This window comes from Aythya marila, assembly GCF_965140915.1.
Source record: "Aythya marila genome assembly, chromosome: 6".
NCBI lineage: Eukaryota > Metazoa > Chordata > Aves > Anseriformes > Anatidae > Aythya > Aythya marila.
In genome coordinates, this window is record NC_139047.1 from 33,887,394 (window position 1) to 35,040,826 (window position 1,153,433).

General features: G+C 37.0%; 3 protein-coding genes across 12 annotated transcripts in view; 2 read left to right on the forward strand and 1 right to left on the reverse strand.

Moving 5' to 3' along the window:
* Positions 1 to 109,260: 109,260 nt before the first annotated feature.
* LRP1B (LDL receptor related protein 1B) lies at positions 109,261 to 776,097 on the reverse strand (the record flags this gene model as incomplete). The annotated part of the gene is made up of 91 exons (XM_082763005.1): positions 109,261 to 109,401; positions 111,929 to 112,027; positions 113,064 to 113,208; positions 114,580 to 114,670; positions 116,829 to 116,905; positions 130,610 to 130,714; positions 131,368 to 131,542; positions 134,410 to 134,571; positions 145,522 to 145,686; positions 151,514 to 151,639; positions 152,184 to 152,357; positions 153,820 to 153,936; positions 156,396 to 156,502; positions 156,810 to 157,033; positions 163,560 to 163,801; positions 164,546 to 164,665; positions 165,693 to 165,827; positions 166,386 to 166,523; positions 166,792 to 166,914; positions 168,571 to 168,693; positions 171,392 to 171,524; positions 172,430 to 172,536; positions 173,556 to 173,685; positions 174,314 to 174,420; positions 183,136 to 183,252; positions 187,485 to 187,604; positions 190,076 to 190,195; positions 190,364 to 190,480; positions 192,054 to 192,147; positions 195,157 to 195,305; positions 196,465 to 196,653; positions 208,989 to 209,188; positions 210,656 to 210,837; positions 212,803 to 212,925; positions 216,018 to 216,103; positions 218,108 to 218,291; positions 220,219 to 220,406; positions 221,697 to 221,837; positions 226,140 to 226,262; positions 227,222 to 227,350; positions 229,673 to 229,792; positions 230,409 to 230,531; positions 233,570 to 233,719; positions 233,921 to 234,034; positions 235,071 to 235,190; positions 237,431 to 237,559; positions 240,990 to 241,115; positions 241,578 to 241,770; positions 248,185 to 248,389; positions 248,955 to 249,144; positions 263,463 to 263,834; positions 267,058 to 267,182; positions 267,471 to 267,622; positions 267,777 to 267,903; positions 270,742 to 270,871; positions 271,294 to 271,428; positions 273,061 to 273,192; positions 275,223 to 275,344; positions 278,238 to 278,382; positions 290,044 to 290,193; positions 294,837 to 294,931; positions 295,244 to 295,418; positions 298,115 to 298,342; positions 299,315 to 299,446; positions 307,995 to 308,239; positions 308,634 to 308,798; positions 310,188 to 310,392; positions 312,111 to 312,308; positions 318,219 to 318,464; positions 320,560 to 320,760; positions 326,141 to 326,323; positions 327,047 to 327,214; positions 329,339 to 329,419; positions 334,234 to 334,350; positions 336,128 to 336,253; positions 341,595 to 341,735; positions 343,094 to 343,216; positions 344,866 to 345,055; positions 347,841 to 348,060; positions 349,994 to 350,174; positions 354,890 to 355,126; positions 356,540 to 356,683; positions 358,691 to 358,862; positions 361,216 to 361,438; positions 398,303 to 398,465; positions 418,454 to 418,711; positions 426,504 to 426,632; positions 428,066 to 428,185; positions 510,560 to 510,697; positions 609,905 to 610,030; positions 776,019 to 776,097. The coding sequence occupies 91 exons, from the start codon at positions 776,095 to 776,097 to the stop codon at positions 109,261 to 109,263; spliced, it is 13,797 nt and encodes a 4,598-aa protein (XP_082619131.1).
* A 242,996-nt stretch (positions 776,098 to 1,019,093) lies between these two features.
* KYNU (kynureninase) lies at positions 1,019,094 to 1,078,427 on the forward strand. 7 transcript variants are annotated; one of them, XM_082763568.1, is made up of 15 exons: positions 1,019,096 to 1,019,366; positions 1,020,921 to 1,021,063; positions 1,025,276 to 1,025,465; positions 1,030,561 to 1,030,681; positions 1,037,484 to 1,037,566; positions 1,043,047 to 1,043,108; positions 1,044,421 to 1,044,492; positions 1,045,886 to 1,045,960; positions 1,047,336 to 1,047,482; positions 1,053,662 to 1,053,760; positions 1,054,490 to 1,054,563; positions 1,071,689 to 1,071,741; positions 1,073,235 to 1,073,320; positions 1,076,454 to 1,076,684; positions 1,078,107 to 1,078,427. In XM_082763568.1, exons 1-15 carry the CDS (start codon positions 1,019,258 to 1,019,260, stop codon positions 1,078,257 to 1,078,259), a joined length of 1,698 nt encoding a protein of 565 aa, XP_082619694.1. In that variant the 5' UTR covers positions 1,019,096 to 1,019,257; the 3' UTR covers positions 1,078,260 to 1,078,427. The 7 variants fall into 7 exon arrangements, with proteins under 7 accessions (XP_082619695.1, XP_082619694.1, XP_082619700.1 ...); XM_082763570.1 differs by lacking the exon at positions 1,019,096 to 1,019,366 and adding an exon at positions 1,020,393 to 1,020,449; XM_082763569.1 differs by lacking the exon at positions 1,044,421 to 1,044,492 and having other exon boundaries at positions 1,019,094 to 1,019,366.
* A 15,746-nt stretch (positions 1,078,428 to 1,094,173) lies between these two features.
* Positions 1,094,174 to 1,153,433, forward strand: part of ARHGAP15 (Rho GTPase activating protein 15) — a 332,136-nt gene continuing 272,876 nt past the window's right edge. Inside the window, exons 1-6 of one of the 4 annotated variants that reach the window (XM_082763340.1) lie at positions 1,102,034 to 1,102,064; positions 1,102,598 to 1,102,679; positions 1,111,971 to 1,112,147; positions 1,142,278 to 1,142,352; positions 1,146,070 to 1,146,131; positions 1,151,694 to 1,151,781. In XM_082763340.1, the coding sequence (XP_082619466.1) occupies positions 1,102,042 to 1,102,064; positions 1,102,598 to 1,102,679; positions 1,111,971 to 1,112,147; positions 1,142,278 to 1,142,352; positions 1,146,070 to 1,146,131; positions 1,151,694 to 1,151,781 (507 nt within the window). In that variant the 5' untranslated portion in view covers positions 1,102,034 to 1,102,041. Of the gene's footprint in view, positions 1,094,370 to 1,102,033; positions 1,102,065 to 1,102,597; positions 1,102,680 to 1,106,713; positions 1,106,735 to 1,111,970; positions 1,112,148 to 1,142,277; positions 1,142,353 to 1,146,069; positions 1,146,132 to 1,151,693; positions 1,151,782 to 1,153,433 lie in introns of those variants that run through there. The other 3 variants (XM_082763341.1, XM_082763342.1, XM_082763343.1) reach the window with 3 other exon arrangements.

Genomic DNA, 1,153,433 nt, shown 5'->3' on the forward strand with positions numbered 1-1,153,433 from the left:
GTTTTCAGGTCAGAGTCCTTTAGTCCGTCTGACAAGAAGAGCCAAAATTATGTCTAATGAAGATCAGAGCCAACAGCTCATAATTCAGTTTATTACTTTAATCACTTTGTGGCAGAGAAGTGGGCTGGCACCTCAGAGAATCAGGCGACAGGGTCCGGTGCCTTAGTTTAGGAATAGGAAAATTCTCAGTGCTGTAGGAAGGACAAGAGGAAGATCATGGTGTACTGTAAAACAAGAACTTTTAAAGATTTGTTTAAACCAATTGACTTCTAAGCTTTTACTTATTGGCTTATCTTTTGAAGGTATTTATATGGGTGTCCAATGAGCACCCTCTCTGAGAGATTAAAGATGGAGCATATCTTTAGAGGAGATGTTCTTCCACTGAAAAAGTAGGAATATGCATATGGCATTGCTGTATTCCTAACGGACACGATTGTTTTTGCAACCAGAAATATTCCTTGTTTTGAACACAAACTAAGGATGGAATTTATATCACTGCAATTTACTGTCTTATACAAAATAACCACCACCAATGTTCCTTCAGTCAGTTACAGCAAATGCACTCCTTCAGAGAAGTGTTCATGTCTCCACTGGGGGGTCTGATTTTGGATTATCTGGATGCATTTGATAGTAAACTCTTCTAATACATTAACTGTTCAGGTCAGCTACAGCACGTTACACAGGGACAACGCCTCAGGGAAGCCCCAGATGGGGACAGGAACAACAGAAGTTACCCAACCTACTGTATCTTGGTACTTCTGATAGCTTTTAAGATCAGTTGAATCAGCTTTTGCAGGTGGGGAAACAGAGGGCAGCAAGTTTTAACCAGGTACCTTACCTTTTCAGCAATACTAAGTTTAGTGCAATTATTTCACTGTTTGTAAGCAGAACTTAGCAAAATACCATTAATCCCAGGGATTCATAAAGGATGCCCAAGCCAAAATGTTTTTTTTTTTAAAGAGGTCCACTTGCTGTTTGAATCTGGACATTGCTGTTAACAGTATCTAGCAGAAGGATTTCAAAAGATTAAAACTAAAGGCAAAGAGACATGGAAATAGTTTGAAATAAAAATGATGTGTTTTGTTTGTTTGTTTGTTTTGTTTGGTGGTGGTGGTTTGTTTTTTTATACTAGGATAAAATAAATTGGACTGCAGATGTGGAGCATCCACTTGATCCTTCTGCTTTCAAGAATCATGGTGGAAAGGTACCACTGCTCAGAAGTTTCTTTACATGGGTAGAAGGCAGAAATGATCGCAGGGAACCCATATGATCTCTTATATACAAGAAACTGATCTTTTAATATGGACTGGAGACTTTTTGTCTATTTTTCTTCATCCCAGAGAGAAATTCCTGAGATGGTAACCCACAAATGTTCCCATGCCATGGACAATGAAGGCAAAGGAGAATGCCCAGGGATCCTGTGAAAACCAGCTTCTTTCTGTGCAGGTTACAAAGCCCCTCTTTTTCAGCAAAACACAAGAATCACTGCTAACTTCTGATAGTTAGCTGCAAATGAACTCAGATGCATGTCCAGCTTAGGTTGCACATATAGCCTAACATGCAAATTGCAATCAGTATGTTTTTATAGCTGTAACTATAATCTTGATTTCCTTGTTTGAAGAGCAGAATACTACATCAAATATATATGTAGTTTGCTCTAATTTATCCAGTGTGTAGGGTATTAGACATACAGATTTATGCCATCAGTTATGCCAGCTTCCTCATGACAAGAGCCAACATTGATTTCATGCTAAGGTGAAGCATTGCGTGGGCTGCAGTCAGGATGTATATGTCTGAGCTACTGAAGGCCCACAGACATTAAAAGCTGTCTACGGCTACTGATAACAGTATCAGACAACCTCATTTACGAGCTGCCTGTTGGAGTCTGCAGCCTCCAGGTTCTGTCTCTGATACCATCCACACCAGCAGCAACTTGGTGTGTGTCCATGAAGCAGCTGATGCAAAACTTCAGTTACCCAAGGCAAAACTGTCTATGTTGACTCCAAAATCTGAGCAATTTGCATGGAGTTTAACACACAGAATCTCCAGGCTGTGGAATGTGACAATGAGCAAACACTCTGTAGAAACACTACTTCATGCATTAATGTGCCAGCAGGGGTGAGTGTGTTAAATGGAATGTATATTCCAGGGAGAACTATCATTAGGAGAAAACCAAGGTGGCACACCTCAAGGCTTTAACCCTAGTGCTGGCTCATCTACACCCCATTTTTAAGTGTTCTCTCTTCTGAAATCTTCATACAACCCAAGCACAGATTTTCTTACATCGAGATAAAACTTATTCTCAGAAATTTGTCTTGTCCTTAAATCAAAATAGTCTTTTGGGGCTTTTTTTTAATACTACAACATATAAGCAATACATTCTGCATCTATTGCAACTGTGTTGTTGCTCATCAAACCAGGTCTGTATTGATATCATTCTGCTCCTGTACCACCTTTACTCTGAATTTTGTTCTGTACTTTACACAGCCCTTGTTCTCCATTTTATGTGTTACTTCCACATAAAATAGGAAATGACAACACTTTACTCATATTTTAGGATGTATATTGAGATTGAAAATTGCTTTACTGAAAAATCTCACATCTTCCAATGTTGTAGAGATTTTCTTCAACATAGCTGGCACTGATTCAAATTGAACATTTTTAGATGGCAGCCACAAAAACCATCACAGTCTTCTGTTCAGTGTAAAACTCAATGCTTGAACCCCAGGAAATTATCATTTAAAATATCAGTACTGGCTATAATGAAAACTGAATTTTCAAGTAGTCTACGCTGCAACTTAAAAAGGGATTTTTCTAGAGTTTTGAGAACACCATGTATGGGCAGGGGGGAACATAATTATATATATATAAATGAATGTGCAGGAGTATAAATTATATTGCATTATTATGTTATTAACACTTGATGAGTAGATTACCCTACCAGGAAGCTGACAGCTTCTGCACAAATGCAAATATATATATATATATATATATAAACCTAGCAAATAAAATCTGATTTTCTAATACTGCACAAGATAAATTATGATATGTAGTTTTACAAAAAGGTGAATGCCAAAATATTAAAGAAAAAGTTTATTACAGATAATTGCTTGCTCTGTTTATGCTGTTTCTGTAGAACTTGGATAAGCAATTTAGGTTAGGGAGATTTATAACTGTTTTCATGAAGATGTATGAAACTAAAAAATTGCAAGCCTTTTTAATCCACCTATAAATCATTTTATACATTTAATTTCTTCTGTATAAATTTTATGGGTTCATATATAAAATACAAGTTAAAATTGCTACATGCTTTCAGATGAACCAGCTATTGCATTTCTTTTCACCTTTTCATTATTACTGTAGGTATTCTCTTCAAGTAGAATACATAAAATTTCCCATAGGTTACTTAATATTAAATATTTAATGACTGTTATAATTCTGCATTTAAAAATATTTTCATAGGGATGTCAGTGGTGGTTGCTGCATATGTTCCTTCTCAATAGGACTACTAGCAGTATGTTCATTATTTTGGAAGTCGCAGTAACAGTGAGCTAGCACAGGACAAAAACTCTCCAAGGATGACCACAGGGCAATTGCCAAAGCCACCTGAGGCAGTAAAACCCAAGCAGTGCTAAGACTCAATGCTTTTGGGCAGAGATAAAGCCTTCTAGTAGAAACCCCAAACTATTTTCTGGGTATAGTCCCATACCAAGGCTGGATGATCCCTGCCATCGAGGGACACTCTGGAGACCAGGGGATGTTGGAGCCACTGCTCGAAGACTCCTCTTTAGATCCATTAACTCCTTTGGCACGACATGGTAAAATCACTCTTTTGTTAGTGAAACTCCCTGGATTTATTGGCAAGCAAGTGGCCAGCACTGAGGCTCTTTCTTCTCCCTGCCCTTGGTAGCTCATGCTGTCATGGTCTCCTCTCTCCTTGTCATACCCAGCTGCAGCTGGAGTAGGGCCAGACGTACTTCTGTGAAGCTTATGGAGGTTTTGCTGTAATTTCACAGGAAAAAGGACCTTAAATTGTGAAATGCCCTAAGGGGTTTTCTGAAACCAGCTAGGTTTCAGCGTGACTGTGTCAATTCTATGGCAACGACATGACGTTGTTCACTTCTAATTGTTTTGACTGCTTATTCATCCAAGTGGATTATTATGCATATTTGTGCTCCACAAGAACTGATTTCTGAAAAAAAAAAAAAATAATAATAATACTGGCAAGGGAAATAGATTTAAAATGTTCTTTTAACATTACTTTCTCTAGGTAGACCAAATGCATATGGAAAAAAGTTAGATGATCTTTTGTGTTTTCATTTTATGTAACAATAGGAAAAAAATCTGACTTCAGAAATGGGGAGATCTGATTATTGAGGTGTCTTTTGAAGCATAACTAGAATTTTTTTTAAAAGACACAAAGGGAAGCTAAGGTGTCAATTCTCCCCCAACTGCTCTATAGAAGTTATCCAAAGAGACACTTTCCGAAGAGAAACTTGCAGTTAAGGCAAATTTAGCATAATTTCTAAGCATGAAAACAAGCAGAGAATTTTTTTTCATTCTTTGGACAGAACTCTTGTTTTTACTCAACAAGGGTACAGTTTTATCTGACTGAAAAACACTGATACCGTGACTACAAGCACAGACCTAAGGAAAGCAGCATGAGTTGCCCCTTGCCCCTTGACTTCAAGCTGAAGTTACATAAAGTGTCTATGCTTATTCTTCACATTTTACTTTCTCATAAATTTGGTTTTCTTAGTTACGTTACCTGGTCTTTCCCCATGCTCCTTTTGGATTTTCCTTCTCTTTTTACTGTGTGCATCCACATGATTGTGGTGGTCATGGGGTCTGTAGACTATACAAACCTGATAATGCAAGATATTCCCCATTTCTGTGAAGGAGCTCTCCAGGTCCCCCCTTGCTTGCTCCAGGACATAATATTGGCTCTAACTGGTCCACCTGGATTCCTATTTCCTTTCATCCTCCACTGAACTCAGAATCCTTGTGGGTTATGTAAAGATTTTTCAAAAGACTTTACAAGGTTATTGCCACTAAAGTGCTTATATCTCAGAGGACCGAGGAAAAGAAATATGCAGTTTATTCCACAGAAATTTATGTAATCTTCTTGGAGAGGGGATCCTTCAGACTTTGCATTTAGGTATCTGGGACAGCTACCGTGATGATATGCAGCCATTATCAATCCACTGCAACCTGCTTTAAATACGGCAAGGCTTCAATTATAAATTACTTACTTGTTTCTATATTGTATTAAAGGGTAGTTAAGAAGTTCAAAGCCATTTCATTACTACTGCAAAATTTATCTGTGGGGACATTAGAATAAAAAGTACTTATTTGCTTTGTGGCTTAAATTGCACCATTGTGGGGTATCAGCTTGCATTTTAAAGCAGTAAATTCACAAAATTACATTATGTTTATAGTTGTCATCAAAATATAAAAAGGAACATTAATCTTCTCAAATTTAATTTTGCTTGGGTTTTAATTCTATTGCTTATTACCAGAGGGATTTATAGAATTTTCTCTTAATATCTCTGACTTCACAAAGTTTATGTTTGAAAAAATAATATGTTATAGCACTGAAGTAATTTTCTAGCTGATAGTTTTAATATTGCCCTCTTATTCTCTAATAATTTACATACAAGTATTATGGTACTCCATATTCGTACCAGTTCAATAGAAATTTTATGCCTGCAATATTTCAGCCCTCAGCTGAAACACAATGCTGGGACTGTCTCTGAGTGGGGAAGAGGTTTCAGTTTCTCAGGTACAGCACCATCTTCTCACAGTTTTGCTCTGATCAGAGGTGGAACCAGACACCCTACTGAGAACTGATGCTCTGCTATTTCTTTTAGCTGATGAGTTCTTTATTATTCCTTTTTCCAGCAAACTTTACCTTTCCATCTCTTTCTGGTACTAAATCTCTTAGTACATGGGCCGGGTGTTGCTGAGGTTTCACACATCCCTACCTGCCTCTCAGATGCATGAATGAAGGGATAGAACAACCATCCCCCTTTGGGCGAACAGTACCACTCTGTATAAATTTAGTTCAGAATAAATATTAACTTGTTAATAACAAATACAAGTATCAACTTGCCCTCTATGAGGAAAAATGGTAAGATTATTTTTCTCCCATTTCTTTTCATAGGAAAACGTTTTATTGAGCAGATGGGAGTCTGACTCCAGTATCGGAAGAGGTACGTAAAATACAGTATCCCTGGACATAGCTACCTTGTTCACACTGATATGAAAGAAGCTGATTTTGCCTCACAAGAAGACTTGCATGAGGTGCAAGGTGAGAAAGGTGCCTTGTGTGTAACGTGGCAGATGCACATTTATTTGTTTCTTCACTGGCTGTAGGAAGAGGAGATAAAGTAAGAAGAGTTGCTACAAGAAAACTGTATTCTTGCCTGGAGCTCAAAAGGCTTTTGTATAACAGTGTGGGTTTGTTTTGTTTTTGAGTTTCTTAATAAAATGGAAAGAATAAACTGAGGATCAGTGAGAAATGTCTTACACCTGTGACTGCTCTTTCTCTGCAAGGTGCCCAGGGTAGCCCCCATGAAGCCCACTCCTTCATGGGAACCACCTCAATTTTCTATGATTTCTGGAATTGGTTGTACTTTGCTGGTAGTCATCAGGGTGAGTAAGTCAACTACTGCTGAACTGACCATTTGGCACAAATTTCTGAGATTGGAAATTACTACAAACATCCAAGATCACAGATAAATTTATCTTTTATCTCTAAATCAAACACTTTTCCTCATTGCCTTCCCCAATCTTCCCTTGCCTGAATTTTTATGGTCTGTATTTTAGTTGTTCTGAGACAACAGCAGCTCCTACATTACAAAGTACTTGCACACAAGGGCAGGTTAGGCCTTCATATATTTCCTTGTGGATGTTGCTTTCTCCATTTTGTTCCATCAAAGCAAATAACAGCCCCAGTTTCCAAAAGGGATGTTTCACAGTGCTTTCTAACCTGACTGGAGAGAGGGAAATGGTTAATAGGGACACACTCATTTAGATCTTTTTACTGGTCCTTATGGGAAGACAATGAATTACTTCAGATATTAAAATCTCAAAAATGCAACTGAGATGCTACTTTAATAGAAGTCAGACCTTATAAATATTCCATGTGCCTGCAATTTATGTTGCATTTCTGTATTTTTTCAGGCTGCTGTTATCTATTTTTATTATGAGCTTTATTCTATCAGCAGCTCTGATAACTCCAGTAAAAAGTTTATTTAACAAACAAATCCAAAAAGGTTTTCATTGTAGACCAAGTGAGTGTATTTTTGGGCTGTCAGTTACTCTTATTTCTAGTCGTGATTTATTGCCTGTTTGTCACTTGTCGCCTACAGATTATACTTATCAGTAAACAAAGACCTGCCTTTTATTACAGTTTAAGCATGTCAAGGATGTTTTTTTGCTTTCCATTAGCATCATACAAGACATTTCTGAATATCCTGAACCTCTAGGTTGTCGTTTCATAGGATGCTTTGTGGCACTCCATTGACATTGTTGAAGGTATAGCTATGATACGTATTATGTTAGTTTCTAATTCATGCTTCTCTGACTGAAGGTACCAATATAAAGAATCTGCTATGAGTGGGTTGATTGGAATTAAGATGGTTTGAGGTCAAGTTTAAATTCAAAATTAAGAAAAATGTGCTTAATTTCAGAGTCTCAGGAGTTTTATTATTATTATTATTATTATTATTATTATTATTATTATCCGCTAGACTCTGTGTTAGGGAGGGAAACTAAATGGGGAAAGCACTTGCTTTAAAAAACCTAATCCGGGATCTTTCTACTTACCTGCCCACATTGGTTAGAGTGCTCACACAGTGAGGAGGAGACATTTGGATGTGGCAGCATCCTCCATATGCATTTCAGAGGTACTAAATAAATAATACATCCATTACTAACATCTCAGCAGGATGATCTTTCACCCTTCTGTTCTAGTCTCCGGGAAGCCATTGTAGTTCCAGTTCCAGTCATGCTCTTCTAATTTTTGAAAAGGTTAACACAGTTTTATCCTTAATAGCTGCTTGATCATTGCAGAAGCTAACAAGTCATGTTGGAAACATTAGTCAGGAAGACAGGGGAGTATATCTGGATGTCTCGCACAATTATAGAGAGAGTTATTCTCCTGCTGTTATCACTGCATTATCATGGCTGGTATTGAAATGACATATTTATTAAGGAAGAGTACATGAGGTTCAGGAAGCTTTGGGTGCCTGCCAGCAGCAAAGTGTCTGCATATCTCTTCTCCTTCTGGTCATCTTATTGTCCTAACCATCTTGTGAAAATTGTTGGGCTACTGTTTCATCTTTTATGTTCAAGGATCCCATGTTGGCACTTTCATTAAGGGAGCTGCTAAGTTCACTGCCACAGTGATTTGATTAAATGGCATAGTGCTGTTAAACAGATAGCCAAATAAAAGGATTTTTTTGTTTGTTTGTTTTTAATGTACCTAACTAACTATACGCTATTTGTAAATTATCTTTGTAAAACAGTTGTAATTCAATGTTTTCTTTCATTTAAAAACATCAGATGGACATTTTTTTCCTCCACATCTCTTTGATAGTATTCTTCAGAGCTCTGTCTTCATAGGGAAAAAGTAAAACTCCTCCAATCCTCCTGCTTTGGTTTACATCTTCTCTTGATGTTCTGGTCAATTGGGACAGATGCAATGGCTCGGAAAATCTGAACCTGTCACTTATTCCCTGCTTCCTGAGCTCAGCACTCAAGGACAAGCTCCAGCACTATGCAGCAGCAGTGCAAGGCCAATTCTGCTCTGCTCTCAACTCCAACCTAGTGTAGACAAGGACAGAAAAGGAGGTGGAAGTAACACCTGGGTGCACCTGCATGTGCAGGCTCCCAGTAGAGACTGACTGCTGACCCTGACCATCTTCTGTGCTCAACATTTGCCTATGCTTAAAGAAAATCCTGATTTAATCTGTATAAATAGAGATGAAAAACAAACTAACAAACAAAAACAGAAAAAGAAATAAAAAGAATAAAAAACAAAATTGCTGTGATCAGATCTGTTACTTCCAGCCTTGTAACTTACATACAGTTCATCTCTTGGTGTTATGCTTCCTGAATCCACCTGCATTTGAGCCTGCCTCATACAGGGACGTCACCTTTGTTGGGAAAACTTGCCAAAATATAACTCAGCAGGAAATGTTGGTTAAGTCTTCATGGCTTAGATGTTGCATAATTTAATGGTCACATGCTACCAGAAAAGCTTTTTTCTGCTTTGCAAAGTAGTTAGTAAACCAGTGAAATATGACTATGAAAGCGGATTGCATTTTTAATATATTTGCATGTCGAACTCCTTGAGAGAGCAGAGAGGCTTAAAATGGTCTGAACATGAAACAAAATAAATACAGGAGGAAGAAAAACCTGGAGGGGCTGGAGGATGTGTAAGAAGCACTGCTGCACTCAGCCAGATCAGAAACAATCTATTTTCCACTTCATGACTCCCATACCATGAAGTGACATGAAAACTGGAGTTGTGGGATAGGTAAAGGAACATAAGCAAAACCATGGCCTCTCATGTGTTTTCAGCCAAAAATCTGTATTAGGAAATATTATTCTGCACATGGTGTGGGTGAAAAGGATGGATGCGGGTATGTTTAAGTTGCTATTTTACTTGAAGGGAAAAACTTGGAGATCAGCATACTGATCTAAAGTTATTTATTTATAACTGTGGCTTGTTTCGAATATAGTGATGCACTTTCTGCTTCTTTTAATTCATAAAGTATTTTGTAAAGAAAGGCTAGAAACAAAACAGGGTTTGATACAAGTTTCTTTTTATTACAAAATATAATTTTGTCATGCTTTTATATACTATATATGTATACATACATCTGTATATAAAAGCTATGTATGTATATATCTACAACAATATCTATATACCCATATATCAATGTAGGTCTAAATATTTAGAAAAAAAACACTCCTTCTTCAAGTAATAATTACTCTAAGTAAAATACATATAGAAACCTCTTTGAAAAAAAAAATCTGCAGATGTTAACAAGGTTACTTAGGTAACTGTTCATACAGAATTAAACAGGAGTTTCTTACACGCAAAATACATTGGTTTAGTGAAGAAAAGCACACGTGAGTAGCACATGGGAAATTATTCTTAGTGCAATAAGATCAACTCACACCCAACAATATTTTAGCTTTTCACTAAAAAGTAGTATTTTTGAAGCTATATTTATAGCTAATTTCACATCAGATTGCATTTAAAATATCTTACTGTTACTTAGTGCTACTGCTAGACAATACTAGTTAGTCACTGTAATTGCCTAAAGATTCCATATTACTTTTAAATGGGAAAAAGAAAGACTAATGAAGTTATACAATTAAAGTAATCATAGCTAATGGTTAAATAAACATGTGAATTGTGTCTATGGAGCTATTGTGGGTTCTTTGATTTTTTGGGTTTAATGATAATTAGCTGAATTTTAAAAGCACAAGCTTAAGAGAAATTAAATGCTCTCCATCTAGAGCTGATGACCTGGGATTGTCAAAAAGCTTAAAAGGATTATAATTCTAACTGAAAGCCCAGCCTACATTTCTTATAATACTGCTATTGATATATTTATTTATTTTATTTTATTTTATTATTTTATTTTATTTATTTTATTTTGTTTTGTTTTGTTTTATTATGTTGTTTTATTTTATGTTGTTTTGTTTTATTTTATTTTTTACTATAGCATGAGAAAATACTTTGGAATTAGAAAAATCTGTACAATTGGCAAAATAGGAAGAAAAGTAATTCTTTAGCTTGCACAGTTTCAGGAAAGGTTCACAATCTGATCTCATATAATACACTTGCGACTAACCCTGAGGTCCATTCTTGTGGCCACCTCCTCCTATGCTGGGTGAGACCTTTGAGTCCCCAGTTAACCTACAGCATGGTGTATGCTTGGGACATTGAAAGCATCTTGAAGATGGTACAACAAGTGTCTTCAAAACCTGAAAGATCAGTGTCACTAGCTTGGAGGGAAATGCTTTAGACTCAGATGTTTGTAAACAGGTCTGTAATGACTTATTCATATTAGGCAGTACTTACAGCAAGACTAGTGGCCACATTGGAGTCCAGAGAACAGAAAGTGGAAATGGAAGACAATATTTCTAGCTAAAGCACACTCTTCATTCAGTTTATTTAGACTGTTTGCACTTGAGTATTTGGAATGTTGAATCACTCTGCTGCTTAATGTAAATACTGGGCTTATGTCTCAGTTGTTTTATTCAGGACTATCATACTGAAAATGATTGTGTCAACGTGAATAGACCTAGAAAAAATCAAAATAATTGAAGAAATAGCTTCTATTTCAGCCGCCAGTTGACTAAACTAACCATAAATGAGGAGGCTATGTTAGAAATATTGAGATGTATTATGGACAAAACATGTAAAAAGCTAAATTATGACTTGTTTTTAATTATGGGAACTGAAGCAACAAGCATTGCCTCTCACCCAGGCTGGTGGGTCCTTGTTAGCCAACTCGTAACATCATTTTCACCTCCTTGGTGCTGCTGGATACACTATTCCTTATACAAGCCAGGATGCCATTGGCCCTCTTGGCTATAACTGGAGACATGGTTGAACCATTTACCTTTGACACTGCCTTGTCAGAGAAAGCCCAGCCAGCACCCAGTACCTTCAGTCTGTTTTTGCAGATAAAATGTACTTTCAAACTGTTCTGTTTCTATTTTCTCTGGGAAGTTTTACCCAGCACTGTAATAGTTAGGGGCTTTAAACCACACAGATTTCATGTACCTTTTTATGCTTTCTAACCTTGGTAACAATGCCATGTCCTTGCAGAAAATAGTATGTAGGGAATTAATCATATCAATGACCTTTAACTACAATGTCTGTAACATTTGTGGTACCATGGCCCACAGTCCTGTGACCATCAGTGAAGAATCAATAAAAATCTGACAACAAATTACATCAGTAAAACAAAATCTGGCTCCAGAAGAAGGGAAATGGAACAATGCTGACTGAAGCAGCTGCTATAAACTGTGACAGCTTTTGGCCATATTCCACCACCTAAATCCACATACCTACCCACTGAGTTTAACTCCATTGTGACAAGATACGAAACCAAGCCCAGAGAACCGAAAAGACCAACTAAGTCTTTAGACCAATGAGGCTAACCCCAGAACCTCTAAGAACCCCTACTGGAGATCTAAGAACCTCTACTGGAGAGCAAGACTAGCTTTGAGAAGCTCACAGTCTGTGAAGCGCATCTCAAAAAATTAGCTGCAGGTATCAAGATTGTCATTAAAAGAGTTCCTTCGATGAGCCAAGTTAAAATAAATAAATAAATAAATAAATACTCAAACAGGAGATAGGAACAAACTTCAACAGATGTAGCTGTCATTTAAGATTAAAGCAAAAAGCTGACAGTACAAAACCTCATGGTGTGTGCAATCACACGTTTGTTTCTACCAAAGCAAAAGTAGAAGTACCTCTTAAAATATTCCAGTTAAAAATAAAAGAACAAAGTGTACCAACAATAAATAAATCAAGACACTGAGAAGAAGAACTCTGTAATATGTCCACACATGAATCCTGCATGCACCTCAAAGCTCCGTTCTCAAGGACCGATTATCCCTCTAATAAATCATTTACTTTCCTTCTTAGAAAACAGGTTGAAAGCATTGAATCTTAAGTCCTCTTTCCTGCAAGAGGAAAATATACCTGATCTAAAACTGAGAGGACCATGGGGGAGGAATGGTTTAAAAAGCCCACAGCATTGAACAGTGTTGATTCTGGATGGAGGATAACTACCACAGTGCTTGGACCAGGACTAAACTCGTAAAAAATAAAAGATCGGTGTTTTAGGAACATAACCTCCTTTCAAACCAAACAGCCATCCTACCTAATACCTACCAGTTCATAGTTGTTTCAAAAACAGGCCTCCTGATAACCTGAAAAAAAAGTAATCTTCCCATATCAGTCTGTATCATGTCCAAACACCACTCGTGTCCCCTTAGCCAAAGCAGTAAATGGTACAGAGAGCATATCACAATACCAGATCCTTTTTCAGCTTCTCAGGACTAGAGAAGTTTGTGTGAAAAGGCTGTTGCATACACAGAATGGGGATAATTGCTTTCCGGTGAAAGAGGCTTACAGTCATATCCAAAAAAATCCACTTCCATTCAAATAGAAGAAAGCAGTTTAGAGAGACAGAAAGATGAAAAAAAGGCCTCATGGAAATGTATCTCACCTCCTGCAAATGTCTTTTAAGTAATAAAGAAAAAAAAAAAATAGCTTTTGGTTACGTTTACGATTTATGTTTTGGCACTATCTTTCTTGTTCTACATATATGGTATAAAATACCCTTGTGTGATGTTTTACCTCATACCTTAACACTTGCATACAAAGGAATGTAATTTTCAAATTACTGCTTCTTTCACACACATTAGAATTCCTTCCCAAGTGAGAAAAATCCTAATTTTTAAGAGCTTATCCAATTATTTTTATTTTAAAGATCATCTTGGCTAATCACTGACAAGCTGCACGGTACAAGAAATCAGCTGAGTGTGTATTTTCAAAAGTACTATATAATCAAACCATTTAACCAAGCATTTTATATGTCTCAGGACAAAACAAACCTCTGTCAATAAAATTACAAGGCATATCACAATCTACAACAGATGCTTTATTGAATTCTTTAAATATATTACTCTATTAGCATCAGTTCATGTCACTGTTACACTTCAGGTGAAACCTTCTTAAATGAACACTAGATAAAGAATGGACCTGTTGCAGCAATAGATTTACTGTTATGGATTTAAGAGGTCTCCACTGTATTCACATTACTTTATTACCATTTAGCACATTCTAATTAAAAATAAAAAGACTTCTTCCCTTTGCCTTCTTCCCCTGTGCATTCTGAAGTGATTTAATTCTAAAGAGAAAGAGCAAACGACAGATCAAAAGAAAATGTTAGACTATAAATTACCTGCTTCTCTGGACATATGGACTATTCATTAAGTACGAGGCTGAATGCTAGTTACATTCCATGTCTGTCAGATATGCTAATTCACCTAAGCCATTTAACACATCCTGCAAGACATTCCCATGCTGTCATTTAGGGAACTGCTTCTTAAATGGAACCTCCAGTTCCCAGAGATTCCCTGTACCATGCTGGGTCAGTGAATAGTGGCTATAGTGGTTATCACTGGGAGGTGATCCCCATCATTTTTAACTTCTAGGCAGGAAAAGATTGGTCTTCCTCAGGCATCCTTATGCCCAGACACAGTGTAGATGTGGCTGTGTCTCCCTGATTTTTCAGCACAGCCCTGCAGATCTGCCAGTGCTGTCACCAGCTCAGGTGATGCACAAGTGGCACAAGCACAAATCAGAAGCCCTGGGACAGCATACCCTCTAGTATATTCATGGGGAAAGTTTAATTGGAAGAAAGGTACAACTGAGGCATCAAAAGCACATTTACCTGGGTTACAGCCAGGAGCCAGGGGAGATGATTAAGCCCAGACCCCTTCAGCATCTCTACAGGACTGGGGAGCCAAACCTGGGCAGGTGTTCTCTCTACTGTTGCCCTTAAAAACCTGAAATTGCTAATGTTATTAGTATTGGGCCACATCCCAAGAAAGTAACCAATCTCAGCAGGGAAGATAACCAAAAAATTGGTAGGAATTGCAACGAGACTTGGACTGCCTGGTCTTTTAGGTAGACTCAGGTCTACCTACATAGAAGTGGAACCACTCATAGGCTGGGCTCCATCATCTCTGACAGTGTCAGATTGTTTAAAGACACAGCCTGTGCCCAGCAGCACTTGTATTGTATGTATTTTGGTGAGGCAGAGAGATTACATTCAGATGGAAAAAAAGTTGCAGAAAGAAACTGCTCTGCTGCCAGCCTCTAAGTACATTAATGGGAGTGGGCGGCCGGTGCCTCTTCTGCATGTAGGGAACAGCTTGCTATTAAAAACAGGTGGACTTTGACATACAAAACTACAAAGTGCCTACTTTACCTAAAATAAGGCCTCATTTTATTATTTAATTTTAAAAATGTCCCATTGAATTTGTAGTATTTATGCAAAATTACTGCTGTGGTAGAATTGTCATTGTTCATTAGTGAAAGCCCTGAGTGCTCTTTTATTTATTTATTTATTTATTTATTTATTTATTTTAATGTTGACAATTCTTAGTGTTTATTAAATTAAGAAGCTAATTTGCACTGGATAGATTCTAGCAAAATCCTGCCGGAATCAGCCTAACCTTCTCAGCAGAGCTGAGTGAACATAATTTAGCATTCTCCAGCAATTCTTAGCACTTCCCAGGCTTCTTTTCATCAGAGACTTGCCAAAGTATTTTGAACTGCTTGCTTTTTTTCTGACTTAGACAAACATCCTGTAGGAAATTAGATTAATACTAGTTCACAATGGAAAACCTTTATGACCCTCTTTCATTATTACTACTCAGATCATCATTCACGTCATGAATAAAGATGTGGGGTATCGCTCCTAGAAATGTATTATGCTGCTAAAAGTCGCTGTTGTTTAAAGCTACCTTAGCCTTGCTGGGAGGACAGAGGTGGAAGCAGACTGCCTTAAAAAGTTTCAACTATTGCCAAAGTGAGAAGAGAAAGTGATTTTACAAAAGGCAAACACAGTCTTTCAAAGATACAGGAGCCAGTGCCCTATCCAAGGTTATAAACCATGTTCAGCAGTGTCCCATTGCTTTGCCAATGTGGAACTGGCTTCTGCAAGGCATGTGTCACTCAATACGGGGTAGAGGCTAAACAATCATAATGAAGATCAGGCAGTCTCATAACTCACCTGCTCTCCAGCTGTGCCAGCACTGAATAGCACAGGGTACAAAAGAAGGGAATGGGGGAAATTGTCTTGACCCAGGAATTTTTTCTTTATGGTCTTTCATAGTATACCAACATCTCACGTTTCATATTTTCCTGGACACTAGATGGGGACAGATCAAAGATGAAGTTCAGTCACAGGTCAACACTGCATTTCAGAATGTGTTTTCTTGGGTGGGTTTCCAAGCTGAGGAGCACACAGTTAAAATTTACATGGGAAGTGAGGTTGTTCTCTACACAATTAGCCTACCAAAAGGACAGATGAAATTTCCTGTACTTCAAACCACTTCAGTCATCCGGGGTATAATGATGAATAGGTTATCCTGTTTTAGCGTACAGATGCATGTCAGAGAGTAGGTTTTAACTACTAAGAAAGAATTTGATTATAGAAATTGATGTTACCACTGTCATTTTATAAAAAGCACTACTGATTCATCATGTTGTGGTAGGAGTCACCAGACAATTTTGTTAACAACAGTCTAAAAGTTCTTTTTTTTTTTTTTTTTTTTCTTGGGAGAAGGCAAAGCAGTATTTTTGTCTGGAAAACAGTCTTGTTCTTTGTTCTCCTAAAGAACAATAATTCGAGAGGATTTGTTAAATAGTTGAGAACTTGTTCCTTCACTTTATTCTTCATCCTTCAAGGCAGTTCCCTGGACCAAAAAGCTTTCTGGGAACTGGACTGTGGTACATGGGTTAAAGTTTTCAGAAGAAGTGATTATGGATTGCCTGCATATGACTATTCTCTATTACTAGATTGATGTGAATATGTACGAAGTAAGTTAAATTGAGACTACAGCCAGACTCTGCTTCACTGATTTCTCCTCCCTGAGAGCTACTCCTAGAGCCTCTAAGGGCAATTCTAGCCCTCATATATACATAACATATTAGAGTGACATTGGAAGTCTAACCAATTAGTGAGAGCATAGTTCTGAATTAAAATGTCCACTTCTGAAAATTTTGGCTACAGACACCTATTGCTATCACCCTCACTTTATCATACATCAAGAAGAAAATTTTTCACTGGTTTTGCATAGATTTATTTGTACAAAATTGTTATTGGGCCTCATTGGCAGTGAGTATAGAAGATTTACAGTAGCTGGAAAGATGAGGGGAGGAGCTGAAAGTTCACACTTCAGTAGACAGAGGTGCTAATCTTAAAATTCTAGCTACATTCCCATAAACATGAAATATGAGGATGAAGAAGTGATTTGAATTTATGAATAGGAAATAATGTTCTCCCTCTCTAAATCTTACCATTTGCTGTAGTTAATGAAGGAATGTGTTGAGATTTTTTTTAATATATTTTTTTAACTAAAATACAGATTTAGCCAATTCTGAGCTTTTTGAACATCAGAGATGGACGGTATGCAATAAGATGTAATTGTCAATTATTGAAATATATCTATAAAGACAATCTCATTAAGCATCAGTGAAACTACAGATGGTTTGAAAGATATCTAAATGTTTCTAAATTTAGCCCAATTAAAATAAGAGACCTGTGTTAAAAATAAACAAACAAACTAACAAACAGTGCTCTGAGGATTCAGGGGAAGGAGGGGGGATATGAAATGAGTGATGTAGCAGTCTGTGCTCTGTATAAATAAAGCTCTAAAGATTCTGAGACAAGAGACCTTAACTGAAGTCCATTAAAATCAATGGAGGCATAAAAACCAGACAGAAATAGAACAGGATAGATAGCATACCAAGGGAATTTCAAAGTACTGAGCATATCAAGGGAGTGTCAAAATATCGAGTACTCACCTGTGTTTTTTACTGAATTAACAGGAGCTATTGATGATCAAGATCTCAGGAAATCTCATAAATCTGTCTGCTGCTGAATTTTGGCATGAAGTGCTCCTCTAAGGATGTTATTCCATTGACCTCACTCAGCCTATGATTTCACCTCTGATCCTCTGTTTTCATTTTTTAACAAGGTATGGAATATAAATAAGTCATAACACTGAATCACGCTCTTTCTGCAGTGCAAAATTCTCCTATCTGCTGCATTTGCTTCATCTGAAAGGGTAGAGAAAAGTATTTATGTCTATCCTTAGGCTTGTAACTAAGTACCCTGAGAGCACCCAATATCTCTAAAAATACAGCTGTTGTTCAGGGAATACTTGCTTCCACCCCTGTCCTCTCACTGCCCCTGGCTATGAGGTTCCTGAGCAACGTTGCTGAGGCATAGGGACTACTCCTGCAGCGCTAGCCATTGTGTTCTCAATTCATGAACCAGGTTTCTGTATCAAAGCATTTTAGTTTTATTTGTGTTTACTGGCTGCTTTTTAAGTTTCAAGAGTTATTTTCAAGATTTTCTTCCCATGTATGAAGAATGCCATTTTTTCTATTCAAGGGAAATCCATTTTGAAAGAAAATGATTCTAAGTGTTGAAGCTTTAAGAAAAAAAAAAAAAAAAAAAAAAAAAAGCAGCATGAGATTTATAACATATAATTAAGTGAGATTTCATTGACATATGTTAGAAGAAATCTTTATTTAGTTTCAACATTTTTCTCTATTAAAATAATACAAAATCAGAAGTCTGCAGCATCCCCATGTAGTCATCATCTGGATTTACTGTGCTCGGGTACCCAGTTGACCTATTAGTGATTATCACTATACCAAAGAGTGCTTATTTCAGGAAGAGCATTGTATTCAATTATAAACTGTAGAATGCATATAATTTTAATATGTTGTGTTGGCCAGATTATTCAGTCCTTTCTTTCACAATATAAGTAGTTCATTTATTTCAGTATAACAAAAATTAAGTTAAGGAAAAATAAAAGGGAGAATGGGTCATTTTAATAGTCAGGAGGCTGCACAGTCTGCACCACTCTTTCTGCTTCATTGAAGGCAGACTGCTGTGATAATTTTAACTCTGCCTGGTCAATGCAAAATGCAGGCCAAATGCTGCACACCTTCCTCATGCCAGCAGTCCCACTGAGCCCTGGGGTTTATAGCAGTTTCTGCACTCCATCAGCCGGATGCCATGAAATGAAGTAGGATAGCCCATTAATTTATTTTATTGCAGAAATGGCTAACTGATGAGTTCACCAACTGATGTACCTTAAAGGGGGATATGGGAGGTTAGAAATGCACCTGACACTGAATCTTTACATAACAGCTCCAGTTAAAAAAAAAAAATAAAAAATAAAAATAAAAAATAATTAATCAATAAACATCAAAATACATTTTTCAGAGGGATATTTTCCAAAAGGAAATCAACTACTAAAATGGCTGTCATAGGTAATATAGAAAAGACTGGAAGTTTTCAAGTGAGATTTTTGGCTAATAAACAAAAGAAACATGATGATTTGGCAGCCAACCTTAAAAGAAATTTTAGGTACATCCAGGAAAGATGTGATACATTATTGTGACAATTGATGCATTCCTGGGACAGAATTTCTTTTACTTTCATTTGATAGACTAATTAATTCCCATATAGGTATAAGTAGATGATTCTTTGCAGCACTCACTGGCTAAGTTCTTATTGGATAAACATAAATAAAATTTATGGATAACTCTAAACCCAAGACCTTGGACTGCTGAGAGGACTGTCTTGAGATTTCAGCCTTCAATTCCCAACTTCTTAAAAAGTCCACTGTAAGTAATGACGCTCAGTATATCAGCCTGATACTGCCTCTGCACGTTAGCACTAGTTAGACGGTGTCCATAACTCTTGCAGTGCTGAAAACCAGAGCAAAATCAAAAACCGTCATGAGGCTTTTCTCCCTCAATAAAAACATTTCCTTAAGTGAAGATGTATAAGCTTATATCAAAAGAACTGGTGTAACTAAAAAGCCATTTGCTCAAGACACTTTGGGAGCAGAACAGAGCAGACAGGCACAGGTTTTGGTGGCCTGAGTTAAACTTCTGACTTTCCTCCTCTGCTGGTTTACAGGATACAAACCCAAAGTTGAGCGATGCTTGATATGTTGGCATTAAAACTTGTATCTGTGTATTTTCCCAATAAAACAATTTGAAATTTCAGAAACATCAATAGGAGCAAGGTTTACTTTAGTAACTTACTTGTAAATGCTGAGATGTTGATCTTTAGGCAAGCGCATAATATTAATACTGAGAGAAAAATCATGATTTCTCAATTTAACATCTATTTTATTGATTAGTCAGGTACTGTCCTTGTTTTTGGTCAGATTTAGACAAAATGAATGTGGTCCTGACTGATGGGCTCAGTGCTGGTGGAAGGGATTTGTTGAAGAAACAAAAGCAGGCAAGCAGGCAGGTATTAAAAAAAAAAAAAAAAAACAGGCAAACAAAATCACATTTTCACTCAGAAAATGAATTAAAAAAGAAAAAAAAAAAGGAAACAGAAAACAGGCTCTGAAAGAACAAATGTTCTTAACAGATATGCAGGCATTTTTAGAGAAAATCCAGACTACAGGGACATTAAAATAAAAATGGAGCAATTTAACAAAGAGAACAAAACATTTCAAGAGTACTAAAGTACATGTTTTACATAATGAAGAATTCAAAGAAAAAGGAGGAAAAGAATGAATTTTAAATACTGTTTTCAGTAGTGACTATCTTAAAGTCTCTAATCAGAAAAAGGAAGCCTTTGTAAAGAGCATAGCAATTACAGCTATCAAATACTGTATGTAAGTTCCTTTTTCTCTATATATTTCTATTTCTTTCTCTTTCTATCTGTCTTTCACTTGTTTTGTTGATCTTTCTTTTCTTTTTCTTATTTCTTTCATGTTCATTCTCCCTCTCTTTCTTCTCACACACACATTCTATTCCTCTTTCATAATTGTTTCAGTGCTTGTTCTTTTTGTTTTTGAATAAGTTATTTTAGAAAATGTCAAAAATATTTCAAATGAATGATGACATACTGAAAACATAAAAAAAAAACAGTCCTTCTGACGGTCTGCAATACATTCACTTTCTCAAATTGTATTTGAGTTTTGACCATGAATAATAGTATTTATCATCTGATTAGGTAGCATGACCCCAGTGAAGCAACGCAGCTCATTACCTGCTAAACTATATTTTGTAGACACAAAGATGCCTTGCAGAGGGCTTAAATGTCAAAGTGCATTGGCCTCAGGCTGCTGGCAACAAGATAAAATAGGAAATTAGTGTAGGTGAAAATCTGTTATTTGTAGCTGGTCTCCGTTTGATGAGATTGCAGACTCTGAAATGGAGCCTACATTGGGATCACCCTTTACAGCCATGATACATGATACAGGAGATGTCTAATATTACAAATAAGCCCATGTTCAACTACTTGCCAGCTATGATCACAACCAATCATTTCAACATAAAACACAGATCATATTTCCCTACAGCAAAAAATTCCAGGTAGTTTTAAAGTTTTATTTTATTTTATTTTATTTTATTTTATTTTGAGTTTTAGTCTGTCTCTCTTGCACTCTCTGTCATTGTCTCTTTCTTGTTTATCACCTATGTAAGGAAGGAAGAAAAAAAAAAAGGGTAAAAATATAAGTTTATTTTATCTCCTTATCCCCAGAAAATACCAAAATACAAAATCACAAAAACATAAGAAACTTTAAAATATCTATCACTTTCCTGTTTTGCTAAGTAAAATGCAAAGATAAGAAGATAAAAGAATTGTAAGAAATGTTGATAGAAGCAGAAAAACTGCTGTTGTGTAGTTTACAATGTAAAGAAAGACGCACATCTCACCTTTCTTTCTTTTCCAAGTGATATGATGCTTTGTGACATAACACATCTCTATATACATATATATGTCACAATACCCATAAGATTTTCTATATAAGACTCAGAATGAAACAGTGTGTCATTCACATGACAACTATTTTCTTCTTTCAAGCTCTTATTATTGAGGCAGATGAGTTTCTTGATAGACCAGTTTGTAACAACATGGCTGATTTCAATAACACTATAAATATCTGTGAAGAAATATGAAACCTCCAAAACAATTAATGCCCATTAACATAATTTCTTTTTCAAGTGAAATCCTAAAAGTTTTCAAAGGTTGATACATTGAGCTTTTAAAAAGGTGATGCTGAAGACTAATTGTCCTCTGTGGTGTCTGTAGCACCTAAGTCTTCAGAAATATTCATTTTCATGGAGTAATATACTAGAGAGGAAATTAAAAGTTTTAGACTGAGTATAAAGATTGACAAATTATAAATAATTAGCCAACTGTCTAAATAAACTAAATAATAGAATTTTCAGGTTTACCTACAAGAGTGTTTCTTTCATTAGTAGTTCTACTACTTCTAGTATTTCAAGATTAAGCAGAGGGAAAATAAATCTATTCCCTGAAAAAGCTTATTGCAAAATTAATATAAAATAATCTTAAATGCTTTTAAGTAAAAGTCTTGGTATAATAAATTTGTCTGTAAATTTTCCCTCTACTAGGAAAAAACAACAAAAACAAATGATATTGCTTTAGTGTTTTCTCAGAAGGTTTCTTTTTCCAGTTCCAGTAACTACAGTTACAGTTACAGTTTCCAGTTCAAGGTAACTACAATATAGAAGTACTTATTAAAAAGATAAAAATAATATATAAAAAAATATATTTTCTTTCAGCTTCTTTGGACTATGCTTTAAGTAAAAGTTGCTTCTATTTTTCACACAGGAATCATTTTCACTCAGTTATCAATACCGACAATTTTACTCGTTTAGAAAACACATGATTGGTTTTGACAGGTCATTGCAAAGTATGTGCCAAATTGTGTGTGGCTCCCAGGCTCTCTGCTCTGATTCCCATCCCAAAACATTAAATCTCCACTTTTCTAGTGGGTCAGATGCCGTAGTCTTCTCCTGAGGAGATCAATTTCCTTGATGCCAGTAAATGAACGAATGAAGACACTGCTGTGTCAAAAATCGTTGCTGGGTACTGGTAGCTCACATTAACGAGAAGAGAGAAGCCAGCCAGTGATTCCTACAGTTAACCTTCACACATACACAGATGGGCCTGAGCAAAAGAAAATGTCACTAAGAACAAAGCCATAAAGGCAATATCAGAAAGACAAATGTTCCTGATGGAAAATGACCTTTCACTATCAGGTCACTGGTTCAAACTCATTCAAAAACTACAGGAATGAGGGAGGTTAAAGGATTAAACTTACTTGGAGCCCAAGGCTTTAAAAGAGATTCTCTGCCCTCTCTGTGTACTTAAAAGGAAAGATAAATAAGCAGCAATACCTAAGATTGCCTGGTAAAAATTTCAATTAAACATGAAGAATGTCCTTTTAAACCACAAGGAAATGGACTTCATACATTTATAGTATGGTCAAGATAGTAACCTCTTTCTAATGATAAATATGACCACATTTTTCAAAATAGAGAAGGGAGATAAAATATAAGTGGTCAAAAGAAAACTGTTCATAATAACAATAATATGTAGAAAGTGGTGATAATAATAAATGAAAACAAGTGAAAAAGACGCATATTCCAGAAAATAATCTGAGAAGAGAAGCTACAAGGGAGTATTAGGTGTAAATCAAGTAAACATTCATGACACAGAAATACTATACAAGCAAGGTCACCCAGCTAACCACATCAATTGCACCTCAAACTTGCCAAAATGTTCAAATCCCATTGCCACTTAAACTGGGATAGAGATGACAATGAGAGATCTTCCTAAGAAATACTAACATTTTTCAGATTTGCCACTTAGCACACATATTAAAACAAAAACAACAACAACAACAACTGGATATGTACTCACTTATAATGTTTTCTTTACAGAAAATCCCATGACGTTAAAATATAGTGAGGTTTTTTTCATACTCTTTCTCTTTTATATATTCAATGTTTACAGGAACTGCAACATTCAAAATGTCCTTAGCTGCAGATTTAGTTATAATACTGTTTTTTCAGTAACTGGGATTTCTACATTTTCCACACTGATTATGACTGTCTGTTAGTAAAATTATTACTGAAGCATCTTCATAATTTCAGAGAAATGTTTGGTCCATTTTAGACTTGCATAACCTGGGTAAAGTGGATAACCTGCATCTGTTTGGGTGGCACAGGTCATGGCATGTGGACTGGAAGAAATTCCCTAAGATTTAAGGTGTCTTAATAGAGTTAAATAAATGGTTCTACACAACTGGGAAGCAGGAGTCCTGACTTTTGCTTTAGTGTTTTATGAAATTCTTTCTTTTTTGGCTTATATAAATGTTACCACTTATATGTTTTGGAGAGGACTGAGAAAGAGAAATGCGATTGTATTTCTGGAAGTCATGCAGTTGGTAGAAAATTGAGGTTATACTGGAGGACTGGTGTGTACCAATATTTCTGAAGCTCTTTTCTCTTTGTAATGTTAAATAATACGGGTTCCCTGTGTTCAATAATCTATCCACCATTCGCTGTGTTGAAAAATTATTCATTTATACCTTCTTTTTCCATTAGCATGAGCTTTTAATGTTGAATCTTGAGTTTTGATGCATGGCTTACTGGATAGATGACAAAACTCAGCATGACAATTAGCACAGAAGTAATAAGAAGCAGAATCAAGCTTTCTGGACAGCACAGTGAGTGGTATGCTCTGATGGATGTATTTTCTAGTTTGCTTGCAAAAACAACTGCACCATTTCCTCATGCTGAGTCTCAGTTAGAATTCAGGAGCAAAAGTGGAGAAGTCATTGACAAGTTTCTTCTAGCACAGAAAGTTAATTTAATTTGCTAGTAGACTGGTTTTCACGCAAAGAACTACCATGATACCTGACACAGCATGTTTTCTTCTGTGACTTAAATTGTTTTCACCAGTTCTTACACCACCATTTGTTCTACTCTCCTTAATGGTTCAGTTACCAAATAAGAGAGAGGAAAATATACTCCTATTCCTTTAAAATATCCAAGACTAATTAACCTCTAAAATAAACTTCTAATTTTGGAGGAATCATTAAGCAATAATGGAAACAACAGACTTTTTAATTAAACTTCACTGGGGAGGCAATTCTCGTATTTGCTGAGTTTGAAAATGCCTTGACAGACTTTCCCAGTTTTGCTGGCACTTTGCTACATTTTTTCCTGACCCTCACTGAACTCCAGTTTTATTTTGGGACTTTTGATGTTGACAGAGATGTTCCTAGCAAACTGAATTTTGGTCGCTCTTGCAGATGTTTTCTGTCTGTCAGTGTCACCTTGTGCACTCCAAGTGCATGTTGTCAAAGCAGTGGATCAGGGAGCACAGAAGGACACATACACCCTTTAAATTTTGCTTTGGTCACTGGTTCTTCACTAATATTTTCTACTGACCCATCTGAGGGACTGAATTCTCCAAGAGCAACACAGAATTTTGAAATAATTCCTGCTCTCTTTTTTTCTCTCTTTTTTTTTTTTTTTTTTTTCTGACCACCTTACCCCAAATACTGCTTTGAGGGAATTAGCCTATGGAGGGGCTGCTGGGGCAAGGATCAAAGACCGAAGGACCAACCAGTAGAAGAAGTACCAACAGGATAAAAATATCTAGATTTTCTTTTCTTTTCTAGAATTTCAGTAGTCTATACAAGACCACAGAGAAAGCATAGAATAGAAAATGGACTAAAGAGAGGAATAAATAAGGGTGCTAGACACAGTGGAGCATGATGAGTTTATGCTTGCACATAGGGAAGAAAAGCTGAAGTGGAATGGAGGTAAGGGGAACTAGGAGGCTGAAGGATTTGGAGAAGTTCACATGAAAAAAAGTGAAGCAAGGATGAAATAAGCGAAGAAATAGCACTGTGTGAGAAGTTATAAGGAATCTATCTGTAACAGATAAGTGTAATGATTGAAGTGTGGAAAAGAATGTTTCTGGAGAATGACCAAAAAAAAAAAAAAAAAAAGAGAGAGAGAGAGAGAGAGAGAACAAGAGAGAGAGAGAAAAAGAGAGAGTTGTAAGAGCTAGGCTTGTATTAGGAAGTTTGTGTGGAAGTGGTAAGACCTTAATGGGTTTTCAGTGTCTCAGGGAGAGAAGAATGGATATAGGAAGCTGAAATAGGAGCAGCTGACACATACTCCCCAAAGAAAAAATAAAGATAACTTCCATAGTGCATTTGGGTGCAGAAGAGAGAGAAATCAGCTGCCATACCATATCATGTTCAAACCATCTGCAAAAGCACAAAGATGAAGATGCTAATATGCACGTGTCAGTGATACAGCTCTCTTGAAAATGCTACTGTTGATATTTTGAAGTGGTGGGTAGGCATGTCCAGAGACAGTTCCCCTTGAAGATCTCAGCCGTCTTCAAGAAAACAGCATGAGAAAAAGCATTATAAAGTCCATTTGGGGAAGATGCAGCCTTGGTTAAAATGGTATATCCAGTTACTATCACAAAAGGATATTAGGAAATGACTAAAACTAGTATTTTGAGATTATAATATGTGACATAAAAGAATAATTTTTATATGGCTGTGCAGAAAACCTTAGCCATGAAAATTCTAAAAGAAACAAGTATTTAATGGATTCTGGAAACTAGTTCCTTAAAAGCAATGTTATTTTAGTTGTCATATCTTGTTCATGTGGTTATCCAAAAATTTCCGTTCCCACTTGTCCTTTGCATTTGCAGTGAAAAATAAAAATAAACTTGTGTTATCTGCTTCTACCATTTGTTTAAAGAACAACATTCAATTCTGATAGAAAACACACACACACACACACACACACACAAAATATATAAATAAATATGCATTATTTTGGTTCATTTAAGATACAAAATGTGTGACTTGAAATTTACTGTTTTCAAGCATGAAGGCCTTAAATTTCTGACCAGGTGATTAGAATGGGAATTACACCAGACTACTCCCAGGCATTACATGAAAAATACGCTCCTACATTTCTTCATTTAAATTATGGAAACATTGCAGTTCAGCTAAATCTAAAAAACTTATCCCTAAGTAATCCTGTCATTCGTTTTCATTATGGTGAATTAGTTTAAAGCACACATTGAACCTAGGCCAAATCAATACTTGATTTAAAAAGGAAGAATGGTGAGTTTTATAAAACTCTAGAGGTGTCAGCATCTATACATATACCTGTAAAATAACCATGCATTGCAATAACAAAATTTCTACCCTCAACTGTCACTGAGAAAATATTTGATTAACATTTTCCACAAGCACAAATACAAGCCTGATAAAGAATGATTCAGCACAAAGTCTGTAATGCCAGCTGAGGCCCATTTTAATACCAGATCATTTTAACACCAGAATAAATAAGTGACCATCTTCTAAATCTGACCTGTTTGTCTCACAGCTCATGGGATTTGCAAAGTGCCAAGTTTTCCAAGATTTTGCATACTTTCATCTTTCACGTATAATATAAGCTTTTAGAATGTATTCCTGAGGACAGAGCAAACTATATAATTTTACTCTTACACCTTTTCCCATAATATTAATAAGTATTAACATTAAATTAAGGCACTATTAAAATATATAAAATAAATGATAACTAGCAAGATGATTTCCAGACTGAACAACACTTGCACTCTTTGGCCCTCTTGTTACGTAGCAGTCACCAATACCTGTGAATTCTTGAAATTAAGTTCCATTTTTCTTCCTGTTTTCTCCCTTACATATTTTCTGCTCTCAGACTTAGTTGGTGGCCTTTCGGGAGAACATTCTCCTTTCTGGACATACCTGTTACAGTGCTGTGTCCATGGAAACTGAAGTCCCAAACAGGCAAGGAAGACAGAGCAGCATTTTTTGCCTGCTCCAAGACCTAGCACCTAGCCCCAAATCATCTTCTGCACTTGCCTTATCTTGCAGATAATTGTTTGTTTCAAAATATTTTTATTATATTGGTTAGTTTTTCTCCTAGTTTTCAACTATTTTTAAAAGTGTAAAGATTGATTACATTTTACCCTTTTCTTTTTAGATGCCATTTGTCACTGTTGTGAAAAACATCAAAATGAAGGCTACTTCTATTAAATGGGAAACACTATAATTCCCATGCAATCTGTCCTTGTATAAGAAAAAAGAAGAAACAGCCTTTCCTCCATGACTAGATTTGATTTCCCCACATAAACCCACACCTTCACACATCACACCCACACATCATTTCATACAGGCTGCAAAGTTAGTGAAGTGCCAGAGACTGCAAGTAAATATTTTAGAAACAATTGCATTTGTCTCGTGAATTGCACCCTCTGATTAGCTTTCTTATAATCAATCACACTGGTATCTGATTCACAAAAGCTCAATTATGCCTCTGTAAAAGCAATTAGATGGAGACCTTAAAAGAACAAATTAAAAGCTTTGAATACTTGGAGAGAGTAATTTAAAAATATTAAAAGGAAATTACTTTTTAATTTTATGTATTCATCTATTTGTAAGTTAATGAAATTAATGGGGCAAGAAATGAAATGGAAATTCCACGACTTTGCATTTCTATAGTTAGTTTGTTTGCCAGGAGCAATCCCAGAAAAGCCATATTTACTACCGGTTTACAGCTAGAAGTAATAAATACTCTAATTGCAAGAGTATTTCTATTGCACATTTTGCCTCTTTTATCTCATAATCTACAAATATCCTGAATATTTCCCTGAAGGAGTATCTGCTGGACAGGAAGAGGTTGAAACCCTACTGTAAAAATGTATAAAGTGGCCCTGGAAAAATTGAGCATTTCTATTAAGATTGTTTTTTTTTTTCCCTTCTGCAAACAATATTTGCTCAGCTTTCCATGTCAACATATCTTTGAAATGAATCATTTGAGAAATTGAAAGCTGTGACATAAGGACTGTGAAAAAAGCAGTTTTCAGAAGATAGTGTGTACTTGAAGTGTTTTCTTCCTACTGCTACAGATGGAGAAAGATTTTTTTTGTTTTTCAATCTTTGCTTGGAAAAATAAGCACAATCAAAATAAATAAAATAAATGGGATGAAACTTAACAGATAATTTTTTTTTGCAACCATTGAATGTCTGCAAATTTTGACCAAGCACCTGAGCTAAAGATGAACTGAATTCCAATGATTAGACCAGGTATTCTCATGAGACAGCTGGGCTGCGTCTCCTGCTCCTAACGTCTTTCTAAGTACTTTCAGTCTGTGGTGGGTTCTTGGTAGGCTGCTATCCTCTGACATTAAAAATATCAATTATAATTCCCCACCCTAATTCTGGGACAAACTAATCCATATGAGGAATTAAAATTTAGAGTTTTAAAGATGTAGGTTGGGCTACTTTGCTTATAGTTAGTTGTTCTGTAGGCAGGAATATGTCTCTGGATTAGGGTGGATATGCTGGGAGATAGCAGGCTCCAAAGAGGAAGTAGCAGACAATTTTTGTTTGGCCTCTAAGAAGCAACGGCAGTGGGTATAGACTCAGAGTGAGGGGATACAAGCCAACAGTGCTGAAATGAACCAGTGCTCTTGAAAATTCCCTGCATAAATGTTAGAAAGGTGATTAAATTAAACCTTATTCAATTAGATATTTATATTTGATAATCATCTGAACCTCAAGATCTGATTTGATTGCTGAACAGAATGGAAATAAACTTGGTGGGGTTTGGAAACAATCTGACTTTTCCTGTAAGAATTTGCAGGTGTCTGTTCTATGAAGGCTGGGATGAAGTGGTTCTGTATTTAACTTCTAAAAGAAAGCAATAATCCAGTGAGAGTATCGCTGTCTATTAATTACTTTAATATTAACGTATGTTAGCATTTATTGAATGCAATTTGGAAGTGGAGAATTTCAAATTTTTTCAAACTTTCATGCTTGTTTCCTGAAGAATTTGGAAGTTAAACAAGTCTGATATTATTGCTCTTGAAATTAGCGTGAGTCACATGACTGAGTCCTAAATTCTTTTAGTATAGCCTTAGAAACAGCAAGAAGAGGAACAAGCAGTGTCAAAATCTGAATAATTGTATCTATGGCAAAAGGGAATCAGCATAATTATTTAAAGAAAAAGGCATCAGTAGCCTTTAGTAACATAAAGTTTGGAAAAAAGTAGAAAAAAAAAACATCATCAAGGCTGCTGCCCTAAACTGATATAACACCAGCTGAGAATATATTTTGTTTTTACTAGAAGCTATGAAATACTTAATTAAAAAGATCATGTTGGCAAGAAGTCTTTTTATTAGTTATATCTATTCACAAGCAATTACTGCAGTATTAAACAGGTAATACACCAAAAGTGTCATTTATTGTTATGAGATTCTATGTAGTTTAATGTTCTGTTTAATAATAGCAACAATGATAATATTAAAAATAATTGCCAAAGCATTAACAGAAAATGTGTCAGACCATTCCCCATCTTATCCTGCCTAGAAGAACTCCTGGACATTCTGAGTGGCAAATAACACCGTTAGCATTCAGCCAGTGAGCCATTCAATAGCATTTGGGTCTCACCGCATCAAACAGGAATGCTTCAAGCCTCTCTGTCTCAAAAGGAGGAGGGCGAGCAGTTCCCCTTTGCTCTGAACCAGGTTTCCCCTCTGCTCTGTCACTCTCAGCCCCTCATCCTCCAAAACAAGACTGAAGCATGTCTTGTGAAGGGCTTCCCATAACAGCATTTTTCCTAGTATCCAAGACTGGGGGGCTCCCTTTGCTCTGTTATTTTTCTCTAAGATGAACATTTAAACGAGATTTCTGCTAAGTAAAATAACTCCTCTAAAATGAATGGCTGCAGACAGACATACAGCACTTCAAAAGAAGCAGATATATGGCTTTAGATGCTCAGTAATCACTCCTTAGTTTGGATAATATAACAAAGGCATTAATCTTTAATAGCTTAATAATAAAAGACTGTAAGTATGTATTTTCTTCATTTCCTCTGTTACATTTACACGTAGACCTCGACCCTAACAGTCTTTCCTATAGCCCACTTCTCTTCTACTAAGTAAGGACCTGCTGTCTCAGCTGACTTGTCCTTCTTCTTCTCCTACTGGTATTGCACACACTTAAATAGGAACCATCTATTTTTAAAATAACCATTTTCTCTTTTTATCTGCTTTTTTACATACCTAGCACAGGGTACATAAATCCATTTATAATTTCAAATCACATTTAAAAATTACTCCAGACTACCTGCAGCAGGTAAGGTTAATTGTTGCACTGTGGTTTTGTCCCAAAATAGTGACTATGTTTCAGGTCTGATGGTGATCCAGGTGCCCCAATGGTCATCAAGCTTTAACTGCTTTCAATTACCGATAGAGAAAAAGATGTCAATGGCAGATTGCACAGGACTTGGTGTATATCAAAGCACACAGTTAAGAAACAATTTCATAGTTTTTCCCATAACTGATAAATTCTACATAAACAGATTACCTGAACCATCATTGCTAAATCAGCTTCGAATATTTGTGGGTAAGTGTAAGTGCTTACGTAAGTAAAATAAACAAATAAAAAAGCAGATGACATTATAGCTTTAGTAACACTAAAATAAATCTTCACACTAAGAAACTGGATTTAGAGTACATATGTGCAAAGACATAATTTGTTTTGAAGTGTTCAAAAACCTTTAAGCACAGTGACAATGCACAGTAGCAAAAATTTAATTTCCTTATTTGCAGCAGCCCACTAGTCACACACAATTGCAGGCCCTACTCTGTGATGAACTTGACCTAGGTTGTCACCTAATTTGAGTCAGTTTCAAGATTAAATATATATATATATATACACCAAACAAAAGCCATTACTGTATGTATTATTTTAGGTTTGAAAGACATCTTAAACTTAGGCAAATTTTATATTAACTTTGGTGATATTTATGTTATTTTCACAAAGAGAGATTTTAATGTCACTGTCTGCAAGTCAAATTAATATCTTGATTTTCTTACCTCCACCGACTGTCAGTATAAGCCACACTATCTTATTTGATGTTTTCTCATTCAAGTTGGCATAATTGCTATTAAATATATTGGCATCTACATGATTTCAAGTGTATTGGTACATCCTTAGATATTTATTATTTTTGTATTTCTCATTCTTGTTCTATTTTTTTTCTTGGCAACAGCTTTCTTACGTCTGCTCAAATCATTGTCTCATACAATTTATCAATACTAACTACTGGTCTGTACATTCTTTGACTCACAAATACCTTAAAAGCTCTGACATTAGGCACAAAAACAATATCAAAATAATGATACCAAAATGTATTTATCTTAATCATGCAGTTACTTCTATGGAACCACAAGTAGAACTATTTTTCACAGGGTGAGGGGAAATGTATTAACTTTTAGGTAGAGTTTGAATTCCAGAAAAAGAATAAATTGTATCTATCCAATTCTGCTTGTTCATCATTTGCTTAATGGATGATTATATTCAGAATATGGAAATTGTAATGACTGAATCTTTACTTAAATGACAGTTTAAGATGAAAAGGGCATGATTAGGAAACCAACCCAAATCTACTTAACAGAAAATAAATCCACAGAAAATAACAAGTTAGCTTTGTCTTACAAGATAAAAATAAATAATGGATCCAGACTTTATTTTGTAGTTGTAGAAGTATGAGACCTTTTCAAAATGTTAATTTTGGAAATTGGATGCTCATATTTATTTCATGTGTTGCAGGCTGATCTTCTGCAAGTGGAATCACTTATAAAGAAGAACTGAGAAACAATAAATTCACAGAAATAAACCAACTCCCCACCCCCCCCCCCAAAAAAAAAAAAAAAAAGAAAAAAGAAAAAAAAAGTAACAGTGGAAGTAATACATGGTAAATTCTGCTTTTCTCTTTTCCCTTCTGTTTTTCTTCTTTTACTGTCAACTCTTTTCAGGGTAATCTTTGCTCCACTGAAGTCCATAACAAAAATAAATATACAAAAAATAAGAATCCTTCCCTGGAACAAAAAGCTTTGTTAAATATGTGACAATCTGGAAATTAAGACCTTGAAAACTGAAAAACACCTTTTCACACCTTTTCCTTTGTCATGTTTTCTTATTACTACCTCAGTGAGTCCTCAGAAAATTTCAGCCTGTTTTTCTTGGAAATTATGAACACATTACTTCCTATATGCTCTAAAACTAAGAGCAGAAGAAGACACTTATCTATCTGTGTTATGTTATAGTATGAAATCCTACAACAGGATTTCATCTAGAATAAGAAATAAAAGACCTACATTCTTGGGCCACTTATAAGTAAATCTCAAATTTCACTTAAAACAAATCCAAGAAATTATTTGAAAAATATCCACTTTATTCATTTGCCAGGTCTAAATATTACCAAGTGAATATACTGTTTCCTTTGATCTTACTTTGGCACAGACAATATATGTCATTGTAATCTGAATCCTCTCTTTTGTTTCATGTTTAATATCAGAGATTTCAAATAAATAAATAAATAAATAAAAAAGGCCCAGTTCTATCCAGATCTCAAAAATATCTTTTTATCTTTTATCTGCGTCTTTTTGTTCTGCCTCTAATACTAGCAGATCTCACAAGCATAAAGTGGTGAACATTTCATCTCCTTTTTTCTGTTTTCTGAGTTTCCCTGACCCACAGCCCTTGTTTTCAGAAATCGGCAGTTTCAACCCATTAAATACCCCCCATCTTTGCCGCCTAGAAAACAGAAAATACACACGTCTTAAATCTGTGTTAGTTCTCAACTGCTCACACAGTCTTAAAGCACAACTTCGTTTTACTAGCTCTGAGTGTAGACAGAAACTCAGCTCTACTACAAGAATCGCCAGCTAATACATCAAGATGGTCCATCTGAGGTTGCTGCCATGATCTCAGGCCCTCAGATTATTCACCCTGACAACCAAGAAGTCAAGCTTTAAATCTAGGCTCAGTGTCATTGACTGCAGCTAGGATTTATGACTGAGCTTCTCCTAAATGCTTATATCAATGAATCATAATTGCTCTTCTGAGACAAGCTGGATTTTCTATTCAAATCTTCCCACTGCAAAATCAGCTGGCTGCCCTTGACGGTCACATTTTCAAAAAGTTTCACTGATTTGCTACTTATACTTGCAAAACATTACCTATGCTTTTGAACTGTCTGCAGTACAGGAGAATCCAGTCCTACACACAGAGCAATGTAATGGTATCCAGCAAAGGGTGGTTTTGGAAAACAAATCTCACAGTAAACCAGCCCATCTTTGACTTGAGAAAGAAAGGACAAGAAGAGTGATTATCACAAAACTGATTATGAATCCTTAGTGCCATATATTCCTTTCTGAAAGGTCCTATGAAGGAATACATGGACTTCTAAATATCTTCATATTTCCTCTTATTCTTCTCCACTCTTTATCAATGACTTCAAATACTGCATGGAGTTGTTTGTCTGTACTATGTCAGTTTCATATCATTGTACAGAGCTACATAGAGGCCAGAATGAAATAGTTTATATTGCCCTTGTGGGATTTAGTTAATTATTCTAGCCTGGACTTTATTCATGTCAGGAGCTTGGTATAGTGCTTTCTCCCAAGAAAGTTGTTTCCTACATAGATGAGCTAAACAGTTATGGTGGAAAAGTAAGTTGTATCTTGACAGAAATCTATCAGTCATAGATTCCTCACCAAGTTTTATTTACTCTTTCAGTTAATATGGACTCTGTTTTTCCTGACTACCTTGAAAGAAAGCTCTGAAATTTGTTTTGTTTGCGCTTCACTGCAACAATTTTAGTGAAGGTTAAAATTTAAAACCGCTTTTGCACCAAATACAAAAGTTTCTTTATGGCAAATAAAGGCTTATGCAAGTATTCTGGACATGTCTGGATTAGAGAGGAATCCTTGCTTAGACTGGGAATTTAGCAATTTGTGCAAAAAAACAGTGAAATGTTTTCTGAGTGCAAAAGCACTGTAGTTTTTCATCACTTGTTCAGATGAATAGATGAATACAAATGAGTGGGTCAGATGGGAATCTTTATTCTTTCTTTTAAAATATATAGTAATAGAGGAATTGTCAGAAGGCTGAGTCATCATGTAAGTGCGTTTCCAACTGAAGGTCTGGCTCTTCCAGCACACTGAAGTGTACATATAGTCTGCACCCACTCCAGTTATTCAGCAGACTCCTGTAAAATTGTCAAGAGAATGGTTGGAAAGAAACAGAGAAACAAGAAGACATAGGGAAATTTTTGGAGTAAATTTTGAACTCACTGAACTGAAGCTGTTACTTCTGTTATAGGAAGAAAGATTCTTTACAGAGGTCAAAAAACAATACTGTAAAATATATTGTAGTTCATCTTTGACATCAGAAAGGTGTCTGATGAATGTTTATTTTCAGCTTAAACAGTGTCTGCTAAGGGCATACTTAAGTCTATCTGTTTTCATATGCAAGAGAGGGGAAAGAGGCACCAAAGCAAAGGAAAAAATTGAGGAGAGAGTAATGGCATCTATATAGAGGAAGACAAGGACATTTGGACAGGAATCTGGAAATAGTTTAATAATAAAAAAAAAAAAAAAAAAAAAAAAAAAGTAAACTAGCACAAACAACAGCAAGTTGTATCTGGATGTATTAATACAATGTGAAATCATGCAAGATATACAAAGAGAAGATTTAACATTACTCAATTATATAGAAAATGTGTCAAGAACCATACTGTCCTTTTCTGTAGAGAGTGCATAGCAGTTATAATTGTTACTTAAATTTAAAGGATTCCATTTATTTTTCTAACTACATATTTCCTAGATGGGTGGACAAAAGAAGGTCAGAAGTACAAGGGAAAAGAATACTTAGCAAAGAAAAGGAACAGACAGTGAGAAAGAAGACATTAAACTAGTAAAAAGAGATAAATTGGCATAATTAGTACCTTTTCTTACAAACACGGAAATCATTTGAAAAGAAGTTGAAGAACTTTTATAAAAGGCTAATTCAAAGAAAAGATGTATATTCAAGTTGGTCAAAGCCTGAAATCAAGTTATGCTTTCCTGTAGATCCTCACATCTTTCTTACAAAATTTTGAAATATATTAAAAAAAAAATTCTCAGTATATACTTCCTTTTTTTTTTTTTTTTTTTTTTTTTTCAGAGACCCTGATCTGCTTTGATAGCTATGGTACGTTTATATGCAACCTCTCAGTGCAAAGGAGCTAAAGCAGAAGGAAGGATTTTTTTTTAGAGTAGACTGCCAAGCCACAAATTTTTGGCTGTGCAAACAGGCTCTGATTCTCAAGTAGGTTTGTGCACATGCAAGCAAATTGTTTCAAATATTTTTAGCTTCTGGACTGCCATCAACTTGTAAACTTTCTGTATGTCTGTGCACATTAATTATTTTTCTCACTGTAAACCTCCTCACCTTTAGGGAAAAAATGGCTTGAGATTATGTTAGGAGAGTAAACACACTTAGCCCTAGGTCTAGGTCAAACATCGACTCAAAGAAACAATAATTGTGCCAGTAAATTATTTCTGGCACAATATTTGTCACTTGTTTCAAAAGAGTTGAAGGTGAACATGCCCATTCCTCAGCTTAAACAAACCTGGCTTTCTTGCTGTTGCACTGGCAAAAAGGTTCTAACAACAGCCATTTTAAACTCTATTTTTTCCTTCCAACTTCTGCTTTCTTCTTTGTCTTTTCAGGGGGAATTGGACAGCTTCATACTGCAGAAGACAGGACAGTCACTTTGCTTGTGTTCATGTCACCCCTTCTGCTTAAGGATCATTGTCTGAGAAAAACTTAAAGCTTGGAGAATCATTAGTGAATAGCTATCAAAATATTAAATGCAAGTATTTGTGGAAGCATGAAGAACTGTATACTATTCTCATTATTGTATAGGATAATAATAATACTGAAAAGACGTATCACCAAACCTGTAGTGCAGAGCTCATCTTATATATGCAGTTCAGGATTCACTGAACACAGTGACATGTTCTGTTGGTGTTTGTACTAATTTAAAGCTTAACTCCAGTGTTAACTTTAATTGCTTCTCAGTTTCCTTCTCATTTTATCCATTTCTGAAAATTTTTTAGATTTATCTTGTTATTTCCCATCCTGAATTAAGAAGACCAGATGGACAAGATGTGTCACAGACAGCCTTGAAATTATTCTGTGTTCTCCAAGCAAGGTATGGAATCATTTGGTTTTATCATTTGTGAATGGCTGTTTACTTATACTGCCTCATAAGTAGACTTAGGGATTCATTAATGACTAAAAATCAGAGACCTTGTAGCAAGAATTTATGTAAACCTTAGAGTAAAAATAGTTTTTCACATTATTTTTCACATTATTATGTAGGAGAATAATCGTATCAAATAACCCAGATTAAGTTGCAATGTAAATGCATCAGCTGAGACTATGCATAAAAATATGAAGACATAAAACTTTATAGCCAAGGTATTTTTAATATTTTAAATTACCACATAAGTATAAAAAATTACTTTGCCTATGTCCTGTTAGCCAAGAAGGCTAGAGGTCTAATGTTTTATCTTATAACTTTATTAAAAAAAAAAAAAAATCATTGAAAAGTATTCTGATGCAAAAATAATGCAAAACCTTTCACAAAATGAAATTAGACAAGAAGTAAGGGAAATGATACAATATTAGTTTAATGATTAAATCAATCTAGGCAGGGGTTGTGCCGCATTAAGGGAAGACATTATATATGCAGGGCTTATTTTCCCTTCCTTTAGAGAGAACTATAAAGTATACTTGACTCCTACACCTTAGCATAACATGTAATACAGAAAATGCTATCTTTCACTGTCATTTCAGTAGGAAATGAAAGCTGTTCGTCTTGAATGCAAACCATGATACTGTGACCCATGTATTCTTGAGTTTGGATTATTTGAAAAGGCTATACTAGTAGTCACCTCACCAAATGAATTATTAAGTGCAATCATATCTCCCCCATTCAGTGTTTTAAGAGAAACAAATCTGATATTATAAACAATCTCTCCTCATCTGTTCATTTTTTACCTCTTCTCTGTACCTATTCCAGTTGAGATTCATCTTATCTGAAGATAGACTGCAGGTAATATAGGTAGCAATCCACTTCAGAGACTTATTCAGTAGCCTAAATATTTCATTATCTTCAGTGGAAAAAGGCTGCAGTTACTGTTTTCCAATGCCCTACGGAGTGGCTCATAGGCAGCATGCAACTGAATACTATATGTTGTATTCTCACATGTCAAACTGATAACTTCATCAACATCTTCTCTACCTGAACTAATAATTCTCTACAGTATACTACATCAGATGCTTTGCTGAAAGCCAAAAACCAAGACATCCAGTTAACTTTTCCTTTAAAAAATAAAAATAAAAAATGCAATGTCTAAAAAATCATCATTGTTTAGTTTTAGTAAATTTATAGAGAATTTTACTTTATTTTATCACATGCAGTTTTTTTTCTTCCATTCCAAATGTAGACTAAAGTGAGTCTAGCAGATGCACAGCAGTGACTTAACATCTTGCCTCAAACCATTTTTTCTCAACCTCTCCTTCTAGGAATTTGAAAAGGATATATCAAAATGTCTAGACAATGCTTGTCAGAAGTTGCATGTCAATAGATAAAGTTATTTAAGATTCTTATGACTTTATTTTAAGTTATTCCTGTGTTATGTAATTGTCATCATTTTTATAAGGAAAAATATAAAATAAAAAATCAGGTTAATGAAAGGATTAATTTTTAGACTATGCATATGCAATTTGTTGAACTCATGTCAAATGTTATACTGAGAAGGAGCTTACAAGGATTCAAAGTAATGATTAACCATTGATATGGATGAATGCTGACTGTAACATCAAATAAAGACAGAATGAAAGGGCTACAAGTCCATGTGCTTCAGGCCATAGAAGTTTCCTGCAGTGCTTAGGAGGAAGTTACTGTTCTGATCTGGTCTTTCCAGATCCAACAAGATTTTTGTACTTCTGAAGCAGGAGCAGGTAATGCCTAAATGAGCACAGGATAATGCAGTAGATAGGCCATAAGAGAATTGTGATATTCCAAGAAACAAATCCAGAAAATCAAAACTCATCATTTCAAACCTCTTAATCTATTCTATCATTTATTCTACTTATTCTGTTTGTAAACTCCATTAAAGTCCATTAAAGAACTATAACACTGAAGGCAGACAAGAAATCTAATTATCTTTTGTTGCAAAGCACCATATGCTTAACTTCAAATAATAGAGCGAAGGACATTAGTATTTTAAATGAATCTTTGATAAAGTTGAACGAGAGAGGGGAAAAAAATCAAATGACCAATATATTCCAGATACATTGTTTTTACTATATATCTTTACATGGTCACAGAATTATTCTGCTGCATTCAGAATGGTAAATGAAAATAGGTGACGTGGTTAGTCATGTTTATGTCAGACATCATTTTGCTTCCAGCTGTGGCTCAGAGAAAGTTTTGTTATGTTTTTATTTGTGTGTGTGTGTTTTTGTTGTTGTTGTTTGGTTGGTTGTTTTTGTTTGTTTGTTTGTTTGTTTTTGTTTTTGTTTTTGCTTTTTTTTTCTTTTCTATTGTTATTGTGTTTTTGGTGTAAATGTTTTGGTAATCTAGTTGCAGAAGGACCAGATGTCCTAACTGACTTTTTGGTAAACTAGAAAATAATGATAATTTTAAAAGCCTCTGTATACTGCACACATAAGGGATGGCCCTGTTCTTTGGAAGATGTTCCAAATTTTATTCCAAATGCTATAATACAAAATAATTAAATAAATAAATAAATAAATAAAAATAAAAACCTCCCCCACTAAAACAAACAAATTCCCCTAAAACAATACTGTCTTGTGACTGACAATCCGCTGAGCAGAAGATTACTTATTCAATAGGAGTGAAACTAAGACATTCACTCTCCATCCTGTTGGGTATCTATGCATGCTGAGGTTATGTGATTGCAGAAGTGGGGCCATCAGCCCATCCCAAGCTGGTCTTCAGCTTGGACTTCACACACTGAATATTGTCACCATTCAAGAGATTTCCCCAACCCATATGTCATAAAGAAAAGCATTGCTCCTAGGATCCTGAATGGACATACTGAGCTCATCCTCTATCACCCCTTTCTGCAGCATGGTGATGAGCCATGTGTCAAATGTGGTACCCATTTTTCAAGGGCTATCTGTTAGGAGGTGAGCACTATTTTCAAATGGCAACCCTTCTGTTCAAATGGCAACAAAAGCAGTATGGGAAAACAGTTTTTTTTTTTTGGAAAAGTTTCTATTGTCCATTTCTGATTTTTTCCTTTTCCTCTTTCATGGGTCACAGGATTTACATGACATTTTATGAGGTATGGGTGAAACCAATTAAATTGGTTTCACCATCATGTACAGCTACTAGATTTTTTTTAAATACATGATTAATATTTTATTAACTAATCCATAAATAAATTTAAAAGATAAACAAATGTCTGTTTAAAATATTGAAGTTAGAACAACAACAACAAAAATTAAATTGTTTTTGCTTAGTTGCTAGCTAAGAAGACAGAAAATATTTGGCATGTCTGCATAATGAATGAAGACACAGACACAGAGTATCACCATCACTGCTTTATGAAATCATTGCATGCTCTTCTGGGCAATTAATACAAGCCTGCAACTTAGGTGGTGTATTTGAAAGAAAAGAAAATAGTTGTTTAGATATTCTGGTGCCAGATTTCTCTCCCAGTTTTTCTTCTCCCACTTTCCAGCCCATTTTTTGGATTAAACTTGTCTAATTTCAACACTTAACCTGTGTTGAAATGACACACTTATTTAGCAAAGTAGATATTTGGTAGAAATTTCACTGGGCTTATCAAATATTTTAACTACTTTACCTGTTCCCCAACACTTAGAGGGTATGTGGCTTACAGGATCAGATTTTTTTACAATTTTTTAGATTTTAAGTGTATTTAGTATTTTTATGTTACTCATTTTAATTTCAAATGATGTGTCTGCATTTATATACAACATAAACAATGTACTTTTGAAAAAAGAAAAAAAAAAAAAAAAGGTTTCTATATGCATGTCTATATTTGCTCTGGTTTTCTTTTAAAGGATTACTTACATTCTTTCCAAAAGAAGTCAGCAATACTTTTTCCAAAAGAAGTCAGCAATACTTTTTCTCAGACAGGAAATTAATTATAACAGCAACTTCTGGTTTCCTTAAATATATTAGGACTTTAATATTTGATATTGGGTTAAGATCTGAAAAGAGAAATAAAAGCTGTTAAATCTTTAACACATCACTTCAATTTCCTCAGAAGGTCTGGGAAAGCAATTCCATCTATCCTATTCATTATATAAAGAAAAAAAAAATGGATTATTGTAAATTTGTTCAGCAAGCTTAACTATGAAGCATCTTGGTGGAATTCATATGTAGTGACAATTTTAGACAAGTTGTGCTTTCAGATAAAGCTATAATAATATCTTTGAATTCAGGATGAGTTTAAATGAAAGCAGATTTTGACCATAGTATTCTGGGCAATCTCTCCATCTTAGAGAACAGTTTATGTAGGTCAGTACTGCTCCAGTGAAGGACTAGGTATCATCAGTCACCTTCAATACAGAGTGAAGGAATTTGGAAACTAGATAAAGAAATGGAATATTGGTTATCTCAAGAATTTTACTCAAAGTAATAATCCACAAATTACAATTTTTTAACAGGTCCTAAGAATTTCAGTTTTGCCCACAGAAGGAGAGGGGTAGCTGGCTAACATAATTTCCAGACTGAAAAGAAACATCTTCCTAGCTAGGCATTTCATTTGGGTCCTGATAGTTCATTCAAGATCATTTGGATTTTCATCTCTCCACTTCAAATATAGTATTCCCAATAATAACTATGGTATTTGCCATTTTTATCTTTTCCTCTCAGTGGTTCTATAAAAGTGCTTTTTGCATATATTGGCCTGAAGTGTTTCTTGCAGGGTTTTTGAGTGTGCTGAGGGGCGCTCCAGTCAATGCTGGCTGGAAGTAGGTGCTTAAGCCACTTTTGACCTTTTTTTTTTTCACTTTTTTATTTTATTTTTTTTTTATTTTCTCATTGTTATCAACTACACTTTTGTATAGTTAATGTAAAACTAGCCCATAAGTGCAAGTCTTAATTACATGTATTTATAAAGTCTGAATTCTTCAACTTCATCCAAGGACCAAACTTCAAATACAAAACAAATACAGCCCAGACTGCAAAAACACTGCAGTAAAACCTCATTTCATAAGATTTATCAAGTAAAATGGAAACAGTTGTTTTAAGACAGGTACGATGTTCGTGCATAACTGATACATCAGTTTAGTTTCAATTGTTCCCACTTTGTCAATTCACCGTTGCAATATCTGTCCACTCTTACTACTATTTTAATATTAAATTTTGTCTTTTTTTTTTTTTTTCAGGTGGGGTAATCAAACTCAGAAATTATTTATTGTATCTGAGATTCAAACCATTGTTATCTCTATTTGAAGAATGCATTATGGAAAACAAACAAACAAACAAACAAAACATACCAAGGCTAGTAGTCAAAACTCAGCATACTAATATAAAGTGCTAAGCTTCTCTCCTAAAAGTTTTGTTCCACTTTTAGCACATGATTCTGTTTTTAAGTAAGACTTCACCAGTCCTTCAAAACAAAGCACATGGATACAGCTCTTCATTAAATGATTTCAAGTGAGACTCAAGTGGATGATGGCAAGTTTCCAAAGTCCCAAGTGAGAGACCTGTGCTGCAATGGGGATAGCACATAAGGGACTTTCTTCTTTTTATATCTTCCACTTACTTCTTTTTGACAAATGTCTGCATATTGTGTAGTTTTGGACTGTGGCTACTTTGGAGAAAAACTAAGATGCTAATGAATGAAACCTAATATTTATTTTATTATTTTATTTTATTTTATTTTATTTTATTTTATTTTATTTTATTTTATTTTATTTTATTTTATTTTATTTTATTTTATTTTATTTTATTTTATTTTATTTTATTTTATTTTATTTTTACTGGGTTCAATCTTAAGCAGCATTTGTACTAGTTGCTTCCCATCCTGACTTTGAGCAACAACTTTTTTTAAGTTTTCTGTCTTCACTGCAGAGCACTTCTCTGTGTAGCCAGGAAAGAAAAAAGAAATGGGCAGTTTCCCCAGTGTCCCATATTTCCTGCCAGGACTCCTGTGATGAGATGGAGCTGGTAATTTCTTTTTGTAGCTGCATCACAAAACGGCAAAAAGGACTCCTATAGTATTACTGTTTCAGAACTCATAAAGCCCTATTGAGATCTCTGTCCCCACATGCCCACACTACAGAATGGATATGATAAAGCTTGGATATTATCCAAACTCTGCTTTCAGTCTCCAGTTTTCTATTTTCAGCAGGCGAGCTTTTCAAATATATACTACAACAACATGAGCTCGAGAGATCTTTATTTAAACAAACAGAATTAGGTTGTACAGCTATGTTGTTAATGACAGTTCCTGAAACACATTTAACTGCGATTTGGTGTTATTATCACAGCTAAGTAGTTTTCATAAGGCCTCAGTTAAATATTTCTCCACTAACTCATCAAGACAAAGAGTTGACCTCAGCTTTCTTTCAGAGTCCATCAATAAAGCTCCTTGGGAAGCAGAGGGGCCGTTTAAAACAAAAACAAATTCAAGAACTTCTACCTCCTCCTGTTCTATATTAGCTAAACACACCGAGCCTGCAGGGCTGCCCATCCCCTGATGGCTCGTAATAGCCATTTTCATTCTATTTTTAAGGGTAAAGTTGTTCATAAAGGTGGGCAGCCTGCTGGGCTCCTGATGGATTTAAGATCTTGATATTCAGATTACAGTGGAAGTAGCTAAAGAGGAAGGAAAATGCATACTAGTCTTGCTGTTATATTCAACAGAAACCTAATCACACCAGGCTTTTAGACTTTTTTTTTTCTTTATCCAAATTAGCATTATTTCTATTTAGCCTTCATTAGGGAGGTTTAGATTAAGCAGTTGGTTACAGTAAACCCTACGCAAAAGTGTGCTTTGTTTTTAATGCCACACTGTAAAAATCTAAGTTTCTCTACAGAGGGCCATAAAGGCTATATACATTTATAGAGATCCATGAACTGTATTAGGAAGGAAAAAACACGATACTTTTCTGTGTCAATTTAGTTCATGTGAATAAGACAGTTATTAGTAGGAAGAAAAAAGATTCAGCAAATAAGGGGGCAACACTGTGTTTGTGGTATGACGGAAATTTAGAAAGGTTTTGCATCCAGGTTGTTTTTGCAAAGCTCACCACCCCGACATCTCCCTAGAGTCTGGGCTCAGTGTCTATGGTATTCAAAGCAGAGCTTAGGACCCTTGTCCACAGTGCCTGGTCACCCCAGCAGAGCTGGTCTTATTTTCTTGCCCTTCCTGTATGTTGCAAAGAAGCTGAGAGAAGACACCAGAAACACAAACATGTAATTAACACAAAGCACAGCCATGGAAGACATGTATGATTTTTTGAGAATAGTGCACACCGTTTATTTGGTGCCTGATCTTGCTGGCCTTGGAGAACTTTCCTGGCCACAGGGAGAGGGCAATTCCTCTCCCAACAGATCTGGTGTCCCAGAGATGGCTGGTGGGCTTTCAGAAAGGTTTCTAAATTACCTGAGGTTCCTCTATTACCCTAAATAATCTTTCTATCCTGCATCCTTCCAGGAATAGCATTGCTGTTCAAATCAGTCTGTGAAGATGTCCTGTTATCCATGATGTCCTTGTCCATGCTTTCTACTTGTCCTCTGTGCATTTTAGCCTGAACTAATGTAAATCTACAGTCTTCAAAACTTCAAAACCCATTTCCTTCAATCTTCCTTTTATGTGCATTTACTCCACAAAAAAGTGTGGTATAGATACATTCCTTACTGACACAACTCTCTTCCAATTCTGGGTACAATTCATAGCATACAGTGCTCTTTGCTTTTAACTGAGGGTCAGATTTTTACATCATGCCCTTGTACATCAGGAACAACAACAACAAAAAAGTCATCAGACACCTGTATGTGCAATGACTGGTTGCTGGGGGTCTGGGGACCTTGTCAAAATCTGCCACAGCCATTTCACTGCTTTGTCAGCATAAGGCAATGCATCATAAAGCAGAGCTGATACACCAGCAAGATGAGTAAACCCAGCACCAAAGCAGGACAATGATATGGGAATCTCTGATTTCCTTCTATTATCTAAAGAAATAAATACAGGGGAAAAAAAAAAAAAAAAAAAAAAAAAAAAAAAAAAAAAGTCTTTAAAAAGCAGGAAGGTATGATTAAAACCTCTCTATAAAGAATTTTAAAGAAAGCAAGGGTTTACACACTATGAATTCGTAAGCAGCTCATGGTGTACTGCCTGAGACTGACTCCTTTCAGCATCCATTGCAACTACATGCATGTGTTGAAAAGTGAAAAAACAACATTATGTTTTTCCTTTCAGGAGAAAAGTCTGAAAGAACTTTTCCCTCTTTTATATACTAATAGGTGTAAAGGATTTCTTGCTACCTTCAGATGTCAGTGTCAGATTAGGATGTGATGACAGAGGACATAAGGTATTGCTGGACAGTAAAATGCCTCTGGCCGCAAGCAAGCCTGTCCTCGTTAATTTTATCTCAGCCCCATCTCTCTGATTTGTCACTGGCTCTGAATGCTTCAATCCCTTCTCTCCATAAAAATGTCTAGCTGTCTCTTAAATTCATTTATGCCATTGCCTTTTATGACCTTACTTGATAACTTACTCTTTGTGTTTTCCATCCTAAGGAAAAAGCCTTGCCTGAGTGAATTTCCTCATTGATCTTAATTTCCTAATTTTGAGGTTGTGTGGCTGTCCTAGTTAAACATTTCCTCACCAATTGAAGTACTATATTTATGTTTGTTTACTTTGACTCTCTAGATAAAAAGATGTGTCTTGTTTTTTTGTTTGTTTGTTTGTTTGTTTTAATCTTAAATGGCTGTTCATTTACTAATGTATCTGTAAGGAGCCTCTTTCATAATTTTATGTTATATCTAAGTTTGGAATAATGTTTTAAGAAATCTTACTTTTACATTATACATGCATATACTACCTCTACAGCAGGTGTCCATCACCAGGGATGGACATTGGCCCGATAAGCACAGCCCTCAGATAAGCAACTCACTTTGGCAATAGTTTCTCCCTAATATTTTCCTATTTTATATGGATGCTATACTTTAAACCATCCTCCTCTACTACTAAAGTCATCAACAGACTAGAACACAGCTTCTACAAAACAATTCCTCCAGGTTGTCTTGAGAGTTTTCAATTAACTTTCTAAAACAATAATAAGAATACTGTGTTCACATGTACACCTCTAGTCTTCATACATTAATTTTGGTTATTTGTAAAAATATTTTATATGCAATTTCTATTTCGAGACTTTGCACTCCAGTCTACACAAAATGCATTATTAAGACTTTCCCTGTTTCGTTTCTGTGAAGATTTCGTTGTCCGTCATGGTCAATATATCTTCTCTTAATTTTCACAGAGTCCAGCCAGGTAGGTCATGACCAGATTCTTCTATAATTTTTTTATAAATTTAGAGACTGTAATGAGATCATGATCCAATATGCCTTTTCTTTTAGGATAAATATATATACATGTATAATATAATAAATATTATTATAATATATGATAAATATTTAACAGACTCTTTTTGAGTCTGTTTTTCATGTAACCACTCTATGGAATACATTTAGCACCTTATCTTTCCTGAGCTGTTCTGAAAACTCACTGAAGTGTCCAAGCTGAAGGTAATACTTCAACCTTTGTACTTTTGAGTTAATAGATGATTTAAAAAATATAGTAGGCCCAGCTAAGGTAAGTTCTTACACCTTTTTGAACAGAGAAGTCTTCTTCCAGGGCACCACTGAGTGTTATGGAAGTTAATTCATATGCACTAGCTATTCTTGCTGCTTATACTGGGGCCTGAATGATTATACTTACTAGTACCTTGGGATCCTACCAGCATCCAGCACACTGGATAGAAAGAAGGATAAAGGTTCAAGGCATTCTTGCTCCCTTATCATAAACCATGCAGCCCACTGAGCCTTGGTGGGACATGGAGTAAATCCTCAGCAAAACATCCCAAGGTCTGGCCTGGCACCTGCTCTCTAATAGAGCATGCTCTCTTAGAAAGGGATTTTTGTGTTTTAGACTTATTAGTGAGAGAAGACTGTGAAACACTAAACCATGGACTGGGCTACAGCATTAAGTAATAATTTGTTCTTCTGGTCTAATCTGTGGGCTAGTAAAGAAATAACTACATCCTTATTCTTGGTGATTAGCGATATTAATTCCTATGTCCCTGTGTTATGTGGAAAGCATAAGTAGAGAACCCGGAGGAAATGCTGCCTTATTTTTCAGTACAGTCTACAGTCTCACGGGGCTGGCATGGTTTATACTAGGGAATGATAATCATTTGTTCTACTTGCAAGGAAGGGAAAAAATAATCTTGGGGTCATTTACCATAGTTGTATAAATAAGAAGATTTGTATGTTGATTTTGGGGATAGATGTAATGGGAATTGTCAGACACATAAGAGCGTTCTGCAGCTCATGCTAAGTAGCTAGGCCAGGCAGCAGCACCATGGACAAGGTCACACAAGAGCAAGAAAGATGGTGGGTAATGCCTGTATTGCTATCATTTGCTGCAGGGCTAGCACAACAGACATGCACTGGGTAGCACTTTTAAATATTTGTTTCTAGCTGTAATTTCATGTATGAGCTGCACCTGCTTTGCTTGGTTGCTGTATGTTCTTTCACATTTGTAGAAAAATGAAAAAAAAAAACTCAGCAGAAAAGAATAGCTTAATAGATAAATCATAACAGGCAATTTTTTGAATACTGGCCGAATGTAACTAGCCAAAGGTGATAGTTATAAGGAAAGAAATGCTGCCATTGGCCTGATTTGCTCAAGTCTGGCTGATCATACTAGCATAGAGCTTCGCTTACTGTCATCCACCAAAGCATACCCAGGATCTATTCTTGGAATTGCATCCAAATGCTATTCATTAACAGTTTTACCATGCATATTTATTTTGCACTGCAAACAGTAATGTACGAACAACAGAAAAGGTAACATCATTATGGAGGCACAAGTACCAGCTCTGTAGTTCCTAGTAGATCTTGGTTTGCATTTAAAGCCATACAGCCTTTTCTGCTGTATGAAAACTGCTGTATGTACAGAAGTAACTGATGTATGTACAGAAGTAACTGATGTGCTTGCTTGAAATGTCAGTGAAAAAAAAAAAAAAAGTTTCAGAAAAAAAAATAAATCTGGATTAATTATATTTCTACAGTAATTAATAGAACATCATGTATTCATTATCTTGTGTTGTTTGTTTAATACAGGTCTCACACACCCTAGAAAATAGATAGGGCAGAGATGATCTTAAAGCCTTATCCATCTCTGTTCCAGAATTATACCATGATAGGTATAATTTAAGCATCCCACTGTGGAGATGGTATCACTTGCCAGATTTCCTGAGATTATGTGTGTTTTGACACTACCACTTCATACACTTTACTTGATCACAACTTTGGCACAACTCCTGATGCCAGGATTTATATGAGTAAGTATGGAAACCCCTCAGGATTCCTTGCAGCTGCCTTTTGCAGCACTTGCAATGGCATATGTTTATCAATGAGTTCCATGGTTTTAGTTGCTCATAACTACGTGAAGGGTGGTGTGATTATTAAAGGAAAGAAAAGGAAAAGAAATTTAAAATGGCTCTGAGAATAATGTAAGAATATTAAGAGACAGAACGTCTCCTAATATGGGTATGAAACCCATACTGAAGAAAACAAAGGCAACCAAAAAAATTACAAAGCAGTTGTACACATCTGTGTGGAAGAGCAGGCTCCGTTTGTATTTGTTATACATTAGAAAAGCATGGGTCTCCTGCACAGTCACAGTACTGAGCCTTTCTCAGTAATACAGCAGGAGCTGTGCTGTCCTGCCTTGAGACAAAGCTGGTTGCTGTCACCAGGCCTTGAGCACTGTCTGCCCAAACAAACAATGAAGCTGTGTCAGTACCAGACACATTTGGGATTTTATTTTATTTTTTCAACAAAATGAATTGCCATCAGTGGAAAATAATTTATCATAGCTGAGCCCTTTTTGTTAGGAAATACTGTCTGAGCAAACCCTTTTGTCAGGAAATACTTTTCAGCTGCAGGTTCTGTTCAAGGTAGAAAATGTCCACCCTGAAGTAACCATCCAAGTGATATCCGGGATGGTCAATGGGGATGGGCAAGGATAGGTCGCCTTTCTGATGAGTACACCTTTCTTTCTTCAAATTAGCATGGCTCAAACAAAAGAGACTAAAGTCCTCTCTCTGCAGCAGTCTATGACTCTGCAGGGATTAGGGCTTGGTCTTGGAAGATGGAGGAATGACAGAGTTTTCACCAGACCTCAGCTTTCCCAAGAAAAAAATATTTAAATCTCAGTATTTCTCAGGATGGGCAAATTATTCTAATGAGAAAAAATACTATTTTCAGGAAGAAAATAATTATTACTTTGTGCTCTCTTTAAACAAGGCCATCCAGCATTGCATTGCCACCTGTCAGTAGAACTGACATAGCCCTAGTTTGGAAGCACAGGAAGACTCAGTGAAAATCAGATACGTGGAAAAGGTCAAATGTGTCTGAGGTTTCAGAAGTTTTTTTGTAGTTCTCAGAAGCCACTGAAGCAAAGTTCTCAGGAGCCACTGAATCTGCCAACTTACTTCTTGCACCATTTGCATTTGAAGACTTTCCCCATTCTAAATTTAAATTTGTTCCATGGTAGCGTAAAAAATAAAATAAAATAAAATAAAATAAAATAAAATAAAATAAAATAAAATAAAATAAAATAAAATAAAATAAAATAAAATAAAATAAAATAAAATAAAATAAAATAAAATAAAATAAAATAAAATAAAATAAAATAAAATAAAATAAAAATTGGGCATAAAGAAAAAAAATACTTCAGGAGGTATTTTTGGAGATTTATGAAGTATTTCCCTATGTCTTTTTTTTTTTTTTTTCCTGCTCATAAAATAAACACAGTACCTACACATTACCTATTGAAAGAGCGCATCAGCTTTTTTCTTACTAGATTTTTTATTGTTTTGTGTGTGTATTGCTGCCAGATGAGGAGCCAAGGTCTTGCCCCCTGTTACAAGAAGGTTGTGAGGCTGAGGGAGTTATCATGGGTACAGTCAAAGATTTTATTTTTCTCAGGTTTCATTTCAGTTTTGATCTTATAATGTTTACACTTCACTAAGGAATAACAAAGTAACAACACAAAACTCATTTTCAACCTTCAAAAAACACCTAAATGGGTTTAGACAAGGTTGCAAGGGGACACAGTCCAAGCCTTCCTCTCTGAAGAGTTTTACATCAATATCTTTGTTAAAATGAACATTTTCATGATTTCAACAAGTAGTTATTTCTCATAACTATCAAAGTTCTTCCCTGGCTCAGAGTATTGCACAGACCCCAACTTCCAGAAACCTCCTCACTTTGTTTAGGCTTTTTGAACCCTTCTAAAAAAAATATTTCATTTTCTATTCCATTTTCTGGAATAGTATCTGCAGGGAGTGAGGTGAGACCCACAGAAAATTGTAATAGTTTAACATTCACTTGCTTCAAAGCCCCAAACACAACAGTTTCTTCTCAGGTTCTCCAAACAAATAGACTTAATTACTGGGGATCTGGAAGAGAGACAGAGACACTTCGTCATCTCACACCAATGATGGGCACAGGCTAAAATCTCATATGCATTTTGGAATCATATTCATAAATCCATGAACCTTTCTGGGAAGCTGAATACATCATCTGAGTTCCACCAACAGAAGTAGCCATCTGGACATGGTCCTGGGCAAGCTGCTCCAGGTGGCCCTGTTTGAGCAGAGGGTTTGGACGAGGGCACTGCCAGAAGTCTCCTCCAACCTCAGCCATTCTGCGATACTATGAGAACTTGTGTGTGAGCCAGTTGTTTCCTCGTTTTTTTTCCAGTGCACTCCTAAGGAGCCCAGTACGTAATTGAAATCTTGCTTTATTACCACCCCTCTATGTATGGATTAATGCATTCACTGCAGCCTGTTAGTAAGATGCCAAGCACTCCCCCACTCAAGTAATAGACTATAATATCCCTGACATTCAGGAGTAAACAACAGAATACAATTAAGGACAGAATACGTAATATTCGCTGAAATGAAACAGATTTCCAATCAATTAAACAGACTCTTCTTTCAATAGCACCAAACAAATAATAAATTTACAAAACTAATCGGTTCAACACAAGCTGAGCTAATGAGTGTCATTTGGGTCACATCCTCAAATTGCAAATAAATGTTATCATTTATCAACCTAAAACATTACTCAATAAATCTTCTGCACCACTGTTCATACTTATCAGCAGTGTCATTTAATATTCCTTTCTGATTTAGAAAACTATTTCCTCTGGTGCCTGACCCTTTGTAATGGAAAACTACCGAAAACAGACAGTAGCTAATTCAAGAATTGTATAACTTGGAGCTAAACAAAGAGGGGGACAATGCTGAAATGGTCTAGTATTCGTTTTTCAGTGGGTCTCCCCCCAAGTTGGAAATAATAGAAGCTTTTGAGATAAAAGTTTCATTTAAGGAAATTCAGACTACATAAAATGCAGTAAGAGCTTTTACAGTATGTAAAATCATGGAAATGATTACGCTTTGTCCAGACAAGGAGAGCTACTTTTTTATTTATGCAACAAGGAATTGTGGACACCCCCAGCTGCAGACACAAAATCTCTCCTCCTCAGCCACCTAATATGCTGCATGCATGTTTTTAGACCAGTAATTCTGGTGATTTCAGCATTTTGAAGTCTCTACAAGGAAGGCAATAAAAAAGGAGAGAGCTTCCAAATGCCACTCTTTCACAATCCCCCCTCCACCCCAGAAAACCAAGTCTGGCTGCCCCACAGGTGATACCTGGTTTGTCTTCTCTTTTGTCCCAGTCTACTTCCCCAGAAACTGTGTCCTTCAGAACTCCCTGCAGACTTTTCTGCCTAGCACAGACAGAGACCTTTCTCTGACACTTATCCATCCCAGAATTGAATTACCCAGATTCATCTTTTTCATCACAGACAGATAAGAGCTTAGCCATAGAGCCACTGGGACACATTTAAGTGGGACATCTTGTGACTGACCTTCGTAAGTGTGCTTGTTTCTGTCTCTCAAGAGCATGTTTATGGTGACTGTCAAACACTAAAGAAGTTATGAACTGCACTGTCCTCTTTGTGCACTTGTTTTAGTACACACTGCACAGCTGTATACAATAAATTGGTACAGGACCACATTTTTCCAGAAGGGCCTTTACTTGCAGCACTCTGAGTATTAAAAGGTCAAAAACTGACACCAAGCACAGCTGAGTGGGGTGCACCAATGGTTGGCTATGTTCATATGTGAATCTAACTTGTTTCCTTTTTTTTTAATTCCCTTTTCCTAGCTCTTTCCACTTGATGCTATTTTTCCTATCTCCTGCCCCAATTCTGCCCTGAGTAGTGTCCTTTCATTGATCCAGGTCTCCCCTTTACCAGCTTCATCACTCCCGTCTCTTCTTTACAGCTCCTAATATTCTTGTCAGCTTTCTTATTATTACTTTCACCTCAGATCCCATCCATTTTCTGTGACCTCACTTGGTCCCCCTCCTTCTTTTCCTCCCTTTTAACTCATCTCAGTCCTTACCCTTCATCATTTCAGGCAGACAAGTTTTCTCATCCCTTACCCACTGCCAGCACCAGTGGTGCTGATAAGGTGAGACAAGCTTCTTGTTGTCAGCTTAAGGATGCTGTGATAGGAAAACCAAACTACAAAGAGATGTGCACGTGGAGACCCACCACATGCAGGCTGAGTCAGTCACTCCTCAGTAGGAGCAGTGGGAGTATGGACCATAAACACTGAATGCAAAGCTTTGGAACAAATCTCTGCCGAGAAGTGTGGAGACAAGGTGTAGAGAGTTTTCCATTTTGGGGAAAGTTTTGTTACAATGTCAACTAAAAGCACCTCTTTGATACAAGACAGCTCTGTTGCCAAATAACGTGTTCTCATTGCTATAGCTGGAGATGAAATACAAAATAATGTGGCTTAAATTATGTAGCCAAAAGCTAACATAAGTGTAGAGAAAGTAATAAGCAACTGAAAATTAGAGATTAATTATGGGAACAGTTGGGTAACCTTAACTTAAACATATCATATTTCTCATTATAGATATGGCTCCCATACCACATATAACGAAATCTAGTTCTAAGGAAGTTCTCTAGCATGTTCTGTTTTATAGTCCTCATGAACCGACATTAACATACTAAGCTTTATTTTATCTGATTTCATGAAGAATGTCTGTAAACAGGTAGATCTGCCATTTCTGAATTTCCATATTAAGAAAACTCAGATAAACATTTCAACTGCTCGTTTGAACTGTAATTTTGATCTTACTGCTTTCAGTGAAATTTCTGAACACCTAATGATGGTGGAATATCAAAATGGTATCTGCTGTGCAGATCTGAGAGGGAACTTTACACTTGACTGTTACACTAACGGTACATTTTTGTGTTTGTTTATATAATTTAATAAACAGAGAAGTACTATAGATGGAATCTAGCAATGCGTAAATATCTCAGAAATAATATGCATAACATTTATAGCACAGGATAGTCATAACACATCAACCACTATTAAAAACACATTTGCTTGAATTTTAGGGATGCACTTCACACTGCTAAATGTCTTAGATACGTTTAGCCAGCCATTTCTAATGTAACATGCAACATTAAAGTTAAAGTAAATGCATTTGCAGTGCCTGTTGACCACTTTAACCAGTTTAATAAACCATTCATAATAAGATACATGCACAGAAGTGTTCCATAAGCATTGGATAAATCAGCATTATTAAAATAATCAGCCTTCCAACTAAAATAAACACCTTTTCTTTTAATGCTAGTATGCTGAAATTCATCTGAGTTATAAGGTCTCTACACTTTTGGTAAATATTTTGCTTTGTTAGCTTAGTCTGTGTATATCGTGCATGCATGTGAATACATCAGATGAATGTTTTCTAGTGGTATTTACATTTCTATATGCACCTCACCTACAGTGGTAATGAACATTTGTTAAGTGTATTGCAGTGATCTGTCTTTGCTCTAAACAATTTCTTTCCTGTTGCACATAGAAACTATTGTTTCCTTAACTAGCTGTATCTCACCATGTAGAACAAGCTTCTGACTTATAACCTGGAAGTATATTTAGGTAGTCATCTCACCTACTTCAGGCAACATTTAGGTAGTCTCACATGTAGTGAATATGCATGCTATTCCATGACAGTATCTATTTTCAAAAACTTAGAAGCGACAGCTCTAAGCATTAACAATCTACCCTCCTAGTATTTGTTATTTTACTCTAGTGTGTATTTCTACATAGCAGTAGCAAGTAAATTTCCGCAGGGATGTGAACTTTAGACAAATACCCTGCCTGTTTATTCTCTGAAGATATATACTACACCTTTATTCCTTTGCTAAGCCATTCTTCATTTAATTACCTCTTTGTACCACGTATCCATTACACCCATGAACAACCAATTTCCTCTCTTTGTGCTTTCTGCTCATTCTTCTTCCGTTCAATAGTGAACAGAGCCCTAGTCACTCCCTGCATATATCACACCACAGTTTCTGCACATCCTGGCTTGCAAGCCAAGGAAGAGCCAGTTTCAGACAAAAAAAATTGCCCACCATTTAACAAGACTTTGAGCACTAGTCATCCGGATTTACTCTGCAGGTCTTTAAACTGGTATTGATCATGAGGAGCAACTCTGAAATAGTAGGGTTCTGTGCAAATAAATAGGAACAGTAGAGAGGTTTTCTATCTATGTGTCCAAGAACTGAATGCTCCATTTTGAGAGCCACTCTGGTTATAATGCTTCTTACCCTAACTTCTTTTTGTTGCTTGATATTTTCAGTAAAACCTAATAAACAGTTTCTCTGGAGCTTTGCTTTCAAAGATACAGAGTAATGGCTGCAAATTCCCTCAGGTGTCTGCTCACCATGGTTACCATGTCACGTTTCTGAGAGCTGCTCATTGACTAAGGCTCAGATCACAAAGTCATGGGCTGGTGGAAGGAACTCCTGTTGGACCAGGGAAGAAGCCTGGGGACTCCCAAAGTACCAGAATAAATCAGAGGGTGGCATAAGCTGTGGCAACCTTCCTTTATGTTTCAAAAAGTTAAGACATCAGATTTTCATTTATTTTTTAATCTTTGAGAGCCAGGCAAATAAACTTGAGGAAGCTATGCAACATTTCTCATGCTATGGCAGGTAGGAAGGTATTCTTGCAAAGTCTTTGACCTTCTTATCCCAAAATTTCCAAATCTTCATGTTGAGCTCTGCCATTTCTTAGTTTTGCCTTTCTTCAGAACTATCTATGAGGCTTAAAAAATATTTGTCCATAGCACTGAGCAGATATCACAGAATGGTTAATTTTAAACTTTGATTGCTTGAAAATTAGACTGACAAAAATGCATCAATATGTCACTGTTCTGAGACATGACTGAAGTCTGTTTTCTCACTGTTTTTATATCTGTGGAAGTCTGACTTGTATGAAGGTACTTTAGATTTATTCAATTATATCAGAGAGCAAGATGTGCTGTGTAGTGTAGCGTCTGTTGACTGGGTTTTCAAGATTACTAACTACTCTGTAAAGATAAGATTCTCAAAAACAGTCTAATCAGTGTTCTCTCTTGCCATGGATTTTATTGCACACATTGCTTGGCATTAGCAGTCTGTTTTACTCTAGGCTCTGCAGAATTTTGGACATCTTTTGAAACTATTTCAATAAAGTTTTGGTAGAGCACTCAGGATGTTAAGCACATGTTCAGCATTAACAATAATGGGAGTTATGCACGTACTGCTATGGGGGCTACATTTACTAATTACCTCCAAGTTGTTATATTCTAAACCAAAGTGCAGCATTTTCCAAAATGCACTTCAGTTTATTTCATTCATGCTTCTCTTTTGGTCTCCAGACAGACTGAATGTTTTGATTGTGTCAGTATTTGCTGTTAAATTGGATATAAACTTGCTCAGATAATTAATCACACTCAGTGCTTATTGTGCATCTTTCTTGCTACTATGCGAGCAAATTTCACACAGCTTGTGGTTCATTATCAGATTGCACGAAAAAAAGCTGATTACCTTTCTTCTCATATAATTACGTTAACAGCAAAGCCAGCTTCCTGTCTCCATGTATCTTTGACCACATGAAATATTTCAGGAGAAGCTCATCAGGAAAAATTGCAGTATCTCCGATTATCCAAGTTTCAGTTACCAGTGTCAAGCCCTAGATGTTCAAAAATACCCAGTATTCCTATCCTCATAGAAAGCAAAAGTGAAAGAAAGAAAGAAATCCCTTCAGGTGTCACCCAAGGCCAATGGAGTTTGATTCTGCTCCTGCCTCTGCCTGGTTGTGTTTGTGCTCAAGGAAAGAATATGCCATGGATGTTATATTCATAAAGTACTTTCTTCTTTTAAAGCTGCTATTGTTTGACTTTTCTCACTTAAAAAATAATTCATTATCTCTGTTCTTTAGATTAACTTAAGAAGCCCATTCTATTATTTCTAAATAAATCTTCTAAAAGCTGGCTTATCATGTTTTGGAGTCAACATGAGAACCCAAGGAGAAAGTATAGCACTGCCATGAACCCAGAAACACAGTTAGACTGCTCTGTTTAGTCTTCTCACTGACATAAAGGAATTTGCACAAAGTTAAACTTGGCTGAGTGTCCCTGTCACTTTGCCCAGGAAGAGTCACATTCTGGAAAATGTCTCTCATCCAACCTCCTTCCTTGACAGCAGCAGTCCTGAAGAAAAACATTCACAGCATGCCTTAACAGCTTAATATTCATAATGTATCTGGAGTGGCTTCATTGGTTCCTCTAACCCCTTTTCTCCACCTCACCACCCCCCCACAAAAAAAGTGCAAAAGAAATCTACATTAATTTGGTTACAGAAGTGCGACCACATGCTCTCCATGGACTTTTCTTTTCACTGTTAGTTATTAAAACATCCAAAATTACCATGACACAAGTTGCAAAAATCACTGACTTTTCCCCCTTATCACCGGGGCTTAGATTTTTTTCACTTGTCTGTATACTGCTTTAATCTCTCTGTAGCCCCGAGGAAGCTGGTTTGGAGCCCTCCTTTAGGGATGGGTGGCCAACCTACAGCTCCACCTCTCCTTCTGGTGGTGCTTCCATCAGGTCCTGTCCAGAGACCTGATGCAGAGACCCTCTGCATTCCTCTTGGCCAGCTCCTGTGTGTTCTGAACAAAATGTGGACGTTTCTTTCTTCTGAAAGAGAGGTGAACCCTACTTGGATTTGTGTGTCTGTTAATTTAAAAGTGAGATAAAGCCACAGGTTAGACTTTTAGAGACAAATCGAGCCCAAATAGCTTCACCAACATAAATTTATCTTCTAAATGTATATTTTAAAAATAAACTAGAAGTGGTACTTGGTGATTATTTTTTTAATCTTATCTTGACAGAATGTATATTTCTTAGTTTTACTGGATTGCATAAAAGTGCATGTATAAGATTCTACTTTCATTTTTCAGCTCCCATATTAGATATTGTGCTTTGTATTGAATCTGCATTGAATTATTAATAATTTCCCCTTTACTTGATAAATTCCAGGAAAGGGAAGAAGAGTGGTTTAAATTCTATAAAGAAATTAAGAGCTTTGCTGGCAAAAGATTAACACTGTATTGACCCACTTTAGTATTCTTTTCAAGACTAACATTAAAGGAGAATTCATCATGTAAGCCTCTCCTAAATATTGAGCATTAACCAACCTCTGATATATAGAAATACTGCTACTCTTATTAAAAAGTAATGGTAAACATGAAACAGAGAAAATTTTGTTCAAGATGCTCTAATGGGCTTGAAAATAAACATAGAAGTGCTGCCTCCCAGAACACTGGATAAAATCACCCCTGTTCTCCCTGTGCAGCTTTTGCTGACTTGTACATACAGTTGAGCAGATAGATTTTATTCACTCAATATTTCAATACGAAGGACTGCCAATCAAGGATTCATTTCCAGGAGATGGATGAATTTGTGCTAGTAAGAGTTGCTTAAGAGTTGTGGTTTCTTGTAAATGTTTATAAGAAGATTCCTCAGATCATTTCTGCCCCACAGTGTAATTAGAAATTCTTGTTTCTTACTATACTTGTTTTGTTTGAAAAACAGAATGCCTGAGCAGTTAATATGCTTATTTGCATATGGTTATTCTACAGCACACATCAACTGCTCTGCTCCCTTATGTAATTATGTCAGTTCAGATTTTTCCTAGGGCTTCTTCTTGTTATGCCTTTACCAGCGCTGAACTTCTCCATGTGTGCTTCTACACTATCTTCATGGCCCAATCAATGTTTAGAACTTTAATTAAACTGTATTTAGACTCTGCATCTTTTGTCATGAGTTTGGATACACTTAAAAAGCTGTAGAGACAGATAACATTCACTTTCGTTATAATTTGGAATCATTTCTAAGATCAAATTAACTTTCATACATGGACGAAGCTGTTGACTTCACTGGGTTTACATGTGCAGATATGAAAATAGAAAACAAGATCACTGGATAGGTAATAAAAAAACACTTTCATAACATTAGCTTTCTTGTCTGCTGGGATGAAACAGTGGCACAAAAACAACTCTAATCACATACTTGCAACTCAGACCCCTCAATTACTCTCCCAAAGGCTACCTTTAGTTGTCTGTAAATTTGCTGGGAATGTAATCCCTTAACTAGCTCTTATGATATTTCACAGACTTTTCATTTTCTTAATAATGATTTTCCTGTAAAATTTTCAAAAAGGGGAAGGTACCTCATTGACTCTGTGCTCTTTTGGTATGTCATATGTCTATTTAAGTACTCTTTGCTTACACTTAGATAATCCCTTACAGCAAATAGGGATGGGAGACTTCCAATTAGCCTCCACAACAGCAACAATTCTGTCATTATTGCTTTTTGACTCCTACATTAGAGAGAAAAAATAGGCCTTCGCTGTTAATTTCACATAATAAGTAAAGCACCCTTTGAAATATCCTTATGATTTTTGGACATATTTGCTATGAATGTGAATGTGTACCATATTTTCACTGATAAAATATTGGATTTTTTTTCAATGGCCAACTGTATACAAGTTTTGTCCATGCAAACAAAAGCATTATTATTTTCTTTTTCTTTTCACCACAGAATAAGTATATGAAAGGAGAAAAATCTCTGCCTGAAATAAGTACCTGAGTAAACTAGTTTCATGTTACATCAAAAGCTAGACAAAAACTATGTTGCAACAAAAGACATCTCATGGCATAAATAAGAGGGTTTTTTTAATTACTCCTATGATTCTATGAAATAAGGGTAAAACTACATTATCAGGTATTTGATGGGCAGGAATTATATCTTGTAGTAACTATTACAATGTTTGTGGAAATCCAGGATGTTTCCCTTTATGTTATTTTGAGGTAGTGTTTGAGATTTCAGTCTTTTCTTGCGTTTTCTCTGCCTCCTCCCACATTCCTGAGACCCAGGATTCTCTGACAAATACCTTCTCAAGCCCAGACTGCGATATTTGGATTTGCAGACCTTGCTACATCCCAGGAGAGACACTCAATCTGGAGGCAGCACCAACATTTCCACTTCTTCTTGCTGTGTCAGAACCAAAGCCTGGATAAAACATCCTCGAAACCAAACACCCTGCTGACAGAAGAACAGATGGACATCCACAATTTAAAATCTCTGGAATTCCACTGGGATACTTAGCAGTATTTCATTTTTGTTGTTGATATTGCTGTTTTATTAAACAGAGTTAGACTAAAAAGTATCATCTCCCTGAGTTAGACTAAAAAGTATCATCTCACTGAAGAAACTGAAAATTCTAATGAGTTTTGTGGTCAGGCAGTAATTACATTAGCTTTTCCTAAAACTGGATATGTTTAAATTCTCATCTAATTACGTTTTCAAAATGAAGCAGGGGAGTGAAAGGTCATAGTATTATAGCCAGCATATTTTGTTTTCCTCTGGAAAGAGTACAAGAATAGTTTCAATGGAAACAGTTTGAGATTATGCTTGATAATTTGTAATTAACTCTCCAGAGTGCTGTGAGGCCTAATTAATTACTTATTGGAAAGCATTTGGAGATCTTTGGAAGAAAGTTGCTATAGTAATGCCAAGAATTGCTGTTATTGTTATCGTTAGGTGTTTTCCACCCCCAAATGTGGTTAGGTGGAAAATGTACCTTTATTACCTTACACTATCTTATGAACAACGCTAATCTGATGAAAAACAGTATTTAAAAGCTGTGAATAATTTTTTGCAGTGGGAAGCTGGAGATGTTTATTCTGAAACTGTGAGTATAATTTATGAATAAGCCAAATGCATAAATTGCATTCAGAAGTTCCATAATAATAACACACTTTATATTCTCCATCTGTAGATAAGCAGGTGCATCTATTTGTAGAATTTGTCTTCTGTTATGAAACTGTTTTCAGTGCGATGGAAGTACTGTATCATGACTGACTCAGTGTTTTTAACACCCAGCATTTGCCCTAAGGTCTGTCAACAGGAAAGTGTCACACAAATGTAATTAACCCAAATTAATGTAATAATGAAGGGTCATGAAGATATTAGGATTTCTATTCAAATTAGGAAGATCCCTCAGTATAAAATATTGAAAAAAGAGTCCACCCCAATTTGTTTTCCAAATTGTATTTTCCGAGTGGAGCCAACTCACCTGTAAGAAAGAAGACAGATGTTAGCCCTTCTCCCAAAAGCCACACAGACAGAGAAGAAAAGGGCAGCTTCAAAAAAGAGAACACTTGGGTTTCCAGCCAGAACATAAAAATGTTCAGTCTTGGTATAGAAACAAAGAAAATTGTAAAGAATTTCTCAGAATTATACATAGACTATCCTCTCTCCCCTACCCCCCCCCCCCCTTTTTTTTTAAATCTTGCTGTTTTATGCTAGCTAAAGCTAAAACGGTTGACTAAATTATGTTCAGTAACCCCTAACCATACTTATATGTTTATCTCAAGTATTGAATACCCTTGACAATACCTGAAGTTGTGAAAAATGAACTACTTGCAGTACACTGAGAAACCCAAGAGATAGGAAATATTCCTGAGGTTTCTTCCCTGTGAAGAGCTAACAACCTAAGAGGCTAAAGCAGGAAGCTTTGTTACACTGTGCTCAGACAAAGGAAATGTAAAGTTTGAAGCAAGCATGTGTCTTCTGAATCAGTATCTATTCTGGAGAAGGGTGGGTAAAAACAGACATCAGTGTGCATGCTATCTATGGCACCCATAATAACTATATATAGAAATATGGTTTACTAATAAGTCCTCATGTATTCTTCAAAAGAAGTCAGATCTTAAATATTATTGCTTTTATTATTTTCCCATGTAATAATACATTTATGAATAAATCTCATCATGTGCACAAGATACAAAGCCATTTTTTACAATGGTGGTGAACGCACATTTCCCTCAAGCATTAGCTGTCTCTAACAAGCAGGTTGCCATGTCTCTCTGTTTACCTTGTCAGCAGTGTTCATTTCTGTTATCACTCTTCTGGAAGAACAAAGTTTCTAGATATGCCTCAAAGGTGAACATAATTATGCTGTTTACATTGCTATTCCTACAGGGATCATAAAATAGTACTTAGAACAATGTTTACAGTCATCAGCGAAGCAGAAATCACTCTGTACATACCGGAAAGGCAGAAAACAATACCCCCTCACTAACTAATTACAGATGGGACCATGCTGTATAAAGATCCCCTGTCTCGCCTGTGATCTAGGTGCCGGGTACTTCGGTAGCCTGAAGCATGCAGCAATTACTCTGTCCATCAAATCAAAATTTCTCTAAGGTATTTTCTTTTCATTGGGGCCCTGCGGACAAAGTGACATACCAGTTTCTAACTTTATATTCAGAGCAAGGAAACAAGCAAACTGAATGTAATGAAGCATGATTTAATGCGCCAACTAAGTAAAACACACCCCTCTTTGATGATAAACTTTTTCATCAGTATGCCTTGTTTCATCTGATCTTTAATCTGTTAGGGCCTGGGACAAAGCTAATCAAAGCCTATGGAGGAATTTCACAGAATGGCTGAGGTTGGAAGGGACCTCCAGAGATCATCTAGTTCAATCCCCTCAATCAAGCAGGGTCACCTAGAGCGTGTTACACAGGATCACATCCAGGCATGTTTTAAATATCTCCAGAGAAGGAGAATCCACAACCTCTCTGGGCAACCTGTTCCCGTGCTCTGTCACCCTTTACCTTCAGTAGGTTTGGGGTCAGGCATTCATTGTACAGCAGTGGGGCTCGCTGAAAGCAGATATTGAGCAGGCATTCTTCTGCAGCACTACTGGTCCTTGTCTCCACACAGTGAGTTACCTTCCTCTGCATGCACATGTGCATTGAGATCATAGCTACAGCAACACTTTTGAAAGTTAATTATGTAAAATATGGAAAAAAATACTGATTGAAGACAATGTAGCAAAGATAATTTATGCATTGCTCATAGATGTAACTCACAGGTGGTTGGATATTATTACAGATGAGGGTGTTTTCCTTATTTCCTGATTACTACCAGTCAGTCTGTTCTGCTCAAGCTAATGTAGCTGTGATGTGATTTCATATTCACATTCTTCCTATTGTAATATTATATTTTTCCTGGCTGACACTTTACATTCATCATGTGGTGACTTTGTAGTTAGCTACCCTTGCTGTTTGCCTGAGGGAGCAGGGGATACATCAGCTCCGTCACACATCCACGGGAACGTCAGCAACAGAAGTTCAAACTAACCAGCCAGCACCACCAAATATGCATCATAACAACCTAAAAGCTATCGTTTTGGAGAGAGGAAAAATAATAAAGAACTACAGCATATGAAATGCATCAAGAATACAGGAAAACTATTTTTGGGGGACTCGTTGGACCTTGTTGACACGGCACTGTTGGTTTTGGATGTGATAGTGCTGGTATAAACATATTGCTGATATAAAAGTGCAGCTTCAGGGTGGATATAAGCTAATAAGAAGGAGGACCTTCACCATGGTTTATCTGGACAGAACAGGGTCCTGAGGGGCCCTTTGGGACAGTCATGCCATGTTGCTGGTCCACAACAGGCAATTGTGTGTCTCACCAAAACCTCAACAATGTGCCCAGGTCAGGGGAGTGAGGGCCAAGCCTCTCAGTACTAGAGTGACAGCACAAGAAGGACTTTGGGGCACCATAATTATGTCTTCTGCCATAAGCCATGCTTTGGAAATCACTGTCTAGAGACCAAGATTGTTTTATGGGTTTTCAATCATTTGAGTTCTTTTCTTTCATCTGTCTGAAGGTGAGAGCTGGTGAAGTCACTGAGAACATAACCATGGATAGCAGAGAGGCCAGAGATGCCACCAAACTGTGAAGAGTGTTCCTAACACAGCACTTTCTGTTGCAAAACTCAGGCCAAATTCAAGGTTATTGCTGTCACATACATTTAGGAGGTGACAATAGTGAAAGAAAGGACATAAGAGTACAGCACGCACGTTTTCATTTTCACAGCCCGTTATATTCCTGATCTCTTTAGACTTAATTCCAGTATTATAAAACAAAGCTTTAAGAGGAAAGAAGAGTCATTTTCTAATCACTCACAAGACTGAAATGACATTTTCACAACATGATTTGCTGCATCTTTTTCTCCATTTATACAGATTTTTTTTTTTTTTTTTTGTCTCCATTGTTCATTGAGTTCTGTACTTACACTACTTAAACAGAGACTGGAGTCTTAACTGCCACTCTGTTTACAGAGTTTCACATTAAAGAACTTCCCAGGTCTCAAATACATCTATTTTTCATCAAAAAAAAAAAAAAAAAAAAAAAAAAAAAAAAAAAAGAGTGAGAAAGAGAAACTTCTCACCGACTTTCAGAGAAGACAAGAAGAAAACTCATGTGCTAAAACCTTATGTGGCATTAATTCCTGTGTACTGATTGAGCTGGTCCCTGCAGAACACCATCACCATGGCTCACTCCTGGATGTTGTCAGCCGGCTTCAGCACACTGCTTGCAGGAGTCAGATATGACTTGTTCCCCATTGCAGTGAAATCACTGTCTGAGAAAAAACTGATCACACAGCTTGTGCCCCAGAGGAAGCAAAATGCTGGGAAAATGCAGGAGAACACACCAGTGGCCTCTCAGCCTGAGGTACTTTTCTGGGCTGTGTTTATAAATATCTGCTTTTTCAGTCCCTGGGATAAAAGTTTTGCATTTTTAATCCCTTCTCTCAATTACTTCACACTTCACCTTGTTCTTCTTCGAATCATTGCCACAATACTTGCACCCTTCATACCCATCACGTTGCAGCCTCTTCTTGCATGCACCACTGCTAATGACTGCTTCATTGTTTACTCTTTCCTCTTTTCTCTCTCTCTTATTTATTTATTTATTTATTTTTAGACCAAAAGGAAATCTATCTACCCCACCTTCTGTAACAGGTACCTGACACTCGTCTTCCAGAAAGGCACCCAGCCATGATGTAACAAAGTTAAAATTAAATTTGTCATTTCCATTGCTGTTTAAAATTCTTTTTGTCGTTGTTTGAGCAGCACTTTCAATTTCTTTATTGCAATGATATTCTAATTTTTATGTGGATAAATTCATGCACACATTCTCATGTGGACCAGGAGGACTAGAACATATTTAAGAAATCTGTTTCTAGGAAGCTCTAAATTGCATAAACAATATATTTTAGTAATAACAATCAAGCCTGGCTCATTTCCTTGGGATTAATGACTAGCTGGGAGAGCTGATGGCCCCAAGAAGTAGTCATTATTTTATTAGAGATTTTTTTTGGTCTTTAATTAGGCAAAAATTAGAAAGAAATCCTGTCTTTTCTGTGTGCGAGAGTAATGACAGCATCTCAGGAGAAAAAGTACAATCACTCTAAGTAGGGAAAAGGTTTCTTTTAAATGTTTGATAACCTTTGGTAAGATCATCAGGTTAACACTGTGACACGTCACAATTTTCTGCAGGTTTCATCTGTTCTCTTAGTGTTTGCATTTCTCTGATCTCAGAGGGATTTTTGTTGATGTTTTGAAAAATGAAGCATGTAGATTTTGAGGAACATTTGTAAATATATTGTACACCTTTGGATAATGTTTTACAATGGGATTACTTATGACAGCCAGCTCTGCCTGACTTCAAGTTTGCCAGCTATAATGTATTGAAAATGGCTGAGGAAAAGGAAGACTTGAAAATATATAAAAAACAAACAAACATATAACCTCTCTTACCCACCACCACCACCACCAAAAAAAAAAAAAACAAACAGCAGGAAGATAATAGGGTAAATGGCAACAACAAAAATGAATTACTCAAAAACTCTGTTGGAGAAAACTTGCTAGGGTGGTTAGTGAAAAACTACCAGAAAGCCCACACTGAACAGGAAAGCAGGAAGGGCCTGGGTGTCAGAAGGGGAGGCACTGGCTAACAGCTCCTGAGAGTGCTGCTACATCCTAAGCATCCTACAAACACATGTCTCATCAGTGACACAAAAAAAAAAAATAAAAAAAAATGTATGTAGACATGCTACCACCCTTGATTTGGAGAAAGAAGAGTCATGGTACTAAATGACAAGGCAGTGCAGAGAGTGATTTCATAGGTAAAGGTCAAAAGTGTCAGAGAGTAGACTGAGCCTAAGGACAAGTTTTTCCACCAGGTTGCTCTTGGGTTTCTTTGCAGATTTTACAAGTAAAAATAATAAAATAAATATATAAAATAAAATAAAATAAAATAAAATAAAATAAAATAAAATAAAATAAAATAAAATAAAATAAAATAAAATAAAAGGAGAGAAGAAGCCTTTTCAGAATGCATTAGCAGGAGCCACATATTTTGAATACAAAAAACTTTCCCCCAACACAGCAAAATTGGTGTGCAAAGTTCAGACTGGTTCAATCCCCATTTTCAAAGCAACTTAAAGTTACCACCATCTTGCAGGTTTTTGCTCTCTTTAAAATGTGTTATCTAACTTTGAAAGTTATAGCTAGATGGAATTAGTGATCGTGACTGTGTTGTTTTCAGTTCAAGTAGACTCTTGATGTCTCTGTGTTAATTTATTTGTCTTTGCTTTGTGAAATTATGTGCCATTAACTCACTATGTTCTGTTAATCCTCTGCAGTAATAACTACATGCAACAGCCCTTCTGTCTAGTCAGCTGAGATTTGACAGCCTCTGTTTGCTAAACGTATCACTTCACTGAGACTTTGGAACACACTTTTCATATTTCTCCATTCTCATTATCTAGCTAAGGTCCTTATAACATATGGTCCTATTTTCCTAATTGCATTCACTGTTACACGTCAAACCAAGTTAATCTTTCAAACCGTCAGGCTAATCAGTACAAAATGCATGGCCACTGTTTGCACACATGCTGGTAACAAGAGAGGAACAGGACCTACACAAATCTGAAAATGCCACTGAGTCCCAGCTGGGTTGTTTGTTTCCCCTTCATTTTTTAAGATGATCTGAAATGCGTCTTCTCTCTCATTTACATTTTCAGAGTAATTTTCTTGACACAGAGCTAATATCAGTGGTGGCTGATGTTTACCCAGCCAGACCTTCAACATAAGGTGGGACTTCTACTAGTGATTCCGTGAGATAGATCTTAAAGCGAATGGCCAAAATTATTCAGTATGTTATTATTATTCACAAGAAAATACAATATATTATTTAACCTCCTCTAAGGCAGCAAAAATGTGGAGATAGTCAGCATAGTAATTACCACCCAGCTGTAGGTTTCTTATTTGGTAAAAATAAAAGGTAAAATGCAGCCTGCAATTTACTTGTCATACCTCTGACATAATCACAACAAGCTTGATTGTTCCCCTAGAGCAGGTTAGCTGGGAACATGTAGGTAGAGGTTAGGGGAGATATTGGTTTGTATACTTAAAAGTAAACTATAAGAAACAGAGGCAAAGAAAAATGTGATGCTTCCACTGTAAAGAAAGTTTGGTTCTAGTGCCAATGGATACATCACAGACAATTCCATCAAAGCTGTATGAATTCAGTAGACTTGAACTGGTTTCTAACTTCTCTTCAGTAAATCACTGTTTTTTTAATTTTTTTTAATCTTGAATAAATGGATCAGAAACCTGAAGCCTGAGCCATCAGCATTCTCATACATTAGCTGGATACTTTGATTTAATCAAGCACATTTCAGCAGTTAAATGCAGAATACCCACACAGAAGGAAGGAACACTCATTGGGCCAACTAGCAATTTTCTGTTGACAAACTATTTTTCCCCATTCACCTTTGAAAATGTCATGAGTTCTAGGCTACTGCCTAGCCCATAGTAATGAGCAGTGAAGGAGGAAAAGTCTTTATTTGCCCATATAAAGGGAATGAAAACAGATTTATAGTGTCTTGCTCTCATTTCTTTCACACTTTCCCTGTCTCGGATTTAACACATTTCAAATGAGAATTGTGAAACTATCTTCTACAAGAGAAACCTAAGTACTGTTCCATGGAAATGTATGTATTCACACTGGGACTCTATTTAGTGCTTTAGTTTGATCTCTAGTCTAAAGTTGTATCTGAAGTAACATCAAAGTGTGATTTTGGAACAGGTTTTCTTACATGTATTACATGGAGTTGACTTTATACAATTCAACTGATACAACTCAGACTAGAAATCGAGTAGGTAGTTACTCAATGTGAGATATATGGTTGTGCTAGGAAAGGTGTATAGAAGAAAGATAAGGACTATTAGATATAGGGAGCAGCCTCCATGTGGGGATTAATTAAATAGGTTTAAATATAATCCATTTGGGAAAGAGAGAGCTTTCCCCCATGACATCCCACCTCGGCTACGAACATAGAAAAAGTTAATAGGGATCAATTATTCACTATTTCTTACTACAGAAGAGTTTGGGAGGGTGCAGTAAATTAATTTATGTAATTTAAAAACAGGCAAAGGGCAGTGTTTTTTCATGCAATCACGATTAAACTGTGGAACTGATTATTACAGGGTGTTACAGATGCTAAAGTCATAGAAAGGTTCAAAAGCAATTAAACTAATACAGGGAAGAAATGCACTTCTGGGACTAATCTACACAAGATGTAGATACAACCTCTGAGCTGTGAGGGCGAGAGCAGAAGGGCTAAACCGCAGGTGTGCTCTCATTCCTTAGCCATTTGACAGCAGCCACTGCCAGCAATGAAATACTGAACTGATGGCTTTATAGCCATCTTTATAGCCATCTTTATAGACATGTTATATATTCTGAGATTTCCTTTGTACACAGAGGTCTCTCAGTGGGTATCACCGACCCTGGCTGCTTCACAGCTGCGGGCAGTAACATCCCACCAGCAAAAACCCCAGGGCACAGCGCTCAGCAGACAGCAATCACCTCATGATAATTAATACTGGTCATGTAAGCTGGAAAATGACATTATGAAAGTTCAGCTAATGGCAGAAAGAAAACAAACTGTAATTAAGGAAATTATATACTTCTCTGTATTTTAGAGGCTCTCTGAAGAAAAGAAGAAAAAAAAAAAAAAAAAAGAAAGAAAAAGAAAAAAAAAGAAAAGGATGCTTAGGAGCTTGGATTTTCAGATTCAGATAATTAAGTTCTGCATTAGAGGCTTATTAAAATATATTGCCCAAGAGACCAGACAGAATGTAAGATGTCTGGGTACAAAACTCTCAGAGATAGAGAGAACAAAGCTGCAAGGCCTAAATGACCTTTTACTATTCCTGAATATCTTATGATATGATGTTTGAAAATGAAGATTGCCAAACAGATGGAGCTATTAACGAATTTAGGAAACAACACGACGTATGCTCAAAGGAGCTTTAGGAAAAAAACTTGCATTTCATGCGAAATGCTGAGGGTCAGTTAAGATCAATCAAAAGTAGGAATGAAAATAAAGGAAAAGGCATAACTTTTCTGTTATTAAAGGCCAGAAGATACAAAATGATAGCTCCAAATCAGCTGCAGTTTTTGTGCATCTAGATGATACTCCCAGCTGGCTCTGGCAGAGAGCATTTACCACACGTCTTGGAGAAATGAAATTGAAGCTCTTAGGTATATGGCAGAGCTAACTGTCATAGTTTATGTCTAAATAAACTAAATCAAATAAAACTAAATGAATTAAACTAAATAAAAATCAAAATAAATTCAGAAAAAAAAAAAATAGAAAAAAAAAAAAAGAGGATATTGAACCAGCAGTCAATTGTTGATTAAGAAAACATCACTAAAATCTGAAATTTATTTGAAAATTATAAAATTAAGACCGAATTTAGCTTTTATCTTCTCTCAGTGCAACTTTTGAAGCAGTCTTCATTTTCCATTGAGAACTAACAATCTTCATCTGCTGCCATTGGAATACTATACAATGTTAACCTCAATTATTTACTGTTAGTGGAAAACAGTTTCAGTATGAGACCTGGTCTTAGGCCCTTTTAATTTCATGCTAGGCAGCTAGATGAACAGTTCCTTGGCTCTTGGAGCATAGTAGCTTGCTACATAAGAGCATACCCAAATAGTTGATGTTACCCAGTGCTGCCATGACGTGCTCTCTTTGACAGTGAATGACAAGTGATACAGTTACCTGGCCTCTAAATCATGAGATATTTTTTGTTACAAAATTCATGGTTTTCCATTGCACTCACACATATGGAGAATTGTTAAATATATATATATAAAATCTCTGCTTAGTTTTCAAGCTGAGTAAATGGTTTAGACCTGCAAAAAGCATTTCTGAGTAACAACCTACAGTATGGCAACATGCTTTCAGATTATGAAATGACTTATCTTATTGTTCCCCAACATCCTGACATAATTTTCTGTTTTTTAATGGTGTTAGCATTCCATTTTCTTGACTCTCTATAAGCAGTTATCAACATTTTCATTAGCTAGTTCAAGACCAAAGGAATGGGGTGGCCGATGTCTACTTTATAGCCCCTGATGGGGAGGAATCTAGTATTCAGGACTGATATTTGCTATCAACTTCTTATTCTTTTTTTTTTTTTTTTTTTTCCTCAAACTTTTTGTTTCTCCCCAGCAAAGTTTGCTTTAGTTTAAACCTCTCAGCTTGTTTTCTGTGGTTGGAAAATAAAGAAAAAAAAAACACGCTTCTAACAGCAGCTCAGAAGAGGCAATTTAGGGTCCCAGGAAAGCCTCGCTGAATGCTGCATGTGTCTGAGCTATTGAATTAGGTCTGTGTCTTGCCAAAGTGTACCTGATGGAAAGGTTAGATAAGCTTTCTGTTACATTTCATACCCACCACACACAAAATATAAATGTTAATAATTTATTAACACTTGTCATTAATATTGCAAAGTCAAGCGTTCATAAGTCAGGTTGTCTGGGCAACCTTCTCTTTTGCTCTCTCATGCACTATATTGATGTGATCTGTAATTACACCATGACATGCTAGTATTTCCATAGGACCCCTGACTCATTTGGTGCACAGATCAACCAGGGCTCCTTTAATGAGTACAGATAGTCAATATTTTATTTCAGCTCCACTGTTAATTGTGTGGTTGTATCATATTTAGCAGCACTGTTTAAACATTGTGCTGAGGACAGACCGGCTAATCTCCTCACTGACTTTCTGGCCATATTCATTATTTCCCCATTTTTTTGTGGAATGACCATTTGATGTTCATGTCAATACCACAAAGACAGAGCAATAGCCTACTGATTTTATTACAGGAAGCTGAAGTACAAACAGATGAAGGTCAAAACAGTCTGTTAATTTTGGATGTCCAATTTGGTAACTATGGGATCTGAATTTTACTGAGTGCTCAGCATTATATGACTTGAGGTAAGTGCAGTGCACCTTTCCTACTGCCTTCAGCTGCATCTGCAAGTGCTCAGCAGGTCAGGTCACATATGAAGGTGTTGATTTACATCTCCAGAAAATGTTGCATGCAGTCAGTGACCACTGGTGACAAGCAGGTACCACCCCACTGCCACCCCACTGCCCACCTGCCCTTGGAGGTGTGATTTCCCATGCTATGTCGTGCCACCTGGCAAAGGGATAAATTTGGGAATATTTCATTTCAACTCTTTAGAAGGAGAAGTTGTGTTTTTGACAAGACTCCATGTTTTTTTTCCTTTTTAAAAAATGACCTAGGGACAAAAAAAAAAAAAAAATCATAACAAAAAAATGAAACAGAACTTACCACATTAGGTGGAATTAAACACTTTTGGTTGTCCAAATTATGTTGTGTTTCCATTTTATTTCTGTGCTCTGCTGTTCAGACTTTCTTTCTCTTCCCCCCTTGTCTGGATCATCCTGACAAGCCAGAAAACTCATCCATTTCTGAAATTATCCACATTTATGTTCAGGTTGAGCTGGCCTGTTAGAGCAGTGGGAAATGCTGAACTCAAACAAAAAAAAAAAAAAAAAAGAAGGGAAAAAAAAAATCATTTGAAAACTTTTAATAGAGCATTACTAATTTTTCTGCTTCATTTCTGATTTCAGTCAGTGGTTTAATCTCACTTGGTGCTCCAGAGCATCTGGAGAAGCAGGAGTGTGGCTGCAGCCCTATGCAGTGTTTTTTCTAGCACTCTGAAGCTTGCAGCTCAGCACATGCAGCTGGCAGAGTTTCTGCATCTCTTACACCTGCAGAGTGCCAGGCAATTTTGTCCTGATCCTGCTTTCATAGAATTAAATCTCAAACTTTTCAATGATTTTAACAGTCAGGCTTGGTCCAAGAAGAACAATATCCAGAGCTCTGTTCAACCTAGTAAATAATATTTTCTCATGGTACTGCAAACAGGGATGAACTGATCCATGCAGTGACCTCTGTCTTTCCCTCAGTTCCCCCCCTTCTGCCACACAGCAAAACAAGTTAATACAGTTTCAAGGCAATTACGTTCAGAAAAGACAATAAATGGTGTACTCTCTTCCCAAAGCCAAAATAATCTGCATTTGTTTTGGAACACTATCATGAATCACTTTAATCTTTCTTTTCTTGAGATACTTTTTTATTTCTTTCTATAAATTCCATCCTTTGTGAGCTGCACAGTTGCATTTGAAAACTCCTCAGATGAAGGTTTTAGTCATTTGCTTTTTGGTGAGTAATTGTACTCATTTTCGGCCAGAAGACAGTTAACCTTTTGAGACAGTCAATTGCCCTCTCTATGTACCTATCACTGTTCTTACTGGTAGTGTAAGACTAAAACTTAATAACCTTGAAAAGATGAAGCATTAGCTTTGCTCTGACAAAAACTCACTCTAAGTTTTAAGGCCAGAAATTTTCAAGGGAACCTGAAGGATTTGGTTTTTAAAGAACTATAGTTTGGTCGAGTTTGAAACCTGAATAATTCCGTGCTTATTAAATTGTAGTCCATATGAATCAGACAAAATCTGTGGTACCACTTATATATTTTATTGTAATGACTACTTGAGTTCAAAGACTACTGCTGAAAGATATTGCCAAATATACACAACGTATATCCCTTTTATCAATTATGAAATCTTGTTTTGCTTTAGAAAATGAATCCTAAGTACTTAAATCAAATGATGGCTATCTTTAACAAACACACAGAGAGATTGTGATTATCTTTAAGCATATTTAACTCTACATGTCTTTGAAAAAAAAAAAATTAGAGGAAGCATTATATGCAATATATATACAAAACAAATACTGCAGCATGATACTCTTGGAATACTACATTTAATAGTAACTTAATAAATACCAAATTATAAAAGATTGCAAACACAACAAAGCCATATATTTTTAACAGTTTACATGCAAAATTCCAGCTCACTTTTTGGAAATGCTCACACTTATCCAGAAAAAGCTCAAGATGACCTTTAAAGATGAGAACTGTCAAAGTGATGTGAGGGGGTGGGCTCTTTACCTGTCTGCCTGTTGTGTGAGATGGGCTTTCAGCACCTTTGTTTCCTTCTGCTTTCCCTCCTCCTCACCCCAGAGAGCCACCAGAAGAGCCTTGTCCTGGGACAGCTGAGACAGAAAGAGATGAGAGAAGATCTGACATGATTAGACCCACCCAGCATCAGAAGACAGAAAGGAGAGGAGGGAAAAGGTGGGAGAAGACCAGACTGGCCTGCACAGTTATCTGTAGCCAGTGTCAGACTTCTACTATTGCATGGACGTAGTCAGAAAAAATACTAGGAGGTGGTTTTGAGGGAAAGGTGATGGGAGAAGATGAAGACACACAAAGGGCATATTTTCATCTAAAATACAAAACGAGAAAAAGAACTATTTAGGGGTTGTTTTGTTTTGCTTCTATTTCTAATAACAAGATGAGGAAGGCACATGGTCTTTCTGTTTGTTTTGGACATAGAATGGATCTATAAAACCTTCTTCACTTCAGCTACCTTCTCTTGGTGTCTTAACACTCCTCACAGCATGGCCACCAGCAGAGATCTCAAGATGTCCTTTCTGCTCCAGCAGCAAGCCCCCAGACCTCCCTGTCTCTCTTCTCATTCCCATTTGCAGCAAAAGATCTCATTTTGAGAAGCTTTTTTTGTAGGCTTGAAAAATTCTTAGTAAAATTAATCCTTTTCATAAGCATTCCAAAGTTGTAATTCCTCAAATGTTAAGAACATTTACCGCTGAGAAATAGTTTGTAGAAAAAGTTACTTACTGTTAAATCCATCTGCCTGCTTAAAGGTGAAAACTTAAATATATTCCTTAACAGCTTCCAAATGATACATTCCTCTGATGTGTCTATTTTCAGATGTTTTGTATTTTTCTGCAATCAAAATTGCAAAACTTTTTAAAATGATAGCTCTGGAAATTATGTTTTTGTGTCATTTTGACATACTCCTTCAACAGATTATGGAGTCAAGGAGCTAAAAAAAAACATTAATATTCTTTAGTCAGTCTTTATCTGGCAACTCTTAAGCAATTTCCTTGCCAAAACTAGAAAGAAATATCCCTACAAAGATGCTTAAAAAGAGACAATGCCTGCTTTGGTGATCACTCCATGCAAAGCCTTTGTGAGAACTGAATTTAAGAATACATGCTTAAAGTTGGAAGTCATTCTTTGTTCAAATAAGAATGAACTGACCTGAAACAGCATTTCAGCTCCTTTCAAACCCTCAAAAACCTAAAGAGGTAGCTAAAGAAATGGCCTGCATGAGAAAATAAAATGGCAAGTTTTGTAATATGAAGTAATTTCTGCCCAGACAAAGAGCACACAACCATCAAACTCAGCATAAATTATAACCCAAATGCATATGTTGTAGCACATTAACCAGTCATGACCTGATCCTGCCGGCACAGTAATTCCATGGAAACACTGGGGAAAAGATAAAAATGAAGGGAATGGAGATTTTTCCCCATTCCCTCCCAGCCCCTGCTCCACTGCAACAGGAACACCAGGGCTCAGCTGTACACAAACCACCCCACCGTGTTAGCTGGTTCTTTTCACTGGTTTGAAAGAGATGGAGTTTACCGGAGCTCTGCCAAAGAGTTACACACAAGTGTGCCTTATATTACCATTAAGGAATAATTGGATGATAATATAAAACAAAATATCACTGGCTTCTGTACCATACACTTCTGTTCTGCTGGGTTAGGATTATGCAGACAGAAAGGAGGTCGCAGTTAATCCTGATAAATGTTAAGAAACAATGCTATGCCATTTGCAATTTAAAATTTTTAATTTTAACCTATTGGGCTGTTCCAAAACACTTCCTTCAATAACTTTTGAATAATTGATTTAATTATTTTCTTTGATCCCATAGGACTTAGTTGAATATTCAGCTTCAACCATTTCTAAAAATGGTTTACTATGTCAAGCATCACTCATTTATCTATACATGACATTATTCTATCCCTTCATAAACAACTTCAGTTTTCCCTGTAATATCATGACAATACACTCTGGGGCACAAGACATTTTGGTCTTGTCTCTCTAAGGACACATACCTCGTCAAGCACAGATCCACTAGGAAATCTGAAATCTTTGTCAAGAGCCTTGAGCTAAGATTTTTATAAAAGAGGTGGCAATTAATGTAACATCTGCTTTGTTTCTTCTTTCTTTCCTGTTGAAAGAAAATATTGATGTGAATAGATGGCTTATGCTAGAAGAAAACAACGAAACGAAGCTGACTAAGGTGCATTCCCAAACTTATGATGTAGCAAATATTATGATAAGAGCTACCACACCTACTTGTACATTGCTCCACTGCAATGGCATGTCTACTGTCATAAGTTGACCAAAGTAATGAAAAAGCCAAAGATACCTTTTAATAATTTATATGGAAATCACTGTAAATGTCTCCAGCTTTGCCTTGCTGGCCTGCACTGGCTGCTGCTATATCTCAGCTAGGAACATGCCCTGCAGACACAGAAGGGGCTGTGTGGAGCAAATCTGCACTGCATATCCAAAGGATGAGTCCACAGATGTGGTTTCATGTTGAGCCTGATGCAAATCAGGGGCTTTTCCCCAGCCAGGACACCAAATGTTACTTGGAAAGTGACAGCGGAGAAACTCATGGTAATAGCAAGCAATTTGCACGTGAAGGTTTGTTAATAAAACATGCAGAGATCAAGGCAACCATTGTACACAATGTGATTTGGGGAAGATGAGCGGAGGATGTTCCTCAGTTCTGAGGACATGTGGAAGGACAGCTGTAAGGGCTGTGTCCCTCTGTGCTTTCACAACCCAGTCAAGTATTTCCTCTGTCAATCTGCTGCCTTTGTGTTTCATTTGGCAAACCTATCGGCTATGCAGCATACCACAGCCCTTTGAAAAACAGTAATAAAATGTAGGATTTCTTTATAATCACTTGGTTTTGCTTTCTTAGCTCCTAAACCAGACAATGTAGTGTCCTTTGATTAAGAGTCTTCAGTGTACACACACATTTTTTCATAATTATCTTTTGGGGTTTTTCAGCCATTCCTCCTGACGACACACTTGGAAATTCAAGAAATTTGAAATATGTATGACTCTCCTTAGAAGCTTGAAATAATTCTCCGAATTCACAGCAAATCGGGCAATGATTATTACACAACTTTCATGAAATATCTCAGAAAAGCTCCCTTTCATAGTCACGATTTAAGAGGAATAATTATCACTGCCCAGCCTTATTTTAAGGCTGCAGCTTTAACAGGCTGAGATCACTGTGATTTCATTAAAAATCAATAAAAGAGGCAATAGAATTTTCCCCTTCAAGCATCCTATTCACAATGAAGGAATGTTCTAGTTTAAGGCAAAAATGTAATGCAGATGGATGATGACAACATCACTGGAAAGATCTTCAGGCATTTACATATTTTTCTGATTCCAAAACCCATTAGAGAAGTCAGGCACATTTTGCACTCACTTTTGAGTGCTGTGAACACTGTGAATTTAATAATAAAAAGGGTTCCAAGTCACTGCTAGCATAGTGCTAAATGCAACCTGTATTTCTCATAGTTTTTTCCCCAAGTGACAATCTCAACTAGTCTAGACAGACATTTTCTGCTACATGTTCACTGAATCCCTCCCGTTTTGCTACTGAAAAACTTCAGCAGCAACCTCAGTGAAACAATGCAGCCAAAACCTAGCATAAAATTATGCTATAAACCTTCAGTGGATAGTTATATGGAAACCTCTTTTTCTACAAAAAATAAAATAAAATAAAATAATAATAACAAAAACACACACACACAAAACACCTCTATTTATATCTTGAACATCTTGCTTTTATATATCCAAATAAAAAATTCATATTCTCTGATGGTATCAGGGAATTGCTTGCAGCCGAATAGATACTTCTAACATTTTCCTGCTAATATTATGATAGTAGCATTGTTATAGCTGTGATGGTCTTACAATATAAGGGAAACAAGGTCTGCAGGGGGAGAGGTAATACCTTTTATTAAACCAGATGATGTAGCTGCAGGAAGAGTGACTCTTTGCCATGGTAAAAGTTTTGTGCCTGGAAATATCTGTTGTTTTCTTTCTTCCTCTACTATGAAAACAATTGGTCTTCTTCCCATAACTATTCTGCAATCACACTGGCTATGCTGGTGAATCCTCTAGCTTTCATTGTCTCTGCCACTGCCTAATAGACTCTGTCTATTGTCTGCCACTGACAGACAATAAAAATTTCACTGTAAATGACATCCAGAGCTTCTCCATAGCTTGTTGGGAGAAGTGTCCAAAAAGATGGGGACGAAAACAGGATTACAGTTCTTTCTCCTGGCTTACTTACATGTGGAGGTAAGTGGCACATACAGAGGATTAAACCCGATCCTATAAGATGCTGGGAAAAAAAAAAAAAAAAAAAAAAAAAAAAAAAGAGAGAGAGAGAGAAAAAAGACCAAGAGTGCACACCTGGGCTGAACCAGCTGCAGTCAGGGCTTTGCACAGAGGAACTGCTGATGTCTCCCATCCTATTACTCCATGCCCATTCTCAGCAAATGATGAGGAGCAGGGCCAGCACGGCGCTGAGCTACTGTGCCTCAGCTCCCGTGAAAATGAAGCTGGGACAATGAGAGGTAACAACACTTGAACCAACAAAGCCTTTCCCTAAAGGAAAGGTCAATACGGAAGAAGACTAAGGGATTGCCTTAGTTGTCAGAAGTGCCATCTTTTAATGAAAATGGCAAGCACAAAGTCATTTATTTTTCATGTATTACATGGCAACACTTGTCTTGCAGTCAGGTATCGCAGGCATGCTTTCAATGCTGTGGTTTTAATGAGGTGCTTGATCCTTGTGTAAAATCAGCACCACAGCCCTTATCCAGCAAGAACTAACAAGGAACTATAAATGGCCCAATTACCAGGCTGAAATGTCATTCACACATTTGTTATCTCCCACACCAACAGGGAAAAATAACACAGAGACACAGTAGCTGAAGGCAAATTGCAATTACTGTCGATTGAACTAGGACTTGTGAAGCTCTTCATGTAATTCAAAGCTTTAAAATTTAACGTGAACTATATTTAGTTTTGAACATCAGTTGGGTTCATTAATATTTTGGTTTAGATTTGCCAAAAGTCACAATATCCTTATTAATAATATTAGCAGCTCTAACTGTTGCCTACTTGATACTCTAATCAGTTTTGAACTCTTTTGCTAAATTACTTCAGCAGCAGCAGCACTTGAGACAGAAGATTTCTGGAACATGGTCAGGGAGAAGCTGGACACTCTTCCTCCAAGTCACTACCATGTCAGTGCAGGGCATGATGCTTGAAGAAGGGATTTTGCATGTTTGTCTTCCAGCTGCTTTTCTTGCACTCAAGCCTTAGTCTTCCTCTTGCTAAAGCATATGCTGTTAATCTTTAAAAAATGCTAATGCAATAACCCCATCTAATTTAGGTGTTTGTATTAGCAGTACTGGAATGCACTGGAATGCCTAAATAAAGCCACCTTCCCTAAAATAAATAAATGAATAAATAAATAATATTTAACTATTTAATTGCCTTATAAAAATACAAGCAATGGCAGATAATGGAAGTGCTGTGGTCATGGTAAGCAGCACTCAGTTCCTCCACACTCTCTTTGTTTCTCAGGCACTCCAGCTAACCCAAGCATTGCTCTGAAATAAAGCTTTTCCACTTACAGCTAGCACAGTCAGTTCCCAGGGAGTAATCTAAATCCCTCACCACTTTCAGAAAAATTTGTCTGTTATATACCTAACAATTGAAGATGACATGATCTTCTATAAAGCATTTTGGATGTAAAGATGAAACAAAACTATGCACTGAATGTCTCATTTCCAAAGCACACAAGGATGCTATAGGAACATGTTTAGATACCAGCACTGCCAAGCTTAAACAGCCTGCTAAAAGAAATAGAAGAGTACTTGTATTCTCCCTCTTACCGCGAGCTGTCAGCAAACTCACTAATTGGGGCTGTGAAATTGCTTATTGCTGGAGTTATCTGAAAAGCAAAGAGGTAGGGATAAGGACAGCAGCAGATCAGGCACTGAGATGGACGATGTTATTTTGTGATTCACTCAGTTTATAGACTGATTATGCACTGGTGCAGATCAAATGTTTTCAACATTTGTTTCTTCTGCTTTCTAACCGAGAAATATCAAGCAGATTTTAACACATATGCTTAAATTTGCTTACAAGAACAGGGGTGTTGCATTTTATATAAAACTAATTATGGTAATACATGGTGCTGAATACAGGGAGCTACAAGCACTGGAAACAATAACCATGTCTTATCTTTGCACCTTTCTGACTGCTAATACTCACAGGCTCTTAAGAGTGATTTATTTTTTTTTTAACTTTGACATAGTTCATTCGTCTACTGGATTTCACTGAACTTTGGTATCATGCAGGAAGACAACCTAATTATTGGTAGTTTTTGGTAAATCTCATTTTACCACCCATCTTCCAGAAAATATTTAAGTCTTTTATAAATAGACCATGCTGTGGACTGTTTGATTCCAAAGTGCTTTATTTCCCATTTGAGACTTGAGGAAAAATAATAATAATAATGGTAATAATAATAATAAATTGTTCATGAGAGTACGGCTACAAGGTGTCAACAATTTTTTAACATGATAAAAAAAATCCTCCAGAATTTTTGCTATTTTTGCTATCCTTAGTATATAAGGATCTACTTACGGCAGCTTAGTAGGTCTTTCCTTTTACTCTTACTTCTTTTGTTCTGTTTTGTTTTGGTCCTTGCTTTTTGGAGGTCTGGCATGTGGTTTGTTGGTTTCTTTTTTTGTTTGTTTCTGTTTTTTTTGTTGTTTTTTTTTTTGTTTGTTTGTTTTGTTTTGTTTTTTTTCATTGTGACTATTAGGATAGAAGGTCAAGATAAATTACATTTCCTACCCATCATTTTTCTCCTGGAGTATCCTTCGCATCAGCATTTCCCTCAAGCTAAACTCATGCTTCACCAGTTTTTTTAAGCACAACAAGCAATCTAGAGCTTGCCATCTCATAGCAGAGTCAATCCAGCTTGCAGGAGAGGATATTACATTATGCTTTCTACCCGGCACACATCACTCCCTTGAAAGTATATGCTCCTTTCTGCTATTTAATAAGACAAGCTTTGGCCTTTGGATCAAATGTCATTTGCAGTACCTGCTGGAGCAGCAATGTGTATTATGGATTTGCTGCAAAATCCACTACAATTATTATGGGAATTTTCCTTAGGAATATAAGGGTCAGTGGTTCCAGGGGAAAAACAAACAAACAAACAAACAAACAAAGTAGTAAACCACAAAAAGACAGAAAGACATTCCAGTTACTGGAATGGACAAGCTACTTCACTTCACTCCCTAAAAGGTTCCTGGGACACCTGGACACTGTGGTCAACCCAGACTCAGCACTTCTTTCCTCTGGCATGTAATGTATTGGAGTATGGAAAACTGTTCACTTGTAACTTAGTTACAAGCAAATGATCAGAAGTGTTTAAATGAGTGCAAACACATCTTTACTTGAGGTTAAACAATAACTTAATCCCATTGCAGGCATGGTCCCTACACTACAACCTCACTTGTAGATTAAAATTTCCACAGGACAAGAGTTTTCAAAGGGACTAGATTATCCTACGGCTATCTGAGGTATCCAGAGACATAATTAGCAACTTTAAAAAAAAAATAAAAAAATTAAGAATTTAAATATTCATATTTCAGATACTATGAAATACATGTTTGGATTGCATTTTGTATCCCAAGCTTAGGAAAAGAGCTTCATTAGTTTTTTTTTTTGAAGCATCTCACCACTGACAGAGACAGATTACTGAAATATATGGTCCTTAGGTCTCATTCTGTTCCTAATCACTGGATCCTGTGATGTAGTCAGGTAACATTTTTCTCTCCAAGCACATTACAATTTGCAGGCAAACTGGGTAACATTTTCTAAGCTTATTTAATATTTCTAGTATGGTTGTCAGCTGGCTTATGAAATGTTTACCTTTACAGTGGTTTCCACGTTCCTCTTGATGAGTTTCCTTGTTGGAAATTAAACTTATCCATGATATTGTGCAAAGATATTGCCGGTACTGCTGACCAGAAGGAGCACTGAGTTTCCTGAGGCCGCTTCATAATTGCATTTTGGAATACAAATGAGTTTACACTCTGAAGAAGATATTTCATTTGAATTCTTCCCAACACAATTTCTTTTTTAAACTCCATCACCCAATGTTCACGAGGTTTATTCACAGATTAAATCCTGTTCTGTGACTGTGCAAAATAATTCCTGTCTGGGATTCAGCCATATAGTTTTGTCCCTGCTTTATAACCTGCACTCTATGCAGATGAAGTAAGATGGACACAACAAGTCCTGTGTGATGTGCAAGTATAAGTTGTGCTCTGCGGTGACACTGAAATTGCAAATTCAGAATCCCTGGTTTGCCCAGCTGTGAGTCAAATCAAAGTAAAACAAGCAACAAATTGCAAGTGGATGCTCTCCCAGACCACCCAGAGTCCCTCTGATCGAGTAACGCTGTCAGGTGGTAGTATGCATTATTAAGCTGTCCTACTGTGGAATATTGCGTCAAAAATCTCTGGTAAAACAGAGTTCTCTACTTTTTATTACTGTTTTGCGACTTGAATGCCCTGGGTGTTAAGCCCCACAGCAGTTTAGAAAGGAGATTTCCACAGCTTATATGGACCACCAGAAAAAAATGTGGACACAAGTAAATGATGATTTTGTCCGTCTTACATTCAGGCTTTTTCTCTTACTTGTTGGTGGCATTTTTTCATAACCACTAAAACATGCATGTATGCTACACGAGAGTTCCTTTGATCCTCTGGTCTGGACCCCTGCACTGCGGTGTCACGCATTCCCTCAGCTATGGCTAACAAGATCTTTCAAAGAGAGTTTTTCTACTTTGTCACCACATAACTACTGCCAGCTCTTCATTATCATCTTAACACTGAATTTTTCCATTACCTGTGTTTATATCTTTTAAAAATTTCTAATCATGATTTCCAGCCAGTCAAGACATGGATAGTTCATTTTATCTTCCTGCACAGTGCATGCTTTCCTGACCCACTAACCATTTTTATAGCTTTTCTCTAAACTCCCTCCAAATTAGTCAACATCTTTCTGTTAATGATGCATTCAGAGTTAACCTAAAAGGTGAAAAAGCATCACTAAATGAGCTCCTTTCCACACTAGCAGTGGCTTAAATGAAAGCAAGTTCAAGTGAAAAAGTTGATTTTAATGGTGCTAGCAGTTGAGTAGAAGTCTGCTTAGATGTGGAGCCACTAGGCAGATGGATGGCTACATGAATTTTAACAGGCCAATATGCTAATGTGGAGACACCAATAAACAGAACTATTCAGATGAATATTTGATGGATTCAGGGCAATGTCATGAGGATTTCAATTTCTTTAAAAGGTCTTGGAAATTACAGAAAGACAGAAATGTGTTCTTTTCACACTCCTTAATGGGATTTTGTTTGTTTGTTTGTTTGTTTCAATTCTTTTTGAAGACAAGGAATAATAACCATGTAGTCTTTTTACATATGGAAATGTCAGAACAGGAAAGGACTGAACTCGTTATTGGTTCTGACTGAAGCAGAAGGGATATTTGGGGCAGGGGGGTTGAGGGAGAGAAGGATATTTTCCCAAATGTGTTACTCCTCTGTATCCATGGACTACCACAAAATTTCCTCTGGTGTGACAATTGATCAGTAACATGGAATTGCTCAGCTTATAAAACATTATTGGTTGTGTGGAGAGATTTGTATTAAAATTAAAATTGCATCTAGTTCTGTACATGTCTTGAATATAGCACAGTATGGAAATATAAGAAATAAAGGATCCAGCTCTTAAAATATCTACTCAAGAAAAACAATAAATAAAATGCTAAAAATGGGAAACTATTAAATGCCAGAGTCTAGATCTGCAAATGCTAAATCAAATGTTTAATCACTTCTATCTTAGTTACATGAGTACTAATTCCATGACAAAGAGCCCCTGGCAGGGATAAAAGGGAAAAATAAGAGCGAAGAAACTTCAACGTCAGATTCAATATCAGATCATGAGAAAACTTCCAATGTTTCCCATGGCTGAGGATTAAACTCAAAATATTTACCGAAATTCATAAGAAATTATAACTTCTAATGAAAGGGAAAAGGGTTCTTGTAAATTTTTAATCTAAACTATATAGACAATTACATTAATAAGACTTAATTATATCATTAAATATTTAATGTTTTTCTCTATGCTAAATATTTTTTGAACATAGTTCTCCTGGTTTGCAAGTTTAAGAAATACTTAGAATCCAAACAGAAACAACTGTTAAAAACAATTTTGAAATGTACTAATAGCATAGACCATTGCTTCCATCATTACTTTAAAAAAAAAAAAAAAAAAAAAAAAAAAAAAAATTTTGGTAAGCTGTACATTTTATTCTTTTTGTAAATACAGAGAAAAAATAATAAATACTTTGTTCAATATGTTCATTTAATAGAAAAACAGCTCATAATGTACAATTAATATCAAAATTTGGCAGTAATGTGTAACTATTTATTAATGTCTACATTTACTTTGTATTTTGCCGAAACTATCCAGCCATATATTTACTATCATCCACAATGTGACTAGCTAATTAATCCACTTGTGAAATTTCCTAAATTGTATGCTACTGCTATTTTTGTTATGTGGCTCTTCAGCATGACAGTACTTCATAATTAACGCATGCCAAGCACGCCATATTTCTTGCAGGAACTGCACTAGCTTCCCAGCAGTGACTCTTCTTCAGCATGGGATATGTCCCTACTGCCCCACAGGTTGGGCTCCAGTTCCTGTTGAACACTGGCCCTGACTGCCCACTGGTGCTGGGACATCAAACTTTAAGATAAGTGTATTACCAAAAGCAGTGTAATACCCCTAGAACAGCTCTAATTTGCTACATGATTATTTATTCATTTATTTAAGTGAGTATTACTAAGTTGTGGCAGTTTCCTCTGTAGTATCTGAAGGGCTGTACAACATTTTGGTGGCTCAGTCCTACTGATTTCATTGAGGTTCATACGAATTAGGTGACAGAATGCCTTCAAGCGAATTTTTCACCCAAAGCATGAACAAAACACATGTAATGTATCTAACATGCATTAAAATGCATCTAATATGGCCAATGATCAATATCCAGAAAGGGGCCCCATGAACACATGGACAAGTCTTTCCCTGGGCTGTCAATTCCTCCCAAGTAAGAATCACTGCTATGGAGGCTACCCTGAAAAAAAGAAGCATGCATTTTTGTAAATGGGAGACCTGTTCTTACATTTAATACAGTTAGTTCATGTATATTCATACCTGTACATATTTTACATATATACGCATCTAATGCATAAAATTTATACATTTGCATATGTCCACACACCTATATCTATATGTGTATTCAGACACAGGCATACAATCTATACAGAAGCAGAGGCTCCAACCTCTGTTTCTCCACCTCCCCCAACAACAGAAATATAGAATATTCTTATTTCTTCTGCAGGGCAAGATCAGGACCCGTGAAAGAAAAAGGAGTGGAGTTTTCACCGACGTGTAGGCACAGGGGGTGCTCACACAGGGATGACAGGGTTTGGCACATGGGGGTTGCAAAGTGGTGCTCTGCATATTCAATTTCATCAGTTCCTAATGTTTTATTTAATAATTTGTCAGAGGATGAGTCACTGTTATTATTTTTTAATACAAAACACGCATGCCATTTCTCTACAGCAATCTCTTTAAAAGTTCTTCTCACAGCAGGCACAATCACAGCTATTTCCCACTCTTTGCAACCTGTTTGTCTGTCCGGTCTCACAACAGCTGGGGCACTGCAACTTTCCCTAGATTTGCCGTTCTATTGTGATTTTCCCTGCCCTTCCTTTCTGCCACTTTCTCCTGCCTTTTTTATTTATTTATATATTCTGCCATTTTTATCTCTTTTCCCTTTTGTCTATAACGTCATGCTGGCTTTAACTCACTCTTTTCTCTTACATACTCCAGGCTGCAGTTTTGATTTGTGGCTTTCCTGTTTTATTTGGAGGCTGACAAAGGAGGGAGCAAGTGGCCCCCTGTGCGTGGAGCCAGGAAGCAGCACAAGGGCTGGTGCCCAGAGCCAGCTGTCCTGCACACCTCTAGCTCAAGGAAAGCTAGCAGTAAAGCTGAGTAAAGCATGGGGAGCCTAGAGCCTGGCCTCAGAGGAGACAAGCAAATAAACCTGCCCAGGAATAAGAGAGAGGGCTGCACAGTTTGCTGCAGCTCAGAAACTCCAAATTAACCAAAGCAAATCCTGCAAGCCAGCAGGGACCTGCAAGTGCATGGCAGGGAAGAGAGGAGGAGATGCTCTGAAACCTTTTTGTTGTTCTGCCTCACCTCATTTCTTTAGGGTTTTTTGTTGTTGTTTAGAAGGTAACTAGGCATGTAGGAATGCAAAACAAACAAACACAAAGGGTTGTGTTTTTTTGTTGTTTGTTTGTTTCAATTTAAAGCACTCTGCTCTTTCTTGAAAGCTTACTACAAAGAAAAGACAGAAGCAGATCCGCCTCCACTTGAGCTGGTTTGCAGCCGCATTACATCTGTCCTGGGAGGCAGAATAAGGCACAGGTAGATCTGGTCCCATGGTTAGTACACAGGGCAGTAGTGCAGTAGAAGGGGCCAAATTGAACTGATCAAAATCTGATTTTCCCCAAGTCATTCAAAATTTTAAAATTTATCCTTTTTCTTCTCTCTTTTTTTTTTTTTTTTTTTTTTTTTTTTTTTTTTTTTTTTGTAGTAAATGAGGCACAGCAGACCTCAACTTTTCTTTGAAATGTGCAGGACACTCACTCACAAGTCTCTCACTGCCACCCTGCCTCCGATGAGTCCCCTTTGGACCAGCAGTCTGTCGATAGGAAAGTCAGTAGTAAGCAGCTGCCATGGTTTCCCTGAGGCTCTGCACTAATCTTTGTCACAAGCAAATCTTGAATTTCCTCACCTCAGACACATTGCCATGTGCACGGGCATAAGGAAAGAGGGAGAAGAAATTGCTGGGGTTGGTGCACCACGGTCTTCAAGGATGGTGCCAGGTTCAGTTAGGCTTTGGAGACACAGTAAGGTGAAAAAAAAAATCAGTTTACCTTGCTACCTTAACGGCTTTTTCTAGACCATTAAGTCATGATATAAATAAATCAGTTAACCTCTGCCTGTGTTAACTTTGCTGTTCCTTCAAGGAAATTTCACAGCATTAATGCAAATATGCCAACATTTTGGGAGAATATTCTCATTGCTGATATACTTTGTGTTTAAAATAGGAACTATTCTCTCACAGCGGCTGGACAGACATTTTAGAGGTGCTTCCAGCACACAAGTCCTGCCTCTAAATTCCAGTACACAGCTATGGTTTTTATTTCATCTTCTATATTTATGAGCCATTCTGGTAGCATCACAAGCTGATGTTCCTCCATCTCAGTCAGAGAAGGTAATTCCTTACATAGGCCTCAGTGACTTTTCTGGCTCCAGTTAACTGAACTTTTTTTACACCTAGAAATTAATGAAAACAAAGGCACAGCAAAAGAAAGCAAAGGGGCAGTGAAAACATATCACACAGGCTGCTGACAGTGTGGAGCGTCTGCCCACTCAGGAGCCCATGGAAATATGTTTTTCTGTTGGATTTTATGAGCAGCTAGATTATTTTTCTCATGAGTAAAAGCATTTGTAGCCACACAATGGAAGCAAATATAAAAAAGGCAATGTGATCCCATGTTCTGGGCAGAGCAGACAGGTACAGCGTACGTCCCACCACCTTGCACATCTCTGTTGGGCAGGAGGGAGCCTCTGTGGGTAGGGTGCAGGATCAGCTTTGGTGAGTGATGGTCTAACTGCATGCAGCACATTTTATGTTCTGAAAACAGAGGAAAATGAAAGCCAAGTGAATGCAAAGAGGAGAATAAAAACATGACAATTTTGCAACTGGCAGAGGAGAAATGAAAATAAGATTTGGCAAGAGATCAGCTTTAACTCAGAATCAAACCCAACGGGCACTAGTGATAGCATATAGCTATTATCCTTACAGTGACAGAGAAAAACATCAAATAGATCATTTCTTTTGTGTCTGAAATAGGCCTTTGTCCTAGCTCCACACAAGAGCAACCTGGACTAGATAACATAACCAGCATTCTTGCAATGCTGATGCTCTGACAAGGTGGTTTGTGAGTAAAGCAAGGAAAGGTTTATCATCATGTATCTATTTATCTGTCCTAAGAATGCTTTCCATTTTAGTTTTGTCATTAAGATGGATTCACTTTACAAGTCCTTCTTTAGCACCAAGGTAAAAATAAGCTTTCCCTTCAAACACAGCATTTTTCCTATGCATTCACCTTTTAGTAGCATACAGAATTGTATACATATACATGCAGGTATACAAAGTGGAATTTTCACACACAAAAATTAAAGAAAACTCAGTCCTTACAGTAACACGAGAAGCCCTAGAAGAAATATGCTGGTTGAATTTAAAATGTTTTCTGCCATAACAATAAAAAACTTTTCCAGAGGCAGATGCTCAGATAAACCAGCACAGCTTCTCTGAAGTGAACTGAGCCATGACTGCTCCAGCTACAGATTTTGTCCATAGCAGATACCTCTGTGGACTGATCCTGATCCTAGCGAAGTCAGCCATGAAATTCCATGTATTTTCCATAGGGCAGAATTGGTCCCAGCATATACATATAGCTGTATTGCTGAAAAGATGAAGGAAGAAAAAGACATCATAAAGTTCCCAGTTTGCTAAGCAGATGGTGGAAAGAAGGCCAATTATAGTGTAAAGCATCATTTCACTAAAAGAAGTGTGAGTGCTGGAAGAGCTCTGAACAGAGGGGATTTTGCTCTGCCATGTGCAGTCTCCAGGAAACAAAAGGAAGGGTGTGACTGAAATGAAGACAGGCAGAATGTAATATTTTCCTTTGATGTGTAAACAGATTTAATGCAACAAAAATCAATGAGGAAACTCTCCAAAGGAGAGTATTTTAATGTGTTATCATATTTCACATAGATTTCATAAAAATTCAATTTCAATTATAGCACAGTTTACAAACAGTGCTGTGCCTCCCTGGAAAACATATGGCCATCAAAACTTCAAACAAAATACTGCCAAAGTCGCTCATAAAAAATAAATAGCCATAAGCCAGTGTGTTATTGTCCTTTTAATGTTTGTTGAATGCCTATAATTCTTCTCGTGTCCGCCTCGGCTGTCAGCTTTCTGACACTCAGGTCTCCCTTTCACTCACCTCCCCTGGAAGATGTCTCAGAGAGAGAATACTAGCAGAAGCTATAGTGTGAGGAGTTCTTAATTATTTTGGATATTATCTTACATTTCCAGCTGGGCTGCTGCAGAAAAAAAAAAGGAAAAAAGTATCATAACCACCCTCCTGCAAAACAGCAGTGTAGCAGCAGCAGAGAGAGGATGGCTGAAGCACGGGATGGTGCTGCAGCGTCTGCTGGAAGTGGGGAAACGGGCTCTTCCCGAGCAGCAGTAAATGACTTCCCGAGAGCTGTGAGCTCCTGCACCAGCTCCTGCTTTGATAAATTAATAACCCGCTCCACGGTTCAGCGTGCCCCAGCCCAGCAAGCTGCAGCCTCTTCGAAGCTTGGCACAGCCTCTAGTGGGGTTGGTGTCGGGCACATTACCTCTGGTCCCTCTGCAAGAGGCAGGCCAGAGCCACGCAGGATCAGAGATTATGCATGCAGGTAGGGGTTTATTTTAGTACTTTTGTCAAGGGATTAGATCAAAATGGATTCCGTGCTTCTGCAACACAGGGGCTCAATGATGCTTAATACACTGCGTTGTGCAACAAAAGGGCATTTACATCTTACACAGAAGAAGCTGAAAATAGATCAAGACATCCAGTAGTGGCCTCACAGCTGGCTCTTTCCACCTGGGATAGAAGTTGCAGGGCAGAATGAAGGTGAAGCCTTGGGGAAAAGGCAAGGGTGGCTTTGAAACAGCTCTGACTTACCACACCAACCTACAGTTTTGACAGCAATGCACCCCATATCCCAGTGACCACTGCCAGAATATTTGTGACAAACCCCTTTTCATTCAGCTAGGAAATAGGCACAGTTCTATGGAAAAAGAAGTGATGCTTTCTCCCTACCTGTAATTTCCAGAAGAGTTACTGTGCAGTTCCCAACTGATACAGAGATAAGCTTCACCCAGTAAAACCAAACTCTACCCTTTTTTCAACAGAGACACATCTCTTTTGTCCTTTAAGAACATCCCGATGTCAGGAGACCAGCTTTGCAAATGAAGGGCTGCCATGGCTGGGGGAGGACAAGGTGCTCCGTGCCTTGCTGAGCAGAAGCTTTTGCCCCTGTGGTGGGTGCACAAGGAAGGATCTGACTACAGGACAATGCCACAAGCATGCCTGTGTCCCAAGGGCATTTGGAAATATTGGGGGGAGCTACTGGTTATAATGGTTTTGCACTGTGCTCAGGCTGGAGAAGGAAGCTGGGGATGGAGAGAGGTTAATATGGAGCAAGTGCTGATAAAAAGCCAGGAATGCAGCAGGAGAAATGAAAAAAAAAAAAAAAAAAAAAAAAAAAGAAATATATGGAAGAAGGAGGACATTATTGATAGCATTAGTGAAGTGTAAGTGTGTGGGAAGAAAATGTGATGTATACTGGCAAGGGCAGAAGAACTCACAAAACCGATGTATTTTAGTCATGAGAGTGAGGACACTGTGCAGAGCTATTAGTTTTCCTCAGCATACACCTGTCTAGCAAAGACTGCAGTGGTGCAGGGATGGCAGGCAGTGGTGCTGGCTGTGCCTCTGCAAGGATGTTACAGCTGGTACTCATGAATTTTGCTCTGCTTTCACTGGAACAAAGAACAGACATCCTGCATAAATATAAATAAAAAGAAAAATCCGTTCTCTGATCTACCTACCCAGACTGAGTGTAGGACAGAGAAACACAATTCATGCCAACTAGTCTGTGAATCCTGTGGAGACAGGTCAATGTGCAGCCACCTTGGCACTAACCTGCTCCACCTCCAAGGACCCCAGAGAGATGATCACCACCCTGAGCTGTCTTGCTCTGCAGGGCTGTCTCTGCTGCTGTATGCCCAGCAGGACTTTATGCAATAGGAGAACTGGGCAAAAATATGCATTGTCTGTGGCTCTGCTCAAATGGGATATTTAAGCATCTGACCAAAATTGCTAGATGTCACTGAGACCAGCCACTGACTGAAAGGACCATGCTAGCTTAAGAAAGGCAAATATTGTGGAGATAGAGCTATGAGAATATAGTAGTTATATATACATAAATATATATATATATATTATTTTATTTTTTCAGAAAGGATGTAAAATGTATCTTTGCTGTTCTCCCGGTGTCATTAATATGGTGTCTCCACAGGATGCGTCCCTCTCAGAGAAAGGCCAAACATCCCCAAATCTGCCATTAGGATTTTACAGGAAAACATTTAGCAGCACATTTTTCCCATAAGTAGTTTATCTCTTCAATAAATGAGCCATTTTGACAACTTCTCTACCATCTTTTTTAAGGAAGGTTCTGGGGGGGAATACGGTCTTATGGCTCCTTGGCCTAAACAGACATCAGCCATGAGGTTTTGGTCAATTCTAGAACAATAAAGACAAAAAAAAAAAAAAATAGACTTTTTTCTTATTACAAGCAGTAGTAGCTAAGCTCACAGTAGATATCACAGGAATACTAAAATAGATCATTCCCTAAATGCCTGGGAAAGTAGCAATAATTTAATGTTAAATATAAATACTCAACACTTTTAAGCTAGTTCAAACTAGTTTCATCAATAAATATCCTTGTATAGAAAGATGAGTCTCATAGCATATCCCAAAAGAATTTACAAATGATGGGAAGACTTCATGTACAATTACAACAGCGATAGTAATACAGTGCAGTACAGGAATGTACAATTCTGCACATTAAATATTCTCCTTACAACCTACCACCTGGGTCTCTCCTGCAAGGGCAAATTTATTCTGATAATTTCCAGTCCCCTATTTAGAGATCTGTAACGTTGAGGCAGTTTGAACCCATAAACCACAAATTCACACTCAGAAGACAGCCCTGTATGACTTTCGTAGGTATGCACATTGACTCAGCCTCTCACCATTAAACAAAAATCCCCAGAATCTGCAGCAGTTCGGGGTCAGATATAATGTGCCTTCTTTTCTTTGGTTTCCTCCTACCTACCCCATTAGCTGAGCCCCTTCATACCCAAGAGCAGGCAGTGGTGGGGCAGGTGGCTCATGTTTTGCCTCCCCAGCCTTGGGTTTGAGAGCCACAGGAGACAAGCATTTGGGAATGATCTAGTGCATGCACAGGAAAGCACCAGGCTAGTATCTAAGTGCTCTTAAATATTTAACGAAGAGTCGTGAAGAGGAAATTGGCCACCTAGCTTAACTTGTAAACAGCAGGGCTGCATTAGCTGACAAACACAGCAAGTGTCTAAAGCGCTAACAGGCAGGGAAAAAGAAAAAGAACAAATGCTGAGGATGAACAAATGGAGGCATAAAAACACCGTTGTTAGCGGGTGGATCGTGTTGTTGCAGGAGGTGGAATAGGACCCCCTGGTTGTGGGCCATGAAGAGCAAAGGCTCTTTAGGGCTCCTTGGAAAGTGTCCAATGTCCTCAGGACACAGTAGGGGGAAATGGTTCACGTGTGCCACCACTGGTCCCTTAAGCTCACTATCTGTCTCTGAAAACCCTGGCTCAGGCAGCAGAGGAACATACATGTATCCTCTGCCTTTCTATAAACTCTCCAAGGATCAAAGACAGTAAAAGGAGAAAGCCCTAACCTGACATTTGTGAAAAGGAATATAAAATATCATGGTGGTGGATAAGCAGTTGGTCAAAGCAGGCTGGGAAGCCTGAATATGATCCCAGCGTGGTGAAACCAGTGCGACAGGGACAGGGACAGCAGCAGGCCTGAGGCAGAGCCTGGAGGAAGAAGTGCAAGACCAAGGCTCGCCAGAACTGGCAATGTCACACAGCTGGCGTGGCCAGCACTGCCACAAGGGCTCCCCGACATCAGGCAACATTCAGGGAGCTGTGGTAAACTCCAAAGGAGGTTATTTTGTGTGGGAGTCCTCCCCTGAGTGGCCCTGTGTCTTGGGCCTGAGCCCGAGCGTCCTGCAGCAGTGAGGGAGGTAGGAGGAGAGGAAAGCTGTGGTGGACTTTGATGAGGCTACCCATGAGTGAATGCGAAACAAAAGACAGCTGATGGAAACTAATTGTTACATAAAAGAGCTCCATACAGATGTGTTGAAGACACAGTTATGAAAGCTGCGATTTAACATCTATTCCAATAAAACCTGTGTCGAATGACAGCTAAGCCTGACACAGTTAATTAAAGCGGGATGCGCAGACACTTATATAGAGACAGCAATAAACAGCTTTTTCAGTTGATTAAAAAGAAAAGACTGAGGCTTTTGACTTGGCACAGAATATATTTGCTGTAAGCACACCTCATTTGCCACAAGTTAGGAGTACTGCTGCTCCCAACAGGAGGGTGAAGCCCTTAGTGCATTTAGCTGACTACCCCTAGACCAACAGCAGCGTGTGAATAGGCACGGGCAAATAAATTATAATAAATGACTGTTACAGCCCCATGGCTGCAAGGCCCTAATGAGTTTGGGAGGTGGCCGGTGCATGGTGCAGAGACAAGCTGGGCTTCCAAAAGGCAGGAAAAGTGTATGGGAGTGTTTACACATTTTGTTGCAGTGGTTTGTCTTTTCCCTTTCACAAATGCTCCTGTCGGTTGCTAGACAGAGAAAAACCATGCCAGAGCACTGAAAAATTAGTTTGGGAGCAGCGAGGCTTATTCTTGGTGCAACAGGCTTTCGTCATTCATAGTTTTCAGCCACTGCCCTCTGCAACATCATCCTGGGCATGCAGTATGACAGCCAGCACATACATACATAGCAGCAAAATGCCTTGCCACAACTTGTGTTTATAGCCAAGGAAAGAATAATAGTGAAGCAAGAGGTGCATTCTATGCATTCCACAGTGCCTTGTCATTAACAACAGCCTCCTGCAGCCTTTCTTCCTCAGAAAATTGTTTTACTGAACAATTTACCAGGACCATGGAAAATTAAAGGTGGCTGTGGCTGAATTTCTACTTTCCACCTCACTGGGTTCATTAAGCATGATTAACCCTCTCGGTGAGAATGCCACCAGCAGTACTTTTCCACTGTGCTGCTGGTATCCCAGGATTTGTGAGCATGGTTTACATTACTGATCTGGATTCCCACACTTATAAAATATTTGTATGGATGGGATGTGTACAGTACAGATAAGAAAAGGTGAGGTGTTATAGTAAAAATTCTGTTACTCGTTTTTCTCTCTCTAGTAAGCAACAATACCATATTTTCCTGACTGACAGCAAAGGTAAGGCAAATTGTTGGATACAAGGGCTCATCAACAAAGCTAATTATCCCTCATAAATGGATAATAGATATAAAACATTGTTATTTATATAGGATCCGGAGAGATAAAGAGGCTAGAAACCATATGGAAGAGTGAAGGAGCAGAACGGACACATTTTAATTGACCTGGTGCTGGTTTCAGCTAACAGCCAAAGCTCTCTTGGCTCAGGAGTAAAGCAGAGTCCCTGTCAAATCTGTACTGAACTTAAAAGTAGCAGAGAAAAGCAGAAACTCAAAATGAGCTTTAGCAATGAACCTGCACTTTACTTTTCATAACAATGGATTTTTTAAAAGATATGTCAAAGAGAATTGAATTTGGATCCATGAATACTGCAGTAAGTGATGTAACTCAAGTTAATTAAATTCTGTCTCCCAAGAACTACATTTTTCCTTCTTCTAGCAGGTATATGCTACATATCATAGTCTTGGTTAAATCTAAGCATCCATTTTGGATCAAAGTATTTTCCCAAAGAAACTATTCTGAACAGAATGTATATTTTGGAAAAATATACATATTCAAAATGTACAACATACATATTCAAAATGTACATTTTGAATCTATAAAATAGTCTCATGAGCAAAAGCTATTGAGAATAAAGGAAGATGGTAAAGTAAAGGCAGTGCGAACCAGCTCAAACTTCTTTTATGTTAAATTTTGGTGCAGGTGTAGGACTGCTCCTCACCAAGTCCAGCCTTTGCTTTGGGAGGAGGTGCGATGTTGCCAGTCTTTTTCCTTTGGGTGATAATAATTACAGTGCACACCACCAAGAAGCTCTATCAATGCACAAAAGAGCCTGAGGGACTTACCATCAAGTGGCCAAACTGTTTCTTGCAGCATTAAATCACCAGGAGTCGCAAGATGTACAGCAATGGGAAAAATAAGTATATCTCTTGGCTTTGTGGAGGAAATAGGGTCATAAAAGGCCCTCTCTCATTTTTGATCTGTAGCCTATGAGTGTCATTTCACATCCAGATGCCCATCAACAGTATCCAAACAAAGTTCATTACCAATATTGCTTCTGAAAAAAAAAATAAAATAAAAGTACAGCAGATCAGTATTTGTATCAGCAAACCACAGGGCAACAGTGTTTTATAAACACTTTAAAATATATATATATATTTTTCATTTCTTTCCACTTGAATACTCTCAGTAGCAATATCGTGTGTTCTTACAAGGGTTTTGCACCACAGATTTATGCTTTACTGGGAACTACACCACTACCTTCAGCAGTAAACTTGGTTCAGAAAAAAACAAAACAAAACAAAACAAAAAACCCTCATGTGCCCTGACTGCACAGTGAACAACAACAACAACAAGAAAAAATAATAATAATATAAAAATCTATCATTAAAAAGTGGGTTTGCTACACAGAATTCTGAGCAGTCTTTAGTTTCCGCTGTACATTTTCACCCCCACTGAATGGTGAACTCCAGAGCTCATACGCAAACATCCAATGACAGGATTTTAAATCCTGGAGCATAAAAAAAAAAAAAACAAAAAAAAAAAAAACCTGATTTAATCAACCCAAAGCATGTTGATAAAATAGTTAAGTAGATTAGATTAAAATTCCATACTTGCAATGTTTTATGAACAAAGCTGTTTAGTCCTGTGGGTAACATTTTTCTTCGCCATAGTCTAAGAAAAATGCCACAAACAGCTGTGTTATGTACACTGAATACATGTTACTTATATCATAATAACTGCTCAGTTCTTGGCAAACTCAGAATTCAGAGTACTCATAAAGAGCAAGTTATGTGCATATCCATTTCCTATTAGAAATTTAATTACGTGGAACCAGGCTATGAAAACTAGAAATTTTGTTTCCTGCCCACGTGCCTGGACTTTAGAAGTCATCCCCGTGTTTATGTGGTACGTTAGACCCAAATATTGCTAAATCGAGTGCCACCAGATCTCACGCTGACAGAAGAAATACTCACAGAAGTGCATTTTCCTACTCAAATATGAAGCTGAGCAGTATCAAGTAAAGCAGGTACACCTCAGTGGTGATCACTGCCGAGTTCCCCCCAGCTTGGCATGAAGAATGACTGGGGAGAATGCTTAAAACCATTCAAAATTGAAATTACAGAGGAAAAGGTAGGATAATGGAGCACTTTGCTTTGCAAGGCTGCTGTAGGTTAGGTCAGGCAGCATTTCAGTGGAAACATACAATTTCTATGAATTCATAGCAATGAAAACTAAAATGTGAGATGCCTTTATTATCATAAGCTTCAATTTCCCTATGTATGCTTTTCATGAATTCCTGTACTTTATGAGGTTCTTATGATTCCCGATTTCTTCGAAGCAAATACACATCTCTGTACAAATGCATCCTTGCAAAGAAAGTGAGCCAGACAAGGCAGCTGTCCTTTGTAGCTCATGTGTCTGATCCCAAGAGGAGGTCAGCACAAAGTGGCAGCAAGAGCGAATGCAAGAGCCATCAGGCAGGAGAAATGGCAGAATTTCAACTCCTTGGGGCCAGGAAACAGTGAAAGTGCTGGCGAGGGTGAAGAGAGAGAGGAGGGGACTGGAGAGCCAGAGAAGTACCCTGAAACTGTCTGGAGAGAAAAAGGGTGCAATCATTGCAATTGTACATAACAGACCTAGTGCATTGTACAACTGTAGCATTTGCACAGAAGCATTTTCTTGAAGGAAATGTGTTAACAGGGCCTTCCTGGGGTAGCTCTGCATACCCACATTCACTTCATAGAATCACAGAATGGTTTGGGTTGAAAAGGACCTTAAAGCCCATCCATGGGCAGGGACAACTCCCACCAGCCCAGGCTGGCCAAAGTCCTACCCAGCCTGGCCTTTAACACTGCCAGGGATGGGGCACCAACAGCTTCTCTGGGCAGCCTGTGCCATGGCCTCATCACCCTCACTGTTATTTCTTCCTAATATCTAATCTAAATCTCCCCTTTTTTAGTTTAAAACCATTAACCCTGTCCTATCACCACACCCCTCTCCAGCTTTCCTGTAGGGCCTCTTTAGGCCTAGGAAGGCTGCTATAAGGTCTCCCTGGAGCCTTCTTTTCTCCAAGGCAAACAATCCCAGCTCCCTCAGCCTGTCTCCATAGGAGAGGTGCTCCAGCCCTCTGATCATCCTTGTGGCTTCCTCTGGACGTGTTCTAATACCTCCATGTCCTTCCTGTGCTGGGGGCCCCAGAGCTGAATGCAGGGCTCCAGGTGAGGTCTCAGAAGAGCAGACCAGAGTGGGCAAATCACGTCCCACAAACTGCTGGTTACACTTCTTTTGATACAGATACTTCCCTTGCCTTCTTTCCTGCTCTTTGAAATACATATTTTAGCAGGGAAAAATCTATGTTTTGGCTGAGCAAACATAAGCAAACAAACAAACAAACAAAAAAAAAAAACAAACACATAAAACCCCTAAATGATCAAAACCAACCAAACAAACAAACAAAAAAATATTTCTTAGAAGGCCTGGGACTATGACAATACGTGAACTATTAGAACCATCCCAAATAAGGCCTCTGCCTGTTAAAAAACATGTCTTTCTTTCAGCCGCCTTACGGCCTAAGTCTCTCAACCCAAATGAAAATTCAGTCATTATCAGTTCTATAGGAAGAATAGAATCATAGAATCATAAGTATATCACAAATGCTATTTTTTTTTTCTGATGATTAACAGTATTCAGTCGATTCTTGAATATCTCCCTCACACACACACAAACACACCCTCCTCAATGATGCAGCAGGATCTTGGGGTATTTATTGATTTTCTACCCTGATGCAATCATGAAATACCATGGATTGCTCTTCCTGCGTATCTATATCAATGTACATCTACATCTGTCCTTTAACTATTCTATCCGTTTATCTCATCTTTTGTCTTAATTGTAGCAGTGGGCAGGTGGCACCTGAAGGTGAAAACTGTGGATTTTCAGACAAAGTGCAAGTAGTAGGAGCAAGGTGGTCTCAGGTACCTGCCTCCTTTAGTGGCTGTCCAAATTTTTTTTTTTGCATTCAGTGCAGTTTTACATTTTACACCTTGTAGTCAGTCATTAGTGCTAAACTGTTAATGGACTCACTCATCTCGGAAACTACAAATGCAGCACATCATTGCCTTCTTGCTGATGCTGTATCATCAGACAACTTAATCACACATGTACCTGTGGCTCTGCATTTAAAATACACTTGAATATTGTTGTGCCCATTAAGTGTAGACTGCTAAATGTGTAAAATATGTGACTTGTGGCTTGCCACCATAATTTCTATTTTAGACATTGAAATAGTACCGTTTTGAAATAAAACACACAAATTATCACTGTTTGGAGGCTGGGTTATGTGGTGAATGTTGTACCTCTCAGGAAGTTTTCAATGACAGAAATTGCTTTTGTAGTAAACCCACAGAATTGTAGTCCCTTTGGCCTGAAAATTGTGAACTTCTAGACTGATCCCCTGTGTAATGTAAGAACTACTTGAATTAAGTCTTTGCTGAATTAAAGCATTATCTGTTTAGAAAGACATTAAGTTTTGATTTAAAGATTGCCAGTGATGTAGACTGTAACAATTACCCTTGGTAATTTGACTGAGCAGGAAATATCCTCACTGATTGAAAACAAAACCTCAAAACTAAACACAAAATACTTCTATCTGAAACATTACCAAATTTCACTCATCTGATTCTGTACTAATCCCAGGGATTCAACACTCATTTATACTCCCCTATCCTGTCTCATGGAGGGATCTCTGATCAAATGACCCTTTAAGCTGTATTTTGTAGTAAGAAGTTTGCAAAACCATAGGTATTTTGTGTAGTTAATGACCCATTCCAGTTTCACAGTTTAGCTCTGCGCTTCCTTCTGCAGCAAGTTCAAGATACTATTACATTTCAGAGTAAGAATTTCATTTTTTTTTTTTACAATCAAGAGTTTTGTTGTGGTAGTGGTGTTACTGATTCATTATCTGCATTACTGACTTGATGCTTCAATAGATTCAGCCTGCTGCTGTGAAATAAGGCAGGGCAGGGAGTCAGCAGAGACCTTCCTTCAAGCTAACGAAGCTCAAAGGTCTCTCAGGCCGAAATGATTAGGAATGCTTTGTAGGACTATGCCTTGTTTTTGTTGGTATAGCTATAATGGAATTAGATATATTGGTATAGAACTGTCTACGTGATTCTCTGATGCTCAGAGGTTTGCAGAGAAATTACCTCTTGCCTTTTTTGATATAGATATAGCTTTGATATTCTTTTTCTTTTTTCTTTTCCTTTTTTTTTTTTTTTCTTTTCTTTTCTTGGTCTGCTGAAACACGAAGATACTAGCTTTGAGTTCCACTTTTGAAGGGCAGTCTTAATTTACAGAGTATGATTTATAAGCAAAGACGTGACAATTTTGAGATCTGTGGTCATTTGAACTGAAGTGGGAAGGAGGTGGCAAGGAGAGCAGCCCCATGTCACTCATCAGCATCATCAGATACCGAGGATGGTCCAGAGCTTTAGTGAAAGAGAACAATACAACATGTTTGGTCTTCATACTGTCACCCACAGCCTGGCTGAAGACAGTATTTCAGCTGATTCCTCTATGCTCGTGCGTGGTGGTCATTTTCTCAGCTTCATTTTAGCTCCTCACTTTCTTAAAGGCTGTAGAAAGAAGTATGGTTTATCCATGATGGATAGGACAAACAGCTTTAAATGTCAGCAGTAGAAATTGATACATACTCATAACAAAGAGAGGACAAGTGCTGGAATTGGTTGTGTAAGGACATTGTTGGTACTTTTCTAAAATGTGAAAGAAATGCCTATTGAGGCTGGCTTAGCTACAGCTGATTCTGTTTTGGAGACACAAAGAGGGCAGATGCCCCCCTGAGGTCCTGTCAAGCCCTGTGATTCTGTATTTGTTATCCTTAATTACATAGTTCCCTTCCTTCAGTGCTGTCTACAGTTTTCTGTCATCTGTAATGAGGATGACTCTGCTTTTCTGTCATTCAAATCTTGCAGAAACATCACAAGTTTTTAAATTTTAATTCGAACTCTACAAATATAGTAAGTACAAATAAAGAGAACGGTTCAGTACAAAGAACTCTATTTCATATTATCTGTATCCATGGAAATCCAGTTAATTTCCCTGATTTTTTTCAACCTGCCAGTGAACTGCTTCACAGAGAATAGGAGGTAAAAAACCCTATGAAAACATTAAAGAAATAGAAATACACTGGGGCACTTGGGAATATGAATAAGGAAGGGTTGAAAAGAATTAGAAAATAAGATGCTGCTGGTCACTGAGTCCTACAGACTTTGGATAAATGTACATACTCCCTAAAACAGCTGAAAACAAGAATGAAAAGAATCCCATCTAATTCTTCTATTATATATAATACATGATGTGATTTACTGGCTAGACTGTTTTTCTTGATTTAATATTCCAAGAAACTTGAAACAGCACAAACCCAAGCCTGAAAAATAAAGAGGCAAGCACTGGGGTAAAACTTTGTTTCCATGTGCTATACTGGAGTGCTGGTAGCGTTTTTTATCTGCAAGCGGCAGAATTTGGGACACCTAATTGTGGACTCCATAGCATGCCACTAGTGCTTCTGCTTCTACCTTGCACAGAAAGTGACACACTACAAAATCACTGTAATGATGGATATCTTTAGGGTTCAAATGTGCCCTTCAGTGCTTTTCAGCCAGCTGGAGGAGAGGAGACCTCTCCTGGTGTGTGCTTTCGGTCTTGTCACAGGGCAGTGGAGGCTTATTGGGGTGCTCTGTGGAGCCTCTCAAGGATACACTGGGAAGCCAAGGCAACTGGCAAGGGGTATTACTCATTTGATTTACAGTTTTGCAGTACCTTCCTAGGTGGAGTGCCTGGTTGTTATCTTGTACCTTGATGTCCTTCAAAGCTCCTGACAGTTAAAAGAAAATTAGACAGGAATATTTTTGTAATATCAGCATTCAAAATAGACCATGTAGTTGCAAGTGAACAAACCCCTGCATTTCAGTCCCATTCTTCTTCCTTTCTTATTGTATTTAGCTGGTTTGCATGCTGCCTACCACACACCTCCTGGAGTCTCCATCTCACCTTTGATGCTGCATCCTTGGAGACAATCCTGTCTTGGTCGGCAAGCCTTGCCCATGTAGCCAAGGATCCTTTGCCAGATTTAATCTTGCTCCCTGAAACTTGCTGTTATAAGATTGGGTAGGTGTTCTTAATTAAAAGGCACATTGTTTCACTTCCTCTGGGACACAACTATTGCTTTATTAGAGACATCTTCTTTCCTTATGGACTTAATTAACTGCTGTTGTCCCAGTGAAGGGTAACGCTTCCTACACCCTCCCTTTTGGAGAGTCACCAAGCACATCTCTGTGTGAAGTGTCCTCTTTGGTGAACTCTCATATTTTACATCATGCTATACAAATAAACATACTTGATGCAGCAACTAAATGGAGTTTGGATGTTTGCAGGTTATTGCTTGCTCCTGGCTGATGAGATAGCAATTAACCACGCTGGAGTGACAACAAGTGTGGGGTGACTGACCTCAATATATTTATCTCTGGTAGACGGTAACAATTGCTCTGATAATAATGATGCCAACAAAAATAGGATGTGATATGGAAGTATGTGACAAGATTCAGGTTGTCATTCTGTATTTATTGGATATGGCTATTTAAACAGACAATATAATCACTGTTTTTTTAATTACATTGTCATTATAGTCAATGTTTTGCTATTTCATTTAGTGTTAATGTGCTTGTTAACCTAAATTATCTTATTCCTTTATTAAAACATTTATTTTTCAAAGCATATGTTTATTTATTTATTTATTTATTTATTTTTTAAAAAGGTCAGTTTTATAGCATATGAGAAGAAAAATAATGTTTTAAATTTGCCAATTTGGAACCATTCTATTTACAAAAGCTGAAATACATTATTAATATTTTAAGATACTTTTAGTAGTAGATGTAAATGTTAATGGATGGGAGGAACTTCATATTAGGACAGAAAATTAGGACAGAAAATAATTAGGACAGATTCTTGCTCTACTGATCATAGCACTTCAAAAATAATGTAGTATTTTTTTGCAATTTTGATATTCCTTAAGAAAGGGCACTGTTGTTAAGTAAGTCAGATTGATTAATTCAGTGACAGGAGATGTTCAATCCTTTAACACTTATTAAATTTATATTAAGACTGATCAATGCATGATGAGAGCGGGCATATAGTTTGACAGATAGTCTTAAAACTGGGTAGACAAGATATTGATTAGCCCTATGCACAGCTTAACTCTGGTGTGCTTCAGTCCTGGAAATCCCGCATTAAGCACTTTGTGCAAAGAAGTGGGGCCAAAACCACTGGTGGTGGTGTCCCATCAGCCCTTCTCACAGCCCTTCTCAATGCAGACATGGGTCTGTAACCCATATTTCCTCCACAGTCCTTCAGAGCATGACATTACTTTCTACTGTCCCACAGTACTAGGGGATTACTTTCAGCTCTTCGTCTTGCTGTGTCCCAGTGACCTTGCATATTTAATCATAATTGGAAGTCAAGTGACTTTTACAAGACATGAATGTTAATTAGGTTTCAAATTGCTAGAGAGGGTACTTTGTCTGGAGATCCTCTGATTGCAATAATTAATTAGTTGTGTGAGGTCAGCCTCCTGTCTTGCACAGTTCATTGAACAGCATCTTTTCAAATATTTATAAAGATGTTTTAGTACCTATCACTGAAAGCTACATTAATGCTTTAATTTTAAGCAGGAAAAAGGACAACCTAATATTGTCGGACATGACTTAGATAGTATATATAATGGCAATCTCAAATTAGCCATTTTATTATTATTATTATTATTATTTTCTTTCTCATGTCAATTAAGAGTAGGGGGAAAAGACACTTGATTCTGCAGTATAGGAAACAAACCAAAAAAAAGATGAATTAAAGCTGTGATTGTAGCCTAATTAACATTAAAATATTGTTCAGGGCAATGAAGAATTAGGACTTTAGGAATTTCAAGATAATTAGAATAGCTAAAAGTATACAGAAATTCATCACACGTCTATAACAAAGGCTTCACATCTTCTGAGAAGTGTCAGATGGGACACACCAGGGCAGTACAATGTATGAACCCAATCACGCTCACAGACAAAAACGGAAGAAGGTCACAGTCTTTTTATGATAGACCTATTTTCAGACTGCCTATTGAACTACAAAGTCCCACGGGGTGGATGTGTTTTTCCTGAAGCGCAGTAACACACCAGTACCAGCTGAAAGGCCACCGAAAGAGCCTGGGCATGGGATCCAAGCTGGGGAAGCATGGGCTGCACACCAGCCTCAGGGTTCACACGCAGCGTGGCTCTTGCTGCAGGGCAACTCTGTGCTGCAAAAAGCATCCCCATTATAGTTTTGCTACTAAAATGAAGTCCAATGACTAGCAGGGATCTGTAATTTGAAAGTGCATATACTCTCATTATGTTCATATCTCCGCAGCAAGGACAGCAGTGCAGCATGGCATACTTTCATGCTTTATGGCATTTAAACAAAGAGGCTCTGCCCAGTATGCGCTGGGCAACTTAAAACTAATTGCAAGCTACATTCCTCCTCCTAGCAAAACCAGCAACTACCATCACATTTTTAAAGTAGTGTGTCTAGGAGCCTGCACCCTTAGGGCAGGATATGCAGACATTGCTTTTTTGGGTGGGGTGGAAGGAGAGATGTTAGAATCCACAGACATGCCTGGAAAAGGGCAATAATCTAATGTACACAAGAGTCCTCCCACCTCACCTCAGCTCACCTCACCTCACGTCATCTCACCTCACCTCACCTCTCCTGCCTGTTCTTCCTTAAGGACACCTCTTCTGAGACTTTGTTATAAAAGATGGCAGACCCCCTTCTACTATGTGGGAACATTAACATTATTTTCATTGCTTTCTTTTGCTTATGAAAATTGGTTGTGGATCGATTAAAAAAAGCTGTAGAGCTGCTGTACTTATGCTTCTATAAGTTCAAAGCTCCAGATTTACAAAATACTTATTTTTATATCATATTTCACCAAACATGAAGAATTTCTGTCGGGCAACAACCAATTTCATATTGAGCACCCTTCTGCAGCCTTTCTAAAGGCTTCCAGAATATTTAGCAAATTCGCACAGGTTCTGTGAGCTTGCTCCCACAGGCGATGAGGTTTTGCTAACTGTCCTGCAGTTCGTTGTGGACAAGGACATTAGCTATGCAACTAACACCAAAGCTTTTAATAGCTTGGATTCAGAATCAATAAAACTAAGATAAAAATCTTAAGTTTCTTGCTATGTTATGCTCACAGTGGCAGTATTAATTCCACAGCAATACAGGTCTATTTGCACTGGTTTATGCTTCCCACTGTTTGAAACTCAAGACTCATGAGAGCCACCAGGAAGCAGGTATCCCAGGCTCACAGGCTAAAAAAGTGCCACCTATGTAATGCCATTTGCCAAACTTAGATGATAACTAAGATGAACTGAGCTTTCAGGATGTTGTCAGACACCTCACGACACTGATCACTTCGGTATCTCATGGAAAATCATCGTTGCCAGTTTATCAAGAAGTCCTCAGAAACACAGGCAGCAAACCATTGTAGAGACTTGCTCCAGCAAAACAAAGGGAGGGACACACTGCATTTGAACAACTTAAGTTCTCACTTAATTCCTCTTTCACAGTATTCCCCTCTCCACGCACCCCCCCCCCCCCCCCCCAAAAAAAAAAAAATAAAAATATTCATAGCTCCAGGCAGCTGCTGTAAACATCTCAGGAGGAGAAACATGGAGAAACATTTTGCTGGAGTCTGACACACAAGCCAGATACAGCCACTTATCCAAGCAAACAGTCCGTGCTGTCAGAGCACCCCTTAACCTCCCCTTCAGAGGTATGCATACATGTTTATTCTCCAAAAGAAAGGCTGTAAATGATGTCCACTGGTGGCACATGAGGTCTGGGACAGAAGACAGACAGCTACATGTGACGTACTCTCTGCTATACCTTTCCTATCACTGGCACCCAGCAACACTGCTCTTCACCTATGCCTACCCAAAGAACCAGAACTTCACCATCCCTAGCTTGAGATACTATATTAGCCACATGAGCGATGCCCAAATCTTCCAGTTGTCAAGTTAAAACTTTGTATCTTAACATTGTCTCTTGCTATTTGGATGGAGCAAGACCATGCAGCCTGATGAAGGTGCTGGGCTACTGCACAGCTCAGCTTCTGGCACCAGGTTGCCCACCAGCACAGCTGAGCCTGTCGACACAGGCAGAAACCCATTCCAGAGGCCCTTCCCAGTCTTGTGTTATTCCAGTGGCTGAACAATGATCTGCTGAGCAGATTGTCTCTTTGGCTAATACTGCCTTAAATCTAACATGCATATATTATCTTACACTAATCCCCAAACACTTACTTACGTGACACAAGATTGCTGCTTGTGCATCACAACACGAAACACGTGAGAAACCATTCCACTGCACAGCTATTTTCTAAAAGCTTCCGAGTTGAAAACTCTCATTATGTTCAGATTTGTTTATTTAAGATTCAGAAAAATTCACTGACCAGATTGTATTTTTTTTCCCCTCCAGGTTGCACATTAACTTGACATGTAGTAACTTAAAGAGCTTAACAGTAACCCCAAATTAATATATCCCATGAGTTCCTGTGGCAGTTACAAACTTTCCTTTGTACTTACCTGTTAAAATGAGTTTACTCTGATTAAATACACATTAGTTCGGATACTATACATATTGTGTATATGTAAATATCTTGATAATTTTTTTCCTTAAAAAAAAAAAAACAAACAATTATTGGTTTAGTAGAGATAGTAGAAGCTTTTTTTTTTCTTTCTTTCTTCAGGTAAAACTTGTTCAGCATCCTCCAGAGACCAGCAGTTTCCTCTATTCATGTATGACTTTGAAGGCCACAGTCAGAGGTCATGAGAGTCACAACATGTACTAAGTGATGTGCAGCTGGCATAAGGAACCAAAAGATGCTTTATGCTTCTTTTCTCCTTTTTGTCATCTTACAATATGGGCACTAAACTAGAAACCCTTATTTTCATCAGATCTGTATTTCACACATGTGGAGATGGTAAGTGTGATAAATTAGAGAACCAAGATGATAAATTATCACCCCCTCTGTCGGCCATACCTCTGCTCACCAATCCATCTCTCTAAGACTTGAAAAATTCCAAGTGCCTCAATTTCTTTGTAGTGGTGCCCAGGGCTAGACAGACAAGTTTCACTGTTGGTTTGCTTGTTCCACATGAAAAATGTCTTAGTTTTTAAAGCTGATTACCCAGACAACCTTTTATTATCAATGTCATTTCCTTCTTTTATCACCTTCTCATCCTCCAAAAAGGAGAAGGAACTCTTTTATGTGAAACAGATTTTTGGATATGTATTGAAATAAAATTTTACTACATATGTGACTACACTAGTTATAGTCACTACCAACTTGATAAGACTAAATTAATTATCGTTATATCAGGACCTTCTCTATGATCTTACTGATAGCTGATCAACTTGGGAAGAAATTTTAAAGGCATTCCACTACAGAGATTTCCTTTCTTTCTGTAAATAACAGACCCATGATTAGCGAACAAAAAACATTCAAAAATGACAATCAAAATAAATATTCTCAAATGCATTCCTAGTTCCCAACCTGTTTTCATGTTATCTTAATTGTGCAGAATGACTGACTAATCAAAGTAGCACTAACAGCATCCATCCCGATTTGTAGCTTTGAACTTGTCTTGTCATACTTTAGTGTTTATGCAAACTCTTGCATAGAACAATGACAGCCTCTGTCACAAGACAGAGACTCCATGACACTGTTATTGTGTGTGAACATACAGAATGTCTTTAAATAATAATAATAATAAATCATTAGACAATTCCATAAAGTTCGGCACAAATGCTTTTTTCATGTGTTCTGTTTAAAGCATCTTCTTTCAGTTTGGAACATAGCTTGTATTGAAGCACATCATGTCACCCTTCAAGCTTATGCGTATTTTTTTCTGTTGAAGGAAAATGGGTGTAGTGAAATTAAAAAGTAACAGAGCTGTATCATGGTCACCCAGGAACTTGAAACCATGCTTTATACATAGCCTAAACCTAAGAGATAAATGAACAGTGTATTTCAGGGCGAGATTTATCGGAAGTTCCATTTCCCTGAATAATTTTAATAGCTGATATTTATGGAACCCACAAACTGCTTCACACTGCTAACAAAAATTATTAGTATTGTGGAAAAATAATTTTACCCTGATGAATTCAGTGAAATACTACAGTACTAGCATTTCACGTGAAATGCCATTAGTACTTTCAGGAAAGCAACCACAAACAGCCTTGCAGCTATACCCTGAAGAGATGGATGTTTTAATCAGTGATACAAGCACATTTATCCAATTTTTGTTTTCTTCTAAGCTTATGTCAACTTAAAACACACAAGAATCTATGGCATTAAGAACAGCAATAAGTTTGTGGAAATGTAGGAAGTTCATATTTTTGTTGTTCCTTGCAACTATTTATATAATTTCCTGCACAAAAATATTTTACTGATTTTATGAAGACACACATACAGGTTATTGATCAGGTTCTCAGTCTTCCACCCTTCAGCTCCTTGCATGCTGTCTGTAGATACAGAACTGGGGACTGAGGCCCCAGAACTGGGCTTTTAAAGGATTGTGAGAAACAGCTCCTGCAGAGAACCTTGGCAAAGTTAAGAAACAAACCAAAAAAATCCATTACAAGGATTATTATGAGGTTTAATTTAAAGATCTTTAAGGCATGGCAGTGGTAGAGCAAAAGAACTCCATCAAAATTCTGCCTAAAAGCTAAAGATCAGATTCTGATCTAATATCCAACATCTAATAACTCCACTGACATCGACTATGTATTTCTATGAAAATAAATAAATTTAATTTTTAATAGTAATTTACACGTAAGCTAGTTGAAAGTAAACGAAAATGTCTCACCGAAAGGAAATATGAGACATTACAATAAATAAATTTCATCAGGTCTGTATAAGAATTTATGATTTCAAACTCATGTTACTTGCATATCCACTAGTTAAAATTAGTTCTGCTAGAGTATTGAAGATATGAGGTTTTCTCCACCAGAAAACAGACATTTCTGAGAAGAATAACTGCTCACACCTCATAAAAACTACAGTTATGTAAAAGTTGAGGGCCAAATCCGTATCTGATGATTTCAAAAGAATAAAGGCAGAACCTGTGGAATCATAGCTGTGTGGTATGAAATTATTTAATTTGGGATTTTTGTAGAAAATAAAGTAATTCTAAAATTCTATTGACATAATATACAGCTATACACTTAATTTATTCAAACGTGCAGAGCTGCAAAGAACATCCAAATAGAAGTTGTATAAAAAGCAAAAATTGTCATTAAAAAAAGGAATTTAGCCATTTGTACAAAGTAATGTTCTTTCCCTTCAATTTGCTTTTCTTTAGTTTTCATTTTAATCTCAAATTTAAAAATTAGTCAACACACTGAATCAAGTATGTAGATTTTCATTTAAATAAGTCAGTCAACAATTTTTTTTGTATAAAGTATTTAACACTTCATTGTAGAAACATAGGCAAAATGACTATTATAACCAAAATGAAAAATACTGTTCAATCTAAAAAAATGTACTTAAACAAGAACCTGAAAAAGTTTATGATATGCATAACATTGTTCAAGCAAAATTGCACTAGTATTACATAAATCAGGAGTTTTATAAAGGCCCCAATATGGCAAAGTTTAGAAATAGGTAGTATGCATGCACAATAGTACAACAAAAATCTTTTATAAAACAGCAGTTATTTTTGTAATGCTTGTACAAAGGGAGTAAAGAGCAACCACAAACATATTTAATCTGTTAGGTTAATATATTATGATAGCTAAAAGTCAGTCATGTCTAGCAGAGGAAGGAAGAGTCCTCCTCAGTATATATGTGTGAATCAGTCTTTTGTGCCTTTAAAGTTATGTATAAAATACTTTGATTCAGTTCAAACCTGAAAGACATTGTATCCTTTATTTCCATCAAAATTAAAAAAGTTGAGTCAGATTTTCCTTCTTAGCAACAACAGAAAACAAACCAGGTCAGAGCAAGTGCTGGAAACTGATACTGAGGCTTTTCACTTCTGATATCTGGATTTTGGCATTTTACCCAGACTACTGAAACTCGGGTTTAGGTGAGGTTTTACTAATATGCATTTTGCTAATGTTTTATCTCTGCAATATCCCAATTGATTTTTATTTAAAGCATCTGCTGTGTTTTGGATTCCTTAATATCTCTAAACGAGTATGATTTATTTTTTGATTTTTTTTTTTGTGATTGCCAAAACTGAATGCTGTGATTCTGTGCATGTGCTTAAGGTGTTTTGTGTGTGTGTGTGTTTCCCTACTGCTTGGTACATGTTGAGGAATTATTAATTCATAAGTAATGCATATGATTAAGTGAATAAACATATAATGCATGTGTAGGCAATGCCCTCTTGTGCTCTAGGGTGGCTACTGTCCTAAAGGACTCTTGGAGTTCATATGCTTTGTCCCACAGCAAGTAAGGTTTCAGCTTCCAAGATATATTGTTACTATGTTCTATAAGGTTTTAATAAATACAAAGCTTGTTTACATGGTATATATGTTTAGTATAGCATGTACAGTCACTGAATTTCTGAAACATAATCATTGTGTTCATGCAGATCATTAGATGTTTCATTTCTATAATCTTGTTTACTTCTTGGCAACCTAAAGCTAATTTAAAAGCAAGTTATGTTTGTTTGTGAAAAGTTATCTAGCTTTATCAGGATCTGAAGAGAAATTCTAATGGGCACAAAGAAGAGAGTAGACCATTCAATCATTCTTTCACCATTTAAAATAAACAAAATTACACACTGTACTACAGCTTCCAGACTACATAATGAAAAAGTGCAGATACCATCTTCATTGATTAAGTAGAACCAAAAAAGTTCATAGAAAATAGATTGCTCATTTTCACGCTACAAACGATAATGTTGTTTGCCATTTTAACAAATTTAAAGGTGTGTTATTTCAGCAGCATTGTTGTAAGTTGTACCGTAGTGCAGTTTCTTTTTCATAAAAATACCTTACAAATGGTCAGTCAAAAGTCATCAGCAAAAGAAAAACCCAGAAAACATCAACGAAACAAAAAACAGAGGTAATGCTGATGCCAAAACAATTATAATACTGTTGGTACATAGAAAAGTAATCCTTATATTTTATACATTTATACAGAGTATAAAAGGTAACAGCAGATTATGCCACAGTCTCCCTTATCCCAATATCTATTTTCTTTGGAAGGAGTTCTCTTCTTTCATCAACGCTTGCTAAGGAGTTTCGACAGTTTTGTCCATCCATGTATAACTTTGCATATACTGGATTGGAGTAATTTGTTGGCTGCAGAGAAATTAAGCATACCTTAGATCAGTCAGATTAAACCAAAATAAACATTTATGGATATGGAAATGGGGTTGTTAAAGCTAGAACAAGTACACATAAAATATAATTGGACATATTTAATAGATACCTGGACTTCTGCAAACCTGATAATGGGTTAATTATTTAGTTCAAATTAAATTCATGATATGAGACATGCTATTAAAATAATCAGTGACGTGACATGCAGCATAGTATGATATTAAAACCATAAAAGCAATGACAAAAACAAAAACCTTGAAAAATGTCTCTGAAGTTCACTTGTCCACCTTATTACACCAGAAGATTTCAGAATAGGTATGAAGTAGTTTATAGAGAAGGTGCACTGTGAGACCATGTGACGAGTTTAACAGTAGAAAACTGCAATCAACAGTTTCCATATATTACCTGTTCTAAGACATCAGCATCCCATCAATAGCTGACCATGTTTTCGAATTCTGTGGCCCAAATATACAACATGATTTGACCAAAAATTCAATACTTTCGTAATGAAAATTAAACTTTTAAAAAAAATAAACCAGCATAACTATTAACATATCATAGTATTTACAGATTGAGAAATATCTTCTCAACAAGTTAGGTAGCTTGGACTGTAACGAAAAAATCTATTGAACTGAGTAATACTTCATTACAGGACAAGTCCATTTTTAAGTCTGCAAAGCACTTGAGTATATGAGAAATCTACATACGACAGTGTAAAAGGATGAACATGGATGAAAACTTACTCTCCTATCACTAATGCTAAGGGAAAAGCACTTTCCAAAGTTTATAATATAAATGTCTCAAATAATTTCTTCATACTTTGTGCATTTATTGTCTCCTAGAAGACCTTTGCTATCCAACTTGATATTCAGACTTTCACTTATAAAAACTGGAAAGGGTACTTTGTGGTCAAAACATTCCTTTTTCATAACCAATGAAACAGTACAAGTTTGCTTACACAAATATAAATGTTTACAAAAAGTAGAAGAACAGTAAGACAGAAAACAGGTAAATGAAGTTGTTTAGTGAAAAGTGGTTAATTTTTTTATTACACTCCTTACCCCCTCAAAGGTGGGTAGATTTTCTTTATTTGAACACATGCTGAAAAAACACTTGGGTAACAAGGAATAAAAGGAGTCCAGAATCGTAACTTTCCTTTTTCCTGTTGGTCAAATACTCTTTCTGAATCCAGGGTTCTGATATTCTTTAGGCTGGCTAGCTAAAGCAGCTACTCCTTTGGGTTAGTTAAAATCTGCCTATGCTATCTATTACAGATGACAAAGTGACTGTCATGCTTTCTTAGAATGGAGGAAGAAAAAGGTGAGTCACATTTATTAAAAAAAAATAATAAAAAATATAAAAAAATAAAGAAGCTACTCTTGTATGTTTCTGGAACTTAAATATGTAATAACTGCTGCTGTAATTTATGAGAGCAAAATCTCATTTAAGCCTGTCTAGCCCCATTGAATTGGAGATCTTTACATTTGTCATAATGATTATCATCAGCAAGTTAGGTTTATTTCAACTGACAGGACTTTTTATTTCTTTGACCATCACTGTTAAGGGTGATAACTGCAACAGTTCAAAGAATCTTGCCATTTATATAGTGCCTCATGGACAGTAGGCTCTGTCTCATGATACCTCTTTGAGTAGGTCCTAATGCAGTACAGTGAACCACAAAAAGTAAATAGAGTGATGTGAGTAACAGTTACTGCTGCATATGGGCATATATTCTATGTCTCCTCATCAATGGTTCTGTAGTCCATCAGAAATGTCATACCCTATACAAATTGTTACATTTTGAACAATAAAGAATATGTTACAGTCATGCAAGAATGCAAATGGAACAAAAGATGAATATATACTGAGGCATATGAAAATGAATGTCATATTGATGTCCCTTTTTAATAATTTAAACTTCAATGTTTGCAAACATCATGCTGAATTGTAGTCAGTCTGATACTTTAGAAGTTACTACCTTAAGATGTTCAAAAATTGATTGAAAGCTGCATTGCAAGAATTGATTGAAAAATGCATTGCAAATATTAAAGGAAATTCCTCATTTTAGTGTTTATCAAATTCCTTTAAAATGACATAACTTTTCTTTTTTTTTTTTCTCATTTACTTGGGAACTTCTTTCAGCTTGATAAACTTCACTAAATGTCTGTAATTACAAATGAATTGAAAAATACATCAAGATATACAGCTCCAAATGCTATGCTAACCTTACATAATGCTATGAAAAAGCATCATTTTGCTCACTGGCTTTGCATCCCTTTGCATCCCCATACATTTGCAGTTTTAGATCTTTGTATGCAGAGAGGAACCCCTTATCTCAAAATTAAAATGTATTAATTCCTGTCATTCTTCCTCACATTAAAAAAATAAAAATAAAAATAAAAAAATGAAACCACACACAAGATACCTCTATTCTAAAATGACAGACAAACTTTCTTTAGCGAGGGGCTGTGGTGGAATGAAATGGATTTGAATCATCATTTCTCACCCCTGTTGATAGTGGTCCTTTCAAGTCAGAGTTTAGGTAGATTGATGGAGTTGTGTGGGGAAGCTTGAATGCAGTGGGCCCTCCCCCTATGTATCTGGCCTGTATAAACAGAAAAATTTAGTTTCTGTGCTAACAGAGTATTTTCTATGTGTACTTATAATCACTGTTACACAAACAGTGCACTGATTGAAAACATTATTTTAGAGTGATCAATAGCAACAGTAATTTTAAAAAAGCTCATTGCATGTATTCTTCACCTTGAAAAATTCTTTCATTCAGTCTGAGAAAAACATTCAGCATTTTAAAATCATTTTTTCATTAAGTATTAGAGCCCGACTTCAAAATGAGCATTGGTTCAGTTACTCATCCCCCGGGAGTAACTCCATTTTCAGCTTACCTCTTGTACTCTGCACACTGGCTACGTGATTCAGCGATGACATTCCTAGAGCTAACAGTAATCCGGTTATTGCTTTGTCAGAAATGCCACAGAATGATGGCTGCCCTTTGGTGTATGTCTGATTACGGAGCTCTAGGAAAGATATCGCAGCATTACCCTGTTCATCCCATGTCACATCACTCAGGATGTTCAGTCACTGAAGAGTGCTGCTGCAGAATGACAGCATCTTTACACGAAAATGATAATACTTACTAGTTTTGTGTAAACATTTAATCTATCTATCCAGCCAGGACTCTGAATTCTGTATGCCTTTGGGAGTTTTCATATATGAAGTAAGTTAAATCTTCTATGTATGAATACATTCTTTCACACTTCAAAAGGTAGACTCTATGATAATGTATTTCCATTCAGTATTTGTGACTAGACTAAGAAGATGATTAGGCAACTCAAGGCAGAATGTCTGTGACAAAACTCGCTTCACAGTTTAGTTCCAGCTCTATTTTTGTAAAATACAGGCACTAGGAAAGAATGTCCATCATCAAGCATCAGACTGCAAAAACTTTTGTTAATATACACAGGAAGTTTCTTCTAACGAAACCTAACTTGTCTATATGTTCACTATGTCGTTAAATCTAAACACCATCATTTTGTATCTATTAATGGCAGTTAAAGTCAAAATCTTTTAAAGACATAAATTAAGTAATGTTTTGGCCACTTAAAAAAGAAAAAAAAAAATACCTTTTCTGCATTTACAGTAAAATCTGAGGCTAAAAGACCACCTTCACTGTGATCATGGCCCACCTCATACATGTTATATGATGGATTGCCAATTTCAACATTGATTCCTCCATTTATAATGGGTTGTCTTCTGATAGTTTTTGTCCTGTAATGCATAAACACAAGAAATAAGCTAGTGACTTAAGCTAGTAGCATACAAGCGTTGAACAGCTAGACTTATTTTAACACTTCACAATCATCCTGGAAGAGATTTAAAAACACTAAATTCTACATAAAAAACATTACATTTCAAAATATAATTTTAAGAAAAAACAAAACAAAACACATTCTTTACTGAAGTCAACTCTATTTCTCTTCTGAAGAGTGATTATTTAACTGTTGAGAATGACTTCTTCCACTTAAACAATTTACAGACTAGCAACTAGTTTTAACAAATTGGCTATGAATGAATCTGTTGTTTAGGAACAGCAGCATCTGACATTCATGGAGCCTGGCAGTGTCAGCATTACTAATGCTACAGCCAGAAATGTCTTTTGTTGGCTTTTCAAAAAGAAGAAATATTTTTATTTTTTTTTTCTCCTTCCCTTCACACTTCTTCACAAAATTTTAAAGGAGTTAAAAGGAGACATTATCTCAGTTAACAAGACCCAAGAGAAAGGAAGATGCTCAGGAACAACCAGAAGACCAACTACTGGACTGAAGTAGGTGTTTTGCCATCTAAGTCTTCTGAATCTTCTTTAGTAGGCCACATCGATATTATTTGGAATATTTCCTTGTTAAATCTCCCTCTCCATTACCACCATTTTTCTAAACACAAGAAAGTCAACAGCTCTTCCAAACATCTTTATACAGTAGAAATTCCCCAACAACTCTTCACAGCCTTTGAAGAAGTCAAAATATCTACTACACTCCTTAATGAAATTATGAGTTCTAGGGCAGCTAAAATTCAAGAGAACAAAAGATTCACTGTTCAGTGCTGGAACTTGTTTTCCTGTACAAGATAAATATAGTACTGATGATGAGGCTCAAGACTCTACAGTAGGTACTCTGAACATTGTTTACATCTTCACTATAACTTACACAAAATCGAAAAGAACTAATCAATGTAAATAAATCAGAGTGAACTATAATTAGAAACTGGAAATTCTGCACAGGCTCTATCTGCAGGTATTCATAGACATGAGCAATATTTCTTAATTACGTGGTTCCAAAAAAATACATTAATTCTGCTTACTAAGTTCACTAAGTCTCTGGCTAAAATTATTAACACTTTTTCAGCCTTGGCAGGATTGAGCAAACTTGACAAGAAAGAACTATATCATCTACTGCAGGTGGAATACAAACACATTAAATATCAATTGTTCCAGCAAGAATCAAAATGTAACTAACTAATTGTATCCATAAACAGTTTGCTTGTTTTTAACATTCTCAACATTGAAGATTTTTGATATCAGTAAGGTGCACATATTTCAAAGATTTACTTTTTATTTTATACATAACTATAAAAAATACTTACCTTCTTTTTCTTTTGCAAAGAAATAGTCCAATTACCAGAGTAGTGATCAAAGTCACCAATAAGACAAGAGGAACAATGATTGCAATGCTTCCTAAAACAGGAAAAGGAAATCTCACTGAACATTCACAGCTAAGTCTAATCACAGATGTAAAAAAGTTAAATTAATTTAAAAAATAATAATTTACCTTACCAACAAGTGAAATTTCATGTGATAAGCTTCATTAATTTTAGATTTGAATGTTGAAAAAATATCACAGGTACTGGTGTAAACACTACCAGAATTTTTTGTCAATCATACCCGAGTTAATTCTCACCACACACACACCTCTCCTAAACCCTGCCCTCATTTGCAGTGATAACATATGAAGGTGCATGGAATTGCCACACACTTTGGACTTAAGTAGCATGGTCACTGATTTCAACTGCCTCCATCATCTCCAGCAGTATATTTAAGTCACACAACTAATAATTTGTAAGATTCAGTGCATCGTTCTGATTGAAGAATTCTATTGTTAGCATTAATATATATTTATTACTTTTATTTGTGGGAGACATAAAGTGTAGTAAGCAATATTAATTTCTGTGTGGTTGGCATATCCCTTCCTTTTACTGCATTCTACTCAAGAGCCAGTAATTTTGTTATGTTGATATAAGCAATCAAGGCAACTACAATAATGCTTAATGTAGCAGAAAAACAGTGTACAGATCAGACAGGAATGTTAAAGCAGAGGAGGGAGCAGGGAAGAAGAAAGTCAGCTGAACGTTATTTTAGCAGATAGATAAAATGAAACCTGCAAAAGTAAGGTCAGCAGTGGTACCCTTCTAAGAATTTCTCAGCTCGTAGTTCAGCAATAAAAAAAAACAAACAACATACAAGTACTTTTATGTTGTAATATCTCTCAAAGTGATCCTTACAGACCACAGGACTCTAGTATGAAGCAAATGTGGAATGAAATGCATTTCCTCTAATATCACAATACTTAATTGGTGGAAAATGCTTACTGTTTCATTGACTAGATGGGTTGATTCATAACAAAATAAGCTGTTGATAGTCTGCTCTCCATGAAACAGTATTAATAAAGAAATGCAAAAAAAACGTCCTTGAATTCTACCTGAAAGTCAAGTCAGGTTCTCAGAGGCCCAAAATAAAGTACTATTGAACAAAAACCTTAAGGATTCTGAATTCACTTCAGCTTATAAAGATTCAACACGTAAAGGACATTAAACAATTACTATTTTAAGATAGCATTTGTGCAAATACCTGGATGAAGTTCTCCTTTGGAGATAAAAAAAAATAAAAAAATGTTCATTTTGTCTTGGCACGTAAACTTACACAAAAAAAACCTGAAAAACAGGCTACTAAATGTGAGCTAATGTCTGGAAACCATGGTGCATCCTGGGGTCTAGCAGAAGGCAAAAGATAAACAGATGTTTCCTAAATCATAGCAGGTATTCCCTCAACAAGTAATATCTAGCTAGGTTTTGCCTGTGTTTTTTTTTTTGTTTGTTTGTTTGTTTTGTTTGTTTGTTTTGTTTTGTTTTGCCTGTTTCTGACTTGTAAGTTTTATCACTTGTCTGTAAGTTTTTTCACTTGTCTGGATTGGTAGGAAGATTTCATCTAAGCATCAAGCTGACCTGAATAGTGGGCAATTCGTTCTCCTGCTCTTCTTGGGTTAAATGTGACTGAGACGTACAGCAGGGTACCATCAGCATACTCAATGCACTGCAGGGGACTTTGTCCAGTTTAAACTGCCAATACCATAGCAATGCTATCCTTTTATGCTTACAGATATGTTTAAAAAAAAAAAAACACGACAGGAGCTATTCTTATTTTCAGGGTGATTTTCACAGTAGGTAAAATTCAAACCTCTGCAGACAGCCAATGCAAAAGTTATGAACTACTTACAACTCTATTTTTGATGCTTTCAGTGGGACTTAAATGGTCAGAGGTCTTGTACTAGTTCTCTGCACAGCAGTGATATCACCAAGCACTTGTCACTTGATAACATTTTAAGAAAAGTGCAGGCTAGCCTTGAAACAGGGAGTGTATGGCATATGGCACATAGCCAAACCTTCTCATGAAACAGTGTCAATCAAAATGTTAAAAAAATAAATAAAAAAAAAAAAGCTTTTTTATCCCTCTCAATTTAAAACAGGTAACCAGCACATATCATTTCACAAACTCATATTCTAAAAAGTATCATCAAGTTAAAATTTGATGAGCAATAGCAGTTATTTGAAGTACTTACTTGTACTAATATTGTCAGACTTGCTGCTTTTGGGAGCTGGCCTCTCACACTGTGTGCCTGACCAGTTGGCTGAACATCTAAAAGGATCCAATTAAAATGATAAAATTAATAGATGTCAGCTGTTAACACAGTAACCTATTAAAGAGACCACCAGCATCTTCTCAAGAGCTACACAAATGACAACTGTGATTTTACAAAGTAAACAATAAGCTTCATGAAAGGAGTCAACAGCAATCTGCCATAGTGCTTACAATATTCTGAGCAAGTTTTTAGTTCAAAACTACAGTTTTGTATCTTCAGTTGCTGCTATTATCACTGCAATCTTGATTCCAGAGTCCTTTTCTAAAATTACTGGATAATAAAATAACTAATAGTATATTAATGTATCTTATACCAATTATCATCTACTATGCGATCATGAAGGAGCATGTGAGCTGAATCCATGCATAGATAACTTAGTCTAGCAAGGTTTATTTGTACTATGTTGTTTTAGGGTCAGCTTTGATCTAGAAGCTCTATCAGCCACTTCCACATTGCAAAAAGAGTATTTGACTGGACATAAAGCACTACACACATCCAGTAACTCGCACTATGTATACTAATTGCCTCCTCCCAGGGTGCTGCTGTTCCCCATTGCACTGAATAATAAAAAGTTTACCATGAAATACTTCTTACAGACCTGGCTGTAATAATTTACTTGCACAGTTAAGATCAATCTTTTAGTAATATTCACAAACTTACTGACGTTTTCTTTCTATTCACATAAATGTTTTCCTGAAAATTCCATAATGCTTTATATTTTTTTAAAAATTAATTATATAAGTACATACATATTTATAGCAATGTATACATATGCTTGTAAGAGAGTTAAAGCATAAAAAGCTATGAAACTGAATGGATAGGAGTATCTCCACTGGCTTCAGAGGTCCTTGAATACTGATAATGTGAAGAATAAATATTTCGTGAGGTAGGTGCCTGGATGAGCACAAAGTTATTCAGCTGTAATTTCCTTGTGTGAACATCAATATGCAAATATTTCCTCAACTGAGAAGTTGCTCTCCATGCATACAAGTAAACACAAGGAGTTCATGCATGCAGCCTCAGCACATCCATCAGAAAGGGAAACAAATACCTGAATGAAATCCCGTTGCTTATTCATCCTGCTGTAAGTATGATTAAGTTTACTATGGAACCTGAAACTCTCCTTGTGGAAACGGCAGAAGTAGTCACTTTTCATCTGCCTCTTGCATATTGTGCAGTGACTCATATTTTTCACTGTATTTTTGAATTATTTATGAGTTTCAATAGGGGTTATCTTTAGGAAAATGCAATAGAGCATTACTTTGCATGCAGTTCTAAGAACAGCTATTATCTAGTGCCTTTCTAAGGATTAAACGAATTGCAGAGTTTAGGGCTGGACATGCTTAATGAGCAACATTGTTCTATGATACAAAAAGGTTTGGAAAGATACAAAATATTCCAGATAAATATTGTGGAATTATTCCAGGAGAGTCCCAGCTAGATTTGATGATCATGCCTCTGACTCTCTTTTGTCTTTGCAGATCACATGGGAAAAAAGACTAATTTATCCCTTTCCTCTTAAGCCTTCTCCAGCACAATCCAATATTCAGACAAAACCTTTTACTGTGTTTCATACTAAGTTTGAACCTTCTTTGGAAGGTTTCTAATTTCTTTTTTTTTTTTTTTTTTTTGGTAGGACATGTTATGCACGTGCTTAGCTCAAACTCTACAGACATAAGCAATGCACAGATGGTATTTAAAAACGTGTTTATTAATTGATAGTTGGTTCAAAAAAATTCCTACATAGAGTACTTCTGTTATAATTTAGTAAATTCTTATATTTAAATTTAAATGCATATTTCCATTTCCTCACAGCAAAGGAACCTCCCCAATTGCCAACTAATTACAGACAATATGATTCACAATAATATAGTTTAAAACTGAAGCCAACTGACATGTTTACTCCTGATTACCACCATTTTAGCTCTTTCCAAGCCAAAAAAAAACCCCACGATTTTAGTATTTTAAAAGATGCATTCGTTCCTTTTTTTTTTTTTTATAGATCCATTTTTATCAATTATATCAAATTGAAGTGATTACACTGATGGCCTACCTTATTAGGATGCTATTAAGGAAGTATTTTTTCAAAAGTTTACCATTTAATGCACAGCCGCAAAGAAAGTATCTCCATTCTTATAGACAAACACCTTAAATTTTTATATTTAGTATATTCTACAGGGAACCAAACTGTTGGTATGCAACAACCAAGAAAGAAATATGTTTTACTGGAAGTTTTGCATCATTGCTCTTGAGGTTTAAGTTCCACTTAATGCTATACTATGGAAAATAAAATAAGAGTTAGACATACCTTTACTTTGTACCTAAATCCTTATATTGAAAGTTTCAAACAGTTCTGCTGTATAACAGAATCACTACTGTAAACCTACTTTAAAACTCTTAAAAGAATATAACTTAGTGAGACTAGTAAAAGATTCACCATTGAAGTATGCCAAGTATAAGCTTATCAGAAAATTGTGCATACTGTACACATTCTTCAAAATCTTATAGCAGATATGACACCATGACAGCTGGTGAAGAAAGAAAACCTACAGTTCTATATGTAGAAAACAAAGGAACAAATTAAGGTAGTAGGATTAGTAGTTCTTGGCATTTTAATTGCAAAAAGTCAGCAATACTGAAACAGTTCTGAGCAATTTGATAAAAATCTCATAAAACATGATAGTTGCCACTTCACTTTCCTTTTCCAAAGGCTTGCTGTCACCAATACCTTTCAGTGGGATGAAAGCTGACAGGATGGCAATAATTTTCTTCTGAAATTAGACATAAAATGCTTGCCCTTTTATGGTCCGGGAAGCCATTAAAGAATCTTGGGCATACAGAACAGAAAACAAAATAAGGTCCAAGGGAAAGGTGTTTGCAAGGGAATTTGACACCAAAAATTAGCCTTGACCAGGCACATGAATAATGCTGGGGTTAGGACATGGAAAACAGTTGCTGTAGGAATGTGGGAAAGATTAGTAGATCTGAATTACTTTTACTAGTGTTCAGATACAGTAGACATAAGTTGTTCTTAATAACAACAGACATTTTTCTGATATTAGAACATTTAGACTCAGACTGCTCAGTATCTAGCATGGGAACTGACTTCTGGTTTAATTGGATGCACATCATTTTGTACTTTTCCAAATCATTTGATATCAGGAGTTTTTGTTCTGTACTACTGCCAAGAGTTTTATGGCCAAAGATATGACATTTGCAGTATAGGCCAAAAAAAAAAAAAAAGGGAATTGACGAAGCAGAAAGCCGCTGATTTCATTGCATAAAGCCACTAGTTTCAGTGAAGACATACATGCTATAAAGAACTGCACAGAAAGACAGTGATAAAGCCTAATCTGAGCTACACAAACAAATAAAGATGGAAACAGATGGGGATCTTGACAGTGAAGGACAGGTTGGAGTCAGTTGAGTGGTGCAAGGTGCTACAGGTGCAAATCTCCAGCCCCCAATAGAGTCAGTGAACAGATCAAAGAGCAACAGCATCCTAGAGAATGCCAATATAAATCCCGAAAGTGAATGTAATAAACAAAAGGTTGTACATGGCCTGCTGCCAAGGTCATTAATGAAACTACCTACAGCTCTCTCTCTTACAATTTAGTTCTACATTTAGAAAGAGGTGACTGCTCAGGAAACACACATTCTGAGATACAGACTGCCTGTGCAATAACAATTATTTATGCAGAGGAAATAGTATTGCAGAAGATAAATGTTTTAAAAACTCTAAACTGGAATTGTAAAGACATCTGACTTGTAATGAGAAACATTCAGAATTAAGACATTTACATTTTAGAGAATGATCATGCTGTTGTTACAGAATCTATTCATGAGAGAAAATGTCTCTTTTCTCTATTTTTCTATAAACCTTACAGGTCAGTGCACTGAAACACTCTAAACTCAATTATACGGGCACTTGACCAAAAGGAGCCATTTGACTATGAAATGTCTGAACAAATAGAAAAAGCTAGTAAAAAGGCTAAATTGGAGGCAGTGTGGATTTTCCTTTTTTTTTTTTTTTTTTTTTTTTTTGGTGTGTGTGTGTGTGTGTGTGTGCCAAAGGCATTGTCATAAAATATAATATAGAAGGCATAATACGCAGTTAAAAGTGCTCTTGTAAAGATGTAAAGAGCTGTTTTCCAACTCAATACACCAGTGTGTAACAAAAAAAGTCAGAAAGCAGCACTAAAAGATTAGACCAGAAGTACAACAGAATCTGTGAAACAGTCATTACAATACAGAGGTTGAAGGGGAATTGAAAATGTTTCTTACCTAAAAACGTTATTTCTTCATTACAGTATATATAGCAGAGGAAATTTCTAACTTTTATTTTTAGTCAAGACATAGATAGCAATGTATTAAAAATAGTAAAAGCATTTAAAGGAAAGTATCCAGCCCCTCTATTTTGAGAACACATTAAAATTCTACTAGAAAATGTCTTCTCATTAGTATTATAATTCTTTGTAAGATGAGAACACAGAACATCTGAATTATAGTTATTTACTATTTGTATTAAATTGCACCAAAAGGCAGAAATTAAAATAATTCACTTTTTCCCTAAAACTCTGTAGAAAGACATAGTATGAAATAATCCTTGCCCTATACTAAGTCACTGAACTATTCCTTATTAATTAATTAAATAAATAATAGCGATACTTAGTAGAAGCAGTCTTCATAAAGGGAGCTTATAGTACAGAGTTATACCCACAGACAAACCCCCAAAGTGAAGGAATTTGTTGTAGAAGCTACGGGATTGAAACCTTACAACACAACTTGAAAAGGAAGTACAGGTTACCTTGCAGTTCAAAAAATTAAGAATAGAAAAATAGAAAAACTGCATAACCCAAAAGCAGACAACGTTTCCAACAGAAAATTACTTTTGAGGAATGCAAAGAATTTTGCTAACAACATACAAGAAAAACTGTGACTTTTAACATTAATTTAATTTTTGCATGACATTAATACACAGAAATCTTCATTCACAGCTAGTGCATGGTGTTCACTGCTAAGGAAAAAGCCTTGAGATGCATCTTAGCCTCTGTGATTCCAAAGTAAAAAAAACTAAGTGTAATCATGAACTCCATGCCATTAGGAATTTGTATACAATACATATACTATTATAATATTTTAATAATATTAACATAGAGTATATAATATTTTAATATTATTAACATAGAGTAAATATATAAAAATTAAGCATGTCTAGATGACTACCGCTTCAGCTGAAATTACACTGAGCAACCAAGTAAAAGAAAAAGAATAGACTGAAGTGGTAAAAATATTAAAAGAATGAGAACTGAGTGGATCAATAGATATATGACAAACCATGTTTCTCTCTCCTTCGCACAGAGGTAAATTAGTGATGTATGGCAGCAGTTGCTATGCAAGTTTTATCTGAACAATTTTAAACTTATAAAGGGTACTTGCATTACAGCCTAGCTGCTAAATGGTCAATGAAGAATGTACATATTCCTGTTTTCCGAGGTCTTGTCACTTTTTTCCTTTGCCAACTACTCCTCAAACAGCTGTTTGCATTTAGTTCTTTAACTAATGCTAGTTTACAATACAAACTGAATGAAAGATCTTCTACAATATAAAGTTACAACCTGCTGATTATGTTCAAATTCAAGACATTTATAACAAACATTTTTTAGTTGAAAAAGAAAGGTCTCAACTAGCATAATACAGTGAAATTCCTGTTGTAATTATAACTGTGTTATAGCTATATAGTTATATTTAGCTTCATTAAATATATCCTAGGAAAGCATATGGAAAACATTTATTGCAAAATACTTGATGTATTTTTCTGTTCTATGATTTATACTGCCTGTCATGATTACAATTGCTTTCTAGTCTTAGGCTGTCTTCTCAATGCTATGATTATTCTATGCTGCAATAGCTTTTTTTCTACTCAATCTTCAGAAAATGCCAGTCAGGGGACTTCACAAGATTTCCTTCCTGTCCAGAACCAGACTATGGATCTACCTTAACCTTTTTTTTTGATCAGAGTCCTGCCATAGTTTTACATTTACTTATGAGTTTGCATATACTTACAGTGTTTCTACATACATATATTTACATACAAACTGTTCATATTTGAAGATTTTTAATGAGAAAGAAACGTCAGGAGAGAGGTACAGCATCACAGGAATATGAGCTTGAGGGAAAGTACTCCATCTGGATGAACTCAGTCTTTTTTTTTCAGATTTGCAATAACATGTACATGTATACACGTGTGTGTGTACACACCCATGCATGCACACACACAGATTTTCTCTCTCCAACATACTGAAAATAAAGCTCACAAAGCATCTCTCCTGTTTAGTACATTCCTGGAGGAATTATTTATTCTGATATCTTCATATCATCACTTCATGTTCAAGCTTCTTGTTCTCACTTATAAGAAATTGATTTCTTTTCACTCCCTATGTGTTCTGTATTGTTTCTAACATATTACTCAGCCAAAATCCTCATTTTAGAAAGGAAGTAATTTAAACATTGTCCACCCTTCACTTTTCAGTTTCTTCTGCTACCAAAGTCATGCTTTCCTTCAAGCTCTTGTGTCATATGTGCCTTTTAATTAATTTGAAAGGCCACTGGTTTCTCTACTCAATTTGCTCTCAAAGCCATGCATCTGCTTACTGCAAGCAATTAAAGTACCTAGGGTGACTTCTTCTACATTACAGAAAAAAACAAGTTCTAGTTTAGAAATACAACACACAAAACCTGAAAGCCTCTGAACAGCCAATGCTTCTTACCACAGGCAACTAATTCAAGGTTGTGAATTGTCTTCTGAATTTCTCTCTTTCTTACACATGACAGCTAGGAAACAGAGTCTCTGAAGTTTAGATACATAGACAGTAGCCTAGGAAGGAAGAAATGACTACCCTTTTAATTAGCCAGCAAAATAATATAATCTTACTTTTGTCACATTGAACTTCTCAGCCAAACTGATTAAGGGTTGCTCAAAAGCCCATTAAAGCATTTATAAACTCTCTTTAAAATCAGTGGGATTTTGGTAAGGACCAACACAATTTATGTCTTTTATCAGTTTTGACTGTAAACTTCTTAGAGCAAGAACTGTCCTTTGTTATGTTTCCATAACGCCTAGTGCAAGGGGGTTACAATTTTATCCCACTTTTGTGCAGATGCTAATAATAATAATAATACAAACATAGAGTTATAGCAAGCTATAGGTATAGTAAATGTATGAAATAAACAAATGTAAGAGAGAGTAATATTCCTCGAAATCAGTATCTATTATAACCATTTCTACTAAAGAAATTGACAGACTACTGCTTATGTTACAATTAGGGTTGAGCTTGTATACTCAAAAGCTTTTAAATTTTTTCCAACTCTCTTTATTGGTGTAATACAGGACATAATCTTTCACTAAACCTTGCTTCTCTTTCATGGTGTATAGTTAGGAGATAGATAATTAGTGGGAAGGAAATAGAGATGCAAATAAAAGTAATTATTAAAACAAAAGACTGACTGATAGAACAGCTAAAACAGACAGTTTGTAAAATAAATTGAAAAAACATTTCTTGACTATTTCCCATCTGAATCTGATCTCATGTTCATTCTGCTTTCAATGGGCTGATGAAGTTACTGAAGCAATTCAGACATATCTCATATGCTTCTAGTGTTACACGTCCCACTCCCCCCAGATCATTACAGAATAGTACTGAAGATACTTGTAACAAACTTAATACACAAATTCTAAAAAGACAGTAACTACACATAAGATCATACTGTCTGAGGACTCCCTCAGTGGTATAATTTTCAGAAAAGGTCAAATTTTATCATTTTGATATCAAATTCTTTCAACCTTTGTTGAGCAGAAAGGAAAACAGAAAATAATACAGAAAAAATAATAAAGTTGTTTATATTCCTAAAAACAATGCAAATAATTAATAATCTAGATTTGTAGGTGTCTTACCTACAAAGACAAATCACAGTGTATCCTGCATCTTCATCAAAGTGAAGACCAGCTTCACTTTCTTTTTTTTTTTTTTTCCACAAAAAAAACAATAGCAAAGGTTGTTAAAAGGAGAGTAAATTCTTACAGGCTTATAGTTCCTATGTATGATTATGGCTAGGATTGCCATTTAGAATGGATAAATCATATTTTCTCTTGTCTTTACTGAATGATAATAAGGGCTTTATTACGTACAAAGTATGCATTCTCAACTGATCTGGCTGCAAGAGGCAGAGGAGTTCTAAATGAATTAAAATAAAATCATCTTCCTCCAATTTCTTCCCTCCAAAAATCATCCACCTATGACTAGTTAAGAAAAATGTTAGCTCTTAATTGTCTCTCAGAGACCAAGCAGATGTCATCCACAGTGAGACCAGAAATGCAAATTGGAGGGGTAAATTATTTTCTCTACCAGTGGAGCAGAACTTACAGAAAAAGTCTTTGAGAATCCTGTTCCATGGCACAACATCTCTGGGATATTTTCATTCCTTCCTGAAGTCTTTTACTTAGTATGAGGTCAGTAAAATTATAAACAAGCTCCAGTTAAAAACTAATTTGTGCCACAAAGACACAAGATATTGGAAAAAACAGTGAGAATAGAGGTTGGCAAGAAGGACTGGGACATATGGAACTACTCTTCCTCGATCACTGTAACTGCCTTTAACTCCATAAAACAACTATTTGCCTCTCTTCTCTTTCCTTTAAGCCAGAAACAATTTAGAAGGCTCTCAACTCCTAGACGCAGACAGTGGCCATACTAATCCAACAATCAGTTTGAAGACAACAGGAAGACTAGCTTTATCTGTGATTATACCGTGAATGTGATGAAGTAAATTATCTACTAAAGCTTCATCTAAATTTCATCCTTGTTACCAATTCATCTGAATCTCTTCCTCACACTGAAGAGAAACTTGAATTTGATCTTTCTCTAGTACCTTCTTTTCTTCCATGTTTCCCCCTTTCCACCATGTAATACATTTAACAAAAAAGCTTCTAAAATTGTATTCAGACAAACCTCCTGAGGTGAAAGAGAAAGGACAGTTTAATCTTACTAAAAATCATTATGTTGTTAATGTCTGTTACTAACTTATTTATTTATTTATTTTGAGCTTGGTATATGCACTTTACTGGATAGCACAAGTGCCCAATAAAATTAATCTTGGGAATATTGTCACAGTAAAAGGAAATAGTAAGTAAACAAAATAAGTTAATCACTCTGTTCAAAATGTTGCAATCCCTCCCTCAGCTTTCTTTGGAAGACAACCTGCTCAAAAGGGAAGAACCACAGCCTTCATCAACTAAATAGTACTTCGGATACTAGTGTTTCACCTTCAGGAAGGAAGAAAATTGCATCTAATTTCACTTTTACACAGAGAAGTGATTTTTTTCTCTCTGCTCTGCCTTCTATAAGACGCTGTTTTGTACTTTTCCCTAATTATATATTCCAAAAGAAAAGGAAGAGTCTCATCCAGTCTTGGAAAGTAACACTTATCCAGGGATTTCTGAAGTCTGTTTTGTTACTTTCTACAGCTGAGTCCAAACTTTGATCATTGCGTGCTCTGGGCAGTGGCTTCACAGTGGCTTCTGAAGGAAAAGAAGTATTTTCATCTGTCTGTGTGCTTGGCAGCATGAATCTTTCCAGTATTGTTCCTATTCAAACAACCCACCTCCGTACTTCTTTGCCTTACATAGTTAGAAAGTAGGCAGAAAGGATTATGGGGCCTGTAGAACCTGTGATACCTTTCTGTTAGCATAAATTCTTGAAATTGTTGGCATCTGGCCTCATATAGAAGCTCTAAGGAGGTTAAAATTCATGTTATCAACTCAAAGACTAACCAAGAAATATATATATATTTATATATATATAAATATTTTTAAACAACTTCTCATTTTGGTCAGCAAATATAGTTAAGCCAAAAGATCATGAGAACAGGCAATGTCAAAAAACAAACATTGATGCTACTCAGAAAGTTCCTAATTAAATTAACCTCATTGAAATACTACTGTAATATCCAAAGCAGTTTTGACTCCAGTAGAAAGAGAATGTCCTTGTTGGCAGGAATGCATATTGAAAAAAATATCTTCATATTTTTCTGTGAAAAATCTTACATTAGATAAAAAGTAAATATTTACTGTTTAAGTAATAATTCTTAAGAATTATGAGAGAGTATGTAAAATTCAGAACTGATTCTGAATGGTGTATTTTTATGCTATTTTATCTATTACAACATTTCACAATAAATTTTGTACTGTTACTTTCTTGAGAGCTCTGATAACATCCCCAACATATTAAATTAAAAAAAAAAAAAAAAAAAAAAAAGGAATGGTACTTGCAGTACATGACCTTATAAGCAGCAACATGTTTTGCTTCAGGCTATCTTATTCTTAAATCTGTAGGATGCACAGAAATAGAAACTGTCCTGGCAATCATTTCACAGGAATGCTGACCAACAGACCTACTCTCCATACTCTTCAAAATTTTAAGATGTGGTAGTCAGAAGACTAATGTACTTTCTACTGGATTTATGGTAGCTATAGCCAGTTTCATTGCCTGAAAAACACTGACAAAGTATTTTGATTGTACTGATTAAAAAATCTGTATTATTCACCATACCTAGTCTGTCTCATTGTCTCATCTCTACCAGACAAAGTAATCAATCCCCACAGAAGTTTACATTTTCAGAAACCACGCATTCAGATGAGATAAAAATTAAAGCTGTTAGAGATTTTGTATTTTATCCCAAATCTAGGTCTTTGGCTCATGATTTAAATTCCAACTTTTGCATCATAACTGTTGAGTAAAGTAATGTACATCGAACTGTTATTGTGCATCTCTGTGTACATTTATGCCTAACTTAGAGCATTTTCAAAGACTAAGTCTGTTTATTTCCTGATAAGGATTAAATTTTACCCTTTAATACATAGACCTTAAATCCATTAGCAAAATACAGCACACAACGGTGTCTATTCTATATATTTTTTATCAGCAAAGTTATGAGGTAACTCAAATGCTTCTGTTTAATAGTTACCTTTTTAGAGCATACTTCTATAGTTTACAAAAAGACCTATGAATACAGGCTAAACTCTTGAGAAGGTAGCTAAATAGCTCCCCAGCTTCTTTCCCTACAGAGATAAGAAATAGTAAGTCAGTTTTAGACTACAGAACATGTGCAATATCACTGTTTGCTAAACTTTATGCTGCGTAGGATTAAATTGATAAAATATCTCAATGTGAACAATAAAAGCCAAGAAGCATCTTTTTTAGTATTTTCAATACACTTTTTAAAAATAAAGCTTTTTATTTCTTCCTCCAATGACATAGATACTCCAACAATATGTTTAAATATAATCATCAGTGCAACTATCAAAGAGTAAGTGTGCATTACAGAAACAAGAACCCGAATTAGGTATATACTGTGAAATGTATGTGAATGTGCATGACTTGAACCAATGAACTGCGGCCTGAAATGATGTCACAGAATGTGCAGCATTAAGTGGAAGGTTAAACCTACTTGCATCTCGGTTCATTAAACGCAGTTAAAGTGCAAATTCCCTCATTCTGACAGTAGTAATCACAAGGGTTCACTTTCTGGTCACAGCGCTGACTTTTAAACCCCACAGAGCATCTGCAGAATTTCAGTAAAATAGACCTCTATAAATATTCTGCCTTTTGCTGAACAGATTTTAAATGCATTACATATAATTATGGCAAGACACGCACACATACACAGGCACACACCCATAGATATAAAAAATAAATAGCTTTTTTCTTGGAAAGATCTAATCTGACTACATTGAAAAATTTGCTCATCAAAGCTTTTTAAGCACTTTTAAAACAATGGGCCTATACAAACTTAGGTTTTCAGGAATCTAAGATTTGTAACTAAATAGTATTGTCAAACGTTCTACGCATTTATATTGATTGATCCAGTGTGCAATGGTCTTAGAAATGTTCATGATTGTCTTCTTAGCATGGTTAAGTATTGGCATATGCTACCAGTTTTTTATTTGGAAATACATAAACAAATTAACACATGAAACTTGTTTTCCTTGAGATGCTATGGTGTTCCAGATGGATTTGAAAAAGAATAGATCAGCTATATTAAGAAAAAGAAAGGAAGAATCAAAGTTCCAAAATAATTGTTCTAGGTGTTTAAGCACCTGGACTACTAGACTTGCCCATCACATTTTAGTCTTACATATTACAGCTGTTACATTCTCTTTTTGCTGAGGTTTATGAGTCTCTCTAGTCTTCTAATCTACTAATCTACTAATTAGTCTACTAATAATATTTAAGGAGATCCAAGTAACAGGTAAAAAGGGCCAGGTGAAAATAACAATAATAATAAAAGAGCCATAGGTACTTAAAGCAAAATAAGGACTATGGTGCAGTTGCATTCCACTGTCTCTAACCCCAAAGTTACAAACATTTGTTACCAACTTCTTTCCAATAGCTCAACCCTTACGGTTTTGCAGCTTTGCAAAGGTGCTTGAGCTTTCATAGGGAGGAACACTTGATCCGTCTCTTACACTGCTAAAATCACAAAAGCTAAGCATTTCTCTAACCTCCTTGAAAGTCTGAATACAGCTAACACTCTCTCTAAAAGTCTAAAAACACCTACGTCACGCACGTCAACAAATGTTGACTGCATCTGTATTCACAGATCTGTAATACCAGATCGCAGGCAAGAATTTACTTATGTCACCCTGGAAATTACGTATTTAAGTCTAATTATATCTTCTAATACCTCATATATTCTCGGAGAACACTGTGACATCTAGGTTGGTTTAAAAAGTGGAAGACTATTCCACAGTGAAGCTCTTCTGCAGTGCAGAAAAGATTGGATTATTTATTAGGCAAAAGTAAAAAAAGAAATAATCCAGAAGTGTGACTCAGTAGCTCAGTGCAACTCTCAGCAGGAAAAAAAATAATTTCTTGCTATGATGCCTACTTCTGTATTTAATATTTAGTAGGTGAAAAAGATACACCATAGCTCTCAAGAAAGGACTAGAGGAAAGGGCTAATGTAGGCTTTACTACCTCTTAAGAGAGTACTTCACAGTCTAGTCTACAGAATCACATTTTCTTTGGTATTGGATGTCTGGGCTTAAGAAAAGCATCTTGAATTATTTTCTTAATGCTGGTGTATTTCTGCAGAAGGGGAAACTGATCTCACCACATAACAGCCAAGCTTCTAAGGGTAGTTTAAAGGTTAAGACAGAAATGAGATACATGAGCATATCCTCTGACACATAAAGGAAATAAACACTGATATCATTCTCCCTGTTCTCTAGTCATCGGGTTCCTTACAGAAATGTATCACCACCACCTCTGACCGCCTTCATAAAAGAAAAACACTTCATCCACCTTTGAATAGCGGGGACAGACAACCATCTTGAACATTTGGATTCCATTCCAGAACAAATGCCTAAATGAGCTTTAGATCTGGCCCCAAATTATTAAGTCTCAAAACACTTATCTTTATGTCTATATACATACAACATATAGCTTATTGTTTGATACACATATTGTAAAAATATAGACAAGGGTTACAGAAATAGTCAGGAAAAAGCACCAAAAGTTGCGACTGCAACTGGCATATTTTATTTCCTAAAGAGATCAGAAATACAAAAACTCTAGTATTTGTCGGTGTTTAAATATGGTCTCCATAGATATTTTAATGGTCTCTACAATGCAGGATACTCACAGACAGACAGGTATATTTGTGTCTGGGTCCAGCTGACATGTACCACCATTGTAACAGTAGCCATCACATAACTGACACGTAGAGGCAATCTTTCCATTAGTGCAACTGTCATAGTTAAAAAAAAAAATAAATTGCTATCAGTATATTAGTAAATCTAGTGAATCACATTATAATGATCCATATATTAAAATACTAATTTTGTGATATGTATTAAAATTGCAAGAATTCTAGGTTTCCAACTTGAAAAGCTAGCGCAGGCAGTGAACTTTTTACACAAAATATTTTAAATCTTTCCTTTTATGAAAATAAACTATTATTATATAAAATAATTATTCAGCAATACAGCAGCACATCTTAATTTATATGCTTTCATTAGTATCGATATGTCTTTTCCAATGTTACAGATACTGCAAAAAAGAACACATTTTGATAGTGTGGTAAAACTAGACTGTTTACTAAATATTTCTATGACAATTTTTTTTTCCAGTCAAAGACACATTCAGTTTCCTCCTACATTATGCTTCTCCCGGTGAGAAGTACTCCAAAAGTTGGTTTTAAAAAGCAAGAGCCAATGAGTTCAACCAAAACTTGGTAGCTGAACACTCACAGGCACTGTTCTGATGTGAACATTTCAGGGGCTAGTTGCTCTGTAACTGATTTTACAGATCTAAAGGATACTGCAGTGTAATAGCTATCAAATATACAATTCTGAACATACCCTATTTTCCCAACACGCACACACGCACACAGAAACTTACTTGCATACTATGTCATTACTGTCCTTGTTTATTATGCAGTGTCCCCCATGACATCTTATACACTTGTCCACTTCACATTTTGGACCTTCGAATCGTACTGGACAGACACATTCTACGCTTCCATCATCAGAAATAGTACATGATTCAGAATTTACACAATAATGGTGGCAAACATCTGCAAGAAACATGAAATCTAATTACAAAAAGACATTAAGGAGCGTCAAATTTTTGTAATGATTAAAAAATAAAGAAAGCTTTTTTCCTTTCTTTTGAAAAGTACAATAAAAACAACCTCCCCAACAGATATGCAACATATTAGCAACATATTCTTGTGAAGTGAAACAGAAATATAAGTTCATAAGAGATTTTTTTTCTTTCTGGATGTCTAACCATTTATGGCATCATCACACATGATACAAAGACTACTGATGAGAAGCAGAGCAGTGTTAATATATTTAATGGGAAATTGGCTGAATAAAAATATTCTGATAAATGCACATTACCATTAAAAATGTTATGTTAAGCTGAAATGGGAACAGTATTTTGAAATAATTAATTTTATTTTCATTGGTCCACATATAAAAATTTAATGAAGTCCTAATACTACCATATAATGACATGACCAATAAGTTCTACAAAAAATACATACCGCCTTATCTTTATAGGCTGTGCAGGACTCTATTATCTTATGTAACTGCTTCAACATCAGCAGGACTGAGGTTTAAAGCAATAAATTCTTTAACTCTTTGGAAACACTAGTAGCAAACTCATTTATTTAATCTCCCTTTTATACAAACAAGTTAGACTGAAGAAACTTATAGAGCTACCAAGATATGTTGGTATCTAAACAATTGTGTAAAAGTGACAACTTTCTTTTGACTAAACAGTTATATTTTTACATCTTGTCATTTAAGCTTCTCAGTGCAGACAAATCACTTCTCTCTGTTTCTAGTACTTCAGTTCTATGTAGTTAATGTTGTGTGGAGCTTTTGGTGGTGTTCCTGATAGACAAACAAAGTAATTAACAGATAAAATGCATCATTTTTGAACTATGCATCTGTATTAATTCAAATTGTTCCATATTAATAAAATATTAACTTTCTGTCAAAATTAAAAAATTCAAGTCCTTTGAAGATCAGGATATAACTGAGGACAAGTCAGCAGCAGCTAGAAGTAGAGTATTACCAAGCTCTTCAATGGAAAATGAAACCTTGGCCATATGGCAACTTCAGCCTTGAATGTGAAATTTTAAGATGTTGTTTTAATAATAATATTTTCAACTTCAGAGCACAAGTAAAATACCTATGCACATTCATGTATCACACTTTGCATATAAACTGGTTTCAATCACATCACCGAAAGACCAAATTCTTAGAAGCAATTAATCTTTGTAATATTATGTTATATTAATAAATTTCAATAGGCATACAAACTGACCGCTTTTAATACAGCAAAAAAAAAATCATACATACTTTTGAATAAAGCAAAACAAACAATAGGTGTGAATCTATGCACATATCAACAGTTGTCAATCTGTACGATGTCACAGAACTGTTACTGGCTACAAAATAATACTCTAAAAGATTGTAAGACTCTTCTTTTCCTAAAAGTATTAAGGTCTAAATAAACAAAACCTGTAGCTTATTTTGTATTTTATGATGTGTTTGAGTCTCTGTATTGTGGCATTTTTGCAAAGTGTCAGCAGAAAACCCAAATCTGACAATAAGCACTGTTTAAAAAGTAACCCTAAATTTACATTTAAATTAATTCTTTTAAACAACAACAACAAACAACAACAACAAAAAGCAAAAAACATGTTTGCAGAAGCATTCAACTAGAAACAATTTGTTTGGTTTTGGGTAAGCCTCAAGTAAATATTTTTTCTTAATCTGTATGTCTGTCTGGGCATGATTTATACTGTTTTCAAATACCCAATTGTGTTTGCAGATAGTTATTTGTGGATCCATGCAGTTTGTTTAATACCAAGTGGGAGAGAATCACAATTACTTCTGGTTTTCCTTTCAAAGGCTTCAATTTATTTTATAGTCTCCCAACTGGAAATACATTCAGTTTACTTCAGTACAAATCCTATTTAAAGATACGCAGTAACCCATTCCCTGTTTGACAATCTTTCACTAAAACAAAGTACTTTTTGTATCTAGTAGGTAATTCTAAACCAGACCTTTATAACAACTAATTTTCCTTCAATTTTGTTTAAATATAGCCTTTTCAGTGAAGTCACTGAATTATGTAAAGAGATGATGGTTTTCACATTGAACATCCTACAAGCACTATGACGATCCTCTATCTCAGTGTTATAGTCAATGCAAAACACCTGTAGAGAAAAAGAAATTTTTGAAAAACAGGAAAAAAATTCTGACCTCGGATAATTAATTGATATTAAGTTAGGCTTGCTTGTTAGTAGCTGTATGTTAGAGTGCTACAGACTTTCTAAAGGCATGAAAACGTTTGGATAATTAAGGTGATCTTGGAGTGAGTAGATGAAGGAACATGGAAGAATGAACCTCAAAGCAGCACCGATGATATGCTGCTTACTAGGATTAGAAATGAAATGGTAAATTAGCAGTTGAAGAAAGAGTGTTGGCTATTTGTGAAGATAAAGGATACCAGAAAAATTCTTTAACCAAGTATGTCAGATTATTATTATGATTTCAGGAATTCCACCAGCAAAAAATAGCAAATATAAGAAGTTTAAGTAGAAAACTTTAATTCAATGATGTTATTTCTATTTATGAAGTCAGATGTCTGGGACAATTCCATTTTAGGTGATTTTTCATATTAATACTAAAATTAATCACTTCTGAAAAAGTTTTTTCCTCCTACATGAGTAGATGGATATTGTGGAAGCATGTTCAAAGATCACTTGGATAGACCAGATTCCATTTTCTTAGGAGTAAGAATAATTTTGGACCTAATTTTATCAATGTGTACCACAGATAACTAAATCAATTCATGTTAAACTTCCATTCTGTGAAACTTCTACTATAAATCCAGGTTTACTAGCGTGTGAAGATTACTTACAGTACTGACATCTGTCTCCTGTGTACTCAGGCAAGCAGCTGCAAAAGGGTTGATTTCCAGCAGTGACGCTGCAGGTTCCTCCGTTTTGGCAAAAATGATGGCAGACTGTCTGGTTGCAGTTTGGTCCTGTAAAACCTAGTGCACAGTTGCAGGTAGGCCTCCCTGTTCAAAACAAATAAGACTAATTTATGATAGAAATACAAATTAAAATAATAATCACTACATTAAAGATATATTTTTTTGTAACGGTAGCAAGCTTTAATGTATGAGCCCGACTTTTTCATCTTACACTTGTGCATGTACGTGTACGGTTGGTCACTGGCTATTTATTTGGGAATTATTTTGAAAGACTGTCTTACGTAGGAATATTTGATATGACTAAGCTCCTCAAATCATCCTGACAGGTTGGGTTCCACTCAGTTGCAGAAGATATTTGTATAATCATCATTGCAGTTTCTTCAGAGTTCACTACATTATTCTCAAAAGTACAAAGTTTTGTATATATCACATGAATACAAAAATATTTACTAGTACACTAGTAAGTCAATTTTACATAACATTTTTACTAAAATAAATATCTCTGGCTGTTCTGTTATCCTGCCCCTCTAATATAATAAATACTGTAACTTAAGGAGAGTTGTCTTGTATCAGACCAAAGATGTATATAAGGTCCAATATGCAATTTCTGAAAAGTAATGAAGGAAAGAATATTTATGTATTTCCTAGTCTACAGTAGTTTATTTTAAGGGGTTTTAAAATACTGTTTAAACCCTAATGCATTTTCCTCCTATGATTTTCACCTGTTTCAATTCTCCCATTTTTTCTCCTTATCTAAATCTAATGTCTATGAGATTTATAGCTTTGTTACAACTTTACTGTTTTATTAAACTGTTCCACTTATCACTGATTTTTTAAGGCTTATCTTCTCTAAAACTACATTCTGCATCACGTACACGTCTTTCCATCTCCTGAATTTGCTTCTATATCTCATTTATAATCTTCTCTTCAAGTCAAATGACTTATTGTGTCCAAATAGTTGGTCCTTTTCTCACTTCCTAACAATCTAGTCTCATTCTTGTTTATTTCTTATGATTTTTTTTTTTCCCCACTCTCCTTCCCTTTGCTTTCAACATTCTGCCTTTTGAGTTTCCTTAAAGTTCGGGTAAATAGACCAAGTTTAACACTTTTCTCCTTCCTGGCTTCCAAAATTGGTATGGAGAGATGCAGATTCATCAGAACCTCAGGACAGTTCTGGAATAAACGCACCAACAGGACAGACATCATTTGAACCATAAGGAACCCAACCTGCTGGCAAGTACAATCAAGATCTTAATTGGGTCCATTCTTGGGTTAGCTCTGACAGCTAACAGGCAAAGACACAGAAACACTACATCTGCACAAAGGAGTATGGATAGGCTAGCTATAGTCTAACAGTAAATAGGTATCAGGTAGAACAAAAAGAACGCACCAATAAGTAGACTACAGAGAACAAACACAGGAACACACATGATTTATATATACAGAGAATTCTAAGAAACAAGGTGGGAGAACTGAAATGTCCAGTCTTGAATGGGTACATCAATATAATTGGTTATGGCAAATTTGGAAAAGGAAACCAGCTAATGGGCTGTTGTAAAACTTGTATGCATTTATTTCTTATCTCATCTTCGCTGGTCATGGAATAGGGCTACATATAAAGAAATATTAAGGTTACAGTTAACTACAGTTAACTACATAATGCACTGTGTATACATTCTACAATGCAGAAGCCCTTCAGACTGGAATTGCAAGCACGAACGGGGAAAAATTGATTATTGGATTTTATTAGTGACTGTCCAATCCGGACAATGGTACAGCTGTGGAATCTGGAAGAAATCATTACTGCATTATCTGTCTTTCTCTGATGAAAAACTCCAGTTATCCCTGTATTTACATTTGTAAAACTCCACACCAGGGAATGAAGCAGAAACTAACTTCTTAGATACAAACAATCCTGCTTCATGGAGGGGTGGGTTGGAGAGCACACAAGAGAAGCTATGCTTGACTTGGGCCTGACCAAGGACTTGGTTTAAAGTGTACAGAAGAGTGACCATCTTCAGTAGACAAAAGAAGTAACATTTAAGGGTGACTTTTCCATAATTATTTCTCACCTTTGTATTAATCTACCAGAAAATATTTACTGTTGCCTGATTTGCTGAAGCATTTTGACTTGGTCCCTTCCTTGTCATATTTTGTCTCACTCCTTGTTTCCTCAGTAATTTTTATACAATCTCTGGTATAGGTATCAACAACAACTATCAAATTCACATTGTCTCCTGATGCTGTAGCTAAAACTCTGCAATGTGAGACTCTTTTTCTTGCCTCTGTTCTATTTAGTTGGCTGTCTCATTAAAGTTACACAGATTAAACAAAATATGCCATAAACTCCACAATTCTCATTTTCTTCCAGTCTGCCTTTGTTTTAATGTCATATAATCATTTAGTATCATGTTCATAGAAGATTTTTTCGATACAAGGGAAGTACCCTTATTTTTTCTACTTTTTCTAAGGCATGTAGAATAATTTATTTATTATTTTTCCTTCCCTAACTTCTTACTCTTATTTTACATCAAACCCTTCATGCAATTCTTTTCAATACTTTCTATTTTAAGCTACTATAATTTAAAGTGTTTTACAAATCATCCTAAAGGCCATGAGATCAGTAAGTCTCTTCCTCTAATGAGTGCAGAAGGAACAAACCCATTGACTTAAAATAGCTCCAACTAGTTTAATATGCATCAGCCTGGTTATTCATATCTGTCCCCTGTGATCTAAACATTAAATCAAAGATGTAGAACTCAGATGTTAGCACAGAGTCTTTGTTTTTCCCCATGTATACACTTGTACTTAAATTTCTGCCCTCGAATCAGAGGTTTTCACATTCGAATCAATCTTTCAAATAAAATAGTGGTATTTTATTTTCAAATATAAGTTTGAAATTGCTTTTTATTACCAATATTCCCCTATTTTTTAAACTGATGGACCATGATATTTTCCTAGTTTGTAGAAAATATTATTCTATTCCTTGCTAATGTAGCCTTATAAATATGCCAAATGGCTGACAGTTATATGAAAATTTAATTCAGTATAGCCTAAACACCATTTTTACCACTGAATTTAACATGACTTTTAGTAATGTTAATAGTTCATTGCCTATTTTACACAGACTGTTGGCATCTGAAATAATAGTAATAATAATAATGACATTTTCATCTGCCTTATTCTCATAAATTATTTTGGATATAAAGTGCTTCCAAGAACAGTTTAATAAAACTGCAGTATTAAACAAAGACAAACAAGTTTTCACAGCACAGAATCCAAATATTGATTTATGCTTGCAAAGAAAATACTTACATTAACCAAGATATCATATATCCTAACTAACAACCACTGCATCTCATGCACAGAGAATATAAGCATTTACACTCGTTATGAAGTTTCAGCACTAGAACTATGTAGGGACAAAAGTCATCTCTTAATCCCTGAACTGTGCCACAACAGACATATTAACGACAGAGTATAGAAAAATATTCACAACATAGTATAGAAAAATATTAATAAGTGGCTTATGAAGTATTAACTTCTTCAGATTCAGCTAACCATCTTTTGGTGAATTTTATTTAAAAAAAAAATAATAATAACCCAAAGAAAAAAAATAATCCCAGTCTTGAGTTCTTTTTTCTTCAGTGCGGCCCTCAAATGGACTGTATGAGAATACCGTCTTTTCCTGTACCTATTACAAATCAGTACCCTAGCCTTCACCTATCCTCTTTAGACCCCTAGCATATTAATCCTAAGAAAAAAAAAAAAAAACTGTTTTTGACCACCTATGTTGAAAAATCTTGTTTGTAGTCAAGGAGGACAAAATAGCAACATATTTTCAACATCTCACATGAAAATGTTCCCATTCGAAAGCTGTAATAATAATACCTAGAAAACAAGAAGCACATCTTTTTGTTCAGGATTTCTCCACACTCAATGCATTACAGTGAATAGGCACACTTTGTGATTTACTATTCCTAATCCAATTTTTGGATAAACTGAATTTCTCACTACATGTGAGAAAGTAGCACGTGGATGTTTGCTACTTGCATCCCCATACCAAGGGATGAACTCCCCATATCAGTGGGTATTTTCTATTTAAAGTAATTATAAATAATAATTCCACACAAATGAATTGCAGCCAAATAATAATTAAGGGAGGACTGACAGGACACATAAAACAAATAGCAAAAAACTATAATGACATTTATTTGACTAAGCAATGTACTTGTCACTATTCTCTGAAGATTCTCTCTATAGTCTTCCCTCTCAAAAAAAATACAAAGTTTTAATCTTAACTGTGAAACTGATGAAACACAAAAAAAAAAAATATGATATTTTTTTCCAAACATTTTGCACATAATTTAGCAAGTTAAATAACAATGCCTTATGCTGACCCTGAGATATATGATGTTGGTTTTGGCAGTAGGACATGACCAAAACATGAAACTTTTGCCATAAAGATGAAATGTAGTTTCCCCCTTTCTTGCAAAAAGAAAACAAAACAAAAACAACAACAGAAACACATCTGTAAGAAGCTGTCGAAGACCCAAATCTTAAAATGTTCAATTAGCACAGAGGCTGTAGTTACCCCTAGTCTCCTGATTCAATTTGATATATAATAGCAAACTGCTTTTCAAATTATCTTAAAAAATAGCTAATTAATATTTTAGTGCATTGTTCCTGTAATATCTAGGTGATTTATTTCATGTATCTAGTCATATATCCAAAAATCCTATTTGAATTTATTTTGTAATGAACAAAGCTGTAGGGCAAGCACTTTTGATTCATGCTATTACCTAGACCTCAGAGAAATATTCTGCATTTGATATGACCACATAAGATATTCTGCTTGCTTTTTTTTTTTTTTTTAAGAAATAAAGTACAGCCTTTTGTTTTAGGAAAATAAACACCATTTTTGTAAGCTTTTTATTTTTTTTTCAAAAAATTAGATCATCTAGATTAATGTCTGCACCAAGACATAGGTAATTTATTTCTTTCCGTCCATGGTAAATTCCCTACCAGCAATATGTGTATTCTATTCGTTATGTACAATCTATTTAATTTGCATATTTCACTTGCTGTCACTATTAAAACAATGTGGCACACCAGCCTACTATAAGTAATATTATGTCCTCTAGAGTAGTTATCAGCAGTTTGTGGGAATCACAATAATTCATTTCTCTGATGCTGATGAACCATAATTAGCTTTACTGAACCAACAGTACTGGAGAGAAGCTGTATTACACTACATAATTAGTAGCTGAGCTGATTGGGATCAATCCCAATAGATATGTATTCTCTCCATGTTGTGAAAGAAAAGGAGAAAAGAACCATCCCAAAATGCATTATTGTAGTCTTAAAGGCTGCTCTTTCCAAGGTTGTTTGTGGGGCTTATTTTGGGACCCCTGGGTCAGCTGCACGCCAGATCAGACATCTTCGACCCCCAGTAAACCATGCACCCTTCTTGTACCTTCCCCTGTCCTGGCTACAAGAAGATGTACATGTGTTGTGCTTTAAGCTCTTGGGAAGCTCAGCACCACACAGCTGTATGCTCACTGCCCACCCCTTACCCACAGTGGGTTGAGATGAAGGCAATTGGAAAGAAAAGGAAATAATAATAATAATAATGATGATAAAACAAGGTACAAAGCAATTGTTCACCGCCTCCTGACTGATGCCCAGCCAGATCCTGAGCAGAGGCAGCCCCACCCCAGCCAACTCTTCCAGTGTTATTGCTGAGGGATGTCCCTTTGGGCCGCCTGGCCCAGCTGTCCTGGCTGTGTCCCCTCCCAGCCCCTGGGGGACCCCCAGCCCCTGGCTGGCAGGGCAGCACAAGAAGCTGAGCAGTCCTTGGCTCTGGGTGAGCCCTGCTCTGTAGCAGCTGAAACATCACTGTATTATCGCTGCTATTTTCATCAAAAATTCGAAACACAGCATTGCATGAGCCTCTATGAAGAAAATTAACTCTGTCCCAGCCAAAACCAGGACAGTACACCCCTTGGAAGCTTCCCAGTTTGAACTACTGGGACTGACCAGACATTATCAAAGAACTTGTTTACTTTGCTAGTGTTTCCAGTATGCACCATCACGTCCCCAAACCATCTTGTTTTGTTTACATTACAGAACATAAAATAAAAACTGCTTTATATATATACATTTAAACATATGTTTAATCAATTTTTGTTTAGTGGAAATAACAAATTTTTACTTGTTTTCATACAAACACCATGGTTCTATGTGGTTAAATATAAACTTTGAACCATAAATATAGTAAAAAAGATTTATCTAATTTTGTAAACTAGTTAAATCTTGGTATTGTGTTCAAGACACGTAAAATTTTGATCCAACATTTTTACCTTTAACTGTAAGTAAAAAGGAAGTGTATTTTTTATGGTAACATTTTTTTTTTCCAAATTCCCATTAATTTGGTATTGGAAAGTGTTCATTATTATATCCAAACTTTTAATTACACGTCTCAGATGTGTACTTTTAATTAACTGATGACATTTTCTTTGTTCAATTTTTGTAGTTCAATACAACTGTCATAAACTTATAAATTTTAATTAAAGCTGCCCCAATCTCTAGCTATATAATGTTCACATAGGAATTTGCCAAAAGGCTTAGCAGTAAGTAAACCAACAGTGAATAATCCCTGAATTGCCAGTGGGATTTGTTTAACAAATTAACATTTGTGTGCAGATAATGAGGTTCTACAATTTACCACATCTAGCAAAGATTTAGCACAATCATGTTTTAAAAAATGAGTAATACTCTGCAATTTACTTAATTGGTTATCACGTTCCTATTATATATTAGGTAGAGAAAGAGAGCAGAATTTACACATTTGCTAGAACACACACATTTGCCAGAAGTGTATTTTATATGCTGTGTCATTCCATTTTTATCGGAAAATGATGAAAGATCTGTTTTCAGGATGTATCTACCTTGGTTTTCTAGCAAGAATCCAACAACAAAGAAACTTCCCAAGTCCTATAGAAACCTCACAACAGCTGGGCTCCTGCAGAAGCTCATTTTCCTGTGAGGCTTCTGGGCAAACACCAGCAGCATGCAGCCGAACCAGCTTCTCTCAAGTCAGGAGGCATGCACCACGGCAACTTGGATGAGCAAACACACATCAAGTGGTCCAGATTTTGTCTCCGGCAACCCAAAATTCACAGGGGCACTTCCATAAGCCCATTGTGGCAGAAATAACAGCCAGCAACTGACTCCTTTAAACTGGGAAATGGTAGAAATAGAGCTGCTAAGTGGTCCCTGTGTACCCTACCCTGACTCCCACTCAGCATGCTGATGGCCTGCCATCACCATCTGCAGTTGCCTCTGCTCACACCAGTGCTAGCCCTGAGGCACACGCTCTGCAGCTCTGTCCTGGAAATTTCCTCACAGTCCCTAAGCTTTCCAAAGGGTATGTGTGTAGAACAACACTTGTAGATTGACTCCATCGAGGCTATTTGAGTTAGATAATATAAGAAAATCGATAAGGGCAATCAGAGCTTCTACAAAAGACAGATTAAAGCAAGCTGAAGTTATCATGGGTCATTTATATTTTGTGGGTAGGATCTAGATTGGCACTAGCACGCGTGCCTGTTGCAGCTTCCAAAGGAAAATGCTGCATCATTTTGAACAAAAAAAAATAAAATAAAAAAGGAAAAAAAAAAAGGAAAAAAAAAGTGAAATGTGTTAGCAGGACAGTTTGATGAGCCAATTGTGTCATGGATCAAAAGCTGCATTAGGAGGAACTGTTTGGGAACATGGTATACACAGATAGGATCAGAGTAGTGAAACAAAATGATACTGAGCTGACTTAAAATAGAAGTTTTACACTTTCCAGATGTAAGAGAATTCTCTACACATGCAAACGAAAATAAACAGCGTGTACCATACTTTTTGCTAGCGGACAGGTCAGCCTGGGAGGATGTAACACTGGAAATCTGGGCATAATATAATGCCTACTTTAAAGTTCTACAGCCACGAATGAAAAGCAGAGGAAATCCTGTAATAAAGAGCCTATGTGTTGCAATGTGCAAGGATAAACTAACATGCCCACTAACAACTCTCATATGAACCTGATGAGGCAGATCAGCTCTGCCTGGAAGGCTGAGATGATGAGAAGGAAGTAAATGAATGCTGCTCTGCTTCAGATTTCACACCCCCAGTTCAAAATGTGAATGGTATATGCAGCCCTTGCAGCTAAAAGTGCATTGACTGAATTCAGTGACTCAGTAACATGTTTAGCATAGTAGTATATCCAGCTGGAAAGAAACAGTTGATGCAAAAACACCTAAGGAATTAAGCTTTGTTGAGTTAATAAATTGCAGTTTTCAATGCCTTAGGGGCATCCAGTTTAGCTTCCCTCTGTAAAATATATAATGGCTTTAGTATACCATGGATTAGATTAAACGAGGACATGGGGACATCTCACTGACGTGTTAGTTTGTTTCAGGAAAACACAATTTATTGTCTGATATAGATAAGAAATACAGTCTGATAAGAAATAGAGATTTCTTCCTAATAGAATATTTACAGGGTCCAGGGGCAAGGCATGCAAGGAAAATGAGGTGTGGATCAATTTCAAAGTTTTATCTGGAATGCTGGATGGAGTCACTTTGATTTAGAAAGATATATGGTCTTTTCTTCCACGTCTCCAGCACATGAAAGTTATGGCACAGGCTTCAAGGCATGGCTATCCTCGTGAATTGGACATGGCAGATGGGAAATCTGGTTAACTTGAAATATGATTATTAAAAATTAAATGAAACTTGGAAAGTGGACTTTCCAAGCAGAATACTACTCCTATAAGCAGGTATGCCCAGTAATAGTCATCAGAAATTTTGACATCATAAGGACATGGGAGTCAGATGCTCTCTTTTTGCTTACAAACAGAAGCTGCAATTTTAATAGCCAGGTCTCCATTAGTAATGAGCAGGAATGGTTCTGTGCTGGTCTTAGCTAATAAAGGCTTGGCATGCTTTGGCTAATTTTGGTACAGTAAACTTCTGATGCAGTTAAAGGCTCAGATTCCCAAAATCAGGCAACTGAACATTGAAATGTGGACTGTGGTGACATCCAAGCTGGCTCTCCTGATATATTTTTGATACAGGCATGTAATCCTGTTTGAGACCAAAAGAAATAAGAACAACGTCTGCATCTCCAGGCCCTCTATAGCAGATGGGACCATGATTAACAATTCAGCATAAGTATAATACACTCATATCTCTCATTTACTCACTGGTGACCAAATGTACTACACTAATTATTTCAGCAAGACTGAGAGATTTCAGATGCTGGATTTAATAGGAAAAAAATATTCAAAATCCAGGTTGCAGAATAGCTGTGTGAGCACAACAACTGACAGCTGCCTAGTAAAGAAAGCACAAGTTGCTGCAGGTGAGTGAGCCTTATGGCTACCGCCAACTGCCAAAAGAAAAGGAAAGGAAAACCCCAAGGTCCAGGATTCAGAACTGAGCTGTGCTATAGGAGCTAAGTTACTAGTTATATACAGCCTTTTAACCCCACAGAAGTATCAATTAAATGCGTGACATTTAAAGATGTGGGAGTAAACATCCTCTCTTCAGACAACAGCGAAGTTCTGCACATCATTTAAATCACCCATGACTGTCTTTCATTCACTTGCATGTCCTCACTAAACATGTATTGATCTCACTAAATTGATACAAATCTCTGTTTATCATTTGTGTCAGTAGTTCCATTAGCTGTTAGAAGCAGTCTCAAGTACAATTAATCAACTTCAAGTTGACTGTACAAGTAATTCTTATTTTCTAATATTTAGCCATTTTTAGTAATATTAACGATGAAAAACATTATTAATCCTCAAACACTTAGAACTGAAAAATCATTTGTTTAGCATACAACAAATTACTAGGTTTGGATTCACTTGGATTTTTGCTAACATATGTCTGTAAATCAGAAGAGGATCCACAGAAGCCAGTATAGTAAGTGAAACTGAATTACTGAACTATATAAGCTAAATTAGTAAGGAATGGTGAGGAAAGCATTAAGATGTAAGCCCCCCTCTATCACAGAGACTAAGATTAATTCTGCATTACAGGGGGGTCCATTTGGTTGTGTTAAAGTCACAAACTCCTTTTATATGGTCCAGTGCCTCGATTTTCCTTTCAGTAACGAGGATGTTGGTCATTTCAACACAAAGGAGAAAATGATTCTACTTCAGCTTCTAAGAAGAGACTAGACATCAAACTCTTCCTCCTCCAGCTGTCCTGTTTTTAATAAGATATTTAAATGTTCCTTGGAACAGGAAATAGAATTCATCTGCTTTCTCACATAATTACTAAATTTTAGAGTACTTCTTAACACACTTTCCCTTTCTAGCCCAAACAGTGTTTAATTGAAGCATACAACCTCGAATGGCCTCCATGTTAGGGACACAGATCAATTCCCAAATATGCACATTTTGACAGTTAGGATAATCTCCCTTGAGATAAGAAATGTGATTTCAAATTTCTTCAGGCAAACAAAGGATTTTAATTCTGATCAACCAATTCTTCCTGAGAATTAGATGAGGAAAATGCCTATTTTGTGAATTCCAGTAAGATACAGGGGAAATCTAAGTCGCACCACTTTGTAGCTTAAAGAAACAACTCGACATGTATGCCCAGTAGCACCTAAGACTTTAGAAAGAGAATTGAGATACAGAGAGAGCAAGATTTGTGGGACTTTTCCAGATGTGATTTGACTTGACCTTACAATTTACAATTCCCTTTTCACACCTCAGTATGTGTTTTTACACTGAATATTTACATGCTTGCTTTTGTGGGATATAGTTTAGTTTTGTCAAAATACTGAGATACATGAAAGAAAAGCACTATTCATTATAAAGTATATGTGTAGTATATGCTGTTATATTTCATAGAATATAAGCACAAACAAAGGAAAGAAGTTACAAAGATTAAGAAATCACAAGCTAGACACATATTCAAACATTTAAATTCCAGTAGGTATAATAATATAAAGCTGCACATAAATATTTACCAAGGAGAGAGGCTCCACAGGTTCCTCCGTTCTGGCAGTAATTGTAGCAATGGTTGGTTTCACACCTTTCACCTGAGTAACTAGGCCAGCAGTGACATCGGGGATCCCCCTTCTCGTTTATAATGCACTTTCCTCCATTTTCACAGGTTAGTTTGCAGGTATCATCTGCAGCAAGAGCACACAACTGTTTTCAACAATTCCCTTTCGTGTAACTGGCAAAACAGAGTCTCTTCATATTTTAAATGGAACTACCGATCTCTGTCAGTGTGGAAAATTAATATATATATATATATATATATATATATATATATATATATATATATATATATATATATATCACTTATCATAGAAAAAAGACACACTTAGAAGACTGTGAGCCCCCACTGGAAAGGCTGTTAAGATTTCCAGAGGCAGTGGGAGCTGTACAGCAGGGCTGGAGGCTGGTATTGTACCAAGGTACTGGCATGGGCACATCTACTTGGCAGCTGTGCTTCATCAAAATGATTGGACAGGAAAACTGACCTCCTGAGGACAGCAGTTATTATGAATTCTTGTTTGAATATATCGTTCTTAGTTTAAGAAATGAAAAAATGAATTTTGGTTTCATCTGGGGGATCTCTACTCTGCGCTGGTGCGGCCTCACCTCGAGTACTGTGTGCAGTTCTGGGCACCACAGTATAAAAAGGACATGAAACTGTTGGAAAGTGTCCAGAGGAGGGCTACGAAGATGGTGAAAGGCCTGGAGGGGAAGACGTACGAAGAACGGCTGAGGTCACTGGGCCTGTTCAGCCTGGAGAAGAGGAGGCTGAGGGGAGACCTCATCACAGTCTACAACTTCCTCGTAAGGGGGTGTCGAGAGGCAGGAGACCTTTTCTCCATTAACACCAGTGACAGGACCCGCGGGAACGGGGTTAAGCTGAGGCAGGGGAAATTTAGGCTTGACATCAGGAGGGGGTTCTTCACAGAGAGGGTGGTTGCACACTGGAACAGGCTCCCCAGGGAAGTGGCCACTGCACCGAGCCTGTCTGAATTTAAGAAGAGATTGGACTGTGCACTTAGTCACATGGTCTGAACTTTTGTGTATACCTGTGCGGTGTCAAGAGTTGGACTTGATGATCCTTAAGGGTCCCTTCCAACTCAGGATATTCTATGATTCTATGATCTCAGAAAACTTCCCTGTCTTCTGGTAACCTCAGCATAAAGTGGTTTGCCTTTTCCTATTTGATTTTTTTTTTTTTAATCTCTTTTCCACTCTATTAACCAACACCCTTCTTAACTAAATTTTATCCAAAATATTTAAAAGGAAACTATTCGACCTTTAAATCCTCCTCATAAATTGATGTTTGCATACTAACTTGTTGCTCTTAAACTGATCTCAGATATATTATTTTCTTGGCTGATTATTACACTTCTCTCAAATTAAGCTGAAACTAGACAACAAATCTCAAAGTTCCTGTGGAGGACTGAGTGGCACTACATTACTTCAGTTGTTTACAGTAACAATAATAAATACCATATGATCTTCATTTTTTGATATCTACCCTAGATATATTCATCTACTGTAACAAAGCTACTTTGTACTTGGAAGTTTGAACATGCCTCAGTATTTTATTTATTTAGGTGGTTCATTAAATCCTTTGATGTTGCATGAACCATTCTTCAGTGACTCATTAAAGAAGTTGTTTAAATGGATAATGTGGCATAACTTATTGGAGAAAAGGTCTATTTTTGTTTTGCTTATCTTATCTGTTTTACTTATCATTAGTCATGAGTTTATAGAGCAGAGCTTAGTAAAAACTGAGCAATACCAAAGTACAGACAAGTGCTGATTTTTATGAACCTTTCTGATTGCACATTAAAAACATCAGTTATAGTTTTCTTCTAGACCAATTCTGCAGAGTTAAGATGCAAAATTTGAAAAAAAAATCAATTATGACAGACATTATTAATTCAACAGAAAAATAAAATATCATAATGCATGTTTATAAGAATGAAACATGGACCACAAACTTCAAAGTTACTGTAATCACACCAAGAAAGAAGAAATATGTCTTCATATTTTCAGGAAAATATACTGAACCAAAAATTGCCCACAGTAAAGCTATTCTAATCCAATTGCCTTTCAAAAATTTAGGTATTAATGTCTTAGACAGTTTAAATGCAGCATATGTTAAAACTTTATGCAGTGGTCAGTGGTTGACCTGGAAAAACATAAAAGTTGTTAAATTTTCCATCATAACAAGACTACTAAAATTTGCTGCTGGCTTTGTTCTCTATCCAACACTTCAAATTCAAGAGTTCAGATAGAATTCTAATATGAAATGAAGAAAAGTTACTACAATACTTTTGGACACTAAATAAACAACAAACTAGGACTGGAAGATGTAATGGATAAGCAAATTTAATGATACTATGTTAGACTTTAACAGTATAGGGCTTTTAATGCTGCTGTTTTGTTGTCTGAAAGTAAATACAAGAGTCAAATTACTCTTGCTGATTCACATCAGCCAAGTACAAAAGAGGATCAGATGCCTTTGTGTGCGAGACAAGAGCAGAATGATCCCATAGGAGAAAACAGGAAGAAAAAAAAACAATACAGGAGAGAAACACAGAAGAATTTTTATAAAAAGCTGCACACTCTTAATTTGAATTAGTGAATAAAGGCCTCAGGAGAAAAGAGCTGAGAACATCTGTAATATGCATTCACTTCTGGAACAAAGCAATGTAAAATAAATCAGAAATCTGGAGTCAATTCAATACTAGTCAGTGCTAGCAGGAACTTGGACTCAAAGACCTCTCAGCTGTTCTTTTCAGTTCTGAAATGTCAGAAGTAAATAATTTCACTTGTTATAGTACTTCCAGTCTAGCTACTGAATCTATCTAACATGAAAAAATGTAAAGGGTTACAGGTCATATAATTTTATATATTTTCTTCTAGCCTGGTTATTTATTCTTCAGCTGCCTTGATTTGTCTAATCAATCTTAATACATCTTCAATAAAGAACAGAATAACTTTGATTTGTGGTTTTTCTTATGTTTTTCTTCCTAATAAGACTATTTGACAGAAAAATTAATGAACTTATGGCCTATTTGCGCTCTTTGCCTTTTTCCTCTAACTGAAAGTAAAATCTTACACAGAAGAAACACTGAAAAAGTAGCAATACAAAGCATTCTGAATCTCACTGATATTTTTTCCTTCGCTTGTCCAATTTTTTTTACGTGATCCATCCCCCAGTCACACACATACACATCTTTCATGGGCATTTCTATAACAACCTTTTCTTTCTTGAGAAAAATGTATCTTACTTTTTGCTATTTTTATTCCTCTGAAATATCCACTGATTTCCAGACTAGCCAGCTAAATGGAGAGATGAGGCACATGGTTAATGAATGACAGTCATTGGCACAAGAAGTTTCCCTTCCAACAGTGGAAAATAATCATCTCATGGGGCACAAAAGTATTTGTTCTTGACTATCCCAAAGAGGAGTGCATAACTCATACTTTCCTGAGCTGAATGCACCTATTAAGGAGAAAGTACAGAGTTCAAATGTTATGCTAAGGTTGTGCAAATTTTTCTGTTCCTGCAGATGAGAGTCTTAATGTCTGTTAGATTATTAGAACAAGTTGTAACCTCTGAAATTTGTCTGAATGCTGTATGAAAGACCTTGATTTCCCTTCAGATTATTATTATTTTTTTTTTTGCTTTAAAAAATCCATTTGGCTTAAAACCCTAGGTGGAAGAGAAAGGGCTAAGAAAAGGATGCACAGTGAGAAGAAACTAACACCTGCTGTAATTTAACCCATTTTCTTCTGTTCTGGGATATATCGTTCTCAATGGTATACCTTTCTATAAATACAGAACATAGTTATGTAATCAAATATTTTTTCAAACCAGAAGCAGACTTCTGTGTTTTACACTGTTCTATTTGGTATCTAAACAATCTGAAAGCAGGACAGAAATCAGAAGCTAGCATATGGATTGCCATAACTTTTGCTAGTACAGCTTCCTGAGGCAGAATTCGTGGATGAAGAAGAAGGCATACAGGGATTAACCTCTACATCCCCAGCCACAGCACTCGATCTACCTGCAGTTTGTGTGCGCAGTGGGTAAGCCTTCACAGAAATGTGCTGAAGGCAACAATGTGATAAAGTAATGTTTCATCTCTCTTCAGAAGCAACGTCAGATCCGAGTCTTTACAACTTTTTTTCTCAGGCATTTCATCCAGTCAAGACAGCATAAATATTCCCTTCTTAAAATGAGAAGTGATAAATATTCACCCCCTGAATACTGAACTCATGGAAGCATTCCATTACTTTTGCTCATTCAGCTGTGATACACACTGTCTTCCTCCAGTGCAAGTCTCTACATTTCCATCCTCTCGGTACATATTTAGCATCACTGTTGTACAGACAATTAGATACAATGAACCTGATGGTTTCAAATCAAGTAGTCTCTCAGAAATATAAAGAGGTACTCTACTAATATGAAAACGAAAGAGTAGCTTCTAAATTGAAAAAGTTACGCCTGCTACAGTCAAGAAATATATCACAGAAAAAAAAACGTGCTCAGTCAGTCATAATCTGCTTGGGAAAAGAGAGATGGAAGCTTATCTAACAACACACATGAAATCACTTTCATTTTATTATCAAACCATTCTGAATGATACAACACATGTGTTGCAATAACTCTAGCTTGAGAATGCCAAATTAAGCCCCCAAACTGTTTTTCATCCGTTGCAAGAGATGTTGGTAAAACAGCTGTCTGGAGCAATCTGGATTTAGTCTTACAGAAAGCCACTTTAGAATTCTTCACATAGTACTTATGAAGAAAAATCAATTCACTGAATCAAGACTTTTGTAGAAAGGCAATTCTATTATGCAGAATTTCAAGACTTACCTCAATTTTCTTTGGTTAAAAAATCAACAACAATTCAATGAAACAGAATTTGAGTCAATTTGGGGCTATAGTCACAAGAAATAGAGCAAGAGCCCTAAAGTGGTTAGACAGCTAAGTAGTAACTATGGGTCACTGAAAATAATTTTTAGATTGTACTGCATCATCAGAAAAATAAATTGTATTGAAGCATTTCTGGCTTCCGATAACAAATCAAAAGTAGCCAGGTAGAAATGTTTCCATCTCGGATGAACAAAGAGCTGATACGTGGAGGGACAGCAATTGTGGATTCTCCCTGAAGACAAAGGTTTTTTAAATAGATCTGTCTTAAAAGTTACAGATCTTGTATAGTATACTAATACTTTCTATCACTGACTTCTCAAACACAAAAGAAACCCTATCCTGTGATATCTAGAACCTTTTAAAATCCAAGCTGGTTAGGAATTCATTTCAGCTGTATAACTACATTAGGTTTAGCCTTATATATTATATACATATATATAAAATATATATGGAGAGATATAGAGAGAGCAAGAATTCAGTAGCTATTTTACCATGAAGTCTATTTTCTTCTGTTTTGATTTTAAGGATTATTAGATGACCAAATGACCAAATGACCAAAAAAGGTCATTTTAGATAAAAATATTTCAGTTGTTTTTTTTCTTCTTTTCCTTTTACTTCAAACTCATTATAATTCGCTATGTTGTTCTTACTGCCTTTTAACCATTGTTGCAGTCTAAGCAGAGTTGTTTCCTGAAGGTCTTTTATTTTTTTTCTCATGAATGTCTCTTGTTTAATTTGAAATCCAAAACACTACTGAGCTTTTCAAACCTCTTTTGGTCAAAATGTATACACATTCATTTTCCAATATAATTTTGTATCAAATCAGCTGGAAAGCTAATTTTTTATTTTGATGAATATAAACAGTTTTCTGAATCGGGCATTATGCTTCTTCATATTTAGTTTCCATTTCAAATATGTAATACTTATGATGAATAACATAACAAAACTCTGACTCACAGACAGGCTAAACTCTTGCTATAAAAAATTTGACCATTTCTTTATTTCCTGCTTCTCACACAGTTTTCAATACTTACCTAAAAGGCTCTGATCAATGCACGTTCCGTTAACCAATGATTTTCCTTCTGGACAAGCACATGATGCACCAGATGGGTTGAGTAAACAGATGAATTCACATGTCAGATCCAAACATGGATTAGGCACTGTTTCAGAAGAGAAAATATTTTTTAAATATATTTTTTGTCTTTGGTGGTGTTTTTTTTTTTTTTTTTCTTTCTTTGTTTTTGTTTTAGAATGATACTGTGTTAGAGAACTGGGAAGAAATAATCACAAAATTCTGATACACTTCCAGTTTCCAGAATATCAACAGCCTGAAGACAGTGAACATTCACTCAAATTGCAGTGCTAGATTCAGGCCATGATAGAATTTACTCCAGTAACAAGAAACATATTGGTAATATGCAGTAAAAACCCTCATTTGTATTCAGCTCTTTTCTAATTTTTTTATATTCCATTCACAGTGTGGGTATACAAGGCAGGCATTTGTCCAGTATCTCTTCAAATGAAAGAAAAGGGATCAAAACCTAAATTTAACTTATATAAAGATATATAACTAAATCTATTTTCACTTTGTACAACCAAGATATGTTTTACTTTTCTACAGGTGATGGTTACTTTTAGGTTTTTGTTTATTTTTCTGAGGTGAACTTCCCAAATATTTAGTCTTAAGTAATTATGCTTACTCACAGTCCATTTGTTTGTAGCGATGAAAAATCAAGGCACTTTTTGCTTTATCAACATCCACACTTAGGTATTCTACAAGGCTCTTGCCAAATTTGTGTACTCTAAATGCACCATTTTTAGGACCTGCTCCATATATGTAATCCTCAAAAACGTCAATTCTATGTGGATGCAGTAAACCTTAAATAAAAATAATACACATAGATATATATTCATATACAAATAGTAAACAGCTTTATTTTAATAATAACTTTAATTGCATTGCAATTACAAGTTAAAAGGCATTATTATTCAGCATGTGTAGTTTTTACCCACAAAGATTGCCTTTTAAAAAGCAATCTTCTTAAAACGAATTCTTTCCATACTACAAGCAGCTAAATGTGTAGCATTTCGCACAGTTCAACCTCAGAAAATGGTTGAACACTGAGAAGGGAAATCCTACAAGAAAGACCAGCTGATTAAAGACTACCTTTTATACTACACATATTTTAATTCATAACAATGGTAAATTAATGCAAAATAAAATGCAAAGCCTCTACCAATTCCTCATTTTTAGCAGCTAGTGTTTTCCAGAAGCCTCTGGTGAATTCCAGACCACTCTCTCTCTCACCAGATATAATATCATCCCAGTGAAAATCCAATACCAACTGCCAACTAAGCATTCCTCAGCGTGCTTTCACATCTTTTAAGTCTTTAATGTTCTGAATTTCTACTAAAATTTCATAAAATGATATTACATATATCATCAAATTATTGAAAAGCCAACATGCAATTGATTAAAAGCAAAGTTTGCTTGATCAAAATCTCTTTTCTTCTGAAAGAAGTTTTCCCAACTGACAGTCTTTTAGTAGAATTCTGTGATTGTTAACTGACTGGAAAGCCAAATTATTTTTTTTTTCTTCCAAACTGTCTCTGGTCAGATCTCATCACAGTCTACAACTTCCTCATGAAGGGGAGTGGAGAGGCAGATGCTGATCTTTTCTGTGTGGTGACCAGCCAGCAATAGGACCTAAGAGAAGGGTTTGAAGCTGTGACAGTGAAGGTTCAAAATGGATATCAGGAAAAGGTTCTTCACTGAGAGGGTGGTTGGGCAATGGAACAGGCTCCCCAGGGAAATGGTCACAGCACCAACCCTGCCAGAGTTCAAGAAGCATTTGGACAACGCTCTCAGACACATGGTCTGATTTTCTGGGTGGTCCTTGAAAATCAGTAGTTGGACTCAATGATCCTTGTCGGTCCCCTCCAGTTCAGATATTCTATGGATCTATGAACTTTACAATTCCTATGCAATGCCAAAAACTCCAATTTCTAACCAGTCAAGGTCCTCCTGTTGTAATGTAAATTCAAATGAGGCCACACAAATATTTCTCACAATTGTATTTAACAGTAACTAAGCTAACTAATAGGTAACAATCTTGGAAATATGCACGTATAAATCTGTATTTGTTTCCCTAAAGTAACTTTATTAGATTACTTAAAACTTAAACACATATTTCTTCTGATAATATCTAAAGTATTAGCTACAAAAAGCAATGAATATTAGTACTTAACAGTGAATGCTTTTTTTCTTACATAGTTTCTCAGTATAGTAAAATTTTTGCCCAATAAAACAGAAATCATGTTACCTAAATCCTCTTCATACCTTGTTTAGTGCTCACAGACACAACTGAATCAGAACCATCAAAAAGAACACTTCCAATAACAGATAGTTCAAAATCAGCCCAGAACAAACGCTGACTGAACTGATCAACTACAAGACCTGAAAAGAAAAGAAAGTTCAACCAAGTATATAGAGGTTGAATTTTTTTTTTTATTAAATATACAGTTTTCTATCATTCATATTCCAGTGATAAAGATGACAAGGAAAATACAGGCTTGGAAACCAAGAAACAAAATATAATATCTGCAGCTTAAACCTTCCTTGAGTCAACTGGTTTCTTTTACTTTCTTAAACTTGCACATCCAAGTCAGTACCTCAGCAAGGTACTGGATATCTACCAGGTGGGAATATAAACATAGGATCTAATCCTGTCATTTTCTCTATCAACAAAAAATCTATTTTGTTAATAGATTTCTAACCAATAGCTTTCTAACCTAGTGTGACTGCATGTTAGGAACTATAACGCATTCACAGTTGATGTTGTATGCTGAATCTATACTGTTTCTACAAATGTATATATAGCTATGTAATTGTTACCAACAAAACTTCATACATACATGTAGTAATTATTACAGAACTAAAAATAAGATTGTTTTAATTAAATTAGATTGAAAGTGTTGCAAGAATTAAAGAGCAATATCCACAAATGTGTTTACACCCATATATATGGAAAGAGAGCAAAAGTGAGAGAGTGAGAGTACAAACAAGAATCAAAGACAGAAAACGATGTGATTACTCAGACTCTAGGCAATAATGAAATAGTTAAATCGAGCAGTCCATGTTACTCCAGGGGATGCTTAAATGATTAATGTCATTTTAAGTCATGTCAAAAGTTTCAACCTGTAACAATATTTGAACCATAAAAGAATTTAATTCAGAGCTCCTAAAGATGTAGTGTATTTTTAATAAGAATGGGAAAAGTATTTTTCTTCCTAGTTATGTAAGTAGGTAAGTCAGGAAAAAAAAAAAAAAAAAATCAAAAGAAATTATACATAACAGCAAAAATTCTCTTCTTACGGTCATAAATTAATCAGCTACAGATAGATGAGAGGAAGTAGAAGATGTGCAATGCACAGACCAGTGAAATATGTTTCTATTTGCAATTCTGTTAAAGAAAAAGTCTTTAAAAGAAACACTAGAATTCAGACATACAGTTAAAGAGAATAATTTCTGGTTAAATATCACAATGTGTCAACTCTGTGTGTTATAAGGTACTTGTAACAGACAATATTTTAGAAATAATCCCCAGTCCAGTCCCCAGCTTAAAATTATTTTTTGCATTTTAATAAGAATACTGAAATATCAAAAAAAGTCCTCTGTGATTCTTTCACTATATCAGAGATAACACAAAGTGAAAAAAAATGTATTTTTTAGAACTGAATTTAAAGATCTGTGTATCTGGCATGTTCACAATGTTTTATCAAAGAAGCTCAGCAAAAAATAAGCAAGAGTTCTGATAAACTAAATTATGATCTCTTTCAATCCTAATAATCAAAAACTACTTACTGAATTTATTACTGACTATATATTATCGTGTTTCAAATTTGCCTAGAAAGGAGCATTAGCTTCTTCTCCTCAGAGCTTTTCTTATCACGAATATAATACCTTAAGTTGTTATATTTCAATCTAATCATGTCAATAAAGGAAGGGTATGACCTTTGCGGGGTGAGTGTAATTTGCTTATTCAACTGCATAAACCCACCTCAGCTAGGGACTTAAAAGTCTATTAAAATATTACTACTTGTGGTAGAGATAGTGTCAGCTTATAACTGATGTTTAGATAGTAACCTCTAGAAAGAAGCCTGTATTTCAATAGATATGCATAGCAAAGTTGGACAATTTTGGACAACAATTTGCAATACAATAATAACAAATTATCATTGTATGCCTGAAGAAACATCAAATATTGCATGAGAAAATGGGTTGCAAACACATTGTTTGTGGTTTCAAGACAGGATGCTGATATTTAAGAGAGAACCACTTCATTATCGATTTATCACTTCCTTTGTCAAAAAAAAATTACTTTTATTCTGACAATGGAGTCTTAATGGTAATTCACAAGATCTCAACATGCACTGTCAAGCTTCAAAATGCTTCTGTAAAATACTGAGATAATGAAGTTGTTGCTTCTTTGAACACCTAAAACCTCATTTTATATTATTTTGCATTGTATTCAGGAAACTAACTGTAATAGGCTGTAAGACTTCACATACAGTCTTAGAAAACGTGTTTCTCTGCTAACTGGTGTTCCCTTAATTGATTTTGCTTGTCAAGTGTTATTGAACAAATCATTTTTTTAAACTGATTTTATATAGTCCTTTGGTACTGCTTGGTAAAATTAACCAGTTAAGCTTTGTTAGAAAAGTTTAAGTCATATCAAGACGCATTGTTTGAAAAAAATAACTAAAAATTTTTATTAGTAGCTGCACATCAATATCCTGAATGAAAGAGTATACAATAAATATATATTTGCAAACTGAGAAATGAGAATTCAGACAAAAAGTCCACAATGAATTAGCAAATGCCATGTAATTAAGAAGAATGGATAAGGTGCATACCTGTAGGTCTTTGTAAATTCTTTTGAACCAATATCCTCCTCAGTGTACCATCCATAGATGATTCCTCTATGTGAGAGCGATCCCCAATAACCGTCCAGTACATCATCCTAAAAGCATTACATTAAAAAAAAAAAAAAAAAAAAAAAGGAGAGAGAGAGAAAAGAAAAAAGATAGAAGCCTATACTAAACCTCAGAACACTTTATAGATACATTTTTTTCTTTTTTTTTTTTTGGTGAGCAACCTACCTAAAAGATGGGAGGTAGCTCACCCTGATTTACATAAAAGTAATCCGAGTTGGCAAGGTTAAGTAAATGACTTGGAAAAGTTTAGACATTAGTGGATATCATTTTGTTTCTCTTAATTTGCATTGCTGTTTGAATTACAAAAACAGAGTAATGTTGAAACATACATACCCCTTTTTAGGATTTACAGCAATTGCATATGGTTCTCCTGCAATACTTGTTAGGAGTCTTGTACAGTTAGGTCCATTCAATTGACCTACATTGATGGAATATCTCAGACTAGTCCAATGAGTTGTATAGTAGCTGAACCAATGCATTCTGGAATGATCGGTCCAGTAAATATTGCCAGCAATCCAGTCAACAGCAATACCCCTAGGTCTTTTGAATTCTGGACACTAAAAAGAACAGATGTTAAAGTCAGATTTAATGAAATGATCGTTCACAGCAGCTGTATAGTCACAGATTTGTATCGGCAAGGAACATTTAGCTTTAACATGAAAAAATTAAAAACACTTCAATGCAAACACAGGCTCCACCTGTAGGAATAAAAGCAGTGGAAGCAGGCCGCTCACAGTTCTGCTCAACAAAGAACAAGGCAATGGTTCAAAACAACTGTTTCATCAAGTCTTGGGCTACCTAAATTATGAAAACAGCACTCAGGCATGAGATACATGAACTACTAATGCTGAAGTAAATAAATGTTACATATCGAAATTCCAAAGGAAAGGAAAAGAAAAAAACAACATTATGCATTTATTATACTCTATGAAAAACTATGCTATGCAATCCCAACCTAACCCTCCTCATTGGAAATGTTTTTTGAGACCATTCTGAGTTATGGCACCTCAGGAGTCTACCAAGGAAAAATAAAATCACTGCATTCAAAACACTGCAAAAAAATACCTCTGTATTCTGCCCAATATTGGTATGCAGTAGTAAAGAAGCTATTGAAGCACTTTTCCTCCCTTGCTGTTAACTGTAACTGTGCTCCACCATCAATTAAAACTAGAGCTATTCAGCTTCATTTACAAGAGTCTTGACTGATTAGATCTTTGAGATTATGAACCATCATATCTGCTTTCTATGAAATCATATCTGTATTATGATTCCACAGATTAAAAACTAGATCCTAAAATACGGTCTTAAGGGAATAAGATCATACTGCGAACTGGAGATATATATGAAGAATATTTACTGAAATTTACTAAAATTCCTGAAGAGAGAAGTAAAATCTATAAAATAGGACTACCCAATTATTTCTTACATGAATGATGTATATCACCAAAAATTAGTACTTGCATGAACTAAATACATGTAACAATTGTATACTGGTTTACATATAATTATATCAAATTAAGCTATGAACAAAAAAATTCTATTCTTTGACAAATGCAGCAACAGAATGCTAGTAAACTAAGTAACTGAAATCAGTAAAGAAAATCCTAAAATAACTTTTTTCCTTGGGTATCCTTAATACCACAAAGACATTTGTAGACTTTTTTTTTCATCATAAAATAAAGGTCATTTCAATCTCTAGGTGAAGTAATAGGACGTGCAATGGTGAATTTAGATAGCCCGCTGCTTGTAAAACTTTAATCCTGCAAAAATGTCATAGAATACATGTTATAAATGTAAAGAGAACCCTGACTTCCTATTTAGATGAATATTAAACCAACAAAATCAACCACCTAATTTACAAATCGTTTTTTTTGTTTGTTTTCTTTTTTTTTTTGTTCTTTTTTTTTTTTTTTTTTACTTAAGTAAAAACTTCTGGAACAACGTTGGGTTGCTTACTAACACTAACCTTTCCTCATTCTCAACTATACAGGAGAAGTGAAATTCCAGTAATGCTGGATTCATATTAAAGATCAAATTAACAAGGAGATAACCATAAGAAATGGAAAGCAGACATCTGGTATAACAGCTTAAAATGAGAGAATAAAAAAAACTAGCTGATGCTACTGCCGTTTAATTCTCAGTTGTTTTCATTAAGTCTCAGCCTAGCTATATCATGTTTCTGATGTCTTATGCAACTTCTTGTACTGTCTAAGAAAATTACTTATTTTAAATGAGCTTTTACCTAAATAGGTTATTTGGATTATGTTAATTTTAAAGAATGATTTTTGCATACAGAATAAGGATGAAAATATAGGAACAAAATCTTACTTTCTACAGTTCTTTTAGCCCACTCTGATGCTGAATATAATTTACTACAACTTATTAGAAAATCTGGGATTTGAAGCCTGATAACCTTTTATAACATGTTAGTTTCTGCACATCTACTGAACATGTCAGCCTGATCATTTTTTATCTCAGAATCACAGAATCACAGAATTTCTAGGTTGGAAGAGACCTCAAGATCATCGAGTCCAACCTCTACCTAACGCTAACAATCCCCACTAAACCATATCCCTAAGCTCTACGTCTAAACGTCTTTTAAAGACTTCCAGGGATGGTGACTCCACCACTTCCCTGGGCAGCCTGTTCCAGTGTCCAACAACCCTTTCGGTAAAGAAGTTCTTCCTAACATCTAACCTAAAACTCCCCTGGCGCAACTTTAGCCCATTCCCCCTCGTCCTGTCACCAGGCACGTGGGAGAACAGGCCAACCCCCACCTCACTACAGCCTCCTTTAAGGTATCTGTAGAGAGCAATAAGGTCGCCCCTGAGCCTCCTTTTCTCCAGGCTGAACAAGCCCAGCTCCCTCAGCCGCTCCTCGTAGGACTTGTTCTCCAGGCCCCTCACCAGCTTCGTCACCCTTCTCTGCACCTGCTCAAGCACCTCGATGTCCTTCTTGTAGCGAGGGGCCCAAAACTGAACACAGTACTCGAGGTGCGGCCTCACCAGAGCCGAGTACAGGGGGACAATCACCTCCCTGAAATCTGAATTGTTGCCTATTGTAAAACATCTTTTAAAGGTACATAAATAAATAAAGCTACAGTAACAACTTGGATTTGGAAACAGTTTTGATATAATGGTAGATTACATTTAGAAATCAATCTCTGAAGCTGAATTTGATTGGGAGAAGTTTATGTTACACATACAGCAGGAATTCATCACCTTGCAGTGCTCACCATTTTAACAAGAAAAGACAAATTAAAAATATAAGTTCTATCATAAGTACATGTGAAGAAGTATTTTTGCTGTTTTCTTTAGAGATGTTTTTGGTATTATATTTCTGTAGAAAAAGAGAATGATTTATTGCTTTTTTTTTTTTTTTTTTAACGTGTCTTGATTAAAAATAATATATTATCCAATAATAGATAGCAATAAAAATAAATTAGAAAAGATGATACTTGAAAATTCTTAGGCTTTCACTTCTGAAAACAGAAAATTTCCTTAACGGATGAGCATCCCAGTAGATGCAAGTATTCACCAAACCACTGTTTGTGTTACATAAGTAGGATCATTTAAATAACATATCTGTCTGATACCAGAGAGGTTCTCCTAAGGTCATAATTAAATATCATCATCAGAGCTGCCACTTTAATGTAAAGCCATAACTTAATGCTGTTACCTTTAAGAATAGTAAAAACATTCTGATGATCAGCACAACTAAAAAAGAAGCAGAAAACCTGTTACTGTTCAAATCAGTTAACAGCTGAAAAGACCAGTGTAGATATTTCTTAAATATTCCTTGAGCCTGAATATCTGCTATTGTCATCAAACATTTGCACAGGAGCTCTCCTGTACTAATGGTATCATGGTGTGTACTGGAACATCTCAGTGTATGGATCTGAGCAGGATTTTTTTTTTTTTAATTGTATTTCTTAGCCCTTCTGCATAATTAGTATACTGTGAGGTAAAAATACCCAGGTCAGTTCCAGTAACCTCATGAAACACATAAGTCACAGAAAATATTTGTGAGGGTAATCTGGGAAGTTTTTGTAAACCAAACTTTATCATTTTATAGATTTCAAACTACTGTCTGCAGACTTAGATACCACTTTACTTCATATAATGTGCATTAACAGAACATATTTAAGCTATGGTACATTTTAGCTGGGGTTAGTAGAACATTTAAACCATTTTTCCATTTAAAGCAATGGACTGAATTCCCCATGACCTGGGGAAAAGTTGGGAGTACATGGGTAGATAGCTATATCGCAGGGGTGGTTAAGGGCCCTTGTTAAGCTCTTAGAACAGTGAGCCTGGAGCAAGCTGCTAATATACTGATTAAATACATTACAAAACCTATGTTTTTCTTCCTATTATACAGTACAATTATTTTAATGTTCAGCTTTGTGTTCTCTTCCATGAAAAAACAGCACTTGAGTTTAAGTGGCAAATCACTGTGTTGAATATTCACCTCAGATAACATATATCCTCTCTCAAAGGATTATACCAGTAAACAGCTGCACCAGTTATCACCAATTCACTTAAATGAACTTGAAGAATGTAATCCTCTTCTGTATCTGCCAATAAACTCTTCAGAGTTGATATTTACTATTTCCTTTAATGCTTCAATTTATGCCAAGTTTAAACCCCTTTTCACGGAAAAATAAGAGATACTCAAAGCTGTTCTCTGAGGAAGGCTCTTGATATGCTAATTCCATAGAGCAATTTCAGTTGAGATGTATTTTCTGCATTAATGCAATTACCTGAAAATGCAGGTGAGTTTGTTCAAGTTTGCCATCCTGATTTACATATCAAAGTCTAGATATAGAAGTTAACAATGTAACCTTTGAAAACTTATCCATTAAAAACTTGAGTTAAGTATAAGAAATTTTCAAGCTTTTCAAAATCAAAATTTAAGTGACAGTGCTAAAGCAACACTATAAATTAATTAAATCACTGATCTGCTACATATATGGCAATAGTATTCGAGTATTAATGAGATAATTTTCGGAAAATATTCTGTAGAGGTTAAAGCAGTGAGAAATAAATGGTTCACAAATATAAATGCAAGGCGGTTGGAATTAGATGATCTTTAATGTCCCTTCCAACCCAAGCCATTCTGATTCTATGATAAATGAAAGGTCTCCAACTTATATTCAGACATACTCAATTCTGTTCATTTTCCACATACAGATTTGTAAAAAGCCTTGTATGGATTGGAGGAAGCACCTTCACATGCATCTACTGGCCTGAGCTGTTAGAGGAAAATAGTATATAAATAAAAGCATATCTTTTTTCATGCAACACTGGGAAAGCAAAGCTGTATTTCAATAACCTCAACTTAAGAGGAAGTGGACTAGAAAGTATTGTGGCATAATGGCAAAACAGAAATAAAAATAAAATAAAATAAAATAAAATAAAATAAAATAAAATAAAATAAAATAAAATAAAATAGTAATTGTAATAATATTTTTACTTTATTCATTTAAACATGGAGACAATATTGAATCAATCAGGAAAATTTCAACCCTTGGACTATTAAGAACTCTCAAGGAAGTTTATGTTGAATTTTATGGACCTATAATAAAGCACAGATCCATTAAAGATGTTGTGGGCCAACAGACTATATTTATTCCTGTAGAAGTTGACTGGATGTTAACCACAAAGAAATAAAATAAATCAATAGAAACAACAACAACAAAAAAGCCCGATACAATTATTTCACAAGACTTTACAAGTTTGTTATTTTCTCTACATAAGAAATTTGATACAGAGATTTGTCTAGCAGGATTTCTTGGGTACAGGTATCTGCCACTTTCATATGAAAAAAACATCACAGTACAATTAATCCACGTTTTCAGTGAATACTTAGATTCTCAAAGTATCCTGCCCCAAAACTTGAATGACATATATTACCAACAGAAATGCTAGGAATAATCTTCTGTTTTAGATCTACTTCCCACACATATTCATGCCATCAGTTGTTCATGACATCATGAACAACTGTCCACTGGTGCCTGCATCCTCAGGGTTTCTGCTCAAAGGTCAGAAATGTCATTCACTTTCAAAGGTAATTTTCTTGGAGGAAAGGTACTTAGAGCTGGTTTCAGATGTGCAAGATTTGAATGACAGATGAATGATTAGTCTACTGTTGCTATTGGTGTTTATTCTACTGGATACAAAAGCATCCATGTAATGTAAGCTCATCCCTGTTAACTCTTAATTTTAAGGAAACAGCTAGAAAGACGTTCTTTCTAACCTCACTTCTAGTGGCCAAGAAAAAAAAAAAAAAGAGTAACTGAGTAACTCTCCTTTTGCCATCACATTTAATACAGTTAAAAATCTAAATTTAGAGAATTGTAGAAACATGGACATACAGGTCATTTTGTTATCTTCAGTTCAGCAATAATGTATTCCTGAGAATCTTCTACATATAGATTAGCTAAAATGAATATCAATCTGCACTTCATTTGTTTATAAATAAAGACTGCTTGAAGTTACCCTAGGTTAGAAAAACCCACATTTCTGCAGCAAATGCCGAAGTTACATTTATACTCATTCAAAAATAATTACACATTTAAATAAATAAAGAAATAAATACTGGTTTCATTTTTAAGTGCTTCTCATAGATTTTCTAATATTATTGTTTACCTGGTCACAGGAAATTAGGCCTCCCTTTGGCCTATCTAAATTTTCTGTTTTCCAAGTATTTAAAATTCATGCCCTTCTTTAAACCATATCACTTATACATACAATATCCTCTCTTTTTTTTTCCTCTCCCTCTTAAAAAAAGAAGTATATATATACCTTCCTAGTACATAATATTTCCCAGTTTCTAACATATCGGTTATTTCTGTGTAGAACAATTTTAAGTATAGTTGTGTTCTGCTAGAGCCATGACGAAGTCTGTCAGAGCCTTGAAAGGAAAGGCATAGTAATTTAATTTGACATGTACTATTTGAATAAAATAATTATCAAATAAGAATTTTGGCTTATTAAATCATCATGTTATTATAAACAATTAGAAAAGAAAAATAAATGGAAAGATGTTTGTTATTTGTAATCTTCGGGTTTGTTTACTTACTATCAAGCCACTGTTACTTTGCCTTCTCTCTCGGTCATGAAGTTTTTTGTAGAAAATTCCTCCAGGATTAAACTGAGTACTCCAAACAATCATGTTCCCTTGAAAATATGCATCCATTCCAGTTATCCTTGAATTATGTTCAATATGTGATATTTGTTGATGAACATCACTGTAGTTGAATGGATATGCAAAACCCAGGATGTCAGTGTCATTAGCAACATAGAGAACTTGATCTTCAGAGCCTAGGAATTATTATAATGAAACAAAAATAAGGTAAATGTCAACTAATGCAAAAATCAGTGGTTTTCACTCAAGTAGCTTTTTGGTGTTTATCTGACTATTTCTTATGTTAAAAAAACACTTATGCTCTGGACAATAGCCGCAACTCTTCATTGATACTATTATATGACTTCAATGCTCTCCAGACTCACACTGTGACATCTGACATTGTATATTTCAAGGAGTGTGTAATGTAAGAATTTGAACACTTTAAGCAATATACAAAAATAGGGGATATTATGCATATATCCATAACCCATATCAATTGCTACAAATTCTTAAACACATGTTGTGTCTAAAGGGTCCTAAACAAACACAAACATGCCAATACGCATTATTTCAAAATGCTGTAATATCTTTGGTGAAGACAATGAAGCTTTGAAAATGACTACAACAGAAGCACACTGGACCAGAGTTGCTATAGAACACACACAATGATGCCTTAGGTCTCAGCATTTCAGACAGTGTTTATGGTCACATGTGCAATATTTACGGTTATCTAGTTACCATCTAGACTTGGATATCATATATGTTATTCATAAGAAAGGTTATTCTGAGTTGTTTTGAGAATTACTTTGTGTATTATTCAAGAAATATTTATCTAAATATTGATTATATATGCAACACATCAGTGCTACCAACGATGTACATAATAAATGACTTACTATACCCCATTTATTCATTTATTATAATTTCAGTAGCCTTACCTTTTGCTACACAACTGTTATTCCTCTCCTTATAATTTTTCTCACATGCACATTTGTATGACCCTTTAATGTTATTGCAATGTTGGGAGCAGGCACCAAATACCATACACTCATTGATATCTGTGAGAGAAACAAATGCAGTTTATGAATCTATATTCTAATACTATCTATTATTTAACTGAACATCCTGGAAAAATGCAAATGAAGAAAACAAACTCATAAGTATCAGTATATCTTGCAACAGTGAAAGGAAGCTTTCTGAAATTATTACTAACATTATTCCCACTGTAATCAACACAACTCAGAAAGACATATATATATATTTCCTATTTCTCCATCCTTCTTATATAAACCTATAATCATTAGAACTTGAAATCAACTTTGAGAATGAAAATGCCTGCTACAATTATTTCCAACATATCTACCTCTATTAGACTAAAAAATAAATGACCACCTGTTATTGGACAACCTCCCATGTATAGCATTTTCTCAAAAGTAAAACAATGAAGCATTTTTATTCAAGAGTCTATTCACTTGTGCAGATCATTTCAACAGGACTGTCATTTTTTCTGCAAGTTACTGTTCATCAGTAAAAAAAAAAAAAAAATTCTTAAACTATCCTTTGGAAGGTAGAAGTACTTATCCTTAATTATAACATCTTTTTTTTTTTTTTCTGCTCAGTGTGGCATCATAGATATTAAGACATCTTTTCTAAGGTATTTTACCTTCAAACTATTTATCTTCATTTCAATTTTCAGTTTCATCTTCATTATTTTTAAGCATCTAAGGTATTCTCACATATATATTTAAAAGCCAGTCCTAAATGGTCAGTTAAATATTCTATTAGACCACAAATCATCCATTAAAACCTTGAATTAGAAATTCATTTAATATTTGTACTGAACCTTTTGACATTCACAATCAGTGTTAATCTTTGATAACTTCTCCAGGTATGTGCACAACTCTACATCCCGTGAGTCCTTTCAGTTTCTTATCTCGGTTTCTAAATCTCACATCTATGAAACAGTTTGGGGGAAAAAAAAAAAAAAAAAAAAAGAGGCATGCACCCCCCTTTTTAGCATAGAAAATGGACTACCCAACTGTCTTTTAACACTTTACAGTGAAAAGTGATGGAAAAGGTCTGTACCTTCACATTGTCTATTTCTCTTGTTTCTCTGAAATCCAGGTTTGCATTGACACAGTAGGGATGTTTTTGTTTGATTACAGTATGCATCATCTCCACAAGGATTCACATTAGCTTCACATGTATATTCAGTGACACCTAAACATAAACAAAATGTCTAAAAAAAAACCTGATAGATTTGTTTATCTGTTAAAAATGACATCAAAATAACAACAAAAAATGTTACAAATTTATCTTTCAGTTGAAAGATCAAGGTAAATTTTAATATATGACATTACAGTATTTACATACATATGCATATAAATTGACGCTATTTTCAACTACTTAGTTGAAACACTGCGCTTCACATGAAGAATTTAATACCAAAATTTATCTTGCTGCAGATGTGAAATAAAGTGCAATTCATTTATAGCTGATCTACTCCAAAAAGAACTACCCAAAACACCCTAAAGGCTATTGCAACTTTTCCTTCCTTTTTGGTACATCAAATAGAATTAAAATCAGGTAACAATTAGCTGCCTTTTCTAATTATTATTTTTTTAAGACTATGTGTGTACCTGTTTATATACACTGTACAGGTTATGTTATTTTCATGTTATACTTCAATGCTGTTGAAGAGGTTTTCAGTGGATGAAAGTCTCAGTTTATTCTTTATTTTCTGCTACAATCATGAAAACAAACTGTCAAAAAACTCACTTATTTTGCAGTCTTGCTCATCTGAACCATCTCCACAGTCATCAAACCAATCACACTGTAGTTCTATTGGAATACATTTCTTATCATTACAAGCGAATTCATCTTTTTTACAAGGTCTTGTTTTATATGCGATTTTATCTATGTAATTACAAATGAGTAAGAAAAAAAAAATCAGTATTTAGTCAGTATTTAAACTTTTTAGATTATTTTAGACACATGTAAATTGAAATGACCACGAAACATTAAGCAACTGGAAATTATTTCAAGCTTAATTTCTTTCAATTTCAAACTCTGATCTACTAACCTCCAGTTAAACTTTACTGAAGGACAAGCATATCTCTGTAACAAAGTTTGCCTTCAGGTTGTTTTCTTTGATCTGAATGGCTTGAAAGGTAATGTCACCTACCACAGTGATCTTCATCCGAGTTATCACCACAGTCATCAACCTCATTGCAAATCTGTTCGGGTCGCAGACAAACCCTATTGTTTCTACATCTGTATGGCCTTGTTGGAGGGCATGGAAACTTTACTGTATAAAAAAAAAAAAAAAAAAAAAAAAAAGAAATCAGCTAATACCCAGCTAGTATTCTCGAATCTTCTTTAATGTCTCCTTATCAAAGCAATGAGCAGGCATGGGAACACAGCTGTCCTTGACATATGAATCGTACTTTTTATGTTCTGGTACCTAATAAAAGAACACTGAAGTAATGTTTACAGTGTAAGTTTTTCATTTCAAGAATGAAATTATTTTGTTTGATATGGGTAATTACACTTTTTTTTTTTTGAGAATCATTAAATATGACAAATAAAATAAAAGAAGTAGCAAAGCTTATCTATATTTCAATGTAGAAACTACTTTTTCCCATCTATGCACTTCCTCTAAGAAGCTTATTTTTTCACAAATATCTTTTCTGAAATTACATGAATAGAAGTAACAATGGAAAACTGTATCAAATTGGATGCGCATAACAACTATTTGCATTGATGATTCCATAGATTGTTGTTCAATAGAATGTTAATTATAGCTGTAAAAGTTAAGTATAGCTGTAAAAAATATTTTCAACATTAATTTTACTAAACTTGACTGAACTCATGAAAATAACTTGTAGCTGTTAATCTAGGATATTTTTTTTTTCCCAAGAACTCTGAGAATTTCAGTTTTACAGTGTTTCAGATTTATAAAATTTCAGTTTTATAGCTTCTGTGAAGTTATTTTATTCGCGATTGCAATGGCAGGCGTCCTGAAAGAAGGAACACACAGTAAAAGTTTATCATAACCTATTATCTGACACCTGCTTTCTCTCCTGTTTCCTCATTGGCTAAGTACTCCAGGTTCACAACCTATTTGACGCACTTCTATACCATATGGGTACAATTTAATTTGACCAACCATTAATTTCTTCTTTTCCTTTTTTTTCTCCTTCTGCTCTCATGACTAAAGGGCCCGTGATTTTTGTTTTTACTGATTTTGTATGGCTCACCCTGTTTTTCTTAGCTATCCTCCTTATTTTGGGACAGTGGGATCTTCCCCTTATCTGCTTAACATACTCCACACTGCTATGCTGCACAATCACTTTTGAATATGCAAAGTTAGTGGAATTTTCCACTGCAAAAACACCTTCTATTGCAAAAACACAACTTTCTTTCTCACACTAGCTAATACGTAATGTCTTTTGTTTTGCGCATTTTTGGAAAAAATGACTTTGCTATTTCTAAAGTTTTGTGATGCTAGACTTCTTTAAAAAATTACTCAAGGTAATTTCTATGTAATGTAATAATACATTTAGCATTAGTTACAGAACTGTTGGTTTTAGAATAAAGAAGTATACATCTACCAGATAGACATAACTTTAAAAATGCATGTAAGTAATTTCTTATTTGACATGTACCTTGTAATTTTAATAGAGGTAAAGACTGTAAACTGAAAAAAGAGAGAGCAGGGGAAATTATATCCAGTTCCTCTGTCTAGAGTTTTCACTAACACAGGTAACAGTATAACACAATATGAACTCAGTATTTAGAAAGTATTACTTTGCTTGTATGCTCACATTTCAAGATAATCTTCTAAAGATCAAATGAAGAAAACTTATGTTCTTGTCCTTATATAGTTCGGTATTTACATGTTATTTCTAAATCACTTACTGGTGTTACTACATTGAAAACACTGAAAAATTTAATGCCATACCACACATTTCAGCAACTTCATCAGAGTTATCTCCACAGTCATCTTCTCCATCACAAACCCAAAAATGCAGTTTGCAAAGAGAATTGTTGCACAAGAACTCATCAGCTCTACATATACTTCCCCCTGGAAGGAAAGAAATAAGACAAAAAAAAAAAAAAAAAAAAAAAAAAAAAAAGACAGGAAAACAGACAAAGAATGAATGACAATTCCTGATGAAATCAATAACATCATTACACATACTATCTGCAAAGGATGACACATAGTGTAACTACATGAACAAATCCCACATGGGCAAGTTGAAGAAGCAGAGGAAAATACTCATCTCTTCCTTTACCATATGCTTCTTCCGCTTTCTCCTCATGACTGTTATATCTAGCAATTTCCTATTTGGCCTGACTAGAAAGGGAAATTACCAAAGAAAGACAATGACAACTCACCAGCTATAAACTTTGATATTAGGGTAGATCTAGACATACAGGTACAGAGTAGATACAACTAGGTGACCTCTAAAAGTCTACTTTTCATAACTTCTGAAATATCTCATTGGGATATTTAGCAGACACAAAACACATCAAGAATATTTTTTTTCCATACAACTTCTGTATTGATTGATTTCTGAAACATCTAACAAAACAGAATAGAGTGTGAGAGCTAGAGGGTTCAAGCTTTAAAAATGCTTCAAGCTGGATTCAATTTTAATATGTGCAGCAGTAAGAAAGTATTTTGTTTCAAAGATGTTACAACTAAATTTTACCATTACAATCAATGAAGTTATAGAAAATTCTTGAAGTTCAATTTCTACAGAACATAATTTTCTGGTAAATGGATTCTCAGTTTTCTGAGAAAAGTAGAGTACAGAAGTAAAAAAAGAAGAAGAAAAGGGCCATGTACCTGCAGAGGAGGAAACAATGAAATTTTATAAGATAGCATCAAAACTCTCCCTGTGGCTTTGTTCAATGCATTACATCTATTCTAATAGTTAGATTAAGCTCCAGTGGTTTTTTAGTTATTCACTCAGTGCCCTGTTCACACCCCATTAAAACCAACAGAAGGGTATCTTTCACCATAAAAGGTTCAGAACAGGTTTAAATTTATTTATTTATTTTTTCAGAACAGTAATTTGCATGAAATACCCACTGTGTAAGAGGATGTTGGGAACTCTCATACTATGTTACTGAATATGAGTCACCTCCATTGCAAATATAAGTTACAAGCAGTAACATAAATTTTATTTATTATTATTATTCATGGAAAAATAGAATGCAGCTTTTTTTTTTTTTAATTTCAGAAGATGTGAATATAAATAATTGTGTGTATAATCACAATAAAACCACAACACTGGTTGAATCATAAGACTGAAAGAAACTAAAAAGTTGTATTTTTTAAACATGCATTTGTGGGCTATAAATAAATAGTATGGAAATTGTTTCAGAATGCTATAGAATAAAATTCCATTTGTGTTTGCTGTATTTTGAAAGAGGAAAAAAATAGCAGTGAGATAAACTGGCATTTGTTTTATGTGATTGCTCCGCCTGCCATCATTCTTTTATAGAATACATTTCTATAAGAGAAATCATAATTGTGACATAAACACAAAGTATTATAGCAATAACCAACTAGGCAAAAGGTTTCTTATTGCATTATAAACAATTTGCAGTTCACAGAAGCTTCATTATGCCATCCAAAGAATAATGTAGGCTTCAGATAAAATAAGTATGTTCCTACTTATTCACAGTTCATTGCTTTTTGAAGAGATATAGGCTAGATATTTGTAAAGGTAGTTTTAAAATGGACTTCTAAAAGTTTGTTGATTTTTCCATCTTCTTAAAACGGTTCATATTTCAACACTTCCAAATATGATATTTGCTCTTTGCAACTGAACATCTCTGGAACAGATTTCGGATTTCCAGATTTCTTCATTTTCCTTCATTTCTTCCAGATTTCATAATTTCTGGTCTGTCTTTCTAACTAAATCATCCCATATAACCTCTTCCTCCCTTCCCCCCCCCCCACCCCCACCCCAGGGTAAGCATTGTTGCTTAGTAGTTTTATGACAAAATAATGGAAGGATATTTTACTCTGTAATTGCTTGCTTCACCTCAGATTATTATTGCTTACTTTTGTACCGCATTATGCTATGCCTTTGAAGGTACACACAGATCATATGATTCTAGATGCCTAATCCACAGAACTATACTCTAAAGAGGAGGAAAAAAAATAAAAGTCTGGAAAAATAAAACAAATGCTGAGTAAAATGCTCTGTCTTTGTCATAATTATTGCGTTACTACACTTAAAAATCTTGTGCAGATTTTTACACTGCTACCGCCTTTTTCATGGTCTTAAGCTCAGGAGAAATACTAGGGGGAACTTCAACAACATTTAGTTGCTTACATGTACACATCTGTATGTCATACATGTATACAAATATATATGAATGCAGAATTGAAAAGGTATAGTAGAACAAGATTTCTGAATTTTTATCAACTATGTAACAGATATATTTCTCAAAAACATTTGGAAGTTTAGTCATAACCATGAAGGTATAAGCATAATGTTTAGCTTCAAGTGAATAAAATTATGTGCATAGTTCTGTTCTCTCAGGAAAGAGAATTCAAAGCGTGGTCTGGTTAGATGGAGGATTTCATCTACGTGAAACAACAGAAAATTGGGGTCTTTATTTAGATTTTTTTTCATTATAATGCATTGTTTTCATCTTATTATTACTTCTAAGATTGTTTTAAATAACAACAGTCTGGTAATATGGTATGTATTACTGATTTCTTTGATGATACAGAATACACTACCAGTAAAAAGCCCAACCTTGGTCACAGTCTTCTTCATCACTGCCATCCACACAGTCATGGATTCCATCACAAAGCCATCTGACAGGAATACAGTAAGCCTTATTTTTGCATCGAAATTGATCTTCTTTACATTCTGTTACACAATCCATCTGTGTGAATACAGATGTGAACTAATTATTAACAACTAAAAGTAACAACATACTTAAAGACAAACCTAACAAAATTTACTGACAGTTTTTCACTGCCCTATGCATTTAATAAAATATAGTTGTCTCTTACAATGGCATGTGTAATTTAAATAGTTACTGAAGTCCAAGTGAAATCATAACCACACTATACATGTTCTGATAGCGCCTCTGTTGCTCAGTATTAGCAATGGAAACGGTGGCTATATTCATCAGGACAGTCAACTGTCCTGAAAGAAACAATCCTGAATATGAAGCCAGCTAGTACAATCTGTCTCATATCCACATCAATCTGGACTAGATACCTTCAGAGTGGATTCAGAGTCTTCACCTGCACTAGGTAACATTTAGCTCATACATACTTCTGGCTCTAAATGGCAGCTTTATGGCTTTGAGAAAAACAAACTATTTTGTGTCTTTTTTTCTTGAAGTTATTCAAGAAGGTATTAGTGTTTTAAAAAAGATATCAACGGTTTAATATCTAGGAAGAATATGGCTTGAAGGCCCATGGAGAGTGAGGTGAGTCCTTGGATTATTTGATATCTCGAGGACAGAGGGAGGCAAATGTGACACAAACTCATCCATGCTGTGAGTACAGAACAGTCCCTGAAGTGAACTGCCCCAGAATGACATCCAGGTGTTGATTTAGGGGAAACAAATTGACCTATTTGAAAAGAAGGACACACAGCAAACAAACATAATCCACTGTAAATACAAAGCAACCAAAATCATGGGGCTAAGTTATCTGACAGTGTTCAATGAATGCAGGAAGAAAAAAAAAAAAAAAAAAAAAAAAAAGTGTTTCTATACAGTTTAAAAATTGTTACAAAATTCATGCCAGACACTAGAAAAATTAAATTGTCGGTTACCTCATCAGATCCATCAGCACAGTCATACTCTCCATTACATTTCAAAGATGCTGAAATACAGCCTCCACTTGCACAGATATACTCACTTGAAGAGCAGGTTGGAGACGCTGGTTACAAACACATATTTTAGCATTAAGAAAAAGATAACTTATACATAAGCTGTCTTATGATTCCATGTCTTTATCTGGTTTAACAGAGTGTGCAAGCATGTATTTATAAATGATGAACTTTTCTGAACTTACAAGGAAATATTTGACAAAACTGAATTGTCTCATCCTAATTAAATTGTATAATGACAATGAAAGGATGTGTTTTATCACTGAGAAATTTCTTTTTGTGTTTTCCTTATGTTTGGTAAGGATGGCAACTATGCATATACACATATTCACAGAATTAGTATATTATAAAATGCATGCTTAAAGTGGGGCTAGGCTTTACCTAAATTATGTAAATGTTAATAATTAAACAAACTTAAGTTATATGAAACCACAATTTTGGCATGCACACATTATTAAAATTTTAAATAAATACTTATTAATCAGCTTTTATTTAAAATACAAGTAGACATTTTTGATGCCTTAGAAATCAGGAAAGTTGTGTCATAAAATTCCATAAGCTTCATTAATGCAGATGAAGCTTACAAAAAAAAAAAAAAAAAAAAAAAGCAAATATAAACAACTACATTTTCCAAGACAATAATAATGAAATAAAACAAATTTGCTAGAGTAAACCTTTGCGTAAGGACTAGTAAATACTGAATTAACACCATAAAACAAAAAATCTCCAGATACCTTAGTAACATGCCAAGAGATGCTGGTGTTATCAGAGCAAAATTTTGTAAGCTGAATTATATTTCACTAAAATTAAATACCATTCCTCTCAACAAGTTTCATATTGTGTGGCTGTATATATATATTTTTTAAACATGAGTAGGAAGACACAATGATACAAACTCAAAAGTAATAATAAGTCATTATTTCAAATAAGTCTATATCAGACTTATTTGCACTCCTCCCTACTCGTAACTCACAAGTTCTCAAGTTGTTGACTTATTTTCTCCTTGTTTCATTCTGATTTATTCCTTGTTTCATTCATTTTTATTTGTCAGCATTATATAAAACAATACCTGGTTCACAATTTTTCTCATCATCCCCAAGTTTGCAGTCTTCATGACCATCACATTTCCATTTTGCTGATATGCACTGACCGTTGGAACACTGGAACTGGTCCCTTGAACAGCCTGTTTCACAATACCTCTGTTACAATAAAAACAATGTGCATACAAAATCAAGAGTTTAATATAAACATAGGCAAATATACAGCTAATCAGAGAAATTAATGGCCATAACCCTTCACATTATTAAATACACCAATGCCTTAAGAAATAAAATATCTTTGTAAGTATGATCCATGAAAGGTGGGAAGCACCTGAGGTCCAATACTAGCAGGAAAGGAAAGGGGACAAAAGGAAAGAACAGAGAAACTGTAAAGCAAATATCCATGAAACTTCTACTACATAAGCAACAGTCTACATATTTTCAGCAAAAAAACATAAACCAAACGAACTGACTGCTGGTATTGAAAGCAACAGCTACCCAGCTGGGACAGAAAATGTATGGAGGATGGGAAGAGGTTCAGATCATTGATGGGGCCAAAAAGATGTAGATAAACTACAGATAAATATGACTTGATTTTAAGTCAGCTTCTCCTTTTAGAACCAATTAAATAGGTTCAATTTAGTAAATACATATGTATTTATCGGCTCATGTCTACAATTTCTATCACTGCTTATTAAAACAGTCATATGTGGGAAAACCATGGTCAAACAATGTAAGGTCAAAAAACTACCAATTTTCTCAAATGTTTCTCCTGGAAGAAACCTACCTCATCTGAGCCATCTGCACAGTCATAATCTCCATCACACCAGAATCTTGCTGAAACACAGTCTCCATTTGCACAAAGGAAGTCTTTCAAAGTGCATGTTTGAGGCTCTGAATAAAGAAAAGTAACAACCAAAAGTAGTAAATTTCTATTTATTAGTATTTACATTAAAATATTTCATACAAAAACAAACAAACAAACAAAAACCAACCAACCAATCAATGAATTACTATAACAAAGTCAAAAAAACACCAACTCTGAAACTCAGGATTTTTTTGTCTGTAGGATTTTTGTGTTGTTAAAATTTGAAACTAATTTTCATTTACATATAAGATATTAATGAAAATTCTGTCATTTCAGTTGACATATTTCTTTAGAAAATTATGTGATGATGAATATGTAAACATTATTTACTTTAATGCATGCATATTATCACAGGTTCAGTGAGAGATACCACAGACTAGAAATTTGTTTTGCAGTCATTACTATCCGATCTAATTAGAACTAAACAGATCTTTCACTTTCAATCGCTCAATAGTGTTCCTTTTATCACATACCTTTTAGCAAATATGTATGTCAAGAATTAGCTTCCCCTGTGCTAAGCATTCAGGGGAACAATCTTGAGATGCTAAATGCAATACCTAAGAAGGAAGGTTCGGAGTTTCAAGTAAAGTAATTCAGTTTTCAAGCAATTAAATATGGGATGAAACATGACAATTATCTACTGACCAAAATGCTGACAAAACTGTTAAAGTAGTTTAACAGAAAGAGAATACAATGAGGTGCAAAAGTTAATGGACAGCAAACTTTCATAAAAAATACACTATTGTCAGAATGTTTGAAAACAGAAAAGAAGTAAAGGTAAGAACAAGGATGGAGTTTTTAAGTAATGTCAGAGAAAACAGAAAGATGTTAGATAAAAAGAATCTTAGGAGCTTACAGATGGACAGGAGACAGTAAAAGTTGGAAGATAAATGGGATATTTTTTGATAAATTGATATGTTCTTCTATTCCCTAGGAAGAAACAAAACACAGGTAGGTCTGAAGTCATTATAAAAGGCGGACACAATAAAAGGGAAGAGCAGACAAAATTAATTCAAGGTACAGGCAAAGCAAACAGAAGTAGGCCTCAGGGAGTGATGGAGTAATCGTGAGAAAGTGAGATTTGCTGCTTCAGCCTATTTACTTCACTGTCTGCATAGCTCTGCGTTTTTGCTTTTACTACCATGAAAACACTGGACAGGGGATCAAAGTGGAAGATTCTCCCAAAAGAATACCATGCACTTTCTTCCTGAAAATGAGGACAAACAGCTGGTAAAAGGTCTGAAGGGCATGTCCTATGAAGAGAGGCTGAAAACACTTGGGTCATCTAGTGTGGAAGAAAGAAGGCTGAGAGGTGACCTCACTGCTCTCAACAACTTCCTGAGGAGGGGAAGTGGAGAGGTGCAGATCTCTTCTCCTTGAAAACCAACGACAAGACATGTAGGACTGGTAAAAACTGTGCCAGGGGAGGTTCAGACTGCATATTAGAAAAAAATTCTTTACTGTGAGGGAGGTCAGACACTAGCACAGACTTCCTAGTGAGGTGGTTGATGCCCCAGGCCTGTCAGTGTTCGAGAGACATTTGGACAATGCCCTCAATAATATGTTTCAACTTTCAGTGGTCAGGCAATTGGACAAGATGATCTCTGAAGATCCCTTCCAACTGAACTAATCTATTCTAAAAGACACTGGGGAAAAAAAAAATGAAGTCCCTCTGGACTTTAAACCATTAGATTAAACAAAGGTACAGAAGAGATAATTGAGCAAAATGTAATTGAGCCTCTATATGCAATTCAGTCTTGACTGCCACACAGTTTTTGGAGAGTAGGACTGAAAAAGCAACTAAGGTTTATTTGTGAGAATATTTCTGTTGGAGGAAACACTGTATTATATAAATAATGTAAAATCAAGAAAAAGGATTGATTGTTAGGATCTTTTCAACAGAGAGCTGGGAAGAGTTCAGGCAAATGGCAAACAACAGCAACTAAATCAATGGAGGGAGGGTGAAAAAGAGAAAGGAGAAACTGAGAGCAAGAATAGACTGAGTAATGCTAAAAGGTCTTTAAACAGGAATGGAAATTAGCAACTTGCCTGTTTTTTGGGAAACGTAACAGAGTAATCAGGGAAAAACTAAAACAAACAAACAAAAAAACAAACAAATGTCATTCCTTCTCCACCCCCAAAATTAGAAACTCCCAATTGAGAAGTATTTGGCAGATAACACCAGCGTGAGAACACATTAGACATGAGTTGCACAGATCTCTGGTGAAGTCAAATGAAGGTTTTTTTTGTGTGTGTGGTTTTTTTTTTTTTTTTTTTTAAGAAGTCTCAATTTGTAGAAATCAAAGACTGTCTCAAGAAAGGAGTATTTCTGATGGATTTTTCAGCTTCTTCTTCATTTGTTTTCCCCTCACTTAATAAATAAAAGTCAAAATTACTCTGTTTGAAAGTTTTTAGAGAGGAATTGCATTTTTCAGGTAGGCACAACTTTTCATTTTAAAGCTGTAGGGAAGTAGTAATAAAAGCAGATCTACACCAGTTTCATCAGTTCTCCAGCAATGTTATTTTTAAGCAAATCAAAGGTTAGCATTTATATGGATTCTTAGATTATATACATAATACTAATTTTCTCAAAGCAAAAGCTCAATGTATAAATGTCAGCAAATCACTGACATTTGATTCTTTTTACTGTCAACAGGCCAGGAAGAGGAAGTTCAAGATATGATAAATTATGTAAAGGAAATACTTTGTGGAAAAACAATTCACATGCAAATAAGCATTTGTCATGTTTCTGTACTTATTTGCAAAATATAAGCAAATACTTTTTCTATACTGCTAATGAATTATTTATAAACAGAGATTTGATTCTGCAAAAATGTACACAATGAGCTAACTTCTCATTTCTCTGTTTGCAAGAAATATTTCTTCTGCTGTTGGAATACATCTATGTGATTTACATATGAACACAGAAGAGCACTTTCCCATCAGTGCTGTGGCTGTTAGTGAAAGGAATAAGTATTAATAGACCTCTGTATAACCAATAAAGGACAGCATCTTTCAGCTTCTGCCTTATAAAAGCACTGAAACTCCTTCCTGAGAAAAGCATTTTTGAATTATTAGAAAGAATCTTATTTGAAACACAGAATATAAGATGATCTTCTTTCACCTTTTAAAGTTGGAAAATTATCTGTAGAGCCAACAGACACTTTTGTTATCAGTTTAAATGATAGCAAGAATGGGATCTCATAAGAAAGACTTAAAATCATTTCATATTTGGGGTTCAATTTCTTATTTAATAAGCATGGATATTATACTGTCATGAACTGACAGGATTTTATTAGGAGACCAAGGTACATGCATATAACTCAGAGGGAAGAACAATTTTTTTTTTCCTTAAAATAGGATATGAGGTTCAAACTTATACTGTAATTTTTACCTGTATTTGTGCAGGCCAAACATGTTTGCTCCTTATGAGGATTCTGTGTTTTGCAACAGCTGTTGCAAAACCAACTTTTAGAAAAACTAATTTATATACAAGGAAGGGTGCAACCTGTATGTAGGAAAACAAGTAACAGCAACATAAACGGGATGGAAGCTCTTCAAACAGAATGGATTAGGGTTGTATAGTGACCTCTTGATTCATTCAGGCATTTGGCAGCCCATCATATACTTAGAGGAATCAGGGGGACGTACTTAGGCCATACTTTCTTTCAAGGTATTAAAGATTCTGAAGACAGAGAATGAAGCCATTATGTAAAATGCGAAGCAGAAACGCATGTAAAGCAAAATTATATTACATAGAGAGACCTTCAAAGAAGGCATCCACGTCTCAGTTCTTTTGAAAATGTTTGCTTAGTAATCGACAAAGATTTTGTGTTCTTGGTTAGACTATCATCAATAATAAAGTTTTAGCCTATTACACAGGATATCTCAGGTATATCATGCAAAATATGCTGTTCTATGGACTCTCTCTATGGAGCACATAATTAAGATAAACACTAAGGAAGAGTCATACAGAGTCATTAAGCAAACAGGAACCAAGTTCAAAATTAAGGGTGACGATTACTTATTCAATGGATTGTTTCATTGTAAAAGTTAATTACTTCACAAAAGAATGGTAAAGATGGGGGGGGGGGGAACCATATCCAGGGGCTCAAGAGATTTGAAAGAGATCTACTGAGTTTTACTAGATATACAAAGCACACACGGATAAGGAAAATCAATGAGCTGAAAATATGAATTGAAAGAATACTCAGAAGACATTTCTGGCTTGTCATGGTTTACTCTGTCCTAACTACTGGCCACTACTGGGAACAAACCAACAAAAAGGACCCCTGGTCTGAAGCAGCATGTTTATATGCCAGAGCACTGAATAGCGATGATGTAGTAAGTGATATTTGTAGTAGCTAGATATTATTCTCTGTACTGAAAGAACTACCTTTACAAATGACTACATGATACAAATATATGCCTCAAAGTCTCATTTTGTGAATGGAGGTCTCTGCCTCACTGGACGAAAAGGATGTAGCTGGGGATGCTGTATTCATCAGATATACTACCAGATAATTATGTGGGAGCGAAACCTTTCAGTAAGCCAAGCCAGAGTATCAAGTGTGATGCATCCACATAACATAAGCAAAACAGTATTAACGTGACAAAATGAAAGAGGAGGTAAAATCAAAACCATTCTTCCTTATAAGTCTCCATTGCTATACAGCTAAAAGCAGTAGCATAGACCATCCTGTAGAATGAATGCCTGTAAGCATGAAATAGTTAATCATTTTTTTCTTTGTGTATTTAATGTGATTTTCAAAACAGATTTTAATTTTTTATTTTGCTATTTTTTCAGCATCATGTTTAATCAAAAAGACACCACTTGTTCTTTGTTAATCTAGGCATAGAACTGGTAGATGTACATAAAAGAATAAATCTTTAGTACACATCATTTTATTGAAGTAAAGCCTTTACTTGCCTTTAGCTACCACTGAAACCTAGCTGCTTTTAGAAAACTGACACTACGCATGGTCCTATTTGCACCAAATCAGTTGAGCCTTAAGCAGTGTAAAGAATGCAAAGAATTTATAGCACTGTCCACTCAAGATCTACTCATGATGACATTAAGAGACATTCCAGATTAGTTTCTTTCAATATGCTAATTTAAATGTTTTCACTCAGACATTAAATAATTGCTGGTTCTCATTGCATTTAGGATACAAACTTATCCAAGGACAAAATTAACTAATTTGTTTTCTTGACAACTTGTAAGCGCAACAAAACACCACTGAGAAGATTATCCAGCAACTGTAATATTTCCACACTGATTGAATGCATGTCCTTCTACAGCATTATTACATTTGCTTTGCTTCAATGTTTACAGTACTTTATATTTTCTTTAATTACATTCAATAAAACATTGCTGGTGCCTTCTTTTGAGCAGGAATAAGACTCATTACTACAGATTTTCCCATTTTTAAAGTTCCCTGAAAGAGAAAATACTTTGGCCTAATTTCTTTAAAAATAACCCCAAAAACTCTAACAACATATTCCCCTTCTAAAAAGATAATAATTAACTGAGAAGAGTTAAAAATACCTTGCTTTGTTTAGTGCTAGCAGTATGAATCTTTTCTGTCCTTAATAATTCTTACTTATTTGAGAGGGTCAAAATGACAGGAGGCTGCCTTCATTAGGATTAATGTTTTAAAAGGATTTTCCAGTTTTGAGCATATTCACTGGAAAATTCAATCGTTAATTAAAAATATTTATGGCAAGTTTGGTAGTACTGTCAGTTACTGTCTCTTTTCATTGTAACTGCTGCTTCTCATGTGTCCTTGTCTAGGTTCCCATTAACATGGCTGTCCTCTCTCTTCCTTGAGCTACTCCTGTCAAACTGCTTCCGATAAGAAGTTGTGGGAATGGGTGTAACATCCTTCACTAGTTTTCTGTCATTTTTTTGAAGGAGCACAACACTTTTGCGTTCATCTATATAAAATGATGTGGTAAGAAGTTCATTAGATAAGAACTACAAAGAAGTAAACAAATAAGCTGGGAAGAATGGTTCACACTGTACATTGTAAGACAAATGCAGGTAAAGAACAAAAAGGTCTGGAGATGCTATGCCAGAAACACAGTCTTAACAGACATATCTCTTGGCATTATAGCACTAATAATTTTTCACCCCCATGTGTGATATTTTCTAACTCACTCCTTTTTGCTGCTGATAACTTCAGGTTACTATTGTATGTGAAAGTAAATAATATAGATAAATGTACATACTTGAGTTGAATTTCTAAAATTCAATGAATTCATTCTGTATTCTTGAGAAACAGCTCATTTTCTGATATAGCTGCCTGAAAAGTCCTTTGTAAATTCATGTATGCTATGAACAACTTATCATAATGTGCCACGCAATACATTTTGTCAAATTCTTTTGAAGCTCTAATTTAATATATATTTGTTTCACTGCACTTGATTCTATAAGTGGCCAGACAGCCCATAAAGAATTTTCTACATCTATTTTGAACAACTGAACAATATTATGTATTTTCCCAATGCTTCTGAGATTTTGAATTTTACAACTGTGCCAGCATATTGCATTTAATTTAGACAGCAGAATAAGAGATTTAGGAAGAAAACAGAAAGAAAAGTATGCATTTGACAAGCAAAAGAAAAAAAGAATACTGAAAAGCAAACACAAACTACAATTCATCACTACACAAAGATCTGTTTAACACTTACATATTGTAAGGTTTGTTCAGAGAATTTAAAAAATTTTAGTTTGATGCACAGGCTGTATCCAGATACTCTCAACTCACTAATTCTGTCCACTACAATTAACTACAGATTTCCTTATCTGAAAGTCTAGAGAACAGCCAGGAATGGAGTATATAACTTAGGTATTGATGTGAACACAAAGATGGGAAGCTTAATAAATACATTTATATATATATATATATATATATATATGTATAATCTTTATTTAATATATTATATAATTATTTTTATTTATTTTTATATATTTTATATATTTATTTTTATAATATATATTATTATTATATATATAATATTTATTTATAAATAAATAAAAAGAAATTGCTGAATAAAATTGCTGAATAATTTCTCCTATATTATTTGAACACTTGTTTTTACAACCTTATTCTATGACAATCTAAACGTTGCAGAAGAGAATTATCAGTTCTGGACAATAAATAAATACCACTTCACACATGACAAAATTTCAAGTAAGATGTTTGATACTTATTTTGCAAACAGTAGTAATGTTTAGTGGAGGTGGGCTTTTGTTGTTGTTGTTGTTTTGTTTTCTGTTTTTAATTTCCAACTTTTAAAAAGGTTATCCAGTCACATAGATTAACACTGCTATACCAAATCCGTGTCTTTCTTTGATTTTTACATGAGCATAACAGAAAATAATTTCTTGCTATTTATAATAGAAATGGAAAAATCTCACCATCACTAATACTCAAATCCAAAATAAAATATCCAGTGAAGCTAAGAAAGCTTTTGTGTGTTGTCAGCAACACCTGCTTCCCTGCCCCATGTCCTGTCCAGGTTTAACAATAAATGGCTCTGAGTGATTACTGAGTCAGATGGCATTTTCCTCTTTAAATGAAGCATTTGCATTTGAAAACTATGGCACCATTGCTTTCAGTAACTCCCCCTTTTTTTTTTTTTTTCCCAAATAGATAGTGATCAAAAGGCATGTAAATCCACTTAAACTTTCAAGCTAAATGAACTCGTCTTCAGACATCCTCTACCTCTGGACAGCATATCTCAAAAGGGAGAAAGGAGCAAACAGCACTTACACACCATGTGAATGCCTATTTTATTAAACATTCTGGCTTTGACAGCATTCTAGACCTCAAAGATGCTAAAAACACATTCAGGATATACAACCAGAGACATGCATTCAAGATTATCTGTACAAAAAGATATTAATTTATTGTATTTCTAAGAACAAAAGAAAAAAGGAACAGAAATAGTTTGCCAAATGAAGAGAAGATGCTTCAGAACTACTGCTGGAATTTCTATATAGACAATATTTATGCTATATAGACAATGATTGCAGGATGAAAGAAACAATTATGAATTTGTCATTGCTTCCTGAGAATCAGATCTAAATAACACACTGAAAGTGATATTACAGAGATTTATTAGGCATTGGAGTTCCTAATGGGTGGACGAGAATAGATTAACCAAGTTACTTTCAGTAACAAGGTCTACTTTTTGATCTAGTTAAGTATTATAGAAATGGGTTACCAAAGGCACAAAACGCGGCAAATCATCTAAACAATATACAGAAAGTGATGGGCAGATAGTGTATGATCAAAAAATTGTTTAACAAGTTGTTAACAGTATTATTATTATTGTTATTATTAAACAGTAATTGTTTATTGTTAAACAGTATTTCTCACTGAGTATGTTTTATGTTTCTTATATAGAGATAATAAACATGAAACGTAAGAGTAACTGACAGAGGTAAGCTAATTCTGACACTAATTATTGTGAGTTCATCGGGTTATTGACAACTCACAATTCAGACTTTTTTTTTCTTTTGTAGCTCTCAGAGAATTGCAGATCTTTAAGAATGAATAAAATTGGAAAATTTCAGCAAGAGACATTTTCGATTCTGGTTTACTAATTTTCAGTGGATCAGATGGCATTGTAAGAAAGCACATATGTGCAATTTATCCAAATTAAAAAAAATACTCTTACATGTTAAACTGACTGTACTCATTGTAACATGCACGTCGGTAAAAGTTACTTACTACAGTTCTCTTCGTCAGAATTATCACCACAATCATTTTGACTGTCACATCTCCAATGATCTGGAATACAGTTGTTGTTTTTGCACTGGAATTCATGAGGCCCGCACGTTTTTTTATCTGTAATTAGGATGAATATCATTTATATCACTGCAGAGTCAAAAGTGGAAAAATTGCTGACACAACATTACTAGACACCTTTCAGAAGGAGCAACCTAAAAACTTAAAAAGTTATTTTCAGAACTAATTTATTTGTCATATCACATTCTTTAAAAAATTCTTTATTCACTCTTACCAAAAGAGATATACTTACAAATTTGATGATAAAATTAAAATACACACTGTAAAAAACTCTCATTTGAAATAGGAAATGTGAAATTTAGAAGTGATGAACAGATTAGCTTGGAGGGGTTAACAATTGAATCTCAAAAAACACATTGACTTTTCCTTGAATTTTACTATAAGATTGCTCTACAAAAGATCAGATCACAGTAAACTACATTTTTTAAAAAATGTACATAATACATATTTCTCAACAGCTATGTTTGCATGCAATTATTTAAGACTAATCAAACGTAACAAAAAACTTTGCATTTTGCTTTGTGTTTTCACCTTTTGTTGTCTTGGACTGAAAGTCTGCTTACACAGAGGAAAAAAAGCACATAATGCTAAACTGAAATTAAATTTCTTCATGCAGTAAATTCTCAATGAGATTTCCTGTTTACAGAATAGGCAAAACCTACTGGGGATGCGTGAACACTCTGAACTACTCCAGCAAGAAGGATTTGCATCTGCATTTTATTTTTTTATCTCACTGTGATGATATTTCAACAGAAATTTCTTAAATTTCCATTCAGCTATTTCATAACTTCCCAGATCAAACTTCATGTTGCTATTATGACAACTTGATAAATTCTAATAACTGACAGAACAAAAGAGAATTAGCTTAAGTCAACCTGATTTTTCTGCCTCTGAAATAGAAAGGATGATGTCCCAAATTAGAGATATTACAATTGATGCCATGGCCCAAACTGCTGCTTTTTGTAGTTTGATTTAGGTGTGGTTCTGGAACTAGAGATATAGAGCAAAAAAAAATACCTGAATATCAAAAAGGTGGCGGCAAACAGCGGCATAGCTCCTCACACTCACAAATTTGTTAATTAAAGTACTACCTCTTGCATTTGTTCCCCATTCTCTGCCAACTTCAAGACTATAAACAGTTTTCTCAAAAAGTACTTCTTATGATGTTTGTCAAGATGACAGAAGTAATTCATAGATAGTTACTGATAGTTCAGTCATGACATTTCAAATACTTACATGGGCAAACACTTTTAACTTTTTAGCTTTTAACAATGGCAAAAAACTTTTAACATTATAAAACATAAAAAATGAGAAAAATAAAAACCAGAACTCTTGTATTTGCATCTGTAGCTTTGTAAAAGGTGGTTTCAAATCAGAAACCCATCCTACACATTAAAGTACTTCTAGTAAACTTTATAATCCCACACTACATATCTTCCCCCAAAATGAGTCCTAAAGATTACTCACAGATCATATACTATTTGTTCTTCCACATTGGGCAGACACACAAAGATCTAATCAGTAACACACGGAACACAGAGATAACATCCTTTCTTTTCAGCCACCTGCTAGGTTGAAGACAATGTGCAAGATATCTTTTCTTATTCTTTATAAAGAATCACCTAGTTCTCAAGAATGCTGAATACATTTTCTACGACTGCCTACATTTTCTACACTTTTGTAGAAAGACTGGATTTTATTTTAATTTTAATATCCTTATGTGTATTCTAAATGTATGAGTACTGATAGAATATTAATCTTTCTTCTTCCTAATTTATCTAAAACAAACAATAATTTAACTCTTTCCTTTACAAAATACTTTTTATATCTGCAAAGCTTTCTTCACTTGAGAAATCTGAAAGCTTTATTATTCCTTTGGGTTGATTCTGGTCTCTTATAGCAGCTTACAGTTGACATGTCTTATGGACCAGATTTCTTGTTTTTTCTTTCCTTCTTCACATTAATGAGAGCTCAGGAAAACACTAGGACAATGGAACTAAGATATAACAAAGAGAAATATTTGGGAAAGTTGTGTAGCAAATATATGATCTTGCAGAAAGAGCGATTTATTCAGCTCAAAAGAGCTGTATACATACAGCCTTGTATACATACAAGCACATTGATACCAATACCAATGAAATAAAACCAAAATTTTGCCATTAACTGCATTACACTGCAGTTTTGGGGATTCACCATCAGGAAAAACAAACAAACAAAATAAAACAAACCACTTATGCTCTCTAGGCTAAAAAGCAAAGTAATATTTAAAAAAGGAGGAAGCAGAAAACAAATCATACTAACATTGACATATTATGCGAATAGAAACCTTAAATACACGAAACCTTTAAAGCAGATTACAATCACTTTCCAACACTGAACACAGCTTTCTTCATATTCTAACCCCAAAAGGGCCTTTTACGATGTAAAGGAGTAAAGTTGTGAGTAAGGATTACCATAATTTAATGGCTTCTTTTAATGCAGGCATGAATTAACTTTACCTATTGTTCTTTGAAAAACACCACATGCTCATTAATAAGCATGCATTTCCTAACTACTTTAATTGTCTGAGTTGAAAATGAACCATAGAAGACTAAATACATTCAGAACAATTCTAACAAATTCACTCAATATAGTATCTCCAATAACATATGGTAGTAAACGTTTACTAAGCAATATATACATGACTATGGGGCACTTAAGCAAAGAAGAAATTACCCTTTATGCAAGTTTTGCATTGCAAGCATTTTAAAAATGAACTATAAATGATAACAAGTTAGTATTAGCACCAACATATGCATATCTTTATTACACTCAACTTCTAGCTTCATAATTTAATTTCCCCACAGTTTGTTCATGAAAATAGCCATCTTTAAATACATTAAAAACAAATAAACAAAAGCACAGATGACCAAATCTTGTTCTAGCTAGTGATATAACAAGATCATTTAAACATATTTCAAATCCTAAAAATAAAGAAAACTTTAAAATGTGATTAAAGCCATCTTGTTCTTGCATATGTTTACTTACTAGATGAGTGTGCATAACAATCACGACTGGCATAGAGATTGTGAGTAGGGATATTTTTTTTCCTTCTGATCCAACGCAAAAAGTAATGTTCAGCTATCAAATTTAAAATAAAAAGGGAGGGTTTTTTGCACAGAGGTTCTTTCTGTTGTTCTTTCTATTGGCTTTTGGCAATGATGAATCACAATGACTTAATTTTTTTTCCTGTTCAATATTAGTGTTTTTTTTTCCCCTTAATTTTCCTTTTTTTTTTTTTTTCTTCCCTGCTCTGCTTTCAAATTTTGTGTTTTGCATATATTATTATATGAACCTTTTTAAGATACTTTGTTCCATATCAGTTGGGCTTGAATGGGTTACTCAGAAATATGAATCCACAGTTTGGCAGCTGGGAATGCCCTTTGTGAGTGCAGTTCTTGCACTGACATCTATCCTTCATCTTGCCTGTAGATGATCTGCTTTCTCAAACTACCAGATTTAAATACAAAAACTTTATAAGTATCAGAGGTTCTTGGAGAAGTTCTATGGGGTTGTTGAGTTTGTGGGATTGTGTGATAGGATGTTTGTCTCACTGAAGCACGCAGACAGAAGCAAAAGTTGGTCATGTCAAACTGCAATCTGCTCTGGATCCTTCTGTCCAGCCAGTCTTAACATCTAATTCTCCACTGAAGAGACTTCTGTCGACAAACATTTCAGTCAACTTCATACTGGTCTTTATTCTGAGTTACATTTCCCAGTATATCTCACAACACTGTGACTCTTGTTGCATGGAATAAAGTAATTCTTTTATTACAAGATGTTTTTGCTACATTGAGTGTCTTTCTTACTCCAAAATAAAAAGGTGATGCAGAAATTATACCGAATAATCTACTCAAACTATACAGTAGATTATAGCAAATTATGACATTTTTTACTGTTTATTAATCATAAAAACAATAAAGTCTGCAGAATAAATTGATAAAAAGTGGATAATTCTTTAAGAAAAATCAAGAACGTCATTATATTCCAGATGAGATACTACTACTTTATTGGCTGGAGCTATAAATTAGTATAATAGAAAGTACACAGTTTAATTATCCAACAAGAATTGTACGAGACAGACAAAGCTATCATACCAGATAGGTACTACCATGCATTGAAAGAGAACATGTTAAATTAAATCCTTATATACTTTTGCTAGTTTTTTCAACAATGTCAAGCTACAGTCATACTCAAAACAGTCATATATTCTAAACCAGTGTCATGCTTACCACAGTTAGCTTCATCTGATCCATCAGCACAATCTGGGTCTTCATCACATACCCACAGTTTAGAAATGCAATGTTTAGTTGTTTTACATTGGAAATGGTCTGGAGAACAACTGTTTTCAGCTTAAAAAAAAAAAAAAAAAAAAAAAAAAAAGGATTTAAAAATTAAATCAAGAAGTTTCTGCTTATATTCCAAACACTTTTTGTACGTAAAGTTAAAAAAAAAAAAAAGAAACTTCTGTAAAAAAACAGTATTCAGGTTTACATTTTTTATAATTTCATCTTCTTTTTTTTTTTTATTATTTTACACACAATAGCAAGATCTAAGCAAGAATTTAGAATACAAAAACATCCTCAAAATAAAAACATCCTGAGTGCACTTGTGGATTCCTTCTTCTATCCAAGCAGTAAGAACACTGCAACCATCAAGAGCCTTTCACAGAGATTCCTCCTCATGAAAAGTTACTTGCTTTGCTGATTTGTTTCTTACAGCATTCAGCTCCACAGACTAAGAGGAAAGTGAAGTTCCTGCCTTAAACCAAGAATCTGCCTTCAAGCCAGCGTGGGTGGAATGCTACTTTAAATTCATGTAGTGAAACATGACTCTACATCAATTTATGCCAGATCTTACTATTTCTTAAACTCATAACTGAGAGTATAAAGGCAAGATGAAGGACATATACCTGGACTGGACTGTGAACCAGTTATTTGAGACCAGATTCATAAGGATTTCTTTAGAGATAAGTATATGTAGAAGAACCTCTAAACTTTCTTAAATTGAACTGAACATAGGTGGAAAACAGCATGTCCTATTCTTTGATAACATTATCCAACATGAATACTTGTCCCACTTTTACCTAGTGAACTCCACAAAATTTTTAACCAACTTTTTTCAACAAACATGTTGAAAAACAACTTGCTCCTTGGCACCAATGTAATACCACTGATATTGATATAACAAGGAGACATGCTTGTTTCCTTCAAGGGTTTAGCAAAATGAAAAAACAAAACAAAACGAAAACAAAAACAAAACAAAACGAAAACAACAAAAAACATGTTTGTTAAAATATAATATCAATATTATAAAAGATAATAACAACTATTACCTGTCTTGTGACAGGAACCCAAATCACCTTGAACTTTGAGGCAGACTTAACCCTCCCACAATCCTCCCACTTTGGGTAGTCTCTCCCAAAAGAGAAACTTGAAGAGTTTTCAGAAGCCATAAACTAGATTTTATTAGAATATAATAGCACACTTAGCTTTCTTAAAAGAGAAGCTCATAACGTCTAGGTAAGACAACAGTGTTTTTATTGTATTTTATTTTATTTTTTAAGTGAACCCTTAAATGAACCCTTCCAGCCCCCTAACTCACACCTTTGCAGGTGGGTTGATAGCTGATTTTCAGACAATTCAAAAGCTTGCTTAGTATCACAGCAGACTGTCCTATCCCATCCTAGTGGAAAACATTCCAAGGAACTCATTGCTGATCCTGACCCTATTCCTACCAAATCCTTGAGCACGGCTGTGCTGTGGACTCTACTGCTCTGATTTCATTTTGTCAGGTTCACCTCATGGTTTTGAGAACCTTTCATGTAACATGTGCAGATCTTTATAACAAAGAAAGCAATCTCCCTTATCTTTTGCAGGTGCTTACCTGACTCCACTTAATCTGTTTTTAAAGAAATGTGACATGCAAACCAACATAATAATATTGTTAGAGGCTACAGCTCTGCTGCATTGTTTGGAAGATGCCATTAAACATGATAATTAACAAAGCCTTTGTATCCTTAGCAACCCTTCCCTTGGAGAAGGACATGTTCTTTCAGAAATGCAACACATGCAAACTTTGAGAAAACTAATTCTGAAAATAGGAATAAGCACTTTAGATCATCTGTAGATCTGAATAATGAACTGAGTGAAGGACAGAGATGTATTTGAAGTCAACAACATCGTTTTAATTGTAGAATGATCAAAGATACTACCTATTCAATACATTTCCATTTTAAAACTGAAAATACTTTCTCTATTTGTCTCTGAGAAATATGGAGTGAAACTGAATTTACTGAAAGATGTATAAAAAGATGAGTAAATGGAGAGTTGCATAGATAAATTAATGAAGTCCCCGTAGAAAAGGGAATTGAAAAGGTAGAGAACTAATGAAAAGGGATATAGAAGGAGCTATGGATCTACATAATTTCCAATAAAAGAAGAAAAGTATTTTTCCCTTTAAATGTGTTGCCACAAGCCACGGCAGATGAAAGCCTCAAGAATACGAGTCATTTGTGAGGTGGTTAAGAGTAAAATGGATATTTCAGCCTAAGTCAGAAACCCAATTAAATGCTTGAAATTAATTTATTTACACACCCCTTTTCTTTGAAATGACTTTTAAAAATGAAGTTAATAAATGACATTTTACTTTGTTCTCTTGTATATAAAGCATTGTACGTTAAACAATCCAGTGCATTAGCTGTTTTCCATGTTCCTCACATTATTTTGCAGAGGACATTAACATTATTTTACATATTTTATTTCAGCTTCTGGTTTAAAATCAGCTACAGTTGTCAGAACAAAATTTTCTAAACATAACTTACGGCAGTCTCTTTCATCTTCTTCATCACCACAGTCATCCTGTCCATTGCATCTCAGATTTATTGGAATACACTTCTGATTCTTTGTGCACTTAAACTGACCTGACAGACACACATGTGTGTCTGGAATTTGAAAGAGTAAAAAATATTAAGTTAAAGAGATTAAAAGTTAAAGATTAAAAAATTTAAAGATTCAAAGTTAAAATAAAAATACAAATAACTTTCTTGATAGCTTGGCATTTATACCAGTTTAGCATGTTTCTGAAGTCTTTAATACATACAGTCACCTACCACAGTTCAGTTCATCAGAATTGTCCCCACAATCATTCTCTCCATCACAGATAAAAGCTGGAAGAGCACAAAGTCCAGTTCCACACTGAAAACGTCCTGGCTGACATCTGAATTCAGCTGGAGGAAAAAAAAATGCTTATTAATACTGTTGGAGGAATGATAAAGTGTCAATAGTGTTGTTCTTTCTCAACAGAGCTATCAAAAGTATTTGTGAACATTGTATTTTACATTCAATGTTCACAATTTTACAGTCAAATATAAATCTAAGTAGATAATAGCAAATAAAATGTATGTGTACTACTGTAAAATAGATTTCAAAGTGCGAGATTTTACATTCACGTAACTGTATTTATAATTTCCAAATGATATGTTTATCATTACAATGCTCTACAGGTTGTTTATTAATAGTTCAACAGAAACTCGCAATTTAGGATATAAACATTTCAGTTCGAGTGTGCATTTCAGAAATTTACTATCTAACTCTAATTCCACAACCCATGAGTCTACCACTGCTTTTTCTTATAGCCACTGCCATTTGTGTGAATGAGCAATTATGCATTTCTATAGCACTATTTTCTATAAACAGATTGTAGCTAAAAATGTTAATCTTACGTACAATGACTATATATGTTAAGGTTTGCTTCAAAGGCCTTTGCAGCAGAAAAAGAGAACTAATAGCATTGTAAAAGAAATGGATTAGAGATTTCAGTACACAAAATTCAATGAGCTGTTACTTATCTGGGAGACTCTGTAACACATAGCAGAGTTTTTTATGTTTATAAGCTTGAGGGAAGAATACAATAATATTTTGTTTTATGTAGATTAATATAATAGAGTTTTATGTAGATTAATTTAATAGTATTAAAGAAGTTAGTGACTGGGACTGAGAACACAGCATTATTAATAGACATTACTCTTCAGGAATCTAGTACACTAGACAGGTACTTTTCTAACAAGTAAACCAGCAGACAGCTGCCATCACAGCAACCATCCTTTGGGATGCTGAAACAATCATCCTTATTGACTTCCAGCTATTCAATGGGAGAGTACTACAGTAATCTGCTATTTGGACTATGGGAGGCTATTGAGAAATATCCTGCATCTTTTGTAGTGTGTCAGAGTTACACAGGGTGCATGAAAAATGTTCACTGCATAAAACCATTCAGACTGCTGGTGAAATTCAGCTCACCAACCTTTCCTTTGACAAAGTTTATAAAATTATAAAATGAAAATGTTTATATAAAACATATCATGCAAAATAAACAGAATATTAGTTGGAGTCACATCAAAAACATTGCTGCTTCAGGAAATTGCACTAAATGATACCTTGAAGCTAAACCTGTATAATTGCAATAAAACATAATCTAATGAAAATTACTATATCACATTTCTATTGCAAAAATAGAACAATTAAATTCAGCAAAAATTTAGATGGAATCGAGTAAAAAGGAAAAATGTGTTCTTATAATTTTCCAAAGAGATACTTAGTAGTCATGAGTTAATGAAAATCTTATACAGCCTGACAGATAAGACTCTGTGCCCTTTCTAAATCTGACAGAGACCAAGGAAAACAAAACAGTTCTGCAAACAAAAGCTTTCAAAGAAAATCCTCTTCCTAACATTTATAAAGCATTATATTTGATTTGGACTCTACTGACAAAACTGAGTTCCAAATGTAGAATGCACTTACGGCATTCCTTGGGCTCATCAGAGCCATCTCCACAGTCGTCAACAGTGTCACATTTCCACCAGAATGGAATACATTTGTCAGTTTTGCAACGGAACTGTAAAAGGAGAGAAAGAATATGTTGTTGTTGTTTTTTTTTTTTTTGTTTTTTTTTTTTTTTTACAGGAACAGCATAAACTATAAGAAATCAGATTCATTTGATTAAATCATTGTTCCACTGATAACTTCTGGTTGTTGATTTTATAAAACCTAATTTAAAAAAAAAAAAAAAAAAGTTTTTGGAGATGTATTGCACTGAGACTTCATCTGACAGAAGTCACTGAGGTTTCAATGACATTGCTACACTCGTAGCTCCGCTGATAAAAAGCAATCACTGCATTTTGCTGCATTCCATGACTTGATCCTTTAAGATCTTATTCAGAACAACCACAAAAACAACATTGTAACTTTGTTTTCACTAGAAGAAAAACAGAAACAAAATAAAGGGTAGAAATGATTTGATGCAATCTTCGAGGGCTTATCCTAAAATAAGAGTTATGTTAGGGAGAAAAATCTGAATAGACTATCCGCACCTTTCAACAAATGTTGTGTTTCCTACCTGGTGTCTCTATGAGCACAGAAGAAAATGAAACCAGCAAACATAGAAGTGCAAAACATTTCATTTTCTGTGACAGCATATATATATTTTTTAATTCCTTCATGTTTTAAAAAATATTAATTACTCAATAAAACTGTTTAAGAGGTATATACAACTTGGTACATTAGTTCGGGTTTAATTTGTCTGCCAAGACAGTTCATGGTTTCATTGCCATTTATACATTGAGCAACATAATTCCCATACCACACTGACAGACATGATATACAATTGGTTGGATCTAAATTCAGGCGTATAGAAAAACCAAATTGCTGTATTTTATCCTTCGGTGCATATTGTTGTATACCACTATCAACCTCTACTAGACAAATACATCAGCTCTAGATTTTGTTTCTGTCTAATCCAGTATTTTAAGAGAGTACTTATCTAGATAGGCATACTCTAGGAGGTTATTTAGGAATGGGTGTAAGGCTGTTAATCCGTTCTACAAAGGTATGCATAGCAGGGTAGTTCAGCAGAAGGCCTCCTGGTGTAGGAAACCAACAGAAACTCAGACAACTCTCATTCTTACTACTTTCTGTTTGCTAGCTTGGCCTTTTTACTGCCTCATTGTTTTAAAGTATCAGCCACACTGCTCACCACAAGGCACCTCAAGCCATTAAACTGACAACATAAATTTAATTCCAAGAAATGGGTACTAACTTAGATATTTTTACACTCTGCATGGAAATACTTATGATCCCTTCTAAATCTGGGATCTAATCACTTAGTTAAACTGGGGGTCAGATTCATGTAGGTGTGTGTGGAATTACCTTAAATGGCCTTCTAAAGTCTGATGTATCTTGTAGTGAATAAGTTCTTACATCAGATTAGCCATCAAAAGACATCTGAATGTCTGCCCGTGTGTAAAATGAGTTAGTGTATCAGCCATCCAACTGCTTCAGAAATGGTTAACAGTAGATGTGTTTTCATGAGTGATTACATCATCAGAATAGCTATAATTTTACAACAAAATCTGAAAATCTTTACTGAGCAAAGTATGTTTTTGCCACAGACCTCTGCATCTGATGCCATCAGGCTGACAAATTATCAGAGTAAACAGATTTCAGAGTTAGAAGAAAATGACTAATAACCAACATCAACTTGTAGTTGTATTTCTGCAAGCAACTCCTTGAATATAACCCCTCTCTCCCTCCTAAGGAATGCAGAAGTGGTAAAATATTACTTTTGGAGGATCCAAAATACAACACTATCCTTCAAATCAGATTATTAATTAATAATTTAGAAAGGAGCCACTCGATCAACTGTTAGCATGTAAGTAAAATTAAAACAAACAAACAAAATACAAAATAGAAAGTGCCTTTTTATTTTAATAAAATTAATTTGAGAAGGTGAATATATGTGGAAAAAAGATTAGGTAAAAAATTCTTCATTTTCTTTTTTTTCTTTCTTTTTGCTCACCACTTAATGGGAAGTGACAGACAGACAATCTAAACATAAAAGATGCAGTGAACAAAATAAAACCACAGAAAGCACTGCGTTATGGTAACAGAGGAAGACAGTGGGAAGGAATCTTAACAATATTACTTGAATGAACTTGTACATCATTATAAAATGATGAAGATAAATTGAAGATGACCACTGGTCCTTCAAAATGAAGAGTAAAACCCTTTCCTTATTGAATATGGACAAAATGCATCATGATGTGTAATGTTGTAAAGTCATTAGCACACATATAACGAAACTCAGCTACTAGAAAAATTAAAGCTTTTAAAGGCCATATGTACTATTACAATCAACCAAACTAATTGAGTAGAACAGTCCAAAGCCTTTTATCAAACTGGTTCTCTTGTGAGAAATAAATCAGTATGTTCCAGTTAATCTAACTTAAATCTTAAGAAAATTAATTTATTTCAAGTCATAGGGAATCCATCTCCCATAAATAATTCAATGTTTTAATTGATACAATTTTTAAGTAATTGTGCATTTTACCATTTTTATCTACCTAACTGGACAGCTCAGTCCCATCCTTTCCTTGTATCTTGTATTTGTGTAAAGTTTGTTCATGAATGAATACCCTCAAACCACTTTGTAATTTTATCATTCATGTTTTATATACACATATATATACATAAAACATATGTATATATGTGTGTATATATATACATATATATATATATTTCAAAGCAATGTTTATGGGTTTAGTACCTGTATTTGCTCTAATGACTGGAAGAAACATCCACATTTGACAAGGAGCAAGCTCTGTGCTCTCCAGAAAACAACAAAAAAAAAACAAAAACAAAACAAACAAACAAACAAAAGCATTTGAAAGTAAATCTATTTTCAACTAATAATCTTGAAGATTAAGCACTTTAAATGCACCCATGAGTTTCCTAGTCTTCAGGTCCTTTGACTGCTGCTTCCACATTTCATGGACACCAACCCTTGTTATTTAAAATGAGGTGAAAACACAGTAAAATGCAACTCTTCTCTACATACATATACACTTACCTGACTGGCAGTGCAGTTCGATAAACATGTCTTGTTATCTGCAGCAAGGTAAAAGTTAGTGGGACAGGCACAAGTATGCATCTTGTCAGGGGCTAGAAGGCATAAATGACTGCAACCACCATTGTTTAGTGTGCACAGATGTTTAGACACTGTGAACAGAATAGGAAAGGTATACAGAGACTATTATTTCAATTTACTTCAGAGTACCTGCTTTATAGAAGAAAAATGTATTACACACTTCAATTTTAAAAAGGAATGGTTCATATAAAAATCCTTTTCCTTTTGTCTTTAAGCTATTCTTTTTTGTATGCAACAATTAGTTATTACTAAGGATATACATTCAATAAACAAAAACATTATAAAAGAAAAAAAATAGATAATGAGATAAAAAATTAGCTAATCTAGATCAAGTACCAAATTGTATTTAGGCGGAATTCAAAGACATAGACAACAGGAGACAAAACACAATCATAACACCTATATTTTCTGTCATTTTCTCAGTACAACAGGTTTCTAAACAACAGTATTATTCTGCATTATTAACACTCTCCCACTTTTGCAATAATAACACTAAATGTATTCATAACATAATGCTCTGATCTTGGTAACTGTTAGCTTGGACTCTAATGTAATTTAACCATCCTGTACTATAGTCATTAACTATAAAGTTATTTCATCACTGAACAAGACCTATCGCATTCATTTAATACCAGATATACTTACAACACAGAATCACAGAATCACAGAATTTCTAGGTTGGAAGAGACCTCAAGATCATGGAGTCCAACCTCTGACCTAACGCTAACAGTCCCCACTAAACCATATCCCTAAGCTCTACATCTAAACGTCTTTTGAAGACTTCCAGGGATGGTGACTCCACCACCTCCCTGGGCAGCCTGTTCCAATGCCTAACAACCCTTTCAGTAAAGAAGTTCCTCCTAACATCCAACCTAAAACTCCCCTGGCGCAACTTAAGCCCATTCACCCTCGTCCTGTCACCAGGCACGTGGGAGAACAGGCCAACCCCCACCTCGCTACAGCCTCCCTTGAGGTACCTATAGAGAGCGATAAGGTCGTCCCTGAGCCTCCTCTTCTCCAGGCTGAACAAGCCCAGCTCCCTCAGCCGCTCATTGATCACAGATCTATATTTTAAAAACTATTGAAACTTTTGAAAATTTCTAAAATTCAGAATAAAACAGAAATAAAAAATAAATCATTGCAGCTAAATAATTTTCAATTAATTCAGCAACTGGCTGCTTACTAAGTGAAACACATGTACATGCTGCATGGAAAACATAGAATAATTACCATCAGGTTGTCTATAAGAATGATACACCTGGATGTCTGTTATGGTGTGCCAGGAATTAATCAGTGACAGTCTGTTTAATCCAGAGGTTTTGTGGGCACGGCTGAGTGATTTGGTTTTCCCGTCTGTCCAGTAGATGTAGTCTTCAAACAATGTTAGTGCAATCACCCCTGGAATATCTTGATTAGGGACTGTAAGAAGAGATGCTAAGATTAATGTTCACTCTTGGAAGACTGCCAGCTAAAATATTCCATACTGAATGGGTTGACAGATACAACTGCTATATAATGTCTTGAGAATAATTATCATGACAATATGTCAAGCCTAAAGGGTTCTTTATTACCAGTTACGAGAAAGATGGATGAGGTATGTGAGCTCTGCTTGCTTGGAATTAGTTGGCCCAATCAGTGTTAAAGAAATGAAAGAATTCCAGTCAACAAAAATCACCTCCAGTTTCTAAACCAATTACATGTTAAGTTGTAAAGTCGTACATAACATAATTTTAACTTAACCTATTTTTTACAGAAGACCAGTATTCATTTGCTGTCTTAGGAGAATAAAAGTTATTAGAAAATACCCAAAATACAAAGCATACATCCTCAGATGCATTTAATTTAACACAATTTAAGGCAATTATTATTATTTCATTTTGGCAAAATATGCTGACAAGTGAGACAGGGGGAAAAAAAAAAACAATTTATTAAACATAACAGTAAGAGGGCATATTGTTTATTCCTAGCATAACCAACCATACAGTAAAAAAAAAAAAAAAAAAAAGATACAAAGATACAACAAAGTAATAATACCCCATTGTTATAATATCACAAAATTATAAGTCAACATCACTTAAAAAGATGAAAGAACAAAAGGAAGAAAAAAAGCTTTGGAGTGTTCTTTATCCTACTGTATACTTGGACTATTTGTTCTTGGTAAACATAAAAAAAAATGGTAGAATTCAGCTTATTTATAAACTGTATGTAACTCTAATCATAAATGTCACAGGAAACATCTAACCATAATGTTCAATTTGTGTATTATAGTCTTTTATCACCAAGTCATTCTATTACTGATAGAGCTAAAAAGGCAAATTAGAGAAGCCAAGTCTGTTATTTTAAGCAACATATTCTTAACACATTTACCTTGTTTTCTTAGATGAATATAGCTTCATCTTTCTACACGGAATGTGCTTAAGTTTGGTGAATCCTAAATTCCCACTGGAACATTTTATAGTTTACTGACAACTGATGACCAATACTTGAATAAGAACTTAGCAAATGTACTTTTGTGTACAACAGTCTTTCCTATATAGTGAACACCAGCATAAAGTATGTTGACTTTTGGTCCTGAAAACCTTGCTTTTTAGACTTGAAATTATTTTCCTTTCTTGTATGTTTACACATTCCATAGCCATCATACTGAAACAATGATACTCTTACAAGGAGCTTCATAACATTTCTGCGAAATCAGTCAAATTGCATTCATATAAAAATATCTCAGTTTTGGCATGTATTACATACACAGCATTGGCATGGTTCTCTATATAGTACAGTGTCCCCAAGAAAAGCTCTTATTACTTCCCTTATTAGTAAAATCACATTATGAAAAGGGTGTCTACAAAATGGAAGTGAGTCACTCTCCATGTCGATTGTTGCTATCCCATTTCTCTTAGCAAGGAAGGAAAGAATTCTTGAAGAATCATTATTTTCAGCTTTACCACCAAAATAACAAGACAAGTAAAAGAAAGCAAAAACACAGAAATTATAAGCACAGGTATTTCCATCATACTGTTTATCTTCCTCAGGCTGACATTTGCTAACCAATGGACTGATCAAAATATATTGCAAGAAAAACATCCAAGACTCAGGAAAACTCCCGTAGGGTTTGTCTGTCTACTGGAGAACCTATAAGCATTATTATCAAATTGTACCAGCTAATTGCACGTTAATTTTGCCCTGACTCTGCTCTGGTGTGAACTAAGTAATTCACTATGTGGGGAAAATAGGGGAAGGCTAGACAACAATACACAGCTTCACCCTAGATGTAGTACAGTGTGTGGGAGAATCTCCAGTACTGAAAACATTGGAGTTTTCACATAACCCTAACACATAACCCTACATCTAGGCACAACAGAGACTAAGCAGTCAAATGCTATTTTTTTAAAATGTTCTTTCACTTAACAGAAGTTTTTTTTTCCACTTAAGATTTTCCTTGAATCTTGAGAGATTCTTCAAGCTTTGCACACACCTTTAATAATGCTGAGTTCAGCTTAGTACTGTTCCAGAAAAGGCATGCATCACTAATTTTAAATAAAAAAGTGAATGATCTATAAAATGCCTTAGCATAATTATTAATTGGGAATACTAATTGCCATATCCTACTCTTACAGACAGATTACTGTAATTAATTAAGGAAGCATAGAATTTAAACATTCATGTCAGTTGGAATAAGGAAATTACAATTCTGAAATATGAGTTAATCAAAATCTGTGTACACACATGCTACATGGAAGAAACATCTTTCGGTTTTTCAAATTTTACGTATGTTTTTATTCAATATTTATTTATTCAATATTCATTTATTCATTAGTATTTGCTATTGAAAGTTTCTTATAGCCTCTGCGTCATATGGTTCTGTCACTGAAGAAAAAACCTAAAAGACAAGCAGAAAACAGGTTCATCTGCAAAAATGCAGAAAATTCCCCACTGATCTTAAAGGATAATTTCTAATGAGAAATGCAGACCAGACTGACAGAAGAAGCTGGAAGGAACTGCAGAAAGAGAAGCTGCTACTTGTAAAACCTTGGACTGTAAAACCCTGAAGCTATTTACAAAGCCATTTATCTTGCTTTTACTTGAGTTCTGAAAACATATCTTTTCATATAAATTATGACCCTTTCTGTTACTTTTGACATCAAATTAAAGATGTCAAAGATATCACTGCAGCCTTTCTAAATTAATAAATAAATAAATAAATGTTGTTGCCTTTGTCTGTATTCTCTTATTCTGATCACAGTTAGGATTAAAATCAGAACAAATGGGCATGTAAAAGCCTTAATGCACATAAAGAGAATTTACTTAAGACAATTATCTTGATGTGGTCTTCTGTAACACTCCCCAGTAATGAAAGATACCTGTAGCATTCATCTTGTCTTTGACCATCCAGTAATTATAAATAAACATCATATACTGAGTACAGATATATAAGCAAATGCTTACTTTCCTTTCTATGTATATCTGTGGGTTGTCATAATGACACACAATCCATTCAGAAATCCGTGTACACAATTCATCTTAGCTTCAATGGATTATGCATACATCAGAATCCAGATGAAACTTCATATGCATGATCTAAAAAATATTCAGGAGAATAACATACTGTTTCAATTCTCTTATCGTGCCTTATTAATAGGGAACCTAAGTAAAATGTGTAGCGTAAGATGCTAACTACTACAGTTAGAGCACTGCACTTCAGAAAACAACTGACTGATGCAAGTAAATTTTTCCTTGACCTTTTTCTAAAGATAATTCTGTAAGCACCATGTTTAGAAACTTGTCTTCCATAAAATATCTTAAGATCATAAACCAGAATAGACAATAGAATGTAGCAGGTATTATATAATCTATTTATATTCTTTAAAAGAAGCATGACGCAGTGTATCTTTCTAAAAAATGGATTTTGCACAGAGGTCAAAAAATGAAACTGTCAGGGACTTAATCACTCTCATGTTAGGGTTGTATTTTGCTGCTGTTATTTCTGACAGAATTACTGAATACTCCAGAATAACTGATCATGAAATAAGAATGGATGCTGCATCCAATCAGCAATGAAGGAATGTGAGTCTCTTGAGAGTAGTTCAGTTTGAATATTTGACATGTTGGGTGAGAAACTGAAGCCCCCACAAAACAAAGCACCCTTTTTTCACCAATGCTGCTGATGAGTACACATTCATATCAGCCACTTATTGTGGAAGCTTTCTCTTTGAGAAGAACTGCTTTTCCAACTGAGTATAGAATTGAGCTCATATATTTTAATGAAAGAACTTAGAAATAATTCTGTATGAAGATGGACTTACAAGTTCACTCCTGAGCTCAGCCACACCTGCATGTAGGAGGTGTACAGGACAGCAGGACCATTCCATGGGAACCATGTGGCCAAGCCACACTGAACCCTAAAGCTGTGAAAGGACTGATGGCATGATGATTCCAACTGCTGAGCAGGAAGTCAACCTACCAAATACTGATCCAAAGAAAATAATGAAATAGTACTATAAACAACTCACTTGGTCTGAGAATTTTTTAACCCTTGAGTAACTTCATAATTTTAATGGGATTCTCTGTTAAAGTCAAGATTTCATAAAGTGATGTTCATAAGACATTTGATCGAAGTCAGGACCTTGCATCATTTATGTCTCTAAAAGACCTAAGTTTTGTGACTATGAAGTTTGGAGAAGTCACAAAAATAAAAGATAATAATAATATAAAAACACAGAGAAGCAATGAAAGGACTATTTTATTTAACATAATATGTCAACGTGTTAAATAAAATAGTACAAACAAAAAAATGTAAATAAATATATATATATATATATAAAGTAAAATATATAGGAAGTAAATACAGTATCAATGGATGGAATTATATCATATAAATTTTATTCCAAGCTGATTGTAAAAAGTAATGTATTTTCTTTCAGTTGGTACATCTGTAAAGACTGAGGAAAGGTTTTATTAAAAAAAAAGCACAAAAAACAAACAAACAAACACAAAAAACAGATATTTAATAGCAGTTAATTCTGATTTCTTTCACTGCTTGAGGCATAGTACTATCATAGTTCTCTCATATCCCAAGACAGGGGTGTTGGAACTAGTTGATCCTTAAAGTCCCTTCCAAACCAAACCATCCTATGATTCCACAGCCAAATATTACTTTGCTTCATTCCTTCATCGTTTGATATATTATAAATAATGGAACATCAGAACTGTTGACACCTAGTAAATAGGCTATAAAATCTAGTTTGTATTAACTGTGAATGACAATAAAATGTGATATAATTTTAATGTCGGTTTTTTTGATGCAACAGTAAAATAGTCCTTCATGTTTGTTCTTTGCCTCTGGGGACATCAGCATTCCAAGTTTTCCAAAATCTGAGGCAGTGACAACTGTTGATTTATCATAAATGTATGTAGTTGAAGAAACACGCATTGTCTTTTTTTGTTCTTTTACTTCCAGAGAACTTCAGTTACATTACTGTTCTACCTCTTCATAAATGGCATATATTATTTACATGTTGCAATACTAATTACAAGTCTCAGAGCATACATTACAGAGTGAACCATATTTTTAAACAAGAGAGCAAGACTAATTGCCCTCCTTTCTTTAGCAAGCACTGTGAAGATGGACTACTTTCTGCATAATCAGAGTAAAACCAGGTCAGAGTCATAACAGGTAAGTACTTCTACCTTCCCTGCATCTCCTATTTTAGACCATTTAATCAAGATGTCTACTTGTCAGCCCATCAGTATGGAAGTAATACACTCTGTTATGCACAACTTCTTTAACAACTATGAGGGACAAAAAATGCAGAATGCAAAATCACCATTCTAAGCCATTTGGGAGGAAAACTGCAAATGAAATTTGTTTTTGATTCTTTTTCCTACCACAGCCTTGCTCCATATTACGAATGGCTGATTCCCTTGCAATACCTTCCTTTTCTAACAGGACTTCTGCTGCTCTTCTCTATTAGGATTTGATCTTATACAGAAATAATGAATTCTCTTGTAATGGGAGAAACTGCTAATTTCAGGTAGTGCTTAACCAAACAGGGAAAAAAAGAAAAACAAACAAACAAACAAACAAACAAAGATGAGAAATTTGATGAGAAGTGAAGCCAGTAAATAGAAGGAACGCACAAGCCTATCAGAAAGCTGCAGGAAACTGGAAGAAGAAATATAGGTAGATAGTAAAAGAGAAAAAAAAAAGGAGGCGGGGAGGTTTGCAACACATCAGAAGTGGTGGAGAAAAGGAAACGATTAAAAACTTGAACACAAAAAATGACAATAGATAACATAATAAAGAGAGATAAAGAGCTGCATGAACTTAAGGGAAGAAGAGACACATAACTCCACAAGAGGATACGTGATTCTGCAGACCTTAGAATCACGTAACTGACTTCCTCTTACATTTTGCACTAGTTTTGACTCAAGAATATAAATGAATATGCTCTATGTCATATCTGTGATAAAATGTCTACTTTTTTTCTTGTTTGAACAATGTTTCCTTCTATTTTCTGAGTACCCATAAGAACAGAAAGCATACATTTGATTTCAGGGGTGAAAATAACATCATCCAGGATGTTTTAACTACAGACTTCAATCACTATACTGAAGGAGCCATACAGAAGTGAACATTAAATTATTTCCAAAAGTAAAAGCAAATACTTTACTAACTAAAGTGAACAAAAAATGTCTCATTGCCAGCTGGTAAAATCATTTCATAATCACTATTACTAAATGGACATTTTCTGTTAAAAAAGAAACATGTCAAAGTCACTGAACAGGAAAAAACAAAACAAACAAATACAGGATATATAGATTAATTCTAGCAATTGAAATCATTTCACAGATACATATATCCAAAGGCATTTTCAGAATGATATTACTGAGATTTTTACTAACATCACGCATATGCACACATACTCCTTTTTGTAAATATAACATATACATCACACCAGCATGCTGGATAAGTGTGGAAGATTCAAGTACTTGCACTAAATGGTAGTATGCCTTGCCAGTCAAAAAATGTAACTAAAACAGTGAAAATGGAGATTATTTCAATATCATAAACCCACACAAAAATTGCCAGGTGTCCCAAAACTACTATCACAAAAGAAGCAGGAAATCTGGACAGATAAATAAATCTAAACATCTTAAAATACCAATGTATCTGTGGCATTAAGGCTGACTATTAGGTATGACTTACAATGATACCATGAGCAGAGATTAATAAATTTTTAAAAATATGCTTATAAAATCAGTTGATCAAATGTAGGACTGAAATATTGTACTGTCCAACTTTAAAATGTTTTACGGCTTTTTTTGATTTCGATGTGAGCAGTTATTTACATGCCACTGCCACCCTTTAGCTGTAAAGTACAGAGTAGTATGCTATCACAACAATGCTTAAATCATTCTCAAATACATACTAGTCACAATTAGAGCAGAAAGATACATAATGTGCTAATGAATTTCAGTTTTCAGATTTATAGAGACCACTTATGTGCCTACCACTCTTAACACCTGGAGACCCACGTATTGCTGCAGTTTCAATATTCATCCCCACTCTGCCTCTCAAGCTGTTCCTTCCACCACCTTTGCTTCCCCCATGCTCCTGCCCAGATTCTCCCCTGCTGTCATCTAACTTCGAGTACATAAACTGCTAAGCCCCTTTTGTTTATCTCATTTATCTTCCACCACATGTAAATGAGCTATTCAACATTCTTCACCTTTCTTCATTGAGAACAGATGGCTACCTCCCCTTTTTGATTGCTTTGATATCAACAAGGAGAGACACCATGACTTAAGAAAAACATAAGAAAAACTGAGTTTTATGTTCTCTGTTCTATGTTCTTGCTTTCTGACAGCGATAACTGCATGGAAATTAATGCCAATCCTTTAAAATTGGTGATGAAGTATATCCAGCACATATGGAAACTTCGCTGACTTCACCAGTAAATGTCCATTAAGATTTTAATGAGTATGTAGAAAAAATATTTTCAGAGGCTTATAATATAATGAAATTTTGGCGTATTATCACAGGAACAACAGAAGATATAGAAACCAACCCATTGGCAATCTTCATAACCTGGGTTCCATAAACTGGAGACTGGAACCTGAGAATAATCTAACTGTGTGAAGTAACTTTAATGTAGGAGAACCTGTATATTTTTCCTGAATATTATCCTTTGAAAGTGATAGAACACAATACAATAAAATACTCAGATTTAGGAAGACATATGAATTGGAGATTTTTACCTGAACAATTATGAAAACTATGACTTATTATGAGTTTGTGCTAACAACAGATGCAGCTAACACCAGATGTGGTTATAACAAGCAATTCCATAGATGCCACAAAAGCTGGAAGAAAATTTTTCCAATATCAGAACTACAGTTTATCTGCTGTTAAAGTTTCTTTCCACACTTTTCTAATTTTTCATCTATTTAAACTGCAGTTTAAATCTGAAATGAATTGATTTCTGTAGTGTTAGGACAATTCCATAAACAAATGGATTTACTCTGCTGTAATATTCAGGTGGAAGAGTTTAGACTTAGACACAAATGTTCTATTTCTACCTACAAAGCCCCCAAAATTAGTAATTCTTGAAATTACAGAGGCTAAAATTAAAAAAAAAAAAAAAAAAAAAAAAAAGTTAGCATCCCCCAAAGCTTTTTACTTAATACCATAAAACTTGCACATATTTAGACACAATAAAGTTTGTAAACACTCAGGTAGAAACCAGTTCTGAAGACAAGGATTTTTCAATTTAAGATAATATAGAAAAGTTTCTGTCTGATAACTATATTACAGCTAACAAAGTAATTTCTAAATACACAGTTCATTTAAAGGCTTAGCACATTTTCATTGCCTCATGTCCCCTGTAAAATGAAGCAATGAAGTGCTTTAAAAACTTTTGTTTTTAGAGTGTAAAACATTAAAAAATTTGGCATGGTTAAATTCTAATCTTAGCTCAGAGGAGTTTCTGTACTTCCTAAACTGGACTATCAGATTCCATTTTTGTATTTTCAAATTCTCATCGTCAAAGAGTGAAATGGGAAAATGGTAGGTACTCTGAAGGATAGGAGGAAGGATTGCTTGTGTGAGGCAATCTGATAGCTAGGGAACTGCAAAGCTTGCATGTCCTCTGGGCAATGGGAACCAAAAGCAGCTGTTAAGTCTGACAAATTCTTATTTTTATTTTTTTTTTAAAGCTCACAGAAGTAAACCAGCTTAGTGCTTAGCCAGATTAGTGCCTCAATGCTTGCTTAATCATTTACTGTGCATAACATTTGTGAATGCTGCAGTGCTAAATTGGCTAAGCTCTAAAGACAGTTTACATAATCACACATTGAACTTCAAATAGATAAGCAAGGTCATTGCTACCCCTAGCGCCAAGAAGAGTTCCCAAGTAGGGTAAGATTTCTGGCCTAGTTAGCATGTTTTCAAAGTTCTTACTAGGACTCTTGACAGTTATAAAAGTGCCCTGTTCTGTTGAAATGCTGAGGAATTTTACAAGAGGAAAGCAGCAGATGTTCTCTTTTCCTGAAAAATCTTTAAGACTCATAAGAAAGAAATAAAAATACTTGTTGCAAAAAATGTTACCATTATGATCTACATTTCCAAAATACACATAAACTGCAGCTGAATGCAAAAACAATCGTTAGTTTAACAGATACGGTGTCAAAAATTAGCCACAAATTGTTCAATTTCTGTAAGTTTCTTGCACAGACTTTGCAGTTTTCTGTGTTCTATCTCATACAAAAAGTATCTCTTTATGATATATATTCAGATCTATGCATTCTAATGTAAGACTTATTTGGTGGATATTGTGAGGTCTTTCTGTCATTCTCTGATAATTTCCATACCAGGTCATTTAAGATTCAAAAAACATATTTTCAGAAAAAACTCAGAGCAAACTAGCTCTATCCTCAAAGGTCAGAGAAGCAGGTAAAAAAATACATAGCTTATGCTACTTAGCTCACAACAACTAGCACTTCAGATTGCATTGCTCACATGATTCCCATTCAGACTTTATCTGCTGCATGAGTATGTATTTTATGCTCATCGTATCTGTGCCTTTATCATTCTTCTGAAGGATATGAAAATACGAAGGATAGAGTAAGCTCAAGCATCCATTAGTTAACTTTGACAATAAAAAGTGTCTCAGAACGACAGAAGAAAAATAGACCATGAAATCCATGTGAACAATGCATCTTCAAGAAATACAGTTATCACAAGCTATGAAACAGATCTTTCTTATTTAAGTGCTCATTGACAGAGATTGCAGTTTCTTGTATCAAAAAGCTAGAAGCGATCATTAAGTTTTGTTTCCTCTAAACCTCAACCGCAGAACTTCCTCAGGTTTCCCTTATTAAGGCAATTCATTTGTAATGGTTAAAAGTTTTCCAGAAATGTTTATTGTCTTGTGTTGAAACATGAAGACATGAAAAATTGATTTGGAAGTTTGTTCTAAAAGAAGCAGGAAAAATATTCTGATTAAATACAAATTGATCATTATGAATTAGCTCTACAAAAATCTCAAAGCACCTTTTAAAACATCTACAGGCATGTTTGATCTACTTCAGATGCCAAGGATTCTATCACTTCTTTGTTAAATACATAGAAAATTTTGTACAACTTGGTTTGATAATTGTATTTTGCGAGAAACACCTGATAACAGAAAGTGACAAACAGTATTAGCTAATGAGAAAATCTTCCACCCACATAATTTAAATACTTCAGGATCTTCCTCTCAAAGCTAAAGTTTCTTCTTGCTTGAATCTCTTACATGTCATCTGTAAGAACCATGTCCTTAAAAGTATTGTAACAGGTTTACATAAAGTCACAGCCACTTATGGAGTTTGCCTCAGACATTTAACTGCTACCAAATTTTTATGAATTTTCATTCCAAAATCATCATAGTAAAAACTTACAGGCCTAACAGCCTACAGAATGTCCAGTAATGCTTGATTCCTAGCACATTCACTGTAATACTTAGGGGGTCAGACATGCTCCTTAAGAAGTCATAAATAGATTCAGCTGTCTAAAACTGGTGGCAGTGTTGTTAGCAGGGAAGCTGCTCTGTACTGCTACCAGCTATAGCTTTGTGACAAATTGCTTCTCCAGTTTCATGCTATCTTCTGGGGAAGAGATCAACTCTGTGAATATAAAAGCAGTTGAACGTGATTTCACCCACTCAAGCAACAGAAACCTAGAGGCTAGAGACCAAGGCAAAGGACACCAAAGACAGTGAAACTGGAATTTTGCAGGTATCTTCTCAACTGTACTGGTATGAGGACATTTTCTGAGACAGAAAAATTCCAAAATTTTCAGATTGAAAGAGAAAACTGAAAAAAGATTTAACCACTGCATTTAGGTGTGGACTAAGAAAGAAACATTTCCACCATTTCCTTTTTTTTTGCTTAAAAGATCCAGAAAGAAGAGTAAGAGGATAATTATATGAAAACTAAATAGCAGGATAGCAGAATGAGGAATAACATGAAGAGGAGCATGGAGCCTTGCTTAACCTGTCAGAAAAACAGACTGTCAGCAGGAATTCAGACTGCAGACAGGATATATCTGAGCTACTACTGCTTAGGTGAGCAGGTTAGGACCATTAAACTGTCCTATGCTCACTACAAAAAAACATGGAAGTTAATTCTGAGATTAATGGGAGTGGTTACAGCTCTCATAGCTATTGCTGTAGTCTCCCCAGTTCAGCATTTCAAAAACTGTTCATTATCTATTTATAACTTATTCTTTTTGAACACAAGAGCTAGAAAACTTTTTTTTTTTTTTTTTCTATTTTTCCTTTCAGAACAAAACTCCAATCTGGAAATAAAATACTCATTTCATGAGCTCTGGTTTAGAGAAATCCTAGAGGCACTCAGTATCAGATAAAAGCCCCAAAAAGCCCAAATACACAAGTTTTACCAGGATAACAGCAATTCTGAAGTTTGGGTAAAGCTTGTGGAAGGAAGCTCAAGTTAACAGTGTTTTGTCTTAGCAGAAAAAAAAAAAAATAACCAAAACCAAAACCAATTTCATATATTTGAATTAAAGTGTAAGATTATACCATAATTATACCATTCGGAATATGAGAAGTACTCATCGCAGTGTAAAGCTTTTTTTTTTCTTAAACACTTTATAGATAAAAGACTAGCATTCTAATTATCTGCTAGGTGAGAAGCAGAACACAGAGATAAAAATTAGTTAATTACATAAGTATTTCAAAAGTTATTATTTTATCCATCTACCAAGAAAGCCCCAAATTACATTTGTAATACTATTCTGCTTACTGACTCATGCTGAGCAGACTAATGGGCTTTCCAGACTTTCTCAGGCTGCTTTTAGCCGCATTGTAACACACGGCACACAGGACATACTCCTTCCACTTTTAACAGCCAAGTTTCTCTGGCTTTATAACATGGTCAAGTATATACTACAGCACAGAATTGACAGGGCAGCCTTTGATTGCTGAGTCTGTTCCCTAGTGTTTCTGTTTTCATTTGACATTTTTTCCATGGGCAAGTTTAAAATGTGGAATGCATGTTTAAAAAAGATTCATATTCACAATAGAAAAGGAATATGAAAAGCAGCTTATAAAATGTTGATGAAAAGGAAAAAGTGTATCAAAATTAAGTTGCAAAAAATGTTTGAAAGTACAGTTTTCACATGATTCTAAGTAACATAAAACATTTCAATTTTAAAATTACCAAAAAAAAATAATAAAGTAATTAGCTGTTTGACCAACCTTTATGTCTATGAGATCCGTCCATGTCAGAAAACTCGATATGATTTTCATCAGCCCAATATAGTCTGTGGTTGACATAATCTATGGTAAGAGCCATAGGTCTAGATATTTGTGTTTCTATGACAACTGTTTGACTGGAGCCATCCATACCAACACGGCCAATGTGAGGATACTCACAGCAATCAATCCAGTACAGGTATCTAAAAATAAAATACAACAGCTGCTTGGTGATGAAAACATAGCAAAAAAAAAAAAAAAAGAAGCAATTAGTTTAGCTGACGTCAAAAATATATTGGTAGTCATTAGTCATTCCATGATGTTTCCATTTTCCTGGTAGCTTTTTTTAAAATTATTTTTTAATTCATAGAACTAGGTTAATTTTCTGAACAACAGTTTTATGTAAAATATTATAATATTTTAAAATTATATTATATTATAGGATTATTTAGGTTGGAAAAGACTTCTAACATCATCAAGTCTTAGTTGACCATCACCATCAACTGTTAACATAGCACTACCAAGTCTACCACTTGACCGTGTTCCTAAGTACCACATCTACACATCTTTTGGATACCTCCAGGGATGGTGACTCAACTACTTCCCTGGGCAGCCTTTTCCAATGCTTCACAACCCTTTTAGTGAAGAAATTTTTCCTAATATCCAACCTAGACCTCCCCTGGCAGAACTTGATGCCATTTCCTCTTGTCCTGTTGCTTATTGCTTGGGAGAAGAGACCCAAAACTGTCTCTATAACTGTTAAGAAAAATGTCTGCTGTCCCTATAGCTCATACCAGTCAAGAAAGCAAAAATAGTGGTGATACTCAAAACTTCAATCAGAATGCCAGCACAGATTAATAAATTACAAATTACTGATTATTTGATTATATGATAATAAATTACTAATTACTGAAATTAGCAACTACATTCACCTTTTAACAAATTATTTAAATTAAGTAGGCAGTTCTCACTTCTCATCGTTGTTGTTGCAATAAATTTTTCAAGCCTACTGATCATTTCAAATTTTTAAGACCACCTTAGCAGTAACTGAAGTTTATTATATATTTAAAGACTTTTTTTCTAAAGTTATATGTGGACTACAAGTCTTCTCTCTGATCTTTCTCCCTCTCCCAAAAAGCCTTAAAAGTCTCCTAGTACTGAATCAATCCAGCTATTCTATCTCCTAGTACTGAATCAATCCAGTTATTAGGCTTTTGTTAAAATCAAAAACCTAATTTTATAACGTAAAAAAAGGCAAAAGCTATCTTCCAGTTAAGAGGGATCAAACATTTTCATTCTTCAATTCACATGCAAGGCCTATCAAAGAATGTCTTCCAATAAATTACAGCTGAATAACCCCACTTATTTGGAATCTAGTGAGCACAGAAAAGAGTGACAACAAAACAGTTCACTTCAGTGAATAAATGAAAAAGGCTGTAAGATTTCTTTGTCTCTCATACAATATGAACCTTTTGTTATTCAGTATCCCATTCATTCATAAACAAATAAATATGATGATGTGATAATTGTTGTTAATGCATTTTAGACTACTGATATTCAGTACAGCTGAAAGTCAGATAATAAAAAATAATTAGTGCTTCTCTTCTGATTTTATAAAAAATATAAAATTAAGATCAAATATTAATTACTGCAGAACTGTTTCTTCATACCCAGCTTGAGGATCCAATGACAGATCTCTAGGAAACTTCACCCTTTTGCTTACAAGGACAGTAGGGTATAAGCCATTGAGTTTAGACACTTCAATAATTCTCTTTTCAGTATCAGACCAATATAGATTCTTCCCAATCCAATCAACAGCCAGTGCATTGGGAACAGCAGTATTGTGGACTACCTAGAAAAGCAAAAATTGCAAAAATTAACCATCTAAATACTGTGAGGAGGAATAAAAATTAAAGAATTAAATTTATCTGAATACTGAGATGTGGGATATATGATACAGAGAAATACAATGTGAGAAAAACAGGTATTACTCCTTGTTAAACAATGACACTTCTGAAGTAATGACACTTTTGAAAGTAAAAACAATGTGACACCATTTCTTATAGTCAGTGAGAATGGAGAATAGCATGATGACACCTAATTTTCAACTTCTTTACATAATGCACTAAATTCTAATAATTTTGTATCTTTAATTTTTTATCTTAAGTTTGTAATTTTCCTTTTAATAAAAAAATACATACTTTTTTTTTTTTTTTCCTTTGCTACTCTGTTTTTCATAGAACTCAGATGAAGCTTCTTCCTTGGTAACACACCCTAAAATATGTCTACTTGTTAGCTCACCACTTCTTCTTACACTACATTGGCATATATTTCATTTTAATATCACTCTAGTGTCATACATCATCATGACAGATACCATGAGGGCACATACCTCAGGCAAAAAGAAAAAGCATACCTGGTGGGAAAGTAAATGCTGCGCTGTTATTGTCAATATTCATTTGGTAGAAGGAAGAGAAACTTTCTAAGAATTAGCTCTGTTTCAAAAAGACTACTTTACTGAGGAATAAACTAAAGGATAGAAGCAATTTAGTGCCATAATGGATAGACTATACTTCACTGACTTGAGATGTGTTATTCTCAAAATTTCTGATGACCTGAATAATTCTGAGACCTGAACAAATATCTCTAGACATACATGACTACAAATCTCATCATGACAGTATGACTCAATCTAGTCTGGCTGGGAATACTTCACATTAAGTATTGTCTCAGGCTATATTTGAATATTCCCAATCATCTTAAAATGAGAGTCCAATTTCATCTAAGCTTCAAAATTGTACTCCTAATTAGGAGTAACTGGAACTTAGGTAAAAAGAAAGATAAAAAATCACAGGGAGCAACACTGGAAAATATTTAGGATCTCTTAAGTACCAATAATGGATTTATTACCATAGTGTACATTCTAATTTATTGTCATATTCACCACTAAAAGCATATGCATTCAAGTATAAACTTTACATGTAAACATTATAATGTATTACTGAATGTGTGATTTTTAATTTAATTTACCATATGAAGACGTTGAAAATAATTCAAGATAAGAGATACTGTGAGGTACTTTACCCTAATTTTATAGTTATGAATATGTAAAAACATCGTTTCAGGTTATTACATTATTTACCACCTTATAAAATCTTTCTAAAATTAGATCAATTTGTGCAACATTTTCTTCACATTAATAGAATATTTTATTTCCTAATACCTTAGCATTACCAGCTTCACTGTTTTATAACTGTGTGACTGCATCAAAGCTATGCAATGCAACATGGGAAATTTCATGTACAAACGGACAGCTCTGCAAACTCATATTGTGGCTTAGTTATACTATCTAGAAGCATCAATCAATTATCCTCTTTTCTAACGACTTTTCTTTTGAAGGGTCACTTTAAACTTCTTCCAGTCACAGAAATGACCAGTGTGACATTTAAAGTCTACAGACCAGCTGACTACAGCATTTTCCATAACTTCAGTACTTCAGTATATTTACACAGCCTACCTACTTATACTTGTTTTTTCTTTGGCTTTCTGTAAACCCCACTGCACTAACAATTCAGTCAACTGTCAGTTAATTCATACAGAATTTAGCTCATAAATACAATCCTCTTAGCCCTTAACTCTATTTCAGACAAGATCCAAATGCAATTAAATTTTATTATGACTTGCTAGATCATGCCATGTATATGTATGCATATACCCAAACTTCAAAATTTGGCTTACAGCCATAAAGGAGAATTTTCCAAAATACTGAAAAAAAAAAAAATACATTCGAATAGTAACTTTATTAATCAACAAGTACCTTGATGTCACTTCCATTCAAACACATTCTGTTTATCCTACTGCCATTTGGTCTGCTGGAATCAATCCAATAGATGAACTCTTCTCTATAGTCAAAGTCTATTGCAATCACATTATTTAGCCCCTAAAAAAGGAAAAAAAAAATTTAAAAAAAAATTAAAAAATCAAGCCAACTTATTCAAATAAGTTTTAATATAAAATATTTGATAGCATTCAGAATGCAAAATATATTGCATATAACAGTCATCAAAATGCTTCACTTTACTAACCATTATTTTTTAGTACCTTTTCGAGGTACTTTAGTTGTATGGTGACAAATAACTATTGCACTTCAAAAAGTCAGATGACTTGAAACTAAATGAAGGTGTGATATTCTTCATTTCTGAAATTTACTTTATCAGTAAATATATTTATCTTTTGCTCAATCTTTTTGTTAATTACTACCTTTGGCATTACTCTAACAAACAAAAACACAAACAAAAACATTTGTGCATTCAAATGATGGCCCTCATTTCCTTATCTGAGAATGGAAAGCCTTGTCCCATAACTTGCTTTACATTCTACTTGTAGTGAATTCATGGTTATTTTTAATATTATACAGAGATGTTGTTATCAATAAATGATGGAGCAGCGGTAGCAAAAAGAACAGATGCAGTTTGCACTTTTAAAACCATAAGATCATTTAATCAATTCTATTATCAGCCCAATGACCTTTTACTCTCAGGTATTTTGGCAACCTCTCTCATTATTGAAATTCATACCTGTAGAGAGAATGCTCTGGAATTGACAACTCTAAAATAAACAACTAAGAAGAACAATATTTAATTGCCCTGAAAGTAATATGTGGCTTATCTGTAAACTACTGTGTAATAAGGTAGATCTATCTTTTGAGCAAAACGTAAGAGGAAAGGAGTGATCAGGCAGCACAAACCACCAGTAAAGCCTGAAACGACACAGTGTTTCAAAAATCACATATCCATGTACACACATTTTTGGTAAAGCCAGTTGCAATTCTGACACTTTTAGTTGTGCTACAAAACAATTTTTCTGTCTTTTTCTATTACTAGCAAACATTCACCTAAAGATAAAGCCACACACCAAATTCTTAACAAAGAAGACTAAAGATGAATGAATACAGAAGACTATCAAAATGTATAACATTCTGAAAATCAACGTCACCAATTTTTGAAAAGCTTTATCCCTACATATTTTAAAACACCGCATAAATTTCTTAAGTATCCAGGCTGATAAAAGAATTTGAATGCCTTCAAATCTTTGGTTTCAAGTGTTTTATTTTTGAGTGAGTTTGGTTCAAATATTTATCAGAACATCAGCTGCATGTAAAATTGTTCCTGAATATTTGCAACAGAGTTCGCTGTCCAGACAGTATCTCTTCCTGCTCTGCATATCACTTTGAAGTTCTCCTAGCGTTATTCTTTGTCTTTTATCTTTTACCCTGCTTTTAGAAGGAAGGGTAAAACTTTTAGATGGCATCAGCTGCTTTAACCTTGCATCTCAAACCTGTGGTTTTATTTGTCTTGGTTACATGCAGCATACTCTATCCTAGTCCATAAGTTGTGGTCCCCTTGGTGCATCAATAAAACAAACAAACAAACAAACAACAACAAAAACAAACAACAACTAAAATCACTAATAAGGAGCAGGAAGATTCTACCTACTTTGCCTACAGAAATCCTACAGATTTTAATGACTACAAGTGAAGGAAATGGAAGGCAAAGAATACAGATGAAATGTATTTTAAACAGTTGAACTTTTTATGTACATTTGAAAAGAAAAAAAAAAAGAGGAAAAAGCTGGCATGTAACAAAACTCAGAGAAGATTGAATGAACTCCTGCTTTCATCTCCTCTACTCTGAGTTTATATGAATGATTGTTAGAATGACAAAGCACAGATCAAACGCACAGAGAAGGCAGGTTTTGCTCCTTTGCCAGAGCAGTTCTGGTATTTGCCTTCATCTGGCAGATGTCTAAGAAAGGGTTAGAGCTGATCCATCGTACCATTACAAGGACAAAAAGATGTCCTCATGAGGAAGACAGCTCACCTGTTCTGCTGGTATAGCTTCCTCTTTTGCTTTCAAATCTGGATGTTTTCAAAAATGCAGTATTGATAGGATCAAAGGCCAGTAGCTTCAAAAGTTGAGATATATATTAGACTAATGAATTGATGTGATTCAGAAACCACAGATTGTCTTCAATGGCTAGAGCTACATTGTCCCTAACGTAGTGAAAAGGAGTCCATTAAATTCAAGACTAATAAAGCTCTGTGCCAATCTGTCAGCACCAAGCATAAAGAAATTTTACTGTTGCTCCACTCTTTTCACAGGCTTCTAGTAATAGATATACCAGCAAAAGAGGAAAGGCAGTGAGATGTAGATGGGAGGCAGTCAAAAGGATTTCAGAAGAACAAACAGATTTTAACAAAATGTTACCTATGCTTAAATAAATTCAAATGTTTAATACAAGATGGTTAATTTTGTAATTACTGTTGTGAAGACCTAAACACCTTTCTTGTGACATAAGCACAGCTTACTGACACAAGAAGTCACAAAAAACCTGATGCTATTGACTGGCATAACTGATTTGGAACTCTAACCTGTGGTAACTAACTACACTTAGGTGAAGCATAGAAGCAGAGTAGAAACTGCTAAAATGGTAGCTCTGTACCTACTGGGCAACTTTATACTTTTTTTATTTTTTTTTCGAAGATTTGTTTTGCTTTGTTTTGTTGTTCCCTGTCATAATAATTTAGAATAATTACACAAAAAATCAGATTTAGACAAAGATGCTTGTTCATGCATTGTAATGCTGCAAATATTGGAATTGAGTTTGTCTAAATTAAAAAAAAAAATAGATTTGGATTCTGACAGTAATTAGCCCAAATAATACATGGCCAAATATATATGTATTTTTTAAAAAAATAAAATATAAAAATTGGTCAAAACATATTGCAGTGGAAGAGGTTCACAAATAACATAAATTTTTGTACATCAGAATGACTTACAAAACAACTGCCTGAGCCTTAATCATCTCAATACTCAGGTAGTAAATTTAAAATATTATCAAAACTGTGAAGGTACTGCAGTTGTTCTGTGGTGCATACAATGCCAATTGTAGAATGATATTTCTGTCAGTTGCACACTTTAAATAAAAATAAAAGTATCAAGTTAAACTTAGAGCATGGTACTATGATTATACCTGTTTCAACAAAGTGTAGTTGGATCCATCAGTGCTAATTTTTCTTATTTCATGATGATCAGCCAGAATTAAGAAAGGTTCCTCATCTAAACCCCGGGAGAAAGAATATATTAGACTAGCTTTTACGTTAATTTATGGAAAATCAGGAATACAATGCTGAAATACAGATGGTTGGAAAAATAAATGTTACATGCTCTGATCAATGTTATGGATGAAAGAAATATTTAAAACATTCAAATGTTCCAAGAAAGATCAATGATGCAGTATAAAAATGAACAAAGCAATCAATTAGTATATCTTTCAATGTAATTTAATTTTTTTGCCTTTGGAATATGGGAACCATACTGTATTTTATGCTAATTTAATGTCAGCAATTAAATTGGAAATATATTTCATACCACTTGTTTTAATTTAACATTCACTTTCAAATTATCACTAAGATGACTAATATTTTTTTTTTCTGTTGCAAACCAAATACATTTTGTCCATTGCTTTTTGAAATCTCAACACTCTGTATATTTTAGATATAAAGAAACAGCTATTTGGATAAATCTCACTTTCTAATTCTGAATTTATGCCATTTTTTTTTTTTTACCCCATTTTTCTGGTTTATAAAATAATATTCCTTCAGATCATGCCATCACTTTGAAACATCACTGACAAACACAGTGGTCTTTTTTTTTTTTTTTGTCTTTGTTTTCACTCTACTAACAGAGATTGATACATAAAAAAAATACTAATAAGAGAAAATGTATTTATGATTTTTATCTACTGCTCATGCATTCTGGGATCTAATGTGCTGTCAAGCCTACTCTGCTCTTGTATTAAATACTTTGCCCCACCTATATGTTTAACTTGTAAGATATTCTTCAGTTCTTCATGATCTGAGGCACCATCCTCAGCAAAGACTGTTAGTGGGTTGTGGAGAAAGGCTGCAATCTCTGCTCTGTTGTAAAGATCTCAAGGCAAATTATGCAAGAGATCAGCATTATGCTAAACATTTGCATGTTGGTAACTCCTCACAGCACAACCATCCTTGCCACACCTCATACAGCTTCGTCATCATCACTTTTGAAGTCTGATTTATCACAACTCCAGCATACAACTGTCCAACAATGTGCTTCAGCTCCCACTCTCATTTGAGCAATCTATGAGTTCTGAATATATGAGTGGCTTGCAAGGCATGAGACAGGAGTAAAGTAAAATTTAGATCCTGTATCTCTACCCTCCCCTGTGCTTTTCCTCATTACTCTTAGAAGCACCTGGACAGGAATTTTAAGGCAAACAGAGGTTCCAGTCTTCCTATCATTTAGAAAGAAAATAGATGGTTTTGATAAAACAACAACAACCAACCAATGAAACAAAAACTCTGCAAGGCAGGAATCTCCTCAAGCCAAAGACTGTCTGCACTATGAACAAAATCCAGCATAAAGCAGTAATGGAGTTTTGTTTCTTTTCTGTTAATATTTTGTTCTTTCTTTCACTGACCTAATGAATCCTACTGACTAAAATACATAAAAATAACATCAAGGGCATGGACAGAGGTGTGAGGAAATAATCAGTGTTCTTATATATCTTGAACTGTACTGTGTATTGAAGATGAGAGTTGAGGATTTTATATGCTACAGAAATAATGGATTTTGCAGTTTCTGTTCTATTTTCCTGATCCTCCTTTTCCCATGCTCACATTAAACATACTAGGAAGTCTGAGGAACAGTCTAATATCCTAAAGAAGATGAAATAAAACAGCATACGTCTTTTACATAAACATATTGCTATTATTGTGTGATTCAGAAGTTGATTTTTTTCTTTAACTTTTCCAATACTACTTGTAATAAAATAATTCAAACTATCATAATCCACTATAACTATTCACCAAAAATGATTTGAGTACAATACATACTAAAACCAGAACTTATTATTACATTCAGACACTGAATCACATTCCTACTGTTTGTTGAAGAAATACTGTGCTTTGAAGTAACTTTTTATCTTGCTTAAAAGATAAACAAAGACCTTGGAGTTAAGGAATGTCACAAATTATTTTGGATACAGCTGTGAATAAAAAAAATAATAATGAATTGTGATACCTGAAAGGGATTTACAGCCATTTGGGTTATCAGGCTGTATTTCATACCCCTCTGCACACAAGCATTTGTAGGTTCCATATGTGTTGATGCATTGCTGGCTACAGGGAAATCCAGATGAACATTCATCAATATCTATACATGTTTTGCCATCATCCTTCAGCTGGAATCCAGGCCAGCATTTGCACTGGGGAAAAAAAAAAAAAGAACACAAATACATTCATTTTGAATTACTTGCTGACTCTGTTATCTTTTGAACATGTTAGCATCATAAATTTCTTTATGTAGCCTCAGGTTTTTAAGTAAAATTCCAACTATACTGCTATTCATACTGTTAACGGGCAGACATAGCTATATTTCTTTTCAACTGATGGTGAGATCATAAATATAATTTCCAAATAGATATCTCCTTAGAATAAGTAATTATATGGAAAAAAAATCCATAAAATATAGAATTTTTCCATAAAAATATGGAGGAAAAAAAAAAAAGAAAATAATGACACATCACCCCCTTTTGAATTCCTTATTTTCAAATGCACATGGACTTTTTGGTAAGGTTGATCAATGGTTTTTAATGCTTTTTTCTTGAATATTGATAACATCTAGCATTCTGTGTAACAGATACAGTAATGCGAATGACAACACTGAAGCCAATTTTTACTTGGGTCTGATAATCACTGCAGTAAACTGATTGCATGCAACATCAGTGGTGCAAAACACAACTGGGTAGAAACAGGTGAGAATGGATGAGGAAGTTAATATATAAAGATCTGAATCAGAAGAAAGTTCTAAAGGCAGCAAATACATATCAGAAGAAATTGGTGGCCAAGTGAAGTGAGGACAAAAAAAAAAAAGAGCTTTTGAAACAGTAGGGAAAACAAATCATAGTATTAGACAACTATTATTTCAGAATATTACAAATGTCAGTAAAAATGCAGAAATGCCATACATTCTAAACTGAGATTCTCTTCTGTATTTTACAGAAGACCAAACGATGTTATTTCACATCAGTTTCAAATGAATTAACTTGTATGTAGGGATTAAAAATAAACAATAAATGAACGATCTTCAGAATTTTAAAACTGCAGTTTTCATTATGTTTTCAGAACTGGGCTAATTCCTCTGAACAGTAAGGAATTAATCCCTGGTAATTTAAAAGGGATATCAAATCATTTGATATAAATACTATAGTCAAGAAATGAAGAGGCTTTGAAACTGGGGCATATTTTCAGACAGTTGCATGTCTGGTTACTTGTATTCTCTATTTTGTTCTCTGCAGAGACCCATCATATGGTTTCTACACAATCAGGCTACTACAACTTTGCTACTACTTTGATTCATCTAGTCTAGTCTCCATGGCCTTCAGATTCATGGTTTCAAGGGTTTGACTACCTAAGGGCCTAAGCCATATTGTCCAAATTCTATTTAGATCTCAATGAGCCAATATTCTATTAAAAAGATTAAAAGTTTGGGTGTGCGGTTAGGGATACTGTAGAGTTAAAATCATGAAAAAATGCCTCTCAAAACCCACAGCCTCTACTTACAGGTTAGTGCAGTGATTAGGGTTTACACAATACACAGGAAGTATTCTTTTCTACATGTTTGAAGCTGCAAGAGCAGATTCAGGTAATTCAACACAAATCACATACAGGCAACTACAGGTTTTATTCTGAAATTAAGGCAATGGTACTTTGTTCAATTATGTTAGTATCTTTGCCTTAGGAAAAAAAAAATTGGGACAATTTCTACTCCTGCTATTCACTTGTACATTTGATTTTTTCACAATTGAAAAGGAGACTGTTTTTCAATGCTCTGTACACATCAGCATAATTTGCTACATACAAAGAATTGTATGCTTTTGTCAATAGGTTTAAAGTACGTTTTATACCTTTTTTAAAATATTTATATATACACTTGGAAATTATTTGCTTACTGGAAATAAAATTTTGAATCTTCTTACTATAGTAGGTAAGCCACTTCAATGCAAGCCACACATCACAATGTGTGTGCACGTGTGCAACACACTGGAGTTTTATAATAATCATGCAATAGTTAAGAAACAGGTAAGAATTAAGAATTTGCATTTTCTAACACCATGTTTAATAGATATTCACCTTGTATCCTACAGGAAGATCCTGACAATCTTGAGAGCAGCCACTAACTTTCTTACTGAGACATTCATTAATGTGGCAGCTTTTCTCATCAGAACCATCACTACAATCTTCTTTATTATCACAAACATCACTTTGAGGAATACACTTGCCATTTTTGCACATGAAAAAAGAGCTGTTACATGACTGCTCTGGAAAAGAAAAAAGGAAACACAACTTTGTGTAGTTGATTAGTATTTGGAATTAAGTTTCTGATGGATCAGCTGAAATATGCATGTAACATCAAACAGTTGTGTAAAAATTGAATGTTCATTTCTTATTGATAGTATTATTATACCTTTTTACTTTTCAGTATCTGCTTTTTCACTGTTTGGAAAACTTAAAGTAACCTCCCATCTTGAAAGACTTAGTTGAAAATAGTCAACGTATTTAAGAGGCTGAATGCCTCCCTTAGAAAAGAACAAGCCAAACTGAAGTAATGCAAATTAGAAGCCTAATAAATATCTTAGATATCATGCATTTGATGTAATACAAACCAGCAGCAGCACAAAAAATTACACTGATAACACTGAAGATAAACTTTTACTATCATATAGAACTAAATTTAATTAAAATAGTCTGTACTTCTTTAGGAGGAGTTCTGTAATTAGACTCTAAAGTTAGATTTGGAAAAATTAAAAGGGAGAAGTAAAGTTGAAATACAAGATAACTACAGGGTATTTTCCTCCTGTAATGAGTGACTTAGATTAGAAACAGGTCAGATCATTAAACAGGGTGCAATGCTAGACATAGCTACAGATTCACGTATTAACATCTATATCATACAAATCCCAAGGCTTTAAAAGATTTTAGAATTCATTTGCAGTTTTTGAGATTATCTGAAAACTCTTGTGTATGTTCATAACATTAAGATCTTCAGTACAGTTGTCAAGAGACTGGTGCAGAAGCTCCCTATGCATTCCCTATGGTATGAAATTTCAGCAATAACATGAGATCTATCAAATAAATACTACTGTTTTGAATACCACCATTTAATTTTCACACATATTAGGATGTGACTATAATATAATGCTAGTTTTATCAAGAATTGGGATTTTACGTCTGACTTCTATAAATATAGGTAAAGTATACCTTCCTGATTTACAATGTGAGCACACCTACAGCCTCACATCTTGGCAACAGGTCAATCCAGCTACATTCCAGATCTTCAAATCAGAATCACAACACTTAAATATCAAGCACATATGTAACCTTACCACAAAGCAAATGAGTGATTTCCATCAAAATCATTATAAAGTCCTACTATGCAATAAAGCCATAAGATCTAGACAGAAGAACTAGTCTTTCAAAAAGCCATAGAAAATATCATATGCAGACCAGGATTCATTTACCACTCAAAAAACAGTCAGATTTCAGCAAATTTACAAATGCCAGTAAAAAATATCAGTAAACCCAATCATATCTGCTCAGTAAATACAAACCTGAACTTTTGCATTTTACATTTATAGGTGCCTCATCAGAATGGTCTGGGCAGTCAAAATCGCCATCACATTGCCACTGGGAATTTAACAGGCATCTTCCATCAGCACACGTGAACTCTCCGGGATGACAACGACGATATCCTAGAAATATAGTAATCAATGACTTCATACTTTACTTAATACTTTTGACATACAATTTTGCATACACAAAGCATTTTAATTAAAATTGTCTTTTGTTCTATAAAGAGATACAAAGCATTATATGCTTACACAGGAATGTCTACCAACAAAGAGAGAAATCAAATAGCTGTTATGCAGCACAGTATAGTCATGAAACACTTCCCACCTACACAAAACATATTTATGCACCTCTCACATAAACATAAATACATTTTCCTTTAGAAGTAATTTAACTTTATGCTATTATTAGGAAATAGCTTTCCAAGAGACATTTGAGAAATTACTATACTCACCAAGTAGTTTTTACAACATGCTTACTACTCACAAGCTTTCCCTTTGAAACATGCAGAATAGTAATCATTTTAAGCATTCCAAGCATGCATTTTCTAAGACTTTCACAAAATTAAGAAAGATATATAAAGTTTATATACTTTAAAAGCTAAAATGGATTATTCACAGAAAATTGTAATATATAAGCAGATATTTTCTTCTTAAAACATGTCTGTATAACCTAAAGTTTAAAAACAATAAGCCAATAGAAAAATCCGGAAGAGTCAACACAAATTTATTTTTTCCTATTTGATTTTGAAACATGAAAGTTTCAGATGGAAAATCACCCTCTATTTGAAAGATATTTACTTATAAGATTCATTACATCAAACCAAGTATTAATAAACTTGTGCTCTTGTTTTGGAAAGAAAAATTTTTCTTGTAATTTTTCCTGTATTCTATGCATATAAATTCTGCCTCAAATTACCTGTAGTCCTTGAAAAGAATCTTGAAAGCAAATTGTGATTTATTTTAAAACTCAAGAAAAAAATACAGAGTAAACATGGCTATAGAAGAAGAATTATATAGCTATACTCAGCCTGGTTATAAAGAATGATTTTGCTTCTTTTTTTTAAATCCAAATTATGCAAAATCATGTTTAAAATTATTTCCTCCTGGGGAAAAAAAAAAAAAATCCAAAAATTTGATTCTTCAAAGAAGCAAATTCAAATTCTAGTTACTACTGAAGCTTTGATTTAAATACCCAGGCTGAAACAAGGAATGATAAGAGACAAATTATAGAAGTAGAGTTAATATTTGTCTTTCTTTTCTAATTACTACATTTCCTGCTACATAGCATATCTTTTTTTTTTTTTTTTTGATAGCAGATGGGACATGACATTTGACTGCCTGGGATGAGATACCACTCCACATCAAGAGCTTTGAACCTTTTGTATCTTTAGCTGTCATTTAGAAATGTGTTAATGTACTATTTTCAAAATGCAATATGTTACAACATCAATTACAATCATCACTTGGAATACAAAATAATTCTGAGGCCTCTGAGGTGGTTTTTTTCCTTTTTTTTTTTTTTTTTTTTTTTTTTCCCCGTTTCTCTCTTTTAACATGCATCATGCTTGAAAGAAGATAGGCTGGTTTGATATTTGATATTTTTTGGTTGTCTGAAACACCTTTGACTGGACGTTTTTATAAGCCAACAGTTTTGCCTCAGATCTGTAATGTTTCACAAAGATGTCACCATGAAAAATGTCTTTACAAATGTGAAGAACAAGAGCCTCTGTTCTCTTCTTAATTTAATATTGTGTCTTTTCTGGATGAATAGGATATAAAGAAATTGGGAATTGGGATAAGAAAATTCTTCCTATTCCTATATTTGTCTTTTAATTAGCTACATAAAGTATTTTATACAGATTATTCTTGAATATTTTTATTTTTTTTTAAGAGCATACTAAATACCTTACGACATCAGACAGTGGCTCATCTAGCCCAGTATTCCGTCTCCAGCAGTGGCAATAGGAGAATTTTAGGGAGGATATATTTTGTTCTCATGGTCTCCCCAGCTTGAATTATTTTTATGTTTTTTTTTGTTTGTTTGTTTTTTGTTTTCAATTAATTAATTCTTTAGATTTCATACACAAAACAGGATTATATAATGGAATTAAAAAATGTTTCAAAGAAATTTTCAAGGGCTACAAGAATTTTTACAATCTGTTTAGATGCAAAATCTCATACAAGTTACAACTGGTTATTCCAATTACCCATCCTATTTTTATATTATATCTGAATTATTCCCGATGAAAACAAACAAACAAAGTATACCCTTGCATAATACAGATGAAAAAAAAAAAAAAAAAAGTGTTTTAAATGGAATCCCCTAACTTATCATTTAGAAAAATATCCCAAATGAATTTTTATCCCACTCAGTAGACAGTGGATGCTGAATAATCATATAATTTGGGGGGATATCAAGATGCAGATCTAGCAGAGCTCCGAAGTCTAATAGAGTTATTATTAGGCTACTTAGTTTGCAGTCAAAAAATTAGATATCTCAGTGGATTAGATGGTTAATTTTCACATCATGACAGCACCTTAAAAAGTCTGTTTTGGAATTTGCTTCCTGCTCTCTACGAGTAGTTACCTTTCTCATAAAAGAATGTATCCCTTCCCTAAAATTACATTATGAGTTTACCATGCTGTTTCATCCTAGTCACACATTACTGTGTGTAGTTGATTACCACCTAACAGAAAATCGCACTGAAGCATTGCAATGTGTAACAGATGTTGCTGTAGATTTCAGTTTACTCAGTAAAAATTAAGTGGAGCCTGTTCCTGAAGGCATGTCTATATTACAATTAGTTCAGGAGTCTGTACATCCCCTTCTTCTGTTGCTATTTCCTCCTTCTGCCCCTCTTCAAAAGTCTGTCAAAACACTTCTATTTACTTGTATATGTATTAGTTTTTTAAGGGACCATGCATGCAGATGATGCTATAGAAAACAAATGAAATACACGAGCAAAAAATTGTAATCATTTGGAAAAACAATGCACCTATTTCTGAAGTTTTTGAGAACCTGTTCACTTCTAAATATTTACTAATGTAAATATTTACTAATGTTACTAATGTTGCTAATGTTTCCAAGTAAAAACTGATGAGAAAGGCACTCCTACTTCCTTGACTCCTCAGCTTGTTCATGTAGTGCTAAATAAAAGAACAACCCCCCCTCCAGTGAGTCACTTCCTATAAAGGGTACTGACATGCAGAAACTACACTTTATGCTTTCACTGTTGTATGGGTACACTCTCAAAGACTTCTTTTGACAAAATAATCTAGATAGCAACAGCTGTTAAGATACCAATGTCAGTATAAAGTGTGCACTTCAATCACCAAAAACAGTCAGTACGGGTGCAATGGGGTGTGCATCTGACCTCATAGAAAGCTACAGTCCTACATGGATTAGTGGGCTGTAGAGAGCAACAGGCGTGCACTCAGATAGAGCACCCATATCCTCAATAGATGTCCATGTGTGTGTGTATTCAGAAGTTTGGGGGATTAGTTACAGGAGGGCATTTAAAAATGAGTAAGGTATATTAACATTTTGAAGGTGTACTCTGATTTATCCATTGTGTTGCTGTTATTTATACCAAATATATAGTTCACTGATTTCCATTTAATTGTAAGTTATTAATGCTTTGATCCTGATTTGGTTTAAACTACATGAAGTAAGCAGCTTTTCATTACAACTTATTGTCATCAACTGCTCCTTTCAAAACAGCACATAGTTTACTTAGGTGAAAAGGAAAAATAAAGTCTGATAGGAAGTCTACATGTTTGATCTGCTTTTTTCTAGGGTAGCTAACTACACGGGCAACCACACCAGTCGCACGGTGCAGTAAGGATGCAGCAGTAGAATGAAGTAACTAGTAATGAGAACCTAATATTCACAGTAGAGGCATTTCAGGATTTTACTTCACACTAGCTTTCCTCTATTCCTGTGGACTTTGGGTCCATTGCTGTCTGAAGTATACCTGCTATCTGGCTCAGTTTCAAAGGATTTTTTGTTTGTTTGTTTGTTTCCCCCTATCATTTTATTTGCTTCAGCACTGCTGCATGTGTGCCAAAACACCATATGTGGGAGTGCCTGGGAGATTCACTTCAAAAGTGCACTCCTGATCTGACCTACATAATGTCAATGCAGCAGGAATGGCTGCTTCATCTTAATGAACCTGAAGTTATAGATTGCATGTTTTTAAATTATTTTAAATCTCATTAGCAAGTAACTGTAAGTCACAACCATAGGAAATAATTCGTCATTGCAGCTCCATCTCCAAGTTAATACCACTAGCTAATGTTAAAACAATTATAAAAAATGAAGAGATCTTTTTTTCAATGGTGACTTTAAAGAAGCAGACCTTGCATAATGCCCTGTAGTTAAGTCTGAATTTTTTCTGTTTATTCAACTTTTATTGTACTTGCCACATTCCAGTGATTCATCTGATCCATCTCCACAGTCATCATCATGGTCACATACAAACTGTTTGGGAATGCAGATGTTGTTATGGCACATGAAAGCATTCTCATCACAAGTGTTATTAGGAGCTAAAGAAAATACAGTACATAAAAAAAAAAAAAAAAAAGAAATTGAGAACACTAAGGTATATAGCCAATTTTAATACAGAAAAATGACATGAGAAGTAGTTATTTTCAGTGTATTCACTGTAAATAACTTTAGTTTTTTGGATCATCACACAATTAAATGGCAGAAAAAGCTGCTCATAACCACCAAGATACCTAAAGGACAGCTAAAATCTCACATAATCCAGGACAAAAAGGTTTCAGGAGCTGATGCTGTCTACAGCTAACTTATGGTTTGCCTCTGAGAGAAATAAAGTTAGTAAAGTACAGGTTTCTTTCTTATGTTACTCTGCTCCTAAACAAAAGCTCTTTAAAAAACATAAACACCCAAAATACTGCTCATCTTAGAAATAATATACCATAAAATATATATTCAGTGCAAAGACATTTTCTCAGTATTTTTAATCTACATCATGGTTACATACTTTGATAAGACAAAACCCCTAGTGAAAATAGTACTTTAATTCTGACACATTCAGTACAAATGTATTTCAGAAGACTGGAAGCGATACTTTATAGAGGAGGACATGCCAACATCTGATCAATTAGCCAGAAGAAATTGGAGACATAACTATATTTTCTTTTTTGACGCACAACCTCCCTCACATGCAGCAGCATTTTCTTCAGGAAGAGGAAGAAGACTGCATTGTCAATGATCACCTAATTTTCATTAGTAAACATGCTGTATATTGTGACACACACTGATTTTCATCTACTGGGCATCAATAACAAAACCTGAAAATATTAGTTTGATTAAAACATTTAAGGATCCTGGTATGTATGCTCACATGAGGTTAGTCAAAATGTACTAATAATCTTGGCAGTATAAACTTATGATACTATGGACACAAACAGCATCAGGATATTATAAAGGCAAAAGTATCAAGAAGAGAAGTACTAAGCATTTTAACATGCAAACGTACCACAGCCTGCTGTAGAAAGTTCATCACTTCCATTAGGACAGTCTCTTTCACCATCACAGAGCCAGTGTTGAGGAACACAGGCATGGGAGCCTAGGCAACTGAATGTCTCCACAGCGCAGGTAACTGAACCTGAAAAGATGCTATGTGTTAGTGTTCAATATGTTCTAACTGCTGTTTGCTTTGTTTTGTTGTTGTTGGTGGTGGTGGTGTTTGTTGTTGTTTAAAACATAAATGGTAATGACTGGGGAAGCTAAAGAAAATTTTGCTTTGCACAGTATGATAATCATACCAGACAAAATTGTATTTTACAGTCAAATTTTTACAATCTATTCCCTCTTCCGTTCTTTCCATTTACTCTCTCTTAATTTACTGCAAAGAAATTTAATTTACTGTACTTCATGAAACCTATCCAACAGAATAACTTTACCAACCCATTTTGGGCTTTATGTTTGACAGCATGTTTTGGACTGTCTGAACAGAGGAACTCGTTTTATAAACCTCACAATCCTAACATCACTATACTCTACGCCAGGAGGCTGCAGGTATCCAGATCTTGCATGAGACAGCCCCATATGGCTAGAAAAGAGCAATATGTACCACATACAATAGTAGTGAAAGTAAGAAAATCTTCCACAGTTCCAATGCAAGGAATTCAACATACTGTTTGATTTAATCTGGTATTTTTTTAATTTATTTATTTTTAACAGGCTTTTCTTGATACAAGATATTATATCCTAGGATTTATTTTACTATTTTGAGGTAAACTTTTGATCATTCCATTGCTTAATTTTCTTAGATAACCTAAGTATACTTCATTAACAGAGTATTTTCTAGTCATTTCAATTAGAAATTAACAAAATAGTAAAACAAATTCAAAGATTTCTTTTTATTTATTTATTTATTTTGGTACTACTTATGCAAATAAAAGAAAGCTTTTGTTATTTACACTCATTTGACATTTTTGGGTGCTTCTGAAATTAAGCTTCAGGCTAAATAATTAATGATTTTGTAAGATTCAAAAACACAAAGTCATCTTGATCTCTCTTTTCTTTTTTTACAATTTAGAATGGTCTCCTGCTCCTATGAAGAAATACAGCCTTAACTCCCACTTGATTACTGTTGTGGATTTTTCCCTCTTCAGGACAGGGCTTAGAATTTTGTGGGTGGGCTTTCCTCTAATAGATCTACAATGTATTGTCAAGATACCAAAAGAAGTAATCCTGAATATCCTTGAAAGAAAAAAAGTAACAAAAATCACTATGTTGTAGTGACACTTGGTAATTTGCTGGCCTTTGTCTTCTTCCCTCCTCCCACTTTCTATTTCCTGCTCTATGTTTCCTATTAAGGTTCAGGCTTTGATGTTTCTTAAGGTTTCACATTGTTCAATAGTAGTCCCAGATGCCTGTCTTCTTATTTCACACCTGCTCCCCTGATTCTGTTCCTAGGGAGATGAGAGACAGATAGAAATCTTACTCTTACAAAGACACTGCCTCCAACTCTCCAGTCTTCACACTGACCTGAACACCATGAAAAAAATGTATTGTAGATGGAGGTCAACTTGAAATTAATGCAAAAACTCATTCATATTTCACCATATTATAATAGCATATTTTCTATCTTCATCCTTTTGATTGGTTAGCATTTCTACATACATGTTGATTAAGAAATTATTTTAACAAATCACAACGCTGAAAACGAGCTGAAGAAATTTCTTTATCTACTTAATGGAATGCTTTCAGTAAAATCATCATAAATAATGATAATTCTATTGTGTTATCACACATGAAATACGGAACAAAATACTCTTTGCTGAACATACTTTAAATAAGAATATTTTAAAAAAATATTTATAAGTTAATTTTTTTAAGGAAAAATCATAAAATACAACGTAGACAAAGATGGAAGCAATTTATAAAATATCACGAAATTGTAACATCAGTATCATGACAGCTTAACTTGACACAAGTGATTTTCTTTCTAAAAGATTTCACTAAATTTTCCACTCAACTGAGTTTTAGATAAAAGTAGAAATTTCCTGTAATATTAAAGTATTTAGGGATTTGAGAGGAATATTATGTAATCATGTTTACAACTGTATATACAGAAATTTAAAGGGAATAGCAGAAAGAGTTGTGAAAACAAACAAACAAGCAGACTTTTAGAGTCTTAAGGCACCTACCTACCACTGAAATATAAAACTGAAATAATGATACACGTATTTTACCTCAGGGATGGGAATTAGAGAGGTTTGGTTTTGCCTATGGTGGTGTGCCCTTCACATCCTCACTGGCAGACTACATACAGATCATATAGTCCCCATAAAAAGGAATTTAACAAGGCTGTTGGCAGGGGAGAAGATATCCTCTGTCCTTTAAGGACACGTTCCCTTTCTACTGGATCACTTAGTATATGTGATCTGACGTGATACAGAGCAGAAATTATTCTACTTACCACAAATAGCATCACTCTCATCTAAACCATCTCCACAATCATCCTCACCATCACAAGTCCATTGTTTAGAGATGCACTTGTTTGCAGAACAAGCAAACTGATTCCATGAACAGGACGAATCTAGGAATGACACCAACCACTACATTTGTTAGGTTCAAAACAGCACTGTGTTTCCTGGAGTTTAGCCAATGAATGAATCCTGGGCACTGCTTCGTTCTGTCATCCCAATTGTAGTGTATTAATACACTCAAATACAGTATAATCCTAATCTCTGTATTCCAGATGTTACCAGTTTATCTAAGAGTTTGCATTCACCAATACATTTTTAAAAATGAGCTATTAATTAAATCAATGATAAAACATTCAGAATGCTTACATTCTAATATTTGAAAACATGTTGCTAGTGGGAAAAGGACAAAATTTAAAAGCATAAAGCTGGTTTGTGTATTTTCATTGATGTTTTAACTATACTGAACTACTTTATTTTGATAATAGGACAGAGATGACAGTCCACATTTTCCAACATTACTCTCCTCTTGATACTGCAGTACTTAAATGAATTTTAAATATTTCATATTCTTTTCTCTCTTTCAAGAAAAATAAGGATTTTAATCTGAAAATGAAGTATTAGGGACTTTTTTATATAGCTTTATATTCAATCTCAGAGACATACTTGCATACTTCTTTTTGTTTTTAAAGTGTGTCAGTGGTTACAGAAATAAGATAAAATGCTCACCACAGTGCAATTCATCTACTCCATCCTCACAGTCTTTCTGCCCATCACAAAGCCAGGTGTTCAGAATACATCTTCCACTAGGACAACCAAAATAATTTTCTTCACATGTGGGTTTGTTTTGAACTGTGATAAAATAAAGAATGTAATGTAAAATGGTCTCTACTAGTATGAATAGGAGCCTAATACATTTCTGCTAAATTTCTGAATACTGATGGACAACAAAGTGATTATGTTTAAAAATGTAAAAATGTTAAAAAAAATAAAATAAAATAAAAATTATATTATTTAACCAATAACTAAGTACTTTAGGGAGCTGAAATACTTTAGAGAAAAAAGAGAGCACAGCTTCAATTTAAATTAAAGGGACCTACAGTGGAAAGTATTAAGTATTTCCGTTAACAGATTTTTAGGTCAGGTATATCAACACTGCTTGTTGTTTTACACCAGCTGAAGAAATTGTACTTCTCTTCCATCTGCCAGTACCTAAAGGATAACCTAACTGGGGCAGTATTTTTGTCACATTCACTGGGATAAGCTATAAGCTTGACACATGCTCTAACTGTACCATTGAATTACAGTACTGACATTGGAGCCAGAGATTTAGATTTTATCACACATGAAAAAGTTATTCTTCCATGCTTTATTTCTTTTGTATATGGTGGAAGTCATTTGAGATTTACTTGAATGAATACTCAGAAAACAGACATGAGGAATGAAAACGTACCATATATTTAGTTTCAAGACACAAGTACAAGTATTATTCTAATGAGTAGCACACATTTTCAAAATCTCAAGAAATTTGCTGCCTGTGAAAACCAGGCAATATGTACTCATTCTGAAGCTCTCTGCAAAGGGTTCTATTACTCCTTTATTGTATGTACCAGGGCTATCTATAGTTATTTGTTTTGATTTTTTTCCCCTCTTTTTCTCTCTCTTTAAGAAAAAAAAAAAAAAAAAGTTATGATATTTATGGCTTCTGCAGTTGTATGAATATAAAAAAGGATAAAGAAATAAATAGGATGTTTATGATGGCTGGGTAGAAATTAAAGACTGTCCAAGTATAACCACCCCTAAATGAATATTTTGCCTTAATTTTCTGTAAGAACAATGACACTGAACAAAGTTAAGATTGTTAATGAGAATTATCACATTCATAACAGAAACAACACTCAGAAACTTAATGTGCCAGAGTCAGCCAGTTCTGAATGAAATGGCAAAGGAAATCACAAGCAGGTTGAATTGGAATGGTACTGTGTTCAAATAAAGGGAGGAACGATCCAGGCAATTAGTCACACATTAAAATGATGGAACTTTTGGCACACATTTGGAAAGACAGAATAAAAGTAACACAAATAAATGGACAATGCAATAAAATGCAATATCAGTTTACTTATGCAACATTAATTTACTAAAGCTATAGCATATTACCATCAAATCTTTTTTGGTATGGAAAAAAACACACAAACAAAGGAAAAACAGTAATTCTAAGCTATTTTGAACTCAAATAGATGAGTTGAAAGAATGACTGGATAATCTGCAGAATTATAGAAATTAGAATGAAAACTATAATTTAATATGCATATGGTATAAGGAAGATGAATGTTCTTAATAGCAGGTTTAACTGATGTTAGTGCTGAAGTTCTAGGTATCCTCTGGATCCTTGTAATGTTTTCATCAATAAAGTTGGCACAAAGTAAATGAGAATTCTAATAGGTTTTAATGATGCAATAGGATTATCACTAGGAAAAACAGAATACTAAATGGGAATAATCAGATGATGTTAATTACTCGGCTAAAAAAAAATAGATAGTATTTAACAATGTTAAATTCCAAGTTTTATTTGTACTAATTAATAACATTAATTCTTAGAAAAAAAGAGAGAGATACTGGTCGTAAGGAGATGATTACAAGTTAACTAGAACAAGTCAATTATGAAAACAAAGAAACAAAATTTCTTGTGGGATCTTTCTCTCCAGTGCTACTGCATAGGTTCCAAGAGTAAATCTGTTTCAGCACTAATAATTTACTGTTATAATAATTATCTTCTAATATAATAATTTATCTTATAATAATCTTAAAATTATTATTATCTTAAAATTATTATTATCTTAAAATTATTATAATATAATAATTTATCTTCTAATTTCATTAACACTATGGTCATTCTGACAGAAATTGCTAAATAAAACATCATGAAAGTGCAGGCTTTCCCTCAAATTTATATTATATATGCATATGTCTTGAAAAAATATATTTCTAATATGTTAGTATTCTGATCTCAAGAAAATTTCAGTCAAAAAGTTGGAATAATAAGACTCTTTAAACTGTCAAATACTTTTGCCTCTTGTTTCTTTCATGTATGATACTCTTCTCAGTCATTATTTTTGTTATTGGCTGTTTGCTCACACCTATTGTAATAATATTTCATGAGTCATCTTACAAGACTCTAGCATTATGAATTTATTTATTTTTATCTACATGTCATAAAGGTGGACTGTTTTTCCCAAGGAAAGCAGAAAGAGAGAAAACCAAGAGTTTGTATGAAAAGTTACACAATTTCCAGCAGTAAATACCTCTTCCTTTTCTGGAAGCCTACTACCTCAGCCTGGGGATTGGGACTAAGGTGTACCACAATCTCTTCATACTGGCTCAAGAGCAAAAAAATCACTGAAGCAATAGCCCTGGATTCTACCCTGTCAGCCTGCACCAAGTACCTCAACAAAATAAAAGAGAAAGTAAAAAAAAAAAACAAACCAAACCAAAACAAAAAAAACAATTCAACAAGAAAAGAAATACAATCCACTAAAACAGTAGCTAATAAAAGTTCCTGAGGAATTATGTGGAAGCTTGATGAGCTTGATATTTTAATGGTTTATTTAGATAAAAATGAATAATGACAGACCCAACCTAGATGAAACACAAAGCTAGATATTACACTTGTCTAAAGAGAAATGCATTAATTTGTAATAACTTGCATCATCTAATGAAATGCAAAATAAAAACTGGCAAGAAAAACTTCATTAACATATTTATCTCTACATTAAATATTAAGTATTGACTGAGTAAACATTTTGTAACATATTTAAAAATAATATTGCAATATATTTTTTTCCAGAAATGTGTGTATGCACACACACACACACATTCTTTTTAACAGTTACCTGGGCATTTTAGTTCATCTGTGTAATCTCCACAGTCATTAGATCCATCACATATCCATTCTGGCAGTATACAAAGTGAAGTAGAATTACAACTAATAAATCCTGTAGATTTTATTCCAAGTTTATAGAAATAGGCACAGTTTGTATTTTCTGGAAAGAGACAATAAATTACTGTATCATACCTAATACAGATTGAAAGCCTTATTGTTTGGTTTTTACGTTTAGCTTGAATTTGCACAGACCATGCAGCTGTTGGCATCCAACAAGTAATGACTATGAATTATCCACTATATAACAAGGAATAATCATGGAACAGATGCTAAGATGAGGCACAGACAAACACGAACTTACCACAGTTCTTTTCATCTGAAGCATCTGCACAATCAATGATCTGGTTGCACTGTGCTGATTTTCCAATGCAAATCCCATCTGCACAACGGAATTCTGTTGAAGCACATGTTGAATCTATAAAGTATGGTTAAAAAAGATATAAATTCATGTACTAAACAGACAGTCCAGATGCATATTATACTTATTATACTTAAAGCTTCTACCCTTTAGGATGGGACCTTCAGAACTCACTGTACCTTCCAAAGCTAAAACTTCAGTAGAAATCAGTAGGCCTAATAAACTCGAAAACATAAGTTTCTAATTTTATTTATTGAGCCTAAACATCTCTCTTTAGATAATCCAACTCAATTTGAGATAATCATGTGAGAAGGAAACAAGCACTTCCGGAACGATCTATGAATCTTTTAAATTTGTTATTTAACAACACATAGGGGTTCTTGCCTGTATGCTCTTCTCTCTACCCATATTCAGTTTAAGATTAAAAACATATAGTACTTTCTGAAGAATTCTAGCCACTGAAGTTACATGATTTTTAGCTATATATGGCATAATTTCTCCTCCAAACTTTCTGAATTGTAATGAAAGATTTGTGTTGTCTGCTAGATAATTTTTATTCATTCACTGAAGCACAATATGAATATTCATGTTTTAAAATGTAAAAAGAAAAACAATTTTGATATAAAAAGAAAATAAATTCCGATAAGTTTTACAAAGGACATAGACATTGTCATGCATCTGAGAAGCAAAGAAACAACATTGGCTACTTCAAAGAAGAAATAGTGCAGCAGATGCAGAGAAGAAATCATATAGCACATATTTCATCCGTTCCATCTGTGGCAAAGATACAACTTCATGTATCACTTAATGGAAGAAGCTGCAGTAGTATTTTTGGAGTTTTCCTTAGCCCAAAAAATCTCTCCATCTAGAGGACAGTAGGTGCAAAACAAAACTCAGCCTTGATAATCAGTCCCAATATATGATCTCTTAAACATACCAGTATGTACCTGCTCTTGTTTTTGAATTATAAAGAAAAAATCCAAACCCTTGTAATTCCAGTAAAATTATCTGCATTTTCTAATTACTTCTGTTTACATATGAAATATTTCTAGAGCAAAATTCTGAAACCACCTTGGAAGTAACTGTCATTTACCTTTACAGTCAAATTCATCAGAATTGTCACCACAGTCATTTGCACCATCACACACTTTGTTACTTGAAATACAGCGGCGATTAGAACATGGTTTAAAACCCTTTCGACAGCCTCTATTTTCTGGAAAAGCAGCACATAATTTCATTTAGACATCTGATACATTAACAGAAATAGCCTTACATTAAAAAAAAAAAAATAAAATAAAATAAAAAAAATACTCCAGAAAGACATTTTAAATGAAAATGTGTTTGAAGCTACAGAAAAAAAAAATTCTGAACTTGTTTTTGTCCAACACAACAACTTGGAGTGATGAGCAGATAAATAATGATTGAGAGTAATACATGAAAGCATGATGAGAAAGAACAGAAGAATGGCAAAGAAAATAATGAAAAAAAGGAAGTCTAACTACAAATTTTCATTATCTTGTGATGGTAGGAAAAAAAAATTGCTATAACTTCTGATCAAACAGCATGAAAAATCTAGATTGCTAAACCAAAACAGATTTGCCCTAAGCCAAATTCATCAATAATATGGAGATTAAAATAATAAAAAATATTAGCATAAAAGTTTCATACCTGAAAACTTTTATCTGTTCATCTACAGCATTAAGTATGCCTGGATTTTTGAATACTAATACTATAAGTATTGGTATTGCTCAGGTAAGTGCACTATTGAAGAATGTATTCGTTTTGATTATTCAATCATATCAAAACTACGTAAGGTATTTCCTGAAGCCCTAAGCATTGTAGAATTAAAGCCACAATAATAAACAAAATTCATAATGTTCATTGAACTAGTTAATCAGTAATAAATCCAGCACCCTGTACTTCATCAGATTCAGGAAGCAACATACTCCGCACGACCTAGTACGTGACAGAATTACATCTCTTTTTCTAATATGTAGCAAAAAGTTCTGTATGGTTGATTTAAATCAGGCAAACCGTACACAAGCATATTGCAAACTAATATAATGTCCATCACAAAAATATGTGGCAAATCCATATAAATACAAATTGTTGGATATTGCATTTATATTTTTTCAGTATCAAAGAAAAAGTATAAAACAACTTTAGCAGCCCTATAAACCTGAAACTGACTGCTGATACATAAGACAACTACTCTGGAATAACAGAAACAGTATTTTGAGATTCTTCACCAGCTGCAGCTTTCTTTCTAATTTGTTCCCATATGACTTTATATGCCTTCAACCTACCTTCTTCTCTCATAACAAAGTACAGGAAACTATGAAAACTTAATCTTTCTGCTATGGACTGTGAATGAAATCAATGACTGAGGCTAACAGTAGAGCCAGATATATTTAATCAAAATAAAAACATGGCTGTGTTCTTTTTTGTTGTTGTTGTTTGTTTGTTTGGACTGTACTTTGTGTTGTAGAAAATATTTTCTCTTTATGTCTAAGGACTATACATAAATACAAATATGTTTGTATTACTACTACTTAGTAAGACAACCTAAGAAGGAATTCATGGATATAAGTCATTTACCCTTTAGATGATTTGAAGCAGTCACTTCAATTCTAGGGCTTCTGCCCACCAGGTAACTAGCGGTGTTTTGTATATTCTGGATTCTTGTTTCCTTGTCTGATGTGTTTTATTTTTTTTCAAATTCAAACAAACAAACAAAAGCTGTAGCAGGCAAATTCAGAATCCAGTTGGCCACAGAAAAAAAAAAAATGAAGTGATTCAGTTGATTATTATTAGGACAAGAAAATATGTGCAGGATAGAACCATTTGGGACAAATATGAAAGTAAAAAGTAGATGGCCCTGTATCTAATTTGTTGCAAGATGCAGACTGATTGGTGTGAAGAGTAATGTTAAGATATAATATTAAGATATTATATCTTAAGAAAGATATTAACTTAAACAGAAATTTGTGTGGAAAGATTTATATTACACAGCCATTCTAGTATTTTATACTTTTATTTTAGTGTTTTCAATTCACAGAGAAAATTTTACTAAATATGGGAACAGAAATATTGATTGTTAAACTAAAGCTGAAAATACCGTTGTTTTTGTCGTTGTTTCTAAGCTGTTTCCAACCTGTGTTTTTTGTAATTTTTTGTTTTAGAGATAGAAATATAAAAGAACTTGAGATGCTTTGTATTAAATATAAGCCAGCTAATACATGAAGTTTGCAAGGAAATACCCTAAAGTACAGTTAATTTTGTCCATATAATGTCAGGGTTTTGTTTGTTTGTTTGTTTTTAATCATTAATTTGGCATTTTCTTCTTGTGCATTTTAGTGAGCAGTTGATATATGCAAGTAGTAAAGTCAGAAAAACCAAAATAAAATTGTATAACTGAAATAACATAAAGGCAAAAAATCTGGAAATACTCACCACAGTAAAAATGTTTCTCATCAGACTTGTCTTTACAATGAGCAATGCCATCACATGTCAGTTGATAATCAATGCATTCACCATTTCCACATTCAAACTCAGAATAAATGTTGCAAGTAGAATTCTTAGCTAAAAATAAAATATATCAACACGTTATTTTTATACCTGTTACCCTTAGTGAAAATGAGAACAATATTTGGCTGCACTTGTATTAATCTCCTCTACAGTTTTAGAACACCAAAGTACAAAAAACCCCACAGCATCAAAATTTAAAAGCTCCCACACAGTAGTGGCCTGTAAGAGTGATAACTGATTTGTACATTTCTTGATATTTCACAGGAGTGAGGGCCAATATCTAAATAAGAAACACTCTTCAGACATTTCATGTTGGGGCAGAATTCCAATGCAAGGTAGGAGAGAGCCTGTAAAAGATATATATATATCCATGAACCAAGAGAGATTTGAACATGTAGTGAAGCAAGTTAAAGGCAGTAACTCTGATGAGATGATGACTTTGTTATTACTGTTCTCAACATTTCTTTACCTACATGCCTCTCCACAGCTTGTATATAATCATTTCTTAGGAGACGTTTTAAAAAGCTCTTCAATATAGCACATCCAAGAGCAAGAAGTAAATACTCACCATTACCTAGCGGTTAATTTGGACTCAACTCTCTTGGTGTACTGCACAGCTGCTCAGTGTGTACACAAGTGCCAGGATCAATGTACTTAACACACAATGTTAAGGCGATTGATTAACACACAAGGAAGAAAACCTGTTGTTTATACTTCACTTCTTTTTATTCAGAAAAAAATAATCATTGGTAGACATGAAAATTTTGTCTTCTCTCCTTTTCAGAGCAAATATTATATTTATTATTTTAATGGAGAGATGTACATATAATATTTTGACTTCTTTCTCTTGCATATTGATTTTCCGTTAGTTCGGTTAAAAAAAATAATAAAGTATTGCAGTATTTACACAGAATGATTTGGTTGTGAACTTTGTTACAGTACATTTGCTTTATATGCATGGGTCTGAATGAAATATCAAAGTTGAGAGAAAGGAGAAGTACACAGGACAGATCAAGAGGAAAAATGGGGAAAATATACTGTTTAGTATGTTTGTTGTTGTTGTTGTTTGTTTTTTGCTTGTTTCCATTATAATTACTTCTGCACAATTTCAGGAGGAACAGATGTCCACTACATGCAAAAGTCAAGCCAACATAATTTGAAAATAATTCTTGATTTGAGTTGAATATGAAGAAAAACACAAAAGTTCTGAAAATGTGGATTCTGGACAAGGTGAGGTCTGATCCTCAATATATAGAGTCCTTTAAATTTCAATCATGTTATCACATAACTGCTCTACTTTTTTTTTTTTCTTTTTCTTTTTCTATTTTTTTTTCCCCTTTCTCAGCATTGTAAGGGGTAAGATGTTAGGGAAAGTCATCTGCAGTTAGCTTTGTAGTTCATCTAGTTCAGTATTTTAGACTGTAATCTTTAGAAAAAGTGTCCCCCCCCCAAAAAAAAAAAAAAAAGGAAAAAAAATCAAAATGTACGGGTAGCTTGCCTTCAGTTGAAGTCTGACAGTAAACCATAGATTTTTAGTATAGATTTTTATAGATAGTATAGATTTTTTCAAATCCCAATTTTCAGAAACAAAAGATTCAGAACTTTCAGAACTGTTTAGTTGATTACAAACAAGTAGTCAGTGTAGTCTTATTATACATATAATCATCCAATTCCTCTTTTAATTTTACTAAAGCTCTGTCTAAAGAATCTTCACTGGGAGTAAGCTATGTATGCACATCACATCCTTCCTGCACATAGTTCCATGTTCATAAACATCAATTCTGCATAGGGAAATTGTGATCTTAGGAAGCTACAATGGATGACCACATATTCTGAACCACTGGTGAACTTGAAAAAACAGTTATTTCTTATTTTCCTTATCATGTGTTGAGACATACTGGTTCAGAGCATGGAAAGATGTGGCAAGAAGAAAAATTGAGCAGAACATTGTCAAAACAAAACAAAACAAAAACAATCAACCAAACAAAAAGAAAACCAATTTCCAAATAGTCTTCCAACTTAAATTGATACATTGGCCAATGGCTCAAGCACAGACTCTGCAAGATTAAGTAGGACAGCCCTATTTATTCAGTTACAATTATTTTATATATTGTAGGACATGTGTATTGGGTTTATGTGGCAAGGTTGTGGTAGTGGTGGGCTGTAGGGGTGTCCTCTGTGAGCAGAGCCCAGAAGCTGTCCCACGTTAGATAAGGGCCAGTTTCAGCAAAGGGACCTGCTGCTGGCCAGAGCCGAGCTGCTAAATTATGTTGTTTGTGCCTCTGTAACAGCAGATTTAAGGAAGGGAAAAACCAACTGCTGCACAACAGCAGCTGGGAGAGCGAGGAGTGAAAGCCAGCCCTGCAGTTCTTAAGGTCAGTGCAGCAGGAGGGCAGGAGGTGCTCCAAGCATGCAGCACAAGTTCCACTGCAGCCTGTGGAGAGGCCCCTGGTGGAGTAGGCTGTCCCCCTGCAGCCCATGGGTCCCACATGGAGCAGATCTCCACGCTGCAGCCTGTGAAGGAGCCCCCGGTGGAGCAGGTGGATGTGGCCTGGAGGAGGCTGCGGCCCATGGAGAGCCCCCGCAGGAGCAGGCCCTGGGCCAGAGCTGCGGCCCGTGGAGAGGAGTCCACGCAGGAGCAGGGGTCTGGGGGGAGCTGCCACCCACCCGTGGGGGATCCATGCTGGAGCAGTTTGCTCCTGGGAGATGAAGCCCGTGGTACGGAGCCGTGTGGGTGCAGTTCTTGAAGAGCTGCTCAAGAACTGCATCCCGTGGGAGGGGCCCCACGTGGAGCGGGGGCAGAGAGTGACTGATGGAGCAGCAAAGACAAAGTACTACATACTGACTACAGCCCCCATTCCCCATTCCCCTGCGCCGCTTGGTGGGAGGAGGTGAAAGAGGGTAGATGGGGGAAGGTGTTTTTAGTTTGTTTTGAATTTCTCACTGCTCTACCTTGTTAGTAATAGGTAATGAATTTTATTAATCTCCCCATGCTGAGTCTGTTTTGCCTCTAACAATAATTGTTGAGTGATATCCCTGCCCTTATTTCAACCCCTGAGACCTTTTCATTGTATTTTCTCCCCCTTTCCCTTTAAGGAGGGGGACTGAGCGAGCAGTTCTGGTGGAGCTCAGCTGCCCAGCTGAGTAAAACCACCACAACATGAAAGAGAAGTACTCAACAGAAAGAAACGGCAAATAAATGTTAAGTAGAATACAACTACCCAAACTGAAATTTAAGGAGGAAATAAATATTAATGCTTTTTAACCTTCCAGAAGTCTTGTGAGACATAAATTAGTTAAAAGCCTGTTATGTGCCAAGCTTTCAAAAAAAAAAAAAAAAAAAAAAGAATTGTAAATACTGCTAGAGCAGTATTTATAGTATATATGAGCAATCAAATTAATGACTTGGGTCAACTATCTTTGCTTGTGATAGTCAACTGCATCACACCACAGCAAAAACACTGCATCAGCTAGTATTACTTACTCACACATCTGTTATCATCTACCAGTATTCTGTCCCCTCTACATGAACAGTTCACTCGTCCGTCAGGAGTCAGAAGGCATAAATCATGACAGCCACCATTCATTTGTGCACAAGGAGATAATTCACCTGAAAAACAAACAGGACAAGATAGACTCTGTTTTATTAAATTTGCTTCAACGGCCAACATCTTAGAGCAAAGATCACCGTATTTCAGATTTATGGGCAATTGGTTCATGTTTTATCAGTCAGATGAAAATGTCAGCATGCCTCAGAGGCTAGCATGTTAAAGATAAACAAATGGAGTTATTTTGAATATAATCACTAAACAAAACCCACAACATTCAGAACTGTAGGTATTTGACAAGAAATGATTTAGCTACTATCAGAAGAATACCTGTAGCAGCCAATGTTCATTCAATACTATTTAGTTACCTGGAGAAGAGGTTGTATCACACCTTTTGTTACCAGTTCATACAACAACAATTTATGAAATGTTGCAAAATGTTTTAACTTTATTAAAACTAAGTAAAATTATTTAAATTGGTAATATGGAATCAAGAAAATAGTGTATTTTCTTTTGTAACTTACAACTGTTAGTATCATTAGCAACAGCAATAATGCCCATTGGCTGATGTGGGATGTCAGAACGAAGAACTTTTGTATCTCCTCCTGTATATTTACTGGAACGCAGAATAGCTCTTCTCACCCCATCTGACCAAAAGATATAATCATCATATACTGCCAGGCTGAGAAAGGTGCCTGGTCCAGATTTAACAATGACCTAGAATACATAAGCACAGAAGAAGAACATGAACAGGACTGTTGTCTCTGAAAAAAAAAAAAAAAAATTAGTTTCTTTATAATTTCTTTTTTTTTAATTATTATTATTATTATTCTGTGCTTACAGCACCTGGAAAAAAGAGATAACAACACACAAAATGTCTTAAAATGACAAGGGTTAACTTACTTATCAATACTTCAAAGTTTTGCAACTCCAGGTTTTCATTACTCCATAAGTCAAAAATCACAATTTAACTAAATGCACTTGTAAAAATACCTGCTCAGTACACTACCTGCTTAATAGCCTGAACAGAACAGAGAAAAAGAGATACTGTAGAAAGGCTGAACATCTACAAATTGCGTCTTTATGAATCAAACTGAGAAGTAAGTTTCAGAATTGGAGTCTTTGTCACTATGTTGACATTAGAAATGTGAACCCAACACACAAAAAATGCTTTATGTTTTAAGATCACAAAATTAAAGCTCCTCAGTCACCATAATAATTATCAGTTTAAAGCCTAGAAAGAAATTATGAGTTTCAGTTTGAATTCAAACTGCAGAAATACAATGAATTTAATTTGTCTGTCTCAATTCTTCTTAAATATTTTCATATATGTTCTTTCTTTCTGCTTATTGGAATGAAAAATTTAACATGTACAGTTTCTGTTCTGAAGAACGTCACACATTTGTAATCTGTCCTCTAGTTTAAAATTTAATTTTATCTGAACAGCAGATTTATTGGAAGGGACTCATTATTTTTCCATTAGAATTTTTGAAAGATAATGAAAACAAATAATATTCTAAACATGCTTATTGCATTTTATTCTTTTATGTTTCTATGTGAAAATTAGTGACTTAGCTACACGTATTAAGTGGGAACAATTCTGATCCAGGATGGATTTTATATCTAGCTTCTGCTTGTCATAGGTAAGCTGGGATGAAAGCTGAAAAAGAGTATTTTAAACAACCCAACAGAAATCTTTTTTTTTTTTTTTTTTTTTTTTTTTTTTAATAACCATCAGTGTTCAGCCTATATCTCTACCTAGGTTACCATGTTTGTTTGTTTTTTTTTCTTTTCATCTCCTATGTGTCCTTTTTCCTCTTTCCCAAAGGCCTTTTTAATAATGGCATGAGTTCATGGAAATCAACTTGAAACGTAGAGCATAATTATTGGCATACACACAGCACATTTTATGAATTTGAGCTACTCATGCTGACTGCACATATGCACATGGGCTGCACTGTGCATGCAGAGCCAGCTGGTACACAATTCAGCCTACCTGCCTGTGGGTGATGTGTGCCATGTTTTTTAAATGATAGCAGGAGAAAAAAGTAATATGGTCAATCCCATATTAAAATAAATCTTTGTCATCATGCAAAGAAATCACCTAGTAGAGAGGACATCTAGATTCAATTTCCTGGAATAATAAAACATTTTTCCCACTACAACTCTGCCTTTGACTTTTCAGCACCATTCAAATGGGAAGTATTTATCTCTATAAATTATGACTCTTAACAAGGGTCCTTTACATGTGTATTAATTACACAATACTAATTTTCAATATTATGAACGATAATGAGAATCCTCATCTAGTGTTAAATGTATGCCAATCTCTATTAGAATTTACTGAGAACATGTGGTTTTAAAATAATCTTATTCTCCATATCCTTATAAATTATTGTTGTCTTTTAATTAATTCCTTCTTTCAGTTAATTTCTGTCAGGTTACCAACGTTGCACATCAAGATAATTTTGCAAACAGACCCAAGTTAACACTCACATCGCTGTCAGCCATCTAGTTTCCATACATTAGAGGACTTTATTGATGAGTGGCCTCTTTCATCAATTTCAATCTTAGCATTAATTTACAGAACTATTTAAATAAAGCAACTCACCGATGATAATTAAGTGAAATCCCTGGCAAAAGAGCTTAGCAAGTTTAGAAGCTAGGGGGCATTTTACTCTTTGCATTGATTCTGTACTTCTTCCAACATAGGCTGATCGAAAATACAGGCATGTGGAAATTCAAGAAACATATGTTCTTTTTGATTAGATTTGCAGCAGAAAAGAATCAAGAACAGAACATTCCCATTACAACTAATATATTTATAATACTGAATAGAGAAAATTGAAAAAGCCACCAAAATTTCACTTCTGGTACCGTTAGTTTCCAAGATTATCCATAATTCCATCTGCTTTTCAAACACAGAAAGAATGAATTGCTTAAAAAGTCCCAAACCTAACAATAAACTATCATAATTAGAAGAACAGAAGAGACAAAACATGATGAACTTAAATGTCTAGGTGGCAGATGCAGCATGTTTTGAAAAAAAAATATATATATATATTAACCTTTTTTTTCTGCCGTGTTATTTCTTCTAGTTCTGTTTAACAAAATCACACAAGAGCAGTAGAAATTTATTAGATAGTTTCTCTACAGAGAATGGGTTAAATCTTATTTTATTACTTGACAACAAGTCAATCTTATTAAAACATCTGCCTTCTGGTGGGCCTTTTTTTTTAGTTCAGGTTAATTTCCATATCTCATCATTTATTAACATAGAGAGAATAAAGCAATGTGATTCTTTAACTCAGAACCATGTTCAGGATCTGGATCTTTTTGTAACTGCTCCTGACCAGATCTTAGTGAGAATCTTTTATAAGACTTTTTAGCGCATTCTGATTTTAATGGAGTTAGACAGTCTTCATTTATAATTGCTAATATTTTGTATGCTTTATCTCTCTTTTAGCTGCCTTGGCCAATCTCAATTCTGATCTGCTTCACTGAGTTATCCACCTACTTCTTAAAGTAACGTTGGTGTCATGGTGAATATCTTCCAAGAACTGACCAAAATTACAATACTGTCCTCAGTCACACCTGTCTTTCAAATAAATATAATGACATGTCTGGAAAGTAATTTGAGATGTCAATCATAAAGTCAAGCTTTCTGTAAATGCACAGCAAAACCTTTAACATCTGTTTCTGTATTAAGTAATCTGGTGGAACAGATATGATAAAAAGTTACTGAAAATGGAAGTTGAACACCAACTTCGGAAGTATTTTTGCTTAACTGCTTAAATACGGTATTCTAAAAATACTGTAAATACAATACATACAATACAATAAAAAAAAGTCTTACAGAAATTGAAGGCTATAATTACTGAAAGATAAAGTAAAGATGGAGAAACCTCTAAAATGCATTTTAACAATCACATCTGTAGGCCCACAAAAACATAACTGAGAACAAAATATTTGTATTATAGATGTTAGAAGATAATCAGACTTCTGTTTACAGAACACTAACTATAGATGTAGGTTCCAGATCTGTAAAACATTACAGGGCATACAATATTGAATGAGAAAAAAATAAAATAAAATAAAATAAAATAAATTAAAATAAAATAAAATAAAATAAAATAAAATAAAATAAAATAAAAATACAAAGATACAAAACATAAAAAAAAAAGTACAAAGATACAAAAAAAAAAAAAGTTCTAAAACATGCTATCAGTTTTATCAGCTCTGTTCATGCCTAAAATGTTATATCTAAAGCAACACTGAGCAACCAAATACGGCTGTGCCACAATGTAAAATCTAATGGAAGGCATGGTCAAAAATTGAAGAAAAAAAGGAAAGGGATTGTCAAAAAATGACAATAGCCAGATTTATTTTTAAACAAAGTTCTGATAAAGTAGAACAATAAATGTTAAAAAAAATAAAATAAACAAAAAACAACTGCATATCGTCTAAGTAAGAAAAAGTAACAAATATAACAAAAATAACCTTCCAAACTTGGAAGAGTACTTCAGCAACCACATATTAAATGAACTCTAACACTCCATTTAAAAGATACAACTCAATACTGCTAAATTATGTTCTATCCATTCATTGTACTAGATTACTGTGGTGAGCAGAATAAAAAAAGCAGCTACCTGAAAGAAATTCATTATATTACATTAGCATTTCATGTTCTACCCTACAATTGCTATCTTTGTTAACCTAACTGAAACTAGAAAGCATCAAAGCAGACACAGTGAGGAAACAGGTAATTGGTTTAAAGTATTTTTAGGGGTGGCTGAGAGCAAGACCTTGCTGAAAAACCCTAGAAAATCTCAGACCACCACAATGTGGGAATGATTTTTACTTGTGTCATCCTAATGTTACAGAAACCGGATATCTTGCCAGGCTGGATAACATACCAAGAATAAAACACTTCTGCCCTAGAAATACTTCACCAGATCAATAATACAATTTCATGGTTTGATTCTGGCATTCTTAGTAAGAACACATCTATGAGATGATGAGCAACTCTGATGAAGCACTGCCAGTGAGGTCAATACAGCTTAAGAAGATCTGAATGAAGATGCATGATATACATGACAATACCAAACTAATGCAAGAAAAGAACTCAGGAAACACGCACGATTCCATTTCTCCACATTTATCCTTCCTTCTTTTTGTTAGTTATGTCAAAAAAGACAATATATTATTTTCTGCCTGAACTTCTCATTGTTATAAAATTTAAGCTCCTGATTGCCCTCTGTTCTTCCAAGGGATATATCAGTTAAACATCTGTGAAAGAAAATTTTGTTGGAAAGTTTGAGGAAATTCAAGTTTCATGTGTACCTTGTAACTTTCTCATACGTGTTTTCCTGAATTTTATTCCGAGGTAACAGGTATGGTGGGACATGTGTATGGTGGATCTGATTAAGTATTTTGCTGTCTATATGTTTCTTGATACAGATTGCAATCGGTTTTTAAATTCTTTGCAGTTTGACACTGATTTTGGAACCATGGTCTTGAGGTTTCGAAAATAAACCATATTCTGAAGGTATGACTATATTTCTTGTATTATCTAGCTCCCATACTTTACATTATTTATAACATTAAGAAAAGGCAAATAGCTGTACATACTAAGCATGAAAAGATAAATACCCTAGTTGACTGTGTTAGTTGTTATATCCTGAAAAATTGTTTGCCTGTCATAACACGTTGTGTGCCATCACACGTGAAAACTCAGATCAGCATTTCTGACAATGGCGTTGATTCTCCCAAAACAGGTATTGGTGTTGGATGACAGCGATAGCTATAGTATAGCTTTGTATAAGTCACCCACTACAGCTCCCAAAAAAGCTTTCAGCATGCTGTTGTAACTTGTAACCGCAAATCTTACTACTTTTAGGAGCTTTTTTGTTTGATGTAACAGAGAAGGAGAGTTAAAAGTGCAGAAAGCCAAACGAAGAGATGATAGACTAGAAGAGGTAGAAGTGTCAACAATCAATGCCTGAAAGAATTAAATGACTAGTTTGTCTTGCTGATGCAAACTGAAAGCCAGAGGTTTTGATGAAAAGGTGGAATTTTAGTAATGGTTTCTGCAATTAAACGACATTATCTCCCATTTCATGTTTGCAATGCATATTTTGTTCTATCCTGTGCAGGATCAGAAAAGCAAAACTAAATACCAAAGGAAAACAGAAAAAAGGAGCAGTACAAGACAGAGGTATGGACCAAAAAGTAAAAATGTAGCCAAAATATATAGGAAAAAAAGTAAAATCTAACAGGAAAAAATAAATAAAGCATAAGAAAATGATGTAAGAATTCCTGTTGATCTAGAAGAAATGCAAAAGAATATCCGCTCTAGAAATGGGTATTTTCTAGCAAAACATTTAAAGCCCAGAAAATATTATTATTTTCAATTTTACTACTTAGAAGCTAAACAAGGTGGTTAGTGACATGTTCTTCATTTACTTTATTGTGGACTTTGGGAGGTACAAGTTCTCTGAATGGAAGGCCTCATGAAATATCAGAAATGTAGAACTAAACATGCAAGTATGTTGTGAACACAGACCAACTACCTTTAATATATTCCAACCAAAACATAAGCTAACTGAGCACTCCAGCACCAAAATGTATGATGATAGAAGAGTAAAGGAGTACAAACATACTTTAAAATTGAGATTTAGAAAAGTAGGAAATGAGATTTGTAGAGTAACACACTCATAAGCATTACACAAGAGAAATTCTGGTGATTTCAGCAAAGCTTTACACACAAAGAAAAATTATAATTCTCCTATGAAAAGTAGAATATCTCTCTATGTCTTCTACTGATTTCTACATTTTTCCCCACCATTTTCCAAGTTTATACAGATTTTTTAGTGCAGTGGTGCTTCAGAACCAATATCAATGTAGAGATATTGGTAATGGTCTGCATATTCAGAATTTCACAAATTGGAATGTGCCGAGGTAATAAAGCACTACTTCTAGGTCAGATTTTTTTTTTCAGTTTAAGATATAATATACAACTAATAGTAGAAGAAACATTATTTTTGTAACATTTTGTTCACTTTAAAGATGGTAACAAATGCAAACTAACAGATTTGCAGTGAATATATTTGTGATTTATGTTTTACTTACATATCTTTGTGATCCATCATATTCACACCTCTCTATTTTTCCCAAGCTGCCATCTGAAAAGTAAAGTTTCTCCGCCCTATGATCAATGGTGAGTCCATTAGGTGTCAGAATATCTGTACTAATGATAACCTGTGCATTCTTGCCTGAGAGAGTAGATCTCATGATGCTTGGGAGCTGCTCATTCCAGTTAGTCCAAAACATTAAGCTGTATTAAAATCAAAATAATAAAGAAAACCATAAGATACATTTTATAATTTAATTCTCTTTATGGAATGAACAATAGAAAAAATACATGCCAAAGGACTTGTATGTAAAAGAGGGATAATAGGGAATCAAGTGACCTTGGTATGTTCTACAGTGGGCACATCAGGCTCCTGGCTGATGTTGAACAATGGTAGACAAAATGTTGTGGAATGAGATATGGATGTAATTTATACACTCATCGAAAGTGGTGGTAGGGGAAGTGAGACTGCCCATTTGCATTAGCTGAAATTTCTTGAAATCAGCTTGGATTTTTAATGTACCATGAAAATGCAATCAATATTTGATCTGAAACATAAAAACATACAAAATCTTGTAGCTTCATTCTGTGATTGCTTTAAAAAAATTATACTAAAGTTTGTCTTGTAAAACAAGAAATCCACTAAACCTTCATAGGGTTCAGCTGTATGAGATGACTGTGAAATAAAGAAATGAAAAAGGTCATGCTGTTTTCTTGACATTAGTTAAAAATCAAAATCTGGTAAAAGCATCATCATCATCATACATACTTTTGACATTCATCTAGAGCTAACACATGTGGATGATCATCTTCAGACATTGTTATTACTGCTTCCCGGTTGAATGCTCCTCGACGTCTCTGGTCAACGGTGTGTCTTGTGATTGAGGATGTGGTTGAACTGGTCCAATACAGAGTGTCCCAAGCTCTATGATAAGCAAGTCCCTCCACTGACCCAACATCTGGAAAACATGGTTACAGAAAGAGCAAATAAAACTCCTTTTAAAGAGACCTTTTCTTATTTAAGTTGATCCTGCAAAATCTCAGAGTTGGGAGAATCACAGAATTCAGCCTATTATTCCTTTCAATTATCATCGATATCATCAATTCCTTTATACTTCCACCTTCCACCTGTGTTGTTTTTGTTTGTTTGTTTGTTGTTGTTGTTGTTTTTTCATGGAACCAAAGTTAAAAAATATTGAAAAATATGGGGAGCAAGATCACTCTTAATATCCTTGTACTGTATTTGTCAATGCTAGCACTTGTTGAAATAATATTTTCACTACAGTGTCTCCAGCAAATACATTAGAAATAATAAGCTTTTATTCAAGATGGCAGTAAATTAGTTACAAGTTTGGTCTTCATTTAAGAGAAGTCTTGGCATGTTTTTACTAATTACTTGTACTATTTCACCTTATCTTTGGATGTATTTTGTAACAGATATACACATTACATTAATAGGGATCAAAATGTCCTGTTACTGTTATATGAGTAGGCTTTTATAAAACATCTGAAACACATTGAAAAAAGACCAGCTTTGAATGTTGTAGCATCAATTCACTGTTTTAGTAAGCCACAATACCACACTCTTTCTTTCTACATAAAAAATGCGTTAGAAACAAAAGCAAATATTAATAAGCAGCTAAAACATATATTTAACATCCAGAAAAGATAAATTGCATCTGATTTCAATGTATAAAAGTGACAGACTGTGAGAATTAGTAATTATTTCCTACCATTATTTTTGAATTACCACAGAAATGCATGTTGATTACTTCACTTATTATTTTGTTAGAAACAATTTTAGACCAGAAGGTTCATACAGCTATTAATGAACTATAGAAGACAAAACCTAAAAATATAATAAGGATTACATTATGCTGATTTACACTCAGCTTTCAGGAAGATGTAATTTTTACCATGCAATTCATACAAACAGAACAGAAAGTCCCCAAATCACACCAAAAGTTTAATCACACCAAAATTGCTAACACTAAATTAAAACTATGAAGTAAATAATTAATCAGTATTTTAGATTTCTCTTTCTTTGCATTTGGAGATCTCCTGATTACATTTTCATGATTTAACTGTAGAGAAGTCACAGCAAATTACTTACAGAAGAAAGGACAGAAGAAATAAATTGGATGACACTCCTTAAATGGAGGTGAATATATGTAGAAAAGCTATCCCTACCTATGAAGGGGAATTAATGAATAAAATATATTTAGTTCACTTAAAGTAACTCAAGAAAGTGAATGAGTTTTAAACTGGCATTGAAGGCAACTTGAAAATTACAAAAAATTATTCTGACCATTGTAAAGGTTACCTTTTAGATAAGAATTCTGGATGTGACAAAGATTAACGGGTTACAAGTATTTCTTTAAGAGCGATGGCCATATTCATTTATTTTTAATTTTAAGCATGAAAACATATTGAGATATAGCAAATGAATGCTTCTTTCCTTATTTTTTACTTTTTTTTATTTTTTAATATACATCACAATTTGAAATCAAAGAGAGGTAGTTCTTTCAAACAGCAGGACAGAGATGTGCAAGTACTTTAGTACTTTAAAACCGGTTAGAACATGCCTGAATGCTGGCTTATAATCAGCTATGGTTTACATAGTTTCTGGTATCATCTTTCTGTATGATAAATTAAGAAAGCTAGTTGCTTCATTCTTGGATATTGCAACAATGAGCTCCCACACCACATGCATATTACTTTATGCCAGGAATGAATGAAACAACTAATTCCTCCTGAAATGTACTCTGGCATGGTTCTGGCAAAAAAAATATGCTGCTGAAACAACACTGCAGGAAGTATAAACAGTACAATGCCAGACTTCGTTCCTTTTGTCCACAGACCTCCCAACCACTGAAATCTGTACTTCTCAAACACACCATAACTTTCTCACACCATACTTCAGGACATGCAAAAAATATTCCTGACAACGTAACATTAAAATATTACTCTTAGGGCTGACATGGCCAGCACAGTATTTTAGGCAACATGAAACAGATGAAATCCTAACAATAATAATTTCTCAGAGCAAGAGAAACACAAGATAGGATTAAATGGAAACTTGGGATTGTCTAAAACATCGTTAAGGCACTAGGCCAAGCACTGTGTACGTGAACCATTTTGCACCCTGGTCTGGATCCAGGATTATTTCCAGGGCAGAAATCTGAGATATAGGTACTGATACACTTCTTGGTCAATTTTTGCAAACCTTCGATTAAACTGTGAAATTAAAAGAAATTTTAGGAAAAATGATAAATGTTAAAAATATAGAACCATGAAAACAATTCTAATTTAATCTATTAATTTCCATTTCACTTATGTTGAATTCTTCCAATTTGCCATTGCCAGTTCTGTATACTATACTGACATTTTCTGACCAATTCTGCATATTACTTATGAACAAACCATCAGAGCATTTATCCTTTTTTTTTTTTTTTTTTTTTTTAACCCTTTCATATCTATGCAAGTTGAATGTTTCCTTAATTTCCTTAATTATGGAATTTTTTCGAAAAATTAAACCAAGCCTTTTGCTTGGTGGATAAAGACATAACCTTTAGGTGAAGATTTAACGAAGATTTGCAGCAAATCATGCAGCAATCGAAAGGCACCTATCAGAAAATAACAACAAACCAAACCAACCAAACAACAACACATTTCCCTCATGTAACCTTTTGAATTTCTGTCAACTTCAGCTTTGTTACTTGTCTGTACCTGTCACGAGATTCAAAAGCAACCTGTTTGTACAACATAGACTAAGACTGTTCTGTACTAGAAAAAGGATAGTGATGTTCCTGCCACAACTAAAATGATTAAAATGGTCTTGAAATAGAAGATATATGTGGGTTTACTTGTAATTTCTATGCTTAAGAGGTCCTTATTTTTCTACAGAAATCATGTTCTTGTATAATCATTAACATTATTAAATTGGACAAATACATCAAACTGCAACTCCAGATCAGGGTGTGTAATATATTCCTACAGTATGAATATTATGAATAATGAAACGGTCACTTCTAAATTTTAAGAGTCATGGACAATTTTGCCATATATGGAGAAACATTTAGCATACAGATGAAAAATAAATATTCCTCTTGTTTGAATTAAAAAACTAAATGTTCTGTTTTGAAAAACCTTGCAATATACACATGTTCTGAATGGACAAGAACTTCAACAAAGTAATCAATAAAAACACTATTTAAGAGAGAACAACAGCAACAATTCTAAAAGAAAAATTTAAAAGCTAATAAAAATACAATAAATCTCTAAGATTAAGAGAATTTCAAAGTCTTAGACTTAAGAGAAAAAAAGTAATCTGAAAGGTTATTGCTTAGAGTCAGGCTGTAAAGGATGCCCAAAATCAAATATCTGAAAGAACTTCTTCACGGTGAGGGTGATGGAGCACTGGAACAGGCTGCCCAGGAAGGTTGTGGAGTCTCCTTCTCTGGAGATATTTAAAGCCCGTCTGGATGCCTACCTGGGCAGCCTGCTCTAAGGAACCTGCTTTGGCAGGGGGGTTGGACCTGATGATCTTTCGAGGTCCCTTCCTGTGATTCTGTGATATTCAGTTATGGAAATGTGTTTTCATAAAAAGAATTTCAGGAACTACCTGAAGTATTTGTGATCTTTTAAAGATCTCCTTAAAGATCTCCTTTAAGGTCTCCTTATAGACTGATCTCATCTTTGAGCAACCTAAATGTGAAACTATTAAACAGCTCAGGTGACCTGTGAGTGGATGATGAGGTTTTCTTAAACACCACAAAATCACTTTGACTAAAATATATGCTTAGTCAGAAAGAAAAGTCAGTTAGAAAGAAAAAATAAAAGAAAAAACACTATATGAACACTATCTGTAAGACACAAATTAAATGCTAACTAAATATTGTCTGCTGAAAACATATACCAAGTGCATATGTTTAGTTCCACTGGAAATAAAAATCCTGAAGAAGTAATACCAAGAATTCTCCTTTATTTTTCAACAAACTTTTTTGATCATGTTGCTCACTTATGAAATTGAGAACTCCACCGAAACAAAAGAGAATCATTTAATACTTTTTAAAAACCACAAATCTGTAAGGAAAGTGGTTTTAAAGTCAGTGACATAAGGACCAGACAGTAAGTGCTAAAGTCATCCAAGATTTAGATAAATTCTTACAATGGAAAACAAAACTACTTTTGTTCTTATTGAGTATGAACAGGATGAATTATTCAGTACATCATGTAGAAAAATCTTCAATATAACTAGGATTTTTGGTTGTTTGTTTGTTTTTACATTGTTTGTTGGTTAAAAATACGTTGTTTTACACATGGTAGTCAAGAAACATAACATGCATATAAATTATTTTAAAGTGTCACAAAAATTAAGTGTAATTAAAAGCAGGTACCAACTAAGGACAGAAGTGGCCCTCAAAATGGTCCTCTTGCAATCTTCAGATCCCCCTCCTCAAAACTAAATCTTTTATCAACTTCATATTGCCAAAGCAAGGTCACTAGAGGAGACTCCAAAGCAACTGAATTCTAGTGTCACATCATTACCATTTTGCACTGAAATTATTTTGCGTTTACTTAATTCTTACTCCTTAAGGGATACCCTAGACTACATAGGGATTTTGTTGTTGTTGCAGTTACTATATCATCAGATATTCAGTTACTTTAAAAAATAAGGGAAATATGTTCTCATCCTATTTTGTGCTACAATTGGGGGATTCAATCCCAAATCTACTGACAGGATGAAAATTAGTGATTTGTTTACTCTCAGACTCATATTTTCATAGCATCATACAATATTCTGAATTAGTATAGCATAAAGAAACTGGAAATGAAAAGAAACACATTTGTTTCACTGACATATTGAATTAAAACACTGATGGCATTAGATGCCTACAGCACTGATTAAATTTATTCTAGGCATGAAGCAACAGTTTATGATTTTCACATGAATAGCATACTTAAATGAAAGGAACATTAATACAATATGATATTAATATACAAATACTCACATTATTCACCTGCCACTGACATTCTGAATTAAATCAGCAATGGGGTGTATAACTGATTAAATATCTACACAAGAGAATGCAACAGCTTATGATTTACAAAGGCAATGGTAGAGCGATCACATCATTATGTTGCCAAATGCTATCTATCACTTTTACTGAACTTAACGAAGATGGATTGCATACCACAGATGAGATGCGGCCTATAAATATTGTCATGCTGATCTTCATCTGACTTTCCCAGGGAAAAGACAAGCAACAAATCAATAACTGAAGAACTCAGATTAGAGCTCCCTCATTACTGCAAATACAAAATAAATACTTAAGGGTGTAAAGTTTAAATTATCCAATAGTTCTAGCCACTGACTTTCGGTAATGTATATACTATTTCACTGTCTCCTAGATTTTGATCTATCTTCTGCAAGTTTTAAAATTTTCTAGGAAGTTTACAGTCAAAACTTTCTTAGTTTTGACTGCACCAGTTCAACTACATTTTTCATTTAATTTCATATTCTTACACACTCCTTTTCTTTAGCAAAGCTGATAAGCAAGAACTGTCAACAAGCTGTTAAAACAAAACAAAGAAAAAATAAATCAAGATAAGTTATATTTGACTCAAAAATTAGAGACTGATTTAATTTATTAATTGTTTCTGACATCAATCATATATATAACAAGCACACAGTATGTTATATTGTAACAGAAACCTTAAATATCAAATATGACAACTCTGTATTGCAACAGTTCAATTAACTCATTATCCTGTTTAGCCTATAAATATAATTTTAGTGCACATGTAAAGTTTGCCAAAATTATACCACAAATCACCATTTTTCTATATCTGTTAAGTATAAAATCATGCGGTACAGTACTAGACATTAAAGATGCAATAAGATAATATAAACAGAGGCTTTGGGTTCTTGCAGGCAAGAACTACCTTAAGTAGAGGATAGAAAAAACAGCTCCGTGGATATAAGCTCTCTATTCCTTCAAACTGACTAACTGACTGCAGTAAGCATGAAAGATGAACATTTGCTGTGAATGAACTTAAGAGAAATAAAATCATTTTGGAATCTTGGTGTGGGGGGGGGAGGGCAAAAAAACACCCTCATTTTTTCAGAAAGTAGAATACTGGAATCTCAGATTCTAAAAAGTTCAGTGACTTTCTAACAAGTGAAAATTCAGTCTCTGTGTGATAACTATTCACAGAACACTTCTTAAATATGTGGCAAAAAGAAACTAATAGGTAAGTATCTTTCTGGATTTATAACATTGACTTAGTCTGCATCCATGAAGATGTATAAAATATTATGTGCAATCACTGTACATGTGAAATAAGTATGGCATGAATGGCAGGCAGATACCCAAGTAGTAGGATGTTTATAGCCTAGTCAATCAGCAAACTCATGAAGGTCTACACAAAACACCTGATGAAACTGCTCAGGCAAGGAGTCATTCTAATTAAGCATGGAAAAGACCATGAACGTAACATGCAGTTGATGACTTTAATCATACTTAGATGAACTAGTCAGCCAACTGAAAACACGATAGATTTTTATTGTGTGAACTAACCAACCAATGGAAAAGTAATGATAGAGGGAGGATATTTCTGTGCAATGAAGTGCATTAGATATTGATTAAATGCATCTCTGGGATGGCAGTGGTAAACTCCAGTTTGGAGCTGGACAAGGTACGTGAAGCTGGACATTTAAAAGCTGATCACCCATCAACACTTAACAAACACTTGAATGCTCACTAATAGGGTTTTATAAGCTATGGAGTGCTGATAATGTAAACAGGACAGAGATACTGGAAGGAAAGACTCAGAGGATCAGTCAGCAAATCATACTGTGTTCATGGGACATTTTGCCACAGCTGCTGATGTAAAAACATCAGCAAATTTAAAACAGTAAAAATTTAAAAGCAACATGGAAAGTTGAAGCAGTTACAAACTGTTAATTCTTTATGAATCATCTCCAGTTTAGGAGGCAAAAGCACCTTTCCCAAATACTGAGGATGTGAATGCTAGCGAACTGAAAGATCAGTGTATGTTAGTTCCCATCTTAAACACATTTCAGTTTCATAGTAGGAATAACTAAACAACCCATGGAATGTGCAAAAGTATATATGCCTAGAATAATAACTGATAAGTATAAAGTTAGTAAATGTTATCTAACTATATACTTACTTACTGTACAGATTGTAAATTCTACCCATTAATCATAATATACCACCACATACAAAACCAAAATGTATTGATAAACCAGACATTTTATTTTTTCTAACAAGGTAGCAGTTGTAATAATAATTTTAGCTTTTACTACTTAATGTCTTAGGTTTAACAATGGTCTATCATTTTTACCTTGTTAAAAAGTGAACATCACTGAAACTATACCATATACAATTAAAATAAATGCAATTTGTTTACAGAACTAAAAGCAACTATATTAAAGTATTTATCTTTAACAGATTAAAAATTTCTTGTGGAGAAGAAAGCTCAACAACGAAAGGGACCTCATACAATGTACCAAATTTAATGCTCTGTAAGAGAAATGGGAATATAAATGCCTTTTTGACAGTTAAATTGGAGCCATTTAGTTAGCAAGAATAGTAGCACACATTGGAACACCTTTAAAAGATTCAGACTGTAAAAAGCCTTACAATACATCACAGGATCTGACACTTTATGTTAGCAGTGAATAAATTTTTGCCTTCTATAGACACTAGTGCCTGAAGTTCAAAACAGAAGCAGTCTTTTTTTCACGTAACACTTCCTTTCTCACCATGAAGGATATTACACTGGCAAAAATGTCTTAGTGTAATTGTTTACATAGTTAGGAAAGAAATGGCTCACCAACAATATCTCATCTTAATACTTCTTCCCATTTCTGATTGCTTTGTTTTGCCTGTACTCCCCTTTCCTCTCTCCTTCAATTTCCAATTCTTTTATTTTCTTTTTAGTGTTGTACCACTATATTAAGCCTACTTGAATGCTGCACTCTTCTATAGATACCCTGAGGCAGATGTTGGTTAATGAATAAATTGACTCAAACCTATACCTATGATAAAAAAAGGAAACTGCATTATTAGCTTAGCAGCTCAGGCTCTTATTTCAGAAAGTATTCCTTGTGTAAACATAAGCTTTGAAACTTTAAGCTTTGAATTTTGCACTGTACACATTAAGAGACCACTTTCCAAATATACAGGTATGTCACTGGACTGTGTACTTTCTTAAGAAAATTTTTCTAACACCATTGACAGATTGAACCTTATTCTACATGACAGAAATAAACCTGGCAATCTTGAAAGAAGGATATTTAACATTACGACAATTGTACGTGTGTAGTCTTACCACAGCAACACAGTAGGTCTGCAGCCTCAGAGGTGCATGTGGCTCACTCTGTCAAAAGACATAGGAGTCAGCATGGCCTCTTCATCTAAGCTCATAGGGCATGTCCACAGAGTTGTTCCTATGACCACACCACACTTCTATGTTGTCCTCAGTTTTGCCTCCAGAAATTCTGAGGCAACTTCTTGCTCCTGAATGCAAGTTAGTCATCAAATAGCATGCAACTTACTCTCTAAAGTTAATCTTAATTTGCATTTGTAGTGGGATGGAAGACAGTTCACAGAGATGGTTCATCAGAGAACTGGTTTGAGTTTGTCTTCTCTCAGTTCTCACTTGATAGAAAGTTTAGACTTCTTCAGACTTACAGACCCACAGTTTCATGTTCATCAGAGAAGGAAGAAGGGACATGGATGCTGTTAATAGCATTTTACTTCTAGGCAGACAGAGAAGGAGGGATACCAAAGTAAAGAAGAAAAGGTTGGCAGATGGTTTGGGAATTAGGGCTTAATCATGAATATCATAGAAGGATAAAACAAGGTTCATCCTGTTCAATATTACGTATTTTTGGCCTAATGGCTCAATCCATGGTGATAATAATGTTTCCTAACAGGAAACAAAAAGTTTAGGATACAACCCATCTTCATAATTTTAAATGAATTAAGGCTCCAATTAGCTGTTTGTTCCACCCAAACCGTGAAGAATCTACCTTGGGAATAATATAATATCTTCCACTGGCTTTCTCTAGGTCAAGCTGAGACCTCCCATCCAATGTAGAAAAAAATTCTATTCAGATAATCACGTCACTAATAAGAAAGTCAGCAGGCTATTTATCAGTTGACAAAATAAACAACAGCCAGTGGGAGATGTGGTATAAGAAGGGGATACGCATGAAATATTAAAAATCTCTTATATTAAACAGATGTTTGTTTCCGTTGAAACATTTTCAGTCATTTCAATCTACTCTAAAATTACATTTAGATGGAAGATAAGTCTATTTAGACCTATAAACATTGAAAGTACTTCATATACTTTTATCAGAGTGTATATGAAATGGCTTCTAGTTTGAATATTACAGAAACATTCAGAAGTTTGAAATAATGGTGTTGTTCCACCTAGAAGTGTTCAACAACAAAGAAAAATAAGAGCAGAATGCTCTCCAGGCTCCCTTTGAGATGAGAGTAAACCATACTGTCCCAAATGAGACTGATAACTTGCAGCAATTTAAACAACTCACATTTCCAAATATGTCCTAATGTAACCTTATGCATTTAACTGCTAGTGAATGCTATTCTTTTCTGTTTAATGTTCCATTACCTCATTTTAACCTAGGTTTTCAGTAACAAATTCTTCAACAGAATGGCAAAAGCTGGGATGTCTGGTTCAGGTAGGGATTTAAACACCTGTTCAGTGATGGCCAAGCGAACATACTGATTCTTGTATTTAACGTCTTCTTCAATATCCTACAATGCCTGTAGTATATTGGGGCTTAAAATTAGATAAAATTAGAAGACAAACTTTCAAAGTGTACGTAATCTCTCTAGACCCCTCCTAGAATATTAAATGAGTTAGGATATGATTTCCAAGTCACTGCTTCTCATAATCAAAAACTCCAGAATGCTTACACAAAGTGAAAAAATAGTCCTTTTTGCAGAGTAAATCCTGCATGATTCTTCAAACTGGAAGAACAGAAAAAGTATGTATCAAAATGTATTTTCCAAATATAATCCCTTTGTGTTTTGTTTCATACAGAACTACCATCGACAACAAACAACAGGAAAGTCACAAAGGTTCTCATGATTTATGAAGAAAAAAGGCACTTGGGATTCTGTTTCTTGGAACTGTAAAAATACAGTTTGCCTTAACAGGTTCCTGAAGCTTTTACAGGATACAAAACACACAAATGTATATCCAGTTTAAGTCACAGAAGCAGTCTAACTTGTCTAAAGTGAGCTGCAAGGGTGATCTTCACAACTAAAATGTGGAAGATTAAGAAAAGAAAAGGAAATGTACCATCTGGCATCCTTTCCTTTTTGGAAGGAAAGACTGAGATCAAAACACATGATAAAGAAAGTAGTCTTGTCACAACATACTTAAAACAGATATTGCTATAATGATGTTAATTTTAAAAATCTCCACAGACTGGATAAAACTCTACATGATGCTATAGTAACAAAATCATGAGCAATACCAAGTGGTTAAATAATTCCTCAATCAAAATAATATTTATTTGTGAGACATCACTGCCAAGAAAACAGGGAATTTTTACAGGTCAGCAGTCAGGCCCAACTCCATCCAGTTACTTATCAAAAAAAAAGAAAGAAAAAGTCACTACTAACTGAATGACCAAAGGAAATAAAGTTAGAAGTTATGAAAGAATTCACTCCCCAAACCTATGCTGCATAAAAATAAAGGTGTTAAGGAATGGCATACTGTGCACATGCTACACTGTTGTTTTTGTTTGTTTGTTTTGATGTCTTTCCTGCTGAAGACAGAACCCTATCAGGTACCAGGTTCTTGGTGAGTTTTGAATCTGTTTTTAGTGAACTGGAACAAGTTAGATAAAGTTGTTTATATGCTGTAAATCTACTTTCCCTGAGCAGAAAATGTGTTAGCTAATGGGTTGTTTATGAGTTGCAAATCTGTTCAGTGAGGTGAAAATTTGTCAGATAATGGGTTGTTTATGAATTCTAAATCAATATTCAGTGAGTCGGAACTATGTTAGATAATAGCTTGCATATGGGTTGTAAATCTGTTTTCAGTGAACTGGAAACATGTTAGATAATGGGTTGTTTCTGGGTAGTAAATCTGTTCTCAGTGAGCTAAAAACATATTAGATAATGGGTTGCTTGTGAGTTGTAAATCTGTTTTTAGTGAACTGGAAACCTGTTTAATAAAGGGCTCTTTATATATCTTAACTGTTTTTAGTGTGCAGAAAAATTCAATAATGTGTTGGATTTGAGTGGCATATCTGATTTCACTGAGGTAGAAATCCATCAGCTAATGGATTCTTTATGAGCAGAAGATCTACATTTGGTGAACTAAAATTCTGGGACAATAATGTACTCTATTTTCACTATTTCACTCGAATACAGTTTTATTTATTTATTTATTTATTTATTTTAAATAAAGTTTTGCCTGATTTGTAGACCTCAGCCTAATGAGGTCAAACAAGGTTGTAAGAACCACAATAGGTAATTCTAATGTGGTTTTGTATCCCTTTCCAGTAAAGTAAAATTTGGTACAAATGCCTACTGATAATTTAGGAAACAAAAGACAGCAAAATAAATGTCAAATACGTTATCTTTTAATCCTGCAATGAAACATTATTAGTGAAATTTGTCAGCTGGATTCCATTCACTAATTTTCATTATTTTCATAGTCAACATGGAAATCAGAAAATTTTCTGTCTTATAGTGAATCGAAGCACTGATTTCAGGTAGTCATTTTGTTTGTTTTTCATATTTGGGTATCACTTTTAATCAAATACTTCTACTGTATCAAGCAGCCCCATGAACTGTTTCCTGTTTGCAGGGAGAGAAAGTCATGTGCCAACTGTGGAAAGGAAGGATATGTGGTACAAGAATGCCAATTTTAAATGAATCACTCAACATAAAGAAAGGTTTTTAAAACATGTGAAGGAAAACAATATAGTAACATATGTTACTTTATACTGTGATGTGATATCCCTTCTCATTTATAATGAATAACAACCGAAGCATTTCTATAAAAACACCCTTGTTCAGAACTATATCCTTAGAATATACAGTACATTTCTGAAGGATACAAAATTTCATCTGACATTCAATTATTCAGAGTGCTGACTCTGCTAATGAAAAATGAAATCAGGCATATTAAGATTACAAGTAGAAACACTTCCTAACAATTTCTTAAAAGTATAATTCTCATTTGTGCTCTATGGAATGTTCTTGTACAACAACCTATTATAAAGTAATGAGGAATAGTTTATTGTTCTTTTAAAAATCCAATTTGTATCTGCATTGCCGCTTCATCAGTATTTCTTTCTCCTGTTTTAAATGTAAAATTCTCCAATGGCTTTTCATGTAATGCTTTTCATCCTATCCTACAACACCAGAGTTAAAATAACGTTGTATCATCCCTGCACACGTGAGCTGGCTGTCTCTCTTGTAGAGCTAATCTCAGCTCTGAATCTCTAGGTTTAATGCTTTCCAGAGAGTAATGAGAATATCCTGACAACATTGCTTAGTTTCCTTTTACTGTATCTCAATATGGATATCATTAATTCCTCTATAATATGCGCACATAAAAACTCAAAATTAAATTAAAAAAAAGGCTTTTGTACCATATTCAAAGATGCTTTTCCACTCTTTAATGTGAACAGTTTTCATGACTGGGAATAGCTTCTTAGAACCACAGTGCAGAGGTGCACAGTGATACAATTATCCAGTGTAAACTGTAGAATATAAGTTCATCACTTTGCAGCTGTTTAGCTTCTTTCTTTTCAAAAATATTTTTTGTTAACATGCAGTAGCAAAGGGCAATATGTTCTACATCAAATGTACTTCAATTTTTCTAGTAACTTTCTTTTGTCTTCTTATTGTTTGACCCAGACAAATAGCTAAATGTAGCAATGCCACAGGCAATATAACATGACAGTAGAAATTCAGATGAGAATTATCTACAATATAGGGAGAAAAAAAAAGAAAGAAAGAAAAAAAAAAAAAAAACAATAAAACACTTCAGACATTATGGAAAATGGCTACCAAAATGAACTACAGCCTCTGGAAAAAAATAGAATCACAGAATCACAGAATTTTCTAGGTTGGAAGAGACCTCAAGGTCATCGAGTCCAACCTCCAACCTAACGCTAACAGCCCTCCACTAAACCATATCCCTAAGCTCTACGATTCAATCAGAATTTGAAAAAATAGCATGAAGAACCATAGTAAATATATGCTTCTGATAAATAATTACAGATGAATGATTTATGGCATATTTTAAAATAATTATTAGAAAATAAATATTAGAAAAAATAATAAACTAAAATAAATATTAGAAAATAAATTTAAGGCAGCATAAGATTCTGGAATTTAGGTTTTTGTTGGTAAGATTTTCAGATGGTTAATATTAGGCTATATTTTTCATACATCTGTATTCAGATTTTCCTTGAATTTGAATTTTACCATGACAAACCACAAAAATTTACATTAACTTTGAATAAAAGTTATGCTAGACTTTGTGATGATATTGATGTTGATTCCTTGAGGAGTGACAGGCCTCAAGTATTCAGAAGCTAAAAAAAACATCAAGTTTAGCAACTCCCCTTGCTAATGTGGTGAATGAAGTGAATATGCAAAGTTACTGAGTAAGCCTCTCCTTGAAAAGGACAATTTCATAGGTTAGAGTATGCCTCAGATAATCACAAGTTGCTTTTCTTGAGCTGACTGCAAGAATGGTGAGTCAACTGGACACACTGACCATGGTCCCAGTATTTTTATACTGAGGAATGGTTATGTCAGCAGAGGTATCTTAGAGTATTCCGCTCCCACTAAGTACAAAAATACACAACTGATAATTTCACGATGTAACAGGACTTCTTTCATGTCTAGGCAATGTGTAATGAGGTTTGTTAGAAAAGCTCCAAAAAATTACCATAATACAAATGAAATATCATGACCCCCCTCCCCCTTTTTTTTTTTCTAGTAATATGCTTCACATGTCATAAGATTGCTATAAATTATTTTGAAGTTGTAATACAAAAAGATAGTGTTTAAATTCATCTTACAGAGAAAAATTGTAATAGTTGTATTATATGCTTATGTATAGTAAAACATTATTGGCATTTTTAACCCTATGATGCCAAGTGGTTATCAACTTTTGACTTAATATGTGTTATTCAAAGAAAATACATATAGTGTGAAATTATTTTTTTACTCACTTTCTATTAGCACTTTTCTGCCAGACCAGTTGTCTGTAATAACTTGTATATTTCCAAAGTGTGCATCACTGAAGAATATCCGATTAGAACCTCTTCCTCTCAGACTGTAGTCAAAAGCGAGAGCTATCACATTTTTGAAGTACTCTGGATTTTCATATGGCCTTACTGGTGAATTTAAGTTGGTTTCATCAGAAAGATGTATACTTTTTAATATTGTCCTTCCTGAGTATAACAGGTAACCTTTATGTCTTAGGCAAGTAATTCCATCTTCTGCAAGATAGCCATGTGCACAAGCACAAGATCTTTGTCCATTTCCCCGATAAAGGCAAAGTTGATGACACCCACCATTATTCTTGGCACAAACATTAGTACCTGTAAGAAAAAAAGAAAAAATAAATCTATCTCTTGTACAATTACAAGTGACAAACTTAAATCAGAATGCAACTTTACACATTCCAAGGATTCTTCTCTTAAACTTTATCTACAGTACAGGTAAATCAAAGGCCAAAATAGCAAAGAATATAATTTCAATGACAAATAGACAAAGTAAATTTTAAAGTAAACAATCTATTAGCAAACATAACTAATTAACATTCTTTCCAATTCACACGTGTATATACTTTATAAATAGAAAATGATTGAATGGATTCTTCTTCCACATTCAGATGAAGACTTAGATAGACACTTATGAGCTGTTTCAAATGCTTTGAAATATTTTATTATTTTTTTTTTTAAACACCTGTTACTGGCAAAGAGTAAATTTAGATACCATCAGAATCCTGCACTGTTCTTAGTCAATTTCTATCAAAATGAAAACATATATATTAATATGTACAAAACTGTGTCAATTCAGGTCCTTGTTTTTAATAACAACGTTTCATAACATTTTGTTCTATTTTCTTTTAAAACCTGACTTTAAAAACTTACTCTCTGACAAATGCATTCCATTAAATAATCATTGTCAAATTAGTAAATTCAATGACATAAACTTCACTTGTTTCAAGCCATATTTAAAATTACAGTAATTGTCAATAATTAGAACCTATTTTCCTTTGTCTTTTTTTTTGGACTATGTATGAAATACAATTATAGTTAGTTTAGATAATGTAGTTTCTGTTTCTGACAGCATTTTCCATACAACAACTCAGCTCTTTCAGTTTTCCCGTTTCTGATTTTTTTCCAGATATTAAAAAAAAAAAAGAAAAAAAAAAAAGAAAAAGAAAAAAAAAAACAGTCTCAATAAATTGTTTTCTGGTGGAAAACCATTATAATTGTCGGGGTATCTTTAAGTAGTATCTTTAAGTACCATTGACTGCATTTTCTAACTGTTACATTTCAAGCTGAAGATATATTAAAGCAAAAGTAATGGGGGATGAGAGTTAACTTTCCCTTTAAGTTAGAAATGTTGCATTTTGAGTTCCTAGGCAAAATTCCATGAGAAATATTCCTGTGTAGTCATGCAAAAATATTGGGAGACTTATCTGTATACATTTGCACTTGTGGTCTCTTTGAAGAAATTTTTGAATTTTTATTAGGCTAGAAATGTTAATATCTGGTTGGAAGGATGAGTTTGAGAGAAAGGCAAATACATGAAAGAGATTCTCAAGTTTCTAAAATCTCTCTTTGAAAATTTCAGTGCTTCCACAGTTCACCAGCTGTAAGTATCTTAAAAAACAGCCAGGTCTAAAAACAGTTTAATTAAGGTGTATCATTGCAAACAGCACTGAAGGAAAGTAGGAAATCACTCGCTTAGCACTACAGGGCTGGCTCATCAGAAAGGGTAAAACAGGTGTTTGAAAAAAAAAAAAAGCATTAATCATTTGTCAATCATCACAGGTTCTTTGTGTAGTTGTTTTTTTTTTGTTTTTTTTTTCCTTTTTTTTCCTTTTTTTAATTTTTTTTAATTAGAAAGTCAGGAGACTAGCTAATTATGATTTTTTTTTAAGGAGCATTGACTACTTCTAGTTCAGTAAACTTAAATATATATATATGTATATATAAAATAGATTTATATAGAAAAAAAATCAAAAAAAATATTTTTCACCTGTTTTTTCCCTTTTGTCCTTCTGGCTCACTGACAGCCCCTCCAAAAGACATTAACCATTTGTACCCTAGTAAAATTTGAAAAACGTATTAAAGATTCATCATTCAGTTATGTTTTTCAAACTAACATTAAAAGATTTTTAGCCTCAGTAACCATTTCTCCTATTACTAATGCAATCGAGTATTTCAAGCTACCAATAAAATCATTACATATAATTAAGCATTTTATCCAATTATATTTTCCTAATCCTAAAATACAAAGCCCTTCCAAGCAAGCAGACATTAACTATTTCTAGCCTAGTTAAAATAAATGGATTTTCTGTGGATATTTTTTATCCATAAAATATTATGTCTACAATACGGTGAAACTGCATGCAAAAATCTTTAATAAAATTAATACACGTGCTCATTGTTATTAAAACTATTTTTTTTTTAAGAAAAAAATGAAAAGACTTTATCATATTGATTGTTAAATGTTTTTTTTTCAAAACAGATTTATTTTATATTTCATATTTAATACAGTTTTTTAGGAAAGATATATATAAAAAACCAAGGTCTTCAGATACATGATGTTGTGATTAAAGCAACTTTTGAGTGCTACCAACACTAGAAATATTTGTATTAAATAGTTTATCTTTTCATGGTAATACTTTCTTTCTCTGTGATTTTGAATATATATATATATATATAAAAATATATAAATATAAATATATATAAATATATATATATAGACATAATTTGGGCTGAATTTCCTGGTAGCAGTTTGTTCTGAGGAAATCATTACCATTTGTTGGTAGACTTCTTAACGCTTTTGCTAACTGAAACAAATACATGAAACAAAGATATTGTTTACAAAGGTGATACAATCACGTCTCTATTTCTCACAAAATAGTTCTTGTTTTTTAAGATCTCTACTGATTTAGAATTTTAGGAAAGAAAATAAAACTAAAAGAAAGATTACTGTTAGTGGAGAATAAAATTCAGCCATTTTTATCTTTATATCATAAATCACAGAGAGTATATGATAACTTTTGTCTCTTCAATTTCCAAAACAAATCAAATTCCAATGATATCCAATTATTTACAAGGTCTCTTCCCACACAAAAATGCTGGACTGAAAACCAAGGAATTTCAGGAAATAAATATTTGAGAGACAGAGGCTGGGATTTTCTAGTCGTGAAAGAAAATTCTGCTTTCCAACAGAATTTTGAGACAGCCTGAGATTGCTGCTTTTTAAATCATAGTTTAAGGTCTATCTCATTCCTACAGAAAACAAAAAGGAACAATACAATTTGTTCTGGTTTTAGACTTTCTCCTGAAAACACTCAGGAGGATTTTAGTAGAAATTGTACTATATATAGTTTTTTAGTATATTAACTTAAGCTAAAAACAAAACAAAACAAAACACAAACAACTTTAAGAGTAAATGTGGAGATATTGCAAAATCTATTGCCATAAATCATTGATTATTTAACTTTTTGTATGCTTTAATATACATAAAATGTACCAGGCAATATTGAAACACGTAATAGTATCCTTAAGAACAGCCAACCTTTCTCTCGTGCTCTATTAAAGATTTTCACTTCCTTCAGGTTTATTCCAAGGCCAGTCCTCATGGTCACAGCATCCGTGGCCTCATTCTTGTGGCCTCTTCTAATAGAGCCATTTGCATGTGCTCTGCCAAAAAAGTTGAAGATGTCTGATCAACAATCCTCAACTAATTCACACCAAACAAATGACTGAAGGGCAGTGGAGAGTTTGCCTAACAGAAGGTGAAGTAACCTTGTCTCATCTATGATGCTGATATGCTTAGCTTTCAGTATCAGAAATACCCTTTCTTTGGAAACTGTAACTTTCTGCAATCCATTCTCTGACCTTGCTAAGGAATGGCTAATCCTACAAAGGTGAAACACCTGGCACTGAAATAACATTTTGAGACTCAAATACTTATGAAAAATAAATTACCTGTCAGACCAGTAGATGTAAGCTCCAAACACCGCGACAGAAAACATATCCACATTGCTCCCTGACAGCACAATCTCCCGATTCCCTCCACTTTCAAGGTCAATCCTTTCTATCTTGTCGGTACGAGCATCACACCAATATAATTTATTTTCCTAAAGATAAATTTTAAAGGAAACATCAACAGTCTTGTCCAAGTATTTCATTAAGAGTTATTAAGATTACAGCAAAGCGATAAACCAATTGACTTTAATGAAACATAACAAATATTGTACATTTTAATGTATACTGGAAGACAAAGAAACTAACCTCATAGTCAATGGAAATCCCGTTAGGCCACACAATCCCCAGGCTCACAAGCACAACCTTCTCAGACCCATCTAAGTGTGCCTTCCCTATGCAAGGAGTCTGTCCCCACTCTGTCCAAAATAAATACCTAAAATATTGCAGAAATTACCAATTAAAATTTAGCATCAAAATAAAGAGATGAAAATGTGTAATACTGTACTTCAATAGCAAACAAAATGAATGTACCATTAGTAGGTATTTTAAAAGCATAATAAGGCTTATGTATCTTCGTATAACCTTTAGAGGATGAGTGTATTTTAACACTTGTTTGATAACATATTTTTTAGACAGATTCTTTGCAGATGTTTTTTATGAAGTCATTCTTAAAACTGTAAATAATCAGTCAACATGCAGCTCTTTGATATAGCTTTACTGCTTGGGAAAATCAAATAAAATTATAAAGAAATTACTGCAAAGCAAGCGCACACATCTAATACCTACTAAAAACATCGTGATTATACAGGTGATGTATGTATAACTAACCAGGAGGTTAAAGGAATCTAGAAGATTCCCAAGCACCTGGCAAAAAGATAGCACAAGATATTTAATACTGGACTATTAATGGTAATAAATATAAATAAATAAATAAATATAAACTTAAATAAACTATTAACTAGCCCAGAAATAAAAACTTGATCTTCCCAGAAGTCTGGGAAGGGACATCTAAAATACTTGTTTCCTGGACCTTTGCAGATAGCAGTATGCCACATATGTATTTGGTGTGTATACTGCAATGCTTGAATAATAACAAACAAACTTTTTTAGGAACTACCCCATGTATGTTACATAGCTAACATGGAGATGCGAGTGGCAGAAATTTGATGCAGTCCTGGATTAACTTTCAAAAATTATCTGTGAATAAAATTAAGTCAGAGTTTATATATCCATCCCTCCAAACACAAATCAAGTTCCTCAAATGTCTTCAAAGGAAGTAGTTTCAAAGTCGGAGAAATATTTCATACTCCCCCTCTCCCCCCCCCCCCTTAACCCCATATTTCAATCACAATGTTGAGCTTCATCAGAAAACTGCCATTTAACTGTATGGAAGAAAAAAAAAATCAGCCCAATATGTTTTAAATGAATAAGTATAACTGGTGAGGGGCAAAGACACTCCTTTGTAGGACTACACATTCTTAACTTTTTCCCTAGTAATATAAATAATGTTACCAACCAGCTGAATGCTGGCTGCTTCATATCTTGGTATAATGGGCAGATTGAATGAGATGAAATAACTGCTATTTTCCTTTCCGTTTTTATAGCTGTCAACTCAAGCTCCAAGAGAAATGAAAAAATGAGAAGTCAGAGCAACGGGAGAGTGGGGAGAAAAGAGCACCTTTGAAAGTTTTGCCTGGCAAAGGAAAAGAGATATGACAATAATGCAGAGGCTAAGAAGGCATTTATCTCCCCACATAAAGAAACATCTTTCCTACATCTTGAAAACATTGCTGTCCTACTTGTATAAAGTAAGTTTGATTGGAGACATCTGAAGAGATGTTGTGGCACAGTATTAAGAGAGTCCAAGTTTACCTGCATTCACAAAAAGTGTACCTTTCTAGCAGACATGTAAAGTATTTACTAATCTGTAAGTAAGGTGTGAATACCTATTTGTGTTTTGAAGACGTGAGGTTTACCCTTCTGGTCAGAATAATTTTATCAGGTTTATGTGTACTTTTCTGCAAAGGCTTTTTTAAAATTTTTGTTTTTATTTTTTCCCCTCCTCTGTAACAGAAGACCACAAATGTTCTGGTACATTAAGCACAAAAATATTTTAGCTAGATCCCGAAGAACAGCATAAATCCAAAACTGTTAGCAGATACAGTGAAGCATCCAGTGGTGCTATGTGAACATAGCTGTAATCATTTGTGGCAAAAGCTTTTATATTATGCAGAAAATAAAACTCACTATTGCTTTCACCTTCACTCTTAAATACATTTAGTTTCAATTCCCTAGTCTGCAGAATACACAGATCACTACATCTAAATTCTTATAAAGGAAATTGTGGCAAAGATCCAGGCAGCATTTCGCATCAATGGTATCAATCTGGACTCATTGAGAAGTCAGAATTCTTCATTACTAGGCCTGCAGACTCCTCTAACTGAGTATAGAGACTGCTTTCCTGAACACACTGTGATACTCGTTTGATTGAAGCTGAGGAAAATGAGTGACACATCTTCATCTCTAGGTTTGAGAGGATACATATAATGTGGCCTGCGTTTTGCAGGATAACTGTAGCATTTATATTCACTGAGTCATAAATCGACTCACAAAGCACATTTCATGTTCCAATGAAGAAAAGATGGGACTTCTTTGCAGAATTTACTGCTTCTGCATTACTTGTAACTCTATTAACAATAGCTTTGGAGCTTCAAGGGGACAGAAAGTTCTGTATTTGTCTTAGTGCTTCACCGTAGTCTGTACTCTTATCAAACAGTTGGATGAAAACAGACGTAATTTTTGACACTCTCTTACCCATGTGCTTCATTTAACATAGCTCTCAGCCACCTTGGGCAATTTCCTTCATTGTTGCATGATGATGTTACATGATACTGGAATTTATAACTGTAAATGATTACACCATTCTATTATTTCAGCATCACTCTGAGGTCTTCATTACCTAGTGTGACTTTTTTGGATTTGCTGGAAACTTGAGAAGTACTCAACAGATTTATCAAGTTTCCAATCAATGTCTACACTTCTGTTAAAATGATTATGTTAGAAGATAAAAACTTGTGCAAAGAAGATACAGTACTTCATTTAGACAGAGACTCATGAAAAATCTCAGCATATGTTAAGAACATTTTCTTCCACCTGTGTTTAGTTACAGAACAATACATTCCAGTACAATCCTTTCAGGTTCTGATTTCTAAAAGCTTCAGTGCTAACATGCAGACTTTAAAAGAAATACAAATAGCCACAGTAATGTTACCCTTTTTCTGGATGTACTGCAATAGATCTTGGCTGGTCCAAACCCTGGGATATAATTACATATCGGAATGAGCCATTGAGTCTGGAAACTTCAATTAAGTTGAAGCCATGATCCGTCCAATATATGTTACCTAGGAAAAATACCATGAAGTTACTGGAAAAAGCAAACACTACTTGAAATGTGAATTCTTGAGAAATTAATCTTAAATGTGTAAGTTAAGACCAGAAACTAGCTGCTATATTTTAAATTACATGCATCTAATATTTTTAATTTCCAGTCCTAGTCAGCCTTCTGCTTTAAAGTATAAGGCTGTAATAAAACTAACTCCTCCTCCTCCCCCCCCCCAATTAAATCAAATTAAATAAATAAATAAATAAATAAATAAATAACCTCCACACAAAAAAAAACAGTTGTACTATGTTTAAAAACAAAACAACAACAACAACAAAAAACTAAATTACTGAAAGCAAATCAAGTTATTTAGTCTTGAGCTGAAATGAAAGTGCATACTGTCAGACATCATGACAGTACCTCAAGCAGGTAAACTCCTACCTGCTATCCAGTCCACTGCAATGCCTTCAACTCTTCCCAAGCCATTTGTAACAATGTCTTCTTTCCATGTCTGGTCTCGTTTAGATCTGCTGATTTTGTTGAAACCCATGTCTGTCCAATAGATTGTATCATTACCTAGAAAAAAATATGATAAGGATTCTTGGATTAATTTAGTTACTTCAGTCCAGGTACCTATGTCAGTAACTGTAAAACTTCAGTAATATGTCAGAGTAAACAAAGGAATGGTTATCAACACTATCATTTTAGTTCCAGAATATTCAGTGCTCTGAAGAACTGCAGTGCCAAACTGACTATATAGTCATTTCCTTCAGTAATCATTCAGATTAAATTTTGGCAGTAGCAAAAAATGTAACTAGAAAAAAAATAGAAATTTGACAGTGATATAATAAAAACATAGAAAATGGACTCATAGAAAATACTCACTAAATTAATTTGCACTAAACTAATAAGGATCCCTGTGGGTTTCAGATACAAATAATATTACAACATTTGCTGAGTTCCAGTTTACATTTGGAGATAGATCCAAATGATCCAAGTGATAAGCCCCTCTAATTTTATTAAGACACCAATTTTCAGGGGTTCTCTTATGCTAATAATCAAAGTCCTGTGTATCTCAGTAAAACATAACGTTCTCAGTAGGACTCAACCACTGAAAACCCATGTCATAGGAAACAAGGCAATAGGAATACAAATTGAGCAACTGGCCTTTATTCTGCTATAGACTTATAAAAGTGGATGACATTGCACAGAACTATGCATCAATGCTGTCTGTCGGGTGTCACTTAATATCATAATTGTACAAACCTGTTTTATTTTCCAAATTACTCGGAAATTAATAGAAATGGGGATGAAAATTCCCTTCAGCATCTGCTTCCTGAAGTCAGTTCTGGCTTCAGACAGATGGAAGGAAAGCCTATACTCAATTTGAAGCCTTCAGCAGATATTTATCTATTCTATTTTATTCTATTTTATTCTATTCTATTGCTGGAATCTGAAAAGAGAAGTAGTACCTGGGAATGACCATGACCACAAAACAGGAAACAACTATCTGCAATTTTCTGCAGCTTCTACAAGTATTTTGCTGAGTGTTGAGCATTAGTATCCACTGCCTTGTACTCCAGTACAGTCCTCAGGCAGCTTATTAGCAAACAGTTAAAATGAACTCCATGCATTTTGCCAATAAAAATTTGGTAGCTCAAGAGTCAACATAAGAAGTACTCATTGAGAATTACCCTTTTTCCTAGGCCTTGTGAGCTTAGTCTGTAAATGTTCAAACCAATTATTTCAACTAACAGAGTACAATCTATTCTCCTTTGCACCTTTACATACCTGCCACAGATACAAATGCCTAGAGGCACAATGATAGCATGAGTAAGAGCAGGGACAAACTATAGACAGAAATCTGGGGAAAAATGTGTGACAGTGGCTCTGGGTTCCCAGCTCACACTAAGTACAACAAAACTGAATGAAGAATTGAGAAGACTCTGCTTCTGAGAAAAGCAAAATCTTCAAAGTCTCAAGCCCCTTCTGAGGTTAACTACTGCAGAACTGAAAGGGGCTCAGCAATAAGAATGTGTTCTTTCAAAACTATTAATGATTTTATTACTCTATTGTAATATACAGTCAACTTCTACCTCCTCCATACATAGTTGCAATTATTTATTTATTTGTTTTTATTTCTTTCCCATTTATAGGAATGGGATAAGATATCTTCCACTTATATGATAAACTATACAAAATATTTACCTGCATGAAAGTCTATGCCCACTGCAAATGAAGTTCCGGATACAGGCATTAAAGCATCCATTTTATCATTTGGATCAAGAGGTATTCCTCTAATCCCTTCATGAACAGAATACATAAGAAATGATTCAACACCTAAGGGGAAAATCAAATAGGTAATGAGAACAAAATGGAGACTCCTAATCAACAAGACCTGAGGAATTAACATGTGCTAGACATAATTTTCCAATACAGCTCCATAATTTTCTAGAATGATAAATCCAGCTCTTTGAAAACACATTCATGAATTATTATGGCATATTTATAATTAAATTACAAATACACATTCCTTCTATTTTACAATAGAAGGAAATTATTGTACATTTAAAGCAAGCACCATCTTATGATCAAGTAATTAGCTTTAATGAAAAATAAAGCTAAGAAGAAAATACTTTGAATTATGAGAAATTTAAGAATATTTTCAGTGCATAAATTTTTTTATCATATGCATTATTATTTTCAGTGCATTTTATATATTCAAGGGACAGTTTTACAGAACTTGTAGAAAGCAGGACTCAAGACTGTATAAATTGTCTTCTGAGGCATGAGATTCCTCTCACCTCATTTAATCATGCACACTTCCTTTACAGACAACACAGAAATGCATAGTTTAAGGGAGAAATGCATGTGATGTATTTTAAATGTTTACATTTGTGTTAGTTGCACTCCAGAAGCATCTATTTCTATTAAGTGGGAAGAAACAGTTGAGATGAATCACACCTTTCTACAAATAGAATTATAACAAGTACTTTGTTGCATTAATCTCAAAGTTCATATAATAGAACACTTCTAAGTTTAAGGGAAATTACACAGCATAATGATATGCAACTTGGAATTTTTAAGAAGTCCAACTATGATACAGGAAAAGTTCCTTTTTCTTCACACATTTTTTAATAAATTTATTTCTTTGTAAAAAGCTAGCTCATAGAACACAATATGAACCACAAAGTTTCAGATAGAGAATTACCAAATTTTGTTTAAACAATAAGAAACCTAGCTCGCAAATGAAATGAGCAATACTAAACAAATATGGTATGTGCAGAACAGTACTTCTCAGTTTTTGTCTGAGTTTTTAAGAAAGAATAAAAATAGTTAAAATTAAAATTAGAAGAAAATTTAGTCCTAATATCTGTTATTATCTAGAATGCAGTATAAAGGAAGAAAACTTCAGATACACAATATCCACCAGTTTTACTTTAACCCACAACTGCAAGTTATGAGTATCTGAAGTAAAATTAAAAGAACTATATTAGAAAAAATAAATAAAAATTGTTAAGACCATGTTATTAAGTTACATATGACAAGCACTAAAGTAGTAGAAAAGCCACATTCATGTTGCTTAACTGTTTCTACGTATTCTCTATCATGAGTTAGATGAGGCAGCAATTCCCTATTTATTTCCCTATTTATTCCTAAGGAATAAATAATTTCTATATTTATTCCTATAGGAATAAATAATACAAAATGTATACAACTATAGCACACCTCAACAATAAAGTGCCTTTTACTGTTTTGTATTATTCAGGCAAAAAGTAAAACTTCAGATGTAAGCTGTTTTCATTTTCTCCTCCTCAAATAGAAAAAAATAATAAATAAAATAATAATAACACATAATATATATTATATAATATATATAATGATATAATATATTATATACAATAAATAATTATATTATTATTATTATTATTATTATTATTATTATTATTATTATTATTATTATTATTTTACTTTACTTTATACTAAGGGCAATACAATAACAGTAGATATCAAACATTTCAAATAATGCAGTCTGTAATTTAGATTTAAGATATGGCCTAGATCAAATATATATTGACCAAATGATGGGAAAGGTGATCTGCTTTTCTGTCTGCATTAGGAAAAAATGTGAAAAATATTCCTTAGAGCTTCCACAAAAAGTTAAGCAGAACTAAAAGAATAAATTAAAAGTCATATTGAAATTCTGTCTTAACCACAGTAAACACTCCTCTTTCTCTGTTGCAGCTTGAATCATACATATTAAGTATGGTTAAATGAATTAAAATGAATAAATAAAGTTTCTTTGTATATTGCTTACAGTGTTCCCATAAAACTGAAGTTAGCTAAAGTAAATACTGAAAGCATTTTACCTTTGCATGACATGCGGTTTTTTTGAAGGTTGTAGCCTACTGTACAAACACAGGTCCTGGTGGTTTCTGATGTAGGTAAACAGAGCTGGGAACATCCACCATTGTTTAACTGACAAGAATTGCTGCCTAGAACATAACAGGGGAGAAGACACAAGAGGCAGCAAAATTTTAACAGTATAATCCTGACTAAAAATGAGTGTTGTCATCAATTTATTAATATTAACAGAACCAAATTTTGTTCAGGTAAAGTCTTGGCAGTGGAAATATGCACAAAATACTTCAGGCTGTACTATTATTCATGCATTTTGTCATGCTACAGTCATAGTATTTTACCTGTGCACTGAGTTGTGTTTCTTTTTTTTCCCCTCACCGTTACAAATAACATTTTTTTGAATAATGCCTTTTTTATAGAAAAAACATACGATAAAACTGAAAATGTCATATTAAGTTTATGAGTAGCAATACTGAAATCTCACTAACTTTAGTCCAGAAGGCATATCTTATTCTAGACCATCAGCAAAACATGGATCATATTTTATTAATTCAAATGGTATACTAGTCTTGCATCTTCACGAACTACCACTTGTCTAGTATAATTTACACACACTCCAATGTGATCTCATAGCTCTCTGATCCTACTTCTTAATTAGAACATTTCATTTTAATACATACTTTTTAATAAGATGTACAATGAACTTTGTACAAAGTACAATAAATACAACTCAGTAATTTGAAGCATCACGAAGAAACACTTAAGTCAACTATGACATACAAGGAATTAGTTGACTGCAAGTTACCAAACCCATATGAATCTAAGCAGTACTTATTGCATTTATTTCTGTATTCATAACTTTGAGATATTTCTTCATCTGAAGTCATAAATATGCACTAATGATTGAACTATACGAATACGAAAGACACCTGAGACATCAACCATTCTGTGATTCTCCAACATTTAAAACTAAGGGCAAGACTTCCAAAGCACATTTGGTATTTCCTAGATTTGGTAAAATGGCAAGTGTTCAAGGGAAGAGCTCAATATGGAACTGAATTAATAACATTGGGCCCTGAAAACGAGGGCTGAGAATAATGAAACTAATCTCACATTTTCATAGACTTCTTGATGGACATCTTGAGCATGACAAACTGGTGATGAATACGTGATCTTTGAGAGAAAAGGTTGAAATTCCTATGGAGTAAATCTGTTGATTAACTTTTCCATGGCTAACTGTAATTTTAATGACTAACCACCCTGACTGAATCTTAATCATTCAAATAAAAGATTTTAGAACACCCAAATGATGCGTATCTAAGATTTGGGTCTGACTGCTGATGCACACATAAGTCATACATGCAAAAGCAAGTTATTGCCACCTTTAAGAACACTTTATTCATACCTGTGCCCTTTGTAGCATTCATCTCCCATTCAAAAGTGGAAGAAAAAAGGTTAAAAAAAAAAAAGGTAAAACTTAAATGACTTTGTCAACACACAAAGCTCTAATATATGATCTAATATAGTGGAAGAAGTGGAGCAGCCCCAAAAGCCTTTCTTTCACACTTGTGTTCTGTGAGATGATGTTAGAAGTTCTAAAATTAGTTATAGAAGATTAATAATGATAAAAATAGCAAATTATGTAGATCAATATACAATTCTAGTATATCAGTTAGTGTATTTACCAAGTATAAAGGTGGCATCCAACCAGGGAGAAATTTCTGAGTGAAAAATCTAGCAACTGTACAATGAGAAAACATGGTGTGACTTTCAACTGCAATAGAAAAAAAGCAGAACCCTCTTGTTTCTAAGTAACTTATTTTACAGACTTAAAATATTTGTATTAATCCTCTGCTTTAGGTCAAAATCAGTGTTATTGTTAAGGATCTTGAGTCCCACTGTGTTAAGTGGTCTTAGGATCACACAAATGTATTTGGTCAACGTAGGACTTTTATCTTGTTGTAGTACCCAACAACGGATAAGCCTCAGTGCCAGATTTTTCTCAAATGAAATGTGACCCTTGTTCACCAAGAAATAGAATGCTGGGTTAGTAACAAGAACACTTTATGAGATATAACCTTCATACTGCAAATATACGGAGACACCAAATGTTCAACACAACACAATGTATCTAAAAAGACACCAACTCTACTTAAGCACAAGTCTTGTGTACGTTAATAAAACCAGATATTAAATATTTCTCCCTACCTAAAAGCTAGCTAATGAGATCTTTGGACTACATATTGTCCATCAGACAGCATAGCTCCATGCTTAGACTACTTATTTTCCACCAAATATCAGACGCTTTAGCTCCATCCTGTGTTCTTTTGGAAGCTTCTCCACAAAACGAAATCATTTGTAGATCTCATTGTCATTACTTTCAGTGCAACCATCAGCACTTTGAAAGCAGCTGGAATCAGAAATAATCTCTTTCTAAAGAATCTCCCAAATGTTTTCATCTCTAATCACCTCCAAATTCATAAAACTGTGTGCATGATCCCAAATTACACTTTTTCTTATTATTTTAATTCCCACTTTGCCATCTAAGTTTTGGCAGGATTAGTAATATTCCCCCATTTTGTTGTTGTCTAAATTTTGATTTATACTGCCATAATTTCTGTCAATTTAAATGAATTAAGCTGTCTTAAAACCAATAGATAATTTAGAATATTAACAAATTCTCTGTTAATACTTTATTTGTTTAAACTTTCAAAAATTTGAGACTGTTTACACACCTGCTCTTATTTTCTGACTAAAAATTTTAAACTTAGACTTTAAGGAACTCCAACACTCATTACAGCATGAACTGTGGAAAACATCTAATAAATTAAAACACATCAGGTAGATGTACTAAATCAATGATCTTATATTCAATAATTTATTCAATAATTAAATATTTAAAAGTATTTTATAACAGAATTATAATGAAATGAATGTTACTGTGTTCAAAGAATGGATGGAAAATAACACAAGAAAAGGTACTACGTAACCTAAGAGCTGGTTAAATGTGCTTAAAATTTTACATACCTTGCTGTGCTGCCTTATCATACACTTTCATATGCACAACACCTGAAGTTTTGTTTCGTAGGACAGCTGGGTTTCTTCCATCTCTTTTGTTACATGTACCAATCTGAGCTAAATTCTGGTCTGCCCACCAAAGCTTTTTATCTGTAAAATTTTCAAAATTTTAAAATTAAGAGGAACATTATTGAATTACTTATGTTTGAAATCTAAGGGGAGATGGAGGATTTTCAATGTAATTTTCAATGTAATTTTCAGATCAATTGTAGGCAAAAATTACTCAAAGAACAAATTAAATGTTTCTTTAAAAAATAAATAAATAATAATAATAATAAAAATAACAACAATAATAATAATTTTGGTCTTTTTTTTTTTTTTTTTTTTTTCCTCTATAGGTGAAATATTTTCACATATTATGAAGTGGAAAACCTGTGAATTATATCCAATTTATAACTGAAAGTTACAAAACATTATTCACATATCAAATACTATTGCTAAACAGGGTTTGTTCTCAGAGTTTGATATAACCATTCATTATGTACATAGAGATGACAGGAACTCATGTTTTAGGCATTCACTGTCTTGATTGCTCAAATTAATAAGTATTAGAATTATTATAAAAATTAGTAAGAATCTTGTAAGTGACTAAGAAATTATTGAAAACACCAACTTACATTAATAATAAACATTTTTAATCATAAGTTACATGAGATATTAAAATAACAGAAAAAAAAAGTCATACTATGGACATACTAGCATAAAAATTCAAATCATCCTCATCAATCCACATATACAGAATATGTAAGTGGCATGAAGGACTTGTCAAAAATTAATAATAGAAAATTCTCACAGGATGCACAATTGCAGCGTATTTTTCAAGGGTGGGATTTAAAGTGACTTGAGTCACAAATATTTTGTTTAAATGTAGACAGTATTTTTAGACAGTATTTTAAGTGAAATGATGATAGAAACACTACATTTGAACATTTTCCTGTAGCCATATCAATTATTGTGAAATGTGAAATTTCATTAAAAATAAATTAAGATACAAATGTCATAGTGATGCAAAAATAATGCGCTTCATAACAATTAAAACAACAGTGTAGGAAGACAAGCTATTTGAAAGAAATTTCAAGGAACTGAAATATATACATGAGATGTATATTGTCTCCATGTCACTTACTTCACTTCAGGAAATTTTTTTGGGTGAAATATCATTTAAATAACAACATTAGATAATGTTTAGTTTTGTTCAGAAAACTACAACATTCATCAATGCCATTTTTCATCATACAACTTTGAGACTGACTCTTCATCTGCTGGATAGCAAGTAGCTCTGCAGTTAAAGAGCTTCTGCAGTTAAAGAGCTTGTTAGCATTATATTCATCTAACAAAAGCTAACAAGATGCCCTAGTGTTGATGGTTTAGGTCAATATAAACTATGTTACCTCAAACCTTTACTGGGGCAATATTCCTACCAAGTTTTTAATACTTCATGTTTCTTGCAGCTATATAAGTGGGCTACAATAGAGGTCACAACAAGCACAGAGCCAAAAGAAACAAAACAAAACAAAGATGACTTATCAAGAAACACATCAAGAGCAAATAATGCAAACAGAAGAGAAGTATATGAAATATACACTTGAAAACCTTCCCAGCAGCTCTTGTAGAACACTTTTATTCCCTATTGCTAAGGCTTAGAAGACAGAAAAGACTGAAACGAGAGGAAATCAGAACTCCAGAAATGCACTTAAGTAAGTCTTCTCGCTATTTCTTTATATTTCTATCCATATAAAAAGCCTCAGTTATTAGCTTTTTTATAGCTCTGAAGGATGACATCAAGACCTTATAAAAACTTTCCACACCACCTACTTCCTGCCCAAAGAAAACACTGGGATGACAATGGCTCTGTAGTATGGCATAGCTTCTGGGACAGCTACTGGCAGGGACTAGTAAAGTATCAAAAACTAGGGATACCCAAGGACTGCTCACCCTTGCTCCACATCTGAGACTATCAAAACTTCAGAATCACGGTATTGAAATCAACCATGACATGCTTTTGTGACTTGTCATGTGCCAAGAGTGGAAAAAAAAAGTGTTTAAATTTCGCACACACAGGCATTAGCATTACACATTGAATGTGAGATGATTTATTTAGTGTAAACTAACATCTTCTACATAAATATTCTTCCACGAGGTACGTGGCAATAGCTTAGAATAGTTCAATCTACAGCAAAGTGAAGAATGCACTGAAATTACAAAAGTGTGTTACTGAAAGGCAAGTAAGCTTCTGTCAGATCAAAAATAATAATAATAATGCTTACTGTCTAATTTTAAGACTAAACACTAGCTAATGTAAACTTCCAAAATGAGAACTCTGCTAATTCTTTCCAACACAATGTTCACAGTGAAGAGCTCCTTACCTAACTAATGCCAAGTCCTTCAGTTGTTTCCCTTATAACATAATCTTTTCATTTTTTATCACAATTAATTTCAGCCAGCTTGTTCCCATCTATTCATCAATCTCAATGGTTGCTGGAAGCAAAGCAAAATAGTCCTTTCCTGTCTGGTAGAGACTGAAACACAGAGCATACCAAACATACAGAAAACACTTAGCCAATGCTAACTCTTAATGTCATCCTTCAGACATTGCATAAAAGCATTACTTCAGCGAAGAATTTCCTGATATTTCTAGTCAGCCAAACAAATCCAATGCAAAGCACTGCTAACCGTTTCTATGAGGTGCAACAGGAACATCAATATCCCGTATATCATTTTTCACAATAAATGTGTATGTTATTTCTGCTAGTTGCTAATTACTATTTAAAAAAATAAGAAAAAAAAAATAACCAATGCAAAGATAACACAATCTTTATCAAAACACAGATTTCCTTATGAAGGACAACTGAAGAACATGTATATGTCATACTTTCTCAACAAGCTCACAAGCCACCCAGTACAAACTCTTGTCTGCCTGAGCCCCAGTATACTGCAAAATAGCTGAGTAATTGAATGGTCAAATCCCTTCCATTTGCTGGCACACATATACTGGTCAGCTTATCACTTTATGAACAGTTCCAGAGAGGCAACAGCATGTGCTTTGTTTTGACACAGAGAAGACAGAGAATGGAGTGGAGAGAAAAAAAAAAGTGTAGACACTTAAAAATATGAGAGGAAAACGGGGTATTGTGATAGCAAAAATTGGAATTGAGAACAGAGGAAGGTCCTTGCAGCAGAATGGGGCAGAAGATGAGGAGAAAAACTGATCTGAGCTCTTAGGATAAAGGAAGATGTGGAGTTTTCCATTGAAAGCATTACTGGGAGAAAAATAGAGATAAAAACCAAAATTACTTTGTTTTTAAGATGCAGGAGACAGGAAACCAGTCTTCACTCTTCACCAGTTTCACTTCTGCTTCAAAAGCTGCTCATTTGAGGGTACTTGTACAGAAAATCCTAAATTAAAATGCCTACCTAATGGAAATTCTGCTGATTTTACCCTGTAGAATAATTTTTTTTTTACAAGTGAACAAATTTGATTTTAATGCTTTCAATTTTTAATTAAAAACAAATAATAATCAATAAGTAACAAATCATGGAAAAAACGAAAAGCAGACTCTACCTTCCAATGCATCATGATATAATTTTATGTAGCTTTTTCAAACTCTAACTCCAATGAACTAATGCCCAAACACTGACATGAAAACCATAGCCAAACTTGTTTCATGTCCTGAACACATTACTCCTCAATGCCTCTAGAATATACACAGATCTTTGATGTGATGGCCTCCAAGTATGAGGCTGACATGTAAGTTCCACAGTCTGTAATGTATTTCACAGTACCAGTTTCTCGCTTTCCCTCAAAGCGGTAAGATGATCTCCTTCCAACTCATTGCAGGTTGTTTCTATTGACTTAGTGAAGTCAGCCACCTTTGTGACTGGCTCTGTAGTTTATCACTTCAGAAAGATACAGATTTTTATGTTATAAATTTGAAGCTATACTTCTGCCCCAACCCTCAGCCACAGATGATTTCCTATATTTGCATTAATAAATAAGTTTAATCAATTTTGTTGGCAAATTTAATTAAGCAAATAAAATGTAGTCCTGGTACTACCTTTCTAGTAAGCTTTAGTAAAGAAGCAAGGTTTCATTCACCTATCTGTTTATCTCTCAGTTTAAAAAAGTGTCATAAAAGCAAGTTCTAGTAACTCCCTTCTTCTCTCAGCCTTTTGGAAAAGTTGCCACTTTAATAGCATCTTACCTCAGATTTAGACTTGACCAACAGTCTTGAGGGCAATAAAATATAGGTCTCATGTGAATATTACATTTAACCAGGAAAGGTAAAGGTAAAACAACAGAGAAAGTAAAAGAAATTATAGCAGATCTCTGAATTTCTTCAGAATTATCTTCACTTTCCTATGTGTATTTTTAAACTGGAAGAATGTACATGGTAGTATATGGACATGTTTAGGTTAATAAAATATACAGCTTTGCAGTGAGTTAACATTTCACTCATAACACTTAAAATATTAATGACTGTGAAATACTATCTTGCAGCAATGTTCTACATGAAGAAAAATATATGAACATTTCCTTTTTTTTCTCCAAATAGCTATGTATCTTTTAAAGATCTTAAATGAAATAATTAAACGGAGCAAGTCCATATAATTGCAAGTTTAACATCATCAGTATTTTCATTTCAGAAAGACAAAGTTATTACTGCCGATGAACTAGAAGTAAAACACTATATCAAAAAACTTTTAATCTTTGGGAACACTGCATTTCCAACAAATATTGTGTGTTAACTTCATTTCCAGTTCATGTTCCTATCAGTTAAATGAATTGTTGCCTATGATGCAGTTTTAATATTTAAGACAATTAATATAGAGAGCCAGATAGCTGAGTGTTTCATGATGAAAGTTGCAGACCTGAAAAATAATTTCCATTGCAGTAACTGTACTTCCACAAAATAATATAAACTTTGAAAATATAAAGGAAGAAAAGCATTTACTGAGTGGTTTGCACACGTATGTTTTGACAGAACAGTCTACAGAATTGAAATATTCTGAATATGAAGATTTGGAGACATAAATGGAAATCTCCAGTGAAACTGAGAGGGTGGTCGGGCACTGGAACAGGCTTCTCAAGGCAGTGGTTGTGGCACCGAGCTGCTGGAGTTCAAGAAGCATTTGGACAATGCTCTCAGACATAGGGTCTGATTTTGGGGTGGTCCTGTGTGGAGCCAGGAACTGGACTAAGTGATCCTTGTGGGTCCTTTCCAACTTGGCATACTCTATGTTAATTTTATTTCTATATTAATTTTAAATGAAATTTATCATCCTACACATCCAAAGGTGCTAGAATTTACTGACTGAAAAGATCGGCCTGTGATACCTTTCTGTTAAATTAATAGTAGCTTATAAAAATCTTTTGAACAAGAAATTACTGTGCTCAATTTTGATGGCATGAATTATAACAACAAAAAGACTTAGATGTGAGTTAAGAATATAGTGGTAACTGAATGATATAGTCCACATGAAAATTGGAGGGCTTTTGTTTGTTTGTGTGTTTTGTTACATGAGATTATGACCCACAATAATGGATTGTCTATCCTATAAGCTTAGTTCAGCTTTTTCCATGAAATAATTTTACATGTGTTGAATGGGGCTTTGATCTCGGCTGGATGGGGCTTTGAGCAACCTGGTCTAGTGGAAGGTGTCCCTCCCCATGGCAGGGGCTTGGAATTAGATGATCTTTAAGGTCCCTTTCAACTCATACCATTCTATGATTCTAAGATATTTCAGTATTCAAAACCTGTATTTCAGCATTAATCACATTAGCCAATTAAATAATTTTGGCATTGACTGTCGTGTGCATGGTATATATCAGAACCTACAGTTTTATGTATCAAAACCCACCCATAAAATTAGCTATAAGGCTGGAGTACAGAAAGAGAGCAAAATGTATACAATTTTGATGTTTTGTAGCATTTACTACAAAGAGGTGACCAAATTCTTAGGCGTTTCTTTAGTATTTTTGTGTGAAACTCATGTTTGGCTATGGTTTAACAGCCTACCAAAACTGCAATCTGATGACTATCTCTGGAGAGCAAACAGGCATAATCCCCAAATAACCAACTTTGCATATTCTTTTACCATGAGATGAAAGCATGAAATTTGCTTAATCAGGAGGTTCAATCAGCACTAATTATCCTTAACACATAGTTTCCTTTCTCCCTTTAGGTATTAGCATAGAGCCAAACCATTTCTGTATCACCAACAGGATGTTCAGTGATGTGCCTCTTTAGCTTACTATGTTACTAGATGAAGCAATTGCTGCTCAAGGGAATAGCATCTAGACAATTTCCATCAGTGATGTCAGACGTGTAAGATCATAGAGTTCTTTTTTTCCTCCCTTCACAACAGACTCAAGAAATAGAGAATGAATCAGCACAACACAAATTCATTACTAGCCCTTAGAGTACTGGACTGCAAATGCAGAGGTTATGTAGTTTCCTACGACATCTATAATAAGTTAAAAATCTATATTAAAAAGTACAAATCAAAACAGATCACAAGAGAATAGCCAAAATACACTTCATAATAATTCTTTTATCTTCTTCTTCCATCCTTGTTAACATGAAACCTGGATAAATACTATTTAGAAATATAACTTGCAAGATCTTTCTGAGCTAGTATTCATTTTTATATAGCACAGAGGTTTTATGGTGCACTACAAGATTTTGAAAGAGATATGGATACAATATGGGGAATTAAAGGAGAAAGGCAATCTGAAAATTTAAGGAGATGAAACTCATGCAAATCTGGTCATTTCAGATGTATTTTAAAACAATAATAATCAATTTTTGAACTACAGGCCTCTTGAAGAAGAATCTCTTAAAACTACCAACCAAGAAGCATTAACTGGTATTAGCTGTTCAGTTGTAAAATCATAGATTTATAAAGGTTGGAAAAGACCTTCAAGATTATCTGGTCAAACCATCCTCCAACCCCCAATATTACAGACTTAGATCTAAAAAATACAAGTTTTAGTTGTTTGAAAACCACTGGATATGTGATACCTACCACAACACCGACTCACACACACACACACAAAAAAAAAGGTTATTCATTAGGCTGAATTAATCTATTTTTTAAATAAATTGATTATTATGCAAACCCACTTGGCTAGCATAAAAACAATTTTCTTCTAGAAAATAGCAAAGAAGAAATAGCAACTCTATTTGAAATCTTTAAATATCAAACTCAAGTTAAATGATTTGTTTGATTATGTTAACAAGAATGTTGCTCGATCACTAATTACAATCTTGTTGCTGAAACTGTGTTATCATATATATTAAAATTGTTGTATTTATCCATTTTGTTGGGTAATTAGCATTAAGCACAGCAACATATTGGGAAACAGCAATTTCAAATGCCAAAAACTGCTACACTAGCATTGTGGACAGTCCTTTGGAGATTTCAAGCAGTACTCCGAATGCAAATTTTGATGGACCATTAGTTTTCATTAATGATAGTTTGAGTATTTATGGAAGACAACTATGTACTGTACTTAGAACTGGGCAAATTGCCTAGATATATTTCATATATTAATGCTAATGTAATGAATGGTGTTACAGCAATTAGAAGACTGATGACTTGGAAAATTAAGGTGTATGTATTTGAAGTTTCCCGATCTAAGCAGCCCCTTTGATTTCACAGTTACATTCAGCAAAGTCACAGCTTCCACCATTTGAGTTACTTGAAATGGATTGTAGTGGTTTTTTTTTAAACTCTGTGTAGTGAAAATGAAAAAAAAAAAAAAAAAAGGAAGAAAAATCAAACAACCAATATATCAACTAACCATATGACTTAGAGTAAATGTCAGCACAAATATATTTTAGTAATATGAACCAAGATTTTCTGTCTAAAATTAAATACTGTAATTGTTATTGTCTGCTTGTTTGTTTGGTCGCACACCTTGATGGCTGTATTATATACAGTTTGTGTTGAAAAGAGATTGTTCTAATATCTGCATTCCTTTTGGAGAAGCTAATATATATCTCCAATTTGGTTGCATTGCTGAATGACTTTCAATAGAATATTATGCACTCATAGAATCATTCACTATGTTCAGTTACTGTATTTTATGCTACTGAAGAATGACAAGGGAAATGTTACTATTTATCACCATAGAACATTTCCTTTGAGGTTTCTACTATATCATATTCCAATTTTCTAATTAAGTGAGCTGGATTTTGTGTAAACTACTTCTGTGAGGACCTGATACAAAATCCATCCAAATATCTCTCATGGAAGATTTCAATATCGTTTTCTTCTCAGCTACAACCTTACAGTAACTAATCAATACTTCTCTATCAGTGTTCAATTTTTGATTTAGGGACATTCAAGGAAGACTACATCAATTTGGAAATATTTTAGATATTACTGCAAGCCCCTTTGTAATCAAAATCTTGCTGTATAATGACTCTGCTCATCAATCCAGAAATACATAAAATTCTCACACAGGAGTAAATTTCCAGCGAGTTTCAGTTAGAGTCAAGGAACCATAATCACAAAGCATCTTGGAAGACAGGAAATGAGACTTTATACAGAATGCCAAATACAGCTATGTAATTTGATTACACAGAGACAGGAGCTACCAGGAAAAGTGCCAGAATCAGATATGGAATATCATACCTTAAACTCAGTCAAATCTTAAGACAAGTATAGAAAATGTTTTCTCATTTTCTAAATCTTGAAAAGAGTACCACTGTAGATTCTCTCACATGGAACATCCCAAGCTTCTGTAAAAGTAGATATATTCTGTATCAACCTGTAAATGGTGTCTGTAGTAGGTGTTAAAAATTATGCATGGAAATGAGTATGATGAATTAGAAAAGCTTGTAAAAGACCACAAGAAACTTCACAGGAGTTGAACACAATAAAATGAATTGTCAGTACAGTGGCAGAAGAAAACTGCCATTGACCACATGCAAGACAATGAACAGTGGGATGTACTGTACAAAGTATTAACATATATTTCTGAATAGTAATTTAAGTAAAAAACAACTGATGTTGCACTCACTGACTTGCACAGAAGGAATGTGCTTTTGCAAAAAAAAGTTGGGAAGAGCAGACCAGAAAATGTGACTTCATCATGGATTGATAGCAACATCTTTGTAAGATGTTGCTGGGCAAAATTAAATTTTTATATGTCTAAGGGCAAGGGAAAACTAGTAATTTTGTATATATTCAAACATTTTGCTTTCATATGGAATATAATTTTCATCTCTTACATATCATACATCAAAAAAGAAGTGGCAAAGGCAGGAACCAGAAGACTAGGAATTCTGGAGCTTAGTGTATGGAAAATGACTGACACTGTTGAGTAGAAAAACAATAAGTAGAAGATCCAAAATACAGAAAGACATGAATTACGTAGCTTGTTTCCATTTCTCTCAAAGATAAACCTTGTCATCAACTTTTTTGTTAGCATGATTTTAAAGGATCTAATAGTCAGAAAATGTTAATCAGAGTCTGGAAAGGACAGTAAATACCTGAAACAGTAGCAGTTAGCTTCCAAACAGTTTACAGTGGTTAGTTACAAAAAATTTTCAGGATTGTAAACTATAAGAAAATCTCCTTAAATCTCCTGGACATTGTCAAAAGACGTGTTAGTTTTCTGAGCAAAAAGCTGGCCAGACAGCTGCCCTCTGTAAGAATTAGGGCTATCTCATCACATTATGGCCACTGCAATAAAACCAACTAGTTTTGTCTTCGCAATGAAGTGAGATTCCCTCCAATCTTTCCTGGTTTTAGCTGTTTAGAACAATAATGTTTCTAACAATCAAAAATAACTGACCAAAGTATTATGACCTGTCGAGACTACTTTACCACAAGTGTCTGAAAATACTGAACTCCATCTCTTCTATCTGCCCCAGTGGAAACATAGATCAATGATATGACATGATATGATCATAACATAATATTAACAAAAAATTGAAGTTCTCCAAAATACTGCTTTTATCTGGATAGGTACCAAATGCTGAAGACAGAAAAATGCAAAAGATAGCAAAAGCCTACAGGACTCTAACACTGAGTGGAACCCAAATGCCAGAAAACGGTTAAGATTTTTGGCACATACTTCATGTCTATTTTCATTTTAGTTGCTAAACATTAACTACCTCCCCCCCCCAAAAAAAAAAAAAAAAAGAAAAAGTTTTTTTCTGCTCTGACTTGTTTTACACACAAAAATGTGTAAATATAAGAAGCTGATATAAAGCTATCATCACTTCAAGAAAATAGATGGATGTTCCACAGAATAAAAATACACAGGAGAAACAAATACAGAAATCTTTCATGTTTTTCAGTCAGAGCATGCAATACTGTATCAATAAAAACAATACTGTATCAATACACTCATACTGAAATGTCATATTGCAGTTTATCAAAACTATGGCTCCTAAATAAGACAAAACAAAAAAGCAGAACAAACAGAAAAAAATAAACACATATTGTGTTTATCAATTTTGAGTAGGAAGGCTTGTCATCACCCACAAAAACAACGTACCACAAACTAGTGATATTGTATGAATATATGTTTAAAAACTAAGCTGTAGAAGTTCTTGCCTCTCCACACCGGCAAAAAATCTACTTTCATACAAACACAAATGAAACACTCTTCTTTAAATGATAGCTGTAAACTCTTTATTCTATATCCCAAATGGATCATCACTGCTGTAGCTTCTGTGAAGCACAGATAAAGACGATACCATATATGTTTCAGTGACAGTATTGGACAAATGTTCTTTACAACATCTCATATTAAAGACCTTCAACAGTTCCCTGAAGTAAAGGTCATCTGTTCATTCAATTCAGAGTCACAATCAAATAAATGAAAGATGATTTTTCCATATTAACATTCATGACTCCTTCTGACACAAAACTTGCTTTTGTTTATGAATGCATATATAAAAATCATCCCCTTTCTAACTGATTTTGACAGCATTTACAGCTCAATACTGGCCAAATAGTTTCACAATAAAAACTTCTTTAAGCAGCTTTTACTTTAAAATATAACAACTTACACTGTGTGTATAAAGTCTTTGGGGTTCCTTTGAAGAATTTTTCAAAATTACACCAGCTATATGTGCACTATACAGTTAATCAAATAAAATACATTTTTAAAGAGACTGGTAGTTGATGAGTCAACTATACCAACAAAAATCTAGTCATAAACAGAATTTATTTGTGGAAAATCCAAGATAAATATAAATCATGTTGAATTAAACCAGAATAAAGGTGAGAAAGGCATTTAGAAGTAAATAAAACACTAGTTCTGATTTAAACTGTAATTTCTTAACACACTGTACCCTAGAAAGGGCAAGAGATGAAGGTACATATAAGAAGCATTTGGATTGACAAAGATATATTCTCATAATATTCAGCATTCTCCAACTTAAATACTCCATTTAAGAATTTTTACTTATGTTACCTCTCTTCTTCTGTTTTGTTTTCTTTTGTTGTTTTTTTTTTTTTTTTTTAAGTTTAAAAATATTTAAATTATCCCAATATTTCTAAAGTGAAATGCATAAAAAAGAAAAAAGTTGATTGAATACAAATAATATTAGCAGATATTTGAAAATCTAACTCATCTATTTATGAAAATGTTTCTTACAAAACCAAGTCTCACTTTTGCTGTATGCATTATCTACATTAAAACAACAATAACTTTTACAAATTTTTGACAGTTCATAATTAATTAGCTTCCAATTGTTTGAAAATTACTGCTATTATAACTGTACTTACCCATAATGGTTAAAGCTGTGGCTTTTGGTAAGTCTTCTTTCATGGACTCTATTATTTCAAGATTACCACCATCCAAGTTGCATCTATTTATGGTTCCATTTCCTGAACTTATCCAGTAAAGTTTGTTCTCCACATAATCTATTGATAAGCCTGTAATTAACATATGCAATTTTAACTGTTGTTTGAAAACCTAATCTACATTTAACATTAAGCTGTTTTAACAACAAAAATGTGTTCAACAACAAAAAAAAAATACATAAAATTGTTATTTATCTACTCAAATGTTAAAAAACAAATCAAGAAAACCAAATAAGCTCAGACATTTTTAGTGAAAACAACATGCTTCTTGAAATATTTCTGCCTTTATTTCTCCAAACATCTACAGAAGTCAATCAGCGACTGACTCATGAAAGTATAATATACGGCAGAGAGCTACTTGAAGGAACTGAGGTCCTAAGAGATGTCATTAACTACTATCAAATGCCAACCAGAAGCCAACATTTTTATTCTGCAATTATGAATGTATATTCTTAAAACAGTCTTTCTGTGTGTGTGATTTTAAGAACTAAGAAGAGTCTGTTCTCTCCCTAAATGCATAGTCTTCTGTTTAGAATGCTGACAAAAATTAAAACAAAACAAAACAAAACAAAACTTAATGACAGTACTCAATAAATTTATAGTTACTAATTTTAATTTAATTTCATAGTAAACTGTCTTCATGATCAGCTCTTTGGAATTAGAAGCAAGAGAATTTAGAAATAAAAATATTTGCAGAATAGCCTACTAAGTAAACAAAGCATATAATATTCTGGAATAAAGTGCAAAGAACTAAAAGACAATATATTTCAGACTTCTCAAATCCTTTAAAACTGTTGAAGAAATTGCAGCAGGAGATTTTCCACAGTGAAATACACTTGGCATGGTGACAATACATGCCATAATAATTTGCTTTGGTATTAGACTTTTCCCAGAACTCGTATTAGGTAGCAGATGATAGCCAAAAAATACTGTATTTCACTACAAAGGTCAGCTTCTAGAAGGCACGAAATACTCTCCTTCCATCCTGTAATCTGCTTCTCTGTAGAAAGTCAGATAAATTTTAAGAATTCTGACAGAAGAAAGCAGTGCCATGTGCTGCAGTACTAAGAGCTTGCATCAGGACACTACTTTACGCACAGCTGACATAGTAAGCCAAAAGGTGTCCACTTTGTAAGCTTTTCAAATGTAGTCTTCCAGTTCCTTTACAGTTACTGATATTTGTTCTGCTCTCTGCAAGTGCATCACCCAGAGGAAAAACAACAAAAGCTAAAGAGAGGATACCGAGTATTGCCTCAGCAGACTGATCTTGCAACATCTCTTTGCACAGAAGTGATCCCCAGCTTGTAAAATAAGCACTGATCAAAGTGAAGGGGTAGTACCACAGACCTTGGAGATACTTGCAGTACATAGGAAACTTTCCTGAGAACCTGAATGAACCTTGCCATGGATTTAAAAGGGTAACACACAAATAAATATTAAGGTTTCCTTACTACCATATGGATAGAATTTTCTATTCCCAGTAAGTCCTGCCTGCTACCAGATAGCTGCTCACTGATTTCATGCAGACAGGTCTATTAATGGGGTTGCTATGAATGTTACCTATACAGCAATTACAATTACGTTGCCAGGTTTTCTACTATTTTAGTTATTAAAGTAATGTTTCTATGCATGGGTATACCAAAACATGGTATATCTGATATAAGTAACAGCCCCATCTATTGGGGCTGCTTGGGTAGGCTACCCAAGTCTACCACAGCTTGTTTTCTTGGAATGCTTTCCTGTAGTGTTATACCACCGCTACAAACTCAGAGTGCTTCAAAGAGCCTAGAATCATCACCTAGATGAGAACTGCTACTATTCTTAAGAGTGAGCTCACACATCTATTTTGAGTAAATGATGTAAAAGAAAACATACTGCAATATCCTGAAAGAACTGTCATAGCGGTGACCTGCTCTTACATGTAATTTTACTGCACATAGACCTAACCTGGTACAATTAATAACCTGAAGCCTTCTCCAATTCCTCCTTCCACCACAACATTAAGCAGCAAATGAATGGACTGAAGATCAGGTCTTGGTCAGGTCTAAAATTAAACTAGACAGTCAAAATGAAGTCAGAAAAATAATTATACAAATGGTATAAATAAGATCAAAAATAAGATCCTCACAAATAAGATCAAAATAATTTAATATCATAAAAACTGAAATTTTTAAATTAATTTAAGTTTTTAATATTGAAAACTGACACTTATGTGTCAGTTAAAATACAGGTATGTTAATAAGAATCATTGAAATAAAAGATTAAAAATATTCTCCAGAGAGTGTCATCTCTTGCACATTCTTAATAGGAATACAATATTCCATAATTTAATAATACTGTTTCCTTAAAAAAATCCAATGGAAGCATGCTTTTTATTTCTAGAGCTTTACAACAAACTCCTTAACTGAAGATAAGTTCCATGATCAAATGATCTGCCTCACAAAGCATGAAGATAAATATAGCAAGAAATCTGAATCCCTAAGAAAGTAATTTAATGGAACTCCATTGACTAGGTTTTTTTTTTTTTTTTTTTTTTTTTTTCAACTGATCTACATATATGTCAGTATTTGAGGCTTTTAGAACTGCAAAATGGACTATTAAATTTTAACTAGCATCTTAAGAGAAAAATACGAGACAAAATTTTCTTTGTAAGATTATCAGTTTCCAAAATATTTAATCTACACATGTTGGTGTTAATACAAAATATTTTAACTGAAATTATCTCATTCTTTCAAAACCAAACTCAAACTGAGAAAAAAAAATTGTTTTCAAGACAACTGAAGAAAACAAATGTTCAGGACATCTTAATAAGCCATATATTTTTCAATAATCCACCCGTGAATTCACTTATTAGATCATTCACCTCATTCTCCAAATACTCCAAACTAGCACTACATGATCTGGAGTATTCCTTATAGAAAAACACAGTTTCTTGGCTTGAAATGAAATGCTACTTTGGCTCTTCAGCAGTTTTCTTCTTGTTCTTAGTATGGAACTTCTTGTGCTAACAATAATGATGATTTAAGCCATTAAAACTGGTATTTTGCACATGCATGGGTATTTAGAGTATGATGTTGGAAATTTAACACTTGTTTTATCTACAAAACAATGTATCTGATTTTTCCTCAGATATACAATGGAAACTCTTTTCATTGTTCATTCTGACTGACAATAAAACTGAGCCAAGATGTCTACCAATTATGAAGTATTTCAGCAATAGACAGGTGCAAACTTTACTTTCCCTTTACATACATATATACACACACAATTTACTTACTACATGTTTTATGACTTATCACACTTTCAGACAGGCAAGAAGAGGGGAGAAACAACTAAATCACTATGGTCTCCTTTGTCTCATTATTATGTAAAAGAACTTTCAATCTGGAATGAAACCTATTCAAGTAACTCAGATCTCAAAGGTGTTAAATTAATGTAATACTACAGGAAAAAAAAAATCTCACAGCTCTGTGGTGAAAAAGCGTATGTCACACTACTCAGTCCTACGGGCTTACAGGAATGTTTAACTGTATGAATAGTCCATCTCATACCACTGAGACTCTATGTGCATGAAGAAAAATGTCACAAAACCCACACAGATTTGCACATGCAGCCTTTGACCGTACTGATATATTTACAGAAAAAGAGGAGTACTTACCACTCTACCATGCATTTGGTTCAGTGGCTTTACTGCTACTCAGAACAAACTCAATGACAGAAACCATAAGGACTGCAATTTAGGACCTTGTGACCTATGATCACAGGATATTCAGTGCAATAGGTTGCACACAGCCTTACTTCTTAATATTGTCCAAATATATGAGTTTATGCTTCACCTCAAAATTAGTGACTTTACCACTCTTTTCCTCCAAATAAACAGACAACTGTTGTTTCAGGTGGACAGAAATCAAATCAAACCAAAAATAAAACAGTTGCCAAATGTTTTCTATAAAATTCTTTGGATGTATTGTCTAAAATGCATGTTGTGTTTGCTCTATTTTATTTCATTCATTTTTTTGCTTCTGAAAGTTTAATACATTCAGTTATCAAAAGCCACAAATTATTTAAAATATAAACACTTTATAGATGGGCTTTTAATCTGGCAAAGGTAATTGAGATTACTACTTTAACTCCCTAAACAAAAATGAAATCACAAAAAGAAAGGAATATGAACAACAACAAAAAACTATCACACATAGAGAAGATATAATTTTCAAGAAAGTGCTCCAATTTACCACCAATTATATTAATTCTCAAATATTAAAAATTAGGTTAAGTCATATCAAATGCATTCTCCAATTTCTGCTCTCTATACATAAAAAAATTAAGAGCCAAATTATCTTTTCATTGTGTAGCTGGGGCTGGGATTCTGTTGAGGATAGTTCCAAATTTCCACCAGTAAAAGAATCCTCTCACATTGATTAAATTAATTAAAATCCCACTCTCTACACTTTTTTTTTTTTTTTTTTAATCCATGTCCTAAAGTGTAGAGTAGAGTATACTTAATGCATTACAATAGATTTCAACTCAATTAGAATGGGCCAAAAATGGTGAAACACAAAAATACATTAGTGTTTTCCATGCCTTTATGCATGTTCTTATCACTTTTAGAAAGTACATGAAAAACATCACGGTATATTTACACAGCATTTCAATATATTATTTGTATTAAAGTACTATTGAATAAAAAAAGAAACAGCAAAAATGGTATTTACCAACAGGATCTTTTTGATTCTGAAAGAGAATTTTGCTGTTGCTGCCATCCATGTTTGCCATGTTAATTGTGTTTCCATCGGTCCAATAAAGCTTACTTAAGAAGAAAATAAACATATTGAAAATGTCGCTTTGTGTACACAATGTTTTTAATGCACCAGAAGTGAAAACATGTTTATAAATTTAGAAGTAAGCAAAATATACAAATAGCAATTACACAATTTAATTAATACTAAGCTTTAGTAGGGAAACATTATTCAGTTAAGAAATTCTCAGAAAAATCTTTCAAATGGATATATTTAGTTCAAGTTTAAAAGACAACAAAATGGGCAAAAAAAAATCTGAATGAAGAAGAAATCGTCTGATGAGCTTTAGAACAGTTTAATTATTAAAACCACAGATATCTTACCCTTTTACTGGGTGAACTGCAAGACACTGAGGTTTATCAATTCCATGGATGATTGAGGTTTTCAAGGAACCGTCTAAATGTGCCACATTAATTTGTGTTTCATCAAATTCTGAGCTAATCCAGTATAAATTCCGTGATATCCAATCAACTGCAAGACCTCTGATACTCTGAATATCTGCAAAAATTAGAAGCGGTTGTTCTTTTGATTTTCTTTCTAGGCTAGTCTCTGTCTTTGAGGGGAAAAAAAACAAAAACAAAAACAAAACAAAACAAAACCACCAAACAAACAAACAAACAAAAAAACAAGCACACAATATATTCTACATTTTTTAAATAAATGTGTGCAATACTTTGAGAATATGTATTTGCAAACTGGTTTTTGAGAATGAGTAATCATGTTCTTCTTGAACCTGACACATCTGAATAAGTAACATGGAATTTGCATTAAGGATTTGTGAAATCCTCCCTTAATAGTCCTAAGAAAATAACATAAAACCTATTGTTCAAAAATAATAATAAGACAGACTCAGTGTTTTCATAGTGCATTCCTCTATTTAAGAAAGTATTTATTACTCAGTGAGCTATTAAAAAGTGTTTTTTTTGAAAAGATGATAATGTAGAATGAGTTAGCTTCGATTAGGTAGTTTAAAGATCACATTTAATAACCATAAAATTACTTGTGAAATAAGAAAAAGGTTCGTATTTGTGTAGTCGCAAGTCATACTTAACATATAGAATACTAAGAAGCTTTCTAAAACAAAGCAATGCTGAAGTTTAAAAGCCTACTTTCTTTATCACTGTAAATGGTTCAACACCACATAAGTAGGTAGGTAGCTACAGCACTGAAGAGGCTTTTTTTTTTTTTTTTTTGGTTCTGGAGCTGGTATCTAATACTTTGATGAAAGACTTAACTTCCTCCTTAGGCTTTGAAAAGGAAGGATGTCATGCAGCTGTTAAGAACACCCTAGCCCTAAAACAAAGTAGCAAGAAATCTACTTGTATTCACTGATTAAAGCTTAAAGTGTAGTTTATCAAGAGCCACTGGAGGAAACTACTATTCTTATTGTAGATATGAACTGAATATGAACTTCAAAATAAGGAAAAATGAGAAAGAAAGATAATTTCTGAAACAATGTATTTTAAAGTCTGTGCAGATAAAGTCTGCACAGATAGCTCTCTCCAGAGTCTATCACAAATAATTTTGATTAAATATGCAAGACTTTTCATGGGAGATCAATGACTAACAAGAATAGGCACCGCAGCATTTAGAAGAAGAAAGCCTATTAGAAGGAATCAACCTCTGATGGTAGCCAGTACAAGTTGAGCTAGCAAAATATGAATAAGATATGATTAATTAGATAGCTTCACAAGTCTCTTTGCATGTGAAAGCCTTCATTAACATATTCATTAAGAATGGTAACATCTGCTAATATCTGCCTTAAATGCTGGGTATAAAATCACTACTTAATACCAAGGTAGCAAAGTGATGTTCTCCCTAGGCTTAGCAGTGGTTCATACTGCATCTTTGTAGGTGAGGAAGCAGGCCAAGGGTGATTTCATTATAGTTCATAGTTTGTACTTTTTTTACATATTTAAATTACATAGTTTGTAATTTAACTTGGTTACTTTCACTGACAGAATTATTGCCACTGACAAATTAATATGGCTGTTAGTTTGGCTTGGCCTGCATACATGTAAGGTCAAATGGTTATTGTGCATTAGAAAATTTTCCAGCTTTCAAGAATGCATCAAAAGACACTGAAAACACAGCCTTGACCTATTTTAAACTGTTTCCTTCTTTTTTTTTTCTTTTTTTTTTTTTTTTTTTTTTTTTTGGTTGGAAGAACTAGAAAAACAAGGATTTCATCCTCTTAAAATGATTAAAGTATGACTTCAGCATCCTTGTGACACTGGTATGAGACTTCATCCAATGGGAATCCTACTACTGTATGCCTATAAAGCTTCTTAATTTTTTATGACAAGTATAAAAATGTAACTGTTAGCAAATGAGATCATTCACACAAAATAAGTAGTCCTTATAAAGTCTGGATACATCAGAACGTGATAATTTTGCAAATTTTATCAAGTCTGCAACAGAAGCTAACATCAGCTAAAAGTATATATAAAGTTATGAAATAATGCTAAATATTAATAATAAATATTATGATAATGATAAACAGAAACACATGGTGAGTCAATTTCATTAAGCTTTTTGATAAGTTTCTTAATTTTTCACTGTATGTTTTATACAGTAAAACAATGGTGTAATTGTTTTACTACCATTTAAAACCAAACCAAACCAACCAACCAACCAAATTCTCTTTTGGACACCTCAGTTCATGATGTAGAGAAGAACTTCAAGAGACACTGTAAAACTTGTTCTACTGATTGGTACTGAAAATTGTCTCCTCGGGGATAGCAGAGGAAAAATAAAGATACCCACAAAAATAAATTAATTTATCAATCTATATAGTCAAGTGGGGACATTGCCATGCTTGTCCAATGACTTTCTAAAGTTTGCTAATACAGAAGAAATTTCTTCTAAAGCGACAACTGGGAAAGAATTTTTTTCCCCCCTTGGGTTACCTATTCTGAAAAAGTTTTTTCATTTTTTTCATTTGCTCTCAAAATGAAAAATGTCTGATCTTACAAGAGTTATTTCTTTTCTTCTCTTTCCCTTCAAATATACACTCAACAATTTGCCTCCAGATAGTCCCTGTCAGACAGTTCTGCTTTTTAAATTGTTCTCCTATTGTTTATATGAATTATCCAATACCAGTGAAAAGTATACCAAACAAGAAAATTAACACTTAGAACACATGAACATTTACCTAAAATTATTTATTTGTAATTCAATATTATGCTATTTACCTCTTGAAATAATGGTTTCTAAGCCAGTCCCATTAATGAAGGCACGCTTGATGGTCTGTGTTTTCACATCAGTCCAGTACAACCGTTCCTCAACAGCATCAAAATCTATGACTGTCACATCGTCAATGTCAGGAACAGTGAAGGCTGTGATGAAGTTGAAGTACGGGTTCTCTATGTCCACTCCTCTTATTTCAGAATGCCTTGCATAAAGAAGAAATTTCTTCCTTTCTGTTAGAAGACAGGAAAACATCACCTCATCCTCTTTATATCATTGCTAGCAGAAGTCAAAGTTATTCGTTTAAAATCAGGTTACAAATGTGTAAATAGAGTTTGTATGAATTACTTAATATCTCCAGAAAACCTGCGCCTAGTAACATTTGAGAAATGCTATAAAGCACAAAAAATCACGGGAAAAATATATTAATTTCGTATACTAGATGTGATGTTACTGTTCCACTAAATCAATACAGTCTAGTGAAAGACTAGGGAAAAATCTTGAATAACATTTAAATTTTTCTATTGCACTTATCCCAATCAAAAAGAGTTTAATTTGCATATTGTAACAACTATTAACGTTTGGTATATTTCAGGGGAGCAGACTATCGCTGTAACAGGAAAGTTCCGCAATCAACAAAACTCAGTAGAAATTCTAGAATGTATATGCGGAATATTACAAGGTGTATATTACAAGGTTGTACAGATAATGGACACAATTATTTGACATTCAGTGGTCTTTTATAGCTTTAAAGTGTTTATTATATATTTTTTTTAAATAAAATTCTCCTACAAGTCTATATGTCTAACATTTGCTCTTCGTTTTGTTTTCTTAATCCTTGTAAATGAAACTAAAACAATTTTAGAAAAACAGACAGACATTAAAGCTATTAAGTGTCTTTTTAATATTCATCTTAATTGACTCATCATTTTTTGATGATGAACCTTACACCATAAATCCTTCTGTTTTGCAGAGGTAAGTTCTACTGACATATCATACACACAAGCAATAGAAAATATGATCATGGTAATAAGTATCAACGTTACACATAACCCATATATGAGAATAAGTTGTCAGTTCTGAAAAAGGAGATGTCTCTTTTAATCTATCCTTAAAATGCTCTGTAGAGACTTTTTCTAAGGCTATTTTAATTTGTCCAGTTCAAAGTCTTAATACAATTGTCACGCCTTGAGAGGAAAACTTACCATAACATGTTTTCTTGTCTAAAGAAAGTTTCATCAGATGTGGACATGCACATGCAGCACTTCTGTTGTGATTGATCAGACACATATGAGAACATGGACCTCTGCCCTCATTAGCAGCACATGGATTGGAAGCTAAAATTGTACAGGGAAACAAAATATAAAAATAACATTTGGAACTAGTCACCATTCTTGTAGTACCAAATATTTTCTCATTAGATCATGATTACCATTTTAATCCTAAGTTGATTTACTAGCTTTTCACTAAAAACAAACAAGATTCTAGGAGAAAATTTAACTCATTAGTAGTTCAAGATTTTTTAATAAGATTTTTAATATTAGTATTCTGAGAAGTGAGAAATACTTTATTCATCTAAATCTGGAGTAACACAGCAAAGAGAAATAAATATTTACATAGAAATGTAATCAGATATCAAAATGTACACCTCATTTTAAAGTGCAATACTAAAATCTGTTAGTAACTATACACTGTAAGGCCTAATCTTTGTTAACTCCTCCAAATTTCTCACTGAAATTTATAGCTAAATGACATTTAAAAGCTAACTGCTCAAAATGTGATCAATATGAACTTATGAAGTTTAATGGCCTTCTCACCTTCTTACTGATTTTACTCTTGGACCTCTTCCTTTGTTTATAGCTTGAGGAGAGGAACACCCTTATTTAGTTTCTTGTTGTATATTTAGTATCATCACACAATATTCCTCAAACAAAATTTTAAATTGCAATAACTCATTCCTCATTAAAGACAGTCAAGGGCCAAATGAAATTGTAAATGTACTGAGTTAGTAGCTGCTTCTAATATTACAGAAAGCTGTATTAAAATATTTTGCTAAGTTAGCAATAATTGCCAGTGATGTGTCTTTTTGTGACATTAAAATTTGATCGTACAAGGTCCTATTTTAGCTGCCATGCTATTAACCTTGTCTCATTTGCTGGTGTTAAGGTACCTCTTTTGTCAAAGCAGCATAAGCTATACTGGTGAGAGAGTGGTGAAAATTCTCTTTGAAGAATGACCAGGACTACTGAGCTTGTACTTGTAATCATTTTTCCTAGGCTGATAATGAAATCATGGCCAGATTTTTTTAAAGTTTGGGCAGTCACAAAATTTACTATTCCAACTTCATGAAGTCAATGGATAAAGTTTTCCCAGTGAGATATTAATTTTGCAGTTTATTTATAATATTTAAATATGAACAATTGCATACTCCTAACCAGGAGGCATGGAATAAAAACTGTCAGTGAGGACATAAACAATACATTTCATTTTGTCTAGAGCCAAAGCTTAGACCGCGAGATGAACTTCAATAAATTCAATGCTTCCCCTCAATTTGACCTACTAATTAGAATATTAGTGGAAAATCTAACATGAAAAGTTGATTTGAAAACATGCAAAACATCTACTTTTTTCAAGAAAAACCTCTACTAAATGTAATTTTTTTTTCTTCAAGCAACTTCCTACATTTCTCTGATCAAGATGTGCTGAAATTGCTTTAAAGACCAACAAGCAAACAAATTGAAGAAGACTTCTTAGTGTTACAAAACCTGGAAACTATTGTTATCTTCATTCATTTCTACACAAACACGGAATGAAAATTTCAAAACCTCTGATTAATGGGTTAATAAAATTCTATCCAGCATCTCCATCATTGTATCAAAAAAATCACTTTTTTTTTTTTATTTTTTTATTTTTCCATTAAGTCCCTTTCAATCACTAGTAGCACTGGAGGCTAAATAGCTTTTTCCCAGTCTTTGCTATTTTTCCTGTTATTCCAAGGCTTATTGAAAAGAAACATCACGCATCCTCTTTGTCATCATTTCTAAATCTGATAAGAATTCAGCTGGGTCAGTAGACTTAAACATATTCAGTCTTGGTTAATAATTTAATATCTTCTTTAACTGTAACAGACTGTAAATGCCCTTTTATCTTTATGTGATGGCTATATTTGATTTTAGAGTAAACTGCCATAATCTAAAAATCGTGTATACAAGCACATGTATATATTCCTTTTTCATTCATACTGCTTTCATTGAGTAACAGTTAAGTCCATTCTTTACTTTTTAATAAAAAAAACAATTCTCTTGAAGAAAAATAGGTATGCTATTGGCCTGACTGACTCACAAAACTTTGGCTCTTTCATTTCCTTGTGCTAGTTCTAACACTTCTAATTCTATCGTGAATCACCATAAAACCAATCCTTACTTATCTTCTCCATGCCATTTAGAATTTCACACACTTCTTTTGCAGAGAAGCCTGTCTATAAGCTTTATTTCAAGAAGCAGCACCTTACCTTTACAAAAACCTTTCACATACTTTTGATCAGCCTGTCAAGCTTTCTCTGTATCTTTTATATGATCTGCTTACAGCATTCAAGATGCAGGAGTGCTATGGATTTACACAGCATCACAGTACACTGTGTGGTTCTTTATTCCTTTCCTAATCATTTCAACCAATCTATTTTCCTTTTGATCACGGCAACCCACAGAACTGGTGTTTTCATCCAACTAGTCAGCCTTTTGCATTATTTAATTGATTTCCACTCCTGATTGCTTGTCAATCTCGTGCTCTTACAGTAGTGTGCACAGTTAGACACGTCACTCTTCATCATCTTCTTTGCAGTCTTCTTGACTGCTGTCTAAAACATTATTTAAACAAAATGTTTATTTTTCTTGACCAGTAACCCTTAAAAAGCTCCAGATGTTCTATCACCAGTTGACAAATGAAAGATTACCCTGACAACCTCTGAATATGCATTCACTATGGACCAACTTATATTAGCTTCATATTGAACCCTTCCCTTTTTGGCATCAGATTGCAGCCAGGAAAAATAAATAAATAATATTCTACTTTAATGGTGGATGACATGATTAAATTCTGCCTACACTTTCAGATATATGCACTTTACTTACATCAAAAGGATACTTTTAAATCGCTGACAATCTATTCTCCGTATTATTTAAAACCAGTTATAGATCTAACACTCTGCTCACCATCAATATTTCCTGTAGTATTGCTTTTCATAGGTCCAGAGACCATTCTACAGTACTCGGTCAAGATAAAATCTTTATACTACCTGATTGTATCTGATTATTTCAGCATTAATTTTTGGAATTTACAAGTTAGCCCTGATCAGAAAATGCACTAGTTCTCATATATCTATTTATAATCTATATTCTCTATTTCAATTTCAGTTTTGAGTCACTCAAAGATTTAGTCAGTATCATTCATACATTCATCATGAACCATAATAGACAAAGGGAATAGCAGTAGCTCAAAGATAGCATGGTTCTTCATGGTACTCTACTGTATACAGCATAACAGCTTTATGGCAGTTCTGAAGCTCTTGTTAATGAATCTCTCTGTTTCCTCTTCCTCCCCGCCATGTCCAGTTTAGCCACCCAAAGGAATGGGCTTCACTTAAAGCTAAACAAAATCAGGCTGTTCACATTTGCACGTAAAATTTTCTCATTTTTCTTTCAAACAGAAATCTGCAAGAAGGCTGACAGGTACAGGAGAGTACACAGTTTAAGATGAAAGGGTACCACAAGAATCATGAACAGAGAAAATTGAAATTAATGAGATAAGTTCAATACAAAGAATACAGAATATATGGAATTCCTGACTTTAAAAAAGCATACTGATATACCAGTTGGATGAGAAGCACAGATGTAAAAGAATAAGAAAGATCGTACAGGGCACAAATGATATGGGAAAGCCAAAGGCAATGGTACTTTTAGACAGTGGGTGCTATATTTTATAGAAAACTATCCTCAGAATTAGAAATTTACTGTTAAATTAAGTAAAATAAGAGAGAAGTGACAAAGAATTAATTGAAATCCAATGGTGAAAAGCTACAGCAGTGAAAAGTTATGTGAATGAGTAACTGAGAAATGAAATGGCTGACAAAATTCAATACATATACTGCAATATACGTGGAAAAACAAAACAAAACAAACAAACAAAAAAACAATCCCCAGTTATAGATACAAGGATGAGCACAGAACTAGCATCTATATGTCCTTCATCCTTTTCTGAAGTAACAGAATTTATATTTTGCTTATGAAATGACTGTCCAATACCCCTCATATTACAAGAGCTAGGACACACTGAACAGAAATATCAGCTGTTAGGGCCATGATGACCATTATGAGGTTGTCTTTCACACAGTGCACAGTTACACAACTGAGACACTTGTCCAAAAAGTTGCAAATATCCAGAGTTTATTTAAATTCAAGTCAAAAAAAGAAAGGTTCATGCATGAAAAATCTGTCAAAGGGTTTAAAGCCTTTAAAGCACAAAGATACCATGTGAGGTTGAAAAAATCACTGAGTTACAGCTTACTGGAAGCTGACAGGCTATATGGGAAGAGCATGGCTGTTATCTTCCCTCAGGACCCCACTTTAGGCACTGATCAGCTTCAACTGACAGAGAGCTGATGTTGAGCTGGGGAAGACAAATGTAGGAAAGAATGTTTTTATAATTCCTAAAACAAAAATGAAACTTGCAGAAGGCACAGAGGAATCCAATTTAAACTTTGGAAATGTTGTATATATTTTGCAGGATTTATAATACATTATCAATCTTGATCATTTCGAAGTAAAAACAATGTATACAAGAAACTTATGATAAATTCTCAAACGCATACAATCTTAAAAATCCCACCCCAAATGAAAAAGCCAAATCTCTGCTCATATGCTACATTTCAGCAAAAGACAACACAAGCCTAAACAGAATATTGTAGTAAAACAGGGCTAGGAAGTTAAATGATTTCCATGTTTTAATTACAAAATAAGCCCCGTGGTACCAGTATGCTTTTTATTCAGCAACTTTTCTACTGCTTGTCTTAATTTCCAGTCTATAAAAATTTTATCTGCAAAATACAAAAATAATGTCACAGTCCTTTTTTTTTTAATTGAATACAAATTATTAATGAAAAAATATAATGTCACAAATATTTCTTTTTTAAAGAACTAATAGAAATTGTTAATGAAAAAAGAATGGGAATGTGTGAGAAAACCACAGCTTTCTAAATTTTTACAAGCTGTGATCCTCCCAATACGCTGTTTACCCCTCCCACCACTATCCTTGTGGTACAAATACAGCTTCTCATGCCTAAAATAGAAGACCTTATTCTTTGAAGGAAGTGGATTTTTTGAATATAATGGTAGTTGAGAAAATACTTTTCTTAGAAAATCTGCATTTTTCTATGTTTATAGCATTCTTGACACACTGTTTTCATTCTGTAAGATAAGTAGGTCCCAAACACATATTTCTGACATGTGACATCATGCTGCATGATATCAAGGAGTCGTCCAACATTTGTGTTTTTACTAACAGGTGAACCTATTGCCCATAAAAATATCTCACTAAAACTTTATTACCTTAAACTAGCACCTGTCCTAGATTAACTGAAACACTTTTAGCTTTACGCTACAGTAATTTGTAGCTCTGCTGTACTTTATTTCAATCAAAATAAGAAACATGATCTTAAAAAAACAAACTAATTACCTTTCACCCATACAGGTGACCCAGATACATACCTACGTATCTGAGACTAGAAACTGCTTGTCTTTCTATGCTGTATTTATTTTGACATTTTCCCATGAAAACGTAATATTAATTTCATTTTGGAATTTGAAACTGTGCATTATTTTGTTTTACTGCACAGTTGCTACAAATTCGAAGGAAGGAAGGAAGGAAAATTATTTAAAATAAACCCAGATGGCCAACCATAAATTGAATTTGGTATTTTATGCATCATAAAAATCAAAGTTAAAATTACACAACTTGATGTTGAAACTTCTTGATGCTGGCAAATTATGGCTGAAAACTTGTCTTATACCTTCCCTTAGGCCAAGATATCTGTGACAATGGACTATCATCTCCCTAGGCTACAGTCTCTCTCTAAAGAAAGATCATCTCCCACGAAGTTGCCTGGCACTGGTCCAAACTGAAACAGAATTTAGTTGTTTTTTCTAACAGTAAGAAAAGTCTAATGGGGACTCTTCTGCTACTGTGAAAACACTGAATATAGAACACAGGTCCTCAAACACCAAACTGGAAGAAGTGACTAATTATAGAAAATGGCAAAAAGCCTTACTTGAAAGTGATCTACAGAGATGCTTATTTATTCCACACATTTGAAGGTATTGGACAGAATATGTGACATAACATGATACAAATTTTACACTGTTTTCTATTACCATCAACTTTTTGGAACAGGAGTTGAAATTAAACCAGAGATTATAGAACATTTTTTGACTCGTGCTTACACTCCAGTGGCATTTTTTACTTTCCTATATTCACATACAAATTAAGTCACTTTGTAATGCCTCACAATAAAAACATGTGCATGCCCAATTGATTTTTGCAGCATCAGTGTTTTCCAGGCCACATTGCAAGAGCTTTCACAGGTAGAAGCTACAGCTATGTAGTTATATGTAAATATGGCCTAGATATGGCCATAAATAACAAAACATGATGTATTAATAGATAATGCACCTGGTGTTATCTCAAGCATGTCAGAACGGAACATTGAACTCAAAGCAACAAAAATAGGAGAAAAAATGTACATATACATGCAAATGTACATATGGGAAGTACACATTTGTACAAATATATATACATTTAAGTATATATTTGCATATTAATTATGCATTATTATAGATGTGATAGCTGTAAAACATATATTATTCATGCTTTATATAATCTTTATCCTTTATCTAATCTTTAATCTTTATCCGCCCATTTTGACTAAATAACATATCAAAAGTCAAAGACAGGTTAAACATGGAGAATTAGAGACAATGAAGTTACCAGGGAAGAATTAACAGCTAATAGGATACATAAGACTAAGACCACAGCAGAGGAATAGTTGCTGCAGTAAACTTTAACACGTGTATAATTAATAACATGGCAACTCACTTCATTCATTAAACATGACTTGCTTTCTTTTGGATGATCTGTTTTGTTGTTTAAAAATAACCCATGAGAAATTGATATAAAAATATATTAAAAAGATTACATAGACTAATTCTTCCCTCCACTGGCTTATACAACTAATAAAACAGTAGTGCTACAGTTGTATAGAAAAGCTATATAGAAGAGTTGGACTATCTTGAAAAAGCTGGCACTCCAGCTGTGATTAAGAAGTTCTCAGTTCAGATCTCTTTTTGATCAATACTCTAACGTATCTCTTTCCAGGTATGGGTTTCAAAGCTATCAGCAACATCATAATATTGTCTGCCTGTTGTATACATGATTTTATAACTTTAGATATATTTTAAACATTGGCTTATTCACGCAGCTATATCTGTATTGAAACATCACTTAGTTCTTCATTTTACATGGGGATTCTACTGGGATACTGATCTCCAAGCATACTTTCAACAAAATACAGAAGATATTTACTAAAGAACACTTCCTTCTGCTCAGCATCTTATTATATCCCTTCATTACTACTTCAACTACTACCTCATCTTTCAAAAAATATCCTTCTATAATTAATTTGGTTCTAATTATTGGTTTTGTTACTAGCAGAGTCTTCCATTTTTCGCCAGGAATTAAAAGGAATATTTCCCTAAATCAGACAATCTAATAGTAGCTGCGTATTTAGTATTCTTCAGCTACTATAACTCAAGACTGAATTTTACTCATCTCAAAACTTAAAACTGTCCAGATTACATTTATCTCTAATGACAAAGCCTTAGCATGATTGTACAGCAGTGTTCTGGTATAATTAGGTGTTATGCTATAAAAGCTAGTATAAAGTTGAAATGGTATGTATGCATATTGAGAGGTAAGTTATTTACAGATGAAATTGGGAAGTTACAAAATAATGTAACAAGAAATAATTAAAGAATTTTATATTATTTAATTAAGGTGAACTTCCATTCAGTTTTGATTGTTACCCAAACCAAAAATAAGTTTTCATGTTACCTGACATTGTCAGCTCTGAACTGATGCCTCCAGAAGGTTGACCTAAAACTTCCACTAAAAACATAACTATTGTAATTTGAAATTGGAAGTTGTTAATGTTATTTAAAGATAAAAGTTGTTAAGTGAATAGGACATGCTTTGGAAAAGCATCTGTTTAGGGGCAAGATCCAACTGCACCTGTAAATGGTATTCTCTGCTGGTGGAATGTAAATTATGTAGTCCTAAGTACGAACAGTGGGACTGAGAAGCTAGTAGAGGTAGAGAAGTGAGTGCCAAATTAAGAAAATTGTAACACTAAAACAATATTTACTACTGGAAGTTGCACACAGTTTATTTTACAGAAAAAAATAGTTTTCCTTTAGAAAGAAGCATGACAGCTAATATTGTTATGTTTGCTTTTGACAGACTAGTTATAGTTACTTCAGTTACAAAACAAAACCAAACACATTACATTTAAAGCTTTTTAAATATACACGTATGTTGTTCTGCACTATATTTTTAATAGATCAAGAGCAAGAGTTCACATGGGCAGCATTCACAGACACTGATCTCACGTTAGTTCTCGCCTGAATAAAGATTCTGTTACTACCCAAGGAACATTAGTGATGAACATGACATTTAAGTAAAAAGTCAGTTCAATGCAAATCCATATACATATAGTAGTATATAAAAGAGTACTTTGTTCCCCTCATATAAATAATAATTAAGTGTTCTATAAATACTCACCTTGTGGTTGACGACTTGGGTGATATATCTGAAGATCAAATGGTTGAGCACTTGTTTTTTGTATTACACTGACATTCTGGCCAGTCCATTTATTGGCTTTTGCAAGTGTATTGGTCCGCCAATCTGTCCAATACACTTCACTCCCATACAAGGAAACAGCGAAAGGGTGAGAAAGATATTCATGACCCCGTATAATTTCTATCATGCTGGTTCCATCATATAACGCAGAGTAAATAGCATCTGATCTAGAAGATAAACCCAAACTTAAGATTACATAAGAATAATACTAATTAAAAAATCACACTGTCGTTATGAAATTGGTGCAAAATGTATTAAGACCTTATCCTTACACTGTTCATTCACTGAATGCATCAAATGTACTCCCATACAGTCATACATTGACACACTCCCACAGTCAATGTCTATGCACCAAAGACTGCTAAAGACAAATTGCTGACCAACAAAGTAATTATGTATAATAATAATTCAACGAGAGGAATGTCCATAAACTACATTCACACATAAGACTCTTTATGCTCAGAATGTACATATCTACATTCCACTTACAATGTATCTCACATTTTTGTATGTAAGAATAAGGATTTATAAAGATAACCAAGAATTCTGGTATCACTTTACCTGGCATCTGTCCATACTATTCTCTTTTCAAAGTGATCTACTGTAAGGCCATTAGGCCAGGCTCCAGTATCCATATCTTTATATATGATCTTTCTTTCTGCTCCACTCATAGAAGCAGATTCAATGCGAGGAAAATTTGCATCCCAGTCTGTCCAAAACAGAATTCTGGTGAGACACAAGGAAAACAAACATAAGAACATCTTTGAAGCATTTGAAAGAATTTAAATGGCTCAATGACAAATAAGTTGAAAAAAAGGTTCAATCACCCACATTTTTAAAATGAAATAAATGTGACTTTCCACTTAGTGCCTGTGAACACTAATACATACTATATTGAAATATTTTGTGAGGGTATAAATGGGCCAGTCACATGCAAATGGGCTACTGCTCAGTCCTCTTGACTGACCATATTCTGCACCTCTTGTTCTTGTCTTCCTGCTAAGTGATATTTCTATCTCCTTTCCTAGTTGGGTCCTCTACTCTGCATGCATGTTGTGTGTATATATACCTACTAGGACAAGACCATTGGTGCTGTTCATGTCTGTGCTGAATGTTTTCGCCTTTGTCCACCTATCTGGTCAGTCATGTGTATATGTATGTATGTTTACGCATGTTGTATATGTGTGTGTATGCATGGACTGAGAGTACATGCTCAGTCAAAATACTGGTTTGAATTGAAGACATGAAGCTGTGGCAGCCTCATCTCCACAGAGCTACAGCATTTGTGCAATCCTAAAACAAACAGCTACTTTAAATTATCAGTGTTTCTGTATTCATATTTACTTGTGAAAAGACTGAAGAGCTATTCCTATCTGTGTTCAAAGATTTTATTCTTTCACTACTTCTAACAAAATGTAGTATACAAATGCCTCTAGTTTTCCAAAAGACATATTAAGCCTTCATTTTCAAGAAGATTGGTGATTTGATTTGGTAGTGGGTTTGTTTGCTTGTTTGTTTGTTTGTTTTCCCCCAGTGATTTAATTTGAACAATTTATCTGCCAGTTCTTCTGCCAATAGGATGTCCCGTTTTAAAGCTCTCTTTAAGATAAGCTATGCACTCTGTAAATAAGCTTACTAGCAAGTTCGCAAACATTATTTCCATTTTAAAGATCAAGAACAAAACAAAAAAGGTGGGATTTACCTTCCTTGACTTCAGTCATCTAAACTATGTTTTTATAGTCACACAAATATCAAAGTCAGAAAAATTGTCTTGGCAATATCTAAATCTGTCCATTAACAGGCCACAAGCTCCAGTTATTATCATCTTCACTACAAAATTAAATGAAACAATCACTCAGCAAGAGAAGTATTTTGTCAACAAATTGTATCTCCTGAGTTACCTTTTCTTAACCCTTTTCATTGGGGCAGAACACACTGTAACATATGGTATTTCATTCAAAATACTGTTTCAGACATTATTACAAACAAGTTAGGTTTTATAACTTACAGCAAAAAGGAAATCAAATTATTTCATATTTAAACCTAATTATTATTATTATTATTTTTAATATTTTGCAACATGAAAAAATGTTTTATTTTGTTTTTTATAATTACCCGTATCTGGGATCCAAAGCAATAGCCCTTGGATGTTCCATAGCTCCTGCTATTAATGTTGTTCGCAAAGTACCATCTAGTTTTGCAACTTCTATTTGGTCCAAATTACTGTCTATCCAGTATATATTTCCTGCAATCCAGTCTACAGTAAGACCTTCAGGTGTGGCCAGGCCATGTTGTACTACCACCTCAATGGCACTAACACCTTAAAAGAGAGAAAGAGAGAGAGAGGGATTCATGCTCTTGGAGTGAGCTCTTGATTAATCCAATGGATGACTTTCCATGTCATTCCATCTTTCATTCCATGTGACATTTTTTCTTTGGCAATGGGATAGACAGGTGTAAATAAGTACATTTCTGGCAGTATACAAATAAATTTCATTCTACATTAATTGAAATTTTTAATTCTTTGACAGTTGAACAAGTAAAACCCTGAAAATTTCAGTGAAGGCCAGAGCTCACATGGAGTCACACAGCAGACATTCTTGTGCCCTAATAGCAGGGATCTCTTTCACAGTATCTGTGAAGGACACACTTGTGCTCTGTCTCCAACTGACTATCCAGACAAATTTCATGCAGCTCTTTAACTTTCTTGTCAATCAGAAAAAGAGAAAACTGAAAGATTATGATGAAGACAGAAAAAGCAGGGAGAACCCTGTTTGGACTACACAGTTTGAAAAGCTCTACAAGAAAAAATAACTTTTTTCCTTTGAATTCACAAGTACAATCATGCTGTTTACAAAGATCTCTTTCCCACCATAAACTGTCTTTGGATCTCCAAGTGATTCTGCACAAACAGTAACTACAGAAGCATTTTGTTAGCCCTCAGGAATTCCAGGAGAGTACAGTGTTATTTATATATATGCATATATATATATTTAATACAGCAGAGAAGTCACCTGGCCTTTGATACAGTGTGATTGCAACACAATGTGATGACAACAGTCTACCTTACTAGTTTCATACAAACACCACAAACATTAATGGAAAGTGGCAAGTCTTTGGCTCTCTTTACATACTTAGCCCTGTAGGCTACTTCTGTCCTAGTCTGCACCCATGGATATAAACGTACCCACAAACACCATCTACTAAGAGGAAAAAGAAACTATGTCAGAGAACGTAAGTATGAGTGCATATGTGAACTGTTATAACAGCAAATTTTAGATACTTCCATCAGTTAGCTCACACAGGAGTGAAAGCACCTGAATAAATAGTTTAACTAAGAATATTATGTATAAATACTTTCAAATATATTATTAAATTCTATTGAGTTATTGGCCATAATTACTTTGCCAGAGAAAAGAACAACTCTTTCTGAATTCTATGAAACTACAAAGCAAAATCTTTCACCTGATCGTTTATCAGACATCTGATAAATTCTTGCATTTTTATCAGACATCTCATTGCTCTCTACAACTTCCTAAGGTGGGGAAGTGCAGAATTCTCTTCTGGTCTGTTCTTCCTGATAACCAATGACAGAACACATGGGAATGGCACAAAGCTGCTCCAGGGGAGATTCAGACTGGACATTAAGAAAAAGTTGTTTACTGTGAGGGTAATCAAACACTGGAACAAAATTTTTAGACAGGTGCTTGATGCCCCACAGTACATTTCTTGTACTTTTTTAATATGGGGAAGCTAAATTGCAAAAAAATGAAAAAAGAAAAAAAAAAAGATATCGAACGCATTGGATCAGGAAGAAATATCAGCCCTTTGAGGTTGCCAGTCTCCTCCCTCCCTACAGTGTATTGCAAAAGGAAACTTTTATAACAAATTTTTTTTCTAGTAATGCACCAATCTAGATACACACCCTTTTAAAGGCAGAATGCCATCAAAGATTCTCTTTGTGTGAATGGTGGTAGCTCAGTTACAATTTAACTGCAGTTGTTTTTACTGTTAAGAAATTAAAGATTAAGTTCATACCTCCAGTATCAGAAAGCTTGCCTCTGTAAATTTTGTCTTCTACCACATCTGTCCAGTAGAGTAAACTCTGACTGAAATGAAAATCAAGTGCTATTGTATTTCTTAAACCAGGAACCAAGAGGCTGTAGTCACGTTTGTGAAGATCAATTTTTCTGATCTCATGTCGAATAGAAAAAATTATGAAAGCCTCAAATGGATCTGGAAGCAGAAGATTATACATTTCAAAAGAATGATAGAGAAGAGATTGTTATATATTGCTATAAATTAAAATTGGAATAAGAACAGCAGAGTATTTTATCAAGAGAAACAGTTGATTAAAACAATTAACTTTCTTATAGAGAGTCTTTGAATGTATTTTATATTTTTATTCCTTTCAGACTTCCCACTTCTCCATTCTAATATTATCTTTGATCACAACTACAGACACTAAAGCATTAAAATCAGAAACATCAAATTCAACTATTGAACCATATAGCTCCACCAAAAACAATTACATCAGATCTTTTAAAAGACTTGAGTTATCAAAATTAAAATCTGTTTTCTCAAAAGCTTCAGAAAATATTAATCCATTAAATTATACATTGTTCCAAAGCCAGGTAGCTGAAAACATTTGACATATATAATAATATATATAACTTTTTTTTTTTTTTTTTTTTTTTTTTTAAATTGAAGTGCCTAAAAAAAAGTTCACCGTAAACTACCAAGCAAGGAAATTTTTTTATGTACTTACTGGTATACCCCATATATATATATATATATATATATATTACTTAGAATGTAAATCAACAAAAAGAAATGGCTAAGAAAATACATGTAGGCAAAGTAACACCGTTTGGGTGTTTGGGACTTTTGGGGTTAAATGAGCAGATCAAATTTTTTTTTTCCCTCTTCCTTTCCCTTCCTGAAACATTACAAAGATATACATTCAGGTCTTTGGTTATTGTGACTGATATACAATCAAGACACCAGTGTGATACTAAATTAAATATATATACACATATATAGATAGATAGATATAGATATATAAATATTAATTTATAAATAATTTATATAATATAAATTAATATATTAATGTAATATATATATTTATATCTATATTTGTATTTATAAATATAAATATAAATACACTGTGTGTATATATACATATATATATATATACTGTGACAAACATGAGACAAGGATTGCAGATTAAAAATTTCTCCAGAAAGAAGTCCAAAAGTAGGCAGAAACCAGTTTTACTCAGGTTCCTCTATGACAAGGATATTTAAATACAGACAAATGGCTAACACTAATGATTATAACTTGAAAGTAAAAGACCATAAAATGAGAGCCTGAGCACAAACAAGGTGAGACCTGAAAACCGAAGAACCCTTTAGCAAGTTACAAGAATACCTTTTCTTTTGACTAGAAGGCTGGCTAGTGAGTTGTGAGCTCAAATCCAGCCATCATTCTGCTTTACATGACATAACAATCAATCACAGTTGTCTGTACGATTGGAGTGGTCCCAAATTTTACCAACCCCCTGTAACTATGTGTTTATTAAGTACCATTCAAGGTGCATAAAGCTTGAATAATAAGCTGCATAAAATTATGTAATTGATGGGATTCCAGACCTGTAGGGAAGAATCTAGGAAATTATTAAGCTGAACCTAGATCAGTAATGGCATGGCACTATAAATATGGTCATCACAAGGGTTTCATATGAAATAAATATGATATAAATCTTTATATCATATTTAAAAGATATGCTAAGATATGCTAAGATATGCCCCTAAGCTTTAGAGAAGACAATCTACAATACTGTACCCTGTTCTGAGCATGACTCTTAAAGAATGTGAATCAACTACAGGAATTTAAGAGGAAATTAGCAAGCATTTTAATAGGTTTAGAAAGCATGACCTACAGAAAAAGAAAGAACGAACTGAGACTGCTTAGTCTAAAAAGGAACAGAGTAAGATGATGAGTGGAAGCACATAAAATTCTTCAAAGACTTAAGAGGCTGATAATATGGAAATGGGAAAAATCTTGTTTTCCATATAAATAACAAGTGGGCCAAGGATTAAAGGCTTAAACTGGAGCAAGATGACTCAGAAAAGCCAGAAAGAAATCTTCAGGGAGAGTGAGGCACTGAAACGTACCACCTCTGTGAAACTGGGAGTTCACCATTGAAGGTGTCTTGAAGGTCTTTGAAAACAGATAAACAACAGCAGCATCCTATTGTGTTTGATGTTCTTTCCAATGTCATAATTTTATAACTATGAATGAGCTGAATTTCAGTGAATTATAAAATTGAGAGCAAATAATCTGTATTTTACCAATTAATTACATGTATTTTCACGCACTCTTTCCTTGGATGAATTCAATGAAATGGATCTTGATTCTCTTCTTTCCTGATCTCATTTTTCTTTTTCCTTTTAAGAATGGTCATTGATAGCAATATAGTAGACAAAAACCATATATTTCTGTAACTACTGATTTCATGAATGCACCAAGCTTTTTTATCATATAGAGTAAGTATATGAAATACGTGATATAAAGATGAAGCACAATCTGCATCAACAGATGGAAGAAAAAATTCTGGTAGAAGAGAATTGCATGAATAGCACACTTGAAAAACACAGTATAGAAAGACTAATGCCTCACCTTTTCCAGTGGTTTTAACTTGAAAGTTTTGAAAAAAATGTTAACTGAAACATTTGTTTCCCAAATTAATGCCTATTATTTCCTTGAATCTTACTGTAAGAACAGTAGGATAAGCAAGCAACTTCACTATGCCTTTCTGAAATTTACCTCAAAAGAAAATGGTAACTTTGTAAAGAATTTAGAAAAAAAAAAAAATATATATATATACATATATATATATAAGAAGTTTTACATTGCTTAAAAAGGACTTGACCATCCTTTGTCTTTTTTTTTTTTTTTTTTTTTTTTTCCAATTTTAATATTGAAAGCTATCTGGAAATTTTAACAAAATGGAATTTAAAAACAGCTTAAACAGATCAAGAACACAGACATTCATCCTCTTTTCCAAGTATGTATCTAGTGATACAATAAAAATACACGTAGTAGAGTTTCTACAGCTTAGGAAAGGCTAAGAGTCACTTCTTAATGAAATCTATACTATATGTTTCTGAGTTCATCAAACTTTTATTATATGAAGTTCTGAAAGGTGGAACATAAAAATGAAATTTAAATATCTTTCAAGAACAGTTTTTTCCTTCCTATTAACATCTAAAAGAGTTCAAGTGCAATATATCAGCACAACTTATTTTGAAGGATGTTCCAACAGAAAGTAGGAAGAAGTGTATGGAAATATATAATTTATATTGACTTTCTATTTGAATAATGAAGCCCTATAGCATACTTTCAGTTCAATCGATACAATTTTAAAAGTGAATGAAACATTTATTCTTTGGGAAGTCAGTAATGTAACGGTACATGTCAGAACAGTAAAAGCAAACTAGTTGAAAACATGAAATATGAAAAGCGAAGAAACTCTGAAGGAGAAAAACAGTACAGCATTTAAAGCCCTCAAGAACTGAAGAGAACATATGCAGAAATAAGAGAAAACAGGGGAATAGAAGAGAATGGCATTGCAAGAGACATTAACAGAGAACCTTAAAAAAATGCTCAAATTAATATTTCTATTTACTTATTTTTCTATAACTCATTCTATTACCCCAGTTACTCATTAGATTCCTCTGGCAAACAGACTTTTTGATTCTGATATGCCACGTAAAAAAAAAGGGGGGGGGGATCATAATAATTGCTGTATTTTCAGTCTATTATTATCCCCATTATATTTTTGATGGACACTCAGCTAAATATTTTGTAAAGTGTCTTAAAAAAATGAAGTGCTGCATACTAATGTTACATGTTACTGCTGTGTACTACAGAACTGCTTGTCTATATATAGGAAAGTGCTGTTTTAGATACCAAAAAAAAATGTAGCTAAGGGCAAGGTAATAATTTTCTTCTGAACATTTTTTCTCCTGGATGAATGATTATTGGTTACTGCTCTAACATAATACACTTATACTCCGAGTTTAAGTCATTTACAAACAAATATGGCTATTCTAAGACTTACTTTATATCAACTGGCAATATTGAAGACTTCGGACATTACTGGGGACTGTTGACCTTCACAAAATCACTTGCAACTCTAGTTGTAGTAGACAACTCTAAGCCTTCGTTTTATGTTTTTGTAAGAACTCATGCACAGAGATATAAATTGTATGGACATTTTGAGACTTACAAATGCACAGATGAGACCAAAATTGGGCTCACTTGACTAGTTTACTAAAGTGCTCTTCACACAGTCAGCAACTAATGTATCAGAGGTTGTATCCTTTGGAGTATTTACCATACCCTTAAATGAAAGAAACTGAAAGGGGTCAAAACTTCATTATTAATTGTAAAAGTATATGACACTTTTAATACAGAATAATTTTGTTGCTGTTTTGATGGCATTAGAATATAATCTTTACACCTTTAAAGAAACATATCATCTTTCTTTAAACCAGCTGACATCCTCAGTCTCAGATCATATATTTAATATTAAATTCATTGATAAGATGTGAAAAGTCAATTTGTAACTTTATATTCCTGCTTACATGACTAAATATTAAACAGAAATACCACATGGCCCTAAGAAAAGCTAAGAAGCCTTACTCTGTCTCAATTTTCTTACTTTTCAGCACAAGTGAGTCTATTTCATTTTTTCTTTTTCTAATTTTTATTTTTCCCTTAGTTTTCAAATACTGCTAATTTGGTTTAATTTAAAGTTACTTTCAAGCATTCCTCTACAACGATTACGTCATTTTATAACATTTTTAATCCTTTTTTTTTTTTTTTTTTTTTTTTTTTTGTAGAATCCAGTAAGAATGTGTGGTTTTTTGAATGCTCAGAAATGGCAGTACTAAAATAAAGATTTAAAGCTTTCTTTAAAATAAAGACTGATCAAGAATCAAAAAGGAGTAAAAGTGTCATAAATATCCTGAAAACAGGGAAAGCTTCTGGAACAGAGGGATGCATGGAGAGATATTCTAAGGGATGCCCAAGGACTCTGACCAGTAATGCTCAAGACCAGCAACTCAACGATGAATAAACTCATTTTTAAATCTCATTCTCCTAAACCAGCAGTGATCCCCCTTCTGGAAAAGCAGGTTGAGACCTAGCAAATGTAAGGCTGGAAGGAGGGTGAGTGATTGCAATGATCAAGTACAGCAAAAATTCTAATCTCACCGTTCTTAAACAAAGCCCAGTATGCAAATTCACTACGGGTTGTCATTTACTGTGTCTTGCTACTGGCAGAAAACCACTGCAAAATAATAGAAACAGCATAACTTGAAAGTGGGGAGTGGAGTCATGGCAGGAAGACTGCCTCCTTCTGCAAAAGCAAGCTAGTAAGAGAACTCAAAGTATGTTTTCTGCAATCTTAGTCAACGTTCTTTGATTCTCTAAATATTCTACTCATTTTTCTTTGTATGGTCTCCAAGTGATAAACAAACTGGAACATGGTGAATTCTTTTGTTCACATATGTGTTATTTAAAACAGAAGAAGTAATAATTGCTAAAGATGTTGTCTTTTTGAAACTGTTGGCTTTTTGAGTCTGTATGTAATAAGACAAGGCACTCTGTTGAAGTTAATTGTTTTTATTTACATATTAGAAGACTGATCTTTTACTTCACTTAACCAATCAATACCAAGATGTCACAGACTGATAATTTTATTGAAAATAAATAGAAAATACCCTATATTCCTTACATATATTTATATTCGTACACATACATAAACATAAATACAACTCCCCTGCATCAAAATTATACCTAAAAACTGTTTAAAACTCTGAACGACTCAAAAATTATTTGGCATTAGCATTCTATGGGATGTTTTATAAAGAACTAATACTGCATTATTCCTTCATCCTGCATCACGAACAGTGTCACCTTTGATGAGTTTTTCAGATTCCTATCAGCCCTAAATTTTCACTGTCCAAACCTATACTTAATATTAAAAAATGGGGAAAAAATGAACAAACAAAAACCTACCACTAAATGGACATAACAGCTATTAATGTCTGGAACAGTGAACTGAATTCAACTTACCAGTACTAATGCAATTTTCTCCATCCTTACTGAGCTTCCAGCCTTCATAACAGGAGCACTTGACAGTATTTTTATGCTGTTCACATACTTGACTACACTTAAGGTGTTTGGTACAATAATCCATGATTTCACAAGTTTTATTGTCTATACTAAGACTGAATCCTGCAGGGCAGGAACACACAATTCTTCCTCCAGGAACCACAGAACACTGATGGCTACATCCACCATTATTAAGTGAACATTCATCTGAAATAACATGGAAAAATTAAAGTATTAAAGACTGCAAGGGACATCAGTTATATTGTATACTTCTTAAAGACACCGGGTCTAATAAAACATATGAAAAGCCTCTAAGAAAAGCAAACTGAATTTTAAATCTGCTAAACAGCTTTGTATATTTATTTTTAAAATTATCTACATGTAATTTTTAAGTATTCAGCATTGTAGCTTTCCTGCAACCTTTCGAGATTTTAGCATGACAGATGTACAATACATATATATACACATACACACTCATCTTCACAGACTTTCACGCATATTATTTCTTTCACTAAAGAAACAGAGTGTCCATACAGAGTTAGCCCCAGGGTGATCTATAGAGAAATAAACACACATACATTAAAGTACTCCCAAGTACTTCCCTTGCCTCCAAATACTTGGAACTTCTGGGTTTGGGAGGGGCTCAGCTCTTAGTCATTGGGTATCTATATCATAAATGACTCGTTGTCAAAGAAACATGTACAAGTAAGAATTAAAAATAAATAAATAAACAAAAACAAATAAGGATTTATTTATCCTTCTCTTCCATTAACAACTACCAGAGAGTACTATTTCTGCATCATCTGTGTCAATGCTCTCACATTATATTATGCACATAACTGATGATCTGCAAAGCTCTCCTAAATGAATTGGTGGTGATTTGTGAAACCTTTGAAGAATCCGAATTTAAAGCATGGCAGTTGTGTACCGTGGTCTGTAAGAAAATCTGTGATCTCTGAAGCAAAAAAAACAAAACACTAGAATTACTCCTTACCTCACAGTACTACTGATAATCACAGAATCAATGGCAGTGCCAAACTGGTCCATTGTTGCACTGGAATCGAGGCTTCACTTTTATTTTTTAATCTATTTGTGTCTTTAGTTATTTTGTTTGATTCTACCAAGTTTTTGAAAGCCCTGTTCACTTGTGGTAAGATTTATAAAACAGTTTGCTAAACAAGAATTATTCCCTTCCCAATTAAAAAAAAAAAAAAAAAAAAAGCAATAAAAATGACTTTCTTCTAATAGTCCTATGTTCAGATTTCTTTTTTTTTTTAAAAAAAAAGACAAAAAAAAGGATCAAGCTCTTTAAAATATCTAACATGCAAAGGTGCAGCCTGACAAACCATACATCCTGAATATATTCTTCACCTTATGCTTGGGTTTGTTTTAACACTAAATAATTAACAACAGCTAAAATGCCTGTTGTTGACTAGCACACCATCTAGAAGTTGTAACAATTGTTAAAAGACAAGCTGGGCCCTATATTGTGTCCAACAGGATATAGATGCCATGATTGTCTACTACTAGTAGACAGATGATTGTCCAAATAAAGCAACAGCACAGAAATAATATAAATTATCTTACGCTATATATTCTTTCACCTGGATTTTAAATGATGCACTAACAGGTGACAGTATGGAAAATTTGGGGCTAACACATAATTTTAACATATTCCAGAGGTACAGTGAATTTAACAATCCCTCTAACAGCACAGTCTGCAAACCAACAGAGCAAGACAATGTCTTGCCTTCTCCAGCAGGTTTTGCCCAGCCAGTGAACTCACTCAGCTACGCTAAACAATTAAGGTGACTCAGCGCAGCCCATTGAAGGGTCTCCTGGTGAAGACTGATTCTAGAGAGTGAAAATGCTTGAGAGCATCTTGAAATGATGTTACCATCAGAGAAATGTTAATGCCTTCTAACCATCCTAATAGATTTCTTCATGATCTCCTATACAGCTACTGACAGGATTCCATCAACTCAAGCTTTTGTAATTTGAGAGAACTGCACATTAGGTTCAGTGCTTTCATTTATACCAGAGCCCCTTAAGTTGTTTACCTCCAGAAAATGAAAGACTTACCTATGCAGCTATGTTTCCCCATATTTGGAAAAAAAAAAAAATAAAGATAGATAAGGAGAAGAACAGCATGATTTAAATTAAAATAAATAAATAAATAAAAATCCTCACACAGGCTACTGTGATAAAATTTCAGTAAGATTAACATGAGAACTTTTGTTTGAAAGAAAATATTATTACAGACAGTATCAAGGAATCAGGAAAATGTGTCTAAAGCAAATACCACAAAGATCGCCTTCATCAGATCCATCAGGACAATCTCTTCTCCCATTGCAGAGCTTCTCAGGCTGTAGGCAGATGGAGGTATCATTAGCACAAGGGTATTTTGGTGGTCCACACATATAGCCCTCGCAATTATCCTCATCAGACTGATCCTCACAATCAATATCGCCATCACATAGCCACGCTTTGCTAATGCATCTCCCTTGGAGAAAAAAGACACAAAATAAACACAGGAAATCAGACTGGAAGCAAGCTTTGGAAAAAAAAAAAGTCAGTAACATTACACAGGATCAACCCTGACTTTTTCTGTGCTGAATATAAATGCTTACAGGCAGGACATATCTGCATAATGTCAGTTAAATATTCGAAATAGTACTGGTTTTTATTATTTATTTATTTATTTATTTATTTATTTACTTCAGCTTTTCTTCTTCTCTCCTCATTTATCTTCTAGTCCAACAGCCTTCCATAGGAGCAATGTTTCAAGATATAACATTCTATTTATGTGGGTTTGGGGAACAAAATCTTTCTAGGAAGTATAAACAATACATTCCCAGAACACAACAGAGAAATGATTATCTTTTACACAGAATAACTGTAACAGATGAAACATCTGACAGGATTTTAGTATTACCAAAGCAGTGTTCAGATCTTTCAGTCTTTAAAAGGAAAAAAACACAACAACAAAACAGAAAAAAAACCAACACCTCTGTGCTGACAACTAATATTTAGAGATGCAAGACAGCCTTTTGACTGAGAATGTGGTAATGATCTTAAAAAAAACATACAGGTATTAACCTAGAATCACTGAAGCCAGGGTTTGTAACAGGTAAAGAATAACAGACAGTGAATGTATGTATGCACATACCTGTGTATATATGTGTGCACGTGCGCATAGTCACGTCCCAAACTGTATTTTTGAACTCAAGCATAAGCTTGTTACTTGCTAGCTACAACCAGAAAAAAAGCTGGTTTTAAATTTTGGTAACACCTGGACTGAAAAAATTTGATATGGACTTATTTCTCCAATTAATATGGAGACGTCAAATAGAACTGATTAAGAAGCTGATCTTGCACTGTGCTTCTGCCTATAAACTACTTAGAGAGGCTGTCTGGAATGGGAAAGAAGATCCTGGAAGCATGAAAACAACTGAGAACAATGCCTGTGGATGCCCAGCTAATGGCTGGTCATGATCAAGACATAATGCAAGACTGGTAACTGCAAACTGCTGCATAGCATGAACTCACGTGAATTTTTGTTCAGCCTTCCCAGTTTGGCAACCATATCTCCAACAGAAAATTGAGACTGAATATGACATTGTGGGGGAAGCAAGCGAGTGAAATAATCAGCTAGAATAAAATTCTCATCCCATTAAATGCACCCCAGTACCTGGTCCACTACAGGCCATCAGTTACTCTGTGTTACAAATGACATGGTCCCATATAAAAACACCTTGAAAGAAATTCTGTAGCGCTGTCTACAAAGTATAGCACCCATCCCTAACTGTCATTCTACTATCTGCCATAACACAGTAGCTGATTTTTTTAAAAAAGAATTGTTTGCTGGTTAGCTTAAGATGAAAATAATGGTTCCTGTTTGTTGTCACCTTCTTTCAGTGGCAGAGGTACCATCTTCACAGAATGATACAATACTTTGGTAAAAGAAAAAAGAAAAAATATGTTTCTGCAGCATCCCACAAAGCTGCTTTCACTTTCGGTGAACAACAAAAAGAATTGAAATTTCAGGATCACAGTACAAAGAATGTGGTTTAAACAACAGAACATAATTTTACCAGTACAAAATCACATGAAAATTTAAACAGGGAGAGATGTTTCTACTTTTTCAGTAATGGTCAAAGTTCCAAACACCCTACCAAGGTGTCAAAGTCCCAAATATCCAAAAAAGAAAGGAATGAACAGACACAAGGAAATAAAGCTGTACTCATAACATGTACACTGTCTATTCTCACATGCAATCAAAATTGCTTCAAAACATGCCTATATTCATTATTATCTTGAAATGAACATTGATTTTAAACATTATTCTAACACAGCAGTAGAATGAAAGCTAATGGAAGACATGAATACCGAGCAAATGCCAGGTCCCAAAGTAAATTGATGTTGCTTCTAGTAGAGAAGCAATCTGTTTTTCTTTCTTATTTTTTTTTTTCTTTAATCTTTTATACATACAAATGTTTACAGAGCAAATCAGTTTGCCTACCTTTCTCTTACCTTAATGAAGATATATTTTAAACTAAATGATTTAGCTACCACTATGACAGCTATGACATGTTCTTAAGTAGAATATACTTACAAGGAATTAATCTTTGACAGAATTCTAAAGAGACAGACCTAATGAAATATTATGACTCTCTTGAAATCATTACTTCAAATTCACTCAATTATTTTTGCTTTACTGCCCCTTACTGAATCTTACATTTTTGGTTTCTAGAAACCATTTCTATAAAATTCTATGATAAGTTAATTGCCTGAATGGATATATCTTTTCTTTGCCACACCTTGTTAGCGTAATACAGAAAAAATAAATGTAAAGTAGTACATCAGAAGTTCTGAACCAAGAACTACGGGTAAAAGACTCATTCAAGTGCTTCTCCAGCTTTCCAGCTTTTTTTTTTTTTTTTTCCCCATTTTATACAACTGTTAGCAAGTACAACAGAGAATTAACTTTTTACACACCATTCAGTCTTTGTCAGTCTACCGAACCCAGGGAGTTTTTGGACTGATGATCTATTAAACTGTAGGAAAGATGCTTTGATGGACAGTTAATTGCATTCATTTTCCTCTTAGTGTTGCTCCTAACTGCTGAAAGCTGTAATGCCTTCCTAACTTATGGAATGGACCCAAACTCATTCACTCAAAAACGCATATGTTCTAAACTTACATGGTCAACAAAATGCAGCAACTATGCCAGTCAGTCAACGATCTTACTTGCTTTGTAGTACACACTTGAGACTTTCTTAAACTAATTTCTTAAACTAATTTCTGCTATTTAAAAGCTTTTTGTTCAAAGCAGATGCTTATAAATATCTCCTGGATGAGACAAAAGAAAATTTTTTCTCATCTACTCATCCCATATCACAATCTTCCATTTTGACTCTTATATTCTGTATTCAGACAGTATTATTTACTGTTGTCCTTCTCTTCCAACATCACTGTAATGATCACCAACTGGTTACTTCCTCTCCGTGTACATTCCTTATTTTTCCACTCAAATAAATCCTACTTCTTCCTTCATTTTTTTTCCTCTGGTGTATTATTAACACATGGGGAAAAAAATGTACAAAATGATAGCCCACGGGATAGCATTAAAAATGGTAAGCTACAGAATTAACTGCTTCTTCAACAAAATACAAAAAGCCCTAAGCATGAAAAATGTACAATACAGTTCAGATATATTGCTTACTAAACTGAAGTATTCATGACTTTCTTACATTTGTCTTCAAAGAAGTACTTGAATACTACTATCATTAGAGCAATTTTTAAGTGAGATTGCACAGATTTTAGTTTTGGTCCAATCTGCAAATAGGAAACAGAATAAAAAGTTTAGATTTTTGCAGTACATAAATCTGAGTTGAGGTACATACCTGTAAAAAATTGTAGGACAGAATCTGAATTTAGAATAGTTAGTTTAATTTTAGCTTAATCTAATTTAGCCTAAACTAACTTAGAAGTAGTCTAATTTAATTTAAAAGCAGAAAGTGGACTAGAAGCAGCCCAACAGCAGTTAATCTAAGGTAGTTAATGTACCTCCTACACTACTGCTGCTCAGAACTCTAACTTTGTTTATCACATCTCCACAAACAACTGCATGATGTTCCAGCAAAAATGAGAAATGTCAATCTGAAATCCGTTAATGTAAATTAACAGATTAATTTACCCTTCTTTTGAAGCAGACCTATTATAATTTGAATTAGTAAATTGGACACTACCACCTAGGGAAAAATTAGCCCACTTCTCTTAGTATGAAAGATTCTCACAAGTGTGAAGAGCTAGACATTATAATTTCTTTAAAATAATCCACAGAGAAAATGACGTTCTGAAACCTGAGAGAATCATGAGAGGATTATGACAAACTATTTCTCATAACACCATTAATATTCATTTGTCCCACCATCCAGAATTAAATTGAAAAGTAACTAAATAAAAATTTGATTTTGCAGCTTCTTGTTACAAAGTATTACTAACATTTCTCCTCTGGAACAGCAATTTTGCTCCTTCCAGGACTGGTGGAAGGAAAACGATGAAAAAAAAGTTATTGATAGAACTGTCAGAACTGATTCCAATAGTGATGGTTCCACACCACCACCAAGCATGATCAAGTTTTCCTATAAATGAAAGCCATATATCCTTAAATTCAGCAAATGTTTGATGAAAATACATTTTTTGCTGCCAGAGAATCCACATTTCATCCTCCATACCACAAACTGACTGAGACATTACACTCATTGCACATGATTATAAACATGGTTAAATGTATAATGAGGAAGAATAGTTTGAAACTATTTTAGCTTCAGAAAAAAAGATATTATACTTCATAAGGAAGTGCCTTTCTTCTTTCAGGGTTCTCATCAGGCTATTTTAGGGAAAAGACTATTCTGTTAAAAGAAAATAATCCTGTTTCATATTTTTTATTTTCATATTTATTCAGATGTTATGATTTCTGTAACTTTAAAAGCCAAGTAGCAGCAAGCAACCAAGCATTTCTAAGACATCCTGAAGTATTAAAAAATTATTAAAAATTAACTCTGTTCATACTGTAGATTTGAATAAGTATTTTACTATATCCATACACATTTGCAAATACTCTTAGTCAGAGTTCACATAACTAATTTGCAACATTTATCATGCTCAGCTATAACACAGACACTAGGACATGCTCTTCTTTCCATTACTAATGGCAGCTACAATTACTACTAATTATATATATTGCAATTTAAATTTTATTTTTAAAAGTTATTTTACTGCCTATATTTCATTAAGCTTTGAAATAAATTGAAAAAATGATTAATACAATTATGATCTATATACATTTCATATTCCTTTTAAGTGTGATTTTGCAAAATATCCTAATGTAAACATTAGCTAGTCATATTCTTTTCAGATTTTTAAAGCAAGTAGCAAGACTAGATATTAAGCATTCTCGGTGAATACATTTTTCTTTCAACGTTGTCATTATAATTTCCAATGCTGTAGTTCTAATTCTTTGAAGTCTTCTAACTAATTACTTTATATAATTTCAATGAAATCACTTGTAGTGCCGAAGACAGAAAATGGAAGAAAATACTTGGAATTTAAATCATTATTAAATGCTACATTTATATATTTGTTTTAATGTACTATCAAGAGAACAGTCACAGCTTTACATAATCTCAAAAACCATCCATTTTATATCATAAATCAGAAAACAGATTAGGGAAGCATATTCATGCTATTCTGGTACGCGTAACCTCAGTAGCATTAAACACTAAAACCACTATTCACATAGTACCTTTATGACCAAGTCACATGCAGAAACACAAACACAGTATAAGTGAGAGCAAAACATATTTGTGAATATATACCTGTACTCTTGCAGGAGAACTTTGTTTTTTCATCACACAGTCGTATGGTTCCATTACAGCCTTTTTCATCACTACCATCTTCACAGTCCTTTTCTCCATCACAGCGCCACAACTCAGGAACACAATTCCCATCAGGACTGCATTGAAATTCCTTCCCATTGCATCTTCCAGGAGAGGGAGTTTCTTAGAAAAATGAAAACACCTATTTCAGAGAGCGACTTAAGTCCCAATGTAATGTGGTATTGTATAAAAAGAGATGGGAGTGAACAAGGGAGGCAAATGAATAGTACCAGATCAGTTATTTTAATACACATAAATAATAATACATTTTCAAATATATAAAAATTAAGAATTTATGTACAACAATCCTGCTAATCCATCTGTTTGTATGAGGTCTGGAGATAGAATGCAGGATCATCAAAAGGACCAATAAAATCAAGTACAATTATTTTGTTGTGGGAAAATCTCTATGATTGATCACTATGATAGAAAACTATGAGAGAAAAATACATTAGCTTCCTTTTATCAGTTTATTCTTTATCTTTTGCCACAAGCATGGTCCCCTTTCTTCCCCACCCAAATATACACAAAGTATGACATTTGATGGTGACTGTAGTTTGTTAAAACATTTCTATGCTTCAGCAATACTATCAGAAATTAATATTGACGTTATAAACTTAACGCCATAATTTGTAGTGTGTTTATTGCTAGTTAGGGACTTCTTCACTGCTTCATTGCTATTGGAAATACAAGAGAAACACAGTATGTAGCTTAACTAGGGTCCTTTGTTTGAATGTAAATTCAAAAAAAAAATAATTCAAAAATGTAAATTCAATCCTTTGAATGTATAATAATACATTCTCTGTATTTACCAGTAATAAAATATGGGAAGAAGAAAATAGCTACCTTCCTTGGTGCAGTTTGTTTTTGTTTCATCACTAAAGTCTCCACAGTCATTGTCACCATCGCATGCCCAATGGCTTGGGATACATCTGCCATTATAGCACCTGAACTGATCAGCAGAACATGAATGAATACAGCCCAGTTCATCACTTCCATCGCCACAGTCATCATCTGCAAATATTAATTTTTATTTTTTTTAATTTTAAAAGATACAAAATCTGAGTAATAGATGTCAGGAGAAACAAACTATTTCTGAAAGGTGAGAAAAAATAAAGTGTGGTAAATAAAATAGTCTGTTTGTTAACTCCCCATAAGAGTACAGTAAACTTATTTCTAATACACAGAATTAGAGAATATCTTGAGTTGGAGGACACCAATAAAGATCATCAAGTCCAACTCCTGATTCCACACAGGACTACCCAAAAATCAGACCCTATACCTGAGAGTGTTGTACAAATGCTTCTTGAACTTCAGCAGGCTCAGTGCCATGACCACTTTCCAGGGGAGCCTGTTCAGGGCCCAACAACCCTGTCTGGGTGCAGAACCTTCCCCTAACCCCCAGCCTGCCCCTCCCCTGTCCCAGCTCCATGCCGTTCCCTCAGGTCCTGTCACTGTCCCCAGTGAGCAGAGCTCAGCGCCTGCCCCTCCGCTCCCCTCGTGAGGGAGACTGCCATGAGGCCTCCCCTCAGCCTGCTCTGCTCTGGCTGAACAAACCAAAGGACCTCAGCTGCTCCTCATACAGACATACAGAGCTTCACCTCTAAACCCTTCACTGTTTTCACAGCCCTCGTTTGGATGTACTCTACTAGTTTTATGTCCTTTTTATGCTGTGGTGCCCAAAACTGCACACAGTACATGAGGGGAGGCCGCACCAACGCACCCCAAGATAAGGTTGACCATTTTGGCTGTCAGGGCATGCTGTTGACTCTTCTTCAACTTGCCATCCACCAGAACCCCTAGATCCTCTTCCATAGGGCTGCTCTCCAGCCGCCAGTCCCCCAGCTTGTACATGCAGCCAGGGTTGCCCCTTCCGAGGTGCAGAATCTGGAACTTTCTCTTGCGGAACTTCATGCAGTTGATGACTGCCCAGCATTCTAGCCTGTCAAGATCTCTGCAAGGCCTACGTGTGCAGGAACATGTAGTTCCTTAACTCTGTCTCTTACCCCTCTGTCATTTTGGATAGTCTAAGCCCCTTACACTTATTCACACTTAGCTATCCAGTCAGAGATACCAGTAAAGTGTTAGGGGGCTGTAGATTTTCTTCATTTCTTTAGGCACATAACTACAGATGCTCCCAAATGAAACAATTTTGTTTTATTCTCAGTGATTCCTTAAGTTAGACAGTTAAACACATGTCTAAGCAAGCAAGCATAGAACCGTATATAAGTCAAAATGGAAGTCTGATGTCAACAATTATTTGTAACAGTATTACTTTTTTTTTCTTCTATGCACTTGCAACAGTGAGAGGTAGAGCAAGATAGCAGCATGTAAGTAAGGGTGAAATGTAGTTTCTCATTACTTTAACGTTGTAGTCTTTACAACAATTGTAAGACAGTTCCTGTAATTTGATTGTGATCACCAAGAGAGGGAAAAAATAAGTATGTTAGATAAACACTAAAGGGTTTCCTTATACAGAACTTCAGCAAGCACACTGTGATAATTTGGGGGATTTTGTCCATTTACAGCTATGAATTCCAGTCAGCTTCATAAAATTATAGTAATATCAAATTATGTGGTGGATGAAGAACCAACCCAATGTTGTTAGAACTGGCATGGTATCCCTCCCACATCACAAGCTCTGGAAAAATATTCACGTGAATAGCTGTCATTCAGATATATTCTCTTTAGGACAAAAGAAGTAACTATATCATAAAGTCTTCCTGACCTTCCCTCTTTGTTGCTGTTTGTTTGTTGTTGTTTGTGGGCAAGTGGAACTTGCCCACAAACAACAAATTACGTATTTTGTTACTGGAACAGCTTTGTTTTCTGAAAGTAGAAAATACTTTTATAAACAATATTTTGTTTTTGCTTTTGTTTTTAAATAATTGAAGATTGCATCATAATTCAATTTACATAGTACACTATTTGCAACTATCACCATATCCTACTGCACTGTTTCCTGAATATTCCTTCAATTTTGCTGCTTTCTATATTAGGTCAATGATTTAGAACAACTATACTTATTCTCTGAACCAGTTGCAAGACAAACTGGTAATATTAGTCTCATAAGAAAAGAATGAATACCAAAGTAAGATCTACCCTACTCATTTCAGGTTAAGAACACTCAATACTTGCCTGAATCACAGAGCCATTTGCTGCTAATGCATCTTCCGTTTTTGCAAATAAATTGAGTTAATGGTTCACATGTTGGGAATTCTGTGAAAGTGTTCAAAAACAAAAATTATTTAATGTACATCATCTTCAGTGAGATTCTTTCACCCTTCTGCATGCATAAATTACACAAGTCGAATACATTATAAAAACATCTGCACTTGCCTGAGGCAATTTGAAAAGGAGGAAAAAGTGAGAAAAAAAATAAAGGGGGGGGGGGGAGAAAAGGCTTTTAACAATAAACACCATCCAATACCTATCCTTCATCAATGTGGACCACTGAAGTGTATTATTCTGTGTCATATGTCATGGTCCTATACTCCCATGAGACCAGGCCTGTCTTTGCCATTAGTTTTATGACTGATACAAACTGAGTTTTCAGCATTTTTATTTATATATAAAAGGTTCCTCAATTGCAATAATTGCCAGTAAAGGACAGGAAATAGAAGACTATAAAATTAGAAGGTTAAGTACAAAGTAAAAGAACAGTCAAGAAATAAAAGTAACTGCACAATGACATAATAGAATGCAAAATTAAAATGTCAGTATTTACAATCATTTCCTACGTGTATTCCTGTAAAAAAAAAAAAAAAAGTAGAAAACAGACATCATTCATAGAGAGTCATCTCTATGCTCATTACAATGAACGTTGTTTTTAAGATTGTCTACTATGCTTTTGCATAAAATGAGTTTTTTCAGATTTCTTTTTCTTCTAAAACCAATGACATAGCTAGGTATGCACATTCATACTATTTACATGTTAAATTGTGCTTGTATCCATTCCATTTGGAAAATACGAGAGCCACCTTACAAAACCTACATATTCATGAGAAATAATTTGGAATTTTAACTTGATTCAAAACGAGTGTGGATGAGCCTAAACTCTCTGTAGAGACGTTAAAGAGAGTAAGATGCTTCTCAGAAAGTGTTAGATACCTAACACAAACCATAGACAATGGTTTAGTTGAGCTGATTGTAGCTGAATATATGGGAAAGATACCTCTTTTCTATGAACTGCCTGTAGGGATGGTTTTTACATATGCAGAACTCTAGTATGATTTTTTGGTGCCTATGAATTCCTTCTGAGCAGCTTTTGGTACCAGCAATAAACACTGGAGGTGTATAAGCAAAGCACTTGACAATCATCATTTCTGCAGACATGGAGCTTATGCCCAAGCCTGGCTCAATGTGCATCATGGTGTTCTGGGTATTACCAATCCACTTGAACATCTAAAGTTAAGTTCTTCCTTCACTGAGGAATTTCTCGTTGGAAGTTCCTACAAAGAACATCCTAAATGCAACAGAAAGTAACATCTGAAATGAGGCATAGCCCTGTCAGCTACAACAAAGCTGCCAAACTACAGCAAATCACCAAGTGGAATCCTCATTAGGTGTCTCCAGCTACATTAGATTGTTCTAGTGTTTTTACAACTGAGCTGAAATAAAGCTAAACTTCACAAAGATTTTGAGAATCATATAATCACTAAGTAGTGAATCATTTTTGTGATTTTTTTTAAACATGCTACATAAACATAGCATTTTTTTACAACAAGAAGTGAAATATTTATTCAATGAGTCTCTGACTTAGATTTGCTGTCTTTTGCTGTCTTTGTTGCAGAAAATGTGCTATAGCTAACACAAAAGCTATTATTTTTATAGCAGCTCAGAGATGGTTTTAGCTTAAAAAATATCACACATAAAGCAACAAACCAGCTACATCAACTAGTAATATTTAGAGATCACCAAGAACATTGTAAGACTAAAGTGATTATTCTTCTGCTTCAACACAAGAAAGAGGTAGGAAGAAAATTTAACACCAGTGACAAAAGTTTGTCAATCACTCTTAGAGTCTTTTGTTGTTGTTAAACAAAACATTTGTTTCTTGGGGGAACACATTACAGTGACAACCAAAAATCTGTTCTGATACAAATAATCTAGATGTTCAAGGCTGATGATGCCTAGCTTAGATGCTTTAAGCAAAGCTGAAAGCATTTTTTTTTTGTATTTTTAGCTGTCCCATTTTTTTTTTCTAAAAATTTAATCCTTATAATAAATGTCATTTTCACCCTTTCCTTATATGAATGCTTGTATAAAGAGACTGAAACTAATCAAAATTACTTGTGATTGCCCTTACACATGCACGCATATCATGTCTCTCAGATCACCACAGTCTTTGCAAGGATGTTTTCCAGTATCTCCAGTATTTAATTCTCAAACCTCTGGACTCTACAGCTCCCTCTTACATCCTGGAGGACAGACACAACACCAACCCTTGCTGTCACCTCCTGAAGCTGACTCACAGTCATCCCTGTGCTGACTGCCCAGCAGACACACAAAACGACACAGGTGCCTCTTGAGCTTACAGGGAACTTTCTGCACAGTGTAGACACCAATCTTATTTCTTTTTGCTATCCAGCTGTTCTGTAAAAGCTCTGTTTCTTTGATGCTTTTTTTGCCTTTTGGTTATTGACTGCAAATAGCATGACAGATAGAAAAATGGACACTAAACACAATCTTAAGTCAGGAGAAAAATAAGGAGGGTCTTCAGGAACACCATGATTCTTAGCAATAGTTGTATTTTAAGAAAAAATGAATTTTGATATTGGCATCACCTTTCCCATCCTGCTCACCAAAGCTATAGACTGGCATAATTATATATAAGTTATACATAACCAATATAAGCCAAAAGTTATTCATAGCTGAAGACTGATGCAGGTAAAAAACTATCTGTAATTGTAACTATTAAATACAAGATGAATTTTAAACTGTTTCATAAAAGAATATTGGAAAGCTAAATATTTTTGATAGTGGCAATGCCTTTACCCATTAGCCATCAAATTGTAAGGCAGAATAAAAAAATCAAATATTTGACATATTTTATAATCAGAGTACTCAGGCATAAATGAACAAAATCCTAAAATATGGCACATAGGTAAAATTTGGCTAAACTGAAAGACAGCAGGTAAAATAATTGTTGATTAAATGATCTGAAGAAATATTCCAGATAAGATGACAGGATATACCATACCAAACATGGGAAGAACTTACAAAGATAATATTAAGATTTATAAATTGACCAAGAACACAAAGTATGGCCAGTCACAGAAACTATTATTGTACCAAGTGCCTTGCTGTACCATTACAGAAAACACCATAATTTCAGAGGCTAAAATTCAGCAAGTCCACTACAATCACCTTCTCTATCTCTGTACACGGCAAGCAACAGATATTACTTGATTTGAAGCATGGCAATTAGAGCCTACCTTAAAGCATTTTCACTCACATAATGCTTTTTTTTTTTTTTTTTTTTTTTCTGTTTTATCAAATTTCTCATCTATTGATCAGATATCAAGTACTTTCAATATCAAATAACCTTTTTTTCTTAACAAATTGTTAAAAAGTAATGAGAAACAAGACAAGAGAAAACAAGTTAATACTCCATGAAACTATGTACATATAAAATTTTCGAAAGATCTTGAATGCAGTTATAAAAGAAAATAGTGCTGAAAATTACACATGGCCTTAAAAAGTAACAATGTAAACTCAACTAATGGGTATTAGCTGATTGCCAGTCATGAATAATTGAAAATTAAACAAACTTAAAGGATTATGAATCAACAGAATTTACTAACTGGATCGTACTCTATTGATTTTCTGGCAGCTGAGGACCTTGAGATTTATGTTTATGGAGCACAGGGGTATCAGCCACTCTCATTCATACATCTACTCTCTATGTGCTTTTTTCTTGCTTTCCACTGGAAGGGCTTCATTGATATTAAGAGTTTTGCAGAAAAACTGTTATCAGTAACAGAACTCTAACAATGCTGAAAGTTTACATAAGTAAGAATTTTCAAAAGAGAAAAAAAAAAAAAAGGAAAAAAAATCAACAATAGTGTTTACATAGTTTGATTTTGATTACGAAACAATGTATTTTTGTAACAGTGAGCCAAGTTAGAATATCAAACACATTTGAGAAAAAAATACAGATCTAATTACTAAGTATTCTAACAAATATAATTTATATTTATTTATTTACTTTGTGTACAACCTATTACTTCATGTTTGCATGGTTGATGCTACTAAAATATTCTGTCTCAGCATTCTTTCTCAAAAACTCTTCATAAGTCAGTCCAGAAACATGTCCTATAATATTGCAACACACTTACTAATCCATATTAGTAAGTGGATTGATTTACTAATCCATACTACTAAGTCAAATAATATCATAAATATTACCTTGTAAACAGGTAACACCCTGATACAATATTTTGCAGACAGCTCATTGACCTTTTTGCACTCAGACTCATGGCAGTTACCTGTGACCTGTCAAACAGATGAAGGCAGTCATGCTGACTTATAAAAACTTTAATTGCTTGGAAGCAGCTGATTAGAAAGAGTGCATCTCTCTTTGCAGTATCTCAGTAAAGCAGGAATCATCAGAGCTGCTAATTAGTATCTCATTATATAACCAAGAAAGATTCCATTTTCTGCAAAATACCACATTGATTTATTGACATCAAACTATGCTGAGTGGGCCCAGGTATGTGGCTGAGATAAAGATCAGTTTATGAAGGTGACAGTATTTAATAATGGATTGTAAATTAGAAATGTATTAACTGATCTGCATATTTGGTATTGTAGTTAAAAACTCATTAATAGAATATGCAGTCTTTGTTTGGTTTATTTATTAATCAAATAAATTGTATTTGTTATTTCAGAAAGAGTATCTTCAGTTCATATAAAAAGAAAAAGAATACCCTCAGACTCTTTCTATGTGTCAGCTTGCATTAAAAGAGAACCTTATATATAGAACTTTCTGTAGAATAACTTTACCTGTTATCAAGAGAAAATTCACTTACCACAGGATGTCATTTCATCAGTTTCATCTCCGCAGTCATCCTCCCTGTCACATAGCCATGATGTTGGAATACAGCGTCCATTCCCACAAGCAAACTGGTCAATTTGACATGTTCTTGCTGTCAAGACAAAACACTCCAAAAATGCAAGGGAAATGGACTAAATCTGTTAGGTCTTTTGGTGCATGACTGTATGTAGAAGTTGCAAATCTCTCCTGGCCTTTCATTTTACTTTGTCTGACTAAACATCATTCACCTCCTTTGATTTCAGACAAAATTGAGGTAATCTGCAGGACCGTGTTCTACCTCTGTATTGTATAGTTCTTAGTGGTTTCCCTGTGTTGAAGAAAACACTCTTTTACACGTAAATATACAAAACTAGGTGGTAGAAGAGTAGTAATACTTGATAAAATAAGAGTGCTAGAGTTGAAATAAACAAAAAGCAGGGTATGAAATATTCTAGTTTGTAATTTGAATCTTAAGTCTTTTATTTACAAACAGTTTTTCATAAGATAAACAATGATTACTGGGATTCTTATTTACACAGAAAAAATATAGTGTGTATAACATGCCTGGCTTTACTGTTCCTGGAATCTTTGCATTTGCAAATACGAAACTGTAATGATTCATTAAAGTATACGATGTATGTCTTTTCTCTGAAGAAACAAAGATCATTAAATGAAATTATACTATGTAACTACTGAAATGGTTTTGAAAGTTGATGAATATCATCAATCATCAATCTAACATATAAAGCTGACACTATTTATGTGTTTATTCAAAATGTGAACCTGTAACTACAATGCCAGTTATAATGACGCAGACTTTGGTTCCAGATTTAAGCTTTGGAAGTTCATTTATATTTGACTGTACTCTTAAAAAAGACTCATATATTAGAAACCCTAAAAATCAAGAGAGTATTTTTTCATTTGTTATACTCAGTTAACCTTTTTCTTCACAAAAATAGCCCCAAACAAAATAGAATACAAGCTTAAAATAGTTCAAAGAACTATTCTAAATGTGAATAGCATTTGCCAGTGCAAAAATAAAAGGAAAAAGAACACAAAATTCAAGGGATTTTGCACCCAGGGATGCAAAGCATGGTCTTCAAATCAGACTCTTATTCTGCAATCATACAATTGAATATGAAATGATATCAAGATACATTAAGATCTGCAGTAACACTGTAATGGTGACATGGACTTTAGAGGTCTGTATTTGTGCTAAATGTTTTTTAGCCAGATCACACAAATAACAAGCAGTACACAGAAAAGGAAAATTTAAATCAAGCAAACTGAGTTCAGGTACATGCTATCACTGGATTTTAATTTAAAATGGCCATCAGCTTATTGATGTCTGATATTTTGTACATAATGATTGTTTAGCGTACACTACTGACCAGCAGCAACCATCACTTCAAGATTTGGAACTCCATGATTTATTTTAGTGGAATTAGTAAACAATTTTCTTCTTGGTATTTCCTTATAAATCTATTATATAGTTAATAAATTGCAAATGCAAATGAAAACAATTTTCAAGATACCAAAAGGAGATTGAGTAAGAAATTATGGTTTTGTCAGCATAAAATAAAATTTACTCATCACAGCTTGTTAACAAACAATTCTAACTGCCAAAAAAGATTTAGTAGGGACAAGTATGCAACTAAGTAGTGCTTTGACAGTCAACTTATATGGATAGATTAAGTGCTGAATTACTTTGGAAAGCACAGTCAAGCACAAGGATTAAGTGAAACATAATTTGTATTCCAGCCTTAGGTGCATCAACATCTGAATTAATTTAAAATGGCAATAATCAGATTACTAAAAGTAGACTGGTTCAGTTCAGCTCAGAGCAGTCCTGAATAGTTTGTGGAGCTGGAGTTAAGTAAAGTTTTTACCTGCACAGGTTTTATTTGATTCATCTTCATTATTACCACAATCATTAGCTCCATCACAAAGCCATCTCTTGGGAATGCAGCGATTATTTTGGCATTTAAACTGATCGTCAGGACAACTGTGATTGACTGGAAAAAGAAAAACAGAAAAGCATTTCTCCTAAGAAAATGATCAGAAAAGCAGCTGAAAACAGTATATTAAATTGTACTTAATGATGATGTGGTTAGCATGGTTATCATTGCTACAATATAAAAATAGTTCAGCAATGCAGTCAATAAAAATTTTTGAGTACTTAAACATAAATTAAAAAATAAATAGGAAAGAAATTCCTAACACACTGGTGTCAATATGGAAATTATAGTAATTATAGTAATGACTAAATGACAAAAGGTAGTAGCATCTTACACGTACAAATGAAAAGACGTTAAAAGTGAACAGAAAAAAATATTTCCAAAAAAGTGCAAATGCAAGGTGTAGCCTGCATGCCTCTAATATATAATAGATTAGAGCTTCACGTTATTTGAGCTACAGTAGTTAACACCAGCTGAAAATATAATGATAGCTATCCAACAACAGTTCTGTTTCAGGCTACATTTGGTACATGGAAACATGAAGTTGAAGGTTTATCAGAGAATTTAATCACCTGAGAATTTCAATAGGCTTAAAACACAAAGGATACATAAAAGAACTTTTATTGCCCAGCTGGTAACCTAGTAAACCTATACCATATACATGACAGGGTACATGCATGGGAGTATAGCACTCAAATGACCTGGACTGGATGCACATATCCATCACATTTGCTAACAGATGTCATCTCTTGTAATTTGCGTTATATAATACTAAAAGATATTTGCCTAAAATCACCTTGAACTGAACAGGAAATTTTACATATTTTCTTCAGTGTATGCAGGACCTAATTTGGGGTGGAACAGGGCTATATATTTTTTTCGGAATAAAAATAAAAACATTGAAATATAATGGAAAAAGAAGATTAAAACAATTTTTAAAAAGTAATACAGTAAAAATTGATCTAAGGATTTATGTTGCAAAAAGTAACAAAAACTGGTAAATTGTTGGATCCATTGTTTGCCATCAAGCTCACATTTATATTCTGTGTAAATAATATTACAAATATAAAATCCTCAAAGAAATATATATACATTATATATATAAAATTTGACAGTGATTTAGGTATAGATATATGGCAACATGAATAAAAACACCACACGTATCAAGAAAAAGGCAATTTCACAATAGGTTTAAAATGACAAAAGTAAATCTTTCTAGAATTGTACACAATTTTTTTTTTGTTTGCAACTGAATACTTCTCTCACATGAGCCAAGTTTATCAGCAGCCAGATATCACCAAATTTTTATTATGTTACACTAAGGAAATGAACAAATATGGCTCCAACTATCTTAAAATTTAATTGCATACATACATACTTTAGCTATCTTAAATTCTAGTAAAGTTGAATTAACCAAAATAGTATAAACCATAAAATAAATACATTTGCTTAAACTTGTTAATTTCTAGGTAACCTATACACAGATGTTGAATAGACCTTTCCCTCTGCATAAGTCACTGACTTTGCTGTAAGCCTGGGAAATTTGCTACTCATCATTGAAAACTATCTAATTTTTAACAGAGGGCTAATTCTTTTTCTCTAGTACAAATACATGGATGCTAGAGGATTATGTCTAACAAAACAAATTTCAGACACCTTTTCTTTTAAGAGTAAAGGAACAAACACTTACTAATAAGTATTTAAAAAAACTCAAGACTACCTTAAAAACATGAGCCACCTGAGAGCATGCCCAAATTCCAAAATGAGATCCAAAACAGTCATTGCATGTTTGGAACACTAAGTATGGATCTAAACATTCAGTATGCCGTGCCTAGACAGAATACATTTTTTTTTTCAATTCACCCAAAACCAAGTCAGTACAGGTTTATTTATTTACATGGAACGTATGTATGGGAAAAGAAAGACAGGCAGGTTTCTTAAAAGCAAAAAGAAAGAGAAACACTACAAAAATGTTAATATTGGTACAAATCAAATACGAGTAGGAAAGCACAAAAAGATCTGAGTGCCTTGTCTTGATGGCAGTTTACAGATTCTCAAAACACCCACATAAGGACAAGGGGCAGTTTATAACCAGACAGAAACAAAAGGCAGACTGAAGTCACTGAGTGAAGATACGGGGAATACACAGAACAGGAGTGGTGCTGGAAGACGTTCCAATACAGAGAAAAAAAAGACAATCAATGTCAGATTCTGAAGGGCAAAGATGAAACATTCAAGAATCCTCACAGGGTTCCAGGAAATATGTTGAGTATTCAACTGCCATTACGGCTTGTCCTCCACATCATTCACAAATAATCTTGGTAGACTACAGGGACACATGCTACCTGAGGAACTGGGAACTGGAGAATGAATACAAGTTAACTCAGTTCTCAGTTTTGATTTAAAATAGTGATCCTCTGTGAAGTTTGGCATTAGGCTTTGTTGCATTAGCAGGGCTTTGCTGCCACAATATTGCCATTTCCTTAAAAAAGGATGTCATTGAGTTGCTTTTAATCCATCTAAAATGAGGTTTGCAAACTGAAGCACATATAAGCAAAACAAAACAGAACACCAAAGTGAACAAGGATGTAAATTGCTAAGCACATATCCAAAATATTATACAACAATGAGCAGAGATTTGAGCAGGTTATAAAATGTGTTTGAAATGATGCACGCTACTATCAATGGCCATATATATATCTCCTTTTTACTTACCAGAGAAATTCAGGTGTCAAAAAGTAAAATATGATGCAGTGTAAAAGTGACAAAAAATCTGATATTCAAGAGTGAAAAAGGTACCTCACAAACCTGTTTTTGCTAGCTACCAAATATCACTGGAAGAAGGAAGACTCTGAAAGCACAAAAATTATGTAAATACTGCTGACCTCCTTTTCCAGATGTGACAAGTATGTATGTTCTTCTTCTTTTATGCTAATAACAGGGTCTATTATTAGCAGATCTTGCTCATCTACACAAGAGCAATAAACTATACACAGTTTCAAATGCTGGGTTAAAAAAATAAATAAAAAATAAAATAAAAAAATAGAATCTCATGTTCTCTTCCACCTACTCAGCCATCCACAGTCTCTTTTTTTAAAGTTTAACATATATCTGGAAACAAATGGTATTTAAAATGAAAAGACATCTTGCAGGCTTATCCTTGACATTTCAGTAGCTTTTATCTTTGACCTTTCTACCTATTCTTTGCATTGAAAACAACACAGAGTGAGTGTGATACCAACAGCACATGAACCCTTCATGAGTGTTTTGTGTGGAGGGTGCAAGCATATTTGAGATAGAGATTAATTAATAATCTGAGCAAAAAGGTATTCCAAGTTGTATTACACTTATGAAGCAACCTAGTTTGCAATCTGACTGGCAAATAAAAGTGCTATCACATGTGATAAAAGTAAAAACGAAAGACTTTTTTAAAAATCTGACTTTATTATTAGATACATAGATATTATTTTAAATGGTATTTAAGGCTTTTGCTTATATATATTTAATGAGTGTGTATTCTATTCATAACTGCAAATAGTTCAGGCTAATTAAAAAAAAAATCTATTGAAGTTACTATAGCAACTGTTGAAAAGGGATTACTGCTATCATAGTGGACTCTTTAACTATATGTCATGTACAGGTTTGGGACCAGATTACGATTTCATTTATATCTGTATAAATCCCTTTAGTATTACGAGCTTTGATCAATGAATTGGTCTAAATTACACTAATTTAAATGAGAATCAATTCAACTCTGCCAAAAGATTTTCCTTCTCACTCTTTTTATTAGTTGAACTCCTTATTTAAGCACAAGAATCCCCTGTATTGTAATGTTAGTAAGCACTACAGTTCAGATCAACTGGACAAATGTCTTGACAAGAATTAGGATTTAAATCAGTACAACTACTACATGGAACTATCAAATGTAGGATAAAAGAATAATTGTCTATTTAACAGCCATGAAGAAGAAGACCAAGGGATTACAAAGGATGACAAACTCAGTATGTATCAACATCAAGCCTGTGTGAAACAACCAAGATTTACCCAAGGATATATAAACACCACTCTCAATCCTCACAAACAAATTCTCTTAGCCTCATCATGTTCATAAAGACCTCAGCAGAAGTTCATACATCCAATTTTGGACACCCAACCCCAAGGATCATTTGACAACGTTCAATAAATAGCAAAGAAATCTAAACAAACTAATAAACAAAATTAAAAAAAAAAAAAAGGAAAAAATAAAAAATGAAAATAAAAAGAACAAATTAGAATTGTTTTGTCTCAGAGAGAAAAGAATGAGAGACCATGACAGAAGTTTTCAGACAAAGAGAACAATGCTTCACAGCAGAAGAGTTCATCATGTCTACAACTGATAGGAAAATAAGTGATGAATTTTCATTTCTGTAAAGAACACTTGGTTTAGGGAAATGATCTAATGATAGAAATAGGCAAGCATTGCAACAAACTGAGGAAGGAAAGAGGAATTTTCACAGCTGCAACTCTCCTTTCCAGGAATGACACAGATACATAATTGGTATGCTTTCTACTATTCTCATTTCAACACTGGGACTCAAAAGTAAAGATAACAACAATACTATAGCTCTACTGAAACTGAATTTTTAAAGACAGATTACATCTTGCTATAACTGGAAGTACTGTATTCTTTCTTCTTATATAAATAAAACATTATAGAATTACAGAATCCTTTAAGGTAGGGAGGGACTTCTTGAGATCACCTAGCGCAATCCCCCCACTCAGGCTGGGTCAACCAGAGGAGGTTTCCCAGAACCACGTCCTTTTGAGTTTCAAATATATCCGTAGATGGGCAACCCGTTGCAATGTTTGACCACTCTCACAGTATAAAAATGTTTTATTGTGTTCAGATGAAATTTCCCACTTTTCAATTTGCGTCGATTACCTTTTGTTCAGCATGTGGGCACTGTGGAGATGTGTTTGTCTCTCATCTTCATTCCCTGCCATCAGGTACTGTACTTCACCTTGAACTGCCTACTAAGGCAGCTGTCAAGGTGAGGTTGACCCAGCTTAAGAAGGTTGAACTAGAGACAACCTGAGGCCCCTTCCAACCTCAACTATTCTATGACTGTATTTAAAAAGTGCAATAATTGGAAACAAAGCAAAAAATCCCTACACAGAAAGAATTAGAAATGACAATGCCAAAATCAAAATCATTATGACTGACATACTGCTCTTGTACTAAGCTATGAAACTAGTATGAGTGTCATTTAAAAATACTACTATTATTATAAACAAGAAAATGAAAGATTTACATAAATGACTTAAGGATATTGCTTGTGCTTAATACAGATGTATTATTTTGTTTCCAGATTTTTAAATAAAGTATGAAATGTGGGTTAAAATTTCAAAGAATACATACAGCAAATTTCAGAACGCTCATCACTGCCGTCCAAGCAGTCATCATCCCCATCACAGCGCCAGCGATCCTGGATACAGCGCTTATTGTTGCACTGAAACTGTTCAGCTTTGCACAGCTGTGGTAGCACTTCTCCCTGTTTAACTAGGAAAAATATCCAAGAGGCACATGTAATATATCAGCTTGATACATACAGATTTTTTTTGTTTGCACTCTTCAGAGAAGTTTTTAATAAACTTTTTATTTTTTAGCTAATACATCCTGAAACCTGTAGCAGCATGCAGACCTGAGTGTATAGCTGAGATAGTATATTTTTAACAAATGGAAGAACTCATAACAGAATGGCATTTTTTTTAATTAATGCATAAGATGATAGTGTAAAAATACCCATATAAAATATTGTAATGCCTCACTGACAATGAAAAGAAAACATTCTCACAGACAATCAAAATTCTGTTGCACATTTAAAGGCTAGAAAATGATTACTGAAAAGCTGATTCTTGTATCCAAGCAACAACTCAAACACCTGCATTATGCACTGGTACAAACTCAGCAAGAAAAGGATAACATTCTATGGCGGTAGAATTAAATAGCAAGCTACAAGCTTACTGGTAAATCCAGACAGATATATTTCTCAACATAAGGTTCAGAATCTTTAGTGTGTAAAATACAACACATCCCTCTATGACCCTATCAGGAACACCAAAGTCTTTGGAAAGAGCTTGGCACTGAAGTCAGATGGGAAAAAAAAAGGAGGAAAGATGCTTCATTGAGATCTGAAAGTGTCTAGCCTCTCTTCCTAATGCTTACATTCCATCTTACCAGTGGTAAATCCACCTTCCAGTATTTTCTGCTAAAAGAAAAGTTTTCTTTAACAACAGAGATGGCTCTGCCTGCCATGCATTTGGGTCAAATTCACGGTAATTGTAAACTCAATAATGTTCATCGTGCTATGAAATAATTCTTTTGCTTTACTCAGCTGTACCAGCTCTATAGCTGGAGAGCTTTGTAAAATTTCACACACTACACTTAAAGAACAAAACAAATGAGATCAAAAAGATCAATCAGAATTTTAAGTTACAAAATAGCGTGTAATCTTTTTTTTAATTATTTTTTTTTTAATGCATATACTATCTGATATTAACTTTAATTTTAAATTCCATGTTTTATTATTAATATATATATGTTTTGGTGTTTCAATGAAAATGTCCAAGGCAGAGATGAAAGGAAAAGATGGCAAAATTTGCATAGCCTACATGCTATGTATATAAATATCTGCTTGATGGATTTTATGAACAGCTTGAGAACTAACATTTTCTATGCCTGATTTCAACTAAAGATATGAAGACCATATAATAATCTGAAACCAGTTCATATAGATTATTAACTTGAAATTTCCTTGTATTTCTGATATTTTGTAAAAGAGGTAAGTGAAATATTTAAATCCGTTAACATATCAGACGTTTTAAAATATTTTCCAGTGAACTCTTTAAAAAGCTTACTTGTGCAAGTTGTACTGTTTTCCTCCAAAAACTGATTATCAGCACAGGCACAAACTCTTCCTCCAGGAATGGCTAAACAAAGAGTACTGCAACCTCCATTGTTAACACGACATGCATTATCACCTGTAAAAGCAAGAAAAGGAACTTTAAAACTAACAGCCATGCTAGAACAAGTTTTGTTTGTATGTTTGTTTTTATTTTTCTTTTTTGAGTATGTAAGCATTTTAAGATCCTTTGACTATTATCCTCTCCATTTAGGGAAACATTATTCTCATAGTTTGATTACTACAGCTTATAATAGAAAAATAATTTCAGTTACAGGTTGCAATAGCTTGTAAGAATAAAAAGCAATTACATCATTAGCTCATAGCACTTTATCTCACATTTTAGGAGATGAATAAATGTTGGAAACTATTTAATATGTTACATCTACATGTGCTGACAGATTGCCATGAATGTAGTAGTTTTAAGAAATCCAACAGTATATATAGAAAGGTCTGAATTATAATTGCAGTTGCACATGTTCAAACAATGTGACTACAAATGTAGACTAAGAAAAAAAGAGAAACAGAAATTAGAAGTACATGTATAATGAGATCATGGCAGATAGAATTCAAGGCAGACATTCCACTACTCTTTGATGAACACATCTGCTTTTCTTTGCTTTCTTTTCCCCTGTTGTTTCTTCCCAAAAGCCATATGCAGTTCACACAAAGTTACTGACAGCTGTCAGGTGTTCTAACATGCACTGCTGCATACTGGTGATGATACTGTGAAAATACAGCTGAGTTTTAAGCATGGTGACAAGGTATCTATGAGATGTCCTGTAAACCTAAAAGAAAACTCCACCATTTTAATGTGCTGGCTATTACGGCTGAGCAAAGTACACATTAAAGTTATATCTGTACTAAATAGCATTGAGAATTGAGATAAATGGTGAAATTTCTATTTTCTGTTTTTTTTTTTTTTTTTTTTTTTTTGGTTCATGTACAGGATCAAATGTTGCAGGACTGCAAACATCTTAGTTTCCGATTTTCTGTAGGAACCGTGGAACTGGAAACACTGTTCTACTTGTACATGTCAAAAATGATAGCCCAATAGGCTTGACATTTTTCTTTTTGAGATCTATAGTTATTATTATTTAACACAGACCACTTTTAAAACAGTATTTTACTTATACTCATTCCTGATATTTAGTTTAACGCTTTCAATCTCTGGTAGCAGACATTAGATAGAAATATGTTCTCACTAAAGAAAGCAAATATTCAACACTTATCTAAATTCCGTATGCAGTAAACAGATTCCAAAGTTTTCTTCAGTAAAATACAAATGTAAATTAAATTGTGTGCATTTTCTAAACTCTATCTGTACTACTTTATGGCTTTCTATCTCATTTCTCTACTCACACAAGCAGCATAAACAACCTACTCTTCCACTATTCTCAAAGGCCACTGACTTGGATTCTGTATAACAGCACCTGAAGATCTTACCCAACAAGAAGTAAATTAGTATTGTATGTGCATGAGCCAATGCATACATATTATCCATTCTGTTTTATATTTTCAGTGTCTCTTTCACACACAAGAAAAACAGTAATAAACACAGAAGAAATACAGTTAGTTATACTAATTTGGCTCACTGTTAATAAGTACAAAATGATCAATTTTAACATCAATGGACTGAAATATTAAGAAGTGTCTTTGTCATGCCATAACCAACATGGAAAATATTACTTTGTATTAAAGCTTTGAGAAATTATATCTTATTAATACCTTGCTGTTTGCGCGGGTCATAAATCTGAAGCCCAAACAAAGGTGGTCTCTCACTTCTTAACAGTGTCACATTTCCTGTAACCAGATCCAACTGGAAAATAGATCCATTCATATAATCTGTCCAGTAAACACGATTTCCATGATGCGATAGTCCAAAAGGATGATTCAGATCTTTTCCACTATAGACTACCTGCAATTAATTAGTGATCATTGGCAAGGCTAAAATAATTATTTTTTCTTAGCATACTTTACAGTGAACATAAAATAGAAAACAGGAAAACTGAGACTAGGAGATTAGCAATATGTGGATATAGCAATTTAATGCAATGACATTAGTGTAAAGCTGTTCTGTGCACCAGCAACAGTTAACTTCATAACTTCATATACATTCATTTTAAATGGATCCTAACTAATAATGCATAGGATTGCAGGTAAACATACAATTATTATGATCAGTAAAAAGATATCAAATATTTGCTTCTTCTAAAATGTTGCTGAAGTCCTCTTCTCCTATAAACAATCAATCTCATATTTCAGAGTGACTTTTACCTCAACTAGGTTTTTAATTCAGCACTCCTGCTTCTACCAAAAGCAAAGAACAATGTGTATGAGTTGCTTATTTTTGTTCAAGTGTGAAGCAAAGAGCAGAGACTACTTATTTATTTTTGCTTATTAAATTCTCCATTATCTTGGGTTGGGGTAACTTAAAAACAAAACAAAACAAAACATGCCACTGTTGGTTCCCATAACAGCAAAAACTATTTTTCTCCACAGATCTTTTGCCTCTGGTTAATTAACATAAACAGAAGTACAAATTATTGCCAAATCTTGTCTCTGTTTTATAGACTGCAGGAATGTAAACCCATGTCTTTGCTATAGATCTAGTCTCAGGGCTCGCTAACAAGAAATACAACTACACAAGAGCTGTCTGATAAAGAGGAATAGTTTAAAAATACTTGTAATTCCTACAGAATTAAAACAAAACTTAAAAAAAAAAAAAAAGTTTTAATTTACCATCATGAAAATTGCATTAATTTGAATGATTTAAATTATAAAGACATAGAAGACAGCAAAATTGTACATCATCTACTTCTGGGAATGCCGCCTTTATACTTCATCATAGCAGCTGTTGTTTGGGATGATTAAATTTCAGTATTCTTCTGTTGGCTGGGCTACTTCCTTGAACTAATGCCCAATAGTGTATTTCTATCTTGCCTCTAGAAACAGTGAAGCAGTTCATCAGATTCTGTACCTTGTCTCTATTTAGAGACACATACCCAAGAGAATAAATAAACTGTTAAAATACTACTGCTTTGAGGTGACGAAACAGCATCTTGCTTTCCCCTTCAATTTTTCTATTTGGGTTTGGAATGTATTTATTTATTATTAATTTATTTAATGGTCAAAACACTTCAGTTAACTGCTTTTGATAAAAATTAATTCATCAGTCAATCACCCACCAACTACTGGTGGAATCAATTCAGAAATTCCCCAGCCCCCAAGTCTTCACTATATCAACACTTACAGAATTAAAGATGCTACTGACCCAGTTATATTTTAACCAGAATATCCTGGAATAAATAACAAAGGACCCAGCATCAAAAGCAAGTATCTTCTAGTCATTTTTGGATGCATACAATTTACTCAGACGTCTCCAAAGTTTATTTAAATCACAGGATTATGTAAGAAAACCTTTAAAAATCAACAACAACAACCACCACTAACAGAACAATTCTGTGACACTTCAATATAAAGCCTGTAAAGACAGGTGCTTCTTATTATTCAGCAGTTACAGCAGGAGGCAAAAACAGCCTCTCTCACTAGTAATCCATGTGTAATTCATGGCAGCTGTATTTACTTGTTTAGACCTGTTCTGTCCAGGAACTTTCCAACAAGTCTAACATGGCAAGTAGACAAAGATCTTTGATTAAAATTGCCTTGCTGCCAGTACACTTACCCTCCTGCTCCCCCCATTACAGGACCATAATGGATTTGGAGCAAAAGTAAAAACACTAAATGTAAATCCCAACCTAGCTATTGCGACAAACTGCAACACTACTGCATTGATACAGGTTTAAGAGCAGATAATCCAATATACTGATTTTAAAAGCAGTATGTGCTTGCACAGGGTCGAGTACCAAGGAGAACGGTGTCTACAGTCACTATTTTCAGTACTAGAGATCTGTGTATTGGTCCTATCATATGGACATCATATGGAGGGAATCATGAATAAAGGACGAGTGAATTTGTGAAAAAAATGCTTACACGGAAGTAAAAGGACTTAATGCCAGCCACTCTCTACTAATGCCAAAGAAAACATTTCAATTGTCAAGGTACTAATTTTATGAAACAGATGCTAAACCTCCCCCATTTGATTAGTTTCCAGTCTAAAGCTTCATCTGTTTTCCATATGTCTATTCTGTGCTTGTTCCTTCTAGAAAACAACATAGGACTTCTATAAAGATTTGTATCTAGGTAATACAGCTATTAGTAATAACTAAAACAATCTCTCTCTATCGTTGACTGTACTTGTTGAGTGTTTCCTCTCTACATAGTACTGCAAATGTTCAAATAATGTCCCAAGATTCATCAAAAGCAGTAAAGCCAAACGAAAGCCTTGCTCTGGCAGAGTCAAAAGACTTTTTTATTATTATTTATTTATTTATTTATTTTACTGAAAAGCTCTCTGTAGTTTGGTAGATCAATCCAGATGAAATTCATTGTCACATTAGAAAAATATATTAATAAAAAAATAACAACTTTTGTGTCACTTTCTAAAGTAAAGATGAAAACTTTAAGCTATATTTTATTCTTCTGCAGGAGACTGCCAACATCGCTTGTTTCAACAGAAATTACACTGGACATGCCACAGGGTTACAGAGACTTTAAAAAGCTTGAAAAGTATTTTTAACATAACACAATAAAATCCAGAGAAAGAGCACGCCTGTGGCAAAGCAGCAGTATTTTTCTTTTACCTTTCTGTCAGTTCCATTCAAAAATATCCTTTCAATGTGATCATAATAGGCATCACACCAGTATAACACATTGGCATGATAGTCCAGAGTTAAACCATTTGGCCATAGCATCTTTGATGTTACAAAAATCTGCCGACTGTAGCCATCCATCCATGCCTTCTCAATTCTTCCCACACTGTCATCTATTTCATCTTCTTCCCAGTCCGTCCAATACATCCAGCTATGAAATCATAAAAAATGAACATTTAGATACCATTTTAATCATGTGAATAATACTGTAGACTTTTAACGGAAGTTTGAAACAGTATACCCACAAGCCAGAGCAATTTTGTCTTTTGCAAGTCTTTGCATGCCTTTCCACTGCTATATGATATTTAATTTCCATGTATTCTGGATGCTGCTAAAATGACACTTAAGGATTTTTTCTCATATTGTAATGAATTACACAAACACCAAATGGACTGACATGAGAAGTGAAAAAATTAAGACCTTTCTTAATCACACCAGAATTATGATTTTTTAATCAGTATTTTACTGACTTTGTCATGAAGTTTGAACTTTAGCTGTTGTGTAGTTTGTGGGTTTTTGTTTGTTTATTTGTTTTTAAGTCTAATTTGCCTTTTGATGCGAAGCTGATTATTTTTTTTTTTATTATACTTAATACTATGTCAAAAAGCTTCAATACATGAATTAGTTGCACTCTAGTTGAATAGCTACAGGATAACCTTGATGTTCTGTGAACTTCACATCCCACGTGAAAGCAGCCAAATTACTCTGAAACTATTATGAGCAGTCTATCCCTTACAAAAGTATTTAGAAATAGATGTCTCTATTTAACATGATTCTAACACGAAGAAAGTTGTATTGGGTTCTTTTAGTATCTTTCCAAGTATATGCTAAGAACATAAACAAATTTTTGATCCATGACGCTTACAAATCTCACTGTATGTCTAACTCAAAAAACACCACATTTAACCACAGAATTTTAAAACCTATATATGCTGTAAAGCTCAAGGAAAGACACAGGCCAGTACGGAATTTATACTGAAGGCCAAAATATGTTTTATACCTATTTACACGACTGCTAAAGAGCAATTAATGAGCTTTCCCCCGTTAACTTTTTGTCTGTACTTATTCTAGTTATCATGTCATAAACTAAAACATGCTTACAGTAATGGATGTTTACATTAACGTGCTTTAATTGTATCTCAAAATGCAGTTAATACTTCTGTGTTGGTTAAATCAAGACTAATATTTTCTAAACATAATTAGAATGCCATAATAAACGCTATCCCTCAGGAAAAGCTTCCATGGGAAGCATGATCATGAAGGGCAAGTTATTTTATTAGAGAAGTGTTTTATATAATAGTCCTTTCCAGATAATACATCTTCATACACTATTTCCTGTGCCATGCATTTACTGAGCTGGAAAATTTAACAAAGTAATTGTAGGTATGGTTATGGTTTGTGGTCTGATTTTACATTCTTACTATCTGACCTTAATTAATTATAGCCTGTCCACAGTCACTTCCATTCCTCAAGGACAAGCTCAAAAGTGAAAACCTGATAGTGTAAATACATTCTAGTACTAGAAAAACAGCAATCAATCCAGCCACACTAGAGTTACCTGCCTAAATCATTCCCCAGTGACAATTTTCTGAATAAATGTATCTGAATTTTTAGGTATACCACAACCATAACACACTAATATAATGTTCTTTTTATTATGCAGCCTATCACAACCTATTATATTAGTAATGAAAAATACCTGTCTCATTTATTTTTGTAAACTAATGTGTACAAGGATATGATTTTAATTAACTTGAGAAATAGAGACTTAAAAAGAGAGAAATAAAGAAGAGTATTATAAAGTTCACCTAATATTAAAAATACATACAGGTCTGATACACTCAATTTGTTCAAGCAAAAAGTGAATCACATTCAAATTAACTTGACATAGGTTCAGCTGTGTCTGAGCATACACATTCTTCTCAAGGCTTCAGGCAAGAATTCTTGACAGGAATTAGAGATATACACTAGACTACTGCAGAATTTTAGACTACCATTTGGCTATACAGACCCATCCTAAGCAAAATTCAATCCTGTATTTATCCTATAAAGATATGAATTAAACATGATAGACTACTCCATACCCATTGACAGGATCAACAACAATTCCTCTAGGGTGGGACATGTCTCCCTCCAACAAAGTTTTCCGACTCTGAGCAGCCTTTTCCAGTCTGGCTACAGCAATTGTTTTCCTGTGGCCATCATTTGTCCAATAAAGATTATTTCCAATCCAGTCCACTGCTATGCCTTCTACATTATCGAGATCTGAGAGAGAAGAGAGGGGCAGTAATAAAATATTAATATTATACATTCATGTTCTAACACTATCCATTAATGTCAATAATGGACAATATCTTATACATATAGCTAAATTAGATTATTTTATTGAATTAATTATATTTGCTGAATTACAATACTGAAGTTTGCTGTGTCTGTCAGAATTAATTTTTGCTGAAGACAACCTACTGGCCATAAAATTTGTGTATTAGGCCATAAGCCCTGCATATGCTAACTGTAATCAGACTCAGACAAAACACTATTTAACAAAATCCTACTTAAGTCTTAACTTTAACCCCAAATTGTTATATCACTCGAGTCAGGAGAAGCTTTGAGGATTAACTGTAGTATTCCATCTAAATTATCTTGTTTTTACACAAATAAAAAAATATCATTATTTAAAACAAACAAACAAAAAAAAAAAAAAAAAAAAACAAGCAAAATATACATTGTATATACATTGACCATGCAAAGGACAGAAGCAAGAACATGACGACAGTTTGAGTAATTCTCCACATCTACGTACAGGAGCATCATTAACACAGCAAACAATACACATGCAAACAGTGTGCCCCAGCAGCATCCCCACCTCTCAGCGCCCACAAAACACCTTTACATGTAACCAGCCCTTGACAATCCCATTAGTTTTGGGGCATGCTTTTCTTGCTCCATCTCAACTCAACCAATGCTTCAACACTGCCTGCCACCCCCACCCCACCACCGTGTGGCAGCTGGGGGTGTCCTTCTATTGCTGGGTTCCCAAGGTTTCTGGGTCTGGTTGTGAGCACCTCAGGGTTGTTCTGAGCCAAACACCAGCCACCAGCAAGAGGAGGCACATGAAAGAGGTCTGAGACAGGCCCAAGTGGTGGTACCCAGTGGTTACCTGACTGCCACCCACCCCAGGGTCTTCCCAAAGCTTTGCTCACTGTAGTAGTCTTCTGAGGTAAAACTGTAGGTGGAATCCCTCGTCCTCCTATATCACTCCTACATGATTTGGCACAGCTCAGCTTGATAGTCTGAGTTATCTTTACCACAACAAAATTGTGCAAGGCTAATGCCATACTCTAAAACTTTCAAATTTCATCACAAAAGATGCCTCCCCATAATACAATTAGTAAGCACTAATGGAAAGGCCGTACTTACTAAGTTTAATAATTTCAGCATAACTATGAGGGTTTTTTTGCAACATATCAGACCTGTTTTCCTTGGGACAAACTCTTCACCAATACTATTTTTTTTTAGATGACAAACACCTTTACTGACGCTCTAATAAATTATTCCATTCCCCACAAGAAACCAGTGAAATTCTTCATAACAGATGGGAATGTAAGGCACTTGTACCTAGTCACAATATACATAACTTATTTAACAGACTGCAAAAAACTTACTGCTTACTATAACCCATAGATAATGTACAGGGTACCATCAAAAACACACCAAGATAAAATATGAGTTTTATCCCAAAAATGAAATATTGGGCTTTTTATAGACTTGGATGCAATAAAAGCATCTATAAAAGGTGTCATATTACAATGCTATTGAGATTATAATGACAAGTGACTTCACAGTCCTTTCATTGAACAATGTTTTTTAGAGTTATAATGTCACTATATCCCTATCAAGTTGCTTGTCTCAAACAAGTTAACAATGTGGGATTAGAAGTCTCTCTAGTGTGTGTAATCATTCTATCCCGAGCATATTGCCTATGTTAACTTTAACACTTGTGGAGATGTATGTAAATGGCGGTGTATGCATGTAAAGCTGCGATGTATTTCACACTTTTTTTTCACAGTTTTTTTTTTTTTTTTTTTTTTGTCTGATTTCTAAATTTAAACCTTGAACTGCAAAATACACTGTACCACTGCAGTGACCTGAACAGTAACAGGAATTAAAGATATGTAACATCTAAAGCTTCCTTATTTAGATGAGATTTTTATTTTATATTTTAACATGGGAACTGAAGCTCAAATACAAATATAAGATTTTTAAAAACTCATATTTCTAAAGGCAACAATTTGCCATATTGGTTTTAAATGTATAAGAGATTATAAGCACAGTATGCAATTTCATACAGAATGGCCGAGCTCCATTAATATCAGTTAAATCATGTGCACTAATGTTGCCTAAAATACTACACATAACACAAGCATATACATTTTTTAAAATAGTTCTTCTGTATACCAACCAGCTAGATAGACAGGTTCCAAAGATCTGTGTAGACTTACCGTTACCTTGTTTAAACAAAAAGTTAGCCTTTGCCCATCCTTGCTAATATTTCCAAGTTTTCCATGATATAAATCATTAAGGCTTACAGTGACCTCAAATAACATCAGGGAGTCAAAGAAATGTTTTTTTTTAAAAAAGGAAGAATAAAAGAGGGAGAGTGTGTGTTTGTGGCGGTCCAACTGAACAATACTTAAGTCCCTTTAAAAAATTTCTGGTTTGTTCCATTTTTTAAATTTAAAAAATGTATTTAAAAAGCAAGTCTGAAACTTTTATTACAGCATTTTCTGTTGCTGATGAAAGTACACTTACTGCAGTTGTGCCGCCAACTGTGGGATAGGCCTTGCTGTGGGCTGTCAAACAGTTATCAATACTACACAGCAGTTTATTTTCCAAAGTGAAGAATAAGAAATCACAGCTGAAGCTGTATCGGAAATCAAACTCCAGCAGTGTTAGGTGCTCAGCGTTCTCAATTGCCAGTCAACAGCTTGTAGGATCAGGCTCTCATGTAGGCAAACTGTAATTATCTGAGTTACAGTGTTGTTTGAGCTAGCATAACAAACTTTTCTTGCAAAACCTGATAGTCACAAAAAATGACAACTTCTCATCTGAGAAATGACACAGATAGAGCTCCTTAGCAGCATGCTGTACAGAGCGAATATTAAACCACCTCCTGACACACCTGATTTTCTCCAGTAGCCTTCCACCAAGGAATGATTTAATCTATCCCTGCTGAGCTCTTGAGAGCTGACAGAAATAAAAGCTGAGGTGGTATGGCTGGAGGCCATATTAATTTTTAAAATCATGATAAATACATTAACAAGTGTTCTTTAAACATTCCTTAAAGTTATGAAAATACATCAAGTTCTAACTAACAATGTAAGCTTCTGGAAAATGAGTGAGGAAAGAATGACACTGATTTTATTTATTTTTAAATATTAGGAACACTAACAATACATCATTAAGTAATGCACATCTCTTTTGGCACGTACTTTGGCATTTTGCTATGTTGTATTTACGAAGAGTAGAAATTACAGTTAAAAATTATTTAAAAGAATCTCATCAAGTTGTTGATCTGGTATACAATGTTTATTCATGTTTGCATGTTTGATTAGGCTAACCTCAACCTGTCTGACACCTTTCAGCAAGGATACTCTTTGGTATGACCGTGAATGTTTAAGTCTATATACTGTCCACTCTACCTGCACTCCACATTTGGATTAGCTTGTTGTAAAATGAAATGTCTGTTGTTTAGTTAAAGTTCAGCAGTAGAGATTCAGTGATGTATGTTACCCATTTCCATACACACAGTGAAGAATTACCAGATTGGCACCTGAGTGTTCATTATTTACTCAGACAGCCACCATTTATTATGCTATCACCAAGCTCCTCGTAGCTACTCCTGAAGGGATCTGCATGCAGACTTTGAGGTCTGTAGAGAGGAGAGACCTTATACCAAAAAAAGCACCAGAGCGCTGCAAATGGGGGAGTTGTCTCTGAGACAGCAGGATTAAAACATGGGTTATGAATCATGGGGAATGAAAATCCCTCCATTAATGCAAAAGTATTTTAGTTACTTTCACAGTCTCAAGCTTCAATTTACAAATAGAGACGTTAAGCTCTATGAAGAGCAAGATGGATATTCATGCTGCTTTTTTTTTTCTTGAGTACTAGAAAATAATTACTGCAGAATGTATTTCAACTGAGGCAGTAGCTACATCTTGCTGAAGCAGTCTTTCATGAAAAATGTCTGTTAAAGAAAAAGAAGGATTGACAAACTAAAGGCTTAGTTAGTGAAATAGCATTTAATATGAAGAGATGTGCCTCTAGACCAGGGAGACTCTGCACAGTATGGTGAGAGAGGTGGAAACTAGAGAACTGCTGATAGTTTTTCTACTTGCTATAATATACAGTACAAGTATCTTAGTTCAGATTCTCAATAGTGTTTAGATTTTCCTGTTGCTTCCACAGATACAAGGAAAAATACATCAGGAAAGACAAAGAGAAATCACTTTTTTTTTTTTTTCTTTTCCCCCTAATTAGTTTTCAAGTGATAGTACTACAGAAAGTCTTCCTCTGCCAATCTACTTGAATAAACTCCAGAAACCACATTGTGATACAGGTTGTAAGTAAGAAGTCTCACAATATTCATAAGGACATTGGATAGTTTAGTAAACAATTACAGGAATTACATTATGGATCCACTGTACCTACTGAAAGAATGCAGTGGAAATGTAGGAGTATAGGCTAAACAGAAAGAATTTGCAGCAGAGCAATTTAACCAAACTTAGCATTCCTGCAGTATAGAAAAATAAATAGGAAGTTCTAAAAAAAATAAATGTCTTCAACTCTGTTCAAGGTCTAGTTTGGGTCTGTTTTCAATAGGTGATTTAAACAAAGTTTTAAATTATCTGTAAAGGTCAGTTCAACTTCTCCTGAGTGAGATTCTCTGAATGTCACTATCAGTTAGCATTGCCTACCATCTTTGAGGATTGTTTCTCGCTCTGTGCCATCAATTTTCTGTCGTCCAATTAGGAAACTGGTAGTATCAGCAAAGTAAATGTAATTGGTTTCGGCATGGAAGTCCAGGGCACGAGGATTGACTAAGTTTTCTATAGGGATCATGTATTCATCAGATACTTTGGTATTCAGGTCCATTCCCCGTATTATTCCTGGGCGTCCCTTCCCATAAAAAAGAAACAATTCATTCTTTGGTCCTGCAAAAGAAAGATTACAAACATAAACAACTGATGCTGCCTAATCTTCTTTACAGTGCATAATGTCACTGTTTAATTAACCAGCACAATTAGTGGGGGAGCAGGAGCGTTATTCAATACCAAAAATTAAACTTTCATATATTCCAAAGGTATCTAAACTCAAGAAATCTAGCTAATTACATTACCTTAATTAAAATACAAATTACTTCAGTGAGCTGCTTACATCTAATTATTTTTTCTATAAAAGTTCACACTGAAAAGAAATGCTAGATCACAGAATAACTTTGCATCTAATGTAAAATGCACATATATAGCACTGCAGACATTTAATTTTACAATTCATTAGGATCTATCAGGGTAATGTAGACCACGACTGAAGCAATCATTAGATCTAACAAGACTGTAAACTTCAGCAAATTCAAAACACCATTTTTTTTTCACCTGAAGTTTCTCAGAAGCAAACAAAAAGTTACAGTAAAATTCTTTCAGATGGGAAGGAATATAACAAATTGACATGCTGACTTCCTTCATACTGAGATACAAAACATGGATACTGATATTTCCTACTTCTTTCTTTTACAATTTCATTAGGTAGGTTAATTTTGAATAACTGAAGTTTGTTAAGGAGATTTTCTTAAAGATACTTACAAAAATCCTTAATACTTCATACTATAAGTATAGCTCTTAAAATTGTCTAAAACATATTCTTTTCCCAATGCCTCTCAGTGTTGTTTTTTTTTTTTGCTGGAATTGTTCATGCAAACAGGGAGAAGATTGACTGAGGTCAAATGCAGTTATCTACCACCATCCATCAAAGCATTTAGTTGCATGCCTTTCTTTTGAACTAAATCAATGTCATTTGAACAAGAAATCAGACAAAAATAGACTCATAGAATCACAGAATGGTTTGGGTTGGAAGGGAACTTAAAGACCACCTAGTTTCCTCCCTCCCCCCCCCCCCCCCCCCCCGCCCATGGGCAGGGACACCTCCCACCAGACCAGGCTGCCCAAAGCCCTATTCAGGCTGGCCTTGAACACCTCCAGGGATGGGGCAGCCACAGCTTCTCTGGGCAGCCTGGTCCAGGGCCTCACCACCCTCTGAATGAAGAATTTCTTCCTATAAAATATAAATGCATAGTTTATACTTTAAAAAAGAGTAAAACTGGGAACTTGTGATGATTTTTTGAAGTCTTTTAAAGAGCATCCCTGATTTGTCACTTCTGTGAACTGTGAAACCATTTTAAGGAGTGAAAAGAGTAAATGAATCAAATGTCAAGTACACGTTGCAAAGCAGTTTTACCTGAAAACTGCCCATGTGACAGCGCATATTGTTATTGATTTCAAGTTAAACAACACATTAACTAAGACCTGAAATATTAGCATCTGGCAAACTGTTTGCTTTCAGTAACATACTTTTGCATGACCTGCCATCGCTTCCCAAGATGAAGCCAGTCCTGCAGCGACAAGTCCGTGTTTTGTAGTTGCTGCTGAGCAGACAGATGTGTGAACATCCCCCTGGCATTCCATATGGGTCCGCCTCACATGCATGGCTTCTGACTACAATGAGCAAAAAACAGCACAATGGAAATCCAGTTATGGTAAGATAACATTTCTATATGCATCAGCATGTAGAAAAATTTAGACAGGGAAAAAAGGGATTTTTTTTTTTTATCATGATAAGTCTTTCCTCACAATATAATTACAAAATAAGGTGTTTTTTAAGGTGATACCCAAAGGGGACAAATGCATATATCCAAAGGACCATCTTGTGCCTATCAAGCCTACCATGCTGTATGGGATAACTCCTTTCTGAATGAGTTTCTATAGAGTTGTTTGCTGGGCAACACTATGCTGAGTTATATGACTTTCTTTACCTTTATTTGTTTGTTTGATTCTTTTTGTTTGTTTGTTTGTTTTGTTTTGTTTGAGAGCAGAGTGAATCTCATGCCAAATACCCCATTCCAGTTCACTATTCATTCAACAACATTAGACAGCAAATTTCTGGGGGAGATACCTGTGCAGAAACTAAAGAACAAATTAAGTCTTGTAGCATTTTCCCCATATTTAGGACAGAAATCCAACTAAAGCACAGCTCTAAATTAGCAGATAAATATATAAAATACACTTTTAAAAATTATTTAAGGTAAATAAGATCAGAAAACAAAACAAAACAAAAACTATAGTTCTATTTTGCATTTACTACACTGAAGAGGACAACAGTATTTTAGCTCAAAAACTGCTTTTCCTATCTTTCTCCTTCCCCTCAAGCTTCTTAGTTGTTTTATTTATGTATTTTAAAAAAGTAGTCCAGTGGTTTAAGATCAGTATTGTTAAAGGTATACAGAAACTCTACCAAGTTCAGACAGCCTTTACAGCAAATCTTGACAAGCAACAAACATGTCCATTCAAAACAAAAGGAGCTGCAGAGTGAACAAAGGGCAAGAAAAACAGATTAATCACAGGATGTAATAAAAGATTACACTGTGCTCATGTCTCTCCTATACTATACTCAACCTCTCTGACTCCCTCAGGGGTACAAGAGGGAGGCCAATAGCAAGAAGAGAGTCTCTGCGGCCTCCTTCAGATGCTGACATCTGCAAAATCAATGCATTCAGATATAGAGTAAAAATTAGTTCACCCAATCAGTTATAGTTTGCTATCACTTCAGAAACATCTCTAAAAGCAGTCAGGCTCTTTAATAACATTGATGTTAATCACTAGAATTGGTGTGTTAGCTTTTACATCCCAACAGTCACAACAAGTATTCTAGTATTTACTGCTATCAGTCATATATTTTAAAAAAAAAAAAAAAGCTCATGAACTATTACTGTTAACATTGTTAACATTTTGGATCTTATTAACTTTGTGCAAAGTGCCCACAAATCATACTGATGTTCTGATATACAATCAGACCTATGATTCAAGTCATACGGACCTCAGAATTTGCTATTTGACCAAAAATTCTGAGATTTTAAAAGTTTTTCAGTATAGACTAAAACGGGGTTTTCTTTAACAAAAGTCAAAGACTGCATTTATCAAAGTGAAGGAAAACTTAACAACCATTTCCTGTCTCACCAATGACTCTGCTGACAGGCTGGAGGGCTACCTGACTACATCTCCATTCTTTTTGGCAACTCCAAAGACTGAGGGAAGGAATTTTGACTCTCTCAGGGGGTATAGCCTGTGCAGAAAGCAGGTCCAGAGAAACGAGGAATCTCCAAGGTCAGATACCTAACCAGGTGGGAAGTATTGGACACAACAATTTTGAGTGTTAAATTCTGAAAGGCTGAGTGTGTGGATCCAGAGCACTTGCAAACCAGGGCTCTTAGGCCGTTCTCCAAGCTGAATGTTCAGGAACCAGTAGTGATAGGAGGTCAGGGAAGGGTGAAAACTGGCAGTGAAGAAGACAGAAGACTAGGAAGATGAAGAAGTCACAGAGAGTTCTGCTGTAGTGTCAGATTTTCACTGCACCTTGTGTGACATCTTTATGGAAGAATAGTCTTCAACACACATTCACCTATTAACTCAGTTTACATTTCCTAGAAAGAGGAATTTTTATCTCACCTGCTGTTTGAGTTCTTTTCTGGTACACACGAATCCCTTTAGCATTGTCAAGTCTTGTAAGAGACTGAACATCAGTGCCATTATATCTGTTTATCTGTAAAATGCTGAAGTTATCTGAATTAAGTGCATATAAATAGTTTTCAAATACTGCCAAACCACAAAGATGCCTAACCTGGAAAAGAGAGAGAGGAAAAAAAATCATTATTTTGGCTGAATATTGTAGGTATAGCTATGTTTTATGAACATTAAATAATAATGTGAAATGCACATGGCAAACTACACAAAATAGTTTCTCAGTATGTTGATAAAATTAGTAAAAAATACACGGAAACTACACTACAAATGTAGTTCACACTCTTTTAATCGACAGTTTATAGTGACTAAAGTTTAATATAAGAAAGGAAGAAAAATAAGAGTATTTAGCAACCTGTATTCATTTAGCCTTTGAATTTCCTTGGTTCTCTGTCTTTTAAATTAAAAACACCTGCATACTGTGTTAAGCACAACAGTTTATATTAGTATTAACTAATATTAATTATTAATACCTAATATTAACTAATATTATTAACAACAATTCTCTAGCATTAACTAATAAATCTAGTAAATACAGATATTTAAAAGAGTTTATGAGTTGAATTAATGTATTTTTTCATTGTGATATAATCAAATACAGGTAAATAGTGCAGAATAGTCTATCTGAACTTTCTTTCTTTTTTTTTTTTAAGTAAATAAATAAAGACACAGTTTCCCAAGCTATACCTGTGATTCTTTTGTTTGATAGACTTGAATATGTTTTTCGTCACACTCTACTGCTTGTTTCTCAAAAAACAAATTCTAAAATTTTATTCATCTCTGATGCGCATGGGCACACTGATTAAAAATTACCTAAATTTAGTCAATTAGCCAGTAACAGCTCAGATATGATGTGTTCAATAATCTAGAGGTTATGCTTGATCTCTAGATTTGGAATATTTAAAATATCTCACTGAGCAATATTGAAAGCAAGAGTTGGCTGGCAGATGTTCACAAGCTGAATATCTTACTAGTGTAATCAATAAATTATTCACCACAAAGTATTTACTCAGCTGATTTACTCCCAAATTCAGACATACCTCACAAAAGAAAAACAAAAACAATCCAAAACCTGTTGTGCATCAAATATCATCAGTGCATCAGTCCTTCCTGGAAATTACCCCCAGCTGACCAAATCTTGCCATTGTATTCTGCTTTTAGCCATTTAAAAGAAAACAACTGAAATCAATTGAAGTATTTCATTAAGACCCAATAGAAATACAATCCAATTAGAGTAAGACCAGAGATAAAAAAGAAAACAGACTTGAAAATAATGATGAATCTGTACCAAATTGTTGAATTCTCCTCTGCATTATAATCCTCTTTCTTTCCTATTACCATTTGCACACAATTTAAAGCTTTATTATTTGACTCCCATGAGAGCTTTATATTTACAATATTAACAATGTGACTCTTTACAATGCACGTTATAATGCCTTAATTAATTTTTATTTAATTTATTCGTTTTGGCGGTTTTTACTTCTCATAAAGATTTTCAGCTATCTTATGCATGACTGGAAATGCTTGCTATAAAGAACAATCCTTTGAAAGCCATCCAGGCCATCAATCAGAAAGGCTGTATCATTTGGAAAGCATGCCTTTTGATATGCTTGTACTTATGAAATAAAGTTTAATCCCTAAAATTTCTTTAGAATACTTTGCTGATTATGCCAATTATTTGAGTTTTGGTAAACAGTATGTACCTAGAAGCAAATAAAGAATTACAGCAGAATAGGTAAATAGGTATCTGCATTTATTTTTGCACATCCTGTTTAACCTTAGGCAGAAGCAGATGTGCCCACACCAGCTCGAAGGATCTAAGTAGCAATCAGCCAATTGCTTGGTCTTTGCTAATTTTCCCTCAGTTTCCATGAGCCTTGCAACTGTGTGGAATTGCTACCTACTGCTCCATTCTCCACCCTGAAACAACACTACTGGATTGATATATTCCTGTTCAAAAACTCATACGGTCTTAGCATTTGTATTTATGACTCTGAACATCTGGATCAACTGGGAAAAACACCATTGCCATCAACAAAATATGATATAAGGGCATCCAGATTGGTCTGAAAAGATGAATATCTTTTGCTATTCTCCTGTTTCTTGAATATTCTTCTGTCTCTTAGTCTCCCCTTCCTGAACTGGCCATGATAACTTCCTGACGTTAATAATTCCCTAGTATATTTCCATTGCCTCATATTTTTTCTCCTGAAGTCTTTTACAATGAGGACTGACTTGCATGGTGCATTGTTAATGAAGCACTGAACGGAAGTTTGTTTATAGGTTGCAAAATATGCTAAAAACAAAAACCTGTAGAAAACAAAACATGTAGGTGGTTCTTTTAATGTCTAATGCATATGAAGCAAAAAGATTAAAAAATCTCAAATTACTGTTAGCATTATGCATGTTCATTTATTGGTATAATTTTCTTACATTTTCAAATAAATACCTACTTGTCTGCCTTTAATTACTGTATGTCTCTTTCTCCCTTCATAGTCTACAACTTCCACATTATCCAGATAGATGTCAACCCAGTACACATATTTATTGATGAGGTCTAGTGCAAGAGCAGTTGGCTGTTCAATTTTAGAGTCTACTATCCATGTCCTGTTCATTCCATCCATGTCACATCTCTCAACCTTGGCAACGTTTCCATAGTCTGTAAAGAAAAGCTTTCTGCAGAAAGAAAATAAAATGTTGTAAGTTTCAAAGGGTGTGAGCATTGTGCAAAGCTCCTGGTGGCACTATGCAAAATAAATTTTCATTCTTTGTTGTTTCAGGGTCTGTACCTAATCTACATTGACAATCAGTGATTAACAAAAAATTCAACACATCCTCTAGCAAATTCACAGTTACATGACATTTTCTTAAAGCAGAAGGTACAGAAGTTCTAAATGCATTTCCTTACACCACAGGTACACCCCTCATGTAGTACTCAATTTGTTTTTAAATGGTCAGTATACATATGTACAGAGACTATATTAGTACGTTAAATATATCTATATATCCACTATTTATTAAAAATATGGTAAGATAGTTATAAGTACCAGAGAGTGGCAAAACCATGAAGCACTTGGATGGTTTGTAGAACAATTTGTTACATACAAGGTATTACAAATACAGTGATCCACACCATCAGGCTTTTGAAAATATGTTTCTAAAGATGCATTAGGCTGTAGTGCATTTATATCACCTTGGAATATTCAGGACAGGACTACCAACTATAAAAAAATTTTTTAAATATTTCCACAAATCCAATCAGCCATTCCATTAAGAGTAATAGGAAACTATCTAAGATGTAAAAATTCCTAGTGAAGATTCTCAACCCAATCCTTCATTAGAATTCAGTAGATTTAGTACACACAAATCAATCCTGATTAACCTGACAATATTTTAACTAGATTAACTACTTGTGAGATTAAATTGCACTTATTATCAAAGACCGCCTTGTCATGATTTTAACATGTTATAAAGAATAATATGATTCCAGAGGGAATGTTACTTAAACTACCTGGAGAATCAGGATTTCATTTGCAAATGAAGTGAATTATCTCCTAGTTATTACCATTTCTGGTAATAACACTGCATCAACACTATATAAGGCGTGTTTATGTTGAAAAGCAGTAATTTATAGCCTTGTAACATCTCATAGAAATTCAGCATTGTAGTATGTTTTAAGCTAGAAAGAATACATGGTTGCTGAATAGCTAAATGAGACCCATGTCATTTATTATTAATATCTTCAAATAAATAAGAATACAATTTAAATGTAGTTAAAGAGTGTTTCATTGGAAAAATACACAAATTAGAACATCAGTAAAAATATTGAAGGCATAAGAATTATCTGTAAGTACAGCAGCTGTCAAATGTTAAAATGAATTGATCACAGAATCATAAAGTAGGACTTGAGGAGAATTTGAAAGGTCAAGTAGTCCATCACAAGGCCATAAGGCAGAGTAAACTTTACCTATAACATTCTTGAGGGATAACTCCATTCCTGACTGGGAATCTGATTAATCAAAATAGTTTTGAATTCCTGTCTCGTCCTTTGTTGTAATTTTGTATCCCAGCTGTACTTTAAGAGCATTTTAAAAAGCACACATTTAACATTCTGGCCCATATAATCAAAATGTGCACGCTACAGATGATATGCAAAGTAAAAAAATATGTCTGCAAAGCAAATATTTCATTTGGAATGAAAACAGCCAAAAAACAAACAAACAAACAAAAAACTATGTGACTATCTGTGTGTATATGTATTTAATCAGCAATAACAAAATCAATACCTATTACATTTAAAATAAGTTGTTAAAGCATTACATGTACTCTAGTTGACAATCTTTACTTTTGGGGATCAGATGTGGATTATTTAATGGAACTTTATATCTCAAGATTCAATTATTCAAATCAAAGCTCATTTTGCAATCACAGAACCAAACTGTGTTGTTGCTGAGATCAAACACACATACATCTGTATGCATTTCTGCATATATATATACACATATGTGTATACATATGCATATATATATACACACCTACATGTATATCTCTGTTGGTGTATATATAGATCCTTTTATATATACGTACATACGCAGAGCAGCTACAAAGACCTGAAGCTTGACTTCAAGCTGACTCTTCACTTGATTGCTTAGTGCACAGTATTCTTGCACAAGATTAATGTTTCTATGTGATGTCAGAAAACAAACTAATTCACAAGTTAGAAATGATAATTCTTTGCCTTTTGCAGCTATTTCTCTCTGGGCCATTTACAACAAATCTCTTTTTAGTTCAGAAAAAAACTGTATGTCAAAACAAATAGATACAGTAAAGAGAATCTAATTTAAGTTGCTTGTCCACCTTTCAGGGATGGTGAGGTCATTTCTTAATTTTCTAAATACCTGGTTTACATTAACACCATTTGTGCTACGGGAGCTATCATGACTTAATGTGTAAATAAGATACTTTTTATTTTAAAAATAAGGACTCTTCTCCTGAAGACTGACAGTAATAAAACTTTATCTTTTAATATAGAGGCAAAAGATAGAACAAGAAAATAATTGCCTAACTGCTGTTGTATGATCAAAGCATACTGAAAATTAAATTAAGGAAATTAGATACTTTACCATGTAATCTTGAAATACAATTCTGTATTTTAATACTAGTAAAGATTTTTAGAATGAGGTTTAAATCAGAATTGCATTTCTAACACATGAAGCTGACCCACAATTACACTGTCTTTCCTTTCCTTGGGAGTTCTCAAAAATATGTTGTAGTGGTATTTATTGCAACTTAGACTAATTCTCCTGCTCACAAATGATGCTGGAGTTGCTTATCCATTTTCAGCAGAGGATGGTGAAATCTTTCATCAAGTCACAGAGCAATTTCAGAATGAATACCATTTGCATTTGCCTGTACAACCCAAGCACTACGCATTAGTACTGACCTTGAGGGACCAGCTCTAACAGGGACAGGGAGACCTGTGTTCACTACAGCCCTTATAACCCGAGACTACCAATGAGGATGCTGTCTGGGGCAGCTACAAAATAGTAAAAATGATGGCAGTAAACTGATTTTTTTAAGGCATTTCATTCTTTGAGAGTTCCAGACATCTTCACGCACAGAATTTCTGAATAATCTCCCAGCTCCTTGAAACTGTCCAAGATGCATATTCTGCTCATTGGTAATTAAGACTAAGAGGGGTCATATTCTTCATCAAGTCCAGGTGCTTTGCAGGCATCAAATATTACTCTTTTTTCAAACTTCTCAAACTCATTAAAGTATTTTGCTGTTTTGTCCCAATGATTCTTTCAGAATTCTCTTCCAGAATGGTTTGTTCTAACAGGTATGAATCTACATCTAATAATTTAATGACAATTTCTTCAAGACTAAATTATAATCTAATGATTTTTGCAGCACACATATTTGGCTTAAACAATTCTTTTCACCTGTCTTTCCCTCTGGATGTATTTCTCTATGGCAATCAAATTCTTCCACTGTCTACTGAGCAGCTAGAGCTAAGCAAACAAAGTCAATCTGTCTCATCTCATAAGGCAGGCTTTTTATGTTGCCCTTCTCTGCAGTTATTACAATTTTAGGTCATGTTATTGACCAGTGCATGGTCAGCACTGGATACGGTGTTCCAGAGAGGAGCTTGCTGGTGTCTATACAAAGGCACTGTAACTTCCCTGCATCTGCTGGAGATTCATCCATCACTGCATGGCATTTGCTATTTTCACAGCTCTATTACACTGCTGATTTACAGTCATCCTATCACCAGCTATTACATGCATCCTCCTCCCTCTGCTGATTTCCCAGTTTTCAGATGACTTTCTTCAGGCTATGAAGTGTAACCCGTTCCATAACTGAACAGCTAAGTCTTAAAAACTTATGGTTGGAGTTTTTCCAATAAGAGTGATTTCAGCTAGGAAAACACAGGGATTACTCCCCCACCATCTGAACAACAAAATCTCTGTAACATTTCAAAATATCTTCAAATGACAAACCCATCGACTGCAAACAACAGTAAAGTCATGTTACCAAATAAAAACAAATTCTAAAGAATGCCATCAGCAGACAACAGTAACAGTGGGTTTCCCAGTCCCTGTTCTTATACCTGTGGTAACAGATTCATCTTCCCTTCCCTTCCCTTCCCTTCCCTTCCCTTCCCTTCCCTTCCCTTCCCTTCCCTTCCCTTCCCTTCCCTTCCCTTCCCTTCCCTTCCCTTCCCTTCCCTTCCCTTCCCTTCCCTTCCCTTCCCTTCCCTTCCCTTCCCTTCCCTTCCCTTCCCTTCCCTTCCCTTCCCTTCCCATCACCCCCTCCCCCAACTAATAAGATGGGTCTTAAGAGGCCTGCTGCTCTTTTCTGACAGAAGACATCTTTCCTGAATAGGAATTTCCTTTCAGACCCAGACAGTTACTTTCTTCAGCTGTAAAACATTATATGCCTCCCTTATCGCTGTTGTTTATTTCCCCCAACTTCTTTTTTTGTCACTTACTTCTCTTTTCCAAGCTTTCAATCACAGCATTCATGATCTGCCTATCTCATTAGCCTTGAAAGAAATATGTGCCCATCATAAAGCTACATTTGGCCATTTGAATGACAGAAATCTTAACTTCTTATGCACCTAAGAAGCCATATAATGGATAGCACAATCAGACAATTTTCAGGGGACACAATCTCACAATTCTGCAACTCTTTGGCAAAGAAAAATAAAAAATGCATGGAACAATACATGATATGATGAAACAATTTGCAAGTTTTTTTCCTGACACATACAACTGTGCTTCACGGTTGAGTTTATTTGTGTCATTATTATTTTTCATTCTTTATTACCCTCCTCAATCTCTCATTCCTCTTTGTAATAGGAAAGAGGTACACTCGTAACCATGTCCAGAAGCTTATGTATTCAGCTGCCAGGTCCCAGACTTTAAATTGTTCCCTGGACAACATGCAAGCCAGCCTATTTGTAGTTCTTATAGATCCTCTAACTCCCAAGTTGGCTCTTAAACCTCAGGTGTTCCTTCAATGCATCTCTGGAACTGGAATGTGTTATCATACAGTAACCTAAATCCCCCATGACAACAAGCAAAGGACAGTTTCAGGAATGCAAGACAAACAAATGTAGAAAATAAACTATCACATATCTGATTGCACATTGTGATTTAAGACCAAATGAATGAGTGGGCTGGGTAGCAAAACAGTCACAGCCTATCCTCAGGCCAGGGCTGGAGGAGACCTGGGTGCCTCAGACTCTCTCGTGGGGTACCTCGGTCTCTCCCTGTCCTCTCACCTGGGTCACTCCAGATGCCCTGAGTTTTAGGAGTCATTAGAGAAAGCCCAGATCTCAAATGACCCCTTCAAACTCTCACAGTGCCTGACTGACTGGACCAGCACCAGCACTTTGCTTGTCTCAAAGAAATCCACACCTCCACAACTTTCCCAGTAACTGATATGCTATTTTCACTCAAGGTTTTTCCTCTGCTTCCACATCCTATAGGGTTACCTAAAGCTCACGTTTACACTGTTGTCAGTGAGGCCCAACCCATGGAAAATGCCACACAGCAGTCAAATGACAGTGAAAATACCACTTTCTGCCTCCACATCTTCTCTCTTCCTCTGGTTTTCTGTTACCTGAGATAAGGGTTTGTTAGCATAAGCACTACGTGGTAGGAAAAAAAATAAGGCTTACAAATGTACTGACATTTAAAAGATAGCACATTCTACTTAAGCTGAAGAACCAGAAAAGTTGTTCTTCTGAAGTACTTACAGGTTCACTAGCTTAGTTTCAAAAAGATGGAAACTGCTGGGGTAGATTTTGAAGGAAGAATGAGAAAGAGCTTGGTGGTTCATGGGGCAGAGTCAAATGCAATGAAGTTTCAGCAGGTGTAAATTAATATAATGTATACAGAGAGAAGGCCGCTTTCTTAGACAAAGTTACTGCCGTGGACCAGATCTATTCAGATTAAAGGAAAAGATTTGCAGTATATCTCAATAGGAGTTGAAAGGGGGGTATTTAATTTCCAGAAATTACACCAAAAGGATCATTATCAAGACAGAAAGCTTCTAAGATATTCTGTTAATCTTGGGAGAAGTCTTGTTTAATGAAAAAAAAAACTAACTGTATGCTTTGGAATGTACGAGTGGTGCCAAGTTATCGGCTTTTTTTCTCACTTTGAGGAGGGATTACAGCATGGGAAAAACTCTGAATTAGAGTATCAGATATGGGATGAAATTTAATAACATGAAATAAATAATAATAATAATAAAATCTGTTTTAAAACTAATAAGCAGACCTTTGGAATTGATTGGCACCAGCCAGATACACTCTAGGACACACTGTAAATACAGCAAGATACACTGCAGGATAACTAAAATTATGCAGACTGTGATGAACAGGGAACCTTCTTTGGAAGAGGTGATCAACTAATTAAATAAAATGACTGCATGAAAATATCTGTGAAATGCTCCACTGGTAAACTAAAGCTTGTGGTATCGGGTGATCTTTTAGCTGTATGCTCAGAAGGGGACTGTCATGTAGTCTTGTATATGATTTCTTCTGCATGTAACCTAAATGAATGTAATTTGATTTAAATAAAATTGCACTTAATTAATAGTATGTTTTATAGCATGGTGCAGGAACATTTTTTCCTTTTTGACATTTAAGCTCATTCCTGGACTCAGTAGTTCTCTTTTTCATCTGCATCTAAAGGAAAATATATCAGCCACAGTGACTTGACACATGGTGGTAAATGAACCATGGTCATTAGCGTACCAGATGAGTCTTAGGTACTTGCTTACACATCAAATTTAAAACATTTGCTACATTTTGGGCAAAAGCCCTTTGGATTTGGGCTTATTATTATTATTATTTTATTTTATTTTTCCTAGTACAATGCAGCATCCAACACTGTAAGAATAACTTCACCTTGAAAATTCATGCTATTTTAGTATTTTAGCAGGAGTAACAACCAGGAGTTTCTCCAGTGTCATGTTTTATCTTTTGTAGCTGTTTTTGGAATTAAATGTTGAGTGGGTATTTTGGGGGCTCATAGGAGTGAAATTCTATTACAGCTCCTCCCTGATTTCTGTAAAATAACGGGAATAACACACATTTCAAATGTTCATAATATTTTGGATTTATAGTAATGAGCGCAAATAGTAAAATAATAATAGCATCTTCTCATAGGGAGCTGTAGATTCAGTGTCACACAGGAAGCAGCAAAGTGCTGAACAGATAGAAATAAAACTCGGTTAGACAACTCCTTTGCACTGCACAGAGCCTAGCTCAAACACACCATTTGTTCCACAACAGAACATAGGCAAAAACAGCAAAACCACAACCAAAAGCCTTAGGGGGAACATTTGTAATAAAATATCTTTTTAAACAGAAAGCACCAGTTCAAACAAAAGTTTTCTTATTTGCTTTAACACAGACAGCAGCTTGAGCAAGGAACAGGGTAAGCAGGTGTGAATTTGGGAAGGGATTAAAATCCTATCTGGTTCACTGAAAAGGTAGCTACAAATTGTGACAATCCATCTGGTTCTTAATGAACAGAGCAACACAATGCAGGAGAAGAGAAAAATACTGCAACTATTTTTTCTTTTTTTTTTGCTACTCTAATTGCACATCATTAGAAACAGACCTAACACAAAACAAAATTTGCCTTCCATCAGCAGGAAGAAAAAAAAAAAAAAGAGAACACCTCGATATCGTTTCCTTAGACACACAGAAATGTGCATGTTCAGAAGTGTTATAAAGTGAATGTAACACGATAACTCAGGACTGTGATTTATTACATTGCTTCAATTGAATGCATGCCTGTTGTTTTACCTTATCGGGACAAAATCCTGCATAGAATTTATCATGTTTGATTCTTTCCTTTTCACTTTTGAGGGGATAAAAGCCTTCATTTTCTTTTTTCTTAGGAATGACAATCAAATGTACAATTTTTTAAAGGTCATAACGACCCTTAAAAAGTTTTGCATCCTTCATTTTCCACCAAAATAACTCTCCAATCTACCATTTCTGAGTGCAGCAGCAATAATATATGACAGTAAGATGTACAGTTAACTTTCTTTCTTATGATATCTTTACACAGTTCCATTTTTCTCTCACAAGCTATACTTCACACACAAAGTAAATATGGAGCAAACCCATATGCAGCGCACTATGTTCTCCTTCTTGCTGCACATATGAATTGAGGCATGAATTTCTGTATGTGCTAAAAAACCTACATCTGAAATACAACAACAATAAATCAAAAGACAAACACCCACAGAAATGAAAATCCAATTCATAGGTTTTGCTACAGAATACAAATGAAAAGAAACTTTGTGTTACATTCATTCTTGCCAAAATAGTTAAATTCATTTTTCCCCGGCTAATATCAAGATTAAAGTGATAAGACATAATCTTGAAAAACCGCATCCTTTAGCATATACCATAGTTATTCTTGCTTTATCTGCCATTCTGCCTAAATACAATTCAATACCCTTTAATTGAAGCAATGTAATTACCTTGAATAATTTTGTGCAGCATTGGTGCATTTTCATCACATATTATCTTTATTCTGAAGAAAAAGATGTTGTCTGTATTTTGAAAATTTATTCCAAATATAAAATTCTAGGAAGTCAATCAAATGTCTTTTATGTCTATGTCAATGTTTTTTTCTTAAAAATATGCAAAGGTTTAATAAATGTTATTTTTAATTGCAAGACACATTGCAGATGTATTTAGGGCCTCATTAAGGCTCTTGAACATTACTATTTAATTCATCCAGTTGTGTGCTTCTACAAACTCATCAGTTAAAGTAAGAATAAAGAACCATTGATTATTCCCATTTTATCAGAAACCAGCTGTGCCAAATTACTGTGTTGATCCACTGGGAAAATTCAGTTTTTAAAAACACTCAGACTGTCCTGTAACATGGCTTTCTATAACCACTTAAGTAGACTTTTAAGACACAACAGCCAAATAATAACAAAAAGTCTATTTTTTTAATATAGTCTATATAAACCCCAAAATATTTCACACACAGACTTACATATTCATAAAATATGTGTTTACACCCAAATCATGCACACACTTCTCTTAAAATCTGTAACTGAGCATGGAGAGAACATGATGCTGAATACAGTTCTTGGATTATCTTAACTAATTATTTCTGAGGATTAGATGGTCATTTTAAACTGCTCTGTATTTTATGAGATGTGCAAGACACGGTGAAATAATTTTGCCAAAGAAAATTAAAATTCTGTTTTCATTGGAAACTCAGGGTCTGACATATCCTTAAAAAAAACAACTAAAGAGTTCTTTTCAGTGTAATATTTCATATTATTCTGCTTAGAATGATTTCTGGAACAACAAAATGGTGCAATTTGACCATTTATAATACTTACATGAAAACAAGTACATAGCAGAACATGCACACTCAAAGACTTATTTTCGAAGGTTTAATTAGTATTGTACCGAAGTGTTCTCAGATAAATAGCCAGAACACAGTACTTTTCCTGATGCTATTTATTTTTCACGATATATTATTATACGCACTCAGACTGTTTTTTTCTTCAACTCAGTAAACAGCCTTTTCCTTTAGCTGAAAAGAGAAAATGTTGAAAATTGCTTTTAAAAAATAGGATTTGGGGAAAAAAAAAAAATGAAGAAGAAAAAAAGAAAGTTTTGTTAATTGTTCAGTACTTACAGGGAAAAAATAAAATAAAATAAAATAAAATAAAATAAAATAAAATAAAATAAAATAAAATAAAATAAAATAAAATAAAATAAAATAAAATAAAATAAAATAAAATAAAATAAAATAAAATAAAATAATAAAATAAGAACCATGAAAGTGTGCCTGACCTCCAGCCTGGTGAGATTCAGGCTAACAGGAAAGCAGGCTGGAGCGTGCTACAGCTCACTAAGTTCAGCTAAGGAGCAAATGCAGACAACACTGGCAGTAGCCAGCTTTTTAAAAATGGTTGTGTAGACAGAGTGGGCTATTATTTCACAAACATAATCCTGCTTCTCAAGGGTTTTTCTTTCTCAGAATTTGAGACATGACCCTTTCAATCCAGTATGAGGAATTTTAGGTTTGTGAACTGTTTGGCACTATGAAATGCAAAACTAAATATTCAGTTTGGGATTTAAAGTTACGCTTTCTACATCACCTACATCAATCACTACAGATTTCTGTTTTAAATTAAGAATGCTAGGTTTTCAAACTTGTGATTTCTGTCAACCTAATTCAATTTGCATTAGAGTTATAGAGAATGGAAAAGGAAGCATTGTTTGCAATATTAATTTATTTAAATATTTATTATTAATGTGAAAAATACATTTTAACAGTTCTTCCTCATTGGTATTTTATGACCTATGCCAGACTAAATGTCAGTAATAACTGGCATTTGAGAAGCTGTCTCATCCATCTCATACAGAAAATGCTACAATAATCATCATTACAGGGGATTATATTAAAGTAATCAAAAATCCAGTTTGCAAGCTTTAGGAACCTCGGGGCTCCTCCTTTGCATGCAGAACTGGAGAAAGGCTAGGATTATACTCACAGGTGTAGTCTTTAGGTCCCAGAAGCTTCAGACCCCAGCTTTTAAAACTGATGATTTCAGGTCATGATAAATTAGCTCTACACAGCAAGGGTTGAATTTACTCTCCAACAAATTCGTGAATGGAAAATGTATCAGTGGCTTTCAAACCCAATGACGTGTTTCTAACTCTGGAAATCACAAAGTTGTAGACCGGTGGAAGCTGACTGCTTTTCTGTGGGAACTACTACTGCGGTTCTAAGCATCCTTTCACTACAGCAATGAGAAGACACACCTTAAAGAACAGTGACAGCAGTTCTTCAATACCACTGGCCTCACAGCTCCTGATTTTTAGATTAAAGCATTAAATAAAATTAATGACACCAAAGTGGAAGATGATCTTGGAGAAAGACAGGCCATTCTGTGCAATAACTGATTTGACAAAAATTACACTTAAAAATGTATTTTAAACACACATATAATAATTAACATATACACTATACTTCAACGCAATCTTTATATATGCTAATAATCTCACCTTATGCCAAAGGTGAGCAAATACATCTCATATTTGATCCACAGAAGCAAATACTGCTAACACAATGAATTGTTGTGTTGCTGTTGTGCACATGGCTATTTAGCATAGCCCAGAATACAAGATACAGTTGATATTTGACAGCAATGGACAGATCATTATCGCCATATGCAGCTTTCCTTTGTAACAACACACTAGACGTTACAGGTTAGGGAATTACTCCAATCTAACTGATTATTCTACTCCTTGAGCAGCAATGAGGAGGTACGCAGGCTCACCAAGAGAAACATGTACAAGCTGTGCAAAATAAAATAAAAATAAGATTCTCATACAACACTTCCACATTTCTATTTAGAAATCATCCTTCATTAATATAACTATTTTTTAAGGTAACAAGTTCCAAAGTGAACATTAGAACTTGTCCTAGCTCCTGAGGTTCTGACCAAGTATCTTCTGCTGGAGAAATTGCTTCAGACACTGCAAGTTAACAAAGTTGTGCAAGTCTTGTTAACGGCACATCTTTATGCACGTCTGCAGAGCCCGTAAGCTCTGCACCATGGATTCTTAGCTAGAGCATTATTTTATGTCAGCAACAACTGAATTACTTGATGCCATGCCTCCTGTTGGCATTTAGCAGCTTGTAAAGAAAAACAGGCAGTTCATCTTACCCATTAACTGCCAACTAAGCGAGTCATTTTGTCCCCAGAATTGTATTACAAGTTAAATTAAAAACAAAAACAAGGGCTGGTCTGAAACAAAGATCACAGACAAGGAATTATCAAGTAAATAGAAAGAAAAAAAAAAAAAAAAAGAAAGAAAAGCATGATTTATACAGAATCATAATATTTGAAAGTCAATTGGAAATATTGTATTTGTTATTTTATCTCTTCTGAGATCAAAGACTCTTTAAATCTTTCTGATGTATTGTTCTTAAGGTGTTACAAAAAAGAACTTGGTGTTGGTTAAATGACTAGTAAATTGGTCGTACTCCACCATGGAAAAGACTCCAGTGTTTTGTTGTTGTTACTCCATCCTTAATGTCTTAACCTTTAATTTGCAGCAGCTAGTCATAGCAGGAAGGTAGTATTATTTATATTACTACTAATAATTAGTGCCTAATTACTAGAACTAATAAAAAAATGGATAGAAAAGTGACTGATATAAATACAGGAGATAGAGCTCATGAATGCTGATTTGAAACACAAATACATAAACGACAGCACGATTTCCATTTTGACTTCCAAAGATTGCCACAACTGAGAGCTCACTGGTGACTTATGCCATTACTAGTTATATCTCCACTGTGACAGAGAAGTTACACAAATACTAACGGGCCAAAAAGGGCCATGTATGCTGCTTTAGTTAGCAAATGTTTTCCTAACATTTTCCTCAAACTTTTACTGAATGCAAAAAAAAAAAAAAAAAAAAAAAAAAAAGTCTTTCATTACTCTGCAAGCAACCCACTAGCTTTAGGAAAAATAAATAAATAAATAAAATAAATAAATAATGAAATAAAAATATAAAAACCCTGAAGTACCAGGTGCTGCTTACTTCTTAGTCACAGTAATATTGTAACATCCGCTGATTTCCTGCTTAAAAACAAACAAGCAAACAAAACAAGCCACCTGTCCACCAATAACTACATTAAGAACTACAACCTAATGACCTGCAATACTAGTTCTGCATGTAGCTAATAAGTCAAGAAAAAGTAATTAGGCTCTGCAGAGCCACGTGCATCTGCATCACTGTTCCGGCTGTCCAGCCCTTTTCACTGGGACCGTGTACTTCCTGGCACAATTTTCACAACAGAAGAATTACAACGGATAGAAGCTCAGCCACAAAGGCGGAAACAGGCCAGAGCATCCAAGTGGGATGACAACCAGAATATTAAGATGCGGTGATAAAATGATTTTTGCAGCCAAGCATAATGGTGCAACCAAATATCCCCTCATTTATTGAGGACTTACAAAACCCTTTCATGCCCCTTATTGAACTGAGAATAGCTTCCTACAGCTGAGCATTAACACAAAGTTGGATTCCCCTATTCAGGATATCAGACGTACAATAGTTACAGTACTTCTAAGAGGAGCTTAGATACCTCTACATCTTTCTTTCTTTACTACAACTTTTCATCATGTACTCATAAATTTAATGTGTAACTCACCCATTCATGCAGCTGCTTAAATATGGGAATTGTCAACATTGTCACTTTTCCTCAACCAAGCTATAATAAGAAAAATAGGTTGTTTGGGGGATCCTAAGGTTTTTCAGTAATCTTGGATTCACTGGAATTGCTAAATACACAAACCTTCTGAAAGCTGACCATACAAAATACCTTTTCCTGGGAATCTAGTCAGAGATAGTTTGCATTCAACAGCTTACACTGTTGTCTTCCCTGACAATTTTCAGTGGAGACTAAATTAATCTTGATTAATCTTTTTTTGAGTTTCATATTCAGCAACATAGAATATTCTGACATGAGTTATAGAATGACTCTAGGGTAGGGTTTACTCACTAATGACCCCTTTTATGAATGGGATATTTGGGAGGAATTGCTTTTTGTTCTTTATGTGTGAGCAGTGGTTTGATAGGCAAAGATCAGAATATTCAGATTTCACTCATGTCTTTGTAAATGTTAATGCTAATCTATGAATGCTGGAAACGAATAACTTACAGTACTCCATAATTCTTATTATTTTACAGGAGAATGACAAACATTTATTATCTTCCATTTATGTTGAATTTTTAAAGTAAAATTTGGTATTATGTCCTTATCCAAATTCATACTTTATTACAGCACTGTTATTAATGTCAACCAGTCAGAGTTGAATTTCATTCACGAGTTGATAATCAACTGAAAATATGAGAAGCTTAATATGGTAACTTCCCCTCAGGAAGAAAACAAAATATGATATTTTCTTGGTACAATACTGATTAAGATCCACTATCTACAAACCACAGGCACAGAACCTGCCAGTCAAGTTAAATTTGTGTGTGTGTGTGTTTGTATGTTCATAGCTGTTCGATGAATGGCATGTAGACAATCGAAATTTACTCTTACAATAGTTTGAAAACTGATAAAGAATTATTACTGCTCATGGCAAACGGGGATTAACCTAATTTACACTCTTTAGTGGCCTTTCCTATCTCCCATTCATGCAAAAACTTTGCAACCATTCCTAAAATGAATGTTTTACAAATGTCTATAACAGTGCTCCCCACTTTGTCTTGAAATGTACAGTGTTTTTTGTATTTATTCCTCCTTCCCTACCACCCCCCCCCACCAAAAAAAAAATCTCATCCAAAACCATACTACCTAAGATGTTGCTAATACATAAACAATGTGATTTTAAAATACCAGCAAACCAAATTGGTAGGCTTTTTTTTTTTTTTTTTCTTCACATAATATTCATAGGCAAATTCTAATCCTGTGTTCTCTCAGCTTTCTGAAGGACTACAAATGTTACCTTTGTTCTTCTGAAATTTGCTTGGGGAATTGCTAATATTCAGAATTAACACATTTGGTTTCAGTTTTTTGGAAGATGATAATTGCAACAAGCGATGCTGTATGTCTGAAATTTTAAAGATCTGAAAGATTGCTCAAATTTTGCTCATTATTATTATTTTTTAACATGAGTTGTTGGCCTGAAATTTCTCATTTCATTTCAGTGCATCATCCCAATCCTTACTCAGTCACCTGCTACTATTTGCCACATGAAGTTTGTCTCATTTCAAGAACAGTGAAAACCTGTGCTGTCATGACTTGATAGAAATGTCATATCTGTAAAACACTTAGCATGCTTGTTACAGAATTTTGAATTTAAGGAATTAATTAAGCAAGTGACTGAAGCTGTCACCTGATCCAGAGCAACAGCAGCTAGTTCAGCTTACATTTTTCTTTTTTAAAGTGTCAGTAAAATGTATTATCTTTGTTTGCAGAAATGATTGATGAGATTTAGTCATATCTCCCACCCCCCAGAAAGAAAACTAAACCAAATTATGTAAAAAAAAGAAAAAAAAAAAAAAAAGACTATTTCAGGGAAATAGTGGACAAGTTACATATATAGATATGTACGTAGTGAGGGGAAAATCAGTGTTCCCAGGTGATTCCTGCATACCTTGGTTCTCTATAAATTCTTTCAAACATCAACCTATGCTGCATAGATTTAACGAGGAAGATGATGATTCCTGAACATAACTAAATCAGAAAAAAAGGCACGAACATAACTAAATCAGAAAAAAAAAGGCATGAACAATTGCAGAGGCATAGAATAAATATGCATTTATTTCCAACTATATGATTATATTATTGTTCAAAGTAATTAAGTTACGTAGGCATGAACCAATGTATCGATAGCTGAGCTCTCCAAACCACCTCACAAACTTAAATACCAATGCCTAGAACATTATCACACTCAAAAATCTGACAATTATAGCTCATGCCACTGAAAATATATGAAATATGATAACAAAGTATTTATGATGCATCCCACCCAGTCTCATGGTCTGTATAAGTGCTCACTAACTCACTCAAGCAGTTCCCTGCCCCTTGGCCTCCAGGCCACCAGGCACACCAGTTGCATTTTAAATCTAAGAAGCTTTATTAATTAGCAAATTAACTTTTGTTTTAGGAAAAGAAGAGACAATATAAACCCCACTAATAATGCAGGGCACATTATGTCACACATTCCATGGTGGCAGCAGAAGAGGAGGTGAAAACCTCTTTTTCCAACCCCAAAACAGGGAATGGAGCTGCACAAAACAGCAAAATTGATCAGTGGAGATTGCTTTTATTAAAGCAAGTGATACAGTTTGAAGAAAAGATTCACTTTCAGGCAGACAACCCCTCAAGTCTGAAACCATATCATGGTGTGCAGTAAGGTTTGATTTCCTTATTTTAAACCAAACTCGATACAGACTGACAACAGAGGGAAGTGGATCAGAGTACAGCCTTGGGGGTCTTGGGGAGGGGGGCTGGGGAGCTGCTTGTTTGCCTGAAAGCAACAGTCCACAGGCATAATTAATAAAATATATTTCAAGACTATTTTGTTATATTTATACATTATTTTATTTGCCATCAGAAAAATAATTAATATCTACTTTGCACATTAATTGCAAAGGCAGTCAATTTACTCCAATCAGCCTGAGGTGAACAGAGCACAAATTAAGTTGAGTTTTTTTTTTCCCCACTTTGTTTCAACTTAATTGTCCTCCTCTGAAAAAACCCCAGTGAATAACCTTACAATTTCCAGAACTATTTTAATCAAATTGCTTGCTGGTGCCTGTGACAAGGTGGTAGATAGCCTGGGCTGGAACCTACAAACGCCCCCTGAAATAAAGCAGTTATTTCCTTTCTTACCTCCTTATAAGATGTGTTCCTGGGCTTTTCACTTTTTATACCAAAAGAGGGAAAAGAGCAGGACAGTAAAGATACTACTTTATGTTCCTTACAGGTGTTGCTTTGTTCAGCAACCAGTAATTGCTTCATATAGCCTGTTTCTTGATGGTGTGTGTACTTGTCAAAGCATGACGGGCACAGTAAGCAGCAGTGACAATCAACACAGAAGATGGTATGGTGCCCAAATCCCAAAGAAAACCTTGGCAATATAAAGGATAACCCCCAGGGAATTAAGGATGCAGTTGCTTTCAAGAATCCTGATTGCCTTCTTCCTGTGTCTAAACATCTTTGAAATGTCATCTTCATTGCTGGGAAGTGAGTGTCAAACAGGAATTCACAACCTGAGTTCTGACCTCCAAATCCCTACACAGCAACTAAAGGGAATGAAGCACTTTGAACTAGGATGCACAGTAGTTGTATTTAACTACGAAGCAAAACAATAACCTTTCTTTTGTTGATGTTGCTGTTTTTGCTGTTGTTGTTTTGTTTTTAATTAAACTAGTAATGCAGGCTGTCCTATTGCTGAACTCAATTAAGTATGACGCGGTATGTTCAAAACATGCTCTTCAAGCTCTGCCACTCCAAGTCTAGACTGGAACATCTGATCTGCAAGTATCAGACTGCTGTAAACAGGCAATAAATTACCATCTGAGCCACACGCTATTAAATATGCTTCAGAAAAGCTAAGACTCATTTCAATACCTCAATGCTTCAGAAAAGCTAAGACTCGTTTCAATACCTACGTAGCAATTGAAAAACTAAGGACAATTTAAAAGGTAAGGAAAATTTCAATCAAAAAGTGTACATTGGGGAGAGCAGGACATTTATTTTGTTTATTGGTTACGTTATTCCTCATTTGGAATTTTGGTTGAATGTTTTATCAAGCAATGATTTTGGTATCACATAAAAATTTCTGCTAAAAAGGCAGAGTTTACAATGCCATACTGTGACAGACAGCCCACTAGCTGGTTTAAATCTTTTATGAACTAGAGGTGATTTTCAAATCTGTATGCATCCATTGCAATATCAGGGAATCTGTCCCCACATTTCCTTTCAAAGCTTTTGTGCTTACTATTACTAATTAAAAATAAAAAACAAAAGCAATAAGATGACAGGCAAATAAGATTTATGACAGGCAAAAATTCTCATCTCTGCTCTAACAGCTCTTTAATTGTCTATGAAAATTATTTCTTTCTTTATGCATAGGTAAAAAGCTTCAGCGTGAGAGAATGAAGGTGACTGGTAGGACAGCAGTGTGGTGTGTTGGAGGAGTGGAGATACCTAACCCTGGTACTCCCAGGTGTTGTACAAGCATCTCCTGTGGCTGTGGCATTCCCAGGAAGTTCCTTCTTTCACGATAACTTTGAGAGTTCCCAGGTTCACCACAACCGGGACACACAACCTGTTGCAGACAGAACTTTTCCCCTGCAGTTTTGCTTTAGAAACACTCAAAGTCATTAAACTGTCTTAACATATGCATACATTGCTGAAGTGTGTATGCTGCCATGTGGAAAAACAAAACATGCTAAAGTTCAGAGGCTTCCACCTTTATGACCCTGTGTCTGGAGAAGTCATAAAATCATGCTTTATATTTTCCTATCCATTTTAACAGAAAGTTCCCTGGAAGCACTTCATAAAGCTAAAAAGTAATTCTCACCTGAAAACCATTCTTGATGCTAGAAAGCCTAGAGATAAAGTTATTCTTTATTTTTAACTGCACACCACAAAGGTATTTTGGTATGAAAACACTAGCTATTTATAGAAAAAAATAATTGAATGTAAATGCTCATAACAGATCACTGGACATTAGTGATCTTTGTTTTAATTTTAATGGGAATGCATTCTGTTTGTAGTACAGAAATGGAATCAGTAAGAGCAGAAGACACGTGTTGTATTAGCAGCTGGGTTTAGAATACATTTTCTAATGTCACATAATGAAGTCAGTGATCCAAGAAAGCCAAGAAAATCACAGGGTAAAACGAATGAAAATGATGATATTTATTAAGCCTCTTTTCAAGTTTTTCTAATAAGAATACTGTCACTAATCAGTCATTCATAACAAATATTCATTAATTTTCATCCTTCTCAAAGCACTGAGCGAAAGTAAGCTATTTTTAGAGCTGATGAAGTTGAGGTGTTGAGCAGTGAGCTCACACAATTGACAAGTACTAAAACAGGAAAGAAACTCAGTTTTTTTCATCCCTTACACCTGTGCTTTATCCATCTGTATGAAGTTCTCTATACAAAACACTGATCAGGCAGCATGCCTACAGCTGAAATACATCATCAACTGACAGGGATATATTCACATTACCTTGTTTGCTCACTATAGCAAATATTTGCTTAAATTTCCAAGCTCTGCATTGCTGTAAAATAATTTATAATAATATTAAGTATAAAACCTCAAAATTGTATAATTTGGCTCATGCAAAATTAATTTGACATGCTACAGAAAAAGGGAAGGACTTAATGTAGCTGTGACACACACCAGAAATTTATAAACACAAACTGGTTCTGCCTTCTCCTGCACACACAGCTACAGAGCTTGATAATGAATCTGTTTTGGAAAGGTTTCATTAAGACTTTCTCTCTCTTTTCTTTTTTTTTTTTTTTCTCTATTTTTTTTTTTTCTCTCTCTTTTCTCTTTTTTTACCTATAGAGGTCAGGGCATGAGCTCTGAAGAGTGCACTTCAAAGCATTCCTGGGGGTAACAGAAACGTGAGCTTACCTGGGGTATATATTCTGTACTGGGAGGATGGTGTGTGTTAGGAAAGAGGAGTCAAAAATCATATAAACCAAAACTGGCACTACATGCTAAGCCCTGTCTAGACCCAGCAGCACCACAGAAAGGATCATCCATAGTGAATTTTCCAGGTTTCTTGAAGTCTACTTTTTGCTATAAATGAATGTAGTAAGAGGGCTATGTGGAGATGTCTGAAGTTTCATCAGACTCCTACTTAGGATATTACATTTCATAGCTACAGACAAGATAATACATGTATCCGCAGAAAATCTGAATGGTTAGTAAGAGCCACCTCCCAGATAAAACTTCACTATCTCACCTCTTCCTCTGGCTTTATAGCATAATTCCAGCCAAGACAGCTTCCAGAAACACCTAATTCTATGAATCTGAAATCTGAAGTACATTTTCCCTGACAATTATATTAGGAAAATGGAGAAGGCAGAAACTGCGGGCCATAGATATCCCTTGAAACTTGAGGGTTAGCTCTTGCAGCCACAGCGTTAGTTTGTTTAGCACTTCAAGAGATTGGGCTTGATTGTACTGGGTTTAAAATTATACTATTTGCTTTTAAAGAAAGATAAACAAAGTATGGAAACTATCAGACTGAGTTCATTGATGTACATGTAGTACATGAGCAGTTCTCATGTTACTCATTTTGAATGCAAAGTAATAGGGACTGAGAAATGTTATGTATACCTTCTTTTCTCCCCCATTTTTCTAAGCCCAAACAGAAGCATCTTTCCCCGACACTTGACACCGACAGTGACAGTCATTACTTTTAAATTTAAACTAAATATCATCTCCCAAACTTGCAAGACGCCTACTTAGTAAAGGAAGTCTCTGCAATCTTCATCTTGAGGCTTTCTTACCATGTGTAGAAATCTATGCTATATTGCAGTAGCAAAAGCTTCCTATTGACACCTGTAGGTTTCAAATTGCAAACTAGGAGCTCTATCTCTCTGCAGTATCACAACAGTAAAATAAAATATCAGCAGGACACCAGATGTGAAAAAGACGGGATTTGGCTCGTCAAAAAGGATTTGGGTCCCATCCAAGGGTGAGGGAAAATGGAAGCTTCTATGATTTTTTAAATTCTGTTTTACATGAAGTGTGCCATTCACTGCTCTTATTTTCTTCTCACCTAAACAAAAGGAGGTTGCTTAAATTGATATGCAGTTCAGCCAAAGAAGATTAACAATAGGAGGTTTATACCACAGCGCTGAGGAAGATTTTTCCTCACAAGAGACGTGTATTCCCTTCATTTTCCTTAGCACTGGGATAGACTCACATTTAAGACATATAACTGTCTGTGCAACTGTATGTAAGAACACACTGAACAAATGTGTCATTTACAGAGGATCACAGTTGCTTTCTAGCTGCTTGGACGAGTGAAAATTTTACCAAGAATTATTCAACATGTGCACATTTTAGACCTGCACCTAATTGCTTACATGACAGTAGGACAGAACTTACAACTTCATAAACACACGAAAGTTACTGTCATAGCTTTTCCATCTACCATATTCTCTTTCAGCAGATAGAAAATGGCTAAATTACCTTTCTCATCCATGGCAAACTGTGAATATGAGCTCTAGAAGCTACCACATGCTGAGGAGAAAATACAGCCCAGGTGCCCCTGGTTATTACTAGCTGTCATGCTTTTTTTTTTTTTATTATTATTCTAAGAGGCCTGTAAGACTTCATTATCCGATTTTACAGCAGTACTTTACTGATAACAAGTAAAATTCAAGTAAAGGAAGCACAGAGAAATGAAATGGTACATGCTGGGAGGCAGCAGGCTGACCAGCCTAAGAGCGGAGTTCTCTACAGCACACAGGCCGGGTTGGAGCCGTGGCCAACTCATCTTAAAAACTATAAATCATAACAAACCCTGTGCTCTGGGAGCAATCCACAAATTGCATGAATTTTTATGAATGTGTGGGAACACACGTCTTTTCTTTATTCTGATACCTACCCACGTTAACTCCATCTGTGACATCCTAGTATTATTTTTCATCCTGAAACTTTCTTCACTTTATTCTTCTTCTTTTTTTTTTTTTTTTTTTTTTTTCCTAATGTTCTCCTTATTTTTGTCCCCAAGTAAGGCTTTCTACATCCTCTTCTTGCTTTTGTCCCATCTCATCCAATTTGCACCATCTCCATTTCCATCTGCTTCTCTGATCTCAGATTATTTGTACTGCACTGACTACAACCCAGCATTTCTTATTGTGTTTTCCGTATCTGTCCATATTATTTTTAAGCACTTTTCTAAAATATGTGATAACAGAAAGGAATGGGAGCTTTCCAAAGTGATGTTTCAAAATTGAAGACACAGTGGCCTAGAGACACTAAAAAACATATATTTAAACTTGATAATAGAGAAGGCTCTGTAGTTGTGATGTTCATGTCTTTATTACAGTTTCTTTTCCCCTGAAACCTTTCTGCAAGGAAATAGCATGATAGGATAAAGTACCCATCATTAAGCCCCAGTATGTGTGAATATGGAGGTAAGCCAAAACAGAAATAGACAGCTTATTTGGAATTTGGCAAGGCAATATTTGGCATTCAATGCATTAAGTGGTAATTTGCATTGTATTTATTTAGCTGAGCATTTATGGTACATTTAAATGTGAGAATAATAAGTAAAAAGGAGTTACAAAAACTGCAATCAAACTGTATGCTGCTCTAGGCCTAGAAATTATTAAAATGAGATCTAATATGCATATTATTTGATTTTTTTTCTTATTACTAAGGATTCTAATAGTAATATCCCTAGGGTTTTCAACGTGTTATTTGTAGATGCAATTTTTTCCTCCCAATAGAAAACTGGACCTCTAAGGCAGCTTTCTTAAGAAATCTCATATATATATATATGTATATATATATATATATATATTTAGTACAACAATCTACATATAAGCTTGCTTTTCTCATTCACCTTTTGCAAACCCTCATACGCAGTCTGAAAATTTCTGCAGATCACCTGTTGAAACACAATGCAACATACACAGAAACCATAGATCAGTTTCTGACACAGAATAAACTCTTGTGATTTTAGCACATTCATATTTTCGGCATTATTTGGGGGATTTTAGGGTTTTTATCTGTGGTCCAGAGCAAGTAATTCGCCTTCAGATTTGTTCCATCCCCCTCCTCCCCACCATCTTTCTAGGTATATTAATTGCCAAATACTTACATGTTGTTTGTCTTATCCTTGTATCATTATCTTCAAGGGACAGCTGTTGAACAGCTGCAGAGGTGCACTATCTTTTGTACATGTGGGGAAGTAAGTTTGTATTTCTGCCTGGGATTCCAATCCCTCTCTGTAGGATACCCAAACATATTTATCTTTCTGCAAGATAACGTTTGCCATTTAATATATTAGCGGATAATCCATGCTGTATTTGTTTAGTTGTGCTCCTTGGAACATTAAAACCCAGGAACATTTATTCTGCAATGTTCTAAATTGGTTGCAGAAGCTGACAGCAGAATTTCCTGGAGATTTTGACTGCAGCTGCTTCTCTGTTTTGCCTTATGGAGCTTATTGTACATTACAGTCAGTACAGCCGTTTTTAGGCATACGTTTACTTGAATGCAAATGCCCAAAGCTGCCCGTGTGCAGTTTTTTAACTAGCTGGTGTTAGAGCCAGCAGAGACAACAGGAAAAGCTGTACCAATATGCATGTCAGCACTGCATTTCTCTGAAGAGGAAGAAAGAAGACTGCAGCTTGGTGCAATCCCCTCTCAGCCTTGCTGCTGCTAAGGGTACCTCCACTGCTGGAGCCTAAGGACGGAGCTGATGCTGTCACAATGCAGCAGCATGCGTGCTGCTTGCAGGGGTGTGATGTATGTACGAATTCAGGCAGACAAAACCTTTTGTTATTTTGTCCACAAGACATATGCGTGGCCTCCATGGCAATGTTTGCCCCAGCAAACAGCTGTTGTAAATCAGCCCCCAACTTCAGGTCTTACACCCTCTTGCAATCCTATTAACTATCGAGTTTGTTAGGGACAAAAAGTATTTCCTAAATTGAATACTATAACAGGAATTCACTTGATACTTGAAATAAAGTTAATGATTGCATTTAGTTTTAAAGGGAAAAGAAGAAAAGAGCATAATTAAGAGCCATACATTGCAAAGGATGAGTGGAGCACGCCTGTGAGTGCCTGCAGTGAGTACACAGTCGGTTCGTTGTTATTGTTGTTTTTAATTATTTTCTTGCTATCTTAAAATGCAAGCTGAACTTTAAATTAAAATATTTACTTTTTATATGCAGCATCACCTGCCACCTTCATCTGTTAAAGCTGATGCCTTCAAGGTGATATATCTAGCTCATCTTTGGGCAAAAAAAGCACACAAAAAGAACAAACCATTTCAAAATAATGCTCTCACAGAAAGCACAAGCACCATCTGACACAGCCCGGAAAGCACCGTGGGGCACAAGAGGCACCAAGGGCCCCATCTGGTGTAACTTGTTTTGTCAGCAAGCAGAGAGCGCTCACCCATGCATATGTTACTGCTTATGTTGTTTAACTGGTCAATGATGTTAATTACAATTAAATGTTCATTGCGGAACTTTATAGCTTGTACGGGCACAGGAACATAGACTTGATTAACTAACTACAGACTAAATGGAAATATTTCTGAAGCTAATGTTTCTGAAAACTATTAACGGAATTTAGTCAAGTTATATTTCCTGTAACTAACTGGCAACAGGGAAACAGATAATGCAACCACATCTCCAAGGAGTACATTAGATGGAAGCTACGAATATCCTTATCCAGCTTCATGGTGTATGTGTGGCTATTCACTGTAATTATCCTGTATGTTTTTTATTATTATTTGTTTGTTTTGTTTCTTTTCAATTTTTAGAAGGGTCAAAAGCCAGCTCACACTCTCTGGAGCTGATAAGCAACTACTGCCAATGTAAGCAAGCAGTCAACCCTAACACTAAGGGGGTGACAAGCCAGAGCTGACACTGCCCACACTCTGGCAGCTGTGGCTCTCTGTGTCTTCCAACTTTCCTTACAGAAATAGAAGTGTAGAAATCACTTCCCAAAGTTCTGCTGGGCAAAAGAAAACTATTATTCGGAATAGTGAACAGTGGATAACAATGTAGAACACATCTTGTTTTGAAAAACTCTGTTTTGCTAAGTCAGTTACTGCTGTTTCAGCCCCTGTTTTGAAGCTGCTTTTTGTATATCTTGGGTTCCTTCACAGGTCTGGTTTACAGTTTGGCAACTAATGTAGGTTCCTGGAAACTCTTATCTAAATATTATTGAAATTTTATTGAAAATAAAAAATAAAAAACTCCTTGACGAATGTTACAAGGCTGTTTGCCTTCAAACAAGGTGATAAAATAGATGTCATCTCAACCTCTAGTTCTCATCTCTTTCTCCTTAGAAACAGGACAAGGATGGATTTATGTAATTTAGCCCCACACCATGAGCTAAGAACACAAAAACTTACATCAGAAGTGTTACAAGTGCAAAATCAAGCACTCAAATGTTAGCAAGTGTTACACAGAATCAAACAGGATCACAGAATTATCTAGGTTGGATGAGACCTCAAGATCATTGAGTCCAACCTCTGACCTAAAACTAACAAGTCCTCCACTAAACCATATCGCTAAGTTCAACAACACTGCCAATATATTCTGAAATTACCACACTACATGACCAAAATTCTTTGATTTCAGCCATTCCTATTGTTACCACAAAACACACCACCTCATTCATTATCAACTATTGCTATATGTTATATGCAGCCTCCTGCCCTACAAAAGAAATGCATTTTGTTCAACTCCTGCCCTGAGCACAAAGCTCTTCATTCCTGAACAGGCATTTCACTGGTGTTCGCCCCCATCTCCTACCACTCCCGTTATATTCATGAATACTCCCTCACAAAACCCTCCCAAGCTGAAATGAATTAATCTCCCTATTTTACCACAGAATTTAAGTGCAGAATCTCAAACATACCTGCTAATGAGCACTCAACTTAAAATATGCTAAGGCTGATATTGCACAGCACTTTGCCTTTGACACCATGTGCTCAGCATCTCATTTCCCAATCACTTCAGACAGCTGAACACAGTCAAAACTTCCACATACCAAGGACACAGGTGGCTCTTGCTGGATATTCATATGATGTAAAATACAAAAGCAGTAGTGTCTTGTGTAACTTTTGGCTAAGATAATTCACCAGCCACAGACAGGAAGCCTCTCTTAAAATCTTGGACAAAATCCTAAGTAGAATTCAGTTTCCTTTCCTGAGAAAATATGTTTACACTTCACACCTCTCCTACCTCACTCACAACATCCTTTTCACAAAATGAAAGTAACAAATGAGAAAAGCTTCATTAAGTGTGGCGGTTACTGTGGTCTACAACCTGTAAGACATCTGGGAAGGAGAAATAACAACTGTGCATGTGAGCTGTAGGTATACATCACGCACAGACGCACACTACACAAGTAAAAAAGCAGCTTAACTTAACCAACCCCAAACAGTCTTGGCTGTTAGCAGGATTGAGTATGGCCTGTAGGCATTCAGATCTTTCAAAATTAAGCTACCAATATGTTTAAACATGCAGTTAGGTGCCAATATTAAGGTCTCACTTTTGAAAATTTTAGAACAGACATAAATTTTTTATTTAAGTATGAGGTATGTATATTAAAATACTGGAATACAAAATATTACCATGCTCAGAAAAGTGCCTATGTGACAAACCACAAAACAGTAATTTAATAGGGAAGCTAATACATTAATAAATAAATAAATAAATAAATAAATAAATAAAAAGAAGCAAAACACCCTTAAAGTTTCCGAAGATGCAACATATTCATATCAGTAAACCATGTCAAATGCTCAGGAACACAAACAAGAGCTTGGCTTGGTGTAGTCAACAAATTTCTGTTCCAATTAAAATATTTTGGTTAGAGGTCTGATTTTCTGTTGATGTCAGTGTAATCCCTGTTGGAAAAGCAGTTTGCTTATTCTCTGCTCCTTATGCTCAGACAAATGAGCCATGCCAGCAGAAAGCACCATATATTCTCATTCTGCGGGGTAAGATCAGCCAAGAGGTGGTGCTGTGCAATTTCTGTGTCTGAAGAAGTCTATAAGCGTAACTAAGTTTATAAAACTTTAAGAGACTGAAAGAATGTAAGTGGTTATTTTTCAGCAGGTAAAAAAAAAGGCAGTGAGTTTCAAATATCCTCCTATTAATATAATTTTTCATTTAAAATCTGTTAATGTGAATCCCTGAGTAGTAAGGCTTGGGTTTTTAGATTTGCTGTCAAATAATAATATGAATAATAATGATCTGTGTAAAGCTGAAGTAGAGTTAATGAGAGGTCTTTTTTTTTCCTTGGCTTTCTTCTAGGCTTGTCTACACTAACAGTTTGCATCTCCAAAGAGTTGATTACCAACTGATTCAAAGTAGACATGTTTTCAAGTGGCAGTCTGGACACCTTCCAAACACATCAGTTCTGTAGTTTAGAAACACTCAGCCTGAGGCCAACTGTAAACTTGGACCATATTTCGTGTGTGTCTGTGTGTTGTCTTACCTATGAAAGTGAATTAGCTTGCTCAGATTGACTGGCAATGAGCAAGCTTAAAGCCAAAAAAAAAAAAAAAAAAAAAAAAGTTTCTAGCAGTAGAACATCTTAATTTAAAAAAAAATGAAGTAAGCAAGTTGTCCCCTGTTATTTTGCTGTATTTTTCAAAATGCTACAGTTGAGAAAGAGAAATATTGCCTGTAACTCAAAAGGTCTCATCCTTAAAGAAAAGCTGCTCAGCACCTACTATGGTCACAACCCAACGCTGCAATTAGCTTCTTAGCCGTGTTTAGCCATGCAGCAGTCACAGGCACCACCATGCCATGGCTGAGACAATGTCACCTGTACCAGACAATAAGTAAAATCTATTTGATGCTTTTTATATGCTGCTTACCAACCACAATGGGAGAAGGCTGCTCATACCGCTTTACAGACACAAATGTAAATACAACTTCTAAACATACAATTTCACTGCAGTCTGTTAAAATAAAGGCAGTTCTTAAAAGGCAAGGATGCCACTCATGGACACAAACTTCTGCAGATTTCCTGTTTCAGTTTCATTTTTCAGTTTCATTTGCAGTAAATTGCACCACCTCTAAAAGAAAAGGACAAAGAGGTGTGTTTTTCTTTGGTCCTTGTTTTACTTCAAATGTCTCCAAACCCCTCAAGTGGAGAAACAAAACACATTTACTTTGGTAATGTCTCAGTATATTTTAAAATGTGCTTTTTAAACAACACTGAAATGCTAGTAAACACATTTATTCACACCCACTCTTCTAGTATCCCATTATTTGACACTGTAAGCTTATAGATATGCACACAGATACCACCTCCTTTACTGAGAAAGGGTAACACAAGGCTGGAATATCACTGCCAGACAGACATAGTCCTAAACATCCCTGATGAAGGAGATTACAACTTCCATGTGGGTCATGTGCCAACACCTATTCAGCCTAGTAAATTCTGCCTTTATCTACTGAAGTCTTTGCAACATATTAAAATGATTTTTCCTGTCCTTTCTTTAATCACCTTTCAATAAACCACCTTTATATTTAAGCAGCCATTTATAAAAAAATAGTTATGGCTCTTCTCAACCTCCTCTTCTCTAGATTAGACTGTCATAGTTCCTGCAGGTCATGTTTTGTATATCTTTTATTTCCTATTATTATCTCCAGATTTCCTCCAGTTTTTCTGTATCTCCACCAAAAGTGTCGTGTTTCAGCAGAGCTTCAGCACGGCATGTACACGCTGGTGAGCAAAGCAATGAGGACACTGACATGTGAGAAACCTCAGGAAAACAAAACACAGGAAAACTCTGAAAAACCATATACAGAGGTAACACAGCTCAAGAGAACAGCAGTTTCTATCGGGATGATATCATCACACAGATGGTAAATTAACTGAACGGATTTCATCATTTTTTCTGAGTTTGAGTGATTCTGATTAATCCAGTATCAGAGTAATTCCAATGTTTTTATACTAGAAACCCTGCATATATGGAGGCAGTGATTTATTGTCAGTGAAGAAAGAAATGAATGGTATGGCAATAGCTTATTAGAAAGTCTGTCTTTTTGACAATTTTTCATGCTAGAATAGAAAGACTGGTGTAAAAACAACACAAGAAATGCGTGACCATTACTAGAAAAGATTTTTGGAACATTGTAACATCATGCTATATTAAATGGGTGAACTATTTTTTTTTTTTTGATTACTTCCATTTTGTTCATATTTTGGAAAAAAAAATAAAAAATGAGAGAGTGTCTCTCTTTCTTGCCCTCTGCATATATAAGCGCTCCCTGAGTCCAGCCTAATGCAACTAACTCCTTTAAAAGAAGACAGGTTTTAGCAGTTCTTTTGTAAGATATTTTTCTTTGCTTCCACTCATGCAGTGCTCTAATTCATATCAGAACTTGTCTTCTACACAAATGACCTTACAGAAGATGGCTAGATAATAAGACTATCAGGTAATAAGAAAAATAAAATAAAAGGCGAATTCAGATGGACATGAACATAATGTACATGCATTATAAAGCCTTAAACTCCCATTTATATTCTCATTGAGAAACAAAGTGGCCTCAATTCTCTCTGGCTTAATTGCTTTCATCCTGGAGGAAAATCATTGATAGGATGATTTAAATCTTGCAGCTTTTGTCTGGACATTGCAGGTAAAAAAAGAAAGGACTTCAAGCTTCCATACCTGGCAGAGTAGCACACCTATTTTCTATTCCTTCACAAATACTGAATTCAAATTCAAAGAATCAGAGTAATCTCGGTGAAAGATGAGAGTTTTGTTCAGAAGCTTAACTAGCTAAGGACTGAAGGACAGGGATCTAAGGGCAGAATTAAGAGTAACTACACTAATTATTACACGGAGACAGTTAAAAAAAGAAAGCGAGAGGATGTGTTGCATCAGCCGTGAATTGCCCCAGGTGATCAAATTCACGGAGCTTTATGAGTGCTGTTGCTGTTCATGTGTTCAGATGGTTTGCTGACACAATTCAAATGTTTAGTGGAAAAAAAGCACCAAGGATACCCCTTAAAAAAAAAGTCGGTTTGGGTAAAGAGGATGATGTAGTCAACTGGCAGCTGAGATCTTCAGGCAGGTCCCAGAGAAATGAGGGAGGTGGAATGCTGCATTCAAGGTCCTAGCTGAAAGGCAACCTTTGAGAACTTAAAAAAAAAAACACTTCAATTTACTTCATATTTTTTTTTTTTAGATTTATTACAAGTTATGGATGTTTTGTGATTCCATAAGTGTTTCTGAAAAGTGTAATCTATTGAGGTTTGTTTTTTTTATTTCCACTGATTATTTTTCCATAATTATTGACACCATTCAAATATTCTTCCTACCAGACATGACATACCTATTAAAATCATTGCACATGCTGAAAAATAAAGAAAAAAGGTTTACTTTAGTTCATTTTACAATAGGCTTTTCTTCAGTTTCCCACCAGTTAGCTTTTTATTGGGCAGTAATCCTGGCTATTAGATGATGCCACCACTCAGAACATCAGCCAGACATTCTAATAATACTTGCAGTCACTTTGCCAATCTTTCACTCTTTCTTTTTTAGGATCACTAGAAAAAAATATTACTTTTCATTCAGAGTTTATCACTGTTATTAGTACCTCTTTTTTTTTTTTTTTTTTTTTTTGAATGCAATTTTTGGTGGCATTTGAGGTTTTGGGTATCCAGTAGAGTACATCTTCCTATGCATCTTCCTATGTATACGGAAGATTGGATACTAATTATAGTCATCAATTATTAATGTCAGTGGTATTTGATTAAGTATGCACAATAATAAATGCACTCATATAAATACTTGAAACATGCATGTACTAAATCTATTCAAGCTTCTTCTATTTTTGTTATCTTGAACGTAGTAGTCACTTAGATCCATCTATATAACCTATCTTTGTAAATGATTTCACTTTTAATGCAGTTATGTAATATGTTTGGTATTTTGATTCTTCCCACTTTATCGGTGACTGGGGATGTTTGTCAGCTTGATTTGTTGACTTTTACATACAAGTTTGTCTCTTTCAATGCTCAGAAATCCAAATATTTTTGAGTTTATTGAAGAAAAAACATTATTTCTTCTATTTTCTATTTGCACATGCATGCTAAATCATATCGCATTATTTCAGGAAAGAGCAGATGAGGATATGACTTTTTACTTTTTGTCATTAAGAGCCGCAGCAGCAGCAAAGTTTCCTAGTGAGCAGATCTGTACCACTACAGAAGAAACAGAATTTCAAAGGAAATTAGGTCCAGCGGGAAACTTAAAGGTGACAGAATTAAAAAAGAGTTTTATGCCACAGTTTAGTTAGCAACAATTAAAATTAACAGATGGAATGGCATAGAACTGAAACCTGAGTTCTCTGAAAATCAGAAAAAAAAATCTTCTCTCAAATGTTTAGCAAGCATTTGAACTAAATAGATAGCAATAGAGGCAAACATAATTTCAAGAGATCACTACTTCTTATACCTCACAGCCTGAAAGAGGTGGTGGAGTGGGAGGATGAGCAACAAAATCTGAATTCTTAATGAAAACTTCCAGATTGTCATTAATTATTATAAAGATTTCTTTTTTAATTTTTTTTTTTTTTTTTTTCTGAAGAGGATTCTTTCCCAGGTCACCTTTAAAACTTTCTAAAAGTTACTGTGCCTTATATGTATCTTACAGCTCTTTGAAATTGCTTTGTGACAAGAAGAGGAACTGAACTCTTTTAATAATGGCATGTTATTAAAATACTAATGATTTTGCTGTTTAAAAGTGAGCTTTAATGATTATAACACTCCTCTTTGATCAGCAGGAAATGGTGACTAATCTGAGAGGAAAAAAAAGTTTTAAGACGCAGATATCTCTCAAGCCTTGTGGGTGCTATAAAAGCTCAGAGACAAGAGAGAAAAAAGAGAATAAAAAAGGCAGCAGACAATAAGTGTAGATGTTTTATTCTTATCCTAAAAGACTCCCCTGTCTAAATAACAATGAAGCAAATGAAGAAAAATAACTACTGTTTTGACCTCCCCTGCTTTTTGAATTTTTGCTCCTCTCCTCCCCTGTAAGAGACTTGATTCCTGTTGATAACAAACTCCCTGACTTTCCTTGTCTGTGAAATCACTCCAGTCCAGTCACCAATTATCACACCACCAGGTCAGCTCTAAGACATTTTTCTCTCTTTGAGCAATCTCTCTGGCATGACACCATCTTCGGCCACTTTCTAAAAGCAGGTGTGAAGGGAAAGGCCACGCTTTTCACAGCCAGCCCTGTTTACCAATCATGCTAAACACAAGGAAGTATTCAAATTGAACCATTTCTTATTAAAACAAGTCCATAGGGGTTTAAATTGCAGATATCTGTAATACCCTCACTGAAATCCAAAACCCTCACACAGCCCTCACTGCTACGTGTCCCAGTGCCCCGGATGCCAGTTCTGTTCCTTGCTGGGGCCCCAAGTGGTGCCCTGTTACCCATGGGGAAGCTGCAGCATGGCCCAATCCAACCCTACACTTTTTGGTGCCCTTTATATGATCTTATATCATGCTTAATTCAAAGCAAATAAAATGTAAGTGCAAATATTATTCATTGTGTCTAGAAGATAATGCACTCATGTGATTATAATTATTTTCTTTTATGGATAAATGGGAAAATCAGCTGAATTCCAGGAAAGTTGATTCAGAAAGTGTCTCTCTGTTGCCTCATCAGCTGACTTGTTCTTCTTTGGCTATTGCAGGACTCCTAACACGGGATTTCAAGGCTCTGTCTAGTCAGATGCTTCATCAAAGACTTGACCCATGCAAAGGTTTCTCTTATTTTCTTCTCAGATCCCACCTCACAGGAGATTTCATACCAGCTTACAAGTCTTCCCATGCTGCCAAAAGGTTGAATTGTCAGTCCAAAACTCATTCCATTCACAGGTGAAAAAAAGAAAAAAGAAAAAATCTCTTTGCCCTCTGGATGGTTGTTTTTCATCCTCTGGATGTCCTTTGCACACCCTAGGCACTCCTGTGCATTTCCTGAGCAAAACTCTCTATCAAGGAAAACTTTGATTTGGTGACATATAAAAACTTCCCTATTCCTTTGACTTTGTTAACGTGAACTGCTCAGTGAAGTTCACATTACATTTTGGGCTGTCCAATAACCACAAACGTCTCAGGAGGACAACCATACGCAGCTTAAGAAAATAGTCTACTGCAGCTGATCACTTTGGACAACAACAGGGTTCATATGATACCTCCAATGTCTTCCTAATAACCATACAAGAATTATATCAGAAGTGCAATAGATATACAAGAAAAGCAAGCAAACAAAAACCTTACAGAACAGAAGCAACTGCTCCTTAGGAGTTTTTTAGAGCTTCTTTTAAACATAGTATTTTAAGGATGTTGCTCAGCTCAGTCCTTATACAGAAGACCACATCTCAAAATGCCACCTCACACTGTGCTTTCTCCCATTTTCTCAAATTTTAGACTGAGGAAATTTGCCCAACTATTTCAAGAACTTTGTTATGTTTTTGTTTTTCTTTTTATAACATGGCTTGATTTTAGCCACGGTAAAACTGTGCTTTCAGTCTTTCAGTCCTTAGAATCTAAGAGGAAGTTAATGGAATAATCCTTTTTTGAGTTTCTGAGATGAGGAAAAAAAAACAACTTCAGCTATTAATTCTTCCCTTGTTCACCTTTGTGGATCAGAAAGATTAGCAACTGATTGCTATTGCATACTTAAAGTAAAAAAGATTTTCTTTTTCTTTTTCTTTCTTTTTTTTTTTTTTTTTCTTTTCTTTTTGCTGTTATACAGCTGTTTTCTTTTTTCTTGACTTATTAGCATTTCCAAGAATTGGTACATAACACCATAACACATTAACAGACATGGCTTTTAACAGCCATCGTATCACAATCTCTCCCTGTATGCATTTGCAGTTGTTCCATGAAAGAAATAAGCAGGGTTCTTTTTTATTATTACTTCTACAACATAGCAGAAGGAAAAGCCGATTAAAAGATTTATTCAAATATTTACATGACACACAATGTTGCAGTATTAAAGTGCGAGCTTGCTCTTTTTACAAATCTCTTTAGCAGTAAGACTTCTCTCCCCATTGTTACTAATACAACTTTTAAATGGTAGCTACAAGCTCCCATTTCAATGCCTTCAGCCTCTAATTGAGCATCCTCTCCCATTCTTCTCTCCCCCTTCCTATTCTCCCCCTTCTGCTACACCCTTCCTTTGTAGTGATTCATGTATGTCTCACCCATTTCTTCACTCACAGTTCCTCTATACTCTGCTCCACGCATCCTCCCACTCGCCAGCTTCGCTCGGCACATCCTCTCTGTAATCTCACCTTATGTGCTTTTTCTGTACACATACCTTTATGATTGGATCAGTTTTGGAAGTGCAAAACTCTTTAAAATTCAACACACTTTGTATGCTCCCTATTAAATACAAGGGGAGACTGAAATATAAAAAAAAATAAATAAATAAATAAAATGCCTTGCCTATAGACATCTAGCTTGTTGGTGGCAGAGCTTAGAGAGAACATAAATACAAATCTATTGTCATGTCAGTTTAATATATATATATATCACCTTCCCCATCACACATGTATGGGGATCCAAGTCCCATGACTATACAGGCTGATTGCCAAACTAGCTACAATCCTTTAGAAAGGATTCTCTGTGAGTACAGTAGACCTACAGAACACAGCTACAGTGAAAATCTTTCTAACTCAGCTCCTATTTGTTTCATGTGAGTCGTCAGTACCATAATCAACTGTACACCAATTTCAAGGACCAGTCAGAGTAATAGCTTCTGTTTCTTGATCATCAAGGTCCCATATTAAAATTTATCAAAAATATGAACATTAGGAGCCAAGCATCTTACTTCAAAGGTATTCAATATTATTGCAAAACAATTTATTCTTCCTCTCTGTTTCTGATTGCCACTTTGTTTTTCTGCTAGCATTGCTGAAGCTTTTTAGTTCAGCATACACTTCACTGACAAGTCTGAACTCTGAACAACTCCTAGTGGCAGTGGAAACTTGGCCGTTCCCTCGGGTAACAGCCCCCTGTGACGGTTCCAGTAATTATGTTGTGCTATTTTGAACTGAAAATCAGATGACGAAGCAGATGAGTATTCGTACAGCAAAACCTCTAGCTGGGTAAATAATTAATTAGCTGCTTCTTGTTTGTTTGGTTTCCTAAATGTTTCAGGTGGGCTTACATTAGACATCATCTGGAGTACTAAAAAAGGAACACAGTTCATATTGGTAAAACTGCTGAAATTGTAGACCAAAATAATATGCTTACATTAGACATGTAAAAAACTTGCTCGTAAAAGAGCTTTTTCAGTAGTGGAGTCTTTCTTCTCTCAACTTAAAATTCAGTTTTAGAAAAATAACAAGAGTTCTCATTCATTTGCTGTATGATGTGAAATAAGCTTAGTAGTTCAAGTTCAACTGTAAGCACATGAGTATATAAAACCATCACCCCTAAACATCTAACGAAACTCACAGAGATAAAATTCATCACGCTCACAAAAAAAAAAAAAAAAAAAAAAAAAAAAAAAAAAGATTAAGTAATTTTCCACCTACTCTCATTTTATTCTAATGATAAATGGAGAATTTCTGGTTCGTAAAGTAACAACTGAATGCAACTAAAACCAGCTCAGATGTGAGCACATAAAAATAGCAGGGCTTGACCTTGTACTACTACAGGGAAGTCTGTCATAGACATAAAGGCTTAGGATCAACCTCTGGATTCCTTAATGCAGGAAATGGTCTTCTCTGTGCGGATGTACTTTCAGCTTTTAGAAGAATGCTGGAGACAGTGAATGCACTATAACAGCAATACATGTTACTGGAGCAAATACCATAAAATCTAATTATATCTTATGCCTTAAAATGTATTTTTTACAGAAGCCCACAAAAAAAAAAAAAAAAAAAAAAATCTCATCCTGGGCTTCACATTTAAATTAATTAATTAATTAATTAAAAAAAATAATCAGCAAATTACCTAGATAGCAATACCATGTTCATACTTTGACACAGAAATATATCTCAATCAGAATCAGCATGAAGTAAAATGAAAAGCAAAAATAGAGAAGAAAGAATGGAAGAAAACACATTTTTAAGTAGCCAGAATGTTTTGATTATCTCTTTGCATTTTGTACCAAAGCCCAGTCACTAACAAGCACAAGTAATACATAAAGTGAGGAATATCAATTAAGATGTACGTTAGATATCCTATTAACATAACAACATATGTCATATAATTAATATAATTGCCAACTAAAGCTGTAAAGAAATAACTCATGAAATGCAAAATATGAATTCTGGAAAAAAAAAAAAAATCCACTCAGTGTTTCCATCATGAAATAAATCAGTATAGCTCTATGAAGAATCACAGTATTACATAACATAATCACTTATGGTCTCCCTCCAGGCCAGCGCTTCCATCTACACTAAAGCAGACATGATTGCTCTCAGATGTGGCACTGCAAAAGGCAACTATCTGAATAAGAATGGTTTGCAGCTAGCAAAGAACAAACAGAAGGAAAACCAGTCTTTTTTTTTCTGTTCTATTCCTTCTTGCAGAATCAAAGTGCAGGATATAATTCTTAGATCCCTGACAGATACGATTATCTAATGACAAACTGTGGATTCATCTAGTAAATCCCGTAAAGAATATACAAGTAAATGTATAGAAAAAAAAAAGGCTGCTGCTGGCAAATCTGAAAGCTTCAAGTTCTTTCAGATCAGAACTTGAAGAAAAATCAATTTAAACACGCATTTTTTATTTTTCTTTTAAAACAACACTGCAGTCAGATCAAGTCAAGCTCACCATCTGCTGCAGATAGAAATACAGCTATACTCAAGAATTACATTATAAAACTTCTTTGTAAACTTTACATGCAAGCTGTTCTTGTCAGAATTAAAGTCATTGTGATCATGCATCTTAATATTCAATCAGGCTTTAAATAAAGAGTGACAAAAGTCCACATATGGATGACAAGCTGTTCTACAGTAAATATTTTTGTATTTATTGAGAAGGGGCTTATGGCTGTTTAGGATGTATTCCACCAGGCATTTTGGTTTAACTACTTACAGCCTAATAAAACCAAAATAAAATCTCTGTTCCAAAATCCTCACTGAAATTTACAGTTTTTAAATTAACTTAATTATTCTTATTTAGCTATGCTTTTACTTCATCGTTTGCTTGAAAACTTTTCCCAGCTGGTGGCTGTTATAGAATAGAAGATTTTTAGAGCCCTGTATTTTAGGCAAAGCTTTATTCCCAGGTGGTGTTGAACATAAATATGGAAGACGAAAAGCAAATACAATGTGTTTTTATCATTATAGCTGACCGTCTAAAGCAGAGGAAAAAATCTTCCACTCTTTTGTGTAACTAAACTTCTTAGAGCCAGTTCCCATATTCCTGCAGCTGAGGGAAGAAGGTATAAGAAGTTCCTTTTCCCCGTACACTAGTTATAAACATAATTTACAGAATAACAGAAAATAATCTTATAACAAGTAGAGATAAAATTTGTTTTCCATTTCCAATTCCACTTCGAAAAGTTGCAAGGCACAAGCGGTGATTAATATAGATATGTTAAGTACTTGCTGCAAGTGCATTACATGTTACTGCTTTGTTCAACTGTGCAAGTAATTCAGGACAGCATTGAAAAAGTTTTTAAAATGACAGAATGAAGAAAATACACAGACCAGCGCACATCATATAAGATCAACATTTCCTAATGAAAATAAATAATCTTACCCTGATGTTGGATCAACAGCTATGGCCTTAGGGTTATTGAGATCCAGCTCAATGAGTGTGACACACACCATTCCATTCTGGTTGCAGACAAAGATCCTGTCACTGACATGATCCACAAAGTAAAAATTCCCAGTGATCCAGTCGATTGCTATTTGCTGTACATCTGCCAAAAAAATCAAAGGATAAAGAGAAAGCTCAGAAGTGCAATTGTAATACAAATAACTGTTTGTAATACAAAGAACTTCACCAAACAAACACTCTACCCAAAGAACTCAAGCTGTTTTTACAATGAGATTTTATACATGGTATATTGTATATAATAAAGAATTAAATTTTCTATGGACAAAAAATAGTTGGAGAGAGTTGTTCCTTTCTAAGCACAAAAGTCTCATTTCAACTTCAAGGACATCTAAGGTACACATTTGTTCGTAGCTCTGTTAAATATTTCAAATTCTGTCTGTGAAATTTTGTAATGATATGCTCAGAAGCAACACCACCGACCGTGGTGGTTTTTTTTTGTTGTTTTGTTTTTTTCCTTTTCTTGTTGTTTTGTAAATCTGCATGCAGCAAGATTTCTGATTCACCTGTCACAATGATTAGCATCAAAGTAGCTGTCTGCCTGGTAGCTGGAGAAGTTTCATAACAATGACCTAAGAGTCTTCCTCTTGGGATGCTAAGGTGGCTTCACAACCACCTAGCACTACTGTTCTCATTTCCAAACAGTAAGAGCTTTTTCTGGTGGGATCCTGGAACTATTTCTTGTAAATGTCTTCTAATCTCTGCATTTTTCTTTTAAGTTAATCTACTGGTCTAAAACATAGTCTTACTCTTACACTAAGTAAAAGTATAAAGAAGTGCAAAGAACATAACTATCAATTTCATTTAACTAAGATTTCTTTACTTCCTATTCTCATTGACAGTACCGAATTGACATCAGCCTGTAAGATAGAAGACTTGGTTATTCTTAAATTAAAAACAGCAAACTACTATAACATCATTTCCTTTGAAATATTTTCAGTGTTCAATATGAATGAACTTTCATTTTCAAAATATATATTTATTATATAACGATGGTTTCAAGATACTGCTAATATAATATAAAATTATTTCATGACAGAAACAAAATGTGATAAAATAGTATTTCACACAGGTTTTTCAATACTTTTAATTTTTATACTTTCAGTTTATGTATTTCTATCATCCTTCGCAAGTTTTTTAGTCCCCACACACATACTTGAATAAGAATCTGTCGCTTCTATCACACCCATCTTGTATTAGAGAATATAAAGTAAGCCTTTAAAGTTAGTATAAAGTAACTGAGATTTTATGAGTTATGCATTTGCTAAATACTTAGACATGAAGACTCATGCACTGTCCTTCAAAGTGCAGATAAAATAAACAACATTTACTCAACAAAATGTCAAGACACCATCTCTATTCCATCTCAGCCATCCTATTACACAGTTCATTACAGTCTCTTCTATCTCAGATTTCTTCCCTTCTGCTACTCATTTTCCTTTTAATTCACAGTGAATATTATGCCTTATCCCTTCTGATAGCTCCTATTATAAAGACACGCTTAGCCAGAATAAAGGAATGCTCCATTTAGTCTCAGATCCAACCTCCAGAGGAGGTCAATGTCAGGTGCACTAGACATATTATGCACATTAGACATATGTGAGCACTAACAAATATTTCATACAAAAGGGAGAAAAACATGTTTGTTTGTTTTTTTCTTACTTATTGAGAATGACATTTACAAAAGAGATTTGATTTTAAATATTTGTAGACATAAAATTAGTAAATAAATTATTGCAGTGTGAGCTCTGGAACACTGTTATACTTTGGGAAGCAGAGGGAGAGCCTGCTGGAGGAGGCTGCTGTCTTCTCTCCAACCTGTGGGAATGTTCCTAGTTTTACCTAAGTGTGACACATACTTGAAAGGCATGATACATACAGTTTATTAGATCTCTTAACATAATGATACTCACATCTATAAAATATTAACTGATTTTTTTTTTCTATTGTTTTTCAACATGTCATTAACAAGAAATGGCACTGAACAGGTATTTATGGAATAAAAGGAAATTAATTCAAGGTCACACTAGGGATAACCATTTGCATCCAATAGTTGCAACTGAGGTTTCTCAGCAATCCAGGCAAAGTGAGACACCTAGAAGCAATTTAACTGGATAACCTTTGTGTCACAGACTTCAAAAAGCATTCAGAGCTCTTAACATCTCTTTGCCCCATTTCCCTTCCCCAGCAGGTTATCTTTGGGAAGAGTGTGGAGCTAACAGCAGCACGGGCTATTTGCAAGACATAGGCTCATTACAACTGCGTTCCTTGTAAAGCTGTTCATTACAAAGCATGCTATGCCAGAAGACTCGATTACAGTTTCCAGAAAAAGAGCCACATTAATTCACATTTTTCTTCAGAAGTCTACTGCATGAAATGGAGGAGAGATCTCCCACTATGGAGAGAACATCTCTCTAAAATAAACCTTCTGGAGCAGTACATCACTGAAATCTATTAATTAACTTAGACATTTAATGCACAGTAGCATTTTCATTTAACAGTTCATCTAACACAAATATGTTGTGTATTTTAGGTACCAGTGTTGTGGTTTAGCTTTTGTCTTTTGCATACCAGGAGCTCTGCTGTGCATAGGACACATCCAATTGCTCACAAGAGAAGCTTATAAAGAATTGTTGAAGTCTACGCCTCTGTAAAATCATATCCCATGTGAAAAATCCACTTAGCTGGCAGTTTTCATGGATCAAACTTTTAATCCCTATGGTTTCACTATAGTAGCTATGCATTTAGATGCTTTGAATGGCTCTCCAGTTATCACACAAGTCAAATGTACTGTATGCTACAGAGATAAGGTTTTGGTTGCACTGGGAACTTTTAAAATACATATTTTTGTGCTCAAGATGTTACTGAATTATTTTCTTGCTTATTTTTATATTCACATATTAAAACTGAATATGTACAGATGGCTAGTTCACTGACATCGTTAAAGTAATGAATCTTTTTTTTTTCTTTCATTCACACAGCCTCAGAAATCTCTAAAAAGAAATGCCCCTCCTGAAAGCACACATATTTATTCTGAACAATCTCGTACGTATTTCTGCGGGTCTTTCTTATTTTAATTACAGTTTCCATGGAGTATTTCTACTGAATGTGATCAACCTTCCTTTAGTACTTTCTAAAAAACAGAGTTTCCTCTTAAGGACTTCAGAAAGAAATGGTAAGATATCATATAGTCTAAACTCTACTTTGGTTGATGACGTTACGTAGACCATGGGCACTAGCAAAAGCGGGGCTGGAAGCATATATATATATGCTTAAAAATATAAAAATATATATTTTTTAACTCACATGTATTATTATACCTTTAGAGAGAATGACAGTTTTATATGAGGGTGACTAAGTCTTCAATGGTACTAGAAATATATGTCTTACGGCCAAAATGTAGTTTATGAAAATCAGAATCATACTGAATGACTGTCTTCTTTCATTTCAAATCTCAAACATGTATTTTGTACTGTGCACATTTTAATTTCAAATAAAGACTTGCACAATTCAGTTAACATAAAAGAGCAAAAACAGTGCTATATTCTTGTATTTGTGCTACTGCTGTAATAATCAAGGATTCAACACAGGCACTGCCTATTAACGTAAATATTATGCTAATTGATTTTATTTTTTACAAATGTGGAATAAAGAGTAGAAATAGAAAAATTAGCATCTTTTCTCCATTTATACACTTCAGTAAAAATTTCCAATTTTTAACATGCAAAATGATCTAAGCACATGACACGGGGGAACTTAAAGTAGCTGGAGTCTTTTATAGAAACTTCTGAGTGAACAGAGGAATGATTCTGGATGAAATATAATTAAAATTAAAAATGCTTAGTGTGATCCCCATATGCTTCTGGTTAATAATTAAAAAGATAGACAACCTCTCTCTATTTCAAGAGAAAGAACTAAGCTTCTACTGCCTTATATACTTACAGTTTTCCTTGTTCTGAATGACTGCAATAAAGAACTGGGAAAATCCACTCTAGACTCAATGAGAAACAATTTCATTGACAATTGCTATGGGAAATAAGTTCTTTTTATAAAACCTTTTTTATTTATTGCATAGAGACAACACTGATAGTTTCAAAGAAATTGTATATGATCTACAGTAAAATATCTTTATCAGCATCAAAATCATGAATCATTATTTATGTTTAGGCAGGGTTTTGGATCTTATTTAAATAATAGTATTAGTGTGTATTTTTGCTTGCATTTTCCTAAAAATAATGGATATAATTGAAAATGCTATGAAATAATATTCATTTTTGTCACAAAGTTTATTTTTTCTTTCCTAAAAGTTGCTCTTAAAGGAAGTATTATTTTGATTTACACAAAAAGCTAAAAAAGAATTAGGTATTAATTCTTATTTCATAGCCCATATACGTTTCTTCTGAAGCAATATAACATCCAGACTTCCACACAGGACTGTAATGCTGTATTCTGTGCTGGCATGCGGGAGATGAGGGACATGGAAGTGCTTTAAAGTAGTGGTGGTTCAATAAAATAACAGCCAGTGTGGGTGGGCAGTTTCCTGACACCCCCACAAACACTACCTGGAAACTACAGGTGAAGATGGAAGTACTCACTGCTTCTGCACACCAAAATGTCAAGTGCTTATTTTACAGGACTCTTTCCATGCTGCAAAGAGCAGCCTGGCATTGTCACAGGTAGCCAGGTCTGCTAAGAGTCACTTGTTTAATTTATTCTATGATAATTGGCTCAGCAAGCAGGGTATTTTTGAGGACAGTGCAACAGTTGTTTGGACGGCTGGCCATATGCTAGGGGAATAAATGATTCTGAGAAATGAGAGAAGATTGCTCTAATAAAACTTTCATGAGCTTAACGTTTCTGTAACAAGCATCCTAACACATAGAAGGTGTTGGTACAGTCCCTAATGGTCACGCATCATACGAATACCAGGGTGGTGCTACCCCATGCCAGGAAGAGTCACCCTCTGTCCCCTGTCCACCAAAGACAACAGGGGACAACAGATCTGCAGACCTCACAGGCAGTTTCACACCCGCTTTCTCCACAGCCTGTAGTGTTAGGAACTGTGTGCCTCTGGGGCTGTCTTTCATAAAGCAGCCTGCCATGAAAGTTAGCTTCACTGTGTTTCAACTAAGGAAGCATCTCCTGCTTTCTGCTGAAGTCCAAACAGGTAAAAAAGAAACAAAGCTTTAGATAAACAAATAAATAAAAATCTGGAAACTAAAACCTCAAGAAATGAGGTCATAAAAAATAATATAAAAATGGGACAACATATTTGAAATATTTTGCCTCGTGCTATGTTCCCTGAACCTTGAGGGTGTATTTTTCCAACTTTTATGTGTTTTAGTTCTCCACCACCAGAAAACTGCTTTGATTTTTTTTTTTTTCTTTGACTGGAAGCCGAGATTTTATCAGGTGAGACTTTGTGAATTGCGTAAGGTAAGCAAACGATGAAAGTGCCAGGCACGGACAAACCTGTTCAATTTAACTATCTATTTAGAGGGGAAAAAAATATAGAATTAACATGGAACCAACACATTTTACTCTGAAGAACAAGGGAAAGCAACTTGAAGATAGTATTTTTGACAAGTTTTGAGTAATGAGACTAATGGTAGCAATCCTTTATTTTTCCAAAACAGACACCAAAAAGGCTACCAGGTAAACAGTATTTAAAACACGCTTAAATGACAGGCTGTAAAATCTGCCTTGGCTTTGCCTCTCATCTGGGAATAATGCTCCTAATTAGCAGCTCAGACAACCCAATACTGACACTGTGCTTTGGGAAAGTTAGATTGTCATAGATTTTTCTGTGCCTCTGCTATTGACAGCAACTGGCCTTAACTGTGCTGCAATACCATTTACAAAATATATTTTTATTAAATATGCCACCATTCAATAAGTTAGACAACATTGTTGTCTAAACTTTAAACAGCCATGTCCTGAGTGATTATTGCATATGTTTAAAAGCGAATTATCAAATGACGAATACCCATCTATCTTTTGCAAATGACTCATCCTCAAACACAAAATTCCTTTGAAATAAATCAGCCTTCTCAGATAGTGTTTGTAAGGAGTACAATGCAAAACCTACAACATTACATTTAAATAAGCACTTTAAAACATCCAGACTTCAAGTTCCTCAGAAGAAAAGAAAGCTTTTCCTCTTGTTTGCTAAGTAACATAATTTAAAATTCAATAAATTGGGTTCCTGTCAAAAATACAGTTGGTATTCTTCCACCTGTACAGGATATTAGAATATAATGTTTTAAAAACCTATAAATGTGAACATGGAGACAATGGCAGCTTCTCCAAACTGAAGATTTTTTTTTAAATATGATTCTATTCTAAATATTATGAATACTTAATAAAAGCATCCTGATGGCTCATGAAGACATCCAGTCTCTCAGAGACGTCATCTCTCCAGTCACTCAGAGACTCAAGCATTCAGCTTCAGCTAGATACAGGAGAGAACATGTTTATGTTTAAAATTAAAATCGAAATGTTTAAGACTGTATTTTTATCCTTTTACTGGATGCAGCCCACATCTGAAGAAGAGGTCTAACTCCAGAAACTTCACCTGATTCTGGAGCTTCTGAAATTAGCAGATTCATACCAGTCAAAGGACTCTGCAGAGGCCATGATACAGGCTGCCCCAAAAGACCCCTGTCAGTCCTCATATCTGTAAGCCCTGAGCACTGATGACAAGACATGTGCATGCAAGCCAATTTTGTGGCCTCTTAAACAGTACAGTAGATAGTTATGTACGTTTGCTGCACCTTTCCGTAGAAGGAGGCCAAGCCAAGCAGTACTGTTACGACAGGCTGAGTTCATGGGCTGAGGTGACCCACGGAGAGGGTCTGAGCGGACAGAGAAATGCAGGTCTAATGATAAACCCCTTCCTTCCACTGGGAGCCCTAAGACCTACAAAACAATAGCAACAACAAAAATCCCATCTTTATTCTCTAACAAATCCCTATTTACAGAGCATTCAGAGGAAATGTGCTGATGGTAGATCACAGATATGCTTGGCCTATGGGTCTTTGCCAGGGGTTTTACAGTAGGGGAGTAAAGTCTACCCCTGAAGCTTTTAGCATAGCTCTTCTTTTAGTCATGTTATAAAATGATCCTACCTTACAATGGATCACGTTTCTGGAAGGAGTAAAAAAAAAAAGTGAAATTTCTGTTGCTGGGTCTCGAGCCACAAATTTGGCCATGATGCCAAGATGTGCAAGGCAGAAGCGTGAAACAATGACATAATGGCCTTGTGAATGGTCCTGTCTTTTAATCCCAGGGCTTAGATTTTTATAAGTGAATTTTCTGCCACCGGTCTTGTCAGAAACAAGTAAGAATAGTCAAAAACCGTATCATTTCTAATTTCTGCATTACTGAGTTTCAAGCACATAGCCAAATGATTGTAAACTTGTAACGGGGTCCCAGTAGCCTACATCCATACTGAACGATAAAGACAGATTTATAGAGGTACATAGCTGTAACAGTCTCTTTTTTTTTTTTTTTTTTTTTTAACTGCACATTCAAAAGCTTCTTATAAATCTGCTGAGACTGTAAATCAAACCCAGTTATTTACTTCAAAGCAGTTAAGTCATCCACTGTTAAAATTAAAGCATAATTCAGCCGCAGTAGGCATCCCATCAAGCGTGTGGACTAAGAGACCTGCTGGGGGAAAACACTGCGGCTGCATTAGGCTGTGATACCTGTCTCATTGAACCTCCTCCATCAAAGGCAAAAGTCGACAACCTTCCCGCCTTCCAGGACTGCCTGCTGCATGTATTAAGAACTTCATAAAGCATCTTTACACAAAAATAAGGTCACTTAACCATTTTCCCATGAAGACACTAGGCAGTAGATTACTACAGTTTTAAAAATGTGTCAATAAAGAGGGGAGTTACTTTGGCAATACAGAGTATTTAAGGAAAATGACTTCCACAAAAAGTTTGGACAGCTTAATCCCAGAGGTGGACAACAACACTTTAGGGAACACTTCTTGGGGGTATAATGTAGATGCAAATTAACATTGTCAGCCTTAAACAAAGCTTTAGGGAAGGAAGGAAATTCATATTGCATGTTTTTTGTAGAAGGTGACATATGTCAGACAAAGCTGGCTCACAGGATCTAGAGCACACTGTAGTCTCTTGCAGGTAAAATGCAGGTCATAGTTTTGTAGTAGAATTTCATATTGAGACCAATATAGTTGCAATTCGTAATGGATGGTCTAGACAATATGAATATGCAGTTCATGGCATGACCCAGTGCTATCAATCAATCTGTATCTTTTCACCAAAGGGCATTATTACATTCATTTTAATTTTAATCAGTAGGTAGTACTGACCATACAATATTTCATTCTAATATATATCAGAAATATTTGTATTGGGCACACAAGTCTTTATCTTCATCTCAAACATATTAGAGGTAAAGGAGAAGATGTCACCCTTTCCAAAAAAAGAAATTATTTTGCAAATATTTATATATATATATAAAAGAACTTGCTTATATGACAATTAAAATCTGCACACTGAGTCTGATTTAAATCCAGCTTGAGCATTATTACTTAAAGAATATTACAATTTTTTAAAAATCTTTAATCATAAAAATATATCCAAACACAAGATACTTGTGCCACAGAATATCTATAAAACAAACTCTTAGCATGAACTCTACTAGATAGGATGACCCCTTTTTTTTCCAGTGTTGCACAGGAAATAAAAGGAAAATGCTCCTTAAATTAAAGGGTATTAATGTTTCCTTCACCTTTTTCCCTGCATATAAAAAATAAAAATTCTTCAAAAAGGTTAGTCATATCCATGGCTAACTATTCCTACAACCCAGAGGAATCACTGTCACAACGTGAGGCCTTTGGCACACCTGTAATTCTGAAAAACACTGAAAGCCACCATACAGCACTCACTAATGTCAGATGCCTCATATTACAGTTCGATCAAAACAAACAAATAAAACCCGTAATGCCTATCAATGTTGGCTGCCAACTGACTATAATAAATGCATACTCATGCAACCATGATCTCATCCTCCCTGTCTTCCTCTGTCCATTCTTTTTCTTTCCATCAATTTATTCCATGTTGTCCAATATCAAAATAGCAACCTTTGAGGAGAAGACTGTTATTTGTTATATTTGACTTGACCAAAAAAAGCCCAATTGTCCAGACTTAAGACGCAGGGTTATTTGATGCACTTAAATTAAAAACAAACAGACAAACAAAACCTCTTGCTAAGTCTTTTCCCAAAGGGTTCAGTTTTGAAGCTAATGCAGTGGTTATTACTACAGAAAAGAAATCTGAATTTTGCAACCAGTTGTACAGACTTAGTGAGCAACCTTTATATCCTTGAAAAGAGTCTTCAAATGAAAATGCATACTATCTTCATGATATTCCTATCTAGAAGAGAAACAGCATTGATTTTTCCAACACATTATATTTCTTTCCCTATATGTAAGCACAAAAACACCTCCCCATATATATGTATTTATATAAAAATCACTTGGGCAAAATATCTTTGTATGACATACAAGCAAGTCCAAAAACTGGCAAAAGGAGTGAGTCTCTGGAACTGCAAATTGTGGCAGGTATCCCCATGTACTCTGCAATCAGCTCATTATTTTTGCTTACATGGTGTGACAGAGATTCTATGCAATTATACAAGCAAAGATGGTTCAAACTTTTATCAGCAGCTCAAGAACCGTCATGGTGAATGCCTGACCCAACACATCAAACCACAGCTGTTTGGTGACATGGTGATAAAATGCAGAGCTTCAGCTCTGTGCAGACAGACCATCCCTTTTGCATAGCATCCTCCTCATTAAATAACTTACAAAGATTAAAACACTTTTTTTTTTTTTCAGAACTAAGAAATATACATAGCTTAATTTTGACTTTAGCAAAAGATATTTATTCCATTTAAAAGACCTGTTACATGTAGTTTTTCAGTGTCAGATTAAGTGCTTTACTAAAAACACAATTAAAATTTGTAAAATAAAACCAAGATTTTATTTTATTCAACCTTACTGACAAATAGTGAGAAGCATAAGATTTGTTCTTCCATTTTGTTTATTTAGTAATATTGACACGATCCATAAAGTTTTCAGAGTTCCAGGTTCTACTCCAAAGCTGAAGTCAAAAGAAAGTTTTTAATCAAATTCGTTTAATTCTAGGTAGAAATCTACAGTTTCAGTTCTGTGTATTGAGAATACAAAAATATTTCCACAAACTACAGATAATACTTTTTTGAGCTAGACATTTATTCTGCCATTCAAACAAGTATAAAAAAAAAAAAAAGAAAAGAAAAAAAAAAAGAAATAATGTATTAAAATACCAATTCAGAGGATATTTTTAATTTACCATTCCCACCACAGTGCAAATAATAATCACAGTTTTATCAGCTTTTGCAAACATGAAATTCCTTTCTGTAAGAGCTGTTGATAAAGTACTATGTAAAGAGCAAGGACTTTATTACATTCTGACCCAGGCACACTCCTTTGTGCATCTCCACTGCAGGCTACAATAAGGCACTGAAGCACCCATGCTAGAGTAAATACTGAAAGCAGACCTACACAGAGGCCAAACTGATGTGCTTTAAATATTTTCCTAAAAAAAGAAGTGGCAAAGATGCTGCAACAGGTTTTTATTCTATCAGAGATGCAGCTTCTCATTTCAGATTACTTCGATTAATGCAATTTGTTATTCATTTATGAAAAGCATGACCTTTATTTATCCTTTACCCCACAGCAGTACAAAGTGTTAGATCAAAGTAGGAGTTGCAAAACACAACAATTATGCCCCCTGCTTTACTATGAAGACAAAAAGGTTTAAAGGAAGATATTTTTTTAATTTTATTGTGATGTTATTGCAATGAACCTTCTATGATTTCTGTCTCAGATAAAAGTCTTAAGGTGGCTGAAGAACTAATTTTAATTACATAATACAAAATGCATTATGTAAAAAGAAAGATTTCTGATTTTTTTTTTTGTCTTTCTGAGTTGATGTTAGTGTTTTTTGTTGTTATTGTTAGCTTTTTTTTTTTGATGAAGTCTGAATTAAATGTTTGCATGAATAAACTAATATCTTGAACTAAGTAGCAAATTTACTGTCAATTATTCTAACGGAAGTAAACTTGATTGGCATCCTGTGTGACAAGAAATTACAAAGCAATATCTCCACTTCGGAAAATCTCCACTTCGGAAAAAAAGCACTAGCTATATCATCAAAAAAAGTGAAATTTATAAACAAAAAGTAAAGAAGATGAAATAAGTTCATGCATATATAATTAGCTGATGATATTTAATACTAAGTTAAAAATCTAAATATTTTATTGCCACTGATGTTAGCTTCTAAGAGCCTAAAGCCTCAAGTTCTTAGCCAGCTCCACTGAAATGGGACGATTACAACTATATGCCTCCTGTGTATCTCCTGTATACACTTCTGTCTTTACAAGAAAGGCAGAAAACAGTGTTCTGTGAATACTGAGGACATCTCAAGAACCTGAAAGCCGCAGCAGAAAGATTTTTAACAATTGCTGTGACTAGACAGTTCCTTAGATCCTGCATAGGATCAGAAGTGGGTTTGGGTTGTAAAAGGAAATGCCGTTCTGTTCCTGTTTCACTTGCAGCACGTTGCAGGAAAAAAGATTTTTCTGGTTTCAGCAGACAGCAAAAACAAAAAAAACAAACAAACACTCAGCCAGAGCTGGAATCAGAGGAACGAGGGAGCATCTTTCCTAATCAGAGAGAAGGCTGCGCTATGCAAATGTCTGCATCTCCCTGGACATTTACCCATTACTGAAGTCCACAGTGAATTTACGGAAGCAGAACAAGTTCAGTTGTGAAAATGATATTACAAAGAATAGTACCAGTTGCTACCATGTAAAAAACAAAATGAAGTCAACAGGGTGTATATGGATGTTGAAGGCTTGGAAATGTGTCTGATCAGATACAACATGCATTATTTAATTCCACATTTCAGAAAGGTGATCCCTGTGCTTGTTTTTTACTGTTATTTCATTATTCTTATGTCTAAGGATATAAATTCATTTGTAAAATATTCACTATAAAAATGTGTATTTTATATTTGCAGCAATCTAGTTATCTACACAGTAGAGCCTTCCAGCCCCCAGAATTATTCCATTGTATCTTCATAACCTTGTTACCAAAGTACAAAATGTTATTGTTTTACAGACAACACAATCACACAATTTATCAGTGAGAAAGAATCCCTCAGCATTATGTTTGATAAAGATAAATTTACTTGATTATCAATCCTTTGACTAAGTGTCCATTCTTATGAAATCCTTCTGCTGCTGTGGGAGATGGTCTGCTTGCTCCTGAAATTCCTCCCTGACACAAGAGCTTTGCTATGCAGGCTGGGCTGTGGTGTAGGGATGACAAACAGTACAATTCTGTCGGAATGTTAGGACAATAATGAAACTAAGATTCAAACTGGTCAGCTAGCAAGCTGATGATTGGGAAAAAGGGAATTCTACAATGCAGAGCTGAGAATAAGGAGATGAAGAGATGGAGGCTTTGCAGAGACACTATTCAGGAGACTGTCTGAGGCAGAGCCCAGGAGTTTAAGGAAAAGAAAATAATGCAATCAAAAATTTGCACTGAGAAATAACATTGAGATAAGACATTTGATTTTCTGCACACAGTCTGAGAATTAACTGTCCAGGGCATGGCTTCTGAAAAGCACATGAAAAGAAAAAGACAGCATGCCAGCTCAGATAAGAACAGAAGCAGGGGTTTGACTGATGTCAATGGAAGATCAATTGTAGAAACTGGATAAGTAACAAAGGTTGAAGAAATAGTAGTGTTATATCTGAAAAACTGAAAAAAATCCATTCTTGGCAATTAACAAGCAGTTAATAAATAGCTCTTATTTCAAAAGTGCAGGTAACCTAATGTTTGCAGGAAATCCAGCCAATTCACAGAATCTATTGTGGAAGCTTGTGACTCAGAAATGCACAGCATAATGTTACAGGGACATGACTCAAGCCAGCATAAGCCCCCAAGTCAGACTGAATGGACTGCATCCAAAAAGCACCAAAAGCAGACAGATGCTTCACGGCTAGCATTTAGAAGCTCCTAATACATGCATAGTCCTCTAAGAGCCTCTGGTTTCAAAGGTTATAGCTTAATTTTTGTGCAAACACCATCAAGTTTCGAAATATAAATCTGAAGATATGGATGCTATTCTCAGAAAAAGGCCGTGGATTTGCAATACCTACCATGGCCAACAGAAGATACCTAGCTCAGTGTTCATGTTGGAACAGAAACCCCAGAGTCTTCAGGCAATCTCTGAGCCTGTCTTTGAGAATGGCTGAACGGATGGATTTAGCCAAAGATGTCCTAGTTTTGGCTGGGATACATTTAATGTTCTGCCTATTATCTAGTTTGGTGCTGTGCCTTGGATTTGGGATGAGCATAACGTTGATAACACAGCGATGTTTCAGTTGCTGCAGAGCAGGGCTCACCCAGAGGACTGCTCAGCTCCTCGTGCTGCCCTGCCAGCCAGGGGCTGGAGGTGCTCTGGGAGGTGACACAGCCAGGACAGCTGGGCCAAGCTGCCCAAAGGGACATCCCACACCATGGGGCATTGTGCTCAGCAATAACACCACAGAGTTGGCTGCGGTGGGGAGCTGCTTCTCCTAGGAGTCAGGCCGGGCATCTGTTAGGGGGTGGTAAGCAATTGCATTACTTATCACTTACTTTGTATATTCTTTTATAATTCTTTTATTATTATTTTTCCCATCCTTTTCTTTCCCATTAAACTGTCTTTATCTGAACTCACGAGTTTTACCTTTTTTATCATTCTCTCCCCCATCTCACTGCGGGGTAGTGAGTGAATGGCTGTGTGGTGCTTAGCTGCCTGCCGGGTTAAACTGCAACAGATGTGAACTACCCTTATTCTTCTGGTAAACATGATTATCATCAAAAAGGCTGTGTATAACCAATAATCAGAAAAGATTAGCCAGGAGTTAAAGACGGGAGCAGAGTGATAAAAGGAAGTTTCCACAAAGCTTGAGTCTCTAAAGGAGTCTTATCATTACAAAGTGCAAAGTAACCACACGCAGAAGGACAGTTATCAGATAGCACTGCTGCTGCATTAAATAAAAGTCCATACAGCACCAGGAAAACTGTATCACACACCTGATCAAAAGTTCTCTAAGTCCAGGTCCACCAGAATGAGAAATGAATGTATTAGGCTAAAAAAAAATCTCAGCAGCAAAGCCTCCTAGCCTATGCCATGTCCATCAAGATGACCCCAATTATGTTGTCTCATTTCCTGTGAGCCCCTGCTGCAAAGAATGAGTTTCCCATCTCAGGCCATGGAGTAAAAGATGTTCCAACTAAAGATTTGCACTTGTGTCTGCTGAAGGGGAATACCTAAAAGAACATGGGAATTAAACACAAAAACATATGGAAATCCCTATTTCCAAGAGCCATACAGGAAGTTATGAGGGAAGACTCAGGAAAGAGGTAATCTTACACATATGTCACTGACAGCCCCGTTTAACTACCTAAGCCAGGGGACAAAACTGGTTCCCCACTGAGGATCGCTGAGTTCCACAGCACAGCTAGAACGTATACCAATAACATGTGCAAGTCATCTGGAAAAGGACATGAATAGATGGATAGCAAGTTGAGAAAGTATAATAATAATAATAATAATAATAATAATAGTTTCCATAGTAAAGGGGAAGGTCAGCTTTGATAACGGTAGGATTTCATGATACAGAATGACCGGGCAGTAAAAGGAGATGGAAAATTCAAGCTGAATAAACATGATTCTCAAGAGAAAAGTGTGCCATTTCTGCTTATATAATGATGACTTTATCTAAAATGAGATATTGATACTACAACAACAGAGAAACACCTTTGGAGAAATTAAGGAAAGTCACTATCCCAGAAGCAGCATTTGTCCAGTCCTCCCAGAACTAAACCATGATGTAATACTGGCCAGGGCTCTGGGAGTGCCAAGCAGATTCCAACTACACTGCGGTATTTCTTTAGGATACTTTTTTCACACCCCCATTCTGGTTCCAATTACTCTATCAGATGCTCTCAACACTACTGAAGTGTGATTTGAAGTACAAATGACCTTTGTCATGAAGCTGTCTCATTTCTATTTATCTTTTAGGAGGTCTGTAAGCATAGACAGTCTATCACGAAAAAAAAAAATAAAATAAAAAATCACAGTCTACAACTATAATGTCAGCCTCTCACACCTGTCTGGAGACAAGTTCAGGGGCAGGCTTCATAAAGGAATAAACACCTCCCCTCAGATCTTCACAGTTGCTCTCCTCCTGCGTAAGCCAAACTTTAGTTTGATTTCTCATGAATATTCATACAAACTTCACAGGAAGGTTGCTGACAGAAGCACGATCCTTAGTGCTTAGTGTTTCTTTCGATGATTGAGACTCATAAATGCCAAGGTAAATGACTAGCTGCTCTGAACAGCACAACACTCATAGCTGTTGTTAATCATTGGAAGGAAGCGTTTCAGGTCTGGGGAGGGAGGAGCTTTGCGATTATGTTTGTTTGTTTGTGTCTGCATGATTTCAAAGTAAAGAGAGACGATGAGAAAAATAAAAAATAATAATTATTTTTTTCCTAGCCCTCGTGCCTTTAAACCTTACTCAGTTGTTTTTGCTTAGAAGAAGCTATTTGGTGTTTGTTTTTTTTTTGCTAAACTCAGAAGAAAGAGCACACATGTGTGTGTGTGAGTGCACAACTGGGGGGACCAGAAATGTGGAAGAAAACAGGAATGTAAGCACAGAGATGCTGCTGGATCCTGGTCAAATCCTCTGGGCTCCCTGTCTAATGGTCCTCACAGCAGCTGTGTCCAAAAACGTCAGAGAGCCAAAACGTCAGCCTTGGCTTGGGCTCATGCAGGCAAGGAGAAGGTGATGGGTTGCACAAGCACTTCTTGCTCCCCACCAGACACTACCCACCCTCCTTGCTCCTGCAGTAGGGCAGGCTAAGGAAGTCAGAAAGATTACAGCTGAAATAGTAGAGGCAAAGCCTAATGTTTCCTTTCATCCAGATCAGTCCCGTACAAGCACATCTGCAAACAGAAAAGCCTGTGTGCCTTCCCAGGTGAGGTGGCACTGAGGAGGTATAAAACACAAAGCAGCAAAGCTAAACACAACTATTCCAGGATTTGAACTGGAGTATACTGTGATTACCAAATGCCAAGAAAACCTGAATCAGATACCATCCAAGCATAAAATCTCGTGCTCTGAAGCAGCATCCCAGAAGAGTTTTCTGCAGAACAGTGGCTGAAACGCAGGCTGTGCTGCCTGGTGCTTGTTTAGAGAGCACAAAGTGCTTCGTAACCTGTAATGATCAAGGTGAAAACTGCCTATTAAAGTGAGGAAGGAGATTCTGTCATCCAGAAGATGCTGCTCCTGCTGCCTCCTGTCCCAACACCAAAAAAAAGCATGAGCATGGGATTGCACATCACAGGTGTGGAAGGACAGAAAATTGTGAGAGACTTTCCACTTATATTCCATTAAAAAGAAATTCTGCTAGTTTGGTCCTCACGGTAGCACTTCACATAAATGATTGTTCCTGGAAGTCTTGCTGTACTAACTGGAAGTGGACTGTGAGATAGTGTGAAGTGTCAAGGAGCACACCCGTTATTATAGGCGGTGGTTGCACAAGCTGCCTTATCTGAGACTTTCCTGAAAGCCTGTTCAGCTCCAACACTGTCTGCATACATTTTCCAAAAGGGAAAAATTTCAGTCTAACTTCCAACAACTTCTATGTCTAGAAAAGACAAAGGTGAAATAACTTGCCAATGCCTGGCCTTGGCTAACATATGATTGCCTGTGTTAACATTAGAATGCAAGAAACCTACTTATTTAAAAGAATAAACCTACCAAGCAAGCAAACAAAAACCTTGTTGATGATATAATAATTCTCACAAGACTGAAACTAGCTTAATAAGAAAGCACAAGGAATGCCAACACTGCTGTGCTTCAGCCAGTGACACCTGATTTGCAGACCAAGTTAGCACTGCTCTTTTCAAAGGAATCTGATTGTATCCACCTAGGACACATATGCCAAAATGAAGTCATGTTGGACTGTCTTTTAAGGGAAAATGCTGGATACTAAAGCATTGTAATTTTATTTATTTTTTATTGTGTGAATCTAAAGCTTCTGCTGACTAGAGCTTACACTATATGCTCTACCATGAAAACTAACTCATTTTCATAGTCTGCTTTCCTAGAGGTAGTTTCTCATCTTAAAACAGGACCTACATTCTTGTTCCCAGCTACAAGACTTACTTGCCTGCACTAAAATAGCACTTCGAATAAGGCCACTTCAAGCAGTCTCAATCACTTTGTATAACTTTTTGTATCATATGCAGACGACACATTTTCTTCCAGATAGCTAAAGAAAACAGATTAGAAGACTGGGATAAATAAATTCAAAATTCCACAAATACTACTCAGACCTCTCTCCTCTCCTTTCGGAATGTCCTCTTTGTGGCAAGACAATAAAGAAGAAATTATTTTCTTTGAAGAACAGACCTTCCGTTTTCCTGTGACTAACTTCATGGGCACAACCATTTATTTGGCTTGAGCTGCCAGAGGATGTACTTGCGCTTGAAAATGCGCAGGTTGAAATCCTTCACCAGGAGGCAGAATGAATTTGTTTGCCTCACCCGATGCAGGTGCTATACACTGAAGAGGAATAGCAGAAGGTGCATGATGGGTAGAAGATGGAGGAAATAAATAAAAAAAGAATTTAAGATTAAAACTCAGTTTTGCAGTAGCCACAAAATGACCTATCCACGTGTGCAGATATATATAACGATATAGTAACACCAGACTCCTTGCAGAAATAACTCCAGGTGTATGTCTAGAAGGGAGGATATTAATCAGGTGGACAATTTCTGCACTGAATACTGGAAAAGAAAAAAAAAAATAACACCACAACACCAAATCATCAAGAGATGAGCTCTGACTGAACCTTTTAGATGTTACTGTGCCCATGAGGAGCAACATGTTGTCCATGGTGCCTCAGGTGCCTGAGCGAACCAGCCCACTCAGACTGCACACTGCAGAGCTAGGAGCAGGACAAAAGCAGCTCTCACACTACTTGTTGCCCTGTGAAGAGCACTGAGCACCTTGGAGCTGATATGTTCAGACTGCTGATATGTTCAGACTACTGTGGCTCCACTGCCAAGAAGAGCGTCTGTCAATATGTGTGTCTGGGAGAAACACCACCACAGCTAAATCTGCTGGATTTTGTCAATCATTGCTCCAAGCAATGTTTCTCTAAGCCTCCAAGCACCGTTTCCATATCTAAACTAAAGAAAAAGTTGGAAGAATTCTCTGCAGTCGGTGCATGTCTGTGGGAATTACAATTCTTCATTTAAACAAGACTGAACAATTACACTGGAGTTTCAGGGAAATATTAGAGTCCACAGGCTGATGTGTACGAACACTATGAAAAATGATTAGCTCATTAATTCCAGGCACTGTATTCATTTCAAACACATAATACAGCCTTAATTTTGCAAACAGATGTGCTAATGCAGATCCGAACACCACAGAGATTAGCAATTCTCTTCACATGCAGAGAAGAGAGGGAGAGGAACGTAGGAGAGAACTGGTGAAAGAACCACAAACCGCAGTGCTAGGAACCACTTTGAGGATGAAGATAAGTGACAGAACAGACACACATACAGTTCAATACAAAACAGATTTTGCTAAGGACTGCAGTTAATCTGATTGCTCTTACTAACAGGAAAAGAAAAGAAAATATCAATAATAGAGTGAATTAAAAAGGCACAATCAAATATTACCAACGAGATTCTTAGGGGTCTTAGATATCTAGAGTATGAAAAAATAAAATAGGAAGAAGGCAAAATGAAGTACAACTATACATCTAGGATAAGAGAGTCCTCTAGAAGTAATATTGTCACAATGAGTGGCAAAGCAAAGCAAACCAAAACAAAATGAACCCCTTTCTATTTTTTTTTCTATTTTTTTTTTTCCATTTTATGTCCTATAGAGTAAATATATAATTAGGAAATAGGTTGAAAACGCAAATAAACAAAAACCCTTTACTCTGCAGAAATGACCACGTTTTACAGAAGCTATCTTGATAGCCTAAAATACAATTTCTACAACAAATTGATTACTTTGATATGCACAATATTATATCACCATCAAATTTGTGATTTGAATATTTCCGAACCTGATGGTCACAGAGTTTGAGATCAGTTCAGAGTTCATCTTTCCTGTCCATCTCTACTTTAAAGTATATTTCTAAATCTTAGGTCCAAAGCAAAACAGTGGAGGTTCTAGCCCTGAGTTTTCAAAAGCCAGGTTAATACCACCATGGCACTCCTTGGTGCTGTGTTTTATAAACTGATCTATGGACAATTCTGCTGTGAAAGAAAATTGCATTTTTTGGACTGTATGCAATTTTGCATTCTGTTCACATGAAAATATGTAAGTGGATGAACACCTCCTTCAGAAGATAACAGCAGTCCACAAATTGAAAAGATGATTGAGAAGTAACGCTGTAATGCAAAAGACTAATTCTGTATTATGAGTCTTTTTTTTTTTCCTTAATTGCAAAAAAGGCAGCAATTTGTTTCCAGTGTCAAGAAATATTTTGTTATTTTCAAGAACTGACATACCTACGATAGATGACAGCAAATGTGATAATCATGTGTCTCTTCTTCATTCACTGTCAATATTATCCCAGTAGTAAAAAACATTTTCAAGCTTTATGTAGCACTACTTTGCCAGAGAAGAGGATGCATTTTACATTTGTTCTTCTGTTGTACTGCCCTGGTTTTGTAAGTTCTACACATTATATTTAGACTATAAAAATGCACATTTTAAAAAACATCGCATACATATATTTTTTATTGGAATGAGAAGCATAAAAGTGCTTCAGTATGAGTTTCAATATTTCATGCCTTAAGACTATCTTCAACAGCAAGCCCCCAAACATTACTGACATCTCCTGCACCAGGTCACAGCAAACACTACAGTTTTGCTAAATGACTGTCAGATACTTACTGTGAAGATACTGAGCAATGTTTATTATCCACTCATCTGTTAACTTCCCAGCTTTTGTTATCCTGGTGCATTTCAGCTGACTTGAAAGATCTCTCGATTCAATCCAACAAATTGTGTCCTCTTTGTAGCTATAATCTAGTGTCAAAATTGCAGATCCTTTTACAGGGGTTCGGGCAGCCACTTTGCTTCCATTAAGATACAATACCTCAATTGTTTCAGAGTTTGCAACCAGAAGAAGAGGAGGTCTATCAGCAGGCTCTGAAAACAAATCAGAATTCAAAAGTGTTAACAGATTGTGTATAGCATATTTATCGTATCAGTTTTAACATATTTTTTAAATGTTCTTACCTGCATGTTTTAAGAGATATAATAAATAGGTTTTGTTTTTATTTTCATAACTATCATATATTCCAAATTACTTCTCTATTTTATCCTGCTGTTCTAATAGTTCACATCATTAAAGAAAATTAATTACCCTAGCCCCACAGCTTCTGTTTAATTCCAAGTATCATTATTGCAACATTTTTCATGCCCAAGTCATAAAAAGAAATACATTTATGCGAATTATTTCTATCCAGATTACTGACATTTCTAAAAAAATGGAGGGCAGGAAAACCTGAAGAATTTATGAGTAGGCATGAAATGGTAAGGTACTTTTCATATCAGAGTCTATAAAATAAGACAAAAACTGAGTGAATGCTTCTACAAGGCAAAACAACATATTAAAATAAATAAATAAATAAAATTTAAAAAGCACCAAAGCAAACAAACCCAATGCAATGGAACCTGACTACCTGCAGATGTTGGGTCTAATACTGTGCAATGCAAGGGAAAAAGCTTTATGCAGTGGAGAATCCTAACAGCGAAAGGGAACAGAGATTGCATAGTTTCCATTGGGTTAACATACAGGTCACAACAAACAAACAAAATATGAAGAAGCAATTCACATTCACCTGAATTACTTTGACTGGAAATCCTGCTAGTAATTTATAAAAACACTTGAACAATGTGTGAACAATGAAGGGAACAATAATACCCAAACAGTGAAGAATATATAGTTTAAAGGACGAAGTATTCAGTTGAAGTGATGCTACAGAATAATGATTTAGCACCCAGGTCAAGTTCAAGTTACAATTAAAGTAAGGTATGTTGTACACTCAGAGGAACAAACAATACTTATCGAGCTAAAATATGTTTTGCATATGATGAGTGCTATTGGGCACAAAAGCAGCTGGTCTTGCTTTTGGTGTATTTTAATTGCATTATTGCCTAGAAAATCTGACTTGAAATTATGCATCTGACTTAGTCAAGTATTAATTAATATTAATCTCAGTATGTTAGGAGTTTGAGAGGGGGAGAATCCCCTCCCTCGCCCTGCTGGCCATGCTGCTTTTGGTGCAGCCCAGGACACAGTTGGCTTTCTGGGCTGCAAGCACACAATGCCAGGTTTCTACATCTTTTATTTATTTGTTTGTTTACTATTTCTTTACTTCTAGGGTAGAATTAGTATATAACTGACACCTCTGTGTAGCTTTTCCTTCCATTTATTTATTTATTTATTTTAACAGAGGAAGACAACTCATTTATATAAGCAGATGTTTATCCTCTGCAAAGAAGGGATCTCTGCTTTGACTGAACTTTCCAAAGAGACTCAGGTTCTGAGCTGGTGACTTCCCCATACAGCTGTTGTTGCACTAGACCAACTATACACACTTCTTACAACAAACTACTGATTAATTTCAGTAGAAACAATCGTTCCTGACAGTTGCCACCACAAGAAGCAGAATTTAAGGTAAGGAGTAAGCAAGAGTTACACAAATCAAGATATAAATTTTCTGCAATTTAGATTTTCTAAATACATATTATAATATTCTGCAGATATAGATTTTCTGCAGAGAATCTAAGGAAGGTTGTTCAAGAACTACTCACACCTATTTATACACCAAAGGTGACAACAGATGGACTATGCAGAAAAAATATTGAACAAGTCAGCACTGTCAATATTTCCAGACGAAAAGTAAAATTTTCAAATAAAAAGAATAAATGCTTATATGGAACCCAAATTGACTAAGTCCCATTGAACATCTAAAGCTGTTATTGATGATTTTTTAACAGAAATAATGACTCACAAGGTCCCCAAAAAGAGTTCAGGGAACTTCTTTACATCTTTAAGAAAGATGATATTGAACTGTCATGCAAATTTTATGGTTTAAGCTTGTTTCATGTTTAATTGGAGTAACAAGGATGCCTAATTTTGCAATGAGGTATGTTCATGTGAACAATAACGCCGAGTGGACGCACCTCTGAAGTTGTACTTAAGAAAATAAATAAATTTACCCTAAAACAGAAACTAACACTGCAGTTGCCAAGCCTGTGGAAAAAATATGCATTGCCAAGTCTCACCCCAAGAGCTCTCAGCCTAAAGCAATCTGCTTACATTCAGAAGAATAAAACAATGTTTAAACACTGTATTAAAATGCAAGATTTTCAATCAACATTCTATTTCATACAGTTTTCAAAATTTTGCTAAGTAATATCAGGTGAGGAAATGGAGAAAAAATGCATAAATAAAAGGATTTACAAATCATTCCATCAGCAAGTATGATTAAAGAGAAAAGATGCTTTATTAAATACACTGCTCAGTGGTCTTAATGAAATCCACTGAAGTAGGCTTTATGTTCTGTTCTTTGGTACCATGTGCTTTCATTTAAACATCTATTTTGCTGATATTTTGTTTACTTTGTTGCCAAAAAAAAAAAAAAAATCTATAATGGATCAGCATGCATTCTTTCTAAAGTGGATTTCATTCTTTCCTATAGTTTTTCAGTACCTTGGAGCATACTTCTCTCTCCAGCAAATCATACTCCAAAACCACACTTTGGTAATTTACTACTTTCCTAACTTACCGACTGTCCTCATCTTACCTTTGCTACCCCCATTTAAATCCATGCAATTTTTCTGAAAATTTTCAGATTTTTAAAGACTGAATAAACTTGATTGTGAAACAACCTCTTATAAAGTGGTGAGGTACAAGAGAAGCCACAAGTGAAGCTCCCTAGCCATGCTTTTTCCCCAGAAAATGAAGGCAATGAAGTTTTTAATAAGCAATTTTATTTGAAAGGTGTCCTGTGTATGGAAATCTCTGTCCCTCCCTTTCTTATAAACTTATGCTACCCATCAGAAGAAGAGAACTTAAGAGAACTCTTAAGAGAACTTAACAGTTTCTGTTTCCACCACCCACTGACCCAAGTGGAGATTTTCCAGACTGGTACAAAAGGTGTTTGTGTCTGCCTCCTGCCAAGTATTTAACACCTAACAGTTAACCAGCTGCTCCCTTCCAATGAAATAACACCACTCCTTTCCCAACCAGCAGCAGTGTGAAAAATTCCTTATTAACATTTTTGCTCCTATACTTTATATGAAGGAAGATATTACCACTGCCTGCAATCTGTAAAGCCTTCAAGACGCAGCAGATACTCAGGAGCTGTTTGCAGATAAGGAGCCAGCCTCGTTGCTCAATTGTCCAAGGCTGTCATGGAGAACCATATCCTTTCTTGCAGTGTTCTGAATCTACCTATTGGAAACTGCAACAAGGATTTAATGCTTCACTGAACTGCAGATAAAGCTTGTATTTCAGTATTAATGTCTAAGAAATAAAGGAATTATGAAAAAGAATTAGCATTGACACTCCTGAGCAACAGCTGTAATCAAACCTGGCTCCAGACAATGGAATCACAAGTACACGTGGCAGTGCTAAGAGGTTCTGCTTAGCAGGCACTAGTAAACATTAAAACACATCTGTATTCTTGCAGAACTTACCCAGAAACTAGATCACTGAGCTTGAAATTCTATTTTTCAAGCAGTCCATACATGAAATAATTGAAGGGCTTGAATCAGTTAATCTTGCTTTTTCACAGTAGGGTAGGTAGCTTGCCTATTTTAGTGTTTTTCAGATAAAGACTGATTCATTATTATTACTTACTAAAAAAAAGTCAAATTATTTCATGATAATGCCATACACTAGGGAAAAAAAAAAAAAAGTTCCTTTAAAGCATTTTAAAGTATCATATATGTAAACAAAATACAAGAAAGAGAAGCTGAAAAAAATGTCTTGTCTTCCCCATCACAAAAAATCTACTTGTCTGTTTCCCAAGAACAGAATCTACAAAGCTTAAAAGTTTAGTGGACAGATCTAAGATGAGTTGCAGTGAGCTGACTGCAGCTTTTCAAATAACTGGACTTCACGTGTGTTATTTTTTCTGGAGTATTTTCCTTTTTTTTTTTTTTTTTTTCTCCATTTTATAGGAAAGATAAGACGTGAGTAGCTCTCTAATCCAGGGAAGTTTTATGTTGCATCCCTCTTGACTAAAATGAAAGCATCTTCCTTTGAATTATGTTTAAGATAGAGTGGTAGAAAAGATGAAAGTCTTGCGTTTTTCCCCCTCCCTGATCTTGTCTAAAATACAGATCAATAGTGATGCCACAACAAATCAGAAACAAGGGCGTTTTGCTCTGCCACCAACAGTCCTACTTCTCTGAAAGAAAATCTTCAGAAATGCCAGCATTTCTGTTGTGCTTTTTTTTTTTTTTTTTCATTATTATGATCCAAAAAGGACAAAAATCATAATTCGGTGTTTACAAGCAACTAAAAAAACTTCTCCTCAGGTCTGCACTGTAGATTTTAAGTCCTTTGCTCTTAGTAATGCACGCATTGCATAACTGTCCAAAAATTATTTAGCAGTGTTGAATAAAATGCAGTCAAATTTTATTCTGAAATTTATTTTCAGTGCTTAAACAGTCCTACAATGGGCTACTTGAAACTAAAAACCCTTTCTAAACCCTTGAAACTTAGACTTGTGAAATTTTACAAGCAAATTGTTTTGTGACATAAATTTAAGAGTGATGAATGTCAGGAACAGGTTTGTACTTGAATCATTATCACTTCCACCCTCTTTAACCACACAACAAATGCTTCTTATCACATGGTATTTCTTTATAGATGGCCTATGAGGGTATAAAAAATATGAGGAATTTTGGAAGAAAGTGATTTTTTGTTTCAACAGCTTAAGATTTCTGAATCTGTCACTTTGTTTTCTTAAATATCCTTCCTATCCAATGTGGGCCTTACAGTACAGGCATACAGACTTGGCAAACAAAGCTTTTCCAAAACTTTGCTCAGCAAAGCCACATTTTGTTTCATTTTCACCTTAAAAGAAGTCATTAACTGCTTCTTTATTCATAAAAGAAAGCGTGGTTAAGAAGTCAGGAGAAAGAAAAAATGGTGTGCCCCCAGCTGTTTTGATACCTTTTTTAACATCCTTCCCAAAGGTGCTGTGCAGCTAAAAGTTTCAGGCTCCAAAGTTATGTAAATGAGCTGAGGAAGAAAAATGCAGGCTCTAATGAGAGACGAACCTCCCCACCTTCACAGCCAAGCATTTGGCTGCCTGAAGGGTAGAAAAACTTGTGTGAGGTGCTCTGCAAATTGTACCTGGTGGACCACATGCGGCCAGGCCGCTGTGAGTGGATGGGTTTGGGGCTTGTGGAAGAGGCTGAGGAGGCCTCCAGTGGCCGCCTGTACCGGGGCAGGGCTCCTGCAGGCCACAGCTCACAAACACATCTCCCCTGCTCAGGACCTTGGGAACTGGGCTTCCACAAGTTCCCCCATGTCTCTTCTTGTAAGGATTCAGAAACCTCTCACTCAGGTTACAGAGGCAACAAAATCATGGCACAGGGCTCCGTAGTTACTTCTTGTGCTGTATCTAGGACCATTGATGGCAATTTATATTCGCAGCAGAACTGCTGTTATTAACATCAGAAAGCTCAACATAATGCCTAAGCTAACTTAAACCTTTATTGCTTCTTATCTTTCATACCTTTTGCACACAGAATATTCTTTAGTTCATTTTCTTTATGAATTTGACAACTGCTTTTGTCAAATGCAGACTAAATGGGTAGCTCGCTCTTTCCATCCTTATTCTCCTTAGGCTTTTTAAGGAAATTAAAAAGTTGATTATTTTTTCTAAGAGCTTTTTCCTTTTTTTTTTTTTCGCCCTTAGATACAACCTTTTCCCTGGATTCTCTTCTACTGGTCCACATCGGCTTTGCATGATGTCCCTCTCTGGATGTCACATTCCAGCTGACGACTTCCCAGTGTTGAGTAAGCATTAGGATTACTTTGAAGTCATAATACTGCTTATATATACCAGGATTGTACCTCTCCCTTTGCTCACAGAATGGCATTGCCTAACCTGTGTTCCATTACACAATTTTAGACACTTTTTGGCAGGACTGGTTCCTCATTGCTTGCTCCCCAATCTGTTTTTTTTTTTTTTTTTGAACAGGGCAACACCTTGCTTTTGACCCTGCTTGAAAAAAGCACCTTGCTTTTGACCCTACAAGGCAGCAACCTGTGAAAGCAGTTTGTATCACCAGTGAAGCTATGAACATGAATGCTTAAGGAAAGCTACATCCTGGTACATGGAAACGTCACTATTTTCCACACTGTAAACTGTGCCCTGTAAAACAACATAAACTGTTACAGGTCGCTGTAGCTCTTGCAGCATTCTCTGCTAAAAGCACCATCATCACTATGCCAGAAAGTTCTTTGACCTCTGTGCTCTAGGAAGAGTTTAGCTCCACTGTTCAACATATTGATAATTGAATCCAGCCTTACTTCAAAGAAAAATTATGATTACACACAAAAACAACATAACGAGTGACACTCATGTCTGTGCAGTGCCATGATCTTGATTTGCACTATCCTGCTGTGATTTCTATGGTTAATGATTAGTGACCACATGCTGAAAATAACAGAAAAGATGAAAACTACCATAAAGCAAACATGACAAAACACTAAGAAAGACAAAGGAATAGTTATTCTCTGTTAATAGATGATCTGATTTATATCACCAAGACCAACAAGATATTGACACCTCATTACAACACTGAGTTACACACTCTGCTAGATGTAAGAAAGGAAACTCAAAGGCTCATCTCAAACCCAACACTGGCACCATAAGAATTTCCTGACCTGGAACAGTGATATTCACTTCCATGCAGTGGAGGAAGAAAAGTATTAAAATATTTTTACTTTTAGTGGTCTTTCTTATCTCATAACACTTATCTGTGTATTAAAAAAAATAATAATAAAAACAAATCACACAGCCATGTTATGTGGATCAATATAAAACTTGATACAAGCAGTACAAAAACATGTAACTTACTAGTGCTCAAGTCAGAACATACTTAGCAATGCTCTTAGCTTGAGGTAGCCTCAAAAAAACAGTAGACTTTCACATTTTATCATGATAAAATAGCTACAAATACTCAAAAATATATAACAAACATAGCCTTATACTGGGCTGTTGAATCATCATAGATGTAAAAAAAAAAAATATCAAGAAAGTGTTTGTTTGTTTTTTTTTTTTTTTAACATAAAAACATTGTTAAGTCAGCATGCAGAGTATGAAAATTCTTTGTACAGTATTGCTTCATTAAACAAAATTCACTAATTTCCTCAAATACCCAATTTACTGTTGCTAATGAAACTATGAACTAAGGAAAAAGAAAAAAAAAAAAAAGTGTAGTGTGAATATCTGTATTTTGAAATTCACCTCTTGGGATATTACAAGGACAAAGCAATCTCATGTCTTTTTTCATCCTAAGGGTACAATTACCTTGTGATCATTTCCTCTGCCTCCTCACTACCTCCGCTGTCTTCCCAGAGTAAACAGCCTATTTTGTTTGTGTGAGGAAAAACCTTTGATTTATTTATGAAGAGGGAAATTGGGGACTATTCTAATCTTGGCTGAACTGAGTATTTCAATTTAATTAATAACAACCATATAATAACTACTAAGATTTCCCTTGGAGTATTGTCATAATATGTGAAAAGTTGTTCTAGGGTTGTTGTGTTGTTCTTTGTAATACAGTGAAGGACTTCAAGTCCATATCTTCTATGTGCTCTTCTATCTATATTTTCACATATATTGTTTATACAGGACTAAAACAGAAATTATTTTCATTAAGGTAAAAAGATGTTAAAACTTACCATTTTTGGCCTTGCAAGATCTGTTATCAGGCTGAAGTACGTAGCCCTCCACACAGCTACAAGTGTACGATCCCTCTGTATTTATACACGTCTGGCTGCAGCTTCCATATGTATTACATTCATTCAAATCTAAAGGGACATTAATGAGATCTTGTTTAAGGATAACATAAATAATAATAATAATAAAAGAAAAAATGAGGAAAGTTTGATCCATTAAATCATTATGGTATTTAAGTATTCGCCTTCTCAAGCTATGACCTTATTCCCAATATTGGCTGTTGAAATTACCCCAGCAACCAAACAGAAGGCCAGGCGTTCTTGAGTTAAATTGCTGTTTATTTTTAAAGTTAAAACTTTCATTTGTTCAATTAGCATCCAATGTCTACATCATGTTAGGGAGACATCCGGACTCTTGTTAGTACTAGAAAACACTTGTATTTAAAATTATAAGGGCTGTGGCTGAGACAACATTTCAGGGGAGAAAATTGATTATCCTTCTCAACCTATTTGTGCTGGAAATGTCTTACAGTTCCTTAAATGAACTGTCACAACTTCTACATTAAACCATCATCCACTACATCAAAAACTATATATTTCTCTAATCTAAAGAACAGTTTTCTCAAGTAGGGTATATAGGCATAATACCATAAACTCAAGACATGCTATTTAACAGTGGTTGAGGGTTTAAGTAATAAACTGACATTTAAAAAAACCTGCTGTTGAAATTATTTCCTCAGATATATTTTCAATCACAAAACATGACAACCATAGAGCAAAAGAACTTAGAATAAATTACATTTATGAAGAATCTGGCTTAGCACTATTACGTGTAGAGGAGTGATTGGTAGTGAGCACATACATAAGGCAACAGAACTCCAATCTGCTTATAAAAAGAGAAAAAAAAATAAAACAAGAAACAAATACCTGGATAGAGAATTAAAAAGTCATATATTTTAAAAATGGAAAAGAACACCAATTTCAGCCCACATTTAATTATGCCAAAATAACATTCCTTGATAAGTTGTACGATCTGGGAGGGTTCATTTATCAAATTCTAATCTAGACGTGACTTTATGGGCATGAGGCGAAACACTGCAACTCTCTGCAATTCTCCTGGCAGTAAGGTCTGGAGAGCAGCTTGCACAAACGAGCTGCAGGCTCACTTGAGCAAAGGGAAAGAAAAGGGAAAGACTCACATCCTCTGGTCTGGCAAAGGATGCTTTCATCCCAGTAAGTTAGGAACAGCTGCTGCTGGGGCACGGGCACAAGAACACCAAGGAGTCAGCAGGGAAGTCCAGACCCTCATTATGGAGTGGGGCTCTTTCCCTCTGTCTGATCCCACAGGTTCATGCTCATTCCTTGATGAACACCACTGAAGCTGGGAAGGAAGCTTATGAGCACAACAGCTCATCCATGCTCACCAGCACTGTTAGCCTGCCTGCATGGCTCCCAGACCTAAGCTGGCAGCCCACCTGACAGCCCACCAGTTCTCTGCACCTGATAGCCATCAAGGAGCCATTAAGAAACCTGTGTGTCAATCCTACAGCATCTTTCTTGTTTACCTGTGCAGCTTCTTTCATCACTGCTTGTTTCATATCCATCTCCACAGTAGCACCTGGTACCATTCCTGGTAATGGCGCATTTGTATTGGCAATTCATCTGTTGGCACTTGGGTAGCAATTCTGTAAATAGTATTATTTAGAGCAAAATGTTAATAAATGCTAATTTATTATTCCTATATCATAAACCTCAACAACATATATATATATATGTGTGTGTGTGTGTGTGCAAATGCACCTCTCAGGAAGGAAACACCACAACCAGCTATTGTTTGAAATAGGACAAATACATTGGAAAATGCTTGCTTTGAAAACTGTATTTTGGCAAGATAATAAATCAGCATTCCATTTCTACCAAAAGGTGCTCACAAATATATTATCAAGGTGCACTATTGTTCTGCTTAGATGTCTCTTTTTCACATATCAGTCATATTTTAAGCAATGATTTGGAAAAAAAAATAAATAAATAAATAAAGCACCAAACCTAAAAAAATAAGATTATAGTCATAAAAACCAGCAAAGATTATGAAAAAGATCTCAACATCTTTGTCTTCCCTACTTGTCATATCAATTGATCTTTTGAAAGCTTGTCTTGATTTACTGGTACGCATATAAGCTTTACAGTAATCAATGGGCATGTATTCTGGCTCAATAATTTAATGTTGGACACGTACTGTTGGATAAACACTGGACATAATATATGTCATTACTACTGAAGTCCTTCACAGCATCTATTGCTTAAACACATACCATCAGTACAAGCAATGATGCTAACAGCTAGAAGAAATATACAAATAGAGAGACATTTCTCAGCCCCAAGCTGGATGAAGTGTATCAATTATTCTGCTAATCAAAAAAAAAAAGAGTATTTTAATAAATATTTTTCCCTACAGGAAAATACGAAAAGGATTGTGGAAAACAGCTGTAAAAGCTTATCTGAAGATATTTTTCGAAACTACATGCAGATGGATCAGAAAGTAACCCGAAAATGGACAGAGAAAGGTTCTGTTATAGGGCTGGCTTCAAGTGACTGGGAATGTCCTAAGGAAAAAGAGTTCTGTAGTTTAATATGTGGGCAGTTTTAATCTGTGTGGTCATTATTCATCAAGCTCTACTGGGGGCTAGAGTGAAAATTAATATGAAGAAGAATCAGCATCAGCATCTGAAACCTGGGGCTGCTGGTGTCAAAATAAAGAGGAAACTTTGGAAGAAAAGTGGATGTACAACCCAAAGTTACTGCTTACTGTATTGAAAGAAAAAAAAAAAAAGAAAAAAAAAAGGAAAGAGGTGTCACAATTATCAGAGGATACTCCCTAGAATTCTATAGGCCACACAATCCGCAGAATGACTAAGAGGCTGGTAAATCATCTATTGTCCAAATCTGCCCATTTGCTAAGTGGTTTGTGGGTTATTTCTCTGCCTCGTGTGCCCTTGTGAATAGGAAGGTAACACATTTTGGCCGCAGCTTGCTTTGTTGGCTTCTTGTCCCTAGTCCAGTCCTTAAATCTATTACATCCTTCCAAGAATAAGTCCCATTCAGAATGCAAACAAGGAAATTTCCCCAGAGGTAACCTGAAATGGGACTGCATGCCGAGGTGTGGAGCTGGAGCCGAGGCTGATTATATGCTATCTGTTTATTTAATATTTCTATCTGCACAAAATCGACATATACATTTCATTTTCTAAGCAAACACGGATCGACCATCCTTTACAACCTATAATTTTCTTCCTCAAATATTTGTCTCATGCTGTACAGCCGGTAGCTTTTACCGGATGATAACTATTTGACTCACAAATGGGACTTGGCTTGTTTGCACTCTTTCCATAATGGATACAGATAGCCAGCAGCTTCAACTGGAATAGCGGGACCTGCACACAGCCAGAAAAGGCTGCTAGAGAACGGCAACAGTAAATTGGAAAGTGAGATCCATTAGAGGAAAGTGAATAAAAGCAGCCTACCTGCTCCTTATTTTTACAAAAACTGTTGCATTTCATTGATTCTAAATTATTGCAGTATCATGGGGATGGATTTTACCAACAAAGCAGTTGCATTTTCTTTACAGTAAGTATAACTGAAGTACTGCACATAGCCCATTTCTGCCAAAAATATTTCTTGTCGCACATCTCATCCCTCATTCTTTGCACACAGTTCTATTTTTCACACTGTCTATCACAACTTTGCTGGTGTCCTCATCCCATCTGCTGTGTTTTTAGAAAGGGCTTCTCCGAGAAGGTGTTCTGCTAAAACTGCCTCCTCTTGCACAACTCCTTACGCTCACTTGGGTACAAATGCTGTCTGATCAAGTTGATCCGCTGATCAAGTAAGAGATTATTTTTCAAATGAGTTTTCTCAAAAGACACATTTCCTGGTCCCCTGTCGATAACAGTCTGAGAAAGTTAAAACCGGAACAGGGAGAAAACCAAAATGTCTTCTTGCATTTTAACCAGCTCTGACAAGAAGCAACCTATTATTTTCCCAGGTTTTACACTAAAACTTCTTTCACCAGTTTCCCAGCGAGGCCACTGGGAGTCCTTCAAGCACACCAGACTTTCCTACAAATCCATTTAAGACGCGATGTCGACTGCCATATGTTTCTGACTTAAAAACTTAAAACCATTTCCCTCCACTAAATTATCAGTCAGATTATTACAGCAGCAAGTGGCCTCCACGCACTGCTCGAGTGCAGAGCTTCCTTGCTGCCTGTCTGACAGACACCTCTGTGCCCCCAAACATTTTTGCTCTACTGCTGATCTGCGAAACCTGCCAGGGGAATTCATGAGCGGAAAAACACAAAATACAACAACAACATTGAGGGTAAATAAATCTATTTTCTATTTTACTGGCTCTTTTGTTTTCTTCACTTTAAGTAACTGATCCTGAAAACCTTTGGGGAGAAAATGGAGTTAGCTTGCCCCTGGAAATGTTTGAAGTATTGAAGGACATGCCATGGAAGACAGTGTGTACATTTATGGTTTGGTTAGATTTGTAGCAGACTGCTTGGGAAGAGGTGAGGAGGCAAAGAAAAATCATAAAGCAGTGAACATCAATATTTCTAATGTTCCAGATAGGAAATTTAAAGAACTAAAGAACAGGGATCCTCATTTCTCGTCCTTCCTACCTTGCTTTAGGATTAAGTAAAATTCTGTTCCCACTCTGGTCTCCTTTTCTGAACGTGAATTGGTTTACAAAGTACGCAGGCAGTGAAGAACGACCATTACGAAGCTTTGCATTTTTAACACAGCTATGGAAACCTGTATTTGTCAAAGCACACTATTTCTGCTGCAAGATTTAAAGGAAGAAGCTAAACTGAGGGAAAGCAGCAGAATTAAGCTTCAAAGCTCACAAGGAGACCCACAACTCAAGACCAGGAGTGGCAGAGCAAGCTGTGAGATTTGCAGAGATGCAGGGTAGCAGAAGCATGTGAGTGCCTTTAGGGTGCTCTGTTTTCCCCAGGCCTGGGTCGTAATGCCAATTCATCCTGCGCTGCTTTAGGTCCTTTTGTCCAGTGTTTTCTTTCTGCCCCCAGATACATTCAGGGCAGCATTTTTTTCTTCCCTAAGTTCCATGGAAGAAGCTCTCTAAAGCAGAGCTCCAGCTCTACCACAAAAGCTCCCCTGCTTTCTCAAATACCCCCATGTCAATCTTGTGCTGACTTTCTTATTCCTCTGACTCCCAGGTACCAGACCCAAAGGAGAGCAGTCCATCAGGCCAAGACACTGCTGATAGCCTCTCCCCTGACATGATATACCTCTGACAAAGACCCAGAGGAGCTGTAAGTTTTTTGGACATACTGCTCCCACAGGATTTCATAGTAATAAAACCCTGCCTTCATTTATCCCTTCCGTGTTCAAGGAAATACACTGCTTATCATAGTTCATCCGAAAGGAATGATATAAGGAACTATCCTCTCTTGCATAGCTTTTTAATGAAAGAATTAACCAATTGATCTGACTAACCTTTTTATCAGTTCCTCCTCAACTGACACAGGGTACACACCAGGTTCACACGTGGTTGTTAAACTTATATGTTTTGACTGTTTTCAGCTTGCACTTTCTTAATTCTGTGTATTTTTTGCCTATGAAGGATTGTCGAACACTAGAATGGATTTAAGAAGATGCCTCAGTGAGACTTCCCTTTCCTGAGAGGATGAAAGAAGACTAGATTCACATTAACATGTATTTAGATGCCATAATTTTTTGAGCCATTTTGATGATAATAAGACCTTTTGGCTGCAGTGGGTTCCCAGTTACATTTCATTAGTGCATGCGTAATATACAAATCCTGTACAGCTCTTTTTGTAATGATGCTAGAGTACAGACAACATCGTAGCACCATACGTTAAAATTAGCTGATCACACAATGCTGATAAGCACCAGTGATACACAGCCAGATTACATAAAAGCAATTGCCTGAAGTTTGTGGTTCTGAGATCAAGATAATTTGCTTAGGGAATAATAGCAGAGATTCTGCACTCAGTTTGGGACTTAATAATTTGAAACGAGGGATTCTTGTCAAATAGTTCATCAGGGGATGGCTGTGAACTACCAGCACCATGCTGCCCGGGGAAAAAGCAAATGCAGCTCTGGAAGCATCAGGATGTGTCCTTCCCACAGAGAAAGCCATGATACCAAGGGCCAGGACACCAGCAAGTCCTTTTCTTGCTGAATGCAGCTGCTGGAGGCTGTGCCCACCCAATGGGTACCTGGAGGATAAACCCAGACTTGAGCAGGCTCAGAAAAAGGCTTCAGGGACTGGCAGTGGAGCTGTGACTCGAGGGCAGACTGCAGGTTTCTGTGTTGGTTAGTGTTGGGAGAGGAAAACCACAGGCAGTCATGAATATATCAGAGGCTCAACAGTGGGGAAAGAGAGACTATTTAAGCAAAAGGGTTACTGGTGGAAGTACAAATGGGTATAAATTGTTCATTAATACATTTGGACTGAAAAGGAGAGGTTCTCAACTATCACCGTAATCAGGTTCTGGAACTGCTCTTTGACTGGAAGCAGCAGGGACAGAAAAAAAATGTTTTCAACATGGATCATGATAAATTCATGAAAAACAGCATATGGAAAGGCCCCCGAAATACCAGACACTGCATTCATGACCCAGGAGGTTCTTTCTGCTACTGTATTCCTCAAGCAACACACCATCTTATGCTAAAATATCATTTTTCATTATGGAACTAAGATTAATTCTTTTTTTTCCTTGTCTCTGAAACATACCCAAAGGAAAACTTATGGGAACTTGTTACTGGATTAGTCTTCTAATTGTACTCCACACGCGTTCTTGTTTCTCTTAAATATTCGGATTCTTTTTGGCAGCTTTGTGTTTCATGAATATACTTGATCTTATCATTGTGTTATTCACTCAGCTTTTATGATTCAATATTCATACGCTGATGTCTAGACTGTCCTTATCACGCATATGCTGTAAACCTTATTTTTCTTTTCTAGTTCATTTTCTATTTTTTTGAAGTACAATTCTTTTTATGTATTAGACTCTCTAATGCAATTTACCTCAAGGTTGTTTTTTTTTTTTGTTTGTTTGTTTGTTTTAGTTTTTTGTTGTTTTTGGTTTTTTTTTTTTGGTTACACAAGATAAAGCTCTACAGTTTGCTTCTCTGACAGAAAAGGGTAGTTTGATTGATAGAATTCAATTGCTAGATTGAAATAATGCAGCCTGTTTTAATCTTACATTCGTTGGTCATTTTATTGGCTTTGACTATCATACCATAAAAATATGACAAAAGTATAATGATCTTTGTTACGCTCCTCGGCCCATAACTCTGTTATGGTAGATATACCACTGAGAAAGAGATTTGGAAATCTAAGATCAGATTCATAACCTTGTACTCCTGCTACGGGCGACCCCAGCCAAAGTTCAGCATTGAAGCAGGAGTCAAATTCCAAACAACATGCAAGACTGGGAGGGGACACAAAAAACCTTTAGGCAAAATACATAAATAAATACATAAATAAATTCCTGCACCTCTTCTCTGTTTCAGGTAAAGCTGCAGCCTCTGCATTTTGGGGGCCAGGTGATTGACTGCTGCTTTGTAACTTGTGGTCAGGAGGCTTGGGACAAGACTAATGATGTTTTTTTTATTAATCCCCCAAATAAACCACCTGTTTAGAAACAATTGCTAGAAGCCTTAAAAATTGAGACATTTACAGGTAAGGTCTGCAAGCCAGCCTCCAGGTTCCCATCCCCAGAGATCAGTTGGCAATAAAGGTTTTCTATACAGTGTGCAGACAAGGAAACAGCCACCCCACACGGTAACCTGAAAACCTTGCACACTGAACAGCCTGAAGGAAGTTGTAAGCCCTGGGTATAACTGAAATCCTTCATTTTCCTTCACAGAGCTTAGACATCTGAGCCTGGACTGCTCAGAAATAACTCCACTTGCTTCAGCTCCAGAGTGCGGAATCTTCTCCTAAGGCTGGTTTGAGAACGGCACTTTGTGCTGGGTACCAGGCTGCTCCTGAATTTTCCATAAAATAGTTACTGGATAAAAGATACTAAAAGATTGCAGTATTTCCACCCTTTGCCATTGCTATAATCATCAGGCAACAGAGTCATACTCTAAGGTGCACCCTCTGAGCCCACAAAACCCAGACTCCCTGTGGCACTGATTCCACACAAGGATGCCTTCCATTTCATACCACATGGTGAATGGTGCATCCTGCGGGGGAGCACTGATGCACTGATGTGCTGTGAGGTGTGGGTAGCCCCTGGGCTGAAGGCACACCTGTGTATTCCTGGGTGTCATCTCCTGAGCAAGTGCTAAAAGCACAACACTGTCCTGTAAAAGCTGGGCAGGAGCTTCTGTCATGTAAGTTGTCATTGGTAAGAACTTCATAAATTCTACCTGATGTATCTCGGCCCTCCGTTGGATATATTTTCCCCATCACAGTCTATGCTGACACATAGACTGTTGTTGAACAACTTAACGTATTATTTTAAATAGACATTAAAGTGCATTTGCCTATTTTATGATTAGAAGAAAATTACACGTCTTGTTTAATGAACTTGTCTGCTCAAAACCAGAAGTGTCTTACTGTGATTATTGTTCAATGAAAATGGGCACGTCTTGCTGAGTTGCCGAGTAACAAGTGATTAACAAGATATTATTAAAAAAAAGATAGATTTCCTTTTCTGTCATTTCCAACCTAATGAAATCAGAAAAAAAAAAAAAAAAGAAAGAAAGAAAAAAAAAAAAAAAAGGAATGTTACAAGAAGAATAAAACTTAAATAAGCAACTCAAATCTTCCAAATTCATATTCCTTTTTAGAAGTGAGAATATCCATCTTCAAAATATTACCTAACAACATCTCGGGACAATATTCATGGATAAATTTATTTTTCAAGGATGTGCTATTGAAACTTCTTCCTGCCTAAATCTTGACCTACAATATTTGGCTGAGCTTCAAAACAATTTGTTTTATGTGGTGCTCTTCAACCATAGCATCACAAAACATTTGAAAAGATGAGATCAGCAGTAGTAGGCATGTAGTAAAATATTAGCTTCACCAGTGGAAATGGCTCATTATTTTGACCTTTTGCTGTTTTAGTTATACCTTGGCTGCCACACACAAGCATAAGCATAAACTAGGGAGAAGTTCACCTGGGAAAATTCAAAATAGGCAAGCGATTTCATGACTAAAGGGATGAGACCATTTATATGGCTATTAATCTGGATGCAAGCTATAGATTTTAAAGAATACATACCTTTTTAAATAAATAAATAAATAAACTAGTGTAAAGTTTTAGGTATTTTCACTGTGTTGAATAAATACTGCAGCAGGTTCACTGTCTTCCAGAGAATCATCATTAAACTACATGTGTCTAGTGAGGTATCACAGATACTTACATGAAGCCTGACAATTCTGAACATATTCATTAATAAACCAGAAGTGAAAGTAGCAACTAACAAAGTTTGTGCACGGTGACAAAGATCAGAATGAAAAAACTACAGTGAGGACCAGTGGCTATCCAAGAGCAGGCTACCTGGGCTGCTCTGTTTAGTAATCTGGACCTAGTCAGCTAAAATGCATTTACAGAATTAGCTCATGATTTCTTAGCCTTGTTAGTAAATTGTATTTCAGTACTTAAGGAATGCTTGGAGACACAAAATATAAGTTGGTGGCTGGGGCAGAGCAGTCTCTGGAGTGAATAAGGTTAAGCCCAGAGAGAATCATAGAATATCCCGAGTTGGAAGGGACCCATAAGGATCATCAAGTCCAACTCCTGGCACCACACAAGTCTACCCAAATATTCAGACCATGTGACTAAGAGCACAGTCCAAATGCTTCTTAAACTCCAACACGTTTGGTGCAGTGACTACTTCCCTGGGGAGCCTGTTCCCGTGTGTGACAATCCCCTCAGTGAAGAACCTCTTCCTGATGTCTAGCTTAAACCTCCTCTTCCTCAGCTTGACACCATTCCCATGGGTCCTATCACTGGTGACTAAAGGGAACAGATTGGCAAGAGGCTCTGAGAGATAGAGAGGCTCTAAAGTCTCCATCCTTGGAGACATTTGAACTCCAACTGGACATGGTGCTGGGCAACTTGATCTAGGTGCCTCTGCTTTCAGCAGCTAGAGGCTCCCAAAGGTTGCTGCCAACCTCAAGGAGTCTGTGGGTCTCACAGGCTGTTCCTTCCATGCACAGATCTGCCACCATGTCTTCATCCTGCAGCAGTCTGAAACAGGGGAAGAGGGAAGAGGCACAACTGACTGCCACCTGCAGAGGGCAGGTGACAACAGGAGGAGAAGGAGGTTAAGATGGGGAGCTGGGGAAGAGCTTTCTCTTCCCTCCCTCTGCCTGCAGGTGAGTTGGTGATGGGAAAGAAGATTGGGCAGTGGCTGCTCCCCGTGGAAGCTGCTATTTCCTCTCTCTCCCACATCTCTTCTAACCCTAACTTCCCTCCAGCACTGACAGCTGCATGGAGTTGGCAGGCCGCAGGAGGCTGCTCATCCTTGCACAGTAAATCTCCATTTCTTCAGGCAAAGCATACAGCATGTCACCTTCGAGACTTGCACTAGTCAGCTATCTACTTAGGAGATAAACAGAGCCAGCTCTGGCATCTAAATTCAACACAAAGCAAAGTCACACACTGGGAAAAAGGAAATGTATGCTCTTTTCACCCAATGAAGGGAAAAAAAAAATAAATTTCATAATTGACAGGCACTCAAATGTAAACTACCACGTGATGCTTTAATGTACAACTTGTGTTTTTAGACTCTGTACAATTAATCGTTGGATGTGAAAGTAGCAAAGAGTTGTGGAGGAGAGATAACACACTGACAGGACTGATACGGCATGCTCATACAGTCCTTGCACTGGTATTATTTAAAACTGAAAGAATTTGGAAGATCTGGACATTGCCATGGACCAAGCAAGTGCTCCCCAAGTATTTCAGTGTGAGATCAACCACATTAAGTTGCAGAGTCTCCTGTCTGCAAAAGCGAAGTTTTATATTTTATAAGAGGTAATACATAAGCTTAGTCTGTGATGAAACATTGTCCTACACTTCTGCTTCTGAAGTATCACTCACTTTAACCATCACGTATTTCAATGATCTTGTTCACTCTATATTTATACACTTGACCTTATTCTACATTTTGCTGATGTTAATTTTTGATGTGCTCCAACACACTGTTGTTGTATCTCCGGAGCATTCATTTTTTAAAATTAGGCTTTATACTTAAATAAATAAATAAATAAATAAATAAAAATATATATATATATGCACACAAATATCTACATGTCAATAACACCAACTATTTACTCCAAGTATTTAAGTAGTAATAAATTTAAGCATTTTTTTTAATAAAACAACTCAAAATAAAAACTACTCAGTGAGTCTCAGAGTGCTCTGGAAGCATTAACTAATTAATAATTGAAGCTCCACAGTGTTCTGTTGTAATAGCGACCCACTACAACATTAATATAGGTTCATCAGTGATGCCCATTCCTGTGACTCCATTCCTGTGACTCCAGCTATCTCACCCAGCCACTGGGTAACAAGGACTTAGAAACAAGTGGAAGAGGTGTGCCTGTTACTGTAGTTTTATAAATGGTTATGATTTCCAGCTCTACTTGATGGGAAGCCAGATCACCCTATATCTTAATCACTGTTCAATGTCTGTCTTAAAAGATTCTCTTGTAGATGAACAATTCATCTGACCTCCTCATACAGCACTTCTCATTCAACCACAATTGTGTTAAAGTCCATTTACATTAAGCAATAAAAAGTTCATATAAATTTGTTTTATGGCATCATATAACACCTGATTTAATAGAAATCTTTTGTTAAAATGCACTCCAGTGCCAAATTCATACTAAATATCTAAAACTTTTTTTAGTTCAGAGAGCAATTCTGATGAGAGTTTTCTCTAAACGTAAGAATATTTACATTTTGAAATAATATTTATTGAGAAGCCATGGAGTAGAATGAAAACCTTTTTATCGAGGCCCGAAACTAAACATTTCTTTTCAAATATCTTCAATGAAGACTCGTGACTGAGACTATTGTTGTCAATGTGGTGTCTGTTGCCATTTTATGCTAATCAATTTTTATCATAAAGTAGACCAGGACAATACTATGAAGTTTTTGTAAGTGATGTGTTAATTACAAAGGAATTATGGAAAGCCATTCACACAAGGAACCTTTCTGCTCCATGAACCCAAAGGATAAGCTTCAAAACAAGGCTCCCACACTGCTCAGAAAGAAGTGACCAACACAGTAGCTCTGCGTACTTTGGTGTACAGATTAAGACTCATACTGCTCCAGAGCTGACTGATTAGTCACTCCAGCTAGTGACTAAGTGAAGATACTAGAGAGCAGTAATCTGTAAGAGCAAGTGATGCTGTGTGCTACAACCACAGACCCAGATCATCACATGAGGTCTTAATTCATCCAACCTCAGTCAATTACCTTGTACAAAATGTTTCAGCTGAAATTCTTAATACTGCAATTCTCAGTACTGCTATCTGTGCCTAATGAAATCGATAGAAAGTGTTTCATTTATTCCTAGGCTTGGACCTTATGCCATCTCTGCAGGCAGTAATGTTTAAACCATTGAGCAAGGTGAAAGAAAGCAGTATTCTGATGTTTTCTACAACTTGGAAGACACACTTGAAGGCACTATAAGTCTCACCAATCTTCTTGGTTTAGATTGGCTCATCTTTGCCTGCATATCACTAATGGTCATGAGTGCCTATCGATCCCCCTCAAATCAAGCAAGGTTAATTGCCTGCTGCTCCTTGGCATCCTTTTAGCCTTTCAGCCATCACTGATCACTTTCTGATTACCTGTGGTGAGATGCAGGCAGATGGTGGTCAACTACATATTATTTTAAACAGACATAATTCACAAAAGTGCTATGCGTATGGATAACAATAATGTGTCTTGAAGACTGCATTATACATTTATGCTGTAGGGCACTTAGCTTGCTTGCTCCACTGGATATGCGGCTTAATAAAGACTAAAATTCCATTAAGCAATACATTTCAATAAGAATGACTTTTACTGTTATCTAACTACAATGTACTGGCTTCTAAGTGACCAGGTTTCATTAGTGTATAAACTTGGTGGAAATGAAATGTCCTGAATATCAGTAGCAGAGGTTAGGAAAAAAAAAAAAAAAAAAAAAAAAAAGACTTACTGTATTTGTTCAAAGATAATACAGAAATGCAACAAAACCAAACCAAAACCAACACTGCTCAGGATTATTAATATCCCAGGTAATTCTATATGTAGGTACCGTTGAACAGTGGAGCCTAAAATCAGGTATAACAAACGTGTTTAACTCACGATTTATTATGCACTAAACCCATCTGGACAAGAGCTGCTTTTCTGCTTTCAGCTCTGTTTTGTCTTCACAGTAAATTGTTAGTATTATGAATCAGAATAAAAATATTTTAAAATATCCAGCCTTTATTCAAAATAAAATCTCCAAGACTGTTACAGGCTGCTGAGAAATAGTGGTATTTGCAAGAGCTCTCTCTCAGTAACAGTCACAGATTTGGAAGAAGATGCATGCAAGTAGAGGGGTTTTAGCTGGCAACCTAAATCACTGCTGCAAGAAAATGGGATGGCAGTGTTACCAGACTGACTCTTAAATGAGCAAAGCAGGATACAAAGCTTTCACACAGGCCTTAAAAAGTGTACATTGCCCAGCACGTTGGCATTCTCTGTTGTATCTCAAACACATACAGCCTGGCAGATGCAATGCCACTTTCCACTTAGATAGCACACCAAGACATCTTGGTCCTCTTCTGGAATGACAGTTTGTAGAGGAAAAGGACCAGGTTAGCCTGTGCCTTTCTTCTGTTGCCTCAGCTAACGCTGCAGATATAATGGTGCAGTAGGCCTGGAAATAGTGTGGGAGTCTTAAAACATTCCAGAAAGCCCAGAAGATTATTATTTTTCTTTTCTTGATACTGGAAAAAAAGCCAGCATCTTTATTTACTTTGCTCCCTTCTCAGTTATGTGGAAAAACATAATTAAATCATTTTGAAATCATAAAAGACACCTATAATAGCTTTTTCCAACGTCCAATTTCATGCCTCTTCATGGAAGTAGTACCTCTGAAATTACTTCTCTTCATGAATACAACTTCACTTGATAGATAAAATCCTCAAAAAAATTGCCAAGCAGAAACCTCAGGCTCACGAGGCAGTGCCTGCCTGGAAACTCAGCCAAGGACTTGGAACAATTACATAAAGGGATTGAATAGCAACAGATCCCAGAGAACCAAATGTGTGACTCAGTAACTGAATTTCTTTATGTGTACAACTAAAGCCAGTGAAGGATAAGAGAGAGGACTTTAAGCTAGAAGGGAATTAAAAACTAGCAGCAAGGAAAAACTATACCGGAGAAATAAAATTCTTACTCAATAGTTTTTTTTTTTTTTTTTTTTTTTTTTTTTTTTTTTCCTGGGAGACAGATACATGGAGTTCTGAGCTGTGGCAGGGGCTGGAATAAGCAACACATTTTTTACAAGCCCCATTTACAGCGTCTGCCAGCTAAAGAGGCTGAACCTTTATATTCTCTGCAGCAAGCAGAGTCAGGTTTGTCCCATTGGAGGTGCCCATCCCATGGCAAATCCCACACTGAGCTGTACATTGCTGCCAGTGTCTGCAAAGATTCACAATTGCCAATTCTCAAAAACATGTTGCCAGTGGTTTTCTTATCAGTTTACTTCTCAGGGTGTTATGAACCCGTGAGTCTTATCTCATGAATGTATGTGAGTGTGCAGAAATGCAGATGTTCAAAATAGCTAGAAAATACAAGCCCTCAAATCCCAAAGCCTAGAAAAGAACTGAATTACACCTACTCTCCTGATGTCTGTTTGGCATTTTGTTTTTATCTTACCTTGTATCCAACTAGGATTATTTAGCTATAACTTTTCTGCAAGAACTACTTATACCTAAAGCGCCCACTGAAAACATGAAATTAGCAATAACCTTGTAAAGTACGGTTCTGTTTCCAACCATTTTACCATGACTCATCTTTCCTCATTGTTTTTCTTATATCTTACCCAACTAACGAGACTTGAGCCTTTGGCAATGTGTAATTGATTCAGCGCTGACGAGATTGAAAGCAACAGAAGCACAAAAATTGCTTTTCATTCATTATTTCATTTAGCTGTAAGTCAGTCATCTATCCAGAGCAGCAACTTGCACTGCTCAGAATTGCCTATCAGTATTGCTCATACATGCCACTGACCCAGGCACAGATAACACATAGGAAAGCTTAATCTAATTTTTACTAAATATTTTCCATAGGACAAAGCCATCCACTGTTTTCCGTTATGAGTTCCCCAGCTGTTGTTTCAGTACCTTTTTTTCCAAAGCCCTTCAAGTCTCTACAGCCCCAAGTAAAGCCCTTCCTTGAGACCATCCTCTGAAGCAAGGAACTGTTAAGTAGCATACTCCAGTGATGAATCTACTCTGCTCCACAAATTTTTTAATTGTTGGGTAAAGGTTATATTTTTTATGTAACTTTATGCACCTTTACATATATATGAATTTCCACGTATATGAAGAGGAAAACGTGCAATCTTTCACAGATGTCATATTTTATTGGTAGAGACAATGTAAATGAACACCATCCTCGCAGCCCACCTCTTTAGCTTTATTCTCCAAGGCATAAGGAGAAAAAGCTGATAAGTTGATATAACATGATATAAAAATTCTCGATACCAATTTCAGCATGCCATAGCCTGAGATTATTAGAGGCACAGCTGCAGCGGATAATGGAAAATGAGTGACTGAGGTGATGTGCTTTAGAGGCTAAACTGTAGTACAAAGATCAGCCCCTATTTCTAGCTCCAGAGAATAAATAAGGAATTGCCTTGGTATTTACAAAAGAGCTTCATGTATTACTTCACCATTTGGTTACTATATTCTGGCACATTCAAAGTTAACCCAGCTTTTTCCTGGCTTCTGGAGGGAGAAAAAAAAAAGAAAAAGTGAGGGGAGAAAGAGCATCTCTTCCTTTTTTTCTCCAGTTTTCTTTTCCAAAGCTTCTTTTAGAGGCCAGTCCAACCATGCCAAGTGGGGGGCTCAATGCAACGAGTACTGCAACAGGTTTGGTGGGGATCTCTGCTTCTCTTACTATTTTAAGTAACTTTTTACTAAGTTTTAAACATTATCACTTAAAAATGAAGAATAGTTACATTTACTTCTTTGAAAATGATTCTTATAAAGAGACCGTTTCCAGCATGCTGTAAATTGTACACGTCAACTGAAGATTTTCATAATGAGTTGTGTTTTGCCCTAATAAAATATGGTTTTGAAATTGGACAAAATCTCTCATTATTAATTTATTTTCTGTGGTCTTCATCAGACTGAAGAACAAGAGGCAAACCATTTTCCTGAATCATGTTTATCTGTTTTATGTGAAGAGGCATGCACACATATTTACAAAACACAAGTGAAATAAACTTGGTCCATTACACAAGGCTGTTAATTGTCATCTTACTTCTTTCTGTTACCAAGTCCAGTGGAAAAGCTTAGGTATGCCCAAAGTTAAAGGTAACATTGGAGTAGCTGAGCAAAAAAAAAAAAAAAAAAAAGTCTTTATTTATTTAGTGACTTTTAATAAAAAAACTATTAAGCACATGAATTTCAGCAAAATCTCTACTCCAGAAACTCTTAATACATTACTACTGTGAAAAATAAAAATGCAATTAAAGAGGTGAATTAAAATCAGTGAAGAATAATACAATTTTTCATGAAGAAAAAAGAAATTGAAAATTAAATTGGGGAAGCATTTTCAGTGGTAGCTAAATTTAAAGTGTGTACAGCTCACCTCCACTTTTTCGTACATTAATGTGATATAAAATTCTATTAAAAAAAAATGTGTTTGTTTCATAAAAACTATCAGTGCAACTTAATTTATTTATTTATTTTATTTTTTTATTTTTTTCCTGTTCCACAGATGTGGGCTAACTCAATACTCAAAAGAAAGTAGGGCGGCTGGTTGGTAGCACCTGTGCATCATTACTTCCAGGTAGCTGAAGGGCCTCGCTTGTGCCAACAGCAAAGCAGCATTTCTGTGCTTTTCCCACGTTTACAAAGCAGCCCCAAACACACCTGGATTTCTTTGGATGAAGTGATGTTTATAACAGCCAGGAACCTTAGCTCTGCAACACTCCTTCTGAGTAGGTAATTGACTCCAAGGCAGTCCAAGGTGTAACCCTGCTTGTGAACTCAACTCGTGCTTCTGCTGCACCTTGGGATCTCCTGGATTCCTTTGCTGTCAGTTTTTTTTGGCTAAGGGGCAGGTTTTCCTTTAGCTACCATGGCAGCTGCTGTAACTGATTTGTTATGGCTTGATTATATTTATTCATTTGTATCAGATAACATTACATTTTTAGTGTAAATTTCATACGTATTTCTATATTGATCTTCTACAGGCCTTGCTTTCTGCCAATGATTGGAGATGGAACCTAAAAACTGATAAATACTTCTAATATGGAGCCAGCTATTAACTGTATTCAGCAACATTTTGTCCTCTTTTTCTAACTAAATTCCTCTTTTCTAACTAAAGCCTTTATTTCATTTACGTCCTAAATTAATTGGTTGAATTTCACAAGCACTGAGCACTTTTTAACTCTAGCTGTTAGAAGAAATTATTTGATGGGAACTACAGCTATTCACCATATCTCAGGAAAATATTTGATTTATGCATTTAAATCTAAATTTAAGTGATTAATTTCGCTATCATCTCTGCAAACAAAGAAAAATAAGGTCTGCTCAAACAGACAAAGTACATGTTTATGTTGTGTTTTTCCCAGGCCCATCAACTTTCAATGGCTTTGGGGTTGAACAAATTGTGAAATTCCTGTCTAGGGAAGGTTCCTTCTTTTGCTTCCAGGTTTCTGGGTCTAGTTTTTAATTCCTTTTGATGTCTCTCAGTTTTAAATGTTTAAAAGTTTAAAGTTTTTTTTTACTGTGTTCAGTTTTGGGCCCCTCGCTACAAGAAGGACATCGAGGTGCTTGAGCGGGTGCAGAGAAGGGCGACGAAGCTGGTGAGGGGCCTGGAGAACAAGTCCTACGAGGAGCGGCTGAGGGAGCTGGGCTTGTTCAGCCTGGAGAAGAGGAGGCTCAGGGGCGACCTTATCGCTCTTTTTAGGTACCTCAAGGGAGGCTGTAGCGAGGTGGGGGTTGGCCTGTTCTCCCACGTGCCTGGTGACAGGACGAGGGGGAATGGGTTTAAGTTGAGCCAGGGGAGTTTTAGGCTAGATGTTAGGAAGAACTTCTTCACTGAAAGGGTTGTGAGGCACTGGAACAGGCTGCCCAGGGAAGTGGTGGAGTCACCATCCTTGGAAGTCTTCAAAAGACGTTTAGATGTAGAGCTTAGGGATATGGTTTAGTGGAGGGCTGTTAGCGTTAGGTTGGAGGTTGGACTCGATGACCTTGAGGTCTCTTCCAACCTAGAAAATTCTGTGATTCTGTGAAATGGTGCTGCATGCTCCCTATCTTCTCTCTCCCCAGTGCTCTACCCAAGTTCTCCATCCGGAACACACTCAATTATTCAAGCACCAAAAGCACACTTTCTCCTTCCAACATGTTTAACTGTCCTCAGCCCAGCACACAGAACAAAGGTAACCAGAAACAAGAGTCTCTTCATTCCAACTGCCTCTAGCACTGTCTCTCCCACTAAGAGAATAATATGCAATACTCACACAACTGTGAAAAACAATTCCACTACCACATTTGAACAACAGAGGGTTCAGAAGGCAAACAGTTAATATTTTGCAGAACTTTTCCTTTCTCATTCCTATTAATGAGGCTGTAGGGAAAGTCAGAGAAAATACATTATCTAACACTCCTCAGTGTTGCCTGACTACAAGTGTACTATGTATTAGAATCAGAATCATTAAGGTTGGAAAAGACCTCCAATATCATCTGTTCCAACCACCAAAGCTACTGAATAGCCAACTGAAGCTATTTAATATGTTTTAAATATAATATATATATATATATATATTATTTTTTTTTCATGCTTTGGTGACTGTTGTGTGAACTTCCTTACCTCCATCCAGTCTCCCTCCAGCAGCTAAAGAGATCACCAACCCTCAAGACAGGTAACCATCAAATGGACCTGTCCTGCCATCATTCAAAGCATTGGAAATGCAGTTTTTCATAAACTTAAGTCACATTTTTTTTCTGTATATAAGTCACAGCAACATTTCAGAGGGCTACTGAAGCAGTAACTAGTACCACATTCAGCAGTTCTTTCATTTTCTTCTATGCATCTATCCATAATTCTCACCAAATTCAAAAGGAAAAGGCAACTACAGCAGCCTGCAGTGATTAAGCTCCAGTTCATAAGCAGCTTTGATGATTTCATTGCTACAGAATTACAATTTTTGCATGTGCCTTTCTTTTACTGTGAGACAATCTATTCTCTGTATGGCAACAAAAAAATGCTGGTTTCCTTTTCCAGCTTTAGTTTTAACTTACCCTTTTTATAACCTGATCTTGTCATCTTGTCTCTTACCTAAAACTCCCATTCCTCCTCAATTTTCCTCACAGATAGCTATATACAAACACATCTACGTTGTATGCCTATAATCCATGTTTGCACCATTTTCAGGAACATTTAGTAGAGACCAACTTATAACAGATGCAGACATTAGGAGAATACAGTAAAACAAGAGATAAATCTCCATTAAGAAGACAGCAACAGAGGTGGGGGCTTTGTTTATTTTCAGAATTGACTTCATTATTTCATAGCATGGCTTTTGTGTTTGCCACAATATGGAAAATATATAAAATATCAGAGAAAATTCTCCATTTTTATATACCATAAATCTACACTTTAGTGACCACAGTTATAAAGCAATGTAATTTACTTAGTCCTTCACTAAATATTGTACCTGAAGAACTATAATACAACACATTGTACAGTTACACTGTGTGAAAACAGGAGTTTAAACACAACTTCATCTTATGAACATTTCAATGTGCACAGATTCATCCATACTTATTTAATATATAGTTTCAGTACTCCTCTCCAAGCATTACTATCTACTGCAACATCAGCCTTACATTTGCCTGATGCAGCCTTCAACACATATTGAAAGCCTAAACCAGCACACAACGCAAACAAGTAGACAGTGTGCATCCTAGCAGTCACAACCAGTTTCAAGTTATGTCCTTTAAGTAGCTGATGAATAGACGTTATTATAAAAATGTCTATAAGACAGGTCTATCAGAGGAGCCTTGAATAAAATAAAGACTTCAGATACTATTAGAATTAATGAATTAGGTCAGGTCAGGTAATTCATTACCTGACTGAATCAGAATCCAACCTGAGGCATCCTTTTTAAAAAACAAACAAACAAACAAACAAACAAACAAACAACATTCAAATGAGGTAGTGTTCACAGGGTAGTTGTGAAGATATGTGAAGATAATCATAATTTAAATGAGAAAGTGCCTGCACAGTTTTAGCAAACTCTGACAGGGATTCTATGCAAAAACAGCATGGTAAGCAAAGGCAAATTTCCACAAATTAATTTGACCTTGATGAAAGGCACATATTTTCATCAATCAGACTTAACTAATATTGACTTTGGGCATTAACCAATGACATACATAAACATCCAGGTTGTTAAAACAGTTGTCAAGTTCATTTTCCTCCTGAAATCACAGTTTGCTGATAAAGACCTAGCTGAACTTAACCTCTGAAAAAAAAAAAAAAAAAGTATTGTCACACGAAGCAAGAGTTACATTCTTTTCTACCTACCAACTGCTGAAAAAAGACTGAAATCTAGAGCCAGGACAGACACAAATGAAACTTGGTCTAACTATAACCCCAAGGGACCCCATGGCGATGGCCATGACCATCCTTTTCCAGCAGCACCAGTAAAGTGACTGGGAAGAGAAAAAAAAAGGTACCACCTTCGCTTGTGGCTGAGTTGCTCGCAGTGGGATCATTTCCATTGGAAGGCCATGAGAACAGCACACTTCAGACCTATATAACATGGTGCTCCACCAGCTAAATGAAGAAACAACCATCACCTGGAGGAAAACAAGATCCCTGCTACATTTCCTGAGTGAAGAGCGCCTGCTAGCCCTCACTGAGAAGACAAAAGCTCAGTGCTGCAACGTGAGGCAGGAGCTGCAAACAAATGGTAGGCCTCCCAGCAGGAAAGGCTCCTGGGTGGTGGGCATGGAGAGCTGCTCAACTTCTGCCTCCTCCAAAATCAAAGTCTTCTCTGCGCTGTCAGATGCCCTGACAGAAGGGAAGGGCAGGGACCACAGTGGCAGCCAGACTTCAGCCAAGCATTTTCAAACATTCAGTAAGGTGTGCGTGAGATCAGATTTGAGGAGTACACGAAGGCTTTATTCTGTACCACAGCATTCACACGTCTAGTTTGTGTCATATCCAGCCTTCACCGAAGAAACACCTTGAGGTAATTCATGACTGTGTTGACATTTCATTTATGCTGCATTTAAATAGATTTGGCTGTGCTGAGTCTTATTTCTTGCTAAAATATTTCCCATTCTAAATATAGATTTACAACATTATTTATTAAGCCAAATTCTGACAGGAAACATGCTATGGAAGCAGCAAAGCCGAGAGTCACAGTATTTGCCTCCTCCTTTTTAAAATTCTTTCTCTCTCCTTGTTTCATCTGCCTCATGACTTGAGGCTCTGCACACAGCATACTGCAGTGACAAAAGCAGAGCTCTGTAAGGGATCATCAAACTGGGGACAGCGTGCAGAAAGGCAAAAGAAGATTTTTTTTCTATTTTTTTTTTTCCTGATGCCTCCTCAAACGAGCTCTGAAGTGAGCAGGAGACTAGTCTGCCCACTGGGATGGCCCCAAAAAAGGTGCAGGCTAACTTTAGAAATCCATAAACAGTTTAGAAATTAAAGCCTGTAACTCCTGGAGCCGTTCAGCCAACCAATAGTTTTTCCTCAAATTTCCTCAAAGTTTATAGGGAGCACTAGCATTAAAGAACTGGGAGACAAAAATCGCATCCATAATTTAGCAGCCTCACTGTAATGACCAGCTTCTCTACAAGCCATGAAAATGTCAAAGCCTTTGCTAGCAGAGTTTGCAGAGCTCTGTTAAACAGCTTTTTACACAGCAACCCCTTAGGAACCCGCAGGTTCCTGAAACATATACCAGATGTACAGTATTTGAAGAAAGAAGAAAAGCTAAGAGTTGGTTAAGTTTCATACATTTCTCCTCTTCTTCATTCATGGCTAAAGAAAGTAAACAGTGGCTAATTCCAACCTCTCTGGATATGACGTCTTACATTAACATTTTTCTGGGCAATTCTGTTGCTTTAGGTGATCTGTGAGTAACAAATATTAAGGAGCCGGAATATTTTCCTACATGTCTTTTAGAGATTTGTACTTACTGCTGTTTATCCAAAGAAAGTAATGGCTCTGAATCCTGTTGAAAAATGGACCACAGCACTGGCAAAGTTTTTACTGAATCCAGTTTTATGAGGATGAATAAAACAAGTGTGCATAACTATCCAGCAATATATACTACTCACTTTTTTAATGCTCCTAGAAATATTTGAGGGAATGTGAAGGTGATCTCTTGAGAATATATCCAATACCCACTGTTACCCTTAAAATCCCATGCTGAAACTTCATTGCCAAAAATAGCCTCCTAAAGGTGACACTCATATGAAAGATGTCACAAGTTGCAGCAAGAGCTGGATGAATATATAAGCCATATTTACAGTGCTGCTGCAACTTGCACATTTATTTCAGTATTCCCTTTCCTCTGTGGCATTTCTTTTGCTATTTTACATGAAGATTTTTGTTTTGGGGAATATTTTTAAGTACATGCAATTATGCATGTGGCTTGCTTGCTTAAGAACCTCATTATTATGGGAATGTGAAATGTATCCACAAAAATATTTTTGAATTAAAAAATAAATAAACCCAGAAATCAAAATGAGCAAGAGACAGGTGTTTTAAACATCTTATTCTCTAAAAGCAAATGTTACAAGGCAAAGAAAACAAATATTCCAACCCAAAATATCATTTAAAGAAAGAATTCCCCACATAGCCCCATATGAAGCAGGTAACAAACAGATGTCAGCACATCTGCTCATGCGTAGGCTTTCACCTGTATGACTTTTTACAGGTCAACAGTCAGTAAAAATAATTACACATAGCCTTATGCCCATATGTCTTTGGATGATCAGTGGAGAAATATTTTCTCACCAGTTGCCTGCCTTCCCCCAAACCATTCGAGCACTGACGGCAACACAGGAGACAGTGAAAGCAGATGAGAATGAACCTTTCTGGAAATTCCCTGGAGTCTGACTGTGCTCACCAAGGCTCGACTGTTTCTGCAGGCTCTGCCCAGCCCTGACCCAGCTGGTTCAGCTGGGCAGAGCACAGCATCTCAGGGCAGCACCAACCCTATCAACAAGATCTTATTGCAGCATCTCCCCAAAACAGGCTTCTCACTGCAAGGGCCATATGCTGCTGCATTGACTTGTGCATTTCATAGCACAGCTGAGAAGAAATAAAATCCAATACAATTTTGGAACAGAAAATAAAAGTTATTATTCAGATGACATAAAGGTTGGTGCAGCACCTGAATGTGATACTAACTTCAGGTCATATTGCCAACCATAGTGAATAGCTTCTTTTATTTTATATTTTATTTCACCCCCATTTCCTCTACAGTAGGCAATTCAGCTACAAGATGCAGATGAGATGCAGGATACTAGCTACTGGCATAAGAAATATTTCCACAACTTTACTGCAATGCTTTGGACTCAATTCACATACATAGCCATTATAGTAAAAAAACAAACAAACAAACAACAACAACAACAACAACAACAACAAAAAACAACCCTGAACTGCTAGTTCAATAATAAAGGAGTTCAGTACATTAAGTACCACCTGGGGAATGTGATGTCAGTACTCTCTGTCCCAAAATAGTTGGAGGAGCACTCCTCCATGCATAGTTTTACTGAAGGATGGGTAAAAGACATGTAAAGCCTGGACTCCCACCAGTTTTAGTAAAGATGCACGTGCTCCTGCAGTTACATCTTTGCTCGTGTCCAACAAGCATAGCAAGTTGCAACTTGATGATTGCTACATCAGCATGAAAGCTGGAACTGTAAAGAATTACACCCTACTACCATTATTTACTATGTTACCCTGACCCACTTGGTTCACAAGAGAAGAAACTTTGGTTGACCTCTAGAATTCACTCTAATAAGTAATAATAATGTGCAATTGGGATTATATTGGTGCCTTGGAGTAAGAATAAAATGGAAAGAGAAGATGATTTCCTTGTGATAACCAAGCACAAGATCAAGCTGAGCTGTGCCCAAATTCAGAATGGCAAAACCAGATCTTTACTTCAATATAAATGAGAACAAAACTGGTGGGATCATCCTCTGACGTAAGGACTGCTAACAGGGCTCCCAATTAGACCATCAAAATTATACCATCAAAATCCAGCAATGTGTCAACCAGTGAAAATCCAATTGTTCTGCAGACCCAGGCTGCCTACCAAGTTTAACTATCAGAAAAAATAATAATAATAAAAAAATACAACTACGTCCAAAACTTAATCCAAAAATTTGTATGTGGAGTATGGAGAACTTTTAAGGGACCAATATTATTTTACTCACTTTTTACAAAGTATAATGTTCTCTGAAGTGCCTTTATTAGTTCATTCAGGGTTTTAATAAATTGAGAGACCATCCAGGATCAGAGACTTACTTTCTTTCAAGCGGTACCTCCAAAACCCTTTCCAATGTTCAGAAGTTCAAACCAAATGCTGACTACCACAGTGTGCTCTTCCTGACCTGAATATTTCAATTTCAGAGTTTCCTAATGAAAATCTCCCATCAAACACTTTTTTATTGACAATGGTCTGCTCTTCAGAACAAAGAGAACTACACCTCGAGAATAAGAAATGTGTACCTGCAACCCTCCATATTTTATTGACTACAAAAGTTCTCTGACTTCATGCTTTCTCCACACACACAAAAAATGACAGAAAAAGCTGTGCCATTAAAATCAGACAGGAATCAAGACTGCCCTAAGAGCCCATTATTGCTGCTAATGAGGCTGATACCGCTGCGTCGAGTTGCTCTTTTGCTACTGCTGCTCCACAATGCAGTCAGCCTGATGAACTCGGATCTGCATTGTCAAACATCAAGAACACAGCGCAGGAAGGTCGCAAAGTCCAGGTAGCATTATGCACATTGGTAAAAGAAGAAGGAAGGTTGTTTGCAAAACAGGAAATACGCAAATCTGTCTGTTTCGTTAGCAAAATGTATCTCAAACGTAGGAGACCCACTACAAAATATATGTAATGATAATAATAATAGTAATAGTAATAATAATAATAATGCTTCTATGTTCCAGCTGGGTATCTGCAGTATGCGATTACTTCCCTCAGCCAGTGCAATGTAACAGGAGGATGACTTAAAGGAGCCTTCGGAGTGAAGTGTCACTGCTTTCTGTGAGAAACCTGAGATATGGCACACATGCGGATCCACATCCACACAATTTGTGCAGCCTCCACCTCAGCATAAAACCGTGCACTTTAAAATATGACAATCATAACTTCCCATTTTCAGATGGTACCATTTGTTACAGGATGGTTGTCTGCTGTGTATTTTATCTCCTACATATGAAAAATTTATAGATGCTCCTGAAGATGTTCCTGAAAAAAAAAATCGAGGAACTCACTATCAACCTTCTGTGTAAAGCAGTTCTCATAAAAATTTCTTCTCCTTGGCACTAACGCATCAGTGCTCGGTGTTGGATAGCAGGACTCCCAGTAACAGCAAATGGCCAGCTTCACTCATAAACAGGCTACACATAGGAAACTAACTGAAGGGGGCATAATCATATGGGAAAGGCAATAGTGGAGTTATTTTCCTGCTTTTGTTGATACAGGAAGACAGAAGGCACAACAGCCTGAGTGTCACTGCATCAGGCAGGTCAGTGGACTCACATAATGGACTACTGGACCATATGGACTATTAGAATATGGCTATTTATACCCAAAGCATGATTCAAAACTGAAAAATATCCCGAAATATATGAAGTCCATATTTAAGATATTGATGTCTCTTAGACTTTCAGCAATCACTTTAGCTTTGGTAATCCACAATCACATGGACACATGCTGTCTGCATTGATAAGGAAGCATTTGTTAGCTATGTTTACCATTTTATTTCATATATACATGAGTTAATTTAAGTCCATGTGAAATTATTCATATGAAATTATTTAATTGCATTCTTCAAAGATGAAGACAGCAAATATAAAAGGTAGAAATTGATAAAAAGCTGTGGAGAAGCAACTAAAAACTGAGAAAAAATGAATAGTAGAACACCAAAAGTCCCAAGTTGAGAGACCTGATAAGATGACAATTACAGCTGAAAAATAAAAAGCTAATGTATTTTCATGATCTCCCATCTCTTACAAGAATGACTATATCCCTAGATAAAATCTTTTTTTTTTTTTTCCCTTTAATGAAATGACATTCAAAAAGCCCTTCGAGAAGAACAACTAGCAGCCGCTACAATATTCTTCTTTAGATTTTTAAAAAGAGGGAAGATGACCTGATTGAAAAATGCTGGTCAGCAACAATAGCTTTGTCCCATCTTTTTTTTTTTTTTTTTTTTTTTTTTTTTCTTTCCAGAGGAGAGAAGTGCTCCCTGACTGAGAAAAGAGTGGGCAGAAAGCATGTTCTCCTAATCACTCTCAGGTAACAGGCCCCAGCTGAGCTCTACCAGGCAACAAGCTTTCTATTTTCTTTCAAAGAAAGGGAAGGAGACCTCATTTAGAAAATTTAAAAGTTGGATGATTTTTTTTTTTCTCCCTCGTGAATAGAAAAGGCTGCAAAATTGGCTGACTAATGCTGCAGAAGCTCTTCAGAGCCATATTGGTTTCATTGTGTAACAGCATGAGAACCCAGTCCCTCTCACCCAGGAAACAAACACATGGGGATAGCTATGGGCTCCTGGCCTCAAATGGCCAGTTTTGCTAATTCCATGGTGAATATTAAGAAACCTGTATTCTGATCTGTTTAAAGCTATTTGCAATGAACCACTGATGTATTTCAGAAGAACTGAGAGATGCGGTTCAATCCTTACAATCCTTATGTTAAATAAAGGAATCTGCCAAAAAAAAAAAAAAAAAAAAAAAAAAAAAGGAAGAAATAATTTGGGTTGGGTTAGTTTGATTTGACCATGACAAGCAATGACAGAACACAGAGCCTGGGGTTAATTTGAGTTTCATAATGTAATGAATGGAGCCTGTCAGTCAGAGAGAAAATGTGTTAATAAAATCAAATCAGGTACAAGTGGGGATTAGAATTCCTCTCTCTGCATGGGACTACAGTGGCAAAAGGCTATTGCGCAGAATATTAAAACTAAAAGATGCTGATAAAACAGCTTAGCATGTTTAGTAGCTGGTGCACAAACACGATAATCATTTCCACGCTGAGCACAGAATCAATACAGCGAATTACTTGCAAATGCCTCACAGAGTGTTTTCAATGTCACCAAGAAAAGTTCTGTCTCAAAGCTCGGAGCCTTTCTCTCTTGGCAATACATCTCCCACTCACTTCCCACTGCAATACTTTCTAGCTCTGAACGTCTTCTGTCTTGTTTTTTGACACCCTGCTCTGCACAACTTTAAGTTTCATCAGCCCTGTTCCTTCTCCATCCTCACACAACTGTCTCTGAACACTAGGGGGACCAACAGAGTCATTTTCTTTTCTTAATCTGCTCCACCAAAAAAAAGAAAAGCCTTGTTCTGAAGACTTTCTAATCATATGTAGTATCAACCAGCATTTTTTCCCCACCTCCAATTTAACCAGAATAAAACCTGTGGCCAGTTTCTACCTCCTCTCATTCCAGCTTTTTAATTTAGTAAGTCTTTCATAAATTTGTTTCCAGTAAATAATTTGTTTTCTTTTTGTTTGACCTGTTGCAGTTACTGGCATAACTTCTAGGTCTTATAGTTATTTTGACGTTCTCTGAATCTTTTCTTGTTGAGACTTTTTTGGTACCTTGTCTTCTGAGTTTTTAAAGAACTTTTCTTATACCTTTCCATGCATTTCTTTTCTTGAAACTGAATATGCTGCAGTTGACAACATATAACTCAGTGTTTTGTGCATCCCAAACTAAACAGTATAAAAAAATGCCATTACAAACAAATAAGAACTCTAATAATTACAGGCAAGAAGAATCTGTATGTAGTTTTGATGTGAACTAGACCAAAGAAGAAGCAATGTGGTAAAGATTTCTACAAAAGTTTTAAAAGTATAAAACCCACTCAATGAGGAAAAAATAACAAAATTAGGTATTAGAACAGAACAAGAAACGGAGTGGAAAACACCACTAAATCATTCTCGTTTTAAAAAGCCAGTAGAGATAACAAACCAGAGCGAATGATATCAGACTCAGTAATATCTCACACTGAAGGCATACAAAGAGCCGGAAAGGCCTAGAGGATTTCTAGGACTCAGAAACTGATGGACTCAGAACAGAAGAAAGTGAAAGAAAAAGGCTTTACTTTCCACTGTTCTTTTCAGTATCATGAATTATGTTCTGCTGTCTGCTGTGCATGCCCTTTCCTTTAACATGTTCTGCTTTTTCATGATAAACTGCTGTGGGCAATAATCTATGTATGCTTTTCCCTACAACCCAATTTTCATTTAGTTCAAAATCTTAGTTTCTGTGTAAACAGTGAGACTTCAAAAATATACTTTTAGGCACGAAGTCACAAGGGCATCCAAACACACAGCAGCATCCAACCACCGCATCACCAAGCTTCATCTATTTGATGTCAGGTATTAAGTGTAGATATTCCTACGTAATTGCACATACTCTAAATATAAAACATTTCTTCCTAATAAAAGCAATGTTTTGTATTAAAATTGTATGATTAGGTTGAATCCCTGAGTCTTCGGTGCTAAAATGTTTAAGAAAGGGGTTGTGGTACCTGGCCATGGACAGGTGCAGTCACCTGTTGCTTACATCAAACGCTTTGCTAGCACCACTGCCATGATCCATATTTCATCTCTAAAGAAAGAAACAAAACCCCACACCTCTTCCATACTATGTTTTGATAATTAATTGCCACCTCTATACTTTTCTTTGCTACAACTTATTCCTTCACTACAGAAAAGCAAACAAACACATAAAACCAAACCAATGCAAGCAAAAAAACAACTAACAACAACAAAAAGCAACATATATTATCAGCATGGAAGATTAAAATAAAAATAAATAATAATAATAATAATTAAATATCTGTAAAAATCTAAGTGTCCTGGAAAGTCCTTTAAGAGTCCTGTGAAACTCCTTTCACATAACCATTTCTCTTAACTTTTTAAGGGTTTCTGGTCTCTTACATCTTTACTTAACTGAATCACGCTGCAAACAATATTATATATATGTAGATACATATTTTGGGGGGAGTACCAAAGAAAATCAGGAGAAAACAACACAGAAACCCAATCTAAGAACCACAGTGATTGCAGAAATAGTTTTAGACTCTACAGAAGTCCAAACTCCTTGGGGTGTGGAGATACCTTCACTCAGCAAATAGCTGGCACAGGAGATAATTGATGCCTACCATTACTTCACTTAGTTGCTATTGCACTCTGTACAGTCAAACAGATGCGTGAGCACTGCTCATCTCCTCCAGAGCAAAGCCAGCTGGCGTGGCACGGTGGCATCTCATGCCACAAGAGCTTTCACCTCTGCCTGTGGCCACGTATTAAAAAACTGCAGTTAAAACTATTCCATGCATACAAAACAGCATGAGCATGTATGCTGGGTCATATGCTCATAATCTCTCACACTTTTTGATCTTCTAAACTTTTATTTAGTTTGACCTGTGCTTGTTTAAATGTGATTCATTGAAATCTGGCTAGCAACACGTTACAATAGCTATCCCACACCACAGAATAATAATTATTTCTGAAGATAAAATAGTGGTCCTGGCCCAGGAATAGAAATGAACAAAGAGACTGTTGTCTGGGGAGATCTGGCACACAATTTGATGTGTAGTGTGAAAACTACCATTTCAGTGACTCAAATCTTCAGACACCTACCATGCAAATTTATTCTTCAATCAGTGTTTATGATTAGTATAAATTTACTTCTCTCCAGCTCTGTAAATTTGATTTTTTAAATAAGAATTAGAAAAAGTGTGATTTCACAGCCACCACCTTCCCTCTCTTAAGAAGTTTGTGGGATCCTGAGCTTTCACTGTAATATCAGAGACTTTGAAGGCTCTGGGTTATAAACTGTCTCATGAGGCAAGGCAGGTAGCTCATAGTTTTCCAAAACGGCTGTAATTTCAGTATTACATTATGAGATTAAGATTGACTGCAATATGGTTTTTGTTTTCTACCAGAAGAATGGCCTCCTCTTCACTGCTGGAACAGAAAAATGGTGTTCACTATCTAGCTGAGGGTGTCAGCTGGAATAGTTATAACCCTAAAATCCAGAGGAGCTGGACAAGCAAATAGCAAATGTCTGGATGAAAGAGGTTGAGGCAGAGATGGATTAGGACAGGGAGGAGGAGAAATTTATAGGATAGAAAGGATATTCTGACTGAATAGTCAGAAGAAAGTGCATCTGGTAAAGGGTGTATTTTGTCTGTACAGTTAATGGATGTGTTTGTACCCTACGGTGTAGCAGATACTTGCCAGAGTGCCTCACCATGACACGAGAATGTCATAAAGAACATCAAGAATCCTCATAGGAATTTCCAGTCCTACAATTTTCAGATTTGGGACAGTAGAAATGCTCTATATGACAGCTTCGGTCCTCTGGGAGCTGTACAAAAAGAAAACCTTGAGAGAGCAGCAAATTGGCATGGACAGGAGCTGGTGCTGAGCCCACCTGCACAGCCACAGAAGTTGCACAATGCAAATTACACAAAGACCCACAACTCCTGCAGAGTGGCTCTTTGCTTCATCTTGGTGATGATTGTCACTCATCCTGATGAGAACTGTTATGCTCCTCATTGCAAGCTGTTATTGTTTTTTCCCTGTGTATTTCAGGCATGCTGAATGCCAAGTCTTTTCCTGCCTAGCTGCTATCCTAAGGATCGCATCCTAACTTTGTTTCCTTCCTGCCCATTTCATAGTTCCTTCATTATGCACTTGGCTCTAGCCTAGTTTCATGCCCTGTTTTTCTAACCACTTGGTCAGCTTTGATTAGGTGCCTTTTATGCAGGGTAAGATTTCTTGAAATATGAGCATTCGTATCTCACATTCAATACAGAAAATACTGGAACAAATAAAAATACCTACCCAAAAAGCAGCAGGTAGCCCTGTATGTTGGCCACATCTATTATTAGCAAGTTGCTCAAAATGCGTGTTTTGATCCAGAGAAGAGGGAAAGCAGCTCCTTTCAAGATTAATTTTGAAACACTACATTAGCAGAGAATAAAACCAGGAGTTATATTTCCAGACTATTTACTTATTTTCCCAGAATTTCAACAATTTGGAAATGAGTTTGTAGGATTTAAGTGCAGCAAATCAAAAAGTTGTCTACAGCACAGTTCTGATGCTATATCCACACATTAGTTCTACCAGCAGCCCTCAAGACAGCGGATCAGGATGTGCTGTCGACATGTCCACAGGAATCAGACACAAGGGATTGTAGGGTCACGCTCTGAGTCTTGTTCTGGGCAACAGGGAACACATCATACATATGGAGTGAAGAATTTATTGTTAGTCCAATTCTTCGTTACTGAATAATACTCCAGTAGTCCAAAATATATAGTTAACAAAAAGCCTCAGCAATAATAGCATACTTCAAAGCTAAGCTAGGTCAGGTGATACTTGCTTGCCTACTGGGCAATAGCTAAAATGAGCTGCAGCAGCTCAAGTGCAAGCAAGCTGAGAGGGAGCTGAGTCCTAGCTTTTACTGGGAAAAGCTGCTGCCTAGAAAGGTTGCTCTTTGTCAGAGGATCCCAAAGCAAGAAGGATAAATCACTAAATGCTGTAAATGATCATTAAATTTTTGATTGGATATTTAATTTTGATAGCTTAATAAATAAATAAATAAATAAATAACATAAGCACTCTTTAAAACTCTGCTACTCTGCTATTGTAGAACTTTATTTAACATTCTGCTTGCATTTTCCCTTGTGGTAAAATATATATATATATATATTTATTTTTTTTTTTCTGCTAGTACTACTAGAATAAGTATCTTCTAATAAGGCAATATTCTTGTTTGACATTTAATAATTAATAAAATGTGTAATATGCTGGTCATGTAGCTTAAGCTCCTCAAGTTCAGGTCTCAGGTACTATGATGGTGAGTGTAGGAACCTCAACAGCACAAAATATATTTTCCTACAAAAGAATATCATAACTTGTTATCTGCATTTAAGTTTGTACTTAGATACCAAACAGCACTTTCAAAAATTAATTCTGTAAATGTTTTAAAATGTGGAATGTGTTCTACCTTATGATTATTCAATATAACTATAACCTTATTATACAAATTATTATTTGTTGCCAGTAACTGAGGGCAGAATTCTCTATAACTGTAATTTACACATTTTTTGGTGATTCACGAACCAAAGTAAAATATAGTTCAAATTCTCGTACTGACTCACATTGAAAATATATCAGAAATGTGCCCCTATTAAAAAACTCAACAGGTGATTTTCATTGACTGTATTTTAATGCAGGAAGGGGGCAGATTTACCATGTATCAGATTTCACTCTTACAGACTTGGATTTCAGAACAAACTCTCTTTTTAAGTTGGTACTATCTGTTGATGCATATTGGATCTACCAATAATTAAAATACTAAAGTGGTAATTAACAAAGGTGACATTAATGAAATGTAAATATTCTAGTGGCTTAGAAATAATGAGAATGACTTTAGGATTACTTTTGGATCATGCTTAACAGCACTACAGAGAACAGATCTGCACTTCAAAATTGCCCTTCCACTTGTCAGACATCTAATACTAGCCAATTTACTAGCTAACATCTAGTGAGAAAACATAATTCCTCTTCCTCTTCTTGCTTTTGTTTTTTAAAGTGTTACCTTCATTCAAAGTTCCTTTCTAATGTGGTGCCTTGACCCTGGAAACTGAGAACTTGGGCCCAAACCCAAAAGGGCTACCAATAAAGATGAATGTAAGTACCAGAGGAAGAAACACAATCAGAAGAACTAGTAGGAAAGGAGACAAGGCACATATTTTACCTCTCCTTTCTTCCCATTCACACAAAACAAACCATTGTGATGTAAAAAGAAATAGTAACAACAAAGAAAGGGGTGCTCATTGCTTCCAAGTAATAAGACTATCTAAATTTGGGACAAGTATACTGAATTTTAATTTCATTTCAAGTTACTGAAAGAGGACTGTCTAATAACACTCTTTAGCAAGGCTTTGTCTTGTATTAAAAAAACAAAAAAAAAAACAACAAAAAAAAAACACTAATAAACACACAAGACTCACAAAAAAAATTGCAAAGGACTTGCAACACCTGTTGTTCTTTGGCACATAATGAGGAGTGGGCTAAAGAAACGAGTCTGTCAGGTGAAAACACTCTTGGTTGTTTGTTTTTCCAACCACAAAACTTACTGCCCATACTTTACAATCTGAAGTTTGGTGGGTTTTTTAACACTAATGGTTATTTCATTTTCAAAGGGAAATAGCTCATCAAAACTGTACTATAGGGAGCAATCCTGAACTCAAAGAGGGATAGCTGAGAGATATAAATATTTAATCTCTAATTTCTTAGATTCATTGACAAATAACTCTGTGAGTCTATCACAGCAATTGTTAAAAGAGTTCTTTATAAATGAGAAATAGACTGTTCTGTAGCACTGTGCCCATAATATAACAGTCAAAGTTTCTCCACACTTTATCAACTTAGATCAAAACCTAGAAATTGTCTTATGCTTAGGAAAGAGAACCACAGGACCACACACTACTTGCTCAAAACTGGTCATTAGTACCTTGAGTGAATAAATATTTACCTCTGTACTGGTTTTGATAGATTAATGGATGAAGAAATTGGATATTTGATCAATTTCATTTTTTATTGAATATTCATTCTGCATTTTGAACAACTCTTCCAAAGATACACACAATCAAAATTCACACTGGAGTTCTACTGAGTGTGCCTAGTTGATAATATCGGCTAATTAAATGCAGCTTGTAAGCATATTAATTTGCCATTTTTATTTTGCCACTGAAATTCCATCAAGCTTCAAATAACAAAGAATGCAAACAACAATGTATAGCCATCTCTGGTGCTCAGTATACGTCTGGAGTTTCAAAGCACAGGAGCTACTACTTCTAATAAAAAAGACACCTTTTGACTCACTTGGAATATGAAAGGCAACCTCAAAGAAGCCAGACTGTTCTGAACCTATAAAGGTAAAAGATGTGGTTTACTTCAAAAAGATTGCAATTTGAAATTTCTTAGATAATATACATATCACCATAAATTAAAGTCCTTACAGATCTGCTTTAATGTACAATATCAACTTAAAATTTCCTTCTCATACATAATCCACAAAAAATATAATGCACAGGCTTTTACTAACATTTAGTGATCAATGCTTTTAAGATTGATCTAACTGAAATCAAAATCTGTGAATTTGCCCTCAGAAGTCTGTTCCTATTTGATTTTTACTCTAACTTTGTATGTTATGAAATTTAGACAAGCTTCCCATGTTTTTTAAAGATAATCCAAAGAAGCGATGTTTCTGTGCATTTGTCCTCAAACTGCATGAGCAGATGTTATTGATATGAGGCCTCCTATGCACACAAGAACTGAATAGGGCCCTATCTATATTGCTGTAATCATCAGAATCACTTTAATTTTGCAGACACTTTCATCGCTCTGATTGCCTAAGTTTCTATTGGGTAAAAATAAAACATTGACTCTTTCAAAAACTCATGCTTATTCAGTATCAGGATCATCTCACACTGTCTTAAATGAAACCAGGATAAAAAAGACTAGAAAGAGACAACTCTTGGGTTCAGAACAGTAGCAGGACTCCCACTAGTGCTGTACATATGTCCAACCACCAGTATATTCCAAAACTGGGATTACATTACTCACATGAGTGGCTGGCACTTTTGACAGTACATGAGGGAAAAAAGAGTTGTAGGGTGAGCAAGGGGAGACTGGCTTTTCATTACCTCTTTTTTGTTGTTGTTGTTATTTGAATTACCTTTATATTTTACAAAACATATTTTCTGTGCAATTTGAAATCCAAATGGAAAGAGTAAAGCATTGCTTTCAAAACTCACTTAAACGACTTCATTCAATAAACTACTTTATCTGAAGTCATAGAGAAAAGGTTTTGACAGCTAATAATAAAACCTGGATGTTTCAGAATGCTGTGTTAATAAGACTTGAATTTGATGGAATAATTTCTCTGACCTCACTGTAAATCTTGTACATTACAGAGATGTCATTAGCAGCAGTCAGTAAAAGTAAATGTGCTTGTTGAAGAAAGGAACTAATGTAGATACATTGGCATTTATTAGTACCTCATTGTATTGTTACATTACACTTTTGTTTTTGAAATTGTAAGAGAATTCAGGTCACTGATAAAAACCATTATTCACTCCCAAAGGATTTTTGTAATGTAACTTCAGTGAACATATGTTGCTATCTATTGCATACTCCAGATGTGTGCCACCAAATAAGGTGAAATTTATAGCCTTCAGGAGTAATTAGGAAGTGGAAAATCAAAATGAAGAAACTGTGCACCGGCAATTCTAGATAATTGTAGGAAGACTTTCGGTATTGTTAAGAATCTCAGGGAACATAGCAAAATATATGACTTAGTCAAAACAACTGTCAGCTATGGCTTACTTTATTGGAAAGAGTCAGACCTACCCTGTGCCAGTCCCTGAATTAGACAGTGGCATTGAATTACAATAGCAATAACTCTAAGGGTTGCTCAAATCCACTCCTTCACAAGCAACAAGATGGAAAGACAAGGCAAATGGAGAAGTCTTTCCACTCTGTCTCAGAGCCAGCTGCCACGAGATCCTCTGGAGGCTTCACAAACCCTTCCGACCTCAGGGAGCACACCAGTGCAGAGCATGAGGCTTGGTCTCACTCCTCCAACGGCATCTACCAGGCTTAGCAGTCCCATGTCTCAATGCACAAAGTCTGATGAAAGCTGGAAGTTCTTCAGCTATGAAGAAGTTTAAAATAGTTGATATGGATCTCCTCTATTTCTGTTCAACTCTGTTACAACCACTGATTATATTAGTAGGAGTTAAGAGCTAAAGACAAGATCGGTCATGCTGTTATGGAGGACAATGTATAAGAAGTTTCAAAATGGATTCAAGAAATTCATAAAGCTAAGCAGAAAAGGGTGATCCAGATGCAAGGTGACTCAGGAAGATGGTAAGCTTACTAAAGCTGAGAGCACACACACCTAGTTTCTCTTCCTGCCCTATTTCTTATATTTTTTGCAAAGCACTGACTCCTGGCCCCTGGCAGAGGACCAGGGTGAGAAATGGAAGAAAATGTTTCTCCTTTGCCTTATAATCCCCTTTACATTTACTTTTCTCAGTTACTGTACATAAAGCTATGGAATTAGCCAATAAAGGCCAGGTATTAAAGCTATTATTTCTGCACTTCCAAAGTTACACTTGAGAATAGAAGACTTGGAAGAAGTTCTGCTTGATTCTTAGGGGAAAAAAAGGCTTATTTATAAAATGTAACAAATGCAACTGGATGAAAAGAAGCCAACCACACTAGCTTAAAACGAGTAATACTTCATTCCGCAAAAAGATGAATACTTGCAGTACGTGAACACGGCTTTAAAATGCTTCTGAAATTTTCAAATTAAGAAATGCATTTATTCAGCTCTGGAGCTGGACTCAGTGACCCTTGTGGGTCCCTTCCAGCTCAGGATATTCTACGATTCTATGATAATAGTATTTAATTATTTGGGGAAAAGCAAACAAACGAACAAAACTTCCTAAAATCACTGATGTATTTTTGCATGATTTTTCACAAACATGGAAGTCTTCTCTAGTTTCATTAATAAACATGGCTTTCTCTTATTCATCTGTTATACTTCATAAATTGATTAAATGACCTTTAGATGCCATAATATAGATCTGAAAATGGTTATTCTGCACCAAGCAATTTGCACTACTAGGCCAAGTTAGCACAGGCAATTCCCTAGTGTGCACTTCCAATGTATAGAGAAGAAAAATTTAGGCCAAATTCAAATGGTGGGGAAGACAACAGAATGACACACGAGTAACAAATGGTTACAAATCCTGCTCTCTGTGCAAATTTACAGCCTGATTTGGAAAGCACAGTTCTTTCTGCACAGGACTGCATATACAGCTACCGCGTCACGGTAGCACATTTTCTGACAAGAGCACTCCAGTTTATAAACCTTAACAAATGAGGTAGATTTTAATTCTTCCATCTAAAAGCAATTTTCCTGGGTGGCTTGTAAAGCACAAGATAACTTATATTTGTGTGACAGCGAAGTAGAGAGAAACTGCATTATTTTATTGATGATTTGAAAAAGTCATCAGCAAGTTGGCATTTGTATTCTAACAAACATGCCATCCCAAAGTGTGTTCCCACCATTCCTTAAAATATCTTATCACCCAGTCAGAGTTATCCTAACTTTGGTTTCTTAAATCCTACTTCAGGCACCTACAGTGTAGATCTCAATGAACCTAATCTAATGCTATTTTTGCTAATAGAAAAGTGAGTAACACAGACCTAATTCACAGCAATGTCACTACAGACTCTGCTGGTGGAAGTTCACAATGCTAAAGAATGAGAACAGAACGATGATGACTAGCATAGGTGTATGCTTTGTATCTCCAAACTGCTTATTATGTTTATGTACTTATGGGAACAATTAAGTTTGTTCTTGGAAGGACTGAACAAAAGCCCAAAAGGACGTAAACAGAAACACATAAATAGCTGTGGGTTGAAATCAGTAGCAACATAACATCTGTGTCACTTCATTCTTAAAACAAACAAACAAACAAAAAAAGATGTGTTGCATAGCAATAGAATAAAGAAATATGAACTGCAGGGCTACACAGTTGTGAAAACTGTCTTTTCCATTGCTTATTCCAGGTTGTTCAGGTGCAGCAAATGCTAGGTGTGCTGTCTTCAGTGAAAGTAAACACCCATTTCCATACACTTAAAACCAATATGCCTTTCAGTAATACAAGGGTATTTTTGCTTGGTTGGTCTTTTTTTTTTTCCTTTTTTTTTTTTTTTTTTTTTTTAATCATGACAGAGGAGCATCTAGGAGACTTGAAATGCATCCTAAAACTTTGCAGTGTATCAGTGTCACCATAAGTCTCCAGCTTTCTGCACAGTTTTAGTCTTTGTACTAACAACACTCTTCAAAACTAAAGGAGCAGTCAAAACCTCAGCTTAAGCCATTACCACTCCGAGCCTCTCTGATCAGAGGGATCCCAAGTACCTCATTAGCAGAGGGTTTACTTTTTTGTGTATGATTGCTAAGAATTTACTATTTTTCTTCAATATATATTACAATTTAGAATTGATCTGGGTGCTAGAGATATTTTCTTCTAGTACAAACAAAATAAAATGTACAGTGAAATGAAAATCTACTCCCAGGGGAATAAGACCTTCAGTAAGGAATCTCAGGCCCATCCATTTTCTATAACAGCTGAATGGGAATGACTACTTAAAGTAATAGGTTTTAAAATGTTTTCTGAGATGAAGCAGCAGTACCATGGCACTTTTTTTTACCATTGTGATTCTGCTAGGAATCGGGTAGGCAGGAATAATTATATAATATATATAACTCCATTTACAGATAGATCTAAATGTAGATGTACGACTCCTTTGTGAAATTCAGGGCTCTGGAGCTGTCACAGAATGTCTCACTCAAGCCCTGTGTTATAGTTTGCAAATGCAGAAGAGTTGTTAAGTTTCCCATCCCCGGGGAAACTGCATGCATTGCAGATTTAGAGCGTTCCGTCTGCAGGAGAAAGCCAACCCGAGGTTCCATGCATCAGCTTTTCTGTTGGCCAAGGAAGAAGTGACCTTGTTCCCTGTCCTTGCTAGCTGGTTCAAAAGACGTGGGAGAAGGTCCATGCAGTACATGCAAGTACTGACTGAGGAGAGGTAGTGGCCATGTTGTATTGTGGGGCTGTCATGCAAATATGCTCCTCAAGCCTGTAAATATATGCACAACTATCTTTTTTCTTAATGCTTTTTTTTTTTTTTTTTTCCCCATTCTTTTTTTTGCATTCCCCTTCTCCCTCCTGCCTTTTCTCTCGGGCAGGCTGTTACCGTCTATCACCTTCCTGTGGGCCCAGGTGGCACTGACACCTAGGAGAAAGCCGCAGCAATGCTGCCAGACAAAAGAAGCAGGAGCCACACAGATCATTATGTGTGCTGCCGGAGAGGAGGAGCAGCAAAACAACTGGCATCCAGCTCGTCTGGGACTGTTAGCAGGTGCAGCAAGTATCCGTGAAACTAAACGGCACTGTGGGAATACAGGGGCTGGTTTAAAAATATTCTGTCAATAGCCCGAAAATCTATGCAGACTTCAATTTGCCTATCTGCTTCAGCGACATTGTTCAGCTGGGCAGGCTTTGAGGTGAAATAAATTCATACACACATATGCATGCACATCGGTAGATAAAAATATACATCTTGCACCGATCTCTTCTGGATGTTAAGTCAGCTCTGTCGGCATCTCTTTGCTCAGGTCAACCTCCTGTCTTTGAGCCCTGCAGAGATGCTCTTGTCCTCTCTAATAGGACAGGTATCAGAGCAAATGTTGTGTGCCTTGTGATCTCCAAAAACAGAAGGCATATATAAAAGTACGTGAGAGAAATGTTGGGACTTGATGTGACATCTTTTTACAGCAAAGCCATCAGATATTCAGTTTTGTTCATGTATAATTCAGAGTGGGGCTTCAACCTGAAATTAATACACTGCATGTGCAGTTGTGCACTTGTGATAATGAAGAATTTAGGAGTAATGTTAAAGAACATTCCTAGAACAGATCTACGTTTTTTTGCAGTGTTTCTCCATTTGAACTGTCAGCTTACCATTTTTGAAGCAGTTGGCCCATTTTAACCAAACCAAAAGATGGGAGTTTTAAGGCAGAGAAATGCGGGTTGTGGTGGGTGGGATGCCAGCAGAGGTAGGTCTGGATGGCCTAGGTAGGCCCGGGTGAGCACAGGGAAGGGAAACGAAAACTTGTGGGTTTTGGAAAGGGAAGATTACAGTAACCTGGGATTTGGGGAAGAATTAATGAAGATCTAAGATACTAATCTGATTTTAAATGTAATTTATGCTTATGAAACAACTCTTTTTCACTTGGCCCTTGAATAATGGACCCCTTATTTTCTGACTCACTTTGTGTCTTTGCATTGTTTCCAGTTAATCCCACTTTCCCCCTTTCTGGGAGCATGCTGCATTCTTGTCTTACTTGAAGACTTCAGCCACAGCAGCTCTTCTTCCCAATTCCTGCCTTTAATCCCATAATTCTTCCTACAGTGCTTCGATCCACGTTATACTCCTCACTCTAATTTTCAGCCCTTGTTCTCCTCACCATATATCCCAGGAGTTTTTCAATCCACTCCAGCATCCATCCATCCTGTTTTCCTGCCTCTTCCCCTCTGCCTTGTTCTTATTTCTGCTATTCCACTTTGTAGCATGAAAGGAAACACAGGAGCAATGTATTGCCACTGGTCTCTTTGTCAAACATCATCTTATAGCTGCTTCTAGGACTTTGTGGGTCATCGGAATGCCTGAATGGTTTCTATAACGGTTTTGGCCTTGTTTTTTCAACTGCTTTTGCAAACATCTTGAGGTGTTAAAGCGAATATAATTTCTTTCAGCCTGAATGGCTTGGAATCAGTTATTTCTCTTCTATACCAAAAAGCAAAAGTGTATTTGATGCCTCTGACGGCTGTCTTTGTTTGGGGATCTATATGTCTCTGCTTGTAGACTGTTGTGGCATGATAAAAACCTAAGAAGCATTAAAAATATTAGCCGCGTTTCAACTGACAGCACATATATCTTGGTATTGAGTATATAAAGAAAATCAGCTGGGTTTATGAACAGGCTCGGGTGCAACTGTAGTAATAGACACGGTGCTATTAAAGAGTGACAGTCTGTTGTGTTTCCATTACAACTGTCACGTCTCGGGATTGTGCAGGCCTTACATGACTGCCACTAGGAGCATGCCATGTCGGTGATGAGCATGAGAAGCAGAGCAGAAAGATGAACCACAAATCATGCTGAACTAACTACACAGGTGAGGAAAAGTTTGTTGAAGGATAATGGCTTTGTGCTTCTGAAGAAGATATAAACTGTGAAGGGGAAAGTCTGTTTTCTGAGTCTGAGATGAGACCAGGAATGTCTAAGATTCAATTGCAGTCCCGCGGTGTCTGCTTGCACAACCTATTGACTTGTAGATAGTCCTGCAGGACATTGTGAGACTCGATTAATATTTGTAAAATGCTTCAAAATGGATTGCTAACAATGAACAGAGCTATCATGAAAATCGGTGGGAATTAGGCCAAAATCCTCTTTTTCCTACTATTCATAATTTCTCCTATTGATGCTCTTTTGTAAGTGAGTTACAATTTCTTCTTGTTTGTGATAGCCTATTATCTATTTACCAGCTTCCTTTAAACAAAATCCTCTTAGTAAATGAGTCTGCTTTTCCCTATGAAAAACTTTTAACTCCTCTTATCTCTCTCTTATGTTGCATTGAGTTAACTCTTATCTCTCTCACATTGTACTGCATAAATCCAAACCCAGTTAAAAGAAGAAAAAAAAAAGATAATTGTGTTAACAGATTATTACTTAGTACTTTTCAAGAAAATAATATGACTTAGAAATTACTACAAAGTACAAATATTGTTTACAATTAAAATGCAAATTCTAGGCTTTTAAGCTGAAACTTAGTACCCAATTTCTGTGATATAAACTGGTAAAACAATATTACATTTAGTTTTTCACTTCCAACAAACTGACATGATGAAATCTGGTAGTCAAGTCTTTCTCCCTCAGATGCATGAAGTATTCTGCTGAGATCTGACACGCATCAGGACGCCCTATGAAAACTTACTGTACTGCTCAGAATGATTTATAGTCTGCTACAAACACTGTTGTTTCGTATTGTGAGGTCTTGTTAGAATGCTGATGTATTAAGACAAAGTACCATCACCTTCTAAACTTAGCTGTGATAATATATAAAACCCGTCTTTGTGGTCATCTAGCTATAGAACTGTCATCCACAAGAAACAGAATCTTTCATCTCTGAGGACCTTTTTGTAATGTAGCACCTTCGCTCCGAGCTGCCAATTTCTGATCAATCCCAAGCATCCAAAACTACAGTGAGGGAAGGCATGTCATATGTTCATCACTGAAGATGAACAGCCTGTTTAAACAGTTCTGGGTTTACACTTGGTAGCATTTTGAGGGAATTAACCAATGAAGAATATATAGTAATAGTTCCCACTTGATAATTAATTTCTAACTAACTCACAGAGCTTTTAAGTGTAGAAAATTCCTCTTATGGCTGCTAACATTTCATAAGACTGCTTTATCTTTGATTTCTAGGTTTGAATTGCATTTTCAGGCTTATTTTTAATTACCTAATAGTAAGATGTAACAGTAGAGTAACAAACTCTGTAACAAAATATTCCCTATATACTAATTGCACCATCCACCCAAACTGCCATTCTGTGATCAGATACATAGTTAGTATTTCATAAGCTACTGAAAAATAACAGAAAGCTCCCTCTGATTCATTCAGGACAATTACAGATTTCAGCCTCATTCAGCAGATACACCAAAATCTGCTGAAGTCAATGCAGGAAGAGGGACCCCCATTCCCACCAGAGATGTTATGCAGACATTGACCGCAGGCCCAGATCTCTGTCCTTCTGATGTGCAGGCTTACATCTTAGCCATGAAAATGCTGGCTGAAAAGCTTATAGAAAAATGAGAAATAGCAAAAGCAGTCAAGGTGCTGCTTATGTCCATTAGCATGTTAATCAAGGAACGCGATAATAAGCTTTTTGTTTTGTTTGAATTTAGCAATCAGACTGCTACTGCTTATGTATGAGCATATATTTAGCAAAATTAGCAAACAAAGTTAGCAATCAAGTAGCTGGAAGAGATCATTCCATGCATCCAACCAGGCACAAGGCTTACATGTGAAGAAGATCAAGGCTCTTTGGATTTGTCTGCATTGCAGTAGAAAGGCTGCTGCAGGGCAAAAACCACTGATCACCCAAGTCTGCAGTGGCCAGCTGATCAAAGGAACGGCTAATTGATAGGGAAGTCATTTGGGTAATTATGATTTGGTTGCTCAGATCTTACACATTTTTAGTTCGATAAATCTCTGCCCTGACAGATGTACAGCCTGGTATCTCTTGAAGCTGAAAGGGTTGTATCTGAACATCTAATTGCAGGTTATAGGAGAGAGGAAATAATGTTCCTATCTGTAGCTTGCAGTTACATAATACAAGCACTAAGTACCTAGTATCTCTGATATGGAGCAGGGTCAAGATTCATTTTTTGTATGGACGAACTGTTACTGGATGAACTATTGAGTGATATTTCCAAAATCTCATAATTTGATGAAAATGAGTTTGACTCTACCATCAGTACAGTAGCTGGTGAAAATGCCTTACTGCCAAAGTGAAGTAGGAAATAAAGATACCAATATATGATTGGTTATAACAAAGAAGAAAAAGGTTGTAGTCAGTGAATCTTGCAGTCCCAGGGTATAATCAGACAAAGCTGAGTGCTTTCACCACTAATTTAAATACTGGTATCTCAAATACTGACTACTAAAACTGCTGAGTCATCTTGGAAAACAAAGAAAGAAAGAAAGAAACAAACACCAAAAAAATCACATTAGCACAGTTAGGCAGAAGTTTTACGAACACAAAAGGCAATTCTGAGTAGATAAGGGGGATATTCCATATTACTTCTGTTAGACTACTTGTTGGAGACAGCAAGAGTGGAGGGATATTTTTCTGTTCACGGGTTGGTAGAATGCAGGGATTTATCCTGAGCACAGGGAAGAAAAGCTGGACCTCTGCTGATTTTACCAGAAGATAAAGAGTTATGCTCTACATATTTCCCCCTCCTTTTTAACAATACTTGATCTGGACAGCTATATTCTACCTCCTTTGAAAGGCCTTGGCAGCACACAGCTGAAATTCACTGAAATTCCCCTTTACCTTCCCAGGTGCTTTCAGTGGAAGTCTCAACTACTGCTGTACAGGATTTGTCCCACTCTGAATTGCAGTATTTGGGCAAAATACCATACATTTGTCCCATCATGCATTTGAAGCTCAATTCCTAACAGTTTGATGCATAAGTAATGCAAAAGCATAAACAAGTTTATGAAAAGATATTATGAAACTTGAGGTTAAAAAAACACCACCACCAACAACAACAAAAAAACAACCCTTACTTCCTTCAGAATTTGGAATCATTGAATAAGTATCCAGATTTGAATTGAAAGTGCTAACAAACTCCTTGCTATGACTACTTCTAGCCAAAATCAGAGTTAACCTAATTGCATAAACCAGTAGGAATTGATAGCAATTTTTATGTTCAACAAACATAAAAGAAGCCGAGCTTGTTTTAGCAGAAGCCACAGCCAGGAACACAAGATTACTTCCTGACTATATTCTTCAGTAGACAGCTACCTGTGTTAAAGAATAAAATTTAGTGACAAGTGTTCCATACATATATATCCAATTATTTTATTCTCTGGGGATTGCTTTTTATGTCTTTGGGAAAGGAAACGTGTGAGTTAGACTGTGATCTTTTTCAGATGCAGCAGATCTGATTGCTGTTTCTACAAGGCCATGTGGCTAATACAGCCTCAACTTAAGGCCACAGCAAACTAAATCTCATTATTGGCTGTTAACTATAATCTTTTATTTACTTGAATTTGACTTAATTATAGTAAAGCTTTCATAGTGATAAATATCTTCCAATACATTTGACAAGGACAAAACACCAAGACACAAGAAGACAGTGACTTTGGGTCAAAGTCTATTAATTTACAGTGATATAAATCGGGATTAATTCTTTGGATTTGTACCACAATAACAAAAAGAAAAAAAAATGTTTAATGCTTTGTATTTTGATGCTGTACCTCTTGAATAAAGTTAATTTAGATTCCGTTGTACATGTCAAATTCTTTTGTAGGTCATCTATTTTTTTAATCCAAACCAAGGCATTTCCACATACATCTCCAAAACAAAACATTTACATGAAACAATAAGAAAATCAAGGTCCTCATTGTTTGTTGTTCAATGCCTCAAAATGTCTTTTGAAAATGGAATTGTTAAGTACAGCTTATATATCCGTAACAAAAATAGTTCATGCAATTGTATGCCACACTCTGATTTTTAGCTGAATGTGCTAAGAACAATCTGGCATTGTTCAATCAGCTGCCAGAGCACTCCTCATCTGATGTTGCCCAGGTGTGTTGATATATGGCAGGCAGCATTTGGGGCAGAAGCCTCTCCTAAGGAACAGCTGGATTCTGAGCTGTGCCATAAAAGGCCTTTTCCTTTCTTGCATCTGGCAGCTCCTATTGGGGATAAAATCTAAATTTCTTCAGTGAGAGTCATGGGCAGCCCTGAAATGCCATGTCTGTGTGTTTTGATCAAAGAACCTGCACTAGGAGATGCTGTTTCCACTGATATTTAAATCAGTCCATTACAAATGCAGAGTAGATTTTAATTATTGCTATCACTATTTTGAAAATTTACTGAATAAGGTATAATTAAGTATAGCTGGAGGAAAGGAGAGGAGATGCACTGGGCCTCTTGCCTCTCCACCTTTAGTGGGGTTCAGGAAGCCTCTACTCACTGTTCCAAAAGCACGATGTCAAGTGGCTGAATGTGATCCACCTTGGAGGTGAATCTCCGGCAGGTGCAGAGGACAGCTGGTAGTAGGCAGGCAGCAGCAGATGGGCAGGACAGTGGGAAGGTAACCCCAGGCTATTAGGAGATGGCCAGGGCATGGAGGGCAGCTCTGCCTAACCAGCAAGTGAATCAAACAGCAGAAAGGCTTCCCCTCCTGGTTCACCACAAGTCATTAATCACACCTGTTGGGTTTTGTGAATGTCTTTTTTAGAATTTTTTAAAAGATGTTTTAAGGACACAGCCAGACCTTCCTCCTCACTTTGTTCTGTTATATAAAACTGACAGCAAAACCTGAATCCTGTAAATTTCAGCAATGTCTCTGTTGAAATTTAGATCTTACTTTTGCTGGGTTACATGAATATCTTAATTTAATTCCCATTTGAAATAAAAACTTGCTTATTGTACAAGCCTGAATTCAGAAAGTATTACTAAAGAGTATGTAGTCACTGTGGCAGTACCGATCATTGACATATAACAGCTAAAGACAAGGACAGCAATGAAGGAAGATTAAGAAACTATATAGGTAACATTCCCCTGTCAACTGTCATTTGTGAGATGCACACTGCAAAATATTAATGACATAAGATGCTTAATGTTTGTGGGTTTAAAATTTATTAAAAAAAATACTATTTTCTTACAATCAAAAGTATACACTGAATAAAAAGTGGGTTTATCTGAGGTAGTTTAAATCCTAGTTTTGTTTTGTTTTGTTTTGATTTCCTGTAGCACAGCTTGAAGATAATTTGCACTGGGGTAAAGCACAGTAACTTAAAGAAAAGCACACCTCAATATAACACTGAGTTCTTATGTGTGAATCCGAACTACAGCTCCTCCCTTATGTTGCACTGTAATTTTCTGTAGAAATGCATTTTTTTATTCCCACTTCCACTAACAGTTAAATCTACTTTTACATTTTTTTTCTTAGTGATACTTTGGAAACATGGAAGGCACACATCAATGACACTTCCTCTGTTTGGAGACCAGACATTAATTCAGCTAGTAAGTATCCAATTTGCACTTCTATCAAAATAGAAGAAGAAGACGGGCACCAATTTAGCACCTCCTCCTGCTCCCAACCTTCGCTGCCCCTCCTGCTGCCCTCGCAGACCTCCCCTGTGCAGAGCCGAAATTAGCCTAGCTGCACACCCAACACTGACAGACATATGCAGAGGTTCTCTAATTTGATTTTTATCAACTCAACAGGGAAAACGTGAATCTCCACAGCATCTCATTAGGGACCAACCAATTACTCTTACTTGAACTCCCAGGCAGAGATGGATAAATAATTAACAATTTACTAGATGATTTAAGATCTATTTTTTTTCTTCTCAGAAGATTGCCATTTTTTTTGCCTTTTTTTTTTTTTTTTTTCATTGTTGCATTTAAAAATAACCTGTAAACTATTTCCATAAACAATCCTTGGTCTGTATTTTCCAGCTTTGTAAGGAATTCTCGGAGGCATTTGATATTCAGCTCTCACAGGCTGAGCTAATTGTCTGAAACCACAGATCACACATTACGTTTCTCTTGTACATTTGGATGGTTGCAGTAACTATAATTATTTTCTGAAGTGAATATTCGATTTCTGCATCTAAAGCAAAATTTTCTGTAATCTTATTTTTAAATCTGTTTCCCTAAGTATTCTTGTCACTAAAGGCACTAGAAGGTTTGAATGTACCAAAAAGCTTTTTCACTTCAACTGCTAAGATTCTGTGTATTGCAGTGGTCTGCAATCTTTCTGCAATGTCATTGGAGAGTAAGATATGAAATAGATACATCATTGTATTCACAGAGGTTCGTCCTGCTCTGGTACTCTTCCAGCCTCAGGGGCAAAAGAGTCAAACACCAGCCTCTCAGATCTGGAGTCTGAGTGAAAGTAAAAAGGGAAAAATCTCAATACACAAGTAACCATCGCTGGGATCGACAGGGAGGAGCAAGGAGCAATGTTAAGAACAGAAAAAGATATGGATCTGAGAGGGAATAAAAGAAGGCATCCTCTGCTACCAATGTATATAGTATTTATTGGCTTTGTTACAGGACCTAAACAGCTCTCTATATGAATAAAACATGAACCTCTCTGTTCCAAACATTACTGTTTTAATATTTTTCACAAGTCTTTAGTCCGTCCAGAAACCAAGGAAAACAGGAGGGAAATAAAGATATGGATATACAGGTATGCATTCTTACCTATAGGTAAGAAAATATGCACACATAAATTCAGAAAGCTTTTAACTTGGAAGGCAGGAACTTTCAAAGAATGGATTCAACCCATATTTAATTAACTCCAGATTTAATGATTACAACACCAGAACCATAGTTTTAAAAAGAATAGCTGCCTGGAGACTATCCTTCTTTACAGACTGTGTAATTACAAATTCCACAATATTAAGCTAATCCTAATATTGAGAATATATATTTGTATATATACAAACAGAATATGTTAAGAACATTACTAGGTAACTGAAATTGTGCAAAAATACTCAATTACAAAATGAATTAGGAAAATCTTCATGTACACAACTCCGGTTAAAGAAATGGGGATGCATACATTGTTTTCAGAGAAGAAAAATACCCAGAAAGAAAAAGATATGCTAAAACTTCAAAGAAAAAAACAGGGGAATACTACTGGAGATGAAATATTCAGTGAATTATTATTATTTTTTTAATAAGCTCTTCCCCCATTTCTCTATCTAAAATTATATGAAAAAAAAAAAAATCTGTGGCAAATTTATAGCAAAAATGAAGCTCAGTAATTCTTTTGGCTTCTCAACACTCCATACTCACTGTTTTGTTTTAGATCATTCTCTAATTTCTTTGAACAATTCTTCATCTGCAGCCTATTTATAGCAGCGTTAAACAGTCAATAATCCAAAAGTGGACTGCTTTGATTATAAGCTTGCGATGTTCTGCTTCTTGAGTGGATGATGGGTCTTAGAATTATCTGTCTGTGTGAATTCATTAAAGATACTTGTAAGAAGCCAGTAAGCTCCTTTATGGAACCAGGTAGCTGAAACAATTTGAGACTTCCATAAAACTTTGGCAACCACCACTATTCAGCTTGATCGGATATGCACAGGACATGTGGGAAGAGGAATCTCACTGAATATTATTTTGTGACCATTTTTCCATTAATGAGAGAGAAATAGAAAGACCAGTGAAGCAGTCAAAGAAAGCTGCAAATTAGCCTGGGGTGCAGCCAAGGAGGTTCTGGAAGCTCTGTCCTCAGAAAAAAAAATAGGAAGCAAAGCTCCTGGCTGAGTGCCGGTGAGCCAGAGACATCGTCTGTCGTAATTCCTGGGTAAGGGAAAATAGCGCAGCATATTCTCTGTGACTACATAGGATAGTGTAAAGAAACATGACTACAGAATCATATTTTTTTTTCTTCCTGCCTAAAACAATCTCCAAGAACCTGAATTTGGTTAACTGCTTCCAAAAAAAAAAAAAAAAAAAAAAAGTATTGTGTAAAAGTTATAGACAGAATTTAGTTACCAGGGCAAGTAGGTAGGAACTGGTCCTCCTGTTAATCCATGCTGGAACAAACAGTGTGGATACTTTCATAGCTCATTGATGTCTCAGAAAATGAAAAATGTGATTTAAAACAAGGGCTGGACACATAAAAATGAATTAAAGCAGTGTCTGAAAGGCTTCGAGAAAACAGCTGAGGGATGTCTTGCTTCTGGAGATCAAACATCTGTTAAAGTAACAACCAGACTGTCTAGACAGATTATGAAGTCCATTTGTCTCGCAATGGCAAGACGAATCAGGATGAAGTGACTAGTAATGCAATTACTACTGACAAAAATATATTTCATATTACATGGGTTAGAAAAGTTAAAAGAAACTTGAAATTTCTTAATAGAAAAGAACCACAAAAAGGACTTGAGCACTGAGAGAGGAATGGGAAGACTGCAGCTTGCTTGTTTGGTAGTACTTGGTATACTGACAGAAAAGCAGCCCAACCCTACTTCCAGCAACCAACTGATGATGCTGAAGAACTTGTATCACTGATGGCATTCAGTTATCCCAGTTAAAGCCTGGGCTTTTTACGAAGCTTTATTCTAGCAATGAGTCAGAGGTGGGCAAGGTATGCTTGAAAGCTAAAAGGAGACACAAAGAAGAAACTACCCAAGCTGAGGGAAAGCCTTTGGAGACTTGTCCTCTTGGCGTAACAGATTAGCTGCTTCTAGGATAAACAAGAAATGGCCTATAGCTGCGATGAAATCTGTCATGGAACTCGCAGTGATAACTAAGAGAGGAAGCACCTGCTAGGACAGGGAAGGAAAGCTGTTTGCAATAGTCCACAGTCCATCCTGATGCCTAAGATGTCCGTGGGACAGTAGGTTCTCATCTGCTCCATGACATTCCTGACCAAATTAGACCAGTTTGTAAAACAAGAAAAACAAAAAGTAGTGAAACAACTATGGAAGAAAAGCTCAGAGGGCTATAAGTAACAGCATGTAGGCTTAGTGTCCTGTTTCTGAAAACGGCCAGAAGATGATGCTTAGGGAAATATACTATCAACAAGACATTTACAGAGCCACCTTTCCTTCTGGTTTATCTTCCCAATTTCTGATGACCAGTGCCCGGTGAACATCACAAACTGATGGTTGTTCCAGGTATACTCGCACCAGGAATTTCATTTCACCAATCCCTTTTCTGCACCTGTTTTTCTGCCTTTTTAAATTATTATTATTTTTTTATTTTTTTATTTTTTTATTGTGTGGCTAATTTAACTACGTGCTGACAGCAAAAAGAGACTGGCTGTACAACTCAAATGCACCACAACTGCTAAGAAGACCAGTTTGCTGCAAAGCCAGGAACAACAAACACAAGCAGCAGCTGAAAGTCACTTTCGCATATGAGATGCAAGGAGGAACACAGCTCAGAGGCACCAGTCTGTAAGTGTTGTTTACCTCTGGACCTCTGTTTTTCTTTGCTTACTGTCAAGTAATAATAATGTTAGTAAAGCAATTATATTCAGGAATAGTAGATATTTGCTGAGACTTAATAGTTATCAGATCAGACACGCTAAGACAGCCCGGGGGAATATTAGCAGTTACAATTCTTGTGGATCTGGAGGAGAAATGCCATACCTATCATTGCTTGCTGAATTATTTAACAGGCAGAAAATGGTAAAGTAGGAAACACTGGTGCAAACCTGAAGTAGAAGCTTTAATAAGTACTGAGAGAGAAGAAATCACAAGAAGAGGGCACTTCCCTTCAAATGGGCAAGTCAAGTGTTCAATAAAGACAAACTTAATTGGTCCAGCCAAACACTGAAACTGGAAGAAGAAAAAAAAAAAAAAAAAAAAAAAAGTACACCTCTGAGGATCTGCTTGAGAGTTTAGTAAAGAAGGATGAGATTTCCAGGCCTTTTGCTCATTTATCAAAGGTATAATTGAGCCTTGGACCGTTTTATAAGCTTTCACATAGTTCAAAAAAAAAAAAAAAACACACCCAAACTTCATTCAGTATGTGCTCCAAGGGAGCAAGCATTAGTAGGTTGAATTTAGTAGCTGAATGAATTGGTTTTCCACAGACTTCTTGCCTGTACTTACTGATGTATTATGGTGTCTTAGTTTTATTGGTTATATGGGTGATTCATTTATATACAGACAAATTAGTACCAATGCTTCCTGTATCATTAACATATCCACACAATTTCTTACATTTATTCTGTTTCCTAACCAACAACTCAAATAACTTTTTAGTGTTATACAGCAACTTATTTACATCATCATTCCCACAATTCAATCCACTTAGGTTTGCCAGGAAAGTTTCTAATTAACCATGTGTCTCAAGCACCTAAATTGCCCTGCTTGAATTTCTTTAAAGTTAAACATCTCAATAGGGTCAACATCATTTTAAAGGATTTGTATTCATTAACATCCTAGATACAACAGGTTAAACCTGGTTTTCTAAACCACATAAAAAGAAGAGATTGGCAACTGCAAGTAGATCCAAAGGAGAGGCAGAGATTACTTTCAGAGCAAGCCAAGGCCTGTTGTAATTTAAAGTGATGGCTTTTGAACCCAGACATGTTGAAAAGGCTAATGGCAGTGACAGTGTATGACCTGTCCCATCACCTTGTTATATCAAGCAATAAGTAATTTTCTGTTGCATCCTAAAACCTTTCAAATGTATGAAAGATGTGTGAATAATATGGCAAAAAGCTAATCTGCACTGTGAACATAAGCTGTGAGGAAGAACATCTTCCCAATAAATGAAAATACAGATTCTGTAGAATGGTGTATGGCCAGACACGCCAGTGCCGAGGATTAAGGCCTCTGTCCTTTATAAAAAAGGCAAATACTGTTAAATTATTGATTTTCTGGTTAACAGAAAGTAGATATTTTATGTGCTGAAAATAAATATATTTTTAAATTTCCAAAGTTTTGGCATTATGACAAAATCAGCCATAAAAATATACAAAACTTCTGTTAGAATTGTAATTCCTAATGGATAAAAGCATTTAATCAAGTTTTAAATTTTTTAAAACTGCACAGTTCAGCCAAGCTTCTTTTAAATCTTCTTAAATGAAAGATGAAGTCAACTGAAATATCTCTTTTAGCTAAGATCTGATTATCAGCTCATAAATCTCACTGATGTGAACATTTATGACAAACTTCAGTTGGGTACCGTTCTCTGACCTGGTGACAAGATGCTTTCATCCCGTGTATCATATAGGCAGGGTGGTGCTGCACTGCATAGACTAGGAAACTGGTGAGATGCTAGACCAGCATCTCAAAATACGATACATGGGGCAAGCTCAGAATGTACAAAGATCTGTAAGAGTTGTATAAACTACAGTCAGGTAAGTTTGCCTTGCCGTGTTTATATGTTCTTAGTAATACACAGTGTTTATTACAACTATTTTCATGACTTATTCAGCAATGTTATAAATTCCTTGACTTTATCTTCCAAAAAGGCCATAGTTGATAATTTTAAGAAATGTACAGCAACAGATGAATGCACTGAATTTCACAGGAACCGACATTCAACAGCAGTACGAGGACAGGGAGCAGCATCTTACCTGCCCAGTCCAAGCATGATAAAGAGGTCACTTAAGAAAGACCAGAATCTTGAAATAAAATAGGCAAAGGTGTGGTATATTTGAAAGGCAATAAAAGGAGAAAAAAAAATGATAAAAAAATAAAGCAGATGGAAATTTCTCACTAGTAAATGCAATATTTCTTCCCCTGGACCCCAAAAGAATTGGAAGCCAGTGAGCATTCACAATGCATATATAATTTAGTGGCTGAAGTCCTAACTGTTGAAGCTTTTAAGTTCCAATGTTTTATGTTCGACTCGTGTAAAGGAAATGAACCCCTAATAGCCTACTCCCTAAGTTTAGCTGTATCTTGCCTAAAATATGTATTTACTACAGCAAGGTTCTCCAGAGAGTTCCCATGACTAAATACTACTTTGTAAAGGAGATCACATTTCAGTTGTGTTATGCACTTCTGAAAAATTATATGCTTCTCTTACACAACATAAAGGTCAAATCAGCAGCCTGGAAAATTTCTATGTTAAAGAGAAGAGCTGTCTGGAGCTTTTCTATTCAATGTCTGTTCAAAAGTTTGTCTGGGTATTTCATAGAACATTTCAGGTATCTTCAGACTGGTACTGTCCAGCTTAGTCATACACCACTCTCTAGAATGCAATATACTTGATTGTTTCTTTGTTGTGAGAGGTTTTAGGTTAAGCATAGTTTCTCTGTTCCAGTATGATGAGTATGTTTTCCCGTACTGCTTCTATTGATTATCTACACACAATGATTTTGATGTCAAGGTCAATTATGTGAAGGGTCACTTATTACTTCCACCTTTTTCTTACGAACCACAAAATTTTGACCTACCAACAACCTCTCCACAGAATCATCTCAGCAGGAGAAAAGGAAAACAATTCTGGCTGAACTGGTTCTGTCAAATCTTTAAAATATTGTGTCACTATCTGAAGTGATATATGTGGCACATCAGATGAATAGGAGCATATATCAATTGTGTGATCTGTGATGCATGTGCGTCATGCAGTATGACAAGAAATTGATTGAACAATAAAATGTAACAAGTGCACTCACAACAGACCAATATATTTGTTAAATGTTTTTTAGAAGTACCACAGAGCATATTATTTCACATATTTTAATATTTTACAAAAAAAAAAAAAAAGTGTGAAAAATATGCAGGAAAAAGTCTTCTTCCCACCTTACTTTCTTGATGTGACATATTTAGGTGTTTCTTCCTTCATTTTACATGTTTTGCACTTCTTGGTAAGGATCAAGAAGCACAACTAATGGAGTCAATACTTGAAATCATTCTTTATATGCCAAAATTGGAAGCCAGTCCAGGCTTGTATGTTCAGGAGATTCAAACAACACCTGGTATGCATTTTTTTAGGTAAGAAATAGCATGTATTAAATGGAGATGTTTAATTGTACATAAATGCTGTAATATCACAAATATAAAAGTATTTGGTCAAGCAAATGAGCTACACACATCGATCTGTGAAAGAAGAGACATCAGTGCCTCATTGAGACTAGCTACAGATCAAGAGAGTTCAAGCAAATGGTTTCTGTTATAACAACATATCTCCAAAACAAATTACAGCCCTTGTGTAGGGCTGGCTCACCTGACACAGGATCTGTGGGAGACGCACGCCTATGTGGAGTAACAGCTCCAGAGTGCTATTATGCACAGCACATAAAATGTTTTCAGACACTTATGTTTAGTCCTTGAACCTCTCTCTTAATGGAGCCTTGATTCTCTGGCAGTCTGCAGGATCTATAGAGTGGATACTAATACACTGGCATATAGCTTTGCATTTAATGAATGCACAAGTGGTCAAATGAAGTGGTCAGAAACTCTGCTCATTGCATAACATTGTTGATGAGGCAACCACATATATGCAGATATACATTGTAAACACAGTACTTATTTTTTCTTTACAGTTGACACAATGCAGCAGGTAGAGATCTTTCGTGGAATTTGTTTTAATCTGGTATCTGAATTTCCATCAAATAAAAAATAAACATACGTCACTGTTAGTCTAATATTTGCCTAAGATCTGTTAAAGATCTTTCATGATTGAAAGCAAATAAAGAGAAACAAAACTAACTTAGTAGATGTCTAGCCAACTCTCTGCATACTATGAACTTTGCATTCCCTACTATTTTTCCTAATGTTTTGATAATCCTATTCTAGAATTTCCCCGGCTATCCATAGGGATAATCAATAACCGAAAGGAAGACATTCAAGACTGTAACGTCATCCCCTTCCTACCTCATGCTTTAACATGGAGCTTTTATTTTTATTTAGTTTCCTTAGCACTAGTTACTCAGTTCCTACCCTGTCACTTCCATCAGTGCTGTTGATACTTAAACCAGGCTTGATACCTAAACTGAGGTTGATAGACTTCAGAAGTACCTCAAAGGAACACTGCATCCAACACTCTTGGCTCAAAGGAGCATTTTTATAGCAAAACTCTCAGATCTTCAGAAGTAGTTGGAAGGTCTAAGACTTTTCATGTCTCATTATTTTAAAAATCTTAATATGGTAAAGTTTCTGAGGGAGTGTGGGGGAGAAGAAGGAAGCCAACAAATCACTCAAGCTCATAAATTTGATGCTACAGATTGCAGAAATTTACTGACTGATTTTACACCCTTACTGTAGTTTGACTATTACTTTAGCTTCAGAATTAGCATTCTTCTGTATCTTGATTACATCTCTGCGTATTCCCTTAATCTCACTGTGTATTTTGAAACATTATCATTTCCTTTGAACTGACTTCTCCCAACTGTTTAATGCCAGTAGCAAAATTTAGCCTCTTACTGCATCATTCTCTTTAGAAAGAAAATGCAGAAAGGAAAACTGTGTTGTCTGAAGATACCCCTTCAGTCACTATTTCACCTCAGAAGACCTATCTGGTGTCAGTTGGTTTATCCAATGAAGTCCCTCCCTGTTTCACTCTTGATTCATTCAACAATTCATGGTTTGCATCACACATTAGCAAAGACTTCCAAAACTGATATCGGGCAAGTTCATTTAAAAAAAACATTACTGCTTTGAGAACTTAAGTACATTTCAACAAAATGACAAAAGAAAAAATATATTCTAGAACTCAGTGCTCCTCCTCCAGAAATTTACTCCTGGGCTCCATGCTTTTCACTTAGGGATATCATGGTATTTTAATGACAAATCAATGTTAACAAAAGTTGAGAGCTGCCCACTCAAGATATCTTGCAGCATGATGATTGAATAAATTGTGTTAAGTGATGCAGGGAGATGTTCACATTGGCCCAAGGAGACAGAATTTGAACCAATGTTTCATATTTCTTGATGAAATGATTTAAACACAGACATTTTAGTTAAAGCTAAGGACCTCACTCCAAACTTTTTGTACCTCAGGATGTGATGAAAATTTATTATCATGTTTGCATTATTCAGTATAAAATGAAATTTCAGTGGAAAAATCTCCAAAACATTCACCAAGTCCTGGCTATTACCAACCTCTGTTTCCCAGAAAAAAAGCACTACTTTTCAAAATTCAAACCAGACCAGTAGATTTATTCCCTACAAGGCTTTAGACCTTTAGAAAGCTCAGTTACATGCAGCATTCATGTGCAGGAAAATAATGCTTTCAAACAATATATTGCGCAATTCAGCAGTCAAACGTACTATGCAAACAAATACACTCCCACAATCTCCAGACCTGAGCATCACATTAAATTTGAAATTCAGAAAGGGTATAAAATGTCGAAGTTGAGTTTTGAAAAAAACGTATGACAAAGAACTGATGGATGGGTGGAGCGGGCTGTGCAATAATTACTTAGTGAGGAGTCAACTGAAATAAGAAAATGAAGAAATATTATCACTAAAAGAGATGAGTGCAAATGGTTTAGCATTGAGGTAAATGTGCAGTGCAATGTCTCCCATCGCATGGGTCTGGTTTTCACTTATTCATTTTTCCTATAATTAAACTGACAAGTGCATATTTATGAGACAAAATACAAGTATATCACACCTAAACTGTTTGCAGGTTTTCTATTTCTGCTCATTTACCTGGGTCTATTCTACATGTCAAAGCATGCTGCGTGCAGATGACTACTGAGAGTCTCAGAGCTTAGCAGGAGTCCCGCATCTGTCTGGGAAAGGTATTCCCACGGTCAATGAACAGCTTCTTTATGTCATATTTGTAGGTACTTGAGGACACCTCTCTAAACCACTTCAATCACTTAATTTCTGCGAGGAGGAGTATTCTTGCACTGATTTTGTAACCGTGAAGGAAAAACAACATTGAATATCATTGTTAATTACCCCTCTTATTAAACCATTTTCAAAATTTAAATTCAAATGCATTTTTTTAACTAAAACTAATATATTTCTGATAGTTTGCTTTACTACTAGCAGTCTCCAGAGACCAACAATGAGATTCCCCCAGCTTACATTCAGAGAGAGAGCCCTGGCCCTCCAACATTTAAAATTCAATGCAAAAAATAGGCAAGGATGAATAATATAATTATATCTGTCTTTTCACTGGGGAAAATGGCATTGAAACATTAACAATTTTACAATAAATCATCGTATTAAAAATATCAATTTTGATAAGAAAAGATGGGAAATTCTCACAGCAAAGGTTCATCACTGGATATGGGATCATCATAAGTGTTATGTCTTTAGAAACCACCTGAAATCATACCACAGTTCATAGAAAACTTTCATTTAGAGAGTACTAATTGTGTTGATGTCTGGCTACGAAGCATTAATCATTTATGTCCTTCTACATGTAGGTTTATAACTATAAGAATATTACAAAGGTGTTATTTCAATTGTGTTACCATTAGAAGGAAAATATGAGTTCATGAATCAGCTTATCTCAGTTTTGGAAGCTGAAGAGTAAACAAAGACAAAGAGAAATAATAAATGTCTCAGGTTTTCCCCAAATGTCTCATGTTTTCCCTAAGCACTTTTTTTTTTTTTAATCAGGAATATTCATTTGTTTGTGCAGTCCTTTCAGATGCTTAACAGAAAGATGCTCTGAAATATACTGTTGTTGTTATGGCAGAGGTCACCAGATGGCACTGTTAAACATTTTAAGATTTAACTGATAATGACTTTTTCTTTTTTTTTCTTTTTTTTCTTTTTTTTCTAAGATGAGCAAGGTTTTAGTTTTAAAAGAAAATGCTACTTTGTTGCTTTTGTGATGGAGAATCTTTGAGGAAGCTCTGACAATTAATTTGAAAGTTTTCTGTCCATCTTTATTTCTCTAACTGGAATCAATAATGGAGCATGAGTATCTCCTGGGATCTCTCGTTTACGTTCTCCAAGAGGCATTTTCCCATGTGGGCTGCTTCTGGCTTCTTTGTTTCAGAGACGAATATATGTAGTGTAAAATATACTCATTACATGGAGAGCATAAACTTCTGGCTGTGTAGCAATCAGTTTTTCTCATCTGGAATCAAGCCACAAAATGTTGGTATCTGGTACCACTTGTCAAGAACGGAAAAAATATTACTTACCTTGGAATGGGAAGGTAGATCACCCCCATTTCTTTTTATATATTTATTTGTACTTTTTCCATACTTATAGGTCTTTTTATTTTTCTGCAGTGTTCAGTAATATAATGCGCTTAAAATAGGAAAACACACTTGGATGGAAACTTCTTGACAATGCTTTATACTAATTGATACTTAACAGTCTAGTAAAAAACATTCTGATAATCTGAGAATCCCTCCGTTCTACTGCTTTTCCAGGGGAAAGTCACTGTCTATGCAACAATTAAGTTTTCTTCTTCCCAAAGATCAGTGGAGTTCCATCAGTTTGTTAACCTGAAATCTCTATTTTCAAGCACTGGAAGACATATTGATCAGTACTCTTTCACAAGATATATATCTATATATCATATTTGTCTACTTAGATCTAGCAGTAGTAGAAGGAGTGGGAATGTGTACAAAGTTGTACATAAAATGATAAACAACATAGTCATGTTTGACATGAGTTTTATCACCTGGCTAGATGCTGAAGAGATTTATTAAGACAAGTTCTCTAACTGGACCTGAAATGATACATAAAAACTCACTATCTGGTCACTCAGGCAAGAAAAGCTCTGAGGAATTTTAGACTATGCTTTTATATTTAGTGAATTTGCTTGTCACTTAATATGTTGGTATAAATAATAACACATTTTTAAAACTTCATCCTCAGGAGTATAAAACCATCCACTTTGTCAGCATGTATAAATTGTTATGGTAATATATGACTGTATAGTTTGGGCAAGTCAGCAAAACTGTATTTAGAATTAACCCAGTGATCACTTCCATTGACACCAATACAAAATTAAGTCAGCAAGAATGCTACTTTTGCAGAACTATAATAATACACATTTTACAATTTTGTTTTATTTCTTGGTGAGGCAACAGATAAGTCACTTAAACTCTTTTGGTTTTGTTCTTTATCTAGAAATTGGAAATAACAGTATTGTTTGACATCCTTTTGGCTGTTTTTTTTGGAACCGTGGTCTGACTATAACCTGAATCTGGCCAATGAGAGTGTTTAATTCAGGTATATTGATATCTCAGGGTATCCCTATTTTCCTGTGTTTTGTGGGGGAAGAAAAATTAAGTCCTGGATCCATTCTAACATAGGACAGAAACCTCTCTGAAATCTCAAAAAGTAGCATCAGAATATTAACATGACCCTTTGCACTGTAGCTGTCTCTAGACTGGGCAGTCAGTAAATAAATACCATTATCCTAATACATTCCATATTCTGGAATTTGCTGTCTCCTTTGTGTGCTGATGTGCTTTAGCAAAAAAGTGTATTCTCTTCATCATAAATTTAAACTTTGCTGAAACAATTAGTCTATCTCTGTGTGGAATTCTATTAAGAATTTTAAGGAAAATGTCAAATAAAATCAGCTGAATATTGCAGTCTATTTTACCATTATATGCATTTCCAGAAGTCAGTATAGAAAGAACAACGTGTACATCCAGTTCTTTCAACCAAAATCCCAGGTGCTCAGAGGCTCTGCCGTCAGTCTAAAATATTTATACATTGATCTTCTAAGTACATAAAGCTCCTATCTTGAATACTGTAAAACATGTAGTAAAGCCTGTCCATCTAGATCTCAATTGCATAAACAGGGACATGAATTTGTTAATCTGACTGTATTTTACTGGTGAACTCATCTAAGAAAGGCTTGTTTGATTAGGTTCAGAAGACAGTTCTCCTAAGCATAATTAAAATAATCTAGTAAAATCAATTACATTGATTCAAAGTTGCCGAAAATTTGGATTTGAATTCTGATAAAATGTATGAATCATCGAGAGCATTGCAGATTTGTTTTCTATCTGTTGGAGTCTTCATGTGTATAATTTATTTTAATCAATGCATGGATAAACTATAAAACCTAAGGAAAGGAAAGAAGGAGGAGCTTGGGAAGACACTATTATTTTAATCTATTGATTCATAAGATATGTCTATAATTTCCATTTGCATCTTTAATCAATAAAATTACATTAAAATAACTAATACACATTGAATTTTGGCTGGGTGACACTTGTCAAAAGTGTTACATCTGTTAGAGCTGTGGTGAAATGAACTAAATTTAGTTCATATACCTGTTAAACAGAATTTAGGACAAAAAAAAAAAAAAAGAAACAGAGGTGATAAAATATTTCTATGCAGGATTATTATTTTTTTTTTTAATTCTGTCAGTCTCTTCACTGTTGTAGTATTTATTTATTACACACTAATGGGGATGAAAACAGAATTTAAATGGAAATTTTTGCAAGTGTCTAAGCCTTAGTTCAACAACCAAAGTATATAAACTTAATCTGTTTTTTAACATTATCGTCTGCATTAAATGAGTATTTGCTGTCTCTCTGAATGAGTCTACCACTATTGCTGGCTCCCAAGTGCACCCAGTATCACTAATTGATTGTCATGGACAAGAAAAAATTCCAGAACATGAAGCAAAGCTGATCAAAATGAAATGTGAAGTATATCAGGAGGAAAGCAGCGAAGAAGAAAATGGTATTGGAATGTATGGGATAAAATGAATCCACAATAAAGAAAAAATTAAATGATTTCTCATATAAAGGATTTAATTTGGAACAACAGTAGAAAAAGGTTCCCAAGTGGTGGTTATTAACCCAAGGCATCATTACCCATGCTTTTATGCACTCATATAGAAAAGACCACTGGCAAAAATATCTTCTGCTTTTAAAATTCATTGCAGAGGTTGAAAACAGAACTGATTTCAAGCAGGCAAGCACCCCATTTCTGTCCCCCCAGCTCAAGAGAGAACAGTTGGCAGCCTGTCAGACTGAAGGTGTTGGTGTGACAGCAGCCATACAGCTGACACCTACAGCCCTTCTTCAGGTCCATCTGATCTCCTCGGTCATTGGCAATTTTAGAAACTGGAGGAGAGAAGACAAAGGCAAAAGGCTTACAAGTTTCCTTGAAGTGAATAGGGCAGTTTTTTAGGAAGAATTCTGCTGTTTTCACAACTTTTTTAAATTTACAGTATAAGAAGAGAAACTGGTGGTAGTTAATGAAAGACTACTGGGAATAACGTAAGAAGGAAAGGCTCCAAAGATGATTAAATAGAGATAGATTTCTATTAATTATCCTTCAGTGGATTACAGTCTGGAAGTACTTAGCTATGAAACATTAGAGCTCATCAAGAAAAAGGAGGGAGAACTTGAAGAGGATGATCTTAAAAAGCAGGAAAAAAAGTAAACTTCACAGACAAAATGGGCTTGGGGATATTTAAGTTGGGACTATTCACTAGAAAATATGAGAATGCATGTAATTTCAGTGTGAGTTTGAACACCCAGCAACAGAAATATATATATATATATTTTAAAGATAAATTGCAAACAAGGAGTGGTAAAGTACTAGGGGTAGGAAATGGAGCAGTAACTGCCTAGGTCACAGGCTGGACAAGGGAACCTGGCCAACCCATGTACGCATTTTTGGGAGGTCAAGAGATATGATCAGGGTGTTAGGATACAACTGGAAGGGGTTAGAAAATAAAAAGAAAACAGTGAAACTAGAACACTCCCAGGAGGTAAAGCGGATACTGAAGGAGTAATAGTAGGACTAATAGTGACTAATAGTAGAAGTGACTATGGTCATGTACAGTCACACTGACTGTAGCATTGAGGTATACTTGAGGTGTCTTGAAGTGGTAGAAAGATAATGGTAGAGATAAAGAGGCCTGGGCAGAGCGTTTATCTACAGTGCAGTCAGGACTAAGTGACAGTATATATCAATGGGCTCTGTTTAGTCAAATCCACTTTGGAGTTCAATGGTTGAAGAGATTAAGGGGAATATCAGGAGTCTGTTATGTGGACTTGGATTTAACTGATAATAAAAATTATGCATTAAGGCTAGCAGGAATGCAGCCATCTGCTTCAGGAGGAATGTCCATGGCTAAGTGTCCTGGGTAGTGCTGTGGAAATGACAACTACAACCTCCAGACAAAACTAGCTTCATGTATAGGTCCTTGCATCTCTTTCCACACATGCCCGCTCTCCACCTGGTTAAAGCATGTCACTTCTGAACATAAGAAGAGTGCAGAAATCAAATGCATGGCTAGGAGAGACACTGGAATTTCCTTGTGATTCAAGTATACAGACCTGCTTTGTAACCAGCATGAAAATTTAAAGCCTGTTGTAATACAATATATTGCCCAACCTTGAGAAGCATTCATCAAGCTCTGGGTGATGGTTGATATACAGGTAGCACCCAGTGGGCATTGCCTGCAAACATGAGAGTAATGCCAAGCATCTCATCCAGTTTGAGAACAGTGATCATGAACTGGAAAACCCTCTTCTTTTTGGAAGAAGAGCCCAGCCAATATGCCCCATTACTAGTTCAGTCCTCTCTTCAGGACGCCAGACATACTCCAATGGGTGCAGTTGGTAGTCTCCTTTATCCTGTGCCCTCAGTCCCATGGTTTGCCTTTAGCCTGAGAAGAAGACTGCACTTGTTCCCATGTAAGAAGACAATCAGTAGTGAGCCACTTTTCATTTTCTTTCTGGAGTTTCAGCTTCATATAAAAACCATTCGAATTTGCAGCAGAAAAGAGCCTGCAGCTTGGCCTTAAAGAAACTACATCTGATATGAGAAAGTGTTGGGGTGGACATAAGAAAAATGGAATATCATTAAAATAGATTCTAATTTTATGCAGTATGGAATATTAGAGCAGCACATCCCCCCTCTTCTTGCCTTCGTGCCTCAGGGGTCACTCACAAGGTTAACGCAGCCACTCTGGACAGGTGGGGACAGGCTGTTGGCTTCATGGCACCAGAGCAAAGTGCGCGATTACCTTGGTCACTCACAGAACCAGAATCATTTAGGTTGGAAAGGCCCTCTAAGATCATAAAGATCATCATTCAGGGCAAAGAAGGTCTAGTCAGTGTGAAGCACTGAACTGCTACTTGCTTTTTGATAGCAGATAGTGAGGAATATTGACAAAATCAGCATCAACATTCTCTTTTTTTTTTTTTTTTTTTTTAACTGTTTTTCTTGCAGCACTTAAGTATCTCTGGGAGACAGAAATGCCTTTACAGATTGTCATGTCACCTTAAATTTTGGTGACTCAAGCATCGTAAATGACTTCACTCAAGTACATAAAAAATAAGAACAGCGGGAACAGTAGAAATAGCTAGTGAATACCTCTGGATATTCAGCACAATTTAGACTCCATGAAATATAGATTTTTTCAGTACAACTTATCCATGGCAATAACATGCTGATATTTACAACAATACACTTGATTATTTCTGAGTATTGCATTAAAAAAAAAAAAAAAAAGAATAAAAAACAAGCAAATCTGAGAGCAGACTGGATGGTGGCTGCTTTTGATGCTTTGGCTGCTCTCCACTACCTTCATTACTCAGCTCAATGGGGTGCAAGATCAAGAAAGTCTGCTTCCACCTCTAGGACAGGACGGCATAGCTCTTGCAGGTTGTAGTGTTCCTAGGGAAGCACGTGAATTGGAATCACAAAGCACAAACCCTTCTTCTGTAGAATATTATTATTCATCCAGAAGTCAATATCAAGCCTTTACATTTGGGAAGGAGGAGGTGGAGAAAACAGAAGAAGGGATGGAAGCACTGATGGTGCGGCAATGAATAACAGTTTTGTTTAAAAATTGTGTGAAAACAGCCTGTTTTCATTTATTGTCTTCTTAACATGCACAGTTGGACTTCTCTCATATTTATGCAGTTTTGCCAATATCAACTTATTCCCATTGAAACAGTGCATACCTTTGTTGTACTGCTTCTAATGTGTAATTTACTTGGGCGAGAATAATCCTGTGCATTAGACTGAGTCAGAAAACAAATAAAACCAACATAATGAAAGTAATTTCTTTTATATTTGGTTTCCATGCAGAAGATTCAAACTTGTTTTGGGAAAAAGCAAGAAGACAATGCAGACACTGATGATGAGAAGCCCTTGAGAAAAAGGTGCAGCAACCTGAGAACTGACTTGCTGAGCTCTCCCCACACACACCATGGGATGCCTGGAGGAGAGCAGCAGCTTCCATGCCACCTGAATCCTCCACGGATGAGTACAGGAGAAAAATATTGGCTTCCCCAAAACCAAAAACATGGACAGGAAGCTAGTATTCATAGATGTTTCTTCAGAACCCTACTTCAAAGAACCAGTTCTTTGGAGTGGGAGGTTATGCCTTTATTTCCCTCTCTTGCTTCAAAGTGTTAAGCACTTCTATTAACACGTAAGAAAAATATTTAGGTCACTACTGAACAGAAATAATCTTCCATGCAAAAACATCATAACCTAATCATAAAACACCTATCAGACATCCCCAAACTAAACCACATCCACGCCTGGGATGGAAGGCAGGGAATTTGTTACAGCAGCCCCAGCCCTCCTACCAGCGATAACTCAGGGTAAAATTAAATACAGCACCTAATGAAACTAAGTCTGCACAGACCTCACAGAGCAAATATTGTTAAGATGTTGAAAGTAGAACACCTGGACTCAGAGCTTGAATACCACAGGAATCGAGTGCTTTCATAACCCAAGACTTGGGGGTCTCATGCTCTTTTTCAGCACATCCAGAGCACAGGATGCAGAGTGAGGCAGGAGGAGCATTCCCAAGCTCATCGCTTGGTTATTCTTGAGGCCTTTGGCACAGCCTTTTCTGTTTCTCCCATTTTTATTTACCTACCCAATGTACTGCATTTTCATCTTCAGCTCATTATGCTTTAGAAACACATGCATTTCAGTGCCTTTTCTACAAGCAAGAAGACTTATGCATGTTACACATAGGCTAAAGCTGGAATACACAAGATCTTGTTCATGCCAAACTGCCCTCCTTGCCACACAAAGCACTCTGTAGGCAGCTTTTAGGAAATAAATTGTGTAAAATGGACTGCATCTGACTTGAGCTTGCATTATATAAATAGGTAAATGATTCCCAGACTGAGTACTTAAGGATCTGCATTGACTCATCAGCATTCATAACTTCTGCCATAACATGAAGGAGATAAAGCACAAACAAGCACGGAAGAGAAGATAAAAGAAGAGCTGTTAAAAGCAAATATTCTTCTTTCATTGTGTTGTTAATTTTCTCTTTAACAGATCACATTCCCAATCCACCCTGAGCAAGGCAATAGTCTCAGTGGTGGTGTATTTTGCAGATCTCTCAGCAGTAGCACACATAAAACCCTACCTATATAGGACACAGCTGCTTGAAATTTCCAGGCAGCCGCCAGATTTGTTTTTGTTTGGGAGGATATCCCCTCAATTGATGCACAGATGGAGAAGGCAGTTAACTAGCAACAATAATAATCATCCTCCATGACAGGCTTAGAGCTGAATCTAAACCTAAGGTGAGGAGCTGTGGGAGTTTTTAAGGCACAGAGTCAGTGCTTTGATCATTAGTGCTAGCACATGATGTAACAAAGGCACAAACTTGCTGTTTTGGCTAGGGATGGACTCTTCTGTGTAAGCCTTTACGCCCAGATAGAGCTATTAGACAGAACTGTTTATTAGCGTACCTGGTACAGGATACAAATTAAAGAGATAAACTATTCAAACAGCTTTTAACGTTGGTGAACAGGTGAATTCTGTAATCACAAAAATGTATTATCTTGGAGGTTACTGGAATGGGAAAGGACAGTCTCTTGCCTCCTCATCTCTCATGTGCTTCCAATTTAAACCATACAAAGCCCCTTGACAAGCAGAAAGGTGTTTTCTTGTTGTTTGTTTTGTATACGGTCCCACTATCCCAAAGCAAAGCTTATCACACAACTGTTAGATCCATTATCTTATTAATTATCATAATAATAATAATAGTTATGAGTAGAAGACTGATTAGTTTGGTCTAGGTTTAGATATAGTGCTGATACAGGAATGCTTAGGAAATTTAATTGGCAACCTATGGTGAAGTCTTTTGAGACAGACATTCAACTACTTCTGCTTTCATGCTAGGGTGAAATGTGAATAGTGGGTGAAAATTACACCAATGTGCAGAATTAACCTGGAACTCCAGGGCAGATCTGAATTCAAACATTTTGGTATGCACCAAATCATTGCTTTCAAAACATTACATCAGCTTTCCTCTAGGTACAGAAAACAAGAGCACAAAACTGTTGCCATTCCCCCACGGATATCTTTTTAATGCTTGAAGTACTCTAAAATAAAACACATCTTATACTTTTTAAGTATAGCAGCAAATGGGAATGGTAAAGGTGTTCCAGTTGCTTTGCAGTTTAACCAAAGCCAATCAAGTATGGTATAAATAACTACTGAAGCAGTAATACATACGTGTGTGTGTCTATACCTACAATGTATTTTGGTGACGCATAATTCCAACAGTTCCCGAAACAAAGGTTTTGTGAGGATTAATGATGTCCCACCAGACATTTAGGAGCTGTCCTGCTCACCATGCCTCGACTGTTCCATTGTGCATGGTCCTTTGCCACAGGTCATGGCTGCAACCGCAGCAGAAAATCAGCTGAAGTTTTGTCAGCCTGAGGTTTATGCTCCATGCGGTTTGAATGAAAAATTAAAGTTTGGATTGTTTCCTTTTATTTTATCCAAATGGTTTCAACAACCCATACGTTACAATTGTGTAAGCAAAGGACGAGCAAGGTCAGAGGAAAATGAAGTTATAATTCAGTGACAAAATAACAGGCAACACATGAACGTATCGGCAAATTGTGCCCAACAACACAACATTAGTCAAACAACAACAAAATGATTGATAGATTTAAGTATTCCTGTCAATGATTAAAATATGTAACTCTTGTACTTATGAACTTTATCATCTTCCCCTTGCAAGGAACAAGAGCTGTGTGGTAATTGCTGCCTTCTTTAAGTTACCAGTGCAGATTTAATGTGCTCAAAATAAAGCTATCATTGCTTTCAAGCCATGCAAAATGATTGCAACACTTTTTGGCACCTATCAATAAAAAATGGGTTTGTGGTGATATTAAAAGATGAAAATCACTTTCTTTTACTCACTGACATCTCCTTTTTGAAGTTAACTTTATGACTAAAAAGAGAACAGCCACCTTTTGTCACTGCTGGAAGATGGATGGATTAAAAGGAGCACATCTCACTGCTGCAAATAGGCTACAGATCTTCATCAATATAAATCCACAAAGCATTTGACTGTACAGGGGAAACATACTCTGAAACTTTCATTCCACTGAAAGATTATGGGAACTTAAAAGGCAAACAGCTATTGATTCTTTCTTATTACATGAACTGCTAAAGGAAGGAGAAAAAGCAAATATTTAAACCATTCCTTTAAAATCTCTTCCTCAACTTGTGGCTCTTCTTAAATGCTAAGCACTGTTAGCACTTCTGTGCAGTCTGTGACTTTTTTTTTCCCTCAAACTTACTGTCTTTTAGTTTGCAAATCAATGGAATCTCATAGAAACTGATTATTTGTTCTGAATATAGCAGTCGATTTGTCAATGTCTTATTATTTTACTTTATATTTTATTCTATAGTACCCTATAGAGTCACTGATCTTGACTCCATGTAATAACCAACTGGTTTTGCCTTACAAATTGGCAAGTGACTAGGAACAAGTAATAATTATTACACCAGTACCCAGACCTGCTTTCCTCTGTAAAGCCAGAGTTTTCTTCATGCCAGAAAAATTCCAGTTTCTGACATAGCAGGTATGGAAATGGGAAGGGAAGCACGAATGACAGCAAACATGCCGGTAAATATGATGGGCAGCTGCCTAATGTGCCAAGGACTCCATTTCATATGGCCTAATTAGGCTATTTTGTGTCTATCCAGAACATCAATATAGTTCTTCATTTGATTTAAGATACTGAGTGATCAGTTTTTATAACAAATTTTATTTTTAAAACATTTTTGGACAAGAAATATGAAGGAATATCATGAATTCCGATTAATTTCAAAACAATTGAAAAAGTCAAACCCTGATGTGTTTTAGAGTATGCATTGCTTTCACCCTAAAAACACCAATCTTTAGACAACTCTAAGGAACACAAAAGGCTATTTTCTGAAAAGAAATCACACAGCAGCTGATGACACACCTCTCTTTAAAAATAACCTGTATGGGCTGAGGTAAAAAGAATTAGCAAGTTTCTTTACAATGGCATCACTACTAATCCCAGGCACCATCGGATGTGTTTCCAAAGGTTCCTACCAGTCACACTCATATAGGAGTTGCCCTGGTTGTTTCCTGCCCCCAGAACTGCTCAAAGCAAATGAGGAGAGGGCACCAGAGGAAGAGTAATGATGCGCCTGATTCCCTGACTGAACACCATGTTGTCCTAGCTCGCAAACTAACTGCTTTGCAGGGTCCACAAAAGAGAAGAGGAGCCGTGATAATATCACAGGTACAAGGCAACACTGATCCATATGCAGGGAGCCCTCATATTCTCAGAATACTTCATGCTTTGTAAGATCTTAATTTTGAGTCATTATTTTAAATCTCTATCACAATGAATAAAATAAGATTATTTTTTTTCACAATTCTGGAGTCTAATTATAAAACTTACTGTTTGTCCCTGCTTTAAAGTTAATTCCTCTGTGTGCAGCATGGATTTATTTGAGGTTTCTGCAACTCTCTTATTAAATGTATCAGCATGGGAAACAAACAAAACCACTGAAATCTATATCCTTCATATTCAAAAGGGCAGATCTACTGTAATGTTTTATAAAAAAAAAAAAAATATATAAAAATGTTTTTAAAACTCACCTTTGACCTTTTAATAAACATTTTAGTCTTCTGTACATAGCAAAATTTAAAACCATTTAGATTCTAGTTTTGATCAAAATCTAACAAATTTGTTAGATAATGACCATTAGAAGAGAACAAAATCACTAATGATTTTACGGTGAAACATTTTTGGCCCCCAAAATTTCATTTTTAACATTCAGATACAAGTCTCTTTCTTCAAAATGGCACAAATGAAAAAAGTCTTACTTGTAATGCTCAGGAAAACCAGGGATTGTGCTAAAATTCTCTAACTTGGTCTTGCTCACTGGTAGCTCACCTGGGAAAAGTCTGAGCAAAACAGGGGAAGTGCTCAGGCTGTGCCTCAGACTGACAGCTAAATCCCAGCCAGCAGCCCCACCAGGATCTACCCGCACTAAGTCCTTAAAGGATCAGATCTTCAGAAGCACATACAGTACAGCCACAGAAGAATCAATACAATCTTAATTATCAAGCTATTACTAATTCTGACGTTTTTCTGCTTACAGTTCTCAAAATACTGGAGTTATGGAACTGCAAACCTTAGTTATGGTCAGGCTTCCAGGTATGATCTTAATGATCTGGACTTCTCAGATGCTGAGGCAACGATTAGGAGCCTGCTAAAATAAAAACTTCATTTTCTACAGCATATGTCAGTTTAGAATAGAATACTGTCTATGTTATACCAAAAGCATGAAATATATTTCCCAGTATGCGTTTAGCTCTACGATCAACATTTCCAAGCTACTTGCCAGCAGAATTCACAGCGCTGAACATCAGCATTGTTAGCTCCTTGGAAACCCCTTTGGAAATCCTTGACACATTTTCCAGAGCCCTAAGTGACTTCTCATCTTCATTAATAATGCTTTCACATGGGGAGGCAAGATCTTGAACAGAAATTCAGACCAAACGTGTTACAGCAAACAGAGATCACAGCACAGTAACTTCTCTGCATGTAATCAGCCTGAGATAGCTGAGATAAGTACAGAGATGAGTGAAGTCCATCTCTCCATTAGGCAGACATCACTACCAAGCATGAGAGCTGGTAAGATCTGTAAGGTCCGTGCCTGCTAACTACCTTTTTTCCCTGTTCAGGAATAGGGTAGGACTAGGAGGAAGCTCCATGCAGTATGCGTACAAGCTGGGGGAGAATACATATGGTTAAAAGCTGCTCTTGTTCTCCTATTCAGAGCTCTCACAGTGATAATCCAGCCAGACCCAAAAATGAGTCCCATAGGATGCAGCAATTGCCATCAAAAAGCAGTAGAAACTGCGGCAATGAACTAGAAAAATCATAAAATTCTGGAAGACACAAAGGTTTACTAAACCATTGCAGATTTTCCATGTTTCTACCCCCAGAAAATGCCCTCAACATGCACCAACACTAAATCTCACTACAAGTAAGTTTCCTACTAACAACTCTTTTGAAAGGCAGCTACGTTTCTGTGGAAGTCTAGAACTCCACAATCGCTCTCCTTCTTGGGACCCTACATGCACAGCTGTGCCTTCATTAGGGGAAAAAGAAATACGTGGGAAGCACTTTCACAGCTGAAGCTAGAAGCAATGGCCTGCAGATGTATCCGCTAACAAGAACAGTATTTCATTCATATTACTTTTTACTTCGGGAGATGATTGTAACTCGAACGAACATGAGCCAACAGCAATTTCTACTTTCATTTACAGTCCATATACAGAAAAAAAGTTTCCTGTGTCCTTTGCTGAACACTGCTAGCAGCTTTATTAAGACCAACAGACTGAATTTCTTTATGCAGCTCCTGTAGGGTAAATGCTTTGAAAATGCTACAGTTCCTTTTCTAAGTATGCTGGGATGGGCATGGAAGTCAGTACAACTGGTGTCCAAATCTGGTGAATTTACATTAGACCCAGCTTCTCTCACCTGCTGCACGCTGGAAAGTTGTAATATATATCATACACATCCTTAGTAATGCATATTATTTATTAGTTATGTAGCCAGGATTCCTTCAGACCGCAGCAATCCTGAGAAAGGATTTTCCCATGTCTCCTCACAGCTGTAGACTCCTTGGTTGTCAGGAGGGAAAAATCTCCTGCACTGGCAGAATTATTTTTTATGAAATGTAAAGCATGGGCATTTTTAAGGTATGCACATTATAAGACTACAAATTTCTGCATTTAACAGAAAATATTTGCTTTTTGTTACATCCTGCAGATTAACAGTTTCAGCACTGGAATGATCCATCCCCTTACACCTGTTTCAACACAGTATCAAGAAACCTGACATATGCTGGTGGACTTCAAAACCAGAGGGCTGTTTTCAAATAGTAGAAAGCCCGATTTTATTTTCAGATCACGTAAGGGCATTTTTTGTCTTTCATCTCATTCTCCTTTGTAAACCTACATAGGACACATTTAATAGAAACCAGTAACCTTTTCAGTAAGAGAGGAAGCATCTACGATCCCCATTTTACTTCATCTTAACTGTAATCCACAACATGTCACTAAAAAGTATGATGCTATACAAAGCATTTTTCCATTAAGCTCAAGAGGGAGAAATCACTGTTTGAAGATGACTGTGTTTTATCCTCTCTTCTAACCAGATATGACCAATGCAAGATTTGGTTTGGATTTGTGTTTTCTTCTCTTGTCTGAAAACCAAACCATCCAACTCCCACGTTAAGCAAGACCCTGTTTTCAGGAAGAGCTAGTAGAGCACTTTCCGTTCTTATGTATCGTAGGTCATTCAGAATTACAAGGAAGCACAAGGACTGGCCCCACACTGTGACCACTTAAATTTGTGAGTAATTATCTGATTATTATTTAACGTAAAATATTTGTGTCAATTCATGGCAGAAAGCTGAATAGTTACACTTCACATAAGTATTTCTAATTAAATGTCCTTAAATGCAAGTACTCAGGATGTCAGAACAGTTTTGTTTTCATGCAACGGTCCACATTTTGTGCAACAATTTGCAGCACAGAACTTCCTCCTATCCTGTTTTATCCTCCTGATGCTGCTGCATGGCATTACTTTGTGATTTTCAAATTACATTCATGGCTTTCTTGTAGAAATCAACTCTTATACCTAAAAATTACCTGCGCATAAATGTTTCATGCCGTTCTTGTCTTTCAACAAGGTAAAAAAGCTCAAATTTGCTAAAAGACAACTAAATGTTTTGATGGTTCAGAATTGTGAGCTATTTTCTTTTTAATCTGTGAGTCTATGTCACTTTTGATGATAATGCCTTGATCCCAGATGGAACTGTTCTGCCATAAATATTTTAAAATAGAACATAAAACCTGACTGCACATTTTACTTTGTTTATCAAATAAATCAAGATCTGAATGCTCATTAAGTGATGTTTGTTTTTAATAAATTGCAAGAGTCAATAACAAAAAAAATGCAACTAAAAAATAATGACGAAATTGATGACACAACCAGTCAGGAATATACACCATTATCCTACAACTACATCGTTTCTCCAGCAGTTTTTTTGAATGGTTGCTGAAATTGCCTCAGAATAATACTGAGGCAGCATGCCATGGAGGTACCTTATCACCATGTTTAAAATTAATAGACCAGTTGAGATTATTCTTTCCAGTACAGAAGCTTCACCTTAAAAGCAGGGAGAAAAAATCTCTGCAAGGAATAGTTTCTAAATAGGCAGAGTGTGTTCCAGAGTCCCAGAAGAGAGGGCAGAGCAGCCAATAGCTCCTGTCCTTCAGCAGAGGACACTTCTCTTATACTTCTTCTCTGACACAAGTACATCGGTCACAGCTCCAGGTTCTCTACCCAGAAAGATCCTCTTGGGGTCAGCAGGGACTCCTATCACCATTATGTTTACCCCATAGGTGTACATAACTGATACAAGGAGTCACCTTTCCCACGTGTAGCTGGATTCGCTTCTGCTAAATTCTAGAAGATGCACATCATTAAAAAAGAGAAAAAGTCAATTAAACTAGTGGCAGGTCCTACATCTGCTGCATAATTTTGAAAGAGGCAAGACCATTAGGCAATAAAAAGTACTGTAGACAGCAACAAATTGTGCTGAATTGCCTGCTGGTAATTAAAAAGTGCATTTGTTTAAAAGGCCATATATAGTTCTTAATGAGCTAGGACTCTGACCTTCAACAGCATGGCGAAGAGATGTGTTTGGGGCTTAAATCACTCTAAATGAGTCTTTTATTTTAAAATACAGACATTGCCTCTCTGCCTGATCTGGCTTTGGGAACATGACATCAGCTCTTATAGAACCTCATCTAAGCATGGAAACCAAGCTCCATCCCAAAGGGTCAGAAAAGTGTCACTGTGCATCTGATAAACCTATTTTTGGAATCATAATCTGCTAACTCCTCCTCTTTTATACTCTTAGCAGCCTTCACTTCCTTTGAGAAAATGTGAAGCTGACAACGGTCCACTGTTCCTTCAGTCCATCCCAAGTACAAGACAATTAATCTTCCAAGTGGTGTTTTTAACACTTTACAACATTTTAATGAATAATTAAGAATGACTGGATGAACCAAAAATTCTTTTAGAAAGATGTTACATGTAGTTTCAGGAAGTTTCATTTCAGAGAGTACTTTGCTACAACATGATTTCCCAGAGCTAAAAAGTTCACAGAGCAGCCAACACAAATATAACATCCTTACCCAACAGCTCAGATGCACACCAGAAAACATTACTGATCTACACAGAGTGGGAAAAGGTCACATCCTGAACTTCAAACACTACTCATCCTTCTCCAGATCTAGCATTTTCTTAGGGTTTCTTTAAAACTAATCATCTTTTTGCATAACTAAATGGAATACAAGTGTTTCAAGAAATTAATCATACACCATTTTTGGTTTTGATAGGACCAATCCAGGGGCCCCAAATCAAAGGGTTATTGCCATTAACTCTAGTACGCTTCAGGTCTGATCCTAACTAAACATTTTTGCTTGTTGCACACTGCTTAATTTTTATAACAAGTGTCTTCACAATTGAAAAAGAAGTTGAAGAACTTCAGAGCCTTGGAAGCACATTACCTTCAGAGAACAGGAAATAAGATCTGCATTCTCTTTGCATAATATGTGAGGTTAAAAATAATATTAAGAGGAATACGTCTCTTCTGCAGTACACCAACAGTATAGATTACATGTGATTCAAATGCAATCATTTTCTATTACATTTATCTAGTGAATACTACTGAAGCATGTATAAGTACCATTTTACATAATCTGTGATTTTTATGAGATTTAGTTTCAGGTGAATTTTGTCTCTTTCTCCAAATTTCAGGGAATGAAAGTTTGCAGTATGTAGTATGGAAGAATGCAGTTCCTTCAACTCAAAATCTGTAAGAACATGATGACAAATCATAAGTTTCAACCATTTAAAACATATGTTGTTTACCATCTTCCATACTGGTAAGACAAGTGTTGTGTGGAGCAACTGTGGTAAAATCTGTGTTGTTTTAAAGGACCAGTATCAACAGAGACACAAAAGAGAAAGTCTTCTTATTTATGGAGTCTCCTGGCACACTCTTGTTTTCTTATTTTAGGCAGTGCAGTGGAAACACCTCCCTTCTCTTTGACATGCATATGTCCAAACAGAGGGCACTGACTTGAGATAGGTCTCCTTTACTAGCCTCATGTAAAGGGACTGTACTGAACCTTGTATTGCTTATCTATGTATTTTCCCAGATTTCATTCTTACTTGATTGCTTCCAATGATTCTTCTTCTTACTTGCCATTTACTGCCTGTACTTTCCTATGGTATTACTTCTCTTTTTTGTTTCTCCCACAATTTTTACCTCTTTCTGTTGCATCTCACAATATTTTAACCTGTTCTTTCCACAGATAACTCAAATTATAGCTCTTACTCCTGCCAGTTAAAGACTAAGTTATCCTTTCTTGACTCAGATTTCTGTGGAGAAAAGACCACTGAAATCTTCTAGAGAAGATATAATGAATTCTGCAAATCAGCTTTTTATGGTATGCGCATGTTCTTGTTTCTGAGTGGAAGACCAAGAGTTATTTCTCAAAGTGTCAAAGAAAACTTTTCACACCACTGAATGTTATCAATCTCACTTAAGATTGCTGGTGACATCTTGACTTGTTTATCATAATCTAAGAAATGATGGCAACTTTTAACTTTTAAACTAGATTTGTAAATGACTTAGACTCTCTGAATATACAGTTTCCTGAGCTTAAAACTGCAAAATGCAAGAAGTAGGATACGGTATGAAATTAAAATGCTTGTCTAAAAGAAAAATGAACATTTTTCTTTTTTTCTCTCTCTCTTTTTTTTTTTTTTTTCTCCCCTCACCTATAAATTGTATCATGAGAAAAGACAGAATAGCCTAAAGACCTCTTCCGGATGTATTCCCTACTGAACACTTTAAAGGAATGATTAAAAACTAGGCAAAGGAAAAGCCTACCTTCATCAAGTTTTCTGATTTCGTTAGTAAATAACTGACTTGAAAAGGTTCAAACATAGCAATCCCATTTTCCTTGATATAATAGGCTACAGATCTTACAGAACAGGAAGGCGTCTGTAAATACCACTCAATGTTTTTTAGCCACTAATAACAGGAAATATGTAAAATAGAAATATGTAGAGGCATATGTGTGCCAGGTGGGACTATACCTACACCAACATCCAGAATTGACCCAATTTGGTTAATAACACACAAATAATAGTTGGGACAGGAGCAACTTAAAGACCAGAACCAACTCTTTGGCATGGAAATTAAAATAAACACTCCTGGAGGTTCAAGTGTTTGATGTAATGAATCTTTAACTGTTTATTCCAGAGAAGAGAGCCATAAGGAGGAAAAGTATCCCCCACGCAGAACATCTTGTAGTTTGCTCGTTTGTTTATTCACCTTGGGAAGATAAGGAGCTGGGAAGTCAAATCCCTGCAGGCAGGAAATGAAAGAACTCGAAACCGAGTCTCATAATTTAGCTTGGCTGAGGACTCCTGGGGCAGAAAACTGACAACTACACTTCTGACAAATTATGTGATGCCAGCCCTTGAATTTGCTCTTTTCTTTCTTCTTTTCCATCTTCCATTTGATACTATTCTGTAAATTTAGGTTGAATTTATGAATAGCTTCAGGGGGACCAACACCATGTTTTTCAGCAAATGTACCTTTCACTTAATTTTCTTTCTCACTTCAAACATCAGGTTGCTCAATTACTTCAAAATTCTGTTCATATGAGCAATGAATACACAAATAATGTAACTGGAATAAGAGTCCATGGAAATTTAATAGTGATGCCTTTTATTGATGGATGGGTGCCTCAGATCAATTTTTCCTCATCAGATATAATTTTATTGTTAGTTAATGTAAGAAATATTAATTGAATTCTTACCCTGCAGGTCTAAATTTAAAAGCTTCCGTATACTATGAAAAAGAAAAATGCTCTAAGAGAAACTGGAAAAAAGTAGTGCTCCTATTAAGATCTCAGTAAGTTTGACCTATATGTTCCCTTCCCTCCCAGTACTGGTGACAACAGAAAATAACTTTGTGCCACCACTCTTCCTGTGCTTCAAAGTTACTAGGGTTTTGTTTGCATTTGGTGTCAGGCCCTGGTATCTCATCATTGAAAACTGTCTCCAATGCCTATCTATGTATGGAACATGCATTTAAGACATACTCTATGATGTGAAATAACAGAAGTAAGTTTGTTTTTCAATGTGTATATGTCTGACCTCTTGATATCAAGATTGTGCCTACTATCACTACTATCACTATAAAAGTACTTTGAAATTAATTTGTAGAAAAAGCATCTTCCATGTTTTGTGTAAGATAATTCCTTAAAGAATGTTATTTAGCTGGAATATAAGGGGAAAAATAATCAGGTAACTAGACACACTAATCAACAGAAAGATAATAAACAATCTTGAATAAAACTGAAAACGGGATGCTTATAGTGAGAGTTTGAATGTTTGTTTTCTTTTCTCAGTAGAGGGCATCCTCAAAACAGTAACAGCAGGCAACAACAACAGCAGGCAACAATAAATACCATTTAACCTAAATCCCTGGAAAGTAGAACAAAGCTTTCTCTGATCACTCCATTGCATCCCCCTACAACACTGACTGTAGCTGCTTTCATCAACTTTTTGCCAGCTAACTGGCCCACTTAACTATCGTGATCTAATTTAAAATACGAGAAATTAACACATCTACTGCACTTTGCTCATTTTATCAAGCAATCAAATCACAGAAAAAATGAAATATTGGAGTTGCAATCTTTAATGCCCTGTCTCATACGGAAGAAAGAACTCCATGGTTCAAACATTCAGGACTGCATTTCCTACTGTAAAAATGGTTTCCAGGACCCTGGAGAAAATGTATGCATTTTAAACACTTCTGCTCACTAGGAAAACTAATCAGTAGTTGTATTCATGAAGATGAACATTTGATTTTGCTTAATAAGTAACTTTATCCAACTTTTTCTCTCATGAAAACAAACACAACTTGAAATGGAAATACAGACAAAACATGTTACTCTCTCATTAGGCAGGATCACTACAACACTCTACACAGACTATATTCTACATTATTTAATGATCTATTAGCATATATTATTATCATATATATGGCAAAACATTTAAATTCTACGCTTAATTTGCTATACAGGCAATGCTGATATCTTAACAACTGTGTTCATATTATCTGGCCTGAAAAATCTCTTTAGCAACAGCCCATAAAAGGTGGGATGAAAACACATCACTCAAACATCTTCCACTGCTCTATCCCCCTGCCAGCCACCTTTAATTTGCTTCGCTGCAATAGGATTTTGTGATAGAAAGTTATTAAATCACCAAGCCCATGACTTCTTTCTCTTGACAGCAGAACAGACTAAATGACCTTGGCTAATTTCAATGAGCCACATCATATTGTATTAAGGCAAAAAGATGAGAAAGAGTAATATACAAAGAACTGGTATTTGGATGGTAAAATGAGGAGATTTAAAAAAAAAAAAAAAAGTGTGTGGGGGGGCTGCAAGATACGCTTTTCCCCAGACAAATGCTCTTATTTACTAGCAGCAAAAATACTTATGATCATCTTATGTCTACGTTTTTTTCTCTTTTCTGTCTTATAACCAGTGAAAAAGTAAAAAGTTTAATACAAAATGCAGAGTGGTTGCAGAAGAAATAATTTTGAATATTACCTGATGGCTTCAGCAGCCCCCCTGGCACATCAGAAGCAATGTGAGATTTCCTGAGGGTACAAGGATTCAGTAACCTGATGTGACACTTTGTACAGCACAGTCTTAGAGGGTGATGAGTGATTTCAAACTTGTCAGAATAAACCAAATGAGTTTACAGAGATTTCTTTTGCTGGTGTGCATAGGAAAAGACTCATGGGAAAATGGTGGGAACATTTACAGTTCTAGACTAATTTAGATTTTCTTTGTTCCTTTGAAACACGACTGCATGAGAAAGGAAAAGCAGGGGAAAAAAAAAGAGGAAGATTAGGATATAAATGTAGCTCCATAACTTTATACTTTTACTTTTATAATTTCTCATTCTTGAAAGGCCTGAAGATGCCATAAAGTTCTAAAATTTCTATTTTTGCCTCTGGTAAACACTACTTAAAACTTCTTAGTGTTCCAGCTGTAGAAGTGCCAGAGTGAATACATGATTCAGTAATAGCTGCATTAATCTTCATCTTGTAACAATTCATTCAAAAAGCTTAAACAGAAAAATAATGCTCTGATTATAGGTTGCTGCAAACATAACAATTATTTGGCTAAATCTTCTGTATGTGTGTTTTGCAGGTTTTTTTTTTAATACTAAATGATCCAGAGCTTGCTTTTGTGTATTTTATTGACTAGAGATTAAAGCTCAGATCACAATTAACAGAGATCCAAGTAATCCAAAGAGTTGGCAGAATTCTATCAGATCTCAGTTAAGTTCAGTTAAACTGAGTTTTAATTAAAAAAGAAAGTATCTCAAGTAACCTCTGTGATCTCTCCCAGATTTTCTTAATCTTAATTAGCCCATTAAAATGTGTCAGGTTACATCTAGGTAATATATCAAAAACATTTTCAAGTTATTTTCATAAGACAGTCTTCCGAATGTGATGCAGATGCTCCTGTGTGCCTAGGCTCGTCTTGTCAGTGGTGTTAGGTAGGCAGACAGGTAGACATGCAGGCAATTACCTTATGAGTGACTCTCAAAATAGCAAGGGCTTTAATGGATGTTGCAGTCTTGCTATTATGATTAATTTCAATATGAGATGGTATAAGCAATCTGAATAATCAGTATTTCAGATGGGAAAGATACAGTCACATTTTTCCATCAACTCTGACTTTGGAGGGGAGCTGCTGTGACTCAGAGCCTGGACAAGCAATGCAAGTGCAGGTTATGAGCTCCCCTGAGCCCAGGCCAGCAGCTGTGGCACTTCACAGAGATGGGAACCTGGCCAGATACTACTGATAGCTAATCAGCAGAAGTATTTGTAATGAAAGTGCCCTCCAAAATCTTCTCACTTCAGGGGTTTAGTGCAAGTGGAGACCTCCAGTGAGTCCCAACAGCATTCCTGCTTTCCCCTCCCCAAAGCTGGCTTGTCTATCCTCCAACCAAAGAATTACAGAGCATAATGCACGGCAAGGATGCTCTTAAGTTAAGTGGAAGACCACTTAATGAGACCCCTATGTACTTTACTACTAACATGTCCACTGGAAAAACTCTACACATAGACTGTTAAATCTGTTATTTTGTCCTGTCAGCCATACCAGATAAACTTGCAGTATTCCCATGACATAGTACAACACTGCCCGCAGAAAAGCAGTGGATACTGCAGTATAACGCATAACAAACTTCATCTTTAAGTCAGAGCAGCAGACTGGACTCTTACCTGAGTGTCTGTTATTTCTGTCAGTTTTGCTTCTCAATAATTATTCCCAAAATGTTCTATTTTATGATAAATTGGCATAGAGCCAAAGATTTGCAGAACATTTGTGCTAGCATTTATTATTATTTTTTGCAGTATTCTTCTAGTATTTTCTGGCTGAAATATCCATAATTTTAGCATAATAATTCCTGCAGCTATTAATAATAATGTATTTCTTAAGCCAGTTAAGTGAAAAAAGGTCATTTCTACATTCTGTAGAAGTTCTTGTTTTCTACAGCTCTAAATCAGAAACAGACTGGAAACTACTTTTGGCATATCTAATTCAATTTTTTGCCAAATATATAAGAAGTATGGATTTATAGAACTGTACAGACCATCTCTGCAGCCCTATTAAAAACCCTTTCAAAGATTCATAGGAATGTGACTGTAATTCTCTAGAAATTATCTTAAAGATATATCTTAATCCTTTACCTACTCAAAGCTAAGTTATGCCATCTAATCCTTGATGGATATTTGTCTAAGTTGTTCCTAAAACTTTTGGGGAAATAAATGAGGCATTTTCACCTTCAAAATACCACAAAATCAGTGGCTGGAGCAGGCTGAAGTGACATGGTACCTGCCCTAATGGACCACAGGCAGGCTGCAGCCTAGGCCTGTGTCAGCAATGCCCTCAGTGAGCTCACCGAGCGTGGTGCTCTGGCACGAACCATGGGAAGAAAAGACTCAGAGCTATAACTGTCCAGATTGCAGCAGTAATTCGGTGACTCCCCTGTGGCACACGGACTCTCAGCATGTTGCTCGGCTGAGCTTTAAGAGTGGCTGAAAACGCAACAGAAATAAAGATGTGACTCTCAAAAGAAACACGAAGAACGGTGCTACCAAAAGAAAAAAAGCTAAACCGACCAGAAAAAGCTCTGAACCAGTCCTCTGCCAGAACAGCTCCAGCCTGGGTCTAGTTTTGGCATCAGTACATTTTATCTAAGCCTCATCCTGCCTCCAAACAGCTGATGGGCACTGATCCTGACTTGGCAAGTCACACCAAGGTGAAATTATCTAGGGAGCCTCAGGACACCAAACAGCCCCAGCCTACAGTTTTAAATGAGGGACAAGTATATACTTTGAACTCTTGCTTACACTTTCAGCATCTGTAAAACATTCTTCAATTAGTCAAAAAATAGCTAAGAAATCAAAATGACCAAATACGGATGCTTTATCTCTAATACACACAGTGAGTTTCAGTTCCAGTGAACTAAGCACCCCTTCTCCTCTGAAGGACATTGGAACACATAATGTGAAACAACCATACATAATAAAACATTTTTTATTTCATATTGCCACAACCCCTCCTGAATTTATGCATTACATTCACCAGCAAAAAATGCATACGTGCTTGAACTAAAAGATGATGAGAAAGGAAAGTCATTGTATTTACTACTATTCCCTTGAAATTCCACATACATTACCATTTCACACTGCAGATATGATCATATTTTCACTTGCCCAGGGAAAGGTGCAGGCCTGAATATCTCTCTCAAAGATCATAATGTAATGAATTAACATAAGAATGTTAAATTTAGAGAAAGAAATGGGAATAGTTCCAGTTACTGAATGCTTGTGCTCCATTAGTTCTTGAACGCTACTGGAAGCCTTCACCCTTGCGGAGCTGTGACCTGATCACTGAGACGTCCCTGCCACGGTCACTTGCCCCATAACACAGAGAGATCAGCAGATCATTGCAGCATAGGTCCATGACCAACTGTGTGCAGTTGTGTGCAGCTGTGTGCAGCTCAATATTTAGAACTGATACTACCACCTTGATCAATCAAATATATCATATGAATAATCTTAGTTAAGTACTAACACAATTTGAATGCCATTTTTGCCATTAATAGGAGGAAAAAGCTAACAATTCAGACAGGTTTCTGGAGCAACTTTGCAGCTTTTGGCCACACAGGTGACCTAAACATATCACTTGTATGCTCAGTCCTTAAAAAATACAGCAACAGAATGGCTCACCAGTCCCCCTAGTCATTGTTCTGATATATATGTATAAAATAGTTAATACTATATTGCATTCATACCAAACATATCATAACAACACATTAGTGGCAGCTGTTACCAAACTACATGACCATAATGTAATAATATTGTTTTCTTATTCTTTGGGCTTTGTTGATAGAAATGTGTCCGCTAATATTTTCAAGAACCATCTCTAATAAGCAGGTCAAAATACATAATGGCTACAAAATATTAGTGAGTTGTTAACCACTTCTGACATGAGTTACTGGGAGACAACTTTAAATCCTTCATAATCATATATTTAAAAGGACTTCATCCTATATGTGTTCTGTGACCAAATGTTTACTTTTAGTATGTTTAAGTAAATGTTATGGTAATTTATTAGAGTAGGCATTAATTGTACCACTGGGAAGATTTCATATTCATGTATGATAATAAAGAAAGGAGTGGGAATCAATAACCTTGCAAGGCTGATTTAAGCATAAATTGAAAGGGCATGCACGAAGACAAGTGATTTTATGTCATATTACATATGAAAACCAAATGTATTTAATTTACAGGAATACAAGATTTTAATTTTGGTCAATTTCTTTTTCCAATTCCACTGTTCTCGAATTTAAAGAGTTAAAACATAATAATTATTTAGCTTTGGCAGTTTTTATTTTTTTTGGCATTCAATCCAGATTTACAGAAATACATGAATCACTGAGAAATACACATTTAAATTGTGTTTAATGGATGAATACTGTTCTATAAAAAAAAAAAAAAAAAAAAAAAAAAAAAAAGACTTCAGAAAGCCTCAGGAGAGACCAAGTATTGCTTTGGTCAATTTACCTTTTTTTGGATCCTGGAACCAGTGCTAAAGTCAATATGCTGACACAAATTTTGATTTTCTGTAATGCTTGTTGAACAAGCACTACAAAAGTAGAGCCTTCTAGAAAGGAAATGATTCCCATCACTGTGAATAAGAATTGTCATGTATTGTATGACAGCCTGTACCCTCACCTGGTTACATAAAAATAACTATTTGTAGTTTTGTGAAGTCAGCAGTATTGCACTGATTAATTCCAGGTGGCATTTTTTGTTCCTTATTTAATTTTTTTATGTGGCTTATTTTTGGTGTGGGCTTGGATTTTACTATGACAGTTCTGGAAATCTGTCCAAATGAACCTTTAAATTCTAATTTAACTTTCGGAACTGTACCACTAATTGTATCTTTTACTGTGTATTGTCACATTGGATTCTAGCTCAAGACCCTGAATCTGTTCCTGAGTTTCTGTTTTTCAACATAAGTCCTGTTAAGAATCATCAGCAATTATTTGCCTTGCAGCGAAGTCTACTGATTGAAAATAGTTGACATGTTAATGATTGATGCTATCCTAGATTTGAGCTTAAAATGACAGCCCTGTAACTGTCCCCAAGGCAGAGCTTAATAAAACTTCTGAGTATTACAGTTGAGGTGTTAAAAAAATTGACCTACACCAATTTCTATTTAGGATTTCTCATTGCCAGAATTAGGTAAGTATACTCCTAAACATTTGGTAATTTAAATAAAATCCTCCCCATAAGCAAGAACTCAATGCAAAATAATGCTTATGGCAAATCTAATGTCTTTTTCAGCGTTGTTTTCATATTCTATTTTGTTTAAATGAATCATAAGAAAAAATAAATTCTGGCAAACATTATGCTGCCCAACTTTTGTTTCCTAATAAAGGGTTTCCTCATCTTTCTCTTGGAATAACCAGTTCTATCATACGATCTTAATAAAAGTCTGAAACCCCACATGTGCTTTTTATTCTTATTTGCTTCATACAAAAAAAAAAAAAGTTATTGAAACATGCATTAAAATTAATTTTTGCTTCATATGTATATATATATTCCTAAGAAGAAATTTCTAGTTCTCTCTGAACGCAAGAAAATACACAGCAAAAGACTTCAGGTTAAAACATTTTTTCTTCAGGAAATCTACTCACCCCGACAATGTACTCCTTCATCGTACCCATCTGAACAGTCATAAACACCATTGCAGAGCTGGGACAAGTGAATGCATTTGTTTGTGCCGATGCAGGAAATATAATTCAGGGTGCACTTGAAATCCACTTCCTCGGGACCTAAAAAAAGACACAGAACATTTCTTACATATACTTTTATACTTCTGTATCTACAACAGGGCAAAAAAAAAAAAAAAAAAAAAAAAGTTCTGTATTGCATACTATTCCCATTTTGATTCTCAGGGCAACACTCCGCATATCAGTCCATTCTGATGACTTCTGGCACATTATCATTGCTGTAATTAGGAAAATTAAAATCATCAGGTAATGATTAGTGCAATTAAAAGGAAATCAAGGGGTCAGAGAAGATTACTTCCCAAAATACAGGTGATGAAATACTGTTGTTTTTTTTTTCTTCAAGTTAAACTTTTGGGAAGATAAATTTAAACTTTACAACATTAAAAAAGTATCACAGATGTGCAACTGCCTTGTGAATCCCAGTGTAGGGAATTCTACAGTCATAACAATAATAGGTACTTATATTAATATCCACTGTTTTGCTATATGGATAACCTTAGCTATTTATGGAATTACTTATAAATGCTACATGTTTATGGCTGTATTACATCACAGAAACTGTCCCTCCATCCCAGGAGTCTGGAGCCATGCCGTACAAGATGGCAGGGGAGGATAAGGATGCTGTGATTGCTCCCTCGGGGATGCAATCCCCATGCAATCACTCTGCATCCCCTTATCTGTGAAGTGTTAAGGAGAGGGATTTTCAAGGCTCTTGTTTGTTTATTGCTTTGTGAGGGTTTTGAGTGATTAAAAAACAATGAACATTATAATTTCACGTGAGAAGGATTTTGAGATTTTTAACAAATGATTACAGAGCACAAGTAGGTCTGAAGGCTTTAGCTTGTTTAGAGGATGAATCATACATAACTTATGCGCAGTAACTGAGCTACACAGAGACACACAGAGGTGTGGAAGTTTTCAGGAAACAACTTGCAGCACCTTGACTGCTTGTGTCGGAGCCTTGGGTCTGTGCTAAACTGACAGCTTTAAACAGTCCTCAAGGGAAATATCACCTAGGATGCACCGTGCTCAGGTGCAATAAGCTTTCACCTTCTCCAAGGCACTAACTGCAAGACGAAGGACAGAGAACACACAGAAGCTGAGAGCTCTGGGTAAATCTCAGCTTTGGCAGATTTTGCCTCCTGGAGTCAGCAGGCCAAAGTGAAGCTGAGCTCCAGAGGGCATTTAGGATTTTTAAACAACCACAGAAAGCTCTTAGCACAGCCAATGAAATAAAAATCCTTACTTTAAACAACGGTCCCGATTAGAAGACCGAAGCATTTCACTGCCACCCTGCACGCCAGCAGGCTGCCCAAAATTTGGAGTAGGTGCATCCAGCACCCTTCTCAGGGGTTCCTGGTGTCCCTCCTGCCTGGCTCTGATGGGGTGACACCAATTGCATCCCCGATACCCCCGTCACTGGCAGACAGAGCACAGTGCACTCATGCTAGGGAAAAATATAAATGAGTGATGTGCACAGGGATGAAAGTATGCTGTCTGGCATGCGTTATTTTTATTATATCTGTATTTTATCATATCCATATCAGGATATGATGACAGTAGGAACAACATCTGTTGAGAATGAGAGGGCTGTGACCTCCCAGCACTGGCAGAGACCAGCAGCAGGTAAGGAGGCAAGAGGCAGGGGTGAAGCAGCTTTCTTCGCTACTTCCCATCTTCCCTTCCTGCTGGGCAGCACGGCCACTGGGTGGGGTCCTGGTTCTTGTCACTTCTGGTTTTGCTTGGACTTTTGGCATTTTACTGTTTTCTTCCTCCCGATATAGGACCTATGAAGCATCCCATGTGCAGGAAGCTCACCACTGTGCCTACAATCTCTGGCAGTGCCGGGTGTCCTCCGGGACTGGCCGCACTCTGTAGAGCTTTCAAAGAGCATAGAGCAGTTCAGCACAGTCAAATGCTCAGTGTCAGCTAGGTCAGATAAAACTACAATGCTTAACGTGATTCCTATTTCAGTTCCATAAAGACTGAAGGCACTTAAAATTTAACAAAACCAAACTAATTATCTGATCTGTTAGTTACAGCTTGTTTATTCCTTGCATTGGAGCAACTGTGAATAGAGTGTGAGGAGAAAAAAAAAAAAAAATACTTTTTCTACTTTTTCTCTAAAAATAAAGAACATTCATTAAAAAACAAACAAACAAATAGGATGCAAACAAACAAAAAAAAACTTACATCTGTGAAGTATGGAAGCCATGGTACTTGCATTACTTACGAATAAGCCTAAGATTGCCAGAGTGCTTTCAGCATTCACAGATCATGATCAAACAGAAAATCAAAATCTGTGACCAAAAATAGATAAGCCTGTGTATTTTTCTTCTAAAAATAATGAGTGAAAAGAATGAAAGTCTTAATTAACATTTAAAATCTCAACGGGAAAAAGCTGATAAGCATACGTCTAAAGATTTCAGTATTTAATTTTGACTTGATGCTTTTTATTTTATACTACAAATTTTCCTGCAGGATACAAATATATTGTGATTCGAAATACAGTATCTAACTTAAAATAAGTAGGTAGGGGGCTTCATAAATTGTAGTTCTTTCAGGGGGAGCAGTCTGCCAGGAGACTGAATCATTGCTAACTGTGTTTTGTTTTCAAGAGAGATTTAGTTCATCACTTTGGGAAAACAAGAAGGTTCTGAATAGAAGGGATTAACTTATTAATGTGACTGATTAAGGTAAATTCACATATACTTATTTGTCAAATTGACCTTACACCAGGAGATGACCTCCAGTCCCCCAAAAAGGGGGAAATGTCTGCAAAATGACAGGTCCCAATTATATCATAATGTCAATGAAATAAGATAGCATGTCCCAAGGCCTCGGAGCAGCCCAAAACTCCCCGTCTTCACAGAATAAAATCCCGAAGCTGAGCACCAGGCTGCGTGGTGCTGTGCCCTCAGTGCAGCACACACTCCTTAGAGTGGATCCGACCCTGCACATCCTGAAACATCCAACGCAAACAGAGACGAGCAGCTCCTTATCTTGTTTACTCCTCTCCCCTTTTCCTTGAGCAGACAGCCACTTCTGGCAGTTTTATCTAGTGAACTTTGGGAAAAGGAATTTAAAAGTGTTCTTCAAAATAATCTCAGTGTATTTTACATCAGCGCAAGAATGCTAAGAACATAAAAGACGGATGGTGTCTTTTCTTCCCTTCAAAAGACACGATAATTCATAGCCTTGCAGGTTGGGGGAAAAATAGTCAAATTGCTGGCTGCAATTATGGCAGTACAGCATCCCAGCACTTCAAACGCTCGCACCACGACACCGCTTGGAGGGCAAAGGACTGAAGCTGCCTGCTCCTGTAGCTCTGTGCAGCTTTCTGGACTGGCTCGGAAGAGACCATGCAACTCCTCTGTGGTGTAACTGCGCAAGAGCCTGGGCAGTGGGCACCTCACTGGGGTCAGCCCATGGCCCAGGGTGGGTACAGGACAGGATCAGGCCCTGTGAGGGTCCCAGAATTTGACACGGCCCTGGGACAGCCAGGCAGGGCCAGGCGGGCAGCTCTGCTTCTTTCCCCAGACCCTGCAGAAGGCCAGATGTACCTCAGGAGCAGACGGGATGAAAGCAAGCAGTCAGGGAATTGTTACAGATCCACGTTTCTTTGGCTACTTGGCCAGAATGACCATTTCTGATTTGGTCATCCACTGCTGAGGCTCGCTTCACCTTCGTAGCCTGTGAAGCATGGAAAAACCCAGCACTGTGGTTTTGCCATACCTGTGTCATACACAGTAAACGCAGCTCGTGTCCCTTCAGTGTAACTGCCCTTCCTGCAGCAGCGGTTGAGAAGAGCTAGTAGAGTCCTTGGGATGCCCGCCACATCCAACACAATCTGCTTTCCCCAGATTAGCAGAGACATTTCACCATGCACTTTTGACATGGTATCTGTCTTGAGTTCATGCTCATTTATAACCACATCTGCACCTGTGTTGCTTCAGGCTATACTAAATTTCCAACTAGAGGATGCAACTGAGAACATGCAAGCTGATTATTTCCACTAGGTTTTGTTATCACAAGCAAGGTGCAAGTGGTTTTCATCAGCCAAAATTATGGATGAACATTATTTCATTATGTACATTTCCTTCTAGAAACATTCCTCCAAATTTAATTTAACATTCTGCACTAACTTTACAGAGGAGTTACAAAGTATGAATAAAAGATATTTGCAAAGATTGTAGAGATGGCCAGACAAAAGGAAGCACATCATGGCGTTCAATGCAAATTCAAGGTCCACAAAAATTTATTAAATTATAGTCAAAAACACACCCTTACTTCTTGCAAACTCATATAGAGATTCTCATATATGACAGCTGTAACCAAAAGGAAAACAAAATAAATAAATAAAATAAAAAATACATCAAGGCTGCTAGTTCTGAGTTTATTTTTTCACCTCTGTCTTTCTCAGTATGGTTTTCACACAGTGGTTTTTTTTTTTTTTTTTTTTTCATTCAACATCTCAGATAAGTAGCTTGAACTTTTAAATAACAGACTAGGTAGACAAATGTAGCACATCCCTTTAAAATACATTTAATTTACAGGAAATCCAGCAATTTTCTAGCAGCTGCCCTCAGTCACAAGAAATAAGTATTCTGACCTGTGGGTTGTCTTCAAAATTGACATTTGTGCTGTACATCAGGGATGAACAGATCCATCCTGCTCTCCTAAGGGTCTTCCTGGAGTCGGGTGCCCCAGCAGTGAGCAGTTACCCAGAACAAAGCCTATTCCATGGGTTTGGCAGCCCTTGAATTCAGCTCTGTCTGCATGTGCAGGTGGGAGCCCCACAGAAGGCATTTTGTATTTGTGTCCACCTCAAGCACCAATCTGGCAGAGGACAGAATCTGACTCAAAGACAAAATTGGTATTTATGATGCAAATACCTGACCAAAACATGTCTTTTTCTGTTCTGACTGCAGCACATGTTCCTCTAGGGAAGGTTCATTGTAACAGCTACCTACGCCTTCTCTGCAGTATTGATGAATGAAGTTGATTAATGACTGCAATTAAGCCAAAATGGCCCAAAGTTTAAGAAACGATAATCTGCACAACTTTTTGGATTCCTCTAGATAAATATAGGCTTAAATGAAAATACTCCACAATGGCACAATACAGTTCGTGGTTTGTCCAACACGCTCTGCAGGCTGTCGGACCCATTTCTCCCCTGAAGCATCGCTGTGGCACTGCTGGTGTGCCATTTCTGCTGGGGATTCTGGGTGCAATATAGGATTTTTAAGACCAAAGAACTGATTTGGGGGATTGAACTCAATGATCTTTCAAGGTCCCTTCTGATCACTAATTTTCTGTGATTAAGAAAATTAAGAATGCTCTTGCCAACATGAAACAACCAGCCCCATGCAGCCAAAGTAATATGAAATGTGTGACAGTTTAAAAAGTGTTAGAAGTCATCTGTGCCGTGCTTTCAGTTCGGTTTGGTTTAGTTTAGATTGGTTTTGGTCATATCACTGACAATAACCAGGGTTTTTAGAAGTGCTTAACTTCTATAAATCTTGATATTACATCTTAAATAAACATGATGTTTCTGGGCCTTCCAGGACAAGATATATCTTAAAAACATTTAGGTTTTAGGGCTAAATTATGGACATTAAGAAGAGGTTGCATTGTAGGAAAACAAGAGATTAATGTAAACACAAGTCTATGTCTTCCTAATCTTCATTATTAATGTATCACAATTATTTTTTTTTATACTCAGTATTTGAAAACTTCCAAGAGGTTGAATACTACAGATTATTTTTTGCATTTGAAGATGTAATGCGTTAAATTCAAACTAAATACACATCATATCCCATGGTATCATAGTTGCCTTAAAAATTCATTCTTCACACAGGTATAAAATCTATAGTATAACTATACATACATATACACAATTTAAATACAAGGACTTTGAAACATTGGGATTAATTTATGAAAATTACTTAAAATCTTTTCTTTTTTCCCCTTTGGTATTTTACATATATGCAAATGATTTTGTATTTAATAAGGATTTATGCATCATAAGTTATCCTTATTCATTCATTTTTCTTTTATTTATCCTTGTGCTTTATTCACCCACACAGATTGACAGTAAGTATAAGTTTGAAGTCACCTTCAATTAACTTAGGTATTCAGCTGTCCAGGAGAGAAAAAGAATAACAAACACTTACGCTTAAGTATGGGTGATTGAAAAGAAGAAGAAAGCAGACAAAATATTGTGCTGCTCTAGGCAGAACAATAGCTGTTCTCTCTGACCCCACAAACACAGCATATTCTCTCCAAAATAGTATTTCACTAGGAAGAATAGAACCAGCAGCAGTGAGAAAGATCGGGAATGTGCAAATGAATGAATATACTTATTATATGCCCTGTGACCAAACAGAAGGTGAGACTGCCAAAGCCTGTAGAAAGCAGTATTGAAATAGAAACAACAAAGAAACTGCAGAACTGCAGAAATCAAAAGATTGCTTTCAGTCATCGCAGTTCTGAAATCAGCGTTGATTCACAGCCCCTGCAGACCTTGTGCCGAGCACTTCATCCCTCCTCTCTCTGAAGGGAGGAGTATGGGCACAGACAGCCTTCCAGTGCCTACCTCCCCTTTCAACAGCTTTGGCTCTTTGGGCTTTGTATAGGGATAAGAAACAGCTATTCAAGCCAAAGTTTCCCAGATCCATACAAGGATTTGCATTGATCTTAATCTGTGCTTAAGTTCAGTATATAGCTTAGTCATTCAAGAGTTCATAGTAAAAAAAATAAATAAACTGAAATCAGCTTCCACAGGATGGCTTATAATTCTGTGCATTATTGTAGATTAAATAGTTCAAATTTTTATACTCTTGTGACAGTCTTTTACTATTGGCACTATTATTGTATACAAATTATCATATACGCAGATGCAAAAAAAACCAGCATATGGATACTGGGCTTATACAACTCAGCCATTTCCCTTTAGCCCATATGGTTTTGTAAGTACTAGAGAAAAACAAAGAGAAAGTCTACACCTGATATTATACAATAAGGTTAATTGTTTAAATGTTTCCTTTTGTATAAAAACACGAGCACTGCTTGCATCCTGCTATTGCAATGACTGCTAGTAGCTCTCTTTGAGATGTCTCCCCAGTAAACACTTCCCTTTGGCTGTGTTTTCCCTGATCGCTGCTTTCTGCATGTCAGACACTTGCTCATCTTCAGTACACAGATGTAAATAATTAACTGAGCCACAGGACTCAGCTCTTCTACTGTAATGTAGCTGGTAACCACTGGAGAGATGGAGGAAAATGATATTAAAGACTGCACAAAAACTGATGAGGAGCAAAAAGAGATGTAGAGAAAATCTTGATAAACCAGCTCAGCCCTGGACCTCTGGGCACACACGATTCGTAAATGCAAGCGGGCATTTTGGATCCAGAAATGACCTCACACAGAAAATTCACCTAGACAAAAAACTGCGCCTGTGAATAAAGAGGGAACACCACCCCCTCGGCCAAAGCACACCTAACATAATTCTACAAGTCTGTAGTGTTTTGTTTTGTTGTTGTTTGTTTGTTTCACTGAACAGCTTTAAAATATGTCAATTTTGTGGCTCCTTCACATGAGAATGTGACTTTTAAATTATTATTATTATTATTATTGTTATTATATATTTTTGAACATGGTTTCATGGTTTGGGATGGTCAGAGAGATACATGGGGACACAGGGAACACCGAAACCCAAAACATACCTGCCTAACAACTCTTCTGCAGCTGCAGAAAAAAGAAAAGAAAAGAAAAGAAAAGAAAAGAAAAGAAAAGAAAAGAAAAGAAAAGAAAAGAAAAGAAAAGAAAAGAAAAGAAAAGAAAAGAAAAGAAAAGAAAAGAAAAGAAAAGAAAAGAAAAGAAAAGAAAAGAAAAGAAAAGAAAAGAAAAGAAAAGAAAAGAAAAGAAAAGAAAAGAAAAGAAAAGAAAAGAAAAGAAAAGAAAAGAAAAAGAAACTATGGCAGGGCAATGAGATGGGGAGGGAAAGTAGAAGGGAGCCACCTGGAGTGTTCTAGCATTCTTTCCGCAGAGTTCACACGCTGTGCCAGAAGATTAATAAATCAATCAATTAATAAAGTATAGTGCTTAAAGACTGCCATAGTTGATCAAAGTCAAAGTTTAGTGGAGAAGGCAATGCAGAGGTGTAACTGCTTTTTCTATATGAACTGACAAGGATCTAAAGTCCAAAAGAGAAATACATTTCAATGAAATCTTTTTCTTTGCTCTTGCATTTTTTCACGTCAGTGAAAATAGCTGTATTGGAATCACCAGCAGGGCTGCCATAGGATACTGTAAGGCATATATATATATGCATATACATATATATGTATACTTGGCATAGCACATATATCTAAGACATTTTCAGCCCTATGAATCAGATTACACAATCAAAACATACTCTACTGCCTCAATAGATATTAAAGAACTCATGCCTTTCTGTACATACCTCTGACTTCTGTTGCCCCACACTTAATAACTGTCCTTCTTCTACAGACTCCATAAATACATGCGTTTGTACATAAATATAATGCATTAAAAAGAGTGTATATGATGTATTAGTGTGTCAATGCAGTAAATCGTACTTTCCCATTCACCATTCTATAGTACACTGCAGTTGTGAATATAAATATAGGAAATGGGTCTTGCACAGTTTTAAACCTCCAATTTATCTTAAATTCTCCTAAATTTTACCCTTAAGTTTTCATTTGAATTTGTCAGAAATTAAAAATCTTGAAAAATTACATGGTCAAGAAAAAAATGCATTCTCTCAAAGGAATTACTATAAAAAAAAAATCATTGCAGGCAGAAAATACTAATAATTTAAAAAAAAAAAAAAAAAAAACTAGCTGTAGAGAAAATAGGTTTGTGTTTCAAAGCAAAAAGAATGAAGAACTCACAAGAGGACATATATACCATGAACTTTTCTTGAAAATCAAGTCTATCTCTTATCTTGCAAGACTCAGCGTGCCAGCGGTGTTTGATTAAAAGCAACAATAACACAATCCTCACCATTAGGATCTTCCATCACAACTGCCCAGCATAATATAGTTACGCCTCAATAAGTTTTAGTATTTTTATATACTTGCTCAATGACCGCAGCTTCAACTTGTGCAGTAAAATTTCTTCATTCAGATGCCAAGAAAGAAAGAATTTATGTTCTTTGCTACAGTCCCTAAAAATTAAAAAGCTACAGCAGTCTTATTACGCTCTTGTATGTAGGATGTATCAGAATACAAAGGAAGATTCTTGTATGTGCCTATACATATGCAAACCCATTGTTAATGTATGTTCCCTGTCTATTCTTGGAGCACAGACTGTCAAATATCTGTCAATGCAGACTGTAGGAAGAGGTGAAAAAAATGCTCTCAGTTTTTGGGAAGCAAAAATAATTAATATTCTTTGTATCAGGAGAAAAAGAAAAGCTTTGTTAATGGATTTTTGGTGATTTACTACAACACACTAAAGCAAGACTTTATGATCAAGAAAGAAAGGAGTTTTTTTTTTTTTTTTTTTTTTTTTTTTAATGTAGATGGTCATTCCTCTTTAATTATAAGGAACCTACTTTTAATCTGGAGATTTTTACTTAATTAGTGTCTCACATCTCAAGGCTGTCTTGTGTCAACTCTTGTAATGACTTGATGTCTATGTGCAATACAGAATGGGTTGCTAATAGAGTCTCAGTTTGAGAAGAATGATAATGAGGTGAACAAAGAAGTGTTAATTACTTACACAATTAAAGTACCTAATACCAGCAATATTGTAACACTTCTACACTTATAGATATTTACATATAACTACTGGGTATAAATGTCAGTGGAAAAAGGCAGGTGAATACTTGGCCTTTATAGGACAATGCAGTGATGCAATGGCTGGACACAATGTAGAATGATTCCCGATTCTCTGCAGAATACTAGCGCTGCCAGACATTATAAAAATGTGTTTGATTACATTTACGCACATCACCCATCTATATGTATTCCATTCTGTCATGTTCCAGCTCATCTTTTCATTACACTGTGAAAATTCTTTTAAAATAAGGGAATAGTATTATTTACTGGATCATATCCGAAAGAAGAGCTGGAAATCTTAAGAAAATCCTTCCGTAGCCCACATCTTACGAACATTTATGCATCCACACAGAACCTCAGAAATGTCTACGGACTGAGAAACAATTTACCAAGTTCATATTTGCATCAGTAGAACCGGAATTCAAACCCAGAAATAGTTCGGAGATCGTTAATAGCATGAAACTTTCCAGGTCTGACAAGATTTATAATATAAAACACAAGTGTTTTAAAAACAAGAAAGGACTGAAACATACACTGATACCTTAACTTCCTAGTTTAAACAGCAAAAACAAAGCCTGCATCTTACTTGCAATATGTTAAGACTCTTTAGTAGATGATAGGATTTACGTGCATGTTTTATTTATGATTTTGGGGTAGAAATTTACCATTAAAATGTATAACTGTGTTCAATAACCATGTGAAAATTTAGCTTAGAGGGCCAACATTTCCTAAGTATTCGATTAAAAAAAAGAAAAAGTTATTAAATCTGCATTATTTATTCATTTTCAAGATTATCTTATATGTTTAATTCAGCTTTACTGAAGTAACTTAGAAATACATGTCGTGCGTTTTTTTTTAAATGATCTAGGTAGTTTGCAATCATAAAGTTATTCATTTTTATTTTGTACACAGGCACATAGATGTAAATTACCTCTAATTAAAATAAATTGTGTGACTTGTTTCTTCTTATGCAGTCATGCACTGAAATGATGGAAACCAATTTTAATTGTTCTGAGTACAAAATTTAACACTATAACATACTCAGGTTTGCTGGAGTATACACGGTGTCAGAAAGATAAGAATTATGGGGCTTCTCATTGCACAAATACTGAAGGTCCTATTTGATTCATCACTGGACTATAACTATAAAATTACTTGGAACATTTTGATTTTCAAATGGAAAGGAACATGTACTGCAGTGCATACCAAAGTACCATGTTTTGTCAGCCCCCTCTGACTGCCATTTTCCACTTCTCACCATGTTTCTATACCTTTACTTCCTCAGAAACATTTATAGGTGGACCAAAACTCATACAAGCAAAGATTAGGACACATAGAATAAAAATAATAATCCTGTATTATTGCCTCCTGCAAGGCCTAGTGAACAAACCAGCCATTTCCAGCCCTTTCCAACCAGATTTCCCCCCAAAAATAAAATTCATGGGAACATTCCAGCTCACCCAGCTACCCTTGAAACAAGAAGGTTTTGGTGAAGTCAAGGCCAGGCCTCCTCTTCTGGGACTGAATTGGAGCTCCGAGAGCCACAGACCTCACCCCAGAGGCTGCTTCTGCTGTCAGCTTGCAGCCACTGCAGAGGGCTTTATCCAAGGCAATGATTTTAACTGTCACTTTCAGTTCAATTACTGGTGTCTGAATATATATATATAGTTCACCACTAAAATAAGATTCCAACACACTGGAATTTCCAGGAGCTCATGCCTGGCTTTTACCATAATCCCAACCAAGAAAACGAAAGCAGAGAAAGAAGCATGTTTAGGTCCATTCAAAGAAACAAGAAACGATCAATTTCATGTGAAACATGGAGGAAAAAAGATGGAAAATTTTATTTTCCTGCTAAATTCTGGTACCTGAGGAGACCTGTGGAGACCTTTCCTCCATCATCAGCCCATTCCACAGTTTTTCAGAATGGAACATGGAGAGTTTCATTGCTTATGGTGCATTTTAGGCTTTTCACCACTTTCTTTGAAGAGCTGAACAATTCAGAGGACTCAAGAGGGAAGGGACTACAGAAGTGCAGGGACTTTGAAGAAGGCAAAGGGAAGTGAATGGTAACACCTGAACACAAACACCTGAATGCAAAACAAATTGCACAGAAAGGCAATATCCACGGACACATTCAGTTTTTCACCTTTTACCGTTTTTCACAGCATTACTTCTAAAAACAACACCATAAACTTAAGGTAACGACACAATTGCAACACAGGAAGTGTGAGTGAAACCTGCTATGACTGAATGAGAATGATCACTACAAGGTGGGTAGCGAGCAACACATACAAGCCTCAGCTGCAACCCAGCTGAGGAGCTCCTGCCTGTCAATGCACGTGGCCACACAGTGAGATCCAGTAGCTCACCCCCATGAAGGAGCTTCACTGCGAAGTAGTTGGGTTTTGCCCTTCATCTTCTCAATCTTCTTTTTCACTTCTCTCTTCAAGAAAGGAATTTTGCTAAGCCATGAGATTAATCGCTGTGACTAGCAAAATCACTTCCTTCGAGACAGTGCTTATGAAATAATTCAGCTTTAAGCAGTACTCATCAAGCAGACAGGTATGTGTCCCAGGAAAGGCTCTAACAATTATATTAAAAAAATAATAAAATAAAAAATATATATATAAAAAAAAAATATGCTTTCTCTAACAGCCTACTACAATGGATCCAGTAAAATGGATGCAGAACAGAAATTGTCTTGACAAGCTTCATGTATTGCTTTTAGAAACATTTTAGGTATCTCCACCAGAAGTTTGTGTGGACAAACCAATTAGGTAAAACTAAGAGTGTTGAAGAGAACAATGAGGAGATGTTGGGTTGTGTCTTATAACCAACATATGAACAGTTTGTTGAAAGTATTTTCTCTCTTCCACAAATGTAACACTAGTAGTGGAGAGCACTCCAGTTAATCATAACAGAGCATACTGAGCTGGACTTATGATAGTTATTAAGACCATTTGCCCCAACATTGGGCTTTAACTGTCAAGATTTAAGATTTAAAAATGTATAGTTGCAGTACTTTGAAGCATTAAACCCAAGAAACTGACAAAATGGTTTATAAAGAAGATGTATATTATACTGGTTTTATATATAATATAAAGTTTAGGACACATTACTCTGTCGGAACAAAGGTGGAATTTTTTTTTTTAATCCTTTTTTACTGCCTTGTCCTAATATATTGTGATTCAACAGTTACAGGAGCATTCAATAAACTGAATAAATATATATTCAATATAATTAGCAAACAAACTAAAGTTCTTGTGTAGAATTATAAGCAAATAGTTTCAGATTTAGACAGGAAAAGCACACAATTATCACCATAATTTCATAATTATAAAAAAATAGAAAATGTTTCACCAAATTTTGAGCAGAAAAATATTATCCTTCCCACTACTATATCCTTAGCGATTTTGGTATACATGAATATTTTGGTATGTGCTTGGTATTTTCAGCTCCAATTTGATACAGAGCTTTATGTGTACAGACACAGAACCCTGCCCTTCAGGAACAGTGCTGACACCGATGACACCAAACTGATTATTTTTTTCCTATAGCTTAAAAATAAAATAAAAATCTTTATGATGCAATTCTTAAATACTACTAACGAATCAGTGTTCAGCAACTCTCCCTACAACATGAGAACTCATTCCTGAGATCCCCTACATTTACAATAGGATAAATACGTATTTTTAGGAGATAAATGACACCTTGCTATCTGACAGAGTATGGCTAGCCCATCAAAGAGAAATGCCAAGTATGCAAACTGGATGTTGCAGACAAAACCTGATTTTTTATGACTGCTTTATGACCTAGAATTTTTAAAAAGTTTTTCAGAACTTTTTTGTTCCTTTGGTTGGATATCACATTGAGCTTAACTTGCTTCACAATTTTCCTCAGGACACAAAATTTTCTCCTCCTTGAAGTCACAAGAATGAGTGGATAGTCATACTGCAGCTCAGTATAAGCGCTGCAATTTAAGTATCTTTTAGTAGGGACATTTGTTGTTCACTTTAAATAAGAAGTGGAAATTTTCCTGCAAGATGACAGAACATAACAGATACTGTCTTGGTACTGGTGTTTAAAGAAAAGGCTAAAATGGTTGACTAAATAATGACAGAAAGTATGTATCTGATAGCTACAGAAGATGCATGGGTGAGTTTGAATGCTGTCAGAATTATTTACACTCTTCACAGTCAGATTATAGAAGCAGTAGTTCATTTACTTCAATATAATTTCAAGAATTCCTTTTGTGGTTACTGAACCTAGCTGCTTTACTCCAGCATTTGGTGAAGCACAAAAGTCACTTTATTCTGATGAAAGCAGCTCAGAAAGGTTTGTAATATTCATATTTTACCTGAGTACTTTCCTAAGGACTTTTAGAACATGCATATTTAAAGGGTTCCGTTTACAGATGGCTGCATCAACAGTGGTTTCCCATTAATCGCAACAGTTTGCCTTTGTGCTATATTTTTCTAGATTAGGACCCAAAAAATAACATAAATGTGTCTATTAAGTTTCTTTGTTTCTTAACATTGCTTAGCTTTCATCCAGGCTCAACTCCTGTTAACCTAAAGCACCATCCACACAAAGCAAGATTTGTTACTAGTTATTATGCCTTCATTTTTATTTTATTTTATTTTTTAATGTTCATTTTCTTACACCTCAATGTCTCTTATTTCCTTTAAAAATAAAGGAACCAATGTCCACAGATGTTTTTCCTTAAAATCATTCAGGGCTTTTATAAACATTTAATTTTGTGTCCGTTCACTGTTGTTCACATCTTCAACTGCTCCTGGGTCTAGATCAAGAGCATACGAGGCACATGGAGTGAAATTAGGAGATATTTAGACAACTAAATCCAACACTGTGACTGGAAAAGTCTGCCAGGCTCTGAGGGTGATGTCCATTTTCACTTCCCAGTGGCACAATGCAGAGACACCTGACAGCCCAAAGCAGAGATGCTCACCTAGCATTGTGGCAGAGGGGCTGGCTCTGCTCCCAGAAACTTTAAATGCACTAACCTCTATCATCAACTCCAGCTGGGATAACCTGGGCTTATGATGATGTGACTACTTTTGTAGTCCTAAGGTAAAGAGGGAACTGAATAGCTTTTCCTAGCCAAATAAATGAATTGCATGTTAAGAAGCATGGGAGCTGCTAACAGACTGTTGCATTTTTTGTTGTCATCATTGTTTTATTATTATTATTATTATTTATTTATTTTTATTGTATTTTTATGTTTTACTGGGGAAAAAATGGAGGCAGGTATGTTAATGCCTTGTTGAGAATTGTCCTTTTGCTGTACACGTACTCCGCAGCAGCGCTGTTTTTATGTGCATAATATTTAAGAAGTAAGAGCCTGTTGGGATCCAGGACTGAGCCAAACTACCCATTTTCACCTTGTTATTCTTGTATGAAAAAGAAAAACCATCAGGTCCTCTCCCTAGCAAACTTTGTGTTTGTTCTCAGACATACACCAACTATTTGTTTTACAGACAATTTGTACCAGTTGGTTTGTCCACTCTCGGTGCTAAGTTTTGGATGCCCTCCTAAATAAAAGATCAGCTAACAGGAGCTGGGGTGACTTTTTAACTCCATTTTACTGTTTCAAATATGATATTTCATTCTTGCTCTATTGAAATTTGTTTCAGTTTTAAAAGGACGTAGGAAATTTCTTTTTCCTGACCTTTGACATGTACGTGTCACTCATAAAGACTGTAAGTAAACAGTGGAGCTTTAGGGAAGTAACTCTTCCTTTTGGTTATCCTCACGGAGCTCTTTGCTTTTCCCACGCTAGAGATCATTAAAAATAAGGGGAGCCCACACCATGAGGCACAGTGACAGCCTCTGGAACTCCTTGCTACAACAACCACTTGTGTTTCCCTCTGCCATTGTCCTTTGGATGCTTTCACAGGGTAAAAAGTCAGTATGGTGTTGGGGGACCTTGCTCCCCTCTTTTGTTCACTCTGCCTTCTGGTCGTTTTCTGGTTTGGGGTTGGGAGCGGGTATTAAAAAAAAATAAAAATCCACTTTCAAGTGCTTTTAATCCTGACTCATTTTCTGCCTTTCACATTCCTTTCTGTCACAGTCACTGTTTTTACCTTGGTGCAGTTACTGTACACATTAAAGAAAGGCACTGAAACTAAGATCACCATGTAAAAAGATTGCACCCATTTTTCCGTTCTAACTTTCCTTTTCCTAACTTTCCAATCTGTTCTTTGGAATCTTAATTCCTACAACACTGCTTGCATTGGGTCTGCCTCGAGGTCATTCCTTTTATCAGGAGAACAGTAACAAGTAAAGGTCCTGGCCTTTGTACCAGGATCCAAATACATTTCAAGGACTTTATTTTATGGTTAAACAGAAATGCCATTCCCATTTACTTTTAGAAAACTACACTTGTGAGGCTCCTTGCTCCAGGCAGTAGGTCGTGAGTGTCCTGGAACATGAAGAATTTAAAGAAACTTAAAGAAACTTTAAAAGTTTCTCTCCCTCACACTACCTACTGAGGAACTACAGAATCCACCCAGAAGTATTGATATATTGATATTAAAGAAAAAAAAAAAAAAAAAAAAAAAAAAAAAAAACCAACAACAACAACAAAAAAAAAACTATTACTGCCAAATCATATCTGCATAGCCAAAATAACACTGGATGTGTAAACCAGGATCCCAGACAGTGGATTAGGTAACATAAGCAAGAAGCAAATGGAAAAAAAAAATATATATATAAAGAAAATAAAAGAAAATCAAGATCTATATTTACTGTAACATATTCATGGTTATTTTTTTTTTCAAAAAGAGTTATAATGTGTGCTGAAGGATTTTGATTAATGATTAGAAAAATACTGTTTTCCTTAATTTTGCTTAAAAAAAAAAATAATAAGATCTTAATTAATTCTCCATATATTCAATAACTATTTCTATGTCTACAAATTTGTAGAGCTCCATAAAGTCCCCAAACCCATTAAGCCCTCACATTGTTTCCCTGGCAGTGTAGACACAACCACCGTCACCTGAAAGATTTTCAATCCAAGGACTAAGTAAACTTCCCTAGTGCCCAGTTAAGCTCTTAGAGAAACTGCGATGTTTTCTGAACAAAGATGTCCAGAGATTTAGGTACCAAAAAAAAAAAAAAAAAAAAAAAAACCACAACTATTTTTAGATGCTTAAAAACTGAGGCATCCCAAGTTTCCAAAAATCTTACAATCTCAATATATTATTCAAAATACACATTTTGAATAATGTAATAATATACATCCAGAAAATCAATGTGTTAGACTCCTGACATTCTGGATTTTAACTGCAGGATTTTAACTGGTGTACCAAGTGTTTTTCAAGACAGGCTCAGCATTTTGTTCATCATTCGGCTTCTTTTTAGGGGTGTTCCATCATTTGACGACTAACTGCTGTGCCGAACATCCTCTTTGCTGCTACACAGTTTGCCTTGTTCATTGTTTGGGGGCAGTGTACAGCCAGCTTTGCTTTGAGAGCGACTGTGCCATCTAGGTAATGGAATTCATGCTTGGTTTATTGTGCAGAACTGCCAATTTTGCTCCTGCATGGGTATTTCATAGCAAGGCTTTTTAGTTCACAGTAAATCTCTTCCCTTTCTGAACACGAACTGCAAATTATACAATTAGTGTCCTTTTATATCTGAAGAAAGAAATCTAAATGTTAACTAAATCCATTTTTTCCTCTTGATGTGTATTCACAATGGCATCTCAGGCTTCTTAGGTCACCTTATTATTAGGTCACATTATTATTAATCTTCTTTTTCTTCAGCCTTCCCATTTCACCTCATTTCTAAAACTCTATTTACTAGCAAGACTTCGTTTTTCTAAACAATTTTGAATCTTTGTTTCCACCAGCTTCAGGAAGTCCCTGTGTCACATCATTTCAGAATGCACTCTTCACCATTTTTCTCTCAAAATGGAGATTTCCCAACAGACCTCGCTAAAACAGACCCTGTAGTGAAACACAGGCAGATGTCTGAATGACCCCTTTCTTCAGTTATAAGTCTTTTTACTCTTTAGTTTCCCATTTTTTACTGAGAGTTTCCCTTGGTTTGCTATTACTAATCTTCATTAGATGTTTGCTACAGCTTTCTTCTTCCTCTCCATCAGGAACTGGAATATAGAAATTTGTTTTTCTACTTCGTGAAAATGACCCCCAAATGGCCCCAGAACATTGCAATCAATCACACAGAATCACAGAATCACAGAATTTCTAGGTTGGAAGAGACCTCAAGATCATCGAGTCCAACCTCTGACCTAACGCTAACAGTCCCCACTAAACCATATCCCTAAGCTCTACATCTAAACGTCTTTTGAAGACTTCCAGGGATGGTGACTCCACCACTTCCCTGGGCAGCCTGTTCCAATGTCTAACAACCCTTTCGGTAAAGAAGTTCTTCCTAACATCCAACCTAAAACTCCCCTGGCGCAACTTAAGCCCATTCCCCCTCGTCCTGTCACCAGGCACATGGGAGAATATACTAACCCCCACCTGAACATCAAGTTCATGTTTGTCAGCTGGGGCAGAAGAGACATGGACTTGAGCTCTCCATCCACATCCCTGAGGAATATTCTGCCCGTATTCTGGTTATTCTGGACTCCCTGACACCATAACTCTGTCAGTAACAATTAAAACTGATACTGATCATGCGCTGTCTCTCTCCCAACACACAGCACCTCCTGCTCCCCACCAAAGTCATCATAATCCAGCATAACCACAACCCTTTGCCTTTCACCAATTCATATTTTTGAGACTCCGTCCTAGGTGGCTGCATTGCCCGTTACTGTAGCTCTTAGGCCACATCAGCAAGATCAGCAAGTAAAATAATTTTGCTTTGCTTTGTTTTTAATGGGCAAGCTGAGACTTCTTCAGCCTGTAGCTTAAATTGTTCAGCATTTCAGACACCATCTGCTTTGTGCTGGACACGTGCCATAGACGCATAAATATCTGCAGAAAGAAACTTGGTTGTTATTGCCACATTTATCCCTTGGCTCTGTTGTATTTTATGCTGCAAGTCTTTCCTGGTGTATAACCCTATTTACTCTCATTTACAGGAAATCATCCTCTTTTACCAGACTTCTACAATTTATTTTAAATATAGCATGCTTGTGAACTGAAGAAAACAAATAATCAATTTTCATAAGGGTTGGGAGCCTTCTGCTACCTCCCATCATTTCCCCTATGAAGGAAGGGCAGTGTAATCGGGTAGGTAACTTTTAGACCAAGAACAAGTGATGCAGCAAGAGTTATTTCAGCCTTGACAGGCAGCTCCACCCTCCCTGTCATGCACACGTTACAATTCAGTGAAATGAAAAGCAGTTTTCAATGGGGAGAAATTGATTTTATGCCTGCACTGAACTTGGCAAAACTGCTTCATAAAGAAAGGGGTATTTTTTTCCCCCAAGTTTTGAAAATGACTTAAAATGATTTTTATTTTTTTTTTCTCAGCTATCTCCCTTTGGGTTTTATGGAAGGATAGTTCTCATTATCAGAGACGGCTTGAAAGTTAGAGGCAGAGGCATACGTATGCACTCACCGAGCTGGCAACCAAATGCTTTAATTCTCTCTGTCTTCTAAGAGCTTCCCAGTAGAAAGCTGTACGGAATTAAACCCATTCTCCCCTCCTGCACGCAATTTTGCAGGCATCGTAACTACTGTTGCTTTTCATTTTACAACAGTTTGATGGGACCACAATCCAGGAGTGGTGATGCTGGGAAGCTAGCACAGCCTCCGACATCCCCCAAGCACGGCAAAGTTTGATCGTGTTCATCCTGGAAGGCAGCAGTGCACGGCGTGGTAGAAAAACGGATTATCACTTTTGATTCTTGTAAGTGTCTCCTATTCAGCCAAGCATGCTACCCTTCAAACACGTATCTTTTCTTTTCTCCTTTTTTTTTTTTTCCCCCCTTTCTGGTGGCAATGCTGCAACCACGAGAGGAAAATTTCTAAAGCCAGACCACTTGTTTGAAGGCCGTATTGTCACAAGCAGCTGTGTTAATTAAAGTAGGAAATCCAAATGCTTTTATACTTATTGATGCTTTGAAGGAATTGAAGCTTTGACAAGCTGCCTTTCCAGCTGTTATCTCACTTTTTCACCTAGCTCTCAATGTGCCTTCTCACGAGTGGTTCTTCCCTTGACCTAACGTGATATGCAACTTATCTGTGTTCAGCAACTGGAAGACTGCTTGAGTGGCTCGACATCTGCTTCCAGACAGCTAGAGATGTCTCCGTCACCCTGGGTCTGAGGACAGTTGTTGACATGCACAGAGATTCAAATGATTGTCACATCTGACTGTAATCAGCCTTTCGTAGAGCTGCAGTGAGTACACAGAGACACCATCTCAGGAGAAAACGCCCCTCGGTGCACAGAGCTCACTGACATTTATTCTTTAGGCCAGCATTGAGATCTGAGACTTTTACCTTGTTTTGGTACTTAATGAATAAAAACAACCTTAAAAGAGAATGCAAAGAGGAAAAATTACTTATCCCTTTCAGAACCTACAGCCTACACCAACAAACAAACAAACAAAAAAGACAAATAAAAGCAAACTAAAACCCAAAACGAAGCTGCATTTCACCAACCTTTTTAGTAAGTCAAATCTCCCCGTGCCTGGACCTACCAGATTTGATTCTGATCGAGACCCTTGGCCTCATTCCATCCAAAGCCCTCGCCCTCCTCTCTGAAATGAGTCAGTTAGACTTTGCAAAACAGGAGGTGTAAGGGAAGACGAGGATGTCATACTGGACATTGTACGATGGTAGTTAGGAGGATATATAAGTGGGCAGATCGGTAGGTGGGTAGGCAGACAGATGGCATATTCTTTTTTTTTTTTTTTTAAATATATATTACCTGAATTTATGTCAGAAGAACAGAATTATGAAAGGAATGGAGAGCACAGAATGAATAGAAAAGTATACCCATCATTGATTTTTCTCTTTCTGCATTAGATGGGAGAATACAGGCATACAAAGAGCATGGGAAAACAACATTTTAGAGTGACAGAGAGAGACTTCAAAAAGAAAAAGGCAAATGTCAGTAAAAAGATACAAAATATTACATGTGAAGTCGCTTTGAGAGGATGAAGAACAACCACAGGAAAGATGAATAACAGTAATTACATTTATAACAAAAAAGGCTCTGAGAACACTGGCTTGGATACATCTTTCAGTGGTTGGGTCTTCAAGAGCAATAGCTACTTTTGTGTTGCTGACCCTTTAATGAGGCATCACCAACTTTTAGCCAGAGGAATCTTTTCTGAAAACTGTCACTAAGTCACTCTGCAGAAGCCACTCCTCATGTACTAACAATTTTTTTTTTTTAATGGTTTAAAACGATGGATTCCCAGCTTGAAACATATGTCATCACCAGACAAATCGTTCATGCATACACGTGGAACACACAGCCAAGAAGCCAACACTAGCAGCAACCCAGCTCATTTGCCTTTAAATTAAATCACAGAATTTTCTAGGTTGGAAGAGACCTCAAGATCATCGAGTCCAACCTCTGACCTAACGCTAACAGTCCCCACTAAACCATTTCCCTAAGCTCTACATCTAAACGTCTTTTGAAGACTTCCAGGGATGGTGACTCCACCACTTCCCTGGGCAGCCTGTTCCAGTGCCTCACAACCCTTTCAGTGAAGAAGTTCTTCCTAACATCTAACCTAAAACTCCCCTGGCTCAACTTAAGCCCATTCCCCCTCGTCCTGTCACCAGGCACGTGGGAGAACAGGCCAACCCCCACCTCGCTACAGCCTCCCTTGAGGTACCCATAGAGAGCGATAAGGTCGCCCCTGAGCCTCCTCTTCTCCAGGCTGAACAAGCCCAGCTCCCTCAGCCGCTCCTCGTAGGACTTGTTCTCCAGGCCCCTCACCAGCTTCGTCGCCCTTCTCTGAACCCGCTCAAGCATCTCCATGTCCTTCTTGTAGCGAGGGGCCCAAAACTGAACACAGTACTCGAGGTGCGGCCTCACCAGAGCTGAGTACAGGGGGACGATCACCTCCCTAGCCCTGCTGGTCACACTGTTCCTGATACAAATGTTGCTACTAATTATATAGTACATAAGCACCACTAACAGCACTCTGTTATAGCCCCTCACGTGAAATAAGAACTGTTTATGGAGTTTAATAGAATTATGATCTTTACAGTCACCATTTGGTTCAAATAATAATAATAGTTTAAAAATATGGGAACCCACATTTCCCTGGAAACACATATAGTTATACGATCCATCAAGAAACAGTAAGAGAAAAGTAGGAAAGTTTTATTTAAAAAAAAAAAATTCAAATGAGGGCAGTTCATTTTAAGATGATTTTCATCCCAGTCCCTGAAGTCTAGGAAGAGATGTCAAGACTGGTATGTCCCTCCCATTCTTCTGAGACATATTTTTAGCTACATTAAGCATTACTATTGAGGCTTTAATTTGATAAACAAAATAAAACAAACAAACAGACCAGGATCTCAAAGGCATATTGATGGAAAGACAATATATAAATTATTAAATTCAAGCAATTAATACAGGAAAATCTAAAATACCTGCAAGATCATACATAATTGACTATATATGAAGAGCACACACGATACATTTTTGAGTAGTTTATCAGACCCATAACAGATTTTTTCTTTCTATTTGAGCCATTAATATTTCCTAACCTTTCTACAAGGCAGCTGATGGTCTTTATTCCAGACTTCCAAGTAGAATATTAAAAAGCTAATATAGCTATTATCTATATAATTATGTGGGGATTATGTTGCTACAGTAGGTACTATGTTATTTTTGTTTATTTGTAGCAACATAAGTTATGAATAAATTCCCTGAAATCAAGGCAATTACAGTGCTATGAAATATATGCAAGTAAAGACATCCTACCCCACTGGTAAAAAGGTCCATTACGGCTGTTTCTGAAGAAGAATTAATTGATGATACAATTCACTATTTCCCATCAATAATGGGTCCAAGCGAGAGAAAACCCTTGACATGATGGGATTTATCAAATCTAGTTCTTATTCAAAAAGGGTGATATTGCATATGACTTTTGGCAGCGTAAGTTTCTTGTGAGCCTTTTGACTATGTGGTTACCCCATGGTGCTACACAAGTGGTTTCTCAATTCCAGTGCCATTCCTTCCCTGCTTTGGTCTCTTCTCAGTCAAGACAGCCATCAATTCAAAGAGATAAACATATCACTTCTTTTGTACAACTATGTGAATAAAAAACTCTGTTTGTGAATGTTTTCAAGCAGAAAATTTAAGGCCATATGAATTAAAAGAAAGCAAGCAAGAAAAAAAAAAAAAAAAGCACAAATAATCCCCAAACAAGCAAACAAAAAACCCTAACAACCATCAACTCATGGATTTTATTGCAGCTTAGATTGTTAAACACCCTTTTGTGATATTTGCTTTGGTCTAATTGCTGATATGTAAAGCTGTTTTTACTTAAATTAAAGATCAGAGCAAGGTTACCTGCAACTTTAATTCAAACTGCAGCCTCTGGGTACCAGCTGGGTGAAACAAAGATTGTACTGATGGATGGATTGGCTCCCCTACTTCCCCATGCTGTTGCTGTTCTTTCTGCTGTTGCATGACAGGGTTAAACAGCCAGGCATTAACCTTGACTTTGATATTGAGAAAGATTCTGTATGCTACTGTTCAAGTTAACAAGAGGAGATGAAAGGGAAAAGGAAAAAAGAGACGCCTGTCCTCCCTGCTTCCATTCCTGCCTCCCAAAATTTGTAAAACCCATTACTTTCAATAATCACAAAATATCATTAACTTCAGGAACAAAGAAAATTCACACCATTTCAACATGCTCTCTCTCTATTTAAACAAATGCACATGAGAAGGAGACAAATTTGCCAGAACAGAAAGGACCAGTCTTGAAAAACTGTTAATCTTTAATCAATGAAATTTGTACAGATGACTGGAAGATCTCCTTCATTGACTTAAGAAACACACATCCCTGAGCTGAATTAAAGCTTTACTGGAGACACAGCCTGGTGTGACACTGCTGCCTTCATTGAGCTAAGTGGGCAGGAAACTAACACAGAATAAAAAAAAAAAAAAAAAAAAAAAAAAAAAAAAAAAAAAACTTGCAAAGATGAATTCTTGCCCTAACTATTTAGCAAGATGATTCTGCTCCCAGAAAACTTGAAAGAGCTAATGGCAGCATAAGGACATTTAGGGAATCCTAACGGAAGCCCATTCGATAAGCTACATGAGGTACTGAACTCATTCACATAACTTGTCTTTCTGTTCTCACAAATCCACTAGCAAGACAGTTTGCATTCAGAAGAAATGCTACGGAGTATTTTAGAAGTGTAAGTGTGCAAGAAGCATGCCTGGAGAGCCACCTCTTTGATTCATCTGGAAGGTCTCCGGGGACAATTTGTTGAATCTTCCAATCTGAGGCATCAGCAAGTTACACAGAAATCAAGTATAAAACATTTTTTTTTTTTTCATTTCCTAATATGTTAAGCTCAATTGTTTAATTTGACACTAAGTAGAAGCAGCGAAGTTTCTTTTCCAGTATTATAAAGTGTGTGCAAATTTTAAATCTGCACTCTCCAATACTTTTTTATCCACTTTTAGTTTAAATTAAGTTCATGCTACTGAAATCGTATCTTTTCTGCAGACTACCAGAAGGTAAGAGAGAACTGAAATCTACATTCATGTACATACTGACACAAGATTCATCAAAATGTTATGTCTTACTTATTTTTCTCAGCCCAAATTACATACACTATGATTGAAAGCTTTTCACTGACACTGGTAGCTGTCCAAAAACACTAACTAAAACAAGAACATGGGAGACAGTTTCAGCATGAGATGCCTTCTGTCCTACAGCCAAAGCCTTCCAGAACATGATGGTGCAAATGTGCCCCTCTTTTATTCTGATAAATGGTGTGCTTTCAGCTACTTTTTTCATTCTTGCCCTTAAAACACTTCAGCTTTAATCTTTGCCTCTCTCTGCTTTTTTATTATACTTTTTTTGTTTGCTACCTTATTTATTTTACATTTTCCTGGTTTGGTCTACTCTTGTAGTTTTGTTTCCATCTCCATTTACTAGTTGTCTGTTTTCTTCTTTAATATATCCCAGCAGGCAGACTTTTTCCCCATAGTTCTTGGTTGTTTCTTTTTTTTTTTTTTTTTTTTTTTTTTTTTTTTTTTTTTCTGTTAGCTTACAATAGCATTTTTAATCCAAGTCTTTCCAGTAGCAATAAACACCATAAAGGAAATATTTCAGGTATGATTTCAGGTATGAGATTATTACTGCCCAATTACAAGGTCCTTGGAAAGATGTCCCTTCTGGAAGATCTCCCATTTCTGGTTTCTTCAGAGTTAAAAAGGTAGTGAGGTGGTGACATGCTCTAGAGTTGATATAAATTGCCTGATTGTTCCACAGCTGCAGTAGACATATGCCATTTGTGGTTTCTGTTTGACATATTTTCTTGAATAATATTTTAAGGTAGCTTTAACATAGAGCTAAAGGGAAAATTCTTCATAGAACAGGGCAGGCCCTTGTATGTACGCTTTGGCTTCTACAGATAATCTTTAACCACAAAAACATTAGCTAAAAGAAACCCTCTAAATCTGGTATGTCAGTATTTATCAGTCATTTTAGTGAGTTTTTTCATTTAAATATCAATCTGAGTAACGTTTGGTTTCCATAAGTGTTTGCAGAAAGAAAAACTTGCATCTTTTCAGTGTTTTCAAAAGAAAATATTTGCTCATTGAGTTTAAGATGCTCATTACCTTCCCTCCATTTTTTAAAAAATTCAGGATTTCACAGGAATTAAAAATCTATTCACAGTTCACTACTTCTGCAGACTAAGAGCTTTAATTGGCCAAATAATTATTTGCTAAGATTATTTCAGCCAATTATCTTGAAGTACACTGTTGGTGCAGAGGGTGGATTATTTGTCAAGAGGATGCAGCTGCAGGATGTATTTCAAGACAACATGAGATAATCTGATGGTGTCTGGATAGGCTGAAGAAGTTCTTTTTTTTTCCATAGCATTTGTTGATAAAGGGTTATGGAAGAATCCCTATGCCTTCTATCCATGCACTAAATAACTTTTAATCTTTCAAAAAATGATATAAAACAGATTGCACTATGTAGGAATCTGTCCCTTTTCAGAATAAAGCCTCAGAAACTCCAATAGGGATGTTGTAGCTCTATGTGAAAGGCAGCTGCATCCCACTGTACAGAAGGTAAGTGAAAGCATCCTTTTGATCTGTGCGTCCTGCAGCGTTAACCAGCATTAATTATACTGAAGCTCTAGTAACCATGTACAAGGTAACAAAGAAGTTCTCAGCAGTCAGCTACAACCAAAATTTAATTTCTTTGAAATAGGATCTGTCTATACCCAAGAACACGACCTTATCTCTGCAGCTTTGTTTACTTCTCCCATTGATTTATATGTAGAAGACACAACCTATTTCAGTGATAAACTTCTGAACAAAATAGACCCAATATTTATCCTCTTTTGTGGGATCTTTTTAAAAACTAATAAAGCTTTTTTATTACAATCACTCCTTCAAAATATTACTGACTTCCTTAGATGTGCCCAACTTGGTGAACCTGTCTCACTTCATGAGACGTGCAGAAAAGGAAAGTTCGTTGTTTAAAGAAAAATATAAGTTCTCAACTTTGAAAATATTAAGATCTTGTCAAAGAATAATAGTGGAAAACCAATCAGGACAGTATATAATAATTTAGAAAGCCAATTTGCCAATCATTTGCTCTACTATGAGCTTCTGTGGGGAACTTCTCCTAAATGACAACAATTTGACTGGCAAATTGTAGAGCTTCAAAAGCTCATCTTTGGCATCTCCATTAAAAGGCTTTCAGCTATTCCTTAGCTTGCTGAATGTAGTTTATTTTGTTTACTTGTTTGGATGTAATTGCATGCAATTTGTAATTGTGCCTGCCCCTATAATTACATTGCCACTTTTTGTAGTGAAAAAAATGATGCAGCAACCACCAAAGCATGGTGGTGTAAAGATACATGTATATGAGGTGAAAACTGATAGATTTTCAGTACTACCACATATGTTTTTTAACACGTAGTTAATGTAGTACTACCACTTCTGCTGAGCACACATTTCAAAGCAGCACCATTTTTTTCAATGGCAACCTGAGAGTAAATTTAAATGTCCATCCTATTGATAACACAGTGGAATAAATACTCTGCTAAACTACAATCCATTCACTGTTTGAAAACTTTCAAATAACTATGTAGACTCACAAACCTGTAATTAAATAGGGATATTTTACAAAATTCTGTACGGTGTCCAGTGATCCGTGAGTGCATTTAACACGCTGAATTTCATTAATTTCTAGAAATTGGTCCGAAAGACAGAAGTCTTTCAGTCACCAAATCGATCCATTTGATAATCCCTTCAGATATTAACTGAAGAACACGTTGTTTATACAGGAGTAGGGTCAAGGTACAGGGCAGAGTTGTAGAGTAACATTAACTGATGTCAATGCAGTTGAAATGAAAATCTAACCCACAGCTTAAGAAGTCCAAATCTACACAATTCAGAGTCCAAACCTGAACTGAGTTGCAATATTGCAATAGTGGATACGAAATGAGGAGAAATTACAGAAGAAATTATTTGTCTTTCTCCCTGCTGATGGTGAGATAAAGAGGTAAATACCTTGAAAGTCAGCTCATGCTGGCTGTTTTCCTGTTATTAACGCACTTAGTTCTTATGCTTAACAACTGCCTATTTTTTGTGTTTTTTTTTTTGTTTGTTTGTTTGTTTGTTTGTTTGTTTTTCCCTTAGTTTCCTTTTCCTTCTAACACATCTTAGTTCTAACAGCAGTGCATAATCGACAACCGAGAATTAAACACTCCATCATATAAAATAGGACACTCCCAAAGGATCTTCTGAACACCTGGAGTGTGGGGAGCTCTGGCTACATATTATACATCTTAATTGGAAACTTAATTGGAAACTAAGACTTCCCAAACAAAACCAAATGTCCTAGCCAGCCAGTGGGGCAGGCATGGGTATGAATACTTCAGAAACAAAAGGCAACAGGAAGAGTGCTCTGACTGCTATGGCATTACAGCTGAGGGATGGCAAGAACACCATGAGCTCTTGTACCTCAAGCACTGAGCTTAATGAAGCAACCCTGAAAGCTTTAGTAATCACCATCTCTTATTTATGGACTAGATCTGCCTGGCTTAGACGAGAGTTTGTCCCTACTTTCCCTAGCTAAGGTGTTTTTTGGATGGACAGAAAAGGTCTGGTGCACCCTTATTTACAGGACCCTTGTGGAAAGTTTCAAGAACCTCCACCTTCAGTTAGCCACTGAGTAACAGAGGATGGGATCACACACGGAGGTAAGCATGAAGTTCTCCTCCACATTGCAGGAATGAATTATGCACTTTGCTTTAGTACAGAAAAGACAACTTTTCTCCTAGTTCTTCATGTACATCATGCAAATTTTGACCCAGAGACATGAATTTACTCTCAAAAGTATGGAAATGTACATTGCACCGATTTACCAAAATATTTTTTGCAGTACTGACAGAAAGCTAGCAAAATATTTGGATTTCTTTAGCTTGGCTGTTAACAAAAGAAGAGTGGGTGCAAAACATCTTGAGCAACTGGCCACAGTGAAAACATTTTAGTCACTTATCTAAACGGATGTGATCCAATAACAGCATTACTAACATGACATAAAAAACACGTGCATAAGCCCTGCTAACTAGCAGGGAGTTCTGCCCTGCCCTAAACATTCTCCTCTGGCTCAAGAACATCTGCATATGGTGAAGGTGTGTATAGTTAGAAAACATGAATTGGGAAGCTGTTGAGAAGTGTTGAGAAGTTGAGAAGGTTCTGCACGTGAATAGGTCATGGGCACATGATGACCAATAGTCTATCCTATGCCTTTGTGCAGCCCTACCTTCCTCATTGTACAGACAGAATAGTGAAGACATCAAAGTAAAACAGAAAGATGCTGATAGATAAATTTCTTCATTTCCAACATGTTCTTGCTGTTGCCATTACTTTCAAGACATAGTCTTTATTCCTTCAGTAGTATTCCACACTTTGTCTTTCACAAGCTTTTTTTTTTTTACTGTCCTTTCACTACTGTCTTTCACTACTTTGCAGTATCTATATATATGCACATGTGGGAAATGAAATGGTTAAGCAACTTTATGAAATAAGGCATGCCAACCACTGGAGAATCTTCACCAATGTGTCTTTCTTTCCATTTCCCAATTATATTCATTCATTTCACCCCTCTCAACCACAATCCTTTTTCAGGGCAGATTTTTATTTTTTTCTAAACACTATCCTCAACCTTTTACTGATTCTATCAGGAGCTGGAAACATACAGAATGGGCAAATAAAAAATACGTGTTAAAAAAAAAAAAAAAAGAAAAAGAAAAAAGGAAAGCCACATTGAAATCTCTTGGAAAATTTCCTCCAAAACACAATCTATTTCTCCAGCAGTATTATGACTGACCTCCTTGGAACAAATCTATTTGTTATTCCTCCATCGTCAGATGGGAATGAAAGAGAATGAAAACAATATTCAGATGCAAAGGAGAATGACCATTTCTTAGGCAGGTGGGAGACGGATGGTTTTTGACAACCTGCTCTGTTCCATCTTTTTTTCCATGCTCTCCCTTTTCAATGGGAGATTCCAGGAGTGCCATCTGCTTCACCACACATTTAATACTGTTCTCTACTAGGAAAAACACAAATTGCAAAGTAAGGGGCAGAAAACAATTGCAGAAGGAGGAAAGGAGAGAGGCAAATCTCACAGTAGCAGCATCTGCTTTCCACGAGAAGCCCCCCACAGCAGCATCCCTGGGGTTTGCAGGTGCAAGACCACAGGCCAGGAGCACAAACCCAGCACACAGCACTGCCCCTGGGCCCCAGCAGCTATGTGAGAGGTTGTGGAGCCAAAAGCAAAGGGAAAACTACAGATCTGGAAATGCAGGGCTGGTGGAAAAATTTTTAAAGCCACCTGTGGGACAGCACAAAATCTTTTCACTGTGCACGTTGGTGTCGATGCCTGCATTGCTGTCAGAAAACTCTTTGCTCCACAGAGGCCTTTTCATCGGGGTCCACACACAGCAGAAACACTCATTCCCCCTTCCCCCCCCCAGCATGCAGCACCTTAGCTGAAAGATTTTTAACTCACATTTGCCTTTATTCTTCTTTCTATACTTCCTTATCAAACCGAGTATCTATTCAGTGACATTCTAAAAATTGATATTTTAACAAGAAAGATGATAGTATATAGAACTACTGTTCTGATATACCCACAGCTTTTATTCCACTTACTAGCAGATAATCTAGCAAACCCATGAGCAAAAGAACAGCTTAAAGCTTTGAGGAACTAAACTTTTTTTCATATGGTGTCTATGACTTTGAAAGCAGCATATACTAACTAATATTCTTCTTGAGAAACTAGTTCTACTGCTGCAGATTTCGATACCCTATTGAAGATGTCAGTTAAGAAGTCTGCAGCAGCAATAGCTTATAGTTTAATCCTTGGGAGTTCCCTCCACAGATACATACAGCAATAGCTGCGAGCATTACAATGGAATACATGCCTGCAAGTACTGTATCTATTTTTCATCTAAACTCAGTATTTTTTTTTTAGGAGGCTTATTATGTCAAAATAACAGCATTAGTATCATTTATAACCTTCTGAGAAATATAGTACCTTATATATCAAGAAAACTAATTAGAGCCAAGAACATTGTTTTCTTGTTCTTTCTAAATTGTACACAACCTTTTTATTGGCACAGTGAATTGTCCCTGGTTGAAAGTGATGATTCCTTCAGAGCCAAACACTTACATCTTCATTTAACAGGGGAGGAAGACCTGAAGAAACAATATTCCCATGTGTCAAAGTAGTATGTTTTTTGAAAATACAGCCTCTTGTGCAGAACATTTCAATTACACTTCTTAATGCTTAAAGTACAGTGACCTCATTGACTGTTTTTTCCATCTAATTTACACCTATGGTATATATAAGCAATTCAACATTAATGCAGCTGGCCATAACCATCACCACAAAATAAATAAATAAATACAAAAAAAAAAAAAAGGAAGAAAAAAAAACTTGAGAAATCAAATGCTACTTTGTAAATCATTGCATAAATTGACTTTCTTACAAATGTCACTAGCTTCAACCATACCACAGCGATGACAAGTTACTATGGAAACTAATGTATAAATTATGTTTTAGAATAATTAAAGTGTGCATTTCCTTCTGCATCATGGTATTTATTAACCTAGGTAGCAAACAAACCATTGTTTATACAGGCATCCACCATCCCAGAACTGACTCCTGGGCCTCATGGAACTGAGAAAGAATGCATCTTTCTGTCAGTGAAATACTTGGCAGTTTATCTAACATCACTTATCCTCTTCAAGAGGACCCATTATCTGTGCTTTGTATCTCCGTCAGGCACCAAACGAAATGCAAAAAGCAGAAGGGCTGAACTCAGCCATATTTCTCGGGGACACAATGGCAAAGGAGACATAAAGAAAGAGGAGACAATCACATTGGATGTTCTGAATAGCGGCAATGGAAAATATTTCTAAAGTGGATGTAGATATGAATACATCTTCCTGACCTTCTACGTCGTCTTATTGCTGCTTCTATGCAGCAACGTCAGTAATCATTTTCCCTCACATGTTAACACAGTGATAAGGAAAAAAACAAACAAACAAACAAAAAAAAAACACAACAAAACAAAAAAACAACATCTTAGTCCCAAAAGATCAAACCCTTTGTTCTGCAGAGCATGCCAATGTATCTGTAGAGGAATCTGTGAAAGAGATGGAGTTAATTGCTTTGTGAGTCCAATGCACTGTTAATAGAAATTTCTTTTGAATAAATAACGTGGAAATAGAAGAATTAAATAGTTCATGATTTTCTAATTTACCTTAATTTGCACTCATTTTGAATTGCCAGAGCAGAATGCGTTCTGCTTCCCAGCTACCTGAGGAGTGCAGCCCTGAAGAGACAGGGGAGTAAAGGGCCACAGGAGGTGAAGTCCCAGCCTCCAGCAATAAATACACCCTGACACAACTGTGCTCATGGCCAAGCTGTGTTCCCTGGTTTCCCACTGGGATGGACATTCTTGAGATCCAGCATCCCCAACAACATGAGCAAGGAGACCTCATAGCTCAGAGCCTGATGATCCCCATCACAGGACTGAGTTCCCAGTCTCATTTCACACCCACAGCTCATTCTGGGGGAAAATGGTAAAATGAAGCATTCTGTAGCCTTGTCTCTCATAAACACACTTGCCACCTTTAAGTGGGACCTCATTTTCCACTGTTCTGGGCATTGCCAAATCTCATCTTCCAAATGACAAAGTGACAAATGCCTTCCATGCCTGCCCCTTTTCCCACTTTTCCTAACAAGGAACTGACAGCCTCCCACAAAGTTTTACTCATTAAGCTAACTGAAGTTAACAGGATAGCAATTTGAGTGAAGAGTTAGGTAATACCCTGTAATCCTGTATGCGATCCTTGTAAGGATCGCTTGGTTCTGTGCCCCTACTTCTGTCTTCCTGGCTCACAGTAAGGATTTGGGACAAAATACTCTTTTTGCAAACTTCTGCTTTGCCTTAAAATGACTTAGATGCTTATAATTGTAATCTGCCAAAGCATAATTATGTGTATATAACATTTGAGCCCCCCTGCTGAAAGGTGCTATATAAGCGTTATTTAACCCCAAGTTCATTATCACTATTAAGTCTTATAATCAGAAGAACAGAATAATCTTTTTTAGCACTAATTCATCATCTAAACATTAATCATTCAGGAGGTTAGAAGCATTATTAATTCTAAATCTCATTTTTTGGCTTTATTGCAGAACTTACATGGGGAAAAATGAAAAGAAAAAAAAGAGAAAAATTACATCTACTCAAGAACGGCGTAGGTTATGAAATCCCCCACCTCACATCTGCCCAGGAACAGCTGGAGAACACACACTTGCTGTCTTTGAGGCAGTAAGTAGTGCCGTGTGTGTCATGGAAGTTTCTGTCTAACAGATTTCAGTGTCAGAGAACCAACATTTGATATTAATCTGCAATTTTTGGCTGCTGGAAGCTGACCCGAGACAGAAAAAATGTATCAAAGTGTCTTTTTAAGCTTAAACGGAGTAAGTTTTCCTTCAGAAATAAAAGGAAACATCAAATTTTGCTATTCAAATCAGTACTGCTCCACTGGTGAAAATGAACTTCCAAAATCATCTACAGAACAATGGAAAATCTTTAGAGGAAAATCTAGCAGGACTTCCTTACTCCTGGTGTCTTGGGGTAGGCAAAGAGTGTCACATTTGAACTGCTAAATATTGAATTTTCTTTTTTTTTTTTTTTTCCTATCTACATAATTTGATTATGGAAACTTCATTAAGAGATGGATTGAGATTTTCTAAATGAGTTAAAATTCTGTTTCACTCTACTGCTAAATTTAATCAAGAAGGCTAAATTTATATAGAACAATTCTTCAGAGGCAAGTCATTTTCCTAATGTGAGCCCAGTAAAAGTCTGGATGAAAAAATTGCTTCAGCTTTTTATTTATTTATTTATTTATTCCTTTCTTCATGTAGATACTAGTGACAACCTTCAACAGTTCTGAGTTAGCTGATACACAGTCCTCAAGTATCAGCTCAGGCACAGGCATTTGTCTTTGCTTTCTGCCTAAAGGGAATTAACATCTTGATCACTCTGGGAAGGCAAGGCAAGGCAAATAAAACCATTCAGATAGATCGGATGTTCAGCATCTAAGTAAATCGTGGTAAATTTGAAAGTTTGAGCAAAAGTTTGACTGAAAAGACACCCAATACAGAATGTCGAGGTGATAAAATGGCAGCTCCAGCTCAATAGCAGTGAGCTGCACATGGGTAAGAATAACCGTGCCTAGCACAATAATAGGCCCAAGATAATACTTTGCCATGCACAAAAGATATCTTAAGAGTCATGTCAGACAGTTCTCTGAAAATGTCAGCTTAATGCTCAGTAGCACTCAAAAAGGCAAATAAAAAACTATTAAGAACATATCAAAAACATCGTTATGCTGTTATATAAATTCATGATGCACCATGTCTGGAATTTTCCATCTAAGTCTAGACACTTTACCTCAGGAAGGATTTAACAGAACTGTTGAAAAGTTTTGTGCTTTTTTTTTTTAAAAGACACACTGTATGGAAGTTTCCACAACACACACAAAAAATACATTAAAATAGAATTTTTAAAAATGCATGATGAAGTAAATCATTGCTTAATTTTTAAACTATATCTCATACAAAACGAAGAAAATTAAAAAGACATTAACTTTAGAAAGGACAAAACAATGTAGAACCACCACTTAAAAAACCTTGTAAACCACCAGCTTTGCAACACATTATTGTAAGATTTCATAGAAGTTGATGGATTCAAAAACAGATCAGGGAAGGAGTCTGCATTGGTCTACGGGGTACGATGGCATGGATGTAAATTCCTGCTATGAAGTGCCTTCATTTTATCCCTGGGCCACCAAGGAAATAGTTTCCCGAGTGGATTCCCGAGGATGCTAAGTCTGTATTTGTACCATATCTTTTGTTTCCCTAATACCCACTTTCCAAAAGATACTGAGTTGGTTGGATGCCTGGTATCACCAATTTAGCAGTTTTTATGTTTCTATACTATAATTCCTGAATTCTTACACTTTCTTCTTATTGGTGCATGTCTGATCCACCTAAACTTTGATTTAGTACTATTTTATATATATATTATCAGATACTAGTTCATTATAACACTATTTCCCAAGACATTTTTTTTCTGTTCTTCCTTTTTCTTTTCTCTCTTTTTTTTTTTTTTTTTTTTTTTTCCTCATTTGATTTTGCATTCTTCTAGCTTTCCAGGAAAGTTATATAAACTCCACCTCACACAACATGACTGAGGGATGGTGTTCCTCACCCCACTCTCACAAATTGGAGCCTGTGCAAAGTGGGGTGAGAGCGCCCTGCGCAAGGTCACCAAGGACCTTGGTGATTTAAACCACTGTGAACCTACTGATTCACAACTATCAGGTAACTGAGTGGGAACTGCAAATCTACTGAAAATATGCTGTACTGCAAAGAAGTGAAAGACAACCTAATGGCAAAGGTCAAGGACTGAAATCAACAGAAAGATTCGGCTCAAGCCATCGGACAGCATTATCCAGTATTTTTCTCTAAAACTTACCCAGCAAATTGCTAAATTCCTCCCATTCAAGACACCCATCAGTCAGACAATACATCAGGATTGCAGTCCCATGACAATTTTAAAATGCCTGTTCCTGATCTTCCTCTGTAAGCCAGGCTTAGCTGCCCTCCTTCTGCATTCCAACACCCACGTTTACACCACCCAGGAACCTAAACAGGCAAAAGCTAACCCCCTTATAGGAAAACTGAATGGTTTTCAGGCAGGTTAGCTCCCAGCGTGGCTCATGGTACAGATGGACAGATTTTAAGTGACAGCAACACAGGAAATAATGGAAACACTTCTGCTAAGGGAATTATATGCAAATTCATTCTATTTTTTCTTGATCATTGTTATTATTATTATTGTTCAGTGTAAAACAACAGCCTATATTTCCATAAGCCCTTATTCCCCTTTAAAAAGTCTTTGCTAAAGAGTAAAAGCATCGGTTGTGGTTTTCTGTTTGTTTGTTTTGTTTTGTTTTGTTGTGTTGTTTTTTTTTTTGGTCACTTTTTAGGATGACTAGTTGCTTCTCTCTAGAAAGTTATTTTTCCTAAAGTGATGTAAATTGCTTTCAGTCCCAAAGATATAAGATCTCATGGTAGTATAAGGAGATTCTAATTAATCAGCATTAGCAACATGCCCAACTATATAAACATAACTGAATTGGTCAGCAAGCAACTGACCCTGCTACTTGTCCAGTAGCATTAAGAGGGCATAGGAGAACCTAAAGGAAGTGTGGTTGTGAAGGTATCACAGCAGGTTTTGTACTCAATATTATTGGACTACATCTCGTTAAGTAATATCATAACTGACAGGTATATGTAACATACAATACAGCAGCTAAGTATAACGTAGCACTGTCGAACCCTATGCACGATGTCTCCGTAACCTTTGTGTGTGATGAGGTCAGGACTCAGACCACAACCTGAGTTAGAGTTCTGTCCCGAAATGGAAGAGACGCCTCTCCCATCAGAACCTGTTACAAGCCACAGTTAACAAGAGCATCCCAAATCCATTCCAACAGTTGCTATTAGACGGAAAGCCACAAACACAGACAGGTGGCAACACTTTCACAGCAGCTTTCGCACTTCAAAACCTATCACTGTTCTAAGTTGAGAAAAACAAAGCCTCCTGAACCAGCGCTGGCAGGCTGAAATGTCTTCTTTCAGATTTTAACTTGCACTCTGCGGATCAGAGAGCTGTCCGTGTGTGTGAGCTGGTATCTGGGAGGACTACGTAGCACATCACAGACCATGCTTGAGGTTCTGCTCTCATGCAACCACAGTGGTTTTCAATGTTTCCAGCACAGTTACTACCACCATATTTTGGCAAGTCTTTCTTCCTCTTCCCCTTTTCACCCATTAAAAATATTCAGCTGTCAGATTCCTGCAAAATGTATTTGCTTCACACAGCCAACAAGCTCTACGTATAATATTTGCTGTTCTCCAGCACCCTGTCAGATCAGAGAAACAAATCTATATGCTGTGATAAAAATGCTTCCCTCCTGACAACTTGTATACCGTACCATAATGAGGCAGGAAACTGAGCTGATCCGTGCTTATGCCCCAACTAGTCTGTCAGCCATGTGTACAACATAGTTAACCAAATCCAAACAAACCTCGCAAACACAAGCTAGGTTGAGGAAAACACAGGGATGTTTCAAAAGAGGATGTGGTTCTTTCAGAAATAACCATCTCTAAATGCAATGCGTTTCGATGGCTTTGGTTTGGGATTTCTTTGCCAGTTACTAAGCTCACAGATTTCCTTCCTCATCTGCTCAGAGCTGGATATCGTGCATCCAGTGAATTTTATTCAGCTTCTCCAAAGGGAATTTATGCAATAATTTAATTAAAGCTTCCTTTTGTTCAGCTAGCCAACCTGGAACAGGGGATTACAGGGATCCTAGGCTCAGGCAGGATGAAAATCTGTTCATGTTTAAGGCATACCAATGATGAATTATACCACAGGGATGGGAAAAATAGATTCATATGGGGACAATGATATCACCAGGAACATTCCTATTTTATTTTTTTCAATCTCTTTTAGTAAGAATGGCAGAAAATTGAAAAATACTTTTGCTTTCACCAAAATATTTGTTCAGTATCAGTAAGAAATGGAGTTAATTGAGCCTGAGGCTCAGTTATGAGGAGATCCTTGGTGTTTCAGATGTTTGACAGAATCTCCTATTAAGACAGAAGATTTGGAAACTCAGAAGATTGCCTCCAATGAAAGATTAAAGCATTCCTCATACTTCTAAGCATAGCACAAGGAAAAACTTGCCTTAGATTATTTTCAGCCATTTCTCCCTCACCCCAAAAGCAGGTCATGCAACAAAAGTACATAGGACTAAAAAAAATGAAATATATTATTACCTTGTTAAAAATATGTGTATTCAGGAACATTTAACCATATTTGCTTTAGGCTTACCTGAAATTGTAGTTTGGTGTTCTTGTTTTGTGTTTGTTTTTTGTTGTTGTTGTTTTGTTTTGTTTTTTTAAAATCCTGTCTACCCTCCGGATGATCAGAATTTATGAAATTCAATAGATTAAAGCACATTGAAGAGTAAAATAATTATATATATATAAATATATCAAAAACATGACTATCTTGAGAATGCACACTACACACAGGAGCACATACCTGAGCATAGATTTGTAACATATATTATTTAGGCATATTAACAATGAGTGAACTCCACTCATTTTTATGCACTCACAAAGGTAGCAGCACAGAAGAAAAGCAATACAAGTGTGCTGAAAATCAGCACTTACAATATTCTCAAGGATCCTTTCAGAGATGTATTTTTGTAAATAAAACCCTTAAAGAGAAAATAACTTTGGCATAGAAATTCTATGTCAACTGTATATTCAAATTATCTCTTATTTTGCTAATGCCATTTTCTTGTCTTCTCTTTACAGGATTGGCTGCTACTTCCTCCTCCTGAAAAGCACCTCTAAATTCTACACCAACTCTACCATGATAATAAAAAAAATATTGAGAATCTTTCTCCATTTCATCTCTTCTGGTTGCAGAGCTCTGAAAACTCTAAATCTAGTTCTATCTGAATATTTAGAATAAATTGAAGTAGAAAAGTCAGAATTTTTATTGAAGCATTTTATCTTTCTCTCTCTCTCTTTTTTTTTTTTTTTTTTTTTAATTTAAGAGATGAATATATGTAGACTACTTACTCAAAGAAGATCAACTGTAGTGCTTTTTAATTTGCATTATGAAATGCTGACAAAATTTCAGCCTTCTCTGTCCTGTTTCATTACCCTTCCTCAGATTTAACAACATATGCTCCGTCAGCACTCTTCATTTATAGCACACCCCTCTATTCTCTCTGACTGATACATCTTGCTAAAAATACAATTGGGATTTTTTTTCTCACACAACTAGGGTTGGAGGGTTGTTCTGCGTATATTCTGTTTTTTCTCACCTACCAAAAATCAACTTCCTGTCATTTCTGTCTTGAAGCTTCTCAAATACACACAGTAAGGTATATATTGCTCTTTTTTTTTGACAACTACTACTTCTTTAGCGTTACAGAGGTTTCTCATGCTCTTATAGATAGCGCTCGCACAGACAGCATTTACCTGCTCCTCAGTTTGTGCCAGGAATTTTTAGTATGCCTTCAACTACCAACAATTTTTCCTCTGATGCTGTTAAGATGGATGTGGTCCACAGGAGTGCATACTGCAGTGCCTGGGAGCTACTGGAAGAAGTTCTGATAACCTCACCTAGCAAAGCTCCAGGTACATACAACTCGTGAAAAACTTGTGAACGTTTTGTTGGACAGTGGATTAGTTGGCCTCCCAAACACATCACGACCACCACAGGGATGATAATCCTTCCATGACAAATATTGAAGTTCAATGGAGTTAGAGTTCGGTTAGCTCCATACCTAAGGCTCAAATAAATGCTTTGAGTTTTCCATTATGTAGAAAATTAGCCAAAACCATGCATCAATAGTTTCAGCCTTTAGCTATTATTATTTGTTTGATATAGCAAACAAACAGTTATGGTAGCAAAATACCCCTCCTGTTTCAATTTTCTACAAATTCACTCTTTCCAATGCAAAACAAAGTCAGGCCTTTAACTTTCGTGTCTACAGTCTTCTAGCTTCTTCCAGTTTTCCATCACAGGGAAAGCATACAAACTTTTCATCTTTCTTGGAAGTCTTTTATGAGTATAGCTTAAATTGTCAACACATGCTTTGAATTGCAGACAGAGTGTTTATAAATGAACAAAATTCAAATACACTATTTTTCTATTCCTACCTATACTTTGTTTACACATACAAAGGGATTGCACTAAGAACTCATATTTAATTCATTTCCATCAAACAACAGCCTGGAAGAGTAATGACTTCCCAGGTAGGATCTTCAGTTCTGAGAGCGTGACTTTATCCAAGGCATGGGCTTTTTAGCATGCTGCTTGCTTGTGCACAAGAGATTCTGGCCACTCTGAACCTGATCTGTCACTATCATCATTAACTGCATCCCCTACCCTTGCGAGATCTGAAAATTTTAATGATATAAAACATCATTTTATATTTTATTAGGTGTGATAAAAAAGATAAATACTACAGAAAAAAAAGAATCTCTATGCAGTGATGCCATATAAAAAATAGTTTTAAAATATAACAGTCACTTTTTGTCTACTGCACCATGTTGTTTTGCTGCTCTTCTTAACCAAACTAGCATGCGCTACAAAGCTTTTTTCCATGGCATATGACTAATGTCAACATTTTTATTTTATCAATCAAACTTGTAATCTCATCAAAAACAGTATCAAGGTAGCTTGGTGGGATCTATTCTAAGCCAACACCGTTAGGCATTAATTATATTACCTTCCTTAATTTTTTATTAAGCAAGCCTTGTATTAACCGCTGCATTATTTTGCTCCAGATCAATATCAGGCTAACAGGCCAGCAATTACCAGGACCGTTCCATTTATTCTTTTTAAATATTGGCACAACATTTATCCTTCTGTCTGGCATCTGTACCTTCCCCAGATGAGTTATTTCAGTTATTACAAAGAACTGTTTAATACAAACAACAAAATGCCACTGCCCAAACAACTTTAATTTGATGTTTTTTGTGTAAAACTCTAGAATATATTTTCAAGAAGCCTTAGGCACCTAAACCCATCAACATTAACAGCTTATTTCCAACTTTCTAATACCACTGCCACTCAAAAAAGGCCTGAATTTTGGCTCAGCATCTGCACTGATAAGCTCTTAGGAGTACCCAAAGCTCCTCTTACACAGTGGGCACAAAACGGGGGCCTGAAAATGTTCAAGTTCACGCTTGAGACCCATCAAAGCAAGCTGGCATTCGGCTCTCTCACTTGTAGGTCTCATCACGTAGATGTGCTCTGATTATTTCAGGAAAAAGAACTACAAAAAAAAAAAAAAAAAAAGTACCCCCTGCCTGCTACTGCCTACCCTGCTGACAAATACTCCCCAGGGAAAATCCCAGCCCATATCCTCCCCACCTAAGGAGACTTTAATCCCTACTTCACACCTCCTTGGAGGGTTCCCAACTGTTAGGCTGTCGGGTATTATGCAACTCCATCTGTTTCAGCTACCACATTTAGTATGGATTACGTACGTAGTCACTGAGCTAAAATAAGGGAAAGGAAGCAAACCTGGCTCTACGTTGTGGATGGGGCAAAGAGCAACACCTCTGGGCACCACTTCTACCACCACTTCAGTACAGTGCTGCATCGGTTGGTGGGACTTTTCAAGAGCATTGTATCTAACTGACATTGTAAAGAGCATTAACACCTAGCTGATATGAATATACCTAACTACAGAGCAGTGTCAGATATTATCAAAAATTATTGCAGTTCAGGTAGTACCAGAAAGCTAATGATTAAAAACATCCAGAAGGAAAAACGTTCCTAAAATTTCTTAAACTCTGATTGGATACATATGTTTAAATATATAATTTCATATATTCATATGCAAACACATATTTAAAAATAAAGACTACAGTGAAATAAAACTGATACCCCTATAGAACATGAATTGAATTGGAAGCTCTGAAACAAGCAAAATATTTCACTATCACTTCATTTTCTTTCTACTTCTGGATATTATACTGCACTGTGTTCTGTAGATTACACACTCATTACCTTATTAAACAGAAAAGATATCATCACAATATAGATTATACGTTTATACGTTTAGATAAATTAATGAAAAAAAAAACAAAGTAAAAATGAAATGTTGCAAATGTCAAGATGAAAAGTTTTGACATTATCAAAACAAGAAGAAGAGCTCATATAAACCTGCTGTAACTAAAGACAGCAGTGACACAGACTAATGGGCTAATACAACTTTTAAACCTAGAGAAAATTTCTTACTTTTGTCAAAAATATTGCATTAAATATTGATGTAACTGCTATACTATTCATATAACTCTTTTATTAAAAAAATCAAAGATACTTTTAAACCGTCTTCCACAAACTGTAAGTTATTTAATTGCAGTACAAATTATTTAACTGTTTTTCCCTAAAATGTTAATATCAGTGACATAATTGCAATCTTTCTTTTATTAGCTAATTTTTCAAGATGTGGAATATCACTTGCTTATGACATTGAATGATGTGTTCCACGCATTTTCTTTTTACAGAGCTTTCTAAGCAAAGATACAAGTAAACCAGAGCATATGATACACACAGGAGCAATTACTACACATTGCGTAACTTCACTACTGAAAGTAACCATATTTTTAGTTACTGCTAATCTGTTGGTTTTTATTGTTTTTAATTATTATTAATTGACAGTTCATTGAAAAAAAAGCAGCAGCATAGTCTAACAGCCCTCAAGCAGCTAAAATAACGGTCTGAGTTGATACAAGAGGCATGGCCTCTTTGCAACTTGTACTTCTTCTCCAACTCCAGCACAGCAAATCTCAAAGGAATATCAAGTGAGTTGAAAGTCACCTTTTCAGGTGACACAGTTGAAACACTAATAAAACTGTTTATTTTCTATAGTGTATCAAAATGAAAAAATCTACCTTGTCTCCAAACCTTTGATTTACCCTCTACAACAGTGGCAATGAGCTGTTTGCATGTAAGTCAACACGCAGTACAGAAGCAATTTCAACATGTGTGAACTCTTTTCCACTTTAGCATGCTTATGCAGTGTTTAAAAAGCCAAATCCTTACCCATTACACTCACTACCTCAACAAATATACATAAATATTGCATAACAAAAGATACAATATCAAGATTCTCTACTGAAACCCCACATTAACTCTTTTTGCTATTAATTCTTAAGGCACAATGAAATGGCCAGTTTCTCACAGAGCACTTTGCAGTTTAGCAACTGACCTAAATAGAGCAAAATTTATGTTTTGTGGCCAAAACGAGGATTTTCAAAGGCCACAGGTGAGGGTTTTGTTTGTTTACATGTTTGTCTATTGTGATACCAGACCAGAGGCAAATACTTACTGAATTTAGAAAAAAAAATGAACCCTATCTCCAAAGCAAACTACCAGTTGAAGCCCCATCAAGACAACACCACCATATGATGCATTATTTATTTATTTATTAAAGCATAGCATTTTAGAGGAGTAGGTCTGGGAAAGAAATAGACAAAAGGAACACATAATCAAGCAAAAGAAGTGATCTAGTCAACTGAGTTTTAGCCACAATAAATAAATAAATAAAAGGAAATCAAGGCATGGTAAGAGAGAGAAGAAAGAAGACTTATTCTATAAAGTCTTTTAAACCCCTTATCAAATTCATAAAACAAAATAAAACTCTTATAAACATTGATGTAGCTTATGTTAACCAAACCTACCTGTCCTAGTCCTATACACAATTTATATACAAAGTCCTGTAACCTTTTCAAAAGAAAATGCTGTATATTATTACAACACTGGCCCTGAGGCTAACTGCTAATTACGATCACTTTAACAACGTTTACCTTATGGAGCCAATATGGCTTAGGAAAAAATCCTGAACACGTTAAATGCTACTAAACTCCCAAACTGGTTATGTTTTGAGCACAGCCATGTGGTATAAAGTTTGTAGTGGATGAATAGTTTATATTGCCTATCCTTAGTTCTTAAACCTCCTGTGTTCATAATGTCTATGTTTGAACATTTCCATCAGGTTGAGTCTAGTCATGCAAGTGCCATATTGCATTATGGTCCAAAGCAAACAGTTACTTGCAGACTCATCATTGCCTGTTTTTAACTATCATAATGAGTTTTTAACAGATTTTCTGAGCACAAGGTATTAAAAGTAAATAGTGCGTACCAAACACAAAGTTTAAAGCTCCTGCTGTGAACACATCTCTTTGTGCCCTCACCTTAATTTTAAGATGTTGCTTCAAGTACAAATAGCACAAAGGAAGTAAAAGCGAGCCATTAATTGCTGTCTTTGGCTACCACTTCCCTTACCCGTTTTTGAGAACTGGAGCCCATTTTCGTGAAATTTAGTTTGAGCAACAAAAGTAACTGCTTTAAGCACTCTGGTAATAGCCCGCTGCATTGCGATAATCTTCACAGGCTGTCCATCCCAGCTAGGTTTTACATCTTAGAAATGACTGCACTTGGTTCGTTTCTGCTCTTTTGACAACTTCTGTTGTGAGCTGAGCAGGACAAAAACAAACCTAGGGACCTGTAACAGGTCAAAAGGAAGCAGAGATTCAAAGGTAACATCTGTGGTGGCTGAAGAATTACATGTATGTCAGAGAGTTTTGTTTTTGACAACTCTGGAAAAGGATATTAGGAGATGCAATTTCTTAAGTATGTTTCCCAAGTTGTAAACTTTTTTAATATCTACTTGTTTGACCTCTGACACAGATTCTGGATTTTGGATGTGTAGAGCTGGAGATAGAGGGCAAAGAGGAGATGGACAAGACAAAAAAAAAGAATAAATCATCTTAAAAATTAAATACGTTTTAAGGGAAGAAAACCAGAAAATTAATATTCTTTTTATCTGAATAAACCTTGTCTAGAGGAAAACCTTGTCATTTAAATTCTTTACCTAATAACTACTTAAAATTATATTCAGAAACAAGACTAAGGTGAGTTTTTTTCTGCTTTACTATCCTAGCCATTTTTCTTTTAAATGCATAAGGTCCAAAGAGTCGCACTGAGAGTTGTGGTGGCAGCAATATGTGCTGCCATTTAACCTACAGTGGAGAACTAAACAATGCGAAAGGAAGTACACGCAAGTTTTAGCTAACAATTAGTTGGGTTTATGAGCTCACTCAGGATTTTATTCTGTAAATTAATGGAAAAAACCTGTTATTTCTTTCATGAGCAGTTGACATTTGTGAACAACAAGGCACCAGACCATCAGGTGGCTAATTTAAGCATTAACAGTCCTTGGCAGGAAAGACAGCCAGACTGCATGCAGGCATTTATGACAGCATTTCTAAATGTAGGTTTTAGTCTGTAATCCTATAAATGAACATTCTTTTGTGCAATATTTTGACAAATCAAGGGAAAAAATGCCAGGAAAAATCCAGCAGATAGTATGAGTCACACCTTTCCTAAGCCATTTCAGGCATCTGTTACTATGGGACCATATGGATAAAACAGAAGATACAGGTACCTTTTCCAGTCACTAATATTCTGAAGATATGCATATGGGTAGAAAGATGTTTAAAAAAAAGTGACCCTGATTTCATTGTCTGTGTGACAATATCACATACTATGCTTACAGCAGCTTTTCTCTTACCACTTTTACAATTAATCGTTATTCATTGTTGCTCTTTACATTCTGATTTCAAGGTGCCAAAACCCAAAGCAAAACACATTATCTTTAAAGTTGCTTTGTGGTAGGGGATCCTTTTTTTTTTTTTGTTGTTGTTGTTGTGCTGTTTTCTTTTTCTTTTTTTTTTAACAACTAAGCTGCTTGTTCCACATATGTAAATTAAAATTTGATTATTTTACTGCATGTTTATACTGTTAGAAAATTAATTAGTTCAACAGAAAAGGGTAGAATTGCATTTGTTTTTCCCATATTAGAAGGTCACTGAATGATGAATGTGAAAAAAGTTTTGATAACATGGGTTAATGAAGCATTACCTACATTTGCATAGAATAGATCTAATCATCATTGTTCTTCCATTTTATCACCAGAGAAGAATCATGAGGTATTACCACAAAAAAAAATAAGTAATAAAAAATCTCACACATCTGACTGAAATGCTATAAATAACATTTGCTTACCTCACGTTTCTATATATGGGTTCCAAAGTGTTGGCAGACCTATAAAGAACCAAAAACTTGGAGGGAGAATAGCTCCTGCTGGTACTGCATATGTCCAACTGCACTTTGGAGAGAGATGCCACAACTAAAAACCCAAAGTTTTGAAGACAGAGATGTGAATCAAGGCACAAACCTGGGGGTTTATTCACCTACATAAAGATCACAAAACCTGGGGGTTTATTCACCTACATAAAGATCACAAAATTAAATAAGCCACTGTAGCAAATTACAGTGTATTAATTGTTTTGAATTATGATTTTTGCAGTTAAATCATTGTATGATGTAGCACACTAAGATTTCTGGCAGGTACTTGCCAGTTTTAAACCCTTTCCCCTTTTGGGTATCAGGAACATTTCAGGAACAGACTGGTAGGAATTTTTCAAGCTGTTCTCAAGGTGTGAATGAACTTGAGCTACTTCCAAAACCACGAGAATTGAAAAACTAGAAAAAAGTGCCATTTTCAGTCAGCCACCTGAAGAACTATCTAACAGGGAAACCAAAGCCTTAAGAATAAAATGCTTTTTCAAGTGCAAAACCACACAAAGATAGACGTAATTCTGTATGTCAGTGTTTCAAGTCTGCTGGGCTGAACTGACTGCGGAAGTTAAATTACATAGTAACATTAAAGAAATCTCTCATGGTATTTTGGGGAATATCCAAGTCTTATAAGAATTTACCAATTTTATTTTTATTTTTGTGCATATACACACATGTTTTTAAGTCAGTGCTGCCATTTTCAAAACTTTTTCTTTGCTTTGATTTGTGTTGTGGTTCTTTGGTTTACATGCACCCTGATGCAGGACTCCATGGTGATTTGAATCCAGCAGAAACATTAGCACCAAAAGAGCTTTTTCTCTCCGTCTCTCCTCCTTTCCTTCCATTCTAACGGTTTTACAATACAGTATTTTCCCTCCAACTTCCTTATCAGTGAACCATATGCATTGCTCATCATGAAAGCTGTATTATTACCTCTGGTTTTCCCATGACACTTCTAAGAGAAATCAGCTTTAAATCAATTACAGCATCAATCAACCTCCATGCACTTCAAATTCAACAGGATCTTACGTTTGAAAATATCTACTGCATAGAGGGGCTGCAAATATATACACGATGACTATCTTCTGTCTCTTGGTTGCAATGTCTTTTTATGGTAACGATAAGCAATGACACCTGAAATAAAAGTGTTTGAAATCTGAATCTCACTGTACAATGTTAGTGTCTCAAGACATAAACAAAAAAATCAAAATCTAATGCCTGTTTTATCTTCTGTTTTTCTTCCTGTTGCATAAAATAAAACTGCAAATCTCTAGAATATACAAGCAGTAAAAAAATGCCCTTTTTTTTTTTTCTCTGTATACCCCTTGCTGTCCTGCACCGAAGGTAATTCCTGTTTAGTCAGAAATTGCTTTAAAATAAGAGAAGAAGCTGCAATAGATAAATACAATTGTGAGCATAATACAGAGGTGACAGCATTTAACCTCTGAATGTACTCTACAGCAAGCCAGCATGCTCTCATTTGTTCCTTTAAATCTACCTAGGAAAAAGGTTAATTTTCTGCTAGAAATCATCAATCCAGATCCAGTTTATAAATGCAACTTGTCTATACTGACACATGTATTTATTACTTGTCTCTGTTTCAATTCATACCTCACTAAAATTCTGTGTCTATATTATTTCTACCTGATACAAGTAAAATGTATCAACAGCTAAATTTTGTCTTGCATATCCCTAAGTGTCCCCTCACACTATTGCTTCAACAATGCTGGTATCACTCACAATCCAAATGCTACAGAGAATATTACTAGAGCTAATCTTTCTTCACATGACCATAGGAATCTTTCAGTTATCCTTCACAAATTGTTTTTATGATATCCTCTGAGATTTTCTTGTATGTAGTCCCGTGTATGACTCAATAAATTTGAAGCAGATTTGAAAACAAATATAATACTGACAAATATCCCAGGATATCTATGTAGGACTATTTTAATCTTATTTGCTTCAGGCTGATCTAGACATAAATGATCATCAATGAAAATGCATGTTTTTTCTAATCAAAATAAATCAAGAAAGATTACGCTTCTTCCTCTCTCTATTTCTCCAGAGGAAGCAATCAAGTTCTATTTTGAAAACTAAAGGATATTATATCAAAGTTATTTTACTAGGTATAATTAGAAAATAATCTTATTTCCAATTGATGGTAAGAAATATAATGTGTTATTACTAAAACATTAATTACATGCAATTTAATTATTACTTTGAACAAAAAGAATTCCTCTAAGCAAACCAGCAAGTTTTGTTACTTTATGACAAAAGACTTCAGACCATCTGCCCATTTATGTAATCAAAAGAAGGCCTTTTTTACTTTTCAGCAAAATAAATATAGAGATATTTCATACTAAGGGAAAAAAAGGGGACAGAAATGGAGGCAAAACTCTTGGTTTCTGTCTCATAACAAAAACAGTTATCAATGTTTGCTTTGATGAGAACAGCCTGACCTTACACTTGTGCAAGTATTAGTCAGCAAAAATCCTGTCAATTGAATTAAACAAGCTGATCCTGATAATGCCCTAACGACCCTGTTTCTCATCAGCTATGAAATGTGAGATTCTGCCCTTGCACACCCGCGGCTGGAACTTCCCTTGTAGTCAAAATCCAAATGGCAGGTTTCATGCAGTTATTTTGGTCTCTTTTTTTCTTTTGCATGCAAAGGCTATTGCATTTTATTTTTAATATATAGATTTATATGAATGTATGTGCATATTGTGACAGCAAAAGAATTTAGCAGGGATAGAGAAAATATTTGCTCCTTAAGAATAAGAAGATGACTTCATGCCAATCTTCCATTTTCCCTTTCTTTACAAAAGTAGGTTGAGCTAAATATGAAGTATATGGAGTACAGTTTAAAACTCATTTCAAAACAAAAATAATAATGGCATTCCAAGGTAACCACAAAACAACACGAGGTTTTCCATTTTAACAGCTACAAAGGAACTCAAGACCTTAAGGGACACCTGGCACTGCAGCAAGGCACTGCCTTGATACAGTTTCTCCCTGCAGAAGCACTAAGCTTTCCTCTACTCCTATGTGTAATTTTGTCTTCCAGGAACCTTCTGGTGCTAGAGACAATTCAGGCAAATCTGATACGGATAAATATCTCAAAGAAGTATGTTTATTAGCATGTAAGCTTAGATTTTGGTTGTGTTAAGTTTATTTCAACTCCTGTAGTGATGGTACATAAACTTCATATGTTTTAGTGATGCTTACAAATATAAGCCTCCACCGACCAGGTTATTAATTTTCCAGTTTGGGGCATATAGCAAACAAGTATCTAGCTTTCTCTGTAATGCTTGTAAAATAATGGATAGTTTGGGATTTTTCTATCTATATTTCATGTCAATTAAGAAACCACAGTTTGTTACACAGAATAACAGATTTTTTCCTGAGCCTTCTCTATACAGAAACAAATTATCAGCCATTTTTTGTTCATTTAACCATCTGCAGTCTTTCTTGACAATACTTTCTTCCTTGTTTTACCGCTATGTAAATACACGGCATCTTTAGGCACATTCCATTCAAGTCAGAAGCAAAGGCAAGTTTACAGTACAAAAGTCCCCAAAGCTATAAATCTTTACACAATAGCATTAAAAGATCTTATAAAGGGCATTATATCCTTGGGAAAGGCACCATTTACTGTTCATTATTCTAGCAATCTTCCTGTAGTAATGGGTCACACTTAGTGATGCAGTGTATTTAGGGTATGAAATCAGCAAAGCACATAACTGCGTGCTTACATTTAAGTATGTGCCCAAGTCCATCTCCACTCAGCGCGGGCCACTGACCCCCATTCAGCAGAGCACTTATGAATTTCTGCCTCAACCTGAAAGTGCGCACACATTTGGAAAGCTGGTATGTGTTATTGCCATCAGTTTTGCTTAAAAGCAAGGAAATTGCCTACAAAATACTTAAATCAGTGCCATGCTTGTAAAATATTCTTCTTCCTGTTCGGTGTTATAAATTCTTCTCCCAGGAGTTAATAATTTAGCCATATTCAAAGCTATTAAAATAAACTATATAGATAAGGAAACACAGAAGAAAGCAGAATATGGAATGTTCCACACTGAAATTGACAGTCAATGTTGCAATTTTCCCCTACTCCTGCAGTCCATTTCAACACCACAGTCCTCCTTGGAATACTGCTAAACATGTAATGGTTAAATGCATTTGCCACTCACCATCTTGGCTGTGCAAAACCTGAAGTGAAATACATAGGCAACTTGTAAGATGCACTCTATTCCATGTCTGTGTGTGTTTGTGTTAGATAATAGAAAAAAGATTTGCTCAAACAAAGACACCAGCATGGATGTGATGTTATCCTATTAGTCTTAATTCTCCCAGTAAGTACCAACCTTTAAGAGAAAATACACAGAGGAGAGGAAAACAGACACAAGATTCAGCTTATAGTTTTGAATGGCACCCTGTAAATATCAGAATGACAATTTTGACCTTTCCGAATCTGCTGAAGCTTTCTGAGAAGTCAGTATTTTCAGTTTGGGGTTTTTACATAATTTTCTAGGAAGAAAAGATCCAGAAACTCACTGTATACACATAAAGGGTTAGATTATGCTTTGTCCAATGTTCACCAGTTTGCAAGTGCTACCGTGATTCAAAAAACACATTCATCAGATTGTTCTCCCATCTCCTACTCACTTTTTCATACTTTGTACCAATGCGTTGTTTTTTTTTTTTTTCCAGGAAGTTGTTTCTTGATAAATCAATAGCTCTTAAGAAAATGTTTAAGGAATTTGCTTTGAAGAATTACATCAGTAGGTTACAAAACACAAATAAAACCAACTTCAAGCACACAACCTCCCAAAGCCACTTCTGGGAAGACAAAATTGTATTTAGTATCTGAGGTTATCGCACAGAAAGCCCTGGAGAACTGCGCATTTGCAAATCAGACAGCATTTGAATGCCATTTTAAGAAGGCTGGCTTCTGAGAGGCAGCTGCCACCTGATAGGAGCAGTTGTCTCTGATACGAACAGCAAATCGTTCCTGATAGTGCGTTTTGAATCAGAAGAAAGAACATGGTTATAGCGTTTTGATCTTATGCTAAATATTCATGTAATGGCCATAGGGATGAATAGCAACTATCCTCCCATGGAAGCGTTTTTTGTATATAGGTGTCAGTGTCACAGGAGCAAAGATTAATCTTTCCCTTTGGTTGCTACAAAGGCACATGGATAGCATATGTGAGTTCTTCAAAGTGCAAAGCCAGACTCACAGCTTTTGCCAGACTGTTCATACTGCCCTGCCACAAACCAGGAGCAAGACCCCACCTTCACTGGCTAAGTGGCCAAGCTGCTATTCCACTTTCATTTGTTTCAGCACCTGCAGTGACCTAATGCAATTTAGTTTTGAGCCTCTTTCTTTTTTAATAGTGAACTAACATGAAGTTAGGTAGAAGCCAGAGATTTAAGGAAGCTATGCAAATTGATGCCTCTGTAAAAGAAATTATTTTTCTCTGTTTATCTTGCTTCCTATTATGTTTAAACAGAACAGGTCCAGCCATTGCCAATCAACCAGTAGAACCACAAAGTTTTCACCCTGATTTTATACTATAGCTGTCCTGATGGGTTAAAGCCTGCAGCTGTGGTGAACGGTATGGTAAACACCTATCTTAGATATGAGATGATTACAAGACACAGTGGGGACTGAATTGTAATTAAACCAGTATTTAATGTTTCATGCAATAACTCATGACTAATGATGGCTACTACTGCTGGAAAGAAAACAGCCTGCAACCTTGAGTTCTTATTCTCTCTGTGATGGGAACACTGCCTTTCCCCACAAGCCCTAGCAGAAATATACCCACAGTGACACTGCGGTTTGTACTAATACCCCATCAAAAAAATAGAGAGAAAGGAGCTTACCTAAAGAGCCCGTTCTGCTATTGTCTTTCTAATGTTTATTTTCCTTGCTAAAGCATTTTGACCACAATCAATGTTATTGGAAGTTAATACATCTAGAGCTGAGACAAGAGGAACAGTGAATGATGACGGTTTGGCTTACAGATTATGCTTTTTTCCATTCAAACACTTTTGACTGGCCCCATCACCATGCTGCAGTGAGCAGAGATCAGGCACTAACTGGCAAAGCCATAATGCACGGCTGGAATTGCCCGGCACATGCAGAAGAAAAGGTGTAACACCAAAACAGTTGATCTCTGGACTAACAACTTCCAAAGAGAACAACCACCAGAGTCCCTAGAAACATCCAAGTTAAGCCTGAAAGTAATCTTTAAATATCTTCTAAGAAAGGTGATGTTAAAGAGGATGAAATAAAATGCTCCGCTCTTGGAAGAGCTCATACCCCAAAGCTAACTCACTTCTATTTCATGCCAAATAAAAGCTGAATGAATAACAGAATAAAATGTTATGGCTGCTGGCACAACTAATTAGAGATGGAGGAGAGCACAACTTTCACCTCAAACAGAAATGTCACATTAGAAGAAGAAAAGCTGTTAAAATATTGTGACCATTTCCAACTAATTCAGTACAGAAATTAGGAGATGCCGAGAAAATATTAATTTACAGGAATTAAGAAGACTATGTATTGCTGTTGCGTTCCCACTACATGGCAATGTTTGTAAAACACCTTCTGGAGATCATGTTGTGATTATAGTGAATCAGCACTTCAGATGGCAGCTCTTTTAATTTCTCTACTACTACTTTTGGCAACAAGGACTGCATCATCTTCATGGACCAGTTAAGTCTATGCACTTCTGGGGACACAAAACTTCCACAAACAAAGCAGAGAGCACTGAAGTCCATCATCATACTCTCAAGTCTGAACCTTCCTTATAAATTTCAATTACACTCCTTTGAGCATTCTGGGAACAAAAAAAAGGAATTCAAGAATTATTCAAACATAGATATTGTAATCCAGACCCCATTGTGTATTTTATTTGTTCCTGGTTTCATAAAGAACCCATTTTATGTAATTTGAGCTTATTATCTGCTTCTTATTAATCCATATAAATACTTAAGATATTAAAATATAAACTATTAAAAAGGTGTTATTTTTAATCAAGTGTAAAGTTTCTTTTTTTTTATATTTCAATGATATTGCATTAAGAAAAACTAATTCTGCTTAAATGGTAAGTTACCATTGTGAATCCTGAACAACACAGCATCTTGGATTCACATTTTGGACTGCTAGGTGTAGCAAGTGTTCCTTAAGTATTTCTCTTTTTACCTTTACATGTTGATAAATATTAGAATAACTCTCTGAAAATTCATCTTTCTTCATTTGAAATTCCACTAATCAGTTAAGGTTTACCTCCAGAAAAACTGCCAATTTTTGAAAAGTAGAGCATCTCCCAGAGTGAGGAAACAGTCCATACACTGCATGCTATGCTGAACTGAACTGCACAAAAATCCAGGGATTATCCTAATAATACAACACAGCAACAGTTTGGAATCAGGGAGAATATATGGAATATTTTCCAAAGGATATCTTTTCAAAAGAATATTTTGAGCACTTCTAATATCATACCTATTTATAAAGTATAAATGCAGTCCCATTTAAATTGACAGAGTTACTGGTACAACTGCTTAACCTGAAAGAACAATCTGCATTTATTGCCATAAGTTCTCATAACTTAAAATTGCACTACTCGAAGTCATATGGATGGTCAGTTTAGGAGAAATTTAGGAATAGTAGTACTAAAAATGTCACACACACAAAAAAAGATTTTTCTAAAGATAGAGTTGCTGTTTGATACAGCATACATTAAACTTCCTGCAAAACAAGCTTTTTGTAAATAAAAATATTCTAAGTCTTATATTTTGATATTATGGTTTGTATGGTTTGTTAGGCAAGAGTTATGCTCAACTGACTCAATGCAAATTGCAGAACTAGGCAGATATACACAGCGACACACTTCTGTCCCCACCAAACCTCATTAGCAATGATGATTGACAAGATGCTCTGTGTGTTAGAAATGAAACAACAAGGGTTTATTCTATGGTGTTTACCCATAAGGAAAGAGGAAAACCATGTACCATCTTGGTTTGATTTTTAGTCTTTGCAAGTAATAGGAACCATGTTTCCCCTAGGTATACATCCTTCTATGTTTATGAACAGATGTAGGAAGGAAGCATAGTTTATGGTATACTAGTTTTAAATTGACTCATTTGTGATTTCATTAAAATGCAGAATTAATTTGATATCCCTAGGCAATGTTTCCACAGAATTCTCTAGGTTAAGATTTTCTATTTCTCTAAAAAGAAACAGTGTTTTTCTAAAGAGTTACTGATTTTATATTTCATTAGAACTGCCACTGAAAGAGAAAAAGAGAACAGAACAAATTTTGTTCCTCGATATTCTACATTACTTTTTAAAACAAAATATATTTCATGAAACCTAATGAGAAAGTTAAAGAGCCTACACGTGCTGAGCATCTTTGCAAAACCTACACCTTTGCTGCACACATTATGCTTTTAACTTCTGTGTCTTTTCCTGCCTTCCTTTTATACTAAATGTATTTATTCTGGATTAGTTTCACCCGGTTTTTACACAATAAGAGAATAAAGAGAATTAAAGAGAATTTTGTTGATATATAAAGCATGTGTTTATATATCAGCACCGTCTTTTTGAAGGGGGCAGTTTCTGGTGAAACCACAATCATACCATGCTTTATTTCCCCTCTAGACTTTCAGGTACTTAGTGGTAGGCCATTCATGAATGAAATTTACTGAAGGTAATCTGGAAATGGAGAAAAACATTTTGTGTACAAGATCATACTCCCTTTTTCTAAAATTCAAAGTCCAGTGATTTAGGTCTAAAGGGACAGTAAACAATAAAAAAGCCAATTTAATCTTACTGAGATATCTGCAAATATTTCTTTAATTCCATGATCAACCCAAAACAGAATACATTTTAGCATACTATATATGCAAAGTTTAATCTTACAAACTATATAGATGATGAGCAATAAACTTTGATGACCAATAAAAATCAATGATGAACTTCTGGTTAAGTGTTCATTAGGCCCAGTTACTTTTTTTTTTTTTTTTTAATGCTATTATTATTTATTATTTATTATTATTTAATGCTAATGGTATTCAGGTGACCCTATAAGCTATACTCAGACAAGTTTTGAACTAGCGCTTGAATATTTGGCATGCACTGTGTGCATCTGAAATGACAAGATGAAAAGTCATTTGAACATTGTCATGGGAGATTTAGTCACAACCAATTATGCTGAGGAGTTACACAGGCAGGAGATGATAACCCCAGACCTGGAATGCAGGTGATCAAGGGATATTATTATTTGCAGAATAGCTGTCTCTTCAGTTGCAACCATGGCAATTAGGTGACAAAGTGACAGGCACATGTTCTTGATGGAGTAACCAAGACTCACAGCAGATGAGGTGGCCTCCATCAGCAGTAGGCTTACATTGGCCTGCCCTTATTAGTTATTTCTTGTTTACTCTTCCTGCCAATAGTATTCCTACACACTACCATGTACTAAAGTGCTGAACATAGGTATTTTTGTAAAAACTGTGAACTCTGTCAAATTCTAGTATCTTATTAAGAGTTGCAAATTAGTTTGGTACCGGGTATTGTTTACTAAATGTAATAATTGTGGCTTCAGAAGGAAATGTTACATATAGGTCATCTGAAAACTTCTGCCCAAGCACAGTCTTTTTAATATGGATACTGTGGAGAGCATTCAGTAAAGCCATAGGGCAAACAGTACAGGATTTATTCTATTATATTTATGCTGAAGATATAATATAAATGCAGGGAGGAAAAAAGAAGAGAGAAGTTTCTTTAGTCTTCCGTGTTGTTTCCACTTTGTAGATCCATCATTTCTGTGACCAAGAAATGAAGGATAGTTTAAGAAGAAATTAAAGCTTTTTGGCTTTTGCCAGAGACAGTTCAGATCTGTTTACTCCAAATAACCTCACTGCTCCTTCAGTATTCTGGTGTTTGAATAATAGCAGCTACATTATAAGTAATGAAAAAAATATTTCACAGACTCTTCCACTAAACCCTGTTCAGACGGAGATTAGAGATTAACATGAGCGACACCCTTCTTCATCTAAAACGCTACTACAATAAGTGAAATTATCTTTGTGCAGCACTTTTGGTATGGTGCTTTTTTATAAACTGGCTATTTGAAATTCCTGACATTTGGATTGCTGCAAAGTATTTATTCAGTGAGGACAAAAGAAACAAAGACTAAGGGAGAAGGAAGGTCAAGAAACTGACTCAAAGTTCACTCCCCAATTAATTTGATCCACTGGGAGTCTTGAACTTTCTAAAAATTGGAATTCAGAAAGAAACACATAGCATGAGTTAAGTAGCTGTGACTGGCCTGATTTACACTCCAAGAGCTATGGGGACAAACAGAAAATACTTTTCTTTCCTGCATAATACAGAAAAAAAAGGAAGTAATGTAGAAGAAGGCAGCATTTCCCAAGGGTCACCAGAGGTAAGTGTTGCAACACAGGTTTTTATTAATGCTGTCTTAACAGCTTATCTTCTGAAAAGCCATTTCTCTTAGAAAGAGATGAACAGTTCATTGCGAAGTTAGCTAGCGAGGTAAGTGTATGGACCCACTGGGAACCTGAGGTTGGAAATAGAAGGCAACGCCACTAAGTAATAAGTCCTGTTTACTACATTAGGGTGTTTCATTCATTTTGCTTTTGTATTGAAAAACTGTAAGCAAGGGGAAAAGATGGTTTCCAAAAACCTTAATTTACAAATAGCCTTGTGCTATTTTTTGTAGCTAGAAATAAATAAATAAATCTACTTGATTAGAAGTGGTCTAAGAAAAATATAAATGGAGCAGAAAACAACTGTGGGGGTACAAAGAGGCACAGGGAAGGGGGGCATTGTTCCCTGATATCAGCTTCCAATTTCAGCTCATTTCAAGCCCCTTTTTGTTCTAAATTTCTTCTCCTTAGTATGTACTAACTTGTCTACTTACCTTGACAGATTCAGTTCTGCCATGAATGGATGTTATACCATATATTTGAAGAGTACATAAGACTAAATTTGGCCAAACATGTCCTCTGGAGCATATCTGCAGATCTCGGTTTCTCCCAGTGCTTGAAAATACCAACAGTTTTGTGCAATTAACTTTTCACTTACTGAGCACTGCTGTCAGATCAGATAGAGCTAATTAAACATTTGTTACTTTTGCTAAGATTCAGCTCCAACTAGTCACACTGAAAGGCGTGCATGAAGACCAAATATCTAGAGGCAGAATCTGCCTATCTAACAGGCAGGCAAAAGCATATCAATTTTGACGTAGAGTTCAGTTCTGCTGCTTGACCTTCCTGGGGATGAAATGCAAGACTATGCTTATATTTCTCACCATTCTACTGCCTGCATTGTATCTCTTATCACTGCCACTGAATCATTAAAACTCTGCTTTTTGGCCCATATCACCAGAAAGGAGCAAAACAGGCTCCACAGGAAGGGACATGTGGGAAAATGTCTGCCTGCAAGCAGCCTGGTCTGTTGTGCTGCACCTCCATGTAGGGGCAGAAGCAGGGAGCACAGGGCTGGTTCATCCTCCTCAGTCCTGACATGACATCTGTTTGGTGCGGGAGGAATGATGGGGAACAGAATGGAAAATAGCATCGTATGTGTAACTGTTTGCATGGGGGGGGGGGGGGGTGGAATGTGCTCTTGCCATAAAAACTGAAGACACTTAAAAAAAAAAAAAAAAAAAAAAAGTAGATACCAAAATACAAAAACATATCTAGTAAAAGGAATGAACTTTTACAGGTTTATACCTTGGCCAAATACTGATATGAAAATACACATTTCTGGTGGATTTCATGGGTAGGAAGCAAGAACTGTATATGTATAGCCTCAACATTTGCTAATTGCAGTTTGAACGAAGACAGTTGTGGGCTGCTTTGGAAAGGGATGGAGGGTAAAGGAATTTGGGAAGTGCTGCCTTGCTTCACTGAGTCTTCTAAACATCTCAGTGAAAGGCTGCACCATTTATAATTAATGCTCAGCTCAACAATGTATTTTTTTTAAACTTAAATACTGGACAGACTAAAATATTTCAGTTTACAAAATATTTAGCTTAACTCATAAAACTGACATTGAATTTTCTGCCAATATATTTAAAGCAGAAAATACACATAAATAAGAAACTGACAATAGGGTTTGATATGGGAAAGCGCTAAACAACCTGAACTGTAAACACTGCTGCAAGTTCTTCCAGTAATAGATATGAAGCAGAATCTTTCCCATAAAGCTCCAAAGACATTAGGTTAGATTCTTTTAAAGTCCAATCAATGGAAGTGGTAGTCTACTACCAAATTATGAGCCTGTCTGCAACTGAACTTATCTGACGAGTTGCTACATCTTAAGTGGTAGAGCAGACGTCTCTTCAGGAGAACTTGCAGGAGTTGGGACAGACAAACTACTGACATCTCTAATATTTGCTTAGAAGAAGAACAGGGAAATTGGACTGTCTGTAGAGTATTCAATCCAAAAAGCAATTTACATAACAAAACCAAATACATCATTGAATGTGCTTTTAAACCAGAAAGAGCACTTGCAAACAAAGTATTCAGCAGCATGTCTGTTTTAATTATAACTGTATACACAAAACATACACCGTAGGCATAGAAATGGATGGCAATTTTCTCTCGTTCTCCATCCTTGACCTAATTTCAAACCATTAGATAAGACATAGGGAAACCATTCTGAGGGATGGTGAACACTTCCACTTCAGGACTTATATCATATTATTTTTTCAACATTTCATCTGCCTGTCCTAAGCCTTCTTAGGAGAAATGTTCTTTATTAGCCTTCACATATCAAGACTGAGTGCCAAAAATGCAAGCACTCTAAATGCTCAGGACAGTTTTCTTTTTAAAATGGTAAGTATAATTGAATACTATTTGCCTGAGGAGATTAGAGTTGCAATATGTCTTATATATCCTAGCTGATTGAATAATATACTTAATGGAACATACCTGGGAAGATGAACTGCTTATCTGGTTGTAGCATATGTCTCCAGGAAAGATAAGACACTTGACTTCTTTCTCCTCCACAACTGATAGTCTGTGATAATTCACTTGTTTGTTCATTTGCATACACCAACTATTTTATGGAGTCTTGCACACCCACTCAGCCAAGAATAAAATGCAGAGAGGAGTGCCAAGCAAGCAGTAGCCCTCTGACATCCCTGATCTCCCCCAGCCCTCTTCCCCCAGCAGGTCTCCCCAGCTACCATTGCAAATCGGACAACCTCCTGTACATCCCGTGCTCTGCAGAAGGGAGAGAACAGCAGGCAAAGCCACAGCTAAGTGAGAACAGCCAGCCTTCCTCAGGTCCTGACACGACTGCAAGGCCTTAGACCAGTGATAAAGCAGCCTGGCATAAAGTTAAATGCACAGATCCCTCTCTTGCCCTGCAGCCGAGCCCTCTGCTGCTTGTTAGTCATCGTCAGACTCGTACTTTTACACTCCAACTAAGACATCTCATTAATCACCGGTAATATCTAGAGTTCACCTTTACAAAAATCTGCTTCACAGGTAGGAATAGAAAGGGAGACATTTTCCTAATCCCAGATTTGGTGTGACAATTATAACCTCTCTCCAAATTTCAGTTGGGTATAATGAAATAAAAGTGAGAGGTTCATTTCTTCTCTGACAGAAAAATAAATAAATAAATATATGTATATATATATATTATGTCTTAAACAATAACCATGTAAATTAATGAAATTCTCAGCTACTGGGAATAAATGTCACTTAACAGGTTATCATATATGCCATACCAAAAATATCTTATGTATACAGAAAGCCTTCCTATTTAATTATAATTGCCCTGCTTTAAGAAGTGTTATGCAGGTAATATGACTTTAACTAACATATCCCTAACCCCTCCCAAACACACCATGGATCAGGTGATGAAGGGGCAATGTCCCTTTAGTCCTTTAATAAAATTTGACTCTGGAGGAAGCAGGGAGAGCACAGAAAACAGTGACCTGTTCTGTACCTTCCATCTGGAGTGCTACCAGGCAGCCACGGCTGCCCCTTGAGCCCATACCCCCATTTCCCTGGGGCTGACAAGCAGCAGCACCCACGAAAGAGCAACCGGAGGCTGGTCTTTGCCACAGGACAGCTCTACCTAACACAGCTGCACAGCAGCAGAATCAGTCCCACTGGCACAGGAAGCCCTCACAGGGAAGAAGGTCCATCACATACGGCCACGAAGAACTCAACAAACCAACACTTTTATGCCCACAGCCAGAAGAAAAAGTGCAGGGAAAAACAACTGAGATACCCTGTTGTTTTCTTCCTCCTGTAAGCTCTCCCTTGCTGATGCTTAGCTGTCTCAGGAAGAATACTGACGAAGAGTACAAGGCATAAGCATTTTATTTTATGATCCTTCTTTTCAGCAAAGCCGTCTCTTTAATGAGCAGAGATGAGAGCTATTGTTCCGTGAAAGGATGCAGTCAGCCTCCTCGGCAGCCACTTTGAGTCATTATGGCCCAGAGCTTCACTCAATCGGTGGCAACAAACTCAGCACTCGGAACAACACATAAGATGGAAATGGTCCTGGGTAGGCCAATCTTTGCTTTGAAAAGGGCATTTTGGTCCCAGGAAATCAGAGCAGGGTCCAGCTCTGAATGAAAACTTCTGTCTGGGGGATTTACGTGGGGCTCGTGGAGGCCGTGTCCTGTTTGGCTCCAAAATGGCATGCATTGATAGCGTGGCTCTGTCCCAGGCAATAAACCAGCATTTGTGCCAACTGAGGTCAAAAACTTGCTGACACAATAAGCACCATTGCTGAAGCCATTGGGCAGAACCATGGCCAAAAGCAGGAAAGCAGTCACATGAAAACAATATGTATATATGTGTGTGTGTGTGACTTACAGGTTTTCTAAAGAACAGCTGGGTAAACCTCAAAGAATACAAAATAAATAAATAAAAAAGGGTCTACAAAGCTTACAAAATCATGAAGATAAGTGTGATGTGGCAAGAAGTCCTAACCTACCTGAAACTGAGAAGGGACAGGGGGACAGACTCCCACCTCCAGGGGCTCAGGGTTCTGCAGTAAGATCTGCACTGGGAAGGCAAAAGGCTTCAGAGAAAGATGCTGACAAGGATGGAGAGAGAAATAATATCTTGGCAAATTCTTTTTTACTTATATTACTAAGGAAAATGAACAGACACTTTTTACTGCCAACAGCCTTGCTAGCCAGTAGTTCACAAAGAAATGACTTAATAGATTTAATAGGTGAATCATTTCCTATATTAAGTTACCAATAATTATAAATGTGGCAGCCAAACTTCCATAGCCTTGGTAGCAGGTCACCCCAGAGCCATGTTTTCTAATACCAACTGGTCCCTGATTAGGGTCAGATTTAAGGTCTCAAATTTAAGAACTCACTGAGTCACCATTAGCATGGCAGAAACAGTTCCTGCCTCGTGGGCATCGTGCCATTTCTGACAACTTCTGACAATCCTTACAACCACAAAAACATGAACTTAAAACAGAATGAAAATGAGAAAATGCTGCTACTGAAGGCTGAAGAGCCACTGTGGTAAACAAGTAGTGTAAACCACCGTAATCCCACATGAAAATCCACCATATTCCCATTAGGTATGGTAAGCATGGTGTAGAAATCAGATTATACCGCATGAAAACTTTCCTATACTGAAGAGATTCTTACATGATCAGAGAATGCTCTCTTGATACTTTAAATACTCTGTCTTTTGAACACAGCAGAGCATTTCCTGCCCACTTGCTGCAAATTATCAAATGTTGTGAACAAAATAGTTGTGATAACCAGACTAGCAGATCTGGAATATAATGTCTTTGTTTTTTAACACAGGTCAGGTTTTTAGAGCAAGATAGAGCCTATGACAGAAGTTCCTTCCTCTGCTCCTTTTCTAAATATTTGTAGTTTATAATGGTATTTCATATAAAAATATAACAAACAGCAACAACAAAAAAGTTTTACAATCTACAACTAAAAATGCCTTTCAATAAAGTGAATATTCAGGTGCTGTGCTTTAAAGAGAGTAACTATCCCAAGTTGGGCAAAACAGTATGATTTTATCAGCATCAAGAATAATGAACAAAACTAAGAAGAATTGTGAAAAGAAAGGAAATAAAAATTATATATATATATAATTTTAGATATTATACTTTATAATTTATATATTAAAATTATATATATATAATTTTTATTTCATTTCCTTTATATATATATATAATATTTCTTTTATATATATATATTATTTATTTATTTATTTATTTATTTTTTAATCCATTGACTGTGGCATTAAAATGGGATAGTAAAAGAGAGAAGAACCAGTATTTGAGGGAAGGGGAAATCTATGCTATTCTGACGTACACCTTGTTTGAGTGGCATTTGGCAAATGATTTATTCCTCAGATTCTGAAAATGGTGAGTTTGACTGGATTTCCATCCTAGAAGGATGATCTTAGAAACATAGAAAACTTTTTTTTTTTCTCTATCTCTACTGTGTAGTTACAGTATGAAAACTGGAAGAACTGATTCACATAAGCATTTTACTCATTAGAGTCCAACAGCCAGCAATACATAGTTTAATATTAATCAACAGCCAGCAATAAATATTTTAATATTAATTCCATATATGAGTAGAAGATGAAAATGATTCAAAACAGTCAAACTGATAGATAGCAATGATGCTCCTAAGCATTAATGTTAACATTAAATGGACTTGCCCACAATAATCTGCTTTAAAGCCTGTAATAAAATTTCACTATGCAAGTGTGGCCCTTCCTTCATCTAAATATCAAGCCGAGTTGAAATATAAATTGTAAATAAAATATTTGTGTGACACAATAAATAAGAAAATAATTATGAAGTTGTTTGAAGTAATTTCAGTCTTGCCTTTGTTTAAAATGGCCAGCTGCATAAACAACACAAACACATGCTTGTCAATAAAGGGGTTAGAAAATAAAGTGCAATACCTGTGAATGCTTTCAGTCTTGATTATGTATTTCACCAAGACTAAACTACATTAACTGATTTATATTTTCATTCCTTCATTTTCCACAATAAATCCTCAAAAATGTCTTAGAGAAAAAAAGTTCAAGGTCCAGCTGCTCTTACCATCCCCTTTACCTTTCAAAGCAGTTGAAATAAATTAGAATAAAATGATTACCTTGAATTTTACTGTGGTTGGTGAAAGTGCTGTTGCCAAGCATTCCAATTAATTAAGTCCCTTTGAATTTTTGTAGGCAGTGCTGTGGTACAAGTAACCCATATGTTCTGAGTAAGTGTATTTTTATAAGAAGATATATGCTAAGCTGAGGGGAAAAAATACATCTGGAAGGTTAAAAGCACAAGGAAAATACCACAGATCATCAAAAAGCTTCTGACACTTTGGCTGTGAGGCATTTTACCTGGTTGCCTTCACATCTTTCAATGACCACAGACAAACATTTAGGTTTCAGTTCTGATCTTTAGGAGAAGGATTAGCAAGGCTTTAGAGCTGCAGATTTTATTTTCATCTAGATTCTTCCTTCCTGGTTAAAAACAATGAGCTCACAAGGTTTCATGCATCTCAAGCTTTGCAAGTGTGTTAAACTAGTTTGGATGAGCTTACTTGATTAATAAAATCCTCAAGCCTCAAAATATTTCATTTTGATGGACAGAAAAGATAGCACACAAAGCTGAGTGAGAGAAGAAATTTGAGCATGGCTCTCAAGCTGACAAGAAGCTTCCCATTTCTAGTCATATTTGATAAATGTGCTAGGGATTTAACCCCTATGTTTGCCTGTATGTGAATTAGTGTACTTATTACCCCTCTTTAATTCAGTAGCATGTAATAGTGATAAAACACTTTCCAAAGAGTTGTCATTAATTAATTTTTCAATTTTAGTTTAATCTTTAGTTACACAGCAAAATCTAAAGATTTTTGATAAACTTGCAGCATTGACTTAACTATGTCCACTGAGCTGGACGAGAAAACTTATTTATGACTTCAAATGAAACAGCAATAGACCAGCCTCAGAAATCCCATATATATTAATGTATGGTACATGGCAGCTCCCATATGCTGATGGCAATTAGAATAATTACATGTTATCTTAATGGCGATATTTCTAAACCAGTTTTTAAGTACTATTTTAAATTATTACTTAACCTGAAAAACTCCAGAAAGGGGAAGCGAGTAATTTTAAAGGCTTGCATGTAGCATATTTCAAGTTCTTACATCCGTTCAGTGTTTGCATTCATATCTGATGATATTCATATATAATTTATGAAACATTGCCGCACTTCACCAGACTAAAAAACATGTTTCTGCATTTGTTTTTTTTTAAACACTACATAGAGAAATGCTGAAAGATTTGAGAAACTGTGAAGGCTAAATCACAGAACAGCATTTGCAACGGTAACTAAACTACATCTGCAAAATCCATTGGACTGCATGGAATATATATATATTTTTTTCTGCTAACTTGGCAAAAACCATGAAGTAATAGAACATGACTCCAGAAACCTTCTCATCACTTCTCGCCTTCATTCAAATTGTAAAGCTTCTTGACAACACGTGAAGTTGAAAAATACATATATATATGTTTAGGGGGCTATCTGGAGTTACAACAGCTTATATATCAATGCCTACAGGAGCACAGGAATGATTTAGGAGGTTACACCCTTGATCTTTAATGATGCAAGGAGTTAAGTCTTCAGTCCTGATGTTCACCTGGAACACCTTCCCCTTCCTGCCATGCATTCACATCCTGAGAGCAGTGCTATAGTAATCACGTTGTTTAAATCTGCTTACCAGACTTCAAAGAACTCGCACCTCTTTGTCATTTACCACCCAACTCAAAAACCTATTTCAGCACAGGATAAACTTTAAGTACATCTGAGTTCACCAAGTTCCAAGGGAATATTTTTATGATAAACAACGACCAGTATTTATAGTAACAGCGATGCAAAGGTGAAGGTAAAGACAGGGTGCCTTCAAGATATCCATTGGTTGACAACAAAGCAAAATTGAAGTTTTGGCTTTTCAAGGAAACTTATGTTTGTTGTAATTATAATATATGTTAGCCATAGGAGTTACCGAGATTGACCCCTCTTATTTTTTGAATAAATCACAACAATGATATTTACAAAGTATGCTCACTAGAATAAAGCCATCACTTCCTTACAAAATTTTACCTTTCTGTGTGATAATTATAGCTCAAAAGACAAGGTCAGCCTGATTAGATACAGTACAACAAACATAATATTTTAAGCATTAACACCCCATAACTCCTAGGAAGCTGCTCTGTGCAGAGCACGGGCTGAGTCTAGGATATCCACTGTTAAAAGAAGGAGGAAATGTAAATAAAAGTGCGTGAATAAAGCTAGTGAAAGAAGTGCCTCTGAATTTGAGCTCTTATTGTTGTAAGAAACACCTGCATACAAACCTTGTCAATAACCATTCTCACACGTTATTATTTCTCTTTTGAATTTTACAATTATTTTTTTTTTATTTTTCAGCAGATTACTAATGTAAGATGTAAGCTGCTTTTGCAGTAATGTGATTTTAACTTGTCTTTTGAGAATTTTTTCTTTGATTAATGGTAAATTGCTGTGAGTATTCAGTGTCTTTTAGTAGCCTACTTCTACGTATTAACAACAAGATAATTATAGGTAATTCATTTTAACAAAATTAAAAGCTTTCACACGTGCAACTTCCAGCCCTAAGATGATTTGCATTTACTCCAACAAGTCTCCACATCATGGAAAGATGCCAGTACTTTTCTGATCGCCAGCTCACTCCTGGATTTTTACAGGGTATTATTGTTTAATTTTGAAGCCCTTTCACTCAACCTCCACACTAGAACAGCATCTCAAGCTTTTGAAACGAAGCCCAGCATCTATAAAACCAATGCAAGCAACTTCTTTTTTCACGAGGCAGTGGGTTTCTGGCATTCAGCAGACACCTTGGTAGAATCTGAAGTGTTTGGAGGGCAACAGGTCGGTCCCAGCTGCCTTGCTGTTTGCAAGCGGCCTGCTGCCAGCTGTGTCAGCGACTGCTTCAGCTTGGGAGCCTTCCTGTAAGACCTTCCATGATAAGATGCACACTGGGATAATGCCGTGCTCTGGTTTTCCGCCTTTTAAAAGCTTCCCTCGCATTTACCATTCCGTGTGAAGACCTAAGCTTGCCATTCGTTTCTCGCGCAGCACTTCCCCATCGATTCCAGGTGGATCGATAAACCCTGCTGCTCCCTGGCAAGCAAAGGGCTGCCTGCCGAGCAGCGCTGTGCCACCAGGGGAAAGGGAAGCCTCTGCCCCTGGGGAGGCTGCAAGTACTTCCATGGTACGCACCAGTTACCCTTATTTCCCACGACCTTTTAATTGGCTTTCTAAGAACCTCACCACAATATCTTCCTCTCTGTTAAAGAAAAACATCAAAGAAAAACGGCAGATAATGTGTGAAGAAAGTTGCTTTTGAGAGACTTCATATAAAATTACCCTTTAAGGCCCCTAGCTATTTTTATTTTTCCCACCTCATTAAGACTCAGATCTCTCTGCTCTGGATTGCCCCAACAGAAATAGGCAGGCACTTGTGTAGGTCACATTCAGTTTATTACTTGTTTGGGCTTACTGTAGAGCACAAGAGCAGATCTGCTGAACTGCTGAGTCGATTTCTCCACCCTAACCGAAGCACTAGGTATCACAACACAACAAGACGTCTGATCTGAAGTTTCACAGTTCTACCAGAAATACTTATCAGGAAGAGGGACACAAAGAAACAAGGATAATACAGTACCCCTATAACAAACTACAATGCAGGTGGAAAAAAAAAAAATGTCTTCATAGTTCTGTTGGGTAATGTCAAATTGTACGACGCAATTTTCATTAAGCAAATAAATAAAAACAAAAGCAAGAACCAGAGCTGAAAAGTATAAAAGCACAATAGCTGCAAAGCTGATCAATGGAAATAATGCATATATGAAAAAAAATCTCTGCCACTATATATAATTGACACTGTCTGCTTGGTACAATGCAAGTTTACACGTGAACCCCTGAAAGATTTCACTTGTCATCAGTACGAGTGGTAAATCTGACAGAACATAGACATATAATCAGCAAATACTTTTTTTTTTTTTGGTAAATATTGTTAGAAGCAAAATATCTGAGACTTTACTACAGCCATTGTAATGTTCTTCAGCTGTCAATTAGAAAAATACTTATTTTGCTAATAAACAGTTGTCAAAGAGACAACTTTCCTTCCTGAGTCTCCAGTTCCAACAGCAAATTGTAACTCAAATCTGGGTCGGGCACAGCTTTATCACGCATTTTCTCTATAACATACATTTTACTTCTCTCCAGATGCAGCAATTGCTTTTAATTCCCATGCTCTACTAAGCCAATGTAACGAGTCTGTTCTACTTGCTCACGTCATGGCTTCCCCTGGCTGCCTGTCTTTCCAGTGCAGTACCAAGTCTGACCTTACTGATCAATCCTAATCAATGCTATTGATTTGTTTGGAAGGAAAAGACACAAGCTTCCCAGGGAAGTCGAAGACTTGCTGAATATATCATCTGTGAAAGAATCTCCTAAGGAAAAAAGAACTGGAAACCCATTGTTTGAGAGCATTAAACCACGATGTGACAAAGCCATTGTAAATGTATCACCTGGAACATTATGGTCCTAGAGGGAAAGTAGTCTCCAGTGAGCCTAAGCTTATTTGCAATGTATTGAGCTTTGAGTCATGTGCTACTCAAAGAAACTTTGAGGCAAATCACTTATCACTAATTGCTATCTGTTCACTAAGGTACAAATATGTACACCTCAGGTTTTAGGGCACTTCTTCCTTATTTCATTTGTCATTTAAATTGACTCTGTAGTCAATGGGAAATATTCCTCCTTAGTTCACTGACATGCTCTTGATTATTTCTGCAATTACAAGAGCTATAAAAATCAATGTTATTATTAAGACAAATACATTTTATATAAGGCACAGAAAATACTATTACAGACTAGTCCCTTTTTAATGTGTTTTATTTCATTACAGTTAAAAAAACACACCACCTTACATTAAAAGCACAATTCAGTCCATTCATAAATTGCAAGCGATCAAGAAAGTTTTCTAAGTGAATTACCTCGACTTTGGGACAACCCAGATTCAGGCAATGAAGAAGTCAATTCGTCAGGTGCAGAACACGACTTTTTGCTGTAGCAAACCCAACTGCACAAGTTTGACTAACACATCAGCTGTTTGAGGTTTAATAAAGACCAACATTCACAAAGCACACCGCTGACAGTCAATTTGAGATCAAATCCCCACTGCAACCATCAAGTTAACCATTTAAACTGGAGTTTACTCAAGAAATACCCGTCTGCTAATATTTCTGAGCATTTATTTTCTGTTTCACTGACAGGCTGCAGAAAATTTACTGTCGCTCCATTCATTATTTGGAATTGACTTAATCTGTTGTGGTTCTACGGACCAGAGGGATAAGTGGAGTGACTATTGCATAGTCTGGGGAAAAAAAAAAAAAAAAAAAAAAAAAAAATTGTTTACACACCATTTTTGCCCTAATAAACAACACTTTTTTTCTACATGTTTACTTCTTTGGGTTTGCTGAATAAACCTTACTTCCTTTATACTGTGGCTTTGATAGTAAGAGATGGCAAGTGTGCAATTGGTAAAAACAAACGGAGAGGGAAAGAAAATACTATCTTGGGGGGGGGGGGGGGGGGGGGAGAGGGGGAAAGTCTTCAAATAAACACTGGGAAACAGCAGACGGTAAAGAGTCTAACCCCTAGCCCCTCTCCCAGTCCATGCAGTGTTTGCGAGGGTTTATCCCCAAGGCTGAAGAGCTTCAAAGGGTAAGCACTAAAGCAACAATGCCACAGGTTTGTTTTGTGGCAACGTGCAATGCCAAATTCAGTCCCTAACTTCCTCACTAACTGGAGACTGAAGTAAGGAGCTCAGATTTGCTTTCCCACTTTGTCATCTGATAGTGGCATTATCTCTCTCATTTTGCTACAACTTAAAAGTAAATGTGTTTGGGGTGTTTTATGCTAGTAACTCTGCAATTTAGGATTGCAATACATTTTGCACACTAAGGACTCCCAAAAGGTGTCTGTCCTAATGCTGCATTTCTTTATGCTCGAACACCAGTGAGAGCAGGGAGAAGCAGCACATCCTCATGTTGTGATGCTTTACTGAGCTTGTTTTCCTCATCGTGCAAGAAACTGCACAGCTGTGCAGTTTGGGGTAAGTTCTCACTTACATTGATATAAATGCTGGTTTAGAAAAAAAAAAAAAAAAAAAAAAGTAATTTTACTTTTAGGGCCATTAGTACTGTAATGTGAGGAATTTGATTTGAGCTACATCCTATTAAAGAAGCTCAAGTTGTTTAAATTGATTTCTTTAAGCACCCCTTTCATCTCACCAAATCTCCACAACATACCTAAGTTAATAATTTTCCAGCACTGCATTTCACAGAGAGTTGATATACGGAGGCAGTGCAACTTGTCTTGGAAGGGTCAGGTAATTCCCCATTAGCTAAGAACTCTTACTGAAAATCACATCAGCTTTTCATTAGTTATTTTTAAACATCATCAGCCGTCAGGGGCTGCAGATAACACTCAGGGTATTCACTGCATTGACAGGATGTACAGGGTGATCTTGGCAATATCTCCTTGTGGTGGTTTTACCCAGCTGGGCAGCCAAGCTCCACCACAACCACCACGGTCTTACTTTCTCTCCTCCAAAGAAGAAGGGGGAGAAGAACAACGTATTCTGGAAATACCCCTGCTGGCTCTAGGGGTTTTGGGGAGAGTCCTGGAGCTGTGCCAACCCTGCTCAGGGCCAGACACAACACAGGTGATGATACCAGGGCTGCCCTGTTGCAGGTGCAGAGGACAGTGCTGTGTAGGCTGGGGAGGCCAGAGGCTGCAGGGGAGGTCAGCCCCATTCCAGCCAGGCCCAGTGCGCTCCTTTGACTAAGCCTTATGCTTCTGCAGCCAGCATGCTCCTTTGACTTATGCTTACAATAAGGAGCAATACAAAAGCTATTACAGTAACAACTGTTTTTTGTTTGTTTGTTTGCATGAGCTGTAAATAATTAAAGTGGAAAAATCAAACAGTTTAGAACAAGAAAATAACTCAGTGTGTGGGCCTACTCCTTCTTTATATGGTATGTTTGTCCTATACACAAGTTACAGTTCCCTAATTTTTTTTTTTGTAAAAATTAAACACACCTGTGGTCACATGCTGGGCTAAACGGTGTGGAAAGACTAAACCTGTAGCTTTAATACTGCACGCCAGTTTTATTTGTACATTCTCTGCCATCTCCAGAATGGCAGATAAACTGGTATTTCTCACATACAAGGACTGTTGATATTAATATTCAAATAAATTAGGTATTCTGAACTCTTTCCCTTCAACCTAGAGTTTCAGGAAATACTGAGTAAGCCATAAACAGATGTCTACAGCTCCCCGTCCAAAATCTCATGTGCTGGGTTGAGTTTCCATCTCACTTGTGGATTCAGATGTTTCAGTGCCCATGCAGCTCTAAGCAGTATCTTCTCATTTGTATATGTCTGACCTAATTTGATTTATTTACTTTTTTTAAACCTCAGAGGTAAGATATAAATGTCAATACAAATTAAACTCTGGCCAACGGATATGACTTAAGTTTAATTTATTTTTAAAAGCAAACCAAAAAAGAAGAAAATAAAAACAGGAAGCAATCTCCAACAAATTCAGTTTGAAAATAACCAACTTAAGCAATATTAAACTCAGGACACTATTTGCTTTTTCTCTATTTGGTAAAGGTGAAAATTATCTTTAGTCTAATGAGGTCTAAGCCAACGTTTTCCTATTCTACAAAAATTCTACCTGTTGCTTGTAAATATTCGGTCCAGCATCTTGTTTAGCATCTAATGCAGTATCTTTAAATTCTTTTAAATTCTACTAACCTACAGTTAAGATTCGCAAAATAGAAAGTTAATAAAATTAAAATATTTTAATGATTATAATTGTCATTTAAAAAACATTGATCATTATATAAAGCATTTCCAAAGTACATGTACTTGCATTCCAGCCTCCTTACTGTCTGAAGGAAATAGGAAGTCAGAACAATTAAGTATTAAAAAAAAGTAGACTGAGTTCTAATTTGGAACAGCAGAAAGGCTAACTGCATCTCTCTTACCATTGCAGCTCATGACTCCAATTTATAAACACATGGGATGTATTTAGTGCACATTGCAACTTTTTTTTTTTTTTTTTAAATGTATCACTTTAAAGTCTGTGTTCATATTGCAAACTTCCAAAAAACCTCTGCAAAACAGCCAGAGCGTGACAGCGTGAAGTTTATACATATCCTCTAACCTTGCTTCCCTCTCTTTCCACTCAGTCGGTAACTGCTGCGTTACCTCCCACCACACTGCTGTGCCCACGATGGAAATCGGACACATTCATTCTGCAGCAGTTGTTCCTAATGCTTTCTAACAGCTCTTTGAAGTATTTTATTTTTTTTTAAATAGAATTTAATCACACTTCGGCAAACATTCTGCAAACATCAGCTGCTATATTAGAAATGAAGGATATATTACAGGGTTTTTATCTTCATAAAGTTCTATAAAAGCTTCGTGTGAGATTGCTGTCTGCCTTTTCAATCAGTGCTGATACAGCAGAGAACCACTCCTGCTTTAGTGTCTAAGCTTCCTAATGAATGCAAATGAAACACCCAGGGTGGCAAGGAGCAGGACCTTCTCTGACTCTCTAGTTTAAACTGTGAGGTGAAAGCTCTCTCCTAACTCAGCCCTGGGGTGGACACCAACCTCACAGGTCCAGAAATCTGCACCCGCTGCATTCCTGAAAGCTCCTAATCCTTCTGCTTTCCTACTCTTCCCAGATTCCTTCCTACATTGCATAAATACTTATATTTTGACACTAACCCGTGCTGCAGATCGGAATCACACACAGTTAAAGTGCCAGGGCTGCTGGCACTTTACTTCTAGATTTATCCACTACTTCAATATTTATTTCTTAGTGCGGAGGGAAGAGGAAAGAATAGAAGAGGGATAAAAATATACCCTTAGCAACAGATTTATTTTTTTTTCACTGAAAATACATAAAGAACACTCATTGCTCAGAAAGCATTAAGGAAATTACTTTGTACAGCAAACTGCTAGTAGTAACTTGAAACAAATTCTGCTAATTGTACTTCTCAGTAAAAAAGAAAGAAAAACTGCAGTTGAGATAACTAATCAGCTGGGAATAGTACAATCTGGCAAAGAAAGCTGTCAACCGAAGGAGGAATTTTTAGCATGGCTTATGAGCCAGAATTAGGACAGCTACACATTTTTCACAGTTTTTGGCAATATTTGAGCAAAGGGTAAGTTTTAAGTAGGTTAGGAAAAAAAAAAAAAAAAGAAACAAAACAAAAATAAATTCAAACCTATTACCAACAAAACAAGACTTTGGGGGAAAATATATACATTTGTAGTAAACATTTTTAGCACCACACTATACATAGTCATATACACACTATACATATATATAGTGCTCATAATCAGGACTCCAATGTTCCATTTTCACTGGAGAAGACACATAACCCCTTTGTGGCTCTGCATACTACCTGAAAAAAGCAAGGATAATAAATGTTTATAAAGCTTTGAAGGAAGACCTCTGAGTCTAGAAACACTCAGGAACTTAGAGGAAAAACAAATGGTTAGCAGTTAAAAAAAAAAAAAAAAAGAAAAAAGAAAAAAACAGCTAAAGAAACTGCACCTTCCCTGCTATAAGCGCACGTCTGGAAGCTTCATGAAAATCCTTGCTGCCATTTTCTTGTCCCATGTCCCATTAGAAGGAGACTTTGGGGAGGGGCTAAAAATATCTTTGAATATCCATGCGTATTTGAGGAGTTCCACAGACTTTTAGCTATTCAGTAGGATATATGAAGTATTTGCACTCAAGGCTAATGAGATCATCAGGGGAATAACCACTAATGATTAGAAGTCAGAAAACAAAATTTACAGCACTGAATGGCACTCAGGCTGAAGTGATCTGGCACATTTAGGAAAGATCACATACCAATTAACTAGCATATTTAAAGAGTTTATGGAAATGTACAATTCTGTTTCCTCAAAGATAATAAATAGATTTTGCGTGATTAACAACTGGTTTATTTGCCTGTGTATGTTTTATTTATTTGGAATTACTATAGGATGTACAGCAAACCTGGAAGACTAATGAAGCAAAGCTACAGCTTCCAAATTAAAAAAAAAAAGTAGATAATAGATGAAAGAGAAAAGTAATGGGTTGCATTAAGTAAAGGATTCACATTGGTACAGGCATAATGTAAAAGAAGGAATCTACTTCAATTTACTTTATTTCAATCTAAAAACAGCACAGTAGATGAACAAAACCAAAAATTACTCAGACTGGAGCTAGGTTAGTGCCAAGCCGCACTCGTGTAATAGGAAAATGCTGATTAGAGAAAGAGTACGAAGGTCATGTTCCAACTGAAGACTAATTGATCCCAGTCCACTTGAATCAATGAACTCTTTACCTCTGACTTCAGTGACAGCAAACTGCATCCACAGAGGCTTCTGCTCTCAGGGCACACACCAAACCTCACAGGCCTGCAAAGGTTGCTTCATACAGCTGATAGCAGTCATCGAAAGCCACTCATAACTAACACCTCTGTCGTGTATCACTGTATGTGACCCTTTATGCTTGGTAGCTCAACTTAGTAAAAATTATGAAACTTGGGTTGCAAACTTCCTGCCCAGTCTCAGACACAGCATACAGAAGAAACTACAGAATATAAAAAAATATGTATGTGCTACCAGAAATAAAAAAAATGTAAATAAGAAATGATGCATTGTTCTGACACAGACAAAAATTCGGAAGTTATCTTTGATGCAAGATGAGCCATTACAAAAAGTGCCTTTTAAATCAGGTATTTTTGGTCTGGATCTCCCATATATTAGCATGCTCCTGAAAAATGTAGTTTAGAACTGGTCTTAGAGAAACCATCAGTCACTTGTAGCCCTGTTACGAGAAACGTTGCACTTTTTCCCCCAAGTATAATTATTATACTATCCATCTCTTGTTCTTCCTTTTACAAGTGCTGCTTCAACTGTGGTTCAAAGTCAGTTTTTTTTCTGACCACACAGTTGCTGTTGAAATTAAGTCACGTTGTAAGGATGAGTTTGTTGCTTTTGTTGCTTCTCCCAGTGAGTCCACTTTATTCTCTTATTTCATTGCTGGTGACAATTTGTAGAGCAGCTGGAGGTGTATCGAGCTGTCACCACAGGGCTGGCGGCCATTACACTTCTGAGGAGGATGCCTCCAGCCTGCGAACTCCAAAGGGAACAAACTGAGCACAGACTTCTAGGAAGTGCCCACTGAAAATTAAGTTAACACTGCATTCAAGACGTTGAGTCTGGAAGCACTTCGGTCTTAATAAGGCTGTTCTATCTCTAATAGTGCTCCTGCTCTTTGTGTGGATTATTTTTACTGTCAATGTGTTTTATCCATTTCTCTTTTTCTGTCTCACACAAACACGTGTAGTAAACATTATTTCAGGTCCAACAAGATTAGGAATTTCAAAATAAAATAGTAATTTAAACCTAAACAAAACAACAAAAACCCAACTCAGTCACCCCAAGCCAAACCATTCCCCTGCCAGATGCTTCAGTCTCTCTCAAAATGAGCAATCCTCTGCCAGAAGATCTAAGGTACCAGAGACTATGCTGCTTCAGGCCACACATGGAGCAGAATAGCTGGGTTTACAAGGCTCAGTCTGCTTTTTGAGGGGACACACAGCCCAGTGCTGCCAGCAGGAGCAATAGCCTTCTCCCTCTGCTTGTCCAGCCTCATGGTTTTACTTCCTCCCTTCCTCCAAGACTCTGGCACTTGCCTGGCCTTTCACTAATTCAGTCAGCTTGCAAGCCCTGCAGGTGAATACTCATATAAAAAAAAAAAAAAAAAAAAAACCTCCCATTTCAGGAAATTATACATGCTCATGAAACCATTTGTTGAGCATTAGATGGGTTCCAAATAATTTGTGGGTGCATGGGCAGCATCTTGGAAAGAAGAGGAGACAGGAGGGGACAGTAGGGCAAGGTGTCACAGGCTCAGCTAACAGAGCTGTTGTCAGATATCCCATGCCACATTTCCACGTCCATTACATCTCAGATCCTCCTGGAAACTCCTCTAAGGCACATGGAAAACAAAGACGTTACTGGTGGCTGCCAACAGGGCTTCACTAGGGGCAAATCATGCCTGATACATTTGGCCTTCTACAGTGGGGTTACAGCGTTGGTGTATCAGGGAAGAGCAACTGATGTCATCTACCTGGACAATGCATTTGACACTGTCTGGCATTACATCCTCAACTCCAAAGTAGAGGGACATGGATTTGACAGATGGACAACTTCCTTCATTTTTTCTGTCTCAGTTCTTCAACAATTACATCTACTTCTGTTTCCATCTTTCACTCATTTTCTAAGGAAATGACACAATGAAAACACCTTCAAAACTTAATGAAAAAATTAACCCATGCGTTCAGATTTCACTAAGTCAGCATGAAGACTAAAATGTATGTTCCAAGTCTTGGACAGAAACATCTCAATTCCATGAGAAACAGTAAATTTGGAGCTCAGTATAAACAAGAAACATAACACATCTGTGTTTCAAGGCATCTCTTCAGCATTTTGCTGTTTGTGTCTTGGGTTTGCACAGAAAACATCTCAGTGCCCCATGTTCTGGTCGAACAGAACTTGTGGAAATAACAGGGAGATATTTACAAAGGAGTTGGAAAACAAGAGCAAGATAAACAACTTGAGGCAAACTTATATAGAGAATTTTTCTGCAAACGTTTTCAAAATTAACATGTTTCTAAGCAGTTTCAAACTATATTCTCAGCTGCCAAGAAACAATCAAAAGAGGTGGTATTACTAATCATGGATACAGCATTTATACAGAGACAGTCCACTGCTCATCCTCCAAGAGCAGAACAATTTCTGGAGGGACCTGCGCATGCAAACGCGTTGAGTTCCAACTCCAAAACCACAGCCAGATGTGGCAGACTTATCATTAAAATCACATGGAGAAGTACTGTCTGCAAAACAGTTTCATCCCCCAATCTCTTGACTGATGCTTGAACACAAGCCCAGCTTGCCAGCTGGCCCCAGGCAGGGAAGGCCTCAAGTAAATTGGCAGGTCACTGATTCTCACCAACACAACACACCCCATTCCCCTTTTCTGTCCCCCTTTCTCCCAGTGTGAAGGAACAAATGTAAGCTTCTTCTGGAAACCAGAAAAATCACTTAAGATCTCACTCCTTTGTTTTCCCACCGCTGTCTCTAGGGTCTTCCTCCCTAGTGAACCACAAATTCTGACCACCTTACTACATAAGGATGGCTGTTCATGAAATGCAGGCATCAAATCTCTGGGTTTAAAAGCAGCCTCAGCCTTCCCACACTACGCCACAGCCTTCCCCGTGTTACCTTGCCTTTTAGCTGGCAGTATTTTCAGGAATCCCTAGCTTTCCAAGGCCTCTGTGAAAGCAGCTAAAAAGGGCACCTAGAGGAACCTGCTATACTTTACCTCCATTCTGCTGTTCACTCAAGGGTAAGCTTTTTAGATTTTATACACCAGATGGACTGATGAAACTTGTTTCTGCCAGAGTTTATCATTTCTTTTACATAACAGTATCTGTGTTCAGTTCCTGTTGACTAAAAGAAATTTTGTGCCCAGTCTATTTTGGTTGGTAACTTTAAAACAACATTTTATTCTTCACAATCTTTAAGCAACAGTAATACACAAATAGGACCAGTTTGTTTAGGAAAAGCTAGCACCTTAAATAAAGCTGCCAAGATTTGGAACTAATGGTAGGGTACACTTCCTGGCAGGATTTTATTAATTTTAAATGAACGCCTTTCTCTTTTGCTAAATGATAGCTGTAAGTGGTATGAGTACAACAAATTCCCTAACAGTATAGTTATCCCACAGATAAAGCTTTTAAAGAATGTCTTTAAAAATTAAAGACCCTAGTTCCATTGGAATGGTATGTTTTGTCTGAATCTAGTACAATTCCCATTGAAACAGGTTTCTGGAGATGAAGAAAAAACTAGTTGAGTACCATTCTACTTGAAAAAGATTTTTGAAAGTAATTCTGTAAAAGGAATTACTTCATAAACCACATTCCTGCTCCATTAACCCTCATACAGTTACAAAGAATTATAATGTAATTATTAACTTTAACAAAGAGATTTTACTACAGAGACCCTATGATATAAAGATGAGTAGCATGATATTTTTTTTCCCGTTTTTACATTTTTCATTTGATTCCTACTCAAAGATTTAATCTCTGTGACATAGATACTGCATTACATCAAACACACATACTAAGATACCAAATATATGGAAAAGATATACAAAGGGAAAAGTCAGGGACTGAAAATACTACATTTAAGCTTGCCATGTATAACCTAATATTTTATGTTCCCAAATTATATCAAGTTGGTTTTTTGTTGTTGTTGTTGTTTTTTTCTTTTTTTCTAATAAAAATAAAAATAACTATAAAAAAGAAGCCCAACTAGTTTCCTTTAGCTGTCCCCCTGCCAAACTTGCCATCCATGGCCTTTGGCCAAGCAGCAGCAGCCACAGAGCTCTGCCTTGCCAGCCAAGCAGCAGCGTTCAGATCTTGCCTTGGCCCGTTCCCATCCCCCTCATTCTGGCAAGGCAGGATGAAGGAGAAAGCAGGAGACACGTTAATTTGAAGTAAAAGACAAGAAGTTTTTCCTAACTTAAAAGGAGACTAGGAGAAAGTGAGCTGAGGTGCTGAAGCAGGTGAGGCCATTTGTGATTAACAACATCCTGTATTTTTCATCTTTCCATGACTTTAAAACACACACACAAAAAAAAAAAAAAAAAAACAGATAAGAAATACACTCTTACTTTGTGGGACTGAGATGAAAGCATACTATTGCTTCCGAGCACAGTTCAATGCCCTAACACCACACATCAGCTATATCTTGTACTTCAAAAACTGCCCTGGACCACACTGGATGGGTCTGGATGAGCATCTCTACTTCTCCTACTGCACGTGCTGCACAGCGCCTCGGAGCAAGGTGCAGCAGGCTTTCTCACTCTGCCTGCAGGCACTGCTCTGTTCTACATTTAAAGCATTCATTGGGTCCTTGTCAAAAGAGCTTTTTGAGTCAAAAATCCCATGCAAGAACCAGCAGGACAGGATGTTCGGCTAGCCTCACTTGTTGTCCCACTCCAGTGACAGCCAAATACTTAACCTACAGCTGCCACCAGGATTTCCTACACACCCCGATCTGTCACACACACTCTGCACAGCAGAATGATTCCTTGGGAAGCGTCAAGTGTCTGGTTGGACTTCTTCAGGACTGGCATCTGTCTGCACTCTCTGTACAGAGCCTTTAATTGTTTCATTGCCTGGCAGACCAGACAGGAAAATAGCCATGTAAATGTCCTGCTCAAGCACACCGCCTTCCCCCCAAACACATCAGGGCTCTGTGCTGCTGCTGACATGCCAAGCATGAAATAGTCAGGGAATTGTTGCCAGCTTGAATCGTTAACCTGTACACAATTCTGAAAGTGAGTTCTGGATACCTGGGCAAATACCTTGTGTTAGGAAGCAGGACGGTCTCTGCCATAAGTAGCAGAACAGCTCCACTTATAATTCTGGTAGAAAAAAGCAAAAATCTATTCTCCGGAGGTAACATTCTCCCCCACTGCTTCCCTTTTACAATCAGAGGAAAGAGAGATGAGCTACAAGTGTGCAAGTAAAGCTACAATATGCAAAACTGCACAAACATTTTGCTCTCACAACCCACTACAGCCTGGTGCTGCAAGCAAAACTTCTTTTTCCATTTCCATCTGCTACTGCTTCTGGAGCTAGGACACCAGCTCTTGAGAGGAAGCAATTTCTACAATAACTTTCTTTTCAATTACATTAGCCTTTGTATTTCTTCAATATGAAAAGAATGAGTACGTTGATGAAACAGGATTTTTTCTGCGAGCCTGAGGATTTTTTTCGTTGTACTTTGAATACTGATACCTGGGAGCTCTGCATAAAAAGGGCAAGAAAAAAAACAGTTTCTCAAGGGAATTTAGACTACAAATTACTGATGTGCTAATAAGATTCTTTATGTACGAAGAGGCACAGGGAACGGAAGAATAGAGGAAATTTCAGCAGAATACATACAAATAGACAAAATTAAATAACACTAGGAGTAATCCTTTGTAAAAGACATACTTTTAGGCATTTTCTTTCTTTCCACTTAGTTAAGCAAATGAATCAAGTACCAGAAAACCAGAGCTATGCTTCCTTTTTCTTCCCCCAAAAACTCATTTTTACAATAAAATTACAACCAATTGTTATGACAAATGTTACTAAATGGCCACTGCAATATGAAGGGGCAGCCACAGTAACTGTACAGAGTTTGTACTGTAAGAATCTAGCCCCATATATTTTGTTAAGTTTTTCTAATAGGGCAACTGAAAACGCCATGGGATCAGCAGAACTGACCTCAAAATCCAAGTTTTCTGATGACAACCACTTCCCTGCAGTCTTCCCTTTTTACATAAAGGAGTAATTTGTGTGCTTTACACAAAGATAATCTGACAGACCCACTTTCTACAGACTCACCATTTTGTTTTTCTTCTCTGTATACTTAGAGATGATGTGTGAACATCTTCCTCCAACAGATTTTTTTACCCTAAGAAAAAGTTGTGTTCTCCCCCCCCCCCCCCCGCATTTAAATCATAAAAGAATCTTAAAAAAAAAAATAGCCAATTATGGTTTTATGGTTAAATCTCTGGTATTATGTTCTTACTTATTTTCCATAATTCTTCAACAATTTGTAGCTCACGTCACAACTATTAAGTGGTCAGAATATAACTTTTACATACAAATTGAAGTTTATTTCCTTCAGATACAAGAGCTGCCAGTTAACTAAAGGTTATCTACCACTACTCACAAAAATACATTTTTGGTTCCTATGCATCCTCAACAAAATGCTGCAAATCCTGCTTGTGCTTTTTCTAATAAAGAGCAATTATCTTTGTAGAAGGCAGGCATCTTTGTTCAGAAAGAAATTTAAAAGACTTGGAAATACCAGTCTTTTGAATTCACAGCACTACCTAATACTGGACTGAAGATTTATTTATTTTCTTTCAACTCTCTCCCACAGCCATGTCTTCTTTTTTCTAGTCTCTGGAGTATCCTCCCATTTCAGCATCCTGTCCTTTCTATACCTCTCCTTTCTTTTTTGGAAAAAAAAAAAAAAAAAAAAAAAAAAAGCCATGCATGCAGCAGGGGAATTTCAACAGCTACTAAGCACATGAAAGAAAATAAATACCAAGCAACAAGCCAAAAGCAAAAGAGTTTTAGCATTTGGCTCCCCAGCTAGTTCAGGACCAACTGTTGTCACCCTTTTTGGAGGAGCAGGGATTTGCTGAGGCTGTCAGCGGTGATAGGGAGGCTGGTACTGCCCGTTCCCTTTGAGATGTTCAACAGCCGCAGGGAGCTTGCCGACATGAAATCTTGGCAGAAGCTACAGAGGCTGCTCCAGAGCCCCATATAAGCTGCACAATTGCTCATTTGCCTGCCCTGTCTGAACTCAATATCCCTTTCCCAGTGCAGCATTACCCCGCTCTACAGGAACGCTGAGAACCTTCCGTGTTCAAAGACAGCCAGCGCCAAGGTCAGCTTCTTGTCTAAATACACCCTGCTTCTGAAAATTAAACTTATTGTTAACTTTCTCTGACTTTTCATGGGACAGACAGGGACTTTATACATTATTTAATAGGAACTTTAGAGTGGAACAGTAGCTCCTCAAGGCTCTTCCAAAAAGTACAGGAGGTTACAGAGCACTGAAGCTGGAAGTGCTCCAACCTGTCATGAAAATCAGCAAGCTGATCTGTCCATACATTTGTTCAGAGAAACAATAGTTTTTATTTTATTTATTTTTTTTTCATTTTACTGCATATCTTTTGTATGTTATTTCCTACATAATTAAGAGAACCCATAGGTATAATATGTATTTCAGTGATTTCAATAAAATCTCGTTTAAACCCATTTGTGGGAAAAATACATATTATACCTACTGACAATTCTCTGCCTTCTATGCTTTGTAAACAATGAGTAGCTGTGATTAGCAACTGAATGTACAGATATTAGTTCAAATTAATGTTTGGTTAACATGCCACTATAGCTGCAGATGATGTATCACTGCCCATGTATTATAGTAACTACTGTACAAAAATTCTGTACCGATCAATTTAAAATAACCTTGTAAAGTTTAATTACTATCTAACACGAGCAATGAATTGAGAAAATGTCAGATCTTAGTAAATGTGTCTTTTATCATAGATCAGTATTTCACATACAATAATTATCCCATTAATGCTAAATGAAATGCTTATTGAGTGTATTTAGCATGCAGTGTAAGTGGTTGAAATGACCAGGTATATGTAATAATATCCTGACAGACACAGTTGAAAGAAAAGACATTTTGAAAGACAAATTATTCTTGTTAAACAAAAAGAATACTATAACAGAAGATGACTTTTAATAGAAGCAAGTTTTCTGAAACAGTTTCAGTTTAATAAATGAAAAAACAATACAATAGTAAGCTACAATACCTTCCTAAAGCAAGAAGGCTCTGTGCCTCGTTTGGTTTTAATTCTGTCTCATACTGTGAAGAATGGAGAATGGCTAAGTTGCTAGTTTATCTAACTTAACACACCCCACACTTGTCAAATATGCTGCGATAAATAGTTTTAACTACCTTCTGCTCATCTTTCGATTATAGGATATTATGAAGGGATTTGTAGATTGAGTCTCAGAGTTTGTCATACATTCTACAGAAGAAAGCTGAAGAAGGCACTTAAATGAGGTTTAATGTGAAAAACACAATTAGATAAACAAAGAGCAAAACTGTATTTTACATTGAAAACATCTAAGGCTTTAGAAAATCCCTTAAAGAAAGCTCAATGTTTTTACGACAACTGAACAATGTCATAAATAACTACAATCTTCCTGCCTGTTTCCTGATTTTTTTTTTTTTTTTTTTTTTTTTTTTTTTTACAGATTCTGTATACCTGAGGAATACACATATGAGTACACTGGTGTCTGAATCAGGTATGCAGAGGAAAGAAGTCCTTTGCTGTCATATGTAAGAGGGAATTAAGACAAATGCACAACTGTATCAATAAGCACATTCAATATGCTCCGCACAACAGTCATTGCTCAAACACTCTTAATGCTTACACAAACATGAACACTCCTGTTGTCAGATAAATGCGCACTGCTAAAGCTTACAGCCTCCTCCTCCTCTAATCAAATCCTTCACATACTTTCTTAGGCAAGTTTCAAAATGAGAACCCATCCTCACATTTTTCCCTTTTGCTAAATCAGTACAGCACAAGTCTCACAGCCTCCTGACTCAGCTTGCCTGTAGGCCACCACAAATATGCAGCAGCTTCTTTCAACAATTACAGCAGCTTAAAATTATGGGAAGAAATGCATGCATTTCTATTTGCTACCTTGTGAAACAAGTGACTTGCTAAAAAGCACAGGCAAGCTTAAGAGCGTTCCTCCCGGATCATTAGCAATTTATGTGCACCAGTAATAGCCATTGTCATTAAGTGTCCCTCATCCTCTATGCAATTATGCATCATAAAATCAAGAGTTTATTCCAACTCTTTCAATATATTTCCAGTATATATTTCTTTCTCACCTTCTGAGGCAAGTTTTGACAGAAGTAAAGAGTAAGGAGTTGTCCGACTGAGTGGGCAGACGAGTTAACTTCTCATCTGTTAGAAACTGTAACTATTTTCTAACCATCTCATTAACGTAGTGGTTCTTAGGTGACAGTTTTAACGATCCTGTATCCCCCAAAGTGTCACATGAATCTTGAAGCACATAACGATTACAAGAGAGCAAGAAGTACATTGACTGGAATATTAGTGAATGAAGTTCACTAAATTGTGACTGGATTCCTAATATGATCGATGGCTTAATTATCATATCACCCTGTCATCAACATGACAGAAGCCTGACAGCAGTTGAAAGCCATCACCTAACTGCTGATCCAGAATCTGCACAGATTTTAAATCCAGCAAAAAGAACCCCAGTAAGTTTACACAAACCTCTAATGAATACAGGTGGGACAGATAGCTGCCAAATGCTGCATCACTGTAGGCTCTACTGCACGCTGTTCCTGACATTCAGTATACTTTGTTCTTGCCCTGTATGTTTACAACATTTCAAATGTTGTAAATAATATACAAAAATAAACATTAAATACATTAAAATAAGAGTAGGCCATTTTACAAAGTAAGTATCACCAGAACCTTTTAATTTGAAGTGTGAAATAAAAACAGAGTAAAACAGTTGGTCAATCTGTTTTTCCTGCTTCTGTTTATAAAACTTTCCGAGAAAACAACCGCCATCAGCAGCAGCCTTGCAGAGCAGTACTGCCTACAGCTACAGCACGGCAGCAAGGCATCTTGGCAGAAGGTCCCCGTGCAAGAAAAGGAGAGTCCCCATGCCAAGTGCGCCTTCCCGCTGCTGCTTGGCCCTGTCTGGGTTCATAGACTCGAACACTCTTGATAGGTTCACTTCTGATTCAGATTATGGGTACAGAGAATCAAATATTAACTTTTATTACATCCCCAAATGCTGATTTATTCAAACAATTAAGTGATTAAGAGTGATCTGCAAGCAACTAACTAGTCACCAAGAAATGCAGCCATTCCCAAAGGCAGCACTCTGCTGACTCAAGAGCAGAAACTCTTTTAACCTCAGTGGTAGCTTAGCTGCTGTAACTCCCATACAGTAATACCACAAGTTTCACACCATGCTTTCTTTTTGGTTTTCTACTAGAATTATGCTAAAACACCCTTCAAAGCGTCCTTTTTTTTTTCGTCTCCCCAGAGCATCCACTATGTAATTCATTCATGGTACCACTACATGAGAGGGCGTGGGTTTTTACCTTAATTACCATCTTTAGACTTACTACTTTTAGCAGTAAAAAAAACTTCACACTTTGCATCATGTGATATTGGTGACATCTATCTACAGACAGAATTTAAACAGGGTTCTCATAAAATTTTCCATTTTAGATAGATCTGTATTGGTCATCCTTCATTTTAAAACCAAGCAAGGGTTATTTTATGGAACCTATTTAAGTTTCTTGTTTTCTCTCCATGTTGCAACACGCTTCACAGACTGAAGCTATTAAAGATGGGACTAAAGCATTTTTTATTTTATCACCATTCCTGGATCTTCTCAGAGTGGTCTTAGTGTTATAGAACCTGTATATTTAAAAGCCCCTGGTAGGAGTGTGGAAGTGGTTATTATTTTATGCCAAAGCTAATATGACACTGCTGTTCACATTTTTAATGCCACATCTAATCAACCTCTCTCAGACTCCTCACATCTGAGTGATTGCAGAATAACATTATAACCCTGTATATATTTTTCTTCGTTAATGGTGCAACTGAAATGGACCCCATTACAGGGTATGCTCTCTTAAAATACAGGATGAAAATTCTGTTAAAATAACAAAATATTTCCAGTCAATCCACATTGAAAAAACAAGCTCTGAAATTCAAGGACCCACGTTCTACTCAAATATGAAAAAAAAAAAATAAAAAGGTGAGCTGTGCATCTCTTCTGTTACCTGGGACAAAGAGTGAAAACATGGAAGATACTCAAGAGAATGCAAGACAGGAATGAAGAGTCCCCACTCCTCATGTGTCCAGGCAGATCCAACACCGACTCCTCCCAAGCTGGAATTGGGCTTTGCTGTGCTCCTACCACTCCAAGCATCGCTCTACAGTGGGTGGATGTCCTGGCAGGCAGAGGCATTCTGGCAACCAGGCTGAATCCATGACAGCAGAAACGGCAGACAGTTAAGGCAGCGTCTGGCACTTGCCAGAGAGAGATGAAAGAATTGAAATTGTATTACTGTGCAAGAGTTCGCATGGCAGAGCAAAGACCACAGAATCACCTCCGCAGAAGACGAGTCCTTCACAGAAGGAACAGGCAGTATTTCAGCACAAAATGAATAGACTATTAGCCTTCAGCAAATGGGATATTTATTGTTTTTAAATTGTACATTAGTCCCCCAGCAACAATGATATTTTTAGTGCACATAAACTGTGAGACTAAGAGAACACGGAGCTAAAACTGAGGACTCAGATTAGTGATTTTTTATGCCCTGAGGGAATACAAGATCTAAACAGATGCACACATAAGTGAATAAGATCCAGCGATACTAGGGGAATAATGCCAACTGCGTCAACAATATGAAAAGGCTACTGTTCAGAAACGTCCAACAGATAGCAGACTCTGGTCCCAACAGACAGTATGGGAAGTGAAGAGATTTAATTAAAAGGGGGAGCAACCCTGAAACGAAGGTAAGCACAGAGATAAGAACACCTCCCCCAAAAAAGCATTTTCCTTTTACAGTATCATGGTCAAAAAAGAAGCATACATAGCTGCTGTGTACCAAAAGAGCTGGCATCCACAATAATGTTACCCTGTCATTTTGTATTGGTATTTAGAAGTTTTCCTCAGAGAGAGGCGTAGGCTGAAACATCAACATATCAGTATTAAGAATTCCTGTTTTCTTCCTGTAGCTTTTAAGTTGTAGATATTAACAAAGATGAAATGCTTATCTATTCAAATAGAAACACAATTTTGACCTTAGCACATTACTGTGAAGACAAAACATGTTGTTTTGATATTTACAAGATGCCGAAATTAGCAGCACTTCACAATCAACCACATACCATCCTTGATAAAACAGCCTTGCAAAAGACCCTCTGGAGGAGGAGAGAGAAAAAAAAATGAAAATAAAACAAATCAGTTATCAGTAGCGGATTTTCAACCCAAACTTCAAAAACATCAAATCATTGCACTTGAGCGCTGTAGACAAGGGAGTCACAAAGCTTAAACTGGAAGCAGACCCTGCATACATTAAAAATGTTTTCCAACACCACCTAAAAAGCATCCAGCGACTGCCAGAGCTGCTTCTGCTGAGCATGAAATCTACTATCCAGGTGAAGGAAGGGGCAGTGTAAATTAATGATAAATTTCTCGTTGGCCCAATATATACTCCTCCTGGTACATATACATGTATATACCATGATCTTTTTTCTAGCTAAATGTGAGACTGAACTGTTACCTTGAGATGTTTTAGCCACGTGCAGCTGTTCTTACAGTTTCTCAGTGAGTAACACAACCACTTGGAGCTTAGGCACTGAACAGAGCAGCCATGCTAAAGGAACTCTGGTTTTAACTAATGTCTGAACAGCAAATAACCACATGTTAACACAGCTGATGCCTTCCACTAGGGCGAGACACCTCAGTAAGCTCAGCACAACCACACACAGAAGCCTACACCAAAGATCACTGCCTCACAAGCACTCCAGCGGGCGGGCATGGATCACTGTCCGAATATTACTGCTGGCTGCAGACTAATGCAGTTTTAACAAGCTCAAAGCATCTTGCTAAAATGAATCTGTCATTATAAATAACTGACAGTACAGTGGGCACACAGCGTAATGCATTCACCAAGGCTATCACATGGTGGTAGAAATTAGCTTTGGTACTTCGCATGTTCCTCTGCTGATAACAGTTCAGGTTTCTACATATACTTTTTATTCTGGCAATTTCACCTACTAAAAGAGATCTTACTGTCAACTTCACGCATATATGTGGTATAAGAGAAAATCCCCTGAAAGACTAACCCGATATCATTAAATTCTACCACTAGTAAGCCGGTGCCTGAGGAGTGCAGCCCTATCCCTGTGCACCAGAGCAGTGCTTACACCGGCAAGCCTGGAAGCTCAGGCTTCCGAAATATCTACCCAAATGTTTGCATCTTTAACCAAGCTAGGAAGATGTGCTTCCTGAGAGATGGGATTCAGCCTCAGCACAGCATAGCACCAGACCAGCACGTAATCTATCTTCAGGCTTGAACAGAATCCATGCACATACCTGTGTATTCACAACTATGGGAGCTCCTTAGACGTTATGGGCAATTAGAAGTAGGATCGTTATAGCAAACGCACACACCATTTATGAGAAGGGTTTTTTGCACTGCTCTGAGAGTAGAAAGAAACAAATTCAAATAAAAGCATGTCTGATGTAGTGCTCCCCTGCACAGCCAGAGAAACATTAAGAAAGCTTAATCACAAAACAAAGCTCCCCAGCATAGATAGCCACAGAGTAGCATCCTAGAAATCAAACCCAAGGCTTCTTTTTGCACTATGTAACTTTTAAAATTTGTTTTCTTAAACAAGCAAGCACTAGCTTCCCAGCTTTATTTATTTATTTATTTAGTTAAAGAGCAAGGTGACAACCCCTTTCAATATGTGTCATATATGCAAACACGTCCAAATGTGGATTAAAAAATAAAGCTTTGAGGGAGCTGTGGGTGTTGCATCACTGGTTCTTCTATACGATTGACTTCTCAGCAGCAATTTTATACATCTCTTATCATCTTTCTCCAAAATGGAAAAGGAACATTCCCTTGACTGTGTATGAAGTTTTTCAGTTATTTACTGTGATACAAAAATCAAACTGAGAAAAAAAATCTGTTGCAGAATCTCTTGGTATTTTTATGCATTCAAAACTGTAAGCCTGCTGGCAATTCGCATGTGACAACAAATACAGCTGAGTCATGGAAAAATAGAATAAACATTCTATGATTTATGGTTTCCAGTTTTACCACAAAAAAAGCAACCAAGCTGTCTGGATAAGTGTAATTTTCACTTTTCTTCCCAGGCTTACATCACTCCCTATTGGAACTAAGTATTGCAATTACTTTGAAAACTAAATTGCTTTTTAAGAATAAAAATAAAAATAAAACTACATTGCTGACAGGACCACAGGATAAAGGTATTTGACTAACAAAAGGTTTGCACTGACCTGCATGATAACTGGGGAACTGATTAGCTCCTCATTCTCCTCCTTGCACAAACTTTCCCTCATGAGGCCAGGAGGACATTTGGTCCTACATAGCCTTCCCAAGCTTTTTAACAGGGCAGCTGTGGCAGATCATTGCATCAACATGAACTGTACTTCCTACAATGCCAAGCTGTGGCTGCATTACGGATGTTGACCATATGAACTCATGTTGTGTGCTCTCATGTTTCTGCCTCCTTTTCCTGAGAGCAGGCCAAAAAAAAAAAAAAAAAAAAAGGGACCAGGTTTTAGAGGTCAAGGGACACTACATGAAGCTCTTCAACCCATCATCATATATTCTTTTCCTTAAGTTTCACTTACTCAAACTTACCCTTATTCCAGCTTAGCAGGAAACATTTATCTGTTCACATTTTCCCGCTATTTCCTAAATTTGAGTTCCAACTTCTGTAAAAACACTTGCTGCAAATGCAGAATTTATCTCGTGCACTCCAAGGACAGTTTTGGACAGGTAACTCACAGCAGCCTGTCCCAGTGGCCTGCACACAGAAAGCACGGCTAAATGCCCAGAAGCAACAACTTCACTGACCAAACCTTAAAGCAGTTCAGTAGAAATGGAACCATTTATAAATAGTTTAAAAAACAATCCCATTTCTTAAGCTGGAGACAGTGGCTTGCCCGTATAGAGCAAATTTAAAAATCAGGCTTCCTAACATGACAGATTATGCAGTTTTTCCCCACATTTTGCTTGCTGTTTACTTCAATCATTAACAATCTTTGTGCCAGCTCCAGATTACCAAAAAAATAAAAATACCAAACAAACACGTCTCTTAAAGACAGTATTCTTTTTTTTTTTAATCTAATTTAAGAGCTTTCCAACATCTTCTAGTTGTGTTTTAATTTAATCATAAAAAAATTGTCTGCCAGAACTAGTAATATATTATTTAACTGAAATAAATGCATCTGTTAATGTGTTTAATTAAGCATACAAAATGCTTTATTTCATTTTATTTGTATTTAATATTTCCTGTTTTCCCTGAAGTATTTATTATCCAAGGCATGATTCTTCTAATCTTAGATATACTCTGGGACTTAAGTACTATTTTATATCAGCATTTCTCAGCTGCTTTTATCGTGAATAGATATATTATAAACCATGTTAATGAGCTGTTTAGTATTCATGTATTAGACTTTTCCTCATTTTATATGGAAATAATACTATAAAAATTCTAAGAATACTAGTTTTATGTGCACGATAATGATGAGATGCAAAGCAAATAAGGAGGAGGAAATCTGGTGGCAGTGAATATGAAATGGATTAGTACCTCGTCAATGTGCTTTACATTGGTTTAAAATTATTAAGCATGTAATTAAGTAGGATCAATTGCACTGTTTGTTTTTGAGGTAATGTTTCAGCTATTTTAGATGTTTTTATCTTTAAGAATTTACTTTCACACTAATGATATTCTTGTAATCTCCCCCCTCCTGCTATGAAGCCACATAGTCAGGGTATGCATGTAACCCACGACATATCAGGAAATGACCAGGGCATAAGGCCAGGCCAAAGTCACTCTAAAGAAAGATAAGAACAAGGCAAATTAAACAATTTCATAAACATAAAAATAGTTCAGTTCAGCTGACCTTATTAATCAGATGTATTCCAGTCCCCAGGACTGTTAGCAGGAAAGAAATGCTACAGCTACGTGCAGCAACTGCAGCCCTGACCTGGCTGACCTCAGAGCAATCTCCAGTGCAGCCAAAGTGAAATGAGATTAGGCTTTGTAGGAGCCTAATGAGTCAAACTGTCAGCCTTCAGCACACTTACAACTGAATGCAGATCACAGAAATAAATAAAATGTGGAATTCTCACTTTGTATAAGGTGGGGACAGAGAAGACTATTTTCTAGCTAGGATAGAGAACTTACAAGTGCTTTGCTGAATTAAAAAAAAATAAAAATGTACACCTTTTTTACATCTGCTGTTTAACTGAATTGTCTCATTTAAAACCAGGAATTCCAAATCTGTGAAACTATACATTTGTTGTTATGGAAAATCTGATGTCTGTGCCCCCCACCGTCACCCCCCTCCCAAAGATGTGGAGTATCTCGTGTTATTGCAAATACACCATCAAGTTACACTTCTAAGAAGCTGAGACTTTGATGAGGTTGTAAATTTCAGACAATAAATATGAGTTTGGCATTCTTATAAGGAAACTTGGGTCCAATCGTGTTCTCAAGAATAGAATCAACTGACAATTATTTCGTACGGGGCACATCCAAGTTTTGCGTAGAACCTCATGCTTGTTTCTGAGGACATAGCTCGCTGTCCTGCAAAGCTACACGCAGATATTGGTACTTCTTTGAAAAAATGAAGTGAGATGAAAGCATTAAGCAATTCCAAGATGTGAAAGTATTTCATTTGGCACAGTAAAGTTTCACCTAGAAATACTGGGACAAGTATAAGAGCTGCTAAGACAAGGACTTCCTGGATTAGATCTGTAGATCCAAAGTTAACATAAGAAACTAAATCCTGAAGGGCACTTTTGAAATGAAATCTCTTCCATAATCATTTCCTTTTCTGCCTTATTAAAAGGGTAAAACGTAGTGCACTTGAATGCAGACCACTGAGTTACACTCCTGTTCCATAGTTATGCATTATTCTTTGCGAGCAGAGTTTTTGTCTTCCATTATTTCTTTGACCATAGCAAAGTGTCCTCTTTACTAAAACTACTGTGCATTATAGAGCTAAAAACACATCCAAGTTCTTATTTTAAATCACAGCCCTATTTTCAAAAAAAGAGCAATTTTACTTCTCTTCCAGCAAGCCATCTGCCTGCTAATGAGGGTTGTTTTCATCAGTAATTTTGAGAAGAAAAATGGTTATTACACTTTAGCACTTTAAGTGACAAATAGAGAATACCACCCAGCCCACTATTTTAATGCCTAGCATTTCTCCCAGTACAGGATCTGCAGGCCAGACATATCACATAAACATTTCTAATGAATCTCAGTGTAATTGGGGCTCATAATGAATGAAGTAGCATCACCTCAGATTAAAATCTTTGAACACGACATTTCATATATAATATTGCTGTGATTTATAAATCCTGCAGAAATAACCTCTTTACATCAGCAGTCAAAAAAAGGTTTTGATGATGCTACAGGCTTACATTTTTAATTTTCAACACCTAATCAATAGACAAAGCAGTGATTCAGTAATTTGTCTACCTCCATTTTACCAAAGCTATTCCTGGCAGGCACTGGAGTGACATCCTAACAATCAAGGCTATCACAATCATCTGGATATTTGGCTAAATTATCCTACTTAAAATGTATTCCACATTTCCCCAAATACTTTTTTCGTGATGCAGACTATTGAACAGCACTAGCAAAAACCAAAGGGACTGTTGAGGAAGATAAAAACTGCAGAAATGAAGGAATAAGAATTTAGACATCACTGAAGAGAAAAGGATGAGACCTGTGAGTCTCCCATAAAAGGGAAAGGGAATCTGCTCATAATGATAACAGAAGAAAAATAAGGGAAACAAATAGTTTAATAGTTTAATGGCAGAATCACAGGAAAATAATGAATAAAACAACAGTGAAGACTAGGACTAAATAAATTAAAAAAAAAAAAAAAAGGAAAAATACAGAGTTGAAGAAAAAAACAAAAGTCAACTGCAGAAGAGTTGCAAGGAGAGAGAGAGAAGAAAAAAAAGAAGAAACAAATTGTTAAGAAGCACAGGAATGCAAAATAAGTGGGATAGAAATAAATTCACATGTAAATAGGGACAAAAACATTATGGTAAAAAAGTTTTAAACATACTCACCTAAATAGAGAGATTCTACCAAATTAAAAAAAAAAAAATAAATAATCCTTTAACTACAGTGCTATTGCTTAGCTCTTCATTGGGTTCTCCTGCACTGACAGTCAGGGGACATATCCCTCCTGTAAAACCAGATAGGACCATGTGCATACCTGTAAGCTTGCCCATGCCCAAACTGAGATTACCACTGAGACACAAATCTTTTATTGCCAACTGTTTTTTGCAGCATTGACCTTCCTGACAATAATGTCATTACGTTAGGCTTCACAGCCAGCACAACCTCATGAAAGAGAAACTGTGACAAGCCTTGCTATCTCTTCTCTCTACTTTTTATAAAATAAAATTGCTTTGGGTTAAAAACTTGCAAACGATCTTAGCCAAAGTATGACTTACTTTTATGTTTTTCAAGAGATTGATCTTTTCATTTTCTTGTCTTATGAGTATATATCCCATTAGAGTTGCTTCTGTGTAGGAAGTGCAATTTTAGCAAGCAATTAATCCATAAATGAGCTGTTTCAGAGTTTTAGGTATTGGACATCATCCTTCAAAGGCTCTATCCTGCCCTTGTATTATACCTACATGTTTCCACAGACCTTAAAAGAGGCCCATTTTGTCAGCAATGATCTAACTGAATTCCCCGTGAATCACTTTCAGGAAGCCATACAAAAGATAATCAGCTACAGACAAAAAAAAAAAAAAAAAAGTAGTATATTTACAATGACCATGTCACTGAGATGCAATGACCTCTAAACCCTTCAATCCTGAACTTCTTGTTGCATACTTTATACCAGAAATTACAGAGGGGAAAAAACACAGCTTGTGAGCTACAGAAGTTATACCTATTTGAACCTGGGCCTCTTGCTAGGGATGTTGAGCTTCTGTGATATAACAATATCATGATGCCCTGTGTGGTTCTCATCTTTCACACAGACTGGAGATACTGTGATTTTGCCACCCTGCCCCTGAAGTAATTCATAAATTTATTTTTATTTTATTTTTTTAATTTGCCCCATGTGCATAGGCTGAGAGAAATCTAACGCTGCATTTTGTGTAATCAGATGGCCACATGAACTTCAGCACTTTACTGAGTCCAAGGGAAAATCTTATCTAAAGATCATTTCATATTAGAAGCTCAATGCATCTCACAAAGGAATTTTCCTTTGCTGAACTTCTTACACACCACACAGATCTCCCACTGCACGTTCACAAGGCAGGAATCATTATCAGTAAACCCCAAACGGGCTAGCCTTAGGAAAGCATACTGGCCTATACTAAAAGTTAATTCAAAAATGTGCATTGGTAAGTTGGAGATAACAATTTGAATAACTATATATCATATTCACACTAGCTGCATAATCATAACTACAAATCTATTGCAAAGTTTTCAACTTGCTTTTAAGGTAGTTACATCTCATAGAAATAGGTCTGGGTGTATGGACTATGTAAAGGCCCACATTAAAGAATATACAGACCAGAGATCAAAGTAGAGTTGAATATAAAAAAATACAGAAACAAGCTAATGAAAACATTGTTGAATGATCTTAGTCTTTAAAATTATTATTTTTAAAGCAAAAGCAATTCTATTTCCTGACAAATTATGGGCACACATCCCCTGATAACATTAGGAAGAAGTTTCAAAGTAAGGGCCATAGCCGTATGCTTAATCACCCCAAGTACTCACACAGAAGCTAACAAGCTGGTTTTATTCACACAAGGATAACACACGTCTTCCAGTGATTTGAAAATACACTTCTGTGTCAGAAGCGGTTTTACCAGCCATTGGACTAGTAAACTATAAAAAGAAATTGCCTCTAAATGTTCTCTAAGGCCTCCATACCATCACTTATATATTACTGACTGCGACAGAAAAAAAGTACAAAATTATGTTATTTACCAGCCTACGATGTGCACTCACCTGCACCCAAGGATGGGGTGGCCCAGAGGGAGGAAGAGCAGAACAAGTGCTTAAAAACAAAGGAACATCCCCAAAGCAGAAAACCTCTCATGGGGACAACTGGGCCCAACCAATGGCTGTCCCAAACCCCACAGTGGATCAACCTGAATTCCTCCAGCTCAACTGTAACAGAGGATTTGTCTCAATGGGGTGCTTCTCTGTAACCTTTCCAAAAGGCTTAGAGGGTACGAACACCATCGACATTCATCCTTTCCAGACTGTTTGCTCTAATATTCGGTTAACTGCCAGAACATCAGCAATCCTATCACACCAGCAAAACGACCTTTCCTGGAGGGGGCAAGCACGCCAGTTTTCCCAAATGACAGAGCAAGGAGAAAGCAGAGGTCAGAAGCTGAAGCCAAGGTGAACATCTGCATGACTGCTGCCTGAGGAAAAGGGGCAGAATACATCAAAATATTCAAACAGGACAAAGCACAGCAAGTATCTACATGCCAAAAACTACTATGGCCAAGACAAAGGCCACAATAAATACATCTTTGCTAGTGCTTACCAACCACAGTTGCTTTGCCAGGGGAAACCACAAAGAGATCCTCACTTGTGTTTCCTTTCAGCTCTGCAGAATCAGTACCAGGAAAGTTCATCCTGCTTCAAAACACTTATCTTGTTCTGTCAGAAGCACTTCTCTTCACAAGCTAACATATAACCGTGGCAATATTGTGTGGTTCTACTACGCATTTAACTTAATTTTACATAAACCAGCAAAAGTTTCATAAGATCTATTGACATTTGTCATTTTGTTGTGGTTTGTTTCCCACAAGAGCTATAGAAGTTATGTTTCATGCTACTGATATGAAAGATCTTGATTTGGAGAGAAAAAGTGGGTATACATTCATCACCTCACACAAATCTGTTTAATACAACTATCAACATGGTTAAGCATCTTGAAGAATATAATAAGCAGCTATTTTAAATAGCAGATTTCTTTTCTTTCCAATAGTAAATATATACAGCAATATTATGAAGGGTAAAAACACCAGCATATTTTTCCCTTGCATCCAGTGATTTGCCATTTACTTTCAACAGCCTCATTGCAGCCCATCTTGAATGTATGCAAGTTATTTATTGATCTGGAATTTTCAAAAGCTACTTCTGAGTGGTTTGGGAACCTGACTTATATTGAATTTCAATGACTCTACTTGTAAAAGAATTAGGAGCTTTAGGAAATTTTATCTTTATTGTTTCATACTGCAGGAGCGATGAAGCACCCAATTATTCTTTGCTGGTAAGACAACTACAATCAAGGTACCAAATTAACAACTTTTAAGCTTGTGAAACTAGTCTCACATAATTAGCATCCAGAGAATGAGAAAAGCTATTTTAGCATACAAAGTGAGACTCAAGCTTTTAAACAAGGTATTTCTGGTTTCTGCCTTTCTCTTACTCCTTCAAATTCAGCTTAGCCATGATTACAGAAGATGATAGTCCCTCAACATCCTACAGAAAGATTTATCATCAGAGATGATTTCAACATGTTTTGATAAGGCTGTATCTATTCAAACTTCTAGAGATACGAACCATTCATATCTGATGACCTGTTAATATAAATTGGGGTTCTTTCAATTCTGGAAGAGTCAGCTACAAATGAACTGTATAAGTGGCTTGTATTCAAATAGCCCTTTGGATAACATTTAAGAAAGCTATAATACAAGACCAGTGGTGTCAGGATAACAAAAGTCTAGCTGGGGACAATATGAGAAACAGTTGTTGTCCAGTGGTGCAGGGTGAATCGTTTTCAGAATTTTGATGCTGCTAAAATAACCAAGTGTCAAGTTCTTTTATATCTTGGTAGTAGAACAGCCTGATATTTTAACTGTGTTTTTTCCTCTCATAAGATATTCTTGGTACTCAAGCAAATACTTAAGGTCACAGATGTCTCTAATAGGTACCTGTGCCATAGCAAAGCACTGCAGCCTGGAACAAGCCACAGAATAGTATGAAGAGTTCAGGGTGTACTTGTGCCAGACCTCAAATCTCCACAGGGCAAGTATTGGCCAGTTCTATAGCATCTTCCTCTATTTCATGGCTAAGAGAAAATAAAACATCCTTTGCACTGAACATCACAAAACTAAACACATTCAGTGTGCACAGCTTCAGAAAGAAGTTACAGAATATGAGTAATTTCTTTCCCTCCTCTTTCACCTTTCCTTAGTACGATGCACTCTGACAGAGAGGAGTTTATGAACTGAGGTTAGACAACCATATGCAAACCAGACAAATCCTTAAGCCTAAAGCTGTTAAAACACATAAAAATCCTTGAGTAGTAAAACAGATGGAGTCATCTGCAAATACACCTTTTAAATCTTGACCCTGTTAGTAGGAGGTTGAGAGGGAAACCTGGAAATAGTATATCAGACCAAATCTTCACATTTCAGAAGCCATGCACTGATGTTTTCTGTGCAACCACAAGGCTTATTTAGAGATGAATATGTTAGTGAGAGTGCCAACTGTAATGCAACATGCACTGGTACCCCAAAATAACAATGTTTTGAATTGGTGCTTTGAGATACTTGAGACAGGGGAATGCTTACAGCTTAACAGCTATATTAGTAGCAGGAATGGTAAAATTAGTAAAATTCAATATTAGCCAGACCTTTACAACTACTTAGCAACTAAAGCAGGGAATATAAAGTAGATATTAGGTGTTACAAAAGGTTGTCACCATATTTGATTTCTGAACTCCATTCATTTCAAAAGTACTTTTAACCCTTTTGTATTTATCCCAGTAAAATAGTTTAGCAGATAAGCCTATAGACAAGAAATAAAATAAATCTTTAAGTAAGGAAGTCATATAAACATTTGCACCTACCTCCAGACTGACAGCTGTCTGTAAAAGTCAAACATGTCTGGCCAGATTCTGGGGCACCTGACAGAGTTGTATTGATTTCAGGTGAGCTGGCTGATTTAGCCTACAGAAGAACCAAGCCTCATCCGATTAGGTTAAGTAAATTGATTTTTGAATCCTGACTATTTGCAAAAACCTTATGAACAACCTAGAGAATTACCACCCAAGAAAGGGTAGAAATTACTTGGTCAAGAGTTTTTACTACTATAGTTTTCTAAAAATGAATTTTCTTATGAACAATTCACTAGCAGAGAAGCAACAAAATCTGTTCACTAAATTATTCATTCTGAATTACTGAACCAGGTTCATTCACATTATAAAAAGCAGTAGCTTCACTGAGAACAGAATGAATCGCAGCTGCTAAGAAACAGACAGAACACATGCAAATGCTGTAGGAATTCACTTCTGGTCTTACAAAGCTATTCGTGAGATGATTTAGTGGGAGATGGGAAGTAGAATGGGGACAGACCAGTGATGGATGTTCTCTTTTGACTCAGAAGAGCACAGGCCATGACAGGACAGCTCCATCATGCTTGTCCAAAGGAAGCCCAACACAGACAAAGAAAGCTGTGTCAGCACGAAGCCCTACCCCAACCTTTGCCAATGCAGAGACAAAATTCAACATAAATGAAAAAAAAAAATCACCTTTTTCTCCTTTCTGTCCAATCCTGGATCTCTTTATTAAAGCTAGTATAGGGACTATATTGCATGATTTCAGACAGATTCCTGAGAAAATTAGTTTATACAATGATATATGTGTTTGTAGACCAATAGCTTCCAGGCTATTACAAAGTCTGGTAAAAACACCAGCAGGACAGAGGCCACAGAGATATTGAGTACCTAAAAGTTTTCTGCAGATAGATGGCTGAGTGATTAGTGAGACTAATAAGAATTTTCATATTCTCAACTGTGGGAAAAGCTGCAGCATGAGAATTTATCTCTTTTTAGACACCTTGAAATCCCCATGGGAGAGAAGTTAAGAACTTCCACTTGCAGGAAAAGCTTTGATCCATGTTTTCACATTATTAGAACCCAGAAAACCCTATTACTAGGCACAAATCCACAGAAAATCAATCAAACTTCATTTGTTTACGGCTACTGGAACAACTAGCAATACCTGTCAAGCCACACCAAATAATTCATCTTACATAAGTCAGCAAAGGGCTGACAAATAGAAGCTGCATTCATCTATAAACAAACAGACACATGACGCAGTGCACTAAAACTGGAAAGTGCTGCGTCCCTGGCATTAACACCACAGAGTCCTCAAATATTTCATAAGGCTATTTTAAGGTAGTTTATAACTCCTTATGGATACGATGATACAAAGTGTCAGCAAGAAAATTAAGGAACATTATATTCATCTCCGATGGGAAGCAACTTACCTGATGAAGCTGTAGTACATATACGTATTTCAAGATATATTAGATTTGACAGTAAATTACGCTGACTAAACAAATACAAAACCATTAATACTAGAATATCATCGCAAGCAAATATATGGGAAAGTTTCTCCCAGCATCCCAGTGCTGTCACTGGGTCCTCATGCAGAGGCCTGGGCTGAGTTGAACTGAAAGGGAGAGGCAGGGCAGTCCCATTACTATTACCTTCTCAGCCTGTACACTCACACGTTGTCCAGGCACCTCATCAACACAGGGCTACCTAAAATGTATTCTTAAAGATGCAAATGTCAGAACTCAACAGTCAGAAAAGCAATGATGCTAACTACTGCTGATGTAGAACAGCACAAGCAACGCATCCTACAGAAACTGTTTGCATTTGCATTAAGGAAACGTGCTTCCAAAAGGATCAGACCTGCTTGTGTCAGAATAGGGTGGGCTTTGCCACCCTCTTCCCCTTTCTTTAAGTTATCCATAATCTTCAAAGGCTATGTTTTAATGTGCTGTGATTTTGAATGGCATTATTAACACAGATCATGTGGTCCAGTACAATAAATATGCAAAGTGCTTGGGAGGAAAGTAACCAGGTAACCAGCAAGCTGCTAGATCTGGAACTACGTGCTAAAAATCCAGAAGCAAATTAAAAACTGCATGTGACAATTTTTGTGTTCTTATTGCAATATTCATTACTTGAAAAGGTTGAAGCTGTAGATGTATTATGGTTCAAATGTATGCTTAGAAGTGTTATGCTACAGAAGACGATAATCAATAACCAGTGCAATAATAAAATCTTAAGCATACCACCAAAAACATATTTTGTTTTTAAAAATCCCAAATGGTTTCAAAAGCTGTTAATCAGAGCACCCTCACCACAGTCCCAGAAGCAATTTTCCTATCAGTTTCAAGGAACAAACCATGGAGCAGTAAGGTTGCAATCATAGGTACTTGCCCAGAATAATATATATAAATAATATACATAATTATTATAATATAAATAATATTTGCCCAGTCAGAAATGGTTTCTAGACATCTCTACTTTTCAGTCCCTCATTTTAAAGATTAGGCTCCTAAATAGTGTCTGATGTTTGATACTTTCTTTTCTTTTTACTTTTTACTATGGTTTATCAGTAAACCACATTTCTAACCTTATTGATTGTCAGTATTGCTTTGATATGAAATACATGTTTCTTCTCTTACATTAAATGATTATCCTGGGGATAAAAACCAGTAAATTCCCTCATTTTCCTCAAAATGCAGGAAACAAGGACACATTACGATTTAATATCACCTCATCTGTAGTCTACAACGCCATAAGAAGAAAAAAAAAAATCTGTAAGGTTGCTGCTCTGGTCTTCAGAAGCTCTTACCCACATTAAATTAAAAAAAAAAAAAAAAAAAAAGAAAAGAAAAGAAAAGAAAAAAAAACATCAAGGTCTTTTATAATAATTAAATGTGTTGTATTAAAGCTCTCTCTCAATTTCTGATCTTTGCTTCTTTTCCCTTCGTAGTTTTTACATCTTCTTTCATTTCTTCCTTTGATGTTTGCATGCTCTTAATACCTTTATTGAAAATATTTTGCACTATTCATTTCCACCCAGCCTTCCCTTTTTTTGAGGAATACCTTTTCCCTGTGCCTGACTTTGCCTCTACCCTCTACAGCTCAGTGAGAGCATAGGGAACATATGCTCTGGTGAGTGTTCATTACAAAGTGGCACACGAACAAAACACCTTCTGTTTCTTTTGTCTCTCACCTACACAGGGAATGTAACATGTTAACCTGATACAAAGGTTTAGTCAAGATTTAAAATAAATAAATAAATAAAATCAGAAGCTTTCCCTTTGATTATACAGTTAGTGCAAATGTAAATGTTACCTTTAAAAGGAAGTTAAAATAAATTTGGCACCTTCTTTACTTACATGTGTCTAAAGACTCATCTGAATCATCGGGACAATCAGGTTCTCCATCACACAGCCAGTGCTGGGAGACACAAGTCATGCCATCACGACACAGAAACTCTCCTACGTCACATAACTGATGTTCCTCTGAAAACAAGAATGGTTTAGAATGCAATAATTAAAAAATAAAGAAAAATAAAGTGGCACAATGAAAATTAAAAGTGAAAATTAAATGATTACAATCAGGAATCAAAACAAAGAACAGAAACAATGGGAAGCAGTAATTAAATGAGGTATTTAATGGTAATGCCTCTACTCAGGCTGGATAACCTAACCTCCGGCTGCAGTGTTTCAGTGGGAGCACCCCAACCAGACGTGAACAGGATTCGCACAAATCACCTCCATGAAAAAGAATTGTAGGAAATCCTATTCTTCTCTTCAGCTCTTTCACCATTAAGTTAATTTGTTAAGTAGACAGAACTCAACAAGCTTTAATATTCATGTTTCCAGCAGGGAGGTATCATATTCTCCTCCCCTGCCTGAGAAAAACATTGACAAATTGTTATTTCAAGTAATTGTGTTTTCTCCAGGACACATTTTTGTAAGCAAGCAAACGTCTTTAAATATGAGTTTTTGACTACTGCTTTAAATATGTACTTTAATGAGCAAGTCCCAAGAACTACTTTACTTTTCATGTAACAAAGCTGCAGTTAAAGTTAAAGGTCAAAATTGAGGCACCTTGGTAATTATTTCCTTAAAAATATAACAATTTTTGAAGCCTGGCACACCCAAACTATCAGTTGACTTTAACCAAAGTCTGATGTCCTTGAGATCTAGAAGAGTTAATTAACACAAGACTACTCTTTCATTAACTAACTCTTCCATCATTAATTAAAGCTCACAAAGCCTCTGTGCAATATATTGTATTCTCTTTCTCAACACATAAATTGCAGTAGTCCCTTCCACAAGGTTGGGATTGCAGATCACTGGAAAGGTTTCTCGATTATTCTCTCACACTTACATGACCAAGCAGTAATTTCTCTGGAGTTAATATTGTTACAAAGATATAAAAATAAGCATATAAGTGTTTTGGGAACGATAGTGTATTATTACTCTAGGAAATAACTGTAGGAATATTTTATTAAAATTAATCTATCCATTTCATCCTGCTTGCATTTAGTTTTCAAGATCAGCCTCTAAAACTATCGATGGATACAGTTTCAAATTAGTCAAAGTTGCAACTATTATGCAGATAAATTTAATATTCTTTAATACAGCTGCGTCATGGCTTCTGTAACTCTGTAGGAGTTGTTATATTTTAATTTTTTGCATTTACTACTACAGCAAGAAGCGCTGAGTTAAGTTGTTCATCTTTGTACAAAATGAACGACTGTGTAATTAAAAGTGCAGGTTTACATGCTCAAGGAAGCAGTTTTGCATTAAGCATCTCCCTGAAAAAATTTAAGATCCCTCTCTGGAAGTGCTTCTTGAAAATTCATACTGGAAGAAAGAAAGAAAGAGGGAGGGAGTTTGGTGAGTTTTAGCATTTCAAGGATGTACAGTAATATAAGCAAATTCATTAATTTTTAATAATTTCTTTTAATAAGAATATTAAACTTCATAATAAATTTCTTTGCCTATAGAAACCTTGTAGCACAGTGTGAACTGTTATTTTCCATACATTACATTCATGTTCCTAAAAGGCATGGGAATCAAAACTAGCACGAAGACAATTATCTACCATGTCCACATACCACTCAAGATCCATTTTTTTTCACATGGGTGACCTTGGTATATATCAAATCAGTAGTAGAACTACTTATATGCTCAGTGCCCATTCAATACTTTTTCTTCTTTTTGCATATAGTTATTTCTCAGAGCAAAAGGAGTGGTTGAAATGGCTAAGTGTCATGGATTAAGATTGTTAAAGTTAACAATTTAAATTTATAGATTTCTGAACTGACAGCTAAGTGGCAAAAAAAAAAAAAAAAAAAAAAGCTGAATATAAGAAGTTTAAGCTTCTAGAAACATTTATGCAGTGAAGTTTGTCCACGTGACTGGTTCTACAAGAACATACTGAATTACCGAAATGCAAAATTCCTATAGAAAAATAAACCTAATTTCTTTTCTAATTCCTAACTGGCAATAATTGACTAGAAGGAGGAATCAATGCTGTCATTTATGCTGAAATGTAATACTCCAAGTCTAATTATATGTTGCAGCAAGTGGAGCCCAACATTAAAATTACATTTGAAGCCAATGGAGAATTTCAGTATAGTTATTTAAGTTTGTAAACAAATTTTGCAGTGATACTGATAAAATCAATGCAAAATTTGCAGAGATGTTCTTTTATATCTTTTACGCGAGATGTCAGAATTAAACCCTGCCCAGAATTAACACCTGCAGCCATCTCTGAAGGAAACTCGGCAGTTCTGAACTTTGTAGTTCAGTCTTGGGCATGTATTTGGGAAAACAGCTTGTTTTCAACTTTTTAAATTTTCTTTTAATTGAAATAATTTAGCTATTTCCACACAAACTCCTTCCTCGTATTTTAATCAACAGTACAGAAATTATGGAGATCTAAGCTTTTTTAATTCTCTATCTACAGAAAAACCCTGCAGAGTGAAAAAGCACTAACTTATAGAACACTTTGAAAAACAGATCTTGTTTGGAAGAAAGCAGCTTTATATTCACTCAGGGTTTTATGAGCTCTGAAACTGCTTTTTCAAACTGTTTTCTTTTGCATATCTATAGAATTATCACTTATTTTCAGCTGCTATCTTTGTAAAATGAATTGGACCAGTTAATCATGTAATTGGTGTGTTTTGTTTTTTTTTTTTTTGTTTGTTTTTTAAAGAAAAAAGAAAAATGCATCCTAAAAAAAAAGTAATCATCTAAGATGGCCTTATTTCTTAACAGAAAAAAATATATACACTTTCAATGACACCTCTGCACACTGTTTCTTTCTGTATTGTGTGCTGTGCTAGCAGTCTCCCAGTGGATGAGAAAATTCACATACTTTTAACATACCAATTGTGAGATACAGAGCAGATGGTCAGAAATAATCTCTTGATGGGTAAATAAAAGCTTTGCCTCCCTAAGGACAGTACTCCTATGCTATGTCGCAAACACCTGGCAATGACTCTTGGAAGGAAAGTTTCACAAAAAAATAGCCAGTGCCTTTGTTTTAAAGTCACTGTTTCTACAGCCAAATATTTATTCTGTTAAAAGACAGGCACAGTTTTAAGAGGACAAAGCTCAAAATCTCTATTAGGAAACCAATTACACTAAACCTAAAAAAAATAAATAAAAATCCAGGTTCAATTTATCAGTATTGCGGTTTCACAAGAATCTCACGTTCATACCTGCAGCACACTGCTAAGACAAGCGAAGGTGGAAGGGCTGCTCCCCATGGTGGCTGAGCTCAGGGTGGAGAGACTAAGGAGCATCAGGGCATGTGAGCAGGAGATTGACTGGTGGAGCAACTCCCTGGTGTGCCAGAGGGAAGGGCACTGGGGAATGCTCCCCAAAGCATGGTGGAGCCTCTGCTCTGTCACCATCCAGAATATGGAGGGGACCAAAGAAATAAGGAGGGTTGGAAGTGAGTTCCACTTCGACATCGCCAGCAACCCCTCTCCCCACCTATCTCTCTTCCCTCCATAATAGGTCTGAGGCCCTGAATCTTGAAGGAGCAGTAGGCGAGAATATGGTGGAATGCCTGCCTACGAGATCACATCAGAAGAGGCAGCTGACACCAAGCCTCAAGACTGCCTCCAAAAAGAAAGAAAGAAGGGTAATTGTAGTAGGAGGATCTCAAAAGGATCCCCTTTTGAGACGAAATGAAGAAAGAATTCAAAGCCTTGGGAAAGTTGTTGAAAGAGTTCAGAACACTTCATTTTTTCTTCCCTCCTCCTGTGCTGGGGTGATGATGTGGGACAAAGTAGAAGGATCCAGTCCAATGATTAGCTACATGACTGATACTACAGGCAGGGCTTTGGGTTCTTAGATAATGGCTGGTTTTATAAGATACCAGGCCTGACAGTAATAAGCAGGAAAGTTTTATCTCACAGGAGCAAAAGGGTTCTTGGACAGGAATTAGCAGGGCTCATTTGGAAAGCTTTAAACTAGATCCTAAGGGGGAGGAGGTTGTAACTGGGTTTACATCTGTGGGGCAGTGCCCTAGCAGTAATGAAGACTGGGAGACCTCCCACCCCCCTAGGGTGGAATCAGCATGCTCAGCTTGCTCCCTGAAATGCCTGTACACCAATGCACACAGCATGGGGAATATGCAGGAAGAGTTAGAAATCTGTGTTTGGTCAGGAGACTGTGATTTAGTTGCAATTACGGACACAGTGGGACAACTTACATGACTGGAATATGGTCATGGTTGGGTATGTCCTGCTCAGGAAAGCCAGGCCAGCAAGGCGAGGTGGCAGAGTTGCTCTTTACGTGAAACAGCAACTACATTGTGTTGAGTACCATCCAGGGGCTGATGAGGAGTGAGTTGAGAGTCTGTGGTTGAGAATTAAGGGGCAGACTGGCATGGGGGATACTTCTGTGGGTGTCTATTACAGGCCACCAGATAAGGCTGAGGAAGTTGATGAGGCCTTCTACAGGCAACTGATAGCAGCCTTGCAAACACAAATGGATGAAGTTTAGGAACAAAATATGATGTTTAAGTTCGTTTATACAAAATCTTTGAAGATAGACTTGAAGTTAGAACACTTCAAAGTTTCAGTACCCACAAAATTAGAGATTATCTTTCCTATGATAAAAATGAAATATAAAAACTTTGAAATTTACAATTTTCTCTCAATTTACAAGAAAGAAAAAGGGTAAAAGAAGATGGGCAAAGAACATCACAGGGGGACATGCTAGTAAACATGCTTTCCTTTTCAGTTTGGGGATGCCACCACACTTTTCTTATCAGAAGAAACTTTACACTGACAGCTTGGCTCCACGTGGAAAAAAAAAAAATCAGATAAACACATACAGTGTTGGACTCCATGATCTTTGCAGGTCCCTTTCAATCAAGTTACTATATTTTAAAGTGCTCAGCTGTTTTGTCCGTATCTGCTTACTCAGGCAGAACTCCCAGGAAAGAGGGGGAATTGCCTGCCAAAATAGCAACTGCTTCAGAAGCAAAGAGCAGAAAGGCAAAAGGAAGCATGAAAGGCCAACGAGAGCTGTCCCCAAACTGGACTTGAGGTGTGCTTTTACATTCTGATCCGCTGGTGAGTGCATCACCTGTCTACACAATGGGGAACTTCTATCAGTGATAATAAAGCAGTTCTGCCATGTTTCAGTGATATTATGCAACCCTAAACTTGTACTTTTAAGTTCTTAATTAGTTTTGCTTTGATTTTAATTAAGTTATCTTCATTACAAGAGCTTAAAAACTTAGAACTCCCCCCCCCCCCCCCCCCAAAGCATGTTTTCCATTTGGGATTTTCTTTGATCTCTCACTCTGAAACATGGAAGGGTTTGCAGATTAATTTCTGCAAAATTTACACAGAAGTTGAAAAGTATATTTCGGTAGTAATTTATGTTAGAATTCATCATATGCTAAAACCTAAATTACTGTAACTGAAAGAGAGATGGAAAGAAAGAGCATGCACAGCAGTTCCTACTTATGACTTCTCAGACTTACATAATCGTTTTTCAACCTTTTATACCTTTTGAGTTAAATCTACATTTTTAGTGCCCAGAATACAGCAAAGTGTTTAAGTTTTGGCCACACTAAAGTACAGACAAAATTCTTTGAATGTGTCTTGCAAAACACTAAATCAGAGTTTTACACTCAGTTTATAAACAAAGTGTTGTTAGCCCTTGTTTCCGTCCTGCCTGGTTCAGTACAATGCCACACTCAAAGTCAGAGAGCAAAAGTTTTATTCACACAATCCACAGAATCTCTCTCAAGGTTAGTCAGACTTGAATTTGTGGCTGTGATGGAAAAGGGCTTAACCAGTTATATCTCTATCCACACTTATTCCTTCTTGGGAAGGTCATGTACATTTTATGTGTACTTACTCAGTTCCCAGTGTACTAATTATCACATACTGAGCAGTTACTAATCAATTGTTTTTCTCCGTAGCAAAGCACATGCACAGGTACCAGTCACTAACAGTGCCAAACACCCTATTCATGCATCATATCCCCTGATGCCACGTACACGCGTTTGTCAGTCTGCACATCTTCCACCCAGCAAGGTCACAGACATCTTGTTTACAGTCTGGTCAGTCTTCTGATTGACAACAGAAATCCTACTTCTCAGTCCAACACAGAGTCTATAAATATTCACATTCAGATTCCTCATTTACATTACACAGCTAAAACAATTCATATTTTGCAGACTTGCCCACTGCGACTTCAACTTACAGACCACACTGAGCAAGGGGCATTACAGATCAGTATTAACAAGAAGACTAGAAACATCCACTACTCTATACAAATCATGAATTATTTGGTGGAGTGGGGAGGCAATAAATTTGGGAGCAGCCTTTTTCCTCTCATTTTTGCTCATCCTTTGACTACCTAGTATTTCCTTTAAGAGGGCTGACCCTGAGTCCCCTCCTGTGGATTTGGACCAGAGAAGGTTATTATTCAGCCTTAATTTGGCACACTTAATGGACAGAGAAATCTAAGAAGCATTCAGATAACGAGAGAGACCCAAATATTCCTGAGACGATTTTTACCTAATCAGCAAAGGGTCACACAATACTACATACCTCAGTAAACTACAAAATGACATGATAGCAATGTTCTCTAATGACATAAAAATGCTACAGAACGGCAAGATACTATCTTTACTAGATATATACTAATAGGAGAAAACAATTCTTACAATCTTGTCATTTGCCAATCCCTGCTCCAAGTATCCCTGTATAAAAAAAGAAGTTGAAGTCCCAACAAGCTCACTACAAACCAGTTCTTTACCATTAGCTTTTATCCTCTTGAAAACTGGCAGAAGCAACCACGTTCCCCAGTGTGGAGTTGTTCTTCCCTGACTGCCAGACTTACAGTGAATATTAATGGCAGGGTAGAGGGTCAAAGTGACCATCACTTATCCCCTTACATATGAAGGATGACAAGCCCCATAGCAGTCAACAGCATGCCCTTTCAGCTGCTGACAGCCAGACAGCGCCAGGGTGCACAAGAACAAAAATGTGCGTTTGTGAAAACCCTCAAAGAGTTCCAGTGAAACAACAACTGTCTTCCCCATTTCACAAAATATCTGTGAAGAAATTATTTATATGGAATGAGAGGCTCTCCACCTTGGTCCGCATTATCATATCGTGCTCATAATGTTTCATTTGATGTGGTGTAAGCCTCCTCATCAGGAAGGAATGGTTGCAAGAGAAAAAAAATCAGTCCTTGTAAGGAATGGTGAGGATGTTCGTAGGAACCTTTGTAGGTCACCCTATGAACTATGTGCTTCCTATCTCAAACACAGGAATTTTGATAAGCAAGACAAGCTTGCACCTGCAAAAGAAATTCAAGAAGCATCCAGGAGAGATGGCTTGCATAATGCATCATTTCGTACACTTATTCATGCTTGCTGCCTCTTGAGGAAATCAGTGGAGAAAAGACTAAGTCTTTCAGCTACTCCCAGGATTAAATCTCCAAAAGATCTGAAATAAAGACTCCTGAGATGTAGAAAAAATATGAACAGAAGGATTGGGACTGAAGAAAAGTCACCCTGAGCCAAATTCAAACCCAGTTCAATGCAGTATGCCACGTGTTATGCCTCTAAGCAAAACTTCAAATAAATCTTTTTTGTCTACAACCTGCATTAGTTGTTTTAACTTACATATTCCCACATTATAATTTTACCTTCTCTTGCTGTAAAGCTTACACATTTAATTGTAATGTTTCCAAGGCAAAATTGCTTCTTTTTCTTAACAGTAGAATGGAAATCTTGAATTGAGGCAAATTATTTATTTAAATGTCATATACAATATTTTCCTCTTTTGGAAGCTGAAAGCATTCATTACATAGCTTATTACAGTATCTTTAATAAATTCTCTGTTCAACAGATGTTCTATTATTGTGAATTTTCACATTCTAATATTTTTAGCAAATAGAAAAAGATAATTAATTTAGATAAATTTCTTATATCAAAGGGTAATCAATAGTGTCATTGTTTTAATTCAGTAGTTTTATTGCCACATAAAACGTAACAAAACCATTTCCTTCGATTTTTTCAAACTTTAATAGAACAACATCTGCCCAAGCAAGGAGGAAAAAGCACATTCTGAAACTGTTGCAACATTTGGAGATATCAGGAAATTGAGGGAGTAAAAGTCTGCTCTGTTTATTATCAAATTTAATAAAGTTTTAAATCTTCTTTTAAAAGTTTAGATAATTTCATAAAGGAAAGAAACAAGCAAGGTGTCAGTAATTCAGATGGCTGCATAATGGAAAAACAAAATTGTGCTTAATGAAAAAGCTATAACCAGAAAGGTATCATAAAGAATAAAAAAGTACTGTATGGCACCTGGATTGAACTGAACTGTCTTCTCATTTATTTGCCTAGGAGGAGGATGCTGAAGGTGTTATCTTTGCCCATGGATTTGTTTTCTTCATTGTAGGATTCAAGGGAAAATATCATTCCTTTTGCCAGATATTGCAATGGTATCGATATCGGGCCAGATTGGATAATCCTGGAACTGTTCAGTCTTCCAGCAACTAAGTGGTTTGTTCAAGAAAAATCCCAAGGCCTCATATACTCCATAAGTTATTAATTACTTAAGTTGGCCTTCCTCTCTGCCCTCCTTCTTGCATGCTACATTAGACATTTGGAGCTTCAAACAGCCTCAGCCAGGACCAGCAGCAACCTCATGAGGTTATCAGGTCCAGCTCCTTCACTATAAACCACAATCTGGTTTCCTAAAGCATATCTAGCCCCACTTATCAGTGTAGTTCTTAAAAAAAATAATAATAATAATAAACTTTCTGTGAAATTCCTGCCCCTGCTTCGGTCATCTATTCCGGTCCTCAGCTATTCTTACAGAGAGAGCATTTGCAATAACATGCAGCCTAGCTGTCATTACAGCAATCAGATTGTATTTATCCAGCTCCAAACTGCTGCTTACAGCTCACATTTAAGCGCAGCAATGCTGAGCTATCCATCTTCTCTATCCACTCTCTTGTTGCTCCATTGCCAATCATTTAATAGTAACTGCTCTGCTAACCGTGATCAGTGTCATGGCGATAGTGGCTGAGTTTGACAGATAGCAAAGCTGATCATCCCCCCTACATACAGAGCAATAAATGTAATGGGCTAGGGGCAATAAGTGGCAGAACTTGCACACCAGTTAAATACACAAGCATAAGGATATGGAGGATGTCAACACAGAAGAAACAAGAACCCAACTCCTGGAGAAAACCTTCTGAGAAGGCAATTAACATCAAGATGCCCTTGCAGTGAGGAAGGAAGCCCTGACTAGGAGTGGGGTAGGGCAGGAGCAGCAAGCCTGCTGTCAGTAAATGGATCTCAGAGCAATCCCACTTAAAATGACAGGGAATAATGTTGAACAGGTTTTGATAGCAGATGGAGGCCTACTACGTAATTCAATTTTAATGACCAAAGAAGTCTTAAATATGAAGGTTTTGTTTTGTGTGACAGAAGATTTATATGAAATGAAACAGCCAAGTCTGCTACCGTAAGCAAGTACATATGTTCAGTACATATTAATTTTATATGGGAATAATTAATCTACAGGGAAATGGTGTTAAAGCCTAAGATATCCTTATACTAACTCGATGATTAAAAGCACAGAAGAACTATGAGACAAAACAAGCTAAAATTTCTTCCCAAGTACAATCTACATAGTTTAAAAAGGTCTTATTACAAGGGTTAAGTATTCTGTTCAAGCTGAACAATAAATAACTTAAATACCAAAAAACGTTCAAAACAGACTTTAAAAAAGTAGCAGTAATATTCAAAACTTACAACACAAGAACTATATATATATTTTCTATAATGGCTCCATGTTTATGCTGGGCCCTACTGAAGTCATACCCATTATTTTAAATAACTCTAATCAACAGTTCGAAGTTAAACTGTAAGAATTAGGTTAATGGCACACCAAAGGGTTGCTTATTATAGACTTTACTGCAATTTAACAGTTGGGAAATTAGTTAAAATTGCGATCTTCTGCAGTTCAGGCCTGTCTTTTTGATAGCATGATCAAAGACTGATAATTTCAGGTATAATGCAGAAATGTACTTATAGAATAATAATTTTCACACTGGTGGAGAACAATGTGTTGAGGGTTTTAGCTGCTGCTGTCAGTATACCTTGGATGTGAATATCTGAGTAAATAAACATTAGAGGCAGAAAGATGGGACATTTAATAAGATCTGGAAAGCTTTAAATAGTATTTGCAGAGGCAGCTTGTATTCTCTAAAAGGGTGATGTTACAAAGAAACATCACATTGATACAAGGGATGGAATTCATATATCAAAGTAGCTTTATGTTTTGTAAAAATATATGCCAACATATGCCTATTGCATCACCTAGAGCAGCACAATGTGACCCAGCTGCCTACGAAGAAGTTTTGGAAGTACCCCAGCTTGGGTTCATTATCCAACGCAGGACAGCAGGCATAGCATCGGGTGGGTTATGTGAGCCTTGAGGACAGGCACATGGGATTAACGAGCACATATGCTCATTTGACTGTTTCCTTCTCATGTCCAAGGAGCAAAGCTTTCACACAGTCAGACTAGGGTTATGAGTTGGTAAAAGGATGAGGAAACCATCCCAGGCCTTTAATAAATAGTATATTTATTAAATATTTTTTTCTTTTTAACACTTGCATCTCTTTTCCCCCATTACCAATTGATAAAGAATAGTGAGAGCAAAGCAAGAACATATAAAGTACTGAATTTTTTAATGTCATACCAAAACCAAAGAATTATAAGTTGAAATAATTATTGCTTTCGCTCACTTAGGTGAAATTCGATTAGCCATCATAAATGTTAGAGGAAGGTCCCACCTCACAACAAAACAGGCCAGAGGGCACCCATCACACATGCAAACCCCTCTTGGTCCCCGCACTCTCTTCTGTCCAAAATCTTTAATCTGCTTTTGAGACCTTCCACATATGGTGAACAGTAATTAAAATTCAAGCAATGGCTGAGGAGATGGGAAAGAAAACCAATAACTTCATATTCAGGAAAATTTGGCTGGCTTTAAATAAAAGCCAAGATATCCATAGTTAGTGAGCTCGGGACAGAACCTGCAGATATCATCATTTTAACAGGTCAAAAGGCTGATCAATGTTTAGCCTGTGCTAGCAAAAATCACAGCTCACTTCAGCAGGAGGGGTGCTGAGGACTTCATTACCAGCTTTGCTAGGTTCGAGACTGTGAGAAGAAAATTATGCCTTGGCTTTTACCACATGCAAAGGGAAACAAAGACTCTGTGTGTAACACATGGAGTTACTTCGGCTCTAAATGCTTATTACTGCTTACCTTTAAGTGATTTCACGCATGTCGAAGGTGAGCCGTGCTCTATACAGTAAAATACATAAAATCTTGTAAACTGTCACTTTCTTGACAGTGTTGCCACAGTCCTTCCCAGCTACCTCCAGGTGATGTGAAAACATATGCTTGAACTGTCTCTGCTGGGACTTATTAAACAAACAGTATGTTCTGTAGATTAAACCATAATTAGGGATGATGTCAGGATTGTAAAAGCTCAGTAATTATGCCCCCATTTGTTCTACTAATTTCTGCAGCACTAAAAACATGATTTCCTCACAGGCTAGTATGAAACTGGTAGTTCACAGTTCAGAAGTCTCCTCTCATTTGACACAAGGTAAAAATACTTCTAAAAATTAACAAAGCCATCAGATTCCTCTGAATATTTTTTGCTTGAAGACTTCAGGGGACTTTGGATCAGGCCATAAATAAGGAGCTCTGATATCTATATGCAGTATGGAGCATTTAACTCTATTAAGTAGCATTCATCTTTATACTATGTCCTCCCTTGATAATAGAATAATGGCAGATGCTTACACAGAGAAAAAAACAATATTAGGAAGTACATATTTTTAGCAACTTTAATTATATTCTAGCAGCAGGACAGAAAGATGCAGAACCATACGAGCAGGCAATTCTCCCCAGAAGACAGACGCAGCTTTGGAGTGCCGTAGCAGAATGATTTTACTTTTGAGTGATTTCGAGTCAGGGAATTACTGAGAAGGCTGTTTCTTTGGTGCTGCACTAGTTATTTTTTGCAGCTGTTCTACAGTACCTCCGTGACTGGGCTAAATCACTGAAGCAGACTCAATCCTTCTGATTCCTCCTAAACACATGCATGTATGTACACAGACTCCAGGAAGAGCTGGTTTGGCCTGATCTATGACCACAGCATTCACACATTTTAGTCCTTTTATGTATCTTTTTCTCTTGTTACTTGTGGGACCAAATTTCTAAGGTGTGCCCTACCTGTGGATTCATTAAGAGCTGTCCACTGTACTTATTGGCACAGGCAAAAGCTTTCAGATCTACTACTGTTGAAAGGATGCGGAACTGAATGCAGTATGCAATTATGCAATATTTTTAATATGTAATATTTTCAATTGTGCAATATTTAAATACTGCAGTTGTGCAATATTTTCAATGTGCACCCTAAGCAATTGATAGTCCATTCTTATAATGGTCAATTTAAGGCAGGGAGATCCAGAGAAACAGGGGTTTAGAACATCACAGCTGACGTTGTTAGTATATTGAAAATTCATGACTGTTAGTATATTGAAAAGTTATTTGAATTCAAAGTAGTTTTCCTTGCCATGAGGCTGAAGGAAAGATAAAGGACAGAACACTCAAGTTACTACTACAATGGACTTCATACAATCATTTTTTTTTTCATTATACATATTACTTTTGCGGTATGCAAAGCATGATGTATAATTTAGATTTCATTTAAGATGCAAGTGAATAAAGAGCTTCATCCCATTCATAAATGACAGGTTTTCCTGCTGCAGAGTCCATATCTCTCAGCAAGCAGTGCAAATAAACACACGATTTGATGGAAGTTCAGTTTAGAAAATATTTACATCACCAAGGTAAATGTTTGTTTTGGTGGTTTAGTGCCATATTACGAATAGGGGAAATAAAGCCTCATCTGTTGCATGTGAAGTTTGTGAGCTGGCAGAGGGCACCTGCTTTACCTTGGCAGAAGGCACCACAAGGCTCGAGCCCAGCAAGGACAGTAACATCTCGCACCCAGGAGCTGCTACCCATTTGGTTGTGTGCTTTACAATTCCACAGATTTTAAATTTGTAATAGTAAATTAATCCATGTCAGGCTGTAGGGCACCACACGCACGTTGTATTTTCAGGATGAATATTATTGATGTAGACAAAAGTTATATTTAGACTAGCAAACTTGTATCGCAGAAATAAAGAGCTGGTGAAAGAAACTTTGCTCAAAACAATGTGGAACAGAATTTACATGCAGGATTTTTACAACCCCTGTTAAGGTAAGTGTTAATAAACAGCATACGAATACCTACTCCTGTGGGTATATCTGTCACTGCTCAGGGAACCAGGAGCAGTGCACTTGCAACCAAGAAGGGGCTTCAGGTGCTGCAGTAAGCATGGTCCTGAGCACATCAACTGTTGTCACAGTTTGGGGTTCTGCTCAGAGAATGTCCCATATGCTCACCTCAGCTTACCACCGAGGATGTTTTAAGTTAAATGTCAAGAATTTAAAGCTTGACCATCAATAATCCAAACGGAGGTCTTGTAAAACTGGTCTTAACATTTTACAGTAAAATATTTTTGGTGCTTCAACACCTCACGACTGAACCTTGACTTTTCTCTTACAACCCAAGAGAATTATAATGGTGACTGAATTATTTGCAAACGAAGACGTGCTCACTCAAAGATAGCTGAGTGTCTACAAACATGGTCTCTCTTACTAAATCTGATACCCTTTGTACATTACTGGTAGGTTCAGTCCAAGCATCAGCACTTATAAACCAACTCTTACAAAGCTTTATCATAAATCTAATTAGTCCTTATTTTATGCTAATAATAGAATGTATGGAATTGACTGCCTAAGTCATCATTTGAAGGCTTGTGTAATAAGCCATTAGTTTTTTTTAATATAATTGAAGTAGGTCATATTATGGTACGACACTCAAAAATATTAATTTTCATTTCACTTACTGTATTTGCAGAACAAATACAAGCCTGAATTAGGGCTCAGGGAATGGAATATTTAGATTGTACAATCTAAATATATCTCCCAGGGAAAAACAATTAATTATCTTTGTTACTGCCTCTACTGCTGAGAACAGCTGCAGTTTCTGGCTTGCCAAGTTCACGTCATTGAGGGTTATTCCTATTAATATCAATTAAGATCTCAACTGTTTGAGTCTCTTCAATAATGACACTCAAGTAGGTTTAAAGTGGCATTTCACAGAATGTACACCTGTTGTCAGAATGGTGGCATTTTTTTAAATTTAAGATTTTTTTTTTTTTTTTAAATACAGATATGGGTCACTGAACCATGTCCAAGCACCAGTAACTAAGGTGCACTAATTACTAAGATGCTCCAAAGAATTGCATATTTACTTCCACCTAGGAACGAAGATATAAAACCTTGTTCTCCAACTGAACAAGAGATACTATACCTCATTTGTGGGCTGCAGTTAAATCAGTTCGTGAAGTCAAGTCTAACTGGTCTTGAGTACATCATGACCTCACTGCTGAAGGCATTACAGCTGGCCAGAACTCCTCACTTGCTTCTCAGCCGTGCCTTTCATCTACCTCAACTATGAGGTCAGCAGAGAAATCAAAGACTACTCTCACCTCAAGAGAAGTCCATGCTTTCCCTCACACAGCTTTCTACTTCCATTCCTATAACTATTTTAAGTTTGTCAAATATGTTTCTCATTAAGCCATTGTGGACAGAGTAACATGAACTATCACCTTAAAGATACCAGAACATCGACAACAGTTGAACCAAGTCCAACTAAACTGAGGCCTAGGAGTTAATAAGTTAACAATTTTTCATCGTTTTCCTCCTACTTGACTGATAAGAACACAGGATTTGTTTTCCCCATCTAGTCCCACTCTACATTTCAAGGACAAGTCTTTAAACTACAATGTTTTAGATTCAGTGTTTTTTTTTTTGTTGTTTGTTTGTTTGTTTAATTCTGCAGAAGCATTAAAGTGAAAAACTAGTAATGGTTTTGAAGACATCTCTGAAGACTGCACTGTGAAATTAAGTAATTTATGATGGGTTAAGAGGAAACACTAAGATAGAGCAATACACACAGGATGGTCTGAATGCTGCTTTGTGCATATGCATGAAAAAACTCTTGTGTTATTTTTTTAAACTAGTAATGATCGCTATCAAATATAAAGAAAGTCTGAAGAATAATGTTCAAATCCTGGAAGGTACATATATTACAAAAAAGAGGAGATTGAGGACAATTTGACAAGAAAAATAAACTTTACCTTTCATTTTGAAGTAAATCTTATTTATCACTGAAGACAAAAATATTAGTCCAGGTAAGAAGACATGAACACTGAAGAAGTCTTAAGGTGATAAATGCACTTGTATATATCAAGGACACTTTTTTTTTTTTTTGAAAAAAAGCAACTCACATCACCTCTATAAAGTTTCAATGATCCCTTGAGATGCACATTAAAATGACTAGATATTTGAAAGTATTTTGGAAGTAGGCCTTTTGAGGAACTAGAAAGATATGTTCTAAGCAACTCAAAGCATTCAAAACTCTGAAGCCCAAGATACAACTCAAAAGAATAGGATAAGATGCTCTAGTTGCACAATATTTTGTTCATTTTTTTGTTAAATGGGATAATGTTTTAATCATTATTAGAAGCAAGCAGAGAAGATGAGTAAAATATAGGTGGCCATGACCTCCTCATTCCCCACCCTAACCTTCCCAATGATTCAAGGCCCTGTTCAGATCTCTGCACACCATTTCCATCATCTACATGGACTTAGGCATAAGCATGCAAAATAATTCTTAAAATGTCTTGGCCATTGCTTTGCATTTTCCTGTATGAGCACTGTTTCTCTTTTTATCTCCCACCGTGCTGATGGATATCTACATCAGCACAGTGCTGTTACCCTACCTTGGACTCTGGGCAGCACTCCCCCTTGCCTTTGTTCAATCAGAAATATCACACTGTGAATCCACTTTAGTAAAAAGGGGGTAAGGCATCTCAGTCTAAGGATTGAGGAGGTAGAAGCAGGTCTGTAGTTTTCCTCCTTTGGCAGCAGTGTGACTGGTTTAACCTCCCACAGAGACTTATCCGCCACTCTAAATTAATTCTACGTTCTGCAGCAGAAATACTTGCGCATGTATGAGCACTGGGGAAAAGGAGTAAAGAAAACACCCCATGCTTTACAAAGATGAATGAGTTGCAAATCCCCGTTTCCAGAGCCTTCCACCAAACTCCACTGATCTTCCCCAGGAGAGAAAACAGAACACAACAAATACTACCACCACAGGTTTAAGGCTTCTTTTGGATGCTTCTTATATGAACACTGCTTTTCATGGTTTCACTCCCACTGACCTCAGCAAAGACAATGAAAGTGCTGTTGCTAGGTCCTTGTGGTTCTCTGAGCTGTCCCAAACACGACACTGCCCACCCCACACCTCCACTAGGTGACATTACTTAATGATGCTCCAGAAATTGTGCTGAAAGGCAGAAAGCCAAGCATTGCCATGGGATCATTGTTAATGAAGCAAACCCAAGATGAATTACGTTAAGAAATGAGAAAGACAAAGAGATGAAAATAGACACATCTGAAAAAAAAAAAAAAAAAAAAGTAGTCGGGATAAAGGCAAAACAAATTCAGACCATGGAGGTCCTCAGTTGCGTGAAACATCTTTCATACATTTAGAAACAGGAACCGTGCACATCCAAAAGCCACAGAGGGGCCATGTGAGAAGGAAGAAATCTTTTATCAGTGCTACACTAAGTTTGCATCAAGTAGGCAGAGAAAATAACCTTTAAAACTGAAGTCCTATTCATCATTCAAAACCAATGCAGTATCACTCCCATTTAACTCAATGCTGCTTCTAATAAAGTGGTTTAGGCTTGCTTTATTGGCTTACAAGTTCATTTTTATTCCGATCAGATTCACTGATAGACACTGTTCTGCTTCCCTGTCTTGTCGAAAGAACACAGGACCAAGACAACCTCAAGGCTGACATTTGAGTACATAATAGCACATTTATCATTCTAAAGTAAGCACTTTGTTTAAAAAAAATATTCCAAGTAGCATCCTGTGGCAGAGGAAAAAAAAAATCTTTGATTTTTTCTAATAATGGTTTGGTTAAACACCACCAACTTGAGAGACTAGATCATGAAAAATTCCTATTTCCCCCCCATCCCTGAAGGTAACTGCTTTAAGCACTGCATAAATTAAATTCAGAAACACTGAACTTAACCTAGATAGTTCCTGTATGCAACTTAGAAATGATGAATAACAGAATCCACAGAAACAGACTACAGGAGAGCAATTTTACGAACATAGTGAAATTAACAACCTTTTATTTGAATAAATTCACATTGCATTTTTTTTTTTCATCTTACCAGACATAAGCCAACAGAAAGCGATGAAAGTGGGCAACATAATGCTTCAAATTGCTCATGAGGAATTCTGGTATCATTTATAAGCATTTTTGGTCAGGCTTTTCTTCCTCTAGGCATACAGGTAGATCATTATGCCACACAGACATGTGGTCTTCCCTCAGCTGATGTCCATTCCACAGGAGGACATAGGAGCACTAAGTCTATTTCCACTTCCAGTAATGCTACACTGGAATCATAAATTTGTATAAACAAGATTAATTTATGCATAACATGAAACATATCTTGGTGTACTGACAGTCAAGGAGAAGTTAAATAATTAAAAATTTCAGCTTGCTAAAATATGACCTGGGGAATAAAAATCACCCAGAGAAGAGATCAAGTGAAATTAAATTTATTTAGCAGAACAAGACAAAGGCCGGAAGGGAAAATTATCATGAACTGTGAAGGTGTCAGAAGAGACAAAAAGGAATGTTTTCACAGGTGTTTATGTGCATTACTATGTGAACTGGTCAAGTTTAATGTAAAGAAAGAAGATACAGATTTGGCAGACTTCTCATGATGACCAATAAAGGCAAAAAGTTAAATACAGTGGTGCTTAAGGAAAGTAATGAATGGGGTATACAGCTGTTATATAACATTCCTAAAGTTCTTGATTCATAAAGCACTAACAGAAAAAGTTTTGGTCATACTATAATCTGTACTACTGAGCATGTTTACAGTTAAATTTAGCATATTGACTGAGAGCTGTTTACAGCTTCTGTACTACAATATGAAGACAAGAAGCTAGCACCAGCCAACTTGCATTTAACATCACCAGCCAAAAGGAGAGCATAACATCACCCCATGCCATAACACTTTAAAAATGTGTCCTCCATTTAACTACAGTGACCCTAAGGTAATAAGTATTTCCTGGAACACATAACGTGTTCATTTTTGAGGAGGATGGAATATGTTTCCCAAATTAGGTGGAACCCTACAGATGTTGGCATTAAGTTTCCTGATGGGAGTCATGATCATCTGTCAGAAAAATGCATAAATCCTTTGGGGTCCGTAAGAAGTTGACAGCATTCCTGTGAAATATTAACTAGGCACGATGCAGATATTGACATTTAACTCTCCATTTGCACTGGCTTTTTGTCTGACTCATCATCGCTCTCTCCTGTTTTCTCAGGCTCAGTATTTTATAGAGCTGACCATATGTTTAGATTTGTATTTGATGACATGACAGCAAAGCTGCAGAGGGTGAGCAGCTATATCTCCGCCTGATGGCTGTGTTGGGGCCACAGAGCTGAAGAAACCTTCTGCAATGCTATGCTGGCATCTTCCAAACCTTTGCTATGAAATCTGTGCTTAGAATCGACAGCTGTAGTAGAAGCATGCAAGCAGGCAGCCCAGAGTACAGCTAGGTCCCTCTCTTCCTTTTACAAAGGGAATAGGGGAAAAATAAGTTTGAATTAGATGTTCTTGTTTCTGTGGAGAAAGGAGCTGGCCTTTCTGCAGATCTATCATCATTTGCAATACAGCAATATGGCAAGACAGAGACTTCATGAATGTTTTATGAAGTTGTAGGTGGTAGCAAACTGCTTCTTGCTCAAAAGAGCAAAATTAAGAGTTCAACTCTTTCTCATCAAGGATTCCTTCATGAACCTAAGGAGCCCTTTCTTAATTAAGAGTTTCACTAAAAGTGGTTCCTTTTCCACAAGCACACAAGAGGTTTCACTTTGGACAAATAGGCTTTTTTTTTTTTTTGATTATATCCACTTAATTGAAAGAAATCCAACCAGCAACTTCTGAAACACTCAGAAGGCACCATGGTCATGACATAGCAGCATGCGAGAGGGGAATTTAACAATGACTTTGCATAGTTGTTCTGACATCTCACACACAACTCATTAGATTGCCCCTGCAGAAAAGCTATCTTCTAGACCTCGTTATCAAATGCAGGAGAATATTGCACTCTTGAATCACAACACTGCTCTTTGAGGCTTTCAGCTCTTGACAGTCCTAGCTGAGGATGTGCATGTGTAAACACAGTATTTTCAAGGCGCTGAAGAAGCTCTGAGAATTGTTTCCCTCTTTCCCTCTTTTCAAAACTATGAAAGCAGAAGAAAGGAATGGAAATTAAGATATTAACTGGAATCCTCTACTGCAGCTGCACATCACATCCCACAGCCTTCAAGGCTTCCTCCGGCTGCCTGTGGACCAGCATGGTTCAGATCTGCCCTTTGGCATGCTACTGGAATCCCAGCCTCAAAAGAGAAGAATCCCACTGAATTGACAGTACACAACTCCACACGAAAATTAAATAAAAATATATAAACATATAATATTTACCCAGGGAAAACTCCCACATGGGTGACACTTTTGTCAGCGTAAGATCCATAGCACTACCTTGGTGCAAAAGCTTCTTTTATAAAGACCAGTCTGTACACTAATTAACCACATAAGGAGCAAACATTACACAGTCAATAAAAAAAAAAAAAAAAAAGAGAAGTGGCCAGAAACAGAAACCGTTCCCTCAGCAAATACAGCACTGTGCCCACAGAAATGCTGTCGGGAGACCACAGCATGCAGGTGTTGGCACACAGCACGCCCTCCCACCACGCTCAGCTGCCCCAGCATCTTCATGCCACGCTGGTGTGCAACAGGGCTTGCACACCAGGCTCCCCCAAGAGGGGATCACCCCACGTGCTACTCCAAGAGCTTTCAGATTTCTGCTCAGATTGCTTCTTTTTCAATATTGTTAATTTTTCTAACTGCTAATATGCTTTAAAATTGCAACTGAAATAAAATTAAACATTTAACTTTAGTGTATAATGAAAATTAAAGAAAAAGAAAACACTAGTAAATTAGGAAATGCCTGATTTTCTTCAAATATTACAGGAAGCCGAACTTCAAAATCTTTCATGGAACAGAACTTCTGTCCTCTGCATTCTTCTAATCAGAATATTTAAGTAATTAAAAATCATCCATTGGAGCTAATTATAATTCCAACAGAAGCAGAGCCAAGATTCAAGAAGGGAAGTGCTATTAAAAAAACACCATACAATCAACAAAAATTTGTACTCTAGAAAAACATAATTGGTCTAACTTGATATAGATGTACATTAGTTCTTGGATGCAAAAAGCAATGCTTGATTACAGCAGTAGAGAAAGCTACCATGATTATCCTAATTAAAAATTTGCCAAGTTATTTATAGTATAATACAAGGAAATGACATTCATTATCCTATAAACTATTCAACAAACCATTAAGCACTGTAATAAAAATCAATTGGCAAAAAGAGGTGCAATTATATTTATACTCATGTAAACTCCTTAGTGAACTAAAACTACGGCAGTCACCAGTCCCAGTGTTCTTCATACTAGCAATGCAGAAGCATTTGAGAGATTTAAAGATATAAAAGTATTGTTTATATTAGCATGCTAGCAGTTGTTTAATCAGTTAGCTTCCAATTTAGTAGCCAATCGCCAATCACACCTCAGGTTTTCAGAGCACCGAGTTCAGAGGAAAAATAAAATTAAAAAAAGCAGTTACCACTCAACAAAACAGAAATAAGTCAAAAACTATTCTACCACCTTTAAAAACGTGTTGATTTATTCTTAATTAACTGATGAAGCAGCATTCTGAAGTCTTTCTATCACTACACACAATTAACTCATAAGCAATCAAGGAAATTAGAAGAAAATTAGAAACAGGATTGTCATAAAGTGTTGATCATCTACACCTGCAGTACACATCTGCTGGAATTTACCTTGCTTTATGAAACAACCAGATCAGCCTACCTTCAAACAAAAATCCTAAACAATCTAGAGAGCTGAAGTTAAAGAAAATCACCCTACAGGTCACCTTTTTGATCCAAGTTACCAGTCAAAACCAATTTAGATGAACCTGAATAAATTTCACAGAGGTAGAAGTGAACGTACCATGACTTGCCAGCACCTTTTCAGTGCCAATCCTATTTAAGCCCATTTAGAAAGGCATTGCATTCCTATCCCATTGGTTCTGCTGTCCTATCAATTTTTCATGCCGTAAAGAGAGTTCATCACCCTAGTCTCCATCTGTGTGTTTCACACCAGCTCACACCCCCAGCCACAACTGACCTTTGGCCACAGCAGTGAGGAGCCACTGCCCACCAGGGTCTGTCTTCACATCAGTGAAGCTGGAAAAAAACATCTCAGATAACTTGGCATAAAGTGCAATAAGATAAATAATATTTTTTGCAAGCTCAAAGGGTTGTTAAGCACCTGCAAAAACAACATGAAGTTCAGTGGGTTCGCCAACACATATATGTATTTTGGAAACATCGTTCAGGAATGTGTAGGCAAGCAGTTACTCTATTTGAGGCCGTGTGTTAGTGCAAAGGGAACTCTGGGCTTTGATCTCATTAATGAGAATGAATCAAGATTGGATTTCACCAGGGTAAATGAAGCCAGGAAACTAAGCTCGCATACATCTTTGCTACTACAGGAACACGGGAGAATGTAACTAGGACTTCGTCACAGTAATGGGTTTATTCTACAGATTCATCCCTTCATATCTTAAAACAACAAATAAAAAAAAGTAAATAGGCTACTTAAAAATAACAAGTGTAGCTATCTTTCTCTTTTGCTCCAACAGGTCAGAAACATATTTTACAGCTTCCATTTTGAAGACGAGGCTTCAGGAAATGTTTGTACCATATCTTACGCCTACTTCGCCTTCTGAGTAAGAGATGCAAACTAGTTTGTACGTGTTATGTTACAATTCCCAGCCCTCTTACACATTTGCTGACAGGTTCAAGATGAGCATTACCCTAGGTTTAAGTTCAATTCGTAAAATCCATTAGTTACAAAAATAAAACTAAATACCCCATATTGAGGCAAGAAGGCATCCACAAATGCCAGCTCTCTCCACAGCTCTTCTGAAGGTGCTCACACATGCTGACCACCCACAATTGCTGGCAGCAACACTCTTAAAAGCACTGCTGAGCAGAAGGATTACTGGAAATATGTAGCTGAAGCTTGCAGAAACAGATGTTTTCTCTCTGGTAACGTAGAAACTAAGTTTTACTTCACTTTCTCTCTCATGAGAGTTGTAAGCGATAAAAAAAAACCCGGTTTGCCCCTCCCATTTTGGTCTCTGGTTGCAAAAATGGACACCTGCTTGGGCTGCATACCCCACTGCCAGCTGACAACATGAGAAATATCCGAAGGAGCAAACGCCAAAAAAAGCAAATTTTGATGCTCGCTTACTTTCTTACTAGTATTCCATCCCTTACAGAAGAGTCTTTTTAGTTTTATTCCACATACACTGCAGAGTACACATGAAGAATTTGAAACCATATTAGAAAGGGAAAATTAACAGCAAGATGTGTTCCCAATTAGTAGTGAAGTCCTTGATGTTTATCGTATCTGTGATTCTGTGATATAAGCAACAATGTATATTTATTCTATCAGACCATAATTAGAGAGGGAACCATTTGGTGTAAGAAATGGAGATACCAAATTTTGACCTTGAAAGTGGTGTTACAAGTGTCAATGGATATACCTTTAGGTACTACAATAAAACACAACTGTTGAACTGAAAACATGCTGCATATCTGCGGAACCTGATCCACCTGAGCTTGCCCTGAGAGAACATCTGTAAAAAAGATGAAAAACCAGATGAAAACTTCAACCCCATTGGATATACCCCCGAGAAGCTGGAAGGTAGTTGTGACTTGCTCCAAACACATTTGCCTCCCCTCCCCTGCACCCCAGCAGCTTACTCCAGCCCAGGTATTTGGTTATAAAATTGTTTTCTTTCCACGGAAGTTATGAACTTCCTACTAGGAATTACAGAAAAAGCTCTTATTTTTATGTACATACATTCATATCATACCTGACATAACCACCATCAGCTACCCTTAAATCTTTGCAATCCATCATCGGTGCTGTACACAAATGAGGATTTGGCCATTGAGAGTAAATCAGCAAGGCCTTTGTGTTTCTTGCCGTGCATCTCCCGGTGTGTATTTCAGCTCTGTGCCACCTCACGTACTGACAGCACTATTCATCTCAGCTGCAGGGAGACAAGGCAATTAAAATATTAGCATCTTCCTTCAGCCTTCTGGAAACTGAGCAGTGCCATTTCAAAAAGGAGAAGAGAAGGGTTCAGCCCTACTCGTTCTTCCTCCCGACAGCTTCAAACTTCAGTGTTTAAGATCTGCAGTGGCACCTGCATCAGTGAATTTAACAGCTTCATTGGACTATCTTTTACACAGCAGATACTACAGAGAGGAATGGGGGAAAAAACAACAAACAGGAAAGACAAATGAACCTCAAATACACAAGGCTGGGAGCTGCTGAATGATGAGCATGAATTCAGGCCCTGCAGCTATAAGAGCTACACTACTTTTTAAAAGGCCTACTTAAGTTTTTTTTCTTATAACACAGGAAAGTGTAAGAAACCATACAATGAAACAAATCCTTCATCTAAAGAAATCAAAGTATTGCTCTTAAGTAAAATGCCACAGTGGCAGCAAACATTTTTAATCCTAAGGAATGTACACGGTGTTTTGTTCATTATCGCTGGGAGAAGAGATGATCAGGATGATGAAGAGGAGGAATAACGTATGTGAGAGATTCGGTGTGAAAACACATTGAGAGTGAAAAACCTCACTTTCTCCAATTCCAACTTTCACAATCCAGCAGACACTCGCTATTTTTGCCCTACACAAACTTCACATCTATGTTTTAAAACAACTGGCGACCTGGTTGTGAATAGGTGTTTGTCATGAGCCAAAGATCAGGCAATGTTCTTTTGTACTGCATTCATGCAAAGACTTCTACCAACTCTAAAACCAGGAATAAATCTCATCACTGCTGCTAGAGCACATCCCTCCTGTTAGCCAAACCCAAGCCAGCTGCCCCTGTTTAATTACTCAAGTGCACAAGCACATAGCCAGGCAAAATCATGTTTTCCTCTTCCACAATCCTGCCACAGAGGTTCTTTCCCTTATCATATTTATTCCAGGTTTGCTCAATATTATTTCCTTTTTGCTTTCCTTTTAGGCTATTTCAAATTTTATTTAAATTGAAACTAAAGATGAACTTTTTTTCCCCCAAAAGCAGCCAGTTCTTGTTTGACATCCTTATGATGTGACCACGTTTTTCTGAAGGCTAAGTATAGTAATGGGAACAGCTAGGGGCTGAAGTTCTTCAAAAATGTAGACCCCAAATTACCTGCTGCTGTCTCTAAGCCTCCTAGAAAAAAGATAAAGAAAATGAAGGCAGGGAAAATATTTGATCTTTCATGCTATCTCCTGGTGGAAATTCCTTCCTATCTTTTAAACACATTTAAGGCAAGTCCTGGAAGTAAAAGCATATACGCAGGTGAAAGTAATTGTATGATACTAGAGAAGATCTGGCTTTGAAGAAAATTGGAATTCTTCAGCGTATAACTAGTACAAGTATTGTGTTTCCCCTGTTTTTAATGTTCTGCAAAACTTGTGGGTGTATAATGAGGTTTAGTCAAAGTCATGGAAAAAGGTTATTTACTCTTGCAGTCCTGTTGCTACATGAAAGGTTTCAAGACTGAACCAGGCAATGGCATTTTGCCACTAACATCAAAAGGGTTGGGAACTTCCCCTCAGCAAAATTACATGCAAAGTTGTTATTTTTATAAAACTTTAAGACTAGCATAAAATGAGCATAGAGCTTTACTGAAGATGACATTAGCACTTGCCAGATTTCAAATAAACTGGCTGGAAACGGGGCACTGTTGTTCTTACACAGAAGAGGTGCCCTAGGATGTGCCAGAGAAAGCAATGGTGAAGAGAGCAGACAAATCCATCCCTCACCATACATGGTTACTACATTCCTGAAATCATTGTCTTCATTAACAAAATGATACTATCACATCATAGCAATATAAAAAAGCAAACCAACTTTATTTCATTTTAGCAGGTTTGTTAGAAAAGAAAAAGGGTAATAAAGGAATACTAGATGAACAAATGAGTCACAGTCTTCACCTTGAGGGTAGTATCAATATCCATTGCACAAACAAATATCTAACCAACTGTTCTCTTTCCAAACAATGCTGAAAGACCATTTCCATCATAGTCAGATGATGGAAGTGCCATCTCACACGTCCTCCTTAACTGAGGAGTGTAAATCAAAACTTCCATCTTGCAGGGGAGTACCCAAATTAGGGCTTTTGGCTAGGAATTCCATGTTTACCCTGGAACCACATCACAAGGCAGTGTGTAGCACAAGCCTCCCTGCTTGAGAGAGGCTACGTGGACCAAGGACTGCACTACAGATCATTTGTCAGGACTGGGCTTGATTCTAGGAGTGCTCAAACAATTTTGCATTCAACAATTACTAAAAAAACAGAAAACACACTAAAAGCTAAAAGATGTTTCAGTTACCTTGAAACATCTAATTTGTTTTCAAATTACACCTTTATCATCTTTCCAGAAGGATGTTCAAGAAATTCTCAAGTTAGTTGGTGGAAAGGTTTAGTAAGCCCATGAAATTTATCCTAAGAAAGCACCAAGAAGTAATTGCCAAAGAAAAAAAAAGAAGTATCTTCTATTGAAGTGTGAACAGAACAAATCACTTGAGCACAGCCAGTATGAACTTCTACAAATATATATATATATATTACACACAAACCTAATTAGTCCTTTCAGTCATCACACATAAAACATAAGCTAACTGTGATGCTGTGATGAAATAAGACTCAGCAGATGTAGAATACCACATTAGGGATGGTTAATCATGTCATGCGTCATCGTCCTGTCTCCCTCCCCACCCCCAAATATTTAAAAATCACATTTTCTTTACTAAGAAACTGGCAAACTGGCAGAAGTTGAAAACACTGACAAGTTACCCGGACTTAAAAATAACTGGTTGTAAGTCATTGTTGAGTCTATGCTTCTATAAAGTTATTCTGTGTTGTTAAAAGTCACTATACTTCCATTAAAGTCAAGCTATCAGAAGTGACATTTTGTAAGCAAATGATTCCCCATGCATTACAAGAGCGCACTGCTGACTTCTCTCCTAAAGCTCACGACCACGTGCAAAGCACAGCACTTCAGAGCAACATCCAGATTATGTAGTAACATCAGGACTATTGTAATCAGCAAACAGAAACATGGTACCTCACACTACATCATACTCCCCAAGGACCAGACGATGAAAGATGCTGGCAGCTGCTGAAAAGAGCAAAGCTCAGTGAATTATAAAAGCTGCATTAAGCCAGCTTTCACATTTGCTTCACAATTATGGCACAAAGGTTTGTGAGGTGGGGAACAGAATCTTAAAACAGTGTTATCAAGAAGTCCAATATATAGGGAGATTTGGACTATTCACCACTGCCAGCCTCCTGTTATTTACATTAACTCTGCAGCTGAAGCCTGGGTTGCCTGTGTTTGAAACCTTGGTACTCATCACTTGCTGATAGGCTCTTAGCAGCCTCAAATGCCAGCTACATAAAGGATGAAGCAACTTGAAGGGAAGAGAGACCAAGGAAAAATTATTAGGTCAGTACAATTATTCTAAGACTATTTTGTCCCTTGAGCTTGTTATTCTGCAATTCTTTCATTTACATATTTCGTGAAAAGTTTTCACAACTGTTGTTTGTTTGTTGTAGTAGTTTAACTATGTGACAATGGATGGTTGGAAATCTAGTTAAAATTCTCTAATACGTAACAGAATTACACATGCATCGCGTTATCTTGTTTGGAAACATCACTGGATACAGGCCAGATAATCAGAATTTTAATTAACAGCTAATTAGAAACACAGGCCTTCTCTTGGAGACTCCCAGTAATCTCTAGATATCTCTAAGGTTGTTATCACATCTTTTACAACAACTGTTTTGCACTAATTGGAGTGATTCTTTTTTCTGCTTTTAGTGCTCTGTCCTGGCTTTTCTGGGTTCACCACAAGCACATGGTCTTTAGCTGCAACTGATAAATTAGGTTAGAAGTGGGCTAAGAATCAAAAATTCAAATGACAATACATGGAAAACACTGATTTCCCCCTAAACTTTAAGTTACATTTGTACTTCAAAATACAGGTTTCAGTAAATGGAAAGCTTGATACACTTCTGTGTTTGACGTAGAAAAAAAAAAGACTGAGACAAATGTCTTTGAACTTTCCAGATATTGTGGTGAATGAATTCCCTATTATTTCTGTTTAAAAAGCAAAGCCAGTAGAACCTCTCTAAGAGGAAGGAAGTGCACAATACAAAATTCACCTTTGTCCCTTGGGCAAAGATATTTTTGATTAGCATCAGCCTACAGAGCTCAGGGCTGAATAGAACAGGTAGGAGAAGAGAAGAACCTAGATTGTTCTGGGACTCAAGGGAATGCTAAAACATCCAGAGATGCACCCCTGGGATTTGAAATTGCTCAGTATCACTGTGGCTGCCATCCAGCCTCAATCACAAGACAGCTCTTCTCAATTGATATTAAGAAGGAATCCGCTGCACGACGCTGATTAGACCGATGCGTTTTGCTGACATTGCCAGAAACATTTATTTTAATATAGTGGAGTAGGTAGCTGAGGTTAATTTAAGTTTGACCTTGAAGAAAAAAAAAAAGATATTATATAACAGATAGGATAGGCATTCAGGGATATATATATATGGAAATAGAAAGATGGAAAAGCACTTCACCATTCAACCAAAATATTCAGCCAGTATTAAAATTGGTGCTATATCCGAGTCAACATAATTTACCCTTATCAAACCTAACAAAGGATTGGGCCCCAGGTACAGCCCAGACCGATGGAATGAGGCAGTTTCAGCAAGGAGCTGGTGCCCCCGAGCTGCCCTGGCCAGGGCACGGGGCCACCAGGGGAGCACATTGGTGCTGGCTAAGACAGATCGCTGCATGCAACGATGCAGGGGGAGCTCACCGAGTTGCCCCCACAATTCAAGCTGTCTTTCAAACATGTGACAGCAATTCTCCGAACTTCAGCCTGATGTCTTTGCTAGGGAAAGGCACATAGCAGCTCCAGTGCCCTGAAGTGCTTTCTGGAAGCACCTGTAGAGAGCAGCAATCACCCTGATTGCCGCCCAGCTCCTGATTCTGGTGAACGAGGTAAGTGAGAGGGCCCAGCTCCTGCACACTGAGCCCCAGGGAGCAAGAGCAGAGAAAGCACATTATTTTCTTTCCTGGTGATCAGGATGGCTCAAATAGCTAAGGGCCTGTATTTGTGCTCCTACCTCAGCAAAGTTTTATTGTGATTTACCTCTAAAACACCTATTAAAGAAACAAGCAAGGCACTTGGCTGGCTTTCTCCATTTGGATAGTTTAAAACACCTTCTTGCCTTTTACCTTTCCTTCCTCTCAAACATAAAAGGAAATGAGATCTTTGTTGGAAATTTGTATAGTTATTATCAAGGCATATGGAGGCACTGTACTATGCCTCAAGCTAAGAAATACGGTATCTTTGCTTTTCAAAGTGGCTGAATCAAGCCTCAGGAAACACAGAACTAATACAACCCAGACACACAAATCACTTTCAAGTAGACAGTCAATCTCATTTCTCTATCCGTTTATATCCCAGAACCTAAATGTTTCCCCTCTCCTTTGACCAGGGATTAGACTGGCATGGCAAAAGTGTTCTGACACAGCAAAACAGCGTACACGGGTATTTTTTCAATCTGAGTCACTTAGAATTATGTATGTCTGACACAGTTTGTTCCAAATTATAGACAGAAAGGAGGTATTTGGATAAGAAGCCTTATCGCTACACAAGTAAACTTCAGTGCTAGCTCTACGTCATACTGAAAGCACCGTGCTTTTTTTTTTTTTTTTTTTTTTTTAAAGCAGATTTCAAAGAAGCTATTAACAATTTCTGAGGTTATAGACACAATATGCTCTGCAAGGCTTTATACACTTCAGTAAGCCAGGGTCAACACTAGTTCTAGTCCAACATTTCTTTCTGACTCCTGGGCAGCATTTTTCTCTTCCCTTTTTCTTTTCCCTCCCTATCCATGTCTCCAGTTGTTACAGTGCTGTAGTTTTGCTTCTACAGCACTCAGTTCAGCTACAGCTAACAACATGCAATTTGCTTGTTTTTTCTGTTTTGTACCAAAACTTTCACAGGCCTCACACAGAAAGCCACACTCCCGGAGCCCAGGTTAGCAAATATCTAATGTCTCCTACCAACAGACCTGATCAACCAGTTACTTCTCCCAAACACAGGAAGTCACCTTTGCTCTTCTCCCAGTTTAACTAGAGACCTGTTTCAGGAATAATTTCTAATACAGGCAGTAGTAGTCTATTAAGTTCTCATCCAAACAGTTCTCCCAAGAGAAATCATTGGAGAACCCTTGAGTTTTGGTCCTAGAGCAGGAATGCTAGAGCCCTGCACTAGAAACAACAGCACCTACCTTTCCTTTCTCATCTTTACAAAGTCTGCTACTCTTTCACTATAATAACTGCCTCAAGGCTTCTGTAGAGAACTTGACTTTCCATTTAACTTCCCAGACCCTTAACAGCCTACTAAGCATAAAAAACAACACACTTTGCCCACACCTACACTTAGCTAAAGTAGCTCTCTCCTTTCACCACTACACCCCTCATTATTATTTTTAGTTTCATATCTTTAAGCTTCTACAACTTACCCCATTCATTCTGCATAGCTCTACGCTTCCAAATATTCATTCTTCAGGTAGTAAATCCTAGAAACTGTATTTCTTTTTAGAGTACCTTAAAAGCATTTCTTCCTTTTAGTTTTCTGCCCTTGCCCCCTGAACCCTTACGAGGTCCAAGTGTTTTCCACCAAGTCCAATCAGGAGACATCTCATTAACGAATCTCAGCTGACCTGAACTTTTATCCTCCTTAATCACACCTGACCTGAACCCACAGCATCTGAAAAAAGGTGAAACCCTATCAAATACTTTGTAACTTCATCTCTGGTCTTTTACAAACTATAAAACACAATAAATATGCATGAAGTAATATATATATATACATATATATATATATATATATAAAATAAAAATTTTAAAATAGAACAAGTAAAACAGTGACTGGTGTGATCCCAGTATCTTTATGGTCTATAATGCTGGGGGAGGCTCATATTTGCTTTGATACAGGTATCTCTTTCAAGAAGAGCAAGGTGCTTCTGCAGATCTTTAGATGTCTGCATAACCTTAGCCAAAACATTAGCAGATGAATGGCAGTTCTTGGATCTCAGTTTTAGACCAAGTACTTAAATACTTCATAAATTTCAAATTAGTGTCTAGGTCTTGGGGGGAGGATCCGGTGATAGAGTTTATAAAGTTATAATCACTGCCATCAGATAAAGCTTAAAAGAAAATGATGGATATGTCTAGGCTTACCTGCCAACGGGGCTATAAAAAATAAAGAACAAAACAAACAGAACTGGAAATGGCATTAATATCTGATTTTAAAATAAAATTGAGTCCAAGTTCAAGCAACTTCCCTGTGGTATTGCTTAGTTCACTGCGCTTCTTGCACTGTTTTTCTTATACCAAGGAAAACATTTTTAAGTAACATGTCAAAGTTACACATCATCAGGCTGGCATATCATGGTTCAGAAAATTTAAAAAGCAGCAGGTTGCTAGAACCCCTGGTTAAAAAGCAGCTTTTCAGGCATTGGTTTTGACATTGTTTTTTCTTATTGGTTATTGACATTTCCAACGAATTATTTTTACATCATAGCCCGTGGAGTCATAGAGAACAGGGATGGACATCTCTAATTAGCAGCTGCAAACGCTTTCTTTTTACAGTTTTCTTTTTTTGTGTGTTTGTTTTTTTTTGTTTGTTTGTTTGTTTTTAAGCATGCTAATGTTCTGCACTTTTGCATATTTTGTACAGTTTTCTTGAAATTGCTTTTATTGATCAAAGTTGGATACTAAATTAACATTCATCTGAGTACTTAAAAGTTTCACACTTAATGAAAAGTTAGTTTACAAAAAACAAGTCTCTTTAGCTATATATATTACTCATGCAAACAGTAATCTTATTTTAAAATAATTTTATGTAAGTATTCTGCAAAACAGTACAAGTGAACCAAAATTCCAAATCTGAGTGTTAGTATGATCTTCTGCCTCACACAATAGAAAACCAATATGGAAGAAACTAATGCTTTCCAGGGACACTAGTGATACATTTCTGTGATCTAGAAAGATAGCTTGCCACTGGCTGAGACAGATATTATTTTTTTCCTCCCAATATTTATTTTCCCTTTTCTACCTTTCTGTTGTTGGTTATAGTGAACATAGACTAGTGTCATCATTATTTTTTGTCCATATACTTTCCAGTACAATAGCAAACATCATATATGAAGTAGAATATAGAGAACGGGTCTATAATGTGACATCACAATTTTGTATTGTATTTGCATATTAATGGTGCTGGTGGGAAGTACAAATTGAAAGAAGTTATTAGAATATGTAAGCTGAATTTTCCTGCATAAGCCATTTTCATATCATGTCACCATAAAAAAAATTGTGATGAATGTTCCCCCTGAAGCTGACAAGTTACAAGGGCTTGTACTAGGGGAATAATAACTCTAAGATTCATAAAAACGGTAATTACTTTATCAACCTTCTAGTCACATTGCAGACAGATACACTGAATCACTCCAAAATAACACTGACATAAAATTAGACTTTACGTTGATATTATATTTTTTACCTGAGGTGCCCTTTAAAAAAAAAGTCCAATATATTAAAATTTAGCCCAGAACCAAACAAACTTGTTTATCTCATGCATCTAAACAGTGAGGTAAGGCTGGATGGGTTAGAGAGAAAAAGGAGTAGACAGCAGGAGGGAAGAAGTATTTGAGAATGACACTGGCCAAGGAATAAGTGACTGTGTCTTATGGCTATGAATAGCAAAGGTTAAGAAGATGAAGGCTCCTGATAAGGCACCATCTTCTTGGACAGCCTCCTAGGAAGGACAGTAGAGACAAAAAATACTCCATAAACCCAATCAGCTGAAAACAGAGTTGGATTAATTTATAAAAGAGATTATATGGTTGTGCCATGACCCAGGAAGGTCCTCTCATCCCACATTCCACTTGCTCCATCCATTACCACCTCAGCTGCCAATGACATTCACAAATGATGCCAAATTAACCTGAAAGTTCCTTTTTATTTCCTGTGTGAAACTGCCCTGTATACCTGCACGTGCACAGGTACAGAAACGATCAGACAGCTACCTGAATTAACAAAAATAGATCTTGTCTCTGGAGGCAGGCCTGGCGTGCTTTTTCAGAGCAAATCTGGAACCTATAGAGAAGACAGCTGAGAAAAGTAGTGTTGCCTACAATAAAGAAGACAAAATGCTAATTGTGACCATGTCATTTCTTACTAAGTAAGGTGGGGATCTCTGTACTCCATCCCCAAACCCTGTTTCACTATATAACACCCATACAGTGACAGGGACCTGCTGAGACCTTTGTCCTCATATCTCAAGCTAGTCCCTGCCAAGAGAGCAGTGCAAAGACCTAACTATTAGGCGTTTGAAGTGTTCAGTGCTTCATCGGTATGCCTGAGAGATAAGGGATGCTACCATCAAGGAGGGGTGGTAGAAGTGTTTCACTTGCTTGCCCAGAGCTGAGCATTTAAGCAGCATGTGTTTTGTGTTCCAGTGACAGAGGGCAACTGGGGGGAAGAAAAGAGGAGCTCATTACCTCTTAATCGTTATTTCTAATTACTTCTTTCTCATCAATTCTTCATTCACTACTTGCTGTTGTGCATCCTGGAGGCTACTAACGTCACTGGTGTGTTCTCGCCCATTTTGGGGGGCAAAATTTAAACATCCAATTTGTCTCATCCAGCAGATCAGAGTTTACCATTGTCTAGAATATTAGGTTTGTGTTCTGACAAAACACAGCTTTAGACACTGAAAGATTCACAGTGGGTTTTTGACATCCTTACTTATCAGTGTTCTCACAGTGTTCATCAATTCTCAATCAGGAAGGCACTGGGCCCTGAAGCACATAGTCAGTTTGGGGTGGAAACAATGGGATTCAACATATTTCTGTGCATAATTTCAATTGAAATGCATAGAATATACAAATATATAAGATTAGAAATGTCTTAAGATTAGAAAAGTGAGTATGATTACAATTTTGAAGGCTACACAACAGACTGCAGCAGAAAACCATCTTCTAAATACTGATTGTTGTTGGTGGTGGTGGTATAAAATTATTTTGATTGCTCTCCCTATGTGAGCATGAACTACTAAAAAGTTTTCATCACATTATTTTAATTTCTAATGAGTCCTTATGCCAGAGCACCAATACAGCTGGACATTTTTCAGCAGAGTCGTTTGCAGCTGGAAGTCCCTCTGCAGAGTAACTCTATCTCCCGTGTGAGCTTCCAGGCTAAATCCAGCCTGAAAAGAGGCAATAGCTCAGCCTTTGTTCCAGCTCTGTCCTTGACCTTTTTATTTACAGTGCTAATAGGGATAGCAGTTACTCAGAGTCAAAGTGGCATTTTTGAGATGTGAATAATCACATGAGAAAACCGACCGAAACAGTCAGTACATTCACAGCGCCTGCCTAACTGAGCCATTAGCTACTTAGGATTCGGCCACTAGCACTGATCTATATCAGAACAGAGACAGTGACCTATAGGAGAAATAATCCATATCCCATTACCAACTCTCTGAGACATTTGTTCCTTCTAAAGTCCAAGTTTTTCAATGACATCCCTCTAAAAAGGCTCTCTTTCATGTCGCTTTTATCATTCTGACCTTGCTCTAGTGGGAATTTCAGTTCTGTCCTTTGAGACATGCAGATGATGCAAAATTTCACTCTCTCCTCTTGCTGCACAAAGATCCAAAGAATAAAGCTCCAGCTTGTCCCTGGACTGTCCCCCTCTCCTGTGTGACCGACCGGGCAATGTGCACTCCTCTCCTGGTCACGAGGCTGCAAGTGTGTCTCGCTGTCCCTGCAGCACCAGCCATGCTGCAATGGGAACACACCATTGTATAGGAAAGCTATTAATTTGATGTATCACATAGATATTATACACAAAATACATTTACTGAACTGTTTTTCTGAAGCAGTATAAATTATCCCATTTGACAATAGAGTCTTCACAAGTGGGAAAATGTGACATTCGAGACACCAAATAACTGTCCTTGTGTTTTGCTTGGCAACCAAAGGTCACTGATTACAGTCCTGGAGATCTTAACATGGCTTTTCTACATTCCCCTCTAATACTACTTGAATGAGCATAAGACACTCTATGCTGAACCACTGCGGCTTGGACTTCCTTAATTATATGGGAATAAGATAAAGATTTCCCCAAAGCACTGCAGTGACTCAAAGGCACTCAGGTTTGCCCAGCTAATGGGGTCAAAACCTCTGTAAATGTCAGGTTCACAGGTATCATGACTCAAGGGCTATGGCCTTAAGTACAATGCAGGCAGGAGAGTTGTAATTATGACACTTAAAACTATTCAGAAGACTGAAACCATGCATTAAGTATAAATGGAGAGTATATAAAAAAAACTGTACAGCAACTAGACTGTTTGCTACATCCAGCCACGGGTTTAAGGTTACCAATTCAGAAAATTTCAGCACTTATCACCACACTTTGCATCTGACTTTTATCAAAAGACTGTTATTTTTTGTATCTTGGGGCTGGGAACACACAGGCAAAGAGTGAAGAGTACCTGAGGAGATGATAGAGGCTGTGTTGTTCTGAATTTCTGATGCTGTATTACTACTCATTATTATGGCTTTGAAAAGCAAGATCCTTGATGAGTGGAGGACTTTCACCACCAGTGTTATGGTCCTACACAATGACTGGAGTATGAGAATGCTAACTGTGGGACAATGAGTCTAAACTGTTGCAAAAAAAAGAGGGTTCTTGTTTGTTTGTTTGTTTTCCTTTCTTTTTGGAGCTTTGATCAATAAGTAGTAAAATATCTTTCAAGGCTCATAAAGCGCTTCTCTGTATCTTGGTGGACTCTAAGCCCCTTCTAACTTGATTCACAGCCTTAATAAGCTCAGTCATCTGTTCTTCCCTTTGAGTCTCACTTGAATGTGGAAAAAAAGCCTTTTTTTTTGATTTATCATCCCCAGAAATTCTGTGGTAGCAGTATGTACAGCACATACAGCAACCGTTTCCTTTCAACACTAAGGTTGTACAAGGAAGACCTCTCATTTACAGTTTCCTTAATTTCACAGATGAAGAGAGGAAAGCCATTGCCCACTACAGTGTTTAAGAGGCTTGTAGGATATATACAAATCTTAACTAATCTCCCCAGGAAAAGGAGAATTGCTGCTTCAGTTTCAATTTCCCTGTAATTTCAATGTATTTAAATTTCAGATGAAGTTGATACAAAGAAAAGTGACATCATAGAAATGCTATTACCCATCTGACTTTCTACACAAAGCTATAGCCATGAAAGATTACTGGAAATCATGTGGTTAAAGCACTGCAGTACATGTAGAAAATGTAGCAAGTAAGGTCAAACTTGCAAGCAAATTCACATGATAAGAAAGAATTGCTTTGATGATTTTTAAAACATCATAGTCGTACTATATTGGGTCACCCACACTAGCTTGAATCTTTTCTAAAGTTATAATAAATTGAAAAATCCAATTTCTTGGATGAAATATTTTTATTTTTAAGTCAAACTCAAGCTTGATTGAAATGTACTTGCAGGTTTTGCAAAGTAAGCCAAGTCTGCAAAGCAATCAAGAAATTTTGACATAGGTGTCTGGAATAATGTGTCATACATGTTCTCTGAGGCTCCAATACAAAGGGTTCCTGTGATGTACGGGGGAGGGGAAATCTGGTATTCAGCATACCTGACAGGTATACTCTGTTCTCGTGGAACTAATGTGTTTAGTTAATGTGTTGCTTAAGCTAATTTTAAAGATTAAAAAAAAAAAAAAAAAAAAAAAAACAAAAAACGAAAGCTGTGTTTCTCATTAGAGAAGGCTGAAATAAAATAAAAATTCCTAACTTTCAAATGACTTTTACTGTTCTTCTACTTGTCCTCTCTACCAAACGATACTGCATTAGGTGCTATGCTCTCATTTAGGCAGATAACCGAGATCGCAGCAGTAAATTGGACCTGAGCTAAGAAAACTCTTGCATCAACTTTGCTGTGATAGATCGAGGACTGACACATGACCTGGACACCCCTTTTGGCCTGGAACACAAAGATGCTGTACATGTCCTAGTTGTTTCAGAACACATTTTGGGAAGCCTGCATTGTGCCTATGTGACTGCGTAAAATTTTATATAACTATTTGTTTTTAATCCAGTCATCTGTAAACGAAATGGGTGATCTAACATCTTGCCCACTAGTGTCTGTTGGAGGCTGTTTGAGGATTTCTGGATGTCAAAGTATAATCAGACTTTTTGCTGAAGAATAAAATATTTTTCTTTTGTCCCCCTCTGGTTGCAATGTGATTATCAGGAGAGGGATTTGCTATTATTTTATTCTCTGGCAGCTTTGGAAGAGAATTGAGATATTATATGTGTTTCCTTGGAAGTCCTTACAAGATTTTGTCTTTGGAAGTGTTTGAAGCTGCAGCTAATTTCTTGCAATGAAGAGCTCTGACCTCTCTGCAGCAGCCTTGGTGTGCTGAGCATGGAAAAGAGGCAGAGGGTCCTACAGCTCAGCCTGCATGACAAAATCTCTTGCATGGTGAGGACCCTCCCCACAGACGTTGGTGTAGAGGGTGTTAAAACAGAGAGAGCAGAAAGCTGGGCTACGAAGGAATGCACACTATTTCTGGGTGAGGTGGACTGGAACGAGCTCTTGTTTCTGTAGCAGTTGGCAGAGCCGAAGCTGGCTGACAGAGGAGCCCCAGAGCACAAGAGGAGTTTTGGACAAAGGCAAGGCCAATGCAGAACTTGTTTTCCACAAAAATCTTCTTGTTGAGATAGCACTAAAGGCGATAGTCTGCAAAAAGAGCCTGGTGTACTCACTGTTCCAGGTATACCATATTCTGTAGCTCAAATAATATTGTCCCGTTTTCTCTGTTCTTTTTGAAAGAAATAAAAATAGTAAAGAACTTGAAGTACTTGTGCCTGGACCAAATCCTTGTAGCTATCTCCTGTGCTTTATGTGGGGTTGACTTCCACTGCATACATCATGTTGCAGGGAATAATACATTCACTCTACAGACATACGCACTCTGCTCTGGCATGTTAGGAGGCAGCAAAGCCGACTTCAGTACACCTCTACAGTATTATTTTTTTATGTGGGCTACCAAAGGCAAAGCGGTTTTAAACAAATCTTTCATGCCATCAAAGAAATCCTCACATCACCAGCCATTTGCTGGGACAAAAAAAAATATCTACATATTGCTTGAGGGGAGCTTTTCTGCTGTTTTACCGTATCGGTAATAACAATTACTTCCAGAAGTTCAGAGCAATGAAAACTTATGGGAGTGTATGGCAGGTGTGACATCTATGCCTTTTACAACAGAATCAGCACAGACTCTTCGCTGCTTTTTACCTTTAAAATTATTTTAAATTGGCTTGTTGGGACCAAGCTGATTTTCCCCAAACTGTGTCTCCAATTCTGCTCTAGCTTTGAAGAGGAGATAGCTGGCAAATGTTATAAAAGCCCTGCTGTGCACACAGGCTCTCTGAAAAGCTTGAAGCTGCCTTCACTGCTAGAAACTGCACTTCTCAAAGGCTTCCTTAGGCACCGAGCAGTGCACAAGCACTCCTGAGCTCTGCACACATCGGAGCTCACTGGTGGGGAGTTACACGGTGGAGGATGAGGGGACAGAAAGGGCTGCAAACCTCCGTGAGCCTCCCCTCCCTTAATTACTCCCACGAGGCTGTTTCAGGAAAGGGCTTGGGGTATTTCTTACATCTTCATCAGTCCCCAAGGTACCCTCAGAAGGAAAGCTCACACACAAAGAGCATCAATATGTGGGCTTACCCTTAAATTGCCTGTCATGCCACAGAGGTAATGTTACAACTGCCAGCATCTGTTGGCTTTAAGCATTCTCGTGCGCAGATGGGCCTTGCTGCAGAAGGGTTTCCTTAAGTTTTCACACAAAAAGGGAGAATGGTACAGAACACTTTCCCTTTAAATACCCTCATTCTAGATCAGTCTGATACAAATATTTCTTTAATTATTGTTTTTTAATCTACCTGCAGTTTCTTTTCAGAAAGACCACTTCGATCTTGTCATTTTTGGCACAGAGACACCCACATTTGCAACCAATACAGCGCAAGCAATGAGCTCTGTGTCGATATGAATCTGCCACAAATCTGCAGAGGCAGACGCTCTTATTAAAGCACATCTTTATTTGATGACAGGCGAGTACAGCAGCATGCAACTAATTTCTCTATCAACCCCACCTTTCGGCACACAGGAAAAGGTGATGGTTTCCCTCCCAGAAAATTCACTAAGAGACAAGAAAGTACGAGTAATTTTATCATAAGGCAACTAGCCTCCTGATATGCCACCAACAACTTTTAAAATGAGCAAACATAATAAACTAAGGCCCAAAGAGATATATGAGGATAATAATGCTATAGCTTAGTGAAGCTGAACACTAACATGAGACAGTGACAAGCATCGCAGAAATGCCAGCAACACATGCAGATGCACACAGCTAAGGAAGAACAGAATCGAAACGTGTGAGACCTCTTTGTGTGGGAAAAGAAAATGACATGACTTCTATTTTTGTTGTTGTAAAATAACAAAATAGAGTTAAGCATTGCAAAGCCTGCCAAATACACCAAAGTGATAAATTAAATAAGAGATTACAGTGAGCATTTAGGCAATCTTTAGATATTGCACATACAAAATAAAAGTGATAAGTGTTACTTTAAAAAGTCAGGCCTTGGATCAGTTTTCTAAGTTTTGACTTTAGGTGCAAGAACTTTACTGTCATATACATAAATAAACAGAAAGCTTTTTGTTGTTTTTATTATTATTATTATTGTTTATTTATTTATTTATTTTTATTTTTTAAATTTTTAATGTAAAACTTTAAAGATAGGATTTCAATATAATTATATTATTCTGCCAGTAACTGATTACAATGAGCACGGCTCTTTAAACATAACCTCCTCATCACCCTAACTCAGAAGGAGAATTCCTGATTCAGATGTTCTGGTTGTTTTTATTTCCAGGTAAGACTACAGAAAGGATTATGAAAGACCCTTGCTGGAAGCACAGTGCATCAGGCAGCTGCAATTTCCTATTTAGAAGTGGCTCCTGAAAAAAGTAACTAACTTACACCTTTTTGAATATTGAAATCTGTTTCCATAATCCTTTCCAGCATTGCAATAAGGGACTAGGAAGCATCTACAAAAAACATGAAATAACACAATTAGTTTTTTTGTAAATGGTTTGCAAAGGAAAAACTGCATTATCATCTGTAGTAAAAACCGCTATCCTCCGACAATACATTTCTCTGTCTAGACAGAGAAAAGTGAGCTATGATCCATCTGAGCAGTAAAAAGACACTTCATCTGTTGATTTCCTCAAGCCAACTCTGTAAAAATGGTGGCAGGATGTTTTAAGCAGAGAGCCTTCATTTGCAAAATCTGCTCTTGTATTTTGCTGGAACCAAATTGCTCTGACTTTGGGATGCAAGGCAGGTACATTCATTCTGGCAGCCTTTTAATCGAAACTCGTCTCTGGCAGAAAGGCAGTTCTCATGTGTGACAGTAATGTAGATTTATGGAAAATAATAAGGCGATCAGCTGCCCTGCAGAGTTATTATTTTGTTTCATTCAAAAAAATAAGACACTGAGACTAAACTGATGGGTTGATGTATGCAATGACATGTGATGCCTGTTTCATAGTTCAATGATGTTAATCGAAGAACTCCCATTGCCTTCACTTACAAATCAGCCAGCAAGTTTAAAAACAAGGCAAAACAAAAACTCGGTAAGAAAAAAAAACCCTAGTACTAGGTAAATACCAGAACAGCAACCATTTTATAAATATCCAAATAGTTAAAAGAATTTGTTCTGATTGTCCCTTTGTGTTCCTTTGGTTTTGATACTTGAGCAAATTTAAGGCAAGATTAATCACTGAAGAAGTGCATTTAAAATTAATACCCCAGAATATGTATTGAATGTTATTAGGAGATGAATTTTAAATATATTATCATGTTTATACAAAAGTAATTATAATATTTTTTGTTCATCTACCTCCTGATTATAATCTCATCCTAATAATAAACTCTGCCAGATCGATCCAAGTTCTTTCTTTGACTTTATTGTGCATGGGAGCAGACACCTAGCCAGAGAATAAAACGTACTGGAGCATCCAATTAAGGCTGCTTCTGTTTCAAACACCAAGCTACAGAAACACTCAACACTTCTCACAAACAATCCTTCGCAAAAGATTCCTGGGAAAAGACTGCTAAGAAATACTAATGAGCAGCAAAGAATACTAATGAAAAAACTCATAGGGCAGAAATTAAAGATGATGCAGTTGCACATACATATGCTCATCTTTTCTGCTATGAAACAAGGAAACATCGAAGTCAGTAACAAATGTGATGTCAGCTTTGAGACAAAGCCCTGTGTTGAAAGTACAACTGCACACAAGACTGTTGTGTCTGCCCTCGTTTTGCTTATCAGGCCAGAGACATTTTCAGGAAACCTGCTTTTTTCAAATTTTTAATTAATATTTTCAAAACTTCCTTTCAAGCACACAAAGTTGTTTATGCTGAAATAGCTCATAGCATTTAAATCTGCCTGGCTTCACACCTGTTTTTATAGTGGTAAAAACTGTGGGTTTCACCAAATAGAGTACCAGCTAAAAAAAAAAAAAAAAAAAATCATTCATTTAACCACAAGCCAAATATCATGGTCTCAGGCAGGTCAAGTTGAAAAGATGATAGTTTTCCATCAGGATACAGACTAGCCAGAAAACAGGATGTATTACACACTGTAAATATTAACACAAAACAAGCCCAGGAATCTCTTGGCTGAGCATCCCCACTCAGATGCTTTTGCAATGTGAGTACCTCAGAGGAAGCATTTCTGTCGCTTCTTTTAAACCCCATAGCTTGATCCTGAGCCTTTGCAGCATTACATGATCTAATAACAGGCATCAGCTGTTAAATGGAGACTCCTCTAAGTCACGTGCAATTAAGAACTATCCAAGATATTTCTCAAAAGGGAAAATACTGTGACATTTCTGATGTACATCTAAGGGGGCTCATGTTCACCCCACTGAACAGCACCCCAAGGCAGGCTGACTGTGTGAGTCTGCTCTGGGGACGTCGTGCTGCAGTAGCTGCTTCTCACCAAACTGATTTATTTGTACGGGACCACAAAATCATTTTAAACTACCAGATCCAAACTGTGTACCCTCCCGTCAGCCTTCATAGATAGTTTATAACTCAAGAGAGAGCAATCTTATCTGGTCACTATCTGATACTTCCACTTCCTTGCAAAGTTTTTCCTTTTTTCTGTGGAAAACATGTACTTACTTCTAAGTCCCAACAGCATTTTTATTATTTTTTTTTTTTTTTTACCAAGAGATCAGTTAATCTTTGCAGACTGTTCAAAGCGGTGATTGGGTAGATAAGACTCTAGCAAAGTAAATGAAATAGGAGAGTACTAGGATGCCTAGCAGTGCTACAGATCCCGGTGTCAGAGTTGTGCCCATTTTGTGCTACAGATTTTGTCAAGGCCTCCACAGGCTCCGCTGGATGAGTGGGGGGGAGGCACCAGGCAACAGCACTGCGCCATGACTGAAGCACTACCCTTTAGTTATTCCCTGTCTCCCTCCAATTCTTCTTCCTCGAATATCTAAAATTGTTATTTTGAAGTGACCGTGCAGCCAAAATTCCTCGCTGGGACGTGAGCGCTGCCTACAGGCAGAGGGTATAGGCCTGTTACCAGATGGGGCGAGCACTTCCCTGACTGTGCTGCAACATGGAATACTCTTTGCAAACCTAAGCAGCAGAAAACATTTGGGATCACCGTATGCCACCTTAACTTATTCTCTGTAACTTCCATACAGCCTTCAGCTATAGCATCAGCCAAACTCCATTGTTGATATTTGGATTAGTTGCTTTGCACACCACCTCATGTGGCACAAACACAGAAGGTCTCATATTCCTCGTGGCAGTAAAACTTGGAGAAGCAGTGCATTTTTCCTCACTCCTCACCAGGGTTTTGAATCCAGTCCTGACATTGATCAGCTCACAAAACTCTGAGTGATTTCAACGAGAGTTCATATATAGCTCAACGGAAAAGTGGGATTTATTAACACACTGCCGGAGCTCGCGGACTGCTGCTGCTGTGTTATTGATCGGATCCTGTGAAACGGCATGTCTACCCAGGGAGATTATGGATATAATCAAGTAAGGGACATCAGACTGACTGATATTTGTACAAATTTCATATTGCTTGTTATTTTCCTGGTGCTGCATGCAGGGAAACACAGGGAGCAACAATGTAGGTGGGAAGCAATCTCTAAAAAGTGACTACAGAATGAGCTTACAAAAACTAAGTGGCATTTACCCAAAGCAAGAAAAGATCCTATCTGGGCCTTATCAACAGTACTTTTCAAGGTCTGAAGTTCTCACAATAGCTCTTTCTGGTTTGGGTTATTTTTTCCTCACCTAGCTTTAACCTTTCTGGCCAATCCAGCCCTACAATTTCTTCTTCATGAAAAATCCCAGCTGCCACTGGCCTGAAGTCTGCCTACCCATTCTAGGATTTGGAAAACAAGTTTCCTTCCCATGTGATGTGCCTGGTCTCAAGGCTTCAGGTGGACTTTAATCAAATTCACACTGCCCTTTGCTTGATCTGAACAATCAGCTCAGAAAATTTCTCATTATGGTATTTGTTAGAAGAAATAATAACCTGTCTTCCTGCAAGCAAACACAATTTCAATGAACAAAATTAACGGCTGTTTCTGTTAATTTTTTCCTCCTACTGATGTGATAGGTTATACATGAGGTGTAATTACAACAGTGTCAACGTCTCTGTTGAAAGAGTTAATCCACAAGGAAAAATTCCCACCAGTAAAAAGAAAAAAAAAAATCCACACTATTCAGATGAACTGTTTATTTGGTAGCTTTTCTGTGATCAAACTGAAGCTAAGCTGAACTGCTGAAACAATAAAAGTAAATTGTTGCTTGGGGTTTGCAAACCTCAATTAAATAAATATTATGCAGTAAACAACATTCTGGATTTTAATTAGGATAAAACAACTGAAAAAGAAGTTACCTTTATCTCATAGTAACCTTCAAATATTCCTTATCTTACATGAGAGTGTATAACAAAGAGGTATAGCTTAAAAAAAAAAAAAAAACGCACAAATGAAAACTCCGGTTTTACTTTCATCAGTACCAACAAGTCATCTTAATATACAATTCCCCTCCTGAAAAGTTTCCATAAAACTTTAAATTAGATAAATATAGGTATTCATGGTGGTTTTCTGCTTGCAGCTTTTCAATTACTTTTAAGAAAGCAAAACATTTTGAAAATAACGTGATCGATTAGTTGCACTCTCTCTAACAAGACAAAATAACCATCTAATTATCCAGGCATACAAAAGTGAATGCTAACTGGGGGGTAACTAATTTTAAATGGCAGCTACCAGGATGGAAAATCATGGCTGATTTTGCATTTTTTCTGGTAGGTGTAATGCAATGTGATACAGTATTTTCATTATCCGTTTGCTTTTTTGTAATGCTGTGCACTTTGTAACAGAGTTGATTGCCTTGTTCAGTCACCGGCATATATTTTGCAGTGGAGTTAGAGCAGATTCCTACTGAGACGGAAGACACCATCCACGCTCCAACCAGTTTGCTCCAGCCTCACAACTGGCTTCCTACAACAAGCTGAAGCTGCCTTTCCGTGGCAGGGAGCAGCTTGTAACAAAGAGCAAACTGTAACATATGTTATTACGGCTTAAAGAAGAATAAAATGCTGTGTTACTTCTTCACACAGGGCAATAAACAGACCCCGAGACATGCCCTTTGGGTGACCCAGCAGCGGCACACGCATCGCACGCGAGGCCATAGGACATGGGATGGGATGTGGAGAGGCACTCACAGCACCAAGTGATGTGAGCTCACGGGTGCCTCCAACTCCATGCCCCTACATCCCAATCACTATTTTGTTTGAAGGAATAAAAAAATACCACCAGTGTTAACAAATGGTTGGGCCTCTGTCCCCCCAGGGAACGTGCTGGCTGTGAGCTCTGTGAATAAAGGCCATGGCTTGTTCCTGCTCCCAGGTGGCTTCCAGCTGCCCCTGGGTTTCTCCACAGGCTGTTGGTCCCCTCTCAATCCTGCTGAACCCTCAGTTCCTCAGGATTTTAGTTCATCTGGGAGGATGAAGCCAGGATACAAACCCCTCCCCTGCATTGGGCAGGCTGAAGAACATCACCTTCACAAAAAAATGTATTTATGGACACCAAGTGTTCAAGTGTCAGTTAATGTCACTTAAGCTGTCTTTAAAAAGGTGAGATTCTGGCCTCCTTATAAATATTGTTCCATTATTCAACAGCAAGACAGCACATTCTCTGTGGAGACAAAATGAATCCATAAGCTAGTAAAGAAATAGCAATGACATTTCTACGGGCTGACATTTCTGCACAATGTAAGCTATTAATTTCCTAATTACTCAGGTAATACTATTCCACTGGATAGCTCAAGCAACAATTTAAATTGAACCTTAAGATTAAAAATTTTGGCCTAAAGGCTTGGATTTCTATCTTCCTTTTACACTACAATCCCTAAAAGAAATTAACAGGCTCAATTTTTTTTCGTGGCTTACACCAGAGAGGAGAGGAGAACACCTCGCTGCTGAGCCCCTGCCCTGCTATGGAGCAATAGTCACAACTGCCACATGGTCTCTGGCAGTATGGTATATTTTGACTTACTTTTCTATTTCCCAGAATACCGTCTATCCCCAGAAACTGTTTTTTACCATTTTTCTCTCTCTCCTTTTTAGCATGCTGTTGAAACATTTGCATTCACACCTGGAGCAATGCAATTGCTAGGATGCTCACAGACTTCCTCAGTATGAGAAGTTTAAGAGAACACTTTATATCACACGTGTAGGTGTCGATACCTTCTGCTGCTGCTTCTTTAGGTGACGATTCCCTAAATCGGCTTTTAATACCACTTTATTAAGGAGCCAATCCTTATGAAATGTCATTACACCAGCCCCCTGCTCCTGGGTAACCTTCACCAACCTGATAGGGAAATTTTGGGTAGGAAAAGAACTTTTATTACTATTATTAGCAATCTGGAAATGAGGGATTTTTATTTTTTCCACAAGAAAATGACAGAACGAGCTGTAAACAGCAGGCCAAAATGTCAACTCAGATTTGCAGCGTGGATCTCCAGCCATTCCCCAGCCAAGACTCACACACTGTCTCTGGCAAGCCAAGCCAGCGCTGCAGCCCAGCCTCGGCTGACAGCAGTCGTCTTGGCTCTCTTCGTTCCCTGCTTCTCATCTGCTCCCCTGAACTCCCAGTCTCCTTGCTAGAATTTATTCTTTCCTATGGAAAGATACACCCCTAGAATAGGGTTCTCGTTCCTCTGGCAGAGACAATGCCCTGGCAGTCTGATCCTGTGTTACCCAGAGGATAACTGCTGAAGGTCAAAAGGAAAGATTTCTTCCACCCTTACAAACATATCGCCTTCACTTCCATGTGACCGACAGCTTCCAGGTTTACAGAAGAAAGATTGGCAGTTCTGTGATGTGGAACATCAAGCTAAATCCAACCTAATTCATTTAAAAGAAAATCCATCTTTTAACGCTTCAGTTGGTTGATTTTTTTATCAGCATAATACAGAGCCCATAGCACAGCCGACTTCAGAAGTGACATTGGGGCTATTTCTTTCTCTCCTTGTTCCCAGCCTCTCAGTATTTGTTTGGATAATGCATGCAAAGAAATGAAGAAGGCAGCAAGGAGAAATAAGGCAGCTCTGAGTGCATTGGAGCGCTGGCAAAGCGCTGTACTCTTCGCTCTCCAGAAATCAACTCCTCTCAAGTTCTCCAATGGCACTGAGCACTAGCAGAAGAAAATCAGTGTTTGGATGACTTAGAGCTCCCTAATTATTATTTTGATATTTCTGGATGTCTCTTGAGGAATGCTGTTTCCTGTGTACATCATTTCTCTCCACCTCTTATGCCTTGGGGAGCCCCACGTGAGCGCTCAGCCAGCCGCTGGCTCCTCTGAGCCTTCTGCAAACGGACATGCAGGTGTCCCTCTGCCATCAGTTTTCTGACTGGAAGGTTTTAACGGCCATATCTGACCAGTGTCACTAGCTGTATTCCTTAATGGAAAGCTTATTTGAGCCTATTTAGATGCATATATGTGTGTGTGCGCACATTACTTCCATAAGCTTCACAAAAAGAAGCTTAAGAAGCTTTCTTGTGCTCAGCTCCAGCCCCATTGCCTACATTTTCTTCCACTGTTAAAGGATTTTTAAGGATACATTAGATAATGGGATGCATGCAACTAAAAACTGTGTTTGAGCTATATTCAGCTGGTCCATGGTGCCTTCACTAATGGAAATTGTAGCCTAAACAGAGTTCTTTCCTGTGGTACCACAGAACTGAGATTTAGAGAGCTGCCATTAGCTGGCTAATGCCTTTCCCCCAGACTTTCTTCGTTGCAACCAAGCATAAGCTCACAAAAAGGTATCTCAGCCAAAAACTCCCTCTTCAGAGTCTTGGAAGTCATTTTCCAAGGCTGAGAGCCTCTGCAGAGCAGGATGTACAAGCCTTGTTTATGGAGATGAAAAAGAAAGTAGGTAAGCTTCACATCAAATGCGTATAAATAGATCGCTAGATAAAAGAATGTATTTGCAAACTGTAACCTATGAAAAATTAATGTTTAAGACAAACACTGTGATCTCACATGTGAAACAGGAAGGCTGGGTGCCTATAGGTATGGAGAACCAGGAAAGAAAAGAGTTTGAATTTGGGAGAGTGCCAATCCAAATTTATAGGAAATCACTGGAAGCTCACACGGCTGCATTTAAAAATTGACTTTCCCCCTTAGTGTCTCAGTAGATCTTGCAGTGACATCTTATTGCTGCTAAGTGAACAAAGCAGCCCTGAATATATAGTTAAATCACACACAATAGCAAACATTAATTAATTGATATTTGAATAGTGTGTTGAGAGCGTAACAGTTGTACAAGTGGGATTTGGGAAGCATTCGCTCAAATTTGACATCTTCAGTATTGTCAGCCCTCCTTTCAGCTCCCCACTGCGGTGAGAGCTGTGGTTTCAGAGACGCACAATGCCTGGTGTGATAGCTCTGTGGCTGGAGGTGAAGGTGGGGATCGCGGTGGCTTTGTTCTCCTGTGCCATTGCCAGAACTGCTCGTACTCCCTCTGCACAATGAGAGGATGCAGGTGATATTCTACTTTTGAAAGTTTCAAGGCATCCTTATTTTTATTCAGTTTTTCTGAAAGGTCAGTGCCATTCAGATTGCTTATCAATGATACCTCCTCGCCTGTGTATCATTTTAATACTGTTGCATCAGTTTTCCTGGTTCAAGTCAGCTCCTAATAAAAGAGGATGACACGTACTAGAAGTAAAGAAAAATAGCTGTAATAATAGTACTCCAGTACTACTTACATGTCTCTTAACCTCTTCCTTTCAAAGGCTCCCGCACTGCAGTGCTCACAAGAAGGTTACCATTGAATTACCCACCAGAAATCTATTGACATCTCTCGCTGCTTTGGTGCAGCATTGTGCTGGGCAACAAAAAGAGAACTTTTCTCCGATCCCTGCCCCTCTTCCTTCTCAAAGTATGGGTCTGGAAATAAAACCTGTTGCAGAGTGTGAAGATTTTTTAAATTAAGCCCACTGTTCCAGGCAGATATCAGCTCCGACTGACAGCTCGTCCCCCAAGGACGCCGCACTCGCCCATTGCCCCCCTGCTACTTACAGGCATTGTTCTGTGGAAGCAGTTTTAAAAAATTCTCACTGATCATGAAAGCCAAATAAACTAAATCCCAGAAGCAAAGGCGAAAGCATCAATACAGTGTTCTCTAGCAGCCCACTGCTATTTATACAGGTGACTGTGAACATTCGCACATCAAAAAAGTGGTATTTTGGCATATCTTCCAGGAGCATTCATCTCCCTGATGGATAGCATGGTAAATACGCTGTCCCTGATGAGGAAAAGATGCTTGAATCATTACAGCAATAGTCTGCAATGAAAGGGATGCAGATTCAGTTCCCTGTCAGATTTCCCTATATGAGATTTTTTAGAAATCTCACAGGTACTTTTGCATTGCAGTTCAAGGATCTAGGTGCTTTTTAATGCCACAATTAAAATCACTGTGCTTTTCCTAACTTCACAGAGGAATTACCAAGATTGATACATTAAAGGATGAAGAATTCGTTAGGGAGCTGGTAGCACACAGCTTTGGTATCTGAAGTGGGTGGAAATTGGGACTGGGTGAATCAAAATTCCAACCTAAACCTGAACTGCTTCAACAAATGATGGGTTCAGGCAGGCAGAGGAAGGCTGGGGTCTGTTCCCTTTGGAAGGCACAGAAGCTCCATAATTACTGGGTTACACCTCAGTCTCCTATGTCACTTTCAAGAAGGACACACAAAACTTCCCAGCAGAGAATGGGGCAGTCTCTCCTGCATAGCATAATGGTAGGGCTTTCCACATTTTCACTGTTTCACAGAAGAGGTGGGACAAATCCAGTGTTTTCCATGGACAGGCAAGTGAATTTGATATTTAAAAAAAAAAAAAAAAAAAAAGTAAAGTCTTGTGCTGGTCTTGCACCCCAGGCACCCAGGCATTCGCAATGCAATCTGTGCTATCTCATTTCTAAGATTAAGCAGTTAAATAGTCTTGGCCTGGTTCTTCTTAACACCTACACCACTTTTACAATGATCTGGGCTGAAAGGTTTAGTATTAAGGAAAATTGCCCTTCCTTTATTACCAGCCAATGCTGAGCCATTATGTTTAATAAGAAAAACACCGTAGGCTTCAGAAAGAGCAAGATCAGGGTTAGACTCATGCTAACATGGAAACAGTCAGAAATCTCCATTCTGAATTGTCCCAAGCAATGAAGTTCTCTGAATTCCTCATTCATCTCCTAATGAAGACACACAAGTCAGAATTTGGAGCTTCTTTCAGTTGAACATCAGTGCGAACAACAAAGAAGAATGAAGATCGATTGGAGTCTTTTGGCATCAAAAAAGCCAGTGCACCGTGTGTCCTTGTCGGTGCTCCCCAGTGGATATGATCGGAATAGCTGCAAGGACTGGAGAAGCAGTAACTTTTGGAAAGTGCTATATCTGCTACAGAAGCATCACATTAAGTAGACCATTTCCAATGAATCCCAAATGCTCGTGTTCATTAGCTTTTTTTTTGTGAAAGCAGAATGCCATGTAAAATGTGCACTGCACAGCATGACTTGTACTTGTGCCCTAGACAGTGAAAGAAGTCAAATCACATCACCAAATCAAACATCCCCAGGAAAAAAATCTATCAGAGCAAAAGGAAATTATTCTGTAGAACTGCAGTCAAACAGAACTGGGAAGACTATGATTTCTTTACACTAGAGCACAAAGTACATGTATTTTAAAATAATATCTAAAGCTAATATCTGCTTTATAACCCTTTAAAACAGAAAATTATTTATTTTGTTATTACTTTAGATAAACAGTGCATGATGAGTCTGGGGACTTTTTCAGGGTGGAATAGGATATTAAATAGCAATTGTGTCAGTTATGTTATTAAATCCAAATCACAACAGCCATATATTAGTTTTTTGTGTTTGGTTTTGTCATTTTTTTTAACCTGAGAGACAGCATCTCATATAAACAATGCTCTCCATAGTCAAGGACTATGGGTGCTGATGCTGAAGCAAGCAGACGTAATCTCTAAGGCTTTGTTAGATGTAGTAACCTGGTAACATTTCCCAGGTCCTCGAACAGGACGGTGGCAGGATGAGGCCGAAATGCAGCCCCCAAATCCCCTTCTTGAGCAGAGCCCTTGGGGCCCACAAGGACCTCCAGCCTGTGTCAGTGGCAAACCAAGAAAACTTAATTGAAGATAGCAGAAAGGCAGGTTGCTAAACTGGCTGCTGAGAAACTTTGTTCTTTGGTAAATGTTAGGTGTTTCTGCTTCTTGCGTGCACAAATCGATGTGTCAGGCAGCGAGGACTTTACAAACAACACTTTGAACCAGTAAAGAGATTGAGTTCACTAAGCAGGATATGACAAATGTCATAGTTGACTGGAACAATTACTGGTCTTCCTCACATCTTTATAAAATGTGCAACCTGTCTCATAGCTAAAGTATTTTTTCTGCCAGGTAGGTGAGCAGGACCAGAGTAACAGGAGTCTTACACGAGAATATTCACTCATTTTTTACTCCTGGGCTCACTACATAAATTTTGCATGTGGTGGTCATCAGGATGCTCTTGACTACCGTGTTCTTATTGCCAGTCCTTCTTGTTCATTTATATGAATGTAAAAAATGAGCAAAATTTTATCTAACCCACCGGGAAGTTATGAACTGTCACTGTTATTGATAACAACAGGAAATGAAATCTACGCCAGTTCCCCTTGCTCAGCATTAACATGGTAAAGTCGTAAAAGCAATGGGAAAATGCACAGCCTGTGCTTCTTAAGTGCCAGGCAAGGGACCAGCTCCTGTGGTGTGCTCCCCCAGCCTCTTTGTGACTCCAAAGCTGCACCAAAGCAGACCCCTACCACATCTCCTTCATTTGCCAGTCCTCCTAGGAACTTTGTCCGTGGCAGTGCAGTGACAAGTTTCAGATGTCCGTGACTTTAATAAAACAGCTCAGCGTCTGGCCCAGATTTATCATTATATAGTAAAGACGACAAAAGTAATCTACTTAATCAAATCGGAGGCCACGGCCAGGATACTATGCTGGATGGATGGTGGCCAAGGACAAATGCTTCTTAAGAAGGTGGACTTTGCAAAAGTACATTCAGATTGGATTTTAGATAAAAGGTAATGCTTTATTGTGGACATCTGTGGCAAATTTATCCACAAGCAAAGATATTTTTAACTGGTATTTTTGAAGGAGCTATGAACCTTTCCTAGCAAAAGTCCTGCAGCAGGAATCTGTGAGGAGAGGAGGTGGTGCTTACCACCAGCATGGATGGCCCTCTGGCTTTTCTCACCTAAACCCCTGTCTTCCCAAGAGCCAGGGTGACAGATCTGGAGCACATCCTGCCTGTTCCTGCTATGTTCCTCAAGGTATCTGATTGCGGCATCTCGGCATCTCCTTGGACCCTGGAGACCACTGCAGAGCTGGCCTGGACTCCACAGGGCACAGTCCAGGTACACAGCAGGAAAAACAACACAGGAAAAGACCAGTGGAGAAGACAGTGGGATTTGGGGATTTTGAGGAGGAAGCCAGCATAGGAAACAGAGAACTGTCTTGAGTCATCACGTAACACAATTTATCACCACAAAAAGCAAAAATCAGTTGCTGTTGCCCAGGACTAAGCACTTCACTCTCTCAAGATATTGGCCAAAAGAAGTCCTCAAAACAGCCTCTAAAAGCAGCAATTTTAGGGCCTCGATGCCCTTTTGTCCTCCAGAAGTTATAAAAAGCACAGAACAGAAGTCTATTAACTTGTTCCAGAGTACTGGAAATGCCTGACAAACAGCCAGGACTAGGTCTCCAGGACCTGGAGAAAGATGCTTTACAGAAGACGCACTAGCTTATGACAGCATTTAACGTTCAGTCCCTGTAAGTCCTGCAGCTTAATCATGTTCTTTCAGCAAACACTCCTGTCCCTTGGAGAAAATCACCTTCCCTTGGTTTTTCTGGGCTGATCACCTCAACAAGATTAATGTCAAACCATAAAGTCAGAGTGACAGAATTGTCCTCTTCTGGAAGAAAATGCTACAGCACAATCTGTGGAAAACTGAGGCAGAAATATAAAGATTAAACAGAGTCCATACCCCTCCATAAGCCATCAGCCCTGTTCTTGTTCATCTCCTCCAATCTGCAAGCCCACAACAGGAGGAGCAGGCTTTGCTCCTAGGCAGAGCTACGATAGATGTTATCTAGCGCACATCCGAACAGAAGTTCGCCAAAAAAAAAATAAATCACATTTATCCCCAAATCCTGCCAGAGGACTTCAGCTTTCATTCAAGAAGCTTCCTCGGCTGGATAAGGACAACACAGCCACGGCACGAGCTCAGGCATGTGCAGGTGCTGCCATCCTGCTACCAAGGCATCCGCTTTGCACAGCAGAAAACTCTGCTTCAAGACACACACACACAAAAGAAAGCTTAGAAAAGCTACTTCTGAAGGCTATTCAGCCTTTTGGAATAAGCATATACATATTTTGGTTTTTAAAATGCAAGTCCCCTCGATCCACGCGAGCCCTTGATTTTTCACTTCCCACCAAAACTGCCACATACATACCCAGTAACTCACAGACTGGTAGCAAAACCCTGCAATGGTGAATAGGTGTACTTATTGAGTGACACTAGAGATTGCCAGCTCATAAAGTTGTTGTTGGTTGTTGTGCTGTGTTTTTTTTTTTTTTTATTATTATTTTTTTCCATAAGCAGTTTGCCAAGTGGTAACTGTAAAGTTCAGAAATATTTATTCAGATAAGATCTGATATTGATCTTCAATGCATTCTCAATTTGGCAGAGATTTGTAGGGACCTGACCAGCAATGGCTCAGTCACAGTACCAGAGCTCCACCTATAACGAAGCGAATCCCTACTATCTTTGCAAAAGCACAACATGCGAACGTGACTTCTACATTAATCCTTGAAAAAAACAGATACAGTCTATGCAGTGTTAATAAGGCAATTATCGCACAAGCGGCACATTTTTTTTTCCTGTGATTTCCTAATTAACATGACTATCAACTGCTTATTAATAAAGCAGCTTCCTATGCTTTGACTTGCAGCATATTGTAAACAAATTTACGATGCCATTTCCTGCTTCACCATTTACATTGCACTCTTAATTCACACTTGTATTTGTTTTTCCTATTTGTTAGGGTATTTCAGAGAAAACTGTACATCATAATGGGGAAGAAACTCAAAGGTAGAACCAAAACCACAAAAAACAGATTGGTGGATTATTTCCTATTAAATTATGCACCCAGGGAGTTTTTCTACAGTATGTGAAACCACTTGCCAGTAATCTGGACAAACTACCTCCTCCTACATCAGTATTTTATTCGCCTTTCTCCAACAGATGCTACTGACAGTTTACTAAATGGTGCACCGGTTAATGTATTTAGGAGAGAAAAAAGAACATTTATTTTCATACAAATTAGATCATGCACGAACCCACGTTAATTGCAGCATTTGGGGAAAAAAGGCTTCGGTCCAGTAAATGAGTCTGGAAACATGATTCTTACTCTTTCTGATGTTAACACCAAGCAACTTCCAACGCACTCCTCTGCTTTGCGGTTCCCCATAAATGCCATCCTGTGGCTGAATTCTCCAAAGCCAGCAATTTATATATCCATCCCTTGAAATTACATCTTTTGGTGGTGCAGCTGCCTGCAGCCGAGCAGTCTGACTTTGCCGGTGCTGTAAGCGTGTGTTGTCTTAAAACAGCACCGTTTGCACACTGCTTTCTAACTGACTGTCTAATGTGAGAAGGCATTTCGGAGTGAACTTGTGCTGAAGGTTGTGTAAGCATTTAAAGGCTGGGGAGATCGTCTCCTGTAGCATATAACCTGCACCACACCAGGCTAACTAATGAGTCAGAGAGTGCTCAAACCCTCCGGTCCCATAAACATCCACTAATGAGATGAAACAAGATCTAAAGTGCTCAAATGTTGATAAGTACGGAATGTAGCTCACAATGTACTCTTCACAAATTAGCCAAGGGTTGCTATGGCTCCTTAATGAAACGTTATTATGTTTTAAAACTGAAACCAGACATCTGGGAGGTGCCAGGAGGGGAGGGGGGGAAGGAAACGGGAGCGAGTGTTTGAACACCGTTGTCTAGGCTTCCTTTCATCAGCCAGCTGAATTTGCTTACTTGTCCTGAATGAGTGGATCCATTTCTTCAGCTGTCACGGTGCCTCGCGATGAAGCTGAGCAGTGTGTGCTGCCTTCCGCTCCCTGGGAAGTGAGAAGCTCGTGGCTCCGCGAGGGCAGGCGTCTGCAGGCACAGCTACGCGAGCTGCGAGCTCCCGGCTCCCCGCAGAGACAGAGAGCACCCGAAGGATTTGACTGACACCAGCCCACCAGTGGTTTTAGTGATGCTACCAATCATTTAAAAAAATAAATAAAGCCCCAAAGTACTGAGGATCATATCTTTCGAGCTAAACTAGGACGTGAAAATATTTATTTTAAATAGTTCCTTATATGAGACTGTATCAATTCCTTTCCTTAGCAACCTTGATATACATGTGTATAAATATATATACATATACATATGCACCAGCATGCACATATATATATATATACACACACACATATATAAAACTTCAGTGAGAAACAAGGATGGATCTGGCTCCATCCCCAGCAAGCCCCAGGACTCACCACCTCCTGGTGCACCCAGACTCTTTAAACAGCACACTCACAACTGTTTCTTCCTGATTTGCAGAGCAGGCACTGCATTACAACACAGGCTTCAGCAAAAACTCCACACTCCAGCAGTGGCCTTAGAGGTGATGCTGAGATCACCTGGTTAGTGAGTAACTGGTTAAAAAAACCACTGGCAATGCTGAGCAACCCCCATAGAGTGAATCTTGGAAACATTTTTTAAACATAATGTTTTAAATGTCTTTTTGAGAGGCTGAAGTGAGGGAGGACCATGCTGACAAAGATTAAATGAGCTGACTTTCGCTCTCCAGCACTCTGGGATGCAGAAGTCTAATGTAGGTTCTGCACATCAACCATACATGTGGTCAGCTTGCACAGCCCTGAAACAGAATCATAGAATGGCTTGGGTTGGAAGGGAACATCTAGTCCCAACCCCCTGCGATGAGCAGGGATGTCACCCACTAGATCAGGTTGTCCAAAGCCTTGTCTGACGTGGCCTTGAACACGGGAATGGGACATCCACAGCTTCTCTGGGCAGCCTGTGCCAGGGCCTCCCCAACCTCTGCATTTCCTCCCCACCTCTAATCTAAATCTCCCCTCTTTTAGTTTAAGACCATTCTCCCCTGTCCAGTCATTGTATGCCCAAACACAAAGTTTTTGCTGTCTGGGATTGCCCTGGACCAGGTGGTGCACCTTGCACTTGGACTTGTTGAACCTTTGTGTTCTCCACCTGGACACAGAGCCATTGACCACAATTCTTTGGGTATGAACTTCCAGCCAATTCCTTATGCACAGGATGGTCTACCCTTCAAATCTGTGTCTCTCCAATTTGGACATCAGGATGTCATGTGGGACCATGTCAAAGGCCTTACACAAGTCCAGGTAGATGACATTGGTTGGTCTTCCCTTTTCAATTGATACAGTCAAGGGTGGCTTGGGGTCCTGATTCAATCTTTTCAAGCAAACAACCATGCAAAATATATCAATTTTAAATTTAATTCAATTTACATCAGTTTAACTGAATCATTTTCATTCTCCTCCAAATCTCTCCTGCCTTACCTGTGGCAACATTCCCCAACAAAGCCCCCTTTCACTACTGTGGACAGTACTTGGTATTCCCTGTTGCTGACGCCTTTCCAGGGTCCCTACTTTCTAAACGAAGGAAAGCTTTAATATTTCACACTTATTCTGCTGGCAACTCTGGTAATAGCTCTCTAGGGAAAATATTTAAAAATTTAGAATACAGCTGTACAGTTTAAATGCTTGATAGCTATTCCCGGGCTTGGCACCACTACAAATGACAGGTGAGGGCCTCTACGTGCACTTAATGACTGCCAGCCCAAATTGCAGGACTGGGTTCAAATACCTTTGTATCAATCATTTTGGCTGCTGAATCAATTGAACTGATGTATCGAAGCAGAGGCCTGACCCACTTCTTATTACAGTCAATGAGATATTTTTCACATTAATTACTGAACCTCCCCTACAGAAGCAAAGCTAGCAGATGACTTTCCACGGCCCACATTTTCCTGGATGCCATTTTAGGATACTCCAATGATTTCCTCTACCTTAAAAACTTGAATATGACTTAACCATTTAAATATAACTATAAAGCAAAATGTATCATTTATTTTCTCAACAGGAGACTTGGCTCTCAATCATGAGCAGTAGCCCACCACCCCCCGGTACCTGTGATACTGCAACAGTGGTGTCAAGAAAAATGTATCAGCATTGCCAACGGCGGTGGATCTGATGAGACTTTAACATATAGCTTCCTGGGGGAAAAGAGCTGTGCGAAAACAAGCACTTCATGATGCAGAGTGAGGAATAAATCTTGCCACTCAAACTAATCATTGTAGTAAAAATAACAGGTTAGATTAAAATCAGCTCTATTCTTTACTAATTATGGTATTTTCTCTCTCTAATTAGAGTTTAAATCATATAGTGCTACAGATGCATTTGCAGCATTTTAAAAGAATGATAAAGAAATGTAAAGGAAAAAAAAAGTTTAATTACAGTTGTTTATATATGTATGGTCTAATTATCTTCAAGTCATTCAAATACTGATCTCAACAACCTGGTACTGGAAAACCTAGGCTGATATTACACTTCTGTAATCAATATTCCCAGAGTAATTACTTCACACTTCTATGGGAAAATTTGAAATAAATGCTAAAGATAATACATCACATGATTTTTATTTATTAATACCAACTCTTTCCAATTCTTATAGGGGTCTTAGGACAAGATTTCCAACTAATCTGGTCATCTTCCTTTTGGCAAATGTGGTGACTAATGGAGGCTGAAATTAAACCAGCTTTTTTGATTATTTTCTGTTTTGCAAAAACTCATCAGTGATGATGGACTCCCCTGTTTTTGTGCTGCAGCAGAGGATGCCCAAAAGAATAAAGCATTCTACTGTCACAAATATAAAAGTGCTACTCTGCAAGGTTCAGGTCCATGAATGAGGTCAGTACGGGCTACTACTTTAAAAACGGTACCACTTAAAAATACATAGCACTGTACAGTATTTTGATGTTGGCTAGAAGGAGAAATAGATGAGATTTGGCTATTTTCTTTGGCTATGTTGAGACAAATGCAAGTGATAAGCAGCCATGCTAAATGCCAAAGTAGTAGATGTTGCTACCACCTCACTTGGAATCTGGCAGTATCAACCAGGAATCCCTCTTTCACCAGATTAGGAGTGCATATAACTTAATTAAGGAGAGTTCTTCAACTCTTATTGAGTGTCTCAGTCAGTCAAATAAACACACTCACAGACCTGTTTGTCTTTTTCTTATTAAGTGTACCTGATCTTTTCCTGCATCCCAGAACCTGTTTGGACAGAATCTGCTCTGAGAGGTGAACAGACATTTTTTGAAATGTTTAAGAAACACTTGACAGCCACAGTCTGGACTTTTCCCTGTCCATGTGGGCTTAATAATTAGTTTTACTCCAGATTTTTAGTTTTCAACTCCAAACTAATAGTAACATCTGCATACATGTACTGACTACAGCTACACAGGATATCTCACTTTGATTTATGATTTGGCAATAGGAAAACTACTTTGATGATTTGTTTCCTCCATGCATCTGTTAATTCTGCATGAATACTTTTCACTGTTTCCTAAATTGCAAATATCTCCCTCGCATGCAGCACCCCGTGGTTTAGTGTTGAGAAGGGGCTGGGCTTTGCCATAGCCATCCCTCATGGAAAACATTGTGAAAGTCACTGAATTGACCAGCTGTGCTCTTTCAAACAATAAAAATCTGCTGTAGGGCTATGACAGATTGACATTGTCCAAAATTTCTGCTCTATTTTCCTAACATTTACTGTAAGATCATGACCTTGAAGTGGATTTTCTTGAGGGAAAAAGATTATAATTATTAATGTTACATGATATGTAAATATCAATGCTTCTCTCAGCACACAACTATTCAATGACTTTTTTTTTTTTTTTTTTTTTGGTGAAAAAGATACGGTGAACTCTTTACTTTCCTGAAAATTTCCTCATAAATGTGTCTGATGGCACATCATTAAATGCTGAGCTGTGGCATTTCCCTGAAGATATAATTATAAAGCTGTGGTAGGAAAAGAGACAACTCTTTAGACCACCCTTCCTTCTTTTATGGCTGTGTAGTTCGGTGCCTAATGTGTATATTGAATTTAATTTAATCACTTCTGTTATTTCTTCTAGTTAGACAGCAGTCATTTCATACAGGAGCATTATAAAATTATTTAGATGGGACCTTCTAGTAGCTCAACTTCATTAAGCTGGAGCTAACTGTTTGTAAACTCAAAAATAGCACGATTTTCTGAGGTAATGGCAAGAAAGAGCCAGTCCAGGAAGTTTAAATGCCCATGCCAACATGCAGACAGCTAATACATATGAGCCAGACGCCTAAAAGCCGATTGCTGCTGGAGACCCAGAGCACGCAAGCGGAGGAATTTGCAGAGCATTGGGCAGAGGAGCTGAGCTGATCGCTCCCCAGGGTTCATTGGCTTTATTGATTAGGTCCCCACCGGCACTGCAGATGAGATGTGCTGGCTGCAGGTAGATACTGACAAGTTAGCCTCATGCTGACTCTCACCAAGAGTCTGGAGTTGAGTCACTGCTTAGGAAATTTTGAAAACTGTTTTTTTCTTTTGTTTGTTTGTTTGATTTTAAGTTTTTATTTTATTTTTTTTTTTTCTGGAAGAATCTACTTTGTACTGAATCTTTCTGAATCTTTCTGAACTCCTTTTTCAGACATACTAGGATATCGTCCTCCATAACAACAGTGTTTGAATTCAGGAGGAGTGTCTGGGTAATACTGCTGCATTCATTTCTGCTAGGGGCATCACAGACTGGTTTTAGAAACTTGTAAAGACAAGGATACTCATCCAGGGATGCTAATCCATCCCACTCACCTCTACCATACAATTAATGTAATACAGGATTACTGATCTTACTCATTCAGCCTTTTGTGACAAATCTCCCAGCTTGCCCTAAAAAAAACATGCTATTGGCTACTTTCACTCCCCAGTTCTTAAAAGCTTTACAGTGGGATCTAAAACCCACAAAGCACCTCTCTGGTACCCACTGCCCTGGGAAGCCAGCCTGAGAGCATCCCAGGCTGGACTAGTGCATGCCCCACGTGCAGTGCTGAGACAGACCTCGTGCTTGGCACTTCTGCTCGAGCTAAATGAAAGACTATTTTCTCAGCAAAGAGCAATGTGATCAGCACTATTCTGCTCTGATATCACTATATGCAACTACCCAAGGGTAAGATCTGTTCCAGAATTACCTCCTTCTAAAACTTAACTAAAAATTTTCTAGACTCAATTCACAGTGAGTTCATATCCAACCGTTTATTTTCACTGTATTAGAGATTCACTGATCATCTGTGTCACAGCCACCTTCTTCCCATTGCACATCCATTGATTTGATAAACTGTGTGCAAATATCCCCAGAAATGTGAACTTTGTGTATCAAGTTTCCTCCCACAGACCACAGAGTTGAGCAATGACCCTACTAAGCAGAAAACCTATTTTCATTCCTAAGTGTGATATTACTGAAGTCAGTTGAGTTACACTCAGCTGCCATAACAAGAACAGAGTTTTTGGTTTCAAAGACGGAGACGTCTCCTAGCCATTTAGCTGACTGGGCGTGTGGTTAGTTTCCATGATATTTAGGTACTATAATAAGCACTATTTTTATGACAGCGAGCTGCAAGTTCTTCTCTTAAAAACCTGGCCATCTCCTGCAGCTGCTGGGGAAAGAGCTCAAAAGTTCTTGTTGTTGACTTATACCAAAATGTGTCACATAATATACATAGTCATAAGAGATTATAAGAACAAGGAACATATGAACGAGAAAGATAGAAGAATAAGTGCTTATCTACCCCAAGTTGTTATTTGACTTAGCATGATTTTAAATTAATCTAGCTAAACTAGCGAAAAGACTTTGTAAACCTTATAAACCAATTTTACAGTGGTTTAAATCAATTTAAAAGAAAGATTAAAGTCTTGGACACGGGAACTTGTTACCATGAGTAACAGATTTCTGCACCACAGGCAATCTGTGGTAAAGTAGAATATGTCATAAAAACTGTAATAGCGTTGTCAGCAAAGACTTTTGTTTTAATTTTTCTGGATTGCATAAGCCTGTATGAAATGGCGACCTCATGTAAAAAGAAACTAGAAGAGGTGAAGCCATGAATGTGCAAGAAAAAGTATGGGAAATGTTTCAAATAAAATCCATGCACATAGAGGTCACGCGATAAACATTTATATAACACCAATTTATAACACTACTGAGGGCTCTTCATAACACTGCAACACCAGGAGAACAAAGCTGGAGTGTTTTCTTGCCAAAACAGGATTTTCTAGCACTTGTTTTTACAGAACAATTGGTTTATTTGACTAGTTTCAGTCTTTCTGCACTGCAGCTTCTGAACACAACTGGCACCAACAACTGCCTGTAAACCCAGTTGAATACTGCCAGCCACATCAAAGATCACTGCAGCCAGCTAAAGATCATGATTAACCTTGGTGATCTTTTGCACATGTGCTTACTGTAGTCCGCTGTCCACCACGGGAAGCTGCCACTTTGTAAAGCTCTTGGGGAGATTAGACGAGAGAGCACAAGAAATGAGCTGCTCTCCAACCCAAAGACAGCGGCTTCAAATTAACGGTAATCATATTTACCATGCAGGGTGGAGAGAAGTAATCAAAGTGAATTATTTACTTGATGATCAAAAGTCATTTGTAGGTCTTTACAAAGTGTCACTAATGTTTTGTTAAAATTCTACTAATAATAGTCTTAAGAGCAATGGAGCAATACGGTTCGGAAGACACAATATTCTACACTGCATGCACAAAAACCTTACATTTCTGGACCTTTGCTATATATTTCCACTGCTATTTATACTCTCATTTTATAAATAATACCAATTTACCACAATTATCATCTCAGGAACCTGGCATACTTGCTGCTTTCTAATTGCACGACAAGCTTGAAGAATTAGAACCAATTTGCAATTGGGCAATGCCAACACACGCCACGGCAATTTTTTCTAAGCAACCTCTTCCCCTCTTTGCCATAAAACTGCACAAAACCTGCAGGTGCTACGAATGCCATCAAAGCAAGTTATTTCATTAAAAAGTTTGCAAATACCTTTTCTCACATCCCCCTAACTACACTTCTAGCCCTGACCCCAGTTCTCCAGGGAGTTCAACGTGCCTCCTCTGAAATAAGCATTGCATGCAAGTTTTTAAAAAAGTAGTGAAATGCTATAGCCTGGCTCGCTGCCATGTAAGCAGGGACGTTGAAAATTAAAAATGACATTCCTGGCTTTCTTTCACACTACCTGTTTCTTTCTCGATTTCGCGCAGCAGCCTTGTTTTGTCACTGACCTTTGTGGCGCTGTAAGAAGATGGAAAGGTTTGACACAATAAATCATAATGCCACTTCTGCTGTAATTGTATAATTCCAGACCATTTTTTTTTTTCCTTTAATCAAGGTGAAATATAGTGCTTCACTTTCTTTAGCGGGTTCAAATAAACCCTAAGTCCCAGTAAAAATTAATTTTCTTGTCCTAATTGAATCCTTGGTTGATCTGGGATTGCTCATGGCCAAGTTGTTTGGCACAATAAAACACAGAAAATTGGGTGCAGGGTGTAGCAGAGAACAAGATAAAACTTTGTACTGTTTAAGCCCAGTCTATTACAGCTACCCACAGTAATATGTATTTTTAAATAAAATTCTTATACGCTTAGGGCTAAATTATGAGCAGCTTCATCCTCAGTATGGTTAGTCCAACCCTTTTTGAAGCTAATTATGTTATTTCTGAGTCACAGCTCCGTTAAATCCTAGAGGAATTTCACCTTTATGGGATTAAATGAATTGGTATAAAGGTTGGGACCAGGACTAAATGCAATTTGTCCTTTAACATCTTCTTAAGTGTTTTATCCTATGAATATTTCACACTAACTGCTCTCCCAGATGAAGAAAAGCATTATTTGTGTAAGCCAGAAAATAAAGGTCTCAAGGATCTGCCACCTAGCCAAAAGGAAGGAAAAATTTAGAACTCCTTGAGAGTGAGAAAAGAGGAAAATTCAGCCCTCCAAGCAAGAGCCAGGACGATGCTTGAAACCACTTAATCCTCCCAAATTTATGTTGTCAGCCGGCAGAAAAACGCATTGCTGCTGCGCCACCAAAGCCTGAGAAGATCAATAGTAAGTGGGTAATTAAAGCCACGGCGGTGCTTCAGGAAGCGTGGGTCTTCTAAAGACGAGTGGTTGTGTGGCGTGTTTGTATGTCAGATTTCAGGACTCTAAATCTCTGTATTTAAACCTCGTGTTTTTGTTTGATTATGGAAGGCTGAGCAATAAGAGGAAGACTTTCCCTTCCTGCCCAGCTTCCTCACAGCTGCCCAGTGAATTCCTATGGATACTTGACAGTGGCAAGGAAACCATCCTCAAAAAAAGGAGACCAAGAGGAGCTAGAAAAGAGTGGGACCAACCACTGACTTCGCCACTGGCACCTTTTTTCACAAATTGACTCAAAGGGTCCATGTTACCAGCCATTTTGCAAAGATTATTAATGACTTCACTTTCACAAGTTTATTTTGATGAGTTGTTTTATTTTCCAGCCTGTGTACAGATAGAAGATTGCACTGAAATTCAAACTCTGGCTTGTATGGCTTTGATTGGACCCCATCATCTAGCTTCATAGTTTTGTCTGAAATAGCCTGATGCTGTGGATTACACTTTACTGCCTTTTGAAAGATTCAAAACTTTTTTTTTTTTTTTTAATTCCAATTAACACTCCATTTAAAGAATATTTAGGATCTTTCTAACAGCACCAAATTCAACCAAACATTATTTCAAGGGTAATGGAGCTTTGTATTTTTTTTTATTTATTTATTTATTTATTTATTTATTTATTTATTTATTTATTTTTCATAAAAGTAAAAAGTTGTGGACATCTGACTGCCTTAGCCCTCAGTCAGAAATTGCATGTTAGTGTGAGCTCCTTGCACACCTCCTTCAGGACAGAAATGAGCAGCACGCACGTCAAAGGCTGCTCAGCGCTGTGCAGTGACTCCGGCTCTCCTGAATTCGATCCTGCTTCAATATTTAAATACTACTATGGTACTCTCTCATCCCCTTCCTAATAAATATAAAACAAATACATTTTTATACTACTTAGGTAGGGGATATGAACATTTATAACACATTTTTGGAAAGCTGCTTATATATTTGTTAAGCCAGCAAGCTCCATCATTTTTTTAATTAATAATGTGTGTCGTGGCCTCAATATTTATAGATACTTTTTTTTTTTTTTTCATAGAAATATTAGTTATATTCACCAGACATGAGCAGAATATGTAAGAAGCCATTTATAAATTAAACATAGTAGTTTGTGCTTTAAGGAAATCAGAGATAAACTGAAATTATGCTTAGGTTTATGGATCAGAAATACGGGTTTTGTTCACTACAACATATCGAAAATATAATCAACAGATGGCAGAACACCACTGGGGTTTAGTTTTTTGTTGTTTTGTTTTCTTAGCACACATTTATCTACATTAGACTTATAAGACAACAATGACAGAGCTCAACGGGGATTTGGGAATATATGTGTGTGTTTATAAATGCTTCGGTTAGACCAGAAGGAAGAGGAAAGAGGTTAACTTGTGCACTGAGGGTCTGAAAGAAGAAATTTCTAACTTAGAGAGATTTAGGGGTTACTCAGGACTAGAAGGTTGAGATTCGGGTTAAGTTGCAAGAGGAGCCCATAGGGGTGAGTTGCTTTTAGACTGAAAACACTGCAAATGAGCAGAGAAAAAACCTGCAGCCAAGCCTAATTACTGTCCACATTTCCCTAATTCAGTGAAATGTAGTAGAAGTGCACAGGAAAACGAGTTTTGGAAGAAAACTCTGTGCTGGTGTTAGAGCTAGCACTTCTTTAAAGTGTGGCATCACCTCCACTCCTGTTTGTGAAGCAACATTTCTCCTGTGCATGTAGCTGTGATACTGCTGGGTTAGCATCTAGCAGGTTTTCTACCTTCATCCATTCATTTCCAAAGCTGCCAGTCTCTGGGGCTGATCCCCACCCCTGGGTTTTGGGTCTTGGGGTTTGAGGAACATTTCCTAACGTTAGCAAGTTATCTGCCATACTTGAAGTTCAGCAAGTATCCATCTGTGGTTAAAAAAAATTGAAGCAAACCCGAAATGCTGAGCCTGAAAAGCTGTTGCACAGCATTATTTTTTAAGTTAAGAACTTAGAGAAAACAAACATTGCTGTTAGAGGAAAGCGCTCAGCAGAGCTAAATCCCTCATCTGATTATATTCATTGGAACAAAAGACAATAGATTAACCCACCTGCTTTGAACAGACTTGCTACCAGACAGGCAATTGCAGGTAAATTGACCTGCTCAATAGGAATGAATAGGAAAGGATAATGAAGAAAAACACTTTTTTTGTCTCCATCTATTGGCCAAAAGTCCATTTAGCTGCTGTTTGGGTATGCATTTTGTAATGCTATTACAGAAAGGACATCTGTGTAGCGAATACCCCAACATCCCCATCTTTTCTGTCTTGTGATAAGGCTTTTTGATGCCCTGGAACACATTCTCCATCTGCCTGATAAAAGCCTTTTTGTACAGAATGCAGGTGTCCAACTTTATTATTTGCTCGTGAGGCTGAAATAATGCAGCCGTCTCCGACAAGGCCCTTTCCTCCCTGAGAAATAAAATATGTGCCTTTACAAAAGGAGAATATTGCAGGCAGTATTACATAGCAAAGAGGCAATTTGGGTTTTTAACTAAACACAAGAGTTAGAATAGCATATTGACAGCATCATCTTGCTTGCTGGTGACCTGGAAACTGGAATAATTTCTTTAGTATAATAAACAAACGTAAAGGTCTGAACTGAGAGGAACTAATGATTTAGGAATTCTGCAGTCAGAAAAGAGACAATAACACTCCAGGGAGAGAAGATGCAGCGGGAATAAGTAGCTATTTAAATGTGAGCAGCATCTCTCCCTCCCTTTTTTTGAAACATTAGCATCCACAACAAAACAACCTGTATGTAAGTTAATATTGGCATACTGTCCCCGCTCAGAAAGCATTCCCGCTGCATTACAGAAGGCAGCTGGGCGGCACAGTAAATGTGTCATTTGCTATTTAACATCTCTGTGACCTGGATTTAAATTCACGGGAGCACAAAATGAGGCTTCAGTTCCCGCGGAAGGCTATTAAGGCACACACAGGAAGGCTTGTGAGGGATCCAAGGCTGGCGGGAACGCGCTCCCCGCGCTCGCCCCTGCGGACGCCCACCCTGAGGCTGCAGGAGTCAGGGGAACTGGATGGTGTTTGTTAAAAGGACGCCTTCAGTTTGGAGGAAAGGCACCCAACTACTGTGAATAAATCTTCTGTTTATTTAAAAGTTTACCCACGATGCTTTCCCCTCCCCGTGAGAAAAGGCACTTGGTGTGTCACTGCCCATCCTAGTGCCTCATCGGAGAGCTTTGGAGGTCTAATTGTTTTCCTAGCCATGAAGAATTAAAAGGAGAGCTGTGAAAAACTCAAAAATGTCACAGTCTCTCACTTACAGCATCATTACCCACAAGCTACTAGCACACCACCGGCCTGGCCGCTGCATCTGCGGATGAGGATGAATTGCCTGCCTTACCCTTCTGAGGCAGGGCAAGCGTTTATGATGAGGCTTAGCTTTGAATTAAGCTCAAACCATTCCTTCTTTATTAGGATTATGGGGAATAATTGCTAGAGGTGACTTACTGAGACTCAAGGTATGTCCGCATCTTAAGAGAAGGTTACAGCGCTGGGGGAGTTTGCAGGGTGAGAGGCGGGGATAGGGCAGGGATCTGGTCCAGGAGAGTCCCCTGGGCAACTGAACCTGCAGCCCAGTGCTGGCAGCAGCACGGGAACTTAGTGTGCTGGCTCCAAGGGAAACAACACAGAGGGTGGAGAGGGGCACGGCCACTGGAGCCAGGCTCTGTGGTGTCACCGCAGGGACGGGAACTTGGTGGCACTGTGGAATTTGGTGATACACTGCATAGCCCTTACCTGGAGCCAGCCCTCAGCTGGCACTTTTCCATTTTCTGTTGAAATCATGTCCTCTGGGTGAACTTTGCTCATTATAATGACAAAACACATCTCCATCCCAAAGGCTACCTGCCTGCAAGGTGAGACCACCCCTCACTGAGCATGTGCTCTGCATTTCTCTGAGCCTATGCCCTCAAAGGGGAGAAGATTTTATACCAATTGTAATGAAGGTACGTATGACCAGAGACACTCAAGCTCCACTTGAAAGTGAGAAAATAGTGTAAAAATGGCCTACGGGAGGAAGAACTTTAGGGAAGGTACCATCACAGACAAGCTGGGAGGACATCACTGACTTGTGGGATCAGCCAAAGGACTGAACCTCTTCCCCCCAACAGGGACATCTGTCGGTGAAGTTTGAACCCTTGGTTATACCAAGTGCTTCCCTGGGAAGCTACCAGCTACTACTATGGGATTGTTTCGTAAATTAACTCATTTGCAGTTGGTTGTGTTAGTCATATTTTTGGTACTTGCAAGTGCTTTTCTGATGTCATATGCATCACATGCAAGCCAAAAGAACCTGGACTCCTGATGCTTCACTAAACTGCACCAGTCATTAACCTGCTAGAGCGAAGGTGTATCACGTTATTTGTACATCCATGATCGTGGTGGTTCAATATATTGAATGCCCCTGGACTTATAGTGCTGCACTGGGCATCACTCAGAACCCAAGCCCAGCCACCCCAGCCCCTCTGATATCTGAGGACAAGCTGGGATGCGAGGGGATTCAGGTCCTGCCAAGCTTCTTACCCTTTAATGTAACAGAAAATTGGTGTCACGGATGGGATTACCATGGATAAACTGCTGCAAAGGTATAAATGTGTCTGTTCCCAGGCTGGGAAGGAACAGGTTCAAACATTTTGGAAGGTTGAAGGTTGGAAGAGAGAGTGGAAGAGCAGATAGAACAATATAGAAGTGAGCAACAAGTTAAAGAAGGTAAAGGCAAAGGAATTATTTGTGCCATGCTGGGGGCTTGCTTATCTTGTGCTCAAAAGGAATTTAAAGAATCTCCTCCCCCTTCCAGAATTGCACATGTAGAACACCCTGTGTTAAAATCAGAAAACAAAGTGCTGAAAACATCACTGGCCTTTGAAAAGGAAAACCAGGAGAAACTAGGAACAGATTATAGGGAACTTAAAATGCTATCGACCTCGGCTGAAAGGCAGGAAAAACAACTATAGGAAAAACTAGATCTCTTACTAAACCAGCTGCCATCCTCAGTCTCTGCTAAACAAATCCGCAAATTGATACACCGTGCAAATCCTGAGACACAGGATGGAGACATCTGGCACAGTAATGATAACAGGGAACTGGTGGGAGATTGGGATTATGATCTTACCCCAGATCCTGTACCTATATGACCAAAATTGCAAGTGACGAAGATAACGATGTTCACACTGCAGTTTCATGCCCAGAGGAATCTGAGACAGAATACATGTGGCGAGTATCCCTCAAGGGAAGGGACCGAATCCTGTTAAGTGAGGAAGAGACGGGAGGCTATTGGATCCTGGAGTGTTTTTAACCATTGCACCAGGTGATCATAATCAGTCACTGCCTACACGAGCTGCCTATTGGGCTGGTGGCATAGACCCATGAGAAAGAGGAGATCTCCTTGTTATTAAGACCTTACTTATTAAGACCAACAAATTAAGACCATACTCAATTTGTTGTATGGCAGAACATGGAAACTCTGATGAGTCAGTCTAGAGTTTTGTGGGGCAAGATGATGGGGAAATAGCATGATCTAAAGAAGATGAGTCTAAATCTGTAAATGTATTAGAAACTTCTATACCTGTACCCCACCTTTAAAATCGCCAATGTTCAGCAATATCTGTTGCCAGCAGTTATGGGGATTGACATGGTGGTGACAGAATTGAAAAGAGAGAGATTATTAGAAGGACTTTAACCCTGCTGGCTGAATACAATTGAGGATATTTTCTGTCCTTTTGTGTTCACAGGAATCCTGGATGAGCTGCATGTGGATGGCTGGAGAAAGACAGGTCAGCAGGTTGAATTAATAACATTATGTTTTATTCTGCATTATTAATTCAACCTGCTGATTTGTCAGGCTCCTTTGGTTTGTAGACAGAAGGACCCAGAACAGCCGTGGTCCCAAGCTTATGTTAAATACACCAGGAGTAGAGGACTACTCTTCATCAAAGAAAATTTCAGGTTGACCACGGTGGCTATGCATGGAGCTGAAATGTGTTCCAAACATGAGTGGGATAGATAAAGATGGGATGGATGCAAGGGGGTTTATTTCCTGCCAAGCTTCTTTACATCTTTTTTCTGTTGAGTTAAAACTCAACACATTAAAACGTAAAACTCGGACATGATCCAATTTTTCACTTTTCTGGGCACAGTTATTTTGTTAACATTCATCAATATTCATGAGTTTCATGGCCCAGAAAGCCCTGAGCACTACACAAGGTGCCACATCACTCCTTTTCCTCCTACGCAACCAGAAATGTGAGGCCAGTACTCCTCACCCACCACCTGTGCCCTCTGCATCCAGCTAAAAAAAAAATAATAAAATAATAATAATAAAAAAAACACCCCAAAATATACAGGTATATTTTTCTTTGTACGGATAGGGTTCAAACGCATCCATTCTTTGGTTTCCTGACCACCATGCAAGAGTCCATGGTGATGCTGGCACAGAGAAGGAGGTATAAAGGTATAATCTGCATACAGACCTAGATTAATCCTGAACAAACCTGAAGTGAACCCCAGAAACTCCACTGAAAACAGATCTACTTGCAAAGTTTCCAGGTAAATACATTTAACATAGAGTTTGATTTTTTTTTTTTTTTTTTTTTTTTTTTTGCTATAATTTCCTTGAAAACTCAAAACTAATAATTTCATTTCAGATAGCTAAAGTTTAACCAAAGCATCTCGGTTTGTCAATCTAAATCAAATCATTCTATAATAAAGTATATCTGTCTGAACTGCCACAGGGTGTTTTCATTTTTGTTAAAAATAAAACAATTTGAAGCATTTCTTAATACAATGAAGGATAAACTAAGTTGTGATTAATGCAGAGAGGTTCTTGAGTAGAGAATGATCAAAAAATAACTGTATTTGTCAGCATGCTTTTATCAGTCCCTTTCCATCTGGAAAATAGATTAAAAAGAGAAATTTAAGAAGGATCTGTATACCTGTCTGACCTGTGCTGGACTAAAATTAGTTCTTTAAAATCCCCCAGATGTCAGTATTTTGCAAGGTACCAGAGGTGCCCAGATTAGCTCACTGCCTCAGTGCTGCCCTGCCCTGTTGCAGGGCCAGCATTTTGTCCATTTTCAGCACGAGTTTCTTTCCCCAAAGCACCTTATTTCCTATCACATGAAGTGAGCCCCTGCACAATCAGAACTCTGGGAGGAGGGGACCAGGTGCTTTCCCTGGTGTCCCTGCTCCACCATACCCAGGTGGAGGTGCAACCTGCCTTGTTCCTCTCACTCCTGCTCCATCACTCCTTTGCTAATTTGTTTTACAGCTTCAGTATATCGTGCAGAAGAATAGCACTCAGCAAGAAACTCGGTCTCCAACCTTTCACCTCAACAGGTTCTTTCAGCTGGCAGCATAAGCAGAGCCCACACCCTGTGGACCTAATGCAGATCCCAACTGTGGCTCCTGCAGCTCTCCACAGTTTGAGTTTATACACAGATGGAGTTTAACCCACATACTTGACTATTTACAGCCTCAGTTTTATCTGTATTTTGTCACTGTCACCAAGTGCTAAAACATCTATCAGCCCCAGGTTTCATCCAAGAGCTCTTGCTGGCTGAGTTTCCTTCCTTTTTTTTTTTTTTTTTTTTTCTCCAGAAACCTCTCATTGGGATGGAACTCACTGCCTTATTAAATTCCAGAAGGACTCTTCAGGACTGGGGAGAACTACAAATCAAATGCTTCAGAATAAATCAAAGCATAAAATTACATTGTCTCTGGCAAGAAAAAGATTTGATTATCTGCATTTCCGTACAAAGAAATTACAGGAGAACCTACATTCAAGTTTAAAGGCCTGACTTGTTTTCAATTGAAATGTAGCAAGCAAACAGGAATGTACCTCCAATCTTATCCTGACAGGAATCAGTTTGAACTGATTTGTCCCCTCCCTGGTGACAGGGAGTGAATGCAGAGCACTTGGTATTGCAGATGTAGGCTATTTCAGTCTGTGCAGCAAATCGGCTGGGATTTTATGTGTATCAGGAATTGAATTGTGCATCTCTCCCAAATGATGGGAAAATCACTCCCCATGAAGGTGAGGTCGTTGAAGGAATCAAAGAACAGTACAAAGCATGCTATAAATAAAGGTCAGTTTCTCTGTAATTTCTCCAGAGAAAGACTGAACTTGAAAACATGTGGAAACCAGATAATTGCATTGTCTGATGCATATTTTTAGTCTATAAAATCTTGTATATCAAAAATATCATCTGAGCTAAAAATGGGCTATATAAGGATTAGCTATAAAAGTCAGTAGTTAATGATTCACCATAATACATGATTTAGCTGTAAGCTAGAAAAACATAAAAATAGCTCAAGAAACTAATTTCTTATGCTGTTTCAGGCATATGGATGATTTAAACTCAGGCATCTCCACATTTTTCAGATCCCTGAGCAATGGCATCTGATGAGAAACCGATCTGTTTAGGCATTCTCTTTCTAGGGTAAGTAATGACACTTTATGGCATCCTAGAAAAGATTGTGTAGTTCTGTAACTGGTAATTTCATGCAGCTTGCATGAGGTCTGTGTCATCCCACAAATTTCACAAAGAAAGTCACTGCTCCGACTGGGTGTTATAATTAATTACACAAAATTGCTGGGATAAAGAGATGAGCATGCCACCAATTACATTGACAGAAAACTGGTGGAACCAAATAGCAATTTCCAGCAACCACAACTAAACTCCTAATAGCAGGGATGGGTACAATACTCACATCCTAGGCTCACTGTTGAGTTACAGAGCAGAGGACGGGACTGTGCCAATGGTATAGCTTGGGGTAATCCCTTGCAGGTCTACATGGCTCCATGGTATGGATCGTTGATGGTTGGACTAGATGATCTTGAAGATCCTTTATAACCTAAATGGTTCTATGATTCTGTGAAGTGTAGGGAAAAGCCGGACTGCAGAGTTCAAATATGAAGCTGAGCTCCGAGTTGTGTTCTCCTGGCTGTCTGCAAGTCACGCCAGCTGCAGATCAGCCTTGTTATCGGCAGCTTTACTCTTCTGTTCTCCTTTTTCAGCACGAGCCTTCCTCACTCATCAAACTTCTGCAAACTTAAGATCTGCTGTTAAATTCCCTAATATTGCACTTGTGAGTGAATGAGATGTTTAGCCAGTGAGTTGAGCTCTTGTCAGATTTAGCTCTGAGCTGAGTGCTTTTGATTTCACAGGCTCAGCTGTTAGGGCTCAAATGAGCTCAAATGATTTTCCACATGCTGAAGTTGGAGAGGGCCTTATCCTGCCCTTCTTATTTCACCACAGAAGCTCAAGTCACATAAGGAGGCTTTCTGCTTCCTAGCTCTAGGGAAGAGAAGGCTAGAAGGATGACACAGCAACAAACTTGCAGTTCCCTCATTTATTTTGGATCAAGTCTGCATCTAGATCTAACATTTTTATGCTTTTTCCATGGTCTTCTGAAATGTCTCTGTCTAGCACCTTGAGTACTGTGTGCAGATTTGGACACCACAGTATAAAAAGGACATAAAGCTATTAGAATACATCCAAAGGAGGGCTAGGAAGATGGTGAAGGGTTTAGCAGGAAGACGTGTGATGAGCGGCTGAGGTCCCTTGGTTTGTTCGGTCCAGAGCAGAGCAGGCTGAGGGGAGGCCTCATGGCGGCCTGCAGCTCCCTCACGAGGGGAGCAGAGGGGCAGGCACTGAGCTCTGCTCTCTGGGGACAGCGACAGGACCCGAGGGGATGGCATGGAGCCTCATCAGGAAAGCAGCCCTGCCTGCTAATCAAGGCTGTGCTATTGCACAAGCCATCGGATAATTAATGATCAGATCTCCACTGGTAAACTAATGGAGGAAAACCCTAATGAAGAAAATTCTGCTCTTCTTTATACTGGTGCATCTCAGGCTGATGTCAGCAGCAGCTGCACCAGTTCTTGAACTTAGACCCGAGGGTTTTTGTAAACACCACAAAATAACTCAAAGAGTTTTTTACACCAAATTCCTACAGACTAGTCCTTTATGTAGCTTCAGAGCTTCCCATAATGACACTGGGCACAGTTATAAAAACAACAGTCTTCTAGGAACTACACTATAATCACTTTTTTTTTTTCTTTTTTTTTCTTTTTTTTTTTTTTTTTTTTTTTCTGACAACAATCATCAGAGAATCTCTTTAAGATATTCGATGTGGTAAAATATGTAAATGACATACAGTTGCTAGGAGATAAAAAAGCGACGTGAACTTGTGAAAACATTGCAATCTGCTGCCTTCGAATCTGCAAGGTCAGCTGTATTTGTCATGATGATAACTTATTTGTATTGTCTCCACGCTAAAAATGAGGTTCTGTACAGGTTACCTCTTTACTGAATACTAGCTGACCTACTGTACCCATCAATTGGTATTTATTACAAGCCTGGTTAACTTCCTCACAGAGTTTACAGCCCTTTAATTACATTTTGCCAGACTAATTAATAAATATACTATACACTACTCCTTTCTGCTGAAACAAGCAAAGGCTCTACATTCAACGCTTTTGCATTCATTTATTTATTTAAACATTTCATTAAATGCTAGATATGTCTCTTTTTAATGAAAAATGTTGTAACATGAGAATGAAAGTGTGGTTTACTGCCCAATTAACAAATCTAGTAGCTTACTCTGTCACTCAATGAATGATAATGCATTGCTCATAAATCAGGAAGAGAACTACTTAGGCATAGACCTTGTAATCAATGCTACAAGTATTGGCTGCTCTCCATGTAATCCAGCACTAAATGTGCAGCATGATTTTATTCCAGTAACACATTAACAGAATGTACAGCCATTCTGACTTTTGTAAATGGTCTAACAGCGTCACAGCAAAAAGCATTTGTCCATTTTTTAACATAAATGTATCCCGATGACAAATGTATTTAGCAAGTGTAGTGATGAACCAGCAACATGAACTAACCATGGCCTTCCAGTGCTTTTTCTTTTCTACATTTGTGAGGGAACCTCCACCAACTGAGGCACACTGGCTAGGATCCAATTTTTGCATGGACCTTAATTTTTCCACAGATATTCTTGGGATTCCTTTACTTTTGCATCTGCATAGGAAGAGATTGCACTGTTTGACCATAAGAAGAGCCAAAGTGCTGCAGGTTGTTGGGGCAATTGCCAGAGGCTTTATAATAACATTGGGGAAAGCTCAGAATAAAAGCAGCATTTTTCCCACTTCCATCCTTACTAATAACTTCCAGGAACTGTCCTGCTCCAAGGATTTGCCACTCTACTGTGGAAAGATGGCACCATTATACTTACTGGGCTTAGTTATAAACCTTTTCTGATGTAGACTTGTTGTGGTATGAATGTGCAGAGGGTATTAAACAGGATAAGTGCTAAAAGCATCTCACAGGAAATAAAAAAGAAATGTGTTAAAAGATTTCACAAATACATCGATAGAAAGCACAGGACAAGATATACAGCTTATGTCACTTTTTGGTTGACAACTCATTTTTGCTGACGTAGATGCTACAAGGAAGCAAAGGAATTGGAGACCCCAGTAAAACGACATGTGGTACTGATATGTCAGACATAAAAGGCTGGTGAATCTAGCTGGTTTTTCTAAAGTGAGCTCACTTATTTGCTAAGCAGCTTTGCTTGAGCTTTCACAGCTAGAGCTGCAGAGGAACAGTAACTGAATTATGAAAGATCCCCCTGGGATATTTGAAAGGGTGAGAAGGTTCCAGAGCAGTGGAAGAATAAATCCTAATTCTTATCCAAAAGAGAGAGAATGGATAATCATGAAAATATTAGCAGGATAAACGCGTTGAATAACAGCCAGAGGATCTTTACCAAAGTCATCCTAAGTAGGATTGAGGAAACACTGAAATTAATAATATGTGGATTAGTACAGTTTCAGGATGAAATGGTGTTTATGTATCAAATCTTTCTGATCGCACAAACTGGAGAAACAGAGGGATTTTGTGTGACAATTTTTGCAAAAGTTTCGTACTCAAAGAAATAATCATGATGTGCAATAATGGAAAATTTCTGAAATAAGAGAAAACAGGTACAACGGTGATTTTTCTGCTGCACTGTGTACACAGGTACTGAAGCAAATAATTTAGATTATTATAGAAAAATGATGGAAACATTTATTTTTCTACTTCTCTTTTCTCCAGGAAGAATTAATGCATTTCCTCAGGGAAATAGCTGATGTACTGCCAAGGTGATCTTGGTACTACCAGTAAAGAACTATCAAAGTAAGTTATTATGAGAACTAACGGGAAATGGGAGGCCAGAAGAAAAAAGATATATCCAAAATATATCTGAAAGAAAGGAAATACTAACAAAGATGAAAGATATGTTAAAAAAAAAAAAATCAAATGATTTTCCAGATGATGTAAAATGGAATCAGAGAAATTTTTCAACAGACAAAATCTCCACTGCTAATGAATGGCAAACCTCTCATCCACAGCAGTGGAGCTACCACTCAGATATAAGGACTTAGCAGAATACAGACAAAACAGCTTTTACATTTGTATAAGTTGTATCCAAAGACGGCTTTAGTTTGTAAGGTCAGGAAGGCACAATTTGATCTAGGTCTTAGGAAATATTGCTGTCACTCCAGATCTTGCCTTGAGAAAGTTATTGGCTCTCCATAGTAGCAATCAGTATAAGAGGTAAATGTAATAAAAATGGGTGAACAATTACTCATCGTTAGTGACCAAATATGTACAAGATGTTTCTGAATTGTTTTAACAGCATCAACATCATTTGGGTGTTAGGGAATGATCATATTGATAGCAACATGCATGTGTTTGTCCTCACATAATACTAGGATTCGTTAGAAGCTCCAGCTGAGAGGGCATTGGCATGAATCACAAAGAAACCAACCAGTACACTACTTTAGGAAACTAAATTTGTGTCTGAGCTAAGCCTCCATTTCTCTTCTTGAGACTGTCTCTTGCCACTCTCCCTTCTCTTATCCCTATGTTTTTCCATCTCACAGCCCTTGTAGAGGGTCTTTGCTCTTCCATTGTGACATTTGATGGACACTGATGATGAACAAGGTCTGGTATCACCTTTCTGCCTCAGACTGTTTTTTTATTAATCAGGGTATGTAAAAACCACAGCCTCACAGTGGTTGTTCAGGCATTGTTATTAATCACCTGCAGTTTTCAGTCTTGTGCCTGTATTGCTGTGAAGGACTATGCTGGAACTGAGTGCATTTGGAAACCAGAGTTTTTGTTTTAATAGGATAGCTAAGTTAAAACAAAGCTGGGCAGAATGGTAAATTCAGAACAACAACAACAACAAAAATCTGCCAAATCCATTTCAATTTTTTTTCCCTTAAGAATATTGACCATTGTTACTGTGTAGATAACATTTCTGTGAAGTTCAAGTTGGAAGGGTCTTCTCCAGTGCACCATCTTAGAAATCCAATTTATAAATGTTGTTGTGTGCAAAACTCATAACTGATAACACTAAGGCATTTGTGCCACAGACGTAAACGAAAATAAAAGGGAAAGACCCTTACACTTTTGGAACTAATCCATCCTAATGACCACTAAACTGAACAGAGGATTCATCACCTCACCCGACTTCATACAACCATCTTTGCCTTAAGACAGTCTGCAAGGCATAAAGACATCATTTTTGTTTCCCTTATGCTTTCCATTTAATAATTTCATTTATGAGATTGAAATAGTTTTTATGTTTAGAACTCTAAAACCTTAGAAAAAAGACTTGCAAAGTTTTATACAATTTACTGTGCTTTTCTAACTAGGTTACATACCCTAGTAAAGTTTTTTCCTTACAGCACCTACCTTCCAAAGCAGGTCTGAAATGTTGTTCTTTTTACTATTTTTAAACAAAAGGGAGATTTAATACTTTACCTAAACAGACTAATTAGTTGGTTAGATGCTTGTAGGCTGACTGCTGAAGGAATAAGCAGACTGCATTTCATTAATCAAAATCAGCTTTAACACCCATAACTCATAAAACATTTACATTTTACAAATCAGCTGATATATTCACAGACTCACCATCAGAGGATTGCTTGTGCTTATCGAGGATTCAGCTTCTAACTGAGGCTGCTGTGTATCTAATGAGCACAATGTGTTCTAGTGACCTCCCCAACGTGAAAGTGCTGCCCTTGTTTAGACCCAAATTGCTTTTCTCCCTCTTACTTGATGAACATGAAAGTGGTTAAAGTACTACACTGCTATGCATAATTTAATGTTATATTTATTATTTTCTTGTTCTGCTTATATGAGCAGAGGGTGGACAAATTCAAAATTTATGTACTGAACTCAAAGATAACACTAGAACAAAAGCCATAATGCAGGGATGTTAAATAAGAGGAAGTTATGTCTGAACAGTGGCTACGGATATATCCGTACATATGGAACTTTGCAACCATGAGAAATAAAATGTCAAAGAATTTAAACAGCCGTCTTTCATGAGTTGAACTCTAACACCAAAAATTTCCAAAAAGCACAGCTTAAAAAAGCACAGTAGTTAAACTGAAGTGACTGAAATACCAACTTTGCTTACCAACAGCACTGCAACGCTCTCTGCCTTAGACTTCCCAGGAGCTGTTTCCCAAATTGCTTGATCTCTCTAAATCTCTAAAATAGAACTGCAACAATACTCATCTCCTTCTCTAAGATGCTGTGAAGGTCTCTTTTCATGTGCTTGTGCTGACTTCCCTGCTGGTTCTGAGCTCAACAGAAGTCTTTGGACATTGCTGAAATTTAAATAAAATTATTACTAGCAAAAATTACTAGTGATCGCCATCTCGCAAAACTTAACCATCAGCTGCCGTTTGAATGTTCAGTTTAAACATGGCAATTGTAATTCACCCCACTGCAATAGTGATTTCTATCTATAATTTATATCACTATAAAATTTAAATGGCTGTGCCTGTCCTCATCTGAGCTTGTGATTCACCTGAATGAAAAGGCACAATACGCCTGACATCGAAGGGATGTTGTTTCACCTACATAATGCACTTCTTTTCTCCCTTCCACTTTTACAAGGATTTGATCCTATCCCTGAGAATCTGTGCTGCTGCTTTCAAAGAGTGGAGGAGGAAGCAGCATGGGCTTTATCCTGGGCTTTATCTCTTGGTAGCGGAGGCTAGGCTAACTGGATGAATGTTATATCCTACTGCTCCCTGATATATGCACCATTTCCACCTCAAAGCCAAGCAAACCCTGAATTCATTACAATATCACGAGCTTTAAATAAATTAACACCCAGCTTGTGGCAGGACTTGCTGCGTGCTGAGCAATTTGCATGCTCTACCTACCTCCATGGATGTTTCTTCTGCTTTGCCACTCTCCTGTCGACAGAAATCAACTTGGGACAGGAAGGATTTCACCTAATTCTAATTCTTTACCTCTTTTGCTTGAACTTTACTTAAAACTGATATGAAAATTGTAAATCAGAGTTTTATTAAAAGTTGATATTAATCGAGGCAGAAATTAAAGAAATCAGGCGTGACAGAAGACCATCAGACTGGACTGAACTTGGCTGTCCTGATGTCCTGTGTTCATTACTGGCCCCTGTATCCCCGAGCAGCCTGACTCATACATAGTGAATTGCAAAGAGCCGGTGACTCACCAGCAGCATGGAAATCACAAAGATCCAGCACAGGGCTGGACACCGGAGCAGCAGGGGAACAGTGGACTCATGGGCTACTTCTGCGGTTTGAATGTCTTAAGTGTATCATCCTCTTCAATAAGTGGTATTTTCTCACAAAACAGTCCCGTGATACTCAAGATATACTTGAGAACTGAACACGACTGAAACGACCTACAGCAGAGTTTTTGTATTTATTGCACTCCTGCCTTCCTCACTCTAAATGCTTTTGACTTGGCTCGCTGCTGGCTGCATTAACTTGGTGCCATATTGCAGAGAGGAGGAAAAAATGCACAAAGCCTTTTTTTTTCCTGCAGGACATGTGCACATACACATTGCACACACGCACAAGTATGCTGGTCCTGTCTGCTTCTGCATGTCTGTGGCTTAGGCAGAGAACTTCATAATTCTCATGAGCTTATTAAGATAAGTTATTGAAGAAAATTTTCCAAGATATGAAGAAAGAAAAGTGACAACAAAGTAATACAAATATAATCATGGTTATTTTCCCATTAATTTAAAGTGGAGCGCACATTTTAGAAACAAAATGCCAAAATAAATAATTCTCTTCTTTTTAGCATTAATGATAAATACCATTCTCCTAGGGTATGACCAAGTGACCAAAGTACAAAGTCATATAGGTAAGTCTAAATATTCCTCTGATGACTCATCTGGCACACTGCGCCCAGCATTTTACTAATGAAAGAACTGCAACGTTCCAAAAAGAAAAAGACGTCTTCTATTATTACTTTTTTAAAGGATAGAAACTGCGCAAAACTTCCTTCGGTATTAAAATAACAAAGGCCTTTCTTCTTACAAAAATGTATCTTGCATCTTAGAGAAAACTATTTCAAGTTTATAAAAACTCAAAGCAATGTGGTTTGCTTTGAGCCTCCCTCCGGTCCCTGGTTTCCACCAACCAGAGGCAAATTAGGAAAGAAAGGGCTATTTCTGCTGCCCCCCTTGAGAATAAATAAAAAAATAAAATCATTGAACAGAACAGCTCAATTGTAGTAATGAGCTGCTACCACCATCAAGGTTTTCCTGTGACACTAAGATGCTCTCCATCACCATTAAGCCTTAGCTGGGGTTTTAGGAGAGTGTTTTCTGATATATCTTGCTTTGAATTTAATTGAATTCAGTTATTTATAAACTAGGTTAGCCTCCACCCTAGTCACACTATTGTACTAGGGGGCTGTTGATTAAGGATCCATCTACTCCATAGCAAGGTCACCTGGCCCATGAAAGCTATTTATGTATGGGATGCAAGCTTAGGACATATTGATCCATAGGATGAAGAGAGATCATAGGGCAAAATGCCTTGACTATTTTTAGTTGGGTTAATTTTTCCCCCCAATCAGATAAGAGGAAATGACTGCTTTAATGCATTGTGCTGGCTCCTTTACTTTTCAAAGGAAAAGCTGTCCATGTCTGCACGTGCTGCTGTTTCGCCATCAGTTTTATTATTTCTACGGGCTTTACATTAGCGACGCCAGGACAGGATCTGAATCTGGCCATTAGGTCAGATTGATGGCCCCACTCCGGGCTGCCTTGGAGAAGCCCTGAAACCACCGGGGTGCCAGCACAACCTCAGCAAGGCACCTGTCCAAATGCAAAATACCGGGCACTGCTCTCCTGGGGAACTGCTGAAACAGTGAGGAGTGTCTCTGGCCTGTGCCACCTCCAGTCCTGGGTTTTCAGGGACAGGCGTGTCTCATGATGCTTAAATGGCATCTGTAAAAAAACCATTTGCACAAACTATGCAACCGTAGCTTGAAGTCATCTAATAGAAAAAAAATATATTTGGAAAAAAAAAGCTTCACTTCTCCCATTTACCTTCTGTTTGCAAATAAAAAACACTTCAATTTATTTGCTGAAACATTTCCATAAAATATTAAAACAACCACTGGCATCAATTTTTCTCCTATTGCATAAAAAAATTTGCAACTCTATACAACTCCAGTTAGAAAGCTTTTATTGCATTTATTTCCATAAGATAAAATCAGAATCTGCTCTCTTTTACAAATCTGATTGCTTTTGCCTTCTGGTCTGGTTTCTCTCTTTAATGTTTATTCTTCCAGTCAGCACTTTGCAGCACTGATTGCTTCAGCTTTTCTTCCCATTAGACAAAACTTTCTTCCAATTCACATGCTCGAAGGTGGGCTCAGTGCGAGTAGTTCTTATCTGCGTAATGCAGCGCTGCGCTGTCTTCCACTCTTGAGTAATCAATTTCCTAAATATCTTGTCATATTTGGGTGGCACTGGTATTTATATCAGCATTCCTATATATATATTTTTTATTTTTTTCAGTGATGTACTGCTGCCGCCTTTGTTTATTAGTCTGCAGCTTACCTGAGCCCACAACTAACCCCAAAAATCAACCCTTGGGAGCGGCCCCAGACAGCCATCAGCCAGAAGGAGCAGAAAAAGAGAAATCTGAGCCATCTACAGGCAAGGAACAGGGCAGAGATTGCATCGCCAGCCCCGGGTGGGCTAGTTTCCAGGCTTTCAGGCAGGTAATGCTGAAAAAAGTTTGATGCCAATATTGCTTTATGCTCAGCAGAAAATCCTCGCAAAGTTTGACATTGCCTACAAGCAGCTTGTTTTACAGAAGCAGTAAATAGTTTGAACCCACACAAAGAAGGCTACCAAACAGAAATGACGAGCAGCATTGTCATCAGACATTGTCAATCAAACTTCAGTATTTCAGACCAAGGCAGAGAGATACATAAAATCCTCTGTGAAAAAAAAAAAAAAAAAAAAAAATCCAAAATCCATGCCACTTTCCCCAAATTTATATCCATCTAGAGGCCGCAGGATAGGAAAAAACATAGGCATTGACTGCAATGGCATTCAGCAGAAATACACGTGCTTTTTGGCCCAAAAGAGGTGAAGCAGATTTCTTCTTCCTACTCATCCTGAACTTTATCCGTGCTGCAGCTATTCAGGGAAATGCTTTTCATGATGAAAGGTTAATTGTCTTTTTTGTCATTAGCCCAAATGAAATTAAAAATAAAAGTTCTCGAGTTGTTGAGAACTGAACCATCTGTGCTCTCTACGCTTATGGTAACCAATTGTTCCCTCTGATTTGAGGAAGGATAAGGCAGTTTCTGCATGATCCCTGTAAAGCTTGTAGAAAAAACAGTAAGGATGGATGGAGTGGTTGCAGGCCCAGCAGATGCCACAGGCACTGATCACACCCAATGCAAACCAGTGTTCCCCCAAATTGCTATAACCATGGTTAGTCTAGGAATGGGCTGAGACAACAGTAAGAAATATAAAACTTTCAGTCATGTTGCCTGTCTCTTACATTTCATGGAAATGAGGCACTACAGAAGAGCTCGCTTTGTTTTGTGAGTACAAAAATGCCTGACATTAAGGAGCCGAGAATACACAGAGGGAAAGCCAAAGAGCATTTCAAATGCTCTGCTAAGTTATGTATAACAGAGCCGTCTGCATTCGTTGCAGGACACCTTTTCCCGTGCATCTGTTTTGCTTATTAGTATAATGAATCCTTAATGAAAAAAAGAAAAACACAGAGCAATACAAGTACATAACTTCGTTTGCACTTGCAGTGTTAAAATCAGCATAGCCCATGTAAGTTTGGCATCAAAGCTCTCGCTGTTCTCTGTGAATATCTCAGAAACCCTCTCTCGCATCACACAGCCAGCGAGATGTTGATGAAGAAGAAATACCATCTTTGAAGGATGTTTTCATTTGTTTTCATTTTCCCCTTTGTATATGAAAGAGCTGCTGCACACAGATGACTCGGCATGCACCACGGCGTGTTTGAAGATGATGCACAGGCAAACTCACAGCCCACAAATCTTTTCCAGAATCAAACTTACTTACGTCTTGTTGTCCACAAAAGCTCCTTTAGCATTATTGGCTTCATTTGTGCTTTCCAGACCCATTTTGAACCAGAACAGATGAAATCACTGTATGAAACTCTGTCTGGGTTTGGCTGCAGCATATGTTGGCAGCAAGAGAATTTGGTGGCTGAGGTTGAAAGGATCCCAGGGCTTGTGCAGGAGGAGCTCAAGGTGGGCTACGGACATGCTGTGAGCTGCAATCTACTGGTCCTTTTTGTTGGGGACCATTTTCCTATCAGTCTGAATTTGGATGAGGCTGCTTACTGAGCAAAGGCTGACCAGGACTAGATGCACATATGTGCATGCGATTTATAAAAACACTTGGGGATCAGCTTCTGAACAACATAGCCAATTTTCCCTGGCAAAATCTATAAAAATAGGAACCGTTGATCTTTCTGATAATTGCAAACTGAAAAATAGATACGTTTTCTGCTACAGATTGTGCCAGAACTTGCAATCTGCTCACAGGAAGCATGAAGTCATAGGATGGAAAGTTCTTCTGTTATTGTATCTGCATTGCCCTCTTTCTGTCACAACATTTCTGAGCCACCGCGATTTTACTAAACTCTAAATTCCTGCTCCTCTATTACCAGCCATAAAGAGCTTAGCTTCATTATGCAACTGTAATTTTGCTTAATTTTTTGAGACTTCAACATAATTTTCTTCATGCCGAGTAAGAGAAATTATTGAAAATGACAACATTTTAGTTGGGTTGAATGAGCTTATCGCCATTGCTCTGCTAGAGTTATAACTTTTGCTGCCTAATATAGAAACCTACCTGGTTTTTATCTAAATTCAAAAGGAAGGACCGTTTACTCTTGTTTTCATGTATGCATTTGAGGTAAAATAGCATGAAATATTCTAGGCATGGCCAGATCTTTCCAAAGATAATTTGAGTGTGAGCTGATGTACCGTTGTAAGGCAAAATACCTATGTTTTCTGACAAATATTAAAAAAAAACTATACATGCTTTCTGGGGGGAGAAATCCCACCAATGTTTAGAAAAAATATTTATTGTAACAAGCTTTTGTTATTTATGGAGACATTTAAAATTCAGGTAAGCCTTGGGCTCACTGAGCTTGTTTTAGGGCCTAGGTACATAGCACCCAGTGAGAAGCAAGGGACTGTCCTGATCCACCTCTTGGCAAGCTCTGCAGCAGCCACCGTGCATTTTGCCGAGGTCTGCAGGACACTTCTAAGGTCTTTTATGAATGCTGTGTGACACCAGAGGAGACAGCCCCTCTATCACAGCAGAGGGTGCAGAGCTGGCCACAAAAATGACAGTGAGCCCTGCTTTGATTGAAGCCGTGCCTCAAGCCTTGAGCCTGCAACTATGTCAGGCTTGTTCTTACAGATGAGCACAAGCTGAGGAGCATGGACTCCACTCCTGATGTCACCTGGATGATTTTTATGGGTGAAAGCTTGTCACAAGCAATGAGGCACAGGCGCCCTTTGAGCCTGTACATCTTCCCCAAGTCTTGGTGCAGAGTTATTAAATGCTCGCATCGCACAGGAGCGGTTTGGCAGCAGAGGGCATTTGTCAGAGGGAAATCAGCTTTGGCCAGACAAGTCTCCTGTCAGACAGACACAACTCTGGGGACAACACAGCCTCTCCTGCACCAGCTCTGGGTAGCCCCCAGCTGCCCAAAAACCACTGCAAGTCCCCTAGGTGAGTAATCCACTGCTTCTCCTACCCCTTATTACCTACAGGATTTAAAGCTAGGAGGAGATGTAGGATTTAAAATAACATAATGCAACTATGAATTTCTCCTTTACTTTATTTTTTTTGTTGTTGTTGTTGTTTCCTATTGCAAACAACACGTGCAAGAAAATGGAGTTTTGTTTCTTGGAGCCTCATTGTTCCTGATACTTCTCCCCATGTCTTTTAATTTAAAGTTATGATTGCTCATTCATTACCATTTCAACAGCACAGGGCTACGAGTAAATAGCAGCTTTTTGGAATAAATGCACTCACAGTGTCCTAGCTTAAAGTCCTAATGCTTCCCAGTGAATAAAGTGAGAATCTGGAAACATGTTTTGCAAACAGACTACTCCCTGAAGTCTTAATGGTTGCTGTTTTATTTTTAACTTGCCCATTAGCAGCTCTCAAAAACTCTTGAGGCTTCATATGCAAAAACCTGCAAACATTCCTCTACAGACAAAAAGCAAAACCACTTTGAGCTGGGAAAAAGAAAGGCAGAGGAGACACGTAGCAAGGTGCCCATCCTTACATTTCAGGGCAGGATGAACCAGCCCTGAACAGAATGAAGAATAAAAGCAGGCAGTGATGTACACAACAAGATAAAACACCTTAGTTTAATGAAGACTGATGAAAATTTGGAAACTACCTTATGAAAAGCAGACAAATAAAGCCTAACCACTCTTCTCCATGGACTCGACATGATAGGTGGGCCTCTCCCCACCACCTCGTGTTCGCAACATTTTTTTAATCTATCAGACTAGATAACTGATGCTTCCCTGTCTTTAATGCATCTTTTACTTCTTCCTCTGAAAAAGACAGACGATATTTTTGGAGTAGCTACAGGCTAGCATTTTAACTCCATTCATCTGCTCTGTTTTTGAACTGATATATTTTGTATGAACATCACCTATGACTGTGTTGGTAAATTGAGACAAATTACTGTTACAGCCAAACAGAAGGGCTGGGATATTGGACCTTTTTTTTTTGTTCTGTATCCTGCACCTCTGCAGAATTCACCTGAAAACGTGGTAAGAGCTAATTTAAATACATATATCACACTAAGTATGTCGTATTAATACATTTAATATAATTATGTTGTTATTACTATTACATCAAAAATAATACTTGTTGGTTGTTTTTTTTTTTTTTTACAGATGTGATAATTTATCATTTGTGGGAACTTGTATAAATGTAAGACCGGCTTTATTTTAATAGCATATAATTGTCTTTACACCAACACTATTTCCTCCCCAAAATGCAAAATGTGGAGTATATTCTCTTTACCAACAGGAACTACTTTAAAGTAGTTTACAGGTGTGAACAGCACCTGCCCTGTTCTCCTCCTGCGCCATCAGATGAAGGCTGCTCATCCCGCACACCTCCGCAGCCTAATGCAGACGTCCTCCACAATTATTTTGACTGCATTATGAAAAATTGCTATATTGCAAGAATGCAAGTTTGGCCTCTCAAGTCCATTATGCTTTGACTGCGGAATAGCTGCCAGCAGTCAGCATTTGCAAGCAATTAATATAAAGCACTGTGAGATTTGAGATACCATTACTCTTCCTTCATTAGACTTAAAGACTTACCTTTGACAAATCTGTGGTTGGCAAAATCTGACTTTTAAGAGCTTCTACAGTATGCAATTTTACCTTGTAGTGCATTGAAATTTCCAAAGTGCACATTGAAAAAACAATGCATCAATAATGACACGCATCCTATCTGTCCTGAAGGGATCACTTACTCAGCGTGGAGGGGCTCACAGACTGTATGTCAAAACCTGGTGCACACCATTAGGACAGTCCTGGAGTACTATGCTGGGAGGAGATACAGAAATAAATGCCATCTCTCATAGAGATTGATGATTCTCAAGAAAGTAGATGAAGCCTACGACATGCTCCTAGTAGCATTTCCCAGCCAATATACAAAAATGAGATTCACAAATGAACATGTATAAGAGTCCATCATTAGTGAAATGCAAAATTGTGTTTGGTAAGAAAGGCACAAGCAGTAGGAAAGGACAGAGAACAAACACTGGGACATTATCAATCCCCATTCCCGTCCCATGTAGTGGCCACAGCAGATTAAAACCAGCAAAAGATGAAAACATATCATGCTGTGGTAACCCAAAACTTGCAGTTCCGGGAGTATTATACTTGTTGTGCTCTTGTTAACCTTCCAGAACCAGGATGTTTTGATTAATTATTAATGAAAAAAGGCTGAAATATGTCCTTCAGGGAGCACGGAGAGTCTGAAAACTCTGCTCCAATCAGTACGCTCGCTCTTTGAAGCACACATGATTATTTAAGATAAGAATTTACGGCCACAGTTTTAGGTGACCTTGCGAATGGATATATTTCATTAATTTATTTTTATTAAGTAATGAAAGCATCGGTTCCAAGAGATAATGCAAGTGGCACTCCAGCAATGGGCAGTCATTATTTCTGTGTCAATATTCATTGTGTGAAGGCTCGCAGAAAGTTGCTGCAGATCCACAAGGAAAACATGAATGACAGTTTATGAATCTGCATTTATTCCCCAGTCTTTTACTTAAAGAAAACACTTTTGAGGAAGGAAAACAAAATATCCGATCAAAGATCTGCAAATCAGAAGAATTTTAAGTCTTGTTTTTCTAAAGCACTGTATCCTTTAAGGAAAGGGCACTGGGGCTGCAAAGGCTGTTGAATGGAGTATCAGGCAGGACTGAGAAGGGAATAAGATGCTTCTTATTTGATTGACTACAGGGGAGACAGTGATGTGTGACCTTGAAACAATGTCCAGAAAGCTCAAAATGCTGAAAGAGCAAAGCATAACCTTTGAATGTTAGAGGGTGCTCATGGATTGCTTCATAACACAGTTACTGGCGTGCATATTGACAGATAAGAGCAGTTTTACTTACAAAATTACTCCCTCCTATTCCTCCTCAAAGACTCAGTGAGAATCTGTGCTCCTGCTTAGAACATCTCCACACCTACCCTGCTGCCATCTGCCCCCATGGCTGCTCCTGTCCTCGTTTTTGTCTCTGCAGTGAGCCCTAGCCTGAAAGCACAACTTTATTTATTTTTAAAATCAGCCCAGAGACGGTCTAGCCGCGTCTATCATTGCTGAGTGACAGTTTATCGTAATTCCTCATTTCCTTGTTGAAAGGCGCTTAAGTGCTTTACAAATTCCGCAAGCAGGACTCGCATCGCCAGCATGCAGCCCCCACAGAGTGCTACTTGGCAGCCTTTTAACTGGCACAGCCGCACGGCGCGAGGCTGACAACAACAACAACAACTGTCCGCGTACGATCCTGGTGGCTTTGTGCAGGCAGAACAACGGGAGGAGGTATTTTTGGCAAAACCCGACTTCCTCCTGCAACTCTGTTTGTATTATTACGCTCTCCTTTGAGGCACAGATAGATTATGATCAAAGGCGGTGTCGGGCGGCTTCTCCCTTTGTCCAACTCTCCATTTCATCGCTTCTAATAGAGATGTCCATTTGTCCGCAGTTGAGCAGGGTTTTGTTGAATCGCACCAAGGCTGATCAAACTTAGTCTGAAGAGGAGCCTCACGGATAATAGCTCGCTGCCTCCTTCCCCATCCCTGAAGAACCTGATGTTTGAGATAAGAGATTCTCCTCATCTCATCTTAATAATGCGTAGCACTTTACAAGTCCTGCTTCAAAGTGTTACACAGACGTGAATTGTCACAAAGCCCCAGTGAGATAGCAAGGTATTATCTTCACGGAAAAAGATATAAAAAAGAATACCCCAAACCCGGAGAGCTTTAGTGACATCTCATGATGGACAGGAACGCCGGGTCAGAGATGGTATTAGATCTCAGAGGTTCAGTGCTGTCAGTTTAATCTCTAAATATAATTTTACCCCATCCGTCTCCTCCGAATATTAACTATTCATAGCACTGTCCCCTCCTCCCTCTACCCAGATTCTTCATTTTCAATGTTACTAGCATGGTAATTACACAAAATTGAACTATTAGCACCAATTTCTATACAAATCTACAAACTGTGAAGCATAGCCTCAGTGTCACATTGTCTAGAAGAGAAGACAGCCGTGATTTAATTGAATATGACTTTTCTTCTTTATCTAATTCGTTTCGTAACAACCTCGTGGCACTGGTAATATTTCTCTCCCTTAAGGAGAGGGATGAAGTACCATCTCCTCGCCTCCCACCCCGGGTGGGCTCTCCTCTCGCAGCAGCTGCTCGGGCTGTGACAGATCACCCACCGGCAGCCCAGCAGTGGAGCAGGGGTGCTCCGGGTGCTCCCTCCTGGCAGCATCCTACATCTGGTGCCCTGCCTTGGCCACCAAATTTATTGGCAGTAGGGAAGAGAGCAACAGGATGATACAATTCCCCAGCCATCTGGCTACGGTACTGGTTTTCTTAACCTTGTGTATGCTAAATAGCGTAATAAATTTAGAAATAAGACTTTGAGGTGGCTCAAGGGACCCTTTATTATGACAGCGTAGGTCTGTTATGAACAAATACTACCGGCTATAGGTCATCTCCAAACGTACCCGTGCCCTGCTATCTCAGCTTTAGGTTTCTTTGAGGTAAGTATCTCCTCTGGTAAACTTCTCTGTTGTGCAACCTTGCTCTCAGAACTACAGCTGCAAAATAAATCCATCAGTTTGGAAACAGTAACCACATTATATACAGAGAGCAGCCTTCTCAGGGAGTTGGGCAACTTGAAAGCAATCTTTGCTTTCCCTGCTGGTCTGACCCTATTACTTCAGCAGATGAGAAAGCAAGTGAAATAAATTCCCCGGCACGGCAAGGCTCTTGTCCGGGCCGAGGTAAGCAGGGAGGCAGCAATGTGCATCCACTGGGCTCATCAGTGCTGATGCTGGGACACCACGGGCTCTGCAGAACCACGGTGCTCTACTTGCAAGCTCCAATGATGGTGCTACAGCCCCGCCACTGCCTCGAACCACGCAATCCTGGCAGGCTGGAAGAGGATGAGAGAGGTGAGGGAGAGGGAAGGGCAGACTGACCCTAAATTAGTGGATTCTGGCTTGGTTTTTATTCTGGCACCGATTTTGGCCTCGAAGTCATGACTCCAATCCTTCTCACTGACTGCCTGCATCCCGTGTCTGTCCTCCATGGCACTCACCCTTCTGCAGAGCCACCCAAACCAGCCACTGCATTTTCCAAGAAAATTCTTTTTCTAAAGGCAAAAAAAAACACTGGACGGCCATTGTTTTTACTCCTGATCCAATATCTATTTTAATCTAAATAGAAATGAACCAAAACCAGTGGACAAATTTCTTTAAAAATGTTGTGAGGCATAAGGGTAGAGTCTTGCTCACTGAGACCTTCACAGATTTGCCGGTCTCAACTTTCCTAATGAAAACATTTTGTTCTTTCCACCATGCCGCACAGCCGCTAAATTAATTCTCCACTGTAATTATATTTATAAATTGTCTGAGTTAGGTTTGCAAACCGACCCTACAGAGAGCGGAGGAAAAAATACATCTGCAGGCTCAGGATTGTTCCATGTGGGTTTTTCCTTGTTACTTTTTTTTTTTTTTTTTTTCCCCGTTATCAAATTCAAAGCTACTGTTCAGTGCTACAGTACTTCACAATTAATTGCAATTAATTAACCTTAGAGGAAACCTGTAAGTTGCTGCTATAAGCTCCTTTTTTCCTGGTCTGCTTTTCTCAGAAGACTGTTTTGGGGAGATGTTAGGCTAAAGAAGGATTAAAAAATCCTTGACACTAAGACTGAATGCTAATTCATTTGAGGTTTCATCTGAATTTCCTAGCTTAAGCTGCTGTCCCTCCTCTCTCTGAAAGCATCTTGCCCCCAAAAAGCTCAACCACGAAGTAAAATAAAGGGAATAATTCCTTTTTGTTGATTTCTTTGCATAAGCTTTCCAGAACTAACAGAAGTTGTGGGTCTGCAATATTTCTGTAACTCAGGAAATGGATGGGAGCCTAGCTAGAAGCAGGGATTTGAGAGACCCCAGTGCCATTCCTATGATGTGGAGCCCACGGGGAGAAGTTGCCTGTGTGTGTGGCTCCCACATGCCAAAATGTGTGCTGGGTTTCCAATAGTACCGAGGGCTGTATAGCCTGTATATAGATTATTCCCAAGCATCCTCTGCACAGGACTGTTCAACAACAGGCTAAACTTGGGAAAATGATGCTATCAGCACTGTGGATGTACAAAAATGATCGGTTTTCTGCAGGAAGATAGTAAGAGCAGGGACGCTTCTTTTTTTTTTTTTTTTTTTTGCCATGCTGAAAAAAATCCTGGCTTGCAGCAGAACAACTTGAGCTTAAGGGCTCCCAGAAATGTTTTTATGTAAATCAGACTTCATGCATTATTTGAAGACACATTTTGGAATGTAATTTATTAGTGGGTCATTTTTTCCCTAAAGTTGAGTTTCTATTTCATGGAAGACTGGCTTTTGTCAAAGCCTTTCTATGTATCTCAACTTTCACTACGGTTTTACACCCCTAATATGAACAGAAGGAGTTGAAGGCTCATTAACGAGCATAAAGAAATTACATGAGACAATGCTATCAGATTTAAATTCACCAGCCATTTCACCTAACCTTTTAAATTATGGTAACCTGCAAAGGATTCTTTAAAGCCCTGGGGAAAAAGAGTTGCTAGGCACTCACAGATGCGCAAAGGGAAAGGAATCCTTTACCCATTATCGCTGGCACAAGGACCATCCATCATCACAGCTGTGCCTGTCCAAGACATCTCCATGGGGCTTCCCAAAAGTGGAGAGGAGTTAGGATGAGGACCCCAAAGTGAGTCTCCGGAGCCATGTGGGAGCTCGCCCACATCTCAGCCATGCCCCAGGCCTGCTGAGACTGTCACACAATGTATGGCCCCCAAAATAAAACAAACTACAGAAATAACCAAAATGGGAGAAAGGAAAGGGGAAAAAGCCCACAGTGCTGAAGCACGGGAGATACACGGAGGGCAGCTGAAGGGCACATAAATTGTCTTTCTCTATATATGTGAAGGGCACTGGCACAGAGGAAAACAGTCAAAAGGTAGCTGTAATTTTTATAACAGCTGGCCTGACCTTGTCAATGTATTTATACTGCGGTAACAATTAAAAGCTGTGGTTTGGGATCAGGACTTGAACGTGCTAAGTGCTGTACTAACAGCGTTCCCAGGCAGAGCATCCCCACAACAGCCATTCCCCAATCAAAGCATAAGGTGAGGCAGAGGCAACAGATGGGTACAACAAAAGGTTAAAGCAGCAGGCGATGACAGCGAAATGATGATGATCAGTGCCACAGCCAGCATCTCCAGCACGCAAATGCCTGGCTATTATGGAGAAGGCTGTAAATACCGCATGAAAGGCAAGTGTGAGGAAAGGAGCGAAGTGTGAAGGTCTAATTGTTGCAGGAGCTCTATGGAGCAGCATAGAGAGAAGTGGAGAATTGCTCTGAGGAAAATTGACTAAGCCTTGCTGGCAATGATATATGACTGAAGACATCGGTGGTTGCAAAAGAGAGATAATGACAGCGTAGGGGTGGTATGGGAACCTTTAAAGATGAATAGTTCATATTTGGCAACCCCATTTTCCTCCGCTATCAGGATATGCTCTTACAGACACACCAGCCCTTGCTATCCGGTGCCTTTTATCCATGATGCTCTAAGTGGAAAATGCATGTTTCTTTCAATATTCAGGAGAAAGTTGCCAATAATAATAGAAAAGAAAACCTAACTGCTCTGGTATATTGGTTGTCGTTCTTTGAGACTCGCGTAACACCTGACTAAAAATCCATCTAATAGCGGTGCGTTTTAGTCCAAAGGAGACCATAATTCTGTATAATCAGTGTAACTATGCTTAAAACTGAGTCTGTCAATATGCCCTTTCAAAAAAAAGTGTTTCCAAAGGCTGCTTTCAGACTGAAGGCTTTGGCACTTAAAGCATATATGCTTTCCTGTAGATTTTCTCCAATCATAGCTCCACAATGCAGCCTTCAGATGTATAAATCACGCGTTCATCTACAAGCATCTGTGGGGAGTGGATTCCAGCCTGCCTTTTGCGAGAGACTGCAATTATCATCTAGGGGAAAAAAAAAATGCATTTTACTGTTTTTAAATAACTAACATAACCTTTACATATAATAGCCACTCTCTTATCCTGCACACAAAAAGCGTTACATATGCTGCAAAAAACAGAACCACTGCCAAGTGAATCAAGCCTGGAAGTCTCTTGGGCTAGCTTGGAAGGAGGCGATTTCCATCTCCTACACACCTCACCTGCACGCCTAGGTTCTCATTTCCTAACTGTCTTTGCTCCACCAACACCTAATCTCCTGCATGTTTCTCTTACTACCCTTTCGCCCAGGTTGTTATAAAAAGGGGTGACCTCTAACGTCTTCAAACATCAGGTTTGCTGCGTGATATGGAAAAGCAGGTAACTGAGTGTGTAACTTCTCACAGTCCCCAAGGAAGAAGCACAACATGCATGTTGATGAGAGCAGGGGAGACTGGATCGACGTCCACCCGCAGCGCTGCCAGCAGCACTTCATTAGGAGCAGGGGGAACAGCCTGGGAGCAATTCCTCGGCACCTGGGCGAATGCAGAGGAAGTACAATTCCCAGCCCTAAAAACCCACCGGCTCTTTCCAGGTGTGATTTCACGCATTCCCAAAACTAGTTTTATTATCCTGTATGAAATTCACACGTCTTAAATGTCTGGCTTGGGGATTTTTGAGGCCCACATGGCATGATTAACTTAATCAAAACAGAAACCTACTGTTTTAGAAAGCAACCTCAGTGACATCTTTTTTCACCTGGAGAATTGCGAGTAAGGGCAGTTTCAAGGGGGGAGATTTCACAATCAAGAGTGGATTCAATTTCCTTATAATATATACTACAAAAGAGTTGCAATTAAGTGGCTGCTTTGTAATCATCTAGAAAAAGATCTGAATCCTGCTGAAATTATGGGTGTTCTTCCACTGATGTCAGGCACGGACCAGAATGGACAAGAGAAGACCCAGAAGTGGCCACTGGCCATGACAGTGGTGTCCAAACCAGGGGAAGGGCTGGAAGTTGCTGTGCCCTTAGCATCAGACAGCTCAGGAGGACAACCTGTTGGGGCCTCTCACCGGTACAACGCTGTATGGGCATTAACTCAGATGTGCTGGCCCAATAGGAAATGATAACAGCTCAGATTTTATTTGTTGCAAAGCAGAATTTAGCCTTTGGAAAAATATGTACAATTTCACGAGTCTTTTCCATGTACCAGTGTGAACACAAAAACGCATACTTCACCTCCTGAAACCTCTGCCCAGCAATAATGGAGAAAAGAAGAATCTCACTCACCCGGTGATGCTGTTTCTTTCTCCTTGCTCACCATCCCCAGCCCACGGGTGCCCTTGTGTGCCACCCACGGCCGAGCTGGCTCCAGCCCCACACACGGGGCAGGCAGTCCATCCCGTCTCCCTGCCACCAAGCCCGACCTCTCACAACAGACACGTCAACTCCCTCTTTTTATTCCAGAGGTCACCCCTCGTATTAACCAGGACGGCAGCACCAAGAAGATGCACGGCCAGAGGTTAAAAGACAGGGCTGGAGCCTGAAGACACTTATATATGGACCTGCCACGTATCTTGGGAGAGTGTCATGAATTCTGCAGTTCTGCAATGCACTTCTGCAGAAACTGATAAAATACCACACATTTTCTCCCGGAGCCACAATACCCTCGACTTCAGTGCAAAGAGCACCAAGGTCCAGGCGAAGAGACCGTGAGTTATCATCTCGGCTCTTCTGCTGACCGCCTGTAATATTTCTCTGCTCTTTATAATTCTTAATAACCCCGGTGTTCAGTCCCTGCCAGGGGACAGATAACTGTAATTTACCAAATGTATAGCTGCAATGGCAGAGAGGTTGGGCAGGTCATCGCAGGCAGGCCTGGGAAGAGAGTCCGTGCTGCCTCTTATCCGGCTGCTCTTTCAGGGATAGAAAATAGTCAGGGTGCTGAACGGCTGTCTGTCTGTCTGGCAGGTCACCTAATGATCACATAATGAGATCATAGAAGGGAATTTAGGAGTCTGTTGTTTTTTGTTGTTGTTGTTGTTTTGTTTTGTTTTCATTTGTGACATTATGCACTGTATTTGACATCCAAGATTTTAATCCTTGTTCACAAATATTTATGCAACCCAGAACAACATACACAATGAGTTTCCTTGTGCTGGGTAAAAATCCCAGAGGACAAAAGAAGGACTACAGAGAATGTTGGCTAATCACCCAATTAGCAAAAAATTGAATTTAAATTAATGTGATGAACCAGGCGAGGTGTCAAAATCAGGCTAAATTGCAAAATGAGCTAGACATACGTGAAACTGGAAGTTTATGGATCTTAGTGCATGCTGAGGAACTTTCCCCATGCTGTGGGTGATGAAATTAGGGAGGACAGTACATGAGTTTTTATTCTGTTTATAGCAAGTCAAAGCCTGCTTCGAGTGGCCTTACAGCAGTTAATATTCAACCTAAAAATTGCATCTTTAGAGCAAAGAAGCCTTCTTCTTGAACACATAACAATAAAACATATTAGGGAAATTAGGCTTCCCAAAGGTTTTTGCATGTTTGAAGGCAAAGGCCTGAGCCGAACCCAAGCAATTACACAGCAATCTCCACTGCTATCAAACAGATATTTCTGGCTCTGATAAGAAATACGTTTTGTGTACTTCACTGGTGGGTAAAGTTTGTTTATAGCTACACACAAAGTAAAAGTACAAAACCTGCATGAGCGAGCTCCTCTTAGTTGTACCATTTGGTAATAGGTAACTCATAAAGGCAGACACTGCAGAGACCAGACCATCACTCAAAGCACTCGCAGGATGTAAGGCAGAATACCATGCACCCTTCCACCTAACTTAGTTTGAAAAACACAGCTAAATCCTGATCGGATGATTAAGGAGAAGGAAATTAGAAAGAGCTTGGTCTGTTTAGCCTAGCAAAATGAAGTTTGAGAAGGGATACAATCATTCTTTATAGGTACATTTGGAAGTAAACAGCAGGGAGAGAGAAGAATTATTTAACTTTGAAGGCTGATGCTCACACAAGATTGAGGGGCTATAAATTGTTCATGAATAAATTTATACGGGAATTTAGGAGATTTCTGACAACTTACAGGCCTCCCAAAGAAGCTGGTATAGGCAAATTGATTTGAAAGGAAGCTTGATACATTCTTGGAGAAAATAAGAAAAGGCAGGTGTGATCTTGGAGACAGAAATTAAATTTTTCAATGCAGGATTCAGGAGTTTGATTTGCTGCGATTGTTCAGATTTGGCTATAGGAAGACTTGATAGCCTTGTTTGACCTGCATGGAAGTCCCTGAGAGTTTCATCTTGTTGGCCAGGCCACACAGCAGGCCTGAGTGCCAAGTGCACAAGATCAAGAAATGGTTTTCAAGGTGAAACGCTGTTTCCCGATTAAAGTGACACACTAGTTTTGGAATAATGTTTGCTGGGATTTAGCATCCATGCCCCCTATCTTTGTAAAGACATAATATTTTTCTAGAGTAAAATAAATTATCCTGCTTTTACTGATAAATAGAGGCAAACCAGAGACTTTTGGAGTGGTCATTTATGGATCATATTTGCAGATTTTATTTTTTTTTATGCTTATATGCACACTTTCCCCAAATATGTTAATTAACACAGACAGTTGAAGAGTATCTGGTAATGTTACATTTGTCACTGCATGATCAAAAAGTTCACGTACTTTAATTCTGTGCTTTGTATCTTTCTCATTTTCAGATACAAATCCCATGTGAAAACTAATTTTCCTTCTATAAAAATTTCTGTATGCATGATGTTCACTATAAGTACTTCAAAGTAACTCCATCTTTTAAATTTACTGACAAGTCCTTTAGCCACCTCTTGCAAAGGCTTTTGCAAGTTAGAGAACCACTGAGGTTTTTCCAAAGGCTGTCTACATCTTTTATTACAAGTAGCAAAAATTAAACTACAGAAGGGACACACTTGGAAAAATGCAACTTTTTTACAGCTCATAAACAAGTTTTCATCTGATAATTAACACATTTGTATAAATTTATGCTTCCTTCTAGTATTCTGGTATCCCTTTTAAATCCTGCATATTTCACCAAAACACCTTTAAATATTCTTGCATACCTTTGCACTAAAGCTGCTTTCTTTTCCAATGCATTTCAAAACGGGTCATTGCCACAGTGAGGATTTTAGTGCACTCCATCAATCTTACTACATTATGAACATCAGTAATGACAGAAAAACCTTCCTGGAATTTTTCTTGCTTATTTGGAGAAGGGAATTGATGAATATCATGATATGTTTGAGCACAGTGTTCAGGAATTGATTAAGGCAACCAGACAGAGAAGGCTGACTCAGGTGTGCAGCACCCCCTGCTAACCTCTGGAAGGGCTGGAGGACTGATCCTCAGCACTGTAAATCGCAGCAGTGCTCCTGAAGCTGATGGGTTATTCTAATTTACACCATATCAGATCCCCTGGTGATTCAGACCCTCACCCTGAGAGGGTCCAAAAAAGACCCAAAAATTCAGGAGCAGGGTAACGAGGTTGACTTTGTGATGTTCTCCTCTCCTGTAGAGGAGATGTAGGTCACTCTGAGCTGAACAAGCCCTCCTACACGAGCGTATGCTCCGGATGTGACACCCATCTGTCTTTCCGGGTTTACACAGCTATAGCCTACAAATCTTGTTCTGGCATTTCTTCTCTTTTTTAGTCCTCCAGCTTATTTAAAAAGAAAAAAAAAAAGCGAAGGCATATAATGATAGAGATAACTCTCCTGTAACCTCTGCAGCACATTCAGTAGCTATCAATGTCAGCCTGTGTGTGTTCAAGGTCTGCGCTGCAGTGATTGAGTAATGTGTCTGGTAACACGATCTAAATATGAAATTATCTGTCTACCTACTTAGAAAGTTCAGAGTTAACATGCCGATAACAGAATCTGACTTCTGCACCTAATAACGTACGATAACATTATATGCTGCTACTTGAAAACGTAGGCATGCCTGCATGCTTTATTTGCAGACACGTCTGGAAAATGCACAGACTCCTACTATTATTTTTAGCACTTTAAACCAGATACTATAGCCTATGAATTTAGAATAGAGTGGAAGAAAAGGGAGGGAAAAAAAAAAAGTTATGAAACTAACTTTCACTTCAAATAAGGTATAAATAGATGTCAGTCTTTCAGCTGGGATACAGAGGAAAATACATTCAACATCATTTACTCCCCACTGCAGAAGAAGCAAATTAAATGCAGCAGTAACAACATTAAAACTGCAACAGTTTCCAAGAACTTATCATTACAGAAAGTGCATCCTTTTCAACTGTCAGCCCTCCAGCACTCCAGGTCTTTATATCACATTGTTATTGCTAACCTCTGATCCTCCTGGATTCAACAGCACTGTAAAGAAAACCAATTAAGTAACAACGGATCCATAGATTATTTTTTTTTTCTACCATCACGTTAAAGATGTGACATCATCCCATCATTGTCTAAGTATTTAAGATTAAGAGCCTAATCTTCTTGGCTCTGGATACTTCACAGAGAGTAGAGAAGCTCCTCCTAAGGACAGTGGATCTGGCTTCTCTTGGGAGGACAGCAGAGGTGGAAAATGCCAGCACTGTCCTGCCAGCACAGGAAAATGCTGGCCTGAGGAGAAGCAGGCACACTGGCTTTTTTTTCTCTTCCCAAGTCCATTCCACCTTTTCAGGATCATTAATATTAACTACCCATCAAAGTAAATGGTTGGGGTTGAGGCATCTACTTTAAAGTAACTACTTAAACAGCTTTACTCATTCCATTTAATTATCAGTTGCCCTTACAGAGCTGTGATTGAAACCATTGTGATTATCAAATTTACATGAATCAATCAGTTGCCCAAAGGCCTGTTGTCACCCTGCTAATGGGAGGCAGAAAAAGCCCTGCAGGCCTGGTCAGGATGACCATTCCCAGGGAAGAGCCAAAGAACACCAAGAACATGGTCACCAAGACGAAATTCTCAGGGACTTCCATGCAGAAGGTCACACAAGGCTGGCTATCAAGACTTCCTGTAGCCAAATCTCAAAAATTACAGTAAAACAAACTCCTGAATCCTGCACTGAAAATGTTAATTCCTGTCTCCAAGATCACATTTGCCCTCTTATTTTCTCCAAGAATGAATCAACATCAAGAAATGGAAATTCGCATGGAGGGTGGAAGAAAGACACTCACTGATCCTGTTCAGCTGCAGGAAAAGGTATAATATGGGTATAATAAACATTGTTTTTCTCTTTCTAGATGGTCAGTATAAGTCTTTATTTTGCAGTAACACCCTGGAAGGAAACGTACACAAAGTTCCCAAAGCCAGGCAATGTACCTCCAACAACCAAACGCGAAGCTCTCGTTGTACTGGTTTGCTATTTAAAGCACATCCCTACGCATGTCATCTGTAGTAAACACTAGTTGTGAAAAACCTACTCAGAGCAAGCACATTTCACCACATTTTGACAGAAGAATAGGTAGAAAATAGCAGCTGAACACTGAAAGCAGGACTGGAGTTCATCAATAGGCTACAGCTCCTGTCAGCGAGAGCTGTACCGCCGCATTGCCCCATGCTGCTGCTGGTGTTTACCACATGGTGTTTAGTGAAATACAGAAACAAACTAATTGCACTGAAAAAGACAACAATTGGTTAAATGTACCGTTATCATACAGAAGAAATTCCACCCCCATGTAATGGGAACCTTTTGTAGACTGAAGATCAGGCCTGATACGACGCTTCCTCCCAAAGCTGAGAACTCATAGCCCCATTTGTGCCCTGAGGAAGAAAATGCCTCTCAGCACTCACTTGTGGTGGAAAGTAGAGAAGTCCCACACAAGGCCTGGAGGGAACAACTGGTGTTTGGTGAAGAGCGTGGGGACCCATGTGGCCCATGCATCACCCCACACACCCGCCAAGACAGTCTTTGGAAGAAGCGCCAGCTATCCCGGTCCACACCATCCATCAGCTCTTAAAATCATGGAATCAATAAGTTTGGAAAAGACCTCAAAGATCATCTGGTCCAAGCCCTCCCCTACCAACGTCACCCACTAAATCATGTCCCTAAGCACCACGTCCAACCTTTCCTTTAATACTCCCAGTCACCATCGTGACTCCACCACTTCCCTGGGCAACCCGTTCTAATGCCTGGCTACTCTTTCTGAGAAGAAACATCTTCTCATTTCCAACCTGAACCTCCCCGGTGCAACTTGAGGCCATTCCCTCTAGTTCTATCACTAGTTACCTGCAAGAAGATGTTGACCCCCAGCTCCCCACACCTTCCTTTCAGGTAGTTGTATATAGCAATAAGGTCTCCCGTGAGCCTTCTCTTCTCCAGACCAAACAATGCCAGTTTCCTCAGCTGCTCCTCACAGGACTTGTGCTCCAGGCCCTTCACCAGCTTCGTAGCCCTGCTCTGGACATGCTTCAGGGCCTCGATGTCCTCCTTGTAGTGAGAGGCCCAAAGCTGAACACAGTATTCAAGGTGTGACCACACCAGAGCAGAGTACAGGGGGACGATCACCTCCTGGTCCTGCTGGCTACACTATTTCTAACACAGGCCAGGATGCTGTTGGCCTTCTTGGCCACCTGGGCACACTGCCGGCTCATGTTCAGGTGAGCACAACCAACTGCACAGCTTTCCAGAGCTGCTTTGCAGGGCAGCTCTTGCAGCTCTGCAAGCTCCCTTCCATCACTGAAGTATTTCTGTGACACGCCGCTAGAAACTAGCTGCTTTGCAGCAGACTACTAATATCGTATCACAGACAAAATAGCATTAATCTAGAAACGGTTTAAAATGGGTAGGACTACAGGATCTGAGCTAATGATTCATAAAATCATTTGCAGCTATTAGTCTACAAGGATAAGTGCTGCTAGTGCTTTTATTTCAGTGCTTGGTGTGGTACCATCAATTTAAAATCTATCCTGTACACTGTGATAGATTTACGTATGCTGTGGAATCCACAGCAGCCTTGTCAGGATTTTAAAGTCTAGATTGCCATATACAATTACAGGTGTCACAATACAAAATAACAATCGAAGACACTTAGAGGAAAACTCTGAGAATTCTTGTGCACACTATGTGAGAAGGCAGTTGTTTAATATTCTTGTATAACACTGTGATTATTTCACTTGATGGAAGTGATATATTTTTACATAACTTGATCTAAGGTTACATTTCTCCTGAAACTGATTTGCAGTCTTGAAATCCCAAAGGAGAGGGAAAAGTATGGAGAACATTTTTAATGGGCAGATGTCATTTCTATGAACATCACACCAGTTGTCAATACAAAATCTTTTGCCTGGACTCTATCTTGAAAAAGCAGTTTTGAAGCTGCTTATCTGCCAGATATTTTTGTTCTTAACCTTTTTCTTGAGTAGCAAAAAGGCATAAATATGCAATTGTTGGGCTTATCTAGAAGAGTTCATATTATACAGGCAAAAACAGACACAGAACTGAAAGGAATGTGTGGGTGTACAGAGGACCCCTCAGCGGACGCGGTCCCTCTGGATGGGGGTCAGGTCTTCCAGACTCCACAACTCGTAGGAGCTAATTTGCTGCCTCTCCCCAGTGCAACCTGACAGTAGTACTTCACTTCTATCACTCTAATAAATTAGATAAAATGGCTGAGGTGCTGGGAGACTCACCAGCCCAAGGGATTGCTAACATGATGAAGACTTTATTTTTAAGTCACTAATTGACATCCAATCATGGAAAGAGTAATGAAGAAATCATAGTTGTCTGGAGACCGCATGGGGCTGACAGCCACATTCTATCCCCTTCTGTAGGACAGGCATGAGAAATACGGTGCGATATTAAAACGTGCAGTGTTATGTTGGGCAATGGCAACCTTTCAAGGAGAGGAATTGAAGGAGCGGAGATTGATGGGTGTCATTTCAACCTTTTCCAATGTGATGGCTGTCCAGCTGCTAAGGGGATCAAGTTTTTTGTACCAAGAGTGCTCAACCTCTTTGTCACAAGGGAAAGGGGCTCTCACCAGGTGTGGGGCTTTCTTGGATGGTTCACATTCCCTGGCATTTTCTTGAGCTATGTGCACTGCAAAACATAATCTCCAGAGAAGACTGAGTGTATGTCTGGCAGTACAAAAACAGTAAATGTGGTTCCTGAGGACTTTGATTTAACAATGTTTAAATTTAATTAAGTTATTTGTATTGTACAATTAATTATGCTAAACTGCCTAAGCCTTGAATGAATGTACTTTGCCTTTTAATCTAAATAAAGCACATGCATAGAAAACCAGTAGCAATGAAGGCATTGCTGATGCCGAGGCTAGCAGAAATTGAGAATCATGTGACCATTCTGAACAAAAAAAAATAAACAAGCAAAAACCCCAAGCTGCTAAGAAACAATAAACCACACTAAGACATTTTCTCAGGCTATAAAGCAGAATGGTATTTGGAAGAACCACCAGGAGAACTACTTGGACTATACCTGATACTTTGAGTTACCTGGGAAGTTCTTTCTACTCTCGGTTAAAGATGCATAAAGGAAATCAAAGTTTCCTTTTTGGTTCTCCATCCCTTATGACTCCCTTGCCTGTTTTAACTAGATAGTTTGCTGGGAAGGAGCCACCAGTCATGCAAGGCTTGCCTAGATCACAACAAAAGATTGGTGAATGAAAGATTTGGGACGTTTCATCCTTTTTTGAGTAGGAGGAAAGAATCAGTACGTGCAGGTCATTATCAAATTTTAAATTACAGAAGGCCTATATGTGCATACACACTCATTAGCCTTTTACAAGACCAACTGTCATTTTTATTTTAATATTTTGACTGTAATGTTGTGGCTCATTAATGCTTCTGATATTTAATCACAAGGTACAAACCATAATTGTTCTATTTCTAATAAGTCTCTGACCTCTATCCTCCAGATGACAAACTGTAACTGTTTTTCAAAGTACATAAACCTCTGTAGAATTTTACATAAATTTCCTTCCAATAAAAGTATGAATATATTTTATAAACTTCCATTAAGCATTTCTATTCAGACAAACACCTTGCAAGATTTTGAGCAGCACATGAAGACATAATGACTAAAGTTCATTATGTTCATTATAAACATAATATATAAAGTATAAAGTTCATTCATAAAGACTATTGATAAGGAAATAGGATTCCCATTTGCACATTGGACTGTCCATTTCGATCCAGGCAGTCAGAAGACAATATTAAAATGCCCTCTAGTTGCTTTAAAATAGACAACAGCAGGTTTAATCTAAAATGTTAAGATTGAGTAAAGTACTTTATTTTCTTAGGCACACTTGGATCTTGCAACCAGTATTGATTCAATGTTTGTGTAAAAAACCTCTCTAACATCTCATTCACTTGATGGGTCCTTTGGGGTGTAATATTGTTTCTTCTACTATTATGGACCATTGCCTTCAAACACTGTAACATCTGCGTTACATGATTACCAACTTCTCGGGCCAAATTAGTCCCTGGTGCAACTTCACTGAAACTAATCAAATTATGCCAGGGTGAGTCTGACTCTTTGCCTTTCCACATTTCTTCTCAAAAGTTATAGTGTGAACGATGCAACCCTTCACCTAACTTTTTTTTTTTTTTTTTTTTTTTTTTTTTCCCTAGAGAAATAATCCAAGGAAATGTAAGTGGCATGGAAAGAATCACTCAAGTAAACTCCAGGATTATTATTATACTTTTCTACGCAATTCCCAGCTTTCTATATGGGAGCAGTCATTACCAATTTCTCATTATATCTCATTACATAAAGCAGGAAAAAAAATCCAGATTAATTGGAACTTGGAATTTATTTAACTCTTTTGGAAAGAAGCCTGATCCCCCGGCTGTGCTTTCAAGTATGGGTTCCTTGGGAAACAAAACGAAGCACAGAAATCCAGATGGGGATGAAGAGGAAATGCTTCACGCATCCTTAGGGAGTCTTACACATCTCTTTAAAGATTTCTTAGGGGAAAAAAAGGCTATATTTGGAACCACACAACAATTTAGGCTGTAAGGACCTCAGGAGGTCCAACCTCCTGCCCACATGAGGGCTGACAGCAACGTTAGATATGGTTACAGATCTTCGTCCTTGCCATTCAGTCCCACCCAAGGGTTAGCTCAATAGGTAGCCAATGTATAATAGAAACCCTTCCTGGGGTTGTAATCGTCATTACTTGCTTTAAAGCAACGGCTGCCTCATCCAGAGGGGCATTTCCCACAGTTGGAAAGGTGGCAGCAAACGTGAGTTATGGCAAAGCTGAAACACAATGCGAGAATGGCCTGGAGCGAAGAGCAGGATGAAGGCAACGCCACACTCACCAGCAGTGCCGGAGGAGATACGGGAGGCTGACGGAGGCAGCATTTATCCACAGGAGGGAGGAAAAATGAGTGAAATAAAACATGGAGTGGAGAAATTTGTCAGAAATGGCAAAGATGGATCACAGAGGAAGAAGAAAAAACAGGGTATAATCATGAGAAACAGATTACCTGCTACCCAAGAAGTACAGACACACTGTCTACAGGCTTCTCATCACTCCCGTTTTCTATTGATTTACAGCATCAAAGAAGAAAAGACAATGAGGGAAACCTGGGATAGCAAGTACACTTATATAATTAAGACGATTAATCTACATATATATATACATATATGCCCATGTCACAATATGCCAGACTACAGGTAATCATGTGCCTATCCCATACAAAGAGACACAACTGGATCTTTGTAGGAAGTCGTTTGTGCAGCCATGTATAACCAATAGGTATCAACATAAATATAGAAGTTGTTCCGCTCTGGAGTGTTCTCAATTACAAGGAAAGTCAATATTGAGCATTTCCAATGCAGAATGGTAGGACTCAGTCCCACAGTCACTATGCAGTGTTTCTGCTGTGTAAAGTTAGAAAAAAACACAGTCAGTCCCATCTTTGAGAAAGTCCATGCTTTTCCAGGCCAAGACCGACAAACTGTACTATTTTGGTGCAACTGGGACTCGCATGTGACAGACCTGATCTTGAATGCAAGTGCAGCTTCAGTCCTGCAACTTTTAGGTATAGTACCTGCCACAACATGGGCAAAACATGGCATTTAGGCAGCTTCATTTCCATTTCCATACCATTTAAGGATATCACAGATTTCTGCTCACTTTTGGAGTAAAAAAAAACAAAAACAAAAACAAAAACAAAACAAAAAAAAAAAAAAAAAGGAAGAAAGAAGGCTGCCATCATAGCACAACTTGTGTTCTTTTTTGGCAAAAGCCCTTTGTGCCTCTGGCTGAAGCAGCATGAGCACCCATGTGCACTCAGGCACCCTGCTTGCTCCCGGAGCACTGGCAGTCATGGGCATGGAGATGTCCATGTGGAGATGGATCGTCCCCATCACCACAGGCATGGAGAAACCATCCCTTCCTTTCTACCAAGTGGCTTTGAACAGAGTTACAAATGAGCCCTACAGATGAAAAAAATCAGACTGATAGTTAAGTCTCTTAGTGGGCAGATGAGAAAGGCTTATAAAATTTGCTCATACCACTGTTTATTGTAACATAAATTATCATAATGATTTTTTTTTCCAAATAAATACATATTAAACATCACAAAGCATGAAGAGATAATATGCATATTTGAAAAATAGACTTTGCCAGCAAATACTCCCCACCATATTTCCAGTAAATACAATTTGCAATCCCTATTATTGCTGTGAGATTCAGGGGTCTCTCTTTTGGCTACTGTGGTATTTTAAGTGTGATTAACATAAACGATCATTGCTCACATGCACTGACGAGACACCAGTTCCCTGTTGTTTCATAAGAGCTCTTCTATCTGTATTATTTAATACCTTTGGATACTTTCATAGATGACTAGAAATTATTGCATTCTTGTAATGATGGATAGAAGTAATCTATGATTGACTAGGAATTACAGAACTATTGATTAAATCAGGTTACTGAAATCCCATGATTCATTTTCTTCATGGTATGCAGAAAATAATTTATCAGTCTCACAATCTTGTCGTTTTAATATCTGTAGTGTAATTTAACTTTCATTGTTAGCAGGAATCTTCAAGAGCAGTTTATGACCTTGGCTAGCTATGGCTAGAAATAAAACCACTTAATGATACTAAAAGTAAATTTGTAAGAATTTACATACTTCTAAAAATGGATTATATGCTATAATATATGCATACAATATATGCTGAAAACAATTAAGTAACATAGGGAGAAGAAAGGGGTATAAAAGAGAAAAGACTTTCAATTAAAAGAAAAAAAAAAAAAAGAAGGTAAAATTTAGCTTCTTAAAGATATGGGAGGTAGAGTGGGAATCCATAACTTCCTCATGACATTTTTTTTCCTGATGCTTCTATTAATAAGGAATAGGGACCCAGAGGGAATGAGACAGAGGTGTTTTACTGAAAATTCAAAAGTCTTCAGGATAAACCCAACAGCAACAACACCAGCACTTCCACTTGCTTTAGCAGATGCTCGTGAGTTTTTTGACCTACTGAAATGAGCATACCTTTTACTACCGTTTTTAAATGTAATTTCATTGGCAGCAAGTAAGAGTTAACAGAGTAATTTTTATAAAAACGTGATGCATTTGCTTAAAATACAAAACTTTTTCATGACAAGCAGTTTGTCATACTTTTGGCAAGGTTATACAGGATTGCCTTTTTATTTTTGGCTGTTACAGAGGCTAATGGCATACTAAAAATCTTCTTTCATGTACAAATTAATTGTGTCCTTTTGCAATTCATATTAGCCTGCCTTACTCTCCATTCGGAGGCTTTTAAAAGGTTTATATGGAACCAATGGATGTTCTCATTTATTGTGCACACCACTTCAATTACCCACTTTCCACAAGTTGAAAGCAGAAAGACTGCATACAGCCCATTGTCAACATGCAGTAATTTGGCAGAAAAAAATAAAATAAAATAAAGTTCTCTTCAAAATAATAGAAAAAATAAAATAATAAAAAAAAAAAAAAGAAACTTTCAGAAAGCTTGGGGGATTGTTGGCAAATTATTTTTATATTTAGTGACTACAAAGAAGCGTGTGCTTCCTAATGATGAACTGCATGCTAGCAATTTGCAAAGCGCTGGGTTTCACTCCTGTTTCTGAGAAAAATACCTGGTACACCCTACCCTCATTGTACACCCTACCCTCACCACCACCTGAAGACCATCAGCGTTCTTTCTGCACCCTGATTTTGCAGGTGTGCAAACACTTTCTTTTACATGGCAAAGAGACTGTTGCAAGTAGGAGCGCTGGGCTCGGAACTGGACACTGCACGGACAAAAATTGGAGCCTGGAGCACATATGGGAACACCAAGCTCACATTCTCCTCATGCACCAGCTGGGCCTGCAGAGAGGTTTGCTGCAAGCACGGGATTTACCCAGGAGTCTACAGTCAATGGAATGGGACAACGAATGGGTTTGTCACTGCAGGCCACTCTGAAATTCAGCTAATACACCTCAACTTACAAGCGGCAAGCCCTACAGTGCTGCAGGAGCACACGGTGCTCGGCCTGACACTGTGCCTGGCTTCCCTCCAGCAATGCCAAGCACCAGATCCTGATCAAACTACCCATGCATTGATGCTGGTCCATGAAATGCTGCACCTTTGTCAGCACAGTGAGAAAAGCTAACAAGAAAAAAATCTATACTCAAAAGACATTTTTGCAAGGGTTCTGCTTGCATTCAAAACATGATTTTTTTTCAGTCACGTACTGACTACAGTTAAAAGAAAATTTGGCCATATTTTTTCTGTTCTTTCCCAGATATCCCATCAATGCTTCAAAACAACTATTAATTTTTCAGCCTTTGGTTAAAATCTTTTGATCTGCCCCACAATACCAGCTGGAGTCAGCTGCAGAGAAGTGAACTGCCCTCCTTCCAGCCTCCGCTGCTGCAAATTTACCAACAGGGAATTTGGGTAACCAGGTCCTATGGGAAGAAGGAGCTTGTGCTGACCAACAAGGGGAATTACGTGTCAGAGGTGAGATCCCAACGTGCAGATAAACGTGATTCAACTGCTGCCTTATTATTATCGGTTTGCACCAGGACCTCTCATTTTCTGCTCCATGGAAATTTCAAAAAAATCGTTCTGTAATCAGAGACTCCATACATCTACATACTACTTCCTTTCCTCGTTTTTCCCTTCCACCCATAAGTATTTTTTGTACAAGAATGTTGACATTTTTAACGACAGAAAAAAATAATTTTCTGTTTCTTTCCCTCTTAGCATGTCATGCTTTGTGTCATTTGATAATATACATGACTAGGTTTAATACTCAATCGTTTCCCAAATCCAATTTGACTACCTAACAGGGTTTAATTTACATGATGATACAATTTCTCACACCAGAAAGCATAGTAACCCTTCTTCTTTGGAGGTTAATGGTGATCTAGCTTAAAGCCCAAAAGATAATTACAGGGAATGTGCTTCAGGTGACAAAGTACTTTTGACAATCCCAGGCTGTTGATAGCTTTTTAATTATACTTCTTCCCACCATAGGAAACAGTATGCTTTCTCCTAAATAGTTTGAAGGCATTTCAGCCTTATTTATTTATTTTTCCATAGATTGCTAAGCACTGTAATCAATACTTTTAACTGACTATTACCCCAGGCTCTGCTCTCTTGCTTTCTTTTATTTGGAGGAGAGATTAAATTTTGGGTTAATTTTTTCCCCATATAAAATGAAATACAAAAGAGCATCAAGAGAAGAATACAAACATTTATTGACTTGCTTCTTGTCTTCTGCACCCATTTGATATTTTGTGACATTTAGAAATTGAAACTTTGCAGGATTCTTAGGTGCGAGCTTTGCTAACGGAGAAGGTCAGGCTCTTAAGCAACAAGGCAGTTTATGATTATTAAATACGACCAACTACGAAGAAAAAAAAAAAGGAAAATCTCATGGCTGATTTTGCATATTACTGTATTTTCTGAATACTTTTCTGCTCCTGCTTTGCTCTGGGGATATAAAAAGGCTGTTCTGGTCAAAAGAAGAAAGTAATTGTTCTAAATGAATGTAGTGCACGGCATGAGTAATAACATGCAGGTCTACACTTTTTTCCATTTACTTTATATGCAAGGGTTGATTGTCTTTTATGCCACTGAAATTAGTTTTCAACTAGTATTTATGTGTCTTACAACAAATTGTTTGTCACTTTCTCTGATTAAATGCACTCTTAATAACACCCAGCCTTAAAAGTCTTTGCAATTTGGAGCCCACAGCTCAATCACTGTGCCTGCCCCTCCCAGCACCTTGCGCTTGTCCTTAAATAAATACCTCTATTTAACAGGAAGAGTAAAAAAAAAAAAAAAAAAAAAAAAGAGACCTGGATAGAAGTGTTTCTCAAAAAGAAATGTCTTAGGATAGAAGCAAAGATGCAGAAAACAGTTTTGATACTTGGAGGCATCAAAAACCATTTATGTAGAAATGAATTAAAAGAGTAACGTCACCTCTTCCCTCAGGCTTTCGCTGAATCTTATCAGTCTCCCTGCATGATATTACTAATATGCATAGAGAAAGCAAAGTCCTCTATAGGGGCGTATAGAAAGTGAACAAAATCAAAACCAAACGAAGTCATTGAATGGTCAGATCTAGGACAACTTCTAGTTCACGTATTTGTTATCCCCATTTCTCATTTAGCTTGGACTGAGATGCATTTCCAAACCTCTGAGGAAATGCATCATTTTCAGGCAATAGCAGGAGTTCTTAATTCTGGCCTAAACCAGCTGAATCTGGTCTTATCCTAGTAACTGTCAATCCATGTAATTGATCTCTGGGGTACCCCAAAGCACCTGAACACTGCTGGTAGGTGTCACCTATAGGCGATGCGTTCAGGGCTTTCCCCTACTGCAGTGCAGCACCTATCTTGGGGCTTTGCATTTACACTGGGGAGCCCTGGCAGCAGCAATTACAGGGGGACTGCTCTGCCAGCAAGGCTGCTGAGGATCAGTGTTAATTTATCCTTCTTTTTTATTTTTATTTGGTAAATATAGCTCATATTGGCTTAATGAGAGAAACAGAGGCCCCTGTTAAAAAAAAAAAAAAAAAAAAAAAAAAAAGGATATTTACACTCACTCACCTACCCTTAGCTGGATGAGCTGCCTTTATGGTAGGGATCAGCTTGAAGAAGTTACAGGCTGGGTGTGTGCTCTTGCAAGCAAAGCAAACAGGAAAGAAGGCTTATTCAGAGCATGAGATTTATGAATAATAATGATTGTTTATAAACAAGCAAGCAGCTTAAGGTACCCTCCACTTTTGAAAGTTAGATTGGAATAACCCCCACCTCCCCAACCAACTTCAAGGCATATCTTTGCTAAGGATTTACTGTATATTTACATTCTTGTCATAAATGACCTTTTATTTTATTGTATGATGTTTGCCCTTATTAAAGCCTAGTGACAGTAGACTGTAGTATTTTAAAAGCATGTCATAGTTGAAAAAACTCCACATTTCTATTTCCCAAAGAAAAAGTGGACCTTTGTGTACAATGCTATTGATATTTTAAAAGATGTTTTATTGCCTAAAGTATGGTTATATGGAAATGCATTATCTCTGACACTACATTTTAATCTGAAAATAATAAAAACCTCTGTAAATATGTTGCAACTATATTGAATTAGTACAGTGAGAGCCCTGCTACGTGCTGTGGAAAATTACTACGATTGCTGGTGGAAATTAAAGTGGTCTTATTCTGTCTGATTTATTTGAAGTTTCAAGGACAGACTGAAATAGCAAACTGCATCTTAGGTTTGCACTCATTTTTTTCCCAGTATAGGTGTATATAGGTTAATAGATAGAGCAATTGGGACTGAAATACATTATGTAAGTTAAAAAGTACTGAGCAGGGTGGTTTTATTCAGGGCTTCAATAAAAGTTGCTGTACAGACAGTAGATGCTGGAATTCAGGCTTCCCTCCTGAATCTGTAGAGTAGCAGTGCCTCTGCACCAAGGAAGGCTTCAATAATTAGTTTACAGTAATCTGCAATAACTGGAATAAATGAGATCAAGTTTATGCCAGGAAATTGAATCACTTTTTTTCGTCTTCCTAGGCAGCTTCTGGATCCTCCAGCAAGCTTCCTTATCGTTAGTGAATATCAACATACTGTGAATTTCAGGAGTTATAAGCTTTTTTTTCTTCTTTTTTTTTTTTTTTTTTTTTTTCCTTAATCAATCTGATATATCAAGCATTGAGTCAGAACTGTAAGCTTTTTTTTTTTTTTTTTTTTTTTTTTTAACATCCTTCCAGTTCTTCCTTTTCTCTGCCCTTCCTCTAGATATTGTTTCCCTTCATATGCCACACTGTCAATCACTTTGATATGGTCATCAAAGACATTATATCTGATTTACTTCCCTGCAACAGTTTATTTTCTACACAGGTCAACGCTTCCACATTTATTTTTGCCTGTCACATTATCATCATGTTTTCACATAACTTAATGACAATACATTCAGTGTATGATTTTGCTGCATCAAAAATCCATCCTGAAGCAGTCTTCAGATGTAATGGCTTTCAGCGTCACTTCTGGCACCAGATAGCTGTGAAAGCTGCACTCTGCACAGGCTGTTTTCATTCTCAGTAGCTGTATAGTTATTTTCATTGCCTACGAAGCTACATAAATAGGCTGGGTCAAAGTATGATGCAGTGAATTGTATGAATGATACAGATTTCCAGCTGCATTACTGATTTCATTTTAGGTATTTGTATAGCTGCTTTGAATTACTTATGCACACAGAAAAACTTGCATTTTCTGAGCTGTGCTTGCTAAAAAATCCCTAAGATCCAGACGTTTTCTGGAGGCCCTACTGCAGGCCATACACCTCCCCCAGGGACCAGCACTTCCTCCAGGTGCTTGGGGCTCCTCAAGCTTTGCTTCCTAGAGGTTCAGGCAAGGCACCACGTGGGCTGAGAGCTGTGCCAGTTATTATAGAGACCATAGGACATCACTACAGTCTTATTAAAAACAAACCAGCATGTTTTGAGGCTGGCCAAACAGAGAATGTCATGAGAAAGCAAGTGTTTTGTGCTGAAGGAGCATAACCCCTCTCATCTACCATGTGAGTAATAAGAGGCAGCTGTGCAAACTTTAATAAAGGCGGATTCGTGTTTTCATTCCCAGTTCTAAAGTAAAGATTGCATTTGTTTAGCCATGCTCTTTCTGCCCGCACGGATCCATGTTTCAATCCGATCACCCCCTTTTTTCCTCTGCCATATGCACAACGATGCCATGACAGCTGATGGGACAGCGGGCTGACACGTTTGCTGCTCTGAAGGATGGCCTCCTGTCATCTCAGCTGTGAGGGGACAGCCACAGCCTGACATGGCCTAACGAACACAGAGGGATACGTTCTGTCCTTCCCTAGCGAAAAGTTGCAATAATGCCTTTTTCCTCTTAATGCCACAAGGCAGTATTACAGCAGCAAGTAACACCTCACCTGCCTGTCTCATTAAGGCATTCAGCATCTGTATTTTACAGAACTGAAGAGTTTAGTAAAGCCAAAGCAGCAGGAGAAATTCCAGGCTGTTCCTTAGCACCGGAGAAATGTATAGGAGAAATATGTCAAAAGGCAATTTTAAATAAAGCTACCCAAAGACACAAAACAAAACACGCAACGCCCAACCATTCAAATGGCAAATGTAAACGCAAGCTTGTTTTCAAGGGTACACTTTCTGGAGCTATTAAAGCTAGGAAAAGGTCATTTGTCAAGGCAGTATCCAGCGGTACATCTTGTCCTTCTAATAAGAAGGATTTCTTTTCTCCCATGACAGCGAAAGACAAACAGAAGTACTGAGCTAAAATTTCTCAATTTGACAGTAACTATGACTTTTATGGGTGCTCTAACAATATGATCTATACACTTGTAGTAGCTAGAAAAGATTTTGTAATTCATTTGGTACTGCAGAAGGTCATCCCTTCCCATTTGGAGCAGGTCCGATATGTCCTTACACGTACATTATTATAACTTAGTGCATTTGTATACATATACTGCTAAGTGTTACATATGTATATTGTACACATAATAGGATATGTTGCCACTGTTAATGATTTATCATGTGTAATTTCACATGAACACAAACCACAATTGTTTTGTGACAGGAGGGGTTGAAAGGATAATAGAAATTAAAACCCTATATTGCTTGATAAAGCACACAATTGATTCCCTCCTCAAGTAGAGGAAGGATGTGAAATGTCAAGTTAGATGTACAATTTCTTATACTTCTGGTTTTTAAATTAAGTAGCAATTCAGCCCTAGCTCTAAATGCTATGACTGCAGATGTCTGACATGACTGATGATTTCTCTTCTTCTTGATCAAAAAATATTTAATTTACATAGCATAGTCAGTAAAATGTTAGAAATATATAATGCTGGCAGTGCTTTATTAACTTCCTTGTCTTTCTGCATAGTGTGGGGGAGAGAACACAATATCATTTGGATTCAGCACAGTCTAACTTTAGTCAAACCAGATACAAAGCACATAACTAATACCCTGCATAACACAGATACTCCAAGATGTCTTTTTGTTCCACTTCTGGATGACACCTACATATTCAAAACATACATAAATTAATGTTTTAAGCAAAACGTTACGTTGGTCCAATTACTCTTTTAAATTAGGCTCATCCTTGTTGCATTACATCATCTTGCTAAAAAACAAAGTAAACCATTCAACAAAAATAATTTCAAATTGAAATCCGGAAACATTCCCAAAAATGACTGAATGGGACACACAGAAAAACTTTCCAGGATCTCCCTCCGAAATAACCTGACTCGGTATAGCTCAGGCAGACCATGTGAAATTAGCAGAGATGGTGGCAACTGGATACCGTGAAGGTTATTTGGCTGCTTCACTGCAAAGTCCCTGGTGGACTGGGATGTGGATGTTGCCCTGGCACTTCTGCACCTCCCTGTGCAGTTGGAAGATCCATTTCTGGAGCTGCAGTGCTCTCAGCACTGGTGTTCACTCACTTACTGTTTCCTGGGCACGGCAAAACCACTTCAAGTATAGCTTGTCCTACCTGCTGCAGCGCGACTTCCAGCTGTTATTTCTAAAAGAAGACTACATTAGCTTTTTATATGGAACACATGGAAACTCCTCCAGGCTGCAAATAGCCTCCTAAACCTCGTTCTGTAGTTACTGGCGTGTTAACAATGAGCAAGCAGCTCTCCTGAAGTCTTGCTGCTCAAGAGGCCTGAATCGAGCAGGGTAAGTCCCCGCAAGTCCTACTAATGGCATCTCACATGGCCTTCTGACAACCTCTCCTACCAGTAACAGGTTTTCCTATTGAAAACTGAGAAAAAAAGTGTGATCACAGAACTGAACTCCCCATCTTTATTGGTGAGATTGGGGAAGTTTGCGAGTGGCCAGGTTCAGAAGGAGAGCTCTCGAACCTGAGCTCTGCTGTGCAGGCCCAGTCCAATGGCTGAGCCCAATGGCTGAGCTCCCCAAAATGGTTGACCCTGAGCTCTACCACTACACAGGGCAACGGCTGTTGGAGAAATAAATTCAGCTTTTCTACTCCTAGTATCTAGGAGAAACTGCTTTTGGAGTCCTCTTCAGCAGTGGAGTTAAATTAAATACAATTAATCATAACAATATTTGGGATATGGAGTTTAATTTTCTTTGATTCTTAGTCCTTTTTTGTTGTTGTTGCTTTATTTTCTTTCCAGCACTTTTTGTGGATTATAAATCCTTTTTCACTTAAATGCTACTATAAACATACACTGTACTTTACAGACAAAGTGTTACCAGATAATTTAAAATCTGAAAATCCAGGACCACAGTCATGCAGCTTGCTCCAGAGGCAAAGACCCCTAACCTGCACCAACCACAAGAAATTTCTGTAGGAATGTGGCTATGGTGGACTGCTATGAAACGAGCCTCAAGCGCTGCAGGGTACATCACTGCTATAAGAGTATGAAAAGGCAGTAACCAAATAAAGGGGTGAAGTAAAATATTCAAGGATATTGTAGCAAACCCTGGAAATCATGGGAAGATACTTGCAGATGTAACATTTTAGAAGGGAATAAGGAAGAGAAGAAGATGAGAGCAAAATATTCTTCAATATGTAAATTGCATTGTACAAGGTACATTGAAGTACCTTGCTATTATTACATTAAATTGCAAACCTGTAGCGGGGCAGTTACCAAAAAGTTTTAAGAAAACTCACAGATGTCTTCCATCCTGACACTTTGGTCACCTCCACCTAGTAGCAACCAACCTCAGTGCACCTGGACAGCCCTTCAAAAGCTGTAGCACCTGGAAGTCATTTTAGGGTTTATACTGCTGCTGTTTGTTGATTAGTTTAATGTGAAAAATGTCTGTGTCCTCAGGCCTGTGTCATTACAAATAGCTACTTGATGTAGTTCAGAAGGACTACTTTTTTGACCATTATTTGCAAAATATTGATGGGCAATCTGTCTGTGTAAAAACAGAAATGTACAAAGAGAAAGCCTTTTTTTAACATGAGTTAGGAAAAATCATGTTGCAAACATTGTGATTTGGTACAGAGTCCATGCATTAAGAAAATTTACTAAAACAGCCAATTAGAACATTATTCATACTACAGGTACTTCAGTGAAAAGCAAACTAACATCTTAGGGACATAGCTTAGTGGGTGACATTGGTGGTAGGGGATGGTTGGACCAGATGGTCTTGGAGGTCTTTTCCAACTGTAATGCTTCTGTGGTTCTGTGATTGATCTTGTTTTTTTTTTTTTTAACACAGTCCTAACAATTAGCAAAGGCAATAGATGATCATAATTCTAGGTAAATTTCAAGTTTTGAAAAACTTTGTCTTCATTAAATTAAATCACATTTTTTTACACTATACATACCAGACTGGGATTTTTAGATTATGAAAGTCACAGATATCACAACACGCAGAACCGGAATTTGCTCTGTGTTTTAACCATTTTCAGCCCATTATTAAAAGTACCGTAATCATAACCGTTTTGTACTGTGACTAATCCCTTCTTTCAAAACATACAAATTTCACAAGGTTCCTCACTGCTGTTTGCTTTTATTTTTCCATATTTTGTTTTGCTTAATCCTTTGAAAAAAAGCACTAACATGATTTCCAAAGTTAAGTGTAAATAGAGGGATGTACACAACTGCAGGTGCATGGTGTGGTGAGGCAGGTGAGATAACCTCTTTTTAAAATTTGCATAAAAATAAAAAGCGTGGAACTCAACCACAGATATAATGGAGAAAGCGACAAGAAAGAAGCAATAACCATTAACATTCAGGGCTTGGAAGGAACAATACGAAATTTTCTTCTCACCTCACACTCCCTCCCAAGACTCACAAAGAACCTTTGGCATAACACCGCAAATTAAGTCTGTTAACAAGTATATATCTTCGCTTTTCTTTCTAATTAAATGGAAAAAGATTTCCTTAGGAAGCAAAGAGCACAGAAATGCAAATGGAAAGCACTGACAAATAAAGCTAATGCCCTGTTTCCACAAACATCAAAGAGCCCCTTAAGTGACATTTTGTACACTATTGAGATTTTGTGCTGGTTATATCAGTTTATTACTGTTTCTTGCTCTGTTTTAGGTACAACTCTGCCTCTGTCTATAAAGAAAAGCAAAAGTCCACAGACTTAAATTGTAACCAACCTAGCTCAGCCATTCACCAGACTTCTGATGTGCTGCCAGTAGAAGTTTACAACTAGTGAAATAATTGTATATTTTTGTGGGTTTATATATCTACTTATTTGTTTTCAGAATTAGTATTATATTCCCCATTTACAGTAGTATTCATTCCTACAGGCACTTAACTTGTATTTTTGCACTACTAGTAGAACTTTTCCATCAATTTCAGATTTCAACTCTGAATTTGGCAACTTCTATCTGCAAGAAAAAAAATCTCTTAAAAGCTGACTACATCATGTCACTGCGACCTACTCGTTAGAAAGTACCTTTTTTTTATAGTTACACGTTAAATAATGGAATTTTAAAACTCCAAATTCAACTTCAAAGTACAATTTCAATTATATCATCCACTTTGAGATTCTTTATCATTTTGTTAACAGCCACTGTCATATTCGATCTACATCCCATACACAAGCAAGACTGACTATAGCTTTTCAGCCTTCAATGCATTCTGCTGTATATGCAGAGCACTGCAAGCCCAGCATACTAATAATCACCTTTGATTGACAGTTCTTTAAATTAATGGCATTTGGACAACAGCAGCGAAGATGATCAAGTTTAAAAACAACATAAAAGTTAACTGGCAGAAAGTTCAGCCTGCTGTAAAAACCCGTAAGTGCCCTGTAATGGCCAATATAAGGTTCTATGCTTCTGCTGGTATTGGAGCTAACTAGCATGTTAATTTATAGACCATTTTGCTGCACAATATTTTGGCCAAGCTCTGTCTCTTTATGGTTTTCCTTCCATGACGTCTTTTATTTAGCATTTAATAAAATGTCTGTAATGTTTGACAATCAGAGGCCACTGGAAACTTCTCTGCTCCCACAAGAAACTTCCTCAGGAGCATCACCTTTGACACAATGGTAGAGAAGAAAAAGTGGAGCAAGACTTGAGCAGACTACCACTACATGAGATAAGCCAACAGTCTTATTACTACTAACAGTGCAGGGTCTGCAGCACGCAGATGAGTAGGTATAATACCTTAGCTCCACTGGGAGAACTGAATTTATGAGACAGCATTCAACACCCTCCCTTTTAGCTAGGCTTCTGTTCTACACAGAAAACAGCTGAACACCCAAGAGACTCAACTCTAGCACCTCTGTGATGCTCCATGAGATGCACAGCTCATCACACCGCTGTTGGTGTCTGGATAATGAGCACACTACAAGAAACAGCTCACACAGGAAGCTTGGAGAGGAATCAGGTTTTCTTCATGCCCTTTGGACGGATGGAGAGGAACAGCCTGTACTTTTTAAAACTTTGTTTTTATCTAGATCATATCTACTCCTAACTAATTCAGCCTTCAGAATTTCATATGCAACTTAAGCTCTGCAAGGTCACTATTTCCTAAAGGGATTTTAATTTTTAAAATATTACAGATGGTTATTCAGCTCAGACCTGTGAGTTCATAAACAATTTTTGAAATATCTGGTTTACAGTTGTATTCTAATTGTAGCAAGATGAAAGAGGAACAGGCCTGACTTTTTTCTAGCTTCAGGCACATTTTTTTCCTTTCAGCTATACATTTCAGCCTATTAAAAAGCCTCTGAAAGGTAAGAAAGCTAACATAAATATGATTTTCTTCCTACAATTAAAGCAACAAGTCTTTCTACTTGCTGCCAGTAGAGTCATACTAAAGTTTACAGGTGTTGCGAAAATCTAACATCACTCTCTGTTTTCCTTGACACCATTAGGCACCTGGATTCATTTCTTAATTGGAAATGCTTTCAGCTGAAGAGTCAGCACGTAGGTGTGTGTGGTGGTAAAGAGCATTAGCATTGCACCACTCCGGGAGAAGCTCGCAGCTGCACTTACTTGGGTTACGCTCAACATCTCTTCCATTTTTATCGTATTTGAAAGTAATGCTGACCAGGAGATAAATGATCCAAGAATGAATCCATTAAAACATGTTAATTGTATCTACATTTATTCCATTTTTGTTAATATTTTTATTATTTTTGCTGAACTGGTAATATCTTAATTATCTGGGAACATTTACAAAGCTCTCGGTGGGCTCCGCTTGCCCTAACAGGAATGCTATTTGTCACTTACTGCTCACCAGGGATGACATCCAGCCAGCTGAGGCACTACTCCCCACTAAAGAGATCTGACCACTGTGATTTACAGCCTTTAATAATAAATAATCTTTTACTACTTTTACTTTTCTTGGCCAACGTCAACCAAATCCTTACATGTGACATCATTTAATTTCCATTAGATGGAAATGTGCTATCCTTTTGCCAACAGGCAAAATCTCCTGTTTGGCATGGAGACACAGAATTGGGTGTTTTCACAGTGAAACCTGAATTTTTCCTTGAGAAATGTTGTGCTCAGTAATTATGGCAATTTCTTTTAATGTTAATCCAAAACTCTGTATTTTTAACTGCATTTCATCTATGTAGTACTGTACATGTTAAAAATACATGCATAGGAAGGGTTTATTCTGTCAGCACTTTCTACAGTGAGTCACCAGCTTCACAGTTGCAGTTCTGAAATAATATTTTTAAGCTCCGTTTTTTCCAGCTGTGTCCAAGCAGACCACTGGTTCCTGTGCTGAAATTCCTTCACTTTAATGGGCACCATGGACTTACTCCCATCAGGGACAGACTGCAGAATAAAGTCTCAGTCTGGCTGCCTTTTGTATGTGTCAAGCTCTCAGGGAGTTGTAGAGCGAAAATTGAGAGAAGTAGAAAAATGACATTGTCGACACCCCAGACAGACATAACACATGAAAGCATGTTTGGAGTACTGCAAAAATGCAATTAATTAATTAGATTTGAGGTTGATGTCTCTTAAAATAGCCACAGCATCTCCTTCTCTACCAAAAGCAAGTCGCTGTCCTGATTCCCTTTCCAGCAAACTCTCTTCCTTGCTACGATGAACAAGTTGGAGGCAGAGACTGTGTTTGCCACACTGTCTTCTTCCTGCAGAGGATGAAATACTTTACACAATAAAAGTCAATGAGCCTGCGTAACATGAGGCCAATTCCAGTGCTGTCTCGGAGGGATTTATGATTGACTGAAGCAATCGGAGATGCTGATGGCATAAACTTATACAGTCCACTAGGAATATTTACTCTCCATTTCATATCTGCCACAAAAGCCTTAAACCTGTTTGCTGAATGTCACTGCTTCAGTTCATCAACACCCAACACAATGATCAAACTTTATTCAGCAGGGACCTGGTATTTCCTCTGCTTTTCCTCTGCTGAGCAGTATGGGTTAATAAACTGAAATGACTCATGACATCCTTTTAATGAATAATAATCTCTTTGCTTTTTAACATTTTAGTTTCAAAACTGAGCACAATTATTTAAATAAATCGATATTCTCTTGGAAGCTTAATATTTGCAACCAGGTTAAAATATTCCTTACTTTTCTGTTTTCTTCTAGACCAAATTTATTAGAAACCATCTAAAGCAGGCTGTTTTGACAGCTGCCTTCTTAAAAATAAGTGTTCTTTCTCTGTTTCTACAATTAAAAGGAAAAATAAAACATATATTTAGATTCCAAATAAACCAAATAAAATCACCAAGACATCTCCTGGTCATTGGGAGGTTCAAAAACCAGTATTTTAGAGGATCTGGTTTTACTGCTGAATTTCCAGAGCTTCTTTACTAATTATTTGCATAGATTGTTTTAATGTGAAAATAGTACGTGATTTTTGTTGAATGCCTGCTAAGATAGATGAAGGGCTGTCACGGCCAGAAGGGCTCCTTGTGCCAGATGAAGGCTGCCCTTGGGGGTGCTCTGGCTGTGCATTACTCACCCAACCCCTCTGTCACTCCTTTGCATGCCCTGTCAAAATAACATTCTTATTAACACATATCTTGTTTGCTTGGTCACTGCCATTTGTTTTTGTTTGGAGATTTGTTAGCTGCAAGCACGTCTTGCTGACAACAGCCTCATGGTGCCAGTCCGGTACCTGAATGCCAGAAGACAGGTGCGGGGTTCACTGCCCAACATCTGCTTCATGCTTCCCTGCTCTGGAAGGGTTCATATCAATATCTGCACTTGTGCACAGATAAATAAGAACAACACTGACTTTCCATTAAAAAAGACTGGTTTATCTCAGTGTAGCAAACATATATGACTCCCTTCATTAACGTGGGCCAATTTAGGCACAGTCACCAGTGCAAAAATATGCTGGAGGCTTCAAGAGAGGCTCCCTTGGGAATATACGCCTGCTTCAAAGCAGTGATAGAAATGCCCAGCAAACAGCTTGGACATGCTGCCACTTGGCTGCTCTGCTCAGAGTGGATAGATCCAGAGCCACGGCGGCCCAGCACCAGCTGAACTGGCAGCAAATGAGAAAGACATGCCAGTGCCTCAGCCCTGTCCCCACCGCTCCATGGCGTTGTTCCAGCACACCCCCCAGGGGCCTAAAGGACTTCCGTCTCTTAGCAAAAGCAAAATAAGAATAATAATAAGAGGCAATTGCAAGTGTTCTCACAGCACAGGCTGGAACTGAGCCTTCTTCAGCCATCAGTAAGTAGAATAATGCAATGACGTTTCCTTTTCTATTATCTTCCCATCAATACCCAAAGCTGGTATCTATTAAAGCTAATTCTAAGAGCAAGTTTAAGGGCTCTGCAGTCTCAGGTCTGCTCCTGCTGTGCCGTGTCCTCACCCTGCCCCACTGTGCTACCTTGGCACCTCCCTGCCCCAGGGAACCCCCATGGACCACGGGAGCAGCTGGGCACCGTGGGCACGCTGTGCAGAGCATCCCCCAGTGAGAATCCCCAAAGAGAAAAGGTAAGGGAACCGCAGGGGCCATGCTAATTGATTTTCAATATAAACAAATAAGGCATTAAATAAGCAACTCAGTGGTTTTACTTGCATGAAATAATGGCTAAATACTCAAACAGAATTACACTGAAGTCCTGGTTAACTCTTACATCTATATATGCTGTTGGTGCTCCAAACTGACGTATGCTAGTTAGGAGTAACTACAAGCAAATAAAAATGTTTGTTTGTTATATTTATCTGAAACAAAAGCAAATGGAGGTATTTGTCATAACAAAACTACATTATTTCAGATCAAACAAAGCCAAGTGCTTACCTCTGAGATTTATGGGGTAGGGAGATTTCAAGACATACTATATGGAATACATTTTTACATGTGCAAAAATTTACCCGTAAAGTGAAATGTAGTCTACCAGAGAGGAGGTAAATACCATCCTGAGCCAGGAGTCTCCACTGCCCAAGTGATCTCTGGAGAGCAGAGGCTTGGTGAGCAAGCTCCAAACACTGGGGAGCCTTCAGCAATGCGTTGGCTTGATCTAATCATTGGAGACAATATTCTCTTAAATAAACTATAAACTCACAGACTACTAAAACTATTGTTCATCACAGCGTTTTCCTGCTAAATGTTTTCCTACTTTAGGTCTTTGGCTACCATTTGGTGCCTTTTTTTAGTTTGCAATGCCTCATTGTTTCCTTTGCAATGCCCTTTCTATCCACAACCAAGTCCCCTCCTGCAGCTACAGCTCCTTATCTCATCACAACAAAACCCAGCTTCTCTGAAGAGCTTTCCCACATTATTTCATGAGCAGTGTTTTCTTTAACTCCACATTGTCCCAACATTTTGTCACTGCCAAGATCTCAGTAGGGACTCTTTGGAATAAGGCACAGTTTTATTTGTAGACTATGGTAGTCAACGTTCTACATGATTTTGGGACTAAATCAAGTCTTTTATTTCTTACCAACAAGGCTGGAAAAGAAACCACAGAATCGCAGAAGCCCATAAACATACCTATTTATTGAATACAGATGCATTTTAAGGAACAGCTGCAACCTCCTGATATTTCCTGTAGCTCGAAGCTTGGTCTGTGCCTGCTCTGGGAAGCAGGGTCCATGGGACCATGCCATGGGGCAAGTGCCACCACCAACCTAAAAACCTCCTGCAGATGCACTCCAAGGGAAAGCCAATCCCATTCTGCAACACTAAAAAAACCTCCATTTCCACGTGTATTAAAGAACCAACACCAACAGGAAACAAAGAGAAATAAAATATGCAAATACTAATAATTCTCATATCTATCACTTTAATGACATCCCAAACTTCACCACTTCCCACAATATTACTAAAATTCCACAGCTTTCTCCCGTGCTGTCACTATTTATAAGATGAACACATTTCAGAACTGCAAAACAAATGCATGGAAAATGAATATGAAAAGCAAAAATTTCTTCATTTTGATGTTAATGAAGTTTCTAATAACTGTTTTCATTCTAAGTATCTCTAGATATTAACTTTCATACAAAACTCATTAATTTTGTGAATTATAAATTAATACAATAGCCTTCAAACATCTACCTAATTCCTGCTAATTTCTACTGTATTTGCAGTTTTACATTACTTGAATACTGGCATTTTTTCATTGACAGCAACAGCAACAGGCAATTATCATCAATTTGTGAAATACTGGGCTATTGGATTTTGAAGAATTAAAACCAAATGAACTATCTTGGGAATACTGATGAAGCTGTTGCTTGGTCGCCTCCTCCAGATATTCTGTTTGCACAGTAGGCAGATGGAGGATGTTTTTAAATTCATTCAAGTCAGTCAAGAGTAGGGTGGAATAGGACTAAAATGTTTTCCATCAAAATTCAGTGCAAATTCTTCCATCTCTGAAGACAAAGTGGAACACGAAATACTCGAACTCCTCGTTGGCTTGGCACTATTCGCTTGGTCTTCAAACACAATTCAGAATCTAACAGATGACTTAAGATAATCATGGTACATCAAAAGCCATAAGGTAATAGATACAGATGGTATTAAAACAAAAACTGCAGCTAGCCTTAGGAGAATCCCCTCTGCCGTGCAAGCCTGCCAGGAGTAGCTTGGCAGCTCAGCACCAAGCATTCCCCCCACAGCAGCACTGGATCCCAACACCCATGTGTGTGCTGAGAAGAGAGGTGACCCTCAAGGGCATCTGTTTGAGACAATCTCAGCAGACAGACAGTTATTGCAAGGTTTCTTAGAGGTTCACTAGCCCAGAGCAATTTTCTTTGGACTCAATGAATTCATATAAGCAAACCCACTTAAGCAGAATGTGAATTTCTGGTACCTATGGAGGTTTACCCACCATTGGTCTCAACTCTTTTCAAGGATGATGCTCTGAAACAATCAATCTTTAATTTGACAGGTACAGGCTTTCTTGTATATTCTGGTAAACACTGTAATTTACAGATTTTCACATTCCTGGAAAAAAAAAAAAATCAAAAATCTTGAATAGGTCTTTCCCTTATTCATTCACTTTGTGCAAAATTGGGGGTAATACGTCAACTTTAGTATGTCAAGGATAAAATCCATATTCTGTTCTCCTTTGAAATCCTTCAGGACCTAATTGACTCGAATGACAGAATAAGACCCATGGAGAGAACCATAGAGTATAAAATTACAATTTAATTTATTATAAATTTTGTTTTATTTAACAGTCTATAAACTCTGGTAAAAATTCTACCACTTTGTTTTTTTTACATTTTTAATTAGTTTTGAAAAGATCGTGTTACACAGAAATTCTAATGAATTATTTTTGGTTGATCTCTTCCTCTTTTACCTATCCCAGATTTTCTGGTCATTAGGTATTTCTCATGCATGTCGGACCTTTCATTTTTAACGCTTAGAATGATCAAGGAGCCTGATGTTTTGTCATTTATTTTAAAATTAAGATGACCGTGAAAACTAGCTCAGTTAGTCATTTCTGTATAGTAGTCCCTTATCATTAAAGCAGCAACATTTTCCCAACCTCCATAATTAACCTTTTTGTACAACCGAAAGCAATAGCAATCTATCCTTTGAAAGCCCTTCTGGGGCTACTTAGCACACTTCTTTCACAACTAAACAGAAATAAGCCAGCAAAGATGAAAAAAAAAAAAATCCACCCTGCTTAGAATAAAATTAGATACTTTGTTCTATATCAGGCACAAAAATATCTCAAATCAGAATTAAAACCTCATTTAACTTTTTTTTTTTTTTTTAATTTCAGGTCATAAATGCCTGGCTTTATTTTTATCTCTATGAACCCATCAGTTACGGGTAAAATGTGTATTATCCAATTGCTTTCAGCATAAGATTATTTCCCCTTTTATGCAATTGTTTGCTTCTACTCACTATTCTAAAATCAATTTCTATTGATCCAGCCAGTGGCTTGCACGTTGTTCCCGACAAAAAGGAAAACTATGTCATACAAATTCAAGGCACTAGAGACAAGCAAGTTCCATGATCGTATCCAGCCTTCATTTTCAGAAAAAAAATCTCTTATATTTTCTGCCTGTGATAGGGAGCGAAGCTGATAATAAACACAAGCTTACTTCATAAAACTGAATGCAATACTAAAGGAAAAACTGCTGCAAGAGAACTTCAGCTCATGTCAATGGGCGTAAAGCAAGAGCGCTCATCTACCCCAAGAGCCTGCCGCTCAAGTATGAGGGCACGACGATAATAGTGGCAGGGTTTTATTTATTATTCTGGAGCTACTTGGTGCTTAGGACTGCAGAAGTGCTCATGAAAGACTGGGCCACGACTCACGCTGGGCAGCCCATGCGCATGCCAATAAGACACTCCCGCATGCTACTGAAGGCTCATGCATGCTACTCCATGTGTGCTACAGAAAGCCTCTTCTGGGAGGCCATACTCTTGGTAAAATTAGCAGCATAACTTTAATTTGTCCTCTTGGAAAACAAGCCACTATATGCGGGAAATTATACTTATTCTCTGCATAAAAAGACCGCTATTTCAAAGTTAGTGTTTGAAGACCTAGCTGCTGCTTCTCATTTGGCTTACAGCCTCTATTTCTGCATCACAAGGAATGGAAATACCCGATGTATGAACTTGCCACAGTGACAGAGATGAAGCCCATGTTTGTAGGAGGAAAAGGAATCAAGGTTTTGGCAGAAGGGGTTTTGTTTGTTTGTTACTTGCTGGTTTGCTTTTTCTGGCAGCCATCTGAAGCAGTTGAAGAGTTCTAACGATGGCATAAATCTCAGTAGAGATACAGTGAGCAAAAGCAGGTGAAGTGAACAAAGCTGAAATTTAATCACATTTCTATTATAATCAAATATGTATTCACAGTTGTGTACAACATATTATAAAAACACACAATGAGCTAAATTGTGATTTCAGCAGTGTAAATAGCAGAGAAAATGCATTGATCTCAGGAGAGCACTTCTGGCTTCTCACTGGTATAACCAAGAAGAATTTTGAACAACATATGCTAATTATATACAATATAATCTGGCAATCTGTACAGTCATCGTTGAAACTAAACTTCATTCATCCTGCCAGAATGTTCATTGGTCTGAAACTTTGCTGCAGAAAGAAATATAACCCTCTGATTTTTGTCAGGCAGCAAGTCAAACTTCAAGTCACATTAAAAGATAAAACTTCAATACATATCTAAATTCTAGTTTACCTTCCCAACTCAGTTTGTGGATGAGGTATGATTTCATAAGGCAGTGACTTACCAGAACCGCAAAGAAAAATATCCTGCACATTTATTTCTCCATTGTCTATTTTACATAATTTGTTGTTCGATTAGTAGGAGCACATAATTAAAAACAAAGCCCAGGTAATTAAATTAAGAACTGATTTATTTCTAAATCGTATTCCTCATGGTTAGAAAGTCAGCAGCAAAACTCTGTCTGCATTGAGAAAGAACACCTGCATGAAAAAACACATTAATAAAGCAGGTCAGTGAAGGGAGGCAACAGTGTTTTGTACTTCCTTTTCCAATTAGAATAGATCTTCCAAAAGCTAGAGTTTGTCTAGGCTACATTATGCATTTAGTCATAGTTTAACATCCTACCAGTCTTATGCATTTCCTTGGCCCCAAAGTGGCATTTGCCATCCTTAGTAAAATGGAGTACCTCGTCTCATCTTCATCTACTCTAGCTGGAATCACTGTGGTTTCCTCAACATGTGAAGCATCTTAAAATCTAACCCCTCTTCCCTCCAGCAGGGGTTTGGTTTAGCTCATCACAGGGCCTCCTACCCACAGCGGTGGAAAGCCTCTCGCAGCTGGCTGCAAGCCTGGGGATGAGCACGGGGAAGCGTCCCACCGCTTTTCGAGCGTGCTGGACTGGGTTTCTCACTCTCCGTTGAAATCTGAATACTGACTCCCTGATTTGCATGTTCCCAGATGCTATCCAAGACAAGTGTGGAATATCACCTTACCAACATTTCGCAATTCAACACGTGTTGACTTTGATCAATGCTGATACTTCTATAGGTAGCTGTGCAAAAAATACCTAAATGCATTTTAACATCTACCCAATGAACTCTTCCTCAAAATCACCAGGCTTGATCCCGAGGTTACAAGTAAACCATAGTGTATGTGATCATTCGTCGCTCCTGACACCTTCCCTTTTTTCCTCACTTGAAAAATTGATCATCGTAATACCAAAGAAAGTTTGTATTAACATAAATCTATTCCACTTAAGCACTGGCTTGGACAACGAATTATTAAATCTTGACAAAAAGAATATTTATGAGATACAGAAGAGCCTTCTGACATAGATGAATCAATATTTTTTTTCCTCAGAATTCTCGGAATCATCAAAAAGACAATATTTATATAGAAAAAAACCCTAAGGCAGTGACAAGGATGGTATCGTATTTTTCTTAAGTCAGTGCAATAAAGTAAACAAGAGGAAAAAAAAATCAAATCTAACGGAAGAGCCCACAATATGTCACAAGGACATGTTGTTGTATATGCTAGGAGAAAAAGCAAAGAGTTCAAGCAGTGCCGGAGGATTTGTGGCAACAGGCAGACAAAATTGCATCTGCACCCTCAACATTAAACGACACATGTAATAGGGCATGCACAGCTTCCATTTCGGGATTTAAATCACTGGGTGTTCTCATTGGATACTAGCATAAATCCACGCTGTTAACATCTATAAAATAATCTAATAAAACCCTTCCATTATCAGCAAAATCTCCTTTAAAATGCACTTCCAAAAGTACAGCCTGCAAGTAAAGATTTGGTTTTGCAACAAACATGGGCAAAAAAAAAAGTGGTAGCTCTGCACCATCTGCCATCTCTGTTGCTCCACTGCACATTTTTGGTGGTCATAGGTGGAGGAAAGTGGTACTTTTAGGGATGATTCACTTTTGTTTTTGTTTTTGTTTTTTTTTCAACTTATGTCTTACGCACAAAACTGCACCCCAGGATTTGAAGATTTTCCCCTTTTTTCATATTTTTTTGGGAAAAAAATAATAATAAAAAAAAACAACCAGGCTTATCTTTGTATTCCCGTTACCACCAGGTCTGACATGGGACAGTATTACTTACCTCATATTTATTTTTAAAGGTTAATTAAGGTTTGTACACTACCTGGTGACGTGCTTTGACAATTAATTTCCATTACTATTGATCATCTCATACGTCAGCATATGAGCCAGCACCACTGGCATTTTCTGCTTCCAAGTGATGCACTACTGGCATCGAAGGCTATTGATGGTCATGGCTGAGATGCTGTGGAAGACCGTGCTGAGAACTGCAAACATCGCCTTCCTAAAGTACAGCTGGTCCTAGCCAGCACTAACCTTTCATTGAATTCCACTCTTACAGCCAGAGGAGGAAAGATATCTGGTTTCCTCACCACTAATTTATTTTGCTTTTATTTCCTTTTACCTCTTTCATGGTTTAATGAGTTAAAAAGCTACTAGGTATCCAGATCATGGCCACTTTTAAAACTCATTGATTTCTATATTCAGGTGAATTTAAGTACAGCTCTTCTCTGGGAGATTTAGGCTTCTGCAAAATGAAGACACCTCTCCGGCAGGAAAGGGCAGATCAGCAGTCCTGTACAACCGTCCACCTACCAGGAACAGAAACAGGCCTTTTGGAAATAATGAGATAAATCTAAAATCAGGCAGCCTAGGAGAGTGGTAGCTTTTGAACTTGAAGGGAAAGCGAATGAATTTCTCCTGTTTTGACATACTAGAGTGAAAATGTCCAATTGCTCTACTAACAACACTTTGATTTTATCCCTAGATTTACCATCACCATATTTCTAAGCTGCAATAAATCAAAACACAACTTCATTTCCAGCACTTATAAAGGGACACAACCACGTCTCCCTTAACAGGATATTAAAATTAGTCACATAATTATTAAAGAAAACACCTTGAGGCCTTCCACTGAAGGACTAACACCAGAAGGTATTACTATTTTTGCAGTGCTTGAGTGCATTCATCTGCCATCGCCATCCCTTGCAGACAAGAAAAGCTCAGAGGAGCACAGCTGCCCCACGTGTTACATATTTTCCTCTTGTGCTCTGCGGTTCTGCTTGGGTCCGTTCTGTAATTTAAATGCTAGTTGTCACTGTTCAAAGGCAACTACACTTCTGAGATGCTTCTGATAGGAGATTGTTTTCATTTCGTTTTGTGCAGGTTTGAAAGCTTTTGTATCTTTTCTCTTCGGTGCCAACTGCTTTGCATGGTAGCTGGTCTTGAGTTTTACACTGCAGTAATATGGCAAGGACTACAGGAAAAGATCATCAGCCCTTTGTACTGCATTTCATTTTGCACCAAAAACCCCACATATTTTAAAATTAAGGATCTGATGGTAGTGTAACACAACATTCAGGGTTGTTTTGTGTTTTTTTTTTTTTTTTTGTTTAAGATGTGTTCTAACCATCCGTCTGATTACATGCAGTACTTTGCATAAGAGAACAGCAAATAATGGGTCTGATTTTTGGTATTGCAGTTTATTCTGTGCCACACTCTTAATTTAAAAAATATATATGTCACTACTGTATTCATTAGGAGATTAAATATATATATATAATGACCGTATTCATTAGGAGACTGAAAAAAATATCATGACTGTATTCATGAGGAGATTGAAAAAAATAATGAGTATTAATGGTCTAAAAGCCATTCTAGAAAATAAAGAAAATATATTGAAACTGTAAAAAGGAATTCATTTTTACTGGAAGTGCAGATAGAAAAATAATAGCATCACAACAACACACCAGTAAAATGCACACAAATTTTGGCTCACAATTTCAAATATGCTCTGAGTAGAGACTGCCTAGCTTCAGAAGCATTACTGCAGCCAAGGCATAAAAAAAACATTAGCGGAGAGCCAGGCACCTACACAGGGTAGCAGGTTATCGGAGCAGACAGTTGTTCCCATTCACTTAATGAAGTTTCCTCAAGTTGCTAAAGGGTACAGCTGCTCTGTGCCCTTTTGGAGCTTTAAAAGTCTTCCCTTGGAGATCGTTTGCAGTTGCTATGTATTCAACAGTTTTGAAAATCCAGCCATCTATCTTTGCATCAAAAAACCCATATGCCCAGAAGAGGTCCGTGGAGGGAAATGTCTGAAATCTTGACCTTCTGATTTGATCTTTAAACCTAGACTTGGATGATAGCAACAACTCCAAAATAAGCATTTGATTGATAATATCCTGAAAGCCAAATGTGTGTTCTTTAAACACTTCGATGAACCTGCAAAATGGTTGCATCTGCTTCCTTTTCCAGACTGTCATGCAACACCCTGTGAGGAATTGGTTTTCCCCATTTCTATGCAAAAAGAAAAAACACAAATGCACTTGGATCTGTGACTTTAATCAGAGCAGGGTTTAAGGCTATGATTAAATAAGATAAAGCTCAAGTTTGGAAAATGTTGCCTTTTATAGACTGTAATCCCTTCTCTGTGGATATCAGTATGTTGGAGCACTATTAGTACAAACTCAGCAGTGAGGCAGGCCAACACAGCATTACAGGTTCACAGGTCCAAGGAAGAAGCAAGACAGCCTGGGGAGACCTGGCAAACCCAGCAATGCCTCAGCTCATCCCAAGCAGCCAACTCTCCCTCAGATGAGAGGGGGTTCAGCTCCCTCAGGAAGAAGACTCTGGTCAGTAAACCTACCTCAAAACGCACGAGGCTATAAAAGATTTCCTTCAGAAACTGCATTTGCCTTTCTAATTTGCTTTACCTCAAGCCACTGCTGTTTTGGTAATGGCCACAGGAGAGTAGCACTACACTTGGAAGTTGTTTTTGCCAAGGAGCCCTTAGCTGGATTTTTCCTTTGGGCCACAGATGCCAGTGATGAAGCAAATACCCAAAGAACAAAATGCCACCCTTCATCAGCATATGCTGATCATAGCTGTCTTATTTAGGCAAAAAACATGATGTAAGGATGAAAGCAGGAAACTGTGTATCAATTTTTTTCCGAGTTTGTTTTACTTTGCATTAGAAATTGTGCTTCTACAGCACAGATTGTGGCTGACATGGTAGGGGATCTGCACATTTCAGACACAGAAGCCTCCCAGATGTTCTGAGAGGGAGCAGCAACTCTTGGTACCACTCAGCACCCCTTTCTGGTCCACCTGATGTTCAACAATATTCCAGATTACACTGCACGGGCACCCAAAAGGAAGAAGTCTTTCTTGAAAGGGTTTCTAAAAACGAGTAGAGGAATGTTTTCTGTTCTCTTCTGAAATGTAGCCTTCCTGTGGTGATTAACATAACTACTCTCAGCATGGCCACCAGAGCTGGTCTTACAGCAACAGACCCATCGTTTATTTTCTGAGCATGGGAAGAGCAGTGATTATTACCACATGAGAAATTTTACTAAAGGTGTGGACTGTGAAGATTTTAAGGAAAGAATTACTTTTTTGGCACCAGTGAAGACCTCCTACTTAGGGAGCTACCCCTAATTTACAGATGGGGAACTGATAGAAGAAGCAGGATTCATGAGGGACTCTACAAATTGTCCTGGCTCTTAAACCTGAAATATTAAAACATAGGAGACCCAAGCTACACACTGCAATAACAACCAGACACAAAATGGCATAGGTTGAACCTCTAGCTGCTTGCTCCTGCTTTCCAGGCTGAAATTTAGGGCTGGCATCTTTATTCATTGCCTGCAAATTGCAGTTAAATGAGACCTTTCATTGGTATCAGCCCCATACAACAAAACCAGCTTCTGCTGGCTGGGAAGTGCTGACAAATTTTGGTAACCAAACGTGACCCTCACTATTAGAAACCAGCACCACATTTTTGTCTGCCATTCATAAGTCATTTTAATATGCAGATATATGCCTGCTGTGCCTGATTAGAAGGTAAAAAGACAAACGTTCCTACAATGTGAAATAAATGCCGTACATTCATAGTAAATGACTGCAGAAAAGCTTTAAGGATTCCTAATGGCGAGCCACTCTTCCTCAGGAATGCTTTCAAAAAGACTGACAGACCGATAATAAAATCAGAAATAAAACTACACATCACTCATCCCACAAGAAGCCTGTAGACATGGCAGCTACCAATCTTCTTTCTAGTTACAACACACCACACAACCCCTCTCTCAGCTGTTTCATGCCAATAACAAGCATGGGCTGCTGCGACACAGGATCCCATTTTCTCCCATGCCCTCCTGCATGCTGACGGCAAGAGCGTGTTTTATAAACACATCCCAGTTATTTCCCTTGGGCTGGATGAGACACACACTGGTGAGCACTTAGAAGTTCAGCATTTTCTCCACGAGCTGCAGCGAGTGCCTCTGTGAAAGCTCTCTCGGCAGGGCACCGTGCCTCCAAAGCGTGGATTTCCTTGGCTCCCCACAGGATCCCACAAATATCTCACCCAGGAGGTCGGCTTCCTGCTATCAACAACATATTGCATTGCCTATGAGGTCCTGCAATGCCCCAGTGCTGCTGGTAGGTCACGCTAAGGTAAAAAACACAACTAATTACAGCACCGAAGTGTACGTGTGCCTGTACTCCTTATATACTTCAATAATACAATCATCTGCTGCAATGAATAATAGCATGTTACATGGACAATCACCCTTGAGGGAAAGCGTTCCTCTAAGCCTAGATGACACCCTGCATTCAGTCCATTTGTATCGGAGGAGGAATCGATAAGCACACCCCACGAAGGCATTTCAGCAATGCCACTCCAACCTCAGCCTGGCGTGCCGAAGAAGATTTAGATCTGGGAAAGCATTGCCTACCGGAGGGAAAAAAAAATATGCTGACACCAGTCTCATTTTGCAGCTGTAATTTCCATTCTGTTTTTGCACTGCAAGGTGATTTGATGAGCCAAAATAAAGTATTTTAATAAGTCACTTCGTGAAAGCTAAAGCTGCTGAAATCCAATTTTTTCTTTCACAACTCAAGTACTCCAAGAGTAGTCACCGACTCACCTGAGAGTCCTTGATGTTCCATTCAGACATCTCTGATTAACTGAAGGAAGCACTAAAACCCACACATTGGCAAGCCTTAAAGGAAATGTTTGGGAATGTAAGGAAGTCATTACAAGCACCCAGTCACGTCACACATTCCCTCTGTTTTGAAAGGTAATCTGAAACAAAAAAACACTTTTTCTTCAAGAACTGTTTCTATCGAATAAAAAAAAAAAAAAAAAGAATAACATAAAAAGCCTTGAAAAAATACCTCCGGATTATAATGCATACCCTTATCTCCACAAAAATCACGTGCCAGATGAAAGAGAGGGCCTAAGCAGAGATTTCTTTTAGAGCACCTGAATTTACTACAACGAAAAGATAAGCAGTATTATTACACCCTATTCTGGGATTCGGGTTTTTGTGCTTGCTAATTATCCTGGAGCATTCTGCAGCCAGAGTTCAGACCTCACATTTGATTCTAGCAGAGATGAGTAGAAATTGTACATTCAGAACAAGTACAGCGTATGCACAAATTTGTCTTCATTACCAGTCTGTTTTCAATGACCAGAACAGTTGAAACATGCCAGATTTTGGTCTTATTTATGATACTCATGAGAATCCAGCTATGCGACTACGTATTCACATCCGTATCGCTACGACACCGCTAACTTCGTTTCCCCAGTTGTAAAATGGGAATAATAATGCTTAGCGGTCCACATTGCTCATTTAATGAAATAATTAACTAGAGACAATTTATGTTCCAATTTAGGCCCCCTTTACAACTGCAGCAGAAATGAGGGAATTGCACAGCGAGCGAGTCATGGCATGGTGCCTCCGAGGAGATTAAGTGCCATTGGCACCTGCTGAGGCTCAGCGTGGCCACGGCTCAGGTTGCGACTTTGAATCTGCCCAGGAGAAGAAAAGCAGAGCCACAGGAGCCAGTAGGGAAAGCTTTTTATCAACTTGAACGCTTCTGTATACTCAAATCAGTAGACGTTAAAATTATCGGATGGTCAACGGATAGAAAATGTCATATGGGCTCTGCTCATGTTGCGAGTGCTACAAAACTCAGCTCAAACACCAGAGTTATTGGATGCTGAAATACTTCACACCAATCTACAAGTTAACTGAGTCACCTGCATTTCCAAAGACACCCATAGAGTTCCTATACATCTCTACAAATATGTATTTTGCTTTGAGAGCCATGTTACAAAGGAAGACAAACCACCACGTGGCTCTGCAGAGAGAGAGGCACCAGAGGCAGGAGGGGCTGCCGACGCAGGTACAGCTTTGTGAGACAGCAGGCAGCTCCCACAAAACCAGCCCCAGGGGAAATTTACCCTAATGGCAACCTACGAAAACATGGTATTTACTGGATAAAGGTTACCGCTCAATGTTGCTTCCACTTTGGCTTTCAAGATCACCATGATATACATTAAAGAACATTTTCATGCACATTTTCTTTGTACCAACAGCCAGCAGAGTACTCTGCTGAGGGTAAAGTGGAACTCAGTCATTCAATGATTTATACTTTGGGTTCTTTGTGAGCCATTTACAGCTATGAACTTTAACATAGGAGTTTAGGGATATTTCAGGAGCCATTAGCATAATGATCCCTTGTTAGGATCCTCAACTGCCAGAATTCTCAAATGGCCTTTTTCAATTGTAAGGTCAGAACAAACATGCAATCACGTTGCTAAATATGACATGCACAAACATCGCACATCTGTGTTCCTATGGAAACTGTTTCATTTATGTTTGGGGTTGACATTTATTTATTTTTTCTGTTATTTTACCATCTCTCAAAATTCACCTGTAAATCCAAAATTTTCAACATCCATGTTGAAAATACCGATCCCAGTGCTGATCTCAGTACCAGAAACGCTTTATTTGAAGCTGACTTAAAAATATTACTTTTCCTTCATGAATACTGAATGAACAGTGGTTTAGTTGGGATTAGTACACATGACAGCATTTGAAAAGAAACTGAACGCCTGAAGTTTGAGATTTATACATCTCAGCTGAGTCACTCCTGTCCTTCACACCTCTCCTCTTACACCTTCAAGAAGGTTGCTGGGCTACATCAACAATTCATTTACAGCTCCTCCTTTTCTTACTTTTTTTGCAAGTTGACTGGTTAGCAAGGATTTTTCCCCTTGATCTATCCATCTTGTCTGATTTTCCTTGCTACATTTACAGAAATGGTCATAGACACGTTATGCTTCATGAAGCTTTTTTTATACTTGTAGAAACTCAGATTAGAGTAGCTTGGGAAGACTGAACCAATTTAGCTAGAACAGGAATTTGACCCAAAGTGCTGTCAAAAACTTAAAACCTGAACTTCTTTAATATTTTAGACGAACATATCAGTTTAATAAAAGTTGGCATTCTTCTGAACCTCTGTATAGCATTCCCAGCCAAAAAGAAAAATAAGACCTGTTTGTGTGAGATCACAGGTCCCAACGGGCCAGAGGAACAGCAGTTTCCATACAGGTAAATTAAGGCCACACATTAAACAACACAATTTACTACAATTATTTTGGATTATTGGAGAATTACTGAGTTTTCTTTTATACTGGATATATGCTAACACTTTTCCATGTCTATCAGAGTAATAAACTATGATAGGGAAGTCTACACAAAGCAAAAACACTTTCAAACAGATCAATTCTGTAATTATAAATAATTATTAGATAAATAAATTAAGAAGCAATAATGCAAGAAGTCACATAAAACAAGGTCACTGTTAAAGCCAGGCTATTCCAAAAGTATATAAGGCTGGTATTTCTTAACTTCTATAGACTTTCAGAGAAACATTTATTAAAATTTGTCTGTCCCTAGCTCTTCTGCCCTGGGAGGAGCATGCTACAGCTGACATTATCATTTACAGAGATTTCTCCACATTATAATCAGTCCCCAAAGAAGCATTTTCTCCTCTCAAATCCTGTGGTCCCTAAAGCAGTTCCTGTAACTAAGCAGACCTGTAATCTTTCAGCTTTTCAGTATCTTGCAGCAATTTGCTGGCCCTGCTGAGCACTATTTCAGGATCGTTTGTTTTAATTCTCAGTCCCCTCTATTCCCCCAATTAAAACTCAAGTTAATTAATAGTACTGGTACAACTAAAAAGGTGTCAGAAAGCCCTTAACTTTCCCTTCTACTCCTGTTGCTTCAAAATAAGAGTAGCTTTTTCTGTGTTTTCCCATGTTACTCCTGTAATTTGTTATACCAGCGGCATAGATTGGGTGCGTTTGAAGAGCTCGAAGAATATTTTTTTCCCCAGTTTCTGATTATTACCACAGTAACCAAAACAGCTTTGTCCTTCATCCATAAAATGTTTCCTCCTAGCACAGAAAGATCTGTCAGGAACTTTCGTAACTTGGGACCAATGCACAAGCTCAGTGTCTGAGACTGAAATATAATTCTGATTTCAGTAGGACTGAGGAGGATACCCCCTCAGAGGCTACCTCTGTCTCCCCATGCTTTTGTTCAGATAATTACACCCACAAGCAACTTGGCTCACCACAGTCTCCTCAAGCACGTCTGCACAGTGATTTCTACCTTGCACTGCAACAACCTGAGGAGATTTCATTCCTCAGAAAATTTAGTCATGATGTGTCTCTGCTTACAGCTAACTTCCAGATGCAATACTTTTCAATGTTTTGATGCATACAGTCTGCAGAATAAGCAGTGAAGTTCCTTTTTGTCCTATCTAGCTCCACAAACACATACTATCACTTCAAAAGGTTTCTCCCCAAAACATTCACACCTCACAGAGCAAGACAAACACATCAAAGGAACAGCCACTGGTGCTCCACTGGGACCACTCGAGGTTTCTGGAACTGGCTCTGCTCCACCAAACCCAATGCCGACAATCAAATCATTGCACAGTTTCTGAACACGTTCAGTGGCTGGTTGCTCTTTGCACTGATGCTCTTCCAATACAAGTGGGCATCAGTCAAAGAATCACTGATCTAGCTGCAATTCAGAAGACCAATTACTCCAAACAATTAATTCTTAAGGTTCTTCAACCAGGAGGCAGTGCAGCTGCCTTGTCCAAATGCCACTTCCATTATATTGTCTCCACAGTTGCACAGTTGTTCAAGTGCAACAAGAAAAGCATGCTGTATGGTCTTTAGTGCAGCATTTCATCTCTTCTGCTTCATTTTTATAGTCTTGACAAAGTCAACATCAAGGCTACCTTCGCCCGAGGATCAACACCACTTGACTAGCCCAAGCTAAAGCGAAAATTCTGAAGCTGAACCTTTCCTGACCGTCTTTTTCAATCTTTTTCCAAGTATGATCAATGCCACTGTGTACAGCTAAAGCTGTCAGTCTCCTCTTTATAAAGCTGCTCATCATATTTATCGTAGCCAGTTTTGCAACCCAAAAGTTGATTTTCAGTGAAAACCCACCTCTGAGGTCAACATTACCTGACAATGCTCTCTCTGTATTATCAGCTACCCTATGTGTGTCTTGTAGCAGTTACAGAATTGGCTAGAAAAATGTTCACAGCCAAAACAGCTTTTCCAAAGAAAAGCTTTTTATATGCTGAAAATTTCCGTTACAGATTTACATAGTGACTCCTTCTTGAACTTTTGATATTTTGTGCTATCTAACAATAATGGTTTGCTCAAATACTCTAGCTTTTACAAATCTTTTTAGAAATAAACCATGATGTAAGCTAACTGGAAACACATACATCTCACCTCAACTATGTGACCTTCTCCTCTAGAAGCATACTATTTTGGTGCAATTTTCAGGTAAGTCTTAAAAGCTTCTTTCACAGCCCCTATGTTTTTTTGATTGCTGACAGAATTACCTCTTACGTTTTAAGTATTTAACTGGGAAGGAGGAATCTTAAAACAGTGATACTGCTTGGACCCTCCTCTTTTGGGAATCATACTATTGTATATTGGAAGAGACCTCTGAAGGACTCTAGAGAAACTCTCTCATTTAAAGCAGAGTTAAATTCAGAGGTGGGTCAGGTGCTGCTTGGTCTCATGAAATACACTTGAGGATTTCTAAAGATGGAGATATCGCAGCCCTACTGTGCAGTTGTCCCACTGCTGTACATCTTCATGGTGATTTTTTAAATGATTTTTATCATTTCTAGAAGGAAATTCCCTTTCTGCAACTCATGACCACCTCTAAACATAGTTTCACCTCCAATATCAGAAGTCTTTTCCCGATTCACTGTGTAGAAATCTGCTTCTCTTTATCCAGTCCCTCACTGCTCAGAGGCAGTGTTCAAACCACTAAATTTTACTTTTCAGATAAACACGCATATATCATACTTCTTACAGTTGCATACAGGAGGATTAATGCATGCTATCCCTTATGGCTTTATTTAACAAGTGCAGGCATGGGTTACTGACCGGACTGTGATGATACCAGCTGTGGGATGGACCATCTCTTCTTTGCTGTTGCCTTTGAAGGAGATTAGAAAAGCACTTAGCCCAATTGATTTTATATATATATTTTTAATGGTCTTTCAACTCAAAATAAACCCCAAAAAGACAGCAGATTCTAAATTCTATTCAGAATTTAAGACAATCTGAAACAGTGTTGACACACAGCTGTATGCTCAAAATTCACGATAAAGAGTTGAACGTCATCCAATACTGCAACTAACTTCTGAGGTACTCTACTGGCTCGACAAAAACGAGGTAACAAAAAAACCCAGCCTGCTAAACTCAACATCCCTGAATACTAAGAAGCACTCATCTGACTTTGTGGGAAGTGCAGGGAGCTCTGCAATTTTAATGGTCAAATTACTTATGGTGGTACCCAACCACATATTTGTATTGCTTTTGTAGCTTGAGGGTACACCTCTGGAAAAATCCAGGCTCCAAATCAGGTGAATCAGGCAGTAAATGAAGTAATCTAGGTTAATGCAGGAATGATCTGCAGGCAAAGGCGCAGAGATGGAGCTCTATTCTGTCTATGGGAAGGAAAAAAAAAAAAAAAAACAAAAAAAAAAAACCTGAAATTAAGAGTCCATGAGATGTACTAGGAAACAAAGGGTATAACTTTGTAGCCAACATAAAAGATAACAATGGTTCTGAAAGCCACTTGAAAAAAAAAATGCAACATAACCACTTTCCAGAGTAACATACATAGGAATGTGTTTCCTCAGGATTTAAAATTAATGACTTGATAGATTGAGGGGAGAAACAATCTGTCATAAAGAGATCTTTTAAACAAGGCACATATGCACCGTAATACTTGAATTGTACATCTCTGTATTTTAGAAACATATCTATCTGACCTTCTGCATACTAAGAACTCATTGATTTTCACTAATTCTTAGCACTCAGCAGGATCCTTGATTCTCAGAGCAAACCAACAGCAAACATTTGCAAATCTCTTACTATGGAAGTGCCTTAACAGGTGGTGACAGCTTTTTTGCTTTTTTTTTTTTTTTTTTTTTTTTTTTTTTTTTAATATATTGTATTATCTTGAATATTTAACTAAGTCAGACATGCAGCAGTCATTGCTAGTTTTCAAGCCTTGCTGTTACAGTTTTATGAAAATAATGGCAAGAGAATCACCAAATTTCTTTGGTAAGAAATGAAAGTATTTTCTTGTTATGATTTCAGGACCAAAAAGTGTTCTAAAAACAGATTATTTGTAAGCAAGTAGATGGAATAAGTGAATTAAGTTCAGTCACATGCATGAGTTTCTTGAATTATACTGAAATGCTCTTTGGAAATTTGGGGCTGGGTATCACAATGCCATGCACATGCCAAAGGAAAGATAACATCTGAGTTGTCCTTTCTGTCCTTGTAGGACATGATCTGGCTACTGGAGATGTGTCTAAGCCACACATAACTACTCAGCTTTCACCTTTAAGTTCCTGTTATTCCTGTTATTTTGAGTTGAACAGACACCATGCGACAACTGCAGAGCTGCTCCTAGAGACACTAGAAAAGCTAGGAAGAGATTTTCTTAAAATCAAGATGTCAAAATATTCCCCTTATTTTTCTCATTTTGCATTTTGTTCCCTTGATTGCTTTCGTCAATTTATAGCTTGTCTTCACTTGGTTTGATTTGCTTTCCATAATGTATCCCCTTCACTTTTCATCCTCTGAAGAAAACATTTTGCCTCAGAGGAAAAAATTTCCGTAGAAAGTTTTCTTGGATTTAAAGACCACTTATTCTGATTTTTGAAAGATGCTCAGCTCTTGCTTTACATATTCTCTTTGAACTGTTATATTGTTCGCTCTTTTTTAGATTTAATAATCTGCTATTTTTAAAAGGTACATCATATGTTCACAGTGCTGGAGCTAATTCTCTGCAGCAAACACTGCAGACAGAGTACTTTCCTATACAAAAGGAAATCAGATGAGAAATCAGATGAGAAAGGGTTGGAAGCTAGTGGACCGGTGCATGCTTCAACAGCTAATTTTCCAGTGGGCCACAGCACACACTACCGTCTATTGAGTAAACACATCCTGCCAGTCTTTTGTACTTAATTAGTAAAATACCACATTTTTCCACCAATTAAAAACAGTGGTACACATCACTATTTTAAAAGATCGCTTTTCTACTAGGACAAACAAGAAAGCATGAACACTCTGACACTGAAAAATATTATTGAAAAAACCTGCAATAACACTACTGCAATTCCATTTTTTTTTCTCCCCTGAACACCAGCATGAATTATTCTTCAGCAGACAGCAAATAACATCAATTAGGAAGAGAAGCAAGATGTGCTACTATAAAAGGACATTATCTCCCCTTGGCTAAAATGACCTTTTTAAAGCCAAAGTAAAATTTTTAATTAAAAGTCTGAACTGCTTCTAGAACTGTCTTAAAACCAGGAACTTTTCATAAAATCGAGGTAATTATGAAGTACCAAACATATGAGAGTTTAAAATAGGTTATATATATCACATATTGATCCTTACAGGTTATATAAATTTGTGTAACAAGCATATGGATTTAATCCCTCACTTGTACAATAAAATATGCCTACATCAAAATCCATTTATTTGTTACATATTGGTTTATGAATAAAGAACGTTGTGGCATTACTATTTTATTTGCCTGCATACAAAGTAGGGGTTCATTTATGACAAATTGATTAATGCATATAATATGTTGGTTTGCAGTTGTGGAATATTAGATGTAGCAGAATTGCTTTTGGTTTGTAAGTCATTAATTTGCTGATAAGCCATACTGGTTGGATTTAAACCCATAAAGGTCTATTTGCCTTTAACTTTGAATAATGGCTGCTAAGAGGTACGAGGAGCTCTGTATGCAGAGAGACTCCTGCAGTTTGTAAGAAAATTACTCCCATATTTAGGAGTTACCTATGTTATTAAAAGTAGCCATAACAGAATTTGAATATTAACCTACCGTTCATGTGAGATTTATGACTAGCTGGGAACCAAAATTTGGAAAAAAAAATAGTTAGGTTCACAGGAAGGATGTATATATGTAACACAACATTTCTGTAAGACGTATATGTCGCGTCTCTTACTCACGGGTATTCAGCAGTAATATTAAACACATATTTTCATTAAAAAATGTTGTAGCTAGCTTTATGTTACACATTTTAAGCAATTTTTGAATCTAATGTCACCCTCACACTCCAGGCAGAGGTTTATAGGAGGGAAGGGTTCATGGCACAGGGAAGGGAGCAAAAGGGGGGCTCGTCCACCTGCAGTACCATGGCCAAACATCACCTACCACAGCATCCCAAAGCTGTATCACTGGTGTATTTCTTTTACAGAAGTAACAGCTTTATAAACCTGCTTACTCCATCCCTGTTATAGCCTGTCAAGCCCACTGCAAAGCAGAGGAACACAAAAAGCACAAATAACACTTTCTTTAGGAGCACGGGATCAGACTGGCAGGTGTGGAGCAGCAGCCACAGGGTCATTTCGGTGCCAGCAGTGGGGCTGAGGCCCATGGAGGTTCCATCTGCTGACGTGGACAGTCAGCTTGGCCAAAGCTTGTCCAGAATTACCACTTCCATATTTTCCATAGATCTGTCATCTCTGACATAAACCTGCCAAAAAGCTGAGCTACCGACTAGTCGTGGAGAAGGGAGCAAGAGCAACTTCTCCTGATGGGAGAAAACGGGCGGAGAATTAAAAGGAGGGAGGAACGGAGAGGGGACTCTACAAAACAACTGCAGATTCCTTCTCTCACAGCCTTTTCCAAGGATTCATCATGAAAGGGGAAAATATGGGTCTATGAATGTGCTGAAAAAATATATATATATGTTTGTTGAGGACCCCTCTAAAGAGCTTGCAAAATAACTGTATATGAAAACTAATTTATTGGGAAAAACAATATGGTCATTGATTTAAGCTTAAATATTTGGTATTGATTTTTGTTCAAAGATGGCAGCTCCTTCTTTTTTTTTTTTTTTTTATGTACAAGTATTGGTTTCCAGTACTAGCACCAAAGAAATTCACTCTGTGCACTAATAGCAAAGTTTGGGTCACTGATGGTAACAAAAGGCTTCAAACTTTCTAATGCTTTTAAAACATTGCTATTTATTCTACACCGTGACAGACAGGAAAGTATTCCCACTTTAACTGCAGAAAAGGAGACATGGAAGAGAAGGCAGTAACTTCAGACACTAGGAGGCTTTGGAGGGGTTACAACACACTTGGCAGAAGTGATGGAAATCCGTGTCAAATCAATAGGTGCAACTGATTACCTGCTATCACAGATGATGATGATAGCACTGCTTCAGACCAGGAGCTTGAAGGCTCTTGTTTGCTGGAAGGTTAAACATGTTGCATTCACATCTCACTTCAATTACATTGCAGAGGTAAGAGAAATTAAATAGGCATTAGTCAGCCAACCTCATTAACCCTGAGTTAAGACAGAGAGACAGAAATCACTAATTTGAACACGTATTTTAATAAAGCAAACACGACACAATAGGTTTACTATTGTGTACATTAAGAATAAGATTAATAGAATAAGATTAGAAAAAATGCTTTTGAGTGCTATAATGTTTTACACATTAGAAAAAAGACTGACATGTTTGAAAATATGATGCCTGACTGATTAACATCCATTTAATCCTTTTAAATGTTAAATTTGCTTTTCAATGGGGATTTATTTGTTGAAACACAACAACTGACTCCAATGCACTCTTAAAAGAACAGATGCATCTACCCTGAAATCCAAATATTTCAGCCAAAATCAATGCATTTTAACACAAGTCAATAAAATTACAGGAGATGAAATACTTATTTTAACCAATACATTTCCCCTAAAATATATATAGTGTTACTGAAACCAACCTAGAGTCATTGGAACTCAAAGTTATATCTAAACTTGAAGTTAAATAGAGGAAGAAGGGGGTAAAACTATTACCAGTGGTAGCGATCTCATTTGAGACAGGCAATAAATTTCTTTAACAATGCAGAAAAATGGGTAGTAGAGAGCTCGCTATATATAATCATTTTTCTTCTCTATTTACCTATGTATTCTAGAAATTTCATGAATAACATTCCAGTTCGTGTCTATATTGCCCAGACTTTTTTTTTTTTTTTTTTTCCCTCCTGAGATTTCTGCTCTGGGCCAGGGAAGACACTGAGCCCTAAGGGAAAAAATAGCTCAGCACAATAGCAGGCAAATGTTGCTGGTGCCTCCTTCCGTCTTCCATCCATAGGCACGGCACCACAGTACTCACAAAAACAGCATATTTCTGAAATCTGCCCATACTTGCTTCCCACTTTGTGCCCAATTGTGTGTCTGGAGAAAACACCGCATCACTTCTGTGCCCTTGAAAATGTGGGAATTTTTAATTAATTTTTACAGAAAAGTTTTCCCTCAAATGACCTTTACCCTTTCCACGTGTTCCCTGTGATGAATTACCTGAGATGCACAAAACTGGTTATTAATACCATATATATTGCTATGTATCACTATATATTGTTGCCTGATTAGAACATTCTGGTTTGACAGGTCAAAAAAAATAATTGTACATTCCTAAAACGATATGTGCTCCCTCTAGTGTCCATGAAAATCCACTCCGAATGGTGATAGACTGCGTGGGATCACGTCCAGTTCTGCAATAAGAACTGCCTGTAAGAACTAATATATGACTCAAGAATGAATCAGCATTGAATTAAATCATAGGATTTAAAACAGGAGATAGGTTTGCAGGAATTTAAGAAAGGTTAAGCTAGAATACAGAGCTGGTCAGGAAAAGACCCATATAACTGGAAAGAGAGTAGTGTTTTACTTTTTATATTCGTAAAATATTTTTTGTGTTGAGTTTCCTAAAATGCATCAGCCAAGTTTCTGTTTGGTCACAAACTGACACAGCACTCAAGGCATTTGCCTCTCTTAAAACAGCTAGAACTATAAATTCACAATAAGATTAAAATCAATTATTTAAATCAAAGTTTTCTGCTTGTTGGTTTAAATCACCGCTAAATCACTTTGATTTAAGTCAATTCACCTTACTGAACCCTTTAATCTTTAAGTCAATGACAAAGCTCCCATTGACTCCAAGAGGATGCTTTAGGAGGATTCCCTCAGGCTGAGCAAACCAAACTCTCCCCTGTTCTTGCCAGAATCACGTTTAAGCAACCATTAGCCAAGTCCGATACATTTGTTTTACAGACCAACAGAGGGGCATCAACAATTACACAACCTCATGCCGAAAGAGTACGGAAACGGAGCGAGAATCCCGTCTTTTTTTTCCCCTCCCCTGCTACATGTTTTTACTTTTAACTAGCTCTGCTTGAAAGCTAACTTTGTCTCTTCTACGGGAATGTTTAAGCCCTGATCCAGCAGCATTGCACAGAGCTGTTGGAGCCAATGCAAAACTCTGTTTACACCAAATCTGGTCCCATCTGTCCACTCGCACTAAATATATTGGCTGATCAGGGTCTAGGAGTTCTCTGCACTTGAATTGTTCTTTTTTGGGGGGCATAAGGATGCATGCAGCATTTTTAATAAAAAGCTGGCTGATGTTTTAGTGCCAGTGCTGCTAGAGAAAGATCCTGCATTCATTATTCACAACTCTCTCTGAAGTCAGGGCTGGGTTTTGCCAACACATTAATTCTCACTATTTTTTTTCGGAGGAAAAAGAAAAGATCTTTGGAGGAGAACCAAACCAGCGAGCACACACAACAAGCACACACGCAAATCCATATCAGAAAGTGTTTTCGGCAAAAAAATGGCTGCATTAAAGACAGAAACGCAATTTAAACGTTCAAATTAAATAAGGCAATTAAGACAAACTAATTCACATATTCCTGTGGGCACCTTTAAGAGCTCTAGATGTAGGACCAAGTTAGCTGAAGTGGTGCTTTTAATTTAACGAAACCACGAAATGGTCCTTGTCCCTCCTAAAATGGCTGTTTCTCTGGATACCTCACACTTACATACTTGAACTATTCCTTTCTTAGTGGCCATTTCTGAGCATCCAGGGGGCTTTTCTGACTGCTTACAGCTTTCCAGGAACCGCGTGTAGTTCTGATAAACACTGATATAATAAAATCAGAAGCTACCACCCCTAATGAAGCAATTATCTCACAAGCTAAAAATAAATACGAGAAGTCCAATTAAACAATTTTTTTCTCCCTAATGCTGCCCAATTGTTCTTTCCCTGCACCTTTGACACAGATGATGTGTGCACATCACCATATAATTTGCGCCCAGAAGCACCATACTGCTGGCGTATATTTAGATATTTGGGACTCTTGCAATCACAGAGGCACCTTTAGGAAAAATGGAGCCCTAATTCACTAAACGCTGTTTTTGCATTTTCCTCAACTCTTCCAGGAAAAGTCGGCAACAACAGCATTAGCGTATCCCCGAGGTAGTCAAGAAATTGGTACCTTATTACCCGTGATCACACCAAATTGCAGAGGAATTACGTGATTTGCCTCTACAGGTCACATTACGGCGACTACCCCTGCACAGGGAGAATATCAACACGGAACTTGTCCCCATGGTTACACCTTGATTAATGCACGGCTTCTTTGTAGAAGTTCAGGATCAGCAGCTGCTGGGCACAAACCCAATGTAAACCCGGTGCCCTGCTTAACTTGGATATCCCATGGACTTATCTTTCATTTTGCCAACAGAGAGCTATTAATAGCAACGTTTTAAATAAGCCAGATTTTTGAAAGTGAACTAGAAATCACCACAGTGGGAAGGCACTTATAAGGCACTGCTATACCACTGAAGAGATCTGAACACAATTATTAGATGTATTTCTAGAGGGAGAAATTTCTTCTATATGGTTTTTTTTTTAGAACCATGCTCGTGGTTTTATGTCTTGAGGGTTTGCCTGAGCAAAGCAAGAGTTTTGCTCACATTAAAAGGAAATTCTTAACTAATAGCAACAAGTGTAACACTGAATATAAAGGTAGAAGGACTTTAAAGATAATAATGGGAAGCAAATGGCTAACCACAGGACTGAAGAGGAACACATGGGCTAGAAGAGGTGTACAACGCTGACTGATGGCAGACTGGTCCAAGACCAACTGCAGAAAAAACAAAGTTCCCAGCAGAAGCTGAATACATAATCTACATAATTATTATTATTATTATTATTTGTCATGAAGAGCTTTCAAATATTGAAGCTCCTGGCGTGGTATTAGAAACTAGCTTTAAAAGTGTTCCCTTCAAGATACGCATGGCAAGAATATGTGAATTATACATACAAAGACAGGGCTCGTGCACCAGAGACACTGATCATCTCCCAAACTTCCACTTCACCAAAAAGGGGTATGTAGGGAAAGTATTAGGAGAAGAGGAGCAAAGATAAAATAAGCAAAGCGCTCAACACCAATGACACCAAGACCAGCGGGTGTCCTCCCAGCCTTTTGGCAGGTTTTGCCTCACATCTATGCAGAATCAGATACATGGATTGGGGCCAAGAAATACACAGTTATGATTTTATTGAACAATCTTTATTGGAGGAGAGGGGTTGTTAAACTTTCACTTACAGCTTTTTTTAAAAGGTAGTTTAGTAAAAAGGTTGAAGCTCTGGGGACCGTTACCACAAGATAAATGTGAGAGCTTTCCAGATCCAGAGTGAATCTGCTTATATAGAACAAGGAAAAAGAAAGCACTCTGGAGAAATTAAAGCCGTCTCCCACTTTCCATTTGTCCTTTTCTTCCCCAAAACCACCTCACCCTAATCCTTTTTTTGCTTCAAAACCTGAGGACTCCTCTGGCTACTTTACCCACTAAGAACACTTGAGTCAGACCGCACATCCTCCTGTTTCATCATGTAACAGAAGCTTTTATTCTTTTCAGACACCTATTCCAACTGCTGTCCAGCTGATTCACCTCTGTATCCCTTCCCAACCCATCGCCTTGCCCACTTCAAAGGTGGCAGTTGGAGCCCAGCAATTCCCTGTGCTCATGGGGCAGATGTCCTCATCTCTTCTGAGCAGAAGCCGCGACTTGCGTGCTGTCTCTGTTCCTAAATGCATCCCTCTTCCCACGTCAGGTAATCCCTGGCTCACAATACATCCCATATGCATTTTGTCTTTTTTTTTTTTTTTTTTTTTTTTTTTTTTGTAACTGATCTACTTATGGAGAGAACGTTAAAAATTTGCAAAAGGAAAGTAAAAAAAAGACATATTATTCTTGAGAAAGCAGTTATATAACACCTCATTTGTAAGATTATGCACTGCATAATGACTTTGGGAATATCTTGTGCAGATCAGTTTTACATGTACATTAGTTTCTACACTCTCAGCAATCTCGGACCTTGTCGCTCAGCCCGTCACACAGATGATCCCTATAATAGCAGATTTGTCTTTACATATTTTTATTCCTAGCCTACAGCACAAGACAAAGAAGAAATAATTCTTAATCCACTTTGTCTAGCTAAGACCGAAAGGATATAACATCATTCAGGCACAAGGGAACTTGCTCTAGAGCCCCAGCACTCCCCTGCATCCCATAGATGGGACATTAAGAGACCATAGGGAAGAAGACAGGTTTTCAAGCAGGCTGCAGAAATAAGGATACCACAGGTAGGGCAGCACATTCATTCTCACCAGGTAGAACAATTTCACTGCCCCTCTGTAAGGACTCAGCAGAGGGAAAGACGAGAGCTCCCCCAGGAGCCTGGCTGCAGCTCACTAGGACAGGTCAGCTGATGCAGGCTCTTTTGGCAAGGGCTCTGCCTGACCAAGCAACACAGCTCAAAGACACCACCTAACCTTGAGAAAGTAGCAGAGTTTGGGTTGCTTTTGTGTTGTTTTAGACTTGTTCTGGCTTCATAAGGAACTGAAATGAGCCCAATTTCCATGCAGGTGGGCAGAGTGAGTCTCCTAGTGGCAGTGGCCAGTTCTCTTGCCTGAAAACAAGTTATAAATAGCAGTATTATTCATGCATCAATAGCAGATATTCAAACACGTCTCAAAGACGGTGACTGCAAACCATGCCAAAGCGATACATACAAATCCATATCGCTCCTAAAATAACCTCTTTCATAGCTCTCAGTCAAGGAGCGGCTGCATCCTCCTGGTACAGCAGAAGTGTCAAAGGCATCTTCCTCTTGATCCCTTTGGATGAACTCGCTAAGAGAAGCCGTGCTGCTGGAGCACATCAGGTACAGGTTCAAACAGAGTTTAAGTGACTTTCACAAGTGGCAAAGAGTACAGGGTCTGAAAGGGAGGAAAGATTAGAAGAAAGGTGAAGAGGTGACCATCTTTGATGGAAAATGAACAGGTTAAAAAATATGAAAAAGCACATCCAAAAATCCAAAAGTTCAAACCTTTCCAATGGCATTGAGACAAACCCCAAATAGGAACAGATTGTGAAGATTTCTGGAATTAGGAGGTGTGCTTTTTGTTAATAGCATTTAGGGGTAGCCTGTGTTTTATATGATTGTGGCAGGTTTTTTGGTTGTTCTTCGTTTCAGGTTTTAGAAAAAGGCAAAGATGTATTCAAAAGCCTACCTATTAGTATACACTTCTTATAAGTGACAGAGATTTATGAAAAAGATTTCTTTACATAAAAATCAACAGATGGCACTCCGTAGGTAAGTCTATTTTTTCATTTAATATACATCTGACTGCAGTCTCAGATGATTTCATGAGTCCGATTTGAATACGACTACTCTGAAAAAGATATGAAAAACACATTTGAATTACACTGACCCTCACAATTCTACTAATGACAGATGAAAAACACACACCCAGCCAAGAGATCTGAATCAATCAGTTTCAGACGCATGAGGCACCATGCGTCATTCCATTCAGCAATTAAGCAGTTCCTAATATTTTATGATTAACAAGTTTTCAGCCACTACCACTGTAATCTTTTGTTAATGAGACAAGCCTCCCCCCGCCTCCAAAAGAGGCTTACTGGTACACAGCTAAACAAACAACAGCAATTCCAGGATTCCCAGCTCAGTTCATGAAACGCCGCCGCTGCCTGTGCCAGCTACTCCAGAAAGCAGCGAGCTGAGCCTCACGGCACTGCCCACACTTCTGCCACAAGAAGCAGGAGCAAACCTCTCCCCGCAGCCCTCTGAAACTAGCTGGCAACCTCAGTGCGCTTTTTACACAAGCACAACCTTCGTCTAGCTAACTTTACCTTCTGCAACCCTCTGCTGGAAGATGAGACGGAGTGGATCTGACTCCAGAAAGGCATCGCTCCGACACAGAGGGAGTTTTGTTCTGGACGCCGAAGCAGACAGGATTTCAGCAATATTTTCTAGCTGAGCAGCTGTCAGAAGCAACCACAGCTGCAGCACTGGAGTAACCCATCCTAGGTAAAAATCTCCCTAAAAATCAGTATTTCAGGCCCTCCTTTGACTGAAGAAGGAATTTTTCTAGCACTAAATTACCTCACCTCTTTTTTTTTTGGCTGGGAAATAATTCATACACTAACTCACCAACACGTTTTAGTGAGTTCCCATATGTACATACACTGACTGCAGTTCTGACGAGCAGACCGCCGTGTAATTGCACGTTTTTCGTCCTTGTGCAAATAAGTTGCAGCTTACTGTAGGCTGATTTTGCTACGTGTAATATCTGGATTAGCAATTAACATTTTAATTAAAGATGGATTAACCAACATTATGAAAATTATGTCTGCAACTGTTCGATTTAAAATCCACGACATATATACAGATAAACATATCTTTGTTAAGTACAAGTAATTTTCTGGTCTGTGTAAGAATGATACGATTTAGGACTTTGAGAGACAGCATAGTAATTTGATATTATTATACATGGAGATAATCACAAAGCAAATATAATACGCAAAAAATACATTTTTCAAGAAGCTGCATGGTTACCAGCAAGTGTTAGATGTTCATTTAGTGAGGGTTTGGACTGCAGTTCAAAAAGCTTTGCCTATAGACCACTTTAATTTAGCTATGTTTAAACCAAGCGTAGTGGTGAAGGAGGACACACTGTTCTAAATGTAAATTGTATTAGCAACAACATATTGAGATTTCTGTACTTCTTGTTCCATTCGCAGTTTTTTGCCGTGAGAATAAATCACAGCATGTTTTCTCTTCTCGTAGCAATCTTCATCGCAAGAAGCTGGAATCAAAACCATGCTCCTCGCACTTTGCATCTGGTCTCTTTTTGTTTGGGAGCTGGTGGCTTTGTTTGTTTTGTGGTTTTTTGTTTGTTTGCTTTTTGGGGGTGGGAGTCAGGTGAAATGGAGATTAGCAGGTGTCTCCCTTATTTCCAAAGGGAACAAAACTGTGATCGTGGAATAAAAGCCAAAAAAGCAATATAGAGAATATGAATTTATATATGGGGTGGAATACTTGAACCTATTTACCTGTCATTAAAAGTACACAGAAATTGCACTTTCCTGTTCAGTCACTGAAAGAAACTGGGACAAGCACATTTGTGGCAAACAGTATTATCAGAACCCACTGAAAACCTTAACAAATGTTCTCATCAGCATCTTTTGAACCCATCTGGATACAGCTGAATGATTTTGCATTTACAAAAAAATTAGTATACTTGGAAGCCGAGTAACTAGCACAATAAATACAATGAAGCAGTGATTTATATGGCCAGCCCTTTTACTCTTTAGTACCAAGGTACTTTACTTACAATATGTAAAAAAAAAAAAAAATCCAGATCATAGCACACAGTTTCTAAAGCAGCAGCAAATCAAAATCTTTTAAGCCAATTAACTTCAAAAAGGAAAAGCTTTCTGGGGTTGAATAAGTAGTTCCTCAGCATCTCCCTGGGTTGAATTTCACTGAGGTCAGGGGTGACAGAGCTGTTTCCAACAGTAAGTGAGGCGGCCCAGCACCCACTGGTGGGTACAGCCTCATGGCAGCAGATATGGACCCACAGTAATTCACAGCCAAGCAGACACGGACACAGAACACAGATCAAGTGGGGAAAAAAAAAAAAAAAAACTTTTCATCCTTAGCAGAACCAGTGAACTCCAGGCCAGTGTTAAAAAGCAATGTTTATATAGGTCATGTCAGATTTGAGTATGACTCCTCTCTATATGCTGAAGTCATAGCTTTAAGAAAACTCACTTTCAAAGCTTGGAAGGAAGAAGAGACAGAACAATGAGGAGCAACCCGACTTACAAAGCAACCAGAGAACACTGAGGCAGCAGAAATACATTTCAGAGCTGCTCATTTGAGTTTAAACATGACATTTCCCCATTTCATAGATGAGCAGCAACAGAGAAATAGTCGCAATGGCAACTGCTTCCTCTGCCACTCTGCCACCATCCTTCCTGAAAACTGACAACCTGAAATATTTTCATGGGATAATATTGTGGAATAGCAATTCAGACCTTTTTTTTTTTTTTTTTTTTTTTTTTTTAAAAAAAAAAAAAATGAAGTAACAGCAGTATTCTGGATCACATTGAGGTTCAAAACCTTAGGCTCAGAACTACCTTACCGAGGTTTGACCTTGCAAAAAATAGTATTAGACAAGAAAAGAGCCAGCGGAGAACAGTAGGGATGGGATGAACTGCTTTCCAAGATGATTCCTATCCAGGGAGCCTATGTAAGGGCAGGTAGGAGCAGTCCAGCAAACACAACCTTGGTGCCAACCCAGACGTCCCCACAGCCAAACCCTGTCCCGCTGCAGGCTACAGACACAGCCAGAGGGACTGCCACCATCTGAACCTGTGCACACATTGCCTCTTCAGCAGTCATCATCAGACTTGCGCTAACAGCCTTCCTGAAAAATATAACTGCTTGATTTAACATCTCTGGGAAACTGCGAGACATTACACAACGTTGTAGACCACAGCCAGCTCCCGCGACGAGACGAATCGCTGTACCAGCTTACAGTCTGCAGCGTAATGGGAATGCTTGTATTCCTACCAGTTACTGGAGTAAATAATAAATAATTTCCATCCATTGAGACGTTCTCTGATGTGAATTTAAGAAAGACAGGCCCAATATATTTTCACTGTAAACAGTGTAGTGCGTGTGGCAGTTCTTTCTGTAAATCTGTTGACTTAGCCCTTAGAGCATCCTTTAAAATTACTATACAGTTAACACCTTGTTGTTCCTTTACTTGTCAAATCATGCATTACTATTAACATCTCAGAAGTAAAGAAACAAACAGCGTGGACTGTCAAAACCTCAGCTACATTATCGTGAAAATAGAATTGTAAAGTGCTGCGCTTGAATTTCACTAAGAGCAAAGTTTAAAAATCCACTCACAGAAGTTGCTGCAATATTTGAGGGGAGAGAGGGTATTTTGAGGCAGCACATGTACTGCCTGGAGCTGAGCTGTCATAGCAACAACCTCATTAAATCGCCCCTCTTGGGAGCACTAACCTGTATCCCAACTGTTGGAAAGATGTCATTTATAATGGGACTTAATTCAGTTAAGAGTCAAAGTACAGGAGACTTACAGAAAAGTGAAATTGCTAATTTAAGGAATTCGCAAAGGAGCACAAACACCATATCAAGCAGCTGTGAAAAAACTTGGCTTTTGCCCTCATCTTCCATTTCCCGTAACCACCACTAGTATTTCAACCTTTCAAACATAAGGTTTACAACTTTTCAGAAATTCCTTTTTTTGTCCTTAAGAGCCCTGGTCAGGGGAGTGATAATGTGCCTCTTTTTACTTGTCTTTTATTGCCCCTATGCCCCTATAAGCACGGGATGGCCAACTCATCTGCCCACCCCAATTCTTCCCAACACTGAACTCCTGCGCCAGCAGCCCATAACAGCTTTCTCTTCTCCCTAGCTTTGCCACCCTTAAGGCTATTCCCCAAATGGATATTCAAATGAACACTTGGGTCCATCAACAGAAATATCCACCGACTTCTAGAGCTGCCTCAGTGCTGCACTTGTGACTTCCATAATGGAGTGGCAACGCAACGACAGAAATATATTAATGCGTATTTGGATTTCACTTTTAAAAATCTGTGATTTAATAACTTTAATTGACAGCAATAACACACGAGTACAATGCGTTTTGGAAGTGCCTTTCAGGTTTTTAAAGCAGTGGAGATAATTGTAGATGAAAAATGAAAGAAAACTGCACTGCTCAGAAAATGAGTCATTAACCTTTCAACTCGAGAGTTACCACCGGAATCCAGACCAGCAGGGCTGCAAGGGCTGCGAGAGATATAATAGAGGTAATTCAGTACTTTTAGTCTGATTTCTTTTAGTTGTCTTTTAAACTCTTCCCAACTTGGCCTCCATCTCCCCCAAAATATAGTCACTTGACATGTCATTAATGCATCACCAAATACATTTGCTGGATCTAATGAAAAAGCTGAGCTTTACATATTCTGTGCCCATAAGATGCTGTCCTCAGCATTAAGGTAAAAACCAAACTACTAATGTGATACCAGCGCTTTTGGCCTGAGTGACAAACCCAGAATTTCCTTTACTCTAGGAGCTCTTGTAGAAATTAAGGGTTGCAGCTCCAGTATTTGCGATCAAAGATCAAGGTGTCACTTAGAACAATATGATGTAGAGAAAAAGTAATAAAAATATCTGTGCAGTATCGGCTGTATGTAATAGGTTATTTACAGCTGCCTTCCAGGATGTCTTAGTTCAGAAGCAATGTACCTAGTTAACTTCCATGGAAGAGACCTGAACTGCAGAACATTGATTGGAAATCAAATTAATAGGTAACACCCCGTATAAAATGAGAGAATAGTGCATGCTTCCCATAATCTAAAGAAAATGAAGGTAATTTATTAAAGCTTTCCTCAAAAAGCACATTGGTCAGCCAGAAACAATACTGGGAAATAAATACATGGTTAAAGGAAAAAAATAATTTAAGAAGCTTTGAAAGAACATAACCGACTAAAGCATAAATTAAGAAAACCCTGCTCACATTTTCACTGACCTTAGTTGTCCCCCATGACACACTCCACAAGAGACTTTCCTTCTATGCTTATAAAAAATATTAACTGTCTTTTAATGAATTACTTTATAATTAAATATTCAATTATTACATTCTTGTTTGCTAGTTTGTTACCAAAAAAAAAATAAATCTCTGCAGCTGAAGGTGTGATTTTATCGGATATGCACGGAGCTGTGCAAGGCTGTCTGTATTTTAATGTGTTTATTTGCTGGCTGTTGGCAGAGTTGTCCCAGAGTATACTTGAAGCCAGTTGCAATGTACAGATTTTTCAATAAAAAGGCAGAAATATTGGCCAAACAGTTAATTAAATGGCACCAGGACATTTTTTTTCTCCTTTCACAAACTCCAGTTAGTATTCCAATCCTGTATTAGGTGCCCCAATGACACTGAAAATAATAAATCTTCATTTATTGTCAGTAGATTTCTAACCTGGTTGTTTTAAACAGCATGATGAACACATTTTAGCAGAATACATTAGCTGTGCCAATTTAATAAGAGCAAGATTGATGGAGCCTTCCCTTTTGTTTCTCCATACGGGGCAGAGCCCAACTGCAAGCACCCGGGGAAGGAAATCCCTTGGTTTGCCCTTCTTCAGCAACATTTTGCCCTTTTCTGGGATGCAAGTTCTCCTCCCCAGGCTGTTACCAGTCTGCCCTCTCCTAGTCTTTGCTACTGAAATTCATCAGCAATCTCAAGCACTAGCATCACCCAACAAGAGCAGCATCATGACGAGCAGCATCAGCCCCGATGGCTATGCTGCCGTGCTCAAGATCTGCTCATTTTTTCCTCATTATTTGGTTCAAACGAATTGAAGTCTGTCACCACCTCCAGCAGAGAAGACATTTTTGGTTCTCAGGTCAGATGGTCTGTCAAATGAAGGGCTACAAAGGCCAAAGAGGGGAAGAAAGACTTCTCCCCACACTCTATGACCCTTTATTCCAGTATCACCGCCCTGAAAAGATACAATTTTTACCCCCTTGAACTACATATTTTCTGTATTTTCATATTTACATAGCTATCATTGAGCAAAGAACTGATCTGGGCCTGAAGCCTGCTGCACTCATGGGGATGGACTCCAGCATGACCAACCCTGCCCAGCTGCCCCACTGCAGCTCCACCCACAGCAGAAGCTGAAATTAAACCTCTCCCGCAACGCTTTGCCCAGCCCCAGCTCTTCAGGGATTTTGCTTTAAAAGTTACATCTAATTTAGCAGATGTTGGCAGTTTTGCAGCAGCTTACCCCAGCCATTTCTCCACAGAAACCCGTGATGGCAAAGCAGGAGGCCTAACCTTGCGAGTGATACGAGCCCCACTGGCCTAGCGGGAAGCTCAGGTTTTAAGCGGTGTTTCTCCCCAGGTATGGGTACGCATATTATTACCAGCTAATGAAATTCAGACACATATCTCCTACTTATTGCTTCTGAAGGATACCTTTTTGGATGTTTTGTGGACCAGACTGACATCTATGAAGATATTAGCCTTTTTTAAAAAATACATTTTGAACCAATATTCATGTCATTATGAGAATCAAAATAAATGTTAATAAACAATGAGATTTTGGACTATATTATTGGACCATTTCAACTAGAACATTCTCTGACAATTTGCTAGACTATGGATTCTGTCTGCTCTAAACAGTAACAGATTTCTCAGAAAAAAATGGTACCTATCCAGGCACGCAGACTGGCAAATTTTGAGATCTCAGTTTATATCAATAACTATATTCTACTGCTCCTAAAAAACAAAAGAGCTCTAAAGATTAGACTATTCCCCAAAATACAGCTTTTAGAAATCTGGTTATTTAAAATAACTGGTTGCTTTAAAGGGCAACTATTTCCACAGCACAAAGTTCACGTAGATTTCCCTGCAAGTCCCAAATGCAAACACTATCTGCAAAGTCCATATGCTTTGTATTTCGCAAAAGCTTTGCAGAATACATTTAACATGAGAGAAAAGAGTTGGATTTTATTCTTCACTTCATCTTTTTGACAGAAAGGTGTCAATAGAAAGATGTTGACAAGAAAGCAAACCAGAGCCTGTGTAACTTTATTACTGAAGTACGAGGAGATTACTTTTTGTTATTAAAACATCAATGTGCTACAGCTGACATTTGTGCCTTACAGTGCCAGCAATTTCTATTGGGATGAGCTGTTTTATACCTTCAGTTATTTATCAGTCATGAAAAAAAAAGTTATTCTTTAAGTCTACAATAATGCAGGTGAATGTAAAATACATCCATATGGACCTGAAGTCCCGGAGTGCATTACCGTTCATTTCTATAAAAATTAGATCTGGATCATCCATGAATTTTTCACTAATACATTCATTTTCAAAAGCAACGGCTTCAAGGAGTTCTGTATTTTCATGAAGGAAAGAAGGAAGATTGATTTCCCATGGCTTATAAAAGACAATACTCACACATGCCAAACACTGCTGCTCATCACCTCTTCTATTCCAGAATGCAAACTCTGTGGTTCAGAAACAGAGCAGAAACTTAGTAAGAGCTGTGGTGTTTATATTTTTGGTTTTGTACTGGACATGGCCTTTCTTGCTCCCTACCAAATAAAATAATCCTGTAATTTAACAAGTAGCCCTCCTAGCCTCTCTGTTTCCATTATCCACTTCTAGTCTGTTTGCTTCCCTGAGGCTGCAATTCCAAATGAAAGCAACATTCAACAGGCACTTGTATCATCAAAAGCTGTTACTCTCTAATAAGCTCTGCAGCACCTGGACTCCTGAAGTTGTAAGAGGTTTTCCCAGGCATGAGATTTTGGAAATTTGATTAAAAATAGAGATAGTCTACCCAAGGTGTCAATGTGAGATGAGCAAGTACAGTTACCATTCTGCTTGCCCGCAGTACAAACACAAAACCTATGGCCAGCAGATGTTTGTTGTGACACAGAAAATGAAATTATTCAAAGATTTCCATTTAGACGTGGCAACTTTTCTGCTCAGTGCAAAACAGGATTTAAAATGGAATTCAGTGTAAATGCAATATTTAGAAGTAACTTCCCCTTATTCATTTTATGTATGCATGATCAGCCAGCAGTGACCATTTTAAGATGACCACCCAAAACACACAGGTATTCTACCCCAAATCAGAAAAACAGTTCTAGAAACAGTTCTCCACAGTACTGCTTTACTCATGGAACCACCAAGGACATACTATATCATCTTTAGAAAAAATGGCCACTGTGGGGCTAAACAGACTGTTGATCTATTACTCTCTGACATTTTTTCCTTAAGATATATAAAGCTATAAAAGGCATTCTATTAAGTTTGCATACTTACATCATGCTTTTCATATATATTTGATATATATATATATACAAAGTCTTTTATAAAGCACTTAAATCCAACAACTAATTTACAAATGTGACGCAGAATCCAAGTTGTGCCATACCTACTACTACTTTAGCACTTATTTTATGAAAGTGTTTTTTAGTGTGCTCCTAAAAATTCACGGCCACACATTAAGCACTCCTGTAGTTTAAACTCATTTGCTGGCCAGCTTCTGAGCACCAGTCAACACCACAAGAGCAGCAATCACGGCACGTTTAGCTGCATTACCTTTTTTTGCAAGGCACATTTGACACAGCGCGATACCATTGTGCAAAGACAGGCCACCAATTAACGTAAATCAGTGTGGTTTCATTGAAGAGCATTTAATGATTCTAACTGACGAAATCATAACACGGTTCATAGTGTTTTACTCATTGCTGAATAACGTTAATTGGTTAGTGGAGTTTGTTTTTTTTCAGTAAAAGAAAAAATATTTTATCACAGAAGTGTATGAATTGTATCAAGAGTATTCCACAGCAAAAGCAGTAATGTGTTAGAAATATAAGCAGTTTTATATGCTTGAATGTGCTTTAAATACCAAGCCTCACAGTTTGTATCTGAGCAGTATTTCAGAATTTCGTCATCATGTTGACAGCCATCTGCTTCAAACTCTCTTCCTACTGCCCAAAGAGTGGTCAAAATTGGGTACTGACAAATCGAATTTCTACACCGAAAGGAAGCTTCTCATAGGACAAAGTAAGTCACACAGGCTAGAGATCTGAACATACACTCCTGGAAGTTTGGAGGGAATAAATAAGGTTACGGACACCCAGATCTGACAGTCTCCCGCAGCGTTACGGGATATGCAGTTAGCAGGTATCTGAAAACGTCAAAGTGGCAGATTAGCTGACACCAATTCTCCGGAGGAGTATAATCTACAGAGTAAATGGGTAATATTTTATACTGTCAGCTCTGTTTAAGTCACAGCCTTCAAAACCCAAAGAAAGAAATGTAAGGTAACAAGCGCAAGGGAAGGAATTCATTCCGATGGGTCTGTGTGCACATGCTGACCTGAATAGCATGCTCCTATTTGAAAAAATATGCTAATGGACCATTTGGGTCAGGGCATGAGATTATGTCTGCCCAGCCCCTCCCTGTGCTCCTGGCTTTGCTATACACAGTATCTTCAACGCTCTCCCTGTACATCCAAGGTTTAATATACACGTTTATACTTGCAATCTGTCCTCACAGAAGTAGCTTATAGCAGCCCTACACGGTTAACTGCTGCAGATCAGGCTAGCTTCAGAGCCAGCATCTGCAAGATACCTGCCTGCTCTGAGGTAGCCCTGCTTTGTCATCAACAGAAGCGCAAAAGCGATTCAGCCTGACAAACCACAGCCATGGAGTAGTGCCTTAGTTTTCACATCTTTACACCTGTGTAGTCCCAATTTGCTTCATCTCCCCTGTATATGATGTAATGCTAGTCTAAAACATTTTGCCTAAGCCTACTATAACGAGACACTACTATGAAGAAACCTTTTGTTGTTCACTGTTCTTTCCGTAATCTTAAGAACCAGCCACTTGGCTTAGTGTCACCCAAGAGGAATAAATTCAGTATTGCAGCGTTCTTCCCTTGCTCCCTGTCCTTAACTCTGCCTGCCAATATCCCTCAAAATAGAAGTTTCATTGCAGTTACACAAAATAAGCCATTTTAAACCAAGTGTTTCAAATGAGGTGAGATTATAGGTCTTCCAACATTTCTCAACTGGCTAGATAGTAGTGGTTTATCTAGTAGTAGGAAAAAATGCTCAAAGTAAAATACTAAGTAAAAAGAAAGAAGTCTACATTTTTCTTTAACAGGTTCCATTTATACGGTCTGACAAAACAGAAAGTAAACGTTTTTTAATATATATCTTCACATATAACTTGTATGTAAAATGATAAATCCCATGAACAATGACACTTCAAAGTGTCAAGAAGCAGCAGACTAGATGTAACATTCCAGGGACACAATGTAATAAAATTGCAGCAGTTTCTAAATCATAATTGTTGTTGTTTTTGTTTGTTTGTTTGTTTTTTCCCAGCTACGTTTGTTCTTTCCCCACCTCCACTCACATCAAGGAATTGGGAAGTGGGCTGCGGAGAACACCCAGGCTTATCCCAGCCCCTAGCTGGGCTTCGCAGAATCACCCTGCTGCTGTACCTCTTCTGGCAGCCCCAGAGAATCTCAGAGCTTAAGTAGAGATGATGGAAGGACTGAACGAGAACAGCAAAAGCATTTATAAATATGACTGAGAACTTTTAAAGCTTCATATGTATGTATGAGCAGGAAATAGCCCTGTCTATCCTCATAGAGCAATGCTGTATTTCTGCCATTCATCCAGTAATAGCTCACCTCCACCTGTAAGCTGAGCAAATCCTGAGCATGCAGGGTTTGCATGACTGGAATACTGCTGAAACATGGATTATTTGGAGGGAAAAAAAAAAAAAAAAAAAAAAAAAAGCATCAAAAGGAACTCAACTGTGCTCATCTCTGGATAGGCACACGACTCATAAGGAGCCAGGTTGCTGAATGACAAAGTGCCATCCTCACATCCCTCCCAGACCAGCATTTGGGAACTGGATCAAAACCCACTGGAAGCAAGACAAGTTTTCCACGCTCTTCCATGAGTTGTGGATCAGTCTGTCAGAGCACTTGGTACAAAAACACCTTCACAATTTAGGAATCGAGTGCTCACCCCTCAGCCAAGTGCCATCTCCCTGTTTTTACTAATCACATTCAGGCAGTAGGAAGCCAAACGAGCCACACTTGTTATATTACTGTTGAACATCCCTGCCACTGTACTGCACTGCTCTAATCCAGCAGATTTTGTGTTCTGAATTCCTTTTAATGAGTCTTTGCTACTTTAAATGAGTGATAACTAGGAGTAACAAGACATCTTGAATGCAAAGTACAGTGCTTCATCTAGAAAACGAGCCAGCTTTGTCTGCCTTACACAGAACCAGGTTTAAGTACAACCAAATGGCTTCCAGGTAGTAGACAATACATATCAGCATATTGATCTGTCTGGAATTTTGTCTCTTTTTCTGACCTCAGGAGAGGGTGGTCCATTTAAAACAATAGATTTATATTTTTTTTTTTAATGAGAAATTGACCATTTATCATTAAAAATAAACAATTTATGAAATAACTCATTTTCTAGAGGAACATTACAAACTGAGAACAGCAATCATGAATTTGATCCATATATTTCAGAATTAGATGTGGGAAATATAAAAGTGAGTTCAATACAAGGAACCCAATCAAAACTGAACCAAACTTCAGAATAAAAATACTGCAAGAAATAGTTAATTTATTGTATAAAAGCTGTAGTAAAAAACAGACAAAACATAACTTTATTAAGTCTACCAATTAAGATTTCCCAATGATATTTTAATAAAATGATCCAAAGTTTCCTTGCACTTCTGAATCCTGACCCCATAACCACCAAGTCCAGAACAAAGAATACATTGATCTCAGAGGTATAAACTCAGGGCTATAATCTGTTTGTTAACACAGTGAAGCATAAATAAAAAACAATATTCTCCTGAGAAGAAAGCTTCACTGCTCAATGACATGCTTTCATTTCATAAGCACACAGTTTTACACAAATACCAATATACTTTGGGTAAATCAGCATGTGTTTGCATATGCAAAAGAGCATCCAAGTAGCTATGAACTTGCGCTGCTCTTCTTTCATCTTCACAGGATTTGCAAGCAAGAAGAGGCAGGTGTTTTGGGGAAAGCTATCCATCATCTAGAAACTTACTGCCATTTTTTCCATGATCATTTTGCATTAGTAACTTTTTTTTTTTTTCCACATGCACTTTTATGGCTGCACTATGCCACAGCATTTCTCCAAAGAGGCACATTTAAAGAAGGATATATTAGAAGTAGTAGCGTTTTGGTACCTCCAATGTCTTAAAATATCCTAAAAAATTACATTTGAGGAAAAATACTTGCCAGCACATCACAACATGTGAAAATACAACCATTCTAACAGAGTACAATAAGCAGCTTCCCAAACTATTTGACAATATCAAAATTGTATTTTAAAAGTTGTTGACAAAAAGAGTTTTGGTTAGTTTGCAGATAGGCGAATTAAAATCATAAAGCATTACATGAAAATTGCCTGGGTATCTTTTTGTGCTGCTGAAGCGTGTGCTTGTGTGAGCAGAAGAGGTCTCCCCTTGACAGAACAGCCCACAGGAGAAATACTGCATTTGGAAAGCATTGCATCAGCATTTGTCTTGCACATGGTCTGTTCCCCTTTCAATATATCATCATAAGACTATTCGAAAAACACAAAACTGTATGTTTTCATTCCCCACGTTTCCTTTGTTCATTCAAGGAAAAAAAATACTGAAGCTTATGAACAGGTATTAAATAAAAACTCAGTGGTTGAGAAAACCTGGAGGAATTGTATATATTTTTCTTATTCTCAAAGTTTAAGATTCATCTCTACAGCATTTCTTATCACTCTCAGTGAATCAGTTATTCAACAGTGTCACACACAGAAGTCACCAAGGAACCTTCTACTGACAGTAAGGCAATGGGTAGTCCAAAATACATTGATCTTACAGAAAGAAACGAAAAAAAATGCATTCTTATTTCTGAAGCAAAGGTGTGTTTCAACAGTTTGGCTCTTCTGGAAGGCCACGTTATTCAGCAGACAGCAACACATGAGATGTTTAGGAACATCAGCTGGCGTTAAGAGCACATTTCAGGACACAATGTACCGTATCTAGAACTCCTAATACTGTAATCTCTACTTTTCCACCTCAGAGAGTTCAACTGGATTTCTAACCGAATAGAAATAAAAATCTCCAAGTGTACCTCACTTCAAGACTGGCATTACATCATCTTTAAAAAGTCCTATTACTTAGCAATGCCCTTATGTATCCCAGTCTTTTGTTATTAATACACAACTGCAATTTATTACAAAATGATCGATAAATGGAGTTGCTAAAGAGACATACAATCTTCTTTTTAGTGCCCAATTTTATTTCCAGCTTGGTAGGGTTCATAAAAAAGAATATAGTGCCCAAGCCCAATTCTATGTCTACATGACAGGGAGGAAGCCTCGACATACCCGATAACAAGATACAACAGATATACCTACACTTCCCAGGTACGCAGGAAGATCTTCCTACTACAAGGATCTTACCAATTAAATTAGATTAACAGCATAGTGAACACACTACTGGGAAAAGCACGTCTTTGTCTCTAATGATCCTTCCTAGCTCCCACTAAATCTACCTTAGGACACGGTGTTTTAGGGGAATCCCGTTCCTGGGGTTCCAGAGCTTGTGTGCAGCCCAGCATTGCCCACTGGTCCTGGCACAGCAGGGGCAAGCCATGATCCTGCTCACATCACTTTGGGTCTACCCAACAGCATCGGGAAACTCAGTGCACCTCGGGAATTTTTAGTGCTGTGGTCATCAAGTAGCCAGCTGAAATACAGCTCTGCTTACAAATATTTGCATCCTTTCCATAGACCAAATTTGAGACCCCAAAACTTGTTTAGCTAAAACAAACCAGTGGGTTGGACAGAAGGTACATAGTCATTTGAGTAACATTTAAAAATCTAATTAATTTCTAATTGTACTTGCAAATTTAGGATCCATTCTGCAGTGCCTGCACTTAGCCCAAGCTTTCACTAAGCACAGACTCAACAGTCATCATGACTTACATAAAAATAATCACTTTCTGATATTTTTATCTTCAGGGTTCACGTTAAAAGTGTTTTGGGTAAGTGCAATTAAAATTATTTCCCTAAGCAAATTTTATTTAATTATATTTTAAGGAACATAACTATTAAAGACAGATTAATATATTAAAAACTAGGAAAAACAACATGCTGGGACTCAAAGTACGATGCTGTAACAAGGACTTTCTACTACTTAGATTACCAGCATCTCTACAGATAGACAGAACTCTAAGTTCTTAAATTAAAATTACATAAGTACTTTACAATCAATAAAGAGAAACCTATTTTCTTCAACTCCAAATAACAGACAAAAAGACATACAACAGGCTCTAGAGGAACAAGGGCTTCCAAACTGCACTTATTTCATTGCTACTGTGAGTTTTGCCACTTGAAGCAAGTGGGGTAAGACTGGGATCCATATGACTGTAAAGGTATGTGTATGTGCTCAAATTCACTTGGAACATTTCAGAGAAAAAAAAAAAAAGCTACTCTGTGAAGTACGAAGAGATTTTCTATAGGTCTTTGGAGAATAGCTACTTCAACATGCAGGAATACTAGACAAAACCCAGACAAAACCCCTATGATAAATTAGCAGAAGATTGGCCACAGAACAAGTTTACATGCAGTCCTTTCATATAATACATACGGTTTTGAACTGTAAAACAAAGTTTTGCCTTTTAAGTAGTTTGTGCATTTATAACACTTTTCCTTTTATTAAACCAAAGATCTCCAAAACCATTGAACTGAGCATAAAATAACTTGAATAAGAGAGAATACATACGTCGATTCAGAGAAAACCCAACACAGTTTGCTCAGTCTCCAGAAGCATCAGGATTTTGTGCATGCAATCACATACTCAATCGTGGAGGCACATACATCACTGATTGCCCCATAAAACCAGTCACTGAAATTGCACTTGTGGAAATCTCTCACGATTTCTTTCTTTAATTACTTCTTATTGCACATCCTTCTAACTACTGTCCTAAATTCCTTGATATATCTTCAAGCTTCTCTGTAATTGTGCCTCTCCCGTGACAGATAAGTTCTTAAAAGCACACCGTGCTTCCTGCAGTATTGTTCTTCGGAATAAATAAATAGGAATGTCGCTGCGACCTTGGACGTATTTCTTTTGGGTATAAGATATTAGTACTTATCTATGTCCAAGACACATAAAACATGAGTATGAAGCAAGCGCCTCTGTAGCACAGCACAGGAAGAGATTTTTTGGGAATACTTCCCAATGCACTGCCAAACTGGAGCTCAGGCTGGTAAAGCACAGCAGTGTTTGGTGCACTTGGTTTCAAACATTCAGCTAGTAACAGGATGGCTGGTACCCCCCTGGCAGCCCCACTGCCACCTGCTGGGGCACCTTGCTGGAAAGGGAAGGCCACCAGCAATCACCCCCACCAGAAGGAGGCAAATTTATTTCACCTGGTCTGTTTCTGCTGCCCGGCAAGTAATCCAAATTAACATCAGCTGAACCTTGAACCTGAAAACTCCATTTTAAGTCATTCATTTCCAACCCTTACTTAAGTATGGTCAAAGGACACCCTGAAAACAGTAAATTCCCTGCTAAGTGGAACAAAGATGGAAATTTCTGAAGGCTTTATGACTTCAGAGAGGAGTAGCTTTCAGGGAAGTTTGCCTTTTCTTTAAAGGCTTAAGATACACAAAAGCATGAATTGAACATGCAATACACTGTCATTTGGGGGAAAGGGCTGAGTTTTAATGTACCAGAGAACACCTCTCTGCTTGGTTCAAAGACTACCTCTGGAGGAGGACCACCTGCAGGACCATGCAGACAAGGACCACCAGGGCAACCTGCCAGCTGTGGTCTGCCACCAAGCTGTGGGCAAACAATGAGCGGCAAGCCTATTAATAACGAGCCACGTACTTATTAGTGCTACTGGGGATACGCATTTCACTGGGGGAAAGAACCAAATCACACTACACAGTTGTACAGGTTATCCAAACCCAGATCCTGAGGCTGGGCACCTTCTTCACAGCCCCAGGGCCACCAGCTCCAGTTCTGGAAAGGTGGGGATGGGACTTCGAGCTCCTCAGCCTCGCCAGCATTAGCAAGGCTCCTCAGGCTTCTCAACTTCTTTACCAGGATAACCACAAGGGAATTGGGTTGTGAGCCTCCTTGGGAAGAGGCTGACTGAAGCACTGTAAGGTGAGCTGTACCTCCTTGTCACCCAAGAGGCACAACCTCAGCTGCAGGACTTCTCCCTCCCGGAGGGACTCCCCTCTTCAGACTGCCTTTTTCCTTCTTTTTCACCTCATTTCCATATTTCTGAACATTTTTCCTTCCCAACTTATATATACATATATATATATATATGTATATAATGTAATATATATGTCATGTAATATACTCTAGAGTAGCTGTAACCTGTCTGAGGACAGAGCTGGTCCGATAAAACTCCTCCAGCATATTGCAAACATAGAGAAAAGCTTTACATGCTTCAAACTTTGGTGTTTTTTCTTCCCTCCCCCTTTTTCCTAACATTTTCCACTGGTCTAATAGGTGTCACCTCTCCCTGCAGCACCTCACTAATATTTAATATCACCATGGCTACCACAACACTGCTATTAACACAATCCATGACATTTCCCCAATTCTCGTATTACCAATGGCGAGCCACGGTGCATCCCAAATTTCACTGCCTTTCACATACATTAAGCCTGGCACGCTTCGGTGCCCCAGAATTTCCTCTCGTAAAGGAAAATCAGCTTGGTACGGTCAATAATTTTTGCAGCATATCAAAGTTTATCTGATGTGCAAATGTAATTTTCTTTCTGGAAGCCTCATCCCGAATCCCTTTTAGGTTGAGACCACTTGACATTTTTTAACAAAACGCCTTTTAAGTCCTAATGTGTACTCCGCTCGGTTTTGATAAGACATGACGTTACGATATGATGAGTTAGTTGATTCTGAGTAAATTTGATTTATCCCACTTTTGGGGCTGGTATGATTTACAAGGATGCTGCCTTTTAAGATGGGATTGATTGTAACGTAAGCTGACAGCACTTTTTTTTTTTTTTTTTTGTGAAATGCTGAATCCGAGCAAGGTAACTACAAACACAAAATACGGGGAAAACGATGCAAAACTGAGACACCAGAAACTGATACTGAGGAAGAAGTGGCACCTGCTTATCTCCATCGGGGAGGGGGGACAGAGCGACAGACCCGTTTCCAGCACAATTCCACCAAATATTTGCAAGTTTCGTTTTTATTCCCCGGCTCAGAGGCAGGCTGCAGCCGCGGAAAGCCAACCTGCCCGTTTGGGGAGCACGGCGGAAAGTTCGTGAAATATTTTCCATCGCGCAAACCCCATCGCGACCGCCGAGATTCGCCTCCAGACTGAAGTACGAGCGCAGGCACCGGGCGTAGAGCCGGCTCGTCCTTCCCCCCCTCCGGTAGCTCGCGTGTCGCGACACCGGACGCTACCGCCGCTCGTTCGCGTAGCCGCGTGTCGCGACAAAGCTGTCGCAGAGGGAGTTGTGGAGCGGCGCGGAGCCAACTTGGGCGGGCAGGAGCCGGGCGCACCTCGGGGCGGCGGCGCCGGGAGCCCGATTCGGAGTCAGCTCTGCTCCGGTGCCAGCGCGGAGCCGCCGCGCCCCAAGGGGTCCCGGAGCCCCTTCCTCGCCCGGACCGCGGCGGGTCGCCGGCTGTGCCCCCATCCCCTTCTCCATCCTCATCTTCATCCCAATCCTCATCTTCATCCTCATCCCCATCCCCTTCTCCATCCTCATCCTCATCTTCATCCTCGACCTCATCCCCATCCTCACTCCATCCCCTTCTCCATCCCCATCCTCACCCCTACCCTCACCCCATCCCCTTCTCCATCCCCATCCCCTAAGTTTCCACGCCGCCACCCCGGCTCAGGGGCAGCCTCCAAACTTCCCCGCCGCGCTGCCAGCAGCGGCACGGGCAGCATCACCAGCTCCGCAAAGTTCCCCGGGCTGCCGCCCCTTACCTCCGCGGGCTCCCGCTGCCCGGCCGCCGGCCGGTAATCCCCAGAGCGCTGCCGCCAGGGCCAGGAGGAGCGCGGGCATCGCGGCGGGTGCGGAGCGGCGGAGGCAGCTCCGCCGTTGCGCGGGGACCGGGGAGCAGCAGCAGCGGCAGCAGCAGCAGAAGCAGCGGCAGCAGCGGGGCTTTGCGGCTCCGGGCTCACCGCACGCAGCGAGCGGGCAGCGCGGGGCGCCCGCGGCCCCCAGCGCCGCGCTCCGCCCCCGCCCGCCCCGCGCCCCGCCCCGCGGCACGCCCCGCGCCCGCGGAGCCGCGCGGAGGAAGGCGGCTGCCACCCCCCGCACGCGGGGCACTTTTTGCCTTCTTCTTCTTCTTCTTTTTTTTTTTTCTAAATCTTTTTTGTTTATTATTATTATTATTATTTTTAATTTCATCTTTTTTTTTCTTCTTTTTTTTTTTTTACTTATTTTTTTTTCCTTTTTTATTTCATCTTTTTCCCATATTTCATCCTTTTCCATTTTTTATTTCATCTTTTCCTTTTTTATTGCATCTTTTTCCTTTTTTATTTCATCATTTCCTTTTTTTTTTACCCCATCTTTTCTTTTTTTCTTCCATCTTTTTCTTTTTTGATTCCTTCTCTTTTTCAATCCTTAACCTTTCAATTCTTCCTCCATTTATTTCATTTCTTAACTCCCACCCATTTATTTCACTCCTTAGTTCCCACAATTCCTCTGGATTTATTAATTTATTCCTTATAAATTCCTTCCTCTGGAAGGCTTCGACGGCAGGCTTGGTGACTCGACAAAAAAAAAAAAAAAAAAACCCTCCCACCCTCGCCTTATTAAGCTGCAGAGAGTAAAGATCCATGAGAAAGTGACTTGCATCATCCACATGAGAGCAAAAGTTGATGCCCAAAGGCTGCTTTGCAAACTTTGTGCCAGTGAATGGTGGGTCCTGGTGTACATTTAAGCAGGCAGTAAGCTCTCATCGTGTGCTTGCTCCCCGCTCTGTACCATCGAACCGTAACTTTTGCCTTGCATAAACATACTACCTTGAAATCATCGCAGAACACTGCTACGGTTTGCTCATCACATTTTTACAATTTTTTTTTTTTTTTTGAACCAGTCCCTTTACCAGATGAAAGATGATAAAGCTTTCACATCACCCTCAGATATTAGTTTTCTCCAAAGACAGCAAGGTGCTAAAACTGACTGCCGAGACCTTTACATTTCAAGGGTAAAGCCTCAGTCCTTTTAACTTCATGTTTATATTCCCCAACACAGAACCTAATGCCTTTTATATGAAGCAGCACAGCCAAGAAACTTCAAGGGGCAGAAAGACCAAGTGCTACTGAAGAAAGGAATAACACACAGCCCAGAAGCAACATGAAATATTTAATTATTTCTGCTGAAATGAGGGAAGGACCCCATGATACAGTTGCCCAAGAAGTGAAAAGCCCCATCCTCGTCCCCGTGACACCCCTGGGGCCAGGCTGGCAGGACTCACCAAGGGATGCTGGTAGCTTTATTGCTCCAAGTAATTTATAGCTGAGGGGAAAAATCCAGTTGGAACAAATTCTGCATTTATCTACTGTCCATAAAGCCCATATAATTCCCCTACAGTCAATTTGTATTTATATGACCATAACTGAGCAGAATTATAGATCCCAATGTAGAAAACCTTTGCTAATATGAAACGAACAGATTTGAACTGCAGAGAAAAAATCTGGCATTGTCCACGGTCTTGGAAATCCGTGGCTTCCATAACCCAAATGAAGTCACGCTGAATGTCACACTGAAACAAAGCTCCAGCAAATTTACAGGTGGCATCCTTCTCTAAGCCACCAGAGCCACCTGGATGGCTCTTCTGCATTAATTAAGATTTTATTTGAGCAACCTTTTACATTTCAGATATGAAAACGTGCAGATGCCAGAGCTAAATGAGAAAATGTGTGAAGGAAAACCGGGGAATTCCAAGTGGTGAGGAATTCCTGCTTAAATCAGTGACATTTCCCACGTGCCAGCACTCTCACATGGTGCAGAGACACGAGTATTTCCAAAGAAGCATGCTGCAACCGTATTCCTGGGATACAGAAAGGGCTGTACAACACTGTCTCCTTTCATCTCGCCTTCTTGCATCTTCTGCAAAAGTCTGAGGGTCTGCACAGTTAGCAGTGGTCATGCTTTTCCCCCAGACATTATCCGTTCATTGGCATGCTGGCCTTCCACGCCTTCCCACAACACTGTGATGCAAATCCTATTCTAAGCCATCTGATGCTTTATTTCTAATTTGCTCCTGTTCGGTCTTATTCCATACTTATGCAACTGCAGTCCTCAGTGCTCTTGAATAATTTCCTTTAATGATGCAGTGCAATTTACTGCCCATTTTAAACATTAACATTTATGAGAGTCTTTGAAGAATTAATTGATCTTACTTTCAATACTGCAGATCTGACATGCACCTAAACTTATTAAAATATTTAAATAATATTTATAATAAAAGTCAATGGCCTCCTTGTTTACAGGAAATAAGGTGTCAATACAGAGCATGCTGTCAGAATTATGACTAGAAAGGCAATTACTTGTAAGTAATCATTTGTCAAATCACTGCCCAAAAACGTAGCTTGCTTTAAGCTAGCACTGTGGGGATAATTATCATAGAAGCCTGGGTTTAAAATACAGGTTGTTGAACAAATAAAAGTTGACCTTTGATAAATCGTTCTCCATTTCATTTCCATTAGAACATCCCTGGCTATGAAGTCACATCCCTGGGATTGAACTGGATGACTCGAACCATACAGTACAAAGACGTACGAGCAGGGGGCTCCCATGTCTCCTTTTTACCTCAGATAAAGTCGTCACTAAGAGTCCCTCTGTAAAAAAAAAGTTTTCAGGTATATCTTGTCAGTAAACCTATAATTGTGTAATGAAATGACCAGATACCGAGCCAGTATTTGTATGTAGATATAATTCCAAATCTTTAAACAATAACCCGCAATACAGAATGCTTTTCCTGTACTTTTTATTTTATTTTATTTTATTTTTTCAAAAGGAGATCTGGGTTGGATGTGCTTGTTATGTTTTTGGTCTCCCTCCCCATGTTTGTCTGTACACAGCTTCATTCGGGTCCCTGCGCAGTGCCTGAGCACGGTGATAGTCCCCAGACTGGGACTGGAGTCAGTCTGTTGCCTTGACTGAGGTCCCCAACCAGTCTCCTCTGACAAACCCAACTAAGATGCACTGGAGAGTCAAGCCTATAGTGGGTACGGAGGAGAAAGACAAAGAGCGTTTGTCAGTGTCTTATCCTCACTACATCCCAAAAAGGTAATTATACAGGAGACTAGAGTGAAGTGCCGCTGAAAAGAAAATGCAAAGTTAAAAATGCTGTTAGAGATCTGTTTGCTCCTACGGTGCTTTATAACTCCTTCCTCCTAATCAGAGAAATTAACACTGACAGGTTAAATAAATGAATTCATCAAGCTATAGAATATTATGAAATCTCTTATTGAGATAAATTAAACAAAGTAGAACCAATCATTCGCGCTCGCTCGTGTAACACAACGCAGGAATATTAATTATCGGCCAAAGGTAATCCTGACATTAGGCACCACAGAGCTACCCTGAGAACATCCCTAAAAACTGTCTTATGGTGTATTTTACCTATTCCACATCACATGTGGCCTTCCTGTGGGTGGGCAGGTTGTGGCTGTCACCCTGCAGGCTCCTGAGTGCCCAGAACAGTGGGTGCTGAGCGGAGGGGTGGTTGCAGAGGTGGTGAGTGATGTGCACAGCTCTTTAGAGAGCATCATGGGTGCCTGGCCAGGTTGCTAGGGGATGGTGCTGGCATCAGGCTGAAGGCGGTCGGGTGCCCTGCCCTGTCCCGCCAGGCAGAAAAAAAGTTGCCAGGCAGCAGCTGACACGGGGGCAGAAAAAAGGAAGAAAGTATTTGAGGGGAGCAAGAAGGGAAGAAAGACCTGAAATTTAAAAAAAAAAAAAAAAAGCCACCCTTTCCAAATTCATGGCTTTGCATTACGAGCAGTCCCTACTGTGGAAAACATCCCTAAAGGAATTTTTCATTACTGCAGTGCAACAGTGGTTTCATTGCTAAAGACTTTCTGAATGTGCATCTTCAACAGCTGCTGGAAAAAGTTCTTCACGTGTGAGCTGTAATGTGCATATTTGCATACCGAGTGCCATGGATGGAAATCGCTGCCTGGCATTCCAGGCGTTTTAAATGGATCTGTGTGAAGACCTGCCACAGAAATGCAACAAAAAAATGGGGCGAGAAAAACCCGGAGTTCTAAACCTGGAAACCACAAGCCTGATCTCCATCTTCTGACTCTCATAAGCTCTGCTTCCTCGCTCTGCCTGTAACTGCCTGCAAGGCAGAGCAGGGCCACACATGAGTTCAGGTGACACACAATGATGAGTTGATGCACGTCTGATAAAGACAAGGCAAAAAAGATCCAGATTATGGCACCCCGAGGTCTGCTTGGGACAAGGGACATTTCACCCTTAGCTGGATAGGTTTCAGAGAAGACATAAATGGGAGACGTTAACGCTGATTGCAAGGCTTGTTTCTCAGAAAAATAGGCTCGTAAAAGTTATTAGAATAGAAAAGAGCTCATCACCTTTTGAAGTCAGTTTAAAGGACAATTTTGCAAAAAGGAGAATCTTTTGAACGAGAACTGCACTCTCACGTTATTTTCTTACCCAATAGATTAAGTTGCTTATGTAAAATGGGCCGAATTTCCTACCTGGCACCCTGATGCACTCAGAGGTGCTGTACCAGCGTGCACAGAGAAGATCAAGTTTATTTCCAATAAATGGAGCAACTCCTTGTCCCCAAAATAATGCCTGTGGGAAAACAAAGCTTGGGAAAAAATATTGAAAGTGGAAAAAAGCAAGAAAAATATCTGGTTAAATCTGTTTCAAACTACCATGGTAAAACTGGTGTCAAGACTGCATGGTATATTAGCCAGTTCAAGGTAATATTTTCCCCAGTTTATCCCAAAATAAATATACTTTGCAGCTGTGAACACCATAATAAAATTACCTTTGTTTAATAAAATGTGAGTTTCCAAGACTGTATAAACTGTGACTTCATTTCACAAATACCCATGAGCACATGCTTAAAATTAAACACACGTTTGAATATTCTGCATCATTGGTCCTGAAGATCCAGTTAATGAAATGATTGAGGTGTGGACACCAAAGCACCTCTATGGTACCACCAAGGGGTGGCAGAGGTAACCCATCCTACTAGTAGTAACTTTGGATTAATTTCATAGTGTATAACATTCACACAGGACCTATTCAGAAATATGTGGGAAAATTGCCTAAGGAGAGAACTCATCTTTTTTTGATTAAATCTCAATGCAACTAATGTGTGAAATTTTCAATTTCATCATGTAAGTGTTGTGAAGTAAAGTATACAGCTGTATCTTTTATTTCCTAAACACAGGAATAAACCAGTGGAATCTTTCTCAGTGATAGTGAATGATTAAAATAATAATAATACATAAAGCGTAATGTAATTCAACAGAAGTCATTATCCATTTCCACAATCTTCTATTAGGTTTCCATATTTTACTGCTCTCCAGGAGCATATATTTGCTATTTGCCAGAAGCACGGAAAATAGAAGTAGTATTTTAAAAACAAGTATTTGCTTAAGAATTACATCTGGCAGTATTGAAATCAGGGAGAATCCATGCCACTTAATAAGTATTGTAAATGGATCTCATTATGACATGTACCAATCATGTATTCATAGCCATGCAGGATATCACAGAGAAAAAGATGATGTATGAAATAGGTGTATATATACTGACAGTCCTGGGAAGCTCATGGTTATCTAACATGCCCTGGAAATACATAAATTACTCCTCACTATGGCTATGAAATCAATTATAGTGAAGTTATTATTATCAAAAAAAGCTAAGTTGCCATTATCTGTTGTATAATAGCTCCACGTAAAATAATAATAATAATAATCATCATCATCATCATAATCATCATCATCATCATCATCTCATTTTAGTGCAAAGCACTACTATCACTTCACTTTTCATGTTTTTCAATAGTTTTCATAGTTTCATTTTTCATATTTTGTTAAGAGCTTATAGTATAGGTGCTTTTCCCAAGGGAAGTGCTGTCCCTTTCCATCCCATACATCCACATCCCTTGATTCATCAGTGTTATAAACAGATAAAATTTCCCCTTCTCGATCAACGTTGGACACATGCATTACTGAAGAAGCCTGTGTGAACACTTTCTTTCTGGCACAACGTTTTCCTCTACGAGAAGCTGCATTTTGTCACTTACACAGTGTTTAGCCCTACGGCTACTGGTGCATCGCAGCAGCCTCCGTAGCCCGATTGCATTGCAATGGCATCAGTGCCGCCTGGCCAGGCACGAGAGCTGGTGTGCATAACAGTTTACTACTCCAACTTCCTTTAACACTTCCTTTAGGACATATTAGAAGTACTGGCCAGTTTGAGATGTTTAGAAAATTGTCCTGCAGACAGCTATTATATTCACTTTTACTGTATCTTCCTCTGAAATGCATCAGATAGAAAACTTACGGATTTGCGCATTTCAAAGATTAAATGAGCCTTCCCTCCCCACTTCAAAGCAAATTATTGTGTGATGGCAGCCAGGTGCCGTAGCATGATTTTCATTCTGGTTTTGGGCTAAATCTTATTAATCATAAAACAGATCAAATAAAGGAACAGCTGGTACAAGGTTTTTGCCATCAAATAAAGGCTTTACGATAGCAGTCCAAATGCAAACAGCCATGGCTACAACTGTAGGCAAATTTTTCCTTCGTGGCAAAAAATAAAATAAAATAAAGTTAAAAAAAAAAAAAAAAAGATTTCACAAGTAATTTGAATAAATAATTGTTTCACTCCATAAAGCCAAGAACAGAATACGTGACTGTCATTAAAGTTTTAAGACAATCCCAGAAACTCAGTAGGCGAATAATAATAGTATCTAACATTGAAACATAATGTACAAGATACCTTGTTTAGAACTGAAAGAATGCAGACAAGCTCCATGGTCTAGGCAATGCTTTTATGCTTTTAGCATAATCAGGCTCTAAATGTCATTTAAATGCACCTTTTAATATCACTTTGTCTTTTGTGAGGGAACAGCAAGCCTGTGACAAAAAAAAAAAAAAAAAAAAAAAAAAAAAAAGTTTATTTTACTCACATTTGTTCTCTATATAAAAGGTAATGTGAAAATGTGCCCCAGGGTCTGCCCCATCTCAGCGAAGCACAATCTGACTAGTTTGGGACGAGAAGGATCTGTTTGCAGTACTTGAGTGCCCCCCATAGGCTACTCCTCAAATAATGGCTTTAAACTAGGCGTAAAGCCGAAAATCTTTCCGTCTTGGGGAAAAGGAGCCTAAAACCTTGAAAACAAACAGCTCCGTCCTATAAAGATACAGCTTATGAAGGAAAATTACAGTGGTTGTTATAACTCTAGTGCCAATCTCTCTTTCCATTGCAATAATTTATTTTTTTGACAACTGTGTGCACGGGGGATTGAAGATTCAGTTAAATATAACGTATTTAAAAGCGATCATTTAAATTGATAAATTGTCTTCCCTCATAAGTATGATTTATTTAAAAAAGTAGAATTTCAGTTTTCCAACAGAATTAGCAAAGAATTTAAAGTTTACAAAAATAGAAGTCTCAAATGGAGTTTGTAACTTGCAGCGACATAGTTCTCAAAGAGAAATACTTGACAGGAATTCGTATGTTCTATTAGGAAAAAGAAAAAAAATAGTTAATTATAGTGAGTACTTAATGTATAAGAATTCAAAGTGATGCTAATACTCTCTCTTTTTATCTCCATTTATCATTGGCAGAACATTAAAATATATTGTCCTTTTGTCTCCCAGCTGTTACGTGTTAAACATTGCACCTCATCACTGATGAAATTTCACGTGTATAACCTTTGGGCTGTCACATACCTGTGGGGATGATGGAATTAGCATTGCTCTTCAGACATACATTGAAACATTGGAATACATACACTGTCTTTTAAAAAGCAAGTGAAAAAAAGTCAAGTTTTATCAACAGCAATGTTTTCTGAACCCATGCGCTGCCCCAAGTGCTGTAGGATGGCACATTCTGCAGCATAACACATCTACATAAATGTGCTTATGGAGCACCTTATGTCTGCATAAATGCACTTATGGAGCATGAAGAAGGAAGGTGGCAGAAGGGGCAAAGGAAAGTAGTTGGAAAAAAAAATCAACTGTGATGTAAAAAAAAAAGTTCAAGAGGTATAGTGATGTTACAGCATACTTCAATTGAACAGAAACCCTCTGAGGGGTTAACTCCCCCAGGCTCATTCGGCTAATGCTGTTAGAGAATCACAGCATTTACTCTTTCGTGTCAGTAGATGGAATAACAATGAAACTCAAAAACTGCTACATGGAGGAGAGGGAGAGCTAGAAATGAGAAAACACGGTGAATGATGTCAAATGAAACAATAAGGTATTGAAAATTTAGATTCACCTTCTAAGCAAAGATCACATTCATCTTTACACAACTCTTCTACCTTATAGCAGAACAGGTAGAGCTGTGAGCACACAAATGGGAATAGCATGGCTCTGTACATTAAATTTAGTCCCTCTCCTCATATTGCAGACAGACTCTTCCCACAGAATGACTTTGCCTTTCTCTGGTCTGAAGTCCAACTTATTTGCTGTTAACAGGGAGGACTTTTGCTCCCCTGAACATGGCTGATCTTGTTGGATGCCCAAAAACCTGTGTCTCTTTGTACACTGAGTAGATCTGAAAGTTTTCTTAAGCAAGTTGCTAGGTAGATCTTCATTGGTACTGGTTAGGGCTTGAGATAGATTTCCCTTGAAAATGTGATTTTAATTCAAAATGCTGATTTGCTCATTTTCCCCCTTCCTCCTCTGCTGTAAAAGATGTGTGTCTTCCTCCTGTGGCACAAAACCTGCCATGTCCCTTACCAGGTAGCAGTAGTGGATGAAAAGGAGGAGACTAGAAAGGTGAAAGATCTTCATGGTAAACTGGTGACAAACTGATGCCTTGTTTCATTGATCCTGGTTCATATGGGTCCTCACTTCAGTAAACTGAGAAGTGTTTTCAATACCACATGCTACACGTCCTTCTAAAGAGACTGCAGCAGTAGGCTGTGTACTCAGCCAGAAATAAAGAGACAGCGACTATTAGGCAATGTCCAGTGCCAGGTATGTGTGCAAAATAACTTCAAGGGTTTTGAAATTATTGTTCATCACCAGAACAGCTGCAAAAGAGAGCAGGTGATATCAAAATGCACACACATGCCTGTGGCTGTGAGGGACCTGGCCTGAGGTACTGAGCTTTCAATGTCAGGTCTCATCACGAGGATAAGAACATGGACCTGTTGTTCTCTAGCTCTTTTTCCTTGATAACAAGATGACAACTCTTCTCCCCACATGCAGGAATAATGGGGCTCAGCTGTCCCTCCATGCCAGAGGGACACGGTTCAGCATCTGCACTTTCATTTTTGGAAGGCTTTCAATGATTTCTGTCAAAGAAGTCTTAAAAGAAAATTGCAGCAAGATGAGAGAGAAAGTACTTTTTTGGATAAATAACTAACAGATAAGAAACAAAGGGCAGCAGTAAATGACTATTTTCTCAGTAAAGAAAACAGAAGTCACTCCTGGAGTCCCAGAGGAGACTGAATATTCCTGCAATATCCCATAGAAATCAGAAAGACATCACGTACATTGTGGTTTACACTTTGTCTGTCTTAATACACGCTGAAGCTTTGTGTACACCAGTAACCCTGTGTCCTTTCTCTGAATAAGAATAGAGGAGATTAAAGAAAAGTGAGTAAATTGTACAGGAAGCAAGAAAAGGCAGAAAAGGTAACCTAAGGAATGAACAGAAAAGAGAAATTCAATAGCAGCTGAATCAGGTGGGAAGAGAGGTCCACATGAAATCCTTCTTCAGCTTATGTTAAAAGCTTATTCATATTTAAAAAAAAAAATAGGGGGGGGGGAGAGAGAAGCAGGGCTGGGAATCACTTATCTGACGGAAATAGGTGTTAAGTAGCCAGTGACCCACAGGGAACTTATTGAATGAAGCTGTCCCATAGGTTTCAAAATCAGAAATCATCTACTGCTTTATCAGTTGTTTTTTTCTTTTTCTTTCTAGCAACATACATCACCAAACTGGCACTTGTCCAGTATTTTAAGATGATGAAAATAAAATTACAATGACAGATTCCTCCCATCAGCTTTTACCACTCATTATTTCTTAGGGGTACATGTGCATGCGGAATAAAAATAAAAAGGTAAGAGGCACCAGGGATTTATTTATGTCTTTTCTCAAAGTAAACAAAAGTATCTCTGCAAAGCCATAAACAAGGAAGGAGGCAAAAACACTTAACAAACACACATATTAAATGCACTTTGATGGAAAGGTTTTCTTTCTAAAAAATCTACAAGGATAATGCTATAGCAGGACAAACAGCTGGGACTATTTGAAATGGAGGCAAGAAGATCATGTAGTACCCTATGGCAATCCATCTGGGGAAGATTTTAAAAATATCTAACACTTTATTTAATATAGTCTGTCCCAAAGGCAAAACTATTTGCTTTTCACAAGCATTTTTATGAGCTACATCTTAAAAGTAATCACTGGCAGAGATAATTTATTGTTAGCCAGAGAGGATATTGAAAGGCAGGGGAGCTATTAATCATCTATGCAGATATGGGTGAGATCCCGGCCCTATGGAAGTCAATAGTAAAATTCCCATTGACATCTGTGAAGCTGGGCTATTACTCTCTGTGCTTGTGCTTCAAGTGTTCCCTCTAACTCCTAGGTCAAGTTTCCTGCGTGCATAATGCTGCTGATTTACAAAGAGCTGCATCACGGCTGTGCCTGGGAAATATCTCCACTTTGCTGAAATGAAGGCTTTTCTGCAAGAGAGTCACGGCTTCTAGCTTTAAGAACAGGAATTGTTTCTGTATTGCAGGATCCGTGTGTGCTGTAAGAGTCCAGGTACGTATGTATGGGCGTTCTCTGTAATGAATTGCGAGGAAGCTGCAATTCGGATCTTGCTGGAGAGACTCTGCACACTGCCTTCCTGGCAGATCTGTCTGTATTTAGCTATGATTCCCCCATAGAAGTCAGCAATAGAGCTGTCAGCTGTGACAAACCATCAGCAAGTCCAATAAACAATTTCAGAAATACCCATACTTGAAATACTTACAAGTAATTACGTATGCCCTTCAGAACAATCTATCCCTTTCACTTAAAGTGGGCACATGAGCCCCAAGAGTTAACTCTGCAGCAAAAAGAAAAAAATAAAAATAAAAATAAAAATAAAAAAATACAGGAAGCCAGAAAAAAAAATACAGTTTCAACCAAGCTTTTCCCTTTTCTGTTGGAGACAAGGATACGTTTCACAGCAGATCACTTGGTGACATTACGACACTTTGATGTCATGACCAACGCACTCTCACTTCTGCTCAATATTTAGATTCCCTGCGAAGCGTGTTGCCAATACTTCAGACGGTTCCATCTCCTCTGCAGCCGTAAAGGAAGAGATCAAATTATTTCTACCTCCTTGTAGACAAAGTGCTTCAGAGGCATCATTTCTAGCCTCAGCCCAGGGGAACAGAAGTGATTAAACAATTGCTGTTTAAAAATAGCATTGCACATCACCACCGGTCCATCGCGGAGTCAGCTGCAAACTATCAGCAGCAAAGATGTTTGTTTTTACCCTCTTCTGGGCTGCCATGGCAGCCAAAATATTCCTGTCCTCTGAATTGATTTGTTCTGAAAGCCCAAGTATATTTGTTTTCCTGAGCAAATCTGTATGATTAATAATAGTAGGTGAGAGTTATTTTGTGTGCTTTATTTTAATGAATAAAACCCAGAGCGCAGAGAGGCTTGTGTTCAAACAAGGCTTGAACAAAATTATGTGAGGGATTTTGGCTTTTCATGTGTCTTTTGTTTGGTGTTCAGGATTCAAACCTGTCGTGCCTTGCTCCAAATCCCCGCACGGGAATAGAAGGGTCTGACCCCGGTGATGGATTGAATCACTCTATCAAGAATATTGGGAAATGTGACTTTTTGTACAGAAGCGTAGGGCTGATACGAGGAATGATAGCCTTATATATATTTGGTTTTATGTATATTCCAAAAAGGCTGAAATGGCTGATCTATCTTAATTAAATCATGAATAAATATGAGATGTCTTTCCTTCAAAGCCCAGACTGCTGCCTGAGCTCTGGCTTCACATCCCGGGCAGAGCATGATCCTACAGGTTCAGCCTGCTGAACCCTCTTGTCAGCAGCTTGAATGATATGCTCAAAGTGCAATGTCTGGTCCAGTACATAGAGAACAAGATCTATTTAACAAAATCCTGGCAGCCTGGGGCCTTCGATTCAGATTCGAGAGACGCCCTGGCCTCCTTCCCAAGGCTGCAGGATGGCAGCCCTGGCATTCAGCATGGGAGCCCCCTTCCTGGGAGCCACGCTCCTCATTCCCGTGTCAGGAAGGAGCATCTACTCCTCCCCACGGAGGTGGGTAGCACAAGGTCAATCCCCCAGCCTTAGGGGGGTTCTAGAGACGCAGCCCCACTCTGTTTTCCCATGGGAAGCGAGCACGCAGAGCAGCCAGGGAGCTGGGCTAGTGGCTCTGGCCCAGCACCAAAACCCACGAGGCACACACCCAGACCTCAGAGATTTTGGCATGTGCTGTTTTCCCTACCTCGAGGTCCCATGCATGAGCTGCGTTCTGTCTGTTGCCTGTCACACTGCGGCTGGCCACCCATCCATCCCAAATTTTGGAGGAGAGATGCTCCTGATTACTGAGCATATGTTGCCCTTCTCTGTGCAGCGCAGAAGGCAGTCAGCACAAATAGAGGTGGGGAGCGGATGGCAGGGGAAGAAGTGGGGGGACAATCCAGGACACATGATCTATTCTCTGCATGCATAGTATCATCAGATGCAAAAAACATCCTAATTATTGCTGAGACAGAAGTGAACTGCCTTCCTAATTTTTGCAGAGCACTGACAGGAGGCACGCAACCCACTAGGGCTGTAGCAGAGATGGTGCAGGACCACCAGCAATAAGGTCATGCCAGAGGGCTGCAGATGGGGCGATAGCTATGGGGCAGAGCTCCACTCCCCCAGTGGATGCTGGCTTTGTGCTGAAGTCATCGTTGCCTTTCGTAGCCCCCTTGTTTACCCGTTCCTCCAAGAGAGGCCTTAATAACATGAAATTAATCTAGTGAAAAATAAGTGTCTCCGGATAAAATATTCCCCAGTTGTCTTTTTCAAAGGGTAGCTGATGTCAGTGCCTGCATGGCTCTGCAAAATGACTGTGGAGGGAAAGGGAAGGGCAACAGGGACGTGACGTAACGTTCCTCTGGCTTTTCCGTGCAACACACAAAAGCCTTTTCCACATTACCAAATATCCGTATCGCACAAGGGCACCAAAAGCCAATACTCATGTGTACTTCCACAGCATGGCAATTGCCTTGCAGGTGTGTGGGGTTTCCCAAGGGCAGCAACCAGCCCTGATTTTCTAATCAACAATGGGGAGTTGTAATGCAAACAGAGGTTCAGATGCCATCTTCACATCCCACTCCTTGGTGGATCAACCCTCAGCAACACTTGCCTGGTCCATGGGGCTGCAGACAGGAGGGCAGTGCTGCGCCTGCCTGCATCACCCTCCGCTGTTAAAGACAGGAGGACTCATCCTGCTGCCTGGTAGAGAGGGTTTGTGAGCTTGCCAGGAGCCTCTGAGTGCTGGCACCTGAGCTAGAGCACCAGGACAGATTGAAGAAGAAGATACGATGACAACCTGAAGAAAAGGACTGAATAACAAGCACAGATCTCTGTTTGAAGTGGGAGTGTGCACGGTGCAAGAGGAATAGGCAGAATTCTGAAGTCAGGCTGCTAAACCTGTGCTCTGCTGCTTGCTGTGCCAATTTCAGGTGTCTTAAAAAAATGTCGTGGCCTGAGCCGACTAAGTGTATGTACATTAAATGTGGGTATGCATCCGTATAAATGCAATGTGTGGCAGAAATGAGGACAGGGAGTGGGGAATTAGCTAAACAGCTAAACATAGGTTTGCACTACACTGAAATAGTCAACATAAGTAAATCAAGGTCATATTTTTTGTATGTGTTCTTCAAGCTCAGACCAGATTTATTGGCTGAATCTGGAGTAGCTTTCTTTTTTTTTTTTTTTTTTTTTTTTTTTTTTTCACTGTTCTTGTGTTAGGAATCTCACAAACCTGTTGTAATAGATTACGTAAAGGCTTTATCTTCATGTGAACTGAATCACTTTAGTATGTTCAACCCCCCCCCCTACCCCCCTCTCATCTCAGCTAAATATAATGCCATTGTGGTATTTTCTACATGAAGTTGCATCTGTTGGGCCAATTTAGGTCATTCACTGTCAGCACCACAGTATACAAATTTCAAATAAGCTTTCAAAGTAATCAACAATTTATCATTTATTTATGCCTTCCTTTTATATCTAGCTTAACATTTAGGCATTAAGATTAAAAAAAATAAAAATAAAAAATCTTTGAGTTTACTATTGCATTTCACTGCATAATTAAAAGCATGGATCTGTTTTGTTTGATATATAAAACTCTTGTGTGGTGTGTAATTCAGCTAGTGTTTCTGCTTCTAGTACATCTCTATTCCTGTATTTCACTGAAGGAAGTGGAAAAAGTCAATTTGTGTCATGCAGCGCTTTTTACATTTTGGAATTCATAACCCTCATAGGACAATAGCATAAATGATGCATCGTCACATTATGCATCATCTGCTGCATGTACCTGACACTGAATGAAAAGCAGCTTTCTTGAGTAATCCCTTCACACGGTCAGGCTGCAGCGGCTCTGCCGCCCTAGGCAAAACTCCCTCTCTACCAGGCACCCACAAGCGGGTGCTGCATGTTTTGCATGAACTACTCTCAAGGTTTTCAAATTCACCCATTCACTGTCACCCACATTACGTCTGCTTTTCAGCAGGAAGGCTGCTGCCATGGCTATTTTATCTGAAAGTGGAAAAAGCATTAGTTTTGTGATTTGCCAGTCTCTTTTTTTTTTTTTTTTTTTTAACATCTCTTGCCCACCTCAGTTTCTGCTCCTGTCCCTGCTCCTGCAGGACCAGCAGAAACTACCACCATCACTGCTCCCATGGAAGAAAGATGCAAAGGCTCACCACCCTTCAAGTCCACCTGAACATATCAGGCAAACAAAGCTGCTCCTTGTCAGCTACAGCAGGAACCATGAATACTCAGCATTTGTCTGAATCTCTGCCTTCCCCAAAGAGCAGAAGTAAACTCAGTAAGAGTGGTTTGCTCTATGGATTGGTGGCTGCTGCTTGACAATGGAGGAACTGCATGAAATTCAGAAATTCTGAACTTAGAAATTAGCTGGAGAGAAAAGAAAACCTTATCCCTTTTATAGATGAGAGAGAGAGAGAGAGAGAAAGAGAGAGATCGTGGGGAACAATACCTAAAACAAACACCTAGGAATACTGGGTATTAGAAAGTTATTTGGTGATGGAGAAGAAAACTTATTAAATATGAGCTCCAGCAATAGCTTTCTATAGCAACCACAGAAATATGAGATCTGGGCAAAAGGAAAAAGAGAAAAGCATTTCTTTTGACTCTATTGATGAAGACAACAATTTTTCCTTGAATAAGTCTAGGGAAATTTATCAAAAGCCTTTATTCATAACATGCTCAACAGGGGAATATGAAAATATCTTGCAATATAATAAGCAGGTGTCTTGCCCAGTATTCTCTGCTCTCCCACCTAATGATGGTGAGGAAAAAAATGGTTTAATTATTGGTTTTACTTCTTTGCTGAATAAAAATGGGCTTACTGAGGAGGATTTGCATTTCTGGACCTTGTTAGGAAGTCAGAACACACCTGTACAATCGCATACTGAAGGCCTTAGATGAGAAGATTAAAATGCGCAATAATTTCAAGATGGAATTTGCATGTTCTGATCCCTAAATTGCAAAAATATAGGCATGCTTAGGACAATTACATGTTTTTTCTTTAGCAAACTAAAAAATTAAGTATACGAAAAGGAATTCAGAAGAGAAAAAATTGATCTCACATCTCATCCAAATTAAACAGGAAAAGCTTCTGCTTAAAGTCTAACAATGCTAAAATAATAGTTCTGTTTTGAAAGAGCTTTTATATTCAGAGATATACTTGGTTTAATTTTTTGCTTCTTACAGACAAAGCTTACTCAGTTTGGGTCTAATGATTCCTAGTTAACATGGAATAAACATCAGATGATTCCCTTACTTCAACCACGTTTTAAATTTCAGAGAAATTAATTTAAGGTGCAAACAGGAAGATGAGTAAAGGAAATCCTGAGACTCAACCCTGAGCATGCAGCTTTGCACTGATTGCTTTTCGCTCAGACGTGCAAACTTTAAATCAACCCTTACTTAAGCCTAGGGAAAAAGATTGCACCACAACATGCATTCTGCCATCTTATTCAATCCTGTCTGCAATGTCCTTATGCAAATTCTTGTACTCTAGGTCATGGTTAGCAGCTTCTTCAGGTGGTCTTGAGATGCCACTACTAATAGACATGAATACTGACAGTAATAAGGAACAACAGTGTACAGGAAAGAACAAGGTGTTCCTTTTTTCCTTGCATTGAATCTGTGCTGTAGCCAGAAGCACCAAGGGCTTCAGTTTCCCATTGCAAATGTACCTGTCTCAGCTGAAAGGTAGCACTATCAAAGATTTATACGTTGCAATTATAAAGTATTATTTTTAGATGTTTCTCCAGGATTACAACATTTCTGCCAAAATCTAAAGTTGCATAAAAGAGCACTCAAAATGTAAACCTTAAAATGCAGTTTTAATAGCATCCTCAGCTTGGCAGCAACCCAGCATAGTATTGCTCCACTCCCATACCAGGAAAAGCAATAACCTATGTACGAACCTCTGGGTGGGGGAAGACAATCATGAAGCACCTATACATAAATACAGGTTCCTGCTCCCGGCCCGTCAATACCATTCCCAGCTCCTACAGTGAAAGTTTTGATCCTGGAAATAATCCACGCTCCAGTATAGGGGGGCATCTGTATATATGTCAAAGCTGCCTCTGGTAGGTTTGTTTGGGCCTGATGAGCCAAGAATTACTAGATCTAAAATTGGACTGTGGTCAAGGTAAGCATTGTGAATAAGTGCATTGGCAAAAGAGGCTTTATTTGGAGAAAAATGGTACCCTCTGCCATTTGTGATTAATTGTTGTGAGTTGTAATTGATTTCCAGCACCTGTCACTCATCTGAGAAATGCCAGGTGAAAAAACAGTCACCACAGCCACATCTCTCATCTCCCCAAAACATCTCCTTGTCCTATGTATGTATATATAAATATATATATTGAACGGAGGATATAATGTAATGTTAGTTCAAATCTGAATTCCTCACAAATTTATTCAGTTTATTCTGTGCAGCAGAATATGTGCTGGTACCAGTTACCCTTTTGTGCAGAAGTAATAGACTTACCTCCCTGTACCCAAGCATTTTAGACCTTTCAAAACATTGTCTTCTGGGTGTTTTGTTGGTGGTGGTGGTGGTGGTTTTCGTTTGTTTGTGTTGTTTTTGTTTGTTTTTCTCTCATGGTTGTGTTCTCCTTTGTCTCTGCTATCTCTGATAATGCTCTGTTAACCAGTTATTTTCACGTGAGTCTGATAACTATTTATGGTACAAGCAATAAGAACTATGACTGCAAGACATGGAACCATGTCTTATTTCTACCAAGAACCTTAAATGTTTAACCCAGAAAATCATGTTACTCCCCACTCCTCATCCCCTGGAAAGTCAAAGTAGTGACCTGATTCAACAGGAGCCCCAGAGGGCATCTCTTTGGCCAGGCACCTCGTGGCACAAGGAGCTCACATATCCATAGGGCATGTCTAAGAACCGTTCCTTTGGACAAATGTTCTTACACTGTCGATGACTCAGTAGTATTTTATCATCCAGCTGGGTTTTAAAAGGAGAAAGCCTTACTCAGAAGAGCAGCAATGGGCCTTTACAATGTGCTTCCTTCCAGGCCAGGTACATACCATGCTCTTGGCCTTGGTTTGGGCAACTGAACTCAGGACAGCAATGCAATTTTAGGCTCACTCACTCTGCCATCAGTATTTCTTGTTGCAGATCAGAGCATGCCTCTGCTCAGTGCACAGGTTTCCTTGGTTCATACTTCTGAGGCATTCAACTTTTAGCTCAAGTTCCTAATACCCAGAACTTTGGGTCTTGCTACTTCTCACCGTTTTAAAATCTAAACTGAAGTGACTTGTGGCTATTAAAGGAGGTGCACTTGCACTTCCCCAGGTCTTAGGGGAGCATCCTCCTGCTAAGCCATCCACCCTCACCATCTTGGGAAGACAAGACTTTGCATTGTAGCAGCACTCAATAGACCTCACAGATTACGTGTGTTTGCCTGTGAAAAAAGTTTCTCTGAATTTCATTCTGCTCCTACGTAATGGCTTCTCTGCCTACTGCAGTATAAAATTAACTTCAAGGTGAGAACTTAAACTGTGTGCATCGGCACAAAAAGACACCCCCCAAAGTCATCAGCAAGAATATATTGTGTGAGATTATGCTGCAGAAAAATAGCTGCTGCTGCTCCTTCCGTCCCATCTCTGATACAATCTCATCTTAACTTATGTAGCTCAAATTTGTTTAAACGAGTAAGAGGAAATAAGATTGCATTAGGGATCTGCAGCCATGGTTCAAGTTACACCTTTGTCTTTTGCTCATTAAGAGAACCTGAAAACGCTCCCAAATTATTACTTCATTAACATGGATTCAATTTTATTGACATATTTTCAATTAATGCAAGGTCTTGCTTCTATAGACCTTATACATGTAGATGTCATCTATTAATAGTAAAAATAAGTTCTTGTAACTCTAAATTTCAGGACAATCCCTAAACTATGGGTAGAATAATGTTAAATTTTGAAATAGGAAAAGGAACCCACAATCATTGTACTTTTAGTACTTGCCTGAAGAGTATGAGAATGTGCAAAGGGAGAAAGTAGGCTTGGTAATGGTGATTTTGAAAGACTGCAACTAGTTTTATAGAATTATAGAAGACTGCACTGAGCGATGTCAAATATAGCTCCCTACATAAAATGTTGTTAGTTTGTCTTGTCAGTCTGCTGATGCATGTGCACTACTCCATTTGGCAAGAAAGGAAAATGTGGGTGTCTTGCTGGGGTAATAGTGCCACAAGTGAATATGCTAGCAATTTTAGAATGATATTTCCATTCCTTTTCTCTTTAAAGTTCTCTCTATAAAGACTGTATGTTTCTTTGAACTTTTTCAAAGCTGACTGTTAGGACTATAGGGTTTTTAATCTACCATCAACTTCATCTTTCTCTTTCTCCCTTCTTCTCTTGCTTTTTTCTGTCTATTAAGCAGAGATTTCAGGATATTTTCTTTTATCACTCCCCTCTGTCTGTAGTGATCTTAGAAGAAACTCATGTTACTAGCTAGGCTAGTAACTGCATACTGAAATAGGTATTTGGTGTTGCAGTAATTTTTTTTTTTTCAAAAAAAAAAAACAACAAAAAATCCCACCACTGATCTCCCATAGAACTCACCAGTTTTGAAACGGAATACTGAGTTATTTTACATACGTTTTATTTGAAAATTTTAACAACAGTAAAAAAAAAAAAAAAAGAAAAAGAGAGAGAGAGAGAGAGAGAAACATCCCTAGCACACACAGGTTGCTTCTTTAGTTTTAATTTTACAGCCTTTCTATTCTTACCCAAATATAATTCACATAATTTAGGTTTTATTATAAAAATAATATTATAAAAGAAGTAGTTAATATATTTTCATTTTCCCTTCATTTAGTGTGAAATAGAGAGCTGTGGGTTTAGTCCATTAAGCAGATATCTGCTACATGAAAACTGCAAATATTCTGAAGTTTCCAAAACAAACAACCCCAAACCTAAAAATTAGCTTAAAAACTCAGAAATCAGCCTGAGGGAAGCTCAAGGAAATGAATAAAAATATCCAGAAGGAATTAGAATCAACACTGGAGAGACAGTAATTGGGTTGATTTTAGGCTAACTAATTCACACTGAAAGTATCTCCTACATTTTTTTATTATTATTATTATTTATTTTTCATTTTTTTTCTAATGTGCTGTTAGACTTGTCTTCAAATAGTTTCATTCTTGGAACTCCTGGAAAGTTTCCACTTATGTTGTGTGGTTTTCCGTTTTTTTTTTTTTTTTTTTTTCTGTGTTGCTTTTCATCATTGTCATAATGCACACATATACACATATGTGTATGCATATTTTAAATATATATTTCTAGATATATATAGAAAAGACCTTTTAAATTAAGCATACTAGAAGCAAACTATGCAAGCCAGGAAAGCAATGACTGCCCGTGGCTGGCAGGATGCAGTCCTGTGGTCATATGTGAGGTTTCCCTGTCCAGTTATGTGACACAGGAACTAAAACTTCCCCTTCCAATATGGTGCTAAGGTCTCATTCTTTGCCATTAACAATTAACTTACAATACCTTGCCTTTCTAGCAGTGGAAATGCACACCGGTGCAGCGTGGCAGTGTGGCTAAATTCTGAGCATTTAGCCCAAGGTAACACAAAAATAAATTCACTTTATTCAATAAAGTAATTTAAAATCTGCAGTGGAATAACTGAAAATAAGCATTTTTCACTTGAACTCAAAATTTCTTCCTAACTGAATTGCTCAAGGAGATCCCATATTCTCACCCATACCATACAGAGAGCACTTTCTTCCCCTTTGAACAAAATAAGACCTTTCCTTGCTGTATTAGCTACCTAGATATTCATATGGTCAGCACAAATTACTGGGATGACTCTGCCAAAGAAAAATGTATTTGCAGTCAGCAATCTCTTCTCCTCAGATGTCAGTGTTCATATCAAGAAAGTAAACAAAATTATAAATTAGACTGAGAAGGAAAATAACAGCAAAAATCCTGTAAAAAGCAAAAGCTCACTTTCTTGGGAAACTTTCTGGGCTCTTTGTGTAGTCTCAGCATGACCAGAGAGCCTGATGCGATATATATAATCATGCATACAGCTTCTGGGTCTTCATGCCTTTGCAGAAAGACTATTGTTAGCCTTAAATCAGAAACAATATTCATGTTTTGAACAAGTAGGCCAAGATAATGTGTGAGGTTGGAGGCAGAAAAAGGATCAGTACCCCATTTTCCATAGAGTTGTGTTGCTCTTCCAGAAAGCAGTGATGAAAGGTCACACTGTAAGACATCTGGAAATTTGTAAGGAGAAAAGGAAGAGGTAACATTGAGAAAACTGAGCTGGGGTTTATCCTTTGCAATTTAAGAGGGTGTTTGTTCTCCAGACTGGCTCATGGAGTTACAGATTACAGTTCACACACTTGGATTTTCTGGCTAAGATAGGTTCAGTGAAAGCCTCTATCTGAACTTCCATCCATTCAAATTGCTCCACTTCTTCAGGTTCTCCTGTAAAGGAATATTGTACCAATGCAGAGTAATATAGCTTGGCCTCTAGATTGCTCCAGGAGCTTTCAGAATGATTGTAAGCCAGTATTTCTACTCTGAAGGTCTGTGAGAGTCAGGATCAGTAGATCAGCGTAGATGATGCTAAGATTGCAAAAGAAAAAAAAAAAAACTAACTTTGCACCTTTTAACTAGAAAGCACTGCTTAAAAGCATTACAGCTGCCAGTAAAACTAAACATATATATTTTAATCCGTGCTCTCAGATATTTTGAGTTGTGTAGTAGAATGTATAATACTGTATCTGACCATAAAGGTAGAATGAAAGGCAAACAAAATAAAAGGATATCTTTCTCCTGTACATTTTACTACTCAAGAGGTGACAGTATCAACAGATTATCCCAATGGGATGGCCTCACCTGTAATTACTACTTCAATTTTGATTATTTTATAGAACTTGTAACACTAATAAAGGGATATACTGAGCAAAGACACAAGCTATAAAAAAGAGAAACCTTTAGATAAATATGTTTGTGTATATGGATAGATAGAAAATAATAAGGTGGTTTAGCTTGTGCTGAAATGATAAAAAAGAAATCAGGAAATAAAATACTATGTGCAGTATATTGCTTATCAGGAGGTAAACTCTGAGGTGATATAAACTTTCCTAATGTAAGAGGGATAAAACATTCAATAAAACTGAAAGCTCTCACCTTTCAAACATGTAAGAAAACATAAAATTATATTTCTTCTCTCCCACCTTCTTCCCACAATATTAACCTCTAGAACTCAATGTTAGTCACTAAAAAATAAGGTTTTGTGTAGTTAAAAAGAGCATACACAATTAAATGTATCATGGCAATTTCGTAAGATGCTCACACTTCCTAAAATTGGCAGACCACATATTAGAGTTAGAAAAAAAATATCTCTCTGCAACATCATAGTACCATCTGAGGTGTCCTTGCATCTTTCTTGCAAGTGCTAGAGAGAAAATCCCCCTTTTCCTGATAATTTTAAGGTCCATAGTGTGATTACAACACATCCCAAAACATAACAAAAGTGAACTTGATTTGTTTTCTCCATCCAGATTAATTAGCAACATTGCATAAGATCCCTGAACCCCTATGAATGTGATTTATTTCCTGTTTCACAGAATTCACAAGTTTTGTTCCAAATGCTAGTCTGATGTTATGTACTCAAGAAATTCAAATAGTTACAGAAAAGATCTAGTTGGGATTTTATTTGATGTTTTTCCTAATAGGTTGTCAGTTCTAGCACACAAAACCAGTTTTTCTGCTGATTTCAAGAAAAATATTCCTGATTTAAACTGGTGTAAGTGCTATTAGTCTCAGGCCTTTATCATGCCTAAACATATTTACATTTTAAATGGATTAAAAATAAATAAATAAATAAAAAGCCAACCTTATTTTACATAGCATCTTCCACACACTCTCAAAGGAAAAAGAAACAAACAAACAAACAAACAAACAAAAAAGAAAATAAATAAATAAATAAATAAATAGAAATCCCTAAAGCTTTGTTTCAGTGACATTATAACAATATAAAGAAGAAGAAAAGAAGAAAAAAGAAGAAAAGTGTATTTCACCTGAGATTTGGAAGTGGAACAGAAAAAAATGAACCAGAAAATGTAGAAAAGTGGGATTGGAGCTTGGAGAAGAAGTTTTGGAAAGAAGACAGAGAGGAAATCAGAGCAGGTGAGATATCAGAGAGAAAAGATGAAGACAATTCACTTCGCTATATCTGGCGAAAGATGTTCCTCTGACCACCTTCATGTGGGATCTCTGTAGTGTGGGATGCAAAAACAAACAAACAAACAAACAAACAAACAAACAAAAAAACAAAGCCAACCTTGAACTGCTCTGTGTGGTAAGAGAGTGATTACTTCGAGGCTCTTCCTCCTAGTTTTTCTCTCTCCAGCTCTGTCTCTCATTAGAGGTAACCAGGACCTCTTTGCAGATGTGAGAAACCCACCAATAAAGAGGAGATAAAATGTAATGTCTATTTATTTATTTATTTTTTCTTGGCACCATGTTGATACAACTTCTTTGTCTTGTACACAAGTGGATGGCTCATTCACTGCTCTCCAGAATACATCATGTTATATGCCCAGAAATAATCTGAGCCAGACCCATCCCAGGTGAAGTAATTCTCCACCTACCTGCTGGTCTTGCTAAGAAACATAACGTGACTGGGGGTCTGTGTAATGAATGTCCTATAAAAGCTTCCAAAAGACAGGGCAGGGAAGATGAGGTGAGTTTGTGTGGTAGTTACAACAGTACTTGGTATTGAATCACATAAAGATTTCTCAGTTTTCATGAGCTTTTAGTTACCGTGGTTCAATATGACATGATATATCTATAGGCGTACACCAGGTCACGTCAGCCAAAGAAATGTCATGTCAGTACTTCCCAACATCTGAACGGAGAATAATTTGCTAATGGAGTGTAACAAGATGCAGGGTCACCCGTGCAGCCTGGGGAGGCTGGTGGCACGATGACACTGGTGTCCCCTGTCCTCTGACAGAAGGAGCAGAGCGGTGGCAGCCAGTGCAGGAGGGGCTGCGGAAATGTATAGATCTGCTGGAGGGAGCATCCAGGGACAGATCTGCAGGAGGGAGCATCAAGGGACAGCCCTGTTTGCTGGAGAGGGCTGCACACGATTTATTTTCATTCACGGCCTTTTCTTTCCATGCTAGCAGATAAGTAATCTTCCTTTTCGCAACTGCATCCTTAATTATAGCAGACAGAAGATTATTTACCACATTGCAACTTCTTTCGGATTCATTAGTTTGCTCAATGTACAGCTAACTATGGCATTACTTTCCTTTGGCAGTGTTATTGTGGAAGGGTAATACACAAAAGAAACATGTCAGTGTAATAAAACTCAAAATGTACCATCTACAACAGCCTTCTTCTAAAGGGTTAAGAAGGCATAATAACAATATACATTGAATTTGCACAATCCACTGCATAGGACCATCAGAAGACTTTAATAAGAATAATTGATACAATAATCTTGGAAAGCACTTTTGAAATTGGACTATATTAAGTTTATTAGCATATAACAGAACGATATAATAGGTCAAGTCATTAACTGGAATATTGTTATAGATTGAAAAGAGAACCTGATTAAAAAGAGAAAAGAAAAGATTATTCCATTATTTTTGCCTTTACTATTATTTCAGTAGTCAAATGTCTGTTATAAAATGTGCCTTGAATTATTTGAAGATGGATTTTATACTCCATCCAAAGAAGACACCTCCAGCACCAATCAACTAGTTACTCTCACATATTTCCAAGCTTTTATTGGTAGCCTCCATGGTAAAAATAAATAAATAAATGCTTTGTTCACCTTTCTTCACTTTTAAAAGAAATGTTTTCCACGATTCTAAAAAGTGGGGTTTTTAGGCACGGAGGATGAAGGCAGAGGGGCTTCTGGGCACACTGGGTGTGCTCCATCGGGCCTTGGGGTGAAGCAAGCAGGGAGCAGGACAGTGGCTCCTACGGTTCTGTTCCTGTCATGCCATGCTGCCGACAGCAGCTCCCCTTCAAACCTGGTGATCAGTGACATGTTTTTTGCTGTTAAGTTCTCAAAACCACCTCTGAATGTGCTAAGAACCCAAAAACTCCCCAAACACACCAATAAGGCCCCTCAACCATTAAAAGACACAAAGAAAGGTGAAACAATTTTTGCAACCTCAGGAGCTTGTTCTCCAAGCTGGGCTCCTTTCTGGCACCCCCAGACATCCCACAAGACTATTGCCAGGCTCCAGAAGAGTTTTAAGGCTTTTTTTCACAGAACCTCTCATTGGTGTTCAGTTTTTCCCTTGGGAAAACCAGCACAAATGCTTTCCCTGTGGCACCTCCCAGCTGAGAGCACTCCAGCCTACAGGGCTTAACCTCCATTCCACATCCTTACCACCAGCAGAGGACTTCCAACCTGAAAAAGGAGGTTTTGTCCCTCTGGGAAGCTCAAACAGGCACCTGCAAAATGAGAGGGCATGCCCGTAATGCCAGGCACATCTGTGGTCTTTTCCTCCTGTCAGCAGACTCCTTTGCTGCTTATTGTTTTCTCTCCTTTGCACTGAAAAAAAATGCTTGCACAAATTATATATATATTTTTATTTTATTTTATTTTTTTTTTTTTTGTGTAAACCTAGTAATAAGCATCTATTTTTACTGACAAGTTTTGATTTTGTATGTGGCAGCAGTTCAGGTTATAGATTAGTTACTGGGGTAGTGAAATTAATGAAATCTCAGCTGCTTAGCCTAATAATAACAGGAATATGGCTAAAGGGGATGTGGAACTGGAATGGAAAAAAGAGAAAAACATTCCGTTACAGTAACAGTTGTGTTATATATTTTTATATTGATTTGAAATTCACCATTTCTTTAGGTCCCCATACATTCAATTCTCTGCCTGCTATTACCCCAGGGTTTGGGATTTAACAAGCCTTTCAGATGAACGTCCCTGCTTCTCACAGACACTATCTCTGACTTTCTGAAAGCTTATGGATATGTTCTTGTAGCGTCTTACCTTCAGTTAGCTTTTTCAAACCCCTCTTTGTAGCCATCGTGGCTAGCGGCAGAGCAATTCAAAACAGTAACGTGAGACTCCAGAAACCGATTTTGCAGTAAAGGACAGCTTTCCTTGCAAATTCTAGTCCAGGTCTTGGTCAGGCTTTGCCATATTCTACTCAGGATTTTTGTTTGAAGTTTGCTAAAGTCAGTAAGGAGACTTCAGGTGACTTCATTAGACTGTGTCTGAAGCCCTTTGTTATACGTTTACAATCTACAAAGCACTAAACTTCTACTCATAGCAGTCCTAGATCTTCTGATAATATGTAGTATTTCATAATTACTGACTCACTGGTTAAGTCAAATCTAAGTCTAAACTTAGTTCATCTAACATCTTAATTAAAAAGTCAAAAAAAATCGTGAATGTATTTGAATTAACAGTTGCTATTAAAACTTTGAGGATAATTTTCATACAGCGTTTTAAGAAAAGATATCCTGGTGTTATATCTGACTTCTGATTTTCCTTTCTTTTTCAAAATACAGCTTACTTTTCAAACGTGTTTTTTCTTTGACAAGCCTCAGAGTGCTAGCATTAGCAGCAGTTCTGAATCAACGTATCTGTCAGTGATTTTTTTTAAATGAGGCAAATAAATTAAAGATCAAAATGAGTATTGGAATAATACAACACATTTCTTCACATGAGGGAGCGACCTCGTTTGCCACTCTGCTTTACAGCAGTGATGTGCCAGCAATGCTAATAAAGTGCTATCAATTCATGTGCCTTCTCAGTTAAATACTGTTGACTTCAAGAAGTGACACATCTTAAATTGTATAGTACTGTATGATACATAATACACACATACAAACCCTCTGTGATAGAGGGCTTGCCTGCCTGACACAGTATTAAACCAGGAGAGGGACGGAGTGGGACCAGGACTCTTGGCTGAGTGATGCTGTTCAAGCTATGTCCAGACCTGGACTCCTGTATGCAGAAATGTAAGGATCGAGATTTTGTATCATGGCTCATTAAAGGAAAGCTCATGTCCATCATGCTTTCACCCACCATCACCCAAGCAGAATAACATGGAGCTGCAAATTGCGCAGAAGTGAGATGTCCTTAGCACATGGACCCATAGCAGGTAAGTGGGGGATAGGTAATGGCACAGGTTTCCACGTGAGCTGGAAAGCCAGGCAACCAGCTACTCGTCCACACTAGATTGTTTGGCTTTGCTCCTGTTGCTAACAGTGACTTGAAAATAATTAACCTGTGTATCCCTTCTACACTGAAATCCCAACTTAGCTTTTCTATGTAAATACCCATTTAGTATCCATATCTCACTCCTACCTTTGTAAAGTAAAATAATAATATTCCCTTGCCTCATATGGTGTAATGAAGATTAATATATTAAAGATAGTGAGGCTCTAGTTGCTATAGTAATGGGCTATTTAAATAACTAAGATTAAAAAAAAAAAATAAGGAGAAGCATTTCAACAAATGCCATTTATTGAGGGCTACTTCTTTTGTGTGAAACACATCTTTGGGAAGGCAAATGCACCATATGGGAAGCCTCCACAATGATGATCAGGAAAGGAGCCTGGTGGTAGCAAGTACTGAGCACAGTGCAGGCTCTCCCACCCTGCCTGCCTCCAGATTTAGCTGTCTGGTAGCAGGGCAACATCCACGTTGGGTCCATCTGAAGCCTGTAGCTGGAGGAAAGAACCTCGGAGTATCCTTCCACAGGCTGACTGAGGTTCTTTGTTTTTAGGAAGGTCTAGAGGCTGTGAACCTGCCAGCTGCTTTGATCGTTTTTACAGACGGAGAAGCCTGGAGTGCAGCTCCCCTCCTGGTCGGAAGCAATTCAAACCTTTGCTGCTGGAATAAACTGTCTTTGGAAAATACCTCTGGTCTGGAGATCAGAAACCCAAGAATAGCTCCTAGTGTAATGGTTCAGGAGCTATACAGTGGGGCTGGAAATGCAGGCTTGAACTTTCCCTGGCAGAAGGTGAAATTAAATATATGTTCTCCATTTCTTGGGCAAAAGGTGTAAGAAATAGCTAGCATATAAAACACATAAGCACTACTACCAATCATGCTCTCGAGGGCCAAGTTTTAAAAATAAAATGACTTCATCTGTATTCTTCAGATGTTTGTTGGCCGTGATCTGAGCTGCTATTGGATCAAAATCCTTGGGAGATTTAGGGAAAAGAATGCTTATTTCAGAATCCTGAGTGGCTTGACAAGTGAAGAAGGCACTTCCCTGCTGAAAGGGGAGCAAAAGAGGACAAACCCTACTTTCCCCCAGAGGTACCTAACAGCCAGAATGACTTTTGAGAAAAAGGTTTGGCTTGGACACCTCAGTTTCACTTAAGCGACACTTCAGTCACTTGCAACATTTTTAGATCTTGACCACAAGCACACTGAATAATTTCCTAAGCTGGGCCATAAGAAAACAAGAAAATTGGAATCCTACTCATTCTGTAAAGATGTACCTTTACGCAGACAAGGATGGTTGTTTTCATTCTATTTCTCATCATGGTGCAGAAAAGGTGAATACAACAAAGAAAACGACAGGTCTTTATGGAAATTTTGAAGTTGTATATTTCCTATTTTGATTTACAGCTTTTTAAAATTAGATGCTCTATTCCTTTGTAAAATTCCATTTGGATTAAAATGCATAGATAGAAAAGAAGAAAATGGATACAAATATATCTTCGTAATAGGTCAAATACAAGATGTATAACTTAAAAACCAAACCTTAAAGCAAGCGGATTTCTGTTGAAATCAATAGGAGCTGAGAAGGCTGGCTCAGCAGAAGGTGGGAAAAATAATACTTTGCTGCTTCTTTATACTGAAGATAAGTCAAGTTAGTCCACCATGACCTCAGTATATAGCAGGCTTCATACTTAAATGGCTTATTTTACATATGGGCAATAATCTTCCAACCTTGACTCCAGCATGCACTCAATTCCGCCAAGAGCATTACAGACGGGAGGAAAAATTTACAGGATGGTAAAAGAGGATTACCTTTTTTTTTTTTTTTTTTTAAGCAGGGTGTTTTGATCAGGAAATTATGACTCACTATAGTAAAGTGAAGTGTTTCATGGTAAAGTACCAGTTTTAAGAGAACTTTTGCCTGGAATATTTTTCAAATTGAGCAGGAAAGTTCTGACTCTAGTTCTATGGAAAGACATACACATATACAAATGTCTCTGTACTTGTTTGATGCAAACTAGAGACTTGAACCTGATCTTTCCCCAATACCATATTAACATGTAGCATCATGCTTTTTCCCTATTCCAAAGAGGAGCTACTGTGATAAAGACTTTATGAACCATTTGCTATGTTCCCCACCTAGGAATAGGGCTGAGTCATTGTTTTGGGTCAAGTAGTTAGTCAGCCTCCTTCTTTCTTCACCCTTACACCTGTACTTGTTCAAAAACTGTTATTTACCTGCAAAAAGTAGACTCAGCCAGAGGAAGCACAGCCCAGGAATAAGTAACGGGCTGGCAGTCAGTGGTGTGTGGGATGAGCCCCAGGCTGAAGTCCCTGAACCAGACACAGAGGGACTTGAACTTGGCTAAGGCATGTCTTAGGTGAAGGCCTCCAACAGTGAGTCTTTATAATTTTGCTTTATGGTGAAAACTTCTGAAACCTCCTGGTTATAGCTTGCTTCAGAACAGGACTTTTTCAATCTGAAAATGTTTTATGGAATGAGGAAATAACTTCCTGTCTTGGGCTAATTTTCAAATTGGACCCCAAGTACAATTATTGAGTAGTTTTTAGGTTGTCCTGGCTAACTGCATTGACTCCATCAAGATGACGCTTTTATACCTTTTAAAAATATATATGCTTTTGGCAGTAATTGCCTGAAATAACCGAAAGGAATTTCAGGCGTTGAATATTCTTGAATTCAATGCCTTTTTTTTTTTTTTTTTTTAACATTCTGCAGGTATTAATTAGTTAGCAAAGATTATTAACACTTTATTTATATTCTCAAATATCTGCTCATGCAATTCACTATATTGATCTCCTTATAGCATTTCAAATAAACAGTTTACCAAAAAGCTTTAATTATTTAACAGCCCCTCATTCATGTCAAACAAATGTTTTCCCTGTTTTGGAGGAAAGTAGTTGAAACATCATGGGTTAAAATTAAATTATTTGACCCAGACCACAGAAAGGCATTTTCAAAGCTGAAATCATAAAGCAGTAGACCTTACTTAAATCACCTCCACAGAGGTTTAAACTAAAGTGTTATGCTTGTCATTGTAGAAAAAGCTAAAACTATGTACAAAGTCAGCCCCAGTCACTCAGCTAATAAGTGTAATCTGTTAAACTGCTATAACTCAGACATTTTGGATTATGTGCACAGCAGTGCTGGCTCTAATGCTTTTAGCTGGTGGGGTTCTCAACAAAAAAATGTTGCTGTGGATGTGTGCATGTGCAGGTGTGTGTTCATGCAGTGGAGGTTGGAGAGAATGGTATTGGACAAAGCAAAACCATAATAAAGGATTAATTTTCAAGATAATTCTAGCAAGACAAGAATATTTAGTTATTAGTAGGAAAACAGAAAAAAAAGGCCATTTCTTTGTATATGTCCTTGAATCTTTCTTCTCTGCAGCATCTTTTGTGCCTTTAGCTGGAGTTGCCACAAGCCCATCTCTCTCCAAGGTTGGAGCCTAAGATATCCGCCCCCCCCGCCCCGGGTGTTTGGTGCACAGTCCTTGGAGGCACCAGCAGATACCATTGCTCTCACTTGGTGAGAACAAGGTGTTTTCCAGCACTAAACTTCATCATAAAAAGGAGACCTCAAGAGCATGGTTGCACAATTAATTTGTACAACTCACTCCCAAATATAAGCATCACTTGGGTGGGCAGGGACCTCAGTCTCCAAGGCAGAGCTCAGGCTGGTGCACAGCACCTGTGTTCAATGCCCACCTATCTAAGTCAGGCACTCACAAATCCCAACAAACTATTTTTTTCCCTGAACCAGGGAAGTTAGGAGGAGACAGGGGTCTGCTTACAAGTGCCTCCATTTTACCAGGGGTGAAATGACTCATAGCTGATGCACTCAGAAAATCAAGGTAAATAACGTCATATTTTTCAAAGTTTCAGAAACTTTTGAGAGCTGATGTTAGGTACAATCGATAACCTTGAGCTATAGCAATTATTTTACATAGAAGAAGATAGAAACTTTTGTTTAAATTGAAGTTATAACTGACTTTTCTAGGATCCATATACACCAGGCAAGAAACTGCAACTATTAAATAAATCCTGGATTCAGTGGATAGCAGTATGAATGGGACTTTGGCAACACTCTGAACCCCCACCTGCCCCCACCCTAAAGATCTTTGGGATTTGGTAGCATATAATTATTTTTCACTCTACTTAAGTAGTGAGAATGTATAGAATTCCTTACTATTTTGGTTAATGCAATTTTGCTTTTGAAAGATATTGAGGAAAATACAGAAAGTGTACATCTACAGTCATCCCTCATGCCTCTCATCTGTAAGGAGAGAAAGATAAGAGTGGGCATGATAGCACGGAAGAGACCAATCTGTGTGCTTTTATGACCAAAATGCAATCTTCTTCCTTCTAGAATATTGTATATCAGTTTTATGATGAATTTAAATATCTGTGCAGAATCATAGGTTTAATATAGATAATGTATTTTATAAATTTTTCTGATTTAATTTCCTGGCACTCTCTCTCAGTTATACACTGCAAGCTTTGTTACATAACAGGCTCTAGATGATTGATAAAAATAATATTATAATGAAATGTGAATTAACGCTAATTCAATTTAGTGGGTTTCAGAGATGACGATTATCGATATATGGATTTTCTTCTTCCAAAGGAATACACAATCAATAGCACTAAAATTAGGATTACTCAAGTGAATTGTCTTATTCATGTATGCAACTGCTTTCACAATTCATAAATTTCACACAGTTTCATAGATTTTAAGGATAACAGTTACCGTAATAACTTAGTGTCACTCTACATTATTGTGGCTGCAGTTAGAGTCAGCAGTGATTTAGCTCAGACCTCATCGTGGTTCCCACTGAGCACCAGAGGTCACCTGCAGAAGGGCAGGAGTGCACAGATGAGGGCTGAGAAGAGGAAAGAAAACACTGGAGCATGAAAACCAGTATATTCAGGGAACAACCAACATTTATCCCAGGCTGCTGTGGCCACCCGCTGCCAGCCACTGAGCTGTGTCACACTGTGTCTTTGCAATCTTTGATTGCAATTTTGTCAATCCGTAAAATCTGGCTTCCGGTGTAATGTAGATCAGAGATTAAATAAACACCGTGGGTCAAATACACACAATAGCACAAGGCTGTTTTGATTAATTTCTTTGATATGTGTGTTTACAAATTCCTCTAATATATCAGAAATGGTAGCCAAGCAGATGCAAAGCAAAAGGAAACAAAGCCAGCAACAACTTTTGGTAGCTGATTTTGTGAGTAGCTTTTTAGGTTTTGGTGTCACTGATGCTGGAAAGTAAATATAATGCACGGCTTCATACACACATGAAAAGAAAACTTCCAAAAGAAAAACAAATCAGGTCTAATCAACCAGTTGTCATAAAACACTGTACAGTACATTCATACTTAAAAATGGTTCAAAGCCCTTTAAAGAATGCATTTATCTATGACGAAAAACCACAGTTAAATCCAACAGTATCAGCTGCAACAGTAGATTATGAATAAAAGATCATATATGCCGTTTATGATATCTTCAAACGGGGTGTGCCAAAATGTGTTTCTAAGATGGCAGAATGATGTATTTCAAATTCAGGATCCTTTCCAAGGTCCGCTGAAGTCAGAGTTAAAATAATTCCTCTAGAATCAAATTCTTCCTCCAGTAACTCTGTTAAAAAGCAATAAAAAAGAAACAAAAATATTACAAATTAATGGTTCAGTTAAGAACAACAAGATGCGAAGCAAGAGAAGCATGTTATGAATAAGGGAACTGAAAAATTTCCATTAAGAAGCCTAAGCTGCCAGCATCTTCTGGGATGGAGAATAAAGGAAGGGAAAGAATAACAGAATAACTGACCTGTTTGTTTGTTTGTTTGTTTCAATGGAGTCCAAATGGCAGTACCACAACAAAAAAGTGTTTTGCTTTTTTTCAGAGCTCCAGATGGTGAGAGACTCCAAAAAAGGAACAACTTTTCATCCCCATCTGTGGACTGTGGACACCATGTCATTTACATGAACCTTCCTCCCTAGATAACTTTGGCAATTACTTAGGAGTCATCAAAAATGTAAGCAAACTCCAAATTGATTTAATGATGACATTAAAGGCATCTGTGTAATGATTAATTTGGTCCAATCGATACACCCCATTGCATTCAGCTGCTGAGGATCAGTGGTACAGTCCTGTCAGCAGCAGTGCTGGCTTCATTCAGGGCTCTCCAGCAGGGTGTCCCTTTTGGCTTGCCCTTTTTTGACTGACAGGAGTCAGGGAATGGCTACTGGGAAGAGAAGGATGGCCGATGAGCTGAACTCTGCTTGGCCTGCCCTGTGCAGCTCAGTGCTCAGGAGTGAGCTGCAGATGCTGCAACATCTGGCCTGGGAGCAGGAGCATGTTACAGTGCAGACACAGCACTGCAGCACAGAAACTACCTGCTCTGCACAGAAAGTCTATGCAAGTGGTGTTCTCCACATAGCCCCATTTTTATTTATTTATTTATTTTTTTTTTTCCCCCAATGGATGAGGACATACAGCTCCTCCCCTCCAGTTTGGCTGACCGGCTTCTGAAAATTAGGTGGTTCTGCTGCTGGCTTACCAGCATAAGGTTGGAAAAGAGGAGGAACGTAGGGCTTCCATACACTTTTTGTCTTTGAATATACACTTTTTCATGCCTCTCCTCATCCAAATCATTTTCCGTTTGTTGGATGCCTTCCCAAAGTAATCACTACAGAGGAAAGACTTTAAGGGGATTTAAACTAGGAGAGGTTTTTTTGCCAGATCAATACAGGGTTGTCATTTAGTATATAAGGGGAAAAGTGCAAGTATAGGACACTTGTGAGGGAACTGGGCAGACAGTTAATAGTTGAGGTAACAGGATGAGAAGTCTTTCATTTTGTAACAGATGCCCCCAGCCTTTTACTTATAATGGACTACATCCTAAAATGTAAGAAATCTGCTGAACTGATAGCTAAGAGAAAGACTTTAGCTAATTTCAGCTCACAAGAAGACGGGCAAAACTCTGTTCACTCAGACAGTTGTCTATTCCCAAATGGATATCCATGTTCAATCCTATACAGGATTTGGTCACTTGAGACCTTGTTTAAATCCGGTCACCTCTGTTGCTGATAAGAAGCCATTATCACTCCACTCCAGTTGATCTGCCGTGCTCTCCACTGATAGACACAGGCTGTGTTATAAGGGAGAGGTGTTTACACCGAATAATCACTGGTGGCCAGCCTTGCAGAAAGAAAAAAGGCAAGAATTTCATAGCTAAAATTACTTTCTCTGAGATGGACCCCATCAAATCAATCAGAGTTTGAGGTGGCCTTTTATTATCACTGAACAAATTGTTGCTGTCCTTTGTGGTAAAATGACAATGCCATTTCCAGGGCTTTTAGTCAAGCCAACTTTGTTCCTAGACTCTGAATCCTAATGGTTAGATTTCTTTCTTTTGTTTTGAGGTAAGTTGATGGCAGTGAAGAGATTATAGGCCAAATATGGTAATTGGGATAGTAAAAAAAGGTACATGAAAACTGAAACATTTACCTGAGTGTGTGAAAAATCAGCCATTTGCTATCACATCAGATCTCTCATGATCTGGTTGGAGGAAAAGACTATCTAGTTCATTCCACTCTTTAAAAATAAGTGTCCCTGATGCTTCTTCTCTGCCCCTTCTCTTTCCACGGGCTGCAGCTCTGGCCCAGGGCCTGCTCCTGCAGGGGCTCTCCATGGGCCACAGCCTCCTCCAGGTCACATCCACCTGCTCCACCAGGGGCTCCTCCACAGGCTGCAGTGTGGAGATCTGCTCCATGTGGGACCCATGGGTTGCAGGTGGACAGCCTGCTCCACCAGGGGCCTCTTCATGGGCCACAGGGGAACTGCTGCTGTGTGCCTGAAGCACCTCCTGCCCTCCTGCTGCAGGGCTGCAGGGCTGGTCTCACTCCTTGCTCTCCCAGCTGCTGTTGTGCAGCAGTTGTTTCTTCTCCTTTCTTAAATCTGCTTTGATAGACTTGCAAACAACATCACTTACTGGTTTGGCTTTGGCCAGCAGCAGGTCCCTTTGGATACAGCTGAAACTGGCCCTTATCTAACATGGGACAGCTGTTGGGCTTTGCTCACAAAGGCTGCTTCTGCAGCCACCCCCCCCACAACCTTGCCACATAAACCCAATATACCTACTCAACATGGGGCTAGAGACATTCTTGAGATCAATTTTTAGATTAGCTGAATTCTTGCTCACCAAAGCTGATTATGAGTAAAGGCTGATTATAGTACGTTTTCATCTCTGAACAAATTTTACATCTCTAAATGAGTGTATCCCTCCCCACCCTCCCCCCCAAAAAAAAAAAAAAATAAATAAATGGAGACGATAGTAAATGCAACGATTTTATATGTCTTCTCTTTGTAGTCATTTTTGGACAAAAGCTTTGAAATACACTTTTGTTTCACACAGATGTTGAGAGGATTAAATCCAAGCAAAGCCTAGACCAAAACAGCACACCAAATGAGGCTGCAAAGAAGCCTCTGATCAGACTGTGGCACACTATCAGCTTCTGTGGGTCAAAATTATGCACAGGCACTAAGATTTTAGGAGGTTATTCGCAATCCAGAAAGTTTTCAGCTTCCTAACTAAATAAATAAGTGTAATCTGTGTCTCCCAGAAAAAAAAAAAAAAAAAAAGAAAAAAAAAATCCTTCCTATTTTCTATTTTTTAAAGAAAAAGAAATATTTGAAACAAAACAAAACAAAACAAAACAAAAACAAAAACAAAATCCCACAAACTTTTAGGTTTCTGATCCAGATCCATCATAATCCTGAATGTACCAAAATAATACTATATCATTAAAAGCCTAATTGATATTGTTTGTTTATAGATTTTTATGTCCACTAGACTTTGACCAGGCAGATAAATCATAATATCATTTGCATTGTGGAAAAATATTCCTTCAGGAAATAAAAAATTCTTTCTTATCCCAGAAACATCTACGCAAGCTACGCAAACTAAAAACTAGTTGTCAGTCAAATACACCTTACCTCTCCACCTCAGTGTAGGCAAAAAATATTCTCCAGAACCTTCCTGTCTGAAATCTGCTATGGCATGTTGGGGAAAAATATAGCAAGTTGTTTAGCTGAGAATAAAGTGTGAATCCACTACTTAAATCAGTGGTTTACTAAATAAATTTAGGAAATCATGTAGAAGTCCAAGATTTAGAATCCCTTTAAATTTTTGAAGTGCTCCCATTTTATTTTATTTTTTCCTGCTGACTTATTGAAGCAACTTATGGAGCAGCATGACAGGTTTCAGTAATAGAAGAGATATCCCATTTATTAATCAAGGTCTATCTAAGTCCAAGTATTGACTACTTATTTGCCAAGCTCCCTGAGAAGATCTCTAGAGATTGAAAATGTAAGGATGGACTACAAAATTTGTAAGCATCTAAGACTGGTCATATCCTTGATTAATGAGAAGACATGATGACTTCTAAGCACAAAAAATCAATGCTATATGTTTCTCATCTCCCCCACCCCAAAAGGAAAGAAAAATTATGTACATGACAATACTCTACTCTAACAAGTTTTGCAGACACATAAGATATGCACAGTTGAAATAAACATCCAGAGATCCCAGATGGATCCACCTCTAAAATTAATCTGAACATACAGAGAGAGGGTTTTCATGCATAGTCTGGAAATGTTTTCCATTGTTTCATTTTGATTTTGTCTGTAAAGCTTTTGCTAGTGATCCTTAAATGTTCTTGTTGTGCATTTTCTTATACTTATATTTATACCAGGTACAATTATAGATTCATTATATATGGTGATTTAATAGTTCTGGTATAAGAAGTTAAAATTAGTTTGGGGAATAAAGAACTAACCTTTTTTTTTTTTTTTTTTTTTTTTTTTTTCTTTATGTTATTTATTTTAGGTCCTTTCACTATACCTACAGAACTAATGAAAAAAAGCTTTTCACATTATTTTTTTTTTTTGAAATACATCTGTTCATACAGAATTGTGAGACATATTTTGCAGAAAAAAAAAAAATATTTCAAATAGCTGGGTTTGGTTCTTTCAGGAAAATAATATTCAAATTTATTTTTTATTTTTTATTTTTTTTACTGTTCTTGTACTCTGTTCTACTCCAGAGATTATTATAGTTTATCTTGCTTATCAAAAGCTCACTGACATTTATTGAGTTGGAAATATTGTTTGCTATTTACTGTCAATCAAAATCTTAACTCCTATTTCTAGGTATCCATTCTGCTTTATTGTTCTGATTGATATTGGAAAAAATCATTACTGGGTGAAACTTAACACAGAAGTTACTGGTGGACATGGTGTTGTGTTGAACAGAAGCATATGTAGCACCTACTTGTTAGGATTTAGAAAAGTCACCCAAAAGCAATCTGGCTGTGTTACTTGAAGGCAGGGATACTTTCAATTAAGAAAACTTAATGGAAACTTAATGCTAGGAGAGACAAAACAACAACAAAAATCTAAAACTAATTGGCTGAATTCACTTACACTTGATTTTTATGGACTTAGTGAAGCATCCCTTGGCTTTAGTCTGAAGAGTATTAAACTTTCTGTTTGTTAACATTCTAGATGTGGGTATGGTAGAATAAACAAGGAGTCATTCAGCAGAGCTATAAAGAGAAAACAGTGAAAATTTCGGGGGAGAGACAGTCTTTTTCTCCAAAGAAATTGGGTGCAATGGCTAGCCTATGCCACTTGTATCCTATAGATCTAATTCATCATATTGTCATCATATATTAATCACATATTCATCATATATTTATTCATCATATGAATATTTGCATCCTGGACACCTTGCTCAGTTGTTCTAAGCTGATGGGTTTATCTAGATGAGCACTAAACAGTCTAGGAGGATACTGAGGGAAGTCTAGGAGGATACTGAGGGAAGCAACTTCAGAGTGTAGTTGTTGCAAACATGCTGAAGAGAGGGTTGTGACTACACACACTTTTGGGGAATGAGAAGCCACCATCCTTGCTGTCTTGCCATCATCCCTGTTCCATTCAGGCACTGATGGCAACCAGTGGTGTTACTTTGTGCCCTTCAGCTTTGTTAGACAGAAGCAGAACCTTTAAAAGATGATGTCTGATGTTGAACAAAGTTTCTGTAGCTCCAGTACTGGATATGCTCTTGGATTTTGTGCAAGAGGTGGCTTTAAGCTTTACTGAGGTGCTCAGATATTAAACTATAATGACTTTGTCAGTGAGTTCCCCCTTTCATGTCATCCTAATCCCACACTCAACAATCTAGCTTGCAAAGTAGTTCCTCTTTAAGTTTAAGGTCTTCTCTGGAGTGAAATCAAGAGTTCCTTGGTTGGGAGCTGTGAACTCTCTGCTGTTACAATGGTATTGTCCCATGGAGACCCACGAACTAGCTGCATAAGCTGAGACTTGTTTTCTCACTCCCATGTCTTCTGATAATAGATAGGGAATGACCTAGGTGATCTCTCCATATTCTTTCATAAAAGGCAGAATTAAATGAAGTGAAAATACCCTAGCCACTAACCAAGAAAGCAGCACTACTGTTGTGATAAAGGAATATATTCAGTTGGAGACGGTCAATTTAAAAACAAACCATCAGTCTGTGAAGGGCTCCTTAGGTGTGAAAAACTAGGCCTTTAATTTTTTTTTCAAATCAGACAGCTCAATTTCATTACCACCAGGGTGACTTTCAGGGTCACTAAGACAAAACAAAACAAAACAAAAAAACTAGCAATTATATTAAATGGGAAAACAAAATAAAGAAAACAAACAACAACAACAACAACAAAACCCTGACTGTTCTGTTTATTTGAATTCTGCCATTCTGTCATTCCAACATGAAAACTGTCCTTGAAGTCTAGTACAACTTACAAAGGCAAACAGTGGAGCTAGTTTATATAAATCAAAGTAGTGTCATATGATCCCCAAGCACCAATGTGTTTCTATAAAGTTAGAAGCAAGCTCTATTTTAAGCACCAAAGGACTATGTGCCATCTTTTCTCTTTGTTTTGTCATTCACCAGGGGCATGCATCTAAATAAAAGGAATATTGTTATCAATAAAGGCATTCTCCATATGGTGATGCACAGCCCAGGCTAAGCTCTAATAAATGACCTGCTCATAAGTCAAGTGCAAGTGCAAAGCCTGAGTCATTCAGTTGTCACATCTGACTCTTACACTGAGTGATACTTACAGTGGAGAGACAAACAACTCATGCAAAATACAGATCCTAGAAACTCTGTAAACAGCAGCAGTGGGGTATGCTATCCTCTTGTCATTGAGGCTATCAGCAAAACTCTGGCATTATTACCAGAAATGACCTTGGACCACTAATTGTTTTACTCCTGCTTTATATGGGGAAAAAAAAAAAAAATCAACCTGAAATGAGAAAGTTTTTATCCAGAGGAAGATCCATGGTGAAACTGGGGCAGTAGAGGGGTCTTTTCAAAGTAAAAAGAGCCAACTATTAAATATTTCTTCCAATAGTTGAGGGATCTCAGTTTAGCAGGAAAGCATTAATAATAACAAAAGTAAGAAGAGAAGACAAAGAAAAATGTTTTTATGGTCAGCTCCAATTTTCTCTACTTCTCAACTGTGCAAAAGTCAAAGGGGAAACAAGTCATTGTTTCCCCTTCTATCTCAATCCTTTTCTTAGACATAAAAATATTATTTTAAGATTCCCCAAAAATAATAATAACTATCATTAAGAATCCTAGGTGAATCTAGCTATGCCCTTAGATATGGGCTGAGAAGAAAATATTCCTATGGAAAAAAAAAAAAAAAAAAAAAAGTGTCTTTTTCTGTCAAGATTTATCAAATAAAATATCCAGTCTCCTGGCAATAGAAGTTGGACCACTACACTTTAAATTTTTCTGAGAAACAAACATTCTGAGCACAGCAGCCTATTATCTGCTTGACACTAGTTTCATTATCTATTAAATTATGTGACCTTGGCTATAAAAAACCTGTTATCTGGACTGCATAAAAATCCCCTTCCCCTAGACAGGTTTTGTGTGTTGCAGTTTGTTCATTCTTTGCACTTTCTATTTCAGCATCTCTTTTAAAACTCCTTTGAGATGATACTCTCTTGTACACTAAGTGCATTTGTTAAAATTCACATTTATTTCAGGACTACTTAAAATTAAAACTCACACACATGTGTTCAATACATATATATATATATTTCATTCAGGTTGCACCAGATTCTGTCTGAGCTTTAGTATGAATAGTCTCTGCTGGTAACCTTTCAGTTACAAAGAATTCAGCATTCAGACCTATCAATCTTTTAACACAGAGCTGCCACATCTTTTAACGCAGGAGTGTTTTGTTTGAAGGGCAAACCAAATTGACTCATGTTTCCAATAACTATAATGTCCGGCTTCTTATCAGTATTAATAAGAAAATGCAAATTGCATTCCTGTCAAAGAACTGCAAAAAAGTTGAAATGAGCAGTACAAGCAGTAAATTGCTTGCAATATGCTATTATGTTCAGATTCATGTTTTCTGCTATACAGTAGTTTATATGAGGTGAGTATAAAGAGCAATCAATGTAAAAGGGACAGAATTTTAAATATGAACAAGCAGAAGAACAAGATTGTACAAGAAACAATAACACATGTCAATATGTAGATCATACGCAAATTAAAATTAATCTATTTATTGAAAAATTGTATTTAAAATATAAACAAAGCTACTATTAAATATGTATGCATTTAAAAATTCTGAATTACCCATGGAAACTGATCAACATTTAGTGAATCAATTTTCTTTATGCTTTGTAAAAACATCTGCTTTATTGCTTTTTGGAAACAAAATTAATGTGAAGCCTTAGAAAAGCTATTAAATGTGAGAATTTGTGGCTCACAAAATGTTGCCCCCACTGATTAAATTATATCATTTCAGTTTCTTGTTTGATTACCTAATGCTATTCAGAAAGAGATGGCTGTACTAATTTTTGGCTTGTTCAAAATAAATATTTGGTTGACTAATTCAGCCTTTTTCTTTTATGTGTTTGAAATGAGAAGAAATCACAGTGCATCAATATTGTGTATAAGGGTCAAATGTGGTCCAAGTTTAACTCTTGTAACTCACTAATGCCTGACAGAAAGCTGGGGATGTGCAATCAGAGGACAGGTTAGAGATTAGCATTCAAAAGTTTATTCTTTCAGCAAATAGAAGGCATTAAACAAAATTTTCAATCTATTAGTTGTTTATGTTCTTTTCAGGGTAACCAGCTATTTAATTTGCATTACGCCTGACTATGCTGGCTTTCAAATGAAGGAGAGAATGAAACATTGCTGAAGTATCTTCTGGTTATCAACATTACTTCCTTTGAAAAATATAACCCAATACAGGGAATCAGTATTGGCCATGCTTCCTGTTACCTATACATGATAATATCTGTGTATATTAATGTCCATAAATATGAAAATTATTAGAATGCTCTCATTTGAATATTTAATGTGACTTTTGAGGGGGCTGCAGTCCTCAAGAAGACACTGTTTAAGAGGAGATGCAGCCTTTCTTACAGGCATATCGTGCTGCATGCAGCAATTATTAGATGATAAAATTGCATCCCAGATTCAAGCCAGAAGCCATTAGAATAACTCACTCCATGCTGGTATGACTTAGGGGCATGTGTGTATTTGCAATTCACTCGATTACCAAATAGATTGAGGATGTATCCTTGCAGGGTACCTTGCACAATTCTCCAGGTAACCAGAGAAGATGGAAACCTACATTTTACTTTTTACTAGTGAGATACAAGTGTGAAAAAATATTGAGGCTGCAGAAACCAACAAACAATGTGAGGACTCTTTAAATCATGATAGATAAAAATTCATTATTTAAATTCTGCTTAAACTACAGTATAAAGTATTGAAAATTCCTACTTGTCGTGTCTTCTCTGACTGTTATCATTTTTTTGGTATTGTAAAAAATGAAACAAAACAGACAAACAAATATATATATATTATTAAATGGTAACTCCAACACTCCAAATGAGACATGCTGCCATGCTTGTCACAGTAGAAGAACAGAAGAAATTTTTGCCCAGACCACACATGTTATCATGGTCTTCATATAGGTCTTCACATTTTTCTAAAAATATCTGGTCATCTTCTTTGAACTCTTTTCCATTCTTTTTTTTTTTTTTTTTTTTTTTTTTTTCACTATTTATTCAGGATGTTCCCATACCACAGATCTGTGCAGTGTTACAATGCTGTATGACTTTGCTGCTTCACTTTTTGTTCTTTCCCTTACACTTCCTGGCATTTTGTTTGCTTCTCTGACTTTGAGTGAGTACTTTCCATAACACTTCAGCACGTATAATTTCTTTAGGTCCTTTATTGCTCCGTTACTCAGAACTGTGAAATCCTTTCACTGCACCTTGCAGAAGGCATTTCTATTGCTCAGGTCTGCCTGAGCTTTCACATATAAATTGACAGAGCTCATACTGTTTTCTATTTCCTTTATTTGGATTTGACTTCAATTTTTTTCTTTCAAGGATGTCTTATTATTTCTAATTGCCTGCCGTGCACTGTTCTTTAACTATGTTGCATGATTTTTTTTTTCTTTGACCTCTCTAAAGATATTTTTGCTGAGTATGTTCTTTAGGTCAAAAAGAGGGTGCCTCAGCCTACTACAAATATTTCAACCCTTTGACTTCCCATTTTAGCAACTGTTTAAAGGGTTTTCTTAACTTTCTGTAGCTCCACTCACAGAAAGTATTACTTTGAAAATTACTATATAAAATTTAGGCTTATTTAATAATTCAGTAAAGTTGCTAGTACATCAGTACAGCTAGGCATTCTATCACTCAGCATTTTTTTAGGACAAAGTCCTAAAAAAAATAATAAAAAAAAATTGTTTCTTGCCAACTAGAAAATATATAAAATTATTGTGTTATATCTACAAAACTAATCTGACCCTGATGCCTCAAATGAGATTAATCTATTAACATAATTCTCCCACTCTGCTATTTCCAACCACCCCGGTGATCTGCTGAACCTGATGACAGAAAGTTGGACTGTCTGAAAGAGTGGTCAAGGAGACAGCCTTTCTCACCTTCCCCTACTCAGCAGCATGCATGGTGCTGGGGGACCCCAGTGCCATGCTCGGCAGTTTGTCCCCTCCACGCCTCCAGTTCATCTGCAGTGGTCACTTGGTCTCTGAAGAGCATGGGTGGACTGGAAATTGTGTTGGCAACCAGTTCAGAAAATATGCATGAATTTTTCCCATTTTTTTGTTTGGTTTGTAGAGATGTGCTCATTGCAATTTATTTATTTTTTAATTATTATTATTATTTTTCCTTCCAGTTGATCTATTTAATGCGTTTTGTTGTTTCTTTGTTTGGTAGGTTGTTTTGTTTTGTTTTGGTTTTGTTTTTCTCTCAGGAGATAAGGTTGGAGGGCTCATTCCTCCATCTGACGTGTTTAACCTCATGAGGCCAAAAGGTCCTTTACTTTACATGAATAAATTATAAGTGTGACTAAAAAATCTACACGTCCTTTTGTTGAATGAAATTCTATGTGTTGTCATAAATATGCTTATGGCACTAGAATCTGCTATCATGGCTGAATTATGATCTAGATTATGTATATTCTTCCCCCCTTTTCCTTTTTCTTTCCTGGAATATAAGTTATAAGGTTATATATTAAGGTTATAAATAATAAGGTATAAACTTCAAGAAATTCATCATTGATACAAATAAGAAACAAGCAACTTAATTATTGTAATATTATTATATTTATTTAAAAATAATAATTATTATAATTATTATTTTTTCCTCTATGTACAGGAAAGCAATACTGACTTCTGGAAATGTGTGAACCCCAATTCATCTACTGTCTAATTTGCCTAATTGGGAAAATCCACTCTGACTGAACCCACTTCAATCTGAGAAAATGAATCCAAATGGAAAGCTAGGGAAACTCTCTGAAATGAGACAATAATTTGTATAATTGAATAGCTGAAGTTGAATTGATTAATCATTTTCTCAGTTTTTATTCCTTAAAAATACAAGAATATAGTTGAAATCTTGATGCTTTAGAATTAATGAATTTACATTTGATGATGATTTTATTTTATTATGTCTTTGTCAAAATGGCTTAATGTTAACTGAAATGATTGAGAGAGTATCAGATAGCTTAAAAAGTTTAGCTAGACCAACTTTTTAATTCCCTATGTCCTATGCCTTAAAGCTGATTTTAATGAAGAAGATAGAACATTTTGATATATATAGTCACATTTGCTCATCTTTTGTATATTCATGACTTTAAAATGTTCAGATATTTCATTTCTCAGTAATCAAACAAGCCCATGAAAAATATCAATAGAATTATTCTGATCTGTAAAATTTCAAAGTATTTCCATAGTAAATGCCAAAATTAATGGCAACACTTCACAAGATGAGGTTAATCACAGTTCATTGTTTTGCTGTTCTCTGCAACGATAATACTTATGGTATACATGTAGAAGTAATAGGCAATTTTTGTAGTTCCACTACTCAAGTATTAGAGCAAGATGTTTGCAATTCTTGCTGCTGACTACTGTTTGCAGAAGAACCAGCTACTTAATTTATCAAATGCCAGAAACCATAGCTACAATGGAATGTCTGCACCCACTGAAATAATTTGGAAGGCTAATTACTGAGAAGCCAGACAGTGTGGAGCGTTAAGCATGATTAAGGAAGGGAAAAAATTATCAATTCCATTCAAAAATTTAACTCATTTCCTTGGAGGCCTGAAGATAATGTTTGAGAACTATGTGGACTGTTGTGGAGTCTCGCATTTGTGAACTTGTCAATAGACTGAGCACTTTGGATGCTTAAATACAGCTGCATGTCTGGTATTATAAGGGAATTTATCTTACTCTTTAAAGGTACAATTCACTCTATTAAGGCCCACACAAAACATTTGCATTAATTTGCATCACTTACAATATGAATAATAATTCTCCCATCCTTCTCCCAACATTGCAAAGTCCTCCTTAGCAAACCTAAAAGAATTCATCACTCCCTGAATTCATCAAATGCACAAAAAACATTACCTCACTACGATTAACTCTGTCCACAATACATTAAAGAGCTTGGTCCATCAGGACTATTTGCTGTGCTTACTCACACATCAGAAAGTCTAGTCCTCTGCAGCCTTGTGAGTAAATTGAATTTTAATTTCAGATTTGATGTCTGGTCCCCTAGTTCTTGTTTTATATGAATCATAGATTAAACCTCCTAAAATATTTTCTGCATCCTGTTAATTCCATTAACAGGATCTCATGCTATACTCCGTAGTCACTGCTTCTTTTTTTTTTCACTTTTTTTTTTTTTTTTTTTTTTTTTAATATATATATATATAGGAAGCTAACACACAACCTCCAGCTTAATGTGAACCATTCTAGTAGGACATATTTTCACAGGTCACATAAATTTAGGACACACTCAAAAGTCAGGTCAGGTGAGATTACCACTCCTGTGTCCTGCCTATCAAAACTGCAGAGTGATTCTGTTGGCCAGCCTTAACATCTGTCAGAAAAATAGCAGATGGATTACAGCTGAGCATTGCTTTGACCGTTTGTGATCTTTGTAAAAGAGACCGAGTGTGTTACAAGGAAAGAGCACCGAGGCTTGTCAAGAAAACCTGAATAATTCCTATATTGCTCCCTGTGGCTTTCATTCTGCTTATGTGCTATGCAGTTCAAGAGGCCCACATCTCACCTTCTTTAATGTCCTTCTTACTTCTGCCAAAATACCCCTGAAATCTGCAGTGGCTGTCCTGGTGACCAAGGGGACATGATTGATTACCTTGAGAAAGCACAATTTTTGTTGGGCATTGGCCAGAAATACCAATTTGCCTACATGTTGTATGGTACAGAAGAGAGAAGGTGCTGTCGCCAGAAGGGACCTGTAAAAACAAGATGAAATGAGGCTCCTTGGTACTGCTGAAATTTTTATGCAGTTGTCTTCCAGAAAAAGTCTCAGATGTCCTCAAATATTAATATTTGTAATGAAATGCTCAGATTAGCAATTGCATAAATCCATTCCTCAGGCGGAAGTTTCAGCCGGCGGGATGGCAGCCGATAAAAAAAGATTGCTCCAGCTCCAGTCACCTTTACTTAAGCTGATGCCAGGTGCTATCATCCAATTTAGAAGTCAACACAGTATGTGAAATATGCTTCTCTGGGGGGCAAAATCTGACTCATATTATTCTCAGCATACCGGCGTGGTGGGTGTGAAATGAGACACTGCAGGATGGGAGAATGAGGGCAGACTGTGGTTGGGAGGATAAAAGGGCTTCATGAAACCTTTTAATACATTTTAACTAAGAGACTTGGGGCCGTATCTTGTTCTCAATTTTGTGTTGACCTTTATGGGGTTTTAAAAGAGAGCAGAATTTCCCTGTTCTTAATTTATGCCACTTACCAAAGATCCCTGGAGTCAAATCTGTGCTAATTTACACAGTGTGCAAATCCTCTAAAGTCAACGGGTTGCAATGTAAATCAGACCATAAATCAGATCAGAATTTGGCCCCTGAAGAAGATCTGATGAAAAAAACTTGCCCTAAATGATTCAAAAGGAGCAGCTAAACCTATTGATTTTTATTTAAATGAATCACATTTGGGTTAGGTCTCAAAATGTTATTAAAAAATGAAACAGAATGATCTTTATTCTAGAAGATGAAAATATTTAGCATATCTACCCACTTGGGACTTGAAGGGAAAATCTGTACTGATAGCAGGAACCAATTCCTAACCATTGTTGGAAAATTAAAATATTCCATAAATGACAGAGTCAAAATTTGATATTAAATGTTTAAATAACATTGAAATATCTAAGAGAAGCGGAGATAAACAGTAACTTTATTTACTTTTACATTTGTTTGTTTTTGTTTTTTAATGCTAGGATCTTTGTGATTTACTAAAGCATTTGTTCCAAGGCCCTGGATATCTTTGATATCTCCACACATTCATAATGTATCATTTTGGATCAAATTCATGGCTGGTTTGCACAGGTGCAGTCACATTAATTTCACACCTCTGAATTTAGCTCCTTGCTGTGTATCTGGAGACCATTCATCAATATTCTCTGGAAAGTGGCTAGCTCCCTTCTCAACAAATAACCATATCAGTCTCCAATATTTTCAGCCAGAACAGATTCCTCTTGGTGACTTTCATTTATATATGTATATTCTTCTAAATATAGGATATATTCTACCAGATGGAAAACAGGGTGTATATGAGCTTCTGTGACAAACTTTAAATAAATTGGGTTTGTGAGGAGTCCTTCTCAGCTGGTTATTACATCAATAAATCAAGAAGTATCAAATGCAGAAACATTCATCAGTTTTTGATAATGTCTTCCAGAGTTATTCAGAACAGCTGACATAAAATAGTTATAATTACACATTTGGTATTGTATCATGTGTTTCATATTTCATAACATTTATTCTCAGTGAATGTCTCAACAGTCTCCTATTAGTGGAAGACCATTATCCTTTGACAATAGCCTATTTTTCTATCCTACTGACATTAACTCTTAATTATCTTTTTTTTTTTTTCCTTTTTTTTTTTTTTTAATTTTTCTTTTTAACAATAATAAATTAAAGTCAATGAGGATTATGGAAATCTCTCTAACTAATACCCTGTGACTGTTACCTTAAATGCTTAGGGCTACGAAATGAAATTTAGTGTGTATGAGCTCAAAGAAGCTATTTACTACTTTAACATTTTACAAGTCATACATTAACATTTAGCAAGCCATAAAAAATTTACATCTTTAAGCGATTTGTACTTAATAGGTTAGGGATATGCATTTCATTCAGGACACTGGGAACAGTACCTATAAAACAGAGGCATTTTGCATTGTCTGCAAGTCATTTATACTGCTGGTGAATGTACCATCAAACTTACAGAAAGAGCCTGGTGTGCCTTTTCTGTTTTGTTAGGAGCTATTTTTCAAGAGAATAACAATACAGTTGCAGTAGAAGACTGATACAAACCAACTTAAAGTTCTTCAGTTGCTAGTAAAAATCACAAAAAGATAAGGAAAAAGACATTTTTTAGTCAAAAGACAAATATTAATCACTGCAACCACTATAATGAAGTGATGAACATAGTTTATCATGATTAGATTAGAATAAATGTCTGTGAATATCTGCCCAATTTCTTTCCAGTAGTTCACTGCAGTTGGTTTTGGTCACTTTCTGTATGCACTGCTATTAAGGACATACACTTTCTCTCAGGAGTGTGGTAGCCAACCTTTGGAATGCTCTGTAAATGAGTTACATCCATGGTTAACAGAGATGGTGCCACTAGGTGGTACCCAAGAATATAAAGCATAGGCAATCACTACTGTAGGATCGAGTCCTTGTTTTCCAAGGGAAAAAAGCTTCCTTTCTTATTCTGAAAAGGGCAGCGATCACCTGCCAGGGGGACCTTAGTGACACAGAGAAAGGAGAGGGGAGGCCAGATGCCTTCCAGGTATGATCCTGTTCTCCCAGTTCCCATGCAGCAGCACTAAGCACTGGGGCAGCCTTCTTTTCAGACATGGATTATTAGACCCTTGTGAAGGCATGGTTCAACATGAGAGTGCAGGCTAAAAATTCTCCAGATTTAAACAGAATTGGAATTAATTCATACAAATTCTCAACTTCTTTCAAATGCACACCTAACAGGAAAAAAAGAAAAACAACAACAAGGATTTCCAGATTCATAATTCCTTTTAAATTATTTACGCTGTTTTATTCATGATTATATAAGCTAATTTGGACATGCAGCTATTTTTCTATTTGCATATCTTTGCCATTGAAAGCTGAAAAATGAATATGAGAACAGCTCAGAATAGGATGCTTAGACAGCAAAATACTGCAGCAATAACTGGTAAAATGTTTCCTTCAAAATAGCCTTATAAGATGTTGCAATTTGTTTAAAAAAAACAAAAACAAAAACAAAAACAACAACAAAAAAAACATATATGGCTCCTACTTTCAAATGCTATTCTTTTTTACAAGTATATTATTTATTTCTTTAAAAAAAAAAAAAAAAAAAAAAAAAAAAAAAGCTTATGGAAAGTACTATACATTACTGCAGTCTTGAATTGGTCTCCAAAGGATAATTTAGCTTTTCCTCTGGGAGATCACCTGGGAAGCAGGCTGCTGCTGCTGTAAGAGCTCTGCAGCCTTTACCTCGTAGAGCTGCTGGTGCATTGCTCTGCTGCAGAGGGCTATGGATAGCACACGGGGCATGGACTTCAGCAGGGAAAGGTGGGGTGAAAAGGTGAAAACAGGGAATATGTGTTCCAATCCTAATGCTATCTCAGGAAAGGCAGTGGAAAAACAAACAAACAGCAACAACAACAAATAAGCAACAACAAAAGAGTGCCCCAAAGAAATATTAGCATCTTTCTGCTACAGACTTTAAGCTTTTTGTTGGCTTAGTAATATTACTATTGTGTTCCTTTTTTAAGTAATTCTATCAGTTAATCTTTAAAACAAAAATATCAGTTAGACAATTCCACACCTCCTCCAAAATAAGGCACTTCTTAAAGGCATTTTGATGAAATACGTTCTTCTCCCTTCATAACTTGTGTGGCATGTGAGTTGTTCTTTCCTGTCTAGCCCATCTTTGGAGGGCAAAGGAAAATGACATTATAGACACTGCCAGATTTTGCTCGTACCTCTGACTCCTTCTAGATTAAAAAGTACGCTCTTCCAGAAACATACAAATACAAAGTATTTGTTAAGGTCTTGAATGTTTCTAAGCTACTCCTTCAATTAGAGGGGTAATAGTGCTATTTAAATGCTCAGAATAAATGAAGCAAATACTGTTCCAAAATGTTTTAAAATAACATTTCTTTTTTTTTCCCCTACCAGTATGAGATCAAGTAAACTTTCAGATGTTTTGATTCTGAGTAAGCTTTCAAACTGTTGATTCAATCTATAGCTGAAATTACTTTGGGATCAGAAATTTTTTTGCTCAGCTGATCATTTTGAAGATGTTGTGAGGCACATAGAAACCCAGGAAAAATGATGAAAAATCATACTATCATGAACTGCGCTGAGAGCAATATGGTGTCATCTGTAGAGCCATTGCTTTTCATGTTTGCTTTTTCCCCAGGGTGTGCCTCCTGAGCAGATGACAGAGTTCTGACCCATTGCTCTTTCATCCTGCCTAGGAAATTTAGTGCCTATAGCTCCCCAAGTGAAAGATCATGGAGACTTTCAGCAGCTAGCAAAGGCATAAGTATCACAGCTAATGCTCCAGCTGATTTCAAAGCACAGTAGGTTAAACCTGTGCATACAGGTAATGAAGCAGCTTGAAGACAGGTCAGTGGAAGTTTAGGCAATCAAAAGCTGTATTGTTTGCTGGGGATTTTACTTCCGAAGCTCCTATCGTGGAGACCTTAGAGACCGTTCATCAATTCCCACCTGCATATTGCATCTTTGAACTAAATTCTCAGAACATTTAGTCTGTTCTCACTTAAAATCCAAGAAGAGAAACAAAAGAAATAGCAATCTGAAATGCTCATGCTATAATTCATAATTTTGTTGACTTTTCATTATGCTCTTATTAAACTGACTATAATTGGAAATATCAGAATAACTCCTCTGGTTCTGGGTACTATCAACAATTCTTTTGTCTTTGTGAGACATAATGGGGGAAAAGAGGGCATGGGGATATTACATCTTGCTTATTTGGGGATCATACAGTCAGCGAAGGTCTTTAGCTGGTGGAAGGTTTTTAAGAAGATCGAGGCCAGAGGATCTGCAACTACCTTGCATGTCTGTCCTGATTTAATGGCTGCAGTTGTAGAGGGGAAAGAAACAAAATTATTTTCAATAAATCTTACACATAACTCAATGTACAACCAAGCACATCAACATTAGGAATCAATTAGTAACTCAATGCATAGTTCTGAATAGCTGTAAATTACTGTGTACACTAACAGCTTTTAAGCAAACCTCCAGGGCGGGTTCAGTTTTTTCACCAAAAAAGCACATCTAACACCATAAAGCTGCATAGAGAAAAATGTTCAAATTAACATAATCTATTTTAATTTACAAGTATACAAGTCTTTCTTTGAGCAAAACCGGCAACAAAAAAGCAGCTCAATTCTTTCCATATCTGTCTGGATCATTTAGAATATTTCTCATTAGTATTATAGCTCATAAAATAATTTTCTCTATTTCCTTCTCTCTCTTTCATCTTTCATATCTGTCACTCCAGTATGCTGTGCTTAGAGACTTCTGGAGATTTTTCCTGCTTGATTCTTTTTTTCCCTTTGCTCTAAAAATATAGCACATTTAAGTGATGTAACTCATTAACTTCACCATCCCCATAAATGTGCCTTGTTCTCATTGAAGTCCCTATGAAAATATACTATGTAAAAATGGAGACAAACTGTTTTGTTTATTGCCTTTCAGCAACTCCCAAGTACTTGTGTTTAGGAAACCAACACATATCTGGCTGACTCCCAGCGATTATCAGGATCAGTTCTGCTAAGCAAGAGAATGTGATTTTTAAGCCTTTTCTCTAAGCTTTATCATTGTTAATGGTACATCACCAAAATTTTCTTCAGAAGCATTATGTCAAATGCTGACTTCATTGCACATATGTCACACACTGATATCATTATTATTACTCAAGTCTTACTGGAAAGAAGTTGGGGCCAAAGCACTTAATTTACTTAATTAATTGTTAACTGACCAAAATATGTCTTCCACGGAGAAGATGGGAGTACAATGAAGTGAGTAAAATTTCTCAGGAATTTAGATCAGGTATTAAGCAAAAGTACTATCTTTTGTATTAGATGACACATATTTTTCCAAAAGTTCTTTGTTCAGGAAGTTTGTTAATATTCTTGCTTATGCCATGATGAGTGCAAAGGTTCTGCACATAGGTACTAAGCCTGTATTTTTTCTGCATTTACAATATGCATAATTCAGACTTAAAATGAAGTCTCTTTGAAAAACACAGTGATATTGATAAAAATAAAAATCATCTGTCTTGTAGAATGGGAAAGAGAAATCAAAGCATCCCTTACTGTGGTCCTGATGACAAATATTGTGTGGCTAATATTGCTGTCCTATAAGTACTCACAGAAAGTGTGTAGAAGGAGTCCCACTAAATTATTAGTCTGGTAGTTTTAGTGATAGTGAACTGTGGGTCTGAATATGGGCCTCATATGTGTTTATGTCTACTTTTAGTCTACTTCGGATTTTTACTTAGTTAAAATTGGGACATGGAAGAGGATGTTTTTCGTTATTATAATTTGCAATGCTTTAAAATACAACACTGCTGTAGGAAGGCAGAGAATCCAAAAAAAGCAAGGAAGTAACCAAATGCTCTGTTTTCCTTTTTTTGAAGGCACATCCTACCTTTTCTTAGAGACTAAGGACACAACATTTTGCATCTACTTAGAAGTCATTAAAAAAATGCATCCACTAAGACACATTGCTTTGTTTATTTATAAACTGTCATAGGATCACACGAGGACAAAATGAGCTTTTGTAGGTAGTTCACATGCCTAAAATACATTGGGAGCCAGGTATACTTCTCAAGGCAGCAAGAAAACTTTCTCTGACCTTTAGTGAGTATCAGCATGCAAAACATGAACATGAGGTGTTGAGTGATCTTAGCCTGGCTCCTCTTTTGGCTCCTCCAGCATCTGCTTCTCTCTGGGCTACCCAGGAAGCCTGCAGCATTGGTGTTGGGTGCTCCCCAGCTACTTGTCAACACAGGCAGCTTCTCATAACTTCTTTCAAATTATTTTACTGGTGATAAAGCTATATGAAAGCTCTGTTTACCAAAATATTTTATGTCTTTGCAGCTAAATCATAAGAAGTTCACTCATAATGTACAGCTTCATTTAGTTCATCTAACCTGAACTAGGAGGAAGATACTGAATTAAGAGCTGAGCCAGCAAGAATTATACATTGCATTTGCAAAAAAGAAAGCACTTCAAATCTCAATATATTACATATAAAAATGCATTAAAATAGTGTTAAATTGGCAAAACCAAAGGCTTAGAAACTTGGAAACACATTGCTACCTCATGCCACTTCACACTAAGCCTTCTGCATATTAAATATAATACTGTCTTTAACTGCTTTTCATAACTTTTTCCACAAAATCTTTCCTTTGCTTACTTCACAATATGAGTTTCCCTTCCCCTTTTCTCACCTGTCCTCATCTCTTCTTATTTCCTCCTTCACCCCAACTTTTCTCTCTTCAGTTCTTCCACGTTGCTGAAACCAATGACATCTCCCCCACGCTCCCATCCCTTTCCATCCCCTCCACCTGCTTGTTCTGCCACCTGCGTCTCACCGCCTCCAGCATCTTCTGGACATTTGCTGTCCCCTAGCACTGTCATATAACCATTTCAAATGCTACCTCATAAATCTTGTCTCATATCTGAAGAATTTCTTTCTAACGTTCATTGTCACTCCCCCAGCACCTGTCATTCCCCAGGATAATTAATTCTTGATAAGTATCAGGAAATAAATATGGAGTTATTGGTCAAGGGCAGGGTTCGAGCCATAGGGGCTCAGAAAGGATGCACTATGAGGTAAAGGGTACAACACTGAGTTAACACTTCGCCTCTTACAGGTCTTTTTAATTGGCACTATTAAAAGTTTGCACTACATTTTGTCTTGTATTTGAGCTAACAGAAGAGTATCACCTTGACAGGCAATCATTTAGGAAAAAAAAAATAAAAAAATATTTAGAGTTAGAGCAGTTACACTGCAGCCTGAGTCCCACACAGAGACATCAGTGCATGTCATTGCAGGATCTGGCCTGACCAAGTTAAGAAGAAAAGCGGTAAAATGGATGATTCCCAAAATACTGTCAAAAGAGACATTTTCTCTCTAAAGCCTTTCAAGTATACAACCTTAGGACTCACTCCTATCAACAGAAGGTAAAAGATTTTTAAACAGACGTACAGTTTTAAAATTGACAGTATCCCTTTAACAACTTCAACAGTTGGGGAGTTTTATGTAGGTGGGTGACTGATGCTAAATAGTTAAACCTGCTTCAATTAAGAACTTGTGACTTCCAAAATAAAATCTTCTCTGTGGAAGTAACTAACAGTAACTGGGAACAAAGAGCAGTGGAATTTGTCAGCTTTAATTTATCCAGGTTTGAGGACGGTCATCTATGTGCTTGATTTCTTTTTTATTATTATTATTATTTTTATTTTTTAATGTGCAGAATTAAGTCAAGCCCTGTCTCTGTCAGAATAAAATGTTTCCACCACTGTTATACAGAAAGTTTGGTCTCTCATGAGTAAGAGATGCTGGGAAACATCTGCTAAGAGTAGAATACATAAGAAGCTCCTTTGTGTTGTGATAGTACATCTAATTTATATCATATTTATGCCACCTCTCATACCTAATTGCCCTTTCTTATGATTTTTAAGGATATCTAGGTCTTGTAACAATTCATAGTCCTGCTCTAGCCTGCTGGCTGTACAACATATTTCCACCTTGTATGGTGCAAAAAGCCTTCCTCTTCAGCTTCCCAGGCTGTAACTTCCGTCCACTAATGCTTCTTTAAAGTCAACATTCATTCTTCAAATCCACAGCCCTGTTTATCCTGCTTATTCACTATCCTTTGAGTCCATCTTTTTTTTTTTTTTTATCTCATCTTCAAGTCATAGGCTTTTTTTTTTGTTTGTTTTGTTTTGTTTTGTTTTTTCACCATGAACAGGCCAGAAATAAAACATATAACTGTTAACAATCTAATAAAAATTCACAATATTCTAATTACTATTAAAGACATGAGTGCTGCTGCTGTAGTTTGTGATTTTTGGTGAAATGCCACTGCCCAGTCTGGGGCTCTGCTGGTGTGAGTACTGATCTCTTTGGTACATAAACAGATTAATTGTGCACGTGTGTAACACCTTTACATCTGCCATATGTTGTGAGTGCAATGTGTCTCTGATGTATTGCCTTCACAGTACCAAAAACACAGTATCTGCAATCAGTGCTAGGAGCTCTGGGGGCCGCTGGTGTTGGGCACCTACAGTTCTGCACTTGACCTGTGCTTCATTTGACCTGTGCTTCACAGACATATCTGCACATACTGTGTAAAACCACTGTGGGCTGTTTCTGGTTTTGCAAAAGCTGATAGGTCTGCAAGTGCAAATGTATTCTCATTAATTAGAATAAATGACCTCATGGTTTCATGGTTAAGTTCCCAAATTCCCAGTGAAGGAACCTTTTGCTCTGTCAAACACTGCAGAATTTGCATCTAAGGGAAACATTTTAGGATTCAGTATTTTACCAACAATTAAAGAACCGAGCTGCTGCTTTGCTTGCACATTTGCAATGTAAATCTACAATTTTGGAATGCTACAACATAGTTTGGTTCCAAACTTGTAGTCATATTCACAGGGATGGAGAGAGTGACCTTGGTGGTGATAATGGTAGAATTAAGAATGAGAATTACCTACTTTGTCTCACAGAAATTGTTTGGCTAGTGAAGATAATTTTTTGGGCAGCCTTTGCCAGCGTAGAGCATAAGGCAATATGAGCTGCACCTCTGCATGTAACCAAACATAGAAGGGAGCAAAGCAAAGGAGCCTGGCCAGCAAAACCAGGCGAGGAAGCCATGAGGCTTGGATTCAACAGTCCATAGTCATCTCCTCCAAAGGAAAGTGCAATTAAAACCTGGACCGTGTTTTTACATATCACCCTGTAGTTAATCAGCCAAGGAAGGCCGTGGTGATACAAACAGCCTTCTCTGCTGGGCAACACCACCTGAGAACCACTGCTCCTGCTGGTTCAAAAAGAAACCACTGTCTAAAACTTCAAAAGTAATTTTCGCAATCACCATAATTCAAAATTACCCTAGCCAATTCCACTTCTTCTTCTTCTTTGTCCAAAAAATGAGCCCCTATTATTGCTCATCCTTGGTTTGTACGTGGAGAATTGCCACTGGCCATGGGGGAGAGCCAAGAGAATAAACAGCCACTGAGCACAGTCATGTTCCTAAAACTGAAACATAAATGTCCTCAGAAAGGGATTTGGAAGAAACTCAGCAGAAGGGAACTTCTCAAAATCATCCTCTCCTTGTAGGATGCTGTGCCGAGGGAGGGTTGATCTGCAGACTGCTAAGACTGCTATGCTCTCCTGTGGTAAGGATTCTCTCTTACAAATCATCAAGATCCTTAAAATGAACTGTGATTAGTATATTTCATAGATTGACTGTTTTATATCCAAATTGATAATCTGCTTTACCTCTGTGGGAGCACTGCATCTAGAGCTCTCATATCCATGCTGTTTTTGGTATACCTGTAGTAACCTACTTATTGCATAATTAAAGATCTTTTAACTAGATCATGAAGAAGAACATATATATTAGGACCAGTTTACACTTGAGAACATTAAAGCTAACCATGATTTCTGTGTTTCAATCAAGATTTTTTGTTGTATAGACACGTGCTGTGTCTTATTAATACCTATGAAAAGAATGTTGCAGACACATGGAAATATCTAGTTAAAAATATGAAGAAAATAAATAATGTAAACTGAAATATTGTATGTTTCACTGTGACTCTGTTTTGAATCTACAACATACCAGCAGTTTTCATGTAGCTGAAATGGTAAGATTTTTAACCTTCCACTCAAATGAAATTTAATTTCTGTATCCCTCAAATTTCATTCAAATCAGGCTGGACACCAAAACCTCCCCCTTTCATGGAAGTCTCATCATAACAAAAGTCATTGCTACATTAAAAAAAAATAAAAATCATATATATGGAATCATGAATTTATTGGCAGCCGTGGCAAAAGTTACACTTCTTATTAACAACGTTTTAAATCAAGTCTTTGATTGCAACGCTGTGCTACATTAAATTGTATTGAGAAGGGTTATGAGATTACCATCTCAAGAAGGGGAATACTGCTGTTGGTTTAAACTGTCATGATTAGATTAATCAATCTCCGGGTATATGCCCCTTTGCTGGGATTTTTGCAGATACATAGGAAAATTTTATCTCCCCTCAAAGAATGAAAAGCTTGCAGCCCCAGACCTGCAGGCTGCTTTAGAGGGACAGGACCTGTATCATACAGTTTCCATAGAGATACACTACTCAAGCCAGGACAAATCTGTGCAGAGCAGCCTGGCAGGATCAGACTCAAAGTTTTAAAAAACAATTCCATGACAGTTAATAAAAAACTCAATTATAAGTCACATAGCATTAAAAATATGACAGGAAGAGAAAACAAGTCATGAGACACCTATTATCCAAAGATATTTCCAATTACAAATTGCAGCACAGCTTGAGCACCTGGGTTATTCATGTACACTGTCCTGAAAGCTGATTACAACTTCATGATATGAGTGATACAATGACTAATACAGTATCAGTACCACCATCTCCCACTCCATTCTTTCAGTATCATGTAAGTGGAAAGTGTTTAATTAGAAAGCTTTCAGTATTCATTTTCTAGCTTAATAAGCTTTTCTGGTTGATAAGAACCTTATTATGGGTTGGGAATAGATGCCTAGCCAACCCCAAAATGTCTTTTTCCCCCTTCTTGTCATATAAGAAAAACAAGCAAGTGTATTTCCCATCCATTGAAATGTTGTTATTAGATTGTATGCATTTTAATAGAGCTGTGTCAGTTCAATTAGTATAAGGGCAAGAAATCTTAAATTATATTCTAATTTTTTGAGCGTAGTATGGTGGGTAAAACAGGGTAATTCAAGGCTACAGATGCAATTTTGCTGGTGTTATATGGTAACTCTGGGCTCATGTGAGATACAGTACATTTGTAAAAATTCCTTGTTGTGTACAGCAATACTTAATCAAAGTTTTAGCATGTTATCCAAATTAAGTTCTTATGCTACTCTTCAATATGTGTACTCAGTTATTCCAGTTTCAGCGAAGTCACTGGTTCTCTGTTTGATAGCTCTTGAAAAAGCTAAAAGTGTACTAAATTATAGAATGATTTTATGCCAAAATGCCTCTTTTCTCTGTATGTGTGACATGAGAGTGGAATACAGTTACGCCACATTGAAACTGAAGCATCTCATACTAAGCAAATGCAAGGTATTCAAAAGGAAGAGGTATACAAAAGATGAGTAGATGTGGTGCTTAGGGACATGGTCCCGTGGTAGACTTGGTAGTGCTAGGTTAATGGTTGGACTTGATGACCTTGGAGTTCTTTCCAACCTAAATGATTCTATGGTGCTATAAGACTTCTTTCATTTTTGTTCCCAGGAAACCTGCAGTGCCAGCAATGGGATTTTGTATCTGTACGTTCCAGAAAATTTCCTTTATCTGTCTTAATAGTGTTTGCAAAGAGACAGAATTGACTGAAACAGGACTCTTTGTCTTGCTAAATATTATTTAATATTTTCCTCAGAGTTTCTCTTCAAAACATGGGCTTATTTTCAAAAGTGAAAATCCACAACCTGCTTTGGCTTATCCTCACAGGTATAACCCATAGGACAGGTTTGACTGTAGGGCAGTCAAAAATATTATCACACATTTAAGAGGATAGTAAAAGGTTTTTAAAAAAAAACTTGAATCAGTTCTGTTTGATTTAGTTTTATATGGTTCTAACAAGCTCTGGGATGTGTAGTTTTAGCTGTAAATCTGATTCTTGCCAAGTATCATCACTGCTATGCTGAGCATTTATCGTGTAATGCACTTTAGGGTGGCCACCCAGCAGATATAATCCCACAGTTGATACCTAAGAGTATATGTTAAGTTTCAAAACACGAGAACAGATTTGAATTTCACCTCTCCTTTATCTAAGGAAAATTATTATCAAATTTTGCACTGAAAGAGTAAAGAGAAAAAAGATAAAAAGTAAAAGCCTTTCACTTTCTCAAAGCAACATAGGGTCTTAAAAGCTTCAGGAACAGATGGGTAAAGGCACACCTTCAGTGACTCTTACAGTCAATTGGAAGCAGCGAAGCCAGATAGCAAGTTAGGCAGATTGCTTCCTGACACCAGAAATGGGGAAGAAGTGCCTTTTTGAGCATGAGATATTTTTTTCAGTTAATGGACGAGATGTAGTACAGAGATTTTTTCATCAGCCTTAACTGCTTAGTTTCAAACTTCATGCTTTTCTCCACAGTTCTGACTTCTGACATTTTCTAATTGGGAAACAAAACCACTCCATCATTAATGCTGTACCTTTTTTGTACAAATGTACCAAATTTGCAACTTTTTTTTTTTTTTTTTTGAACTGCTAGTGACTAAAGCAAAGAGTTATCCTCATTATCAGCTGCATCACAAGCAGCAAGTGTCCCTGACCCACAGCATCCACACTCCTGCCAAGCCAGAGCCCTGCCTAGAGAGGGTCTTGTAAATTGGGAAGCCAAAATCCAAATACTTGTGGTTACAGGAGCTTATCTACCAAAATGGGGTGTGGGGAGCTGTGTATGGATTTGTTCAATTTGTTCAATTCAATAAATAAGATCACTCCCCTTTTTAAAAAGAAGTAGGAAAAAAATCTCAGCTTTCATCTCAGTCTGTGTTTTCCAGGGAAGCTTTATGTGGTTCAAGGGTCACAACTGGAGTCTTTGGTTATGGTTAAAATGGGGCATGTGCCAAAGGGCAGGGCAGAACAACAAACTTCAAAATTGACTTTGTGTTGCAGTGGGGTATGTTCAGCAATAATTCTGTAGGGCAAAAAATTCTTTACAAATTACTGTAACATTCCTGCTAGGGCACTGAATGCAAGCAGGTTTTTCTGTGCAGTTTAACTAATAGGAGAGCTTTGCTTATAAAAATTTAAGGATACTGGTAATGAAGTGTTCAGCATGTGATCTACAGCTGTAAAAATAACATGCATAAGAATATTAGTTTGTTTATTTATTTATTTATTTCAGGAAATATTTTAGTGTTCTGTTTTCATTATCATTATAAAGAAGGTAAGAATACAAACAATAATCAGCACTCTTACTGTTGTTACCTGATATGGGAAAAATTGATCTCTGAATGTTTAGAGAAATCTTAGTTCTATTATTTTCAATGTAAACTGACAGTAGGTCAAAATCCTAACGCCTTGACTAACAAGCAGATTCATATTTTTGTATCATCTGATGCATTCAACAGTAGATATAATTAACCATGTTTTAAGGTGTTCTGTTTTTCTGTGATTCATACTGTTAAAACTGCAGTCCTGCAAAGATCCAAAGGCTGAAGTCCTCTCATGATTCTGCTGGTTGGTGGTCAAGTAAATAACCTATGTGAACAGAACATGATTTACTAAAACAATACTGATTGTTATTGTTATTTTTGTGGGAATTAATAGTTTTTGTCTCCTTAAGACAGTAACCAGTAAATGAAGAGATCTCTTGCAAACTCCACGTTGCTGATTTCTGTCTGTTTATTTTAAATCTTGTCTCAGTTGATGTTCCCCTTTAGCCTCTTATGAGGTATGGTTAATGATGAAATTTGAGCTTTTCAAAAGGAAAGAGAATGAGAAAAGGAAGTGAATAAAATCTCCATTTTAATTTTTGGTGGAGAAAAGCTTGAGAAAGGTATCTCTGAGATCCTAGAGGTTTAACAGAGCAAGTCAATTATGTGAGCTCCCATTTTTTAAGTCACTGTTTTCAGGCTAATCTAATGACTGGGCCTGGCTTACCATTTTAACAGCTGCATCTTTACTGACACGCATAGAATTATTCATAAGGCTGACGTCAGACTATCCCAAGGTAAGTAACATTGGTGGGATTAGGCCATTATGAGCCAATTTTATGCCTACTGGAAAGACAATTTTGCTATTAATAAAATAAGTAGACAGATAGGGCCTTTTGATTGGCTTCAAAATATTCTGGTTTATATTTATCATTCGCTTTGTGTATATTCTACTTTGTGTAAATCACATCATTTTGTAGTGTCTATTTCTGACTGTAAAATATGCCTTTATAAATATAACATAATATGTTGTTTTGAATAGATATAACATAATATGTTGTTTTGAATGCCTAATGTTAGTTTGCATATTGTTCTATAAGTTTTAGATTTATGCAAGTCACATCAATTTTTCTTATGAATTCTTTTGAATATATTTAACATATGTTGTTTTGTATAGGAATCCTACATTTCTATTTTTTCCCTGAATGCTTTTATTTTTCATTCTTGTTTGCTTTTGTATTGTTCTCCCCTTTTCTCTGCTCTTTGACTGATATCTGCATGCAGACTCTCTCTGAAGGCAAACAGCCCTGGCACACAGCACTGGAAGGTTACAGACGAATAGTAAGAGACATACATAAGACATAGGTAGCATTACAATAGAGAAAAAAAGCATGATGCATTATTATCATCTGTATGACCTCCCTCTGAAGCAGTGCACAGCACCAACTTTGATGTAATTACTCCTGAATGTGCCAAAGCAGTACTCTCTGAAATAGCCCCTGTGTCAAACATGATGAATGGCCAATTCCGTAATGTCAGTCCCAGTGGTGATTCCAGCAATGGCACAACCCACTGAACCCCAGGATGTCCGCAAGCCTGGACGAGGAGGTAGCATGGCCCCAAAGGACAACTGGGATCACCTCGTCTGATCCTGGCACAGGACATCCAACCTCTTTGGTGTCCCTCCTGCTACGTTTCAGAGCAGAGGCACTTTGAGCAGGTGCCTTCTCCAACACAGACAGGGCATGTAGAGGGGCTTTTACACCTCCTGGCAGGTGATTCTTGCACTTATCAGGCTCAAGATAAGTAACTGATGAGATTATATATATTTTCAATCAAAGTATCAAAATATAAACAGCTGTGAACACAATGACAAAAATTCAATTACAGCTGGTTTACGCCTTGTTATGGTATTTTTTAAAGATGTGAATGGTTGTTTTCAATTAAGTTCTTTTTAAATTAAGTTCATCTGTGTCAGTAAGCTTATGTAAAAGTTTTAAATTCTGCATGTCTGAGGGCAGTATTCAATAATTTATCTGGAATGCAGAGACAGTCAGTTTGCTTATCCAGTCAGTTTCCACTTTTGCTACCAAACACCTACTTCTGCAGCCCCATCATCAGACTCTCTGTGTCCCAGGAGATCAGTCCCACAAGACTATCAACTCGGTGCTACGGGGGAAATGCCTGACAGAGCAAATTAGTGCTGTGCAGCACTTTGCCTCTGACATGCATCCTCCTGCAGTGACTATGCTGCTGCTCATCAAAGAGGAATCCCATAGGGTTTAATAAGGTATTCTTCTTATGTTGATGACTCACCTTCATCATTTAACACGTGGTAGCAGTATATATATAGGGTGTCTCACAAGTTCTTTTATGATCTACTCTGAGCTCCTGTTTACACAGATCTCCATCCCCACAATACCCACGTCCCTTTTATTTCAACCTAAAAAGTTGGAAAAAAAAATGCACAGAATATATGGAATGTATGGTGTTTAGCAGGCTTTTTTCTATTTTTTTTTTTTTTTTTTTTTTACAATTACTTTCTCAGTACTGTCTTGATATTTACTTTGAAAATGTTCTCTATGGGTTTTGTTTTTAATAAAAATCAATCCCAGTCATAATAATAGTTCATCTTAAAATGTTGTCTTTGCAAATTCTTCTAGCTTCAGATTTCATGTGAATTGCCACATAAAATATACAACCAATAATAAATTATATATCTAATATAGATATGTCTTTTGGAAAGAGTATTTTTTTTTCTTTCAATAATTAACACTCTTCCAAACCCCCAATTTAATATATATAGAGAAAGACACTAGCATTGAAGAGCAATTATTACAACAAATTTTTTTGGGGGGGATTCAAAAACTAAAGGCCTGTTCCTCAGATCTTAATGAAAAGTTATTCCTTCTCTTTTGCTTACACGTCCTGTTTGCAAACCATAGCCTGAAAAATGGTTGTTTCTTCTGCCATTCTCCTTCCACTCTAACCAATGATAATGAATCATTTTTAAACTTCTAGATTATTATTCAGAAGTTTTATTCAAGAATTCCTTTCAGTTATTACTTTTTCTATAGCCACAGGTAAATACCAAATTTGAGGGATGCCAGTCAGAAATAAGTTTTAATATAACATTTCAATCTTAAGCGACCACTGTTTCAAAGAACAATGTAATTTATTAGAGTAACAAACCAGGCTATAATGGACTCAAATCAATATAATACAATTAAACCACATAAAATATTCAGAGCACAGTGGCATTTTGGCTCTTCTAACTACTTTATTCTCATGCTCATATGCATTGCTGTCTCAAGGCCCATGGGGACACTCTCCTGGTCCCCAAATTTGAAAGGGATTGTGCAAGCAGTGTGTAATAGCTAATGTACATGAATCGATGCCAATCTCACTTCTCTGAGTACTCTTGAAAAAGGTGTGGGGTCTGTACAATAGCTCAAGGTGTTTGATGGAGACATGCTCGTTTCTTATCTAAACAGAAGATGTTCTTACATTGTTCCTTAGAATAAATAGATTAAAAGTGGTTTGGAAAAATAGTAACATATATAAATAAATAATAATAAAAAAGACAAAACACTTGCAAATGCTATAAAACCAATTTTAAATGCTTAAAAATTAGGATAATTATGAAAACTAATTCATAACACTTCCTACTATCAACATGCTGCCTAAAGCAAATGGTTTAGGCAGGATTATATAGAGAAATACAGTATACACTCCTATCTGATTACAAAAGGCATTTGAAGCATCTAATGCTTCTAATGTTTTTAGGCTTTGGTCTGGAAAGGTGCATGGTGCCCACATTTTCTAATAACATATCAACCTTGAGGATCAGCCCTTTAATGAGTTTTTCCTAACATTTTTTCTTTAATTCCCTACTGATTAGAAGACTTATTTTATTATGCATTAGTCCTGGAGTCTGATAACTATGCTGTGGGCTTTTTGAGTTTGAATAGCTTTAATTCTGTTAATTTAACTTTATACTGTTGATATGCTAAAGTCAAGATATGGTATTCTGTTGTAAACCTACTTCAAATATCTCACAAATTATCTTTTGGTAATTCTTTAAAATATCTGGGTGTAAAAGAGCCTTCCACCAACTTTATTTTGCAACAGATATTTGAAATCGATGGTAACTATTTCACAAGAACATTACTTTCTATCTTAATACATGGCATGTCTGGATATTTTAGTAGGATAAGCTACAAAAATAAATAAATAAATAAATAAATAAAAGAATCTGCCTGAGCCTTCTCTGGAAATCAAGATTGGCATATAAGTTGTTCATGGTGTCTTCTAGTGGTGATTCAAAGGTCAGAACGCTGTGTTATGTTTAATGACAGCCTTACAATGGAAGGATGGTTGCTATTAAATATGAAGGACCAGAAAGTACACGTTACCCAAATAACTTTTGCAGATTTGAAAAGAAAGAGCTTCTTTCTCTCGATGAGTGTCTCAATCTAAGTATCATGTTTTCGTGAGTTTCTAAAGGAAAAAATAAACGTCTCTTGAACTGAGCTTTATCTTCAGCTGGTGTGAAGACCCACTCATCAGTGTGACATGGCTGAGTCACCATGGCTGAACTTACAGTTGCTAATAGAATTTTTCGATGTACCTAATATCACAATGGAGCCTGGGACTTGGGCACCAAAGCATTGTATTTTTTATAGGATTGAAATATATTTTTTAAAAATTGCAGCCTTCTTCTTTAAAACATGTTACTCTTGGAACTGTTAAGAATGCATTCATCTTGCCTGGGTTTTGTTTGTGTAATTGGTTTGCTTTCAACACTTTTTTGCTTTATTTAAAACAGAACTTTATTGTTTTATATTTTTCATTAATTTGAGACAGTACAAATGGTTCAGAGATATCTGACAAGTTCAGGCACATGAAAAATAAAGGGATATGTTATTGATGGAAAATCTTTAAAACTAAATTAAAAGTTGCAAAATCGTGAATCAAAATGAATACAGAAAGTATTCTTTTCCTAGCTGCATCATGTTAGTGCCTCTCTAAGACAACCCTGACACAGAGGTAAAGATAATCAAAATAGGATTTAACTTGAACCCCTGCACATGGTGATAGCTTGATGCTTGGCAGTTTGGAGCCCTTACTCCAGCACACCTGATTTTTTTTTTTTTTTTCAGTACTTGTTTGTTGGAAAGCTGCTTCAAAAAGGTCCACGCTGCATAAAACCCAGTTCTATAATGCCTGGCCAGAGGAAAGTAAGGGACTTTCTTGCTGTATATTCCATATAGGACTCTACTGTGGGATTGTTTTGCTATGAGGTTGACCTGAATTGGCAGTGACTAAGGTGACAGCTGACTTGTGGCCTCTGGAGGTAACTAACCCTCTGTGAGCTTTATTTTTCCAGTGACAAACTACCTTTCACTCTGGGACAGCAAAAGGTGATTTGGCCCCAAACCTGTCCTGCTCAAAAATGCTTTTGCAACCTTAAATTGCTTCAGAACTTCTTTTGCAGAGCTGATGGCTTCTGTGGTGTTTATATATAATTTGTTTATTCATTGGATTTCTTGTCACACATGTATGCAAAGCCCATTTTACTACAGGCTCAAATATTTGTTTACTTCCAGTGATTGCCTTTGTGGAAGCTCTCATTATTCTGAGACCTCTGGCTAAAGTGTCTTTGTCTTGGATGGAGCTCGCTAAGCCCTCGCTGATACCCTCCTTTTGTTGGTTTACCGAATCACGGAATTTGTGCTTTACTCCAACAGTGTAAGATAAATTTCAGTCCCTCGAGTTATTTTTCAGTCTGTTTTATTTGTGTTTTGTTTTGTTTTGTGTTCCTTTGTTTTGGTCTTTTTTCAGCTTTCTGGGGAAAGAGGGGAAACAAATAGGGGAGAGAAGGAATTTGGAAGTTTTTAAGCAATTTGAAAGACAACCCTTTTCCAAGAGCTTCTCTGGTTAGAAGCCTTATTTTTGTAGCACTTAGTGGAACGATGTCTCATTTCTAATCTCATATTTTTAATTGTTTGTTTACATCTCTTTATCGTTATATTATATGGTGTCTACAAGCTGCCAAGAACCTTTGCATCTTGCTAGCACTTTTCTGCCATAATCCATACGATGTCTGGCACTTTTAGTGTGGGGAAAATCCCAAATGTTGATCAGCTGATTGTTTGTGATCCTGTTAACATTACGGGAATTATTTGATTTTACGTTGTATCTTGTATTCTAATAAAACAAACAAAAAAAATATGAACATACTTTAACATCTCAGAAATTATAATTACACCCTGATTATGCTAGAACAGTAACATATGTTATCTAACATGAAAATAAATGTTTTCCCTATCTTGGATCTTATCGTCAGATTTCTTTCGAAGTAGCAAAGTGTTTTCACACTCAACAGTCTTGCTGCTGTGAGGCCACCAGAAGTGGTCACTGCTGCTCGCTGTGTGCAGGAGCTTGTGCTGCCTTGCAGATCAGCTTTTGAGAAGAACTTGCTCAATAGCTCTGCTGTATGTGATTCCTATGGAAATGAGATCAACATTCAATAGCGAGTGACAAAACAATATCTGAGGCAGAGAAAGCTTCTGTTGATAGTGCTCGTATCCACATATCCTGGGTACTCAGTGAAAATGAATTTGGATGCAGAGATAAGCATAGCAGCTAAGGGAAATTATGCCTAGGTTATAGCTGTGGAACTTGAGACAAAGTAAAAATTAAGGAATCTGCACAAGGACACAACAATATATCTGGGAAATGATAAGCAAGGAAATGTGGCCTTGCCCTTTTGCTTTACCCACATTAACTTTTCTCCTTCCAGCACTTAAGTTCTGCTTGTGCCATAACAGATGCTGCCTGAGACAACCCTCTATTTTGCTAAGAAAGATCGATTCTCAGAAACAAAGTGCTAGTGAATTGTTTTGGTTTTCCTTTAAGCACTCTTTTAAGCTCTGTTTGCTTCAGGGTCATGTGACGTGTTTTGTTTTTTTTTTGTTTTTTTTGTTTTTTTTTCTCAGTGCTTTTTCTTAAAAAAAAAAATCTGATTAATAATATTATTTTTTATGAAGTAGTTATTTCTGATTGTCTTCTAGTTTGCAGTATTATAGGGCATTTCTTGTTTGAGTACGGAACTTCAAATCTCACATCTCTTTCCATAGAGAAAACTAAATGCTGTTGTGACAGCACTATTGAGGTTAGGTTCATGAGTTTCCTATTGTGCTCAAGACAGCTAGCACTCATGCTTCATTAAACAGCCTCTCCCAGCTTTAAGGTATATCGTTCGGACAGTGCAGAAATCTGCCTGATCTGTCCTACTGCACATTATTATATTTGCAGATACAACATGCTCAGAAAAAGATTTCCTTTTTTCCTTCTCTTTTGCCTGTATTGAAACGGCTTGCTGAAATACGGGATTGGCTGGACTCAGGCCAAAAGCACTTTGTGGCCATATATTTCTAATGGTTTTGTTATGAAGAATAGCATTTGGCTAATGGACCTGTACAGCTGCTGGAAGCATATTGATATACATTCATAGCACAAGTCATATACAAGGGGATAAAACCACGAAAAATCTAGCAGGGATTATTTTGTCATGTTTAGGCTTTTTTTTGCCATTTGCCTGTTTATTATATTTGCTGGTTTATACTGAGGTCAATAACATAGCAGATATGTTCTATCTTTTCTGAGATCATTTCTGGCCCCTTTTTTTGGTACAAGATACACTTCTAATAACTCTGTCATCCAATTCAGGCTTTCGTTAAAATGTATTAAACCTTTTCACTGAATTCACTTCTTCTGCCAAGGATGCTTCTGTGAAGTACATTTTTCACACTTTTTCCACTATGGCTCTTCTCAAAGATTGGGTCATTTGTGTCAACTTGTAAACAGTCTTTTGGCTTATGATTCTTTTCTGTTATTTTTATGGATTAAAGTGGTTTTAGTAGTACAGTGCTGTAATGTTGAAAGATAATTAGAATGTCCCAGTTTCAGCAGCATAGAAATTATTATGTTAAGCCAAAGCAATGCTCAAAGTACAGTTTTGACAATAACCCATACCAGATGTTTCAGAGAAAGGTGTAAAAACTCTATACAGCACAACAATATAATGGCTAAATGGGAAGCTTCTCGTTATACCCATCAGCTAGGAGCTTGAATGCCCTCAAGTATAATACACGAAATGTTTGAATTCTTATTTGATCAGCAGTTGTTCTTATACATTTTTAAAAACAGGTAAGAATCACTGCCTTGTCTGTGTATCGCGGTATTCCATCTTTTCCTGAGAGGTGTTCACATCATGTTTAGAAACAACTCTGAAATACTGAGTAGTCACAAATCTCCTTTGATTATTGAAGAGATTTTTCCTTCTGTGCTATTGGGAACAAATACCTACTTTTGGCTTGTACACAAAGAGAATAAAGGACATACTACTAACATGATTTTGGGAAGATGTCCTACAATGTAGGTTTAGTGTGGATACAAATGAAACTAATGCTATAGTCTCATACCTTAGTGTCTATCACAAGTCTATTTTTAAAAATCACCTTGTTTATGTCCATGAAAGTGCTGTTCATCATAATTAATACATAAGAATTGCCATGTAACTCATTGTACATGCCAATAAAAATGTTACCTGAATGAACAAATTAAAAGTCTCACTGCTTTGCCTGCTTTATTAAGACAATGTATTCTACCTAGGTGCACAGTTAAAGCCCAATAGTCTGATCCAACTGTCTCCAATCATGTGGGATGTTTTTTATTTGCATTTATATGCTTGGGTTTGTTTGTTCAAGTGCATTTGCTCCATTTTCCTGATAGATTGCTTTCAGTTCTTTCTGGATTTTTATAAGTGGTACTTCACAAGAAAAAGGAAATATTTGGAAAATATTTCAGCAAGTTATTTTCTGTGGACATGGCTAGAATATTAGGTGAAGCGTTAGACACATTGACAGATACTGATGTTGAGTATACATGTTCCATAAACTAATACAAAAGGGGAAAAAAAAAAAAAAGTGATGACTGACAAAAACAATGTAAAAAATGGCTTAGGCAATCAGTACATTGTAGAAAAAAAAAATGCTTCTAGACAGTTGTAGACAGTATTTGCAATTACTACTCAAATCATTTAATTCCAGCCATATTGGAAACAGTATAATCTCATGAACAATGTGAAGAACTATGGCCAAATTGTAATAGAGTAAAATTATTCAAAAACTAGTGAAAAAATCCAGGCTACCAAGAAGAAATACAAGTGAATGATAATATATTCTACTTATCTGAATGCTTAGCTGTCTGAAGTAGATGCATAAGAGTAGAGTCTATTCAGCAGTGTGGCTATAGAGCAAGGTAAGGTGTGCGCTTTATTGAATACATCATAGTTACCAGTGTGAGAGAGCTGTCGCCCTTCACTGAGCCTACTGAAAATAAGCACCTGTTTCAGGGACTCCTGGAGAGCAAGAAAAACTTAGAAACAGTAAACTTTCCCCAGCAGCTTCCTCCCAAGTGCAACTTGAAACACAGCTGGAATATATTCTTCTACCGATTCTAGCAAAATCCAGCAGGAGAGAAGCTGCAAACCTGCAAAGAAAGGCAAAATATGCCAATTGAAGTTATCACAAACCGGATAATTTTATGGGTAGGCTGGTTTTGAATTCACCTAGTATTACCGAACAAAGACCAAACACAAATGACTATTCATTATCAGTTTGGGCAGATAGTCTCTCTGAACTATGCAGAACAAATGCATTTGCTCTTTTTGCCTTCTGACATATTGATCTGGAGCCATGCAGACACTTGACAGCGTCTTTCAAAATGCATTCCTATGGGATCCAGAAGCTCTTGCAGAAGCTATGTACTTGGAGGACTTCTAGTTCAAATTACAGTGTCTTTCTGACTGTGAGAATATAGAAATATAATAACAGATTATGGATGTCTGTTGACTTCTGAAAGGCTGTGCTGGAAGCCCATAAAATATAGAGAAAAACATGAAGGAAGTCCAGCTCCTTCCTACTCTTCAGACAGATTTTGTACATAGTTGCATATGCATAATGATGCAACCTGAAAAGGTTGAAGATCCAAAAATGAATTTGCAAGAGTGAAGAAACTAATAATTTCAGGCAAAATTGTCCCTTATCACCTGGGAGTTTGGAGGCTTTAGAAAATACATCTTTCCATTGAATTATACAGTTTCTGTCCCCAACAGACATTTGTGTGAAGTGCAAACAGAGAACATTAAAAAGAAATCTGTAACAGCCAACAAACAGCTTAATCAAGAGGATAAGTTAGAAAGAAAAGAGGTTCAGGGGAAACTAGAAAGTCAATGTGTTGTACGCAGACTGCGCAGCTTCTCTTTAAATAGTTATCACACACACACACACAAATAAATAATAAAAAAAAAAAATAGTTTTAGAAACATGGAGTCCTTTCACGTTATTATTCAATCTGTAGTATGTGAGAGAGAATCTTCAGAGGGAATTACAGCATAATGTTTGAATTCAGTTTTGAAATGCCATTCATATGGAGATATTCTTGTCTCCAAAACTCTATGAATCTGTATAAACTCATCTGAAATGTGACATCTACTTGTTCCTGTTGAGATTATGGAAGTATGTTTAAAAAAAAAAAAAAAAGAATAAAGATGGATTTTTTTTTTTTCCTATATGGCTTTTGCAAGCAAATAAACTATAAATAATAATAAAATCCGTCAGCAGTGGTATAAATCTGGGTTTGCTGTAAGACAGCCTGAAAAGTTATCCATGGGCTTGAACAGATAGCTGAATGATTTCTAAATATGAGGATTGTGGTTATACCACTTTCAGCAAGTTTCTGATTCATAATCATTTCTTTTTGATTCTGTTTCCTTTTCCAAAGAACATAAGAAAATCTATTGGTAGTTTAGTTTTGTAATTGTTAAGTCCCCCGATTAATTAGGCATGCAATATAAATGAGTACAACACAAAAGTCAGTGCGTGGGAGGTTGATGAGATCATAGTTCTACCACAGTTAGTTTATTTAATTCTAAGTGAGTCTGAAGTTTCTGGAGCTGTCAACTTTTTTTTTTTTTTTTTTTTTTTTTTCTTTTCTTCATCAGGTCAAGGAAAAATAAATTGCCGGGATTCATACAGAAGAAACTGTGTAAACTGTACTGGAAATTTATGCTTCTGTTATATACCATTTATGGTATTCAAGCTGGTATTAAAGTGGGATGACTTTATGGGCTTTATAGGTTCTTCTATCAGAGAAGAAATAGATTATGGCTACTGGGTATGGGAAGGACTCTTGCTGAGCTCTCTCCAGATTGGTGCTACCTCATCCAGCCTAATTTCTGCTTCAGAATAAATACTGGTGGTCCAGGTTAGCAAATGGAGTCCATCACCCTATAGAAGACAGAAAGACCTCAAGAAAGGAAACATCCTTGCCACTTTTCAATGTTAAGGTGAAGTTCTGCTCTGTCATTTACTTATAAGGTACCTAATGTGAACCTATAATGTGAACCTATATGAAGGTACCTATAAGTAATCTCAACAAAATCAATAGACTAATTGCAGAGAAAAGTGTTACCCAATGGGAATAGTGATTGGCAGAATTTTGCCCTTAGAATTCAATTAAAGTTATTTACCGCAATGCTGTTTTCAGCATCTTTCTTATGAACCAATTTCAAGAAACAATAGCAATTACATATCTGTCAAAAAGTGTGATTTTCAGAACAGTAAATAACAACAGTTCATGTGCACTCCTTTACACACTTGTAGGAATTAATTCAGCAATATAAGATGGGAAGAATTGGATCCAACTAACTGCCCATGCTAAGACTGGTAGTGATGTGTAATGCTCACCTGTATGCCCCTTAATACCTAGCAAAGTTTTGATAATTTATGACCTACCTCCTGAAAGCTGCTCTGCCTGCCTCGGCTGAATAATGGCTACCTTTGCACCAAAAGCCTCTCCTAGCTAATTAAACTGGTTTCTTCAGAAGAATTTCCTGGCCATTTGGTCACATTTACTCAATACAGCTCACAAGTGGAAAACTCATTTAAGTAAGTCATGATTATGGAATCTGGGTGAAATTATTTAAAACGAATATGTGTTTAAAGAAGCGATTAAATACTGAAATTGTTCAATGAAAATTCCATATACCGAATGGTGAGATATAATAGCTATCTGATCTGTTAAAAGGAAAAACCTTTTAAACTAATCGATCTTCGGCACAACAATTTATGTCAGTGCCTTTTAAGATGATCCCTTCTTAAATGGGTAGCTGACAAAGAAATATATCTGATACAACTGCTAAATGAATAGGTTTGGAATGTGCTAAGGCAATACATTTAAGAGGTCTTTCATGTATTTTGAGAAGAGGTTAAAAATCCCAGCAGCTCTTAAAAATCATGTTCTTAAGTGGTGTACTTTTTGTGCCATGAGATTATGACTGAATTGGATAGTACCGTTATAACAAAACATGGTTTTTCTCTTCAGGAAAAAAAAACTTTTTTCTCAAGACATTCCTTTCAAAGGAACATGGTAAAAATGTTCGGCTTTGTTTTTACTCTGAATAAAAAAATTAAGCACATTTTAGAAAGGGACAGACTGTCTACAGCAGTTTTACAAAGCCTGGAAGCATTTCCTCATTCCCACTCATTCATCCGGCCCGTCGTGGTCATGTCCAAATTATCTAGTCTCTGGCTGGCCTCCAGGACAGACTGATGAAGGTTTTGTTTGCATGATTTTCTTTGGCGTTCCATCATCTGTACATGTAAAAAAAAATAAAAAATATTAAAAGTTATTGGAACTTGCAGGTTTTTCTGCTTAAGATAAAAAAGAGGTGGTATCCTCATCATTTTAGTAAGAGCATTTCAATCAATAACATATTGCAAAGTTCTGTCTCTAAAAAGTATTATAGTGATGCATCCAGTGTCTCCTGTAATACCTCTCCTGTGCTAGTTATCATGAAGAAATGTGTAAGGTGGTGAAACAGCTACAATTTTTCATCGTAATATTTGCACATACTGACTGGTAAAAGGTGGGGGGTCTTGTATCACTTGTTCCTGCATATTCAAGTACATACGCTGCATTATGTACAGTATTGAACCAGGAAACATCTGTCCTGAAGAAATGGAGAAAGAAGCATTTTCAGAATTTGCTTCTTTGTCTCCCTCCAGAAATAAGCACTAAATTGCGACCCCTTGTTGAGGGCAGACTGCAAAATGCTGGTCTCACAGAGGCAGGTGTATTTACCTAGAGGAAAATCCTAGCGAAGATCTATACTTTTCTGCTGTAAAAGATGAGCCAAGGCATGGCTATAACTCAAAGTATATCTCTGTACTTAATGAGAAACCACATGCTGCTCACCAGTATGTCTCCATCCAAGTCTGGGCGCATCATCTTTTTAAAATCAAAGAACAGTTGAGATTTAATGTTCACCAGTAAATTTCCACTCTACTCCCTTTAGGAGAATGCTTCCGATTCACAGACATCTTTATATGCCTATAACTCTTTATTTTTAGTGTCACTATATTGCCTATGAGGCCTCATCATAGGGGTGGGCAGCTATCTAAATAAGGTGAACATGCAGGACTAAAAAGTGATTTTCTAATCTCAGAGTAAGACAGGCAAGAATGTAGAAATAAATAAAAAAGAATGGGAGAATATGAGAAAGCAATGGGATAATATTGATTAACATGGTATGTACTACATCTCGGTGTAGGTACAGACAATGAAAAACAAAGTCATTTCAAGAAAAGAGAGGTCTGAGAGACATTCTGGAGGAGGAGTAGTTATTTTTTCTTATGTTTATGGGGAGCTCCTTCAAAGAGGGAGTGAAAGTATGGGAGAAAACATGAAAGTGCCAACTTGAAAAATGAACATTTTAAAAATGGAGTTTAGCAGCATGATCTGGTTGGAGTTTGGGATACATGACATTGGAGGAGGAAACAAGAAGTTTATGTTTGATACAGCAGAGGAAGCAGGAGGAGTACTATAAGCAAGACAGAGGATTAAGAACAACATTCTACTTCAGGATCAATAATGCAAAGAGAAGGGTATTGCAGAAAATGAGATTCCTGATGAAGAGAGCCTGGTGTGAATTGTAGCTGCTTTGATATGTATAATACTTATGCATCATAGACATTCTGAGTGGGACAAACCTGCAAGATTTTACCTGAATAGAGCTAGAACCTGATGTAATGACAGCATGATGACATCATCCATGGTATTCACAGAGAAGAAAGTTTTTTATTCAAATGAAACCTGTGTCCAGATTAGGTTGTCTGAGGCCAGCATGTTTTAACAGAAAGTTAGTAAAAGGACATAATGTGTAGTTAATGCAGTTAATACCAAAGGAAATTGTCAGCAACCAAAACGAGAAGAGCATGGTTTTTTTTCTGAGGTATACCCTATCCTAATGAGTAGATGGAGCATTTGTTAGTGGATGAGTGGGTTAGCACATAAAGTGAAATTTAAAAGCACATTTTTTTGCTGCTTATTATCTGGGTTGTTGTAAGATATCTGCAGAGGTTGCTGTTTGGCCCAACCTGGTCCCTGTATCATGGGTACAAGATGCAGCACCATCCCTCTGCAAGCATTTAGAAGGGGTGGACTGGAGGTGCCTATTGCTGTCCCCCACCTATCTGGCTGTGACCCCCACGAGTCTGGAAGTGACCTTGGCTCAGCATCACTGCCCTAGTGCCTCATCCTCTGTGCTGTTATGTTTGGGCCAAAAATAGCAGTGCAGGCAACGTTATTTAAATCCACAGATAGGACAGATGATGCAGCACTTTGAAGTGCTAGAAACACCTTGCCAAGGTTACAAGGACTTACAGGATGGAGGTCAAGTCCATAGATATCCCACGTAGTATGTATGGAATGTGCATGAAACACAGATAATCTGAAGGACAGAGATCTGAGTGCAAAGAGGGTACTTCTCAGGAACAAATTAATAGAATGATGTAAAGACAGCTTATCTGGTTACTATTTATATTGCCAACATGCTAGAGAGAAGCATTACAGAAATTGAAATACAAGATAGACTGTCTTCAAGTGATGAGTTAATGTTAGTCTTCAAAGGGAAAGTAATCTGTGATAAAATTTCTCACTTCATCTTATGCAGTCTATTTTCTAAGAGCAATGAAACTGGTGAAGGGACTAGAAAACAAGACTTATGAGGAGCTGTTGAGGAAATTGGGTTTGTTTACTCTGGAGAAGAGAAGGCTGAGGGGAGACTTCATTGCTCTCTATAACTCCCTACCTGAATGGAAGCTGCAGTGAGAAGGGTGTTGATCTCTTTTCTTGAACAAGCAATAGGATGTGAGGAAACAGTTTCAAGTTGCACAATGTGAGGCTTAAATCAGATATTAGGAATAATTTCTTCATGGAGAGGGAGATCAACCATTGGAACAGGCTGCCCAGGGAAGTGGTGGAGTCCCCATCCCTGAAGGGATTTGGGAGATGTGGGGATGTGGCACTGAGGGACATGGTTTAGTGATGTTACTTGGCAGGTCAGGTTGGTGTTGAACTTGGTGATCTTGAAGGTCTTTTCCAAGCTAGATGATTCTGTGATTCTGTGATTGTATGACTGTAACAAACCAGTGTGCACAGGATACCTGTGCAAAGGATTTTCCACGTAAAGAACATGAAATAAGATCCTTTGTTAGATTTAATGAATGAGATTTGATTAACTATTTGTATTTATCACTTTTTATGGATATAAAGTGTTCCAAGCATTCCAAGTCAAGCCTTAAGGCCCAACTTTGACTGAACAGAAGAAAACAAAGCTACCATCTAGTTTAATCATTCAGTGTATCTATTACAAAAGTGAGATAAAATGTGACTACTGACCTGTAAAATTGACCTGCAATATATGAGCAACTTAACAAAAAATCCTTTTATGCTGTGACAAATCTTGTAATGTACAGGACAAAATAATTTAATTTGTGTACTTTTTAAAATGCAGTTGTCATCCTGATACTTCCATTAGGAGGTGAGGTGACTTGAAAAGTATCTTTCTAAAAGTTATGTGACTGTGCTGGATATGGAAAGAGTATCTGATGCATCAGATCCTGAAAGAAAAGCTTTCAGAGAGATGTGAGGCTTAGTTAGCAAAGATGTAGGGACAATTTATCTGTATACAGCAACTTTTAACAAGCAACAGATCTACGGTACAGAGCAGATAAATTACACCTTGACCTCTCAAATAGGGCATTGAATAGAGGGCAGTAATAGGTATGCATGAATAGACATCTCTCTGTAAGTATGCACAAGGAACCACATTTCTTGCAAAGATCACTTTGAAATTACATAAGATATTACTGATTTCTTTGCTTTAAAGAACTCAGTTCTCATTAACCAACAAATGGCAATGCTCTGCAGAGAAATTATGAGAGAGCTGAAGCAATATATTTTTCTAGTGGTTTAATCTTGATATTTGCCTTGAATAGAAAATAAAATCAATTACAAAGACAGAAATATCTGAATTACATAGAGCATGCCCAGTAGAGAGGTTGGCATCATAGTTCTAAAATTTTCACCTTACATTTGATTTTTTAAATATTACATTAGGCAGATTAGACATAGACCTCAAGTAGCATTTGTGAATATCTTTTACCTTTTGAGTTTTAACAAAATCTAAATGATATTGTAGACAAACATAGTTTCTTCCACCAATAGTATGATAACATGTCTAACGTGTTTTTGTATAGGCAGGCTCATTGTGTAGGTTTAGTTGTATTTATGCCAGAAAAAAAGAAAATAAATAAAGTGACAAAACCCACATCTAATTCTATGCAAGAGTTTCTGTATTTCTGTATTGCCTCCTTACGGGGAGGGAGTCCACCACTTTGGTGGTGACTCTGGAGAGTCACCTTGGAGGTAGTTCAGAGATGTGTGGACATTGCATTGAGGAACCTGGTTTAGCACAAGGCCTTGGTAGGTCAGGCTGATGGTTGGATTTGGTGACATTGAAGGTCTTTTCCAACCTAGATGATTCTATGATTCTGTGATTCTATGGTGTCACCTTAGGCAAAGGAGCACCTCCTTCCACAGCCACACAATGTACCGCTGCTGGAACCAGTGCTCTGGTGCTGTCTTTGGAAGCTGTAATGCAGAAACATGGTTAGAACACAAAGGAAGAGGATCCTGCCCAATATTTATGCAAATCCCAGTATATGCCAAAGCCCATTTGTACATATGTATGCATGTAGACATGTATGTATGTTCTGACACGGGGCAGCCACCAGGACATGGAAGTCAGAAGGACAATATATCCACCTGTGCCTGTCATCCTGTTGTGCCAGGAACTGCATCTCTGAGCAGGTTCAGTGGGACCTCACAGGCTCTGTCTCTTCACAGGAGTCAGACTCAGAAGCCCACGCATGAATATTTAAACAAAAGGCATTAACAAACCTGCCTGGAAATGTAATAAGAATGTCTTTTTGAAGAAAATATGCTTCCAAAATGACAGATAGCCACATTTTTCACCTCTTCAGTACTAAGTGCTCTTAGTGTTAATTTGTGAATTATGGTTTCTAATGAAAATAGTACTTTATGCAGTAAGGTGGTATTATATTTTCTTAATCTATTTTACAGAAGCCCTTTTGTTGTTCAGGCTGTTCTTATTTAAAAGCTAAGGCTTGTTTTGTATTTCACTGCCTGTCGCCAGCTTGCTGACAAAAGTAAAGGCTATGAATTTGTTAGACCCTACTTTATAATATATTCTGTTTATCATCATTTCTTTTTCATTATGGCAGTGTTATTTTCACTGTTGCACTGAAGGTGCTGTCAAAATTTTCATTATAAATATTGTTTCTGAGGGCTTTGTAAGTCTAAGGGTTCTGTATTAAAATTCTGTCTGGCTGAAATTTGGCATGCAAGTCTCAGTAAGGAAATGTTTTCTTTACATGCAGTTTAAATTGGCTTAGTCATCTTTTTAAAAGAAATTTGCATGTCAGTATCAGAAGCCACATATATAGTACAGTCTCATATATTTAAATAACAACAAAACAAACATCAATTTATACAAAATGGTTCTGAATTTCAATAGGTATCAGTCTACTACCACAAAAAGATACAGAAGAAAAATCAGTGATAAAAACCACCTCCTCCATAAAAACACTTTGGCAATTTTATGACTTCTAGGTTGCTACTGTAGATTTACAAGGTAATGAGTAAAGATGGTGTGTTCAGTGTTTGACAGAGATGCAATGCAAAAATGTAGAAGTTAGTAATGGAAGAATAGATATATCATCGTACCAGCACAGGACAGGCATTTGTTTTTGAAGGGATTCTGTTGACATAAGCAAGAGCAATCTTTTAGTGACCTCTTATTTCATGAGACATTCAAGATGCCTAGTCAGAGTTTCTCTACATTTTAATTTACAGAGCCTAATTTGTACTGTCATTTCTCTGCTTCCACTGGCTTTTTAGGGATGATACACCTGTCTAATGCTTATTCCTGTTATAATACATTGTTACAGGCACTTTCCATGGTTTAGTTCACCCACTCACCTCAAGTTCTCATGCTTACCGCTTTTCCTCCTCCACATTTCAATACGCTTACAATGGCAGAACAAATAAATAATGCTCTAAAAGAAATTGATAGAAGCAACATTTTTAATTAAAAAGGTGCAAAATATGACAAAATAAGTGTAGGATGTGCATCAGACCATACTCAGAATAGCTGTGCTACACAAATGAGGAATCACAGATGTTTCCTGTGCCTTGATTCCTGGCACTGTGCAGTTTTCTTAAAATCGTTATGGCACAGGAAGAGGGTTGAACAGAGGTGATTTTTTTCCCCAGTTTGTTTTATGCCTCCCCTGCCCCCCACTGAGCCCCAAGATGAAGCTGTATGGGCACCTGCCTGCAGTAAAAGCTCTGTCTGCATTCAGGCTGGTATACTAAATATAGACTAGCGAGGATCCATCCGGAGCTGCACTGTGCCATAGGCTTCTGAGAAAACACAGCAGGAAAGGTTTCTAAACATGTATTTACAGGCTTTGTTTCAAAGCGAATAAGTAGTTGAAATTCAGTGGAGTAATGGTTTACTTAGCCCTCTCCTGTCCCTTGGTGCCACTCACTGCCATATGCCTATGGCACAGAGTAACCTGCCCGTTTGAGCGACGCACACTGTGGGTTTCCTCTGATGTGTGCTCTGCCAAAGCTGTGCTCCCCATTGCCTTCCAGAGACCTCCAGAAATTGTCGTAAACTTCTTTGTGAAGGTTTGACAGTTTTAAGATTTTTTTTTTCCTTTCTTTTCTTTTTAATAATGATTACAACTCCTGTAACTGTCTTTGGAGACTTAGAAGTTTCCGTGGCTTGGAGCATATGCAATATCTTGCCTGATTAATATCAGTATAGATATCTGTATGTGTGCCTAATTTTAAAAGAAAGAGATGCTTCATTAAGGGAAAAGTCCCTGGTGATTGATGTAAGAGATGTTATGTTTGTTGACAGCAGTAGAGGGAAATATAACAGCAATATATAGCAGGGTTGAGACTATCACCTCTCTCTGTGGTCCACCCCTCTTGCATTCCTCTAGCCTCTAGAAAAGTGCAGTAGCTAGAGTACAGCTCTAACAAATCCAGAAGCACCCACCAGGGGGCCAGATCCTGCTCAGGGCTTGTGTGCTCGCTGAAGCAGACCCAGAAAGCTTCGTAGTGACAGCAGTGCTGCGGGAAGACACTGGGCTCCGTTTTAAAATCCCCAGGTGAAATACCTACAACAGGTCCCAGGTCCTTCAGTCAAGTAATAATTCACAGGGTTTGAAGAAGAGTGTCTAAGATAATCCTTCAGGCAAAACAAACAGCAAAGGTGCAAAAAGGCTTGTTTGATTAATATTTATTACAGGGGAAATAGTTCTGCACAATGACCTGATATTATAAAAGTGCGTTTGCTTCAAGTACGTCCACAAAGCATGATACTTCAGGGAGATCCACAGGTGAGGCTTAATCTTCCTCTAGAACCACTCTGTGAAATGACAGATAGCTTAATTCATTCCCCACTACATGTTCCAAAGTTCAAAAAAAATGCTCAGTCATATACACCATCACAAGGTAAGCTACTGTGAACTACCTTATGGACTAGGTAATAATAGACCATTGCAGAGTCTTTCAAATTCCTTCTTCAAAAGCCTTTCTATATTAATATATTTTACAAAAACGAAATTCTTTCACTTTTAGAAACTACATTGTAGTACTCAGTCTCACTGAAAAAAAATGGGAGTATAAATAGAATTGAAATGTTGCCTTTTGAATAGTAATGTATTTAATCTTTTAAAGATATTGCACGCAAGAATATACGTAAGAAGAAAAAAAAAAAAAGAGAGAGAGCAAATGTGCAAGTCTAGCTGTAAAATTCAGGTGGATAAACACACAGTTACAGTTACTTCTCTGCAAAATATGGCAGACTCAAGGTGATGATAACCATGTCAGTATAGCACTTCTATGAGTCAATTTTTAAATTTTCTTTTCCAAGAGAGGAATGAGAAAAATAAAATAAAAAAAAATCAGATAAATTCTGTGGGTTCATCTCTAGGAATGAGATTCTGCTGATATGTGTATCTAAATCTAAAGACATTTCTATAACTTTAGTCCTGCAGTGGTTGAAAATCTTCAAATTTTGAGTTACACTTAATTTTTTATCCTTTTGTTTTATTCCTGTGCCAACATGTTCTTTAAGTTAAACTGCTCTTCTTGCTCCCCAGTGTTAAACTCCATGCTGCATTCAGGAAGGTAGTCGTGTCCTTCTCAGCCTTTCAACAATGGTAAATTGTTCCGTTCGGCTAACTGTGGGCATGCTTTGAACACAAGTACAATGAACTCGTCCCTTCTTTCCAAGCATTAGCTTAAATGTTGGCTTTCTGCCACTTGTCACTCAAAAATCAAACACAAGAGCAGTTGAAATCACACAAATTTCTCTCTTATTGTTCAGCTTGTTTTTCCTGTCCCTCTGGTGACCGGGGCTAAACAGTAACTCCTGAGACAGACGAGAAGAACTGCAGTACACAGGGAAAAAAATGACCAAATTTAACATTCACTTTTACTTGTGTCAACCTTGGTAACCCCATGGGCTGTTATGAAAAATATTTTCCCTTTTTCTACTACTGATTATAGTAGAACACCACCCAAAGACTAATTCTTTTTATTGTTGCCCACAGTTTCCGGCGGGGGGCCAAGACCTCCATTTGGATGTTCCTTTGAGAAAATATCTGAGTGATGTCCAATGTGCTTCTGCAGTGGAAGGTCCAGAAGAGGGGGCAGGGAGCATCATATCTTGCTCGTTTAGCCTACTGCAAGACCAACATCAATAACTCTGATTCTTTGTCCAGATTGCTGTTTCCTTCTTATGACACTTCATGGAGGTTGCATTACTCATCCCCACAAAGACACAGGTGCAGAGGGTTCAGTGCCAGGGAGTTCAGTACTGTGCAATAAAATCAAGGCAAGGCAACTAATCAATTTTGGATGAAACACTTCAACCCCTCCAAGAAAAATAAAACCCGGAGTTAATTTACTAAGTTGTCATCACCATCAATTATACATACAGCATGTTTAATATTAATTGCCGCTGTGAATATACTAGGCTTCTTTGCTTTATAGAGCAATATATAAAAATATAAAATCTGTGTACAGATACTCTATGTCTTTAGTCAACCAGAAATCACAGATCCAGATCCTTAAGCTGGAAGTTGGAAATTCAAATCCAAAAGAAATATTTCCCATGCTCCGTTGCTCGGGGCTGTTAGAGTGATGCCTTCATAGTGCAAGCCAAAGCTTGAGTTCAGGTCCAGGCTTTTGGCTTGAGACCATCTCTTAAAAGTAAAAATGAAGCGACCCCAAAATATACAACCTCTGTTTCTGCCGTATGAGTTAAAGCAGGAGAAAATCCTTCCCTGATGACCCTGACCCAGAATAAGTGCGTGCCTGCTTAAAACACTGCTTTGCCATTTAGGAAAATTTATGGCAGCGTAAGTACTGAACATTTGGTCACAGCACTTTCACTCTGGGTTTGCCTAATGAGTCTGCAATCATCATCTTTTTGTGAAGGACTTTCATACCAATTTGATGTTCCCGGGAGGAGAACCCCACAGCACGGGGGGCTGATGGCAGCCTGAGAGCATCAGCCAAGTGGGGGGCTGCAGCTGGGTCTCAGTGCAGCACTGGGACCCTCTGGAAGGGGAAGGGGGCTGCCACCACTACCACTCACACTTACGACTGCATATCGTCAAACTGACTCTAATTTTTAATTCTGGAAAATGTGTAAGTTCAGTGATAAATATATCCAGTTTCAAGTACACATACATATGCAATTGGGCAGGGAAAAAAAAAAAAAAAAAAAAAAAAGAATATTTAAAGCGGGAAGTTGCAGAGATGATGTGGGTGTCTCACTTGCTCTTTGAGGGTCCTGACTGCCCTGAACTGCTGCAAATATATTCCAAACACTTGGAAAACAAAACAGCATAAACTTGTTGAAAGAACATTCTGTAGAAAGGTGACCTCAAAAGTAAACCATTGCCACAGGCAAAAGCATGAGCTCCTCAGAGACAGGGGGCTAATCCTTCTCTCTCTTTGGGTGGTTTTTCACCAAAGCATCTCTGCATATCCTACTGGCGTTGTGATTTACACCAGAGAAGGACAGCATCCCTCGCTAAGAAGGATGTTTATAAAGCAGGGAAGCTGTATCTCTGCTCTGGGTGCCATTTCTAGCAGCAGGGAGGAAGCACAGGCTGCGAAGGGAGCGCACCGGTGCTGCAGCAGAGAGGCACTGGGAAGGCTGCAAAGTGCATATCAAGTAGGGAGAAATAATGCCAATGGCGTCCTCTCTGCCACTAATTTTTAAAGAAAAGCAGTTGAGTCTCCAGCCTGAACTGCAGTTTCCTCTAGCCCTTGATAGTGGAGAATTTGACATTAAAATTTTGTTATGAAAGAACTCTTCTTTGAAATGAGGGCTGGAAGAAATGATTTTTGTTTTTATTTTTTAACCTAGATTTAATGTTTTTAAAACTCCTTTTCATTAAATATCTTTTGGCCATATGCACTTCCACAGCACTGTAACAGTGCTCATCAATATGCTAGGATATTATTCTTATATTGTAAAGTGCAACACAAATCTGACTCTTTTTATGAAATTTGTTCAACACAAGCTCCTTAGAGAAACCAAAGCAAATTTGTCAAAATGTTTCATGGTTGCTGAATTTGATTACTTTCCCCTTCCCCCAAAAAATCTCCTGTCAAAGAAATATCACCCAGCTGTCAACAGATGTCCAATTTTATGCAGGAAAGGAAGAACCCAGGCTGAGAAAAAGCATATCCAAATTCACATCAGCTTGAATCTTAGAGGAAGTAGAAGGAAAAGGAAAATATATATATTCAAATCATTTTTATAATTGCATGAAGAGTGGCTGCAGACTGCACAGTCTGTAAGGCATAGGATGGGTGTGGGTCAGGGGTTCAGTTTGCATTTCCTCCCCCCGGCCAGCCACAGGATATTACCCAGCAATGTCCAAACCCTGTCCATTATTTAGAGCATATCATCAGAAAAAGCCTCGTAAATGAAAATGCAATGCACGTTACATTTCACTGGGTTCTCCTGAAGATGTGTCAGAGTAAAACTTAAGATCTACTGGGTTAAAGGCTAGAAATTTGGAGGATAAGCCGTGAGCTTTAAGTAGCTATTTTTAAAGAAAACCAAGGCCTCTAAAACATTGGTTCAGCTCCTTGTGCAAGCAAAGCAAAGAGAGAGATGACAGCTGAGAGAGTGCCAAACCCTTAATTGGGATGTACAGCACCCCTGCGAAGAAGGTGTTGTTATCCCTGTTTTTACAGAATTTTTAACAGGGAATTGTTTTAGGTGTGACTTCTTTCATTTGCTCAAAACATTAATTTCCAGAAGAAAATCAGAATGAGCTGCTGTGAATCCCCTGCTAGAGGGCAAAACAAATAAATGCCTCTGAGAAGACACCTTCTAGGAAAAGCACTGCACTGGACATTTCTGCATTTCAGCTCCAGAGGTGACTTCCTCAGTGGCAGCAATATATCCTGAGCACCCCAATGATGAAGGTGAGGAAGGTAGCCAGCATATTAGTAATTTACAGCCCCTTCTTTCTATTTATGTCCTGTAATATCCTGACCTAGACCAGTCTGTGCCCCTAAAGGTTTGTCTTTTGGGGGCATTTGTCATGAGGCTGAAGGATTTTGATACACCAAAAAGAAAATAATTAAAAAAAAAAAAAAGCACTGCTTATGTGAAAAGTAATCCAGAAGGCATACTGGGCTGATGGAAGATGAAAACCAGATTAATCCAATTTACTACGATAAATGTAGGGCTTGGATTAATTGTTAATAGGGAACTAAGCTGAAAATTAGTTGTGAGCTCTTGAGATCACCACATCTAATACATTTTTGACAGGCATTACCACAGTGGTGTCCTGACCCCCTGCCAGAGCCAGAAGAGCATTCAGTATTAAAAACGTAAATGTTTTTTAAAAAAAATTAAAAAAAAACCTAGGATGAGGCTCAGGTAAGGAACATTTTACCCGGACACAGAGTGGTCCATCCCTCACTCCACGGCACACCCATTTCAAAGGCTTCCCCCTCTGCCCCCACAGTGGCCACAAAGGCAGACATTCCCATAGCTACATGCTGCCTCATGGTTCCCTAAGGAAAAGCAAAAACCATGTGCTTTCCTAATCTTGCCTTATCAGATATTCTCCATTTTACATATTTACTCTTTACTTTTAATCAAAACAACTTCCTGCCACTGCCAAGCGTACCAGATAGAAGCTTTTGTCCCCGATCCTTCTTGGTTTTGTTACCTAAGATTTTCCTAGATATTCTTGCTCTTATTTCTGTGTACTAGAGTTAATTATTGAGACCAAATTGTCATCAGTGAAATATGTTTGTTATTGCATTTTTCTCTTTCCTAATGACTAATGGGAAGATGCTGTGATTCTCAATATGTGTTGTGTTGGTATTTTTTTTTCTGTTTGTTTTTTTTTTTTTTTTTTTTTTTTTCATTTACTACTATTATTTGTGTCAGCTTTGTTATTTTAAAACTTTGACTACAAGACTGACACAATTACCACTTTTGTGTCCTCACAGCAAGTGGAGCAAAATATTTCACAATAGCCAGGGAGCTATCATATGATCAATCACACTGTGTCCTTTCCCTTGAAGCCTAATTGCATCCTACCAGCAGGATCCTCCCTCCTCATTGATTACCTTCCTCCCTTTATTTCTTACTGATTTATTTCTTGTATTCTCAGCTGTAATTAACAGGGATATCTGTTCTTTCTTTCTTTCCTTTTTTTTTTTTCTTTTTTTCTTTTTTTTTTTTTTTTTTCTCCAGACGTTTAGGCACCATGAGGATGATGAATAAAAGTTAAAATGTTCCTTTCAAAGAGAACATCCTTCTTTTAGGGTGTGTGAGAGGAGGTTACGATGCTCTGTGTCACACAAAGCCACAAGAAGCATTTGGAGGCACGTGATGCTGAGAAAAGTTGTTTTTTGCTGCACCTCTGGATAGAGCCTAGCGCTTGTACTGCTGTTTTACAAGCTCTTTTTTTAAATGCATAAGAACTGAACTACATCAGAGCTTGATTAAATCCACAAATCCAGATAGCAAACATAAGAGATACTTACATTCTAATGAAGACCTACTTGAAGTTACAGAACAGAAATAAGCCTTTTAACAGAGCAGGTAAGAGCATTGCATAACTTGATTGTCAACTGTCAAGACCCCGAAGTCCTTTGCCTCAGGGTTTATAACATCTCCCAGGTTTATAACATCTCCTAGGTTAAATATAACTTGCCATAATTTATACTCCATTATTCACCTTTGTTTTTCATACTCACTTTCTCTGCTTACACAATGGCCATATACAACCAGTGCAGCAGTCTGATACAAAGGAGAAGTATTTTGGAAAACATCTCACCCTCCTGAAGAAAATCTCAAAGCAAATTTAGAAAGCACATCCTAATTTGGTACAAAAACATCATCACTGTTGGCATGGATACTAATATTTGGATAATAATTACTTTTCTTTCTGACTATACTGGCACTGAAATACTGTATCTTCAATAGCAACCTTATCTGTTGAAAACTTCCAAGCCTTTAAAAAAAAAAAAAAAAAAAAAAAAAAGAGAAAAGAAAAAAAGAAAAAAGAAGGAAAAAAAAAAGCCAAAGAGGGTAAATTAGAAGGTTCAGGGAATAGCAGAATCCATCTTAAAATAGGACAACAAGTGGAGAAGGAACAGGAGGGGCAGTTTGGCAGACTCTGATAGAGTGAGTAGTCACGAAAAAGAGCTAATGGGGTTTGCATTATGTATAGGATGCTCAGGCAGACAGCTGTTTTAGACTAAATTTGTTTCCATAAAATCCCAACCGAACTACATCATGCAGATGACTGAGCGAAAACTGCAGCATGCCATCATTCAGTCACTAACTTTGCAAGCCCTTACTGCTCTGATTAGCTGCAGTGAAGGCAAACTGCTTGGACTGTTCATACTCAACAGTATCTCGAGATACCGTGTAATTGTTCAGTTCATCCCGAGTTGCATTGTTCGTGGTTTTACTCATGTAATGCATAATTTGACAACTTTTTCTTTTGTTCTTATGTAAAAGGCATCACAGGAGAACAGCTCCTGCAATCAGTCACCATCCCATTGATTTAACTCCTAACAAGATCAGAGCTAAACGTATTTTCAAATACATTCTTGCTATTGAAGTCATGTCAACGAAACAGAAAACAAATAAGTGTTTTCAGGGGTGCCTTCTCTAGCTGGTTATGATGCGTCTCATCACCTCCCTGCTCTTTTTGTTCTCTGGGCAACACTTTCTGTCTTGGTCTTTCAGAAACAAAGGACAGTGTGATTCATTGTATAGCAGAGACAAAAAGCTTTCCAGTTTTGTCATGAGACCCCTCAGTGTGCATTCAGACCTCCTGAAACAACCTCCAGGTGCTGCATGTGTCTTGCCTGAAGGGAAAGAACTTGTTTCACCATGTACAAATACTGGGTAAGAACCAAAACACGGAAGAGAAGCAAAGATGAAGCTGGATCTCCCAGAGTGGCAGTCAAAAGAAAGCCTGAGAAGCAAAAATGCCCTTGCTGATTCCAGAAAAGAGTCCCACATTTATAAAGATCCTGCCAATATGGATCTGTCCTTTCAGTCTGGCGTGGTCAGGCAGGCACAACCCTTTCCTCTTGATAAACCTTTCACTTCTTCTGTTTTGCAAGACAATGAATACGGACATTATCTACAATTCGACAGCTTTACAGGTGTAAGACTCTCCATATTGCTCTGTGCTGCCAATCTCTTTATGACCTGGCACAATGGACCTGCAATGTCCGTGACAACAGTCCGGATGGTTGATCTACCAGCACTAAATTAACTGTACAATATCAGCAATCAGAAGTGATAGACTTTAATTAAAGGTCCGGTAGCAATAGCAAGTTGGTGACTGGCCACAGGCTGCTCTGCAGTTTGGCCAGGAGGGCTGATTGTCTATAAAAATAATTGAGCAATCTTCGGCTGCACTCTTCCCCTGTTCCGATCTGCTGTTGCCATTGGCACAGCCACACACAACCACCCTCTGCTATCAGCTCTGCTCTGCCATTGTGAGCACTGGATTGCAATCCAAATCCTCTTCTCAGGATGGGAAGATGCTGTAAAGCACAAGTTCCAGGTGCTAGGCGCCGTGTGCGCAAGGCATTTGGCAAAGGATGTTGATGATCTTAAACCATCAGTTGGTAAGCAGAGCAATACCATGATGCTTCTGACTAAAGATGTTTTAATTACAAAACAAAAGTTGAGATAATAGACAACCTGGCACTATTGTACTATGGAAAAACAAGCAAACAAACAAACAAAAGAAAAAAAAAAAAAAAAAAAAAAAAAAAGTCAGCTTACACGTCTACTGAAGTTCCCAGTGTTACTCATCTGATATCCATTTGATCCTCTATTTCTTGTCATTAGCTTTCCCTGCTTAAAAAAAAAAAAAAAAAGAGGCAAAAAAATGCACTGTCTTTACAGTTCTGCCTCTTTGTACCTCTGTGTGTGACAGGAAATGGATTCTAAAGAGCTGCCAAGAAAACTGCATAAATGACATTCAGAAGTACTTCTGTAAAATTCTGATTACACTTTACATCTGGCGAAAAGACACGAAGACTTCCCTGATATCAGAACAATCCATCAGCTTTCCCTCTGCATAATTATTCCTTGCAAAAGTCATGCTTGAGGAGGAACACTGGAAAATGCCCTTATGTTCTCATAAACTCCAGTTGTTGGTATTAATATTGCTAAGAACTATCTGCAAGAGATCCTGGTTACCATGAAATTATTTGCAAGACCTAACTGACTCTAGTAAGGACATGATTTCCCTTAATATCATACATCCGTTTTTACATGAGATCATTTCAATTTCACTTTCTCCTGCTCTTATAATGTGCTCTCCACTAAAAATGAAGTCAAGCAACACCACATTCACATTCAGCTTAGAGTTCACCATTATCTGCCAGGATGTACTTTCCAAAAGGAAAACGAGACCTGTCCAGAAACTGCACTTTCAGAGTGAGCTAAGTACTTGCCCACTTACCAGAACTTCCATCCCATCTCAGTGGCTACTGAAATGTAAAACTTGTTCCATTCATATTAGCTGTAGCTCTGCGCCAGGTAGAGGGACAGGCTAAAAACAGTACCCTGGGGCTCTGCAGAGAGTGAGGCATCCACTGCCCTGATTTGCTCCCTGTGTGTAAGCTCTGGTCACAGCCCAGGTTCATGAATGCATCTTGGCTCAGCACTCATCTCAGGCTGGGAGCAGAGCCCAAAGGCATGTCATCTCCATTCCGTGTCCTACCTGAACATGAAAGATAATTTGTAAATTGAATGCACTTGAATGCAAGGATGTTCTTTCTACATTTCAGGTCTGTAACCTCAGCCACAGGAGACATGGATTTTTTTATTTATTTTATTTTTCATGTTCTAACAACAGTCTTCAGTGCTTTCAGACCAGCATGGTCTTCACTTTATGTTGTAAAACTCTTGATTTTATAGTGGTGTGACCAACAGATCTTTAGTGCGTCATCCCACTGAGGGCTCCATATGACTCTGTAGTTTCTTCTTTCCCATGCTTTGGAGAGATTCTTCTAGGATGAAAGATCACTGCTGTCATTAATGCTGGAGCCTACTTGCCCATAGCAGAGAGGTGGTGCAACAGAAGTTTTCTTTCAGAGTTGATTTTTCATGTTCTAGTTACACCCACCCTCATACATTTTACACAAGCACATATGCATGTGTTTTTAAATACATTGAATGATACATAAAATGGCCTACACGTGTCTCTAGCAAGCAGGAAGAAATGACAGGCAGATATAGCAGGCAGACCAGTTGCTCCTTCAGTTCTTGATAGGAACATAATTCAATTACAGGAGTGCTTCCCCTTCTGGTTTTCACTGAATACTTCCCATTGCCACTGCTCGCTGCAAGGAAGCTCATCAGCTCTTCATTATTTAAAGACCTCTGCCCCTGATCCCACGAGCTGCCACTGTTCCACAGATGTAGGGTAGAATCCTTAGTCAACCTCCAACATAACAATAAGTTTAAAATAGTAAAAACATACACTGGCAAGAGCTACCAGACCATAGAAGCCCCTTCTTGTTGGCTGGTGGAAGAACTGTACTTTCTAGGTTTTCTGGGAAACAGCAAATTTCTTAGCTTTTTCTTCAATTAAAAAAAAAATAAAACTTCACTTTTCCTATTTGGAAAATATGCCACATTTTAATACAGTGTTGTGGAATAATAATAATAAAAAAGAAATAAATAACTTATTTATTATATTTATATAATACATTGTATTAATAATAATTGTTAAAATTAACAATCATTACTATTATTTCTATATAATATTAATAATTATTATTATTTAATCCCACTCTTACTTATTTAAACATGTTACAATACTAATATACTTAAAGTCTTATTATAGTGTTTATTTAATCTGATTAAACTGCATTTTATACGTAAGGTACTGCTCATGAATTGGTATGTCCCAGGATCTGTCACTTCTCAGAACATGCTCTGAACTCGATCAGTTTGTCCATACCCTGCAGGTAACATAACCTTGTATACTGAACATCAATTTGAAAGCTATTTTGAACCTCAGTGCATTGCATGAAAAAGCACACATTCCATAATCAATAGGTCTTTTTTCATTTTAGCATTTCCATCTAATTTTTGCTATTTGGTGATTTGGATCATTAATGTGTTGCTACTAAGCATTCAAAAATAAATTAGATATCTTCCCCTCAAGTAAGGAGCTTTTTCTTTTCCAATATGCCTCAGAAACATCAGCGGGACTTACAGAATCAGACATAGCATCAAGTCTTTTTTTTTTTTTTTATCATTCTTATCTTTTGTTGGGAGACAGATATTTGTAAATATCTTACCTATACATTAAACAATGTGTAGAATAGGGAAGGGCTCCATGTGATTTAGACCAAATACAATGTTTTTGATGATTCTAAATGTGCACAGTTGCTGAAACTGTTGCTATGTTACATGAAGACATTTTGTGGCAGCAGAAATTATTGAAGAGATTGAAGAGCTATGCCAGATGAAACACAATGTGATGCAATTCAAGTAGCTTTTTTTTTATTTTTTTCAAGATTTGGAAAGGTTACTATAGAAGTTTCCTTCAAAGGTAGAGAAAAATCTCCTGTTTGGAGCATAACTGTAAGAAATGCAAGTGCCAGACAACTTGGAGGGTTGTTTTCTAGCATATTAGTTCTTTGTTTTGTTTTGTTTTGTTTTAATTGAAGTGCTCTTCACTTAAATAGTTCTGTTTATCAGTCATGATAAAACAACTTACTACATACTTAAGACTCCTACAAAGCTCATAGAGTGATACAGAGATTTTCAGCTTCATGTTTCATTTGTTTTGTATGTAAACGTCTAAAAGATAAGTTCCTCCTTTGTTTTTCAAGCAGGACAAGACAATTCAGGAAGCAGACAATACTATTAAATTCATACTATTCTGTGCCGGAAAGTCTAAAGCTCAAAGATTTGAGAGGTACATTTCCATAACAGAAACAGCTATACCAGTTCAAAACACACAGAGAAATAACAGTGATGTTGCATTCCTGCTGCATCTGCTGATGGAGCTCAGCTTGTGAAGTCCATTTGAACATGATGCTGTCTTTAGGGTGAACTGAAGAATGAGCATTTTTTTTTCCTTCTCAATTCCAGAGACTGAATGGAAATTTCATACTCTGTAACGTCTCTCAGAACTGACAGCAATATCTAAATCATCTCATTTTTTTATGTTTTATTTTGTTTTACTGTTGTTGTTGTTTTCTAATCTAAAAAAAAAAAAAAAAAAAAAAAAAAAAAAGTTGCTTTTGTACAGAGGAAAACCTCCTCCATTTAGCAATAGAGAAACTCTTGTCGAAGTAGTCACATAATGAGAAGAGCAATGCAGGGAATTATTTCCCTATATTTTTTTCAGAGTGGGATCCAGTGGGAACTTCTTTGCATAATAGCTTTCAGGTTTTCAGTGAGACTGGATTTTTGCTATTATAACAGACAATAAAATAATTTTAGCAATGATTGGGATTAAGCCGTTATTTGTAAGCCATGCTAAGAAAAGAGTATGATTGCAAACAAACTAGAAATTAAAATAAATAAATTAAAAAAAAAATAAATCACAATTCCTGTTTCATTCACTTTGGGGCTACTAGTGCATGAGTTCATGGCTTCTCACAGGGTATCATGATGACTGGTGTGGGCTCTGTTAACTGCTGTGAGCAGCCTCCTTGAGCCTCCTCCTCCTCCCTCAACATTGCTCGCCCTTCCTTTTCCCCGCACCACCATTGCTACCTAAGCACAATCCCCTAAACATAAGAGGTTAAATAAGGGCTGTGAAAGCAACTAGCAGGAAAAAAAAAAAAATACTCTCAGCAAGTAAAATGAAAAGGATGTACATCACAGGACTTGACTCAAAGCTGCTATGGCAGTATTCATAATTTGGAGCTGTGCCAGGCACCAAATGCTCCAGGCACCAAATGCACTGAGCTTCTCCCTGCTAGTCCCTGAGACAGCTGCTGTGCTCCCCTGCAGCAAAGAGGCTGCAGGTGAATACAACAGGGGGTTAAAATGCTCAACACGAGGAAACTCCACCTTTACCAAACTCCCAGGAGAAATCTGAAACCATCTTACAGTGCATTTCAATTTCCATATGAATTTCAGGTGATATGTGGAAGGGATGAAATTTGAACAATGCAGATTGTCAAATAATTGGGACGGATCTACATAAAATGTTCCTAGTTTCCAGAGGATATCCATAAATTATATATCTTGATTTAGCAGGAACACGTGAGTGTCCCAGCAGTCCTGATGAAAGGCTATGAGCCTCATACTGACGTCAGTAAATTTTGGAGTTTACCAAGCCAAAGGATTCACCCATGGCTTCTTGGGTTTAGGAGAACAGTGTGCTGGCCAACAGAGCAACACAATCTTAACCTCGGACCTGAATACCTTTTCTATTTTCATCATCAACGACAGATCTTTTGCAAATAAACAGCAAATTTATTTTTTTTTTCCTTTTCCTTTTCCCAACTGCATTGGAACCTACAGAATTCAACATTTTCTTATATTAATAATAATCAAGACTTTTCCCCTCACAGAAAACAAGTAGCTGCAATTCAAGCACGCAGATAACAGAGACACAGCTAGGAGAAAAGTGATGTCCATCTCTATAGATTCTTATATAACCAATCCTTAGGTGCAGAATGTGTAAAACAAAACCTGCATATCTAAAACCAAAACAAAACAACACAAATTTTGTGGGACAGCAATTTTGTTTTTGATATTGTTTAGATTTACAGTGCTTCTTCTGAGTTTTGTTTGTTGTGCTGTATTTCTTAATGATCGACTTGCTGCAGTAAATAATTCAGGAAATCATCCTGTACTCTATTGTTCTTCAGGCATATGGATTTTTTTTTTTTTTCACTTCAAAGTTCAACTTTCTACTGTATGTTGAAAATTTCAAAGCTCTCTGAGGAACTGAATACAGGTTTTGTAATTATAACAATTTCTAGCCTAGTACCTGTACATCTGCTGTACCCTTTAGGGAATAGAGCAAAACAAAACGTATCAATTCCCTCTGGATAAAATGTGACAGGATTTCCATTTTCTATTTTTCCAGACCACCTAGGCTTATTATTTTTAGAACATTATGGATTGTTATTAAGCAGTAACGGATTGTTTTGAAAACACAGACAAGATGCATAGCATAGCCCTTCTAAACGAACCTGACTGCACATGCATGGCTCCTTTTGCAGCGATGCAACTATATTTTCATGAACTATAGCAGAGATAGATATACAGGACTTTACAGTATTAGTACTTTATAGAAAGATAGCTTGAGGTTTTCAACAAGAAACCACTATTAACTGCTTTTGGTCACACAGAAACATCTTTCAAAAGAAACCTTTTAAAGGTGTTCTAGTCTGATAAGTGTAACAAATACTGCAAATTTCCACTCCTATTTTTTTTTTCTGAAATAAAACTTACATTGTGTATGCACATATGTATAGGCAATATGAACCGTTATATGCAATTGAACTTTGTGAAATGTTTTTTATATTACTATTCTGTATCACCATGCTGCATACATATTATTTCATGTAAAAAAAAATGCTGAAATAGTGCACCAAGCTATCACTTAAATATTATGCTCTAAAATTAAAATATTATTTTTCTAGGGGACAACTTTCAATTTTTTCTTTTTTGAGACACATCACAATGAAAAAAATCTACTTGATTTGCACCTATGTCACTCTTAATAAGGACAAAACAGAAAGTGGACACCTAGGAAGGTGTTAGGTTTGCATGGAAAGCCCAGCCCTAGCTAAATTAATGGCAAAAATCCCATCTCACCTCTGTGCTTTCTCAAATCACCTGTGGAGATTGGTTACCTTTCTGCCTCTGTTATCATTTTAATTATGCTGCTAATGTTTTTTAATTATATGCACACACCAGGTTGTGTCTCTTGCGCTGCTTCTACATTTTCCCCCATTCAGCCTTTGAAAGCTGGAGAACACCTGGTTAAAAAGAGCTTCTGAGCATCGCCTTCACTGATTCCCCTCCAGTTTCTTGAGCATTTCAGTGCAAGGGTACACCAGCAGCATCAGGTCTTCCTTTAATCTGTGCTTTACTCAAGAAAGAGCAATATGAATGTGGGCACCATAAAAGCCCTGTTCCCCTGCCAAAATGTGCCAAACGCAATACCTGTTGACCCAAAGCATCCCAAAATAAGAGAAGACCACATCAAACCTGATCCATTCATGAAGGGGGAAAAATGCTTGTTTTTTGTTGTATTTTGTCACTGCAGAGTAAATCTGAGTAGGTCACAAGAGGTGGTGAAATGTATCTGTGCGCATCCTGCAGGCAGCACCATGACCCCTGTGAGCACTCAGTCATGGGGACCAGCAGATTAAGCTCCTGTATAAGCCACCACAGTGATGACAAGGGACTGTGTGTGATTTGCAGTGAAATATTTTGAAAGAAACTCTTTATGATTCACAAAAACTGATTAAGGGTATATGGGGTTAGAGGCAAATTTAAAACAGAACTCCTAATCTAAATTTGAGACGGAATATATGCAAATTGTTATTAACTATATTTCAGCCAGACACACATTGTTGTAGATGTTTCCTAAAGGAAAGATGATTGCATAATGCCTGATTCATACAAAAATGTGTGAGCAGACAGAAGTTGAAAGGAAAAACTTCAGTCTAGTTCTATAATTGTTACTAAGAGAGCTGTTAATAATTTTCACCATAACACCAGAATTTTGGCATCTGCTGTCCCCCTCCGGGAGCTATTCTGTGACCAAAGAGATGGCAATTTTGTACTCTGAATCAGGCTCAGACCCAACTGTCCTCACCTGCCTGTATAGAAGGACAGGATGAAGAATAGCAGCTGGAGCTACACTCAGCCCCGTTACTGCTTTTTCCAGGCCCTGCTCCTCCCTTGCTGCCAGTTCCCCCAGTCCTGCCTTCAGATGCTGCATATTCTTTAGCTATCACATATTTTTCATGAAAACCTGAGAACTGGCCTGAGCTGCATCTGAGCAAGAGCCGGCTTGGATGGTGGATTGAATGACAGAGTCATAAAGAAACAAGGAGATAAGAACAACTGCAAGCTAAGAGGTGTCAAGGACAGCTTTCTAAAGCTCTCCTCGGCTGTAGGTGGTAACACTGTAAAGGGCTGTTCTAATTCAATCCAGTTTAGTTTAAATGACTGCTGAAGAATGGATTAAACTTCTCTGTTCACCCTTGCCCTGAGCTGGACTAATACCACTTCCACAGCCAGTCGCTGCATCAGAGCCAGAAGCACAAGGCCTTCACAGCCCGGCCCAAACTCCGACAACTCTCAAAGCTGCCAGCAGGCCCTCTACTCAGGAACACGGACAGCAGTACTGACCACCTACTGCTAAGCTAGTCCAAAGTCTTTATTTTCATTCAAGCCATAGCTTGGAAATTGCTTGTCTTCTAATTCACTGCAAAGCCCCAGGCTCTTGATTGCCCACCCTGCACGCGTGCTGCTTTGCTCCCCTGATCTCTGCCAGAGCTTATGTTATTTCTGGAACTTTGCAGGCTTGCACACAGTGAGCTGATGTGCTGATTTGGACACACTAAAATCTGGTAGCTGTGCTAGTAAGGACATGACTTGGCTAAATTTGCCACATGAATGCAACCTCTTTGGTCACTTTAATCACACCCTGCAGTGAGCAAGGATCATAGGCACTAAGCCCTTCTATAACACATGAACTCCTCTTTGTAGCTCAGCGAAGTTGCCGAGCAGCACTTCTAAAAGAGAAGCAATCAGTATTTGGTGCTCCCAAATGCGCAAGACATTGCAGATTGTGTTGCTCCAAAATCTAGTACTCAGACAATGTAAAGAACTGGTTGGTGGTTGTATGCATTTAAAATATATCATATAGATATGCAAAATACCATTTTTAATGCTTTCTGCAAAATGTCCCAGCACCTTTTGCCTTTTGGAGGTGCTTTTTTCTTGTTTGTTTGTTTCTCTTGGTGGTGGTAGTGGTGGGTTTTTTTTTGTTTGTTTTTTTGTTTTGTTTGTTTGTTTGTTCTTTTTTTTTTCAATTTGGAAATACCGTAAAATCTTGGATTTGGACTTGATGATCTTGAAGGTCTATTCCAACATAAATTATTCTATGATTCCAGGAAATACTCATTGCCTTGCATAAATAATTATCCCATATACCAGACACAGTTTTTCTCTGTCCCAGCATATAAAGGTGATTTTGGAAATATGGAAAGTGGATGCAAATACTTATTTAGCCTCCTCCAAAAAGGATCCAAGCCTACACTTATATTTTGGCTTGTTCCCCACTTCTCTCCAAAGCCCTACTCTCTGGACTGTCCAAGCTGTGTGCATCCTTGTTTCTTCCCATTATCCCAGCTCAAGTGAGCCTATGAGCTCTCTCCAAAAGAAAATCTGGTTGCAGTTGATAGGATAATTTGCTCTAGGGTCACTTCAGATCATACAGCACTGTACACGGACCCTGTGAAGTCTGGCACCCTCCTGCTGGAACAGCTATCCAAAAATACCCTACAGGCCTTGAGCTCTCAGATGCCCCACGTAACAAACATGTAATCTCAGTGCCATGCTGCCCACAATGACTTGACTCAATTTGTACACAGCTCTCAAGCTTCAAGCATTTGGACTGGAAAAAAAATAAATAAAAAAAAATGTGGCCACAGAGGCCATATGCAACCCACGGGGTTGCAAACCAGGTGCTCTACAGTTTATACCTGGCCAGTCTACTCCAAGGAGCAATCTCTCTGTGCACTATGGGTGTGTGGTTATCCACCTCGACTGCCTTGGACATCAAGGCTCTCTCCTTGATATGGTCTGCAAAGACAGAAGCAATTTTCCCTTTCCTTCACTGACGTGACCTCCAAAAGCCAGTGTGGTTGGTGTGGTGGAGGTGCCAATCTCTGATCAATGGGACCTGGGGAGATACTGGGTTTTTGCAGTATTGTCGCAGCCATCTGGTTTGCAATCTTGGGGGAAGAAAGAATTATCGTGTTCCCTGTGTCCAAAGCCTCATAAAGAGACTCTTTGCTCTTCTGTAACTCAGAGGATATTGCTCCTGGGCAATTGCTTTCTAATCTATGCTTTTCATATCATTCCTGTCACTTTGACATTTGGAATAAAAATGCAGGATGGTGTAAACAAACCTTTTAGCTAAAAGGGATGGCTAAAAGGGATGGATAGTATCAAAAATGGATCTTGCAGTGATGCTCTTTATCTTTTCCCTTCCTCTGCCTTATAGCCCTTCATCTCTTCCTTACTTAGAGCACAGAACTTCTTAGTTCCTGCTATCTAAATTACAGGTCTTTCAGCAGTTTGTTAAATGTAAGGAAACATGCATCTTTTGTGTGGTTCAGTAGAGCTCTCGTTTTTGTTAGTTACTAAGTCAGAACTCACAATACACTGTTATTTAGGGTTTTCTCATATGGTATCACAATGTCTAAAGGCATAGCAACCACAGCACCAGAATAAGGATGAAAAACATGACCTCAGAAAATTAGTTTTGGTGTGTGTGTGTGATGTTTGAGAATGTACAGAACACTTGAACACAAACTCAGACGAGATGTTTTTAACCTTTTCACTCATTCTGAAAGATTTGTCATAGATACGCAGTCCTTGACAATAAACTGAAAGTCAGTCTTCAGTGAGATGCATCAGATCATGAATATGGCTAATTACTTGACAAGTTACTGATAGAAGCTTGTGTTCTTTTCAGATGAAATAAATTGACTTAGACGCTCTTTGCCATGTTTTATTAATTGAAAATATTGTGGAAACTGTATGAACTCAGCCTGAAAATTTTGCTTAAGAGGAGGGAGATGGGTGGTGACGGATGTTTGACTTGAGGTCAGAGAAAACCACCAGAAGTGTAATTTAATGTAGCACATCAAGGGTTTGGTAGCAGCACCCCAGGCAGAGATGATCTAGACATTAAATGTTGACATGTTTTTAAGGCTTTTCCCATTCTCTTTTTACTCCTCTTCCTGTATGGTCAGTGAACACAAAATAAACAAAACAAAACAAAACAAACAAACAAACAAAAAAAAGCGCCTCTGGATCTTCACAGTAAATAAATAAATAATAGATAGATAATTAAATAAAATTAAATTAAAATAGGATGCCATTGCTCTGTACATAAAGAAGAATGCAAAACTTTATTTCTGAAGAGCACAGCCTGGGTTGTATTGGCAGCAACTGGATGACAATTGCTTTCCTGTTCTGCAGAGGATGACGGAATGTTATCTGCAGTTCAGAAGTTCTCAGACAGTTTTAAACAAATTTTCTCATTCTGAATACACACCATGCTCTGTGTATGAAACACATTTTTATAGACCATCTTAGTGGTTGAGCATATACACTAACATTCAGTCACTGCCAGTGCTCTGTGTTTTATTAATGATTTTCCCTTTATATTTTCAAAATGGTACCCTTTGTAAGACACAGAGGGGTCTATAATTCTCCAGCTGGCATTATAAAATGAAAAGGACTACATGGATAGCGTTTTTTAACTGGTAATAGAAAAAAGAAAAAGCAGAGCATTATGTTGATTTCTCTGCTATTTCTTTAGGTTTAAGACTGACTAGAAAAAAATACACAGTCAAGAAGGAACAGGAAAAATCTGTTTTAACTCTACCTACAGTAGAGGGAAAAAAATAGTCCCTCCAGTTTAATAATCATATTTAATTTTAATTTGGTTGTGGTAATGTGGATCCAAATAATTTTACTTAGCATGTACAGATGGAATCAAAATCATGTTGATATTTCTGTAGATAAAACTCAAGTTTTAAGCTAGGACAAATAATAGTAAAATTACCTTGCTACATTTGATAAAATCACAGTGAACAGAAAACTACAGTACAGGCGACACTATCAGGTATAAGATACATCGAATGCCAGCAAACAGCATTTAACATTGTTATTCTGACACATCAGATTGTAAAGATGAACTCTTAATGAATAAATCTCAGCATTTACAGTTTCTTTTGAAAGCCCATTGGAATATATTAATTGACACTTCTTAACAGGAGTCAAGCAATTGAATTAGTTAAGCAATTATGTAGGTCCCATTAGTATTTATATGTATATATTAAGCTGTTGAGTAACTCCACAAATTTAAACCCCGGTCACTTTGAAAACCTGCCAAGGTTATGTGGCAATATCTAGGTGCTTTTGAAAATCCACTTTGATATTTCCATGCATGTTTAGTCACTTGAATAACTTCATGGAATAGATCCCCAGGCAGATCTATGGAGTTCAGCCTGTTGGTTTTTTTTCCCCCATACACCAAATTATTTGTCTCTTTCCAAATGGTCCAAACTGAGTTAAAACCCCATTCAATCATACATGACTTCAATACTATAAAACTCATTTCTTGGGATCATGCTCAAAATTTGTTGTGCTTTCTGTCTTTTCTTCTGCTGCTCATTGAGTGTTTACTGAACTGTGCAAATGTTTCTTCACTAGTAATGAATACTTATTTCTCATTGACTTCTTAAAGCAAATACTTCCATATGCTTGTTATATTTTTCTTCTTCTTGCTCTAAATATGTCTTTTTTTTTTTTTTTTTTTTTTTTTTTTTTTTTTTTTCTTACATAAAGAGGCTGTGTTGCTTTGAAACCCTTTGATCTGGAGATAAAAATTCCCACACCAACGACTCTTCTGATTTCCCCTCTGATTTTCAGGGGCACACACATCTCTTCTCCCCTCAGTCAGAGATGCTGTAAGGATTTTTTTTCCCTTCTGTAGTTTCTCTCTCTATGAACCAGAACTTTACAGCCTGTACCAGGGCTTAACTCTTCTCATCTGTAAAGGACCTGCCAAGTCTCATTCACTTTGAGTGAGAGATGTGTTCACTTTGATTTCAAAATTGTCTTCAAATTAAATGGCTCCACTTTTGTGGCAGATGATTCTGTAGTATATTTCAATAAGACATTCAGAGTAGTGCTCCTAATCCTCTGAAGTTTCATGTATTTAAATTGTCACATTTGGAGTCTTGTGTCAGACTCCCCAGATTTGGAGCTCTTGCCAATAATAAACCATTGTCTTCTCTTTTTGCTGTTCTCCTCCCTGCTTGCTGCTGTTCCTGAGGAGGAGATGTGGACAAAACTATGCAGGTACCTGCTCCTTTGTTTGTTTGTTTCTGCAGCATGAATAATTCTTGGAATTCTATGCCTCATCCTTCATGGTTTAAGGTGTACTCAGAATTACATGGTAAAATCTGAAGTGAAAACCATGTATTTTCCTCTATCTGTCTTTAATATGGATAGAAAAAAAAATAGAAGGAAGAAGAAAGAAGAAAAGAAAAAGCACTTGGAGTAAAAGATGCCTATATTTTTTCCTTTTACTTTTTGCATAGCACTTACTGTATTGTTATAATCTACCAAATTAATAGCAGTTTCATCACTGGATTCCTACCAACATATCTGTTCTCAAGGACTGATATGTTACCGCTGATATTTGCTCTGTTCCTGCCCTACTGTAGTGCATCCCATGAAAAAAAAGGCACCTCTATTTTAGCAAAGTTTGAAAATGATCAAGAAAAATCCAAACCTCATATATTGACCAGAAAACGAAGTGTTCATAGTATGAGCTCTCTTCTGTGTCTCGCCAACTTCTCCTAAAGTGCAGAGTCTTTCAAATTTCCTCTGACTCCCAGACTTTCACCATTATATTAACAAATCTAGATGAAGCAAAATGTAGCTTTGCACTCAAGAACAGTTGATCTAAAAATAAAGAAGTTGATGGCAGAGAAGGATACAATATCAGCTCCTTTGGGCAGCCCATCGATGTACAGAAAAATGTGAGGACACCAGAGGACTTGTCCTATGCCTAGTATCTGAGAACCACTAGAAAATAATGAGATACTCCTTTATTGTTCATCATCAAATATGTATTAGGTAGCAACACAGCCATGAGACTCATGTTCATTCCTCTTATTATTCTTATTCTTATTATTATCATTAAATTTTGAGATGGTTTGAACTGGGAGAGACTAAGAGTTCTAATTTGGATAGCAAAGCTGTTAACTGAATATCTCATGCTACCAGGATAAGCCACTGCAATGCTAATTATAGGATTAAAAACTAGACATAATCAGTCGAGGGAGATAGTGCTCTCTTTCTCTCTTTCCAATGCAACTAATTAGATTAAGCATTAACTGCTCTAGAATATTAGCTCTTAAGTGTATGGTCTGTGGACAAATAGACAGTGATCTGTGGAATTCCTGCTGGTTATCCATGGACATAAACTGTTCAACGTCCTGGATTACATTAAAAGGCCAAATACCCACTAGTTTCCTTAACTAATCATTAAAAGAATGAGATTGGTGTCCACATCAGGGACTACCAGTTCTCAAGTAAAATGTATATATATATATATATATATATATAATGATTAGATGAGTTTATTAAAACTTTTTTATTATTATTATTTATTTTTTTTAAGGGTGGCTTTTCAATGAAATGTTAAATAAAAGCATTTTGTAATTGGAAAAAAAAATAAGGTACAAATGCAGAGCAACAGCAAATATATAGACATATGGATCTCGGATGAGTTTTGTTCATGTCTGAAAGATCATGAAGGATACAAAAGAGAATTGTGACATATGGAGGAAGCGGATTAATTAATTTGAAAACAACCTTTGTGCAGGGAACAGTTTCAGCTAAAGTAATTAAATTTAAAATGTTGTATAGTTGTCAAGGTTTGTGTAAGGAGAGGGACTCTGAACAGTTATCAGGTTCTGAGAGAGCACTGTAATCTAATAAGGTAGGAAACATTGATGTGTAATACTTAACAGCCCATTTTACTTGCAGAATTATTCCACGTAACCAAAAACAAACACATCATCCTGCCTGTAACACATGCACTGATTATTATTTACTTTTTCCTATTTTTGCCCTGCTGTAAATTCAGCTTTGGGAAACTCACATCACTTTCTCTATCAACACAATCATCTTCCCGCTTCATCTCTGACAGCACTTCAAATATCACTTTCCATTGCTGATAGACTAAAATGATCTTCTCTCCTAACTGCTGCCACATCTGTCACAGCTGGGGATGTTCCTGCCCAGCTAACTCCTCCGTTAGCCACCTTGCTTGACACTGACAATATTATAATCACCTCTTTGCATAGTCTCCAGTTTCATGACTTAATCATGGGACTGTAAATAAACATTGAATAAAAAGCTATTATTTTAAATCTTCTTGACCATTATTTATTTTGAGGGAAATACCCTCAAGCCATCTTGCGAGGAGATAGTCCAATAAAATATTAAGAGCAATTTTGTCAATGTAAACTCTGAAATATTGAGAGGGTTATGGTTTTTGTTGTTTTTCTTTTCTTCTTTGTGAATTTCAGATGCTAAGTAACCCTTGCCTCAAGCGAAGAAAGGTTGTTGCCTAAGCGGAATGGCAGCCTGGGCATGGCTCTCACCATAGCAATGACACTCTAACTGTATCTCACTCTTCTTCAGAGAAGTGCGATTTAGATTTTGCCCCAGGTTTTCCAGGGAAATCCAGTTGCCCCATTATGCAAATACTGATAGTTCTCTCTTGAACACATCCAGGAAAGAATTCTGAGTTACATTAAACAGTAGCATAATTTAGTCTGCCTGTAAGGGAAGGTTAAAAAAAAAAAAAAAAAAAAAAAAAAAAAAAAAAGAACAATTTGTATTGCATACATTGCCCACCAAAAACAATGTTCAAGATAGAAGACTTACAAACCTCTTGAGTTTTGTGCTTGGCATGTGTTTGAGACTTTCTGAAACTAGCTAACCCATCCCAAATGAAAAAAGAAAAATCCCCAAAAGCCAGTATCTGAATGCATTAACTGTATCTCCTCTGAATTCCCTGCCAAAGTCACTTCAGTCATCAAAGTAGCACACAAATGATATGCACGCATTCTTACAAGCAATTGCCTTTTCCTTTCAGATATTTCTGAAGAAAAAAAGTAAAGTTTAATTATGAAGAGATAACCAGAGGTGTTACCCTCAGAATTTAATTATTATTTGATTAAATTTCAAAAAACACAACTAAGCTATGACAGGGGCAGAAAGTATAGTAAAATGGTAATTATGAAATAGGAGATATGAATTAAGATAAGTTAGGAAACATTTTTTAAGTGTATGCCTGTGGGAAGGGGAATAAAATAAGTGAATATTCTCTCATTCTTATAAAATATTAACATTTTGAGTTAGAAGATGGATTAATTGATGCCGTATGCTGAATGGATATGGAAACCATGTTACCATTTCTGAAACTCCTTTTTTTTGAGAAAAGTGGGGTGTTACTGCTATAAAGTGGGCTTGGCTGTAAAAGCTGCACCTGATGTTTCATCAGAGTATCCCAATAGAAAGAGAAAAGAAAATTGTAACTGGGTTGTGCAGTAGAGCTCAGCCTCTCTGAGTATGGCACCTTCTTCTGGCACTGGCCCTGCATTTTGTATTATTAACTTGAAAATAAAAAGCAAACAAGTATGGGGGGGATTGCACCAAAAATGAACCAATGATGAAAGACAGAGACCAAGCTTTGCACAGCAGAAGCAGGCAGGTGTATAAATCGATGTGGCTTCTGCAGTTTGCTCTCAAAGCCCTGCAGTTGCAGCTAGTGCTGGGATATTTTGAGCAGCTGGAAATTTAGTCTGCTGGTTTTCCCAAAGACAAGCAAATTTACATACTTTTAAGACTTCATATTAATGATGGATAGTCTTACACGCTTCTTTAAATTGTCAAGCTGTTTTCTGGTGTAGAGAACTGCCTCATCACAGCACTGAGAGCAGAAAGCTGAGAATTGGAAATAGTGGCGCCAAGGTTTTATGCTTTTGATGCATCTGCCCCAGGAGGCAGCCAAACCAAGGAAAAAGAAGCAGTGCCAAGCCAGTTTCAGTCTGGGTGCACATGGGGGATGGACATCCTCAGCATCCCATCCCTGCTCCTCAGTGTTGGACACCCCAAACATGCCCCTGTGCCAAACTGCGTACGCCACCCTCCTTCCTACACAAACACTACAGGCTCCTCAGAAATGACAGCAACTCAATGTTTAGCTTTCAATCCTTGATTTAAAGATAATGACCCAAGAATGTATGCTGAGAGCTCAGTCTTGCAAATCTCTGCAGAAGCAATAATCTATACACATAGAATATTCACTGTAAGGCTGGGATTAATTTCGCATGAAATCCCACTTCCTCAGATATAATTTATGGGAAAACAAATCTTTTCTGTTAGATTTCCCTTACAGAGTCACCAAGTGGTTGAGGTTGGAAGGGACCTCTGGAGATCATCTACTCCAACCCCCCTGCTCAAGAAGGGTCACCTACAGCACATTGCACAGGATCACATCCAGGGAGGTTTTGAATATCTCCAGAGAAGGAGACTTCACAGCCTCTCTGGGCAACCTGTTCCACCACTCTGTCACCCTCCTAGTAAAAAATTTTTTCCTCATATTCAGATGGAGTTTGATCTCTAAACTCTTTTTCATCCATGCAGGTCTCCTTTGCTTGACTGCTTGTGGGGATGCACTGATCTTGTGCTTGGGGGAAGTAATACTTGAATATTAACCAGCTCTCTTAGACCCCCATGCCTTCATCCCTAACCCATGGGATTCTTCCATGTAGTTTCCCAAAGAGGCCAAAGTTAGTTCTCCTGAAGTCCAGGGTTGCAATCCTATGTGTTGCTCTACTTCCTACATAAAGGATCATGAACTCCACCATCTTGTAGTTACTGCAGGCAATGCTGCCCCCAACCTTCACATCTCCAATCAATATTTCTTATTTTGTTAGTACAGGGGCCAGCAGCACCCCCCTCCTCATTGTCTCCTCCATCGCTTGCGTCAAAAAGTTATGACTGCTCTGCAGGAAACTGCTGGGCTGTTTGTGTCTAGCTGTGGGGTCTTTCCAGCATATATCAGGGTGGCTGAAGTCCCCCATGAGAGCCAGGTCCTGTGATCATGAGGCTAAGCTGTTTGTGGAGGGTCTCATTGACTGTAGCTGTCCAGCAGTCTGTGGAAAGCCTCATTGACTTCCTCTTCCTGATCAGATGGCCTGTCGTAAACACCCACAGCAGTGTCAGCCATCTTAGCTTGCGCTTCAGTCCTTAATGATAAGTTTGCAAATCACTCTTCATTTAGTTTTGCTGACTACCCTGTTTCTGTAACTCTTCCCTTTCCCCATCATTCCTAGTTTAAAGCCCTCCTTACCACGCTGTTGACAGACACACATGCCCCACTTAGTGAGGTGGATCCCACCTTTCTCCATCAGTTCCCCATCAGCTCAGCCACCTGCTGCAGGAAGATTTCCGCCCAGGCACACCTTTTGCAGGCAGGTTTGCTGCCTATCCCTACCCCAGGAGAAATGTTAGGGCATTTCCTGCAATCTGAGGTCTGCAGCTCTGTCTGGGTGGAGGCAGCAGCTACCCGTGGTGGCTACACCATTTTAGGTGTAGGCCACTCTCAACTAAGCACTCGTTTCTCCATTGCTCAGCACTTTACCTCATTTACCACTTTGGTATCTGTACTCTAGTTACATTCATTTTACTTCCAGATCATGAAGACACGTCTAAGGAAAGCACCTAATCCTGAAGTAAATTAATAAATCCATTGAAACAACAGTTTGATTAGAACTGAGGTGAGGACAAATACCTTGTGTGCGTATGCTGAGATTCCTTTGTACCATCCTTTAATTAAGGATTTAATAGCTTCCAATAATCCAAGTGTCTTTTCCCTGGGTTAACTAGTTGTCTTTCTGCCCTCAGGGAAATATCAGTTTTCTCCTCACAGCACATCCAGCAAGAGGTTTCCTTGAGTACAAATACAAACCTGCCACTGGGACTCCACCCTGTTTTTTTCCAGGAGGATGAACAAATGCTGTGTTCTTTTGCTATGATTTTAATTCAAATCACAGATGAGTTCTGCTGATACTTGTTTTTTCAGTGGAAACACACTGCTTTTTTGCTAATTTCTTTGGTAGGCACTGTACCTAATTGTTAAAGGAACAGGCTTTTATAGGCTGGGAGGTAGAAGGAAGTAATGGAAATGGTGTATTTATTCAGTTGCAGTCTTACTTTAGTTTCACACATTAAAAATGTAGAAGGGTCACATCCTAATACTAGATTTTCTGATCATATCAGAAAACCAGAGCTCAAACATGCGTAGCTTCTTTAACAGCAGAAATCAATTGCAAATACAGTTGTTCTTTTTGCAGAAATATCCAGACAATAAAAAAAAAAAAAAGTCTTCCCTTGCTTTTCTCACTCTTCATCTTGAAAGTTATCACTAAGGCTATAGGATATATCCTAAAAAATTCTAAAATTCAGCCTGGCATCCTTTAAAAAATATTTTAACCAAGTAATTACTGTGAATTTCAAATCCATTTGCTAGAATTTCAAGAGATTACCTACTTTTCTTATTGCTCTCACGCCTAGAGAAGCTTCCCTAACCTGATGCCATATCTGAGGAATATATGTGTGGAGAAGTGACTGTGTGCCAGAGACCCCTGTGCACATTCATAAGTGGGAAGGTAAAACTCCTAATACTTGACACCACACAAAAATACAAAGATATTTCTCCAATGGCAAAGTACTTGTGGTCTCCCTTCGTCTGTTGCTAGGAGACCTGTTTAAGAATTAATCAGGGAAACATCACAAATGCTGCTAAATCATGCACCACACTACAGATTGAGCTGCTCCAAAGAGATGAGAAAACTTGCTTTTTCTGTTAACCCGGCACAGACTGGTATGCAGCACAATTTCCTTCAGTAAGTACACTGCTGTACAAGTGCAAAATATTTACACTGTGTCTCCAGCAAAGTTGACAGTTATGTCTAGCCAAGAACTACTTGTACAACAAGGACAAACATAGGCATATTAGAAACTGAAGATGGAAGGATATGCTCAGCCAGCTTTAGGGCATGCTGCAAGCTCAAAGTTGGACTGTGGGTTACATTTCCTTTCGGAAAGACCTGGAGACTACAACAGAGGATTGGTCATCTCTGTCCAGTCTGCCCTAAGACCCCAGCATAGGGCCTGAGAGATTCTAGGTATGGCAAAAGCAGGGCTTGAGTTGTGGTGGCAAGGAGCTCTGCTGCCAAGTGGAGAAAACTTTGTGAGTACTGTGATGTTTCACCATGTTACCTGTATGGGCACAGAGCCAGATATTCCCATGCAACCATGCTTCTACTAGCATCCCAGTTCCTGTGTGGAAAGAGAAATAAGCTGTTCCTGGATCAGGCACTTTGAAGTCAGTCTGGCATGTTCCTGTGCAGGAATTGTGTGGAAAAAGTGTACCAGTTAACACACACACGCACTTCAACCAAACGCTTTAACTGGTGCCAAACCCGTATTTAGAACAGACGAGAGATTGAGTCTGGCATGAAAAGAAGGGAAAAGCTGGCACTTTGTGCACAAACCAGGACCCCAGGGCTCAGAAAATGATGCTAGGGAGCAGAAAGCTGAGAAGTGCTGGAGTGGAGGGTCAGATTCCCTGTTCTGCGCTTCACAGCATATGTTTCAGAACTGCTCAGCCTCAAACTGTAGAAATTAGATCTAAGATTCCTGCAATCAAAAGCCAAGGATTTAAAAAAAAAAAAAAAAAAAAAAAAAAAAAAAAAAAAAAGCTTCTGAGATTTTGTCGTGTGAGTGTAGCCATGTCTTAACTAAGAAATGGGCCCATCATGTTTTTGGGCTTAGAAATGGTTTTGTGTTCTGATCCAAGGGATTTACATTTCTGCCCTTGGTTCCAGTTTCAGGATATGCTTAGCTGAGATTTTAATTTGTTCGAAGGCTGTGACTATGGAGGGGCTTGAAATGGGTCTGAGTATCTTTTCAATAATGAAAATGAGGCTTTGGAGAAAAGACTGAGCACAGCCTCCATAGAAAGAAGGGCAGGCTACTTTGTGATTAAAGCTTTCTGCTGGGTTCTGGGCCATTTCCTACGCCAAGTGCAAGATAAAGAGCATTTGTAGAAACAGACGGGGAGATCAGAGCACTGGTAATGGAACTGAGAAAATGTCAGCTTTTCATATTGTCCTTCAAGGCTCCCAGCCCAAAGTCAGCACCTGGGACTGTGGTGCCACTCTGCTGGTGGTCTTGGTCAAGTTGCCATTGGACAGATTTCTCTCCTACAGACCCACCACAGTATCTGGTAACCCGTCCGGAGATTTGTATGCTGAAATTCATAAAGCTGTTTTTGTTGTGGTAGTTAAAGGTGCTGTTAAATACAAGAGAGAAGAATTCATCTCAGAGAAGGAGCCAAAAAAATGAATTGGTGTGGAAAGTGAATTATTACTTGCACTTCTCAATATGTGGCCTCTCCTCATCGGGCCGGCGGTGTTGGCAGAATGAATAAGCAGGGGCTGCTGCTGTGGCTCACACTCTCGGTCTGGGGAAGGAATTGTTTTCTTTCTGGGTCTTGCAGCCTGATCTCTGAAGTCACTAAGTACATTTTGAATTTAACATGGAAAAAAATAAACTATTCCAAGACAATTCTCTCCCAATTCCAGCATACCTTATGCTAGTGGGTACACCCAGTCAGGCTGTTCTGTCAGGGGCATTTTTCTAATTGTGATTTTGATTGTCATAGCATTTACTCTGGCTTCATGCCACTCTGTTGGAACCTTCTGTCTACACAAAGTCACTGAAGGATGAGGAAATGGAGTTTCCTTTTCCCTCTATGTGTTCCAGAACGACAGCTCCCATGGGTAGAGCACCCTCATTGTTTCAGTTCACTTTAACTACTAGGTGAGTGGGAAGATGAGCCTGTCGCACCGAACACAAGCAGGTAGGAAAAGCAAGCAGCTCTCTGAAGGATATTTGGAGCTATTGCAAACCTTCTCCTCATCTGTGCCTGCCGTGCACCAGCCCACTGTCTCGGCAAGGCTCCAGCTGGCGCTCGGATCTCTCTTGCAAGCACTGCGCACACCTCAGACGATGTGGCTTTGATCACGACTTCATGGCACTGAGTATAAAGCCATAACAACCCACACCTGCAGGATCTCCTCTTCTTCCCACGTACGTCACCAGCCACAGTCCCACTGATGTAAATGGGAGTAGGATCAGATGTCTGTGCTCCAGCTTCTCAGAGAATGTGCCCAGCTTTGTAAGCACCTTTTTTAACACATCCTTTTAGGTAAACATACTGAGCTGCAGTAACATCAGCTCAGCCTCACAGCTAATAATAGAGAAGCTTAGTAAGATTCAAAGAGGGTTAGAAAAAAATATTTGAAATAAAACAAAAACACCCCAATAAAATGTCTGCAGTTACAGGGAGAGAAAAGAAATATACGAGGGACATAAATCCCTGCACAGCAGGAGGGAAGCTGTCTGGCTGCTCAGGGTCAGGGTGAACTGTTGTTATAGACACATCCAAGACCTATTTGAGCAGTATCAGACATCAGTATTGGACATTGTCGATAGACAGATCTTACACTAGATTAATTTGATCTGGCAAGGTGAATCCTATATTCCTAATACTCATAAAATGTATATTGGCTTTTCGTTTAAAAACCCTCCAAAACTAAAAATAACTCCCTCAGGCTTCGATATCAAAGCTATTCATTTCCATCGGTTAAACACTGAATTGCTTTTGAAATCTAACACCACTAAAACTGGTAAAATGGCTCTGGCCACAAGCAGCCAAGGAAATCCTCACTTCTCCATCAGGAAATCCAGCCACTCCACTCCACCAGCATCCCATCCCTCTCCAGTCTGCACTCCAGTCCCTGCAGTAGGTTTTGCTGTGTGTCGTCAAGGAGGATTAGCTGTTAATTTTTGGTTGAATCTTTTGATTCTTCTTTTTCTCTCTCACAGTGATCCAGGCAAACAGATGTCTCGAACACCTTGGAGTATGCCCATTCTCACTCCTGGTCCTTCTTCTTTCCAAACAGTAATTGTTCCAGCATCCAAAGAGATAAAAAGGCATTAAAGGTAATGACCCTTGTTCTGATTTCACATAAGGCTGGGCCTTACCCAACAAAATCCTAATCCCTATTTTACAGATAATTATGTATCAAAAGTGATAAATGTTCTGTGACAACAGTATATTACCCAGAGAATACTAAAAGACTGCTGTCTCTGGGAGTATCTAGACGTGTTTTGAATGTGGAGCTGCAACAAACATGCATATAAAATATTTGTAGAAGCATTTTTCTGTCTCCTCCTCATGATTCACCCCCTCCCCCCCCCCAAAAAAAAAAAAAAAAAAAAAAAAAAGCATTTTGGAAACTGGATAGTAATTTTGTGTAACTTTTAAGTGAATTTTCAAAGACAATTCTGTGTGCATTCAGCACTATTGCATCTCTATAGTTAACTTTTATAACAGCACATTAGCCTTGAATATCTATTAAAAAGAATTTGTAATGTTAGATGAGAGATGACTACAAAGATGGTGCAATGCTGCTTTAAAACTATTGATTAGATCAGTAAAAAGACATTAAAAGTAATCATGAATAGCAAGCATATTAAATGATATTGCCTCATCTCCTTCAGCACCAGCTTGTGAAGTAACTTTAAGCAATGTAAAATGTATTAATATAATACTTATTTAAAAGAAGAGAACACCACACACTCCATAAATTCAGAAAAAAAGCTGATCAAAATTAACAGGTTTTGGAGGTCAGGAACCAAAGGATTCAAAATGTGAAAGCAGAGCAAAACAAGGAGAATAATTTTAGATATTTAATTATTTTAGCTTTTAAAGCTTTTTTAACAAAGTAGAGTTCAATCTGAGGAATTATTATTGTTACAGAAAAATAATTGACAACTATAACTTCAGCATATTTAAAACAGTTTGAAACTAATTAGCTTCTCACCTAGACTTGAAGGAAGGCCAGTGCTACTTCTGTAGTATAATGCAATCAAAATCACATTGAAGTATAACAGGAACTGTACTGATACAAGTTTTATTGTTTTTCAAGTTTAGAAACAAAATTAATTGGACAAGTGCATAGAGAGAGTCACCATACACTAGGTTCATCGGTGGAAAATCCTTTGTACAATTCAAACTCCATCCTTCAGCCAACACAAAGAAGTTTTAATAGGTTTAACTTAAGATTATTGAATAATGCACAGATGTGGGAACAGAGTGGCAAGTATCCAAAGAAACCCTATGGGTTGGATTAAATCATTAAAAATTACTAAGATTTCATATGCACTTCTGTATTTGGGGGTGTGCGTATCTGGCTGTGGGAAAAGTTGTGCACTCAGACTCTCCAGTTGTGTGTGCAGACAGTGATTTTATCTCCTCAACAGATGTATGTTTGTGTATTTATGCGTTTCTCTTCAGAGGACCTGTGTTTCTGGAAATTATGTCAGCTTTCTTGCTTGCTTTTCATTCATTTGATCACTCTCCCTTGTGTTTGGGCTTGCTAGATCCAGGGCAAATATTGCCTTAATGTCATTCTGACATAAATAGGAATAATTTTTACAGTCTAGAGGAAGGTTGAAACCACAAATATAACATACCACAGGCTACCTGATGTACCCGCACAGACATCATTTTGCAGGGTTTCTGCTGCCAGACCAAAGCCACTGTGGCCACAGTGGCAGGATCCAATCTCCCTCCTCACTTGAGAGATGTATCTGGCCCTTGTCACCCAGTGGCACAGCCTCAAGACCACCACAGACTATGAGATTCTCCTAGATGCAGTATTTAACATTCATTTCTTTTCTGAGACATTTGCAACTCTTCCTTTTGATGCAAACTTAGCTAGTTACATATGCATTTTCACTCCCGCTCAGACTACCTTTCCGTGCACAATGACATATGTCTTGAGACCGCTGATGGCAAGCCGGGACTGGAAGGGAACACCTGCTTCCTACAGGCCAGGCCCCCACTTCGACAAGTGCATTGCGTCTTCCACACAGTGACGAACTTCTTAAAGAAAGTTATATTTGCTGAAAATAAACTCTTTTTGCCAAGTAAGTCCATTAAAAAGTGAACAGAACTCTCACTGCAGTTCCCAGTGAGCTTCTGAAGAGCATTACATTTTTCCCCAACACTAGTGGGGGCATGGTGTTTTTTTTTCGGGGGGGAGTACTGATGCAGTCGGGTAGGTAGCCTATGTCTGTGCCAGAGCACCTTTAATCTGTGTTACCCGAGATTTTGTGACAAAATATGAGAATGTGGGGCACTGAGCTCCTGAAGTGTTGCTTGTCTTTGGGGCTGGAGCCTCATATCTTTGCAGATATTTAGGGAGACATAGATCTGGTGCAAATGGAAATCAGAAAAATATAATGCATTGGAAAAGACTGGCTCTAATACTGCCTAAGTTGTAGTGATACCCCTGAGGGGTGTACAGGACACCTCCTATGCATCCAGTGCACCAGGGCAGTGGCAGCATGGGCCTGACACATTCTCTGCACTGGAAGAAATAAGGTTCAGAAAGATTTTGCCAGCAAAAGTAAGACTGGTTGGAATAGACCCCTCTATGCCCAAGGAAAGAGCTACCTCTGCTACAGACCATATTTAATTTAAATGTTGTTAGCAATGTGTATATTACATTTGTACACTATATCATAGCATGGTACTATGAATAAATATGAAGACATAAACAAGGTCATTTATGAGAAGCCAACAACAATATTACTGCTGGAACTAAAAGACACATGCAAATATAGAAAATAAAGCTTTTAAGTGTATTGGTTGCAGGCTGTTGCTAATGAAGAATAAAACATTTTCTTTTCCAGAATCGTCACTGGTACTTTAACTTCTGATATCTTAAACATATCTTCCCTTGAATAATATTTTCACTTCCTGAAAACAATTTGTTATCCAGAAAACATTAAACACTAGCAAAATCAGTCTGTACTGACTTTGATGCATTATCTACAGAGTTACAAGAAGTATGGATATTCAAGATGTCAGTAAACAAAAGGATGAACCTTCATACAAAAGAACAAAGCTTTTTTTTTTTTTTTTTTTTTTTTTTTAAATAAGAGTGACATTGGATTGATAAAAATAGAAAAACAAAGAAGACCGGAATGAGACATGGAGCTTCCTGCTAGGAGCTGCGTGCCAGTTTGACAATTAATTGATTCAGACTGATTGGTGACTTGGCAGGTACCATCAACACAGTTTCCTGCAATCTGCCAGTCCAACCATCCAAAGGATGTTACTGGATTCTGCCCCACTCTGTTCCCTCTCCCATCTGCTGTGTTATGCAAGATGAGATACAGCAATCCTAGAGAACCAGTAAAGTATTACAGAGAAAAGAAAATGCATCTTCCATCTTACACTCGGCATAACATTGTGCCATCACCATACTTTGAAAAGGAAGATATGGTAAGGGAAATTCCTGTCTTCTTCTTAGAAACTTAAGGAGCTTCCATCACATAGAAATTGGATTGGAACAGCTGTGCTTTTCCAATACGATAATCAGACAATAATGCAGTAATCAGTTTTGTCAGATTCTCTATGGATTCATCACAGCTTCTTAGTGATAACCATGTTTTTCATTTCAAAAGCACATTAACATACCAGTGGTCCTGAGGTGAATAAGTGTCCTTTGCAGTTCCAAAACACACACAGATTTTTAAGACTCTTCAGGTGAAGGACTTACCTTGACTTGTGAGGGCACCCATGGCATTGGAATAGATTATTCACACTTCTCAGCCCCGAGGAACACCTCTGGAACTGATGAGGGGATGTCACTGAGATCATTAAAAATACACACTGTGAAGCACCTCAAGCCAGCTAGAAGCTGCCATGGGAAATTTAAGCCTTACTACAGCCAAATTTGTCAGCAACACGAGCACCCAAGAAGCCTGTTGAAAGGGCTCATGAAGTAGCTGAGTTCCAGTGCCAGCTCTTGTAGCTGAATGCCGATGGCCTACTCCTTGTCAGTGTTAGTGCTAGGGTAACACAGCTCACGGCCCTCTTCTACCTCACCAGGCACATCAGCTTCAAAAGTCTCCAGCAGATCAGAGCAGCCTGGAGTTCGGGAAGGAGTGTGGCCTTCCTGATGGGCTGTGCAACACTTTCCATGCCAGATGCTCCACGAGAGCCCCCCTGCACACCTGCTGCTGGGGCACGTGGCTGGTGGGGGCCTCTCCTCCGCCAAAGCCTGGTGCATGTGCAGTCTAGGATGGCTTTCCCTGGCAGAGGAGCCACTGGCTGCCAAACAGGGTGCATACATGAGCACCACCTGATCTGGCACATGCATTGGGCATGTATTCACCGACACGACCCTTCAACAATTGCACTTTATCCTTGTTGAATGAAAAGCATGCGGCTAAACAGCAGAATCAAAGGGCAGTAGGCTGTGGGCAATCCTGCCCAATGTTTGTGGTGGTCTGGCTGCCCCAGCAGTGCCCCAGCATCCAGTTTCAGGTGCATTCAGCCACCTCATGGAGAAGCCACATGCAACAATGATATGTTGGGTCTGCACATGGAGATTTCATTCAGTGCTGATGCCCACAGTAGGGGAGCACTAACATCAGGTGTTTTGAGGAAAGGGGCCAATGTACATCACAAGCTCTTCATGCTTCAGAGAGGTCCTGTGCAGCTGAAATGAGGGAAGGGTCTAATTATCAGTAAACTGTTGCTTGAAACCTGCAGCATCACACACTGGGACAGTGCAGCACAGAGACAGACGGGACACACCAGAAGTCACCTCAAGATCTGAGGTGTGGGCATGTTTGATATTGCAAGCTATCCCACTGGGTGATGGATAGCACTCAGGGGTGCCATTAAAGCAGCAGAGGCAGCTTAAGCAGTAAAACAATCCATCCAATTTTATAGATTAGTAATCTTCAAACATTTACAATATTTACTTTGAAAGACTTCATAAGACTGTAGAAAAGAGACCACAACCATCAGCTGCTGAGATATATTCCTGTGGTGTAGAAAATGGAGCTGAAGAAGGAAATTAACTTTTTTTTTTTTTTTTGATTTTGGCAAAAGTTTTGTTCAGCCTAGTACAAGACTCAGTTTACAGCAACTTACTAGTCTTTATTAGTTTTCAGTAGATTTTTTTTTTAAGATCTTCAAGCATTTTATTGAAGCAGAAGGGAAACGGTGAGACCATTGAGGTGCTACTCTCCTAGCCCTGTGCTGAAGCAGCCCTTTCAGCTTCATGAGAAGCTGCACTAGGGCCCATCTGTCAAGACACAAATTTATTTAGCAGAACATACAGAAGATCTAGGCAACCCTTACCATAATCACTCGATTACCCTATGGAATAACACCCCCCTTCTCAGGTGGTCTGCATCTGCATGACGAAGATCCACTTCCCTTTACTGTGAGCTGTTTCTTCATGCAAAGATCTGTAGCTGGGACTTCCTCCTGCACAGTTTCACATGTTATGATCTTCTTTAGTTATTCACTTACTGAACCTGTTTACTAATTTTGCTAAATACATAATGAGGTATAATAAGCTGCAGCAATCTCACTGCTGAATGGAAAGGAATACAAAAGAAAAACTTACTGGTTTATGTTTTTACATCCCAGTGCATGTCAAACCACAACCCAAAATTTATACTGCCCACCCATCTTACTTATTTGTATTTCTTCTGCAGAATTTTCAAAATCCAATTACATATGGATAAGAGCCAAGTTAAGCCACTTCAGCCATACAGGCCCAAAGCTTGATTTAATATTTCATTAGAGAACTAGATATTTTCTGAGTTTGTCCATTTATCCAAAGAGCTTTTATGCTAATGACCAAGATGAGAAGCTAAGTATCTCTTAAGTTGCAAAAGTTTTATACACATATTAATGACTGTGCATTTGCCCTGGCTTCTAAGCTGTGAGAAATAACAGAGGAATACAAATTTCTACCCCAGACCTGCAGCCTTCAGGTGCAGAGAAAACCAAGGATAAAATCTGTAGTGGAAAGGAGGAGAAGTTGCAAGCAGAAACTAAGAGGAATATAAAATGGGTTCGCAGGTAGATTTTAAAGTTCCTCTATGCTGCTAGTAGAGCTGTGCTCTAAGAAAAGTTATTTCATTGTTTCAGAGATAAATGCAGAGGGCTCATACACCCGTATGTCTGGAGTCCAATTACATGCAAGGATAAGCTTTAAGGCTCAATCTAATTGAATGCTGTCTAAGTATTTCTTTCCTAGTCTGGACATGAAGCTGTCTGGTGATCCTACTCAATATTTTTTTTTAAGGAAAATATTTTCTTTGCCAATGCTAATGCATGATATACATACATTTGAAGCTTTATTTTTTTTTTTATTGTTTGTTTTTGCTTAACATCTTTGCGATGTTCATTCATTCTAGTTGGAATTAGATGAAATTGCCAGTTTGCTTCATTGAGGAGTTTTTTTTTTCACATAGATCAAATCCATCATCTTTCTTCTCAAGCAGCTGAAAATCCACCAAGGGAAAGAGATCATCATGCCAGAAACTAAATCAAACAACACATTGCATAAAAACTTCTATGCCAATTCCAAACAGCCAAGAGAATTGTTCCTGATGAAGTATTTCACCCTATCAAAGACAGGTGCTTCCTTTTTCTTGACTAACAAGATCAGACACAGATTCAACAGGACTTAAGGAAAAAGTAACTGCATTTCATTTTTATTTTTTTCAGCATTAGGTAATTATTTTTAAAATGTTCTTTCCTAATGAGGTTCGACCACTGTCCTGTCTAGTGCTTTTGCCTTCTACTGCTCCAACATCTGTCACAAGAATTGCAGCACACAATAGAAGTTGGAAAAAAAATGTGTCATTAATAACAGAAATTACCTCAAGAGTAGTTATTCTCTCCCGATGTTATCAAGCTACCACAAGAAATTTGCCTTAAAATAGTCTGAATTTTTGGCTCTGCCAAAGGGATCCAAAGAAAAAAAAAAGACCTATATTCATATCCAATGAAAAAACAGTTCTTCAAAGATGTTTTTATCTCTAACCTGTCACTCAATAGGAAACAAATAAAATTGTTATGAATACATGAAATTGAACCTTACTAAAAACTTCGAAGGACAGCCAAAAACAAGCTTCTAGCTAAGACTTCAGTATTCTGATAAATATTCAGAGCTGCACAGCTGAGTTTTGAAACTCTTCACTTTCAAAAAAGAGAGCAATCACCAATATTTAAATAAGACATCCTAAAGTTTAAAAAAAAAAAAAAAAAAAAAAAAAACTTTTATATAATTTCCAAAATCCCTCCCCCCTCTTTTATTTTATTTATTTATTTTTTTTCTCTGTAGACTGAAATGCAATATAAAACATTTGTCTGGCCACCTTTGGCCAGCAGGAAGCAGCGAGCATTAGTGCCCCTAACCCCAGGCAAGCCACCCAGTGTGACCTCCTGAGCACCCAATGTCTACTGGCCACAGCATGAGAACCACTGGCCAAGGTGCAGGTGACCCAGGTACAATCCCTTCCTTCGCTGCAGAAGACATCCCAGAAGACAAAGTTTATGTCTCAGACACACCTTATGTCTGAAATGAACCAACCTAGAAATGAAACTAAGAGATGATCTAGGTCACAGCTCCTTCTTGCTCCAAATCAAGGTTTCCATAATTAGTCAGATAATGCATAAACAGAAGGGATGTTCAGAGGATGAAAGACTCTGTGGAGACAATGAGTCCTGTGCTCCAACCCCCAACATTATTTTCTTTCTGCAGCCAATTACTCTAATGAAGAGCAACGCATAAACTATAGTTGAAGCATGGAGTGGAGCCCAGGTTTCCTACCCCGTGAGAAGCAAACTGTTTGCTACAGGTTACGTTTCATGTCCCATCTTGCTAATTCTGTCTTCTGAACTCCTGCATCCTTTGCCATACTGTGAACCCATGCTGCACAGGTGCTGCCTACCTATAATGTTCCTTAGGGGAATAAAAATGCATGTTTTATCTGCTTACCTAAAGCAGGGAATTGAGCCATGCTACTTCTTCTAGGCTTCTGCACCAAAGTTGAGACTTCTGCAAAGTTAAACTTTTAAAACTTTTGATGGATACCCTTGGGAATACACTGCAGACTGTGGAGCCTGAGGGGAACAGGAGTGCCTTTTTTCCAACCTGATTCAGCCTGGCATTTAATCTCCAGAGAGAGGACAGAGGCTTCCAATACGGTTATGTTTTTAGCATTTCCTAATAGCTAGGTCTTAGTAATGCCCCACACAGTGTGAAAGTACTCTCAGTTACTCACTGGGAATTTATTTAAACTCTAGTCTTGGTTCTGTTTTGTGATTCAAACTCTGTTCTCAGGCTAAATGCTTTTGACCGAGTTCTTACGGTATCTAACTTTGATCTGAAATCTTGTTTGGAAACAGATCCTGGTCTGCTCTGATGAGAAGTCAGGTCTCAAACTGAACTAATACTTTTCCAGAAAGCCTAGCCTATTGTTTATTCCAGAACAATTTTATATTTGGATTGGTTACTTCTCATAGTCTATACGCATTCAGAAGTCCAGTTTTTCAATGTTTCTGGGTAAAATCAGTAGTACAGTTCAGATAGCTTCCACTGATACTGCTTGTGTTCGTAAAACAAATATAGGTAAAAAGCTATTTGTGTGACAGGCTATCATGCTTCCTGTGAACATGTTATTCCCAGTTTGCACTGCTGGAAGTTTGAATTTGACGTCTGCCTAAACAAAAGTCAACTTCCCTGCAATCTCCAAAGAGTTAGTTAAAGAAATGTTAAGTGTATTGTGGTGTTAGAAATGTACTTTTCTTATATCTCAGAGGATCAGAGATATCACTTAGAGAACTGTACTCTTAATTACTTAAAGATCACTTCATTTTTGGAGGCTTAAACAGCGATTTACAACTTCCAATTACTGAGCAGGAAACATATCAAGCAATCAAAGCTGGAGTTGTTAATAAAGTACCTAAATGCAATAACTTTCCAGAAATTGCTGCAACCAGTTCAGGAAGGTTTTTGCCCAAGAATGCCATGTGATAATGTACAACCTTTACAGCTTCTTCTCTTTCCTCTTTTAGACCAAGACTGGCTGCTGAAAGGACTTTAGTCTCAGCTGAGCTATACTTTTCTCGTGCCCATCACAGCCTTACATTTATAGTAATGCTCCACAGAAAATGCATTTTCATACAAAATGTGGCTCACACAAAATGTGGCTCACACAAAATGTGCCTGCAGACTCTGTTTTCTTTCAGAGAGGTGGTTATATGTCCCTCCTTACTCCTTTCTTATCAAGGAGAATACTTGCCTCGGGCAAGAGCAACATGATGAGTTCCCAACTTTGACTGGGAAGACCTGAACCTGCTTCATCGTCCATCACACACCAGCCACCACCCTACAGCCTACTTGGGGTGAAGGTGGTCATCGTCTCTTCTTCTCAAGGTGCTTCACTCTGCATAAAGGGCTTCAAAGTATATTGAGAATAGGATAAAATAAAAATTAAAAAATAAAAAATAAAAAAAACAGCTTTATGTTGGCTTCATGTTTGGATACTAAAGAGCAATGAACCTTGGAGTGTAGTCCTTGCCTCAAAGACCAGTTATTTATGCAGTGGAGTTTCATGTAAACTGCATAATCATTCCCCTGAAGCAGAGATTCATGCTCAGGACTAAACTAGGACACAGAGCTGTGGCAGCCAAGTGGAGGCAAGGCTGTATGCTGCCATGCAGGTGATTAAATTGATTGAATGGCATCAGGACTGGGATGCGCCTTCTGTGTTTTGGGGAAGTGCTGTAACTATGGCTCCCTTTCAGGTATGTGTCATTCTAGCTTCATTCCATGGTTTTAACAAAAATAATAATGTGAGCTTTTGCTGCATTCCCCTAGGAATCCAGCTGAGGTTTCTGCGGAAGGGTGTGTGACATTAATGATACCAAGCAGAGGCTCTCGCTGAGCACAGCCCTGTGTGGCTGCTCTCAGGGTGTGCTGCTTCTCCCTGTTGGCAGCTTTAGTCTAAGCATATCAATTTTAGCCTGCTCTCTTGTGCTGGCTGTTTTCGACCCTAACAAAACACTGCTTTAGAGAGCAGTAGACTAAAAGATATTACAGCACCAATTAGATGCCTGCGGGTGCATTTCCACGAGGCAGTGAGCTGACATAAGAACTTATTACCACTGGAAAGGGGAAATCCCACGCTCCCCATCCCCTGCTCCCTATTAAGTGCTTCAACCATGTTCTTTGCACCAGCTTTGCTGCCCAAATACATAACTTTGTGGAAAATGCATGCAGCAAAAATATGTGATGCTCTGGCTAGGTGATGCAGGTTTGTGATGCATAAACAAGCCCAGCCAGTGCAGAGCTGGCAGCAGAGATGGGGGACTGCAGGGGAGGAGGGGCAGAGGAGACGAAACCTCGCACCCCAGAGGAGCAAAGCATCAGAGCATGCTAGTCGGTGTGCAGACACCACCCTTGGCTTCTTTTAAAAGTAATGCAGGAATCTTATAAACTCACTGAGCTAAAGTACAGGTAAACAGTATTGAGAGCCAAGTGCCAGCCTGCCAGTGATGCACACATAGATAAGTAAAGGCTACAACAGAAGACAAAGGCAAGTGATAAAGCCATGGACAGGAGTACAAACAAACAAACAAACTACAACAACAGAAACTGCAAAGGCAGATACATTTGATAGGGATCTTATCGGGTGTTATTGAAGTCCTTAGAGTATGGGAGGGCTTAGCTCAGGTTTGGGCAGGCTGGGCTTGCTTGCCTGTATGAAAGCTGTACTCATGAGCTTACAGGAATGTATTACCAAGGATTTTGTTAATAAAGTGAACTGCCAAAATCATTATCCTCTGTGGATGTTCAGGAGACTGCTTTTAAAAAGCTTGTGTTTTTCTCTCAAGGGTTTGTTAGCTTCGTCAGTTGCTGTCCTGAAGTTGCCTGGATTTATCCCATATTGCAGTTTTATACCCAGCGTATGCAGACTGCATGTACTTTCTGGAGGGAAAGCAGAGCTATTCTGCTGACTTGAGTGACTATCACAAAATTGGAAGACTTATTCCTGACAGCCTTTATTTAAGGATGATCTTATTCTATCAAAATCTCTCAAGGCAAGCCATTAGTTCAATTTTAGCTCATTTCTTCTTCAACAGTTAGCAACCAAATGTGTGAGTGTTCTCATATCAATTTCTGACTATTAACATTTTCTAAAGTCCATTGTAGTGCATGGGAGGATGGACACAAGCCAGATCAGACTTTGCAATGAAACAGTTGTGGATTTGCAAAACAGTCTAAAAAGCAGAACCTTCATTTGGTGATTCATTAACTATCCTATCAACTTCTACATATAACCCAGAAGTAGCTGGATTGCTAGCTACCGTTTGACACATACAAAAAAGATAAAGCTAGGTGGATTACAACTGCTTTCTCCTTGCATTATATTAAACTATACTTATATATATATTTAAAATTATCCCTGTAAAATTTCTGTTTCTTCTAAAGTAGAGCTGTGTTCTAGGACTTACATGTAGTAACAGCAAAAATAGAAAATACAGACTTTGTAAAATTGGCCATGGAAGAATTTCCTAAATATGAATCCCACCAATGTATGGTACGTGTAGCATTAAATTTACCAATGCATGCAATTTATTTTTTTTTCTCCAAAGAGAATCTGAAGTTTTATGATAGATATTCCTTCTCAGAAACTCTTCCTTCTCACTTTTTGTTCTCCCTTTTCTGGAAGAATTCTGAAAGGCAGATGAGATAGTAAACTGTTTGCAGCTCAAACCTCTCAGTGCTGCTCGGATCCTGAATGTACCAACACGCTGTCAGCACTGAAGTGTAGTGTTTTATTTGCTGATTGCATGAATGTTATAAATGCTTTATGCGTACTGACAGTTATCATCAGTAGAGATAACAAAACCTTGGTTGTGAATCCTTGTTAATGTAAAGCTTATCTGAGTAAGTACACCAACAGAATCAGAGAGATACCACTGCCACATCACCACACAGCTATAATCACAAAACTAGCTAATATTTCTTCAGTATTTCCAGGAAGAAAAAAAAAAATATAAAATTAAATAACCCTTAATGAACATGTATAGAACTGCACTCATAAATCACCTATGTAACATTTTAAATAGCTCTTTTGGAGTTTGATCATAAACCACTAAAGTCAATGGAATATTTTCCTGTTCATTTAGGTAGGATCAAAATCAAAGCCTTAATGTCCCACTGTGTCACTTTGGGGAAAATCTCTCCTTATTACAAGAGAGTCCTGTAATTTGGTTTCCAGCTGTAGAAGATTGCTTCTTTCCTTTTCTTTTGTATGCATTTTATGACAGAAATAAAACACTGCACAATCACAGTGCAAAACAGAAGCCCCAAGGGCATCTTACAGACACTAGTGGCTCCTTAGGAAATCTTTAAAGTCTCCAAAGCCACTGTGATTGCTTTGTACTACTTACTAAAGAACACTTTCCTACAACTGGTAAATAATATGATATTTTGAAGTATATTGAAAATGCTCACAGAAGGTCAGATGCATGCACTCACTCAGAGTCAGTCTTGTTACACTGCAGTTGAGATATAGTGGAAATATTACATCTTTAATAGCCAATGCTTCATGGAGGGATGACAAGTGTATGTGCTGTCCCAGTGTCTGGCTCAAAGAACATTTTTTTGTGTTTTGCTTCCTTTGTTTACTTGTAATCTTCAGCAGGAAAAGACAAAAAAAATATATATAAATAAATAAAAAAGACAAATTCTGCTGCAAATATTCAGAGCTATAGAGAAAAAAAAAAATCAGGAAAGAAAAACAAAGCAAAGCAAAGCAAAACAAAACGAAATAAAGCAGGCCAAAACCCCAGAGGCCTTGCCCTCCCTGTGGTGGGGCAGTAGCAGGCTGAATGGATGCGGGGCACTGCCACTTTCCAACCTGTGAGCTGGCAGTGCTGGTGTGGGAGCAGGAGCTGCATTGAGCCAGGTAAATCATGCATAAAACGGACATCTGCAGGAACAGATTGGCTAAATCCTATGGATATCACAGAGCCTGCACAGAGCCACCGTGTCCCAACAATGGTCCCTCCTTCCTCTTAGCACTGGCACCGAGGCTGGCACTGGTGCTGTGCGTTTTCCCTCCCCTCGTCCCACCACACAGGTCAAGAAAAAAAGGATAAGCCCAGCATTGTGTAGACAAACTTGGCAGCTCTGTTGCTTGCTTTCCCTCAGACCCTTCTTGTTCCCCATGTTTAGCCCTGATAACAGAATACGCTGTGCAGTACTTTCATTTTTCTTCTTGCAGATGAAGATTTCCCATGCAAAACTCACTTTCAGAATATTCCAGCCTTTAAAAATCAAATGTTTGTTGAACATCGTTCTAACAGGCAGTGTACATAAAGCATATGTATTTGACAGGAAAAATAATCTCTTCTTCCCAATCAGAGACAATTTGCATATCTTATGTTACATGACATCTCAGAGAAATGCATTCTGTTCTTTTACCACATTCACTCCAGCAAGATGGAAAGCATGTATAGCATATGATATTAGCAATTCAAGACAAGCCCATGCTAAAGTATACGCATATGCCAAAATTTGAGAGATATATAAAGAGAAAGGCTTGGGACACGGTGAAGGAAAAATGTGAGAGAAATTATGAAAAGGAGAAGCAAGAGAAATGATGCAAAGGGTTCATTTGTCATTCAGATAGTTCTGAGGATAATCTTCGTCTTGTGGGATGAAAATGCAAAACCAAAGGGTCCAAGATACTTCCAGTAAGGGCACAATTCAAGTTCAGCTTGTAAACTTTGTACAAATTTTATTGGAAGCAGTAAAACATGCTACAGTAGAGCTGTGGACATTGTGTCCCTGAATATCACCTGTAATAACTTGGGAATTTTACCAAAGGGAGAATAAAAAAAGAGGATTAACTGATCAGTCAGTGGCCAAAAAATACATTCTTGAAAGGAAATAAGTTATATGATATTTATTTAGGTTCACCTTCTCTGGAATTCACACTCATCTAAGCCACATAAACTTTCTCTATTTGTTCTTGCCTCTGCTTTTTGCCAGACATAATCTATGCAGTTCTGCTCTGAAGAGCCAGGTGTCCAAAAACAGACCCCACTGGCTTGGAACAGGCCGTTGGGTGCCTGGTGGTGCCTCTTCAGAGGTTTGAGCACCCTGTCACTAGAGAAGTGGGGTCTTCCTATGACTACCACATGCAAGACTTTCTTGCAGGCAGCAACTGGCAGAAAACAAACTCTTATCTCCAATACCACATCGGATGTCCCAGAGTTGCTCAGAACCCCTACCAGGATTTCACAATATAAATAGCATCAATGAATTGCAGCTGACTTCAGAACTGACCATGGTGCCCACAATGGTGACAGGCTGCTCCAGGAACCCACAAGATGCTGCTGTGACAGACAGCAGCAGGGACACCCCTGAGTACCTTCCCCATTAGGAGACTGGGTTCCTCTAATGCACTTCCCAGTGCAGTAATAAATGGGATAAATACAGTTACTGCTCTCCAGATCTCTCTTTATGAGGTGCTGGAGTCTGCATATCTGCCTCAGATCCCTAACTCCCAAGTTAGGAGGTTCATCTTCTTCAGTTTACACAACATATGTAACACAGTTAAGAAATTCCCACCAGTTGATTAATTTTCCCATCAGTTTTATTCTTAGAAGAGATCCAAGACTGTATGCATTACTCAGCACTCATAATGCTAAATTTTTAGGGCCTTTATCTGGTCTGTCTTGTCTTTCCAACTTGTACTCAGGGTGCAAGCAGTGGCAGCCTGAGATGGATTACAGTATAGCATATACTTAATGTTGTGTATCCTTAGAGGGTAGAGTAAACCAGGCTGCTTTACAGCCCAGGTGTGAGGAATTTCATATCTAATCACAAGGAAAAGCACTTAAGAGCAAGGGAGGAAAGCTGAGGGAGACTGCTGAGGGAGGTAGGTGTGTGTATGTTACTGGGGAAGTTGCATGGATCTCGTATCTGGCAATACAGTGAGTTTGCTTGTTTTAGTGTCTTTCCCCCTGTTCCTTACTGTAAGATAAGTCTTCTTCCAAGCTGTGGCTAACAAAGGAGTTTCCAGTCAAGGTTTTGCTCATCTCCTGAGGGTGTGACTGGGGTTCAGCAGGCTGCTGCATGTGGGCATCAGCTGCATGTAGAACCCTGGTCACTTGGCTCTGCTCTGCCTTTATCCTCTACTTTTTGCCAGAGGTGCTTTTAAGAAAGATAGACTTATGAAGAAGCTGCATCAACTAAGTAGTTTTTAAATCAGAAACTCTAAAGGATGAAAATTTTCCTGAGGAAAGTGTTTAGTTTGCCAAGTGATAATGAATTCATCCAGGCAAACCTCTGCAGTATGGGTGCTTTGTGTTGCCTCCTACTGAACCTGATCTAACCTTTAAAGACACTTATTAAAAAAAAAAAATCTCAAAAAGTACCCTTATCTTGTCTGCCATATTTGTGTTTAGCAGAGAAACTGTCTGTGCCAGCCTTTTTGGTATAAAACTTCATTGAGCTAGGTAAATGTAAGGGCAGTTGGAATGAATGAATTGTTCCACTTCGAATTTCTTAGTTGATATGTATGTCTTACAGCAAATTTCTCTAAAAGACATGCAAATATTTATATAAACGTTACCAAAGATCTACACCTACTCCTTGCCTGGCTAGCTGAACTTGGACTTGGCTCATGGTAATAAGGATGAACTCCACCTCCACCGTAGAGGTAGATGTATTGAACATGCTTCATCATTTTCCAGTGCTTAGGAGTAAAGGTGCTTAAAGAATGCTTAAACACTTTAAGAGCACTCTAAATTCCTGATTAATCCTTAGAAATTTCATAGGAACTTTTACCCCTTAAGTAGTTCCAAATATTTCTTAGTTATGGACAAGAACCTGCCAACAGAAATGGAATATTTTTAGTTTTCCTGCTGATCCATCTAGTTACAGGTCCCTCACTTGGAATAGATCCTGTGCCAAGTGCTCTGACATGCAGCAGGTCTTCTCAAATTCTCCGGCTGGCTCATGTAAGCTGTGGCACCACCTGGGGCCAGAGGTGAAAAAGAAACAAGAGAAGCTGTACTCCATGGCCCTATCTCATGGAGAGCCTCCAGGCTTCCTCTGGCTGTGATAGCAGATCTCCTTCAGGTTTTAGTAGTTTGTGGCTGCATGCCTGCCACGAATATATTATTTCTATTTGCATTATTTTCTTTTTAAATGAAATCACAGTTAAACTTTGAAAAGGAGACCAGATTTTTCAGAGCTCCTAGAATATTCATTGAGTGAAGGTATGAGTTATTAATTGCCTTTGAAGGTCTGGTCCCTTCATGTAGGCATCTGGCTCAGACAAAAGAGGCTGAACAACATTGAAAATATGAAACAGCATAAGCATAATTACTGGAAGTTTCTGAGGGCACACTTGGGGAAGGTTTTTGTTTTTTTTTTTTTCAGAAAGTTGTATTTTTGTGTTGCTGTTATTAGTAGAATTAATGTCTGATTGCCTCAACTAAAAAAAAAAAGTCAATTAAAAGTACAGCAGCTTGATATTGTAAAACTAAAAAATGTCAGTAAGGATGGTACTTGAGATTTGATGCCTTTTTAGGGTAATTGCCACTATTTTTCATAATCCCCCTGGAATTATACTCTTGTTTTTTTTTTTTGTTTTTTTTTTTTTTTTTTTTTTTGTCATAAGTATAATAATGTGGGATTACTTGCATTGCCACAAACTTAAGTTTCAGTTTTGTATACTTTATTTATAACCCCAGAATGTCTGCCTGGTCTGGGATATGTGCAAGGAGAATCCGCTCCCTAGAAGCACAAATGGAGACAGACTACCCCAGATCCTATAGATTTTGGGGACAGAGCTGGAGTTACAGGCCTCTTTGCTTGCTCCATCATGCTCTTATTTTCCTTGTCATATGTCAGATGAGTCAGAACTCTAAGGCTTTCTCTTTTTTATAAAGAAAACCTTGAATAAGACAGGTGAAATAATCTAATTTAAGAGTGAGGAGAAGTTCCTTTATGCAATTCTGCCTCTATTATCACAATTCAGTGTCAGCTATTGACACTTGGTCAAATTGCAACCTTGACACCTATTTAGTTATGGCATGCTGCTTATGAACAGACAGTAACTCTTCCCTCCAATATTTATGGCTTAGCTCCATGAAAATCACCCTCTGTAAATACAAACACAACATAAACCAAAAAAGTGGGAAGACCAGGCCAGGTAGACCCAGGAAGAGTACATATAATCTTGCCAGGCAGAAGGAGCAGCTTCTCCAGCCTTGATTGAGAGAGTCAGGTGATGTGTTTTAGGTCTTGTAGTGCCATTGCAGTGGCTGTTATAACTTAAAATTGATTGATTAATTTTAGCTCCTCTGACTCTCTAATATCTTTGTACAGCACCTTAGTGGGGAGCTATAAACAACCACTGAAATCCTAGTGTTTTTTTTTTCTTGCAGCTCAGGTGTCGCTCATAATTCCTTGCTCTTTTTTTTTTTTTTTTTTTTTTTTTTTTTTTTTTTTAATTCTTCTCTTTGTAACTTCCTTTCATTGTACTGACAGGCTTAAAGTAGAGCTGGTTTTATTTCCCCTGTTCATGTGTTGCTTTCCCCGTTTCTAAGATTCTGGTACTCCCCACCTGTTACATTTCTGAGGTCATACTGTAGCAATGCAGTGCATTACTACTTTTTATTATATTTATTGGAGGCTCTGTAGACACAGCACAGTATTATAGAGATGCCCAACAGCAACTTGGTATTAAAGCAAAGTAGTTTTCCCCAGTGTGAACACCTTTTTTCTAAGAAGTAATCAACTCTAGGCTTAAACAGAGCATCCAAGGTCTCTTCCCTTGGCAATGGTGAGCCAAGAATGTTTAGTGAGGTAGTTTGTTTCTTTACCTTTAATCCATGTATCAAAAGGTTGTACAGCCTCTCTTTTTAGATAGAGGAATTAGAAACCCTACAATTTTTGACAAAGATATTTTTTCTGGGACTATAAAAAGGGAGTGGTGTTCTAATGAGTGAGATTCCTGCCAATTGACTGTTGATATAAGGCAAACTTTTCAGAACATCTTATGCATTATTCAATGCTGTTTTCAAAATATCATTATATATACTTCTTGGTTGCAAGAGGCAATTCTTTCAGTCTTGGTTTTTAACTGACTGATAACAAACCTGGCTTTCTAATCATGTCCACTTAGCAAAATAATTGTACTCGTTTTTACCAGGATGTGGCTTCTTGAGGACCTGGGGTTGACCTCAGCTTGTGCATCCCCTGAAATTCTTGATTCACCCCTCAGTTCACCTATTCACCCCCTGAACCAATCTCTATATACTTCTTTTGTATGTTCTAGACTGGTACAGATCACTAATACAGAAACTTCTTTCTCCTGTGAAATTAACTGTTGACTGATTTATCTTGTTAGTCTTGCTGACTATGTAGCAACCCAAATATTATAACTGGAATAAAGAAGGCACTGAATATGTCTGACGGAAAGAGTTGGGCCAGAATATTCAGTTGTGAAACAGCTCTGTCAGAAATGCATGCTGCCTTTCTTTTCCATGCATTTTTGTATTCTAGATTTAATTACTATAACTGTCCACACTGGTCAAAACTTAAAATAGATTCAGAAGCTACTATTTCTGAAAACACTCACCCTCAAGATTGAAACAAAGCCAAAGGAAATTCTTTTATCAGTACATAATTAGTTGTACTTCTATTTCATGCTTTTCCTAGACTTAAAGGGCCTCTGTCTACCAAAACCAAGCAACCATGTATTTATGGGTTTATTTCTTGATTGTGAATCTTTCTTGGCAGCACTTTACATGGACAACTCCTAATATCAAAAACCACAATTGACTACATCTGTCACTTCTTTAAGTATAAGAAAAAAGCAAAATATACGGGATTTTGAGCTTCTGCTCATATTTTAAAAGTGGAAACAGTAATGTGGTGAAACATTCTTGCTTAGCGAGAATGTCCCTGAATGTTGTTTTTCCTGCTAGACTTCACAGATATAGTACATGGCAAGCTCATCTCAGAGACCTCAGTTATCTTTCTCTTCTGATTTTATTATTTTTTCTAATTCAAGGGATTTCTTTTGCACAAGTAACTATGCGATATGTGTTGAAGTTCCTTTACCTGTGAGTAAATGCAGACAAAACTAGGGAAGGAGGCCTGAAAGCAGGTAAGTGTTTCTCTTCAGTATCATTGAAAACCTACAGATTACTTTTCTACAAAGGTGCATGGAAAGGCAGGTGTTACCTCTGAAGCGTCAAGCAGTTTATAATGACTAGTGTTATCTAGTTTTACTTTCTCTAATAAAATAGTAAAGGTAAATTTTTAGATTTTTCTTTTGTGGGAACAACCTGAGAACCTGTGAAACTGAGAAAGGAAAACCATGCCTTGACTGTCTTAATCAGTCTAACTAATAGAAGCATTTTGTTTCCAGGAGAGCAAAGTTCCCTTTGTGTTCTGGTAGCACAAGCTGATTGGTAAGAGTTTATTTGCTGCTTGTTAGCAAAACTTCAGGGGCAATAAGTCCTTGTGAAAATGTATGCAGCATAGCAAGTGGAAAAGAAAGCATGGACCTGACAAGTGCTTATTTCCAGTACCCTACATGTTCTCCATAGAGAACAATTTATTGATTATGTCAAGATAGGCTTGAAAGCCCCCCACAAGGCTACAATTACCTGCCACTAGATGTTTCACTAGTAACTTCGGGATACAAGTGTTCATCCTGAAAAAGTTTTGATAGTCAGTTAACACTCTGTAATTTAGAAGATGCCAACTTAGAACATGACTGTTTGCATGTGCCAATTAACTAAGTTGTGACAACTACAGTACCTGAGCAGAAAGAGCAAGTTAATTAGGCCAGCCAGCCGATAAACTCTAACTCTTCTAGTAGAAACTAGTATGTCTAGAAAAGCAGTTAGCCAATGGAAATGCAAGTTTTCATTTGCTTAATTAAACATGTAGCTAATATTAAAACTACATGGTGAAATGACTTGCTTAAAATCTGAACCTTCTATTTTTGATAACCCAAGTCTTTGGAAACTGAAATTCATTCTGTATCAATAATAGCTGGTATAAACGTTTGAAGGTTGTACTACTGCATGATAACCATATGGTATTGAATATACAAATGCATGGGGTCAGTTGTGGAGCTGTATAAAATAACCTAATAACCAACCAGGGTTTTCTTAAGGACTTATTTTTTGCTACTTTTTGTCACTTCTAGTTAAATTCTTGATGTGTTTATTACAGACAGTTAACTGTTTTGAGCTGTGTCTGTATTTTTTTAATTTGGAATTGCATTTTGACTTATGCTAAATGACATTAGCATAAAAAGATCCCTAGAGCCTGATAGTGTGGTTCATGGCATGTAAATTAGCAAACAATTCCATTATGTCACAACTATTAATATCTCACCACCATGCACTTCATTACACATGCTAGGTTTCTTACAATAGTTATAAATTCTTTCGCATGGCAGCTTTCAAAGACAGGGTTATACATCAGCAACTTTTCATAAAGCAGAAATCCTTATGGCAGCTTTCACCATATGACTCTACCTTGCTGGGGTAAGCACATGACTCATTCTTTATCCAGACTGTAATTTGCTTTATAACTACTGTTCTTGTATTTAAGAACAGTATAATTATTTCTCAGTGGTTTGTTATTCAACATTAACAAAATTGATTTGATGCAACAGTGAAGGGCATATTATGTATTTTATGTATTTTGTCTCATGCAAGAGGGGAAAGAAAGGACACTGAACAGAGTATCAAGTGGGCAAGAAAAGCAAAAATGAAGAAATAAGAAAATGCTTTGGTAGCTGTTCACCTATCTGAACACATTGAGTAGGGCCATCTTTCTAGGTCATGCCAGCTGCAGAGATTCCTTACTCCTTATGGGAGATTCCTTGCTGCAACAGATCCTGGGAAAGTGATTAACAGCTGGCTAAGCTCTGTACGCATCACTAAGATTACATCTTCAGATCACTTGTGCACATAGAAATCTTTAGACAAAAAATATTGACCAAGTCTAGGACTAAGAGGAGATTTGGCTGCACTTAGCCTTACTTCTTTGGTTCAATGAATTTAAAAAAGCAAGGGGGTTTACTCTGAATCTTGTGACTCAGACAGAGAGTCTCATTGACACTTCTGACCTACCCTGTCCTCTATGCAGTGAAAAATCAAGTGTACCTTGTCATCTTCAATCTTGTTAAGTTGCTGTCTTATTTATGATTAAGCTTTGTTAGATCACTACATTATATCAATAAATGTATTGTTGCTTCTCTCTGACGAGTGAAGTGTTTTCTTTCATCTGTGAGAGCTTTATATACTGTGGAGTAGTTCATAATAAAAAGTTTTCATGAGCCCCTCTTTATCTTTTCTATCTTTCCTTCCCTCAGTTTAACTTTAAGAAAATATCCTGACAGTATATTTTGCCTTTTGACATAAGACTGGTTAAACAATACAGCCATCAAATAGAAAAAGATGTTGTTCAATGAATTATGTGAAAAACGGTTCTGGAGACTTGAAGTGTGCTTGTATAAATTGGGTCAGCCCGTTATGACTAGTGAATTCAAAGCTCCCTGCTAGTTCTGACTTCTTAGGAAACAAACTTGAATTAAAATAACTCAGTGTACATTGTATGCATATCTTCATGTATTTAACATTCCCTGTCAAAAACATTTAACAATTTAAATGCCATACATATTGCTGTTTTTAGGACATCCGTTTTTTTTTTTTTTTCAGCTTATATAGTAGTTAAACTGCTATGCATTTTTTTTTTTATCCCAGTAATTCATATACATCTATATAAAAATAGACTTAGGCATGTTTACTACTGTTTTCCACTAAGGTGTCTATTATTAAAATTGGAGATGGTTCAGCATTTTGTGAACTTACCAAATACCACTTTATTATCAATTTGTACATAGTTTCCATGACCATACAGCAAGCTGTGTACAAACACAAGGCAAAACTCCCTCCAACATTCAGTTGCAGTTCCAAAGTACTTCACAGTAGATGAGTTATGAAGAGTTTTGAGGAGGAATAATGAAGTATCTTTAAATGTATTTCTAAAGTGTTCTTCCAGGAATAAAATATAGCATTAGGGTAATAGTTTTAACAACCTTAGGTGGTTAAATAGTTTAAATAACGCTGGATGGTGGAAACTAATGTTGAATGGGAAAAGGCTGAGCTCTTGATATACCAGGAGGGATATTAAAGTGGATGTTGTTCTGATGAATGCAACTTACATTTGATGGGTTTATAAAAGGTAGTGAGTAGAGGAATGCAAAGAGGAACAATGTAGTCAGCATAGAAGGTCAGTAAAACGCTCAGAACTATGAGCATATATCAGTAGAGCAGGATTACTTTTGTCAGGGCTGCAGGACAGCAATTCTACATTGATGGACCAAAAGCTGGGAGCCTGGCCAATAACTAAGGGCAAGAGGAGAAGTCACATCCTGAAGATATCTTGTGGATTAGTTTTGCATAACTTAAAGCAAAACAACTATAAATAACCTTATTTTCCCAAACAGTGTTTGGGAATTGAACTCCGAAAAGAAATAGTCCTCCTAACTTGTAGTTTCTCTGCCTGCGTATGTCACCTACAATGTCATTGCTCAGCAATTCTTATTTCTACCAAGCATCTCAGTTATTTGCAATGGGCAGTAAAATAATTGGTTATGCTTCATAAATCACTATTCTGTTCTTTAAAACTGTTCTTAACCATTTTTTTTTTTTTAACTGATAGTGGAAAAATACTGTGATCAGCAAATAAAATCAAAAACAAAGTGATACTTTGCTACTTACTGTTTTTCATTAAGAAACAAAGATATGAGGTCAGTTCATTTATATGCACTATGGAAAGGAAACAAATCTTCAGTGACTATTGCCCATCTTGGATGTTTATAATAATAGTAGTCCTACTATTAAGTAATGGCTTATAGTGTGATTGCACAGGATTTCCTAAGAAATTGGTGAACTGATATGAGTATAGGGTGTCTTTTAAAATGAGAAAGTGGAAGTATTACTGGTAGCTGGGGAAAGGGCTATGACTATAGGAAGTGTTTTTTAAAGTGACTTTCTAAATCAAAATGCCAAGTACTTAAATCAAAGGGCAGAGGTGCCAGGGCAATTCAATACTGGGTCTAGTTCAAGAGTTGACACAAATACATGAACATTTTAATGCCTATTTCAAGTTATTTTATATCTTTTATGATGTCTTTATTGTTGGATATTGTCCCTGCAAACACTGGCACAGGATTGTGGTAATTCGGTATGAATCATGAAGGTGGAAGTGTTGTCAGAGGATTATGGAGTCCTAAAACAAACACTCTTCAAAGAAATGTCTCTAGGACTTGGGAGAAACGTAACTTGCATAATGTCACAATGATTTATACGAAGATTCTTAATAACCATTTTTGATGCAGACTAAAGCTTCAGGAAATATTCAATACTGGTTCTGTTGTGGAAGAAAGGATATTGTCTTGTTAGAGATTGGACAATTTTCCCCTCATCTTCAGAATATAGAATCACTGCATTAATATTGTGGAAGTAGCAGTCAAAAGGATGACTTTTCCTTTGAGGAACAAGATGGCTTTATATCTTAGCTAATTCTGTATGTTTTCAAACAGTATTTAACATCTAGTCATCTAAACCTACTGATTTGCAATAGATAAAAGGAAACACTTACCTAAATGAAATGCTTACAAAACAACAAAATTCCAACAGTAAATGAATCCAAAACTATCTCTTTCTTCTTTAGAGCAAGCTTAGGCAAACATTAATTTAATGAAATACCACAACTGGAGTGTTCAAAAGTACCCTTACTTACAATCAATGTTGTCTGTCTGTAACCCCCACTGACATTTCAGCAGCAAACATTTTTCAGAGTGGGTAAGGAGCTGATTAACAGTGCAGGTTTACAGAGACAAACTCAAGTCAATTAAGCCCCAGGAGGGGACCATCAATTAGTGTCAGTCAGGAAACCCTTTTACCACTTAAATTAACATAATGAAAAATAGTACTCACTCATTCAAGTTCAAGAAACTTTTGCCATCTAAAAATATGTTCTTTGGTAATAGAAATCTTACAGCCACATGAATTTAAATTCTTCAGAAGCAATCACATGAAGAAACAGTTTTCCCTATTTTTATTGGGAAATTGTAGTTTTGAGCACTATAAGACGGTGCTCAAGGAAGCTTGGTTATGTTCTATTTTAGTTCTTGAGTTGGATCTGCAAGGTGTCATTAGATTGTGAAAGTCACTGTGGAGACAGAATTAAAGCAAGTAACCCGGAAAGATGGAAAAAAAGGAGAAACTAAACCACATCCTTAGCACCTGCATTTAACTGGACTAAATTTTGATGTGTGCAGGTGCCTCTGTATTAAGAAAAAAATCAATGTTTCCTTATTTTGCCACTGTCCTAACTTCTGGCTCCTTCCAACAGGCAAATAATAAAGATTGGCTTTGGATATGAATATGTATAAAAAAAAAAAAGTAGTTGGTCTGTTCTGGTGTAACAAGTCCCACTAGCTGTTTTGAAGGTAAGTTTTGAATCATTTGATGTATTGTGAGACAGCCATCAAACTGATTCTCTCCTGCAAATCACATGCAATATGGAATTACTTTAAAAATCAGATGATTGTTAAACAGGATAGTGAGGACTGATTTGTTGTCTTTTCATGCAGCAATCAGATGAAACCTTGTCAATGCTGTAAGAAATTCATCCCACAGTGATGAGAGGTAAGAAATACAGGAAGAATAATAACCTTTCTGAAGTTTTTGGAAATCAAAATTCCATTTAAAAGGTTAATTATTTTATTTTAATTTTATTTTACACCTACATTGTTTAATTTCGGAAAGCCCTGTGCTATGAGGATGATGTTATCCCACTTTGAAAGTTCATTGCAGTGAAGTGGAAGCTTGGACTCTATTTAGAGTCTTCCTCCCCATGCATTCCCCTCCCATGGTCATAGGAGGTTACTGAACTTTCTGGCTAATACAGTCCCAAATGCAGCCCCCATCCAGGAGGAAAATGTCTCCCTGCAAGTACTGCTGGTCATTACCTCTGGCAAGCAGGTCAGGGGTGCCTGGCCTATCTGAGGGACTTTGGTATATGAAAAACTTTACTTTTTTTTTTTTTTTTTTCAGAAACACTTTTTTGTTACAAAGCTAGCCTTGAAGGCATAAATCATTGTATACTGATTACTGAGACTACAAGTATTTTCTTTTCTTAGGGCAGATATTATGTTTTCCGTTTCTTAGGGGACACTTTATTTTTGGAATATCTATCATTTTATTGAACTGTGTTGCATTGAAAGTGTTTATCTTATGTATATTGCATTCCACACTGCAGCCTGTGGCTAAGACTCATATTAGTAAGTATATTGCTATTGATTTTGCATTGTCCCCATTTTCCATGTGCATATGAAGTTGAAATTTGTTTACAATCTGTCCCTTATAGTGATCTGTTTGACTTCTGTGGTTTGGAAAACTGATTGCACTTTTGAAGCATGGAAAAATGTGATTTTTATTATGAGCCCATTCATGACTTTGGTAAGCTGTAGAGTCCCAGTAACTGTTGGGGGCTGATTTGATACAAAAGAAAATAGCTAGGTTTTGGGTACATGAGTTATGGTCACTATACTTATATGCTGTAAATGCTACCTTTTCTTTTCTGGTCCAAGAGTTGAAACCAGAAATCCCAGATCTTGCTTTGAGGTTGCCTGTAGGGAAGGGGGAGACAATACATGTGCTGACCCAAAACACATATCCTGAGATGCAAGCTTCTCACAAGAAGGTAATAAACAGCTTTTGTCTGAATATCTCCTTGTATGTAGCTTTGGTGTCCAAGTTAAGATATCTGAGCCCAAGTGCCCCATAAGGGGGTATGTGCATTTGAAATGGGGTCCTGGGTGACACTTAGCCCCAGTGACTGGCCCAAATCTACCCAAGCTTTTATGATTTCCCCAAAAGCCCCTGAGCTAATGCCTGTCACATCTGGTCCTTAGTGCTGGCAGTCATGTAAACATGATATTCATGGAGCACTGCCGGAAAATGTTAACAAATTTAGTATTTTCTTCACAGCTGTTTCACTATGAAGGTTATTAGGTATTACACAGCTATCATCAAAACATTTTTTTAATTAGCTTCTTCTTCAGCACTGTATTTAATTACAAGCACTTAGCCACAGGGAATGTTTACATCTCATAACCTCTAAATGAGAGAATACACAAGCTATAACACAACACAGCAATCTAGGTGTGTGTAAAATTGCATGAACAGCTAAGATATATGTCACATTGAGATCTATGTTAATGTCAAACATCACAAAGCAAGACCTGAAGAGATGCTGTTGAAGAACCTTTAACATGCAGTGTTGAAGCTCCATATGCGAGTGAATTGTGGCATATATTTGTCTAAAATGAGTTTCAAGAAATAGGCAATAGTAGACTTCTATTAATAGTAGATTCCAAAGCCACCTATTAACTTATTGCCAAATATAAATTATGTTCATGTCAGAGTGCATAACTCATATTTCCCTAATTTCTTTAAATATTTTCACAAAATTTTATGATGGTTGATGGCCCTTTAACTTCTGTAATATAAAAAAAAAAAAAAAAAAAAAAAAAAAAACAGCAGTTCAACAACTTTATTCAGGCATCAGTGGTCAGTGACAATGTGGTGAGTATTATATCAAAGGAGTGGATAATCCTCACTGTATGGTACCAACTCTAAATATAATATGAAAATTTCCCCTTCCGAGATATACAGGAGAGAATCTATTGTCTTTGGAACACAGAGAGTAATTCACATTCTCTAAGTGTGACTTGGAGACCTGCAACTAAGAACTGTAGCTGAATACATGGTTATATGTGCCACTGATTTAAGTACATGACAATTTCTACCCATATGTCAGGAAGAATATAAAAGTGACTTGTTACCTTTCTCCTTTTACTATGTTTTATGCTTTTTCTCCATGATTTTTTTTTTCAGGGTTCCTGAATGCTTAAACAATATTAGCCTTCATTTCAATCTATTTTTACTGGCATATTTTCTGTTCAAAGGTAGGGGGTAACTGCTTTGAAAAAATAAATCATAAAATCAACATTCTGTTTCTAGGTTTGAAACTTCCCATTTTATCTAGTGGTTATGGAGGAGAATTCAGAAATCTATAGCTTTCCTGAGAGGGCTCCTGGGCAACAGCCAAGTAGAGTACTGATTATGCAGGGGTCTGAAATATATTGGCTAGCCAAGTAAAGTGATTTTTTTTATTTTGTTCATGTCTTAAGATCTGCAGTAGTGTATTGGAGTCATTAGTCACAATTTAGTGAGCACTGGTTTAAAAAAAAAAAAAAAGGAAACAACAAATGTGGAAAGTGTTCACTTTGGGGATGTTTCCTTAAGCCAGCACTCAGGCCACATGGGTCTTGCATCAGAGGTGCCAGAAATAGGAGGAAAAGCACTTCCACAGAAGTGATTTCTCATCCCCGGAAGGCATTTTCACCTACACTGACAGCTATTAGGCAGTGTCTCTGAAGCTGCAGAAACAAGTAATCTCAGCAGTCCTATTTGTCTGTAAAAGGTGTGTGGTCTCTGCTGTTCTGAAACCTTAAGCACCAAGTTTAGAAACTGTGTTGTGGTGGACAGTTTCTCTTCAGCCCCCTAGGCCCTGTTTCAAGGTATTTTCAATACAAATAGTAGTTCATGACTCCTCGGCTTGCAGCTTTCCACTTCAAGGTGAAACGCTTTGAAAATCCATATGTATGCAAGAAATGAATTCAAGTCATTTGGGAACAAAGATGTTTTGCCAGCATTCATTAAGTGCCTTGGATACACTTGTCCCCATATTCCTCCAGATAAAGCAGTTTGATTGCTCTTCTTGCATCCAAGCTTAACAATAACAACAATGAGCACAATTTCAAATGCTTACAAACCCATTAGCCAAGTTCATTACACTTGATTCATATGAGATGCATTTCAATACCACTTGAACTTGTTGGTCCTCCATGAAATATTGACACTTCCCTTAAGAGTACATTTATTCAGGTGGAAAGGGTCCTAGATGCAACCATTTAACCTGTTAGCATCCTTGGCTGTGTGAGACCTTCACAAACAGAAAGGGAGCTGTTTGCCTTCCTGGGAGGATGCTGATGTTCACTCTTCAGTGCTTGTGCACAAATGAATGTGAGTATCCATTTCATTATTTTCCTGCAAAGTTCAGTGGGTGCATCCCACTGCTGGCTCTTTTTCCTCTGTTTCATTAAAGAATTTCTTCCTTATAGCTGCTGATAGGCTGCAGAGTTTGTTTTCACTTGTCTGTTTTTGTAGTGTGTGGTAACTTTGAAAAGTTGTTCAGCTTGCTTCCTCTGAGATAATGAATTTAATGACAAATATTAAAAAATCATAGTGTTTCAAGCCACCATCAGAAATGAGGTTATGTTTTGGATGATATTATTGGTATCTGCTACCTGTAGTAAATGTTGAACTTCTAGCTCTTAGGTCAGGAAATTACCTTACCATGATGTTCATCTTCTCCTGTCTTCCAGAGCATGAATGTGCTTGCACATACTGCTTCCTTATTTTTGAATGAAATCTTTGAAATCTGTCCATCATGAGCTTGAGTGCAGTTTCCTCTGCATTGGACAGCATGAATCTCTTAAATAACACGAAGAGGTAAATACTTCCTTTTCTTCTGCCCTGTGTGTTGTTTCCATGCTGCGATAGCTGTCATATTCCTCATGAATATCTGAGGAAAAATCCTACTATCTTGTCCTTTTTCCAGATAATAGCCAGCAACTTTTGTTCTTTTTCTTTCCCACTTGTTTCTTCTCACATTCTGCTTTGGTCTGTTTTGCTTTTGAACTCCAAATGTGAGCTTATGAATCCAATCATGCTCATTGTCCGTAATTTGGCTCTTCTGGATGGTTACACATGGGAAAAACAAGTTCTCAGTAGGTATAGCCTATTTCTCTTAGATAGCAGCTTTTTGCATTTCACCGGTGGAAGTGTCCAGGAGAGATGAGAGATGAAAATTGAGCTCCTTTTGCTCACCTGGTAAGTGGAATGGGTTTTGCATCATATACAAGACTAAGTTTGCACCTCTGGTCACAAGGGAAACCATGTATTCAGTGCAACGTTTCAATGAGCTGTGCTAATGGCTGCTGTCAGGGGATTGACAGGAAGCAATAGCAGGTTTAGTTAAGATAACTACCTGGGACATAACAGAAGGTGTGTGAGTCTGCCTGGAATGGTGGAATTACCTGAGCTAACAGGTCAGCGCAGAAATGTGGCCTGTTTTCTGAATGCAGACATATATGCCTGAGCACCGGCCTTGAATGCTGCTGAATGAAAACTATACTGTGGAAGTTTTGCATTAAATTTTTGACAGTGTAGACCTGGCAGTCTGCATATTTAATTATTGTCGTGTGTTAATTCTTATGGAGCGAATACCAACAAAGTAGGAAAGTTTTGTTTCCAGAAAAATCTTTTGATTTCTGATTTTCCCCTTTCAGGGAAAATTCTCTTTACAAAAAAAAAAAAAAAAAAAAAAAAAAAAGCACCTGTAAAGCTAACCTTTGTGGAAAACAATAAAGGTGAATTTTTTATTTCAAATCAGAACTTAGAACTTTCAATGACTAATCATTTTTCCCTGCTTAAAAAACAACTAATATCTGCACTATTCCAGTTCTGTGTCAAACTTTTCTGTGTAATCAATTTTTCATTAAAAAGATCAGCTACTTAGCCCATTGCCATGGAATAATAGTTTAGAACAAAGTTCATCCTTAAACTATCAGGAGTAATCAAATAGTTGAACTCCATTGCAAAAGGGATAGTTAGAAAGCTGCAGCAAGTCCTGCACTCCTCTCATGTTTTGTACACTTTTCTGGTTCATCAAACAAAGCCAAGAGGCAAATAAGCTACAACAGTCTGCTGTTGCTACTAGTATTTGTTTCAGGAAACTCTTCATTTCTTCTTTGCAAATGATTCCCCTGAGGTTCCAGTACCCTTCCCTCTTTCCTATTGTCCTCTAAAAAAGCCATTTGTATTTAGTTGCAATGCTGTGAGCCAACATGAGACATTTGTGCTTTGACACACAGCTGTATGCATGCATGGTTGGACCTCCTCCAGAAAAGCCGTATGTCAGTAACTCATCTTGAGTTGGGCAGTGGTGAAAGGCAAGTGCTTGACAAAAAACAGAGTGAATTAAGTAGTGTTTAAAAAAACAAAACAAAACAAAAAAAAATTTGTTTCACTCACTGCTTCATTTGTTTCTTCACCACTTCTTGCTTTCCTGTGCAATGTTTGTTTTACCTAGAGGTGTTGGTATTGTGTTGAATTCTGACGAGAAATCCTGAAACCCCAGGCATGGTATTTTTTTTTTTTTTTCCTACAGTGGAGAAGAACACCTGTCAGTATTCAACTTGTTGTGTCTAGCTACTTGTGGTAGCACTTCTTCCTTCACCAACTGAGTATGGTGGGCTAATTTAGGATGAAATCTAGGACTGTCACAAACCCATATTGCAGTTCTGGTATCCATTGGTGGTGAGCATGTGGGGCAGACTCACCAGCCTAGTAGGGGTTATAGAAATAAAGGCAGGTAAGTGTTAAATGGAGGCAGACCTGGGGTGTATCTATGGCAAGGTGAAGTAGTTAACTTGCCTGTTCTGGGCAGAAGGATTTGATCAGATGTATGGTGAGTCATTTGCAGTGAGTGCAAAATATATGGGGCATAACTGTGTAATAATTCCTATACTTGTGAGGTTTTTTGAATTTGCCAGGATGTCCAAATCCATTTTCAGGCAGGCTGTAGGTGAGATATTCCTCACTGGTGAGCACATGCCATGGGGTTGATTTGTATATGGTGGAGAACAAAAGAGATTTCTGGCCACCACCTGCCTGGACATCTCAGATGAACCTAAAGAATCCTTAAATATCAAAAGGGCAAAAATATTTACCACCCATCCTTGTAGTAGTTGTATAACAGTGCTACCTGCTAACACCTGTTACTTCTTAATAAGTTGTCTTCTGCCTGTACATGAATATATCTTGTGCAATGGGCTACTTTCAGAAGTTACCTGTAAATGACTGTGATGTTTCAAAATTAAATTTCCCATGTGTTAAGAATTTCTTATAAATTAGTACAGATTAGGAGGGGAAAGGAAGATTTCCAATGCTACAGTGGGAAGCTTCAATGCAGGGAGATAGGCAAGAGAATGTCTTCAGCATTTTGGAAACACAGTTATGCATATTTGGCTGTTCTTAAGGCAAATAAGTATGGCAGTATGTCAGTTGGAAATTACCCTCTTTCAAGTAAAGAAATAAGGTACTGTGACAATATTTGAGCAAGTCAGTCAATGGGTAACAGGTGGAAGAAAATAGGATTTCTTGAGAGTTAATTCAGAAAAAAAATCCTTAAGTAGGACAAATTACTTTTAATTCTGCATCTGCTTTTCTCTGTTTCAGTCTATGCAATGATACTGTGCAGGAGGAGACAGTAGCAAGAATTATTTCACAAAGTTCTTAAAAGCAAGTTTTGATATGAGGAGCTGGTTTTGATAAATATTTCTCCCACAGATATGAAATCCAATGCAATCATATGTGCCTTCTGTATGAAGTAACTTCAATGTACTCTTTCATTTTTTAACCTTTAAAGGACAAATTGTCATTCCCATTGAGTGCCCACGCTTGTGCTTCAGCAGGCGTTTGACACTACGGGACTTTAAAGCTCTTTTTAGGAGCTTTCACAAGGAGTATCACAACCTGGCCTTGAGTGATCTCTAGTTTTGGAGGTGAGAGGCAACCACAAAGAATGCTTTTAAGAATGGTTTTGAGGCTATGAAAAGCTAATAACTTTTCCTGTTCCCCTTCCTGGCAGGTGGATGGGGGATGAGTGACTGTCAGTGGATTTTTTTCTGTTTCCCAAAGTATGTTTCATTATGAGTATTGTTTATCAAGAAAACACTTTAAAAATGACAAATACTGAAGTAACTGAAGTAATGCAGAAGATACTGAATGGAGAAGCCTGGAGAAGAGGAGGCTGAGGGGAGACCTCATCGCAGTCTACAACTTCCTCGTAAGGGGTTGTCAAGAGGCAGGAGACCTTTTCTCCATAAACACTAGTGACAGGACCCGCGGGAACGGGGTTAAGCTGAGGCAGGGGAAATTTAGGCTGGATGTCAGGAGGGGGTTCTTCACAGAGAGGGTGGTTGCACACTGGAACAGGCTCCCCAGGGAAGTGGTCACTGCACCGAGCCTGTCTGAATTTAAGAAGAGATTGGACTGTGAACTTAGGCACATGGTCTGAACTTTTGGGTAGACCTGTGCGGTGTCGAGAGTTGGACTTGATGATCCTTAAGGGTCCCTTCCAACTCAGGATATTCTATGATTCTATGATTCTATGATTGATTCTATGAATGCTTTCTTTGCTTCAGTCTTTGCTTCAAGGACTCCCCCCTGGGACTCCTCAACCCTGGAGGGAGGAGAAAGAGTCTGGGAAGTGGAGATCTCCCCTCTTGTTGACAAGGGGGTGATTTGGGAGCATCTGAGTGGGCTCAATGCACACAAATCTATGGGTCCTAATGGGATGCATCCACATGTGCTAAGGGAGTTGGCAGAGGTGATCGCCAAACCATTGTCTATCATCTTTGAAAGGTCCTGGAGAACAGGAGAGGTGCCTGAAGATTGGAGGATAGCCAATGTCACTCTGGTCTTTAAGAAGGGCAAGAAGGAGGATCTGGGAAACTATAGGCCAGTCAGTCTCACCTCTGTCCCTGGAAAGGTGTTGGAACAGCTTGTTCTGGATGCCAGCAATTGGAAGAGAAGAAGGTTATGAGGAGTAGTCAGCATGGATTCACCAAGGGGAAGTTGTGCTCAGCCAACCTCGTTGCCTTCTATGATGGCATCACCAGTTGTGTAGATGAGGGGATAGCAGTGGATGTCATCTATCTTGACTTTAGCAAGTGTTTTGATACTGTCTCCCATGACATCCTACTAACAAAGCTGAGAAAGTGTGGGATAGAGGAGTGGACAGTAAGGTGGGTTAAGAACCAGCTGACTGGCCGAGCTCAGAGAGTGGTGATCGGTGGTGCAGAGTCTGGCTGGAGACCTGTGACTAGCAGTGTTCCCCAGGGGTCAGTGCTGGGTCTGGTCTTGTTCAACGTCTTCGTCGATGACCTTGGTGAGGGAATAGTGTCTGCCCTTAGCAATATGCCAATGACACAAAGCTGGGAGGAGTGGCTGACACACCAGAAGGCTGTGCTGCCATTCAGCGAGACCTGGACAGGCTGGAGAGATGGGCAGGAAGAAAACAAATGAGGTTTAACAAGAGCAAGTGTAGAGTCCTGCACCTGGGAAGGAACAACCACATATATCAGTACAGGCTGGGGGACGACCTGCTGGAGAGGAGCTCTGAGGAGAAGGACCTGGGGGTCCTGGTGGACGACGGGTTGACCATTAGCCAGTGGTGTGCCCTGGTGGCCAAGAGGGCCAATGGTATCCTGGAGTGTGTTAAAATGAGCATGGCCAGCAGGTCAAAGGAGGTGATTCTCCCCCTCTACTCTGCCCTGGTCAGGCCTCACCTGGAGTACTGTGTCCAGTTCTGGGCTCCCCGGTACAAGAAAGACAGGGATCTCTGGAAAGAGTCCAGCAGAGGGCCACAAAGGTGATACAGGGCCTGGAGCATCTTCCTTATGAGGAAAGGCTGAGAGACCTGGGTCTGTTCAGCCTGAATAAAAGAAGACTGAGAGAGGATCTCATCAATGTGTATAAAACCTGAGGTGTGGGAGACAAAGGGATTTGGCCAACCTCTTTTCAGTGGTTTGCGGGGACAGGACAAGGAGTAATGGTCACAAGATAGAGCACAGGAAGCTCCGCACCAATATGCGAAAGAACTTCTTCACGGTGAGGGTGACAGAGCACTGGGACAGGTTGCCCAGGGAGGTTGTGGAGTCCCTTCTCTGGAGATATTTAAGGCCTGTCTGGACACTTACCTGGGCAGCCTGCTCTAAGGAACCTGCTTTGGCAGGGGGGGTTGGACCTGATGATCTTTTGAGGTCCCTTCCAACCTCTTCAATTCTGTGATTCTGTGAACTTGGAAACCTGCTGAAGATCTCTGGTCTTTGAATAGATGTCTACATGACTTTTCAACAGAAGGATGTCTGAGTACTGTGGACAGATCTTCAAACAAGTAAATGGATACAGATGGGGAGGGAGATTCCAAAAGGGCTGATTTGATTTATAAATGGATTTTAAATATCATTAGCATTTATCTTTTACCAAAGAGAGAGTATATCTGTGTAATGATAGCAGCAGAGGTGAGTGTAACGCTGTACTGTACTCACTGCTGAGTGAGAAGCAGGTGCATCTCCATTAGAAATACAGATTTTCAAGGTTTTCTTCTAGGTGTCAGACCTCTGTAGCCCTTATTGGTTTGTAATTCAAGGCTATGCCCGGGGGGGAAGTATATTTATCTTTCTTAATGGGTTTGCACAGCTCTCGTAAGTGTTAATGGGGGATTACAAATGGACTTTGAAGGAAAAATATACCTTTACTGTTGTATTGTAACTTCAAGTCTCAGTGCACAGCAGGATCTATGCATGTGTGTCTGTATATGCAATACCTGGGGGATATGGCTTTGAAATACTTCGTTACTTGGACAAAAAAAAAAAAAAGGATGGTGACCTGTCTTGCTGCCTTATATAAGACCTGCAGTATTTGTGAGGAAGTGAGAGGAGAACATTGCCCATGTTTTATATTAGAAGCTGTTTTACATTAGAAATTTAGTCTCATTAAGATTGAAAGATGTTGTAATAACCAATCACGGGTGCAGGGAGTGGTTGGGGGGGAGGGGAAGAGCATTTTAGGAGAGCATTTATTTTAGGGAAATAACTAACTGCTCTACGGAGTCAGAGGTTCAATGAATTTTTAGATAATGTATCTTGCTAAAGTTTAACCTCTCAACTTGCCAGTCTTTTTAAGAAAAAATTGTTCATGCTATTCTTCCAAATTTGGGAAAACCTTAATATCATGTGAAGAAAGAACTTGTAGAAAGTACTCTGAGAAGTCAAGAAACAAACCTGTTCATTCCCCTGCTGTTCTGTTTCCAAATATTGTGCACTCTCACTCCCATTGTCTTGCTGAGAATGAATTCCAGGAGGACAGGAGGAAAAGCAATAGTGTTCATCATATCCATTCTTTTTTTTTGTTTATGCTATTACTTTATGCCTCCTGGTCCTCATGTTAGAGTCAAAGCATGTGGAAGACCACAAGTGGGGATGAACTCCTTTCATGCTGTTCTTTATGTACCTCTGTGTGAATGTAATTTAGCTCAGTATGCAAAACCTCAGCAACTTTTTTGATAAATATACAACTATTATATCAACAATTTGTTTACTGTATCATGCTAAGTTTTATCTTCAGTTCCACTGTCAAGACGTGCATTCCTTGAGTTAGTATTCTTCTGGGTCAAGTCATATTATGGATAGTATTGTCTTTGAGCCCTTTATAATGGAAAAGATGTGTCCAGTCTGTTTTGAACACTGCAGATGCAGGGAAAAGCTTTTGCAGATCTTATGCAACACGGACCCATTCAAACTTCACTGGTGTTTTTTATTTTTTATTACAAAAGGTCTGAGATAATAGCATTTTTTTCCTGAGGAAAGACAGCCGTGTCATCTTTACTTTTTTAGTTGCTATGTGACTGGTTGATCTCCTGCTACTTGTGATTTTTCTTTTTAAACTTGTAAAGTTTCAGATTTCAGAGGTACGTGGATTTCATGGGGGAGTGCATAAAGATAAGGTAATAAAAGGGACTGAATATTTTCTGCTTTAAGTGGTCTTGAGTAAGATTGTCATACAAGATCAGAATGTCACCCAAGTAACATGTCCTGCTTCTCAGCTAGACTACCTTGCCTTTATGATATGGTTCTTAAAAGATATTCCAGTACAGAGAATGTTGCACCGCTTTTTCAGGTATGGTGGGGACTATAATCTTCTATGATTCACTTTCTCTTCCAGAAATCTGAAATACAGCCTTTCTGCAACAGTTTGATCCAAATGGTTTCTTTATTACAGCTGTTACATTTTCCTCCTACATGGGATATAACTACAACTGTATTACTACTGCTTAGGTTAGAAGTGAATTGGAGCTGATGATAAATGCAGCATTCCTAGCAATTTGCAACTAGCTTTGTCCCTGCCGGTCCAGAGGAAGAAGCTATGCAGGTGCTCAGCCACAGTGACTGTAACTAATGAGGAAGCCAAAGCCCCTTATCTCAGCTGATAAATCCTCATCTTCTTCTATCTGTCTTCAGCATTGTCACTTCAGTGCATGGCTCTGCTGCTAGGTTTCTTTCAGAAGCAGGAGGTAACATTAGACTTGCTGAGCACAGTAACTACACGCAGCATTTAAAGCAAAACAACCTTTACAGAATGTCTCCAACTTAAAATAACTGTTCCCTGTCCTCTAGCAAAATATTGCTCTGTTATCGGCTTACTGCTGTGGGACCACTCAGACAATTGGATTTGTGAAAATGTGCATCTCTTGCTAAAACACATCTCTCAATCTTATGAAGTACAGTCTCATCTGCAACCCCAGATGAAAATACAAAGCAGAACAAAGTCTAGAGAAGACCTCCTGTGGAAGATCCCTAGAAATATCTTACCTTCAATCTGATAAAATGGGAATAGCTTTAAAGTCTATTTTAAAACCATCTGTCTATACACTTCATAACTTGATTTAGGCTATAATTCTTGAGTTTTCTTATAAAACTTATGAAAACTTATTTTCTAGTCATCAGAAGCCTTATTGGAGCATGCCTGCAACTTTGCATGTCTCCATTATTAGCAATGCCTGTGTTTGGTGACTGGCCTAATTTGTTCTCAAGAAATCCATCTAGTTTATCCTCACATTTTGGTCTCAGTTTTAAGCAATGTTCCAATACACTTGCCAGTAGGTCTGGCTGATCTTTAAATCAGAAGAAGAAGAAGGCAGTCTTTCTATCTTCTCTGCTGAGTTGGTGCTGTTTGCCCTTCCCAGGTCCCACAGGATTTCTCTGGCCTCAGAGTTCTCAAAGATAATTACTAATGGTTCTTAGATGGCTTAAGTTAATTCCTTGAGTACTTGAAAGTGCATTGTATCAAGTTCCTAAAATTTGATTGCATCTAACTTGAATATGCTTCAACTTGTCCTTTTCTTATTGCTGTCCTACAGATTTATCTCCTAGTTAAAATTAGTTACAGATACCTAAACAATTAACCTTTTTAGTAAAAACTGAATTCACAACAGCTTTAGATACTTGAGCTTTTCTTCATTCGCTGTTATTTGACTAAAACAAATAAAACTTGATTTATCTTCTGCTATGGATAATGCACTTAAAGAACTTTTTCTTATTTACATTAATAGCTAGTTATAACTTGTTTTCTGTTTCTCTCTTTTCAATTCAATGGCTACATACTTGCGCTACTCTTTTACACTTGTCCTGAATTGTATTTCCACTTTCAGTGCAATTCCACTTTAAATACAATTCCCTCTTGATTATCTGGATTGTTTAGAGATACTGAATCTCTACTTCTATTTTATCTGAAGCAAGAATATTTCATATTGTGTTCTTTCTATCCTTTAACTACCAGCTCTCCTGTATTTTCTTTGAGTTTATCCCCAGGGACTGTCATGACGGCTCCAAATTTGCTGACATTTTCTTTTTTTAATGTACGCTTTCCTCATTATGTTTTCTTCCTTTGAAATTATGAATACAATTGTTTTGTGAATGTTTACATCTTCAGATTTTCAGCCAATAATTCTTTTCACTTCATTTTCTTGCTTCTCTGAAAGGCCCGGGGGTGCCAATTGAGGGTGTGCAGGAATAATAGTGTCCTTCAAGACTTTTGACAGGCAAATCCATCTGAAGTTTGGTCATAACTATCCTTTGATATATTAAAAAAAAGGGATCACTTTAGATGTTGAACTGGTTGTGTAAGAAAAATTCACACAGGTCCTTAGCATGAATCAGCATATACAAAAGCATGAAAAATCATCCTATGAGTTAGCGTGACAGCCTGCTTTGTGTGGCGCCATGTAATGGCTCCTTACAGTGAGATGTTTTGGCTTTGCTTTGCTTCTTACAGGGTGCTCAAGCCATGTGTTTGGTCTGCAACTAACATGCAAGTATGTTGGTTTTATGCAGGTAATACCCAGTTATCTGGAGCACATGTGGAAAGAACTGACTGAAATATACAGCAGGAGGGATGAGGGAGGTGAACTTCCAGTCTTAGTCCTGGGCTGAACAAGATTTCTTAACTCTACAGTATGAAAAAAGAGGGCAGTGAAATGGTCTCTGCTAACACACACCACCCTTCCCTTTTTCTGGATGCTTCTCTTGATATAAGCCACTCCCTTTCCTGTGTCCTTCCCTGACCCACTGCTCTTTGCTGTGGCTGTTCCTCTTCCCTTCCTTCCCCACCTTGGAGTCCTTCAGCCAGTAGAGACAGATATTTCAGTAACTGCAGCTATGCCACTACTTTCATTTTTTTTTATTGAGAAACTCAACTGAGAGATGCCTAATGATCCTGGGAGATGAATCTCCCAGCACAGTGTAACCTAATGGATATTTAGAGTGGCAATCTAGTGGGGGAAGTGAATGAAGCAGTGCTGGAAATACAGTTGCAACAAATTTAAAACACTTCTGTTCCCTATATCTATGTTTTACCCAGCTATTAGTATCAGCTTATTCTGTACGCTTAGCTGGCTCTTCTCTTCCTCCTCAAAATCCCTCTCAGAAGCTCCTTGCTGCGGCCCTGTTTGCCAATTAGCCTCTTGTTCCTGTTGTGCACAGTTTTTAGGAGAATTCAGTACTTTGTGTTCTGCCTGTGGAACAAACCACCCTGCTTTTCTCTTGCACCCAAGGAGGGTCTCTGGCCTACCAGAACTGCAGTTTGGCTGCCTCCCACCTATGACTGCACTGCAGGTGGAGACCACAGTGACTTGATGGCCTTTTGGTCCTTTCTGTCATGTCACCAACATACAGTTGCATCTGTATCCTTACCAGCCCCTGTCTTAGGGTGTCTTTCACCATCTTTCCTTCAGCAGAGCCATAACATTGCTTCATTTATCAGTAAAACAGAATCAACAAAACATTTTCCTTTTCCACTCACTGAGCTGCACAAGATAATGGATGGGGGAGAGGCTTCTTTGAGCCAGCATGTCACAGACTGTGGGGTTGTTTTGTTGTTTCTTGGGAATGAACATGGACCCTGAAGTGAAGACTCTCACTCCTTTCACCTTGGTCTAATTGAACTAATGCCCTCTTTGGGGTTTCATGGAAGAGAAAATGTTGTAGGTGGAAAAAAATTCCCAATATGGCTGGCTTTTTCTCTACAGAAGCTATTACCTGTCTTGCACCAATCCACCTTCACATACATGACTTGAAGTGAGGGACAACATAATTCAAGTAGCACATAGTCAATTCTACTAGCATACATGGAGAAAATCAAAGTAATTGTTAAAGAGTTGGATTCATTCTTATAAACTGAATAAATATGTATTTATCCATAGCTTTATGGTCTGGCCAGCAGCAAAGAGTTGGAGTAGATGGTTTGGGAGGGGAAATTATTGTAAATTGAAAATGTTTTAGTCTCTGTAGGTTTGGAATACAAAGGGGGAAGGAGCAGTTTTTTCATCCCTTAAGGTGAAAAGATGGTCTATTCCCAAGCTACATTAACTCATAGAGCTAACCACTCATTCTCCCACATCTTGATGCATTCCTTATTGTTCTTTCAAAATCCCTCATCCATTGTCTGTTAGACCAGATCAACTGGGCTGCTGATACGTAAATTTGTAACCATAATCATTTGGTGTTAAAATTATCTCTTTTTCTTGTACCTTTTTCTTGTACCTGCATGGTTCAAAGCTGCATCTTTATACTGCTGCTTGTAGGCATGGAACTGTAATTTGCATATTGAAAAATAAAATTGGGGAGATGTTTCATGTTCACTGCTAGTTTTTAATTAAAAAATGAATATGACAAGCCAAGATCTTGAAATCTGTGTCTGTGATAAATACGGATACAAAGAGAGAAATTCTTTTGTTGTTGTTGTTAAAACTGAGCCATGAATCTTTCCCACTGCTGTCAAACAGGCAGTCCTGGAAGCACTAATGCACCTGAATGATTTTACTTAGGTGAGTGGTTTATATTGATTGGGATTGGCACTGGATTAATTTGGAGGCTCTTGAGCACTCAGGAGTTCTTAGGAACAAGAGAAGTATCTTATTTGGTTTTCTCTTTGGCAAACTGATGTAGGTGAACTACACTTTCTACCACCTTTCTAAGGCCAAATGCTGTTGTGTGTTTTTTTTTTTTGTTTGTTTGTTTGTTTGTTTTTCCAAATTAATAGTCAGTGTTTAGAGAAATGATATAACAATACAGTTCAGTATTCTCTGAATTTTTGGCAGATTTCTTGTATGTTGAAAAATATTTATTTTTTTTCTAAACCTAAAGTTTCTTTTTCTTTGTAGAGTTTGTGTAGTCACAAGCATGTGGAAGAGAAACTTTATGAAATAGAGCTCAGATTTTCATGAAGACAACTTTGGCCAGGCCAAGCTGATTCAAACTAAATCTATTCGGCCTTCTTCTGATTTTTGGTTATTGCTTCATGATAAAAGTCAAATTGTATGTGTTCACTGTTGTTGAGAAACAATATTTTTGTTTCTCAATAGCTTTGTTTCTCAGTTTCCAAGCAAGAGGAACCTTATAACATAAATTTTGGAGTAGGAATAGACAGAAGAACTACTTGCATATTCGGTGCCTGTTTTCTAAGTAGACTTTCTAACATAGGTGGTTATTGTCATTATGGGTGACAGTGTAGTGACAAATAGAACCATTTAAACCTGGAAGTTGGTATTTTTAGCATGTTTAAATTATTCAAATCTAGTTACTTCTAACTTTAACCTGCTGCCATGGCAATAGAAATATATATTAATAGACTCAAGCATGTGGTTGACTAATCTGCTAAGTCTGCCTACAGGGTTTAAGGGTTTGTGTTTAGTTAGTTCCTTCCACAGAGCAACAACCAGTATGGAGGCATGCTTCTCAGTGTATTTAAAAAAATACATAAAAATCCTCTGCCATTTCTACATTTTAAGTAAAGCAGTTATTAAGGCTCTTCACCTAAATGGGACTTACTTTTACTAGTTCAAGAGACTGCTGATGTAAGATGAAACATAAGAAGGGCTGTAGCTTCCAAGCAGAAGGGGAAACTTTGTATTTTTCCTTGCTGAGCAGCTCCTTGCAGTGCAATAGTTCTTGCTTTAGCATTAGGGCTTAAAACAGGACTACCAGTAGAGGGCACCTGACAGGAAAAGTATTCCTCCTGTTATAGTTTTAATAAGATTTACCTCTTCAAATGTAGCATTTTTTATTAATATATTGAAATACTGTTTTCATGATTAGGTGTTGCATGCCTAGTTGTGCTGTAGAGCTCTGCATTCACAGCCTGTATGGTTGATAACATTTGGACAGTTCTTCACAGGAAAACTTTATGTCCAGTCCAGCTCCTGGCAACACACAGGTCTACCCAAAATTTTAGACCATGTGACTAAGTGCTGCTTAAATTCCAACAGGCTTGGTGCAGTGACTGCTTCCCTGGGGAGCTTGTTCCAGTGTGCAACCACCCTCTTAGTGAAGTACCTCTTCCTGCTTGTCTAGCCTAAACCTTCCCTGCCTTAGCTTGACACCATTCCCACTATTCCAATGGGTTCTATCACTGGTGATTAAGGACAATAGGTTGGACCCTGCCCCTCTAGTCCCCCTCGTGATGAAGCTGTAGATGAGGAAGCTATCTCTGTGGAAGAAGTTAATCCCACCTCTGACCTTGCTAAGTTTTGGACCAGGGATCTTGGAAATATGAGCTGCAGTTCTGGCTCTTCATTGCATATTTAGTTTCACAGGTTTCTGAAATAATTGTTGCAAGCACAGTTGTACTTATCTTTCCACTAAATAAGTGTCTGTCCTCATGGCTATTTCTATTTCCCTTGCAGTATCTGTAAGAATAACTTCCTGTGTAGCCCTGTTTATTGCTAGCATCCCATAACCAAGTAAATAGCCCTCAAGTCCCCCTCTTCATCAGAAGCATACCATGCACTGAAGGAAATCGTATCAAAAGCTTCCATCAATAAAAGCCTGAGAAAACAGCTAAAACAAACACTTTCTCAATTATGAAAAAAATCCCTAGCTGTCTTTAAGAACAATTGCCCCACACCCTAAATCAGATGAGGTTAAGAGATTAATAATAAATCTATAGAAGATTTTAGGTCATTAGTTGGGAATTATTTATGCTGTACACTGTTCTAAACTTTCTTCCCCTCTGTCAAAAAGAGCCCATCTGAAGGTGTGATCTGTGATGTTAAAAAAATCTAAAGTCTTCCAGCAATTTACCTAGTCCTATAAGATTGTTACAATACTAAATAAAAGCATTTGTCAAGCGAGTGGAACTGAGAACTCTTCTTTCCAAAATATGTGAATAATAATTGAGTGCAGAACAAAAGTGTTAGTTTAAAAGGCTTTTGGAACATTTCCAGTAACAATCAATATTTATATACTCCTTACAAAACTAGGGTACTGAGCAATCGCATGACTTCAGCCTGTCCAGAATAGGTAAAATAAGGACAACAGGAATCTAGATGAAATAAACAATTTGGGGCTGGCTTCCACCGCACACCCCTGCCTTGACCCCCAGAGAGCTTTCACATGGGCTGCTTGACTTCCTGTCTGCTGTGGTCCTACAATTAGACTATATGGGACTAGGGTTCTGTTTACTTTAATAGGACTTTCACACCAGCATGGATAAAAGTTTATGAATCAAGGCATTAGCTGGTATTTGTGGCTTCCCTGCGAATTGATTTCTTGCAGACCACAGTCAGATCTGGTTATGCTGGGAAATGTCAAGATAACTCTGATATTAAGACATTTCTCTTCCCTTGTTTGTTCCAGTGACTAGCTGCGTGATTTTCTGACAATTTCTGCCTCTTAGTTGCATATTCATATGTTCAAACAGTGAACTCTACATTTCAGATAAAAATCTTGAGACAGTTATAAGCATATTCCCCTCTGCCCAGCTAAGAGATGAGGTGAGCTAGGCATTCATGAGCCCCAGGTAAAAGCAATCCTGAGGGCATTTAAGAATGAAAACACATGTCCTGCCACTTCATGTTAAGGAACCCTTTAAGTACATGATAGCAGCAGATTGTATGTCAGAAGACAGTCGTGATGCTGAGTCACAGCCATAAGTGGCAGGTCTGAGAACATATTTTTTTTCCACTAGTCCATTTTCCCAGCTAGCATTTCTTCTAGCTGTTAAAGGGATGCTGGTGGCATGCATTTCAAAACTTCTATGAAACTATTCAGCTAATCACCATTTCTCTTCCACCTGTCTCTGAGCTTTCTACTTATTATAGAAATTATAGGTTTATTAATAATATTCACCTTGATAAAACCTTTGTATATATTTAGCAATACCTGTGGGATTAGTGTTCTGCATTGGTGTAGGAGCCCTAACTCTGAACATCACCTAGGAAAGCAAGGGAACATACATCTTTCATGGCCCCTAAAGAAAAGGGAGAAGCTGGCACGTGAGTTGAGAATTCCGAAATTTCTTTTCCTCTGAAATTTCTTATGAAAAATAATTTTATGAAATTTCTTATGAAAAATAATTTTAATTCTCTGTGGTACAACGTGAACTTTTTCTGTGTTAGTGAGAGCAGTAGCCTCCAATAAAAACTGCTTAGCCTTGGACATAAACAGCACAAAGAAACTGTCTGTTTTTTAGTTTTTCTGGTAGATGCAGACTTGGTGGCTTATGTTTTCAGTGATCATTTGCTTTGCTGTTTTTAGAAGTCCGCAGACCAATAAAGAGGCAACCTTTAATTTTTTCTTCTCCTGTCTTGTTTCTGTAGGTTTTCCTTCAGCCTTCAATTTATGACATCGATGCTGAATGCAGATGAGCTAGTACTTCACTTGTCTCTGGATAATTATTTTCAGATAATTAACCGAACTCCCAAATGCATATTCTGGATTTTTGTGGGTTCTTTTTTTTTTATATATATATATATATTTTTTTTTTTTTTTTTTTTTTGCCATCGTTCTATTCCTGATTCAGTTGCTGACCAAAAAGAAACACTAAGAACTGCAGCTGATTCTGAATCACTCTGTTAGTTTTTTAGACTGGAAAAATCTACACCTAAATAATTTAGATTCGTATTATTCAAGCATCTAAAGCCTGGTGCAGTACAAGTGTTTGGTGTAATTATCACTTATAAAGTGGTAGTAGCAAGTACAGGAGCACCAGCAAATTCTGTAGAGGGAAATTTGACTCCCTATACAAAACACAGGTTAAAAAAAAAAATGTTGCTAATTAATGCCTATGAAGTATTTACTTATAATTATATCTGTCTCCAAAGACTGCAGTTTCATTTTGCTTTGCAGTGCTGGCTCTGGCTCTAGGAAGGAAGGGGAAAATGTGCTCTTTATGGCTAAAAGTGCTTTCCTAAAGTGGATATTTAGTGGTGCTCTTGACAGGAACTTATTCATCCAGAGAAAGTCAATAGGACAACCGCAACAGACCCAGCAGGATCCTTACACTCAATACTAATGGCAATGAGGTTTAGTTTGGAAAAGCAAAAGCCCAGAGAAGTCTGTATAATATTAGTGATTGCTTGCTCTTTAGTTCTGAATTTTGCATTTTCTCTCTTCTGCATCCCACTGTACAAAGATGAATGTGAGTAAAAGCATAAGTGAGGGAGGAAAAGAGTAACGATTGTTGAAAATGCTGAACTGTACTGAAATTACCTTCATTGGTAAGTACAATGGATAGTTAAAGGGTCCCTTTCAATACGCAGAACTCCATAATGAATATATTCCACTTTCATTTAAAAATCCATGAAATAAAATGAGGTTTTATTCAAATACTGTCTTACCAACCACTATGAAAGGAAACACTAAACACTAATTTTTTTGACTTTTTTACTGCACTTTCCTCTCTGTTTCTGTTAATGGTTCAGTTTACATTTTTCCCTTCTGGGTCTTGACATAAGGAAGGACACTGGGAAGCTGAATTCCCTGATCTTTTTTTTTTTTTTTTTTTTTTTTTTTTTTTTTTTTTTTTCCCCCATGTGCTTGCAGCAATGGAGCTGTGCTCTGCATGCACTATGCACAACTTTGAGAACATAGCCCTGAATGTGAGCCGCTCTTGTGGTCTGCTTGTCGGCTGCATAATTTAAGCATTAGGAGAGTGTGAGGAAGCAAAGGGTCAGAAATCAATTCTGCAGTCAAATGGCTCGGGGGACTTCATTTCTCTGAAAGAGGTAAACAACTCTTCCTGCAGTGGGGCTGGCATGGAGCAGGGAATGCTTCGCAGAGGAGACTGAAGGGTTATGGAGCTTTAGTGCTTAGGAAAAAAATAATAATAAAAAACATTTGACCACCTGCACATCGAGCTTATTTCTACTCTCCTCCATATATTTATTCTTATAGCTCCTACAAGAAGGCACTAGTGCTGAGTTTGTCTCCTTTCGGTGTTAGAGCTGCTCCTTACCCTTGCAGCCCATTGGGATCTGCTCGTCCCTTGCTGAAGAGAGACTAATTAAATGTCGTGGGCTGGTGCAAGGACCTTAAATACCACAAATTCCATTTGCAGTGACTTTTGTGTTCCAAGTGAGGTTGCAGACCAAGAGGGGGTTAAATGGTTCAGTGCTCATATGCTGGTGCCAGAGTTGCCCCTCAGAGCTGAGGGAAAACGGGAGGGAGGGAGATGTTGGGAAGGAGGCAGCAGAGCCTAGCACGCTGATAACGGGGAAGTGGTTTCCTTAGCAACTACAGTGCTTTGGATGGTTTCAGACCAGAGTACAACTGGGTATGAAGTATCTGATTAAAATTTATTGCAGGGGACAGAAGCAGTGCAAGCCATAGCAGAGCCAACGTGTGCGCAGAAGAGTGGGTGCTGGAGATGTAGGGTGATTTGAATGATTTCTCTATTGTCTGGGCCATCTTCTGTTCATGCCGAGAAGAAAAGAGGCTTGGGAAGTGGCAGGCAGGTGAAGATGGCACGACCGAACTCTGAAGGCATGAAAATCAAGATGAAATGCGTGGCCTGGGTTCACAGCTTAAGGAAAACATAAAACTGCTTCACACTGAACATTTTCCTGAAGAATGTTCTCCTACAGCAAACTGAAAAAGCTGTTTACCTTGGAAAGGCACATCTTCCCTTTTAGATGAGCCAACTTTTGGTAATAGCTGGTAACTGGCCTACTGTGCTTCTTTTTGTGAAATAAATCTCTTTTAATTCATCAAGGCAGTAAAAAAAAACCATCCTAACTACATGCTTTTAAGCCAAATATAGTTACATCTCTTCATAGTAACATTAGGTCCAGTGGCCAAAGAGCTACTATTAGTATTTAGACCTCTGCTTTCTCCCTAGGGCTGCTGCTTGAAAATTACCAGGTGGATACTTTCTTTTTATAAATCTTTTAATTAACTTATAGTCTCGGCTAGGTTATCTTTAATATTTTCTGTATTTTATATTTGAAAACTCCTGCTTTTGAATAGGAGTAAGCATTCACATTTCTGAGTGTGAATGCTTAAACCATCGTTTAGATGCCTAAGAATCCTTTTTGGATATTGAAAGTAAATGTAGTCATGTACTTTGCTCTGCGCTTAAGTTTCCTAGTCTGTAAAATGACTGCACTACACCTCTGTCTCACAGGGATGTTGCAAGATTTATTTGTATAAGAAATGTGAAATATTTTGTGTTGCTTGTATGGCTGTGTAAGTATGAAACACTATTACAAGGAGAACTTCAAATCTTTGGATTTTTATCTGAAGTCCTGAGTCTTCAATACTGGATTTGAAATCTTATGGCAGTGTCCTTTCATGCAGTATTCCCATCAGATTCACCTTTTGTGAGTATGCTATAGTGAATAAAAAATCTCTGCAGTGAAATGCAACTCAAAGTCAGACATTTCTTGGTTTATTTTTGTTTTTGGATCTCTCAGATGTTGCAGCTTGGAATATATATAATGGGTAGACAGAGCCCAGATGATCTATGGAATATAGACTGTAAAATAAAGATTTGTTGAGTCCTTGTTGTACCAAACTCAAATTATCCAGGAATTGTAGAATTGTAGGAGAACTCATTTGGTGCTTTTTAAGCACCTGTTTTAGCATGAAAGGAAGGGAGTTTTGTAATGAAGTCACTGCACTAATATAAAAGCATGTGTGCTTAGTTAAATGCAAATCATTGGGAAGTTCCCATGAGTTAGTGAAAATCAACAGAGCGTAAGGGCCCTGAGGACCACAGTCTGACTGAAGGAAACAAGAAGGTTGCCAGCATGAAATGGTCAGACAGTGGCCATCCATGTAGCCCATCCTGCCATGCCACTTCAGGTGCCTCCTTGGAGGCATTACCATGCTTTCCGTAGTGGTAGTGAAATGCAGAAACAGCCTCAGATAGTCAGGATCCACACTAGTGGATCAAAACCAACCATGATTTTTACCCCTCAGTATTGAGTATTGAGGTAATCTTGTGAATCCAAAAACACTATTGAAGAAAAGGCAGTAATGTGGACTAGTACTCAACTAGCCAGAATCGGAGCTGGTCAGTGAATACAACCCATATCTCAATAGCTTCAAGGCATGATCCTCTTTGAGCAGGCTTTTTTCTTTTTTTTTTTTTCCTTTTTTTTTTTTCTTTTAACTTTATAATATATAAACAAAAGTTCTTTAGAGTGATTGTTTCTTCCTTACTAATAGCAAGAGCTTGTAGTAAACAGCTAAATAGCTATTTACTATATAGTAAATATATAGTTATATAGCTGCCACTTTTTTTTTTTTCTTTTAGCGTTTATAGTATATCTCTGTTAATGTACACAAAACAAGTTAGCTGAGGTTACTGCAACTTCCTAAATTCACATGGTAATCATATCCTAACAGTTCCAAGCAAATTGCTTGTCAGCAGCAGACTAGAAGGACTCTATTTTTCACAGTCTTGGTAGTAATAATATAAGAAATGCAACAACAGTAAATATTCCCTAAATTTGAAGGAAACGTTCTTCCTTACGCTCCTCAAAGCAACTAATCAGGATTGGTTTTATCTCTGGAACTGTAAATTTGCATCCTATAACAAGATATTCTGATATTCTCTACTTGGTTTTGCTGCGTTCTTTCTATACTTACTGGGCTAGCCAATGTTAAGTACTTTTAGGTTTTCTGCAGCTAATCTTGAGTATAAGGCAGAGCTGAGATTTTGTTTGTCTGTAATAGCTATGCAGACCCTTCCTGCTTGCAGACTTGCTGTATATTTAAGTACGGCCACCAGGCTGCCCTCTGCAAGTGCAGGATTAGGAAACACGACAAGGGAGGAGGGAAGACTATGGAAGAAGCTAGCACTAAAGGGTAAATGCACCCGAGCCACTGCAATTGCTGATGTTGGTGTGCAAGTGTCACTAAGTCACAGCACAATGCCAGTGCGAGGCCTTTATTCCCAAATTGCTGTCCAGAAGTTATGACCCATCTATCCTCTACATTTTCCACCTGTAATTCCTTTCCTGCCTCTGGCCACCACTGAGCTTGGAATGAAGATGAGATTACTTTAATAAAGCTTTTAGTGTGACTTCTCATTGTGTTGTAGTACCGTCTATGATAGATTGATACAGCAGGATTAAGAAATAATTTATTATAATCTTCATCAATTTAAAGTCTCCATTTGATTTAATGAATTGAGAGTTTATCGGAAAAGCTTTTATCCACCGTCATTGACTTGAGTTCCCTTGGCCTGGCTTCTGGAGGAAGATGTGCTCTGCTAACTGGTTTGAGACAAGGAAAAGTGATAGAGGTCAATTCTTGTTTGCATTTCTAACTAGGGAAAGTAGCAGGCAGGGCTGCAGTCTGACATGTCTACTATTTATCTTATGGGTAATTGTTTTATTTATTTATATATTTTGGTTGTGTTATGCTGTAGTAGACAACATGATCTGTTGGGAAAGCATCTGAGAGAAGAGTTGGAAGGCGTATATTCAATCACTGTTTTTTAAACCCTGACTTTCTAGGTACTCTTTTAGATAATCTGGGCAAATTAATTATTTTTAAACCCATTTTCCATCTATACAGAGATAAAGAAAAGTGCAAGAGCAATTTGAAATGATTTCCTTGTCAAGGGTAAATTAATTATTGAGGGCATGCCAGCAGATGGACCTGATACAGGGAACACATATCAGAAGATGCTTTGCCTATATGTTTTATAGGTAATTTTAAATGCCAGTCTATACAGAAAGTCTACTTTAAACAATACAACCTCTAAAATTCAATATAAATTATAAGCTTTTAAATTTAAATTTGGTAGGTTTTTTTTTTTTTTTTTTTTTTTTTTGTGAAATGACATAATATATCTTAGATAAAATTAATTTTAAAATGTTAAATTATTGTTGAATTCTTAACTGTTCATTACATGTAGAAACTTTTACTTTGGGACTTTGGGTAGTCACACAAATTAAATAGAAAGAAAATGAAGAACGAGAGTTGAAAAAATATTAAGATATGACACAAAAGTTGATTCATGGTGTGTGTGTATGAACAAAAAAAAGGTAGTTATACGAAAGTAAAAGATCCTCAGCATGATTGTTGTTTACATCCTACATTATTTAAGCTCCATTTTGAATACAGATCTCAAGTTACTGGATGAAAAACAATGGATGTTTTTTAAAATACACCTAAGGCTTTCCAATACATTTTTATTAAATTTGATCCTCTGATGAGATCTGAGATATATAGTTAAAATATAAACTTTAACTCCACGAGTTCAATGCCTTAAAATTGTACAGGTATTTTTGCTATATAATGAATGTCACAAAATTCTAGTTAACTATAAGGATTGTGATTAGCTTTTTCTTAATGGTTCTGCTTTACTACTAAATTTAGTTGTTTGGGCTAGCAGCTCGCTCCTTTCTGTGGAGCTCCATTTTCCTGCCTATGCAGCCCAAAGGGAATAGATGAGGGAAGTGTATTTTCCCTTCATCAAAGCTGGAATAAACTTACATCCTCCAGTTTGCACCACAGGTCTCTGTTGCATATTTTATGCATCAATCTTTCTACCAGAATAGGTAAAGAATAGCAGAAGTGCAGAACTTACAGTAGAGATACAAACCACACTTTAACATAGATGAAGGGGAGATTTACCCTTGTCTATGGCACTGTAACGCCAGATTTAACAGTGACTACAGGCTGAATGGAATCCTCTCCAACCTTCCTATTAAAAAAAAAAAAAAAAGAGAGAGAGAGAGTATTTGATGTTATGTTTGACACAAATTGTTTCATGTCATGGAAAGACTCCATGTAAAAGCTATAACATGGCCATCCCTGAGTGTGTAGTGAAGTGCTCGCTGGTTTTAGGGACTGGGGTTACTTAGATTAGAACAATTAGAACATGGAAATTGCCCTGTATGACCCCATGGGGCTAAAAAAGTGAACTGGAGAAAGAATAGTTCAATGAAAACTTGTTTGGACAGCAGAGAAGGGGATGACAGTGAAAGGGAAGAGCTGGGTAGGAATAAAGCCTGCCAAATAGCAAAAGACAAGGTTTTTCAGCAGAGCAGAAGAGATACCTTGTTAGCAGAGGATATGCAGAGTACCTGGCAGTACAGATAGTGATTGGGGCTGGCAGCTGAAAGGAAGTGTCCCTGAGCCAAAAAGCAGAAGGTGAACAGGGCACAGGAGGAGGGAGACTAGGCAAGAAGGCACAGAGAGCCAAAGGGTGTCCTGGGTGGTTCAACTTGCACACAGGAGAGATTGGTTATGCTGAATCTCCTATCTGAATTTTTGTTTACTTTTACTAATGCAATGTACGACAATATTTCCTCTCCAAGTAACATTTTTATATGTATGTTTGCATGTGTATTGGATATATGCATATTTATTGCCTCCTGCCTAATTTCTCAAGGAAAACAAAATATTTTCTAGAGTTACAGGGAAGTTTATTATTTTAAAAAATAACTTGTAAAAATAAGTTTGGAATCAATGCATCTGCAGGTTCTCTACCTTTTGAATAAAACAGAGAAAGTTCTCCCTGTATGGCTCCTAGTCTTGTGTCATACTGGGAAGTTACCGTAAAGAGAGTGAATTCAGCTTTCAGGTTGTCACTTACCACCTTCAATAGTCAAAAATATTGAGTGGTATATTTATTATTCCAGCATTAATTCTCATATGAAGGCTACACTATACTGTACATCAAAATCCTAAGGGATGGAAATCAAAGAAATTTTTCATGGAACTATGAAGCATTTGATATGACAAATACTTCATAAAATTAGAAAAGCCTTATCATTTAAAAGATGAATCACACTGAGTTGTAACTGCCCTGCTGTGCTTTGCATTCTGTCTGCTGATATCTAGTATTTCAAGTGCATATATCATCGACCTCCTTATCTGTACTTTACAATCATTTTTTTCTTTTTTGGTGTTGTTACAAAATTTTTGCTGATCACTCATCTTTAAATTTAGTTTTGGAAGTGTTCAGTGGTTAATTTAAAGTATGCTTAAGGAAACATTTAAGCTCAAATTGCTGTTCTGGGATTTCTGGAGAGAGGGAGGAAAACTTTATTTTATATACTGTCTTTTCCTCCAAGAACACCAGGGAAAACAGATCTCTGGTACAATCCACACACATGACAAGGAAATATAGTGTTTTTTTCTTAGCAATTTATCACCCTCTGTATGATGGAAAACCTAGTTTTCCAAAAGAAATACCAGGGAAAAAAATAATAATAAAAACACACACGCGCGCGCACACACACACCTGAAGAAAACTCACATTCAACACAGGTGAGAAACTCAAATGACCAAAAGACAAGTTTATTTACTGTATTTCTGATGGACCTCAGTCTGCTAGTCAGAAACTAATAGGGATGCTAAGGTATGACCCCACTGTGTAATTATTGTCTAGTTTATGGTTGGATTTCTGGGAAATATGTTATTCCATGAAAAATCTATTTAGACATTTCATAACACATCTCAAATGAACACCATTTTTTAGCATGTTTTCAACCAAGCAAAATGTGATATGTCATCGTGACTGTAAGAGAACCATATTTTTAAACAGATGTCATTTTTCTTATGATTACTGTATTCCATTATGAATCACCTCCGTTGGAGGAAAAAAAAATCATCTCTTAATGTACAAAACCTTGTACCTGAAATACACTGTGTTCAGGAAATAATAGGACACAGTAGTCCATCTGTGCCAGACTCAAATACCAGTAGCTCTTTTGAGAAGAAATGCTGAGGTCTTGGAAGGGGCCACTACGTATTATAGATATGCATTTTCATATCAAAACCAGCATGCAGCAATACCAATAAAGCCCTTCAGTATAAACAACCGTAATTGACAGCATTGTGTATCAAATGATCTATAAAGTACTCTATTTCATGTAAGATGGCTGTGGAGATTTAATAGGCAACAGAAAGTTGCTATAAAATGCCATAATCTTGCACATAAGAGAACTGCTAATTAGAATTGTCAATCAGAGATTGATCACTACCTCGTAAACTGCATAAGATGTTTCTGCACCCAAGCAATTGTGTTATCTTAAGGGTACAAGAAACTGCAGCATTCAGCTCAGAGCTGTCAGCAGGATTTCACGGAGCGAAGGTCTGTTCTATCACCGCAGTCTGTTCAACAGCCCTTCTGAGAACACCTAGGGCATTGTGAGCTTCACAGACTGCTGCTAGAAAGCAATGCTGCACTCAAGGAAAAGAAAAAAAAATAGTATGTATATCAGTCCTTTTTTAATTGTTAGAAGTATAAATTGCTGCATCACATTCACTCCTCCATTTTCTTGTTTTGTATATAAATGAGTCATAGAAACACAGAACATCATGAGTTGGAAGGGACCCACAAGGATCATCAAGTCCAACTCCTGGGTCCACGCAAGACTACCCCAAAATGAGACCCTATATCTGAGAACAGTGTCCAAATGCTTCTTAAACTCCAGCAGGCTCAGTGCCGTGGCTACTGACCTAGGTTACCTACAAGGAAGGGAATGCATACAATGCATACAAGGAAGACCTTAGTGGAGAAATTCTTCCTACTCTGTGTGGTTACTTCTCTGAAAGTAATATATAGTTCTCTCTTAGAATTGCGTTGGCACTCAGAGTATTTTATGTGATGTGTTGAGAAAGAATTGTGCTTTCTGCAGCTGCATACCAACAGGTGGACACTGTCTTGTTTGTAGAGCATCCTGAAATCAGGAAGGTTAGAAGGAATTTGAGATAAAATGTATGCATTAAAAGTTTTGATAAAGATCTATAGGAAATACAACTGTGAAGAAAAATGGTGCCTGCTACTTTCAAAATGAATTAAAGATTAATTATATTGTAGATTAAGAGCGACCTACTGTTACAATGTTTTTTTTTTCATTTTTGAATTCTCAGTATTATCTGGTTCTCTATAAATTGTGTCCTCAGAGTGGCAAAGGGTCTCCCCAACCACCGGCAGGTGTTCAAAAAGAGTCTGGTTACAGTTTCCTGTAAGAGGTTCAGGATTTGCTGAAGGGCACAAAATTTTGAAGTAATTGTGTCCAAAACACTTGTATTTCCCCAATGTGATGCTTTGCTATCAATCAGAATCCTTGTAGAGTGTCTGGAGGGAAGAAATTTCAGGAAAACAACATTTTCTTTCTGATTTTCTCTTTCTCTAGAGAAGCTTGGCGTGGTAGGTCGCTAGCAGCTCTGCCAGAGGGGACAGCAGAGATCGGTGTTGTAACTAGTTTGGTGGGAACTGAAACAGAACAATGACTGTGACTTAAACTTGTGGAGGATCAGGAGCTGCAGGGGCAGCCTAATGTCTGTAAAATGCTCTCAGATCTGACCTACTTGCATAGGGCTTGAGCCACCTGAGTCCAGCAACCCTCTAAGGATGGAGACGGTGTGACGTCTCTGCCCTCATGGGGAATAGGGTTTTCCTCATATCTTTTCTGAATCACTCATCTTTATTTTTGGAAAATTACTGTGATAAATGGAAAGGTGATGGTGATAGCAGAGTGAGTCATTCATGGTTGAAAATAAAATTACCTTGGAATATTGTGTTGGAGAAAACAAATCTCGTCCACATCACGGATTTGTTTTATGGCTGTTGTGACTAGCCATGGGAAACAATGCCTTGCACTTAAGGCTCATATGCAATGTTTTGCAAAGCAATTCTCAAACTGTAAGTGTTAGGAAGGTTAATTTAATCCAGAATTAATGAAGAGACTATAACTCATCCTCCCTAATGTTAATCATTCAAAACATCTTTACTTGCTAACTGACTACTGTCAATTATCATTTCTAAGAGATGCTGAATAGGTAATTTCTTGTATACTGATTCTTGTCAGTATTTTACAAAACAGTCAGCATCTCATTCAGAAAGCATGAATTGGGAAAGCACAAAAAGCCCTGTTAGAACAGATGGTTTCTGTGATTGACGCCCTAATGCACAGTTTCAACTCTGTCTAGTCACTTTAACAGGGAAGTGCTTTAAGGATTCACCAGTTGGCTTGTCAAATTAACATCAGGCACTAGTTTGGGTGTAAAATCACAAGCATAAATCATTTGGTGACCTGAGGTTGGATGAAATATTAGCTAAAAGGAAACTTTTAACTTGAAGAAAAGCCTTTTCTGTGCTATGTTAACATCATCAATCACAGAATCACAGAACATTTAGGATGGAAGGGACCTTTGGAGGTTATCTGGCCCAATCCACCTGATCAAGCAGGGCCGCCTTGAGCTGATTGCCTAGCAGAGAAGTTGACCATCATCATGGAGAGAGGCTGACTAGTTACAGCTGACCTCTTTTCTGAGGGGTGTGCTTCATTCTATGCTCAAGTCACAGAGCTGCCTACTGCCCTACCATGAAATAATAGCAGAGCTAAGAAAGAATATTTGCAAGTCCTTAACGCCAGGGACTAATTGCCCAGTGACCCAACTAATGCTGAGATTTTGAATTCAGATCATCCTTGATGCAGAGCTGTTCAGAAAGCCAGGTTTAATAGAACTTCTGTGAGTGGTTGAATAATGTCTTAAAGTCACGTATATGTAATTCATTAAGTGTAGCAAACATCAGATCCTTCATGCTGAGTCCATTACCTTTTTTCTTGGGAACTTTGACTCCCATAGAATATGCACTTGGCTTAGGTGACATGGTGTTTAGGTCTTTTTTAGTGTGAAGTCTTTAACAGCAAGGAAAAAAAAAAAAAAGATATAACAAACCAACTACTTCACTTAAAAATAATAGTTATTTAATCAGTACAATTCTGTATTATGAATAGTTCCAGAAGTCTTCTCTGAACAGCATAAGACCTGTAAGAAATCCTGTCTCTTAGAGGAAGGGGCTTTCCAATTCCTACTTAATTCTGCAAAGGATATTTTTATGCCAATAATACATGCCTGACAGGAGAAAGAGGATTGTAGAAACTAGAAAAGAAAATAAAGGGGGAGTGAAGAGGAACCCACCAAAACAAAGAAAGAGTAGGGGTAAAGTGACAAAGAGAAACAGTAAATAAATAACAGGGGAAGGGGAAAAGGGCAAAAGAAGGAGAAATATTATTTCAAGTGGTTGAAGATAAAGAGAGGAATGAGTAGGAAGTGGCAGGTTCAAAACAAACAAGCTATAAAATGTGGGGGTGAGCTCTGAAACTCCTGCCACAGGATGTTGAGATAATTTGTACTCTATCTCCATTGCTTTTTCACAGTCACTATTACTTCCATATGCTGTGCATGTTTAGCATAGATTTCTTTAGCAGAGAGGAGAAAATAAAAATAAAAAAAGGCATAGTAAAGAGATTGTAAGTTCAGGTAGAAGCTCGATACTTTCATTGAAGAAAAATCCCCTGTGGATGACTTGCTCTTTAGAAAGCATGCTTAGTGGGTGCTGAGCTGCCACTGGTGGGACGGTGCAGGGGTAGGCTTGGGTTTTTGCCCAGTCTTGGAAATGGGACATGGGATCTGACAGTGCTACTCTGGCCCTGTAGGCTGCTCTGATGTCAGGGAAGGAAACCATGCTGATGGAAAAACATGAACGGTGCCTGTTGTGAAGTGAAGTTTATAGACCTGAACTATAAGGGTGGAAGCAGAGGCAGAAGATTCCCAAAGGGTTAATATCCATCTTCCTTTTGCTCTTCTTGCAGCACAGTGAGCTCCCTGGCTTTCATCTGCTTCCCTTCCTCCTGGCAAGGTGGCTTCCACTTGCTGCTGCCTTTATGACATTGCTGAAACCCATCACTCTCTTTAAGTACACTTTTGTCCTTATGGCTCCCTAGGCAGGTATTATCTCTCATCACTCAGTATTTAGGCTTACACTGTGCTCAAGTATAGCTCTTGCTAATCTCCTTCACTCTGAGGAATTCCTATTATATATCTAGAGCATATGCAAGATTTTCTTTGGAAAGATGATCATGAGATACATCTCTCTGAATTATGCGTGTTATTCAGAAGTGGTTCGGGCTGTGTATTTGGGCTGCATGAAGCAGTCATTTGAAATAAGATCGTGCCAGGACTGTGCTTGTAGTGTTGCCCTTGGTTTGGTGCTGAGATGCTGTCAGGCTGTGCCAGTGCAGGTCAGTATGGGTCCTGTGCTGCTGTTAGTGCCCCATCCTCAGCAGAGTGAGCAGGAAATGAGATCCTACATTGTTTGCTTTATACATCTTGGGTGGTTGAAGCAGCACAAAGGCATGAGGTGGAACATGGCTGATACAGCCCTGGGTCAGGGTGAACAGGATCTTTGACTTTCTGAATTACAATTTCATTTCTCTCCTATTACTAGACCAGTTCCCCTCATGTATCCTTCATTAAAGACAACTCTGTGGTCCAAGACCTTTAACTCTTTCCTTTGTAGGATTTCATACATGTGCAATGCGTTGCCTTGCAGGTGAGGAACAAGCATTCATATAACCTGATTTTTTTTTTTTTCTTCAGTAAACTATAGAAAATTAAAACATACTTCACATTTAAAATTTAAAAGTACTGTTATAGTGCACAAATTCTTCCAAATTCTCATCTTTGCTTAGGCTGAGAATAATTATTTGAGTTTTGCATCTGTGTAAAAAATGCATTGCTCCAAATACAATGAAACATATTCTAAAGTTCCACCTCTAACATGCAATCAAAATGGAGAGATTATATGTACCTATAAAACAGAAATAATTTTCTCTGCTTCTCAAAGATAATTATATATAATTTAACATATATAGAATATAATTATAAACTAGGTGTTTAATTTCAAATCTGGAGTGATAACACCTCCCCCCCCAATTTTAAAGTGAATAATTTGTTTAAGTTTGCAGTTTACAATCCTTCCTAAGCACGTCTTTGGAACAGCATTGCATTACAGACACATTTTATCATCTGTTGCATAAGGATATTAAGTCAGTTTTATTGGAAGTATAGAGGACTGTTTACCTCGGACAAAATTACAGAGTAATAAATATATGTAATGTCAAAGTTTAACTACTCAAACCATTGTTAATTACCCATTTCTAGATTATTATTAGAAAGGAAAAAACAAAAAAAAAAAAAAAAAAGGAAAAAGAAGAAGAAGAGGAAATAAGATTGTTTCACTGCATGAAATTGCATACAAGAAACTTCAATAGAGAATAGTATAAGAGTGCCTCCAAGTGGCACCTATCTAAATTCCACTTCAAATAAATAAATAAATAAAGTTTAAGCAAGGTACATAAGGAATTAGTTTGCAAAAACAAGCCAAACAAATCATATCTTTTTTTTTTTTTTTTTTTTCCTTTAGTCCATTTCATTCTTTATATCCTTACAGACATTTATGTTTAGTAGTTAATGAGACCTGCTATGTATTATTAAGAAACCAAACAGGAAGAGTATTTAATCTAAATCAGTGTTATCAGATAAATGTCTTTCTGAAATGTCTTTCCTTCCTACATTTGTGATGGTCATTCTTAGATTAATTTTAACAGTTAAATAAACTTTTTGTCATGACATGTCATAGCTTCAAAATTTTGTGGGAATTGCTTATTTGCAGAAATTGTGTTTTCCTTTGCTTTTGTGGTTCTTCCCCACTACAGGGTCCTGTTCTCCCAGCTAACATCCGAGCGAGGGCAAAGTGCCAACCTCTGATCCACACCACGCATCACTTCGTGGTTCTCTGCTGTGCGCTCAGGCTGAGCTGCTGCCATTGATGTCTGTGCAAGGAGTGAGGGCAGACTGTGCAACTGGGAGACTTTTTGCCCTACAACTGAAGGGAAATGAACTGGAATGACTAACTGAAAGGGAAGATCTGTGGATTCGGTAGGCTGTGATGTGGTAGTGCTGAAAAGAGTGGAAGAGCCTGTGTGCTAGCTAACACAGGACAGTGAACTTTACAGGCACAGCCATGAGCTGGCAAACCCACAAGAAAAGAGGGAAGTGTGTTGTTCTGTGCTCTCTGAGGTCTTGGCTTGGATAGACCAAAGGAGCATTTTAACATCAAACTCCTCTTGGTTCTGAAACTCACTGGAACCAGTAGAAAATCTGTTCAAAACATTCAGCAGAAAAGTCTGCTGTTTTTCTGTTTGTTTGTTTCCACTGTGGTGAAGAACTTGTGGAACTGATTGTGTCAGAAGGCTGTGGAGACAAGCAACACCAGCATGTTCAGAAAGGAGCTGGACAAATCCGTGGATAACAAGTCTATAGAAATACAATGAAGAAAGGGACCAAAGATGTTGGCCCCCATATCCCTAATCCAAACAATTGCGGATGTTGGAAAAGACTGCAGATCAGGCCAAGTGTCTCCCAGCTGGACTAGATGGAGCAAGGGTCTCTCCCAGTAGGTAATTTCCCATGTTTTTAATAGAAGATTGTAACCCACGTTTAAAATAATTGCTTTCAGTGTGCTTTAAATATATATACATATATTGTCTAGTCTAGAAAATCTGTAACTGTAGCCATGAAGTTTTAATCAGCAAAGATGAAAATAACTCATATGAAGAATACTTTATGTGGCATTTAACAGGAGCAAATCTACAGGTTCCACAAGCTTCATGTGGCTTTTTCACATAGCTGTCTGAAGTCATTGTATTCTTTTAAAGACGGAAATAACTTGATATCTAGGAGAAAATCACTGTCAAAGAAACCTACTAATTTAAATATTCTTCTATGATTGACAGGTTACAACACCCACAGCTAATATGTAGTTACTTGATGGCAGACTTCACAGTTTACAGATAGATTAAAAGAAATGAGGAAACTGGTTCTTACTTTAGAGTGAAATAGCATAATATATATCCAGCTTTTTTTTTTTTTTTTTAATAGTCAACCTGCTTCTTAGCAGAAAAAATCAGCTGATATACATTATAAGAAAAACAAAATATAAATAAAGGTTGCATTTATATTTGACTATGTTTTTGCTTAGGTCTGTATAGGCAATAGCAGTTAACAACAACTATTTTTCCAGCTGTACTACACATTAAAGAGTTGGAACTTAAGTTTAGATATGAAAAGAATAACACTAGCAATACAGCCTGGAAATATTTGATGTTTGTAACTTGCGTCATGGTTTACCTTTGCTCTAAATGAATGATTGCACTTTTTGTTGAATGTTTTCTGTGTTTATCTGAAGACTGATGTTTTGTAGCTTTTTAAAGATAAATCATGTTTGGCACACTTCAAGCTTTATGTGTAAAATATCTTAGCTTCTTTTCAATAGTGATTTGCAGTTAGTAATCCTTGTAATGGCTTTGTCAGAGGAAAGAGCTTTGTCAGAGATCAGTCTGCAGGAAACAGAAAGAAGATTTAAGAGAGTAACTAAAATAGTAGGGAAATTTGGGAAAGCATATCTGAACAACCTATCTGAGAAGAAAAGAAAATGGTAAATAAGAAAAAATACTGACAGGATTTTCTCAGATTATTATATATAGATTATGCAGCCAGCACCTAATACTCCTCATACGGCGCCTTGATCCACAGAATCTCAAAGTGAGTTGAAGACAGGTAGGCAGAACTGAGCTGGCAGAAGCTGAAGGCTCTTGGAGATGACATGTATTATTTACCACTGCATGGAGAGTATTGCCCCAAATGGCAAAAAATTTAAATAATTTTCACTGAAAAAAACATGTTGGTAGATTCATATTTTGCCTGTGACACTTTTAAACATTCCTCAAAAGTTGTTACCCTGTCTTTAAACTTCTCTATACCTTATTTTCCTCCATCTTCTTTGAATGGGGGTCCTTTTACTTTTCTAGGACCATAAGTCCCTAGTGATTACCTTTCAAAAATAAGAACTAATTACGCCATTTTATTAATATACAATGTATTTTTAAGGAAGATGTCGGTAGATATAAATTTCATAGTGACTGCATTCTCTATGAGGAAGATCTCAGTTTATTGGAAAAAAAAATAAAAGATAAGTACCTTTTCAAAATTAATTAATTAAAAACATAACCACATATCAGCAGATGAGTACATAGAAGGGAAATCAAATTATGCATATGTAAACCTGTGGAGAAGTACAGAAAATAGCTGCATCTCAAGTATGGTACAGGTATGATATTTAGCAAAGATGATACCATTTATCTTGCTTTCGTAGCAAGATAAAGTTCTTTAATTGTGAAATCATTTTTTTTACTTTTTTTCTTCTTGGTCTGAATTCCTCTTCAAGAAGTGTCTTCCGGTATCATCCTGTGCTCACGACACTGTGAGTAGCCAGAGAATGTCCCCAAGCCAGAGTGGTGGCATAGCTGATGACTGGGGCCCTGGCAATAGTTCAACATTTCAGTAAAAACCCTTAAGCACAATGAATCATACAAGCTTAGGGCCAGACTCAGCACTGCTGATTTAAGATGGTATAATTTATGCCCCCATCAGCTTTTGCCTCAGTATGTCTTGGAGGATGGCAAGAGTCTTCTGCTGGAGTGTTGTCTAATTAATATTACTGCAGAAGGAGAGAGAGTCTGTTACCCAGTGGTTGGAAAACAGAGGGAATGCAGGACACCCATGTTCAAGCATCTGGTTTGAAGCAATCAGATGTATGCCCACCTACAAGCTCTTGTGGAAGAGGGAAGCTCCTACTGCTTTGCTGCCCACCTAAGTTGGACCTGTGAAATAGCCGCAGCCTCCTTATTCTGCTTTCTGCCAGCATCTCTGCACTGCATTAATTTGATCCTCACTTTTGTTATTTTTATCATCTTACAAAGAACAAAAATTGAAGAGATTTTGTGATGGTTACACTCCATCTCCAGGCACTGAGAAGATTACTTCTCTGGCTTTTAAATCTCTTTCTTTCAAAAGATTATCTGTTAACTACCTATATCTCAATAATCTTATCAAAAAGCAATTGTTCAGAAATGCTTTAGAAGGCATTAATTCAGAATTAGGTAACTCTTTAGAGAACATTTCAAACTCACAAGTATATAATGAGTTTAATTTTTTGTAGAAAAATTAGTCTTAGTTCATCATTTTGTGAAAGTACTGCATGTAGCTCTTCTACTAGAAAATTATCAAATAACATTCCCAGCATGATTCAGCATTAGCCAGGAGTATCACCACTGAAAAAAAAAAAAAAAAAAGAAAAAAGTAGTGAGTCAGGCTCAAGCATGCGTTGAGGAAAGGGACTCATACACTAATCCTGAAGTACCTTCCAAAAGTACAATAGCCTGACACACCTTTTGAGTCAGAACCACATTTTGTTCCCCAGACAAATAGAAATGTAAAGATATACTTAAAAGTATCTTTATAAACAAATAGCTGTCCCTCAAGATTTCAAATGTTAAGCTAGTTTAATAGCTAGGATAAAGGCTAACCTCAAAGTGTAGAAAAGAGCAACAAGGGATTGCCTTTCCTCCTGATTTGTTTGATTAACATTTCTTGCAGATGAAGGGAGAATCCACATGCGTTCCTCTGCAGAAATCAGTTTAGTGACATGGCTCTGCCTTTCCCTTCTTCTGTGAAGGTGAGTGAGAGTTTGAGGCACAAGGTTCCTCTCCAGGAGCATCTTCACTAAAGCTCAAATTCTTCTTTCCTCATCTGTTCAGCCCTTCTGCATGCTCTGTGCAATGGGCAGTGACTTAGAGGGTGCTCAGAAGCCTGATAATGTTGCTGCTTTTGCCTTTATGAACCTCATGGGGATGAGGCAAGTAGATATTTGCCCTGCAATGGCAGAAAGAGGGCTCTGGCAAGGTCTATATGTATACAGAGATCTTTGGAGACAGCATAGGGTAAGTAACCCCTCTTTTTGTAGGAATTGCTGTAATATTAAGCAGTGCTTAAAGCTATCTTTCCACACTTTGTCCCAGATGTCCAGCTCTGCAGAGGACAAAAGATTCAGAAGACATCTACATCTCCAAAGAGGAGATCTCCACCCCAGCAGTTCCATTACAAATCAGTCCCACACATCCTGTACCTTCCCATAGTGTCTCTGGTTTTCCTTTGAGTTGATGGCCATCTGCTCATACTATCTGCATCTATATTTATTTACGTGCATGTATATTGGTGTATATATCTCACACAGACACTCTTTTTTTTAAAAAAAAAAGTTACATCCCCCAAAACACAGCAGGAGAGGCTTCAGTTGCTGAGATGATTCTCACTCACCAGTGTGGAGGAAGAACTGGTCCTAGTCTGTTGCTATAGCAATTTTCAGAGGTGTGAATGTGGCTTAATAGTGTCATCTTGGAGCACTATAAATCTAAAGTAATGCCTGCCAAACTATTACATTCTGAAAATTCCATACTAAGGGAGTTAATAAAATTGATATGTGTGCAAATGGCATTTATAAGTTGCACATTACCAATAGTGTGTTCAGTCCCACTCCAATAAAAAGCAGTTGCAAAGCTCTCACTGACTTCATGGCATTCAAGATGAAGCCCAACATCTAGCTGTGATTAAGTATGCAGTCTTGACAATTCAATGAAGAAAAGATAAAAAGCAATGATCCTATGGAGAACAAAGCTGCTCGTCTATTTATCAACAAATGCATTCGAAATCTTCTATCATTAAATTATACATCAATAATATTATAAAATGGAATGGGGGAAAAAAAAGAGAAAGTGTCAAACTAAAATCTTTGATGTAAAAACTTGTGCAAGATGATGAAAAGGAAAGCCCAATATAGCTGTCTAGTAAAATCTTCTAGGTGTATAAAATGTAGCGTATGTACCTTTTCTGTGCAATATGATTTTCTAATTACTGTTAAATCATTTATTGTGATAATTAATAATGGTTAAATAACGAACCTTTGCAAAATTGTGAAATGTTCACTCAGAACACAACAGTTCTTATAGATTAGTATTATGAGACCAAAAGGTCAGTAAGATTTTAAAAACATGTTCAGTTCATGTCCCCTGCAGGGCAAATGTAAATTCATTGTTTAGAAACCAATAATGTTATGGGCTATTCTTGTCTGAGGGATGTTATTATGGCCACAATTCATTAGGTTGCCGTGTCTCTGGGATCTGCTTCTATTTCTTCAGCAATAGATCTGTTTCTAGAGAGTCCAAACAGGAGGTAAGGGAATTTCCTGTGTGTAGTTTTTAAATAGAAGAAATCCTGGCATGCTTTTTCCTAGGTATTGGGTGTTACTCCTTAATAGTCCTTACTCTTTGTTGTTCTTTTGAGAGTAACACATTTATCTGTATGGGACACAATTTCTAAAGTTAGTACTATGAAACTAAGATATTCCAATGCTTGTTTTTCTGCTTTTTGAAACTGCTGGTACTCACTGGTGCGCTCATCAGCACAGTGCTGTCAGCCAAAGCATGCTCATGCACTTTAGTTAGATAGAGACGGAGACAGGGACTGTTGGAATTAATAATTGCTTTCTTAACTGTAACTTAGTGGATAGAAAAAATATATTTTTTTGTTATTTCAACACGTGCTCAGTCATGATATGTTTCCACACAGTAAATACTGGTATGTCACCAGCCAAACTTTGCAGATACATGGCTAGTTATTTTATTTTAATAATTCAAGCAAATATAATTCTATTCTTTTTTGTATAATGGACTACCACATACTGAAACTTTTCCAGACAACTACCACATTTGTCATTTAGCAAAGTTATTCTTTATTGCATCAATCAAAGGCTTTAGACAACAACAAATAAATAAATAAATAAATAAAAATATTGTAAGACTGAATTTTTCTGAATAGACACTTTTTAATTATATGAACCTAATCCTATCTTCTAAATTATATATCAGTGTGTCATGGTTACTTTTCATTGTTTGTTTTCCAGGGGATAGAAACTAAGGACACAATTCTTCTTGTAATGGAAAGTGGATCTAGAAAGGAGAAGAAGAGAAGAGACAGAAATTATGTGACCACCTTCAGAGTGGACATCCAGTCCCCCCAGAGTGATGGTGTCTGCAAGAGAGGATGATTTTCCCTCAGAAATTCTTGAGAGATTTTGCAGCAGTTTCAGTAAGAGTTATCTGCCAGATTGTAAGGTTTATTTTACTCTATAAAGTTCATCTGAGAAATGAAAAACAACACAGATTTGCTTTCAATTCATTTTTCCTTTTCATCCTCTTCTCAGCCAAGCATGAACCTCAGCCTCTCTCTTTGTTTCTCACAAAAGGGTTGGAGCTGGTTTCCAGCAATTATTCTGAAGCAAAGCAGATCAGCATAGCAAAGTTAAAGCAATAAAAATAACAGTACAGACAGGAAAAAATATTGCATGATGGATTCTGATCTCCTGTGCTTCAGCATTAATCACAGTATTGATTTTAACAGGAATGACTTCTCAGCATACTGACTGTAGTTGCTTTTTGTTCTTTTTATTTTACTGCGGCTGATTAGTATCTGTCCTTCTGTGTCCAGTGCGGAACCATCCTCTGGAGAGAGTGCTTTCAGAAATACTTTTATTTTTTTCTCAGTTAAAATAATTACTTGAAGAGATAAGATGACTCAGCTAGAGTTATTAGGGCTGGTGTTCTGTTTGGATTATTGGATTATTACTGAAAATTAAAAAAAAAAAAAAAAAAGAGGGAAACTGATTTTGTTAAGAGGCCTGTTGCACTGCATGCCCATAAACTGTAGATGTTTTTAGTTTAAACCATTTTGAAAAACATTTGCAGCAAAATATTGGGTTGTGGTACATGTACTCCTGAACAGTGAGAAAGCTGCATGATAAAAACAATGTACTAACAGGTATGAAGGTAGAACTAAGACCTGGAGTTGAACTGAGTAATTCTGTGTGATTAGCACATGCCACAGTAAGATTATTTGAGTTATTCTATTTTACTGGACATTTAATTTATATTTCTATGAATTAAATTGAATCTTCTACTATCAACACTGTCGTACTTATCTTTCTGCTACATGTAAACGTGCAAATGTAGATGCACAGTATGAACACGTGCATCTCCCAACATAACACTACATTTCTTCTCTTTGGTGTCCTGTTAATCTGTCTCTGCACAGCTACATCTTTGACCAGACAATTTCCTGGAAAGAGAACATTTTCCTTTCCCTCAGTAGCAAAGTCTCTTTTCTGTTCATTCATGATTCTTGTTAAGACTTCTTTTTTTTCTCTGGAAGGATCTTTCTAAGAAATATCAGCCTCATTTATTACTAACTTCAGTGGCACTGTTGAGAAATTAAATCATTCAAAACCTTTATATTTGAGATGCTCTTGAATAATGAAATGCTGCTAGCCAGAGGTCTAGTTGCATCTCTATGTCCCTGGTATTTCTTCATTCCCCACACCTTCTTGCCTTGTGGCAGTACAGGTATTCACTGATCCAGTTCAGTGGACTCCTTTGGGATAGGGGGATGGCAAAGGCTGGGGAAGGCAGGACATGGTGTTGCAGGTATGAGATGTTTCTATGGACCTATTCATGTACATCAGACGAAGTGTGTGCGAAAAGGCTCTTAAACCCCAAAACTAACCAAGGGTAGGCTGTTTCTTGCACACAGAGCCCATGCATCAGTGGGAACTGGGAGAGCTGGGAGAGCAAGTGCAGCCAGCTTGGTGCTACCAGCATACTTGCAGCACTACTACCTCTTATTTTAACATTTACGTCTCCATGTTTAGCACTGAAGATGACTATGAAAGTGAAAATTCTTTATATACAAACACCTGAAATCTCACATTCCTTTACTATAAGAATGACTCCAACTAGCTATAGAGCTGTACTTCAGTGCAATGTATTTTCTCATTATTAAAGCTGCCTATCTTTTTTAGCTCTTCTACTGCCTAATCACCATTCTAAATATGCCTGAAAATGTATCTTGGCTTCCTTGGACTGGTACTTTAACCTCTGGAAAACTATTTTTCTTGAACTAATGTGCAATTTTCATTCAATCAGGGGTGTCTGGGCTTGACTTTGTAACCTCTTGAATGCAATAAAATCACTAGAGTAATGCTTAATGACACACAGGGTTGAAAATATATTTTAAGAATTTCAAGGCTGTTACTTTCTCAATTTCAAATTTATCAGACAATTAAAAAAATAATTAAATATTCAGTCTCCGTACAACTTAACAGAGATGCTGGGTCTACTTAACAGACTTTATTAGGCTCATGGGTCAAAATTAATTTGTTAAAACTACTTAATGCAAGAGATACTGTCCTGTATTACATCTATTTAGTGCTAGCATACAAAGAAGCCCTATACCAGATTTCTAATTCAATGCTCACCAGTCTTTAGAACGTTATTTCAATCCATTTTACTGAGTAAATTTGACTGTGGCAAAATCAAATAACAAAGACAAATTAGTTGCATCTTCTGTTAATCATTGATTATAAATTAGACATGCTAGCTCAACTGAAATGTCTCTGAGGATGTGAATATTAGAGTTAATTGTTTAATTTAGAAAAGAGCTAGAAAGTTTGTTTCCATTTGTACTGCTTGTAATCCTTTGAGATTAACATATTTGGACTCTTTACTTGATAAGTGACAGTCTTTCAAATACTGAGTCTTTTAGATGGACCACTGTTTAAAGAGTAAACGATACCTGGACAGCAGAAGTATTTGTTTCATTGTAATGTTGACTCTCATTTGTTGATGTGTTTTCCTTGATCATATTCCTTGTACGGAAAGATTACACAATTTATCAATATTTGCAGAGCTATTTAGTAGGACCTAATTCAAGTAATTAAGTACAAGCTAAAGTCCAATCAAGTCAACTATATTAAAATTAAGCTTTAGTTTAAGAAATTTCATAGGAAAAGCAAAATGATTCACAAATCATCAGCCAACAGAGAACTACTTAAGCTTAAATACTGTTTAAAGATATTCCAATCATTTTTTTCAATCATCTTGAAAGCTGTGTAAAGGAAAGTTATCCTTTAATTTTTTGTCAGTATAATGCCTAGCACAATGGAAATCAAGTTTTTGGTTTATAGTCCTGGGTGCTCCTGTATTATAAATAAATATTTTAAACTATCCCTGATATAACATGATATCATAGTCAACTCTGAAAAAAACTGAAGTGACTTTAATGCAAAGATATAGTGATGATGTTTTTTTGACTTGAGCTCAATCAGAGAAAGCAAAGATAGCAGAGAAACGTGCATCAAAACAAGGACTAGCACAAATCCAGCATTGAACTGTTGGAGCAACCCTTTCCTTCGTCATTTCATATAAGAAATTTTCTGAGGGATTTTATTAAGAGCAGATATCTCTGTGAATCCCAGAGGAATAGTGTGAAAAAAAAAAAAAAAAAGAAAGGTTGTAGACCTTGGAAAGGAGAACTGGCAGCAGCAAGAATCAAGAATATTATTTAAATAAGCTTTACCCCTTGGTAAATAGCAAAGCTTTCCCCTTTCCCTCAGCTATTTATGGCAATATTTAGCTGGGTTTACACTGTAGGTTGACATGTCTTCTGAGTGTGGTGGCCTGCCAAGAGGCTTCATTTCTAACTTTAGATTTTTTGCATCTCTATAAATGTCATATATTCTTTAAACAGCTGTATAATTAGGACAAAGAACATTTGGAGAAGCATTTATTTCTACTGCATAGCTTGAGACATTTACTATCCATTAAACCTGGGGGAGGGGCTCAGGTGTTTTGGGGAAATTCAGCAAACCAATGGATTTTGCAGAAGTAACCAATTCTGTTCATTCAATTGACATAACATCTAATTTTTCAAAGTATTTCTTGGTTTTGAAAAACACAGTTTCACTTTTATCACTGCATGTTAGATTCAGCCAATAATGTAAAGACAGACACAGAACCTAAATGAAATGTATTTTTGATCAGTTATGTAGGTCTCCTCTTGGCAGGGTGGAAACACTACCCTGGTATGGCTGGACCATGGCTGGGAGCAGGGAGTGTGCTGCTCTGGAGAGCCAGGAGCCATGGGTGACAGCAAGGCTGGCTGCAATCAATAGCTCACTATAAAAAATGCTGATAAGGAGGTTTCCATGCTGAAGGCATTTAAGTACATTATTTAAATGCTTTCATGCTTTCAGTAGATGCTTAAACTTAAGGTAAAGTAAGCACATGTTAAACTTTATGCACAGATGCTTTTTGGAGCTGGTGCCTAAACCCAAGGGGAAAAAAATTAAACAGTCCTTTGAATGGCAAAAAATACTGTCTTAATGAAATCAATACAAGCATTTATCTTGCCATTTCAAATTAGTATAATGATCAGAATGAACAAGCAAGTTTAGAAAGTGTAACCTATCAGTGCAATGATAAATTAGACAGGCTTCAGAATATCTGGTCAGTCTTCCTGGTGATTTATGAATGTCAGAGGCTTAATAACAGGAAAAAAAAAATGTTTGAGACTTTCTATCTTGCTGTTCATGGTTGCTGTGCTCTGAGTTTTAAAATAATTTGTTACAATATTATAAAACTTTAAACTAAATACAGAGATAAATCCATGTTGATGTAATTTACCTCCATTTCTGGCTACTTTCCACATAAGTTACTCCAGTTCAAAAACCCATAATTCCTTCCTAGTATAATATAGAGAGAGAGTTTTAGTTTTAGTTTTACGTTTGTTATTTTTTTTTCTTACACGTACTTATTGAAACTTACCTTTCGTTTGGGTACTTTAAATATCTCTAACAAAGCAGAAGTATAAAGGATATCAAAATAAAGAATAACATAAAGAATAAATGACATTACAATTAGCTGCATCTCCTCCAGTCTAAGTGCTACCATCCTCAAAGAAAAATTTGGTAAGCAGTATTTTATCCAGGCTGTGAACAATATAAATAAATAGAGTGGGAGATATTTCTGCACTTTATAGTGTGAATATTCCCATTCCTGAACAGTATTCAAGATTTAGTCAAAGAACTAAAAGGTTTGATAGTAATGTTTCTTTGCATACAACTTCTCTCTTTACTTCCATAGAAATTCTTCAGTGGTAGTTATTAGTCTGTCCTAATGTTAAACAACAGGTAATTCATATTCAATCTACCATGCCATGTATTACTGCAATAGAAAGCAAAATATTAGACATAGCACTTAAACTAGATTATCTAGTTTATTGTAGATTATTGCCGGGGGGACTAGATAATCTTCAGAGGTCCCTTACAACTTTGGCCATTCTGTGATTCTGTGATCTTTTTATAAACCTTGAAGAGTTGGGAAAGTATATATATATATACTTTATATATATATAGGCTATATATATATATATATATACATTCTGATATATCAACATCAGAAAAGGTGAGCTAATTTTCACGTGATGTAAAATTGTACTAGTAGATTAGAAAATGTCAGTAGAATAATGCTGAACTCTGGAATGAAAAACTATGTAATTACAGCAGTGAGACAGTCTTTGTAATATAAATGTTGCCAAATTAACACCAAAATGGGAGATACATCTGGTGACAGTGTATCTCCTTTCCTCCTTCTTAGATTTTGAGGATTTTATATAAAGTTTGTATTCCTTTTTAGGTATTCTTAACAATCTAATATGCTCTGTCACACTGATGCTTGTCATAAACTGAGATTACTACTATGGTGTCCTGAAGATTGGCTATGTATTATCATGCCATACTGTAACAGGTCTATATAAAACGTGTTATTCTAATTTTTCTGTATAAAGTTTAAGCTGATCCCCTCCCTCCTGAGTAAATTAGACACTAAAGCCTTCAGAAAATCAAACTGAATAATCAAACACTTAATAAAAAATGCATCGTGGTACGTCAGCCTATGTTATCAACTTGGAAAAAAAAAAAAAAAAACAGCATGAAATGCTCAGACAATAATGATTTTCATGAATATAAACATTAATGCTAACTTCAACCTCATTGTACTTCTGAGATGTTTAAAACCTTTTACCAGATTAAGTTTTCTTCAAATCTTTTTGACAAACAGTACTTTAAAAAAAAAAAAAAAAAAGTTGATAAATTATTATGAATGGACTGATTATGAATGTGAAGTAAAATTAGGTCATGTCAAAGATATCTGTAACATGCACATTTGTAAATATTTATCACAGTCCCATCACTGTAATTGATAGGTCCCACTGAGCAAGGTGACTAAATCTTCCTGCCCCACTTGCAATCATTTGTCTTAAACCAGACACAATCTTGCAAAATGCTTTTTAGCTTCCTTTTGAATAGAGGAATCTGTATTTCTTCCAGAAATGAAAAAGAGGACAAACTATTTAGAATTTTAATGATACATATTAATTTTAAAAAATTAACTTTGACAATGAAAAATATAAGTTAAATTATAGGAAAGTTATATTGTGCCATTACCATTGATGGAAATGTCATATATATGAATAATGCATTGTTAAAAATCTCTTTATTAAATATTAAAAAATATCTTTTTTTACATATTAATTTCTTAATTTCTTATTTACATATAATTTACATATTATACATATTATTACGTATTATTATTTACAAAGTTAATCTCTTATTTACATATAATTTACATATTAAAACATATTAAAAATCTCTTTAAACTATTCTTCTTTAAAGTTTTGATTTAAGTTCCCATAACTTTGGACTATTTATGAAAGGATTGCAACCCTGTCCAGTATGTAGCATATAACACAAGAAAACATGATGCTGCTTTGTGAGAGTGTGAGAAATTGCTGTAGAATTAACATGTTTTCTCTCCTTTATAAGATATTTACATCCACCCTACCCAAAGGTTGTCCATAACCTTCACTGATCTGTGGATAACAAAAGTGAACAATTATCATGGAATTTAAATTTGCCTTTTCATTTCTAATACTCAGTGGTGATGGTCAGCCTTGAAAAAAAAATGAAAACCCATCAAGTATGAGTCGTGCTGGAAGATCATCTTCCCTTTTAAAGTAAGGTTTTAAAGTAAGGTGACTAGCAGAACTTGAGGCACCTGACTTGGCAAATACATTTAAGATGTCTAACTATCAGTTGCCATCAAATGACTGGTGGTAAATGTTCCTCTGAAAATACTTATTTTACAACGAAAGAGAGCAGTACAGGTGTAAATTTTGTGCTGTGATGAATTGTTTGTAGTACCTAATAGCACTTTCAGATGTCTGTGAAGCAACCTATTATAGCAATAACACCAATGACAATCTGAAGTGAACGGGTACACCATAAAAGTACTAATAAAGTTCCCTATATTCATTAATGTACCTTGTAATAGACCAGTTAGAAGACAATTTGTTCTTTCTTTCATGCAAATAGTTCTATTAATGGAGCAAAGAGAATAATGAAAATGTAAAAGGTACACTAAAACATTCTGATGAATATATGGGCTGAAGTGGTGTTTCCATGGCTGAAATATTGCAAGGAAATAGAACAATAATGTGCTCAGTATTACCTTTGCTATGAATCAGTTCAGCAGTCAGTCTGGTCCATTTTAGGTATTTAGCAAAAAAAGGTAGCACTGCCAAAAAGATTGTTTTCAGTGTTGCTACAAAAATTGCTAAACAAAACTATAAACACTGTTCCACTGTTAACTACATAAATGATAGGAGGAATAATAACGAAATGCAAGTATAGTGTAAATGGATCTTTGTTGCATTCAGTTCAATAAATGTGTACCTACTAGGAGGAGGGGAGGGTTTGACACCATCTTTTGTTGTTAGCAAAGGAGATGTTCACCACATATTTCAGATTCTATAGGAATTTAACTCAGATGTTTTATCTATCCTAAGCTAGTAGCCTGAATAGACTTCACAGGAAAGACAGGTGTCTGCATATAGGGATTCAAAATACCTTGATGAGATACCAGAAGCTAAACCATACGAAGTGCCTATGGTTACAGGTTTCAGAAGTGTTAAAGTTGACAGGGAATATTCCAGTCTCTAACCCAACAAGTCACTGAAGCTTTTACTTATCTTTGAATATAATTTTAAAGTAGTCATTCTGAGTCTTCCCATTGTGAATTTATTAGTTGAAAAAAGGAAGTCTATTGGAGAAATTATATCTCTGTTTAATATAATTAACATATATCCTGATTTGGAAATGGATTTGTATACATAATGTTAAGCTCATCAGATTTAACAGAAATATTCATATACTTAAAATTCAGCACTGGCTTTATTATCTAGCTAAATCAGGATTAAATAAACAAATCAAAGTCTAGGTTCTCACTGACTCTAGGTAAGTTTTGTTCAGAGCTGTTCTGTCATCAACACTCAAACTACTTGAAAGGCTTTGAGAGTATCACTAACCATAGAAAATAAATAAATATAACTTTTTTCTGGTGCTCCTAGTGTTGTTACTATTTTATATTGTGTGAGTAATCAGCTCATCAGGATATGCCATTATGGAAAGGGATCTTACACAGTTAAACTTCTCAAACTGTGATAGAATTGTGCAGTTTCATATCAAAAACACACAAAAATGTTCTGCAGAAAAGTAAACCACTTTGTTCTGATTTCTTTCCAAGAGATAAATAGAAAAGCACTGGTGGTTCTCTAAAGGAGCCGTGTCATCTATTTATTCTGCAGAAGGGCTAGATGCAGCATGGTATCTCAGAAATTGCATTAGAAATTTAGCACCCAGTGATCTCAAACTACTTGGAGAAATAAACTCTTAAGCATTCCTGTTTTCCTGCTTTTTTTTTTTTTTTTTTTTTTTTTTTTTTTTTTTTTTTAACATTTCCCCTTTTGCAGCTCTGCTAACCCTCTAGAAGGGTTTTCATCTGTGAGTCCTTTAGGAGGAACTTCCAGTTTTAAGGCTGAACTTCCCTGCAATGCCCAAGTTGGAGCCTTGCCACTGCATTTACATTTAGAGGATATGTTCAGAGCTTTCTCCCTCAGCCCTTGCAGAATATAAGACCATTTACAAGGAAAAAGCAAACCAGCTTTTTACCTTTTTTAAATAATTATTATATTCTATGCCCTAGAAAAAAAAAAAAAAAAAAAGCCCTATGGAGATATTATCACTTTCTATTATATCTGATGGTTTTTAGAGTGATTTCTATAGACTCCTATTACAGTTTCATAGTGTCCTATTGATTTTGTTTCTCTTAAGGGCTTTCACACCAAAAGATTGTATATAATAAAAAGACAATAAAAGAAATTGCTAAGATCTAAGGATTATTATTCTCTGTGTTTACTGTTGTTCCAACTATATGATAAAAAAGGGCCGAAGCAGTGTGCTTATAACTACTGGGATTTGTAGTCTGTCCTGTGTAAATGCACGCTGACCTCCAACTGTCTGAGATGGCAAAATCAATAATAAGAAATCCACCCACCGTTTATTATACTGGAATTGTTATGCAGGATATATATTAAGAGAAAGTGTTTCATCTACAGAGTGTACTGCATCATGTTATATATCTGTACTTTCTTGGAAGCACCTATCATATCAGTGTGGATATTATATTACTCTAGCATAATAGCATTGCGCTGGCAATCCAAATTCAGTTTTTTTTTTTTTTCTTATAGGCTATATTTATGACCAAAATAGCCACAATTTTCTTCACATAAAATATCAAGTGTAATCTAATCTTTCTCTTCCTGACAGAAGAATTTTGTAATTCTATTCAGTCTTCAGACCTTCTTTAAAAAGACTAATGATGGAATTTTGGAAGAAAATGCAATCAATTCTTGTAAAAGTAAAACTGATCAATAATTTCTCGGTCATGAAAATAGTTGCACAATTGTAAGAAATATTACAACCATTCTTTCAAGCTTTGTATTAGTCACATGAGTAATTCTTACTCAGGTAAGATAGGTCATTGAATTTGGATTATCATTAGTCTGATGTAGTCAAGATAATTTTGTGTTTCTTTTGGAACAAAATCTTGTTAGGTAAGAATGCCTTGAAAACTCTTTACATTTTTATATTTTATTGATGATTGATAGTATTGATGAAACTTTAACTTTCCCAATGAAGTTACATGACATAAAAGTGGTACCATTCACTCAACTGTAAAACTCAACTTGACATCAGTGACACCAAGGAAAAAAGTCTGCTATAGGAAAGCAGATTCTGAAAATTGGTAAACACCTACAAGACCAGTGGAGGTCCTCCACAGATCCAGCATCTCTAGTAATCACAGAATGAGCAAATTATTCAAAATAAGTAGATATTTTCAAAATAATTTTGGTATGTAGCTAAAGTTTCTGAAAATATGCCTTTCATTTTTTGAGAAATGTGTTAAATTTTGTTATGATTTGTGTGACTTTGAAACATTTACATATCTAACAAAAGGAATATGCAATGCAATTAATTAATACACTGAAACAAAAAAGGATAAAATATTCCTTTAGTTAAAAGAAAGTCCTACATTTGCCTACAAAACTACAAAATTTAAACCCTTGTGATTATTAAAACATTATGATACACACAAAAGATGCCTCTTCAATTCTTCAAAATATGAAGTGCATATAATTTAGTTTCAGACTTCAGTATCCAGGGAAAGAAAGAAAAAAGTACAGTAGAGTAATAACAAAAAAAGACCTCATTTACTGAGATAGAAATGCACTGTTTACCCTTTGATGTAAAGAATCTCCTCCTTCCTTCAAATGAGGACATACTTTTTATTTCCAGGTTTATTCAGACAGAGAAGTATGGAGCGAGCAGGAAATTCAGATACTACATAATGGGAAAAAATATTTAAAAAATATAGTTTCATAAAAAAATGGTTATGATTTTAAGTTTAATTCAGTACAGATATTCTCTCTCTCTCTCTCTGTATATATGTACATTTGTCGTTGGATTATTAGTTTCTGAGAGCCTATTGTAGCCTATAAGGCAAAAACTCAGTTCAAGAATCAGAAGCATTGACATGATGTTGTTGCAGATACACTTGCTTTCTTCATCTCTCTCCCCCCCCTTTTTTTTTTTTTTTTTTTCTTTTAATTGGGTAATTGAATACACAGTATAACCAAACCAGTATAAAAGGTCAGAGCATGAATTAGTCTCCTCTTGGGACACTTAACCATGTGTCCTTGGAGCTCTTAAGGGCATTTCCACTATTTTTGAAGAAATAGACTGCAAACCTGGGCATTGACCATTTATTTTCAGTTGAATCTGCCTCCTTGGTTTGTCCTCCACAGCACAACAGGAAACCCAGGCAGCCATTAGCCTACAAAGAAACTCTGATAAATAATGTTTGCTGAATTTGCTTGTTGTAAGCGGGCAGCATGTAATGAATAAACTGTACAGAAAGGGAAACCTTTAGAAATGAAGATTAAAATATGGCCTAAGGTTAATGATATATTATCCAAAGTTTCTTTTCTTCCACTAAGGCATATCTTGGCTTACATGCACTGTAGTTGTTGAAATTATAATAGAAGAAAATATTTCAGAAAAGGAATTATTGCCAATATTTAAATTTAGAGAAAATGTGAAGTATAACATGCAATTTAAAACTCATTAAAGTTATCTGACTAGTTATTTCCTTAACAAAAGGATTTGGGCTGGATTAATTATATCACGACCAACTCAGTAGAGGCCAATGCAATGTTTTGCTGATATTGTCCTTTATAGTTACATTGTAACTCCCGACTTCTGCTGCTCTGTATTTATTCTCTCCTCAAGTTTTTACTTTGAATCATTGTCTTCATTTATGTATGTAAAAACGTCAGTAAGTAAGAACAGACTCATGACCATGACCTCTTTTGTAGGAAAGAGTTCTGAGAAAGGCAGCGCATTTTTACTTGTTGATGTATTATTCATTGCAAGAGTACTTCTTCATATATAAAGACATACATGGATTGATGAAATTTGGCCCCCTACTTGCATTGGAGCCCCCATGAGTTGAGTTAATACAGGAAAATCTGTACGCATCAGAAGGGCTTTTTACAATGTAAGCAACCCTGATAATAGGTTTTATTGGATTGCCTGAATAAAATAAAATAAATAAATAAATAAATAAATAAATAAATAAATAAATAAAAGAGAAGAAAACATAAGCATTTTTGTGTTTACTGTAAATACCGCTACTTTTCTGTCAGGAATACAAATATAGCTTGAGCTTGAAGAGAAACACAAGTTCTTGGAGAAGACAAGGTCCGGGGTGAAGCCAAGAAGCCGGTCTGCATTTTTCTTCTCTCTCTTGATATAGGAAGTTGGAGCTGAAGAACTTATTTTTAATGTCCCAAAATCTTTTCATCTTGTTACAAATCTTGTTATCCAAGAAAATGCCCAGATCTTAAACCTAAGAATAAAACACGCTAAAAAGAATGGAAAAATGTGTGATATGTCTGCTTTCACATACAACCCAACCATCATAGAGGTGGAAGTCCTGTAGTTGTCTGCTAAGCAAAAAATTGTTACCTTAGCCTTCTGGAAATGAGAGAAGCTAGCTAACAGTGTTTGAGAAAAATAATAACTCCACCATTTTGCTGCATAAGGATGGACATAGCTAGCTAAGGTGAGTCAAGGTACAGTTGGTACTGGTGGGAACTGAAGAAGAAGGATCAATTCAATATTGAATGTAAAATAAAACAACTCCAATTACTCTAAGAAAATTCTTCCCCTATTTTTAGCCATTTGGGAATTTTCAGAAATTCCTTGAAAATGAACTATTTTACAAGATGAATAAGCAAAATGTCATAATAAAATGTCATTCATTTTATATTTGAAATCTGAATGGAAAGGAGAAAGTAATGCTGTTATTATTCAGACATAAGATTAACAAAATGTAATTTATTAAAGTGAAATAATCTACTAGTAGGACTGGAAATTTCTGGTTGCTTCAGAAATCCATTAAAAGTTTCTGTCATAACTTTAAGTACCAGTGAATTATTAATTTTCTGTGGAGACAAATATTATTATAGCATGACATCATGATATGACAGGGATGGTTTTCTTTGCTGCCATTTTATTGTTTTGCAACCAATTATTATTTTTTGCAAAATTTTACTGTTTTAACCAAAGCCTTTTGATTAGTGATTTGATTCTCCATTTTCAGTTTCTCCTTCTCCCAGTTGATTTTGATCCTTCCTCCTTTTATACATCTGTGGAAAATAATTTTAAAAGAGAGAGGGGGAGGGAGGGAGGGAGAAAGGGAGAGGAAGAATCAATATCCCCAAATCCTCCCTTTCAGAAAGTAGTTCATTTCTGTTTTCTTTAAAATATAAAAGTCAATTAACTTTTTTTTTTTTTTTTGGAATTAGGGTTTCACCTGGAAAGTGCATATAATTTTTGCCAGCTCAAATTGCAGTACATTTAGTAAGTCTGCATATGCATCACCAATCTCAAGCTCTCAAAATGGCGAGATACCATTTACAGGAATAGCAATTCTGAAGTTTTAATTTGCTGCTTTAATTTTCAGATTGAATGGTGTGTTAGACCATTGGGCTGATTTCATCCAGTTTCAACAGAGACAGTTTCTAAGATTTTTAAGAGTAGTGAGTACTTCCAATGTGTTTTGTGAAATTGGCAGGTGGGTAACTGAGAAAGACACAGTGAAGTACCTTATTAGACACTAGAGGCTCCATTATTCAGTTCAGATTTCTTCCCACCTGCATTCCCCCATGGCGTGCACTGGTTTGTGTCTGTGACTAGGGCACTGTGATGTCTCTCCCCCTTGCAGACTCATGCAGAGAAAGAGGTGAACTCACATCACTGATGTAATTCAGTTAAAATGACAATGGGTTGTGAGATGGTTGTGGATCAGCCCCAGCAGGCAGCTGAGCACCACTCAGCCGCTCGCTCACTCTTCCCAGCTGGGAAGGGGGAGAGAATCAGAAGGTAAAAGTGCAAGAACTTGTGGGGTAAGATAAGGACAACTTACTAGGTAAAGCAAAAGCTGTGTACACAAGCAAATCAAACCAAGGAATCCATTTGCTGCTTCCAATCAGCAGGCAGGTGTTCAGCCTCCTCCAGGAAGGCAGGGCTCATCATGTCGTATGGTTCCTTGGGAAGACAAATGCCATCACTCTGAATATCCACCCTTCCTTCTTTTTTATCCTGGTGTTATTGCTGAGCATGACACCCCATGTTGTGGGGCATCCCTTTGGCCAGCCTGACCCAGCTGTCCTGGCTGTGTCCCCTCCCAGTCCCTGGGGCACCCCCAGCCCCTGGCCGGCAGGGCAGCACGAGGAGCTGAGCAGTCCTTGGCTCTGGGTGAGCTCTGCTCTGCAGCAATTGAAACATCGCTGTGTTATCACCAGTATTTTCATCAAAAATCCAAAACACAGCTTCATATGAGCCTCTACAAAGGAAAAAAAAAAAAAAAAAAAAAACTTTATTGCAGCCAAAACCAGAGACACTAATTTATTGGTACCACCAGACTTTGCCTGTTCAGGTGCTCACAAACCTCTTGCATTTCAGATGATCCACCAGAGGCAGAGGAAACTTTCAGAAGCCCAAGACATAAGTGTTGTTATGGACAGAAGGCCAGGAAAAGGGGGTTGACTAGCTCTGAAAGTAACTTGATCCAGATTCCAAGCAAGTCAGGGAAAAACTCAGTATTTTTTTCACATAGTTGAAGTCATGAACACTACAGTAAGTGAGAAAAAAAAAAAGGAAAGAAGGAAAGGAAAGAAAGAAAAAGAAAAGACCCTGACTTCAGTGAGAGGATTAATCCCTTGATCTTAACATTTAGTCTTGCCCTGAATGGCTGAAGAAAATCCAAATGCAGACACAGCCCCATCCTCAGTCAGTGCTTTGCAACGCTGAAGGCATGTAAACTGTGGCCCTTTGAGCACAAGTAAACTTTTGAGAGACTGAGAAAATTGAAATCGGACTGTGGCACTGAAAAAGTTTAAAAGTGTTTTAAAAAAGCATCAAAATGTGTACTGTGGGCTTTAAATCATTTTTGAAGAGTCAGATACATGCAATTGAACAAAAGAATAGGAACTCAAACATATCTTGGTTTGTAATTATGTGCAGGTATTTTGGGAAAGCAATATATGTGTTGTCCTCTATTGTTAAGAACATTGATGATTACAAGGTAACTTGTATGTGATACAAAAATTTGTGTAAAGACTGAGTTCAATTATTATTCAGCACATTGACCAAACATTACAAAAAAGAATTGCTAAGCAAACTGTATTGAACATCTGTCTCAAAAATGTTTAAATCAATAGTAAAAGCAAACTTTATTTGACTTGTAGTCACAGTCTAATTCCATTCCCAAATTTTCCACAGGCTAAGTAATTACAATTAACCAGTGATTAATGCTTTAACTAATAAGAATTTTGTTGAGGAACTGAATATACAATGCTTTCCCAAAATCATGGGGAAAAGCAGGTTAAAGGGGTATTTCACAGATATAGCAATAGACAGATATATAGCAGAAAATGTATTATTATTTGATCACTTCTGAAATTCTTCTTACATTTGATTTATGGCTTTAGAGTGTGCATTTTTAGTTTAATAGTGTTTTTTAAATCTTCTTGCTCAAAGACAAAATTATTTTCTCATTTTCTGGGAGTAAAATCAGAGGCAATTCTATTGAGCTGATGATGGGAGAAGAAATGTTCTTCTTCAGAAGTATTTCCTCAACTAACTTATGTCTTCTATTTTTGATTATGCATCTTTATTCCACTTTATAAAATATTTATTTTATACAGATATAGTTCATTGATTTATTTTTTTTTTTTACTAAAAGTAATCTCATGCAACACTTGCAACACCCTAAAATCACAATAATTTCTTTAAATAAGGAAAAAAGTGTTCCATTTTATTCAGATAAGAAAAAAATATTAAAATCTTGGAATTTTTTTATCATCATTAATTTTTTAATTGAAGAAAACATTTTAAATAATGTATAGAGATATTCCAGTGCAGTTGACCTTATGAAAATCATTGGGTTTTAACTCTTTTATTTCTTTTTGTTTTTACAGTTTCATCAAAATCAAGGAATTCTTACAAAGTACATCAATTTTCAGAAATCAACATTTTTTTTTTCAACAAAAACATTCTTATTAACAATTCATACTCTACTATCTTCCTAAACCAAATCTACTGTAATAACTGGTTTTATCATCTTCCAGATAACTAAATTAGTCCTGGATGTTAAAAAACCACCCAGGCTGGTAGTTTCCTGATCTGCAAGTTTCATTTGATTCTCTTGGTACTTGCCAATAAATAAAAAAATAAACAAATAAAAATATCTAAGAATGATACATGTAGGAAGAAAACTTATTACTGAACTTCTCTGTCATTTGGAAAAGAAAATCAGGGAGTTAGCCATATAGCCCTTATCTCTATTTCAAGGTTCATATTTTACCATTTAATTATTTGAGGGATCAATAAATGACGAAGGTCTAGGAGGTGAGTGAGGGACTTACTCTGTCATCTGTAACCTGTAACTTTTCATATCTCTACCCATGCACAGTCTGGATATGATTAACTCCAAAACGTATCACAGCTGCATCCCAGCTCTGTGTTGGAGAACCTTGTCCTACTCCCTGCCTGGTTTCCCTTGCAGTCTGGCTTTTTTTGGCCAGACCTAGACACACAATGGAGCGTGGAGCTCCACTACATACACATGGACTTGGACAGGCATGGATAAAACAACGGAGGTGAAATGTCATGACACTGGTGACTGAAGTCACCTTGCAATAAGTCCTTAGAAAATGTCTTTCTTTTCTTTCTTTCTATCTTGGCAGACTTTGAAAGTTTAATCAGTATTCTAACAAGTTTCCAGTTTGCTGATTCTTCTGTTGCAGAATAACTTGCACTGGAGAACTTAAAAAGCATCTCTAATTTCTGTTACTGTCAAAGACTGGATGGGTCCAACATTTCACTTTGAAATTATGTTCTTCTTATGAACTGCTTATTAGGCAATTATAGTGCTGTTTAAGCTAGAACTAGCTAGAAATTGAAATAAAATTATTTTTAAAAGACTCAGTGGTGGTTCTTGTTGAAAGGCAGTTATGACTGTGAGGCTGTCAGATAGGGTTTGGCATAATGAGACACACAGGTAATCAGCATGAACTGGCAGGAACATTTTTTCCATGATTTCATTCCAAGGGGACCTGATTAGAAAAAATATTGTGCTTATTACTTTTGAATGAGCATTTTAAGTAGGCCTGGCTAAGAAGAGAATTGCATATGGAATGACTATTTCAGGCATCTATAAACTGTAAAATCTAACTAGGGAGAGTAAAATTGCTATATCATGGATTAACATTTTAGCAAGCCAGTTAACCAAATGTTTTTATTACTTACAACTTAAATGTGCTACTCCCAAGTTTTGAAAAATGCTCTAGTTGCGATTGGCTCCAATGTTGGTGAAACAGTCATACGAACTAAATAGAGGGAATGGCTATCATGACATGGTTTATGTAATGCCTGTACAGGCTGGTGATTTCTTGTAGATTCTAAAATGTTCAGTCTGTTCTTTAGTTCTCGTTTTGCATTTACAAGGCTCTATTCATCAAAATGGATCTCAAAACACTCTGCAAACCCACCATATACAATGAATTCTACTTTTCTGATTTATTAGGAAGTTCTTGTTAACTTTGAGAACACAAAATACTGATTAACATAAAATTTAACTGAATAACAACAACAGCAAAAAAGACATCTGAGTCTGCAATACTGTGAATAGCCTACTCTAGCACAAAGTAGAGAAATAATATGGAGTAATATGTCTCTGCAACATCTTGTTCCTAGTACTACTTGCCTTGCAGTAGAGCTCACAAGCCCTAAAAGAAATCTACAATAAACAGTGAGTGTGAGAATAATTTTTCACAAAAATATGCAATGATTTAAGCAAGGAAAAGCTGATCATTAGCAGAACTGAAGGAATAGCTGGGATCTCTTAATTCAGCATCCATTGCACTGAGCACTGCCTCAGGCCATCCCGGTTCACAGATGTTATGACTGATGCTCATGCTGCTGCAGGAATGAAGAGCCATTGCTCTTTTGATACTGAATGCTGTAGAAGAGCACTGAAAGTGTTTTCATTACTTTTTGTGTGTATGTGAAAATGGAGCAAAAGGTCAAAAAAAAATAAATATTATGGCTAACTCTAAGCCAATTATTAAGATTGTCTTAGAAGATGAAATTTTTACAGCAGTATAAAATTCATTTTAGTTTCTCTGTTGCCCATTTTGCATGACTGAAGCCACCAGATATGGTTTTATTGCCATAGTAGATACTACCTTTAGGCAAATATAAGTCAAACTGATGCAAGTAAGAATAAAATCTGATCATTCTCTTTTGATGCTGAAAAGAAATAAAAACACAATGGGTGGCATCACAGAGCTCCCATACATTCTCTTGAAGGGGCAAAGAAGTGGGTGACAACTTTGGAAACACAAAGCTGAGCTATAAAGCCATATCTTTTCTTAAGTCTCTGAATGTAACTCAACAATGCTTTTAAAACTGAATATGCAATTATAAACTAAATCAGCTCTTCAACTTTAGCTATCCAGAATTGTGAAAAGAAATGTTGTCATTCATTCTAAGACATAGTGATATGCCAAAGTTGAAGAACATTTATTTGGTAGACATCTCCTATATGTTTTCCAGTTAGTTTAAGCTGAATAAACTTAACAGACCAGCATTAGTACCAAGCCAAAAGAAACCTCATTGCTTGGAGCATTATATGGTTAATGGATTTTAAAATAACTCTCAACAGGTAAATCTGTTTTCATTCCACATTTTGCCTGAATAACTTAGTTATGCTGTTGGTAAGACTGAGCTGCTCTTAATACAAAAATGCATTTAAAAAAGAAGGACCACACCATGAAGCAAGGTTGGAAGATAAAGCTGGCCTCTCCTCAATATAGGAGAGGCAATTTACCAAGTGGTAACAGCATTTTCAGCTTCCCAATGCACTGACTGCATGAATTGTGTTCTGCTAGTGCAAATAAGCAAATAAGACTGAAACAGACAAACAAACAGAAGAAAACACCTTGCAGTAAACAGATTCAGGTAGGAATATATGAAGATAAAAACCCCATAAAATGCTAACTGTGTCCTGAAACAGATGGATCAGCTTAAAATGAGTGCTGTGTTCTTGAGCAAGAGCACGTACTGAGGCACGAGGAGGACTGCTGACATCTAGTGTTTTCTACTTAAACAAATCCTCTGCTTATACTCTTAAGGAGCGGAAAGGTCTAGACTAGGTTGCAGCCCCCAGGCCCACAGAGCACAAAGTGCAAGGCTCCAAGACATAAATTTAGGGTTGCAGAGGATGCAGGCTTGAAATTCCTTGTTTCTGGTGCCTGTTCATATGAGTTATATTTTAGTATACCTATCCTTTTGCACACCGAGGCAAAGAGGACTGCAGGGGGAGCTGCTTTTGAACATTTATTTTTATTCCTTCCTTCTATTCTTATTTTCTTGAAGCAAGAAGCAGTATTTAAAATCAAGATCATCAATCAATGCAAACAAAAGTCAGCAACAGACACTAGGAAAAGTTTTGCCTTTCTGCCTAGCTTCCCTAAAACCAACAGCAATCACATTTGACTATATTTGCTTTACATGCAAAATAGAAAAAAAAAAAAAAAAAAAAAAGTCTGGAAAAGAGCACTTTCACAGATAGCGTAGAGGCAGTAAGAACACATAAATATTGAATGTCCTCACTGTGATTGTCATTGTGCTTCCTTTTAACCAAACATAATTCTTCTATAATACTTTCATTGGAGAATATGTTTTGCCTCCCTACGCAAGTTCATTCTCTTTACTCTGTCTATTTACAGTTTGTGCACGCTGTCTGATTATGTTAGGACTGTCATTCTGTGCTGTCATTATTATCTGGATTGTTTTGTTAGCTCTGTTGCTGTTAGACTCATTATTTTCAGCCTGCTAAATGTCCTGACCTAGATTTGATTGCCTACCAGGTGACTCATTATTTAAATTAACTGTTAGATCTACATCAGGCATTACAATCTAATTCCTTGAATTAGATTGCCTGCTGATTCTTCCTCTTCAAATGATTGATAGTTTGAATGATTGTCATTTATGAAAAAAAAAAAAAAGACAAAAAATAAAGGCCATTACATATGAATCAGTATTTAACTATTACTTTTCTTTTATAGCTTCAAATTGAAGTTAGTTTTTTAGGCCTAAAATGGAGGGATGTGGACTGTAGAGACTTTACAGTAGAAAACACTGAGAATTTAATATAATGCCTGTAATAGCCTTTACTCAAATCTCCTAGAAAGACAATGTTTGGCTATGTTTGAGACTGTCTTTACCTATATTGCAGATACTGTGACACACCAGCTACTGGGAAAGCTTTGTGGTAAATGCAGGAGGAGATAGTAAGTTCCCTGAACATCTCATGCAATCTAAAGGTTACATTGAGAATTTCTTTTTTGCAGTGATGGATGACTGCCTGCATGAAGTGTATCATTATTTTGTGTGGGACAACTAGTGCTAGTACTGCTCATCAATGAGAATAACTGGTTCACAATCTGTCTCTCAAAGATAAGACATGAAAAGGACATAGACCTCGGAAATGACTCCCAATCTGTTACCTTAACCACAAGACCATTCTGGTGAGGATATCAGCTTTTCTTAATGTATCTGTCTAGAGAAGGCACTTTGCATAAAGGAAGAAACTACTTTTAAAACTTTGTAACTATTACCCTCTATAAAATAATTTTAAAATCTGCCTTTCTCTTACCACTATAATTAATATTGTTTCCAGCTGACAGTCAGTTTTGACTCCACAAGGTCAACTGTTAAATTGCTGCAGTCACACTAAGCTCTAAGCCTGTTAGTGTTTTTCAGGAATGGAGTTTCTGCTTTTACAGTGGTAGGGATGGACTCCTTGTCTATCTGTTCTACCTCTTCTTTTTTCCCCAGAGCATTTATTCTCTTGGATTTAGTTTGACAGTTTTGAGTGAGGTTAGAAGGTTCATCTTGTTTACAGCTCCTCTGGAAAAAGTAATGTATGTATATATTCATGTGCTAAAGATATAAAAGGCTTGTGTGTTGGGAATAGTTTGCTTGTTTTCTCATTGAAAAAGTTTTGTCTCTAGATCTGGTCATAAGGCCCAGGGAAAAGAAGTAATGGTACTTTAATTTTTGTAGGTGAATGTGTAAAAAGAGCAGAATTCATCACTACGGCAAGGCTAACAGAAAGCCCTCAGTGCCACAGACTGGCAGCTCCTGGTGCATGAGATGAGGGTAGGTGTGGAGCAGGCACACAGGCTCACTGTTGGATAGTCTCAGCTCAGCAAACATGCAATCACAGGCCTAATTGTAATCAAATGAGTAATCCAGGCCCCAATCCATAAAACACATAAGTGTATAATTAACATTAAGCAAGTGCCTAGTCCTATTAGGCTTAATAGAAGATAAGCACAGTCTAATGTTAAGCATATACTTTGTTGAATCAGGACCTCTCCAATCTCCATATACTTCACAGCAGCAAACTTGAAAGTCTCCAAGAGTATAAAGGGTTTTGATGGTGTGTGAACTCTGACAGATAGCAAAACCTGGGGTATATGAGGAAGTTATGAGAAATGTATGTGTATACCAGAGAATATTAACAGTGACAATGAGAAAAATAATAATAATAATAAATAAACACAACAACAGAGCAAACAAACAAATAAACAAAACAAAGAAAAGCAGTGCATTTAAGCTAACCCTTTGGGGAGTACAAGTCAGTGCATAAAGCACTCTGCATTACTTTTTGTCGTGCATGAAGAGTAAGGAAGTGTAGGATATTGCTTCTGCTTGTTAAGACAAGAATGATTATTATATTGGTAGAAGATCTGGTCTGTGGGAAAGGAGCTACTTGTAATACTAAGAACTGGTGTGCACAAAGCCCTTGGTGGACAGAAGATGACCCTCAGCAGCAAATAAGGAGCCCATGTCTATAGGAGCTTGCACAATCTGATTCAAAACCACCTTGTCAACTCCAGCTTCCAAAGGGGGAATTTACAACATTTACATCACTGGCTTTCAAAATTATCTGTTATGGAAAAACTACCAAGTACATAAACTATCAAACTGTTCTTCACAGCCAGGGTAAAGTCTGTGGAATTAAACATTAATGCTAAGCTGCTTAAGATGAACGCTGTGACTCCAGACTGTGTACAGTAGAAGGGTTGACAGAAGACTAATTTCTAAAGGGGAAAATGTTTTAAAAATTAAGCATAGCCATCAATAAATCAGCCAAGCTTGAAATAAAAATAGGGGTTTGGATGTATTCTGACATTTGAATATAATATAGCTATAAGAATAAAGGTCTTACAGAACTATGTTCTAAAGTAGTCAACTATTTCTAACACTTAATGTCTTTATTCTGGAGATTGTGTTTAAAGAATTGTAACCAATGGTATAGTTCATGGATTTGTATCAGACTTCGTATGGTACTAACACTAAAATAATCATCTATTTTAGAATATATATATACCAGTGCAGATATTCAGAGTGCTTTACCAGCATTATTTAATGACATGCACAATAGCTCTTTGAGGTAAGTATTGTATAGAGGGAAAAGCTGAGACATGGAAAGATATTTCTTAAAGCTATTTGTGAATAAGCAGAAGAGTAAGAATTAGAATTTAAGAGGACTTAGTTCCCCAAAATGACTAGGGATCGTTTCTGTACAATGGTTTTCAAATGTGATTAAACTATTAAAATGCTTTCATTCAAAATGCAAATAACACATGGGCTCTAGCCCACTCTGATGTTTTTGGCCTAATCTACCTCATTTCACCATTGAGGGCTAGATCCTCAAAGAGCCTTTGTAATCTACCCCCTTTTAGCAAAGTGCTTACATCAATAAGACTACACACATACAAAGTTTAAGCATATACATCAGTGCCTCTGTGGATTAAAGCCACACAGTTCAGCACCTTAAAAGACTGAGTTTTAAATTTACATTTTAGTGTCATATACTGCTTAAGACAGGTAATTTTTAATAGGAAAGGCATTGTTTCTGACAAACAGTTCAGCATAAAACCGAATATCTCTTTGCTCACAGCCTCATCTAGTAGCACTGTCTGTTCTCTGATAGGTTGTTACTTCAGTAATGCACAGGTATTTCAGGGCATCACACAGCTAAAAGCCATCTCAGCCCTTCTCCATCTGCCCCAAAGTTTGCCCTGGGGGACTGGGGAAGTTCCTGAAGGTTCTGGTTATTAGGGAGTTACACCTGAGCTCATGCAGATGTACACTCAAAGCCTTACAGCATGATTGTTGTGGCTCTTCGTTTTACAGATAACAACAAAAGCAGAGTAAGGGTCAGATGACTAGTTTTCAGATACCACACAGTTTCCTTTTTTTCTCATTTATTCACCTTGACTCCAGGTCACACCTCATTGTAATAATGAATACTATCCATATATATGTCATTAACTTACATGTTTTCACAAGTAAAATGTTTTCATTGCTATTCTACAGTTAACCCACTACTATGGCAAGTTTATGTACATCTATCAGTATTTCTTAAGCAGTTATCAACACTGTATTTAAGCAAGGACATAAACTCTAGCAGACAATGAGAACTGTCTGCAAGGCAGTCAGTTCTGTGCCTTAAGTTCCATTTTCAGCAAGCAGATATTATTTGCTATGTTTTGCTTGATTTGTGTTTTTAATCATTTGATTGTGAGTTTTGTCTTTCTTCTCTCTGGAAATGAAATAGTGAAGAAGTTTCCATTTGACTTGTAACTTAAGGAGTGATTCTTATTTCTTCTCTTGGGAAGAATTTTTCAGGAAGCTTGCTTTCAGGAAGACTGTACTTAAAATTTGCAATACTTTTTGGCTCCCAATGCAAGATGTCCCAAATGTGACAAACCTGGCATACAGGCTGACAGTAGCTGTCTTTAGTTCTCCATGGAGATAAAACTAAGATAACATGGAGTCATTCTGCTTTTCAATCAGTTATGAAAAATGTGATTCAACAGTACATGAATTTGTTCACTTCAGGGATGATTTTATTCACTGGTTCATCTAGAGGATGATCAGCTATGTTGGAATTTGAAAGTTTCTTGTTTAATATTCAGCAATCTTAACATTCAGTAAACCGTGGTCTAATTTATGGTTATTAGTATGGCTGCTTTTGTGAATAGATCCTGAGTTAAGTGGGCTCCTTGAGAACTTGTGTAGGTGGTATTTACAATGATCCTTACAGTAATCACTAATATTTGGTTTTGAAAAACAATGATGTTTCCCTTTTGATCAGGGTTTCATGTGTTTAAAAGGAAGTGTGTTTCCATGCTAAAAGCAAAATGATTGCTTTTGACTGATGAAGAGCATTTTTTTCTCTTTTGTAGTAAATTTTTTGTACATTAAATAAGTTTCAAATCAAAAGTGGAAAAAACCTGCAAAAGTTCAAGAGAAAAAAAAAAAAAAAAAAAGAATATTCAGCTGGAGACCATCAAAGAGTATTACTACAGTATTTGAAATACATTGATAGTATTTTATGATATATGCTATTTATATTTCAACATTGTATTAATTTTTGTCTGTACAGAATAGGTTGCTTCTTTTATGGACCTCTCTATGAGTCTGCTGCAGTTCTGCTTATCTTGACAGTCACAATCTGGAAGAGAGTGATTAGCAGTAATATTTTGGAGGTGGAAACTCCTCTGCTGGGACCTTTACCTGGCACAAGTGAAGTGCCATATGGTCCTGTGTCCAGATGATCACTGTGCTGTTCTCAGACACCATCAGGATTTCAGGATATCAGTAGGAAGAGCTTTCCTGTCTCTCCCAGTATAGGAAAGTGACCAGCATCTCTTACAGCAAGATTCCCACTTTTCTGCACACTACACACATTTATAGTAAGCTCTGGACAATGTCTACTCATGGAGCTGAGGTTCTCTGAGTGATTCTCTGGGGTGTTCCCAGGTTCATCCCCTAATTACGTTGGGTATAGCTCTATCTACCTCTGGTTACACAGAAATTAGTGGGAATTCTTACAGTTTTCCATGCCCCAGCTGTGGTTTTGAACAAATGGCAGGACGAGGTACAGATTCAGCAGCTTTTTCCCAAAACCTAGTTTTGGGAAAGGGAAACCTGTGAGCACAGTCTGGCAGGGAGTAAAAGGGTGTCCCACTCTCTAGTTTAAACATGAGGAAAGCAATACCCTTTTATTAGCTCTGGCTTCTCACACAGCAGTGCTAAAGCTATCTGTGCTCTCAGAAAAGGTATGACATCTTCAGGGACCATCCTCTGAAATCAGCATGGTCCACATCAGATCCAAAATTGCTGCTGACCTGACGGTGTGAAGACAGAGACTCATGCTATCCTAACATGATTACAATAAAACAAAACCTAAGGGTTTGCCCTTATATTCTTGGCTTTTTCTGGCCATTTACTGATACATTAATCTTCTCAGGAATGATGGGTACAGTGCCAGCCCTGAATCCAGAAAATGTTGCCCTAGTATATACTGTTCCCTACAACAGTCTCAGCTATCACAAAGCAGAAGCAGTCTTAGAACACACACAGAATACATGAGTATTTACAAAGAGAGCCGGTAGAAAATTTCAAAGAAATCTTCAATATTTTCTCATGTATTTCTTCTCAGGTCTAAATCTCTCTGTAAGATCTGTACTTGGTAATGTAATTAGCCGAAGTCTGCAGAGGTAGCCACTTAAGCTACCAGGTTTCAGGGAGGACTGAATACCTCTCAGCCTCTTCAATCCATTTTTACAAGTGTGCAAAAAATGGGATTACTGGGAGGTTTTGTATAAATTTCTTTAGCTGTAATTCCCAGGGAGTTCTTAGAGCTGCTCATCTAAGAGCTTGTCTCTGGGGGTTGATGACTCGCAAATCTATCTTACAAATTTAAATGCCTCGCCCTTAAATATCCAGGGTCGGGGTTAGAAATGCCACTTACCCTTTCCATCCCCTCTCTGCTCTCTGAGAAGGATGATAAAATTACCAGGAGAGACAGATGAAGATGAGTGGAAGGGTTAGGAAGGAGGAGAGAGGCATTTTTCCTCGCTCAACCCAGCTTTCGCTCTAACAGGTATTTACAGGCTCTGGCTCGTGGTGCTTGTACTCAACTGTGTCAATCTGCTTCTATCCACAGGCTGACTGTAGCTAGGAGCAAGATAATTTATCTTTCTTGCTCTTACCCTTGTCTGTGTCCCCACACATTAAGGATGTTTCTCAGGCAGCACAAATATGTGTGAAATCTCTTGATTGCCTTTGCCCCGTGTGAAAAGGCATTGTATGCTCTGTCCTTGACCAGCTATTGTTACGCCTTTATAGCTAGCTGATGAATTCTCAGAGCACAAGCACAAATTCTGATGCACTGATATATACATTTATATGTATGTATATGCTCTGTACTGAAAGGGCATATTTCTTGGTGACATTGCTGTCAGAGAAATGCACAGCACTCTGCGATGGAGTTTCATATTCATCGGATACCTTTTTAGCAACTTTATAACTATGGTGCTTATAGACTCCATGCATCTTTCCTCTGTCCTCATGGATAGTGCTTTTGCGTGGGGAAGGTGCTGTATGTTGCTGCTCTTCATAAAGGTCATTGCTCCCTAAAAGATGAGTGTCACCACTGGCACCACTATGTTTGCACAAATGTGTTCCCAATTGTTCAAAATATTGTTCACAAAAATTTCTTCCTTACCAGATGTAAAGGACAAAAGCAGTGATTTATTTATTTATTTATTTATTTATTTTGTAAAATGTGCAGAATTTCTGTGAGACTTTTTTTTCACAGCAGCTGAAAATTTCTTATGAAAAGACAAAGACTAAAACTAAGTGGGAGCTGGAGAGAAATGCAAATTATTTTCAGGTGGTCACGTTCCTCATTGTCTATTTAATTCTAGTTACAAATAGAGACTTCCATAGACATTTCTCAGACTAAAAAGAGTTTCTGGTACTCTTAGACTACTCATAGAGGAAAATCATGCAGGTTAAAATTTTATATTCAGTATTACTGCAGTGACAAAAAAATGACACCTTCAATTTCAGAGAACAATACCAGTGATAAAACAATATATAGAGATTATAGAGGAATAACCTGTAAACCAATGTGTGACCGTAAGTCACCCTTGGGACACCAATACATTATTCTAGCATTGCCTAGAAGTATTTACTTGTAATTCTCTGAGATAGTTTATGCAAATGAGCCCAGCTCTGGACTGTCCTTCATCTGGTTTAAATACATAGCCAGTGGAATTGGTGAAAATGCCAGGTTTCTGATTCAGCCAAAACATGTACTGAAAACATGTACTGTTCCTTCCTTCCTTCCTTCCTTCCTTCCTTCCTTCCTTCCTTCCTTCCTTCCTTCCTTCCTTCCTTCCTTCCTTCCTTCCTTCCTTCCTTCCTTCTTCCTCTCTCCTCTCCTCTCCTCTCCTCTCCTCTCCTCTCCTCTCCTCTCCTCTCCTCTCCTCTCCTCTCCTCTCCTCTCCTCTCCTCTCCTCTCCTCTCCTCTCCTCTCCTCTCCTCTCCTCTCCTCTCCTCTCCTCTCCTCTCCTCTCCTCTCCTCTCCTCTCCTCTCCTCTCCTCTTCTTTAGTTCTCAAAAGCATTTATTTAAACCAAAATGGCTGAAACAAAACCACAGGTCAATGGTAGCAAGCATTTTGCTTTTTCATTGTTCCTTAGTGCTCATTTGAGTTGCTACATCAATGTCAATGGAACATTGTTAGTTCAGATCAGGAAAACATCCACCTATCAGTGATTATAGATGCAAAATCCCAGGTTTGACTAAATTAACCATCGTTAATTTGGAGAAGATGCATGTGAAGTATGCAGCACAGACACTGATCTCTTGACATTTTCTCACTTCTGACTTTTTCAAATGTATCAGAAAGAATATTATGGATTTAGTCCTAACACTGTCTTCAGGAGAATTGTGAGCCAATTTATGTTTTATAACTATAATTAACAGATGTCTGTAAAGACAGTTAAAAATACTGGAGAAATATTGGGAAATATCAAAGAAATACCTTTGCAGATTGATGAAATTAACAGGAATATACTGAAGCTGCATAAATTAACCTCATATTTCAAATGCTTATTACAAATAATGAAGTTTTAATTATGAGAAAGCCTTGTAAGTACTGCACAACTCTTCTGTGTTTTGCATTTTTTCCTGTCATAAGAGCTTCATCAGAAGGCATATTTTGAGAAGAGTTGCTGGCAATATATGCTGCATGCATTCCCAGCAAAGCATTTTTGCAAATGTACAGTCATAATCCAAATTAAAGATGAAAACGGCATAATTAATTCCAAAGTGAAAGCAGAGGCAACATGAATATTTTGAGAGCCATTTTTAGTTAAGTAGGGAGATAATCAAATATATGGCAGCTGAAGCCAAAGGAAAAATCTAGGATAAGGAGATGCTAATGTTCACTTAGCAATGTAGCAAAAAGTAAGCTAAAAGATGGGGTAGGGTCAAAGAGGTCAAGTCATCTCTGGGACATCTGTATTAGGGAAATCAAGGCTTACAACTTGAAGAAAGTCCATGAAGGCTTGTTTTTAAATTTATCTGCTGCTATGATCTTACAGACACAAATGTGCACCCACCAGATAGAATGTTTTCCTATAAACCATTGAAGAGCAACTATAAGCTATGTGTTGATTGTGGTGCATCACTGTACAGGTTCATTGCAGCTAGATGAGTATTTATTGCCTTAAGACACCCTGGAGACTTTATGTGGGTTTTGCTTACATGCAGTAAGATGCTCTCAAGGCAGCAGAAATGGACCTATAACACTGTGTCCTGGTTTCAGTTAGCACAGAATTAATTTTCTTCCTAGTAGCTGGTGGAATGCTGTGTTTTGGCTTAGAATGAGAAGAGTGCTGATAACACCCCGATGCTTTAATTGTTGCAGAGCAGTGCTTATACTAAGCCAAGGACATCTCAGCCTTTGCTCTGTCCTGCCAACGGGCAGGCTGGGGGGTGCAGTAAGAGCTGGGAGGGGACAGACCCAGGACAGGTGACCCAAACTAGCCAAAGGGGTATTCCATACCATCTGACGTCATGCTAAACAATATATAGGGGTGGCTAGCCGGGGGGAGGGGGCCGGACTGCTCGGGGTTAGGCTGGGCATCGGTCAGCGGGTGGTGAGCAATTGCATTGTGCATCACTTGTTTGTACATACTATTATTACTTTCGTATTATCACCATTGTATCATCATTATTATTATTATTATTATTATTTTCCTGTCTTATTAAACTGTCTTTATCTCAACTCACGGGCTTCACTTTCCATTTCTCTCCCCCGTCCCAGAGAGGGAGGGGGGAGGGTGAGCGAACGGCTGCGTGGTGTTTAGCTGCCAGCCGGGTTAAACCACGACACACTGACAGTGTTTGAATATAGCTGGAAGGTAATCTTTACTTCTACCTACCAGTGTTTGCCTGAGGTGTATGTTCCAGTAACTGCTTTGGTCAGGTGAAAGATAACTGTTTTTGTGTGAATTCTCCCATTTCACTAGGAGAGAATATTAAGCTGTCCAAAACCGTTGACAGACTTGATTTATTTGTCTAGAGGATGTCAAAACTCTTGAACAATCAGGAATATTGTGATGTTGGAGCAGCTTTCTTTCTCTCTTCTTGTATGGGAGTGAAGTTAAGTTACCCAAGGGAGGCTGAATTTGAATGAGAACTCTTCGTGGCTGTATATATATTCTCCAACAGTGATGCTGGATGGCAAAGGAATATTTATGGAAGACCCACAAAACTACCACCGTCCTCCTGTGGGAATAGAAATGTTGTTTTTGCAGAGTTACATTGTTTAGAAGGAGGGAATGTGGTACTGAGATATGCTTACAGTGATAAGAAAGTTTAGCAGGCGACCTTGTAAAATGCAGACAATCAGACTCCTTAGGACAATTAGGTGAAAATCATGGTGTCAAGTCAAGTCAGATAAGTGAAGAAACATTACCACTTCAAGCAGTAAAAATGTCAAAAGAAATTTGAAATTTAACAGGCCGGCGACTGAAGGCCATGCATTGTTTGTGAAGCATCAGATAGATTGTGAATCTGGATTACCCACTCAGTGGGGAAACAGGGGAGGGTCCTGCCATAAAAAGGTATATAAACTGTGTTTTGGAACTAGTAGAGGCGCTCTCTCCTGCTTGTGGGGCGCCCGCCATTGCAATCGCGAATAAATTACTACTTCACTGAGATCCTCGCCTGAGCCTAAGTTATTGGCTACGGAGTGTTTCTCACAATTTGGGGGCTCGTCCGGGATCCAGTCACCTACTGGGGAGCCCCACCGCCGCAGCAGCAGGAAGGCATGCCCCGCTGATTTCAGCGGTCCTGTGCATCGACGGTGGCGGTTCTGCGGAAAGCTGACAGAGGGCCCGAGACTGGTTAAAGAGGCAGGATCCGTGAAGTAGTGGGGAAAGGAAGAAGGTAGGCACTCCGGGTTTTTAAGAATCGATCCGGTAACTCTGTGCACAGACCAAGGTAAGAAATATTAAGTATTGCCTTGGGGGTCGGGTGATCTGGTGTATGGTAAGCCCTTGCACGGGGAAGTGCTGGCACTACACCAGGGGAATCTGGTGTACGGTAATCCTTGCACGGGGAAGTGCTTGGAAGTACACCAGGGAATCTGGTAAACTCAGGTGTGCGGTAACGCTGGCACATGGAAGTGCTTGGCGGTACACCCCCATCTTTCAGTACGTTGGTGTGTGGTACACTGCAGAAGGGAAAATTCTGTAGCACATACTGGCGAGGGTTAGGAAAGATGGGAAGTACGAGTTCCAGGGAATCTGGTAAACTCATAGGTGTGCGGTAACGCTTGCACGGGGAAGTGCTTGGCGGTACACCCCCATTTTTCAGTACGTTGGTGTGTGGTACACTGCAGAAGGGAAATTTCTGTAGCACATACTGGCGAGGGTTAGGAAAAATGGGAAAATATGAGTTCCAGGGGACAGGGAGATATCCCTGGGGGAATGCCTACTAATAGTTCTTCCTGAAAAATGATAAGAAATTGGAAACATAATCCCAAAATTAGAGGGATTGTAAAAGAAAAGTAATTAAAAAAAAAAAAAAAAAAAAAAAAGAGGGTTAAATATTGTGTATCAGTCTGGACAAAAGAACCAATTAAGGAAACAGCAGTATTTTGGCCAAAATACGGGTCTGATGAAAATTCAGGCTTTAAATTTATGTGTAAACAATGAGATTCCTTTTTCAGAGAAGGAGCCAAGTTATGCTCCCTATAATCTTAATATTGAACTGGTGGCAGCAGCAGTCACTCCAGGAAGGGAGACAGGGACTGTAATTAACACTGTCCCTAAAGAAGGATCGTACTCTAGGCTCTGGCAAGAATTAGAACAAGGTAGAAGATATGTTGAGAATTTTGCCTTCCCTGATACTAACAGTACTAACACTAACTGTGTATCCTCTTAGGTGAACTACCCCCTCCTCCTTACCAGCAGAGAGGTTAGGACTTTTAAGAAGGAGAGGAAGTCTTTATTCAAGAACCCCAACAGCCTAGCTGAACAATTAGACCAGTTCCTACGACCTGATTTATACTCTTGGGGGAGGGAATTATGTCTATAAGTATGTTGTTTACAGGGAAAGAAATGTGAATGATCAGGAGGAGAGCTGCTATACAAGAATGGGAAAGAGCTCATCCTCCAGGACCAGGGGTAATACCGGCAGGGCAGAAATACCCACTTGCCAATCCTGGCTGGAATAATAATAGTGTGCAACACAGAAATCATATGAGAGACTTCGGGTTAGAATGAGAAAGTACTTGGGGATGAGACCTGAGGACCCAGTATCCCAAGGGCTCTTGAAAGTTCATTGTGTGATTAAAGCCTTGCAAAATACGCAGAAAATGCTTCAGAAGGTGGGGGAATGTAGTGAACAGTCACTGGGGGACCCTCCTGCGGGAGGCCCTGGAGGGGTGTGTCTGGAGGGGAGATAAGAAGGGAAAAAAAAAAAAAAAAAAAAAAAAAAAAAAAAAAAAAGATCGAAACTAATGGTATTGACAGTGCAGCGGGTAGTGAGGCAGAGGGTTGGAGAAAGATGAAGAAAATCTTCAGGGGGAGTCAGGGCCAGGATGGAAAGGAGAGGAAGAGAGATGAAGGAATGGCAGGCAAAGAGGGCTGCCTGTATTGTGGCCCGAGTCCTAGCAGAGACAGGCTTTGATAAGATGTTTTAAGTGTGGCCAGGCTGGCCACTTCAAATAGGAATATCTGGAGTGGAAGAAGGAGGAAAGAAGGAAAATGGGATGAAATATGCTATATTGATATGTTGTTTCAGTATCTTGGAGGGAAAAGGTACGGAATTAAGTTGGACTCTGACTGAGCCTTTGGTGCTGGTATTAGAAAAGTACAGGCTGGAGAAAGATAAAGGAAGTGTTAAAAGTCTTGCCGAAGGTGTTAAAGGTGTGGCATGTAATATTTAACAGAGCTGTTTGAAATTGATGAGCAGGGAAAGGTGATGTAGGCGTTATCTAAGTAACAGTCTAGAAGTTTTGGTATATTTGCATATTTGCTGTGGTGTTTGGTCAGTTTCCCAAGCATCGGGGAGGGGGGAACAGCCTGCTCCACCAGGGGCCTCTCCAGCGGCCGCAGGGGGGTTTCGGCTCCAGCGCCTGGAGCGCCTCCTCCCCCTCCTTCTGCACTGACTTTGGTGTCTGCGGGGGGATTTCTCGCTCTCTCAACTGCTGTTGAGAAGCAGGTTTTTGTTTGTTTCTTTGTTTGTTTGTTTTCGTGGATGTGCTCTCACAGAGGCACTGACTGTATTGCTCATGGCTTGGCTCTGGGCAGCAGTGGGCCCCTTAGGGCCAGATGAAATTGTCCCTTATCTACCACGGGGAGGCTTCTGGGTTTTTCTCATGGGGGCTGCCACTGCAGTTTCCCACCCCCCTACTCACAGCCCCCGAACCTTGCCATCAAACCCAATACACTGGGGAACAGCTAGGTCATTACTGACCTGTAAAGTATCAGGGATTAAATTAACTAATGAAACCCTAAAAAGTGGGGCTGGGATAACAGTGCCACTTTGGGGGGGATACCAAGCTGAGACTAGGGGATAAAATGATCACTGGGTAATTATTGTATGTACCCAAGGCAAGGACTAATCTGTTGGGAAGGGATTTGATGATTAAATTGGGCATTCAAATAGTAAATTGTTAGACTGGAATAACAGTGTTATTAATGGAGTGCTCTCTGGCCTGAGAGCAAACATACATGTATATTCACCTCTGACTGGAAAGACCCTTAAATGGGGGCGGAAGCAACAATATAGGTGGACAATTTTACCTCAGGGGTTTACAGGGCCACCTATCTATTTGGGTCAGTTTAAATAACAAAAGATTTTGGAGCAATTACAACCTCCCAAGGAGGTATTAATGTTAACAAATATGTGGATCGTTTTCTATTGTCAGGACAGGAGAAAAGAGTTGTGAAGAAAGCTACTAACAAGCTATTCAACTTTCTGGGAAAGCAGGGCTTGGGAGTATTAATAAATAAATAAATAAATAAATTACAATATGGAGAAAGAGAAGTCAGGTATTTAAGGCATCTAATGTCTGAAGGAAAACAGAATAAATGCAGAGAGGATTCAGGGAATTGTTGAAAATTAAGAAAGAACTAAAAAGTTTTAAAAGAAAGATTTTTTTAAGGAATCAGGAGCCATGAAGTCTGAAGGAAAATCGATACTCCCTGATGGGAGAGAAATGCTGAATAAAGTGATAATGAGGCAAATATTAACTGTTTTACATCAGAAGAGTCATTAGGAGGTGCAAGCAATGTGTGATGTTGTGCTAAGAAAGTATGTCTGTGTAGGAATATACACTTTAGGGAAGCACATATGTAGAGGATGTACCATATGTCAAAAGGTAAATAAAAAGGTGTTCTGTAACCCATCTAGAGGGGGACGGGAGCCAGGGGTTTGACCTTTCCAAAGTATACAGGTAAACTTTACTGAGTTACTTGTTTGTCCTAATTGACCACGTGACTAGATGGGTGTAAGCTTTCCTGCAAGGGTTAAAGCAGGCCTTAGAGATTGAGTGGGATTTTCACAGCCCCTGGCACCCCTCCTCTTCTGGGAAGGTGGAGCGAATGAATCAGACATTAAAGAAGCAATTAACTAAACTAGTGTTAGAAACCCAACTTCCTTTGGTAAAATGCTTACTCCTACAGGTTTAAACAGCACCAAGAAAGGATATAGGAATTTCACCATATGAGATGCTGTTCAGATTGCCCTATCTGGGCAGAAGGGATGAGATACCACAATTCAAAATAAGAGAGTTTCCTTAAGAACTGTATTCTGGGGTTGTCTTCTTCTTTGTCATCTCTCAGGACCTGTGGGTTGTTGGCTCAAACCCCACCTTTGGAATTCCCCATTCACCACCATCATCCAGGAAACTGGGTCCTGATTCGGACCTGGAAAGAGTCAACTCCGGCCTGAATGGGAAGGACAATTACTGACCACTGAAACAGCCGTAAGAACTGCGGAAAAAGGTTGGACTCACTATACTCGAGTGAAGGCATCTGTCGACGCTAGTACCTGGGAAGCTGTTCCTACAAAAGACTTGTTGGAAGTTGAAATTGAAGAGAAAAATCTCGTAGTGGACTCTGAGCAGGATAAGAGCTTACAATGTAAACTAACCTTTTATTTTCACAGGTAACTAACGAGTGTGACTTGTGATTGAGAGAAAGAACAGACCTATAGCGAACTGCAGTGCTCCCAAGGGGGGGTTGTTATAGTAGTAGTGTACATCTTATTTTTGTATCGATAATTATTTGGAAACCTAAGGTTTAAAAATAATGACAGGGAAAAATTGATTACTAATTTTGTTTTTAGTGATTCTAGGCCTCAGAGAAGGCCTTGGTCAATTGGTAACTTGGAAAAGGCATGACCAGATAATAGCAAAAATGGGATACCCCATCAAAATATGGGTGACTGTGACAGAGGGTTATGTACCACAAGCCGTCACGTTTGATGCTTGTGAGGTGTTAGCTTGTGGAGATTTAAATGCCCAATGACAATTGAGCAGAAAGAACAAATAACTGGGAGAGACACAACAGCCAGATTGAGAATAGCTGTATGGAAACAATCCTCTATTGCCATCAGAGAAAGGGAGAAACTCAAGGAGAAAACAGGAGAGTAAACAGGAGGCCCTCTGAAATGTGGCAGTTCAAACATTTGAGATTCAAACAGGGTATGGGGATGTGAATGCCTGGATAGAATGGGTCAAATATACTGTCCAGAGTCTCAACCGTAGCTACTGCTATGCTTGTGCCTCGGGATGACCGATTGCCCAGATAGTGCCCTTCCCATGGGGGTGGACCAAAGACTCCCAAGGGATGCGATGTATGGTTGCATTGTACCAAGAAAAGACTGCCTGGGGAAATGAGGCCTGTAAGTCTCTCTTTGCTGTTTCTTGCATGATAACAATATCACAGTTCCCCCTGCATTCTCTACAGCTATAGGTAACCATACAGCTTGCCTCTCACGGCAGGGTGTGAGTGCTACCTGGCATCTGGGAGAATTTGCCTTGTGCTACCAAGGACTTGATGGGAAACTGCTCAAGACTAGAGATCCCCAGGGCAGATCTCTGGTGGTACAGTGGAGGGAAGATCTTACGGTCCACCCTACCATCTAATTGGGAAGGCACTTGTGCACTTGTTCAATCAGCTATACCCTTCACCCTGGCATTTGAAAGAGAAACATCACAAATACCCAGAAGAAGTAAAGGAGGCTTAGGAGTATCATTTGATGATAGAGTATACATAGATTCTATTGGGGTACCTAGAGGAGTTCCGGATGAACATAAAGCCAGAAATTAAATTGCTGCAGGGTTTGAGTTACTGTTCTGGTGGGTAACAATCAATAAAAATGTGGATTGGATTAATTATTTCTATTATAATCAGCAGAGATTCATCAATTATACCAAGGATGCGATGAGAGGAATCGCTGAACAACTAGATGCCATCAGCAAAATGGCTTGGGAAAACAGGATAGCATTAGATATGATGCTCGTGGAGAAGGGTGGTGTATGCGTGATGCTGGGCAACCGTTGTACTTTTATCCGTAACAATACTGCCCCGGATGGCACAGTAACAAGAGCATTGCAAGGGCTTACCACCCTTGCCAATGAATTGGCAGAAAATTCGGGAGCAGACACTTCCATCACAGGATGGTTGAAATCTTGGTTTGGTAAATGGAAAGGGATGGTAATGTCCATATTTACATCCTTGATTATAGTAGCAGGAGTTTTGACAGCTATTGGCTGTTGCGTTATCCCCTGTGTAAGGGGACTTGTCCAGCGGTTAATTGAAACCACATTATTGAAACAAATGACCATAGATCCACCACCCTACTCAGATAAAATGATATTAGAGGAAATGGAGAGCAAAGAAAGTGAAGAAGAGGAAGATATTTACCAAATTACACTTAAAATAAATAAATAAATAAAAATAAAAAGAGTTTTTGCAAAAATCAACAGTTTATAAAAAAAGAAAAGGGGGGAATTGTGGGAATAGAAATGTTGTTTTTGCAGAGTTACATTGTTTAGAAGGAGGGAATGTGGTACTGAGATATGCTTACAGTGATAAGAAAGTTTAGCAGGCGACCTTGTAAAATGCAGACAATCAGACTCCTTAGGACAATTAGGTGAAAATCATGGTGTCAAGTCAAGTCAGATAAGTGAAGAAACATTACCACTTCAAGCAGTAAAAATGTCAAAAGAAATTTGAAATTTAACAGGCCGGCGACTGAAGGCCATGCATTGTTTGTGAAGCATCAGATAGATTGTGAATCTGGATTACCCACTCAGTGGGGAAACAGGGGAGGGTCCTGCCATAAAAAGGTATATAAACTGTGTTTTGGAACTAGTAGAGGCGCTCTCTCCTGCTTGTGGGGCGCCCGCCATTGCAATCGCGAATAAATTACTACTTCACTGAGATCCTCGCCTGAGCCTAAGTTATTGGCTACGGAGTGTTTCTCACACTCCTAAGATGTCTGCTGAAATAGCCCAGTGCTTTGCTTTTCACCAGATCAGACCTGAGGGAATGGAGCCTTTACCTATTTACGAAACAGCACCAGCTGAGCAAGTCCCGTACTTCTATTCAAGCTTTTCATTACTTTGGAGAAAATTTGCCCATGAAAAAAAAAAAAAAAATCTTAGAGCCTCAGTTAGTATTTTCAATTTTTATTGTAAACTAACGCTGCTTTTGTTGCTCAGAATGGTGCTGCTGCCCCGCCACCTTATCTGGTGTCTGTCAAAGCCATGTGTTGGCTTCAGATGTATGTGCAGCTCCTATTGAATTTAGTGGCACTTCTTAACCACAAGGATTCAATTATCTGCTGTTAATGGCCCATCCATTCCGAAAACACCTATTGCTTTCTCTAAGTATTCTCTTAAGTCATCCCAGTATTGACTAAGTTTATCTGTGAAAGATCTGCTGAGCATGCCGTCAGGATACCACTTACCAGTGTAACTTTTTCTCCATTTGATGTTCTCTCAATTCTTATTTTAGTAAAATTCTTATCTGTTCTACTGCAGCACACATACCACTGTGCTTCTGTCTGTGCACACATCTTAGAAAACCGTGCAAAACTTTGACTTCAATGATTTCTCATAGAAAATATTGTCAGAATTTGAAGTAGTATCTCTGGGAGAAGCCAGCAAGACTGCAGCGAACTCCAGCATGTAACCAAAATGTCATTGGCTCTTTAATGTCCTAATGGAGCAGACAAGACTCCACACTTTAACATTTTGCCCTAAAGGACACCAGCAGCAATAGGTTGCAGCCTTAAAGACATTCCTGCCACTGAAAGATGAAAAGCTGAGTCAATGCTGTGGGTTTGCTAACTTTTTGGTTCACGAAGGCTGATGCTGTTAGGATGGGTACCTGGACCACACAGCATGCCCTCTGGGTAGCAAAGACACTGAAGTATGAAACAACCATGGCTGTTCTCTCCACAGAACAAACGGAGTCATTATTTTTTCTCACATCTTGTCATGGCAGCAACCCCTCCAGGTGGGTACCTGCAGTCTGCATCCTCACAGCACGCTGCAGAAGTCGATGTTTTATATTCAGACACCAATGGATGCTGCCGAGAGCTCACTGAGTCCCCAGTGGCAGCAGCTCAGTATGGACAGCACATCATTTTCCTCCTCCAACCAGCCTACGGAAAATTGAAGTCTTTCACATGTTCACCTTGACAGATCTGGGTTAACAGGATCCCTGACAGCCCAGCTGCTTTCCGTCCCGATGTCTCTATTTGGACGCAGGCAGCATATTTTAGGAGGGGCAGAAAGATGAACAAGAGCAGCTAATTCACCCCTAGGAAAGAGCTGTGGTTCTGTGAAATCCTGCCAACCGTGTGGTGTCATGCTTTCTGCTGCCTCGTCACAGTCTCGTGGGTTCACATTCCCGATCCAGAATAGGGTTGACTGAAACACAGAAATGGGATGCATCCATCTTTCTTTGTTTACATGTTTCTTGCACTTGCTAATTACTTCAGAGCACAGCTAAATTTTACTTTGCAAACTGTATTACGCAAGGTATTCTTTTTGTCTCTCTTCCCGGCAAATGTATTGTGTTGTTTCTTTTGGCACATAACATTGCAGTAATCTCTGTGCTACCTGTTATTACTTATTTATCAGTTCAGTGACTCCACTATGCTAAGGCAAATAAAAGGTATTGTCTTTCACCATAGGGGACAACATTGCATTTGAACACTTTTGTTTACTGATAGATCCCGATTAACATAAATTTCTAGGTTTTCATCAGGACATTTTCCCATTCATTAAAAATGCATAGAAAAAAAAAAAAATCCACATGGCACTTCAGATCAGCATCTTTTCAGACACAGGGCAGGCAGGCTTTTTTTTGTGGTGTGCTTGCTCCTTGAGAAGGTACTGAGCTGCCTCAGGCCTCAGGTCTGTGAGACACATTGGGGTCTCCTTCTGAGCACATATAACTGTAAACACATGCACAAAGACTACGATTTTCAGTAGTTTATCAGTTCTAGCAAAGGAAATGGGATATTCTTCATTCCATTTCAGCTTTACAAAGTAAAGAACAATGTTAATATAATCAAATTTTGGTCTGCACAAAGTTTTCATACCCAGATTAACTAGGGATGTGAATTTCTCCCTCATCGGCACTGCTGGCACTGACCCAACACGTTATGCTTACACAGATAAAAAAGTTCTCTGTCACACTGTAGCACTTCCCACGCAGGAATAAGCTCTTCCAAAACACGTATGTGGCAGATCCTGTTTGTTTGCACTTTCTTCGCAGTTGTTTCACATCCCTTTGCGAAAGTGTGACTGAGCCAAATGAAAGCTGCTGGAGGGAGGGGAGTCATGACTGGTGTCTGCAGGGATGGGGTTGAGACATGGGGTCAGCATGGCTGTGGGCCCTATGGGAAGAGTGGAGAAGTGTTGAGGTTGATGTTTGGGGCTGAAACACACATGAAGGGTGTACCTTTAGTTTAAGCCTCCATGAGAATACTGTACAGTCTTTTTTTCTCTCTCTAATTGCAGTAATATACGGAACTGAGGAAGTCTCCTTTGTTATTCTAGCATGAAGTTAATTTTCACATTAATCATTGTGTCTCTGTGGCCCACCAAAGTCCCTGTGCTAATTTGAATTAATCACTCTATTCTGGGCAGGTATCTCATGGTGTAGTCTTTCATTATTCCTATAATCTGCTTTGTTTTATTTATTTATTTTCCTGTTGAAATGTACAGGGAAAGACAAGCAGAATCTGGGGATGGATAGGCAACCACAGACTGGATTGCACAGATTTGTCAGGTTTGTTTTCAAATTGCCAAATAATGTGGAAGATGCAGCAGTTGCAATGTGAGTGTGGCAATCACTGTGCAAGTGAGATGGTGCACAGGTGTTTGGACTCAAACAAATGGATAAATTTCTCTCTGTTATTCCAGAGGGATGCTCAATCTCTAAAGCTGTTGGAGGAGGAGGAACAGCAATGGGGTGAAATCAAGTTATTTATATTCTTGACAACACTGATCTGAAGTAACTTACTGGGTGAGCTCACAGGCATTGACTGGTGAGAAAGAATGATGACACAAACTGCTCACTGGTGGTTGAAATTAGGTCTGAGAAGGTCTGGTTTCTTAAAGACCTTTGCTGAGCTCATCTGGGTATTGCAGCAGCAAAACACTGAGCAAAGACTTCACCTCAGCATAAAGCAGTGTGTTGCTCTTGTCATCTGATTATGGGTTCCTGGCTCTGTTAGGAAAACCCTTGTGTTTAGGGATCCCAAGTGGCTGTAATTAGGTGGGAAACTAGGTAGTACCCAGCTGTCTTTGGGTTTGCAGGATGCAAAGCCTGGTGGGCAATGCCTCCTCAAGTCTGCAAGGAGCTGCTGTAGGGCTTGTGATTGAATTCATACTCTGTCAGGCAGCTCTTACAGAGAGCATTCCCTGGAGTCAAACCACATGGAAATACAGAAGGATCTTGACAGAGAAAGCCCAGTCTTTGCCCAGCAAGTGTCACCAAAGACATTTGTCTGCCAAGCAGCTTCCAAGCCTGATGGCAGCCACCACCACGTTGTATGCCCTGACTCTCTGGAAGAATTCAGTGGCCTACAAAGCAGACCTTTATGGTAATATTTTGAGGCTTTCCCCTTGAGGTTAACCTTAATGTCTGTTCGGAAAAGCCTCTGTACCATGATCTGGATTATTAGCCCTGTAAAAGGTAAGTAAGTTATAAGCAGTTGCCTGTGCATCATTTCTACCCATTTATTCTGTTCACTTTAGGAAAGGTGCCTGTCCTGTGATGTGTTTTATTTGTAGATCCATATAGCTGACATCTTGCGTGAAGGCTTATGGCACTGTGCTGAATATGAGAGTCAGGGGAGAGAATGAGCAGGAGATGGCTGAGAAAAGGGAAGGTGGTCCTGCAGCTGCAAGGGAGCAAGGCAACCATGCAGAAAATAATGATATTCCACTTTTGTATTTAAACATGCTGGGAAAGGAGGAAATCAGTTGTCGTGACTCTGGAAATGAATGTCTATGCAGACTTTCTGTATTTAAATCTGGTAAATCATGGAGTTAATGGTTGCATGGGATTTCTGGTTGGTGTGGGCTCTGAAGGCCAAGGATAAAAAATATTATAGAAGCAAATTCTTATTTTTAATTAACTCCTACCAACTATTCAATGGGAAGAAGCAGTCTGTCAGAGAAGTATCCAGTTAAGGTGATTCTTATGCTTTTGCTCACCTTCTCTCACAGAAGTGGGACTTAACTGGGACTAAGGTCACTTTTCATCTGCACCAGTGAAACTCAGTGTGCATTGCTGAACTCATGGATGAATAAAGGTGCCTTTGATGATTTGACCCTTCGCTTGTGGAAAACTCTTAGTGAACTCAACTACAGGGTTACTGCATCCAGAGCGACTGTCAAGTTCACCACCCTTTGTACCACCACACTATGTGTAAAACCTGTAACAGAGTTTTTGGTGAACTGGATGCATTCTCTGTACTTTGGCTAAGGACACATTTATACCTGTATGTTCAAAATCTTGCTCAGAAGCATATGGTAACTGTGATTATGCAGACCAATCTCTAAAGACTTTCAAGTGACAAAGTCCACGCTTTCCCGTGATCTCTTTAAAAAGGTTTGTTAAATAGGGCATTGCACTTGCAAAGCTTTGCTTGTTCTGACATTTGTAAGTAATTCAGATTGAGTTTCAGTCTACTGGACTTAAGTATTTGCATTTCAAAGACCCTGAGAGAGCTTCAGAGCCACATATTTCTTGGGTCTAGGACTTTTTTTACCTAAAAAAAAAAAAAAAAAAGAAAAAAGTTGACAATTGTTAGATGAAATGCTGACTCATCAGTGATGTCACAATTTTTGTAACCTGCCTCGGTGTTTAATTAGGGATTTCTAAAATGAACCACGGTGCAAAAGAGTGAAAAGCGAGGAGAATTCATCTGACAGGAGATTAGCAAAGGGACAGAGTTGGATCTAAAGGGAATGTTATCCTTGGTGCCTCCCCTAAATGCCTGACTGCAGATCAGCAGGCTGCAGGAGTGTACCTGCTTGTTGGGACCATTTATGAGTGCACAGGATTTATAATAAACTGCCAGGTCTACTATATCTTTCATTAGCTGATTGGATATTTTATTTTTTTGGTCTCAAGTGAAGACAACACATTGCTAATACCCTGCTAGCCTGTATCCTGCCTTGGAGCCAGAGATAAGCTGCCAGCCCTTGAAGAAAAGCTGAACACAATGGTTAAACCTATGTTCCAGCAGCAAAAAATGAAAATGAGGGCAAAAGACTACTTTAAATAAATAAATAAATAAATAAATTGCAAAACTGAGTACAACCCACCCCTGATATGGGTCTCTTATCAGACCTCTAGATGGTACTGGGTTCATATGGCTGCCTACACCTGATCAACTGGTTGTGGTGAAATATGATGTCACCTTTAGCTATTATTAGTAATAGAATAGTAAACAACCCTTATTTATTTACATTACTATTTCAAATACCATCACTGGCAAATGAAATCAACCTTACTCTTAACTTGAATTTGCCAGTTTAAAAATCTACCTCTCTAATCTTGGTGTAGTGTTGAAGAGCATTCAGCAATTTACTCACAGTGATGGTTCCTGTAGACTGATGGGATGTTGTATTAGGTAAACCCTTAATTTTGGTGCTGTTAGATAAGTAGTTTGAGCTTCGAACCAAAGCCTAAGCAATGTAATTACATAGATGCTCTTGTGCATTCTGTTAAAATATTGACAATATGTTTTTGCCTATACAACTTCTTGTCATTTGGAATAACCCTGGATTATTATTATTAGTGTACTATAGTACACTATAATAATGGGTATTTACACATATAAGTTATATTAATGGTTCCGATTGCTGCTTTGCCAGACAGTTTAAAACTCCTTCTTTTTCTAAATATCTTGATTACTATAAGAATGAAACCACTGATGTTTAGTTTTCAGAAAATCAAGGTATATCTTAATATTAACAGAATTAGACAAAAGAATAGTACTCATAACAAAATGTAAATTTAATGAATTTCAGAAATTGGAATGATTTTTTAGAAAATAAAAAATGTTTATTTAAATCACATTTTGCAGCATGACTATGGGTAGAAGCTTTCTTCTTGATCTACACATTTTTTCTAATCTTATATTGGAATGAAAATCAAAATTAACAAATTTCCCAAGAACATGTGCTTCATACAAAACTAGACTTCTTATATTTGTGTTTTTTGAAGACTTGATTGTTTGTTTGTTTACTTACAGACTCCTGCATTCCAACATAAAGTTTGAAAAGACTTTTTAAAATAATAAAAAAAAGTAACAATTAAAATTTTTTTTTTTCTTCAAGTTTAAAAGTAAATTATGTTAAAAATCAAATAAAATTGATTCCTTTCCAGAAACACTTTTCCTTTAATATTTTCCATACTGGAAAGAAATTAAAATATTTTAAAATTCCAATGAGTTGCGAAGACAAGCTCAGCACATCTTGGGGTATGAATATTCCTGAACCATGTTCTCTATATTTTTTTCTTTTGCTACCTGCTAATGAGTATGCAGACTCAGCACTGTGCAGTATGCTGACCAGGAACTGATTAAGATATTCCAAGTGAAGAGACAGACATAAAACTGTTGGGACTCAAAGTCTAATGCAAGAATGAAACTGGAACTAACACTGCTATTTTAACGGAGTTTAAAGCCACATTGTAGAGTTAACTAATACAGGAAGCTTGACTGAACACTTCTGGCTGGATTTTGCAAAAAGCAAGAGACTTCATCGATCAGTAACAAGATCTCTCTCCTTGAAAACTAAAACAACTAAGGTAATGATGTGCATAATCAAATTTTCACTATTCAGGTGTAAAAAAAAGTCTTTATAAATATCTCTTCCCCTGTGACTGTGCATCAGAAGTCTATTTACAACTTGTTTCAGTTAACAGTCTCAAGCTTGAGGAGAAAACTGAGTAGCAATCAAAGATCCACACATGAAATAGTCACTCTGATGTTGTTTATTTCCAGTTCCACTGATGTCTTCTGCTTCCTTATATTTCCCAACAAAGCCTTTCAAGAACCACCTGGGAAAATCCAGTTTAATGATTTGCCTTTTTTTTTTTTTTGTCTAAACAATGCAAATTTTTCTTCTAGAGCCTGCCGAGTTCAGTAGGTGAACTTCCTGGAAACACCAGTGCATCCAAGCATAAATTGCAGAACATCTGATTTTACATTTCAACTTCTATCTGTTTTTTTAACTTTTAGAATAGCTAAGATATTTATTTATTTTTTTTTTTTTAGTACAAATATATTATTAATATTAAAGGAAAAAAAAAACACATGGCTATTATGTTGACATATGGAACATGAGTATTTGAGTAAAGTATTCATGAATTTGCTTAATGGTCTTGCTGCTCCAAAACGATTGGATTAGGTTGTTCTTATGGTAGGATTAAGAGACATACATTGAAATAAAGGGCAGGAGTATCTGATATTAACAAATATTAACAAAACACACAGCTCCAGGTATAAGCAACACTGCCTGCTTTGCCTACGCCAAAGCCCTAGAAAGCCAGGCTTACTGCTTCTGCCACACAAGATGTCAAGGTTTATGCAGTATAAATTTCCATGGAAGTCATAGCTAGACTGCATAAAATACACTAATAAATGAAATGGAGTAAAAGCTCCTGCAGTGCTATGTGCAGGATGACTGAAATGTTTTATTTGTATCTCAGTCATTAATTACCTTAATCTTTTTCATATAGGTTAAATCAAAATTCAGAGAACAGAAACATAGCTTTACCTGTAGTTCAAGTTCTTTACCAGCAACTCTCACATTGGCCAAGTCTGTCTTTCTTCATTGATTTATCTTATGTACCTTATTTATTTGAGAGAAAATAATTTATTTTTGTTAATAAAATTAATTTCTTTGTGTCCCATAAACATAATTTTTCTGCACAGGCTGAGTGTCTTCCCTGTTCTATATACTGCATTACAAATTCAGCATAAGCTTATGTCTATACATACGCTGTTTCTCTGAGCAAAATTAGAATTTTACCTAACATCTTCTCGAAGAAGCAAAGAACTGAAGAAGGTCCGTTTTATGGAGTTATCTGAAAATATCTTCAATTTCTCTCAGAATCTTGCTTTGATCTTCCGAGATATGTAAAGCAAAATTCTGGCTCAGGTGAGGAAGCTTTGTCATGGACTCCTGGATTTCAGGATTTGAGCCATTCTCTTCTTCCTCACTGCAAAAATGATCAGATGAGTACTAAGATATAAGAATAACAAACCCTGAGGCTAGTCTGCAAGGGGATTTTCTGAGTGGTAGGCTGAAGGTAAAGAGCTTTTGCTGTTTGTTTCCTCCTGGGGTACAGCACTGCCCTTTCCTATCAGCAACAGGCCTGAGAAGTTGGTGACATGACAGAAATCAGCAACGACCCCAGCTACGTCCTGCAGCCCGTATGTTCTTGACCTTTGGTTTGTGCTTACAGTGATTTCCTCCAGTTTTGCTTAATGCAGAGGGATCAGAGAGGGCATTTCCACCCCAAGCCCCTCACGCACCTCACCCTTTGTAGCCATGGAAAAGCAGTCAACGTGCCTGCACAGGGAGTGAGGCAAAGTTGCAATTGCACTTTAAATTCATAACATAGCTTGTTCTGTGCTGACCTCCCCGTGTAGACAAGCCCTTTATGAGATCATCTGCAGTTTTGATGATAATGGCGGCTTTATTTTCTTCTATTAGGCCTTGGGGTGCAAGAGCTATTGTAAATTCTCCTGCGCTTGTGCATGCTATTTCTCTTTATTCCTATCCTAATTCACATTTCCTATCCCCTAGACCAAAATACTGATGTAAATAAGCTTTTTATTTTCATTTTTCAAAGTTATAGCTCTGCACAGCATGACACAAAAAATCCACAACTTTCTTTTTTTTCTTTTTAAAAGAGAAGTGTTGTTGTGTTTTTTTCTTTTTATTTTTTTCTTTCTTTCTTTCTTTTTTTTTTTTTTTTTTTTCTCAGGGAAGGTGCAGTTTGCATACAAAAGGTCAAATGCTCCCTCTCACATTCAATTCTTTTAATAGCAGGATGCTCTTTCTGGCCATCTGCTTATTGTTGAATTAATTGTCAATTAATTGTCTCTTAATTGAAGCATTTGTTTCCAATTTTCAAAGATTAGCAGGGTATTAAATGAGAGAGGTCAACACAATTTAGGAGAATGTTTTAAATTTTGCTTATAGAAGCTGGGAATTGTAGCTTTCATTAAACATCACTCTGGTATAATTTGTGTCATTAAAAGTGGCAATTTTAGCCAATTACTGCAGCTGTTTTGAGTTTACTTGCTTGAATGATTCCTGATTCCAGGACTTGGGAAGATCTGAAATCTCACTATTGCTTGTTTTTATATTGCAGTTTAAAAATAGAATTAATCACATAAAGAAACCTATTAAAGTTATTTTTTTACTGGGAAATATAACTCTTTAACAAACAAAACAAACAAATGCTAATATCTGCTCATAAAGGCAGACACTAGAGCCTAATTAAGTGGCTTTTAGACCAGGGCATGCTTGCAAAAAGCTGACGAGATAGGGGTGGGAGGGTAGGGGAAGCATGAGCTGAACCCTGGCTCTGCATGAGATGTGGTAAAAGGGTCCCAATGCCAAAGAGTGATCTTCAGAGGCCAGAATCCAGCATCGGGAGCACAGTGGTGGGTGTAATTGCACTGGGCAGATTATTAATGTGCTTAAATATAAAGGGACTTGGCTCTCAAGCCTGAGGACCATTAGGTCAGCTGCTCTGAACCTCAGCACAGCACCAGCCATTGACTTTCCCATCAGCTCTTCAGGTGTGGAGTCCTGGAGGCTGGGCTCGGCTGGTGAATCTTCTCAAGAAAGTACCTAATTAATTCCATGGCTGCCCAGCACTGCTGGCAGCCATTGCTTTAACTTTTTGCTTTGGTTTTACATTCCATTAAGCAATTTATATGCTTAGATTGAATAAGGCCTTGATTCCTTAATGCATTTGCTTTATTAAAAGGAAATATTAGTTTGAGGAGATATAGAAATTTCAATACTAGAGGAAAAAAAAAAAAAAAAAAAAGCCTGAGTTTTTTTCAACCTATAGTCTTATTAATCAGTGATTCAGCAGATTCCAGGGGAAAATCTTCTACATGTGGGATTTGATATTGCAGGTATTTTTGTACTGAGTAATTTCAGTAAAGTTAGAGCTGGTAAAACAATGCCTGCTCTCTCTACCTTGATATTACTTGATCTAAGAAACCACTGTTCTCTTCCCAAATTTTAGGATGCAGACCAGAAGGCATCTGTTTTTCCTAGTATCAATGCGTAGACATCAGCAGTCTTGTACAGAAACTGATACAAGCGTTCATTTGATCACATTACATCCCCTATCTAATCACAGAGAAAGGCCAAGCTAACGGAGTTTGGGAGATCAGAAATATCTGTGCCCCAGTAGATAATACTGATTGCTTGAAGAATACATTATGCTCTGTCTTATTTGATAGAGAAGAAATTCAATTTGATTTGGATGTTTGCATGCACTTTGTACGAGGATGAACGTATATCCATCTGTCCCCTTGTGGGGAAACTCTTACCAACTCTGCCGTTACCCAGCCCAGACAGTCTGATTTGTCTCTTCTCAGACATATTGAAGTGGTGTGGTCAGAGTAGCCACAAGGCGAGCCGGTTCATATCAGATAGACTGTGATTAGTGCATTTTACAAAGAGATAAACAAGCCATTGAGAAATGTAAAACATTTCCCTAGCTGCCCTTCAGCCCTGGGGCACAACGTCCTGTGGCTTCTCTCCTGCTGGTTCATGGTGCAGCCTGCAAAGGGCAGCTCTGAGACAGAAGGCAGGAAACACGCAGAGGGAAAAAGGATTGGGCATTTGTAGTTGCTTGGAGTTGGGAATTTTACCTTAATCTGTGGAGAAATTAATCCAGAAGTATGGAAAGATGGGGAATGCATTATTTCCTCTCCCTGGCTCTGCAGTTTGTCAGTAAATTGCCTCTATTGTGTGTGATAAGTGTAAAGAGGAGGATGTAAAGGCTGCCAGTGAGTATCAGGGTCTGAATCAGAGAGTTTGGATGGGATCATGACTCCTTCTACTTACAGCAATTAACATACTGTATGCAGTCAGGGGAGAACAAAATGATAATGCGTGTTACAAAAGACCAAATCTGTGGCATGTTGTATAAACCAGGAGAAAAGATAAATCTGCTCTTTACTTACATTTAGTGTAAACCACAGAATCCAACAAATCTTTTCAGACTAAGCCCATACTTAACAGCTGGGAACCTGTTCTCGCTGGGTCATGCCTGCTGGCTTCACATGATTTATTTCTGATTTACATAAGCATGAGTGGAAAATATGGCCTGATTGCTTTTACTGAATAGTTATAGAAATGGGTTACAGTACTGTAAAGATCATTTAGTGGTTGTACATTAAGCTCTTTCCAAATAGTCATCATTTGGTTAATGGCACCTACACAAATTCACCAGAACAAAAGCTCCAAAACAGAGGATATTATTTATTTCTAAATAATATGCTTTGTTGAGGTCCTCACCAAATGCTGTGTAGAAACATCTGGCAGAGAAAGGGAAAGATTTTAAATAAATTTTAAAGGGTGTAGACTCTACAGCTGAGAAATAAGGATTATGTAAAATGGAAAAGCATGTATTTTCTATTCTGTTGAACATTCATAAAATGTCTGTCCCTCAGGTGTTTATATATTTACTTATTTAACATGAAAAATCATGTTAGATTGTATGCATCAAAGCTCAGGACAGGGTTTCCATTGCAAAAACTTTGTGGAATTCAACTCTCTGATAACCTAATTATTAATGTGTATTTGCTTCTACCTGCATCCTTTTATAGGTGGGATTGATGTTTTACAAATGTTTTTCTAGTAATATTTCGGTACACTAAGAATTAGAGTAAAATCAATCTTTAACCACAAAACCTGACATCCTCCCAAAACTATTGCATTCACTGTAAAGATTAGTTCAGATGAGAAAGGCTTATGCATTTCATTGACTAATTACAAAAATTAGCAGGTTTGCTATTCAAAATCTAAGGAACCGGTTTGCACCCCATGGACTAAAACCCAAACAGTTGTCTGTCAAGTCACTGAGGACAGCAAACAAGATCTCCAAAAAGAAAAGACTTCCGAGATGGTCCAACCATCCCCCTATCAACCCATTAAATAATATCATAGAATCATTAAGGTTGGAAAATGAACAAATGAACGTCAGCTCTTTGTCTTTTTGTAACTTTTACAACTTTTTAATGTGGTCTGATACATTGAGATTCTGTTGGGTCAATAGATCTAGCTCAGGGAAAGCTTCAGATAACTACTCTCAAATGCTTTCATTAGCTATGCTTTCTTGCAAGCACGTCTTCGCCCAAATTACTGTTCTATATTTTCTCAAACTGATATCAGCAATTTTCATCTTATTAGTGGAGCTGAAGTACGAACACAGTTTCTAACAAAGGCAATTCCTGCAGGTACCCTAAATGTTCTAAATGTTGCAAAATATCATTGTTTTCTTTTATAACTAGGAGGTAAGGTTATTAATAAAGTCCTTATAGACTTTGATTAATGAACCTCCACCATTCATTCCCTTATGTCAAGCAAATTTCAGAAACCTGCATTTTTCTTAACACAAAATTTAATCTTTCATATAATCATTGCAGATTGCAGCTGTTAAATGTTGCTTCTTTCTGACATCCCTTTGAATTGGCAAACTGTTAAGATACAGATCATCGTGGGGTGCCTTTACTTTAAATGTTTAGAACCTCATTGCATGTCTTTGTAAATTGAACACAACAATTCATGAGTTTTACCCTGGCTGATATTAAATAGGTGTCTTGTTCCCACTGTGAGTGAAACCCTTGCAGATGAGAAAAATGTGGGATGTGTGATGTGTCACTGCGGTGTAAAAATTGTCTGGCTTGTGTTACAAATGGCTTTATCTGCTTCGAAGCCATTGAAGAGAAAAATTGCCTTAAATGATTGTGGATTAATGTTCTGCCATATAAAATAAGAGGACTGTCAGCTACAGACCACTGAATGTAACAGGTGACTTGCTCTTGAGGCATCTGTCAGTAATATTGGGGGAAAATACTGTGTTGTCAAAGAGGACCTCAGTTTGAGTGACATAATACTGGAGGCCTCATGCTGCCAATTCTAAAACGTCCTTGGAATTTATAAATATTATCAATGGCAAATTCCTATTCCTACCTGTTACATGTGGAGGTATTCTATAAGAAATCTCACCTTGAAAGAGAAATAGATACTCATCACAGAAATAAAAAAATAGTTATTGAGTTGCTGACAATAATCTTAAATTGATTGATTTAGATATGTGGGAAAACTGAGTTTTTATTTATGTTAATGTTCTCAAACACATAGGCTCAGTACATCACATCATAGGCACTTTACAAGGAGTGTTTTCACATTTTGGAACCAGTCATAAGCCTGGAAAAGCAGGACAAAGAAATAAAATGTGGGACATTAAAGTGAAATGAATAGATTTACACATAGAGATTAGCAAATCCGCTGGCTCTACTTTATCCAAAACTTGTTAAAGGATTTTTGAGGTGTTTGCATTGATTTCAGTGGGTGGCTTCACACAGCAGCTATATGTTCATGAAGCATATATTGCATACAAAATATCTCTACTGGCTGAGAAGTATTTTAATTGTGAAGTTAAACCTTTCAGAATTAAGAAATGGGAAGTGTGTAATTGTAGATGCGATTTAATTTCTCTTCTTTCGCATGTCTGTCCTGTGTATGTCAGATCTCATCTAGGCACTGCTGTGAGGGTGGTGGAAGTGGCCAGGGTGCTTTGTGTGGCTTGTGACGGTCTCCTCCTGGTATGAGGAACCACCGAGCACTGATACTGGTTCTGCTCAGTCTCTCAACAGCCCTTTTTATCGTCCTTCACAGAAATGGATTTCACACTTCTGTGACGATTCTTTGAAGCACATCCACAGGTTTATCTGCTGATTTGAAAAACAGTTAATGTTTCAGAACTTACTCATTTTTTTATTTTTATTTTTTTTAATTTTATTTCTGACATCTCAAGCAATGATGATAATATTTCCTTGGAAGCGCTCTTAAGCTTGATTTTTCATCTTCCTGCTTTTGTATCAGGCTTGGGAGGAAGACAGCATTGTGCTTTGGCCAGCAGTGATGCTGAGATCTGTAGCTCTTCAGTGAATGTTCAGGCTCAGGTCTGGGAAACACAATGTCAGACAACATTGTCAGGGTTTTTATCTTTTTTTACCACTGTTTTCTTGAAGAGTTGTGCACCCAACAAAGCTGCTGTCTGTGTGAGGGGCACGTAAGAGGGTACAGTCTCAAGTCAGGTTGCTTGCTCCAGGCAGGCGGCTGCTGCCTTTCCCTCATCCTCACACTGCCACAAGCTGAGCCAGCCACTCTTCTCACTTGGTTGTTTTATAACTCCTCACATCAGCTCATCTTGGCAATAGATGAGCATTAATGCTGCCTTAAGAAGGGAGCATGAGCATGTAAGAAGTTAGCTTACAATACTTTAAATTATCATGACGATGTGATGGAACACTGTTGCTGCTGTGACTTGTAGATGCAAATACGCTGTACACTGTATTATATCTGGACAGGTAAAAGGAAGATGTGCTCTACCTAACACATACTGTATAGAAATGCCCACTTTTCTACTAAAACATTTTCAGAAAAGAGGAGTTATGGAAGCCAGCAACCCATCTGGATTGACTCACTGAAATTGACTGATCTTTCAACAGAGACTTCAATAAGAGATTTATTTATTTTTTTTAATTAATCAGAAATGTTGTCCTAATTGCAAGTGCCACACCAATAAAAGCACTGCATTATAAAATAACTCATGACCAGGAAATACCACCTACAAATTAAAGGCTGCATTAAAAGTATAGCTAATCCCCTACATCCAACCGATATGTCAAGGTACATATAAGGCTCTGATTAAATGTATTTGTTTCTTCAGTCTCATTATAAAGAAAAATCACTATCAAATTCATTCATTGGGAAAAGCTGTCCCAAAGATGAACCCTGGAGCTCTCAGAAGAGCTGACTCTAAGTGCACATTGCACAAAGAAGCAAGGTGAGTGCAGGCTGGGTCTGGATGGGCTTTGATCACAACACACTACACACGCTTTTCACCACAAAAGATGAGAGAAAAAGACTAAATTTGCAAAATAACTGAGTGTGTTGGCAGGAGAAATGTCTGTCTCTGGACTGGTGATTCTGTTGTTTCAGCAGGAATCTCATTTGATCTAATTAACAAGGGCTAGGGACAAAAAAAGGGCAAATCCGAGAAACAGACTCCTTTTTTAGCTACTGTGATTGATCTGAAGCATTGCCAAGGAAGCTCCTCCAGTTCCTTCCTTCGGAAGTACAGACCATGCTTCTGTCACAGCATCACACCTGTGCTACAGCATTTACTTCACTTTTTAAGTCCACAGAAAGAGAGGGTAACAGGAAAGAGGAGGCGTGAGACATGGATTTTTAGTTGAATCCTTTTTATCTCTATTGAGAGCGAGGCAAAGCAATTTGTCAGAAGGATTCAAAGACACTGAGAGGAGTATGGTTATCAGACGTGTTCAATAGCTGCTTTTGAAACTCTGAAAAGTTTCCATTAAGGAGAGCAGTCTGGCAGGTTCACCATCCGAACCGGCAAGGAGCGGAGGTGGGAGGAGAGTTACAGGACGTGCATGAAAGCCCTGGTGGGATGTTAGCCCTTCCTTTTTCAATTAGCCACCACAAAACTCGTCTGCTGTGCAGGCTGCAACACAATACATGCATCTCGTTGGGTATGAATTACAGTGCTGCAAGGGAGGGATCCAACAGCATCTTCTGGATATTACTTTGTTGACTTATTCAGGGGAAAACCAAGAGTTTCTACAGTTTTCAGGCTCTGGAGATTCCAATTAACAGTGATAGGATCCTTTAAAGTCACATTAAAACATGCTTCTGAGGGATGATTGTAATGAGTTTGTATGAAAATACTAGATGTAAAACACGTATACATGCTTCAGAAACTTGAAACAAAATACACATAAGTTCAGCAAAAGGGGATTGTTTGAATACATAATAGTGAAGATTTGCAACCTAGTAGCTTTATTTAATAATTATTTTTAAAAGGCACCTGAAACATTTTAAAATATTTGGGGAAAAACTTTTTTTTTTCTTTTTCTTTTCTGCAGTAAATAACAAGTAGGTCCTTTCCCAGAGGCGGCCTGGCAGCTGTTACTAGTGTTTTCTTTGTTTAATGCTAAGCCCGGTGAGCTCCCTCGTGCCAGTAAGTTGGAGGGCAGGGTATGTAGCTAGCGGCTTCAACCAGCAATCTGTGTTATTCCTTGCCCAGCTGTCTGGAAATTTTGAGTCCTTTCTGTCTGTTTTGAGTGATTAAACCTGGATTTCTAGGTGTCAGTCGACACGTATTTATTTTATGCACAGTTAGAAATGCCAAACAGAAAATGATGGGTGAAATGGCAGAGGACTTACAGGCGCAAGTATCATTAAATATTTTGGATATTTTAACCTTGGCTCTCACCAGTTTTGCACACTAGACTACTTGATATGTTTTGGGTGAGACTCACCCATGGACCCCATGCATTTAGAAAGCTGATGACTTTGTGGGGAGTGCCACTGGGGAGCTGCAGCCACGGGTTGTCCTTTGCATCGTGGTTTTGCATCTCTTCTCTGCCTCCTGTCCACTGCTGGTGATATTTCTTGTAGGCGGGAGTCACCCAGGGCTTTGTTTCTCCTTTTTCTCTTTTTATGTCAAGCATATTCTCATTTTTCTAACTGGAGCCATTTACTAACAAATAGCCTCTTTGTATTTCTCTAAGAGCCCTTGGTGTCCTCTCGTGCTATTGTGCCCTGTCCTGCCTCAAAGCCTTTGTAATTTTGCTTTGTGTCTTTGGGCACCCAGGTGAACCATGGTGAATGTATGTTGATATAGCAGGACTGATCTGGTCCTGGAATTTTGTGGGTAAATGCATTAGTAAAATAGTGGATATGCTTAGGGCAGAAATAGAAGTGATCGGTCTCACCAGTTTGTAGGGAAAGGACACGGTTACTGTGACCTTTTATTGCATTATTATTTGCAAGACCTGCTTTGGGAAACACAACTTTTTATTTTGGATAAATAAGTGAAAAAATGTGCTTAAAAAGCACATCAAATAGTAATAAATGTAATGCTGCATTTTGCAAATATATATATATTTTTTTCCTGTCTTGGTTTCTCTCCCTATACACTAAGATTTTGCTGATGTTTTTTGGGTTAGGGAAAGCATAAAGGTGTTTCTGTGAATCCTAAAACTTCTGCACATGTTAGGATTGTGTTATAACGCAAAATGTGATGTAAGTGGCCCCCACACACTTGGTGAAACTCTGTATCTCACTTTTCTCCTACCTGCTTGGATCTTTTCTATTGTGCCCTGGTAATGTCAGAATAGTTTGTACAGCCTCTATTTTATACCTTTGTGAACAAGGTCTTTTATCTAATAAAAGCACTTCAGTATAATATGTTACTTCTGAGAAACAATAAATAACATTTTTGATGCACCTTAAAAAAAATTCAGCGTGTGTCCCAGTTAGATATATTTAATACACCTCTTTGATAGCAAAACAAAAGAACCGTGTGAGCAAGCCATGTTTCAGATATATTGCCATTGTTCCTGTAGGGTAGATGATTGTAATCTTTTATAGTAAATTTTAAAAAAATGAACTGCACCAATAAATTTAATGTTTTACAATGAACACACTCAACATGTTAATCTTTTATACAGTCATTGTCCAGAAGAAATATACATGGTAGATAGTTAAGATGCCCCTGTACGGCACCAGGGCAATATGCCTTCTATTTCAAATTAGGGTAGCCAGGCAGTTTTATTCTTTAAGGCTGCTGTAAAACCTTATCTAAATGAAAGATATTAAATGGTGAAGTTACATAAAGGTATATTTCATTACAGTGTTACTGGAAGGTGATTCTGTTTTTTAACCCTTCGAGTATTTCTGAGGGTTAAAACTAAGGAATTTGTACTGGCCAAACAAGCCTTGAACATTTATTGCTTAATTGAAGATAATTGGGCTGGCCATCGAAGTGTAGACCTCAACATTCCAAGAACGTGACATATAAAGGTTAACTATCACTTCCAGTAAAACCTGCCTGAGGAATTTAAAAGTTGCAAAGCAAAGTTTGATAAGACATCTAATTTTCTTGCTGACTGCAATTTTGCTATTTTTAATTTAAAATTAATCTGGCATCTGATTATATTTATAACATGTGTGCCCTGACCAAAAATTATTATTAAAGCACTTAATGTTACTTTAATAACTGCATAGATTTTTGGTGTTTTTCTTCCCCTTTCTCAAAATGGTTACTGAATTGTTAAAGCTATCTGTGTAGCATAATTGCTGTGAAAATGAATAGGAAAATATGGATATTCTTCTATAAAAAAAAAAATAAAGGAAAGAAAAAAATAATAAATGTTCTATTAATCTGCTTATGAAGAAACAAAGAAAATTAAAATAACCAATATTCAAAATAAGCAATGGAATATTCATAAATATTTAACATTGTTACCTCAAAACCATATACCATGATTTAATGGCAATACTCGTATGTTGTACTTTATTTTGGGCTGCTGTAATAAATACTATGACTGAGTTAACTCAGGGCTGGGGTTAGGTTGAACTTGGATCTTGTAGGTAAACTGTATCGAAAAACTAACACTGCATCTTCCAGTCACAGGTTTGCCATGGGGACACATTGGATTTTCTAGTGCTGTATGTACCACCCAGAAGTGCTATATATTAACTTGTATCACATTTCTATAAGAAAGCAAGATTTTTAGGTATTCATGACTAAGCTGTAAAGCTTGTTTCTGAGTGAAATGCAGAGACTTTCATCTTATCTAATAAGTTTGCCTCTCCCGTCTTCAGACAGAACCAATTTGTTCTATTATATTGTGTGTTGTTTGCGCTGCAGTTCATAGTTACAAACACATGAAAGATTGCACAGGTAATAATTGCTCTGTACATATGTCCATGCAATATGGGCATATATGCTACTTCAGATGCAGATGAATCAGGCTGTAATTTCACAGCTAGTTTGAACAGGTCCAAGTACAAATTAGCATTGCATATATCATCCCTTCTTCCCTAATTCTATCTGTGTCAAACCTCTACTCCTCTCCCACGTAAGCCGACAGTTCTGCTTGAGTGACGTTATAGTGAGCTGGAGCAGGAGCAGATATGGCTGAAAATGAAGATAGATTAAAAAAAAAAAAAAAAAAAGAGAGAGAGAGAAAAGAAAACAAAAATTCAACCACATGAATACCAGTGCTGGCTCACAGGAGAGGGGCTGGATGCATGTGGCCAAGACATGAGAGGATCTTAAACCAGATATAAAACTGTGTGTTCAATTTTATTTCTTTTTCACAGCAAGGCCAAAAACTTCATTTCAAGGGAAATGGGGAAGGATTTGCACTATTTTCCCAATGGCATGCACTGTTCATCTTCAGTTTTTACTGTGTTATGAGCTGCCAGGGGTCATTTATAGCCACATGAATAATTAGAAAATGTTCTTATGCAGGTGGATGTGTTCTATGCTAATCACATTTGTCCTTCTAAGGTCAGAGGAAAAAGTGGAGGAGAGGATGCGATTTTTCACAACACACTGTTAATTACTACAGCATCTGATTTCAGGGACTTTTAAATTTGAACACCCCTTCTTACTCAGACTTGGTAATAAAGCAGTGATTTTGAAAGAAAAACTTTTAATTTTCTGCACACACAAGTGGCTGTTCCCATCATGACTCCCAGAATTCTTACATTTCATTAATTATTGCTAGCATTCTTATTCCAGACTCATTTTATGGACCCCATGTTACAATGCTTCATTTATGGAGCCACTGGTGGCTCCTGACAGAAACCCCTCCAGAGGCCAACATCTTCTGCAGGAAAAGTCAACCTGGCTTCACACCTCTGTGATGCTGTGTGCTCACTCCAACCCAACCACAAACAGCAGTGCCATAGCTCTCAGGAGTTTCCGATTCTGTGACTCAAATAACTGCTTTCATGAGTAGTGATTGCTATGGCACCGAGGACTTTTAGTGATACATTTATTTATTTATTAATTGTTTCTGTAAAGATTTCCATAAAGACAAAATTCTGGGGCAGAAAGGGTACTACTCCAGCCACAAAATGCCTCAGAGTTTTCCCCCTGTAGTGGGACAACATATGAGAGGTTTTATTGGTGGTATTTATCATCATTTTGCACTACAGGAACTGTAAAAGAAGCCTGCAGTGAATCTGAGAGCTTGGCTGGGAGGATTGGCTGTTAGCAGCAGACACTGCATCTTAGCACTGCTTTGAGAGATTTGAAAATAGTAATATTTTATGTGGGATGCAGAGCAAAATTAGATATTGACTAATAAAAACTTGTGATAACCTGCAGTGAGGTGCTTTTCCAATCTACCCCAGAGACTTCAAAATTATGGTGTTGTCTTTTGTAAAGCTGTGATCAAGCATTTCTGTAATAAACCCTTGTTTCAGGTTCTTGTAACGAAATGTAGAAGAATAAGGGGGCCCATTTTGGCTTAAGCCTGTCATTCTACAGAAATACTTCATCACGTGTGCAACCAATTTTCAAGTAGCTGACCTGCAATTTTTTTTTTCAAAATGGGTAATGAGTTGAGAATTGTCTCAGGGGGTTATTTTATTTTCAAAGGTGGGTTAATATGTCTAACAGATTGGGGCAATTTGAGAAGCTGACCAGAGCTTCAGCACCTGTGTTAGTGCAATCACAATTTGCTTTTTTTGTTTGTTTGTTTGTTTGTTTGTTTGTTTTTGTTTTTGTTTTTGTTTTTGTTTAGTGGTCTCATAGTGGACCCAGGAAGGCACTGGAATCCTTTTATATTAGACTCTGAACATTCCAAAAAAAAACAGGGGAAACACACACAGGGATGAGACTGCAGTTGAAAAGTTGTCAGGAACTTTTTCCTCCAAGGTCAGGTGAAACTTGCTTTCTGTCAGAAACGTGCTGCCTGTGCTACTGTTAGCTGACATAATTTTTATGGGCTCTGTCATTTAGCTCTCAAAATCTCTGACTGGTGCAAATTCGTTCAGTTTATGGAGGTAGAAAGCACATTATGCCTTTACTTCATTGAAATAATATCACAGGATTGCCTTTCTGAGGTAAAAAACAGAGCAAGGAAAGGGGTTCATATAATCCTCCCCCCCTTTTTTTTTTTTTTTTTTTTTATTTTCAGAGGACCCCCCAATCTCTGTTCATCACCTCTTGTGCAAAAGAGGACTGAACTGTATGCAGAGCAGAGCCTGTCTTAATTAGGCATGGTACCTGAGACAAGAATTCCTTTTGACAATGTTTATTTCTTGCATTCCCTTTTAAAAGTAAAGACAATCTAGGTGATCCAGCCCCTTTAGATGTGCAGGGAGAGAAGTCGCAAGGACCTAAGGCAGCATGAAGACACCAGTCGGCCTCAGAAGCCCAAATGTGTGCAAATTCCTACCTCTACTCTGCCTTGGACACACTTTTGGCACTGAGGGATTCCTGTATTATAACCCGAGTTTAACAGAGAGGCAAGAAGATCCCTTGTTGATATGTTGTGCCCAGTTCCAGCAAAGCAGCTGTGTATGTATTTGACTCTAAGCACGTGTATTTATGTAGATTTACTGGGGCTTGCATGAGTCAAGCTGCATGATGAAGTGTTTCATAGAATCAGAAATACAACTTTTCCGCCAGCAGAATGGAGAAGCGAGGCTGATAATGAGGGACCTCTGGCTTTGATCTAGCCACACCTGAAGTGGTGTTTCATTTTAAGTGTGAGAATAGTCCTAAAGAGTAACTTGTGAAGTTAAGGCAGGGTCCTCAGCAGTGCTGGAGGCTCATGCAGGGGTACCAGCTCCCTGCAGGTTCTCCTGTCCTCTCATACATTTCTGTGGTGCAGGGAAGGGAAGCGATTAAACAGGGTTGGAGCTCTCTCTGATGCACAGCAGCAGAGACACGGTGCTTGCATTTATACTTCACTCTGAGTTGTTTATTAGAATAACTTTATTTGACGTATTGCATTGCAATAAACAGTTCTGCTTTCTGAAGAAAAAAAAATCTGCATTTCTACACAGATAACACTGATTTAGAATGAATTAAAATGAGATAGAAGAAACAATATATATATGTATATCTTAAGGAGGAATAGCTTTAAAAACAAACAAACAAACAAACAAACCAAACAAACAAACAAACAAAAAAAAAACAACAACAACATCTGCATTTAATTCTTTTGCAAAACATTTTAAAAATCTATTTTATCCTTTTGTATCATAAAGCTCATTTCCTCCCTTTAATGGCTCTTCACAAAAGTCCTCAGTGCTATAAACTCTAGTTTTAGCACAGCATATTTATGTAAAATATTGCCAGCATTTTCTTTGAATCAATAAGCAATTTTCATGCCAATAGATGGTAGAATTGGTGTACTTTTTTGTAATTTAAAAGTAAATTGTATACTTTCTTAAAATGTGGGACAAATCACTTTTTTCCACACTGATAAAATAGCAGAAATCTTGCAGGTGAATCTCCCACTCTCTGCTCAAACTCTCACTGAAGTCAATGGGCATCTCTATGAGGTGGCTTTTCTGCCATGACTTAGTAAGTCTGTATCAGGAGACTGAGTGATATCTAATATCAGACAGTATTTTAGATTTCAGAGAGACTGGTGCATAATGACTTTCAAACATTTTTGGTTTTGTTTTGTTTTTCCATAGAAAACACATTTAACCACCAAGAAGTTCATCTGTAAATACTTAGTTGATTTCCTGGTGTTTGTACATGTCAAGCTTGCCAAGCTGCCCAAGAAATCAATGTTAACATGCTCTTCTCATGTTACATGTGAGAATTATTTATTTATGTATGTATTTATTTATTTATTTTCCTTGTTTGTTTTGTTTTTATTTATTTATTTTTATCTATTTTTTTTTGGTTGTTTAAGATCTAAACTCCCCCACAAGCTCAGGAAGAAGCAACGTAGAGCTTGACAGTAGAAAACACCTTAAATTTGTCTCCTCACTTGTGGCTCCTTGCAGTGAGTTGCCGCAGCCCTGAGCTGACCCATGAAGCAGCCTGGGTTTTTGCTTTTCTAGTCTACAGACACATGAACTTGCTACTTGAAAAGATGAAATTTTTTGTCTAATAGCTTTCAAATGTGCAGACAACCTACTATGATTAACTTTGTTGGTTTGTTGCTCTTTGTTGGCATTTATGTACACCTTGGTGGCACATTGTTAAACTCTGTGTATTGAAGAAATGGAGATGTATAATGCAGTAGCCACCCTCTTAGGTGGTGTACTGGTTGATTTAGGCTGCAGTGCCACAGAAAATTGAAGTCTGGACGACCCTCCTTTGGACCAGCTATTTATTCTCACTATTTTCCCCATGTTAGTTCTAGCACCCCTGCAGATATATGGCTGAAAATTAACCCAGCAATTCAATATATATGGCTCCAGCTCATGATTTGGTTATAGAAGTGCTAGTGCTAGCAAAAAAGGAGAGAACATTAACGCACACTTTAGATAGAGAGAGATCAAACCTGTCAGTAGCGGCCAAACCTTGCACCAACTTAAAGTGATTGGGGAACTGCAACCTTTTAGCTCCTTTCTTCAACCTAAGAGATGCGTCTTACCTATAAAGCTTTATGGAATGGCAAGTGAAGTGCAGGGCACCACAGCATGTGTGATTTGTGCTGCGAAGAGGCATAAATAATTAGCAAATGGAGTAGGGTTTGGCATGGTTGGTTGAGTGGCACTGACCTTGAGCATCCTGAAATCTGCTCTCACCAAGGCAATTAGTGGCCGATTCAAAGGGCAGATAAAGTAGCCAGGAATCGATAAGGTGTGAGACATGCCATGGCCACTGTTCTGTTTCCTCAGACCTGGATGCTTTTCCTTCTACATAAAATGTTAACAATGTGGGAACAATTGCATTATATTCTACTTATGATATTGAATAGTCACATATGTTTGCATGATATTGCCATAGAAAGCTCTTTTGACTACAGTCTTTGATAAGGTCTGCTTAATAATTATGTCATACACTATTATTAGCAGGACATTTGAGTAATTGTAAATAGCACATCATATCGCTACATTTTTACACCAGTAAGAATTAAAGCATTTAACAGAACCGTGGGAAGTGTGAAAATAATTTTTCCCCCAAGTATAAGAAAAAAACAACAGACCAAGTTGTTTCAAGAATTTACTTTAATTGCAGTAAACAGCACACAGAATAAAGAGCTATCCATCATTATGCCTTACATTTGTCACTATGTCAAAAATTCAGAGCATAAAAAAGGTGAAATGATTAAATAAAAGTGTGATGGTGAACAGGGCATCCCACCCACTTCACAGTTTGGTGTGGAAAGGGTAAAACATTTTGCTTTGTGCTGGTAACACTGCCAACAGACGTTGTAGGACCCTAAACTCCAGTCTCCATGAGGATAAGTTTAGACCACCCACCCAAGACTATTGCATGGGTTTTTCAATATCTTTGTCTGCATCTTCTTTTGCAACCATCTCACCTTCTGTTATCAGTGAGGATCACCCCAGTATCCTCTATATTGCCTTCTCTTATGGCCATCTGTGGAGGAACTCCTTTCTGAACTCATGCTCAGCACTCTGTGGGAAGAAAGCCCTTCTGCCTAGCCTGACATCTTCCACGTCCCCAAGGCAGACTACTGCAGCAGGAGTTGTTGTCTGCCACAGGTATCACTGCCATGCTCTGTCGCTGTGACTAAGCAGATTGCTGAGTCAAAGTGAGCAAGTTTGATAAATTTGCATTATAACAGCAGACAAGCTAACAAATGGTAGACGAGACCTGGTGAAAGGCGGAGACTGATTGTCATTCATTTGTATCAAGTGGCTAATACACTTTCTCACAAACAGCTTTAATCAGAATATTTCAGGGTTACTGAATACTGCATTTGTTTAGGGGTCATTTCTCTTAAAAGTGGAGTTATACCTGAAATGTCTGTGGTTGCAATATGTGCAGAAGTCAAGTGACTCAGAATGTTCCTGTGGTCATCCTGACCTAGCCCACAAAGGTCAGGGCTTTGCAAGGGAGAAGGCCATCTGTGAGAAGGAGAAAGTCTTCATATCTGCTTTCAGGATTTCCCTTACTGAGAGAGAAAAGAGTTTTGTTGTGACTTGAATATAAGGCTGGCTATGAGAAAAAAAAAAAAAAAAAAAAGTAATAATGGTGTGAGAAAAGTATCCTACTATGGGAACAGCTTGGTTCCCAGACTGCTCCTACATCTCTGACTGTCACCAAAGAATAACAGCCCAGGCACTGCACTGGGACAAACTTCCTAAGAAGATCCATGAGCTGGTGGTGCTTAAGGTGCCCACAGACACATGGATGGATTGCACTGTGCCCACAAAGTATTTATCTCCCTTGTAGGAGATAAATGTCGAGTGTACCGAGCACAGGTGGAACTGACTTTATATTATGTGGGTGATGGCATTTCCCTGAGAGTATAAGGACCATGAGCCACATACTTTGTACCTACGTAACCTGCAAGGGTGTCCCAGCAAAGCTCTCCTCCTCTGGTTTTTCTCTAAAGTTCCTGTTTGCCAAAGGCCTTTCGTGCAGGCCAGGTGCATCTCCTCCCAGCTATCATCTAAACTGTCGGAATATACCAATATAGATGGTCATTTGTTCAGCGATGGCTACTCGCCCAGGAAGGGTAAGGCAGAACAAACCTCGAACACGTTTTGCAGCTTGCATTTGGAGGACTGCCTCTGACACGGGAGATGATGCTCTCCGTGCGGTGACAGGGCAGCAGATACTGGAGCCCAGCATTTCCAACCTGTCACCTGGGTCTCATCCCCCTTTCTGTGCCCATTCCCGATGCCTCCTCCCACTCTAGGCTTTGGATATGTTCAGTTGTTAGGGAACCTAAAACTCAGGCGCTACAAGTTTGATCTAAATCTTACATTATATCCTAGCATCCTGTCACAAATCATTACAGTGTGTCAGAAATCCACATCTCTTCCTTTCTTGCCAAAGATATTAAAACACTTTTTTTTCAGTGTAGCTGTACATCCAAATAGTTAACAATACCCACCAGGTTTAGTATATTAAAAACCAGCAGCTCTGGCACCTTCAATGTCATTTTCTGAGTTATGCTACTTTGACTGTGTTACATGTTCTTTAAAATATTTGGTATTTTAGTTTTAAAAGCGTGTTATGATGAAGCGATCCATAAGTTAGCAGTTTTCCAAAAGCCCCTGGCTTTTGTGTGTGTGTGTTTGTGTCTGTGTGTGTGCAGAAGAATATACAAAGAATCTTGGCAAATAATTAAACATTCTAATTTGAGATAATCTTTGATTAATGAAGAAGCTGCTTTCGAATGCTCTTCTCTGGCTCTGATAATTGATCTCTAATTGTCCCCTGTAAAGGTTATATATTGCCTTTCCTCATGATTTTGTCCTCCTAATGCCTTATAACTCGAATCCAGCTATTAGCCACGTTCATTAATTCCTCTTGAAAATGCTGTGAACTTTCCAAATTGAAATAGTGCTTTATAAAACCAAGTTTAGTTTTATACCAGTTGTGAGTTTCTTGAGAAAACTACACCAAGAGATGTCACAGCCATGATGTGTAAATTACTCAATTCTAAATTATTTTAGAATTATGTATAAACTATTTGAGGATGTTGGACAGAGGAAGTGTAGGAGGATAACTTAATTAAAAATAATGGTGCAGGTGATTTTTTTTTCTCTTCCTGTAAGTAAACAGATGATGGATTTGCTGTTAAGTATGTTATGCCTAAGTGGTAGATACATTTATGCAAAAATTGGAAACCCAAAGAATTTAGGATCTGTTGAAATGTTTGTGATAACATAAAAACCCTGCTTTGTTTCAGAGGGATTTTACTTGGATCACTAACAAGCTGGGAGAGCTAAACATATTTACTTAATTGCTTGCCTAATTGAGAGATGAGGCTTCTTCATAGCATAAGTTGTTACCTTATTTTTGGAATAAGCTGGTTTTTAACCTCATTTCTACTTAAGAAAGAAAAAGCCTCTTGTTTGGCAAGTTTCCTGTTATATAGCTTAAAGAAAATTGGCTAAACTTCTTTCTTTCTGCTACAAGATACTAAATTATGTACCCCAAATGTTGGTGTGTACCTGGTGTTTGACCACATCATTACAGCAAAAGGCTTCCAATTACCCATCCTATTCTCTGCTTAGCTTGATATTAAAAAATGCATATGGTACTTGCATAAGCACAGATTTTTACAAATATGTCTAATTAATACAATTTGAGAATGCTTTTACTTCCTTCGCTCCTGAATTTTTCAGTCCAATTTCATTAAAGCAGAATACTTATTCATGTGCTGCTTTCCCCAATTTTGGCTTAATTGTTTCCAGTCTGTACAGCCCGGCTGTCTGGAGATGTTTATTACTGAGTAAATGTATTCTGGAAGGAGAAAGCTTGGCTAAATTGCTGGAAAGAAAAATTCTACAATCTGACCTTATCAAGACAGGATCCAGAAGGTTCTTATTTTTCATTTTGACTGGGGACTGTTAGCAAGGAAAAAACAATCCAAAGAAGTTAACTAAAGTCTATCACAACAGTCATTGGAGGTGGGGAAGGGAAAAAAATGCTGTCAAGTTTATAATCCATTCTGCAGAATTGCAGAAAAAGTGTTACATATCCTGTAATGATCCAAAGCTATTTTCTTCTGGCTTTGGAAAAAATAAATTCTATTCCACACAAATGCACTTGGTATTTAGGGAACCTTTTAATATACTTTAAGTATATGATAACACAGAATGAGAGTACGGCATCAAAGTATTCAATAATATATTTTGAGTGATCTTTAGCAACTCTCCTGAGCATTTATGACTTGCTAGAGGGAAATGCACTTTTCAAAGATCATGAGCAGTCCCTACGGAGACCTGTAACCTTCCTCAGAGCAATTCACCACAAGCTGATAGGTCTCATCACAGCACAGGAGAGGCAGTCAGTTTAAAATGCTCTGGAAATGCCCTAAGAATACTAATACAAGCCCTGCGACTGCTGAGTCACTGCCTGCATCCTAAAGTTCAAGCAAAGGGTGATCTGGGGATTATAAATATCGGTAGAAAGTCAGGTATTGGCACAGATTCATTCAGACCTTGTCCAGTCTGTGGTCTGATTTGCTTCCTAATCAGTTTATTAGGTAATCAAAGAAAGATTAAATCTTCGGTCAGGGTGGGCTGAGGAGGTCAAATATGGGGACAGAAAGGGAAAGAAGGAGCGTATGGGTATGGAAAGGATGCTCACAGGCACAAGAATGTGTGTTCATTCTTCTAGCAAGACTTTGGCACTCACTTATTGTACCTATCACACCTCCCGGACTGTTTAATACAGGACAAAGTTTTGTTACCTCCTCCATCCCCTTGCAGAGCAATGCCATGTCCCTCTGACGGTGTGCAGCATGTTGTGACACCAGCCCACAGAGCTGCTGGTTTTCTCAGACTATTTGACATTAAAATCTCTTTCAGGAATTTCAGCTTTGCCGAAATGATGTATTGTTTCAGTGTGTGCTGTTCAACCCCATTTGACTGAAAGCTGCAGAATGAGCTCCTTACTACAGAATATGCAGGAATACATCCCCTTCCCAAGCCACCACCGCTTCGTTATTGTGGCCTCCCCAGGGTGTCTCACCCTGCTTTGCTGCCTGTCACAACCCTTTATGTCCTACTACTTCCTCTGCTGCTCCATGGCCATTCAGAAGAGCAGCCTTCTATTTATACCAGGCATAGCTTTGCAGCTTCAGCCCTTGGATGGTCCAGGCCTGCTCGGTGCTTCTGATTAATCAGCACCCCACTGCGTGTGGCACTCTGTTTTTTAACTGAGACAACATGCGTGTAGCACAGCTCTGCTTGTTATTTTCTGACCTGTCTTTTCTTCCTGCTCCCCTCCCCAAGTCTTATTCTAGATGGTAACTGCTGCAAGAGCTTAAAAATAAAAATGAAAGTGTGAAGTACATTTGCTTTTATGGAGCTGCAAATGGGGGGCAGAGGAGGAGGGGAAATGCACCGGTATCGTTTGTCTAGCTCTGTTAAATTAATGTCCTCAGCTATTAGTCAACCTGCAGTGGTACAAAGTGCATCGTAAAGACATGGTACACAAATATTAAAAAAAAAAAAAAAAAAAGGAAATAAAATAAAAACTCTGGTATTATGGGCCACCTCACAATCAACTCTTGTTGTTATTATCCCTTTGCAGCTGGTCTGTAACTGATTCCTGATTTTTTCTGAGAAGCTCTTTGACCACAGGCAGGAAATGTGCTGCAAGTAGATGCAGTTGGCAGTTGTCTTGTGGTGTCCAGACACACAGCTGGTCATTTGGTGGGCGAGGAGCTGCAGTTAGCCAATGGCAGAAAGAGGCCCTATCTGATACAGACACCTTTACCTGCCTTTGAGAGGGCCTTGGAGAAAGAGTGGCTGGGATAAGCACCATAAATCCAGCCCTGGAGCACTGACATTTATTTTTAAGAAGGTTATGCAAAACACAGCAACCACCTGCCACGAGAAGAGTGGGTGCCAGGTGCCCTGGTCTCCTTTCAGTCTCTCAGATGCCCCCTTTGGTGCCAACCTGCTGTCCCCTTGGGAAAGGCTGACAGCAGCCCCCCCTCCTGTCCCTGCCTTCGGTAGGAATGACTTGGACAGCCCCTGCTGCCCAAAGCAAACATTAACACCAAGTATTTGACAAGAGGGGGGAAAAGTGCTTATCTCTTACAAAACGTTAAGATAGACAGTAATAAACCATTCCTTACAGCAACAGGCTTTTAAAACATCTGTGAGTGTGCGTTCTGCTTGGAAATGTGGTGAAGACATCAGCAGTACAGACACTTTTATTAGTAGCGACTAACTCAGAGAGATACGTGGAAGTACCATTTATTCAAAGTATGTTCTCTCACTGTGGCAGCTACGGTGGAGATATCAAAGCCAGGGGGAGTTGCTGTTCTTGTTTTTCTTTATGTGTAAATCACTTAACTCTGATTGTCCATCTCTGGGTATTACTATTACTAGTGCAGTGGTGGAATATTTTTCCCTAGATGTTACCACAGTAAAGTAAATAATTTCTTTTTTTTTTTTTTTTTCTCCAGAGAGAGTCCACTTTAAAAAATAGATTTTAAATGATAAATACTATGTTCAAAGACTCAGAAATAAGTAAAAATGATAATTGATACAGAGTATGAAGAAAAACATTATTAGGAGCAGGTGACCTAACAGGGAAAAATCCTTATGTATTTTTGGAGGTGTGCCTAACAGTCCAAATGGACAGGAAATATGGGAAATATACATAAGACATGCAAGAAGATTTCAGGAGCTCACTTTGGCCACCCAAAAGGCAGCAAACAATTTAGAATTTCACTACTAAATATGCTGAAAAAGATGAAATAAAAGAAAACCACAAACACAAAATAAAAACAACACACACATACAAAGAAAAAAAAAAAAGAAAGAAAGAAAAACAAACAACAACATCAACAAAACAAACAAACAAACAAACAAAAAACAGTACAACAGTTACAGAGAGTTAGCTCTCTGTAAACTGAACTTAAATGGACATGGAGAACTTTTTTCAGACTTAACCAGACAAAATCAACGTCACACAACTGCTCCCAGTAGGCCAAATGAACGTATTCACTGTGGATTGCTTAAAGAAGGGAAACACAACACTTTGGGGCCTAGGAGGGAGGAGAAAACAGCAAATGAGAGCAGGTGTAGGCCATCCTGATCAAGCAGGCTATAAATGTGGCCTGACCTAAAAGATCAGCTTTTCAGGCAGAGCAGCAGTGTTGATGAGGGTAGAGAGAAAGCAAAAGTGGTCAGAGAGTTGGTGAACCAAGCTCAGCATGCAGGAGAGTGAAGGTTTTGTGCTGTTGGTTATACAGGTTGTTGCTGTTAGACTTGAGGCGGGATGTATCATGCTAACCTAAAGTAAGAGGGGCAGATAGCATGCCTTAAAAAATAGTTGTGGGGCTGGTTTCATGATGACAGTTTTTTCTCAGCAGCTGTGTGCTGAACTGAGCAGTATAGTGTGGTCTACTGGGGCACCTCCTTGTCTTCTTGTTCCTGTTCTGGCTGTGGAAACTGTGGTTCCTGCTGAAGGAACCTTGTAAGACCGGCTTTTTTTCTGTTAAAAGGGATCCTTTTTTGGGTTGTTTTATTCTCTTAACAGCAGGAGTGCTGTGGCCTAGCAGCACCAACATGAGCCTTGCTGACCTGATGGGCTACGTGTAATGGCTGCTAGTCTGTAGTGGGATGGGTGAGCTTCAGGGCACCCTTGCTTATTTATGGTTTTGAGAAGAAACTCTAAGTTTTTCCAGGGTAACAGATAAATTTAATGCAGGTGTCAAATGTTACTGCCTTCCTGTTGTTTGCCCAACAGCATCTTTGAGAGGCTGGTGGTGGGACTGCTCTCCCTGACATCTTCCACCTTCTTTCCTAGTGCACACTGTGACCTTAGACACCTTGCATGGCCTCATTCTTTTGCACATTGCTCTTGCTCTGGCTTGTGGTGGTTTCTTCTCTGCCTGCCTTCTGGTCACTACTCTGGGAGAGTGGGGGTATGGGAGGACAGACCATTCCATTAGTTCTGAAACTTCATAAAACAAAAAAAACACAAGGTGACAGATTTACTGATTTTTTTTTTTTTTTTGAGTCGTGAATTGAAGGGCAAAGGTTTTTGTCTGTGCTTTTCTTTCATCCTGTTTGAAGAGTAGAGAGGAACAGCTGGGAAGAAGGGGTCAATATTCCTCCCATCATGAAAGTCCACAAAAGCATAGTCAGCCTCTGCCAGCACAGCTGTTTTTCTGCTGCTACTGACAATCAAGGGTAAAAATCAAGATATTTTTTCAAAGGAAAATGCGATGGGAAAGCTTGCACTCTATTTCCAAGGACATGCTGAAAAGCTAGGTTGTGTTTTACCTTGGTTTAACCTAAATGGCCAACAAAGCAAGACACAAATACGCTTCTCGGGTGAGTATGATATTGGATTCCTCTTGCCTCAATAGGTGAAGTGCCCCTACATCCTATTTCTATCTTCGACCAAATTCCTGTGGTACAAAGCCTCTTGAGCAGCAGTTTCAGTCCTTTCTGGTGCACTACAGGTAGTAGCAAGTCCAAAATTTCATGTGACAGTGAAAAACAGAGTAATGATACTGTAAGAACTGATGGATTGAGGCTAGCTTTATCTGGGGCTAATATTAAAGTGCCTTTTTTTTTTTTTTTCTGGAAATGATATGTTTCTGTTCAGTGGTGTCAAATATAGGGGTGTGTACTGCAAATGGAAATTCAGATAATAAGCCAGTGTTAGTGCAGGCTTATGTGCACAGAACATGAGACTGGAGTTGGAAATTAACAATGTAATTTTGAGATACAACTGACTTCCTTGCCCCCTTTATCTATCCTTGCTGTTTTTTTTTTTTTTTTTTTTTTTTTTTTTTTGAGAACTTCAGAGGCTGAATAAGACAAAAAGGAAGAAAGTTTGTTAGTTCCAGGTGACTATGCTCTTGTTATTTGTAAGAATGGGTATAGCTCAAGTGCAAGGAGTGGGGGCTGAGCTAACATACGAATGTCTGGGTAGTTTGAGATTATTTTTATAGGAGATCAAAGATGGATATAAGCTACTCATCTATAATTTCACCTCTAATTCCTCTATTTTCCACACCATGTAAATATGCCCATTGCTCCCACTGCCATGTGCTTGCTCATTTTGCTGAGTTCTGGCTGTTATGCTGTGATCTGCTCCTTCAATAAAGCAAAAGAGCTTGGTTTAAAACCACTTTTGCTATAATTGTTTGTGGCTCCGTTCTTGTTCCTGTATGTGACAAAGATAAAGATCAGTTTTTTAACTTTGCTATGGTGACAAAGGGGGGGGGGGAATTTATAAATCCCCACCCCTACCTGGTTTTCAGTTAACTCTGAGGTCATGTGTTCAGTCTATGCTGGGGTCAGAGTCTGGCAGCGCAGGCACGTGATGGTGGCTGCTCCTTAATGCAAAGCCCAGCATTTGCGCAAGGGTTTCCTCATCCTCTCACATGAACGGCTGCCAAACACGGGGTAATGTGACTTCACTGTGGAGGGGAAAAGATGAGTTTTATATGTAAAATTGCTTGTAATATTGAATCACTTCTGGATGTTAAGGTCAATATGTGCCTAAATTGCTCTAAGTAACTGAGTTTATTATAATTCCTCTGTCACATTCCCTTGCTGCAGCTGTGACACTCCTCTGTGTAACTTATTTAATTATACTGTTGTGTTTGCTGCTGTGTGTCTGTTGTTGCTATGAGCATTTAGTTTTTTTTTGTTTTTTTTTTCCTCTACAGTTCTGTAATTTAAACAAATCTATTGAAGTGTATTTAACCTGAAGTAATCCAGAATGTGTGTTGCTCTGGGCTGTGTTTCTCAGGAACTTCCTTCTGCAATTCTGTATTCACAAAAGCAGTTTGCTTTGTGTGAAGATGAGAGGGAGGATCATCCCTTATGCACCACTCACAGCTGTAGATTTTTCTTTGTTTGTGTTTAAAACAGCTTCTGTCCACAACGCTATTGGTGCTTTCAGTGGGTGTATTTTTGACAACGTGGACCTATACTGCAAACTTGTGTGCTCACGTATGTGCATGACTCCAATTTTCCAAAGAGTTCATCTGTACGGTCACCTGAAAATGTCAAAGGTCTGTGGGCTGAGCCTTGTTTAGCAATCTGGTGAACAGCTATTGGAGGGCAGAAAGTGCAGGACCTGCTATTTTCATGATAAACTTTCTCTGAGAATTTGATACGGCTTTTAAGTAGGGATTCATTGTATGCCCCTGTCAGCACTGTGTTGGGTAGGAAGACTGTGAGTAAAATCCTGGAATGCTTGAAGAGCTTATAGGGGGCAAGGGGACTTTACATTCTTTTAGTGAAGGCATCAAAATACAATTATAGGCAGAGAGTAAGTAAAAATATTTTAATGAATCTAAAAATAAGAGATTATTCTTAAGCCTAATGGACATTCTTGTGTAAGTCTGATAACATGGCTTGTTAATATTCACACTTTTTTCTATTAGTTGGTAAATTATGCATAAAGGACAAAACAGAAGTAGTCACCCAGACATTCACTTCATTTGTCTGACTTTCCCATCCATTGTCTTTTATGGTTTATCTGTTTCTTTCTGTGGCTTTAAACAATAGATGAAATATGCTGATATCTGTGCTGATACAATATGTAATAATGTTTTCTTAATTTTCACTGTGTATGCTCTTTGTTGAAAATTAAATATTGCCAACAGTCACTGAGTTCTTTTTACATTGAATCATTGCAGATACCAAGTGGGGAGACTGCTAAGGAATAAGATAGAGCCCCTTGGGGGCAGGAATAGGAAACAAATGAGAGAAGAGACCTTCAGGAATTTGTGGGGAACAAAAAGAAAAACAGATTGTAGGAGACTTAAATTCTGTGGTAGGGAAAACAGAGATATCAAAAGAACAGTCAACGGAAAGGGGGGAAAAGCTGACTTCATGTCATCTATATCTATTAAGATGAAAGTGCCAGGAAATTTCTAGGAAAGGAAGAAAATTCCTAGATGCTTTTTTTTTTTTTCTCTAGAGATAGGTGGTGGAGGCAAGGTGTTTCTCCTAGCATTGTTTATTTTTACTGCAAGCTGTATGAAAATATCTTCATACGGAACCATGTTTATCAAAGCAGGAAGATCACTTTGCATTAAGGGGTTTGAATTTTAATTTGAAGAGGATACAGAATATAGTTTTCAGTCAAATTAAGATAATTGGATGGAATAAAGCTGTATTGTACTTGTATAAATGTTATCTGAATGTAGAAAATAACTCAAGAATTATTGTGAAATAACTACATGGGGCTCTATTCTCCGGCAATTAGAAAATGTCATAAAGCCAGCTATCAAAAAAAAAGTTTTTTTTCTATGAAGCATAATTCCCATTTGAAGGACAAAAGTGCTTTCTTATTCTGTTCTCAGAATTTGATCTCTGGGATTTCATTCCTCAATAGGATTTTGATTGATTTTATTTTAGTAGTTTTATCTTATTTCATAATGTTTGTATTAAATCAGGTACCTCTGAGCACTTAATCATTTTTAGTTTCTAGTTTTTTGTATTTAATATTATTCTTGCTGTCAAAATTTAATATAAGTAAGAATCACAATAAACAAAACTCATTGATCAGATGCAGTGAACTACAGCAGTGACAGGCAACCAGAAGCCTGATGCAGAAATTTCTTTGTAATGAAGAGACGCCTATTGACTTCAGTCAGTTTTGGGTCAGGCCTCAAATGGAAACAACCCATCTATGCTTTCCATTCGGGTCAGTGGGTGACCTGGAATATGATAGCCATTAATCCACTGTAATAACTGTGTGTCCTTACTGAGAAATGGGGATGAGAGAGATAAATGGTAGGATGCTGCACTGTCTTAACATAATGTAAAATCAAAGAACCTGCAGCCCAGATGAGGGGGAACTGGTGTGTAAAGCCAAACTGTCCTTCAAGCACCCTTATCATCCATCTGCTGGTCATACATGGTGAGGGAATTGGCTGGCATTGCCTGTGTGGGCCCCAGGGTCTCGCTGTTGGAAGCTCCTAGGCCTTATTTGTCCACAAGAGGACATAGGCGATGGTGATATGCCATGTGGACCTGCTTGGTGATATTCAGCTCCCTGCTGAGGTTATCTAATGCTGATGTGCTTGGAGGAGAGCCTCAACTGAGTCATCCATTTAGAGAAATTAAAAGACCTGTTCCCTCAGTTCAGGAGCTATGTCCCTGGGGCACATTAAACCCAGGCACTAATGTGAGAGGGAAGGAGCCTGACTGTAGGGAAGACTACAGCCTACTGCGTGGTCCTTTTATCTGGAATGAGACAGTCAGGAAAACCTGATTTTCAGCCCTTTCTCCAAGGATTTTCCTCCATAATTAAGTATTCATTAGACAAAAGAGAACTATATCTTGATTATGTGAGTGTGTACTGGACAGGCTTTGATAATGACTGGGATTAGGGCACCTGTGATAGTGTTGTAGATAAAAGGAATAAGCTTTTGGAAACAAAAATGAGTTTTACCTTCCAAGTGCTCATTCTTTTATTGCCTGAAAATAAGCCCTAGTTTACTGGCAATGTCTATAGCTTCTTCAAATTTATAATTTTACACGATAATACAATGTTTCAACCCACATGGAGACAGTACAAAAATAATGCATCTACAAAACCTCCCAGGAGAAGCTGAATGTTAGCAAAATAAAAGCTGCTGCTGGAAAGAGGTCTGCTGGCACTTTTTTTCCCTGGGTTTGGGGGTGAGGGAGTGCAGTAGATGTTGTCTAAGATACCCAGTCTGGAGGAGGGGGGGAAAATGTTCTGAGCATAAAAATTAAATGATAGCAAATTAAACCAGGTAACCAGCAGCATGCTGGCCATTTGGCTAGAGTATAAAGAGGTTTGGATTAATTGGCACTAATGAGGCTGTTCTATATAGGGGGTTATATTGAAATACCAACTGTTATCCTTCCTCTATGTGGCGATGAAGCTCCTCTGTATGGTCTTCAGGGGCTGGCATAAAAACTTGATTAAAAAACTAATTTACATTTAGGTATTTGTACTGGAAAAAAAAAATAGAAAAATGGATCATAAGTTTTCTTCATGATATCTATAACTTAGAATGTACCATTCCAATGACATTCTCTTTTTTTCACAAAAAAAAAGCTATGTTGTGTTAATTAATGCAATACTCATCTGGCTACAACCCATGTAACTATCTGTTCTCTCAACAGCTTGTTTCTGGATATCTCTGTGTAATATACTATTAGCTTTAAGGAAAGAGCTGGTACTTGTAGAAGAGATCTGCTTAGGATTTTGCTTTTCCCCCTCACTCTGTTTTCCTGGTGGCCGTGTGTCATATATTGTCTACTTCTCTCCCCTATTTCTGCCTATCCGTTAAGGTTTTTCTGTTCCCCCAAAACTCTTGGGGATGTTGCAAAGTTGTTGACTCTTGTGTGGTCTAAATGCAGAGTTTTCTAAGTTGGGGAAGGCTCCAAGCACCTCAACAAGCCTCCTGGCTGTCTTCTGTAACAGAATGTGGCAGACAGCGCTGGCAAAGCTAGGCCCTGAAGTGCAGGATACGTGCTTTGTTTTCTATGCCAATAGATCTGTCTAGCCAATGCACAAATGTTATCTTTAACACAGTCTCTGAGCATTATACTCACAGAACTAAGTTTTTTTTACAAGGATTAATGAGCTTGTAAACTTTGAAGTTATTTTGGGGGTATTCTTCTAGAAAGTATAGTTTGTGCTTGCAGCTTGACTTGGGCTTTCCCCCTTTCTGGGAATGAGGGAGCTAAAAGCCCAGGATACCTGGTGTGGCTAGACTTAAAATATTTTAAAATCTTGCTCTTGAAAGCTACGTTTCTAAGGATGCCTTTGCCATCTGTATCCTCCCTGCTCTACCCCCATATGTGAGCACAAATAGCCCGTACTACTTGGTAAGGATGAAAAGCTGCAAGAGGTTGGAAGCAACTTTCAGTATAGTAGTGCACCTGCTAGCTTCAGGAGCACAGACTGTAGGAACAGTGCTGCCTCTGCCTTTGAGAACGTGAAATGGTGAATGATGCTTTGGTGTTTGGTCTGGTGGGAGAACTGAGAGGCTGCTGATATGGCTCTGAAAGGGAAAAGCAATATACTGGGGAGTGGGGGGCACTTTGGTTACAGTGATATGTTGCTATGTATTCACTTAACTTGATCAGTTTTACTGTTCTGTTCAAATACTTCACTTCTTAAAAGCTTTAAATGAAGAAAATGTGGGGTCTTGAGTGAAGCAGCTTTAGCGACTATCAGCCACTCGTGAATATGCATGCTGTGGAAGTTAAACTGTGGCACTTCTCATTTTAAGGTGAAATTGAATGACCTGAAAATGGATCCATCTTCCCCTGTGCTACCAGCAACCATTTTAGAACAAACTGCCTCGCAGCTAGGATGCAGTCCAGCAGACAAGAAACTGGCTTTTCACTTAGATGAAGAAGATGAGTTAAAGCATCTTCGTGAATGCTTCTGCATCCCAAAAGTCAAGGATCTGCCTCCAAGTGAGAATTATAATTACAGTGCAATGGTGTGGGGGGAGGGGGAGAGGTTCTCATCTTCTGCATATGTTTATCACAAATCATTGGAAATCATTGTCACTTATGAGATAATTGAGCAATTGCAGTCATATCTGAGCACAGTATGTCCCTGGTGTTACTAAATCAATCCATCAACTTATTCTAGTACCAAAAGCTTTATGCTCTCATTCCCTTCCTGAATAAAATGTGAGGATACAGTACTTGCATGGTGCTTATGCTGTCAGTCAGCTGCTTTGAACAATATAGTGACTGATTGAAAATTACAGGCAGAAGCATTTCTATCTAATGGTTTGAAACGGCAATGTCGCTTACAACTTATACCAAGGAAGCAACTGTGCTGAACTATAATATAGTTTGGTATTATCTATCTAGTTACAATTATTTTAGTTAATGAAAGAGATGGTACATATATTATATTAACATTTATGCCTTATTGCTGGTAGTTGAGATGATTTTCTTCCTGAGGCCAAATGGAAGACTGTGCCTTAGAACAAATAATTGATCTGAGTAAATAATTCATAATGAAACCTTTATTTGAAGATTGCTTTCTGACTTTCCTCATGAATTGCCTACAAATAGATAACTGTACTTGCTTCAGTGTAGCCATGTGAAGTATCCCCTATGTTTTTTTTGACTCATCCCTGGTGTGTAGGTCATTCTGAGGAACCTGGGTGTGGGAGCAGGGGTACCTTTGATCAGGTAACTGAGAGGACCTGGTGTTCAGTGAGCTGAGCAGCAGGTGCAAGCCAAGAGGGAAGATTTTGCTTCACATCAGTAGTCCTGGCACAGAGAAAGTACAAAACATTTCCACGTTTGTGTGACCTGGTGCTGTGCTGGGAGATGTTTCTGCTGGCTTTTGTACCCGCTGCTGCTGTGTCTGGCCCAAACCAGGGAAACCTGGTGGAAGCATCTACCTCCAAAGGTGACGTGGTCCTAGGCTCAGCTCTGCTTCCCAAGTACCATCTGGATTTATTTTTAGCTCCTGTGTTGAACGCATGGGGAGTAAAACCATGCCTGTCTGTAGAAATGACATTTCCTTATGTGGTAAACATCCATAGGCATAATTGCTCTCCTCTTTTTCCATGTTGACAGAAAGCTTCTATCAAAAATAAGGAAAAAATATAACTTTCTTGCAAAATATTTTTTCTAATAGAAGCAGCTTATTTTTTCTGAAAAAAGATGGTACTTATGGAACTTGAAAAATTACAGTTCTATTCACCAAGTTATTTTGGAAAAAGATCTGTGATAGAAAACAGTGTCAATTGTCTGAATTCCTGAACATTTTCAGAAAAGTATCTTTGTCTTGCATGGAGATGCTGAAGGCAATGATGAACACTGGGAATGCAGTCTGTTCATGTCTTTAGGATAGAGGGGTGATAAATCATAGCTCTCTATGTACTGGTGGTATTGGCTTATCTGTCTCCATGTTTAAATCATTGAGTTCTGCTATTTATATTATTCAGAGCAGAGCTGGGCACTTTACAAATATTTAAACTAGATGCTTTCCCTACATGAAGTAGGTGCTCTCGGCCTGTCTGCCAAGATGGGTTTTTTACCAGCTGGATTAAGGTTTCACAAACTCTGTGCTAAGTTTGATATGAGTACAGAATAATCATACCCAAGCTCATACCACTTCAGCTGCCACTGTGCTTCTGGAGCATGATCTCCAGTGCAGTGTAGGCACAGGATCTTATGTCCCTCCTGACCTGGAAAATGCTAGAAGGCAGTTTGAGTGGTTCTCGTGCCACTAAGCGTGTTCTGGCTGCTCTGTTACAGTCTGGCTCAACACAGGCATCTGAACTGCAGCTATGTCCTTGACTGCAACATGTTGTAAGTCTCAAGATTATGGAAAGTCACTCGCCAGTGTAGTGTCACAGCAGCTTCAAATTAAAGGATCTTTCTTCTAAGATGTGCATAGAGCTTTTGATACTTTATGACAGTGTTTGTTGCATCCGTTCCAACCTCCATGATAATTGCTTTTCAATTACAATAATATTCAGACCAAAAGACTATTTCTTACCCCAGTTACTGTAATACGTAGACCTGAGACTGCAGATGTGTTCTAGCGAAGATCAGCAGCCTATTGAGTAGTTCCAGTTGAACAGCATAGAGAACCCATCATTCTTGGGTTCCCAAATTGACAGCTTTTCTTCTTTTTTTTCCCAGTCTCCATTTTCATTACTTCAGCTGTCAATAGGAACAACTTCCCTGCTGAAAAACAGCAGGGGTGTGAAAATATATATATTTACATTGTGTGTCTATAGAGTAGAGAGATCTCTCATCACATTTATCTTAGCACAGGAACAGATCCTAGATAACATGCTTAAGATAAATGTCATTACAGAGATTAGCCATCAAATATTCTTTATATATTTACATAAAACGCTACAATGGGGCTTTAAAATGAAGCCTTACAAGAATCAGATGAGAACATCCATAGGAGACATGCAAGATTATGTACATTAAAATTAAACTATTATGACTTTCTAAATATTTTTATCACCTGTCAAGGTTGTGCATACTGTTTGTTACATCAGTCAGGGAGAAACAACCAGCAGACTAACTCCCTGGCAAATCCTGGTGCTTTTATGGGTGCTCACCTCTGGCTTGTCCCTCAGGCTCAAATAGGGAAAGATGACAAAAGGAGATTTATGGAAACATTCATGTCAGCTCAGAGAACCGATAACTAAGTCTCTTTAATGCTTTTTCTTGCATGGGGAAGGAGGTAGGAATGACTGGATTGCAGTCAGGTGCCAAATCACCAATCTCATTAAGGCTGTGGCTTACATTTTGTCATCTTGTAAAGGAATTGAGTATCATTTGGGTTTCCTGGGACTAAAAAGATGTCCCAGGGTGCAAGTGTTGAGCTGTGCTTCCCTGAAGAGAGAGGCTAAATCCTGTAAATCTGGCTCTTTGTTTGGAGGACTTGGAGGTAGGAAGGGAATAGGGAGGTGTGGAAGAGGTGATCTTTCAGCCCTCCCTATAAGATAGGATTCAGAAAATGTATAAGCAGATTTAGTTCTTACTTTCTGGTTAATGAAAACATTGTTTTCCATTTTTGGACTGAATATTTCTGACAACATATTTAAGGACACATTTCACTAATTATCTTCTGTTTGTTGTGTGTTATCCTTTATTTCATCAATTGTGCTTGTGTTTATTTGAAAATTGTGTATCTCGTATGTCAACCATAGCTCCACCAGAAATAAAAATGGCTAACTTCTTGAGAAACTAAGATAGATGGAAGGAAGATAACTAATCTTAATATGAATGCATGACTGTTTAAAAATAAATAAAATAACATAATGACAGTAGAAGTTCTGAAACCCATTGAAATGCTGGTCAAGAGAAAGTGAAATTATGAAGGTGCTGGAGAGGGGGGGGGGGTGGCACTTGAGAAGCAGCAGTGGTCCAAAATGAGTCTTTTAATGAATGTCATAGAGGAGGAAATAAGCATCCTTTTGTGAAAAAAAAAAAAAAAAAGAGTACAGCCTGGTACAGAGTTGATAGTATGCAAAAAAAAAAAAAAAATCCAAACTAACAGATGTAAAAGTAGGAAAATGCATTTTTTTTTTTTTTTTTTAAATAATGCTGGTCTTCTTCTACAGTGACCCAAGAGGTGTTATCTGGAGAGGATTGTGGTGCAAGAAAAGCTGACTTATAATTCCTTACCTTTATTTAATGCTTGCTTGGAATATAAAGAGTGTTAGTGAGATTTAGAGCTCTGAATTCTTGAGCAAAGATCCTTCTCTGTATTCCCAATGAGACAGTATTGTTGCCTTTCTTGATAGGGAAAGAACTCTTAATAGAACCAATTTAGGAGCATGAATAATATTTATACCTCTCTGCTTTCATTCATATTAAAATCTGGATGAAAAACAGACATAGTATCTGTTATACAGATTAGACTGAAATTGCTCTCTGACTTATGCTTTTTAAAAGCTTCTAAAGCTTTAATTAAGAAATTACCTAAGTTGTCTATACTTCTGAAAAATGTGTTTCTCGTGAAGTTCAATGATGTTGGTAATTGTTTGAGTAAGACACCTCTTCCAGGCATCTAATCTATTTTTCTGCAGCTCTAACATAACATTTTTCTGACAGAAATGCAATCTTATTTGATCCTAGCATGTATATTAAGATATTCATTCATCTGATCTGAGATATCAGTTATGTTTACAAAAAATACATGTAATGTTAGCTTTTAGGGTTTTGTAAGTACATGTGTAGATGAATGCAAATTACTTACTACGACTAGAAGGTCACCATCATTTGTCCCTCCAAGATTCTCAAACATGAGAAATAATAGGAAAAGGCAGTGTTTGGATTGATAGATGATGACACGGGGTAATTAGATTGTTCAGAACCTCACTAGAGCTATTATTTATAAATTTCCAGCGCCTTGCTTTTCTCCTAATCATTGAAAGGATTTGTCAACATAGATTTCCTCCTCCTCAGATGATGACATGAAGTACAGCCCACAATATATGCTGACGAGACGAGAACTTTTGAGACTGTCTTAAAATATTCTGTGCAATGACTACATTTTTCTAAATAGCAGTTTAATCATGCAGGTAGATCTTACATGAAAGAAACAGATTTACCTAGTCTTAGCTTTTATTAAATGCACAATTCAAGTAGTTTCATGACCTGAAGTAGGCATATATTGATGATGGAAGAAAAGTGGTCTGGTCAGGGAAATGCTCTCTCTTCACTTACCACTGGTTATGAACCTGACAAAATCAGTGCCAGTGGCTTCTTCCCATGCAGCCCCAGAGACCTGGGGATTTAATGCTGCCTGAACTCACATTAGTTCTAAAATAGATATAGATGGACTTGGCCAAGAATTGCAGAAATGCAGCAGAAATAAATGCTTGCACAATTGTATTCCTTCTTAGACCCTTTTCATGAGGTCACTTGTGTGGTGTCCTGGGAGGAAGGTCAGGATGGGGCACCTCTGGGGCCCATGGCACCCTGAGGAGCTCTGGAGCAGGCAGCCCTGGGTGGGTACATTCCCTCCTGTGCTCATGCCCACTTATGTTCCTGTGGTTTCCCTCCACAGCTGACCTGACACTGGTGAATGGAGAGGAGAGCTGCATATACTTCGCTGGCAATTCTCTTGGCCTCCAGCCAAAACGAGTAAAAACTTACCTGGATGAGGAGCTGGACAAGTGGGCTCGAACGTGAGTGTGCTATGGTGTGTGAAATGCCTGCCCATGCTTCAGAGGAGAGCTGGGTTTTATTTTGGGGTCTGCGTCAGAATGGTTCAAGTAGTGTAAAACTCATCCCGACCCAAGAGTAAAACATGTTCAGTGTTTCCCTAGCACTATTAAAATCTCCTTTGAAGATATGAGCTGTAGAAGAGGCAAAGAGAAACTTCCAGCTTTGATAACCTGTGTTGCACCAGACAGCTCTGCTTTCCCTCCTCTGGAGGGCTTGCACAGTTTAACCATCCCCATCAATTGCTGCGTGTGTTTATACACAAGATGCACAAACTCACTTGGTTAGTGCTGCTTGCTGCTGAACATGATTCAGCTTCAGGCCCTGTGATTTTTCTAATTCATATTTTAACCGCTTCGTGGGTGTTGTGGTGGGGCCAGCTTCCCCTGAAATGGCATGGAGTACAAGTGGTGCTGCTGGCAGATTACCAGCTCTTCTTCAACCAAGTTTATGCCTGACAAGTTCACTTTATTTAGAAAGAAGCATCCCTGTCTCATCAGGAACATCTCTGTAAGGACCTGAGTGTGGATTGCAACAAGCTCTGCTGAGCAGAGCTGAAGTACAAGAGCCAGGAGGATGAGATACCTTTCAGTAGTGTCCCTTATAGGAAAAGGACATTGTCATTTCAAATGAGAGACTTTTTAGAAGCTTTTTCCCCCTGTATGTCTGCATTTTCTTACTTTTTTTTTTTAAATGGAGAGTCTGTGCTTTGAGGTATCAGCACCTGTCTGAGCAGCTGGAGCACAGAGAAGAAAAAAGATAACTAGAAACCAGGGAGCTGAAGGCAGGAAAGGAAAATAACACCCAGATGAGTGAGTGAGCTGGGAAAGATGAATACATTACAGGGTACAGGATGTGAGTGGAACCTATGTGATTTCATGGTGAGAAAGCAGAGGAAATATGGGGAGGCAGAAGGGAAAAAGCTAATCCTGCTCGCTGGGCAGCTGTGTTCCAGGAGAAATGCTGTAGATGGAGGCTGCCTGATGTAAATGTGAAAATTTTGTAGTTGCTGTTTTACTTGTTAATATATAGATGCTGTGTGTTAATAAAAGTGGTTTACTGTTTCTTATTTATTGCTTATTTTCTTATAAGTGAGAAGAAGGTTGAGAATGAATGGGAGTGAATTTGAACTTTGGGAAGTACACTTTCCTCCTGGTTATTCATTCAGCATGGCACTGCAGTTTCTCTAGTCATTTGAAAAAATTGCAACCCTGTCCACTTCTGTATGATTATCGTACTTTATCAGGGAAACAGCTGAGTTCTTTCAAAAGCTAAAAGTCAGATAAGTCTTATCTGTTAGTGATGCACTGGGAGAGCAAACATATTTCAGCTCCCTCACTGTACCTTTTTATTGGTTTGCTTCCATTCTTATGTTTGCCTTTGCTACAGTGAAGCATAATTCAACCCCAATCCCTGATTATAATAATAAAAAAAAAAAAAAGGTTGAAAGAAAAGGGTAAGCAGCATGTTTCTCCAGTAGACCAAACATGCCTTCACTAGCTGTATCCAAGGGGGAAATAGGGCTGAGCATGATTTCTAGCCATCAGAAGAGAGTGAGCGAACCTAGGAGGGCTGTTTGCCAAAAACACAGCCCAGATCCCAACAGATTACACAAAATATATCAAAGCTTAAAATAAATAAAATAAAATTTACAAAATCCTGCTAGCTGCAGGTGTACCTAAAGCAACCGAGACAGTCAGGGTAAGGTCAAGGTAAACTTGAACAGAGCTATTTCACACACAGATCACACAGAATTTCTAGGTTGGAAGAGACCTCAAGATCATCGAGTCCCACCTCTGACCTAACGCTAGCAGTCCCCACTAAACCATATCCCTAAGCTCTACATCTAAACGTCTTTTGAAGACTTCCAGGGATGGTGACTCCACCACTTCCCTGGGCAGCCTGTTCCAATGCCTAACAACCCTTTCAGTAAAGAAGTTAAAGAAGTTATTTATGTATAAAGAAGCTGATGGGGGCAGAGAGAGAGGATCATGTACCAGGGGCTGTGGAGGAATAGGTAGCTGGAGCACAAATCGTTGCTTTTATTCTGGTTGCCAAGGGCAGAAGGTAGATGTAACCAGCTGAAACCTGTTCGATGCCTTGTATGTTGGCAGTGTGGAATTCAGTGGCTGTGGCTCGGATAAATAAGTAGCAAGTATCTAAGAAATGGCATATGAATTAGACACATCCTTCAAGTCAGCAATGATATAGATTCTGTCTCTTAGAAAATGCGATAAACCAATTTGTTTGTTGTGTCATGGGACTCATCTCAAACAGCCACTATATTGTCAGTTTAAGCTGTTTTCACCACTTATAGCTGATAGCTGGAGTGAAAGGGAAGATTATCTGGGAGCTGTCGGCAAGGGCAGGGAAGCTTGTAGCTCCAGCTCTGGGTGCCAATGGCTGTAACTCATTAGAGCAAGGCCTGCAGGGGAAGAGGCCTTTTCATGTGTGTTTTTCTCTTGTTGTGTTCCCTCTCGCAGCATCACAGTCTTCCTCACATACACAGTTCAAATGGAGGGTTATAGCTTTCTTCTCATACATCTGACTACCGCGTACCTGTTCTGTTTTGGGATTCTTTCTTGCCATGTTCCTTGGGTTTTCTCTTTTATGTTAATGTATAGAGACTACAGATTCAAGCCTCTGGCATTCTTAGCGGAGATTTAAAAAGAGCCTTTGAGGCTTCATCCTTTTTTCCTGTTTTGATTTCTGCTAAATCCAAGATTTCTTGAACAGGGGCAAAAAGATGGTTTGTCTTCTTTCTGCTTAGCCTAAAGTCAGTAACAGTCTTTTTTTTTTTTTTTAAATCTAAAAGACAAAGGTTTGGGTTACTTGCCTAGTTGGATAAAGGCCAGTAGATGCTTTGCAGTGTCTTGTTTTCCCCTTTCTCTGTCAGAGTTGTTTACACAATTAATGTATTTTATAGAATCATTATTGCATGCAAACATACTCGGAAGTGTGAGACATTGCCCGCTGCAGTAACTCATTAAAGTGGCACTAAGAAACCAGAAGGCAGTCTGCTTGCAGCACAGCTACGTGCATCTGAAGGGCTGGAAGGGTGACCGGGGAGGGGAGAACCTGTGATGGGGAAGTTCTGAGGATTAGGCTTGTTTAGTTGAGCAAAATGAAGACTGAAAAGCAAAATAGCTGCTCTCAGTGAATGTATCATGAGGTAAACAAAGGAGAGAGAAAAGGAACCACGTTATTTAATATGCTTGTGTAGTAAATATAAACTGGGAATTAAGGCATTCAGACTAGAACCTAAATATATATACTTCAAAGCATTGAAGCAATCTGGTAGCAACCTTCTGGTATGAGTAGAAAAAAATCCAACTCTAAGGACAGCTTTGCAATATAGCACCTGCAGTAGTAAAAGGCTGTTTTCAGTGCATCAGAAGGGTGTCTTTTGGTTCTATGTGCTCAGCTAATCCTGTAGGATGTAACATAACAGCCCTGCAAACAGGAATGCATCTTGGTGGGGCTCAGGCAGACTTTCTGCAGTTGTCTCTGCTTTGTATACTTCAGCAGATTGCATGTTATAGCTGTAAATGTCTGCTTTACCCTGTTTTTTTATTTTTGCCTTGAATCTACTGCTCCATCCAGTTCTTGTTCCTCGGACGTGTCTTCCTTTTACTTTTTTTTTTTTTTTTTTTTTGCTTAAAACCATTATGAAGGTTAAGGGTTTGTGTTGGCTCCTTAAATATCTTGCATCACTTTTGGCAAAGATGCAAGGAGGAAATTTCCACTTGAACAAGATTTGGATGAGCACAGAAGATTCCTGAAGCTGGCAATTAATTTAAATCCCTTTTGTTACCTCCTTTGAAACCTGGGATCATATCAGAAAATGTGTTTCTAGCTCCCCTAGTGAGCTTCAAATCAACCAGGCCTCAGCAAATAAAATGTGGCATTGTGATTCCTTGCCAAATTGAAAATAAAATGGTAACTGACTAAAAATTAATTTGCAGAATAAGAAATTCTCTCAGTAGTTCAAGAAATAGTTCTGTTTGTATGATGCTTTATGATTTGATGGGCCATGTTTTGTATCCATTAATTTGAGGGCCTTGATTTAAATCTCTCTCAATATCTAGGGTGCAGTGGAAACAAAATGAAAGGTAAGCTCCTTGTGTCTGAGGGGAATGCCAGAAGCACTGCAGTTGTCCTTAAAGATTATTACCCCTAATGCCTACCAGAGCTGAGAGAGGGGTGGCATAATATACAGAGATATAAATTCTCTGAGGCAGAGCATAGAATTTTACAACCTAAGTGTAATAGGATGTATTGTGCCATCAGCAAAGGCTACAGAGTTTCATGTGATTAAAATAAAAAAAAGGGGTCCAAGAATATGCCTTTAACTACCATTTTAGCTGCAATAATTTTTGTCTCTTGGCATTTATATTGGCCATCAAGAGGGAGGCAAGCTGTAAGATGTGCCTTAATAATAATAATATGAATAATAATTAATGCTGTCTCTACCCTCTTTCACTATACTTAATTTTTCATGTTTTCTTCTCAAAATAAAATATTCTCATGCCTGAAATCTCATATCTGTTTTCATGAGAACTTGGCAATTTATTCTGAAATTTTGTTAGTTTTGTGTTTTGGTAGAGACAGCTTTCATCAGTAAATTCCCATTAGGAGGACACTAATGGCTATAAAATCAGAGAAAGCTAATGAAAGAGAATTCCATAGGTAGTTAGGGCTTCTTTTTCCCATCTTATTATGTTCACTATCCTCTTTCAGAAAAAAACAGATCCCCTTGGGCTGGGAGTCACCAAAAATCTTTTTTTCCTTAACCGTCCGCATTATCCCTAAGTCCCCTAATCACTATGTTACAGTTAAGGATAAGAAGGGAAATTACCAATAAATGTCTTGCTGTTTGTGAAACACATACCACTGTCTTCAGGGAAAGCAGCAGCATCACATCCTGATTGGAGAAGCTATGAAGAGCATTTTCTCCCCCTACCCAGCTACTGCCTTTGCTCCTCATCTATGAAATGTTCTTGTAAATGAGTGCAATTTCATACTGCCCGCTTTCTGCTCTCAAGATCTCATCGGAGAGTAATTCTGAAACTCAAAAAAGCAGTCAGCTGGTGTACTGTGACCTTATCCAAATTAAGGATTGAGGCGGTCCTCTTCATCAGTGGAGGATTAAACTTGTTGAATATAGCAAGACAGTATTTTATCCATAGGAGGCTCAGCTGTACATGTGTTCTTCAGCTATTGGACTAAATAGTAGCTATTCAAAAACCAAAGTGTTTCACAAGGTTAATCATAAAATGGTTAAAACAAATTGCACTTTTGGCAGCAGTTTGTATTTTCTTCAGGGCTGTGGTTCTTCCTCTGTTATCTCTAAGAGGTGTGTTATACACAAGTTAATCAGAGCCTGACTATAAAGGCACCCAGGTTATTTGTGGGAGATAGAACAAAATTCTGCCTGAGACAGAAAAGTTGGATAGGTAAAATCTTCTAAATAGGCTGAAGCATAGGAGAGTTAAAGCATGTCAGCCTTGTATGCCATCCTTTTTTCTGTCTTAATCTGCCAGAAGTCTTATTCTGAGTGAATATGGGGGCTTGTTCCTCTTTAAAAGGCTTATTACTTGTTCTTTTTCTTTCTCTCATCACAGTTTCTAGGGCTCTCTTTAATTTCTGCCCAATTTCCTACTGGCTTAGTCCCTTTTTGAGGCAGCTTTCTATTTGGTTCACATGCAGCCTGGCATTTCTGACTCTAAAGGTACCCTGTGGTGCTCAGCAAATATGAAAATCATCCAGTGTGAGATGGCAAGCCCAGAGCGATGTTCCCCTGGATTAGCACCATTATTACTTTTCTCAATCTGCCTTCATTTGCATTTAAATCTGTACTCTACATCCAGCATGTTTAAGAAACTTTGCTACTTCTTATTTTTGTATGCGTGGTGGCTACTTTAGAAGTTTACTTCTGTCACATTTGAAGCAAAAATATAAATCAGAGCACTTAATCCAGTAATCCAGAACTGAATGTACACATTTGTCTCTCCAGAGCTCTCCAGAGTAGTGGTGCGTTCATGTCTAAGGTGTTGATATTATCCACTACAGATGGAAACAGTTTGCAAAATAAAGTTTTAAGAAGCACTCTGTTAAAACAAAAAGGTTTAAACACTTAGATCTAGAATAATTTGGCAGGAAAGAGGGAAAGCAATAAAAATTAGTGCACACCTCTGCTTGGGCAGGTGATTCCCTGAATGCTCATGAAATACCTGCTGCTTTATGCAGAAGGAAGAGCTCAGACAGGAGATTTGGGTGACAAACTGTTGGACAAGAAATACATATGTCTGGGAGGAAAGCAGTGTTGAAGACTATTATCCTCTGCAGTGATGATGTTCAACTAGAAATTCAGGAGGTGCAACTCTAGGGTGATTGCAGCTGAGTTCATGGGTGCTGCCCTGCATGGGGCAAGGCCATGCCTTGTCCCTGCTTGCCCTTCCCCAGGGCTCCCTGCACCATTCAGACGCTGCCAGGGGCTTGGGAAAATCTCCTCTAGCTTTAAGGGATTTCTAGAGGGATTTTGGTGTCAAAAAAGTTTTCCAGTAATTGAAAACCTGTGGGAAATTGATAAATGTTTTTAATTTGTTATTTGATATAAGTCTTAATTGCTATAATAATAGCCATGTGCTCTGTTTAGGTGAGTCTTCCTCCTCCAAATGTGGGCTATATAAGTCAGTTTACATTTCTTAGGACTGATCCCAAGGGAGCAACGTCTGTTTTCATCTCTTGACTCTTCTCTTTCAGAGGTGTTCATGGCCATTTCAATGGTCAGCGCCCGTGGGCTTTGGCAGATGAGTGCATCGTGGACCTGATGGCTGATCTGGTTGGTAGGTGTGAACTACAAGAAAAACCTTTCTCTAGAAATGAAACGAACTTATTTTAAAATGGAAAGTCTTGATACTTTGCAAGCAGAACTTAATTCCTTTTTTTTTGTGTTGGTGATTTTTCTGATTGCCTAGTACGTGGCATAACATTTTAAGTCTGTAAGTGATTTAAGAGATAAATGTAGGCAATAATATATGAGCATATGCATATCAAAAAACTAATTGCAGCAAAGGGTTTCTTGGAGCATCGTAAACCACTTGGTCTAACATGTGAAACCCTTTTAAAGGGCACTTGGCATTACAGATTCTCAGCCTCTCTCCTGGAAGTGAACCAATGAACTTTCCCTTTTGAAAAATGATTTCTACCTAGACATTTTCTGCTTTTCTTCCATTCTTCATCACTAAATCCAGCCTCATATTTGAGAACTGCTTATGTCAATGAAGCAGATAATTGGGGCAGGACCTGCTATTTGTAAGTTCCCATTACCCTCCTGTACTCCTTGAGGAGCCTGCATGCTGCAGGATGTGGGCAGTAAATGCAGCTGGTTATACTGGAGATTGAAATGTAGCCCTGGAGACTTCTCCTGGTGAGTTTGTCAGCCACAAAAGCAATTGCTTGAGTTTGAATGCAAATTTCCTCCATCACCTCTTGCTTTGACCTGTACGTAGTTGCTAAAATAATCTTTCATTGGGATTTCCTTCAGACTTCTCTCTATTAAAAGGGGAAGAGAAATGTTGCTGGCATAGACTCCAATAGACCCTTTTTCTTCCCAACCATTACAGCTGTTGTCAAGGCTAGGTTAGTAGATTCTAGTACGGTATGGCCAATGTTTCAATTTATCTCTTGAGGGTAACTGTCAATACTGACCATATAAACCATGTTATCATTTGTTCATTTATGCCTTCTGTAAGGAAAAATATTAGTTATGTTGACCTATTGTATATTAGATATTGTCTTGTGTAATTTTTCCTCCAGCTATAGACAAGTGTTCAATGAGAAGGGTGTGTGTTTTCTCCTTCAAGAAAAGCTAATAGATTCTGAACAGCAGGAAAGGCATTAAGGAATGTTTAATGGCAGGCTTATTTATAAATTTAACTACTAAAGTAAATGAAGGGAACATGTGCAAGCTTTCTGACTTCTCCATGAAGCTTCCTAACCAGTAGAGTATAGAAAATTATTATTGGACCAGAACAAATACAGGAAAATATACTTGGCCTATCTGTGATATAAATATTAATGTAACATAAATAGCGTAGCTACACTGAGCATCACTGTGTTGGGTGGAGCGATCCTATTTGCAGTATGAAATAAAGCCTAAAATGCAGCTCTGTTCTTCTGTCTTCCTGGGTTCTAATTTTGAAACTTGTTACCATAATACCTCGTATTCCTCAGGAGGTGAAGAAAGTGCTTTTTTTTTTTGCTCTTTTTTGCCCTGTTCAAGGGTACTCAGTGCATGTATCTGGTACATATCACAGAATATAAAAATGTAAGAATATAAAGGTAATCTGTCAAAATAGTGGGCACAGCTGATTTAGGGATTAGCTGATTTTCCTCTAGTCAGTCTTTTCTGGCAAGTAGATGTTTTTGTTCTGGTGGTGTAAAACTGGGAAGATGCGGACAGGTGGAGAAATGTGACTTGTCACACAACTGCCTTGATGAATAGTAAGGGTTTTTGGATTTGAAACCTTGAACTTAATTAACTGGAGGGCAGTTATGAACCCCTTGTTATCACCTTTCACTGCAACATTTCAGCGAATGTCTGCCATGAGTCTGATTGTGATACCTGCCACCCCACAGGGTAATGCTGTGGGCTGGGCACTGACCTCTTCCTACTGTCTCTGTCCATTTGGCCACAATTTTAGGTTAAATGTCACTGTGGAAAGCAGAAAGTCAGGCTTTTCCCCTTTACCATCTGACCTGCAGAGGCTGTATTATTTCAGTGTGTTTTGTTTCTATATTTACAGAAATATTTTGGATGTGAGGAGAGGGAAATGAGAACTTTGCTTAAATTTCACTGAATTTCTTGTCAGCCTCTCTATTTTTCTTTCCCCAATCCCATATGACACCAGTTTTTTATCAAATGGGTTAGACTACTCTGAACTTCTGACAACCCTGTTCATTTCAAAGTGATACATGTATTTTAGTTTTCTATGAAAATGATGACTGAGGTCACCCTACCAATTAACCTATTTTAGTTTTAAAATGCTTTAGTGGAAAGCTTTTCATAGTCCTGTTTTCCTCAGCAATAAAGGGTATGTCAATATTATCAGTTTGGGTTTTGTTCTCCAGGCTTTTCTCAGGTTAGTCTAGTTAAAATATAAAATGTGTTTTGGGCTGAAATCTGGTCTTCAGATACTCACAGCAGCAGGTTTTTATTTAGATAGTACCCTTATAACTTTTTTCATGATCTACAGACAATATCCTTAAGAAGGGAAACCAATTAATGTTTCCCAAATAATAGATGCCTTATAATAAGTGGCATTCATATTTATATAACAGTGAAAAGAAAGAGAATAAATGTGAGGAAAATGTTTTTGCTAAAATGATATTTATTATGTACTGTCTTCCAGCAAGGTGTGATACCAAGTGTGCATGACTTGAGTGAATTCTGAATTGCCCTTTTTGGTGATTTTAATGTAAGAGTATAAACAGAATTTTACACTCTTTTTATTCAATATTTAATATGTTATGGAAGAAGAAGAATTGTCACTTCTCACTCAAAGTAGCAGTAAGCAAAAATTATTTGGTGAGATTTATTCGGGAGTCTGCTAAAGCCTATAAAATATCTCTGTCCATTTAATGGTTTATAGTGCTATAATACCTTGCTTATTAAATGCAGTCACATTTTCTTGTTCAATGAAAGTTACAGTAGTAAATATGTTGTGAAATGCAGAATCAAGGTCAGTGGAGGCCAAAGCTTTTCTCCACGCTCACACCAAGCAGCATAACGTGGTGCTGGTAATCTCAGCTGCTCCTACCAGACTTTATTAGAACATTACAACTTTGGCAGGATCACCTCCTGATGGAACAAGATTAACTGTATGGGTGCTGCTCCGCAGTGTGCACAGGTCCCTGTTGAGGGAAGACTGAGTGCTGAGCAGATTTGTAGTGACTTTGATAAGGATCATTTGAAATAACCAAACTCTCTTCTGAACTGGGACCCTTAGCCCTCTTTTGAATCACTTTACAAAATGCTTTTTACTTATTCTGGTATGGATCAGTGCAGTCAGAACGGAGAAGGATGGCAGTGTCTGCCTAACACAATCATAATAGTCTCTGAAGTTGTACTTTGCAAATGCTGCTTCCTTTTATTAAAGAGGAGATTTATCAAGCAGAACATACAGGTTTTAGCCTGTCTTGGAGATACGGTATAAAGTTAGGAAATAAAGAAAGCAAACATAATTGTCTCCTGTGTGCTGGGTCTTTGAATATTGTAATAGGTTAATTGGATCATGGAAAGGTTGCTTTCTGAAACACAGTGCAGGTTATAAAGGATAACAGTTTTCCAATGACACGGATGAGGTTTGTTTTGTGGGCATGAAATTCAATAATGGAAGGCTTTTAATAAATATATAATTTACGGAAGACCAAGACTTACATGACAAATGTAGTGTCATATTTAATTTGGGATGCTAGCATGCAGCCAAAAGTGATCTACAGATTAACCATTTGTTTTATATGGTAACAGTACAGTGGGCAAAGGATTGCTCATGCAGAATTTGCTGTGAAAGCCACAGATTTCATGGAAGGAGCAGAGGGAGAAATGAGAACAATACCATTTCTTGATGCTATCCTTTTTTTCAGCCTCAAGAGTTCCATAGAAATATTAAGACTGCAAATAACACTGTTTTGAGCTGCAATCACTCTCTAGCTGTCTTCTGTATCTGCAATAGAACAGCCACAAGGTGACCCCTTCCAGCAGCATGGAGCCTGCAAATACAATGCTATCAGAGAGAAGAAAAAGCAAAGGAGAGCAGTTTAAGCGAGGAGAAGAGCTTATTTTTCCTGCTGAAGAACTAAGTTCACTTATACTTCTTCCCACAAACTTGATGAAGTTCTGAGTGTCTGAAGGAGGGAAATTATTCAGGATACTTTTTATCCCTCGTGGCACATCCCCTGGACAGGTCCTTCAGAGTCCCTGACAGCAATTGACAAATCTTTGTCCAATACTAAATAGATTTCAGCAATACAAAGAAGGGCCACCGGATGCCTCAGTCAGAGTGGTTCTTGGCTTTTCCTGCGGTGGCAGAAGCGGAGGCCTGCCTGGCAAGGGTTTATGAAGAAACCCTTCACGTTCACAGATTGCCACATTTTTGGGCTACATTTCCTTGTATTGTGTTCAGCCCATAATTATGTCTTTCTGGTGAAGTTGTAACTCAGTGAAGCTACACTCCATAGGATATAATGTGGAAGTGTTTCTTGTGTTGGCATGGGGCCTTGTGTATCCTCTGAGGTCAGGACAGGAGAAATACGGGATACACCTCTCCCTTTCTGTGCCTCCCCTTCCTCTTTTTGCCCCAACAGCATGCTTTCTTTTCCTCTTTCCACATCTCAAGGATGCTGCTGCCCTCCCTGCCTGCACACACTTCATCCCTCCCTGGCTACAACCTCTTTCCACCTACAGCAGATTCCACTGACAGGCGGTGACTGCAGCAACAGCACACAAGCCCATCTTCCAGCTGAAGAGGACTCAACGCCCTGATTTGTCAGGGGTGAATTACTGCTTTTCAGCAACAGACATCAGGCAAAATGGAAAGAAATAAGGATTGATTTTTCTCCATATCTCAGTGCAGACTGCACTGCCTTGCAGTCCCTCATCCTGCTTGAAACCTTTCACCAGTGGTTGATAAGGGTTTGAGAATTCGTTACTAAACGCTTTGTAATAACAACAATTAGTTGTTACTCCATTAGCTCTGTCTGTGATTAGCTGTAGCCAAAAGGCATCTGTTATTACCCTCCCTGGGGCTACATGGGTATGGCTTCTTGCTAAGCTGCCACATTAATAATGGTCTGATATATTCATAGGACGTTTTTGCTAGTTGTTTTATTGAGGAAGAGGTTAAGTTTGACATCACTGTAACCGCTTACAACAGATGATTGTCTCAATATGTTTTCTTGCTTGCTTTACATATAAACTTATGACAAAAATAAGTCTGTGAGGCTTGCTTTATGTACAGACTTATGACCTGATTTTTGTCTGTGGTATTAATGATAATAAATCTGCTAGTGCTTTGCTGGGAAATGAAAATACTTCATTGTTTTTTGTTTTCTGTGGCTGACCTGAAGAGAAATATTTTCCCGCCAGTGTGGTGTAGTGAGTCAGACAAGAAATCTTTTTTCTTCACTGTGACACCTCAAAAGTTTACTCTCTAGTCTTTAGAGAGACATCAACTCAAAACATACCTTTGTTTTCTAAATGCATTACTAGATTTGAAATTGTAAAGAAAATCCCAGCTAGTATATATATTTTTCTTTATTTCAGGAGCCCAAAGACATGAAGTAGCCTTAATGAATGGGCTAACTGTTAATTTGCACCTCCAGATGGTATGTCTTTTACAATGTTTATTTGATGCTGTGTTGACAAGTTTTTCCTTCATTTGTGAATGGTGTTAACAAATATGCCTTTCCTTTATTTGTTAATGTAATCAAAATGTTTTGTAGGGACTTCACAAAGAAAGCACTATTAAAAAACAAACAAACACATCTTTTCTTAAGCCTTGGGACTTGTATCTTGAACAATACAAGGTGTCAGACTTCAGAGAGGATACCTTATTTAACATTACTTTCTAAATAGTTGCTCAACTAAGGATTCTACATCAAATTTCAGAGCTTGAGAAACAGAAGTTTAGTTCTTATAAATTTAAAACAGGTATTTGAGTTCTGTTTATATAACCACAAAATGTCACAAAAATCTGTTTGGTTTTATGAAATAGTTGCCTTAGATGTGATTTCACTATGAACAGGTCTCTTGATGGTTATATAAAACTGTCCATGGTTCTCCAGTGCTACCAAAGTCTTGGTTCAACAGAATGAATATGAGATGGTTCATGCAAAAAAAAAAAAAAAAAAAAAAAAAAAGAAATCTATCCTAAGATAGATTTCCTATCCTAAGAAGGCCTAGTCTTCTGTAACAGGTCTCTGACCTTTCTCAAATTAAGACACGAGACAGGGCAGGATGCAGCTAATTAGCCTGGCTACTTTGCTCTGAATAAGGTGCAATGCAGCCAGACTTGTGCCACGTGTGAGCAGCAGCCCATGCTGAGCTTGGTCTAATTTCTTCTACACCAATGTTGTGAATAGGAGGGCTCCTAAATAGTCTTCTACTCTTCTTGGCATGGTGACAAGCCCAACAGCCTCCACACCAGGAGATGAGTAGGCAAGGCCATTCACCTACAGGTGTTGAAATGGATGAGAACAAGGTCTTTGCAGAAGGCTTTGTCCTTTGGCCTGGCTTATTTCAGAGGGAATGACTTGATAACTGACATTTTAGGGCAGGGGTGGAAATTCAGTTCTTCCATGCTGTTTGCATGCTTCAGCTTGGGAGGCTTGGGAGAGATGGAGTAGGGTGAAATCCTGACTTCCATGGCCACAGTGAAGCTTTGACACTGATTCTTGTAAATGCAAATTTTCACTGTTGGATTTATAAGCCCTTTGTTATGAATCTATGAAATAGAGTATTATAACACTTTCCTACTTTGGTGAATGTTATATGGACAAAGAAATATTTGTGATTTCTGGGGTACTCTCAGTAGTCTGCATGAAAGTAAAACAGTCTTTATTAAGTTACATACTGGGAACATCTCTCTCATCTCTGCTTTACGTACATTCAACATATCTTTTTTTCTGTTTCTAACAGCTATCTTTCTTTAAACCTACTCCAAGACGCTATAAAATTCTTCTAGAAGCCAGAGCCTTTCCCTCTGACCATGTAAGAAATTAATATTTCACCATATTTGTATTATTAATCATATTTTTCCAAAGAATATCAGTAGCTTGATTTGAATATTTATTAGCTCATCTTGTCCAAGTAACGTTACAATAAAAAAATCTGTCAGAAGCTTTTGAGCTCAGCATATTTTACAGATCGTAGCTTTACTCCTTTTGTTCAAATAAAAAATGTTACAAGAGGAAAAGATTGAATGGGCACATTGATTTATTAGACTTTTTTTTAAAGACATTGAGCAAACTACTGACCTAAATCAACTGAAGTTGTAAATGTTTTATTAATTCTTGTTGCTGTTTTACTTTATGAAACCAAATCAATACAAACTCACAACATTAACACTTATATATCTCCAGACAGAGATGGAAATGTTTGTTCTTAGCACTTTAGATTACTAGTTCAAATATAATTTGTCTGCTATAAAATAAGAGACAATAGTCCGTGCATCACAGCTTAGAACAAATTAATCTTTGGGTTTGTGGCCCACTGCTGCTTTATCATCAACTCCGTAAACTCGTAGAAATTGATAACAAATTTGATCTCTAAGGTGTAATAGAAACAACTCAAACTACTAACAAGTTTATTTGTAATAAAGGAGGCAGCACAGATGTGTGAACTCAAAATTGCCTTTATTCTAAATAATGCTCATGCTAATCATGCATTTGTTCCAGGTGCACTTGTACATTTGGACTCCATCTAAAATTTCTATGACACTTTAGTAATACCCTGTGCAACTAATAATGTTTTGGTTCCTGTCAAGTAGTTTTGAACTATCTAATAGTATTACTCAATGATTTTTATGCCATCTCCCAAACTATTATTTATTGATAAAATCAGTGGGTAAGAGTTTGAAAATAGCCTTAGAGTTGTGAGCTCCTTTCCTCCCAGCTGTGCAGCAAATCTAAGATGTGAGGATAGCGTGGGCCAGCATATATGTACCTACCAAACCTCAATTGCACAAACAGCAGTGCATATGTAACAGCCTAGGATTTAGCATGTGCTACCAAGAAATGTGCAGACCAAGAACACAGCTGTGTTCTCACCTTGGCCTTTATCTGTGCAGGCTTTGCTTGCTGGTGTGTGGTAAAGCATATCCTCCACCACATTTCCACTCTCTTTCTGCTCCATGAGCTCATCCTATAGGATTTCGGATTTGACTTTATCCTTGCTGTCTGCTGTGAATTACATTCTGATGTTTTTCAAACCAAAGGAAATCTAGAATGTTTTTGAAGGAGTCAGATTATGCTTTCAAGCATTAATTTTAGTGAAAGGCAGGCATCAGAATCCCTTTTCTGAAGTTCTGCTGTGCTTGGCAGTTTTTTCTTTTTGTTGTCTTATGTAATTACACTAACGTGCTATGCATGGAAATCTCTTGCAGTATGCTGTTGAGTCCCAGCTTCGACTTCATGGACTTGATGTGGAGAAATGCATGCTCATGATGCAGCCACGAGAGGTTGGTGAGACATAAGTCAGCTCTCCTCACTAATAGAAGTGTATTTCATGTGAGAGTAGTCATATATTCCCAAGTATTCTAGTGTCTGATTGCAGAAGCTGTAGTCTATTTCTTCACAACACTTAAATACTTATTTAGACAGACTTATGCAAGCCTTGCCTAAGTTTAAATTAGGTAGAATTTGAATAGCATATTCTGTTTCTGTTTTTTTTTTTTTTTTTTTTTTTTTTTGTTTGTTTGTTTGTTTTTAGCATTAGAGGCCATTTTATAACTGTCTGGTTCAACTAGCATGTTTACCTTAAAAAATGTTACTTTCCCTATTTTTCCTGTTTGTGAAAAGCTGACAGTATCCTGAGAGAACTGTAAAAGTATAGCAGTTCATTGAGAAGTCCCAATGTCCTTTTAGTGTCCTAAGGTAAAAGATTGCCATAACATGAACAGCATTGTGTCTTTATCAGCATAGAACAAGGAAAAGGTCTGCTTTGAGTAATATGCAATTCAGATTAATTTGAAAGATTGCCTTGCTTCACTTTTTGCGGTATTAAGAACTTTGCCACCTAACTATAAACTGATGGTGACCTTTTGCTTCTGAAATCTGAGTCATCTTGTGAGTAAAGAGCCCATTCCTGAATGCTTGATAGATTTGCAAAGATTGTTGGGATAATAACAGTTGCAATACTTGCAATTCAACAGTCTTGTCCAAGCTCTTTTCAGTAACAAGTCTAATTTAATTCTAGGTTTTCACTGCCTAATTGATCCCTAGGTGGTGGTATGTTTTACATGATCCCTTGCTAGGAGGATGGGGCAGTAACTTTCCTGTAAAGAATCAAGAATGAGTTTTTTTTTGGTTGAAGTTCCTCTATATTTAATGACCCCAGGTTTGGGGATTTTTGTACTTTTGATGATTTGAGACTTATTGTTTTTGAAATATAAATATGGCAGGTTTATAATAGCTTCCTGTGGGATATGAAGTTTATCAGAAAAGTACAGAGTGAAACTGATAGACAACTTTTAAGCCTCGCGAGTGTCACAAATTTCAGATGCCACATAAAAATCATTATATATGCTGTTTTTCACTGTAAATTAAATCTGTCTGAAATATTAAAGAGTATGAAGCATGCTAGAATATGAAGTGAATAGACATTTTAAAACTGGTACCTTCAAGATAAGTTTGCTAATGATTTTTTTTGAAGTAACTTACTCGTAGGCTACTTCATTGCTCTACCTTTGTATATCATTACCATGATAAGGATTTGCTTTTGATCTCCTTATGCAAGCAGCATGGCTCATGGTAAAATATAGATTATGAAATAAGAAATGACAGTTTCATTACTGCCAGAGCTGATGTAAAATGTGAGCTTTAACTTTGTTTTAGGGTGAGGAGACCTTGAGGATTGAAGACATCCTTTCTGTAATTGAGAAGGAAGGGGACTCTATTGCTGTTGTTCTGTTCAGTGGGGTGCAGTACTACACGGGCCAGCTGTTTGACATCCCCAGGATTACAAAGGCTGGCCAAGAAAAGGTAGGATTGCTCCAAACCCATCCTTTTTAAAAAAAAAAAAAAAAAAAAAAAAAAATTAGATCAATTTTCCTTGTGAAATGTTTTAAATTTCCACTTTTTGTGGAACAAAACAGCATAGGTGGAAACCTCAGGGGCTGTGATAAAAAGTAAAAGCATGCTGTGCACAAATCCTCTGGGGACTGTGCACTGCATGAAGAAAGAGGGCTGCAAGAGCAATCTCACAGGTGGGACTTAAGGTATGTGGAGAAATTATTCATGACTATTGACTTCTACCAGGCTTTCATGTGAAGATAGAATTTCAAGAAGTTCAATGGAGAAGAGGGAGGAGGTAATCAGAGACCCAATCTTTAAAGGTTTATTTGTGCTAGATTTCCACTCTTTGGCAAACTTTCATGGTTTTCCTCCTTTCCTGTGGTGTTTGCCCCCAGTGAGCAGGGAGGTGAGCTCCCACACAGCCAGTGATGCTCTGATTCAATGGATGAGTTTTCAGAAAACAAGCACTACATGAAGCACGTCAATGCCACAAGATGGCTGTGTTTAAGTGATGACTCAGCCGTAGGAACTTGCAGACAGTGTGCTCTATGGGCATAGCTGTAAAACGTCTTTAACCATCTCAATTGCCTCAGGAATCCAAGAGAAAATAGTTTTTAATTAAGTCTTCTTATCAACTGGAGGTCACCAGACTTTCTGTAGGGGCAGCCTCTTACTGGATGTACCTTATCTAATATAAACCACTCAAGGAAAAACTTATAGTATCACTGGGATTTTGCAAACCAGTTAACAATTTATATTTGATATTTATCTGTTTGGGGGATTTCCTGGCTCATATCAGGGTATACATCTTCTGTTGCTGTAGGTTTGGTAGTGGAAATTTTTCTGTATATAAAAAGTTCTCACTGAGCAGCACAGGTGACAAAACTGGTCCCAAACAGTACAAAATGATACCAACTTCTTGACACAGATGAAGAAAGCCAAGGAAGAAAGAAAGGAGAGGAATTTGCTGCAGAGGTGAAAGGGTCTGTGCATTAGCCCCACGTAGCTCTAAACAACAACATGGTGTCTTTCTTTCCAGTACATTTATTGCTAACAAGTAGTCAGAATGCTAGGCTGTACATTTGATGAAAAGGAAGATAGGTGATTAATAGGATGATGCCAGTCAGTGTTGTGCTCAGTCATGCTCCTGGTGGCATCAGAACTTTTGTTCAGCCACCAACATCTGTTTGTGTACTGCTTCTTCCACAACCCCCCACTGCGAAGGGTCTAAAAAGTGACTGAAATCTTTCTCCTCTACTGTAAATTTGAACAATCTGGGAAAAAAAACTATCACTTTATCTCCTCTCTTAAAGACGCTCACCGCACTGTGAGACACATGATCCAAGAGCTGTAGCTTCACTGAAGTCTATAAATGAACCCAGAGTGGCCAAGATCATGTATTCCATGGGAAAAAATAGTCACCAAGAGTTCATTATATGGAACTAAAATGTATTTGATTGTCATTTGAGAAAATAACCAAGACTTGTTTTAGAGCTAAAAATTTCCATAGGGCAATACAAATAAAAATGTTAACTCATGCAGGAGGGAGCATGGGCTGCGGAGTCCCCATGAATGCCTTCTCATGGATGTAGACAAAAATTTTGCACACCTATACAGAAACTGTATCATACCATAGAGGAGAGCCATTTCAGACAGCAGATCAGTTCCCCAGCAGGCCCAGATAGATGTCAAATGCCCATCTCCACCTGTGTGCCTTTTTTAGAAGCACCATGGGATGCAAGCAAATCTCCTCTTTCAGAGATTAAGAAAGTATTCAAGAAAGGAAGAGAAAGGAATAAAGTATTTTATTTAACTGGTTTGTGGTTAGTGCATGTAGGACTAGGATCCAGGTAAATTCATGACCCGAAATGTTGGAAGTATATTTAAAGAAAAGTAATTCAGCTTTGAAGAAGTGCTTGAGTGCCCAGAGAGCCTTAAAAGCATGAGGCAACCCTGTTTTTACCCCACTGTCAGATACACTTAGCTCAACATCCTTATGAATTCTGCTTTCTGGGTTAAGTGATATTTGTTTACACAGAACTACTATATAGCATACTGTTACATCACGTTTAAAAACAATCTTCATATTGCAAATATTTACTTGAGCAGCTATTAAATCAGCAATTCATGAAAAGTTTGTTGTGTTAATAGCAGTGGGAGGTTTTCCTGTATCCTGCTGCTTCTTGGTCTTGGATTCTGGTTACAAAAGAGCAAAGTGTTGGGTCTTCATAAGCAATTGGCTCTTCTGTTCCGTTATGAAATATTACTATTTTTGATTATGGAGAAGTTTTGATGAACTGTTGTACAGTCTTCAAGAAGTGAGGTGCAAAGGGAGCAGGTATAGTTAATATCTCTAAGGAAATATTACCTGATTTTTTTGTTTTATTTTGTGAAAAGTTTTGCTGTACATCCAAATGAACCCTGTGTTTGGAGTGCAATGGTAGGAAAATTCTGGCTGTCTTAATGCTGACACTTCAGCTGTGTCTTACCAGACCAGAGCAAGGACAGCTCAATTCCTCGCAGTCTACAGTTGTCACTGAGCTGTCCTGGAAGCAAGGAGTACCTTGGTCCCTTACTGATGATTGTTCCTTAGTCCTTCTGTGTAAATATATGCACTTATGTTACTTCTAGCAATGGTAATCAGCACAGATCTTGCCTATGTGAGGTGGTAAGCATAATGATACTGGGATTTCATACATCTTGAGCAGATCCCAGGTGAGCAGCTATTTTTTAAGGTCTGCTTGGAGCAGATCTTTGTTTTTTTTCCTCTCCCCTGCCCCAGTATGGACTAATTAGGGAATGTTTTGAGCATTTAGGATCCAGTGCTCTTCCTCAGTGGAGACAGTGTAGTTTGTGCAGATGTTTCACTCTTCAAAAGCTAACTTGATGGCTGAAAGGGAAATCCAGATGCCATGCAGCAGACTGAGAAGAGCTAGCTGCATGGGGGTTTAATTTGTCTGACATCCAGTCCTGTTTCTGTCTTGAGGCTGACAAGCTTTCAGGACACTGTGTGAGCTTGAAGACCACATCTCCTTCTAGAGCTTCTGGACGTGATGAAACCACCAGTGGTTAAAATGACTCTTATGCACAATCTATTAATACAGAATGGCTGAAGTTCTTGAATTTACATTACAAGAGGGATATGCCTGAGAAGTCATATTCACAGGAAAAAAAATACAAGGCTGGTGATGAAGGGTAGTGAATGGCCCCATGCTCCTGAGCAGAAGAAACTAGTCTGGGAAGAGCTGACAAGCAAGAAGCTGACAAGGGGACAGTGCAAATAGAAGTGTCATTTGAGGAGGAAAAAATTTGCTAGTCAACCAGTGTAGCAGAGAGGAAAGTCCTGCACAGGTGGTCTTAATTGTAACCTACAATGGAAATAAAATTCTGCAATGCTGTACCCTGTCAGGGTTTGGCTAGAAGTCTGAGCTGCGAGCTCTGGAGGTCTGGAAAATGTCCTAGGATTCTTGAGGTCAATCATTTATGAATTAAGTTACTGATTTCCTTTTACATTTTTTAAGCCAATTTCCTAAGTTCTCTATGTATGTTAAGATTCCTTCCAGAGTGAAAGCTCTGCACATAGACAGCTTCATTAAGTCATTAAATATTAAATGAACTAAATTAAGCTTGAAAAATTACCTCAGGCTATTTTTCCATCTTAGGTCTCTCAGATAAATCAAAATTACAGTGTATTGTGTGAGAGACTCATCAGCACGCTCAAGAGGATGTAACAGTTTTCCTTGTTTCATATTTTTGTGCTTGCTGGAGAGGATGGAGGGGGCTGAATCATTTTATTCTTCTGTCAGTGAAGAAATGGCTGGCTTCTAGGAGACTCTAACTCTCAAATACAATTTTCATTTCATAAGTTATATTGTACTTTCCACTGTCTCTGTACGTATGTAAAGTATTTTAATCTCTTGAGTCCCAGTAGGAAGAGCTTTAAGATCCTTCATCTTCATTTCTTTTCCTGCCTCTCTCTAAATGTCCCAGCTTTGCTTGTGTGAAGCTGTCATTTCTCTCCCTCTCTCCAAATGTCATTGTCCATGCTGAGTTGTTACCTGCTGGTTATCAGCAGCTACCCAAGACTCTTTGCAGAAATGACTTTTAGATATTAAAATAAAACAGAAGAGGCAGGAGAGAGCACGTCCTCTTCTTTGCCCATAGCAGATGGAGAGCTCTGTTTTCCCCCAGCTTGGGGAAGCAGTGTTCCCACGCAGCCCCTGTTCTGTGTGGCTTGTGCAGGGAGAGCCGTTTCAGTTTGTTTTACTTTTTTCATGCAATCTGTGTGGCTAAACATTCGCTGTTCAGACAACTCGTGCCAGACGCCTTCCTGGGAAAGCAAAGCACTAACATCCTTTTGCAGATGATGACTTGAATAAAACACGAGTGGGCTTTTCTGTAGTGATGCGGAAAACCTGTCTGCACCAAAGATTTTCAGGCTCATTAAGTTTAACAGTGCTCTGTTGGATTTATCAAGTAATTTCAAAGCAGTGGGGAGCTGCTAAAATGTCTCAAATATATCCCCCGGGTGGCATGTTGGTGGCTGTCCTGTTTGAGGGCTCCAAGTGCATGGTGTTGGTGCAAGACAACCCTTGCCAGCCAGTGTCAATGTCCTTCACTCCTACAACAAACCATTGTTTTTTGTTTGTTTTAATTTTGATAATGTGCTGCCAGATGCATATGTTCTCCAAGACTCCTAATGCATTACAGTTTTCCTGTTTTCCATTGAATCCAGGGAATCTCTTGTATCAGTTTTCTAAAAAGTTTGTGTGGTACATATGTATGAAGGTAAATCTGGAAAACTGATGTGTTGAACCTAAGTTAGTGTCTTAAACTTTTTATTCAGTACCAGGTTGGCTTTAGTAGCTTATTTCTCTGAACCAAAGCCATTTCATCTCTGGATGTGAGCATTCCCATGGGCATCCACTGTGCTTCAGCTTCACCATTTCTGTTGATTTGTCTTAACTTGTTCCTCAGGGTCTCCATGAGGACAAAAACATAGAGGGTATGAAGGCTGGAATATTTATTTGAACTTTGGTTCTGTTTAATAGCAAATGTTTATATTGTGCAACTTCTACAGCAGAGAGTTTTCTTCCCATCACTTTGGGGAGTGAATTCTCAAGCAAACTTCACTAATGCTTCCACTAGAATTAGTGTCACATCTTAAAATGCTGCTTAATTCAAATCGTTAACTATCTTATATGGAAGATTGAATATACTGAAGTATTGTTTAAATAATTTAGCTCAGACTCCCTTCGTGCAAGAAACAGCAAGAGATTCTTTAAAAAAAAAATAAAAAAAAAATTATTTTATTATCAGATGCTGTTTTTTTCTGAAGCCTGGGCTCTCACTCTTATTCCTACCATGCTGTTTGCAAGCTGACTGTTTGTGATTTTAAAGCAAAATGCAAAATAACATTTTATTTGTAGTCCAGGCACAAAAGGCAGTTTCATTTCTCTGGCCTTAAATAAACAGCAAAGATATGAATACATTTTTAGTTTAAAAAATGCTGCCATCCAGTGGCAATCTTGTGTGTAAAACTGCTACTTTGTGATCTCTGCCTCTGTGGTGCTTAATTTTTTTAGTGCCCTGCACAAGGTGTGGCTACTAAAAAAAGGAACCCCTTTTAATGGAGAAAAGGCAATGTATCTTAAAATTTTAGGGACAAATACAAAAATCTTTAAAAGTCCATGTTTTGCATAGGATGTTGATGCTCAGAGTTTGGAAACTGGGGACAGGGGGAACCTTAAGCGTAAGTACAGAATAAAATTAAATGTTAATATATGAATAGCGTTGATATGCATATTACTTTTTTTCTGGCTAGGACTTATAATGTAACACAATTTATTGAAATAATGTCTTCATTCTAAATACTTATTTCAAGTAATTCCACTTTACTGCATGAGAAAATCTTGGGAATCTAAATCATATGCAAGTGTCCTTGAAGACAAGGCCGTGAAACGATTCATGATTCTAAACTTTAGTTATGGACTAGAAACCATGTTTCTAGTTATAATTAATAACAGATGGAGTCAATAACATACCTGACTAGAGAACAATGTGTACAGCTCTAAATATACTTTTTCTAAATAATTTTAGTAATGATTATCTTCGTAAGTAGCATATTAAATATCTCTTTCCTGCAGGGTTGCTTTGTTGGATTTGACCTGGCTCATGCTGTTGGGAACGTAGATCTTCATTTGCATGACTGGGGAGTAGATTTTGCCTGCTGGTGCTCCTACAAGGTAAAACAAACTCATTATTTGAGATTCTCTGGGATCTCATTTATGTGATGGGTCACCAAACAGGTAAGATGAAAAGAGCTGAGCTGTTGATCGAGGCTTGGGCTGAATGTTGCTGGTTCAAGGAAAGAGATGGGCACTGGCTTTAGAAGTGGTTTTCTTACAAGAAGTTACAAAAGATAATAGTGGTAATTTTTTGTTTGACCTGTAAAGTAATGTGTGTATTAGTGGGTGGTTGAACATCTGCTGTGATAATCATACTGATCTGTGGTCACAGCATTAAAGGCTCTCCTCTTACCACATGGAGAAAATCTTGTAGTTATGCCATTTTTATAAATGGCCCCTAAATATGAAAACATGTTTGTCTAAACACAATTTTAGATCATACAATATCTTTTTTTTTTTCAATTTGTTTTGAGATTAAGAAACAATAAGCACTGTTTGGTGAATTGTTTGGCATATATATATCGTGATATAAGATTGCTTTAGCCTTTTTTCTGCTAGACTTCAAATATCATATGTAAACCAAGAATATTTGCAGAACTACTCTGTGAAAATCCATCTGCTTCTACCTACATTAACACTTTGAGACAGATGCTAAGATCTCCAGTTAGAAACAATGAGAAATATTGAAATTTGTCTGTTTTATAGAGCAGGGTGAGGGAAGAAAAGCTGTTACAGATAAAGAGCAAAAAAATGCTTATGTGATGATTTTTTTTTTTTTTTTTACAGTATTTAAATTCTGGAGCAGGAGGCCTAGCTGCTGCCTACATTCATGAGAAGCATTCCCAGAGTATTAAACCAGCGTAAGTTTGTTTCTAAGCACATTCAAAAGGTGCTGTGAAAGTACGTAGCAGTCCTAGTCACAGACTAGTTATATGTATGCATGTATATGCATATGTTTATATGGACAGATGCAGAAGAAATTCCTTGCTTCAAAGAAAACTCAGACTAATATTTGTTGCTGAGTTTTTGCCTTAGTGAAAATAGTAGTGCAAGTTTAAATAACTTGGTTATCTAATTTTTGTTAGCTCAGAAGGGTTATTTTATGCTAACTTTGCTATATTTTGAAATTGTTAATGTATGTGCTCTCATCTTAAATAATTTCCTCCTTGAAGTCTATCTGTTCTAAACTAAGTATAATCATAAAAGAGAATGCTTATAATATTAAAAATAAGTAACCCAAATCATGTCTGCGAGACTGTTTAATGTAAAGAGAATACTTAACATCTTCCTTTAAAAATGGATTTTTTAAAATCATTGAAGTCTCTGGTTGGTGAACAAAATCAAAGACAATTTCAACTCTGTCTAATAGCTCTTTAATACTGGCATGTTTTCATTAAAATTATATCTACCAGTAAAGCTAGGAAGCATTAAGTGGAGATCTGTGTTCTCAAAGACTTCATAATCCATGAAAAGCTGTGCTGAGAACTGAGGTTAGCTGCATTAAAAACAACTACCTGTTATTTAGAATGTTATATGTCTGTACTCGATGTATATTAAGAACAGTAGGATTAGTACTTTTAATGCATTGACAAATGTAAACACATTCTGGCTGTAATCTTTGGAGAAATTGCTGGCACTTGCTTTTATTTTAGCTTGAGGAAGGCAAACTAAATCAGGTTTCAGAGAGAAATAATATTATAATAAGCAGCTTCACTGCACTATTTGCTGGTTTCAGACTGTCTAGACTCCCAGGAGATAACAGAATAACGCTGATAAGTTCTTCTCAGTCACCCATAACAGAAAACTCATTAGGATGACATATGACCTGCTGTGAGCCGATTCAATACTCACATGTGAATGCTGGCAAAATATTCCAAATACAAGGATATTTCTTCTGGAAAGGTATCTGCCACTTGCCCCTTAGGTGCAGCAGTTGGTCTTATGGCCAAACCTCTGGGTCACGGCTGTGGGGAACAGGGAAGATGCTGGGCAGTGGGGAAAAAAAGAGGGCCAGCCAGAAATCACAGAATGATTAATAAGAGGAATGAAAAAGAAATTCAAGGACTTTGAGTATTTCTTTCCCCTTGATGAAATTTTGAAACTTCAGTGAGGGCACTAGCTTGGTATTTTAGGTAAGGGCTTAAATTAGTTTTTCCTGAACTTGCTTCTTCATACATAGTCATTAACTTGTGCATTGAATCTGGATGCTGAATGTCTTAAATACAAATGCCTTTATGAAATAGTTTTGTTTTTCTTCAGCCAGGGACCCAATTAAGGATATATTTTCAAACTTCCTGCATAGACCCTTTGCATTATTTAATCATAGCTATTTCATATTTCTTGAGGTTTGATAATCGCTCATCAAATTGTTTATAGTTAATATGCCCTGTTTGCGTGGCTTTTCTTTCTTTTCCACATCAACCAGCCATTTCAGGTCTCCAGATAAGACAGTGAGACAAAGGAGAATTTGTCTATGTCAAAGTATTCAATTTTATAGCTGATTTAAATGCAGAACAATTTGCTATATGTTGTACAATCAAATAGAGTGGAATTTAACTGCTCTGGAAGTTGCAGCATTTATGTTGTATCTGAAAAAACGTCTTTGGCTGTCTTCTGAATCAAGGATGACACCCAGTGGCCAAACTTCATTTAAAAACAGGAGCACCAAACACAGTGTCTTTGCATCCCAGCCCATATATAAGCAGCTAATTAAATTCCAGTCTGGTTGATAGCCTTTTGTCATATAAACCACCTGAAATATTGTTTTTAACTCACGGTCAGTATTATGCAAGTCACTTTACCCACCTGTATAGATTTCTTTAATTTGTTTCATCCTTCATATTTTCTGCAAGTTATTGACTAGGTAGTTATTTTTATATTGGACTAATATATTGTATTTTAATATAAAAATGTATGTTTTGACCATAATTCAGAGAGGCAAACCTGGAATGTCTGCCAAGTGCCTTTTCCTATTACTTTGCTGGGGCAAAAAGGACTTAGGTGCTTATTGAAAACTAAACAGCTTAATCCAAATTTTTTTATTTAACATCCTCAAGCCCAGCTACTGCCTTTCATCAAAGACACTTGGGATTGTTTTTTTAAAGTTCACTGATGTCCATAAATATGCTTTTTTCCCTCATGCCAAGTCTTGCTAATGTGAATATTGTAAGCAAATGGGTGTTTGTGCTGTAGCTATGCCCAGTTTTAGAAAGAGGGTTCCCCTCCACCTGCTCTCCACAGGTGCTGTTCCATCCAGAGCTGGCTCCCTGGACTATAATACACTCACTTTCTGCTTTTTTTTTCTAATGCACCTAGAGCTGTGCATAGAGATATTAATTTATTAGCCTTATTGCTAGCAACTAGGGCCATTCCAGAACTGGTCTGTGCTCTGAGTCTCTATAGACTGAGATTGTGGCAGCCCCTGTGTTTTGTAGCTCTAAAACAAGTAACCCCAAACCAGCATTATGCAGCCATACCATGTGTCACTTCCCAACAGACAAAAATCAGCACAGATTCCACTTCAATTTATTTATGCACAAGCTCTTTTAAAACCAGAAAATCACCAGTAAGGAAAAAACAGCCCAAGAGTAAACTTTGATCCGTAGGCCTGATGGCCAGAAGATGGAGGCTATGGACAGCACAAGCTCTTCTGCTCTCTTCTGTGTCACTGAAAACATCATCTTCCACTCTGGCTTAGCTAGGTATAGTCCTCTAATTCACTGCAAGGGCCATGGGTCTAAAAGTTACATGTTGTAACCATCCTAATTAATATCTGTACCTGAACATGTGGAGCAGTCCTTCACTAGTCCGCTATCTATCTTTCCACTGCAGTAAAACTGAATCAATCTGACATATAGAGGTCCCATATATCCCTATTCTCTCATGATCTCAGCTCCTTTGAAGTCTCTTTTAATACTCAAATAGCTTTTTTTTAATACCTGTTCTATATATCACAGTGCAATATATTCTTGGCTAATTGTGCTAGAGCAATTTCTCCCAGGGTGGAAACCTGGACAGAGCAGAGCTATGAAAAACTACTGACATGCTTTGGCCAATGGCTGCAGATTGATCCTGTGCCACCAAATTTCCATGTAAATTCCTCTGTGTTACAGAGGGGAAACTTCCAAGAGACAGCACTAAGGTGACAGAGTAATAGTGAAAATCAGCTTGACTCAAGTTTTGGGTTCAAGAACAACCCTTTTTCTGCTGCTAAATTTCTCCATTTGTTAAAAAAAAAAAAAAAAATAAAAATAAAAAAATTAAAGGTAATTAAAGGTATACAGTAATGTGAAAGGTTGTGAGCACCTAGGATCAATGTCACAGCAGAAGTCAGGTATTCATAGCAGTGTATCTGCAGCTGTAAATGCACAGTGAGTTTAACCCAGCTGTCAGCTGGCGTAAGGGATGATAGGGGACAAACTTACTGAGTCCTGCGATAGGAGAAGAAAAAAGTCCTAGCTGAATCCCTGTAAGAAAAAGTAAGGCACAATTTTAAAAGATGAAAGGGAAATAAATGTATGTAAAGCAGCCAGGAGAATAATAGATAAGCCTTGGCAGAGGATTAAATGAAAGTTGTACACAGTCTAGTGTTTAAAGTAAAAGGATTTATCAAAACTTAACTTTAACACAGACTAGAGCAGGTAGAGTTTAAAAATAAGAAGTTTTGATGTGAAGAAGTGCTGCGCGTGCAGGAAGCAGCTGATGTCCAAATAGCATTTTAGCTTTTGCTATAGGATAAAAAAAAATGTTATCAAAGAAAAAACAAAGGTAACGATTTCATAGTGGCTTGGAGGACAAGGTATCTTCAGACAAATTCTTCATACACTGAGGTGAGATGTCAATTTCTATTAGATCACTTTTCTTTTGGACTTCGTGGTCTCAATGAAAATGCCAGAGCACAAATGGCTTCTTTACTGAGACCTGCATGTGTCTTTGGTACGTGAACTTTTGCACTTGTGTGAGGAAAAAGAAGTAAAGCTGCCCTTGGTTAAAATGTTCCTAGGTATAATAGACTGAGATGGGCCAATTCTCAATGACCCTTGGAGTCTATCGATCTGACTGTTTTAGTATTGAACAGAGCACCCTGGCCTGGCCAAGAAGAGGATCTGGAGAAGCAGTATTGAAACTTCCAGGAAGCTGTACAGAATGCAGCAAGGTGGAAAGTCAGTGGTCACAGATGAAAGTGTATATGCTGCTGTGTGCAGGTTTGTCACTGGTCCCAGTGCACTCAAATTGTGGAGTAATGTATAGGCAAGCTATTCGTGGAGCGTAACATGTCCCTGGAGTGCATAAAATATCCTGTATTAAGGTAGAAATGAACTGTTTCTTTGCCAGGGAGATGAGAGCAATTTAGCTCCTTGAGCTAATTTAGAAACCAAAAGTTAAAATCTCCCTTGGGAAAAGACTGTTTAGGAATAAAGGCATTGGCTAATTAGGCTTAATTGCATTGTCTTGGGACAAGTGATTTATTAGGCCAATCTAGACCCATGATGGGCCTGCAGGGGTGTGTTCTTGGATTCACCAACTGAATGGCAAATATCCAAGAGCATTTTTTAACTTTGGAATGAGTCTTTGGGACAAAAAGAGAGGTTAATGTTCATTCACATCTATTTCCATTTTCATCTTTCCAGCTCTGTACGTCCTTTTATGTTGTTTTCATGATTGTCTCCTTGTTCTTTGTCAAACATTTCTCTCTATCTTCCTTCAAATCCTCCCTTGTAATTAAGCTGCATCTTCAAGCAGCCTTGCTTCCTTTCTCATTATTCATAATCTTCTCACTCTCCTCCCTGAAGGTGTTCCATTATGTTGTCATCTTTGTCTTGGGTGGATTTTAAGATCTGTGAGAGAGGAGCTCTCCCCCTTGTAAATTCAAGGGACCATGTACAAATAAATTTGCTGTATATCAAGTCTGCATCTCCTATAGCACAGCCAGAGTGTGTGTGAAAGTAATGTGCTGTTGTCATCACCTTTGTCCTCCCATGCTGCACAATTTACTATAAGTTTTTGAAAACTTAATCTTTACAATGGAGTACATGGAAAATCAGATGTGGTTCCAGTTAAATTTCTCAACTATAGTAATTCTAACAACTATGGTGATGGACTGGTACTCTGCAGACATCAAACACTGAAATAAGCAAAGACAAACAGGCATGTATAACCACTTAGCTTCTGTGATTCATATCTTCTCTCAAATAGTATTTATAGCATTGGTGGTTTTGGCTGCAGACATCTGCAGATAGCTTGCAGGCAGATTTGGGGATTTTATGTATATTTAAATCTTTGCCTGACAACTTGCTCTTTCGTTTGTCCAAAACTCCAACAACAATATGAAAAAATGTCTTTTCAAGCATTTTTCTCAGTCTTTTTTTTTGGCTGAGGCTGGTCAAATTCTTGCAGGTCTTTATGCTATTCATTCTCCAGCAATAGTTTATATGGTAGACTTCAGCCAATTCAGTCTTTTGCATCTCTCCTTCTGGACCATGCTGACAGGACATAAACCACTTAGTCTGCTCTGCCATGGCCCCTTCCCACTCCTGCTCTTGGAAGCGAGCAGGAAGTGGCTGTGTTCCTCATGGATGCTATTTCCCATCTGCAGCCTGAAGCTTTTCTCATCAGATGGTGTAAGACACAACTGCTTGAACACATGAAAGGAACCCAACAGGCTTAGGCTGATGGAAAGGTGAATGTAGCCTAGGGGCAGCTCTTACATCCCCGTTAGCTAGCAAGGAAAGGATCCTGGGGCTCTCCTCGGAGTCTCTATGGTTGCTGTGATTTCTTTCTCCCACTTCAAAGAACATGTGTTGTTAGTGGCTTGCTCTTTGTGCCTTGGTTCTCCATTTTGAGACAGGCAGTTTTGAAAGCATTCTGCTGTGCCTTGATTTTAGCAGTAAGGGAAGGCAATGAGTTGGCTTCCTTCCTGCTGAATGAGCTTCCAGAGATGCAGTGCTTGAGTTGGTGTAACACACCTCTGACAAAATGGAAAGAAAACTTCCTTTGCATGCCTTGGATCACAGAAAGATCTCCCCTTAGATCTCCCCTTTTATGCCACTCTTAATCTGTGCGTTTCTATATCCACCTCATGGAACCTTTCTCTCTTAGGGAGGAGAAGTTTATTTTCAATAAAAACATCAAGTAAATCTTCTGTCACTTCCGGTAAAAGCTCTCTTCTGTTCAGAAAAGTGCTGCTAATGCAACCTTGCACTTGGGATTTTCCCCTAGATGGTGATTCACTTCCAGTATTTGATCGTTCTTCACTTTTTGTACCTCAGATTATCATTTGGGGTACTTGCTATAAAGCTCTCTTCCTAAGATTCTAATTTAAAGCTGTACTCTAGATGTGCCCTTAAACATGAGATTTGCTATGTGTTATCTCATTAGCCCACAGTAGGGAATTTGTTTCTAAATCTTCCTTACTGAACATGCTTCAAGATCATGGCGTGTCCCACAAAATTGCTCTAAGCTGGAAGTACCAGCAATAGCCCTTGCACTTCACTTCTGTGCCATTAATACTGTTACCTTTTTATTCACTTGTGTCCCCTGCAATATATTTCTGTAGTTTTCAGACACTGATTCAGATGGGATCTCCTGTGCTGCATGTCCCCTAGAGCTACGTGTGTCTCTCTGCTGGCTGAATACCTCTCTGGCTTTAGCTGCAGCTCTCAGTGCATCTGCACAGCTCCTATTGTGATTCATATCACAAGTGGCACTTGAATCAAACCATAAGCATTTTTAAAGGTAATTGGAAGGTCGTTGCTGAGGTTAAGGAAATAATTCAGCCTCTTTATTTCCTGCGAAGTTGGTATTCTGTGTGTATGCTGGGGGTGAGGGGGATGTTGTGTGTGAAAATGTTTTTGTTTTACCATTTGTGATTGTTTGTTTGTACTGCTTCTGCTCCCCATACTCCTTCTCCTGGCTGAAACTTCTCCCCAGGATGATGTTCTCCCCTGGGCATATGTCTTCACATTTTTCCTTCCTTCTGGTCAATTCCATTTTATCTTCACTATTGCTGTAGGCAAGCTAGATCATTTCTTTTGCCTGCACCCGCCCCCAATACCTTTCATATTAAGTCCAGCAAAGCATGTTCACAGACTGTTGTCCTTTTTTTTTTCTTGTTATCTCCATACACCTCCACTGAGCAAGGAGCTTCATGACACATACTTGCTTTAAGCCATCATGCCTCTTATGTGAAACACATTTTCACAGCCGTTTGGTAAATTCTGGCTATCACATTCATTATTCCTCATTTGCCACTGAAATTGTTGGCAGGGCTTGCTGGCAGTACTTGTCTGCATGGAAATACCAGGGCAGCTACAGCAACAGAGGTTTGGTATGGGCTGTGAGACTCCACACAGAGACCTACACTCACTCAGGTGCCTGATGGGTGGTTTCCTGTGAGATTCTGGGGAGGGATGATATACATCCGTCTTCCCTTTCTCATAGTTTGAGTCTGCGTGACATCAAACCTGGGAGCTAATCACACTGGTCCAACTGTTTGAGGAACTTGTAGCTACTTTCTGTCCTATGGCATGAAAAAGTTTTTCAACACAAAGAACTTTTTACTCATTTGTGTACAATTTATTGAGCAAAGATTTGATATGTCCCTTACCTAGTCCAGTTGTGAGATTTGGTCAGTGTGTGTTGGTGGTCAGTGTTCTTCATACGGTTTGTCACATGAGAACAAGACCATGCCAGTGGCATCTCACTGTCCTCTGCCATGGGAAGGGCTTGGGGCTCCTGGGACCAATGTTGGACCTTGTATCTTAGGACCTGAAATAGTAGTGTTGTGTGTGCTGCTAAAATAAGGGAAAATGCAGAGTTTTAAGGAAAAGTACCTAAGTCACTTTTCTCACATGTTTTCTGGTGGGTGAAATTTCAGCTTTTTGAGTGGAGACTCTAAATTCTGAAAGCTGCCCATTTCTGTTCTCCTGTAATTTCATGTCTTAGGCTTCAGCTCAATAAAATCAGTTGGAGTTCTCTCCTTCAGTACCGCTTAGTGTCAGCAAATGTTTTGTAACACAATAACACTACTGCTGGGTTCTGTGACAATTCTGATGTTTAAAACTTTGAATTCAATTAGTTCCAGCCACTGACATACATTTTTTTTATTATTAAAACTCATCTAATGCAGTTTTTCTCTTTCAGGCAAAGAGCAGAGGTGATAATTCTAACATTTTTAGCTAATGTGGATTCTAGTATGACAAAGGTCTTGCATTAATATTGCGATTGCTATATTCAAAAGCAACAAAGACCCAAGGAAGCATGTCTTCTCAAATCTTAAAATTTTTATATTGTAGTTCAGTCAGACACATATATTATTCAGAAATCTATCTGGATACCATCCCCTCAAAGATTCATTCAAGGGACTGAGGAGACTATAGCTCAGTAAATGCATCATAGTAATCAAAACCAGCAAAGTCTCCTTTAAGTCAGAATTCACATTTAAAAGTACTTCTAGGAAGGACTGTTGCTTTTGTTTCTTGTTTAATTTAATCTATCTGAAACAGAGTAGAAAAAAATTACTGAATTCTTAAAGAATATAATATGCTTTTTTATCACCATAATATAATTGGGAACTATTCAATACTTTATAAAAATCACTCAGAACTTTATTAATAATCTCTATGAGTAAATTGGCTCCCTGCTTGATTTTTAATTTCTGGTGCTAGGGAGAATATTTGATTTCCCTCTACTAAATGTGCTAACACACTGTTGGCTGTATTCCCCCTTTTCATGTATCTGATATTCCGCTAGTGCAAGTGATATATGAGCACTTTGTGGTAATAGTTGTTCATAAGCTGATTTAACAGTTCTTAATTCAACTTCATTAGCCTTAGAGGGGTTGTTTTTCTGTGAGATTTCTTCCCAGGATTTAATTTAGCCTGCAGTTTTGTCTGCTGCTTGATCATACCTTCCTTTTGCCTGATCACGATGAGTGAAGCTATCCCTCATCACGATCGCCCTAAGGTTTGGTGTGGAGCTGCGTGTGGCCTGGCTGGGCCTTGATCGGATTCACAGCAGTGCAGCCATTTCTCTTCTGCACACCCTTGTTGCTGCACCTTGTTTTCTGCTGTGAAAGTGAGCTCTGTCTACTTCTGTTTTGACCTGCAGGGGTAATACAGAGGGACGTGTTGAAATTGGTGTATTCCCACTTGTGTCAAGTCTAAACGACTAACAAGGAAAAAATCAATTCAAGAAGAGCATGTGCACCTTCTGTCTTCAAATACCTATCAGCTGTAAATCACCTTGTGTTTGATTGACCAAACAGCCTGGGTTTTTCCACCCAAGAGTCTCTCTAATTGTGGCAACGGTAGCATTGAGTTCCCCACCCTGAGTGCTGCCCAGTTAAATTCAGAAAAAAAGAATGACAAAAAAACCTACAGGATTTTGTAACTTCAGCCTTTGCACCTGCACTCTTAAGTGTGATTGTTTAGATTAAGATTTTTTTTCCATGACTTTGATCTTAAAAAAAAAAAAAAAAAGATGCTAGGTAGAAAGTGAACTTAGACTTGTTTTTTACAAGACAAGCCTTAAAGTAGTGAGGAGAAATTGTCTCCACTGTCAGTGGTACCAAAAATACAAGCTATTTAACAGAAGAAAAATGTCACACTATTAGCCTCTAATACAATCATTACTTCGGTCAATACAATCATTATTTTTGGTCCTTTGTTGAAGTAAAAACCTCATAGATATTAAATATGAGAAGTTACTATTTTCACAGTAACAACTTTTCATAAGGAGTGTTTTTTTTCCCCACTGAGTTCTAAGAGACTGGTCCGTTAATAATGTATGGCATTGCTCATAAGTCACATATGCTTAATAATTAGGAAACATTTGTAATGAGTTGAAAAGGGTAAGGGAAAGCATCAGGGTATGTGAAAGTCTGAAACTAGAGAAGACTGAGGCTAATAATTACCTGAGCTTCAAAAAGCTTTTCAAATTCTAACAACAAGTCCTACTTAAAATTACCAAGCATTATGCAGAATAGAATAATGAAAAAAGTTCAATCTTATCAGCTGGGATAGAGTATCTAAATAGATGTAATGGGGTGGGGAGTGGAGGTAACCTTTATAGCTTCTGGAAAGGTTTTCTGAAGGAGACAGAGTTAGGTTTCCAACTATTACTGCAGTCTAACAGGGGCTAGCTGCTAATTCCCCTATTCCCCCATGCAGATCCTGGCCTCTGTGTGTATACTGTGAAATATTCTCCCTAACTGACAGTTTCACAATATATGAAGAATTTCAACTACGCAGGAGGGTTAAAACCTCCGAATTCTGCATCTCTGTGATGAAACTGGGAGTCACTTTACAATTATTCTTCATTTTGATTAAACATAGCCCTCAACACCATACCAAATATAAGTATTTTTCTCCCTTCCAGTGAGCTGTCAGCAGGAGAGCTCTGGGCCAAAGCAGGACCTTGCTGTGGTGCTCAGTATTAAGGGATTGGAGTGCAAGCAAGCAGTTTGGCACAGGCTTCATTAATAAGAATTCATTTCAACAGCATGCAAGCCCTCATTTCAGGTGGTACAAATGTAGAATAACATTGTCCTTCCACGTGAGTTTCAGTTTTTCAGCACATTTGTAAAACATCATGTAGAAATCAGCAATGGAGATATTGATTTATTTTTTTTCTTGGCATAAGTGCCAGTTAGATGACATGGATCAAGAAAAATATTAAATTCTGAACTCAACAGAAACCCAAGACTGGAAACAACTTTTGAGCCTGAGAGGATAATTTGAAGAAAGGCTGGAAGGAGGGGAAAAAGAAAACGGTGGCATCAGCCATTACCTCCAACTCCCCTCTTCCCATCTGTATTTCAAAAAATCCAGTACAAAATTCTCCAAGGAAATCTATTTCTCCATTCTTACACGATCCTCATTACTAAGTATGTGAAAACATGTTAACGAATATATTCTCACCGCTCACCAGAGAGTTAGGGCAGTACTGAGCAACATTTCTAGAGATGAGGGCTTGAGGCATGGAAAGACTAAATGACTCATCCGTGATCAGGCAAGTCTGTGATAGCAAAGAAAATTGAAACTCCTTCTCAAACTCCAGTCAGGGAGCCAAGAATATGCTATGTGAAGCAATGAGCATTTTTTCTGTTTTCTTTGGGGGGGGATTCTTGCTGTTCTGAATTTTGGCATTGAATCCAAAGAAGGGCAATGATGCTTGTGTGCTTCCAACAAAATTAATGCAATAAAGCCGAAACAAAACAATAATAAAAAAAAAATGCTGTTAGAAAACTGCAATAAAATTAATGCAGACTAGAGTGCAAAGATTGTGCCCCAGCTGTAGAGCCTGGGGATCAAGTCTGTGCTCAGAGTTTGCAGGAAACAAGCTACTTTCAGGCTGGCTAAATTTGCATTTGAGGCATCCAGTGCCTGAATCCCATCCAGGTGGCAGGCAGTCTCCTGGCAACAGCAGTGGGGTTGTACCCCATTGAGGTGCAGTGGGTCTGGGAGGGTAGGAGTGCAAAAGCAGCCTTTGCTTCTCTTGCCTGCTCCTAGTTTTCAAATAGTACTTGCAACCTCCTGTTTTTTTTCTAGCTCTGATTTGGCCTAATTAGGCAAAACTTGTAACTCTGTAATGTGTGGCCTATTTTGCTACTCTCTTCCTGTTGTAAGTATTAGGTGGTGTTTTTTTCCATAGTTAATCTACAGGTATTCACTTGATGCCACCAGGAAGCCTACATGAAATTTGTAAAGGAAGCTACCACCAGTTCGCCCATGTCACCCTCATCAGATTTTTATGCTGTCACTCAGAGAAAAAACAGCAGTCTGGTGATGAGTTAGGAGAGATCTTATCAATCCACCTAGGGGAGGAAGATTTTGGGAATGAAGAAGCTTTTCAGTGGTAACCTTTGAAAAGACCTTTGTAAAGAAAAAGCTCTCTAAGAGCTGCAAATACAGAAAAGAGCCAATAGGAGAATCAACACAGAATCAACAATTATGATAAATGTTGTGGAAGTCATGCTGGGAATTCACACTTTGTAAATCTGAGTGAGGTAGCTTTGCAGGGTGATACAAGAGTTTGTTTATATGAGCTTGGCTTCTGGGATTTACTTCTGTCTGAACGTAGCAGCAGTAGGAAATGCTACTGCTCAGGACCTGAGGCCTGTCTACTCTTTCTATCCTTACTGCACTGTGGAGGAATGCACCTCACTATCTTGATCTGAATTTTTGGTCAAGCTCAAGATGTTTCATATATATAGATGTATAGCATATTATGGAATACTTTTGGTCTTTGGGAGTTGGCCATGGAATTTATTTTATTTTTTTCATGTGCTTTTTGAAACATGAAAGCTGGGCAGAGCCAAACTCTGGATGTGGCACTAGTGGCATGGTACATTGTAATTTTCTCCTAGGTCATCACCACGATCAAGGCCAGATGTAATTTGTTCCCAGCTTCTGGCTAGACCCAGCCTGCAGACTTCTTGTTTTTCTTTTCCAATCTAATTCTAATGACTTTATGAGTTGTTTATTTAGCACATTTTCTGCTAATGGAAACGTATAGGAGATATGTGACCTCCATCCATTCTCTATGCCTTGATCCACCCCGGTAGTGTGCTTCTTGGTCTTGTGCTTATATGGTCTTACAAGCCATAAGCACATGCAGTGAATGTAGAAGGGATGTGCCCTTCAGCCAGCCAGTTGTCATGGATGTTTGGGACTGCAGGAAAATGAGTTATCGTTGGCTTTTATATTGCTTTTCCTGCATGAATTTGCCTTTGTAGACAGAGTGTGTCTGTCTCAGTTCTGTGTTGTTTGTGAACTTTTCTTCTAACGATGAGAGCAGGGAAAAGTCTCATGAACTCCTTAACACTGATTCTTACTGATAGATAGAACAGTTGCATAAAAGCTCAAACAATCCTTGCCAGTATCCAGAAGCTTTTACAAAATAAAATGAGGAGTGAATGAAGAGCCTAGTTGCGGCACAGCAGCTGCACCAACCACTTTGCAGACTGTCCCCAAACTGCCTGTTTATGATTTAGCTTAATCCACAGTTTCATAAACATGGAATGGTTTGATGGTATATGCTCCTAATATAGACATCATTGAAGTAACGCAAATACAATTTCTAGACAGCATTGTAACCTGATTATGGAGAGAAAACAAACGGATCCATACACAGTGAAGCCAGCTAGTGTGATACAAAGTACTACTAATTTCACACTGTATTCCTGTTGTAGCACTTTAGCATGCTTTCTCATGGACATAAAATGATTTCTCTCACGATGTAATGACAGGATGCTTCCAGTGCATTGCCCTGGATTGTGCAAGTTGAGCTGCATTAATAGTATTTCCCTGTTTTCCGTGTCGCTACTCAAGAGTTTCTATTTCTTCTTGCTGAGAAGGGAAATGAGACCCATGGTGCTTCAGGCAGTAAATTATAAATGAGTAGCATGATCGTCTGTAACTTCGACACAAAGGTCAAAGGAATTTTTTTTGTATTTTTTCTGTGTTCTTTAACTGGATCGTCTTTGATGTCTACGCTGCACATACATCATGATCATTATATCCCACACTCTTGCATCATTAATGTAACTACAAACGAGATGGCTCAAGTTATGAACAACTAGTGCTTCAGTCTAATGCATACGGATATGAAGGAGGGAAATGAGCTAAATAAAAATACTTATTGAAGAGATTGTTCCCTGGTGTAAATGCGCTTAAAGGGAGTAGGACTAAATGAGAGGGTACTGCTCCTTTCTGGAGTTATTTTCCAACACAGTAAGTCTTTGTTCATTGATTTGTAAAATAAGAGAACATTCTGGGGTAAAATAAAGAATTTGAAAAATCTTCCAGCAATATTTCGTTATATGCCTACTTACTGCATGAAATTTAGCTAGTAACAGCTTTCTTTAAATTGTATGTTGTGCATTCAAAAATGATTTCTGTGCATAGACTGGAAAGCTGCAAAATTCCCTGGGAAAGTCTCAGTGCTTTCAAACGATGGAGACATAGGTTTTGTTTGTGGGATACAACAGAGCAATGTGTTAACTTTATTTGAAAAGTTACTCTCTTACAGAATAAGGTTTGTATAGGTATGCTCACTCCACAAAAACCCCTCAGCTCTTCTGGTGCTAACTTACTCTCCTTTTTGACACGCCAACAGTGGCATGTCAATTTTTGATGCCAGATGGAGAGAGGTTTGCTGCAGAAGCACTTCAGGAGCACCTGGGTACCTGGGACAGGTGACCAGATGTTATCCTGGCACACACCGTGAGCGAGACACTGCTGGGACAGCCATTTTGATTGAAACTAGATGAAACTAGACAAGTGCTAAGTTTAGATACATCTGCAAATAAGGGGTAGTGGCTGGTAAAACATTATTATAGTGGAATGATTGCAAAATGAGTCTCTTTTCCCCCCAGATGCACTAATTTTTAATATACTTCACTAAATGGGTTTTATTTGCAATGAAAATATTTTAACTCTGGAGTCCAGTTACCAAAAAGTCCAAGGTGTTTTAAATACAAGAGCATTGCAGGAAGCTTTTAAGATCCTTCCAAACCATTTTGCAAATATTATGGTTTGGAATTCCAGATCAATTTAGATCTTGGAGTCTTTGTTTTTTGAAGCAAGAATAATCAAAATGGTGACTGCATTTCAAAAAAACTCATTTTGCATGCAGAGTAACAACTCTTTAATAAGAAATTTTACTGCAGCATCTTAATGTGCAGTTTTATTGCCTATTATTTTTAGTGAGCATTTTTAAAGCCTTATGTTTGGGGTTTAACACCTTAGCTATTTCCCATCATAACAGGTTGAAATTTGGCATAGCAGTGGCAACCCTCATTTCAAATTTTTCACAGAAAATTATAAACACCAAATTGCTAATTTGTAAAGATTTTTAGATTCCACACTTTGAAGCCTGTCAACTTAAATGTCAAATAATATGACATCCATATGGACCATTAGATCAATGATAGTGTAGGACCAGAGCTGCCTCAAAGTGCACATCCTGTAGTGACACCTTTGAAGTTCTTGAACAGCCAAAAATTAAAATAAAATTAAAAAAAAAAAAAAGTATGGTAGGAAAGGGCAAGACAGCTAAAACTGTCTTTAAAAAATCCTTCATTTTGTCAGTTTGGAAAAGTTCTGAAACTTCAGTTTCCAAGTCGTAAACATGATGCTGCGGCAGAGGTCTGATTTTAAGCCAGCTTCAGAGTTAGCATGTTTTGAACTCTAGAAGCACAACCAGAGTGCTTCTTATTGGGTTTTATTGGGGCAATATTCTGGTTGATGTTAATTTTATCTTTAACTGTAGGATGTAGTCCAAATAGAACATATTATTTTTCTCTCCTTGTTACCAAGTAATAGTCCAAATGTATTTCACATGTTCTTCTGTTTAAAACTTTTGGCGTTCATGTATTGTGTCACTGATATTAGTAGTATGTTGTAGTAACATATAGTATTTAGAGTCTACAGTGAAATGTCCTATGGATATTATACACTGCATATTAAATATCTGGAATATCTTTTATGATTCACATCATCAGTAACTGAGTCACTTGGGCAGAAGCTGCAATATATTTTATATTGGGCATATTCATTTTGGCAATATAATATCTCATTTGAAATGAATGTATATTGCACTATTGATTTTCATGGGTCTTAGAATAGTAAAAGCATCACAACAATAAAAAAAAAACATGCTTTTTTGTTTGGATGCAGCACTCAGAGCTGTTCATAGAAGTAAACATAAAACTGAAGTAATACAGAAATATGAAGTACTTTATTTTACCCTATGCAGTATTCATAAAACAAGTCTTTAACTCAAATGTGGTCTTCATTCTGTAGAGCTAACCTCTTCTAGGCACACTGCAAAGAAATGTTACTGCTTTAGAGAGGCAATGCCTTTCTATTTCCTTGTTTACTTCCAGAAAGGCTGATCTAATATGAGTTTTACGTATAGTTTTTTTCTGTTAGAAATTTTGAACACTTGCCAGGGTTCATTCCTAACAGCTCTGCTACCCAGCATAGAGAAAACGGAGTGAAAGCTTTGAGAGAAATGTCTGTATGTCCATCCCTGGCAATTTTAGATGGTCAGAAAGGCATCAGAGGTGGCAGCTTCCTAATATTGTAATAGTATTGATGTATGGGAAATTTCAAGTAATACTGACGTGATTAGTCACTGATATTACCATCTAAGAAGTACAATATCAAATGGAGATGGGAAGAGAAAATCCTTGGATTTGCAATATTGACTTCATCTGCAGCATGGGGAGCTTCAGTGCCCTGGATACCGGGAGTTTCAGTGCATCCAGCTGCTTCAGAAAACCATTTGTAGTGATATCCTTGAATGTATTTTTCAAAAAAAAAAAAAAAAAAAAAAATTAAAATATTAATAATCTAATGCCACCTTAATTTAAAAGCTTGGATAAATGATATTCAAAGTAAATTTTTTTTTTCTCCCCTGGAGATGATCTAAAAAGTCTTATTTTTTGGATTAAGTTGGTTCATTTTTCATTTTAAATAATCTTTTTTGAATAATATGCTCAGTTCAAGAGAAGAAAAGTTTATTCCAGGGCTCACATTGTAAGGTAAAAGCAATGCCTGCACAAACTTCCTACTGAGCCCCTGTTGGCCGTCTGCTGCCCATCACTCACCTTTGCTTGGTGGGACGAAGTCAGATTTTATAGCACCTTTTAAGTTCCAATGTTCATTAAAGTAGGTTTAAGGAGGTTAAGCTTAATGCTTTGGAACAAAACAGAGGAAATATTTCTGTTCTATTTTTCATTTTGTAAAATGAATTCAGACAAAAAGGGTATTGTCAGGAATCAATAGTTAATTTGAAAGATGTGGTACATTTTATCATTCGTTGTTAAAGAGAAATTTCTAGACAATAAAATTATGTTTTTAGTTTTTCCTATTTATAGAATGTATTGTGTTTTTATGCTGTTGTTGGAATTATAATGTATTATTAGAAATATATTTCTTAAGCCTTAGATTGCTAATCATTTACTTTGCAAAATTTTAGGTTAATTGGCTGGTGGGGTCATGACTTCAAAACACGATTCCTCATGGAAAACAGTATGTACTTTTACACTTTCATTTACCTGATTTGACATATTTATATACAGCCAGCATAGTTTTTACAGAAGTTTGAGTAGGAAGGATAGACCTTTGTGCTTTCATGCTTACATTAAAGATATTAACCTAAACTCATCCTAAATATGTAATAGAGTGGCGTCAGTAAAAATAAATGGAATAAATTAGGTCTCTGAGCATATGGGTCTGACTGTCTGTTTCCAGACATTTTGCTGACAAGATGCAGTTGTAGACTATGGATGGAAGTTTTGAATCTTTTTAAACTCATAAGCTCTGAGGAGTGAGATTCTGTTATTCACATGGGTAAACGTGAATCTTAGATATCTTACTTTGGGATTAGTTCCACTGGAATTAATACGAAATGGTAAAAGCGCCTGACATAAGTTGTGCAATAGCTCTTGTGTTTCAGCATCTTTAAATCCTTTGCACTAATGATGGAGGGAATATAAGACAAAACCAAACCTGCTCTGAAATAAACTCAGTATTTATTGTCCCAAAGCACAATAAGAGATGAGGACTGTTTTCTAAATCTGCCAGCTATAATCTTCCTCTCCTTTTAAAGATATGGCAGAGAGACAACCCTGAGGGATCAGGAGGAAGAAAGGATCTTTTTGTTTTGATCAGTTGTTTTGGTTTCAGTATATTTATAATTTTCTGTGGCAGCCCCTACTGATGTGACTTTGGCTGGTGAACACCTCTCTAATAGTTTGTGTGGTCTTTGTTTTCTGACCACATGTAAGAGTGGCTTTATGGAACCTCAGAAGGGGACACAAATTACCTTGAAATACTGTTTGAAGAAGAAGAATGTTGCTTATTCATTTCCACAGACAGTTGCGAGGCAGAAGTTGGGCAATAATCATTATAAAATTAGCCAGTCTGCTGTGCATGAAGAGCATTTCCTCCACAGCATCCTCTTGCTCTGGTGCTGAAGCATGAAATATAAATGATGACACAGAACTTACAGCAAAGCTTTATGGCTTTATTAAATGGATTTTGTGAAATTTCACAGCCTAAAGTCTATGCAACTTCGATACGTGGCCTGAAGCTACACTTAGCTGCATATGCAGTCTCCCACGTGTCTCGTCAGTTTAATAAAGTCAAGGAACGTGATTCCCTGATCATGCACCGTGGCTTCTCATGAGCATGCCTCTGCTGACTTGGAATTTCTCTGGTTTATGCCAGTGGTAAAAGAGATTCAAGTGTAAAGGTGGTTTTAACACACACCATTTAAACAAATTAATTGCAGTTCTCTAGTTCCCATGAAGCCACTAATGAGGTCTTTCGCTGGATAAAATTGGGCTTCTCTCAAAGTTAAAAGTATTAGCTGTGAATAGATTACTATTTCCTTTTAATGAGTGATTCCTACAGGCCACGTTAGTGAAATATTTTATTGCATGAGGATGGACTTCAAGATAAGGTCTGATCCATTAAAAGGAAGAAATCAAAAACACTAATATAAGTTATTCATTTTCCAGAATTACAACTAAGCGAAGGAATTAATGGATTTCGGTTATCAAATCCTCCAATTTTACTGGTCTGTGCTCTGCAAGCTAGTTTAGAGGTAAGTAATTGCTTTATTTTGAGCCTGAATTAAGAGTATAAAAAGTTAAAAAAAATGTTATGGATTTTATTGCTGTGTCCCTTAAAAATAAATAAAATCCATAAAAGATAAAAAGCCAAAGGAATGAAAACAACAACAAAAAAAAAAACACAAGAAACCAAGACTTGTAAAATCGAACTCATTCTTTTACTGTTCTCACAAATTTTGCTGTCATATTTAGGATCCATAAAGTGTGCATCTTCAGCTTTTGGACAGAGCTCAGCATTGGGCTTTTAGAGGCTCAATGCAAAGGGCAGCTTTTCCAATACAGACATTCAGAGCTTGCCTCTCTGCAACTTGTGTGAAGGACACTGATAGAGACTTTCCTAGGAAGGAATTGTGTAACTCTGGAAGGCTGCATGGAGAGTTGCTTCTACTTGTATTTCCCTGTGCCAAACAGACGAGCATTTTTTTTTTATGAAAAAGCAGATGGGGCTACTGGGTGTTCTCGAGTCCAACAGAACTGATGTGAATGTCATCCACTGTAGTCCCTTCCATCACAAACAGAAAAGACAAAGACTGTCTGTTAATGCTTCCTAAAAGGACAATTCATGAATGTGCTGTGGATCTGGACTTTTGCCTTTCATCTCTTCATTAGTTTTCTGGTGACCACAGGCGCAGAGCCTCACATGTATCCAGGCATAGAGTTTCTCTTATGGGTGGTTCACACCTGAAATGCTGGACTTCCGGTATTTGGGGATGAAAATGATGGTTGTACACAGACCTCCCTGTAGTAATTTTTTTCCTAAGCTGCTTTTCAAGCCAGCCTTGGTTAGCGTGGTTTTGCAGCAGCATAATGAGAGGAATTTATTTCTGCCAGCATTCCATTAATGTTAGTGTAACAGCAAAGCTGATGCTGGTACAAAGAGCAATGTCTGTACACTGTACATCCCTCTTCTTTATTTACTGAAAAAAACAGTATTTTAAGCAAACAAAGTTAGAAAATTGCCAATTGTGCTCTCACCAGCTTACATGCAATGCTGAAGGACTGCAAAGGGCACAGCAATGTGTCTTATTCTGCCTGACAATTTATTTTGTTAGTCCTTAAACATCCAATATATTTTTAAACTTTATGTGACCTTCGAGATAAGCTGAAAGCTATTCTGCTATGACCCAGATTGTTAGTGCTCCAGTTTGTGCGGGTTGATGTCATTTAGCCCACTGCAGGGAGCCCCAAACAATGAGGGCTGAGCAGTTTCCATCGCCTCCCCTTTCCATGCCTGCATTACCTTTTGGCACAGCCAGGATTTCCCAGTGCTAATTGCTCTAATACAGTGGGAAACAAAATAGTTTTCATGTCTGGCAAGAGATGGCTAGTGAAATTGCATGCCACCTTCACTGGGACACATTAAACAGAAGGCAGTGTTTCCAATGGAAACAATGAAAACTGCAAGTGTTAATGCATGTTATTCCTCAATAATGCTTAAAGTGACTGTTATGGCAGTAGCTGCTCCCTTTTATGGAAAAAAGGGGAGCGCTCTACAGCCCCATTTAAAAGATCTTTTTCCCAAATTTCACCCAGGAGGCCAAATATTCCTTGTGCAAAGCCTGAGCAAACAGATTTTTGTGTGCAGCCTAAGGAGCTCCATCCCTCACACTGCTGCAAAGCCCAGAGGAATAGGAGACAGGTCTCCATTTTACCTCCGGTAACAAGCTAAATGGTCATGTGCGCACTCTGCCAGCCTGCATGGTGAGGGAAGCATCTCTGCATTTTTGTTGACCTGTGCAAGTAATAACTGCTGGTGATAACTCTGGTCCCTTTCACATTCGCTTCTGTGGCTGCAAAGTCTGTCTTACAGCAGCCATATTTTGTTAGCTCAGAATAGAGAAAGGAAATGTAGGGGCTTTTGATTTTGATAAATTCCAGATGCTTCTGGAAACCAAACTTTGTTGTATTTGGAGTGGAACTTCTTAGTTACCTCTTTATTCACTCTTTGAGGTGTGTATGAAATAATTATCTCTGAGTATATCAATAATGTTAAAAGAGTGTCTTCTTCGGTCAGGAACAGTGATGTTCTGAGAGGTACAATCATAGATTTTTGTGCAGGACCTCAGACTTGCCTTTGATTTTGCAGCTGCAGTAAGCAGAGGTATAATAGTCTTAGAAGCTATATCACAACTACGTGCTGCAATCTAATTTGTAGAGATGGTCAGGTACTTAGATGTCTATATTCTCTTGCTTTTTCCCTGCAACTACTTGCAAGGGAAAAGGGAGGGCTTGGGGAAGACAGGGATTAGTTGTTTCCAGGGTCACATTTTCCATTTTTCTCTGTAATTGAACCTTTCCATAAGTACAGGCAGGAGAGGAGCAGGAGCTTCCTGGCCCTTTCCCCTTCCCAAACTGTTGTGCCACGTTGTTTGTACTTGTTTGTCTGACAAAGCAACTGTCATGCTTAAGCAATCACTTTTTCACATTTCATGATGTTCTAACATATTTTTTTTTTGAGCTCACCAGTCCTTGAAGCTAAATAAAAGCACAGAGCTATTAAGCTTGAATCAATTTTTTTCTTCATATGAACTAGCAAAGACAGAATTTAAAACACTTCCTGTTCAGTAGGTAAAACAGTAAATAAAAACAAATTTTCTGTCTCCAAAAGTAAGTTTGTAGATTAGTCATGTTTGTAAAGCCTTTGGCTTTACCTGAGTCACAAAAAAATTGTATGTGATTTTTGTTTGATGCAGTCCTATTGTATGTATAGAAAATTTATGGATCACCTTCAGATATGCAAATGGATGCTCTCTTAGGAAACTGTTTTTTTGTGCAAATTCATTTATGTTAGATGTGTATAGAAATCCTTAACAGCAGACAGAATTGTCTTTCATTATCTAAAAGTAATAATGTTGTCCTGTGTATCCGAAAGCCATATCTTGTGACGTGTATGTACAGTATCTATCTGATATTAGCACTTGGTTTCAAAGGTAGTATGCATGGAGAAATCTGCTACCTAGCAAAATAGGAATGACAGAGTCCAATCCCCAAGTTACCAAAACTATCTAATTTATTTGAAAAGTCAGAAATGGCCTTGATCATCTTTGCTCTCTTTATATTTTCTGTAGCAATGCATTCCATAATAACGATTTAAAATCATTACAGGTTTTTGGTCAAACTACAATGAAAGCATTGAGAAGAAAATCTATTCTGCTTACTGGGTACTTGGAATACCTGATAAAACATTACTACAGTGAGGATAAAACAAATCCAGAGAAGCCCTTTGTAAAAATAATCACACCACCTCGGGTTGAGGAAAGAGGATGCCAACTCACATTATCTTTTTCCCTTCCAATCAAGTCTGTGTTTAAAGAGCTGGAGAAGAGAGGAGTAGCTGTGAGTAAATCAAACTTCATCTTGTTCACTGTTTTGTGAGCATATGCCATACCAAAATAATAATTTGCTTTTCATTCATGTATAATCTCATATAAGGCCAAAAAAGACTTGGAATGATGAAAATTGCTTGCGTAGCAGCTACGATCTTTAGCTGCACAAATGATCAAGCAAGTAGTGCTATTTTATAAATTATTTGTTAGTCTAGAGAAAGGTGGTCCTTTCTCTATGGATTAATTTCCGATATTCTGTGAGTGGCACCCAGCAGTCACTGCTGAGGGGTAAAGCTGCTTTCGTGTTGCATGATAGTGCAAGCATTACAGGTTTGAAGGATAAAGGAGAAAAACTGGAAAAACAAAAAATGAGCATGTCAGAAAAACAGAAATTTGCACCTGAAATGTGAGGTCCCAGGCCCATTTGGCAGCTCCTCACTTATTTGCCCTCCAGCAGTGAGCAGAGCTCAGGTGGCCCCACAGCTCATATGCCTACAGCCCAGTACTAGCAAGGAGATCTCAGCCTCCACCATTCCCTTTCCTGAACTGCTCTTCACAAGGCATCAGGCTGGCCGAATTAAAATGGTGTCATGTCCTTAAAGGTGTGTTTTAGTGCTTGAGTAAAAGAGGCCACTGACTGGTGGTGCCACATAACGGCATGGTTACTGGTGTCAGTGCTGCTCAAAACCTATAAAAGCTAAATTTAAGATTATACATTTGGTGACTTAGAAGGTGAGGCTGATAACGTAATGCCATATAAATGATATATGAGTTTTATTTCTGCTGGTGACTCATGTTCCCAAAGGGCAGCTCTTATAGGCAAAATATGCTGCTGTTTTGGTGCTGCCAGGGAATTCCAGGAACTGCTGCTTTTAAGAGGGCACAGGGCCTTATGCTGTTGGCTTGTCTTCACAATGCAGTAGTGTGCTTCAAATATGAGAGATTATTCTATTCAGCAAAATGTTTAAATTCACAGAGGAGAGAAAGAAAAATACTGCAAGCCCTGTGGCATTACTTGTATCCATAGAATAAGACACCCTATCTTACTGGGAGGGACGTTTCTATTTTGCAATGGTGTTTCTGTCACCTGTACACCTCATCAGCCATGGGTTGCTGTAGGTTCCAGGGTACACCTTAAATAAATTACAAGGGTGGATAGCTAGTTCTGAGCCATTGAATGGCGCTACCAGAGTCCTGCCTGTCCCAAACCTTGCATTCTTTTTTATTGACTGCACACCACTCTCCTTGCTATATTCTTCACAATAATGCTCCTCAAGGTAGTTTCTTTGGTGTCCCAAAGTTTTCACATGTCTGCATAAATACTGTTCTTCCTTGGTGTAACTCTGTGAAGACAAGGATGACACTTAAAAATATGGCTTAACAAGTAAATTAGTGACCTGAATTTACTAATCATTCCCTTTCTATTTTGCAGTGTGACATGCGAGAACCAAACGCCCTTCGCGTTGCCCCAGTTCCTCTCTACAATTCTTTCCATGATGTGCACAGATTTATTGAAATCCTGGGATCTGCAATTACATCTTCAAAACAAACAGCAAACAATACTGCGCTATCTGGTTCTTATTGATGGCTCAGCTGTATCTTTTAATCTATTTCTGACTAAGATGCATTTATCCCGCTGAGCGATTCCTTGCTTCGAGTAGACTAAGCTATATCCCATGCAATTTGCAAAAAAATGACTGTGCTTGAATAGTTATTTACAACAGACATAGTTTTATTAAAGCTCATATTTCCACTCTGCTTTGACTTTGACTTCATGAATTAGTATGCTTTGTATATTTTAATGGGGTTTTTCTTAAACATTTTATGTAGTTTTATTACATTAGCTTTGAGAAGCGTGGAAGAATTGCTATCAACTAGAATGAAAAAAAAAAAATCCCTTCTTTATTGTAAAAATGATGCATAATAAAAAGTGGAAAATAGACAAATCACTAACAGTTAAAAGATACAGTCCAATTTACATTTTTAATTTATCGGTCCTATTTAAAGTACGTGGTTTACTAGAAGACTGAAGTTGAACAATCAGTTGTTTAAAAATTGCTGCATACTGACTTTTTCAAAGGGTCCCCAAATTTGGTTAATTAATGATATAATTGAAGAATGACTTTACACTACAGATACCTTCTTTCCTGTGATACAGCTGCCTAAACCAATACATCTTCTCTTTATATTTCTAGGTAGTCATTTTGAAGATGATAGTCTTGAGAAAGCCGAGAACGATTTTAAATTCATGTGACCCAGTGTGCTGCATGAGCACTTACCAAGGTTTTAACAAGGCTTATTTCGGATTAGGCAAAATGAACTCTGGATTGTTTCAGCAGCAGCAAAATATCCCACTGTTAACTTAGTGTGGCCCAAATTTTTACAGAGATTTGCACTAAACGGCTAGGAGCAGTGAAGAAAAACTGCTTACATTTAACCAACTCTTTACCCAGAGTAGTTTTAAGACATAAATAAAACCTCAGTGTACTTGGCTACTGAACACCTAAATTTCTCGCTATTCAGCATGTACTTTTTCTTCAAGAATCAGCTATCTGTAAGCCTTTCTGATGATGATTATTGGTTTGATACACTTAGAAAATTACTGTTGGTAGTACTTTTTATTCCACTCTAAGGAAAAAGGAAGAAATTTGGGCTACTCCAAAATGTTTTGTCTCAGCGGCATTTTTGCAGTTTGAGATTCTTGCACTTTTTGAGCGTCTCCCAGTGTGTGTTGGGGCTCCTGCAGGGGGGAAACATTTGCAGTGTCTGCCTGCCCTCTAAAATTCCCTAAAGAAGGGTAGTTTTAAAAGACCTGCCACAATAATACCTATTTCATCAGTTGTAGCATGTAGAGGAAAGCTGAAAGGACCGCAAATAAAGCATTAGTTGGTATTTTTAGCAACTATGAAAAGTTAGAAGAGCTTCTTACACAAGAATATTGTTATAAAGAATAGCACAGGAGTCTTAATCACTGGGAAAGCTCTGGCTCACTCAAGAGGTTTTGATTGCATTGACGTCATCTGTCCTTGATTCAGCTGAGACTGTGCCATTGTGTTGCAGACCAGGTATCTGTGTTTCAGTAGCTGGGGTTTTATTTTTGTATGTACATCTGCAGCACAGCTACTTTCATCTGCTAAGTGACACAATTTTAGAAAAGGCCAATTTTCCATAGCGTGACTTTTGTTGAGAAAAGCACCGAATATGAAACTGTGACAGTCCATAGTAGTGAAAAGTAGTTTATTTCACTGCCAGTATCTTTCAAGCACTTGTGCTTTTACTCAGCTCTGGCTAACACTCACATAGGTCTTTACTGTAAAATTAAGCAAGCTTTATATAAATCCAGATGTTACACTAGTCATATTATAAAATACCTTATTTAGATTTCAGCTGCACTTTTGTTGTGAGGCAAACCCAAGAAGAGTAAGCACATCCAAATCCCTTTCTAAATAGCACCTAGACATCAAGTTTGGACAAGCTTTATTGGATGTCATGGGGAGATAAATGGTGAATTTACAGGTTTCAGCCTGGCAAAGCAGTTTGGTATCTGCATTAAATTCACTAACTGAAAAATCCTTGTATCTCTGATTGTGGAAAGTGAACAATGTAGGGTAGGTAAAATACTTCCTGAATCTAGACAGTCTGGTTCTCGAGAGGTATATTATTAATAAACAATCATTACTATTTTGTCCTTCAGCAACACTTTAGGTTACAGGCAGAGAGGCTTTAAATATATTTATATATATATAAAAAAGTGTTTTGTTTGAGGGATTTCATAAAAACGAGTCAGTCAAAATTCACAAATTTCAACTTTGCTGAGTTACTTTTTCTTTTACCTACGAGCTGTGAAAATAAACATAAGACTCCTTGCTTTTATATGCATTATACATAAATTCAGAAAATGTTTTCCTTGAAGTGTGGAGAATGAAACAAAATGACAGCATAAGCACTAGTTTTACATGTTCTTTCATTAGTTCTCGTAAAGTTTTGCAAAATGAATAATACTGAAAGTTAACATTAGGTGTCAGTATTTTACATATTATTTAGTGAGAGAATATCAAGTGAAAGAGATTCAGTACAAAAAGAAAATAGCCTGCTTTTTCTAATGCTCTAAGTTATCACAGTTAGAGTAATATCAGGAATAATTATGTGTGAAATAATTAATTGTATATACCCTAAATGTTTCCTGGTAGTTACATCTCTGATTTAAAATTCAGCATTAAGTACTACCGCTTTCTAATTGTGCTAACATTGAGTTCTTGGATTGTCTGAAGAAATTACATTTTTCAAATTAAACTGCAACACATGAGTGTCTGTAGATGACAGAAAATTGATACCTAGGTAGAATGAGAAAAAGTCTGAAAAATACAGATAAACATGACTATATAGGTCCCTGGTTTTATGTGATCTTTTTCAACACTGCACAATACAATACTGTACAGATCTCTTAAATTCATTGTAACCATTAAAAAAAAAAAAAAAAAAAAAAAAAAAGGAGGGGAAAAGGAGTTGGGGGGAAGGAATACTATTTTTCCATTTTTTTACTCTGTTTTGGCAAAGGAAGACTAGAAAAAAAGACAGTCCTCTTTCCTAAGGAGAAAATGATGGTTTTGTTTTCCAAAAGAACAATATACTTTGAGTGAAGAAAAAGGTATAGAAGTTATTTATTTATTTATTTATTTATTTTTATTCAAGGTTTGTTGCATGATAGAGAATGAGATGGGATCCTTTGAAGAAGTGAAGATGTAAAATAGTGGGAGTCAGTCTGACTACTTCAGAATCCACTCTGCTTTCATTTTATCAGCATAGTATTAGCAATAAGAAGATGATAGATAAATAAAAATGAAAAGAGAAAGAAAGGTATATATATAAACTACCTTGGCCCTAAATGTGTTGTCTAGAGGGAAAAAAAAAAAAAGGAAAATAATGAAAGAAATAATTAACTTTTTACGCTATGTTATGTTGTTACAGTTTTGTTCCCAAATACAGCAGGACATAGGTGGGAATTACTCATGAAATGCTAGTATAAGAGGTAGGGATAGGTCTTGGTTGTGTCCATAAAGCTGAAAAGAGACATCTATTGCTAAATCCCCAAAGGGACTCTGCAGGATTTGCAGACATCAAAGCGGTGGCAGCAATATAATGAAGACATGGCCAAAGTAGGTAAGTTATTACATATATTCACTTATAAACCCCACTTTTAATTCCAGATCCAATCAACATGTCATGATCTGACTTGTTTAAGGGTGAGCTGACCTGCTCAGAGTCCCTTAAAAATCTCAGTAGGTTCCCATCTGAACCTCTGAGCATGTGAGCCGATGAAACCATGTTTCTGAAAAGCTACTCACACTTTATGACTAGCTGAGAGATAGTTTTGCATCATAAACCTAAACTTTTGTCAATATTTGTGAAATATATTTAGAAAGCTTATTCAGAAATGAGTAAGTTATAGATCAGTAATTTATACTTTTTTATATTCCAAGTTTTATTACCTAAACTTACTCTTCTAAGCAACATTTTATGTTTCTAGTTAAATATAAGTGAGAATTGATTGGAGCATTTCTCAATGGAATTCTATCTTTATTTCATCATAATTGCTTCATATTTGAATAATGACAGATGAACTACTTCATTCAATTGCCGTTTTAAGGCTTTGAAGTCACAATAGCAGCAAAGGATTTAAATCCTGAAGCCATTATTAAGTCAGAGAAGACATCAGGGAAAAGAAAAACTTATGGTGGTGTAATTTTCTAGACAGAAAAATGCTTCTGCAGTTGCACTTTTTTTTTTCTTTTATCCTTTCTTTCTTTCTTTTTCTCCATCTTCATCTGGACATTTTGCTGTTGTTAAGAGGATCCACTAAACTTCAACAAAATGAAGTGGCCACAAGTTCTAGCAAAACAAGTGGTTTCTATCCACTCTGGAAGATGACATTAGAAAAGCTGAATGAGAATCCACACTCTAAGTAAACTTCTGTAGTTATTTTGTTATGGAGCTAGCTACAAATCATTTAAAATTCTAGGCAGCTGCAATACTGTATTTCACCAATAAAGAGTTCATTAGATCTTTTTTCTCTCTGACATTTACATCGAGTCCTGCGTACATGTTAATACTCCAAGGTATGAATTTCAAAGTTCCCTTTATCTTTGTGTACAGTTTTAAGCAATTAATCAAGTGATAAAAAATAGCTTTAAAAATATGAAACGAATCATGAATTTAAAGTATATGTTCAAAAAAGTTGCTATATTATAATTTGTGGGGGACAGGGCCTCTTATCATCTGAGCTAAGTGCAGTTCTTTTTTAAAAAAAAAACTTTTTATTGAAAGATTTTAAAGAGATGATCAAGTTGTTAAAACATGACCAAGTTTTATATCCAATATAGTTATTTCTCCTAGGAGGCTACATCAAAGTGGAAGACAAATTTTTTGAATTTTTTTTAATATGTTTAAAATTACTCCCATGTGGGGTAAGATTTATATAGACTTCTGAAATAAGCATGGGGCCACACAGCTCTGAAAACCTTTCATTTGAAATAAAAACAAATAGCAGTCTTACCATCACAGTATCAGGTGCAAATATAAAAATCTATAGGAAAACTTTTCCAACTCTTTCTTTGTAACAGAGCACACACTAGAGATGACACTGCAGATTGAAAGGAATTATGTCTTCTGGGACTCTACTTGCCTGGTAGATTATAGATTGTGTAGATATTCGTACAGGCTGCAGCCTAACTCATGGGTTCCCTTTTTGCAACATAGAGTAAGTGCCCTGATCCTGAAGAGATTGTCTTGAGTGGGACAAGTGTTCCTGTACATTTGTGGTAATAGAGTATGAATCAGGCTTCCTGAGACCAACTTGCACCTTTGCTGCTTTGCAAATTTGCCTGGTGCCTTGGTTTACTATCTAGGAGGAAGCATGATGTGGTGGTGGTTCTTGTAAGGAGAACTGGCAGAAGACATCTGCAAAATTTACACTGCTTCTTGAGCACAAGATGTTAAGAATTGGGACCTATTAAGATGTCATTAATGAATCTCAGTAGAAACATGCCTGTAACATACTTATTTTAGTAGCTAGGTACACTTAGAACACTGACACCATGCTTCTTTTTTAATGAGTGTTTTATTTGAAGTTCCACTTGGGAGGTGCAAGGAAATTTTAAGAAATACTCATTTTTCAAGTAAGGTGTAGAAGCAGTTTTAATGTCTTACCTGAAATTTTATGCAAAATGCTCAGATGCTGTTGTGTGCAATATCTGGTTTTAACCAGTGTGGTCAAGAGAGGTCAGTAATTCTGACTATGTTCATCTTTTTAGAGCAATTTTTTGCATCTAACTTAAAAAGAAATGACTGTAAGGATGCTCCTACACTTTCTTGTACTTCTGTCTTCTACAGAGAAAAATAGTTGAAGGTCTCCTTAGAGAAAAATAGGGTGTGCGTGGAAGTCTATATTCAGCTACCTCTGAGTTGTCTCAGTTGCATCTAAAATGGTTATTTTTCCCTATTTCACAGCTGAGTTTTTATATCACTGAGACTGGAAAAATGACTTTGATGTGGCAGCTATAAGATGTAGAAGCTATGAGAGCAGTTTGGTTTTGTGTGGAGAAAGGAAAACTCCAGCTTAAGATATGGAAGGCCTCTATAAGCTATTTGTCAGGTACATCAACAGCAGTGGTATTCCAGCCTCTGCTATAGATACCATTAATATTAGGTTGTATAATTTTAAAAACACAACCTTTAATACCTTTTCAGACTTTTTTTTTTTTTTCTTCTTTTCCTGCAGGGTACAAATGTGCCAATAAGCTTCTTTGTTTCTTGACTTTGAGTTTCAGATGAATTAAGGGTAAATGATTGATAACATTCATTTCTTTATAAGAGACTATCGTAAAAGTTCTTCAGTACATCAGCTTGGAAAGAGGTTTTATCTGTTAGAATGGGACAAAATTGAAGGATGAACCTTCTGATCCAGGACCAAGGCAGTATATATGTCTCCAGAGCAGCCCAGTGAAGGCAAATAATGAGAAAACATGGCCAGTGCACCCTGTCAGAAAATAAATAAATAAATAAATAAAAATCAGTGGCCACTGGAGTGATGACAGTTATTCTAGTAGAGAAGTGTGTGGTGGAGCCACCTCTTACTGAGAAGAGATAAGTGGTGGGAGCATTACCCCAGGAAGGGGGCCCTGTATGTTCCACCTTTGTCAACCTAAGGGAAGTCCTTTTTTTTTTTTTTTTTTTCTTTCCATTTCTGTAATTAGATGTTGTCAAACAGCTTCAATTGTGTAGAGCTGTGGTTGGTGAGGGCAGGCAGGAAACCCATGAGCTGTAGCCTGGAGAGATGGGCAAACATGCCAGAACCATTGAACCCAGAAGGAACTGACAAAACGGAACAAAAGTGCTATTGCTGAGCTGTGAGACACCTTCCAGGATGTACAAGCCATTTATTAACAAAAAAGAGCCCTGTCCAATTAGTTAAACATGAGACAAGTCTGGTAGGGCTAGGGTGAGCAGAGGCACATGTGGGAACTTCTGGTTCAACTATAATGATCAGATCAGAGCAAAAGTTTAGACCTATTTTTCACTGTTAAATTTAGGGTAACTCTGCTCAGTGCAGGGGTTGTAGATAACCCAGCTGAAAAGCAATTCCCTCAGCTGGTGATGCAGCCTGCCTCCAGGGCACCTCACTTCCTTTCCACACGGTGGAGAACCTCAGTTCACAATTTGATTTCTACACTTCACCATCCTGTTGTTGGATGTTTCAGTTCTACACATTGTGGAGATGTGTTAAAGATCAGTTTGAGACTTCAGAGCTAATGGTTGATTGTACTTTCTGCTTTCTTACTTCATTTCCTGCTTAACATACAGTTGTGCAGAAGTGGCTTATTAAGAGGATGGTATATGTCACCTATAGGGGTATACAAAAAGCACTGGTACTTGACTGATTGATATGAGAATCCCATTCACTATCATTACTTATGACTCCTAGTTTGAACGTAGTTCAGTGGCAAATTAATGACTTTATAAACTTATTTATGTTGTCTAAGTTTCATCTGTTGTTGAAGGAACTTGAGTTAGACAGGGTAAATTCCTTCTGGACCAAAGCAGTAGTGACAAGCACACTAAATTTGGGAAAGAAACTTCTCAAATTTCACTAATACATCAAAGACTATTACTTTGTATCAGATATGGATGAAGGATAATGCAAAGGGTCAATTTTTAGAAGATTTTAAATTCTGTAGAAGTATGGAAGTAGCATTTGACTGCTTTATTTTCATTAGTATTCTTATGTTATTCAAACTTTCTTGCTTTAACTGGATATTAAAACTGAAGTGATAAAATACCAGAAAAAAAAAAAAAAAAAAAGAATGAATCACCAAAATTACATTCTAAAGTCTGTTATCTTGACATTTTTCTGAATGAATATTGAAATGTCTAGCAAAACAGATCTTGAAGTTCCTCCATCAGTAATCAGACCCAGACTTACTTGAAAAAAAATATCTTTTTATATTTAGTTATGAAAAGCATGCTCTTAATTATAATGATGTTCATTAAGACCAATGCTTTGCAAGGCTACTGTTTGCAGTTCAGAGGCTCTCCAAAAACATCTGGAAAAAAAAAAAAAAAAAAAAAAAGTAATCTACAATAACATCTACCATGGCAAAATATTAGAAAATGACTGAAAAATGTGCCAGTTATGCATATGGTATATACATACATCTATATGTGTGTATGTATGTGTGCTCTTTCTCAGAGAATCACAAAGTTCAGTGTTGTCTTCTATTTTTTTTCCAATTTATGGAGTATATGAGGAGTAGTTTAATTTAATGAAATCAAACTTCCAATGAAAGCAAAGACATTAGCTCTGAAATAAGACATCAGTTTTTCAGGGCTATACATCCTTTGAACTTGGACGACATTGTCTCTGAGGACAAGATGTTTGAGTTTTAGACTTTAAAGCCTCTAGCTGGAAAAATTAGTCCAGAATCTGTTCCTGTAGGATGGGAAAAAAATCATTCACTCTTCAATAGATCAGGAAAAAAACAAACCAAAACAAAAAAAGTAATTTTCTATTTCCCTTATGTACCTTTTATTCAGTTGCTTATATTGGAAAAGACTCAACAGTCATGAATTTTAGGAGCTTATACTTCTAATTATCTGGGCATTTATGTGCTTACAGCACAGAAAGTTAAGGAGAAAAATAACACTTTAGAATATAAGGATAAAGCGATCTATGCGTAAGATGATCTTAAGAAACATTGCTGACTAATTTTAATCTATTTAATTTAATATAACGAACATAATGATTTGTGTAAAATTACGTTACCCCTGTTATATGCCAAATCTGTTCAAAACAGCTGCTTTGCATCTAGTATATCATAATGACATACACTGCAGAGCTTTAATTTTTTTTGTATTAAGGTCCTCTTTTAGATATGCAAGATCGTGCATGAGTGAAGAAGGGCTGGTGCCTCCACCATGCAGATGCTGCTGAAGGTCAACTAAGAGAGCTCTTGGCTCTGTAGAGAAATGAGTAACAAGTGCCAGTTGGATTTGGAGACCTCACTCCAAGGGAAGAATAAGCCAGGCTTAAAAAGCCTTGCAGGGAATATTTTTCCAAACAGACCTAACTTTCAGCACTGTTTTGCTCAGAAAAATGGAAGACGCAAGAGAACTGCATCTTGAAATAAAGGTGGATTGGAAACGTGAGTGGGGATGTAGGCTAAAGGGACTGTAATTAATCAAGTCTTCACAAACACACAGAGGCTGCAGCGCAAAAGTGCTGTGTCCATGTCCACAACCAAGGAATGGGGACTGCTGACTGTTGTGTCATGTCTCATGCCTTAAACTCTCTCTTTCGTAAATCCAAAACACTCCTAAAAGCTGAAAAAAATGCTTCCTAACCCTAAAAACCACTTGCCCTCTGAAGTGCTGGTTCACTTTATCCTCCTTTTGCAGTATTTGGAGCAATAGAAATAATTGAAGTGGAAGAACGATGAATGGTTTTCACACTTCAGACTGTATAAAACTGTCTGATATATCATCATTTTAATATACTTCCCAATCCCTCCCCAAAATCAGGGAGGAGTGGAGATGTAAGTCTTTATACCAGGCACCTGCTGTCATTGCTTGAAACTGATCTTCCTGTGCTAACCTGTATCTAGGGTATCTAAAGGATCAGAATATAGCAGTGCTGCATACTTGCTTTAGGACAGTCCCTGCTAAATTTGGCAGATATAGCATAAAAAAGGGCTCATAAATTCAAGATTACAAGCATGAAACAGAAGAGGAGGACAGGGTGGTCTTGAGAAATAAGGGAAAAGGAAGTATATGTCTTCAAAGACCACAGACTATAGAGATTAGAAGGAACTGAAAAACTGGAACAATCTCAAAAAGCTGTAGAATGAGGGCTATGTGTTTTCTTTTTTTGCCTGCTTAAAGTGAGATGAAGTTAAATGCATTTGTGGGGACAGGTTGTAGTGGTCTAAGTAAAGACCACCTTCTTATTTTCTGTAGGTGCCAGCTCTAAAAAAGTTTTCCCTAATGTTTAAATAGCCAACATCTCTAATATTCAACCCGAAGTTGTACAATTTTTTTTTTTTTTTTTGTCTTTTTTTTCCTCCCTCCCTTAAATCTGGATAACTCTGTTTACCAATAGCCAATATGATTTCCTATGACTTCTCCCATATCTTATGAGCATGGGCAACAGCAATTGCCTGCCTGAGGGACTGGGGAAAAGGACAATGGAGTATAGCTGTGTACAAATCTAGAGGTATCCTTGAATTACATGGGCAGATAAAATCATGTGAAGGGATTGGAACTGACGTACTGAATTGTTTAATGCAACTACCTGTTTTAGTCTTCAAGCCTTTAATAAACTTTTTTTTTTTTTTTCTTATTTTGTTTCAGGCAGTATAGTCTCCCCTGAAAGCTGCTCTGGACATGAGAGAAGACAATCATGTGTCTGCAGAGGACTTTTACTTCCTGTGTCTGACTTTCTCTTGTTTTTATTGACTTTTTTTCTTCTTGCACAACTGCCTAGGCATTTCTGACTCACTCTCAAGAGTAGCATGGGAGGGAGCAGAGCGAGAGACAAACCTAAAGTACAGATAAAAGATGCATTAGGAAGAGCTGAGCACTTATTATTTTCCACTAGATTTGATGGAGACTGCATTATTTTTCTGAATGTCTTGCATTGTTGTATGCTTACTTTTATCTTTTTTCCAAAAGTGGAACTTGATACTGTAGAAATAAGCCTCTTCTTCCTCAAAGCCTGAAGAAATAGAAAGGAATATGCCAGAACGTCTCAACTTTCTTCTGCATTCATCTGTAACATGGGAGTTTACAGGATTTGGTATTTTTCCTAGCGTTATTCACCATATAGCTGATGCTTTTATAATGAAGGTAGAAACAACAGTACCTGGAGCATCAGGTTCATAGAAATGAAAGGCACTTCATATTTTGCTGTGAAAACATTGACAGTTTTTGAAACATCTCCAGTCAAAAAGTCATTGATGTGGAGAGTTTGGATCACACTTAAAGCCACTGGTAGCAGCAATGAGAAGGGAAAGGTTTTAGAGAGGATTTTGCCAGCACCAGCTTGCAACTCTGACTTGATCACGAGTCAATGGATTAAGATTTTGCCATACAAAGTACATGACTCATTTGCCCTTTTAAGGTCCATTATGGTGTGATGTAAAAGTACCATTTTGGCAGTTTGGTGTTGTAGCACTTCTAGCATTTGGAGGACTAACGCTCCAGAAAATGCATTTACACTGCATTTAAAACTTGCATGTAACTAAATCCTGTCAAAGAAAGTCTTTACATAATGCATCAACATATGCTTGTTGTTTTTTTTGGTCTCTTTTTAGTACAGTATAGCTATACAATGGGTTGGAGTGGCTTTTTTCAGTTATTAAAATATCTCTAGGCTAGGCTGGCCTTTAAAATAAATATTCAGTGCCATAAAACACCTGGAAGACAGGGCTTGGATTTATTTAGAACTTTCATATTTCATATCTAGTAGTTTCCATTAACTTTTTTTTTTTTTTTTTTTTTTATATATATTTAACAGTTAAAAGTAAGGCTGTGTAGTGTTTGGCTGTGTAGTGTTTGATTTTTTTTTTTTTTTTTTTAAAGTGTGAAAATAAAGAAATATGTTCTTAATTTTGAATTTTTCTAAATCCAAAGTGAAGGCAAAATAAGTAAAGATTCAGCGAATTCTATCCTAAACTTCTGTGCTGTTTTGTAAATTATGTGTTATCAAAACTTTAGCAGCTCTGCTATTAAGAGATGTTTTAATGCAAGATTATTTGTCTCCTAAAATTTGAGTGTTTTGGGTTTTAGACCTTAAGTCACAGTGCATATGTTCCTTCTATATAGCCAGCATTAAACTGTTGGAGCAGTTCTTAGGATCTATTTTCTACCACCTGTGACAATTTTTTAAAAATATCTTTTGCACTTTTAACACTGCAGTAAGTAGAATGGATTGTTTAGGAGAAAAATCAGCTCAGAGTAAAAGATTTTGGAAGATGATACCAGAATATTTATAATGCATATTACGGTTTAGAGGGTTGTGTGAATTTAACCATTAATGTATGTTTACACTGACATTTACACATAAGCTCCTACATTATAAACATTTATTGCTCAAGCAGGTAATATTGGGGACTGTTGTTATCTTGGGCTATAAGCTTGTGGAATTGTTGAATGGCCTTGTTGATGCATGAGTTCCTAGGAACCTTTTTTTTGGTGTTTAAGTATTCTGAGCCCTTACAGCAAAAAATAATGTCTACTGAATGAATATCAGCACTCTGAGAGAGCAAGTGCTGTGAACAAGGAAATGAATTAGGGCCCATGCAGATATAACTCCTTGTTCTCCTTTTTAATTTAAATATTTTAAAATCCACTACGAATGCAAAAAATATCATCCTTCTGGTGAAGAATATGGAATTAATACACTATTTCTTCATTATCACATAGGCTGCTAGTTTGCTAGTGGTGGTGGTTTGTTTTTCCAATGAATTACAAAGTTTTGGAACTTCATCCGTTTTCATTAACAAAAATTTTCATCTGGAGCCAGCAATTGTACACAACACACAGTTCTTCCAGGCTTGTGCTTGACTGCTGCCCACACTTGGTGTTATCATGGCTTGACTTACTCCCTGAAATTAGATTTGTTGCTAGAGGAAGGTGTCTGCTATACTAGCCAGACTATGGGCTGCCTGTCAGTCATCCCAACAGAGTAAAGACTGAACAAAATGAGAAAAAAAAATCAAGTTTTCTTTTCTCCCCAGTAGGCAGCTGGTCCAGAACAAGTCTTGGATGCCCTGTTCAAGAACGCGATTAAACTTATGATACCATTTGAACTTATCAGACCTGAGTTTGTAACAGCTTCTGGGCATCCAGCATCTTCAGTCAACAGTGGGTATTAAAACTGTTGTTTTAGCTTTAGTGCTCTGTGCTCTCTGTTATGAGATATGGAAATCTGGATGTTCACCAGCTTGATGACATGTCTCATAAGCAATGACGCCATGAGTCACTGAAATAGGGACAAGAAATCTGAGCTTCAGAAATGATGCTCTGTCTCTAACTTGCACAGTAAACACACAAAGGCCAACCTACAAAGCAGCAATCTGCTCCAGGTAATGCCTCTGTAATTTCCGTGTCCTGTTTAATTTTACTTGGATTAAATGAGCTCTTAGATTTTGCTAAATGGGTTTTTGCACATCTAAAGTATTTTCAGTCTTCCAGAGATCACACAGGAAGCTTGTGCTGCATAAGTTTAGGCAGTATGCAAAGCTGCCATCTTTTTATAGAATTTTGTCACTACTGACATACTGTCAAATGGATGTGAAGGAAATCAGACAGAGTATGCAACTTGACTTGAAATGTTAGGTGTACAGTGAAAGACATTTTCATGAAAAATGTCATGTCCTTGGTAATCTAGGCTTTTGACAAGGTAACAGACAAGTTCTTCTGTGGTATTTTTTACATTTACTGATGGTCACTTCACATTTTAGAGATTAAGTCCTGTTGTCTGCACTGCCCACAAATATTTAGTAATGGTAAAAATGCCTTTGCTTTTATTTGAGGAAAAAAAAAATGAGATATCTAGCTACAATAGATTTTTCAATTAGAGGTGCTCTAAAATTTGTTCCATACTACATAATCTATTGAGCCATGTAATGTTTATAAAAGAGCAAGCAATGAAGTAATACCAATGCAGGTTCTTTAAGCACTGGCTGTTAGCTTATGGAGAAAGTGCTGTGTTGCCTTCTCTCCTCATCACCTTTCAGGCATAGCATCTACTTTGCTGTTCCAAAAGTCCGTCTTTAAAGCACATCCCTGAAAAGCAGTGCCTACAAATAAAAATATTTTAGTCTAGAGCTGTAACAGCCAGCTCTCGTGCTGTTCAACTCCCTCTCCTGTCCACATGCATGTGTTACCTCTTGAAGTGGTGAGCATTTGGGAACAAGGATGGTCTTGAGTCTGGTTTTGGATCTCTAGCTGTGAAATGAAGGTTGTAGAAGTTAGCATAAAGTCAGCAATGATGATGTAAGCATCGTTCTATTGCCTGATAGTTCTGTTACTCCTTCAGCAGTGTTATGTTTCCCCTTGTTCTTTCAGATTCTTCTTGGGTCCTTGAACCTCTTGTTTCCCATGTGCTTCAGGAGATGATAAAGGTGTTTGCTACATAAACTGTCTTGCATCTTGTTTTGCTGCAATAGGAAATTACTTGCCTGCAAATCTTTTCTTTTTTTTTTTTTATATATTTTATTTTATTTTATTTTATTTTATTTTATTTTATTTTATTTTATTTTATTTTATTTTATTTTATTTTATTTTATTTTATTTTATTTTTTCTTTCTTCTTTTTTCTTCTGTTCTTTTTTCTTTTATCTTTGCATCTTTGCAAAATTTCTCATGTCCTCCTTCAAGGTCTTTCTCAGCTCCACTTGAGCCTCAGTCCTAGCTCCTGTTTCCTAACCATCTCTGCGGTTTCTGTCAATTCAATTGAACACTAATTTTTGCGTCAACAAGACTTCCTTCAGTGTTGAAAAGCACTTAGCTCTTCACTTTAAGCTGTTTTCTTTACATTTCAGAAAAGTCATCTTGACATAGGACATTTGCCAGTGAGCTGATAGAAGGTGGACAACTTGTAGTTGTCCTTGGTTACCTGGGTGCATTGTGTTTTTCTGTTTTGATTCTCTGTAAGAGGGACATTGTCCCAGTTTTCCTTGAGGAAAGAAGGAGACAAAGAACCAGAGACACCAGGGAAGAAAATGGGGACAGTGATGGTGACAAAGGATGCTGGATGAAGCCTGTAGGAGGAGGAGGTGATGGGAATGGTAAAACTCAAAGGAAAATAGATATTTGTGGGCTGCATCCTGAAGCTTGTACTGCTAATCCATCTAGATTACCTTCTTATTCTCTCCCCACTGACACCAAGCTGGCTAATATTCTACCCAAATCCAACTGGCAGATAACTTTCCCCAAATATTGGTATGTTCTGCAGGATCCTTCTTCAGGGAGCCCACTGAATTCATTGTTGGATTTCTGCATTGGTGGAGCACATGTTCCTGAGGAGTTCCACTGGCACTACTCATCAGTTATGAATCCTAAACTTGGGGATGAACTTTTTTTTCTCAGGCTGTATTGCAGTTCTTTGTTTCATTGTGGGAAATAACGAAAAAATCCCCCTAATCTGCCAAAACACAAACAGAAGGCTCTGCATCCTGACCAACACGACAGCAGTCCTTGTGTGTGCACCACAACCACTGTGCCCCACAAGGGAACCCCAACTCCTCCAGAAAGATGAATGCACGCTCTGAAAGTCAAGCTAGAAATATCAGAAAGATGCTATCGTTCCTTGCTGAAAGGTCATGGGGGAAGACATCAGTGAAGGTGTGAAGGGGTTTTTCTGCTGGGCCAAAGACAAGGAGCCGTGTGATGTCCCTCCCTCTAGGTTCCTCCTGCCTGACAAGGAGGGACTGAGGGACCACAATGTTGTGAGCTGCTGGGCAGCAGATGTGTGTGGCTGTGCTTCTCCAAAGGCTGCTTAATGAAGAAGTGCTAAAACAGAAAATCAAAGAAGCAGAAGTGTTAATCAGAGAGGCAATAGTTCAAGTCCTTTTTTTTTTTTAGTTGCAAACTCTGATTGTCCAGAATTTACTATTTTAGAAATCTAAAGTAACGGTACAGTAAGCATCACATTTACTTAAGCTTTGTTTCAAATCAGCAAAGCAGATTTGTTGTAAGCTATTTCAGCACTCAAAGGGTTTCATTGAAGGTAAGAAAAGGGAAGTTGTCTTGAGGCTTAGAATTGTAATTCCTTTTAGCATTTCCTTTTAAACGTCATGTTTACCTTCTGCAAAATCTAATGCTCCCTGTTTGTTGCAAGTTCAACAGCGGAGATATTTTCATACTTTAAAATTTGTCTTTTTATCCAAACCAGAAGAGTTTTGCCCAAGACTTGGGTGTAAGTTACTCACTGGTGCAATGGTTTAGCTACTGCTCTTGCAGGAAGTGGTTTTACTCTACTTTTTTTTCCTGCTTTCTTTCTATCTTTATGAGCTGAGGGAGATTAACCCGAATGCTGTCTATAGACATGTGACCTAGATGTTTTCCGTTTTTTGAAATAGTTAAACTGCTGCCGGTTGATGACAGTTTGAGATGAGACAAGGACTTCTGTGAGGCTGTAGGTAAGGAGTCTTAAATTCATCTTTTTGAAGTTCAGAAAACTTGTTGCTAATGATTTTTAGAATAACTATATCTATCTATATTGTGCATGTGTTAAATACAGGTTGTGTTACATGATTATTTTATTTCTATTGTTTGAAAATTTGGAAATAATAATAATAATGTAGAGGGTACATGTGAAATGATGCTTTAAAGGCAAAATTAGTGTTCAGAATCTAAAAAATCTCTCATGTCCTACGCAAGAGGCAACTGTATCTGATCCTCTGTAATATCCCAAGCTACTAATCACTTCTTGTATCCCTGTCTTTACTAAGTAATTGTCCCCAAAAGTGGAGAAGGCCAGCAGCACTGGCTGGGAAAGCAAGTTAGGCCATGTTTCCCAGCATTTGCCTTTGCTGGCTGCAATTTAGCAGCGTTTGATTAACTTACTTCCTTGCTGGTGACCACGAGGGAGGTGATTAGTAACAGTAGGTACTGTAAGAATTGGTGAGTGGTGAAGGCTGATATCTAGAATTGTAGAATATCCTGAGTTGGAAGGGACCCACAAGGATCATCCAGTCCAATTCCTGGCTCCACACAGGATCACCCAAAAAACAGACTATGTGTCTGAGAGCATTGCCCAAATGCTTCTTGAACTTCAGCAGGCTCGGAGCTCTGACCATTGCCCTGGGGAGCCTGTCCCAGTGCCCTACCACCCTCTTGGTGAAGAACCTTTTCCTAATATGCAGCCTATCTAGTTGGTATTCAATATTGCTAGAGGCTGAAGACACTGATAGAATCTCTTGCCCTGTTTGTTATCAACAAGCTTTGTACCACTCTATTATTCATCAGTAGTGCTGATAGTAGTGCTGAATAGGGCATGGTGAGGTGTAAAGGAATTGTACAACAGATGTCCTTGGTTTATCCGAGGGGACTCTCAACGTTCCTCATGGAGCTGGTCAGTGGAAATGCCATGATAGCATGTTTCCTGCATAAAGCTGTTTAGATCAAGCCTAATTAGTTCTCTGCTCTGCAGCTAGCCAAAAGATGCTTTTTGTGTCCTGAGGCACATTTCACTCAGAGCTTTTTATCAGAAAGGTAGCTTTGCATTTCTGTCTGTGGGCACACTACTTTCAGGCCTTTATAGTCTTACAAGGAAATAAGAACCCACAAAGATGTTCAAGTAACACAATATCACATTTTGATTATGGGTCACACAAAGGAGAGTCAGAATTAGAGACAAAGATTTGTTTTCCTGCAAAGTTTGTGACACATACTCATGTTTGTAACTGATAGCCTTATCATAAGAAGCAACTTGTTTTTCATTTGGAAATACAGGTCAGAGTTGAAAGAAATCACACGTGGCTTGAAGCTCATTTTGAAATTGTGCATACTAATTGGAGACAGATTTTAGAGCAGTGTTGTAAGACTACATTTCAGATTTTCTGTACTTTTTTTTTTTTTTTTTGGAGAAAAAAAGCTGTCCTGACTTCATACACAAAGCAGCACAGACAGGGAAAATGTATAAAAAGAACACATTCTCTTCCTGGGCTATGTCTGTACTGCTGCAATGTCTTAGAGTCATTTAAAATGCATTTTCCCAAAAAGCTGTGTGATTTGGTAAGGTAGTTTGGATTCTCAGAGTTATTTTTCTATATTTTCTCACATCCCTGCAACTTACCTCTTTGTGTCCAAAGGAAATTCATTTAAAAGAAGCACCTCTTGTTCACTTTACCTCTCAATCCAATTACAAGTGCCACATATATTTGTTCATGTTCTTTTCCAAATAGAGTGAATAGCTGAACTGTTTTCTGTATTTTAAAGCTTCTACTGTATACTACAATTGAATTACAAAACAAAACAAAAAATCCTTTGCCTTTGGTAGCAGTATTTGTTGTATAAATTTCCTTTTACATTGATAGAAGAGATGATCATCTTCTTCCAACCAAATGTGGATGCCTGTCCCCCTCAGTGGGTCCTGTCCTGTGGGGGTGGGATTGCCAGGGCAGCAAAGGAGATGTGTGTCTCAGGCCACGGGCTCGATCATGTTCCTCTCCACCTGGAGTGAGGCAGGAACCAGTAACCAAAATGGTGACAGAGGCTCTTTTTTATTCTTCTCCAGATGTTTGGGTGGCATAGCACCACAACCTCTGGTGGGGGGCTAACTTAACTGAAGCCATTGTACACAGCTCTGATTTGGATTTCTCTATCTGTTTCTGGTCCATGACTTTACTACTTCTTTGAAGTGACAGATATTAATGAGGCAAGCTTCAGGACTGGTTCTAAAGTTTCAGGTCCATCGTGATCAGCAATGCCTCATGCAGAGGATGGCTTTTGCCATGCTGCCCAGAGACTTCAGCTCATTTCTGTGCTATGGAGTCCCGCAGACTTTTAGCAGTGAGAGCTGCTCTTTTCTCCTGGCCTATTTCTATTGAGTCACGTGGGGCTCAGTGAGTTACATGCAGTGTCTTCCAAATTCTTTGAAGACCACAATGTGTAATTCTGATACTCGTCAGTTTGTCTTTTTTGGAGATACTGCTGTGCAGTGTCAGCTCAATCAGTTTGAGTTGCTAACTATTGTATGAGTTAAAGCCTGCGTACTCCTAAAGATTGTCCCTCGATGTTGGAGAAGTCTCTCTGTTAGGTGTGTTATTAACCAGAGACCTGAAACACAGCAATTGTACTGATTCTTCCTAATCCTGTGTGTCTAAGTGGGCTGATCTCTTTTACAGACAAAATAAAGCATCAGTGGAGCTCCAGGTAGTTTCTGTGTTTCCCTCCTGTCCTACTTAAGACTTCTACATGGATGCAACAAAACTAGTTCTCAGTGCTACAAAAACAGAAGCTGGCACTGGGGAATGCCATCTATATGAAGGTGCTTTGATAGCTTTCATGGTTTCATTTGCTAACAGCATTAGTCCTGAAGTATTGAGATGGGATAATATTTTGGCCTTTGTGTATCTTCCATGATAATTCAAGAGCCATTCATAGCACAACTGAAGTCTTCTTTGGCTGATTGCACACCCTGTACAAAACTGTCCCCCTTTTTTTCCATCCTGTGGTGGTTTCCAGCAGCTTCTGTCACAATGAAACTAATTTCTGTACTGTTGACTTTGTCTCAGAGCAGGCTGACAGCCTCCATTTCCTTCAGCTCATTCACAACACCACAATCCCCTGCTAGGTGTGTTTTTGGAAATGTGTGAGCTTGGTCTAGGTGGGGACACGCTGATGTTATATCCTTCTGGAACTCTTTCACAAAGTTGATCTGCTTCTGGAGGTGGTCTCGATGAATCTTAGTTTCACTGATAACTCCTTTATCAGCATTTGAAAGACAAAAGTGTTGGCTCTTTGGCTGTTCTGAATGTTAAGGTTGTGCATTCATGCACTCGCTGTATCTTTGGTTAGCTTCCCTGCCTTGAGAAATGCTATAAAAAGGACGTTTTGAAGCCCAACTTCAAAACAAACACAGCTAGCTTCTCGTTTGCACTGGTACTTCCTCAGTACACATTTATTTTCATTTCTAGAGTGAGACCGTTTTTGTGGAGTCTGTGGACATTATTACAAATTGAAGGACAGTGAGGTTACAACTTCCCAGCTGGCTGAAATAGGAGCAGAGAAAATGTTATTGCATTTTTTTTTTTTTTTAATTTTTTTTAATGAAAGCAATCAGAATGGGAAAAGCAGGCATTAATTTTCTGGGCACAGGTATTTAGCTTTTGCAAACTGACAGCAGTAACCCCTGCTACAGCTCAGTCTACGGACCCAGTCAGGTCATGCTGGAAGAGATTTTCAGTGCATTACTTGGCTCATGCTGAAATAACCTGGAAGTGCTGATGCCTGGCACATGTAAAAGTGAGTTCTGTTTGCCAGAAACAATGAACCTAAGATTCATGCATGCTTGAAAATTTTGGCCTTTTTCTGTTCATTTTTCTGTATATACGTTCACCTTACTCAGCATGAGAAAAAACTACTTTGGGAATTAAACAGAAATGTATTGTAAGGTTACTTAACAAATATTGGAATTCTCCAAATTAACTTCTAAACTTCTGGGGGAATGTGCAAGTCATAGAGTAAAATACTAATTCAGACAGTGCATGGTTCCTTACCAAAGAATTTCTTCGATAAATTAACTAAGCAAGTTTGACATTGCCATAGTTAGTGGGCAACAGTGGTTTAAGACACAATATAGCACTTCCTGCCATTCCAGATTGACAAGTATTAAATCATTCACTTGTAGTTAAGCTGGGTATTGTGGGTTTGTGCTGTGGTTTTTCATAAATATTTCTTCCAAAGCCTATGTCTGATATACTGAACAGGCACAATCCTTGAACAAATGAACTTTAAGTAACTTCTGATTCCATCTCCAAGACATGCACCAGACTTTCAGCACAACTGCAGTGTGATAAGAGGGGAGGGGAAGAAAAGGAAGAAGAAAAACCAGAAGTAAATAAGGCTGAGAGCAGAGGAGATGTGCTTTAACTACATGTTTGCTTTTTGTTTCTTCTTTTCCTGCCCCACCCTGAGCAAAGCTACCACTGTATTTGTTGCTGAATCAGATACCAAGGTACCTATGTGAACCAGATACTGAAGCTCCTCCTAGACCTGGCATAGTGCTTAGAGCCTGTACTTGTTTGCTGCTCAGGATGTTACTAAACTTTCTTCCTTTGTGGGCAAGGAGGGAAATGACACGAAAAGTCTGTGAAGACGTTGAAGTGCTGGAGTTCTGGCTCCAACAGTAACCTTCATGGTTGGTTGGTCATGGCCTGATGGATTTCTGGATGCTCTTGGCATTTCTGGTGTCTCTGGAGCTGTGGCTTGGGAGGCATCTGCTGCCTGGCTGACTGTATGTCTGCTTGGGATGGTGGATTTGGAGGAACCAGGCAGTCTACAGAAGGAGATGGACTCAGCGTTGGCATCCATGTGGGGATCCCCAGCCCGTGTGGTGAAGCTGGCCAGAGCCAAACCCCAACACATGCCATAGGACAGTCGGATGGTAACATTGTGGGTATCCACAGCAAACAAGGACAAAAGTCTCCCAGGCCGGGGTTCTCCCCTTCAAAATGCTTTTCTAGTGAATGGCTTTACTACAGATGAATCAACTTTTTCCAGGAGTATGTTCCAATTGTCCAAGCTGCTCTCACATGTGATGCCTTTTTGCTTTGGGCTGAGCAGATCTGAGGCTCAAATTGGAAAGATCTCTAGTATCACCAGAATGTTGTATGCTTGGTTCTGGTATCAAGAGGGAAAAAATAAATAAATAAATAAATAAATATAAATAACAATTAGTAATCATTAATCAAAAGAAGTGGAACCAGCCTAAGTAAAAATATCTTAGCTACTCTTCAACAATTGCCCTTGGTAAAGGAGGCAAGGAGTGTCCCCAGTCAGCACAGGCTTAGAGAAACTGGTCCCTTCAATTCATGCTTGAACTTCCCTTGGAGAATTTAGCACTGGCTCTGGATTGAGTAGTGCATAGCTGCATAGACCTGAGAGTTTCAGAGACTTGAATTATAAAACTTCTTTTCTAGTTTTACTTTTCATCTAAAGTTTGAAGCTTTCTATCATATCTTTTCAAGAAAGCAAGAGAGTGAAGAAAGGGAATCTATTTCAATGTGGAGCAAAAAATGTATAAATTATCAGAATGAAAAATGTTCAATGCAGAGATTTCTTACCAGACTTGTTTCTTGCATCAAGATACAACTGTTTAGGGAGTTAAGCTGATGTACGATGTAGACATTTTAACTCAGGTATGTAGGACTGCAAGGGCTCACTTTGCACACAAATTCAACCAGTAAAGAACATGAGCTCCATGAGCTCTGCAAGTTACCTTGGTAAAATAAGCCACAGCTGTAATGTGCCTCAAAAGAACCAAACCAATGGTATCCTACAAAGGGTGGTGAGAAGAGCCTTGCTGTGGTGTTGAGCTGGGGGGTCTCCACCTGACCTCAGGTGTGCAGATAGTTTGCTCAGTGCATGGAGGAGTGTGACATGCCAGCCTGATCCTTCACAGCCACTGCTGCTACGGCCAAGGTGTAGTCATCTCTCATGAGGAAAATGGCCTTCAGACACCACATTATGCACTAAGGAAGGAAGGAGACTTGGGGAGAGACTGTTTATCAGGGAGTGTAGTGATAGGGCAAGGGGTAGTGGTTTTAAACTAAATGAGGGTAGATATAGATTAGATATAAGGACAAAATTATTTACTGTGACAGTGGTGAGGCCCTGAAACAGACTGCCCAGAGAAGCTGTGGCTGCCCCATCCCTGGAAGTGTTCAAGGCCAGGCTGGATGGGGCTTTGGGCAACCTGGTGTGGTGAGAGGTGCCCCTGCTCATGGCAGGGGGTTGGAACTGGATGGGCTTTAAGGTCTCCTTCAACTGAAGTCAGTCTATTATTCAAAAAAAAAAAAAAAGTAGTTTTCAAACACCCACCCATTTTAAAATGAACAGCACTTTGAAAGCCATCAGTTGGAACATGCAAATTAAATGCAGGGCCATCAACTCCATTTACATCACTACTTAATTTTGCTATTTAAATACATGGCTTTTTAATTTCTGCTCTTAACGATGTCGGGGGCAGGTGAATGGCTGCCACTCTTCTCACTATGACTGTTGGGGTTTGCATGCCAGATCTGGCACAGTTGCACTCCTGCTGTCACTGCTGCAAACTGGCTGCTCCTACCAAGTGCAGCACATCTGGAGTGCAACTGGAGGTGCAGGTGGGCTCTGGCTCCCGTCCTGCAGGGAGCAGGCATTCAAGGTATCTGGCATTGTCTTGAATCACCTTTGTGAAATAATGCTTTGATGCTTGGTCCTACACTAAACAAAAAAAGTTTGTAATAATAATTTTAGGTGCATTTAATGGAGCCTATGTTCAAACTTCTTGCATAATCAAATGATATTTTGACACCCTTGGTATTTCCCCTTTGCTGAAAGCAGACAACTTAGTAGGTATACATTGTGATATGAGATACTATCACATCAAACAAACCTCTTTGTCTTACCCCCCCATGTGCCACATGGTGCAGGGGAGCAGTGTGGTGGGGCAGGCACGCCTGATGCCTTCTGCTCCACTCTGGGGCACGTCAGAAGCATCTGGTGAAGAAAGCAAACTGTGGGCCTCACAAAAATGCAGAAAGGGGGCTCACTCAATGCAAGCCGCAAAGAATTTCCCCTTCTAGTTCCTGCTGTAGCTTAAAAGTTTTCTCCTAAAATTGTAAGTGCAGGTTGTGCTGTGTTTCACAGAGCCATCTCTTGCAAGAGCAGCACCAGGAGCTCTGTAAAGGAAAGTGGAGATGGAGTGTGGGAACAGATTAGAAGTGTCTGGAGCTTTTTTTTTCCCCCCTCAGATGGGAAGTGGGAGCAGTGAGAAGAAGTAAGGGAGCAGCTGTAGGATCACAGCACAAAAACTGCTGCAGATATGTATGGAGAAGGCTGGAGGGAGGGTAGGAGGCACTTTCATGTGCTCAGCACGAGGGATTGAACATGATAGCAGGGAGTGGGAGGGAAGGGATCTTGCTGTCCGAATAAGGGAAAGGCCTCTTGTTTTAAACTCTACTGAGATAGGCTGTGCTAGAAAGAAGTTACTTTTTTAAATTTACTTTTAAAATTGTTTTTAAAGTCTGAGAAGCTTTAAAGCCTGTCCTATTCAATAATCTCTGTATCTCTGACAGATTCGTTTTCTGCAGTGATGGGCATATGGAACTGCAGAATGGATTAAGGTAGGGCAAGTGTTCATTAAAAGTATTAAGTTGAGGGATAGTTTAAATGCCCCTCAGCAACAGGGGTAGAGCTGGAAACAACTGTCACTGCTTCACTGAGGGCTTACCAGAGCTCAAGGAGACTTTTTTGTCTAGTGAAGGTGATGCTGCAGCTGCAGGAACTTATGGACCAGGCAGCAAACTGAGGCACAACTTACAACTCTCCGAGTGTTTGGTAGCACCCAAATACTTTAAAGTGTGACAAACTGCATGTAGTCTTACTCCCTGGTGAACATGAGGTGCTTACCACACTGTGGACCAACGAGCCCTATCCGATATGGAGCCACACACATGGATGTTAACATGACTCAGGTCACAAATGTGCTGTAAGGTCCTGCTCAAGCTGTTCTTGTGATAGCTTGTTTATATAGCCGCCGTCAAATTGAAAGTGAAATTTATGTTGGCAGAGCTGTGAACTTATAGGAAGTTTGTTTCTTTGGCTATTCATGGCAGGCTTTCAGGCGTTTTAAAAATATTTTTTTCTAATACCTCAGTTTGTCTTGTGGTGCTAACTCTTCCACTTCTCTGGAGAGTTTGGGCTGTTCCAAAATTACCATCACCACATGTCGACTTCAGGTAAGCATGGAAAGTTTGGATGAATATCTGAATCTCTGTGGGGAGAAGTTCTGCAAAATTGAGCTGGAAGTATTTCAAGCAGTCTTACTTTGAAATTTCTGTCACTTCTGCTTCTGCTTGTATCTGTAAATACTGCAAGAATAACCTTTCCCATAGTATCTCATCACTTCAGATCTGGCAACATTAAAAGTAACAACACTTTTCTGAACATTTAGGCTATAGGAACAGATTTCTTTCAAGCACCGGAGAAAATTTGTGATTCTTATGTGATCTTCCTAGAGAAAACATTGGATTTTTTTTTCATCTATTCAGAATTAGACTACTTTAAACTAAAAAGTTGCCGTGTGGTAGGTGTCATATTCAGGTGTGAAGTGAGTTTGTAGGTAGTCAGTCTTATGCGTGGTGGTTGGAAAGCCATGGCTCTGTGCTGTACTAATTTGCAGTATATAAATTTATAGCAGGAAGGATGGAAGTGGGAGGAAATGATCTTTTTCTCACCTGAGGAAGGTCAGAAGTAACCAAGTAGTACTCCTCTGAGCCTTCCTAGTACTTCTAATGTATTATTTACTGTTAAATCAATTGACCTGTTGTGTTTTTTTATGATGCTGGGAACCTCTTGCTGTCATTGTTCTAATGACTGAACTACACTCATTCTGCTGTTCAATATCATAGGATGCACTAGAAGTGCTGCATATCAAACAATATATATTCATATATTAAATACCGTGTACATATGACCAGTATTCACCATTTGAAGCATTGTCTAGCTTGTACAGCATGGAAAATGGAGGCAGGTGTCGTGGATCAGATGCTCTCCAGAAAGAAATGAAATGCTTTGCCAGCAGGAAGACCTAGAAGTAGCATTTTTTTTTCCCAGGCATGTTCTTTTACATATTCAACTGAATTTCTACTATGGACGACTGTTCCCAGAACATATGCAGGCCAAACTGCACACAAGGGATACTTTTAGCTTCAAGTTCTACTTGAAAGTGAGATATTAAATTGACACAGGAATGGTGAAAATAGACTCCATTATGCTATCCCATATGATATACTGGGATAGATGAACTTTCAAAACAACTGTTACCTTTCCTGAGACCTTCACATGCAATATAATTAAGAAACCAAGTGATGCAAGAGACATGACCATATGCAGTCACATGCTGACTTGAAGAAGCTCTTTTACCCCATTGCATGTGTTTTTGTTTCTTTTCCAGTAATATCTTAGTGATATTTGCTAGCAAGTTTTTGTTTCTGCAGTCTGGTAGTTAGCAGGTCATGGAGGATTACAGGACTAGAGGTGAATCTGTATTCATTAAATATGGTTGCAAAGAGTTTGTCATTGTAACTGTGTAACTTTGGAAGACTGTCTCCCATTCTCTTTCTTTTCTAATTCTCAAGCCATTGAGAAATAGGAAAGCATTTCCAGAGATAACAATTCTTTGGCCTATAGAGTACAAGTAGCATATTCAGATCTCTATTTTTATTTGTCAGCTGATCCTGCTGTTTTTAAGGGCCTGTGTATAACATGGAAAAAGTTAAAGCTTAGAGGCTTTAGGCTATCATCTTGTATAAGTTTTCAGAATGACACAGAGGAAGACCTTTAGCTCTCTGCTTAATTCTTGTTTGATTGCCAGTCTAGCACATCTGTTCATACTTTCTGTCTTCACATCTCTCTTTGTCCTATCCTTAAGAGGAATTGAGCAACAGTTTGCAAAGATTAGTATTTCCACTGAAACTGTATATTTGGTTAGGATATTTTGCTGCCATTTGCCAGAAAGTGGGACTCAGTATAAGCCTTCCATTATTATTTTATCCTTTTATTTTATTATTGTGTACAGTGTTATTACTAGTGGAAAAAAATAGAATAAACTACAGTCAAGCTTCATAGCACTAAGCCACTCCTCATATTTTTAGTGCTGCGGTCAATAGGCAGGAAATCACTGAAGCATCCAACTGTAACTGTAGGTTATTGTGCAGCATAGGCTCCGCACCCCTGTGGGTCTGACACACTGTAAGTGGAGAATCACGTATACCTAAGATGTGAGTAGCTATCAGCCATGAGAAATGAAGCAATTGCGTTTTAGCATTTTATTTCTTAGAAACTCAGTCATCAGCATAAACACATAGCATGTTCTTGTACCCCAGATTAAGTAACATTACTGCTGTACAGTGGTGAAAGTCTCTATACTTCCCCCTTACAGTCCATTATAAAGCATATTTCCCCACCTGGCTCCATAATGCAATAATTGGTTTGGCTTTCCTCCTTGGGTGTGCTTAGTGCTACTTTTGCATTGCTGTGAGCCCATTAGCTTCAGTAGGCTCACCATGAACCAGAGATCCAAATCATGTAGTCCATGTACAAACTTGAATTAAATGATTTTAGATGATAACACAGTTTGTTCCTATTAGATATTAAACTGATATGTGAGATTACAGTCACAAGATTTATGTAGTAGTTAACCAAGTGTTATTGTTAGAAATAACACCCTCTTAGTATGAGACTAAATAAGGTTGACATGGTCATCATATCAAGGATCAAGTTAAAATCTCATTGGTAAAAGATTCTTTATCGTAAGCGTTATTTAAGAACAATGCTTGAAAATGCTTTTCTTGAATTGCACTACTGCCTAGGAAGTCTGCTATGATTTTGGCCAAGTTATGCCCAGATCCTTGTCTTTAGGTGCATCCTTCATAGAGACTGGTTTATATACCTCAGAGCATACATAAATTGTGATTAATGTTCTGAATTGCGTATTCCCCACATGGTAGCAGACAAATTATGGTGTAACTGAGCACTGGAAGAGGGAATGCTTGCCCAGAGGGGTTATGGAGCCTCCTTCCCTGGAGATATTCAAAAAACATCTGGGTACAACCTGGAGTGATGCGCTCCAGGGGGCCCTACTTGAGCAGGGGGGTTGGACTAGGTGGTCTCCAGAGGTGCCTTCCAACCTCAGCCCTTCCATGATTCTGTGAAATGTTGGGCAGTGAGATACTGCTACAAACAAAACAGGACGGGTTTTCTACTCTTCTCTTTGACAGACAAGAATCATGTACATGTAAATTTTAGCTGTCTGAAGAACTGTGGGCCATTTTTGATTTTATTTGTAGAAAGTCCTTCAGTGGTGAACTAGAATGACTACAAAACCAGCTTTTAGAAACATGAGGTGAGATGACCTCTGCAATCCTTGCTCAGTGAGTAGTCTGTTCTGAGACATCCATGAAAGTCTAACATGGCTACAAGAGGTAAAAAATTAAAAGACCATATAATAAATATTGCTATAAAAGGGATAATGATAATTAATGCTAATGGGCATGGCTTTTGTAGGAAGTAGGGCATATTAACAAACTCACCAAAGTTTGTTGATGACGTTGCAAGTTTAAATAAGTGAAACTGCACTGCAGAGTTTGGGACATTTAACATTTTATTGCAGATTGAATTCTGCAGGAAATTCTGCTTTATCTGATATGAAGGACTAAATCAAAATAAAGCCCAGGCAGTGGTGAAGCAGTGTCATTCCTGATCTCTTTCTCTGACTGGAGATGTGACTGATGGTTGAAATTAATGCTACTTCCTAAGTACAAATTATTCCAGGCTGGATGACATCTTTCTGAAATGGAAAAGGCATAGGAACGTTACATCTGCTTTGCATTTTCACTACAATGGATTTTTCTAATTTTCTAGTCCTCAGATAAGCTGGCTTCAGGACTATTCTGGGCGCCAGCCCAGGACACGGTATTTCTCAGCAGCCTCTGCTGTTTGTGCCCTGGGTGCAGATGTGTGACACGTTAACTGTGAGAGCAGCACTGGAAAAAAAATAAAATAAAATAAAGACAGAGCACAGCGGGAATAAGAATAATGTAAAAAGCTACATGACGGTTTACTTGTTGTCCCCTCTCTTTACCTGTAGTTGTTTCATCTGTCCCCCTTAATTTCCATCAGTTTTGTGTTAAGCACTTTCTGCCCCTGAGCTGTACTTCAGCAGAGATAATGAACAGCGTGGAGAAGTGGAGAAGGCTAAGAGCAAAATCCAACAGCAGAAATATTTACGTAGGTGTGTTGATTTTAAACAGTTCTTTCACAGACACAGCAATATGTTTTCTCCTTTGCAAGAATGCTCTGACTCACTGTATGTGGCATGAGCTTGTTTTTGCATTTGTTAACGCTTACTTCCTCTTCCATTTTTATGTATTTTTTTTTCTTTTGTTTTGTTTTCAGACTTATAGGTTTTAGTGTAATGGTGAACCCAGTGCTGATTTTTATTTTTCTGTAACATTATTGTGATAGGTTTTGATGGATGCTCTTCATGTATAATGTTGCTCTTCAGCAGAAGAATGGAATTAGTGGATGCAACCACATGAATTTTAATTTTGCAGTGTTTTCACGTTATGTTGAACCCTTTCATGTTCATTATGCTTCTGACTTGATGGTCGTGTAAATATAATGAGCGATGTTGGAAGAATTTAAAAGTTGATTTTGATGAATATAGAAAATTACATACAACCTTTTTTATCTCTTAATGTTAAAAAACAAATGTAACAAATTCAATTAATCATGAATATATATATTTTTTCATTTCTTGGACAATAGTATTTGTTAGAAGTACTTGGTGCAAGATGCTAATGAATTAACATTTGCACACTGTCTTTCATTATACATAGCCATAGGAAATGTAGGCATAGCTCAAGTCAAAATTTAGAAATACTGCTACCCTCTTGTTTCTTGAAAACTAGCTCTGCATTGCAGAAAAAGCAACTGTGTACTAATTTTACCAATACTGTACCAAAATGCATTAAATAAAGTTCTTGGGTAACACTAGTCAGTCTGCTCACTATATGCTCCATTTGTGGACACAGCAACATGCCAGCATGTTAAAAACATGATACTAGCAACATGAAACTTCCTCTAGCTCCATGAGATGCTGTAGGAAGGGAATACTTACTCGTCATCATTGTGAGACAGAAACTATATATAGGTTACTAATGACAAAAATGGCAATGAGACAAACCATTCAATTTCTACATTTTTTGCAAAAAGCTACAAAATAGAAATATTAAGGACTTTTTTTTTTTTTTTTTTTTTTTTTTTTTTTTGCATTGGAAATGATGTTATTTTGTTTCCTTTATCATCTCAGAAATGGTGATTATATAGATAATAGAGACAAAACATTTTTTCCCAATCAAAAGAAAATTTAAAATAATTGAAATATTTTGGCTGTTATCAAACAGGATTTTGTGAAAACACTGCTTTTAAAAGAAATGTTATGTGTTTTTTTTTTTTTTTTTTTTTTTTTTTTTTTTGTTTTAAATGGTTTTGCCAAGACCCAGCATTTTGTGAGGAAGCCTGAGATGTGATCTCTGCAATTTGCTGTGTTACTCTTTCAACCCAAGCCTGATTCTCGGAAATGGGATGTCTTTACAGTGTGCACAGATTTGCATGCAGAGTAACCTTTCAGTTTTTCACCTCTGCAATACTCATTGCTTCCACACCATGTTTGAAAGTCAGCTGCACATTTAGAAGTTGGGGTTTTAGGATCTTATCCACTCATCTTCCAGATATGTAAAATGTCACATGGCATTTGACACCTTTAGTTGTTATCTGAGCTCTGGCTTCAGTTTAGCCTAATTCACCACGGGGATGCTGTTCTATTTACTTCCAAGCACCCCAAACAAGAGGACCGATTCATGGGAAAAGCAACTGCAAGTGCTGACCTACTGAGGCTGCTAATTTCATTGACAGTACAATCCCTTTCTTCCCCCACTGAGGGCTGTTGAACTCCTGAGGCAATCTCCAAAAGTGGTGCTTTGTGTAAGACTGAATTGGTTTTGCTCTCCCAGCCAGAAACATGATTTTGTCCTTTCAGCTCTGCAGTGCTCCTTGTTTCTAAGTAATCTGATCTACACACTCTTGAGAAATTAAAGTTCTCCTTTCTCACATCTGACGCGATTTTTTTTTGCCACTCTCAGATTCAGTTTTCCCCTCCTGTATCGTCCATCCAGCCTCATGTTAGTGCCTTTTCTTGCACCTGTACGTTTACCTGACTTTTCCCCCCCCCCCTTGTCTGTGCTGCTTCTGTTCCACAGTGTCCCAAAAGACATACATCCAAGAGGGGTTTTCAGTATGTTCCCCTGTCCCTTTTCCCTTAAGTGAATGCCATAAAATTATGCTGCCCTTTTGCTCCAGAAACCAATATAAACAAAATGAAGGGGAAAAAAAAAAAAAAAAAAAAAAAAAAGTCTGTCTTAGTTTAATGCCTTTATCCAACAAATCAACCGTAGGAGGTTTCAAAACTAAAATTTATATCCAGATGCTAACTATTTGCCAAAAGGCAAATTAGCTAATTATATAATGAACGTGGAGTGTCTCACAAGCAGTTGCACAGGGCTTGGCAGCTCTGCCTTCCAAAGTAAGTGAAACAAATTCCCCTGCAGAACCGGCCTGAACTTGGCCCTGATGCTGCTAATAACAGTTTGGAAGCACCAGATCGTAAAAGTGTCAGATAGGATCCTTGCTCTGCTTTCTGTTAAAATTTTATCAGTTTTCCGACTGTCTTCCTCTCTGTTATTTTTTAGAGGTTTTTTTTTTTTTTTTTTTTTTTTAAAAAAAAAAAAATAGTGGCTTGTAATCACTACCAAATTCTTGCAGGAGCAAATGCAACGCCTTTGCGTTTGTGGAGCTCATATTGAGGGTGCCATCTACTGGCATGCAGAGCCGATAACGCTGTCAGGAGTCTGGGCATCAAAGGATTTCTACCTGGAAATCCTAAGGGAGAAGCTTTTGTAACTTGTGTCTTTAAGATCTGCATGATCTCACCACACTCTAGACGAAGACAAACACAATCTGACAAAGGAAATGCTGAGGGTTTGTTTTGTTATGTTGTTTCCTGTAAACTAAGTGCTGCAGAAAGTCCCATTGTAATTCTCTGATGTATATGAATTAGTCCCAGTTTCAGGGAAAATGTACTGAGGTTCAATAAGATTAAAATCAAAAATTTCAGAAGTCTTTGCAGACTTGCAGTTTACTGACTGTGCTCCTACTTGAGATCCAGGGCATGAGTTTGTCACAGTATTAAACTTTTTTATAGCACATCATGTACTGTCAACCCCAGACAGAGAATACCTAATTACAACTCATAATGCTCCCAAGAAGAGATATGTCAGAGTTTTACAGGTGGGAGATTTCAGAATAAAGTCTGAGAGATGTGCTCCAGCCAAACATTGGATCAGTGACAAAGCCAGTGTTGCTCTCGTCTCTCGAGTCTGATCAGCTCTCCAGCCTGGAGCCTACTGAAAATCTGTTGAGAAGTGATTTTGGTTTGATACCAACATGAAATACAAAATGGTTTGACTCTCCAAGTTTAGAAGGAAGGAAAAATCATTTCCTGCCTAGCACTGCTGCAGATCTTACTGCCAAAATGGCAGAGCATCTCCGTGACATGGCTTTAAGTGGTGACTGCTCTGAAGGGTGCTGAGAAGTGTCTCAGAGAGGAAGAACACCCCGTGCCACTACCCAAAGGTCCACATAAAGGCTTTGCCCCAGTATCATGTATCAGCTCTGCAGCAGAAATAGAACTGAATACTCCTGAGTGGCAGGTAACTCCTTAGCTATATTTTTCTCCTCTCTTTCAGTAGTTCTACTTCTGTAGGGATTCTCGAGCAATTAATTCAATGCAGGAAATGGCCAAAGAGCATCAGCTATAGCTCTTTGCATCAAAGTTAGTGTTACTACTATAGCACAATACATTGGGTGAGTAATGATTAATATTGAAGTACTATCTTGTTTCTCTCTTCAAGAGTGCTGTATTTCCTCATATTTCCATACCCTCAACTTGTATGAGTTTAAGTCCATTGGAGATACTCAAAAGCCATCTTGGACATGCTCCTGGGCATACCTGGAGTTGGACAATATGAACTCCATAAGTTCCTTCCAACCTCAGCCATTCTTTGATTCTGTGACCTGTCATTATTGTCTTCCATATCTATATCTGAAGGATGTTTCCTGGAAGGAATTGATTTATCAGGGCCAGGAGAGGGTAATGCTATGAAAGCTGTGTTCTCCTACCACCACAATGCCCTGTGGTCGTGCCCAGAGACATGCAGTAGCACTCCTGGTGTCCCTCTCCCACCTGTATCATATCTTCCTTTGCTCTGAAGTCTTCATAGAGATAGACTTTCTTGATATCAGGGATTTTTTTCCTCAGAGTATAGGGAGATTTTGCTTGAAAAAAGTTTTTCCAATGTATTAGTAAAATCCTGATTTTCAACTGTTTATACTATAATTGCACTTAAATAGATTTCCCTTTCCCTGGATCCATAGTAGGGAAACTAGCATTTCCAGCTTATGCAATATCTAGTCCTTACTATTATCTGTTACTTTTACTTAGAAATATAAATAGCAAGGTGTTTTGTGACCTTCTACTGTATTACTTCACCCCCATTATGCATATAGTAGTAACAGGGTGAATTAGGGGAGGAAAATAGAGTGAGGATTAAACTCTGTACCGATGTTTTGTAAAGGAAATATAAGGCAACTCTTGTCAATGGAAATTTTTTTGAGGGGGATTTGAATAGCTAAAGCACACTTTATTGGGTTGCAAAAATGCTGAGACAGGAGATTGAAGAGCAGCACAGAGAAGGTGATCATTCTGTACAGTTCCCTCTGGTCCCTGCAAGGGCATGACAGCTTATGTGTTCAGTTATTTCTTCATTTCCAATTTTATGATCACAGAAACAGAAATCTCATCCATGCTGTTAGTAAAATTGTTGTTTGTTTGTTTTTTTTTTTGGTGTTGTTGTTGTTTTTTTTTTTTTAGATCTGGGTTTGACTCTAGGATGATAGCAGGGTGATAGTGTGGTCCTTTAATGCACTTGTAACATGCATGTATTGAACTGTGGAGGTAAGATATGTTAAATGGCTTTAAAGCATGTCATTTTCCTTTGAAAGATTTAAAATGTGTGGTGTGAGCAGGGCCAAAGACAAAGTGTAGTGGCTGCCAGCTGGACATGACAGAGGCTTGCAGGGAGATTACACCATAGAGGAGAATGGCTTTTGAGATAAGGATAATCTTTTACATAAACTAACTCTTCCAAGACAGTTGGATGGGTGAGTGATAAGGACAATAATAAAACTACCGACTGACACAGCTCATAGTTATCCTGGTGTTCAAAGATGATCAAGAACTTACTGGCAAGATTGTTCAACTCTCCAGATTACAATGACATATAAACTGCACAGATACTTTTTTTTAATGAAGGGTCCTTAGATTAATACTCTTCTTTTATGTTCTTCAGGTCAATCCTGTAGCCATGGAAAGGTCTACAACTTCAGATACGGCTTCTGAAAAGCCAAGTCCTTCCCACAGTACGGGAGCTGTTCAAATGAGGATCAAAAATGCCAACAGTCACCACGACAGACTGAGCCAGAGCAAATCTATGATTCTGTCTGAGAATGTGAAAGTTGCTGAGCCTGTAAGTAAAGTATTTCACAAGTCTTACCAATTTTTTAAAACCTACAGAAGGTAGGAGCTGGTATCTTAACCACACTTTTAATAAGCCTTTGCAAGGAGGCATTTAATGACACTAATACATTTTTAAGAGTACAGCTAGGCATTGGAATAACAAGTTTCCTTTGCCAAAAGACAGAATTAGACTTTCATGTCCAGGATCATAGCATTTCAACTCTCAAGTGTTACAGTATTTAAATACAGTTGCTGTTGAGAATAATACTTACATTATGCCATGGCATCTAAAAAGACAAACACTGAAACCAGACAAAAGAAAAAGAAACTGAAATTACAACTCTGTGAATACGGACAACTTTGTCAGTAACAAGAAAAGAGTATTTCTATAAGAATGAATGAATTGCAAAAATCAGACACTGAAGTTATCTTAATATTTTAATAGTTGACAGAGTTGAAAGAGTCGACTCATTTTTTATCCATTACCATTTTTTTTTAAATTAAATAGTTAGTGATGAACTCTATTGCCAGTTGTGTCCCTGCCCCTGTACTCCTCCTGAGCTACTAAACAAACTGATTGGTATGAGTCTCCCCTGGTTAATTTTCTTCCATAATGGTGGCAACTTGCAGCTGAGGCCATATGATGTTACAAAATTATTTATGCAATGTTAGCCACTTTTTGGACTCCAGATCCATTTTGTTCTCAGAGAATGCAAATGAGGGAGAAAACTCTGTTGGCTGGGGACAGAGTCCCAAGTCTCAGTCATTTTTCACAACCATGCAAGCTATTGATTTTTTGTTTGTTGATATAATGGATTCCTATGAAATATTCAGCTTTCTAACAAAGTTATTAAATGGAGAAAGCCTACTATAGCAGCTGTATTTTCTGCCCTTTTTATGCTAGGCTCAAACTCAAAATTCAAACTAGGTTAAAAATGTAACATTTTAATCATTAGTTTATCTACTATAGCTTAACTTATTTCAAGGACATAACATATATTTCTGGAGAGAAAAATCTCTTTAGGTTGTTGCATCTGATAAGATACTCATTTCCTACCAATTTGAACATTTTCTACAATTTCCTACAATGCATTGTACATTTTTTCCTTTTTATCTAAAGTGAAATGTTCCACCATTACAGACCTGAAACGATGCTTATTGTAATTTACTGGGAATACTATAATGTATTATCAGGAAGAACTGTACCTTTGAAAAAGTTTAAAAGTTAAGTATATTTAATGATGCCTAACATATTTTATTGGCTGTGTTTAACAAAAGGCACTAGGCTGCAGTTGTTTTTGACAAGCATGAAAACATCACAGCATGAGACTGCAAAAGGAATTATGTAGAGAAATTACAAGTGATCCATCTCTCAATGAATTATCCACCTCAATAGCCTGCAGAACTCAGCTACCAATTAACACCTACTTTATTACATGTTGGGATGTACTTAATAACTTTCATGTGTTTATGCACTATTACCTTGACTGATGCCTCTTGTACAATTAGGCATAATTGGCATATCAATATGCAAAAGTTAAAAGGATTAACCCTCTTAAAACTAATGAGCATTTCTGTATCCAGCTGCTAAATGAGACAAAATTAGCATTTTTCACTTTTGGGCAGGATTTTATCATGCAGTTTCTCATTGTTGATATTACCTTGTTACATAACTTTAGTTTGGGGGATAGTATGCTGGACTGTTACAGAGCAAGGGCTCTAAAAAAGTTAAATTAGACATAAATATTCCCTGCTGCATCCCAATAGCCATAGCAGGTACAATATATGTTTACTGGCTGAGAGCTGAAAAGTTGCTTTGTGTTACATTTGTTTAGTAGCTAATTATATAAAAGCGGAGTTTTACTGAGTATATGTCATTTTACCAAGCAAACTTGGCTCTGATATAATAGACTGAAAGCTTGCCATGCTACTAATTCCCTTTCTATTTCAATTCTTTTCATCTCTTTTTACCATGCAGAATTTTCTGACTAGATATTGACAGACTGAAAGTGTTCTGGCGTATTTACTTAAATAAGCTTCTTAAAGTTGTTTGCTAACACCCAAACTAAAAGCAAAATTCCTAATGATCCAAATGTTTTCCAATACGTGCTTAAAATGCAATGTAATTTGAGTTAAAAGACCACTGAAATATCAATTGCATGTATAAACTGCATACTGACAGGTCTGAATCTGTGCACGCGCCTTTTGAAGAATTTGGGGGAAAGTATTAGTGGGAGTAGTCTCTGGCTATCCAAGGGTCTAGAGAGAACAAGGTTCAGCTGATAAGTACACACACTCACACAAATATATATACATTTAGTGATTGTGTAAATTCATTGCATACTTTTTCAGTATGCTTATAAACTTTACTTTTGCATTTAAAGGCACACAGACCCCTACTGAAAAATACACATTAGCAGTATGCTAAGCAAAGCCAGTTATTTTGTGCTAGAAGGAAAAAAAAAAAAAAAAAAAAAAAAAAAGATAAATTTTCAATTTTGAAGAATCCACCTCTATTTAGATCATTGTAGTCCATAAGGTATCAACTGGTCATGCTTATTTTCTATTTTACATTGACTGAATATTTTTGTCCGATCTTCAGAGAGATTTTTCATTTTTAAAACTAGAAATAGCTGAATAAGGGACTCTATATTACCCTTTCTCCACCCATATTAGGCATGTGCATTATACTATATATTCTATAAATAAATGGGTCAAATCCTCTTTACTCAACTTATGCAAAACCTGACTCCAGCGGATTAAGGCAATCAGCATTTGGCACATTTTGAACAATCAACAGAACTATGTATTTATAAAACATACTTTAAAAAAATAAATAAAATTAACACTCTGGACATAAAGGGCAAAAAAACAGGCACAAATCTAGAAAGATCGCTGGTGATTTATAGAGAAGAAAATACATAATTTTCTCTAAGGGATTTGTTGTATTCTAAAGCATTTGCTGTGATGCTTGTAAGCACACCTGGGGCTATACTTCTGAAGGTGGACAGATTATTTTCTGCAGTGTGACAAAGAGGGATATGCATCATACATCAGTAGGGCCATATGCACTTGTGCATTTTGTAGTAGTAAAGATGCAAATAGGGGATGCAGAAGCTAACTGATGCAAAAGCGAAATGTAGATTCGTGGGGGTTTTCATTATTTATTTGCTATGGAAATGCTTGAGCATTGTGCAAAGGTTGAAATTGATATTAATGTAGAGTTTAAAGAGCACAAATCATGAAGCTGGACACACACTGTGGTAAGCAAGGGCTCTTTCTGTGCTTAATGTTAGTGTCTGAACCAGCAATGTAAATGAATATTTGCTATTTTCATCTCTTAAACCCCAGGGAAGTGCATTTTGTTTCATTCAGAACAACTTCAAACAATGAAATGTCTTTTTTTATTGGTGTCTATATTAAGAATTAGAGCCTATTTAGACATTCCAAAATGTTAATGTATTAGAGCTTTTTCTTATTAGGTTAAACAGACTGGTAGGTTTATTTATCTCTCTAATACATTATCAGAGGAACAGGAAGCAATCTTCTTTTGTTTCTTACTCCTGTGATCATAGAACACTTGCCAAAGTTATGGCTAGCCAAAAAAGACAGAAATAAAATTGCTAAAAATATAAGCCTTCTGTTTAGCAGAGTTTTTGAGCCATATTTTGAAATTGTAGGGCTCGTACATGTTTACTTCAAATCAAGCTTATAGTCAAGTTTGAGGCTTTGTTGGTATAGATTGTCCTGAAGTAGATCCTGATATTTAATTAAAATGACACTAAATCACATTGAATTGATAAGACTTGGCATCTCAAACAAAGGTAATTGCCCGTATTGGTTTTGTACAAAAATAGAGCTGCTTGGAAAATGTGCAGCCAACACAGACTGTCAACTCCATTTATAGATCAATATGTGAAAACCATTGATCAGGCAGGCATGTGTAACAGTAACACTTTGCATTTATTTGTTGTTTTTATACCATGTTAAGGCTTACAGGATTATCGGCTTCCAAAATATTTTGACTTCCTCATAAATATGTTATCTGTTTAATGTTAATTACAAGACAGACTCCAGCCCTCTTTTAGAGTATTTTCAGTTTCATTGCTATGGGTAGTTTTAGCTGAAATGGATTATTTCAATCTCTGAGAGATCATCACAGCTTCTTTTATAGTATAGTCTATTTAGGGAAAGTTTCTGAGGATTCATTTTTTCCCAGTTTACTCTTTTTCCTGGAGGAAAAAAACAGACAAACAAAAAAAAACAACACACAAATCTTGACAAAATATTTCCAGAAGCAGAAAACTTCCTGCTTTCAAAGTTGTGTACATTGGAGGTAGAAGGTGACAAATATTCTCTTTATTGTGTTCTAACAGTGACTGCCCAGGCTTTATTCTCCCCAGATTTTATCATCATGCACTAGTCCATTATTTATGCATCTACTTTTATCACTGTAAGGAAAGAGCTGTGTTCCCTTCAAGGTGTTACACAAATCATATAATAGCACTGGGACTGAAATAGAAAAGTATATGAGCTTCCCATGACTAGCGTGGTAGTTGTTAATAAATGCAAGCTTGCAGTGATGAGCAGATGAGCACTTTGTTCCCCCAAATAATTCAGGGCAGGTAGGAAAGAAATAGATATGAGGGGGAAAAAAAAAAAAAAAAAAAAGCAACGAGAAAACACAAATGGAAAAAAAAATCTGTTGGGTAACATTAGTTGATCTCCTTTCTAGTGCAGGAGAGTGAGAAATGAGATGTCATATGTCCCCTTACTTTATTCACACTGGTTTTGTACTTTCAAACTCAATATCTAGTTGTGCCTGCAGACCCACTCACTCAGCCCTTGGCTCTTGTTTTCCATCCATTTCTGTCTGCTTTTCCCCACTTGAGGGGCAGGCCTCATGTTTGAAACCATGTTTTAGGGACTGAAAGCAGAATATACATTAGGATGTTCTACAGTTCAATTTACCTTCTATAAACAAGTTTCCTCATTGGAGGAATGCAAGTTGTCTCCCAAACGTTTTTCAGGATCCTGTTTTGTCTGCAGGCATTTTTTCAGCTGCATATCAGAGTAAGGCTCAGAATGAAGCCTTTTTGTTTGTTTGTTTGTTTGTTTTTGTTTTTGTTTTTGTTTTTTCCTAATTTTTCTTATATATGGCTTATGAGAAGATATTCTTTGCTGCATATCTGTATTATAACACTTCAACAGAAAGAAACTTGGCTAGAAAGGAAGTTAATTTTATTGTTAAGCTAGCCATTTATTTCTCCTCCAAACATTTTCACTGTACCATTTCAGCTGCATTGCTTGATAGGCAGCATCATAATGAGATCATAGAAAAATGAAATAACCAGCACCTATTTCTTCTTAAAAGCTAGGATAAACTCATTTCAGCTCCATTAAGGGAGTGGTGAATGTAACTGGTTTGGCTTCCTTGTTAAGCCAAACTGAAGTTCAGACGAGTTGGAAATGCTGATTTTGACTTTTACTCAGTGTGACAGAAGGATAGAAAAAAAAAAGGTTCAAAAACCTCCAGGTTTTTTCTTTTTTCTTTCTTTTTTTTTTTTTTTTTTCAATCTTACATTATCTCATGCTGTGAAAATCTTTACTCTATTTACCAAGCACAAATTAGTCTTGCCAAAGGTTCTGAAAGTTTGCTACTTCAGCTTAGATCCTAAAACTTCAAAGAGAGATGCAACTCTACAAATTAGTGTATGTGCTCTGCCATGGCTATTTTAACTTGAAGTTAACTAAATTCGTTTATAATTTAGTACTGATTGAATGCTGCCATAAATGTACATGGGATACATTTTTTAAAGTTAGTCCTCTGATTACTAATTTGAATAAAAAACTCTAACCTTGTTAGCATCTGGACTTATTTCCATAATAACAACCCCTTCAGAACCTACAAAGTAATGAATAATTGACAACAAATGAAATGTTTTGATAGTTGTCGGCACAAAGCATGTTTAATGTTTTGTGTTGCTTCCTAGCTAATTATGTAGATGACACATTTGTCAGACCTTGACTGCCATTAGAAACGTGTTTCCAGAGGGGAGAAAAACAGGCTATTCATAGAGTAATTAACTAGAATGCTCAATGACCTGTGAGAGATTCAAATGGCTGCCAGTTCAGACATTGTTTTGTTACAGAAGCAGAGGGGTAATTAAAATTCCAAATTACAGTGCTATGATGAAGCATTTGTTTGTTGACAGTATACTCTTACTCTAGTTTGTTAATTCTTTTTTAAATTGCTTCTAATCCATTTTATAGCTTTAGGAGCTCCGTCTTTGAATTTACCGACAACTAATATTATGGCAAATTGTTCTTCAGCGGAGCTCTGCGGGCTTGGGGAGCACAAGGTGGGTGGGATGGCTTAGCTGTGCTTTCCCTGAACCGACACACCATGTGCTATCACCCAGACGTGGCCAACGCGGCACATCTTGTGAAATGGTACATTTGTAACGCCGCATTGGGGGAGATGTCTGATTACGTGAAGAAGGAGTAATGATAATCAAACAAATTGAGGAAGGCATCCTGAGATGTTGGAGGGAAAGAGCTGATGTGGCCAGTAGGTGAGCACTTTGGGATGCTGGTTTCAGGGCAGAGCACTGCAGGCTGACCAGCTGCGTGGAGAAACCAGGCCCCAAATGTGAAGGAAGAAGCATTTCCTAAGAGTCACCCGTGTCTTTGCCAGCACCCTTTGCAGGCAGCAGTGGACGTGACAGGACGAGGCGTCCACTCCCACAGGAACGGGGGCTCTGCGAGTGCAAAGTGTTAAAGTTCCCCGAACAATGAGCTAAACGCGAGCCCGAGTGGAATATTTATTTACTTTGCCAAAAGTGAGAAAGCGGTTTTGTTAAAGAGATCTGACAGAAGTAACATGGTGTTTGATGCAGGGGAGCTGACAGCGGCATGGAGTGAGCGCTGATTATCCTGAAGACACTGTCAGCTAGGATTGATTTCCACTTTCTCCGTTTATGTAACGGTTCCTGTAATACAGCTGACCCCAAATCACGTTACCTTGTCATTTCTCTGCATGGATCAAGAAGAGATGAGCTGAAAATAGCTAGGCACTGACCTTGAACTTGCCAGAAAAGCGAGAAGTGACAGCGGGGGGTTGCGGCACGGTCCCCGCACGGAGGCGGGCGGCTGCTCTGCGGCGGCGGCAGCACAAGGGGGCAGAGCAGCACCAGGGATCCCAGGTGAAGCAGGAGCCGGCAGCTGATGCTACCGAAGCACGAGTCCAGACCAATTGGCTTTTTTTTTTTTTTTTTTTTTTTTTTTTTTTTTTAATTGGAGGGATGCTAGAAGGAAAAGAGCTGCTGACTCCAAAATCTTGACTCTCCCATCATATGTTGCTTGGAAAATAGGAATATTCGAGGCGATTCTTAATAGTGAAATAACTTCCCAACTGAAGGCATTGCTAGGAAGTTTTGCATCCTTTTCATGAATACCACTCCATCATTTTCCTAGGATTTAGTGAGAGAATGAAACATTTCTATTATCATTAATAGAGTTGTCTATGATTTGAGGGATGCTTGACAGGATCAGTGTGTTCCTCAAAGCCTACAGATCCCTTTGAGTTTCACAGACAACTTGATGTAAATATTTAAAATATATATATATTAAGCCTGATAGAAAAATAAATAAATAAATAAATAAAAATATTTCTACAGCTGTGACATTTCTCTCTTTTCTAATGTATGCCCTGAGGGGGGAAAAAGTCAGTTGTGAAAATATTATTTTATTTACCATCTAAAAACATGCTCTACTTTTGTTTTGTATTTTCTTGTCATTTGTGCTTGCCTCTCAGCAGCCCTTTCTGTCTTTGGTGCTTGTAGTGGCTGTGGAGACAGGACGATGTGGATTTCGGGGTGTCACTGCAGGTGTGAGAGCTCAGGGCATGACCAGGAACCCCATAGCCACCCTGTAAGTTAGGCAGACTCAGTTTCCACCTTCATTTCTTTTAATTTGGCAACATGAGGGCAGGTGTGCCTGCTGGAAAGGGGATGACAGTCTGTCCAACAAAGGCCTTGCTTCTCTGCCTATCATCTGGTGGGTCCCTTAAACACCGGCCTTTTCACCCAGCAAGGGTCAGAGTCTTCCTGTCAGGACACACAGGGAAAGACAAAGTGCAAATAGTTTGTTCTTCTTTTGAAATTATCAATGTTTTTCTGTATTGTGTGGAATAAAGATGCAAATTTATGGTAAGGTCAGGTTTTGGCCATATCACATACATCTTGTTTCAGAGCAGTTGCAGACAGGCATTTTTTCTTGGTGGTACCTGGTGACTGGGGCTGCGTATAGAGGAAAAAAGGAAAATGCATCCCTCCACTTCATTCTTTCCATCAAAAAATGTGCAAAAATTATGAATATGATACTAAATGAGGTGAACTGGAGCATCTCCAAATGTTTATCTCCCTTATGTCTTAGTTTGCTCAAAGCCAAAGGACAATCATGGGATTGTATTAAGAGCTTGGAGCTCAAAATTTGCTTGTTCCAAACTCTGCCAAATAAGGCTTTTAGTCTGTCCTGGTAAGGAAGCTGGGGAGAAATTGAAAACCTAGACATGAGATTTTAAATAGTCAGAAAATAATATTTTCTGAATAATATTACTTTCTGTAATTTAACTTTCAATTTAAATTGAAATAATCTCAGTGCTTTTGTGTCTTCATTATTTCATATGCCATACCACACATCCTCATTGTTTGTTTGCTTGTTTAGTAGGAAAAACTTGTTTCCTGTATCTGCTCTGAATGTGCTTTCAGGCTTTTACTTTTTCTAGTATGCTATCCTGTAAATAGTGACTCTCAAATATACAGATTGTTAATGATACTGAAGTTACCACCCTGATGTTAAATGTCCCAAAGCATTATGCTCGAGTGCGTGCAGGGAAGAGCACTGATGCTGGTGAAATGACTAGAAAGAAGACATATGAGGAGTGACTGAGGGAATTGGGATTATTTAGTCTGGAGAAAAAATAGCTAGGGAGCGGAGACCTCACTGCTTTCTACAACTACCTGAAAGGAGGTTGCAGCAAGGAGGGGTGTAAGTCTCCTTTCTCAGGTGACAAGTGATAGGACACAAGAAAATGGCTTCCCCTGACCAGGGGAGGTTAAGATTGGACATTAGGAATAATTTCTTCATGAAGAAGGAGGTCAAGCACTGGAACAGGCTGCCCAAGGAAACAGTATAATCCCCATTCCTGGAAGGATTTAAGAGATGTGGGGATGTGGCACTGAGGGACATTGTTTAGTGATGGGACTCGGCCGGTCAGGTTGGTGGTTGGACTTGGTGATCTTGAGGGTCTTTTCCAAGCTAGATGATTCTGTGATTTTGTGAAAGCTATATGTTTTTGCTACAAGTGAGAGAGAGCAACATGCCACAATGTTAGAGAGAGATCGTTTTATATACTTATTATTTCACTTGGCCCCCACGATAGACTTCTCTTGTATTTATTCATTTCAACCAAGTGGAGAAGGAGCTGATCTAGAACTTTCAATGTTTCTCCCAATCCCAAGCTATTTGTTGGACTGACAAGAGATTTTTAGTCCTTTCTTCTGTTTCTGTACCCACAAAACTGAATTGAGGATGATGCTTATCTCCTTTGCACACTTTCCCAAGTCTGCCTTAGAGCTGGGTTGACTGTTATGTTTCAATCATGCTCATTATGTAGATAATTTTGTTCTCATCATATTAACTCTATTAATTGAAATAGAATTATTCCACAATTATAGCTAGTGTAACTGAGAGGGGAACTTGGCCCCAGGCCCTGTACATTTTCCTTATCTATATTCTCTGTGCTTAACTATTTCACTATTTTTTCATTAAAAAAAAAAAAAAAAAAAAAAAAAGTCTTTTGGCTTCTTCATTAATCGGTTCTGTTCCCTTGATTCTATACCCATGTGCTTTTAGGCTGCATTGTTTCTCCCAGGCTTTTAATGTTTTATAATATATATTTCAAAACGTATAGTTAGAAGTATTGTTTAAAAGAGTCTCTTTGGCAATATGTGTCTGCAGACACTGACAAGGAACATAAGCTGTGGAATTATATTCCTCTTCCACTATTTTTATTAAGTACTGTGTTACAGCTAAACTGTGGCATCTAACACACTCCCTTTCAAAATGCCATAAGATTTGAAATATGTAGGTACTGAAACTGAGCTGATATCAAACTTCCCATAGCTTGTCTTGGGCACCTGACCCGCACAGTTTCCCACAGGGTAAAAGTAAGCTCCATTTCTTTAAATTTCCAATGAGAAGGGACATGTGTCTCCTTGCATTGAGTTACATTATATCACACCATGTGACGCAAAGTGACCCGATGCAACATGACAGGAGAGGTAAAGAACCATTTTTTTCATCTTTTATTACTGCGCTGAAATAATTGCACTACAGATGCAACAAAATGGGGATCAAGTTATTTTGCACATGCCCTAAATACATGCGCTATTGCACAACATAGGGACATGCACACTAAATGTTGTTTAATACACTCAGAAGAGATTTTAAAACAAACACCGGAGTGTCCTTGTTAGGCAATGTGCCTATTCTTAGACAAACAGTTGACAGCAGCATTCTCCTGCCCTAAATCAGATCAAATTCCCTTTGAAGCCAGTGGTTCTTTTGCAGGAAAAAGAAATGTAGGATCAGATCCAATCATGTTAACACAGCAGTATTTTATTTTCTGTTTGATTTCTTGTTTGGTGAGATTCATGTCCTTAGTGGAAGCAGGTGCTGATCATCTGTGATTGTGTGTTTATGGCTGTGTGTGCATACACACACAGCAATTTCACATCCATGGCAAAACTGAAATTCAAGCCTTGCCCTTCAGAGGGCCCAAGACGCTACACCTTGAGAGAAGGAAGGAACTTGGCTGCTCAGTGTACAGCCTGTGGGGAAAAATATATATTTTTTTCTTTGCTTTTCAGTAATACATTGCTGAATATGACTAAACTTTAGAAACAGTTATGCTCTTCTTTTCCTGTTTATTGTCTGTTTAAGCTGCCACGTACTCTGAAAGTTACAGTAAAAATTTGCATTTAGGAGTACAGCTGAAACACAAACCCAGCAAAAATGCACTATCCTTTCTAATCTCTGAATCTTCCCCCAGTTTTGGAATCAAATTTGAAAGGTTGTGAAATACTATATCCCATTTTCCCTCACTTTCCTCTCCCAGAGCTCTGTAAGAAAGATTGTTTTCCTGGATCTTCCATCCATGGCCAGCAATGGAAGCACTGCAGCTGTGATGAGCGAATCTGTTCTCATGACATTTGTAGCCCCAAGGCAGGTAGAAAACCCAGAGAAGCATCCAAACTTCTGTGTGTTTATTTGGACCAAACCTGGGTTTTCGACCAACTGAGCTTTACATCAGCAGTTCTGTTATCCTTAAGAGCTCATTCTTCTTGACTGTGAATCTGAAGTCAGACTCGTACTTTATAATCTCATTACACACAAAAAAAAAAAAAAAAAAAAAAACAACCAACCAACCAACCAAACAAACAAACAAAAAAAAAACAACAATGTTTAAAAATTAAAGTGCCAGGTGCCAACTCTTTTCAGTAGTTGGCTACTTCAACTTTGAGCTTTCCATTTTTTATCAGCAAATGATAAACAGAAAATTCACTGCTCCCAGCTTAGATCTTTCTCAAAATTAAAGTGTAAATCTAAAGTGGCCACCTGTAAGCACTAAAACCTGAAGACATTTGGACACAAGTTAAACAAATTGTTTTTAAAAACTGCCAATTGGTTGCATCAGGTTTTAAGAATAACTTTGCAGGAACGATCCAAAATTTGTGTTTTAACCTTTTCAATACTGATTTTTTTTTTTTTTTTTGGTTGGGGGGGTGGGGAAGGCAACTATATTTTTATTTGTTTTTAGTCAAGAAAGTGAAGAGCTGTGAAAAGAAATAACATGCCTGTAGACAAGCTATTACAGGAGAATAAAGGTGACAGTACCATGAACATCTCAAAAACATGGGAAAGGTTGGTACAGTGGGGTTTTGGTGTTGAAAAACATGGAGTAAGCAGGGAGTTGAAGAATCCAGAGGTGGATGGGTGGGCTGGGAGAAGCTGGGTGGTGAAGCTGAATTTACTTCAGCTGTGTGGAGTTGTGGGCTTTGGCTGGATGAAAGGTTGTTCTCCTGGTCTGCAGAGCTGGTGCTTTGCTGGTTTTCTGGGAGGGTTCTGGTCCTTGTCTTAGAGGTGTGAGTTAGGAAGGAGCTTCTCATCTCTCCTGTGGTTCAGCTGAAAGCTATGCAATGTGTGTTCAGGTAAGCATGGATTTCTATGTATGGTAGTTTGCAGAGCATCTTTAATTAAATTGAATTTGGCCAAAACTCCTAACCGTTCAGTCTTGCGGGTCATATGAGCTTTATGATGATCTAAACAAGAGAGACTCCCCAATATACCCTGAGCATTTTATGTGCCCACACATCAACAGACCCTTAAAAACTGCCACTGTTTTCTGGAAATCTTGTTTTTATTTATTATTTTTTTAATGTAAATTTTTTCAAGGTTTTATTGCAGATGAGCCTGATTACATGAAAAGTTACCTTTAAAATACTTCCTACTTATCACACAGTTTCCTTACCTAGAAAATCCCAGTGCAGCCACTGCTAATGCTTGATAAGATTTGTACCTGGTAAATTCTAAATTACATTAATGCACAAAGCCAGCGATGCCAGGCTCCCTATTGTTACAGTTATTAAAGCTGTAACTGAAATGATATCTCTCATATTGATCTTCAGTGAGCAGCTCTTATCCAGAAGCTTTGTTTCACATTAAAGACACTAATGATTGTCTCCACAAAATGAGCAGCTTAATAGTTAGAAAAAGTTAAATGGAAAAAAGAAAAAAACTTTGATAGCCACCTTTGATAGCTCTTCATTCCAACATCTCTCATAGCCACAAAGTGCAAGCCAAGCATTAATAGACCTTTTAATAAAATGACTTAAAAGAAATCAATGGGATTTCTCACAAAGCCTAATTTCCAGCAAGATATATTATTTAAATGTTTGTATTCCTTTTGAACAGCTCATGTCCTCCCATAGCTGCCAGAATTCTTCCTGGAATTTCTCAGGGTATCTTCTTAGTGTGTTCACTCATTACTTTTTAATTTATTATAATTATTATTTATTACCTTACAGAGATTAAAAAAAAATAAATAAATGATGAAAATATATGTCCTGTAGTCTTCCAAGGCTGAAAAAATTGGAGAGAGATCTCGAGAGAGAGAAGCCATTGCGAATATTTATTTGTGGGGAAGGGGGAAGTCAAGTTAGATGTGTACCAACTAGGAGACTTTTTAGGGCAGCCAAAGGTGGACTTCAAAAAATCTTTTCCGTCCTTATCTTCAAGTGAAAATAGCAATGTCCTATCGGTACGTCTGTTCAGCTGCCATTGTCTATGGGTGGTGGTCTCTGGAAGAAAGATTCTTGTGTTCAAACTTCCCAAAATGTCTTCGTCACGTTTTATTTGATTTCTGATCACTGGATGAAGAGAGCAATATGTTAGTAACAAGATAAAGACCTGTAACACCTGAGGAGTTGACTAAAGTAGGAATTGAGGGGTGAAGAGAATACTCGATTTTTTTAAACTTTTTATTTATTTATTTATTTATTTTCTTGGGACTTCTGGGTAGGTTTTCTGTTAGTTTTTACTTTGTTTGTTTTGGCTTATGGTGAAGAGCAGCTGTTGATTTTCTTTTTGGATTTAACTAGATTTTTTTTTTTTTCCCTCATTTTGGCAACATCAGCCAGAATGCAAGATAGGTATTTCCATCATTTCATGTAATAAAAGGAGAGAAATACATGTGAAATTTTTCTGTTCTGTGATCTCACTTATTGCATTTGATATGTGATGTGTATCTATTGGTATCAAAGGGAAGCGTTTGTTTTGTTTTTCTCTCTCATGACCAACCAGCAGAAAACCACAGATTGTTCTATCCAGCTTCTTTGGGAAAGCCAGTTCCTATTTACTATTTTACATAAACAGGGATGTAGTATGCTAGTGAGGTAGAACCTGAGGTATCAAATCAATTTGCGCTACTACAGGCAGTAGTTAAACAGAGGTGATGATCCCTTTGTGGGATGGCTTTTCTCTGCTAAGTTCCAGTCTATCTAAAGTAACAATTAGGTCAAATCCTTCCTGCATTCCATGTTCATAAAATAAATCAGGAAGAAAAAAATAAAAAAAAAATAAAAAGGAGAGTATTGTGTTGAAGAGAAGAAGGATACAGAAAAAATTACAGAACAGTGGGCTACGCTGGGTTCTGCAGCCAGAAAAGAATATTTACCTCATCTCTCAGTATCACGTGCACCCTGGGTGCTCAGCCCATATTTCTACTGTGTTTTTCCCAGGCTCCAGTGGAAAAGCCTGGATTAAGCTAATGCAGGGACATGTTTTGGCCGCTTATTATTTATTACAATTTTAGTTCCAGGTTTCAAAAACAATTAGGGAAACTGCTTAATAGGAAAATGACTCTAATTACTTGTTAATTGAGGTTATCTGCTTCATATTATTCAAAACATAAATTGTGTTGACACTTGTATCCTGATATGATTACTTAATAAACAGACTGAAGATGCATCATGAATTCATGCACCCCCAAAAAGGTATTTTATTTTTCAGCTATGATTTGCTCATCCAAAAGATGTAAAAAATGAAGCATTTGCATTAAGCTCGGTTATACAATGTTAATTCCAAAATATAAATTATACATTTCAAATAGTCAAAAGGTGAAGTACTGATATTTTTTTAAAATTAAAAGGTTTATTAAGCTTATGTGAAATATGTTCAGGCAAGAGTATGCCTACAAGATGAAACAGGGTCCTGTAAAACATGGTGTTACCTCCTTTACCTCCTAAATAAATAATTTAGATGATCAGGTAACTTATTCATAAACAAAACATCTAGGTTCAAATAACCTACTAATGTTAACACTTGTTATATTAATGTTTACTTCTGTATGGTTTGGGGGATCTACAAAAAGAGAAGTGCTATTTTTATGAAGAATAAATTTATTTTGGGGGAGAGAGAGGAATCTGAAAAAAAAAGTTACATTTTCTAAATCAAAATAATTCTACGGTGGGAGAATAAAAGCAAAGTATCCACTTTTCCTCACATATTAGTTAGCTCTGGAATCTCTAATTTTATTATTATTATTTTTTTTTAACACAAATATAGAACCCCTATTTTTTGAAGAACTCTTATGAAGTAGATTTCATAATAACTGTACAGCTAATGACACCGAAGATCATGATTCCACACCAACAAAACCTAAGTACTTGCCAGCCATACATGAGGGCAGTCAACACTTTTCAAAGTGATTTTTTTTTTCATTATTATCTTTTGGGAAATGCAGGTTATGATCATCCTAAGTTCTTTATGAAAACAAAAATGTTTACTGCAGGAAAAAAAAAAAATAAAAATCAATATGTAAAGCTTAAAGGTAAGATTTTTAAGTTAATGACATAACTGGAGAACCTGTTGACAAAAGTCATTTCACACGCTTTTCACCCTCAATTTTCTCTGTTGGAAATTAAAGAAAGACCTTTCTTCAGGTATGGAAGCCCTGATTTCAGGTCGTGACTCCATTTCTGTGTCTGTAGCTTGGGACTATCAAATGCTGAGGTGTTTCTGGAGATGTGCAAGCCACAAGCCACAACGGTTCGGCATGATATTGCAGATTAAAGGGGGCTGTTTGCAAGCTTCTCAGAATTATTTATTCCTTAATATGTAAAAATAACTCTATCAATATGATTTTTTTTTTTTTTGGTCTTGTATTTTCCTTGGCTAAGTACCTTTTTAAGGCTTTTTCTATACAAATAGTATTACTTTCTTCAACTTTGGGTTTAGCTAAGGAACAAGGGAGATCTGCAAAGCTCATGAAGATGGAAGTTTTAGAGCTGTGTTTGTGGCCATTAATTTTCTCTTCTATGGTATTTTTCCCATTTTCCCTCTGTTTGACATTGAGCCTAAGCTTTGTTCCTGACTCGTAGCCTATGGCAGTGGAATGGGGAGATGAGACATCACGGAGATGTGGAGCACACATAAAAAGGGAAGATGTGTAAAAACTGAAATGACATGGCAGCTGAAGCAGCTTGTTGCTCAGCTTGGTTGCATGTTTGAGTGGAGAAAGCGAGGTAAATTGTGATATGTAAGAGAATAACACTCGACAGGGTGTATGGTTGTAAGGTATATGGATGCTCAATCATGTGGTGAGGCAGAAGGCTAAAGGACAAGCGCCTTCAGTAGCCTCACAGTCTGCGGATATCCGTGTGACCTACAAAACAGAGGGTGTTACGCTCAGAAAAATATCACTTACAGAGCATATGCAAGCAATTTTAAGGAAATTCCATCTATACCATTTGACTACTTATTAATCTTTCGGTAATTATTATAGAAAAATAAAGTTCAGAGGAAAAAAAAATCCTCAAAATCACATATTTATGTGTGCATCTGCACCATAAATAGATGAATTTGCACAGTAGTATGTACACAACCAACCACTTCCAACCCTAACAGGTTATGCTTAAGCATTTATTAGAATTATGTGTGCCCTTATGCTAATTTTTTTCTGAACATTTGCATCAAGCTCGATATCTGTGCATGAATGTGCTGGTGTAATAGAGCTGACAATCTTTAAATCTGGAGCAGGGTGTTTTTAGTTCAGTCTCCATTTATTGGATTTGGAATATCTGAGTGGTGAAGAATATGGCCCATTGTATGCTGATGTTAGAACATTTTAAGATGTTTATTCAGAGCATTGTTTAAATTTTGATACTTCTGGAGCCACATAGAAAATAGTTTGAAAATCAGTTTCTATGGCAATAGGTAATAAATTATGAAGGAATTATAATTTAGGGAGATTTGTCTTCCATTGTGTTCCATTTTGGTGCACACGTACTTAAAATTGCAAGAAGATATAAGCAGATATTTTAAAAATTGGCATGAGACAGAGTGCCAGCTTGCTTCTGCCTTTCTGAAAGTATGTGCACCTGTATATATGAGACTTAAATTATTTCATTTTTGATTTGGCAACTTTCCTTGCAGATAAAGAGACAATTACATAAAATGCAGAGCACTGCAAAATCAATTTCATTATTTCAGCATGTGGAAATTTTACATTCCAGGTAGTTCTGTTTGTTCTTTAAAACACTATGATGTGCATTCACTGTTTTATAAATCTATAGTCACCGAGTCTAGGTAATAACACTGAGATATATTGATAAATTGAGCATTTTTTGTACTGGCACCTGCTAGAGAAAGAGACAGGCTCTTTACACAGTGAAAAGCAGCCAAATGCTAAACAGAATAGAAAATCTTCACCCTGGATATTTTATCACAGAAGGGAATCCCACAACTGCTGGACCAAACTGATGCCTTTCTTATGTCCTGGAATTTTCCAAATTCTAGTTCTGACCTCTTAGGAGTGCAATAATTTCTAGAAATTTGCTTTTATGTCTAATTTTAAGTTCTTAATGACAGGACCGTTACAGGCATGCTATAATGACGATGCAGCTATTAATAGTGATGCAACAAAGACAGGAACAGTCAATATATATTTGTTTGTTTTGAATAGCAATTCAGTTACAAGAAACAGATTATGAGCTTTCTGAGATATTAATGACTTAAAATATATTGGGTGACATCAAGCAGTGATGCTATTGTTAGAAAAAATTAGCAGAATATAGCAAAACTTTAGGAAACTTAAATATCATGCTAGAGCCTGAAAGAGTTTTCTGAGGTGATCTTTGCCTGTTGATTTCAATCTTAAATAAATATTGAATTGTCATGGATATTATGAGAGGTTCAAAAAGAGTTTGTTTATTGTTCTAATACTTTAAAAAAAAAAAAAAAAAAAAAAAAAAGTGTAATGACTTAGAAAATGTGGGCAGGTTAGCCTTATACAGTACCAGACTAATGCGAAAACTGTTGCAGGGTTTAAATAAAAAGAAATTAAGTTAGGAATATACTTAATGTCATTCGCCATATTTCAATGAAAAAAAATCAAACAAAAATAGGGGCATTATTTTTTGTTACAAGTCTCATCAAAAATGGCAACCATATTTATGAAGTATACTGAAAGTTTGTAAGTCATTTGACTTAATAGTACATGACATTCTGATTAAATATTAGCTATGTGCTGTATCAGTGAAGCACACGTTAAATGGATTAAGAACTGATTAATTTACACGTTTCAGAAAGTAGTCCCTGGAGAATCATCATCAACTGGGTGGATTTTTAGAGTTGATCTCAAGGGACTGGTACTAAGCCTGACACTAATCACTCTTTTTATCTATGGTATGGAAGTAAATAGAACAGTTCTAATAAAATTTTAAAATAAAGCAAAGATTGATGGACTGGCAAATAGGGCTGGGTAAAGGCACTCGTGGAGAGTATCTGGATTGTTTAATGGCTGAAAGTGCATTTTAATTTATCCAAACATAAGTATATATGGGAAACATAGGCCATCCTGTTTCTAGAACAAGGAACCGTAATACATGTATGAGGTTTTACTGCAAAATGTAGCTTCTATGGGTGTTTCTGTGAAAGACATTGACCTCTCTGTGTGATAAAGATTGGTGACAGCAAATGTTCATTTCTGTTAACCATGCTGATAAAAAGGAATCTAGAATACTCGTACTAGAATAATGGAGACTGCAAGGAAGAGGCTAAAAAGGGGTATTGGAAGTTGGGAAAAAATAATAAATAAATTACCAATGAAGAACCTACAGGCTGTTTAATTTACCTGAAAGAAATTAAAAATCAAATTGACTTCCTTTTTACCTACGTGCAGGGACAATGCTGGATACGAAAGGATTCTTTAATGTAGCACAAAAAGGCAATAAAAATGTAATCTCTGGAAGCTGGAACCCCTCCCCAAAATGAAATGAGAGTTGCAGTATGTTCTTACATTTTGCAAAGATAAGTGGGAAGTTATCAATTGGTAAATTCCTCAATTCGTTGAAATGTGTGTTAGTGACTTCACTGACAGGGTGGTTTATATGTATGTATATTTATGGACTGAAATATGCAGTCAACTTTCTGTTTCCATGCACCACCACAGTTTCTAATATCATTTGACTCATTTGGTTTGTTGAGGTGTTTTTTCTTTTGCAATAAGTCTGGCAACTCTGGGCAGCCCTCCCAGAATATACCTTTATACGCTGCCTGCCTTTTGGATGGTAGCAGATGATTCTTGTTTGGTTTTGTAGAGGGTTTTCTATTGTGTGTAAGGTAGGTTACTTCTCTATCAGAACAGAATAAGGAAAATCAAATCAGGGGCAATTTCCAGTCTGTCTAGACGCTTCAGAAGTTTCAAACTGGATAATTCCATTTCTTCTTTTCTTTATCTTCTGTATTACTGTTATGTGATTTGCTGTCAGTGTAATGCCACAAGACTAAAACCAGGAGATTCAGTATGCTTAGATTAGAAATACGCGCTTTTCTCTTTCTTTTGCACATTAACTTTGCTACATAGACCAATTTGTAGAATAAGCATGAGTGTGTAGTATCACTTGAAATGTTTCTTGGCCTATGAAGGGAAAATAATAAAATAATACTTAGGCAATGTGGACAATAGTGTTTTACAATTATAGTTCTTTGTTTGGTGAAATACAAGTGGATGACTTTATTAAACAGGTTACCAAAAAACAACAGATGTACTTATACAAATACAAATTTGAGGAATTCATTTTGTAATTTTGGGGTGTGTGTATGTATATATAGATATATATATATTTTTTTTTAATTAACTTTTGCATTATTGTATGTCTAGTCCATCAGCAGTTCTTGGCAAGAGAGCTAGGATATTAATTTTGCCTGAGAGGAAGGTAAATTGCATGTAGAGAATTCCAGTGCTGAGTAACTGTTAGCAATCTATTAACAATCACTGCTAATCACTGCTGTTCTACCTGGTTTGCTGCAAGGTTGTCATTAAGAGTAAAAGTGAGAAATCTCAAAGGAAAAAGAAGAAAGACTTCAGATATTTTCTTTTTCTTTTTTTTTTCTACCAAAATATGATGATGTCACATAGAATAGGAAGGAGTCATCCTGCTAATTGACCTCTGTAAAATTGCCCATTTGCTTAAAAAGCTACTTGAAACAGATCAGTTATTATTTTGATTACTCTATTTCTTTCATGTTAGTGATTATAATGGCACCTGGGAAAATCTGCTTGAAAACTTTGTTTCATTCTTTCTTCAGGTGCAAGGTACTTTGGTTTTCTGAACAGTGCTGATAAGTAATACTGACTTTTTTTCAAGAGAGATTACAGTTTTTGATGATATCAGAAAACAGAGGTGGAAAAACATTCACAAGCTTACTTAGGTTATTAGTGCAGAGGGAAGCAGGAGCAGGTGGCAAACTGGATGGCCATCTAGATGTTATCAAGCTGACAGGTATCCAAGTGATTGTGTGTTACAGCCTCTAATTTTGATCCCTGAATAGCTTTTAATAAGATCTAATTATGGGCTTTTTAGTCATGAGCTGTGTTTGAAGATGTTCCTTCCAATCACATTAAAAATATACTTTGCAGAAATTCCTGTACTGACCAAAACAATGGATTTTTCCATTGTAAAAGCCAGTGTTTTACTCCTATACTGCCTGGAATTAGCAACCCAAAAGTTATAAAAGAGGTAGTATCACTGTTTCTTCCCCTCCCATTCGGATGGATTAAAGAAGATGAAGTACGTTTGGAAGTGAGACCAAAAAATTTTTTTTTGGTTCAGGTTCCTTGATTTTGTCACTGGACATTCATAGCAACTTCTTTGGCTTGCGTTCCATATAAATCTAATTTCATTTGAGAGCCAGGACTTTTTCGGCACTGCTCCTGTGAAACTTGGACACAACAATTTGAAAATATGTCCAGACCAAAACAGATCAAGGCGTCACACATGACTGATTCGGCAGAGCATGCTCAAAGACAAGACGGATGTCTCCGTGCAGCAAACAATTCTCTAGGGTAGGGAAAGCGCTCTCAAATCCAGTCACCCCAGAATAAACACTAAGTTAGACACAGCCTAAATGTGCCTTCCAGCACAGGCTTCCACTACTGACTAGATGAGAGCCCCAAGCCAGGCTGCAGATCCAGCCATGCCATTGCTTTTATATCTCTTTTCAGCCTGCTAGCAAGCATTTGAAATCGTTAAAGCAGTGTTGGGGTACACCCTGCAAGGGGGAAGGAGAACAAGGGAAAAAATAATAAATGAAAAAAGCACTTGTTATAATATTTCTGTGAATATGTTTCATTGGTATTGCAACTCATTTTATTAATTTTCCATGAGTGTTTGTAAGTGTGATAGTTTGCTCGCCAGTGTTGGCAGAAACTGGGAGTCCTGGAAGGATCCATTGGAAATATTTGCTGCTTGCATCTCTTTGATGTTCTTCTTCCTTTTGAAAGTTTCAGTTATCTAGTAAAAGACCAGTAACTATAGTATGCAACTTTTCTGATGACTCTCCTACAGTCCTAGAAGGGCAGGTATAAATATTCTATAAAAACTACATGGGATTTACAAGTACTTAAAGGTTATTCAAATAAACTTCAAGTAATATGTTAATAAAGTGTATTCCTTTAGGACAATTAACAAAAATATTAATTTGTTAGGCAGCTTACTATTTAAAGTAATAAAATTGTTAAGTGTTGATTTACTGTTAATCAAACTTAGGGAAGAAAAAGATATTCTAATTTTAATATTACTATTTTGTCCTAAAACAACCAAGAAGGTTGGCTTTTGGACCTTCCCCTGCCCCCAAAACAAAGGCAAACTTTTCATTGCTACTAATTTTTATTAAAATAGTGCCTTGATATCAAGAAGGGTTTACTCAGTTATTTGTCAGGACAGTGACACAAATTAAAATGGATCTTCATTAAAATTACTTTTTAACTATTCATCTTAACTCAATGTCTCCTGCAGAATGTTTTATATTGTAGAGTATATATGGAATGTGCATTGATGAACAACTTTAGACAGGTCTGATTCAGCTTTCCCTGCTTTCATTATGACCCTTCTCAGATGTTTATGTACTGTAGCTACTGGGGCATGTGGTGCCCAAAGTAGATTTAAACTAAGTTGGTATTGGAAGCAGTGTAAAATGGGCTGTGCTATGGCTCCTGTGGCCATGGCTATGCTCCTCTGATGCTTGAACCAGTTTGTTTCAAGTTAACTCAGATATCCTTTCACTGCCATTTGCAATGTAGAACAATTCTTAGACAGGAATCCATGCAATTTCATTGCATCATTCTTTTTTTTTTTTTTCCTTCCTTTACCCCCCTATTCCCCCTCAGTACATTTCTCCCCCCACCCCAGCCTTCCTACTTCTGGCACATATACGTCCACAGGTGTTATTAAGTGTAGGGTAGCATGTGGTGTCCATGCTTCAGTGCTATCGCAGAGGAAGGACTTCCTACAGGAAAAAAATGATCACTTTCAGTATTTTGCAGGCTGCCCATCTAAGCCCATCATTGCCTGGCATCTACACACTAAGGGCAAGGATCCAGCGAACTTGTGAGTGGGCACCATGCCATGTGAACAGATGGGCATGGAAGTAGGCAGCCAGTAGACCATGTATGTGCATCAACTGTGGGTGTTGAGGGCAAGATTCCCAGTGGAGAATGTCCAAACAGCTGTCTGGCCTGAGCCAACATGCCTACGACCAAGCAAAAGTGCCATCCCTAAATCCTGCTGAGTTGGATTAACCTTCAAAAATAAAAATTGCTTCTGCAGTAGCATAAGGTGAGTTTTTGGCTTGTTTAAATCTGAGAGAAAGAATTAGGCAGGCAGGATAAAGACAAGCACTGAAGTAGAGCCTACTAGCCAGGACTGTGCATTTGTCTAGGAATATTAGCAGAATTTTATACAAAGGCATTCATATGGAATATAGTAACTGATGACTTACAGGAGTGTGACATCAATGTTAATTATGCTCTTTCTGTTGAGACGGTCCTTTCAGGAGAGACTGAGCTTTTGAGTGCATTTTGTTTGTAATGTATGTGCTGGATGTGATTTTGTAAAAGCAATTCTTCTGGTTGTTTTTGCACACTTACATTAGCAAGCTGTAATGATTTTTTGCTTGCACCTCTGCCCTGAGAATACTATTCTGGGGTGCAGTTTCAGGTCAGAGTTGTTGACACAGTTGCTGTCTTAGCCAAGTTCCCACATTTGCTGTCTTTATTTTTCTAAGATCTAAAGGGGATGTGAAAAGATAATCTATCATTTTTCTCTGCCTGTATTAACTTTGACTTTTACCTTTTATGGACATAACATCAAAGAACACATTTTTGCAGATGCAAATGTCAGAGGCAAAGAACACTGAAATACTGATGTCTATTGCATTTTTGCTCCTGCTGTTTTCACTCCTTATTTCCTCTATCATCTGTAATTTTAGCAAAGCACCTGCAGTAGTTAAGATTAATATATTCTAATAAAATGGAGGACCAAAAGTAACAACTACATTATGAATAGAAAAATATGAATAGGAAACTTATCAATATATTTCATAATATATATTTTGTGTGTGGCTGGATGAATGCTGTCACAGTGTGCACGTTGCTGTATTTGTTACATATTATAGGCTGTAACAGAAAAGGCTAGTGCAAATGTATAAAAAGCTTTGCTTTTAAATGCTCTTTTCTTGAATCAATGACTATTGTATTTAATACAATTAAAGCATATTGAAGCTTTGATGCCAGGTTCCAGTCTGATTTCCAGTAGGAAAACCTTAGGATTAGATGCACTGCAGCTGTTGGTCCCTTTGTCAGGCTTTGATCCCCAGGTACATGAATCTGAGCAATCTGCAGTCAAGTTTAGAGCAGCCTTAGGATTTCTCTAACTTATATGGGTGGTAAGAACCTTTTGTAGCTGTCTCCTCTTCCAGATATGATTTTGGCAGATCTCCTACTCCTGAAAAGGCTACAAATGAAGCCAACGACATCAGCTGGGACTCCCTCAAAGCAAGGATCAATTGGACAAATTTCAAAGTCCATTTGAGTAGCTAGAGAGGAACAAAAGGGCTCCCACTTTAGGGAAAATCTGCTCCTAGGAGACGGCAAGCCATTAATGGAGAAAAATACCTAGTGCCTCCTGCAGGCTCACCCTTGGAGTTAAAATATCAGCCCTAATGGGGTGTCCCAAATTTGGAATATTCCTCCAGAAATTTGGGGAAAGTAGGTTATATAGCTTCAAACAGACCATGCTTTGTAATCAAAAATCATAATTTATTCTCTGATCATGAAGTTCATCCTAACACCAGCTGAAATTTAAACCATAATCTGAATAATGATTTTTCTCTTATTTCATGAATGAAGCCTCTGAATAAATTGAGATGTTTCCCCAGGAAAAGCACTGTGACGCTTGTCTACAGTGACTTCTGAAGCCAGAGAGCACTCCCACGTGATTAAATTGCCTTGATATAAAATACCTACCTTCACAGGCTGCAGTAGGAAGGAGGACCCTCACGCTGTGGGAAAGGTCTATAGGATTCTGATTTATAAGAGAGCAAGAGGTCAAGGGAAGCAAAACCATTATCATTATTTTCACGGACTCTGGAGATCTGAACTGAATATAGAGGGCAGTGTGCTCAAAGGGAGACATGCAGAGGGAATGCAACACAATCCTGCTTTTTCTTTTTCTTTTTTTTTTTTTCCCCACTGACTTCAGTCTGCAGATTCTGCTGAGAGCATGTCATATGTAACAAACTCAAGCCTGTAAGGACTGTGAAGTGGTTTTCTTATTAAATGATGCATAGAGAGATTATCTGGTCTGTAGCCAGCGCACAAAGGCTCCATCCATGCAAGTTCCTATTTCTGAGGAAAGCATTCGGTCACCTGCGTAGTAATGAGATTTCGGGGACTTGGGGGTGGGGAGGGAGAGGAAAGAAGGCTGGTGGGGACAGGACTGAAACTGCACTTTATGCCTCTATCTCCCTGCAAGCCTCAGGGGAGAAAAAAAAAAAAAAAAAAAAAAAAAAGCAGAGCATGCTAACATTGTGTTATACTGCCTTGTAGTCTCAACTACTTTTTCTTCTGAAGAAATCTCTTTGGACAAGTAACAAGAAAAATTCCTATAGTGGCTCTAAAGTCAGCCTCTGGTGGACAGTGGTGGGAGGGCTCCGGAGCAAGCCAGGAGCACCGGTGGCCGCAGCTGTAGGCAAGGAGCTGCTGGGACACGGGGAGCTTCCCCTGGGTCTGAATGGAGTCTTCCACAGAACTACTGCATGGCTGCAAGGCACTGAGAGCCAGGTGGGAAGGGGATTGTCCCCGCTGCTTCCTGACTTCCTCCTTTTCTTTAGGATGGGCCAAAAACTCTAGTCGATTGCTGAGATGACAAAGGAGTGGGAAGCCTCTGAGTGGGAAGCCTCATGGTGTTTTCTCAATGCCTTTCAGAGCATAAGAGTAACTTTACCATATCAGAGGTGTTTCCAAATAATTTCTGTAGATGATGGACTTGCCATACTGCTTAAGACTGGCTCTTTAAAGCAAATCGCTTGGAGCACAGCAGTGAGTGAAATGTTACAAGGTTTTCCTTTCTGTTGCCATAGTCAAGGTGTCTTTCAAGAGATGGGGCTATTAAGAAATGCTATAATAGATTTTTAAGTTTCTCTATCTAAACAATTATGAGCTGTCACTGCCATATCAGAGTGACAAGGAATGAAATGACCACAGGCATCACTAAATCAGGTATCACCCCTCCTTCTCTGTTGAGGGAATGGTTTTCACAAAAGTTTATGTGACTAGTTTGTACTTTTATTGCAAACTTTCAAGCTGCCACCAGTAAGTTCGATCCTATAAAGAATTGAGTGTTCTGGCCCTGATCCAGAGAAACACTTAAGTGCATTGGAGAGTGCTTTGCTGGATTAAGTCCAGAGCTGAGCAAACATGCAGGAGCAAGTTCTTGACAGTAGGGGCTTTCTCTCTTTTTTGGGGTATTTGTAAAAGTATCTCCATGGTGGGTGATTGCAGTGTGGGTAGGATGAAACAAAACAATAGTTAGACCCCTAAGAAGAAAGGTCAAAGTGGTGATTTTTGGTAGAATTCTGACAAAGACTTCCATGAGAACCTTCTTCTTGATGGAGAAGTAGGGCAGCTAATGGAGACAACCACATGTCATCCCAGAGTTCCTCATCCAAAGCAGAGCTCTGCTGCACCAGGTGACTGAGAAAACTATGGTTTTCTGAGTTGACAGGTTGATTTGTGGGTATATAATCTATGGCTAATAATTTATTCACTAACCTTGGAAGCCACCTAGGAAGGTCTTACAATTACCTTAATTATTTAGGGATAAAAGTGAACTCAGAGTGATGTTTCAGGAAATAATCCACTGTCTATAGATTGCATGGCAGCAGTCTGCCTGGACCTTTTGAGAAATGTCGGTTGGTTTTGTTAGGTTTGGTTAAAATCAGAAAGAAGTATGCTGCTTCTCAGTGACTAGATGAATTAGGTCAGAAATATGCTTGTAATGGGAAATAAAATCCAAATCAGTCCTCTAAGTCTTTCTTTAAATCAACACCGCACTATTTGAAGGGACTAGAAATGAGTTAGTGGTGACGAATTCCCAAAAAAAGAGGGAGAATTTAAAGAACAAATGGGAACACAGAAATGAAATTGGACATCAGGTTATGGTATATTACTTCATTAATGTTAAAATAGCAGTTGTCAGATGGTTGTCCCTTCTCACTGGAATACCAGGCATATGTAATGGAGGCTTTGCCTTTGTAGGAAGTATGATGACGGATTAATGCTTAGATGCTGGAATAACTCTGGTAGGAGATGGATACCCTTTAGCTAAGTGAAGGGGGGGGCTGCTGAGGCTGAATTTAACAAAACCAGACTTGCCCACAGACTTGCAAGCGCTCGCAGAGTGGATTTTTAATGCTGCAGGTGACATTGTTGCTGACTGAAGAATGTTCATCAAATCAGAAAACTGCTGATAAGCTGCCTTTCCCAAAAAGGGATCTCACGAACTTCTCCTGTAAATCTCTGCCTTTCATCATACCCTGGGAGGTGAGGTAGAGGACTTGTGACACTTGTTATTTACGTTTTGCTTCAGTTTATTAGGGTAATCGAATGGAGATATATAGGGAAAAAAATTGTCAAAACATCTCCTTTATAGTCTACTTATTAAAAACTGCAGGAAAGAATGAAATCAATCCAGGCTTTCCTTTGAATATTTGAGTAACTCAAAAATATACCACTGAAAATTGTTACTTCTTTTTTTTTTTTTTTTCAAAAATAAAGGAAAACTGAAGAGTTATGGAGAAATGTGAGTACTGTTACCCAGGCTCTCTGGCTAAGAACATTTTAAAATTGGACTGACTATTTGCATAAAACAAGTGATACAGATATCTCATTCAGTAGTATCTGTGAATATATTTATGAACAAATTTGTGTAAGGCCTGATTTAATTTTATAAAATCCATCTTATTAAAGAATTTTGTTGATTTTTTTCAAGCTGTTTTGATTCAGTTTTTCAAAACTTTCATTCCTAAACTAAGAGGCTGGTAGAAATGAGTAAGAATTTCTTTGCTTCCATTAATTCCACTTTTTATCCATATATATATATATATATATATATATACATATACATATTTATCTTTTTTCAAGAGAGCTTATATAGCTTATGGATTGTGTATGGATTGGCTTATGTAGCTGTGGCATTTGGTTGTTTCAGTAGGAGCTTCAGGACTTTCTTGCATGAAATTACATTACTTACTCCTGGGTTACAAAGGAATTTCTTTCATTTATGTACTGTAAGGGAAATATTCCCCACTCTAGAAAAATCGCAAAAGTATCGCATTAAATGATCAGGTAAGAGGCCTATTCTTATTGTACATATGAAGTTTTCCTTAAAGTTTCTGCTTTGCAAACCAAAGAGGTTGGCACATAATGTCATCTATACCTGGAATTTAATCTTTTTTTTTTTTTTTTTTTTCTCTACATTTGTATTTCCTGGAAATCTTTCTATTGTCTTTTTATTATACTACTATGAATAACTAGTGCTACTAAAACAGTGCATTTTACTATCTCCCTTCTTCACTTGGTCATGGATGGGTTTAGTGCCTCCGGTATTATTTCCAGCATGTATCAAATGTGAGCATTTCTTTTGCTAATGCTCTGAACGCTGAATCTAAGACCAGACCAAAAGCTCTGATCAGTGCTGTACGCTTCACAAAGATGCACAGGGCCCCCAGTAGACAAGTACAATTCCTGGAGATAGCAACTAAATGTTAAAATAGATGCTGTGGAGTAGTAGTGTGTCTTGTTATTTAATTTGGATGAGTGAAGAATATATTTCAGAAAACATCATTGGGCAATCTGCTCTGCTGTATGTTAAAGAATAATAAGAGTGGGCGATCTGGGTAAGAAACGTTTCCTATGATCTAGACCTGAATAGTTTAGTTATATGTCTTGTGCACCATAGGACTTTGAGTTGTTGGATAGTAAAGATAAAGAAAAAGATAAATTGAATTAATTTATTTTGAATTTATATACATGCCTCTGCTTGCATTAATATTAAGTTCCATCCAAAATCTAAATGGAAAGACTGTAATCTTAAAAGTTCTCTCAATAGCATCAGCAAATCATTCTTGTTTACCCTACATGCTAATAAAACAGGAACATGACACTCCTGAAAACAAGATTGCAAAATACAGAAAATGTGGTCTGACATTTTTTTTCTCCCCAAAGGAGGTACTGCCACTAACTAAAGTATTTCTTATGAAAGCTCGATTGCTTAAGATGCAGAATATTAAGAGAGAAAAACACTTTAGGACACAGCCATGTCACCAGCTGTTACTCACCCTTAATGAAATTGTTAAGTGATATTCTTCATAAATAGGTCAGAGAAACTTTTGAATTGTGAAGAATGTTTTATCTCTTTCTTTGAAATGTTTGTATTAAATTTAGAACTGGTAATTCATTAAGCTCATTAGCTCTGACTAGGAGAGTGGAGCAATATCTAGGATATAGATTTCAAGGCTTAAAAATGTTAGTGCTTACAAATAAACATGAAAGCAATGTGTGGAGAAAAAATATGGGATCATAATATGTTTAACTGTTTTTTGAGCGTGGCCCTCTGGATTAATTAAGAACATTTTCTATATTCAGACAGTTAAATATAAACAGAATACATTATGACTCTCAGTTAACTCTGTTTTAATAGAGAAAAAGAGAATGCATTATGATGAATACAGTGAAAACTAGTCAAAACCATATTTTGTTGTTTGCTTTTTGACCTCAGTTAAAAGATGAGAGCATCACTGAATTTTACAGAATCTAGACCCCAAAATATTGTATTCTTGAGTAACACCAAATTTAAACAGTAATAGTTTTGAAAAAAAAATATACCCGCCTTTTTGGTATGCATATATTTTTTGGTATTCTTTCCTGTATATTTGTAAAATGCTGTTCAGTTCTGCAAAACCCTTGATTTGTGATATATCTTTTATTTAATCTTAATAGTATAATAGAATCTAATGATTTTATAGAGTTGAGTCACAGATAACTAACCTAGGTTTTTCTTGGAAAAGAGGGAACTTGAGGAAATCGAGGACTTAGCCCTTGGGAACAGTTATAGAATCAGAACCCAATATTTCTGCAGCCTCCCAGTCATGGAGTGTTTAGGAATAGTCTTTACAGGCATCAAAGCATAACAGATATATTTGGTGCTTATCCATGCATTTGTCTCTAATTTCTTTAGTAACTTGTTTGATGGTATTAAAGTTATAAGTATCTTTCTCTTTTCTGTAAAATGGGTATAAAAACATCTAACCATTTACACAGGTGTTGAGATTCTTGATGTACTTTTAAGAAGTCCTAATTTCAAAAGATTTTTATCTATTGGTTAAGTTTTAGCTTAATTTGCTAATGTCGCATCAGAAAGAAGCCCATTTAGATCTTTAGGGTTTAGTTGCTGTGTATTTCTGATATCCTCCAGGACTTAAGGGAACACAGAAAATATTTCACAGAAAAGTTTTCACAGAAAAGCAGTACTAAAAAAAGCCAACTTTCCAAAACTGCATCCAGTACATGCACCAGTAATTATATTCATTGGTCCATCTTAACCTGTATCTATTTGAATCCTCTTGGAAAATAAATCCTTGCTTTCTTAATTTTTATTTATTTATTTATTTATTAGGTAAATCGTCACAGAAGAAATCATTCCCAACATAACTTAACACTTGCAGACATCATTAGTACACAGGACCACACGGTAAGCAATTGCTCTATCCAACTAATAAATCACTCTTGTTATTTTAAATGTTTTTAATGTAAATGTTACACACGCATTACTAAAGAATAAATACATGAGTCTTTGGATGCCTCAAGATGTTAAGGGATTTGAGGGACTTTGATTAATCAATAAAAAGAAAAAAATTAGAAGATACAAAGCAATTTGTATGGCTTGACTTTGCTGTTAACTTGGTTGTAGTAGATTGATATTTCATCAGTATTAATACTCAGTATAAAGGAATGTGAGCATGTCTTTGTCCGTATGAAGCTGTTTTTAACACTAATATTAAACCTTATAAATAAAAGTGAGCATTACATTTAACACAATATTAATGACACTAAGAATTTAGGGGGAATAGTGTAGAAGGATACTGTTTTATTTATTAATACTATTAAAATATTCAAATACAGGTTAATCAAAAAAGTACTTATATGAACTTTTCAGGATTACATAGCTTCATAAGCTTGCCATTCCTCTAATTAAGAAAACTATGGAACCTGTATGTGATTTAGTGATAATTACTATTTTTTACATTGTTCCTAATGCTGTTAGTACATGTGAGTGTTGTTTTATTTTACTTAAATAGAAACTCAAATATTTACATATACATACTCTAATATTTTTTCTAAATAGTAAATTATATAAATATATTCCATTTCCTTATTTTTATTCTAATTCTTTCAGGGCAGGGCGTTTGGGGTCATTTTCTTAACCTTCCATATGTAGATAAGGTGCAGGAGGGGCAACAGCTTAACAACAAATGATGATATTTATTGAGACAGAAACAACGAAGAATATCATTAAGATATATTTGGTATTCTTTTTAATCTAATATCATCCCTTTGCAGAAGGATTGAAAGTAGATCCTCACTTGTCTTGGAAGTATTTCCTAGAAAATCTGTACTACAGAAAAAGGGCTATTAACAGATGTTGAACAAGGAAAATATAGCTTCCCAAACAGAGTTTATATAAATATTGGGGCCATCCTTGAAATCTTTTTATTTGTCTTAGTGATAAAGTTGTTTTATAATTCCATATATTCCATATATATAATTCCACTGTATGCTAATTACAGAGAACTCTGTGTACATTATCAAAAAAATTAAGACCCTTATTTTCTTAGAGACAGCACCTATGCTAGTTCAATAAAACCAATATACGTAAAGTTACTTTGTTTAACCTGAGAGGTCTCATGAATATCTTGTATTTCTAGCTCTTCAGTTTTGAGCTGTTTAATTTAGAACAAAGGATGGATCTGAGGTACAAAATTTAAAGCAGGATATTTTATATGCCCAACATTTGTTACTGGATTTGATATTCTTGAGGAAAATGTGACTAAACAGCAACATTTTCATCTGGAAACATATCCAATTTTTAACTTTCCAAAATGTGAGAATAGAGGTAATTCAAATCCAATGTTGAAAATCACATTTGCCTTTAGTTTTGGATTGGTTAAAATAACAGTCTGGGAAGGGTGTTGGTAAACTTTGAAAGGATGAGATTTTTGGGTCTGATTCAGAGAAGCAATCAACAGCTTGAATGGTTAGCCAATGCTCCTCCCAATTTCTGTTTCCAGATGGATAGAAATATTAAAAGAATAACCTTTCTCATATGTTATTTGGCATCCCTGGCCCTGGCTAAACACCAGTTTTATGCTATGAAAATGAAGGGTTAGAAAGGAAAGAAAAATTTCCAAAGATGTAAAGTAAGTTTGATTTAAAATAATAATAAAAAATAATAAAAATGTAGGTGGAGTTGGGGATTAAGTCTTATTTTAGCTCTAATAATTCACCCATCCATCACTAGATAAATAGTGCCATGACTCTGCACAATAATCCCTATATAGTTCCTGGGTTTTCTATGGCAATGATATGCATGACAGTAATTTGCATGAGATAAGTACAAATTATAGAAAATGCACACACTAATCCCTGTGTGCACATCTGAGAATGTCACCTAAATAATTGTCCACAGACCTCATCAAAGGTACAAACAGATAAGTACACAGTATATATTTCATTATATTTTACATAGAAGTAACAGACAAAATCTATGGCAATAGTTAAACATATGACACTTGCTATTTCATATAACTAAAATAACAGGTATGTTTGACTTAAGAATCCTTGCGTTGCATGTCAAAATATTTTATTGCCATTTAATAGCTTTGCAAGTGACAAAAAGTCTATTGAAATTGTTGCGAAATCATATTGTGACAAAATTGATGTGGAATTACTAATGTCCCAGTGAGGTACTGACTCAGCAGTGTTTCAGGGAAAACATGCCCACCCTGAATCATGATTGTGCTTTTTGAAACACTGAGGTGTTTCAAAACATGAGTTCTATTTTTCCTTTACTGACACAACTGGGACTTCCGTAGGTACTGAGACATGATGATCTAATGCCTGGTCAGTGGGGCTAGTTGAAGACCCCCTTTTTTTCTTTCTTGATACAAATTTACATAGTATCTCCCCAAATCCTATATCACAGCTTCATAAGGAATGTTTCTACAGATCACACAGAACCATGAGTCTGACCTAGCGTCCCTTATTCCTGCCGGCCTAAGAAAAGTCTGTACAGGACTTCAGAGGGCCATAAATTGAAAAGAAGAAACAAAAACAAAGAGCAAGCCTAGGATTCACTTCTAGTATTCCAAAACTCAAATGTAACATTGATAGCGTACAATCTGGTGCTGCAGCCTCATGTATATCAGCAGAGTCTGTATCCTGTTTTGACATCACAGCAAAGGGGGCAGGTTTCAGAAACAGCAGCAGCAGAGTAGGGGATCTACGAAGGTGATATCAGATTGCCAATATTACATACTGCTTTGTGTAGGTAATAGCTAGGGGCTTTGCCTTTCTGGATGTATTTTGGAAAATGCACATCACAGCTGTGCTTTCCTTTGTTTATAATTCCAGTTTCAGATTGTATGCCGAGAATTGACAAACCACTCAATTTGGTTTTCTGCATTATAGCATGAGATCATTTAGTTCAGCTGGAAACTTGAAGACAAGTTTTCCCCGCACACGGATGCACACACTCCAGTGAAGTGTGACCTTTAAGGGCTGCGAGGGGTGAGAGCCTCAATACCATAGCTCATCTGAAAGACAGCACCACTTAAAAGCACGATGCCTTCTAGCATCTTGCATGAGCCTTGATTTAGTATTGACTCAAAGCAAAATGTGGCACCTACGAAGGCAATGTGACTTTTCCTGTTATACACAGATTTGGTGTTGCTCTAACATTGGTTACCCCTAACCAGGATTCTCTTTAGACTATAAGGATCAAGAGGTTTTTACAAAAATGCAGCGTGCCCTTCATAGCTATTAAGGAAACATGAACTCCTGCAACTCAATATATGAAATGACATAATTTACTTAAAATACATTTTAAATTAATTTATTTTTTACTTATAGCTAGAAACTTTACTTGCATTAATATAAGTTTCTGCTAACTCAACAAATAGAGTATTATTATGGGCTTTTTTCCAGGTTAATTATGCATACTAATTGACTTTAAATGTTGTTTGCATATTCTCAAAAGAACTGACTGCTACAGAAAAAATAGGTGACTAAACTAAGAATTCATGATAAAATGTCCCCATACTAGATTAGCCAGGTGCAGACTCTTACGTATGTACTGACTAAATGTATACATTCGCCTGAATAAATGATATGTTGGTTTATTTTCTTGCAGGTAGTGGAGAAAGAAGGATATCTTCTAAAAGCTAAAATAGCAGATGGTGGCAAGAAATTAAGGTACTATATGTGAATGTTACAGAACTTATCCATTGTAAACACATATCCACTAAGCATGTATAGATATGATAGCAGCTTATAGCTTAAATGACACTGTTTCAGTATTAATCCAATGTATGATTAATACTGAAACAAGCTTTTGGAATTTACAGTCCCAGAAAGCAAGCAACAGCAGCTAACAGGCTGATTGCAGGCAATGAGCACGTGTTAATGTTAGCCTCTATATTATATGTTATATGCACATCAGGGACAGCCATAGGGCACCACACAAACTAATATATTTTCCAGTGGGAAAATTTTAGGTCCTGAGTGTGTGCTTGAGGGGTCAAGGATAGGAACCTGCCTTGTGGTGATGCTACAGGGGTGCATAAGCAAGATTATCAAAAGCAGTCAGCATTTACTCGCTTTTAACACTATTTCTGCTGAAAGCAATGTGAATATTAACCATTTATGGAAGGATTTGCTATCATTTTCTGAGTCTAGGTACCTGTAAAGTGGAAGCAATGATGTGATGGGTACTGTTCATTACCAATGGGAGTGAGAGAATAATGTGAAACATTAAGTGTTCTGCCTGGAGAAATAAGTTTTCATACCTATATAGCACTAAACAGTATGGAACCTAGGAAAAATAAGTAAATTGAAAAAATAGTCTGTAACCTAGACCAGCGTTTCACTTGAAACTAGAACATTGTCCACAGTTGGCTGAATCTTCTATAGCTGGGTACCCTGCAGCTGGCAGTGCATCAGAGACTGGTGTCACTTGGATGTTTGGAAAAGGCATTGAAGCCAGTATTACTCTGTTCCCATCTTGGGCAAAGCTTCAGCAGGGTCCGCATAGGCTGCGCATGATCTGTGAATGTGCCCAGACTGGGAAGGGGTTTCATCTTCCTGGCAAGAGCCAGTGCATATGGGGAACTTGAGTGCAAAGCATCCCTATGGCTTTCCCTTGAACACTGTGGGCACAGGGAAGAGGCAGCCTAGCTCGGCTACTTGCGCTTTTAAATAGTACTGAACGGTCTTATATTTTTGAATAGCCTGAGAAATTGTGAGTACCAGTGAAGCTATAATGTGCTGCCATCAGGTGTTCGTTTGACAGAATGCAAATGCACCAGCAGCTCTCGTGTTGGATGTGTTTCAGTATCTGCATGGTTGGATTTCATATTTCAGGAGCTGTCTGACTCTGTTTCAACAATAATTTTAATGTCACAGTAATAGATGGATTCATGCAATGTGCTTGTTGTTTCCAGCTGAGTCTTCTCTGAATACTAGTATTTATACAGACCATGCATGGATAGCAGTGACTTATCTACTTCATGCACGTTTTATCTGGCTCCTTTTTTCACTTACCTAAACTTGCTGTTCATTGACTGGAAGTGACTTCTTGATCAATCTTGCTGCCACATGGCAAAAACTAAAATGTTGTGAATGGACTTTTCTACAGAACTTAACTTTAGGTCACTGCATGTATCCCATGAAATACGGTGTTCCCACCTGTACAGAAACCAATACACTATGGCATTTTTGTTTGTTTCTTTTAGATCTAATTAATGACTGTATGGACAAGCTCATACAATCTGATTTGATTTCAAAATGTCATTTTTTAAGTGTAACAACTGTAGTTTAAAAGGACCAGAGAACATGAGTTTAGAGAAAAAAATCTTCTTACAGATACTGTGGTGAATTCAGATGCATTTTCTTAGTACTCTCTTAATTTCCTTAACCCTGATGGAATTAGAGTATTCATCCCTTAAGATTCAGAATGAAGCTTAGATAAAAAAATCTTACCCAACAATTAAAAAAAAATAATAAAATAATAAAATACTTTGTAAGATTATGTAGAAGGAGTGTTTGCTCCTGTAAGATCAAGGTCAAGGACCTTTTCCAATGCAACTAGGGGTAATAAGAAAGGGAGGTCCTGATGGGAACCAAGTCTGATGAGGGCATATTTATTCCAATAATGTTGTCTGGTTGAGTACTTTTAACTTAAAAGACAATGATGGGGGGGGAGGAGGGAAGGAAAAAAAAAAAAAAGGTCATTTATTCATTTATAATAATTGATTAGGTAAGAAATTGCATCTTGGAGTGTTGATTCAAGCAGGATGCCCAAGTCTTGGGATTTTTTATGATAAAAGAAATAAACAAAATGCTGAAACAAGGAAGTCACGCTGATTGAGGGGTCATCAAACTACAGGTGCCACTTGCAGCAAGATCTAGGTGGAGCCCATAGCCAACAAGATGTGAACCAAGAGGCCCCAGCCTGGGAGGGTACAAGAAAATGCAGAGCTCTGTAAACCCACGGGAGCATATAGGAAAAGGAAGAACAGAAGGAAAATAAAAAGGGGGGGGGGGGGGGGGGGGGGGGGAGATAGGTAGATGCATGCGGCGATCCTTGTGGTTCCGTTCCAACTTGGGATGTTCTGTGATGCTACATACAATTCTAGGGAGGAAAAAATAAAAAAATAAATAAATAAAAAGGGCTGGTCGCATGTCAAACATGTCCAGCCAGTATGCTTCTCTGGCCAAGCTCTGTGGCTGATCATCACTGTCTGTCTGACCTTCTTATATTTTCTCATTAAATGTTTTCTCAACTCACTCTTCCATGTGTATGCATGCAGAAGGACTATGTGCCAGCTCCTGGCATGACCTGTGTGTGTGAGAGAGAGTGAAATGGGTGCCAGCTGCTGGAGCCAGTGGGGTCCCAATGTCAGTAGCTGGAGGGGCAGTAGCTATTTGGATCTGAAGGAGTCCTACAGACTTTCAGCCCGGGGCACCAGCTGCTGGTGGGGACTGGTGTGAATGAAGTAGGTGCCAGATACTGGTGCCAGGCCAGGGTGTGGATTTCTGAGGGGCATGTGCCAGATACTGGAGCCAGTGGGGTCCTAAGAACTGCCTGCGCTGGGGCATGAGGAGGACGGGGGGTCCATGTTAGGGGCGCAGGGGGACTTGTGAATGCAGTGTGCATAAGGGAAGACAAGCCTGTGATCACTGCATCTGCAGCAAACTTCAGGCTGGGCCAGCATGCAAGTGGGAGACCTGTGAGGTGGGTACAGGGCCCTTGGCTGTGCCATCGTGTGTGGCGGCATGTCAGTGTCCTGTCTCTGTGTGTCTCAGGGATAGATACATGCTCAGCCCCAATACTTGTGCCTGCAAAGGGGAAAGCAGCAGCCACATCCCCCTGCCCAGGAGGTAGAGGCCCCGGGTCCCAGCCACATGGCTGGGGCATAGCAGGAGCAGGGCTGGGTCAGAGCAGCTGGAGGCAGGGGCTGCACTCTGCTCCTCACTTAGCATGCCTACCACTGACTTTTTAGTTCTTTATTGTTAACTCCTTATTTCAAAACCATACGTAGAGCTGTGTTGTTCTTGAATGGGATCTAGGTTGATGTGAAATCTTTTAATGTTTTGGCAAACTTCCCAGTTTGATCAGAAACTTAAATCTTTTAAGAAGTTTGCATGCAAGTCTGGGGCCTCAAAACAGTTGTTGGTTTTTATTTCTCAGCTAGAAAAACCTGCCCCACAAATAGCTGGAGCAAGCAGTGTTCTGTCTAGTAGAAGGAGTGGTGGCCTTGAAACCTTCCTCTCCATAGCCTAAGTTAAGCATTTGGTGTAAGTTGGGTACTGAATCTAAGCTCTGTACTAAGGATTTTAAATCCTTTAGTAATCCATATTTAACTAGGATATCCAACTCATAGGAAAATCTGTATAAAGCAGCACATGGCATGCTTGGCCACTTAGATCTCTATCAGTGAAGAGACCTTGGGGTGGGGATTAAAGAACCGAGGCTGTGCTTACCAATAGGCAGCTGGTACTCCCCAACTTGATGGTGATCATTAGCTACAGCACTCATTTCACAAGGATACTGTGAAAACCAATTAGCTGAAGTTGAATTGTTCTCAGTGCCAACATGCACAATCCTTAGATACAAACATAGTTCACCTTAACTAAGGATACAGCTTTACAGTTACAGTAAATTTAGCTGAAAATGTCAGTGACTGAAAAACACTGGAGGAGTTTTCCCAGTTCTGGTCAGACACTTTTCTAAAATTATACTCTTTGCCTCTTTCGCTCTGTCTCTTTATTTTTGTCTCCATTAACATAGCATTAAAACTGCTATCCTATTTTCTTCAAACTCATTTATTTCTTTCACTGAGGTGTTTTTTGTTTTTGTTTTTCCCTACTGTTGCCACTTGTTGGCTGTATTTTAAGGGATGATTTGAGTGTGCTCACACTGAGGTGAGCACAAGTTCTTCTGCTAATGTCAGTGTTATCAGGACTTCATCTGTAGCATTGGTTATGCTTCTTCATGTTAAATAGGAAGGTCATTAAAAGACAAGCAGCCTAATATTATGCCTGATACGTGGTTTGATGGGATATTGAGTTCAGTGGAGCTTTGAGGTGGGTCTGGAAGTGAGCATCCCAAATAAGACTGGCAGGCTTTTAAACTTAACAAAGCCAGGTTTTGCTAGAATTAAAAATGAATGTGTTTGAGTTGCTTAGGGATACTTATATAGTGAAAGCTCAAAGAGTTAGGAAAGAGAGAAGAATGAGGAAAAAGGGTTTCTAACAGCTCCGTGCGCCCACGGAGTCCTTATAGGCAGCTCCCTCCTTTTAAGGAACCACAACTTATGTGTGAAGCAGCCTGTTTGTTACACACATGTTCAGGTCTGTTCCAAAATGTTCAGATTTGTGATTTGCATTTACATAAAGAAATTAAACTGGGGTTATGAACATTTTTGTAACTATCAAATGCTATGATCCCAAAATCAGTCAAATATTTTTAGATGAAAGTATCAATTTTTTTCTTTTCTATTAGACCAGATCCATTTGTTTATGTGGTGATTTGAAACACCACATTATGTGTAATATCTATATTATCGTTTCCTTCTGAGTTGATTGTTATGTTCTTCAGTGCAGGAGCACATTGTTTCACGTATCTGTGTGTATTTTGGTTTCTTCTCCCTGGCCCCTCCAGTTTGCCAGTGCTTTAAGGTTATACTGTGAACTTCTGATGTTTTATGAAAACTTAAATCTCTCTGGAATTGTTCTTTTTTTTTTTTTTTTTTTTTTCTCCTGTATTTTTGTTGTTGTTCTGAGAAAGGAGAAGCTATTTGGGAACTTCCAGAATAGACCCTTTTTTGAGCTCTCTATAGTCGGATAGAAATTATATTATCTTTAGTTTTTCCTTCTTGGTTCCATTTTAAATACTAGTTACCAGAAGGGTAGCAGCTATTGGAGTACTCTAAGCATATGTGAACATTAAGCATGTGTGAATAATCCCACTGTTTTGCTGTAGTTAAGGCATCTTGGTGGAAAAGGAGAACAGAGAGGCTTTAAAATAGGGGAACTAGAGGCTTTAAATGAGGGGAAAGAAGGCCTTCAAGCTTTGTTCTTAGGCCACGTTCACACTGTAATTAGGATAGTGTAACTCCATCAGTATTGGTGGAAAATTGTTGCTGACATTGAGTTTAGATCACTTTTGTTTCTGACATGAAATAATTAAAAACTAGTCTACACATGGAGTATCTTCTACCTTGCTAATGTATATATTTTTTATTTCTTTTAAAGGAAAAACTGGTCCACGTCCTGGATTGTCCTTACTGCTCGGAAAATGGAATTCTACAAAGAATCCAAACAGCCAGCACTGGCCAACCTGGTAGGCAATCAACCATCCAATACAGTCAGCTTCTTTGCAACTTTTACTTCAGTATAAAAACTTTACTGTTAAAATAAGGCAAGTTCCAGCTGAGCTGGCAACCTTCAAAGACTGGAAAGCAGCTAAAGGAAAATGCCTTGATAAACTTTTAATCAGATGTAGGGTATGAGAAGAAATAGGACTTGGAATGTCCTTTATTAAGAGGTGCATTTTGAGAATAATTGCAAAGTGAGACAAATGGTGAGTGACTATCCAGTAATGCGAAGGTAACACTTTAAATTAAGGTGCCATTTATAAATGCTTTATTCTTATTTATGAAAATGATCACTAAATGCAGCTACTTCCTCAAATAATGTATTATAAAGTATGTTATAAAATGCATTAGTAATAAATGCTTAACAGATGATGCGATGAGAATCTGTTGCAAAGGATATTGTGAGATGTAAATTGTATTAAACCATGTATGTGCATCTTTAATACATGAATTTAAGTTGTTATCTACCATCCTATAAAGTGGCTTATACATTAATAAATAATAATAAATTATTTATAAATGACACCTTAATATAGGGTGTTACCAAAGCAGAAAACACTGTAAGTTAGCAAAGTGATTTTTTATCGTAGTATAAATGTGACATCTACCATATCCCGCTAACCTTCCTGAATATTTCTATGACTCCATCTAATGCAGCTAATGCAATTTCTGTAGCCTGTAGTTACTACAAAGTGAAATTTGCAGTACCTCTTTATTGTGCCCCAAGGAAACACCACTGATCTTAGTCTTCGGAGATGTGACAGCTACATTGCGCAAGCAATAATGGCATGTATCCCTTCAGTGCTAGTTACTGCAGAGTTTGAGCCTATGAACCTGAATGTGGGCAACAAAAGGGGATTTTGGTAAATGTATGACACTGTGGGCAGCAAAGGGACAGGTTTGACAAAGCCCTATTGTGAAAGGCTCTCAAGGCCTGATCAAACCTGCCATATCTCATTGGAGTGATGGGTGGCCACAAAGGTGCTCTCTTTGGCAGAAGTCACAAACAATAAGCTATTTTTTCCATGTCAGGTGATAACCCCCCCCCCCCCCCCTTTTTTTCTGTATGTTCTTGATAAACCAATATTGCTTGCTATAAAATCAGCTTTAAAGAGCACCTTTTCATGCCTTACTTTTTTTTGGAAAGGTGAGGGTTGTAGCAAAGATGAAGGATGAAACAATAAAAATAAATAAAAGATGAAATCTGACACTTTCTGCTTGTGTTGTTGCCAGTACAGCTGGAAAATATTATTTTTCTGAAGCCATGAAAACAGTATAACATGAATTAATATTTTTTTTTCAAAATCATATGTCTTCCTTAAAGTTGAATTGGCTGCTTTGTTTTTTAAGTCTAAAATAGATCTATTAAAGCTAGTCTTACAATTTGGTAGCTGTCTTCTGCTTCTGTCTGCTGGATGGGTGTTGTTGTCATTGAACCAATGTATTTCGGAAATTAATTCATGTTATGCTCAAGTTGCGTTCAAGTAACAAACTCCAGAATATGTTCCTCCTCTGGGCAATGCAAGTTGGAAGCTGCCAAAGGGGCAATTTTGAGGAAATATTCTTGTCTTTTCAGAAGGCATATAAAAGCAAAGAGCCTAATATAATGACAGAGGAG

What these genes read in the sequence shown, in the direction of transcription:
- KYNU (XM_082763568.1), top strand. Translation starts at nt 1,019,258, where the DNA reads ATGGGAAAGCTTGCACTCTATTTCCAAGGACATGCTGAAAAGCTAGGT. An exon ending in CCTGATGGCTGATCTGGTTG is followed by an intron (nt 1,037,567 to 1,043,046) that starts GTAGGTGTGAAC and finishes TCTTTATTTCAG; the next exon opens with GAGCCCAAAGACATGAAGTA. An exon ending in ACGATTCCTCATGGAAAACA is followed by an intron (nt 1,071,742 to 1,073,234) that starts GTATGTACTTTT and finishes TTCATTTTCCAG; the next exon opens with AATTACAACTAAGCGAAGGA.